Source organism: Rhinoderma darwinii, chromosome 1 (genome assembly GCF_050947455.1).
Source record: "Rhinoderma darwinii isolate aRhiDar2 chromosome 1, aRhiDar2.hap1, whole genome shotgun sequence".
In the NCBI taxonomy this organism is placed as follows: domain Eukaryota; kingdom Metazoa; phylum Chordata; class Amphibia; order Anura; family Rhinodermatidae; genus Rhinoderma; species Rhinoderma darwinii.
The window spans coordinates 631,336,836-632,490,268 of NC_134687.1; the positions used below are offsets into that span (position 1 = coordinate 631,336,836).

The 1,153,433-nt window shown below is 44.6% G+C and overlaps 7 protein-coding genes and 1 pseudogene across 17 annotated transcripts; 5 read left to right on the forward strand and 3 right to left on the reverse strand.

Moving 5' to 3' along the window:
* Positions 1–20,956: 20,956 nt before the first annotated feature.
* LOC142656808 (uncharacterized) lies at positions 20,957–629,991 on the forward strand (annotated as a pseudogene).
* LOC142664266 (uncharacterized) lies at positions 176,004–205,921 on the reverse strand. Of its 4 annotated transcripts, none has more exons than XM_075843470.1 (8): positions 205,687–205,921; positions 200,672–200,719; positions 199,389–199,544; positions 198,727–198,912; positions 198,519–198,642; positions 191,228–191,325; positions 190,965–191,070; positions 176,004–177,708 (listed from the first exon to the last, which is right to left on the reverse strand). In XM_075843470.1, the coding sequence occupies exons 2-8, from the start codon at positions 200,705–200,707 to the stop codon at positions 176,813–176,815; spliced, it is 1,602 nt and encodes a 533-aa protein (XP_075699585.1). In that variant the 5' UTR covers positions 200,708–200,719; positions 205,687–205,921; the 3' UTR covers positions 176,004–176,812. The 4 variants fall into 4 exon arrangements, with proteins under 4 accessions (XP_075699585.1, XP_075699436.1, XP_075699511.1 ...); XM_075843321.1 differs by having other exon boundaries at positions 198,727–198,957; XM_075843396.1 differs by lacking the exon at positions 200,672–200,719 and adding an exon at positions 201,555–201,631 and having other exon boundaries at positions 198,727–198,957.
* LOC142659209 (uncharacterized) lies at positions 379,341–428,632 on the reverse strand. Of its 3 annotated transcripts, none has more exons than XM_075835227.1 (10): positions 428,370–428,632; positions 410,560–410,639; positions 407,374–407,529; positions 406,714–406,899; positions 406,506–406,629; positions 399,327–399,424; positions 399,060–399,165; positions 395,268–395,365; positions 394,997–395,102; positions 379,341–381,398 (listed from the first exon to the last, which is right to left on the reverse strand). In XM_075835227.1, the coding sequence occupies exons 2-10, from the start codon at positions 410,602–410,604 to the stop codon at positions 380,167–380,169; spliced, it is 2,151 nt and encodes a 716-aa protein (XP_075691342.1). In that variant the 5' UTR covers positions 410,605–410,639; positions 428,370–428,632; the 3' UTR covers positions 379,341–380,166. The 3 variants fall into 3 exon arrangements, with proteins under 3 accessions (XP_075691342.1, XP_075691257.1, XP_075691430.1); XM_075835142.1 differs by having other exon boundaries at positions 379,341–381,401; XM_075835315.1 differs by lacking the exon at positions 410,560–410,639 and having other exon boundaries at positions 379,341–381,401.
* On the reverse strand, positions 496,809–552,734 carry LOC142666282 (uncharacterized). Of its 5 annotated transcripts, none has more exons than XM_075846523.1 (8): positions 552,473–552,734; positions 544,694–544,901; positions 539,612–539,775; positions 539,010–539,183; positions 538,811–538,934; positions 530,120–530,217; positions 529,848–529,959; positions 496,809–498,868 (listed from the first exon to the last, which is right to left on the reverse strand). In XM_075846523.1, exons 3-8 carry the CDS (start codon positions 539,687–539,689, stop codon positions 497,952–497,954), a joined length of 1,503 nt encoding a protein of 500 aa, XP_075702638.1. In that variant the 5' UTR covers positions 539,690–539,775; positions 544,694–544,901; positions 552,473–552,734; the 3' UTR covers positions 496,809–497,951. The 5 variants fall into 5 exon arrangements, with proteins under 5 accessions (XP_075702638.1, XP_075702418.1, XP_075702494.1 ...); XM_075846303.1 differs by having other exon boundaries at positions 552,318–552,734; XM_075846379.1 differs by having other exon boundaries at positions 552,290–552,734.
* On the forward strand, positions 558,738–626,408 carry LOC142672565 (gastrula zinc finger protein XlCGF66.1-like). Of its 2 annotated transcripts, XM_075847167.1 has the most exons (8): positions 558,738–558,944; positions 571,209–571,335; positions 573,249–573,409; positions 573,908–574,093; positions 574,168–574,291; positions 617,402–617,499; positions 617,613–617,717; positions 626,281–626,408. In XM_075847167.1, the coding sequence occupies exons 3-8, from the start codon at positions 573,332–573,334 to the stop codon at positions 626,320–626,322; spliced, it is 633 nt and encodes a 210-aa protein (XP_075703282.1). In that variant the 5' UTR covers positions 558,738–558,944; positions 571,209–571,335; positions 573,249–573,331; the 3' UTR covers positions 626,323–626,408. The 2 variants fall into 2 exon arrangements, with proteins under 2 accessions (XP_075703282.1, XP_075703283.1); XM_075847168.1 differs by lacking the exon at positions 617,613–617,717.
* A 73,062-nt stretch (positions 629,992–703,053) lies between the features above and the next one.
* LOC142656882 (uncharacterized) lies at positions 703,054–776,853 on the forward strand. Its single transcript, XM_075831887.1, is given in 9 exon segments — positions 703,054–703,236; positions 736,062–736,189; positions 737,603–737,754; positions 738,242–738,427; positions 738,512–738,635; positions 761,148–761,242; positions 761,408–761,525; positions 774,287–776,175; positions 776,177–776,853. Coding segments are annotated over 7 exon segments (2,682 nt in total). The 5' UTR covers positions 703,054–703,236; positions 736,062–736,189; positions 737,603–737,676; the 3' UTR covers positions 776,369–776,853.
* A 78,542-nt stretch (positions 776,854–855,395) lies between these two features.
* Positions 855,396–926,854, forward strand: LOC142661445 (uncharacterized). Its single transcript, XM_075838873.1, has 8 exons — positions 855,396–855,611; positions 865,905–866,031; positions 867,816–867,979; positions 868,478–868,663; positions 868,739–868,862; positions 914,726–914,823; positions 914,978–915,092; positions 923,314–926,854. The coding sequence occupies exons 3-8, from the start codon at positions 867,902–867,904 to the stop codon at positions 924,615–924,617; spliced, it is 1,905 nt and encodes a 634-aa protein (XP_075694988.1). The 5' UTR covers positions 855,396–855,611; positions 865,905–866,031; positions 867,816–867,901; the 3' UTR covers positions 924,618–926,854.
* Positions 926,855–1,022,895: 96,041 nt separating this feature from the next.
* LOC142658838 (uncharacterized) lies at positions 1,022,896–1,086,538 on the forward strand. The gene is made up of 7 exons (XM_075834477.1): positions 1,022,896–1,023,025; positions 1,046,352–1,046,503; positions 1,047,782–1,047,964; positions 1,048,040–1,048,163; positions 1,071,579–1,071,673; positions 1,071,828–1,071,945; positions 1,084,812–1,086,538. Exons 2-7 carry the CDS (start codon positions 1,046,426–1,046,428, stop codon positions 1,086,449–1,086,451), a joined length of 2,238 nt encoding a protein of 745 aa, XP_075690592.1. The 5' UTR covers positions 1,022,896–1,023,025; positions 1,046,352–1,046,425; the 3' UTR covers positions 1,086,452–1,086,538.
* The last annotated feature ends 66,895 nt before the right edge of the window (positions 1,086,539–1,153,433 follow it).

Here is a 1,153,433-nt window from a genome sequence, read left to right on the forward strand (position 1 = left end):
TTCATCAACCTTAGTAACCAACAAGGATGTCTAATCATGTATACACTAACTGTTTAACTAAAAAAAAATGTCTAGCGACACATTCCCTTTAAGCAGTACATCACAGTCAGACCACTTAATCTCTCCTAAGTAACAGTCCAGGCCTAGCAGGAACCCGATGAGCCCGTTCAATTGTGAAAAATGCTGTAAACACAGTGTCATCAAAGGTCTCCTACAGCCACTTTTCCAGGAAAGAAACTGCATCTGTACCCTCTGACTTTTCCGGCAGCCCCACTATGCGGATGTTGTTCCGGCGTAATCTGTTCTCAAAATCATCAGCCTGTTCGATCGAGGTCTCCACCTGTCTCCTCAAATCAGCGATCTGAGCTGGAATAGGGTGTAAAGTATCCTCCACCTCCGATATTCTGCGCTCTGCCTTTGCAGTACGTTCCCGCACTTTTTGCACATCATGCCTCAGGATAACAAAATCTTGACGCAGTTCATCAACCTTAGTAACCAACAAGGATTGACAGGAGGTAATTGCAGACATTAATTCAGCAAATTTCGTATCCACATGAGAGGAAGAAACAGGCAGGTCCTGTGGTGAAATTGGTCTTGGAGGACTCAGCGAGCCCTGAAACAGGGATAAAGATGGGTCCGGAGAAGCAGGGGGGTGTTCAGGCCTAGTAAATTGCTCCAGCCTCTTTACTGCATTAGCCTTGATTTTGGCCAGGGCCGAGCCAGTGGCTCCATCCTCCATCTCATCTAAGGATTCCTCATCTGATGGGGGAATATAGCTGCCCTGCGTGGACCTCGTTTTCTCCTTCCCAGCCTTACTGCCTCCCATGATGCAAACGGAGGGATGCAGGGTATAGATGAACTGGCAGGGTGTCTGATACACCAAACGGAGCAAGTCCACAAGCTAAGGGTGCGAGGTATCCCGGGGACCCAGTGCCAGGCCCAATGCAGGATGAGTAGTGAGCCTGCACAGCTAGCTCAGTCCAGTGAAATACCTGGGAAGCGCTCCTCAGACGGATCCTCCTGCCTGCAACGGGACAGCCACCACAAACCGCTGCACAGCTCTGCCTCTCAGTCGATCCACAGTCCCGCCGCCAGCAATCAGCGACACCAGCAGCCGCGACCGACGCAGAGCCAGACTCCAGCAGACAGCCCTTCACTTCCCGCCTCTTGCTCAACCGGAAGTGCCGCCGGCTGACCAGCATCTCTCTCCAGGAAGGCCCCACGTCACAAGACCCCAAAACTACCGACAGGTAAGGATACAGGGGTGATAAATTCACTTGTTGTGCCCGTTTGAACAACTTAGGATACAGGTTGGCAAGGATATCAGCAGGATAAGGAGTCAGGGAGCTCAGGAGCGCTGTGAAGCACGTCTACTCAGGCAGACATCCGGCCATGCCCCCCCTCATTTCACTCATACTTGATCAAAGGATCCAGGCTGGTGGGTAATTACCCCCAATACCCTCAAACCAGTTAAAGGGGTCTACGCATGGCAAACAATCTGGCCACTCCAGGTTCCAATTATCTTTAGAATTGGCTTTCCTGAACTCTTCCTTTTTATTTTCTTAGCTTGTTCTATATCATGCTTGACCTGCATAATGCCAGAAGGGTATATATGATGGCAACATGCTGGGCCAACTACTTGTCACATGCCCCCTTGGGCAGCATTCAAAACATCTCACACTATTGTATATGAATTACTGTATTTTCGGACTATAATACGCACCTGACTATAAGACGCACCCAGGTTTTAGACAACAGAAAATAAGAAAAAAAATTAATCTTTTACTAGTTTTACAAAGCAAAATCTATTTGTTTAAAAATAAAAAAAAATTTTGTTTCACCACATTCTGCGAGGTATTTTTTGGTATATACGATTTTATCACTTTTTATTTCATTTGTTTTTTTTCATTTTTTACATTGTGCTTGGGGAAAAATGGGAAAAGGTTTTTTTTTTTTAAACTTTTAATATTTTTTTACACTCCTGAAAATGTATCTAACTTTTTTTTTTTTTACACATTTTATTAGTTCCCCTATGGGACTTGAACCAGCGATCATTAGATCGCTGGTACAATACACTGCAATACATGGATGAGTTACGGAAACCGCGTAACTCGCCAAGCTATGCAGTTTCTGTAACTCCCATAGTACTGAATGGCAGTTACAGAAGTAGCTATTTTCGGAGCTGCCGGGTTCAGGAAACAGTATAGCTCGCGGTGGTACGCTGCTAATGTAACTCCCTTTCACTTTTATGGGAGTTACAGAAAGGGCGTAGCTCAGCGAGCACTTGGCTGTTTCCGTAACTCTCGACCACCTAACCAGGAAGTGGCCGGGAGACAGCGGAGCGAGTAAGCTAGACTGGGGGGGGGCCATGTTCTAGAGATAGGTGCAGGTCCCAGAGGTGGGACCCGAATCTTTCGGACATTTGTGACGTATCCTGTGGATAGGTCATAAATATCCTTCATGGTAAGACCCCTATAAATGCTGTGGTCACCATTGCTGTTCCTGACTGTTAGAGCAGCGTGTCAGCTGTAAAACACAGCTAACACCTGCAGTGTATGGAGCAGGCTCAGCGCATGAGCCCGCGCATGAGCCCGCTCCAAACATCATCCCCTCCCCGCTCCATAATACGCCGGTGTCACGATCACAGGGTGAGTGACAACAACCAGTGACCTTCACCTCATAACTCCACATAAAACATGTCAGATTGTAATTTACAGCACCGTGGCATATTTACATATATTATAAACCTCAGACAATAGGGTCTCAACTAATAAAATAATGCTATAACCAATCTCATGCTATCACCCCTCAGCTTTGGGTCCCATCAGTTCATTGACAAGTCCTGTACATAATCATCCTCTTCTTCTTTTGTCTTCTGCTTTTCACTGACTGTCGCCAACACAATTATGGAGACACTGTACAGTGTTGTCCAGTGGGGGATTTATTATTACCCTCCTCCTGGTCACTTATTAAAACACTTGGATGTTGCTAATGAGTTCACTCAGGTCTTTGGCCTTTACTTTGACAATTGCTGATATCATCAGGACTTGGTTTGGTCCTTCTCATCTGTCAGTCATAGTCTCTTGCTAGTATACGTCACCAGGCTGTACACAGCCCCTCATACTGTGAGCCTGGGGTGAGTTCCCACGTAGACGGATTAGTGGAGTTTTATTGTAACTGCCACAAAACCCTCCGCATCTGTCCTCTTCCTCCAGCAAGTTACTTGTCTGCATGGCTGCTTAGAAATATGACACTGCCTTCAGTTCATGACAAGCGCATTGTATTTGTTCAGACTGCGCCTGCCACATCTCAGTAATGGAGTTCATCATGTTAAAAGTCTTTTAGTTCATGTTTACTGGCACTTGCTGGGGACCCAAACCTTTGTCAACTGTTAAAGGGAAGGTGTCATGAAATTATTATTTTTTTTTATCATATTATATTGCTTTTAATATGATATTAACATAAATTTAATTTATTTATATTCTCGTGTTCTACTTTTTACTTTGTTCTTATTTTTACTTCTCTATGGGGACTGCCATTTTTTTTTCATCTCTGTATGTGTCGATTAACGACACATACAGAGATGGAATACGGCACATACAACACCGTAGAGAATGCGAACGGGAGCCGTTCCATTCACTGCAGCGTACGCCGTCAGTGTCGGAACGGCGCATGCGCCGCTCCCACACAGACCAAAACGAAGCTCGTTCGCAGAGCGAAATCCGGCGACATTTTCATGTGGACCGGAAGCCGCTGCCGGACAGTAAGATGTCAACTTCCGGCCGCGGCTTCCGGCCATATGTTCAAGGAAGCGAAGGCGCAAGGAATAGGAGCGGCAGCGGCAGGAGCAGGTAATTTATGTTTGTGTATGTGATGTGTGTATTATGTTAGTGTATGTTCGTGTTATACTGTCTGCTGAGCACTGTATCTAATCCTCCTACACTGTTCAGTCGCTCAAATGGCGGCACACAGTGTAGGAGGTTTGGAGATTCAAACCCCTCCTTCTCCTGACACTAGCCAGAATTGTGTGAGGTTCCTAGAGAGAGTGTGTCTACCCCAAATTTGCAGCATAAAGCAATGAGGTTGCTTTACCACATTGACCATGCTGCAATTTTGGGAACTGCTCACTCTAGTGGCCAGCACATGGAAATGTTATAAATTAGAACCTAATTTATAATATTTCCTGACTTGTGAAAAAATTAAAAAAATTAAAACAATGTGTAATCACTTAAATAATAATTGTTTAACTAAAAAGAAAAAAAATAATTCTAGTGACACATTCCCTTTATAATAAATGCTAATCTGGTGATAACATCTACATAATATAAAGATTTTTCTAAGTACATACAATAACAATGACAGGCCCTTAACCCCTTAATGACCGGGCCATTTTGCACGTTAATGACCAAGGATTATTTTTTGTTTTTTCACGGTCGCATTCCAAGAGTCGTAACTCTTTTTTTATTCCGTCGACATAGCCGTATAAGGGCTTGTTTTTTGCGGGACGAGTTGTATTTTGTAATTGTACCATTTTTAGATGCTTATAACATATTGATTAACTTTTATTAACTTTATTTTAGGAGAGAATTGAAAATAAGCAGCTATTCCAGCATTGATTTTCACGTTATAAGTTTACGCCGTTTACTATGCAGCGTAAATAATATGTTAACTTTATTCTGTGGGTCGGCACGATTACAGGGATACCAAATATGTAAAGGTTTTATATGTTTTTCCTACGTTTGCACAATAAAAACCCTTTTAGAAAAAAATTACTTGTTTTTGCATCGCCGCATTCCAAGAGCCGTAACGTTTTTATTTTTCCGTCGATGTGGCCGTATGTGGGCTTGATTTTTGCGGGCCAATGTGTAGTTTTTATTAATACTATTTTGGGGTACATAGGACTTATAGATTAACTTTTATTTTATTTTTTATGGGGGGAATGGGAGAAAAGAGAGAATTTTGACGTTGTTTTTTGCGTTTTCTTTGGACGCCGTTCATCCGGCGGTTTAATTAATATGTTCATTTTATTGGTCAAGTTGTTACAAACGCGGGGATACCATATATGTGTATGTGTGATTTGTTTTGACCGTTTTACTAAATAAAACTACTTTTTGGGCCAAAAAAGTAGTTTTATTTGACTTTGACTGTAATTATTTTTATTTTATTTTTTTTTCACAAACTTTATTTAACTGTTTTACATTTTTTTTTTTAGTCCCACCAGGGGACTTCACTATACGATGTGCCGATCGCATATATAATGCTTTGGTATACTTAGTATACCAAAGCATTATTGCCTGTCAGTGTAAAACTGACAGGCAACCTGTTAGGTCATGCCTCCGGCATCGCCTAACAGGCAGATGCTGAAGGCAGACCTGGGGGTCTTTGTTAGACCCCCGGCTGTCATGGAAACCCGACGGCGACCCGCGATTTGTTTGCGGGGGCGCCGATCGGGTGACAGAGGGAGCTCCCCCCTCTGTCAAACACATTAAATGCCGCAGTCACTATTGGCAGCGGCATTTAATGGGTTAAACTGCCGGAATCGGCGCGCGCTTCGATTCCGGCAGTTGCAGCAGGAGCCAGGCTGTGTATAGCAGCCGTGCTCCTGCCGCTGATCGCGTGGGTACAGTCTCAGTACCCGCGCCATCACAGGACGGATATATCCGTCCTCCTGCGCGAACTAGCAGCTGCTGAGGACGGATATATCCGTCCTTCGGCGTTAAGGAGTTAAAGAGGCTCTGTCACCAGATTTTGCAACCCCTATCTGCTATTGCAGCAAATAGACGCTGCAATGTAGATTACAGTAACGTTTTTATTTTTAAAAAACGAGCATTTTTGGCCAAGTTATGACCATTTTTGTATTTATGCAAATGAGGCTTGCAAAAGTACAACTGGGCGTGTTGAAAAGTAAAAGTACAACTGGGCGTGTATTATGTGCGTACATCGGGGCGTTTTTACTTCTTTTACTAGCTGGGCGTTCTGACGAGAAGTATCATCCACTTCTCTTCAGAACGCCCAGCTTCTGGCAGATCACGCTGTGACGTCACTTCCCCAGGTCCTGCATCGTGTCAGACGAGCGAGGACACATCGGCACCAGAGGCTACAGATGATTCTGCAGCAGCATCGGCGTTTGCAGGTAAGTCGATGTAGCTACTTACCTGCAAACGCTGATGCTGCTGCAGAATCAACTGTACTTGAACCAGTTGTACTTTTACTTTTCAACACGCCCAGTTGTACTTTTGCAAGCCTCATTTGCATAAATACAAAAATGGTCATAACTTGGCCAAAAATGCTCGTTTTTTAAAAATAAAAACGTTACTGTAATCTACATTGCAGCGCCGTTTTGCTGCAATAGCAGATAGGGGTTGCAAAATCTGGTGACAGAGCCTCTATAATGCTACTGAAAGACAAGGCACAACGGAAGCTATTCTCTAAGCAGGCCTAGCCACTGCCACAGAGAAGGATTGTGTGCCAAAAATATAGTCTATACGTGACAAAGCTCCCCTCCCCGGTGTATAACAGGAGTATTGCCTCCCCGAAACATACCTACTCCTCCATAAGTCTACCCACCCCACTTCATCTAGGAATTTCTATAAAGCCGTAGATTCAGGAGGGTCAGCATTTACACTCTGCAATGCCTGTAACCAGGGCCGGCTCCAGGTTTATGTGGGCCCTTGGGCACCACAGACCTAGTGGGCCCCTTTGAGGGGAAACTCACAGTGGCAGTAAAATGACAAAAATCATCACTTTGTGCCCCCATTTAGACGTTAGGCCCTGTTTATGCCGCTATATAGAAGTTAGGCCCCCCAGTTTGTACCCCAATAAATTTAGTTCCCTCTGTAGATAGTGCCACACAGCCCCCCCTCCCAAGTAGTGTCACACCGCTCCTGATGTCACTGTCTATATATGAACAGTGTTGTCAGGGGAAACTCCAGATCCATAGTCCCGGGCAGAGCGCTACTAGCTCTCTGCCTGGGAGTGGCGTAGCTAAAGGCTCATAGGCCATGGTGCAAGAATTCAGCTTAGGCCCTCTTACCCAACACCACCAGACCCCTGTGCACGCCTATGTCCAGCTCCCTTGCCCAACAGACCCTATGAATGCCCTCACAGTATAATGCCCCCATAGCTGCCCCCACAGTATAATGCCCCCACACAGTATAATGCCCCTATAGCTGACCAACACAGTATAATGCTCCCCATAGCTGCCCCCCACACAGTATAATGCCCCATAGCGGACCACCACCACAGTATAATGCCCCACCATAGCTGCTCCCATAGTATAAATCCAGCACACAGTATAATGCCCCCATAGCTTATCACCACAGTATAAATCCAACACACAGTATAATGCCCCCATAGCTGCCCCCACACAGTATAATGCCCGCCATAGCTACACCATACAGTATAATGCCCGCCATAGCTGCACCATACAGTATAATGCCCCCATAGCTGCACCATACAGTGTAATGCCCCCCATATCTGCACCATACAGTATATTAACCCCATAGCTGCACCATACCGTATATTCCCCCCCATAGCTGCCCCACAGCGTATAATGCCCGCCATAGCTGCACCATACAGTATATTGCCCCCCATAGCTGCACCATACAGTAAATTGCCCCCCATAGCTGCACCATGCAGTATAATGCCCCCCATAGCTGCACCATACAGTATAATGCCCCATCAGCAGCTACAATAGGACCCCCCCTCCCGTACCTAATAGAAAAATAACATCATAATTACTTACCTACCCCCGTTCCCACGACATGTGGAGGATCCTTCTCCTCCTCTGCACTGTGCTGTGAGTGACTCGGTGCAGACAGGCACGATGACGTTACTACATCACGCCTGCCTGTGCCAAGCTGCTCACGGCACAGTGAATGCTGGAGCGAGGCTCCATCATTCAACCCAACTGAATCTGCGTCCTGCGGACGCAGGCTTAGTTGGATGCGAGACCAGCGTGGTCAGACTAGGACACTGCACTGGTCCTGGCATCGCTGTCCATAATCACTGTCCATATATGGACAGCGATGTCAGGGGCTTTCCCAGAGACGGAGTCCCGGAGCAGGGCTGCTAGCGCTCTGCCTGGGACTCCTCTCATCACAGTCCATATATAGACAGTGATGCCTTAACGAAGGCAGCGTCCACCCCGACACTTGCCCTGGTTTGCCGGGGGCTGACGCCGGCCCTGCCTGTAACCTATCCATCACTGGGTCCAGCACCATGTTACATGTTCATCACAGATTCATCTATGAGGCTTTGTAGGACTGAGCGGCAGCAGTCAGGAAAGTGCAGCGAGAACAACTCGCACATCACGCTTCATGTCATAAAGTTTCTAGTTGCCGTATAACAAGCCGGAATCTGAACAATTCCCCATTGGGAGCACGTAGTAGTAGTAATAATACATAATGTCCACTAGATGGCAGTAGTAATGCACAAATAGCACATTCAGGTTCTAATGTTACTGCATGGTTGATTTAGAAGCAATATCCTAATGTATATTATAGGAAAGGATGCAACCAGTACTCTGTGAATTATTCCAGTTCAGTGCACAATGTCTTCCCATGCAATGTTTTAGTTGCCAGTGGTAGTATGGTGAAGCTGCCCCAGCTAGATGCACAAATACTGGCAGCAATTAAGCAGGTCAGATGTACTCACATGTACCTGGTATGTGACAGGCCGCAAGTCACTGTTAAATTGAGGGTGGGGATCCGGCCTCTCCTCCAGGCCCAACTCTCCACTCCAGCCCAAACTGTATAGAAGGAGCTCACCACAAGAGTGAAAGATGATTATATCCCTGACAGGGATCCTTTAGTAGCAGCCTCATCCTTGCCTTGAGCCCCTAGAAGTAAGCGACAGATCTCCGAGAGCCACTTTCTGGGATCCGGCCTGTTCAGTAGGCCCGACCCTCCGAATGGCCCATTTCCAATCCCTGGGTGTAAGGTGAGTTCCCCTGCTGTCTGAGGCCTCTGAGAGGAGGATTAAAAGGCAAGTATATTTTTTTTTTTGTGTTTTTTTTTTTCCCCACAATGTGGAAAGTATTAAAAATTAAATAATAAATTGACATGTTTTCCTATGTTGGCCGCCAGAGGGAGCACTTCCAAGAATTACAGCAAGGTGAATCGGGCAGAAGCAATCTGACTCGCTGCTGTAAATGTGGGAGGGAGACTCACCCCCCCCCCATCCTATGTTTGGCTACAAGCCAGGAAAAGGTGTCTTCAAATTTTTAAGAATTGTCCAGCTCCATTTTTGAAGAGGTTGTACAATTCAACTGGCAGAAGCTAGAGGACACACCAAAGGCTAAGAATGATGAAAGTCAAGATGGAAGCCCCTGTGGTGAATGACTTATCAGTTGACAGGTTCACACGGTGTGTATTTTACGTGTTTTTTGGCGCATTTTATGTGGCAAAAAAACCCTCTTGATTAAGCTTCCCATTTGCACCAATGGTAAAGCGTGCTGTTAGTACATACGACACACTTTTTACACGAATGTTATTAAAAATTGCGTATAAAAGAGGCTTCAGGTCAATTCTTTGGTGTAAAGCGCTCCAAATGTTCCCAGAGTCAGTGTGAGTCCTAATTATGCACCAAAAAACATGCAAAAAGCGCACACGAAACACGCAAAAAATGCTTGCATTTCAAAAAGGAAGTCTGCTGTAGGTACGTTTTGTTTGTTTTTTTTCATATTACTAACTTAATTTGAAATTTTTTTTTGCAGGTTCCGCTGGATCATTTGAACTATGTCGATCTACGTATTTTGTTTTTTTTAAATAAAATGGTAAAGACGCATGCATTTTTCGATGTGCTTTTTGGTCACGCAGGAGAAACGCGGCCTCACCACATTGTGTGTATACACTCTTGGGCCCTGTTCGCACAGTTTTTTGCTGGCATTAAAAGAATCTGCCTCAGAATTCCTTCAGAAATTTTGAGGTAGATTTTAAACTGCCTGCGCATTTTTGTCCACAGTTTTCGGTGCGTTTTTTGCCTGTGGCCATTAAATCTAAGGCAAGGACCGCTGGCAATAGGAGGTCAGAGGCGGAAGCTGCCCCAAGAAAGGACCCGCTGCTTTTTTTCCCCGCAAGTGGCCAAATCCGCCCAGGAAGAAGACGCCTCTGCATCACATTGAAATCAATGCGGGGCAATTTTGACGACCGTAAAAAGGCTAGCACTTTGAACTGCCTGCACATTTTTGTCCGCAATTTTTGGTGTGGTTTTTGCTCGTGGCCATTAAATCTAATGCAGAGCCGGGTATAATCCGGCACGCGACCATATGTAGCGGCTGATATTATTAGGCTGGGAAGGGCCAAAAACTGGCCCTTCCCATCCTGCTAATGCTAGCCTGTGGGTGCTGTGTTGTATCTCTCTGGTTATGAAAATGCGAGGGACCCAACGTAATTTTCGTCAGTTATTTTTTTATTGTTTTTTTTAAAATATGGACCTGGGTTCCCCACCATTTTTCATAAACAGCCAGATACAATAAAGCAGCGGTAGCCAGCATTACCAGGGTGGGAAGGGCCACTGTTTTTGTCCCTTCCCAGTCTCCTAATGCCAGCCTGCGGCCGCCCCAGTGCCCGACCGTCACTACAGATGGTCAGGTACTGAATTGTACCCAGCTCTTCCCGATACCCCTGGTGGCGGTGGGTACTGGGGTAATAATGAGGGGGGTTACTGCTAGCCTTTACTGCTGGCTGGTAATACTAAGCCCCGCCTTAGTAATGTACGTCGTTAAACACAACTGCCATTACTAAGGCGCTAATAAAGTATTAAAAAAAAACACAAGAGACAAAATAAAATATTTTTTTATTGAAATAACCCCCCCCCCCACAAGACCCTCGTTAACCATTTTATTTATTAAAAAAAAACAAAGATCATCGCAGTAGTCCACCGAATTTACGACGTAGTCCAACGAATCTACGATGTAGTCCAATAGGTCCAGCGGAACCTGAAAAACAATAAAAATAAAGCTAGTAATATGAAAAATACTTATACTCGTCTACAGCAGTCTTCTGTCTTCCTCCTGTGCCGCAAAAGAAACTAGAAGTCAATGAACTGAGATGGGAACTAGAGATGCAGCAGAAATATTAATAGTTATTAATAATTCTAGCGCATTATGGAGCCCCCCATAAACCTCCCACACACACGTACCCCCGCAGCCTAGAACTATACTATATATGAATGTATACGAGATAGATGAATTGATGGATTTGAGATTGATAGATAAAAACCACACCACACACACACACACACACACACACACACACACACACACACACACACACACACACACACACACACACACACACACACACACACACACACACACACACACACACACACACATCCCCCCCCCACAGCCTAGAACTATACTATATATCAATATATATGAGATAGATAGATGAATAGATATGAGATAGATAGATAAATATGCGATAGATATGAGAGATAGATGATCGAAATTTGAAGAAAAAAAAAAGTGTTTTATTATTACTATTCCCTCTCTCCTGACAGCCTGCCAGGAGAGGGAGAAGTTACAGCAGGCATGCGGGGGTGGGCCCGCGAGTAGGTGGGCCGACAAGGGGGGGTGTGCATCCCACACATGCAGCTGTGCCACACACAAACCCCCCCCCCCACACGCAACCCCGCCACAAACATGCAAAAAACACACATACACACACCTACATTACCTGCAGTGCGGCCTGTCTCCGGCTTTTCCCCTATAAACCAGCTTCTATCCTGGTCGCTCTGAACTGCGTATGCGCAGTACGGAGCTAGACGGCAGAAGCACAGGACATACGAACGGGAGCCGTTCATATGGCCTGTAGCTGCCATATTTCATCTGTGTGTGTGTTTCATGAAGAGACACATATACAGAGCAGAAATAAAAAATGGCAGCCCCTAGTTAAGTAAAAAGGTTAAAAAACCATCATGACACCTTTACTCTACCTTTTTCTTACACAGATTATTATTCCCCCTAGGGGACTTAAATCAGCGATCGTTAGACAATACACCGTGTTCCAAATTATTATGCACATTGGATTTAAGTGTCATAAACATTTAGTTATTAGTTTTTCAATTAAACTCATGGATGGTATTGTGTCTTAGGGCTCTTTGGATCATTGTAATCAATCTCAGACACCTGTGAAAATTAGTTTGCCAGGTGTGCCCAATCAAAGGAAAACTACTTAAGAAGGACGTTCCACATTATTAAGCAGGCCACAGGTTTCAAGCAATATGGGAAAGAAAAAGGATCTCTCTGCTGCCGAAAAGCGTGAAATAGTGCAATACCTTGGACAAGGTATGAAAACATTGGATATTTCAAGAAAACTTAAGCGTGATCATCGTACTGTGAAAAGATTTGTGGCTGATTGAGCACAGACGGGTTCGTTCAGATAAAGGCATAATGAGGAAGGTTTCTGCCAGACAAATTAATAGGATTAGGAGAGCAGCTGCTAAAATGCCATTGCAAAGCAGCAAACAGGTATTTGAAGCCGCTGGTGCCTCTGGAGTCCCGCGAACCTCAAGGTGTAGGATCCTCCAGAGGTTTGCAAGTGTGCATAAAGCTATTATTCGGCCACCCCTAAACAATGCTCACAAGCAGAAACGGTTGCAGTGGGCTCAGAAATACATGAAGACTAATTTTCAAACCGTGTTGTTTACTGATGAGTGCCGTGCAACCCTGGATGGTCCAGATGGATGGAGTAGTGGATGGTTGGTGAATGGCCACTATGTTCCAACAAGGCTGCGACGTCAGCAAGGAGGTGGCGGAGTCATGTTTTGGGCTGGAATCATGGGGAGAGAGCTGGTAGGCCCCTTTAGGGTCCCTGACGGTGTGAAAATTACCTCTGCGAAGTACGTAGAGTTTATGACTGACCACTTTCTTCCGTGGTACAAAAAGAAGAACCGTGCCTTCCGTAGCAAAATTATCTTCATGCATGACAATGCACCATCTCATACTGCAAAGAATACCTCTGTGTCATTGGCTGCTATGGGCATAAAAGGAGAGAAACTCATGGTGTGGCCCCCATGTTCCCCTGACCTCAACCCTATTGAAAACCTTTGGAGCATCCTCAAGCAAAATATCTATGAGGGTGGGAGGCAGTTCACATCAAAACAGAAGCTCTCGGAGGCTATTCTGACATCCTGCAAAGATATTCAAGCAGAAACTGTCCAAATACTCATAAATTCAATGGATGCAAGAATTGTGAAGGTGATATCAAAGAAGGCGTCCTATGTCAACATGTAACTTGGCCTAAGTTTTTTTTGATTGAAAGAGATTTTGATTTCTGTAAATATGACCTCCTGATGCTGCAAATTCAACAAATGACCATTTTAGTTCTCTTTACAATCTTGAAAATGTTTTGATCTCTGTTGTGCGCATAATAATTTGAAACAGTGCATTTTGAGTTTTTTACTTCTAAAAAAAAATCTGTTATCATTAGGAGATTTGTTCAATAAAATTTGCATTATACTCCAACGGTTGATGGCTTGAAGATTATACTGACTGTCATTTGCATCGACTATTTAGGAAAATCAGCGAAAAATAACATTTGCATGATAATTTGGAACGCGGTGTATAGCAAATATCAAGCAAATATGTAAAAACAACGACAAGACAAAACGAGGAAGGGAAGCACACAAAAAAAAGCAAAAAAGAGGGGGGGGGGGGGGAGGAAAAGACACTGTTAGATGGGTGACAATTAGCACCCACTCCCTGAATACTAAACCAGGGAGGAAGGAAGGCAAAGATGGAAAGCAAAGAGAGCCCGTGCCATTGTGTAGTATATAGGTTATAAAGGTGCAGTATAGAAATGCTGTACTCACATGAGGTAAACGGTGATTTTCAGTTGTTGGACCTGGGATCGTCCTCCCTGTCTGTGGTCTGTAAATAGTCCTCCAGAGGTCCTGATGGATAATACCCAGTGAGTCCCTAAGGATTCGAAGTGTCAGGAAAAGTCTGAGTTGAATCCTGCATGAGCCCAGCACTATTAATGTCAAGCCATACATCAGCATCAACAAAATAAAAGAAAAAAGGCCTCATGCACATGACCGTGGCCATGTGCATGGCTGTGATTTTTGGTAAGGGCGGCCGCGGAGTGTCACCCGCGAGCCGCCCGGAAATCGCGGGCCGTACACATGGCTGCGTGCATTGATTTCTATGAGCCTGGACCGCAAAACACGGCCATAATAAGACATATTGGTTCTTTTTGCGGTCCAGGCTCCTGGGCCATGCATGGACCGTGGAAACCACGGTCGTGTGTATGGGCCCATTGAAATGAATGGGGCCGCAATACACCAGCAGATTTGTGGGTGAATCGCAGCCGCAAAAATAAGTTTGTGTGCATAGGGCCAAAGAATAACCATGTATTGAACATGCTGCTACATTAAAGGGTGTCTATGTGTTTATCCGTCAACAACTAATAATATCACAAACCAAACATTACTCCACATTCGATCCTTGAGACCAGAAGGGTCACCTTCATACCCATCGCATATCCTAGAAGCAGTAGCATATGCAAAATTCCTTAAAAGTCTTTAGTCAGGGTATAAATCCCAATGATGACCAGGAGAAACCAGGAAGAAAGTTCCCATATTTTTGGAAAAGTCCAAATACTTTGTAAACGATGCAAAACAGCAGATCAGAGCGAACATTCTCAGGTAAACATACGACTGTCAAATGATAATCATTCTGGGTCTGCAATGCGACCAATAGGTCGGCATCCAGGAGATGTGGGGGAGCGCCCCTGCCAATGTTGACGCACCCGTGGAGGTGGTGGTGGTGGACCATATAGCCAATTAGGGATGGAGATCCTGTGCAAATTAATATCAGAACAAAAGTCAGGAATGTCTCAGGAACAAACAGCAGCACTCTGTCCCGCAGTACTTGTAATTGAAAAGGGGGTCCCCAGGAGTAAGACATTTTGCGTTCTCTCAGCACATCCAGTGGAGGTAGCGACTTGAGTTTGTCTAAAGTCATCCAAGAGAGGTCAGATAACAACTGAAGCTTTAGACAGGGGCGTAGCTAAAGGCTCATGGGCCCCGATGCAAAAGTTCTAATTGCCCCCCCCCCCCCGCAAACTTCTCATGGCCGAAGGGTGCGCAGCTTTCAGCTGCATCGCTGGGTCTACTAAGCAGCCAGGGGCGTCACTAAGGACTTAAAATGTCAGGGGAAATAGCCCCAATACATATGTGTCCGCCCCCAAAAAATGTGTGTGTGTATAGGAGACAGCATATCTATAGAACTACGACCCTATCAACTATGGATAGGATTAGATACATTCGCTCCGCAGACAGTATCACACATGATAGGATTAGATACAGTGGCCAAGCAGACAGTATCACACATGATAGGATTAGATACAGTGGCTCAGCAGACAGTATCACACATGATAGGATTAGATATCCGCCCGAGTAGACCGTTTCACACATGATAGGATTAGATACACAGCTCAGCAGACAGTATCTCTCTAGATAGGATTAGATACAGTGGCTCAGCAGACAGTATCACACATGATAGGATTAGATATAAGGCCCAGCAGACAGTTTCACACATGGTAGGATTAGATACACAGCTTAGCAGACAGTATCACACATTATAGGATTAGATACAATGGCTCAGCAGTCCGTATTACACATGATAGGATTAGAGATAGGGCCCAGCAGACAGTATCACACATGAGGGGATTAGATATGCAGCTCAGCAGACAGTATCACACATGATTGGATTAGATATAGGGCCCAGCAGACAGTATCACACATGATCAGATTAGATACATTGGCTCAGCAGACAGTATCACACATGATAGGATCGATACAGTGGCTTAGCAGACCGTATCACACATGATGGGATGAGATATAGGGCCCAGCTCGCTGACATTACGGCTGCAGCGCTGGACCCAGGAAAGGTAAGAATAATAATTTTGCTTCTTTATGTGTTATTAATTATTTTTAAGTTCGGTTGTTGGACTACTTCGGATACGAGGAGTACTTCAATGACAGCGTTTTTTTATTCTCAATAAAATGGTTAATGGGGGTTGTGTTTTTTTATTTCAATAAAATATTTTTTCTATGTGCTTGTATTTTTTTCAACTTTATTATTACCGCCTTAGTAATGGCTGCTGACTGATTGACAACGTCCATTACTAAGGCGAGGCTTAATGTTAGCAGGTGCAGAGGCTAACACTAACCCCCATTATTACCCCGGTACCCACTGCCACCAGGGGTACTGGGAAGAGTCGGGTACGAACCAATACCCGACCATCTGTAGCGACGGTAAGGCACCGGGGCGGCCGCAGGCTGGTATTATTAGGCCGGAGAAGGACAAAAACAGTTGCCCTTCCCACCCTGGTAATGCTAGGCTGCTGCTGCTTTATTGTATCTGGCTGGTTATGAAAATTGGGGGGACCCCACATCGTTCTTTCCAATTATTTTTTTATTATATTTTTTTTAAATGACATGGGGTTCCCCCCCCCATTTTTCAGAATCAGCCAGATACAATAAAGCAGCAGCAGCCTAGCATTACCAGGGTGGGAAGGGCCACTGTTTCTGGCCTTTCCCTGCCTGATAATAACAGCCTGCGGCATCCTCGATGGCCGACCATCACTACAGATGGTCAGGTACTGGATCGTACCCGGCTCTTCCCAGCACCCCTGGTGGCGGTGGGTACCGGGGTAATAATGGAGTTTAGTGTTAAACTCTGCACCGGCTAACACTAAGCCCCGCCTTAGCAATGGATGCTGTCAATCAGCCGGTGGCCATTACTAATGCGGGAGTAATATAGTTTAAAAAAAAACAAAGACACAGAAAAAATATTTTATTGAAATAAAATAAATCCACACAAACTTCATTAACCATTTTATTGATAATAAAAAAAAGCCGTCATCTAAGTAGTCCTCGAATCTGACGTAGTCCAACGACCGAACCTATAAGAAAACACACAAAAAACTATTAGTAACACATGTGTTAAGCCAATCACATGGTAGGCTTAGATACATAGCCCATGTGTAATCCTTTCTGATGGGCCCTGTATATAAGCCTACCACAAGGTAGGCTTAGATACAGGTTCCAGCAGACAGTGATCTTATACAGTATAAGATTACTGTGTGCTGGGGCCCTGCATCTAAACCTACCATGTGGTAGGCTTATATACAGGGCCCATCAGAAAGGATTACACATGGGCTATGTATCTAAGCCTACCATGTGATTGGCTTAGATACAGGGACCAGCAGACAGCATCACACAATCTGTGATCCTGTCTCATGGGCCCCCTAAGCCTGCTACATAGTAGGCATAAAGGGGTTGTCCAGACCCTAAACATTGATGGCCTATCCTCAGGATAAGCCATGAATAGCTGATATGTCGGGGTCTCCCGGGAGCCCGCCAATCAGCTGTTTTGAAGGGGCCGCAGCGCTCATACGACAGCTGCTTCCCCTTCATTTCCCTTACTCGCTCACACTGTGAATCGCCGACAAGGATTCACAGTGTGAGCAAGTGAGCGGAATGAAGGTGAAGCAGCTCTCGTACGAGTGCTGCAGCCCCTTCAAAACAGCTGATTGGCCGGCACCCGGGAGTCTGACCCCGCCAATCAGCTTCAGCAGACAGGGATATTAATCTTACCCTCCTCTTCAGTTCTGTCCTGACTTTATCCGGGACCACGATGTTGTGCGCGGCGCATAGCATTGTGACGTCATGCACTGCGAACAGCGCTGTGATGTCAGGACCTCTGCTGCGCTCCGGAACCAGGAAGGTAAGTACTGTCAGTTACTATAGTAACAGGGGCCCGCGGCCTGAGTTACTATAGTAACTTTTTATTGATGTGGTACGGGGGGCCGCGGGCAATTGCGACCGCTGCGACCCCTATAGCTATGCCTCTGGCTTTAGACCATCCATCAGTAGATCACCCTCATCTCGTGACTTGCGCATTATTTGTCCTTTAGGCTTTATTCAGACGAACGGGAAAAACGTCCGTGCAACGCGCGTGATTTGCACGCGCGTTGCATGGACCTATATTTGTCTATGGGGCCGCGCTGACATGTCCGTGATTTTTCCTCAGCGTGAGTCCGCTGAAAAAAAGTCACGACATGTCCGTTCTTTCGGCGTTTTTCACGCATCACGCACCCATTGAAGTCAATGGGTGCGTGAAAACCATGCATGCCGCACGGAAGCACTTCCGTGCGAACTGCGTGATTCGCGCAAGAGCTGTCAAAAGGATGAATGAAAACAGAAAAGCACCACGTGCTTTTCGGTTTACAAACATCCAAATGGAGTGTCTTTGAGATGAGCGATCCCGGACAACCGAACCGAACTTCACCGGGTTTGGCCGAACTCGTTTTGACCGAACCCGGCAAAAAAAAATTTTGGTACGCGAGGTCAGGAGATAGTCACTGTCCAGGGTGCTGAAAGAGTTAAACTGTTTCAGCACCCTGTACAGTGACTTCCGATCCCAATATACATGAACGTGTAAAAAAAAAAGAAGTTCTGACTTACCGATAACGCCCGGCTTCTTCCTCCAGTCTGACCTCCCGGGATGACAATTCAGTCCAAGTGACAGCTCCAGCCAATCACAGGCCAAGCACAGGCTGCAGCGGTCACATGGACTGCCGCGTCATTCAGGGAGGTGGGGCCAGATGTCGAGAGGCGCGTCACCAAGGACGCGTCACCAAGGCAAAGGGCCGGGAGGGAAGTTCTCGGTAAGTACGAACGTCTTTTTTTTTTTTTAACAGGTTGCTCGATATTGTGATCGGAATTCAGTCGAGGGTGCTGAAAGAGTTACTGCCGATCAGTTAACTTTTTCAGCACCCTGGACAGTGACTGACGTCGACTGTCCTCATCTCTATGATGGCGGCTCTGCGAAAATCACGCAGCCGCGCATCATACACGGATGACACACGGAGCTGTCAAGTGTTTTTTGCGCGTGCAAAACGCAGCGTTTTTGCGTCCGCAAAAACGCCACGTTCGTGTGAATCCAGCCTTAATAGGGAAATAGTGGACACGGCAAAGGACATCTCTCGGTCTGTCAGGGTCCGGATTACGAGGACCAAGGGTTTTATGTGTCCTATCTATCTCCAGGGCCTCATCATCAGGACGATCCAGCAAGGAGTTAAACGGCTTCTGTAAAGTGGGTATTAGCTGTACAGGAGATATCGCCTCGGGCCCATCTCTGACCCTGATATTGTTTCTATTCTCATGGTCCTGTGCCAAATTGAAGAGCATGTGAATCTGTTGGGAGTGTTGATCCAAGTGATCTGCCTGAGATGTCTGTTCAGCTGATACAGCAGAAATATCTCCCTCCATACGCTGTACTTGTTCAGTTAGATGAGAGATATTGGTGGTAAGAGATCTCTGATTTTATATGTAGTCTCCAGGCATTGTATATATCTTTCCATGTCCTGCTTTGTAGGCACACCAGCCAGTTGTTTCAACCCCTGTAAATCATCCTCCATTACAGAGCCCCTGGATGTGTATGTTGGGCGAGACCTGCTCCCTGGAGAGAAGGGAAAACATTACAGCAGCCTTTACCACACTGGGGAGAGATGCAGGAGAATTAAAATCTGCAGGGTGAGCTCCACGTGTTGGATGCTCGTGGTCTGACAGCGCTATTCTAATTTCAATTTAGATGCAGCTTCAGCCGAGGATGAAGTGAGAGAATCCTGGGTGCCAGAAATAGAAGGAAGAGTCTGAGCAGTACCTGTATCAGTGGAGGAAGGTGACGGAGAAGTCCCTGTTGCAGACTAAGGCCTCATTTACACGAGCGTGTGCGTTTTGCGCGCGCAAAAAAACGCTGCGTTTTGCGTGCGCAAAAGGCAATTGACAGCTCCGTGTGTCATCCGTGTATGATGCGCGGCTGCGTGATTTTCGCGCAGCCGCCATCATAGAGATGAGGTAGTCGACGCCCGTCACTGTCCAAGGTGCTGAAAGAGCTAACTGATCGGCAGTAACTCTTTCAGCACCCTCGACAGTGAATACCGAACACAATATACAGCAACCTGTGAATAAAAAAAGACGTTCACACTTACCATGAACTGCCTGCTTCCTCCAGTCCGGTCTCCCGGCCGTTGCCTTGGTGACGCGTCCCTCTCTTGTCATCCGGCCCCACCTCCCAGGATGACGCGGCAGGCCATGAGACCGCTGCAGCCTGTGATTGGCTGCAGCCTGTGCTTGGCCTGTGATTGGCTGCAGCTGTCACTTGGCCTGAATTGTCATCCCGGGAGGTCGGACTGGAGGAAGGAGCCGGGACTTATCGGTAAGTCAGAACTTCTGTTTTTTTTTACACGTATATGTATATTGTGATCGAAAGTCACTGTCCATGGTGCTGAAACAGTTTAAGTCTTTGAGCACCGTGGGCAGTGACTGTCTCCTGACGTCGCGTACCCGAACATTTTTTGCCGGGTTCGGTTAAAACGAGTTCGGCCGAACCCGGTGAAGTTCGGTGCGCTCATCTCTAATTTGACACTCCGTTTGGATGTTTGTAACCAGAAAAGCACGTGGTGCTTTTCTGTTTACATTCATCCTTTTGACAGCTCTTGCGTGATTTTCGCGCATGCAACGCAGGACCGTCAGTGTGGCATGCGTTGTTTTCACGCACCCATTGAAGTCAATGGGTGCGTGTTGTGTGAAAAACGCAAGAATATAGAACATGTCGTGAGTTTTACGCAACGCACTCACGCAGCGCAAAATTCACGCATCGTCTAAACAGCCCCATAGACTATTATAGGTGCGTACGACACGCGTGAAAAGCACGCGCGTCGCACGCGCGTATAATACGCTCGTGTAAATGAGGCCTAAGTCTGCTTGTTAGAACGCTACCGTTCCAGCAGCGCCATTTTGAGATCCCGCCAGCAGCATCAGAGAAGTATCTCTGTATAGACCCAGCAGCAGACATTCTCCTAGTGTTGTAAGGGGTCCTGGTAGTTTGCTTTGACTTTCTGACCATCAGATGGCCGCTGCAGGCTCATGTCCAGGACACGCCCCCGATATTAATTGTTTTGATGCTGGATGAAGGCAATGGGATACATGCTCTGGAGTTCTCCTCATGCAGTACATGTAGGTTATGACTATTGCTACCAGAATGGCCATAAAAATGTTATATATACGCTTCTGTTTCACATTCATGTCGGCATCTGATGTGTTTTTTTTGGGCATAAATTGTAGGCTGTCTCTCATGTTTTTGCTGCAGGTGTGCAGCAGAGTGCGCGAGTATCAGTCCCGTTATCATTTAATGAGGCTAATTCTTTGCCTTTCTACCATGCTACTTATTTCCATGCTGGATGTTTTATACTGTGGCGTCACAGAAAATCCACCTGGAAAAATTTATTTGCATGTGAACCAGTTTGCAGAAAATAAACTAATATGCATTGCAAAATCCATGTCAAAACAGAGACACATGTGAACAGAGCCTTAAGAGCCATCTTCACAGATTTTGTCATATTTGATGGGATATAATAGTGCTGCATTCACCATTATGTGTTATGTTTGGTTTTTTGTTTTGTATTCTACTCAAAACTGATATTTTGAATGCAACAGACTACATTATAAGTCACTGGGCTCCATCACGGGTGGTTGTTATCCATCGTGCAGGTGTGAACAGAGCCTTAGTTACAGGGTGACATAAAATTGCTATGATCAACATAAGGAGAGAGGGTTCTAATCACAATCTACGAGGAATAGGGGGAAACAATATGAAAAAGGGGCTTCTTATATTCCCACTACTGCAATAAATAAGAATGTTACACGTCTCTGAAGATCCTGCATCTCTTGAGGCGACGTCTAATATCTCATCATTTTATATTCCCAGGATATGCTATAAATGTCTGATATATGGGGGTCCCACCTCTATATCGAGAACGGGGTTCCCCCAAGCCACCTGGTGAGGTAATGACTGCATCCAGGTGGAGAATGAATGGAGAGTTGACCACACATGTGAATGACACTCTCCATTCTCTTCTATAGGAGTTCCAGAAACAGCCGAGCACGCCCAGAGGTGGGAGCCGTATCTATCAGACATTTCTGGCATATCCTGGGGAAAAATGTCAGTGTTGGGAATACCCCTTTAATCCATGTAGTGACGGCTCTGAGAAGATGTTTCTCTCAATTCTCAATAAGTGATACTCTGTATTTCACACATGATGTTGTCCCCTGTATGATTTACAGCTTCTCCTTTCTTCAGAAAGACGTCTGCAGTACTAGATCCTCCACTTTCTCCAGTTTTCTCATCTTCTCCTCCACAACGTTCCTTCTGAATGACCCACCAAGCGATGGAGAAGGACAGGAATGAGATGAGCAGAAGAATATTAAACTTCACCTTGGATATTATCTACCTGTTGAGCGGAGAGGTAAACTTTTCTACATTATAGAACAAGTCACACACAGGGAAGGGACAATACATAATAGGAAGTGTTAGGAAGAATCCAGTGTCCTGTATAACAGCGTCCAGACCTTCCAAGTGACGTCAAGAAGCCAAAAGCAGAAAAGCTGAAGCACAGCGATTAATATGGTCCGTTATGTGTCATGTCACCAATGCAGCAATAGTTATGTTGTAGAGCAATGAGATGGACAAGTAGGAGGAACCAGGAGGATCAGGCTGACATCTATATAGAAATATAGAAGATGACGACAGAAGGAGAGCACATTGTCCATGTATAGATGTAGCCATCTTTATCTTGACTTTTAATGCATTAAATACACAGTGTCAAAGTCTTTAAGCTGACTTTTTCAATGGCTTTTGTTGATATCACGCTGCAGCAAGTTATCAGTCAGGATAAAGATGGCTGCATCCGTAGTAGCCCCCTATATTATTTCCTTTTTAGTTTTGGTCTCCGTTCTTTTTTCTCAAAGTCTTTATATAAGTGAGGTCTCCTTCATTACAGATGTGGTAGTCACAATCTCCCTCTTTCTACTGAGGCGGGAATACTGTTTACAGTTCTCTAAGTTTCTCTCTCCATACACAGGAGTACACAATAGTGAAGAAGACATTGGGTGCCTGTACAAATCCCATCCTCCATCTCCAGGAGTCAGGTGGGTGGCGCAGTAGTCAGAGCCCCATCACAGAGCCTCCCCCTCACTCCCAGATACATGAGATGAACAATAAGAAGAAGATCTTAGAACTGATCTACAAGATGACTGAGCTGCTGACTGGAGAGGTGACACTGCTGGGAATGCTGGGAAATTCTACAGTAACAGCACTCGAGGTGTCTGGGTGATGACTCTATCATTGTGTGTGTCAGGTACCTATAAGGTGTCAGGATGTCACTGTCTATTTCTCCATGGAGGAGTGGGAGTATCTAGAAAGACACAAGGATCTGTACGAGGAGGACATGATGGAAAATTACCGGCTGCTTACATCACAAGGTAAGAAGAGAGACATATATTTGGCATTACTGTGAGCACAGGCTGGACTGGCGTCCATGTTGAAGTCTTAATACCGTCATGTGCAGTAGATATACACGTGTGTACAATAGGGATGCACGATGCATCGAAACTTCAATACTGTTTCGATACTCTGCATCCACAAATGGTTCGATACCGTTATTTCATGTATTTCGATACTTAGCTGTGCGGCCGCACAGCTCAGTATTGTAACACATGAATATATGAGAGCGGGGCTGCGGCTGTGTGATACAGCCATTGCCGCACTCCTGAGTCCTGATAACAAGTGTGCAGGGTCAGGATGATGCGATGCGGCCAGCGCTGCACTAATGAGCGGCGGCACTGAAGACAGAACATGGCCGGCGCACTGCAAAACACCCCCATGTTCTGTTCTCCGTGCCTGAACCGCTGCTAATTTGTGCAGCGCCCACCGCATCACCTCTTGCTGACCGGGCACGCACTTCCTGTCAGGAGCAGGGCAATGACTGTATTACACAGCCGCAGCCCCGCTGGCAGAGATCAGAGAAACCTCTCCTCTACGCCGCTATTCCCGTGAATGCTGTGATCACAGCGGACTGCAGCATTCAGGGGAAAATGAGAAGGGGGGGATGCCCCTTGGATCGCGTCACAGGGAATTTCTGTGATGCGATTGAGGGACATACCATATATTGGCAGACAGCCCAGGGTCCATTGAAGGACCCCAGGGCTGTCCTACCATATTTCCTGTTGTTAGGGCATACTTAGGTATGTCCTAACAACTGCCTGTGTACTATCAGTACACAGGCTAATGTACTGGCATATAGATATATGCCTGTGTACTATCAGTATATAGATATATGCCAGTACATTAAAGTTTAAAAAATAAAGTACACCTTTTTTACAATAAACATTAAAAGAAGTCTCAATACATAAAATATACACATATTCGATATTGGCGCGGCCGTAATAACCTGCACAACAAATTTTTTGTATAATTTATGATGTGTACGCTTTAAATAAATAAAATAAAAACTGCTTTCTATAACTTATTGTGGGCCACAAGGTGTGATGAATTTAACGCCCATGTGCCTTATATTAATAGTAATTAACCCCATCATGTACCTTACATATTAACCCATTATGACTGAGAAACATGATGGGGTTAATTACTATTAATTTGAGGCACATGGAGGTTAAATTCATCATCACACCACGCGCCTCACATCAGAAAATGGAAGAACTTTTTTTTTTATTACTGTTGGCAAAGTATCGAATTGGTATCGAAATCGCAATACTAAACGAAGTATCGGTAGTCCAAATTCTGGTATCGTGACATCCCTAGTGTACAATGACATGTAATGTAAGAGCTCCACAATTTCAGCTCTTTTGACATCATGTTAGAGCCCTACGTTTCGTGCTGCCGGCTGCTCACATTACATGTGGCAATTTTCATACACCTCATGTGGGTTTTTGCCTTCCTCTGGATCAACATGGTAGGATTATAGGTTGAACTTGATGGACCTGTGTCTTTTTTCAACCTTATTAATTATGTAACAAGGAATTTATTGACCAAAATCTACCACTAATATAAAGTACAATGAGTTCTGAAAAAACAATCTCAGCATGGCATGGATAAGTAAAAGCTTATTCCCACTCATGGTATGTCCACACACGGCGTAAGCACTGTGCAATTTCCCACTGGATTTTCTGTGGAAATTCCGCAGCATTTTCACAAGAGAATTGATATTCTGTAGATTGAGAATCCGCACCGCACTTCTTTTCTACCTATTTTCTCCACAGCGCTGCAAATTTTCCACAATGAAATCTGTTGCAGAAAATCTGCAGCTAATCTGCCCAGTGTGTACATACCCTTAAAGTGACACGTCAGATTTGAGAAATTGTTCTCTATTAAATAGGTCAAAACTGGCTGTGGCTGTAACTGATTAAAGCCAAAAATAGTTTGGTCCTTAAAGACTATGTACACCTTTTTAGGCATTTATTTCTTTTTTTGTTATTAAATATTCATTATAGGTGATTACAAATGTTTTTGATTTGACTTTGATTGAACATTTTTTGCTGTTTTTACGTGATCAGGGGACTGAAGAGTGCGTACACTCCTATAAGGGTCATGTTACTTTTTACAACCATACCACCTACCAACACCTGTCCCCTATAATAAAACTCAGATACTTGGGTTGGATAAATTTGACCACAGCAGCCATTTTATTTACAAACAAACATAATGAAACAACAATTTACAAATAAGAATAACAATGGAAGGGGAGTCCTTGGAGCTCCAAAAGTCTGTCAACCAAACAGCCCACCTGCATCGTATTTTACTCCCAGCCGTCACCCTACTGGCTCAGGGTCACCGTCATACCTGCAGTTGGCTGACCTAAACCGCAACCACTCCTCGGGTGACCACCCAGCAGGAGTCCAAATTGACCAGACTACCAACCATAATAAATTAGGGAGGGACCATACTTAGACACCTTTAGGTATGCAAGCCCCCAACCAGAAAGAGGGCCTTTTCGATCCCTTCCTGCAGGCGCAGAGTCCACAGATCAATCCCCACAGCCGTCAGGTGCACATCATCACCTAGCTAATAATTACCCAGTCCATCCTCGAAGTCGTAATGACGCACAAAGATGCCCCCGTTCCTCACCACAAACCCCAAAACCTCCCTATTGACCTTCACCTGGGCCTTATTTAAGCGCGCCACGGACCTCGTACTTAATCTCCCTAATCAATTCCCGAAAAGGGGGACTACCCAAATTATTACCCCCCCCACATGCAAAACCAGAACATCCGTGGCTCTATCCATCTGCGCAAACCTGGGTACATCAGGCAACACCCGACTCCACACCATACATCTACTCCCCAGCCACCACACCAATACCTCCTCTTGCCGAAAACCCAACAGCCGCTCGTCCGGACGAACATCGGCCTGCGCTGCCCCCCAATGAACGTAAGAATGCCCGATGATCCACACCAATCGGCAAACGAAACCTAGCACGATAAAAACCAAAAATATTAAAAACCAAACCTATGCACAGATGGAAGAAAAGAGGAGGGAGGGGGAGGAAAAAAATTAAGACCAACACACAAAATTATCATAAAAACTGCGGGCGCACGTATAACTAGAAACGGCGGGAATCCCACCGACATATCCGCTTCACCACGTCCGCCCCCAGCCCCCAGGACACCGCCTCCATCGTTGCCCCAATACGAAATTAATGGGGGGAAAACAAGGACACCTCCAACCCAACTGCCGCAGGCACCTATAAAAAACCTAAGTAAACTGGTACTTGGAGAGAAAGGACCCGTCCGCGTGACACAACAATTGCCTACCCACAACCTGCCAAACCTCTCTGTAGCCCGCAAAGCATGCGACCGGGCACATCCTGGCCCCCTGGCTGTCCCCAACACCACTCTCTTACCACGTCCCCCCTGATGATCAGTCTTAGAGCGCCGGATCCAGAATTCCACACTCCTGTCCGCCAACAACACATCTTCCATCCTTAACCCCCCAGCCCTCTTAGTGCTGGCGCCACCAGCTCCTCCACCCTCAGGGCCCCAAAAAATGCCCACGAGGACGCCAATCTATATAGAGTCACCTCAAAATTAGAAAAACAAACATCCACCAACACCCCACACAACTGTTCCAACATCACAAAAGACACAGGGCGTCGACGATCCGGTAACATTCTCCCCTTCCTATAACTCTTCAGGGCCTGGCCAACCAAAAAAACTTTTTGTAATATCCCTGTACCCCCGGAGCTTAAAACCAAAAGTTAGGGCTACCACAAAACGATATAACCTTGGACACGGACCAGTCCGCGATAGAGACCTGTCCCAGAAAAACCAGCAACGCCACCACCCGATCGTCATCTGTCCTTACCCCATTCAGAGCTGCCAGGCAACTTTCCCAATACCGCCATGCAGAATCATAAGCAGACCAAGTCCCAGGAGCAAGCAAAGCCCGAATCAATGCTCCAGCGGCTCGTAACCCAGCCCCCACAGCCACTCCGGGCAAGAGATCCCTCCCGTATCCGCGTCCAGAGCCATCAATCGGAAACTGTCCCACTGCAATCGAGAAAGAGAGTCCACGATGTCATTCTGGACCCCTGGCACATGAACCACCACAATCCATGCGTTCAAGGACAGGCAACGTAAAAAGCCGGACGACCGGGGGGGAAGAAGCTGACACATTATTAATAGCCCCCGCCACCCCCAAATTGTCACAATGGAAACGGACCTTGCTTTCCCGAAACCTCTCGCCCCAAATTTCCATCGCCACCAAGATAGAAAAGAGTTCAAGGAAAGCAAGGTTCTTCACCAAACCCAAAACCACCCACTTCTGCGGCCAGCGAGCAGCGCATCACTGCCCCTTGCATTAAGCCCCAAAACCCACGCCCCCTGCCGCGTCTGTAAACAACTCCCAATCAACGCTGTCCACCACTGGGGACATAATAAAGGACTTCCCATTATAATAATGTAAAAACTCAAACCAAACCGCCAAATCCGCCCTGAGCTCTTTATTCAGCCAAATAAAATGATGTGGGGCTGACACCCCGGCCGTCGCTCCCGACAGCCGCCTGCTAAAAATCCAACCCATGGCATGATCCTACAAGCAAAATTGAGCTTTCCCAACAAGGACTGCAACACGCGCAAGGAGATCTTCCGCAAATGCCTGGCCCGATCCACCTCCGCCCGCAAAGCCTCCAGTTTATCCTCCGGAGGCCGACACTCCATCCTCACAGAATCAATGGTGATTCCCAAAAAGACCAGACAGGAGCTAGGCCCCTCTGTTTTGTCCAGTGCCAAAGGTACACCGAACCTCCTCGCCACCCACTCCATTGTGCTCAGCAAAGTAGAACAAACCAAATAACCGGCCGGACCAACACACAGGAAATCGTCTAAGTAATGTATTACCGACGAGACCCCCGCCACATCACAGACCACCCACACCAGGAAGGAACTAAAAGCCTCAAAATAGGCACAGGAAATCGAGCACCCCATTGGGAGGCAGCGATCCACAAAATAAGCCCTGTCCCAATAACACCCTAACAGCCGTACGCTATCAGGATGTACCGGGAGGAGGCGAAACGCCGATTCGATATCTGTTTCTCCATTAAAGCCCCCGCCCCATACTGACGCACCCAGTCAACCGCCGCATCAAACGAGGTATAAACCCCCGAGCAGAGCTCAGGAGAAACCCCATCATTAACTGACTGCCCCCGCGGATAAGACAAGTGATGTATGAGCCGAAACTTATTCGGCTCCTTCTTGGGCACTATCCCCAGCGGCGACACCACTAAATCCGGCAATGGGCAATCCCCAAACGGACCCACCATACGCCCCAACTCAACCTCCTTCCGCAACTTATCCCCAACCACCCCCGGATACTGCAACGCCAAACGCAAATTTTGCAAGAAAAACGACACCTTATGAGCGGGGGCAGGGATACGGAAACCAACCTGAAAACCATTCAACAACAAAACTGCCCTAGATCTATCAGGGAATCTATTAGAAGGGGCTTCATTTCTTCCCACTTCACCGGAGTCAGGCCCTTGACTAGCGCCCCCTGCCCCCCGTCCTTTACCTTTCGGAAAACACTTAACGGCCCCGTGGGAAAACCCGCCGCAGGAGGAACAGCTATGTTTAAACTTACAACCCGGTCCGAACTTACACTGGCCCTCATTAAACTGCCAGCAGAACCCGGATTTTCCTCCTGCCCCACCCGATCCCCTGCCAGAAGGCACTGAGGGGCCATCTGAACTGGCCCCACCCCCAGGAAAGGACTGGCCAAAGCGCACCAGAGCCATGACACGCAACCACAACCCAATATCCTTGTTATCCCATCTAATGTCAGGCCGCACGGCTTTCCGCTGCCGGAACTGCTCATCATAGCGCAGCCATGTCTGCCCGCCGTAAACTCGATAGCATCCATATAACAGAAGAGCCCGGAACAATGCTCTGGCGTCTTCTGCCCTATCACGCTTTCCAAAATCGCAAACGCCTGCAACCAATTAACAAAAGTTTGAGGAATCAACCGATAGCGACGTTTTTCTTCCTTCTCCTTTTTACTTTCCAACCATTTCCCTTTATCTAAATTGAACTTCTCTAATGGCAACAATGAAAAAATGTAGACATATACTGCCTTCCATATTTTTTCCCTGACTTCAGGCTTCAGATGCGCCCCTAACGGGCCCTCAAAACATACATACACCTCACCCTTCGCCTTATCATCCAACCTCACATCATCAACCGCCCCATCCTTCTCTGTCTGCACAGACACTGCCGCACCCGTTTCCTTAGACACCTGGCGTACTATCCACCAATGCGGGCCCCACCGACGGCGGCACCCACGCTGAAACAGGAGACGGGGAACTCAACACCCCCCCCTGCATCGCGCCAAAAGCTCACGCACACAACCCAACAATTCACGAATCTCCCCCCTCACAAACACCACCACCGGAACCACCCCCGCTACTCCCCGTTGGCGCAAGTGAAAAACCACCCCCCACCCCCGGGGACCGAAATATAGCAGGCAATGAAAAAGTAGGAGATATCAACTCACCGGGCTGCGCAGGTGCTGTGTCCCCACCAGCCGGGGCAAAGGATTCATCCAGACGTCCATCCTGTTCACCAAACTCCCAGTCGTCAACTTCATCCGGACGAGCTGGCCCCGGACAAGCGCTACATGACCAACACCCCCGACTCTCCAAGGAAGCGCTCCGGAGTATCGCGGACGAACTGGGCCTCTCACCCGTCTGTTGGGGGCCTCGTCCAGCCCGCGGCCTGCAGGTAGCCGCCCACCTGCCCGCTGTTCCACCACCGACCATGGTTAGCAACAATAGAGAATAAGACCCAATATAGTTGGCGGGCAAATTATGATCAATAGAGATGGATGCCTGCCGGCAAAAAGGCCCTTTTTAACAACTATAAGCAATAAAATAACAAAATTTTATTAGGCAAATAAGCCAAGGACACACTACATAGAAATTAAAAGTACATGTCCACTGCCACCATTGACCAGCGTAGTGCACTGTATATCAGCAAGGAGATGCAAAGTGTCAGCGGCTGCAGCACGCCGCACTGAATTCAAAGTGAAGTATGAGAAGTCAGCAGTTAGACAATTGTTAACATTTCAAAAAAGCCCCCCCCGACATGTTTCACTGCGGATGCAGCGTCTTCAGGGGTATCGGGCTAATGGTACACGCCTGGAACCCGGGAGATCATCACGCTGACAGGCGGGCTGCCCGACTGGATCATCGCCAGCACGGCCCGCCGCAAATCCTGGATCCCATCGACTGGAGGCAAAGGGCAGTCCCAGATGCAAGGGAGCCTGCCCCCCCCACCTCTGCTGAGCCAGGCCGGCTGACAGGATTCCTCTCAGACCGGGCCGTCCTGCTCCTAGCAGCCGAGCGGGGAGCCCGGCCTGGAGGGTCCCTCGTGAGGCTCCTTGCCCGGCGCCTGGCTCACGGCAGGACGTCAGGGCTCAAGCTCTCCGGAGGCCTCGTGCGACGGGACCGCCACCGAGGAGATGACGTCACCGCCTGAGCCCTGGATCCACCCGCCGGCACATCCTCTGCTCCTGCCGCCGGAGCAGAAGGCTCCAACAGCTCCTCACCACGTCCGCTCACCGCCGAGCTCGAAGCCGCCGGCAGTGGGCCGGATAGCCCCAGCCCCTCTGCAAGCCACGCCATGCCTTGTTCCACTACGGCCGCCCGGAGCTGAGTAAGTAGGGCATCCATTGTCAGAGTAAGACAGCGCAAGCTTTCCTGTGCTGCTAGTGTAATGGCGGCGTCCTTCCTCTCTGCCCACCCTTAAATATCCTAGCCTCGCCCCACTAACCTCTGCCCCCCCACTACCTCCTAACCACCCCTCCTAACTCCCTTAACTCATTCCCTGCCTACATCCCTGATCTGGGTGGCCTCCCGCCAGGGCTTTCTTCCGGGTCCGGCCTCTACTATACAGCTGTTATGTCTCATCCATACACAGAAGCTGGATCATTCGCTAGCAGCCGTATCCGTAATTGTAGTGAACAGATGACTCGGCTGAAAGCGGGTCCTGTATCTCTAACACACAGGGTCACAATAATATTAATCACATTTAAGTTGATGAACATGGATACACAGGACCCGCTCTCAGCCGAGTCGTCAGTTCGCTACACTTAAGGATTCGGCTGATACAGAATTATCGAGCTTCTGTGTATAGAGGAGACATAACAGCTGTATGGTAAAAACAAAAAAACATGTTTAATTAAAGTCAAATAAAAAAAAGCGTGTTAAATAATCTAAAACCAATATATATATTAATAAGAAATAATTTCAACAAAATATTGCCTTATAAGTGTACACAGCCTTTAAGATACTAATAAGCAGGTGGCACCATGACAGTTTTTTTTGGTTGCAGGAACGCTTAAAATAGAGGCACCCTATGTCCCGCCACTTTCCCACAGATACAGTTAAATATTACGGCGGAGCAGGGAGCCATCGGTACCCTGCCATTCACTCTGGTAGGCCAAAGTCTACTTTAGGCATGCGGCTTACAGGGTGCAGGAACATCGACACAGGTAGTGGGGACCTCAACATTGTCATTTCGGCTCTGATAAATAAACATAGACGTGTTGAGAGAAGTGTCTGATATATAGACAGATATACAATAGTAATGTATTCAGTCACTATGTGTTTCCTACAGATGAATCCAGTAGGAGAAATCCACCAGATGGATGTCCCTGTCCTCTGTATTCCCAGGACCGTCCAGAGGAAAATCAGAATGTCCCAGAAAACCATCAGGTAGATGAAGCTAAGCCCTATACGAGATCTATATAGGAGTGTGTGGAACTTTTTGATCCTGTGGTCATAAATGTGGTCATCAATTTTGGTGGTTTCTTATGTTGATCTGTTAGATTCTTTGCACTCTCTGCTGTATTGTACTGAATTGTCACATATTTGAAATCAGGGGGCAGATCTGACTAATATTAAAGCGGAGGATGAAGCAGAAGAAGAGTGGATGAGAGGCGATCAACTGTGTAAGAGTCAAGTGGAGGAGGACGTTCCAGGAGATGTTACCACAGGTAAATAATGAATTTAGAAAGTGAATTTGGAAGTTTTTTTAAGATGAGGTTCTTCCTTAGTTCTACATTACAGTAACACTTCAGACAATGTGTTATACATAGGGCAGGACCTGAGGGAGCTGTGACTGCACATCGCTCATTCAAATCCCTCGGAAAACTAATAAAAAGTGTTCAAATCAGGGTTTTCAGTAGTGTACAAAAAAAACTGTTAAGTTCCAAAAAAAAAACACCTTTTCGCACATTCCCTCTAAAGTCATTTAAAAAATAAACAAAAGTGGTATTGCCGCGTCCGTAAAAGTCAGATTTATTACAATATAATTTTATATTACAATATAATATAATTTAACTCGCATGGTGAACTCTATAAACAAATTATCAAATACTAGAATCCCTGTTTTTTAGTCACCTTAGCACTACAAGATAGTGTAATAAAAGTTGTATGTACCAATAAAACTATAGCACGCCCTGCAAAAAATAACTCCTTAAGCTACATTCACATGAGCGTATCAGATTCACGCGTGTGAATCTGGGCCGTTATGCATCAGTGTGCTTTGCGAGGGGCATGCGTTATTCATGCACTCGCAAAGCACATCTCTTTTTTTAATTATTATTTTCAATTGAATTGATGTGTAAGTCACTCACAGCACACGGATGTGCATCCGTGTGCTGTGCGTGATTTTCACACACCCATTAACTTCAATGGGCGATAGGTGCATAGAAAATGCACCAATATAGGACATGCAGTGAGTTTTACGTAACGGACACACGCTGCGTGAAAACTCCTGCATGTGTGAATGACCCCATTGAAATTAATGGGTCAGTGTGCTGTGCGTGATTTTCATGCACAGCACCTAGACGAGTTTTACTCTCGTCTGAATGAGAACTTAAATTGCTCAATCGACAAAAAATAAAAAAGTTATGGCTTTCAGAATATGGCAATGCAAAAAGTTTGGTTTAATGCAAAAATGCAAAAAGTTTGGATTAACACTGAGGAGGATAGACAATCTTGAGCTGAGCTTGCTGCTCACGGAGCATGCAGTTAGTGGGTTAAAACTGGAGGGTGAAGACATGGGTGAGCAGGATCAGGTAAGTAGCTGGGTTAATGTAGTTAGGGGCAGTAGAAAGGGGTCAAAGAAAAGGAAGGCCAATCCGGTTTCTGGCATTCCAGGCAAAATTGCCAAGTTGGGTGATGATGCGAGGGTGTCAGTCTCAGAAATGGCAGCCCTAGTGGATACTGATCTCCCTAACAGCCGGGAGAACAGCCTAGCTAGTAGTCGGCGGGATGGTAATGCAGGTAAGCCAAGACAATTGATAGTCGTAGGGGATTCTATAATCAGGAAGACGGATAGAATAATTTGTCGCCAAGACCACCTCAACCGAATGGTTTGCTGTCTCCCTGGTGCCAGGGTTCGGCATGTGGTGGAACGGGTGGACAAATTGCTGGGAGGGGCTGGTGATGATCCAGCTGTCGTGGTCCATGTCGGTACCAACGACAGAATAAATGGTAGGTGGAGGAGCCTTAAGAATAATTTTAAAGAACTAGGCTACAAGCTGAAGGGAAGGACCTCCAAAGTAGTATTCTCAGGAATACTGCCTGTGCCATGCGCATCACAGGAAAGACAGCGGGAGCTCAGGGAGTTAAATGCATGGCTGAAGTCTTGGTGTAGAGGAGAAGGATTTGGGTTCCTAGAGCACTGGGCTGACTTTTCATTGGGGTACAAACTGTATTCTGCAGATGATTTGCACCTAAATGGAAGGGGGTCCGCTGTGCTGGGGAGAGAATTCTAGCTGGGGTGGCGGAGTATTTAAACTAGGGCTGAGGAGGGAGGTCAATGTAGAAAAAAAGGGGTAGCCAGGTTAGAGAGGGGTCAGACTATATTGGTGGGGGGAGAAACAGAATGTGGGGAGAGGACTAGACAACAAGATAAGGAGATCCTTTCGTTACAAAACATCAGTGTAAATAAAAAGGCCCAATTAATGTCAAATCACATTTCTGATAATAAAAGTGAAAAACTGACAGGCAAGTTAAAGTGTATGTTCACAAATGCCAGAAGTCTAGCAAGCAAAATGGGGGAGCTGGAGGCCTTGATACTGGAAGAAAATATAGATATAGTTGGTGTTGCTGAAACATGGCTGGACTCTTCACATGACTGGGCTGTAAATCTACAGGGTTTTACACTTTTTTGGAAAGACAGGACAAATAGGAAAGGTGATGGTGTATGTCTGTATGTGAGAAATGATATGAAGGCGAGTCTGAAAGAGACAATAGTGGGTGAATACTGTGAGGAGGTTGAAACCTTGTGGGTGGAACTAGAAAGGGAGGTAAACACTGAAAAAATTACTTTTGGTGTAATCTATAGACCCCCCAATATAACGGAGGAGATGGAAGTTCAGCTATATAAACAGATGGAGCGGGCTGCACAGGCGGGTACTGTAGTGATAATGGGAGATTTTAATTTCCGGGATATTAATTGGTGTCATGGTTCAGCTTCAACTGCAAAGGGGAGACATTTCCTCAACCTGTTGCAGGAAAATTTTATGGGCCAGTTTGTGCAAGACCCGACTAGAGGTGAAGCTCTGTTGGATCTGGTCATTTCTAATAATGCAGATCTTGTTGGGAATGTTAATGTTCGTGAAAACTTCGGTAACAGTGATCATAATATAGTTACATTTTACCTATACTGTAAAAAACAAACGCAGGCTGGGAGGGCAAAAACATTTAATTTTAAGAAAGCCAATTTCCCCAGGATGAGGGCGGCAATTCAGGATATGGACTGGGAAGAACTAATGTCAAATAATGGGACAAATGATAAATGGGAGATTTTCAAATCTACTTTGAGTTATTATAGTGCAAAATTTATTCCTATAGGTAACAAGTATAAACGACTCAAATTAAACCCCACATGGCTTACACCTTCTGTGAAAGGGGCAATACACGACAAAAAAAGGGCATTTAAAAAATACTAATCTGAGGGTACAGCTTAATAAAATCTATAAAAATGTAATAAAATTAGCAAAAATACAAAATGAAAGGCAGGTGGCCAAGGATAGTAAAACAAATCCCAAAAAATTCTTCAAGTATATAAATGCTAAAAAGCCAAGGTCTGAACAGGTAGGACCCCTAGATAATGGTAATGGGGAGTTGATCACAGGGGATCAAGAGAAGGCAGAGTTACTAAATGGGTTCTTTAGCTCTGTATATACAACAGAAGAAAGAGCAGCTGATGTAGCCGGTGCCAGTGCTGTTAATATATCAGTTGATATACTGAATTGGATGAATGTAGATATGGTCCAAGCTAAATAAAATAAAATAAATGTGCACAAAGCCCCGGGACCAGATGGGTTACACCCTAGAATTCTTAAAGAGCTTAGTTCAGTTATTTCTGTCCCCCTTTTCATAATATTCAGAGAATCTCTAGTGACTGGTATAGTGCCAAGGGACTGGCGCAGCGCAAATGTGGTGCCTATTTTCAAAAAGGGCTCTAGGTCTTCCCCGAGTAATTATAGACCAGTAAGCTTAACATCCATCGTGGGGAAAATGTTTGAGGGGCTATTGAGGGACTGTATACAGGATTATGTGACAATAAATAGTATTATAAGTGACAGCCAGCACGGTTTTACTAAGGACAGAAGTTGTCAAACTAACCTAATCTGTTTTTATGAAGAGGTGAGCAGAAGCCTAGACAGAGGGGCCGGTGTGGATTTAGTGTTTTTGGACTTTGCAAAGGCATTTGACACTGTCCCTCATAGACGTCTAATGGGTAAATTAAGGACTATAGGTTTAGAAAATATAGTTTGTAATTGGATTGAGAATTGGCTCAAGGACCGTATCCAGAGAGTTGTGGTCAATGATTCCTACTCTGAATGGTCCCCGGTAATAAGTGGTGTACCCCAGGGTTCAGTGCTGGGACCACTTTTATTCAACTTATTTATTAATGATATAGAAGATGGGATTAATAGCACTATTTCTATTTTTGCAGATGACACCAAGCTATGTAATATAGTTCAGTCTATGGAAGATGTTCATGAATTGCAGGCAGATTTAAACAAACTAAGTGTTTGGGCGTCCACTTGGCAGATGAAGTTTAATGTAGATAAATGTAAAGTTATGCATCTGGGTACCAACAACCTGCATGCATCATATGTCCTAGGGGGAGCTACACTGGCGGATTCACTTGTTGAGAAGGATCTGGGTGTTCTTGTAAATCATAAACTCAATAACAGCATGCAGTGTCAATCAGCTGCTTCAAAGGCCAGCAGGATATTGTCGTGTATTAAAAGAGGCATGGACTCACGGGACAGGGATGTAATATTGCCACTTTACAAAGCATTAGTGAGGCCTCATCTAGAATATGCAGTTCAGTTCTGGGCTCCAGTTCATAGAAAGGATGCCCTGGAGTTGGAAAAAATACAAAGAAGAGCAACGAAGCTAATTAGGGGCATGGAGAATCTAAGTTATGAGGAAAGATTGAAAGAATTAAACCTATTTAGCCTTGAAAAAAGACGACTAAGGGGGGACATGATTAACTTATATAAATATATTAATGGCAGATACAAAAAATATGGTGAAATCCTGTTCCTTGTAAAACCCCCTCAAAAAACAAGGGGGCACTCCCTCCGTCTGGAGAAAAAAGGTTCAAGCTGCAGAGGCGACAAGCCTTCTTCACCGTGAGAACTGTGAATCTATGGAATAGCCTACCGCAGGAGCTGGTCACAGCAGGGACAGTAGATGGCTTTAAAAAAGGGTTAGATAATTTCCTAGAACAAAAAAATATTAGCTCCTATGTGTAGAAATTTTTCCTTCCCTTTTCCCGTCCCTTGGTTGAACTTGATGGACATGTGTCTTTTTTCAGCCGTACTAACTATGTAACTATGTAACTATGTAATCGTATTAACCAGCAGAATAAAGTTCAGTTGTTCAGTTGTCATTTTTACCCCACATTGAAAGATGTAAAAACAAAACCCTCAAAAAAATGGAGGATTCAAATTTTTTCCAATTCCACCCGCTAAAGAATTTTTTTGTTACATGGTGTTTTAGTTTCAAAAGGTATTTATTGGTATATCGGTTCAGAAATGTGATATACAATTACATTTAGTTAATCCTCGCGCAGGAGGATACATTAGTAAGTGCTTGTATCAAACAGGGAGACATTTACAGGGAAATAAGGGATTTGGAGGGACATAGGGTGGGAAAATATAAACCAACCAACTGAGCCATAAAATTGTACATATCAGTCATATGACTGTAGAGCGAGCCTAGTGTCACATTGTTGGACCACAAATTATAGTGTAATAGTATACCGAAAGTTGGGTGAATGAGGGGAGGAAAACCATGGGTCCACACCATACGATAGAGGTGGAGTGAATCAGTTCTCACAGCCTCAAGTTTTTCAAATATAGCTATACGATTGACTCTATTAATAACCATAGAGATATCAAGATCAGCTGTGCGCCACTTGGACGCTATATAGATTTGAGCCGCTAAGAGTATAAACTGGGCAAGCTTAAATTTAGAATTCGGCATTCTGGAAGGAATGGCTCCTAGTAGACATGTAGGAAGCCGTTTTGGGACGGTAAACTGGCAGATATTAGAGATCAAAGTACAGATACCCGACCAAAAAATTGAGACTCGTGGGCACGACCACCATGTATGGTACATAGTACCATCCAAGGCACATCCTCTAAAACACTCGGCCGAAACCGTTGGATATATGGCGTGGAGCTTTGCCGGGACGTAGTATGCTCTATGTAACAATTTCGTGGACGTCTCAACCAAGGATACCTGCCAGCTACCCTTTCCAATAGTGTCACAGCATTGTCTCCACTGTGCAGGTGAGAGCGCGGCACCCATGTCCTCCTCCCACTTCAACATATACGGTAATTTGGTATTGGGGTGTGGGGTATTAAAAATACTGTATACCATAGATAACAAACCCTGCCGAGAGGGCGAGAAGATTAATATTCTTTCCAAAAGGGTGTAGGTCATTTTAGTTTGGGTATGAATTAATTTGCGCAAAAAAGAAAACATCTGGATAGCCCTATACTGCTCATGGGCAGGGGGGGGTATGGGCCTCATTGAATTGCGCATATGATATAAGATGGTCAGCCCTAATGAAGTCATGAACTTTTGTTAGGTTTTTGGAATACCACCAGCGATAGCTTGAGCTCTGAAGTCCCGAGGGAAACCCCAGATTTCCAATCATAGAAAGCAGCAGGGAGCATCGGGACTGCAGCCCATGTCGGAATCTAACTGATCGCCACAGAATGAGGGAGTGATATGATAGAAGGGAAATATTCTTTAACGTAGTCGGTAGGGGAGATACCATCCACAGCAATGCGCCCCATGAATAAGGTTTAATTTGAGCCGCCTCCAATGAGACCCACACCGGTGTCCTATCTGGCGGGAGATGCGTTAGTAACAGTTGGGCAACCCTAGCCGCCTTGTAGTAGTGTAGCATATTGGGAACCGGGAGCCCCCCCACTCTTTTATGATACATCATGACACGTGTCGATATTCTGGGGCGTTTGTTGCTCCAAATAAATTTAAAAATGTCTTTCTGGAGGAGTTGCAGATCACCTTTCTGAAGGGGGATAGGAAGGGTTCTAAATAAATAGAGTAATCTGGGAAGGGTCACCATTTTGATCGTATTAATTCTACCCACCCAAGAGATCGGTAGTTTAGTCCACTTCGCCATATCAGCCCTAATGGTCTTAAATACCGGTGGATAATTGTATTTGTACATTGTATCAAGGGATGGGGTCAACGCTATGCCCAGGTAGGGGAGGTAATGCGTTTGGGTGTGGAAGCCAAAATTTATTTCTATCAGTTTTTGCAGGGAAGGTGGAACGTTACAATACAGGGCCTCCGATTTAGATTGATTCACACGTAATCCCGAGACTGCAGAGAAGGAGCCGAGAGCCGCCATCAGATTCGGGAGGGAAGTCAATGGTTTAGTTAGCGTGAGGATGAGGTCATCAGCAAAGAGGCTTATCTTTTGTTCCCCTTTTCCAACATTCGGTCCTGTAATATTTGGATTACATCTAATGAGTTCCGCTAACGGTTCCATAGCGAGTGCGAATAAAGCTGGCGATAGGGGACAGCCCTGTCTAGTACCTCTCCGGATATGTATAGGATGATGTGTGGTAGTTGGTAGTTTAAGGTGTGCCTCAGGGTTGTGGTATATTGTCTTGACAGCCCGAAGAAAGGACCCCCAATCCCCACCTTTTCTAATACTTTAAATAGGTATTCCCAGGAAAGGCTATCAAAAGCCTTTTCGATGTCTAATGCTAGAAGGACCATCTTGGATTTAGTGACGTTGGCTGAATGTATAGTATTGAGGATTTTCCTAACATTATCAGGTGCTTCCCGTCCTGGAATGAATCTTACTTGATCTCTATGAATTCATTGAGATATAAACCTGTTCAACCGTTTGGCTACAATAGAAGTAAATATTTTAGTGTCTAGGTTAAGTAGCGATATCGGTCTATAATTACCTGCTATCAAGGGGTCCTTGTTAGGTTTGGGAATAACTGTAATCATGGCGGAGAGAAATTCAGTAGGCATGGGCCGACCCTTCATCAGATCTGTACAAAAGCTTACTATATGCGGGACTAACTGCTGAGAGAATTTTTTGTAGTATAAGGCCGTGAATCCATCGGGTCCCGGGGCCTTCCCCAATTTCAACTCTTTAATAGTGTCCTCTACCTCATCGCTCGAAATCTCGGCATTCAAAAATTCAATCTCCGTTTCGGAAAGTTGAGGGATGTTGACAGAAGCCAAGAAATCCCTGATCGCAGCCTCAGGAGGGGGAGAAGGGTTAGCATATAAAGTTTGGTAGAACTTGGTAAAGACCTCATGGATACGGTCCGGGTTAGAGGTGGCCTGTCCCAGGCGTGATTGGATATGAAACACCTGATTGATTCGCTGCCGAGCCTTAAGCTGTTGGGCCATAAGTTTATCTGGTTTATTGGCCCATTTATAATATTTTGATTGAGTCCATCTAAGGGCTTTTTCTGTCTTATTGGTCAGTAACATATCAATCTGGAACTTAGCATCTTTAATAGCACGAATGAGATACAAGGAAGGACTTCGTTGGTTGGCCGCCACCAGTCGGGCCAGTTTAGCTTCAAGAGCATTTTGAGCCTGAGACCGTTCTTTTTTACAACGAGAAGCCATTGCTATTATCCTGCCCCTTATAAATGCTTTATGGGCAAGCCACACAGTATGTGAGTTAACATCAGGAGTGGAGTTGTCCACAAAGTACTGAGAGAGTTCAGTCTGAATCTGGAGCTGAACCGTAGGGTTAGATAAGAGTGACTCATTGAGCCTCCAGGAGAAGGGCATAGCACCTCGTTTGGAAAAGTCAAATTCAGCTAGAACTATATCATGGTCCGACCAGGCCGACAGGATATGTCTAGAGTAGGCCAACAAGGGGAGGGAGTTAGTTGAAGTCAGGATCATGTCGATCCAGGTGTATAGACGATGTGCCGGAGAGAAGTATGTATAACCTCGTTGCGCCCCATTATATTCTCTCCAAGTGTCTGCAATAGAAAGCGAGCCAAAAATCTTATTGATCAAAGCCACCTGACTACGCGTGCGTCTACAGGGAGGGGGCGAGGAACGGTCTAGTGTAGTGTTCATCACAAAATTAAAATCCCCACTCCATATTAAGTGTTGGTACTGTAGAGTGAGTAAGGTGTCATGTAACCCGTCAAAAAACGGAAGCGGGTCTTCATTTGGAGCGTAAGAATTCACTATACATAGGACTTTATCATATAATATACCTAGTATGATCACAAATCTGCGCTGGGGGTCTACTATAGATTCAGTGACCTGGATAGGAAGATTATTCTTAATTAGGGTGATCACTCCGCGTGATTTAGAGGGAAATGTAGCAGAGTAAAATCTAGTATACCGGGGATGGAAGAATTTAGGATGAGGCGTAGGTGTGAAATGGGATTCCTGCAAACAAATAACATCGGTGTTATGCTTAACATAAGATAGAAATGCTTTTCTCCTTTTTTGCGGTGAATTGAATCCCCTCACATTATGACTTAGTACTCTACACATAATACAAGGAAGGAAGTAGCATACGATCGGCAGTTACCCAAAGCAGAAAATTAGTAGGCATACAGTGTAGCGGGAGTAAGTGACTGGTACTTTTCGCATAATAGGCTCGTATATGGCATAGAGAGCGAGATAAACAGGTTAAACAAAAAACAATGGACAAGTGTCCAACTATTCTGTGGAGTATTCCGCAGACAGGTAGCACCTCCTGGGGTGCACATCTCTGCTACAGCAATTCTCACAAAAAAGGGGGCCAGCATGGTGGCCAGCAGCACTAAGCCTGATGATAGGATCTAGCCGGAAAGTCCCTTGGTATAAGAAATAGCGACGATAGCCTAGATAAGGCGGAGCATATAGAAATAATGTGATTCCCCATAGGGCATGATACTCATCTGGATATCAGGCGAGGATCTTTATACATTGTGTCCTCCTAGTCCCCGAGGATCGGGCAGCCTAGTAGTGGAGTTTGAGGCTCTTGGCCCGGCCGTCCAGGTCCTAGTCGGTCGTTGAGGTCTGGGCGGAAGGGCTGAGATAGGGACCAATGGAAGTCCAGCACAATGCAAGGCCTCTCGACCCTCTGCCGGCGATTTAACCACATAGGTTCTGTTGTTGACCTGAAAATTAAGCGAAAAGGAAAATCCCCATCGGTAACGGACCTGGGCCGTCTGTAACGCTTGAGTGATGTCTCGCATTTCTCTTCGACGTTGGAGTGTAGAAGGTGCCAAGTCAGCATACAAGTGGACTGAGGGTGGCATCCCCGGTAGGGGTCAGAGATTCCGTGCCGCCATTAGGATGCGATCTCTTGCCTCTGGATAATGAAACTTCAGTATCACATCACGTGGTAGATCCTGGTTGCGTGGTCGCGTCAGGGCTCTGTGAACCCTATCCATCCGAAATAAATCAATGGCAGCTTGAGCTACGAGGGTACGAAACAGCGTGGTGAGAGTGGGTTCCAGTTCTGTAACGGTTTTCGGTAGGCCTCTGACACGTAGATTTCCTCTCCGGGACCTATTCTCAAGGTCTTCTAATTTCAATTCCAGTGCCTCCAACTGTGCTGCGTGTGTGTCGATATCTCTGCGGTCCGTCTCCAGGGCATACGCCATGTCATCGGCTCGGGTCTCTATGTCAGAGACTCGTTGGCCCACTTCATGTATTTGGCGGGAAAATTCGGCCACCGCATGTGTTAGTTCAGTTCGGAACAATGCTGCAATATTCCTGAATAACTCATCAGTGTCAGTGTGGGTAGTGGTCGCTGAAGGTGAGGGTGGCAGGGATGTTTCTGCCGCTGATGAACTCTCACTGACCTGAGCTGCAGCCAGGTCGGCCATGATGGATTGCCTCGTGGTACGGAAGATCTCCGGTATAGTTTGTGAAGGAGCTGGAGTCGCCGATCCCCGAGGCTTTGATTTGTTGGTCCGGGTCATACTGCACATTACCGGGCTTTTTTGGCTGCGAAGGAGCTGTGTAAAACAGCGCTAATACGGCTTGATCAGTGCTGCTGGAGCGGAGCTCACATCAGGTGCGTCCTGTTCTTGGAGCTTCGCGCATGCGCCGTTACATGGTGTTTTAACCCCATTTTTTTCTTTTTCATTTTCGTTTTTCACTTCCCGCCTTCCAAGAGTCATAACGGCTTTATTTTTCCATCAATAGAGTGGTGTGAGGGCTTATATTTCTATTGGTAGCATTTAAAGTACCATATAATGTACTTGGAAGCTGAAAAAAATATTATTTGCCTGCTGAAATTGGAAAAAACTGCGATTCCTCCATTATTTTTTTTGTTCTGTTTTCACATCTTTGACCGTGTGGTAAAAACAACAACTTAACTTTATTTTGTGTCTCAATACGATTACGGTGATATCAAATTTATATAGATTTTTTTAATATATTTTACTACTTTAAAAAAACAACAACTTTTTGTTAAAAAAAATTGTTTTGTTTCACCACATTCTTAGAGCCATAACTTTTTTTTTTTCCATGCATTGAGCGGTGTGAGGGCTTATTTTTTACAGGAGAAGCTGTAGTTTTATTGGCTCTATTTCTTGGTACATATGACTTTTTGTTCACTTTTTATTAAATGTTTTTTGGGAGCTAAGGTGACCAAAAAACTGTGATTTTAACGGTTTACAATTTTTATATTTTGTTCATTAACATTAAATAACGCTATATTGTAATAGTTCAGACTTGTACGGACACAGCAATACCAATTTTGTTTATGGTTTTATTTTTTACAGTACTTCAGAGGAACAATGGAAAAAGGGGAATTTTTTAAACTTTTTTTTGCACTACTAAAAACTTTATATCACTTCTTTTTACACATTTTATTAGTCCCCTTAGGAAACTTGAACCACCAATCGTTAGATCACTGGTACAATATACTGCAATACTAATGTATTGCAGTATATCGTCATTTTTACGGGCATCTGTTAAGCCCATCTGTCACGAAGGGTCTGTGGACCCACTGGACCGTACCGCCTTGGCGATAAGGCAGCTGGCCAACAGGGCGCAGGTGAATGTCTATAGTTCCTATAGGTACCTGTGGCAGCTCAGACAGCAGCAAGGCAGGCTCGGCTGGGACTAGGCAGCAGGTGGACGTCAGGTGAGGTGAAGCAGGTCAGGTGTGGATACAGCACAACATGACTTTGGCACAACACAGTGCTCGACCAGGATGGTATGGAATGCTAGGAACAGGAACAGGTACAGGAACAGGAACAGGTAACACACTAGGATGCCATCACATAGACAAACTAGGGAACAACAACAACGCTCAGGAATCGAAGCATGGGGCTGGACCCCTCTTATAGTCCAGAGTACTCACGGGTCAAAGTTCGTCAAAAGGTCCGATGCGCATGCTGCCCCTTTAAGAGCGGGCACGAGCGTGCGCGCGCACCCTACGGGATCCAGCTGAGTTGAGTGGACCAGAGCGCTGGCATCTCCTGAGGAGGAGGCTGGGGCCAGCGCTTGCCGACTCGTAACTGTGGCTGTCAGAAGGGGCCAGGAGCTGACAGCCTGCAGCCACGGACATTACAGTATCCCCCCTCTTACGCCTCCTCTTCTTGGGACCGGAGCGAGAGAGAAACTTCTTCAGTAGAGCAGGAGCATTGAGGTTCTCCTCTGGCTCCCAGGACCTTTCTTCTGGACCAAACACCCTCCAATCCACCAAATAAAAGGTCTTTCCTCTCACTTTTTTGGTGTCCAGGATCTCTTGATCCTCAAAGGTGTCTGTAGGGCTGCTGGTGGCAACCACAGGGCTAGGAGTCTTGGTTTAGCGGTTCAGGACCACCGGCTCCAGGAGGGAGACATGGAAGGACTTGGGGATCTTGAGGGTAGGAGGCAGCCGAAGCTTATAGGCGACAGGGTTGATCTGCTGCAGGATCTCGAAGGGTCCGAGGAACCTGGGAGCAAATTTGCATGATGGCACCCTTAGTCGGATATTCCTGGAAGACAGCCAGACCCTCATGCCAGGAAGAAACTGAGGAGGTTCTCTTCTCCTTGCGTCAGCCTTCCGTTTCATGCGGTCAACTGCCATCAGGATGGAGGATCGAGTTTGCTGCCAGATCTGTAGGAAGTCTCTGAAGTTGGAGTCAGCCGCTGGAACCTCGGAAGTATTGGGCACCGGGAGAGGAATTTGTGGGTGCTGGCCGTAGACAATGAAGAACGGTGTATTCCTTGTAGACTCGCTGGTGTGATTAATGTAGAAGAATTCTGCCCATGGGAGCAACTGCACCCAGTCATCATGCTGCTTGGAACTGAAGTGGCGTAGGTAGTTTTCCAAGATCTGATTGATCCTCTCGACCTGACCATTGGACTGAGGATGGTAGGCTGATGAAAAGTCCAATTTCATACCGAGGAGTCCGCAGAGAGCTCTCCATAACTTCGCGATAAACTGAACCCCTCGATCAGACACAATATGGTGCGGCAAGCTGTGCATGCGGAAGATGTGCTGGATGAACAGCTTGGCCAGCTGAGGAGCAGAAGGAAGACCGATCAGAGGAACGAAGTGGGCCATCTTCGAAAATCGGTCCACCATCACCCAGACAGCACTGCATCCAAGAGAGAGAGGCAGATCCGTAATAAAGCCCATAGCTATATGTTGCCAGGGAGCATTGGGCACAGGCAATGGCTGGAGCAGACCAGAAGTTCTGGAGTGAGCGGCCTTGTTGGCTACACATACAGAACAGGAAGAAACAAAGTCCATAATGTCCTTGGGCAGCATGGGTCACCAGAAATGACGAGAAATCAGATCCCGGGTCTTACGGACCCCCGCGTGACCTGCCAGTCTAGAGGAGTGTCCTGAGCAGAGGATTCTTCCACGATCAGCCAGGCGCATAAAAGTCCTCCCTGGAGGAATGTCCCCAACTTGCAGGGGATTGACAGAGACAATGCAAGATGGATCAATAATGTTCTGTGGACTCTCTATGGTGTCTTCCATCTCAAAAGACCTAGACAAGGCATCGGCCCTCACATTCTTGTCGGCCGGGCGATAATGGAGCTCAAACTGGAACATTGTAAAGAACAGTAACCACCTGGCCTGATGACGGTTCAGCCATTGGGCGGTCTGAAGGTAGGTCAGATTCTTGTGGTCTGTAAAAATCAGGATTGGATGAGTTGCGCTCTCTAGTAGATGTCTCCATTCTTTCAGGGCCAACTTGATGGCCAGTAACTCCCGATCCCCAATCGAGTAGTTGCGTTCTGCGGAAGAGAAGAGCTTAGAAAAATATCCACATACCCTTGACTTGCCCTTGGGACCTCTCTGGAACAGGAGTGCACCAGCACCGACAGAGGATGTGTCCACCTCCAACGAGAACTGCAGAAAGACATCCGGATGATGGAGGATAGAGGCTGATGTGAAGGCACTCTTCAGGCTATTGAATGCAGACTCTGCCTCGGGAGTTCATACCCTTCTTAGTAAGGTTAGAGTCAGTAAGGTGAAGTTTGGAATAAACTGCCTGTAAAAATTAGCCAATCACAGAAAGTGCTTGAGAACGTGGCCATTCCAGAACAGACTTTACCTTCTCAGGATCCATCTCGAGACCTGATGTAGCCCAGGAAGAGTAGAGCATCTTTGTCTAACACGCACTTCTCCAGCTTGGCGCACAGACGATTCTCCCTTAACCGTAGCAGAACTTGATGGACATGTCTCTGGTGCGTTATAGGATCTGGAGAAAAAATTAAGATGTCATCAAGGTAGACTACTTCACAAACATAGAGGAGGTCACGGAAAATGTCATTCACAAACTCCTGGAAGACCGTGGAAGCATTACACAGGCCGAAGTGCATAACTAGATACTCATAGTGTCCATCACGGGTGTTAAATGCAGTCTTCCATTCATCACCCTTGTAAATCCGGACTAGGTTGTAAGCCCCACATAGGTCTAGTTTAGAAAAAATCCTGACACCACGTATACGATCAAACAGTTCAGAGATCAGTAGCAACGGATATTTATTCTTCACCATGATCTGGTTGAGACCTCGGTAGTCGATACAAGGACAGAGAGAGCCATCTTTCTTTTTGACAAAGAAGAACCCGGCTCCTGCCGGGGAGGAAGACCTTCGTATGAAGCCAAGTTCTCATTCACATAGGCGGACATGGACAGAGTCTCTGGCAAGGAAAGAGGATATACCCTACCACGGGGAAGGCATGCACCAGAAATCAGCTTGATAGGACAGTCATATGCCCGATGTGGAGGGAATGTCTCCGCCTCCCTCTTGTTGAAGGCGTCCGAAAATGCTGCCAATGACCAAGACAGTGAAGGCTGAGCTGACCGAATCTGAACCAGGCAATGACCTTGACACTCAGGGCCCCATTGCAGAACCTCTCCAGAATTCCAGTCCAGAACAGGGGCATGCATTTGGAGCCAAGGCAGGCCCAGCAACATAGGGTTAACAGCTTTGGATAGCACATAGAAAGGCAGAAGTTCAGAGTGAAGGGCTCCCACTTGGTGCCTCAGCGGCTTGGTCACAGCTATAACTGGGTCTGGCAGAGGTAGTCCATTCACAGAAGCAACTGTCAACGGGTTCTCCAGGGGGGTGGTGGGTAATTGCAGAAGATCCACCGGGTCTCTACGGATTAAATTAGCAGCGGATCCAGAGTCTAGATACGCAGAAACCTGATGTGTTTTCTCGCCGGACACTATGGTCACAGGTATGGACAATCTAGATGGAAGTCCATTCTTACCCAAGGTTGTCACTCCTAGATAACTTATACTGGTCCCTTATCACAGACTCCTTAGGAGGATCGACATCTGAGGACAGCAGGTGTTGCTGCAAAGTAGGAGCCAAACTGGGAAGGACTCCCTCCCGTTGAACCTCTTGGAGACATTCTCAGATCCGTATATCAATCCGGGCAGACAGAAGGACGAGGTCGTCCAGGGTAGACGGCAGATCTCGGGCGGCAAGTTCGTCCTTAATTCTAGAAGCCAGTACATGCCAGAATGTAGCCACCAGAGCCTCATTGTTCCATAACCGCTCTCCCGCCAGGGTGCAGAAGAGGATGGCTTACTCACTCATGGAGGTGTCTGCTTGGCATAGGTTAATCAAAGATGCCGCTGCAGATGAGACTCGTCCAGGCTCCTCAAACACCAATGCGAAAAGTCTGGAGGAAGGCTTGGAAGTCACAAGTCTCTGGACCTTGTCTCTCCAAAATAGGGTTCGCCCATGCAAGAGCCTTGCCAGTGAGGAGAGAAATGATGAAAGCGACCCTTGCGCCATCAGACGAAAATGTCCTACTATACAGGCTGAAGTGGATCTAGCATTAATTAAGAAATCCACGACAGGTACTTGCTTCTCCATCATAGCGGTCAGGATGTGGCAAATAAACATGCGGTTCAACACTGCCAAGAGGTGTAATAGGAGGAACAGCAGCTTGTGCCTTCTGCCGACGTGCAAGGATGTTTAACGCCTGGAGGAGTTGGTCCTGTCGAGACCGGAGGTCCAGCATATCCGCTCGCATCTCCTGTGATGTCGTCATGGTCTTGAATCGACCAGCGGGTTCCATGGCCTGAGCGTAATGTCACGAAGGGTCTGTGGACCCACTGGGCTATACTGCCTTGGCGCCTTGGCGGTAAGGCAGCTGGCTAACAGGGTACAGTTGAATGTCTATAGTTCGTATAGGTACCTGTGGCAGCTCAGACAGCAGCAAGGCAGGCTCGGCTGGGACTAGGCAGCAGGTGGACGTCAGACGAGGTGATGCAGGTCAGATGTGGATACAGCATGACACGACTTTGGCACAGCACAGTGCTCGACCAGGATGGTATGGAATGCTAGGAACAGGAACTGGTACAGGAACAGGAAACACACTAGGAGGCCATCACAGACAAACTAGGGAACAACAACAACGCTCAGGCATCGAAGTACTCATGGGTCAAAATTTGTCAAAACGTCCGGTGCGCGCACTGCCCTTTTAAGAGCGGGCATGAGCGTGCGCGGGCACCCTACGTGATCTGGCTGAGGTGAATGGACGCGAGTGCTGGCGTCTCCTGAGGAGGCTGGGACCAGTGCTTGCCGACTTGTGGCTGAGGCTGTCAGGAGGGGACCGAAGCTGACAGCCTGCAGCCACGGTCATTAAGCCACAGGTAGGGCTTAACAGGCAGAATGAAGGCAGCCCTAGGGGCCTTAATTGGGACCCTGGGCTGCCATAACAACCATCGTCACCCCCAATCTTGTTGCAGGGGGCCATGAGCTGTCGGAGGGGGCCGCCCCCTCTTTTTAACGCCTCAGATGCTGAGGTCGCTATTGACCACAGCATTGGAGGGGTTAAACAGCCAGGAACAGCGCGATTGCTACTCCTGGCTGTTAGTCCTGGGTGTTGGCTGTAAAACACAGTCGACACCCGCAGCATTTGGAGCGCGCTCCAAGAATAACCCCTCGCACCTGGACGTACCGATGCGCTAATAGTGCCAATAAAAACTACAACTTAGCCCATGTGTCAACTCCATACTTTCCCTACCGACTTCTGTCATACATATACAACAGATGACGGGAAGGGGTTAACATTGCCTGTGAACTGTGTGACATCACATGACGCAACTATAAACTTCCTCACTGGCACAAATGAAAAATTTGTTTAAAAAGTTAACTGATTAAAAATAAAATTGAATAAATATCTATGGAAAACAAAACAAACAAATAAATGAATAATTTTTATCACATAAGACAGTAAACAGTAGAGAACATATGCATACTTGTATTCCTGTACTCACATCTTACAATACAAGAAACATCACATAAGACAGTGATCAGTAGAGAACATACCATACACATACTTGTATTCCTGTACTTACATCTAACTATAGAATAAATATCACATAAGACAGTGATCAGTAGAGAACATGCACATACTTGTATTCCTGTACTCACATCTTACTATACAATAAATATGACATAAGACAGTGATCAGTAGAGGACATGCACATACTTGTATTCCTGTACTTACATCTAACTATACATTAAATATCACATAAGACAGTGATCAGTAGAGAACATACACATACTTGTATTCCCGTACTCAATCTAACTGTACAATAAATATCACATAAGACAGTGATCAGTGGAGAACATACACATACTTGTATTCCCATACTCAATCTAACTATACAATAAATATCACATAAGACAATAATCAGTGGAGAACATACTTGTATTCCCATGCTCAATCTAACTGTACAATAAATATCACATAAGACAGTGATCAGTTGAGAAAATGCACATACTTGTATTCCTGTACTCACATCTAACTATATGATAAATATCACATAAGACAGTGATCAGTAGAGAACATGCACATACTTGTATTCCCATTCTAAACTAACTATACAATAAAGTCATTGTGTAATGCTGGGGGTAAGGAAATAGACAAGTGAGCCCTAATCTACCCGCCACTCAGTCCCTGCCTACTTGCAACGACCCGCCCTAGGCGACGGGGTACAACTGGGCGACGGTCCCTACGCTCAATAAGTGCACGACAGACAAACAGACAAGGGTACACAAGCAAGGGAAAAGGGGCAGTTGCCCACGGCAATACCGTGAGCAACAAGAGTGGTGAACGAGCCGAGTCAAAACAGGAGTGTACGAGGTACCAAACGCAGAGCAGGAGAGTAGTGAACAAGTCGAGTCAAACCAGGAGTGTACGAGGTACCAAACGCAGAGCAGGAGAGTAGTCAGTAAGCCAGGGTCAATATGAAGCAGGGTCAAATGGTACAAGACGCTGCAGCAGGGCCAGGAAACAAAACGAGAAGAATCACAAGCAAGGAGGAACAGGAAAGGCAGGTATAAATAGACAGAGGGCGGGAGCTAGCTCCGTCTGGCCAGGCTGTGATAGGCTCTCCCACTCCTAAGCCTGCCTTCCTGAGTGGTGGAAGATGGAGTCAGTCTCACAGACATAGAAGCAGGTGCAGACTGATTACCTATGGGCGTGGATACAGAAGCTGTGCCTGGCAGATCCTTAACACATTGTATCAATGTTTTATGCAACCCCTAAAAGGCCTTTAACCTCTAAATGACCAAGCTTGTTTGGACCATAATGACAAAGCCATATATTTCAAATCTGGTATGTCTGACTTTATCAGAGAATAACTCTGCAATAGTTTTGCATATATAAGTAGTTGTGAAATTATTTTTTTTCATCACATGTTGTACTTTATTTAGGTGGTAAAAGTAGACTGATACGATATGTAAAAATTAATTCTAAACTTTTTGTAAAAATTACATTTTGTAAAAATTTTATTTTTGCTCTATTGTTGTGAACTGCAATGTCACATGTACATGCATAATGTACACATTTTTTTTAAATTAAAATATATAATTAAAGTATATACTTCCATCTTTTGACTCTATTTTGGCAGCACTTTTGAAAATATTTGTTTTAGCAATTTAGAAGACTTACATTTTTAATAATAATTTTATAAATTTTGAAGTACATTGAGTATTTCTGCACCAAGCCAAGTTTTCAGATGGCCATTGGTGTCAGAATGATAATAACCCCCATAATTGAACCCATTTTTTTTAAAACTACACCCCTTAAAGTATTCATTAAGGGGTGTAGAACATATTTTAATTCCACAGTTGTTTTGTAAGAATTCATGCAAAACAGATGAAAAAAAAAAAATTTACTTTTTTAACAAATGTATAATTTTAAAGGCAGATTTGTTTGTAAAGTGAACAAAAGAATGAAGTAACACACAATCTGTCACCCTGTTTCTCCTTTGTTTAAAAATACCCCCGTTGTGACCGTAATGTGCTCCCTGGAGTGCTGGAGGAAAATGTATTCGACTATGTGGCAAACTCGAGTTTGTTCACATGATGAAAAACACTGATAGGGCTTTAATGTCAAGTTATTTTTTATAGTGACTGGTCATACAACATCTCATTAGCCCCATCAATCCCTATATAAGGGACAAATGTGCTGTCACAAAGGGTCTGTGGACAAGTGGCGGATTAAGTAGACCATAGGTCCTGCGCTGTTCCACAAGCTTGGGCCTCCTTCTCCACCACCACCCTGCCACGCCGTGTCTATATTAAACACCACCTTTCTGTGTGAGCATTGACAAATGAGTGTTACGATTCCCCTTGTCAAAGGGCTGTGTCCCTACATACTGACAGTCTCCAACCATTGCTGACTGTATCACACTGTGTAGGGACACATCCTCCTGACAAGGGGAATGGTAACACGCATTTGTTTATTAGTCCTGGCTGCACAAAGGCTTTTTATAGATTACAAGGATTTCCTATAATGGACATTTCAGGGGAGGGGATGGATCTATAAATCAAATGACTCACAAGTGATGTCTTCTATAATGGGAGTCGTTCTCTTTTCTTCTCTTCTCCATCTGACACAGACCGTTATGGCGACTTCACCTAATGACTGCAGAGTGTAATGTCGGGGTAGGGAGACAGACAGGTGAGCCCTAATCTACCTGCCACTCAGTCCCTGCCTACTTGCACGGCCCATCCTAGGTGACAGCGTACAACTGGGCGACGGTCCCTACGCTCAATATGTGCACGACAGACAAACAGACAAGGGTACATAGAAGCTAAGGGAAATGGGGCAGTTGCCCATGGAAACACTGTGAGCAACAAGAGTAGTGAACGAGCCGAGTCGAACCAGAAGTGTATGAGGTACCAAATGCAGAGCTGGAGTGTAGTCAGTAAAGCCGGGGTCGATATGAAGCAGAGGTCAATAGTAATAGCAGGAACAGCAGAGCCAGGAAACAAGAGAGAATCACAGGCAAAGTCAAGCAGGAAATGATGGTATAAATAGACCGAGGGCGGGAGCTAGAACCGTCTGGCCAGGCTGTGATAGGTTCTCCCACTCCTCAGCCTACCAGCCTGAGTGGTAGCAGATCGAGTCACTCTATCAGACCTAGGAGCAGGTGCAGACTGATTAACCACGGGCGTCGACAAAGAAGCTGTGTCTGGCAGATCCTTTACAGTACCCACCCTTTTATGAGGGGCCACTGGACCCTTCCTAAGTGGACCTGGCTTATTGGGGAACCGAAGATGGAACCTCCTGAGCAATACCCCAGCGTGAACATCCTGGGCCCGTATCCATCCAATGGACCAGGTACTGGAGGGAGCCTTGGACCATCCTGCTGTCCACAATCTTGGCCACCTGGAATTCTACCCCTTCAGGGGTGAGAACAGGGACCGGAGGTTTTCAGGAGGGAGGCATGAAACACGTCCTGTATTTGAAAAGACGGGGGTAACTCCAGCCAGAAGGAGACAGGGTTAAGGACCTCAATGACCTTGTACGGCCCTATATACCGGGGAGCAGATTTTTGGGACGGAACTTTAAGGCGCAAATTTTTTGAAGACAGCCACACCAGATCCCCGACCACAAACAAGGGGTTAGCAGAATGTCTTCTATTTGCCTGAGTCTTTTGAATGCTCTGGGACGCCTCTAGGTTCTTCTGAACCTGGGCCCAGACTGTGCACAGTTCCCGATGAACGACATCTACCTCATGATTGTTGGAACCACAAGGTGAAACGAAGGAGAACCGTGGATTAAACCCAAAATTACAGAAAAAGGGGGAGACCCCTGACGAGTTACTGACCCGGTTATTAAGGGAAAATTTGGCGAGGGGAATGAAGGAGACCCAATCATATTGACAGTCAGAGATAAAACACCTTAAATATTGTTCAGTTTGGCCATTAGTTTCAGGATGGAAGGCCGAGGAGAAGGACAGATCAATCTCCAACTTTTTACTGAAAGCTCTCCAAAACAATGAAATAAATTGTACCCCTCTGTCAGAAACAATATTGACCGGAACCCCATGGAGATGCAGGATGTGTTTGACAAACAAGGTAGCTAACTTCTTGGCAATGGGTAGTTTCTTGAGGGGTACAAAGTGGCACATCTTACTGAAGCGGTCTACTACAATCCACACCACTGAGTTGCCTTGAGATGGAAGCAGATCGGTGATAAAATCCATGGAGATATGGGTCCAAAGTCTCTGGGGAATGGGTAAAGAACATAGTAAGCCCGCTGGTCGAGACCTGGGAGTCTCTTGACCTAGCACAAATTTCACAAGCGGCGACGTAGGCCTTAACGTCTTTAGACAACACAGGCCACCAATAGTTTCTAGCAATGAGGTGCTTGGTACCCAGGATGCCTTGATGGCCAAATAGTGCAGAGTCATGATTTTCCCTGAGTACCCTTAGCCGAAATTGCAGGGGAACAAACAGCTTGTTCTCAGGAAGGTTCCCGGGAGCTGAACCTTGATAAGCCGCAATTTCGGAGACTAAGTCAGAATCAACAAAGGATATTATTATACCTGGGGGCAAAACACAAGCAGGATCTTCCTACGAAGGAGGGGTGACCATGAAGCTACGCGACAGTGCATCAACATTAATATTTTTAGACCCAGCCCTATAGGTGACCACAAAGTTGAATCTAGTAAAAAACAACGCCCATCGGGCATGTCTCGGGTGTAGCCTCTGAGCAGATTCTAGGAAAACCAGATTCTTGTGGTCAGTAAGGACCGTTACCTGGTGCCTATCCCCCTCCAAGAAGTGGCGGCACTCTTCAAATGCCCATTTAGTGGCTAAGGGTTGCCCACTTCATAGTTACTCTCAGTGGGCGAGAACTTCCTGGAGAAGTAGGCGCAGGGACGGAGATGGGCGAGGGACCTGGTACCCTGGGACAAGACAGCACCCACTCTCACCTTGGAGGCGTCAACCTCCACAATGAATGGCTCCATTTGGTTAGGCTGAATCAGCACTGGGGCAGAGATAAAGCACTTCTTAAGGATCTCAAAAGCCTGGACCGCCTCCGGAGGCCAGTGGAGGAGATCAGCACCTTTGCGAGTAAGATCCGTAAGAGGCTTAGCGATGACCGAGAAGTTAGCAATAAATCTCCTGTAATAATTTGCAAACCCCAGAAAGCACTGTAACGCCTTCAGGGAGGCTGGTTGGACCCATTCAGACACAGCCTGAACCTCGGCAGGGTCCATGCGGAATTCATTAGGAGTGAGGATTTGACCCAAAAATGGTATCTCCTGCACCCCAAACACACATTTTTCGGATTTAGCAAAGAGTTTGCTTTCCAGAAGGGCCTGGAGCACCTTCCTGACATGCTCAATGTGGGAGGACCAGTCCTTGGAAAACACAAGTATGTCATCAAGGTACACTACAAGAAATACCCCCAGGTAGTTTATGAAATTCTGGAAGACCGCGAGAGCATTACACAACCCAAAGGGCATGACGAGGTATTCGAAATGACCTTCAGCCGTGTTAAACGCAGTCTTCCACTCATCCCCTTCTCTGACTCGGATAAGGTTATAAGTCCCCCGAAGATCAAACTTAGAGAACCATTGGGCCCCCTGAACCTGATTGAAGAGATCAGGAATCAAAGGAAGAAGATACTGGTTCCTTACAGTGACCTTATTCAAGTTTCGGTAATCGATGCACGGCCTAAGACCACCATCCTTCTTCCCTACGAAGAAGAAGCCAGCACCTACCAGAGAAGTAGAGGGGTGAATGTAATCCTTGGAGAGGCTTTCCTGGATATATTCTCTCATGGCCTCACGTCCGGGACAAGAGAGATTAAATATCCTACCCTTAGGGAGCTTAGCTCCTGGTACCAAATCGATTGCGCAATCGTATTCTCTATGAGGAGGTAACACTTCGGAAGCCTTTTTAGAAAAAACATCAGCGAAGTCCTGAATAAACTCAGGTAGAGTGTTCACCTCCTCAGAGAGAGAAATAAAATTAACAAAAAAACAGGACGTCATGTATTCATTACCTCATTTAGTAAAATCCCCAGTATTCACGTTAAACGTGGGATTATGCATCTGCAACCAGGGAAGGCCTAAAACCAAATCGGACGATAATCCCTGCATCACCAGTACAGAGCACTGCTCCAAATGAATGGAGCCAACAATGAGTTCAAAAACAGGGGTATGCTGCGTAAAAAATAACCATTAGCAAGTGGAGTGGAGTCGATACCCACTAACGGGACAGGTTTTGGCAAATCAATCAATGGCATAGCTAGAGACATAGCAAATTCCACAGACATAATATTAGCAGAAGACCCTGAATCCACGAAGGCACTGCCGGTGGCAGACCTACCCTCAAACAAGACCTGAAAGGGAAGCAAGACCTTATTATGTTTCATATTTACGGGAAATACCTATGCACCCAAGCGACCTCCCCGATGGTCATTTAGGCGCGGAAGTTTTCCGGCTGGAGTATTCTTACGCCTAGGACAGTTGTTCACTTGATGCTTGTCATCCCCACAGTAGAAGCAGAGACCATTCTTCCTGCGGAGCTCTCTACGTTGTTGGGGAGACACGGAGGCCCCGAGTTGCATTCGTTCATCCGAGTTTTCCGTGGAAGAACGAAGCAACGGAACCTCGGGAGCCATCATGGGGGAGCCAGAGGAGAAGGCACAAAAACGTTCAAGTTGTCGTTCCCTGAGACGTCGGTCAAGACTTACCGCTAAAGCCATAACCTGATCTAGAGAGTCAGAAGAGGGATAGCTAACTAATAGGTCTTTCAGGGCGTTCGACAGACCCAATCTAAACTGGCACCTCAAGGCAGGGTCATTCCACCGAGAAGCTACACACAACTTCCTAAAGTCAGAACAGTACTCCTCAACGGGTCTCTTACCCTGACGTAAGGTCACCAGCTGACTCTTGGCAAAGGCAGTCTTGTCAGTCTCGTCATAGATGACCCGGGACATAATTATACCCACTCGCTGGCTCTCAGAACCTGAGAAGTGGGGCCTTAGACGGAAATAGAGCCTACAACTCTCCCGAAAGGAGAAAAAAGTCTTCCGGACCCCTGAGAACCGGTCAGGCAACTTGAGGTGGGGTTCAAGAGGTGAGGTGGAGGGCACTACCTGGTTAGCATCACGCTGGTCGCACCTCTGAGCCAAGACTTGGACCTGTAGGGAGAGACCCTGCATTTGCTGAGCCAGGGTCTCAAGGGGGTCCATAGTAGTGTAGGAACCAAGGTAGAAAAGGTATATGGGCCTGTGATTATGTAATGTCGGGGTAGGGAGACAGACAGGTGAGCCCTAATCTACCCGCCACTCAGTCCCTGCCTACTTACACGGCCAGTCCTAGGCGACGGCGTACAACTGGGCGACAGTCCCTACGCTCAAAATGTGCACGACAGACAAACAGACAAGGGTACACAGAAGTTAAGGGAAATGGGGCAGTTGCCCACGGCAACACCTTAAGCAACAAGAGTAGTGAACGAGCCGAGTCAAACCAGGAGTGTACGAGGTACCAAACGCAGAGCAGGAGCGTAGTCAGTAAAGCCGGGGTCGATATGAAGCAGAGGTCAATAGTAATAGCAGGAACAGCAGAGCCAGGAAACAAGAGAGAATTACAGGCAAAGACAAGCAGGAAATGAACGTATAAATAGACCGAGGGCAGGAGCTAGAACTGTCTGGTCAGGCTGTGATAGGTTCTCCCACTCCTCAGCCTACCAGCCTGAGTGGTAGCAGATCGAGTCACTTTATCAGACCTAGGAGCAGGTGCAGACTGATTAACCACGGGCATCGACACAGAAGCTGTGTCTGGCAGATCCTTTACACAGAGTTTCCGGATGATAAATCTTTGCCCCTCGATTCTGCAGCCATTTTCAGCGTCTATAGCAACACAAAAATTCAGAAACGAAACCCCCTAAATTGTTTTACACTCGAGACCAAACTCCTAAGCGAATGAAGACCCCAGGCCCATACATTAACTCAGACCAATAAATTCAATCCCCAAGGGGTAACGAAACGTTTAAAAATCTTTTGGCATGTCATAGTGATATGTCAGAAGTTTTGATCGATGGGGGTCCGAGCACTGAGACCCCACCGATCACTAAAACAAAGCAGCAGGAGTGCTCGGGTGAGCACTGGTCCACTTCATTTCTGATCGTCTTTCGTTGGAGTAGTGTACAGACTCATAAGCTTTCTATGAAGCCCGAACAGCTCAGCTATCAGAGGAAAGACGATCAGAAACAAAGTGGCTCCTTCTGCCACTTTTGTTTTAGCGATTGGTGGGGTCTCAGTGGCCAGAACTTTTGACATGTCACTATGACATGTAAATTTTTTTTTTTAAAAAGTTGTTACCCTTTAAGCAGTCAGACACCTCTCCCCCTTGCAGTATAATAACTACTGAAGGCTCTATAAGGGAGATTATACTGCAAGGATGGGTTCTGAGCATCTGAGGGCTCTATGGGTGAGAAACTATTTCACACACAAAGATTTAGAAACTAAACACCCTATATACAATTCACACTAACACCACACACTATATATTCAAAGCACACACTACATACACGCACACACTTACACTATATAGACTTACATTACAGACACTATAAACTCTATACACACAGCACACACTATATAGAGTTACATTATACACACAGCATACACTATACAATATATACACACTGTACACACATATTATATGCAATATACACACACACTTACGCTATACACACTTACAATTAACACTCCATAAACTCTATACACACAGCACACACTATGCAATATATACAGACTATACACATATATGCAATATACACACACACACACACACACACACACACACACACACTATATATACACTTACAATTAACACACTATAAACTCTATACACACAGCACACACTTTATAGACTTACTTTTTACACACAGCACACACTATATAAAATATACACACTATACACACATATTATATGCACTATAAACACACACACACACACACACACACACACTATGTACACTTATATTATACACACAGCACACACTGTATACACTTACACTATGTTCACTATACACAAACAACACTTACCACAGCCTTTTCCTCTGTGATGCTTGTGCTCGGGTGCAGCCTCCAGGACCTTAATCATGTGACTGTGATGTCACCACAAATCCTTCACCTCCTACTTGCAATCTTGCCGTTATCAAGCTACTGCTGGAGGTTTAGACAGGCTGGACAGTGCACAGCAGCACAGAGGAGTTGACTGTCAGTGAGAGAGACTCCAGCACCTGCCAATCACTCTCTCTGACAGTCCGCTCTCAACAGCTGATTTGCTGTGCCGCCAGCTCCCTGTTCCCTGGCCGCAATTTACTCCATGCACATGCTCCCCTTCATCAGCAGGTTGGGCCGATGACCGAAACAATGCAGCAGCCAGCTGCTGGACTGTTCTTTATTAACTGATGTGTGGTTTTGGAAGCCATGGTCCCCCTGTGAGCCTTGGGCCCCGGGCGGCCGCCTTAACTGCCCACATGAGGATCCGCCACTGCCGTGTACCCACTGGGCAGCTGGCCGACAGGGCACAGCCTTGGCGGTATGGCAGCTGGCCGACAGGGCACAGGACAATGTCTATAGTTCGTATAGGTACCTGTAGCAGCTCGGACAGCAGTATGGCAGGCTCGGCTGGGAATAGGCAGAAGGTAGATGTCAGGCGAGGTGAAGCAGGTCAGACGTGGTATACAGCATGACACAACTTTGGCACAGGACAGCGCTCGACCAGGAAGGTAAGGAATGAACAGGAACTGGAACAGGTACAGGAACAGGAAACAGGAACACACTAGGAGGCCATCACATAGACAAACTTCAACAACACTTAGGCATAGAAGCAGGGGGCTGGACCCCTCTTATAGTCCAGGGTACTCACGGGTTCAAAGTTCATCAAAGGTCCATTGCGCGCGCTTCCCCTACGGGATCCGGCTGAGGTGAGTTGACGCGAGCGCTGGCGTATCCTGAGGAGGAGGCTGGGGCCAGCGCTTGCCGACTCATGGCTGCGGCTGTCAGGAGGAGGTTGGAGCAGAAGGCCCGCAGCCACGGACATTACAGTATCCCCCCTCTTATGCCCTCTCTTCTTGGGACCAGAGCGAGAGAGAAACTTTTTCAGAAGAGTAGGGGCATTGAGATTCTCCTCTGGCTCCCAGGACCTCTCTTCAGGACCAAACCCCCTCGAATCCACCAAATAAAAAGTTTTTCCTCTCACTTTCTTGGTGTCCAAGATCTCCTTGACATCAAAGGTGTAGGCAACCGCAGGGCTTGGAGTCTTGGAATAGCGGTTCAGAATCACCGGTTTCAGGAGGGAGACATGGAAGGAGTTGGGATCCTGAGGGTAGGAGGCAGCCGAAGCATGTAGGCGACAGGGTTGATCTGCTGCAGGATCTCGAATGGTCCGAGGAACCTGGGAGCATATATTTATATGGTGTACGTGTTTGATCTATGTATATTACCATAAGTAATCTATCACTAATTGCTGCCTTTCGATCAGCAGGATCGCTTATGTCCGTTTATACTATGTAACATGATATTATTTCATTTAGATTGTCACTTCCATTTATGATACTGTATTTCATTGATCTATTTTTGTGTGGCCCAATTTAAAGTAACTTATCATTTTACTATTTGTTATATAGCCACGCTAAATGGAATGGTTGTTCTAAATTCGATCCACCTTGTTATTTATTACCCGGCCGGGTTTGTGATGTCTGTTTGTGGGTTTTTGTGCAAGATTGCATAATTTTAAAATTATATATTAATAAAGATTTTTGATAATTAAATTTGTGATATATACTGAGCCGAGTGCCTTTCTACCAGGATTCTCTTTTTTGTTTTTTCTTTTTCTGAACCTGGGAGAAAATTTGCACGACGGCACCCTCAGTCGGATATTCCTAGAAGACAGCCAGACCCTTGTGCCAGGAAGAAACTGAGACCCTTGTGCCAGATCTGCAGGAAGTCTCTAAACGTGGAGTCAGCCGCTGGTACCTCGGAGTTATTGGGCACCGGGAGAGGAATTTGTGGGTGCTGGCCATAGACAATGAAGAACGGTGTATTACTTGTAGACTCGCTGGTGTGATTATTGTAGGAGAACTCAGCCCATGGGAGCAACTGCACCCAGTCATCATGCTGCTTGGAGATTAAATGGCGTAGGTAGTTCTCCAAGATCTGATTGATCCTCTTGACCTGACCATTAGACTGAGGATGGTAGGCTGATGAAAAGTCCAACTTCACACCGAGGAGTCCGCAGAGGGCTCTCCAGAACTTCGAAGTAAACTAAACCCCCCGATTAGACACAATATGCTGTGGCAAGCCGTGCAGGCGGAAGATGTGTTGGATGAATAGCTTGGCCAACTGATGAGCAGAAGGATGACCGGTCAGAGGAATGAAGTGTGCCATCTTCGAAAATCGGTCCACCACCACCCAGACAGCGCTGCATCCAGCAGAGAGAGGCAGGTCCGTGATAAAGTCCATAGCTATATGCTGCCTGGGAGCATTGGGCACAGGCAATGGCTGGAGCAGACCAGCAAGTCTGGAGTGAGCGGCCTTGTTGGCTGCACATACAGAACAGGAAGAAACGAAGCCCATAATGTCCTTGGGCAGCGTAGGCCACCAGAAATGACGAGCAATCAGATCCCGGGTCTTATGCTCCCCCGCATGACCTGCCAGTCTAGAGGAGTGTCCCCAGCTGAGGATTCTTCCACGATCAGCCAGGCGCACAAAAGTCCTCCCTGGAGGAATGTCCCCAACTTGCAGGGGATTGACAGAGACAATGCAAGACGGATCAATAATGTTCTGTGGACTCTCTATGGTGTCTTTCGTCTCGAAAGACCTGGACAAGGCATCAGCCCTCACATTCTTGTTGGCCGGGCGATAATGGAGCTCAAACTGGAATCTGGTAAAGAACAGTGACCACCTGGCCTGATGAGGGTTCAGCCGTTGGGCCGTCTGGAGGTAGGCCAGATTCTTGTGGTCAGTAAAAATTAGTAGATGTCTCCACACTTCTAGAGCCAATTTGATCGAGTAGTTGAATCTGCGGAAAAGAAGAGCTCAGAAAAATATCCACATACCCTTGACTTGCCATTGGAACCTTTCTGGAACAGGAGTGCACCAGCACCGACAGAGGATGCGTCCACCTCCAACGAGAACTGCAGAGAGACATCCGGATGATGGAGGATAGAGGCTGATGCGAAGGCACTCTTCAGGCTATTGAATGCGGAATCTGCCTCAGGAGTCCACACATTGGCGTTCATACCCTTCTTAGTGAGGTTAGAGACAATGTAGCTCAGAAAGGGTAGAGCATCTCTGTTAAACACGCACTTCTCAAACTTGGCGTACAGATGATTCTCCCTTAACCGTATCAGAACTTGACGGACATGTCTCTGATGCGTCATAGGATCTGGAGAAAAAATCAAGATGTCATCAAGGTAGACTACTTCACAAACATAGAGGAGGTCACGGAAAATGTAATTACCAAACTCCTTGAAGACCCCGGGAGCATTACGGAGGCCGAAGGGCATTACTAGATACTCATAGTTACCATCACGGGTGTTAAATGCAGTCTTCCATTCATCACTCTGGCGAATCCGGACTAGGTTGTAAGCCTGACGCAGGTCTAGTTTAGAATTTTTTTTGGCTCCACGTATACGATCAAACAGTTCAGAGATCAGTGGCAACGGATATTTATTCTTCACCGTGATCTAGTTGAGACCTCCGTAGTCGATGCAAGGATGAAGAGAGCCATCTTTCTTTTTGACAAAGAAAAACCCGACACCTGCCGAGGAGGAAGACTTTCGTATGAAGTTCTCTCCAAGTTTCCTCTCCAAGTTCTCTTTCACATAGGCGGACATGGACAGAGTCTCTGACAAGGAAAGAGGATATACCCTACCACGGGGAAGGGATGCACCAGGGATAAGTTCGATAGGGCATTCATACGTCCGGTGTGGAGGCAATGTCTCCGCCTCCCTCTTGCTGAAGACATCCGAAAATGCAGCATAATGACTCGGCAATCCTTCTAATGACCGCGGCAGAGAAGGCTGAACCGAGCGAATCTGCACCAGGCAATGGCTTTGACACTCAGGGCCCCACTGGAGAACCTCTCCAGAATTCGAGTCCCGGACTGGGGCATGCAGTCGGAGCCCTAGGCAGGCCCATCAACACAGGGTTAACAGCTTTGGATAGCACATAGAAAGGCAGAAGTTCAGAGTGAAGGGCTCCCACTTGGTGCCTCAGCGGCTTGGTCACAGCTATAACTGGGTCTGGCAGAGGTAGTCCATTCACAGAAGCAACTGTCAACATGTTCTCCAGAGGGGTGGTGAGTAATTGCAGAAGATAGACCAGGTCTCTGCGGATGAAATTAGCAGCGGAACCAGAGTCCAGATACCTAGAGACCTGATGCGTCCTCACAACGGACACTATGGTCAAAGGTATGGACAATTTAGACGGAAGTACATTCTTACCAAACGTTGTCACTCCTAGCAACCCTAGGCTTTGGGATCTTAGGGGAGACACAGGCGCACAAGATGGCCACCGAGGCCGCAATAAAGACAGAGTCCAGAAGTGCGGCTGCGTTGTCTCTCCTGGGTGGATAACTTACACTGGTCCATTATCACAGACTCCTTAGGAGGATCGACATCTGAGGACAGCAGGGGTTGCTGCTAAGTAGGAGCCAAACTGGGAAGGATTCCCTCCCGTCAAACCTCTTGGAGACATTCTCAGATCCGTATATCAACCTGGGCAGACAGAAGGATGAGGTCATTCAGGGTAGATGGCAGATCCCGAGCGGCAAGTTCGTCCTTAAGTTTAGGAGCCAGTCCATGCCAGAATGCAGCCACCAGGGCCTCATTGTTCCATAACAGCTCTCCCGCCCGGGTGTGGAAGTGGATGGCGTACTCACTCACGGAGGTGTCTCCTTGGCGTAGGGTAATCAAAGAAGCCGCTGCAGATGAGACCCGACCAGGCTCCTCAAACACCATACGAAAAGTCTGGAGGAAGGCTTGGAAGTCACGGTCTCTGGTCCTTGTCTCTCCCAGATAGGGTTCGTCCATGCAAGAGTCTTGCCAGTGAGGAGAGAGATGATGAAAGCGACCCTAGCGCCATTCGACGAAAATATCCTATTGTACAGGCTGAAGTGGATCTGGCACTGGTTCAGAAATCCATGACAGGTACTTGCTTCTCCATCATAGCGGTCAGGAAGTGGCAAAGAAACACACGGGTCAACACTGCCAAGAGGTGTAGTGTGAGGATCAATACTGTCAGGAGGCTTAGTAGGAGGAACGGCAGCTTGTGCCCCCTGCCGACGTGCAAGAATGTTGAACGCCTGGAGGAGTTGGTCCTGTCGAGACCGGAGGTCTTGCATAGCCGCTCGCATCTCTTGAAACGTCGTCATAGTCTTGAATCGACCAGCGGGGTCCATGGCCTTTGCGTACTGTCACGAAGGGTTTGTGGACCCACTGGGCCGTACCACCTTGGCGGTATGGCAGCTGGCCAACAGGGCGCAGGACAATGTCTATAGTTTGTATAGGTACCTGTGGCAGCTCGGACAGCGGTAAGGCAGGCTCGGCTGGGACTAGGCAGCAGGTAGACGTCAGACGAGGTGAAGCAGGTCAGACGTGGGATACAGCACGACACGACTTTGGCACAGCACAGTGCTCGACCAGGATAGTATGGAATGCACAAAACAGGAACAGGAAACAGGAACACACTAGGAGGCCATCACATAGACAAACTTAGGAAACATCAACAACGCTCAGGCATAGAAGCAGGGGGCTGGACCCCTCTTATAGTCCAGGGTACTCACGGGTTCAAAGTTCATCAATGGTCCGGTGCGAGCGCTGCCCCTTTAAGAGCGGGCACGAGTGTGCGCGCGCACCCTACGGGATCCTGCTTAGGTGAGTGGACGTGAGCGCTGGCGTTTCCTGAGGAGGAGCCTGTGGCCAGCGCTTGCAAACTCGTGGCTGCGGCTGTCAGGAAGAGGGTGGAGCTGACGGCCCGCAGCCACGTACATTACACGTGCCAAGCGATGTGGTACACCATAACAAGCCCCTGCCCGGCATGGTAGGAACTGCTATGTGCGCAAAACAACCAATCACCTATTGAGAGGCTATGTACAATTTTGAGCGCATTTTTTTTTTTTAAATAAACAAATTAGTCAGTGTGATTAATGTAACTTTGTAATTAGTTTTTATTAAAAAATTATTTTACTTTTGGAGATACAGCTGTTCTGTATTCTTTATACAGAACAGCTGTATCATTCACTTTACACTGAATCCGTCAGTCCCGTGGACCTGACGGGTCCAGTGTTGGCGAGTCCACGCAGGATCCACCTGTAATTTATTTATGGTCTAAAAAAAATATACTACCTCTACCAAAATAATTCTTCCCCATTAGCCCACCAGCTAAAATGAAAATATAAATTTAAATTTACTTCCTTTTGGCATTCCCTAAATAAAATTAATAATTATAAACTGTGTGATACGTTTCAAAACGGGTAGCTGCAAAGGCCCAGTTGAGATGGACACAATGGGCACTAATATCGACTATCCCTCCTCCTTCCACGCTTACTACAAACCCAGTACCCTTTTTGGGGATATCTTTGGGTCTCAGTGGAAGGGACGTACAGACTCAGACTCGTAGGGTTGTTATGATTGTTTAGAAGACGCTCAATAACCTCATCCTGGAACTGGAGAAAGTTGAGCGTTCCTTGGGATTTTTGATATAGAACAAACCCAAGAAAGGTAGCAATCTGATGTAGATAAATTGCTACCATTTTATACCAGGCCCTGGTCTTGCGCTTCACCAAATAAGGTTGAAGCATCAGGTCCAAGAGATCTACATACCCCATAAATTTATTGTAATCAGGCGCACAGACAGGCGTACGCTTTTCCATAGTAGCCCCTGTCTCTCTAACTGCCACCGTGGTTTTTCGCATGCAGAGTGGACAATATAAAGGACATCAACCTTGTCATTCTGCTTCACTGCAAGTAACTACTTACTTGTCAGTGCGAATTACAACCCTTTCAACACGTCTGGACACCAAGTGTTTTGGGAATCCCACTCTGTTTTTTTGGACTGTACCGCAGGCCCCTGTAGATGCAGCATGGAGGGATTTAAAGAGGGGGACACTTCTATAAAAGTTATCGGTGTAGATGTGGTACAGGAATGGCAGCAATACTGTAGGTCCCACACAATTTTGTCTGATGTGCCAATTGTCTTTGGGCAGCCTGTGGGATTAATTTGGCGGTCTTTGCCTTCATAAATTAGAAAAACTTTCTTCTCTCGCACACCTTATGTAGTTTTACACCATATTTGTCACAATCTCCTAATAGGGAACCCATAGATATATATATATATATATATATATATATATATATATATATATATATATATATATATATATATATATATATATAGATGGCTCATGTAAAGCAAACTCAAGCCCCTGCACCCGGGGATTCAAAAGTGATTACTGATTCCACAACCATAGGGCTATGGGGTCCAGAGGTAGAAGTGGAACTTGAGTCGTCACTATCTGAAAAAAGTTGTACCTATGAAGCAGGCTTGTTGCCACTACCAGAACTGCCAGGGCATAGTAATGTGTACGCTTGCTCCGCAGTAAACATTCTCTGAGTCAATATTATTATTAGAAAAATATTAAATTTTTTAAAAAAATTAACCTACCTAACACGAACACTAATATTCTGATGTCTTATAATCAGTAACCATTAGGCTACTATCTTTTTTTATGGTTTTTTTTTTACTTTAATTTTTTGTAATCTTTTTTATCAAACTAAGAAAAAAGAAAAAGATAACATGACTAAAACTAGGTAAATAAGTAGTAATTATAAAACCTTACGTGAAAATGGCTAACACCAGAAAAAAAAAAGGGATGATGACTTGTGCTCACACAGGTCAGAGGTTCAGGGGGCACAAATGGAGTGATCATGTGGCATAAACGGGGTGATCAGGGGGCACAGACTTGAAGAGTTTTCTTTACTTTAGCTCAGGATTTGTAAATCAACTACAGTGAGGAGAGAGGAAGACACAGCCCAAGTCCAGCCAGTATTTATAAATATACTGACATAGATTACTGTGATAGGTATATCACAGTGCCCATGCCATCAGGAACCACTGAGATTGGTCCCTTGCTGTTACTATTTGCCATATACTGTCACAGGCAGCATTGGCAGTAATTTAAACAGCGCGTGTGTGCGCCATTTTGCTTCATCGGGGGCTAGGGCGTGATCGGTGCCTGTGGGGAACATTTTCTGGCCCTAATTTTCACTGTTTCTCTCTCCTCTCACAAAATATATTCTGTGAGAGGAGAGAGAACTTATTTTTAAAACCACCGCTGTTTTAGGGGAGATCGCCGTTATTCAGTGAATAACGCTGATCACGTGACCGGAGATAGACCAAAAAGGTCCTCGATCAGTACTCTGAAGCCTCAGCTAGGTACACGGAGTAAAAGCACCTCCCGGGGGTGCTAACTTATGCTAAAGTGCTGCCGTGAAAAGGCGGCACTTTGGCACAAATACGCTTAATGCCCGCCGTTAAAACACGTATGGGTGGTCACGAAGGGCTTAAATATCTATGTAGTCTAAGGATGTATAAAAACATTGCGGTTAAGTTGCGGTTGAAGCTGTACCAAAAAAAAAGAAAACTGCAGTAAAAAAACACAGTTGATGTTTTTTCACAGGTGATACATGTTAAATAACCGTTTCACCAGTACAAATCACAACCGCAACGCAACACCAGAAAATTATATATTCATTAAACCATGTTTTTAATTAAACATATTTTTTAACCCCTTCCTGACATTTGTTGTAACGGTAAGTCATGAGCAGCAAGGTGTTGCCGTATTTTGTTGTATAGTTAGGACAGGCTGATGGCGTGGGTGTCAGCTGTATATTACAGCGGACACCCTGTTTTAGCGGCACGGACCAGAGCTAGCTCCGATGCCTGCCAATAACCCCATAACTGTCCACGGCAACTAAGTGGCCTGTAGCCGATCGGCACTCCTGCGTCTCGATCGCGGGTGTGCCGATGGTTGCTATGGCAATTGGAGGCCTCACAATATCCTCCAGGTCTGCCCTGTATGGAAGCTTATTAGGTCCTGCCAGAGGCTGAGCCTAATAGGCTTGTTGACAATGTAAGGGTGTATTCACATGGTGCAGTTTTGCCTTGTTTTTACCCCCCCCCGCCCGCAGCCAAAAACTGCATCGAAAAGATGCATACATTCTTACCGCAAGTTTGAAATTTTCTGCCAATTGTGGTAAAAATGCACTCTATGAATACACCCTAAGGCATCATTTACACAAGCGTAATATACGCGCGTGCGACGCTCGTGCTTTTCACGCGTGTCGTACGCACCTATATTACTCTATGGGGGCATGCAGACAGTCCGTGAGTTTTGCGCAGCGTGAGTCCACTGCGTAAAACTCACGACATGTTCTATATTTCCGCGTTTTTCACGCATCACGCACCCATTGAAGTCAATGGGTGCGTGAAAACCACGCAGGTCGCACGGAATCACTTCCGTGCAAACTGCGTGATTCGCGCAACAGCTGTCAAACTCTGAATGTAAACAGAAAAGCACCACGTGCTTTTCTGTTTACAAACATCCAAATGGAGTGTCATAATGATGGCGACTGCGTGAAAATCACGCAGCCGCGCATCATACACTGATGACACACGCAGCTGTTAAGTGCCTTTTGCGCACGCAAAACGCAGCGTTTTTTGCGTGCGCAAAACGCACACGCTCATGTAAATGAGGCCTAAGTCTAACCGTTCTAATGCATTGCAGTACATAGGTAGTGCAATGTATTAGAATAGCGTTTAGAAGATCGGGCCTTCAAGTCCCCTAGCGGGATTACAAAAGTTTAAAAAAAAGTGTTACAAAAATATCATAAGTAATAAAATAAAAAATCACCTTCTCAAGTCCTTTTATAATTGGAAAAAAATAAAACAAACTATACACAATTGGTATTGCCGTGTCCGTAAGAACCTAAACTATAAAAATATTATGTTATTCATCCCGCGTGGTGAATGCTGTGAAAACAAAAAGTCAGAATAGCTGTCCTTCCAAAAATTGGAATAAAAAGAGATAAAAAAGTCGCATGTATCTCTCATACAGCTCCTTCGACAGAAAAATGAAAAATTTATGGTTCTCAGAATATAGCGACATAAACAAATAATAATCCATTAGCCCATTAATTTTTGTGGTGTAGACGGTAAGCGTTTTAACAAAATAAAAGCTTTTTTTTTTAAATTAAAAATAACTTTAAAAAAAAGTTGTTACAAAAAAATACAATTTCTTACCACTCCAAAATGGTACCAATAAAAACTATTAGGGCATGCCCCCACGTGGCGGATTTCCTCCGCAACTGTCCGCATCAATGCCGCACAGATTCTGCGGCGGATCTGCCCAAAATGTGCAGTAAATTGATGCGGACTAGCTGCTGCGGACTGCGGTAAAAGTACTTCCCTTCTCCCTATCAGTGCAGGATAGAGAGAAGGGACAGCACTTTCCCTAGCGAAAGTAAAAGAATTTCATACTTACCGGCCGTTCTCTTGGTGACGCGTCCCTCTTTCTGCATCCAGCCCGACCTCCCTGGATGACGCGGCAGTCCATGTGACGGCTGCAGCCTGTTATTGGCCTGTGATTGGCTTCAGCCTTTGATTGGCTGCAGCCGTCACTTAGACTGAAACGTCATCCTGGGAGGCCGGACTGGAGACAGAAGCAGGGAGTTCTCGGTAAGTATGAACTTCTATTTTTTTTACAGGTTGCTGTATATTGTGATCGGTAGTCACTGTCCCGGGTGCAGAAACAGTTACTGCCGATCGCTTAACTCTTTCAGCACCCTGGACAGTGACTATTTACTGACGTCTCCTAGCAACGCTCCCGTCATTACGGGAGCCCCATTGACTTCCTCAGTCTGGCTGTAGACCTAGAAATACATAGGTCCAGCCAGAATGAAGAAATGTCAAGTTAAAAAAGCAAGACGCATCCGCACCACACATAACATGTGCATGACAGCTGCGGACTTCATTGCGGAAATTCGAATCTCCATTGAAGTCAATGGAGAAATTCCGCCATGAGTCCGCAACCAGTCCGCCACAACTCCGCAACAGCCCGAGCATGCTGCGGACACCAAATTCCGCACCGCAGCCTATGCTCCGCAGCGGAATTGTACGCATCGTCTAAACGAACACTGACTCATCCTGCAAAAAGCAAGCCCTCATACGGTTACATCAAAGAAAAATGAAAAAAGTTCTAGGTTTTAGAATAGATCAAAACGCAAATTACTTTTTTTTTTTTAAAAAGTAAAATTTTGGATTTATGGTATTTAATCAGGTAAAAAAATGCAAAACATATGTCGGAATTGTGTTTTGTTTTTTTGCATTTCTTACCCCCCAAAAAATAAAAGCTAATTAATAAATTATACATAGCCCCAAACAGTGCCATTGTAAAATATAACTCACACCACAAAAACAAGCCCTCCCACAGCTACATTGATGGAAAAATTGTATGGCTCTTGGAATGAGAGGATAAAAAAATGCTTGGTCCTTAAAGGGTTGAAAAGGATTAGAGAAACATGGCTGCTTTCTTCCAAAAACCGTGGCAACCTCTCCATAGTTTGTGTGTGTGGTTTTCAGCCCTGTTCCATTCACTTCAATGTATCTTAGCTGCAGTACCAGACACAACCCATTGACAGGTGTGGTGCTGTTTCTGGAAGAAAGCAGCCATGTTTATCTAATGTTTATTTAATCCTGGAAAACCCCTTAAAAACCTAAAATAGGCAGATTAAAGCCAACATTTTAAGAGATAAATACTCCATTATGAGCAATTTCCTAATATATATTTTAGAGGTCCTTTCCTTAATGTGCATCAGTGTTTCTAGTGCTACAGCAGAAAACTCCATTACATTCCCTTGTTGGTACAATGAAGGGGAAATTGATGACCTTGCTGCTGCACGCCTCTTTTTTTATTGCAGATGTTCACTATCATAAAACAAAGTATTCCATTAGGCAGTGTGTCAGACCCTTATTCAGCTGACAGCTATCTCTGACTTGATTCTTAACTAAATCGCTATAAATTTTTTTTTAAAAAAAACATCCTTTTTTATTAACAGTTTCCACATTTTCTTATAAACATTTCACATAAAGGTTGCGTCATAAGTGAATAGCACGCAACTGCCAACAAAATAACAGTAAACTAACATAGCATAACATGCAATCATGGCATAAGTTTCGATCCTCCTATCAACTGAAAAACATGACTTCCCCTATCCCTGAACACGACTTAGGTCATCAATGAGTAGCTACGTCCCCTCTATCCCCTAACTAGACTGAAGTTGCAAGCCTCCTAAAGTGCCTGCCAGAAGTTGCGCATGATACCACGCTGTGTGTCTGAAAGGTGTAACAATTTCCACCACCTCGGCCGCTGTGCATTGTGATTCTATAAATATTTGCCATTTAGCGAATAACTTCTTGGTTCCCGTTTCTTTCCGTCTTTCCACCTCCACCCGCTCAAGAGCTAATAACTGTTTCAAACGGGACACTATAATGTCTAGCTCCGGCGTGTCAGTTTCCAGCCATTTACCTAGGAGGCATCTCAAGGCCACCAGTAAAATCGTGTGTACCAAAGGGGGAGGAGATCTTGTCCCTCGAGCACCCTCTTCCTCTGGCGGTCGCGTCTGATGGAACAGCAGCGCTTGAGGCGTCATTGGAAGTTTCGCCTTCCAATGATCCAAAATATAGTTGTGTACCATCACCCAATATCGTTCAGTATGAGCACAACCCCATACTCCATGCCACAAATTCGTAAGGGGGGTGTGACATTTGGGACAACACGCAATGCGATCGGGGAAGGACTGTGAAGGCAAAATATTGAAGCCATATATAGCCGAATGCATTAATTTAAAATAGGTTTCCCTCCAGCTCTCGTTCACAATACTCTTCCGTACCGTCTCCCAACCCCCCCCAATATGATGTCTCCTATACCTGGATCTTGGGTCCATCGTTCCCAGACTTTGAACATAGCACGTGATCACGGGCGGACAAAACAATCTCCCCAAGTGCACTATACAACCTTGAAATAGTCGCCCGAAGAGTCGTTGGGCCTATGACCTCATCTAGAGTATGAGTTGTGGCTTCCTTATTCTAATCCCTGAGCTTAGAGGTACAGAATGAGCGCACCTGAAGAACTTGTAAAAAATTAACGTTACCCTCTGAGGGTCTGAGTTTAGCGGTGATATCCGCCCCGGTTAACCATCTCCTTTCCTCTATATGCCTAAGGCCCCCTGCGCTATTAATGCCTGCATCCCCCCAAGAGGCAAATCTAACCCCTCTGTCTACTCCCGGTAGGAATTCCGGGTGTCCACACAACGGCATATGTTTAGAGAGCAGGTGAGGCAAGTCAAAGAATTTACGAACCGCTTTCCAGGCTAGGACTGTATCTCTCAGCACAATGGAGGTTTTGAGATGGCACGGAAGAGAAGCAACTCTACAGTGTAACAAGGCTTTTAGGTTTCAGGGTGAGGTATACGCCCCGTCCAGATCTAAGTTGGAATAATGGCTCGTTTCGTGGAGCCAATCCACTACATGACGAAAGAGACCCCCCCCCTCATGCTTGCCTTTCATGAGCTTAGTGAGTGCAATGCGAGGCCTCTTTCCTGCCAATATAAATTTTGAGAATGAGGAAGTCAGTCTGGAGACATCCACATGTTTCAGTAAGAGCGGGAGTGCTTGAAAGGGATATAGCAGTCTGGGGAAACTAACCATCTAAATTAAGTGGCACCTCCCCAGAAGGGATAACGGCAACTGACACCATCTGGTGAGTTCCGCCTGTATTTTTTTAAATAGCGGTGGATAATTCAGGCCATACAGGGTTTCAGGCACCTTCCCTATCTTAATGCCTAGATACGTAATGCAGTGCTTGACCGGAGATATCCCACATCCCAAAGATTGCCAAAAGGTAACGGTGTACCCAACTCCAGCAGTTCGCTTTTAGCTATGTTGACTTTGTATCCCGAGCATTGCCCAAAGTCCTGTAAAAAATGAAAGACCGGCAATAAATGCTCTTGAGGATTTGACATAAAAAGTATAACGTTGTCAGCAAACAGGGCAAACTTAACTGCCAGAGACCCCACCTGAATACCTCTGAACACAGCGGACTCCTCCAGAAATCTAGCCATAGGTTCCAGTGCTAGATTAAATAATAGTGGCGACAGGGGACATCCCTGACGGGTCCCTTTATGCAAGTGAAAGGGAGCCGACAAAAATCCTGAGGAATAAATGCGAGCTTGGGGATTAGAGTAGACACCTTTCAAAAAGATCCAAAAGGTTCCCTGGATATTCATCTTATCCAGCACCATCCCCAGCCATTCCCACTGTATGTTATCAAAAGCTTTCTTTGCGTCTAGCGCCAAGAGTGCCGGCCGGGTACCAGGCTGGGGATCATGCCTGACTGTTTCTGACTGTTTCTAGCACCGTCAACACCTTGCGCAGATTAGTCACTGCCGCCCTGCCCTTTACAAAGCCCACTTGAGATTTTCCCACCAATGTGGGTAGATACATAGCCAAGCGATTAGCTAAAATTTTGGTGAGTAATTTCTGGTCTTGGTCTATCAATGATATAGGACGATATGACCCCGGGTCAAGAGAATCCTTCCCTTTCTTGGGCAATATGTGCTATTTTGGCCTCCATAAACCTACAAAGTATGGGGTGCAATTAACACACAGTAATCTTGAATGGAGAGACAAACAATCTTTATTTAACAAGGTGGAGACAATAAAAAGCATAAAAACGAGTCATGCTAAGCATGAGCAGGACGTCCCTCTGTGCAAAGAGCAAAATGTAAACACTGAGTAGCAACCATGGGTAAAGCAATGCAATCCAACATGAAAATACTAGATAATGAATGTACATGTCAAAGTACTATGATTGATAAACATGTAACAGACAGTGCAGCAATCATATGCACATTACTCGAAGAGCAGTGACATAACATGGACATGAGCAAAAACACAGTCAAAAAGGTATATGAATAGATGACCTATCCATGTGGCTCACTATGCACACAGAGACGTCACACCCGATGCGCGTTTCGGCAAAATGCCTTCGTCCAGGGGGGGCGTCTCTCCAGTGGGCCCCTCCATTTACACGCCCTGCATCCAATCAGGCATAGTAGGGGCGTTGTTCATCCAGGCGCTGCACTAGCTCATACTGACGTCAGGTGCCAGGTCCAAAGATGGCTGACAGCATATCCCTGGCCATGCGTCATCAAGGCGGGCGGGGAGTCGGCGACGTCTGACGTCGCCGAGCCCCGCCCACCCAGATGTAGACGCATGAACCAGGAGACAGCCCGGCCACTCCCCTTGGCGTAAGCGCACAGCTAAGCAAGCCTGGATATATAAGTAGATAAAGATTGGAGTCAGCCTGATTGGATGATATCGCTGCAAAGGGCACAGCATAGATTAATAAATGAAGTTTGGCTAAAAAATACAACATTCGCATTATGAATAAATATGTCAGCGGCTATAGTCACATATCCAGCACCTAATTAAGAAAACCAGTGTATATAAAAATAAATGTATGGAAATATATGTCCATATTACAAAGTATGAACTTAAGTGACCATAGGTTACAAACTCGTGTTGTGTGGTGCATGACTGAAAAGAACAAATAATAAATGAATGAATGAAGACATTGTTTAAAATGATTGCGTGAATTCATATAGTGTAAATATGCATGAACTTATCTATATACACAACGAATAATAAATAATGAGAGATTATAAAAAGAGATTTATATCATCATAAAGGTGTATATAAATATGTGTGTGTCTTGTTAAATAACTTATGTCAAAATATGCGAAATACATATTTTGAATACGCTAGTGCAAGAGCTGATAAAATATATATCTATAAACATACATAATACACATACATATTTAGATCATAACAGTGTAAGTGAATAAAACCTGAAAAACAGTGACCAGTGAAAAAACAAAAGATATAATAAATATTTATTATGTGTGAATATGTACAATACATTGTGCATATGTACAGGTTATATGTAATATAGAATAAATATAAAAAAATATAAAAAACAATTGATCTGTTTAATGAGCTGGGTATATATCCTTGTGCAATCACACAACCAACATAAATAAATATATATACATATTGTTATTATGCGCTGTATTGGCCGGGTATCTTCATGTGATGGTTTGTCCCTCCGCGATTGTTCAGTACAAAAACGGCATGACTATCTACAGGAAAATTTAAAATGGAGGGCAGATTAATAACAGTACAAAAAAATACATTAAAATGTAAACACGTATATTATATAATTAAAAAGAGTGACCCACTGGAGGCCAATGGTCAGAGAAATGGAGCAAAGTTCAAGTTTTCATTTAGTCCAAATGGACGCAAGGTCCCAAGAGTCCAGATCCACTTTGATTCATACTGGGCCAATTTTTTTGATATATCACCTTTACGGATATTTGGCTCAATGAAGTCAATACCTCTGACTTTCAACTTCGTTGGATCACATGCGTGGTGTGTCTTGAAGTGTCTAGCCACAGGTTTGAGAAATTCTAGTGTATCACTGGCATTTGCTCCCATTATGTCTCTTACATGTTCTCTCACCCGGATCTTAAATTCTCTAGTAGTGAGACCGATGTATATTTTTGGGCATGGGCATGTAGCATAATAAACTACTGCCTTTGTTGAACACGAGATTGAATGAGTAATTGAAAAAGTCTTCTTAACTGCTGAGTCAGAGAAAGAGGTCGCCCTCTCAATGTTGGAGTATGCAACACAATTTCCACATGCTCTGCAGACCCATTTTGGGCCCTTGGTGCCAAATGGAAATTTCAAATTGTTACGTTGATAGTAACTTTTGACGAGATGATCTTTAAGATTCTGTGATCGTCTTGCAGAAATACTTGGGTATTTAGTGATGTATTTCTCTATTGTGGGGTCTGTAAGTAGAATAGGCCAGAATTGTTTAATTATTTCTTTCACAAAAGAATCAGGACTTGGTGGAATAGGGCCTTCCTCACTAAATACATTTCGAAGGGCCTTATCCCCAGAGGGTTGAGAGTACAAGTATTCCCCTCTTTTGATATGGAAAGTGATAGCTTTAAAAATAAATGGGAAACTCTAGCCAATACATGCTCAATGGGCTTTATGGATCTTTTGGTCCAATCCAATTCAAACACACTGATTGAATTGGAAAGAGATATAGACGAGATTCAGTCTACTATGAAAAAAGATTTTTCCAATGATGTTCTGACTAAAATACAGGAAGATTTGGATAAGGATTACTCTAAGTGGGAGAAAGACATATGCACGATCAAATCTGGGAAATTTCAGAGAGACTTATCTGATTATCAATCAAATAGAGTATACAGATGGCATATGAGACGGGGCCGTCCCAGATCTAGATCTCTCCCCCACTCCAGATCGTCATCAGTCTCATCTCGTGCATCAGGTGAGGAAACACATAGAGCCAGAGACATGAACCACAGTGACACCAGTGGGAATAGTCAGGGCTCAAGGCTCAAGGAGGCGCTATGACAGACATGCCAAGCATAAGAACATGCGAAATACTCAGCAGGACAAGAAACCATCAAACAACCTGGAGGTAATTAACCTATCTTCATATGCCCTCTCTGATGCCCAGTGTGATGTTCTTAGTAAGGGGCTGACTTTCTCACCCACCAACCACTTTGATTTCTTCACAGCTTTGAAGGACCTACACCTCTTTTCGCGTAAATTGATTTTAAAGAAACTCCATAATAGGAGTTCTGACACGATGGTAGTCACCAGCGAAATGGAAAGGGAGGCCCTCCAGGCTCTTGAGGATCTCTTACGAGAACAGACATCTGAGGTAATGGGTTCCTTTCCGACATCTGTGCTACCCAGGTCCGCGAGGTTTCCCCCCTTGTCCCTATGCCCTGAGGTTGAAATCTTCACCAGATTAGTTATAGATCAATTCAAGCAACTGTTCATTACAAGAGGAGCAGACAATTTAACTGGCCCCCAGAGGAAAGCCTTGGGGGAACTGCGACGTCTGGATGATGTAGTGATTAAACCTGCAGACAAGGGGGGGAACATCGTGGTCTGGCCAATGGCTAAATACGAAAAGGAAGCTCTGAGACAATTACGAGATAAACATACTTACGCCAAATTGACTCATAGTCCGCTGCTCTCTTTTTCTGTAGAATTAACCAATATTCTCAGCAAGGCCCTAGATAAGGGACTTATCCCTAAGAAAATTTATGAGGGACTCTTGATCAATGAGCCTAAGATCCCAACGCTTTATTTTCTGCCTAAGGTTCACAAGAGTCTTGTTGACCCCCCAGGACGTCCGATCGTGTCAGGTATGGGTGGTCTCTGCGACCCAATATGCAAATTTATAGATTACTATCTTAAACCTCTGGTTGCCGATTTGCCCTCATACATCAAAGACACGACGGAAGTCCTGGGTAGGTTAGATGGTATTCAAATCGAGCCTGACATGTTTCTCGTTACGGCAGACGTCGAGTCTCTGTACACATGTATACGACATAGTGACGGTTTGGAGGCGGTCCGCTTCTACCTGGGGACCAGCAACCGGGATGGCGAAATGTGTGATCTTATACTGGAATTGCTTCAGTATATTCTGACTCACAACTTTTTTGTGTTTAAAGATCACTTTTATTTACAGACCAGGGGCACTGCCATGGGCGCGGCCTGCGTGCCATCCTATGCAAACCTGTTTCTCGGTCTCTGGGAGAGGCAGGTTTTTCTTGGGGATGGCGCCCGGGCCGCTGAACATGTGCAGTGCTGGCTTCGGTATATTGATGACATTCTTTTTATATGGCAGGGTTCCGAGTATGAACTGGTGGAATTCATGCGGCAATTGAATTTGAATTCAGTCAATATTAAGTTGACATATAAATCACATAAACAACAAATAGATTTTTTGGACATACAGATTTTTACTGATTGTGATGGATTCCTTCAGACAGATGTCTTTCGGAAGTCCACATCAGTAAATTCCTTGCTGCATGCCACCTCTTTTCATACTCGGTCCACTGTCAGAGCCATCCCGGTTGGGCAGTTCCTCAGGATGAAGCGGATCTGCTCCACCGATAGACTCTTTGAGCGACAGTCAGATGACCTGAAATCCAGATTTTCAGATAGAGGATACAGTACACGCCTCATTAAATCTGGCTACAATAGGGCTAGAAAAACTCCGCGTCTCGAGCTCCTACAAAACAAAAGTCATCCCACTGTCGATAACCAAACTCGTTTCATCACGACATATAACAATCAATGGGATAAGATGAGGACTATTTTGGCACAATATTGGCCCATTTTAAGGTCAGAACCAGCCCTAGCAAAGAGTCTATCGCTAAAACCCATGATGACAGCTAGGAGGAGCAAAAATCTCAAGGACCTCCTGACTAAAAGTCATTATGTACCCAAAACTGTCAACCCCTTTGGTGCACGGGAACCCATAACTGGATGTTACCCATGCGGTGACTGCGTCGCATGCCCAAATATTAGCAGAGCTAAGGACTTTAAGACAACAGATGGTAGTAAAACATTTACAATCAGAGATTATATCTCTTGTAGTACTACATACGTTGTATACTATGCTCTATGCGGCTGCCCAAAAATTTATGTGGGCTTAACATCTCGTCAGTTGAGGATACGTACTAGGGAGCATGTCAGGGATATTATTGGAGCTAAGAAAATCAGTGATCTGGGACAACTAAAAACGTTACCCAGACACTTTAAAGAATGTCATGATTGCAGTCCAAGATCCCTTATGATTCGTGGTATTGATCGTATACACTGTGGCATCAGAGGGGGCGACTTGAAGAAGGTTCTGGCCCAGAGAGAATGTATGTGGATTGTGAAGCTAGGCTCTATGGTGCCAAATGGCCTCAATGAACAACTGAACTTTGCATTCTTTCTATAAATTCCCTCTAACTATCCTACCACCTTCTGTTTTTGCTTTTAATTTATTTTTAACATGTGTCTTTTATTGTGTTATTTAGGTACTTATTTCGTCTGACAGCCTTTTTTAGATACGAATTCCTAACCTAGAACCGGATCCTGGTCGAAATATTGATGGAGAGGAAAAATCTGCTGTGTATAGTGTCACCAACCCCTTCTCACGTTCGATGATGTACTGATAACAGTTCCCTTCTCTTAGGGCTTGTTTCTACTTGTGATGATAGTATATTTTTTATTACTTTATGTAATGAGATAATGTATCTCACACTTTCTCTTTTTATCGATTTTTCTAGTTGGCCCCATGTGTACAATTTACTATTGGAAACATTTGGCCTCACCCACTAATTATAAAGGCATGTCCTTCACTTATCCTGTATAATTATGGGGTACCAATATGATGTAGTTTTATCTGTGTATTTTATTCTGTCATATTGTGCATTAAATTTGTGTTCACATGTTTGCAACTAAGTTAGTGGCAATCACTATATACTCACATATCTTAAGACACTCTATCTCTTCTATGAAGAGAGTACAATGTGTCTTTTTTCTTTGATCACCTATATTCATGCATTCACTTTTATTCGTGTATGCATAGACTCCTTGTTTCTCATAGAACTTGTAAACTGACACAACACACATGATATCCACTCAGAACGTAAAACTGGCCTATGGGATTTCCTTACCTCTCCGTCGTGTCCCTCGTCCAATGAGATGCGCGTCTCTCCCGTTCGTCACCGCTGTGTTGACGCCCCGTTCCCGCCCCTGTAGCGCACTGCGCATGTCCGGGGTCCCTGTACGCGTCGGGGACCCTGGATATGCGCTACGGCGCTGGGGTATGGAAGTGGGGCATGCCTCACATCCGGTTGTCGGCGGAAGATATGCGCTGCACTCTCCTTGGATCAGGTGATATCGCACACACCTTGTGGTGGCAGGAAGGAGGTGAAGGGAAAGTGAGCCCTAATCTACCCACCGCCCTGTCCCTGCCTACTTGCAACGACCCGCCCTAGGCGACGAGGTACAACTGGGCGGCGGTCCCTACGCTGTCTAAGTGCACAGGAAAACAAACAGGGAACACGCAAGGGAAGGGGCAGTAGCCACGGAACGCCACGAGGAAACGGAGCGGCGAACGAACAGTCAGGACCAGGACGAAGTGAGTAACCCGAGCGGGCACGGAGACAGAAGCAAGCCAGGGGCAAAGCAAAGCAAGACAAGGGGAACTGCAGCAAGGCAGAAGCACGGCAGAAGCAGGCTGGAGCAAGCAGCAGTGGGGCCAGGAATCCAAAAGAATAACAAGCAATGAGGAAGAGAAAACTGCAGGTATAAATGGACAGGGGGCGGAGCTAACTCTGACTGACCAGGCCGCGATAGGCTCTCCCACTCCTGAGCCTGCCACCCTGATTGGTGGGAGCCGGTGTCAGTCTAAGAGGTCTGGCCTCAGGTGTCGACTGATTAACCCTGGGAGTCTCCACAGACGTAGTGCCTGGCAGATCCATTACAGTACTCCCCCTTTTATGAGGGGCCACCGGACCCTTACTAAGAGGACCCGGTTTAGTGGGGAAGAGAAGGTGGAACCTCCTGACCAATACCCCAGCGTGAACATCTCGAGCAGGTACCCAAGTCCTCTCCTCCGGCCCGTATCCTCTCCAATGGACCAGGTACTGGAGGGAGCCCTGGATCATCCTACTGTCCACAATCTTGGCCACCTCGAATTCCACCCCCTCAGGGGTGAGAACGGGAACAGGAGGTTTCCTAGAGGGGGACCAGGACGGGGAGCAGCGTTTAAGGAGGGAGGCATGAAAGACGTCGTGTATGCGGAAGGATGGGGGCAGCTCCAGACGGAAGGATACAGGGTTGAGGACTTCAATGACCTTATAAGGCCCAATAAATCGGGGAGCAAACTTCCTGGACGAGACCTTAAGGCGCAAGTTCCTGGACGACAACCAGACCAAATCCCCGACGACAAACCGGGGGTTAGCAGAACGTCTACTATCTGCCTGAATCTTTTGTGCGCTCTGGGACGCCTCTAGGTTCTTCTGAACCTGGGCCCAGACAGTGCACAGTTCCCGATGAACATCCTCTACCTCAGGATTATTGAAACAACCAGGGGAGACGGAGGAGAACCTTGGGTTAAACCCGAAATTACAGAAAAACGGGGAGACCCCTGACGAGTTACTGACCCGGTTATTCAGGGAAAATTCAGCAAGGGGAAGGAATGAGACCCAATCGAATTGACAGTCAGAGATGAAACACCTTAAATATTGTTCCAGGGATTGGTTGGTCCTTTCCGTTTGGCCGTTAGTTTCGGGATGGAAGGCGGAGGAGAAGGACAGATCAATCTCCAACTTTTTACAAAAGGCTCTCCAAAATAAGGAAACAAATTGTACCCCTCTGTCCGAAACGATATTGACTGGGGCCCCATGGAGACGCAGGATGTGTTTCACAAACAAAGAAGCTAACGTCTTGGCGTTAGGTAGCTTCTTAAGGGGCACAAAGTGGCACATCTTGCTGAAGCGGTCGACTACCACCCACACCACCGACTTGCCCTGAGATGGAGGCAAATCGGTGATAAAATCCATGGAGATATGGGTCCAAGGTCTCTGGGGAATGGGCAAGGGACGTAGTAGGCCCGCAGGTCGGGACCTAGGGGTTTTGGACCTAGCGCAAACCTCACAAGCGGCGACGCAAGCCCTAACATCTTTAGGCAACCCAGGCCACCAATAGTTTCTGGTAATGAGGTGTTTGGTGCCCAAGATGCCAGGATGACCAGATAGAGCGGAGTCATGGTTTTCCCTGAGTACCCTCAGCCGGTATTGCAGGGGAACAAACAGTTTGTCCCCAGGGGCGTTCCCGGGAGCTGCACCCTGATCAGCCGCGATATCAGAAGCTAAATCAGAATCCGTGGCAGAGACGATTATACCAGGGGGTAAAATACAAGCGGGATCCTTCTCGGAAGGAGGATTGGCCATGAAACTACGTGACAGAGCATCAGCCTTAATATTCTTGGACCCAGCCCTATAGGTAACCAAGAAATTAAATCTGGTAAAGAATAGTGCCCACCGAGCTTGTCTAGGATTAAGCCTCCGGGCCGATTCTAGGAAAACCAGATTCTTGTGATCCGTAAGGACCGTTACCTGGTGTCTGGCCCCCTCCAGGAAGTGCCGCCACTCCTCAAAAGCCCATTTAATGGCTAGAAGTTCGCGGTTGCCAATATCATAGTTACTCTCCGTGGGCGAAAACTTCCTAGAGAAGTAAGCACAGGGGCGGAGATGGGTGAGGGAGCTGGTACCCTGGGACAAGACGGCCCCCACTCCCACCTCGGAAGCGTCAACCTCCACAATAAATGGCTCCTCTTGGTTGGGCTGAATCAGCACGGGGGCCGAGATAAAGCACTTCTTGAGAGTCTCAAAGGCCTGGACGGCCTCAGGGGGCCAATGGAGGACATCAGCACCCTTGCGGGTAAGGTCCGTAAGAGGCTTAGCGACGACCGAGAAGTTGGCAATAAATCTCCTGTAATAGTTGGCGAACCCTAAAAAACACTGTAACGCCTTAAGGGAGGCAGGTTGGACCCATTCCGCCACAGCTTGAACCTTGGCAGGGTCCATGCGGAATTCATGAGGAGTGAGGATTTGCCCTAAAAATGGTATCTCCTGTACCCCAAAGACACATTTTTCAGTCTTAGCAAACAGATTATTCTCCCGAAGGACCTGGAGCACCTTCCTGACATGCTCCACGTGAGAGGACCAGTCCTTGGAAAACACCAGTATGTCATCAAGGTACACAACAAGAAAATTACCCAGGTACTCTCTCAGGATTTCATTAATAAAATTCTGGAAGACAGCAGGGGCGTTACACAACCCAAAGGGCATGACCAGGTATTCGAAATGACCCTCGGGTGTGTTGAACGCAGTTTTCCACTCATCCCCCTCTTTGATACGGACAAGGTTATATGCCCCCCGTAGATCGAACTTAGAAAACCATTGGGCTCCCTGAACCTGATTAAAAAGATCCGGAATCAAAGGAAGTGGGTACTGGTTCCTTACAGTGACCTTATTCAGGTTACGATAATCAATGCACGGCCTAGCTGCAGGTATAAATGGACAGGGGGCGGAGCTAACTCTGACTGACCAGGCCGCGATAGGCTCTCCCACTCCTGAGCCTGCCACCCTGATTGGTGGGAGCCGGTGTCAGTCTAAGAGGTCTGGCCTCAGGTGTCGACTGATTAACCCTGGGAGTCTCCACAGACGTAGTGCCTGGCAGATCCATTACACACCTGTTTTCTATAGTATTTAAGGCTGTTCTGAACTAGACACTGTATACCCCTTGAGGAAGCATACCGCGAAACGCGCGTTGGGGTTTTCCATACGTCCGTCAGGCTCCAAATACACTGCACTATGGGTAAGATACACCTTTTCATTTGGGTCATATTTGCAAACGTTAACTATCTTGAGATGGAGTGTTGACTGCTATACTTTGCCTACTATGGGATACGACTCGGAAACCTGCACATGCATTAATGTGTTTCTGGTTTGTATTCCTACATTTATATTTATATTTATATCATGTCATGCTCTTCAGTATCCTTGTTTGCTTTTGCTCACACATGTTAGTGGTAATCTTCCTGTATGTTTACATCTGACTTATTGAGCCTGCCCGTCTGCATTGGAAACTTCAGAGTCACTCTTTCCAATTGTACCTTTTTAAAATTCTTCTATGTAATGTGTATATTCTATGCAATAAAGGTTTATTTTTATCCTATGGCTTCTATACTCCCTGTTCTTCCCTGTGTATAAAATCTTCATGTGATGGTTTGTCCCTCCGCGATTGTTCAGTACAAAAACGGCATGACTATCTACAGGAAAATTTAAAATGGAGGGCAGATTAATAACAGTACAAAAAAATACATTAAAATGTAAACACGTATATTATATAATTAACCCCTTAGTGACCAGCCCATTTTAGGCCTTAATGACCAAGCTATTTTATTCGTTTTTCTATAGTCGCATTCAAAGAGCTATAACGTTTTTATTTTTTCGTCTACATAGCTGTATGAGGACTTGTTTTTTGCGGGATTAGTTGTGCTTTTTAATGGCACCATTTTTGGGTACATATAATTTTTATATTAACTTTTATTAACCTTTTTGGGGGGGATTATAAAAAAAAACTGAAATTCCGCCATTGTTCTATGCGTTTTTAAATTGACGCCGTTCACTGTGCGACGTAATTAACATGTTACCTTTATTCTATGGGTCGGTACGATCACGGCGATACCACATATGTGGAGGTTTTTTTATGTTTTACGACTTTTGCACAATAAAAACACTTTTGAACTAAAATTATTTGTTTTTGCATCGTCGCATTCCAAGAGCCGTAATTTTTTTATTTTTCCATCAATGTAGTGATTTTTTGGACTTGTTTTCTGCGGGACGAGACGTAGTTTTGAATGGTACTGTTTTGGGGTGCATGGGACTTATTGATTCATTTTTATTATGACTTTTTTGGGGGGCAATGGAAAAAAATTGCAATTTCGCCATAGTTTTTGGCGTTTTTTTTTTACGGTGTTCACTTTGCGGTTTAAATGACATATTAACTTTATTAATGGAGTCATTACGGTCGCGGCGATACCACATATGTGTACTTTTTTTTTTACACTTTTACTAAATAAAACCACTTTTTATGGAAAAAAATGGTTTTATTTATTTTTTTACTGTACTTTTTATTATTAATCTTTATTTCACTTTGATGACTTATTTTATTAGTCCCACTAGGGGACTTTACTGTGCGATATTCCGATCGCTGCTATAATGCTCTGGTATAATTCGTATACCAGAGCATTATTGCCTGTCAGTGTAAATCTGACAGGCAATCTGTTAGGACGTGCCTCCGGCGCGTCCTAACAGGCATATGTCCAGGGCAGACCTGGGGGCTTTTATCAAGCCCCCGGCTGCCATGACACCCCATCGGAGACCCGCGATTGCATTCGCGGGCCGCCGATGGGTGAGAGAGGGAGCGCACTCCCTCTGTAAACAAAGTTAAATGCCGCGGTCGCTATTGACGGCGGCATTTAACGGGTTAAACGGCCGCGATCGAAGTAAACTTCGATCGCGGGTGTTGGAGCAGGAGCTCAGCTGTCATCAGACAGCAGAGCCCCGGCACCAGCCTGCACGGGAGACCCGTGCAGGACTTAGACTAGGCTGACGTGAAAAGGCGTCAGCCTAGCCTAAAGCCCAGTAGTGAATGACGTTAAAAGGCGTATTAGTGGTCACTAAGGGGTTAAAAAGAGTGACCCACTGGAGGCCAATGGTCAGAGAAATGGAGCAAAGTTCAAGTTTTCATTTAGTCCAAATGGACGCAAGGTCCCCAGAGTCCAGATCCACTTTGATTCATACTGGGCCAATTTTTTTGATATATCACCTTTACGGATATTTGGCTCAATGAAGTCAATACCTCTGACTTTCAACTTCGTTGGATCACATGCGTGGTGTGTCTTGAAGTGTCTAGCCACAGGTTTGAGAAATTCTAGTGTATCACTGGCATTTGCTCCCATTATGTCTCTTACATGTTCTCTCACCCGGATCTTAAATTCTCTAGTAGTGAGACCGATGTATATTTTTGGGCATGGGCATGTAGCATAATAAACTACTGCCTTTGTTGAACACGAGATTGAATGAGTAATGGAAAAAGTCTTCTTAACTGCTGAGTCAGAGAAAGAGGTCGCCCTCTCAATGTTGGAGTATGCAACACAATTTCCACATGCTCTGCAGACCCATTTTGGGCCCTTGGTGCCAAATGGAAATTTCAAATTGTTACGTTGATAGTAACTTTTGACGAGATGATCTTTAAGATTCTGTGATCGTCTTGCAGAAATACTTGGGTATTTAGTGATGTATTTCTCTATTGTGGGGTCTGTAAGTAGAATAGGCCAGAATTGTTTAATTATTTCTTTCATCTGAAACCAGCGTGAGTGGTAATTTGTTGTGAATCTTACCTGTACTTCAGATTGGTTTTTCGGTTTGGGAAATAGGAGGCTCTCTCTCGGGGTGCTTTTCACACGGTGGTATGCTTTTTTAATCGATCTTTTACTATACCCGCGGGCCAAGAAACGGTTGGTGAGGTCGTAGGCCTGTTTTTCAAAAACCTAAGTAGAGGAACAAATGCTTCTGATCCTCAAGAATTGGCCTGTTGGTATTGCCCGTATAGTCTGTTGAGGATGAGAGGAAGAAGCATGAAGGAGAGAGTTTACCGCAGTAGTTTTGCGGAAAACATCAGTTTGAAGGAACCCGTTAGAGTCCCTTAATAATTTGATATCCAAGAATTCTGCTTGATGTTTATCAAAATGGTAAGTTAACTTAATGTTAAAATCATTTCTATTCAAGTCTTGTATAAATGTTGCAAGTGATGCCGACGTGCCATTCCAAATAAGTAGGATGTCATCAATGTACCGGGCCCAAAATATGACCTCGTCCATTGAAGCATTCCGTCCGCCCTGAAACAGGTCTCTCTCCCACAGCCCCAGGAACAGATTGGCATATGAGGGTGCGCAAGCCGCCCCCATTGCCGTTCCCTGGAGCTGTAGGTAGAAAGACCCATTAAAAAAAAAAAAATTGTGAGTAAGGGCGAATTCCAGTAAGGTGAGTATGAATTAAGCAAAATTAGTTTCCAAATTCTTTGTATTAAGAAAAAACTCCACTGCTTTGAGTCCGTCAGCATGACGGATGCTAGTATATAGCGACTCAACGTCGCAAGTGACTAGCAACATGTTGTCCTCTATATTAATTCCATCAACCCTTTGAAGTAGATCCGCTGTGTCTCGTATGTATGACGGTAGACACTCGACAAATCCCTTTAAGTTATGGTCAATAAACTTACAGGCTTTTTCTGCCATATTGCCCCTACCTGATATGATGGGACTTCCAGGAGGGATCTTAGGGTCTTTATGTACTTTAGGGAGTAAGTAAAGGGTTGGGATAGTTGGTTCAACTACTGTAAGTGCTTCATAGAGGTCTTTTGTGATGGTGTTGTCAAATAAGGCTTTATTCAATATTTTTTGTAGATCTAGTTTAAAGGCAGACAAAGGGTTATAGGTTAATTTTTTGTAACCGTTTTTATCGTACAGTTGTCTGTGAGCCTCAATTTCGTACATAGTACACGGCCAGACCACGACATAACCGCCTTTGTCGGCTGCCTTAAACACAACATCATCCATTTTGGTCAGTTTCTTAAGGCTTTGTCTTTGAGATTTTGATAAATTGTCACATGCGATGTTATTGGGTATTTTCGCAAATTCACGACTCACTGATTTCACAAATGAGTCTACTGCTGGGCACATAGTCATTGCAGGAAAGCGTTTGGATTTAATTCTTATTGATACGGGGACTTTACCTGACGGTTCGGATTCCTGTTCTCTCAATAGTTCTTCTAGATCACGTAGGGTTTGTTGTTCCACTGTGGTTGTAAACATTTCGTTAAACTCTGCCCTGTCGAAGAATTTTTTATAAATCAGAGATCTACCAAAAATATGGAGGTCTTTGATTGCTGAAAAGCTGTCAAATCGGGCACATGGGGAAAAAGTCAGCCCCTTTTCCAGTACCTCCATATCTGAGGTAGAGAAATTGTGTGATGATAGGTTAATTACCTTAAGATGGTTTGAAGTTTCTCCCATCTCAGGTTTCCTTTTGTTAGATGTTTGTTTGTGTACCATCTTCCTTTTTTGTCTGGTGCCATACGGGTGATACATCCGTTGACGGGATCCACTGTCTGACTCGCTTTGTGAGGACAGTGAAGTTATTGAAATAGAACGATTTAATTTAGCCGGAAGATGGTTTTTCCTCCATTTATACACTTTTTTCTGTGCGTAATCATTGGTATCTCTAGCAAACTTTTTAGATTTCTTATCCTTTATCTCCTTTTCCCATTCAATAAATTGCACTTCAAGTGTTTGGTTGAAAGAGCATAGGTTTTCAGGTGTCATTTTTGTATTCAACAGAGATTGTGTGGTATCGATTTCTATGTCAATTTGATCTAGCATGGTCTGGTTAAGGCCTACTAGAAGTTCTATAAAGCCCAAAGAGCTCTGGCTACAGATATCCTCCCATTTGGTAATAAATATATCATCGTCAATTGGGAAAGATGGGAAGATCTGGACTCTGAGGCGCCTGGGAATGAGTTTTCTTTGGATATAATTCTCCAAGAAAATTTTATTCCACCAAATTTTCATGCGGCGGTGGGGTAAATTTTTATATTTGTTTTGCGTTTCATTCACATTTCCCTGACCATTAAAAACAAGCTGAGCTGACTCGTCGTTAAAAACCTGGTCCATTTGAGAGCGCCAAATACGTTCTCTCGCTTTGTGATCCATGGACCCTGAAGTACGTATATCTGTGGAAAACACACAGCAAAAATTAACCAACAAACACCTATTGGTACATTCAGGAAAGTTGGGAAAGTACCGGACCTTAGTAAAATATTATAATATTCCACCAAGGTGGGGCTAACTTCCTCTCTTAGGTACTTAAAAAATCCTCCCGTAAACCCATCTGGCCCCGGGGCCTTTCCGTTGGATAAGGTCCTAATGGTACTCGTGATTTCCTCCAATGTAACCTATGCGCTCAGGTAATCGTTCTGCTCCTGAGTGAGCCCAGGCAAATTTACCCTTTCCAAAAATTCCCTACCTTTTTGGGGGTCAATGGGCGTGTCTGAGTAAAGGGCTTGGTAATACTTACGCAAAATAGTGTTAATTTTTTTTGGATCTGATGTAGGAATTCCGTTGGTGTCGTTAAGTGTTAAAATGTGCGATGGTGCATACCTCCCCTTTGCTAGGCGTGCTAATAATTTGCCCGCTTTATTGCTGAAACGCATGAAATCAGCATCAAATTGGGACCAATAAATACTTTCTCTTTTATCTAACCACTGATAAAATTGCCGCTTGGCTTCCCTCCAGGTCTCCCCCAGAGACTTTGACGGAGAGTGTAAAAATGTTGCGTATGCACACCGTAATCATTCACTCGCTGTCTTGTACCCTTCGTTAGTCTTGCATTTAAGATTAGACATAAATTGCATAATTTTCCTGCGAATTACCGCTTTAGCTGTACGCCAATACAATGACGGGTCCGAACGATGCGACGCATTATCCCCATCAAATTCCGTCCACCATCCCCTTAACTTCTGTAAAAAGCCCTCATCCGTTGCCAGAAAGGAGGTGACCCTCCATATAAAATCCAGTCCCCTAGCTACTGTGTCGGCCAGAGTAATGGTAACCAGGGCATGATCCGAAATGATGAGATCCTATATTGCCGCGTCACTCAACCGGCGGGAAAAGGAGTCATTCATGAGCAAATAATCAATACGCGACCACGATGGACATGAGAATAGTGTGTGTATTCCCGAGCATCAGGGTGTAAATTCCTCCAAGCATCTGTAAGGGCAGTGTGTCTTAAAAAGTCTGGCAAGATCCTATCCCTATTTCTATGCGAAATGGCCCCTGCACGCCTATCCTCCCTGGAGGACCTTACCGTATTAATGTCTCCCCCTAGTACTAATAATTTGGTGCGGTCCTGCTGAAGTTGGGCTTCCAAGTGACCAAAAAACCCTGTGTTGGCCGCATTCGGGCCATAAACATTATGGATACTAATAGTTTCCCCTGCATGTTCCACCACTAGATGGATCCAACGGCCCTCATTATCACGTTCCTGGGATACCAATGTAAAAGCAAAATTTTTGTGCAGCAAATTATGACTCCCGCTTTATCATCTCTAGCAGCTGAGCCAAAAACTTGACCCACCCAGAACTTTTGCAGATACTTAAATTCTGGCTCGGTAAGGTGAATTTCCTGTAACAGGGCAACATCTGGATGTAATCGTTTCAGGTGTCGCAAAAGTTTGGTCCTTTTCTGTGGGGATCTAAGTCCCTTGACGTTCCATGAAATTATTTTCATGTTATTGGGCAATGCATAAGATGAGCTAAGGCGTCAAAAAGCCGTGATCGGTTCGGGGAGTCGGATCCATCTTTACCTAAAAGCCATGCATAAACATTAAGAACACAGCCAAAACCCAGCCTAGAGAACAAAACTAAACTCCAAATCAAAGCCATCAGACCTTGACCAAAAGAAAAAGAAAAAATGCCTGCGGCAAGGGCCTTCAACCCACTAGTACCCATTGGCGTAAGAGACTTCACTTTTTTCTGTTGTGCACTAACACGTCTCTCCCTCCCCCTCCCCTCCCCCCAGACCTGCTTTTTTTTTAATCACATATAGTGACAGCGCTGCACCAGCCCATAACATACCATAAACCCCTTGCAACCGGTACACATTCTTATACCAAAGGACCAACAGCCCAGAATCCGTTCAGATTACAGTATAGTATATAGACATAAACACTGCTCCACTTCAAGGCTGCCACGAACAACGACCCAGTGGCCCCTAGCGACCATTCCCCGAGTTTGTGACCTGCCACGGACATTAATAGTTCTGTACGAGAGAGAGGCCTTGTAGAATTCTCGATCGGAAATGCACCTAAGTAGAGAGCCTAGAACAGGCCCTAACTCAAACTCAAGCCCCCTGCAGTGTGAATACGGCAGAATATCAAAAAGCATACATTTTAACATTGTAACATTAGAGAATTTGACGACAGAAAAAATGCTGCATTATAAGACAGTCAAGTGCAATCATCAAGAATTATCTGCAAACTTATCTGCAAAAGATCGAAACCTGCGATTGATCTACAGCATCCACAGAACCACCTCATAAGATATAAGGGTCCTGAGAAAACTCCGCTCGTGAATCAGGAGACGTAGACCGGGTGCGGTTCCGCGGCCGTCTCTGCGGCTTCGGAGTGTCCCCTCTGTTCCTGGATCTTCCTCCACGGGCTCTTCCGGGTGTGGGCATTAAAGCTTCTGCCCAGGTTCGCTCCATATCCAATCGACTCCGTCCGACTTCTCTTGACTTGCGACGTGGGCTGTGTGCTGGACGGCGTTGCTCCCCATGCGGGGGGCAGTTTCTACATAACTCTGCAAGTGCGTCCTCCGCTTCCTTCGGTGTGGTAAATGTCTTGGTCCAACAGCTTTCTTGAAACACCCGTAAGATGGCTGGATATTGCAGGTTAAAACGCACTTTCGCTTGGAACAGCGTGGTACAGATCTTGCTGAAGGAACATCTGCGTTTCGCGACCTCAGTAGAATAGTCCTCGAAAAGTAGCACTCTCATGCCCATTATCTCCAAAGGTCGAGATCTGCTGCGAAATGCCTTCATAAGTGCCACCTTATCATTGTAATCCAACAGCTTAAAGATGACTTGTCTGGGGCGTAGCGAGCTGCTGCCGTCCGCTGATGGAAGATTTCTAGGGTCCGGTCCCACCCTGTGCGCCCTTTCCACCCAGCAGGGATGCTGGAGACCCAATGCTGCTGGCAATGTCCTCTCACATAGACGCTGCAAATCAGAAGGGACCACCGCTTCTTTCAGACCCACAAGTCGCAGGTTGCTCCTACTGGAGCGGTTTTCTAGGTCCTCCACCTTGTCCCCCAATTGCGTAGTAGTAGACAACACCACTTTAAGTTTGGATTGCAGGCGCTCAAATTCATCCTCCAACAGCGTTATACGCTGTTCTAATTCATCAGTCCTGGAAGTTACTTGTGCCAGATCCGCATGCATGCGGTTAAGAGAAGCTTGCACCGTTTTTTCCAGTGCCTTTTGCAGGTCAGGAGCTATCCGCTTAGCCACTTCATGGGCCAGGGCTATATAATCGACAGGTGCAGGATAAGAAGAGGCTATGGGCTCTGCAGGGCTTGAAAACGGGGACTGAGGCTGTTGCAGCTCATCATCCTGTGTGTATAGCGGGGGAGCAGTGGCGGGAAGCGCCGCCATCTTACCTCCCTTCTCCACGGCCGCAGCTGTATCCTCCTTGGCCGGCTTGTGTGCGCTTCTGATGAGGTATCGTTCCATGCAGGCACCACTGGGTACGCTCCAGTGTGCAGGGCCGGTGTCTGACTGCTGATTTTCGCCACCGAAGCGACTGTTGCAGGCAAGCAGGCTAGGTGGGAGCGGGAGCTCAGTCACTTGTGTCCTGCATCGCCAGCGCCGGAACCGGAAGTCCTCGCTATAACGTTTTTATTTGTTGGGCTAGCAATGTGATTTTTGCAATTTTGTTTTTTCATGATCAATTCTTGGTCTTTTCAGCACATTTAGGCTTATAGTTTAAAAAAGTTAAATATGCTATTTTGCTTTTTAGGTAATTTGTTCTAGTAATATATTGTCAGGAATAGGTGCAAAGCAAGAGCAGAGAGACAGAGAGCTCAGTGGATGCTGCTGCTTCTAAAAGTCCATGGAGAGGGTAGTGGAGCAGGAGAAGGACGCATGTGCACCAAGGCTGCTATAGCTTCTAAGGATGTGCTACAGAGAGATAGTGGACCAGGATAGCTCTCTGCTCTGCGTGTGCAGTGTATAGAAGATATGATAGCAGTTAAGCTCCAACCACTACCTCAGGGAAAATTGAGAATTAGAGTGAAAGCCTGCAGATGGAAGACTGCTAAAAACAATGTCATATAATTGTCAGAAATAGTGTTATTCCTCCTGTGCACACATATGATAGATTATTCTGAAAAGTTGTCTAAAAATTAGCTAAACTTTAAGGGTCCTTAAGAAGTTTTCAAAGTGGGTTTAAAGATGTGTTTTTTTTTACATATTGGATTAAAAAAAAAAAAGATTAATTACACCTATTTTAACTAGTTACCCACTGCCCTATACTATAAACATTTTGGTGGTCCACACCCATCTCTGCAAGGATGTTTTAAAACGTCCAGCAGAGTTTTCCCCTCACGCCTCTCGCCTCTATCACTTATTTTAAAACACAATATCGAAGCTCTATTTGTTCTGAGAAAAACAAGACTAAATAAATATAGGTTGGCAGAGGAAATTAAAAATAAATTAATATTAAACTGTCACATGCCTAAATCTTGAATGAGGCCACTTTATTAGGTCCACTTTTTTAGTGCTTGATAGGACCCTCTTTCCCCTTAGAACAGCCTGAATTCTTAGTAGAATGATATAACAAGATACTGGAAATATTTATTACAAATTCTTATTGATGACCTCTGTCTATTCCACAGCATCCTAAAGATGTGCTATAAAATTGAGATCCGGTTGCTGTTCAGTCATTAGGATTTACAGGCCTCATTGTCATATCCGTGAATTCAGTAGAGATGTGTGCTTTGTTTCATTATCTTGTTAAATTTAGACTATGGCCAAGATTAGATTGTCTGTCTGTTAAGATTTTGTATGTCTAATTAGTATTGTAGGGCCAAACGTGTTGGCAGAGGACAGGCTGCATTGCCAGACAAGGATCTTCTTTTAAAATTTTTATTTTTTTTATCAAGTCAAGCTTTATGTAATAAAAGTGGAGGGCTGGGTTTAGATTAGAATCCTGGACTTTGTCATGGATATATTTTAAAGTGTTATACAAAGCGTTATAAGGCTAGAATCACACATATAGTTTTTGAGGCAGGTTTTTGTGCTGAAGCAAGGCATGGATTCATAAGGCAAGGCTTAAACTTCTCCTTCCTGTTTGATGCACTTCTGGCCTTGGCTCAAAACACTGCATGTGTGTTTCCAGCCTAATATGAATGTTATAGATTAGTCAACTTTGTGTTTTAAAACAAAATACATTTTTAATCCTAACAGAAAATCCCAGTAAGAAATCTGAGGGAAACTTCATGTTATCGATAAATTATAAAATAGAAGATGAAGATATCATGCAGCAGTCTTCAGGAGAAAACCTCTTTACCCTTAATGTACATCCAAGACTTCATATTACAGATCTATTATATAATTCAACTAATCCTGAGAAACCTTCTCCTGACCAATCACAGATTGTTACCACAATTACAGCTCAGAAAGGGGTTAAAAGGTTTCAATGTGGTAAACAGTTCACAAAAACCACGGATATTTTTTCAAACAAAATAATTGACACAGGGGAGAAGCCATATTCATGTCCACTATGTGAGAAATGTTTTACAGATAAATCAAGTCTTGTTAAACATGAGAGACGTCACTCAGGAGAGAAGCCGTATTCATGTTCAGAGTGTGGGAAATGTTATACAGAAAAATCAGATCTTGTTATACATGAGAGAATACACACAGGAGAGAAGCCATATTCATGTTCAGAATGTGGGAAATGTTTCACACATAAATCAAGTCTTGTTACACATGAGAGAATTCACACAGGAGAGCAGCCATATTCATGTTCAGAATGTGGGAAATGTTTTAGACAAAAACCAAATCTTGTTATACACGAGAGAAGTCACACAGGAGAGAAGCCGTATTCATGTTCAGAATGTGGTAAATATTTTACAGATAAATCATATCTTGTTATACATAAGAGAAGTCACACAGGTGAGAGGCCATATTCATGTTCAGAATGTGGGAAACGTTTTACACAAAAATCACATCTTGTTACACATCAGATGATTCACACAGGAGAGAAACCTTATTCATGTTCAGAATGTGAGAAATGTTTTATAACTAAAGGCAAACTTAGGGCTCATCAGAGAAACCACACAGGAGAGAAGCGATTTTGATGTTTTATATGTGGAATATATTTTACAAAGAAATCAAATTTTGAAACTCCTCAGAGAATTCACATGGAGTAGAACCCATATTCTCCTTTAAAATGTGGGAAATTCTATAGGAGCAAAAAAAGATTTTAAACACATTAGATTATTCACAGACCTTAAACAGCCAATAATAGTGTTTGTTAATTTTTTGGGTGGAGTTAACCTGAATCTGCCAAACACCCAAACTATATTTATCGGAGGTCAACTTTGATTGGGATCCATGGAGAAAAAGTATTGTGGACATAAGGAAGAAAAGAAGAGCCTGGTTTACTTACAAAGCAAAGAAGCTGAGTTGTCACCATGAACCTTGCTTCTTATTACTGTATTCATAAATTCACCCACACTGCAGGAGAATCCAGAGTGACAGTAAGATCAATGTCAACTTTTTGGTTTTAACATATATGGACATTTTTATATTTGATTTTTAACTACGTGATAAGTGTTAAAGGGAAGTATGGAACGGGCTGAGCACGCTCCTTACTTAGCGGGTGACGGCAGTGTAATACAGCCGTCACCTCACTGCAACGGGTTGAATCAAAGATCAAATCAAAGATTCTGCCCGTTAAACCCCTTAAATGTCGTAGTCAATCGCACCATCTAAGGGGTTAGAAAGAAGGGCCGAGCCCCTACGATGGCTCGACGCCCCACCCCCCGCGACGTGATCGAGGGGTGCCGATGGTCGTCATGGCAAACTGGGGGCCTAATGAAGGCCCCCAGGTCTGCCATCTTTGTACTCCTATTAATCTCTGCCTCCAATAACTAATAATATACTGCAATACATTAGTATTGCAGTATATAGTGCCAGCGATCCAAAGACCGCTGGTGTAAGTCCACTAGGGGGACTAATAAAGAAAGTTAAATACAGTTAAGGATTTGTTTTTTTTTAACTTTATTTTAAAAAACAACGTTTTCCCCAAACACAATGTAAAAAAATTAAAACGTAAACATATCTAGTATCATCTTGTCCGTAAAAGTATTAGAATATAACATTATTTAACCCGCTTGGTGAACGCCGTAAAAAAAACAAAACGCCAGAATTGCTGTTTTTTGGTTACCTCATCTCCCGCAAAAAAATGAAATTAAAAGTGATCAAAAAGTCAAACATAATTTTGCTACAGCTTGTTATGCTCAGGAAAAAAATTATTACCATCGAGTAGGAATCTTTAGTTATAAGGTCCTTTTACATAGGGCATTTCCCTTCCATGTCTGATCGTTGTTGGAGATGTCTCACTGCTCCTGGAACTATGCTGCACTTTTAATCATTCCTGGTCATGTGACAGCAGTGAAAAAAGATGTTTTCCAAACATTTTCTATCAGCTGGCAGATGTGTCATAACTCGGCATTAGAAATCTACACAGTGCCCCTCACTTTTGGAATGGGTTTCGGAATTGAACCACATTATGAGACTGGAGAGTCTGTTGACGAGTGATATGGGTTGTAATAATAAATTCCTCTGCACGTGGACAGGCTGGATTACATTCAAAGACAGTGATGCTCTTCCTCGCTGGTTGAATGATAATGCCTGCTGACTTCGCCTCTTCACTTTTAAAAGGTCTTTCTCAGCAATGCCCCTCCCTTTTTTTTCTCCCTTCTCCCTTCTTTGTTTCCCACTTCTTTCTTGGGTCTCTTGTTTCTCTCATTTTACATATATAACTTTGATGTATGTATCATTTTTGAGTACTTATGTAATTGTTTCTGTAATTTGTACGTTTACATTATATTTTAGTTTTTCTTATTTTTTTTGTAGATGCTTCTAGACCTTGTGTCAATTGCTACATCATGCATATTTTATATTACATATACATGTTACTGTTGTCCTCTTACCACTTGCATACTGTTGTTGTATGTGATTATATTTCTACTGTACTTTTGTTTATTGCAATACGAATAAAACGTAATAATGAAAAAAAAAGTCTCATGTACCACAAAATGGTATCAGTAGAAACTACAGCTTGCCCCGCAAAAAAATAAACCCTCATACCGCTCAATCGACAGAAAAATAAAAAAGTTAAGGCTCTCAGAATATGGGGAGACAAAAAATTTTTATTTTTAACAATCCGTTTTTTCCTTGTAAAAGTAGTAAAACATAAAAAAAATATACATAAATAAGGTATCGCTGTAATTAGATTGATCCACATAATAAAGTTAGCATGTAATTTTTACCACATGGAAGAACACAAAAAAACAAAACCCTCTAAAAAATTTCGGAAACTGTTTTTTATTACCATTTCAACCTACAAAGAAATTTAAAAAAAATAAAAAAGTTATGGCTTTTGGAAGGTACAAAAGTGAAAATCCGAAAAATGGCTACGGAGGGACTCAACTGTACATCCTGGCGAGAGGTTAGTTCCCGCAACAGAATGTACAGCTTCTGAACTATTCCCGGTGCAGTCCAACACTGATGATTTCTGCAATTAACCCCTTAAATGCGGTGGTCAATAGCGATTATCGCACTTATGGGGTTTGTAGCAAATCGGATCCACTCATGACACGATTGCAGGGGTTCCTATAGCTGGCAATGCAACTGGAGGCCTGACAATGGCCTCTGGGTCTGCCATGTACGCAGGGCCGGCGTCAGCACCCGGCAAACCCGGGCAAGTGCCGGGGCCCACTCCACTTGGGGGGCCCACTCGGCCTCCGGGTGCTGACGCATCCGTTGTTAAGGCATCATTGTCCATATATGGACAGTGATGCAAGAAGGAGAGGAGTCCCAGACAGAGTGCTAGCGGCTCTGCTCCAGGACTCCGTCTCTGGGAAAACCCCTGACATTGCTGTCCATATATGGACAGTGAATATGGACAGCGATGCCAGGACCAGAGCAGTTATTTAGCCTGACCGCGCTGGTCCCACCTCCAACTGAGCCTGCATCCACAGGACAGAGATTCAGTTGGGTTGAATTCCGGAGCCTCGCTCCAGCATTCACTCTGCCATGAGCAGCTCATAACAGGCAGGCGCTATGTAGTGACGTTACTACATCGCGCCTGTCTGTGACGAGTCACTCACAGCACAGTGCAGATGAGGAGAAGGATCCTCCACACGTCGTGGGAATGGGTATAGGTAAGTAATTATGTTGTTATATTTCTTTTAGGTACATATGGGGGCATTATATTAGGTATGGGAGGGGGTCCTATTGTAGCTGCAGAGGGGGCAATATACTGTATGGGGGCATTATACTGTATGGTGCAGCTATGGGGGCATTGTACTGTATGGTGCAGCTATGGGGGGCATTATACTGTATGGTGCAGCTATGGGGGGCATTATACTGTATGGTGCAGCTATGGGGGCATTATACTGTATGGTGCAGCTATGGGGGGCATTATACTGTATGGTGCAGCTATGGGGGCATTATACTGTATGGTGCAGCTATGGGGGGCATTATATGGTATGGGGCAATGTGGGGCATTATACTGTATGGGGCAGATTTGGGGAGAATTATACTGTATGGGGCAGCTATTGGGGCATTATACTGTATGGTGCAGCTATAGGGGCATTATACTGTAGGGTGCAGCTATGGGGGGAATTATACTGCATGGTGCAGCTATGGGGGGCATTATACTGTATGGTGCAGCTATGGGGGCATTATACTGTATGGTGCAGCTATGGAGGGCATTATACTGTATGGTGCAGCTATGGCGGGCATTATACTGTGTGGGGCAGCTACGGGGAGCATTATACTGTGGTGGTCAGCTATGGGGGGTATTATACAGTGTGGGGGCAGCTATGGGGCATTATACTGTGTGGGGGAGCGGCTATGGGGTCATTATACTGTGTGGTGGATTTATACTGTGGGAGCAGCTATGGGGGGCATTATACTGTGGTGGTCCGCTATGGGGCATTATAGTGTGGGGGCAGCTATGGGGAGCATTATACTGTGTGGGGGCAGCTACGGGGGGCATTATACTATGTGGGGGCAGCTATGGGGGATCATTATACTGTGTGGGCAGCTATGGGGGCATTATAATGGGAGGGAATTCATGGGGTCTGTCGGGCAAGGCAGCTGGGCATAGGCGTGCGCAGGGGTCTGGTGGTGTTGGGTAGGGGGGGCCTAAGCTGAATTCTTGCACCAGGGCCCATGAGCCTTTAGCTACGCCACTACCAGGAAGAGTGCTAGTAGTGCTCTGCCCGGGACTATGGATCTGGGGTTGCCCCTGACAACACTGTCCATATATAGACAGTGACGTCACGAGCTGTGTGGCACTACCTGGGAGGAGGGGGCTGTGTGGTACTACCTGGGAGGAGGGGGTTGTGTGGCACTATATACAGAGGGCACTATATTTATTGGTGTACAAACTGGGGACCTAACTTCTATATGGGGGCATAAACAGGGCCTAACGTCTATATAGGGGCACAAAGTGAAGATTTTTGGAATTTTATTGCCGCCGTGAGTTTCCCCGCAAAGGGGCCCACTAAGTCTTTGTCACCCAAGGGCCCACATATACCTGGAGCCGGCCCTGCATGTATGAAGCTTAGGAGGACCCGCCTCCGGCAGGTCCTGATGAGCTTGCTGTCAGTGTTACACTACGTAGGTAGTGTAATGTATTAGTATAGGGATCAGTGCTGCAAGCCTTCAAGTCCCCTAGTGGGACAAAAAAAAAGTTGAAAAAATATTGTATAAAAGTGTAAAAATAAAAGTTAAAAAAACAAAAACTGCCTTTTTTTATGTCTTTTATTATAGGAAAAAAAATGAAAACATTAAAAAAAGTACACATATTTGATATTACCGCGTTCGTAACGATCCAAACTGTAAAACTATAATGTTATTTTTTCCGCATGGTAAACACTGCAAAAAAAACAACAAAAAACAATGCCAGAATCGCTTTGTTTTGGTCACCACCCCTTCCAAAACATAGAATAAAAAGTGATCAAAGAGTCGCATGTTCCCCAAAATAGTGGCAATAAAAACTACAACCCGTCCTGCAAAAAAACAAGCCCCTACTGTCACGGAGCGGGTTAGTGGATCCACTAGGCCGTACCGCCGCAACGGGGAGGCAGCTGGCCAATCAACAGGACACCCCAGAAATACAATGTCCCGCACAAGGGTACCTGAATAGTCCAGATGGTGGCCGCAGCTCTGGCACAGATGAGATGGGTGCAGCAGATGGCGCCAAACGTGGCGGATGACACAGGAGCCGCAAGTTGCGCCAGATGTGGCGGATTCCTCCGCACGTGGCAGGTAACACAGGACGTGGCGGATTCCTCCGGACGTGGCAGATTCCTCTAGACATGGCAGATGACACAGGACGTGGCGGATTCCTCCGGACGTGGCAGATGACACAGGACGTGGCGGATTCCTCTGGACGTGGCAGATGACACAGGAAGTGGCGGATTCCTCCGGACGTGGCAGATGACACAGGACGTGGCAGATTCCTCTGAACGTGGCAGATGACACAGGACGTGGCAGAACTTGATACTAGGGCAAAGCACGGGAAACAGGAACGGGGAACAAGGTACGGGTAACAACAGGAACGGGAAACACTAAGGGACCATTTGCAAGACAGACTGGGAAAACTAACAACGCTCAGGCATCGAACTAGGGGGCTGGACCCCTCTTATAGCCCAGGGTACTCACGGGTCAAAGGTCGTTCAAGATGTCCGGTGCGCGCGCTGCCCCTTTAAGAGCAGGGACGAGCATGCGCGCGCACCCTGCGGGCTCCGGTGGAGGTGAGTGGATTCAAGCGCTGGCGTCTCCTGAGGAGGAGGCTGGGGCCAGCGCTTGCCGACTCGTGGCTGCGGCTGTCAGCGGGAGGCTGGAGCTGACAGCCCGCAGCCACGGATATTACAGTATCCCCCCTCTTACGCCCCCTCTTCTTGGGACCGGAGTGAGAGAGAAACTTCTTTAGAAGAGTTGGGGCATTGAGGTTCTCCTCTGGCTCCCAGGACCTCTCTTCGGGACCAAACCCCCTCCAATCTACCAAATAAAAGGTCTCTCCTCTCACTCTCTTGGTGTCCAAGATCTCCTTGACCTCAAAGATGTCCGAGGAGCCGCTGGGAGCAACCGCAGGGCTGGGAGTCTTGGAATAGCGGTTTAGGATCACAGGCTTCAGGAGGGAGACGTGGAAGAAGTTGGCAATCCTGAGGGTAGGAGGCAGCCGAAGGTTGTAGGCGACAGGGTTGATCTGCTGCAGGACCTCGAATGGTCCAAGGAACCTGGGAGCGAACTTGTATGAGGGCACCTTCAAGCGAATGTTCCGAGAGGACAGCCAGACTTTAGTCCCCGGAAGATACTGGGCTCTCTTCTCTTAGTATCTGCCTTTCGCTTCATGCGATCTACTGCCAGCAAAATAGAGGACCGGGTTTGTTGCCAGATTTGCAGGAAGTCCCCATATGCAGAGTCAGCAGCGGGAACCAGAGATGAAGTCGACACAGGAAGAGGGACTCTGGGATGTTGACTGTACACGATGTGAAACGGAGTGGAAGTGGTGGACTCACTTGTGTGGTTGTTGTAAGAAAATTCGGCCCATGGTAGAAGCTGTGCCCAGTTATCGTGCTGTGCAGAGATGAAGTGGCGGAGATAATTCTCCATGATCTGGTTGATCCTCTCAACTTGCCCATTGGACTGGGGATGATAGGCAGAGGAAAAGTCCAATCTCACATCCAGGAGTTTACAGAGGGCTCTCCAGAACCTTGAGGTAAACTGAACCCCCCAGTCGGACACAATGTGAAGAGGCAAGCCATGCAAGCGGAAGATGTGCTGAATGAAGAGACTTGCCAGACGAGGAGCAGAAGGTAGGCCGGTCAGCGGGATAAAATGAGCCATCTTAGAGAACCGGTCCACCACCACCCAGACAGTGTTACATACTGCTGAGGGGGGAAGGTCTGTGACGAAGTCCATCGCAATGTGCTGCCAGGGGACATTGGGTACAGGCAGAGGTTGAAGCAGACCGGCAGGCTTGGAGTGAGTCACTTTGTTAGAGGCACACACCGTGCAAGAAGAGACAAAGTCCAGAACATCCTTAGGTAGCGTGGACCACCAAAAGTGACGAGCAATCAGGTCTCTGGTTTTACGGACACCGGCGTGCCCAGCAAGTTTAGAACTATGTCCCCAGCGAAGAATTCTTCTCCTGTCTGCCAACCGAACAAAAGTCCTCCCAGGAGGGATGTCTCTAACCTGCAGAGGATTAGCAGTGACAATGCAGGACGGGTCTATGATGGTCTGAAGGGACTCCACCGTGTCTTCCGTCTCAAACGATCTGAACAGGGCATCGGCCCTCACATTCTTGACCGCGGGACGGTAGTGGAGCACAAACAGAAAACGGGTGAAGAACAGCGACCACCTGGCTTGACGAGGATTAAGTCTTTGAGCGGACTGAAGGTAAGTGGGGTTCTTGTGGTCGGTGAAGATCAGGATGGGGTGAGCAGCGCCCTCCAGAAGATGTCTCCACTCCTCCAGAGCCAATTTGATGGCCAGCAGCTCCCGATCTCCAATGGAGTAATTGCGCTCAGCAGAAGAAAACAGTCTAGAGTAGTAGCCACATACTACTGCCTTTCCTTTGGAGCTCCTCTGGAACAGAAGTGCACCTGCACCGACAGAGGAAGTGTCCACTTCCAGTGAGAACTGCCGAGATACGTCAGGATGATGGAGGATCGAGGCTGAAGTGAAGGATTTATTGAGGCTAATAAATGCGGACTCTGCCTCTGGAGTCCACACTTTAGCGTTCACACCCTTCTTGGTAAGGGTCGAGATGGGAGACGTCAGAGAAGAGAAGTTAGGAATAAACTGCCGGTAGCAATTTGCGAATCCCAGGAACCGCTGTATGGTCCTTAAGCCTTGGGGACGTGGCCACTCCAGGACAGCCTTCACTTTCTCAGGATCCATCTTGAGGCCTTGATCCGAGATGATGTAGCCCAGGAAGGGCAGAGAACTCTTCTCAAAGACGCACTTCTCCAGCTTGGCGTATAAATGATTCTCCCTCAATCGTAGTAGAACCTGATGGACATGCCTCCGATGAGTCGTCTGATCTGGGGAGAAAATCAAAATATCATCGAGATAAACAACAACACAGACATAGAGTAGATATCGGAAGATGTCGTTAACGAACTCCTGAAACACTGCGGGGGCGTTACACAGTCCGAAGGGCATCACCAGGTATTCGTAGTGCCCGTACTGGGTGTTAAATCCCGTCTTCCATTCGTCACCCCGGCGAATCCGGACTAGATTGTAAGCTCCACGCAGGTCAAGTTTCGAAAAAATGTTGGCCCCTCGTATGCGATCAAATAGCTCAGAGATGAGTGGCAACGGGTATTTGTTCTTGACTGTGATCAGGTTGAGGCCCCTGTAGTCAATGCAGGGACGAAGGGATCCATCCTTCTTTTTAACGAAGAAGAATCCAGTCCCAGCCGGGGAGGAAGATTTTCGTATAAAACCCCTCTCCAGATTCTCCTTGATATAGGCCGACATGGATAGAGACTCAGGCAAGGAGAGAGGATATACCCATCCACAGGGAAGTGAACCAGTTCAATGGGGCAGTCATAGGTGCGATGTGGAGGCAGCGTCTCAGCCTCCTTTTTGCTGAAAACATCTGCATACTGAGCAAAATGGGGAGTCAGTCCCGACAGCGACTGAGGCAGAGAAGGCTTGACAGGATGGATCTGCAACAGACAATGACCATGGCACTTGGAGCCCCATTGAAGAACCTCTCCAGAATTCCAGTCCAGGACTGGGGCATGTAGTCAAAGCCAAGGCAGGCCCAGCAGAACAGGATTGATGGCCTTGGGCAAAACAAGGAACGAAATAAATTCAGAGTGAAGTACTCCAAACTGGTGCTTCAACGGCTTGGTTTTAGAGATAATGGGATCAGGCAGAGGCAGTCCATTAACTGAGGCAACAGCCAAAGATGTCTCCAGGGTAACTGTGGGCAGCTGAAGATGATCCACCAGCTCTTTCTGGATGAAATTTGTAGCAGAGCCAGAGTCAAGATAGGCAGAGACTTGATGCGTCCTGTCGCCGGATACCAGGGTCACAGGAATAGTCAATTTGGAAGCGAATCCTCTGTTAGATTCCATTCCACCTAGGGTTGTCTCTCCAACCAATCCTAGGCAATGGGGTATCTCCGGTCTCTGGGGGCACAGACGCACAATATGGCCTCCATGGCCGCAATACAAACAAAGTCCAGAAGTGCGTCTGCGTTGTTTCTCCTGGGTAGACAATTTAACATAATTACTCTGCATCGGGTCCTCTGGTGGGACGACTGAGGAGGATTGCGGGACAGCAGAATCCAGCCTGGGAAGTTCTCTCCCCCGGAGAACCTCTTGGGAACGTTCCCGGATTCTTATGTCGACACGGGAGGCGAGTAGAATAAGATCGTCCAGGGTAGATGGCAGATTGCGAGCAGCCAGCTCGTCCTTGATCCCTGAAGACAGTCCCTGCCAGAATGTAGCCACCAAAGCCTCGTTGTTCCAGGTAAATTCAGCAGCCAGGTTACGGAACTGAATGGCATACTCGCCCACGGAGAGGTCTCCCTGGTGTAGGGTCAGCAAGGATGCAGCACCCGAAGAAACTCTCCCAGGTTCCTCAAAGATCGAGCGGAAGGTCTGTAAGAAGCACTGCAAGTCCCGGGTCTCTGGTCCCTGATGTTCCCACAGAGGATTGGCCCATGCCAGGGCTTTGCCGGTAAGGAGAGAGATGATGAAGGCGATCCTGACGTCATCCGAACAAAATGACCTGGCATGTAGTCTGAAATGGATCAGGCACTGATTCAAAAATCCCCTGCAGGACCTCGGATCTCCGTCATAGCGTGGAGGTAGCGGCAAGAAACACAGGGGGTTGGTACCGGTACAGACAGGAAGTGTAGCAGGCGGAACCGCAGGAACGGGTGCGGTGATGACTGTGGTTGGAGCAAGCAGCCGATGGGCTATGGCGTTCACCAACAGGAGGAGCTGGTCTTGTCGTGACTGGAGATCCTCCATCTCAGCCAGCATGGCTTGTGTAGTCAACGTCTCAGGCTGACCAGCGGGGTCCATGGCCTGAGCGTACTGTCACGGAGCGGGTTAGTGGACCCACTAGGCCGTACCGCCGCAGCGGGGAGGCAGCTGGCCAAACAACAGGACACCCCAGAAATACAATGTCCCGCACAAGGGTACCTGAATAGTCCAGATGGTGGCCGCAGCTCTGGCACAGATGAGATGGGTGCAGCAGATGGCGCCAAACGTGGCGGATGACACAGGAGCCGCAAGTTGCGCCAGATGTGGCGGATTCCTCCGCACGTGGCAGGTAACACAGGACGTGGCGGATTCCTCCGGACGTGGCAGTTTCCTCTAGACATGGCAGATGACACAGGACGTGGCGGATTCCTCCGGACGTGGCAGATGACACAGGACGTGGCGGATTCCTCTGGACGTGGCAGATGACACAGGACGTGGCGGATTCCTCCGGACGTGGTAGATGACACAGGACGTGGCAGATTCCTCTGAACGTGGCAGATGACACAGGACGTGGCAGAACTTGATACTAGGGCAAAGCACGGGAAACAGGAACGGGGAACAAGGTACGGGTAACAACAGGAACGGGAAACACTAAGGGACCATTTGCAAGACAGACTGGGAAAACTAACAACGCTCAGGCATCGAACTAGGGGGCTGGACCCCTCTTATAGCCCAGGGTACTCACGGGTCAAAGGTCGTTCAAGATGTCCGGTGCGCGCGCTGCCCCTTTAAGAGCAGGGACGAGCGTGCGCGCGCACCCTGCGGGCTCCGGTGGAGGTGAGTGGATTCAAGCGCTGGCGTCTCCTGAGGAGGAGGCTGGGGCCAGCGCTTGCCGACTCGTGGCTGCGGCTGTCAGCGGGAGGCTGGAGCTGACAGCCCGCAGCCACGGATATTACAGTATCCCCCCTCTTACGCCCCCTCTTCTTGGGACCGGAGTGAGAGAGAAACTTCTTTAGAAGAGTTGGGGCATTGAGGTTCTCCTCTGGCTCCCAGGACCTCTCTTCGGGACCAAACCCCCTCCAATCTACCAAATAAAAGGTCTCTCCTCTCACTCTCTTGGTGTCCAAGATCTCCTTGACCTCAAAGATGTCCGAGGAGCCGCTGGGAGCAACCGCAGGGCTGGGAGTCTTGGAATAGCGGTTTAGGATTACAGGCTTCAGGAGGGAGACGTGGAAGAAGTTGGGAATCCTGAGGGTAGGAGGCAGCCGAAGGTTGTAGGCGACAGGGTTGATCTGCTGCAGGACCTCGAATGGTCCAAGGAACCTGGGAGCGAACTTGTATGAGGGCACCTTCAAGCGAATGTTCCGAGAGGACAGCCAGACTTTAGTCCCCGGAAGATACTGGGCTCTCTTCTCTTAGTATCTGCCTTTCGCTTCATGCGATCTACTGCCAGCAAAATAGAGGACCGGGTTTGTTGCCAGATTTGCAGGAAGTCCCCATATGCAGAGTCAGCAGCGGGAACCAGAGATGAAGTCGACACAGGAAGAGGGACTCTGGGATGTTGACTGTACACGATGTGAAACGGAGTGGAAGTGGTGGACTCACTTGTGTGGTTGTTGTAAGAAAATTCGGCCCATGGTAGAAGCTGTGCCCAGTTATCGTGCTGTGCAGAGATGAAGTGGCGGAGATAATTCTCCATGATCTGGTTGATCCTCTCAACTTGCCCATTGGACTGGGGATGATAGGCAGAGGAAAAGTCCAATCGCACATCCAGGAGTTTACAGAGGGCTCTCCAGAACCTTGAGGTAAACTGAACCCCCCAGTCGGACACAATGTGAAGAGGCAAGCCATGCAAGCGGAAGATGTGCTGAATGAGGAGACTTGCCAGACGAGGAGCAGAAGGTAGGCCGGTCAGCGGGATAAAATGAGCCATCTTAGAGAACCGGTCCACCACCACCCAGACAGTGTTACATACTGCTGAGGGGGGAAGGTCTGTGACGAAGTCCATCGCAATGTGCTGCCAGGGGACATTGGGTACAGGCAGAGGTTGAAGCAGACCGGCAGGCTTGGAGTGAGTCACTTTGTTAGAGGCACACACCGTGCAAGAAGAGACAAAGTCCAGAACATCCTTAGGTAGCGTGGACCACCAAAAGTGACGAGCAATCAGGTCTCTGGTTTTACGGACACCGGCGTGCCCAGCAAGTTTAGAACTATGTCCCCAGCGAAGAATTCTTCTCCTGTCTGCCAACCGAACAAAAGTCCTCCCAGGAGGGATGTCTCTAACCTGCAGAGGATTAGCAGTGACAATGCAGGACGGGTCTATGATGGTCTGAAGGGACTCCACCGTGTCTTCCGTCTCAAACGATCTGAACAGGGCATCGGCCCTCACATTCTTGACCGCGGGACGGTAGTGGAGCACAAACAGAAAACGGGTGAAGAACAGCGACCACCTGGCTTGACGAGGATTAAGTCTTTGAGCGGACTGAAGGTAAGTGGGGTTCTTGTGGTCGGTGAAGATCAGGATGGGGTGAGCAGCGCCCTCCAGAAGATGTCTCCACTCCTCCAGAGCCAATTTGATGGCCAGCAGCTCCCGATCTCCAATGGAGTAATTGCGCTCAGCAGAAGAAAACAGTCTAGAGTAGTAGCCACATACTACTGCCTTTCCTTTGGAGCTCCTCTGGAACAGAAGTGCACCTGCACCGACAGAGGAAGTGTCCACTTCCAGTGAGAACTGCCGAGATACGTCAGGATGATGGAGGATCGAGGCTGAAGTGAAGGATTTATTGAGGCTAATAAATGCGGACTCTGCCTCTGGAGTCCACACTTTAGCGTTCACACCCTTCTTGGTAAGGGTCGAGATGGGAGACGTCAGAGAAGAGAAGTTAGGAATAAACTGCCGGTAGCAATTTGCGAATCCCAGGAACCGCTGTATGGTCCTTAAGCCTTGGGGACGTGGCCACTCCAGGACAGCCTTCACTTTCTCAGGATCCATCTTGAGGCCTTGATCCGAGATGATGTAGCCCAGGAAGGGCAGAGAACTCTTCTCAAAGACGCACTTCTCCAGCTTGGCGTACAAATGATTCTCCCTCAATCGTAGTAGAACCTGATGGACATGCCTCCGATGAGTCGTCTGATCTGGGGAGAAAATCAAAATATCATCGAGATAAACAACAACACAGACATAGAGTAGATGTCGGAAGATGTCGTTAACGAACTCCTGAAACACTGCGGGGGCGTTACACAGTCCGAAGGGCATCACCAGGTATTCATAGTGCCCGTACTGGGTGTTAAATGCCGTCTTCCATTCGTCACCCCGGCGAATCCGGACTAGATTGTAAGCTCCACGCAGGTCAAGTTTCGAAAAAATGTTGGCCCCTCGTATGCGATCAAATAGCTCAGAGATGAGTGGCAACGGGTATTTGTTCTTGACTGTGATCAGGTTGAGGCCCCTGTAGTCAATGCAGGGACGAAGGGATCCATCCTTCTTTTTAACGAAGAAGAATCCAGTCCCAGCCGGGGAGGAAGATTTTCGTATAAAACCCCTCTCCAGATTCTCCTTGATATAGGCCGACATGGATAGAGACTCAGGCAAGGAGAGAGGATATACCCATCCACAGGGAAGAGAGGAACCAGTTCAATGGGGCAGTCATAGGTGCGATGTGGAGGCAGCGTCTCAGCCTCCTTTTTTCTGAAAACATCTGCATACTGAGCAAAATGGGGAGGCAGTCCCGACAGCGACTGAGGCAGAGAAGGCTTGACAGGATGGATCTGCAACAGACAATGACCATGGCACTTGGAGCCCCATTGAAGAACCTCTCCAGAATTCCAGTCCAGGACTGGGGCATGTAGTCAAAGCCAAGGCAGGCCCAGCAGAACAGGATTGATGGCCTTGGGCAAAACAAGGAACGAAATAAATTCAGAGTGAAGTACTCCAAACTGGTGCTTCAACGGCTTGGTTTTAGAGATAATGGGATCAGGCAGAGGCAGTCCATTAACTGAGGCAACAGCCAAAGATGTCTCCAGGGTAACTGTGGGCAGCTGAAGATGATCCACCAGCTCTTTCTGGATGAAATTTGTAGCAGAGCCAGAGTCAAGATAGGCAGAGACTTGATGCGTCCTGTCGCCGGATACCAGGGTCACAGGAATAGTCAATTTGGAAGCGAATCCTCTGTTAGATTCCGTTCCACCTAGGGTTGTCTCTCCAACCAATCCTAGGCAATGGGGTATCTCCGGTCTCTGGGGGCACAGACGCACAATATGGCCTCCATGGCCGCAATACAAACAAAGTCCAGAAGTGCATCTGCGTTGTTTCTCCTGGGTAGACAATTTAACATAATTACTCTGCATCGGGTCCTCTGGTGGGACGACTGAGGAGGATTGCGGGACAGCAGAATCCAGCCTGGGAAGTTCTCTCCCCCGGAGAACCTCTTGGGAACGTTCCCGGATTCTCATGTCGACACGGGAGGCGAGTAGAATAAGATCGTCCAGGGTAGATGGCAGATCGCGAGCAGCCAGCTCGTCCTTGATCCCTGAAGACAGTCCCTGCCAGAATGTAGCCACCAAAGCCTCGTTGTTCCAGGTCAATTCAGCAGCCAGGATACGGAACTGAATGGCATACTCGCCCACGGAGAGGTCTCCCTGGTGTAGGGTCAGCAAGGATGCAGCAGCCGAAGAAACTCTCCCAGGTTCCTCAAAGATCGAGCGGAAGGTCTGTAAGAAGCACTGCAAGTCCCGGGTCTCTGGTCCCTGATGTTCCCACAGAGGATTGGCCCATGCCAGGGCTTTGCCGGTAAGGAGAGAGATGATGAAGGCGATCCTGACGTCATCCGAACAAAATGACCTGGCATGTAGTCTGAAATGGATCAGGCACTGATTCAAAAATCCCCTTCAGGACCTCGGATCTCCGTCATAGCGTGGAGGTAGCGGCAAGAAACACAGGGGGTTGGTACCGGTACAGACAGGAAGTGTAGCAGGCGGAACCGCAGGAACGGGTGTGGTGATGACTGTGGTTGGAGCAAGCAGCCGATGGGCTATGGCGTTCACCAACAGGAGGAGCTGGTCTTGTCGTGACTGGAGATCCTCCATCTCAGCCAGCATGGCTTGTGTAGTCAACGTCTCAGGCTGACCAGCGGGGTCCATGGCCTGAGCGTACTGTCACGGAGCGGGTTAGTGGACCCACTAGGCCGTACCGCCGCAGCGGGGAGGCAGCTGGCCAAACAACAGGACACCCCAGAAATACAATGTCCCGCACAAGGGTACCTGAATAGTCCAGATGGTGGCCGCAGCTCTGGCACAGATGAGATGGGTGCAGCAGATGGCGCCAAACGTGGCGGATGACACAGGAGCCGCAAGTTGCGCCAGTCGTGGCGGATTCCTCCGGACGTGATAGATAACACAGGATGTGGCAGATTCCTACGGACGTGGCAGATGACACAGGACATGGCGGATTCCTCCAGACGTGGCAGATGACACAGGACGTGGCGGATTCCTCCGGACGTGGCAGATGACACAGGACGTGGCGTATTCCTCTGGACGTGGCAGATGACACAGGACGTGGCGGATTCTTCCGGACGTGGCAGATGACACAGGACGTGGCAGATTCCTCTGGACATGGCAGATGACACAGGACGTGGCAGAACTTGATACTAGGGCAAAGCATGGGAAACAGGAACGGGAAACAAGGTACGGGTAACAACAGGAACGGGAAACACTAAGGGACAGACTGGGAAAACTAACAACGCTCAGGCATCGAACTAGGGGGCTGGACCCCTCTTATAGCCCAGGGTACTCACGGGTCAAAGGTCGTTCAAGATGTCCGGTGCGCGCGCTGCCCCTTTAAGAGCGGGGACGAGCGTGCGCGCGCACCCTGCGGGCTCCGGCGGAGGTGAGTGGATGCAAGCGCTGGCGTCTCCTGAGGATGAGGCTGGGGCCAGCGCTTGCCGACTCGTGGCTGCGGCTGTCAGCGGTAGGCTGGAGCTGACAGCCCGCAGCCACGGACATTACACCTACACAGCATTTTTGACTGAAAAATAAAAAAGTTATGGCTCTCAGAGTATGACACAGAAAAGTAATTTTATTGTGCAAACGCTGCAAAACATAAATCAAAATTATATACATATGGTATCGCGTAATCGTATCGACCCGCAGAATAAAGTAAAATTGTAATTTATAGATCACGGTGAACACTGTAGAAAAAAACAAAAAAAAAAATAAAACGGTCACAATAGTTGGTTCTTGATCACCTTGCTTGGCAATAAATGGAATAAAAAGTGATAAAAAAAAAATCGCATGTACCCCAAAATGGAACCAATGACAACTACAGATTGACCTGCCACAAATAAGCCCTGACACAGCTCCATAAGAGAAAAAAAAAAATAGTTATGGCGACGCAAAATTTGCAGAATGTGTTCCAAAAGTGGTTAAGATTGGGCACCATTTATCAGTGCGACAACGGCCACATATCTGTGGATTATTATTTATTTACCCTATTATTCCCTCTTATTATGCCCTGATGTTCTCCATCCATCTTACATATGCCCCCACATTATAAACTGAAATGCCAGCAAAACCCCAAACAGAACTACCACCAAGCTAAATCTGCGCTCCAAAAGCCAAATGGCGTTCCCTCCGTTTTGAACCCTACAGCGTGCCCAAGCAGCAGTTTATGTCCACATATATGGCATCACCATACCCGGGAGAGACCACTTAACATTTTATGAGGTATTTTTCTTCAGTAGCACAAACTGGGCACAACATATTGTGCACTAAAATGGCATATCAGTGGAAAATTGCAATTTTCACTTTGCACCATCTGCTGTGCATTAACCCCTTTGCGCATCATGATGTAATAGCACATCATGGTGCAGGTGGTGATGTATGGAGTGGGCTTACCAGCTGAGCCCGTGCCATACGCTGCGGGTGTCATCTGTCTATTACAGCTGACACCCGCGTATAACAGACAGGAACAGCGATCACGCTGTTACAGAAGCCTGAAAAAATGACAATATACTGCAATACATTAGTATTGCAGTGTATTGTACCGCGATCTAACGCTGGTTGAAGTCCCCTAGGGAGACTAATAAAATGCGTAAAAAAAAAAAAAGTTAAATAAAGTCATTAGTAGTAAAAAAAGAATATTAAATGTACAAAAAACACTTTTCCCATTTTTCCTTTAAAGTAATGTAAAAAATAAACAAAATTGAATCATTTCAATATACCATTATTTAACTCGCACGGTGGACGGCGTAAAAATGAAAAAATTAGAAATGCCAAAATCGCTGTTATTTGGTCACCTTAGCTCTCAAAAAAATGTAATAAAAGGTGATCAAAATGTTGTATGTATCATAAAATGGTGCAAATAAAAACTACAGCTCGCCCGCAAAAAATGCCCTCACCGCTCAATCGACCAAAAAATAAAAAAAGTTATGGCTCTCAGAATGTGGTGAAACAAAACAAATTTTTGTTAACAAATAGTTTTTTCTTTGTAAAAGTAGTAAAATAAAAAAAACTGAATCCATTTGGTATCACCACTATCCTATTGGGCTGCAGAATAAAATGAAGTTGTCTTTTTTACTGCACGGTGAAAGCCGTAAAAACGAAACCCAAAAACAATGGAGGAATCACAGTTTTTTCCAATTTTTTTTTTCCCGCAAATAATTTTCTCCAGTTTCCAAGTACATTATATGGTAATTTAAATAGTGCCAATATAAACTACAACTCCTCCTGCAAAAATAAACCCTGACACCACTCTATTGACGGAAAAAGAAAAAAAGTTATGGCGGGGAGTGAAAAACAAAAATGAAAAAGCAAAAAATGGCTCAGTCCTGAAAGGGTTCATTTCTAATGAAAAAAAAACACTTGTGGGGTAAAACTGCTCACTACAGCCCATCATATTGTAGCGCCCATGGCCGCGGGCCGTCGGGTTCACTCACCTCCCGACGCCCGCAGCCAGGGATCTGTGAGCGCTGGCCTCCGTCTCCCTCCTAGGAGATGCCAGCGCTCGCTTCCGCTCGGCTGGGTCCCGCAGGGTGCGCGCGCACGCTCGCGCCCGCTCTTAAAGGGCCAGCGCGCGCACATGGAATCAATTATCATTAACCCACGTGATTCCCTGCTCTATAAGAATGCCCCAGCCCTTCTGATCCTTGCCTGAGCGTTGTTAGTCTTTCCCTGTCTGTCTCGCAAATGGTCCCTTAGTGTCTCCCGTTCCTGCTGTTACCCGTGCCCTGTTACCGTTCCTGTATTCCGCATTGTTCCTGTGTCTGCCACGTCAAGTGCCATCTGCCATGTCAAGTGCCATCTGCCACGTCAAGTGCCATCTGCCACGTCAAGTGTCATCTGCCATGTCAAGTGCCATCTGCCACGTCAAGTACCATCGGCTCATCGGATACTGCCCGCCACGTCTGGCGCCACTTTCCGCACCTGTCTCCATCCGTGCTGAGGCCACAGTCACCGCCCGGACTATTACAGGTACCTAAACATTACTGTCTGCTATCTAACTTCACATAGACTGTGACCTGGTCAGCTGCCTCCCCGCTACGGCGGAGCGGCCTAGTGGGTCCACAAACCCAGTTGCCCGTGACACATATGCTGATGCCACACGGAGCTGTTATGTACCTTTTGCACGGGCAAAACGCCTAATACTAATAAATTCTGCAAATGACCTGTGGGGCCTAAATGCTCACTATAAACCTAGATAGATTCTTTAAGGGTGGTTGTTTCCCAAATGCAGTCAGTTTTGGTGTGTTTCCACTGTTTTGGTCCCTCAGCGGTTTCCAAATTCGACATGACACCTGAATACCATTCCAGCTAAATTTGAGCTCCCAAAGCCAATTAGAGCTCCTACCCTTCTAAGCCCTGCCGTCTGTCCAAACAGCAGTTTATTACCGCATATGGGGTATTGTCGTGTTCAGAAGAGTTTGCTTTACAAATGTTGGGGTGCCTTTTCTCCTTTATTTTGAAAATGGAAAAATCTGAGCTAAACTAAATTTTATTAGAAAAAAACATAGATTTTCATTTTCACTACCTAATTCCACTAGATTCAGCAAAAAACCTGTGGGATCAAAATGATCACTATACCCCATCGATAAATTCCTTGAGGGCTGTAGTTTCCCAAATGTGGTCACTTTAGGGGGGTTCTATTGTTCTGGTCCTCCCTCAAGGGCTTTGCAAATGCGACATGGCACCTAAAAACCATTCCAGCAAAACTCGAGTTCCAAAAGCCAAATGGTGCTCTTTTCATTGAGCCCTGCCATGTATCCGAACAGCAGTTTATGACCACATATGGGGTATTGTCGTAATTGGGAGAAATTGCTTTTCAAATGTTGGGGTGCTTTTTCTCCTTTATGCCTTGTAAAAATTTATCATTTCTACGGATTAGAAAAAATGTAGGCTTTCATTTTCAGAGTCTAATTTCACAATTAGTAAAAAACCTGTGGGGTCAATATGCTTACTATACTCCTTGTTAAATTGCTTGAGGGGTGTAGTTTGCCAAGTGGGGTCTTTTTGGGGGTCTTTACACTGTTTTGGCACCACAAGACCTCTTCAAGCCTGACAGTGTGCCTAGAATATAGTCTAATAAAAAGGAGGCCCCAAAAATCCACTAGGTGCTCCTTTGCTTCAGTGGCCTGTGCTTCAGTCCATTAGCACAGTAGTGCCACATGTGGTATATTTCTGGGCAAGAAATATTGAGTTGTGTTTCCCTGGTAATACCTTCTGTGTTACAGAAAAAAAATAGATGAATATGAATTTTCTAAAAAATAAATAAATATTTTTTTGTAAATTTCACCTCCACATTGCTTTAATTCCTGTGAAACACCTAAAGGGTTAAGAAACTTTCTAAATGCTGTTTTGAATACTTTGAAGAGTGCAGTTTTTAAAATTGGTTGACTTATGTGGGGTTTCTAATATATAAGGCCCTCAAAGCCACTTCAGAACTGAACCGGTCCCTAAACAAATAGGTTTTGGAAATTTTCTTGAAAAGGTGAGAAATTGCTACTAAAGTTCTAAGCCTTGTAACGTCCTAGAAAAATAAAAGGATATTCAAAAAATGATGCCAACATAAAGTAGACATATGGGAAACGTAAACTAGTAACTATTTTTGTGGTATTACTATCTGTTTTACAAGCAGATACATTTAGAGAAATGCTAAGTTTTTGCAAATTTTCTCTAAATTTTGGTGTTTTTCACAAATAAATACTGAATCTATTAACCAAATTTTTTCTCTAACATAAAGTACAATGTGTCACGAGAAAACAGTTTTAGAATCGCTTGGATACATAAAAGCATTCCAGTTATTACCACATAATGTAACACGTCAGATTTGAAAAAGGTTAAAGACCTAAAATAGGCAGGTTAAAGCCAACATTTTAAGGGTTAAATACTCTATTATGAGCAATACCCTAATATATATTTTAGAGGTTCTCTCCCTAACGCACATCCATATTTCTAGTTCTAGAGCAGAGTGTTTTCAGCAGAAACCCTAATTACATTCCGTTGTTGGTACAATGAAGGGGAATTTGATGACCTTGCTGCTGCACGCCTCTTTTATTGAAGATATCCCCTATTATTAAACAAAGTATTCCATTAGGCAGTGCGTCAGACCCTTATTCACATGACGGTTATCTCTGGTTTGATTCCCAGTTAAATGGGTATAATGTTTTTATTTGTTGGGCTAGTGATGTGATTTTTGTGATTGTTTTTTTCATGATCAATTCTTTTGCTTTTCCATCATTTTTAGGCTTATAGTTTGAAAAAAGATAGCTACAAAGTATGCTTTTTTGCTTTTAACACATTTTTTCTAGTAATATAGTGTTACTCTAAAATAAACTTTTTTTTTGTGATCGCCATTGTCTAGTGTAAATTTTCATATATTACATATCTACTTTAGGGTAATTGTATCAGGGCTATGACAATGATTGGTGAGGAGAGAGTTTTTAACCCCTTAAAGGCTATGTACACCTTTTGAAGCGCAAGATACAGCTACAGGATACAAAGCCGCTGTATCTGAAAAAGTAAAAATAGTTTTTAATAAAAAATACAAAGTTGTACTGATCACATTGATACACTGTTTTATTTAAAAAAAAAAAAATAATAGTTTTCAAAGGTGTACATAACCTTTAATGACTGTGCCAATTTTCGGCTGTTAACTTTTGTGTTTTCTCCTCTCCGCCTCTAAAACCTATAACTTTTTTAATATTTCGAAGACGTAGTCGTATGAGAGCTTCTTTCTTGCGGGACGAGTTGTAATTTTTCATGACACCATTTAATGTACCATATAACATTGTAACGAAGGGGGTAGGGAAACGAACAAGTGAGCCCTAATCTACCCGCCACTCTGTCCCTGCCTACTTGCAACGACCCGCCCTAGGCGACGGGGTACAACTGGGCAGCGGTCCCTACGCTCAGTAAGTGCACGAGACAAACATACAAGGGAATACAGAGCAAATGGAAAGGGGCAGTTGCCCACGGCAACACCGTGAGCATCAGAGTGGTGAACGAGCCAAGTAAAACCAGGAGAGCACGAGGTACCAAACGCAGAGCAGAAGAGTAGTCAGTAAGCCAGGGTCAGTATGGAGCAGGATCAAATAGTTAGGAGCTGTAGCTGGGCCAGGAAACCACACGGAAAGAATCACAAGCAAGGGAGAAACAGGAAAGGCAGGTATAAATAGACAGAGGGCGGGAGCTAGCTCCGTCTGGCCAGGCTGCGATAGGCTCTCCCACTCCTAAGCCTGCCATCCTGAGTGGTGGAAGAAGGAGTCAGTCTCAGAGACGTAGATTCAGGTGTAGACTGATTACCTATGGGAGTTAACCCCAAAGCTGTGCCTGGCAGATCCTTTACAGTACCCCCCCTTTTATGAGGGGCCACCGGACCCTTTCTAAGTGGACCTGTTTTACTGGGGAAACGAAGGTGGAACTTCCTGACCAATACCCCAGCGTGAACATCCCGGGCAGGTACCCAAGTCCTCTCCTCAGGCCCGTATCCTCTCCAATGGACCAGGTACTGGAGGGAGCTTTGGACCATCTTGCTGTCCACAATCTTGGCCACCTCGAATTCCACCCCCTCAGGGGTGAGAACGGGAACAGGAGGTTTCCTCAAGGGAGCCAAGGACGGGGAGCAGCGTTTAAGAAGGGAGGCATGAAACACGTCATGTATACGAATAGATGGGGGTAACTCCAGCCGGAAGGAGACAGGAATGAGGACTTCAATGACCTTATACGGCCCAATAAACCGGGGAGCAAACTTCTTGGACGGGACCTTAAGACGCAAGTTCCTAGACGATAACCACACCAGATCCCCGACCATAAACAAGGGGTTAGCAGAACGTCTTCTATCAGCCTGAGTTTTTGTACGCTCTGGGACGCCTCTAGGTTCTTCTGAACCTGGGCCCAGACTGTGCACAGTTCCCGATGAACGACCTCTACCTTGGGATTGTTGGAACTACCAGGTGAAACGGAGGAGAACCGTGGATTAAACCCAAAATTACAGAAAAAGGGGGAGACCCCTGACGAGTTACTGACCCGATTATTAAGTGAAAATTCAGCGAGGGGAATGAATGAGACCCAATCATATTGACAGTCAGAGATAAAACACCTTAAATATTGTTCTAGAGATTGATTAGTCCTCTCAGTTTGGCCATTGGTTTCAGGATGGAAGGCAGAGGAGAAGGACAGATCAATCTCCAAATTTTTACAGAAGGCTCTCCAAAACAAAGAAACAATTTGTACCCCTCTGTCTGAAACAATATTGACAGGGACCCCATGGAGACGCAGGATGTGTTTGACAAACAAGGTAGCTAACGTCTTGGCGTTGGGTAGTTTCTTGAGGGGCACAAAGTGGCACATCTAACTGAAGCGGTCTACTACCACCCACACGACCGACTTGCCTTGGGATGGAGGCAAATCGGTGATAAAATCCATGGAGATATGAGTCCAAGGTCTCTGGGGAATGGGCAACGAATGTAGTAAGCCCGCTGGTCGGGACCTGGGAGTCTTGGACCTAGCACAAACCTCACAAGCGGCGACGTAGGCCTTAACGTCTTTAGGCAACCCAGGCCACCAATAGTTTCTGGCAATGAGGTGTTTGGTACCCAGGATGCCTGGATGACCAGATAGTGCGGAATCATGATTTTCCCTAAGTACCTTTAGCCGGTATTGCAGGGGAACAAACAGCTTGTCCTCAGGAAGGTTCCCGGGAGCTGAACCTTGATCAGCCGCAATTTCAGAGACTAAATCAGAATCAATAGAAGAAATGTTTATACTGGGAGGCAAAATAAAAGCAGGATCTTCCTCCGAAGGAGGGCTGGCCATGAAGCTACGCGACAGTGCATCGGCCTTAATATTTTTAGACCCAGCCCTATAGGTAACCAAAAAGTTGAATCTGGTAAAAAATAGCGCCCATCGAGCTTGTCTCGGGTTTAGCCTCCGGGCAGATTCTAGGAAAACCAGATTCTTGTGGTCGGAAAGGACCGTTACCTGGTGCCTAGCCCCCTCCAGGAAGTGGCGCCACTCTTCAAATGCTTATTTAATGGCTTAGAGTTCGCGGTTGCCAATATCATAGTTACTCTCAGTGGGCGAAAACTTCCTGGAGAAGTAGGCACAGGGGTGGAGATGGGTGAGGGACCTGGTACCCTGGGACAAGACAGCCCCCACTCCCACCTCGGATGCGTCAACTTCCACGATAAATGGCTCCATTTGGTTGGGCTGAACCAGCACCGGGGCCGAGATAAAGCACTTCTTAAGGACCTCAAAAGCCTGGACAGCGTCAGGAGACCAGTGGAGGAGATCAGCACCTTTGCGAGTGAGGTCCGTAAGAGGCTTAGCGATGACCGAGAAGTTAGCAATAAATCTCCTGTAATAATTAGCGAACCCCAAAAAACACTGTAACACCTTCAGGGAGGCAGGTTGGACCCATTCCGCCACAGCCTGAACCTTGGCGGGGTCCATGCGGAATTCATGAGGAGTGAGGATTTGACCCAAAAATGGTATCTCCTGTACCCCTAACACACATTTTTCGGTTTTTGCAAACAGTTTGTTTTCCCGAAGGACCTGGAGCACCTTCCTGACATGCTCAATGTGGGAGGGCCAGTCCTTGGAAAACACCAGTATGTCATCAAGGTAGACTACAAGAAATATCCCCAGGTAATCTCTCAAAATCTCATTTATGAAATTCTGGAAGACCGCCGGAGCATTACACAACCCAAAGGGCATGACGAGGTATTCGAAATTACCTTCGGGCGTGTTAAACGCAGTCTTCCACTCATCCCCCTCTTTGATGCGTATAAGGTTATACGCTCCCCGTGGAACAAACTTAGAGAACCATTGGGCCCCCTGAACCTGATTAAAGAGATCAGGAATCAAAGGAAGGGGATACTGGTTCCTTACAGTGACCTTATTCAGGTTACGGTAGTCAATGCATGGCCTAAGACCACCATCCTTCTTCCCTACGAAGAAGAAGCCAGCACCTACCGGAGAAGTAGAGGGGCGAATGTAACCCTTGGCCAGGCATTCCTGGATATACTCTCTCATGGCTTCACGTTCGGGACAAGAAAGATTAAATTTCCTACCCTTAGGAAGCTTAGCTCCTGGTACCAATTCGATAGCGCAATCGTATTCTCTATGAGGAGGTAACACTTCGGAGGCCTCCTTAGAGAAAACATCAGCGAAGTCCCGAACAAACTCAGGTAGCGTGTTCACCTCCTCAGGGGGAGAAATAGAATTAACAGAAAAACATGACGTCAAACATTCATTACCCCATTTGGTAAGCTCCCCAGTATTCCAGTCAAACGTGGGATTATGCAACTGCAACCAGGGAAAGCCTAAAACAAAATCGGACGATAATCCCTGCATTAACAGTACAGAGCACTGCTCCAAATGCATGGAGCCAACAAGGAGTTCAAAAACAGGGGTATGCTGTGTAAAATAACCATTAGCAAGAGGAGTGGAGTCGATACCCACTACCGGGACAGGTTTAGGCAAATCAATCAAAGGCATAGCAAGAGACATAGCAAATTCCACAGACATGATATTAGCAGAGGACCCTGAATCCACAAAGGCACTGCCGGTAGCAGACCTACCACCAAAAGAGACCTGAAAGGGAAGCAAGATCTTATTACGTTTCATATTTACGGGAAATACCTGTGCGCCCAAGTTACCTCCCCGATGATCACTTAGGCGCTGAAGTTCTCCGGCTGCATTCTTACGCTTAGGACAGTTGTTCACTTGATGCTTGTCATCCCCACAGTAGAAGCAGAGACCATTCTTCCTGTGGAAATCTCTACGTTGTTGGGGGGACACGAAGGCCCCGAGTTGCATAGGTACCTCTGAGTCTTCCGGGGAAGATCGAAGTCATCGAACCTCGGGAGGCATCATGGGGGAGTCGGAGGAGAAAACACATAAACGTTCGCGTTGTCGTTCCCTGAGACGTCGGTCAAGTCGTACCGCTAAAGCCATAACCTGGTCTAGGGAGTCAGAAGAGGGATAGCTAACTAGCAGGTCTTTCAGGGCATTCGACAGACCCAACCGAAACTGGCACCTTAAGGCAGGGTCATTCCACCGAGAAGCTACGCACCACTTCCTAAAGTCAGAACAAAACTCCTCAACAGGTCTCTTACCCTGACGTAAGGTCACCAGCTGACTCTCGGCAAAGGCAGTCTTGTCAGTCTCGTCATAAATGTGTCCGAGAGCAGAAAAGAAAAGATCAACGGAGGAAAGTTCAGGGGCGTCAGGAGCCAAGGAGAAGGCCCATTCTTGGGGCCCGTCCTGGAGCCGGGACATAATTATACCCACTCGCTGGCTCTCAGAACCTGAGGAGTGGGGCTTTAAGCGAAAGTAAAGCCTACAACTCTCCCGGAAGGAGAGAAAAGCCCTCCGGTCCCCTGAGAACCGGTCGAGCAACTTGAGGTGAGGTTCAGGAGGTGAGGTGAGGGGAACTACCAAGGTAGCATCAGGCTGGTTGACCCTCTGAGCCAGGGCCTGGACCTGTAGGGAGAGACCCTGCATTTGCTGAGCCAGGGTCTCAAGGGGGTCCATAGTGGTGTCAGGGACCAGGGTAGACTAGGTATGGGCTTGTGATTATGTAACGAAGGGGGTAGGGAAACGAACAAGTGAGCCCTAATCTACCCGCCACTCTGTCCCTGCCTACTTGCAACGACCCGCCCTAGGCGACGGGGTACAACTGGGCGGCGGTCCCTACGCTCAGTAAGTGCACGAGACAAACATACAAGGGAATACAAAGCAAAGGGAAAGGGGCAGTTGCCCACGGCAACACCGTGAGCATCAGAGTGGTGAACGAGCCAAGTCAAACCAGGAGAGCACGAGGTACCAAACGCAGAGCAGAAGAGTAGTCAGTAAGCCAGGGTCAGTATGGAGCAGGATCAAATAGTTAGGAGCTGTAGCTGGGCCAGGAAACCACACGGAAAGAATCACAAGCAAGGGAGAAACAGGAAAGGCAGGTATAAATAGACAGAGGGCGGGAGCTAGCTCCGTCTGGCCAGGCTGCAATAGGCTCTCCCACTCCTAAGCCTGCCATCCTGAGTGGTGGAAGAAGGAGTCAGTCTCAGAGACGTAGATTCAGGTGTAGACTGATTACCTATGGGAGTTAACCCCGAAGCTGTGCCTGGCAGATCCTTTACAAACATACTGAGAAACTGGGAAAAAAAAGTCTTTGTGGGGTGAAATGGGCAAAAAACAGCAATTTCGCCATTGTTATTTGGGTCTCAGTTTTATGGCGTTCATCATGTAGTAAAAAAAAAAAGATGTTAACTTTCCTCTACAATTATGATGATTAAACCTATATAGGGGTTGGAGTTTAATTCCACATTATGTTTTGTCTTAGGCTCCATTCACACGACAGTTTCTTTTTAACGGCCAGTGAATATTGGCCGTCAAAAAATAGGACATGTCCTATTTTTGGCCGTTTTCATGACCAGACAGCCCCCATATAAGTCAAGGGATCAGTTTTTAATGGCCGTTAATGTAACAACCGTTAAAAACGGATCTGTGATATGGGGATTCAAGAGGCAAGGGAACTATTGGTTCCCTTGCTGGCTATTGGCAACGCCATGACACACTCACCGATGCAGCACTGTCTTCTTCAACTGTGGTCTCTAGTGTTCACGGGTTCTTCTTCGCAGATCCCGTGAAGACGAGAGACCACACGTGAAGTTTAGAGACCTACCTGAAGAAGACTGTGCTGTATCCGTGAGTGTGTAGGCATTCAGGCGATTATTTATTAATAAATGTCGAGCTGTGTGACATCATATACATCGGGGCTGTGTGGCATCTACAGAGGGGCTGTGTAGCATCATCTACATCGGGGTTGTGTGGCATCATCTACATCAGCGCTGTGCGGCATCATCTACAGGGAGGCTGTGTGGCATCATCTACAGGGGGCTGTGTGGCATCATCTACATCGGGGCTGTGTGGCATCATCCACATCGAGGCTGTGTGGCATCTACAGGGAGGCTGTGTGTCATTATCTACATTGGGGCTGTGGCATCATCTACATGGGGGGGCTGTGTGGCATCATCTACATCGGGGGCTGTGTGGCATCATCTACAGGGGGGCTGTGTGGCATCATCTACAGTGGGGCTGTGTGTCATCATCTACAGTGGGGCTGTAAATAGTGTCTAGGTGAACATGTGATCTTCTTTGGGTGATTTCAGGAGTTGGGACAAAAAAGCCTGACAAATTAAATTCATCAGTTTTCTTAACGGCCATGTAAAACGGATGTCAAACGGCCATTAAAAACGGACAGATGGACTGGAAATGGATGAAAATTTGGAGACACACTGATGCAAAATGGCCATGAAGAATTGACGGTCAGTTTTTAATGGACATTTTTTTTCAATTTTTGTGAATGTAGCCGATCATATTTTTGGAATTCTACGATTATGGTGATACTAAATTTATGTCGTTTTTTTGTGTTGTAACACCTTTACAAAAAAAAAGTATTTGTTACAACAACAATAAATTGCTTTGTGTCACCACATTTTGAGACCCAAAACTTTTTTCCGTCGATTGAGTGGTATGAGGGCTTATTTTTTTCAGGGCGAGCTGTAGTTTTTATTATTAACATTTTGGGGTATATTTGACTTTTTGATCACTTTATATTCCATTTTTTGAGGAGCTAATGTGACAAAAAAAATGACAATTCTAGTGCGTTTTTTGTTTTTTTACAGCGTTCACTGTGCAGGTTAAATAACATCAACATATGTCTCACAGGAAGGCCGGATTTACACGAGAGTGTGCGTTTTGCGTGCGCAAAAAACGCTGCGTTTTGCGCGCGCAAAAGGCATTTGACAGCTCCGTGTGTCATCCGTGTATGATGCGCGGCTGCGTGATTTTCACGCAGCCGCCATCATAGAGATGAGGTAGTCGACGCCCGTCACTGTCCAAGGTGCTGAAAGAGCTAACTGATCGGCAGTAACTCTTTCAGCACCCTCGACAGTGAATGCCGATCACAATATACACCAACCTGTGAATAAAAAAAGACGTTCAAACTTACCATGAACTGCCTGCTTCCTCCAGTCCGGTCTCCCGGCCGTTGCCTTGGTGACGCGTCCCTCTCTTGTCATCCGGCCCCACCTCCCAGGATGACGCGGCAGGCCATGAGACCGCTGCAGCCTGTGATTGGCTGCAGCCTGTGCTTGGCCTGTGATTGGCTGCAGCTGTCACTTGGCCTGAATTGTCATCCCGGGAGGTCGGACTGGAGGAAGGAGCCGGGACTTATCGGTAAGTCCGAACTTCTGTTTTTTTTTACACGTATATGTATATTGTGATCGAAAGTCACTGTCCATGGTGCTGAAACAGTTTAAGTCTTTGAGCACCGTGGGCAGTGACTGTCTCCTGACGTCGCGTACCCGAACATTTTTTGCCGGGTTCGGTCAAAACGAGTTCGGCCGAACCCGGTGAAGTTCGGTGCGCTCATCTCTAATTTGACACTCCGTTTGGATGTTTGTAACCAGAAAAGCACGTGGTGCTTTTCTGTTTACATTCATCCTTTTGACAGCTCTTGCGTGATTTTCGCGCATGCAACGCAGGACCGTCCGTGTGGCATGCGTTGTTTTCACGCACCCATTGAAGTCAATGGGTGCGTGTTGCGTGAAAAACGCAAGAATATAGAACATGTCGTGAGTTTTACGCAACGCACTCACGCAGCGCAAAATTCACGCATCGTCTAAACAGCCCCATAGACTATTATAGGTGCGTACGACACGCGTGAAAAGCACGCGCGTCGCACGCGCGTATAATACGCTCGTGTAAATGAGGCCGAAAAGTCAGTATAGGGGCTAGGTCACCAACAGTGCGGATTTTAACCTCCCCAAAGTTGGAATAGAAACACGGAGTCGTATACTATTATGATTGTAAATGCCAAAAGGCATAGGAAAATATAAACTTTATGGGACAATACAGAGTAAAAATAGTTAAAATAGAGACTTCAAATCAGACAACTGTATATCAGTTGTACAAAGGACATAGGAGCACATAGTTTAACCATGCTTAAAGGTCACAATCAAATGACAATATTTTGTATAAAACAGAGTATAGGCAATTTTGTCATCATATAATAACATGTAACACTGGTAGAGTATACGCCGTACTAATCACTGTGGAGGGCGAAGTGGATTATAGCACTACCATATACTGTGATACGCCTCACATCTGAGAAACGCTAATGAAAATACTCAGCGTCTATGATCCTCAGAAAGGGAGAACAAAAATTCCCAGGATATAGCAAAACATATAGGTTAAGTTATAATAAAAAGGTTTAGGTGACTAACCCATGTTGCTCCAAAAGTCCGGTAACTCCAAAGTAAGGAGAGAACCCCAACGCGCGTTTCGCGTGGACGGCTTTTTCAAGGGGTATTCTAACATATGTTCATTGTGCCACTTTAAATACACTGCCTAGTTTGGTCAGCTGGTAGCCTTAGCACCAATAGGAACCTGAGTCACGTAGCCGTGCGTGTCAGACAGAAGCATCGCGAGAGTCACGCACCGTACCGCCGAGACTCGACCACGCATGCCTGGCTCCGGAAACCGCGCACGCGCAGAGGAGTACAATCGGCAGCCCAAACGAAGACCAAGGATGGGACATCCGGCACGCAGCATACGGAGACAGATTGCAAGTGAAAGGATTCTGTAAAGGTGATAATTTAATTTGAGGGGATTAGAACTTGAACACATTCAGAATAATAAATGAACTAATCTATAGAGGGGCTTCGATATAAAATGAACCCATCGTCCTCCACCAGACTCACTGACATTAGTAAATATTATGCATTATTAATATCACAGAATATTCAATATGTGTTTACTTAACAAAAATGCATAATGTTTATAATAATGTGAAAAGAAATAGGTGAAAAATCGAATGCAATAAATAATAAAAAAAAGTAGGTAATGTTAAACAACAAATATCAGGTGACAAAAAATAAATAAAAAAAATAAATAAAAAGATATATAATAAGATACGGACCAAAGCAAAAAAGGTCGGCAATAGGGTGAAAATATAAAAAACTGCAAGTGGTGATATCAATTGATAACAAAAAGAATTATACTATGTGACATAGCTAAAAATAAGTGCAAATACAAATAATGCGAAATCAATCAAATTGCAAAGTGGTATACAACATAATAAATCCATTATACACAACATTATATCTGTATCATAGAAGCAGACTTTTCTTAGTCTGTTCGAATCCCAATATATACAGGTAGAGAGTCCCTCGTGATGAATACAAAAAATATCCAGTCACGAATACGTCGTCCTCAGGCATTGTAACATGCATGATCAAACTAGGCTAAAATATAAAACTAGATAGAAAAGAAGAACATAAATTAGTAAACATACAGTTAAAAACAAATAAAAAGAAGGGTAGAGAGTTTACAGAAATGACGCAAAGCTTAATGTCTCGTTCAAACCAACAGGGGCCATCGTACCAAGGGTAACAATCCATTTACGCTCTCTCTGAGCTAATAGTTTCTTTACATCACCACCCCTAATGCCACAGAGCACTCTATCTATACCCCATGCTTTAAATGCTTTTGGATCACAGGCATGGTGGGTTTTAAAATGTCTAGGGATCGTTTTTAGGAGTGTGAGATCTTCAATTTCTCTTGCAGCAATTATATCACGCACGTGTTCCCTAATCCTGAGTTGTCTTGATGTCAGACCGATATATACTTTTGAGCAACCGCATGTTGCATAGTATATTACATTCATTGTACTACAAGATATGTAGTACCGGATCTTAAATTCCATTTTGTCTGTCATAGATTCAAAGGTGCTTGTACGGACCATATTTGTGCATGATATACAGTCGCCACATGGATAACAGCCCTGTCTGGTATTTTTTTATGTAAACGGATTGCATTGTTTTGGTACATAGTGACTCTTCACCAACATATCTTTGAGGCTCATACTCCTACGTGCTGTCATCTGAGGTTTCTGTGACAAATTTTCTGCCAGGGCTGGTTCCAAATGCAGAATGGGCTAATGTTTTTCCAAAATAGATCTCATTACATGCCACTGGTTGTTATATGTGGAGATGTATTGGATCTTCTTATCATCAATTTTTTTGTTATTTCTTTTTGGTAAATGTAAAATTGAGTTACGGTCTGTAAATTTTGCTCGTCTATATCCCCTCTTTATACATCTATGGCTATACCCCCTTTCCAAAAATCTCTCTTCAAGATCCCTTGATTGTTTCTCAAAATTTACGTTGGATGAGCAGATACGCCTCATCCTTAAGAACTGACCAACAGGGACGGCCCTAATCGTGGACTGGCTGTGGGCTGATGTGGCATGGAGTAATGAGTTGACCGATGTTTTCTTCCTGAAAACATCAGTCTGAAGAGTCCTCATACTGTCCACCTCAATGCTCACATCTAAAAAGTCGACCCGATGTTTATCAAAAACATAGGTCAACCTTATGTTGAAATCGTTGATATTTAGACATTGCATGAACTGCACGAGCTGTGTCTTAGTGCCCTGCCAAATAAACAATAAATCATCGATGTATCTCATCCAGCACTGCACATGATCGACGGCGTGAGCACCGTCGCCATGAAAAACCTGCCTCTCCCAAAGACCGAGAAACAGGTTTGCATACGACGGTGCACATGCCGTCCCCATGGCAGTGCCCTGCTTTTGTAAGTAAAACACATCCTTAAAGACAAAAAAATTCTGTGTCAAGACATATTGTAATAAATCCACAACCAGTCTACATGTCAGGCCGTCCCAGTTGCTCATCCCCAAGAAGAAGCGAACCGCATTAATCCCATCATTATGTCGAATGCTAGTGTACAGTGATTCGACATCTGCTGTCAATAAGATCATGCCAGAATCTAAAGTAACACCATCCAACCTTTTCAAAACATTTGTTGTGTCCTTCACATAGGACGGTAAACACTCCACCAGAGGTTTTAAATAGTGGTCGATGAACCTACAAATGGGATCGCAAAGTCCTCCTATCCCCGAAACTATGGGGCGTCCCGGGGGATCTACCATATTTTTATGGACCTTTGGTAAGAAGTATAGGGTGGGGATTTTTGGGTATTGAACCATCAGACCGGAGAAGATGTTCTTAGGAATTATACCTTTCTCATAGGCTGTACTCAAAATTGTCAGCAATTCAGCTGAAAAAGTACCTACCGGGTCATAAGTTAATTTTTGATTTTTGCATTTTTCTATGAAATGATTGATGTGGTTTTATTGCAGCATCCAAGGGAAGTTTTTTTGGTGAAGTTTTTTTCTGTGTTTATGCTTTATACAGGTTCCCATATGCTAATTGATACACTACCGTTCAAAAGTTTGCGGTCACCCAGACAATTTTGTGTTTTCCATGAAAACTCACACTTATATTTTTCAAATGAGTTGCAAAATGACTAGAAAATATAGTCAAGACATTGACAAGGTTAGAAATAATGATTTTTATTTCAAATAATAATTTTCTCATTCAAACTTTGCTTTCGTCAAAGAATGCTCCATTTGCAGCAATTACAGCATTGCAGACCTTTGGCATTCTAGCTGTTAATTTGCTGAGGTAATCGGGAGAAATTTCCCCCCATGCTTCCAGAAGCCCCTCCCACAAGTTGGATTGGCTTGATGGGCACTTCTTGCGTACCATACAGTCAAGCTGCTCCCACAACAGCTCTATGGGGTTGAGATCTGGTGACTGCGCTGGCCACTCCATTACAGATAGAATACCAGCTGCCTGCTTCTTCCCTAAATAGTTCTTGCATAATTTGGAGGTGTGCTTTGGGTCATTGTCCTGTTGTAGGATGAAATTGGCTCCAATCAAGAGCTGTACACAGGGTATGGCATGGCGTTGCAAAATGGAGTGATAGCCTTCCTTATTCAAAATCCCTTTTACCTTGTACAAATCTCCCACTTTACCAGCATCAAAGCAACCCCAGACCATCACATTACCTCCACCATGCTTTACAGATGGCGTCAGGCACTCTTCCAGCATCTTTTCAGTTGTTCTGCGTCTCACAAATGTTCTTCTGTGTGATCCAAACACCTCAAACTTCAATTCGTCTGTCCATAACACTTTTTTCCAATCTTCCTCTGTCCAATGTCTGTGTGCTTTTGCCCATATTAATCTTTTCCTTTTATTAGCCAGTCTCAGATATGGCTTTTTCTTTGCCACTCTGCCGTGAAGGCCAGCATCCCGGAGTCGCCTCTTTACTGTAGACGTTGACACTGGCGTTTTGCGGGTACTATTTAATGAAGCTGCCAGTTGAGGACCTGTGAGGCGTCTATTTCTCAAACTAAAGACTCTAATGTACTAGTCTTGTTGCTCAGTTGTGCAGCGGGGCCTCCCACTTCTCTTTCTACTCTGGTTAGAGTCTGTTTGTGCTGTCCTCTGAAGGGAGTAGTACACACCGTTGTAGGAAATCTTCAGTTTCTTGGCAATTTCTCGCATGGAATAGCCTTCATTTCTAAGAACAAGAATAGTCTGTCGAGTTTCACATGAAAGCTCTCTTTTTCTAGCCATTTTGAGGGTTTAATCGAACCCACAAATGTAATGCTCCAGATTCTAAACTAGCTCAAAGGAAGGTCACGTTTTATAGCTCCTCTAAACAGCAAAACTGTTTACAGCGGTGCTAACATAATTGCACAAGGGTTTTCAAGTGTTTTCTAATCATCCATTAGCCTTCTAACACAGTTAGCAAACACAATGTACCATTAGAACACTGGAGTGATGGTTGCTGGAAATGGGCCTCTATACACCTATGTAGATATTGCATTAAAAACCAAACTTTTGCAGCTAGACTAGTCATTTAGCACATTAAGAATGTATAGAGTGTATTTTTGATTAATTTAATGTTATCTTCATTGAAAAAAACTGTACTTTTCTTTCAAAAATAAGGAAATTTCTAAGTGACCCTAAACTTTTGAACGGTAGTGTATATATTGACTATATTAAATAATAGGTATTCTTCTTCAGTTTAATTATTGTCTTTTGGTGAATACAGGTCCTGGAATGGATTATCGTGGTCATGACAAAAATTGGGTCACTAAGCTGTCAGATGTTTTTAAAAGTGATATACATTCAGAGGTTGGCACCTCTTCACAACAAAATAGAGATATTCAAATACGTATTAAATCTTTATTGAAAAAACGGACCAGAACATGGTGGAACAAGGCGTCATTAGAGCATTATCTTAATAAGGATATCATTCCTATAGGCCTGAGAGTTAAGATTACCTCTTAATTTCCGGTTGATGATGATGACCTATTTAGACAAAGATGGGAAGATGCGTGCAAAATGTGCTCTAAAACGATGTTGGAATTGCTGATAGGGTCTGATAAACAAACTCTTGAGCTATTGGAAAGGGAAATTGAACCATTACAGCAGGATCTAAAAGTAAAGATCACGAAGGAGGAAATGGATGTCTTTGAAAAAGAATTAGATAATGAGTTCTTAAAATGGGAAAAAGAGATCCAACAATTTAAAACCAAGGAATTACAACGCGATTTATCTGATTATCAGAATGATCGTGCATTTAGATGCAATTGTCACATCCTATGAGATCAAGATCACGATCTAGATCACGATCAGGTTATACATTGTCATCCTCCAATGAAGGTCCATCAACTGGATGTTTTTTTAGGCAAACGCCCCAGGTGGGGGCAAGATCAAGGTTGTTAGGATGGTGGAAGAAGAAAAAGCAAAGTTCCAGATGGAGGGATGAGTCTCAGGAACAGACAACAAAAGACAAATTAAAGGTAATCATTCTGTCTAATATTCTACTAACACAAGCACAGATAGAAGTGTTAGGAATGGGTCTAACTTTCTCCCGAGTCTTTTGATTTTTTTTGAGACAGTTAAAGATGTACATCTTTTTGCAAGGAAATTACTCTTTAAAAAACATTTTTCGAAATATGATATACTACTTTTTGCAGGGAGGGATGAACAACTAACTCTTATGGCCCTTGATGAATTGCTTAAAGAACAGGAACCGATTGTGGAACATAGATTCCTCCCAGGGGTCAGGGGGCGCTCTACCACATTTTCACCCTTGTCAATGTGTCCTGCAGTAGACACTTTTGTTAGACTGGTTACAAATGAACTGAGAAAGGTGTCCTCATATCGTACACATGACAATCTAAATGGAGCACAACGAGAGGCCCTTGAACAACTCAAAAGGATGAAAACGGTGGTTATCAAGCCAGGTGACAAGGGTGGAAATGTGGTATTGTGGCCAACTGACAAATATGAAAGAGAAGCGTTCAGACAGCTCAATGATAGGTTATGTTATCAGAAGCTGGATGGTTGTCCCCTGGCAAATATTAAGGCCCAACTGGATAAAATCCTATGGAGGGCGTTTGAACTTAACATTATACGAAAAACGACATTGGGTGGCTTGATTGTGGACAAATCAATAATAGCAAACTTGTATTTACTTCCCAAAGTTCACAAAAATCTAGTGGATCCTCCGGGTAGACCGATAGTCTCGGGCAATGGGAGTTTGTGTGAAACAGTGTGTCGTTTCATTGACTTGTATCTTAAACCCATGGCAAATGATTTACTCTCATACATTCGGGACTCTACGGATGTCTTTAATAGATTGGAGGGAGTATTCATGGGACAAGATGATTTTTTTGTGACGTGGAGTCACTTTACACTGCAATTGAACACAAAGATGGCATTGAAGCCGCTAGGTTTTATTTAGACGGGACCAATTTAGAACCTGACCTCATTGAATTACGGATCCTATTATTGGATTTTGTATTACATCATAACTTATTCTTATTCAAAGATCGTTATTTCCTACAGAAAAGAGGTGTGGCAATGGGGGCGACTTGTGCACCCTCATATGCCAACCTCTTTCTTGGATATTGGGAACAGAGTCTACAACTACCTGATGCAAATGATGGAGGCGTCCTAATTTGGATGCGTTTCATTAATGACATACTCTTTCTATGGCATGGTGAGAGTGAAAAATTTGAGAGTTTCCTTCTGGGTCTGTATGTCAACCAGCTTAATATCCGCCTGACTTCTAATGCGAGTTGGATGGATATTGAGTTTCTTGACATCAGACTTACTAGGAAAATAGATGGTTTGATTGGTACTGACGTTTTCAGAAAAACGACATCTGTCAATTCGGTTCTGTATGCTAAATCGTCTCATCCCCCACAGACATTGAGAGCAGTTCCAACAGGGCAATTTCTAAGAGCACGTCGAATTTGTTCCACTGAGACTGCCTTTGAAAATCAGGCCTCTGATCTCTCAAAGAGATTTCGCGCTATAGAATATAAAACTAAGAATATTGAGCAAGGATATGTGAGAGCTAAAAGTACGCAAATAAATGATCTACTTATACTCAGACCAAAGAAAAAAGATAATTATGAAGGGGTAAGGTTTATCACTGGATATCATGCTTAATGGCGAGAAATGAAAACAATCTTTGAGAGATGTTGGCAGATTCTGTATACTGATGCAGACTTGAGTCTAGTTTTATCAGATTCTTCTCTCATTACTTCATGTAGATCATGCAATTTAAAGGATATTTTAGTAAAGAACCACTATGTAGCCCCTACCTCAGGATTTATATTTAACTCTAAAGGACCTAAATGGGGATCATACACATGTGGTGATTGTTTGGCATGTTCCCTAATGATTAGATCTCAAAATTTTGTGAATTCTTCAGGGTCAAAGGAGTACAAGATCTGCCACAATATCACCTGTCGTTCAACTGCCGTGATCTACTATGCAAATTGACCCTGTCGTCTAATATATGTGGGTCTCACTTCTAGAGAGCTTCGTGTGACAATCTTGGAACATGTAAGGGACATTAAGGGAGCCATGAAGACTGATGATCCTGAAAAATAAAGCAAACTGAAACCAATACCTCGCCATTTTCGTGAACATCATCAAGGTAATTGGAGACTCCTTACATTTAGAGGCATTGATAAAATCTCATTTGGAAACAGAGGGGGTAATGTTCAGAAAATCCTTGCTCAACGTGAATGCAAATGGATTATGAATTTACAGACTGTTTTCCCTAAGGAGTTAAATGAAATGGTCAGTTTTCTTCCGTTTTTCCAATAATAAATATTAGTAAGTGCCAACCTTTGTTATGTTTTATCCTTGTGTGAAGGGAGGACTTCTGAGGATTTAATATGTTTGCTTACAATTTCAGAGTGGACCGCACTTGTTTACATCAGTTTTTTGCAAGGACAGCAGTGTCATTCTGTATATGACTGAATTCTGGATCTCGTGATGGCATCTTTTGGCCGTAAAAAAATTCATGTATTTGGCTTCTTGAATTCTGTATGGATAGGCGGTGACTGTCGCATGGATATGTACAACACAAAAACTTCTTTAATGATGCGAAGCTCTTTTCTCTTGCTGGAGCTGTATGTACATGTAATGTTGGCATTATGTACTGCATTCCCATAGTGATGGATCTGGTATGTTTTCAATTTTTGATTGAGTTATTTGTTTCACGATCATATGCCTTTTTTTACCCATATGATTAATTATTCACATTTCAGTACTATATATGTATGTATACATATAATTGTGCATGCCATTAAATTACCATACTGTGGCATGTCTATACATATATCAATTCACTTTATTTATTCAACACTTTACTCATTTGAGTCTTCAGTGGACTTTTTGGGTCTTGACACATTTTTTACACTTTATTAACACATTTTTCCACATTTCTTTTTATTTATTTATTTCTTTTATTTATTCTTTATTTACTATTTTTCACAGATTATTTTAATTCATCTAGTATAATCACTATACATTTTGTATATCTCCAAATTTTGTAGTATTTTGGCCGTGTGTGTACACGACGGGCCCCTAGGCATGCATTGGGTCCCTTTGTGTATACATTAGGCATAAATTTATATATAACTATAAAAATGGCGATAGTCAATGTCTGTTTAGTATGGCTCACCCGCTCTCCATGCTTGGTCATCATGTGTTTTGATAATTCTCTGTGCATCACTTATTAGATCTAGAGATCCTGCATATATGTCGATTTACATCTGTGGATAATGGCACGGCATTATGTTGTACCATTCTCAAGATGTCTGCGGCAGGTCCTCGTATGGAGTGCACATGCACGAGGTGAGGGGCCATTGATGACGTAGTACACGCCGCAACATGGACTTGAGTTTTGTGCAGTTGCGCACTACTCCCTTCTGGACGCCGTGAACTGCATGATCGAGGTGCCACCTCCCCTCTCGTGTGCACCAACAAACATCCTATGGACAGGTAATGGGGTTACATTGAATTTTAGTTAATTTCAGCTGTGCACTGACTATATAGGTCCCCTTGTCACACTCACTCAGCGAAACGCGCGTTGGGGTGTTCTGACATGGTTGTGGCAGTGAAATATGGCTCATGGTGGGTGAAGTATGTTGCATCATAGGGTTTCATGGCGTGCTGATATACATTGTTATTGATGCTATTGTGGTTTGACCATGGTCTGAGTATCTGTAATTTTGGCTTACATGTAGTGATGCATATATAATACGGTTCATATCTATTGATATTGAATGCACAGTACCACCATTTTTTGCCCTGCCTGTGTTGTTTGTCTTCAATAAAAGATTTTTGTATTTTTCTATTAAATGATTGATGTGGTTTTATTGCAGCATCCAAGGGAAGTTTTTGGGTGTTTATGCTTTATATAGGTTCCCATATGCTAATTGATATATATATTGACTATATTACTGTAATGACGGGGTAGGGAGTCAGACAGGTGAGCCCTAATCTACCCGCCACTCAGTCCCTGCCTACTTGCAAGACCCATCCTAGGCGACGGCGTACAACTGGGAGACGGTCCCTACGCTTAATACGTGCACGACAGACAAACAGACAAGGGTACACAGAAGCTAAGGGAAATGGGGCAGTTGCCCAATGGCAACACCGTGAGCAACAAGAGTAGTGAACGAGCCGAGTCAAACCAGGAGTGTACGAGGTACTAAACGCAGACCAGGAGCGTAGTCAGTAAAGCCAGGGTCAAAATGAAGCAGAGGTCAATAGTAATAGCTGGAGCAGCAGAGCCAGGAAACAAGATAGAATCACAGGCAAAAACAAGAAGCAAATGAAGGTATACATAGACCGAGGGCGGTAGCTAGAACCGTCTGGCCAGGCTGTGATAGGTTCTCCCACTGCTCAGCCTACCAGCCTGAGTGGTAGCAGATCGAGTCACTCTATCAAACCTAGGAGCAGATGCAGACTGATTAACCACGGGCGTCGACACAGAAGCTGTGTCTGGCAGATCCTTTACAGTACCCCCCTTTTATGAGGGGCCACTGGACCCTTCCTAGGTGGACCTGGCTTATTGGGGAAACGAAGATGGAACCTCCTGAGCAATACCCCAGCGTGAACATCCCGGGCGGGTACCCAAGTCCTCTCCTCAGGCCCATATCCTCTCCAATGGACCAGGTACTGGAGGGAGCCTTGGACCATCCTGCTGTCCACAATCTTGGCCACCTCTAATTCTACCCCTTCAGGGGTGAGAACTGGGACCGGAGGTTTCCTTGAGGTAACCAAGGACTGGGAGCAGCGTTTCAGGAGGGAGGCATGAAACACGTCGAGTATTTGAGAAGACGGGGGTAGCACCAGCCGGAAGGTGACAGGGTTAAAGACCTCAATGACCTTGTACGGCCCTATAACCGGGGAGCAAATTTTTGGGACGGAACCTTAAGGCGCAAATTTTTTGAAGACAGCCACACCAGATCCCCGACCACAAACAAGATATTAGCAGAATGTCTTCTATCTGCCTGAGTCTTTTGTATGCTCTGGGACGCCTCTAGGTTCTTCTGAACCTGGGCCCAGACTGTGCACAGTTCCCGATGAACGACATCTACCTCGGGATTTTTGGAACCACCAGGTGAAACTGAGGAGAACCGTGGATTAAACCCAAAACTACAGAAAAAGGGGGAGACGCCTGACGAGTTACTGACCCGGTTATTAACTGAAAATTCGGCGAGGGGAATGAAGGAGACCCAATCATATTGACAGTCAGAAATAAAACACCTTAAATATTGTTCTAGGGACTGATTAGTCCTCTCAGTTTGGCCATTAGTTTCAGGATGGAAGACCGAGGAGAAGGACAGATCAATCTCCAACTTTTTACAGAAAGCTCTCCAAAACAAGTAAACAAATTGTACCCCTCTGTCAGAAACAATATTGACAGGAACCCCATGGAGACGCAGGATGTGTTTGACAAACAAGGTAGCTAACGTCTTGGCATTGGGTAGCTTCTTGAGGGGCACAAAGTGGCACATCTTACTAAAGCAGTCTACTACAACCCACACCACCGACTTGCCTTGAGATGGAGGCAGATCGGTGATAAAATCCATGGAGACATGAGTCCAAGGTCTCTGGGGAATGGGCAAAGAACATAGTAAGCCCGCTGGTCGGGACCTGGGAGTCTTGGACCTAGCACAAATTTCACAAGCGGCGACGTAGGCCTTAACGTCTTTAGGCAACCCAGGCCACCAATAGTTTCTAGAAATTAGGTGCTTGGTACCCAGGATGCCTGGATGGCCAGATAGTGCAGAGTCATGATTTTCCATGACTACCCTTAGCCGGAATTGCAGGGGAACAAACAGCATATTCTCAGGAAGGTTCCTGGAAGTTGAACCTTGATCAGCCGCAATTTTGGAGACTAAGTCAAAATCAACAGAGGATATTATTATACCTGGGAGCAAAATACAAGCAGGATCTTCGTCCGAAAGAGGGCTGGCCATGAAGCTACGCGACAGTGCATCAGCTTTAATATTTTTAGACCCAGCCCTATAGGTGACCACAAAGTTGAATCTAGTAAAAAACAACGCCCATCGAGCTTGTCTCGGGTTTAGCCTCCGGGCAGATTCTAGGAAGACCAGATTCTTGTGGTCGGTAAGGACCTTTACCTGGTGCCTAGCCCCCTCCAAGAAGTGGCGCCACTATTCAAATGCCCATTTAATGGATAAGAGTTCGTGGTTGCCCACGTCATAATTACTCTCAGTGGGCGAGAACTTCCTGGAGAAGTAGGCACAGGGACGGAGATGGGTGAGGGACCTGGTACCCTGGGACATTTGCTGCTAGGGAGCATTGGGCACAGGCAATGGCTGGAGCAGACCAGTAGGTCTGGAGTGAGCGACCTTGTTAGCTGCACATACAGAACAGGAAGAAACAAAGTCCATAATGTCCTTGGGCAGCGTGGGCCACCAGAAATGATGAGCAATCAGATCCCGGGTCTTACGGACACCCGCGTGACCTGCCAGTCTAGAGGAAGGTCCCCAGCGGAGGATTCTTCCGCGATCAGCCAGGCGCACAAAAGTCTTCCCTGGATGAATGTCCCCAACTTGCAGGGGATTGATAGAGACAATGCAAGACGGATCAATAATGCTCTGTGGAATCTCCATGGTGTCCTCCGTCTTGAAAGACCTGGACAAGGCATCAGCCCTCACATTCTTGTTGGCCGGGCGATAATGGAGCTCAAACTGGAACCTGGTAAAGAACAGTAACGACCTGGCCTGACGAGGGTTCAGCCGTTGGGCCATCTGGAGGTAGGTCAGATTCTTGTGATCTGTAAAAATTATGATTGGATGAGCTGCGCCCTCTAGTAGATGTCTCCACTCTTCCAGAGCGAATTTGATGGCCAGTAACTCCTGATCCCCAATAGAGTAGTTGCGTTCTGCGGAAGAGAAGAGCTTAGAGAAATATCCACATTCAATTGACTTGCCCTTGGGACCTCTCTGGAAAAGGAGTGCACCAGCACCGACAGAGGATGCGTCCATCTCCAATGAGTACTGCAGAGAGACATTCGGATGATGGGTGATAGAGGCTGACGTGAAGCCACTCTTCAGGCTATTGATTGCAGACTCTGTGCAATGATGGGGGTAAGGAAACAGACAAGTGAGCCCTAATCTACCCGCCACTCAGTGCCTGCCTACTTGCAACTACCCGCCCTAGGCGACGGGGTACAACTGGGCGACGGTCCCTACGCTCAATAAGTGCACGACAGACAAACAGACAAGGGTACACAAGAAAGGGAAAAGGGGCAGTTGCCCACGGCAACACCGTGAGCAACAAGAGTGGTGAACGAGCCGAGTCAAACCAGGAGTGTACGAGGTACCAAACGCAGAGCAGGAGAGTAGTGAACAAGTCGAGTCAAACCAGGAGTGTACGAGGTACCAAACGCAGAGCAGGAGAGTAGTCAGTAAGCCAGGGTCAATATGAAGCAGGGTCAAATGGTACAAGAAGCTGCAGCAGGGCCAGGAAACAAAACGAGAAGAATCACAAGCAAGGAGGAACAGGAAAGGCAGGTATAAATTGACAGAGGGCGGGAGCTAGCTCCGTCTAGAAAGGCTGTGATAGGCTCTCCCACTCCTAAGCCTGCCATCCTGAGTGGTGGAAGATGGAGTCAGTCTCACAGACATAGAAGCAGGTGCAGACTGATTACCTATGGGCGTGGATACAGAAGCTGTGCCTGGCAGATCCTTAACACTCTGCCTCGGGAGTCCAAACCTTGGCGTTCATGCCCTTCTTAGTGAGGTTAGAGATAGGAGAAGTCAGTGAGAAATTTGGAATAAGCGGTCAGTAAAAATTCTCGAATCCCAAAAAGTGCTCTATGGCCCTCAAGATATGAGGGTGTGGCCATTCCTGGACAGACTTTACCTTCTCAGGATCCATCTCGAGACCTCGATTCGAGACGATGTAGCCCAGGAAGGGTAGAGCATCTCTGTCAAACAAGCACTTCTCCAACTTGGCGTACAGACGATTCTCCCTTAACTGTAGCAGAACTTGACGGACATGTCTCTGATGCGTCATAGGATCTGGAGAAAAAATCAAGATGTCATCAAGATATACCACAACACAGACATAGTGGAGGTCACGGAAAATTTCATTGCAAACTCCTGGAAGACCGCAGGCCGTATGGCATTACTAGATACTCATAGTGTCCATCACGGGTGTTAAATGCAGTCTTTCATTCGTGACCCTGGTGAATCCGAATTAGGTTGTAAGCCCCACGCAGGTCTAGTTTAGAAAAAATCTTGGCACCACGTATATGATCAAACAGTTCAGAGATCAGTAGCAACGGGTATTTATTGTTCACCGTTATCTGGTTGAGTCAATACAAGGATGAAGAGAGCCATCTTTCTTTTTGACAAAGAAGAACCCGGCTCCTGCCGGGGAAGAAGACTTTTGTATGAAGCCCCTCTCCAAGTTCTCTTTCACATAGGCGGACATGGACAGAGTTTCTGGCAAGAAGAGAGGATATACCCTACCACAGAGACGGGATGCACCACGAATCAGTTCGATAGGGCAGTCATACGCCCGATGTGGAGGCAATGTCTCCGCCTCTGTCTTGCTGAAGACGTCAGAAAATGCAGCATACTGACCCGGCAATCCTGCCAATGACCGAGGCAGGGAAGGCTGAGCCGAACGAATCTGCACCAGGCAACGGTTTGACACTCAGAGCCCCACTGAAGAACCTCTCCAGAATTCCAGCCCAGCAACACAGGGTTAACAGCTTTAGATAGCACATAGAATGACAGAAGTTCGGAGTGAAGAGCCCCTACTAGGAGCCTCAGCGGCTTGGTCACAGCTATAACTGGGTCTGGCAGAGGAAGTCCATTTACTGAAGCAACTGTCAATGGGCTCTCCAGAGGGGTGGTGGGTAATTGAAGAAGGTCTCCACCAGGTCTCTACAGATTAAATTAGCAGCAGATCCAGAGTCCAGATACGCAGAGACCTGATGCGTTCTCCCACCGGACGCTATGATCACAGGTATGGACAATTTAGACGGAAGTCCTTTCTTACCCAAGGTTGTGACTCCTAGCAACCCTAGGCTTTGGGATCTTTGAGGAAACAGGCGCACAAGATGGCCACCGAGGCCTTAATAAAGACTGATGATCCTGAAAAATTAAGCAAACTGAAACCAATACCTCGCCATTTTCATGAACATCATCAAGGTAATTGGAGACTCCTTACATTTAGAGGCATTGATAAAATCTCATTGGGAAACAGAGGGGGTAATGTTCAGAAAATCCTTGCTCAACGTGAATGCAAATGGATTATGAATTTACAGACTGTTTTCCCTAAGGGGTTAAATGAAATGGTCAGTTTTCTTCCGTTTTTCCAATAATAAATATTAGTAAGTGCCAACCTTTGTTATGTTTTATCCTTGTGTGAAGGGAGGACTTCTGAGGATTTAATATGTTTGCTTACAATTTCAGAGTGGACCCCACTTGTTTACATCAGTTGTTTGCAAGGACAGCAGTGTCATTCTGTATATGACTGAATTCTGGATCTCGTGATGGCATCTTTTGGCCGTAAAAAAATTCATGTATTTGGCTTCTTGTATTCAGTTGAAGTGAAGCAGGTCAGGCGTGGTATACCACATGGCATGACTTTGGCTCAGCACAGTACTTGACCAGGATAGTATAGAATGCAGGGAACAGGAACACACTAGGAGACCATTGCATAGACAAACTAGGGAAACAACAACAATGCTCAAGCATCAAAGCAGGGGGCTGGACCCCTGTTATAGTCCAGGGTACTCACGGCCAGATGTTCATCAAAGTCCGGTGCGCGCGCGCGCTCGTGCCCGCTCTTAAAGGGATCCGGCTGAGGTGAGTGGAAGCGAGCGCTGGCGTCTCCTGAGGAGGCTGGGGCCAGCGCTTTCCGACTCTTGGCTGTAGCTGTCAGGGGGAGATTGGAGCTGACGGCCTGCAGCCACGGACTTGACACCCAGTAACTAAGTGGTTAATACAATAAGGGGCTGTAGGGAAAAGGGCAAAGGGGGTTATAATAGGATAATGTTTGTGGGATATGAATGTGCAATAGTGCAGGGTTATGGTAAAACAGGATATATACCTTATATGGATAACTTATTTGGCTCTTTGTAAAGTCTAAATAAATTACAACCACAGCCTTACCTAGGTCCAGTCTATATACACTACATCTACAGTCTTTCCTAGGTCCAGTCTAGATACACTACATCCACTGCCTTGCCCGGGTCCATTTTAGATACACTACATCCACAGCCTTACCCGGTCCAGTCTAGATCACTACATCCACAATCCTACCCAGGTCCAGTCTAGATACACAACAACCATAGCCTTACACAGGTCCAATCTAGATACACAACATCCATTGCCTCACCCAGGCTTTTTTTTATTTTTTAATAAATAGATCAGTCAGTGTGATTAGGGTAACTTTTTTTTTTAAACTTTCATTTTTATTTGCCTTTTTCCAATTTTACATAATAACATTTCAATACAACATTGAACTTTTGAAAAACAATTAAAAAACAATTGAACATTTGCCAAAATGTATCGACATCATTACCTTTACAAAATATTACACAGTAGAACGTCCATACAAGTAAGAATTTAGAGTTTACAATTATTTCCGATACATAGCCAACCATCCCATTCCACCTCCAGTATTCCATCCCACCAAAACGACCTGTGCAAGTAGTCTAACAATACCTGGTATTGTCCTAATATCTTTCTCCCTGATACCTCTAGGATATCTCCAATGCTCCCAAATAGCCACTGAGGTGTTCTCTTGCGCACCACGCTGTCTGTCTAAACGAGGTCATCAATTCTCTGATCTCCTGATCATCGAATTGAGTAACAATGAATCTTTTCCATTTGGCAAAAAAGTGTGTTGTTTCCTTTTCTTTATGTCGTTCTGTTTCGAGGCGTTCTATATTCAAAAGCTTCTTCAGCTGTATAATCACCTCAGATAGTGTTGGGGCTTCCCTAAGCAACCAGTTCTGCAATAGACATCTTTTTGCTACCACGAGGACAGTATGTATTATTGAAGGCACCTGTCTAGATAACGCCGCATCCTCCTCCTCCTCAGGTGGTCTCACCTGATGGAATAACATACATTGTGGAGACATTGGTAGGGATGCTGCCCAGAATGTTGTTGCAAACCTGCACATTTCCCCCCAAAAGTCTTGTGTAGCTTGACAGCTCCAAATCCCATGGTACATATCAGATTTGGCTAATTGACATTTAGGACAAGCAATTATCCTATCCGGATTAGAGGCAGAAACCGGGATGTTGAAACCATAAATAGCATTATGCATAATTTTGAAGTACGACTCCCTCCATCTCTCATTTATAATTTCCTTTCTAACTGTCTGCCACCCTTTCAGTATATCTTCAGCTATATCCGAATCACCCATCACTCTCTCCCACATTTTATAGCAATCCTTTGGGTTCTGCTTAATGACTCTATTTCTAATGAGTTATGTAATGAGGATATCGAAGCTTTCTCCAATCTCGGGCCTATTATTTCATCAAAAGTGTGCACTAGCGCTTCCTCGTGCAGCGACTGTAACCTCTCTCTGCAGAACACCACAATCTGCATTATGGGAAAATTATATTTATCAGCCAAATTATATCTGTCTTTGATTTCCCTCATCGTAAGGCACCTTGGATGTTCAGAGTGCATTAGGTGTTGTGCCAACATAATATTTTTTCCCTCCACTCTCTAAAGAGAATATTGTGCGTCCCCTGCGGGAATTCTGGGTGACCCCATAGCGGCATCCTTTTTGACAGTAAAAATGGTACTGTAATTTCGGGGTAGGGAAACAGACAAGTGAGCCCTAATCTACCCGCCACTCAGTCCCTGCCTACTTGCAACGACACGCCCTAGGCGATGGGGTACAACTGGTCGACGGTCCCTACACTCAATAGGTGCACGACAGACAAACAGACAAGGGTACAAAGAAGCCAGGGAAATGGGGAAGTTGCCCACGGGAACACCGTGAGCAACAAGCGAGGTGAACGAGCCGAGTCAAACCAGGAGATGAGCGAGGTACAAAAACGCAGAGCAGAAGAGTGGTCAGAAAAGCCAAGGTCAATCACAAGCAGAGGATCAGTAGTTCAAGAAGCTGCAGCAGGGCCAGGAAACCAACAGAGAAGAATCACAAGCAAAGGAGGAACAGGAAAGGCGGGTATAAATAGACAGAGGGCGGGAGCTAGCTCCGTCTGGCCAGGCTGTGATAGGCTCTCCCACTCCTAAAACACCGAAAAAGGCCATACTTACAAATGGACACAGCCAGGTCAGAAACGCTGATGAAGGCGAGTGAGCAGGTGCTTTAAATAATAATAGCCACTCCCACTAGTCTTGAGGGGAGTGGTATGTGGTGCATGGGATGTGTAGTAAGAAATAATAAATGAATAGTGTATGTGCAAGTGTAATAATGTAAGTGAGATATAGGGGGCAGTAATGAGTAAAGTGCCTAAAAAATAAATGAATAATGGGATGCAAGTGTGTGAAACATGGAGGGATAGTGTGTAAGTCATGAGGCGCAACGTGTCTAGCCAGGTAGAAGCCTATTTGTGACGCCTTGATAATTCATAGAGCGGGCTACCCTGCTTGCTAGGCCAAACAACAACACACCATGCTCTCCCAGCATCAAAGACCTGGCTGTGTCCAAAAGAAGCGAATATAAGTAATAATGAAAAATACCTGGGGTATTAGTGATCATTTTGGCCAAAAGGACGCAAGCTCGCAATCCACGACAAGGATCCCCAGACTTGCGAGTCCCTAACTGGAGCGAAAAGCTCCTGATGTACCGACAAAACAGATAAAAACAAGGACATTTATGCAAAAACACCGAAAAAGGCCATACTTACAAATGGACACAGCCAGGTCAGAAACGCTGATGAAGGTGAGTGAGCAGGTGCTTTAAATAATAATAGCCACTCCCACTAGTCTTGAGGGGAGTGGTATGTGGTACATGGGATGTGTAGTAAGAAATAATAAATGAATAGTGTATGTGCAAGTGTAATAATGTAAGTGAAATATAGGGGGCAGTAATGAGTAAAGTGCCTAAAAAATAAATGAATAATGGGATGCAAGTGTGTGAAACATGGAGGGATAGTGTGTAAGTCATGAGGCGCAACGTGTCTAGCCAGGTAGAAGCCTATTTGTGACGCCTTGATAATTCATAGAGCGGGCTACCCTGCTTGCTAGGCCAAACAACAACACACCATGCTCTCCCAGCATCAAAGACCTGGCTGTGTCCAAAAGAAGCGAATATAAGTAATAATGAAAAATACCTGGGGTATTAGTGATCATTTTGGCCAAAAGGACGCAAGCTCGGAATCCACGACAAGGATCCCCAGACTTGCGAGTCCCTAACTGGAGCGAAAAGCTCCTGATGTACCGACAAAACAGATAAAAACAAGGACATTTATGCAAAAACACCGAAAAAGGCCATACTTACAAATGGACACAGCCAGGTCAGAAACGCTGATGAAGGCGAGTGAGCAGGTGCTTTAAATAATAATAGCCACTCCCACTAGTCTTGAGCTGGGCCAGGAAACCACACGAGAAGAATCACAAGCAAAGGAGGAACAGGAAAGGCAGGTATAAATAGACAGAGGGCGGGAGCTAGCTCCGTCTGGCCAGGCTGCGATAGGCTCTCCCACTCCTAAGCCTGCCATCCTGGGTGGTGGAAGATGGAGTCAGTCTCACAGACATAGAAGCAGGTGCAGACTGATTACCTATGGGCGTCGACGCAGAAGTTGTGTCTGGCAGATCCTTTACAGGTACCTTAAATAACTTTCTCCAGATCTTCCAAGTTGCTATGGTATCTCGTAATAATATGGAGTGCTTCACATCGGAAGGGAGTTTAGAGTATCTAGTGTGTAATAGGGTCATAAGATTCCAAGGTGCCGCTAATTGTTGTTCCAATTCCCCTTTTGAAAGGTGGCTAGTACCCTGTATCCAATCCAGCAAATTTTGGAATAGACACGTTAAATTATAACCCCTGACACTTGGTAAATGTATCCCCCCCTCTTCCTTGCAATACATTAACTTGACTAATTCAATCCTGGGGCGTTTTCTGTTCCAAATAAAGCGCGAGAAAGCAGTGTGTACCTTTTTTATATCAATGTGCTTTAGCAGGATTGGCAGAGTTTGTAAGGGGTAAAGTAATTTCGGGAAGCTCATCATTTTTACTAAATGACACCTCCCCATAAATGTGAGTGGAAGGTGATGCCACCTGTGTAGTTCTTGGGTGATCTTGGATAATAGCTGGTTGTAATTTAGTGTATATAAAGAATCCGGTGTCCTCCCTATTTTAATGCCCAGGTATGTGATGTAATGTGCAGCTGTTTGGATCGGGATCCCTGCTCTGGACCAGTAGTCAATTGAATGCGGATGATCTAGTTCCAGTAATTCACTTTTTGCTATATTGATTTTGTATCCTGAAAACCCCCCAAACTCATTGATTTTTTCTAACAGACCCCTCAATTGCCTTTCGGGGTTTGACATGAATATCGTCTGCAAACAGAGTAAGCCCTACCTCCTGGTCCCCCACTCGTATGCCCTGGAAAACATTGCTTGACTCTAAATATCTAGCCAGGGGCTCTAAAGTCAAATCAAACAGTAAAGGCTACAATGGACATCCCTGTCTGGTTCCCTTTTCCAATATGAATGCTTCCGATATAAAGCCAGGGGTATGTACCTTAGCTTTCGGGGAATCATAAAGTCCTCGTAGTAGAGTCCTGACGTTTCCCTTGATATTAATTTTGTCCATCACCATCCCGAGCCAACGCCACCTCACGTTATCAAACGCCTTTTCCGCATCGAGTGTCAGCAATGCCGGCGATTCACCTGGCTGAGGACGGTGACACACCCTTTCTAGAACTGTCAGTACCTTACGTAAGTTTGCTACTGCCGATCTCCCTTTTATAAACCATACCTGTGCCTCTGCAATAAGGTCGGGCATCAGGATCGCCATCCTCTCTGCCATGATTTTTGTTAAGATTTTGAGATCTTGATCTATAAGTGAGATGGGTCGATAGGATCCTGGATTCAACAGATCTTTCCCCGGCTTGGGCAGAACTCTGATATAAGCCATATTAGATCCCGCCTGTATTGTGCCAGATTTCAGTACCACATTGTAGTATTCTAACAATGTAGGGGAAATTTGGTCTAACAAAGCCTTGTAAAATTCCCCCGTGTACCCATCTGGACCCGGGGACTTGCCATTGTGCAAATTCTTTACCACTCTGCTGACTTCCTCCAACAAGATATCCTCATTCAGATGGCCAAACTGATCTGATGTAAGAGAGGGGAGGCTAATAGAATCAAGAAAAGCCGCTCCGTCACCCATATCAGACTCTCCCTCCCTATAAAGCTCCTTGTAAAAATCACATAAAACTGAGTTTATCTCTCGCGGCCCCCTTTGTATTAGTCCCTCCCTATTTTTCATGGCTAGAATCTGGGAAGAAGGAAACCTGCCTTTTGCTAGCCGTGCCAGAAGTTTTCCCGACTTATTTCCATATCGAAACCAGTCCGCTTCAAAGTGTGCTCTGTATATTCTTTCCTTCCTATCCAAGCACAGCTCATAATCTTGTCTAGCAGCAATCCATTTCTTCCTATCCGAATCTAATAGAGAGGACATGTAGGTAGTATATGTCGAACGAAGGTGTAAGCTAGCTGCCTTATAAGATTGCATCGTCTTTTTTTATATGTACTCACATAGGCTATCAATCTACCTCTCATGACCGCTTTAGCCGTGGCCCAATATAACGCTGGTGTTTCCTGTCAAGTGCAAATTCTAACCACCACCCCTTCATTGTTTCCGCAAATGTCTCATCCTTAAGCAAAAAGGATGGAAACCTCCATAGGAAATCGCTACCCCTCAGGTGAGTGTCCGTTATGGAGATTGTTACCGGGGCATGATACGAAAGAAGTATATCACCTATCCCTGAATCCGCAACCCTTCCCACTAGTTGTGTCGAACAAAAAAGATAATCAATACGTGACCATGAGTGGTGTACATGAGAGAAATGAGTGTATTCTCTACTATCTGGATGAGCTTCTCTCCATACATCCCTGAGATTTGCTAATTGTAAAAAAGGAGGTAGGACCGTATCTGATATTCTCTGGGGGACTCCGTCTCTAACTGTTCGCTGTCTATCTTCCCCTACATGCATCACGGAATTAAAATCTCCCCCCACTATTTTGTTCACTTGTGGATCTTGTTGGAGTTTCAGGCCCAAGTTTTGGTAAAACACACTATTATCCCCATTGGGGCCATAAACATTGTATAAACTAAGATTTTCCCTGCTGACCTCCACCTGAAGTTTCATCCATCTACCGTCTGTGTCCGTTTCTTGGGATAAAATTTTGTGGGCTAGATTTCTATGAAATAAAATCAATACCCCCGCTTTACCCTTCGCTGCCGGAGATCCGCAGACATCTCCCACGCACAGTTTTTTCATACGATCAAAATCCGGGGTATCCAAATGAGTCTCCTGTAAGAGTACCACATCAGGTTTTAAACGTTTCAGGTACCTCAGAATTTTAAGCCTTTTCTTGGGAGATTTAAGTCCCTTTACATTCCATGAGATAACTTTCATAAAGGTTTAGTTGTAGGAAAGATATAAGCGTGACAATACCTGAACCGAGAACTGACATGGAGTGTTGACAACAAGGCTATGGCATTAGTAAATGATGGACAGGCCAATATTTTAGTATGTGGATGGATTTTTCCGTAATACCCCCATCCATTCCGTCTCATTTGCAAAACATCTTTACATATGGCAATATAATGTAAAAACAGTAACATTCTTATACATAAACAAACATAACTTAAGAAAACCGTGCCCTGTATGGGCTTGCACATTAATAAATTTGGTGAACAGAACTATTCTGATGCACCCTCTTTAGTATCTGGACCTCTCTTTTTTCCTGCATGTGAAGAGAAGCTTTGGTTTCCATCTCTGACATCGTGCAAATTCAGAGCTTCTTCTGCTTCCTCCGGGGAGCAAAATGTCTTGGCGCGGCCATCCCGACCAAAAACCTTTAAGGTAGCCGGATACTGCAATTGGAAACGTTGTTGTCTTTGAAAAAGTGTGGAGCAAATTTTGCTGAAAGCTCTCTGCTGTTTCGCTACTTCTGCCGAATAATCTTCAAAGAATAGGAGTTTAAATCCTTGTATGTCCAGTGGCTGAGCTTTTTTGCGGTAAGCTCGCAGTAGTGACACCTTGTCGTTGAAATCCAGTAGTTTCATAATGACTTGCCTGGGTCTTTGTTGACGATTTGTTAGGTCATCCCTGTTGTACTGAGGATCTGGGCCTATACGATGGGCTCTTTCCACCCGGCAGTAATATCTAAGCCCGAAGTCCTTAGGCAAGTCCTTCTCGCAAAACGCTTGCAAATCAGACGATTTAAATCTTTCAGATAGGCCCACCATCCTGAGATTATTTCAGCGGGATCTGTTCTCTATATCCTCCACCTTATCTCCCAGCCGCTTATTTTCCACCAATGACTTCCGCAGGGTGGAGTGTATGGTCAGATTTTCATCCTCCAGTAGAGCAATTCGCTGTTCCAACCTGTCCAATCTCGTGCCATGCTCAGTGACTTCATTTTGAAGTCTGTTAAAGGAGGCTTGAATCGTAGTTTCTAGCGTCTTTTGTATATCCGAAGCTATGCGCTTAGCCACTTCCATAGCCAGTTTCTTGTAATCGATCAGGGCAACTCCCTCCTGAGAAATATCCCTCTCCTCCAGGTCAATCTCTGTGTCACTCCCGATTGGATCCGAACTTTATATCCCCTGCGAGGGCGGGGTCTCCACTGACCGCCCCCCCTCTCAGCCTCTTTTGTCAGGGTATTAATTTTTTGCCCGCTGCGCAGCAGATATCTTTCCATAGAGAGCTTTCCGCTCTGATCTGCACCTTCTGCTATGATGCTAAGAGTGCAGGTTTAGATGTGACTGGATTGTAGGACCTGAGGTCGAAACGGAATTGAGAATGCAGCTTTGGCTGTGACTGGAGTATAGTATGCAGCTTTGGCTGTAACTGGATTATAGCATGCAGCTTTGGCCGTGACTGGAGTATAGCATGCAACATTGGCTGTGATTGGAGAACATGCAGCTTTGGCTGTGACTGGAGTATAGCATGCAGCTTTGGCTGTGACTGGATTATAACATGCAGCTTGGGCTGTGACTGGAGTATAGCATGCAGCTTTGGCTGTGATTGGAGTATAGCTTGCAGCTTTGGCTGTGACTGGAGTAGAACATGCAGCTTTGGCTGTGACTGGAGAAGAACATGCAGCTTTGGCTGTGACTGGAATAGAGCAAGCCGCTTTGGCTGTGACTGGAGTAGAGAATGCAGCTTTGGCTGTGGCTGGAGTAGAGCATGCAGCTTTGGCTGTGACTAGAGTAGAGCATGCAGCTTTGGCTGTGACTGGAGTAGAGCATGCAGCTTTGGCTGTGACTGGAGTAGAGCATGCAGCTTTGGCTGTGAATAGAGTATAGAATGCAGCTTTGGCTGTGACTGGAGTAGAGCATACAAAGCACTTCTGGAGCAGTTAACAATGACTCAGCCTAGCAGTGTAATGAGGGATCAGAGTAGCACTTCACCCAGAGCGCAGCCCTCGTGGTCTGCCTGCAACAATGGCCGCTCCCAGACCGGAAGTGAAGCTCTTCTTCACTGTATCTGTCCCAGCGTTCGTCAGGCCAGTGTTCCACTCACACTCTCTCTGCCAAACCTCTCCTGAGACCCTCTGTCTCACCTCCAAGCCGGGTCCTGAAATCTCCCCCTCTCAGTACCGTATCCCGGGACGTCGGTTGGTGCAAGCTTGCTTCTGCCACGCTGTGTCTGTAAGTACCGGCAATCTCCAGTGTCACTACTGTCTCCCCCCGCACTGACAGCTGGCCTCCGTGCTCGGCCGTGTCTCCACGCTTTAGTGGCTGGTCTGCGCTGCGTATAGCGGCTGTTACAACTGATTTACCCGGCTGGGTGCGGGAGCTCCTCTTCCCTGCGTCCTCACATGCAGGTGCCGGAACCGGAAGTCCGATTAGGGTAACTTTGTAAATACTTTTCATTTAAAAAAAATTTAAGTTTGGAGATATTCTCTATACAGAACAACAGTGTCCTTCGCTATTTACTGAATCTGTCAATCCTGCGGACCTGACGGTTTAGTGAGAGTGGGTCTTATGAACTCAGAGATGTGATCATTTACAGGTGGATACTGCATCTGAGGTTCGCGGGACTGACGGATTCAGTGAATAGCGAACGATACAGCTGTTCTGTATAGAGAATACAGAACAGCTGCATCTCCAAAAGTAAATTACATTTTTAATAAAAAGTATTTACAAAGTTATACTACTCACACTGACTGATCTATTTATTTAAAAAAAACAGATCCCTCAAAGGTTTAGGAAATACATGGCTGTTGAGGAACAGTTGGGCTATGATCTCACACTCTTGAGTTGGCACCCCCCCCCCCTTCTTGGTGATTGAAACTTTCCTCCCAGATTGGAAGCATGGAAATTTTATCCAAAAAGATATAGTTGGATTTTCACGTTCAATTCCCTGGCACTTCAGGGCTTGAATTACGATATTTAACGTTTTCAGTTTATTTTTACATTGCATTAATTTTTTAACTACTCTTAGGGTTAAAAAAAAGTGTAGTCTAATACCTAATGTAACAAATGTAATACAAAAAATTATAAACAGCAATTTATTTATTATCACTAATATATATTTATACAAATAAATATTTATTACTTTTTAATAATATGCTGTTACTTTAGTCAGATACCATTTACAATATAAAACAGCAGAGAACATATTAATTGTACACTTAATTATAAGAATGCAGTAACACATGATTTTGGCATCTTTAGACTTTATTCACCCCTGCCTTTCTGGTGAAATAATGAGAAAAAGTTCAGCTAGGGCAATCCTATCCCTGACGAATAGGTCCATTCTGTTAATGAAACGCGTTGGAGGTTTATTGTCCATACTACTATTACAGTTCAGTTTTTAAACACTAACTACAGCGGCCGGGGCATCTCCAAAGTACAAGCAATTCTCCATTACTTTGGTAAATGGTAAAAACAATAAAACCAGGATGTGGTGCCAACTCCTCAGTATGAGAGAATAGCCCAACCAATCCTCAACAACCATCTGTCCAAGTGGCCAGTTTTCTGGTATCTTAGTTGAGTACCTTCCCTATCGCTACTTTTTAGATGTACTAGCTTGCTTAACTTACTGTGTGAGTTAGTGAGCGTAGTTGTGTGGACAGTAGGACTTTGACAATGTGTATTATCCCTTTTTCCTTGTCCATGGTGTATGACTGTATCCTGGATGCGCAATACCTATAATCTTATTTCTTATAGCATTTCTCACATTCCGAACAATATGGTTTCTTTATGCAAATGAGCTGAGGAGTGTAAACATTTAATTTCCTTGTAAAACATTTTCCCCATATAGAATTTTAAAATGGCTTCTCCCCTTTGTAACCTAGAATGAAAAGAAAAAAACACGGTGCCACATGGTGCAGGTCACCAAAGCTAAGTGATGCAGGCAGAGTAGGTATAGGTGATTAAATTCACCTACAGGAGTTGTGCAAATTCAGGCACAACCCTGATGTATGCAAAAGATAATAGTAAGATGAAGCTGCAGCTTGGTCCGATTGGGTCACAACCACGGTTACCGCAAAATGTATAATAATTAATAAGAGCAAAATAAACCATAAATAGCGCTGCTAACACCAAACCAGATCCACGGTATTGATGAAGTAGATAAGAGCTTTATTAGGACTTGATATGGCTACGCGTTTCGACACTGCACTAGTGTCTTCCCCAGGCCATTGACCATACTAGTCAAGTGAGCACAACTAATGTAATGTAGTTAAATTGTATCAACTGTTTAAAAAAAAACACCAGAAGAGTAACTGGTCTCTGACGTCAGAGGGTAGTTTGACAGGAGATAAGGGAAATTGTGTTCATTTAGTCTCGCAAAAGGAAGTCACAATGTAGCACAAAGTCAATATACATAAACATAGATACATAAGGGAGGGATAAAATGAAAATCCAAAGAAATAACAATATAAATATAATTCATATATGTACACATGAAAAACATGTTGCTACCGTAAAATGAGAGCACAAGTTAGTGAGCGGTGGACAACAGCATCGATCAGCAGGGCAAAACAAAACTTAGAAGAGGGTAGTGGGTGGGGAGTAATAAAAAAAAAGAAGGGGAAAATGGATTGGGGAAACAAAAGATCCGTTACTGAGGCAACTCTCAGAACAACGTAAAGCGCTGAGGCAACCAGAGCGTCCCTGTTGCAACAGAGGAGTTGGTAAGGTAAGAAACTTCGGCAAGAGAAGAAGGACAAACTAAAAAAGCTAAATATCAAGTCCACTTGTGGGGAACGCAGTGTAGACAAGGGAAAAGTTAGGGATCTTAACGTGAGAAACATATTCTGTATTTTGGGTATTATTTCACGAAGTCTACTGGAGGCTAATAGTTTTCTAGGTATTTGGGAGCTTCTGAAAGTGATTGATTGTAAACTGGGGAGAATAGCCTTAAGGTGGGGATCACCCTTAAGAATATGCTAATGTTTCATTAGCGTCTTTCAAATGAATTTATTGCCTATGAAACTTTGGCATATTCTTAAGAGTGATCCCCACCTTAAGGATATTCTCCCTAGTTTACCATCAATCGCTTTCAGAAGGTCCCAAATACTGAGAAACCTATTAGCCCCCAGTAGACTTCGTGAATTAATACCCTAATATATTTCCCATGTTAAATGGTTCGTGTAGATGTGGTCACTTAAGATGTTTGTGCTGCTCCAACATTTCTCATAGAACAAAAACCTATACCTCTGTGGTGACTTTGGAAATGTTCACTATAAAAACGTTCCTAAATTGCAGCAACGACTATGTCGTCTATTTACCTGAATGCCCGTGCCATCTGCAATATATTGAAAGAACTATCCAATCATAATGATGCAGAATAAACATCACTCTAATACCAATATTGGCTTTTAAAAACAGTCTCACGCCATTGCGCCGCGATCTATAAATTGTATAAAAATGATCAAAATGACTACATTACATTGTTTGAGATATGTATTAGATATGTTTTTAATCTTCTCTTAAATGAATGTATTCCCTATCATCTAAGATAGGGTAAAAATGACATCATCTGGCATTCCAAAGTAATGAATACGAGGATTCATACTAGGAAGAAAGTAATTACCTTATATGGAAGTATTTTTGGGTGTATGCTTATATGTACTTGGCATCATCTGATTGGTTAATGTGTGTTAAGTGAAAGCATGAACCTATAAATAAAGGCTCAGTCCACAGCTAGTTTAGATTTCTGTACATCAAACCATTGTATGTGCAGTTTCTCCCGATCTGTCATTTTTGTAAATATGTATGGATCCTGGACAAATTCTGTTATGGAGAAAAGGAACTCCAGAGTGATGGGGATTAATCTTACAGTTGGAGGCCCCAGCGAGATCTCATCAAAATCCGCCTGATCCGAAACTAGCGTGGAATTTCCCTTTGGAGGAAGGGAGAGAAAATCCGGTGAGTAAGCCATTGTCTTGCTATTCAAACTCTCCCTGTGGTGTAAGTCTCTTGCGGGTCTGGTGGACTGCAGAGAATCTCTGTGAATTTGTCTGGGATACTGTACGTGTTATATGTGTGTGCTTTATATATGCCAAGTGTATGATTGAAATATGTGGGGAATAGCTGTTTGTCACTGTTAGTTTCTATTGTGCTGTGCAAGGTAATGATTTATACAGGTGTATGCTTCTATTAATGTATGTGTTACGTCTATGCCCGGGGGTCGTCGTTCAGACTTACCCCTTGACGATCCCGGCCATGGACGCCTCTCTTCTCGGCGTCCGCTCCCTCCAGGGAGACGCCGGCACTTTCTTCCGGGTCCTCAGACTGTTTCCCGCAGGGCGCGTGCGCCCGCGTGTGCACGTCCATAAAGGGCCAGTACGCGTCCAGCTGTCTAGCATCAATTATCAGCCCAAATGGCTGCTGGACTATAATAAGGGGCCCTGCCCACTGGTTCCTTGCCTGAGCGTTGTTGTATACCCTAGTTTGTCTTGCAAAAGGTCTCCCAGTGTTTTCCAGTTCCCAGTGTTACCCGTTCCTGCTGCCTGTACCCTGTATCCCGTGCTATTGTATCTACAAGTGAGAGTCAAGTCGTGCCTTCCCGCTGCATCCGCGGGGTCACCTGCTGTGAAAGTCAAGTCGTGCCTTCCCGATGCATCCACGGTGTCACCTGCTGTCAAAGTCAAGTCGGACTCCCGCTACTGTCTACATTTGCCTCAGGTACCCGTTCAGAACTATAGACATTGTTTTGTACCTTGTTGGCCAGCTGCTACTCCGCTACGTGGTACGGCCCAGTGGGTCCGCACCCCGTGCCGTGACAGTATGATATGAGCCATATCTGAGTCAGTAGAACGGTCCTCTTTAGTAAAGTGTTAAAAGGGATTATCCCACCACAACTTCTAGTACTATTCAGAAGTGATAGTAATCCTCACATTAAGGGTTAATAGTAAATCTTACTGTGCATAGCTGAACTTTAGAAAAGGTGGGAGGGACATTTGTATGTAACATTTAATTGTCAAATGTTTGTAAGGTAAAAATTGGTCCTCAGAATAGCTGCTGCAGTGTGTTCTTATTGTGGTGTATTATATCTGTGTTTGAAGTATTAATTCCAGAAAGTCAGCTAGGCATCCTAAAGGAAAAAAAAATAATTCCAGGATAGGGGAACTTTTAAAGGGGAACTTAAGGTAAATTAGTTCCAGGAATAGACCTCAAGACTTAGGGCTCGCTACCCTAATAAGTAGAGGTCTGGATTAAAATGGGCTCACTAAATAGCAAATTAGGTTCTTAGGGCCAGGAAAAGGCGAGGAGAACCAGGGCTATGGATATAGTGAGACCACAGAAGGGAGGATGGGAAGTAGAAGGAATAAGGGAGGGTTTGGAGGAAAGTAATGATGTAGAAAGTGATGCTGTAAATGAGAGGGACAAACTTGGTTAGAAGCGTCATGAACTAGTGAAAAGTAAAGGGAAAAATGTTGTAGTAGAACCAGATGTAAAACACACAAGGTCAGAAATAAAAAAAAACACTGCAGCTAGGGATACAGCTGGAGATAAATCTACCACTATGATGGTCACCCCCCCCCCCCATTGATACCTCAGATACCTGAACCTCCACTTCCCCAGGACAGGAACAGGTTATATCCCCACCATATCCCTATCTAAGGTATCAATATGGGAAAGACTATAACGGAAGGATCCCGATTGTATCCAGATATCTACAGAGGGTTGGAGTACCCCATAGATAGACAATGTAATCCTATGTATGCCTTCTTTTGTTCTAAATAGAGAAAAGCCAAACTACTAGGGGTTAATTAATGTTGGGCTGCTTGCTCTTATGGACCCAACCTGAACATCTGGCTATGACAAGTAAATTGCCAGATGCTACGGAATTGAGGGAAAAATTGATGGGAAGAGTAAACCGGACTGTATTCGGATACCTGTGGAACAAACAATTTTGGTCCTAAAGGCATTAGAAGATCAGGACATAAGACAGAATAGGGCAAATAAACCCGAGCCCATCATGATTAATCTAGTCACAGACACCCAGAGCAATGCCAGACTGTGAAAAAGTAAATGGTCGTGCTTCATGTTTAGAGTTTTTTTAATGTTTGTAACCTTTGTTGTGGTGCATGAGTTTCCCTGGTTTACAAAACTGTGTGAATGATTCTTATTCCTTGCTTTCCTCATTAGGCTGGCCACCTAATGCTCTATTCTTTCTCTCCTTTATGTTTTGTCACCTGGGAACAATGTACCAAAACGAAGGAAATACTCCCAACAATATGAGCCGATATGTTAAACTATTAGTGTAACTATTTCACTTACCTGCACTAGTGCAGCTGCAGCAGGTTATGTACTGAGCGTATAAAAGACAGGCCTGCAGACACTAGCCTTTTATAGTGAAATCTGCATGGGATTGTGGGAGTTTTGTTGTTATCAAAGATCTCATGAAACAGAAATCAGAGGTAGATGAGAGTGGAGACTGAAAGGTGTGGTGTTGACATAATGTGAGTCTATGGAATTGCAACATCCTGATGTTTAAGGATTTTGTTGTATAAATTATTGATTTTTCAAACCTAAATTCAGGTTGTACCAGACTAAGGGTATGATGACTAGGAAAAAGGCAGAAAAATTTCAGTTGACAGTTGAGGTATTTACAACACTTCAGCAGCTAAATGAGGAAATTTTTAGCTACATCAGCCTTAGGCATACCAGACTACATGAAACCCTTTAACCTCTTTTGTCATGAGACAAAAGGACCTGCACATGGTGTCCTTACACAACTACATGGGTCAAAACAAACACCATTGGGGTAGTACTCTGTACATCAAGACCCTCTGATAAAGAGGAGCACCGTCATGCATCACAGCAGTAGCAGAAGTTTAAAAGATAAAGTAGCAGATATTTTACTTGAGAGCCCTCTAACCATACAGGTTCCACATACAGTACAGGAAATGTTGTCACAGGCCAGTACAAAATACCTATCAGCTGCAAAACTTACAAAATACAAGGTAGCATTATTTACACCCCCCACCCCTCACCATCAAAAGATGCACAGTTCAGAGCCCAGCGACATTACTTCCGCTTGGTCCAGATGTGGGGAATGAATAATGGAAAGAAAGGCTAGACCAGAAAGAAGAGGCCCATGAGAAAGCATTAGAGAGCAGAACATGAAGCTGATAGTCAGATAAGATTGGGAATTAGGAACAAAGGTGATAATAAAATACACACAAATCTTTCTCATTTGATGATCCAGATGACATACATGATTGTTTTGAATTGATGAAACAAGAAGCAAATGCACTTGATAATGTGGTGAAAACCCCCAATGCTAATGTAGATCTTTAGCTTTTTCTAGATGGATCCTGATCATTTTACAACGGAGAACCCAAGACAGGATATGCCGTTACCACCTTGTATGAAAGATTGATTCAGCATCCACTCCCTCCTGGGATTTCAGCCCAGGAGGCAGAGCTGAAAGCACACACTGGCCGAGGGTCCAACTGTAAGCTTTTATACAGTCTCGAGGTATGCTTTTGGTGTTGCACATGATTATGGCCCAATTTGGAGGAGCAGAGATTTTGTTGGCTTAACGGTAAACCTGTGAAAAACAGTGAAGCTGTAGCAGCCCTATAAAGTGCCTTACAGCTACCTAAAAAGCTAGTATTATAAAAGTCCAGGCACATACAAGGGAACAGTCACCTGAGGTCATAGGTAACCGAAAGGCAGATGAGGCGGCCAAGGCAGCTGCACTGATGCCTCTCCCCCCAATCATTATATATGAGCCTGCTGAAGCAGGCCAGGGCGGTTGACATGACAATTCTCGGATTACTCCAAAAACAGGCTGCAATGGAAGAAAAAGGAAAATGGAAGAAAAAAAGGGGCAAATGAGGACCAAGAGGGGCTATGGTAAACAGAAGGTAAAATGTGCCTACCCCTGGTCCTATACCCTATGATGACACATCATTTGACACATGGACCAACACATGTGGCTAAGTATGCAATGGTAAGTTTAGTTTCCAGGTTCAACAACACCGCTACCCGATATGTGCAGACATGTCTTTGTCTGTATTGACATCTTTTCAGGATGGCCTGAAGCATGATCTGTGGTAACAGCGAATGCAAAAACACGGCTAAGAAGCTGCTCATGAAGTGGTATCTAGGTATGGTGTTCCAGAAACCGTAGAAAAAGTGATCCAGCTACACATTCCACAGGAGAGATACTTAGAGAAGTAATTTCAGCATTAAACATTGAACAGGCGTTCCATACACCCCATCACCCCCAGAGTAGTGGGAAGGTAGAAAGAATGAATTTGTACACTGAAGTTAAAAATTCAATAGGCAATGGCTGAGACAGGAAAACCATGGCCCGAATGCCTTCTAATAGCGTTACACTCAGTCAGAGTAACTGCAAACAGAGAGATAGGGTTGAGCCCATATGAGATATTGTTTGGATGTCCACCCAAAACAGGACTATTTTTCCTCAACAGCTTCAACATTTGCACTCAGATCTTACTGCATATGTGGGAGCACAGAATAAAAATTGAATTTCTTTGTATCATCGTGTTTATGGTTCCCTTCCAGATCCAGATTCCCTTGCAGGGTCTCATTGTGTTAAGGCCGGAGACTAGATAATGGAATAAAGAAACACGTCCAGAGAACTCTTGAGCCCGGATTTAACGAACCGTATCTAGTCCAGCTGACCATTTCCTCTTTGGTAAAACTTGAAGGGAAAGCTTCCTGGATATATACCAATCACTGCAAGAAGGTTCTGAATCCCGAGGCTTCATCATTGTAGCCTATCTTTTACTCCCATGTATTACAACCTTGTAAATACCGTGTAAATATGAATGAATCCTGTACAAATTCTGTTATGGAGAAAAGGAACTCAAGAGTGATGGGGATTAATCTTACAAAGTCATTTAGACATACGTATCACTCCCATTGAGCAAATTCCTGCTAATATTCCCAATAGATTTGTTAAATTAAAACTACGTGAGAATTATTGGATATACAAATTAATGTGTATACAACCTGGTGGACTTAATAACATCGCTATAATTGCATTAGATTAATTATTTTTTAAATAACTTGTTTCATTCTAACTATACATTTTATATTCACATGATTTTATATTGTTCTTATACCATAGTGACTTCATTTGCCATTTTATTGTCTATTACGATATACGTTTGCCTTTTTACCGCACAACATAATACATATTCTATTATCAACAAATTGATACCAGAATGACTGTCTCACTGCTAAATGCCGTTTAACGCACTAGGACGTCCTCTATTGCAGTGCTTTAAGGCACCGAGACGTACTGGTGCGTCCTGGCTAGCAACTTTCACCCTGACAAAGGACAATGTGACAGAACTGTGGTATCGGCACAGTAAGACGGCAGGGGACCAATCACAGCAGTCTCCTGCCGGCAGTCGCTGTGATTGGTCAGTCACAGCAGACTGACCAATCACAGCTCCTTGAGAACGAATGTAACGACGGGGGTAGGGAAACGGACAAGTGAGCCCTAATCTACCCGCCACTCTGTCCCTGCCTACTTGCAACGACCCGCCCTAGGCGACGGGGTACAACTGGGCAGCGGTCCCTACGCTCAGTAAGTGCACGAGACAAACAGACAAGGGAACACAAAGCAAAGGGAAAGGGGCAGTTGCCCACGGCAACACCGTGAGCAACCAGAGTGGTGAACGAGCCAAGTCAAACCAGGAGTGCACGAGGTACCAAACGCAGAGCAGGAGAGTAGTCAAAAAGCCAAGGTCAGTATGGAGCAGGATGAAATAGTTAGGAGCTGTAGCTGGGCCAGGAAACCACACGAGAAGAATCACAAGCAAAGGAGGAACAGGAAAGGCAGGTATAAATAGACAGAGGGCGGGAGCTAGCTCCGTCTGGCCAGGCTGCGATAGGCTCTCCCACTCCTAAGCCTGCCATCCTGAGTGGTGGAAGATGGAGTCAGTCTCAGAGACATAGATTCAGGTGCAGACTGATTACCTATGGGATTATACACAGAAGTTGAGCCTGGCAGATCCTTTACAGTACCCCCCCTTTTATGAGGGGCCACCGGACCCTTTCTAAGTGGACCTGGTTTATTGGGGAAACGAAGGTGGAACTTCCTGACCAATAACCCAGCGTGAACATCCCAGGCGGGTACCCAAGTCCTCTCCTCAGGCCCGTATCCTCTCCAATGGACCAGGTACTGGAGGGAGCCTTGGACCATCTTGCTGTCCACAATCTTGGCCACCTCGAATTCCACCCCCTCAGGGGTGAGAACGGGAACAGGAGGTTTCCTCGAGGGAGCCAAGGACGGGGAGCAGCGTTTAAGAAGGGAGGCATGAAACACGTCGTGTATACGAATAGATGGGGGCAACTCCAGCCGGAAGGAGACAGGATTGAGGACTTCAATGACCTTGTACGGCCCAATAAACCGGGGAGCAAACTTCTTGGACGGGACCTTAAGACGCAAGTTCCTAGACGATAACCACACCAGATCCCCGACCATAAACAAGGGGTTAGCAGAACGTTTTCTATCAGCCTGAGTTTTTTGTACGCTCTGGGACGCCTCTAGGTTCTTCTGAACCTGGGCCCAGACAGTGCACAGTTCCCGATGAACGACCTCTAACTCGGGATTGTTGGAACTACCAGGTGAAACGGAGGAGAACTGTGGATTAAACCCAAAATTACAGAAAAAGGGGGAGACCCCTGACGAGTTACTGACCCGGTTATTAAGGGAAAATTCGGCGAGGGGAATGAATGAGACCCAATCATATTGACAGTCAGAGATAAAACACCTTAAATATTGTTCTAGAGATTGATTAGTCCTCTCAGTTTGGCCATTGGTTTCAGGATGGAAGGCAGAGGAGAAGGACAGATCAATCTCCAGCTTTTTACAGAAGACTCTCCAAAACAATGAAAAAAATTGTACCCCTCTGTCTGAAACAATATTGACAGGGACCACATGGAGACGCAGGATGTGTTTGACAAACAAGGTAGCTAACGTCTTGGCGTTGGGTAGTTTCTTGAGGGGCACAAAGTGGCACATCTTACTGAAGCGGTCTACTACCACCCACACCACCGACTTGCCTTGAGATGGAGGCAAATCGGTGATAAAATCCATGGAGATATGTGTCCAAGGTCTCTGGGGAATGGGCAACGAACGTAGTAAGCCCGCTGGTCGGGACCTGGGAGTCTTGGACCTAGCACAAACCTCACAAGCGGCGACGTAGGCCTTAACGTCTTTAGGCAACCCAGGCCACCAATAGTTTCTGGCAATGAGGTGTTTGGTACCCAGGATGCCTGGATGACCAGATAGTGTGGAGTCATGATTTTCCCTAAGTACCATTAGCCGGTATTGCAGGGGAACAAACAGCTTGTCCTCAGGAAGGTTCCCGGGAGCTTAACCTTGATCAGCCGCAATTTCAGAGACTAAATCAGAATCAATAGAAGAAATGATTATACCAGGAGGCAAAATACAAGCAGGATCTTCCTCCGAAGGAGGGCTGGCCATGAAGCTACGCGACAGTGCATCGGCCTTAATATTTTTAGACCCAGCCCTATAGGTAACCAAAAAGTTGAATCTGGTAAAAAATAGCACCCATCGAGCTTGTCTCGGGTTTAGCCTCCGGGCAGATTCTAGGAAAACCATATTCTTGTGGTCAGTAAGGACCGTTACCTGGTGCCTAGCCCCCTCCAGGAAGTGGCGCCACTCTTCAAATGCCCATTTAATGGCTAAGAGTTCACGGTTGCCAATATCATAGTTACTCTAAGTGGGCGAAAACTTCCTGAAGAAGTAGGCACAGGGGCGGAGATGGGTGAGGGACCTGGTACCTTGGGACAAGACAGCCCCCACTCCCAACTAGGATCCGTCAACTTCCACGATAAATGGCTCCATTTGGTTGGGCTGAACCAGCACCGGGGCCGAGATAAAGCACTTCTTAAGGACCTCAAAAGCCTGGACAGCCTCAGGAGGCCAGTGGAGGAGATCAGCACCTTTGCGAGTAAGGTCCGTAAGAGGCTTAGCGATGACCGAGAAGTTAGCAATAAATCTCCTGTAATAATTAGCGAACCCCAAGAAACACTGTATCGCCTTCAGGGAGGCAGGTTGGACCCATTCCGCCACACCTTGGACCTTGGCGGGGTCCATGCAGAATTCATGAGGAGTGAGGATTTGACCCAAAAATGGTATGTCCTGCACCCCAAACACACATTTTTCGGTTTTCGCAAACAGTTTGTTTTCCCGAAGGACCTGGAGCTCCTTCCTGACATGCTCAATGTGGGAGGACCAGTCCTTGGAAAACACCAGTATGTCGTCAAGGTACACTACAAGAAATTTCCCCAGGTAATCTCTCAAAATCTCATTTATGAAATTCTGGAAGACCGCAGGAGCATTACACAACCCAAAGGGCATGACGAGGTATTCGAAATGACCTTCGGGCGTGTTAAACGCAGTCTTCCACTCATCCCCCTCTTTGATGCGGATAAGGTTATACACCCCCCATAGATCAAACTTAGAGAACCATTGGGCCCCCTGAACCTGATTAAAGAGATCAGGAATCAAAGGAAGGGGATACTGGTTCCTTACAGTGACCTTATTCAGGTTACGGTAGTCAATGCATGGCCTAAGACCACCATCCTTCTTCCCTACGAAGAAGAAGCCAGCACCTACCGGAGAAGTAGAGGGGCGAATGTAACCCTTGGCCAGGCATTCCTGGATATACTCTCTCATGGCTTCACGTTCGGGACAAGAAAGATTAAATATCCTACCCTTAAGAAGCTTAGCTCCTGGTACCAATTCGATAGCGCAATCGTATTCTCTATGAGGAGGTAACACTTCGGAGGCCTCCTTAGAGAAAACATCAGCGAAGTCCTGAACAAACTCAGGTAGCGTGTTCACCTCCTCAGGGGGAGAAATAGAATTAACAGAAAAATATGACGTCAAACATTCATTACCCCATTTGGTAAGCTCCCCAGTATTCCAGTCAAACATGGGATTATGCAACTGCAACCAGGGAAGGCCTAAAAACAAATCGGACGATAATCCATGCATCAACAGTACAGAGCACTGCTCCAAATGCATGGAGCCAACAAGGAGTTCAAAAACAGGGGTATGCTGTGTAAAATAACCATTAGCAAGAGGAGCGGAGTCGATACCCACTACCGGGACAGGTTTAGGCAAATCAATCAAAGGCATAGCAAGAGACATAGCAAATTCCACAGACATGATATTAGCAGAGGACCCTGAATCCACGAAGGCACTGCCGGTAGCAGACCTACCACCAAAAGAGACCTGAAAGGGAAGCAAGATCTTATTACGTTTCATATTTACGGGAAATACCTGTGCGCCCAAGTGACCTCCACGATGATAACTTAGGCGCGGAAGTTCTCCGGCTGCATTCTTACACTTAGGACAGTTGTTCACTTGATGCTTGTCATCCCCACAGTAGAAGCAGAGACCATTCCTCCTGCGGAAATCTCTACGTTGTTGGGGGGACACGGAGGCCCCGAGTTGCATAGGTACCTCCGAGTCTTCCGGGGAGGAACGAAGCAACGGAACCTCGGGAAGCATCATGGGGGAGTCGGAGGAGAAAACACATAAACGTTCACGTTGTCGTTCCCTGAGACGTCGGTCAAGTCGTACCGCTAAAGCCATAACCTGGTCTAGGGAGTCAGAAGAGGGATAGCTAAATAGCAGGTCTTTCAGGGCATTCGACAGACCCAACCTAAACTGGCACCTTAAGGCAGGGTCATTCCACCGAGAAGCTACGCACCACTTCCTAAAGTCAGAACAATACTCCTCAACAGGTCTCTTACCCTGACGTAAGGTCACCAGCTGACTCTCGGCAAAGGCAGTCCTGTCAGTCTCGTCATAAATGAGTCAGAGAGCAGAAAAGAAACGATCAACGAAGGAAAGTTTAGGGGCGTCAGGAGCAAAGGAGAAGGCCCACTCTTGGGGCCCTTCCTGGAGCCGGGACATAATTATACCCACCCGCTGGCTCTCAGAACCTGAGGAATGAGGCTTTAAGGGAAAGTAAAGCCTACAACTCTCCCGAAAGGAGAGAAAAGTCTTCCGGTCCCCTGAGAACCAGTCGGGCAACTTGAGGTGGGGTTCAAGAGGTGAGGTGAGGGGGAACTACCAAGGTAGCATCAGGCTGGTTGACCCTCTGAGCCAGGGCCTGGACCTGTAGGGAGAGACCCTGCATTTACTGACCCAGGGTCTCAAGGGGGTCCATAGTGGTGTCAGGGACCAGGGTAGACTAGGTATGGGCTTGTGATTATGTAACGAAGGGGGTAGGGAAACGGACAAGTGAGCCCAAATCTACCCGCCACTCTGTCCCTGCCTACTTGCAACGACCCGCCCTAGGCGACGGGGTACAACTGGGCGGCGGTCCCTACGCTCAGTAAGTGCACGAGACAAACAGACAAGGGAACACAAAGCAAAGGGAAAGGGGCAGTTGCCCACGGCAACACCGTGAGCAACCAGAGTGGTGAACGAGCCAAGTCAAACCAGGAGTGCACGAGGTACCAAACGCAGAGCAGGAGAGTAGTCAGTAAGCCAGGGTCAGTATGGAGCAGGATAAAATAGTTAGGAGCTGTAGCTGGGCCAGGAAACCACACGAGAAGAATCACAAGCAAAGGAGGAACAGGAAAGGCAGGTATAAATAGACAGAGGGCGGGAGCTAGCTCCGTCTGGCCAGGCCGCGATAGGCTCTCCCACTCCTAAGCCTGCCATCCTGAGTGGTGGAAGATGGAGTCAGTCTCAGAGACATAGATTCAGGTGCAGACTGATTACCTATGGGAGTATACACAGAAGTTGAGCCTGGCAGATCCTTTACAACGTAACTGTATATGAAGGAGCTGGCTCAGAAGCTCAGCCAGCGCCATTACCGCCGGGTGTCGGCTGTATTACAGCCGACACCCCACTGTAACAGCCAGGACCAGAGCTAGCCTCCAATCCGGCCGATTAATCCCTTAGATGGAACGATCAAAAGTGATCGCTGCATCTATGCGGTTTCTAGCCTGTTGGCACCCCTGATGGTTGCCATGGCCGCGGCCCGCGGGTGTCATCTATTTGTCACAACTGTGATTTGGCCAATTAACGATCACTAGGTGGTTAGATCGCACCCGATAGTTGCTAATGGCAATGATCGGCACCCGCGGGGGTGCCAATGGATGCTATCGCAACCAGAGGCCTAACAACAGCCTCCTAGTATGGAAGCTTACTAGACCCCGTTGGGAGGCGAAGCCCAATATAAGGCTTGCTGTCAGTGAATAGCTGACACCTCTAATAAATTGCACTATGTAGGTAGTGCAGTGTATTAGAATAGCAAACAGGGCTTAATGCCTTCAAGTCCCCTAGTGGGACTTAAAAAAAGTTAATACAAATTATCTAAAAAAGTAAAAAAATAAAAGTTTAAAATTAAAAAAAACATAACCGCCTTTTTTCCCATAATAAGACTTTTATTATAGGGAAAAATGGAAAACATTTAAAAAAGTACACATATATGGTATCACCGCGTCTGTAACGACCCAAACTATAAAAATATGATGCTATTTTACCCACACGGTAAACACAGTAAAAAAGTTTAATAAAAACACAATTCCAGAATCGCTGTTTTTTGGTCACTACCCCTCCCAAAACAGAATAAAAAACGTGATGAAAAAGTTGCATGTCCACCAAAAATCTACCATTAAAAACTACAGCCCGTGCCGCAAAAAACAAGCCCCCCCCACAGCATTTTTTACGGAAATATATGAAAAATCAGAATATAACGACACAAAAAATAAATTATTTGAAAGCAAAAGTGATTTTATTGGGCAGACACTGCAAAACATAAAAAAACTATATACATATGGTAATCGCCATAATCGTATTGACCCGCAGAATAAAGTAAAATTGTCATTTATAGTGAACGGTGAACGCTGTAAAAAAAGAATAAAAATATTACTAGAATTTCTGGTTTTTGGCCTTCTTGTTTGCCAAAAAAAAATCGAATGTACCCAAAAATAGTACCAATAAAAACTACAGATTGTCCCGCAACAAATAAGTCCTCACACAGCTCCGGTGGAGAAAAAATAAAAACTTTCTGGCTCTCAGAATATGGCGATGCAAAATGTGCAGTGTTCCAAAAGCGGATAAGAGTGGACACCATTTATCAATGCGACACTGGCCAAATATCTACGAATTATTATTTATTTAACGCATTATTATACCCTCTTATTATGCCCTGATGTACTCCGCACAGCTTACATATACCCTGATGTACTCCTCACATCTTACATATACCCTGATGTACTCCACAGCTTACATATACCCTCATATACTCCGCACATCTTACATATACCCTGATGTACTACACACAGATTACATATGCCCCCACATTATAAACTGAAATACCAGCAAAACCCCAAACAGAACTACCAGTAAGCAAAATCTACGCTCAAAGAGTGAAATGGCGTTCCCTCCCTTCTGAGCCCTACAGCGTGACCAAACAGCAGTTTACGTTCACATATATAGCATCGCCATACCCGGGAGAACCCGCTTAACAGTTTGAGGAATTTGTCTTCAGTGGCACAAACTGGGCACAACATATTGTGCACTAAAATGTCATACCTGTGGAAAATTGCAATTTCCACTTTGCACCATCTAGTGAGCGTTCATTTCTAATTTAAAAAAAACTGTGGGGTCAAAATGCTCACTACGCCCCTTAAAAAATTCCTTGATGGGTGCAGTTTCCAAAATGGATGGTTGTTTTACTATTTGACCCCAGAGCCATGCCATTGTGGGCTAATGCTGCGAAAGTCACCAAAATAGGCCTCAAATGCGCATTTGCGCTTTCATTCCTAAACCCTGTCATATGTCCAAGCAAATGATAAATGCCTTGAGGGGTGTAGTTTACAAAATGGGGTCACTTTCTCTGATACCTAAGGGAGCTCTGAAAATGCAACAAGGCGCCCGTACACAAGTCCAGCAAAATCTGTGCTCTAAAAGCCAAGTGGCGATCCATTTTCAGCTCTGCCATGTGCCCAAACAGCAGTTTAAGGCCACACATGGGGTATTGCCGTACTCGGGAGATATTAAGTAACTGTCACGATCTGTGGGTATGTGGACCCACTGGGCCGTACCGCAATAGCAGCTCGCCAACAGGATACCAAGTCAATGTCTATAGTTCGAATAAGGCTACTTCAGACAGTAGCGATGGTGGGCTCGGATGGGACCTTGGCAGCAGGCAGACACCAGGCACGGTGTAACACAGAAGGTGTAGTATACGGCACAACACGACTCCAACTCTCTATGGCACAGGAACAAGGTAGCATGGGATACATGTATCAGGTACACTAGGAACTGGAAAACACTAAGGGACCATTTGCAAACACAACAACGCTCAGGCAATGAGGGCCCTTCTTATGGTCCAGGGTGAGTATGGGCTAATTACATATTTCATGCATGTGAGCTCGCACCCTACGGGACACTACAGAATGAAGCAGGAGTGAGCGCTGGCATCTCCTAAGGAGATGCGGGCCAGCGCTCACAGATCAATGGCTGCGGCGATTGGGAGGTGAGTAATCCCAACGGCGCATGGCCATTACAGTATCCCCCCTTCTTACACCCAGGGTAGAGGAAGGGTAGAGCATTTCTCTCAAACACGACACTTTTCTAGCTTGGTATACAGGCGATTCTCCCTTAATCGCAGCAAAACTCGACAGACATGTCTCTGATGAGTCATCAATCAGGTAAGGAGAAAAAATTAAGATGTCATCGAGATAGACCACAAAACAGACATAGAGGAGGTCACAGAAGATGTCATTAACAAACTCTTGGAACACCGGGGGGGGGGGGATTAGACAGACCGAAGGGCATCACCAGGTATTCATAGTGCCCGTCTCGGGTGTTAAATGCCGTCTTCCATTCGTCACCCCAGCGCATTCGGATTAGGTTGTAAGCCCCACGCAGGTCTAGCATGGAAAAAATCTTGGCTCCTCGTATGCGGTCAAACAGTTCTGAAATCAGCAGCAACGGATATTTATGTTTGACCGTGATCTGGTAGAGGCACCGGTAGTTGATGCAAGGTCGAAGAGTTCCATCTTTCTTTTTGATAAAGAAGAACACGGCCCCGGCCTGGGAGGAAGACTTTTGTATGAAACCCCACTCCAAATTCTCCTTAATATAAGCGGACATAGATGGAGTATCTGGCAAGGAGGGTATACCCTTCCACGGGGATGGGACGCATCCGGAATGAGTTGAATAGGGAAATTATATGCCCGGTGTGGGGGCTGCGTCTCCGCCTCCCTCTTGCTGAAGAGACCTGCAAAATATGAATAGTGAGAAGGCAATCCTGGCAATGACTGAGCCGGATGGATCTGCCCCAGGCAGTGGTTGAGGCACTTGGGACCCCACTGGAGAACCTCTCCAGAATTCCAGTCCAGAACCGGGGCATGTAGTCGACGCCAAGGCAGGCCCAGCAGCACAGGGTCGATGGCCTTGGGCAGGAAAAGAAACTAGGCTAGCTCTGAATGAAGGGCTCCCACTTGGAGCCTCAGCGGTTTGGTCTAAGATAAAAATTGGGTCGGGCAGAGGCAGTCCATTCATCGAGGCAACGGTCAACGGCCTCTTCAGGGGGGTTGTGGGCAACTGGAGAAGATCCACCAGGTCTAACTGAATGAAGTTAACTGCGGATCCAGAGTCCAGATAGGCAGAGACCCGGTGCGTCTTTTCACAGAACACTATAGTCACGGGGATGGACAATTTGGAAGCAAGTCGTTCTCTACCCCGAGTTGTCTCCCCAACCAACCCTAGGCTCTGGGGCTTTTGGGGGCACAGACGCACAAGATGGCCTCCGAGGCTGCAATACAGACAGTCCTGAAGTGCGTCTGCGTTGTTTCTCCAGAATAGACAACTTGAGATGGTCCATCTTCATAGACTCCTCTGGTGGATCAGCTGATGAGGGCAACAGGAGTTGCTGAAATGTAGAAGAGGGAGTCCTCCTTCCTGACGAACCTCTTTGGACCGTTCTCGGATCCTCATGTCAATCCGGGCGGCCAGAAGAATGAGGTAATCCAGGGTAGATGGCAGATCTAGGGCGGCAAGCTCATCCTTAATTGCAGGGGACAGTCCCTGCCACATTGTAGACACCAAGGCCTCGTTGTTCCAGGTTAGTTCGGCAGCCAGTGTGCGGAACTGAATGGCGTACTCGCCCACAGAGCTGTCCTCCTGGCGAAGGGTCAGTGGCTGATGAAACTCTCCCGGGTTCCTCAAATATAGTACGGAAAGTCTGTACGAACCATTGTAACTCATGGGTCTCTGACGTTCCCAAATGGGGTTTGCGCATTCCAGGGCTTTGTCAGTGAGGGGAGAGATTGTAAAGGCGATCTTTGCGTCATCAGAAGAGAAGGGCTCTGTATAGAATGTAATGTGAATCTGGCATTGGTTCAGAAACCCCCTGCAGGTCCTCGCATCTCCATCATAGCAATGAGGTAGTGGCAGACTAAATCAGGAGTTAGCATTGCCAGGAGGTGTAGGAGGAGGAACCGAAAGGTAACAGGAACAGGTGTCGGGAAGGCTGCAGCTTGTGTATCCAGCCAATGTTCAATGATGTTCACCGCCTGGAGGAGTTGGTCTTGTCGTGACTGGAGGTCTAGCATATCTGAGCGCATGGCTTGTGACGTCGTCATGGTCTTGAATTGACCAGCGGGGTCCATGGCCTGAGTGTACTGTCATGATATGTGGGTATCTGGACCCACTGGGCCGTACAGGGATAGCAGCTGGTCAACAGGATACCAAGTCAACGTCTATAGTTCGAATAAGGGTACCTGTGGTAATTCAGACAGTAGCGATGGTAGGCTCGGATGGAATGGCAGCAGGCAGACACCAGGAGAGGTGTAACACAGAAGGCGTAGTATACGGCACAACACGACCTCAACTCTCTATGGCACAGGAACAAGGTAGCACGGGATACAGGTAGCAGATATGGGAACACTGGGAACTGGAAAACACTAAGGGACCATTTGCAAAGACTAACACAGGTAAATACAACAACGCTCAGGCAATGAGGGAAGGTGCAGGGCCCTTCTTATAGTCCAGGGTGAGTATGGGCTAATTACATATTTAGGGGAGTAATCCTGATGGCCCGCGGCCATGGGTGTTACAGTAACATATTGTGAGGTGTTTTTTTCTCCTATAACCCCTTGTGAAAAGAAAAAATTTAGAGCAAAAACTACATATAGTTGGAAAAAATAGAGAGTTAAATTTTCACTGACGAATTCCAATAAATTCAGCAATAAAACAGTGGGGTCAAAATACTCACTATGCCGCTAGATACATTCCTTCAGGGGTGTAGTTTCCAAAATGGGGTCACTTTTGCGGGGTTTGCACTATATTGGCCCCTTAGGGGCTTTGCAAATGTGACATGGCGCCTCAAACAATTCCAGCAAAATCTGCACTCCAAAATCCAAATGGCGCTCCTTCCCCTCTGAGCCCTGCCGTGGGTCCATACAGTAAATTATTACCACATATGGGGTATTTGCATAATCGTGACAAATTGCTTTACAAATGTTGGGGTGCTTTTTCACCTTTATTTCTTGTAAAAACTACAAGTTTGTTCAGAAAATAAAGTAGATTTAATTTTTAGATAAATTTCTTGAGGGGTGTAGTTTCCTAAATGGGGTCACTTTTGGGGGGTTTCCACTGTTTTGGCACCACAAGTCCTCTTTAAACCTGACATAGTGCCTAAAATATATTCTAAAAAAAAGAGGCCCCAAAATCTACTAAATGCTACTTTGCTTCTGAGGCCTGTGTCTATTAGGACACAAGGGCCACTGTGGGATATTTCTAAAAACTGCAGAATCTGGGGGCGTGGCCTGGACCAGCAGGAGAGCGGACGCCTAAGTTACTTCGCTCCCGCTAATTGAAGAACAAAATGGCTCATATAAACCACAATTGTGGAAGTGGACGGATATTATTAACCAGGGATTACCCGGGTACGAGTGGAGTGAGGAGACAGCGGGATTCAGAGCTTCCGGCGTATCTCCTGCATGTCGGCCCTTCTCGGTGTGGACGCGGCCTCAGACACGTGGCAGCCGGGGACTAAAGTGGAGCTGGAGACCAGCCGTTGTTGAGCTGCACGGAGTAGTGTGCTTGCTGCTCAGCATCTGCAGGCACAGTGTATGCCTGCTAGACGAATCTACCATCCCCCTGCTTCTTCAGTCCTTCCTCTGCTCGCAGCAGCTGCTGAATATCCTACTGAATACGCCGGCTACATCAGACATCATTCCTCCTCTCCCCAGTGAGTACGTCTCCTCTGAAACACTGAGACATTTTGAATTTGGCACTGTCTGCTCACTTCACAACTGCCTGCCATTGCAATACAAAGCGTCTGTTACTTATTTAAATATATACAAGTGTCCTGCACTACACCTGCCTGGTCCTACTCCTTCATGCTGGAGTCACTATTTGGATGTGAGAAATCCTCTCCATTTACGAGTCGCATATTATATATTTAACTGAATACATACTGTTTTCATTTCACCATGGGTGGCACAACGAAGAAAAATGCCAAGTCCAAACCCACGAAACTCACAGAGTTCTTTCAACATTCTTTGTCTCAGTCCTTGGATGTGAATAGAAGTACATCAATTCCCCCATCCTCTCCTACCCCCTCGTCTAGAGCAGACTCTCTAAATGGTGAGATGCATGATCCCCTAGACTCTCACCCTGTGTCAGAAGCAGTGATTAAAAAGCTTTAAGACTCATTGAGAGATTCTCTTCAAACAGATATTAGACAAGCCTTGGGGGAGTTAAGGGCGGACATTCAATCCATTGCTACTCGTACAGATCATATTGAAAACAAGATGGCGGCTTTTGCTAAATCTCACAACTCCTTGATTGATGCTAATGCTACCTTAGAAGAAGAAGTTCAGAGACTTTCTACCAAAGTTCTAGATCTGGAAGATAGATCTAGGAGAAATAATGTATGAATTCGGGGAATTCCAGAATCTATTACACCAGATTTGTTATCTCCATACCTGAAAGAGCTTATGTCCGGGGTACTTCCTCAAAGATCTGAGCTTGACCTCACCATTGATAGAATCCATCGGATGCCCAAGCCGCGTCATATTGCTGCCCATCTTGCTAGGGATGCTATTGCTCGTATCCATTTCTACCATGTCAAGGATGATTTTTTGAAAGCTCTAAAAACCTCTCCAGACCTTCCGGATAAATTTAAAGATGTATCAATTTATCCAGACCTATCGGCAGCTACTATGCTACGGAGAAAGGAATACTTACCTATGACCAAACTCCTGAGAGAAAAACGAATCCTGTACAAATGGGGATTTCCGGTCATGCTAATAATTTCAAGAAATGGGTCTCAACATGTGCGTTTCTCCCCGGCGGATGCAAGAGATCTTCTTCACACCTGGGGTCTCCTTTTAACCCCACCTAACAGTCCGGTTCGTAATCAAGGCGCAAGACCAGAAATGATGACGCCTCTCTGGTCTGAAAAGATTACTCGTTCTAAGCGCAGAGTTGAGGATTCAAACTGTCCATGTCTGCTTCACTTTTCGATAGCTGAGCTTCAAATAAGTGTGTAACTTTCTGCTTGGTTCGATTTGTGGCTCTTTGATAGAGGGTAAAGAAGTTCCACAGACTTTTGCCTCCGTTGTTTTTTCCCTGCAAGATGGATATTGGTTCTACTGTTCATCAGTTATATACTGTTGTGTGTTAATAATAAGATTGATTAATTCCTGACTCTGTTGCGGTACCATTGATGGGAATCAAGTTTCTTTCCTTAAATGTCCATGGTTTGAATTCTCCATTTAAAAGGTCGCTTCTTTGGAAAGCAGTTAAATCGAGATGTGATGTTTTATGTATCCAAGAATCTCATTTGTGTGCTAAAGATGCTTCTCTCCTTAAACATTCTAGATTTCCTCATGTTTTTTCAGCTTCCATTGATAAGAAAAAGGTGGGAGTATCCATAGCTGTTAAAAACACAGTTGCGTTTAAACATGTTAAAGATGTAATCCAAAGGGTAGCTATGTGATCCTGATTTGTGAACTTAATGGCATTACTTTCACTATTGTATCGGTGTATGCTCCTAATTCGAGACAACAGTCCTTTATTAGAAAACTTATTAAAAAAGCTAAAGCTATTCAACAAGGGGGGTTGGTCGTTTGCGGAGACTTTAATATAGTTACGCATGCTCGATTAGATAGATCTGTACCCTCTGCTAGAGGGTCTCCTGATATAAGTGATATTTTACTAGAGGAAAACCTCCATGATGTTTGGAGATACCAGAATGCTTCAGAGAGAGACTATTCCTTCTTTTCTTCTCATCAGATTTATTCTAGGATAGACATGTTTCTGGTGGATAGAGGTATCCTTTTAAATTCTATATCTTCAAATATAGGATCTATAACTTGGTCAGACCATGCTCCTATCGAGCTAGTAATTTCTGACAAATATTACTTACCTCCTAGATCCCCTTGGAGACTTAGGACGCACGTTTTGAAGTCCCCAAAGGTTCAAGAGTACATTGAAAAGGGCTTATCTGAGTTTTTTTAAATGAACGCTCCCTCTGCATCTTCACCAGAAGTATTATGGTGTACCCATAAAGCCTTTGTGAGAGGTTTAATTATACAAGTAGCGTCTAGGGCCAAAAAAGAAAGATCCCGAGAAGTAGATGATCTCTTACATAAAATCCAACAATATGAGGGGTTAATGAAACAAATTCCTTTACCAGGTTATATAGATATATTGAAAAATTTACGAAATAAGTTGAAATCCTTGAATTTGGGCTATTATGAAACGAATTTGAAACTTATGAAATGGAATTTCTACACTCAGGGCGACAGGCCTAGCAAATTATTGGCGAATAGAGTAAAAAATAAATCCGCTAAAGCTAATATCTCTCACCTCAAAGCGAAAGATGGCGTGGATACTTATGATCCTCAAAAAATAGCAGATGCGTTCGCAGATTACTATAGTGATATGTATAATTTGAAGGATGATCCTTCTCTTCCATAAGTAACTTTAGAAAAAGCTCGGGAATTTTTGTCAGCCCTGAATTTACCAAAACTATCTGATCAACAATTGAATAGCCTAAACGACCCTATTTCGGAGCAGGAAGTCAGGACACTTATTAGATCCTCAAAACAAAATAAGACCCCAGGCCCAGATGGTCTTCCCAAAGAGTATTATAAAACTTTTATTAACGTTCTGTCCCCGTACTTTCTTGGTTTGGTAAAGAATATAGCGCTTAATGGCTCCCCTCCCGTGGAAATGTTGAAAGCCATAATTGTTACTATCCCTAAACCTGGGAAACCCCCTGATTCTCCTGCTAATTTTAGGCCGATTTCACTGTTAAATAATGATATAAAACTCTGCTAAATTACTGGCTTCTAGACTTAACAGGTGCCTAGCTTCTCTGATTGCTCCAGACCAGGTGGGCTTTATTTTAGGCCGTCAGGTCAGAGACGGAACTAGAAGGGGTCTTGATTTAATCCAAATTGTGCATAACTTGAAGGTCCCTGTGGTGCTGATTTCATTGGATGCGGAAAAAGCCTTTGACAGGGTTAATTGGCATTTTCTAGAAGCTGTCCTGGACAAATTTGGTTTTCAAGCCTTTATTAAGGATGCAATCCTTTCTTTATATACCTCTCCATCGGCCCAGATTTTTACGTCTGGTTTATTTTCTAAACATATTCAAATCAGTAATGGCACTCGTCAAGGGTGTCCGTTGTCCCCATTAATTTTTACCCTCTGTATGGAACCATTTGCTGAACTTATACGTAGTTCCCGACATCCAGGGCCTCCAGGTAGGCCCTAATGAGCACAAAATCGGGTTGTATGCGGATGACGTCTTGTTGTTTTGTAAATCGCCTCTAACAACGATTCCTGCAATACTTAGTTATAAAATCTTATTCAGCAGTCTCCTTTTATAAATTAAATGTTGCTAAATCCTCCATGATGCCTATTCATATTTCCCCACAAATGAGAGCGTCTATCTCTAAATTTAAATTTGCTTCGGCGGACTCAGGTCTAAAATATTTGGGGATTACGCTCACTTCCAACCCCGCTCAGGTAATTCCTACTAATTTTTCTTCTCTTATTGGGTCCCTTAAACAGGATTGTATACAATTTGAAAATCTTCATCTTTCATGGTTCGCTAGAATTAAATTAGTTAAGATGTTTTTGCTCCCCAAATTTCTTTGCAGAACTATTCCATATATCCTTCTAGGTTCTATTACAGCACCACTCCAATCCTTATTTCTTAATTTTATTTGGAATAAGAGAGCTAGAGTAGCTAAGAATCGCCTTTATCGTAAAATAAAAAAATGGAGGGATGGGGGTACCAAATGTTGTAGCCTATAACGTAGTGGCTATTGCAGACCAAATACATCCCCTTTGGAAAGATGTGACCCCCTATTTGTGGGCTGTCTTGGAAGAGAATAGTCACCCTAAATTTTCATTTAAATCTACTCTTTTAGCAACTTTATTAGGAGCTAACGTACCTAAATTTACTTTGACTTCTATGACCGGTTCGTTACAGGTGTGGGTAAGATATGTTTGCAAAAATAAGTGGGTTCATGTGACGAAAGAATGTATTCCACTTTCTGTTCTTGAGTTCTTTATTCCTCATATTTCCATGTCTCCTTGGATTACCGCAGGTATGAAGGTTATTTCTGATTTTTATGACTGACACTTTTCAGACGTTTGAAGACTTACAGAAGGTCTATCAACTCTCTCATAACCTTTTATACCAATATTTGCAAATCAGACATTGTATCCAATCCATGAAACTTCCTCACTCACCTACCAATTTCACTGCATTCCACAAATTCCTACTTAAGTGGCAGGGATATTCAAAGGGTTTACCACAATTTTATGATTTGATCCTTGCTTTGGACAATAAGGGTAAAACAAGTTATATGTTCAAATGGAAAAGGGAACTGGGAGTAGTTTTTTCGGAGGATACCTGGATTAAACCTTCCAATTGGGCCGCAAAACACTCTAAATGTGTAAATCATACTGAATTAATGCGGAAAATGCACATGAGGTGGTATTTAACACCTTCCAGACTAGCATATATCTTCACTGGTTCTTCTAAACTTTGTTGGAGAGGTTGCGGACAAATAGGATCCCCTTTATATATGTGGTGGTCATGTCCATCAGTGTCTGGCCTTTGGGTTCAGGTATTTGCACTTATTTCGGAATTCGTACAAGTTCCTGTGCCGTTATCCCCTGCCATAGCAATTTTGGATATTAATCTAGGGGAAATAGACCCGTTGGGTAGATTACTTATCCACCGTATTCTTATAGCCACTAGATTGGCCATCGCACAATCTTGGAAATCTCTGATTTTCCCTTCGTTACAGGAGGTCATTAGAAGGGTTAATAACCGATGTTATCATGAAACAGATTTAGTTTCTGATTTAAGTCTTCATGGTCGGAATCTGAGGAGATGGAATTCTTGGACTCATTCAAAATACTATATTTAATTGTGACCTTCAATGGATAATTTGAGAAGTGTTTCACTTGTATGGAATGTCAGTCTATTACGAACAGTATTGTGTGTATTTTGCGGTTTTTGTTTTCTCTGTATTGTATAAAATCTTTCAATAAAAATTAAGACTTAAAAAAAAAACAAAAAAAAACCTGCAGAATCTGGGCAATAAATAATGAGTTGCGTTTCTCTGGTAAAACCATCTGCATTACAGAAAAAAAATTATTACAAATGAATTTTGGGAAAAATGTGAACCGCCTAAGGGGTTAAGAAACATTCTGAATGCGGTTTTGAATACTTTGAGGGGTGCAGGTTTTAAAATGGGGTGATTTATGGGGACTTTCTAATATGTAAACTGGCCTCTGAAAAAAAAGCATTTTGACATTTTCTGGAAAATGTGAGAAATTGCTGATAAAGTTATAAGCCTTGTAACGTCCTAGAAAAATAAAAGGATTTTTAAAAAAACGATGCTAACATAAGGTAGACATATGGTAAATGTTAACTAGTAACTATTTTGTGTGGTACTACTATCTGTCTTACAAGCAAAATACATTTAAATTTAGAAAAATTCAAAATTTTACAAATATTCTCTGAATTTTGGTGTTTTTCACAAATAAACACTGAATATATCGACAAAATTTTACCACTAACATAAAAAGTGTCACGAGAAAACAATCTCAGAATCGCTTGGATACATAAAAGCAATCCAAAGTTATTACCACAGAAAGTGACACGTCAGGTTTGAAAAAAGGGGTTAAGCATTCCCTTGAAAAGTGTTCAGACAAGGTGTTTCACTGTACATGAAACGTTATTATTATCCTTTACTTCTAAGTATTATATATATATATATATATATTTATCTATTTTTTTGATGTGGATGCTTTTATTTATTGTCACATTCTTGTAAATCTTCCACAACATATCTTGTAATAAACCACATATTCACTCTTTGTTACTGCCTCTAGTAATGATCTTATCCTCCATATCCACACATTTTCTCGAATTCTGCTCCGTTTTCCTCTCTAACTTTTCCCTTGTCTACACTGAGTTCCCCGCAAGTGGGCTTGATATTTTGCTTTTTTAGTTTGTCCCTCCTCTCTTGCCGTAGTTTCTTCCCTTAATGAAGCCTCCATGACAACGGGGACGCTCTAGTTGCCTCAGCGCTTTTTGTTGATCGGAGACTCGCCTCAGTAATGGATCATTTGTTTCCCAAATCCATTTTCCTTTTTTTTTTTTATTACCCCAACCCTCTACCCACTTCTAAGACTTGTTTTGCTCCGCTGATCGATGCTTTTGTCCACCGCTCGCTGACTTGTGCTCTTATTTTCCGGCACAACGTTATTATATGTACATATATGAATTATATTTTCAAAATGGTTTTTATTAACATTTTTCAATAAAGGATACAAAAAGTAAAGAGGGGATGGGGTATGAGTAACATAAAATATAATAACAAAGAGAAAATAAACAAAGAAGAGGAATCGTGAAAATAAAACAAAGATGCATCCAAAACGGCAAATATATCTCAATGAATGTCAGATGAATACGACCGGACCATTTCAGACATCCACATAATTGGGGGGGGGGGGGGGTGACAGGGAGAGAAAGAAAAAAAAAATACAGATAAAACAATACATAACAGTCATAAATATAACCATTGAGCTCACCGTCTCAATATATTAAATAGGTCAGGTGAGGGGATATACAAATTAAGCAAACTACCGGCTCGCCTCCCCCTTCCCGCATGGTCCTCAACACCAGTGAGAATGAAAGCATGGGCATGGAACCAGCCAACCACCCCGCGTCAGTCCCACCAAATATGAATTATGTTTATAATGTTATTTATTTTGATTTTCATTTTATCCCTGCTTTATGTATCTATCTTTATGTATATTGACTTTGTGCTACATTGTGACTTCCTTTTGCGTCACTAAATGAACACAATTTCCCTTCTTTCCTGTTAAACTGCCCTCTGACGTCAGAGAGCAGTTACTCTTTTGGCGTGTTTTTTTTTTTTTTTTTTAAAACAGTTGATATAATTGGACTACAATACATAAGTTGTGCTCGCTTGACTAGTATGTTCAAGGCCTGAGGAAGACACTAATGCAGTGTCGAAATGCGTAGCCATATCAAGTCCTAATAAAGCGCTTATATACTTAATCAATACTGTGAATCTGGTTTGGTGTTAGCAGAACTATTTATAGTTTAATTTGCTCTTATTAATTATTATTCTTCCCTATGTGGCTTTTCTGATGATCCCGAAGTTTGCCTTTAGTAATAAAACATTTTCCACATGCTGAACATGAATATGGTTTCTCGCCGGTGTGAATCCTCTTATGTACAACAAGACTTGATTTATCTGTAAAATACTTCCCACATTCTGAACATGAAAATGGCTTCTCTCCTGTGTGAATTCTCTCATGTGTAACAAGATATGTGTTTCGGGCAAAACATTTTCCACATTCTGAACATGAATACGGCTTCTCTCCTGTGTGACTTCTCCAATGTGTAACAAGACTTGATTTTTGCGTAAAACATTTCCCACATTCTGAACATGAATACGGCTTTTCACCTGTGTGACGTCTCTCATGTACAGCAAGCTGTGATTTTCGTGGAAAACATTTCCCACATTCTGAACATGAATACGGCTGCTCTCCTTTATGACTTCTCTGATGTAAAACCATATATGATTTATCTATAAAGCACTTTCCACATTCTGAACATGAATATGGCTTTTCACCTGTGTGACGTCTCTCATGCACAACAAGCTGTGATTTTCGTGGAAAACATTTACCACATTCTGAACATGAATACGGCTTCTCTTTTGTATGAATTCTTCGCTTTGTAAAACTACCTGAAATCTTTGTGAACTGTTTACCATATTGAAAGCTTTTACCCCCTTTCTGAGCTGTACTTGTAGTAACAATCTGTGATTGGCCAGTAGAAGGTTCCTCGTGATTAGGGGAATTATATAATCGATCTGTACTGTAAAGTCCTGGATGTACATTAAGGGTAATGAAGTTTTCTCCTGAAGACTGCTGCATGATATCTTCATCTTCTACTTTATAATTTATTGATAGCATGATGTTTCCCTTAGACTTCTTACTGGAGTTTTCTGTAGAATTAGGATGAATTTCATTATCTTTTTGTAAACCACAAAGTATACCGATATATAACATTCATATTAGGCTGAAAACACGCACATGCAGTTTTGATGCAGTTATTTTTTAATCAAAGCAAAAAGTAGATCCAGCAGGAAGGAGAAGTATATGTAATTCCTTTTGAATCTAATCCAAGCTTTGGCAAAAAAAATAAACAAAAACCAACAACTGCCACAAAAACTACATGTGTGATTTCAGCCTTATATTTTCTATTGTTATCAAACTTATATATCACTGATAAAGTCCGGGTTTCTGGTCTATGTCTAGTAACCACTTTTATTACATAAACCTTGACTTAATAAAACAAAAACATGCGAGCACAAGATTATCCGGCCATCAAGCCTGTCCTCTACCAACACATTTGGTCCTTCAATACCAATTGGTATTCACTATAATACAACAACAAAGCGACCCTCTGGTGCCGGGACAACGTTTTAAATATGATAGTGTATCTGGAGTAACATTACCTGGTGCCCTTCATTTGTGCCCCTCTGACGTGGATTTGCCGTTTTAGGGTCCCCTCTGTACTGTCCCAAAATGGCTTCTTAGGACTACGAACATGAGACACTCCCACTGTTCTCAGATTGGCCACAGCTGCTCAGGTGAGCAGTTTTGTCCAATCCGTGAACAGAGGAAGTGTCTTATACTTTGAGAAGCGCTATGGCTATTTTGAGACAACACAGAGGGGACTCTAAAACAGTGGATCAATTGCAGAGGGGCACAACTGAAGGGCACCAAGCAATATTACTCCATATACCCCATCACATTTATAATTTTGTCCTGATCCCGGAGGGTCACTTTAATATTTTTACTGACAAATCTAACCTTAGGCATTGTCTACATTTAACAAGATAATGTGCAAAAAGACAAACCACACATCTCAGGCTGAATTCACCAACATGACAATAAGGTCTGTATATCCTAATGTCTGAGCAGTCACCTGATCTCAATTTTATCGAACACACTTATTATGTAATGAAATAGATAGAGTGAGGTTATCGATCAGAATCTGAATTAAAGGTTTCCGGTACATTGTTGAATTCATTCCACTAAGGCCAGCTTCACACAGCCGTGTTCAGACCGTATGTCGGTCGCATTTTCTGGACCAAACACCGTTCAGGTAGCCGGACTTCTAGCATCAGTTATCTACAATGCCAGGTGTCCCTGCAGGAATACTGTCCCATACTGCAATCCTGATTTTAGTATGGTAGTCCCGCGGAGAGGCATTGACTCGAAGCATCATGGATGACTATAATGCTAGGAGTCTGGCCCCCTAAACTGTGTTTGGTATGGGAAATACGGCCAACATATGGTCCGAACACAGCAGTGTGAAGAATTCAGGGGAAAGAGGTTCTAAGGAGAAAGAGGCTTCTATCAAGTACTAAAAAGGTGGACCTCGTGAAGTGGTGCAGGTTATCATCACTGAAAGGTCGTTGTATGTACAACAATTAAATGTGAAAGCTTCCTAATAATAATGGATCTGAAAGATTACCCCGAATATTTTAACAACAAAAAAAACAACACATTGTTAAAGCCACTATAAAAGCTCAAAAGGAAACCTACCAGAAGATAAGTTCCAAAAAAGCTATTTAGTGTACAGTAGATTATAGTGGGGATCGTATTCCTCGATATTGCAGCCTAAGGTTGTACAACGGAAATATCCTAAAGACCACATGTTCCCTTGTGTGCAGAGTTGTCATGGATACCTTGTGTGTTTTCTAATAGTTGCTCAATTCTTGTCCCTGGCCTCATATTAAATATAGCACTATAATGAGGATCTTTCTTCTCAGCTGTTATTAGAAGATTTGTAATGGCTGAACCGAATATATTACAATGTACAAAGAATATCACCAAAATGTATGTGTTTTTTATTTTTTTCTATTCATGTTGACTAGGGATGGGCAATTAATAAAAATGTGTCATTAGGACACAGATATAGTTAAATCCAATGGTAGAGCAGGGGGTCGTAAGGTCCCTGCTCTACCATTCACTACTCGGCGCAGAAATGCGTGAGGCAGTGACATCTTCTCGCCTCTCTGTGCCGAGCCACACAGACCGGAGGAGCAGAGGGATCTCCTCCACATGTCGTTGGATAGGAGTTAGGGGGTATGTTTTTATTAGGCACTATTGGGACTATGTGGGGGCATTATACAGCGTGGGGGCAGCTATGGGACATTATACTATGAGGAGACCGCTATAGGGGATTTTATATTGTGTGGAGGGCAATTATGGGGGCATTATACTGTGTAAACGGCAGTTGAAGGGGAATTATACTGTATGGAGGGCAGCTATAGGGCATTATACTGTGTGGAGGGCATTTGTAAGGGAATTTTACTATGTGGTGGCAGTGTCGGGGGGGATTTTATATACAATTCTAGTGTCAGGGGGATATTATATACAATAGTATACAGCAGGCTCAGGGCATAAATACTACTTCAATGGCATAGCATGCAAATAGGGGGCATGGCAAGTAAAAAGGGGTGTTGCCTAAATAATAGTTGATAAATTGAACATGTAACCACGATTAATAGTGATTTTGATTTATGTCATAATCGCCCAGCCCTAATGTGGAGTATACCAAAATTATGCTTAACCCCTTTCCGACATGCGCTGTATATATAAACTACCGGTCAAAAGTTTTAGAACACCTACATTTTTCCAGTTTTTATTGATATTTACACAGTTTAATGTTTTAAATGTACTTTGAAATGAAAGCATAGCAGAAATAAACAAGTTGAGATGAATAAAAATAATGGATTAACTTTGTTTCAACAAATTAAATCTAGATTTTTGACTCTTCAGAGTTGCCACTTCTAGATGATATAACAGCTTTACACAATTGAGGAATTCTTTCTACAAATGCATTTAGATATTGTTCAGAAACCTCTTCCCAACATTGGTGCAGAAGTTCCCACAAATCTGCTCTACTTGTAGGCTGGGACGGCATTAGGGGTGTGCGACCTGTGCCCTTGTGATGCACTCCAGCAGGTGTAAGGGGGCGCTGCGCTGGGTCCCTTCCCCTGCTGGTTTCAGAAGTGCCCGGGCCCAGCAACTCAGCAGCTGCTTTACCATTTGGGCGCTTCTGTCATTGGCATCGCTACCACTGTAGCAGCCATAGTGCATGCTGGCGGCGACAACGGGCACGAGAGCGCTTGTGCCGCCCATCGGGACGCGCCCCCCCCATGGCCGGCGGCACCGCTAACAGCCGCTGCGGCTGCTACAGCGTTAGCGACACCACATTCAATAGTATATGCATCCTTAAGACGCAGGTACTACTGAATACCTTAGCAGAGCAGGGAGGTATCTCCCCGCTCTGCTATCTATTAGCACCACTGTAGCTCCCTGAAGGAGCGGAATCCCCGTGTTGCCGGGGATTGCGCTCCTAGGCGGAGCACTTGATGTCACTGTCCATATATGGAGTCAGGGCCGTTATCAGGGCAGTACTAGTGGTACTCCCGTCAGGGGCCCGGCTACATGGCTGAAGGAAAAGGGCCCGTCGGGCAAACGTCGTCACCCCTGGACTGTCGGCCCCCCACTCCCCCTCGCGGGCCCCCCTTCACAACGCTCACGCCCCCCTGCAGACCTGTTGTAACTTCACGAACTGGACGAATAAGAAACCAACTTCAGCATCGTAGAGGAATAACAGAAGGGGAAGATGCAGCAGGAGAAGCAAAAGCTCCGTGTGGAGATTCCGCCCCCCAGACACGTCCTTCTCTACACAGCTGACTGGACCTGCAGGCTGGTGAGTGTCACCCTCCCTCCATCCTGCTTCCCAACCCTCCTAACCCCACTTGTAGAATATATAAAAGTATGTTAAAATGTTTTTTTGTTTTTTTTTTCGTTTCCCTAGCGTTTTTTTGCCGCAATTTTCGCAATCGCGGCAAAACCGTGTGATTTGTGCCGGGATTACGATAATTGCATGAACAAAAAAGGATACAAAACATTAAAAAATAGTGCTGTTAGGCTATATTCTCACAGGGCAGTCAAATCACTTTTTTGCTGCGATTTTGGGCCTCATTCACACGAGCGGATCAGATTCACACGGTGAATCTGGTCCATGTGTGTTGCATTATGCATTAGTGTGCTTTGCGAGTGGCATGCGTTATTCACGCACTCGAAAACCACATCATTTTTTTAAAATTATTATTAGCAATTGAATTGATGCGCGAATCACTCACCGCACACGCATGTGCATCCTTGTGCGGTGCGTGATTTTCACGCACCCACTGACTTCAAAGGGCGCGTAGGTGCGTGATAACGCACCAATATAGGACATGCAGTGAGTTTCACGCAACGGACTCTCGTTGCATGAAAAATCACGCATGTGTTAATGGCCCCATTGAAATCAATGGGTCCGTGTGCTGTGCGTTGTTTCAACACACAGCACACAGCACACGGACGTGATTCATTAGTATGTGGACAGTGATGTCGGGAGCTTCCCAATGCCGGAGTCCCCAGGCAGAGCATCACAAGTGCTCTACCCATGGACTTTTTCCCTGGGAAAGCTCCTGACATCACTGTCCATATATGTAAAGTGACGTCAGGGTATTCTCCAGGGACGGAATCCCCTGGGCCATTCCCCGGGTGACGTATCCCACTGTATGCCATACAGTCGGATACATTTTAGCTAAATAGATCAAAATCCAGAGCATTAACTGGTCACTGCCTGCTCCATGGTTTCGTTCACTGTAATTGACATCAGCACCAAAATCAGTTTATGTGTATAACGTACAAACGTGAGTGCCACACTTTCCGTGGCCCACCCCTGGTAACAGAGGGGGGCCCAGACATCTTAGCTGTATCGGGCTTAGAAATTCCTGATGGCAGCCCTGTGGACAATGACATCAGGGGCAACTCCTGAACGGAATCCCCGTCCACAGCGTTGCCGACGCTGTCTCCTGGGATTCCACTCCAGGAAAAGTTCTTGATGTCACTGTCGGGGGGTGTGTGGCACTACCTACAAGGGGGGTGTGTGGCACTACCTACAAGGGGGGGGTGTGGCACTACCTACAAGGGGGGGGTGTGTGGCACTACCTACAAGGGGGCTGTGTGGCACTACCTACAAGGGGGCTGTGTGGCACTACCTACAGGGGGCTGTGTGGCACTACCTACAGGGGGCTGTGCGGCACCACCTACAAGGGGGCTGTGCGGCACCACCAACAGGGGGCTGTGCGGCACCACCAACAGGGGGCTGTGCGGCACCACCTACAGGGGGCTGTGCGGCACCACCTACAGGGGGCTGTGCGGCACCACCTACAGGCGGCTGTGCGGCACCACCTACAGGGGGCTGTGCGGCACCACCTACAGGGGGCTGTGCGGCACCACCTACAGGGGGCTGTGTGGCACCATCTACAGAGGGCTGTGTGGCACCATCTACAGGGGGAATCTGTGAGTGGCGGGCTGATGGTCATTTTACTGTGAAAGGGGGACTGATAGTCTTCAAGTGATTTCCACCTCTGACCTCCAAATTAATAGGAGGCAGAAAATACCTTCTGCGCTCGTTTGGAGTGCTTTTTTGCCTGCATCTTTTGCATTTGCTTCAACGGCTTAAAAAAGAACACAAAAAAAGTCAAATAACGCTGTCCTGAAGGAATTTTGAGGCAGACTTTTGCCTTCCAAAAAAACGCTGTGTGAACATACCCTACGAGTGTGGTGCTTGTTTTTAGCCATTTTCTGTCTTTCTTGAAACAATTTTTGGTAGGGGCGCGCTGAGGAAATTTTATTTTTCGAGTGCTGCCTAGAGCCAGAAAAGGTTGGGAGACTCTGTACTAGGCTACAGGATCACACTGGCCTACGCAAGGATCCCGTTGTGGAGCAGCTCAGTTCATCGTGGGAACGGGGCCTAGGTGAGTACAATTTTTATTTTTGTTTGGGGGCACGTATGGCACAATCTACAATGGGGAGGTGTGGGCTGTGTGGCACTGTCTACAAGGAGGAGGTGGGGGATTATGGCACTGTCTACAGGGAGACTGTATGGAACAATCTAGAAGGGGCGACTATCTACATGGCGGGGGGGGGGGGGGTGGCAGCCAGAAGAGGAAGGCATTACTAAGTGAACATTATACTGTGTAGGGGCACTACAGGGGGGATAATACGGTGTGTGGAACAATTAGAGAACAAAATACTGTGTCCTAGAAGGGGTTATAATATATTATATTCTTAAATATTATTAATATACTGTATAGGGGGCACTAAAGGGGCATTATACTGTGTGGGGGCACTATATACGGCATTATATCTTTTTATGGGGCAGTTTTCTTTGTGATGGAGTGGGGTGCCGAAAGATAATTTCACACGGGGCACCATCTATCCTAAGGCCAGCCCTGCTTGTAGGTTGCTTTGCTTTCATTCTTCTGTCAAGTTCATCCCAAACAAGCTCAATGGGCTTTAAATCTGGAGACTGTGCAGGCCATTTCTATCGGCTTCTTCTTGGCTTCTTAGGTAGTTCTGACAGAACAGACCTCTGGAGGTGGAAGAGGGGTCTGCAGGAAAGCGGTTCCCACAAACCGAAGTACAGTTCCATCGCGGTGATAACGTAAGCTCAGAAGCTGAGCCCGCGCCATTACTGACTGGTGTCAGCTCTATAAATCATAGCTGACACCTTGCCCTAATAGCCAGGACCGGAGCAAGGCTCCGATCTGGCTAATTAACCCCTTAAATGCCACAGACAATAGCGACCGCGGCATCTAGGGGGTTTTTAGCCTGATCGGCACCCCCTCTACGCGATCGCTGGGGTGAGATCAATGGTATGGCAACCGGAGGCCTAACAACGGCCCCCTGGTCTGCCAAGTCCGGAAGGCCTGTTAGGACCCACCTTCGGCAAGTCCTAATTGGCTTGCTGACAGTGTCACAATGACAGCTGTAATGCATTGCACTGCATAGGTACCGTAAGCGATCAGTGTTGCAGACCTTCCAGACCCCTAGTGGGACAAAAAACAAATAAAAGTTTAAAAAAAAAACACAAAATTGCCTTCTTTTCCCCATAAGTCTTTTACGATTGTAAAAAAAAAAAAAAAAGAAAAAAATAACACTATATATATATATATATATATATATATATATAAATAAATAAATAAATAAATAAATACACATATACATACATGCACACATACATTAATTGGTATCGCCACATCTAACGACCCAAACTATAAAGTGATGACATAATTTATCCCGCATTGTGAACGCTGTAAGAAAAAGAAAAAAAAAGATATAAAAAAACGACACCAGAATCGCTGTTACTAGATCACATCTCCTCCCCAAAAAAAAAAAGGGAATAAAAAGTGATCAAAAAGTCAAATTTAGCCCAAAATAGTACCAATAAAAACGACAGCACGTCCCGCAAAAAAAGTCCTAGAACAGCTTTGTCGACGCAAAAATAAAAAATATGGATTTTAGAATATGGCGACACAGAAAACGAAAGTTTAAAAAAAAAATAAAAAAAAGGGATTCTATTGTGCAGTAGCTACAATACATAAAAAAACCCCACTATATTAATTTGGTATCGCCGTAATCGTATTGACCAGAAGAATAAAGCTAACATGCAATTAATGGCGCAACGTGAATGCCGAAAAAAACATTAAAAGAAAAAATCCAGAATTGCTTGTTTTTGGTCATATCCTCTTCCAAAAAAAATTCATAAAAAGTGATCAAAAAGTTGAATGTCTCGCAAAATGGTACCAATAAAATAGCTTGTCCCGCAAAAAACAAGTCTACAAGGAGAGAAACAAAGAAAAAGTTATGGCACTAGTAAGGCGGTGATTAAAAAGCATCCTGCTGTGCTGGCCGAAGGGGAACATTCCTTCAGTTTCAAGAAGTGGTTATCAAGGCTGTAGTATTTGGGAATCAGGAAGGGGAGGGCCATAGCACATCTGAGGGAAGCGAGGGCGCCCGTACTATACCAGAGCAACACTTTCCCAGCAAAATTTCCCAAACTACAAAGGAGGAAAAGTCCTAAAAAGGTGGAGTGTGTTACAAAAGGGGGATAAGAAAGGACACATCTATCAGTGCGACACTGGCCTGTGTATAACGGATTACCACATATCTATGGACCATTTTATTAGTTACCCCATCATTATACCACCTTATTATGCCCTGATGTTCTCCGCACAGGTTACATATGCCCCCACATTATAACCTGAAATACCAGTAAAACTACAAACAAAACTACCACCAAGCAAAATCCACGCTCCAAGTTCCCTTCTGAGCCCTACAGTGTGCCTTCACAACAGTTTACGTCCACATGTATGGCATTGCTATACCCAGGAGAACACACTTAATATATGGGGTGAGAGTCCCCAGTGGCAAAAGCTGTGCACAACAAATTGAACGATGAAATGGCATATAAGTGGGAAAAATCAGTTTTCACTTTGCATCATCCACACTAATAATTTCTGAAAAATACCTGTGAGTTCTCAATGCTCACTACACCCCTTGATAAATGCCTTTAGTGGTGTAGTTTCTAAAATGGGGTCACTTATGTTTTGGTACATCAGGGGTTTTGCACATGCGACATGGCGTCCGCAAATCATTCCAGCAAAATCTACGCTCCAAAAGTCAAATACCACTCCTTTACTTCTGAGCCCTGCCATGTGCCCAAACAGCCATTTTTGACCACAGATGGGGTATTACCATACTCGGGAGAAATGTCTTTACAAATGTTGGTGCTTTCTCTCCTTTGTTACTTGGGAAAATGAAAAATGTTCATCTAAAACTACATTTCATTGGGGAAATTTAATTTTTTTTCATAAACTTACATAAATTCCTCAAGGGGTGTAGTCTCCCAAATGGAGTCACTTTTGGTGGGTTTACACTGATCGAGTATTACAGGGACTCAGCAAATGCGACATGGCGCCTAAAAACCAATCCAGCAAAATATGCGCTCCAAAAGCCAAGCCTTTCCTTCTGAACCATGCTGTGGGTCCAAACAGCAGTTTACACTGTGTGCACAATTATTAGGAAAGTTGTATTTTTGAGGATTAATTTTATTATTGAACAACTACAGTGCTGTCGGTCAAGCCAAAATGTTAATAAACCTCAAACCTGAATATTTAAGAAAGTAAAACTGAGGTTTTGGCTTTCGTAGATAATATCTATGTGTGCAGAATTATTATGTAAGGCTCTGTTCACATCTGCGTTGGGGCCCCGTTCTGACATTCCGTCTGAACTTTCCGTCAGAACGGGACCCTGAACAGACACAAACGGAACTAGGGGTTTCCGTTTCCATCACCATTGATGTTGTGCACCGGATCCGTCGTTTTGCCGGAAGCAATAGCGTAGTCAACTAGTGCTGTTAACCGCGTATGTGTGTTACAGGCTGGCCAACAGAACAGCCCATACACGGCGCGTCACAAGTGACGCGTTGTATACCCGGAAGAGGATTGAAGATTAACACAGCGGCCAGAGAGTGACGTCACCAGCCAAGTACCCCCACGGCAGCATCTGAAAACAGGGCCAATTTGGAAAATGTAAGTATATTACAAATGTATTTACATTAATAAATTACAAACATTAACACATAGTAATTTTAACTTGGAAAACCCCTTTAAAGCTCCCTGAGTAGTTTCTGTATAACCTTACTTTTGCATGCGATCATTGACTGGTTTTTCTGCTCTACACTTTTAAATCCACTGGATAGCAGGGGCTGTGTCCTGTGCCCCCAATCTTGCCAGCACTCTTCCGTGCACAGGCTTCTCAGCATCCAGAGCTGGTTTTTCCTGTACTGCACCCTCCAATCTGGACTTTGCAGGTGAAAATAATCTTCCCTCTCGTTCGGTCAATGCTATAACTGCTTATTTTTTAGAGGCTGTAATCTGTAGATAGCATTTATCCTTTCTCCAGAGCTCCTGGCTTATAAATCTACTCGCTTTGTCTGTATGGGTATTGTAACTAGCATCTTCTTTATAGTGAGCAGTTAAAGAGGCTCTGTCACCAGATTATTAGTGCCTGATCTCCCACATAATCTGTTCAGCGCTGTAATGTAGATAACAGCAGCGGTTTTTATTTTGAAAACCGATTGTTTTTGAGCAAGTTATGAGCAATTTTAGATTTATGCTAATTAGTTTCTAAATAGACAACTGGGCGTGTTTTTACTTTTTACCAACTGGGCGTTGTGAAGAGAAGTGTACGCCGCTGACCAATCAGCGTCATACACTTCTCATTGTTCCAGCCCAACTTCTTTCACTGCACAATCACGCTTAACAATGGGCTGGAACAATGAGAAGTGTATGACGCTGATTGGTCACTGATTGGCCAGCGTCATACACTTCTCTTCACAACGCCCAGTTGGTCAAAAGTAAAAACACGCCCAGTTGTCTATTAAGAAACTAATTAGCATAAATCTAAACTTGCTCATAACTTGCTCAAAAATTATAGTTTTTCAAAATACAAACCACTGCTGTTATCTACATTACAGCGCCAATCAATTTATGTAGGAGATAGGGCACTTATAATCTGGTGACAGAGTCTCTTTAATGTAATCTACAGAGCTCCGGGCTTGTAAGTGTCATACATTGTATGGGTATCGTAACGGGCAGGGCCGGCCTTAGGAAAGATGGTCGCCCCGTGCAAAATTATCGGCACCCCACCCCCATCATTAAAAAAAATGCCCCATAAAAATTGAGTTTTTTTTTTAAACTCTTCTAGGCACCGTTCCCACGACGAACTGAGCTGCTCCACAACAGGATCCTTGCGTAGGCCGGCGTGATCCTGTAGCCTAGTACAGAGTTTCCCAACCTTTTCGGACTCGAGGCACCCCTGGAAAAAAAACATTTCCTAAGGGCACCCCTACCAAAAATTGTTTTGAGAAAGACAGAAAACGGCTAAAAACAAGCACTACACTGGTAGGGTATGTTCATGCAGAGTTTTTTGTAAAGCAAAAAAAAATTTTGTATTGACAGCGTTGTATGACCTTTTTTTTTTTTTTTTAAGCCATTGAAGCGAATGCAAAAGATGCAAGAACAAAAAAAAAAAAAAAAAAAAAAAAAAAAAAAAAAAAAAAAAAAAAAGCACCACACGGGCACCGCAGATATATTAAGCCTCCTATTCATTTCAATTAGAGGTCAGAGGTGGAAACCACTTGAAGACCATCAGCCCGCCACTCGCAGATTCCACCTGTAGGTAGTGCCACACAGCCCCTTGTAGGTAGTGCCACACAGCCCCTTTGTAGGTAGTGCCACACAGCCCCCTTGTAGGTAGTGCCACACAGCCCCCTTGTAGGTAGTGCCACACAGCCCCCTTGTAGGTAGTGCCACACAGCCCCCTTGTAGGTAGTGCCACACAGCCCCCTTGTAGGTAGTGCCACACAGCCCCCTTGTAGGTAGTGCCACACAGCCCCCTTGTAGGTAGTGCCACACAGCCCCTTGTAGATAGCATCCCCCTTCCTGTAAATAGCGCCGCTGCAGCTCCCTAAAGGAGCAGAATCCCCCTGTGACCGGGGATTCCGCTCCTGGAGCACTCAGCTTGATGTCTTTGTCCATATATCGACAGTGACATCAGGGGCATCTCCTGAAGCGGAATCCACGTCCACAGCATTGCGACATTGTGACCAGGGATTCCACTCCAGGAGAAATCCCTGTCGTTTTGTGTGCATTTATGGACAGTGACATCACTGGCTTCTCCTGGAGTGGAATCCCCGGTCACAGCGTCGGCAACGTTGTGGACGGGCATTCCACTTCAGGAGTTGCCCCTAATATCACTGTCCATATATGGACAGAGACAGCAAGTGCTCCGTCCTTGAGCGGAATCCCCGGCCGACACAGGGAATCCGTTTCTTCAGAGAGCTACACTGGCGCTAGTAGATAACAGAGAAGGGAGATACCTCCCTGCTCTGCTATAGTGGCCTTGCTACCGATGTAGAAGCCGCAGCTAGCGGTGCCTCCGCCCATGGGGGGGGCCCGGCACGGGCACCCTCATGCTCGGTGTCGCCGCTAGCAGCCGCTATGGCTGCTATAGTGGCAGTGACGCCACTGAGTGAAGCAGCCGGGCGGAGAGGCGACTGCTGAGTCGCAGGGCCCGGGTGCTTCTGAAATAAGCAGGGGAAGGGAGCCAGCGCAGTGGCACAGGTTGCACACCCCTAAGGCCAGCCCTGGTAACGGGGGATCCTCTGCATAGACTATGAAAGAGATCTTAGTTACGATACGTAAAGAGACAATTGGAGGGTGAGGGGACGGGCGGACAGTTATATTACGCATACAGGGAGAGAGCGCCATACCATAGGAAGATTTAGCATTTTGTTGGATTATATTTCGCTATAGACTTTTATGTAACATGTGGCCACAGCATTCTTGGGCAAAAAAAAAAGAAAAAAAAGATGGCACAAAAAATGTGCTGTAAGAAACCAACTTGTGGTTGCAGAATAGCCGGTAATTTGTTGCGGGTTTTCACCATTGAATTCAAAGGGGATCTAAAACCCACAACCAACAGTCAAGTGTTGTAACTTTTGTGGCAGAATCGCGATTACGCTGCAAAAATAGCGACTTCCAAAAAAAACGCTCCTCATGCTTACCTGACATTCAGCAGGCTGGCCTCCTGGTATGATGTTTCATCCTATGTGACCATTGCAGCCAATGACAGCGGTCACATGGGATGAAACTTCATCCCAGGAGGTCGGTCTAGATGAGGTCAGAGGGCCGGCATCCTGGGATGACATTTCATCCCATGTGAACGCTGCTGCAGCCAAACATAGGCTGCAACGGACTCCTGGGATAAAACATCATCCCGGGAGGGTGGCATGCCAGTAGACCGGCTAATGCTGCAGTTTTCCGCAGCGAACATTCCGGGCATAAAACTGCACCACCATTTGGTGCAGTTTTTCATCCGGAATTCCCTGTGGCCACCAGGACAGATACGCGGTGTACCTTTATGCAGTGTATCCGCCCAGTGTGAACTTACAGTGTCAAGACTGGAAGTGTCAAAGCGAGCCCCTATAAGCATTGATTGCGGTGTTTAAGTGGTTAAACTGAGTTTTTTCATATCCCGGCTGTTAGTGCAGCTGTGAATAGTAGCTGGTGCCCCCAAAAAAACTTATACTAAGCCTAGAGCATGACCGGATTCATAGAACACCTTGTAGAGAACTTCTATGTGCAGTCACAGCTCCCTCAGGTCCTGCACTATGTATAACACATGGTCTGAAGTGTTACTGTAATGTAGAACCAAGGAGGAACCTCACCTTAAGAAACCTCCCAAATCACTTTCTAAATTTATTATTACATACCTGTGTTAACACCTCCTGGAATTTCCTCCTCCACTTCACTCGGACACTGTTGATCGTCCCTCACCCACTCTTCCTCCTCCACTTTAATATTAGTCAGAACTTCCCCCTGATTTCACATATGTAACAATTCAATACAATACAGATAGTGCGAAGAATCTAACAGATCAACGTAAGAAACCACCAAAATCTATGACCACATCTATGACTGCAGGACCAAAAATTTCCACACCCCCGTATATAGATCTGGTATAGGGCTCATCTACCTGATGATTCCATGGGATATTGTGATTTTCCTCTGAACAGTCCTGGGAATACAGAGGACTGGGACATCTCTCTGGTGGATTTCTCCTGCTGGATCCATCTGTAGGAAACACATAGTGACTGAATACACTACTACTGTATATCTGTCTATCAGACACTACTCTCTTCACCTTCAAGTCTAGGTTAATTTATCAGAGCCAAAGTTACAATATTGTGCTCCTCAGCCCGTGCCAAGGTCCTAGTGCCGCAGTCGTAATAGGGCCTACCAGAGTTAATGGTGGGGCACCGACAGATCTCTGCTCCATCATGGTATTCAATTGCATCCGCATCCTAAGGAGACGGATACAACCAGAAAAATACCCAGGGCATTGCCCTAGCATGTGCTGGAATAATACCCCTGCTTATTATGAAATTCTAACTTTCAAGAGCGAGAACCCACAGTGATGAGAAACAATTACTCCAAGTTTTCTCTTCACAAGGGATGGGGAACCACTAAGGTGTCGGCGAAAGCTCTAAGTTTATATAACCCCACGTTATGGCAAATGGGGGGGGGGGATATATGTTTACATTTACTGGTAACAGGTTTTGGTGGGACCATGACAAAACTACGATACGACCCACACTGTCCTCCTCAATATGTACAATGATCAGACATGACATTAAAACCACTGACATGAAGTGAATAACATTGATGTGACAATGGCGCCTGACCAGGGGTGAGAGATATTAGTCTGCAAGTGAACAGTCAGTTCTTGAAGTGTTGGAAACATGGACAAGTGTAAAGATTCACGTGACTTAGTCAAGAGCTAAATTGTGATGTCTAGACGACTGGGTCAGAGCGTGTCCAAAATAGCCGGTTTTGTGTGGTGTTTCTGGTATACAGTGGTTTGTACCTCCCAAAAGTACTCCAGAGGAAGGACAACCGCTAAACTAGCGACAGGGTTACTGATGTGTGTGGAGAGTGAAGGTTAGCACGTCTGGTCAGACCCTACAGAAGAGCTACTGTAGCACAAATTGCTGAAAAAGTTACTGCTGGCTATGAAATGTATCAGAACACGCAGAGCATCGCAGCTTACTGAGTATGTAGCCGCATACTGGTCAGAGTGCCCGTGCTGATCCGTCCACTGCTGAAAGTGCCTACAATGAGCACATGAGCTACAGGTCTGGAGCATAGAAGAAAGCGGCCCAGTCTGATAAATCACATTTTACATGATGTGGACAGCTGGGTGCGTGTGTGTCGCTTACCTGGGGAAGAGATGGCACCAGAATGAGCTATGGGTAGAAGACAAGCCGGTGGAGGCAGTGTGATGCTCTGGGCAACGTTCTGCTGGGTTTTGGCATTTATGAAGACGTTACTATCACACATACCACCTACCTAAACATTGTTGCAGACTAAGTACACCCCTTCATGACAGCTGTATTCCCTAATGGCAGTGCACTCTTTAATCCCTGGCTGCTAGAGCCCAGTTTTGACCTTCATCACAGTGCCTTATTTTTCTAATCTGACATGTGTCACTTTATGTAACTAGCAATAAAGCTCGTTGTATGCAATTACTGTCCCCTGGGTATGCCACCATCCTGTCCCCTGCAAGCCATCACTGTCCCCTGGGTATGCCATCACTCTCCCCTATATGTGAGCATTCTCCACTGGATGCCATTATTGTCCCCTATATGCCACCACTCTGTCCCCTGGGTATGCCATCCCTGTCCTCTAGGTATTCCATCACGGTCCACTGTATGCCATTGCTATCCCTGGGTATGCTACCACTCTGTTGCCTGTATGCCATCACGAACCCCTGTGTGTGTCACTCTACCCCCTGTATGCCACCACTCTGTCCCCTGGGTATGCCATCACTGTCCCCAGTGTGTCAACACTCTACCCCCCTGTATGCCCATTGTACAAGAAATACAATTGGCTCTAGAAAACTCTTGTTGGTCAATTCTTTCATTTTGCAGGATGATAATCCTCCCAGGGAAGGAGACTTGGACCCTTTCCGCGTGTTGCTTCATAGTTATTTTAATTTTTTGTTCCCCCATATATATTTATACTGACTGTATCCACACACTGCCCTCCAGGTAGCGATAGATCTCCCAACTCAATACCAGTCTAATGGCGCACCGTAATCCACTCTACGCCCAAGCTGGGTTTTCAAGCCTTTGAATTGTTTCTTCAGGCTGATCTTGCTGTCTATTTCTGGGTGGTCTTTGTGCCTTTCGATTGCGGAGACGTGCCCTTCTTTCGGGGCTCATGTTTTGTGCTTCTACAATATTCACATTACACGTGCGTTGAGATTCAGCTTCTATTTGTTCTGGTGACATTTCATTATGATGATCAGACAAACACTGAAGCTCAGCATTTCTTTCCCCTGCAGTTCGTTGTTGTCACCTTGTACTGTTATAATTGACCTTTGGCATTCGGTTACATGACATCCATGGGCTGACTGAATAGGAATAACGCTGGAATTATCCACTTGTATTACGTTGCTGTCTATCTCTAGGTGTTGTGGTCATGCCCAAAGCAACCAATTAGAGCTCATTTTTTCTTTAATTAAACTGCTGTGATAAAATGAAAGCTGTGCTGTAATTGGTTGTTATGGGCAACAAACAATTTTTGTTTTAGACCGTTTAGATAAATTTGCTCACAAAAACACCACATTTAATAGGAGAACCTGTCAGCAGTATTTTCACGATCTAAACCAACAACACCCTCAGGTAGGGTATAAAATATACTTCTAAACTTTCCCTCTTTTTTTGTTACCAATTAGCTATTTTTTTTAAAAACAAACAAAAAACATTGCCTTCAAAGTCATATTGAAATTAGTTAAGAGCCCCACGCCGCCCGTTCTCTGAGGGGAAGAGCCGCCCGTTCTCTGAGGGGAAGAGCCGCCCGTTCTCTGAGGGGAAGAGCTGCCCGTTCTCTGAGGAGAAGAGCCGCCCGTTCTCTGAGGAGAAGAGCCGCCCGTTCTCTGAGGAGAAGAGCCACACGCCGCCCGTTCTCTGAGGAGAAGAGCCACACGCCGCCCGTTCTCTGAGGAGAAGAGCCACACGCCGCCCGTTCTCTGAGGAGAAGAGCCACACGCCGCCCGTTCTCTGAGGAGAAGAGCCACACGCCGCCCGTTCTCTGAGGGGGAAGAGCCCCACGCCGCCCGTTCTCTGAGGGGAAGAGCCGCCCGTTCTCTGAGGGGAAGAGCCGCCCGTTCTCTGAGGAGAAGAGCCGCCCGTTCTCTGAGGAGAAGAGCCCCACGCCGCCCGTTCTCTGAGGGGAAGAGCCGCCCGTTCTCTGAGGGGAAGAGCCGCCCGTTCTCTGAGGGGAAGAGCCGCCCGTTCTCTGAGGAGAAGAGCCGCCCGTTCTCTGAGGAGAAGAGCCGCCCGTTCTCTGAGGAGAAGAGCCACACGCCGCCCGTTCTCTGAGGAGAAGAGCCACACGCCGCCCGTTCTCTGAGGAGAAGAGCCACACGCCGCCCGTTCTCTGAGGGGAAGAGCCCCACGCCGCCCGTTCTCTGAGCGGAAGAGCCCCACGCCGCCCGTTCTCTGAGCGGAAGAGCCCCACGCCGCCCGTTCTCTGAGGGGGAAGAGCCCCACGCCGCCCGTTCTCTGAGGGGGAAGAGCCCCACGCCGCCCGTTCTCTGAGGGGGAAGAGCCCCACGCCGCCCGTTCTCTGAGGGGGAAGAGCCCCACGCCGCCCGTTCTCTGAGGGGGAAGAGCCCCACGCCGCCCGTTCTCTGAGGGGGAAGAGCCCCACGCCGCCCGTTCTCTGAGGGGGAAGAGCCCCACGCCGCCCGTTCTCTGAGGGGGAAGAGCCCCACGCCGCCCGTTCTCTGAGGGGGAAGAGCCCCACGCCGCCCGTTCTCTGAGGGGGAAGAGCCCCACGCCGCCCGTTCTCTGAGGGGGAAGAGCCCCACGCCGCCCGTTCTCTGAGGGGGAAGAGCCCCACGCCGCCCGTTCTCTGAGGGGGAAGAGCCCCACGCCGCCCGTTCTCTGAGGGGGAAGAGCCCCACGCCGCCCGTTCTCTGAGGGGGAAGAGCCCCACGCCGCCCGTTCTCTGAGGGGGAAGAGCCCCACGCCGCCCGTTCTCTGAGGGGGAAGAGCCCCACGCCGCCCGTTCTCTGAGGGGGAAGAGCCCCACGCCGCCCGTTCTCTGAGGGGGAAGAGCCCCACGCCGCCCGTTCTCTGAGGGGGAAGAGCCCCACGCCGCCCGTTCTCTGAGGGGGAAGAGCCCCACGCCGCCCGTTCTCTGAGGGGGAAGAGCCCCACGCCGCCCGTTCTCTGAGGGGGAAGAGCCCCACGCCGCCCGTTCTCTGAGGGGGAAGAGCCCCACGCCGCCCGTTCTCTGAGGGGGAAGAGCCCCACGCCGCCCGTTCTCTGAGGGGGAAGAGCCCCACGCCGCCCGTTCTCTGAGGGGGAAGAGCCCCACGCCGCCCGTTCTCTGAGGAGAAGAGCCACACGCCGCCCGTTCTCTGAGGAGAAGAGCCACACGCCGCCCGTTCTCTGAGGAGTCAGACAGAGGCTGGAGGGGGTCACTTCAAATCTTCAGAGTTGGGAATGGGATCTGTATCTGCAGCTCGCATCCCCAACTATGTCTTTAACTGCTTGTATCTCCAGTTCTATAGCACCTAGAACTGTGATGCTCCAGAGCTAAGATTTATCTTTAAAACGATACCACAACCATGGTTCTATAGAGCCAAAGATAGTGCCTCTAGAGGATGAAGCGACCCCTCCAGCCTCTCAGCCCGACTCCTCCTCAGGTAACAGGCAGTGTGGGACACCTCCTCCTCCTCAGGTAACAGGCAGTGTGGGACACCTCCTCCTCCTCAGGTAACAGGCAGTGTGGGACACCTCCTCCTCCTCAGGTAACAGGCAGTGTGGGACACCTCCTCCTCCTCAGGTAACAGGCAGTGTGGGACACCTCCTCCTAAGGTAACAGGCAGTGTGGGACACCTCCTCCTCCTCCTCAGGTAACAGGCAGTGTGGGACACCTCCTCCTCCTCAGGTAACAGGCAGTGTGGGACACCTCCTCCTAAGGTAACAGGCAGTGTGGGACACCTCCTCCTCCTCAGGTAACAGGCAGTGTGGGACTCTTCTCAGCTAATTTGCTAATTACTTTGGAGACAATTTATTTTTTAACATAAAAGAGGGAAAAATAAGAAGGATATTTCATACCCTACCTGGGGGTCCTTTGGGTCTAGTGGTGAAATTGCTGGTGACTGGTTCCCCATAGAATAGTCCATGCAGGGAGATGAGAGTCCGGCTTCAGCAGTTAGGCCGTGACAAGGCCTCAGTGGGAACAATAGACCCCAAATGTGGGAATTCACACGGCCAATTTTTTAATGGAAAAAAATGGAACGTGTCCTATTTTGGGCCGTTCCCACGGCCGCACGGCTCCCATAGGCTCAGAAGGGAGGCAGCGCCATTTGGATCTTGGAGCGCAGATTTTGCTTGGTGGTAGTTCTGTTTGCGGTATTACTGAGGTTTCAGTTTATAATGTGGGGTCATATGTAACCTGTGCGGAATACATCAGGGCATAATAAGGTGGTATGACAATGGGGTAAATAATAATCCATAGATGTGTGGTACGCTGTGAAGGAATTGTAGCGTCCACGGACCGTCGGGATTACTCATCCCCCGACGGCTGCAGCCATGGCTGTGAAAGCTGGCCCACATCTCCTCCCCAGGAGATGCCAGCGCTCACTTCACTTCCGCTCTGTTCTGCTGTGTCCCATAGGGTACGCGCGCATGCTCGTGCCCCACGCTCCTGCCCGGTCTTAAAGGGCCAGCGCGCACACATGAAAATCATTAATTAACCCATGATCACACTGGACTATAAAAAGGGCTCTGCCCTTTTCTCATTTCCTGAGTGTTGTGTTTACCCGTGTTAGTCTTGCAAATGGTCCCTTAGTGTTATCCTGTTCCCAGTGTTCCTGTACCTGCATCCTGTATGCCGTGCTACCGTTGTTCCGGTGCCTTAGAAAGTTGGAGTCATGTTTTGCCATCGGTCACTCCTGGTATCTGCTGCCAAGGTCCCATCTGAGCCTAGCCGTTACTACTGTCTGAACTGCTACAGGTACCCTTGTGCTTGGACTCTATAGGCATTGATTTGGTACACTGTTTGGCCAGCTGCTATTCCGCTACGGAGGTACAGCCCAGTGGGTCTACATACCCACAAATCGTGACAGTAATCCTCTAAACACAAGTCAGGGTTGCACTGTCTTATCCTCCCTTTTAGAATACACTCTGCACCTTTTTGGGGACCTTCCCCGCCTTGCAAGTCAGGAAATTTTGCTGGGAAAGTGTTGCCCTGGTATAATACGGGCGCCCTCGCTTCCAGCAGATGTGACTGGGCCTTCCACTTCTTGGGTTCCCAAATATTAGGGCTTTGATAACCACTGAAACAGAATGAATGTTCCCCTCTGGCCTGCACATCAGGATGTTTTTTCATCTCTACCTTATTAGAGCCATAACATTTTTTCATAGTAGCCATATGAGGGCTTGCTTTTTGCAGGACGGGTTGTAGATGTTATTGGCACCATTTCGGGACGCATGCAACTTTTTATTTCATTTTTTTTAGAAGAAGAGGTAACCAAAAAACAGCTATTCTGAAATTGTTTTTTATCTGCGTTCACCGTGCGCCGTAAATGGCATGTTAATTTTATTCTGCAAGTCAGTACGATAATAGCGATACCAACTTTATATAGTTTTCATTGTCACCATATTCTAAGACCTACAACTTTTTTATTTTTGCGTAAGCGAAGATGCATTTTGCAGGACACCCCCTTCCCCGCAATTACATCACAAGGAGCGATGGGCTACAAACCACTTATATACCACTGTCGCCACTGATCATGACATTTAAGAGGTTAAACAGCCAGGATTGGAGCTAGCCCTGATCCCACCCTATGAGTGTCAGATGTAACATACAAATGACACCCGCTTGTTATGGCGCGGGCTGAGCTTCAAAGCCCGCACAATCACTGCAACATAACCATACTGCGGTTTGCGGGAACCAAGTTCAGACAGCTCCAATTATATAAAGGGTATGTTGGGAAAGGGTTAGGCAGGATATTGCGCCCTGAAACACTGCAAAATCTCAATGGCTCAGAGCTGTTTTGGCGGCATGAAAGGGACCTATACAATACTAGGCAGGTGGTATTAATGTTATGGCTGATCGATGTGTATATATAGAATTTCACTGCATTCAAACAGGTGGACAAATGTATATGCCCTGAACATGAAAGTATTAAGGCTTCAACATGGCCGCCAGTACCAGCCTGTGCCCACAGTAATGGACAACCTTACCTTGTGATATGTGCGGCCAGTAGTTTTCCATCATGACCTCCTCGTACAGATCCTTGTGTCCTTCTAGATACTCCCACTCCTCCAAGGAGAAATAGACAGTCACATCCTGACACCTTATAGGAACCTGACACACACAATGATACAGTCATTACCCAGACACCTCTAGTGCTGTTTCTGTAGAATTTCCCAGAATTCCCAGCAGTGTCACCTCTCCAGTCAGCAGCTCAGTCATCTTGGAGATCAGTTCTAAGATCTTCTTCTTATTGTTCTTCTCATGTATCCGGAAGTGAGGGGGAGGCTCTGTGATGGAGCTCTGACTACTGCTCCATCCTCCGGACTCATGGATGATGGGAGTCGTACAGTCACCCGACGTCTTCTTCACTATTGTGTACTCCTGTGTATGGAGAGACACTTCGAGAACTGAACACAGTATTCCCCCCTGAGTAGAAAGAGAGACATTGTGACCCCACTGTATAGAGCTCTAGTGACCCCACATCTGTAATACTGGAGAACTCCCCTACAAAAAGACATCGAGCAAATAGAACGAGGCCAAAACTCAAAAGGAAATAATATTGGGGGCGACTAGATGGACCATGTGCTCTCCTCCTGCCGTCATCTTCTATGTTTCTATATAGATGTCATCCTGATCCTCCTACTTGTCATTCTCATTGCTCTACAACATTACTATTGCTGCATTGGTGACATGACACATAACCGACAATATTGGTAGCTGATCTTCAGTCTTTCTGCTGTTGGCTTCTTGATGTCACTTGGAAGATCTGGAGGCTGTTATACAGGACACTGGATTCTTCCTATTATGTATTGTCCCTTCCCTATGTGTGACTTGTTCTATAATATAGAAAAGTTTACCTCTCCGCTCAACAGGTAGATGATCTCCATGATGAAGTTTAATATTCTTCTGCTCATCTCATTCCGGTCCTTGTCCATCCTTGGTGGGTCATTCAGGAGAAGGAACATTGTGAAGGAGAAGATGAGAAAACTGGGAGGATCTAGTACTGCAGACGTCTTTATGAAGAAAGGAGAAGATGGAAATCATACAGGGGACAACATCATGTGTGACATACAGAACCTCACTTGATCGATCATTGAGAGAAACATCTTCGCAGAGCCGTCACCACATGGAAAAAAGGGGTATTCCCAACATGGACATTTCTCCCCAGGATATGCCAGAAATGTCTGATAGATGCGGCTCCACCTCTGGCCGTGCTCGGCTGTTTCTGGAACTATAGAAGTGAATGGAGAGAGTCGTGCACATGTGTGGTCATCCCTCCTTTCACTCTCCATCTGGATGCAGTCATCACCTCACCAGGTGGGTCGGGGGACTCCACATAGAGGGGCCCCCACATAGACATTTATGGCAAATCTCTTGAGAATTTGCAGCTTAGAAGAGTAAGATTAAGACATTTCCCCAGACCAAGACAATGAAGACCTGACTCCTGGCAACCTGACACATGGCGGATACTGGGGAGACATTGCTGACATCTAACAAGACATGGTGCACACTATGCAGTCAGTGTTTAAAATTAACTGAGGTTCTACAGCAGCTGAGGTGACATTATATATAAAGGGAACATGCAGTGTGATATCTTATCATCATGTTATAGCACAGGTGGAGCGGAGCAGAGTGACCCATTGTTTTGTGGGATAAGATTCAGTATAAACTTGTATTTTACTAATTTAACCCCTTCCTGTACATGACATTTACAGCTCATGAGTTGTTCAAATGCCATAGGGAAGACCGGATACCCTGCTGCAAAGGCTGGAGACCTGAGAGAACTACGATTACAACTATTTAACCCCTTCGATACTGCAGTCAATAGCGACTGAGGAACCTAAGTGTTCGGGAGGGGGCTCCTCTGTAAGATCAACCTCACGTCGATTATTTTTTAAACTATAAATAATTGTAATCGCCCCAAAAATAACGACCGGACTTATAAATGATGATATTTTACAACGTCTTTCAGCGTGTAGTTTAAGGAGTTCAGAAACATTATTGTAAAGTATCTTCCCATTTCCGGTCAGGACTGGATGACATTATTCGGGATGTTGTAAGAGTTATTCCAGAGAGACCCCCAACACGAGGGCAACGTCTCCCCCCGAGTTTATGTGGTGAGTGAAATAAGGAGTCATACTTGTCTCATACTGAAGGTTATTTCCACCGTTGTCATAAAAAGCCGATCCTGGAATTATAACAAATCTACAAATAGTTCTTCGTCTTGTACAGATAACGGTGTGTACACTAGTAAGACAGATATAGATTATAATACATCACGTCATTTATCTCATCCGCTCTCTACAATGTCAGGTTCAATATGTCGGTTGTACAATTAATAGTGCAAATACATAAACCCCTTCTAGATACTAATAAGAAAGACGCCAGTAATCCATCAGTCATGTTAAGGGAGGGAAACATTGAAAAAATTACTTTTGGTGTAATCTATAGACCCCCCAATATAACTGAAGAGATTGAAGGTCAGCTATATAAACAGATGGAGCGGGCTGCACAGGCAGGTACTGTAGTGATAATGGGAGATTTTAATTTCCGGGATATTAATTGGTGTCATGGTTCGGCTTCAACTGCAAAGGGGAGACATTTCCTCAACCTGTTGCAGGAAAATTTTATGGCCTAGTTTGTGGAAGACCCGACTAGAGGTGAAGCTCTGTTGGATCTGGTCATTTCTAATAATGCAGATCTTGTTGGGAACGTCAATGTTCGTGAAAACCTCGGTAACAGTGATCATAATATAGTTACATTTTACCTATACTGTAAAAAACAAAAACACAGGCTGGGAGGGCAAAAACATTTAATTTTAAGAAGGCCAATTTCCCCAGGATGAGGGCTGCAATTCAGGACATAGATTGGGAAGAATTAATGTCAAATTATGGGACAAATGATAAATGGGAAATCTTAAAATCCACTTTGTATAAATATATTGCAAAATTTATTCCTATAGGTTACAAGTATAAATTATTTATAATATATATATTTATAATAATTAAGGGATATAATATTACCACTTTACAAAGCATTAGTGAGGGCTCATCCAGAATATGGAGTTCAGTTCTGGGCTCCAGTTCATAGAAAGAATGCCCTGGAGTTGGAAAGAATACAAAGAAGAGCAACAAAGCTAATTAGGGGCATGGAGAATCTAAGTTATGAGGAAAGATTAAAATAATTAAACCTATTTAGCCTTGAAAAAAGACGGCTAAGAGGGGACATGATTAACTTATATAAATATATTACTGGCACATACAAAAAAATATGGTGAAATCCTGTTCCATGTAAAACCCCCTCAAAAAACAAGGGGGCACTCCCTCCGTCTGGAGAAAAAAACGATTCAACCTGCAGAGGCGACAAGCCTTCTTTACTGTGAGAACTGTGAATCTATGGAATAGCCTACCGCAGGAGCTGGTCACAGCAGATGGCTTTAAAAAAGCAGCGGTCACATGGACTACTTTTGAACCAATGAAAAATCGGGCTTTAAACAAACTTTCGAAAATATATATTAGATTCTAGGCACCATATCAGGTTTGAAGAGGTCTTGTGGTGCCAAAATAGTAAAGACCCCGAAAAGTGACTCCATTTTGGAAACTAGGCCCCTCAAGGAATTTATCTAGGGGTATAGTTAGCATTTTGAACCTACAGTTTTTTTTGGCTAAATTTATTTGGATTAGTATGTGAAGATGAAAATTTACTTTATTCTGAAAAAACTTTACATTTTTATAAGGAATAAAAGAAAAAACAACATATGTAAAGCAATTTCTCCTGATTATAGCAATACCCCATATGTGGTATTGAACTGCTGTTTGGACCCACAGCAGGGCTCAGAAGGGAAGGAGCACCATTTGGATTTTGGTATTCTGATTTTGCTGGAATAGTTTTCAGTGCCGTGTCGCATTTGCAATGCACTGGAGGGACCAAAATAGTGGAAACCCCCCAATAGAGACCCCATTTTGTAAACTACACCCCTCAAGGAATTATTCCAGGGGTGAAGTTAGCATTTTGACCCCACAATTGTTTAACTGAATAGATTGGAATTAGTCTGTAGAGGTAAAAATCTACTTTTTTTCTGAAAAAACTTAGCCATTTTTAATTTTTACAAGGAATAAAGGAGAAAAAAGTACCCCAACATTTGTAAAACAATTTCTCCCGATTATGTAAGTATGCCATATGTGGTAATAAACTGCTGTTTGGACCCACAGCGGGACTTCGCAGGGAAGGAGCGCTATTTGGCTTTTGGAGCTCAAATTTAGCTGAAATGGTTTTCGGGTGTCATGTCGAATTTGCAAAGCCCCTGAGAGGCCAAAACAGTGCAAACCACACAAAAGTGACCTCCATTTGGAAAACTACAGGAACTAAGGAATCTATCTAGGGGTATAGTGAGCATTTAGACCCAGGTCTTTTGCAAAATTTATTAGAATTAGGCCGTGAAAATGAATATCAACATTATTTCCACTAAAATCTTGAATTTTTTCAATTTCACAAAGGATAAGGGGGAAAATGCACCCCAACATTCATAAAGCAATTTCTCCCGAGTACGACAATACCCCACATGTGGGCATAAATCTTTTTTCATTAGAAAGTAATTAACCCTTTCCGGACTGATCCATTTTTTGCTTTTTCTTTTTTTCCTCCCCACTTTCCAAGGGCCATAACTTTTTTATTTTTCCGTCAATAGAGTGGTGGGGGGCTTATTTTTTGCGGAACGAGCTGTAGTTTTTATTGGTACATACTTTTTGCACACTTTTTCTTACATTTTTTGTTAGAGCCAAGGTGACCAAAAAAGCTATTTTGTCGTTTTAAATTCTTTATTTTTCACTGCGTTCACCATGCGAGTTAAATAATGGTATATTGTAATAGTTTGGACTTTTACAGACACAGCGATACCAATTTTGTGTATTTGTTTTATTTTTTGACATTACTTTAGAGAAAAAAAAATGGAAAAAGTTTTTTTTTTTGGACTTTAAATATTTATTTAATTCTTTTTCACTAATAATAACTATTTACTTTTGATTTTACACATTTTATTAGTCCCCCTAGGGGACATGAACCAGCAATCAGTACATGGCTGGTACAATACACTTCAATATTAATGTATTGCAGTATATTGTCATTTTTACAGGCTCCTGTAACAGTGCGATCGCGGTTCCTGTCTGTTAGTCCCGGGTGTTAGCGGTAATACACAGCTGACACCCGAAGAGTGTGGCGCAGGCTCAGCGCGTGAGCCCGCTCCATATATCACCATGACATGCTATTAAGTTGTGGTGAGCGAAGGGGTTAATGCACAGCGGATGGTGCAGAGTGAAAATTACAATTTTCCACTGATATGCCATTTTAGTGCACTATATGGTATGCCCAGTTTGTGCCACTGAAGACAAATACCTCCGAAAATATTAACCAGGTTCTCCCGGGTATGGCGATGTTTGGGCACGCTGTAGGGAGCGGCATTTGGCGCGCAGATTTAGCTTGGTAGTTGTTCGGTTTGGCGTTTTGCTGGTAGTTCAGTTTATAACATAGGGGAGTATGCAATCTATGCGGAGTACATCAGTATATATGTAAGCTGTGCAGAGTACATCAGTATATATGTAAGCTGTGCAGAGTACATCAGTATATATGTAAGCTGTGCAGAGTACATCAGTATATATGTAAGCTGTGCAGAGTACATCAGTATATATGTAAGCTGTGCAGAGTACATCAGGGGCATACTAAGAGGGTATAATAATGGGGTAAATAAATAATAATCCACAGATATGTGGCCGGTGTCGCACTGATAAATGGCACCCGATCTTATCCGCTTTTGGACACTCTGCACATTTTGCATCGCCATATTCTGAGAGCCAGAACTTTTTTCTTTTTTCTTCACCGGAGCTGGGTGACGGCTTATTTGTTGCGGGACAATCTGTAGTTTTCATTGATACCATTTTGGGGTACATTCGTTTTTTTTTAAATCACTTTTTATTCCATTTCTTGGCAAGCAAGGTGAACAAACACCAACAATTCTGACAAGGTTTTTTATTCGTTTTTTTTTAATGGCGTTCACCCTGGGCTATAAATAACCATTTTACTTTATTCTGCGGGTCGGTACGATTACGGCGGTGCCAGATGTATATTGTTTTTTTATGTTTTGCAGCGTTTGCGCAATAAAATTACTTATTTATAAAATTAATTATTTTCTGTGTCACCGTATTCTGAGAGCCATAACTTTTTTATTTTTCAGTCAAAAAAGCGGTGTAAGGGTTTGTTTTTTGCGGGACGAGCTGTAGTTTTTTATTGGTACTATTTTGGCGTACATGCGACTTTTTGACCACTTTTTATTGTATATTGTGGGAGGGGTGGTGACCAAAAAATAGTGATTCTAGCAGTGTTTTTTTACTTTTTTTTTTGTGGTGTTCACCGTGCGGGAAAAATAATATTATAGTGTTATAGGTGGGGTCGTTACGAACGCGGTGATACCAAGTATGCGTACTTTTTTTTTAACATGTTCATTTTTTTCCTATAATTAAACTTTTATTATAGGAAAAAAAAAAGCATTTTTTGTTTATGTAACTTATAACTTATTTTTACATTGTTTTAAAACATTTTTATTATCTTTTTTTACTTGTCCCACTAGGGGACAGTTAGACTTGCAGCTCTAATCGCTGCTAGAACACATTACACTACCTACGTAGTGTAAGGGCCTGTTCACATCAGCGTTCGCTTTCCATTGAGGGGTTCCGTCTGAGGTTTCCGTCGTGTAACCCCGCACCGGAAACCTCCGACGGAACCCCTCAATGGAAAGCGAATGCTGATGTGAACAGGCCCTAATGGTCATTGTGACGTGACCTGGACACAGAGCAGCCGGAAGGTGTTGCTATGGTAACGCTCGGAGAGGTGAGTATCGGCCTTGTTGTATTTTTCTAGTAGAAATTCCAGCGGAATATTCGGCCGGATTTCCTTGCGTGTTGTGGGTCGTATTCGCTACGTGTGAACATCCCCTTAATCTGCACGGTGACCGACATTAACAAAAAATTTATACAATTTAATGAATAAGTTGTATGTACCTAATAATATGTCATTACAAAATACGACTCGTCCCACAAAACATCCGACCACTACAAAGACCAGAAATAACACCTTACCGCTCTCTGAAGTTCCTGCAGTACTTACCCCAAAGAGGCCGGCACTGAAGGGGTTAAATCACCGCTCAGTCTGGGTTTAGGAGTCGGGTGGGGGTCGATCAATGATTGACAGATCTCTATATACACTCATACAGGGGTGACTGAGAACAGAGAGAACACCCGACCGGCGCTGCTCTCTACCTCTTCACTGCAATAGTTGAAGGACCTGTGATTATATCAAGATCACGTGACCGGTGCATCTGGGGCGGAGCTTAGAAGTGGAAACAATGAGCGAGGGATGAAGAACCTGTGGTGATGATCACGTGACATGAGGGGGGGTCATGAAGATCACGTGACCGGCGCAGGAATAGTCGGAGCTAAGCAGTGCAAAATATAATAGCTTGTGGTGAAAGTCTCTATGATGACGTCACAACCATGTGACCGGGACAGGAGCGGCGGGCTTATCAGTGGAGAGGAGAAGAGGTGGATATAGGACCTATGACGATGATCACGTGACTTGAAATGATACATTCAGTGTTTTCTTCTATAGGTTGTCAGCAATTGTGTGAGAACTGGAGCCTGAGAAATGTTGGGAGTTGTAGTCCCTTCCTCTTATACCCCTCCCTCTAGTCTCCTCTGATATCACATAACAGCCTGGACATGCTGGGAGTTGTAGTTCTCTCATACTCCTTCCTGTAATGTCCTCTGACATCACATAATAACAGCCTAGACATGCTAAGGGCGGATTTACACGAACGTGTAATACGTCCGTGCAACGCTCGTGATTTTCACGCGCGTCGCACGGACCTATGCTAGTCTATGGGGCAGTGCAGACAGTCCGTTATTTTCACGCAGCGTGTCCGCTTCGTGAAACGCACGACATGTCCTATATTTGTGCGTTGTTCGCGCATCACGCACCCATTGAAGTCAATGGGTGCGTGAAAATCACGCGCACCACACGGAAGCACTTCCGTGGGACGCGTGTGATTCGCGCAACAGCAGTAAACAGTATGATTGAAAACAGAAAAGCACCACGTGCTTTTCTGTTTACAAACATACAAACAGAGTGTCATAATGATAACGACTGTGCGAAAATCACGCAGCCGCGCACCATATGGTGATGACACACGGAGCTGTTAAGTGCCTTTTGCGCGCGCAAAACGCACACGCTCGTGTAAATCCACCCTAAGAGTTGTAGTCCCCTTTTATATCCCTCCCTGTAATGTCCTCTGATATCACATAATGACATTCTGGGACTTGTAGTTCTCTTATACTTCCTCCCTATAATGTCCTCTGATAGCCCATAATAACAGCCTTTACATGCTGGGAGTTGTAGTCCTATTTTCTAACTCCTCCCTGTGATGTCCTATTTCCAATAATAAAAGCCTGGATATGTTAGGAGTTGTAGTTCTCTCCTCTTATACCTCCTCCCTGTAATGTCCTCTGATATCCCATAATAACAGTGCACATGCTGGGAGTTGTAGTCCTCTCCTCTTTTACCTCCTCCCTGTAATGTCCTCTGATATCCCATAATAACAGCCTGGACATGCTGGGAGTTGTAGTTCTCTCCTCTTATACCTCCTCCCTGTAATGTCCTCTGATATCCCATAATAACAGCCTGGACATGCTGGGAGTTGTAGTTCTCTCCTCTTATACCTCCTCCCTGTAATGTCCTCTGATATCCCATAATAACAGCCTGGACATGCTGGGAGTTGTAGTTCTCTCCTCTTATACCTCCTCCCTGTAATGTCCTCTGATATCCCATAATAACAGCCTGGACATGCTGGGAGTTGTAGTTCTCTCCTCTTATACCTCCTCCCTGTAATGTCATCTGATATCTCATAATAAGTCTGGACATGCTGGGAGTTGTAGTTCTTTCCTCTTATACCTCTTATAGCCACAGTTTTAAACGTGCCCTGAAAACACATCTATTTAGACAGGCCTATAACATTCCCTGATCTGACCCCTTTCCATGGCCCTCCTTTTACATTAGTCATCAGAATAAGATTCCCTCACACTCCTTCACTTCATGTCCGTCATACACAGATACTGGCTGGTGACCGGCTCATGCAGCTTTATGTACCACCCCATGTGTATAAAAGATGGCTGGACCATCGTACAGAACAAAGACTGTTAGACCTGGTTTACACGAGCGTGTGTTTTTTGCACACACAAAAAATGCTGTGTTTTGCGTTCGCAAAAGGCATATAACAGCTGCGTGTGTCATCACCATATGATGCGCGGCTGCGTGATTTTCGTGCAGCTGCCATCATTATGACACTCCGTTTGGATGTTTGTAAACAGAAAAGCACGTGGTGCTTTTCTGTTTACATTCAGAGTTTGACAGCTGTTGCGCGAATCACGCTGTTCGCACGGAAATGCTTCCGTGTGACATGCGTGATTTTCACGCACCCATTGACTTCAATGGGTGCGTGATGCGAGAGCAACACATAAATATAGGACATGTTGTGAGTTTTACGCAACGCACTCACGCTGAGCAAAACTCATGGACTGTCTGCACTGCCCCATAGACTTACATAGGTGCGTTCGACACGCGTGAAAAGCACGCGCGTCGCACTCACTAAAATCACGCTCGTGTAAATGAGGCCTTAGGATATGTTCACATGGCCTATTTTCGGCTGTTTTTTGGCCCGAAAAACGGCCAAAAAATCAGAAGCAGTACGCCTCCATACATCTACCCATTGATTTAAATGGGAAAACGGCGTTCTGTTCCGACGGAGCGTTTTTTGCAGCGTTTTTATGCGTAAAAAAAATGGCCGCGAAAAAGAAGTGCAGGACACTTTGGACGTTTTTGGAGCAGTTTTCCATAGACTCTAATGATAAAGCTCCAAATACGCTGCGAAAAACGCTGTGAAAATCGCGAGTGGCACAAAAAACTTCTGAAAATCAGGAACGGTTTTCTCTTGAAAACAGCTCCGTATTTTGAGACGTTTTTGACTCTGCGTGTGAACATAGCCTCACACTTTGTGTCTCACTTATTTCCTCATAGATTGTAAGCTCTTGCGAGCAGGGTCCTCACTCCTCCTGTCTGAATTGTAAATTAGCTTTGTCACTATGTAATGTCTGATATTGTCTGTTCATGTTCCCTCTAAATTGTAAAGTGCTGCGTAATATGTTGGCGCTATATAAATAAAGATTATTATTGTTATACCTCCTCCCTGTAATGTCCTCTGATATCCCATAATAACAGTCTGGACATGCTGGGAGTTGTAGTTCTCTTCTTTTATACCTCCTCCCTGTAATGTCCTCTGATATCCCATAATAACAGTGGTAATAAAAAGGAGAGGGAAATGGGAGGAAACCTCCAGCTCACCAGTCTGATGCTCCTGTGTTGGTAATCGCCCGGACCATCCGTGACGGCACACGGCAGACAATAGCAGAAAAAACAGAAAGGATCCAGCGATATATGGTGTAACTTGGAAAAACTCGATTTCCACTTTATTAAATACAAGCAGACAAAAGCTTTGGAAAAAACACTAGGAGGAAAAACAAGGTGGTGGTATGTGGCAATGGATTAGCCTACGCGTTTCAAGCACTAGCTGTGCTCTTAATCATGGCTAGATCAAGTGAGAACCCTGCAAGCCGAGAGAGTGTGTATATCCTGAAAATGTGGGAGGTTGAACCTGAGACGTAATGACGCTCTCAGGTGTAATAATGATAGATCAGGAAGAAACTCTTCCATGAGAAATGAATTGGGAAATGTCTAATAAATATTTATTTCATTGTTGGAATGCTAAAGACAATATTGCAAAGACCTCGGAAGATGTAAAAGTATATCAGAAATGGATTATGTGAAAAGATGTTAACACAATGAACTTCATGAATAATTGATCGAGAGTCACGTTAGGGTATGTTCACACGTAGTCAACAAAAACGTCTGAAAATCCAGAGCTGTTTTCAAGGGAAAACAGACCCTGCTTTTCAGACGTTTTTTTACCAACTCGCATTTTTCGCGGCGTTTTCACGCCGTTTTCGCTGCGTTTTTTACGTCCGTTTTTGCAGCTGTTTTCATTGGAGTCTATGAGAAAACAGCTCCAAAAACGTCCAAAGAAGTGTCCTGCATATAATGTATAGAAGTGTCCTGCACTTCTTTTGACGAGGCTGTATTTTTACGCGTCGTCGTTTGACAGCTGTCAAACGACGACGCGTAAATAACAGGTCGTCTGCACAGTACGTCGGCAAACCCATTCAAATGAATGGGCAGATGTTTGCCGACGTATTTGAGACGTATTTCCAGACGTAAAACGAGGCAAAATACGCCTTGTATACGTCTGAAATTTGGCCGTGTGAACATACCCTAACTGGGGCTTGCAGAGCCTCACCTGACAAATACAAAGGCATGGAAAATGTGTGATAAAGAAAAGAAAGAACCACGGAGAAAGATTCATAAATACCAAATGAAAGAAAACAAACAGCAATAAAACAACATAAATAAATACATTGAAGAGAAAAACATTGCATATGTGTAATGAAATTACAACAGTAAAATTGATAATAAAATGCAGACACTGGGAAACAAGCATTGATTTTTTCAGCTTATTAATGCCCAACCAAGATATCCCGTTTTTATGCTTTTCACTTCTTAAGTGTTCAAATTTCCTACATCGGGATTCAGTTCTCTTTATCATGAATTATATCTGCATGTATTATCTCTTCGAGTTCACACTAATGCGGTTAACTCAGTTATTTATTCATAGTTTCAGCTAATTCATTTTGTATTTTTATAGTACTACTTGGCTTTACCGTTGTTACTAGCACGTCTGCATTAACATTTATTTACTTGTTGTCATTTATCACCATATCATCATCATTATCATTTATTTAAATTTCTTTTCCAATATGTCATTTGTATCAAGTTTATATTATTTATATATTCTCTCAGATCTAATGCTTGTTTCCCAGTGTCGGCATTTTATTATCAATTTTACTGTTGTAATTTCATTACACTTATGCAATGTTTTTCTCTTCAATGTATTTATTTATGTTGTTTTATTGCTGTTTGTTTTCTTTCATTTGGTATTTATGAATCTTTCTCCGTGGTTCTTTCTTTTCTTTATCACACATTTTCCATGCCTTTGCATTTGTCAGGTGAGGCTCTGCAAGCCCCAGTTACGTGACTCTCGATCAATTATTCTTGAAGTTCATTGTGTTAACATCTTTTCACATAATCAATTTCTGATATACTTTTACATCTTCCGAGGTCTTTGCAATATTGTCTTTAGCATTCCAACAATGAAATAAATATTTATTAGACATTTCCCAATTCATTTCTCATGGAAGAGTTTCTTCCTGATCTATAATTATTACACCTGAGAGCGTCATTACGTCTCAGGTTCAACCTCCCACATTTTCAGGATATACACACTCTCTCGGCTTGCAGGGGCTCACTTGACCTAGCGATGATTAAGAGCACAGCTAGTGCTTGAAACGCGTAGGCTAATCCATTGCCACATACCACCACCTTGTTTTTCCTCCTGGTGTTTTTTCCAAAGCTTTTGTCTGCTTGTATTTAATAAAGTGGAAATCGAGTTTTTCCAAGCTACACCATATATCGCTGGATCCTTTCTGTTTTTTCTGCTATCCCATAATAACAGCCTGCACATGCTGGGAGTTGTAGTTCTCTTCTCTTATACCTCCTCCCTGTAATGTCCTCTGATATCCGATAATAACAGTCAGGACATGCTGGGAGTTGTAGTTCTCTTCTCTTATACCTCCTCCCTGAAATGTCCTCTGATATCCCATAATAACAGCCTGCACATGGTGGCGCTGAAGCGTTGGGGGATTATAAGAAATCAGCTGTCCGTTGTCACGCACCCATTGACTGCAAAAATGCACAAAAATAGGACCTGCAGTAACTTTCACGCAGCAGACACGCTGCGTGAAAAACAACGCATGTCTGAATAGCCCCATCGAATTACATAGGTCTGTGTGATGGCCGTTGTTTTAATGTCCGTAACATGGATGTAAAATACACTTGCGTGAATCAGGCCTTATACAGTAGCAGCAGAGTGGATGAGATTTGTACAAATCTCATCCACGCCGCTGCTGCGCGGTTTTTCAATCATATCAACTTATGCTGCGGAATCGCAGCGTTTTGTGTTGCAGGTTTTCCGCATTTAATTAAATTGGGATGCAAAACCAGCATCAAATAGCACATGTTCTGATTTTTGCTGCGAAAAAGATGTGAATCTGCCTCAAAAATCGCAATTCAGAAAAAAAATATATACTTACCCAGAATTCTCTGCGTCTAGCCACGCATCCAGGGATGACGTTTCATCCCATGTGACTGCTGCAGCCAATGACAGGCTTCAGCGATCACATGGGATTAAATGTCACCCCAGGAGGCCGGGCTGCAGGACATCAGAGGGACGCGTCGCCATTGCTACGGGTAAGTATTAACTTTTCTTTTTTTACCTGCTATTTTCCACAGCCAACATTCCGACTGAAAAAATGCACTAATATGGTGCGGTTTTTCGCCCGGAATTCTCTGCAGCAACCAGAGCGGATACTCTATGTGCTTTTACACAGCGTATTTCCCTGTGTGAACATACCTTAAAACAGGGGTCTCAAGCACGCGACCCGCGGGCCGCATGCGGCCCCTGGGGCTGTCATCTGTGGCCCGCGGGACACAGAGCCGCTAGTATCGGCTCTGCTGCGAGACTCTGGAATTCCCTGACATCACTGTCCACATATGAACAGCGATGTCTGGGTCTTCCCCAGAGCGGAGTCCCGGGCAGAGCGCTAGTACAGGCTCTGCTCCGGGACTCTGTAATTCCGTGACATCGCTGTCCATATATGGACAGTGTGTCAGGGTTTTCCCCAGAGCGGAGTCCCGGGCAGAGCGCTACTACAGGCTCTGCTCCGGGGCTGTGGAATTCCCTGACATCGCTGTCCATATATGGACAGTGTGTCAGGGTCTTCCCCAGAGCGGAGTCCCGAGCAGAGCGCTAGTACAGGCTCTGCTCCGGGACTCTGTGGAATTCCCTGACATCGCTGTCCATATATGGACAGTGTGTCAGGGTCTTCCCCAGAGCGGAGTCCCGAGCAGAGCGCTAGTACAGGCTCTGCTCCGGGACTCTGTGGAATTCCCTGACATCGCTGTCCATATATGGACAGTGTGTCAGGGTCTTCTCCAGAGCGGAGACCCGGGCAGAGCGCTAGTATCGGCTAAGCTCCGGGACTCTGTGGAAATCCTTGACATCGCTGTCCATATATGGACAGTGTGCAGGGTCTTCCCCAGAGCGGAGTCCCGGGCAGAGCGCTAGTATAGGCTCTGTTCCGGGACTCTGTGGAATACCCTGACATCACTGTCCATACATCGACAATGATGTCAGGGGCTTCCACAGAGCAGGAGTCCCAGTGATGTCAGGACCACAGCTGGAGTCCCAGGAAGAGCCTACTAGCGCTCTGCCCGGGACTCCAGCTCTGGGGTTGCCCCTGACATCTCTGTCCATATATGGACAGTGATGTCAGGAGCAGAGCTGGAATCCCAGGCAGAGTGCTAGAAGCGGCTCTGCTCCGGGACTCCAGCTCTGGGCAAGCCCCTGACATCACTGTGGCAGCATCTGCGGAGGGCACTGTGGCAGCATCTGCAAAGGGCACTGTGGCAGTATGTACAGAGGACACTGGCAATATCTAGGGGTGTGTTGCATTATCTACAGAGGACTCTGCGGCAGCATCCGCAGAGGACTCTACGGCAGCATCCGCAGAGGACTCTGCGGCAGCATCCGCAGAGGGCACTGCGGCAGCATCCGCAGAGGGCACTGCGGCAGCATCCGCAGAGGGCACTGCGGCAGCATCCTCAGAGGGCACTGCGGCAGCATCCACAGAGGGCACTGCGGTAGCATCCACAGAGGGCACTGCGGCAGCATCCACAGAGGGCACTGCGGCAGCATCTACAGAGGGCACTGTGGCACTATCTAAAAAGGGGCTGCCCAATCTTGACATGTGTGTCTGCCAAACGCTGCCAACTGAGCCGCCGGACTGAATTTAGCGACACTTAAACGGGAAAACTGGATTGTTGAAATAAGCACGTGGAGAAATATCTCAAATTTTAAACCTAGCGGTATTATTATAGTAATGTAGTATTAATTTTATAGTAATGTAGTATTATTATAGTAATATAGTATTATAGTAGTTCAAATAAGTAATTTATTAACAATAATTTTGTATTGTATCAAATTTGAAAGTAATGCGGCTCGTCCACTTCCCATTTTTTCTATATGCGGCGCACTTACCCTGCCGAGTTTGAGACCCCTGCCTTAAAAGGTGATTATTAAGGCGAGTACCCATACAAATCATTAACAATTTATATAACACAGAACGCCAATCCCACCAACAAAATGGATGACATTTCTTTTAAACCCTAGGCACACGACGCAACTGTATGTCCGGGTGGCCAGTGTCTTAGCGCACCAGGATGTACAGTTACTGCGCGGTTCCTGTTGCACACTGTCGGCGACAGTGTGCATCGGGAGGCCAGCTGTCCCAGACAGCTGACACTCCACTGTTGCCGATCAGCGCCTCATTTCCGCTGATTTCAGCAATTAACCCCTTAAATGCGGCGATGGATTGCAATCGCCGCATTTTAGGGGTTTCTAGCACATCGGCAGACCTCACAGTGAAATCGTGAGGTTTGCAGATGGCTAGTATGGCGACCGGAGGCCAAGTAATGGCCTCTGTGTCTGCCATGTACGGAAGACTATCAGGACCAGCCTCATTTAGGGGGTTTGTAACACATCAGCAGCCCCCATGCAATCGTGGGGGTTGCTGATGCTTGTGATGGCATCCGGAGGCCAGATAACGGCCTCCGGGTCTGCCATGTATGGAAGCCTACGAGGACCAGCCTCTAGCTGGTCCTCGTAGACTGAGGGTATGTTCATATGCTAGACTAAAAACGTCTGAAAATACGGAGCTATTTTTAAGGGGAAACAGCCCCTGATTTTCAGACGTTTTTTAAGCCACTCGCGATTTTCGTTGCGTTTTTTACAGCCGTTTTTTGAGCTGTTTTCTATAGAGTCAATGAAAAACGTCCCAAGAAGTGACCTGCACTTCTTTTTCGCTGCCGTTTTTTTACGCGGCTGTTTTTCAAAAGGCCGCGTAATAGAAAGGCCCATCGGAAAAGAATGCCGTTTTTCCCATTGCAATCAATGAGCAGATGTTTGGAGGCGTTCTGCTTCCGATTTTTCGGCCATTTTTCGGGCGTTTACGGCTCCCTTTAATGTCCTCTGATATTACATAATAGCCTGGACATGCTGGGAGTTGTAGTTCTCTCTTATACTCCTTCCTGTAATGTCCTCTGATATCACATAATAACAGTCTGCACGTGCTGGGAGCTATAGTTCTCTCTTATACTCCTTCCTGTAATGTCCTCTGACATCCCATAATAACAGCCTAGACATTCTAAGGGTATGTGCACACGCTAGCTGGCTTTTACGGCTGAAATGACAGACTGTTTTCAGGAGAAAACAGCTGCCTCGTTTCAGCCGTAAAAGCTCCTCCTCGCATTATGCGAGGCGTCTGAGACGCTCGTAAATCTTGAGCTGCTCTTCATTGAGTTCAATGAAGAACGGCTCAAATTACGTTGCAAAGAAGTGTCCTGCACTTCTTTGCCGAGGCAGTCAATTTACGCGTCGTTGTTTGACAGCTGTCAAACGACGTCGCGTAAATTACAGGTCGTCTGCACAGTACGTCGGCAAACCCATTCAAATGAATGGGCAGATGTTTGCCGACGTATTGTAGCCGTATTTTCAGGCGTAAATCGAGGCATAATACGCCTCGTTTTCGTCTGAAAATAGGTCGTGTGAACCCAGCCTAAGAGTTGTAGTCCCCTTTTATATCCCTCCCTGTAATGTCCTCTGATATCACATAATAACAATCTGGGCATGCTCGGAGTTGTAGTTTACTCCTCTTATACCTCCTGTGTGCATATAAGTGAATATACCCTTAGTGTCCGTGTATGTTCACACGACCTATTTTCAGACGTAATTCAGGCGTTTTACGCCTCGAATTACGCCTGAAAAGACGGCTCCATTACGTCTGCAAACATCTGCCCATAGCCTGCAATGGGTTTTACGATGTTCTGTTCAGACGAGTTGTCATTTTATGTGTCGCTGTCAAAAGACGGCGCGTAAAAATACGCCCGCATCAAAGAAGTGCATGTCACTTCTTGGGACGTTTTTGGAGCCGTTTTTCATTGACTCCAATGAAAAACAGCTCCAATTATGTCCGTAATGGACACCGCGAAAAACGCGAGTACTTGCAAAAACTTCTGAAATTCAGGAGCTGTATTAGGCTGGGTTCACACGACCTATTTTCAGACGTAAACGAGGCGTATTATGCCTCGTTTTACGTCTGAAAATAGGGCTGCAATACGTCGGCAAACATCTGCCCATTCATTTGAATGGGTTTGCCGACGTACTGTGCAGACAACCTGTAATTTATGCGTCGTCGTTTGACAGCTGTCAAACGACGACGCGTAAATGGACTGCCTCGGCAAAGAAGTGCAGGGCACTTCTTTGCCACGTAATTTGAGCTGTTCTTCATTGAACTCAATGAAGCACAGCTCAAGATTTACGAGCGTCTCAGACGCCTCGTAAATTACGAGGAGGAGCATTTACGTGTGAAACGAGGCAGCTGCAAACAGTCTGTCTTTTCACACGTAAATGCCTCTCATCGTGTGAACATACCCTTAGACTGAAAACAGCTCTGTAATTTCAGACGTATTTTGCGTTTGAACGTACCCTTAGGCCTCATTTACACAAGCGTAATATACGCGCGTGCTTTTCACGCGTGTCGTACGCACCTATATTACTCTATGGGGCAGTGCAGACAATGCGTGAATTTTGCGCAGCGCGAGTGCGTTGCGTAAAACTCACGACATGTTCTATAATCGTGCGTTTTTCGCGCATGACGCACCCATTGAAGTCAAGCATGCCGCACGGAAGCACTTCCGTGCGAACTGCGTGATTCGTGCAAGAGCTGTCAAAAGGATGAATGTAAACAGAAAAGCACCACGTGCTTTTCTGTTTACAAACATCCAAACGGAGTGTCAAATTAGAGATGAGCGCACCGAACTTCACCGGGTTCGGCCGAACTCGTTTTGACCGAACCCGGCAAAAATTTTTCCGGTACGCGACGTCAGGAGACAGTCACTGTCCACGGTGCTGAAAGAGTTAAACTGGTTCAGCACCCTGGACAGTGACTTCCAATCACAATATACATGTACGTGTAAAAAAAAAACAGAAGTTCTGACTTACCGATAACTCCCGGCTTCTTCCTCCAGTCTGACCTCCCGGGATGACAATTCAGTCCAAGTGACAGCTGCAGCCAATCACAGGCCAAGCACAGGCTGCAGCCAATCACAGGCTGCAGCGGTCACATGGACTGCCGCGTCATCCTGGGAGGTGGGACCGGATGACAAGAGAGGGACGCGTCACCAAGGCAACGGCCGGGAGACCGGACTGGAGGAAGCAGGAAGTTCTTGGTAAGTATGAACGTCTTTTTTTTAATCACAGGTTGGTGTATATTGTGATCGGAATTCACTGTCGAGGGTGCTGAAAGAGTTACTGCCGATCAGTTAGCTCTTTCAGCACCCTGGACAGTGACGGACGTCGACTAGTCTCATCTCTATGATGGCGGCTGCGCAAAAATCACGCAGCCGCGCATATACACTGATGACACACGGAGCTGTCAAGTGCCTTTTGCGCACGCAAAACGCTGCGTTTTTTTGCGTGCGCAAAACGCACACGCTCGTGTAAATGAGGCCTTAGAGTGACAGTGAAGTCACACTGACAGGTGGAATACGTTACATTACTAGGTAGTGTAATGTATTCTAGCAGCTATCAGAGCTGCAGGTAAAAAAAGAAAGTGAAAAAAAAGTTAATAAAAATGTTTTAGAAAGTGTAAAAATAAAAGATTTTTTTTCCTATAATAAGTCTCTTATTATAGGAAAAAAATTAAAACGTAAAAAAAACAGTACACATATTTGGTATCACCGCATTCATAAGAACCCAAGCTATAAAACTATAATGTTATTTTTCCCGCACAGTGAACGCCGCAAAAAAAACCCGACTAAAAACAATGCCAGAATCACAATTTTTTGGTAACCACCCCTCCCAAAATATAAGATAAAAAGTGATCAGGATCCACAGTCCCTCTGCCTCTTCCTCCTCGCTACGACGGTGAACCCAGAGCATGTAGAGGATTTATTAATCAATGCACGGTTCATTTTAGGCTACGGGCTCATCTCTATCCCTCCGAGGAGACCAAGGTAGCATTTATCATCTCCCTTCTTGCTGGCAAGGCCCTCGCATGGTCGAACCCAATCTTGGAGCAACAAGGACCTGTATCCTCGGACCTAGCCTTGTTCCTGCAGTCCTTTCGTGCCCTGTTCGAGGAGTCGGGTTGAACATCCTTTGCCGCAGCTACTCTGTTGACCCTCAAGCAAGAGGGTTCCACAGTAGGGGAGTATGCTATCTCATTCTGTACCCTGGCAGCCGAGCTGGCATGGAACAATGAGGCACTGGTGGCGACCTTCTGGCAGGGACTGTCCTCTCACATCAAGGACGAACTGGCAGCCCGCGACCTTCCTTCTACCTTGGATGCCCTCATCCTGTTAGCCACCCGGGTTGATATGAGAATCCGGGAGCGCACTCAAGAGATTCGACAGGAGAGCAGCACCCTTTGTCCAGAGACCACTATTGCATTCCCCTAGTGCGCTACCTGAAGAACCCATGCAGGTAGACAGAGTCCAGTTATCTGAACAGGAGATGCAGCGCAGACGCTCCTCGGGAGTATGTATGTATTGTGGCCTTAAGGGTCATTTTGTGCACCAATGCCCACAGAAACCGGGAAACTCCAGTACCTAGGGTTGGTTGGAGAGGCAACTCTAGGTGGAACGTCTCCAAACGTTAAAACCTCTCCCAAATTATCGATTCCTGTGGCCATCGTCTCCGGAGAGACGTCACATCCTTCCTCCGCCTTTCTTGACTCTGGAGCGGCTGCTAATTTCATCCAGCAGGATCTAGTGGATCATTTACATCTACCCACAGTCCATCTGGAGAGACCCCTGGCTGTTGTCTCTGTGAATGGTCTACCATCGCCCGATCCGATTATGCTCATCACGGATCCGTTGACATTACGGGTCGGAGCTCTTCACACGGAGCAGATGACCTTCCTGGTACTACCTAAAGCTATCAATCCTATCCTGCTGGGTCTGCCATGACTCCGCCTACATGCCCCGGTTCTCGACTGGAGTTCCGAAGAGGTTCTTCAATGGGGTTCCAGATGCCATAGCCATTGCCTGTCACAAGTCCGTCCCTTTATGCCACCTCTTCCTCAATCACTCTCCGGTCTACCATCTCAGTCTGCCAGTTTTGCATATGTCTTCTACACACGAGAAGCTGAGACGTTGCCTCCACATCGGAATTATGACTGTCCCATTGAACTGGTTCCTAATGCTTCTCTTCCCCGTGGACGGGTATATCCTCTCTCCTTGCCAGAGACTTTATCTATGTCAGCCTATATCAAGGAGAATTTGGAGAGGGGTTTTATACAAAAATCTTCCTCCCCGGCTGGGGCTGGCCTCTTCTTCGTTAAGAAGAGAGATGGATCTCTTCGACCCTGCATTTACTACCGTGGTCTCAACGAGATCACGGTCAAGAACAAATACCCGTTGCCACTTATATCCGAGCTGTTTGATCGCATACGAGGAGCCCAAAAAATTTCTAAGCTAGATCTGCGGGGGACTTATAACCTAATCTGGATTCGCCGGGGTGATGAATGGTAGACTGCATTTAATACCCGCAATGGGCACTACGAATACCTAGTGATGCCCTTCGGACTGTGTAACGCTTCCGCAGTATTTCAGGAATTCGTCAATTATATTTTCCGAGATCTCCTCTATATGTGTGTTGTAGTTTATCTCGATGATATTTTGATTTCCTCCCCAGATCTGATGACCCATCGTAGGAATGTCCATCAAGTTCTTCTGCGACTAAGAGAGAATCGCTTACATGCCAAGTTGGAGAAGTGCATCTTTGAAAATAAGTATTTTCCCTTCCTGGGCTACATCATCTCGGATCAAGGTCTTATGATGGATCCTGAGAGACTAAAGTTTGTCCTGTAATGGCCACGTCCTCAATGCCTAAGGGCCATACAACGGTTCCTGGGATCCCGTGCTGTTCTTGTTCCTGTGCCTACTAGTGTTGAAGTCGTGTCTACTGCACCTGCTGTCTTCTGCCACGTCCAGTGTCCTCAGCCACGTCCAGTGTCTTCTGCCACATCGGATACTGCCGCCACGTCTGGCGCTACCTGCTGCACCGGCCTCCATCCGTGCTGAAGCCACAGCCACCGTCTGGACTAGTTCAGGTACCCAAGCGTTACTATCTACTGTTGACTTTCGTATAGACTGTGACCTGGTCAGCTGCCTCTCCGCTACGGCGGAGCGGCCTAGTGGGTCCACATACCCTGTGATCGTGACACAAGTGATTTTATCGTACAAACACTGCAAAACATAAAAAAACTATATACATGTGGCATCGCCGTAATCGTGCTGACCCGCAGAATAAAGTAAAACTATAATTTTTAGCGCATAATGAACGACGTAAGAAATAAAGAATTTAAAACGCCCAAATCACTGTTTTTTGGTCACCTCAGCTCTAAATAAAATGTAATAAAAAGTGATCAAAAAGTTGTATGTAGTCTCTGTATAATAGTCCTCAGGCGAGAATTAGGATCAATGGCTCACTGTCTGCTCCATTTAGGATTGGGAATTGCACTAGACAGGGATGCCCACTGTCTCCCTTTATTATTTGCTGTGGTTATGGAGCATCTCCTGGTAGCAGTGAGGAACAATAGAGATATACGGGGTATTCAGGTGGGGGATATGGAATTTAAGGTGTCTGCGTTTGCGGACGATTTATTGTTTTATATTACACAACCACATTTATCTTTGCCGTCTCTAATGAAATCGATACGAACATATAGTTATTTTAGTAATTATAAGATGAACATCTCTAAGAGTGAAGCCATGAACATCTCTTTACTGGCTTCTGATGTAATGACGGGGGGTAGGGAAACGGACAAGTGAGCCCTAGTCTACCCGCCACTCTGTCCCTGCCTACTTGCAACGACCCGCCCTAGGCGACGGGGTACAACTGGGCGGCGGTCCCTGCGCTCAGTAAGTGCCCGACAAACACGACAAACATACAAGGGAATACAAGCAAGGGAAAGGGGCAGTTGCCCAGGGCAACACCGTGAGCAACCAGAGTGGTGAACGAGCCGAGTCAAGCCAGGAGTGTGCGAGGTACCAAACGAAGAGCAGAAGAGTAGTCAGTAAGCCAGGGTCTGTATGGAACAGGATCAAAATAGAAGGAGCTGTAGCTGGGCCAGGAAACCACATGAAAAGAATCACAAGCACCGAGGGACAGGAAGGGCAGGCTTAAATAGACCGAGGGCGGGAGCTAGCTGAGTCTGGCCAGGTTGCGATAGGCTCTCCCACTCCTAAGCCTGCCAGCCTGAGTGGTGGAAGCTGGAGTCAGTCTCAGGGATGTAGATTCAGGTGCTGACTGATTAATTATGGGAGTTAACCCCGAAGCTGTGCCTGGCAGATCCTTTACAGTACCCCACCTTTTATGAGGGGCCACCGGACCCTTTCTAAGTGGACCTGGCTTACTGGGGAAACGCAGGTGGAACCTCCTGACCAATACCCCAGCGTGAACATCCCGGGCGGGTACCCAAGTCCTCTCCTTCGGGCCCGTATCCTCTCCAATGGACCAGGTACTAGACGGAGCCTTGGACCATCTTGCTGTCCACAATCTTGGCCACCTCGAATTCCACCCCCTCAGGGGTGAGGACGGGAACAGGAGGTCTCCTCGAGGGAGCCAAGGACGGGGAGCAGCGTTTAAGGAGGGAGGCATGAAACACGTTTTGTATACGAAAAGACGGGGGTAACTCCAGCTGGAAGGAGACAGGATTGAGGACCTCAATGACCTTATATGGCCCAATAAACCGGGGAGCAAACTTCTTGGACGGAACCTTGAGACGCAAGTTCCTAGACGACAACCACACCAGATCCCCGACCATAAACAGGGGGTTAGCAGAACGTTTTCTATCAGCCTGAGTTTTTTGTACGCTCTGGGACGCCTCTAGGTTCTTCTGAACCTGGGCCCAGACTGTGCACAGTTCCCGATGAACGACCTCTACCTCGGGATTGTTGGAACTACCAGGTGAAACGGAGGAGAACCGTGGATTAAACCCAAAATTACAGAAAAAGGGGGAGACCCCTGTCGAGTTACTGACCCGGTTATTAAGGGAAAATTCGGCGAGGGGAATGAATGAGACCCAATCATATTGACAGTCAGAGATAAAACACCTTAAATATTGTTCTAGAGATTGATTAGTCCTCTCAGTTTGGCCATTGGTTTCAGGATGGAAGGCAGAGGAGAAGGACAGATCAATCTCCAACTTCATACAGAAGACTCTCCAAAACAATGAAACAAATTGTACCCCTCTGTCCGAAACAATATTGACAGGGACCCCATGGAGACGCAGGATGTGTTTGACAAACAAGGTAGCCAACGTCTTGGCGTTGGGTAGTTTCTTGAGGGGCACAAAGTGGCACATCTTACTGAAGCGGTCTACTACCACCCACACCACCGACTTGCCTTGGGATGGAGGCAAATCGGTGATAAAATCCTTGGAGATATGTGTCCAAGGTCTCTGGGGAATGGGCAACGAACGCAGTAAGCCCGCTGGTCGGGACCTGGGAGTCTTGGACCTAGCACAAACCTCACAAGCGGCGACATAGGCCTTAACGTCTTTAGGCAACCCAGGCCACCAATAGTTTCTAGTAATGAGGTGTTTGGTACCCAGGATGCCTGGATGACCAGATAGTGCGGAGTCATGATTTTCCCTAAGTACCCTTAGCCGGAATTGCAGGGGAACAAACAGCTTGTTCTCAGGAAGGTTCCCGGGAGCTGAACCTTGATCAGCAGCAATTTCAGAGACTAAATCAGAATCGATCGAGGAAATGATTATACCTGGAGGCAAAATACAAGCAGGATCTTCCTCCGAAGGAGGGCTGGCCATGAAGCTACGCGACAATGCATCAGCCTTAATATTTTTAGACCCAGCCCTATAGGTAACCAAAAAATTGAATCTGATAAAAAAATAACGCCCATCGAGCTTGTCTCGGGTTTAGCCTCCGGGCAGATTCTAGGAAAACCAGATTCTTGTGGTCGGTAAGGACCGTTACCTGGTGGCTAGCCCCCTCCAGGAAGTGGCGCCACTCTTCAAATGCCCATTTAATGGCTAAGAGTTCGCGGTTGCCAATATAATAGTTACTCTCAGTTGGCGAAAACTTCCTGGAGAAGTAGGCACAGGGGCGGAGATGGGTGAGGGACCTGGTACCCTGGGACAAGACAGCCCCCACTCCCACCTCAGATGCGTCAACTTCCACGATAAATGGCTCCATTTGGTTGGGCTGAACCAGCACCGGGGCCGAGATAAAGCACTTCTTAAGGACCTCAAAAGCCTGGACAGCCTCAGGAGGCCAGTGGAGGAGATCAGCTCCTTTGCGAGTGAGGTCCCTAAGAGGCTTAGCGATGACCGAGAAGTTAGCAATAAATCTCCTGTAATAATTAGCAAACCCCAAAAAACACTGTAACGGCTTCAGGGAGGCAGGTTGGACCCATTCCGCCACAGCCTGAACCTTGGCGGGGTCCATGCGGAATTCATGAGGAGTGAGGATTTGACCCAAAAATTGTATTTCCTGTACCCCAAACACACATTTTTCGGTTTTGGCAAACAGTTTGTTTTCCCGAAGGACCTGGAGCACCTTCCTGACATGCTCAATGTGGGAGGACCAGTCCTTGGAAAACATCAGTATGTCATCAAGGTACACTACAAGAAATATCCCCAGGTAATTTCTCAAAATCTCATTTATGAAATTCTGGAAGACCGCAGGGGCATTGCACAACCCAAAGGGCATGACAAGGTATTCGAAATGGCCTTCGGGCATGTTAAACTCAGTCTTCCACTCATCCCCCTCTTTGATGCGGATAAGGTTATACGCCCCCCGTAGATCCAACTTAGAGAACCATTGGGCCCTCTGAACCTGATTGAAGAGATCAGGAATCAAAGGAAGGGGATACTGGTTCCTTACCGTGACCTTATTCAGGCTACGGTAGTCAATGCATGGCCTAAGACCACCATCCTTCTTCCCTACGAAGAAGAAGCCAGCACCTACCGGAGAAGTAGAGGGACGAATGTAACCCTTGGCCAGGCATTCCTGGATATACTCTCTCATGGCTTCACGTTCGGGACAAGAAAGATTAAATATCCTACCCTTAAGAAGCTTAGCTCCTGGTACCAATTCGATAGCGCAATCGTATTCTCTATGAGGAGGTAACACTTCGGAGGCCTCCTTAGAGAAAACATCAGCGAAGTCCTGAACAAACTCGGGTAGCGTGTTCGTCTCCTCAGGGGGAGAAATAGAATTAACAGAAAAACATGACGTAAAACATTCATTACCCCATTTGGTTAGCTCCCCAGTATTCCAGTCAAACGTGGGATTATGCAACTGCAACCAGGGAAGGCCTAGAACCAAATCGTACCATAATCCCTGCATCAACAGTACAGAGCACTGCTCCAAATGCATGGAGCCAACAAGGAGTTCAAAAACAGGGGTATGCTGTGTAAATTAACCATTAGCAAGAGGAGTGGAGTCGATACCCACTACCGGGACAGGTTTAGGCAAATCAATCAGAGGCATAGCAAGAGACATAGCAAATTCCACAGACATAATATTAGCAGAAGACCCTGAATCCACGAAGGCACTGCCGGTAGCAGACCTACCACCAAAAGAGACCTGAAAGGGAAGCAAGATTTTATTAAGTTTCATATTTACGGGAAATACCTGTGTGCCCAAGTGACCTCCCCGATGATCACTTAGGCGCAGAAGTTTTCCGGCTGCTTATTCTTACGCCTAGGACAGTTGTTCACTTGATGCTTGTCATCCCCACAGTAGAAGCAGAGACCATTCTTCCTGCGGAATTCTCTACGTTGTTGGGGGGACACGGAGGTCCCGAGTTGCATAGGTATCTCTGAGTCTTTTGGGGAGGAACGAAGCAACGGAACTTCAGGAGGCATCATGGGGGAGTCGGAGGAGAAAACACATAAACGTTCACGTTGTCGTTCCCTGAGACGTCGGTCAAGTCGTACCGCTAAAGCCATAACCTGGTCTAGGGAGTCAGAAGAGGGATAGCTAACTAGCAGGTCTTTCAGGGCATTCGACAGACCCAACCTAAACTGGCACCTTAAGGCAGGGTCATTCCACCGAGAAGCTACGCACCACTTCCTAAAGTCAGAACAATACTCCTCAACAGGTCTCTTACCCTGACGTAAGGTCACCAACTGACTCTCGGCAAAGGCAGTCCTGTCAGTCTCGTCATAAATAAGTCCGAGAGCAGAAAAGAAACAATCAACGGAGGAAAGTTCAGGGGCGTCAGGAGCCAAGGAGAAGGCCCACTCTTGGGGCCCTTCCTGGAGCCGGGACATAATTATACCCACCCGCTGGCTCTCAGAACCTGAGGAATGGGGCTTTAAACGAAAGTAAAGCCTACAACTCTCCCGAAAGGAGAGAAAAGCCCTCCGGTCCCCTGAGAACCGGTCGGGCAACTTGAGGTGGGGTTCAAGAGGTGAGGTGAGGGGAACTACCAAGGTAGCATCAGGCTGGTTGACCCTCTGAGCCAGGGCCTGGACCTGTAGGGAGAGACCCTGCATTTGCTGAGCCAGGGTCTCACGGGGGTCCATAGTGGTGTCAGGGACCAGGGTAGACTAGGTATGGGCTTGTGATTATGTAATGACGGGGGGTAGGGAAACGGACAAGTGAGCCCTAGTCTACCCGCCACTCTGTTCCTGCCTACTTGCAACGACGGGGTACAACTGGGCGGCGGTCCCTGCGCTCAGTAAGTGCACGACAAACATACAAGGGAATACAAGCAAGGGAAAGGGGCAGTTGCCCATGGCAACACCGTGAGCAACCAGAGTGGTGAACGAGCCGAGTCAAGCCAGGAGTGTGCGAGGTACCAAACGAAGAGCAGAAGAGTAGTCAGTAAGCCAGGGTCTGTATGGAGCAGGATCAAAATAGAAGGAGCTGTAGCTGGGCCAGGAAACCACACGAAAAGAATCACAAGCACCGAGGGACAGGAAGGGCAGGCTTAAATAGACCGAGGGCGGGAGCTAGCTGAGTCTGGCCAGGTTGCGATAGGCTCTCCCACTCCTAAGCCTGCCAGCCTGAGTGGTGGAAGCTGGAGTCAGTCTCAGGGATGTAGATTCAGGTGCTGACTGATTAATTATGGGAGTTAACCCCGAAGCTGTGCCTGGCAGATCCTTTACATCTGAGGCTGGTCAGTTGCGTAGTAATTATTATTTTTCATGGAAGGCTGGCTGTCTGAAGTATCTGGGGGTAAAGATACCGGTGGATCTTGCGGATTCCTACTCTCTCAATTTCCTGCCTATTCTCCAAGCTATTAGATCTGATTTGGCCAAATGGGATACCAAGGATTTTTCTTGGTTGGGAAGAATTAGTGCTGTAAAAATGAATGTCCTGCCTCGGTTGATGTATCTATTTCAGACGGTTCCGTGTACACTCCCTAGACAGTTTTTCCTTTTATTAAATAAAGCCTTGACCAGGTTCATTTGGCGATCTAGACCACCTAGGATTGCGAAAGCTACCCTCATTAAGAGAAAGCAATATGGGGGATTGGTACTCCCTGATTGTCTGGCCTACTACTTTCTGGCGGTGAGTGCTCAAATTTTGGACTGGTTCCATTATAAAAACTCTAAGTTATGTGTGAAGTTGGAGGACTTTTTGGCGCCGGTTAACCTCACTGCACTTCCGTGGCTTAGATCGCGGTACTACATAGCTCACTATAACATCCTCCTCCCTTTTGTAGCAGGACAGGTAGTTCTCACATATAAACGGTTCCGGGACTTTGCGGTAGTGATACCTTCAGATGGTCCGATGGTGTCGATATCCCACAATGCTGATTTTCCCCCTGGGCTGCTTCCCAATTTTCTCTCTTACTCCTCTAGACCTTTGCCGCTGACTTTCCATCATGTTTTAACGACCCAGGGTCTTAGGTCTTTTGAAGTATTGGTCCCGGAAATGGAGAGATCACTAATTAGACGGTGGGACTTTATGCGGTTACAACACTTTTATAATGCTAATAAAACGAAGCTGCGTCTTCATAGGGACCTGACACAGCTGGAGCAGTTGTGTGTTGCTTCTATTCCTCCAGTTAAAACTAAGTCCATCGTTTACAACTTTCTGCAGGAATTATGTAACGACGAACCTCCGTCCTTTGTGAAGGGGTGGGAGAGGGAGTTTGCCTCGCCCCCTTCGCCGGCAGACTGGTCGAGAGCGTTAGCCTTGTGTCATAAGGTCTCTATCTCTTGTAAAGCCCAGGAAACTAACTATAAGATCTTATCTAGGTGCTATAGGGTCCCGGCGTTGCTCCATTCCTTTTATCCAGAGGTACCAGATGAGTGTTGGTGGTGCAGCAGAGCAGGTGGCACTATGTTGCATATTTGGTGGGGATGTCCATTAATACACACATTCTGGGCTACAGTAGTGAGCCTGATTCACAAGATCACGGGTCAGGCGATTCCCAAAACTCCGGAGGTGTTGCTTCTTTCCATGCTCCCTGGCGCGATCAAGGGGTATATGAAAACCCTGATTAGTTTCCTGCTGATCGCGGCTCGCACTGTTATCCCACGTCTTTGGAAGACCAGTAGCATGCCTGCGATTACTGATTGGTTTAAGGAGATACTACATCTACAGAGAATGGAGGAGGCAACACAGGCCCAGCATATGTCTGCAGGGCATGTGAGTTTTGTTTGGCAGGAGTGGAGGGAGTTCTGTGAGTCTGAGGATTATTTGGTATATTCCTAAGCGCCATAGGGAGGGGAGGGCGGGCTTCCTTGCCGTTTGAGTCCGGATGGCGTTAACTGGGAGTAGTGGGAGTGCATGCCCTATACGGATAGGGATATTGCTGAGACTTGGGGGATAATCTGTTGGATCCGTCTGAGTTCTCTGGGTTCTCTTGTTCTGCTTCTATTTTTTTATCCTCTCTCTGACATAGGTTATGTATATCGGTGTTTGGTGCTGCTGAAGGGTGCTGGTTCTGATGGCCGTGGTGCCTACGGTCCTGATAGTTTTGATGGTCTTGTATTGACATGTATATGCTTCCTAATATCCATGTTTTCTGTTCCTGGTATAACTTTTCCTTGATCAGTGATGGTGGTCACTGATTAGCGGCTGCAGGACTTACACAAACGTGTCCCTTTTGCGCGAAAAAACCGCTGCGTTTTGCGCACGCAAAAGTTCAGAGTGGCATCAGCATATGGTGCGTGACTGCGTGATTTTCGCTCTGCCGGCATCATTATGACACTGTTTTTATGTTTACAAACATTCATTTATTTTACTACTGTAGCGCGCATCACGCGCAGCACCCGGAAGTGCTTCCATGTGCCGTGCGCGATTTGCACGCACCCATTTATTTCAATGGGTGTGTGCTGCGCGAAACACAGGCAAGTATAGGACATGTTGTGAGCACGGACGTAAAACACGTTTGTGTGAATAAGGCCTAACACGGAGGAAGGGAAGGGATGATTTTGGGACTGGAACAGGGACTGGGAAAAGGAAATTTAGGAATCACTAGTGCTGCTGCTAAAAAAAAAAATATCAGCAGGAGCACACTTGATGATGATCACAGTGAGTGATCACACAGCAGGATGCAGAAGACGACGATCGCAGCACAGAAGGCCTCAGCAAGGGTAAGTACACAGTTCACAGATTATCACACCTGCCCTGCTCACCGTTTCTAACTGGAATGAAGTGGGCAGAGCTGGTGCTGGGTGTTTGAAACGCACGCAATGGCTACGATTGGACGATCCTGCGGCACAGTGATAGGTTATAGCTGTGAAAAGCCGTGATTGGCCGGTCTGAACTGACTAACCAATCGTAGCGATCGGCGATGCAGGGGGGGGGTCCTAGACACGGCGACCACTTAATGCTCCAACTTACCTATACGTCGGATTGCGTTAAGTACCTAACGACAACAACGTACTAGTACGTTGGATGTCTTTAAGGGGTGCAATTAAATTGGCATAAATCCGTCTGCTTGCCAGTAGATGACTTAAAAGGAAATTCCCCAAGGAATATCCCTGTGGTCCCGCCTGAGCAAACAGTAAAATACTTGAGTATTAATATATCAAAAGAGCCACCGGATTTTATCAAATTGATAAAATAAAGGGTAAGATTAGAGTTTGGAAAAAGTTCACTGTTTGGGTAAGTGCACACGATAACTACATTTACGTCTGAAATTATGGAGCTGTTTTCAGGAGAAAACAGCTCTGTAATTTCAGACGTAATTGCATGTACTCGCGTTTTGACGTTTTGAGAGGCGTCAATTACGGCTGTAATTTGGAGCTGTTCTTCATTGGAATCAATGAAAAACTGCTAAAAATACCTCTCAAGAAGTTTCCTGCACTTCTTTTGACGAGCCGTCTTTTTTACGCGTCGTCGTTTGACAGCGACGCGTAAATGACAGGTCGTCGGCGCAGTACGTCGGCAAACCCATTCAAATGAATAGGCAGATGTTTGCCGACGTATTGGAGCCGTATTTTCAGACGTAAATCGAGGCATAAAACGCCTCGTTTACGTCTGAAAATAGGTCGTGTGAACCCAGCCTTTGGGTATGTTCACACGCAGAGTCAAAAACGTCTCAAAATACAGAGCTATTTTCAAGGGAAAACAGCCCCTGATTTTCAGACGTTTTTTGAGTAACTCGCGTATTTCGCGGCGTTTTTCGCAGTGTTTTCGCTGCGTTTTTTACGGACGTTTTTGGAGCCGTTTTCAATAGAGTCTATGAGAAAACGGTTCCAAAAACGTCAGAAGAAGTGTCCTGCACTTCTTTTGATGAGCCGTCTTTTTTACGCGCCACGTAAAATGACAGGTCGTCGGCACAGTACATTGTAAAACCCATTGAATGTAATGGGCAGATGTTTGTCGGCGTAATGGAGCCATTTTTTCAGACGTAGTTCGGGGCGTAAAACGCCCGAATTACGTCTGAAACTTGGTCGTGTGAACATACCCTTTCAATGCCAGGTTGTATCGCCCTGATTAAGATGATCCTTCCACTTCAAATTTTGTATGTAACTGAGAACTCCCCCGTTATTATCCCGGAAAATATTTTTAGGACTATAACAGGTCTGTTTAGAGAATTGGTGTGGAGGGCCTGACAACCAAGGATGAAGTTGGAATATTTACAGTACCCAGTTGAGCATGGAGGGCTTGCGGTACCTGACATCCGTGGGTATTTTTTTTTCTATTCAAATGAAACACATAGTAGAGTGGGAAAGATCACCAGTAAATAGGAGATTACAAAGTCTTGATATGGAGGGGGTTGAATATAATCTATTTTAACAGTTGGAAACGGGTATCTTTTGTACCGCTCCATTTAAAAAATATCTGACTTTAAAAATATGGAGGATAGTTAAAGAAAGATGGAAGGTTAAAGAGGCTCTGTCACCACATTATAAGCGACCTATCTCCTACATAAGGAGATGGGCGCTATAATGTAGGTGACAGTAATGCTTTTTATTTAGAAAAACAATCTATTTTAAACCACTTTATGAGCAATTTTTAGCTTTATGCTAATGAGTTTCTTAATGCCCAAGTGGGCGTGTTTTTAACTTTAGACCAAGTGGGCGTTGTACAGAGGAGTGTATGACGCTGACCAATCAGCGTCATACACTTCTCTCCATTCATTTACACTGCACTAGCAATATAGCTATATCGCTATGTGCAGCCACATACACAAACACTAACATTACTGCAGTGTCCTGATAATGAATATACATCACTACGAGCCTGGACATGATGTTTATTCAGAATCCTGACACTTCTGAATCTTTTCTGTGAGATTCCAGCAAGGCAAGCGTAATCTCGTTTGAAATGACAGGTTACATCGTAATCTCGCCAGATTATGCTTGCCTTGCTGGAATCTCACAGAAAAGTTTCAGAAGTGTCAGGATTCTGAATACACATCACGTCCTGGCTGGAGGTAATGTATATTCATTATCAGGACACTGCAGTAATGTTATAATGTGTGTATGTGGCTGCACATAGCGATATAACTATATCGCTATTGCAGTGTAAATGAATGGAGAGAAGTGTATGACGCTGATTGGTCAGCGTCATACACTCCTCTGTACAACTACTGTCACCTACATTACGGCGCCCATCTCCTTATGTAGGAGATAGGGCACTTATAATGTGGTGACAGAGCCTCTTTAAGGGACGTTTTGGCTTTGTGCCAATTTGGGGAAATACTGCCCTGAGGGAGATCAATAAGATAACTAATGTTACATTTTGGGTAAAGTTGTGGGTTATTTATTTAGATCAGTTGGTGGAAAGGTGTAACCTCATAGGGTATGACAGATTAAGAGCTAAATATACGTTAGGGAAAGGATGAAGATTTCACTATTTATAATTGTCACATGCATATCAGGCAGAGGACCAGAGATCAACCATAATTGGGGAGATCCGTGATGTTGTTGAGTTGGCAATGAGTACTAGCTCACTCAAGGGACTCAAGCATTAATTATATGTGCTCTATATAAAGCAAGATCTTAAAGGGAATGTGTCGCGAATGAAACCTTTTTTTTTTTTTAAGTAAATTACTTATTTCTATTATATTTTTACGTTTTTTTGCTGTATTTTTTTTTCTTCCACATGGTGGAAAGTATTAAAAATTAAATAATAATTTGACATGTTTTCCTATGTTGGCCACCAGTGGGAGCACTTCCCAGAATTACAGCAAGGTGAATAAGCAAAGTAACCTGACTCACAGCTGCCGTAAATGTGAGAGGGAATCTCACCCCCCCCCCCCTCCTACAAGCCAGGAAAAGGTGTCTTCAAATTGCTAAGCAGTGTCTGGCTGCCATTTTGGGTGTGATTGTAAAAATGCAGAAGCTATAGGATACACCAAAAGGCTAAGAGTATGTTGACACGCTTACTCAACAAAGGAAAAACGGCTCCGGATTTTCAGCCATTTTTCAATCAAACTCGCGATTTTGGCGGCGTTTTTTACAACCGTTTTTGGAGCTGTTTTTCAATAGAGTCAATGAAAAATGGCTCCAAAACCTGATATGCAGTTCTTTTTGGCGGGCGTCTTTTTACGTGCCGTTTTTGGAAAATGGCCACGTAAAAAAACACCCCTTCAGAACAGAACGCCATATTTCCCATTGAAACCAGAGGGCAGATGTTTGTAGGCGTACTGCTTCCGAATTTTCAGCGTTTTTTTCGGGACGTTTACGGCCCGAAAAACGTCTGAAAACATTGCGTGTGAACATACCCTTAGAATGATGAAAGTTAAGTGAATGACTTTTCAGTTGACAGGTTCACACGGCGTGTATTTGACAAGTTTTTTTGCGTATTTTCCGTGCCAAAAACCACATAAAAAAACGCTTGATTACGCTTTTTATTTACATAATTGGTAAAGTGCGCTGCTAGTACATACAACGCGCTTTTTACACACGCGTTTTTAAAAACAGCGTTGTGTAAATAAAGAAATGTTGAGTCAATGGGAAAGCGAGCCGTTCTTTTTTACGCAATCGTTTTTAAAAAAAATGTGTTGCGTAAAAAAGAACAGTTGGTGGGGTTGTGTGTGGCATAGTTGCATGTTTAGGGGGAATTGTGTGTGTGTATGGGGGTTGCTCGCCACTGATTCTTCAAAACAGCTGATAAGCGGCTATAAAGGATCAGTGCATACGCCACATATGCTACACAGACACACACTCGGCTCTGCTACACAGACACACACTCAGCTCTGCTACACACACACACACACACACACAGCTCTGCTACACAAACACTTACACTCAGCTCTGCTACACAGACACACACTCAGCTATGCTACACAGACACACACTCAGCTCTGCTACACAGACACACACACACTCAGCTCTTCTACACAGACACATACTCAGCTCTGCTACACAGACACATACTCAGCACTGCTACACAGACACTCACTCAGCTCCGCTAGACAGACACACACATACTACTCAGCTCTAGCTACACAGACACACACACACACAAACACACACACACACACAGACACACTCAGCTCTGCTCCACAGACACACACACTCAGCTCTGCTCCACAGACACACATACACACTCAGCTCTGCTACACAGACACACACACTCAGCTCTGCTACACAGACACACACACACTCAGCTCTGCTACACAGACACACACTCAGCTCTGCTACACAGACACACACACACACACACACACACTCAGCCCTGCTACATAGACACACACACTCAGCTCTGCTACACAGACACACACACTCAGCTCTGCTACACAGACACACACACACTCAGCTCTGCTACACAGACACACACACTCAGCCCTGCTACACAGACACACACACTCAGCCCTGCTACACAAACACACACACAGCTCTTCTACACAGACACACACACACACTCAGTCCTGTTACATCTGACACACATTTTTACAAGTAACACAAAGAAGCAACGGCCCTTAGAAGATCAGAACAAGCACGATATGTTATCAGCAGGAGCTGCACTGATAATAAACCGGCAGGAGATGACAGACTCCACGGCTGCACTGCAGGTATCGTCAGCCGAATACAAGGGCCGTTTATGTCAGCTAGTCTGCAATGCATAGGCGGCCCATCTGGGGTCACGAGAGCTGGGGTCTGTGAGAGAGAGAGAGGGACAGACCGAGACACACACCTTACCTGCAGTGCAGCCGGTCTTCATAATGGTGCCTACTATCTCCCTAAAAGCCGGCTTCTCTGCTGTGTGACTCTGACCTGCGTCTGTGCAGTATAGAGCCAGATAGCAAAGGCAATGGACTGTTCCCATTCATTGTGCCCTATGCATTGTAGCTGCCGCATTCCAACTCTGTATGTGTCGTTAATCTACACATCCAGAGATGAAAAAAAAATGGCAGCCCCCATAGAGAAGTAAAAGTATGAGTACATTAAAAAGTAGAAAGTGACAACACAAATAAATACAATTTTTGTTTACATTATATTAAAAGAAATATAATAAAAAACAAACAAACATGACACCTTCCCTTTAACCCCTTACCGCACACGGGCGTGACTGTACATCCAAAATGCAAGTGATTTTCCACATTCGGGCGTACAGTTACGCCCAAGCTTCAAACTGTCACCATGTCAACAGACATGGTGACAGCGTCTCGATCGCAACTGTCATAGACAGTTGCCGAGCAGGACTCGCGGGCACAGGACCAATCAGAGTGGTCCCGTGCCGGCACGAGCTGTGATTGGCCAGTCAGTACTGACAGGCCAATCACAGCGCAGGAGAAGTGGTTTGCCGGCATCTCCGTCTCTGACAAGTTCATTCCTGTCAGAGAGCTTGTCAGAGTCGGAGACAAAAAGAAATACAGTGAAAAAAAGAACCAAAAAACCCAGCGATCTGCCCCTTTTCTGCCCTTTTGTGCCCACTAACCAGTGATCACCCCCTTTGGTGCCCACTGGTTAAGAAAAAAAATGAAATTACATTTAAAAAAAATAAAATATATATATATATATAATTTCAGTCCCCCACATCTGCCGTGCTGTGATCTGTCACCTGTCGCAGTACCCGGTCGCCATCACCCTGCTGTGTCCCTAGATTGCCCACTGCCCGAGTTCCCTTTTAGGTAGCAATGCCACGTCTCATTTAGTTTTTCCCCTGGTAGGTAGGGTACCCTTACTCATTGAATACAGCAGGGTCTGTTCTCATTCCACAGTTTAAAAGTTACAAAAAAAAAATTGTTTGTTCGTGGTAGCAAGAGTTTATTAGTATGGCCAAAAGAGTCTTTTCAGCCGAGGGAGCATATGAAATGCTGTGTTCCGACAGCGCGAGTGAAGGTGAAGAGCAGTTCGTGCTTCCATCTTCCTCTGAATCCAGTGACTCTGAGTCTGCACCCCCCAGTCGGCGCAGAAGAGCCGTAGGTCTTGCTCTGCCGGAGCTGACCTGGGAAGCTGCGGACAATTATGCCCCCCAGGTGCCTGAGTTTACAGCCCCCTCAGGCATCCAAATTGAAATTACAGGTTTCAGCCCCATTGATTATTTTAAACTTTTTTTTTCAGACTCCCTTTTAGAATTAATTGTCCAGCAGACCAACCTTTATGCGGAACAGTTTATCGCCCAGAACCCCGACTCTTATTATGGGAGAAGCCAAAATTGGACCCCCACAAACCCAGTGGAATTGCGGAAGTTTTGGGGCATATTTTTGAGTTTTGGTCTCATAAAAAAGCCCAGTATTAGAGACTATTGGTCCCCTGATATTTTATATAACACCCCCCTGTACCGCACAGTAATGACAAGGAAGCGATTCGAAGCCATCCTAAAGTTCCTGCATTACAATGATAATAGCCAGTGCCCACCCCCACAGGACCCACATTTTGATAGACTATATAAAATAAGACCATTAATTGCCCACTGCTCCCAAATTTTTTCCCAAGTTTATACCCCCCAACAAAATATTTTGTCACATCGTGACAGTACGCTCTGGCCAAGGACCCCGCTGGCCAATTCAAGGGCTTGTCACCCTCCCAAGCCATGCAGGCGGATCTGCTGGATCTCCGAGTTAGGCAGGACCAGCTCCTCGTGGCCGTGGACTCTATGGCACAGCAGCTAGGGACGCTAGTTACCTCCATTCCTGCTTCTGTGCAAGTTCCTCAAGCCGACCCTCCTGTTGCTCCTCCTGGCAGTTCCTGTACGGACCCCCGGTTCTCGCTGCCATTGCCCTCTCGGTTCGATGGAGACGCCAGTGCTTGTCGGGAGTTCCTGAACCAATGCCACATTCATTTTACCCTGCACTCTCGGGCATTTCCGTCAGATGGAGCCAAGATCGCATTTATCATCTCCCTCCTGACCGGCAAGGCCCTGGCATGGGCTAACCCTATCTGGGAACGTCAAGGATCCGAGACCCGAGAATTCCAGGAGTTCGCACGAATATTCCGAACCGTTTTTGAGGAGCCAGGGCGAGTCTCATCAGCCGCCACCGCCATCTTCAACCTTCGCCAAGAGGACAACTCCGTGGGCGAGTGTACTATTCAGTTCCGGACTCTGGCAGGAGAGCTATCCTGGAACAATGAGGCATTTGTGGCATCCTATTGGCATGGCCTGTCGCCCGAGATCAAGGACGAACTGGCTGCTCGAGACCTGCCTCCCGCGTTGGACGTCTTGATTCTGCTTGCCACTCGGGTTGACATAAGGCTGAGGGAGAGATCCCATGAGGTTCGTCAGGAGCGCCGGCGCCCTAGACTGGCGCCCAACTTTCAGCAACCCCTCTTGCCTGCTTCTATCGCTTTGCCCGAGGTTCCGATGCAAGTTGACCGACTAAAATTATCGGTCCAGGAGAAACAGCGCAGGCGCACCTCTGGACTGTGCTTATATTGCGGCCTCGCTGGCCACGTCGTGCGTCTGTGCCCTCACAAGCCAAAAAACCCCAGCGCCTAGGCTTGGTTGGAGAGACAACCCTGGGCGTCAACACATTGAAGCAAGAACTCTCCTCCAAACTATTTATCCCTGTAACCATCATTGCTGGCGAGAGGTCTCATCAGGTCTCCGCATATCTGGACTCCGGCTCTGCAGCCAACTTCATCTGCCAGGATCTTGTGGATCTCCTACAGTTGCCCACTATCCCGCTTGAAAGGCCGTTGATCGTTGCCTCGGTGGATGGACTGCCATTACCAGACCCAGTTGTGTCCATAACCAAGCCGTTGAAACTCCAAGTGGGAGCCCTTCATGCTGAGATCATCTCTCTGTTCGTCCTGTCCAAGGCCGTCAACCCCGTGCTGCTGGGGTTGCCTTGGCTTCGTCTGCACGCCCCCGTCCTGGATTGGAACTCTGGAGAGGTTCTCCAGTGGGGCCCGAAGTGTCTTGACTGCTGTCTGAGTCACATCCAGTCGCCACAGCCCGCTCCTCTTCAGTCGTTGGCAGGTTTGCCCCTCTGTTTCTCCATATTCGGCGATGTCTTCAATAAAAAGGAGGCCGAGACCTTGCCGCCACACCGGGCATATGACTGCCCAATCGACCTGGTTCCGGAATCGTCTCCTCCTCGTGGTAGAGTGTATCCTCTCTCCTTGCCAGAGACCCAGTCCATGTCGGCTTACATCAAGGAGAACCTGGAGAGGGGTTTCATTCGTAAATCTTCATCCCAGGCCGGAGCAGGGTTCTTCTTTGTTAAAAAAAAGATGGATCATTACGACCTTGCATCGACTACCGAGGCCTAAACCAGATCACGGTGAAGAACAGGTATCCTCTGCCTTTAATTTCTGAACTGTTTGATCGCATACGGGGGGCAAATTTTTTTTCTAAACTGGACCTGCGGGGGGCCTATAATCTGATACAGATTCGTCGAGGTGACGAGTGGAAGACTGCCTTTAATACTCGTGATGGGCATTACGAATACTTAGTCATGCCCTTCGGCCTGTGTAACGCTCCCGCAGTATTCCAAGAATTTGTCAATGACATTTTTCGTGATCTCCTGTATGTTTGTGTTGTGGTGTATCTCGATGACATTCTGATTTTTTCCCCAGACCCAGTGACTCATCAAAGTCATGTCCACTAGGTGTTGCTCCGTCTAAGAGAGAATCGACTTTACCCCAAATTGGAGAAGTGTGTGTTCGAGAAGAAGTCTCTATCCTTCCTGGGCTATATTATCTCAGATCAGGGTCTCAAGATGGATCCCCAGAAGGTAAAGGCCGTCCTGGAGTAACCACGCCCCCAAGGCTTAAGGGCCATCCAACACTTTCTAGGATTCGCCAACTTCTACCGACTCTTCATCCCCAACTTCTCATCTTTGACAGCACCTATCTCCACCCTCACTAAGAAAGGTGTGAATGCCAAGATGTGGACTCCGGAGGCTGAAGCCGCATTTGAATCCTTAAAGAAAGCCTTCACATCTGCCTCCATTCTGCACCATCCGGACGTATCCTTACAGTTTTCGTTAGAGGTGGACGCCTCCTCGGTGGGTGCTGGTGCACTGTTGTTCCAGAAAAGACCGAAAGGCAAGGCCGTGGTATGCGGCTACTATTCCAAGCTGTTTTCTCCCGCAGAGCGTAACTACTCGATTGGGGACCGGGAGTTACTGGCCATCAAACTGGCTCTGCAGGAGTGGAGACACCTACTGGAAGGCGCGGTTCACCCTATACTGATCTTCATGGATCACAAGAATTTGACCTACCTACAGACGGCCCAGCGGTTGAATCCTCTTCAAGCTAGGTGGTCGTTGTTCTTTGCTCGGTTCCGGTTCGAACTCCACTACCGTCCCGCCGACAAGAATGTGAGGGCCGATGCCTTGTCTAGATCTTTCGAAACCGAGGACGCCATGGAATCTCCACAGAATATCATTGACCCATCCTGTATCTTCTCTGTGAATCCCCTGCAAGTCAGAGACATTCCTCCGGGTAGGACTTTTGTGCATCTGGTTGACCGAGGAAGAATTCTTCGCTGGGGTCACAGCTCTAAGCTGGCAGGTCACGCGGGTGCTCGTAAGACCCAAGATTTAATCACCCGTCAGTTCTGGTGGCCCACGCTGCCCAAAGATGTCATGGACTTTGTCTCCTCTTGCACAGTCTGTGCAGCAAATAAAGTTGCTCACTCCAGACCTGTGGGCCTGCTCCAACCACTGCCTGTGCCCGTTGCCCTGTGGCAACATGTCGCTATGGACTTCGTCACGGATCTTCCCCCTTCTGCGAGTTGCAGTGTGATCTGGGTGGTGGTGGATCGATTTTCCAAGATGGCTCACTTCATCCCGTTGACCGCTCTGCCATCTGCTACGCGGTTGGCTGACCTCTTCATACAGCACATCTTCCGTCTGCACGGATTGCCCCTGCATATTGTCTTGGACAGAGGTGTCCAGTTTACCTCGAAGTTTTGGAGAGCACTCTACGGGCTCCTTGGTGTGAAATTGGACTTCTCTTCGGCCTATCATCCCCAGTCCAATGGGCAAGTCGAGAGAGTTAACCAGATTATTGAGGACTACCTACGTCACTTTGTGTCCAGGCGCCATGATGTTTGGGTGCAGTTGCTCCCGTGGGCAGAGTTCTCCTATAACAAACACACCAGTGAGTCGACCACATCCAGTCCATTTTTCATAGTCTACGGCCAACATCCTCGTATACCTCTTCCTGTTTCTACAATGTCCCAGGTGCCTGCAGCCGACTCCACCTTCAGGGAATTTCTACAGATATGGCAACAGACCCGATCTTCTATCCTCTTGGCGGTGGACCGCATGAAGAGAAAGGCAGACACAAGAAGACGGGCGCCTCCGCAGTTCCTTCCAGGGACTAAAGTCTGGCTGTCCTCTAGGAATATCCGGCTGAAGGTGCTGTCATGCAAATTTGCCCTGAGGTTCCTTGGTCCCTTTGAAGTCCTGCTACAAATTAACCCGGTATCCTACAAGCTGCGGCTCCCCCCCACTCTCAGGATTCCTAACTCCTTTCACGTCTCCCTGCTAAAACCGGTGGTCCTGAACCGCTACTCCAGGACTCCTAGTCCCACAGTGGTTCCTGGCGGCCCATCTGGGACTTTCGAGGTAAAGGAGATTCTGGCTACCAAGAAGGTGGGAGGAAGGACATTTTATTTGGTGGACTGGAGGAGGTTCGGCCCAGAAGAGAGGTCTTGGGAGCCAGAGGAGAACATCGATGCCCCTGTTCTTGTGAGGAAGTTTCTCTCTCGCTCTGGTCCCAAGAAGAGGGGGCGTAAGAGGGGGGATACTGTAACGTCTATGGCCACGGCCCGTCGATCGGTCGTTAACCCCGACGGCCGTGGCCATGGACACCTTACCTGCCTGCAGCGTCGTCCCCCAGTCAGGCGCCGGCACTCTCTTCCGGATTCCGAGTGTCTCCGACGGGTGCGCGCGCCCGCGCGTGCACGGCCTTAAAGGGCCAGTGCGCGCGTTTTTGTAAAAACTGTAATCTGGCCCAGGATGCCCTGGGCTATAAAAAGGGCTCTGCCCTCTTGCCCTTTGCCAGAGCGTTGTTAGTTTTCCCGTTGTTCGTCTTGCTGATGGTCTCCCAGTGTCTTCCAGCCTCCCAGTGTACCTTGCTCCTGTATTCCGTATCCTGTTTCCGTGCTACTCCTGCTATTGCCGTGCTGTGCTACCTACCGTGCTGTGCTACAGTCTACGCTACCCTGCTACGCCTCAGAGAACGACTTCCCACCGCCTGGTTCTGGACGTGTCCGCCTCGCCACTGCCTACGATTGCCTCAGGTACTCTCGCTGAACCATTGAACTGTGTACTTTCCGGTTTGGCCAGCTGCCATCCCCATGGCGGTACGGCCCAGTGGGTTCACACCCCGCACCGTGACAACAACTTCTACAACAGCGTCCCATTGCTAAAAGTTCTCTCGTCCAGATCCACCTTGGCGTGCGGAACAAAGTCCGCAGAAATCAGAATGGCCTCCCCAAAAATTTGCTGGGTCAGATCCTAAAATTAGCAGAGAGCAGAGCTGTCTGCAGCGACGATCTGCTCCTCCTGAAGTATAGGGATAAAAGAGACGTCCTTATACTGACCAGCATTCATGACAGTAGAGGCAGCCTAGTCCTTGTACAAAGATCCACCACCCAAGTTCCCAAACCATTCTGCGTACAGGAGTACAACAAACATATGGGTTGCGTTGACCTGTTCGACCAGGTTATAAAACCATACAGCGCCATGCGCAAGACCAAAATGCTGTGTGCGCGCCAAGCGAGGCATTCGTAAGGACACCACATACCATTGCGAGACATGTCCCACAAATCCCGGCCTGTGCATGAAACAATGTTTCAAAATATACCACACCTCCTTGGATTTTTAATTCATTTATTCTTCATTCACCTTTTCTGTCTCCCATATTGGCCATGAATAATTATTAATTTTTTTACTGACCAGCCCCATTTAAAATTTGATCATTTAAAATTTGTAAAAAAAAACACCTAAAACAAAACTAAAAATTTTCACTATACCAAGGACCCGAGGGAGTGTCTGTCTCATCCAGGTTGCAAATCTGGGTGAGAGGAATAAATCCAGATAAGATTGGTTGTCTCAGCAAATCTTTTTTTGCTGAGGCCTTTGATTTATTTTTTGGGCTGGATTTTATGGAATGGTGGGTAGGTTGGTAGTGGGACCTGCCATTGCGGGTTTTCCAGGTTGTCCTCCTTATTTACTAAAATTAAAGTATTTCTTATTATACACCTAGATGAATACCTAGAGGGTTGTCACTTCACAATTTAAAAATTTTCACTATACCCCTAGATGAATACCTAGAGGGTTGTCACTTCACAAATTAAAAATTCTCACTATACCCAGAGATGAATACCTTGAAAGGTGTTACATTACAATCTAAATCTTCTCACTATACCACTAGATGAATTCTTTGAGGGGTTTAGTTTCCTAAATGGGGTCACTTTTCTGGGTTTCTAATGTTTTGACAGCCCAGAGCCTCTGTTTTCATGACAGAGGGCAGTAAATGCCATCGTACTAGGCCTCAGATGTTGCATGGTGCTCTTTAACTTCTGAGCCCCGCCACGTGCTCAAACAGCAGTTTATCTCCACAAATGGGGTATTGCCGTATTCAGGAGAAATTGCGTAACAAACTGTGGGTGCTTTTTCTCCTTTAACCCCTTGTGAAAATTATGAATTTGGGGCTAAAGCAGCATTTTCTTTGAAAAAAAATCTAAATTGTATTATTTTACTGCCCAGTGTATGAAACACCTATGGGGTCAAACTGCTCACTATACTACTTGAAAAATTCCTTGATGGGTGTAGTTTCCCAAATGGAGTCACTTTTGGGGGGTTTCCACTGCACTGGCACCTTTACAAATGCGACATGGTGCAGAGAAATTAATCCAGCACTCCAAAAGCTAAATGGCGTGCCTTCCCTTCCGAGTCCTTCTGCTTGCCAAAACAGCAGTTTATGACCACATGTTTGGTATTTCCGTACTCTGGAGAAGATGCTTTACAAACGTTGGGGTGCTTTTTCTCATTTATTTGTTGAAAAAAATTCAAAATCTTGAGGTAAAGCTACATCTTATTGGAAAATAAAGTAATTTTTCATTTTCACTGCCTAATTATAATAATCTATGAAACACCTGTGGGGTCAAAATGCTCACTACACCCCTAGATGAATTCCTCAAGGGGTGTAGTTTCCCAAATGGAGTCACTTTTGGGGGGTTTCCACTGCACTGGCACCTTTACAAATGCGACATGGTGCAGAGAAATCAATCCAGCACTCCAAAAGCTAAATGGCGTGCCTTCCCTTCCGAGTCCTTCTGCTTGTCAAAACAGCAGTTTATGACCACATGTTTGGTATTTCCGTACTCTGGAGAAGATGCTTTACAAATGTTGGGGTGCTTTTCCTCATTTGTTGAAACAATTAAAAATCTTGAGGTAAAGCTACATCTTATTGGAAAATAATGTAATTTTTCATTTTCACTGCCCAATTCTAATGAAATCTATGAAACACCTGTGGGGTCAAAATGCTCACTACACCCCTAGATGAATTCCTCAAAGGGTGTAGTTTCCCAAATGAAGTCACTTTTGTGGGGTTTCCTTTGTTTCGGCACCACAAGTCCTCTTCTAACCTGACATGGTGCCTGAAATATAATTTAAGAAAAGGAAGGCCCAAAAATCCTCTAGGTACTCCTTTGCTTCTGAGGCTGGTGTTTCAGTCCAGTAGCGCACTAGGGCCACATGTGGGATATTTCTAAAAACTTGTTGTGTTTCTCTGGTACAAACCTTCAGTATTACAGGAAAAATGGATTAAAATGGAATTTCTTCAAAAAAAAATGAAATTTGCAAATTTCACTTTGCTTTAATTCCTGTGAAACGCATAAAGCGTTAAGAAACTTTCTAAATGCTGTTTGAATACTTTAAGGGGTGTAGTTTTTAAAATGGGGTGACTTGTGGGGGTTCCTAATATATAAGGCCCTCAAAGCCACTTCAGAACTGAACTGGTCCCTAAAAAAATAGGCATTTTCTTGAAAATTTGAGAAATTGCTGCTAAACTTATAAGCCTTGTAACGTCCTAAAAAAATAAAAGGATGTTCAAAAAATGATGCCAATCTAAAGTAGACATATGGGAAATGTTAGCTAGTAACTATTTTGTGTGGTATAACTATCTGTCTTACAAGCAGATACATTTGAATTTAGAAAATTTTCTCTAAATAAGTACAATATGTCACGAGAAAACAATCTCAGAATCGCTTGGATAGGTAAAAGCATTCCAGAGTTATTACCACATAAAGTGACACGTCAGATTTAAAAAATGAGGCTGTGTCATAAGGTCCAAAAGTGGCTGCGTCCTTAAGGGGTTAAAACAGCATCCCCAGAAAGAAAAACAGCATTGGAAGAAAATTCTAGGGTCGGTGACCCCGGATAGTTGCTCTCTGGCCCTGTAGTGGCTTACTAAAATCTCATTTAGCCCAGCACATAGGATATCGCAGTTTTATGTTTTACATAATTTGCATTTCTCGCCAGACAAAATATCTAGGTGTTATATTAGCACAGATTCTAGGTGCCCAAGTGAAAGTGATGTAAGTGAAAAAACTCTATAATCTACATATGTTATGGGCATGCACAAGGGTCAGTATCTTCTGGAAGAGAATATTTAAGGAAATGTATAATATATATCAACAAGAGATCCCCCAGATCCCTGGATTTGTATATCAGGGGCAATATACTTAACTGTAGGAAACTCTAGGACTAATATGTTAGTGGCAAAACTTCTATATTTTGCTAGGAAATGTATCCTTACTCCGAACTCTGCTACAGTACGGAACTGGGTAAACTATGCTAAAAGAATTGTGATGCTAGAAAAACGAATTTACTGGAAAAAAATTGACTGCAAGAAATGTGAAAACATTTTGGCACCGTGGATTAATAATCAATATGGAACAACTGAGATGAGGATTCTGGAGAATATGTAACAGGAGTTGGGGAAATTTGTCATCGGTCCTAGATGTATTTTGTCAGAGGCACCTGTAAAAGATGTCAAGATGAAACATGAATCAACAGAACATGAGTAATGCTGCAATTTTCCCAGGAAAAGATAAATTTCCGTCCTCCTCAGAAAACGAAGATCAGATCTGTCTCTTTCTGTAAGGCAATTTGCTGCTCATAGAGCCCTACCCCCCAGCTCTGTCACTAATCAGAAGCCGTATCCTACATTTGAGGCCCTGACCCTGAAGTTATTTTCCCAAAAGAATTCAGAAGAAAGTAGCACGGGTAAAATCTGTGTTGAAAAAGTGGATAAAGACCTTTTCAATCTTTTAAAATATTGTACAGATGGTTTAACTGTAGTAAGATTAGTCATTTACCAATATACTATCTGTAGCTGAAATGCCTCTGTATGGCAGTCTCACATGCAGTCACATGACCATACTTCCGGTGTTCATCTCTGGCTAGTGTGATTATCTATACACTTAACCCCTTCCCGTCGTAAACAACTTTCAGATTTTAATTTTCGTTTTTTCCTCCCCTCCTTCTAAAAGCCATAACGTTTTTATTTTTCCGTCTATATAGTACTATGAGGGCTTGATATTTGCGGGACGAGTTGTAGTTTTTAGTAGCACCATTTATTTTGCCGTATAATGTACTAGGAAAAATGAACAAAATTATTTGTGGGGTAGAAAATAAAAAAAAAAAACAGCGATTCCTCCATGTTTTTTTGCGAGCCGTTTTTACGGAATTCACTGTGCAATTAAAACAACATGTTAACTTTATTCTGTGGGTCAATACGATTACGGCAATACCAAATATGTATGTTTTTTTTCTATATATTGTATTTTGTGTCGCCAAATTCCGAGAGCCATAAGTTTTTTTATTTTTCCGTTAATTAAGTGGTATGAGGGCTTATTCTTTGCAGGATAAGCTGTAGTTTTTAATGATACCATTTTTGGGTACATGCGATGGTTTGATCACTTTTTATTTCATTTTTTGTGGAAGATTAGGTGACCAAAAAATAGACATTCTGGCATTTACAAATTATTTTTTTTACGGCGTTCACCATGCGGGTTAAATAATGATATATTGTAATAGTTCAAACTTTTACGGATGCGGCGATACCAATTATGTTTATTTATTTAATTTTTTACTATGCTCTAGGGCAGGGGTCTCAAACTCAGCCGGGTAAGTGGGCCGCATATAGAAAAAATGGGAAGTTGACGGGCCGCATTACTTTCAAATTTGATACAATACAAAATTATTATTAATCAGTTATTTGAACTACTATAACACTACATTACTATAATAATAATACTACATTACTACAATACTACATTGCTATAATAATACCTAGGTTTAAAATTTGAGATATTTCTCCACGTGCTTATTTCAACAATCCAGCTTTCCAGTTTAAGAGTCGCTAAATGCAGTCCGGAGGCTTAGTTGGCAGCGTTTGGCAGACACACATGTCAAGATTGGGCAGCCCCTTTTTAGATAGTGCCACAGTGCCCTCGGTGGATGCTGCCGCTGTACCCTCTGTAGATGCTGCCGCAGTGCCCTCTGTGGATGCTGCCGCAGTGCCCTCTGTGGATGCTGCCGCAGTGCCCTCTGTGGATGCTGCCGCAGTGCCCTCTGTGGATGCTGCCGCAGTGCCCTCTGTGGATGCTGCCGCTGTGCCCTCTGTGGATGCTGCCGCTGTGCCCTCTGTGGATGCTGCTGCTGTGCCCTCTTTAGATGCTGCCGCAGTGTCCTCTGTAGATGCTGCCACAGTGCCCTCTGTAGATGCTGCCACAGTGCCCTCTGTAGATGCTGCCACATTGCCCTCTGTAGATGCTACCACAGTGCCCTCTGTAGATGCTGCCACAGTGCCCTCTGTAGATGCTGCCACAGTGTCCTCTGTAGATAATGCAACACACCCCTAGATAAGGCCACATTGCCCCCTGCAGATGCTACCACAGTGATGTCAGGGTATTGGCTGCTCTGGATGTGGCTGGAGTATAAGACATGATGTTACAGTAGAGTTGTGACTGGAGTATAGCACATTATATAATAGTAGAGTTGTGACTGGAGCTCTGGATTTGTTTGGAGTATAAGACAAGATGTTTGCATCTACTGATCTTGCAGTAGAGTTGTGAGTGTAGCTGTGGATGTCTCTGGAGTATAGTACACGATGTTACAGTAGAGTTGTGAGTGCAGCTCTTGATGTGACTGGAGTAAAGTACATGATATAATAGTAGAGTTGTGAGTGCAGCCTGGGATTCCAGCTCTGCTCCTGACATCACTGTCCATTTATGGACAGAGATGTCAGGGGCAACCCCAGAGCTGGAGTCCCGGGCAGAGCGCTAGTAGGCTCTTCCTGGGACTCTAGCTGTGCTCCTGACATCACTGGGACTCCTGCTCTGGGGAAGCCCCTGACATCATTGTCGATGTATGGACAGCGATGTCAGAGGCTTCCCCAGAGTAGAGCCTATACTAGCGCTCTGCCCGGGACTCCGCTCTGGGGAAGACCCTGACACACTGTCCATATATGGACAGCGATGTCAGGGAATTCCACAGAGTCCAGGATCAGAGCCTATACTAGCGCCCTGCACGGTACTCCGGCTCTGGGGAAGCCCCACACATTGTGTGTCCAAACATGGACAGCGATGTCAGGGAATTCCACAGAGTCCCGGAGCAGAGCCGATACTAGCGCTCTGCCCGGGACTCCGCTCTGGGGAAGACCCTGACACACTGTCCATATATGGGCAGCGATGTCAGGGAATTCCACAGAGTCCCGGAGCAGAGACTGTACTAGTGCTCTGCCCGGGACTCCGCTCTGGGGAAGACCCTGACACACTGTCCATATATGGGCAGCGATGTCAGGGAATTCCACAGAGTCCCGGAGCAGAGCCTGTACTAGCGCTCTGCCCGGGACTCCGGCTCTGGGGAAGCCCCAGACATCGCTGTTCATATGTGGACAGCGATGTCAGGGAATTCCAGAGTCTCCGAGCAGAGCCGATACTAGCGGAGTCATTACTGTACATGTGGAGTCATTACTGTAATATATGACGTATAGCATATAATATAATTGTTAGCAATTCTTTTCTCCTGTTTTAAACTGTATCTGCATCTTCAGGACGCAGAAACAGTTGAATCCAATGGTAGAGCAGGGGACCGTAATTGGAATGCGGTTAGGTGAGTATGTATATTATTAATTTTTGGGAGCAGCTGTTGGGGCATTATACAGCGTGGGGCAGCTATGGGGGGACATTTTACCCTGTGGGGTTCAGCTGTGGAGGCTGTTAAATGGGCATTATACTGTGTGAGGGCAGCTATATGGGCATTATACTGCATGGAAGTCCGTTATGGGGGCATTATACTATGTAGAGGCAGCTATGGGGGCATTATACTGTGGGGAGGGCAGTTATAGGGGGCATTATACTGTGTGAAGGGCATTTTTGGAGGCAATATACTGTGTGGAGGACAATTATGGGGGGCGTTATACGGTGTGGTGGAAACTATGGAGGGGCATTATACTGTGTGGGGCAGCTTTGGGGGCATTATACTGTGTGGAGGGCAACTATACTGGCATTATACTGTGTGGAGGCAGTTATAGGGGCATTATAATGTGTGTGGGTAGCTATGGGCATTAAACAGTGTGTGGAGCACTGTGGGGAAAATATACTGTGTGGGGCAGTGTCGGGGTATATTATATACAGTAGTATACTGCAGGCTCAGGGGATAAATATTAATTCAATGGCATAGTATGCAAATGGAGGGTGTGGCATGCAAAAAGGGGTGTAGCCTGTATAATCATTCAATAATTGTAATCGACTTTACATGGTCAATTAATAGTGCATTTGATTTAGGTCATAATTGCCCAGGCCTACAGTGGGGGCAGAGTGTTCGGTCAGTGGCTCAGTCATTAATCCTTTATATATTCTGGTCGCCATATTTGTGCCCATTCTTCCTATTTTCAGACTGCTCTCCTCGTTATTTGTGCCCATTCTTCCTATTTTCGGACTGCTCTCCTTGTTATTCTCCTCAGTCCTGGGACAATGTAATGGGTTTACCACGATCAACCGTTATTAACTCCTTCATTCTCTTCATTCACCCATTCCTGTAAGGTAGGCACAGTAGTTGACTTCGAGTGGCGAGGAATCACAGTCCTGGCCGCAGTTAGAAAATGTCTAAAGATACACTTCTTAAGGCATGGGAGTCACCGAGGGACCATGGGGAGCAAACCTACAAAGGGAGAGGCAACAATGGAGGTACCCATAAGTTTGTTGCGAAGATCGAAAATTTTCATCCAAAAAGGACAAAGCTTTGAGCAATCCCACCAAACATGCAATATTGTCCCGGGGGCACCCCCACACCTCGAACAACTCTCCGATACATCAGGAATTATCCTATGGAGAAAGGAAGGATATCGATACCATCTGGTGAGTATTTTATAGTGTTTTTCCTGTGCAATGCAGGAGGTCAGTGGGCTGCCATTTGAAAGGGAAGATCTGAGCGAGATGGGCAGTAAGAGAAGCATCAAATGGGATATTCAAGTCCTCCGACTTGGTGTAGTTTACTTTAAAGTTACTCAATTGACCAAATCGCTCAAACTCCCCAATCAAAGTGGTCAAAGAGATCATAGGGTCTGTAATATACAATAGAAGATTGTCAGCATAGAGGGCCAGTTTATGATGTTGGTTATCAACTCGAATACCTCTGAGGCCTTATTCACACGAACGTGTATTACGTTCGTGATACGCACGGATCTATGTTAGGCTATGGGGACGTTCAGACTGTCAGTGATTTTCACGCAGCGTTTGTCTGCTGCGTAAAACTCACGATATGTCCTATACTTGCCCGTGTTTCGCGCAGCACGCACCAATTGAAGTCAATGGGTGCGTGCAAATCGCGCACGGCACACGAAAGAACTTCCCGGTGATTCGCGCTACAGTTGTTAAAGAAGTGAAGTGAAGGGAAACATAAAAGCCCCTCCTTCTTTGCTGTTTTGTAACATAAAAACAGAGTGTCATAATGATGCCGGCTGCGCGAAAATCACGCAGCCACACACCATATACAGATGCCACACTGAACTATTGCGCGCGCAAAACGCAGCGTTTTTTGAGCGCGCAAACCGGACACGTTCGTGTGAATAAGGGCTAATGTTGAGATTCCCCCGCAGCGCCACAGCCAAATGCTCCATAACCAACACGTACAGCAGGGGCAACAAGGGACAGCCCTGTCTGGTGCCATTACTAATTAAGAACAGATCTTATAAGAGACAATTAACCTTCACTCGAGCCGCAGGTCTATTGTACAATGTCGTGATTTTTTCCCATCAGTTAGAGCCAATTCTGACCTGAGCTAAGGTCCTGGGGAGGAACACACAATGCACCCGATCAAACGCCTTTTCGGCATCAACAGATCGTAAACATGCTGGCACTCGGTGCTTCTGAACGTAAGGTAAAAGAATAAGGATCTTATTGGTATTGCCACGCGCCTCCCTTCCACGTACAAATTCCACGTGATCACAGACTAAGCTGGGTAGCAATGGAGAGACACGAGAGGCAATCATCTTAGCATAAATCTTTATATCCACATTGATCAAGGAGATAGGACTAAAGTTGGCGCATGTCGTGGGGTCCTTACCCGCTTTAGGAAGAAGGGTTATGCACACCGCCTTCTAAATTGACTGCATTATTGATACAGTAAAGACCTGTTCACATCTGCATCGGGGTTCCGTTGATGGCTTCTGTCAGACCTTTCCATCAGGGGAACTCATGAACGCAAACCAAATGGAAACCATAGCTTTCCGTTTGCATCACCATTGAGTGAGGGACCATGGAGAGCAATGGTAATGTTAACATTGCAAATGGTTTCCTTAGTCTCCGTTCCGTAAGATTTGTTTATTGGGCAGAAACAATAGCGCAGTTGACTGCGCTATTGAATCTGTCCAAAAAGTAGAAACCTTATGGAACAGGAGGAAAACGAAAACCATTTCCAATGGAAACATTACCATTAAAATCAATGGTAATGCAAACGGAAAGCTATGGCTTCCGTTTAGTTTGCATTCATGGGTTCCCCTGACGGAAAGCTCTGACGGAAGCCATCAATGGAACCCCGACGCAGATGTGAACACACCCTTACTGTATCAATAATGCAGTCTATTTAGAAGGCGGTGTGCAGAGAACTGCATCACTGTTTTCTAGCGCGTCCAGGAGTGTTGGATAACCCAAAGGATATGTCCCCCCTCTTACACAAAAAAATTATCTATATACACATACAGTTATTAAATCATACCACTAAACCAGATGAAATATTACATGCATACTGTTACTGAATAATACCCCTGTACTGTTACTGAATAATACTGACACACCATACACCCATACTGTTATTGTAATGTCGGGGTAGGGAGACAGACAAGTGAGCCCTAATCTACCCGCCACTCAGTTCCAACGGGGTTACAACTGGGCGACGGTCCCTACGCTCAATAGGTGCACGACAGACAAACAGACAAGGGTACACAGAAGCCAGGGAAATGGGGAAGTTGCCCACGGGGACACCGTGAGCAACAAGCGAAGTGAACGAGCCGAGTCAAACCAGGAGATGAGCGAGGTACAAAAACGCAGAGCAGAAGAGTGGTCAGTAAAACCAAGGTCAATCACAAGCAGAGGATCAGTAGTTCAAGAAGCTGCAGCAGGGCCAGGAAACCAGCAGAGAAGAACCACAAGCAAAGGAGGAAAAGGAAAGGCAGGTATAAATAGACAGTGGGCGGGAGCTAGCTCTGTCTGGCCAGGCTGTGATAGGCTCTCCCACTCCTAAGCCTGCCATCCTGGGTGGTGGAAGATGGAGTCAGTCTCACAGACATAGAAGCAGGTGCAGACTGATTTCCCACGGGCGTCGACACAGAAGTTGTGTCTGGCAGATCCTTTACAGTACCCCCCCCCTTTTATGAGGGGCCACCGGACCCTTTCTAGGTGGACCCGGTTTAGTGGGGAAACGAAGGTGGAACCTCCTGAGCAATACCCCAGCGTGAACATCCCGGGCAGGTACCCAAGTCCTTTCCTCAGGCCCATATCCCCTCCAATGGACCAGGACCATCCTGCTGTCCACAATCTTGGCCACATCGAATTCTACCCCCTCAGGGGTGAGAACAGGGACCGGAGGTTTCCTCGAGGGAGCCAAGGACGGGGAGCAGTGTTTAAGGAGGGAGGCATGAGACACGTCGTGTACTCGAAAAGACGGGGGCAACTCCAGTCGGCAGGAGACAGTGTTAAGGACTTCAATGACATTGTATGGCCCTATAAACCGGGGAGCAAACTTCTTGGACGGGACTTTAAGGCGCAAATTTTTTGACGATAGCCACACCAGATTCCCGACCACAAACAAGGGGTTAGCAGAACGTCTTCTATCTGCCTGAGTCTTTTGTATGCTCTGGGACGCCTCTAGGTTCTTCTGAACCTGGGCCCAGACTGTGCACAGTTCCCGATGAACGACATCTACCTCGGAATTGTTGGAACTACCAGGTGAAACGGAGTAGAACCGTGGATTAAACCCAAAATTACGGAAAAAGGGGGAGACCCCTGATGAGTTACTGACCCGGTTATTAAGGGAAAATTCGGCGAGGGGAATGAATGAGACCCAATCATATTGACAGTCAGAGATAAAACACCTTAAATATTGTTCTAGAGACTGATTAGTCCTCTCAGTTTGGCCATTAGTTTCAGGATGGAAGGCAGAGGAGAAGGACAGATCAATCTCAAACTTTTTACAGAAGGCTCTCCAAAACAATGAAACAAATTGTACCCCTCTGTCAGAAACAATATTGACAGGGACCCCATGGAGACGCAGGATGTGTTTGACAAACAAGGTAGCTAACGTCTTAGCATTGGGTAGTTTCTTGTGGGGCACAAAGTGGCACATCTTACTGAAGCGGTCTACTACAACCCACACCACCGACTTGCCTTGAGATGGAGGCAAATCGGTGATGAAACCCATGGAGATATGGGTCCAAGGTCTCTGGGGAACGGGCAAAGAACATAGTAAGCCCGCTGGTCGGGACCTGGGAGTCTTGGACCTTGCACAAACTTCACAAGCGGCGACGTAGGCCTTAACGTCTTTGAGCAACCCAGGCCACCAATAGTTTCTGGCAATGAGGTGCTTGGTACCCAGGATGCCTGGATGGCCAGATAGTGCAGAGTTATGATTTTCCCTAAGTACCCTTAGCCGGAATTGCAGGGGAACAAACAGCTTGTTCTCAGGAAAGTTCCCGGGAGCCGAACCTTGATTAGCCGCAATTTCAGAGACTAAATCAGAATCAATAGAGGAAATGATTATACCTGGAGGCAAAACACAAGCAGGATCTTCCTCCAAAGGAGGGCTGGCCATGAAGCTACGCGACAGTGCATCAGCCTTAATATTTTTGGTAAGGACCGTTACCTGGTGCCTAGCCCCCTCCAGGAAGTGGCACCACTCTTCAAATGCCCATTTAATGGCTAAGAGTTCGCGGTTGCCAATATCATAGTTACTCTCAGTGGGCGAAAACTTCCTGGAGAAGTAGGCACAGGAGCGGAGATGGGTGAGGGACTTGGTACCCTGGGACAAGACAGCCCCCACTCCCACCTCGGACGCGTCAACCTCCACGATAAATGGCTCCATTTGGTTGGGCTGAACCAGCACTGGGGCTGAGATAAAGCACTTCTTAAGAACCTCAAAAGCCTGGACAGCCTCAGGAGGCCAGTGGAGGAGATCAGCACCTTTGCGAGTGAGATCCGTAAGAGGTTTAGCGATGACCGAGAAGTTAGCAATAAATCTCCTGTAATAATTAGCGAACCCCAGGAAGCACTGTAACGCCTTCAGTGAAGCAGGTTGGACCCATTCCGCCACAGCCTGGACCTTGGCGGGGTCCATGCGGGAGTGAGGATTTGACCCAAAAACGGTATCTCCTGCACCCCAAAAACACATTTTTCGGTCTTAGCAAACAGTTTGTTTTCCCGAAGGGCCTGGAGCACCTTCCTCACATGCTCAATGTGGGAGGACCAGTCCTTGGAAAACACAAGTATGTCATCAAGGTACACTACAAGAAATACCCCCAGGTAGTCTCTTAAAACCTCATTTATGAAATTCTGGAAGACCGCGGGAGCATTACGCAACCCAAAGGGCATGACGAGGTATTCGAAATGACCTTCGGGCGTGTTAAACGCAGTCTTCCACTCATCCCCCTCTTTGATGCGGATAAGGTTATAAGCCCCCTGTAGATCAAACTTAGAGAATCATTGGGCCCCCTGAACCTGATTGAAGAGATCAGGAATCAAAGGAAGGGGATACTGGTTCCTTACAGTGACCTTATTCAAGTTTCGGTAGTCAATGCATCGCCTAAGACCACCATCCTTTCCTACGAAGAAGAAGCCAGCACCTACCGGAGAAGTAGAGGGGCGAATGTAACCCTTGGCCATGCATTCCTGGATATACTCTCTCATGGCTTCACGTTCGGGACAAGAGAGATTAAATATCCTACCCTTAGGGAGCTTAGCTCCTGGTACCAAATCGATTGCGCAATCGTATTCTCTATGAGGAGGTAACACTTCGGAGGCCTCTTTAGAGAAAACATCAGCGAAGTCCTGAACAAACTCAGGTAGAGTGTTCACCTCCTCAGGGAGAGAAATAGAATTAACAGAAAAACATGACGTCATGCATTCATTACCCCATTTGGTAAGATCCCCAGTATTCCAGTCAAATATGGGATTATGCAACTGCAACCAGGGAAGGCCTAAAATCAAATCGGACGATAATCCCTGCATCACCAGTACAGAGCACTGCTCCAAATGCATGGAGCCAACAAGGAGTTCAAAAACAGGGGTATGCTGTGTAAAATAACCATTAGCAAGAGGAGTGGATTCGATACCCACTACCGGGACAGGTTTAGGCAAATCAATCAATGGCATAGCTAGAGACATAGCAAATTCCACAGACATAATATTAGCAGAAGACAACCTAAAGCGAACAAAGAAGGGACATAGCCCTGAAGATAATAATAATAATAAACTATGAAATATACAAAAGTATAATTTACAGCTATGCGTGAATTTTAATTCTCTAGGGTGGCTTTTTGTTTTGTTTTTATTTATATTCATTTTTTGTTTTACAGAGTGTTTATGTTATTTTGTGGGACTACTTCAATATGTTCCTTACCGGACTGGAGAAGATACGGAGTTACTACTACTACTACCTTAACTTCTTCTGACCAATGAAGAATTAGTAATAATTGTTTGTTACTTGCCTATTGTATATCTACTATTATTATTTTTTGTATGTATACTACTATTTTAGCAGCTTTTGACATTTTTGTCTGTTTATTGTAAATCTATTATTCTTCTGAATGTATATTGCTATTTTAGAATGATCAGATATTATTGTCTGCTATTTGCTATTTGGTTATTGTTTATTTATTATTTTTCGCATGTATATTCTTCTTACATATCTTATATATATATATCTTATATTATATTATTCTATTATTATTACTTTTGTATGTATATTATCCTTTTACATATTTTATGTTTATATTTTATTTTTATTTATTTTGATGAATTTTTCACAATACAGATCTTATTTTATATCATAATATTTTGCATGTTTATATTTTTTTATCACTTCTTCTTTTTCACCTTTTATCATTACTTCATGCACTTATTTATTATATGTCAATTTTTAGCTCATTCTATACTCTGTCACTTTTTTATATCAATTTATCACCTTAGTTCACTATTCACTTTATTTTATTCTAATATAAAAAAAACTTTATTGAATTAAAAGTTGGTGCACATTTTTTTGATTAGTGTCACTTATTTATTGGTTCACTTTTTCAAGCACACTTCACATTTAGCACCTTTTTTTCACATTAACTTTGTGACTATTTTTATTTTTCTACATGATTGTATGTGCTGTATATTATTTGTGTATGTAACAAACATATATTTATTTATTTATTTATTTATTATTTCGATCTATTGGTCATCTTTATCCCTTCGGGTCATTCTCCATGGTAGTCCCATTCATGTTATTTAATTACTTGTCTTGTTTCTGTCATCCTGGTTTCCTTTACTGTGGTGTGTGTACAGACGCTGGCTTGCGCATGCGCTGTACGACCCACATCCGGGAGTGCCGCTTAGCGTCTGACGTTGCTATGGTGACTCTCGGCCGAGGACATCATGCGGCGCCTGGTCTTCTGACGTGCGGCGCGTCCTGTGATGTGTGCGTCTTTCGGTGGGCGTGTCCAGCGCCGATTTGCACCCGTCACAGGTGAGGTTAACCTTAGCTCATTCCCATATAAGCCCCCCTAGTTGTATGTCATTTAGCCTCCTGACGAAGCCGGTCTGCTTGGCGAAACGCACGTCGAGGCGCTATTCATCCTTCCGTTCTGGGTTGTTGGCTCCGCTCTCCATTATGTCTCAGGGTACGTGCTGGCATCGGGTTTCTGAATGATACATTTATTGTTGTCTTTTTTATCTGTCACTTCAGTCTTACCTTGCCAGACCAGTCTTGCCCAGGTATTTTGTTGGGATTCTCCCTAGCCTGTTCGTACATATTATATGTGTAGATAGGCTGTATTTCTATACACATCCGGGCATAGTGAGTGCTATTTAGCATTCCTTATGCACTCCTCTTTCCCTGTGGGTTACCTGAGCGGTTCCTGACTTCCCTTGGTTGGCTGACTCTGCATGTTAATGGTCTTTTACATCCGACCGCACTGTTTCTATCTCCATATGTGGTTCATTTGTTTTTATATTCCGTGTTACCTGTTGTATCATTTCTAATAAAGATTGTGTACTTTTGTATATTTCATAGTTTATTATTATTATTATCTTCAGGGCTATGTCCCTTTTTTGTTCGCTTTAGGTTGTCTACTTGTATTAAGGGACCCCTTTCTATGCCATTGTTTTGGTCAGAGGTTTTGTAGGTTGTTATAATATTAGCAGAAGACCCTGAATCCACGAAGGAAATACCTGTGCGCCCAAGTGACCTACCCGATGATCACTTAGGCGCGGAAGTTCTTCCGGCTGCTTATTCTTACGCCTAGGACAGTTGTTTACTTGATGCTTGTCATCCCCACAGTAGAAGCAGAGACCATTCTTCCTGCGGAGCGCTCTACGTTGTTGGGGGGACACGGAGGCCCCGAGTTGCATAGGTACCTCCGAGTCTTCCGTGGAGGAACGAAGCAACGGAACCTCGGGAGGCATCATGGGGGAGTCAGAGGAGAAAACACAAACACGTTCAAGTCGTCGTTCCCTGAGACGTCGGTCAAGTCGTACCGCTAAAGCCATAACCTGATCTAGGGAGTCAGCAGAGGGATAGCTAACTAGCAGATCTTTCAGGGCGTTCGACAGACCCAATCTAAACTGGCACCTTAAGGCAGGGTCATTCCACCGAGAAGCTACGCACCACTTCCTAAAGTCAGAACAATACTCCTCAACAGGTCTCTTACCCTGACGTAAGGTCACCAGCTGACTTTCAAAAAAAAGTCAGTCTTCTCAGTCTCGTCATAAATGAGCCCGAGAGCAGAAAAGAAAAGATCAACGGAGGAAAGTTCAGGGGCGTCAGGAGCCAAGGAGAAGGCCCATTCTTGGGGCCCGTCCTGGAGCCGGGACATAATTATACCCACCCGCTGGCTCTCAGAACCAGAGGAGTGGGGCTTTAAGCGAAAATAGAGCCTACAACTCTCCCGAAAGGAGAAAAAAGTCTTCCGGTCCCCTGAGAACCGGTCAGGCAACTTGTGGTGGGGTTCAAGAGGTGAGGTGAGGGGCACTACCAGGGTAGCATCAGGCTGGTTGTCCCTCTGAGCCAGGGCCTGGACCTGTAGGTGTCACGATGCGGGGTGTGGACCCACTGGGCCGTACAGCGTAGCAGGGATGGCAGCTGGCCAAACCGGAAGGTACACAGTTCAATGGTTCAGCGAGAGTACCTGAGGCAATCATAGGCAGTGGCGAGGCGGACACGTCCAGAACCAGGCGGTGGGAAGTCGTTCGGTGAGGCGTAGCAGGGTAGCGTAGACTGTAGCACAGCACGGTAGGTAGCACAGCACGGCAATAGCACTAGGTAGCACGGAAACAGGATACGGGATACGGAATACAGGAGCAAGGTACACTGGGAGGCTGGAAGACACTGGGAGACCATAAGCAAGACGAACAATGGGAAAACTAACAACGCTCTGGCAAAGGGTAAGAGGGCAGAGCCCTTTTTATAGCCCAGGGCATCCTGGGCCAGATTGCAGTTTTTTGCAAAACGCGCGCACTGGCCCTTTAAGGCCGTGAACGCGCGGGCGCGCGCAACCGCCGGAGACACTCGGAACCCGGAAGAGAGTGCCGGCCCCTGACTGGGCGACGACGCTGAAGGCAGGTAAGCTGTCCATGGCCACGGCCGTCGGGGTTAATGACCGATCGACGGGCCATGGCCATAGACGTTACAGTATCCCCCCTCTTACGCCCCCTCTTCTTGGGACCAGAGCGAGAGAGAAACTTCCTCACAAGGACAGGGGCATCGATGTTCTCCTCTGGCTCCCAAGACCTCTCTTCTGGGCCGAACCCCCTCCAGTCCACCAAATAAAATATGTCCTTTCTCCCACCTTCTTGGTAGCCAGAATCTCCTTTACATCGAAAGTCCAAGATGGGCCGCCAGGAACCACTGTGGGACTAGGAGTCCTGGAGTAGCGGTTCAGGACCACCGGTTTTAGCAGGGAGACGTGAAAGGAGTTAGGAATCCTGAGAGTGGGGGGGGGAGCCGCAGCTTGTAGGATACCGGGTTAATTTGTAGCAGGACTTCAAAGGAACCAAGGAACCTCGGGGCAAATTTGCATGACGGCACCTTCAGCCGGATATTCATAGAAGACAGCTGTAATGGCAGGAAGGAGGTGAAGGCAAAGTGAGCCCTAATCTACCCACCGCCCTGTCCCTGCCTACTTGCAATGACCCGCCCTAGGCGACGGGGTACAACTGGGCGGCGGTCCCTACGCTGTCTAAGTGCACGGGAGAACAAACAGGGAACACGCAAGGGAAGGGGCAGTAGCCCACGGAACGCCGCGAGGAAACGGAGCAGTGAATGATTTGTCAGGACCAGGATGAAGTGGAGTATACCCAAGTGAGCACGGAGGAGGAAGCAAGCCGGAGGCAAAGCAAAGCGGGTTAAGCAGAACAGCAGCAAGGCAGAAGCACGGCAGAAGCAGGCTGGAGCAAGCAGCAGTGGGGCCAGGAATCCAAAAGAATTACAAGCACTGAGGAGGAGAACACAGCAGGTAATAAAGGACAGGGGGCGGAGCTAACTCCGACTGACCAGGCCGCGATAGGCTCTCCCACTCCTGAGCCTGCCACCCTGGTTGGTGGGAGATGGTGTCAGTCGAACAGGTCTGGCCTCAGGTGTGGATTGATTAATCCCAGGAGTATACCTAGACGTAGTACCTGGCAGATCCCTAACAGTACTCCCCCTTTTATGAGGGGCCACCGGACCCTTACTGAGAGGACCCGGTTTAGTAGGGAAGAGAAGGTGGAACCTCCTGATCAATACCCCAGCGTGAACATCATGGGCAGGTACCCAAGTCCTCTCCTCCGGCCCGTATCCTCTCCAATGGACCAGGTACTGGAGGGAGCCCTGGACCATCCTACTGTCCATAATCTTGGCCACCTCGAATTCCACCCCCTCAGGGGTGAGAACGGGAACAGGAGGTTTCCTCGAGGGGGACCAAGACGGGGAGCAGCGTTTAAGGAGGGAGGCATGGAAGACGTCATGTATGCGAAAGGATGGGGGCAGCTCCAGACGGAAGGATACAGGGTTGAGGACTTCAATGATCTTATAAGGCCCAATAAATCGGGGAGCAAACTTCCTGGACGGGACCTTAAGGCGCAGTTCCTGGACGACAACCAGACCAAATCCCAGACGACAAACCGGGGGTTAGCAGAACGTCTACTATCCGCCTGAATCTTTTGTGCGCTCTGGGACGCCTCTAGGTTCTTCTGAACCTGGGCCCAGACAGTGCACAGTTCCCGATGAACATCCTCTACCTCAGGATTATTGGAACAACCAGGGGAAACGGAGGAGAACCTTGGGTTAAACCCGAAATTACAGAAAAACGGGGAGACCCCTGACGAGTTACTGACCCGGTTATTCAGGGAAAATTCAGCAAGGGGAAGGAATGAGACCCAATCGAATTGACAGTCAGAGATGAAACACCTTAAATATTGTTCCAGGGACTGGTTAGTCCTCTCAGTTTGGCCATTAGTTTCGGGATGGAAGCGGAGGAGAAGGACAGATCAATCTCCAACTTTTTACAAAAGGCTCTCCAAAATAAGGAAACAAATTGTACCCCTCTGTCAGAAACGATATTGACTGGGGCCCCATGGAGACGCAGGATGTGTTTCACAAACAAAGAAGCTAACGTCTTGGCGTTAGGTAGCTTCTTAAGGGGCGCAAAGTGGCATATCTTGCTGAAGCGGTCTACTACCACCCACACCACCGACTTGCCCTGAGATGGAGGCAAATCGGTGATAAAATCCATGGAGATATGGGTCCAAGGTCTCTGGGGAATGGGCAAGGAACGTAGTAGGCCCGCAGGTCGGGACCTAGGAGTTTTGGACCTAGCGCAAACCTCACAAGCGGCGACGTAAGCCCTAACGTCTTTAGGCAACCCAGGCCACCAATAGTTTCTGGTAATGAGGTGTTTGGTGCCCAAGATGCCAGGATGACCAGATAGAGCGGAGTCATGGTTTTCCCTGAGTACCCTTAGCCGGTATTGCAGGGGAACAAACCGTTTGTCCCCAGGGACGTTCCCGGGAGCTGCACCCTGATCAGCCGCGATATCAGAAGCTAAATCAGAATCCGTGGCAGAAATGATTATACCAGGGGGTAAAATACAAGCAGGATCCTTCTCGGAAGGAGGATTGGCCATGAAACTACGTGACAGGGCATCAGCCTTAATATTCTTGGACCCAGCCCTATAGGTAACCAAGAAATTAAATCTGGTAAAGAATAGTGCCCACCGAGCTTGTCTAGGATTAAGCCTCCGGGCCGATTCTAGGAAAACCAGATTCTTGTGATCCGTAAGGACCGTTACCTGGTGTCTGGCCCCCTCCAGGAAGTGCCGCCACTCTTCAAAAGCCCATTTAATGGCTAGAAGTTTGCGGTTGCCAATATCATAGTTACTCTCCGTGGGCGAAAACTTCCTAGAGAAGTAAGCACAGGGGCGGAGATGGGTGAGGGAGCTGGTACCCTGGGACAAGACGGCCCCCACTCCCACCTCGGATGCGTCAACCTCCACAATAAATGGCTCCTCTTGGTTGGGCTGAATCAGCACGGGGGCCGAGATAAAGCACTTCTTGAGGGTCTCAAAGGCCTGGACGGCCTCAGGGGCCCAATGGAGGACATCAGCACCCTTGCGAGTAAGGTCCGTAAGAGGCTTAGCGACGACCGAGAAGTTGGCAATAAATCTCCTGTAATAGTTGGCGAACCCTAAAAAACACTGTAACGCCTTAAGGGAGGCAGGTTGGACCCATTCCGCCACAGCCTGAACCTTGGCAGTGTCCATGCGGAATTCATGAGGAGTGAGGATTTGCCCTAAAAATGGTATCTCCTGTACCCCAAAGACACATTTTTCAGTCTTAGCAAATAGATTATTCTCCCGAAGGACCTGGAGCACCTTCCTGACATGCTCCACGTGGGAGGACCAGTCCTTGGAAAACACCAGTATGTCATCAAGGTACACAACAAGAAAATTACCCAGGTAATCTCTCAGGATTTAATTAATAAAATTCTGGAAGACAGCAGGGGCATTACACAACCCAAATGGCATGACCAGGTATTCGAAATGACCCTCGGGTATGTTGAACGCAGTTTTCCACTCATCCCCCTCTTTGATGCGGATAAGGTTATATGCCCCTCGTAGATCGAACTTAGAAAACCATTGGGCTCCCTGAACCTGATTAAAAAGATCCGGAATCAAAGGAAGTGGGTACTGGTTCCTTACGGTGACCTTATTCAGGTTACGATAATCAATGCACGGCCTAAGACCACCATCCTTCTTCCCCACAAAGAAGAAACCAGCACCTACAGGAGAAGTCGAGGGGCGAATGAAACCCTTGGCCAGGCATTCTTGGATATACACCCTCATAGCTTCACGTTCAGGACATGAAAGATTAAATATCCTACCCTTAGGAAGCTTGGCACCAGGCACCAAATCGATGGCGCAATCGTAATCTTTATGGGGGGGGGCAACACCTCGGAGGCCTCCTTAGAAAACACATCGGCGAAGTCCTGAACAAACTCAGGAAGCGTGTTTACCTCCTCCCGGGGAGAAATAGAGTTAACAGAAAGACATGACATAAGACATTCACTACCCCATTTGGTGAGATCCCCAGTATTCCAATCAAACGTGGGATTATGCAACTGCAACCAGGGAAGACCTAATACCAGATCAGACGATAATCCCTGCATCACCAGTACAGAGCACTGCTCCAAATGCATGGAGCCAACCAGGAGTTCAAAAACAGGAGTATGCTGAGTAAAATAACCATTAGCAAGGGGAGTTGAGTCGATACCTACTACAGGGATAGGATAAGGTAAATCAATAAAAGGCATCTTTAGAGACATAGCAAATTCCACAGACATGATATTAGCAGATGAGCCAGAATCCACGAAGGGACTGCCAGTGGCAGACCGGCCAGCAAACGAGACCTGAAAGGGAAGCAAAATTTTATTGCGTTTCACATGAACGGGAAATACCTGTGCGCCCAAGTGACCTCCCCGATGATCACTTAGGAGCGGAAGTTTTCCGGCTTTTTATTCTTGCGCCTGGGACAGGTGTTCAGAAGATGCTTGTCGTCCCCACAGTAGAAGCAGAGACCATTCATTCTGCGAAACTCCCTACGTTGTCGAGGGGACATGGAGGCCCCGAGTTGCATAGGTACCTCCGAGTCCTCCGTGGAGGGGCGAGGAGACGGGACCTCGGGGGGGATCGCAGAAAAGTCAGAGGGGAGCACATTGAAGCGTTCAAGCTGACGTTCCCTGAGACGTCGGTCAAGTCGTACTGCTAGGGCCATAACCTGGTCAAGGGAGTCAGAAGAGGGGTAGCTAACCAGCAGATCCTTCAGGGCATCAGTTAATCCTAACCTAAACTGGCACCTTAGGGCCGGATCGTTCCACCAAGAAGCTACGCACCACTTTCTAAAATCAGAACAGTACTCCTCAACCGGTCTCCTACCCTGACGTAAGGTCACCAGCTGACTCTCGGCTAAAGCAGTCCTGTCAGTCTCGTCGTAAATGAGTCCGAGGGCAGAGAAAAAGCGATCAACAGAGGAAAGTTCAGGGGCGTCAGGAGCCAAGGAGAAGGCCCACTCTTGGGGCCCTTCCTGGAGTCGGGATATGATGATACCCACCCGCTGGTTCTCGGAACCTGAGGAGTGGGGTTTAAGGCGGAAATACAGTCTGCAGCTCTCCCGGAAGGAGAGAAACGTCTTACGGTCCCCTGAGAACCGGTCAGGTAACTTGAGGTCGGGTTCTAGAGGTGAGGTGAGGGGAACTACTATGGCAGCGTCACCCTGGTTGACCCTCTGGGCCAGGGCCTGGACCTGTAGGGAGAGGCCCTGCATCTGCTGGGTCAGGGTCTCAAGGGGGTCCATGATAGCGTCAGTGTAGGGGAAATGGTAGACTAGGTTCAGGCGGCTTGTAATTATGTAATGGCAGGAAGGAGGTGAAGGGAAAGTGAGCCCTAATCTACCCACCGCCCTGTCCCTGCCTACTTGCAACGACCCGCCCTAGGCGACGGGGTACAACTGGGCGGCGGTCCCTACGCTGTCTAAGTGCACGGGAGAACAAACAGGGAACACGCAAGGGAAGGGGCAGTAGCCCACGGAACGCCGCGAGGAAACGGAGCGGTGAATGAGTTGTCAGGACCAGGATGAAGTGGAGTATACCCAAGTGAGCACGGAGGAGGAAGCAAGCCGGAGGCAAAGCAAAGCGGGTTAAGCAGAACAGCAGCAAGGCAGAAGCACAGCAGAAGCAGGCTGGAGCAAGCAGCAGTGGGGCCAGGAATCCAAAAGAATTACAAGCACTGAGGAGGAGAACACAGCAGGTAATAAAGGACAGGGGGCGGAGCTAACTCCGACTGACCAGGCCGCGATAGGCTCTCCCACTCCTGAGCCTGCCACCCTGGTTGGTGGGAGATGGTGTCAGTCGAACAGGTCTGGCCTCAGGTGTGGATTGATTAATCCCAGGAGTATACCTAGACGTAGTACCTGGCAGATCCCTAACAACAGCCAGACTTTAGTCCCTGGAAGGAACTGCGGAGGAACCCGTCTTCTTGTATCTGCCTTTCTCTTCATGCGGTCCAGCGCCAAGAGGATAGAAGATCGGGTCTGTTGCCATATCTGTAGAAAGTCCCTGAAGGTGGAGTCGGCTGCAGGCACCTGGGACATTGTAGAAACAGGAAGAGGTATACGAGGATGTTGGCCGTAGACGATGAAAAATGGACTGGATGTGGTCGACTCACTGGTGTGGTTGTTATAGGAGAACTCTGCCCACGGGAGCAACTGCACCCAATCATCATGGCGCCTGGACACAAAGTGACGTAGGTAGTTCTCCATAATCTGGTTAACTCTCTCGACTTGCCCGTTGGACTGGGGATGATAGGCCGAAGAGAAGTCCAATTTCACACCAAGGAGCCCGCAGAGTGCTCTCCAAAACTTTGAGGTGAACTGGACACCTCTGTCCGAGACAATATGCAGGGTAAATCCGTGCAGACGGAAGATGTGCTGTATGAAGAGGTCAGCCAACCGCGTAGCAGACGGCAGAGCGGTCAACGGGATGAAGTGAGCCATCTTGGAAAATCGATCCACCACCACCCAGATCACACTGCAACTCGCAGAAGAAGGAAGATCCGTGACGAAGTCCATAGCGACATGTTGCCACGGGGCAACGGGCACAGGCAGTGATTGGAGCAAGCCCGCAGGTCTGGAGTGAGCAACTTTATTTGCTGCACAGACTGTGCAAGAGGAGACAAAGTCCATGACATCTTTGGGCAGCGTGGGCCACCAGAACTGACGGGTGATTAAATCTTGGGTCTTACGAGCACCCGCATGACCTGCCAGCTTAGAGCTGTGACCCCAGCGAAGAATTCTTCCTCGGTGAACCAGACGCACAAAAGTCCTACCCGGAGGAATGTCTCTGACTTGCAGGGGATTCACAGATAAGATACAGGATGGGTCAATGATATTCTGTGGAGATTCCATGGCGTCCTCGGTTTCGAAAGATCTAGAAAAGGCGTCGGCCCTCACATTCTTGTCGGCGGGACGGTAGTGGAGTTCGAACCGGAACCGAGCAAAGAACAACGACCACCTGGCTTGACGAGGATTCAACCGCTGGGCCGTCTGTATGTAGGTCAAATTCTTGTGATCCGTGAAGATCAGGATAGGGTGAACCGCGCCTTCCAGTAGGTGTCTCCACTCCTGCAGAGCCAGTTTGATGGCCAGTAACTCCCGGTCCCCAATTGAGTAGTTACGCTCTGCGGGAGAAAACAGCTTGGAATAGTAACCGCATACCACGGCCTTGCCTTTCGGTCTTTTCTGGAACAACAGTGCACCAGCACCCACCGAGGAGGCGTCCACCTCTAACGAAAACTGTAAGGACACGTCCGGATGGTGCAGAATGGAGGCAGATGTGAAGGCTTTCTTTAAGGATTCAAATGCGGCTTCAGCCTCCGGGGTCCACAACTTGGCATTCATACCTTTCTTAGTGAGGGTGGAGATAGGTGCTGTCAAAGATGAGAAGTTGGGGATGAAGAGTCGGTAGAAGTTGGCGAAACCTAGAAAGCGTTGGATGGCCCTTAAAGAGGCTCTGTCACCAGATTTTGCAACCCCTATCTGCTATTGCAGCAGATAGGCGCTGCAATGTAGATTACAGTAACGTTTTTATTTAAAAAAAATGAACATTTTTGGCCAAGTTATGACCATTTTTATATTTATGCAAATGAGGCTTGCATAAGTACAACTGGGCGTGTTGAAAAGTAAAAGTACAACTGGGCGTGTATTATGTGCGTACATCGGGCGTTTTTACTACTTTTACTAGCTGGGCGTTCTGACGAGAAGTATCATCCACTTCTCTTCAGAACGCTCAGCTTCTGGCAGTGCAGACACAGCGTGTTCTCGAGAGATCACGCTGTGACGTCACTCACAGGTCCTGCATCATGTCAGACGAGCGAGGACACATCGGCACCAGAGGCTACAGTTGATTCTGCAGCAGCATCAGCGTTTGCAGGTAAGTCGATGTAGCTACTTCCCTGAAAACGCTGATGCTGCTGCAGAATCAACTGTAGCCTCTGGTGCCGATGTGTCCTCGCTCGTCTGACACAATGCAGGACCTGTGAGTGACGTCACAGCGTGATCTCTCGAGAACACGGCTGTGTCTGCACTGCCAGAAGCTGGGCGTTCTGAAGAGAATTGGATGATACTTCTCGTCAGAACGCCCAGCTAGTAAAAGTAGTAAAAACGCCCCGATGTACACACATAATACACGCCCAGTTGTACTTTTGCAAGCCTCATTTGCATAAATACAAAAATGGTCATAACTTGGCCAAAAATGCTCGTTTTTAAAAAATAAAAACGTTACTGTAATCTACATTGCAGTGCCTATCTGCTGCAATAGCAGATAGGGGTTGCAAAATCTGGTGACAGAGCCTCTTTAAGCCTTGGGGGCGTGGCCACTCCAGGACGGCCTTTACCTTCTGGGGATCCATCTTGAGACCCTGATCTGAGATAATATAGCCCAGGAAGGATAGAGACTTCTTCTCGAACACACACTTCTCCAATTTGGCGTAAAGTCGATTCTCTCTTAGACGGAGCAACACCTGGCGGACATGACTTTGATGAGTTACTGGGTCTGGGGAAAAAATCAGAATGTCATCGAGATACACCACAACACAAACATACAGGAGATCACGAAAAATTTCATTGACAAATTCTTGGAATACTGCGGGAGTGTTACACAGGCCGAAGGGCATGACTAAGTATTCGTAATGCCCATCACGAGTATTAAAGGCAGTCTTCCACTCGTCACCTCGACGAATCCGGATCAGATTATAGGCCCCCTGCAGGTCCAGTTTAGAAAAAAATTTTGCCCCCCGTATGCGATCAAACAGTTCAGAAATTAAAGGCAGAGGATACCTGTTCTTCACCGTGATCTGGTTTAGACCTCGGTAGTCGATACAAGGTCGTAATGATCCATCTTTCTTTTTAACAAAGAAGAACCCTGCTCAGGCCGGGGATGAAGATTTACGAATGAAACCCCTCTCCAGGTTCTCCTTGATGTAAGCCGACATGGACTGGGTCTCTGGCAAGGAGAGAGGATACACTCTACCATGAGGAGGAGACGATTCCGGAACCAGGTCGATTGGGCAGTCATATGCCCGGTGTGGCGGCAAGGTCTCGGCCTCCTTTTTATTGAAGACATCGCCGAACATGGAGAAACAGAGGGGCAAACCTGCCAACGACTGAAGAGGAGCGGGCTGTGGCGACTGGATGTGACTCAGACAGCAGTCAAGACACTTCGGGCCCCACTGGAGAACCTCTCCAGAGTTCCAATCCAGGACGGGGGCGTGCAGACGAAGCCAAGGCAACCCCAGCAGGACGGGGTTGACGGCCTTGGATAGGACGAACAGAGAGATGATCTCAGCATGAAGGGCTCCCACTTGGAGTTTCAACGGCTTGGTTATGGACACAACTGGGTCTGGTAATGGCAGTCCATCCACCGAGGCAACGATCAACGGCCTTTCAAGCGGGATAGTGGGCAACTGTAGGAGATCCACAAGATCCTGGCAGATGAAGTTGGCTGCAGAGCCGGAGTCCAGATATGCGGAGACCTGATGAGACCTCTCGCCAGCAATAATGGTTGCAGGAATAAATAGTTTGGAGGAGAGTTCTTGCTTCAATGTGTTGACGCCCAGGGTTGTCTCTCCAACCAAGCCTAGGCGCTGGGGTTTTTTGGCTTGTGAGGACACAGACGCACGACGTGGCCAGCGAGGCCGCAATATAAGCACAGTCCAGAGGTGCGCCTGCGCTGTTTCTCCTGGACCGATAATTTTAGTCGGTCAACTTGCATCGGAACCTCAGGCAAAGCGATAGAAGCAGGCAAGAGGGGTTGCTGAAAGTTGGGCGCCAGTCTAGGACGCCGGCGCTCCTGACGAACTTCATGGGATCTCTCCCTCAGCCTTATGTCAACCCGAGTGGCAAGCAGAATCAAGTCGTCCAACGCGAGAGGCAGGTCTCGAGCAGCCAGTTCGTCCTTGATCTCGGGCGACAGACCATGCCAATAGGATGCCACAAATGCCTCATTGTTCCAGGATAGCTCTCCTGCCAGAGTCCGGAACTGAATAGTATACTCGCCCACGGAGTTGTCCACTTGGCGAAGGTTGAAGATGGCGGTGGCGGCTGATGAGACTCGTCCTGGTTCCTCAAAAACGGTTCGGAAAATTCGTGCGAACTCCTGAAAGTCTCGGGTCTCGGGTCCCTGACGTTCCCAGATAGGGTTAGCCCATGCCAGGGCCTTGCCGGTCAGGAGGGAGATGATAAATGCGATCTTGGCTCCATCTGACGGAAATGCCCGAGAGTGCAGGGTAAAATGAATGTGGCATTGGTTCAGGAACCCCCGACAAGCACTGGCGTCTCCATCGAACCGAGAGGGCAATGGCAGCGAGAACCGAGGGTCCGTACAGGAACTGCCAGGAGGAGCAACAGGAGGGTCGGCTTGAGGAACTTGCACAGAAGCAGGAATGGAGGTAACTAGCGTCCCTAGCTGCTGTGCCATAGAGTCCACGGCCACGAGGAGCTGGTCCTGCCTAACTCGGAGATCCAGCAGATCCGCCTGCATGGCTTGGGAGGGTGACAAGCCCTTGAATTGGCCAGCGGGGTCCATGGCCAGAGCGTACTGTCACGATGTGGGGTGTGGACCCACTGGGCCGTACCGCGTAGCGGGGATGGCAGCTGGCCAAACCGGAAGGTACACAGTTCAATGGTTCAGCGAGAGTACCTGAGGCAATCGTAGGCAGTGGCGAGGCGGACACGTCCAGAACCAGGCGGTGGGAAGTCGTTCGGTGAGGCGTAGCAGGGTAGCGTAGACTGTAGCACAGCACGGTAGGTAGCACAGCACGGCAATAGCACTAGGTAGCACGGAAACAGGATACGGGATGCGGAATACAGGAGCAAGGTACACTGGGAGGCTGGAAGACACTGGGAGACCATAAGCAAGACGAACAACGGGAAAACTAACAATGCTCTGGCAAAGGGTAAGAGGGCAGAGCCCTTTTTATAGCCCAGGGCATCCTGGGCCAGATTGCAGTTTTTTGCAAAACGCGCGCACTGGCCCTTTAAGGCCGTGCACGCGCGGGCGCGCGCACCCGCCGGAGACACTCGGAACCCAGAAGAGAGTGCCGGCGCCTGACTGGGGGACGACGCTGCAGGCAGGTAAGTTGTCCATGGCCACGGCCGTCGGGGTTAACGACCGATCGACGGGCCGTGGCCATAGACGTTACAGTAGGGAGAGGCCCTGCAATTGCTGAGCCAGGGTCTCAAGGGGGTCCATAGTAGTGTCACGGACCAGGGTAGACTAGGTATATGGGCTTGTGATTATGTAATGTCGGGGTAGAGAGACAGACAAGTGAGCCCTAATCTACCCGCCACTCAGTCCCTGCCTACTTGCAACGACCCGCCCTAGGCAACGGGGTAGAACTGGGCGACGGTCCCTACGCTCAATAGGTGCACGACAGACAAACAGACAAGGGTACACAGAAGCCAGGGAAATGGGGAAGTTGCCCACGGGGACACCGTGAGCAACAAGCAAAGTGAACGAGCCGAGTCAAACCAGGAGATGAGCGAGGTACAAAAACGCAGAGCAGAAGAGTGGTCAGTAAAGCCAAGGTCAATCACAAGCAGAGGATCAGTAGTTCAAGAAGCTGCAGCAGGGCCAGGAAACCAGCAGAGAAGAATCACAAGCAAAGGAGGAACAGGAAAGGCAGATCCACTCCTAAGCCTGCCATCCTGGGTGGTGGAAGATGGAGTCAGTCTCACAGACATAGAAGCAGGTGCAGACTGATTGCCCACGGGCGTCGACACAGAGGTTGTGTCTGGCAGATCCTTTACAGTTACTGAATAATACCCCTATACTGTTACTGAATAATAACCCCATACTGTTACTGAATAATACCGCCACACCAAAACCATTTAGTGACCGAATACCCTCATACTTTTACTGAATAATACCACCACACCATAACCACAGTGACTGAATAATACCCCCATACTGTTACTGAATAATACCGCCACACCATAACACATAGTGACTGAATAATACCCCCATACTGTTACTGAATAATACCGCCACACCATAACCACATAGTGACTGAATAATACTCCCATACTGTTACTGAATAATACCATCATACCATAACCACATAGTGACTGAATAATACCCCCATACTGAATAAAAACCACTATAAAAAAGACCAATATTACCACCATGTAGTGACCATATAGTGGTAGATTCCAGTTATACACAGGAGCTCTGCAAACTATATAAGTGATTACAGCACATTTATATCTACTGACTCACAGGTGATGTTTTCTCGGATTAGAGTCGTTCATTTTCCCTTTTTTTCTCCATCCGGCCCATCTACTGTGACTATTCCAGCCACGACTCGTCTCTGAAGAATTTGACACACAGATATGTTGGTTTATCGCTTTTCAAGCATTCTCCCCACCTATACCCCATCCTCTAAACAAACTGGTAAGCTACAGTGCCCCAGATAGTAATAATGATCCATTAGTGCTCGACACAATAAAAGTGCCCCATCAGTAACCGTGCCCTCTTTGTGCCTCCACAGTAATAATGCCCCCTTTGTGCCTCCTATAGATAGCGCCACACGCAGCCCTCCTTTAGATAGTGCCACAATCCTTCCCTCATATATAGTGCCACACAACCCCCCCTCAATAGATAGTGCCACACAGCCCCTCTTGTATATAGTGCCACACAGCCCCTCGTGTGTGTATATATATATATATATATATATATATATATATATATATATATATATATACACATACATATATATATATATATATATAATGCCACACAGTCTCCCTCTCTTGTGTATATATAGTGCCACACAGCCCACCCTAGTATAGTGCCACACAGTCTCCCCATTACGTAGACTCACAGGACCCCCTTCTACATAGTGCCACACAACCCCCCTTTGTATATAGTGCTACACAGCAACCCTCCCTGTATATTGCCCCCAAAGCCCCCTCCCTTGTATATAGTGCCACACAGCCCCCCTTTTATATAGTGCTACACAGCAATCTCCCCCTGTATATTGCCACACAGCCCTCTCCCTTGTATATAGTGCCACACAGCCACCCTTTTATATATAGTGTCACACAGCGCTACTCCCCAACCCCTTGCATATAATGTCACACAGTACTCCTCCCCCCTTGTATATCATGTCACACAGCACTCCCCCTTGTATCTAGTGTCACACAGCACTTCCCCCTGTATATCACCACACGGGCCCCCAAAAACAATCATTTGTACTTACCTTGCCCGTTCCCGCGAAGGAAGGGAGCGATGCATAGCCTCTGGGTGGGACGCATGCATAGACCGGCGTGATGTAGTGAGGTCATCACACCGGCCTGCGCAGGGTTTCTTCCCAGCGCCTATAGCATTAATTTGTATCTGCGTCCTGAGGATGAACATACCAGTGGATGTGGCTGTCGCTAGCACTGGGGCCCCCTCCGGTGCTAGCGACGCCACCGCGTATGAGGGGGCCCATGCCACCCGGCCCATAAATGTTATAGGCTGGCAGCGAGGGCCCCATAGCAGCCGCGGGCTAGGGGCCCTAAGAGGATGGGGACCCTGGGCAATTGCCCAGTTTGCCCCCCCCCCCCTAACGCCGGCCCTTCACAGAGTTAAAGACTTTCGCTAAGAACGGAGCGAGCTGTTCTCGAAATGTTTTATAGCACCTATTGTTGAAACCATCAGGCCCCGGACTTTAACCCAGCAGGAAATCCTTAACACCTTAAAGTCCAAGCCGTTTTTGTTATTTTTAATTTTTGTTTTTCACTCCCCGCCTTCTATAAGCCATAACTTTTTTAAATTTTTCCTTCAATTGAAGCAGTGTGACGGCTTGATTTTTGTGGGAACAGTTGTAGTTTCTATTGGCACCATTTATAGTACCCTATAATGTACTGGAAAACTGAAAAAAAATTCTGTGTGAGGTGAAATTCGAAAAAACTGCGATTCCTCCATTTTCTTTTGAGTTTCAATTTTTACGTCTTTCACCGTGCGGTAAAAATGAAAAATTTCCTTTATTCTGCTGGTCAATACGTTTATGGTCATACCAAATTTTATATAGGTTTTTTAATGTTTTACTATTACAAAGAAAAAACTATTTGTAAGAAGAATTTAATTTTATTTTTTTCCATATTCTGAAAGCTATTTGTGGCATGAGCTGTGGTTTTTATTGGTATATACGACTTTTTGATCAATTTTTTTTATGACATTTTTTCACCACTAAGTTGACCGAAAAACAGCTATACTGGCTTTTTATTTTATTTTTATGACGTTTATCGTGCGTATATACAATTCTCCCATATGGAATTGTCACGTTTATAAATTTTATCTATTGGGCACAGGTAGGAGGTCTATCTCCCATCCATCTGATCGCAATAGCTTTTCCAGCAAAAAATAATGATTCCCTAAGGAAGATCCTGGTATAATGTAACCATATAGACTCATCTAATAGACCAGAAGATAAACCTCAGGGGTGAAAGGTACCGGGATCCCCAGAAGAGATGGAAACTTCAATATTACATCCCCCCCCCAGTATGACTGAATATATGAGCAGTCCCATGCCATATGCCAGAAGTCAGCCTGTGGTTCCGAACACCTATGACATCTAGTGTGTGGGAGTCTTCCCATTTTATGGAGCCGTGTTGGGGTCAAGGAGCATAAATGTAAAAAGTATAGTTGAGTCATACGATTGTTCATTGCAGGAGATACAGAAAGCGGAGACGCCAGTGCCTCCTCCCATTCCTCCATAGATAAACCTGGAATAAGGGATCTCCATCTAGTCTCAGAGACAAACTGTGTAGAGTCCAATTTGTGTCCCAAAAGATATGTGTAGAATGCGAATATGATGCCCCTAGTGCCTTATGTTACAAATATGCCAATCAAGGGATAGTCAGACATTGGGCATGATATACCCGGAAACTGGCTTCGGAGAGCATGCCTTAATTGCAAATCTCTGTAAAATGATGAGCGTGGTATGTGATAAAATTCTTGTATCTGTGTAAATGATCGAAGAGTCCCATCACTGTACATATCCCCCAAAGTCTCAACACCATGTGAAGACTAAAACAGAGAATCCGTAAGCAAAGAGATATGAGAATACATAGGGTTCCCCCAGAGAGGCACCGTAGGATGAAGGCTGTGGTGAGAGATCTCCTTACCCGCCCTCCATACCTGAACAGCCAACTTGTGAAGTAGCAGTAAACGGCGAAGAAACAGTGCTGGCTTCTCCAGGACAGGACATAATTTACCCATCCCCAAATAGTGCGCTAGGTAATATACAACAGTGCTTGGAGTAAGATGTTGAGTCCAGACATGAAGGAAGCATAGTTGGCCAGCCAAGAAGTATAAATAAAAGTCTGGAAGAGGCATGCCCCCCTGAGTTTTCGGCCTCCGTAAAATATTCACACTCCATTTATGTCTGGATTTACCCAATACAAATGAGGTCAACAGGGACTGTAATTTGGAGAAAAATGACATAGGAATGGGACCTGAGGCATGTTCAAGGAGGTATAAGCCTTTCGGGAGGAGAATTATTTTGATTAAGTTGATGCGTCCAGGAACAGACAGAGGCAAAGCACCCCCAATCTTACATTTGGATTCAGTATACTCTAGCAGAGGGTAAATATATTTCACATGGGATTTATTAGCACATTTAGTAATATAAATACCTAGATATTTAAAATCCTCCACCACTGGTAGGTTATGGCACTCAGCAGGCCAATCAGATTCCCATAAGGGCATCAAAGCAGATTTGCCCCAGTTTATGTGGAGGCCCGAAAATGGTGCAAATTTATCCAAGAGATGAATAGCTCTACAGAAGGACACATCCGGGTCTGCCATAAATAAAATAAGATGATCTGCATATAAGCCAACGCGATCCTCCCTCTCCCCACAAGAAATCCCACGGAAAACAGTATCTTGTCATATGCGAACTGCCAAAGTTTCAATTGCCAATGCAAACAGCAATGGCAATAAGGGACACCCCTGACGTGTACCCCTTCATAAATTGAAAAATGAGCATTGACCATTAATTAAGAGGTTAGCCTTTGGTTTCTTATTCAGAATAGATATCCACCTATTAAATTGAGGGCCAAAACCAAATTTCTTAAGTACTGTAACTAAGTAAGGCCATTCTACTGATTTGAATGCTTTAGCTGCGTCGAGGGAAGCCGTGGCCCACTTTTCATTATTAGCACTACCCAACTGAGCTATGATGTGTACCCTGCGGACTATTTGTACTGCCAACTCCCTTATTGTGTGGGAAACATTGAAGGCTTACCATCGTGGATGCCTTAAATCCTCTATTTTTTTTATTAAGAGGGAATCTGCTCGACATGAGGAGAGGTTGGCTCAGAATTGTTCGACTAAAGAGCAAACATTTATCTTAGATCCCAGCGATTCCAACAAACAGGCATGGTTGAGCTCAGGTCAGCAATACTTAATGCTACTGAAAGACAAGGCACAACGGAAGCTATTCTCTAAGCAGGCCTAGCCACTGCCACAGAGAAGGATTGTGTGCCAAAAATATAGTCTATACGTGACAAAGCTCCCCTCCCCGGTGTATAACAGGAGTATTGCCTCTCCGAAACATACCTACTCCTCCATAAGTCTACCCACCCCACTTCATCTAGGATTTTCTATAAAGCCGTAGATTCAGGAGGGGCAGCATTTACACTCTGCAATGCCTGTAACCAGGGCCGGCTCCAGGTTTATGTGGGCCCTTGGGCACCACAGACCTAGTGGGTCCCTTTGCGGGGAAACTCACGGCGGCAGTAAAATGACAAAAATCATCACTTTGTGCCCCCATTTAGATGTTAGGCCCTGTTTATGACCCCATATAGACGTTAGGCCCCCAGTTTGTACCCCAATAAATTTAGTTCCCTCTGTAGATAGTGCCACACAGCCCCCCTCCCAAGTAGTGTCACACCGCTCCTGACGTCACTGTCTATATATGGACAGTGTTGTCAGGGGCAACTCCAGATCCATAGTCCCGGGCAGAGCGCTACTAGCTCTCTGCCTGGGAGTGTCGTAGCTAAAGGCTCATAGGCCCTGGTGCAAGAATTCAGCTTAGGCCCTCTTACCCAACACCACCAGACCCCTGTGCACGCCTATGCCCAGCTCCCTTGCCCAACAGACCCCATGAATGCCCTCACAGTATAATGCCCCCATAGCTGCCCCCACAGTATAATGCTCCCACACAGTATAATGCCCCCCTTGCTGATTAACAAAATTTAATGCTCCCCATAGCTGCACCCCACACAGTATAATGCCCCTATAGCGGACCAACACCACAGTATAATGCCCCACCATAGCTGCTCCCATAGTATAAATCCACCACACAGTATAATGCCCCCATAGCTTATCACCACAGTATAAATCCAACACACATACCGTATATTGCCCCCCATAGCTGCCCCACAGCGTATAATGCCCGCCATAGCTGCACCATACAGTATGATGCCCCCCATAGCTGCACCATACAGTATAATGCCCCCCATAGCTGCACCATACAGTATATTGCCCGCCGTAGCTACACCATACAGTATAATACCCACCATAGCTGCACCATACAGTATAATGCCCCCATAGCTGCACCATACAGTGTAATGCCCCCCATATCTGCACCATACAGTATTTTGCCCCCATAGCTGCACCATACAGTATATTCCCCCATAGCTGCACCATACCGTATATTGCCCCCCATAGCTGCCCCACAGCGTATAATGCCCGCCATAGCTGCACCATACAGTATAATTCCCCCCATAGCTGCACCATACAGTATATTGCCCCCCATAGCTGCACCATACAGTATAATGCCCCCCATAGCTGCACCATACAGTATAATGCCCCCTCAGCAGCTACAATAGGACCCCGCCCTCCCGTACCTAATAGAAAAATAACATCATAATTACTTACCTACCCCCGTTCCCACGACATGTGGAGGATCCTTCTCCTCCTCTGCACTGTGCTGTGAGTGACTCGGTGCAGACAGGCACGATGACGTTACTACATCACGCCTGCCTGTGCCAAGCTGCTCACGGCACAGTGAATGCTGGAGCGAGGCTCCATAATTCAACCGAACTGAATCTGCGTCTTGCGGACGCAGGCTTAGTTGGATGCGAGACCAGCGTAGTCAGACTAGGACACTGCACTGGTCCTGGCATCGCTGTCCATAATCACTGTCCATATATAGACAGCGATGTCAGGGGCTTTCCCAGAGACGGAGTCCCGGAGCAGGGCTGCTAGCGCTCTGCCTGGGACTCCTCTCATCACTGTCCATATATGGACAGTGATGCCTTAACGAAGGCAGCGTCCGCCCCGACACTTGCCCTGGTTTGCCGGGGGCTGACGCCGGCCCTGCCTGTAACCTATCCATCACTGGGTCCAGCGCCATGTTACATGTTCATCACAGATTCATCTATGAGGCTTTGTAGGACTGAGCGGCAGCAGTCAGGAAAGTGCAGCGAGAACAACTCGCACATCACGCTTCATGTCATAAAGTTTCTAGTTGCCGTATAACAAGCCGGAATTTGAACAATTCCCCATTGGGAGCACGTACTAGTAATAATAGATAATGTCCACTAGATGGCAGTAGTAATGCACAAATAGCACATTCAGGTTCTAATGTTACTGCATGGTTGATTTAGAAGCAATATCCTAATGTATATTATAGGAAAGGATGCAACCAGTACTCTGTGAATTATTCCAGTTCAGTGCACAATGTCTTCACATGCAATGTTTTAGTTGCCAGTGGTAGTATGGTGAAGCTGCCCCAGCTAGATGCACAAATACTGGCAGCAATTAAGCAGGTCAGATGTACTCACATATACCTGGTATGTGACAGGCCGCAAGTCACTGTTAAATTGAGGGTGGGGATCCGGCCTCTCCTCCAGGCCCAACTCTCCACTCCAGCCCAAACTGTATAGAAGGAGCTCACCACAAGAGTGAAAGATGATTATATCCCTGACAGGGATCCTTTAGTAGCAGCCTCCTCCTTGCCTTGAGCCCCTAGAAGTAAGCGACAGATCTCCGAGAGCCACTTTCTGGACCGCTCCAAAATTGAGGCCGGGGATCCGGCCTGTTCAGTAGGCCCGACCCTCCGAATGGCCCATTTCCAATCCCTGGGTGTGAGGTGAGTTTCCCCGCTGTCTGAGGCCTCAGAGGAGGATTAAAAGGCAATGGCTGTGGAGCTTCTCTAGTGTGTGTCCTGTCCTGTCCTACTCGTGCTGAAGCCACACCCCCAAGTTAGTTATTTTTATTATATTTTTTAAGTTTTTTTTTAGTATATATTTTTTTGTGTTTTTTTTCCCCACAATGTGGAAAGTATTAAAAATTAAGTAATAAATTGACATGTTTTCCTATGTTGGCCGCCAGAGGGAGCACTTCCAAGAATTACAGCAAGGTGAATCGGGCATTAGCAATCTGACTCGCTGCTGTAAATGTGGGAGGGAGACTCACCCCCCCCCCCCCATCCTATGTTTGGCTACAAGCCAGGAAAAGGTGTCTTCAAATTTTTAAGAATTGTCCAGCTCCATTTTTGAAGAGGTTGTACAATTCAACTGGCAGAAGCTAGAGGAAAGAATTGTCCAGCTCCATTTTTGAAGAGGTTGTACAATTCAACTGGCAGAAGCTAGAGGACACACCAAAGGCTAAGAATGATGAAAGTCAAGATGGAAGCCCCTGTGGTGAATGACTTATCAGTTGACAGGTTCACACGGCGTGTATTTTACGTGTTTTTTGGCGCATTTTATGTGCCAAAAAAATCCACTTGATTAAGCTTCCCATTTGCACCAATGGTAAAGCGTGCTGTTAGTACATACGACACACTTTTTACACGAATGTTATTAAAAATTGCGTATAAAAGAGGCTTCAGGTTAATTCTTTGGTGTAAAACGCTCCAAATGTTCCCAGAGTCAGTGTGAGTCCTAATTATGCACCAAAAAACATGCAAAAAGCGCACACGAAACACGCAAAAAATGCTTGCATTTCAAAAAGGAAGTCTGCTGTAGGTACGTTTTTTTTTATTTTTCATATTACTAACTTAATTTGAAATTTTTTTTTGCAGGTTCCGCTGGACCATTTGAACTATGTCGAACTATGTCGATCTACGTATTTAGTTTTTTTTTTAAATAAAATGGTTAGCGAGGGTTGTATGGGAGAATTTTTATTTCAATAAAAAATTATTTTGTACAGGTGTATTCACACAGTGCGGTTTTGACACGTTTTCGCCATGCGGGCGAAAACTGCATATAAAAAATTGGCGTAAAGACGCATGCATTTTTCGATGTGCTTTTCGGCCACGCAGGAGAAACGCGGCCTCACCACATTGTGTGTATACACTCTTGGGCCCTGTTCGCACAGTTTTTTGCTGGCATTAAAAGAATCTGCCTCAGAATTCCTTCAGAAATTTTGAGGTAGATTTTAAACTGCCTGCGCATTTTTGTCCACAGTTTTCGGTGCGTTTTTTGCCTGTGGCCATTAAATCTAAGGCAAGGACCGCTGGCAATAGGAGGTCAGAGGCGGAAGCTGCCCCAAGAAAGGACCCGCTGCTTTTTTCCCCGCAAGTGGCCAAATCCGCCCAGGAAGAAGACGCCTCTGCATCACATTGAAATCAATGCGGGGCAATTTTGACGACCGTAAAAAGGCTAGCACTTTGAACTGCCTGCGCATTTTTGTCCGCAATTTTTGGTGCGGTTTTTGCTCGTGGCCATTAAATCTAATGCAGAGCCGGGTATAATCCGGCACACGACCATCTGTAGCGGCTGATATTATTATGCTGGGAAGGGCCAAAAACTGGCCCTTCCCATCCTGCTAATGCTAGCCTGTGGGTGCTGTGTTGCATCTGTCTGGTTATGAAAATGCGAGGGACCCAACGTAATTTTCGTCAATTTTTTTTAATTGTTTTTTTTAAAATAAGGACCTGGGTTCCCCACCATTTTTCATAAACAGCCAGATACAATAAAGCAGCGGTAGCCAGCATTACCAGGGTGGGAAGGGCCACTGTTTTTGTCCCTTCCCAGTCTCCTAATGCCAGCCTGCGGCCGCCCCAGTGCCCGGCCGTCACTACAGATGGTCAGGTACTGAATTGTACCCAGCTCTTCCCGATACCCCTGGTGGCGGTGGGTACCGGGGTAATAATGAGGGGGGTTACTGCTAGCCTTTACTGCTGGCTGGTAATACTAAGCCCCGCCTTAGTAATGGACGTCGTTAAACACAACTGCCATTACTAAGGCGCTAATAAAGTATTAAAAAAAAACACAAGAGACAAAATAAAATATTTTTTTATTGAAATAACCCCCCCCCCTCACAAGACCCTCGTTAACCATTTTATTTATTAAAAAAAACAAAGATCATCGCAGTAGTCCACCGAATTTACGACGTAGTCCAACGAATCTACGATGTAGTCCAATAGGTCCAGCGGAACCTGAAAAACAATAAATATAAAGTTAGTAATATGAAAAATACTTATACTCGTCTACAGCAGTCTTCTGTCTTCCTCCTGTGCCGCAAAAGAAACTAGAAGTCAATGAACTGAGACGGGAACTAGAGATGCAGCAGGAATATTAATAGTTATTAATAATTCTGGCGCATTATGGAGCCCCCCACAAACCTCCCACACACACGTACCCCCGCAGCCTAGAACTATACTATATATGAATGTATATGAGATAGATGAATTGATGGATTTGAGATTGATAGATAGATAAAAACCACACCACCCCCAACGCACCACCACACACACACACACACACACCGCCACACACACGTATCCCACAGCCTAGAACTATACTATATATCAATATATATGAGATAGATAGATGAATAGATATGAGATAGATAGATAATTATGCGATACATATGAGAGATAGATGATAGAAATTAAAAAAAAAAAAAAAAGTGTTTTATTATTACTATTCCCTCTCTCCTGCCAGGAGAGGGAGAAGTTACAGCAGGCATGCGGGGGTGGGCCCGCGACTAGGTGGGCCGACAAGGGGGGGTGTGCATCCCACACATGCAGCTGTGCCACACACAAACCCCCCCCCCCCCACACACGCAACCCCGCCACAAACATGCAAAAAACACACATACACACACCTACATTACCTGCAGTGCGGCCTGTCTCCGGCTTTTCCCCTATAAACCAGCTTCTATCCTGGTCGCTCTGAACTGCGCATGCGCAGTACGGAGCTAGACGGCAGAAGCACAGGACATACGAACGGGAGCCGTTCATATGGCCTGTAGCTGCCATATTTCATCTGTGTGTATGTTTCGTGAAGAGACACATATACAGAGCAGAAATAAAAAATGGCAGCCCCTAGTTAAGTAAAAAGGTTAAAAAAAAAAAACCCCATCATGACACCTTTACTCTACCTTTTTCTTACACAGATTATTATTCCCCCTAGGGGACTTAAATCAGCGATCGTTAGACAATACACCGTGTTCCAAATTATTATGCACATTGGATTTAAGTGTCATAAACATTTAGTTATTAGTTTTTCAATTAAACTCATGGATGGTATTGTGTCTTAGGGCTCTTTGGATCATTGTAATCAATCTCAGACACCTGTGAAAATTAGTTTGCCAGGTGTGCCCAATCAAAGGAAAACTACTTAAGAAGGATGTTCCACATTATTAAGCAGGCCACAGGTTTCAAGCAATATGGGAAAGAAAAAGGATCTCTCTGCTGCCGAAAAGCGTGAAATAGTGCAATACCTTGGACAAGGTATGAAAACATTGGATATTTCAAGAAAACTTAAGCGTGATCATCGTACTGTGAAAATATTTGTGGCTGATTGAGCACAGACGGGTTCATTCAGATAAAGGCATAATGAGGAAGGTTTCTGCAAGACAAATTAATAGGATTGGGAGAGCAGCTGCTAAAATGCCATTGCAAAGCAGCAAACAGGTATTTGAAGCCGCTGGTGCCTCTGGAGTCCCGCGAACCTCAAGGTGTAGGATCCTCCAGAGGTTTGCAAGTGTGCATAAAGCTATTATTCGGCCACCCCTAAAGAATGCTCACAAGCAGAAACGGTTGCAGTGGGCTCAGAAATACATGAAGACTAATTTTCAAACCGTGTTGTTTACTGATGAGTGCCGTGCAACCCTGGATGGTCCAGATGGATGGAGTAGTGGATGGTTGGTGAATGGCCACTATGTTCCAACAAGGCTGCGACGTCAGCAAGGAGGTGGCGGAGTCATGTTTTGGGCTGGAATCATGGGGAGCGAGCTGGTAGGCCCCTTTAGGGTCCCTGACGGTGTGAAAATTACCTCTGTGAAGTACGTAGAGTTTATGACTGACCACTTTCTTCCGTGGTACAAAAAGAAGAACCGTGCCTTCCGTAGCAAAATTATCTTCATGCATGACAATGCACCATCTCATGCTGCAAAGAATACCTCTGTGTCATTGGCTGCTATGGGCATAAAAGGAGAGAAACTCATGGTGTGGCCCACATGTTCCCCTGACCTCAACCCTATTGAAAACCTTTGGAGCATCCTCAAGCAAAATATCTTTGAGGGTGGAAGGCAGTTCACATCAAAACAGAAGCTCTGGGAGGCTATTCTGACATCCTGCAAAGATATTGAAGCAGAAACTGTCCAAATACTCATAAATTCAATGGATGCAAGAATTGTGAAGGTGATATCAAAGAAGGCGTCCTATGTCAACATGTAACTTGGCCTAAGTTTTTTTTGATTGAAAGAGATTTTGATTTCTGTAAATATGACCTCCTGATGCTGCAAGTTCAACAAATGACCATTTTAGTTCTCTTTACAACCTTTAAAATGTTTTGATCTCTTTGAAACAGTGCATTTTGAGTTTTTTACTTCTAAAAAAAATCTGTTATCATTAGGAGATTTGTTCAATAAAATTTGCATTATACTCCAACGGTTGATGGCTTGAAGATTATACTGACTGTCATTTGCATCGACTATTTAGGAAAATCAGCGAAAAATAACACTTGCATGATAATTTGGAACGCGGTGTATAGCAAATATCAAGCAAATATGTAAAAACAACGACAAGACAAAACGAGGAAGGGAAGCACACAAAAAAAAAAAAAAAAAGAGGGGGGGGGAGGAAAAGACACTGTTAGATGGGTGACAACTAGCACCCACTCCCTGAATACTAAACCAGGGAGGAAGGAAGGCAAAGATGGAAAGCAAAGAGAGCCCGTGCCATTGTGTAGTATATAGGTTATAAAGGTGCAGTATAGAAATGCTGTACTCACATGAGGTAAACGGTGATTCTCAGTTGTTGGACCTGGGATCGTCCTCCCTGTCTGTGGTCTGTAAATAGTCCTCCAGAGGTCCTGATGGATAGTAACCAGTGAGTCCCTAAGGATTCGAAGTGTCAGGAAAAGTCTGAGTTGAATCCTGCATGAGCCCCAGCACTATTAACCCGTTAGTGACCGCCAATACGCCTTTTCACGGCGGCCACTAACGGGCTTTATTCTGATGCATAGGCCTTTTCACGGCACTGCATCAGAATAAAATTGCGGCGCCGTGAAAAGAGATAGCTCCCTGCTCTCAGCTACCGGAGGTAGCTGAGGGCTTGGAGCACAGTCTGGGGACCGTTGTTTGCAGTCCCCAATACGGCGATCGCCGGTATTCAACTAATACCGGCGACCGCCGTTACAATTAGTGCAGCGGTGGAAAATCGAAATTTTTATCTCCTCTCACCATGAATGTTTGGTGAGAGGAGATAAAAAAACTAACCTGAAGGGCCTCCGATGCCCGCGATTGTGCCCCCCTTCTCTTCTCCTCCCGCAGCTGCCGGGAAGAGAAAAAAAATGGCGCCCGCGTATGCGCACACAATCTAATTAAGATTGCGGCGCCGTGCAGAGTGATAGCTCCCTGCCCTCAGCTACCAGAGGTAGCTGAGGGCTTGGAGCACAGTCTGGGGACCGTTGTTTGCGGTCCCCAAACCGGCGATCGCCGGTATTCAACGAATACCGGCGATCGCCGTTACAATTAGTGCAGCAGTGAAATCTAACTTTTAATCAAACATTCATGGTGAGAGGAGATAAAAAACTATTTGTTAGGCCCCCGATCGTGCCCCCCCCTTCCCCCCTCCCCCCAACCGCCGGGAAAAAAAAAATGGCGCACGCATGCGCTGTCAGTGAAAGGCAGCTATTCTGCCTGTAAATAGAAACTGATCAGGGACCGTTATAATTGGTCCCTGATCAGATGGTCACTGTGATATACCTATCACAGTGACCATAGTCCCATATTTTCAAAATACAGCACAAGATTTGTGCTCTTTCCCTCCCTCCTCTCACTGTAGTTGATCTGTGAGAGGAGAGAGAGAGATACTATACAAATCTTGTGCTGTATTATACTGTAAAATACACCACATACTCGCCAGTGTTCCGATATTATCCGAATATTGTCCGTAATTGACCCCAGATTACCCGTAATCACCCCAGATTACCGTAATCACCCCAGATTACCCGTAATTACCCCAGATTACCCGTAATTACCCCCGATTACCCGTAATTACAGCAGATTACCCGTAATTACCCCAGATTACCAGTAATCACCCCAGATTACACGTAATCACCCCCGTTTTTTTGTTTGTCTTCTAAAAAAACAAAAAAAACTAAAATTATTAGTGTGGTGAACATGAACCGCAGAAGCCGCAGAATGTTCTCTGCAGAGCAGGCATACGCCATGCTGTGCTCTAGCGGTTCCGGCAGTGATACGGACACTGCGTCAGAAGCAGAACTTGGCTCAGAAAGCGACACAAGTTCTGCTTCTGCCACTGGACCCCCCAGCCCTATGGTGGTGGACGCAGCGGTCAGCGTTGAAGCGTCAGGAGACGGGCCTAGTACTGCAGTCCCTTCCGCAATTTGGGATCTTGCAATTGCTTTCTCCCCCCAAGTTTTGCCATTTACAGCGACTCCAGGCATCAACGCAGATGTCTCAAATTTTAGTCCCTATAATTTTTTTCATTTGTTTATAGGCGATGAGGTCCTGGAACTAATCGTCCAGCAGACGAATTTACACGCCAGGCAATTTGGCACCCAAAATCCCAGGTCTTGCTATGCCAGAGGATGGATCCCCACAACAGTTTCTGAAATAAAAAATTTCTGGGTAATTACCCTAAACATGGGCATAGTAAAAAAAAACTCTATCCGCTCCTATTGGGCTACCAGCGCTATCCATAGCACGCCTGTATTTGCAGCCGTTATGGCCCGAACGCGCTATGAGACTCTAATGCGTTTCATGCATTTTTCTGACAATACACAAATCCCCCCAAGAAGTGACCCAGCCTATGATCGCCTCAACAAACTGAGACCCCTAATCTCCCTCCTAAGTGACTAATTTTTCAATTTATACACCCCAGGCCAAAAACTAGCAGTAGATGAGTCCCTTATGTCCTTCAAGGGCCGTCTATCGTTTCGACAATACATCCCCTCCAAAAGAGCCCGATACGGAGTGAAACTCTATAAGGTGTGCGAGAGCACAACGGGCTACACCTGTGGCTTTTTCATTTATGAGGGCAAGGACCGCCACCTTAATCCCCCAGGATGCCCAGAGGATATTGGCATTAGTGGGAAAATTGTCTGGGAACTCATGGTGCCATTCCTACAAAAAGGGTACCATGTGTACACCGACAATTACTACACCAGTGTCCCCCTGTATAAGTCCCTCCATGCTGCGAATACAGGGGCCTGTGGGACGATACGAAAAAATAGAGTCGGCTTCCCTCAACGACTGGTGTCCAGGCGACTAGTAAGGGGTGCGTCACTCTCATTTGCAAGTGACCAGTTGCTCGCTGTCAAATGGAGTGACAAAAAGGACGTGTACATGCTCTCCACCGTGCACGAGGACACCACAGTGGCAGTAAGAGAGAGGGGTGCGTGGTGGACTATAACAAGTTCATGGGGGGAGTCGATCTATCTGACCAGGTCCTACAACCGTACCTGGTCAAGCGCAAAACTAGGGCCTGGTATAAAAAGGTAGCGATCTACCTTATCCAGATGGCCACTTACAACAGCTATGTACTCTACAAGACCCAGGGAACGCTCAGTTTCCTCCAGTATCAGGAGAAAATTATAGAGCACCTCCTGTTTGACTCCCCCGCACCTAGAGACTCCTTCGAGTCAGAGGATGTCAAAAGGCTCACTGAGCGCCACTTCCTTCACCCCGTCCCTGCCTCTGTGAACCAAAAATACCCCCAAAAGAGATGCCGGGTGTGCAGTAAACACGGAAGGAAGAGCGATTCCCGGTTTTACTGCCCCATGTGCCCTTCAAATCCAGGCCTGTGCAACTACCCCTGTTTTGAGACCTACCTCACCGTTTCTAATTATTAATTTTATCTATAATTTAGGGAAAACCAAAAAGGGTGGGGTGGGGGGGGGATTCTTTTTAGGGAGTCAATTTCATTTATGCATATTTTTTTGTTTAGTTTCTGGGCTTTCCAAGGGAGGGAGGGATTCTCATGGGGAGGTTTATTTATTTCAGACTGTAAAACTAAATTTCCCCTTTATGATTTTTTTTATACAATTCTTGGACAATTAAATCCTGGACTTGATCACTCACAAATGAATACTGTTTATTGTGCAGGAGCCCACATCTGTCTATTCAGAACATGGACCCCACAAGTGTTCTTGAAATAAAAAATAAATGTGGGCATTGCATTTATTAGTAGATAAATCCAACACCTGCGACCCGTGCCGCCCCTGAATTAGTGGAAGTCGTGCATTTTAGCAATGGTTACAAGAATAAATTTAGGACGTATTTCCTTTTTCTTATGACTATGTCCTGCCACATACAGCTGTTACATTCCTAATTCTGTACCGTGATACGGGCATGATATTTTTTTTTTGGAGGATCTCTAATAATTTAGCTGTTCCTTATCAATACACCATAGGCTTTGTTACGGTTCTTCTGGAAATACTGACATCATTTTGGGTATTAGTGACCCTTTACTGTTCCTATAGATGGTTTTGGACATTGCCCCTCTATATATTCCGTAGGTGATTGGTTGTTTTGTGCACATAGCGGTTCCTACCTTGCCGGGCAGGGGCCTGTTATGGTGTACCGCGTCACTTGGCACGTTCGTCCCTCATATAAGGATTGATGGAGCTAAAGAGACGTTGTACAACCAGTCACTGAAAAAAAAGCTTGTCTTGACAGCCCTGCAGGTGTTCTTCTATCTAGTGAACAGACTCGAGTTTGCAACATAGTTGGATACATTTTCCTCCATTTGTTTGAAGATATTGCCCGTCACTCCAGTACAGTTTATTTTTTCCTCTCTGACTGATTTTATATTAGGACAGAATTCTGTCCACAATGACATCATAATGGCACCAACTGCTTCTTCAGCAAGACATAGTCATAAGTACAGGCAAATACGTCTATAGCAACATGTATGAATTATGAATACACGGCTTCACTTCTCTTCTGTATGCCACACAAATTTATTAATGTGGCATATTTCTAACAAAATAACCTTCTACCACGTCTCCTCTATTTTATCTGGAAACGTAATAAGAGTTTGAAGAAAACATTATATACCCATAGTGTCTGAAATGATACCCATTATTTCCTCCTTTAAAAAATGTTTGGTCCGCATACCTTTAGGGGTTTAGTTTTTAAAATGGGGTCATTTCTGCGTGTTTTTTTTTTTGTTCAGGCAGCTCAATGCCTCTAAATGCATGATATGGGGCCGAGAATTTATTCAATTGTGCCCTGAAAGCCAAAGGGTGCTCCCTCTCTTTTTGGCCCAGCCACACGTCTAATAAGCAGATTGGAGCAACAAAGAGTATTTTTGAAAACAGGAGAAACCGGGTGATTGATTTTGGGGTGTGTTTCTTCATTTTCATGTTCGCTTTACACAGAAATCGGTCTTCAAACTGATACTTTTATGAAAAAAGTGAAGTTTAATTTTTTTTCACCTGCTATGCATTAAATTTAGCAAAAAACTGTGGGGTCAAAATACTTACTATACCCCTAGATAAATACCTTAAGGGGTCTAGTTTTCTAAATGGGGTCGTTTATGGGGAGTTTCTATCGTTCTGGCAGCTGAAAACCTCTCCAAATGTACATTGGGGCCTAAAACATTTTCAAGCAAAATAGGAGTCCTGAAAGCCTCCGGGTGTTCCCTTCCTTTGGGGCCCTGCTGGGTGTCCAGGCAATGCATTAGGGTCACAATGGGGGCATTTTTGAAAACAGGAGAAACAGGGTGATAGATTTTGGGGTGTGTTTCTTCATTCTTCTGGTTGCTTTACACAGAAATCTGTCTTCAAAGTGATACTTTTATGAAAAAAGTGATTTATTTTTTTCACATGCTATGCATTAAATTTAGCAAAAAACTGTGGGGTCAAAATACTCACTACACCCCTAGATAAATACCTTAAGGGGTCTAGTTTTCTAAATGGGGTCGTTTATGGGGAGTTTCTATCGTTCTGGTAGTTCAAAACCTCTCCAAATATACAGTGGGGCCTAAAACATTTTCAAGCAAAATATGAGACCTGAAAGTCTCCGGGTGTTCCCTTCCTTTGGGGCCCTGCCGTGTGTCCAGGCAATGCATTAGGGTTACAATGGGGGCATTTTTGAAAACAGGAGAAACAGGGTGATAGATTTTGGGGTGTGTTTCTTAATTCTCATGGTCGCTTTACAAAGAAATCGGTCTTCAAAGTGATACTTTTATGAAAAAAGTGAGATTATATTTTTTTACGCCTGCTTTGCATGAAATCTTACAAAAAAACTGTGGGGTCAAAATACTTACAACACCCCTTAATAAATACCTTAAGGGGTGTAGTTTGCAAAATGGGGTCACTTGTGGGGGTTTCCACCATTCTGACACCTATGAGCCTCTGAAAACCTGGCTTGGTGCAGGAAAACCAAATGTACTTCAAAATGTATAAAATTATTACTAAACTTGTAAGTCTTCTAAATTGCTCAAAAAAAATATTTTTTTTTTCAAAAGTGCTGCCAAAATAGAGTAAAGAGATGGAAATATATATTTAATAAAAAAAATTGTACTGTATGTATGTACATATGTGACATATTGCCGTTAAAAATAGGGAAAAATTATAATTTTTACAAAATGTCTTCAATTTTTCTATTTTTTTTATTAATTTCCGTAAATCGTATCAGTCTACTTTTACCACTAAAATAAAGTACAACAAGTGACGAAAAAACAATGTCAGAATTACTTGGATATTCAAAACTTTCGCTGAGTTATTCTCTGATAAAGTCACACATACCAGATTTAACAAATCTGGCTTGGTCATTAAGGCCCAAACAGGCCCGGTCATTAAGGGGTTAATGTCAAGCCATACATCAGCATCAACAAAATAAAAGAAAAAAGGCCTCATGCACATGACCGTAGCCATGTGCACGGCTGTGATTTTCGTAAGGGCGGCCGCGGAGTGTCACCCGCGAGCCGCCCGGAAATCGCGGGCCGTACACATGGCTGCGTGAATTGATTTCTATGAGCCTGGAATTTGCGGTCCAGGCTCCTGGGCCATGCACGGACCGTGGAAACCACGGTCGTGTGCCTGGACCCATTGAAATGAATGGGGCCGCAATACACCAGCAGATTTGTGGGTGAATCGCGGCCGCAAAAATAAGTTTGTGTGCATAGGGCCAAAGAATAACCATGTATTGAACATGCTGCTACATTAAAGGGTGTCTATGTGTTTATCCGTCAACAACTAATAATACCACAAACCAAACATTACTCCACATTCGATCCTTGAGACCACAAGGGTTACCTTCATACCCATAGCATATCCTAGAAGCAGTAGCATATGCAAAATTCCTTCTGGAGGCTCATAAAATCTATGATGTTTAGACGCATTGTCTTTAGTCAGGGTATAAATCCCAATGATGACCAGGAGAAACCAGGAAGAAAGTTCCCATATTTTTGGAAAAGTCCAAATACTTTGTAAACGATGCAAAACAGCAGATCAGAGCGAACATTCTCAGGTAAACATACGACTGTCAAATGATAATCATTCTGGGTCTGCAATGCGACCAATAGGTCGGCATCCAGGAGATGTGGGGGAGCGCCCCTGCCAATGTTGACGCACCCGTGGAGGTGGTGGTGGTGGACCATACAGCCAATTAGGGATGGAGATCCTGTGCAAATTAATATCAGAACAAAAGTCAGGAATGTCTCAGGAACAAACAGCAGCACTCTGTCCCGCAGTACTTGTAATTGAAAAGGGGGTCCCCAGGAGTAAGAAATTTTGCGTTCTCTCAGCACATCCAGTGGAGGTAGCGACTTGAGTTTGTCTAAAGTCATCCAATAGAGGTCAGATAACAACTGAAGCTTTAGACAGGGGCGTAGATAAAGGCTCAGGGGCCCCGATGCAGAAGTTCTTATTGCCCCCCCCCCCCGCAAACTTCTCATGGCCGAAGGGTGCGCAGCTTTCAGCTGCATCGCTGGGTCTACTAAGCAGCCAGGGGCGTCACTAAGGACTTAAAATGTCAGAGGAAATAGCCCCAATACATATGTGTCCGCCCCCAAAAAATGTGTGTGTGTATAGGAGACAGCATATCTATAGAACTACGACCCTATCAACTATGGATAGGATTAGATACATTCGCTCCGCAGACAGTATCACACGTGATAGGATTAGATACAGTGGCCAAGCAGACAGTATCACACATGATAGGATTAGATACAGTGGCTCAGCAGACAGTATCACACATGATAGGATTAGATATAAGGCCCAGCAGACAGTTTCACACATGGTGGGATTAGATACACAGCTCAGCAGACAGTATCACACATTATAGGATTAGATACAATGGCTCAGCAGTCAGTATTACACATGATAGGATTAGAGATAGGGCCCAGCAGACAGTATCACACATGAGGGGATTAGATACGCAGCTCAGCAGACAGTATCACACATGATTGGATTAGATATAGGGCCCAGCAGACAGTATCACACATGATCAGATTAGATACATTGGCTCAGCAGATAGTATCACACATGATAGGATTAGATACAGTGGCTTAGCAGACCGTATCACACATGATGGGATGAGATATAGGGCCCAGCTCGCTGACATTACGGCTGCAGCGCTGGACCCAGGAAAGGTAAGAATAATAATTTTGCTTCTTTATGTGTTATTAATTATTTTTAAGTTCGGTTGTTGGACTACTTCGGATACGAGGACTACTTCAATTACAGCGTTTTTTTATTCTCAATAAAATGGTTAATGGGGTTGTGTTTTTTTATTTCAATAAAATATTTTTTCTATGTGCTTGTATTTTTTTCAACTTTATTATTACCGCCTTAGTAATGGCTGCTGACTGATTGACAACGTCCATTACTAAGGCGAGGCTTAATATTAGCAGGTGCAGAGGCTAACACTAACCCCCATTATTACCCCGGTACCCACCGCCACCAGGGGTACTGGGAAGAGTCGGGTACGAACCAATACCCGACCATCTGTAGCGACAGTAAGGCACCGAGGCGGCCGCAGGCTGGTATTATTAGGCCGGCGAAGGACAAAAACAGTTGCCCTTCCCACCCTGGTAATGCTAGGCTGCTGCTGCTTTATTGTATCTGGCTGGTTATGAAAATTGGGGGGACCCCACATCGTTCTTTCCAATTATTTTTTTATTATATTTTTTTTAAATGACATGGGGTCCCCCCCCCCCCCATTTTTCATAATCAGCCAGATACAATAAAGCAGCAGCAGCCTAGCATTACCAGGGTGGGAAGGGCCATTGTTTCTGGCCTTTCCCTGCCTGATAATACCAGCCTGCGGCAGCCTCGATGGCCGATCATCACTACAGATGGTCAGGTACTGGATCGTACCCGGCTCTTCCCAGCACCGGGGTAATAATGGGGTTTAGTGTTAAACTCTGCACCGGCTAACACTAAGCCCCACCTTAGCAATGGATGCTGTCAATCAGCCGGTGGCCATTACTAATGCGGGAGTAATATAGTTTAAAAAAAAACAGACACAGAAAAAATATTTGATTGAAATAAAATAAATCCACACAACCTTCATTAACCATTTTATTGCTAATAAAAAAAAGGCGTCATCGAAGTAGTCCTCGAATCCGACGTAGTCCAACGACCGAACCTATAAGAAAACACACAAAAAACTATAAGTAACACATGTGTTAGGCTTAGATATAGGTCCCATGTGTGATACTGTCTGTGGGACCTTGTATCTAAGCCTTCCACAAGGTAGGCTTAGATACAGGTTCCAGCAGACAGTGATCTTATACAGTATAAGATTACTGTGTGCTGGGGCCCTGATTCTAAACCTACCATGTGGTAGGCTTATATACAGGGCCCATCAGAAAGGATTACACATGGGCTATGTATCTAAGCCTACCATGTGATTGGCTTAGATACAGGGACCAGCAGACAGCATCACACAATCTGTAATCCTGTCTCATCGGCCCCCTAAGCCTGCTACAAAGTAGGCATAAAGGGGTTGTCCAGACCCTAAACATTGATGGCCTATCCTCAGGATAAGCCATGAATAGCTGATGTGTCAGGGTCTCCTGGGAGCCCGCCAATCAGCTGTTTTGAAGGGGCCGCAGCGCTCATACGACAGCTGCTTCCCCTTCATTTCCCTTACTCGCTCACACTGTGAATCGCCGACAAGGATTCACAGTGTGAGCAAGTGAGCGGAATGAAGGTGAAGCAGCTCTCGTACGAGTGCTGCAGCCCCTTCAAAACAGCTGATTGGCCGGCACCCGGGAGTCTGACCCCGCCAATCAGCTTCAGCAGACAGGGATATTAATCTTACCCTCCTCTTCAGTTCTGTCCTGACTCTATCCGGGACCACGATGTTGTGCGCGGCGCATAGCATTGTGACGTCATGCACTGCGAACAGCGCTGTGATGTCAGGACCTCTGCTGCGCTCCGGAACCAGGAAGGTAAGTACTGTCAGTTACTATAGTAACAGGGGCCTGCGGTCCGAGTTACTATAGTAACTTTTTATTGATGTGGTGTGGGGGGCCGCGGGCAATTGCGACCGCTGCGACCCCTATAGCTATGCCTCTGGCTTTAGACCATCCATCAGTAGATCACCCTAATCTCATCGGCCCCCTAAGCCTGCTACAAAGTAGGCATAAAGGGGTTGTCCAGACCCTAAACATTGATGGCCTATCCTCAGGATAAGCCATGAATAGCTGATGTGTCAGGGTCTCCTGGGAGCCCGCCAATCAGCTGTTTTGAAGGGGCCGCAGCGCTCATACGACAGCTGCTTCCCCTTCATTTCCCTTACTCGCTCACACTGTGAATCGCCGACAAGGATTCACAGTGTGAGCAAGTGAGCGGAATGAAGGTGAAGCAGCTCTCGTACGAGTGCTGCAGCCCCTTCAAAACAGCTGATTGGCCGGCACCCGGGAGTCTGACCCCGCCAATCAGCTTCAGCAGACAGGGATATTAATCTTACCCTCCTCTTCAGTTCTGTCCTGACTCTATCCGGGACCACGATGTTGTGCGCGGCGCATAGCATTGTGACGTCATGCACTGCGAACAGCGCTGTGATGTCAGGACCTCTGCTGCGCTCCGGAACCAGGAAGGTAAGTACTGTCAGTTACTATAGTAACAGGGGCCTGCGGTCCGAGTTACTATAGTAACTTTTTATTGATGTGGTGTGGGGGGCCGCGGGCAATTGCGACCGCTGCGACCCCTATAGCTATGCCTCTGGCTTTAGACCATCCATCAGTAGATCACCCTAATCTCGTGACTTGCGCATTATTTGTCCTTTAGGCTTTATTCAGAGGAACGGGAAAAACGTCAGAGCAACGCGCGTGATTTGCACGCGCGTTGCATGGACCTATATTTGTCTATGGGGCCGCGCTGACATGTCCGTGATTTTTCCTCAGCGTGAGTCCGCTGAAAAAAAGTCACGACATGTCCGTTCTTTCTTCGTTTTTCGCGCATCACGCACCCATTGAAGTCAATGGGTGCGTGAAAACCATGCATGCCGCACGGAAGCACTTCTGTGCGAACTGCGTGATTCGCGCAAGAGCTGTCAAAAGGATGAATGAAAACAGAAAAGCACCACTTGCTTTTCTGTTTACAAACATCCAAACGGAGTGTCTTTGAGATGAGCGATCCCGGACAACCGAACCGAACTTCACCGGGTTTGGCCGAACTCGTTTTGACCGAACCCGGCAAAAAAATTTCCGGTACGCGAGGTCAGGAGATAGTCACTGTCCAGGGTGCTGAAAGAGTTAAACTGGTTCAGCACCCTGTACAGTGACTTCTGATCCCAATATACATGAACGTGTAAAAAAAAAAAGAAGTTCTGACTTACCGATAACTCCCGGCTTCTTCCTCCAGTCTGACCTCCCGGGATGACAATTCAGTCCAAGTGACAGCTCCAGCCAATCACAGGCCAAGCACAGGCTGCAGCGGTCACATGGACTGCCGCGTCATCCAGGGAGGTGGGGCCAGATGTCAAGAGAGGCGCGTCACCAAGGACGCGTCACCAAGGCAACGGCCGGGAGGGAAGTTCTCGGTAAGTACGAACGTCTTTTTTTTTTTTAACAGGTTGCTCGATATTGTGATCGGAATTCAGTCGAGGGTGCTGAAAGAGTTACTGCCGATCAGTTAACTCTTTCAGCACCCTGGACAGTGACTGACGTCGATTGTCCTCATCTCATACACGGATGACACACGGAGCTGTCAAGTGTTTTTTACACGTGCAAAACGCTGCGTTTTTGCGTCCGCAAAAACGCCACGTTCGTGTGAATCCAGCCTTAATAGGGAAATAGTAGACACGGCAAAGGACACCTCTCGGTCTGTCAGGGTCCGGATTACGAGGACCAAGGGTTTTATGTGTCCTATCTATCTCCAGGTCTTCATCATCAGGACGATCCAGCAAGGAGTTAAACGGCTTCTGTAAAGTGGGTATTAGCTGTACAGGAGATATCGCCTCGGGCCCATCTCTGACCCTGATATTGTTTCTATTCTCATGGTCCTGTGCCAAATTGAAGAGCATGTGAATCTGTTGGGAGTGTTGATCCAAGTGATCTGCCTGAGATGTCTGTTCAGCTGATACAGCAGAAATATCTCCCTCCATACGCTGTACTTGATCAGTTAGATGAGAGATATTGGTGGTAAGAGATCTCCGATTTTATATGTAGTCTCCAGGCATTGTATATATCTTTCCATGTCCTGCTTTGTAGGCACACCAGCCAGTTGTTTCAAACCCCTGTAAATCATCCTCCATTACAGAGCCCCTGGATGTGTATGTTTGGCGAGACCTGGTCCCTGGAGAGAAGGGAAAACATTACAGCAGCCTTTACCACACTAGGGGGAGATGCAGGAGAATAAAAATCTGCAGGGTGAGCTCCACGTGTTGGATGCTCGTGGTCTGACAGCGCTATTCTAATATCAATTTAGATGCAGCTTCAGCCGAGGATGAAGTGAGAGAATCCTGGGTGCCAGAAATAGAAGGAAGAGTCTGAGCAGTACCTGTATCAGTGGAGGAAGGTGACGGAGAAGTCCCTGTTGCAGACTAAGTCTGCTTGTTAGAACGCTACCGTTCCAGCAGCGCCATTTTGAGATCCCGCCAGCAGCATCAGAGAAGTGTCTCTGTATAGACCCAGCAGCAGACATTCTCCTAGTGTTGTAAGGGGTCCTGGTAGTTTGCTTTGACTTTCTGACCATCAGATGGCCGCTGCAGGCTCATGTCCAGGCCACGCCCCCGATATTAATTGTTTTGATGCTGGATGAAGACAATGGGATACATGCTCTGGAGTTCTCCTCATGCAGTACATGTAGGTTATGACTATTGCTACCAGAATGGCCATAAAAATGTTATACATACGCTTCTGTTTCACATTCATGTCGGCATCTGATGTGTTTTTTTTTGGGCATAAATTGTAGGCTGTCTCTCATGTTTTTGCTGCAGGTGTCCAGCAGAGTGCGCGAGTATCAGTCCCGTTATCATTTAATGAGGCTAATTCTTTGCCTTTCTACCATGCTATTTATTTCCATGCTGGATGTTTTTTACTGTGGCGTCACAGAAAATCCACCTGGAAAAATTTATTTGCATGTGAACCAGTTTGCAGAAAATAAACTAATATGCATGGCAAAATCCATGTCAAAACAGAGACACATGTGAACAGAGCCTTAAGAGCCATCTTCACAGATTTTGTCATATTTGATGGGATATAATAGTGCTGCATTCACCATTATGTGTTATGTTTGGTTTTTTGTTTTGTAATCTACTCAAAACTGATATTTTGAATGCAACGGACTACATTATAAGTCACTGGGCTCCATCATGGGTGGTTGTTATCCATCGTGCAGGTGTGAACAGAGCCTTAGTTACAGGGTGACATAAAATTGCTATGATCAACATAAGGAGAGAGCATTCTAATCACAATCTACGAGGAATAGGGGGAAACGATATGAAAAAGGGGCTTCTTATATTCCCACTACTGTAATAAATAAGAATGTTACACGTCTCTGAAGATCCTGCATCTCTTGAGGCGACGTCTAATATCTCATCATTTTATATTCCCAGGATATGCTATAAATAACTGATATATGGGGGTCCCACCTCTATATCGAGAACGGGGTTCCCCCAATCCACCTGGTGAGGTAATGACTGCATCCAGGTGGAGAATGAATGGAGAGTTGACCACACATGTGAATGACACTCTCCATTCACTTCTATAGGAGTTCCAGAAACAGCCGAGCACGCCCAGAGGTGGGAGCCGTATCTATCAGACATTTCTGGCATATCCTGGGGAGAAATGTCAGTGTTGGGAATACCCCTTTAATCCATGTAGTGACGGCTCTGAGAAGATGTTTCTCTCAATTCTCAATAAGTGATGCTCTGTATTTCACACATGATTTTGTCCCCTGTATGATTTCCAGCTTCTCCTTTCTTCATAAAGACGTCTGCAGTACTAGATCCTCCAATTTCTCCAGTTTTCTCATCTTCTCCTCCACAACGTTCCTTCTGAATGACCCACCAAGGATGGAGAAGGACAGGAATGAGATGAGCAGAAGAATATTAAACTTCACCTTGGATATTATCTACCTGTTGAGCGAAGAGGTAAACTTTTCTACATTATAGAACAAGTCACACACAGGGAAGGGACAATACATAATAGGAAGTAATAGGAAGAATCCAGTGTCCTGTATAACAGCGTCCAGACATTCCAAGTGATGTCAAGAAGCCAAAAGCAGAAAAGCTGAAGCTCAGCCATTAATATGGTCAGTTATGTATCATTTCACCAATGAAACAATAGTTATGTTGTAGAGCAATGAGATGGACAAGTAGGAGGAACCAGGAGGATCAGGCTGACATCTATATAGAAATATAGAATATGACGACAGAAGGAGAGCACATTGTCCATGTATAGATGTAGCCATCTTTATCTTGACTTTTAATGCATTAAATACACAGTGTCAAAGTCTTTAAGCTGACTTTTTCAATGGCTTTTGTTGATATCACGCTGCAGCAAGTTATCAGTCAGGATAAAGATGGCTGCATCCGTAGTAGCCCCCTATATTATTTCCTTTTTAGTTTTGGTCTCCGTTCTTTTTTCTCAAAGTCTTTATGTAAGTGAGGTCTCCAGCATTACAGATGTGGTAGTCACAATCTCCCTCTTTCTACTGAGGCGGGAATACTGTTTACAGTTCTCTAAGTTTCTCTCTCCATACACAGGAGTACACAATAGTGAAGAAGACATTGGGTGCCTGTACAACTCCCATCCTCCATCTCCAGGAGTCAGGTGGGTGGCGCATTAGTCGGAGCCCCATCACAGAGCCTCCCCCTCACTCCCAGATACATGAGAAGAACAATAAGAAGAAGATCTTAGAACTGATCTACAAGATGACTGAGCTGCTGACTGGAGAGGTGACACTGTTGGGAATGCTGGGAAATTCTACAGTAACAGCACTCGAGGTGTCTGGGTGATGACTCTATCATTGTGTGTGTCAGGTACCTATAAGGTGTCAGGATGTCACTGTCTATTTCTCCATGGAGGAGTGGGAGTATCTAGAAAGACACAAGGATCTGTACGAGGAGGACATGATGGAAAATTACCGGCTGCTTACATCACAAGGTAAGAAGAGACACATATATTTGGCATTACTGTGAGCACAGGCTGGACTGGCGTCCATGTTGAAGTCTTAATACCGTCATGTGCAGTAGATATACTCGTGTGTACAATAGGGATGCACGATGCATCGAAACTTCGATACTGTTTCGATACTCTGCATCCCCAAATGGTTCGATACCGTTATTTCATGTATTTCGATACTTAGCTGTGCGGCCGCACAGCTCAGTATTGTAACACATGAATATCTGAGAGCGGGGCTGCGGCTGTGTGATACAGCCATTGCCGCGCTCCTGAGTCCTGATAACAAGTGCGCAGGGTCAGGATGATGCGATGCGGCCAGCGCTGCACTAATGAGCGGCGGAACTGAAGACAGAACATGGCGGGCGCACTGCAAAACACCCCCATGTTCTGTTCTCCGTGCCTGAACCGCTGCTCATTTGTGCAGCGCCGGCCGCATCACCTCTTGCTGACCGCGCACGCACTTCCTGTCAGGAGCGGGGCATTGACTGTATTACACAGCCGCAGCCCCGCTGGCGGAGATCAGAGAAACCTCTCCTCTCCAAATTGACCAGACTACCAACCATAATAAATTAGGGAGGGACCATACCCCCCGATGATTCCCCCCCACAGTAATTTACCACCAACTCCAAGGACCCCCAATCCGCCACACGAACATACTTAGACACCTTTAAGTATGCGAGCCCCCAACCAGCAAGAGGGCCTGTTCGATCCCTTCCTGCAGGCGCAGAGTCCACAGATGAATCCCCACAGCCGTCAGGTGCACACCATCACCTAGCTAATAATTACCCAGTCCATCCTCGAAGTCATAATAACGCACAAAGATGCCCCCGTTCCTCACCACAAACCCCAAAACCTCCCTATTGACCTTCACCTGGGCCTTTTTTAAGCGCGCCACGGACCTCGTACTTAATCTCCCTAATCAATTCCCGAAAAGGGCGACTACCCAAATTATTACCCCCCCCCACATGCAAAACCAGAACATCCGTGGCTCTATCCATCTGCGCAAACCTGGGTACATCAGGCAACACCCGACTCCACGCAATACATCTACTCCCCAGCCACCACACCAATACCTCCTCTTGCCGAAAACCCAACAGCCGCTCGTCCGGACGAACATCGGCCTGCTCTGCCCCCCAATGAACGTAAGAATGCCCGACGATCCACACCAATCGGCAAACGAAACCTAGCAATATAAAAACCAAAAATATTAAAAACCAAACCTATGCACAGATGGAAGAAAAGAGGAAGGAGGGGAGAGGGAGGGGGAGGAAAAAAATTAAGACCAACACACAAAATTATCATAAAAACTGCGGGCGCACGTATAACTAGAAATGGCGGGAATCCCACCAACATATCCGCTTCACCACGTCCGCCCCCAGCCCCCAGGACACCGCCTCCATCGGCGCCCCAATACGAAATGAATGGGGGGAAAACAAGGACACCTCCAACCCAACTGCCGCAGGCACCTATAAAAAACCTAAGTAAACTGGTACTGGGACAGAAAGGACCCGTCCGCGTGACACAACAATTGCCTACCCACAACCTGCCAAACCTCTCTGTAGCCCGCAAAGCATGCGACCGGGCACATCCTGGCCCCCCTGGCTGTCCCCAACACCACTCTCTTACCACGTCCCCCCTGATGATCAGTCTTAGAACGCCGGATCCAGAATTCCACATTCCTGTCCGCCAACAACACATCTTCCATCCTTAACCCCCCAGCCCTCTTAGTGCTGGCGCCACCAGCTCCTCCACCCCCAAAAAACGCCCACGAGAACGCCAATCTATATAGAGTCACCTCAAAATTAGAAAACAAACATCCACCAACACCCCACACAACTGTTCCAACATCACAAAAGACACAGGGCGTCAACGATCCGGTAACATTCTCCCCTTCCTATAACTCTTCAGGGCCTGGCCAACCCAAAAAACTTTTTGTAATATCCCAGTACCCCCGGAGCTTAAAACCAAAAGTCAGGGCTACCACAAAACGACTAACCTTGGACACGGACCAGTCCGCGATAGAGACCTGTCCCAGAAAAACCAGCAACGCAACCACCCGATCGTCATCTGTTCTTACCCCATTCAGAGCTGCCAGGCAACTTTCCCAATCCCGCCATGCAGAATCATAAGCAGACCAAGGCCCAGGAGCAAGCAAAGCCCGAATCAATGCTCCAGCGGCTCGTAACCCAGCCACCACAGCCACTCCGAGCAAGAGATCACTCCTGAATCCGCGTCCAGAGCCATCAATCAGAAACGGTCCCACTGCAATCGAGAAAGAGAGTCCGCGATGTCATTCTGGACCACTGGCACATGAACCACCAGAATCCATGCGATCAAGGACAGGCAACGTAAAAAGCCGGACGACCGGGGGGGAAGAAGCTGACACATTATTAATAGCCCCCGCCACCCCCAAATTGTCACAATGGAAACGGACCTTGCTTTCCCGAAACCTCTCACCCCAAATTTCTATCGCCACCAAGATAGAAAAGAGTTCAAGGAAAGCAAGGTTCTTCACCAAACCCAAATCCACCCACTTCTGCGGCCAGCGAGCAGCGCATCACTGTCCCTTGCAGTAAGCCCCAAAACCCACGCCCCCTGCCGCGTCTGTAAACAACTCCCAATCAACGCTGTCCACCACTGGGGACATAATAAAGGACTTCCCATTATAACAATGTAAAAACTCAAACCAAACCGCCAAATCCGCCCTGAGCTCTTTATTCAGCCGAATAAAATGATGTGGAGCCGACACCCCGGCCGTCGCTCCCGACAGCCGCCTGCTAAAAATCCGACCCATGGCCGTGATCCTACAAGCAAAATTGAGCTTTCCCAACAAGGACTGCAACACGCGCAAGGAGATCTTCCGCAAATGCCTGGCCCGATCCACCTCCGCCCGCAAAGCCTCCAGTTTATCCTCCGGAAGCCGACACTCAATCCTCACAGAATCAATGGTGATTCCCAAAAAGACCAGACAGGAGCTAGGCTCCTCTGTTTTGTCCAGTGCCAAAGGTACACCGAACCTCCTCGCCACCCACTCCATTGTGCTCAGCAAAGTAGAACAAACGAAATAACCGGCCGGATCAACACACAGGAAATCTTCTAAGTAATGTATTACCGACGAGACCCCCGCCACATCACAGACCACCCACTCCAGGAAGGAACTAAAAGCCTCAAAATAGGCACAGGAAATCGAGCACCCCATTGGGAGGCAGCGATCCACAAAATAAGCCCTGTCCCAATAACACCCTAACAGCCGTATGCTATCAGGATGTACCGGGAGGAGGCGAAACGCTGATTAGATATCTGTTTTGCCATTAAAGCCCCCGCCCCATACCGATGCACCCAGTCAACCGCCGCATCAAACGAGGTATAAACCACCGAGCAGAGTTCAGGAGAAATCCCATCATTAACTGACTGCCCCCGCGGATAAGACAAGTGATGTATGAGCCGAAACTTATTCGGCTCCTTCTTGGGCACTACCCCCAGCGGCGACACCACTAAATCCGGCAATGGGCAATCCCCAAACGGACCCACCATACGCCCCAACTCAACCTCCTTCCGCAACTTATCCCCAACCACCCTCGGATACTGCAACGCCGAACGCAAATTTTGCAAGAAAAACGGCACCTTATGAGCGGGGGCAGGGATACGGAAACCAACCCGAAAACCATTCAACAACAAAACTGCCCTAGATCTATCAGGGAATCTATTAGAAAGGGCTTCATTTCTTCCCACTTCACCGGAGTCAGGCCCTTGACTAGCACCCCCTGCCCCCCGTCCTTTACCTTTCGGAAAACACTTAACGGCCCCGTGGGAAAACCCGCCGCAGGAGGAACAGCTATGTTTAAACTTACAACCCGGTCCGAACTTACACTGGCCCTCATTAAACTGCCAGCAGAACCCGGATTTTCCTCCTGCCCCACCCGATCCCCTGCCAGAAGGCACTGAGGGGTCGGCTGAACTGGCCCCACCCCCAGGAAAGGACTGGCCAAAGCGCACCAGAGCCATGACACGCAGCCACAACCCAATATCCTTGTTATCCCATCTAATGTCAGGCCGCACGGCTTTCCGCTGCCGGAACTGCTCATCATAGCGCAGCCATGTCTGCCCGCCGTAAACTCGATAGCATCCATATAACAGAAGAGCCCGGAACAATGCTCTGGCGTCTTCTGCCCTATCACGCTTTCCAAAATCGCAAACGCCTGCAACCAATTAACAAAAGTTTGAGGAATCAACCGATAGCGACGTTTTTCTTCCTTCTCCTTTTTACTTTCCAACCATTTCCCTTTGTCTAAATTGAACTTCTCTAATGGCAACAATGAAAAAATGTAGACATATACTGCCTTCCATATTTTTTCCCTGACTTCAGGCTTCAGATGCGCCCCTAACGGGCCCTCAAAACATACATACACCTTACCCTTCGCCTTATCATCCAACCTCACGTCATCAACCGCCCCATCCTTCTCTGTCTGCACAGACACTGCTGCATCCGTTTCCTTAGACACCTGGCGTACTATCCACCAATGCGGGCCCCACCGACGGCGGCACCCACGCTGAAACAGGAGTCGGGGAACTCAACACCCCCCCCTGTATCGCGCCAAAAGCTCACGCACACAACCCAACAATTCACGAATCTCCCCCCCTCACAAACACCACCACCGGAACCACCCCCGCTACACCCCGTTGGCGCAAGTGAAAAACCACCCCCCACCCCCGGGGACCGAAATATAGCAGGCAAGGAAAAAGTAGGAGATATCAACTCACCGGGCTACGCAGGTGCTGTGTCCCCACCAGCCGGGGCAAAGGATTCATCCAGACGTCCATCCTGTTCACCAACCTCCCAGTCGTCAACTTCATCCGGACGAGCTGGTCCCGGACAAGCGCCACATGACCAACACCCCCGACTCTCCAAGGAAGCGCTCCGGAGTATCGCGGACGAACTGGGCCTCTCGCCCGTCTGTTGGGGGCCTCGTCCACCCCGCGGCCTGCAGGTAGCCGCCCACCTGCCCGCTGTGCCACCACCGACCATGGTTAGCAACAATAGAGAATAAGACCCAATATAGTTGGCGGGCAAATTATGATCAATAGAGATGGATGCCTGCCGGCAAAAAGGCCCTTTTTAACAATTATAAGCAATAAAATAACAACATTTTATTAGGCAAATAAGCCAAGGACACACTACATAGAAATTAAAAGTACATGTCCACTTCCACCATTGACCAGCGTAGTGCACTGTATATCAGCAAGGAGATGCAAAGTGTCAGCGGCTGCAGCACGCCGCACTGAATTCAAAGTGCAGTATGAGAGGTCAGCAGTTAGACAATTGTTAAAATTTCAAAAAAGCCCCCCCGACATGTTTCACTGCGGATGCAGCGTCTACAGGGGTATCGGGCTAATGGTACACGCCTGGAACCCGGGAGATCATCACGCTGACAGGCGGGCTGCCCGACTGGATCATCGCCAGCACGGCCCGCCGCAAATCCTGGATCCCGTCGACTGGAGGCAAAGGGCGGTCCCAGATGCAAGGGAGCCTGCCCCCCACCTCTGCTGAGCCAGGCCGGCTGACAGGATTCCTCTCAGACCGGGCCGTCCTGCTCCTAGCAGCCGAGCGGGGAGCCCGGCCTGGAGGGTCCCCTCGTGAGGCTCCTTACCCGGCGCCTGGCTCACGGCAGGACGTCAGGGCTCAAGCTCTCCGGAGGCCTCATGCGACGGGACCGCCTGAGCCCTGGATCCACCCGCCGGCACATCCTCTGCTCCTGCCGCCGGAGCAGAAGGCTCCAACAGCTCCTGACCACGTCCGCTCACCGCCGAGCTCGAAGCCGCCGGCAGCGGGCCGGATAGCCCCAGCCCCTCTGCAAGCCACGCCATGCCTTGTTCCACTACGGCCGCCCGGAGCTGAGTAAGTAGGGCATCCATTGTCAGAGTAAGACAGCACAAGCTTTCCTGTGCTGCTAGTGTAATGGCGGCGTCCTTCCTCTCTGCCCACCCTTAAATATCCTAGCCTCGTCCCACTAACCTCTGCCCCCCCACTACCTCCTAACCACCCCTCCTAACTCCCTTAACTCATTCCCTGCCTACATCCCTGATCAGGGTGGCCTCCCGCCAGGGCTTTCTTCCGGGTCCGGCCTCTACTATACAGCTGTTATGTCTCATCTATACACAGAAGCTGGATCATTCGCTAGCAGCCGTATCCGTAATTGTAGTGAACTGATGACTCGGCTGAAAGCGGGTCCTGTATCTCTAACACAGGGTCACAATAATATTAATCACATTTAAGTTGATGAACATGGATACACAGGACCCGCTCTCAGCCGAGTCGTCAGTTCACTACACTTAAGGATTCGTCTGATACAGAATTATCGAGCTTCTGTGTATAGAGGAGACATAACAGCTGTATGGTAAAAACAAAAAAACATATTTAATTAAAGTCAAATAAAAAAAAGCGTGTTAAATCATCTAAAACCAATATATATATTAATAAGAAATAATTTAAACAAAATATTGCCTTATAAGTGTACACAGCCTTTAAGATACCAATAAGCAGGTGGCACCATGACAGGTTTTTTTGGTTGCAGGAACGCTTAAAATAGAGGCACCCTATGTCCCGCCATTTTCCCACAGATACAGTTAAATATTATGGCGGAGCAGGGAGCCATCGGTACCCTGCCATTCACTCTGGTAGGCCAAAGTCTACTTTAGGCATGCGGCTTACAGGGTGCAGGAACATCGACACAGGTAGTGGGGACCTCAACATTGTCATTTCGGCTCTGATAAATAAACATAGACGTGTTGAGAGAAGTGTCTGATATATAGACAGATATACAATAGTAATGTATTCAGTCACTATGTGTTTCCTACAGATGAATCCAGTAGGAGAAATCCACCAGAGAGATGTCCCTGTCCTCTGTATTCCCAGGACCGTCCAGAGGAAAATCAGAATGTCCCAGAGAACCATCAGGTAGATGAAGCTAAGCCCTATACGAGATCTATATAGGAGTGTGTGGAACTTTTTGATCCTGTGGTCATAAATGTGGTCATCAATTTTGGTGGTTTCTTATGTTGATCTGTTAGATTCTTTGCACTCTCTGCTGTATTGTACTGAATTGTCACATATTTGAAATCAGGGGGCAGATCTGACTAATATTAAAGCGGAGGATGAAGCAGAAGAAGAGTGGATGAGAGGCGATCAACTGTGTAAGAGTCAAGTGGAGGAGGAAGTTCCAGGAGATGTTACCACAGGTAAGTAATAATGAATTTAGAAAGTGAATTTTGAAGTTTTTTTAAGGTGAGGTTCTTCCTTAGTTCTACATTACAGTAACACTTCAGACAATGTGTTATAGATAGGGCAGGACCTGAGGGAGCTGTGACTGCACATCGCTCATTCAAATCCCTCGGAAAACTAATAAAAAGTGTTCAAATCAGTTAAAGTTTTCAGTAGTGTACAAAAAAACTGTTAAGTTCCAAAAAAAAAACACCTTTTCCCATATTCCCTCTAAAGTCATTTAAAAAATAAACAAAAGTGGTATTGCCGCGTCCGTAAAAGTCAGATTTATTACAATATCATTTTATATTGCAATATAATATAATTTAACTCGCATGGTGAACTCTATAAACAAATTATTAAATACTAGAATCCCTGTTTTTTAGTCACCTTAGCACTACAAAATAGTGTAATAAAAAGTTGTATGTACCAATAAAACTATAGCACACCCTGCAAAAAATAACTCCTTAAGCTACATTCACATGAGCGTATCAGATTCACGCGCGTGAATCTGGTCCGTTATGCATCAGTGTGCTTTGCGAGGGGCATGCGTTATTCATGCACTCGCAAAGCACATCTTTTTTTTTTATTATTATTTTCAATTGAATTGATGTGTAAGTCACTCACAGCACACGGATGTGCATCCGTGTGCTGTGCGTGATTTTCACGCACCCATTAACTTCAATGGGCGATAGGTGCATAGAAAATGCACCAATATAGGACATGCAGTGAGTTTTACGTAACGGACACACGCTGCGTGAAAACTCCTGCATGTGTGAATGACCCCATTGAAATTAATGGGTCAGTGTGCTGTGCGTGATTTTCATGCACGGCACCTAGACGAGCTTTACTCTCGTCTGAATGAGAACTTAAATTGCTCAATCGACAAAAAATAAAAAAGTTATGGCTTTCAGAATATGGCAATGCAAAAAGTTTGGTATCGTAATCGTATTAACCAGCAGAATAAAGTTCAGTTGTTCAGTTGTCATTTTTACCCCACATTGAAAGATGTAAAAACAAAACCCTCAAAAAAATGGAGGATTCACATTTTTTCCAATTCCACCCGCTAAAGAATTTTTTTGTTACATGGTGTTTTAACCCCATTTTTTTCTTTTTCATTTTCCTTTTTCACTTCCCGCCTTCCAAGAGTCATAACGGCTTTATTTTTCCATCAATAGAGTGGTGTGAGGGCTTATATTTCTATTGGTAGCATTTAAAGTACCATATAATGTACTTGAAAGTTGAAAAAAAATTATTTGCATGCTGAAATTGGAAAAAACTGTGATTCCTCCATTATTTTTTTTTGTTCTGTTTTTACATCTTTGACCGTGTGGTAAAAACAATAACTTAACTTTATTCTATGTCTCAATACGATTACAGTGATATCAAATTTATATAGATTTTTTAAATATATTTTACTACTTTTAAAAAAACAAAACTTTTTGTTAAAAAAAAATTGTTTTGTTTCACCACATTCTTAGAGCCATAACTTTTTTTTTTCCCATGCATTGAGCGGTGTGAGGGCTTATATTTTTACAGGAGAAGCTGTAGTTTTATTGGCTCTATTTCTTGGTACATATGACTTTTTGATCACTTTTTATTAAATGTTTTTTTGGGAGCTAAGGTGACCAAAAAAATGTGATTTTAACGGTTTACAATTTTTATATTTTACGACGTTCATTAACGTTAAATAACACTATATTGTAATAGTTCACACTTGTACGGACACAGCAATACCAATTTTGTTCACGGTTTTATTTTTTACATTACTTCAGAGGAACAATGGAAAAAGGGGAATTTTTGAAACTTTTTTTTGCACTACTAAAAACTTTATATCACTTCTTTTTACACATTTTATTAGTCCCCTTAGGGAACTTGAACCACCAATCATTAGATCACTGGTACAATATACTGCAATACTAATGTATGTCTTTTTTACAGCCATATGTTAAGCCCAGCTGTCACGAAGGGTCTGTGGACACACTGGGCCGTACCGCCTTGGCGATAAGGCAGCTGGCCAACAGGGCGCAGGTGAATGTCTATAGTTCCTATAGGTACCTGTGGCAGCTCAGACAGCAGCAAGGCAGGCTCGGCTGGGACTAGGCAGCAGGTGGACGTCAGGTGAGGTGAAGCAGGTCAGATGTGGATACAGCACAACATGACTTTGGCACAACACAGTGCTCGACCAGGATGGTATGGAATGCTAGGAACAGGAACAGGTACAGGAACAGGAACAGGTAACACACTAGGATGCCATCACATAGACAAACTAGGGAACAACAACAACGCTCAGGAATCGAAGCAGGGGGCTGGACCCCTCTTATAGTCCAGAGTACTCACGGGTCAAAGTTCGTCAAAAGGTCCGATGCGCATGCTGCCCCTTTAAGAGCGGGCACGAGCGTGCGCGCGCACCCTACGGGATCCAGCTGAGTTGAGTGGACCAGAGCGCTGGCATCTCCTGAGGAGGAGGCTGGGGCCAGCGCTTGCCGACTCGTGGCTGCGGCTGTCAGGAGGGGCCAGGAGCTGACAGCCTGCAGCCACGGACATTACAGTATCCCCCCTCTTACGCCTCCTCTTCTTGGGACCGGAGCGAGAGAGAAACTTCTTCAGTAGAGCAGGAGCATTGAGGTTCTCCTCTGGCTCCCAGGACCTTTCTTCTGGACCAAACACCCTCCAATCCACCAAATAAAAGGTCTTTCCTCTCACTTTTTTGGTGTCCAGGATCTCTTGACCCTCAAAGGTGTCTGTAGGGCCGCTGGTGGCAACCACAGGGCTAGGAGTCTTGGTTTAGCAGTTCAGGACCACCGGCTTCAGGAGGGAGACATGGAAGGACTTGGGGATCTTGAGGGTAGGAGGCAGCCGAAGCTTATAGGCGACAGGGTTGATCTGCTGCAGGATCTCGAAGAGTCCGAGGAACCTGGGAGCAAATTTGCATGATGGCACCCTTAGTTGGATATTCCTGGAAGACAGCCAGACCCTCATGCCAGGAAGAAAATGAGGAGGTTCTCTTCTCCTTGTGTCAGCCTTCCGTTTCATGCGGTCAACTGCCATCAGGATGGAGGATCGAGTTTGCTGCCAGATCTGTAGGAAGTCTCTGAAGTTGGAGTCAGCCGCTGGAACCTCGGAAGTATTGGGCACCGGGAGAGGAATTTGTGGGTGCTGGCCGTAGACAATGAAGAACGGTGTATTCCTTGTAGACTCGCTGGTGTGATTAATGTAGAAGAATTCTGCCCATGGGAGCAACTACACCCAGTCATCATGCTGCTTGGAACTGAAGTGGCGTAGGTAGTTTTCCAAGATCTGATTGATCCTCTCGACCTGACCATTGGAATGAGGAGGGTAGGCTGATGAAAAGTCCAATTTCACACCGAGGAGTCTGCAGAGGGCTCTCCAGAGCTTCGCGATAAACTGAACCCCTCGATCAGACACAATATGGTGCGGCAAGCTGTGTATGCGGAAGATGTGGCCAGCTCAGGAGCAGAATGAAGACCTATTAGAGGAACGAAGTGGGCCATCTTCGAAAATCGGTCCACCATCACCCAGACAGCACTGCATCCAGCAGAGAGAGGCAGATCCATAATAAAGCGCATAGCTATATGCTGCCAGGGAGCATTGGCCACAGGCAATGGCTGGAGCAGATCAGAAGTTCTGGAGTGAGCGGCCTTTTTGGCTGCACATACAGAACAGGAAGAAACAAAGTCCATAATGTCCTTGGGCAGCATGGGCCACCAGAAACGACGAGAAATCAGATCCCGGGTCTTACGGACCCCCGCGTGACCTGCCAGTCTAGAGGAGTGTCCTGAGCAGAGGATTCTTCCACGATCAGCCAGGCGCACAAAAGTCCTCCCTGGAGGAATGTCCCCAACTTGCAGGGGATTGACAGAGACAATGCAAGATGGATCAATAATGTTCTGTGGACTCTCTATGGCGTCTTCCATCTCAAAAGACCTAGACAAGGCATCGGCCCTCACATTCTTGTCCGCCGGGCGATAATGGAGCTCAAACTGGAACATTGTAAAGAACAGTAACCACCTGGCCTGACGACGGTTCAGCCATTGGGCGGTCTGGAGGTAGGTCAGATTCTTGTGGTCTGTAAACATCAGGATCGGATGAGTTGCGCCCTCTAGTAGATGTCTCCATTCTTTCAGGGCCAATTTGATGGCCAGTAACTCCCGATCCCCAATCGAGTAGTTGCGTCCTGTGGAAGAGAAGAGCTTAGAAAAATATCCACATACCCTTGACTTGCCCTTGGGACCTCTCTGGAACAGGAGTGCACCAGCACCGACAGAGGATGCGTCCACCTCCAACGAGAACTGCAGAAAGACATCCGGATGATGGAGGATAGAGGCTGATGTGAAGGCACTCTTCAGGCTATTGAATGCAGACTCTGCCTCGGGAGTTCATACCCTTCTTAGTAAGGTTAGAGTCAGTAAGGTGAAGTTTGGAATAAACTGCCTGTAAAAATTAGTGAATCACAGAAAGTGCTTGAGGACGTGGCCATTCCAGAACAGACTTTACCTTCTCAGGATCCATCTCGAGACCTCGATTCGAGACGATGTAGCCCAGGAAGAGTAGAGCATCTTTGTCAAACACGCACTTCTCCAGCTTGGCGCACAGACGATTCTCCCTTAACCGTAGCAGAACTGGATGGACATGTCTCTGGTGCGTTATAGGATCTGGAGAAAAAATTAAGATGTCATCAAGGTAGACTACTTCACAAACATAGAGGAGGTCACGGAAAATGTCATTCACAAACTCCTGGAAGACCGGGGAAGCATTACACAGGCCGAAGTGCATTACTAGATACTCATAGTGTCCATCACGGGTGTTAAATGCAGTCTTCCATTCATCAACCTTGTGAATCCGGACTAGGTTGTAAGCCCCACACAGGTCTAGTTTAGAAAAAATCCTGATACCACGTATACGATCAAACAGTTCAGAGATCAGTGGCAACGGATATTTATTCTTCACCATGATCTGGTTGAGACCTCGGTAGTCGATACAAGGACAGAGAGAGCCATCTTTCTTTTTGACAAAGAAGAACCCGGCTCCTGCCGGGGAGAAAGACCTTCGTATGAAGCCAAGTTCTCATTCACATAGGCGGACATGGACAGAGTCTCTGGCAAGGAAAGAGGATATATCCTACCACGGGGAAGGCATGCACCAGAAATCAGCTCGATAGGACAGTCATATTCCCGATGTGGAGGCAATGTCTCCGCCTCCCTCTTGTTGAAGGCGTCCGAAAATGCTGCCAATGACCAAGACAGTGAAGGCTGAGCTGACCGAATCTGAACCAGGCAATGACCTTGACACTCAGGGCCCCACTGCAGAACCTCTCCAGAATTCCAGTCCAGAACAGGGGCATGAATTTGGAGCCAAGGCAGGCCCAGCAACACAGGGTTAACAGCTTTGGATAGCACATAGAAAGGCAGAAGTTAAGAGTGAAGGGCTCCCACTTGGTGCCTCAGCGGCTTGGTCACAGCTATAACTGGGTCTGGCAGAAGTAGTCCATTCACAGAAGCAACTGTCAACGGGTTCTCCAGGGGGGTGGTGGGTAATTGCAGAAGATCCACCGGGTCTCTACGGATTAAATTAGCAGCGGATCCAGAGTCTAGATACGCAGAAACCTGATGCGTTTTCTCGCCGGACACTATGGTCACAGGTATGGACAATCTAGATGGAAGTCCATTCTTACCCAAGGTTGTCACTCCTAGATAACTTATACTGGTCCCTTATCACAGACTCCTTAGGAGGATCGACATCTGAGGACAGCGGGTGTTGCAGCTAAGTAGGAGCCAAACTGGGAAGGACTCCCTCCCGTTGAACCTCTTGGAGACATTCTCAGATCCGTATATCAATCCGGGCAGACAGAAGGATGAGGTCGTCCAGGGTAGACGGCAGATCTCGGGCGGCAAGTTCGTCCTTAATTCTAGAAGCCAGTCCATGCCAGAATGCAGCCACCAGAGCCTCATTGTTCCATAACCGCTCTCCCGCCAGGGTGCAGAAGAGGATGGCTTACTCACTCACGGAGGTGTCTGCTTGGCATAGGTTAATCAAAGATGCCGCTGCAGATGAGACTTGTCCAGGCTCCTCAAACACCAATGCGAAAAGTCTGGAGGAAGACTTGGAAGTCACAAGTCTCTGGACCTTGTCTCTCCCAAATAGGGTTCGCCGATGCAAGAGCCTTGCCAGTGAGGAGAGAAATGATGAAAGCGACCCTTGCGCCATCAGACGAAAATGTCCTACTATACAGGCTGAAGTGGATCTAGCATTAATTAAGAAATCCACGACAGGTACTTGCTTCTCCATCATAGCGGTCAGGATGTGGCAAATAAGTATGCGGTTCAACACTTCCAAGAGGTGTAGTCTGAGGATCAACACTGCCAGGAGGTGTAATAGGAGGAACAGCAGCTTGTGCCTTCTGCCGACTTGCAAGGATGTTTAACGCCTGGAAGAGTTGGTCCTGTCGAGACCGGAGGTCCAGCATATCCGCTCGCATCTCCTGTGACGTTGTCATGGTCTTGAATCGACCAGCGGGGTCCATGGCCTGAGCGTAATGTCACAAAGGGTCTGTGGACCCACTGGGCTATACTGCCTTGGCGCCTTGGCGGTAAGGCAGCCGGCTAACAGGGCACAGTTGAATCTCTATAGTTCGTATAGGTACCTGTGGCAGCTCAGACAGCAGCAAGGCAGGCTCGGCTGGGACTAGGCAGCAGGTGGACGTCAGACGAGGTGAAGCAGGTCAGATGTGGATACAGCATGACACAACTTTGGCACAGCACAGTGCTCGACCAGGATGGTATGGAATGCTAGGAACAGGAACTGGTACAGGAACAGGAAACACACTAGGAGGCGATTGCTACTCCTGGCTGTTAGTCCTGGGTGTTGGCTGTAAAACACAGTCGACACCCGCAGCATACGGAGCGCGCTCCAAGAATAACCCCTCGCACCTGGACGTACCGATGCGCTAAGGGGTTAAATAGTGCCAATAAAAACTACAACTTAGCCCATGTGTCAACTCCATACTTTCCCTACCGTTTTCTGTCATACATATACAACAGATGACGGGAAGGGGTTAACATTGCCTGTGAACTGTGTGACATCACATGACACAACTATAAACTTCCTCACTGGCACAAATGAAAAATTTGTTTAAAAAGTTAACTGATTAAAAATAAAATTGAATAAATATCTATGGAAAACAAAACAAATAAATGAATAATTTTTATCACATAAGACAGTAAACAGTAGAGAACATATGCATACTTGTATTATTGTACTCACATCTTACAATACAAGAAACATCACATAAGACAGTGATCAGTAGAGAACATACCATACACATACTTGTATTCCTGTACTTACATCTAACTATAGAATAAATATCACATAAGACAGTGATCAGTAGAGAACATGCACATACTTGTATTCCTGTACTCACATCTTACTATACAATAAATATGACATAAGACAGTGATCAGTAGAGGACATGCACATACTTGTATTCCCATTCTAAACTAACTATACAATAAAGTCATTGTGTAATGATGGGGGTAAGGAAATAGACAAGTGAGCCCTAATCTACCCGCCACTCAGTCCCTGCCTACATGCAACGACCCGCCCTAGGCGACGGGGTACAACTGGGCGACGGTCCCTACGCTCAATAAGTGCACGACAGACAAACAGACAAGGGTACACAAGCAAGGGAAAAGGGGCAGTTGCCCACGGCAACACCGTGAGCAACAAGAGTGGTGAACGAGCCGAGTCAAACCAGGAGTGTACGAGGTACCAAACGCAGAGCAGGAGAGTAGTGAACAAGTCGAGTCAAACCAGGAGTGTACGAGGTACCAAACGCAGAGCAGGAGAGTAGTCAGTAAGCCAGGGTCAATATGAAGCAGGGTCAAATGGTACAAGAAGCTGCAGCAGGGCCAGGAAACAAAACGAGAAGAATCACAAGCAAGGAGGAACAGGAAAGGCAGGTATAAAAAGACAGAGGGCGGGAGCTAGCTCTGTCTGGCCAGGCTGTGATAGGCTCTCCCAGTCCTAAGCCTGCCTTCCTGAGTGGTGGAAGATGGAGTCAGTCTCACAGACATAGAAGCAGGTGCAGACTGATTACCTATGGGCGTGGATACAGAAGCTGTGCCTGGTAGATCCTTAACACATTGTATCAATGTTTTATGCAACCCCTCAAAGGCCTTTAACCTCTAAATGACCAAGCTTGTTTGGACCTTAATGACAAAGCCATATATTTCAAATCTGGTATGTCTGACTTTATCAGAGAATAACTCTGCAATAGTTTTGCATATCCAAGTAGTTGTGAAATTATTTTTTTTCATCACATGTTGTACTTTATTTAGGTGGTAAAAGTAGACTGATACGATATGTAAAAATTAATTCTACATTTTTTGTAAAAATTACATTTTGTAAAAATTTTATTTTCGCTCTATTGTTGTGAACTGCAATGTCACATGTACATGCATAATGTACAAATTTTTTTGAAATTAAAATATATAATTAAAATATATACTTCCATCTTTTTACTCTATTTTGGCAGCACTTTTGAAAATATTTGTTTTAGCAATTTAGAGGACTTACATTTTTAATAATAATTTTATAAATTTTGAAGTACATTGAGTATTTCTGCACCAAGCCAAGTTTTCAGATGCTCATTGGTGTCAGAATGATGGAAACCCCCATAATTGACCCCATTTTTTTAAAACTACACCCCTTAAATTATTCATTAAGGGGTGTAGAGCATATTTTAATTCCACAGTTGTTTTGTAAGAATTCATGCAAAACAGATGAAAAAAAATAAATTAACTTTTTTAACAAATGTATAATTTTAAAGGCAGATTTGTTTGTATAGTGAACAAAAGAATGAAGTAACACACAATCTGTCACCATGTTTCTCCTTTGTTTAAAAATACCCCCGTTGTGACCGTAATGTGCTCCCTGGACACACGGCAGGGCCCAAAAGAAAAGAGCACCCAGTGGAGTGCTGGAGGAAAATTTATTCGACTATGTGGCAAACTCGAGTTTGTTCACATGATGAAAAACACTGATAGGGCTTTAATGTCAAGTTATTTTTTATAGTGACTGGTCATACAACATCTCATTAGCCCCATCAATCCCTATATAAGGGACAAATGTGCTGTCACAAAGGGTCTGTGGACAAGTGGCGGATTAAGTAGACCATAGGTCCTGGGCTGTTGCACAAGCTTGGGCCCCCTTCTCCACCACCACCCTGCCACGCCGTGTCTATATTAAACACCACCTTTCTGTATGAGCATTGACAAATGAGTGTTACGATTCCCCTTGTCAAAGGGCTGTGTCCCTACATACTGACAGTCTCCAACCATTGCTGACTGTATCACACTGTGTAGGGTCACATCCTCCTGACAAGGGGAATGGTAGCACGCATTTGTCTATTAGTCCTGGCTGCACAAAGGGTTTTTATAGATTACAAGGATTTCCTATAATGGACATGTCATGGGAGGGGACGGATCTATAAATCAAATGACTCACAAGTGATGTCTTCTATGATGGGAGTCGTTCTCTTTTCTTCTCTTCTCCATCTGACACAGACCGTTATGGCGACTTCACCTAATGACTGCAGAGTGTAATGTCGGGGTAGGGAGACAGTCAGGTGAGCCCTAATCTACCCGCCACTCAGTCCCTGCCTACTTGCACGGCCCGTCCTAGGCGACGGCGTACAACTGGGCGACGGTCCCTACGCTCAATATGTGCACGACAGACAAACAGACAAGGGTACACAGAAGCTAAGGGAAATGGGGCAGTTGCCCATGGAAATACCGTCAGCAACAAGAGTAGTGAACGAGCCGAGTCAAACCAGAAGTGTAAGAGGTACCAAATGCAGAGCTGGAGTGTAGTCAGTAAAGCCGGGGTCGATATGAAGCAGAGGTCAATAGTAATAGCAGGAACAGCAGAGCCAGGAAACAAGAGAGAATCACAGGCAAAGTCAAGCAGGAAATGAAGGTATAAATAGACCGAGGGCAGGAGCTAGAGCCGTCTGGCCAAGCTGTGATAGGTTCTCCCACTCCTCAGCCTTTCCAGCCTGAGTGGTAGCAGATCGAGTCACTCTATCAGACCTAGGAGCAGGTGCAGACTGATTAACCACGGGCGTCGGCACAGAGGCTGTGTCTGGCAGATCCTTTACAGTACCCCCCCCCCCTTTTATGAGGGGCCACTGGACCCTTCCTAAGTGGACCTGGCTTATTGGGGAACCGAAGATGGAACCTCCTGAGCAATACCCCAGCTTGAACATCCCAGGCCCGTATCCAATGGACCAGGTACTGGAGGGAGCCTTGGACCATCCTGCTGTCCACAATCTTGGCCACCTCGAATTCTACCCCTTCAGGGGTGAGAATAGGGACCGGAGGTTTTCAGGAGGGAGGCATGAAACACGTCCTGTATTTGAAAAGACGGGGGTAACACCAGCTGGAAGGAGACAGGGTTAAGGACCTCAATGACCTTGTACGGCCCTATATACCAGGTAACAGTTTTTTTGGATTGAACTTTAAGGCGTAAATTTTTTGAAGACAGCCACACCAGATCCCCGACCACAAACAAGGGGTTAGTATAATGTCTTCTATCTGCCTGAGTCTTTTGAATGCTCTGGGACGCCTCTAGGTTCTTTTGAACCTGGGCCCAGACTGTGCACAGTTCCCGATGAACGACCTCTACCTCGGGATTGTTGGAACTACCAGGTGAAACGGAGGAGAACCGTGGATTAAACCCAAAATTACAGAAAAAGGGGGAGACCCCTGACGATTTACTGACCCGGTTATTAAGGGAAAATTTGGCGAGGGGAATGAAGGAGACCCAATCATATTGACAGTCAGAGATTAAACACCTTAAATATTGTTCTAGAGACTGATTAGTCCTCTCAGTTTGGCCATTAGTTTCAGGATGGAAGGCCGAGGAGAAGGACAGATCAATCTCCAACTTTTTACAGAAAGCTCTCCAAACAATGAAACAAATTGTACCCCTCTGTCAGAAATAATATTGACCGGAACCCCATGGAGACGCAGGATGTGTTTGACAAACAAGGTAGCTAACGTCTTGGCAATGGGTAGTTTCTTGAGGGGTACAAAGTGGCACATCTTACTGAAGCGTTCTTCTACAATCCACACCACCGACTTGCCTTGAGATGGAAGCAGATCGGTGATAAAATCCATTGAGATATGGGTCCAAAGTCTCTGGGGAATGAGTAAAGAACATAGTAAGCCCGCTGGTCGGGACCTGGGAGTCTCTTGACCTAGCACAAATTTCACAAGCGGCGACGTAGGCCTTAACGTCTTTAGGCAACCCAGGCCACCAATAGTTTCTAGAAATGAGATGCTTGGTACCCAGGATGCCTGGATGGCCAGATAGTGCAGAGTCATGATTTTCCATGACTACCCTTAGCCGGAATTGCAGGGTAACAAACAGCTTATTCTCAGGAAGGTTCCTGGAAGTTGAACCTTGATCAGCCGCAATTTCGGAGACTAAGTCAAAATCAACAGAGGATATTATTATACCTGGGAGCAAAATACAAGCAGGATCTTCGTCCGAAGGAGGGCTGGCCATGAAGCTACGCGACAGTGCATCAGCTTTAATATTTTTAGACCCAGCCCTATAGGTGACCACAAAGTTGAATCTAGTAAAAAACAACGCCCATCGAGCTTGTCTCGGGTTTAGCCTTCGGGCAGATTCTAGGAAGACCAGATTCTTGTGGTCGGTAAGGACCGTTACCTGGTGCCTAGCCCCCTCCAAGAAGTGGCGCCACTATTCAAATGCCCATTTAATGGATAAGAGTTCGTGGTTGCCCACGTCATAATTACTCTCAGTGGGCGAGTACTTCCTGGAGAAGTAGGCACAGGGATGGAGATGGGTGAGGGACCTGGTACCCTGGGACATTTGCTGCTAGGGAGCATTGGGCACAGGCAATGGCTGGAGCAGACCATCAGGTCTGGAGTGAGCGACCTTGTTAGCTGCACATACAGAACAGGAAGAAACAAAGTCCATAATGAGCAATCAGATCCCGGGTCTTACGGACACCCACGTGACCTGCCAGTCTAGAGGAAGGTCCCCAGCGGAGGATTCTTCCGCGATCAGCCAGGCGCACAAAAGTCTTCCCTGGATGAATGTCCCCAACTTGCAGGGGATTGATAGAGACAATGCAAGACGGATCAATAATGCTCTGTGGAATCTCCATGGTGTCCTCCGTCTTGAAAGACCTGGACAAGGCATCAGCCCTCACATTCCTGTTGGCCGGGCAATAATGGAGCTCAAACTGGAACCTGGTAAAGAACAGTAACCACCTGGCCTGACGAGGGTTCAGCCGTTGGGCCATCTGGAGGTAGGTCAGATTCTTGTGGTCTGCGCCCTCTAGTAGATGTCTCAACTCTTCCAGAGCCAATTTGATGGCCAGTAACTCCCGATCCCCAATAGAGAAGTTGCGTTCTGCGGAAGAGAAGAGCTTAGAGAAATATCCACATTCAATTGACTTTCCCTTGGGACCTCTCTGGAACAGGAGTGCACCAGCACCGACAGAGGATGCGTCCACCTCCAATGAGAACTGCAGAGAGACATCCGGATGATGGGTGATAGAGGCTGACGTGAAGCCACTCTTCAGGCTATTGATTGCAGACTCTGTGTAATGATGGGGGTAAGGAAACAGACAAGTGAGCCCTAATCTACCCGCCACTCAGTCCCTGCCTACTTGCAACGACCCGCCCTAGGCGACGGGGTACAACTGGGCGACGGTCCCTACGCTCAAGAAGTGCACGACAGACAAACAGACAAGGGTACACAAGAAAGGGAAAAGGGGCAGTTGCCCACGGCAACACCGTGAGCAACAAGAGTGGTGAACGAGTCGAGTCAAACCAGGAGTGTACGAGGTACCAAACGCAGAGCAGGAGAGTAGTGAACAAGTCGAGTCAAACCAGGAGTGTACGAGGTACCAAACGCAGAGCAGGAGAGTAGTCAGTAAGCCAGGGTCAATATGAAGCAGGGTCAAATGGTACAAGAAGCTGCAGCAGGGCCAGGAAACAAAACGAGAAGAATCACAAGCAAGGAGGAACAGGAAAGGCAGGTATAAATAGACAGAGGGCGGGAGCTAGCTCCGTCTGGCCAGGCTGTGATAGGCTCTCCCACTCCTAAGCCTGCCATCCTGAGTGGTGGAAGATGGAGTCAGTCTCACAGACATAGAAGCAGGTGCAGACTGATTACCTATGGGCGTGGATACAGAAGCTGTGCCTGGCAGATCCTTAACAGTACCCCCCCTGTTATGAGTGGCCACCGGACCCTTTCTAGATGGACCTGGTTTTTTGGGGAAATGAAGGTGGAACCTCCTGACCAATACACCAGCGTGAACATCCCGTGCGGGTACCCAAGTCCTCTCCTCAGGCCCGTATCCTCTGCAATGGACCAGGTACTGGAGGGAGCCTTGGACCATCTTGCTGTCCACAATCTTGGCCACATCTAATTCTACCCCCTCAGGGGTGAGAACGGGGACAGGAGGTTTCCTCGAGGGAGCCAAGGACTGGGAGCAGCGTTTAAGGAGGGAGGCATGAAACACGTTGTGTACTCGAAAAGATGGGGGCAACACCAGTCGGAAGGAGACAGGATTGAGGACTTCAATGACCTTGTACGGCCCTATAAACCGGGGAGCAAACTTCTTGGACGGGACTTTAAGGAGCAAGTTCTTAGACGATAGCCACACCAGATCCCCGACCATAAACAAGGGGTTAGCAGAATGTCTTCTATCTGCCTGAGTTTTTTGTATGCTCCGGGACGCCTCTAGGTTCTTCTGAACCTGGGCCCAGACTGTGCACAGTTCCCGATGAACGACCTCTACCTCGGGATTGTTGGAACTACCAGGTGAAACGGAGGACAACCGTGGATTAAACCCAAAATTACAGAAAAAGGGGGAGACCCCTGATGAGTTACTGACCCGGTTATTAAGGGAAAATTCGGCGAGGGGAATGAATGAGACCCAAACATATTGACAGTCAGAGATAAAACACCTTAAATATTGTTCTAGAGACTGATTAGTCCTCTCAGTTTGGCCATTAGTTTCAGGATAGAAGGCAGAGGAGAAGGACAGATCAATCTCCAGCTTTTTACAGAAGGCTCTCCAAAACAAAGAAACAAATTGTACCCCTCTGTCAGAAACAATATTGACAGGTACCCCATGGAGACGCAGGATGTGTTTGACAAACAAGGTAGCTAACGTCTTAGCATTGGGTAGTTTCTTGAGGGGCACAAAGTGGCACATCTTACTGAAGCGGTCTACTACAACCCACACCACCGACTTGCCTTGAGATGGAGGCAAATCGGTGATAAAATCCATGGAGATATGGTTCCAAGGTCTCTGGGGAATGGGCAAAGAATGTAGTAAGCCCGCTGGTCGGGACCTGGGAGTCTTGGACCTAGCACAAACCTCACAAGCAGCGACGTAGGCCTTAACGTCTTTAGGCAACCCAGGCCACCAATAGTTTCTGGCAATGAGGTGCTTGGTACCCAGGATGCCTGGATGACCAGATAGTGCGGAGTCATGATTTTCCCTAAGTACCCTTAGCCGGAATTGCAGGGGAACAAAAAGCTTGTTCTCAGGAAGGTTCCCGGGAGCTGAACCTTGATCAGAACCAGTCAGGCAACTTGAGGTGGGGTTCAAGAGGTGAGGTGAGGGGCACTACCATGGTAGCATCAGGCTGGTTGACCCTCTGAGCCAGGGCCTGGACCTGTAGGGAGAGACCCTGCATTTGCTGAACCAGGGTCTCAAGGGGGTCCATAGTAGTGTGAGGGACCAGGGTAGAGTAGGTATATGGGCTTGTGATTATGTAATGATGGGGGTAAGGAAACAGACAAGTGAGCCCTAATCTACCCGCCATTCAGTCCCTGCCTACTTGCAACGACCCGCCCTAGGCGACGGGGTACAACTGGGCGACGGTCCCTACGCTCAATAAGTGCACGACAGACAAACAGACAAGGGTACACAAGAAAGGGAAAAGGGGCAGTTGCCCACGGCAACACCGTGAGCAACAAGAGTGGTGAACGAGCCGAGTCAAGCCAGGAGTGTACGAGGTGCCAAACGCAGAGCAGGAGAGTAGTGAACAAGCCGAGTCAAACCAGGAGTGTACGAGGTACCAAACGCAGAGCAGGACAGTAGTCAGTAAGCCAGGGTCAATATGAAGCAGGGTCAAATGGTACAAGAAGCTGCAGCAGGGCCAGGAAACAAAACGAGAAGAATCACGAGCAAGGAGGAACAGGAAATGCAGGTATAAATAGACAGAGGGCGGGAGCTAGCTCCGTCTGGCCAGGCTGTGATAGGCTCTCCCACTCCTAAGCCTGCCATCCAGAGTGGTGGAAGATGGAGTCAGTCTCACAGACATAGAAGCAGGTGCAGACTGATTACCTATGGGCGTGGATACAGAAGCTGTGCCTGGCAGATCCTTAACACTCTGCCTCGGGAGTCCAAACCTTGGCGTTCATGCCCTTCTTAGTGAGGTTAGAGATAGGAGAATTCAGTGAGAAGTTTGGAATAAACGGTCAGTAAAAATTTTCGAATCCCAAAAAGTGCTGTATGGCCCTCAAGCTATGAGGGCGTGGCCATTCCAGGACAGACTTTACCTTCTCAGGATCCATCTCGAGACCTCGATTCGAGACGATGTAGCCCAGGAAGGGTAGAGCATCTCTGTCAAACAAGCACTTCTCCAACTTGGCGTACAGACGATTCTCCCTTAACCGTAGCAGAACTTGACGGACATGTCTCTGATGCGTCATAGGATCTGGAGAAAAAATCAAGATGTCATCAAGATATACCACAACACAGACATAGTGGAGGTCACGGAAAATGTCATTGCAAACTCCTGGAAGACCGCAGGCCGTATGGCATTACTAGATACTCATAGTGTCCATCACGGGTGTTAAATGCAGTCTTTCATTCGTCACCCTGGCGAATCCGAATTAGGTTGTAAGCCCCACGCAGGTCTAGTTTAGAAAAAATCTTGGCACCACGTATATGATCAAACAGTTCAGAGATCAGTAGCAACGGGTATTTATTGTTTACCGTGATTTGGTTGAGACCTCGGTAGTCAACACAAGGATGAAGAGAGCTATCTTTCTTTTTGACAAAGAAGAACCCGGCTCCTGCCGGGGAAGATGACTTTTGTATGAAGCCCCTCTCCAAGTTCTCTTTCACATAGGCGGACATGGACAGAGTCTCTGGCAAGAAGAGAGGATATACCCTACCACAGGGACGGGATGCACCATGAATCAGTTCGATTGGGCAGTCATACGCCCGATGTGGAGGCAATGTCTCCGCCTCTCTCTTGCTGAAGACGTCAGAAAATGCAGCATACTGACCCGGCAATCCTGCCAATGACCGAGGCAGTGAAGGCTGAGCCGAACGAATCTGCACCAGGCAACGGTTTGACACTCAGAGCCCCACTGAAGAACCTCTTCAGAATTCCAGCCCAGCAACACAGGGTTAACAGCTTTAGATAGCACATAGAATGACAGAAGTTCGGAGTGAAGAGCCCCTACTAGGAGCCTCAGCGGCTTGGTCACAGCTATAACTGGGTCTGGCAGAGGAAGTCCATTTACTGAAGCAACTGTCAATGGGCTCTCCAGAGGGGTTGTGCGTAATTGAAGAAGGTCCACCAGGTCTCTACAGATTAAATTAGCAGCGGATCCAGAGTCCAGATACGCAGAGATCTGATGCGTTCTCCCACCGGACGCTATGATCACAGGTATGGACAATTTTGACGGAAGTCCTTTCTTACCCAAGGTTGTGACTCCTAGCAACCCTAGGCTTTGGGATCTTTGAGGACACAGGCGCACAAGATGGCCACCAAGGCCTTAATAAAGACTGATGATCCTGAAAAATTAAGCAAACTGAAACCAATACCTCGCAATTTCCATGAACATCATCAAGGTAATTGGATACTCCTTACATTTAGAGGCATTGATAAAATCTCATTGGGAAACAGAGGGGGTAATGTTCAGAAAATCCTTGCTCAACGTGAATGCAAATGGATTATGAATTTACAGACTGTTTTCCCTAAGGAGTTAAATGAAATTGTCAGTTTTCTTCCGTTTTTCCAATAATAAATATTAGTAAGTGCCAACCTTTGTTATGTTTTATCCTTGTGTGAAGGGAGGACTTCTGAGGATTTAATATGTTTGCTTACAATTTCAGAGTGGACCCCACTTGTTTACATCAGTTGTTTGCAAGGACAGCAGTGTCATTCTGTATATGACTGAATTCTGGATCTCGTGATGGCATCTTTTGGCCGTAAAAAAATTCATGTATTTGGCTTCTTGTATTCAGTTGAAGTGAAGCAGGTCAGGCGTGGTATACCATACGGCATGACTTTGGCTCAGCACAGTACTCGACCAGGATAGTATGGAATGCAGGGAACAGGAACACACTAGGAGACCATTGCATAGACAAACTAGGGAAACAACAACAATGCTCAAGCATCAAAGCAGGGGGCTGGACCCCTGTTATAGTCCAGGGTACTCACGGCCAGATGTTCATCAAAGTCCGGTGCGCGCGCGTGCTCGTGCCCGCTCTTAAAGGGATCCGGCTGAGGTGAGTGGAAGCGAGCGCTGGCGTCTCCTGAGGAGGCTGGGGCCAGCGCTTTCCGACTCTTGGCTGTAGCTGTCAGGGGGAGATTGGAGCTGACGGCCTGCAGCCACGGACTTGACACCCAGTAACTAAGTGGTTAATACAATAAGGGGCTGTAGGGAAAAGGGCAAAGGGGGTTATAATAGGATAATGTTTGTGGGATATGAATGTGCAATAGTGCAGGGTTATGGTAAAACAGGATATATACCTTATATGGATAACTTATTTGGCTCTTTGTAAAGTCTAAATAAATTACAACCACAGCCTTACCTAGGTCCAGTCTATATACACTACTGTAATGGATCTGCCAGGCACTACTTCTGTGGATACTCCCAGGATTAATCAATCGACACCTGAGGCCAGACATCTTAGACTGACTCCGGCTCCCACCAATCAGGGTGGCAGGCTCAGGAGTGGGAGAGCCTATCGCGGCCTGGTCAGTCGGAGTTAGCTCAACCCCCTGTCCATTTATACCTGCCGTTTTCTCTTCCTCATTGCTTGTGATTCTTCCTGGTTTCCTGCCCTTCTATAGCCTTGCTCCAGCCTGCTACTGCCTTACTTCAGCCTTGCTACAGCTTCCGCTTATCCTGCTTCGCTCTGACCCCGGCTTGCTTTCTGCTCCTTGCTCTGCGTTCGGACATTCGCCCCTCTACTTCTCCTGTAGGTGCTGGCTTCTTCTTCGTGGGGAAGAAGGATGGTGGTCTTAGGCCGTGCATTGACTATCGTAACTTGAATAAGGTCACTGTAAGGAACCAGTATCCCCTTCCTTTGATTCCGGATCTTTTAACCTTATCCGCATCAAAGAGGGGGATGAGTGGAAGACTGCGTTCAACACGCCCGAAGGTCATTTCGAATACCTGATCATGCCCTTTGGGTTGTGTAATGCCCCTGCTGTCTTCCAGAATTTTATTAATGAAATTCTGAGAGATTACCTGGGAATTTTTCTTGTAGTGTACCTTGATGACATATTGGTGTTTTCCAAGGACTGGTCCTCCCACGTGGAGCATGTCAGGAAGGTACTCCAGGTCCTCCGGGAAAATAATCTGTTTGCTAAAACCGAAAAATGTGTGTTTGGGGTACAGGAGATACCATTTTTGGGTCAAATCCTCACTCCTCATGAATTCCGCATGGACCCTGCCAAGGTTCAGGCTGTGGCGGAATGGGTCCAACCTGCCTCCCTGAAGGCGCTACAGTGTTTTTTGGGGTTCGCTAAATATTACAGGAGATTTATTGACAACTTCTCGGTCGTCGCTAAGCCTCTTACGGACCTCACTCGCAAGGGTGCTGATGTCCTCCACTGGCCTCCTGAGGCCGTCCAGGCTTTTGAGACCCTCAAGAAGTGCTTTATCTCGGCCCCAGTGCTGGTTCAGCCCAACCAAAGGGAGCCATTTATCGTGGAGGTTGACGCGTCCGAGGTGGGAGTGGGGGCTGTCTTGTCCCAGGGTACCAGGTCCCTCACCCATCTCCGCCCATGTGCTTACTTCTCCAGGAAGTTTTCACCCACGGAGAGTAACTATGATATTGGCAACCGCGAACTTTTAGCCATTAAATGGGCTTTTGAAGAGTGGCGTCACTTCCTGGAGGGGGCCAGACACCAGGTAACGGTCCTTACTGACCACAAGAATCTGGTTTTCCTAGAATCTGCCCGGAGGCTCAATCCGAGACAAGCTCGATGGGCGCTATTTTTTACCAGATTTAACTTTTTGGTTACCTATAGGGCTGGGTCCAAAAATATTAAGGCTGATGCACTGTCGCGTAGTTTCATGGCCAATCCTCCTTCGGAGAAGGATCCTGCTTGTATTTTACCCCCTGGTATAATCGTTTCTGCCACTGATTCTGATTTAGTCTCTGATATTGCGGCTGATCAAGGTTCAGCTCCCGGGAACCTCCCTGTGGACAAGCTGTTTGTCCCCCTGCAATACCGGCTAAGGGTACTTAGGGAAAACCATGACTCCGCACTATCTGGTCATCCTGGCATCTTGGGTACCAAACACCTCATTACCAGAAACTATTGGTGGCCTGGGTTGCCTAAAGACGTTAGGGCCTATGTCGCTGCTTGTGAGGTTTGTGCTAGGTCTAAGACCCCCAGGTCCCGACCTGCGGGCTTACTACGTTCTTTGCCCATTCCCCAGAGACCTTGGACCCATATTTCCATGGATTTTATCACCGATTTGCCTCCATCTCAAGGCAAGTCGGTGGTGTGGGTGGTAGTAGACCGCTTCAGCAAGATGTGCCACTTTGTGCCCCTTAAGAAACTACCTACGCCAAGACGTTAGCTTCTTTGTTTGTTAAACACATTCTGTGTCTCCATGGGGTCCCAGTCAATATCGTTTCTGACAGAGGGGTTCAATATGTTTCATTATTTTGGAGAGCCTTTTGTAAAAAGTTGGAGATTGATCTGTCCTTCTCCTCCGCCTTCCATCCCGAAACTAATGGCCAAACGGAGAGGACTAATCAATCCCTGGAACAATATTTAAGGTGTTTCATCTCTGACTGTCAATTTGATTGGGTCTCATTCATTCCCCTCGCCGAATTTTCCCTGAATAACCGGGTCAGTAACTCGTCAGGGGTCTCCCCGTTTTTCTGTAATTTCGGGTTTAATCCACGGTTCTCCTCCGTTTCTCCTGGTAGTTCCAATAATCCCGAGGTAGAGGTCGTTCATCGGGAACTGTGCACAGTCTGGGCCCAGGTTCAGAAGAACCTAGAGGCGTCCCAGAGCGTACAAAAAATTCAGGCTGATAGAAGACGTTCTGCTAACCCCCGGTTTATCGTCGGGGATCTGGTATGGTTATCATCTAGGAACTTGCGCCTTAAGGTCCCGTCCAAGAAATTTGCTCCCTGATTTATTGGTCCTTATAAGGTCATTGAAGTCCTCAACCCTGTATCCTTCCGTCTGGAGCTGCCCCCATCCTTTCGCATACACAACGTCTTTCATGCCTCCCTCCTTAAACGCTGCTCCCCGTCCTGGTCCCCCTCGAGGAAACCTCCTGTTCCCATTCTCACCCCTGAGGGGGTGGAATTCGAGGTGGCCAAGATTGTGGACAGTAGGATGATCCAGGGCTCCCTCCAGTACCTGGTCCGTTGGAGAGGATACGGGCCGGAGGAGAGGACTTGGGTACCTGCTCGGGATGTTCACGCTGGGGTATTGGTCAGGAGGTTCCACCTTCTCTTCCCCACTAAACCAGGTCCTCTTAGTAAGGGTCCGGTGGCCCCTCATAAAAGGGGGGGTACTGTAAAGGATCTGCCAGGCACTACTTCTGTGGATACTCCCAGGATTAATCAATCGACACCTGAGTCCGGACCTCTTAGACTGACTCCGGCTCCCACCAATCAGGGTGGCAGGCTCAGGAGTGGGAGAGCCTATCGCGGCCTGGTCAGTCGGAGATAGCTCCGCCCCCTGTCCATTTATACCTGCCGTTTTCTCTTCCTCATTGCTTGTGATTCTTCCTGGTTTCCTGCCCTGCTACAGCCTTGCTCCAGCCTGCTACTGCCTTGCTTCAGCCTTGCTACAGCTTCCGCTTATCCTGCTTCGCTCTGACCCCGGCTTGCTTCCTGCTCCTTGCTCTGCGTTCGGATACTTCGTTACATCCTGATTCTGACTGGCTCGTTGTCCACTCTGGTTTCCTCACGGTGTTCCGTGGGCTACTGCCCCTTCCCTTGCTTGTTCCCTGTTTGTATTTCCTTGCACTTAGTCAGTGTAGGGACCGCCCGCCAAGTTGTACCCCGTCGCCTAGGGCGGTTCGTTGCAAGTAGGCAGGGACAGGGCGGTGGGTAGATTAGGGCTCACTTATCCCCTTCCCCTTCTTCCGGCCATAACAACTACATCTACAGTCTTTCCTAGGTCCAGTCTATATACACTACATCCACTGCCTTGCCCGGGTCCATTTTAGATACACTACATCCACAGACTTACCCGGTCCAGTCTAGATCACTACATCCACAATCCTACCCAGGTCCAGTCTAGATACACAACAACCATAGCCTTACACAGGTCCAATCTAGATACACAACATCCATTGCCTCACCCAGGCTTTTTTTTATTTTTTAATAAATAGATCAGTCAGTGTGATTAGGGTAACTTTTTTTTTTTACTTTTATTTTTATTTGCCTTTTTCCAATTTTACATAATAACATTTCAATACAACATTGAACTTTTGAAAAACAATTAAAAAACAATTGAACATTTGCCAAAATGTATCGACATCATTACCTTTACAAAATATTACACAGTAGAACGTCCATACAAGTAAGAATTTAGAGTTTACAATTATTTCCGATACATAGCCAACCATCCCATTCCACCTCCAGTATTCCATCCCACCAAAAAGACCTGTGCAAGTAGTCTAACAATACCTGGTATTGAAAAAATATGAAAAAAATCCTCCAGCTCACCTTGTCACAAAAAGGGTATGGAAATCAGCACACGGATCCTCGTGTCGGCACACGCAAGAGATACAGCAGAAACAGGGGAGTTGGAACCAGCGCTGAGAGTGCAAATTCTGTTAAAACGGGAATCTATTTCCAAGTTTTATTATGTCTTGGTTAAAATCGAAGCAAGGAAGCTACGAACAAAAGTTAGTGACGGGTAGGTATGGTCCAAGGTACAGAGAGAAAAGAGGAGATAGGCGGCTATCTCCTCTTTTCTCTCTGTACCTTGGACCATACCTACCCGTCACTAACTTTTGTTCGTAGCTTCCTTGCTTAGATTTTAACCAAGACATAATAAAACGTGGAAATCGATTCCCGTTTTAACAGAATTTGCACTCTCAGCGCTGGTTCCAATACCTGGTATTGTCCTAATATCTTTCTCCCTGATACCTCTAGGATATCTCCAATGCTCCCAAAGAGCCACTGAGGTGTTCTCTTGCGCACCACGCTGTCTGTATAAACGAGGTCACCAATTCTCTGATCTCCTGATCATCGAATTGAGTAACAATGAATCTTTTCCATTTTGGCAAAAAAGTGTGTTGTTTCCTTTTTTTTATGTCGTACTGTTTCGAGGCGTTCTATATTCAAAAGCTTCTTCAGCTGTATAATCACCTCAGATAGTGTTGGGGCTTCCCTAAGCAACCAGTTCTGCAATAGACATCTTTTTGCTACCACGAGGACAGTATGCATTATTGAGGGCACCCGTCGAGATTACGCCGCATCCTCCTCCTCCTCAGGTGGTCTCACCTGAAGGAATAACATACATTGTGGAGACATTGGTAGGGATGTTGCCCAGAATGTTGTTGCAAACCTGCACATTTCCCCCCAAATGTCTTGTGTAGCTTGACAGCTCCAAATCCCATGGTACATATCAGATTTGGCTAATTGACATTTAGGACAAGCAATTATCCTATCCGGATTAGAGGCAGAAGCCGGGATGTTGAAACCATAAATAGCATTATGCATAATTTTGAAGTATGACTCCCTCCATCTCTCATTTATAATTTCCTTTCAAACTGTCTGCCACCCTTTCAGTATATCTTCAGCTATATCCGAATCACCTGTCACTCTCTCCCACATTTTATAGCAATCCTTTGGGTTCTGCTTAATGACTCTATTTCTAATGAGTTATGTAATGAGGATATCGAAGCTTTCTCCAATCTCGGGCCTATTATTTCATCAAAAGTGTGCACTAGCGCTTCCTCGTGCAGCGACTGTAACCTCTCTCTGCAGAACGCCACAATCTGCATTATGGGAAAATTATATTTATCAGCCAAATTATATCTGTCTTTGATTTCCCTCATCGTAAGCCACCTTGGATGTTCAGAATGCATTAGGTGTTGTGCCAACATAATATTTTTTCCCTCCACTCTCTAAAGAGAATATTGTGCATCCCCTGCGGGAATTCTGGGTGACCCCATAGCGGCATCCTTTTTGACAGTAAAAACGGTACTGTAATGTCGGGGTAGGGAAACAGACAAGTGAGCCCTAATCTACCCGCCACTCAGTCCCTGCCTACTTGCAACGATCCGCCATAGGCGACGGGGTACAACTGGTCGACGGTCCCTACACTCAATAGGTGCACGACAGACAAACAGACAAGCGTACAAAGAAGCCAGGGAAATGGGGAAGTTGCCCATGGGAACACCGTGAGCAACAATCAAGGTGAACGAGCCGAGTCAAACTAGGAGATGAGCGAGGTACAAAAACGCAGAGCAGAAGAGTGGTCAGAAAAGCCAAGGTCAATCACAAGCAGAGGATCAGTAGTTCAAGAAGCTGCAGCAGGGCCAGGAAACCAACAGAGAAGAATCACAAGCAAAGGAGGAAGAGGAAAGGCAGGTATACATAGACAGAGGGCGGGAGCTAGCTCCATCTGGCCAGGCTGTGATAGGCTCTCCCACTCCTAAGCCTGCCATCCTGGGTGGTGGAAGATGGAGTCAGTCTCACAGACATAGAAGCAGGTGCAGACTGATTACCTATGGGCGTCGACACAGAAGTTGTGTTTGGCAGATCCTTTACAGTACCCCCCCCTTTTATGAGGGGCCACCGGACCCTTTCTAGGTGGACCTGGTTTATTGGGGAAACGAAGGTGGAACCTCCTGAGCAATACCCCAGTGTGAACATCCTGGGCGGGTACCCAAGTCCTCTCCTCAGGCCCGTATCCCCTCCAATGGACCAGGTACTGGAGGGGGCCTTGGACCATCCTGCTGTCCACAATCTTGGCCACCTCGAATTCTACCCCCTCAGGGATGAGAACAGGGACCGGAGGTTTCCTCGAGGGAGCCAAGGACGGGGAGCAGCGTTTAAGGAGGGAGGCATGAAACGCGTCGTGTACGCGAAAGGACGGGGGCAACTCCAGTAGGAAGGAGACAGGGTTAAGGACGTCAATGACGTTGTATGGCCGTATAAACCGGGGAGCAAACTTCTTGGACAGGACTTTAAGGTGCAAATTTTTTGACGATAGCCACACCAGATCCCCGACCACAAACAAGGGGTTAGCAGAACGTCTTCTATCTGCCTGAGTCTTTTGTATGCTCTGGGACGCCTCTAGGTTCTTCTGAACCTGGGCCCAGACTGTGCACAGTTCCCGATGAACGACATCTACCTCGGGATTGTTGGAACTACCAGGTGAAACGGAGGAGAACCGAGGATTAAAACCAAAATTACAGAAAAAGGGGGAGACCCCTGACGAGTTACTGACCCGGTTATTAAGAAAAAATTCGGCGACGGGAATGAATGAGACCCAATCATATTGACAGTCAGAGATAAAACACCTTAAATATTGTTTAAGAGACTGATTAGTCCTCTCAGTTTGGCCATTAGTTTCAGGATGGAAGGCAGAGGAGAAGGACAGATCAATCTCCAACTTTTTACAGAAGGCTCTCCAAAACAATGAAACAAATTGTACCCCTCTGTCAGAAACAATATTTACAGGGACCCCATGGATACGCAGGATGTGTTTGACAAACAAGGTAGCTAACGTCTTAGCATTGGGTAGTTTCTTGAGGGGCACAAAGTGGCACATCTTACTGAAGCGGTCTACTACAACCCACACCACCGACTTGCCTTGAGATGGAGGCAAATCTGTGATGAAATCCATGGAGATATGGGTCCAAGGTCTCTGGGGAACGGGCAAAGAACATAGTAAGCCCGCTGGTCGGGACCTGGGAGTCTTGGACCTAGCACAAACTTCACAAGCGGCGACGTAGGCCTTAACGTCTTTGAGCAACCCAGGCCACCAATAGTTTCTGGCAATGAGGTGCTTGGTACCCAGGATGCCTGGATGGCCAGATAGTGCAGAGTCATGATTTTCCTTAAGTACCCTTAGCCGGAATTGCAGGGGAACAAACAGCTTGTTCTCAGGAAGGTTCCCGGGAGCTGAACCTTGATCAGCCGCAATTTCAGAGACTAAATCAGAATCAATAGAGGAAATGATTATACCTGGAGGCAAAACACAAGCAGGATCTTCCTCCGAAGGAGGGCTGGCCATGAAGCTACGCGACAGTGCATCAGCCTTAATATTTTTAGACCCAGCCCTATAGGTGACCAAAAAGTTGAATCTGGTAAAAAATAACGCCCATCGAGCTTGTCTCGGGTTTAGCCTCCGGGCAGATTCTAGGAAAACCAGATTCTTGTGGTCGATAAGGACCGTTACCTGGTGCCTAGGCCCCTCCAGGAAGTGGTGCCACTCTTCAAATGCCCATTTAATGGCTAAGAGTTCGCGGTTGCCAATATCATAGTTACTCTCAGTGGGCGAAAACTTCCTGGAGAAATAGGCACAGGGGCGGAGAAGGGTGAGGGACCTGGTACCCTGGGACAAGACAGCCCCCACTCCCACCTCGGACGCGTCAACCTCCACGATAAATGGCTCCATTTGGTTGGGCTGAACCAGCACTGGGGCTGAGATAAAGCACTTCTTAAGGACCTCAATAGCCTGGACAGCCTCAGGAGGCCAGTGGAGGAGATCAGCACCTTTGCGAGTGAGATCCGTAAGAGGCTTAGCGATGACCAAGAAGATAGCAATAAATCTCCTGTAATAATTAGCGAACCCCAGGAAGCACTGTAACGCCTTCAGGGAGGCAGGTTGGACCCATTCCGCCACAGCCTGGACCTTGGCGGGGACCATGCGGAATTCATGAGGAGTGAGGATTTGACCCAAAAACTGTATCTCCTGCACCCCAAACACACATTTTTCGGTCTTAGCAAACAGTTTGTTTTCCCGAAGGGCCTGGAGCACCTTCCTGACATGCTCAATGTGGGAGGACCAGTCCTGGGAAAACACAAGTATGTCATCAAGGTACTCTACAAGAAATTCCCCCAGGTAGTCTCTTAAAACCTCATTTATGAAATTCTGGAAGACCGCGGGAGCATTACACAACCCAAAGGGCATGACGAGGTATTCGAAATGACCTTCGGGCGTGTTAAACGCAGTCTTCCACTAATCCCCCTCTTTGATGCGGATAAGGTTATAAGCCCCCCGTATATCAAACTTAGAGAACCATTGGGCCCCCTGAACCTGATTGAAGAGATCAGGAATCAAAGGAACGGGATACTGGTTCCTTACAGTAACCTTATTCAAGTTTTGGTAGTCAATGCATGGCCTAAGACCACCATCCTTCTTCCCTACGAAGAAGAAGCCAGCACCTACCGGAGAAGTAGAGGGGCGAATGTAACCCTTGGCCAGGCATTCCTGGATATACTCTCTCATGGCTTCACGTTCGGGACAAGAGAGATTAAATATCCTACCCTTAGGGAGCTTAGCTCCTGGTACCAAATCAATTGCGCAATCGTATTCTCTATGAGGTGGTAACACTTCGGAGGCCCCTTTAGAGAAAACATCAGCGAAGTCCTGAACAAACTCAGGTAGAGTGTTCACCTCCTTAGGGAGAGAAATAGAATTAACAGGAAAACATGACGTCATGCATTCATTACCCCATTTGGTAAGATCCCCAGTATTCCAGTCAAAAGTGGGATTATGCAACTGCAACCAGGGAAGGCCTAAAACCAAATCGGACGATAATCCCTGCATCACCAGTACAGAGCACTGCTCCAAATGCATGGAGCCCACAAGGAGTTCAAAAACAGGGGTATGCTGTGTAAAATAACCATTAGCAAGAGGAGTGGAGTCGATACCCACTACCGGGACAGGTTTAGGCAAATCAATCAATGGCATAGCTAGAGACATAGGAAATTCCACAGACATAATATTAGCATAAGACCCTGAATCCACTAAGGCACTGCCGGTAGCATACCTACCACCAAAAGAGACCTGAAAGGGAAGCAAGATTTTATTACGTTTCATATTTACGGGAAATACCTGTGCGCCCAAGTGACCTCCCCGATGGTCACTTAGGCGCGGAAGTTCTTCCGGCTGCTTATTCTTACGCCTAGGACAGTTGTTCACTTGATGCTTGTCATCCCCACAGTAGAAGCAGAGACCATTCTTCCTGCGGAACTCTCTACATTGTTGGGGGGACACGGAGGCCCCGAGTTGCATAGGTACCTCCGAGTCTTCTGTGGAAGAACGAAGCAACGGAACCTCGGGAGGCATCATGGGGGAGTCAGAGGAGAAAACACAAACACGTTCAAGTCGTCGTTCCCTGAGACGTCGGTCAAGTCGTACCGCTAAAGCCATAACCTGATCTAGGGAGTCAGAAGAGGGATAGCTAACTAGCAGGTCTTTCAGGGCGTTCGACAGACCCAATCTAAACTGGCACCTTAAGGCAGGGTCATTCCACCGAGAAGCTACGCACCACTTCCTAAAGTCAGAACAATACTCCTCAACAGGTCTCTTACCCTTATGTAAGGTCACCAGCTGACTCTCGGCAAAGGCAGTCTTGTCAGTCTCGTCATAAATGAGCCCGAGAGCAGAAAAGAAAAGATCAACCGAGGAAAGTTCAGGGGCGTCAGGAGCCAAGGAGAAGGCCCATTCTTGGGGCCCGTCCTGCAGCCGGGACATAATTATACCCCCCCCCCCCCCTTGGCTCTCAGAACCAGAGGAGTGGGGCTTTAAGCGAAAATAGAGCCTACAACTCTCCCAAAAGGAGAAAAAAGTCTTCCGGTCCCCTGAGAACCGGTCAGGCAACTTGAGGTGGGGTTCAAGAGGTGAGGTGAGGGGCACTACCAGGGTAGCATCAGGCTGGTTGTCCCTCTGAGCCAGGGCCTGACCTGTAGGGAGAGGTCCTGCATTTGCTGAGCCAGGGTCTCAAGGGGGTCCATAGTAGTGTCAGGGACCAGGGTAGACTAGGTATATGGGCTTGTGATTATGTAATGTCGGGGTAGGGAAACAGACAAGTGAGCCCTAATCTACCCGCCACTCAGTCCCTGCCTACTTGCAACGACCCGCCCTAGGCGACGGGGTACAACTGGGCGACGGTCCCTACACTCAATAGGTGCACGACAGACAAACAGACAAGGGTACAAAGAAGCCAGGGAAATGGGGAAGTTGCCCACGGGAACACTGTGAGCAACAAGCGTGGTGAATGAGCCGAGTCAAACCAGGAGATGAGCGAGGTACAAAAACGCAGAGCAGAAGAGTGGTCAGTAAAGCCAAGGTCAATCACAAGCAGAGGATCAGTAGTTCAAGAAGCTGCAGCAGGGCCAGGAAACCAACAGAGAAGAATCACAAGCAAAGGAGGAACAGGAAAGGCAGGTATAAATAGACAGAGGGTGGGAGCTAGCTCCGTCTGGCCAGGCTGTGATAGGCTCTCCCACTCCTAAGCCTGCCATCCTGGGTGGTGGAAGATGGAGTCAGTCTCACAGACATAGAAGCAGGTGCAGACTGATTACCTATGGGCGTCGACACAGAAGTTGTGTCTGGCAGATCCTTTACAGGTACCTTAAATAACTTTCTCCAGATCTTCCAAGTTGCTATGGTATCTCGTAATAATATGGAGTGCTTAACATCGGAAGGGAGTTTAGAGTATCTAGTGTGTAATAGGGTCATATGATTCCAAGGTGGCGCTAATTGTTGTTCCAATTCCCCTTTTGAAAAGTGGCTAGTACCCTGTATCCAATCCAGCAAATTTTGGAACAGACACGTTAAATTATAACCCCTGACACTTGGTAAATGTATCCCCCCCTCTTCCTTGCAATACATTAACTTGACTAATGCAATCCTGGGGCGTTTTCCGTTCCAAATAAAGCGCGAGAAAGCAGTGTGTAAATTTTTTATATCAATGTGCTTTAGCAGGATTGGCAGAGTTTGTAAGGGGTAAAGTAATTTCGGGAAGCTCATCATTTTTACTAAATGACACCTCCCCATAAATGTGAGTGGAAGGTGATGCCACCTGTGTAGTTCTTGGGTGATCTTGGACAATAGCTGGTTGTAATTTAGTGTATATAAAGAATCCGGTGTCCTCCCTATTTTAATGCCCAGGTATGTGATGTAATGGTCAGCTGTTTGGATCGGGATCCCTGCTCTGGACCAGTAGTCATTTGAATGCGGATGATCTAGTTCCAGTAATTCACTTTTTGCTATATTGATTTTGTATCCTGAAAACCCCTTAATTGCCTCTCGGGGTTTGACATGAATATCGTCCGCAAACAGAGTAAGCCGTACCTCCTGGTCCCCCACTTGTATGCCCTGGAAAACATTGCTTGACTCTAAATATCTAGCCAGGGGCTCTAAAGTCAAATCAAACAGTAAGGCCTCATTTACACGAGCATGTGCGTTTTGCGCACGCAAAAAAATGCAGCGTTTCAAGGCACTTGACAGCTCCGTGTGTCATCAGTGTATGACGCACGGCTGCGTGATTTTCGCGCAGCCGCCATCATAGAGATGAGGCTAGTCGACGTCCGTCACTGTCCAGGGTGCTGAAAGAGCTAACTGATCAGCAGTAACTCTTTCAGCACCCTCGACAGTGAATTCCGATCACAATATACACCAACCTGTGAATAAAAAAAAGACGTTCATACTTACCATGAACTTCCTGCTTCCTCCAGTCCGGTCTCCCGGCCGTTGCCTTGGTGACGCGTCCCTCTCTTGTCATCCGGCCCCACCTCCCAGGATGACGCGGCAGTCCATGTGACCGCTGCAGCCTGTGATTGGCTGCAGCCTGTGCTTGGCCTGTGATTGGCTGCAGCTGTCACTTGGACTGAATTGTCATCCCGGGAGGTCAGACTGGAGGAAGAAGCCGGGAGTTATCGGTAAGTCAGAACTTCTGTTTTTTTTTTTACACGTACATGTATATTGTGATCGGAAGTCACTGTCCAGGGTGCTGAACCAGTTTAACTCTTTCAGCACCTGAAGTCGCGTACCGGAAAAATTTTTGCCGGGTTCGGTCAAAACGAGTTCGGCCGAACCCGGTGAAGTTCGGTGCGCTCATCTCTAATTTGACACTCCGTTTGGTTGTTTGTAAACAGAAAAGCACGTGGTGCTTTTCTGTTTACATTCATCCTTTTGACAGCTCTTGCGCGAATCACGCAGTTCGCACGGAAGTGCTTCCGTGCGGCATGCGTGGTTTTCACGCACCCATTGACTTCAATGGGTGTGTGATGCGCGAAAAACGCACGATTATAGAACATCTCGTGAGTTTTACGCAACGCACTCGCGCTGCGCAAAATTCATGCATTGTCTGCACTGCCCCATAGAGTAATATATGAAAAGCACGCGCGTCGCACGCGCATATATTACGCTCGTGTAAATGAGGCCTAAATGCGACAATGGACATCCCTGTCTGGTTCCCTTTTCCAATATGAATGCTTCCGATATAAAGCCAGGGGTATGTACCTTAGCTTTCGGGGAATCATAAAGTCCTCGTAGTAGAGTCCTGACGTTTCCCTTGATATTAATTTTGTCCATCACCATCCCCAGCCAACGCCACCTCACGTTATCAAACGCCTTTTCCGCATCGAGTGTCAGCAACGCCGGCGATTCACCTGGCTGAGGACGGTGACACACCCTTTCTAGAACTGTCAGTACCTTACGTAAGTTTGCTACTGCCGATCTCCCTTTTATAAACCCTACCTGTGCCTCTGCAATAAAGTCGGGCATCAGGATCGCCATCCTCTCTGCCATGATTTTTGTTAAGATTTTGAGATCTTGATCTATAAGTGAGATGGGTCGATAGGATCCTGGATTCAACAGATCTTTCCCCGGCTTGGGCAGAACTTTGATATAAGCCATATTAGATCCCGCCTGTATTGTGCCAGATTTCAGTACCACATTGTAGTATTCTAACAATGTAGGGGCAATTTGGTCTAACAAAGCCTTGTAAAATTCCCCCGTGTACCCATCTGGACCCGGGGACTTGCCATTGTGCAAATTTTTTACCACTCTGCTGACTTCCTCCAACGAGATATCCTCATTCAGATGGCCCAACTGATCTGATGTAAGAGAGGGGAGGCTAATAGAATCAAGAAAAGCCGCTCCGTCACCCATATCAGACTCTCCCTCCCTATAAAGCTCCTTGTAGAAATCACATAAAACAGAGTTTATCTCTCGCGGTCCCCTTTGTATTAGTCCCTCCCTATTTTTCATGGCTAGAATCTGGGAAGAAGGAAACCTGCCTTTTGCTAGCCGTGCCAGAAGTTTTCCCGACTTATTTCCATATCGAAACAAGTCCGCTTCAAAGTGTGCTCTGTATATTCTTTCCTTCCTATCCAACCACAGCTCATAATCTTGTCTAGCAGCAATCCATTTCTTCCTATCCGAATCTAATAGAGAGGACATGTAGGTAGTATATGTCGATCGAAGGTGTAAGCTAGCTGCCTTATAAGATTGCATCGTCTTTTTTTTATATGTACTCACATAGGCTATCAATCTACCTCTCATGACCGCTTTAGCCGTGGCCCAATATAACGCCGGTGTTTCCTGATGAGGCTCATTGTCAAGTGCAAATTCTAACCACCACCCCTTCATTGTTTCCGCAAATGTCTCATCCTTAAGCAAAAAGGATGGAAACCTCCATAGGAAATCGCTACCCCTCAGGTGAGTGTCCGTTATGGAGATTGTTACCGGGGCATGATACGAAAGAAGTATATCACCTATCCCTGAATCCGCAACCCTTCCCACTAGTTGTGTCGAACAAAAAAGATAATCAATACGTGACCATGAGTGGTGTACATGAGAGAAATGAGTGTATTCTCTACTATCTGGATGAGCTTCTCTCCATACATCCCTGAGATTTGCTAATTGTAAAAAAGGAGGTAGGACCGAATCTGATATTCTCTGGGGGACCCCGTCTCTAACTGTTCGCTTTCTATCTTCCCCTACATGCATCATGGAATTAAAATCTCCCCCCACTATTTTGTTCACTTGTGGATCTTGTTGGAGTTTCAGGCCCAAGTTTTGGTAAAACACACTATTATCCCCATTGGGGCCATAAACATTGTATAAACTAAGATTTTCCCTGCTGACCTCCACCTGAAGTTTCATCCATCTACCGTCTGTGTCCGTTTCTTGGGATAAAATTTTGTGGGCTAGATTTCTATGAAATAAAATCAATACCCCCGCTTTACCCTTCGCTGCCGGAGATCCGCAGACATCTCCCACGCACAGTTTTTTCATACGATCAAAATCCGGGGTATCCAAATGAGTCTCCTGTAAGAGTACCACATCAGGTTTTAAACATTTCAGGTACCTCAGAATTTTAAGCCTTTTATTGGGAGATTTAAGTCCCTTTACATTCCATGAGATAACTTTCATAAAGGTTTAGTTGTAGGAAAGATATAAGCGTGACAATACCTGAACCGAGAACTGACATGGAGTGTTGACAACAAGGCTATGGCATTAGTAAATGATGGACAGGCCAATATTTTAGTATGTGGATGGATTTTTCCGTAATACCCCCATCCATTCCGTCTCATTTGCAAAACATCTTTACATATGGCAATATAATGTAAAAACAGTAACATTCTTATACATAAACAAACATAACTTAAGAAAACCGTGCCCTGTATGGGCTTGCACATTAATAAATTTGGTGAACAGAACTATTCTGATGCACCCTCTTTAGTATCTGGACCTCTCTTTTTTCCTGCATGTGAAGAGAAGCTTTGGTTTCCATCTCTGACATCGTGCAAATTCAGAGCTTCTTCTGCTTCCTCCGGGGAGCAAAATGTCTTGGCGCGGCCATCCCGACCAAAAACCTTTAAGGTAGCCAGATACTGCAATTGGAAACGTTGTTGTCTTTGAAAAAGTGCGGAGCAAATTTTGCTGAAAGCTCTCCGCTGTTTCGCTACTTCTGGCGAATAATCTTCAAAGAATAGGAGTTTAAATCCTTGTATTTCCAGTGGCTGAGCTTTTTTGCGGTAAGCTCGCAGTAGTGACACCTTGTCGTTGAAATCCAGTAGTTTCATAATGACTTGCCTCGGTCTTTGTTGACGATTTGTTAGGTCATCCCTGTTGTACTGAGGATCTGGGCCTATACGATGGGCTCTTTCCACCCGGCAGTAATATCTAAGCCCGAAGTCCTTAGGCAAGTCCTTCTCGCAAAGCGCTTGCAAATCAGACGATTTAAATCTTTCAGGTAGGCCCACCATCCTGAGATTATTTCAGCGGGATCTGTTCTCTATATCCTCCACTTTATCTCCCAGCCGCTTATTTTCCACCAATGACTTCCGCAGGGTGGAGTGTATGGTCAGATTTTTATCCTCCAGTAGAGCAATTCGCTGTTCCAACTTGTCCAGTCTCGTGCCATGCTCAGTGACTTCCTTTTGAAGTCTGTTAAAGGAGGCTTGAATCGTAGTTTCTAGCGTCTTTTGTATATCCGGAGCTATGCGCTTAGCCACTTCCATAGCCAGTTTCTTGTAATCGATCAGGGCAACTCCCTCCTGAGAAATATCACTCTCCTCCAGGTCAATCTCTGTGTCACTCCCGATTGGATCCGAACTTTGTATCCCCTGCGAGGGCAGGGTCACCACTGACCGCCCCCCCCCCTCTCAGCCTCTTTTGTCAGGGTATTCATTTTTTGCCCGCTGCGCAGCAGATATCTTTCCATAGAGAGCTTTCCGCTCTGATCTGCACCTTCTGCTATGATGCTAAGAGTGCAGGTTTAGATGTGACTGGATTGTAGGACCTGAGGTCGAAACGGAATTGAGAATGCAGCTTTGGCTGTGATTGGAGTAGAACATGCAGCTTTGGCTGTGACTGGAGTATAGTATGCAGCTTTGGCTGTAACTGGATTATAGCATGCAGCTTGGGCTGTGACTGGAGTATAGCATGCAACTTTGGCCGTGACTGGAGTATAGCATGCAGCATTGGCTGTGATTGGAGGAGAACATGCAGCTTTGGCTGTGACTGGAGTATAGCATGTAGCTTTGGCTGTGACTGGATTATAACATGCAGCTTGGGCTGTGACTGGAGTATAGCATGCAGCTTTGGCTGTGACTGGAGTATAGCTTGCAGCTTTGGCTGTGACTGGAGTAGAACATGCAGCTTTGGCTGTGACTGGAGTAGAACATGCAGCTTTGGCTGTGACTGGAGTAGAACATGCAGCTTTGGCTGTGACTTGAAAAGAGCAAGCCGCTTTGGCTGTGACTGGAGTAGAGCATGCAGCTTTGGCTGTGACTGGAGTAGAGCATGCAGCTTTGGCTGTGACTGGAGTAGAGCATGCAGCTTTGGCTGTGACTGGAGTATAGCATGCAGCTTTGGCTGTGACTAGAGTATAGAATGCAGCTTTGGCTGTGACTGGAGTAGAGCATACAAAGCACTTCTGGAGCAGTTAACCATGACTCAGCCTAGCAGTGTAATAAGGGATCAGAGTAGCACTTTACCCAGAGCGCAGCCCTCGTGGTCTGCCTGCAACAATGGCCGCTCCCAGACCGGAAGTGAAGCTCTTCTTCACTGTATCTGTCCCAGTGTTCGCCAGGCCAGCGTTCCACTCACACTCTCTCTGCCAAACCTCTCCTGAGACCCCCTGTCTCACCTCCAAGCCGGGTCCTGAAATCTCCCCCTCTCAGAACCGTATCCCGGGACGTCGGGTGGTGCAAGCTTGCTTCTGCCACGCTGTGCCTGTAAGTACCGGCAATCTCCAGTGTCACTACTGTCTCCCCCCGCACTGACAGCTGGCCTCCGTGCTCGGCCGTGTCTCCACGCTTTAGTGGCTGGTCTGCGCTGCGTATAGTGGCTGTTACAACTGATTTACCTGTCTGGGTGCGGGAGCTCCTCTTCCCTGCGTCCTTACATGCAGGCGCCGGAACCGAAAGTCCGATTAGGGTACCTTTGTAAATACTTTTCATTTAAAAAAAATTTAAGTTTGGAGATATTCTCTATACAGAACAACAGTGTCCTTCGCTATTTACTGAATCTGTCAATCCTGCGGACCTGACGGTTTAGTGAGAGTGGGTCTTATGAATGATGTGATCATTTACAGGTGGATCCTGCATCTTAGGTTCGCGGGACTGACGGATTCAGTGAATAGCGAACGATACAGCTGTTCTGTATAGAGAATACAGAACAGCTGCATCTCCAAAAGTAAATTAAATTTTTAATAAAAGGTTTAGGAAATACATGGCTGTTGAGGAACAGTTGGGCTATGATCTCACACTCTTGAGTTGGCACCCCCCCCCCCCACTTCTTGGTGATTGAAACTTTCCTCCCAGATTGGAAGCATGGAAATTTTATCCAAAAAGATATCGTTGGATTTTCACGTTCAATGCCCTGGCACTTCAGGGCTTGAATTACGATATTTAACGTTTTCAGTTTATTTTTACATTGCATTAATTTTTGAACTACTCTTAGGGTTAAAAAAAAGTGTAGTCTAATACCTAATGTAACAAATGTAATACAAAGAAATATAAACAGCAATTTATTTATTATCACTAATATATATTTATACAAATAAATATTTATTACTTTTTAATAATATGCTGTTACTTTAGTCAGATACCATTTACAATATAAAACAGCAGAGAACATATTAATTGTACACTTAATTATAAGAATGCAGTAACACATGATTTTGGCATCCTTAGACTTTATTCCCCTCTGCCTTTCTGGTGAAATAATGAGAAAAAGTTCAGCTAGGGCAATCCTATCCCTGACGAATAGGTCCATTCTGTTAATGAAACGCGTTGGAGGTTTATTGTCCATGCTCATACTACTATTACAGTTCAGTTTTTAAACACTAACTACAGCGGCCGGGGCATCTCCAAAGTACAAGCAATTCTCCATTACTTTGGTAAAAGGTAAAAACAATAAAACCAGGATGTGGTGCCAACTCCTCAGTATGAGAGAATAGCCCAACCAATCCTCAACAACCATCTGTCCAAGTGGCCAGTTTTCTGGTATCTTAGTTGAGTACCTTCCCTATCGCTACTTTTTAGATGTACTAGCTTGCTTAACTTACTGTGTGAGTTAGTGAGCGTAGTTGTGTGGACAGTAGGACTTTGACAATGTGTATTATCCCTTTTTCCTTGTCCATGGTGTATGACTGTATCCTGGATGCGCAATACCTATAATCTTATTTCTTATAGCATTTCTCACATTCCGAACAATATGGTTTCTTTATGCAAATGAGCTGAGGAGTGTAAACATTTAATTTCCTTGTAAAACATTTTCCCCAAATAGAATTTTTAAATGGCTTCTCCCGTTTGTAACCTAGAATGAAAAGAAAAAAACACGGCGCCACATGGTGCAGGTCACCAAAGCTAAGTGATGCAGGCAGAGTAGGTATAGGTGATTAAATTCACCTAAAGGAGTTGTGCAAATTCAGGCACAACCCTGATGTATGCAAAAGATAATAGTAAGATGAAGCTGCAGCTTGGTACGATTGGGTCACAACCACGGTTACCGCAAAATGTATAATAATTAATAAGAGCAAAATAAACCATAAATAGCGCTGCTAACACCAAACCAGATCCACAGTATTGATGAAGTAGATAAGAGCTTTATTAGGACTTGATATGGCTACGCGTTTCGACACTGCACTAGTGTCTTCCCCAGGCCATTGACCATACTAGTGAAGTGAGCACAACTAATGTAATGTAGTTAAATTGTATCAACTGTTTTAAAAAAAAAACACCATAAGAGTAACTGGTCTCTGACGTCAGAGGGCAGTTTGACAGGAGATAAGGGAAATTGTGTTCATTTAGTCTCGCAAAAGGAAGTCACAATGTAGCACAAAGTCAATATACATAAACATAGATACATAAGGGAGGGATAAAATGAAAATCCAAAGAAATAACAATATAAATATAATTCATATATGTACACATGAAAAACATGTTGCTACCATAAAATGAGAGCACAAGTTAGTGAGCGGTGGACAACAGCATCGATCAGCAGGGCAAAACAAAACTTAGAAGAGAGTAGTGCGTGGGGAGTAATAAAAAAAAAGAAGGGGAAAATGGATTGGGGAAACAAAAGATCCGTTACTGAGGCAACTCTCAGAACAACGTAAAGCGCTGAGGCAACCAGAGCGTCCCTGTTGCAACAGAGGAGTTGGTAAGGTAAGAAACTTCGGTAGGAGAAGAAGGACAAACTAAAAAAGCAAAATATCAAGTCCACTTGTGGGGAACGCAGTGTAGACAAGGGAAAAGTTAGGGATCTTAACGTGAGAAACATATTCTGTATTTTGGGTATTATTTCACGAAGTCTACTGGAGGCTAATAGTTTTCTAGGTATTTGGGAGCTTCTGAAAGTGATTGATTGTAAACTGGGAAGAATAGCCTTAAGGTGGGGATCACCCTTAAGAATATGCTAATGTTTCATTAGCGTCTTTCAAATGAATTTATTGCCTATGAAACTTTGGCATATTCTTAAGAGTGATCCCCACCTTAAGGATATTCTCCCTAGTTTACCATCAATCGCTTTCAGAAGGTCCCAAATACTGAGAAACCTATTAGCCCCCAGTAGACTTCGTGAATTAATACCCTAATATATTTCCCATGTTAAATGGTTCGTGTAGATGTGGTCACTTAAGATGTTTGTGCTGCTCCAACATTTCTCATAGAACAAAAACCTATACCTCTGCGGTGACTTTGGAAATGTTCACTATAAAAACTTTCCTAAATTGCAGCAACGACTATGTCGTCTATTTACCTGAATGCCCGTGCCATCTGCAATATATTGAAAGAACTATCCAATCATAACGATGCAGAATAAACATCACTCTAATACCAATATTGGCTTTTAAAAACAGTCTCACGCCATTGCGCCGCGATCTATAAATTGTATAAAAATTATCAAAATGACTGCATTACATTGTTTGAGATATGTATTAGATATGTTTTTAATCTTCTCTTAAATGAATGTATTCCCTATCATCTAAGATAGGGTAAAGATGACATCATCTGGCATTGCAAACTAATGAATACGAGGATTCATACTAGGAAGAAAGTAATTACTTTATATGGAAGTATTTTTGGGTGTATGCTTATATGTACTTGGCATCATCTGATTGGTTAATGTGTGTTAAGTGAAAGCATGAACCTATAAATAAAGGCTCAGTCCACAGCTAGTTTAGATTTCTGTACATCAAACCATTGTATGTGCAGTTTCTCCCGATCTGTCATTTTTGTAAATATGTATGGATCCTGGACAAATTCTGTTATGGAGAAAAGGAACTCCAGAGTGATGGGGATTAATCTTACAGTTGGAGGCCCCAGCGAGATCTCATCAAAACCCGCCTGATCCAAAACTAGTGTGGAATTTCCCTTTGGAGGAAGGGAGAGAAAATCCGGTGAATAAGCCATTGTCTTGCTATTCAAACTCTCCCTGTGGGGTAAGTCTCTTGCGGGTCTGGTGGACTGCAGAGAATCTCTGTGAATTTGTCTGGGATACTGTACGTGTTATATGTGTGTGCTTTATGTATGCCAAGTGTATGATTGAAATATGTGGGGAATAGCTGTTTGTCACTGTTAGTTTCTATTGTGCTGTGGAAGGTAATGATGTATATAGGTGTATGCTTCTATTAATGTATGTGTTACGTCTATGGCCGGGGGTCGTCGTTCAGACTTACCCCTTGACGATCCCGGCCATGGACGCCTCTCTTCTCGGCGTCCGCTCCCTCCAGGGAGACGCCGGCACTTTCTTCCGGGTCCTCAGACTGTTTCCCGCAGGGCGCGTGCGCCCGCGTGTGCATGGCCTTAAAGGGGCCCTGCCCACTGGTTCCTTGCCTGAGCGTTGTTGTAAACCCTAGTTTGTCTTGCAAAAGGTCTCCCAGTGTTTTCCAGTTCCCAGTGTTACCCGTTCCTGCTGCCTGTACCCTGTATCCCGTGCTATTGTATCTATAAGTGAGAGTCAAGTCGTGCCTTCCCGCTGCATCCGCGGGGTCACCTGCTGTGAAAGTCAAGTCGTGCCTTCCCGATGCATCCGCGGTGTCACCTGCTGTGAAAGTCAAGTCGGACTCCCGCTACTGTCTACATTTGCCTCAGGTACCCGTTCAGAACTATAGACACACATAAAGGAAATACTCCCAACAATATGAGCCGATATTTTAAACTATTAGTGTAACTATTTCACTTACCTGCACTAGTGCAGCTGCAGCAGGTTATGTACTGAGCGTATAAAAGACAGGCCTGCAGACACTAGCCTTTTATAGTAAAATCTGCATGGGATTGTGGGAGTTTTGTTGTTATCAAAAATCTCATGAAACAGAAATCAGAGGTAGATGAGAGTGGAGACTGAAAGGTGTGGTGTTGACATAATGTGAGTCTATGGAATTGCAACATCCTGATGTTTAAGGATTTTGTTGTATAAATTATTGATTTTTCAAACCTAAATTCAGGTTGTATCAGACTAAGGGTATGATGACTAGGAAAAAGGCAGAACATTTTCAGTTGACAGCTGAGGTATTTACAACATAGAAAGTAAATAGGAGCGGACCTCCAGCTCACCTTAAGGCAGAAGAATTTCAAATGCCTGTTGCGCACGGATCCTAGTGTCGGCACACGTTGGTGAAATTGTAGCAAACAAGTAGTTGAGATCCAGCGCAAAAAATGAAGAATTGTTCAGAGATGAGTTAAAATGGAATCTTGTTCAGATTTTATTAGAAAAATATGCGTAAAAACAGGGAGTCTCATTATTTGTATTTATGTATTTACAACACTTCAGCAGCTAAATGAGGAAATTTTTAGCTACATCAGCCTTAGGCATACCAGACTACATGAAACCCTTTAACCTCTTTTGTCATGAGACAAAAGGACATGCACATGGTGTCCTTACACAACTACATGGGTCAAAACAAACACCATTGGGGTAGTACTCTGTACATTAAGACCCTCTGATAAAGAGGGGCACCGTCATGCATCACAGCAGTAGCAGAAGTTTAAAAGATAAAGTAGCAGATATTGTACTTGAGAGCCCTCTAACCATACAGGTTCCACATACAGTACAGGAAATGTTGTCACAGGCCAGTACAAAATACCTATCAGCTGCAAAACTAACAAAATACAAGGTAGCATTACTTACACCCCCACCCATCACCATCAAAAGATGAACAGTTCAGAGCCCAGTGACATTACTTCCACTTGGTCCAGATGTGGGGAATGAATAATGGAAAGAAAGGCTAGACCAGAAAGAAGAGGCCCATGAGAAAGCATTAGAGAGAGCAGAACATGAAGCTGATAGTCAGATAAGATTGGGAATTAGGAAGAAAAGTGATGTCAGGTCCGTATATCAGGGAAGCTCCTTTCTCCCTGTCATTTCACACCGAATAACCACCTCTGTAAATTGAAAGCTGAAGGCATGCCTGGAAAGAAGTAAACCAGTCAGAGATGTTCGGTACACAACTTTCCCTTTATCAGAAAAGAGGAGAACTGAACTTTATTCAGAACAAAGAAACAGACAGAGGAGACACATGCCCCCAGTGCCGCATCTGCCATGAGGCCAGGTGAGCCGACGGCCTCAGGCGGCACCACCTACCCAAACGGGGGGGCGGCATTTTCAGCCCGGGACGGACTGGACCGGGGGGAGGGGCCATGCAGACGCACATAGCAGACGTGCCGAACGTCTGTAACACTCCTCCTCCTCTCTAACGCTGTACACAACACATGCAGCCAGAGAGGAGCAAGTCTGCAGGAGGAGCGATGAGCAGCACGAGCAGCACGAGGTAAGTCCTGCCTTGCTGGGCCCGGGACCCGTGACGTGAGTATACTGCAAGGGGGGTCTGGGCATTTTACCGACAGCAGAGGGCTCTATGGGGCTGGAATAATCCACCCCATAGAGCCCTCACATCACTATAATGGAAGGATTAGTGTAGGTGGGGGAGGGTCTGAGTGTCTGACTTACTTACTGCAGAGAGCTCTATAGGGGGGGATTCTGCCGCCCCCTCCCCCCTTTAGAGCAGTCAGTCAGATGCTCAGTCCCCCCCTAACCTTTCAGTATAGTAACTAGTCAGGGCTCTATGGTGGGGGGATAATTCCCCCCCATAGAGCCCTCTGCTGTCAGTAAAACGCCCAGACCCCCCCCCCCCCTTGTAGTATACTCCTGGCTTTGTAGCTTTCCTGTGCTTAATTAGCGTGGGAAAGCTACAATCAGGGCAGTGACTGTCACTCCCAGTGCACACTGTATGCGGCAGCTGCGGCATTCAGTCTGACTGTGAGTCTCTGACCAGTCACCACCCACACGCAGCAGAGAGACAGGATGGACTGATAGTGCCTGTCGTTGAATAAACCCTCAACTACTACAGTTTCAGACACATTGACTATGACAGCTTCTATAGTGTAGTGGTTAGCATGTCTGCCTTACACATGGAAGGTTGCAGGTTCAAATCCCAGCTGGGTTTTTTTTTTTATATATTAATATCTTGTTTTGGCCTTTGTTCACACTAGCATTAATATACGTATACCTCTCTTCCGTCAGAGGAAGAGAGGATCGATACGTTAAACGAAAAGCAACAGCTCCATTAGAATTACCATTGCTTTCATGGTTTGCAGATATCTTGTGTATAACTGGCATCTACCTCTATAAGGTCACTATATGGTGGTAATATTGGTCTATATATAGTGTGATTTATTCACGAACAGTATGGTGGGTTTTTTCTGACACTATGTTGTAGTAATATGTGATCATGGTTTGGTAGTTTTATTCAGTAACCGTATGGAGGTATTATTCAGTAACAGTATGGGGGTATTATTCAGTAACAGTATGGGGGTATTATTCAGTAACCGCATGGAGGTATTATTCAGTAACACTATGGAAGTATTATTCAGTAATAGTATAAAGGTATTATTCAGTAACAGTATGGGGGTATTATTCAGTAACAGTATGGGGGTATTATTCAGTAACAGTATGGGGGTATTATTCAGTAACCGTATGGAGGTATTAGTCTGTAACAGTATGGGAGTATTATTCAGTAACAGTATGGAGGTATTATTCAGTAACAGTATGGGGGTATTATTCAGTAACAGTATGGGGGTATTATTCAGTAACAGTATGGGGGTATTATTCAGTAACAGTATGGTGGTATTATTCAGTAACAGTATGGAGATATTATTCAGTAACAGTATGGGGGTATTATTCAGTAACAGTATGGGGGTATTATTCAGTAACAGTATGGAGGTATTATTCAGTAACTGTATGGGGGTATTATTCAGTAACAGTATGGGGGTATTATTCAGTAACAGTATGGGGGTATTATTCAGTAACAGTATGGGTGTATTATTCAGTCACTATGTGGTTATGGTGTGGCGGTATTATTCAGTAACAGTATGGAGGTATTATTCAGTAACTGTATGGGGATATTATTCAGTAACAGTATGGGGGTATTATTCAGTAACTGTATGGGTGTATTATTCAGTCACTATGTGGTTATGGTGTGGCGGTATTATTCAGTAACAGTATGGGGTATTATTCAGTAACAGTATGGAGGTATTATTCAGTAACAGTATGGGGGTATTATTCAGTAACTGTATGGGGGTATTATTCAGTAACAGTATGGGGGTATTATTCAGTAACAGTATGGGGGTATTATTCAGTAACAGTATGGGGGTATTATTCAGTAACAGTATGGGTGTATTCAGTCACTATGTGGTTATGGTGTGGCGGTATTATTCAGTAACAGTATGGAGGTATTATTCAGTCACTATGTGGTTATGGTGTGGCGGTATTATTCAGTAACAGTATGGGGTATTATTCAGTAACAGTATGGAGGTATTATTCAGTAACAGTATGGGGGTATTATTCAGTAACAGTATGGAGGTATTATTCAGTCACTATGTGGTTATGGTGTGGCGGTATTATTCAGTAACAGTATGGGGTATTATTCAGTAACAGTATGGAGGTATTATTCAGTAACAGTATGGGTGTATTATTCAGTCACTATGTGGTTATGGTGTGGCGGTATTATTCAGTAACAGTATGGGGTATTATTCAGTAACAGTATGGAGGTATTATTCAGTAACAGTATGGGGGTATTATTCAGTAACAGTATGGAGGTATTATTCAGTAACTGTATGGGGATATTATTCAGTAACAGTATGGGGGTATTATTCAGTAACGGTATGGGGGTATTATTCAGTAACTGTATGGGGATATTATTCAGTAACAGTATGGGGGTATTATTCAGTAACAGTATGGAGGTATTATTCAGTAACAGTATGGGGGTATTATTCAGTAACAGTATGGGGGTATTATTCAGTAACAATATGGGGGTATTATTCAGTAACAGTATGTGGGTATTATTCAGTAACAGTATGGAGGTATTATTCAGTAACTGTATGGGGGTATTATTCAGTAACAGTATGGGGGTATTATTCAGTAACAGTATGGGGGTATTATTCAGTAACAGTATGGGTGTATTATTCAGTCACTATGTGGTTATGGTGTGGCGGTATTATTCAGTAACAGTATGGAGGTATTATTCAGTAACTGTATGGGGATATTATTCAGTAACAGTATGGGGGTATTATTCAGTAACAGTATGGGTGTATTATTCAGTCACTATGTGGTTATGGTGTGGCGGTATTATTCAGTAACAGTATGGGGTATTATTCAGTAACAGTATGGAGGTATTATTCAGTAACAGTATGGGGGTATTATTCAGTAACTGTATGGGGGTATTATTCAGTAACAGTATAGGGCTATTATTCAGTAACAGTATGGGGGTATTATTCAGTAACAGTATGGGTGTATTCAGTCACTATGTGGTTATGGTGTGGCGGTATTATTCAGTAACAGTATGGAGGTATTATTCAGTAACAATATGGGGGTATTATTCAGTAACAGTATGTGGGTATTATTCAGTAACAGTATGGGGGTATTATTCAGTAACAATATGGGGGTATTATTCAGTAACAGTATGTGGGTATTATTCAGTAACAGTATGGAGGTATTATTCAGTAACTGTATGGGGGTATTATTCAGTAACAGTATGGGGGTATTATTCAGTAACAGTATGGGGGTATTATTCAGTAACAGTATGAGTGTATTATTCAGTCACTATGTGGTTATGGTGTGGCGGTATTATTCAGTAACAGTATGGAGGTATTATTCAGTAACTGTATGGGGATATTATTCAGTAACAGTATGGGGGTATTATTCAGTAACAGTATGGGTATATTATTCAGTCACTATGTGGTTATGGTGTGGCGGTATTATTCAGTAACAGTATGGGGTATTATTCAGTAACAGTATGGAGGTATTATTCAGTAACAGTATGGGGGTATTATTCAGTAACTGTATGGGGGTATTATTTAGTAACAGTATGGGGGTATTATTCAGTAACAGTATGGGGGTATTATTCAGTAACAGTATGGGGGTATTATTCAGTAACAGTATGGGTGTATTCAGTCACTATGTGGTTATGGTGTGGCGGTATTATTCAGTAACAGTATGGAGGTATTATTCAGTAACTGTATGGGGATATTATTCAGTAACAGTATGGGGGTATTATTCAGTAACAGTATGGGTGTATTATTCAGTCACTATGTGGTTATGGTGTGGCGGTATTATTCAGTAACAGTATGGGGTATTATTCAGTAACAGTATGGAGGTATTATTCAGTAACAGTATGGGGGTATTATTCAGTAACAGTATGGAGGTATTATTCAGTAACTGTATGGGGATATTATTCAGTAACAGTATAGGGGTATTATTCAGTAACAGTATGGGGGTATTATTCAGTAACTGTATGGGGATATTATTCAGTAACAGTATGGGGGTATTATTCAGTAACAGTATGGAGGTATTATTCAGTAACAGTATGGAGGTATTATTCAGTAACAGTATGGGGGTATTATTCAGTAACAGTATGGGGGTATTATTCAGTAACAATATCGGGGTATTATTCAGTAACAGTATGGGGGTATTATTCAGTCACTATGTGGTTATGGTGTGGCGGTATTATTCAGTAACCGTATGGGGTATTATTCAGTAACAGTATAAAGGTATTATTCAGTAACAGTATGGGGGTATTATTCAGTAACAGTATGGGGGTATTATTCAGTAACAGTATGGGGTATTATTGGTAATGTTGGTCTTACAATCTATGTAAATTACTGTGGTGGGGGCTGTGGGGAAGTGTGAGTGCGATGATCAGGCTAAGAGACAGTCTGCAGAGTGGCATGTGATGTACTTTGACATGTAGGTGATACTTACGTGTGGGATGTGGGCCCATAACTTATGTACAGCCCAGGGCCTAAGATCATATGAATCCACCACTGGCATCGAGCCAGCACAGGCAGACCACTACAATACAGCAGGTAGAGCAAAGAAACCAGCCCAGGACGTGCCGATTCAAAACAGCGCTAAGCGCGATCCGTCCTGTACTGCCCTGAATGTAATTGCAGAGAGTGATGCCGCAAATGAGACTGGCTGCCGAGGAGAGATATGAGGCAGTGCAGACTGTACTATTTGCACTGCACTGATTGGCAGTAAGAATAATTCTTTAAATATTTTCCATACTTCAAACAGCACTTTAAGGGGAGATTCACACGAACGTTGCGTTTTTGCGCGCGCAAACAACGCAGCGTTTTGCGAGCGCAAAAACCATTTGACAGCTGCGTGTGTCATGCGTGTCTGATGCGCGGCTGCGTGATTTTCGCGCAGCCGGCATCATAGAGATGAGGCTTGTCAACGCCCGTCACTGTCCAAGGTGCTGAAAGAGCTAAATCTTTCAGCACCCTCGACAGTGAATGCCGAACACAACAGCGAAAAACCTGTACAAAAAAAAGATAAAGTTCCTACTTACCGAGAACTTCCCGGCCGTTGCCTTGGTGACGCGTCCTTGGTGACGCGTCCTTGGTGACGCGCCTCTCTTGACATCGGGCCCCACCTCCCTGGATGACGCAGCAGTCCAAGTGACCGCTGCAGCCTGTGATTGGCTGCAGCCTGTGCTTGGCCTGTGATTGGCTGGAGCTGTCACTTGAACTGAAGTGTCATCCCGGGAGGTCGGACTGCAGGAAGGAGACAGGAGTAATCGGTAAGTTAGAACTTCGGGTTTTTTTTACAGGTTAATGTATTTTGGGATCGCAAGTCACTGTCCATGGTGCTGAAACAGTTTAACTCTTTCAGCACCATGGACAGTGACTATCTCCTGACGTCGCGTACCGATAATTTTTTTGCCGGGATCGGCCAAAACGAGTTTGGCCGAACCCGGTGAAGTTCGGTACGCAAAGACACTCCGTTTGGATGTTCGGAAACAGAAAAGCACGTGGTGCTTTTCGGTTTTCATTCATCCTTTTCACTGCTGTTGCGCGAATCACGCTCGTCCCACGGAAGTGCTTCCGTGTGGTGCGCGTGATTTTCACGCACCCATTGACTTCAATGGGTGCGTGATGCGCGAAATACGCAGAGTTATTGAACCTGTCGCGCATTTTGCGCAGCAGACAAACGCTGCGCAAAAAGCACGGACTGTCTGTACTGCCCCATAGACTTGTATTGGTCCATGCGTGCCGCGTGAAAACCACGCGGCCCGCACGGACCGAATACACGCTCGTGTGAATCCCCCCTAAGGCTGTGTTCACAATGAGTTTTTTGCAGGAGGAAAATTCTGCCTCAAAATTCTGTTTGGGATTTCGAGGCAAATTTTGTCCTTCCTGCACGTCGTTTGCCGCGATTTTCACCGCATTTTTCGCTCGCGCCAATTGAGTGCTACGGGCAAAAAACTCTGCGAAATACCCTTTCTCTTCCTCCCATTGATGTCGATGGGAGGTCAGAGGCGTAAACGCGCGAAGATAGGGCATGTCCCTTCTTTCTCGGGAGGCATTTTCGGCCGGTATTTGATGAGTTTTGCTGAGCGGTTTCCGCGCCCAAAAACTCGTCAAAATACTCCATGTGAACAGGGCCTAACAAATAAACATTAATGCTTTCCTATTTAAAAAATGTATATATTGCGTGTTCGATGTGTAAAGCTAGGAATTAGAAAACTCTGATAGATTTGGGGGGGGCGCCTTTTTATAGTTCGCCTCAGGCGGCAGACAGGCTAGGTTCACCCCTGCATGCCCCTCCCTATAGATGTGGGACTTGCTTAAATCCCATTGGCTCCTCAGCTGTAAGTTTTCCTGTACATTCTTCTGCACACTCCTCTTTGCATTCAAGGGGGCAGTGTCTTCCAGAGGCGTGTTATGCAGGCTCTTTGTGCTCCATGAATCCAATCTCTTTGTGTAATATACTGAATATATATATATATGTAAGGATAATATTTTTCAAACAATATACATGGTAATGATCCCTGACAGTCCCCCCTAAAAATATTATTATTCTATCCCTGAGTCTTGCCTATCAACCTACCACTGACCACTCGAACCAGGCGGGTAGGGGTTTTGGATTTCTTCACCAGCTTGAGACGAGCTACTCCTTATAAGTAACCCCCCTTTGTACCTGGACTTCCAAGGTTTCTGAATGGTCCTAACTGTCCCTATTCTCCTCAGTATACAGGATGGTTGTCTTTAAAGGGACTGCCGGTGTCACCTCGTCTATTTGTGTAAACATAGTTGGCACAGTCTGTTCTACAGCTTTCGTCATCATTTTCCTGATACAAGGGAAAACACAGCACACAAGGACAGAGAATAGTATTAAAAAGGCGACTACCACTACTCCTATTTGTGCTAATATTTTCTGCCATCCAGTCATCCATGAGAAATACTGGTCCCATGGGTCGGTAATACCTGAGTTCCTTTTCAACTCCTGAGATAAACTCTCCAACTTAAGTATGGCCACTGTGACTTTTCCTTTGGGCCCGGTGTTGTCGGGGATACACGTACAACAGGTTGTCCCTATCATTCGGCATACCCCACCTTTTTCAGCCAATATCATATCAAGAGCCATTCTATTCTGGAATGTCATAGTTGAGGTGGGCCCTAGTTGGTCGGCTAACCCTTGTAAAGCATCTCGGGTATAATTTACAAACCGCTGCTGGTTGTAATATATATAATTAATCCAGTCTACATTTTTATTAACAGTAATAATTGGGATAAGAGACTCAAATCCTGCCTTCACCTGATCTCTGGCCTTGAACTCGTCTGGCTCCCCCCTCGGGACACCAATTGTATCTATATACACATGTGGATCGAAGCTTCCCCTTGGGGATGCTTCCCTCTTTCTGCGGGGGTAAGATCCTTTCATTGGGTCTTCATCTGAACCTTCACCAAGAATGTGGAAAGGCATAATTGCTTTAGCCAATGCACATTCTCCTTTCCATTGCCCCTCAAGTCTGGTTCTGATTTTCATATCCCCACATATCCAGTATATATCGCCCAAAAACTGCACCTGATTCTGAGTGATAGATGCATTTAATGAGCTGTACTTTGAACAGTACCCTTCCGGAAAGTTCCCTAGGAACCGGCCATTCCCTTCTGTATTGGTGTAACATGTGTAGTTGCCTTTGTAGATGGTAAGTCCCTGGGCTTGTTTGGGTATCGTGGTGACTATGGGGTATTCCTTTTTCCAGGACTCGCATACTGTGTGGTCTAATGTTATATTGGTGTATAGGCTTAGGAAACATTCTTCAGCATCGTCAGGAATATTAAGTGGTACTATCCCCAAGTGTGGCCAGGCTCCTGCACACACATAGCAGTTGGACTTATTCACTTTCCGTGTCGTGTATTGTACCCACTCTAACCAAACATTATGGTCCCCAAATCTGGTTTCTACGGCCAAAGTGTCTTCCAATCCTGGGTCAGCCATGGCCATAATTTTTTTATGCATCTGTATTTGGGATAGCAACACTTTTATCAGTCTCTCAGGGTTCAACTTTCTCCATTCTCGGGAGTCTACCATATCTTTTAGTTTGAATTTTCCCATTTCTCTGTTTACTCCCCCATGGGTCCCTAATATGTATGTGTCTTGGTCTGTTTTACTAGGGTTTTCTATGGTGAGGATCAAGTTTAATCCTGACAGACCACAGGCTTTCCTTGATAACGTCATTCTAGTTATAAGTGACTTCCCATTAATGTCTTTCTTTTCTAAGGCACTCTGTGGGCGATATCCCCAATGGTCCCCCGTGTTCCAGCCCACCGCCTTCCAGGATGTACAATGATTGCCGTAATAATTTTCTGTCACACATATATATTGAGTGCCTCGATCACACAGGTGATAAGCATTCCAATATCCGCATGTTTGTTTGACACAACTATGTTTGTTTCTGAAGGATGTTACAGACTCAAATTCAAACTGGTATGTAGCTACATGTGTACTAGAAGAATTATACCAAAAAGTGGTCACCCTATCAGCCTGGGAGATTCCTACATGTTCCCCCTCAACACTCTGTGCAATAACACGAAAAAGGATGTACATGGTGACAGTCATTCTTTGGAAGAGACCCTCTTGCAGTGCGAGGCGTGGATCCATGTCGGCCTTCCTTCCAGCTTAACTGCAGTGGGCGAGATCAGGAGGACCTGGTATGGGCCCTCGAATCTGGCTTCTAAGGCCCCTCTTGTGTAGCCTTCAAAGGATATTGTGGGAGCCGTGGTATGTGCACACCTTCTTTGAGGAACACTTGAACAGGTGGAACGGGTAATCTCCCTATATCTTCCGGGCCTGTGGACCACAAAGAATCGGGGATCTGATTGTAGAAATATTCCGAAATGGGGGTGGGAGGGGGTTGGTGTAGAAGCAAAGGGATAGCCCTGATCTGACAGGTCTCTTCCTGGGACAGAGGAGTGTCCAAATCGAGGTACATTCCAGAGTCTTCGTAGCGGATAATTGCGTGAAGTTTTTGTAACAAGTCTGCTCCCAAAAGGTTGAGAGGACAGGTATTGGAAACCACAAATCTGGAGAGAATCTTTTGCTGGGCCCCAACAGGTACGGGGTAGGTGAGCCTAGAAGAAGATGGCTTGCCGTCTACACCAACGCAGGAGATATAATCTTCAGATATGAAACTGTCAGCAGGTAGATCCTTAGTTCTTATGACTGATCTGGCTGCACCCATGTCCACTAGAAAAGGCAAAGAGTGGCCTCCCACCAGGATCCTAACAGAAGAAATAGGTCCAGACTGTGCAGTAACAGAGGCCATGGTGGGCACGGGCTTGCCGTTTCCCTATGGTCGGTAAGGGCGTTCCGGAGAGCGATTACTGTAATCTCCTCGAGGTCGTGGATCGGGTCGATTGGCCGGACGAGTTCTGCAGTGTCGCCTAAAGTGCCCCAGTTCCCCACGTCTATAACAGGCGAGGTCTCCACTGGCCCTTCCAGGACCCTGAGCGTCAGGATATTTCCTTGTTAGTCTCGCTTGTATGGGTCTAGGCTCGTAAGATCGTTGAGGAGGACGGTAAGCCTGTTGCTGGTAGAGAGGGGGGCGTCGCTCTGCTGGTCCGGCGTACATAATTGTATTGATATCCTGGCACACGGCCACCTTTGTAGACTCCTGTGGGGTGGGGGCGGGTTGCTTTTCAATAGCTTTAGCTATGAGGAGGACCTTCCTGGGATCCATGTCAACATATTCCGGCCTTCCCTCCACCAACTTCTTCTTGATATGCTCCTTGAGACCATTAACAAAGGAGGACACTAACAACACCTGTTGCATTTTGACTTTAACATCAAACCCCTGGTCTTGGAAAAGGGATTGTATCCGGGCATAGAACTTCTCCACTGACTCCGTGGTGTCTTGGGTGCAGTCTGAAATACTCGTAGAAGATTCCGTTAACCTATCCCTGGCCCATCCTTGCATTTGACGGCAAAACACATCTCCTGATTCATAAGTTACCTGATTTGGTACTTGTGTATCATCTAAGGCAGACTGGATTATGGGCCAGAAACTATCCCCCGCCTTGATGCTAGTGATGAGTTGCAAATCCTTCCATGCTGCTGAGTATGTCTGTTGAGTTTGTCTGAGTCTCCTATAGAACGGCATAGGATTCTTGTCCGGGTCCGGGAGTTGGCTCACAATCTGGTTCACTTGCGTCGGATTGAAGGCCACATATTTGTTGGGTGCGTCACCTTGGGATGTGGTCGTGATCGTAGGTGGGTCAGGGACTGGAGGAGAGCCGGGGATGGCGGAGGAGGCGGCTGTGGTAATCCCGATCTCCTGCGGCAGTGTCGCATCGGGGAGTACCACGATGGGTGTGGATATGGGAACTAGAGGTAAGGCTGTAGGAGGGGGTGGGTAGACCGGTGGGCGGGGTAGGCCAGGTAGCAGTTCATCCGGATCTTCAGGGAACATCTCCTTAAATAAAGGTGAGGGGATAACTTGCTTGGACATGTTCTGCACGGCCTGCTTCAGTGCTTGGACAGTAACATCATCATTGCTAATTAATCTGATTTCCTCCAGGGACGGCACTGATGGGTGATGCCGTATGGCCTGAACAATTGCCTGTGCGCATTCTTGAGGTGGGAACCCGAAAATTCCTGCACTAATAGCTGGGAGTGCTATGGTTGTGAGACGTTTATAATTGGCGAAATCCAGAATCCTGCGGACAGTTGTTTGAAGCTGTTGAATACAGTGCTCGTGATTCTCGGCCTCATACACAGGGCCTACTGCATGTACTATCAGGGTGCAGGGGAGATTTCCTGGGCTTGTGGATACCAGATCTGTCACTCTAAGTGGGCCTTGTTCCTGAACTTTGAGATCGCTGTCACGTTGGATTCCGACACCTCCGGCGTGTACTATTGCTCTGGCCACCCCTCGCATATGGCGGAGCTTACTATTAGCTGGATTGACAATTGCATCCACTCGCTGGGTGACAATATCGCCCATTCCTGCTATCAACAAAGTGTCAGTAGGCCACACCAGTCTTTTTGCTAACGGTTCCCAGTACTGCGGGTGTCCCGCATCAGAGAAAGTATCCCTCTCCTCCACGAGTGGGGACTCTGGTATGTGAAATGTGACATGGCCCGGGATCTGACTGACCGGGAGGGGGAGCGTACAATCCTCTTTCACAGCATGTAACTCATGCTGGGATTCCTTGTCTTCATCCGGTTCACACTGACTCCTTCTCTTCGCCATTTCACGTTGAAAGGCCGGGCTATTAAGAAAGTCATCTATGGACGGGAAGCGCCCAGTCATGGTTGGGGCGACAATAGGGAAAAGGGGCAAAAAATCTTTCGGGACATAATAGGCACCATCTGGTGTAAGGACTGGGTATAGTGGTAATGGTGGCTCTATGGTAGCTTCATGTGGAGTAGTAAGATGGCCGCCGGGGGGTGGGAACTTCCTGTGACGTACTGATGTCAGTTCCGGGTGTACTGGGCGTGTCGGTGGGTGTGGAAGGGGTTGGTCTAGGGGTTGGGCCTGGGCAGGCTGCTTTGGATGAGCCGGACGTGAGCTCATCAGGAGGTGAGGGGCGGCCTCTCCCACAGGAAACACATTGTTCAATTGTAAGGGGTTTTGCTGGCCACAATAAGGGCACACCCAAAATGTGGGATGGCGGCCATTATAAGGTGGGGGCTGCTCCTTTGTTGTATAATACATATAACATAATATAATGCCTTTCTTATTCCTAACTTCTGCTTCTTCAATCCCTCTTTGCTGACCGCTATGGCTGTTCGCTGCCATGCTAAAGCACTTTCCATCAACTTACTATCTTCTAACTTCCCTTTGTTCTCACGAATACCTTTTGCCCAATCTGCGGCTTGGAGCCTACCTAATCTATGGATCCCACACACATCCATCAATTTCTTCACTTTACTCACATACTGCTTGCCTTCCCTTCGCTTCACTAAATCATACGAATAGGACTGTCCGGAAACGGACGATCCTGGAGATTTGAATATGGACCGTAAACCATCCATTCTAACAGTCTATGTTATACACGTAATTTATATATCAATTTTCGGTCTACAACTCTCTGACCTGGTTAGTATATATTACCTACAATTTAATACACCACTTATCAGTGCGTTGAACCCCGCATGCGCCTGTCCCACGACTTATCACACGTCTTATCGCACAGTTTACCGTGCCCGCATGTCCGCGTATAAGACAGGTTATGATACTATCCACGACTTATCACACATGTACTTATGCCCGCGTGCCCCTGTATAAGACAGGTTATAATACTATCCACGACTTATCACACATGTACTTATGCCCGCGTGCCCCTGTATAAGACAGGTTATAATACTATCTAGTCCCTAATTACCCAGAGGATGGTTAGTCGGGCGCGACTAAGGTCGCACAGGTTTTCGACCCCACAGCGGAAAATATCACCTCTGTCGCCTGAGATAATCCAGGAAATCAACAAAAGGGTTCTACAGATCGCTACAAGACCGTCCACAAACACAGATAAGACGAAGATTCATAAAATCAACTCGCTTACCGTGTTATTGCGGAGGTGATCAAATTCCTTATCAGTGGGCAATCTCGGGTCCTCTGTTTCACCCTGTGATTGTCGGTTATCCGGACTTCGATATTTCCTCGAGTGAGGTCCCATCTGGGGTGCCAAAAATGTCAGGTCCGTATATCAGGGAAGCTCCTTTCTCCCTGTCATTTCACACCGAATAACCACCTCTGTAAATTGAAAGCTGAAGGCATGCCTGGAAAGAAGTAAACCAGTCAGAGATGTTCGGTACACAACTTTCCCTTTATCAGAAAAGAGGAGAACTGAACTTTATTCAGAACAAAGAAACAGACAGAGGAGACACATGCCCCTCCCTATAGATGTGGGACTTGCTTAAATCCCATTGGCTCCTCAGCTGTAAGTTTTCCTGTACATTCTTCTGCACACTCCTCTTTGCATTCTAGGGGGCGGTGTCTTCCAGAGGCGTGTTATGCCGGCTCTTTGTGCTCCATGAATCCAATCTCTTTGTGTAATATACAATATATATATATTTAAGGATAATATTTTTCAAACAATATACATGGTAATGATCCCTGACAGTGATAATAAAATACACACAAATCTTTCTCATTTGATGATCCAGATGACATACATGATTGTTTTGAATTAATGAAACAAGAAGCAAATGCACTTGATAATGTGGTGAAAACCCCCAATGCTAATGTAGATCTTTAGCTTTTTCTAGATGGATCCTGATCATATTACAACGGAGAACCCAAGACAGGATATGCCGTTACCACTTTGTATGAAAGATTGATTCAGCATCCACTCCCTCCTGGGATTTCAGCCCAGGAGGCAGAGCTGAAAGCACACACTGGCCGAGGGTCAAACTGTAAGCTTTTATACAGTCTCGAGGTATACTTTTGGTGTTGCACATGATTATGGCCCAATTTGGAGAAGCAGAGATTTTGTTGGCTTAACGGTAAACCTGTGAAAAACTGTGAAGCTGTAGTAGCCCTATAAAGTGCCTTACAGCTAGCTAAAAAGCTAGAATTGTAAAAGTCCAGGCACATACAAGGGAACAGTCACCTGAGGTCATAGGTAACCGAAAGCCAGATGAGGCGGCCAAGGCAGCTGCACTGATGCCTCTCCCCCAATCATTATATATGAGCCTGCTGAAGCAGGCCAGGGCGGTTGACATGACAATTCTCGGATTACTCCAAAAACAGGCTGCAATGGAAGAAAAAGGAAAATGGAAGAAAAAAAGGGGCAAATGAGGACCAAGAGGGGCTATGGTAAACAGAAGGTAAAATGTGCCTACCCCTGGTCCTATACCCTATGATGACACATCATTTGACACATGGACCAACACATGTGGCTAAGTATGCAATGGTAAGTTTAGTTTCCAGGTTCAACAACACCGCTAGCCGATATGTGCAGACATGTCTTTGTCTGTATTGACATCTTTTCAGGATGGCCTGAAGCATGATCTGTGGTAACAGCGAATGCAAAAACACGGCTAAGAAGCTGCTCATAAAGTGGTAGTTAGGTATGGTGTTCCAGAAACCGTAGAAAAAGTGATCCAGCTACACATTCCACAGGAGAGATACTTAGAGAAGTAATTTCAGCATTAAACATTGAACAGGCGTTCCATACACAACCTCACCCCCAGAGTAGTGGGAAGGTAGAAAGAATGAATTTGTACACTGAAGTTAAAAATTCAAAAGGCAATGGCTGAGACAGGAAAACCATGGCCCGAATGCCTTCTAATAGCGTTACACTCAGTCAGAGTCACTGCAAACAGAGAGATAGGGTTGAGCCCATATGAGATATTGTTTGGATGTCCACCCAAAACAGGACTATTTTTCCTCAACAGCTTCAACATTTGCACTCAGATCTTACTGCATATGTGGGAGCACAGAATAAAAATTGCATTTCTTTGTATCATCGTGTTTATGGTTCCCGTCCAGATCCAGATTCCCTTGCAGGGTCTCATTGTGTTAAGGCCGGAGACTGGATAATGGAATAAAGAAACACGTCCAGAGAACTCTTGAGCCCAGATTTAACGAACCGTATCAAGTCCAGCTGACCATTTCCTCTTTGGTAAAACTTGAAGGGAAAGCTTCCTGGATATATACCAGTCACTGCAAGAAGGTTCTGAATCCCAAGGCTTCATCATTGTAGCCTATCTTTTACTCCCATGTATTACAACCTTGAATCCCAAAGGAGAATTGAGACAAGTTTATCAAATATCATCAGGCTGTAGTAAAAAATGACTAACTTGTGTCCGATTGTTGGAACTTGACATTGTACGATTACCATATGTGGACAAATGTTGATGTCCCTCTTCTAATAGTGGGGCACGTTTTCGACCCTTGATGGGTGGTCAACATTACTACAAGAGTGAATAGACAAAGGAAGTTGGAAAAGGGTCAATATGACAGCACTTAAGTTGGGAGATACTACTAGTAGTAAATTGAAAATTAGCTTTCAGAAGGCCTCAGATTATCTAGGCTGTCACATGTCATATGCAAAAGACTGTTTGGGTCGGTATGTGCATGATTCAGCTTGGAGATGGGCATCAAATTTCAAGAAAAGTGAAAATACCACCTGTACCCAAAGGGGAGCTATTCATGATCTTGGGGACAGACAGGAAAGATATCATAGAACCATTGGGTAACAAGACTAGTGAACCCGGGTGCCTTTTCCATAATTCCCTAAGGCTTGTAGAACTAGCAGATATGATGGTACATCATATGAGTGGCGCCTTTAAGCTTCCAAATTATATATATATATTGTGTGGTCATAATGCATATAAATGGATAGCTATGGGCGCAGAAGGAACCTGTACATTAGCCGGACTCCAGTCAGCCCCATGGGTATGGGAAGATAATTATTTTCCTTACAGTAACATACCCGAGTAAGGCAACATCCCTAGTACATGTTCCCTGGCAAGAAAATTTGGCCTATCACTCCCACTAGTAGGCACATAATATTGAAAAGCTTGCTGACTTATTTGACAATATTACAGAATATGTCTTTGATGCTTTACATATAACTAGCACACTTACCAGTCATCTTATTTTAGTAACTAACCAGCATACTATAGTCCTGGACTATCTCATAACATCCCAAGGCGGTACATGTCAGATAGTAGGTCCTGCCTGCTGCCATTATATAGTACCCTCTGGCCTGTTGCAAGTCAAGTATGATATCATGCAGGCTAAGAAGGTAAAGGAAAAGTTCAGGAAAGTTAATAACTCTCAAGATAACTGGAATTCAGATTTGCTTAGTTGGTTAAACACAGCTAACTGGCTTAAGGGAATAGGTGGTTCTGTTTTATGGAATATTAGATGTGGCTTTGTAGGTATTTATTATAGGAATACTTATTTATTTGATTGTTAATCTAATTTTTTATGCTGATGACGAAGTGTTGTAATGGTTATAAAAACCCAAGTTCTATGTGTAGGAAAAGGAGAAACATTGGGACATAAAATAACTTCTACATCCTTACTTCCAGTAACAGTTCACATGCCTCAATTCATCAAGGATGATGGATGGATATGCACCTACTGTGATGGATGAAACCCTTCTCAAGTCTTCATATGTGTCCATTGTGGTGTTGTTAGGAAATAATCAGATAATTAGGGATAGATTTGTGTGGCCAGGAACACCCCACTCTTAGGTAAATGATTTATAGATGATCTGTGGGAAAGGATCTCAAAGCAATTTGATGATCCCACTGTTTATATGACTACCCATGTAATCCGTGATATACCACAGTTTTGGCTGGAAGTATTTTTGGGTGTTTGCTTATATGTACTTGGCATAATCTGATTGGTTAATGTGTGTTAAGTGAAAGCATGAACCTATAAAAAAGGGCTCCGTCCACAGCCATTTTAGATTTCTGTACATCAAACCATTGTAATGTGCAATCTCTCTCGAACGGTCGTTTTTGTAAATATGAATGAATCCTGTACAAATTCTGTTAAGGAGAAAAGGAACTCAAGAGTGATGGGGATTAATTTTACAAGTCATTTAGACATACGTATCACTCCAATTGAGCAAATTCCTGCTAATATTCCCAATAGATTTGTTAAATTAAAACTACGTGAGAATTATTGGATATACAAAATGATGTGTTTACAACCTGGTGGACTTAATAACATCGCTATAATTGCATTAGATTAATTATTTTTGAAATAACTTGTTTCTGTAAAGGCTCTGCCAGGCACAGCTTCGGGGTTAACTCCCATAATTAATCAGTCAGCACCTGAATCTACATCCCTGAGACTGACTCCAGCTTCCACCATTCAGGCTGGCAGGCTTAGGAGTGGGAGAGCCTATCGCAACCTGGCCAGACTCAGCTAGCTCCCGCCCTCAGTCTATTTAAGCCTGCCCTTCCTGTCCCTCGGTGCTTGTGATTCTTTTCGTGTGGTTTCCTGGCCCAGCTACAGCTCCTTCTATTTTGATCCTGCTCCATACAGACCCTGGCTTACTGACTACACTTCTGCTCTTCGTTTGGTACCTCGCACACTCCTGGCTTGACTCGGCTCGTTCACCACTCTGGTTTCTCACGGTGTTGCCGTGGGCAACTGCCCCTTTCCCTTGCTTGTATTCCCTTGTATATTTGTCGTGTTTGTCGTGCACTTACTGAGCGCAGGGACCGCCGCCCAGTTGTACCCCGTCGCCTAGGGCGGGTCGTTGCAAGTAGGCAGGGACAGAGTGGCGGGTAGACTAGGGCTCACTTGTCCGTTTCCCTACCCCCCGTCATTACATAATCACAAGCCCATACCTAGTCTACCCTGGTCCCTGACACCACTATGGACCCCCGTGAGACCCTGGCTCAGCAAATGCAGGGTCTCTCCCTACAGGTCCAGGCCCTGGCTCAGAGGGTCAACCAGCCTGATGCTACCTTGGTAGTTCCCCTCACCTCACCTCTTGAACCCCACCTCAAGTTGCCCGACCGGTTCTCAGGGGACCGGAGGGCTTTTCTCTCCTTTCGGGAGAGTTGTAGGCTTTACTTTCGTTTAAAGCTTCATTCCTCAGGTTCTGAGAGCCAGTGGGTGGGTATAATTATGTCCCGGCTCCTGGAAGGGCCCCAAGAGTGGGCCTTCTCCTTGGCTCCTGACGCCCCTGAACTTTCCTCCGTTGATTGTTTCTTTTCTGCTCTCGGACTTATTTATGACGAGACTGACTGGACTGCCTTTGCCGAGAGTCAGCTGGTGACCTTACGTCAGGGTAAGAGACCTGTTGAGGAGTATTGTTCTGACTTTAGGAAGTGGTGCGTAGCTTCTCGGTGGAATGACCCTGCCTTAAGGTGCCAGTTTAGGTTGGGTCTGTCGAATGCCCTGAAAGACCTGCTAGTTAGCTATCCCTCTTCTGACTCCCTAGACCAGGTTATGGCTTTAGCGGTACGACTTGACCGACGTCTCAGGGAACGACAACGTGAACGTTTATGTGTTTTCTCCTCCGACTCCCCCATGATGCCTCCCGAAGTTCCGTTGCTTCGTTCCTCCCCGAAAGACTCAGAGATACCTATGCAACTCGGGGCCTCCGTGTCCCCCCAACAACGTAGAGAATTCCGCAGGAAGAATGGTCTCTGCTTCTACTGTGGGGATGACAAGCATCAAGTGAACAACTGTCCTAAGCGTAAGAATGCAGCCAGAGAACTTCCGCGCCTAAGTGATCATCGGGGAGGTCACTTGGGCGCACAGGTATTTCCCGTAAATAGGAAACGTACTAAGATCTTGCTTCCCTTTCAGGTCTCTTTTGGTGGTAGGTCTGCTACCGGCAGTGCCTTCGTGGATTCAGGGTCCTCTACTAATATCATGTCTGTGGAATTTGCTATGTCTCTTGCTATGCCTCTGATTGATTTGCCTAAACCTGTCCCGGTAGTGGGTATCGACTCCACCCCTCTTGCTAATGGTTATTTTACACAGCATACCCCTGTTTTTGAACTCCTTGTTGGCTCCATGCATTTGGAGCAGTGCTCTGTACTGTTGATGCAGGGATTATCGTAAGATTTGGTTCTAGGCCTTCCCTAGTTGCAGTTGCATAATCCCACATTTGACTGGAATACTGGGGAGCTAACCAAATGGGGTAATGAATGTTTTACGTCATGTTTTTCTGTTAATTCTATTTCTCCCCCTGAGGAGGCGAACACGCTACCCGAGTTTGTTCAGGACTTCGCTGATGTTTTCTCTAAGGAGGCCTCCGAAGTGTTACCTCCTCATAGAGAATACGATTGCGCTATCGAATTGGTACCAGGAACTAAGCTTCCTAAGGGTAGGATATTTAATCTTTCTTGTCCCGAACGTGAAGCCATGAGAGAGTATATCCAGGAATGCCTGGCCAAGGGTTACATTCGTCCCTCTACTTCTCCGGTAGGTGCTGGCTTCTTCTTCGTAGGGAAGAAGGATGGTGGTCTTAGGCCATGCATTGACTACCGTAGCCTGAATAAGGTCACGGTAAGGAACCAGTATCCCGTTCCTTTGATTCCTGATCTCTTCAATCAGGTTCAGGGGCCCAATGGTTCTCTAAGTTGGACCTACGGGGGGCGTATAACCTTATCCGCATCAAAGAGGGGGATGAGTGGAAGACTGCGTTTAACACGCCCGAAGGCCATTTCGAATACCTTGTCATGCCCTTTGGGTTGTGTAATGCCCCTGCGGTCTTCCAGAATTTCATAAATGAGATTTTGAGAAATTACCTGGGGATATTTCTTGTAGTGTACCTTAATGACATACTGGTGTTTTCCAAGGACTGGTCCTCCCACATTGAGCATGTCAGGAAGGTGCTCCAGGTCCTTCGGGAAAACAAACTGTTTGCCAAAACCGAAAAATGTGTGTTTGGGGTACAGGAAATACCATTTTTGGGTCAAATCCTCACTCCTCATGAATTCCGCATGGACCCCGCCAAGGTTCAGGCTGTGGCGGAATGGGTCCAACCTGCCTCCCTGAAGGCGTTACAGTGTTTTTTGGTGTTCGCTAATTATTACAGGAGATTTATTGCTAACTTCTCGGTCATCGCTAAGCCTCTTAAGGACCTCACTCGCAAAGGAGCTGATCTCCTCCACTGGCCTCCTGAGGCTGTCCAGGCTTTTGAGGTCCTTAAGAAGTGCTTTATCTCGGCCCCGGTGCTGGTTCAGCCCAACCAAATGGAGCCATTTATCGTGGAAGTTGACGCATCTGAGGTGGGAGTGGGGGCTGTCTTGTCCCAGGGTACCAGGTCCCTCACCCATCTCCGCCCCTGTGCCTACTTCTCCAGGAAGTTTTCGCCAACTGAGAGTAACTATGATATTGGCAACCGTGAACTCTTAGCCATTAAATGGGCATTTGAAGAGTGGCGCCACTTCCTGGAGGGGGCTAGGCACCAGGTAACGGTCCTTACCGACCACAAGAATCTGGTTTTCCTAGAATCTGCCCGGAGGCTAAACCCGAGACAAGCTCGATGGGCGTTATTTTTTACCAGATTCAATTTTTTGGTTACCTATAGGGCTGGGTCTAAAAATATTAAGGCTGATGCACTGTCGCGTAGCTTCATGGCCGGCCCTCCTTCGGAGGAAGATCCTGCTTGTATTTTGCCTCCAGGTATAATCATTTCCTCGATCGATTCTGATTTAGTCTCTGAAATTGCTGCTGATCAAGGTTCAGCTCCCGGGAACCTTCCTGAGAACAAGCTGTTTGTTCCCCTGCAATTCCGGCTAAGGGTACTTAGGGAAAATCATGACTCCGCACTATCTTGTCATCCAGGCATCCTGGGTACCAAACACCTCATTACTAGAAACTATTGGTGGCCTGGGTTGCCTAAAGACGTTAAGGCCTACGTCGCCGCTTGTGAGGTTTGTGCTAGGTCCAAGACTCCCAGGTCCCGACCAGCGGGCTTACTGCGTTCGTTGTCCATTCCCCAGAGACCTTGGACACATATCTCCATGGATTTTATCACCGATTTGCCTCCATCCCAAGGCAAGTCGGTGGTGTGGGTGGTAGTAGACCGCTTCAGTAAGATGTGCCACTTTGTGCCCCTCAAGAAACTACCCAACGCCAAGACGTTGGCTACCTTGTTTGTCAAACACATCCTGCGTCTCCATGGGGTCCATGTCAATAATGTTTCGGACAGAGGGGTACAATTTGTTTCATTGTTTTGGAGAGCCTTCTGTATGAAGTTGGAGATTGATCTGTCCTTCTCCTCTGCCTTCCATCCTGAAACCAATGGCCAAACTGAGAGGACTAATCAATCTCTAGAACAATATTTAAGGTGTTTTGTCTCGGACTGTCAATATGATTGGGTCTCATTCATTCCCCTCGCCGAATTTTCCCTTAATAACCGGGTCAGTAACTCGTCAGGGCTCTCCCCCTTTTTCTGTAATTTTGGGTTTAATCCACGGTTCTCCTCCGTTTCACCTGGTAGTTCCAACAATCCAGAGGTAGAGGTCGTTCATCGGGAAATGTGCACAGTCTGGGCCCAGGTTCAGAAGAACCTAGAGGCGTCCAAAAGCGTACAAAAAACTCAGGCTGATAGAAAACGTTCTGCTAACCCCCTGTTTATGGTCGGGGATCTGGTGTGGTTGTCGTCTAGGAACTTGCGTCTCAAGGTTCCGTCCAAGAAGTTTGCTCCCCGGTTTATTGGGACGTATAAGGTCATTGAGGTCCTCAATCCTGTCTTCTTCCGGCTGGAGTTACCCCCGTCTTTTCGTATACACGACGTGTTTCATGCCTCTCTCCTTAAACGCTGCTCCCCGTCCTTGGCTCCCTCGAGGAGACCTCCTGTTCCCGTCCTCACCCCTGAGGGTGTGGAATTCGAGGTGGCCAAGATTGTGGACAGCAAGATGGTCCAAGGCTCCCTCCAGTACCTGGTCCATTGGAGAGGATACGGGCCCGAGGAGAGGACTTGGGTACCCGCCCGGGATGTTCACGCTGGAGTATTGGTCAGGAGGTTCCACCTGCGTTTCCCCAGTAAGCCAGGTCCACTTAGAAAGGGTCCGGTGGCCCCTCATAAAAGGGGGGGGGGTACTGTAAAGGATCTGCCAGGCACAGCTTCGGGGTTAACTCCCATAATTAATCAGTCAGCACCTGAATCTACATCCCTGAGACTGACTCCAGCTTCCACCACTCAGGCTGGCAGGCTTAGGAGTGGGAGAGCCTATCGCAACCTGGCCAGACTCAGCTAGCTCCCGCCCTCAGTCTATTTAAGCCTGCCCTTCCTGTCCCTCGGTGCTTGTGATTCTTTTCGTGTGGTTTCCTGGCCCAGCTACAGCTCCTTCTATTTTGATCCTGCTCCATACAGACCCTGGCTTACTGACTACTCTTCTGCTCTTCGTTTGGTACCTCGCACACTCCTGGCTTGACTCGGCTCGTTCACCACTCTGGTTTCTCACGGTGTTGCCGTGGGCAACTGCCCCTTTCCCTTGCTTGTATTCCCTTGTATGTTTGTCGTGCACTTACTGAGCGCAGGGACCGCCGCCCAGTTGTACCCCGTCGCCTAGGGCGGGTCGTTGCAAGTAGGCAGGGACAGAGTGGCGGGTAGACTAGGGATCACTTGTCCGTTTCCCTACCCCCCGTCATTACAGTTTCATTCTAACTATACATTTTATATTCACATGATTTTATATTGTTCTTATACCATAGTGACTTCATTTGCCATTTTATTGTCTATTACGATATACGTTTGCCTTTTTACCGCACAACATAATGCATATTCTATTATCAACAAATTGATACCAGAATGACTGTCTCACTGCTAAATGCCGTTTAACGCACTAGGACGTCCTCTATTGCAGTGCTTTAAGGCACCGAGATGTACCGGTGCGTCCTGGCTAACAACTTTCACCCTGACAAAGGACAATGTGACAGAACTGTGCTATCGGCACAGTAAGACGGCAGGGGACCAATCACAGCAGTCTCCTGCCGGCAGTCGCTGTGATTGGTCAGTCACAGCAGACTGACCAATCACAGCTCCTTGAGAACGTAACTGTATATGAAGGAGCTGGCTCAGAAGCTCAGCCAGCGCCATTACCGCCGGGTGTCGGCTGTATTACAGCCGACATCCCACTGTAACAGCCAGGACCAGAGCTAGCCTCCAATCCGGCCGATTAATCCCTTAGATGGAGCGATCAAAAGTGATCGCTGCATCTATGCGCTTTCTAGCCTGTTGGCACCCCTGATGGTTGCCATGGCCGCGGCCCGCGGGTGTCATCTGTTTGTCACAACTGACATCCTCTTCTAACGGCCAGAACTCTGATCTGGCCAATTAACGATCACTAGGTGGTTAGATCGCACCCGATAGTTGCGAATGGCAATCGTATTGACCAGCAGAATAGATTAAAATTTTAATTTATAGTGAACGGTGAACGCTGTAAAAAAAGAATTAAAAATATTACTAGAATTTCTGGTTTTTGGCCTTCTTGTTTGCCAAAAAAAAATCGAATGTACTCCAAAATAGTACCAATAAAAACTACAGATTGTCCCGCAACAAATAAGTCCTCACACAGCTCCGGTGGAGAAAAAATAAAAACTTTCTGGCTCTCAGAATATGGCGATGCAAAATGTGCAGTGTTCCAAAAGCGGATAAGAGTGGACACCATTTATCAGTGCGACACTGGCCACATATCTACGAATTATTATTTATTTAACGTATTATTATACCCTCTTATTATGCCCTGATGTACTCCGCACAGCTTACATATACCCTGATGTACTCCTCACATCTTACATATACCCTGAAGTACTCCACAGATTACATATACCTTGATGTACTCCTCACATATTACATATGCCCTGATGTACTCCACAGCTTACATATACCCTCATATACTCCGCACATCTTACATATACCCTGATGTACTACACACAGATTACATATGCCCCCACATTATAAACTGAAATACCAGCAAAACCCCAAACAGAACTACCACTAAGCAAAATCTATGCTCAAAGAGTAAAATGGCGTTCCAAACAGCAGTTTACGTCCACATATATAGCATCGCCATACCCGGGAGAACCCGCTTAACAGTTTGAGGAATTTGTCTTCAGTGGCACGAACTGGGCACAACATATTGTGCACTAAAATGTCATACCTGTGGAAAATTGCAATTTCCACTTTGCACCATCTAGTGAGCGTTCATTTCTATTAAAAAAAAAACTGTGGGGTCAAAATGCTCACTACACCCCTTAAAAAATTCCTTGATGGGTGCAGTTTCCAAAATAGAGGTTTGTTTTACTATTTGACCCCAGAGCCATGCCATTGTGGGCTAATGCTGCGAAAGTCACCAAAATAGGCCTCAAATGCGCATTTGCGCTTTCATTCCTAAACCCTGTCATATGTCCAAGCAAATGATAAATGCCATGAGGGGTGTAGTTAACAAAATGGGGTCACTTCTCAGGGTTTTCCACTCTACTCTGATACCTAAGGGAGCTCTGAAAATGCAACAAGGCGCCCGTACACAAGTCCAGCAAAATCTGTGCTCTAAAAGCCAAGTGGCGCTCCATTTTCAGCTCTGCCATGTGCCCAAACAGCAGTTTAAGGCCACACATGGGGTATTGCCGTACTCGGGAGATATTAAGTAACTGTCACGATCTGTGGGTATGTGGACCCACTGGGCCGTACCGCAATAGCAGCTCGCCAACAGGATACCAAGTCAATGTCTATAGTTTGAATAAGGCTACTTCAGACAGTAGCGATGGTGGGCTCGGATGGGACCTTGGCAGCAGGCAGACACCAGGCACGGTGTAACACAGAAGGTGTAGTATACGGCACAACACGACTCCAACTCTCTATGGCACAGGAACAAGGTAGCATGGGATACATGTATCAGGTACACTAGGAACTTGAAAACACTAAGGGACCATTTGCAAACACAACAACGCTCAGGCAATGAGGGCCCTTCTTATGGTCCAGGGTGAGTATGGGCTAATTACATATTTCATACATGTGAGCTCGCACCCTACGGGACACTACAGAATGAAGCAGGAGTGAGCGCTGGCATCTCCTAAGGAGATGCGGGCCAGCGCTCACAGACCATTGGGAGGTGAGTAATCCCAACGGCGCATGGCCATTACAGTATCCCCACTTCTTACGTCCAGGGTAGAGGAAGGGTAGAGCATTTCTCTCAAACACGCACTTCTCCAGCTTGGCATACAGGCGATTCTCCCTTAATCGCAGAAAAACTCAACAGACATGTCTCTGATGAGTCGTCGGGTCAGGAGAAAAAATTAAGATGTCATCGAGATAGACCACAAAACAGACATAGAGGAGGTCACAGAAGATGTCATTAACAAACTCTTGGAACACCGGGGGGGGGGGGGATTACACAGACCGAAGGGCATCACCAGGTATTCATAGTGCCCGTCTCGGGTGTTAAATGCCGTCTTCCATTCGTCACCCCAGCGCATTCGGATTAGGTTGTAAGCCCCACGCAGGTCTAGCATGGAAAAAATCTTGGCTCCTCGTATGCGGTCAAACAGTTCTGAAATCAGCAGCAACGGATATTTATGTTTGACCGTGATCTGGTAGAGGCACCGGTAGTTGATGCAAGGTCGAAGAGTTCCGTCTTTCTTTTTGATAAAGAAGAACACGGCCCCGAACTGGGAGGAAGACTTTTGTATGAAACCACACTCCAAATTCTCCTTAATATAAGCGGACATAGATGGAGTATCTGGCAAGGAGGGTATACCCTTCCACGGGGATGGGACGCATCCGGAATGAGTTGAATAGGGAAATTATATGCCCGGTGTGGGGGCTGCGTCTCCGCCTCCCTCTTGCTGAAGAGACCTGCAAAATATGAATAGTGAGAAGGCAATCCTGGCAATGACTGAGCCGGATGGATTTGCCCCAGGCAGTGGTTGAGGCACTTGGGACCCCACTGGAGAACCTCTCCAGAATTCCAGTCCAGAACCGGGGCATGTAGTCGATGCCAAGGCAGGCCCAGCAGCACAGGGTCGATGGCCTTGGGCAGGAAAAGAAACGAGGCTAGCTCTGAACGAAGGGCTCCCACTTGGAGCCTCAGCGGTTTGGTCTAAGATAAAAATTGGGTCGGGCAGAGGCAGTCCATTCATCGAGGCAACGGTCAACGGCCTCTCCAGGGGGGTTGTGGGCAACTGGAGAAGATCCACCAGGTCTCTCTGAATGAAGTTAACTGCGGATCCAGAGTCCAGATAGACCCGGTGCATCTTTTATAGTCACGGGGATGGACAATTTGGAAGCAAGTCGTTCTCTACCCCGAGTTGTCTCCCCAACCAACCCTAGGCTCTGGGGCTTTTGGGGGCACAGACGCACAAGATGGCCTCCGAGGCTGCAATACAGACAGTCCTGAAGTGCGTCTGCGTTGTTTCTCCAGAATAGACAACTTGAGATGGTCCATCTTCATAGACTCCTCTGGTGGATCAGCTGATGAGGGCAACAGGAGTTGCTGAAATGTAGAAGAGGGAGTCCTCCTTCCTGACGAACCTCTTGGGACCGTTCTCGGATCCTCATGTCAATCTGGGCGGCCAGAAGAATGAGGTCATCCAGGGTAGATGGCAGATCTAGGACGGCAAGCTCATCCTTAATTGCAGGGGACAGTCCCTGCCACATTGTAGACACCAAGGCCTTGTTGTTCCAGGTTAGTTCGTCAGCCAGTGTGCGGAACTGAATGGCGTACTCGCCCACAGAGCTGTCCTCCTCGCGAAGAGTCAGTGGCTGATGAAACTCTCCCGGGTTCCTCAAATATAGTACGGAAAGTCTGTACGAACCCTTGTAACTCATGGGTCTCTGACGTTCCCAAATGGGGTTCGCGCACGCCAGGGCTTTGCCAGTGAGGGGAGAGATTGTAAAGGCGATCTTTGCGTCATCAGAAGAGAAGGGCTCTGTATAGAATGTAAAGTGAATCTGGCATTGGTTCAGAAACCCCCTGCAGGTCCTCGCATCTCCATCATAGCAATGAGGTAGTGGCAGACTAAATCAGGAGTTAGCATTGCCAGGAGGTGTAGTAGGAGGAACAGAAAGGTAACAGGAACAGGTGTCGGGAAGGCTGCAGCTTGTGTATCCAGCCAATGTTCAATGATGTTCACCGCCTGGAGGAGTTGGTCTTGTCGTGACTGGAGGTCTAGCATATCTGAGCGCAAGGCTTGTGACGTCGTCATGGTCTTGAATTGATCAGCGGGGTCCATGGCCTGAGTGTACTGTCATGATCTGTGGGTATGTGGACCCACTGGGCCGTACCGGGATAGCAGCTGGTCAACAGGATACCAAGTCAACGTCTATAGTTCGAATAAGGGTACCTGTGGTAATTCAGACAGTAGCGATGGTAGGCTCGGATGGAAAATGGCAGCAGGCAGACACCAGGAGAGGTGTAACACAGAAGGCGTAGTATACGGCACAACACGACCCCAACTCTCTATGGCACAGGAACAAGGTAGCACGGGATACAGGTAGCAGATATGGGAACACTGGGAACTGGAAAACACTAAAGGACCATTTGCAAAGACTAACACACGTAAACACAACAACGCTCAGGCAATGAGGGAAGGTGCAGGGCCCTTCTTATAGTCCAGGGTGAGTATGGGCTAATTACATATTTAGGGGAGTAATCCTGATGGCCCGTGGCCATGGGTGTTACAGTAACATATTGTGAGGTGTTTTTTTCTCCTATAACCCCTTGTGAAAAGAAAAAATTTAGAGCAAAAACTACATATAGTTGGAAAAAATAGAGAGTTAAATTTTCACTGCCGAATTCCAATAAATTCACCAATAAAACAGCGGGGTCAAAATACTCACTATGCCGCTAGATACATTCCTTCAGGGGTGTAGTTTCCAAAATGGGGTCACTTTTGCGGGGTTTGCACTATATTGGCCCCTTAGGGGCTTTGCAAATGTGACATGGCGCCGCAAACAATTCCAGCAAAATCTGCACTCCAAAATCCAAATGGTGCTCCTTCCCCTCTGAGCCCTGCCGTGGGTCCATACAGCAAATTATTACCACATATGGGGTATTTGCATACTCGTGACAAATTGCTTTACAAATGTTGGGGTGCTTTTTCACCTTTATTTCTTGTAAAAACTACAAGTTTGTTCAGAAAAAAAAGTAGATTTAATTTTTAGATAAATTTCTTGAGGGGTGTAGTTTCCTAACTGGGGTCACTTTTGGGGGGTTTCCACTGTTTTGGCACCACAAGTCCTCTTTAAACCTGACATAGTGCCTAAAATATATTCTAAAAAAAATGAGGCCCCAAAATCTACTAAATGCTACTTTGCTTCTGAGGCCTGTGCTTCAGTCTATTAGGACACAAGGGCCACTCTGGGATATTTCTAAAAACTTCAGAATCTGGGGGCATGGCCTGGACCAGCAGGAGAGCGGACGCCTAAGTTACTTCGCTCCCGCTAATTGAAGAACAAAACGGCTCATATAAACCACAATTGTGGAAGTGGACGGATATTATTAACCAGGGATTACCCGGGTACGAGTGGAGTGAGGAGACAGCGGGATTCAGAGCTTCCGGCGTATCTCCTGCATGTCGGCCCTTCTCGGTGTGGACGCGGCCTCAGACACGTGGCAGCCGGGGACTAAAGTGGAGCTGGAGACCAGCCGTTGTTGAGCTGCACGGAGTAGTGTGCTTGCTGCTCATGATCTGCAGGCACAGTGTATGCCTGCTAGACGAATCTACCATCCCCCCTGCTTCTTCAGTCCTTCCTCTGCTCGCAGCAGCTGCTGAATATCCTATTGAATACGCCGGCTACATCAGACATCATTCCTCCTCTCCCCAGTGAGTACGTCTCCTCTGAAACACTGAGACATTTTGAATTTGGCACTGTCTGCTCACTTCACAACTGCCTGCCATTGCAATACAAAGCGTCTGTTACTTATTTAAATATATACAAGTGTCCTGCACTACACCTGCCTGGTCTTACTCCTTCATGCTGGAGTCACTATTTGGATGTGAGAAATCCTCTCCATTTACGAGTGGCATATTATATATTTAACTGAATACATACTGTTTTCATTTCACCATGGGTGGCACAACGAAGAAAAATGCCAAGTCCAAACCCACGAAACTCACAGAGTTCTTTCAACATTCTTCGTCTCAGTCCTTGGCTGTGAATAGAAGTACATCAATTCCCCCATCCTCTCCTACCCCCTCGTCTAGAGCAGACTCTCTAAATGGTGAGATGCATGATCCCCTAGACTCTCACCCCGTGTCAGAAGCAGTGATTAAAAAGCTTTAAGACTCATTGAGAGATTCTCTTCAAACAGATATTAGACAAGCCTTGGGGGAGTTAAGGGCGGACATTCAATCCATTGCTACTCGTACAGATCATATTGAAAACAAGATGGCGGCTTTTGCTAAATCTCACAACTCCTTGATTGATGCTAATGCTACCTTAGAAGAAGTTCAGAGACTTTCTACCAAAGTTCTAGATCTGGTAGATCTAGGAGAAATAATGTATGAATTCGGGGAATTCCAGAATCTATTACACCAGATTTGTTATCTCCATACCTGAAAGAGCTTATGTCCGGGGTTCTTCCTCAAAGATCTGAGCTTGACCTCACCATTGATAGAATCCATCGGATGCCCAAGCCGCGTCATATTGCTGCCCATCTTGCTAGGGATGCTATTGCTCGTATCCATTTCTACCATGTCAAGGATGATTTTTTGAAAGCTCTAAAAACCTCTCCGGACCTTGCGGATAAATTTAAAGATGTATCAATTTATCCAGACCTATCGGCAGCTACTATGCTACGGAGAAAGGAATACTTACCTATGACCAAACTCCTGAGAGAAAAACGAATCCTGTACAAATGGGGATTTCCGGTCATGCTAATAATTTCAAGAAATGGGTCTCAACATGTGCGTTTCTCCCCGGCGGATGCAAGAGATCTTCTTCACACCTGGGGTCTCCTTTTAACCCGACCTAACAGTCCGGTTCGTAATCAAGGCGCATGACCAGAAATGATGACGCCTCTCTGGTCTGAAAAGATTACTCGTTCTAAGCGCAGAGTTGAGGATTGAAACTGTCCATGTCTGCTTCACTTTTCGATGGCTGAGCTTCAAATAAGTGTGTAACTTTCTGCTTGGTTCGATTTGTGGCTCTTTGATAGAGGGTACAGAAGTTCCGCAGACTTTTGCCTCCGTTGTTTTTTCCCTGCAAGAGGGATATTGGTTCTACTGTTCATCAGTTATATACTGTTGTGTGTTAATAATAAGATTGATTAATTCCTGACTCTGTTGCGGTACCATTGATGGGAATAAAGTTTCTTTCCTTAAATGTCCATGGTTTGAATTCTCCATTTAAAAGGTCGCTTCTTTGGAAAGCAGTTAAATCGAGATGTGATGTTTTATGTATCCAAGAATCTCATTTGTGTGCTAAAAATGCTTCTCTCCTTAAACATTCTAGATTTCCTCATGTTTTTTCAGCTTCCATTGATAAGAAAAAGGTGGGAGTATCCATAGCTGTTAAAAACACAGTTGCGTTTAAACATGTTAAAGATGTCATTGATCCAAAGGGTAGCTATGTGATCCTGATTGTGAACTTAATGGCATTACTTTCACTATTGTATCGGTGTATGCTCCTAATTCGAGACAACAGTCCTTTATTAGAAAAGTTATTAAAAAAGCTAAAGCTATTCAACAAGGGGGGGTTGGTCGTTTGCGGAGACTTTAATATAGTTACGCATGCTTGATTAGATATATCTGTACCCTCTGCTAGAGGGTCTCCTGATATAAGTGATATTTTACTAGAGGAAAACCTCCATGATGTTTGGAGATACCAGAATGCTTCAGAGAGAGACTATTCCTTCTTTTCTTCTCATCAGATTTATTCTAGGATAGACATGTTTTTGGTGGATAGAGGTATGCTTTTAAATTCTATATCTTCAAATATAGGATCTATAACTTGGTCAGACCATGCTCCTATCGAGCTAGTAATTTCTGACAAATATGACTTACCCCCTAGATCCCCTTGGAGACTTAGGACGCACGTTTTGAAGTCCCCAAAGGTTCAAGAGTACATTGAAAAGGGTTTATCTGAGGTTTTTTTTTGAATGAATGCTCCCTCTGCTTCTTCACCAGAAGTATTATGGTGTACCCATAAAGCCTTTGTGAGAGGTTTAATTATACAAGTAGCGTCTAGGGCCAAAAAAGAAAGATCCCGAGAAGTAGATGATCTCTTACATAAAATCCAACAATATGAGGGGTTAATGAAACAAAATCCTTTACCAGGTTATATAGATATATTGAAAAATTTACGAAATAAGTTGAAATCCTTGAATTTGGGCTATTATGAAACGAATTTGAAACGTATGAAATGGAATTTCTACACTCAGGGCGACAGGCCTAGCAAATTATTGGCGAATAGAGTAAAAAATAAATCTGCTAAAGCTAAAATCTCTCACCTCAAAGCGAAAGATGGCGTTGATACTTATGATCCTCAAAAAATAGCAGATGCGTTCTCAGATTACTATAGTGATATGTATAATTTGAAGGATGACCCTTCTCTTCCATAAGTAACTTTAGAAAAAGCTCGGGAATTTTTGTCAGCCCTGAATTTACCAAAACTATCTGATCAACAATTGAATAGCCTAAACGACCCTATTTCGGAGCAGGAAGTCAGGACACTTATTAGATCCTCAAAACAAAATAAGACCCCAGGCCCAGATGGTCTTCCCAATGAGTATTATAAAACATTTATTAACGTTCTGTCCCCATACTTTCTTGGTTTGGTAAAGAATATAGCGCTTAATGGCTCCCCTCCCGTGGAAATGTTGAAAACCATAATTGTTACTATCCCTAAACCTGGGAAACCCCCTTATTCTCCTGCTAATTCTAGGCCGATATCACTGTTAAATAATGATATAAAACTCTGCTAAATTACTGGCTTCTAGACTTAACAGGTGCCTAGCTTCTCTGATTGCTCCAGACCAGGTGGGCTTTATTTTAGGCCGTCAGGTCAGAGACGGAACTAGAAGGGGTCTTGATCTAATCCAAATTGCGCATACCTTGACGGTCCCTGCGGTGCTGATTTGATTGGATGCGGAAAAAGCCTTTGACAGGGTTAATTGACATTTTCTAGAAGCTGTCCTGGACAAATTTGGTTTTCAAGCCTTTATTAAGGATGCAATCCTTTCTTTATATACCTCTCTATCGGCCCAGATTTTTACGTCTGGTTTATTTTCTAAACATATTCAAATCAGTAATGGCACTCGTCAAGGGTGTCCGTTGTCCCTATTAATTTTTACCCTCTGTATGGGACCATTTGCTGAACTTATACGTAGTTCCCCTGAAATCCAGGGCCTCCAGGTCGGCCCTAATGAGCACAAAATCGGGTTGTATGCGGATGACGTCTTGTTATTTTGTAAATCGCCTCTAACAACGATTCCCGCAATACTTAGTTATAAAATCTTATTCAGCAGTCTCCTTTTATAAATTAAATGTTGCTAAATCCTCCATGATGCCTATTCATATTTCCCCACAAATGAGAGCGTCTATCTCTAAATTTAAATTTGCTTGGGCGGACTCAGGTATAAAATATTTGGGGATTACGCTCACTTCCAACCCCGCTCAGGTAATTCCTACTAATTTTTCTTCTCTTATTGGGTCCCTTAAACAGGATTGTATACAATTTGAAAATCTTCATCTTTCATGGTTCGCTAGAATTAAATTAGTTAAGATGTTTTTGCTCCCCAAATTTCTTTATCTATGCAGAACTATTCCATATATCCTGCTAGGTTCTATTACAGCACCACTCCAATCCTTATTTCTTAATTTTATTTGGAATAAGAAGAGAGCTAGAGTAGCTAAGAATCTCCTTTATCGTAAAATAAAAAAATGGAGGGATGGGGGTACCAAATGTTGTAGCCTATAACGTAGCGGCTATTGCAGACCAAATATGTCCCCTTTAGAAAGATGCGACCCCCTATTTGTGGGCTGTCTTGGAAGAGAATAGTCACACTAAATTTTCATTTAAATCTACTCTTTTAGCAACTTTAGTAGGAGCTAACGTACCTAAATTTACTTTGACTTCTATGACCGATTCGTTACAGGTGTGGGTAAGCTATGTTTGCAAAAATAAGTGGGTTCATGTGACGAAAGAATGTATTCCACTTTCTGTTCTTGAGTTCTTAATTCCTCATATTTCCATGTCTCCTTGGATTACCGCAGGTATGAAGGTTATTTCTGATTTTTATGACTGACACTTTTCAGACGTTTGAAGACTTACAGAAGGTCTATCAACTCTCTCATAACCTTTTATACCAATATTTGCAAATCAGACATTGTATCCAATCCATGAAACTTCCTCACTCACCTACCAATTGCACTGCATTCCACAAATTCCTACATAAGTGGCAGGGATATTCAAATGGTTTACCACAATTTTATGATTTGATCCTTGCTTTGGACAATAAGGGTAAAACAAGTTATATGTTCAAATGGAAAAGGGAACTGGGAATAGTTTTTTTCGGAGGATACCTGGATTAAACCTTCCAATTGGGCCGCAAAACACTCTAAATGTGTAAATCATACTGAATTAATGCGGAAAATGCACCTGAGGTGGTATTTAACACCTTCCAGACTAGCACATATCTTCACTGGTTCTTCTAAACTTTGTTGGAGAGGTTGCGGACAAATAGGATCCCCTTTACATATTTGGTGGTCATGTCCATCAGTGTCTGGCCTTTGGGTTTGGGTATTTGCACTTATTTCGGAATTCGTACAAGTTCCTGTGCCGTTATCCCCTGCCATAGCAATTTTGGATATTAATCTAGTGGAAATAGACCCGTTGGGTAGATTACTTATCCACCGTATTCTTATAGCCACTAGATTGGCCATCGCACAATCTTGGAAATCTCTGATTTTCCCTTCGTTACAGGAGGTCATTAGAAGGGTTAATAACCGATGTTATCATGAAACAGATTTAGTTTCTGATTTAAGTCTTCATGGTCGGAATCTGAGGAGATGGAATTCTTGGACTCATTCAAAATACTATATTTAATTGTGACCTTCAATGGATAATTTGAGAAGTGTTTCACTTGTATGGAATGTCAGTCTATTACGAACAGTATTGTGTGTATTTTGCGGTTTTTGTTTTCTCTGTATTGTATAAAATCTTTCAATAAAAATTAAGATTTAAAAAAAAACAAAAAAAAAAACCTGCAGAATCTGGCCAATAAATAATGAGTTGCGTTTCTCTGGTAAAACCTTCTGTATTACAGAAAAAAAATTATTACAAATGAATTTTGGGAAAAATGTGAACCGCCTAAGGGGTTAAGAAACGTTCTGAATGCGGTTTTGAATACTTTGAGGGGTGCAGGTTTTAAAATGGGGTGATTTATGGGGACTTTCTAATATGTAAACTGGTCTCTGAAAAAAAAGCATTTTGACATTTTCTGGAAAATGTGAGAAATTGCTGATAAAGTTATAAGCCTTGTAACGTCCTAGAAAAATAAAAGGATTTTTAAAAAAACGATGCTAACATAAGGTAGACATATGGTTAATGTTAACTAGCAACTATTTTGTGTGGTACTACTATCTGTCTTACAAGCAAAATACATTTAAATTTAGAAAATTTTACAAATATTCTCTGAATTTTGGTGTTTTTCACAAATAAACACTGAATATAAATCGACAAAATTTTACCACTAACATAAAAAGTGTCACGAGAAAACAATCTCAGAATCGCTTGGATACATAAAAGCAATCCAAAGTTATTACCACAGAAAGTGACACGTCAGGTTTGAAAAAAGGGGTTAAGCATTCCCTTGAAAAGTGTTCAGACAAGGTGTTTCACTGTACATGAAACGTTATTATTATCCTTTACTTCTAAGTATTATATATATATATATACATTTATATATTTTTTTGATGTGGATGCTTTTAATTATTTATTGTCACATTCTTGTAAATCTTCCACAACATATCTTGTAATAAACCACATATTCACTTTGTTACTGCCTCTAGTAATGATCTTATGCTCCATATCCACACATTTTCTCGAATTCTGCTCCGTTTTCCTCTCTAACTTTTCCCTTGTCTACACTGAGTTCCCCGCAAGTGGGCTTGATATTTTGCTTTTTTAGTTTGTCCCTCCTCTCTTGCCGTAGTTTCTTCCCTTAATGAAGCCTCCATGACAACGGGGACGCTCTAGTTGCCTCAGCGCTTTTTGTTGATCGGAGAATCGCCTCAGTAATGGATCATTTGTTTCCCAAATCCATTTTCCTTTTTGTTTTATTACCCCTACCCTCTACCCACTTCTAAGTCTTGTTTTGCTCTGCTGATCAATGCTTTTGTCCACCGCTCGCTGACTTGTGCTCTCATTTTCCGGCACAACGTTATTATATGTACATATATGAATTATATTTTCAAAATGGTTTTTATTAACATTTTTCAATAAGGGATACAAAAAGCAAAGAGGGGCTGGGGTTTGAGTAACATAAAATATAATAACAAAGAGAAAATAAACGAAGAAGAGGAATCGTGAAAATAAAACAAAGATGCATCCAAAACGGCAAATAGATCTCAATGAATGTCAGATGAATACGACCGGACCATTTCAGACATCCACATAATTGGGGGGGGGGGGGGGGTTACAGGGGGATAGGGAGAGAAAGAAAAAAAAATACAGATAAAACAATACATAACAGTTATAAATATAACCATTGAGCTCACCGTCTCAATATATTAAATAGGTCAGGTGAGGGGATATACAAATTAAACAAACCACCGGCTCACCTCCCCCTTCTCGCATGGTCCTCAACACCAGTGAGAATGAAAGCATGGGCATGGAACCAGCCAACCACCCTGTGTCAGTCCCACCAAATATGAATTATGTTTATAATGTTATTTATTTTGATTTTCATTTTATCCCTGCTTTATGTATCTATCTTTATGTATATTGACTTTGTGCTACATTGTGACTTCCTTTTGCGTCACTAAATGAACACAATTTCCCTTCTTTCCTGTCAAACTGCCCTCTGACGTCAGAGAGCAGTTACTCTTTTGGCGTGTTTTTTTTTTTTTTTTTAAAAACAGTTGATATAATTGGACTACAATACATAAGTTGTGCTCGCTTGACTAGTATGTTCAAGGCCTGAGGAAGACACTAATGCAGTGTCGAAATGCGTAGCCATATCAAGTCCTAATAAAGCGCTTATATACTTAATCAATACTGTGAATCTGGTTTGGTGTTAGCAGAACTATTTATGGTTTAATTTGCTCTTATTAATTATTATTCTTCCCTATGTGGCTTTTCTGATGATCCCGAAGTTTGCCTTTAGTAATAAAACATTTCCCACATGCTGAACATGAATATGGTTTCTCCCCGCTGTGAATCCTCTTATGTACAATAAGACTTGATTTATCTGTAAAATACTTCCCACATTCTGAACATGAAAATGGCTTCTCTCCTGTGTGAATTCTCTCATGTTTAACAAGATATGTTTTTGATCTAAAACATTTCTCACAATCTAAACATGAAAATGGCTTCTCTCCTGTGTGAATTCTCTCATGTATAACAAGATATGATTTTCGGGCAAAACATTTTCCACATTCTGAACATGAATACGGCTTCTCTCCTGTGTGACTTCTCCAATGTGTAACAAGACTTGATTTTTGCGTAAAACATTTCCCACATTCTGAACATGAATACGGCTTCTCTCCAATGTGAATTTTCTGATGTTTAACAAAATATGATTTATATGTAAAGCACTTTCCACATTCGGAACATGAATACGGCTTCTCTCCTTTGTGACTTCTCTCATGTGTAACAAGACTTGATTTTTTTGTAAAACATTTCCCACATTCTGAACATGAATACGGCTTCTCTCCTTTGTGACTTCTCTGATGTAAAACCATATATGATTTATCTGTAAAGCACTTTCCACATTCTGAACATGAATATGGCTTTTCACCTGTGTGACGTCTCTCATGTACAGCAAGCTGTGATTTTCGTGGAAAACATTTCCCACATTCTGAACATGAATACGGCTGCTCTCCTTTATGACTTCTCTGATGTAAAACCATATATGATTTATCTGTAAAGCACTTTCCACATTCTGAACATGAATATGGCTTTTCACCTGTGTGACGTCTCTCATGTACAGCAAGCTGTGATTTTCGCGGAAAACATTTACCACATTCTGAACATGAATACGGCTTCTCTCGTGTATGAATTCTTCGCTTTGTAAAACGACCTGAGATCTTTGTGAACTGTTTACCATATTGAAAGCTTTTACCCCCTTTCTGAGCTGTACTTGTAGTAACAATCTGTGATTGGCCAGTAGAAGGTTCCTTGTGATTAGGAGAATTATATAATCGATCTGTACTGTAAAGTCCTGGATGTACATTAAGGGTAATGAGGTTTTCTCCTGAAGACTGCTGCATGATATCTTCGTCTTCTACTTTATAATTTATTGATAGCATGATGTTTCCCTTAGACTTCTTACTGGAGTTTTCTGCTAGAATTAGGATGAATTTCATTATCTTTTTTTAAACCACAAAGTAGACCGATTTATAACATTCATATTAGGCTGAAAACACACACATGCAGTTTTGATGCAGTTATTTTTTAATCAAAGCCAGAAGTGGATCCAGCAGGAAGGTGAAGTATATGTAATTCCTTTTGAATCTACTCCAAAAAAAATAAACAAAAACCAACAACTGCCACAAAAACTACATGTGTGATTTCAGCCTTATATTTTCTATTGTTTATCAAACTTATATATCACTGATAAAGTCCGGGTTTCTGGTCTATGTCTAGTAACCACTTTTATTACATAAACCTTGACTTAATAAAACAAAAACATGCGGGCACAAGATTACCCGGCAATAAACCCTGTCCTCTACCAACACATTTGGTCCTTCAATACCAATTGGTATTCACTATAATACAACAACAAAGCGACCCTCTGGTCCCGGGACAACGTTTTAAATATGATAGTGTATCTGGAGTAACATTACCTGGTGCCCTTCAGTTGTGCCCCTCTGACGTGGATTTGCCGTTTTAGGGTCCCCTCTGTACTGTCCCAAAATGGCTTCTTAGGACTACGAATATGAGACACTCCCACTGTTCTCAGATTGGCCACAGCTGCTCAGGTGAGCAGTTTTGTCCAATCCGTGAACAGAGGAAGTGTCTTATACTTTGAGAAGCGCTATGGCCATTTTGAGACAACACAGAGGGGACTCTAAAACAGTGGATCAATTGCAGAGGGGCACAACTGAAGGGCACCAAGCAATATTACTCCACATACCCCATCACATTTATAATTTTGTCCTGATCCCGGAGGGTCACTTTAATATTTTTACTGACAATCTAACCTTAGGCATTGTCTACATTTAACAATATAATGTGCCAGAAGACAAACCACACATCTCAGGCTGAATTCACCGACATGACAATAAGGTCTGTATATCCTAATGTCTGAGCAGTAACCTGATCTCAATTTTATCGAACGCACTTATTATGTAATGAAATAGATAGAGTGAGGTTATCGATCAGAATCTGTATTAAAGGTTTCCGGTACATTGTTGAATTCATTCCACTAAGGCCAGCTTCACACGGCCGTATTCAGACCGTATGTCGCTCGCATTTTCTGGACCAAACACCGTTCAGGTAGCCATACTTCTAGCATCATAGTTATCTACAATGCCAGGTGTCCTTGCTTCCCTACAGGAATACTGTCCCATACTGCAATCCTGATTTTAGTATGGTAGTCCCGCGGAGAGGCATTGACTCGAAGCATCATGGATGACAATGATGCTAGGAGTCTGGCCCCCTAAACTGTGTTTGGTATGGGAAATACAGCCAACATATGGTCCGAACACAGCCGTGTGTAGAATTCAGGGGAAAGAGGATCTAAGGAGAAAGAGGCTTCTATCAAGTACTAAAAAGGTAGACCTCGTGAAGTGGTGCAGGTTATCATCACTGAAAGGTCGTTGTATGTACAACAATTAAATGTGAAAGCTTCCTAATAATAATGGATCTGAAAGATTACCCCGAATATTTTAACAACAAAAAAAACAACACATTGTTAAAGCCACTATAAAAGCTCAAAGGAAACCTACCAGAAGATAAGTTCCAAAAAAGCTATTTAGTGTACAGTAGATTATAGTGGGGGATCGTATTCCTCGATATTACAGCCTAAGGTTGTACAACGGAAATATCCTAAAGACCACATGTTCCCTTGTGTGCAGAGTTGTCATGGATGCCTTGTGTGTTTTCTAATAGTTGCTCAATTCTTGTCCCTGGCCTCATATTAAATATAGCACTATAATGAGGATCGTTCTTCTCAGCTGTTATTAGGAGATTTGTAATGGCTGAAACGAATATATTACAAAGTACAAAGAATATCACCAAAATGTATGTGTTTTTTATTTTTTTCTATTCATGTTGACTAGGGATGGGCAATTAATAATAAAAAAAAACAAAAACACAACAAAATTGAAATTCAGCGCAATTGACCGACGTCACCTTGCGCATTTAGCTCCCCCCCCCCCCCCCGATTTCAACTGTATCTGCGTCTTTAGGACACAGATACAGTTAAATCCAATGGTAGAGCAGGGGGTCGTAAGGTCCCTGCTCTACCATTGACTACTTGGCGCAGAAATGCGTGAGGAAGTGACATCTTCTCGCCTCTCTGTGCCGAGCCACACAGACCGGAGGAGCAGAGAGATCTCCTCCACACGTCGTTGGATAGGAGTTAGGGGAGTATGTTTTTATTAGGCACTATTGGGACTATGTGGGGGCATTATACAGCGTGGGGGCAGCTATGGGACATTATACTATGAGGAGACAGCTATAGGGGATTTTATACTGTGTGGAGGGCAATTATGGGGGCATTATACTGTGTAAACGGCAGTTGAAGGGGAATTATACTGTATGGAGGGCAGCTATAGGGCATTATACTGTGTGGAGGGAATTTGTAAGGGCATTTTACTATGTGGTGGCAGTGTCAGGGGGATATTATATACAATAGTATACAGCAGGCTCAGGGGATAAATACTACTTGGAAAAAATACATAGAAGAGCAATGAAGCTAATAAGGGGCATGGAGAATTTAAGTTATGAGGAAAGATTGAAAGAATTAAACCTATTTAGCTTTGAAAAAAGACGACTAAGGGGGGACATGATTAACTTATATAAATATATTAATGGCACATACAAAAAATATGGTGATATCCTGTTCCTTGTAAAACCCGCTCAAAAAACAAGGGGGCACTCCCTCCGTCTGGAGAAAAAAAGGTTCAAGCTGCAGAGGCGACAAGGCTTCTTTACAGTAAGAACGGTGAATTTATGGAATAGCCTACCGCAGGAGCTTGTCACAGCAGGGACAGTAGATGGCTTTAAAAAAGGGTTAGATAATTTCCTAGAACAAAAAAATATTAGCTCCTATGTGTAGAAATTTTTCCTTCCCTTTTCCCTTCCCTTGGTTGAACTTGATGGACATGTGTCTTTTTTCAGCCGTACTAACTATGTAACTATATGTAACTATGTAACTATGTACTTCAATGGCATAGCATGCAAATAGGGGGCATGGCAAGTATAAAGGGGTGTTGCCTAAATAATAGTTGATAAATTGAACATGTAACCACGATTACGATTAATAGTGATTTTGATTTATGTCATAATCGCCCAGCCCTAATGTTGAGTATACCAAAATTATGCTTAACCCCTTTCCGACATGCGCTGTATGTATAAACTACCGGTCAAAAGTTTTAGAACACCTACATTTTTCCAGTTTTTATTGATATTTACACAGTTTAATGTTTTAAATGTACTTTGAAATGAAAGCATAGCAGAAATAAACAAGTTGAGATGAATAAAAATAATGGATTAACTTTGTTTCAACAAATTAAATCTAGATTTTTGACTCTTCAGAGTTGCCACTGCTAGATGATATAACAGCTTTACACAATTGAGGAATTCTTTCTACAAATGCATTTAGATATTGTTCAGAAACCTCTTCCCAACATTGGTGCCGAAGTTCCCACAAATGTGCTCTACTTGTAGGCTGGGACGGCATTAGGGGTGTGCGACCTGTGCCATTGTGATGCACTCCAGTAGGTGTAAGGGGGCGCTGCGCTGGGTCCCTTCCCCTGCTGGTTTCAGAAGTGCCCGGGCCCAGCAACTCAGCAGCTGCTTTACCATTTGGGCGCTTCTGTCATAGGCATCGAAACCACTGTAGCAGCCATAGTGCATGCTGGCGGTGACAACGGGCACGAGAACGCTTGTGCCGCCCGTCGGGACGCGCCCCCCTATGGCCGGCGGCACCGCTAGCAGCCGCTGCGGCTGCTACAGCGTTAGCGACACCACATTCAATAGTATATGCGTCCTTAAGACGCAGGTACTACTGAATACCTTAGCAGAGCAGGGAGGTATCTCCCCGCTCTGCTATCTATTAGCACCACTGTAGCTCCCTGAAGGAGCGGAATCCCCGTGTTGCCGGGGATTCCGTTCCTAGACGGAGCACTTGATGTCACTGTCCATATATGGAGTCAGGGCCGCCATCAGGGCAGTACTAGTGGTACTCCAGTCAGGGGCCCGGCTACATGGCTGAAGAAAAAGGGCCCGTCGGGCTGATGTCGTCACCCCTTGACTGTCGGCCCCCCACTCCCCCTCGCGGGCCCCCCTTCACAACGCTCACGCCCCCCCAGCAGACCTGTTGTAACTTCACGAACTGGACGAATAAGAAACCAACTTCAGCATCGTAGAGGAATAACAGAAGGGGAAGATGCAGCAGGAGAAGCAAAAGCTCCGTGTGGAGATTCCGCCCCCCCCAGACACGTCCTTCTCTACACAGCTGACTGGACCTGCAGGCTGGTGAGTGTCACCCTCCCTCCATCCTGCTTCCCAACCCCACTTGTAGAATATATAAAAGTATGTTAAAATGTTTTTTGTTTTTTTTTTCGTTTCCCTAGCGTTTTTTTGCCGCAATTTTCGGAATCGTGGCAAAACCGTGTGATTTGTGCCGGGATTACGATAAATGCATAAACAAAAAAGGATACAAAACATTAAAAAAATTGTGCGGTTAGGCTATATTCTCACAGGGCAGCCGAATCACATTTTTGCTGCGATTTTGGGCCTCATTCACACGAGCGGATCAGATTCACACGGGTGAATCTGGTCCATGTGTGTTGCATTATGCATTAGTGTGCTTTGCGAGTGGCATGCGTTATTCACGCACTCGCAAACCACATCATTTTTTTTAAATTATTATTTGCAATTGAATTGATGCGCAAATCACTCACCGCACACGCATGTGCATCCTTGTGCGGTGCGTGATTTTCACGCACCCACTGACTTCAAAGGGCGCGTAGGTGCGTGATAACGCACCAATATAGGACATGCAGTGAGTTTCACGCAACTGACTCTCGTTGCATGAAAAATCACGCATGCGTTAATGGCCCCATTGAAATCAATGGGTCCGTGTGCTGTGCGTTGTTTCAACACACAGCACACGGACGTGATTCATTAGTATGTGGACAGTGATGTCGGGAGCTTCCCAATGCCGGAGTCCCCAGGCAGAGCATCACAAGTGCTCTACCCATGGACTTTCTCTCTGGGAAAGCTCCTGACATCACTGTCCATATATGTAAAGTGACGTCAGGGTATTCTCCAGGGACGGAATCCCCTGGGCCATTCCCCGGGTGACGTATCCCATTGTATGCCATACAGTCGGATACATTTTGGCTAAATAGATCAAAATCCAGAGCATTAACTGGTCACTGCCTGCTCCATGGTTTCGTTCACTGTAATTTACATCAGCACCAAAATCTGTTTATGTGTATAACGTACAAACGTGAGTGCCGAACTTTCCGTGGCCCACCCCTGGTAATAGAGGGGGGCCCAGACATCTTAGCTGTATCGGGCCTAGAAATTCCTGATGGCAGCCCTGTGGACAATGACATCAGGGGCAACTCCTGAACGGAATCCCCGTCCACAGAGTTGCCGACGCTGTCTCCTGGGATTCCACTCCAGGAAGTTCTTGATGTCACTGTCGGGGAGTGTGTGGCACTACCTACAAGGGGGGGGGGTGTGGCACTACCTACAAGGGGGCTGTGTGGCACTACCTACAAGGGGGCTGTGTGGCACTACCTACAAGGGGGCTGTGTGGCACCATCTACAGGGGGCTGTGTGGCACCATCTACAGGGGGAATCTGTGAGTGGCGGGCTGATGGTCATTTTACTGTGAAAGGGGGACTGATAGTCTTCAAGTGATTTCCACCTCTGACCTCCAAATTAATAGGAGGCAGAAAATACCTTCTGCGCTCGTTTGGAGTGCTTTTTTGCCTGCATCTTTTGCATTGGCTTCAACGGCTTAAAAAAGAACACAAAAAAAGTCAAATAACGCTGTCCTGAAGGAATTTTGAGGCAGACTTTTGCCTTCCAAAAAACGCTGTGTGAACATACCCTACGAGTGTGGTGCTTGTTTTTAGCCATTTTCTGTCTTTCTTGAAACAATTTTTGGTAGGGGCGCGCTGAGGAAATTTTATTTTTCGAGTGCTGCCTAGAGCCAGAACAGGTTGGGAAACTCTGTACTAGGCTACAGGATCACACTGGCCTACGCAAGGATCCCGTTGTGGAGCAGCTCAGTTCATCATGGGAACGGGGCCTAGGTGAGTACAATTTTTATTTTTGTTTGGGGGCACGTATGGCACGATCTACAATGGGGAGGTGTGGGCTGTGTGGCACTGTCTACAAGGAGGAGGTGGGGGATTATGGCACTGTCTACAGGGAGACTGTATGGAACAATCTAGAAGGGGAGGCTATCTACATGGCGGTGGGGGGGGGGGGGGGGGTGTGGCAGCCAGAAGAGGAAGGCATTACTAAGTGAACATTATACTGTGTAGGGGCACTACAGGGGGGATAATACGGGAACAATTAGAGGACAAAATGTGTCCTAGAAGGGGTTATAATATATTATATTCTTAAATATTATTAATATACTGTATAGGGGCACTAAAGGGGAATTATACTGTGTGGGGGCACTATATACGGCATTATACCTTTTTATGGGGCAGTTTTCTTTGTGATGGAGTGGGGTGCCGAAAGATAATTTCACACGGGGCGCCATCTATCCTAAGGACAGCCCTGTTTGTAGGTTGCTTTGCTTTCATTCTTCTGTCTAGTTCATCCCAAACAAGCTCAATGGGCTTTAAATCTGGAGACTGTGCAGGCCATTTCTATCGGCTTCTTCTTGGCTTCTTAGGTAGTTCTGACAGAACAGACCTCTGGAGGTGGAAGAGAGGTCTGCAGGAAAGCGGTTCCCACAAACCGAAGTACAGTTCCATCGCGGTGATAACGTAAGCTCAGAAGCTGAGCCCGCGCCATTACTGACTGGTGTCAGCTCTATAAATCATAGATGACACCTTGCCCTAATAGCCAGGACCGGAGCAGGGCTCCGATCTGGCTAATTAACCCCTTAAATGCCACAGACAATAGCGACCGCAGCATCTAGGGGGTTTTTAGCCTGATCGGCACCCCCTTTACGCGATCGCTGGGGTGAAGATCAATGGTATGGCAACCGGAGGCCTAACAACGGCCCCCTGGTCTGCCAAGTCCGGAAGGCCTGTTAGGACCCACCTTCGGCAAGTCCTAATTGGCTTGCTGACAGTGTCACAATGACCGCTTACGGTACCTATGCAGTGCAATGCATTACAGCTATCAGTGTTGCAGACCTTCCAGACCCCTAGTGGGACAAAAAACAAATAAAAGTAAAAAAAACACCAAAATTGCCTTCTTTTCCCCATAAGTCTTTTACGATTGTAAAAAAAAAAAAGAAAAAATATAACACTATATATATATATATATATATATATATATATATATATATATATATATATAAATACACATATACATTGTATTGTACATGCACACATACATTAATTGGTATCGCCACGTCTAACGACCCAAACTATAAAGTGATGACATAATTTATCCCGAATTGTGAACGCTGTAAGAAAAAGAAAAAAAAGATATAAAAAAACGACACCAGAATCGCTGTTACTAGATCACATCTCCTCCACAAAAAAAAAAGGGAATAGAAAGTGATCAAAAAGTCAAATTTAGCCCAAAATAGTACCAATAAAAACGACAGCACGTCCCGCAAAAAAAGTCCTGGAACAGCTTTGTCGACGCAAAAATAAAAAATATGGATTTTAGAATATGGCGACACAGAAAACAAAAGTGGTAGAAAAAAAAGAAAAGGGATTCTATTGTGCAGTAGCTACAATACATAAAAAAACCCACTATATTAATTTGGTATCGCCAAAATCGTATTGACCCGAAGAATAAAGTTAACATGCAATTAATGGCGCACCGTGAATGCCGAAAAAAACATTAAAGAAAAAAAAAATCCAGAATTGCTTGTTTTTGGTTATATCCTCTTCCAAAAAAAAAAAAATTCATAAAAAGTGATCAAAAAGTTGAATGTCTCGCAAAATGGTACCAATAAAATAGCTTGTCCCGCAAAAAACAAGTCTACAAGGAGAGAAACAAAGAAAAAGTTATGGCACTAGTAAGGCGGTGATGAAAAAGCATCCTGCTGTGCTGGCCGAAGGGGAACATTCCTTCAGTTTCAAGAAGTGGTTATCAAGGCTCTAGTATTTGGGAATCAGGAAGGGGAGGGCCATAGCACATCTGAGGGAAGCGAGGGCGCCCGTACTATACCAGAGCAACACTTTGCCAGCAAAATTTCCCAAACTACAAAGGAGGAAAAGTCCTAAAAAGGTGGAGTGTGTTACAAAAGGGGGATAAGAAAGGACACATCTATCAGTGCGATACTGGCTTGTGTATAACGGATTACCACATATCTATGGACCATTTTATTAGTTACCCCATCATTATACCACCTTATTATGCCCTGATGTTCTCCGCACAGTTTACATATGCCCCTACATTATAACCTGAAATACCAGTAAAACTACAAACAAAACTACCACCAAGCAAAATCCACGCTCCAAGTTCCCTTCTGAGCCCTACAGTGTGCCTTCACAACAGTTTACGTCCACATGTATGGCATTGCTATACCCAGGAGAACACACTTAATATATGGGGTGAGAGTCCCCAGTGGCAAAAGCTGTGCACAACAAATTGAACGATGAAATGGCATATAAGTGGGAAAAAATCACAGTTTTCACTTTGCATCATCCACACTAACAATTTCTGAAAAATACCTGTGAGGTCTAAATGCTCACTACACCCCTTGATAAATGCCTTTAGGGGTGTAGTTTCTAAAATGGTGTCACTTATGTTTTGGTACATCAGGGGTTTTGCAAATGCGACATGGCGTCCGCAAATCATTCCAGCAAAATCTACGCTCCAAAAGTCAAATACCACTCCTTTACTTCTGAGCCCTGCCATGTGCCCAAACAGCCGTTTTTGACCACATATCGGGTATTACCATACTCGGGAGAAATGTCTTTGCAAATGTTGGTGCTTTCCCTCCTTTGTTCCTTGGGAAAATGAAAAATGTTAATCTAAAACTACATCTCATTGGGGAATTTTTTTTTTTTTCATTTTCATGACTTACATAAATTCCTCAAGGGGTGTAATCTCCCAAATGGAGTCACTTTTGGTGTGTTTACACTGAATGAGTATTACAGGGGCTCAGCAAATGCGAAATGGCGCCCATAAACCAATCCAGCAAAATATGCGCTCCAAAAGCCAAGCCTTTCCTTCTGAACCATGCTGTGGGTCCAAACAGCAGTTTACACTGTGTGCACAATTATTAGGAAAGTTGTATTTTTGAGGATTAATTTTATTATTGAACAACTACAGTGCTGTCGGTCAAGCCAAAATGTTAATAAACCTCAAACCTGAATATTTAAGAAAGTAAAACTGAGGTTTTGGCTTTCGTAGATAATATCTATGTGTGCAGAATTATTATGTAAGGCTCTGTTCACATCTGCGTTGGGGCCCCGTTCTGACATTCCGTCTGAACTTTCCGTCAGAACAGGACCCTGAACAGACACAAACTGACACAAACGGAACTAGGGGTTTCCGTTTCCATCACCATTGATTTTAATGGTGACAGATCCGGTGGCCATGGATTCCGTTTGTCTCTGTTGTGCACCGGATCCGTCGTTTTGCCGGAAGCAATAGCGTAGTCAACTAGTGCTGTTAACCGCGTATGCGTGTTACAGGCTGTTCAACAGAACAGCCCATACACGGCGCGTCACAAGTGACGCGTTATATACCTGGAAGAGGATTGAAGATTAACACAGCGGCCAGAGAGTGACGTCACCAGCCAAGTACCCCCACGGCAGCATCTGAAAACAGGGCCAATTTGGAAAATGTAAGTATATTACAAATGTATTTACATTAATAAATTACAAACATTAACACATAGTCATTTTAACTTGGAAAACCCCTTTAAAGCTCCCTGAGTAGTTTCTGTATAACCCTACTTTTGCATGCGATCATTGACTAGTTTTGCTGCTCTACACTTTTAAATCCACTGGATAGCGGGGGCTGTGTCCTGTGCCCCCAATCTTGCCAGCACTCCTCCGTGCACAGGCTTCTCAGCATCCAGAGCTGGTTTTTCCTGTACTGCAGCCTCCAATCTGGACTTTGCAGGTGAAAAAAATCTTCCCTCTCGTTCTGTCTATGCTATACTGCTTATTTTTCAGAGGCTGTAATCTGTAGATAGCATTTATCCTTTCTCCAGAGCTCCTGGCTTATAAATCTACTCGCTTTGTCTGTATGGGTATTGTAACTAGCATCTTCTTTATAGTGAGCAGTTAAAGAGGCTCTGTCACCAGATTATTAGTGCCTGATCTCCCACATAATCTGTTCAGCGCTGTAATGTAGAGAACAGCAGCAGTTTTTATTTTGAAAACCGATTGTTTTTGAGCAAGTTATGAGCAATTTTAGATTTATGCTAATTAGTTTCTAAATAGACAACTGGGCGTGTTTTTACTTTTTACCAACTGGGTGTTGTGAAGAGAAGTGTACGACTCTGACCAATCAGCGTCATACACTTCTCATTGTTCCAGCCCAGCTTCTTTCACTGCACAATCACGCTTAACAATGGGCTGGAACAATGAGAAGTGTATGACGCTGATTGGTCACTGATTGGCCAGCGTCATACACTTCTCTTCACAACGCCCAGTTGGTCAAAAGTAAAAACACGCCCAGTTGTCTATTAAGAAACTAATTAGCATAAATCTAAAATTGCTCATAACTTGCTCAAAAATGATCGTTTTTCAAAATACAAACCACTGCTGTTATCTACATTACAGCTCCAATCAATTCATGTAGGAGATAGGGCACTTATAATCTGGTGACAGAGTCTCTTTAATGTAATCTACAGAGCTCCGGGCTTGTAAGTGTCATACATTGTATGGGTATCGTAACGGGCAGGGCCGGCCTTAGGAAAGATGGTCGCCCCGTGCAAAATTATCGGCACCCCACCCCCACAACGAACTGAGATGCTCCACAACGGGATCCTTGCGTAGGCCGGCGTGATCCTGTAGCCTAGTACCTTTTCGGACTCGAGGCACCCCTGGAAAAAAAAAAACTTTTCCTCAGGGCACCCCTACAAAAAATAGTTTTGAGAAAGACAGAAAACGGCTAAAAACAAGCACTACACTGGTAGGGTATGTTCATGCAGCGGTTTTTGTAAGGCAAAAAAAATATTTTGTATTGACAGCGTTGTATGACCTTTTTTTTTTTTTTTTTTTTTTTTAGAGTCGTTGAAGCGAATGCAAAAGATGCAAGAAAAAAAAAGCACCAAAACGGGCACCGCAGATATTTTAAGCCTCCTATTAATTTCAATTAGAGGTCAGAGGTGGAAACAACTTGAAGACCATCAGCCCCCCACTCACAGTAAAATGACCATCAGCCCAACACTCACAGATTCCACCTGTAGACAGTGCCACAAAGCCCCGTCCGTTGTAGGTAGTGCCACACAGCCCCTGTAGATAGTGCCACACAGCCCCCTGTAGGTAGTACCGAACAGCCTTGTAGGTGGTGCCACACAGCCCCTTGTAGGTAGTGCCACACAGCCCCCCTGTAGATAGTTCCACACAGCCCCCCTGTAGATAGTTCCACACAGCCCCCCTGTAGATAGTTCCACACAGCCCCCCTGTGGGTAGTGCCACACAGCCCCCCTGTGGGTAGTGCCACACAGACCCCTGGTAAGTAGTGCCACACAGCAACCTGGTAGGTAGTGGCACACAGCAACCTGGTAGGTAGTGGCACACAGCAACCTGGTAGGTAGTGCTACACAGCCCCCATGAAGGTAGTGCCACACAGCCTACAGCCCATTGTAGATAGCACCCCTCTTCCTGTAAATAGCGCCACTGCAGCTCCCTAAAGGAGCAGAATCCCCCTGTGACCGGGGATTCCGCTCCTAGAGCGCTCAGCTTGATGTCTCTGTCCATATATGGACAGTGACATCAGGGGCATCTCCTGAAGCGGAATCCACGTCCACAGCATTGCCGACGCTGTGACCAGGGATTCCACTCCAGGAGAAACTCCCGTCGTTTGTGTGCATTTATGGACAGTGACGTCACTGGCTTCTCCTGGAGTGGCATCCCTGGTCACAGCGTCAGCAACGCTGTGGACAGGGATTCCACTTCAGGAGTTGCCCCTGATATCACTGTCCATATATGGACAGAGACAGCAAGCGCTCCGTCCTGGAGCGGAATCCCCGGCCGACACGAGATACCTCCCTACTTTGCTATAGTGGCCTCGCTACCGATGTAGAAGCCGCAGCTAGCGGTGCCTTCGCCCATGGGGAGGCCCGGCACGGGCACCCTCATGCCCGATGTCTCCGCTAGCAGCCGCTATGGCTGCTACAGCGGCAGTGACGCCACTGAGTGAAGCACCCATGCGGAAAGGCGACTGCTGAGTCGCCGGGCCCGGGCACTTCTGAAACAAGCAGGGGAAGGGAGCCAGTGCTGCACCCCCTTCCACCTGCTGGTGTGATGCGCTCTGTGCAATGGCACAGGTTGCACACTCCTAAGGCCGACCCTGTTACCCAAAGAGACAAATGGGGGGTGAGGGGACGGGCGGACAGTTATATTACACATACAAGGATAGAGCGCCATACCATAGGAAGATTTTGCATTTTGTTGGATTATATTTCACTATAGACTTTTATGTAACATGTGGCCACAGCATTCTTAGGCAAAAAAAAAAAAAAATGATGCCACAAAAAATGTGCTGTAAGAAACCACTTGTGGTTGCAGAATAGCCGGTAATTTGTTGCGGGTTTTCACCATTGAATTCAAAGGGGATCTAAAACCCACAACCAACAGTCAAGTGTTGTAACTTTTGTGGCAGAATCGCGATTACGCTGCAAAAATAGCGACTTCGAAAAAAAAACCTCCTCATACTCACCTGACATTTAGCAGGCTGGCCTCCTGGTATGATGTTTCATCCCATGTGACCATTGCAGCCAATGACAGCGGTCACATGGGATGAAACTTCATCCCAGGAGGCCAGCCTAGATGACGTCAGAGGGCCGGCATCCTGGGATGACGTTTCATCCCATGTGAACGCTACTGCAGCCAAACATAGGCTGCAGCGGACTCCTGGGATAAAACATCATCCCAGGAGGGCGGCATGCCAGTAGACCGGCTAATGCCGCAGTTTTCCGCAGCGAACATTCCGTGAGTAAAACTGCACCATCATTTGGTGCAGTTTTTCACCAGAAATTCCCTGTGGCTACCAGGACGGATACGCGATGTACCTTTATGCAGTGTATCCGAACAATGTGAAGTTACAGTGTCAAGACTGGAAGTGTCAAAGCGAGCCCCTATAAGCATTGATTGCTGTGTTTAAGTGGTTAAACTGAGTCTTTTCAGATCCCGGCTGTTAGTGCAGCTGTGAATAGTAGCTGGTGCATCCCCAAAAAATTATACTGAGCCTACAGCATGACCGGATTCATAGAACACCTTGTAGAGAACTTCTATGTGCAGTCACAGCTCCCTCAGGTACTGCACTATGTATAACACATTGTCTGAAGTATTACCGTAATGTAGAACTAAGGAGGAACCTCACCTTAAGAAACCTCCCAAATCACTTTCTAAATCTATTATTACATACCTGTGTTAACACCTCCTGGAATTTCCTCCTCCACTTCACTCGGACACGGTTGATCGCCCCTCACCCACTCTTCGTCCTCCACTTTAATATTAGTCAGATCTTCCCCCTGATTTCACATATGTAACAATTCAATACAATACAGCAGATAGATTCTTTGCACTACAGATCAATGTAAGAAACCACCAAAATCTATGACCACATCTATGACCGCAGGACCAAAAATCTCCACACCACCCTTTATAGATCTGGTATAGGGCTCAGCTTCATCTACCTGATGATTCCATGGGACATTGTGATTTTCCTCTGGACAGTCCTTGGAATACAGAGGACTGGGACATCTCTCTGGTGGATTTCTCCTGCTGGATCCATCTGTAGGAAACACATAGTGACTGAATACACTACTACTGTATATCTGTCTATATATCAGACACTACTCTCTTCACCTTCAAGTCTAGGTTTATTTATCAGAGCCAAAGTTACAATATTGTGCTCCTCACCCCCTGTGCCAAGGTCCTAGTGCCGCAGTCATAATAGGGCCTACCAGAGTTAATGGTGGGGCACAGACAGATCCCTGCTCCATCATGGTATTCAATTGCATCCGCATCCTAAGGATATAGGTACAACCAGAAAAATTCTTAGGGCATTGCCCTGGCATGTGCTGGAATAATACCCCTGCTTATTATGAAATTCTAACTTACAAGAGCGAGAACCCAAAGTGATGAGAAACAATTACTCCAAGTTTTCTCTCCTCAAGGGAAGGGAAACCACTAAGGTGTCGGCGAAAGCTCTAAGTCTATATAACCCCACGTTATGGCAAATGGGGGGGGGGGGGGAATATATGATTACATCATACAGCGTCATACACTTCTCTTCACAACGTCCAGTTGGTAAAAAGTAAAAACACGCCCAGTTGTCTATTGAGAAACTAATTAGAATAAATCTAAAATTGCTCATAACTTGCTCAAAAATTATCATTTTTCAAAATACAAACCACTGTTGTGATCTACATTACAGCGCCAATCAACTTATGTAGGAGAAGGGCACTTAAAATCTGGTGACAGAGTCTCTTTAATGTAATCTACAGAGCTCCTGGCTTGTAAGTGTCATACATTGTATGGGTATCGTAACGAGCAGGGCCGGCCTTAGGAAAGATGGTCACCCCGTGCGAAATTATCGGCACCCCACCCCCATCATAAAAAAAATGCCCTATAAAAAAAAAAAAAAAGTATAATGTCCCCCACTGTATAACGGCCTATATAGTGATCCCACACAGTATAATGCCCCTTTAGTGCCCCCATACAGTATAATAATAATAATAATTATATATTATAACCCCTTCAAGGACACAGTATTTTGTCCTCTAATTGTGCCCACACAGTATTATACCCCCTAAGTGCCACACACAGTATTTTGCCCCCTCTTGTACCCCTACACAGTATAAATGTCCGCTTACTGGCCCCCACACAGTATAATGCCCCCCTTCCCTGGCTGACACACACACAGCCCCTTGTAGATAGTGCCCCCTGTAGATTGAGCCATACAGCCTCCCTGTAGACAGTGGCATAATCCCCCACTCCCCTTTGTGGATCATGCCATACAGCCCCCCCACCTCCCCCTTGTAGACCGTGCCCCCAAACAAGAAAAAATATATATATTTAACTCGCCTAGGCACCATTCCCACGACAACGTGAGCTGCTCCACGAAGGGGTCCTTGCGTAGGCCGGCGTGATCCTGTAGCCTAGTACAGAGTTTCCCAACCTTTTCGGACTCGAGGCACCCCTGGAAAAAAAACATTTCCTAAGGGCACCCCTACCAAAAATAGTTTTGAGAAAGACAGAAAACGGCTAAAAACAAGCACTACACTGGTAGGGTATGTTCATGCAGAGTTTTTTGTAAAGCAAAAAAAAAATGTTGTATTGACAGCGTTGTTTGACCTTTTTTTTTTAAATTATTTTAAGCCGTTGAAGCAAATGCAAAAGATGCAAGAAAAAAAAAAAAAACACCAAACGGGCACCGCAGATATATTAAGCCTCCTATTAATTTCAATTAGAGGTCAGAGGTGGAAACCACTTGAAGACCATCAGCCCGCCACTCACAGATTACACCTGTAGGTAGTGCCACACAGCCCCTTGTAGGTAGTGCCACACAGCCCCTTTGTAGGTAGTGCCACACAGCCCCCTTGTAGGTAGTGCCACACAGTCCCCAGCCCCTTGTAGATAGCATCCCCCTTCCTGTAAATAGCGCCGCTGCAGCTCCCTAAAGGAGCAGAATCTCCCTGTGACCGGGGATTCCGCTCCTGGAGCACTCAGCTTGATGTCTTTGTCCATATATGGACAGTGACATCAGGGGCATCTCCTGAAGCAGAATCCACGTCCACAGCATTGCGACATTGTGACCAGGGATTCCACTCCAGGAGAAACCTCTGTCGTTTGTGTGCATTTATGGACAGTGACATCACTGGCTTCTCCTGGAGTGGAATCCCCGGTCACAGCGTCGGCAACGTTGTGGACGGGGATTCCACTTCAGGAGTTGCCACTGATATCACTGTCCATATATGGACAGAGACAGCAAGTGCTCCGTCCTGGAGCGGCATCCCCGGCCGACACGGGGAATCCGCTCCTTCAGAGAGCTACACTGGCGCTAGTAGATAACAGAGAAGGGAGATACCTCCCTGCTCTGCTATAGTGGCCTCTCTACCGATGTAGAAGCCGCAGCTAGCGGTACCTCCGCCCATGGGGGGGCCCGGCACGGGCACCCTCATGCCCGGTGTCGCCGCTAGCAGCCACTATGGCTGCTACAGTGGCAGTGACGCCACTGAGTGAAGCAGCCGGGCAGAAAGGCGACTGCTGAGTCGCCGGGCCCGGGCGCTTCTGAAATAAGCAGGGGAAGGGAGCCAGCGCAGTGGCACAGGTTGCACACCCCTAAGGCCAGCCCTGGTAATGGGGGATCCTCTGCATAGACTATAAAAGAGATCTTAGTTACGATACCAAAAGAGACAATTGGAGGGTGAGGGGACGGGCGGACAGTTATATTACACATACAGGGAGAGAGCGCCATACCATAGGAAGATTTTGTATTTTGTTGGATTATATTTCGCTATAGACTTTTATGTAACATGTGGCCACAGCATTCTTGGGCAAAAAAAAAAAAAAAAGATGCCACAAAAAATGTGCTGTAAGAAACCAACTTGTGGTTGCAGAATAGCCGGTAATTTGTTGCGGGTTTTCACCATTGAATTCAAAGGGGATCTAAAACCCACAACCAACAGTCAAGTGTTGTAACTTTTGTGGCAGAATCGCGATTACGCTGCAAAAATAGCGACTTCGAAAAAAAACGCTCCTCATGCTTACCTGACATTCAGCAGGCTGGCCTCCTGGTATGATGCTTCATCCCATGTGACCATTGCAGCCAATGACAGCGGTCACATGGGATGAAACTTCATCCGAGGAGGTCGGCCTAGATGAGGTCAGAGGGCCGGCATCCTGGGATGACATTTCATCCCATGTGAACGCTGCTGCAGCCAAACATAGGCTGCAGCGGACTCCTGGGATAAAACATCATCCCGGGAGGGTGGCATGTCAGTAGACCGGCTAATGCTGCAGTTTTCCGCAGCGAACATTCCGGGCATAAAACTGCACCACCATTTGGTGCAGTTTTTAATCCGGAATTCCCTGGGGCCACCAGGACAGATACGCGGTGTACCTTTATGCAGTGTATCCGCCCAGTGTGAACTTAGTGTCAAGACTGGAAGTGTCAAAGCGAGCCCCTACCCCTATAAGCATTGATTGCGGTGTTTAAGTGGTTAAACTGAGTTTTTTCAGATCCCGGCTGTTAGTGCAGCTGTGAATAGTAGCTGGTGCCCCCAAAAAAAAGTTATACTGAGTCTAGAGCATGACTGGATTCATAGAACACCTTGTAGAGAACTTCTATGTGCAGTCACAGCTCCCTCAGGTCCTGCACTATGTATAACACATGGTCTGAAGTGTTACTGTAATGTAGAACTAAGGAGGAACCTCACCTTAAGAAACCTCCCAAATCACTTTCTAAATTTATTATTACATACCTGTGTTAACACCTCCTGGAATTTCCTCCTCCACTTCACTCGGACACGGTTGATCGTCCCTCATCCACTCTTCCTCCTCCACTTTAATATTAGTCAGATCTTCCCCCTGATTTCACATATGTAACAATTCAATACAATACAGCAGATAGTGCGAAGAATCTAACAGATCAACGTAAGAAACCACCAAAATCTATGATCACATCTATGACCGCAGGACCAAAAATTTCCACACCCCCCCTTTATAGATCTGGCATAGGGCTCATCTACCTGATGATTCCATGGGATATTGTGATTTTCCTCTGAACAGTCCTGGGAATACAGAGGACTGGGACATCTCTCTGGTGGATTTCTCCTGCTGGATCCATCTGTAGGAAACACATAGTGACTGAATACACTACTACTGTATATCTGTCTATCAGACACTACTCTCTTCACCTTCAAGTCTAGGTTAATTTATCAGAGCCAAAGTTACAATATTGTGCTCCTCAGCCCGTGCCAAGGTCCTAGTGCCGCAGTCGTAATAGGGCCTACCAGAGTTAATGGTGGGGCACCGACAGATCTCTGCTCCATCATGGTATTCAATTGCATCCGCATCCTAAGGAGACGGATACAACCAGAAAAATACCCAGGGCATTGCCCTAGCATGTGCTGGAATAATACCCCTGCTTATTATGAAATTCTAACTTTCAAGAGCGAGAACCCACAGTGATGAGAAACAATTACTCCAAGTTTTCTCTTCACAAGGGATGGGGAACCACTAAGGTGTCGGCGAAAGCTCTAAGTCTATATAACCCCACGTTATGGCAAATGGGGGGGGGGGATATATGTTTACATTTACTGGTAACAGGTTTTGTTGGGACCATGACAAAACTAAACTACGATACGACCCACACTGTCCTCCTCAATATGTACAATGATCAGACATGACATTAAAACCACTGACATGAAGTGAATAACATTGATGTCGTGACAATGGCGCCTGACCAGGGGTGAGAGATATTAGTCTGCAAGTGAACAGTCAGTTCTTGAAGTGTTGGAAACATGGACAAGTGTAAAGATTCAAGTGACTTCGTCAAGAGCTAAATTGTGATGACTAGACGACTGGGTCAGAGCGTGTCCAAAATAGCCGGTCTTGTGTGGTGTTTCTGGTATACAGTGGTTTGTACCTCGCAAAAGTACTCCAGATGTTTACATTTACTGGTAACTACGATACGACCCACACTGTCCTCCTCAATATGTACAATGATCAGACATGACATTAAAACCACTGACATGAAGTGAATAACATTGATGTCGTGACAATGGCGCCTGACCAGGGGTGAGAGATATTAGTCTGCAAGTGAACAGTCAGTTCTTGAAGTGTTGGAAACATGGACAAGTGTAAAGATTCAAGTGACTTCGTCAAGAGCTAAATTGTGATGACTAGACGACTGGGTCAGAGCGTGTCCAAAATAGCCGGTCTTGTGTGGTGTTTCTGGTATACAGTGGTTTGTACCTCGCAAAAGTACTCCAGAGGAAGGACAACCGCTAAACTAGCGACAGGGTTACTGATGTGTGTGGAGAGTGAAGGTTAGCCCGTCTGGTCAGACCCTACAGAAGAGCTACTGTAGCACAAATTGCTGAAAAAGTTACTGCTGGCTATGAAAGGTGTCAGAACAAGCAGAGCATCGCAGCTTACTGAGTATGTAGCCGCATACTGGTCAGAGTGCCCGTGCTGATCCGTCCACTGCTGAAAGTGCCTACAATGAGCACATGAGCTACAGGTCTGGAGCATAGAAGAAAGCGGCCCAGTCTGATAAATCACATTTTACATGTGGACAGCTGGGTGCGTGTGTGTCGCTTACCTGGGGAAGAGATGGCACCAGAATGAGCTATGGCTAGAAGACAAGCCGGTGGAGGCAGTGTGATGCTCTGGGCAACGTTCTGCTGGGCTTTGGCATTTATGAAGACGTTACTATCACACATACCACCTACCTAAACATTGTTGCAGACTAAGTACACCCCTTCATGACAGATGTATTCCCTAATGGCAGTGCACTCTTTAATCCCTGGCTGCTAGTGGTTTGTACCTCGCAAAAGTACTCCAGAGGAAGGACAACCGCTAAACTAGCGACAGGGTTACTGATGTGTGTGGAGAGTGAAGGTTAGCCCGTCTGGTCAGACCCTACAGAAGAGCTACTGTAGCACAAATTGCTGAAAAAGTTACTGCTGGCTATGAAAGGTGTCAGAACAAGCAGAGCATCGCAGCTTACTGAGTATGTAGCCGCATACTGGTCAGAGTGCCCGTGCTGATCCGTCCACTGCTGAAAGTGCCTACAATGAGCACATGAGCTACAGGTCTGGAGCATAGAAGAAAGCGGCCCAGTCTGATAAATCACATTTTACATGTGGACAGCTGGGTGCGTGTGTGTCGCTTACCTGGGGAAGAGATGGCACCAGAATGAGCTATGGCTAGAAGACAAGCCGGTGGAGGCAGTGTGATGCTCTGGGCAACGTTCTGCTGGGCTTTGGCATTTATGAAGACGTTACTATCACACATACCACCTACCTAAACATTGTTGCAGACTAAGTACACCCCTTCATGACAGATGTATTCCCTAATGGCAGTGCACTCTTTAATCCCTGGCTGCTAGAGCCCAGTTTTGACCTTCATCACAGTGCCTTATTTTTCTAATCTGACATGTGTCACTTTATGTAACTAGCAATAAAGCTCGTTGTGTGAAAAAATACAACGGACACCTGTATGCAATTACTGTCCCCTGGGTATGCCACCATCCTGTCCCCTGCAAGCCATCACTGTCCCCTGGGTATGCCATCACTCTCCCCTATATGTGAGCATTCTCCACTGGATGCCATTATTGTCCCCTATATGCCACCACTCTGTCCCCTGGGTATGCCATCCCTGTCCTCTAGGTATTCCATCACTGTCCACTGTATGCCATTGCTATCCCTGGGTATGCTACCACTCTGTTGCCTGTATGCCATCACGAACCCCTGTGTGTCACTCTACCCCCTGTATGCCACCACTCTGTCCCCTGGGTATGCCATCACTGTTCTCAGTGTGTCAACACTCTACCCCCTGTATGCCAAATGTACAAGAAATACAATTGGCTCTAGAAAACTCTTGTTGGTCAATTCTTTCATTTTGCAGGATGATAATCCTCCCAGGGAAGGAGACTTGGACCCTTTCCGCGTGTTGCTTCATAGTTATTTATTTTAATTTTTTGTTTCCCCATATATATTTATACTGACTGTATCCACACACTGCCCTCCAGGTAGCGATAGACCGCACAACTCAATACCAGTCTAATGGTGCACCGTAATCCGCTCTACGCCCAAGCTGGGTTTTCACGCCTTTGAATTGTTTCTTCAGGTTGTTCTTGCTGTCTATTTCTGGGTGGTCTTTGTGCCTTTCGATTGCGGAGACGTGCCCTTCTTTCGGGGCTCATGTTTTGTGCTTCTACAATATTCACATTACACGTGCGTTGAGATTCAGCTTCTATTTGTTCTGGTGACATTTCATTATGATGATCAGACAAACACTGAAGCTCAGCATTTCTTTCCCCTGCAGTTCGTTGTTGTCACCTTGTACTGTTATAATTGACCTTTGGCATTCGGTTACATGACATCCATGGGCTGACTGAATAGGAATAACGCTGGAATTATCCACTTGTATTACGTTGCTGTCTATCTCTAGGTGTTGTGGTCATGCCCAAAGCAACCAATTAGAGCTCATTTTTTCTTTAATTAAACTGCTGTGATAAAATGAAAGCTGTGCTGTAATTGGTTGTTATGGGCAACAAACAATTTTTGCTTTACACCGTTTAGATAAATCTGCTCACTAAAACAACACATTTAATAGGAGAACCTGTCAGCAGTATTTTCACGAACTAAACCAACAACACCCTCAGGTAGGGTATAAAATATACTTCTAAACTTTAGCTCTTTTTTTGTTACCAATTAGCTATTTTTTTAAAAAAACAACAAAAAAAAAACAACATTGCCTTCAAAGTCATATTGAAATTAGCTGAGAAGAGCCCCACGCCGCCCGTTCTCTGAGGAGAAGAGCCCCACGCCGCCCGTTCTCTGAGGAGAAGAGCCCCACGCCGCCCGTTCTCCGAGGAGAAGAGCCCCACGCCGCCCGTTCTCCGAGGAGAAGAGCCCCACGCCGCCCGTTCTCCGAGGAGAAGAGCCCCACGCCGCCCGTTCTCCGAGGAGAAGAGCCCCACACCGCCCGTTCTCCGAGGAGAAGAGCCCCACGCCGCCCGTTCTCCGAGGAGAAGAGCCCCACGCCGCCCGTTCTCCGAGGAGAAGAGCCCCACGCCGCCCGTTCTCCGAGAAGAGCCCCACGCCGCCCGTTCTCCGAGGAGAAGAGCCCCACGCCGCCCGTTCTCCGAGGAGAAGAGCCCCACGCCGCCCGTTCTCCGAGGAGAAGAGCCACACGCCGCCCGTTCTCCGAGGAGAAGAGCCACACGCCGCCCGTTCTCCGAGGAGAAGAGCCACACGCCGCCCGTTCTCTGAGGAGAAGAGCCACACGCCGCCCGTTCTCTGAGGAGTCAGACTGAGAGGCTGGAGGGGGTCACTTCAAATCTTCATAGTTGGGAATGGGATCTGTATCTGCAGCTCGCATCCCCAACTATGTCTTTAACTGCTTGTATCTCCAGTTCTATAGCACCTAGGGCTGTGATGCTCCAGAGCGAAGATTTATCTTTAAAACGACACCACAACCATGGTTCTATAGAGCCAAAGATAGTGCCCCTAGAGGATGAAGCGACCCCTCCAGCCTCTTAGCCCAACTCCTCCTCAGGTAACAGGCAGTGTGGGACACCTCCTCCTCCTCAGGTAACAGGCAGTGTGGGACACCTCCTCCTCCTCAGGTAACAGGCAGTGTGGGACACCTCCTCCTCCTCAGGTAACAGGCAGTGTGGGACACCTCCTCCTCCTCAGGTAACAGGCAGTGTGGGACACTTCCTCCTCCTCAGGTAACAGGCAGTGTGGGACACCTCCTCCTCCTCCTCAGGTAACAGGCAGTGTGGGACACCTCCTCCTCCTCCTCAGGTAACAGGCAGTGTGGGACACCTTCTCCTCCTCAGGTAACAGGCAGTGTGGGACACCTCCTCCTCCTCAGGTAACAGGCAGTGTGCGACACCTCCTCCTCCTCAGGTAACAGGCAGTGTGGGACACCTCCTCCTCCTTAGGTAACAGGCAGTGTGGGACACCTCCTCCTCCTCAGGTAACAGGCAGTGTGGGACTCTTCTCAGCTAATTTGCAAATTACTTTGGAGACAATTTTTTTTTTAACTTGAAAGAGGGAAAGATAAGGATATTTCATACCCTACCTGGGGGTCCTTTGGGTCTAGTGGTGAAATTGCTGGTGACTGGTTCCCCATAGAATAGTCCATGCAGGGAGATGAGAGTCCGGCTTCAGCAGTTAGGCCGTGACAAGGCCTCAGTGGGAACAATAGACCCCAAATGTGGGTATTCACACGGCCAATTTTTTAATGGAAAATATGGAACGTGTCCTATTTTGGGCCGTTCCCACGGCCGCACGGCTCCCATAGGCTCAGTAGGGAGGCAGCGCCATTTGGATCTTGGAGCGCAGATTTTGCTTGGTGGTAGTTTTGTTTGGGGTATTACTGAGGTTTCAGTTTATAATGTGGGGGCATATGTAACCTGTGCGGAATACATCAGGGCATAATAAGGTGGTATGACAATGGGGTAAATAATAATCCATAGATGTGTGGTACGCTGTGAAGTAATCGTAGCGTCCACGGATCGTCGGGATTACTCATCCCCCGACGGCTGCAGCCATGGCAGTGAAAGCTAGCCCGCATCTCCTCCCCAGGAGATGCCAGCGCTCACTTCACTTCCGCTCTGTTCTGCTGTGTCCCATAGGGTACGCACGCATGCTCGTGCCCCACGCTCCTGCCCGGTCTTAAAGGGCCAGGGCGCACACATGAAAATCATTAATTAACCCATGATCACACTGGACTATAAAAAGGGCTCTGCCCTTTTCTCATTTCCTGAGCGTTGTGTTTACCCGTGTTAGTCTTGCAAATGGTCCCTTAGTGTTATCCTGTTCCCAGTGTTCCTGTACCTGCATCCTGTATGCCGTGCTACCGTTGTTCCGGTGCCTTAGAAAGTTGGAGTCATGTTTTGCCATCGGTCACTCCTGGTGTCTACTGCCAAGGTCCCATCTGAGCCTAGCCGTTACTACTGTCTGAACTGCTACAGGTACCCTTGTGCTTGGACTCTATAGGCATTGATTTGGTACACTGTTTGGCCAGGTGCTATTCCGCTACGGAGGTACAGCCCAGTGCGTCCACATACCCACAAATCGTGACAGTAATCCTCTAAACACAGGTCAGGGTTGCACTGTCTTATCCCCCCTTTTAGAATACACTCTGCACCTTTTTTGGGACCTTCTGGGAAAGTGTTGCCCTGGTATAATACGGACGCCCTCGCTTCCAGCAGATGTGACTGGGCCTTCCACTTCTTGGGTTCCTAAATATTAGGGCTTTGATAACCACTGAAACAGAAGGAATGTTCCCCTCTGGCCTGCACATCAGGATGTTTTTTCATCTCTACCTTATTAGAGCCATAAAATGTTTTCATAGTAGCCATATGAGGGCTTATTTTTTGCAGGACGGGCTGTAGATGTTATTGGCACCATTTCCGGACGCATGCAACTTTTTATTTCATTTTTTTAGAAGAAGAGGTAACCAAAAAACAGCTATTCTGAAATTGTTTTTTATTCTTTTTATCTGCGTTCACCGTGCGCCGTAAATGGCATGTTAATTTTATTCTGCAAGTCAGTACGATAACAGCGATACCAACTTTATATAGTTTTCATTGTCACCATATTCTAAGATCTACAACTTTTTTATTTTTGCGTAAGCGAAGATGCATTTTGCAGGACACCCCCTTCCCCGCAATTACATCACAAGGAGCGATGGGCTACAAACCACTTATATACCACAGTCGCCACTGATCATGACATATAAGGGGTTAAACAGCCAGGATTGGAGCTAGCCCTGATCCCACCCTATGAGTGTCAGATGTAACATACAAATGACACCCGCTTGTTATGGCGCGGGCTGAGCTTCTAAGCCCGAACAATCACTGCAACGTAACCATACTGCGGTTTGCGGGAACCAACTTCAGACAGCTCCAATTATATAAAGGGTATGTTGGGAAAGGGTTAGGCAGGATATTGCACCCTGAAACACTGCAAAATCTCAATGGCTCAGAGCTGTTTTGGCGGTATGAAAGGGACCTATACAATACTAGGCAGGTGGTATTAATGTTATGGCTGATCGATGTGTATATATAGAATTTCACTGCATTCAAACAGGTGGACAAATGTATATGCCCTGAACATGAAAGTATTAAGGCTTCAACATGGCCGCCAGTACCAGCCTGTGCCCACAGTAATGGACAACCTTACCTTGTGATATGTGCGGCCAGTAGTTTTCCATCATGACCTCCTCGTACAGATCCTTGTGTCCTTCTAGATACTCCCACTCCTCCATGGAGAAATAGACAGTCACATCCTGACACCTTATAGGAACCTGACACACACAATGATACAGTCATTACCCAGACACCTCTAGTGCTGTTACTGTAGAATTTCCCAGAATACCCAGCAGTGTCACCTCTCCAGTCAGCAGCTCAGTTATCTTGGAGATCAGTTCCAAGATCTTCTTCTTATTGTTCTTCTCATGTATCCGGAAGTGAGGGGGAGGCTCTGTGATGGAGCTCTGACTACTGCTCCATCCTCCGGACTCATGGATGATGGGAGTCGTACAGTCACCCGACGTCTTCTTCACTATTGTGTACTCCTGTGTATGAGAGAGACACTTCGAGAACTGAACACAGTATTCCCCCCTCAGTAGAAAGAGAGACATTGTGACCCCGCTGTATAGAGCTCTAGTGACCCCACATCTGTAATACTGGAGAACTCCCATACAAAAAGACATTGAGCAAAGAGAACGAGGCCAAAACTCAAAAGGAAATAATATTGGGGGCGACTAGATGGACCATGTGCTCCCCTCCTGCCGTCATCTTCTATGTTTCTATATAGATGTCATCCTGATCCTCCTACTTGTCATTCTCATTGCTCTACATTACTATTGCTGCATTGGTGACATGACACATAACCGACCATATTGGTAGCTGATCTTCAGTCTTTCTGCTGTTGGCTTCTTGACGTCACTTGGAAGATCTGGAGGCCGTTATACAGGACACTGGATTCTTCCTATTATGTATTGTCCCTTCCCTATGTGTGACTTGTTCTATAATATAGAAAAGTTTACCTCTCCGCTCAACAGGTAGATGATCTCCATGGTGAAGTTTAATATTCTTCTGCTCATCTCATTCCGGTCCTTGTCCATCCTTGGTGGGTCATTCAGGAGAAGGAACATTGTGAAGAAGACGATGAGAAAACTGGGAGGCTCTAGTACTGCAGACGCCTTTATGAAGAAAGGAGAAGATTGAAATCATACAGGGACATCATCATCATGTGTGAAATACAGAACCTCACTTATTGAGCATTGAGAGAAACATCTTCGCAGAGCCGTCACCACATGGAAAAAAGGGGTATTCCCAACACTGACATTTCTCCCCAGGATATGCCAGAAATGTCTGATAGATGCGGCTCCACCTCTGGCCGTGCTCGGCTGTTTCTGGAACTCCTATAGAAGTGAATGGAGAGAGCCGTGCACATGTGTGGTCATCCCTCCATTCACTCTCCATCTGGATGCAGTCATTACCTCACCAGGTGGGTCGGGGGACTCCACATAGAGGGGCCCCCACATAGACATTTATGGCAAATCTCTTGAGAATTTGCAGCTTAGAAGAGTAAGATTAAGACATTTCCCCAGACCAAGACAATGAAGACCTGACTACTGACAACCTGACACATGGCGGATACTGGGAGACATTGCTGACATCTAACAAAACATGGTGCACACTATGCAGTCAGTGTTTAAAATTAACTGAGGTTCTACAGCAGCTGAGGTGACATTATATATAAAGGGAACATGCAGTATGATATCTTATCATCATGTTATAGCACAGGTGGAGCGGAGCAGAGTGACCCATTGTTTTGTGGGATAAGATTCAGTATAAACTTGTATTTTACTCATTTAACCCCTTCCTGTACACGACATTTACAGCTCATGAGTTGTTCAAATATCATAGAGAAGACCTGATACCCTGCTGCAAAGGCTGGAGACCTGAGAGAACTACGATTATTTTCTTAAACTATAAATAATTGTAATCGCCCCAAAAATAACGACCGGACTTATAAATGATGATATTTTACAACGTCTCTCAGCATGTAGTTTAAGGAGTTTAGAAACATTATTGTAAAGTGTCTTCCAATTTCCGGTCAGGACTGGATGACATTATTCGGGATGTTGTAAGAGTTATTCCAGAGAGACCCCAACACGAGGGCAACGTCTCCCCCCGAGTTTGTGAGAGTGAAATACGGAGTCATACTTGTCTCTCCACTGAAGGTTATTCTCACCGTGGTCATAAAAAGCCGATCCTGGAATTATAACAAAGCTACAAATAGTTCTTCCTCTTGTACAGATAACGGTGTGTACACTAGTAAGACAGATATAGATCATAACACATCACGTCATTTATCTCATTCGCTCTCTACAATGTCAGGTTCAATATGTCAGATGTACAACATTAATAGTGCAAATACATAAACCCCTTCTAGATACTAATAAGAAAGACGCCAGTAATCCAACAGTCATGTTAAGGGAGGGAAACATTGAAAAAATTACTTTTGGTGTAATCTATAGACCCCCAATACGACTGAAGAGATAGAAGGTCAAATATATAAACAGATGGAGCGGGCTGCACAGGGGGGGTACTGTAGTGATAATGGGAGATTTTAATTACCGGGATATTAATTGGTGTCATGGTTCGGCTTCAACTGCAAAGGGGAGAAATTTCCTCAACCTGTTGCAGGAAAATTTTATGGGCCAGTTTGTGGAAGACCCGACTAGAGGTGAAGCTGTGTTGGATCTTGACATTTCTAATAATACAGAGCTCGTTGGGAATGTCAATGTTCGTGAAAACCTCGGTAACAGTGATCATAATATAGTTACATTTTACCTATACTGTAAAAAACAAACACAGGCTGGGAGGGCAAAAACATTTAATTTTAAGAAGGCCAATTTCCCCAGGATGAGGGCTGCAATTCAGGACATAAATTGGGAAGAATTAATGTCAAATTATGGGACAAATGATAAATGGGAAATCTTAAAATCCACTTTGTATAAATATATTGCAAAATTTATTCCTATAGGTTACAAGTATAAATTATTTATAATAATTTATAATATATATATTTATAATAATTAAGGGATATAATATTACCACTTTACAAAGCCTTAGTGAGGGCTCATCCAGAATATGCAGATCAGTACTGGGCTCCAGTTCATAGAAAGAATGCCCTGGAGTTGGAAAAAATACAAAGAAGAGCAACGAAGCTAATTAGGGGCATGGAGAATCTAAGTTATGAGGAAAGATTAAAATAATTAAACCTATTTAGCCTTGAAAAAAGACGACTAAGGGGGGACATGATTAACTTATATAAATATATTACTGGCACATACAAAAAATATGGTAAAATCCTGTTCAATGTAAAACCCCCTCAAAAAACAAGGGGGCACTCCCTCCGTCTGGAGAAAAAAAAGGTTCAACCTGCAGAGGCGACAAGGCTTCTTTACCGTGAGAACTGTGAATTTATGGAATAGTCTACCGCAGGAGCTGGTCACAGCAGGGGTAGTAGATGCTGCAAAAAAGGGTTAGATAATTTCCTAGAACAAAAAAATATTAGCTCCTATGTGTAGAAATTGTTCCCTTCCCTTTTCTCATCCCTTGGTTGAACTTGATGGATATGTGTCTTTTTTCAACTGTACCAACTATGTAACCATGTTATAGTGCGGGGAGAGACGTATGGAGCGGGTTTACAGGCTGAGCCCGCTCCATATGCTGCATGTAGGACTGGTCGATTTTGCCCAAAAAACTAAATTTTTTATTTTTTTTCAACCCTATAGACTATTTTTAATTTGAATCTCGATTTTTTTTATTTTTAGAGGTAATAAGGAATTACTGTGCATGTATTTCCCTGATCTAAAAATTACCAAGACACAATTATTTTACATAAGAGAATTGCAGGCACAGCTATCCCATAAACTGTACTGATTATCAGGATTGTCCCTTAGGTGCTATGTGTGATCACGCTCACTTATAATAGGGACAATCCTGATAATCAGTATAGTTTATGGAATAGCTGTTCCTGCAATTCTCTTATGTAAAAGAATTGTGTCTTGGTATTTTTTAGAACAGGGAAATGCATGCATAGTAATTCCTTAACTCCTTAATACCGAAGGACTTTTAAACCTTAACCCCTTCCCGACATTTGTCATAAGTATATCTCATGGAAAGCCAGTGCTTCCCGCAAAATGTCGTATACTAACCAAATATGGATGGCAGCGGCTCAGAAGCATAGTCGGTGCCATCATCCCTGGATGTCAGCAAAGATTGCTTGAGAAAGAGCCTGAGGGATTGAAACGTTGCATGGGTGAATAAAGGTTTTTCTACATTTTGGAAGTGCTGCCTCCTTGTCCATTTTTCTGCCTAAAATATACATAGGACTCACTTCCAGAGAACTGAGAATCCGTACAAGGGAGGATGTACGAGACATTATAGGAGCAAGTGAAATCGAGGATTTAACAACGCTTAAAACCCTACCCAGACATTTTAAATTATACCACGAGTGTAACCCTAGAACATTATCAGTACATGGCATAGATAGAATACATTGTGGCATCAGGGGGGCAATGTGAAGAGAACTCTGGCACAAAGAGAGTGTAAATAGATCGTCATGCTGGTATAAACAACACCCCAAAGTCTCAATGAAAAGCTTAGTTTTGTCCCATTCCTATAATCTCTACTAATTATGTTCTGTATTGCATGTTTTTAATAGGTTTATGTACGATGCACATATCTGTCCTATGCTCGATATTTGGAATACGAGATATAAAGCAATTGTCGAATATTGTACCGATGGATAATGTCCGAAAATGTGGACCTGCTGGTCTTCATTGAATGGTACTGACTGAAAATAAGGACCCGCTGTTCTATTTCTGCCAGATCAAGCCAAGGGGCTGCTTATCCTAATTTCTCTTTTTTCTTTTCAAAGCGTACATAAAAAAATTGAGCGCACATTGTAAGATTTAATAGAAAAAAAGCAGAGGATTGGAGCTGCACTGTGAACAAATGCCTGACTAGGCTGGTGCAAAGCTTCAAAAATAAAAGGTGTGACCTCTCCTTATGTGTTAGATATCCAAAAAAGAGAACGTGAAGCAGCACTCAAATAAAGTGAATTTATTCATGCAACATGGAACCACAACGTTTCACCTCCTCTATGAAACTCTTCACTTGAAAATGCCTTCATAGAGGAGGTGAAACGTTGTGGTTCCATGTTGGATGAATAAATTCACTTTATTTGAGTGCTGCTTCACGTTCTCTTTGTAAGATTTAATAGTTACTCATTGTTTGGTATATTTATTTTACTTTTTGTATTAATTGTTGTCTTATACTAGTCATGACATATGTTTGGCCATTTTAGCACGCCCCCCTGCAATAGTAGTATGACGCAATAATTATTTATTCTGTGACTTTACACTAAGGGTATGTTCACACGGCGGGGGTCCGTAACGGCTGAAATTACGGGTATGTTTCAGCCTGAAAACATCCCCGTAATTTCAGCCGTACCGGCATGTGCAGGCGCTTGAACACCGCGTCAATTACGGCCGTAATTAGCGCTGCTATTCATTGGAGTCAATGAATAGCGGCTCCAATTACGGCCAAAGAAGTGACAGGTCACTTCTTTGACGCGGGCGTCTAGTTACGCGCCGTCATTTGACAGCGGCGCGTAAATATACGCCTCGTGTGAACAGACAAACGTCTGCCCATTGCTTTCAATGGGCAGATGTTTGTCAGCGCTATTGAGGCGCTATTTTCAGACGTAATTCGGGGCCAAAACGCCCGAATTACGTCCGTAAATAGGCCGTGTGAACATACCCTAATTCTCATCACTTTGTGAGGTTATATGTTTCTGTCATTTTATGATGACATTATCACACTGCTTGTTTCAGCCTTACTGGATTAATAAATTACCCCTTAATTGATGTAATGTTGTCTATTGGATGTCACTTAGACTTATAATAGTTGTACGTACTGATATATAATTTTGTTTGCTTTTCATTTGTTTTTGTTTTTTTGTTTTTTTTTGTTTTTATTTTATCTCACTTTTTATTTTCACCTTAATCGCAATCTTTTTCCTTTTTATTTGCGTCTTAATTTTCACCTCATCACAGAACACATCTATACAATGCAGGGCTTTTTCTATAGACAGACCTTATAGACACGCTGTATCATTTCTGATACATAATGATAGGCCCCCCCGGTTTTTTATGTCCAATTAGGTCCCCAATGGTCATCTGAGAGTTATACAATATTACTTCCTATATATATATATATATATATATATATATATATATATATATATGTATATATATATTGATAGACATCTTGTTCGTTATGGCCATTTTTGTCCCCAACAGTTTTTTTTGATACATAAAGATAATAACATTACAGGATATAAATCTTTCTAATTACGCTTCTAGAATCTCCCATGTGATAAAGTACGCATGTCTGTGTCAGCTGCTGGCGGCGGCGCTTTGCCCTCTCCATCTCCAAGGGCGCACTGCGCATGTCCGGAACTCCCGTGCGCGTCGGGAATCCGGATGAGCGCTGCAGTGCCTGGAGCCAGAAGTGGGTCTGGCCTTGTTTCCGGCGGCGCCATTAGGGATGCGCCGCTATTCGTCACATCTGTGACATCCCACACACTATTTAAGGGCCGAAACGCGCGTTGGGGTTCATGTGAAGGAGCCAGCACTGACTACTACTTTTTCCTTGCTGCTATGGGTAAGGTTGCTGGATACAAATGATATTTTGAGGCACTGTCACTTTATTCCACTTTCCCCCTTTTTGTCTTCTACCCACTGAATATACTTACAGGGTTCATTTGATGAACAATAGGGTAATTCCACTTTTGGGTCTATATAGAGTTTATACAATTATATACACAGCCCTTATACCCATAGATAATATTCAGCAAGTGTCAATAATTGCTCCGCTGTTTATACTAGGGTCTTGTCCTTATACATTTTTAGGCCTCATTTACACGAGCGTATTAAACGCGCGTGCGACGCGCGTGCTTTTCACGCGTGTCGTACGCACCTATAATAGTCTATGGGGCTGTTTAGACGATGCGTGAATTTTGCGCTGCGTGAGTGCGTTGCGTAAAACTCACGACATGTTCTATATTCTTGCGTTTTTCACGCAACACGCACCCATTGACTTCAATGGGTGCGTGAAAACAACGCATGCCACACGGACGGTCCTGCGTTGCATGCGCGAAAATCACGCAAGAGCTGTCAAAAGGATGAATGTAAACAGAAAAGCACCACGTGCTTTTCTGGTTACAAACATCCAAACGGAGTGTCAAATTAGAGATGAGCGCACCGAACTTCACCGGGTTCGGCCGAACTCGTTTTGACCGAACCCGGCAAAAAATGTTCGGGTACGCGACGTCAGGAGACAGTCACTGCCCACGGTGCTCAAAGACTTAAACTGGTTCAGCACCATGGACAGTGACTTTCGATCACAATATACATATACGTGTAAAAAAAAACAGAAGTTCGGACTTACCGATAAGTCCCGGCTCCTTCCTCCAGTCCGACCTCCCGGGATGACAATTCAGGCCAAGTGACAGCTGCAGCCAATCACAGGCCAAGCACAGGCTGCAGCCAATCACAGGCTGCAGCGGTCTCATGGCCCGCCGCGTCATCCTGGGAGGTGGGGCCGGATGACAAGAGAGGGACGCGTCACCAAGGCAACGGCCGGGAGACCGGACTGGAGGAAGCAGGCAGTTCATGGTAAGTTTGAACGTCTTTTTTTATTCACAGGTTGGTGTATATTGTGATCGGCATTCACTGTCGAGGGTGCTGAAAGAGTTACTGCCGATCAGTTAGCTCTTTCAGCACCTTGGACAGTGACGGGCGTCGACTACCTCATCTCTATGATGGCGGCTGCGTGAAAATCACGCAGCCGCGCATCATACACGGATGACACACGGAGCTGTCAAATGCCTTTTGCGCGCGCAAAACGCAGCGTTTTTTGCACGCGCAAAACGCACACGCTCGTGTAAATCAGGCCTTAAACATTGTTTGTCATATGTGTTAAATAAATTCTACTTTTTATATAAATTGGATATATGGCTCGGCTTTGTTCTTCTGTGTGTGGTCAATAATATGGAGCTACCTGTGTGGTAAACTACAGGGGGACATTTCTGCTGTAAACTGTGCCCAGCCCCAAAAATTAAATGCTTCTTACTAATTTATATATTGATTATTGTGAGACAAGTTGTATTTTTTAATAGCACCATTTTGGGGTACTTATAATTTATTGATTAAGGCCCCATGCACACGAACGTAAAAACGCCCGTAATCACGGCCCCATAGACTTCTATTGGCTACGGGTACCTCCCCGTATGCTTACGGGAAGGTGCCCGGGCTGTTGAAAAATATAGAACATGTCCTATTTTAGGCCGTAATTACGGCACGGGCAGGCCCATAGAAGTCTATGCGGCTCCCATAATTACGAGTGACTACATGTGTGCACCCGTAATTACGGGAGCGTTGCTAGGCGACGTCAGTGGATAGTCACTGTCCAGGGTGCTGAAAGAGTTAAATGATCGGCAGTAACTCTTTCAGCACCCTGGATAGTGGCTACCGATCACAATACAGATCAACCTGTAAAAAAATAAAATAAAGACGTTCATACTTACCCAGAACTCCCTGCTTCTTCCTCCAGTCCGGCCTCCTGGGATGAAGTTTCAGCCCATGTGACCGCTGCAGCCAATCACAGGGTGCAGCGGTCACATGGACTGCCGCGTCATCCAGGGAGGTCGGGCTGGATGTCGAAAGGGGGACGCGTCACCAAGAAAACGGCCGGGTAAGTATGAATTTCTTTTACTTTTACTACGGAAAGGGCTGTCCCTTACCTTTATCCTGCACTGATAAGAGAGAAGGGCTGCCGATTAGTGCAATTTTGCAGCGAAAACGTGCCCGTAAATACGGGTCGAATACGCGTGACCAAGGACCCGTATTTACGCCAGTATTTACAGAAGGAAAAAAATACGTTCGTGTGCATGAGGCCTAACTTTTATTAAAGCAAAGTAGCCCAGAGCCACGGCGGCTTGTCCTGGTAGCAGGGGTGCTGCTAAGCCTCTGGCTTATTCCCTCTGCGGGTGCAGTATTGTGGTGGCAGGCGCTGCCATGCAGTACTGAAACCAATAGAGTAGGGACCTACTTATCAGAGGTCGCCGTGAAGTGGCAAGTGGGCTTATACAATTTGATCAAAATGTTAACGAAGAACCTCCTGTTCATGCTCATTGATTAACATTGTGGGTGTGCGGTCCTTGATTCTCCTTTCCAGCAAGCTTAACTTTTTAACATTACATTTTGGTGGGGTAATAGGGAAAAAAAACATAAATTTTGCCACTTGTGTCTTAACTTCACGCCGTTTACCCTGTGGTATAAATAACGTAATAACTTTATTCGGCAGGTCGTTACGATTGCGGCGATACCAAATGTATATCGTTTTCTTTTTATGTTTTACTACTTTTACACAGTAAAAACACTTTTTTCCTAAATTATTTGTTTTTCTGTCGCCATATTTTAGGAGCCATAACTTTTTTATTTTTCTGCTGACAGTGCTGTATGAAGGCTTTTTTTTTTGCGGGACGAGTTTTATCTTTTATTGGTACCATTTTGGAGTACATGCGACTTTTTGATCACTTTTTATCAATTTTTTTGGAAGACAGGATGAACAGAAAACAGCAATTCTTGCATTGTTTAATTAATTTTTTTATGAAGTTTACCATGTGGGTTAAATAAAGTAATCGTTTTACAGTTGGAGTCATTACGGATGCGGCACAAATACAAAATGTGTGTACATTTTCACAATAAAGTATTTTGTAAGGGGAAAAAGTTGTTGTTTTTTTTACTTGGGGACATTTATTACAAACTTTATTAAACTTTTTTAAACAGTTTTTTTAGTCCCACTAGGGGAGTTTACTGTGCGATCTTTTGATTACTTTTATAATACACTGCAATACTGCTGTATTGCAGTGTATTATGCCTGTAAGTGTAAAAATGACAGGCCTCTGTTAGGCCATGCTTATTGCATGGCCTAACAGGCACTTACTAAAGGCAGATCTGGGGGCCTTTGTTAGGCCCCCAGGCTGCCATAGAAACACTCCGCACACTGCAATTGCAATCCCTCTAAGCCACTCAGATTCGGCGTTCGCTATTGAGCGCCGCATTTGAGGGGTTAAACATGATGGGAGAGCACTGGTAGTGGTCTCCGATCGTTGCCCTGAAGCCCAAGGCTGTTAGCAACAGCCCGGGCTTCAGGAGCAAACCGCCCGATGTGGGAAAACTTCTTCTGAAGTGCCGTCGTGAAAAGGCTGGTCGTTAAGCTTTTAATTACACTGAGCAAGCAGGCGGAAAAAAAAGTATCTACTATAAGACAGTTTTTCTCCTCTCTGTATTTAAGACAGGAGAGAGACTGTCTAATGTAAATAGAGCAGTGAGAAAAACACTGCATATGAGACAGTCTCTCTCCTCTCTCTATTTAACCCCTTCAGGACTGAGCCTGTTTTGACCTTCAGGACAAGGATTTTTCAAATCTGACATGTGTCACTTTGTGTGTCACGTAGCGGGTTTGTGGACCCACTAGGCCGTACCGGGGAGGCAGCTGGCCAAACAGGGAACCCCAGCAATACAAAGTTCCGCACAAGGGTACCTGGATAGTCCAGACAGTGGCCGCAGCTCTGGCACAAATGGAAATGGGTGCAGCAGGTAACGCCAAACGTGGCGAATTCCTCCGGACGTGGCAGATGACACAGGACGTGACACGACTCCGACACGAATAGGCACAGGAACAAGAACAGCACGGGATACAGGAACAGGTAACAAGGCACGGGTAACAACTGGAATGGGAAACACTAAGGGACCATTTGCAAGACAGACTGGGATAAACTAGCAATGCTCAGGCAAGGATCAAAAGGGCTGGGGCCTTCTTATAGACCAGGAAATCATGGGCCTTTGATGATGATGATGATGATGATTTCCTGATGTGCGCGCGCTGGCACTTTAAGGCCGGGCACGAGCATGCGCGCGCACCCTATGGGACACAGATCGGAGTGGAAGGGAGCGCTGGCGTCTCCTAGGAAGGAGATGGGGACCAGCGCTCACGGATCCATGGCTGCGGGCGTCGGGAGGCGAGTACACCCGACGCTATGTGGTAATAACTTGGGAATGCTTTTGCCTATCCAAGTGATTCTGAGATTGTTTTCTCGTGACATGTTGTACGTTATATTAGCGAAAAAATTTGGTCGATAAATTCTATATTTATTTGTAAAAAACACCAAGATTTGGAGATTTTCAAAAATGTGCATTTTTCGAAATTTAAATGTATCTTCTTGTAAAACAGATAGTAATACCACACAAAATAGTTACTAGTTTACATTTCCCATATGTCTACTTTATATTTGCATAGTTTTTTGAACATTCTTTTATTTTTCTAGGATGTTACACGGCTTAGAACTTTAGCAGCAATGTCAAATTTTCAAGAAAATTTCAAAAGGCTATTTTTTCAGGGACCAGTTCAGTTCTGAAGTGGCTTTGATGGCCTTATATATTAGAAAGTCCCCATAAATCACCCCATTTTGAAAACTGCACCCCTCAAAGTATTCAAAACAGCATTCAGAAAGTGTTTTAACCCTTTAGGTGTTTCACAGGAATTAAAGCAAAGTAGAAATGACATTTACAAATTTCATTTTGTTTTTCCACAATTCATTGGTAATACATTTTTTTCTGTAACACAGAAGGCTTTACCCGAGAAACGCAACTCAATATTTATTGCCCAGATTTTGCAGTTTTTAGAAATATCCGACATGTGGCCCGAGTGTGCGAATAGACTCAAGCATCGGCCTCAGAAGCAAAGGAGCACCCAGTGGATTTTGGGGCCTCCCTTTTTTTTTTTTTTTTTTATATAAACTAGCTTTTATACCCGGCGTTGCTCGGGAGGTTGACATACGGTATGGATGGAGTAAAAGCTCACTATTTAAATACCTCTATGAATTTAATTGCTACCTCTCGACATGAATTTAATTGCTAGAGAGTGTAAATAATGTTATTGGAAGCATAAAAGAAATTAAATGAAGCTCTGTGGCTTGAATTGCAAGTGGTTTGTATATTAAGTGGAGTTCCAAAAACCGGATTGATTTACTGTGTTGTGTGTGACAAAGTGGGGGGCCATTGTATGTGATATATGTATTGATTGCTTGCTTGCTACAAAGTTTGCAAAAGTGACATAATTTGTAACCTTTTTTTTCCTTTGCAGTTTCCTGAGTAGCTGAGTAAGGGGGAGGGCTTAGCTGCTACCAGGTGGTATAAATCAGGCCTCACTACTCTGTAGAGCCTGCTCTGTGGCTTGAATTGCAAGTGGTTTGTATATTAAGTGGAGTTCCAAAAACCGGATTTCAAAAGAGGAGTTAAAGCCCAAGTAAGTGCTCTTCTACTTCTTTATCTTTCTGGTTAACACCTGTTCGCTGTTTTTTTTGTAACTGGGATAATGGACAGCAAGATTGGAGGTTTTCTTCAGTGCACAGTTTGCCATATGTATGCACGACTGGAGCCGGAGTTCCAGGGTGAATATCTCTGTGGCAGATGTGAGCATATTGTTCACCTGGAAGCTCGTATTAGAGATCTGGAGGAGCAGAATGCAACACTGAGGAGGATAGACAATTTTGAACGGAGCTTGCTGCTCACAGAGCATGCAGTTAGTGGGTTACAACTGGAGGGTGAAGACATGGGTGAGCAGGATCAGGTAAGTAGCTGGGTTAATGTAGTTAGGGGCAGTAGAAAGGGGTCAAAGACAAGGAAGGCCGATCCGGTTTCTGACATTCCAGGCAAAATTGCCAAGTTGGGTGATGATGCGAGGGTGTCAGTCTCAGAAATGGCAGCCCTAGTGGATACTGATCTCCCTAACAGCCGGGAGAACAGCCCAGCTAGTAGTCGGCGGGATGGTAATGCAGGTAAGCCAAGACAATTGATAGTCGTAGGGGATTCTATAATCAGGAAGACGGATAGAATTATTTGTCGCCAAGACCACCTCAACCGAATGGTTTGCTGTCTCCCTGGTGCCAGGGTTCGGCATGTGGTGGAACGGGTGGACAAATTGCTGGGAGGGGCTGGTGATGATCCAGCTGTCGTGGTCCATGTCGGTACCAACGACAGAATAAATGGTAGGTGGAGGAGCCTTAAGAATAATTTTAAAGAACTAGGCTACAAGCTGAAGGGAAGGACCTCCAAGGTTGTATTCTCAGGAATACTGCCTGTGCCATGCGCATCACAGGAAAGACAGCGGGAGCTTAGAGAGTTAAATGCATGGCTGAAGTCTTGGTGTAGAGGAGAAGGATTTGGGTTCCTAGAGCACTGGGCTGACTTTTCATTGGGGTACAAACTGTATTCTGCAGATGATTTGCACCTAAATGGAAGGGGGTCCGCTGTGCTGGGGGAGAGAATTCTAGCTGGGGTGGCGGAGTATTTAAACTAGGGCTGAGGAGGGAGGTCAATGTAGAAAAAAAAGGGGTAGCCAGGTTAGAGAGGGGTCAGACTATATTGGTGGGGGGAGAAACAGAATGTGGGGAGAGGACTGGACAACAGGATAAGGAGATCCTTTCGTTACAAAACATCAGTGTAAATAAAAAGGACCGATTAATGTCGTCACATTTCTGATAATAAAAGTGAAAAACTGACAGGCAAGTTAAAGTGTATGTTCACAAATGCCAGAAGTCTAGCAAGTAAAATGGGGGAGCTGGAGGCCTTGATACTGGAAGAAAATATAGATATAGTTGGTGTTGCTGAAACATGGCTGGACTTTTCACATGACTGGGCTGTAAATCTACAGGGTTTTACACTTTTTCGTAAAGACAGGACAAATAGGAAAGGTGGTGGTGTATGTCTGTATGTGAGAAGTGATATGAAGGCGAGTGTGAAAGAGACAATAGTGGGTGAAGACTGTGAGGAGGTTGAAACCTTGTGGGTGGAACTAGAAAGGGAGGTAAACACTGAAAAAATTACTTTTGGTGTAATCTATAGACCCCCCAATATAACTGAGGAGATGGAAGTTCAGCTATATAAACAGATGGAGCGGGCTGCACAGGCGGGTACTGTAGTGATAATGGGAGATTTTAATTTCCGGGATATTAATTGGTGTCATGGTTCGGCTTCAACTGCAAAGGGGAGACATTTCCTCAACCTGTTGCAGGAAAATTTTATGGGCCAGTTTGTGGAAGACCCGACTAGAGGTGAAGCTCTGTTGGATCTGGTCATTTCTAATAATGCAGATCTTGTTGGGAATGTCAATGTTCGTGAAAACCTCGGTAACAGTGATCACAATATAGTTACATTTTACCTATACTGTAAAAAACAAACGCAGGCTGGGAGGGCAAAAACATTTAATTTTAAGAAAGCCAATTTCCCCAGGATGAGGGCTGCAATTCAGGATATGGACTGGGAAGAACTAATGTCAAATAATGGAACAAATGATAAATGGGAGATTTTCAAATCTACTTTGAGTTATTATAGTGCAAAATTTATTCCTACAGGTAATAAGTATAAACGACTCAAATTAAACCCCACATGGCTTACACCTTCTGTGAAAGGGGCAATACATGACAAAAAAAGGGCATTTAAAAAATACAAATCTGAGGGTACAGCTGTAGCCTTTGTAAAATATAAAGAGCTTAATAAAATCTGTAAAAATGTAATAAAATTAGCAAAAATACAAAATGAAAGGCAGGTGGCCAAGGATAGTAAAACAAATCCTAAAAAATTCTTCAAGCATATAAATGCAAAAAAGCCAAGGTCTGAACATGTAGGACCCCTAGATAATGGTAATGGGGAGTTGATCACAGGGGATCAAGAGAAGGCAGAGTTACTAAATGGGTTCTTTAGCTCTGTATATACAACTGAAGAAAGAGCAGCTAATGTAGCCGGTGCCAGTGCTGTTAATATATCGGCTGATATACTGAATTGGATGAATGTAGAGATGGTCCAAGCTAAATTAAATAAAATAAATGTGCACAAGGCTCCGGGACCAGATGGGTTACACCCTAGAATTCTTAAAGAGCTTAGTTCAGTTATTTCTGTCCCCCTTTTCATAATATTCAGAGAATCTCTAGTGACTGGTATAGTGCCAAGGGACTGGCGCAGGGCAAATGTGGTGCCTATTTTCAAAAAGGGCTCTAGGTCTTCCCCGGGTAATTATAGACCAGTAAGCTTAACATCCATCGTGGGGAAAATGTTTGAGGGGCTATTGAGGGACTATATACAGGATTATGTGACAATAAATAGCATTATAAGTGACAGCCAGCATGGTTTTACTAAGGACAGAAGTTGTCAAACTAACCTAATCTGTTTTTATGAAGAGATGCGCAGAAGCCTAGACAGAGGGGCCGCTGTGGATGTAGTGTATTTGGACTTTGCAAAGGAATTTGACACCGTCCCGCATAGACGTCTAATGGGTAAATTACGGACTATAGGTTTAGAAAATATAGTTTGTAATTGGATTGAGAATTGGCTCAAGGACCGTATCCAGAGAGTTGTGGTCAATGATTCCTACTCTGAATGGTCACCGGTTATAAGTGGTGTACCCCAGGGTTCAGTGCTGGTACCACTATTATTCAACTTATTTATTAATGATATAGAGGATGGGATTAATAGCACTATTTCTATTTTTGCAGATGACACCAAGCTATGTAATATAGTTCAGACTATGGAAGATGTTTGTGAATTGCAGGCAGATTTAAACAAACTAAGTGTTTGGGCGTCCACTTGGCAAATGAAGTTTAATGTAGATAAATGTAAAGTTATGCATCTGGGTACCAACAACCTGCATGCATCATATGTCCTAGGGGGAGCTACACTGGCGGATTCACTTGTTGAGAAGGATCTGGGTGTTCTTGTAAATCATAAACTCAATAACAGCATGCAGTGTCAATCAGCTGCTTCAAAGGCCAGCAAGATATTGTCGTGTATTAAAAGAGGCATGGACTCGCGGGACAGAGATGTAATATTGCCACTTTACAAAGCATTAGTGAGGCCCCATCTAGAATATGCAGTTCAGTTCTGGGCTCCAGTTCATAGAAAGGATGCCCTGGAGTTGTAAAAAATACAAAGAAGAGCAACGAAGCTAATAAGGGGCATGGAGAATTTAAGTTATGAGGAAAGATTGAAAGAATTAAACCTATTTAGCCTTGAAAAAAGACGACTAAGGGGGGACATGATTAACTTATATAAATATATTAATGGCACATACAAAAAATATGGTGATATCCTGTTCCTTGTAAAACCCCCTCAAAAAACAAGGGGGCACTCCCTCCGTCTGGAGAAAAAAAGGTTCAAGCTGCAGAGGCGACAAGGCTTCTTTACAGTGAGAACTGTGAATCTATGGAATAGTCACCGCAGGAGCCGTCACAGCAGGGACAGTAGATGGCTTTAAAAAAGGGTTAGATAATTTCCTAGAACAAAAAAATATTAGCTCCTATGTGTAGAAATTTTTCCTTCCCTTTTCCCTTCCCTTGGTTGGACTTGATGGACATGTGTCTTTTTTCAGCCGTACTAACTATGTAACTATGTATAATATATTCATTACATATTTAGGCCTCATGCACACGAACGTAAAAACGCCCGTAATCACGGGCCGTAATGAAGGCCCGTAATTACGGGCCCATAGACTTCTATTAGCCACGAGTACCTTCCAGTTTGCTTACGGGAAGGTGCCCGGGCCGTTGAAAAATATAGAACATGTCCTATTTCAGGCCGTAATTACGGCACAGGCAGGCCCATATAAGGCCTCATGCACACTTCCATCACCGTTTTCACGGCCGTTTTTCACAGATCCGTGTGCACTCCGTTCACACTATATTATGAATGCTGCACATGCTATTCCCTGTCTAGCGGTACTCACTGTCCAGGGTGCTGAAAGAGTTACTGCCGATCAGTGCAGCCCTTTAACTCTTTTAGCACCCTAGACAGAGACTACCGCTGGACAGGGAATACCATGCGCGGCGCTCACAATATCGAATAATGGTTCATTAAAAAAAACGTGCAACAAAAAAAAAAAGTTACTACTTACCCAGAACTTCCTGATTGCGTGCTTCTTCCTCAAGTCCAGCCTCCTGAGATGACGTATCAGACCATGTGACCGCTGCAGCCAATCACGGGCTGCAGCGGTCAAATGGACTGCCGCGTCACCAAGGGAGGTCGGACTGCATGTCAGAAGAGGGACGCGTCACCAAGACAATGGCCGGGGTACGTATGAACTTATTTTTCTTAATATCGCTGTGTTCCAGCACTGATTAGCAGCCTCTTCTCTCTATCAGTGCTGATAGGGAGAAGGGGCTGCCGATTAGTGTAGTATCTGTATGTATGTGTACCTCTGCCTGCCCGGCCAGTGCTAGGCAACGGCTCCGTCACACACGGACGACACACGGATACCTTCCGTGTACCTTCAGTTTTTTTGACGGCCACATTGACTTGCATGGGCCTCACCGTCACGGAACCTTGGACCAAAGTAGGACATGCTCTACTTTTGTTGGAACGGAGCAACGGGACCGTCAAAAAAACTGAAGTGTGCATGGCCCCATTGAAATGAAGGGGTCAGGGTGCTAGCTGTCTGAAAAACGGCTAGCACCTTGAAGAAAAAGACTGAAGTGGGCATGAAGCCTAAGTCTATGGGGCTCCCGTAATTACGGGTGCTACGTGTGTGCACCCGTAATTAGGGGAGTGTTGCTAGGCGACATCAGGGGATAGTCACTGTCCAGGGTGCTGAAAGAGTTAACAGATCGGCAGTAACTCTTTCAGCACCCGGGACAGTGACTACTGCTGGAGTTAAAAGTATTAAAAAAGTTAACTTACCCAGAACTCCTGCTTCTTCCTCCAGTCCGGCCTCCCGGGATGACGTTTCATCCCATGTGACCGCTGCAGCCAATCACAGGCTGCAGCGGTCACATGGACTGCTTTTGAACCAATGAAAAATCGAGCTTCAAACAAACTTTCGAAAATATATCTTAGATTCTAGGCACCATGTCAGGTTTGAAGAGGTCTTGTGGTGCCAAAATAGTAAAGACCCCGAAAAGTGACCCCATTTTGGAAACTCACCCCTCAAGGAATTTATCTAGGGGTATAGTTAGCATTTTGAACCCACAGTTTTTTTGCTAAATTTATTTGGATTAGTATGTGAAGATGAAAATCTACTTTATTCTGAAAAAACGTTACATTTTTACAAGGAATAAAAGAGGAAAAAAAAAAAAAAAACAACATATGTAAAGCAATTTCTCCTGATTATAGCAATACCCCATATGTGGTAATAAACTGCTGTTTGGACCCATAGCAGGGCTCAGAAGGGAAGGAGCACCATTTGGATTTTGGTATTCTGATTTTGCTGGAATAGTTTTCAGTGACGTCGCGTTTGCGATGCACTGGAGGGACCAAAATAGTGGAAATCCCCCAAAACTGACCCTATTTTGTAAACTACACCCCTCAAGGAATTATTCCAGGGGTAAAGTTAGCATTTTGACCCCACAATTGCTTAACTGAATTCATTGGAATTAGTCTGTAGAGGTAAAAATCTACTTTTTTTCTGAAAAAACTTAGCCATTTTTAATTTTTACAAGGAATAAAGTAGAAAAAGTACCCCAACATTTGTAAAACAATTTCTCCCGATTACGTAAATATGCCATATGTGGTAATAAACTGCTGTTTGGACCCACAGCGGGACTTAGCAGGGAAGGAGCGCTATTCGGCTTTTGGAGCTCAAATTTAGCTGAAATGGTTTTCGGGTGTCATGTCGAATTTGCAAAGCCCCTGAGAGGCCAAAACAGTGGAAACCACACAAAAGTGACCTCTATTTGGAAAACTACAGGAACTAAGGAATCTATCTAGGGGTATAGTGAGCATTTAGACCACACAAGTCTTTTGCAGAATTTATTAGAATTAGGCCGTGAAAATGAATATCAACATTTCTTCCACTAAAGTCTTGAATTTTTTCAATTTCACAAAGGATAAGGGGGAAAATGCACCCCAACATTCATAAAGCAATTTCTCCCGAGTACGGCAATACCCCACACGTTGTCATAAATATTTTTTCATTAGAAAGTAATTAACCCTTTCCGGACTGATCCATTTTTTGCTTTTTCTTTTTTCCCTTCCCACTTTCCAAGAGCCATAACTTTTTTATTTTTCCGTCAATAGAGTGGTGGGGGGCTTATTTTTTCGGAACGAGCTGTAGTTTTTATTGGTACATACAACTTTTTGCGCACTTTTTCTTACATTTTTTGTTAGAGCCAAGGTGCCCAAAAAAGCGATTTTGTCGTTTTAAATTCTTTATTTTTCACTGCGTTCACCATGCGAGTTAAATAATGGTATATTGTAATAGTTTGGACTTTTACAGACACAGCGATACCAATTTTGTGTATTTGTTTTCTTCTTTTACATTACTTTAGAGAGAAAAAAAAATGGACTTTAAATATATATATATTTTTTTTCCACTAATAATAACTATTTACTTTTGTTTTTACACATTTTATTAGTCCCCCTAGGGGACTTGAACCAGCAATCAGTACATGGCTGGTACAATACACTTCAATATTAATGTATTGCAGTATATTGTCATTTTTACAGGCTCCTGTAACAGCGCGATCGCGGTTCCTGTCCGTTAGTCCCGGGTGTCAGCTGTAATACACAGCTGACACCCGCAGAGTATGGCGCAGGCTCAGCGCGTGAGCTCCCTCCATACATCACTCCCCCACACCACGAGATGCTATTAAGTTGTGGTGAGCGAAGGGGTTAATGCACAGCGGATGGTGCAGAGTAAAAATTAAAATTTTCCACTGATATGCCATTTTAGTGCACTATATGGTATGCCCAGTTTGTGCCACTGAAGACAAATTCCTCATAAAATATTAACCAGGTTCTCCCGGGTATGGCGATGCCATTTTTTTTTAATGGCGTTCACCCTGCGCTATAAATGACCATTTTACTTTATTCTGCGGGTCGGTACGATTACGGCGATGCCAGATGTATATTGTTTTTTTATGTTTTGCCGCATTTGCACAATAAAATCACTTATTTATAAAATTAATAATTTTTTGTGTCACCGTATTCTGGGAGCCATAACTTTTTTATTTTTCAGTCAAAAAAGCGGTGTAAGGCCTTGTTTTTTGCGGGACGGGTTGTAGTTTTTATTGGTACTATTTTGGCGTACATGCGACTTTTTGATCACTTTTTATTGTATATTGTGGGAGGAGTGGTGACCAAAAAATAGTGATTCTCGCAGTGATTTTTTTACTTTTTTTTGTGTGGTGTTCACCGTACGGGAAAAATAATATTATAGTGTTATAGGTGGGGTCGTTACGAACGCGGTGATACCAAGTATGTGTACTTTTAACGTGTTCATTTTTTTCCTACAATAAAACTTTTATAATAGGGAAAAAAAAAGCATTTTTTGTTTATGTAACTTATAACTTTTATTTTTACATTGCTTTAAAACATTTTTATTATCTTTTTTTACTTGTCCCACTAGGGGACAGTTAGACTTGCAGCTCTAATCGCTGCTAGAACACATTACACTACCTACGTAGTGTAAGGGCCTGTTCAAATCAGCGTTCGCTTTCCGTTGAGGGGTTCCGTCTGAGGTTTCCGTGGTGGAACCCCGCACCGGAAACCTCCGACGGAACCCCTCAACGGAAAGCGAACGCTGATGTGAACAGGCCCTAATGTGTTCTAACGGTCATTGTGACGTGACCTGGACACAGAGCAGCCGGAAGAGCAGGGACGTGTTGCTATGGTAACGCTCGGAGAGGTGAGTATCGGCCTTGTTGTATTTTTCTAGTAGAAATTCCAGCGGAATATTCGGCCGGATTTCCTTGCGTGTTCCTTGCGTATTCGCTACGAGTGAACATTCCCTTAAACCGCACGGTGACCGACAATAACAAAAAATGTATAAGGCCTCATTTACACGAACGTGATATACGTCCGTGAGATTCGCGTGCTTTTCAAGCGGGTCGCACGGACCTATACAAGTCTATGGGGGCATGCAGACAGTCCGTGAGTTTTGCTCAGCGTGAGCGCGCTGAAAAAAACTCACGACATGTTCTAAAAATCTGCGTTTTTCGCGCATCACGCACCCATTGAAGTCAATGGGTGCGTGAAAACCACAAAGGTCGCACGGAAGCACTTCCGTGCAAACTGCGTGATTCACGCAAGAGCTGTCAAACTGAATGTAAACAGAAAAGCACCACGTGCTTTTCTGTTTACAAACATCCGAACCGAGTGTCTTAGACATGAGCGAACCGAACTTCACCGGGTTCGGCCGAACTCATTTTGACCGAACCCGGCAGGAGACAGTCACTGTGCAGGGTGCTGAAAGAGTTAAACTGGTTCAGCACCCTAGACAGTGACTTCCGATCCCAATATACATGAACGTGTAAAAAAAAAAAAAAAAAGTTCTGACTTACCGATAACTCCCGGCTTCTTCCTCCAGTCTAGTGACAGCTCCAGCCAATCACAGGCCAAGGACAGGCTGCAGCGGTCACATGGACTGCCGCGTCATCCAGGGAGGTGGGGCCCGATGTCAAGAGAGGCGCGTCACCAAGGACGCGTCACCAAGGTAACGGCCGGGAAGTTCTCGGTAAGTACGAACCTCTTTTTTTTAAAACAGGTTACTCGATATGGTGATCGGAATTCACTGTCGAGGGTGCTGAAAGAGTTACAGTTAACTCTTTCAGCACCCTGGACAGTGACTGACGTCGACTAGCCTCATCTCAGTGATGGCGGCTGCGCGGAAATCATGCAGCCGCGCATCATACACTGATGACACACGGAGCTGTCAAATGCGTTTTGCGCACGCAAAACGCTCCGTTTTTTTGCGTGCGCAAAACGCACACGCTCGTGTAAATGAGGCCTTAGGTGTATGTACCTAATATTATGTCATTACAAAATACGACTCGTCCCACAAAACATCAGAGCACTACAAAGACCAGAAATAACATCTTACCGCTGTCTGAAGTTCCTGCAGTACTTACCCCAAAGATGCCGGTACTGAAGGGGTTAAATCCCTGCTCAGTCTGGGTTTAGGAGTCCAGTGGGGGTCGATCAATGATTGACAGCTCTCTATATACACTCATACAGGGGTGACTGATAACAGAGAGAACACCCGACCGGCGCTGCTCTACCTCTTCACGGCAATAGCTGAAGGACCTGTGATTATATCAAGATCACGTGACCGCTGCATCTGGGGCGGAGCTTAGAAGTGGAAAAATGAGCGAGGGATGAAGGACCTGTGATGATGATCACGTGACATGAGCGGTCATGAAGATCAGGTGACCGGCGCAGGAGTGGTCGGAGGTAAGCAGTGCAAAATATAATAGCTTGTGGTGAAAGGCCCTATGATGACGTCACAACCATGTGACCGGGACAGGAGAGGCGGGGCTTATCAGTGGAGAGAAGAGGTGGCTATAGGACCCATGACGATGATCACGTGACTTGAAATGATAGATTCAGTGTTTTCTTCTATAGGTTGTCTGCAATTGTGTGAGAACTGGAGCCTGGGAAATGTTGGGAGCTGTAGTCCATTCCTCTCATACCCCTCCCTCTAATGTCCTCTGATATCACATAACAGCCTGGACATGCTGGGAGTTGTAGTTCTCTCATACTCCTTCCTGTAATGGCCTCTGACATCACATAATAACAGCCTAGACATGCTAAGGGCGGATTTACACGAACATGTAATACGTCCGTGCAACACGCGTGATTTTCACGCGCGTCGCACGGACCTATGCTAGTCTATGGGGCCGTGCAGACTGTCCGTGATATTCACGCAGCGTGTGTCCGCTGCGTGAAACGCACGACATGTCCTATATTTGTGCGTTCGCGCATCACGCACCCATTGACGTTAATGGGTGCGTGAAAATCACGCGCACCACACGGAAGCACTTCCGTGTGACGCGCGTGATTCGTGCAACAGCAGTAAAAACTATGAATGAAAACAGAAAAGCACCACGTGCTTTTCTGTTTACAAACATACAAACAGAGTGTCATAATGATAACGACTGTGCGAAAATCACGCAGCCGCGCACCATATGGTGATGACACACGGAGCTGTTAAGTGCCTTTTGCGCACGCAAAACGCACACGCTCGTGCAAATCCGCCCTAAGAGTTGTAGTCCCCTTTTATATCCCTCCCTGTAATGTCCTCTGATATCACATAATGACATGCTGGGAGTTGTAGTTTACTTCTCTTATACCTCCTCCCTGTAATGTTCTCTGATCTCTATAATAACAGCCTGGACATGCTGGGAGTTGTAGTTCTCTCTTATACTTCCTCCCTGTAATGTCCTCTGATATCCCATAATAACAGTGCACATGCTGGGAGTTGTAGTTCTCTCCTCTTATACCTCCTCCCTGTAATGTCCTCTGATATCTCATAATAACAGTCTGGACATGCTGGGAGTTATAGTTCTCTCCTCTTATATCCACAGTTTTAAACGTGCCCTGAAAACACATCTATTTAGACAGGCCTATAACATTCCCTGATCTGACCCCTTTCCATGGCCCTCCTTTTACATTAGTCATCAGAATAAGATTCCCTCACACTCCTTCACTTCATGTCCGTCATACACAGATACTGGCTGGTGACCGGCTCATGCAGCTTTATGTGTACCACCCCATGTGTATAAAAGATGGCTGGACCATCGTACAGAACAAACACTGTTAGGGTATGTGCACACACACTAATTACGTCCGTAATTTCCGGACGTATTTCGGCCGCAAGTTCCAGACCGAACACAGTGCAGGGAGCCGGGCTCCTAGCATCATACTTATGTATGACGCTAGGAGTCCCTGCCTCGCTGCCGGACAACTGTCCCGTACTGTAATCATGTTTTCAGTACGTGACAGTTGTCCTGCAGCGAGGCAGGGACTCCTAGCGTCATACATAAGTATGATGCTAGGAGCCCGGCTCCCTGCACTGAGTTCGGTCCACTACTTGCGGCCGAAATACGTCCGTCAATTACGGACGTAATTAGTGTGTGTGCACATACCCTTAGGGTATGTTCACACTGCCTATTTTCGGCTGTTTTTCGGCCCGTAAACGCCGGAAAAACGGCCGAAAAATCAGAAGCAGTATGCTTCCATACATCTACCCATTGATTTCAATGGGAAAACGGTGTTCTGTTCCGACGTGCAGGACACTTTGGACGTTTTTGGAGCAGTTTTCCATAGACTCTATTGAAAAAGCTCCAAATACGCTTCGAAAAACGCTGTGAAAATCGTGAGTGGCACAAAAAACGTCTGAAAATCAGGAACGGTTTTCTCTTGAAAACAGCTCCGTATTTTGAGACGTTTTTGACTCTGCGTGTGAACATAGCCTCACACTTTGTGTCTCCCTTATGTCCTCATAGATTGTAAGCTCTTGCGAGCAGGGTCCTCACTCCTCCTGTCTGAATTGTAAATTAGCTTTGTCACTATGTAATGTCTGATATTGTCTGTTCATGTTCCCTCTAAATTGTAAAGTGCTGCGTAATATGTTGGCGCTATATAAATAAAGATTATTATTATTATTATTATTATTATTAAACCTCCTCCCTCTAATGTCCTCTGATATCCCATAATAACAGTCTGCACATGCTGGGAGTTGTAGTTCTCTTATACCTCCTCCCTGTAATGTCCTCTGATATCCCATAATAACAGTCTGCACATGCTGGGAGTTGTAGTTCTCTTCTCTTATACCTCCTCCCTGTAATGTCCTCTGATATCCCATAGTAACAGCCTGGACATGCTGGGAGTTGTAGTTCTCTTATAACTCCTCCCTGTAATGTTTTCTGATATCCCATAATAACAGCCTGGACATGCTGGGAGTTGTAGTTCTCTTATACCTCCTCCCTGTAATGTCCTCTGATATCTCATAATAACATCCTGGACATGCTGGGAGTTGTAGTTCTTTTATACCTCCTCCCTGTAATGTCCTCTGATATCCCATAATAACAGCCTGGACATGCTGGGAGTTGTAGTTCTTTTATACCTCCTCCCTGTAATGTCCTCTAACATCACATAATAACAGCCTGGACATGCTGGGAGTTGTAGTTCTCTTATACCTCCTCCCTGTAATGTCCTCTGATATCCCATAATAACAGCCTGCACATGCTGGGAGTTGTAGTCGTCCCCTCTTATACCTCCTCCCTGTAATGTCCTCTGATATCCCATAATAACAGCCTGGACATGCTGGGAGTTGTAGTTCTCTTATACCTCCTCCCTGTAATGTCCTCTGATATCCCATAATAACAGCCTGCACATGCTGGGAGTTGTAGTTCTCTCCTCTTATACCTCCTCCCTGAAATGTCCTCTGATATCCCATAATAACAGCCCGGACATGCTGGGAGTTGTAGTTCTCTTCTCTTATACCTCCTCCCTGTAATGTCCTCTGATATCCCATAATAACAGCCTGCACATGCTGGGAGTTGTAGTTCTCTCCTCTTATACCTCCTCCCTGAAATGTCCTCTGATATCCCATAATAACAGCCCGGACATGCTGGGAGTTGTAGTTCTCTTCTCTTATACCTCCTCCCTGTAATGTCCTCTGATATCCCATAATAACAGCCTGCACATGCTGGGAGTTGTAGTCGTCCCCTCTTATACCTCCTCCCTGTAATGTCCTCTGATATCCCATAATAACAGCCTGGACATGCTGGGAGTTGTAGTTCTCTTATACCTCCTCCCTGTAATGTCCTCTGATATCCCATAATAACAGCCTGCACATGCTGGGAGTTGTAGTTCTCTCCTCTTATACCTCCTCCCTGAAATGTCCTCTGATATCCCATAATAACAGCCCGGACATGCTGGGAGTTGTAGTTCTCTTCTCTTATACCTCCTCCCTGTAATGTCCTCTGATATCCCATAATAACAGCCTGCACATGCTGGGAGTTGTAGTTCTCTCCTCTTATACCTCCTCCCTGAAATGTCCTCTGATATCCCATAATAACAGCCCGGACATGCTGGGAGTTGTAGTTCTCTTCTCTTATACCTCCTCCCTGTAATGTCCTCTGATATCTCATAATAACAGCCTGGACATGCTGGGAGTTGTAGTTCTCTTATACCTCCTCCCTGTAATGTCCTCTGATATCTCATAATAACAGCCCGGACATGCTGGGAGTTGTAGTCCTCTTATACCTCCTCCCTGTAATGTCTTCTGATATCCCATAATAACAGCCTGCACATGGTGGCGCTGAAGCGTTGGGGGATTATAATAAATCAGCATGGGGTCTTTTCTTAATGTTATATGTATCGTATAAAGCCCAGAAACCTCCTCTGAGTGACATTCTTGAAGAACAAGGCCGGGTTCACACGTAGCATAAATGCTGCAAATTTTCCGCAATGTCTTTATTTGTGGAAAATCCTCAGCATAAGGCTATGTTCACACGAGCGTTTCCGTTTTTGTGCGCGTAAAAAACGCAGCATTTTTCTTGCATTGCAGTCCCGTGTGGAATCCGTGTATGGTGCACGTCTGCGTTTTTTACGCGCGTATGTCATGCGTTTTATACGTCTGCAAAAACAACTGAAGGAGGCGTTTTTTTCCCTCATCATTTCTTTAGCAACTAGTGTGTTAATCACAGACGGCACATGGATGACTTCAATGGACTGTGTGATGCGCAAAAATGCACAAAAATAGGACCTCCAGTAACTTTCACGCAGCAGACACGCTGCATGAAAAACAACGCATGTCTGAATAGCCCCATCGAATTACATAGGTCCGTGCGATGGCCGTTGTTTTAATGTCCGTAACACGGATGTAAAATACGCTTGCGCGAATCAGGCCTTATACAGTAGCAGCTGAGTGGATGAGATTTGTACAAATCTCATCCACGCGCTGCGTAAAAAAACAGCCGCAAAACCGTTCAGAAATTGATCTGCTGCGCGGTTTTTCAATCATGTCAACTGATGCTGCGGAATCGCTGCGTCTTGTGTTACAGGTTTTTCGCATTGAATTAAATGGGGATACAAAACCAGCAACAAATAGCACATGTTCTGATTTTTGCGGCGAAAAAGCGGCGAATCTGCCGCGAAAATCGCAATTCAGAAAAAATATATATACTTACCCAGAATTCTCTGCATCTAGCCACGCATCCAGGGATGACGTTTCATCCCATGTGACTGCTGCAGCCAATGACAGGCTTCAGCAATCACATGGGATTAAATGTCACCCCAGGAGGCCGGGCTGCAGGATGTCAGAGGGACGCGTCGCCATTGCTACGGGTAAGTATTAACTTTTCTTTTTTTACCTGCTATTTTCCACAGCCAACATTCTGGACGAAAAAATGCACTAATATGGTGCGGTTTTTCGGCCGGAATTCTCTGCGGCAACCAGAGCGGATACTCTATGTGCTTTTACACAGCGTATTTGCCCTCTGTGAACATACCTTAAAAGGTGATTATTAAGGCGAGTACCCATACAAATCATTAATAATTTATATAACACAGAACGCCAATCCCACCAACAAAATGGATGACATTTCTTTTAAACCCTAGGCACACGACGCAACTGTACGTCCGGGTGGCCAGTGTCTTAGCGCACCAGGATGTACAGTTACTGCGCGGTTCCTGGTGCATACTGTCAGCGACACTGTGCATCGGGAGGCCAGCTGTCCCCGACAGCTGACACTCCACTGTTGCCGATCAGCGGCTCATTTCCGCTGATTTCGGCAATTAACCCCTTAAATGCGGCGATGGATTGCAATCGCCGCATTTTAGGGGTTTCTAGCACATCGGCAGACCTCACAATGAAATCGTGAGGTTTGCAGATGGCTAGCATGGCGACCGGAGGCCAAGTAATGGCCTCTGTGTCTGCCATGTACAGAAACCTATCAGGACCAGCCTCATTTAGGGGGTTTGTAACACATCAGCAACCCCCATTCAATCGTGGGGGTTGCTGATGCTTGTGATGGCATCCAGAGGCCAGATAACGGCCTCCGGGTCTGCCATGTATGGAAGCCTACGAGGACCAGCCTCTAGCTGGTCCTCGTAGACTGAGGGTATGTTCATATGCTAGACTAAAAACGTCTGAAAATACGGAGCTATTTTCAAGGGAAAACAGCTCCTGATTTTCAGACGTTTTTTAAGCCACTCGCGATTTTCGCTGCGTTTTTTACAGCCGTTTTTGGAGCTGTTTTCTATAGAGTCAATGAAAAACGTCCCAAGAAGTGACCTGCACTTCTTCTTCGCAGCCGTTTTTTTACGCGGCTGTTTTTCAAAACGGACGCGTAAAAAAAACGGCCCATCGGAACAGAATGCCGTTTTTTCCCATTGCAATCAATGGCCAGATGTTTGGAGGCGTTCTGCTTCCGATTTTTCGGCCGTTTACGGCTCCCTTTAATGTCCTCTGATATTACATAACAGCCTGGACATGCTGGGAGTTCTCTCTTATACTCCTTCCTGTAATGTCCTCTGATATCACATAATAACAGTCTGCACGTGCTGGGAGCTGTAGTTCTCTCTTATACTCCTTCCTGTAATGTCCTCTGACATCCCATAATAACAGACTAGACCAGGGGTCTCAAACTCAGCCAGGTAAGTGGGCCGCATATAGAAAAAATGGGAAGTTGACGGGCCGCATTACTTTCAAATTTGATACAATACAAAATTATTATTTATCAATTAGTTATTTGAACTACAATAACACTATATTACTATAATAATAATACTACATTACTATAATAATAGCGCTAGGTTTAAAATTTGAGATATTTCTCCACGTGCTTATTTCAACAATCCAGCTTTCCAGTGTAAGTGTCGCTAAATGCAGTCCGGCGGCTCAGTTGGCAGCGTTTGGCAGACACACATGTCAAGATTGGGCAGCCCCTTTTTAGATAGTGCCACAGTGCCCTCGGTGGATGCTGCCGCTGTGCCCTCGGTGGATGCTGCCGCTGTGCCCTCTGTGGATGCTGCCGCAGTGCCCTCTGTGGATGCTGCCGCAGTGCCCTCTGTGGATGCTGCCGCAGTGCCCTCTGTAGATGCTGCCGCAGTGCCCTCTGTAGATGCTGCCGCTGTGCCCTCTGTAGATGCTGCCGCAGAGTCCTCTGTAGATGGTGCCGCAGTGCCCTCTGTAGATGGTGCCGCTGTGCCCTTTGTAGATGGTGCCGCAGTGCCCTCTGTGGATGCTGCCGCAGTGCCCTCTGTGGATGCTGCCGCAGTGCCCTCTGTGGATGCTGCCGCAGTGCCCTCTGTGGATGCTGCCGCAGTGCCCTCTGTAGATGCTGCCGCAGTGCCCTCGGTGGATGCTGCCGCAGTGCCCTCGGTGGATGCTGCCGCAGTGCCCTCGGTGGATGCTGCCGCTGTGCCCTCGGTGGATGCTGTTGCAGTGCCCTCTGTAGATGCTGCCGCTGTTCCCTCCGTAGATGTTGCCGCAGTGCCCTCCGTAGATGCTGCCGCAGTGCCCTCCGTAGATGCTGCCACAGTGCCCTGCGTAGATGCTGCCGCAGAGTCCTCTGTAGATGCTGCCGCAGAGTCCTCTGTAGATGGTGCCGCAGTGCCCTCAGTAGATGCTGCCACAGTGCCCTCTGTGGATGCTGCCGCAGTGCCCTCTGTGGATGCTGCCGCAGTGCCCTCTGTGGATGCTGCCGCAGTGCCCTCTGTAGATGCTGCCGCTGTGCCCTCTGTAGATGCTGCCGCAGAGTCCTCTGTAGATGGTGCCGCAGTGCCCTCTGTAGATGCTGCCGCTTTGCCCTCTGTAGATGCTGCCACTGTGCCCTCTGTAGATGCTGCCGCTGTGCCCTCTGTAGATGCTGCCGCAGAGTCCTCTGTAGAGGCTACCGCAGTGCCCTCTGTAGATGCTGCCGCAGTGCCCTCTGTAGATGCTGCCGCAGTGCCCTCTGTAGATGCTGCCGCAGTGCCCTCCGTAGATGCTGCCACAGTGCCCTCTGTAGATGCTGCCACAGTGCCCTCAGTAGATGCTGCCACAGTGCCCTCTGTAGATAATGCAACACACCCCTAGATAAGGCCACAGTGCCCTCCGCAAATTCTACCAGTGATGTCAGGGTCTTGCCCAGAGCTGGAGTCCTGAAGCAGAGCCGCTTCTAGCACTCGAATTACAGTAGATTTGTGACTGCAGCTCTGGAAGTGGCTGGAGTATAAGACATGATGTTACAGTAGAGTTGTGACTGGAGTATAGCACATTATATAATAGTAGAATTGTGACTGGAGCTCTGGATTTGTTTGGAGTATAAGACAAGATGTTTGCATCTGCATCTACTGATCTTGCAGTAGAGTTGTGAGTGTAGCTGTGGATGTCTCTGGAGTATAGTACATGATGTTACAGTAGAGCTGTGAGTGCAGCTCTGGATGTGACTGGAGTAAAGTACATGATATAATAGTAGAGTTGTGAGTGCAGCCTGGGATTCCAGCTCTGCTCCTGACATCACTGTCCATATATGGACAGAGATGTCAGGGGCAACCCCAGAGCTGGAGTCCCGGGTAGAGCACTAGTAGGCTCTTCCTGGGACTTCAGCTGTGCTGCTGACATCACTGGGACTCCTGCTCTGGGGAAGCCCCTGACATCATTGTCGATGTATGGACAGCGGTCAGAGGCTTCCCCAGAGCAGAGCCTATACTAGCGCTCTGCCGGGACTCCGCTCTGGGGAAGACCCTGACACACTGTCCATATATGGGCAGCGATGTCAGGGAATTCCACAGAGTCCGGGAGCAGAGCCTGTACTAGCGCTCTGCCCGGGACTCCGGCTCTGGGGAAGCCCCAGACATCGCTGTTCATATGTGGACAGCGATGTCAGGGAATTCCAGAGTCTCGGAGCAGAGCCGATACTAGCGGCTCTGTGTCCGCGGGCCGCAGATGACAGCCCCAGGGGCCGCATGCGGCCCGCGGGCCGCGTGCTTGAGACCCCTGGCCTAGACATTCTAAGAGTTGTAGCCCCTTTTATATCCCTCCCTGTAATGTCCTCTGATATCACATAATAACAATCTGGGCATGCTGGGAGTTGTAGTTTACTCCTCTTATACCTCCGGTGTGCACATAAGTGAACATACCCTTACTGTCAGGGTATGTTCACACAACATATTTTCAGACGTAATTCAGGCGTTTTACGCCTCGAATTACGCCTGAAAAGACGGCTCCATTACGTCTGCAAACATCTGCCCATTGCCTGCAATGGGCTTTACGATGTTCTGTTCAGGCGAGTTGTCATTTTATGTGTCGCTGTCAAAAGACGGCGCGTAAAAATACGCCCGCATCAAAGAAATGCATGTCACTTCTTGGGACGTTTTTGGAGCCGTTTTTCATTGACTCCAATGAAAAACAGCTCCAATTACGTTCGGAATGGACACCGCGAAAAACGAGAGTACTTGCAAAAACATCTGAAATTCAGGAGCTGTTTTCGCCTGAAAACAGCTCTGTAATTTCAGACGTATTTTGTATTTGTGTGTGAACATACCCTTAGAGTGACGGTGAAGTCACACTGACAGGTGGAATACATTACATTACTAGGTAGTGTATTGTATTTTAGCAGCTATCAGAGCTGCAGGTAAAAAAAGAAAGTGTAAAAAGTAAAAAAAAAATGTGAAAAAAAAGTTAATAAAAATGTTTTAGAAAGTGTAAAAATAAAAGATTTTTTTTCCTATAATAAGTCTCTTATTATAGGAAAAAAATGACAACGTTAAAAAAACAGTACACATATTTGGTATCACCGCATTCATAACAACCCAAACTATAAAACTATAATGTTATTTTTCCCGCACGGTGAACGCCGCAAAAAAAAACAACTAAAAACAATGCCAGAATCACAATTTTTTGGTCACCACCCCTCCCAAAATATAGGATAAAAAGTGATCAAAAAGTCACATGTACCCCAAAATAGTACCAATAAAAACTAACACACGTCCCGCAAAAAACAAGCCCTTACACCGCTTTTTTGACTGAAAAATAAAAAAGTTATGGCTCTCAGAATTTGGTGACACAAAAAATTAATTCTTTTATAAACAAGTTGTATCGTCCATGGCCACGGGCCGTCGGGTTTACTCACCTGCCGACGCCCGCAGCCATGGATCCGGGAGCGCTGGTCCCCATCTCCTTCCTAGGAGACGCCAGCGCTCACTTCCGCTCCGTTCTGCTGTATACTATAGGTTGCGCGCGCGTGCTGGCCCTTTAGGGCATCAGGAAATCATCATCATTATCAACGGCCCATGATTTCCTGGTCTACAGAAGGCCCCAGCCCTTCTCATCCTTGCCTGAGCGTTGTTAGTTTATCCCAGTTTGTCTTGCAAATGGTCCCTTAGTGTTTCCCATTCCAGTTGTTACCCGTGCCCTGTTACCTGTTCCTGTATCCCGTGCTGTTCTTGTTCCTGTGCCTACTAGTGTTGGAGTCGTGTCTACTGCACCTGCTGTCTTCTGCCACGTCCAATCTCTTTAGCCACGTCCAGTGTCTTCTGCCACATCGGATACTGCCCGCCACGTCTGGCGCTACCTGCTGCACTGGCCTCCATCCGTGCTGAAGCCACAGCCACCGTCTGGACTAGTTCAGGTACCCAAGCGTTACTATCTACTATTGACTTTCGTATAGACTGTGACCTGGTCAGCTGCCTCTCCGCTACGGCGGAGCGGCCTAGTGGGTCCACATACCCTGTGATCGTGACACAAGTGATTTTATTGTACAAACACTGCAAAACATAAAAAACCTATATACATATGGCATCGCCGTAATTGTGCTGACCTGCAGAATAAAGTAAAACTATAATTTTTAGCGCATAATGAACGCCGTAAGAAATAAAGAATTTAAAACGCCCAAATCACTGTTTTTTGGTCACCTAAGCTGTAAATAAAATGTAATAAAAAATGATGAAAAAGTTGTATGTAGTCTCTGTATAATAGTCCTCAGGCGAGAATTAGGATCAATGGCTCACTGTCTTCTCCATTTAGGATTGGGAATGGCACTAGACAGGGATGCCCACTGTCTCCCTTTGTTCTTTGCTGTGGTTATGGAGCATCTCTTGGTAGCAGTGAGGAACAATAGAGATATACGGGGTATTCAGGTGGGGGATATGGAATTTAAGGTGTCTGCGTTTGCGGACGATTTATTGTTTTATATTACACAATCACATTTATCTTTGCCGTCTCTAATGAAATCGATACGAACATATAGTTATTTTAAAATAGTAGAAAGGAAACCTCCAGCTCACCTTGGTTGAGGATTTGCTCAAATGAACCCGCACGGATCCTCGTGTCGGCACACAATTAATGGACAGCAGGAAAAAAGAAGGGTGGGATCCAGCGTAAATGTAAATAAAATGGAAACTAGTTCCAAGTTTAATTGTATAAAGTCTAAAACAGGACCTAGTAGAAAGGTAATGTCCTGGAGTGTAAGGAGAAATATCGTAGGTGAGATAAGCCTACGCGTTTCAGACGCTTCTTGCGTCCTTAATCATGGCTAATGTTGACTGTCTAGTCTGTGTGGCTGGTATATGTATCCCACCACACAGGTGTGTGTGTTAATTGCGTTCCAAATACATTTCCCGGAGCGCAAATAGCAATGGAGTTATGATGAAGAGCTCATTGTATAACGAGGCAAACTAATAAAATGTATAATTTCAGAGAAAGACTTTTATGTGATAATTTATTAAACATTGTTGGGACAGATGTGTGAGTTTAAGTATATTTTCAGTCAATAGAAATAGAATAAAAATAATTTATTGTGATTTTGATGACTTTGATCGGGATATGATTACTTCCGGTTTAAAGTTGATATTTTGTTTGCGTTCCAGGGTGTATGACGTATGTGGAACGCAGACCGGATGTGGAGCTGCGGCTAGTCATCGACAAAAGGACCGATGTCTCATCTGGCTTGTGGGTAAGTAATAGTTGAATTATAAATGAAAGGGCCTTATTTTCATAATTCGCAAAACAATAAATTGGATATTGAAAAAAGTCAAATATATATATATTTTAGTTTGCCGTTAGAGAATTAGTTGTTCCATTGTTAATGGAGAAAAAAAGTATAAATATTAATATTGATTTTTACTATTGTATTGTATGTGGGACAGTCAATGGTTAATGTTTATAACCAACTATAAAGTAAAGAACAAAAAAGAAATTGTGTTGAAGAAAAATAGACAAAATTTGGGAAATGGAGTGGAGGACAAATATAGGGGCTAAAAAACTATTACATGTAAGAAACATATAACATGCATGTAACGTTGTATAAAATCTAAGAAATAGGACAGATTGATGATGATAGATTAGATGCATGAAGTTATTAATGACTCTGACGATTTATTCTATATTTATACCTAGGCTGCATATATGCCCTATCTTCTAAATAAATATAGCTATTGATGTAAACTGTCTATTATTGAAGTTGGTATCGTATCTGGAATGAGAAATGAGAAAGAAAATAAGGAATATATGCTTGTGTCATTAGAGTAGGGCAACTGAGGATTTTTGAAAACCGTATGTAGTTTTATGAGGTTTCTTGTAAGTATAATTGATCAGAAATTGAGAGACTGGATCTTGATATAGTATCAATCATTAGTAATGGAACATCAGATCATTTTTTAAATTAAGGCCATTAGGGAATCGGGTTTTCAATCTATAGATCCAATAAGCTTCTCGTTGATAGATCTTATGTTGTAGATCTCCACTTCTTTTGGGAAGATGGACTTTCTCTATAGCGTGACATTTGAATGTTTTAATTGCTCTGTTGTGATAGTGAATGAAGTGCTTGGCTGCGTTGGAAAATTTACTAATGTTGGGATTACGGATATAGCTTAAATGTTCCAGCATTCTGGTCTTAAATTTTCGGCCAGTGCATCCAACGTATTTTAACTTGCATTCAATGCTATATTACATGCGAACAGCAATCATTCAAAAAAGACCATCATGGCTATCCCCGTAGTGGAAATGTATAGAGCCAAAAGAAACTGTAGCTCCAACAAACAATACAACGTGGAACAAAAACAAATACATTCCAGACTACACAACAGAGGATACCCCAACTGGTCACTCAACAGAGCCAATACTATTACAGCTAAAATACCTAGAGCTAATCTACTCAGACAAACAAATCAATCTAAAAAATCATATCTCAATATACCTACTCTGATCCTACAACAGAGCAAACAATTTTCAGAAATTAAGCGAATCATAAATAAATACTTACCGATCTTGTCGGAAGATGACAGTCTGCACTCCATCCTCCAAGGAGGATGTAGAATAGTAGCTCAGAAAGCCCCGTCACTCGGCAGTTTCCTCTCTCCTTCTCTTTTTACATCTAACGAAACCAAAACAACCTGGTTGGAAAACAAAGGTTTTTTCAAATGTGGACAGCATCCATGTAAAATATGCTCCTATGTCCATCCCACAAAAACCTTTTCAAATTCAGACAACTCGGATACGTTTACAGTACAAAATTACATCAACTGTAACTCAACATCTGTCATCTATATCATTGAATGCAAGTTAAAATACGTTGGATGCACTGGCCGAAAATTTAAGACCAGAATGCTGGAGCATTTAAGCTATATCCGTAATCCCAACATTAGTAATACTTCCAACGCAGCCAAGCACTTCATTCACTATCACAACAGAGCAATTAAAACATTCAAATGTCACGCTATAGAGAAAGTCCATCTTCCCAAAAGAAGTGGAGATCTACAACATAAGATCTATCAACGAGAAGCTTATTGGATCTATAGATTGAAAACCCGATTCCCTAATGGCCTTAAAGAGGCTCTGTCACCAGATTTTGCAACCCCTATCTGCTATTGCAACAGATAGGCGCTGCAGTGTAGAATACAGTAACGTTTTTATTTTTTAAAAACTAGCATTTTTGGCCAAGTTATGACCATTTTTGTATTTATGCAAATGAGGCTTGCAAAAGTCCAAGTGGGTGTGTATTATGTGCGTACATCGGGGGCGTTTTTACTTCTTTTACTAGCTGGGCGTTCTGACGAGAAGTATCATCCACTTCTCTTCAGAACGCCCAGCTTCTGGCAGTGCAGACACAGAGCGTGTTCTCGAGAGATCACGCTGTGACGTCACTCACAGGTCCTGCATCGTGTCGGATGAGCGAGGACACATCGGCACCAGAGGCTACAGTTGATTCTGCAGCAGCATCGGCGTTTGCAGGTAAGTCGATGTAGCTACTTACCTGCAAACGCTGATGCTGCTGTAGAATCAACTGTAGCCTCTGGTGCCGATGTGGCCGACACGATGCAGGACCTGGGGCAGGAAGTGAGTGACGTCACAGCGTGATCTCTCGAGAACACGCTGTGTGTCTGCACTGCCAGAAGCTGGGCGTTCTGAAGAGAAGTGGATGATACCTCTAGTCAGAACGCCCAGCTAGTAAAAGAAGTAAAAACGCCCCGATGTATGCACATAATACACGCCCAGTTGTACTTTTACTGTAAACACGCCATGTTGTACTTTTGCAAGCCTCATTTGCATAAATACAAAAACTTTTGCAAGCCTCATTTGCATAAATACAAAAATGGTCATAACTTGGCCAAAAATGCTCGTTTTTTAAAAATAAAAACGTTACTCTTATCTACATTTAGACAAAAGAGAAACAGAGTCTTTAGCCAGTATTATCAGAAGTATCAATACAAAACTTTATTTAAATATACAAAATGACAAACATTTAAAGGAATATATCAATTAGAAAAAACTCCAATAAAATGACATAGAGACAGAGCAGGAAAGCCAAGATGGATGTGGAAAACCTCTATAAAGTATAGGTTTTATGGCAAGACCATCACTAGTGTGTCATAACATGATAATAACTCATCTCCTACTTTGACACTGTTAGAAAGGAATAAGTATTCCTAAAGACAAGCATTAGGAGATGTGAATAACGGGTCTAAACCAGGCCCTAATATAAAAAAATAACTCTGATGATCTTACCCATAGGTGTTCTAGGCTAAGTCCCGATCGTCACTGTGTGCGCCCCGACGCGCGTTTCGCGAATGTCCGCTTCCTCAAGGGGGTGTAGTGTGTCTGACCAGGAGGCACCCTATATACCCTGTCTATCCAGGTGTGTTCCATTACCTTCTATTCCACTCAAAAGTGTATGGCGCGCACCCGACGGCGAAACCGGAAGTGTGGCGTGCCCCACTTCCGTCCTCCAGCGCTGCGGCGCATATCCGGTCTCTGGTCGCGTACCAGAAGATCCGGACATGCGCACCGCACTATTGGAGGTACGGGCGTGGCCTCACCCAGTCCCGGCCGCGGACGTCAGGAGCGCGCACCCGATTGGGCGGAGCAGAACGCAATAAAGTAAGTGAATTGAAGAATACCACGACCCATTCAATGTTGCAAGATCTATGATTCTCGCGGTTCAGTGTAATCAAACCAACCAGGGAATACAGGTGTTTTGCATCTGATACATTATATTACATTTAAAAAGGCAGTTATAATTAGTACCTGAAAAAAGTGGAAATCAAGAAACACATTGCTCATATAACATAAAGGGAAAGAATTAGAAAAAGGAAAAAGTGAAAAGAAGGGGATGGAACATTCCATAATTAAAACGATGGATATTGACAAATGTGCCAATTAAATTGGATACATGGGTAATTAGTTATATATATTCCGCTACTGAAGTGGTATATTCAGTATGCATCTACAGATCGAAAAGTTTAGTTTGATGTGACATTCATAAACATGGCAGTACCTCACATCTCATAATAACGAACCTTCAATATTATAGGAACATAAATCTCCAACACATAAAGATCAATGAAGAAGTGCACAGAAATATTAATAAATTAGAGACTGTTGCCAAAAAGGACAGTCATGTAGGGTTGTCTTTAGAAACACAGACAACTATAGGTGCTTACGTGAACATAAAAAGAAGAAAGGTACACTAGTTACAGACAAAATAATATACAGGAGACTATTACAGCCAAGATCAGTCTTGTGAAATTATCTAAACAATGGGGGGGACAGGTAACCATACAGTGCATTATACAGACATAAGAGCAATGTCATCAACAGGTTGCACACATGAAGTCCAGGGTATGCACTGTCTGCATCGAAATTCACAGCCTTGAAGGGTCGTCAGATTATACGAAATTTTGATTAGGAACACAGGGATGCTTTTACTGAAAACTGGTCAGTAAGTCTCATACCTACTAAAAAAATATAAATGTTAAAAACTAGACACACAAAAAAATCCACAGTTTAAAAATCATAAAGTATTCTGCTGGCAGTGTGGTGGTTACAACTTCCTCATAGGAAGGGTGCAAAACTCAACTGTTCGTTGAGTCCAGCCGGTGACATGGATCCTAATTGCACAATCCACCTACATTCTTTTTGTGCTAGGACCTTCTTCACATTACCCCCCCTGATGCCACAACGGATGCGTTCAATCCCCCGAATTTTAAGGGATCTGGGACTACACCCATGATACGTTTTAAAGTGTCTGGGCAGGGTTTTGAGTTCAGTAGGGTCATCGATCGCTCCTGCTGCAATAATATCTCGCACGTGTTCTCTAGTGCGTACGCGTAGTTCCCTTGACGTCAGACCTATATAAACCTTTGGACACCCACAGACAGCGTAATACACTATATGTGTGGTACTACACGATATATAGTCTTTGATCTCAAAAGACTTGGTACCATCCACTGATTCGAACTTGGTCGTTCTGCTGATATTGGGGCATGCAACACAGTTGCCACATGGGTAACAACCCTTTCTCTGTCCCTGAGTTCCAAAGAAGTTTGTTTTTTTGGGGATATAGTGACTTTGAACCAGGATATCACGGAGGTTCCTACTCCGCCTGGCCGTCATCGTTGGTCGATCACTTAGACACAGGGACAGAGTGGGTTCAGACCTCAAAATTGGCCAGTGTCGCCCTAAGATGGTCCTTACTTCATCCCATCTACTGTTGTAGGTGGAGATGAATCTAACGACTGTGTTTCCCACTGTAGGGATCTTATTCCTCAGCAAATTTGCACGAGGAGTCTTTCTGGCTCTCCTGTACCCTGCCTTGATGGACCTATTACTGTACCCCCTGTCTTCAAATCTATGTCTCAGATCCTGAGACTGGTGTTCGAACAGGTGGTCAGTGGAGCAGATCCGCCTCATCCTGAGGAATTGGCCGACTGGGATGGCTTTGATGGTAGAAGGAGTGTGAGAAGAAGATGCATGCAGCAATGAATTGACGGATGTTGACTTGCGATAAACATCTGTCTGCAAGAAGCCACTTGCATCCGCAAATATCGATAAATCCAAAAACTCTATCCTGGATGAATGGAATGAGTAAGTTAATTTTACGTTCATCTGGTTAGTATTGAGTTGCTGCATGAAATTCCTCAACTCACACTCCGAACCCTGCCACACAAACAGTATGTCGTCAATATAGCGGAGCCAGCACTGCACATGGTCCGCGGCGCGAGCGCCATCCCCATGGAAAACCCGCCTCTCCCAAAGACCGAGAAACAGGTTTGCATAGGATGGCGCACACGCCGCGCCCATGGCAGTGCCTTGTATCTGTAAATAAAAGTTGTCCTTGAATACGAAAATATTATGGCTCAAAACATACTGAAGTAGCTCCACAATGAGTTCACATAATTCATCATCCCAGTTGCTGGTCCCCAGGAAGAAGCGGACCGCCTCCAAACCATCCCCATGTCTAATACATGTATATAGACTCTCGACATCTGCGGTTACGAGGTACATATCGGGTTCAATCTGAATCCCATCAATTCTCCCCAGGACGTCCGTTGTGTCCCTCACATGTGATGGCAGTTCTGTTACTAACGGCTTTAAATAATGATCTATAAATTTGCACGTAGCTTCACATAGACCTCCCATACCTGACACAATAGGGCGTCCTGGGGGTTCCATCAGATTTTTATGGATTTTAGGCAGGAAGTAAATTGTAGGTATTTTAGGATCCACAGTCAGTAATCCCTCGCAGATTTTCTTGGTGATGATCCCTTTATCAAAGGCCCTATTCAGGATGTCCTTTAATTCCAGAGAGAATCTAGATATAGGATTAAACGTGAGTTTAGCATAGGTCTGCTTATCTCTTAGTTGCCTGAACGCCTCTTTTTCATATTTGTCTGTCGGCCATACCACAATATTGCCCCCCTTGTCAGCGGCTTTGATCACTACGTCCTCGTAGGATTGTAGTTCTCTTATTGCTTGCCTCTGAGGGGCTGTAAGGTTGTCCCTATACCCAAACTTCGGTATTTGTTTCAAATCGTCCACTACCAATTTGGTGAATATTTCCACCTGAGGGCACAGTGACAAGGGGGGAAACTTTGTAGATTTAGGTAAGGCCGACATGGGAAACTTACTTACTGCAGTATTCTGTTCGTATAGTAATTCCTCCAATGCTGACAGGGCCTCCCTTTCCATCTCACTGTCAATTGTAAATGCACCATAACCCCTATTATGCAGTTTTTGGAGGACCAGTTTTCTAGCGAACAGGTGCAAGTCCTTTAAAACTGTAAAAAAGTCAAAAGGGGCAGTGGGTGAGAATGTTAACCCTTTGCTCAGAACTTCACGTTGGGCATCAGAGAGGGAATGTGAAGATAGGTTAATTACCTCCAAATTGCTACCGGATCTCTTCTCCTGTTGTGGAATCGTTGTTTTTTTGCGCTTGGCGTTCCTATCATATTGTCTTCTTGGCATATATGTACCCAGGTTACTACCAGCGCTGCTGGCAGCCATCGCATCCCGCATTCTACCCGGTTCCTCACCAGAGGTGCGTGAAGACATTGAGGAGGATCTTGAGCGTGATATAGGTCTTGGTCTCTCATAATTGGACCGCCATTTATAAACTTTGTTTAATTTATAATCTTGCACATCTCTCTGGAATTTACCTGCTTTGACTGTGCATATTTCTTTTTCCCATTTGGCATAGTCCCTATCCAACTCTTCCTGCCATTTAACCAGAGTCTCGGTAGAGAACTCTTTTTTGATCTCCAGTTGTATCCCCTCTATTTCCTTTTCCATTCCCAGTAAAGTATTGCTATTTGATTGGATCAAGAGGTTCATGAACCCTCTAGAGCAGGTGTCTGCCAACTCCTCCCATTTCTTTTTGAACATATCACTTTCTATTTCAAAGGAGGGAAAGACCTGGACCCTTAAGCCCCTCGGTATCAACCCTCTGGATATGTACTTCTCCAAGAACGCCTTATTCCACCATAGCCTCGTTCTTTTATTGAGGAGTGATTTAAGTTTAACACTACGTTCCCTAATGTTGACACTACCAGCATCTAAAAACAAATTGGAGTCCTCCTTAAAAATCATGTCTAATTGCGCGAGCCATGACTGATCACGTGCTCGAAAATCCATATTAGGCTGGATACCAGTGGCTGTGAAAAACACAGAAAATTAATTATAACTAATGGTCTCCAAGAGCAAACAGTGTTATTGGGCTAGGTTATGTTCCAAAGAACATACTCCCACATATATTAATAAGGCAACTCTATAATATACATATAGACAAAAGAGAAACAGAGTCTTTAGCCAGTATTATCAGAAGTATCAATACAAAACTTTATTTAAATATACAAAATGACAAACATTTAAAGGAATATATCAATTAGAAAAAACTCCAATAAAATGACATAGAGACAGAGCAGGAAAGCCAAGATGGATGTGGAAAACCTCTATAAAGTATAGGTTTTATGGCAAGACCATCACTAGTGTGTCATAACATGATAATAACTCATCTCCTACTTTGACACTGTTAGAAAGGAATAAGTATTCCTAAAGACAAGCATTAGGAGATGTGAATAACGGGTCTAAACCAGGCCCTAATATAAAAAAATAACTCTGATGATCTTACCCATAGGTGTTCTAGGCTAAGTCCCGATCGTCACTGTGTGCGCCCCGACGCGCGTTTCGCTAATGTCCGCTTCCTCAAGGGGGTGTAGTGTGTCTGACCAGGAGGCACCCTATATACCCTGTCTATCCAGGTGTGTTCCATTACCTTCTATTCCACTCAAAAGTGTATGGCGCGCACCCGACGGCGAAACCGGAAGTGTGGCGTGCCCCACTTCCGTCCTCCAGCGCTGCGGCGCATATCCGGTCTCTGGTCGCGTACCAGAAGATCCGGACATGCGCACCGCACTATTGGAGGTACGGGCGTGGCCTCACCCAGTCCCGGCCGCGGACGTCAGGAGCGCGCACCCGATTGGGCGGAGCAGAACGCAATAAAGTAAGTGAATTGAAGAATACCACGACCCATTCAATGTTGCAAGATCTATGATTCTCGCGGTTCAGTGTAATCAAACCAACCAGGGAATACAGGTGTTTTGCATCTGATACATTATATTACATTTAAAAAGGCAGTTATAATTAGTACCTGAAAAAAGTGGAAATCAAGAAACACATTGCTCATATAACATAAAGGGAAAGAATTAGAAAAAGGAAAAAGTGAAAAGAAGGGGATGGAACATTCCATAATTAAAACGATGGATATTGACAAATGTGCCAATTAAATTGGGTACATGGGTAATTAGTTATATATATTCCGCTACTGAAGTGGTATATTCAGTATGCATCTACAGATCGAAAAGTTTAGTTTGATGTGACATTCATAAACATGGCAGTACCTCACATCTCATAATAACGAACCTTCAATATTATAGGAACATAAATCTCCAACACATAAAGATCAATGAAGAAGTGCACAGAAATATTAATAAATTAGAGACTGTTGCCAAAAAGGACAGTCATGTAGGGTTGTCTTTAGAAACACAGACAACTATAGGTGCTTACGTGAACATAAAAAGAAGAAAGGTACACTAGTTACAGACAAAATAATATACAGGAGACTATTACAGCCAAGATCAGTCTTGTGAAATTATCTAAACAATGGGGGGGACAGGTAACCATACAGTGCATTATACAGACATAAGAGCAATGTCATCAAAACGTTACTCTTATCTACATTGCAGCGCCTATCTGCTGCAATAGCAGATAGGGCTTGCAAAATCTGGTGACAGAGCCTCTTTAATTTAAAAAATGATCTGATGTTCCATTACTAATGATTGATACTATATCAAGATCCAGTCTCTCAATTTCCGATCAATTATACTTACAAGAAACCTCATAAAACTACATACGGTTTTAAAAAATCCTCAGTTGCCCTACTCAAAGGTTTTTTCAAATGTGGACAGCATCCATGTAAAATATGCTCCTATGTCCATCCCACAAAAACCTTTTCAAATTCAGACAACTCGGATATGTTTACAGTACAAAATTACATCAACTGTAACTCAACATCTGTCATCTATATCATTGAATGCAAGTTAAAATACGTTGGATGCACTGGCCGAAAATTTAAGACCAGAATGCTGGAACATTTAAGCTATATCCGTAATCCCAACTTTAGTAATACTTCCAACGCAGCCAAGCACTTCATTCACTATCACAACAGAGCAATTAAAACATTCAAATGTCACGCTATAGAGAAAGTCCATCTTCCCAAAAGAAGTGGAGATCTACAACATAAGATCTATCAACGAGAAGCTTATTGGATCTATAGATTGAAAACCCGATTCCCTAATGGCCTTAATTTAAAAAATGATCTGATGTTCCATTACTAATGATTGATACTATATCAAGATCCAGTCTCTCAATTTCCGATCAATTATACTTACAAGAAACCTCATAAAACTACATACGGTTTTCAAAAATCCTCAGTTGCCCTACTCTAATGACACAAGCATATATTCCTTATTTTCTTTCTCATTTCTCATTCCAGATACGATACCAACTTCAATAATAGACAGTTTACATCAATAACTATATTTATTTAGAAGATAGGGCATATATGCAGCCTAGGTATAAATATAGAATAAATCGTCAGAGTCATTAATGACTTCATGCATCTAATCTATCATCATCAATCTGTCCTATTTCTTAGATTTTATACAACGTTACATGCATGTTATATGTTTCTTACATGTAATAGTTTTTTAGCCCCTATATTTGTCCTCCACTCCATTTCCCAAATTTTGTCTATTTTTCTTCAACACAATTTCTTTTTTGTTCTTTACTTTATAGTTGGTCATAAACATTAACCATTGACTGTCCCACATACAATACAATAGTAAAAATCAATATTAATATTTATACTTTTTTTCTCCATTAACAATGGAACAAATAATTCTCTAACGGCAAACTAAAATATATATATATATTTGACTTTTTTCAATATACAATTTATTGTTTTGCTAATTATGAAAATAAGGCCCTTTCATTTATAATTCAACTATTACTTACCCACGAGCCAGATGAGACATCGGTCCTTTCGTCGATGACTAGCCGCAGCTCCACATCCGGTCTGCGTTCCACATACGTCATACACCCTGGAACGCAAACAAAATATCAACTTTAAACCGGAAGTAATCATATCCCGATCAAAATCACAATAAATTATTTTTATTCTATTTCTATTGACTGAAAATATACTTAAACTCAAACATCTGTCCCAACAATGTTTAATAAATTATCACATAAAAGTCTTTCTCTGAAATTATACATTTTATTAGTTTGCCTCGTTATACAATGAGCTCTTCATCGTAACTCCATTGCTATTTGCGCTCCGGGAAATGTATTTGGAACGCAATTAACACACACACCTGTGTGGTGGGATACATATACCAGCCACACAGCCATTTGAGCAAATCCTCAACCAAGGTGAGCTGGAGGTTTCCTTTCTACTATTTTTCAGTATACTATCGGCTTGTACCTCTCGTGCCTACCTACTTATATATATTGCCAGGATCAAAATCATTCTAATTCAACAAATAACGCATCAATCTGTCATGTGTACATTTGTTTAAGGAGACTTATAAAAAATGATTACCTTCTATAAGTAAAAATAATATATTTACCATACTGCATATGCAAATTACAGTGGCTAAAATTTTTGCCTTTTTTGATTTTAATTCACCAAACGTTTTTGACAGTTGATGACTTCATCTGTGTTGAACAACACGGAACCCAGAAATATAAATATGACTAGTGACACGCAACTAACCAGAGCTCAAATTGCTGCAAAGGTTTTTGGCAATTCTGACAATATAACAGTACATAACCATGATGTAGAAGATCTTTTCCACAACCTGGAAAAACACATGGCACAACAAGCGAAAATATTGTGGGATCTAACTACTCTCAACAATTATATAACAAAAGATATGATCCCGAGAGGTCTAAGAATCAAGAAAATTCCCACCTTTAACTACTCAGAGACCTTTAACCAAGAGTGGAATCAAACTCTGTCAGAGTGTTCCATCAAATTAATGAAACTTATCACCAGAGAAGAGGAATTAAAACTAACCGAACTGGAAGCTAAAATAATGGAAACTAAATCCAAGTTAAATACTTTTCCCAGCTCACCAGACTTTGCAATTTTTGATACCTGTACTTCACAGTATATAGATAAATTAGATCGATCTATAGCTGAATCCAAAAAAAAACAAATTCCTAAGAGATACACGAGATTACAATAGCAATCAAGTTTACAATTGGAACAAACGAGACACAAATCGGACAAGACCCAAACCAATACTCAAAAACCGGAACCAGTATAGAAAGTACAGAGATACATTCAACAGAGTGAGTTTCAATTCAACTGAACCAGAATCATTAGACGGATTTTCTGAAGACGAAAATACCAGGACTCGTGCCAAATACAACTATAGACAAGACATCACTCAACATACATCATCAAAAAACGAAGAAGGAGGGGCGGCAGGAAACACAGACAGACTAGATCAAATCCAGAGCCGTCACCTCCGATCTCGCAAATTTCAACTCTAAACCTAAATGTTGTCAACTTATCATCTACCACTCTCACTCCAGCACAAAATGAAGCACTTTCGTTAGGCCTCAATTTTGCTCCGAATAACAACTTTGATCCCTTCCACACAATTTTGGACATTAACAAGTTCATAAGAAATCTTACCATCAAGCGGCATTTCTTTACATCTGATTTACCAACCATAATTCAAGATAATACAATGTTACCATCTTCCACAACAAGTGGACCATTAGATTCTCCTGAAACATCACTACAAGGAAATAAAGAACAATCACCAACACAATTCTCTTTCCAAGAACTCAAAACCATCGTTTGCTTGGAAAACCTCTGCACAGATAGTCCAAATTCTGAGACGAATAATCTAAACAACTTTTCAACAACTAATCCAAACTTCTATCCTACCAAATCAAGGACAGATTCCATGGATCATTTCCAAGCAATAATCGAAAAAGAATTTCAAGAACTATCTGCCAAATTCAAACAAACCAAATACAAATCCAATCTTTCCCCAAGATTAAGAAACACAGTAAAGTCGCTTCAAAACAACAAAGAAATAATAATTAAAATGGCCGACAAGGGAGGGGGCATAGCAGTTAAGAATAAAACTGATTATAAACAATCAATTTTGGAACTCCTGTCAGACGAAAACACCTATAAAAAATTAGACAATAACCCTACAGAAAGAATCCAAATTATAATGAAACAACTACTAAACGAAGGCCTGAGAGGTGGATACATTAACCAAAAACAATTAGAATACATTTATATAGAACAACCTATTATACCGATTTATACATGCCCTTCCCAAAATACATAAACAAATGAACCCCCCACCAATGCGACCGATAGTTTCAGGTATCGGCTCCCTTCTGGAAAAACTATCCGAATGGCTTGATGCATTATTACAACCTCTAGCCCAACAAACCCCGGCTTTTCTCAGAGACACAAGAGATGTTTTATGTTCCTTCAAACACAAAATCTGGGAGAAAGACTATGTATGGCTCACATGCGATGTGGTTTCATTGTATACTTCCATCCCTCATCAAGTTGCCTATGCCGCTCTAAAACATCATCTAGCTACTCATAGTACCTACACAAAAAATTTTCAAATCTACATCTTGGAGATATTAATGTTTCTAATGACTCACAACCATTTTCAATTCGATGGAAAATTTTATTTACAGCTCAAAGGTGTTTCTATGGGAGCTAAATTCTCCCCCTCCATAGCAAACCTGGTCATGGCGTGGTGGGAGGAATCTTTCATTTTTTCTACTGACAACCCTTTTGGAAACTACATAGAATGGTATGGAAGATACATAGATGATCTCTTGTTCATCTGGAACGGAGATATTCCAACCATCTCCAAATTTGTAGAATTTTTAAACCATAATTCTTACAATCTCAAGTTCACTCACAGCTATAATAAAACCAACATTGTGTTTCTAGATTTGGAATTGCAAGGGTCAGAAGGATCCATAATAGAATCCAAAACTCACCGCAAACCAACTTCAGCAAATACTATATTACATGCGAACAGCAATCATTCAAAAAAGACCATCATGGCTATCCCCGTAGTGGAAATGTATAGAGCCAAAAGAAACTGTAGCTCCAACAAACAATACAACGTGGAACAAAAACAAATACATTCCAGACTACACAACAGAGGATACCCCAACTGGTCACTCAACAGAGCCAATACCATTACAGCTAAAATACCTAGAGCTAACCTACTCAGACAAACCAATCAATCTAAAAAATCAGATCTCAATATACCTACTCTGATCCTACAACAGAGCAACCAATTTTCAGAAATTAAGCGAATCATAAATAAATACTTACCGATCTTGTCGGAAGATGACAGTCTGCGCTCCATCCTCCAAGGAGGATGTAGAATAGTAGCTCGGAAAGCCCCGTCACTTGGCAGTTTCCTCTCTCCTTCTCTTTTTACATCTAACGAAACCAAAACAACCTGGTTGGAAAACAAAGGTTTTTTCAAATGTGGACAGCATCCATGTAAAATATGCTCCTATGTCCATCCCACAAAAACCTTTTCAAATTCAGACAACTCGGATACGTTTACAGTACAAAATTACATCAACTGTAACTCAACATCTGTCATCTATATCATTGAATGCAAGTTAAAATACGTTGGATGCACTGGCCGAAAATGTAATACCAGAATGCTGGAACATTTAAGCTATATCCGTAATCCCAACTTTAGTAATACTTCCAACGCAGCCAAGCACTTCATTCACTATCACAACAGAGCAATTAAAACATTCAAATGTCACGCTATAGAGAAAGTCCATCTTCCCAAAAGAAGTGGAGATCTACAACATAAGATCTATCAACGAGAAGCTTATTGGATCTATAGATTGAAAACCCGATTCCCTAATGGCCTTAATTTAAAAAATGATCTGATGTTCCATTACTAATGATTGATACTATATCAAGATCCAGTCTCTCAATTTCCGATCAATTATACTTACAAGAAACCTCATAAAACTACATACGGTTTTCAAAAATCCTCAGTTGCCCTACTCTAATGACACAAGCATATATTCCTTATTTTCTTTCTCATTTCTCATTCCAGATACGATACCAACTTCAATAATAGACAGTTTACATCAATAACTATATTTATTTAGAAGATAGGGCATATATGCAGCCTAGGTATAAATATAGAATAAATCGTCAGAGTCATTAATGACTTCATGCATCTAATCTATCATCATCAATCTGTCCTATTTCTTAGATTTTATACAACGTTACATGCATGTTATATGTTTCTTACATGTAATAGTTTTTTAGCCCCTATATTTGTCCTCCACTCCATTTCCCAAATTTTGTCTATTTTTCTTCAACACAATTTCTTTTTTGTTCTTTACTTTATAGTTGGTTATAAACATTAACCATTGACTGTCCCACATACAATACAATAGTAAAAATCAATATTAATATTTATACTTTTTTTCTCCATTAACAATGGAACAACTAATTCTCTAACGGCAAACTAAAATATATATATATTTGACTTTTTTCAATATCCAATTTATTGTTTTACTAATTATGAAAATAAGGCCCTTTCATTTATAATTCAACTATTACTTACCCACGAGCCAGATGAGACATCGGTCCTTTCGTCGATGACTAGCCGCAGCTCCACATCCGGTCTGCGTTCCACATACGTCATACACCCTGGAACGCAAACAAAATATCAACTTTAAACCGGAAGTAATCATATCTCTATCAAAGTCATCAAAATCACAATAAATTATTTTTATTCTATTTCTATTGACTGAAAATATACTTAAACTCACACATCTGTCCCAACAATGTTTAATAAATTATCACATAAAAGTCTTTCTCTGAAATTATACATTTTATTAGTTTGCCTCGTTATACAATGAGCTCTTCATCGTAACTCCATTGCTATTTGCGCTCCGGGAAATGTATTTGGAACGCAATTAACACACACACCTGTGTGGTGGGATACATATACCAGCCACACAGACTAGACAGTCAACATTAGCCATGATTAAGGACGCAAGAAGCGTCTGAAACGCGTAGGCTTATCTCACCTACGATATTTCTCCTTACACTCCAGGACATTACCTTTCTACTAGGTCCTGTTTTAGACTTTATACAATTAAACTTGGAACTAGTTTCAATTTTATTTACATTTACGCTAGATCCCACCCTTCTTTTTTTATATAGTTATTTTAGTAATTATAAGATGAACATCTCTAATAGTGAAGCCATGAACATCTCTTTACTGGCTTCTGAGGCTGGTCAGTTGCGTAGTAATTATTCTTTTTCATGGAAGGCTGGCTGTCTGAAGTTTCTGGGGTAAAGATACCGGTGGATCTTGCGGATTCCTACTCTCAATTTCCTGCCTATTCTCCAAGCTATTAGATCTGATTTGGCCAAAAGGGATACCAAGGATTTTTCTTGGTTGGGAAGAATTAGTGCTGTAAAAATGAATGCCCTGCCTCGGTTGATGTATCTATTTCAGACGGTTCCATGTACACTCCCTAGACAGTTTTTCCTTTTATTAAATAAAGCCTTGACCAGGTTCATTTGGCGATCTAGACCACCTAGGATTGCGAAAGCTACCCTCATTAAGAGAAAGCAATATGGGGGTTTGGTACTCCCTGATTGTCAGGCCTACTACTTTCTGGTGGTGAGTGCTCAAATTTTGGACTGGTTCCATTATAAAAACTCTAAGTTATGGGTGAGGTTGGAGGACTTTTTGGCGCCGGTTAACCTCACTGCACTTCCGTGGCTTAGATCGCGGTACTATGTAGCTCGATATAACATCCTCCTCCCTTTTGTAGCAGGACAGGTAGTTCTCACATATAAATTGTTCCGGGACTTTGCGGTAGTGATACCTTCAGATGGTCCGATGGTGTCGATATCCCACAATGCTGATTTTCCCCCTGGGCTGCATCCCAATTTAATCTCTCTTACTCCTCTAGACCTTTGCCGCTGACTTTCCATCATGTTTTAATGACCCAGGGTCTTAGGTCTTTTGAAGTATTGGTCCCGGAAATGGAGAGATCACTAATTAGACGGTGGGACTTTATGCGGTTCCAACACTTTTATAATGCTAATAAAACTAAGCTGCGTCTTCATAGGGACCTGACACCACTGGAGCAGTTGTGTGTTGCTTCTATTCCTCCAGTTAAAACTAAGTCCATCGTTTACAACTTTCTGCAGGATTTATGTAACGACGAACCTCCGTCCTTTGTGAAGGGGTGGGAGAGGGAGTTTGCCTCGCCTCCGTCGCCGGCAGACTGGTCGAGAGTGTTTGCCTTGTGTCATAAGTTCTCTATCTCTTGTAAAACCCAGGAAACTAACTATAAGATCTTATCTAGGTGCTATAGGGTCCCGGCGTTGCTCCATTCCTTTTATCCAGAGGTACCAGATGAGTGTTGGCGGTGCAGCAGAGCAGGTGGCACTATATTGCATATTTGGTGGGGATGTCCATTAATACACACATTCTGGGCTACAGTAGTGGGCCTGATTCACAAGATCACGGGTCAGGCGATTCCCAAAACTCCGGAGGTGTTGCTTCTCTCCATGCTCCCTGGCGCGATCAAAGGGTATATGAAAACCCTGATTAGTTTCCTGCTGATCGCGGCTCGCACTGTTATCCCACGTCTTTGGAAGACCAGTAGCGTGCCTGCGATTACTGATTGGTTTAAGGAGATACTACAACTACAGAGAATGGAGGAGGCAACACAGGCCCAGCATATGTCTGCAGGGCATGTGAGTTTTGTTTGGCAGGAGTGGAGGGAGTTCTGTGAGTCTGAGGATTATTTGGTATATTCCTAAACGCCATAGGGAGGGGAGGGCGGGCTTCCTTGCAGTTTGAGTCCGGATGTCGTTAACTGGGAGTAGTGGGAGTGCATGCCCGATACGGATAGGGATATTGCTGAGGCTTGGGGGATAATCTGTTGGATCCGTCTGAGTTCTCTGGGTTCTCTTGTTCTGCTTCTATTTTTTTATCCTCTCTCTGACATAGGTTATGTATATCGGTGTTTGGTGCTGCTGAAGAGTGCTGGTTCTGATGGCCGTGGTGCCTACGGTCCTGATAGTTTTGATGGTCTTGTATTGACATGTATATGCCTCCTAATATCCATGTTTTCTGTTCCTGGTATAACTTTTCCTTCTGCTGGCTCAGAGGACTGTGTAACTTGTGTTTTGGAACTTTGTATGCATATTGCCATAACATTTGTTTTTGTAACACTTTTCATGTATGCTTGTTGCGATTATGTTATGCTTCTACTTTGTATTGATTCAGATGAAAATATAAATAAAAGAATGTTTAAAAAAAAAGTTGTATGTACCAAAAAATGGCACCAATAAAAACTACAGCTCGTCCCGCCAAAAGTAAGCCCTCACGCCAAAAAATAAACCTGCGCCAAAAAATAGGCACAGATGCCGATCAGTGATGGTAGTCACTGATCAGCGCTCAAGGGCTGCAGGACGCGCACACGGAGATGGTGCTGGAAGAAAAATGGAAAAAAAAAGGCCCAAAAAAAACCCTGTGGCAACAAATTATCACTGAGACTGATTATGGACTCAGCACTCAGTGGCCGCAGGGCGCACACAAGAAAATGGTGCAGAAAAAACAGGCCCAAAATCAAAAACCTGCACAAATTAAATTGGCACAAAAGAGCTCAGACGCTGCAAGGCACACACACAGAGATGGTGCTGGCAGAAAAATAAAAAAACAAAACATGCTTTTAAAAAAAAAAAATTACCACATATGCTGATCAGTGATGACTTTCACTGATCAGCACTCAGTGGCCGCAGGGCGCGCACACGGAGATGGTGCAAAACTGACAAAAAAAAAGTCCTATGGCAAAAATTGATGATCAGTGATGGTGGTCACTGATTAGCGGCTGCAGGACTAAGGCCTTATTTACACAAACGTGTCCCTTTTGCACGCGCAAAAAACGCTGCGTTTTGCGCGCGCAAAAGTTCAGTGTGGCATCAGCATATGGTGCGTGGCTGTGTGATTTTCGCTCAGCCGGCATCATTATGACACTGTTTTTATGTTTACAAACATTCATTTATTTTACTACTGTAGCGCACATCACGCGCAGCACACGGAAGTGCTTCCATGTGCCGTGCGCGATTTGCACGCACCCATTTATTTCAATGGGTGTGTGCTGCGCGAAACACAGGCAAGTATAGGACATGTTGTGAGCACGGACGTAAAACACGTTTGTGTGAATTAGGCCTAACACGGAGGAAGGGAAGGGATGATTTTGGGACTGGAACAGGGACTGGGAAAGGGAAATTTAGGAATCACTAGTGCTGCTGCTAAAAAAATAAATATCAGCAGGAGCACACTTGATGATGATCACAGTGAGTGATCACACAGCAGGATGCAGAAGACGACGATCGCAGCACAGAAGGCCTCAGCAAGGGTAAGTACACAGTTCACAGATTATCACACCTGCCCTGCTCACCGTTTCTAACTGGAATGAAGTGGGCAGAGCTGGTGCAGGGTGTTTGAAACGCACGCAATGGCTACGATTGGACGATCCTGCGGCACAGTGATAGGTTATAGCTTCGAAAAGCAGTGATTGGCCGGTCTGAACTGACTAACCAATCGTAGCGATCGGCGATGCGGGGGGGGGGGGTCCTAGACACGGCGACCACTTAACGCTCCAACTTACCTATACATTGGATTGCGTTAAGTACCTAACGACAACAGCGTACTAGTACGTTGGATGTCTTTAAGGGGTGAAATTAAATTGGCATAAATCCGTCTGCTTGCTAGTAGATGACTTAAAAGGAAATTCCCCAAGGAATATCCCTGTGGTCCCGCCTGAGCAAACAGTAAAATACTTGAGTATTAATATATCAAAAGAGCCACCAGATTTTGTCAAATTGATAAAATAAAGGGTAAGATTAGAGTTTGGAAAAAGGTCACTGTTTGGGTATGTGCACAAATTTACGTCTGAAATTACGGAGCTGTTTTCAGGAGAAAACAGCTCCGTAATTTCAGACGTAATTGCATGTACTCGCATTTTGCGAGGCGTCAATTACGGCCGTAATTTGGAGCTGTTCTTCATTGGAATCAATGAAAAACGGCTCAAATTACATCTCAAGAAGTGTCCTGCACTTCTTTTGACGAGCCGTCTTTTTTACGCGTCGTCGTTTGACAGCGATGCGTAAATAACAGGTCGTCGGCGCAGTACGTCGGCAAAACCATTCAAATGAATAGGCAGATGTTTGCCGACGTATTGGAGCCGTATTTTCAGACGTAAATCGAGGCATAAAACGCCTCGTTTACGTCTGAAAATAGGTCAAGGGAAAACAGCCCCTGATTTTCAGACGTTTTTTGAGTAACTCGCGCATTTCGCGGCGTTTTTCGCAGTGTTTTCACTGCGTTTTTTACGGACGTTTTTGGAGCTATTTTCAATAGAGTCTATGAGAAAACTGTTCCAAAAAAACGTCCCAAGAAGTGTCCTGCACTTCTTTTGATGAGCCGTCTTTTTTACGCGCCGTCTTTTGACAGCGACGCGTAAAATGACAGGTCGTCGGCACAGTACATCGTAAAACCCATTGAATGTAATGGGCAGATGTTTGTCGGCGTAATGGAGCCGTTTTTTCAGACGTAGTTCGGGGCGTAAAACGCCCGAATTACGTCTGAAACTTGGTCGTGTGAACATACCCTTTCAATGCCAGGTTGTATCGCTCTGATTAAGATGATCCTTCCACTTCAAATTTTGTATGTAACTGAGAACTCCCCCGTTATTATCCCGGAAAATATTTTTAGGACTATGACAGGTCTGTATAGAGAATTGGTGTGGAGGGCCTGACAACCAAGGATGAAGTTGGAATATTTACAGTACCCAGTTGAGCATGGAGGACTGGCGGTACCTGACATCCGTGGGTATTTTTTTTTCTATTAAAATGAAACACATAGTAGAGTGTGAAAGATCACCAGTAAATAGGAGATTACAAAGTCTTGATATGGAGGGGGTTGAATATAATCTATTTTAACAGTTGGAAACGGGTATCTTTTGTACCGCTCCATTTAAAAAATATCTGACTTTAAAAATATGGAGGATAGTTAAAGAAAGATGGAAGGTTAAAGAGGCTCTGTCACCACATTATAAGCGACCTATCTCCTACATAAGGAGATGGGCGCTATAATGTAGGTGACAGTAATGCTTTTTATTTAGAAAAACAATCTATTTTAAACCACTTTATGAGCGATTTTTAGCTTTATGCTAATGAGTTTCTTAATGCCCAAGTGGGCGTGTTTTTAACTTTAGACCAAGTGGGCGTTGTACAGAGGAGTGTATGACGCTGACCAATCAGCGTCATACACTTCTCTCCATTTATTTACACTGCACTAGCGATATAGCTATATCGCTATGTGCAGCCACATACACAAACACTAACATTACTGCAGTGTCCTGATAATGAATATACATCACTACGAGCCTGGACGTGATGTTTATTCAGAATCCTGACACTTCTGAATCTTTTCTGTGAGATTCCAGCAAGGCAAGCGTAATCTCGTTTGAAATGACAGGTTACATCGTAATCTCGCCAGATTATGCTTGCCTTGCTGGAATTTCACAGAAAAGATTCAGAAGTGTCAGGATTCTGAATAGACATCACGTCCTGGCTGGAGGTATTGTATATTCATTATCAGGACACTGCAGTAATGTTATAATGTGTGTATGTGGCTGCACATAGCGATATAACTATATCGCTATTGCAGTGTAAATGAATGGAGAGAAGTGTATGACGCTGATTGGTCAGCGTCATACACTCCTCTGTACAACGCCCACTTGGTCTAGCATTACTGTCACCTACATTACAGCGCCCATCTCCTTATGTAGGAGATAGGGCACTTATAATGTGGTGACAGAGCCTCTTTAAGGGGCGTTTTTTACAGCCGTTTTTGGAGCTGTTTTTCAATAGAGTCAATGAAAAACGGCTCCAAAAACTGATATGCAGTTCTTTTTGGCGGGCGTCTTTTTACGTGCCGTTTTTGGAAAACGGCCACGTAAAAAACACCCCGTCGGAACAGAACGCCAAATTTCCCATTGAAACCAGAGGGCAGATGTTTGTAGGCGTTCTGCTTCCGAATTTTCAGCGGTTTTTTCGGGACGTTTACGGCCCGAAAAACGTCTGAAAACATTGCGTGTGAACATACCCTTAGAATGATGAAAGTGAAGTGAATGACTTTTCAGTTGACAGGTTCACACGGCGTGTATTTGACACATTTTTTTGCGCATTTTACGTGCCAAAAACCACATAAGAAAACGTTTGATTACGCTTTTTATTTACATAATTGGTAAAGTGTGCTGCTAGTACATACAACGCGCTTTTTACACACGCGTTTTTAAAAAAACGTGTTGTGTAAATAAAGAAATGTTGAGCCAATGGGAAAGCGAGCCGTTCGTTTTTTACGCAAGCGTTTTTTTAAAAAAACGTGTTGCGTAAAAAAGAACAGTGGGTGGGGTTGTGTGTGGCGTAGTTGCATGTTTAGGGGGAATTGTGTGTGTGTATGGGGGGTTGCTCGCCACTGATTCTTCAAAACAGCTGATAAGCGGCTATGAAGGATCAGTGCATACGCCACATATGCTACACAGACGCACACACACTCGGCTCTGCTACACAGACACACACTCAGCTCTACTACACACACACACACACACACACACACACACAGCTCTGCTACACAAACACTTACACTCAGCTCTGTTATACAGACACACACTCAGCTATGCTACACAGACACACACACACACACACACACACACACACACACACACACACACACACTCAGCTCTGCTACACAGACACACACTCAGCTTTGCTACACAGACACACACACATACTCAGCTCTGCTACACAGACACACACTCACTTAGCTCTAATACACAGACACATACACATTACTCAGCTCTGCTATACAGACACACACACACTTAGCTATGCTCCACAGACACACACACTCAGCTATGCTCCACAGACACACACACTCAACTCTGCTCCACATACACACACACTCAGCTCTGCTCCACAGACACACACAAACTCAGCTCTAATACACAGACACACACACACTCAGCTCTGCTACACAGACACACACTCAGCTCTCCTACACAGACACACACAGCTCTGCTACACAGACACACTCCACTCTGCTACACAGACACACACACTCGGCTCTGCTACACACACACTCAGCCATGCTACACAGACACACACACACTCAGCTCTGCTACACAGATACACACACACTCAGTCCTGTTACATCTGACACACATTTTTACAAGTAACACAAAGACGCAACGGCCCTTAGAAGATCAGAACAAGCACGATATGTTATCAGCAGGAGCTGCACTGATAATTAACCGGCAGGGGATGACAGACTCCACGGCTGCACTGCAGGTATCGTCAGCCGAATACAAGGGCCGTTTATGTCAGCTTGTAGTCTGCAATTCATGGGCGGCCCATCTGGGGTCATGAGAGCTGGGGTCTGTGAGAGAGAGAGAGGGACAGACTGAGACACACACCTTTCCCGCATTGCAGCCGGTTTTCATAATGGCACCTGCTATCTCCCTACAAGCCGGCTTCTCTGCTGTGTGACTCTGACCTGCATCTGTGCAGTACAGAGCCAGATAGAAGAGGCAATGAACGGCTCCCATTCATTGTGCCCTATGCATTGTAGCTGCCACATTCCAACTCTGTATGTGTCGTTAATCGACACATCCAGAGATGAAAAACAAATGGCAGCCCCCATAGAGAAGTAAAAGTATGAGTACATTAAAAAGTAGAAAGTGACAACACAAATAAATAAAATTTTTGTTTACATTATATTAAAAGCAATATAATAAAAAACAAACAAACATTGACACCTTCCCTTTAACCCCTTCACGCACACGGGCGTGACTATACGTCCGAAATGCAAGTGATTTCCCGCATTCGGGCGTACAGTTACGCCCAAGCTTCAAACTGTCACCATGTCAACAGACATGGTGGTGACAGTGTCCCGATCGCAACTGTCATAGACAGTTGCCGAGCAGGCCTCGCGGGCATAGGACCAATCAGAGTGGTCCCGTGCCGGCACGAGCTGTGATTAGCCAGTCAGTACTGACAGGCCAATCACAGCGCAGGAGCAGTGCTTTGCCGGCATCTCAGTCTCTGACAAGCTCATTCCTGTCAGAGAGCTTGTCAGAGTCGGAGGCAAGAAGAAATACAGTGAAAAAAAGAAACAAAAAACCCAGCGATCTGCCCCTTTTCTGCCCTTTTGTGCCCACTAACCAGTGATCACCCCCTTTGGTGCCCACTGGTTAAGAAAAAAAATAATAATAATAAAAAAATAAAATATATATATATATATATATATATATATATATATATATATATATATATATATATAATTTCAGTCCCCCACATCTGCCGTGCTGTGATCTGTCACCTGTCGCAGTACCCGGTCGCCATCACCCTGCTGTGTCCCTAGATTGCCCACTGCCCGAGTTCCCTGTTAGGCTGGGTTCAAACGACCTATTTTCAGGCGTAAACGAGGCGTATTATGCCTCGATTTACTCCTGAAAATAGGGCTACAATACGTCGGTAAACATCTGCCCATTCATTTGAATGGGTTTGCCGACGTACTGTGCAGACGACCTGTAATTTACGCGTCGTCGTTTGACAGCTGCCAAACGACGACGCGTAAATTGACTGCCTCGGCAAAGAAGTGCAGGGCACTTCTTTGCAACGTAATTTGAGCCGTTCTTCATTGAACTCAATGAAGAGCAGCTCAAGATTTACGAGCGTCACAGACGCCTCGCATAATACAAGGAGGAGCTTTTACGGCTGAAACGAGGCAGCTGTTTTCTCCTGAAAACAGTCTGTCTTTTCAGACGTAAAAGCCTCTCATCATGTGCACATACCCTTAGGTAGCAATGCCACGTCGCATTTAGTTTTTCCCCTGGTAGGTAGGGTACCCTTACTCATTGAATACAGCAGGGTCTGTTCTCATTCCACGGTTGAGAGTAGCGGTTTATTTTTTGATAAAAAAAATTTAGAAAAAAAAGTTACAAAAAAAATTTGTTCGTTCGTGGTAGCAAGAGTTTATTAGTATGGCCAAAAGAGTCTTTTCAGCCGAGGAAGCATATGAAATGCTGTGTTCCGACACGGACAGCGCGAGTGAAGGTGAAGAGCAGTTCGTGCTTCCATCTTTCTCAGAATCCAGTGACTCTGAGTCTGCACCCCCCAGTCGGCGCAGAAGAGCCGTAGGTCTTGCTCTGCCGGAGCTGACCTAGGAAGCTGCGGACAATTATGCCCCCCAGGTGCCTGAGTTTACAGCCCCCTCAGGCATCCAAATTGAAATTACAGGTTTCAGCCCCATTGATTATTTTAAACTTTTTTTTTCAGATTCCCTTTTAGAATTAATTGTCCAGCAGACCAACCGTTATGCGGAACAGTTTATCGCCCAGAACCCCGACTCTTATTATGGGAGAAGCCAAAATTGGACCCCCACAAACCCAGTGGAATTGCGGAAGTTTTGGGGCATATTTTTGAGTTTTGGTCTCATAAAAAAGCCCAGTATTAGAGACTATTGGTCCCCTGATATTTTATATAACACCCCCCTGTACCGCACAGTAATGACAAGGAAGCGATTCGAAGCCATCCTAAAGTTCCTGCATTACAATGATAATAGCCAGTGCCCACCCCCACATTTTGATAGACTATATAAAATAAGACAATTAATTGCCCACTACTCCCAAATTTTGTCCCAAGTTTATACCCCCCAACAAAATATTTTGGTGGATGAATCCCTAGTCAGCTTCAAGGGTAGACTGCACTTCAGGCAGTATCTACCCAATAAAAGAGCCCGGTACGGCATAAAACTCTACAAGCTGTGTGAAAGTGCCACGGGTTACACGTACTCTTTTAGGGTCTATGAGGGAAAAGACTCCCAAATAGATCCCCCAGAATGCCCCCCCCCCTTCCTAGGAATTAGTGGAAAGATTGTATGGGATCTTGTCCATCCTTTGCTCAGCAAAGGATATCATTTATATCTGGACAACTTCTACAACAGCGTCCCATTGCTAAAAGTTCTCTCGTCCAGATCCACCTTGGCGTGCGGAACAAAGTCCGCAGAAATCAGAATGGCCTCCCAAAAAATTTGCTGGGTCAGGTCCTAAAATTAGGAGAGAGCAGAGCTGTCTGCAGCGACGATCTGCTCCTCCTGAAGTATAGGGATAAAAGAGACGTCCTTATACTAACCAGCATTCATGACAGTAGAGGCAGCCTAGTCCCTGTACGCGGATCCACCACCCAAGTTCCCAAACCATTCTGCGTACAGGAGTACAACAAACATATGGGCGGCGTTGACCTGTCCGACCAGGTTATAAAACCATACAGCGCCATGCGCAAGACCAGGGTATGGTATAAAAAGCTGTCTGTGCATCTTACACAGATGGCAGCATACAACGCCTTTGTCCTCTGCAGTTATGCTAGCAGTGGGAATACGTTCCTGCAATTTCAGGAAAAGGTCATAAAGTCCCTGATATTTGGCGACCAGTTCATCCGGCCAGCATTTCCCCACAGAAACCCCCCCCACTGAAAAAAACAGAAGCCCCAAAAAAAATGCTGTGTGTGCGCCAAGCGAGGCATTCGTAAGGACACCACATACCATTGCGAGACATGTCCCACAAATCCCGGCCTGTGCATGAAACAATGTTTCAAAATATACCACACCTCCTTGGATTTTTAATTCATTTATTCTTCATTCACCTTTTCTGTCTCTCATATTGGCCATGAATAATTATTCATTTTTTTTACTGACCAGCCCCATTTAAAATTTGATCATTTAAAATTTGTAAAAAACCACCTAAAACAAAACTAAAAATTGTCACCATACCAAGGACCCGAGGGAGTGTCTGTCTCATCCAGGTTGCAAATCTGGGTGAGAGGAATAAATCCAGATAAGATTGCTTGTCTCAGCAAATCTTTTTTTGCTGAGGCCTTTGATTTATTTTTTGGGCTGGATTTTATGGAATGGTGGGTAGGTTGGTAGTGGGACCTGCCATTGCGGGTTTTCCAGGTTGTCCTCCTTATTTACTAAAATTAAAGTATTTCTTATTATACACCTAGATGAATACCTAGAGGGTTGTCACTTCACAATTTAAAAATTTTCACTATACCCCTAGATGAATACCTAGAGGGTTGTCACTTCACAAATTAAAAATTCTCACTATACCCGGAGATGAATACCTTGAAAGGTGTTACATTACAATCTAATTCTTCTCACTATACCACTAGATGTTTTCTTTGAGGGGTTTAGTTTCCTAAATGGGGTCACTTTTCTGGGTTTCTAATGTTTTGACACCCCAGAGCCTTTGTTGTCATGAGACAGGGCAGTAAATGCCATCGTACTAGGCCTCAGATGTTGCATGGTGCTCTTTACGTTCTGAGCCCCGCCACGTGCTCAAACAGCAGTTCATCTCCACAAATGGGGTATTGCCGTATTCAGGAGAAATTGCGTAACAAACTGTGGGTGCTTTTTCTCCTTTAACCCCTTGTGAAAAGTATGAATTTGGGGCTAAAGCAGCATTTTCTTTGAAAAAAAAAATCTAAATTTTATTATTTTACTGCCCAGTGTATGAAACACCTATGGGGTCAAACTGCTCACTATACCACTTTGAAAAATTCCTTAAGGGGTGTAGTTTCCCAAATGGAGTCACTTTTGGGGGGTTTCCACTGCACTGGCACCTTTACAAATGCGACATGGTGCAGAGAAATCAATCCAGCACTCCAAAAGCTAAATGGCGTGCCTTCCCTTCCGAGTCCTTCTGCTTGCCAAAACAGCAGTTTATGACCACATGTTTGGTATTTCCGTACTCTGGAGAAGATGCTTTACAAATGTTGGGGTGCTTTTCCTCATTTATTTGTTGAAAAAATTAAAAATCTTGAGGTAAAGCTACATCTTATTGGAAAATAATGTAATTTTTCATTTTCACTGCCTAACTCTAATGAAATCTATGAAACACCTGTGGGGTCAAAATGCTCACTACACCCCTAGATGAATTCCTCAAGGGGTGTAGTTTCCTAAATGGAGTCACTTTTGGGGGGGTTTCCACTGTTCTGGTATCTTAGGAGCTTTACAAATGCGAAATGGTGCAGAGAAATGAATCCAGCAAAATCAGCGCTCCAAAAGCTAAATTACATGCCTTCCCTTCCGAGTCCTGCCACTTTGCCCAAACAGCAGTTTATGACCACATGTTTGGTATTTCCGTACTGTGGAGAAGTTGCTTTACAAATGTTGGGGTGCTTTTCCTCATTTATTTGTTGAAAAAAATAAAAAATTTGAGGTAAAGCTACATCTTATTGGAAAATAATGTAATTTTTCATTTTCACTGCCCAATTCTAATGAAATCTATGAAACACCTGTGGGGTCAAAATGCTTACTACACCCCTAGATGAATTCCTCAAAGGGTGTAGTTTCCCAAATGGAGTCACTTTTGTGGGGTTTCCTTTGTTTCGGCACCACAAGTCCTCTTCTAACCTGACATGGTGCCTGAAATATAATTTAAGAAAAGGAAGGCCCAAAAATCCTCTAGGTGCTCCTTTGCTTCTGAGGCTGGTGTTTCAGTCCAGTAGCGCACTAGGGCCACATGTGGGATATTTCTAAAAACTTGTTGTGTTTCTCTGGTAAAAACCTTCAGTATTACAGGAAAAATTGATTAAAATGAAATTTCTGCAAAAAAGAAATGAAATTTGCAAATTTCCCTTTCACTTTGCTTTAATTCCTGTGAAACGCATAAAGGGTTAAGAAACTTTCTAAATGCTGTTTTGAATACTTTAAGGGGTGCAGTTTTTAAAATGGGGTGATTTGTGGGGTTCCTAATATATAAGGCCCTCAAAGCCACTTCAGAACTGAACTGGTCCCTAAAAAAATAGGCTTTTGACATTTTCTTGAAAATATGAGAAATTGCTGCTAAACTTATAAGCCTTGTAACGTCCTAAAAAAATAAAAGGATGTTCAAAAAATGATGCCAATCTAAAGTAGACATATGGGAAATGTTAGCTAGTAACTATTTTGTGTGGTATAACTATCTGTCTTACAAGCAGATACATTTGAATTTAGAAAATGATAATGTTTTTGCAAATTTTCTCTAAATTTTGGTGTTTTTCACACAAAAATATTGAATATATCGACCGAATTTTTTCACTAACTTAAAGTACAATATGTCACGAGAAAACAGTCTCAGAATCGCTTGGATAGGTAAAAGCATTCCAGAGTTATTACCACATAAATTGACACGTCAGATTTAAAAAATGAGGCTGTGTCATAAGGTCCAAAAGTGGCTGCGTCCTTAAGGGGTTAAAAGAGCATCCCCAGAAAGCAAAACAGCATTGGGAGAAAATTCTAGGGTCGGTGACCCCGGATAGTTGCTCTCTGGCCCTGAAGTGGCTTACTAAAATCTCATTTAGCCCAGCACATAGGATGTGGCAGTTTTATGTTTTACATAATTTGCATTTCTCGCCAGACAAAATATCTAGGTGTTATATTAGCACAGATTCTAGGTGCCCAAGTGAAAGTGATGTAAGTGAAAAAACCCTATAATCTACATATGTTATGGGCATGCACAAGGGTCAGTATCTTCTGGGAGAGAATATTTAAGGAAATGTATAATATATATCAACAAGAGATCCCCCAGATCCCTGGATTTGCATATCAGGGGCGATATACTTAACTGTAGGAAACTCTAGGACTAATATGTTAGTGGCAAAACTTCTATATTTTGCTAGGAAATGTATCCTTACTCCGAACTCTGCTAAAGTACAGAACTGGGTAAACTATGCTAAAAGAATTGTGATGCTAGAAAAACGAATTTACTGGAAAAAAATTGACTGCAAGAAATGTGAAAAAATTTGGGCTCCGTGGATTAATAATCAATATGGAAGAACTGAGATGAGGATTCTGGAGAATATGTAAGAGGAGTTGGGGAAATTTGTCATCGGTCCTAGATGTATTTTGTCAGAGGCACCTGTAAAAGATGTCAAGATGAAACATGAATCAACAGAACATGAATAATGCTGCAATTTTCCCAGGAAAAGAAAAATTTCCGTCCTCCTCAGAAAACTAAGATCAGATCTGTCTCTTTCTGTAAGGCAATTTGCTGCTCATAGAGCCCTACCCCACAGCCCTGTCACTTATCAGAAGCCGTATCCTACATTTGAGGCCCTGACCCTGAAGTTATTTTCCCAAAAGAATTCTGAAGAAAGTAGCACGGGTAAAATCTGTGTTGAAAAAGTGGATAAAGACCTTTTCAGTCTTTTAAAATATTGTGCAGATGGTTTAACTGCAGTAAGATTAGTCATTTACCAATATACTATCTGTAGCTGAAATGCCTCTGTATGGCAGTCTCACATGCAGTCACATGACCATACTTCCGGTGTTTATCTCTGACTAGTGTGATTATCTATACACTTAACCCCTTCCCGTCGTAAACAACTTTCAGATTTTAATTTTTGTTTTTTCCTCCCCACCTTCCAAAAGCCATAACGTCTTTATTTTTCCGTCGATATAGTACTATGAGGGCTTGATTTTTGCGGGACGAGTTGTAGTTTTTCGTAGCACCATTTATTTTGCCGTATAATGTACTAGGAAACAGGAACAAAATTATTTGTGGGGTAGAAAATGAAAAAAAAAACAGCGATTCCTCCATGTTTTTTTGCGAGCCGTTTTTATGGAATTCACTGTGCAATTAAAACAACATGTTAACTTTATTCTGTGGGTCAATACGATTACGACAATACTAAATATATATGATTTTTTTTCTATATTTTACTACTTTTACAAGTAAAAACCTAAGTGTAAAAAAGAAAATTTATTTTGTGTCGCCAAATTCCGAGAGCCATAACTTTTTTATTTTTCCGTCAATTAAGTGGTATGAGGGCTTATTTTTTGCAGGATAAGCTGTAGTTTTTAATGATACCACTTTGGGGTACATGCGATGGTCTGATCACTTTTTATTAAATTTTTTGTGGAAGATTAGGTGACCAAAAAATGTCATTTACAATTTTGTTTTTTTTACGGAGTTCACCGTGCGGGTTAAATAATGATATATTGTAATAGTTCAGACTTTTACGGATGCGGCGATACCAATTATGTTTATTTATTTAATTTTTTACTATGCTCTAGGGGAAAAATGGGAAAAGTTTTGTTTTTTTTAACTTTTAATATATATATATTTTTTTACACAAAATACAGTAATATAATAGTTATTGGCGCAGTAGTCACATGATGGCGGTGGTGAGATGACGTTACATGTGGAGTTACTGTAATATATGATGTATAGAATAGAACATAATCGTTACAGCTGCAGCAGTCCCATGATGGTGGTGGTGAGATGATATGTTACATGTGGACATACTGTATTATATGATGTATGGAATATAATATCTTTACATGTGCAGTAGTAACGTAATGGCGGTGGTGAGATGACGTGTTACATGTGGAGTTACTGTAATATATGATGTATAGAATATAATATAATAGTTACAGGCGCAGTAGTCACATGATGGCGGTGGTGAGATGACGTGTTACATGTGGAGTTACTGTAATATATGATGTATATAATATAATAGTTACAGGTGCAGTAGTCACATGATGGTGGTGGTGAGATGACATGTTACATGTGGAGTTACTGTAATATATGATGTATAGAATATAATATAATAGTTACAGGCGCAGTAGTCACATGATGGTGGTGGTGAGATGACGTGTTACATGTGGAGTTACTGTAATATATGATGTATAGAATATAATAGTTACAGGCGCAGTAGTCACATGATGGCGGTGGTGAGATGACGTGTTACATGTGGAGTTACTGTAATATATGATGTATAGAATATAATAGTTACAGGCGCAGTAGTCACATGATGGCGGTGGTGAGATGACGTGTTACATGTGGAGTTACTGTAATATATGATGTATAGAATATAATATAATAGTTACAGGCGCAGTAGTCACATGATGGTGGTGGTGAGATGACATGTTACATGTGGAGTTACTGTAATATATGATGTATATAATATAATAGTTACAGGCGCAGTAGTCACATGATGGCGGTGGTGAGATGACGTGTTACATGTGGAGTTACTGTAATATATGATGTATAGAATATAATATAATCGTTACAGGCGCAGTAGTCACATGATGGAGGTGGTGAGATGACGTGTTACATGTGGTGTTACGGTAATATATGATGTATAGAATATAATATAATAGTTACAGGTGCAGTAGTCACATGATGGCGGTGGTGAGATGACGTGTTACATGTGGAGTTACTGTAATATATGATGTATAGAATAGAATATAATAGTTACAGGTGCAGTAGTCACATGATGGTGGTGGTGAGATGACGTGTTACATGTGGAGTTACTGTAATGTATGATGTATATAATATAATAGTTACAGGTGCAGTAGTCACATGATGGCGGTGGTGAGATGACGTGTTACATGTGGAGTTACTGTAATATATGATGTATATAATATAATAGTTACAGGCGCAGTAGTCACATGATGGCGGTGGTGAGATGACATGTTACATGTGGAGTTACTGTAATATATGATGTATAGAATATAATATAATCAATACAGGCGCAGTAGTCACACGATGGCGGTGGTGAGATGACGTGTTACATGTGGAGTTACTGTAATATATGATGTATAGAATAGAATATAATCGTTAGAGGCGCAGTAGTCACATGATGGTGGTGAGATGACGTATTACATGTGGAGTTACTGTAATATATTATGTATATAATATAATAGTTACAGGTGCAGTAGTCACATGATGGCGGTGGTGAGATGACGTGTTACATGTGGAGTTACTGTAATATATGATGTATATAATATAATAGTTACAGGTGCAGTAGTCACATGATGGCGGTGGTGAGATGACGTGTTACATGTGGAGTTACTGTAATATATGATGTATAGAATATAATATAATAATCGTTACAGGTGCAGTAGTCACATGATGGTGGTGGTGAGATGACGTTACATGTGGAGTTACTGTAATATATGATGTATAGAATATAATAATCGTTAAAGGAGCAGTAGTCACATGATGGTGGTGGTGAGATGACGTGTTACATGTGGGGTTACTGTAATATATGATGTATATAATATAATAGTTACAGGCGCAGTAGTCACATGATGACGGTGGTGAGATGACGTGTTACATGTGGAGTTACTGTAATATATGATGTATAGAATATAATAATCGTTACAAGTGCAGTAGTCACATGATGGCGGTGGTGAGATGACGTGTTACATGTGGAGTTACTGTAATATATGATGTATAGAATATAATATAATAGTTACAGGCGCAGTAGTCACATGATGGCGGTGGTGAGATGACGTGTTACATGTGGAGTTACTGTAATATGTTGTATAGAATATAATATAATAGTTACAGGTGCAGTAGTCACATGATGGCGGTGGTGAGATGACATGTTACATGTGAAGTTACTGTATTATATGACGTATAGAATAGAATAGAATCATTACAGGCGCAGTAGTCACATGATGGCGGTGGTGAGATGATGTGTTACATGTGGAGTTACTGTAATATATGATGTATATAATATAATCGTTACAGGCGCAGTAGTCACATGATGGCGGTGGTGAGATGACGTGTTACATGTGGAGTTACTGTAATATATGATGTATAGAATAGAATATAATCATTACAGGCGCAGTAGTCACATGATGGCGGTGGTGAGATGACCTGTTACATGTGGAGTTACTGTAATATATGATGTATATAATATAATAGTTACAGGTGCAGTAGTCACATGATGGTGGTGGTGAGATGACATGTTACATGTGGAGTTACTGTAATATATGATGTATAGAATATAATATAATAGTTACAGGCGCAGTAGTCACATGATGGCGGTGGTGAGATGACGTGTTACATGTGGAGTTACTGTAATATATGATGTATATAATATAATAGTTACAGGCGCAGTAGTCACATGATGGCGGTGGTGAGATGACGTGTTACATGTGGAGTTACTGTAATATATGATGTATAGAATATAATATAATAGTTACAGGTGCAGTAGTCACATGATGGTGGTGGTGAGATGACGTGTTACATGTGGAGTTACTGTAATATATGATGTATATAATATAATAGTTACAGGCGCAGTAGTCACATGATGGGGGTGGTGAGATGACGTGTTACATGTGGAGTTACTGTAATATATGATGTATATAATAGTTACAGGCGCAGTAGTCACATGATGGCGGTGGTGAGATGACATGTTACATGTGGAGTTACTGTAATATATGATGTATAGAATATAATAGTTACAGGTGCAGTAGTCACATGATGGTGGTGGTGAGATGACGTGTTACATGTGGAGTTACTGTAATATATGATGTATAGAATATAATATAATAGTTACAGGCGCAGTAGTCACATGATGGTGGTGGTGAGATGACGTGTTACATGTGGAGTTACTGTAATATATGATGTATAGAATATAATATAATAGTTACAGGTGCAGTAGTCACATGATGGTGGTGGTGGTGAGATGACGTGTTACATGTGGAGTTACTGTAATATATGATGTATAGAATATAATATAATAGTTACAGGCGCAGTAGTCACATGATGGTGGTGATGAGATGACGTGTTACATGTGGAGTTACTGTAATATATGATGTATAGAATATAATATAATAGTTACAGGTGCAGTAGTCACATGATGGCGGTGGTGAGATGACGTGTTACATGTGGAGTTACTGTAATATATGATGTATAGAATATAATATAATAGTTACAGGTGCAGTAGTCACATGATGGTGGTGATGAGATGACGTGTTACATGTGGAGTTACTGTAATATATGATGTATAGAATATAATATAATAGTTACAGGTGCAGTAGTCACATGATGGTGGTGGTGAGATGATGTGTTGCATATGGAGTTACTGTAAAATATGATGTGTAGAATATAATCATTACAGGCACAGTAGTCACATGATGGCTGTGGTAAGATTACATGTTACATGTTGTGTTACTGTGATATATGACGTATAGAATAGAATATAATCGTAAACAGGCGCAGTAGTCACATGATGGTGTTTAGATAACATGTTACATGTGGAGTCATTACTGTAATATATGACGTATATAATATAATATAATCGTTAGCAATTCTTTTCTCCTGTTTTAAACTGTATCTGGATCTTCAGGACGCAGAAACAGTTGAATCCAATGGTAGAGCAGGGGACCGTAATTGGAATGCGGTTAGGTGAGTATGTATATTATAAATTTTTGGGAGCAGCTGTTGGGGCATTATACAGAGTGAAGCAGCTATGGGGGGACATTTTACCCTGTGGGGTTCAGCGGTGGAGGCTGTTAATTGGGCATTATACTGTGTGAGTGCAGCTATATGGGCAGTATACTGCATGGAAGTCCGTTATGGGGGCATTATACTATGTAGAGGCAGCTATGGGGCATTATACTGTGGGGAGGGCCGTTATAGGGAGCATTATACTGCGTGAAGGGCATTTTTGGAGGCAATATACTGTGTGGAGGACAGTTATGGGGGCATTATACTGCGTGGAGGGCAACTATACTGGCATTATACTGTTTGGAGGCAGTTATAGGGGCATTATAATGTGTGGGGGTAGCTATGGGCATTAAACAGTGTGTTGAGCACTGTGGGAAAAATATACTGTGTGGGGGCAGTGTCGGGGTATATTATATACAGTAGTATACAGCAGGCTCAGGGAATAAATATTAATTCAATGGCATAGTATGCAAATGGAGGGTGTGGCATGCAAAAAGGGGTGTAGCCTGTATAATCGTTCAATAATTGTAATCAACTTTACATGGTCAATTAATAGTGCATTTGATTTAGGTCATAATTGCCCAGGCCTACAGTGGGGGCAGAGTGTTCGGTCAGTGGCTCAGTCATTAATCCTTTATATATTCTGGTCGCCATATTTGTGCCCATTCTTCCTATTTTCGGACTGCTCTCCTCGTTATTTGTGCCCATTCTTCCTATTTTCGGACTGCTCTCCTTGTTATTCTCCTCAGTCCTGGGACAATGTAATGGGTTTACCACGATCAACCGTTATTAACTCCTTCATTCTCTTCATTCACCCATTCCTGTAAGGTAGGCACAGTAGTGGACTTCGAGTGGCGAGGAATCACAGTCCTGGCCGCAGTTAGAAAATGTCTAAAGATACACTTCTTAAGGCATGGGAGTCACCCAGGGACCATGGGGAGCAAACCTACAAAGGGGGAGGCAACAATGGAGGTACCCATAAGTTTGTTGTCAAGATCGAAAATTTTCATCCAAAAAGGACAAAGCATTGAGCAATCCCACCAAACATGCAATATTGTCCCGGGGGCACCCCCACACCTCGAACAACTCTCCGATACATCAGGAATTATCCTATGGAGAAAGGAAGGATATCGACACCATCTGGTGAGTATTTTATAGTGTTTTTCCTGTGCAATGCAGGAGGTCAGTGGGCTGCCATTTGAAAGGGAAGATCTGAGCGAGATGGGCAGCAAGAGAAGCATCAAATGGGATATTCAAGGCCTCCGACTTGGTGTAGTTTACTTTAAAGTTACTCAATTGACCAAATCGCTCAAACTCCCCAATCAAAGTGGTCAAAGAGATCATAGGGTCTGTAATATACAATAGAAGATTGTCAGCATAGAGTGCCAGTTTATGATGTTGGTTATCAACTCGAATACCTCTGAGGCCTTATTCACACGAACGTGTATTACGTCCGTGATACGCGCGTAAAAATCACGCGTGTCGCACGGACCTATGTTAGGCTATGGGGACGTTCAGACTGTCAGTGATTTTCACGCAGCGTTTGTCTGCTGCGTAAAACTCACGACATGTCCTATACTTGCCCGTGTTTCGCGCAGCACACACCCATTGAAGTCAACGAAAGCACTTCCGGGTGATGCGCGTGATTCGCGCTACAGTTGTTAAAGAAGTGAAGTGAAGGGAAACATAAAAGCCCCTCCTTCTTTACTGTTTTGTAACATAAAAACAGAGTGTCATAATGATGCCGGCTGCGCGAAAATCACGCAGCCACACACCATATACAGATGCCACACTGAACTTTTGCGCGCGCAAAACGCAGCGTTTTTTGAGCGCCCAAAATGGACACGTTCGTGTGAATAAGGCCTAATGTTGAGATTCCCCCGCAGCGCCACAGCCAAATGCTCCATAACCAACACGTGCAGCAGGGGCAACAAGGGACAGCCCTGTCTGGTGCTATTACTAATTAAGAACAGATCTTATAAGAGACAATTAACCTTCACTCGAGCCGCAGGTCTATTGTACAATGTCGTGATTTTTTTCCCATTAGAGCCGATTCTGACCTGAGCTAAGGTCCTGGGGAGGAACACACAATGCACCCAATCAAACGCCTTTTCGGCATCAACAGATAGTAAACATGCTGGCACTCGGTGCTTCTAAACGTAAGGTAAAAGAATAAGGGTCTTATTGGTATCGCCACGCGCCTCCCTTCCACCTACAAATCTCACGTGATCACAGACTAAGCTGGGTAGCAATGGAGAGAGACGAGAGGCAATCATCTTAGCATAAATATTTACATCCACATTGATCAAGGAGATAGGACTAAAGTTGGCGCATGTCGTGGGGTCCTTACCCGCTATAGGAAGAAGGGTTATGCACACCGCCTTCTAAATTGACTGCATTATTGATACAGTAAAGACCTGTTCACATCTGCATCGGTTCCGTTGATGGCTTCTGTCAGACCTTTCCATCAGGGGAACTCATGAACGCAAACCAAATGGAAACCATAGCTTTCCGTTTGCATCACCATTGGGGATGGACCAGTGAGGGACCATGGAGAGCAATGGTAATGTTTACATTGCAAATGGTTTCCTTAGTCTCCGTTCCGTAAGATTTGTTTTTTTGGCGGAAACAATAGCACAGTTGACTGCGCTATTGAATCTGTCCAAAAAGCAGACGCCTTATGGAACAGAGGCAAACGAAAACCATTTCCAATGGAAACATTACCATTAAAATCAATGGTAATGCAAACGGAAAGCTATGGCTTCCGTTTAGTTTGCGTTCATGGGTTTCCCTGATGGAAAGATCTGACGGAAGCCATCAATGGAACCCTGACGCAGATGTGAACACACCCTTACTGTATCAATAATGCAGTCTATTTAGAAGGTGGTGTGCAGAGAACTGCATCACTGTTTTCTAGCTCGTCCAGGAGTGTTGGAAAACCCTAAGGATATGTCCCCCCTCTTACACAAAAAAATGATCTATATACACACAGTTATTAAATCATACCACTAAACCAGATGAAATATTACATGCATACTGTTACTGAATAATACACCTGTACTGTTACTGAATAATACTGACACACCATACACCCATACTGTTACTGAATAATACCCCCATATTGTTACTGAATAATAACCCCATACTGTTTGTAATGACGAGGTAGGGAGACAGACAGGTGAGCCCTAATCTACCCGCCACTCAGTCCCTGCCTACTTGCAATGACCCGTCCTAGGCGACGGGGTACAACTGGGCGACGGTCCCTACGCTCAGTAAGTGCACGACAGACAAACAGACAAGGGTACACAGAAGCTAGGGAAATGGGGCAGTTGCCCACGGAGACACCGTGAGCAACGAGAGTAGTGAATGAGACGAGTATAACACATAGTGACTGAATAATACCCCCATACTGAATAAAAACCACTATAAAAAAGACCAATATTACCACCATGTAGTGACCATATAGTGGTAGATGCCAGTTATACACAGGAGCTCTGCAGACCATATAAGTGATTACAGCATATTTATATCTACTGACTCACAGGTGATGTTTTCTCGGATTAAAGTCGTTCACTTCCCCTTTTTTTCTCCATCCGGCCCATCTACTGTGACTATTCCAGCCACGACTCGTCTCTGCAGAATTTGACACACCGATATGTTGGTTTCTCGCTTTTCAAGCATCCTCCCCACCTATACCCCATCCTCTAAACAAACTCGTAAGCTACAGTGCCCCAGATAGTAATAATGACCCCTTAGTGCTCGACACAATAAAAGTGCCCCATCAGTAACCGTGCCCTCTTTGGGCCTCCACAGTAATAATGCCCCCTTTGTGCCTCCTGTAGATAGCACCACACGCAGCCCTCCTTTAGATAGTGCCACACAACCCCCCTCAATAGATAGTGCCACACAGCCCCTCTTGTATATAGTGCCCCACAGCCCCTCGTGTGTGTGTATATATATATATATATATATATATATATATATATATAATGCCACACAGTCTCCCTCTCTTGTGTATATATAGTGCCACACAGCCCACCCTAGTATAGTGCCACACAGCCTCCCCCATTACATAGACTCACAGGCCCCCCTTGTACATAGTGCCACACAACCCCCCTTTGTATATAGTGCTACACAGCAACCCTCCCTGTATATTGCCCCTAAAGCCCCCTCCCTTTTATATAGTGCTACACAGCAATCTCCCCCTGTATATTGCCACACAGCCCTCTCCCTTGTATATAGTGCTACACAGCCCCCCGTTTATATATAGTGTCACACAGCGCTACTCCCCAACCCCTTGCATATAGTGTCACATGGTGCTCCTCCCCCCTTGTATATCATGTCACACAGCACTCCCCCCTTGTATATAGTGTCACACAGCACTTCCCCCTGTATATCGCCACACGGGCCCCCAAAAACAATAATTTGTACTTACCTTGCCCGTTCCCGCGAAGGAAGGGAGCGATGCAAAGCCTCTGGGTAGGACGCATGCGTAGACCGGCGTGATGTAGTGAGGTCATCACACCGGCCTGCGCAGGGATTCTTCCCAGCGCCTATAGCATTAATTTGTATCTGCGTCCTGAGGACGAACATACAAGTGGATGTGGCTGTCGCTAGCACTGGGGCCCCCTCCCGTGCCACCCGGCCCATACATGTTATAGGCTGGGCAGCGAGGGCCCCATAGCAGCCGCGGGCTGGGGGCCTTAAGAGGATGGGGACCCTGGGCAATTGCCCAGTTTGCCCCCCCCTAACGCCGGCCCTGCACAGAGTTAAAGACTTTCGCTAAGAACGGAGCAAGCTGTTCTCGAAATGTTTTATAGCACCTATTGTTGAAACCATCAGGCCCTGGACTTTAACCCACCAGGAAATCCTTAACACCTTAAAGTCCAAGCCGTTTTTGTTATTTTTTATTTTTGTTTTTCACTCCCCGCCTTCTATATGCCATAACTTTTTTTTATTTTTCCTTCAATTGAAGCAGTGTGAAGGCTTGATTTTTGTGGGAAGAGTTGTAGTTTCTATTGGCACCATTTATAGTACCATATAATGTACTGGAAAACTGAAAAAAAATTCTTCTGCGATTCCTCCATTTTCTTTTGAGTTTCAATTTGTACGTCTTTCACCGTGCGGTAAAAATGAAACATTTCCTTTATTCTGCTGGTCAATACGATTATGGTCACACCAAATTTTATATAGGTTTTTTAATTTTTTACTATTACAAAGAAAAAACAATTTGTAAGAAGAATTTTATTTTATTTTTTTCCATATTCTGAAAGCTATTTGTGGCTTGAGCTGTGGTTTCTATTGGTATATACTACTTTTTGATCAATTTTTTTTTATTACATTTTTTTCACCACTAAGTTGACCGAAAAACAGCCATACTGGCTTTTTATTTTATTTTTATGACGTTCATCGTGCGTATATACCATTCTCCCATATGGAATTGTCACGTTTATAAATTGTATCTATTGGGCACAGGTAGGAGGTCTATCTCCCATCCATCTGATCGCAATAGCTTTTCGAGCAAAAAATAATGATTCCCTAAGGAAGATCCTGGTATAATGTAACCATATCGACTCATCTAATAGACCCAGAAGATAAACCTCAGGGGTGAAAGGCACCGGGATCCCCAGAAGAGATGGAAACTTCGATATTACATCCCCCCCAGTATAACTGAATATATGAGCAGTCCCATGCCATATGCCAGAAGTCAGCCTGTGGTTCCGAACACCTATGACATCTAGTGTGTGGGAGTCTTCCCATTTTATGGAGACGTGTTGGGGTCAAGTAGCATAAATGTAAAAAGTATAGTTGAGTTTATTGCAGGAGATACAGAAAACGGAGACGCCAATGTCTCCTCCCATTCCTCCACAGATAAACCTGGAATAAGGGATCTCCATTTAGTCTCAGAGACAAACTGTGTAGAGTCCAATTTGTGTCCCAAAAGATATGTGTAGAATGCGGATATGATGCCCCTAGTGCCTTATGTTACAAATATGCCAATCAAGGGATAGTCAGACATTGGGCATGATATACCCGGAAACTGGCTTCGGAGAGCATGCTTAAATTGCAAATATCAGTAAAATGATGAGTGGTATGTGATAAAATTCCTGTATCTGTGTAAATGATCGAAGAGTCCGATCACTGTACACATCCCCCAAAGTCTCAACACCATGTGAAGACTAAAACAGAGAATCCGTAAGCAAAGAGATATGAGAATAAATAGGGTTCCCCCAGAGAGGCACCGTAGGATGAAGGCTGTGGTGAGAGATCTCCTTACCCGCCCTCCATACCTGAACAGCCAACTTGTGAAGTAGCAGTAAACGGCGAAGAAACAGTCCTGGCTTCTCCAGGACAGGACATAATTTACCCATCCCCAAATAGTGCGCTAGGTAATATACAACAGTGCTTGGAGTAAGATGTTGAGTCCAGACATGAAGGAAGCGTAGTTGGCCAGCCAAGAAGTATAAATAAAAGTCTGGAAGGGGCATGCCCCCTGAGTTTTCGGCCCCTGTAAAATATTCACACTCCATTTATCTCTGGATTTACCCAATACAAATGAGGTCAACAGGGACTGTAATTTGGAGAAAAAGGACCTAGGAATGGGACCTGAGGCATGTTCAAGGAGGTATAAGCCTTTCGGGAGGAGAATTATTTTGATTAAGTTGATGCGTCCAGGAACAGACAGAGGCAAAGCACCCCCAATCTTACATTTGGATTCAGTATACTCTAGCAGAGGGTAAATATTTTTCACATGGGATTTATTAGCACATTTAGTAATATAAATACCTAGATATTTAAAATCCTCCACCACTGGTAGGTTATGGCACTCAGGAGGCCAATCAGATTCCCATAAGGGCATCAAAGATTTGCCCCAGTTTATGTGGAGGCCCGAAAATGGTGCAAATGTATCCAAGAGATGAATAGCTCTACAGAAGGACACATCCGGGTCTGCCATAAATAAAATAAGATGATCTGCATATAAGCCAACGCGATCCTCCCTCTCCCCACAAGAAATCCCACGGAAAATAGTATCTTGTCGTATGCGAACTGCCAAAGTTTCAATTGCCAATGCAAACAGCATTGGCAATAAGGGACACCCCTGACGTTTACCCCTTCCTAAATTGAAAAATGAGGAGCATTGACCATTAATTAAGAGGTTAGCCTTTGGTTTCTTATTCAGAATAGATATCCACCTATTAAATTGAGGGCCAAAACCAAATTTCTTAAGTACTGTAACTAAGTAAGGCCATTCTACTGAGTCGAATGCTTTAGCTGCGTCGAGGGAAGCCGTGGCCCACTTTTCATTATTAGCACTACCCAACTGAGCTATGATGTGTACCCTGCGGATGTTTTCCATTGTGCTTTTACCAGGCATAAAGCCTAACTGATCAGAGTGAATAATGCTGAGAATAGCAGAATTAAGATGGTTAGCCAGTATTTTGGTCAATATCTTGTAATCCACATTCAAGAGGGATATAGGCCTATATGAGCCACAATCTAAGGGATTCTTATCAGGTTTCAGGAGCACCACAATTGTAGCCTCCTATGGAGATTCTGAGAGCTCGTTTGAAGGAAGCGCCTCCTGAAACATATCAAGGAGAGTAGGACCCATGATCTCTAAGCATCTAGCATATACCTCCAGTGGGAGACCATCAGGTCCGTTTGGCTTACCTTGATAGGAGATCAGGATAGGATACCTGACCAGTTGCACGTTTTTATAGGCTGTAATATTGGTACTGCCAACTCCCTTATTGTGTGGGAAACATTGAAGGCTTACCTTCTTGGATGCCTTAAATCCTCTATTTCTTTTATTAAGAGGGAATCTGCTCAACATGAGGGGAGGTTGGCACAGAATTGTTCGACTAAAGAGCAAACATTTATCTTAGATCCCAGCGATTCCAACAAAGAGGCATGGTTGAGCTTAGGTCACCAATACTTAATGCTACTGAAAGACAAGGCACAACGGAAGCTATTCTCTAAGCAGGCCTAGCGACTGCCACAGAGACGGATTGTGTGCCAAAAATATAGTCTATACGTGACAAAGCTCCTCTCCCCGGTGTATAACAGGAGTATTGCCTCTCAGAAACATACCTACTCCTCCATAAGTCCACCCACCCCACTTCATCTAGGAATTTCTATAAAGCCGTAGATTCAGGAGGGGCAGCATTTACACTCTGCAATGCCTGTAACCAGGGCTGGCTCAAGGTTTATATGGGCCCTTGGGCACCACAGACTTAGTGGGCCCCTCTGCGGGGAAACTCACGGCGGCAGTAAAATGCCAAAAATCATCACTTTGTGCCCCCATTTAGACGTTAGGCCCTGTTTATGCCCCCATATAGAAGTTAGGCCCCCAGTTTGTACTCCAATAAATTTAGTTCCCTCTGTAGATAGTGCCACGCAGCCCCCCCCTCCCAAGTAGTCCCACACAGCTCCTGACGTCACTGTCTATATATGGACAGTGTTGTCAGGGGCAACTCCAGATCCATTGTCCCGGGCAGAGCACTACTAGCACTCTGCCTAGGAGTGGCGTAGATAAAGGCTCATAGGCCTTGGTGCAAGTATTTAGCTTAGGCCCTCCTACCCTACACCACCAGACCCCTGTGCACGCCTATGCCCAGCTCCCTTGCCCGACAGACCCCATGAATGCCCCCACAGTATAATGCCCCCATAGCTGCCCCCACAGTATAATGCCCCCCACACAGTATAATGCCCCTATAGCTGACCAACACAGTATAATGCTCCCCATAGCTGCCCCCCACACAGTATAATGCCCCCATAGCGGACCACCAACACCACAGTATAATGCCCCCCATAACTGCTCCCACAGTATAAATCTACCACACCATATAATGCCCCCATAGCTGCCCCCACACAGTATAATGCCCCCATAGCTGCCCCCACAGAGTATAATGCCCCCATAGCTGATCACCAGAGTATAAATCCAACACACAGTATAATGCCCCCCACACAGTATAATGTCCCCATAGCTGCCCCCACACAGTATAATGCTCCCCATAGCTGACCACCACAGTATAATCCTCCCCGTAGCTGCCCCACACAGTATAATGCCCGCCATAGCTGCACCATACAGTATAATGCCTGCCATAGCTGCACCATACAGTATAATGCCCGCCATAGCTGCACCATACAGTATAATGCCCCCATAGCTGCACCATACAGTTTAATGCTCCCCATAGCTGCACCATACAGTATAATACCCCCATAGCTTCACCATACAGTATATTGCCCCCCATAGATGCACCATACAGTATATTGCCCCCCATAGCTGCATCATACAGTATAATGCCCCCATACAGTATAATGCCCCATCAGCAGCTACAATAGGACCCCCCTCCCCTACCTAGTATAAAACCCCCATATGTACCTAATAGAAAAATAACATCATAATTACTTACCTACCCCCGTTCCCACTACATGTGGAGGATCCTTCTCCTCCTCTGCACTGTGCTGTGAGTGACTCGGTGCAGACCGGCACAATGACGTTACGACATCGTGCCTGCCTGTGCCAAGCCTTAGTTGTAGACGGGACCAGCGCGGTCAGGCTAGGACACTGCTCTGGTCCTGGCATCGCTGTCCATATTCACTGTCCATAAAAGGACAGCAATGTTAGGGGCTTTCCCAAGGATGGAGTCCCGGAGCAGGGCCAGTAGCGCTCTGCCTGGGACTCCTTAACAACGGCAGCATCAGCACACACACACACACACACACACATACCCCGCCACACATACGTACGTACCCCTGAGCCTAGAACTCTACTATATATCAATATATATGAGATAGATAGATGAATAGATATGAGATAGATAGATATGAGATAGATAAATATGCGATAGATATGAGAGATAGATATTTGAAAAAAAGTGTTTTATTATTACTATTCCCCCTCTCCTGACAGCCCTCCAGGAGAGGGAGAAGTTACAGCAGGTATGCGGGGGTGGGCACGCGACGAGGGGTGCCGACAAGGGGGGTGTTTATTTCACATATGCAGCTGTGCCACACACAAACACCCACCCCCCACACGCACCCCCGCCACAAACATGAAAAGAACACACATACTCACACCTACATTACCTGCAGTGCGGCCTGTCTCCAAAATGGCACCAGCTTTTCCCCTATAAACCAGCTTCTATCCTGGTCGCTCTGAACTGCTCATGCGCAGTACGGAGCTAGACGGCAGAAGCACAGGACATACGAACGGGAGCCGTTCATATGGCCTGTAGCTGCCATATTTCATCTGTGTGTGTGTGTGTGTCGTGAAGAGACCCATATACAGAGCAGAAATAAAAAATGGCAGGCCCTACACCGTGTTCCAAATTATTATGCGCATTGGATTTAAGTATCATAAACATTTAATTATTAGTTTTTCAATTAAACTCATGGATGGTATTGTGTCCTAGGGCTCTTTGGATCATTGTAATCAATCTCAGACACCTGTGATAATTAGTTTTCCAGGTGTGCGAAATCGAAGGAAAACTATTTAAGAAGGACGTTCCACATTATTAAGCAGGCCACAGGTTTCAAGCAATATGGGAAAGAAAAAGGATCTCTCTGCTGCCGAAAAGCATGAAATAGTGCAATACCTAGGACAAGTGGATGGTTGGTGAATGGAATCATGGGGAGGGAAGCCCCTTTAGGGTCCCTGACGGTGTGAAAATGACCTCTGCAAAGTACGTAGAGTTTATGACTGACCACTTTCTTCCGTGGTACAAAAAGAAGAACCGTGCCTTCCGTAGCAAAATTATCTTGATGCATGACAATGCACCATCTCATGATGCAAAGAATACCTCTGTGTCATTGGCTGCTATAGGCATAAAAGGAGGGAAACTCATGGTGTGGCCCCCATGTTCCCCTGACCTCAACCCTATTGAGAACCTTTGGAGCATCCTCAAGCAAAATATCTATGAGGGTGGGAGGCAGTTCACATCAAAACAGAAGCTCTGGGAGGCTATTCAGACATCCTGCAAAAATATTCAAGCAGAAACCGTCCAAATACTCACAAATTCAATGGATGCAAGAATTGTGAAGGTGATATCAGAGAAGGGGTCCTATGTTAACATGTAACTTGGCCTGTTAAGTTTCTTTGATTGAAAGAGCTTTTGATTTCTGTAAATATGAACTCCTGATGCTGCAAATTCAACAAATTACCATTTTAGTTTTCTTTACAACCTTTAAAATGTTTTGATCTCTGTTGTGCATAATTTGAAACAGTGCATTTTGAGTTTTTTACTTCTAAAAAAAAATCTGTTATCATTAGGAGATTTGTTCAATAAAATTTGCATTATACTCCAACGGTTGATGGCTTGAAGATTATATTGGCTGTCATTTGCATCGACTATTTAGGAAAATCAGCGAAAAATAACATTTGCATAATAATTTGGAATGCGGTGTATAGTTATATTTTACCTATACTGTAAAAAACAAACAGGCTGGGAGGGCAAAAACACTTAATTTTAAGGAGGCCAATTTCCCCAGGATGAGGGCTGCAATTCAGAATATAGACTGGGAAGAACTAATGTCAAATAATGATACAAATGATAAATGGGAGATTTTCAAATCTACTTTGGGTAATTATACTGCAAAATTTATTCCTATAGGTAACAAGTATAAACTACTAAAATGAAACCCGACATGGCTTAAACCTTCTGTAAAAAGGGCAATACATGACAAAAAAAGGGCATTTGAAAAATACAAATCTGAGGGTACAGCTGTAGCCTTTGTAAAATATAAAGAGCTTAATAAAATCTGTAAAAAGGTAATAAAATCGGCAAAAATACAAAATGAAAGGCAGGTGGCCAAGGATAGTAAAACAAATCCCAAAACATTATTCAAGTATATAAATGCAAAAAAGCCAAGGTCTGGACATGTAGGACCCCTAGATAGGGGTAATGGGGAGTTGGTCACAGGGGATCAAGAGAAGGCAGAGTTACTAAATGGGTGCTTCACTTCTGCATATACAACAGAAGAAAGAGCAGCTGATGTAGCTGGTGCCAGTGCTGTTAATATATCAGTTGATATACTGAATTGGATGAATGTAGATATGGTGCAAGCTAAATAAAATAAATGTACACAAGTCCTCGGGACCAGATGGGTTACACACTAGAGGTCTTAAGGAACTTAGTTCAGTCATTTCTGTCCCCCTCTTCATAATATTTAGAGATTCTCTAGTGACTGGTATAGTGCCAAGGGACTGGCGCAGGGCAAATGTGGTGCCTATTTTAAAAAAAGGGCTCTACATCTTCCCTGGGTAATTATAGACCAGTAAGCTTAACATCCATTGTGGGGAAAATGTTTGAGGGGCTATTGAGGGACTATATAAAGGATTATGTGACAAAAATAGTATTACAAGTGACAGCCAGCACGGTTTTACTAAGGACAGAAGTTGTGAAACCAACCTGATTTGTTTTTATGAAGAGATGCGCAGAAGCCTAGACAGAGGGGCCGCTGTGGATGTAGTGTATTTGGACTTTGCAAAGGAATTTGACACCGTCCCGCATAGACGTCTAATGGGTAAATTCAGGACTATAGGTTTAGAAAGTATAGTTTGTAATTGGATTGAGAATTGGCTCAAGAACCGTATCCAGAGAGTTGTGGTAAATGATTCCTACTCTGAATGGTTCCCGGTTATAAGTGGTGTAACACAGGGTTCAGTGCTGGGACAACTATTATTTAACTTATTTATTAATGATATAGAGGATGGGATTAATAGCACTATTTCTATTTTTGCAGATGTAGTAATGTTCAGTCTATAGAAGACGTTCGTAAATTGCAAGCTGATATGAACACACTAAGTGTTTGGGCGTCCACTTGGCAAATTAAGTTTAATGTAGATAAATGTAAAGTTATGCACCTGGGTACCAACAACCTGCATGCATCATATGTCCTAGGGGGAGCTACACTGGCGGATTCACTTGTTGAGAAGGATCTGGGTGTACTTGTAAATCATAAACTAAATAACAGCATGCAATGTCAATCAGCTGCTTCAAGGGCCAGCAAGATATTGTCGTGTATTAAAAGAGTTAAGGACTCATGGGACAGGTGTCGACGCCCATAGGTAATCAGTCTGCACCTGCTTCTATGTCTGTGAGACTGACTCCATCTTCCACCACCCAGGATGGCAGGCTTAGGAGTGGGAGAGCCTATCACAGCATGGCCAGACGGAGCTAGCTCCCGCCCTCTGTCTATTTATACCTGCCTTTCCTGTTCCTCCTTTGCTTGTGATTCTTCTCTGATGGTTTCCTGGCCCTGCTGCAGCTTCTTGAACTACTGATCCTCTGCTTGTTATTGACCTTGGCTTTACTGACCACTCTTCTGCTCTGCATTTTTGTACCTCGCTCATCTCCTGGTTTGACTCGGCTTGTTCACTTCGCTTGTTGCTCACGGTGTCCCCGTGGGCAACTTCCCCATTTCCCTGGCTTCTTTGTACCCTTGTCTGTTGTGCACCTATTGAGTGTAGGGACCGTCGCCCAGTTGTACCCTGTCGCCTAGGGCGGGTTGTTGCAAGTAGGCAGGGACTGAGTGGCGGGTAGATTAGGGCTCACTTGTCTGTCTCCCTACCCCGACATTACAACAGGGATGTAATATTACCACTTTACAAAGCATTAGTGAGGCTTCATCTAGAATATGCAGTTCAGTTCTGGGCTCCAGTTCATAGAAAGGATGCCCTGTAGTTGGAAAAAATACAAAGAAGAGCATCGAAGCTAATAAGGGGCATTGAGAATCTAAGTTATGAGGAAAGATTAAAAGAACTACACCTATTTAGCCTTAAAAAAAGACGACTAATGGGGGACATGATTAACTTATATAAATATATTAATGGCACATACAAAAAATATGGTGAAATCCTGTTCAATGTAAAACACCATAAAAATACAAGAGGGCACTCCCTCCGTCTGGAAAAAGAAAGGTTCAACCTGCAGAGGCGACAAGCCTTCTTTACTGTGAGAACGGTGAATTTATGGAATAGTCTACCACAGGAGCTGGTCGGCTTTAAAAAAGGCTTAGATCATTTCTTAGAACAAAAAAATATTAGCTACTATGTGTAGAAATTTTTTACTTCCCCTTTCCCATCCCTTGGTTGAACTTGATGGACATGTGTCTTTTTTTAACCGTACAAACTATGTAACTATGTAACAGCTTGAGGAAGACATGGAAAATAGATCCAGGCAGGAAATTTCCGTATAAGAGGTCTGTCGGAGAATGTTTCGGATTTGGAAACTGCGATACTTGATCTTTTCAAACAGCTTCTTCCTGATTTATGTTAACGATATTTTGACATCGACAGAGTGCATGGGGCACTTGCTGCTCCCCGTACGAATGGTCTGCCCAGAGATGTGCTGGTGAAGCCTCATCATTATTCTGTGAAGGAAAGGGTCCTGAAAGCTTCCAGGTCCTCAGAGCAGACTGCGTAGCTGCGACATACGGATCTTTGCTGATTTGGCTCCTCGTATGATCCAGAGGCGTCATTCATTAAAACCTCTCCTCCAAATCCTGATTCATCACGAGATCAGATATTGATGGGCCTTCCCTTTTCGTCTTACATTTTACTACCACAATCGGTCCCACAGCTTTGTTTCTTTCCGAGAGGATATTTTTGAACGCTTGGGTCTTATTTTCGAAGGATGGCACGCCCCCGCGGAGGAAATCGCCACCGCCTACTTCCTCCTCTGCTATAGCATGTCTTCAGCCGCTTTGGAGTTCTAGATCTTTGGCCCGACCCTCAGCTTCTAATGCCTGAGCTTGCCAATCCTTGATGTCATCTGGATACACTCCTCATGGGATCCTGCGACTGGAACTTTCTTCTCATACAGATTCCCTTTAATGCTTGCTATTAATGTTTATTTTCACATTGCTTTTGCCTTTATTCTAGTGGTATTTTTTGCTGTTGTCTTTCAGCTAGATAATGGGCTGAGCTAGTGAGAGCTGGCCCTTCCGTTGGGTGATGGCATGCCCTCCTTGGGATCTTGAGAGACCCCACTGATATTGTATTGTTCTTGGGGTGGGGCGCTCTACACATCCCTTATGGCCGTTTGGGCGTTGTTCTACATCTTGCTATATGTACCAAAATAACATCTATTTATTGTCCTTTTTTTTAAACTTTTGCTTGCCTCCCCTTCTTTCCTGTCCCCTTCTGACGGTCAGGTGTCTTCGATATTGCGATGACTGTGAACATTTAGGCCATGGCTGATCCACAGTCCTCCTTTAGCATTGTCACTCACAATGTTCAAGGCCTCAATTCCCCGACTAAACGGCGCAATACTTTTCAAACATATAAGTCCTTGCATTGTGATGTTGTGTTTTTACAGAAACTCCATTTCTCTACTAGCTCTTGTCCTAAACTTATGCATAATCATTATCCTTTGTATTACATAGCGGCTGCCGCAGAAAAGAAGAGAGGAGTGTGAATCTTTTTTTAAAGAAATCTTCCCTTCACACATCAAACCACGGTGGCAGATCCTGAGGGCAGGTATTTGCTCGCGAATGGTACACTACAGGACACACAGGTCACGTTTATCTATTGCACCAAACGAAGGACAAATACTTTTTTTAATGTCATGTTTAGACACTTATTTCCTCACCTCCTTGGTAAGGTATTTTTGGGTGGGGATTCTAATGTAGCATTGGATCACCTCCTTGACAAAACACTCACATGTCCCTCCTCCCTTTGGCCCCCCCCTAAACAAGGGTTGCAATTAGCCAAACTTTTACACTCCCATGACTTTGTTGATGCTTGGAGATCTGCTAATCTCTCTACCAGAGATTATACCATTTACTCTCATGCCCATTCATCTTACTCTCGTATAGACCATCTATTCCTTTCATCTCAGGTCTTAAATGCCTACTTTGTGCCAAAATACATCCCATTTCGTGGTCAGATCATGACTTGGGGTTGCTTACATTGGATTGCTTCTGGCTTAAACCTAGGTCTAGCTTATGTCGCTTGAATGAATCCCTCCTGACCAACCCCCTGTCACGTAGGGTTCGTGGACCCACTGTGCCATACTGCCTTGGCGGTACGGCAGATGGCCAACAGGGCGCAGGTTAAAGTCTATAGTTCGTATAGGGTACCTGTGGCAGCTCGGACAGTAGCAAAGCAGGCTCCACAGACGTCAGGCGTGGTGAAGCAGGAGAGGCGTGGTATACAGCACAGCACGACACTGGCTCAGCAGGGCACACGACCAGGATAGCACGGGATACAGGTAACAGGAACACGCTAGGAGACCATCGCATAGACAAACTTAGGGTACGACAATAACGCTCAGGCATAGAAGCAAGGGGCCGAACCCCTCTTATAGTCCAGGGCACTCATGGGCAAATAGTTCATTAAAGTCGGGTGAGCGCTGCCGCTTTAAGAGCGGGCAGAAGCGTGCGTGCGCACCCAACGGGATCTGGCCAAGGTGAGTGGAAGTGAGCGCTGGCGTCTCCTGAGGAGACTGGGGCCAGCATTCGCCGACCCATGGCTGCGGCCGTCAGGGGGTGAGTGAACCTGACGCCCCACAGCCACAGACATGACACCCCCAAATATTCAAAGAACTTACCACGGAACTTGAACAGTATTTCCAACTTAACTGTGCGACTGACACTTCCCCGGCAATTAATTGGGAGGCCCACAAAGCTACCCTTAGAGGGAAACTTATTCAGATTGCCTTGCGTCTAAAAAGAACTCGAGACCAAACTCTTAATGATAAGGAAGCGACTTACTTAGCTTTAATTAGACAGCAGAAGGCGGACACTAACCTTGATTAGCGGTCTAAAATTGAGGAGGCCCGTACTGAGCTTAACTTATGCTTTACAACTATAACAGAACATCACATCCGATGGACGCAATACAGTTTTTTTTGTCCAAAGTGACAAACCCGGCACCCTAATTTCATGGTCCCTAAACTAAGGCTAGCAAAAAGTTATCTCACGCAGCACCCTAAAGAAGTTCTCAATAGGTTCTTTTCATTCTATTCCTCCCTGTATAAATCCCCTCTCCAACTAGATGAAACAAAAGCTGAAACATTATTTAAGGATATCTCCTTGCCCGTATTATCAGACCCCCACAGGGATAATATGGAGGCCCCTATATCGACTCAGGAAGTCCTGGCTGCGATAAAAATCCCTTAAATCAGCTAAATCCCCAGGACCCAATGGGTTCTCTCTCTATTATAAAACATTTCAGATGTTTGGCCCCTCACCTCGTCCTCCTATTTAATGCTTTAAGGGAGGGTATTCCTCCTGGACCCGAAGCTCTCAGGGCGTACATTTCTGTGATACTGAAGCCAGGTAAAGACCCCACTTCTTGTCAAAACTATAGGCCGATATCTCTAATTAATGTTGACATGAAGATCCTCACTAAAATCTTGGCCACAAATCAATGCCTTTCTAGAACAATACATTCACCCTGATCAGGTGGGTTTCGTTCCAAACAGACAAGCAGCTGATCAGACTAGATGGATCATTTGATCTTATATAACTTGTTCGTTCACACTGGGATGGAACACGGAAGACGGGTGAACTATGCCTGTCACTGGATCTGCATGAGGCTTTCGACTCCCTGACCTGGGACTACTTATTTTTTGTCCTGAGGCGTTGGGAGTTTGGGGATACATTTATTACCCTTTTAAGAAGTCTATATTCGGCTCCATCTGCCCAGGTAATGATCAAGGAATTCTTATCAGACTGTATAACTATAGGCAGGGGAACGAGACGGGTGCCCTCTATCCGCTATTATTTTTGTCTTGGCTTTAGAGCCCCTGGCCCACCTGATCAGGATGAATAAATACATAAGGGGAATTGAGGTTGGGCGTCAGAGACATAAATGTGCACTTTATTCAGACGTCATCTTACTATTTTTTTTTTGTCCCCCCCTTACGTCCCTCCCGAATCTCTAGCACGTCTTAGACCAATTTTAAGTCTGAGGTTTTGAACATCAGCATGCCACATTTTATGGCCAAGTTGATACAATTGAACTTTGAGCTGAGATGGAGAGAAGACAAAATCTCATATCTGGGGATTCACCTCACTCCTTGTTATTCCACCCTTTTTCGCACAAATTTCCTCCCTCTCTTAACCAAAACAGACCTGTTACACTGGGCTTCTATGCCCCTTTCCTTGTTCAGTAGGATAGTAGCTGTTAAAATGACGGTTCTTCCCAGAATCTTATACTTCTTCCGCACTTTACCAATAGATGTCCCTGCCCCTTATTTAAAAGACCTTCAAAAGCTTATATTGTCCTTCGTTTGGGGTCCAAAACGATGTAGAGTCCCACAAAGTACTATGTATGCTCCTAAAGTATCTGGGTGTTTAGGCTTACCGAACCTCACTAAATACTACTATGCGGCTTGTCTGACACCTTTAGTCTTACTCCACAGTATAGGTAAACAACTGCGTTGGATTTCTATAGAACAGACTGCTACTCCTGATGTTCCTGTAGACCAGTTATGGCTGAAGCCCAAGCACAGACCACCTGTGTTATGTCCACTCCTCTCTTCTTCCTTGGCGCTGTGGAATAAATTGAGTCATAGGTTCCGGCTCTGTTCTGTGCATACACCTGCAGCTAGATTATTTGCTAATACTATTTTTACTCCTGGAATGCAACCGTCAGCATTTCAATGGTGGCTGGATAAAAATCTATACTGAATAGACAATTTTGTGATAGACTAGGCGTAAAACCCTGTAATTTTAACCAGTCCATCCACCACATGCCGGACTCTGAGATTTTTTGTTTTCACCAGATTCATCATTTTATGTCCTCATTTAAACCTGCTTCGGTTCTGCAGAATACTTCAGTATTTGAGAATTTATGTTTGAATAATTCTAGTGGTCATCATATATTGTCTAACATTTATTAATTTTTGGTTTCTCCGTCGGACAAGCTGTCATATATGTCTATGTGAGAGAGGGACTTACACATATCCTTTACTATTAGGGACTGGCAAGATATAAGCAGACCGCATCACTGGTTGAAGCCAATTATAAAGAATAACCGCCTTGTGTTCCCATAATAAGTCTTTTATTCTAGGGAAAAATGGAAAACATTAAAAAAAGTACACATATGTGGTATCACCGCATCTGTAACGACCCGAACTATAAAAATATCATGCTATTTTACCCGCACGGTAAACACAGTAAAAAAAATCAAATAAAAAAACAATTCCAGAATTGCTGTTTTTTGGTCACTACCCCTCCCAAAACAGAATTAAAAAAGTGATCAAAAGTTGCATGTCCACCAAAATTCTACCATTAAAAACTACAGCCCGTCCTGCAAAAAACATGCACTCCCACAGCTTTTTTTATGGAAAAATATGAAAAATCAGAATATGGCGACACAAAAAATAAATTATTTGAAACAAAAGTGATTTTATTGCGCAGACGCTGCAAAACATAAAAAAAACTATATACATATGATATCGCCATAATCGTATCGACCCGCAGAATAAAGTAAAATTGTCATTTATAGTGCACGGTGAACGCAGTAAAAAATAAAAACATTATCAGAATTGCTGGTTTTTGGAAAAAAAATCACACGTACCCCAAAATGGTACCAATAAAAACGACAGATTGTACCACAACAAATAAGCCCTCACACAGCTCTGGTGGAGAAAAAATAAAAACGTTCTGGCTCTCAGAATATGGCAATGCAAAGTGTGAAGTGTTCCAAAAGTGGATAAGAGTGGGAATCATTTATCAGTTAGACACTGGCCTCCTATATATGAATTATTATTTATTTAACGCATTAATATACCTCTTATTATGCCCTGATATACTCCGCACAGCTTACATATCAATGGGAATTTTTTGGTTAGAACCTAACCTTAAATGTGAGATTTATTTCACTTTTTAGCAATTTAAGATAGTGATACAAATGTATCCATAAAGTTCGTTCACTAGTGCTTGCGCACTTTACATTGACATATGTAATAAATTCGGATAGGACAAGGATGAGATGAGATTTAAATGGTTAATACCATCACATTCTAGTATTTATATTTTATTTTAGAATTTTCCTGGTTTTTATTTATTTTTATATTTTTATATATTTTTAAAAAAATATTATATTTAAATATTTTAGTTCCAAGTTGGGACCGGTACCCTCTTTGTCACAAAGTGTGTGCCAGGAACTGATGCAACATAAGCAGCTGCTCTATGAGATCCTCTATGTGAATCTCTGTGTATTACAGCTACTGCTGCTATAGATTTCTCTGTGTATTCCAGCTACTGCTGCTATAGATTTCTCTGTGTATTCCAGCAGTAGCTGCAGGTGCTCACTTCACCCCTAGATCAATGCCCTGAGGGGTTTAGTTCCCAGAAAGGGGTTACGTCTAAGCGATTTCTACAGTACTGGTACCTCAGGGACTGCAAATGCGACATGGCGCTCAAAAACCAATAAAGCAAAATCTGCATGCCAAGTAGCACTCCTGCCATTCTGAGCTCTGCGGTGTGTCCAAACAGCAGTTTATGACCACATATGGGGTGTTGCCGTACTCAGGAGAAATTGCTTTACAAGTTTTGGGGTGCTTTTTCTCCTTTATTCCTTGTGAAAATTAAAAAAATTAAACATTTTAGTGGAAAAAATAGAGTTTAATTTTCACAGCCGAATTCCAATAAATTCAGCAGTAAAACAGTGGGGTCAAAATGCCCACTATACCGCTAGATAAATTCCTTCAGGTGTGTAGATTCCCAAATGGGGTCACTTTTGCGGGGCTTGCACTGTTTTGGCCCCTTAGGGGCTTTGCAAATGTGACATGGCGCCCAAACCATTCCAGCAAAATCTGCGCACAAAAATCCAAATGGCACTCCTTCCCTTCCGAGCCCTGCCGGGAGTCCATACAGCAAATTATTACCACGTATGGGGTATTTCCATAATCGGGAGAAATTGCTTTACAAATGTTTGGGTGCTTTTTCACCTTTATTTCTTGTAAAAATTACAAATGTCTACGTTTTTTCAGAGAAAAAGTAGATTTTCATTTTTACAGACTAATTCCAATAAATTTAGCAGAAAACCTGTGGGGTCAAAATGCTAACTATACCCCTAGATACATTTCTTGAGGGGTGTAGTCTCCAAAATGGGGTCACTTTTGGGGGGGGTTTCCACTGTTTTGGCACAAGACCTCTTCGAACCTGACATGGTGCCTAAAATATATTCTAAAAAAAAAGGAGGCCCCAAAATCCACTAGGTGCTGCTTTGCTTCTGAGGCCTGTGCTTCAGTCCAGTAGGACACAAGGGCCATATGTGGGATATTTCTAAAAACTGCAGAATCTGGGCAATAAATATTGAGTTGCATTTCTCTGATAAAACCTTCTGTATTACAGAATTTTTTTTATTACAAATGAATTTTGGCAAAACAAAATGAAAATTGTAAATTTCACCTCTACTTTACTTTAATTCCTGTGAAACGCCTAAGAAGGTTAAGAAACTTTCTGAATGCGGTTTTGAATACTTTTAGGGGTGCAGTTTTTAAAATGGGGTGATTTATGGAGAATTTCTAATATAGAAGGCCCTCAAAACCACTTCAGAACTGAACTGGTCTCTGAAAAAATAGCGTTTTGAAATTTTCTTGAAAATGTGAGAAATTGCTGCTAAAATTATAAGCCTTGTAAAGTCCTAGAAAAATAAAAGGACTTTTAAAAAACTATGCCAACATAAGGTAGACATATGGCAAATGTTAACTAGTAACTATTTTGTGTGATTATACTATCTGTCTTACAAGCAAATACATATAAATTTAGAAAAAATAAAATTTTGGCAAATTTTATCTGAATTTTGGTGTTTTTCACAAATACACACTGAATATAGCGACCAAATTTTACCACTAACATAAAGTACAATGTGTCATGAGAAAACAATCTCAGAATCACTTGGATACATAAAAGCATTCTAAAGTTATTAACCACAGAAAATGACACTTCAGATTTGAAAAAATTGTCTGTGTCCTTAAGGGGTTAAGCATCCCCTTGAAAAGTGTTCAGACAAGGTGTTTCACTTCACATCAAATTTTTTATTATTATTCATTATTATTATTATCATCCATTATTATTATTATCCTTTACTTCTAAGTATTACCATATATATATATATATATATATATATATATATATATATTTTTTATCTGGATGCTTTTATTTATTTATTAATTGTCACATTCATGTAAATCTTCCACAACATATCTTGTAATGGTCCACATATTCATTCTTTGTTACTGCCTCTAGTAATGATCTTATCCTCCACATTTTCTCGATTCCGCTTATTTTATTCCTTAGTTCCGTATCCCTCACCAACGTTTCCCTTGGACTTGATCTTTTGCTTTTTTAGTTTGTCCCTCCTCTCTTGCCATAGTTTCTTCTCTTACCGAAGCCTCCATGACAACAGGGACGCTCTAGTTGCCTCAGCGCTTTTCATTGATCTGAGACTCACCTCAGTAACGGACCTTTTGTTTCCCCAATCCATTTTCCCCTTTTTTTTTTATTACTCTCTACCCACATCTAAGTCTTGTTTTGCTCCGCTCATCGATGCTGTTGTTCACCGCTCGCTGACTTGTGTTCTCATTTTCCGGCACAACATCTTATCATGTGTACAAATATGAATTATATTTATATAGCTATTTCTTTTGATTTTCATTTTATCCCTGCTTTATGTATCTATCTTTATGTATATTGATTTTGTGTTATATTGTGACTTCCTTTTGCGAGACTAAATGAACACAATTTCCCTTATCTCCTGTCAAACTGCCCTCTGACGTCAGAGAGCCGTTACTCTTCTGGGGTATTTTTTAAACAGTTGATACAATTTGACAACATTACATAAGTTGTGCTCACATGTCTAGTATGTTCAATGGCCTGAGGAAGACACTAGTGCAGTGTTGAAACGCATAGCCATATCAAGTCCTAATAAAGCTCTTATCTACTTTGTCAATACCGTGGATCTGGTTTGGTGTTAGCAGCACTATTTATGGTTTATTTTGCTCGTATTATTATTCTCCCCTGTGTGGCTTTTCTGATGTTCCCTAAGTTTGCCTTTAGTAATAAAACATTTCCCACATGCTGAACATGAATATGGTTTCTCCCCTGTGTGAATCCTCTTATGTACAACAAGACTTGATTTATCTGTAAAACATTTCCCACATTCTGAACATGAATATGGCTTCTCCCCTGTGTGAATTCTCTCATGTGTAACAAGATTTGATTTATTTGTAAAACATTTCTCACAATCTGAACATGAATACGGCTTTTCCCCTGTGTGAATTCTCTTATGTATAGCAAGATATGATTTTCGTGCAAAACATTTTCCACATTCTGAACATGAATACGGCTTCTCTCCTGTGTGACTTCTCTCATGTGTAACAAGACTTGATTTTTGTGTAAAAAATTTCCCACATTCTGAACATGAATAAAGCTTCTCTCCTTTGTGACTTCTCTGATGTTTAACAATATATGATTTATCTGTAAAGCACTTTCCACATTCTGAACATGAATATGGCTTTTCTCCTGTGTGACTTCTCTCATGTATAGCAAGATGTGATTTTCGGGCAAAACATTTCTCACATTCTGAACATGAATACGGCTTCTCTCCTGTGTGAATTCTTCCCTTTGTAAAACGACCTGAGATTTTTGTGGACTGTTTACCATATTGAAAGCTTTTACCCCCTTTCTGAGCTGTACTTGTGATAACAATCTGTGATTGGTCAGTAGAAGGTTCCTCGTGATTAGGGGAATTATATGATCGATCTGTACTGTGAAGTCCTGGATGTACATTAAGGGTAATGAGGTTTTCTTCTGAAGAATGCTGCATGATATCTTCATCTTCTACTTTATAATTTATTGATAACATGATGTTTCCCTCAGATTTCTTACTGGAGTTTTCTGTTAGAATTAGGATGAATTTCATTATCTTTTTTAAAACCACAAAGTAGACAAATTTATAACATTCATAGTAAGCTGAAAACACACAAATGCAGTTTTGATTCAGTTATTTTTTAATTAAAGCCGGAAGTGGATCCTGCAGGAATATGTAATTCCCAGGCTTTGGCAAAAAAAATAAACAAAAACCAAGAACTGTCAAAAAAACTACATGTGTGATTCCAGCCTTAAATAACTTTGATGAACAATATAAAATATATCACTGAAAAAGTCTGGGTTTCTGGTCAATACCTAGTCACCACTTTTATTACATAAACCTTGACTTAATAACACAAAAACATGTCAGCACAAGCTTACCTGGCAATCAAGCCTGTCCTCTACCAAAACATTTGGTCCTTCAATACCAATTGGTATTCACTATAATACAACAAAGCGACCCTCCCGTCCCGGGACATTTTTAATATGATAGTGTTTATGGAGTAACATTACCTGGTGCCCTTCAGTTGTGCCCCTCTGACGAGGATTTGCCGTTTTAGGGTCCCCTCTGTACTGTCCCAAAATGGCTTCTGAAACTACGAATCTGAGACCCTCCCACTGTTCTCGGATTGGCCAGAGCTGCTCATGTGAGCAGTTCCGTCCAATCCGTGAACAGAGGAAGTGTCTTAGACTCTGAGAAGTGCTATGGCCATTTTGAGACAACAAAGAGGGGACTCTAAAATGGCAGATCAACGGCAGAGGGTCACACCTGAAGGGCACTAGACAATATATTACTCCATATACCCTATCACATTTATAATTTTGTCCTGATCCCAGAGGGTCGCTTTAATAATTGTACTGACAATCTAACCTTAGCCATTGACTACATTTAACAAGATAATGTTCCATAAGACAAAGCACACATCTCAGGCTGAATTCATGGACATGACAATAAGGTCTGTATATCTTAATGTCTGAGCAGTCACCAGATCTCAATTTTATAGAACACATTTAGTGAAAAATGTAGTGAAATAGAGTGAGGTTATCAATCAGAATCTGTAATAAAGGTTTCCAGTAAATTGTTGAATTCATTCCACTAAGGCCTGCTTCACACGGCCGTGTTCGGACCGTATGTCGGTCATATTTCCTGGACCAAACACCATTCAGGTAGCCGGACTTCTAGAATCATAGTTATCTACAATGCTAGGTGTTCCTGCCACCCTGCAGGAATACTGTCCCATACTGCAATCCTGTTTTTAGTATAGTAGTCCCGCCGAGAGGCATTGACTTAAAGCATCATGGATGACTATGATGCTAGGAGTCTGGCTCTCTAAACTGTGTTTGGTATGTGAAATACGGCCAACATACGGTCCGAATAATAATAATCATGGATCTGAAATATTACCCCGAATATTTTTAAAAAACACATTGTTAGGGGAGATTCACACGAGCGTTGCGTTTTTGCGCGCGCAAACAACGCGGCGTTTTGCGAGCGCAAAAACCATTTGACAGCTGCGTGTGTCATGCGTGTCTGATGCGCGGCTGCGTGATTTTCGCGCAGCCGGCATCATAGAGATGAGGCTTGTCGACGCCCGTCACTGTCCAAGGTGCTGAAAGAGCTAACTCTTTCAGCAACCTTGACAGTGAATGCCGAACACAACAGCGAAAAACCTGTTAAAAAAAAAGATAAAGTTCCTACTTACCGAGAACTTCCCGGCCGTTGCCTTGGTGACGCGTCCTTGGTGACGCGTCCTTGGTGACGCGCCTCTCTTGACATCGGGCCCCACCTCCCTGGAAGACGCGGCAGTCCAAGTGACCGCTGCAGCCTGTGATTGGCTGCAGCCTGTGCTTGGCCTGTGATTGGCTGGAGCTGTCACTTGAACTGAAGTGTCATCCCGGGAGGTCGGACTGCAGGAAGGAGACAGGAGTAATCGGTAAGTTAGAACTTCGTTTTTTTTTACAGGTTCATGTATTTTGGGATCGCAAGTCACTGTCCATGGTGCTGAAACAGTTTAACTCTTTCAGCACCATGCACAGTGAATCTCTCCTGACGTCGCGGACCGGAAATTTTTTTGCCGGGTTCGGCCAAAACGAGTTTGGCCGAACCCGGTGAAGTTTGCCTCGGTTGTCGGGGTTCGCTCCTCGCAAAGACACTCCGTTTGGATGCTTGGAAACAGAAAAGCACGTGGTGCTTTTCTGTTTTCATTCATCCTTTTCACTGCTGTTGCGCGAATCACGCTCGTCCCACGGAAGTGCTTCCGTGTGGTGCGCGTGATTTTCACGCACCCATTGACTTCAATGGGTGCGTGATGCGCGAAATACGCAGAGTTATTGAACCTGTCGCGCTTTTTGCGCAGCAGACAAACGCTGCGCAAAAAGCACGGACTGTCTGTACTGCCCCATAGACTTGTATTGGTCCATGCGTGCCGCGTGAAAACCACGCGGCCCGCACGGACCGAATACACGCTCGTGTGAATCCCCCCTTAAAGCCACTATAAAAGCTCAAAGGAAACCTACCAGAAGATGTGTTCCAAAAAAGCTATTTAGTGTACAGTAGATTATAGCGGAGATCCGATTCCTTGATATTGCAGCCTAAGGTTGTACAACGGAAATATCCTAAAGACAACATATCCCCTTGTGTGCAGAGTGGTCATGGATACCTTGTGTTTTTTCTAATAGTTCCTCAATTCTTCTCCCTGGCCTCATATTAAATATAACACTATAATGAGGATCTTTCTTCTCAGATGTTGTTGTTAGGGGATTTGCACTGGCTGAAACTAATATATTACAAAGTACACAGAATATCACAAATGTATGTATATATATTTTTCTATTTATGTTGACTAGGGCTGGCAATTAATCTTAAAAACCAAAACAAAATTAAAATTTAGCGCAATTGACCGACGTCACCTTGCACATTTCGTATTTTTATCCAGATTTCAACTGTATCTGCATCTTTAGAACACAGATACAGTTAAATCCAATGGTAGAGCAGGGCGTCGTAAGGTCCCTGCTCTACAGTTCACTATACATCACCAGATGCTCATTGCTCGGCGCAGAAATGCGCGAGGCAGTGACGTCATCGTGCCTCTCTGCGCCGAGCCACACAGACCAGAGGAGCAAAAGTATCTCCTCCACTCGTCGTTGGATCGGGGTTAGGCGAGTATGTTTTTATTAGGCACTATTGGGGCTATGTGGGGGTATTATATAACATCGGGGCAGCTATCTGGCATTATACTGTGAGGTGACAGTTATAGGGAATTTTATACTGTGTGAGGGACAGCTATGGGGGCATTATACTGTGTAAAGGGCAGTTAAGGGGGCATTATACTGTGTGGAAGGTATTCATAAGGGCATTATACTATGTGGGGGCAGTATCAGGGGGGATATTATATACAATAGTATACAGCAGGCTCAGGGGATAAATACTACTTCAATGGCATAGCATGCAAATAGTGGGCGTTGCAAGTAAAAAGGGGTGTGGTCTAAATAATAGTTTATTAATCGTAATCTAGGTTACATGTTCAATTAATCGTGATTTTGATTTACATCATAATTGCCCAGCCCTAACGTTGACTATACCAAAATTCTGATTAACCCCTACCGACATGCCCTGTATATATACACACTACCGGTCAAAAGCTTTAGAACTCCTCAATTTTTCCAGTATTTATTGATATTTACACAGTTTAATGCCATAAATGTACTTTAAAATGAAAGCATAGAAGAAATAAAGAAATTAAGATGAATAAAAATAATGGATTAACTTTGTTTCAACAAATTAAATCTAGAATTTTGACTCTTCAGAGTTGCCACCTCTAGCTGATATGACAGCTTTACGTAATTGAGGAATTATTTCTACAATTGCATTTAGATATTGTTGAGAAATTTCTTCGCAACATTGGTGCAGAAGTTCCCACAAATGTGTTCCACTTGTAGGCAGGGCCGGCCTTAGGGGTGTGCGACCCGTGTCACTCTTATGCACTCCAGCAGGTGGAAGGGGTCGCTGTGCTGGGTTCCTTCCTCTGCTTCTTTCAGAAGGGCCCGGCAACTCAGTAGCTGCCTTTCCGCTCGGGCGCTTCTCTCATTGGCGTCGCTGCCGCTGTAGCAGCCGTAGCGGATGCTAGCAGCGACATCGGACATCAGGCCACCCATTGGGACAGGTCCCCCCCATGGCCGGTGGCACGACTAGCAGCCGCTACAGCCGTAGCAACGCCACATTTAATAGTATATGCGTCCTTAGGACGCAGGTACTATTGAATACTATAGCAGAGCAAGGAGGTATCTCCCTGCTCTGCTATCTACTAGCACCACTGTAGCTCCCTGAAGGACCGGAATCCCCGTGTGGCCAGGGATTCCGCTCCTGGACGGAGCGCTTGATGTCACCGTCCATATATGGACAGTGACATCAAGTTCAACTCCGGAAGCGGAATCCCCGTCTACAGCATTGCTGACGCTGTGAACGGGGATTCCACTCCAGGAGAAGCCCTTGATGTCACAGACGCTTCTCCTGGAGTGGAATCCCTGTTCACATCGTCGGCAACACTGTGGACACGGGATTCCGCTTCAAGAGTTGTCCCTGATGTCACTGTCCATATATGGACAGAGACATCAAGCGCTTTGTCCAGGAGTGGAATCCCTGGCCACAGAGGGATTTCGGTCCTTCAGGGAGCTACAGTGGCGCTATCTACAAGGGGGCTGAGTGGCACTACCTACAAGGGGTGTGTCTGGCACTACCAACAAGGGGGTTGTGTGGCACTACCTACAGGGGCTGTGTGGCACTACCTACAAGGGGGCTGTGTGGCACTACCTACAAGCGGCTGTGTGCCACCAACTACAGGGGGCTGTGTGGCACCAACTACAGGGAGCTGTGTGGCACTATCTACAGAGGGCTGTGTGGCACTATCTACAGGAGGAATCTGTGAGTGGCGGGCTGATAGTCAATTTATTGTGTGTGGAGGGCTGATGGTCTTAAAGTGGTTTCCAGCTCTGACCTCCAATTGAAATTAATAGGAGGCAGAAAATACCTGCGGCGCTCATTTGGAGTGCTTTTTTGCCTGCATCTTTTGCATTAACTTCAACGGCTTAAAAAAAAAACTGCAAAAAAAAAAAAAGTCAAATAAACGCTGTCCTGAAGTAATTTTGAGGCAGCTTTATTCTGCCTTCCAAAAAAATGCTGTGAACATACCATAAGAGCGTGGTGCTTGTTTTTAGCCGTCCTTCTTTGAACAATTTTTGGTAGGGACGCCCTGGGGAATTTTTTTTTTCCAGGGGTGCCTCGAGCCAAAAAAGGTTGGGAAACTCTGTACTAGGCTACAGGATCACGCTAGCCTACGCAAGGATCCCGTCGTGGAGCAGCTCAGTTCGTCGTGGGAACATGTCCTAAGTGAGTACAATTTTTGTTTTGGGTCACTGTCTACAAGGGGGAGGTGGGGAGCTGTATGGCACGATCTACAAGAGGGAGGTGGGGAGATGTATGGCACGGTCTACAAGGAGGAGGTGGGGGATTATGGCACTGTCTAAAGGGATGCTGTATGGCACAATCTACAGGGGGAGACAATCTACAAGGGGAGGCGGTGTGTGGCAGCCAGGGTAGGGGGACATTATACTGTGTGGAGGCCACTAAGCAAACATTATACTGTGTAGGGGCACTACAGGGGTGACAATACTGTGTGTGGTACAATTAGAGGACAAAATACTGTGTCCTTGAAGGGGTTATAATATATTATATAATTAATATACTGTATAGGGGGCACTAAAGGAGCATTATACTGTGGGTGGCACTATACTTTTTTATGGGTCAGTTTTTTTAAGATGGAGTGGGGTGCTGAAAGATAATTTTGCACAGGCGCCATTTATCCTGCTTGTAGGTTGCTTTGCTTTCATTCTTCTGTCTATACTGCGTTCCAAATTATTATGCAAATGTAATTTTTCACTGATTTTCCTAAATAGTCGATGCAAATAACAGTCAGTATAATCTTCAAGCCATCAATCGTTGGAGTATATATGTATAGATCAGCAGCACAGGATAAATATTTCAAGAGGGTGCACGTCTCCTGGGTCACAGTCCGAGTAACCCCTCAGTCAAGATAAAGAAGAAATGGAGACAGCACTACCAAATTTTCAAAGTGAAGATCCTTTTATTCCACGGTGCAACGTTTCAGCTCAATACGAGCCTTTCTCAAGCATAATAATGTGACATACAAAACGCATATATATGCAATACAGGGTCATCAAACCAATTACATACATATAATAAACTTGTGCAAGAATGCTACAACAGGTATACAAAATTTTTATATCAATAGGATCCCCTGTGAATGTGCTAGTACATAAATAGAAAAATAAATAAAAACATTACATATACATAGTATAAATCGTGCATTCACTGTAATAAGGCCAATCAATCAGATGGGCTACATGTGTATAATAACATGTGATAGTGTAAGAAAACAGGTGTATAAAATAAAGTTAAAAACATCTTACCCTCATTGGATCGGCTGATAGCGTTGTACACTTCCTTACTACATGGAAACTAAGCATTGCGTAATCCTAGCACCTGTGTGTATGAGTCATCGCATGATACGTCATTATACGCATGCGCATTGTCTACCAGAGGCGCTAGTCGCCATATTGAAAAAGGGCTATACACCCATAGATGTTTCTCATGAATAACGTCGGATCCTGTCTGTCTCAACTATGAGTCATTAGACATATCGTAGATTCACATCTGCGCAATGCCCATAAAAGATCGTCGGACCCATTTTGAAAAAGAGCAACATCACTCCATATGTTGCCCATACATCCCATCCACTATAAAGACAAATTGATCAAATATGAAACGATGTGAACTATGTATACTATCTCTGTAGACTGAGATTAAATGTCTCAGACCAATAATCCCTATACTTCATCTATTTAGAAGCGCATATGCGTATATATAGAGCACATAATATACAGAGATTTACACATCGTCTTAGAGATATTGTGGACGGAAGACATGACTAATATATATGAGAAAACTTTTCAAAAAATAAGATGCATATATTCAAGTATAAGGATAGTGCAGATACACAGCCTCAACCGATCCTTGAGGAAAATCTTGAGAATAATATCTAAGATAAAAAGAAAAAGGAGAAAAATATATAAAATAGTTTATAGGACATTGATAATATATATCAGACCTAAATATTGTAAATAGCATACAGAATATAATTATAATATAAATATAGTCAAATTATTTCCTATTCTCCTAATGCACAGAGGAGGGGGAGGAACAAGGGGAAGATGATAAATGCACGGGCAGATGTTCAGATCAGAATGTACCACTGAATTATCTAGAGAAACTCGGAAAGATTTTGAAGTCTATATTAAGACCTCTAGGGGATAAGGTGTCTAATTTAAAAATCCATTCCAACTCCAATCTTTTCAGTTTGGAGATCCTATCTCCACCTCGTCTATGGCGCGGTACATGATCAACAATATATAACTTGAAGTCATTCTCACCATGGTTATTTTCCACAAAATGTTTGGGTAATGGTAGGTCAATTTTCTTGGTACGAATGGTGGACTTATGATTTATGAGTTTAGTTTTTTGAATAATATAGATGATGATATTAAATTCACTATGGATTCTTCAACAACATCTCTAAATTTTCTTGATACTAGAGTGTATATTCAGGAACATAAACTTACCACAGATTTGTATAGTAAACCTACAGATCGTAACAATTTATTGAGGTTTGAAAGCTGCCACCCCCATCCTATGATCGCATCTCTTCCCTACAGCCAGATGTTGAGGGTGAAAAGGATTGTGCAGGATACTTCAACTCTCGACGTCAGGTTGAGCGATATGTCTCAGAAATTCAGGAATCGGGGGTATCCTAAAAAACTATTGGACAATAAAAAATCTAAAGTGGAGGGGATTTCGAGATGTGATCTTCTGCAAAATCGCAAACAATCGCCCTCCAATAGATTAACATTGGTGTCTACATACTCTCATAAGAGCAATGATATTGCCAACATCATTAAAAAAGAATGGGGGATACTTAGGAGTTCTTTTGATAAAATTCCAGAATTTGAGGTCCCACCACGCATAGCTTATCGCAGGACCAAAAATTTGAGAGATCGTTTAGTACATGCTGATGTGGGCTCTTTGACTAAGAATTATCAGTCTTTATTATCCCCCCAAAAATTTGGTTGTTTCCCGTGTTTGGGTTGTAATAATTGTAGGAATATGGTTAGGAGCGAGGTGTTCACCCATCCTACTAAAGGCTCTACCTACAAAATTAAATATCACCTCACATGTAAATCGGACCATGTAATATATATTATTCAATGTCCTTGTAAATTATTGTATGTAGGTGAAACCTCTCTTGATTGTAGGAAGCGTATAAATAATCATAAGTCCACCATTCGTACCAAGAAAATTGACCTACCATTACCCAAACATTTTGTGGAAAATAACCATGGTGAGAATGACTTCAAGTTATATATTGTTGATCATGTACCGCGCCATAGACGAGGTGGAGATAGGATCTCCAAACTGAAAAGATTGGAGTTGGAATGGATTTTTAAATTAGACACCTTATCCCCTAGAGGTCTTAATATAGACTTCAAAATCTTTCCGAGTTTCTCTAGATAATTCAGTGGTACATTCTGATCTGAACATCTGCCCGTGCATTTATCATCTTCCCCTTGTTCCTCCCCCTCCTCTGTGCATTAGGAGAATAGGAAATAATTTGACTATATTTATATTATAATTATATTCTGTATGCTATTTACAATATTTAGGTCTGATATATATTATCAATGTCCTATAAACTATTTTATATATTTTTCTCCTTTTTCTTTTTATCTTAGATATTATTCTCAAGATTTTCCTCAAGGATCGGTTGAGGCTGTGTATCTGCACTATCCTTATACTTGAATATATGCATCTTATTTTTTGAAAAGTTCTCATATATATTAGTCATGTCTTCCGTCCACAGTATCTCTAAGACGATGTGTAAATCTCTGTATATTATGTGCTCTATATATACGCATATGCGCTTCTAAATAGATGAAGTATAGGGATTATTGGTCTGAGACATTTAATCTCAGTCTACAGAGATAGTATACATAGTTCACATCGTTTCATATTTGATCAATTTGTCTTTATAGTGGATGGGATGTATGGGCAACATATGGAGTGATGTTGCTCTTTTTCAAAATGGGTCCGACGATCTTTTATGGGCATTGCGCAGATGTGAATCTACGATATGTCTAATGACTCATAGTTGAGACAGACAGGATCCGACGTTATTCATGAGAAACATCTATGGGTGTATAGCCCTTTTTCAATATGGCGACTAGCGCCTCTGGTAGACAATGCGCATGCGTATAATGACGTATCATGCGATGACTCATACACACAGGTGCTAGGATTACGCAATGCTTAGTTTCCATGTAGTAAGGAAGTGTACAACGCTATCAGCCGATCCAATGAGGGTAAGATGTTTTTAACTTTATTTTATACACCTGTTTTCTTACACTATCACATGTTATTATACACATGTAGCCCATCTGATTGATTGGCCTTATTACAGTGAATGCACGATTTATACTATGTATATGTAATGTTTTTATTTATTTTTCTATTTATGTACTAGCACATTCACAGGGGATCCTATTGATATAAAAATTTTGTATACCTGTTGTAGCATTCTTGCACAAGTTTATTATATGTATGTAATTGGTTTGATGATCCTGTATTGCATATATATGCGTTTTGTATGTCACATTATTATGCTTGAGAAAGGCTCGTATTGAGCTGAAACGTTGCACCGTGGAATAAAAGGATCTTCACTTTGAAAATTTGGTAGTGCTGTCTCCATTTCTTCTTTAATCGTTGGAGTATAATGCAAATTTCATTGAACAAATCTCCTAATGATAACAGGTTTTTTTTTTAGAAGTAAAAAACTCAAAATGCACGGTTTCAAATTATTATGCACAACAGAGATCAAAACATTTTAAAGGTTGTAAAGAGAACTAAAATGGTAATTTGTTGAATTTGCAGCATCAGGAGGTCATATTTACAGAAATCAAAAGCTCTTTCAATCAAAAAAACTTAAACAGGCCAAGTTACATGTTAACATAGGACCCCTTCTTTGATATCACCTTCACAATTCTTGCATCCATTGAATTTGTGAGTATTTGGACAGTTTCTGCTTGAATATCTTTGCAGGATGTCAGAATAGCCTCCCAGAGCTTCTGTTTTGATGTGAACTGAATCCCACCCTCATAGATATTTTGCTTGAGGATGCTCCAAAGGTTCTCAATAGGTTTGACGTCAGGGGAACATGGTGGCCACACCATGAATTTCTCTCCTTTTATGCCCATAGCAGCCAATGACACAGAGGTATTCTTTGCAGAATGAGATGGTGCATTGTCATGCATGAAGATAATTTTGCTACGGAAGGCATGGTTCTTCATTTTGTACCACAGAAGAAAGTGGTCAGTCAAACTCTACATACTTTGCAGAAGTCATTTTCACACAGTCAGGGACCCTAAAGGGGCCTACCAGCTCTCTCCCCATGATTCCAGCCCAAAACATGACTCCGCCACCTCCTTGCTGACGTCGCAGCCTTGTTGGGACATGGTGGCCATTCACCAATCATCCACTACTCCATCCATCTGGACCATCCAGGGTTGCACGGCACTCATCAGTAAACAGCACGGTTTGAAAATTAGTCTTCATGTATTTCTGAGCCCATGGCAACCGTTTCTGCTTGTGAGCATTGTTTAGGGGTGGCCGAATAATAGCTTTATGCATACTTGCAAACCTCTGGAGGATCCTACACCTTGAGGTTTGCGGGACTCCAGAGGCATCAGCGGCTTCAAATACCTGTTTGCTGCTTTGCAATGGCATTTTAGCAGCTGCTCTCCTAATCCTATTAATTTGTCTGGCAGAAACCTTCCTCATTATGACTTTATCTGAACGAACCCATCTGTGCTCTGAATCAGCCACAAATCTTTTCACAGTACGATGATCATGCTTACGTTTTATTGAAATATCCAAATGTTTTCATACCTTGTCCAAGGTATTACACTATTTCCCGCTTTTCGGCAGCAGAGATCCTTTTTCTTTCCCATATTGCTTGAAACCTGTGGCCTGCTTAATAATGTGGAATGTCCTTCTTAAGTAGTTTTCCTTTGATTGGGCACACCTGGCAAACTAATTATCACAGGTGTCTGAGATTGATTACAATGATCCAAAGAGCCCTAAGACACAATACCATCCATGAGTTTAATTGAAAAACTAATAATTAAATGTTTATGACACTTAAATCCAATGTGCATAATAATTTGGAACATGGTGTAGTTCATCCCAAACAAGCTCAGTGGGCTTTAAGTCTGTAGACTGTGCAGGTCATTCCATTCTTTGAAGCCTGCCGGCTTCTTCTTGGCTCCTTAGGTAGTTCTGACATAACATAGAAGTATGATTTGGATCATTGTCTTGCTGTAATATGAACCCCTGACCAAGTAGGCGTAAATTAGAGGGTATTACATGGTGCATCAAAATGGTGTGGTAGCCCTTTTTGTCCAGTGTGCCAGTAACCCTGTGCAAGTTGCCAACTCTGGTTCCAGCAAAAGAGCCCCAAACTATCACGCTTCCTCCTCCATGTTTGACAGTTGGTGTCACACATCCTGAGGAAGCATCCTTTCACGTATTTGACAACATACAAAAACCATGCGTGATGCACCAAAGATGTCACATTTTGATTAATCTGTCCATAAGACCTTCTTCCACTCTTCAGTAGTCTACTGGAGGTGCTGCTTGGTCCAGGCAAGTATTTTTTTTTAATTATTTTGCAATCTTTTTGCACTTTCTCACAGATACTCGACCTGTCATACCTGCAGTTAGCTGGGCCTGAAGATTTTATGCTGTGAGGTGCCGATCACGCAAACTGCTAACTCTCAAAATCATCTTATTTTGTAATGGCCTTTGGTCTGCCAGACCTCTTTCTCTCAGAGTTTCCACCAGTTTCCAGTGCCTTTTGATGGTATAGGAAACGGTCCTGACTGCCACCGTGGCAATTTCTCTGTAGGACAGACCTACACTTCTAAGGATTATAATTGTCTGTCTTCTTTTGTTAATTGCCTTTTTCTTGCCATTATAATATCAATGTGCACTGTCCTGAAGAGCAAAACTGTCCAAATCTTGCCCTACAGGGTGCTGTAATGCAGTCTGTTCCAACACTAGTTATATAGTATTAGAGGGTTTGAAAGTAATCTCCAAAAGTTGAGATACATGTAGGAATAGTTTGCATCAAATTTCAAACCAGAATTCTCTTTCTGTGCTGCAGAGCAGCTGTACTTGATGTGTTCCCTGAAAAAAGCCCTTTGGTTAAAACCAGAAATTTAGACTATTGTTACGTTTAAGGTTAAAAATTCATATTATTTTATGTTTTTAACTTACTTTTGAACCTTTAAACCATTTCACGTTATGTGCTGTACTAGAACTGTGTTAATGTAAAAAATAACGTGTTCTAACACTTTTGACCGGTAGTGTATACGGTGTAGTCGGAAAGTGGTTCCTGCAAACCGCAGTACAGTTCCGTCATGATGATAACGCAGGCTCAGAAGCTGAACCCGCGCCATTACCGCCAGGTGTCAGCTCTATATATATCACAGCTGACACCATGCCCTAATATCCCGGACCAGAGCTAGGCACCGATACGGCCGATTAACCCCTTAGATGCCACAGACAATAGCGGCCAAGGCATCAAAAGGGTTTTTAGCCTGATCGGCACCCCCTCGACGAGATCGCTGGGGTGCAGATCAATGGTATGGCAACCGGAGGCCTAACAAATGGCCTCCTGGTCTGCCAAGTCTGGAAGCCTGTTAGGACCCACCTTCGGCAAGTCCTAATTGGCTTGCTGACAGTGTCAAACTGACAGCTGTAATGCATTGCACTCCATAGGTACTGTAAGCGATCAATGTTGCAGACCTTCTAGTCCTCTAGTGGGATAAAAAAAAAAGTTCGATTTAATAAAAATGTTGTATAATAATAAAAAAAATAAAAGTAAAAAAAATAAAAAATTGCCTTTTTTTCTCCGTAAGTTTTTTTATTATTGTAAAAAGCCGAAAAAAATAAAATATAAATATATATATATACACACACACACACACACACACACAGTAATTTGTATCGCCACGTCTGTAATGACCCAAGCTATAAAACTATTACGTAATTTATCCCACACGGTGAACGCCGTATGAAAAAATGATATCAAAAACTATGCCAGAATCGCTGTTACATCTCCACCCAAAAGAAGGAATAAAAAGTGATCAAAAATTCACATTTACCCCAAAATAGTACCAATAAAAATGACAGCATGTCCCGCAAAAAAAAGTCCTCACACAGCTTTGTCGACGCAAAAATAAAAATATGGATTTTAGAATATGGCAACACAGAAAACTAATGATTTTTTTTTTAAAATATTTTTATAGTGATATTATTGTGCAGTAGCTCCAATACATAAAAAACACCCCACTGTATAAATGTAATATTGCCGTAATCTTATTGACCCGCAGAATAAAGCTAACATGTAATTTATGGCGCACCGTGAATGCCGAAAAAAAATATTCCAGAATTGCTTGTTTTCGGTAATTTCCTCTTCTAAAAAAAATGTCTCGCAAAATGGTACCAATAAAATATACAGCTTGTCCTGCAAAAAACAAGTCCTCATATGGTTACAAGGAGAGAAAAAAACAAAAAGAAAAAAAAAAGTTATGGCACTAGTAAGGCAGTGATGAAAAAACATCCTGGTGTGCAGGCCAAAGGGGAACATTCCTTCAGTTTCATGAAGTGGTTATCAAGGCTCTAGTATTTGGGAATCAGGAAGGGGAGGGCCATAGCACATCTGTTGGAAGTATGGGCACCTGTATTATACCAGGGCAACACTTTCCCAGCAAAATTTCCCAAACTACAAAAGGAGGAAACGTCCTAAAAAGGTGGAGTGTTACAAAAGATGGATAAGAAAGGACACATCTATCAGTGCGACACTGGCCTGTCTATAACGGATTACCACATATCTATGGATAATTTTATTAGTTACCCCATCATTATACCACCTTATTATGCCCTGATGTTCTCCGCACAGGTTACCTATGTCCCCACATTATAACCAGTAAAACATCAAACAAATCTACTACCAAGCAAAATCCACGCTCCAATTCCCTTCTGACCCCTACAGTGTGCCTTCACAACAGTTTACATTCACAGGTATGGCATTGCCATACCCAGGAGAACACACTTAACAATATATGGGGTAAGAGTCTCCAGTGGCAAAAGCTGGGCACAGCATATTGAGCGGTGAAATGGCATATAAGTGGGAAAATTGCAATTTTCACTTTGCATCATCCACACTATTAATTTCTGGAAAAACACCTGTGGAGTCTAAGGCCATGTTCACACTGAGTTTTTTTGTAGGCGGAATTTCTGCCTCAAAATTCAGTTTGGAAGTTTGAGGAAGATTTTCCTCTCCCTGCACGCCTATCTTCACTGCGTTTTCTGCCCGCGGCCATTTGGCGCCGCGGGCATAAAACGGCGCGAGATACGCTTTCTCTGCCTCCCATTGAAGTCAATGGGAGGTCAGAGGCGTAAACGCCCGAAGATAGGGTATGTCCCTTCTTTCTCCCGCGAGGTGGTTTTACCGCTCGCGGGAGAAAACCGCCCCCGCCTCCCTTTGAAATCAATGAACATATAAACAAAAAAGCACGGCACCACATAGTGCAGGTCAATTAAGTTTGGGTGAAATATCAGTAGTAGTCTATTATGCTCACCCAGGTAGTACTTGGATAAGATAAGAAAATCCACAAATGCTGCTGCCGGGATCCAAACCGGTAAACCATGCGGTCACCGCTTGTTAGGATATGGAGGGGTAGTTGGAAAAGGGAGGATCCTGTAAGGTGCTGCTGCGTGGCTGTTAGTAAAGTTTGACAGTGGTAGACGGAGTAATATGAAGAAATATATGTTTATTATAAAACAATAGCTACGCGTTTCAACGCTGTACCAGCGTCTTCCTCAGGCCGTTAAACGTCAGGTTTAACGGCCTGAGGAAGACGCTGGTATAGCGTTGAAACGCATAGCCATTATTGTTTTATAATAAACATATATTTCTTAATATTACTCCGTCTACCACTGTCAAATTTTACAAACAGCCACACAGCAGCACCTTACAGGATCCTCCCTTTTCCAACTACCCCTCCATATCCATTGAAATCAATGGGAGGCATTTTCGGGCCGTTTTTGACGAGTTTTGCGGCGCGGTTTCCGCATCAAAAAACTAATCAAACAACTCTGTGTGAACATAGCCTAAATGCTCACTACACCCCTTGATAAATGCCTTTAGGGGTGTCGTTTCTAAAGTGCGGTCACTTATGTTTTGGTACATCAGGGGTTTTGCAAATGCGACATGGCGTCCGCAAATCATTCCAGCAAAATCTACGCTCCAAAAGTCAAATACCACACCTTTTCTTCTGAGCCCTGCCGTGTGCCCAAACAGCAGTTTATGACCACATATGGGGTATTACCATCAGGAATGCCAACCAGCAATTTATTTGACCCAAAATCACGGCACATCAGCCATTTTTACGGACAGTTTTTGAAAATTGAGAATAACATGTTTCTCGAACTTAAAACATTAATATAACCGGGTTAGCTATGTTAATTGTGAATTAGAAAGTGATAATAATTAAAAATTATAATAATAGAATCAGGTAAACTGTGCATTTTTACTTTTTGTAATGTTCTGATTCAGTTCAAGGCTACGGCACTACAACTTGCAGACAATACGTACTCAGCTCTAGGAAGATTGGTGCAATTTATAAAGAGAGTGCGAGATGGATCACCGGTGATATAGCTACATACCACATATACGAGCACTAAAAACACACACACTACAGATACACACATTGCAGACACACATACATACTGCACACACTACATCTACAAAGTGCACACATACATACGCACATACTACATATTGACACACTGCATACATACATACATACATACATACATACTGCCCACACACACTGCATACATATATACATACTGCCCACACACTGCATATACACACACTGCATACATATATACTGCCCACACGCTACATATACACAAACGGCACACATATATACTACACACATACATACTGCCCACGCACTACATATACGTACGTACTGCACACATACATACATACATACATACTGCACATACATACTGCACACACATACCTACAAACATACTGCCCACACACTACATACAGTTAGGTAAAGAATTATTTGGACAGTGACAAGTTTTGGCATTTTAGCGGTTTACCAAAACATATTAAATATACAGTTATATAATCAATATGGGCTTAAAGTGCAGTCTCTCAGCTTTAATTTGTGGGTATTCACATCCTAATTTGAGGAAGGGTTTAGGAATTACAGCTCTTTAATATGTAGCTGCCCCTTTTTAAAGGGACCAAAGGTAATTGGACAATTATCTCAAAAGCTATTTAATGGACTATTCCCTCGTTAATCCATCAATTAAGCAGGTAAAAGGTCTGGAGTTGAATCCAGGTGTGGCATTTGCATTTGGAAGCGGTTGCTGTGAACCCACAACATTAGGTCAACGGAGCTATCAATGCAAGTGAAATAGACCATCATTTGGCTGAAAAAAAAAAACATATGAAATCTACCAGAGAGAAAGCACAAATGTTAGGAGTGGCCAAATCAACTGTTTGGTGCATTCTTGAAAAAAAAAAAAAAAAAAAAAAAAGGGAGCGCACTGGTGATCTTGTGAACTCCAAAAGGCCTGGACGTCCACGGAAGATAACAGCGGTGGATGGTCGCAGAATCCTTTCCATGGTGAAGAAAAACCCCTTCACACCATCTACCCAAGTGAAGAACACGCTCCTGGAAGTAGGTGTATCAGTATCTAAGTCCACCATAAGGAGAAGACTTCATGAGAGCAAATACAGAGGGTTCACCACAAGGTGCAAACCATTAATTTGCCAAACATCTAAAGCCAGCCTAGTTCCAGAACAGCAATCTTTGGACAGATGAAACCAAGATTAACCTGTACCAGAATAATGGGAAGAAAGTATGTAGAAGTCTTGGATCGGCTCATGATCTAAAGTACACTGCATCCTCTGTAAAACATGGAGGAGGCAGTGTGATGGCATGGACATGCATATCTGCCAAAGGCACTGGGTCAGTAGTCTTTATTGATGATGGTACTGAAGACAGAAGCAGCCGGATGAATTCTGAAGTGTTCTGGGATTTACTTTCTGCTCAGATTCAAACAAATGTAGCAAGGTTGATTGTCCATCTGTACTGTGAAGTGACGTCCAATGACCCAAAACATACTGCAAAAGCAACCCAGGAGTTTTTTTAAGGCAAAGAAGTGGGATATTCTGCAATGGCCAAGTCAATCACCAGATCTCAACACGATCGAGCATGCATTTCACTTGCTTAAGACAAAACTTAAGGCAGAAAAACTCACAAACAAGCAACAACTGAAGACAGCTGCAGTAAAGGCCTGGCAAAGCATCACAAAGGAGGAAACCCAGCGTTTGGTGATCTCCATGGGTTCCAGACTTCAGGCAGTCATTGCCTGCAAAGGATTCTCTACAAAGTGTTACAAGAAAACATTTCATTTATGGTAATGTTAATTTGTCCAATTACTTTTGAGCCCCTGAAATGAGGAAGTTGTTTAGAAAACCGGTTGCAAGTCCTAAACGTTTCACGGGATATATTTGTTCAACCCCATGAATTAAACCTGAAAGTCTACACTTCAATTGCATCTCGGTTGTTTCATTCAAATCCAATGTGGTGGCATTCAGAGCCCAAATAATGAAGATTGTGTCACTGTCCAAATAATTCTGGACCTAACTGTATACACACAATGCACACATACATTCTGCACACACACTACATATACACTGCACACACACACTACACATTATATATATATATATATATATATATATACATACACACACACACACACACAAACATATTCTCACACACATATTACATACACACACATCTTACATACATACACTACCGTTCAAAAGTTTGGGGTCACCCAGACAATTTAGTGTTTTCCATGAAAACTCACACTTCTATTTATCAAATGAGTTGCAAAATGACTAGAAAATATAGTCAAGACATTGACAAGGTTAGAAACAATGATTTTTATTTGAAATAATAATTTTCTCCTTCAAACTTTGCTTTAATCAAAGAATGCTCCATTTGCAGCAATTACAGCATTGCAGACCTTTGGCATTCTAGCTGTTAATTTGCTGTGGTAATCGGGAGAAATTTCACCCCATGCTTCCAGAAGGCCTTCCCACAAGTTGGATTGGCTTGATGGGCACTTCTTGCGTACCATACGGTCAAGCTGCTCCCACAACAGCTTTATGGGGTTGAGATCTGGTGACTGCGCTGGCCACTCAATTACAGATAGAATACCAGCTGCCGGCTTCTTCCCTAAATAGTTCTTGCATAATTTGGAGGTGTGCTTTGGGTCATTGTCCTGTTGTAGGATGAAATTGGCGCCAATCAAGCGCTGTCCACAGGGTATGGCATGGCGTTGCAAAATGGAGTGATAGCCTTCCTTATTCAAAATCCCTTTTACCTTGTACAAATCTCCCACTTTACCAGCTCCAAAGCAACCCCAGACCATCACATTACCTCCACCATGCTTGACAGATGGCGTCAGGCACTCTTCCAGCATCTTTTCAGTTATTCTGCGTCTCACAAATGTTCTCCTGTGTGATCCAAACACCTCAAACTTCGATTCGTCTGTCCATAACACTTTTTTCCAATCTTCCTCTGTCCAATGTCTGTGTGCTTTTGCCCATATTAATCTTTTCCTTTTATTAGCCAGTCTCAGACATGGCTTTTTCTTTGCCACTCTGCCCTGAAGGACAGCATCCCGGAGTCGCCTCTTCACTGTAGACGTTGACACTGGCGTTTTGCGGGTACTATTTAATGAAGCTGCCAGTAGAGGACCTGTGAGGCGTCTATTTCTAAAACTAGAGACTCTAATGTACTTGTCTTGTTGCTCCGTTGTGCAGCGGGGCCTCCCACTTCTCTTTCTACTCTGGTTAGAGCCTGTTTGTGCTGTCCTCTGAAGGGAGTAGTACACACCGTTGTAGGAAATCTTCAGTATCTTGGCAATTTCTCGCATGGAATAGCCTTCATTTCTAAGAACAAGAATAGACTGTCGAGTTTCACATGAAAGCTCTTTTTCTAGCCATTTTGAGAGTTTAATCGAACCCACAAATGTAATGCTCCAGATTCTCAACTAGCTCAAAGGAAGGTCAGTTTTATAGCTCCTCTAAACAGCAAAACTGTTTACAGCAGTGCTAACATAATTGCACAAGGGTTTTCAAGTGTTTTCTAATCATCCATTAGTCTTCTAACACAATGTACCATTAGAACACTGGAGTGATGGTTGCTGGAAATGGGCCTCTATACACCTATGCAGATATTGCATTAAAACCAGACGTTTGCAGCTAGAATAGTCATTTACCACATTAACAATGTATAGAGTGTATTTCTGATTAATTTAATGTTATCTTCATTGAGAAAAAACTGTGCTTTTCTTTCAAAAATAAGGAAATTTCTAAGTGACCCTAAATTTTTGAACGGTAGTGTACATTGATGCACACTCCAGTCACCTCTTTGGCTTTAGACACATTCACACTTATCTCCTTACTGCAGTCTGCTCCTCCGGCAACTTCTGTATCCTCTCACTTCTTCAGCACGGGGTAGTCTCCCAGTGCTGGGGGGAGGGATGTAAAGAGGGAGATTAGGAGCTGAAGTGGCTATCAAGGGAGTACTGGGCTGTACAGGGTTTAGGAGACATTTTAGCACCAGCAGCTATACAGGTCAGCAGTGAATACACAGTGATGGAGCAGGGTGCTGCTGACCTGTATAGCTGCTGGGCAGTGAATTAGAAGCAGAGCAGGACGCTAGGCAGGGGCTTCACACAGCAGTACAAGCTGAAGTAATGGCAGCCCAACATCCTGCTCTGCATATATTCTTCTGTGCCACATGCCATGTCCCAGCCAAACCGCGCTCTCTGCTGCTGTCATATTTCCTGCTCTCAGTAGTCCATCGTCTGCTCCTCTCTGGTGGGCAGGAGGCCCCTGCTAGTACTACACACACCAGACACGGTGCGCAGAGGCTGGGAAGGCTCGCTAACAATGTAATACATGAGAGGTCATCACGCAGCCTGCGTGTGATGAAGGCACATACAACTTGCACATGCGCAGCTCCTTGGACAACAAAAAAATATAGAAATCACGGAAACATTCTTTTTATTCCGGACACAACGGACAGTGACCAAAAGTCCTCTAATTTCACGGTCTGTGAATTAACGGACGGTTGGAAACACTGATCACCACACTCTGGAGAAATGTCTTTACAAATGTTGGTGCTTCCTCTCCTTTATTATTATTAAAAATGTTGAACTAAAACTACATCTCACTGGGAAAAAAATATATATTTTTTTCATTTTCATGGCTTAATTCTAAATAATTCAGCAAAAAAAAACCTTTAGGGTCAAAATTCTCACTATACCCCTAGATAAATTCAGGGGTGTAGTTTCCCAAATGGAGTCACTTTTGGTGGGTTTACACTGAACTAGTACTACAGGGCCTCAGCAAATGCGACATGGCGCCCAAAAACCAATCCAGATTAATATGCGCTCCAAAAGCCAAATGGCGCTTCTTCCCTTCTGAACCCTGCCGTGGGTTCAAATAGAAGTTTACACTGTGTACACAATTATTAGGCAAGTTGTATTTTTGAGGATTAATTTTATTATTGAACAACTACAGTACTGTCGGTCAATCCAAAATGTTAATAAACCTCAAACCTGAATATTTAACCCCTTAAAGACGCAGCCTAGTTTGGGCCTTAAGGCTCAGAGCCCCTTTTTCAAATCTGACATTCTTCACGCTATGTGGTAATATGTTTGGAATGCTTAAACCTATCCAAGCGATTCTGAGATTGTTTTCTCGTGAGACATTGGGCTTTATGATAGTTGTAAAATTTGGTCGATATATTCAGTGTTTATTTGTGAAAAATTGCACAATTTAGAAAAAATTTAAATGCATCTGCTTGTAAAACAGATGGTTATACAACCCAAAAGTTACTAATTCACATTTCCCATATGTCTACTTTAGATTGCCATCGTTTTTTGAAGATTCTTTTATTTTTCTTGGACGTTACAAGGCTTAGAACATAAACAGCAATTTCTATTATTTTTAAGAAAATTTCAAAAGCCTTTTTTAAGGTACCTGTTCAGTTCCGAAGTGGCTTTGAGGGGCCTATGTATTATAAACCCCCATAAAACACCCCATTTTAAAAACTAGACCCCTCAAAGTATTCAAAACAGCAATTAGAAAGTTTTTTAAACCCTTTATGCATTTCACAGGAATTAAAGCAAAGTGGAGGTGAAATTTGCACATTTCATTTTTCTTGCTGAATTTCAATTTTATTACATTTTTTTCTGTAACACAGGTTTTTACCAAAGAAACACTACTAAATATGTATTGTCCAGATTCTGCAGTTTTTAGAAATGTCCCACATGTGGCTCTAGTGTGTTCGTGGACTAAAACACAAGCCCCAGAATCAAAGAAGTACCTAGTGAATTTTGGGGCCTCTTTTTTATTACACTATATTTTAGGCAGCATGCCAGGTTTGAAGAGGTATTGAGGTGCCAAAACAGTAGAAATTCCCCATTTTGGAAACTACACCCCTCAAGGAATTAATTTATGGAATAAAATACCCAATTTTGTTTCCCAATTTGTCCTGAGTGCGGCAATATCCCATTTGTGGTGATAAACTGCCGTTTGGGCCCTTGGGAGGGCTCAGAAGGAAAGGACCACCATTTGGCCTACTGGGGATTTTCTGGTGCTGTCATGTATGCAGAAGCCCCTGAGGTACCAGTACAGTTTAAACCCCCAAGAAGTGACCCCTTTTAAAAACTTCACCCCTTAGTGACCAGCCTATTTTAAACCTTAATGACCGAGCCATTTTTTACGTTTTTCCATCTTCGCATTCCAAGAGCTCTAACTTTTTTATTTTTGCTTCGACATAGCTGTTTAAGGTCTTGTTTTTTGCGGGACAAGTTGTATTTTTTTAATAGCACCATTTTGAGGTACATATTATTTATGGATTAACTTTTATAAACTTTTTTTTTGGGGGGGGGGGGGGAATAGAAAAAAACCCTGAAATTTCGCCACTCTTTTTCGCGTCTTAAATCTACGCCGTTTACCGTATGATATAAATAACACTAACTTTATTCACCAGGTTTTTACGATTGCAACGATACCAAATTTGTATAGTTTTTGTATGTTTTACTACTTTTACACAGTAAAAACCCTTTTTTTTTCAAAATTATTTGTTTTTGTGTCTGAATATTTGAAGAACCGTAACGTTTTTATTTTTTCGCCGATGCGGTTGTATGAGGGTTTTTTTTTGCGGGAAGACTTGTAGTTTTTATTGGTACCATTTTGGAGTAGATGTGACTTTTTGATCACTTTTTATCACATTTTTTTAAAGTCAGGATTCACCGAAAACAGCAATTTTTCCATAGTTTTTTATTACATTTTTTACGGCGTTCACCGTGCGGGTTAAATAATGTAATAGATTTATAGTCGGGGTCGTTACGGACGCGGCGATACCAAATATGTGTAACTTTTTTACTTTATTTTGTTTTTTTAATAATAAAGCATTTTGTAAGGGGAAATGGTGCGTTTTTCATTTTTTTTTTTGTAATTTTTTTTTAATTAACTTTATTAAACTTTTTTTTTACTTTTTTACTAGTCCCACTAGGGGACTTTAATACGCGATTCTCCGATCGCTATTATAATACACTGCAATACTTTTGTATTGCAGTGTATTACTGCCTGTCCGTTTAAAACGGACAGTCATCTGCTAGGTCATGCCTCCGGCATGATCTAGCAGGCATTCGCTACAGGCAGACCTGGGGGCCTTTATTAAGCCCCCGGCTGCCATTGGAGACACAGGGCGATCTTATCGCCGGGTGTGGGTGAGAGAGGGAGCTCCCTCCCTCTCTCTAAAACCACTCAGATGCGGTGCACACTATTGTGCACCGCATCTGAGGGGTTAAACGGGTGAGATCGATACTTATATCGATCTCACACGGCAGAGCAGGGACACCCCCAGCTGCCCTGATGCTGTGCCGTAAAAAGGCATATGCATCAGAATAAAGCCCGTTAGTGGCCGCCGTTAAAAGGCGTATTGGCGGTCACTAACGGGTTAAACCTTTAGGTGTTTCACAGGAATTTAGAACAAAGTAGAGGTGAAATTGACATTTTTTTTTTTTTGTCAGAAAATCCTTTTAATTCCTGTAAAACAGAACGCAACTCAATACTTATTGCCCAGATTCTGCAGTTTTGAGAAATATCCCACATGTGGTCCTAGTGTGGTAATGGACTGAAACACCGGCCTCAGAAGCAAAGGAGCACCTAGTGGATTTTGAGGCCTCCTTTTTATTAGGCACCATGTCCAGTTTGAAGAGGTCTTGTGGTGCCAAAACAGTGGAAACCCCCCAAAAGTGGCCCCATTTTGGAAACTAGAGCAAGTCGTAGTTTTCATGGGGTGCATGCGACTTTTTGATCAGTTTTTATTCTATTTTTAAGAGGCGTGGTGACTAAAAAACAGCAATTCTACTATTGTTTTTTTTATTCTATTTTTTTACAGCGTACACTGTGCGCTATAAATGACATTCACTTTATTCTGCGGGGCGATACGATTACGGCGATACCATATGTGTATAGTTCTTTTTATGTCTTATGGCGTTTGCACAATAAAATACTTTTTGTAAAAAATCTGTAATGATGGGGGTAGGGAAACGGACAAGTGAGCCCTAATCTACCTGCCACTCTGTCCCTGCCTACTTGCAACGACCCGCTGTACAACTGGGCGACGTTGTACGACGGGGTACAACTGGGCGGCGGTCCCTACGCTCAGTAAGTGCACGAGACAAACAGACAAGGGTACACAAAGCAAACGGAAAAGGGGCAGTTGCCCACGGCAACACCGTGAGCAACAAGAGTGGTGAACGAGCTGAGTCAAACCAGGAGTGTACGAGGTACCAAAACGCAGAGCAGGAGAGTAGTCAGTAAGCCAGGGTCAGTATGGAGCAGGCTCAAATAGTCAGAAGCTGTAGCTGGGCCAGGAAACCACACGAGAAGAATCACAAGCAAAGGAGGAACAGGAAAGGCAGGTATAAATAGACAGAGGGTGGGCGCTAGCTCCGTCTGGCCAGGCTGCGATAGGCTCTCACACTCCTAAGCCTGCCAGCCTGAGTGGTGGAAGCTGGAGTCAGTCTCAGAGACATAGACTCAGGTGCAGACTGATTGCCTATGGGCGTATACACAGAAGTTGTGCCTGGCAGATCCTTTACAAAATCATTTACTTTTTGTGTTCCCTTATTCTAAGAGCAATAACTTTTTAATTTTTCCATCAAGAAAGCCGTGCGAGGACTTGTTTTTTTGCGTAATGAACTGTAGTTTCGATCAGTACCATTTTTAGGTACATTCGACTTTTTCATCTATTTTATTCCATTTTTTGGGAGGTGAAGTGACCAAACAATTGTGATTCTGGTATGGTTTATTATTATTTTCTTTTATAGCGTTCACCGCGCGGGATAAATAACAAAATCATTTTGTAGTTCAGGCCGTTACGGACGCGGCGATACCAATTATGTATAGTTTATTTGTTTATTTATTTTTATTAATAATAATGGACTGATAAGGGAAAAAGGGGGATTTTTATTTTCTTATTTTTACACAACTTTTTTTTTACTTTATTACTTTGTCCCACTTGGGGACTTGAGGGCAGGAGGCCCTGATCGCAATTCTAAGACACTGCACTACATGCATAGTGCAGTGTATTAGAGCTGTCAGCTACTCACTGACAGCATGCATAGTGGGTCATGACTTAGTCAGGGCCCACTAGGCTTCCGTAGATAGCATAGCCGGACACCATTGTTAGGCGTCCGGTTGCCATAGCAACCATCGCTGCTCGCTATCATGTAGCGGCCCGTCGATGATGGTTTAACCCCTAAGAAGCCGCGATCACTATTGAAGGGGTTAATCACTATTTTAAGGGGTTAATCAGCGGGGACACAGCGATCGGTCCCCGCTATGGGAGTTGCGGCAACCACTGTACAAGACAGCAGCTGTCACAGCTCCTGTATGTGTCGGGAAGACGGCAGAAATGGCCGTACCTCCCGTGACATACTATTCCGTCATGGAGCGCGAACGGGATGGTTTCCATGACGGAATAGTACGTCACTGAGCGCGAAGGGGTTAAGAAAGTGAAAGTAAGGTTTAATATCTATGTGTGCAGAATTATTATGTAACTAAGGCTTCATGCACATATCAGTATTATGGTCAGTATTTTGCTTCAGTATTTGGAAGCCCAAACCAGTAGTGGAATATAAACAGAGAAAACCTATAATGGAAAGATTTGCACCACTTCCATGTTTTGGACCCGCTCCTGGTTTTGGCTTCCAAATACTGAAGCAAAATACTGACCAGAATACGGACATGTTCAGAAGGCCTTAGTGAAAAAGAAAAATGTTCCCATTTCACTTGTTTATTTTCATCTTTTAAAGTGAGAAGAATAAACAAACTCAAAATGTACTAAACATTTCCAAAAAAAAACAAAATCAGTGACCAATATAGCCACCCTTCTTTTCAATAACAGTCATAAGCCTTCCATCCATAGAGTCTGTCCTGAGGATAGGCCATCAATTTTTAGTGGCTGGAAAACCACTTTTTACAGGTCCCTAAGAAAATAGGCTTTTGCAATTTTCTTAAAAATGTGAGAAATTGCTGCTAAAGTTATAAGCCTTGTAACGGTCATGATCCGTAGGTATGTGGACCCACTAGGCCGCACCGCCGTAGCAGCTGGCCAAACAGTCCTAGTACAATAGTACCTTAATAGTGCAGACAGTAATGGAGGCTCGGCAGAGATGAAATTGTAGACACCAGACGCGGCGTATATCAGCAGGCGTGACCGGTGGCACAACACGACTCCAACAGGTTAAGGCACAGGAACAGATAAAACACGGGATACAGGTAGCAGGGCACGGGAACAACAGGAACAGGATAACACTAAGGGACCATTTGCGGAGACTAAAATGGGTAAACACAACAACGCTTAGGCAATGAGTGAAAGGGCAGAGCCCTTTTTATAGTCCAGGGTGATCATGGGCAAATTACAGATCTTACTCATGTGTGTGCACTAGCCCTTTAAGGCCGGACGTGAGCGCGCGCGCACCCTATGGAAACCAGTGCAGCGATGTGGAAGTGTGTGCCAGCGTCTCTCAGGAGGGACATGCCGCCCGGCACTCACTCGTCCATGGCCTTGGCCGTCGGGGTGCAGGTAAGAACGACGGGGCCGCGGCTGTGGACGTCACAGTAACGTCCTAGAAAAATAGATGGATGCTAAAAAAAAAAAACTAGGCCAACATAAAGTAGACATATAGGAAATGTTAGCTAGTAACTATTATCTGTGGAATAACATTCTGTCCTAGAAGCAGACACATAATTTTGGAAAAATGCAAATTATTAAAAAAATATTCTGAATTTGAGTTTTTCACAAATAAATACAGAATGTATCGATTACATTTTACCACTAACATAAAGTACAATGCATCACGAGAAAGCAAACAATCTCAGTATCGCTTTGATAAGTAAAAGCACTACAAAGTTATAACCACTGCAGCAGGGTTAAAGCGTACCTGCTCTTTGCAAACGTTTTTACCCAAAGATCACAGTCTTGTACATGAAAGCTGGCTGAGTGGTTTCTGTGTTAATAAAATATGTATAACCTTACTTTTCCATGATCATCGATCCTGTTTTTGCTGCTCTGCACATATAAATGCACTGGATAGCAGGGGCTTTGTCCTGTGCTCCCAATCTTGCCAGCACTCCTCAGGCGCGCTCCTGTGCACAGGCTTCTCATTACCCAGAGCCTGTGTTTCCTGTACTGCAGCCTCCAATCTGGACTTTGCAGGTGAAAAAGAATCTTCCCTCTCGTTCGGTCTATGCTATAACTGCTTATTTTTCAGAGGCTGTAATCTGTAGATTTTTGTTGTGATTCCAAATACTCCTAATATTACATATCGACGTGGTAGGAACCTTCGTGAATTCCTAACACGCAGTCATTATTCTAGACCGTCGATTCCTCGTAACACTTGCCTTCCATCGCCAACTTTAGGCTCCTTTCCTTGTGGCAGATGTTCTTTCTGCATGTATATGCCCAAGACAAAGTTTTTCAGTAATCCCCCAGACGGTCATAACTATACCATCAGACATTTTATCAATTGTCAGAGTAGTGGCGTTGTATATGTCGCCAGATGCCCTTGCCCCAAATTGTATGTGGGCAAGACTATCCAACAACTCAGGAGAAGGATCTCTAAACATGTCAGTAACATCAATACAAAAGAGGATACTCCCCTCTCCAGACATGTGAGATCCTTCCATGAGGGCGATCCTAAAGCTCTCCAATTTTGGGGCATCACCCAGGTAAAACTGGGTCCGAGGGCTGGCAACCTAGACAAGAAGCTATTACAGGAGGAAGCCCGTTGGATACATAGGCTGAATTCTCTCAGCCCCAACTGACTCAATGAAGGCTTTACTTTTATGGCCTTCTTATAGATTCCCCTTTGAATTATGACATTACTGTCAGACAGATAGTGGACTAAACCGAGTAACTAATAATTATATACATACACCTTGTTCAATAACTTCTGATGTATACCTACACATTTTACAATCATTTATAAATTGTCAATGTTATCACTGATACTGGCATACAACCTAGTAATTTGATTCCTTCCTCCTTCCTTTCATTTTTTCATTATTTGATCATGATCCACTCGAGATATGGCTATCCCTACGTTATATTCAATGACAACCATTACATGGTGTCCGTTCAAATATCTAAATTCACAATTTCCAGCTGTTTGCATTATGTCCCGTTCTTACATTCTTACTGTCATCCAATCATATTAGTGGCCCCGCTGTATTAAAAATAGTGATCTATCTCCCTTCGTAATTACTATTGGTTCCTTCGTGCAGGCACTGATGTGCTGCGTTTGAAGGACATCAGTGTACAATACCTCCATTAAGAGTAATACTCATGCAAGTTCTCTCCATCTCTCGTACTAACAACATACGTCTCGAATAGGAGACGGCGGTGGCATTTGCAGTCATTCGTTTTGACTGCTACACGCATGCGCGTGATGCGTGCGATGATTGGCTGCTGGTCTGATGTATCTCTTTGGCCATTCAACGTGTCAATCATTTGACATGGAGGCCCGACGTATGGGACGAGCCATGATTGGTGCTGAGGAGTGATGACACTTTCATGTGCAGCACGCACAAGTCTATATAAGGAGGAGGAAAACAAACGTGCGCTCAGTAGCCCCGAATTATCCCCTGAGGACGCTGCTTGTGCAGCGAAACATGTTGGGGGGGCTATCGCCATTTTAATATTAACTGACGGTTCAGCGATCCATCTTACTCCAGTGTGACAGCACGAGCTAAACGGCAGTCTGCAGCGGCCGAATCAGCTTGTCACTCTGTATTGTAGCGATGTGCTACGCACACTCATTTGATCTCCTATGACAACGCTGGCCGTCCTTTGAAAACAATTTTAACTTTCTGTTTGTTGTATGTCCTTCATTTAGATACACTAATAAAAGTTACATTTTAATCTAAACAGTGGTTGGGAAATTGGGACCTTTGTGCTTAGGCATATTAGTTGTTGTTGATAATATATCCCTGCCAACCACTAGGGGTCTCCCCTTGTCTCTCTGTAGATAGCATTTATCCTTTCTACAGAGCTCCTGGCTTATAAATCTACTCACCCTCCCCCGTCCCCCCCGCTTTGTCTGTATGGGTATCGTAACTAGCATCTTCTATATAGTGAGCGGTTAATGTAATCTACCGAGCTCCTGGCTTGTAGGGGTCATACATTATATGGGTATCGTAAAGGGCGATCCTCTGCATAGTCTATGAAAGAGATCTTCGTTACGATACCCAAAGAGACAAGTGGAGGGTGAGGGGGGGGGGCAGTTATATTACACATACAAGGAGAGAGAGCCATACCATAGGAAGATTTTGCATTTTGTTGGATTATATTTCACTACAGACTTTTATGTAACATGTGGCCGCAGCATTCTTGGGCAAAAAAAAAAAAAGTGCTGTAAGAAACCACTCTAAGGGCTGGTCCACACGTGGTAATTTGTTTCAGGTTTTCCCCATTGAATTTAAAGAAGATATAAAACAAACAACAAAGTGTAACTTTTGCGGCAAAATCGCGACTTCGGAAAAAAACAAAACACCTCACACTTACCTGACATTCAGCAGGCTGGCCCCCTGGTATGATGTTTCATACCATGTGACCGCTACAGCCAATGACAGGCTGTAGCGGCGGTCACATGGGATTAAAACATCATCTCAGGAGGCCGGCCAGGATGACGTCAGAGGGCTGGCATCCTGGGATGATGTTTCATCCCATGTGACCGCTGCTGCAGCTACTCACAGGCTGCAGCGGACTCCTGGGATAAAACGTTATCCCAGGAGGCCGGCTCATGCCACAGCGAACATCCTGGGCGTAAAACTGCACCACTATTGGTGCGGTTTTTCACCCGGAATTCCCTGCGGATACGCGGTGTACCTTTATGCAGTGTATCCGCCCCGTGTGAACTTACCCATAGTGTCAAGACTGGAAGTGTCAAAGCGAGCCCCTATAAGCATTGATTGTTGTGTTTAAGTGGTTAAACTGAGTTTTCTCAGATCTCGGCTGTTAGTGCAGCGGTGAATAGTAGCTGGTGCCCCCAAAAAATTTATACTAAGCCTAGAGCATGACAGGATTCATAGAACACCTTGTAGAGAACTTCTATGTGCAGTAACAGCTCACTCAAGTCCTGCACTATGTATAACACATTGTCTGCAGTGTTAGGCTGGATTCACACGAGCACATTACGTCCGGAATGGACGGAACGTATTTCGGGCCGCAAGTCCCGGACCGAACACACTTCAGGGAGTCGGGCTCCTAGCATCATAGTTATGTACGACGCTAGGAGTCCCTGCCGGACAACTGTCCCATACGGTAATCATGTTTTCAGTACAGGACAGTAGTTCCATGGAGAGGCAGAGACTCCTAGCATCGTACATAACTATGATGCTAGGAGCCTGGCTCCCTGCAGTGTGTTCGGTCCGAGACTTGCGGCCGAAATACGTTCCGTCCATAGTGTACGTAATGTGCTCGTGTGAATCCAGCCTTAGGCCTCATACACACGACCGTAGCCATGTGCGCGGCTGTGATTTTCAGGTCGGTCGGCCACGGAGTGACACCCGCGAGCTTCCCACAAATCTCGGGCCGTGCACATGGCCGCGTGCATGATTTCCTACGAGCCTGTACCGTAGAACATGGCCGTTATAAGACATGTCCGTTCTTTCTGTGGTCCGGGCTCCTGGGCCATGCACGGACCATGGAAACCACGGTCTTGTGCATGGGCCTATAGGAACGAATGGGGCCGCAATTTTCCTGCAGATTTTCGGGGGAATTGCGGCCGCAAAAGCACGTTTGTGAGCATGGGGCCTTACTGTAATGTAGAACCAAGGAGGGACCTTACCTTTAGGCCCCATGCACACCACCGTAAAATCCCCGTAATTACAGTCCCATTTATGCCTACGGGAGGGTGTCCGTGCCGTGGAAAACTGCCGAAAAAAATAGGACATGTCCTATTTTTTTATTTTATGGACCGTGCTCATACTTTGCAATGGGAGAACAGCTCGTAAAGATGGCCGGCTATCCGCGGCCGGCCGTGCCCGTAATTATGGGCAAAGTAATGTGCATGAAGCCTAAGAAACCTAAGAATTAACTTTCTAAATTGATTATTACTTACCTGTGGTAACACCTCCTGAAATTTCTTCCTCTACTTCACTCTTACACGGTTGATCGCACCTCACCCGCTCTTCTTCTTCATCCTCTACTTTAATATTAGTCAGATCTTCCCCCTGATTTCACATATGTAACAATTCAATACAATACAGGAGAGAGTGCGAAGAATCTACAACATAAGAAACCACCAAAATCTATGACCAGATCTATGACTGCAGGACCAAATAGATCCACACCCCCGTATATAGATCTGGTATAGGGCTCAGCTTCATCTACCTGATGATTCTCTGGGACATCGTGATTTTCCTCTGGACAGTCCTGGGAATACAGAGGACTGGGACATCTCTCTGGTGGATTTCTTCTACTGGATCCATCTGTAGGAAACACACATTGACTGAATAGATGACTACTGTATGTCTATATATCAGACACTACTCCTCTTCACCTTCAATTCTATGTTTATTTATCAGAGCTAATATTACAATATTGTGGTCCTCACTCCCTGTGCCAAGGTCCCAGCGCCGCAGTCGGAATAGGGACTACCAGAGTGAATGGTGGGGCACCGACAGATCCCTGCTCCATCATAATATTTAATTGCATCCGCAACCTAAGATTACAGATACAATTGAAAGTGGCAGGGTGCAGTGGGAACCCTGCCAAACCGAAAAATTCTCAGGGCATTAGCCTGGCATGTGCTGGAATGATGCCCCTGCTTATTATGAAATTCTAACTTTCAAGAGCGAGAACCCACAGTGATGAGAAACAATTACTCCAAGTTTTCTCTTCACAAGGGATGGGAAACCACTAAGGTGTCGGCGAAAGCTCTAAGTTTATATAACCCCAAGTTATTGCAAATGGGGGGGGGGAAAGGAAAATATATGATTACATTTACTGGTAACAGGTTTTGGTGGGACCATGACAGCACTAAGAGAGATACGACACACACTGCCCTCCTCAATATGTACAATGATCAGACATGACCAGTTTTGACCTTCATCACAGAGCCTTATTTTTCTAATCTGACATGTGTCACTTTATGTGGTAACTAGCAATAAAGCGCATTGTGTGAAAAAATACAACGGGCTCTAGAAAAGTCTGCCACCTATATGCAATCACTGTCCCCTGGGTATGCCACCATCCTTTCCCCTGCAAGCCATCACTGTCCCCTGGGTATTCAATCACTCTACCCTAGGTATGCCATCACTGTCCCATGGGCTTTCCATTACTATACCCTGGGTATAGTTATAGTTACATACATAGTTACATAGTTAGTACGGCTGAAAAAAGACATGTCCATCAAGTTCAACCAAGGGACGGGAAAAATTTCTACACATAGGAGCGAATACTTTTTTGTTCTAGGAAATTATCTAACCCTTTTTTAAAGCCATCTACTGTCCCTGCTGTGACCAGCTCCTACGGTAGGCTATTCCATAGATTCACAGTTCTCACAGTAAAGAAGGCTTGTCGCCTCTGCAGGTTGAACCTTTTTTTCTCCAGACGGAGGGAGTGCCCCCTTGTTTTTTGAGGGGGTTTTACAAGGAACAGGATTTCACCATATTTTTTGTATGTGCCATTAATATATTTATATAAATTAATCATGTCCCCCTTTAGTCGTCTTTTTTCAAGGCTAAATAGGTTTAATTCTTTTAATCTTTCCTCATAACTTAGATTCTCCATGCCCCTAATTAGCTTCAATGCTCTTCTTTGTATTTTTTCCAACTCCAGGGCATCCTTTCTATGAACTGGAGCCCAGAACTGGACTGCATATTCTAGATGAGGCCTCACTAATGCTTTGTAAAGTGGTAATATTACATCCCTGTCCCGCGGGTCCATGCCTCTTTTAATACACGACAATATCTTGCTGGCCTTTGAAGCAGCTGATTGACACTGCATGCTGTTATTTAGTTTATGATTTACAAGTACACCCAGATCCTTCTCAACAAGTGAATCCGCCAGTGTAGCTCCCCCTAGGACATATGATGCATGCAAGTTGTTGGTACCCAGATGCATAACTTTACATTTATCTACATTAAACTTCATATGCCAAGTGGACGCCCAAACACTTAGTTTGTTTAAATCTGCCTGTAATTCATGAACATCTTCCATAGTCTGAACTATATTACATAGCTTGGTGTCATCTGCAAAAATAGAAATAGTGCTATTAATCCCATCCTCTATGGTATGCAATCACTGTCCCCTGGGTATGCCACCACTCTGTCGCCTGGATATTCCATTAGTGTCATCTGTATGCCACCACTCTGTCGCCTGGGTATGCCATCATTCTCCCCTGTATGCCATCACCTTCCCCTGGTTATGCTATTAATGACCCCTGGGTATGCCATCCCCGTCCCGAGTATTCCATCACTACCCCCTGTATGCCATCACTGTTCCCTGGGTACACCACCACTCTGTTGCCTGTATGCCATCACTGTCCCCTGTATGCCATCACTGTCCCGTGTGTTACCACTTTACCCCCTGAATGACATCACTCTGTCCCCTGAGTATACCATCATTCTCCCCTGTATGCCATCACTCTCCCCTATATGTGACCATTCTCCCCTGTATGCCATCACTGTCCCATATATGCCACCACTCGGTCCCCTGGGTATGCCATCCCTGTCCCCTAGGTATTCCATCACTGTCTACTGTATGACATTGCTGTCCCTGGGTGGTATACTACCACTCTGTTGCCTGTATGCCATCACAAACCCCTGTGTGTCACACTACCCCCTGTATGCCATCACTGTCCCCAGTGTGTCAACACTCTACCCCAGGTATGCCCATTGTACAAGAAATATAATGGGCTCTAGAAAACTCTTGTTGGTCAATTCTTTCATTTTGTAGGATGATAATCCTCCCAGGGCAGGAGACAAGGACCCTTTCCGCGTGTTGCTTCATAGTTATTTATTTTAATGATTTTTTTTTTTGCTCCCCCCATATATATTTATACTGACTGTATCCACACACTGCCCTCCAGGTAGTGATAGACCTCCCTACTCAATACCCGTCTAATGGCACAACGTAACCCGCTCTACGCCCACGCTGGAATTTCACGCCTTTGAATAGTTTCTTCAGGTTGTTCTTGCTGTCTGTCTCTGGGTGGTCTTTGTGCCTTTCGATTGTGGAGACGTGCCCTTCTTTCGGGGCTCATGTTTTGTGCTTCTACAATATTCACATTACACGTGCGTTGAGATTCAGCTCCAATTTGTTGTGGTGACATTTCATTATGATGATCAGACAAACACTGAAGCTCAGCATTTCTTTCCCATGCAATTCGTTGTGGTCACCTTGCTCTGTTATAATTGACCTTTGGCATTCGGTTACATGACATCCATGGGCTGACAATAGAAATAACGCTGGAATTATCCACTTGTATTACGTTGCTGTCTATCTCTAGGTGTTGTTGTCATGCACATAGCAACCAATCAGAGGTCATTTGTTCTTTAATTAAACTGCTGTGGTAAAATGAAAGCTGTGCTGTGATTGGTTGTTATGGGCAACAAACAGTTTTTGTTTTAGACAGTTTGGATAAATCTGCTCACTAAAAAACACATTTAATAGGAGAAACGGTAAGCAGCATTTTCACGAACTAAACCAACAACACCCTCAGGTAGGGTATAAAATATTCTTCTAAACTTTCCCTCTTTTTTTGTTACCAATTACCTATATTTTTTTTTTTAAAACATCGCCTCCAAAGTCATATTGAAACTAGCTGAGAAGAGCCACACGCTGCCCGTTCTCTGAGATGAAGAGCCCCACCCTGCCCGTTCTGAGGAGTAAGACTGAGAAGCTGGAGGGGGGAGGGGGTCACTTCAAATCTTCATAGTTGGGAATGGGATCTGTATCTGCAGCTCGCATCCCCAACTATGTCTTTAACTGCCTGTATCTCCTTTAACTGCCTGTATCTCCAGTTCTATAGCACCTAGGACTGTGATGCTCCAGAGCTAAGATTTATCTTTAAAACTACACCACAACCATGGTTCTATAGAGTCAAAGATAGTGCCCCTAGAGGCTGAAGTGACCTCTCCAGCCTCTCAGCCGGACTCCTCCTCCAATAACAGGTAGTGTGGGACTCCTCCTCCTCCACAGGTAACAGGCAGTGTGGGACATCTCCTCCTCCTCAGGTAACAGGCAGTGTGGGACACCTCCTCCTCCTCAGGTAACAGGCAGTGTGGGACACCTCCTCCTCCTCCTCAGGTAACAGGCAGTGTGGGACACCTCCTCCTCAGGTAACAGGCAGTGTGGGACACCTCCTCCTCCTCCTCAGGTAACAGGCAGTGTGGGACACCTCTTCCTCCTCCTCAGGTAACAGGCAGTGTGGGACACCTCTTCCTCCTCCTCAGGTAACAGGCAGTGTGGGACACCTCCTCCTCCTCCTCCTCAGGTAACAGGCAGTGTGGGACACCTCCTCCTCCTCAGGTAACAGGCAGTGTGGGACACCTCCTCCTTCTCCTCAGGTAACAGGCAGTGTGGGACACCTCCTCCTTCTCCTCAGGTAACAGGCAGTGTGGGACACCTCCTCCTTCTCCTCAGGTAACAGGCAGTGTGGGACACCTCCTCCTTCTCCTCAGGTAACAGGCAGTGTGGGACACCTCCTCCTCAGGTAACAGGCAGTGTGGGACACCTCCTCCTCAGGTAACAGGCAGTGTGGGACACCTCCTCCTCAGGTAACAGGCAGTGTGGGACACCTCCTCCTCAGGTAACAGGCAGTGTGGGACACCTCCTCCACAGGTAACAGGCAGTGTGGGACACCTCCTCCTCAGGTAACAGGCAGTGTGGGACACCTCCTCCTCAGGTAACAGGCAGTGTGGGACACCTCCTCCTCAGGTAACAGGCAGTGTGGGACACCTCCTCCTCAGGTAACAGGCAGTGTGGGACACCTCCTCCTCAGGTAACAGGCAGTGTGGGACTCCTCCTCCTCAGGTAACAGGCAGTGTGGGACACCTCCTCCTCAGGTAACAGGCAGTGTGGGACACCTCCTCCTCAGGTAACAGGCAGTGTGGGACACCTCCTCCTCAGGTAACAGGCAGTGTGGGACACCTCCTCCTCAGGTAACAGGCAGTGTGGGACACCTCCTCCTCAGGTAACAGGCAGTGTGGGACACCTCCTCCTCAGGTAACAGGCAGTGTGGGACACCTCCTCCTCAGGTAACAGGCAGTGTGGGACACCTCCTCCTCAGGTAACAGGCAGTGTGGGACACCTCCTCCTCAGGTAACAGGCAGTGTGGGACACCTCCTCCTCAGGTAACAGGCAGTGTGGGACACCTCCTCCTCCTCAGGTAACAGGCAGTGTGGGACACCTCCACCTCCTCAGGTAACAGGCAGTGTGGGACACCTCCTCCTCCTCAGGTAACAGGCAGTGTGGGACACCTCTTCCTCCTCCTCCTCAGGTAACAGGCAGTGTGGGACACCTCCTCAGGTAACAGGCAGTGTGGGACACCTCCTCCTTCTCCTCAGGTAACAGGCAGTGTGGGACACCTCCTCCTTCTCCTCAGGTAACAGGCAGTGTGGGACACCTCCTCCTCAGGTAACAGGCAGTGTGGGACACCTCCTCCTTCTCCTCAGGTAACAGGCAGTGTAGGACACCTCCTCCTCCTCAGGTAACAGGCAGTGTGGGACACCTCCTCCTCAGGTAACAGGCAGTGTGGGACACCTCCTCCTCAGGTAACAGGCAGTGTGGGACACCTCCTCCTCAGGTAACAGGCAGTGTGGGACACCTCCTCCTCAGGTAACAGGCAGTGTGGGACACCTCCTCCTCCTCAGGTAACAGGCAGTGTGGGACACCTCCTCCTCAGGTAACAGGCAGTGTGGGACACCTCCTCCTCCTCAGGTAACAGGCAGTGTGGGACACCTCCTCCTCCTCAGGTAACAGGCAGTGTGGGACACCTCCTCCTCCTCAGGTAACAGGCAGTGTGGGACACCTCCTCCTCCTCAGGTAACAGGCAGTGTGGGACACCTCCTCCTCCTCAGGTAACAGGCAGTGTGGGACACCTCCTCCTCCTCAGGTAACAGGCAGTGTGGGACACCTCCTCCTCCTCAGGTAACAGGCAGTGTGGGACACCTCCTCCTCCTCAGGTAACAGGCAGTGTGGGACACCTCCTCCTCCTCCTCAGGTAACAGGCAGTGTGGGACACCTCCTCCTCCTCCTCAGGTAACAGGCAGTGTGGGACACCTCCTCCTCCTCCTCAGGTAACAGGCAGTGTGGGACACCTCCTCCTCCTCCTCAGGTAACAGGCAGTGTGGGACACCTCCTCCTCCTCAGGTAACAGGCAGTGTGGGACACCTCCTCCTCCTCAGGTAACAGGCAGTGTGGGACACCTCCTCCTCCTCAGGTAACAGGCAGTGTGGGACACCTCCTCCTCCTCAGGTAACAGGCAGTGTGGGACACCTCCACCTCCTCAGGTAACAGGCAGTGTGGGACTCTTCTCAGATAATTTGCAAATTACTTTGGAGACAATTTTTTTTATAGGTAAACTGACAATTATTATTATTAACATAAAAGAGGGAAAGATAAGAAGGATATTTCATACCCTCCCTGGGGGTCCTTTGGGTCTAGTGGTGAAATTGCTAGTGACAGGTGCCCCCTAGAATAGTCCATGTAAGGAGATGAGGCAGGCTGAGAAGTCGTGACTCAGCAGTTAGGCCCTTTTCACACGACAGGGATTCTCGGCGGTGTGACAGCTGTTCTTCGAACGGCCGTCACACGGCCTCAGTAGGAACAATTGACCCCAAATGGGGCTATTCACACCGCCGATTTTTGGACGGGCGGGTAAGCCGGGACGTCAAAAAATTGAACGTGCCCAATTTTGGGCCGTTTTCTCACTGTCCAATCAGCTACAGACAGTGTCACAGCAAGAGCTGGAGAGAGGAGAGATCACACTCTCTTGGGAGATCACACATTCTTGTACTTGTCTGCCAACCTGGCAAGGGGGCATGTCACTTCTACGGACAGTGCAAGAGCTGGAGAGGAGATCGCGCATGTGCGCTCTCCAGCTCTTGCACTATCCGTAGCAGTGACACGCCCCCTTGCCAGTTCGGAAGACAAGTACAAGACTGTGTGATCTCTCGCGAGAGATCAGATTTGCCCTTGTCTGCCGAGAGCTGAAGAGAGTGTGCGCACGCACACGCTCTTCTCTCTCCAGCTCTTGCTGTGACACTGTCCGTAGCTGATTAGACAGTGTCACAGCCATGTTACACGCCCCCTTGCCATTACACGCCCCATTGACAGTTCAGGGGATTATTTAAATATCGGTCACCAAATATAATGGCATCGATATCTAAATAATAGAGGAGGGTAGAATTTTTTTTAAAGTGCCCCAACTCAGCTGCACATGTATGGGCGGGTGAAAGGTTCCCTTTAATCCTTTTTTTTTCAGAAACAACTTAATATTTACTATCTTGCTTCTGCAGTTTTTAGAAATATCCCATATGTGGCCCTAGTGTGCTTGACAAACACATGTCCCAGAAATGAGGAGGAACTTTGTGGATTTTGAGGCCTCTTTTTTATTAGGATGTTTTTCAGGCACCAATATAGATTTTCAGAGGCCTTAAGGTACCAAAACATAAGAAATATCCCTCAATAAAGACCCCATTTTGGAAGAAACACCCACAAGAAATGCATCTAGGGGTGTAATGAGCATATTGACCCCCACATGTGTTTAATAGGTTTTATTAGAATTGGGCTGTAAAAATGAAAAATTACATGTTTCCATTTAGATGTCGTTTTAGCTCAAAATTTCTACAAGAAATAAACAAGAAAAAGCCCTTCATCTGTAAAGCAATTTCTCCTGAATACGGCAATATCCCATAGGTGGTCATAAACTGCTGTTTGGACACACGGCCGTGCCCAATATTTTGTGCCCAGTTTGTGCCACTGGAAACGAATATGGTACCTCATAAATTGTTCAGCAAGTTCTTCCGGGTATTGCAATGCCATATATGTGGATGTAAACTGCTGTTTAGGAACTCTTTAGGGCTCAGAAGGGAGGCAGCGCCATTTCGCTCTTGGAGCGCAGACTTTGCTTGGTAGTTGTTTTGTTTGAGGTATTACTGGTGTTTCAGTTTATAATGTGGGGGCATATGTAACCTGTGCGGAGAACGTCAGGGCATAATAAGGTGGTATAATAATGGGGTAAATAATAATAATCCATAGATGTGTGATACGCAGTGTAGTTACGGACGTGGCGATACCAGCTATGTATAGTTTTTTTTTGAAGACTTATGGGGAAAAAAGGTATTTTTTTTTTTTTTTTTTACCTGGAAACTTTTTTGTAAAAATGTTTACCTTTTTATTTAGTATCACAAGGACTGATCGCTATTATAATACATTTATATAATGTCAGCCTTACAAGGTCTCTGGCAGGGCCTTATAGGCATCCGTGCATGGCAGACCAATACTCCTTTGTTAGACCTCCAGTTGCAATAGCAACCATCACCCCCTTCCCCGCAATCACATCACAAGGAGGAAAGGGCGATGGGCTACAAACCACTTAGATACCACAGTCGCCACTGATCACGACATATAAGGGGTTAAACAGCCGGGATTGGAGCTAGCCCTGATCTCACCCTATGAGTGTCAGCTGTAACATACAAATGACACCCACTTGTTATGGCGCGGGCTGAGCTTCTGAGCCCGCACCATCACTGCAACGTAACTGTACTGCGGTTTGCGGGAACCAACGTCAGACAGCTCCGATTATATACAGGGTATGACGGGAAAGGGTTAGGCAGGATATTGCGCCCTGAAACACTGCAAAATCTCAATGGCGCAGAGCTTTTTTGGCAGCATGAAAGGGACCTATACAATACTAGGAAGGTGGTATTAATGTTATGGCTGATCGATGTGTATATATAGAATTTCACTGCATTCAAACAGGTGGACAAATGTATATGCCCTGAACATGAAAGTATTAAGGCTTCAACATGGCCGCCAGTACCAGCCTGTGCCCACAGTAATGGACAACCTTACCTTGTGATGTGTGCGGCCGGTAGTTCTCCATCATGACCTCCTCGTACAGATCCTTGTGTCCTTCTAGATACTCCCACTCCTCCATGGAGAAATAGACAGTGACATCCTGACACCTTATAGGAACCTGACACACACAATGATACAGTCATTACCCAGACACCTCCAGTGCTGTTACTATATAATTTCCCAGCAGTGTCACCTCTCTAGTCAGCAGCTCAGCCATCTTGTAGATCAGATCTAAGATCTTCTTCTCATGTATCCGGGAGTGAGGGGGAGGCTCTGTGATGGAGCTCTGACTACTGCTCCATCCTCCAGACTCATGGATGATGGGAGTTGTACAGTCACCCAATGTCTTCTTCACCATTGTGTACTCCTGTGTATGGAGAGAGACACTTAGAGAACTGAACACGGTATTCCCACCTCAGTAGAAAGAGGGAAATTGTGACCCCGCTGTATAGAGCTCTAGTGACCCCACATCTGTAATACTGGAGACCTCACCAGATGGACCATGTGCTCTCCTCCTGCAGTCATCTCCTATGTTTCTATAAAGATGTCATCCTGATCCTGCTGGTTCCTCCTACTTGTCATTCTCATTGCTCTACAACATTACTATTGCTGCACTGGAGACATGACACATAACTGACCATATTGGTGGCTGATCTTCAGCTTTTTTGCTGTTGGCTTCTTGACGGCGCTTGGAAGGTCTGGACGCTGTTATACGGGACACTGGATTCTTCCTATTACTTCCTATTATGTATTGTCCCCTACGTGTGACTTGTTCTAGAATGTAAAAAAGTTTACCTCTCCGCTCAACAGGTAGATGATCTCCAAGGTGAAGTTTAATATTCTTCTGCTCATCTCATTCCTGTCCTTGTCCATCCTTGGTGGGTCATTCAGGAGAAGGAACGTTGTGGAGGAGAAGATGAGAAAACTGGAGGATCTGGATGATCTAGTACTGCAGACGTCTTTATGAAGAAATGAGAAGATGGAAATCATACAGGGGACAACATCATGTGTGACATCCAGAACCTCACTTATTGATCACTGAGAGAAACATCTTCTCAGAGCCGTCACCACATGGAATAAAGGGGTATTCCCAACACGGACATTTCTCCCCAGGATATGCCAGAAATGTCTGATAGATGCAGCTCCACCTCTGGCCGTGCTCGGCTGTTTCTGGAACTCCTATACAAGTGAAGTGAATGGAGAGAGTCGTGCACATGTTTGGTCACCTATCCATTCATTCTCCACCTGGATGCAGTCATCACCTCACCAGGTAGGTCGGGGGACCCCGTTCTCCACATAGAGATGGGACCCCCATATATCAGACATTCATGGCATATCTCTGTTTAATAGAATAAAATGAAGACATCCCACCCCCCCCCAGACAATGAAGACCTGACTCCTGACAACCTGACACATGGCGGATGCTGGGGAGACATTGCTGACATCTCACAAGACATGGTGCACACTATGCAGTCAGTTCTGCAGCTGAGGTGACATTATATATAAAGGGTACATATAGTGTGATATCTTATCATCATGTTATAGCACAGGTGGAGTGAAGCAGAGTGACCCATTGTTTTGTGGGATAAGATGCAGTATAAACTTGTATTTTACTCATTTAACCCCTTCCTGTACACGACATTTACAGCTCACGAGTTGTTCAAATGCCATAGGGAAGACCTGATACCCTGCTGAAAAGGCTGGAGACCTGAGAGAACTACGATTACAATCATTTAACCCCTTTGATACTGCGGTTAATAGCAACTGAGGCACCGAAGTGATCGGGGGAGGGGCTCCTCTGTAAGATCATCCTCACTTCGATGATTTTTTTTTTAACCTATAAATAATTGTAAATCGCCCCAAAAATAACTACCGGACTTATAAATGATGATATTTTACAACTTCTTTCAGCGTGAAGTTTAAGGAGTTCAGAAACATTATTGTAAAGTGTCTTCCCATTTCCGGTCAGGACTGGATGACATTATTCAGGATGTTGTAAGAGTTATTCCAGGGAGACCCCAACACGAGGGCAACGTCTACCCCCGAGTTTATTGATTCCACAGCACTCAAGTTTACTACACTTCGATTTAGAGAAAGAGATGCAAATTCCAAGTCCAGAAATCCCATCCAGACGGGTAACTAGTATACAAAATTGAGGACAGCATCCATATGGCAAAAATATATCTGTGTTTATTAACCCATCCCAAATATATATAAAAAAGTAAGTTTAGACTCCGCGGGAGTTTACGTGAGAGTGAAATACGGAGTCATACTTGTCTCACCACTGAAGGTTATTCTCACCGTGGTCATAAAAAGCCAATCCTGGAACTATAACAAAGCTACAAATAGTTCTTCGTCTTGTACAGATAACGGTGTGTACACTAGTAAGAAAGATATAGATTATAATACATCACGTCATTTATCTCACCCGCTCTCTACAATGTCAGGTTCAACACATCCCCCTGAGGAAGCACACGTGGCGAAACGCGCGTCGGGGTTTATGTGGCGGAGCGGACACTGTTCATGACTCTTTTCTGCTGTCTATGGGTTCAGACATATAACCTTATTTAAAGCACTGTTACTCTTACCATACCTTCTCTTGTTTACAATCATCTATCAGATGTGTACATTATATTGATTATATTTAAGAGAGTTTCTCTCCTTTTCTTGAGGGATGATGTACTAGTGATATATTTGTTGTTATAGGGGTTGTTATTTGTTGTTATAGGGTTCCGTATAAAAGACTCACATATTTACCCGGATACTATAGTCAGCAAGAACATTTGGTGCTGACTCCGCACTTTATACTAGAGTCGTATCTTTCTTATGTATTTTAAATAGTTTGTGGTATTTGTCTAATAAAAATGCAATATTCTTATATATATATATATATATATTGGCGTCAAAAGCTCTGTTTGTGTCTTTGCAATATATCAATATGTCGGTTGTACAACTTTAATGGTGCGAATACATAAACCCCTTCTAGATAGTAACAAGAAAGACGCCAGTAATCCAACAGTCATGTCCTAACATGGCCATCCCCATGACAACACTGAACGTCATAACGTGGGGAGAGAAATTTGGAGCGGGTTTACAGGCTGAGTCCGCTCCCTATGCTGCAAGTAGGACTGGGCGATTTTGCCCAAAAAAAATATCTACATTTTTTTTCAACGCAATAGACGATTTTCAATTTGAATCTCGATTTTTTTCGAGTAATAAGGAATTCCTGTGCTTGCATTTCCCTGATCTAAAAGATACCAAGACACAATTCTTTTACATAAGAGAATTTCAGGCACAGCTGTTCCATAAACTATACTGATTATCAGGATTTTCCCTAAGGCTGGGTTCACACGACCATGTTACGTCCGTAATGTACGGAACGTATTTCGGCCGGAAGACCCGGACCGAACATAGTGCAGGGAGCCGGGCTCCTAGCATCATAGTGATGTACGACACTAGGAGTCCCTGCCTCTGCGTGGAACTACTGTCCCGTACTGTAATCATGATTACAGTACGGGACAGTTGTCCTGCAGCGAGGCAGGGACTCCTAGCATCGTACATCACTATGATGCTAGGAGCCCGGCTCCCTGCACTGTGTTCGGTCCGGGTCTTCCGGCCGAAATACGTTCCGTACATTACGGACGTAACATGGTCATGTGAACCCAGCCTTAGGTGCTATGTGTGATCACGCTCACTTATAAAGGGTATGTTCACACGGCCTACTTTCAGATGTAATTCGGGCGTTTTACGCCTCGAATGACGCCTGAAAAAACGTCTACAAACATCTGCCCATTGCTTTCAATGGGTTTTACGATGTTCTGTTCCCACGAGGTGTTATTTTACGCGTCGCTGTCAAAAGACGGCGCGTAAAAAGACGCCCGCGAAAAAGAAGTGCATGTCACTTCTTGGGACGTTTTTGGAGCCGTTTTCCATTGAAAAACGGCTCCAATTACCTCCGTAAAAATACGCCTCGAAAAACACGAGTACATGCAAAGACGTCTGAAAATCAGAAGCTGTTTTAAGGCGAAAACAGCTCTGTAATTTCAGACGTATTTTGCTACTGCGTGTGAACATGCCCTAGTAGGGACAATCCTGTTAATCAGTATATATTATGGGATAGCTGCGCCTGCAATTCTCAAGTAAAAAGTTGTGTCTTGGTGTTTTTTAGATGAGGGAAATGCAAGCACACTAATTCCTTAACCCCTTAATACCGAAGGTATTTTAAAACCTTAATAACCAAGCAATTTTTTTAGTTTTTCCATCGTCGCATTTAAAGAGCTATAACTTTTTTATTTTTCCGTCAACGTAGCTGTATAAGGTCTTGTTTCTTGCGGGACAAGTTGTATTTTTTAATAGCACCATTTTGGGGTACTTATAATTTATTAACTTTTATTAACTTTTTTGGTGGGGTAACAGGAAAAAAAACCTGACATTTTTTCGCCACTTTTGTGTGTCTTAAAATTACGCCGTTTACCGTGTTGTATAAATAATGTAATAGCTTTATTTAACGGGTCGTTACAATTGCGGGGAAACCAAATTTATATAGTTTTTTTATGTTTTACTACTTTTACACAGTAACATTAACATTTTTTGAAGGCTGGATGAAGAGAAAACCACAATTCTGGCATTGTCTTTTTATTTTATTTTTTACGGCGTTCACCGTGCGGGTTAAATAATGCAATCGCTTTATTGTTGGAGTCATTACAGGCGCGGCAATACCAAATATGTGCAACTTTTCACTTTTTTCCCATAATAAAAGTGTTTTGTATATTTTTCTTTTTCATTGGGACTTTTATTTATTTATTACAAACTCTCTAAGGGTCAGTTCACACAGTTTTATTTTAAACGTTTTTTGACGTGGAAACCGCGTTGGAAAATACGCCAGAAAATGGCTGAAAATGCCTCCCATTGATTTCAATGGGAGGCGGAGGCGTTTTTTCCCCGCGAGGCCTTAGGCTGGGTTCACACAGAGTTTTGTGCAGGCAGAAAATCTGCCTCAAAATTCCGTTTGGAATGTTGAGGCAGATTTTGCTCTGTCTGCACGCCAATGTTTTTCGTCTGCGGCCATTGAGCGCTGCGGGCAAAAAACGTCACCAAATAAGCTCTCAGGTCAGAGACGTAAACGCCCGAAGATAGAGCATGTCCCTTTTTTTCCTACGAGACGATTTTTGCACTGCTAGTGGTCTCCGATCTTTGCCCTAAAGCCCAAGGCTATTAGCAACAGCCCGGGCTTCAGGAGCAACCGGCCCGATGAGAGAAAACTTCTTCTGAAGCGCTGAAGTGAAAAGGTGGCGCTTCAGAAGTACTACCCCTAACGGCTGATGTAACAAGACTATACGGTGGTCGTTAAAGGGTTAATTACTCTGACCAAGGAGACGAAAAAAAAAAAGTATCTACTATTTGTATATAAGACAGTTTAATGTAAAAAGTGTATGGAAGACAGGAGAGAGATGTCGAATGTAAATAAAGAAGAGAAACGCTGAGACCGTCTCTCTCCTCGGTTTACATTAGACAGCCTCTATCGCAGTCCAGTCTCCGGGGTCTTCCTCCTTGTCCTTCATACTTACCTGGGGCTGCAGTATGTCATACGAGCGCTGCGGCCCCTTCAAAGCAGCTGATCAGTGGGGGGTCCCGAAAGTCGGACGCCGACCCATCAGCTATTGATGACCTATCCGGAGGATATGGCATACATTTTTAAGCTTAAAGAGGCTCTGTCACCACATTATAAGTGGCTTATTTCCTACATAAGGAGATCGGCCTATAATGTAGGTGTCACGAAGCGGGTTAGTGGACCCACTAGGCCGTACCGCCGCAGCGGGGAGGCAGCTGGCCAAACAACAGGACACCCCAGAAATACAATGTCCTGCACAAGGGTACCTGAATAGTCCAGATGGTGGCCGCAGCTCTGGCACAGATGAGATGGGTGCAGCAGATGGCGCCAAACGTGGCGGATGACACAGGAGCCGCAAGTTGCGCCAGACGTGGCGGATTCCTCCGGATGTGGCGGATTCCTCCGGACGTGGCAGATGACACGGGACGTGGCAGATTCCTCTGGACGTGGCAGATGACACAGGACGTGGCACGACTAGATATTAGGGCAAAGCACGGGAATCAGGAACGGGGAACAAGGTACGGGTAACAACAGGAACGGGAAACACTAAGGGACCATTTGCAAGACAGACTGGGAAAACTAACAACGCTCAGGCATCGAACTAGGGGGGCTGGACCCCTCTTATAGCCCAGGGTACTCACGGGTCAAAGGTCGTTCAAGATGTCTGGTGCGCGCACTGCCCCTTTAAGAGCGGGGACGAGCGTGCGCGCGCACCCTGCGGGCTCCGGCGGAGGTGAGTGGACGCAAGCGCTTGCCGACTCGTGGCTGCGGCTGTCAGCGGGAGGCTGGAGCTGACAGCCCGCGGCCACGGACATTACAGTAGGGGACAGCAGTGCTTTTTATTTTGAAAAACTATCTATTTTAAACCAGTTTATTAGCTTAATGTGAATGAGTTCCTTAACCCCTTAACGCTCCATGACCTACTATTAGGTCATGCTAACTGTAGCGTTCGCGCTCAGTGACCTAATAGTAGGTCATGGAGTAAACACGGCGCCGTTCATGAGCTGTGATAGCTGCTGTTTCCGACAGCAGACTATCACTGCTCAATGTGCCGGGACCGATCGCGGAGCTCCCCCGCCGATTAACCCCTCAGAAGCCGCGTTCAATAGCGATCGCGGCTTCTTAGGGGTTAATCCGCCATCGCCGGCCTGCTACACGATAGCGGCCGGCGATGGTGACTATGGCAACCGGACACCAAACAATGGCGTCCGGCTATGCCATAGACGGAAGCCTAGTGGGTCCTGACAACGTCAGGACCCACTATGCTTGCTGTCAGTGAGTAGCTGACAGTTCTAATACACTGCACTACGCATGTAGTGCAGTGTATTAGAATAGCGATCAGAGCCTCCTGCCCTCAAGTCCCCTAGTGGGACAAAGTAATAAAGTAAAAAAAAAGATGTGTAAAAATAAGAAAATAAAAGTTTTAAAAGTAATAAAAGTAAAAGTCCCACTTTTTCCCTTATCACTCCTTTATTATTAATAAAAATATATAAACAAACAAATAAACTATACATAATTGGTATCGCCGCGTTCCTAACGGCCTGAACTACAAAATTATTTTGTTATTTATCCCACGCGGTGAACGCCGTAAAAAAAAATATTAATAAACCGTACCACAATCACAATTGTTTGGTCACTTCACCTCCCAAAAAAATGGAATAAAAAAGAGATCAAAAAGTCGCATGTACCGAAAAATGGTCCTGATCGAAACTACAGTTCGTTACGCAAAAAATAAGTCCTCGCACGGCTTTATTGATTGAAAAATAAAAACGTTCTGGCTCTTAGAATAAGGTAACACAAAAAGTAAATGATTTATTACAAAACGTATTTTATTGTGCAAACGCCATAAGACATAAAAAAAAACTATAAACATCTGGTATCGACGAGATCGTATCACCCCGCAGAATAAAGTGAATGTGTCATTTATAGCGCACGGTGAACGCTGTAAAAAAAAAAAGTATACAAAAACAATAGTAGAATTGCTGTTTTTTAGTCACCACGCCACCTAAAAATGGAATAAAAACTGATCAAAAAGCCGCATGCACCCCAAGAAAACTACAATCCATTCCTCAAGGGGTCTAGTTTCCAAATTGGGGTCACTTTTGGGGGGTTTCCAATGTTTTGGCACCACAAGACCTCTTCAAACCGGACATGGTGCCTAATAAAAAAAGAGGGCTCAAAATCCGCTAGGTGCTCCTTTGCTTCGGAGGCCGGTACTTCAGTCCATTACCGCACTAGGGCCACATGTGGGATATTTCTCAAAACTGCAGAATCTGGGCAATAAGTATTAAGTTGCGTTTCTCTGATAAATCCTTTTGTGTTATAAAAAAAAAATGGTATAAAAAGAGTAAATGTCACCTCTACTTTGCTCTAAATTTCTGTGAAGCACCTAAAGGGTTCATAAACTTTCTAAATGCTGTTGTGAATACTTTGAGGGGTCTAGTTTCTAAAATGGCGTATTTGATAGGGGTTTCTAATATATGGGCCCCTCAAAGCAACTTCAGAAATGAACTGGAACCTAAAAAAATAAATAAATGAGGCAATACTTCGCTTCTTACATTATACTGATAATGAGCCGTGCCCACCCTGAGATGACCCCAGTTTTGACCGTTTGTATAAACGGAGACCCCTATTAGACCGTTTCAGTGCCCGGTTTTCCCAAGCATTCACCCCCGAGAAGTGTTTTTCTATTGATGAGTCCCTGGTACATTTTAAAGGGAGGGTTCAATTCCGCCAGTACCTGCCAGGTAAGAGGGCAAGGTATGGTGTGAAGATGTATAAGCTGTGAGAGTGCATCAGGGTATACCTACAGATTTAGGATATATGAAGGAAAGGCCACCCCCAAACCAGACTGCATCCTGGACTACAATAGGTACATGGGAGGGATGGACTTGTCAAATCAAGTCCTGAAGCCCTACAGCGCCATGCGGTGTGGTATAAGAAGCTGGCCGGGCACATCATACAGATGGCTTTGTACAATGCGTACGTGCTACGTCGATGTGCAGGCCAGAGGGGAACTTTCCTGGAATTTCAAGATCTAATCTTTAGGGAACAGGAAGGGGGGCACCCAGTACTTCTGGAAGCGGGGCCACACGCATCGTACCAGGGCAACACTTTCCAGGAGAAGTTCCCCAAACCGGTGGAAAGGGAAAGAGTCAAAAGAGGTGCAGAGTCTGCTATAAGAGGGGGATAAGGAAGAACACAATATACCAATGTGACACGTGTCCCGAAAAACCAGGTCTCTGTATAAAAGATTGTTTTAAAATGTATCATACATCCCTTGATTTTTAATTTACCCTGATGCACTCCGCACAGCTTACCCCCCTCATCTTTCCCTTCTGAGCCCTGCCGTATGCCCAGGCAGCTGATAACAGCCACATGTAGGGTATTGCCGTACCCAGGAGAACCCACATTACAATTTAAGGGGTGTAGATCTCCGGTGGCGCATGCTGGGCACCCTATATCGGACACTGACATGCCATATATATATATTAAATTGCAAATCTCACACTGCACCATCTGCTGCGCATTATCTTTTACACAGTACCTGTGGGGTCAAAATGCTCACTACACCTCTAGATGAATGTCTTAAGGGGTGTAGTTTTTAAAATGGGGTCACTTCTCGGGGGTTTCAACTGTACTGGTACCTCAGGGGCTTCTGCATACATGACTTAGCACCAGAAAAGCTCCAGTAGGCCAAATGGTGGTCCTTTCCTTCTGAGCCCTCCCATGGGCCCAAACAGCAGTTTATCACCACAAATGGGGTATTGCCGCACTAAGGACAAATTGGGCAACAAAATGGGGTATGTTGTTCCCTGTGAAAATAAGAAATTTTGATCAAAAATGACATCTTATTGGAAAAAATATCATTTTTTTCATTTCACAGCCCAATTCAAATAGGTGCTGTGAAAAAACTGTGCGGTCAAAATGATAACAAAAACCATAAATGAATTCCTTGAGGGGTGTAATTTCCAAAATGGGGTCACTTCTGGTGGGTTTCCATTGCTTTGATACCTCAACACCTCTTCAAACCTGGCATGCTGCCTAAAATATATTCTAATAAAAAAGAGGACTCAAAATGCACTAGGTGCTTCTTTGCTTCTAGGGCTTGTGTTTTAGTCCACGAGCGCAGTAGACACACATGTGGGACATTTCTAAAAACTGCAGAATCTGGACAATACATATTTTGTAGTATTTCTCTGGTAAAACCTTCTCTGTTACTAAAAAAAAATTGAATAAAATTGAAATTCAGCAGAAAAAATGAAATTTGCAAATTTCATTTCCACTTTGCTTTAATTCCTGTGAAATGCCTGAAGGGTTAAAAAACTTTCTATATGCTGTTTTGAATACTTTGAGGGGTCTAGTTTTTAAAATGGGGTGTTTTATGGGGTTTCTAATACATAGGCCCCTCAAATCCACTTCAGAACTGAACTAGCACCTTCAAAAAAAGGCTTTTGAAATTTTCTTAAGAATATGAGAAATTGCTGTTTATGTTCTAAGCCTTGTAACGTCCAAGAAAAATAAAATAATGTTCAAAAAACGATGCCAATCTAAAGTAGACATATGGGAAATGTGAACTAGTAACTATTTTGGGTGGTATAACCGTCTGTTTTTCAAGCAGATGCATTTAAATTCTGAAAAATGCTATTTTTTGTAAATTTTCTCTAAATTTTGCAATTTTTCACAAATAAAGACTGAATATATCGACCAAATTTTACCACGAACATGAAGCCCAAAGTGTCACGAGAAAACAATCTCAGAATCGCTTGGATAGGTTTAAGCATTCCGACGTTATTACCACATAAAGTGAAATATGTCAGATTTGAAAAATGGGCTCTGAGCCTTAAGGCCCAAACTAGGCTGCGTCCTTAAGGGGTTAATGCCCAACTGGGCGTGTTTTTACTTTCGACCAAGTGGGCGTTGTACAGAGGAGTGTATGAGACTGACCAATCAGCCTCATGCACTCCTCTCCATTCATTTACACAGCAGGATCACGTTCTTACTAGAACGATGTGCAGCCACATACACAGACATTAACCCCTTAATGACCGCTGATACGTCTTTTTACGGCGGTCATTAGTGGGCTTTATTCTAGAGCGCCGCCAAACTACGTCGCTGCATTAGAATAAAGTAAACAGAGCAGGGAGCCGTGAAATCTCCCTGCTCTCAGCTGCCAGAGGCAGCTGAGGGCTGGGGGCGTCCCTGCTCTGCCGGGTGAGATCGATATTAGTATCGATCTCACCCGTTTAACCCTTCAGATGCGGTGCACAATAGCGAGCACCGCATCTGAATGGTTTTGGAGAGAGGGAGGGAGCTCCCTCTCATCTCACTGACACCCGGCGATAAAATCGCCGAGTGTCTGTGTCTTCTATGGCAGCCGGGGGTCTAATAAAGACCCCCAGGTCTGCCTGCAGCGAATGCCTGCTAGATCATGCCGCAGGCATGACCTAGCAGATGCCTGTCCGTTTTAAACGGACAGGCAGTAATACACTGCAATACAAAAGTATTGCAGTGTATTATAATAGCGATCGGAGGATAGGGAAGTCCCCTAGTGGGACTAGTAAAAAAGTAAAAAAAGTTTAATAAAGTTAATTAAAAAAAAAAGTGAAAAAAAAAAAATGAAAAACCCAGCTTTTCCCCTTACAAAATGCTTTACTATTAAAAAAAACTACAATAAAGCAAAAAAGTTACACATATTTGGTATCGCCGCGTCCGTAACGACCCCGACTATAAAGCTGTTACATTATTTAACCCGCACTGTGAACGCCGTAAAAAATAAAATAAAAAACAATGGAAAAATTGCTGTTTTCTGTTAATCCTGACTTAAAAAAAATGTGATAGAAAGTGATCAAAAAGTCGCATCTACTCTCAAATGGTACCAATAAAAACTGCAAGTCGTCCCGCAAAAAACAAGACCTTATACAGCTATGCCGACGCAAAAATAAAAAAGTTACAGCTCTTCGAATGTGACAATGGAAAAATGTAAAAAATGGCTTGGACATTAGGGCCCAGAATGCCAGCAGGGGGAAGGGGTTAACATTAATCAAGTGTCCTGATAATGAATACACATGACCTCCAGCCTGGACGTCATGTGTATTCAGAATCCTGACACTTCTGAATCTTTTCTGTGAGATTTCCAGCAAGCCACACGTAATCTCGCGAGATTACTTTGTAAACGAGATTTTGTTTCCCTTGCTGGAATCTCACAGAAAAGAGTCAGAAGTGTCAGGATTCTGAATACACATGACGTCCAGGCTGGAGGTCATGTGTATTCATTATCAGGACACTTGATTAACGTTAAAGGACCAGTGTCACCCCAAAAATATTTTTTACATCAGTTTGGTTTTAGTGTTTTATTAAAAACTTTTATATTTATTTGTGTGTTTGTGTTTTATTTTTTTTTATTTTTTCACTTTTTCTTGTCCATGGGGGCTGCCATTTTTTTTCCATTTCTGTATGTGTCGATTAACGACACATACAGACATGGAATACGGCACATACAGTCCCATAGTGAATGCGAACGGGGCCCATTCCATCCACTATGCTGTACGCCGTCTGTGTGGGAACGGCGCACAGTCCAAGTTGAACTGTGCGCCGTCTGGCGCCATTTTCCTGTCAATCGGAAGTCGCGGCCGGACAGTAAGATTACTACTTCCGGTCGCGGCTTCCGGACTTGTGCACTTGGAGAGGCGGTAGCAGACGGAGCGGACGGTCCGGCGGCGGCGGCAGGAGCAGGTAAGTTATTTCTATGTATGTTCGTGTTTGTGTGTGTTTTACTACTGTATGTAAACCTACTACACTGTGTGTTAGCTCAAAAAATGGCTACACACAGTGCAGGAGGTTTGACCGTTCAATCCCATTCGTTTCTCCCGGCACTAGCCAGGATAAAGGAGGGGGGGATTCTCAGAGCTCACTAGAGCGAGGGATTTTTTCCCAATTTTGCAGCAAAAAGCAATGTGGTTGCTTTACCACATGCAATGCTGCAATTTTGGGAATTGCTCCATCTAGTGACCAGCACTGGGAAATATTATAAATTAGAATCTAATTTATAATATTTCCTGACTCGTGAAAAAAATAAAAAAAAATTAGAACAATGTTAATCACCTACACACTAAATGTTTAACTAAAAAAAAAAAAAAAAACATTTTTTTTCTAGCAACACATTCCCTTTAATGTCTGTGTATGTGGCTGCACATTGTGTTCTAGTAAGAACGCAATGCTGCTGTGTAAATGAATGGAGAGGAGTGCATGAGGCTGATTGGTCAGTCTCATACACTCCCCTGTACAACGCCCACTTGGTCTAAAGTAAAAACACGCCCACTTTGGCATTAAGAAACTCATTAGCATAAATATAAAATCGCTAATAAAGTGGTTTAAAATAGATTGTTTTTCTAAATAAAAAGCATTACTGTCACCTACATTATAGCGCCCATCTCCTTATGTAGGAGATAGGGCACTTATAATGTGGTGACAGAGTCTTTAATCACGATATATTGCGATACATTAGAATTACAGTGTATTGTACAGATGATCTAAACACGTCATTATAGGGGTCACCTGGACACAGAGCAGCCGGAAGAGCAGGGACGTGTTGCTATGGTAACGCTCGGAGAGGTGAGTATCGGCCTTGTTGTATTTTTCTAGTAGAAATTCCAGCGGAATATTCGGCCGGATTTCCTTGCGTGTTGTGGGTCGTATTCGCTACGTGTGAACATTCCCTTAATCCGCACGGTGACCGACATTAACAAGAAATGTATAAGATTTAATGAATAAGTTGTATGTACCTAATATTATGTCATTACAAAATACGACTCGTCCCATAAAGCATCCGACCGCTACAAAGACCAGAAATAACAACTTACCGCTCTCTGAAGCCCCTGCAGTACTTACCTCAAAGAGGCCGGCACTGAAGGGGTTAAATCCCTGCTCAGTCTGGGTTTAGGAGTCCAGTGGGGGGGGGGGGGGGGTGATTGACAGATCTCTATATAAAATCATACAGGGTTGACTGATAACAGAGAGAACACCCGACCGGCGCTGCTCGCTACCTCTTCACGGCAATAGCTGAAGGACCTGTGATTATATCAAGATCACGTGACCGCTGCATCTGGGGCGGAGCTTAGAGGTGGAATGAATGAGCGAGGGATGAAGAACCTGTGATGATGATGATGATCAAGTAACATGAGGGGTCATGAAGATCACGTGACATAAGGGGTCATGAGGATCACGTGACCGGCGCAGGAGTAGTCGGAGCTAAGCAGTGCAAAATATAATAGCTTGTGGTGAAAGGCCCTGTGATGACGTCACAACGATGTAACCGGGACAGGAGAGGCGGGGCTTATCAGTGGAGAGGAGAAGCAGTGGATAGAGGACTATGACGATGATCACGTGACTTGAGGGATTTGAAGTCATGGATTCAGTGTTTTCTTCTATAGGTTGTCAGCAATTGTGTGAGAACTGGAGCCAGGGAAATGTTGGGAGTTGTAGTCCTTTCTTCATATCCCTCGCTCTAATGTTCTCTAATATCACATAACAGCCTGGACATGCTGGGAGTTGTAGTCTTCTGCTTTTATACCCCTCCCTGTAATGTACTCTATCACATAATGACAACCTGGACATGCTGGGATTTGTAGTTCTCTCATAACTCCCTGTAATGTCCTCTGATATCCCATAATAACAGTCCGGACACGCTGGGAGTTGTAGTCCTATAACCCCTCCCTGTAATGTCCTCATATTTCCAATAATAAAAGCCTGGATATGCTGGGAGTTGTAGTCCTCTCCTCTTATACCTCCTCCCTGTAATGTCCTCTGATATCTCATAATAACAGCCTGCACGTGCTGGGAGTTGTAGTTCTCTCCTCTTATACCTCCTCCCTGTAATGTCCTCTGATATCCCATAATAACAGCCTAGACATGCTGGGAGTTGTAGTCCTCTCTTATACCTCCTTCCTGTAATGTTCTCTGATATCCCATAATAACAGCATGGACATGCTGGGAGTTGTAGTCATCTTATACCCCTCCCTGTAATGTCATCTGATATCCCATAATAACAGCCTGGACATGCTGGGAGTTGTAGTTCTCTCCTCTTATACCTCCTCCCTGTAATGTCCTCTGATATCACATAATAACAGTCTGGACATGCTGGGAGTTGTAGTCCTCTCCTCTTATACCTCCTCCCTGTAATGTCCTCTGATATCCCATAACAACAGCCCGGACATGCTGGGAGTTGTAGTTCTCTCTTATATCTCCTCCCTCTAATGTCCTCTGATATCCCATAATAACAGTCTGCACATGCTGGGAGTTATAGTTCTCTTCTCTTATACCTCCTCCCTGTAATGTCTTCTGATATCCCATAATAACATCCTGGACATGCTGGGAGTTGTAGTTCTCTCCTCTTATACCTCCTCCCTGTAATGTCTTCTGATATCCCATAATAACATCCTGGACATGCTGGGAGTTGTAGTTCTCTCCTCTTATACCTCCTCCCTGTAATATCCTTTAATATCCCATAATAACATCCTGGACATGCTGGGAGTTGTAGTTCTCTCCTCTTATACCTCCTCCCTGTAATGTCCTCTGATATCCCATAATAACATCCTGGACATGCTGGGAGTTGTAGTCCTCTCCTCTTATACCTCCTCCCTGTAATGTCCTCTGATATCCCATAATAACAGCCTTTACATGCTGGGAGTTGTAGTTCTCTACTCTAATACCTCCTCTCTGTAATGTTCTCTGATATCACATAACATCCTGGACATGCTGGGAGTTGTAGTTCTCTCTTATACCTCCTCCCTGTAATGACCTCTGATATCCCATAATAACAGCCTGCACATGCTGGGGGTTGTAGTTCTCTTATACCTCCTCCCTGTAATGTCCTCTGATATCCCATAATAACAGCCTGGACATGCTGGGAGTTGTAGTTCTCTCCTCTTATACCTCCTCCCTGTAATGTCCTCTGATATCCCATAATAACAGCCTGGACATGCTGGGAGTTGTAGTTCTCTCCTCTTATACCTCCTCCCTGTAATGTCCTCTGATATCCCATAATAACAGCCTGGACATGCTGGGAGTTGTAGTTCTCTCCTCTTATACCTCCTCCCTGTAATGTCCTCTGATATCCCATAATAACAGTCTGGACATGCTGGGAGTTGTAGTTCTCTACTCTAATACCTCCTCCCTGTAATGTCCTCTGATATCCCATAATAACAGCCTGGACATGCTGGGAGTTGTAGTTCTCTTCTTATACCTCCTCCCTGTAATGTCCTCTAATATCACATAATAACAGCCTGGACATGCTGGGAGCTGTAGTTCCCTTCTCTTATACCTCCTCCCTGTAATGTCCTCTGATATCCCATAATAACAGCCTGGACATGCTGGGAGTTGTAGTTCTCTTATACCTCCTCCCTGTAATGTTTTCTGATATCCCATAATAACAGTCTGGACATGCTGGGGGTTGTAGTCCTCTCCTCTTATACCTCCTCCCTGTAATGTCCTCTGATATCCCATAATAACAGCCTGGACATGCTGGGAGTTGTAGTTCTCTTATACCTCCTCCCTGTAATGTCTTCTGATATCCCATAATAACAGTCTGGACATGCTGGGAGTTGTGGTCCTCTCCTCTTATACCTCCTCCCTGTAATGTCCTCTGATATCCCATAATAACAGCCTGGACATTCTGGGAGTTGTAGTTCTCTTCTCTCTCCTCCCTGTAATGTCCTCTGATATCATATACTAACAGTCTGGACATGCTGGGAGTTGTAGTTCTCTTCTCTTATACCTCCTACCTGTAATGTCCTCTGATATCCCATAATAACAGCCTGCACATGGTGGCGCTGAAGCGTTGGGGGATTATAAGAAACAGCATGGGGTCTTTTCTTAATGTTATATGTATCGTATAAAGCAGGGGTCTCAAGCACACGGCCCGCGGGCCGCATGCGGCCCCTGGAGCTGTCATCTGCGGCCCGCGGGACACAGAGCCACTAGTATCGGCTCTGCTCCGAGACTCTGGAATTCCCTGACATCGCTGTCCACATATGAACAGCGAAGTCTGGGGCTTCCCCAGAGCCGGAGTACCGAGCAGAGCGCTGGTGTCGGCTCTGCTCCGGGACTCTGTGGAATTCCCTGACATCGCTGCCCATATATGGACAGTGTGTCAGGGTCTTGCCCAGAGCGGAGCAGAGCGCTGGTGTCGGCTCTGCTCCTGGACTCTGTGGAATTTCCTGACATCGCTGTCCACATATGAATAGCGATGTCTGGGGCCTCCCCAGAGCCGGAGTCCCGAGCAGAGCGCTGGTGTCGGCTCTGCTCCGGGACTCTGTGGAATTCCCTGACATCGCTGTCCACATATGAACAGCGATGTCTGGGGCTTCCCCAGAGCCGGAGTCCCGAGCAGAGCGCTGCTGTCGGCTCTGCTCCGGGATTACGTGGAATTCCCTGACATCGCTGCCCATATATGGACAGTGTGTCAGGGTCCTGCCCAGAGCGGAGCAGAGCGCTGGTGTCGGCTCTGCTCCTGGACTTTGTGGAATTCCCTGACATCGCTGTCCACATATGAACAGCGATGTCTGGGGCTTCCCCAGAGCCGGAGTCCCGAGCAGAGCGCTGGTGTCGGCTCTGCTCCGGGACTCTGTGGAATTCCCTGACATCGCTGTCCACATATGAACAGCGATGTCTGGGGCTTTCCCAGAGCCGGAGTCCCGAACAGAGCGCTGCTGTCGGCTCTGCTCCGGGACTACGTGGAATTCCCTGACATCGCTGCCCATATATGGACAGTGTGTCAGGGTCCTGCCCTGAGCAGAGCGCTGGTGTCGGCTTTGCTCCTGGACTCTGTGGAATTCCCTGACATCGCTGTCCATACATCGACAATGATGTCTGGGGCTTCCCCAGAGCAGGAGTCCCAGTGATGTCAGGAGCACAGCTGGAGTCTCAGGAAGAGCCTACTAGCGCTCTGCCTGGGACTCCAGCTCTGGGGTTGCCCCTGACATCTCTGTCCATATCTGGACACACGCTGCATGAAAAACAACGCATGTCTGAATAGCCCCATCGAAATACATAGGTCCGTGCGATGGCCGTTGTTTTAACGAGTAACACGGACGTAAAATACGCTTGCGTGAATCAGGCCTCATGCACACGAACGTAAAAACGTACGTAATTACAACCCGGAATTACAGGCCCATAGACTTCTATTGGCCAAGGGTACCTTCCCGTTTGCTTACGGGAAGGTGCCCGTGCCGTTGAAAAATATGGAACATGTCCTATTTCAGGCCGTAATTACGGCACAAGCAGGCCCATAGAAGTCTATGGGGCTCCCGTTATTGCGGGTGGCTACGTGTGTGCACCCGTAATTACGGGAGCGTTGCTAGGTGACATCAGGGGATAGTCACTGTCCAGGGTGCTGAAAGAGTTAACAGATCTGCAGTAACTCTTTCAGCACCCTGGACAGTGACTACCAATCACAATATAGATAAACCCGTTAAAAAAAAAAAGCTCATACTTACCCAGAACTCCCTGCTTCTTCCTCCAGTCCGGCCTCCTGGGATGACGTTTCTGCCCATGTGACCGCTGCAGCCAATCACAGGCTGCAGCGGTCACATGGACTGCCGTGTCATCCAGGGAGGTCGGGCTGGATGTCGAAAGAGGAACGCGTCACCAAGACAATGGCCGGAAAGAATGAATTTTGTTTACTTTTACTGCGGAAAGGGCTGCCCCTTCTCTCTATCCTGGACTGATAGAGAGAAGGGGCTGCCGCTAAGTGTAGCACAATTTTGCAGAGAAAACGGGTCCGTAAATACTGGTGGAATACAGGTGACAAAGGACCCGTATTTACGACAGTATTTACGGACAGGAAAAAATACGTTCGTGTGCATGGGGCCTTACTATATAATATCATTACAGGGAGGAGGTATAAGAGGACGGAACTACAACTCCCAGCATGTCCAGACTGTTATGTGATATCATTACAGAGAGGAGCATAAGCAGAGAGGAGCATAAGAGAGAACTACTACTCCCAGCATGTCCCAGCTGTTATGTGGTATCATTATAAGGAGTATAAGAGAAGAGAACTACAACTCCCAGCTTGTCCAGACAGTTTTTATGTGATATCATTACAGGGAGGAGTATAAGAGAACTACAACTCCCAGCATGTCCCGACTTATTATATGATATCATTACAGGGAGGAGGTATAATAGGAGAGAATCCAACTCCCAGCATGTCCAGACTGTTATTATGTGATGATATTACAGGGAGGAGTATAAGAGGAAAGAACTAACACTCCCAGCATGTCCAGGCTGTTATTATGTGATGATATTACAGGGAGGAGTATAAGAGGAAAGAACTAACACTCCCAGCATGTCCAGGCTGTTATTATGTGATATCATTACAGGGAGGGGTATAAGAGGAAAGAACTACAACTCCCAGCATGTCCAGACTGTTATTATGGGATATCATTACAGGGAGGAGTATAAGAGGAAAGAACTAACACTCCCAGCATGTCCGGGCTGTTATTATGTGATATCATTACAGGGAGGAGTATAAGAGGAAAGAACTAACACTCCCAGCATGTCCGGGCTGTTATTATGTGATATCATTAAAGGGAGGAGTATAAGAGGAAAGAACTAACACTCCCAGCATGTCCGGGCTGTTATTATGTGACATCAGAGGACATTACAGGGAGGAGTATAAGAGGAGAGAACCAGAACTCCCAGCATGTCCAGACTGTATGATATCAAAGGCCACTACAGGAGGAGATATAAAAGAGAACTACAACTCCTAGCATGTCCAGGCTATTACTACATATTACAGTACATTACAGGGATGAGGGATAAGGGGAGAGAACTACAACTCCCAGCATGTCCCTGCTGTTATTACATTATATCAGAAGACATTACAGGGAGAGGTATAAGAGGACAGGACTACAACTCCCAGCATGTCCCAGCTGTTATTACATTATATCAGAAGACATTACAGGGAGAGGTATAAGAGTACAGGACTACAACTCCCAGCAGTCCCCTGGCTCCAGCTCTCACACAATTGCTGACAACCTATAGAAGAAGAAAACGCTGAATCAATTACTTCTCCAGAGCGGAGGAGCCCCGCCCCTAACAGGGATCCGCCCCTCATGTCACTTGATCATCATCATTTCAACGCACAGCACAGGAGACCCGCACGCTCACGGAGCCCCGCCCCTCATATCACGTGGTCATCATCAGCGGTCCTTTATCACCCACATCTCTCTGATAAGCTCCGCCCCTCCGGGTCACGTGGTGGTGACGTCTCACAGGTCCTTCTACTACACGTTTCTCCACTGATAAGCTCCGCCCCTCCCGTCACATGGCGGTGACGTCATCACAGTTCCTTCAGCTATTGCCGAGTAAGAGGTAGAGAGCATCGCTGGACAGTTCGATCTGTTATCAGCCATCCCTGTATGAGTGTGTATAGAGAGCTGTCAATCATTGAGTGACCCCGCCCACTGGACCCTGACTGAGCGGTGATTTAACCCCTTCAGTGCCGGCCTCTTTGGGGTAAGTACTGCAGGAATCTCAGAGAGCGGTAAGTTGTTATTTCTGGTCTTTGTAGTGGTCTGATGTTTTGTGGGACGAGTCGTATTTTGTAATGACAATATTAGGTACATACAACTTATTCATTAACTTTTATACATTTTTTGTTAATGTCGGTCACCGTGCGGATTAAGGGAATGTTCACACGTAGCGAATATGACCCACAACACGCAAGGAAATCCGGCCGAATATTCCGCTGGAATTTCTACTAGAAAAATACAACAAGGCCGATACTCACCTCTCTGAGCGTTACCGTAGCAACACGTCCCTGCTCTTCCGGCTGCTCTGTGTCCAGGTGACCCCTGTAATGACATGTGACCTCTCTAGTCTGTGATTGGCTGCAGGGGTCACATGACACCTTCTTTCTTATATGTGTACCCTTTAGCGTTGCTGCGAACACGCGGTGTAGCTGCAGAGGATTCTGGGAACAATGACGTTTGTTGCGGAACTTCACTTTCCCATTGAAGTTAATGGGGAAATTCTGCAACAAATGCGCAGCGAATTCATCATATAAATCCGATATTCTGCGTGTTTATAATCCGCACCGCAGGTTAACCCCTTAAAGAGCAGGCCATTTTCTGTTTTCGTTTTCCTCTCCTTGCCTAATTTTTTTATTTTTCCCTTGACTGAGCGGAGTGAGGGCTTGTTGTTGTTTTCTGTGGGGCGAGCTGTAGTTTTTAATTACTTTTTATAAAAAATAGTTTTTTACATCTAAGGTGAGCAAAAAACATCGATTCTAGCTTTTTTTACGGCGTTCATTGTGCGGGTAGATAATGTTACATTGTAATGGTTCTGACTTTTACGGATGCGGTGATACCAGTTATGTTTATTATTTTGTTTTTTTTACGTTACTTTAGAAATAAAAAGTGAAAAGGTTTTTTCTTGCGTTTTTTTTCTATATTTTTTTGTACATAACTAAAAACTAGTGATGATTAGATCGCTGGTACAATACACTGTAATACTAATGTACCGTGATTAACATTAGGGCTTAAGAGCAGCAGAAAGATTGCAGACCTTTATTAGGCCCCCAGGCTTCCATGACAACCATCTGCACCCCATGATTTTGTCATGAGGGGGCGATGAGCTGTCAGAGTGGACCACCCCCTTTCTCTTACATCTTAGATGCTGTGGTCGCTATTGACCGCGGCATCCAAGTTGTTAAATGTCCGGGGTCAGCGTTCTCTCTGATCTTGGCTGTTAGTGTGAGGTGTCAGCCTGTAAACCCGCTCCATACTTCTCTCCCCGCACAATGACGTTCAGTGTTGTCATGGGGATGGCCGCGTTTGGACATGATGGATTACTGGCGTCTGTCTTGTTACTATCTAGAAGGGGTTTATAAATTTGCACCATTCATGTTGTACATCTGACATACTGAACCTGACATTGTAGAGAGCGGATGAGAAAAACGACGTGATGTATTATAATCTATATCTTTCTTACTAGTGTACACACCGTTATCTGTACAAGACGAAGAACTATTTGTAGCTTTGTTATAATTCCAGGATCGGCTTTTTATGACCACGGTGAGAATAACCTTCAGTGGTGAGACAAGTATGACTCCGTATTTCACTCTCACATAAACTCGGGGGTAGACGTTGCCCTCGTGTTGGGGTCTCTCTGGAATAACTCTTACACCATCCCGAATAATGTCGTTCAGTCCTGACCACAAATGGGAAGACACTTAAAGAGGCCCTGTCACCACATTATAAGTGGCCTATATTGTACATAATGTGATCGGCGCTGTAATGTAGATTACAGCAGTGTTTTTTTATTTGGAAAAACGATCATTTTTATGACCTATTTGAGCTTTATGCTAATAAGTTTCTCAATGGACAACTGGGCGTGTTTTACTATATGACCAAGTGGGCGTTGTACAGAGGAGTGTATGACGCTGACCAATCAGTGACCAATCAGCGTCATACACTTCTCTCCATTCATTTACACTGCAGATAGCGATATAGCTATATCGCTATGTACAGCCACATAAACACACTGTAACATTACTGCAGTGTCCTGACAGTGAATATACATTACCTCCAGACAGGACGTGATGTGTATTCAGAATCCTGACACTTCTCTGCACTTCTCTGTGAGTTACAGCATAGCAGGCATAGTCTCGCGAGATTACGCTGTTAGGCCCCATGCACACGAACGTAAAAACGCCCGTAATTACGGCCCGTAATTGCGGCCCGTAATTACGGGCCCATAGACTTCTATTGGCCACGGGTACATCCCCGTATGCTTACGGGAAGGTGCCCGTGCCGTTGAAATATATAGAACATGTCCTATTTCAGGACGTAATAACGGCACGGGCAGGCCCATAGAAGTCTATGGGGCTCCCGTAATTACAGGTGACTATGTGTGTGCACCCATAATTACGGGAGCATTGCTAGGCGACGTCAGGGGATAGTCACTGTCCAGGATGCTGAAAGAGTTAAACGATCGGCAGTAACTCTTTCAGCACCCTGGACAGTGGCTACCGATCACAATATAGATCAACGTGTAAAAAAAATAGAAGTTCATACTTACCCAGAACTCCCTGCTTCTTCCTCCAGTCTGGCCTCCCGCAATGATGTTGTAAAGGATCTGCCAGGCACAACTTCTGTGTATACTCCCATAGGTAATCAGTCTGCACCTGAGTCTGTGTCTCTGAGACTGACTCCATCTTCCACCACTCAGGATGGCAGGCTTAGGAGTGGGAGAGCCTATCGCAGCCTGGCCAGACGGAGCTAGCTCCCGCCCTCTGTCTATTTATACCTGCCTTTCCTGTTCCTCCTTTGCTTGTGATTCTTCTCGTGTGGTTTCCTGGCCCAGCTACAGCTTCTGACTATTTGATCCTGCTCCATACTGACCCTAGCTTACTAACTACTCTTCTGCTCTGCGTTTGGTTCCTCGTGCACTCCTGGTTTTGACTCGGCTCGTTCACCATTCTTGTTGCTCACGGTGTTGCCGTGGGCAACTGCCCCTTTGCTTTGTGTTCCCTTGTCTGTTTGTCTCGTGCACTTACTGAGTGTAGGGACCGCCGCCAAGTTGTACCCCGTCGCCTAGGGCGGGTCGTTGTAAGTAGGCAGGGACAGAGTGGCGGGTAGATTAGGGCCCACTTGTCCGTTTCCCTACCCCCGTCATTACAGACGTTTCAGCCCATGTGACCGCTGCAGCCAATCACAGGCTGCAGCGGTCACATGGACTGCCGCGTCATCCAGGGAGGTCGGGCTGGATGTCGAAAAAGGGACGCATCACCAAGACAACAGCCGGGTAAGTATGAATTTCTTTTACTTTTACTACGGAAAGGGCTGCCCCTTCTCTATATCCTGCACTGATAGAGAGAAGGGGCTGCCGATTAGTGCAGTGCAATTTTGCAGCGAAAACGTGCCCGTAAATACGGGTGGAATACTGGTGACACCGGACCCGTATTTACGGGAGGAAAAAAATACGTTCGTGTGCATGAGGCCTAAACTGCCATTTACAGCGATATCTCGCTGTGCTGTGCTGTAGTCTCACACAGACACTACAGAAGTGGTCAGGATTCTGAATATACATCCCGTCCTGGCTGGAGGAAATGTATATTCATTGTCAGGACACTGCAGTAACGTTACAGTGTGTTTATGTGGCTGCACATAGCGATATAGCTATATCGCTATCTGCAGTGTAAATGAATGGAGAGAAGTGTATGACGCTGATTGGTCACTGATTGGTCAGCGTCATACACTCCTCTCCACAACGCCCACTTGGTCAAAAAGTAAAACACACCCAGTTGTCCATTGAGAAACTCATTAGCATAAAGCTAAAATAGATCATAACTCCGTCAAAAATGATCGTTTTTCTAAATAAAAAACACTGCTGTAATCTACATTACAGCGCCAATCACATCATGTACAATATAGGCCACTTATAATCTGGTGACAGGGCCTGTTTAATAATGTTTCTGAACTCCTTAAACTTCACTCTGAAAGAAGTCATAAAATATCATCATTTATAAGTCCGGTCATTATTTTTGGGGCGATAACAATTATTTATAGTTTAAAAAAATCCATAATAAAACATTTTGTAAGGTGTAGGTTTTTTTTTCTGTACACAATTGAAATTGACAACTCCTCATTACTCCACGATCTCGAGGTGAGGATGTTCTTACATAGGAGCCCCCTCCCAAAAACGTAGGTGCCTCAGTCGATATTGACCTCAGTATCGAGGCAATTGAACGGTTGTAATCATTGTTCTCTCAGGTTTGCAGCAGGGTGTCAGGTCTTCCCCATGTTATGTGAACAACTCCTGACTGGTAAATGTCCGGTGCAGGAAGGGGTTATATTAGTAAAATACAAGTTTACACTGAATCTTATCCCACAATCTAATCATGCAGGTTTGGCTGGAGGGGTTTTTTGATTTCCTCAGACGCTTCACTCTATCACTTCACTCTATCACTCTATCACCGGTAGTGAATGGCATAGTACACTTACCTGTGTACAGCGCTGGAAACTTCTTCACGGGGGACAGAGCACCTAGGAGGCTCATATATCTTCAAAGAGAAAAGCTCCAGAGACCCCAACTCCCCTGCCATTGTAACGCACTTTGCGTGTACGCGGCGCAGTACTAAGTTTCCATGCTGACAGGCTGACTCAGTTTGTATTCATTGCCCTCCGCCTAAACCACCACAGGTGGTCGGCTAAACGGTTGTAGGCTTTTCCACATCAGACAGACCGAGATCACTTTCAATAAACCTCTTTATTGCCACTAACGGTGAGTGCCTCAAGTTTCTACCTTCTACACTAAACCACCACAGGACTCCCCTTCTCCCACGGTTAGTTAGCATATTACCCCCAATGGGTGGCTGCCCTCACCCAGGCAGTAGATAATCCCACCCACCTCTTTCCGGCCATAGCGGATGCCTTACAATGCTTTCCTCAGCAGTTAGCATCTCAATTGTCTGACCCCTCTCAGGCACCACAGTCCATTCAGGCCCCCAGACATTCTTCCCTGGATTGCACTCGTTCTTGTTCTCCGAGGGCATCCTGCAAGCGGGCCATGAAATCAAGGAGACATCATTCTTCCTCTGATTCCTCTTTGGACAAAAATGCTGCAGGTGTCCTTCATTCTTTTCATTCAAGAGATATATCTGAGTCCGCTTCTTCAGGGGACGTCTCTCTCTCCGACTGAGAGTTTGACTGCAATAGAAGCGAATCCACTCCTCCTGCTGTGAAGGATCTCCTTTAGGATTGCAGAAAATCCTGCTGAATCCCCTCAGAATTAGTTATTTATGCATCGCTACAGACGACCCCCTCTGGTCTTTCCAGATCATAATGGTTTTGACAAATTGCATGGAAACACACTGACCGGCCTGTGCACGTGTCAGAGAGTGCGAACTATATGTTTCCTTTCTCTTCTGAGTGTATTGCAGCTCACCCCAAGGTAGATGCTCCTATGGCCCAGCTTTATGAAAATGCTACCTTACAGGTTTCAGATGCTTCCGCCTTAGAGGATCCTGCTTAAAGACGCCTGGGTGCGGGAGGTTGTGTCGACAGGCTACAAAATAGAGTTTACTTCTCACCCACCTGGCGTTTTTTTTTTCTGTCAACTCCCCCTCGGTTACCCTCCAGGGCCCAAGCTTTTTCTCAAGCCATTCAAAGCCTCCTACATGAAGGAGTAATTGTCCCAGTACCAACTCCGGAACTGTTTAAAGAGGCTCTGTCACCAGATTTTGCAACCCCTATCTTCTATTGCAGCAGATAGGCGCTGCAATGTAGATTACAGTAACGTTTTTATTTTTTAAAAACGAGCATTTTTGGCCAAGTTATGACCATTTTTGTATTTATGCAAATGAGGCTTGCAAAAGTCCAAGTGGGCGTGTATTATGTGCGTGCATCGGGGCGTTTTTACTACTTTTACTAACTGGGCGTTCTGACTAGAAGTATCATCCACTTCTCTTCAGAACGCCCAGCTTCTGGCAGTGCAGACACACAGCGTGTTCTCGAGAGATCACGCTGTGACGTCACTCACTTCCTGCCCCAGGTCCTGCATCGTGTCGGCCACATCGGCACCAGAGGCTACAGTTGATTCTGCAGCAGCATCAGCGTTTGCAGGTAAGTAGCTACATCGACTTACCTGCAAACGCCGATGCTGCTGCAGAATCAACTGTAGCCTCTGGTGCCGATGTGTCCTCGCTCGTCCGACACGATGCAGGACCTGGGGAAGTGACGTCACAGCGTGATCTCTCGAGAACACGCTGTGTGTCTGCACTGCCAGAAGCTGGGCGTTCTGAAGAGAAGTGGATGATACTTCTCATCAGAACGCCCAGCTAGTAAAAGTAGTAAAAACGCCCCGATGTACGCACATAATACACGCCCAGTTGGACTTTTACTTTAAACACGCCCACTTGGACTTTTGCAAGCCTCATTTGCATAAATACAAAAATGGTCATAACTTGGCCAAAAATGCTCGTTTTTTAAAAATAAAAACGTTCCTGTAATCTACATTGCAGCGCCTATCTGCTGCAATAGCAGATAGGGGTTGCAAAATCTGGTGACAGAGCCTCTTTAAAGGGTTTTATTCAAACCTTTTCACAGTACAAAAGAAGAACGGATCTCTTAGATCCATTTTGGATCTAAAACGTCTTAATCGATATGTGAAGAGACTAAGGTTTTGCATGGAGTCTCTTCGATCGGTGGTTGCTTCCTTGGAGGTCAACGAGTTCCTGTCCTCAATAGACATGAAGGATTCTTATCTTCATGTTCCCATTGCTCAAGTACATCAGCATTTCCTGTTCTTTGCAGTAGGTTCCGAGCATTCCCAGTTTGTGGCCATCCTGGTTCGGCTTGCCACGGCTCCAAGGGTCTTCACCAAGGTCATGGCAGCGCCCATGCCTCTCCTCAGATCCAGGGGGATAGCGGTTTTCCCATATTTGGACAATCTTCTGGTGAAGGCACCTTCCAAACAGGACAACTTGGATAGCCTCAACATTACACTGGATTGTCTCCACAGATTTGTGTGGCTGATGAACAGCACCAAGTCACCCCTCACTCCTTCTCGGAAAATGGAGTTTCTAGGGATAGTCCTGTATACACAGGCAGCCAGGATATTACTACCCAGGTACAAAATCTCCACTCTGACAGGGAGTGCCAGTACTCCACAAGAATGCTCCTTTCTCCATTTGCTTCTGCATTAAAGTCTTGGGGAAGATAGTCTCAACCTTCAAGGCAGTCCTATTTGCTCAATTTCACCTCAATCTCTACAGCTGGCAATTCTATCTTGTTGGGAGTCTCCAGACTACTTGGGACTGATTATCAGTCTGCCCACTTCAGTCAAGAAGGAGCTGCTGTGGTGGATGTCTTTCTCCAACATCAATCAGGGAAAACCCTTCACAACTATCCACTGACAAGTCAACACAACAAAGTTTGTCCGGGCGGTCTGCTGGGGGGCGGCCTTCGGCTGCCTCGCAGTTGAGTGCACCTGGTCTGACCCGGAAGCTCCGCTCCAGATAAACATCTTGGAGCTGAGGGCCAACTTCCTGGCTCTGTCTCACTGGACGTCTCATCTCCAGGGTCCTCCAATGCGCATACAGACAGACAACTCTACAGCAGTTGCCTACCTCAATCATCAGGGAGGTACAAGAAGCAGGACTTTATGGAAATAAATTGACAAGATCCTTCGCTGGGCAGAACAAAATGTCCCAGCAATCTCAGCAGTGCACATCCCAGGAGTAAACAACTGGGATGCAGATTACCTGAGCTGGAAACGCCTGGATCCTGGAGAAAGGTCTCTTCATCCAGAGATTTTTCACTGCTTTTGCATTTGGTAGGGTTTTTCTGATGTCGATCTCTTCGCCTCTCACCTCAATCACAAGTGCCCAGACTACGTCACCAGAACCAGGGATCCCAGGGAAATAGGAGCCGATGCTCTGGTTCTCCCCTGGTCGTCCTTCAACCTCATTTTATCTTTTTACTCCCCTTCCACTCCTGCCTTGATTGCGGAAAAAGGTCAAGGACGCAGGAATCCCAGAGCTTGGTATACGAATTTCATGCTCCTATTAGCAAACGCCCTGTGGCTGCTTCCTCAGCGTCACAACCTTCTTTCCCAAGGTCCAATATTCCACTCTGCTTTACCTCTGCTGCGTTTGATGGTTTTGCTGTTGAAACTGCGGATTTGAAGTCCAAAGATTTCTCTGATCCGGTCATGCAGACCATGATTACGGCCTGGAAGACTCAATCCCTAAGAATTCAGCATCGCACTTGGTTGGCTTGCTTTAAGGGATGTGAAGCCCATCAGTTACAACCCCCCCGTTTTTTCATCCCGTTTACTCTGGCCTGCCTCCATGTCGCTTTGGATCTTGGACTCAGGTGGACTATTTTTAAGGGGCAGGTTTCAGCTCTATCTACTCTATTGCAACACGTTTTGGCTTTCCACTCTCCAGTTAAGACTTTTTTGCAGGGAGTCACACATTGTGCTCCTCCCTTATCATTCTCCTCTGGAACTTTGGGATCTCAATCTGGTCCTTAACGCTCTCCAGACTGCACCCTTCAAACTTTTGTGGGAACTTTCTCTCAGGATCTTATCCTGGGAGGTAGTTTTCCTTGTGCCTTTCACCTCTATCCCTAAAGTTTCTGAGCGGGCAGCCTTGTCCTGCAAACCTTTTTTCTTGGGGACAAGGTGGTGCTACATCCAGTGCCATCTTTCCTTCCTAAGGTGGTTTCCTCCTTCCATCTTAATAGGGACACTTACCATCCTTCGTTTTGTCCAAAATCTTCTCATCCAGGTGAACATATTGCTTGGATGTCGTTAGAGCCCTTCGGGTCTACATTGCAGCTACGAAGTCCTTCTGGAAATCAGGCTCCCTATTTGATGTTTCTAAGGGCCCTCGTAAAGGTGGTCCGGCTTCAGAGGCTGGATCCGGTTGGCTGCTAAAAGGGCCTACACTGTTTAAGGGTAGGGAACCTCCCTTACGGGTTGCTGCTCATTCTACCAGGGCAGTTGGGGCTTCCTGGGCGGTGCAGCATCAGGTTTCTACCCTTCAGGTCTGTAAAGCCACCACCTGGTCCTCGTTTCATACTTATTTGAGGTTTTACCGGAACCATTATTTGGCCTCTGCTGATGCCAGTTTGTGTCAGATGGTGTTGCAAGCAGTAGTGGTTTAGGCTGCTCGCATGGCTATGATTCTTTTTTCCCACCCTAAGGGACTGCTTTAGGACGTCCCATGGTTCGGTATCTCCTAGTGAATACTTTAACAAGAAAACAGAATTTTTGTACGTACCAGTAAAATCCCTTTCTCGTTGAATTGGGGACACAGGTCCTGCCCTATTTCTTTATTGCTATGTTTTTGGGCTTCTTGAGGTTGCTTTTCTCATTGGAAACATATTGTATTAAACCTTCTCTGCTCTCCTACTGCTCTTGGTACAAACTGAGGAGCTGAGTGCTCACAGAGGGTATAGCCCACTGGGCGGAGCCACACCTTTTTAATATTTACCTATTGTCAGCGGCCTATACCCACGATACTGTATCCCCCAGTGAATTCAACGAGCAAGGGATTTTACTGGTAAGTACAAAAATCCTGTTATCAATCTGCTCCGCTCCACCTGCGCTATAACATAAAAGATCACAATGCATGTTCCCTTTATATATAATGTCATCTCAGCTGCTGCAGATCCTCAAAGTTCATATTAAAAACTGACTGCATAGTGTGCACCATGACTTGTGAGGTGTCAGCAATGTCTCCCCTGTATCTGCCATGTGTCAGGAGACAGGTCTTCATTGTCTGGGGGGGTCTTTATTTTACTCTTCTAGGCTGAAAATTCTTGAGACATGCCATAAATGTCTGATATATGGGGGTCCTCTGACCCGCCTGGTGAGGTGAAGACTGCATCCAGGAGGAGAATGAATGGAGAGGTGAGCACACATGTGCATGGCGCTCTCCATTCACCTCTATAAGAGTCCCAGAAACGTCCGAGCATGGTCAGAGTTGGGATCCGCATCTATCAGACGTTTCTGGCGTATCCTGCAGAGAAATGTCCATGTTGGGAATACCCCTTTAATCAAAAGAAAAACCCATATCTGGAGCAGCACTGTAGCCAAATAACCTCTCGGTGGGTGCAGAGCTTCAAAGGAGGGACCTCTCCTTCAGATCAATACAAAGAATAGGCAGGGAAGCAGCACTCCAAAGTGTAAAAAGGGTTTATTCACCACAACATCTCAGTGCAATGTTTCACCCTCTCCATGAGGGCATTTTCAAGCATATCATAACAGTTATCACAGGGTTTAAATAGGGAGCATAGCTCATTAGATAACAAATATAATGAATACAAAACAATCCATAAATAAAGTGAAAAGTGCATATACATTTCATTAGTAATTTTGGTGCTAAAGAGCCGGATCCGTTACAAATGGACGGTATATTGCAAAAAATTCATATTTATACAAAAGTGAAAAAATACAAAAGTATCACAAGTATATGAATAATTAGTAACATGTGTTCACCCTAATCCTGATTTAAAAACAAACTGTCACTCATTCTTTAGGTAAAGACTATTGGATGACACATTAATAGATCCATGCTGTGTTCGGCGTCCTTGCCGTTATACCATGCATGCGTCACTAAAGTGCATACTATTGGACCATTAGGATCATCTGACAGAAGTGTGATGAAACGCAACGAGTCTCGTGGGATAATCCAGTCCCGCACATGCTCAGAAAGACTGAGCACCTCTGTGAACAGATCCACGTGATTTACACTAAATCTAATGGAACGCAGCAAATCTCTTGGGGGGTGATAGAATCCCACGCATGCTCAGGAAGATAAAACACCTTCGTGAACAATGTATATGATCTGTAGTTATGCGCATGCTCCTGATGTATCATAAATCGCATTCTCAATACGGAGAAAATAAAGAGAACCGGTTCACATAGAATTACCGAGCCATTATTATTATTTCAAAGGACATTAACATTATATATGAATTAACTGAGTGTAAAGATTTCTTTATTGTATAAACTCAATATTAGAGTATAGCTCAAGGTTCATGCCATCTGGTGTGGGTTTACATGTGAATAAGGCAACACTTAAGGCATCTCCTGTTCCTTGTGGGACTCTCTCCATTCATTCCTATAGGAGTTCCAGATACAGCCGAGCACGGCCAGAGGTAGAGCTGCATCTATCAGACATTTCTGGCATGTCCTGAGGAGAAATGTCCGTGTTGGGAATACCCCTTTATTCCTTGTGTTGACCGCTCTGAGAAGATGTTTCTCTCAATGATCAATAAGTGAGGTTCTGTACAGGGGCGGATTATAAGGAGGGCAATCTGGGCAAGTGCCCGAGGCTGGAAGGGGGCCAAGTTTGCCCCGGTTCTCCCGTACCGGCTGTTAAATTTACAGCCGGTTCAGAGAACCGGAGTGAAGCGGGACCTCTCACCCAATTATATCCGCATCCTAAGGATGCGGATACAATTGCTTACTGTAGTGCTGGCGAGACAGGGAACTATCCGTTCCCTTCCTTCCATTTGGGACATAGTGGGCGCGATGTCATCACGCCGACTGCGCTATTACGCTGGATGACTCCGTCTGGTCTCTGACCAGTCCTGCAGCGCTGGAGGAAGAAGCGGGAACGGGGACAGGTGAGAATGTTTTTTTTTGTTCTGGGCAGCGTTGGGAGTAAAAGATGCAGGTGGCATTATCTACAGAGTACATTGTAAGTGGCGCTATCTACAGGGGTCATTATCTACTTAGGGCATTGTAACTGGCACAATCTACAAGGGGCATTATCTACAGAGTGCTTTCTAACTGGTGCTATCTACAGGGGTCATTATCTACTTAGGGCATTGTAACTGGCACAATCTACAGGGGGCGTTATCTACACAGGGCATTGTAACTAGCGCTATCTACGGGGGACATTATCTAAAAAGGGCATTGTAACTGGCACTATCTATAGGGGACATTATCTACAGAGGGCAATGTAACTAGCGCGATCTACGGGGGACATTATCTAAAGGGGGCATTTTCTACAGAGGGCATTGTAACTGGCACTATCTACAGGGGGCATTGTTAGTGTGTGATGCTTTACTTTACAGTGTTTGACAATTTAATTCAGGGGCACAGTGTATAGTACTATTATATTCAGGAGCACAGTGTATAGTACTATTATATTCAGGAGAACAGTGTATAGTACTATTATATTCAGGGGCACAGTTTATGAACTATTATATTTAGAAGCATAGAGTGTGGCATTATAAGAAATTTAATCTTCATTTATAGGTGCGGAAATGTTGGAAAAGTGAGGAGCTGAAGAAATCTGAGCTGCAAACTGCAGGAATGGGCCGTGCCCGGAAGAAGTCTGGACCGGATGGAGAAAAAAAGAGAAAAATAATCTGAGACATCACCTGTGAGTCACTCAATGTAAATGTTTATTCACCCTGTGACTGATCAGTACTGTAGTCACTGTATGATCTGTAGCGAGATGACGGATGGAAGCATTCTTTTTTGTTAAATAGCAACTCCCAGCATAACCTAACCATCGTTCTGGCTATACTGGGAGCTGTTGTTTTATGTCGTACAAATTTATACAGCAGGGGTTAAACTGAATTTGCAAATGATCCCTGTACTGAACTGTATTTGTTCTGGTGCTGTATATATGTACTGAGCTCGGTTCTGTTGCTGCATATATGTACTGAGCTTGGTTCTGGGGCTGTATATATGTACTGACCTTGGTTCTGGTGTGGTATATATGTACTGAGCTTGGTTTTGGGACTGTATATTTGTACTGAGCTTGTTTCTGGGACTGTATATATTTACATTCTCTTAAGATAAAAGTAGATGTTAACCCCTTCCCCCTGCTTGCATTCTGGGCCCTAATGACCAAGCCATTGTTTACATTTTTCCATTGTCACATTCGAAGAGCTATAACTTTTTTATTTTTGCGTCGGCATAGCTGTATAAGGTCTTGTTTTTTGCGGGACGACTTGCAGTTTTTATTGGTACCATTTGAGAGTAGATGCGACTTTTTGATCACTTTTTATCACATTTTTTTTAAGTCAGGATTAACAGAAAACAGCAATTTTTCCATTGTTTTTTATTTTATTTTTTATGGCGTTCACAGTGCGGGTTAAATAATGTAACAGCTTTATAGTCGGGGTCGTTACGGACGCGGCGATACCAAATATGTGTAACTTTTTTGCTTTATTGTAGTTTTTTTTAATAGTAAAGCATTATGTAAGGGGAAAAAGTGGGTTTTTCATTTATTATTTTTTTCACTTTTTTTTAAAATTAACTTTATTAAACTTTTTTTACTTTTATACTAGTCCCACTAGGGGACTTCACTATCCTTCGATCGCTATTATAATACACTGCAATACTTTTGTATTGCAGTGTATTACTGCCTGTCCGTTTAAAACGGACAGGCATTTGCTAGGTCATGCCTGCGGCATGATCTAGCAGGCATTCGCTCCAGGCAGACCTGGGGGCCTTTATTAGACCCCCGGCTGCCATAGAAGACACAGACACTCAGCGATTTTATCGCCGGGTGTCGGTGGGATGAGAGGGAGCTCCCTCCCTCTCTCCAAAACCACTCAGATGCGGTGCATGCTATTGTGCACCGCATCTGAAGGGTTAAACGGGTGAGATCGATACTAATATCGATCTCACCCGGCAGAGCAGGGACGCTCCCAGCCCTCAGCTGCCTCTGGCAGCTGAGAGCAGGGAGATTTCACGGCTCCCTGCTCTGTTTACTTTATTCTACAGCAGCGCCGTGGAATAGCGGCGCTGTAGAATAAAGCCCATTAATGACCGCCGTGAAAAGGCTATTTGGCGGTCATTAAGGGGTTAAAATCTACTTTTACCTTAAGAGAAGGTAAATATATACAGTAAAAACAAAACCAAAAAACCATGGAGGAATCTCCGTTTTTTCCAATTCACCCATTATATGGTACTTTAAATGGTGCCAATAAAAGCTACAACTCCTCCCGCAAAAAAAATAATCTTTCATACACAACTCCATTGACCCAAAAATAAACAAGTTAGAAAGCTCCTGACCACTTTATTGTCTCAAAATATTCTGCTTTTTCTCTTCTGTATGGCTCATTCTGCTTTTACAGCTAATTCAAAACCGTTCCAGATCTGTGGCCGCCTAAACAGAAATCTGCAAATATATACGGTGCAGTGTTTTCAAAGTTCGGGGGAGGAGGGGCAAACTTGAAAAAGTGCCCGGGGCCCATGGTACCCTTAATCCGCCCCTGGGTCTGTATTTCACACATGATGTTGTCCGCTGCATGATTTCCATCTTCTCCTTTCTTCATAAAGACGTCTGCAGTACTAGATCCTCCAGTTCCTCCAGTTTTCTCATCTTCTCCACAACGTTCCTTCTACTGAATGACCCACCAAGGATGGACAAGGACAGGAATGAGATGAGCAGAAGAATATTAAACTTCACCTTGGAGATCATCTACCTGTTGAGCGGAGAGGTAAACTTTTCTACATTATAGAACAAGTCACACATAGGGAAGGGATAATACATAATAGGAAGTAATAGGAAGAATCCAGTGTCCTGTATAACGGCGTCCAGACCTTCCAAGTGACGTCAAGAAGCCAACAGCCGAAAAGCTGAAGATCAGCCACCAATATGGTCAGTTATGTATCATATCACCAATGCAGCAATAGTAATGTTGTAGAGCAATGAGAATGACAAGTAGGAGGAACCAGGAAGATCAGGATGACCTCTATATAGAAACATAGAAGATGACGGCAGGAGGAGAGCACATGGTCCATCTAGTCGCCCCCAATATAATTTCCTTTTGAGTTTTGGCCTCGTTCTATTTCTTCACTGTCTTTTTGTAGGTGAGGTCTCTAGTATTACAGATGTGGGGTCACTAGAGCTCTATACAGCGGGGTCACAATCTCCCTCTTTCTACTGAGGGGGGAATACTGTGTTCAGTTCTCTAAGTGTCTCTCTCCATACACAGGAGTACACAATAGTGAAGAAGACATCGGGTGACTGTACGACTCCCATCATCCATGAGTCAGGAGGATGGAGCAGTGGTCAGAGCCCCATCACAGAGCCTCCCCCTCACTCCCGGATACATGAGAAGAACAATAAGAAGAAGATCTTAGAACTGATCTACAAGATGACTGAGCTGCTGACTGGAGAGGTGACACTGCCGGGAAATTATATAGTAACAGCACTGGAGGTGTCTGGTAATGACTGTATCATTGTGTGTGTCAGGTTCCTATAAGATGTCAGGATGTCACTGTCTATTTCTCCATGGAGGAGTGGGAGTATCTAGAAGGACACAAGGATCTGTACGAGGATGCAATGATGGAAAACTACCGGCCACTATTATCACAAGGTAAGCAGAGACCGATAGATATATATATATATATATATATATATAATGTTGGCCATTACTGTGGGCGCAGGCTGGACTAGCAGCCATGTTGAAGTCTTAATACTGTCATGTGCAGTACATATACACGTGTGTGCAATGACATGTAATGTAGGAGCTCCACAATTTCGGCTATTTTCACATTACGTTAGAGCCCCAAGTTTCCTGTATATGTCCATAAATTAATAGCGCTCCTTTCTCTAAACCGATTACAAAAGAGTGTCCTTTGGCATGAATGAATCCAGGAGCAGTATACTGTACGACCGCAGTAAAGCGATGAGTACTGTGCTGTATATAATGCGCTCTTAGCCGCTGGTCTCCCCTCCTGGATTCCTCTCTCGGTAACTTGTAAGCTCTTTTGCAGAAACAGAGGGTTTTGACGTGGGCAGGTTTGGAACACTAAACTTCAGCTACATAACGACATGCTGGGGGCTTAGTGGCTCCAAACCTACTGACAGGTTCCCTTCTAAATGCTGCCAAGTCTGTGAGTTCTGCTACCCCCCGCCTACACAGAATGATTGACCGCTTTTCCTTAGTGACCCTGCTCATAAAATCGGAGCGTGTGACCGACCTTCCTGATGGGGCCAAAGCCTGAGCACCAAACACATGTTCCTTGCTTTACCTCCTGTCCGTGCAGAACATGTAAGGAGCGATGCTGGAAGGAATTAATATTGGCCCCCCACAGACATTGAGATCACCTGCTGCGAATCTGTGATGTGGGGGCTATTACTTCACATTTGTGGGAAGGAACAAGAAAATCATATTCTGCGACGTGCCACTCATTTGCAGTGTGGAGGATGGGCAGTCATACGAAGTATGTTACTGCCAGTGTGCTAAGCTGATACACATTAGATGTCTATCGGCTGGACCCCCTGATTTTCTAATATATGGCGACCTCCCAACTCTTCCCTGACGACAGTTGTTCTGAGCGAGAAGGATCGGCCTGTGGAATTTTAACATGCCGGACACTTTTGTTAGTAGATAAGCCCGCTGTCAAGAGGAGTCTGGCAGTGGCTTTCTCCCTATTGAGGACACATACACACACCACAGAGCATTCATGTATAACTAGGAGGTGAGGAACGATGCTTCACCTGACCGCTATCTAGAGTGTATGGCCGGCTTTAGGCTAGTAGTTCACAAAACTAAGAACCTCTGCAGGTCTCAAATAATGGCTGCGAATCATTTCAGTAAAAATTGTCTCCTTAAAAGCCACTGGATGCTCCTTCATCGTTATGGCCACAATTCGGTTATATTTCAGCATAGGAGAATGGCAAAATAAACATATTTTGATGACAGATGCTCTTTAACCACTTGCTGCACCATGACGACGCCATACATCATGGCGCGGAGGAGACGTATGGATCGCGATCACGGGCTGAGACCACTTCCTACGGCTGCTATCACCATAAACATATTGACCTGCAGAATAAAATGAATATGTAATTTTTTCCAGACGGTGGACGGCATGACACACGGAACACAAAAAAACAATTAAAGATTTGTAGTTTTTTTTTCCAATTGTGCCCCACAAATAATTACTTTTCAGTTTCCCAGTAAATTATATGGTACATTAAATAGTTCTATTAAAAACGACAACATGTCCCACAAAAAGTAAGCCCTCATATGACTATGTTGATGGGAAAATAAAGGAAGTTGGGGAGGAATAGATGAAAAAACTAAAAATGGCTCCGGTACGAAGTGGCTAAAATAGCGATTATCCACAGATAATGTAGATTATACAACCCCAGTTGGCTTCTTATGGGAGAGGTTGGAACATTTTTAACAGACTATACAGAGCATATTGTTGTCCACTGGTGGTAGCACAGAGAAATACAAAAGGTTTATTATATAGCACAAAAGCCATAAAAGACTTCAGGACCAATTAAAAAGTGGTGGACAGTAAACTTAACTTTAACAACCAGTGCCAGGCAGCTGATGCCAAAGCAAATAAAATTAGGAGATGCATCAAAAGAGGCTCATGACAAGAACATAGTTTTGTTTCTATACAAATCACTAGTCAATATTCCACGTGTGGTCTGTGCACAATTTTGGGAAGCTGTGTATAAGAAGGACACGGCTGAACTACAACAGATGCAGAGGAGGGCGACCAAGGTAGTTAAGGAAATGGGTGGATTGCAGTGCCAATAAAGGTTATTAACCCCTATCCGCACCAGGACATAACTGTCCGTCGTCGCGGGAGGTTACTTCCCGCACGAGGACGTACAGTTACTGAGTTTTTCCCGGTGCATACTGTCGGCGACAGTGTGCACCGGGAAGTCAGCTGTCGCCGACAGCTGACACTCCCCTTTTGTCGGCCAGCGGTCCGTTGCCGCTGATTTTGGCAAATTAACCCCTTAAATTCGGCGATCGGTTGCAATCGCCGAATTTTAGGGGTTTCTAGCATATCTGCAGACCCTGGTCCGAAATCGCGGGGTCTGCCGATAGTTAGTATGGCAAACAGAAGCCAAACAATGGCTTCCGGGTCTGCCATGGACGGAAGCCCATCAGGACCAACCTTCGGCTGGTCCTGATAGGCTTCCTGTCAGAGTGACAGGAAGTCACTGTGTCGTTCCCGATGGCACACTGTCGGCGACAGTGTGCATCGGGAACTTGGAGATCAGCTGTCCCCGACAGCTGACACTCCGATGTTGCCGATCAGTGGCTCATCGCCACTGATTTCGGCAATTAACCCGTTACATGCGGGGCTCGATTGCGATCTCCGCATGTAGCGGGTTTGTAGTGCATCAGCAGGCCCCATGCAATCGTGGGGGCTTCTGATGCTTGTAATGGCACCCGGGGGCCAGACAACGGCCCCCACGTCTGCCATGTATGTCAGCCTATGAGGATCAGACTCTGCTGATCCTCGTAGACCAACTGTCAGAGTGACTGTGACGTCACACTGACAGTTGGAATACATTACACTACCTAGGTAGTGTAATGTATTCTAGCAGCGATCAAAGCTGCAGGTCAAAAAAATAAAGTGTAAAAAGTTCAAAAAAAGTTAATAAAAATGTTTTAGAAAAGTGTAAAAATAAAAGGTTTTGTTTTCCTATAATAAGTCATTTATTATAGGGACAAAATGAAAACGTTAAAAAAAAATACACATATTTGGTATCACCGTGTTCGTAACGACCCAAACTATGAAAAGATAATGTTAATTTTTCCGCACGGTGAACGCCGCAAACAAAATAAACGGAAAACTGTCAGCATCGCTATTTTTTGGTCACCACCCCTCCCAAGATATAGAATAAAAAGTGATCAAAAAGTCGCATTTACCCCAAAATGGTACCAATAAAAACTACAACCCGTCCCGCAAAAAACAAGACCTCGCACAGCTTTTTTGACGAAAAAATAAAAAAGTTACGGCTCAGAATAGCGTCTCAGAAAATTAATTATTTTATAGAAACTTAATTTTATTGTGCAAACTCTGCAAAACTTAAAAAAAACTATACACATATGGTATCGGCGTAATCGTACCGACCGGCAGAATAAATTAAAACGTAATTTATTGCGCACGGTGAACGCTGTAATAAATAAAGAATTTAAAGTGCCAAAATCACTGTTTTTTGGTCACCTTAGCTCTAAAAAAGATCCTGAGGGGCCAAAATGCTCACTATACCCCTAGAAAAATTCCTTGAGGGGTGTAGATTCCAAAATAGGGTCACTTATGGGGGGTTTCCACTGTTTTGGTCCCTCCGGGGCGTTGCAAACCCGACATGGCCCTGAAAACCAATCCAGCAAAATCTGCGCTCCAAAATCCAAAAGGCGCTCCTTCTCTCCTGAGCCCTGCTGTGGGTCCAAACATCAGTTTACAACCACATATGGGGTATTGCCGTAATCGGGAGAAATTGCTTTACAAATGTTGGGCGGCTTTTTCTCCTTTATTCCTTGTAAAAATGAAAAAATTCTGTTTCCACAGAAAAATAGGTGATTTTCATCTTCACAGACTAATTCCACTAAATTCTGCAAAAAAACTGTGGGGTCTAAATGCTAACTATACCCCTAGAAAAATGCCTTGAGGGGTGTAGTTTCCAGAATGGGGTCACTTTTTGGGGGTTTCGACTGTTTAGGTACCACAAGACTTCCTCAAACCTGACATGGTGCCTAAAATATATTCCTAAAAAAAGGAGGCCCCAAAATCCACTAGGTGCACCTTTGCTTCTGAGGCCGGTGTTTCGGTCCATTACCGCACTAGGGCCACATGTTGGATATTTCTAAAATCTGCAGAATCTGGGCAATAAATATTGAGTTGCGTTTCTCTGGTACTCTTTTAATAGAAAAATATAAAACATTACAAAATAAACGGTACTTACAAAACAAACAAAACAAAACTTATGTACATTTCTGTGCATCACAATTTAGCCAGCCTGGCCCTTCTTACATACATCCCCACGCATACATAACTATAATCCCATAATCATTCATACACACACCTATACCACCCAACCCCACGAAAACATAACTATAAGGCTGGGTTCACACGACCTATTTTCAGACGTAAACGAGGCGTATTATGCCTCGTTTTACGTCTGAAAATAGGGCTACAATACGTCGGCAAACATCTGCCCATTCATTTGAATGGGTTTGCCGACGTACTGTGCAGACAACCTGTCATTTACGCGTCGTCGTTTGACAGAAAAATACAGCCTCATCAAAAGAAGTGCAGGGCACTTCTTTCAGACGTAATTTGAGCCGTTCTTCATTGAAGTCAATGAAGTACAGCTCAAAATTTACGGCTGTCAGAGAAGCCTTGCAAAATGCGAGGAGCAGCATTTACGTCTGAAACGAGGCAGCTGTTTTCTCCTGAAAACAGTCTGTCTTTTCAGACGTAAAAGCCTGCTACCGTGTGCACATACCCTAACACTATATACAACATACTCATTCTAACATACTCTTAAAAACCATATAAATAATAATATAAACAAAATAATAATAATAATAAACTCTAAAAATAAAAGTTACCATCCCATGGTGTACTTACTTCAGTGCACCATGTAAATGAAAAGAAAAGAACAAAACCCAAAAAAACAACAAAACAAACCCATTTTTTAATTTTTATTTTTTTTTATCACTTTTTTTTAATATATATTTTATTTTTTATTTTATTAACTTATCCACATTCATACCTAACCCTGTACATACTACCTTATCCATCACCACCCATCACCTCCCCCAACCAGCATCACGCCTCATGTCCTTCCATGTCCGCATAGTTCAGATGCTGGCCCCCACCACCCAACACATCACCCAACCAGCCCGATCCCACGTCTCATGTCCTCCTCACGTCCACGTAGTCCAGAATCAGGCTGGGCACACCCCCAGGCCCCCCACCCCACCTATCTACTGCCCATCTTACCTAAACATTCACACAAACCCATGCATAGACCTATACACCATATCGACACATAACTATAACCAAATACCATACTATATACATAAACACGAAAACCTAAGTTTGGCTGCTTGTAAGCCCTTTTTCTGTCTCCAAAAAGCTCAAAACAAAAACCTACTTGTGCTTACTCAGCCCATCACCAGAGGAGAGAGAGAGGAAAGCCCCCCTAGAGCACCAGCCCAGAGGCCAAAGCCAACCCCCAACCACCACCCCGGTCCCTATCGCTAAACCTATCCTGCTTGCCCTATCTCTATCCCTTATTACTTTATAAACTAATCTGTCCCTCCTGCTGTCTCTCATTCTGTCCCTATCGCTATTTCCCGGTGTCATGGCCAGGTGCAGACCCCCACCTCCAGTCTAATACCCAGGGGCACTCCCTCCCCTCCCCCTGAAGGTTGGTTCCACCTAGGGCACCCTAAAATTGAAGCCCCTCCAAAGTCGAGAGGCCTTGGATGCACCCAGTTTCTCAACCTCCAGAGACCGGACCTTCACCAGGTCACCCATGATATTCCTACACACCTCGTCCTCCAGGAGGATTTTACACTGAGTCGATACTAAGCACCGTGCGTTCCACGTGAAATACCTGATCACTAAACTAACTAAAAAAGAAGTGCAATGATCCCTTCCACCCAGGTCTCCGAATGCCCCATAGGCCCAACCAGCGTAGGAGAGGTTGGTCAGACCGGGCCAACCGATGGAGGCACCCACCCGTTTGTAAACCTCTGCATTGAAGGGACACTGAAGCAAGAAATGGTCCATGCTTTCCAGCGTGTCATCGCACTCCTCCCGAGGACAACCTCTTTCATCTGAGTTTCTAAACTTCAGATTGCCCCTTACATACAGCCTCCCATGGAAGCAGCGCCAAGCCAGATCCCAAAACTTCTGGGGAATCCTCACAGAGTTTAAAAGTTTTAATCCCACCCCGAGGTCGCTACTTGGGCAGTCCCTGAGCGCCAGGGGCTTCTGGAAGCAGGTCAACAAGACCTTTCTGTCAAGAAATTTTCTCGACATGGTCTTGATCTCCCTCGCCTCCAGACCCCACCGACGAACAACCTTCAGAACCGGGGCGGCATAAGCCGGGAGGTGCCCATGGGGTACACGCAGGTCTTTCGCTTGGCCTCCTGTCTCCCATTCCTGGAAGAAAGGCCGAAACCATCCCCTGCAGGAGGATATCCACAGAGGAGCCCTTTCTCTTTCAAAGAGGTTCGCCAAATTAATTTTAATGAAGGTGTTTACTAGAAACACCACTGGGTTAACCATACCTAACCCACCTAGTTTCCTCGGTAGGTAAGTAACCTCCCTCTTGATTAGGTTAAGCCTGTTTCCCCATAACAGTTGGAAGAACAGGCTATAGACCCGAGTCCAGAGAGGCTCTGGCAACATGCACACGCTGCCAAGGTAGAGCAACATGGGCATCAGGTAAGCCTTGGCCAGGTGAACCCTTTCCCTAAGGGACAAAGACCATCCCTTCCATTGGCCAACCTTCTGGGCAGCTATTGATAGCCTACCTTCCCAGTGTTTCTTGGGGTAATCACCCGGGCCAAATTCAATGCCTAAGATTTTAGCAGACCCTTTGGGCTCTGGGAGGGTGTCCGGGAGATCAAAACTAGGATCCCCTCCCCCCAGCCAGAGACTTTCACACTTGTCCCGGTTGATCCTGGACCCAGATGCCCGTGAGTAGCGCTCAACTTCTGACATCACCCACTCTGCCTCCCCTCTCGAGGAGACAAAGATAGTGACGTCATCCGCGTACGCAACCACCCTCTGAGTGGCTTCCGGCTCCTCCAAGTCCATCCCCACCCCCGCCAATGGCCCACGATCGAGCCGCCTAAGAAAGGGGTCGATCGCGAAAACATACAGCAAGGGGCTTAAGGGACAACCCTGGCGGACACCAGACCCAACCTCAAAGGGGGTTCCAGTCCAACCGTTCACCAGTGCAAAAGACTCAGCCCCAGCGTATAGGGTCTGGAGCCAATTAACGAACTCACCCGGTAGGCCATACCTCAGAAGGACTGACCATAGGTACTTGTGATTCACCCGGTCAAAAGCTTTGGCCTGATCCAAGGACAGCATGTACCCCTCCCACCGGCCAGAATGTCCCTGCTCCACTGCCTCTCTGACACTGAGGACAGCACTAAAGGTGCTGCGGCCTGGAACAGAGCAATGCTGGGCCGACGAAAGGAGCCGGGGTGCAAACTTCACCAGCCGATTAAACAGTACTTTTGCGAGAACCTTTCTGTCCGTATTGAGGAGCGCTATGGGACGCCAGTTCTCAATACGGGTCGAATCCTTACCCTTTGACAGAATGATCAAGGCCGACTTGCCCATTGACTTTGGCAGAGCGCCCGAGGAGAGGCACTCATTAAAAACCGCAGTCAAGAGGGGAACTAAGGTTCCCTTAAAAGCCTTATAAAACTCAGATGTTAAGCCATCTGGGCCTGGCGACTTTTTGATGGCCAACCCATCAATCGCCAGCATCACTTCCTCTTCCTTGATCGACTCTGTCAAAACACCAAGCGAGGGGTCTGCTCCTGGCTGAGGGATGGTTTCAGCCAGGAAAGCCGACATTTCGTCTCGGTTTAGATCCTGCTCACCCAAAAGCTGCGAATAAAAGGATCTGATGACCTCCAGGATCCCTGATTTGGATCTCATCAGGGATCCTGTACTATCTACCAGTCCTGTCACCACCTTACGACTCACTGACATCTTGCAGTTCTTGTAAGGGTCGGGCGAGCGGTACCTCCCGAAATCCCGTTCAAGAACCAAAGACGTGTGCCTATCATATTGGCATCTTTTGAGCAGAGCTTTCACCACGGAGATTTCCTCACGGCTACCTCCGGTTGAGACTAGATGTTCGAGTTTCCTCCTCATGTCTTGATACAGGCGATACCTGCTCATAGACCTGAGGCACGAGATCTGACGGAAAAACTCAGCCACCCGTTCTTTGAACACCTCCCACCACTCAGACTTAGTACCACCTAGATCCAATAAAGGTACCTGGCTCTGAAGAAAATCCTCGAAGGCCTGTCTTATCTCTGCTTCTTCCAGGAGAGTAGAATTCAGCCTCCATATACCTCTTCCCATCTGGAGGGACTCTGCAACATTCAAAGAAAACATAATCATACAGTGATCGGAGAACTCCACCTCAACGACGGACACTGCCGAAGAGATGGCGTCCTCCTTTAAAAAAAACCTGTCTATCCTGGACCTACGACTACCACTATGATAGGTGAACCCCGAGTGGCCTGGGGTATACCGAATGTGGATGTCCTCCAGGCGAGCATCACTAGCTATTCTATTCAACTCGACACTATCATAGGCCAGTACCTTTCTGGAACCTCCTCTGTCTTGGGGCCTAACGACAGTGTTAAAGTCCCCTCCAAAAATGACTTGTCGGCCTGTAAAAAGGAAGGGCTTAATCCTCATGAAGAGACTTTTCCGGTCCCACTTTGTCTGGGGACCGTAGATGTTAATGAGTCTTAGTTCTTGTCCCCTCATGAGAACATCTAAGATCAAGCACCGCCCCATTTCTAACTCGATCATCCGCCGGCATGTGACCGGTGCGGTAAAAAGTACCGCCACCCCGCTATATGGCTCAGCCGCAAGAGACCAGTAGGAGGGCCCACGTCGCCACTCCCTCCTAGCTTTCACGACCTCTGCCAAAAGTGACAGTCTGGTCTCCTGCAAAAACAAAATGTCAGCTTCAACCCGGCCGAGAAAATCAAAGGCTGCAAATCTAGCCATATTCGACTTAATGCTGGCAACGTTAATCGATGCCAGCGTCAACGGAGTGGGTGCCGCCATCATAAATGATTGAGTTAGATGGTTTTCTTCTTCCCACCCCTTGCTTTCTCCTCTGTGGAGGATCCCTCACCCTCTTTACCTCTTTTTTTTGTTTTTGAGGAGTCCATAACCTCCACCTCCCCCCTCCCATTCTCATCTCCTGGGTCCGGGCCGACCCCCTCCCCCGGGGACAGTGGCCCCCGCAGAAGAGGAGGCTCAACGACTCCTAGACTCCCTACCGTGCTCTCCCCCCCGGCCTGGGGGTCTGGAATATCCATGAGAACACGGTATCGGTTGGGGGAGCACACCAGGGGGGTGCAGGTTTTGCCTTCCTTGGCCGGGGCAGGGCCAGATGTTTTTAGCCCTGTTTTGATGTTACCCGGTGTCCCCTGTTTTGTTTTAGGCTGTGACCTCCCTTCCTCTTCCACACTTTCATAGTGGGAGGACTGGGAGTCCTCAGCCCTCTGCTCTCTCTCTATCCTCCTTATCTCCTCGTCCAGTACGGCCCCCCCAAGAGCATCAGTATCCTGGGGGGCATCCAGGTCCGAGCCAGAGGAGTCCCCAGTTTCCTGGGTCCTCCTCAGCTCTCGTTCCCTTCTGCGTTTTTCCGCCCTTCTCTGACGAGAAGGGGGTCCCCTCCTGGCATTCGTCCTTTGCTCTTGGGCTCTATCGTCTCTGTCCGCCCCCTCGCCCACGGAGACCTCCCTCCTTACATTCTCCGTAGGGTTGGAACAGACATTGACGACTGAGCGCGGACACCGACTGAAAGGGTGACCTAGGTCACCACACAGGTTACACCTAATCTGCTCACACGATGCGGCCAGATGGCCTACCCCCCCACAATGAGCGCACTTCTGCACAGTGCAGCTTGCGCTCAAGTGTGAGGGGTCGCCACACCGGTGACACAGCTTCGGCTGCCCCTGGTAGAAGACAAGGATTCGATCTCTTCCCAAGAAAGCAGATGATGGTATGTGGGACACCGTCTGCCCCAGACGCTTAAGTTTTACCATAAACGTCCAGGCTCCCGACCAGATGCCAAACTCATCGCAGTTCTTCCGTGGCATCTCTGCTACCTCACCGTATCTTCCCAACCAGGTCATGATGTCCACACAGGAAAGCGACTCGTTACGGGTAAGAACGGTCACTTTCCTGAGACCATTCTGGCGAGAGATTGTTTGCGCAGCAAACCCTCGCCAGCCGGGCTCGCTTTTCACCAGCTCATAGTTTCCCCAGAAGACCTCAAGGCCCCCCGGCTGAACAAAGCTGATGTCAAACTCAGCCATACCATGAGGATGTATCAAGGCGTAGATGTCACTCGCCTTGAAGCCCATCTCCAGCAGCAGCTCCACCACCCTCTTACGAGGAGGGCACGCATCATTGCCACGCCACTGGAGACGGACCACATTCCTCCTGGCCACGGCCGGCCCGGTTGTTGGGAGCGACCACTGATCTCCCCGTCTCTCTCGGAAGGCATCCAGACCATACCTATTTATCCAAAAGGATAGGTCCTTCTGCACTCCCCCTACTGTTATCGTCTGCTTCCCCTCCCTTAAGGCTTCTAGGAGGCGCTGTTGCAAACTGCCGTCCCCGGGCCCAGAAGATGAGGATGGGTGGGCCGACGGTCCCCCCACCACAACGCCCGCATACGACCTGCCGGGCGCTCTGGCAGAAGGAGCAACCGGCCCGCCACTGGTTGACACTCCCCCCCACAATATTACAACCCACATTAACATCCACAACATTACCACCACCAACAATATTACCAACACTACTAACATTACCATTAATATTTACATTTTCACTTACATTCCTCTCCACAACTTTCATACCGGCCAGGCTGGTTACAGAGTTCTTCCTCTTGTCGATGGGCTTTTTATAAGTTGTTTTTGTCGTTTTTGGGGTCTCCACATCATCAGGTGCCGCTACTTCTGGGGTGCCGCCGGATATCTCAGGCGGCAATCCCTCAGCACCCTCCGCTTCACCGACCTCCATATCTGCTGCGCCACCAATACAATGTTCGGGAGGAGGGGTGCCGTCACCCCCCGTGCCCGCTAAACCCCTCCCACCGCCTTGCGGCGATGCAGATGGAGGGGCCGCAGGCACCGCTAGAGCCGCTCCTGGCACCAAACCAACCCCCCCTCCCGTCGGGGGATGGCCAGCAGTGCCGGAGCCTCTCCTACCGCCACCACTCGCTTCCGCAACACTTTCTGGTGCGTCTGCCGGCCGAGTCACATGACCAGCGGACTTCCGGTTTTCCGGCGCCACATCCGGTTTCCGGTTCCCCCCGTCCCCCGGCCTCCGGCTTGCGCCAGAGACCGGCTTCTGAGGTTCCCCATCCGCCGGACACGGGGACACGCCCCCTAGCGCCACGTGGCCATCGACACCACCTCCTTTACAGGAGACGGCGTCTGGTGCCACCTTGGCCACATTGCTCAAAACCAGCACCATGTCTTTCTGCCCACATACCCGCCACGACCCCACTGCAGAGGCCGGAGCTGGGGGATTTGCGGGGTTTTCGTCCCGAACCGAGCTCTCACCCGGTCCGGAACGCAAGGAAGACAGGTAGGAATATTTGTAAGATACTCCACCTGTCTTCCCCTTTGCCTTTTTCCGCCTCAACTTCCATAATTTTTTCTTTATTTTTTTCTCCTCCTCCGGTGGCAACTCATCTCCAAAAGTAAAGTTCTGGAGGGACACTGGGGACTCCTGCAGCCGTATTTGCGTGAGCAACCCCGGGGGGTGCCCACTGCCCGATTCAAAGTTTTGCACAACTTGGCTGCAGGAAAGTTCCCCACTTGCCCCTCCGTTACTGCCTTCCCAGGGGTCCTCCGAGCCCGTCTCCTCCCGGGTTGGCGTCCTCTCCACCTCCACGCTTTCCTCCATTTCTGTGGCCTCCACTTCTGCGGCCTCCACTTTTGCGGCCTCCACTTTTGCGGCCTCCACTTTTGCGGCCTCCACTTCTGCGGCCTCCACTTTTGCGGCCTCCACTTTTGCGGCCTCCACTGCCTCTGCACTTTTCGCAGCCAATGCCTTTACTCCCCTTTTGCAGGGGGTTTCATTACTTTGCGTGGGGGACGCCATCAGGGAAAACCTTTCATCATTCTCCAATTTCTCCCCGAAGGCTCCCCCACCGACCACAATCTCCATCTTCCTCTCCTCCACCATATTAATTTCCTCCAAAATTGTCTTTACCTGTAGATTATACCGGGACCTCTTGGCGCCTGATGTTTTTGCGGCTCGTCCCCTTGCGACCGCCAGATCTTCACGCAGCCGCCGCAGGGACTTACCGAGGTCCCGGTATTCTTCCAGCCGGGCAGCTAGGCGGGAGCTGAAGGTTTCCACCGACTCCCGACCGCAGTAGCCCCCATTCCTCTACCGTGCTCTGGTCCTCAGGTCGGGTGACTTGCCTTGCTGGGCCTTCTAGTCCTCCACCTGGATGATCCGCCATGTCTCTCCTCCTGGCTCCTTCCAGAGCCCCAGCATCAGGGGGGGCCGCACAGATCTTTCCACGGGATGACCTTCTCACCCCTGATGCTGGCTGCACGTTCCCAGCAGGTTGGGAAGACCCTCTACCCCCCGCCTGCATGCTCCAGGGGGTAGAGGTCTGAGGCTCCATATATGAATGGAGCCTCCTTCAGGGAAGCTTCCTTAGCCCAGGCAGGTGATAGAAACCTGGGCTGGTGAAAGAAAGGAAACTCCCTGGATTCCGGGTGTGGTCCACTCAACTCAGACACAGCACACACACAGCAGCTCTCTCACACACAACCTCCCTCCTTGCTAGTCACTGCTGGTGTGGCGTTTCTCTGGTACTCTTTTAATAGAAAAATATAAAACATTACAAAATAAACGGTTTTTACAAAACAAACACAACAAAACAAAACTTATGTACATTTCTGTACAATTTACCCAGCCTGGCCCTTCTTACATAAATCCCCATGCATACATAACTATAATCCCATACTCATTCATACACACACCTAAACCCCCCCAACCCCAAGAAAACATAACTATAACACTATATACAACATACTCTTAAAAACCATGTGCCAACCAATGGCCCCCTAAAAAAAAAACCACCACATATATAAAACAAAATAAATAATAATCATAATAAAAATAAACAAAATAATAATAATAATAAACTCTAAAAATAAAAGTTACCATCTCATGGTGCACTTACTTCAGTGCACCATGTAAATGAAAAGAAAAGAACAAAACATAAAAAACAACAAAACAAACCCCCAAAAAAAAGAATTTTTATTTTTTTTTACTTTTTTTTATTTTATATATATATATATATATTTTTTTTTTTCCTTTTTATTAACTTATCCACATTCATACCTAACCCTGTACATACTACCTTATCCATCACCACCCATCACCTCCCCCAACCAGCATCACGCCTCATGTCCTTCCATGTCCGCATAGTTCAGATGCTGGCCCCCACCACCCGACACATCACCCACCCAGCCCGATCCCACGTCTCATGTCCTCCTCACGTCCACGTAGTCCAGAATCGGGCTGGGCACACCCCCAGGCCCCCCACCCCACCTATCTACTGCCCATCTTACCTAAACATTCACACAAACCCATGCATACACCTATACACCATATCGACACATAACTATAACCAAATACCATACTATATACATAAACCCGAAAACCTAAGTTTGGCTGCTTGTAAGCCCTTTTTCTGTCTCCAAAAAGCTCAAAACAAAAACCTACTTGTGCTTACTCAGCCCATCACCAGAGGAGAGAGAGAGAGGAAAGCCCCCCTAGAGCACCAGCCCAGAGGCCAAAGCCAACCCCCAACCACCACCCCGGTCCCTATCGCTAAACCTATCCTGCTTGCCCTATCTCTATCCCTTATTACTTTATAAACTAATCTGTCCCTCCTGCTGTCTCTCATTCTGTCCCTATCGCTATTTCCCGGTGTCATGGCCAGGTGCAGACCCCCACCTCCAGTCTAATACCCAGGGGCACTCCCTCCCCTCCCCCTGAAGGTTGGTTCCACCTAGGGCACCCTAAAATTGAAGCCCCTCCAAAGTCGAGAGGCCTTGGATGCACCCAGTTTCTCAACCTCCAGAGACCGGACCTTCACCAGGTCACCCATGATATTCCTACACACCTCGTCCTCCAGGAGGATTTTACACTTGAGTCGATACTAAGCACCGTGCGTTCCACGTGAAATACCTGATCACTAAACTAACTAAAAAAGAAGTGCAATGATCCCTTCCACCCAGGTCTCCGAATGCCCCATAGGCCCAACCAGCGTAGGAGAGGTTGGTCAGACCGGGCCAACCGATGGAGGCACCCACCCGTTTGTAAACCTCTGCATTGAAGGGACACTGAAGCAAGAAATGGTCCATGCTTTCCAGCGTGTCATCGCACTCCTCCCGAGGACAACCTCTTTCATCGGAGTTTCTAAACTTCAGATTGCCCCTTACATACAGCCTCCCATGGAAGCAGCGCCAAGCCAGATCCCAAAACTTCTGGGGAATCCTCACAGAGTTTAAAAGTTTTAATCCCACCCCGAGGTCGCTACTTGGGCAGTCCCTGAGCGCCAGGGGCTTCTGGAAGCAGGTCAACAAGACCTTTCTGTCAAGAAATTTTCTCGACATGGTCTTGATCTCCCTCGCCTCCAGACCCCACCGACGAACAACCTTCAGAACCGGGGCGGCATAAGCCGGGAGGTGCCCATGGGGTACACGCAGGTCTTTCGCTTGGCCTCCTGTCTCCCATTCCTGGAAGAAAGGCCGAAACCATCCCCTGCAGGAGGATATCCACAGAGGAGCCCTTTCTCTTTCAAAGAGGTTCGCCAAATTAATTTTAATGAAGGTGTTTACTAGAAACACCACTGGGTTAACCATACCTAACCCACCTAGTTTCCTCGGTAGGTAAGTAACCTCCCTCTTGATTAGGTTAAGCCTGTTTCCCCATAACAGTTGGAAGAACAGGCTATAGACCCGAGTCCAGAGAGGCTCTGGCAACATGCACACGCTGCCAAGGTAGAGCAACATGGGCATCAGGTAAGCCTTGGCCAGGTGAACCCTTTCCCTAAGGGACAAAGACCATCCCTTCCATTGGCCAACCTTCTGGGCAGCTATTGATAGCCTACCTTCCCAGTTTTTCTTGGGGTAATCACCCGGGCCAAATTCAATGCCTAAGATTTTAGCAGACCCTTTGGGCTCTGGGAGGGTGTCCGGGAGATCAAAACTAGGATCCCCTCCCCCCAGCCAGAGACTTTCACACTTGTCCCGGTTGATCCTGGACCCAGATGCCCGTGAGTAGCGCTCAACTTCTGACATCACCCACTCTGCCTCCCCTCTCGAGGAGACAAAGATAGTGACGTCATCCGCGTACGCAACCACCCTCTGAGTGGCTTCCGGCTCCTCCAAGTCCATCCCCACCCCCGCCAATGGCCCACGATCGAGCCGCCTAAGAAAGGGGTCGATCGCGAAAACATACAGCAAGGGGCTTAAGGGACAACCCTGGCGGACACCAGACCCAACCTCAAAGGGGGTTCCAGTCCAACCATTCACCAGTGCAAAAGACTCAGCCCCAGCGTATAGGGTCTGGAGCCAATTAACGAACTCACCCGGTAGGCCATACCTCAGAAGGACTGACCATAGGTACTTGTGATTCACCCGGTCAAAAGCTTTGGCCTGATCCAAGGACAGCATGTACCCCTCCCACCGGCCAGAATGTCCCTGCTCCACTGCCTCTCTGACACTGAGGACAGCACTAAAGGTGCTGCGGCCTGGAACAGAGCAATGCTGGGCCGACGAAAGGAGCCGGGGTGCAAACTTCACCAGCCGATTAAACAGTACTTTTGCGAGAACCTTTCTGTCCGTATTGAGGAGCGCTATGGGACGCCAGTTCTCAATACGGGTCGAATCCTTACCCTTTGACAGAATGATCAAGGCCGACTTGCCCATTGACTTTGGCAGAGCGCCCGAGGAGAGGCACTCATTAAAAACCGCAGTCAAGAGGGGAACTAAGGTTCCCTTAAAAGCCTTATAAAACTCAGATGTTAAGCCATCTGGGCCTGGCGACTTTTTGATGGCCAACCCATCAATCGCCAGCATCACTTCCTCTTCCTTGATCGACTCTGTCAAAACACCAAGCGAGGGGTCTGCTCCTGGCTGAGGGATGGTTTCAGCCAGGAAAGCCGACATTTCGTCTCGGTTTAGATCCTGCTCACCCAAAAGCTGCGAATAAAAGGATCTGATGACCTCCAGGATCCCTGATTTGGATCTCATCAGGGATCCTGTACTATCTACCAGTCCTGTCACCACCTTACGACTCACTGACATCTTGCAGTTCTTGTAAGGGTCGGGCGAGCGGTACCTCCCGAAATCCCGTTCAAGAACCAAAGACGTGTGCCTATCATATTGGCATCTTTTGAGCAGAGCTTTCACCACGGAGATTTCCTCACGGCTACCTCCGGTTGAGACTAGATGTTCGAGTTTCCTCCTCATGTCTTGATACAGGCGATACCTGCTCATAGACCTGAGGCACGAGATCTGACGGAAAAACTCAGCCACCCGTTCTTTGAACACCTCCCACCACTCAGACTTAGTACCACCTAGATCCAATAAAGGTACCTGGCTCTGAAGAAAATCCTCGAAGGCCTGTCTTATCTCTGCTTCTTCCAGGAGAGTAGAATTCAGCCTCCATATACCTCTTCCCATCTGGAGGGACTCTGCAACATTCAAAGAAAACATAATCATACAGTGATCGGAGAACTCCACCTCAACGACGGACACTGCCGAAGAGATGGCGTCCTCCTTTAAAAAAAACCTGTCTATCCTGGACCTACGACTACCACTATGATAGGTGAACCCCGAGTGGCCTGGGGTATACCGAATGTGGATGTCCTCCAGGCGAGCATCACTAGCTATTCTATTCAACTCGACACTATCATAGGCCAGTACCTTTCTGGAACCTCCTCTGTCTTGGGGCCTAACGACAGTGTTAAAGTCCCCTCCAAAAATGACTTGTCGGCCTGTAAAAAGGAAGGGCTTAATCCTCATGAAGAGACTTTTCCGGTCCCACTTTGTCTGGGGACCGTAGATGTTAATGAGTCTTAGTTCTTGTCCCCTCATGAGAACATCTAAGATCAAGCACCGCCCCATTTCTAACTCGATCATCCGCCGGCATGTGACCGGTGCGGTAAAAAGTACCGCCACCCCGCTATATGGCTCAGCCGCAAGAGACCAGTAGGAGGGCCCACGTCGCCACTCCCTCCTAGCTTTCACGACCTCTGCCAAAAGTGACAGTCTGGTCTCCTGCAAAAACAAAATGTCAGCTTCAACCCGGCCGAGAAAATCAAAGGCTGCAAATCTAGCCATATTCGACTTAATGCTGGCAACGTTAATCGATGCCAGCGTCAACGGAGTGGGTGCCGCCATCATAAATGATTGAGTTAGATGGTTTTCTTCTTCCCACCCCTTGCTTTCTCCTCTGTGGAGGATCCCTCACCCTCTTTACCTCTTTTTTTTGTTTTTGAGGAGTCCATAACCTCCACCTCCCCCCTCCCATTCTCATCTCCTGGGTCCGGGCCGACCCCCTCCCCCGGGGACAGTGGCCCCCGCAGAAGAGGAGGCTCAACGACTCCTAGACTCCCTACCGTGCTCTCCCCCCCGGCCTGGGGGTCTGGAATATCCATGAGAACACGGTATCGGTTGGGGGAGCACACCAGGGGGGTGCAGGTTTTGCCTTCCTTGGCCGGGGCAGGGCCAGATGTTTTTAGCCCTGTTTTGATGTTACCCGGTGTCCCCTGTTTTGTTTTAGGCTGTGACCTCCCTTCCTCTTCCACACTTTCATAGTGGGAGGACTGGGAGTCCTCAGCCCTCTGCTCTCTCTCTATCCTCCTTATCTCCTCGTCCAGTACGGCCCCCCCAAGAGCATCAGTATCCTGGGGGGCATCCAGGTCCGAGCCAGAGGAGTCCCCAGTTTCCTGGGTCCTCCTCAGCTCTCGTTCCCTTCTGCGTTTTTCCGCCCTTCTCTGACGAGAAGGGGGTCCCCTCCTGGCATTCGTCCTTTGCTCTTGGGCTCTATCGTCTCTGTCCGCCCCCTCGCCCACAGAGACCTCCCTCCTTACATTCTCCGTAGGGTTGGAACAGACATTGACGACTGAGCGCGGACACCGACTGAAAGGGTGACCTAGGTCACCACACAGGTTACACCTAATCTGCTCACACGATGCGGCCAGATGGCCTACCCCCCCACAATGAGCGCACTTCTGCACAGTGCAGCTTGCGCTCAAGTGTGAGGGGTCGCCACACCGGTGACACAGCTTCGGCTGCCCCTGGTAGAAGACAAGGATTCGATCTCTTCCCAAGAAAGCAGATGATGGTATGTGGGACACCGTCTGCCCCAGACGCTTAAGTTTTACCATAAACGTCCAGGCTCCCGACCAGATGCCAAACTCATCGCAGTTCTTCCGTGGCATCTCTGCTACCTCACCGTATCTTCCCAACCAGGTCATGATGTCCACACAGGAAAGCGACTCGTTACGGGTAAGAACGGTCACTTTCCTGAGACCATTCTGGCGAGAGATTGTTTGCGCAGCAAACCCTCGCCAGCCGGGCTCGCTTTTCACCAGCTCATAGTTTCCCCAGAAGACCTCAAGGCCCCCCGGCTGAACAAAGCTGATGTCAAACTCAGCCGTACCATGAGGATGTATCAAGGCGTAGATGTCACTCGCCTTGAAGCCCATCTCCAGCAGCAGCTCCACCACCCTCTTACGAGGAGGGCACGCATCATTGCCACGCCACTGGAGACGGACCACATTCCTCCTGGCCACGGCCGGCCCGGTTGTTGGGAGCGACCACTGATCTCCCCGTCTCTCTCGGAAGGCATCCAGACCATACCTATTTATCCAAAAGGATAGGTCCTTCTGCACTCCCCCTACTGTTATCGTCTGCTTCCCCTCCCTTAAGGCTTCTAGGAGGCGCTGTTGCAAACTGCCGTCCCCGGGCCCAGAAGATGAGGATGGGTGGGCCGACGGTCCCCCCACCACAACGCCCGCATACGACCTGCCGGGCGCTCTGGCAGAAGGAGCAACCGGCCCGCCACTGGTTGACACTCCCCCCACAATATTACAACCCACATTAACATCCACAACATTACCACCACCAACAATATTACCAACACTACTAACATTACCATTAATATTTACATTTTCACTTACATTCCTCTCCACAACTTTCATACCGGCCAGGCTGGTTACAGAGTTCTTCCTCTTGTCGATGGGCTTTTTATAAGTTGTTTTTGTCGTTTTTGGGGTCTCCACATCATCAGGTGCCGCTACTTCTGGGGTGCCGCCGGATATCTCAGGCGGCAATCCCTCAGCACCCTCCGCTTCACCGACCTCCATATCTGCTGCGCCACCAATACAATGTTCGGGAGGAGGGGTGCCGTCACCCCCCGTGCCCGCTAAACCCCGCTAAACCCCTCCCACCGCCTTGCGGCGATGCAGATGGAGGGGCCGCAGGCACCGCTAGAGCCGCTCCTGGCACCAAACCAACCCCCCCTCCCGTCGGGGGATGGCCAGCAGTGCCGGAGCCTCTCCTACCGCCACCACTCGCTTCCGCAACACTTTCTGGTGCGTCTGCCGGCCGAGTCACATGACCAGCGGACTTCCGGTTTTCCGGCGCCACATCCGGTTTCCGGTTCCCCCCGTCCCCCGGCTTGCGCCAGAGACCGGCTTCTGAGGTTCCCCATCCGCCGGACACGGGGACACGCCCCCTAGCGCCACGTGGCCATCGACACCACCTCCTTTACAGGAGACGGTGTCTGGTGCCACCTTGGCCACATTGCTCAAAACCAGCACCATGTCTTTCTGCCCACATACCCGCCACGACCCCACTGCAGAGGCCGGAGCTGGGGGATTTGCGGGGTTTTCGTCCCGAACCGAGCTCTCACCCGGTCCGGAACGCAAGGAAGACAGGTAGGAATATTTGTAAGATACTCCACCTGTCTTCCCCTTTGCCTTTTTCCGCCTCAACTTCCATAATTTTTTCTTTTTTTTTTTCTCCTCCTCCGGTGGCAACTCATCTCCAAAAGTAAAGTTCTGGAGGGACACTGGGGACTCCTGCAGCCGTATTTGCGTGAGCAACCCCGGGGGGTGCCCACTGCCCGATTCAAAGTTTTGCACAACTTGGCTGCAGGAAAGTTCCCCACTTGCCCCTCCGTTACTGCCTTCCCAGGGGTCCTCCGAGCCCGTCTCCTCCCGGGTTGGCGTCCTCTCCACCTCCACGCTTTCCTCCATTTCTGTGGCCTCCACTTCTGCGGCCTCCACTTTTGCGGCCTCCACTTTTGCGGCCTCCACTTTTGCGGCCTCCACTTCTGCGGCCTCCACTTTTGCGGCCTCCACTGCCTCTGCACTTTTCGCAGCCAATGCCTTTACTCCCCTTTTGCAGGGGGTTTCATTACTTTGCGTGGGGGACGCCATCAGGGAAAACCTTTCATCATTCTCCAATTTCTCCCCGAAGGCTCCCCCACCGACCACAATCTCCATCTTCCTCTCCTCCACCATATTAATTTCCTCCAAAATTGTCTTTACCTGTAGATTATACCGGGACCTCTTGGCGCCTGATGTTTTCGCGGCTCGTCCCCTTGCGACCGCCAGATCTTCACGCAGCCGCCGCAGGGACTTACCGAGGTCCCGGTATTCTTCCAGCCGGGCAGCTAGGCGGGAGCTGAAGGTTTCCACCGACTCTCCCGACCGCAGTAGCCCCCATTCCTCTACCGTGCTCTGGTCCTCAGGTCGGGTGACTTGCCTTGCTGGGCCTTCTAGTCCTCCACCTGGATGATCCGCCATGTCTCTCCTCCTGGCTCCTTCCAGAGCCCCAGCATCAGGGGGGGCCGCACAGATCTTTCCACGGGATGACCTTCTCACCCCTGATGCTGGCTGCACGTTCCCAGCAGGTTGGGAAGACCCTCTACCCCCCGCCTGCATGCTCCAGGGGGTAGAGGTCTGAGGCTCCATATATGAATGGAGCCTCCTTCAGGGAAGCTTCCTTAGCCCAGGCAGGTGATAGAAACCTGGGCTGGTGAAAGAAAGGAAACTCCCTGGATTCCGGGTGTGGTCCACTCAACTCAGACACAGCACACACACAGCAGCTCTCTCACACACAACCTCCCTCCTTGCTAGTCACTGCTGGTGTGGCGTTTCTCTGGTACTCTTTTAATAGAAAAATATAAAACATTACAAAATAAACGGTTTTTACAAAACAAACACAACAAAACAAAACTTATGTACATTTCTGTACAATTTACCCAGCCTGGCCCTTCTTACATAAATCCCCATGCATACATAACTATAATCCCATACTCATTCATACACACACCTAAACCCCCCCAACCCCAAGAAAACATAACTATAACACTATATACAACATACTCTTAAAAACCATGTGCCAACCAATGGCCCCCTAAAAAAAAACACACCACATATATAAAACAAAATAAATAATAATCATAATAAAAATAAACAAAATAATAATAATAATAAACTCTAAAAATAAAAGTTACCATCTCATGGTGCACTTACTTCAGTGCACCATGTAAATGAAAAGAAAAGAACAAAACATAAAAAACAACAAAACAAACCCCCAAAAAAAAGATTTTTTTTTTTTTTTTACTTTTTTTTATTTTATATATATATATATATATTTTTTTTTTTTCCTTTTTATTAACTTATCCACATTCATACCTAACCCTGTACATACTACCTTATCCATCACCACCCATCACCTCCCCCAACCAGCATCACACCTCATGTCCTTCCATGTCCGCATAGTTCAGATGCTGGCCCCCACCACCCAACACATCACCCAACCAGCCCGATCCCACGTCTCATGTCCTCCTCACGTCCACGTAGTCCAGAATCAGGCTGGGCACACCCCCAGGCCCCCCACCCCACCTATCTACTGCCCATCTTACCTAAACATTCACACAAACCCATGCATAGACCTATACACCATATCGACACATAACTATAACCAAATACCATACTATATACATAAACCCGAAAACCTAAGTTTGGCTGCTTGTAAGCCCTTTTTCTGTCTCCAAAAAGCTCAAAACAAAAACCTACTTGTGCTTACTCAGCCCATCACCAGAGGAGAGAGAGAGGAAAGCCCCCCTAGAGCACCAGCCCAGAGGCCAAAGCCAACCCCCAACCACCACCCCGGTCCCTATCGCTAAACCTATCCTGCTTGCCCTATCTCTATCCCTTATTACTTTATAAACTAATCTGTCCCTCCTGCTGTCTCTCATTCTGTCCCTATCGCTATTTCCCGGTGTCATGGCCAGGTGCAGACCCCCACCTCCAGTCTAATACCCAGGGGCACTCCCTCCCCTCCCCCTGAAGGTTGGTTCCACCTAGGGCACCCTAAAATTGAAGCCCCTCCAAAGTCGAGAGGCCTTGGATGCACCCAGTTTCTCAACCTCCAGAGACCGGACCTTCACCAGGTCACCCATGATATTCCTACACACCTCGTCCTCCAGGAGGATTTTACACTGAGTCGATACTAAGCACCGTGCGTTCCACGTGAAATACCTGATCACTAAACTAACTAAAAAAGAAGTGCAATGATCCCTTCCACCCAGGTCTCCGAATGCCCCATAGGCCCAACCAGCGTAGGAGAGGTTGGTCAGACCGGGCCAACCGATGGAGGCACCCACCCGTTTGTAAACCTCTGCATTGAAGGGACACTGAAGCAAGAAATGGTCCATGCTTTCCAGCGTGTCATCGCACTCCTCCCGAGGACAACCTCTTTCATCGGAGTTTCTGAACTTCAGATTGCCCCTTACATACAGCCTCCCATGGAAGCAGCGCCAAGCCAGATCCCAAAACTTCTGGGGAATCCTCACAGAGTTTAAAAGTTTTAATCCCACCCCGAGGTCGCTACTTGGGCAGTCCCTGAGCGCCAGGGGCTTCTGGAAGCAGGTCAACAAGACCTTTCTGTCAAGAAATTTTCTCGACATGGTCTTGATCTCCCTCGCCTCCAGACCCCACCGACGAACAACCTTCAGAACCGGGGCGGCATAAGCCGGGAGGTGCCCATGGGGTACACGCAGGTCTTTCGCTTGGCCTCCTGTCTCCCATTCCTGGAAGAAAGGCCGAAACCATCCCCTGCAGGAGGATATCCACAGAGGAGCCCTTTCTCTTTCAAAGAGGTTCGCCAAATTAATTTTAATGAAGGTGTTTACTAGAAACACCACTGGGTTAACCATACCTAACCCACCTAGTTTCCTCGGTAGGTAAGTAACCTCCCTCTTGATTAGGTTAAGCCTGTTTCCCCATAACAGTTGGAAGAACAGGCTATAGACCCGAGTCCAGAGAGGCTCTGGCAACATGCACACGCTGCCAAGGTAGAGCAACATGGGCATCAGGTAAGCCTTGGCCAGGTGAACCCTTTCCCTAAGGGACAAAGACCATCCCTTCCATTGGCCAACCTTCTGGGCAGCTATTGATAGCCTACCTTCCCAGTTTTTCTTGGGGTAATCACCCGGGCCAAATTCAATGCCTAAGATTTTAGCAGACCCTTTGGGCTCTGGGAGGGTGTCCGGGAGATCAAAACTAGGATCCCCTCCCCCCAGCCAGAGACTTTCACACTTGTCCCGGTTGATCCTGGACCCAGATGCCCGTGAGTAGCGCTCAACTTCTGACATCACCCACTCTGCCTCCCCTCTCGAGGAGACAAAGATAGTGACGTCATCCGCGTACGCAACCACCCTCTGAGTGGCTTCTGGCTCCTCCAAGTCCATCCCCACCCCCGCCAATGGCCCACGATCGAGCCGCCTAAGAAAGGGGTCGATCGCGAAAACATACAGCAAGGGGCTTAAGGGACAACCCTGGCGGACACCAGACCCAACCTCAAAGGGGGTTCCAGTCCAACCGTTCACCAGTGCAAAAGACTCAGCCCCAGCATATAGGGTCTGGAGCCAATTAACGAACTCACCCGGTAGGCCATACCTCAGAAGGACTGACCATAGGTACTTGTGATTCACCCGGTCAAAAGCTTTGGCCTGATCCAAGGACAGCATGTACCCCTCCCATCGGCCAGAATGTCCCTGCTCCACTGCCTCTCTGACACTGAGGACAGCACTAAAGGTGCTGCGGCCTGGAACAGAGCAATGCTGGGCCGACGAAAGGAGCCGGGGTGCAAACTTCACCAGCCGATTAAACAGTACTTTTGCGAGAACCTTTCTGTCCGTATTGAGGAGCGCTATGGGACGCCAGTTCTCAATACGGGTCGAATCCTTACCCTTTGACAGAATGATCAAGGCCGACTTGCCCATTGACTTTGGCAGAGCGCCCGAGGAGAGGCACTCATTAAAAACCGCAGTCAAGAGGGGAACTAAGGTTCCCTTAAAAGCCTTATAAAACTCAGATGTTAAGCCATCTGGGCCTGGCGACTTTTTGATGGCCAACCCATCAATCGCCAGCATCACTTCCTCTTCCTTGATCGACTCTGTCAAAACACCAAGCGAGGGGTCTGCTCCTGGCTCAGGGATGGTTTCAGCCAGGAAAGCCGACATTTTGTCTCGGTTTAGATCCTGCTCACCCAAAAGCTGCGAATAAAAGGATCTGATGATCTCCAGGATCCCTGATTTGGATCTCATCAGGGAGCCTGTACTATCTACCAGTCCTGTCACCACCTTACGACTCACTGACATCTTGCAGTTCTTGTAAGGGTCGGGCGAGCGGTACCTCCCGAAATCCCGTTCAAGAACCAAAGACCTCCCTCCTTACATTCTCCGTAGGGTTGGGACAGACATTGACGACTGAGCGCGGACACCTACTGAAAGGGTGACCTAGGTCACCACACAGGTTACACCTAATCTGCTCACACGATGCGGCCAGATGGCCTACCCCCCCACAATGAGCGCACTTCTGCACAGTGCAGCTTGCGCTCAAGTGTGAGGGGTCGCCACACCGGTGACACAGCTTCGGCTGCCCCTGGTAGAAGACAAGGATTCGATCTCTTCCCAAGAAAGCAGATGATGGTATGTGGGACACCGTCTGCCCCAGACGCTTAAGTTTTACCATAAACGTCCAGGCTCCCGACCAGATGCCAAACTCATCGCAGTTCTTCCGTGGCATCTCTGCTACCTCACCGTATCTTCCCAACCAGGTCATGATGTCCACACAGGAAAGCGACTCGTTACGGGTAAGAACGGTCACTTTCCTGAGACCATTCTGGCGAGAGATTGCTTGCGCAGCAAACCCTCGCCAGCCGGGCTCGCTTTTCACCAGCTCATAGTTCCCCCAGAAGACCTCAAGGCCCCCCGGCTGAACAAAGCTGATGTCAAACTCAGCCGTACCATGAGGATGTATCAAGGCGTAGATGTCACTCGCCTTGAAGCCCATCTCCAGCAGCAGCTCCACCACCCTCTTACGAGGAGGGCACGCATCATTGCCACGCCACTGGAGACGGACCACATTCCTCCTGGCCACGGCCGGCCCGGTTGTTGGGAGCGACCACTGATCTCCCCGTCTCTCTCGGAAGGCATCCAGACCATACCTATTTATCCAAAAGGATAGGTCCTTCTGCACTCCCCCTACTGTTATCGTCTGCTTCCCCTCCCTTAAGGCTTCTAGGAGGCGTTGTTGCAAACTGCCGTCCCCGGGCCCAGAAGATGAGGATGGGTGGGCCGACGGTCCCCCCACCACAACGCCCGCATACGACCTGCCGGGCGCTCTGGCAGAAGGAGCATCCGGCCCGCCACTGGTTGACACTCCCCCCACAATATTACAACCCACATTAATATCCACAACATTACCACCACCAACAATATTACCAACACTACTAACATTACCATCAATATTTACATTTCCACTTACATTCCTCTCCACAACTTTCATACCGGCCAGGCTGGTTACGGAGTTCTTCCTTTTGTCCACGGGCTTTTTATATGTTGTTTTTGGGGTCTCCACATCATCAGGTGCCGCTACTTCTGGGGCGCCGCCGGATATCTCAGGCGGCAATCCCTCAGCACCCTCCGCTTCACCGACCTCCATATCTGCTGCGCCACCAATACAATGTCCGGGAGGAGGGGTGCCGTCACCCCCCGTGCCTGCTAAACCCCTCCCACCGCCTTGCGGCGATGCAGATGGAGGGGCCGCAGGCACCGCTAGAGCCGCTCCCGGCACCAAACCAACCCCCCCTCCCGTCGGGGGATGGCCAGCAGTGCCGGAGCCTCTCCTACCGCCACCACTCGCTTCCGCAACACTTTCTGGTGCGTCCGCCGGCCGAGTCACATGACCAGCGGACTTCCGGTTTTCCGGCGCCACATCCGGTTTCCGGTTCCCCCCGTCCCCCGGCCTCCGGCTTGCGCCAGAAACCGGCTTCTGAGGTTCCCCATCCGCCGGACACGGGGACACGCCCCCTAGCGCCACGTGGCCATCGACACCACCTCCTTTACAGGAGACGGCGTCTGGTGCCACCTTGGCCACATTGCTCAAAACCAGCACCATGTCTTTCTGCCCACATACCCGCCACGACCCCACTGCAGAGGCCGGAGCTGGGGGATTTGCGGGGTTTGCGTCCCGAACTGAGCTCTCACCCGGTCCGGAACGCAAGGAAGACAGGTAGGAATACTTATAGGTTACTCCACCTGTCTTCGCCTTTGCCTTCTTCCTCATCTTCCATAACTTTTTCTTCCTTTTTTCCTCCTCTGGCGGCAAATCTGCTCCAAACGAAAAATTCTGCATAGACACTGGGGACTCCTGCTGCCGTATTTGTGTGAGCAACCCCGGGGGGTAGTTCTCCACAGATCGGTTACAGGAAAGTTCCACATTTGCCTCTCCATTGCTGCTTTCCCAGGGGGCCTCTGAGCCCGTCTCCGTCTCCCCCCGGGTCGGCATCCTCTCCTCCTCCGCTTCCACACTCTCCTCCGCTTCCACACTCTCCTCCATCTCCACAATTTCTCCAGCCTCCACTTCCCTGGCCTCCACTTCCACGGCCTCCACTTCCACGGCCTCCACTTCCACGGCCTCCATGTTTATTGCAGTATTATCCTCATTTTTCCTGACTTTGCTGTCTTTCTTTTTTGCTACTTCCCCTTTCCAGGGGGTTTCGTTACCTTGTGTGGGGGACGCCATCAGGGAAAACCTCTCATCGTTTTCCAGCTTCTCCCCGAAGGCTCCCCCACCAGCCACGATCTCCGATCGCCTTTCCTCCACCGCCTTGACTTCCTCCAGGATTTGTTTAACCTGGAGACTATACCGGGACCTCTTGGCGCCTGATGTTTTTGCGGCTCGTCCCCTGGCGACCGCCAGATCTTCACGCAGCCGCCGCAGGGACTTACCGAGGTCCCGGTATTCTTCCAGCCGGGCAGCTAGGCGGGAGCTGAACGTCTCCATCGACTCCCCCGACTGCAGTAGCCCCCACTCCTCGACCGTGCTCTGGTCCCTGGGTCGGGTGACTTGCCTTGCTGGGCCTTCTGGTCCTCCACCTGGGTGATCCTCCATGTCTCTCCTCCTGGCTCCTTCCAGAGCCCCAGCATCAGGGGGGGCCGCACAGATCTTTCCACGGGATGACCTTCTCACCCCTGATGCTGGCTGCACGCTCCCAGCAGGTTGGGAAGACCCCCTACCCCCCGCCTGCATGCTCCAGGGGGTAGAGGTCTGAGGCTCCATGTATGAATGGAGCCTCCTTCAGGGAAGCTTCCTTAGCCCAGGCAGGTGATAGAAACCTGGGCTGGTGAAAGAAAGGAAACTCCCTGGATTCAGGGTGTGGTCCACACAGCACACAAACATCACACACTCAGCAGCTCCCAAACACACAACCTCCCTCCTTGCTAGTCACTGCTGGTGTGGCGTTTCTCTGGTAAAACCTTCTGTGTTACAGATTTTTTTTTATTACAAATGAATTGCGGCAAAAAAAATGAAATTTGTAAATTTCACCTCTACTTTGCCTTAATTCCTGTGAAACGCCTAAAGGGTTAAAATACTTTCTGAATGTGGTTTTGAATACCTTGAGGGGTGCAGTTTTCAAAATGGGGTGATTTATGGGGACTTTCTAATATATAAGGCCCTCAAAGCCACTTCAGAACTGAACTGGTCCGTAAAAAAATAGCCTATTGAAATTTTATTGAAAATATGAGAAATTCCTGCTAAAGTTCTAAGCCTTGTAACGTCCTAGAAAAATAAAAGTACATGAAAAAAAATGATGCAAACATAAAGTAGACATATGGGGGATGTTAACTAGTAACTATTTTGTGTAGTATTACTATCTGTTTTACAAGCAAATACATTTAAATTTAGAAAAATGCAAATTTTTGCACATTTTTGCACAAATAAATATTGCATTTATCGACCAAATTTTTTCACTAACATAAAATACAATATGTCACGAGAAAACAATCTCAGAATCGCTTGGATAGGTAAAAGCATTCCGGAGTTATTACCACATAAAGTGACACATGTCAGATTTGAAAAAATCATCTGTGTCCACAAGGCCAAAACAGGCTGTGTCCTAAAGGGGTTAAACTTGGGGCTATTCAGTTTAGAAAATAAGATGGCTTAAGGGTGATCTGATTACTATGTATAAATATTAGTACAGAGATCTTTCTAATGATCTTCTTACACCTGTAACAAGGACAAGGGGGCATCCTCTATATCTCGATGAAAGAAGGTTTCTATGCCAACATAGGTGGGGATTCTTTACTTTAAGAGCATTGAGACTTTGGAACTCTCTAGCACAGGATATTGGGATTGTTGGTTCATTAAGCAAGTTCAAGGAGGTCCAGGACGCCTTTCTTATAAATATTAAAAAGTGCCTCCAGTTATACTGAAATTATAAATTGGCACACTCCTGCACTATAATAGTTTTTCTATATAGTTTGTCCTTGTTACAGGTGTAAGAAGATCATTAGAAAGATCTCTGTACTAATATTTATACATAGTAATCAGATCGCCCTTAAGCCATCTTATTTTCTAAACTGAATAGCCCCAAGTTGTAGGACACAGCCTGTTTTGGCCTTGTGGACACAGATGATTTTTTCAAATCTGACGTGTCACTTTATGTGGTAATAACTCCGGAATGCTTTTACCTATCCAAGCGATTCTGAGATTGTTTTCTCGTGACATATTGTATTTTATGTTAGTGAAAAAATTTGGTCGATAAATGCAATATTTATTTGTGAAAAAATGTGCAAAAATGTGCATTTTTCTAAATTTAAATGTATTTGCTTGTAAAACAGATAGTAATACCACACAAAATAGTTACTAGTTAACATCCCCCATATGTCTACTTCATGTTTGCATCATTTTTTTTCATGTACTTTTATTTTTCTAGGACGTGTTCTAGGACTTGTATTAATATTTTTGCTACTAACTACACATAGACTGCCCATAGTCCACGCTTCCGGCTGCTCATAGCTCTGCATTAGAGGTCACATTACATTGTACAGCGCTGGCGGCTGTCCTGGGAGACATGAAGACCAGTAGAACGCTCTGTCTCCTAATTCAGTGTTAAAAGCAGCTGGCAACACGGACTATGGGTGGTCCGTGCTGTAGTTTGAAGCAAAAATGGTAATACAAGTAAATTACAATTATTGGCACATTCCTGCACAATAATAGTTTTCCTATATAATGTCATTATAACCGGAGGTACTCTTTAATATTACAAGTCATGAGTACTAGATTCTGGATTTGTTGAAATCTCATCCACATTGCTGCTACTGTAATAAGTTGCGGATTTTCCGCAATTAAATCCTTTGCAGAAAATCTGCAGCTAATCCACCCCGTGTGCTCATACCCTTATAGAGGTTGTGGCAGGAACGAAAGTGCACCTAAAAGTACACCTTATTTGAAGCTAATACTTTTCGCCATTGGAAGTATTTAAAAAATATATATGCATCCCGAGTTATTGAACTTACAAGCTCCGAATGGCACCCCCTGCAGTTTCTTCATGTGGGTCCATTCACGTCATTCTAGTTATGCTTTCAAGAGGACACGCATGTGCAGTAAAAGGCTGGGTTCACACGACCTATTTTCAGACGTAAACGAGGCGTATTATGCCTCGTTTTACGTCTGAAAATAAGGCTACAATACGTCGGCAAACATCTGCCCATTCATTTGAATGGGTTTGCCGACGTACTGTGCAGACGACCTGTAACTTACGCGTCGTCGGTTGACAGCTCTCAAATGACGACGCGTAAAATGACTGCCTCTTCAAAGAAGTGCAGGACACTTCTTTGGACGTTTTTGGAGCTGTTTTCTCATAGACTCCAATGAAAACAGCTCCAAAAACGGACGTAAAAAACGCAGCGAAAAACGCGAGTTGATCAAAAAACGTCTGAAAATCAGGGGCTGTTTTCCCTTGAAAACAGCTCCGTATTTTCAGACGTTTTTGGTCACTACGTGTGCACATACACAAACACTGTGTCGCCAGATCTATCTTTGAACTATCAGCGCACTGATTCCACTCCTGTTATAAGGATCTCTCTTGTACTCAGCTTTTCCACTGCCGAGAAAGCAGAGATTGCACAGGGGAGCCAGATCAGTTCCCCAGCTACTTGCAGTATAGTCTGTCACTGCTCTGTGCAACCTGACTGCTGCCTATTAGTGCGGCGCCTGAGTCAGTCAGTTTCCAAGCTTATTATAGACCGTCCCTTCTCTATGCCCACCATTCGCTACGGTCATTCCTGCACATGGTACACCCTCTGCCTTTGCACAGAGAGTGTACTAGCTTCAAATAAAGAGTACTTTTAGGGACACTTTCGTTAGTTGCACCACTCCTTTAAAGTGACACGTCCGAACTGGCTGTGGCGGTAGGTGATTAAAGACAGAAATGGTTCTGTCCTTAACCCCTTCCCGCATTTGGGTGTTACTGTACGCCCTTTTTAGTGGTGCCTTACCGCAAAAGGGTGTACAGTAACATCCTGAGGATGAAGCGGGCACAGGAGCTGTGCTTGTGCCATCTGCAGCGGGTGCCGACTGTATTATCCAGAAATACTAGAGATGGGTCCGGCACACGATGTATTTCTAATTCAATTCTACTTTATTGGTATCAAATGTTAAAAAAAAAAAAATGAAATCCCAGAACGCCTACACGTTTCTGACCTCTCGGTTCTTACTCCTAGGTACTCTGCTAATGAGAACGGTCTGATTTATAGATCAGATGTTGGAAAGGCATGTGACCACGAAAGGAGGATTAACCCCCTCTAGATCATTAAACAGGTAATGCATGTATAACATCATTGGTCATGTGCAACCTATTTTAAATATCAGAATAGTGATTGCTAGCATAAATGGAAACCTTTATATACAAGTAATCAGGCACGGATCGGGATGAGACTACATAGAAACACATTCGAATATAAATGCAAATGTAACAGATTTTGTTAAGAAGTGTGTAATGACGGGGGTAGGGAAACAGACAAATGAGCCCTAATCTACCCGCCACTCAGTCCCTGCCTACTTGCAACAACCCGCCCTAGGCGATGGGTTACAACTGGGCGACGGTCCCTACGCTCAATAAGTGCACGACAGACAAACAAACAAGGGTACACAGAAGAAAAGGGGCAGTTGCCCACGGCAACACCGTGAGCAACAAGAGTAGTAAACGAGCCAAGTCAAACCAGGAGTGTACGAGGTACCAAACGCAGAGCAGGAGAGGAGTAAACAAGCCGAGTCAAACCAGGAGTGTACGAGGTACCAAACGCAGAGCAGGAGAGTAGTCAGTAAGCCGGGGTCAATATGAAGCAAGGACAAATAGTTCAAGAAGCTGCAGCAGGGCCAGGAAACCAACAGAGAAGAATCACAAGCAAGGAGGAACAGGAAAGGCAGGTATAAATAGACAGAGGGCGGAAGCTAGCTCCGTCTGGCCAGGCTGTGATAGGCTCTCCCACTCCTAAGCCTGCCACCCTGAGTGGTGGAAGATTGAGTCAGTCTCACAGACATAGAAGCAGGTGCAGACTGATTACCTATGGGCGTTGACCCAGAAGCTGTGCCTGGCAGATCCTTTACAAAGTGCTACTTCTAACATTCCTGCTATTGGTAAAGCATACAGGAGGGATAGCGAAGTGGCTGATTAATAGATATACATCAAATCGGTTCTATAATTTAAACCCTTGGGAAATCTTGTATCCATTTTAATAATCCACATCGCTTTCCTGTTCAACAGAACTTTCCTCCAGTCCCCCCTCTCCTAGGTTTAAGTACCTTCTCTATTGGAATGATTCTAAAAGACATGACATCCCCATTGTGTGCTTCAAAAAAGTGTTTATAAGCTTTAATAAAATTAATAATAATAATCTTTATTTATATAGCGCCAACATATTACGCAGCACTTTACAATCTAAAGGGAAGATAAACAGACAATATCAGACATTACATAGTGACAAAGCTAATTTACAATTCAGACAGAAGGAGTGAGGACCCTGCTCGCAAGAGTTTACAATCTATGAGGAAATAAGGGAGACACAAAGTGTAAAAGTGTTTGTTCAGTACAATGGTCCAGCCATCTTTTATACACATGGGGTAGTACACATAAAGCTGCATGAGCCGCTCACCAGCCAGTATCTGTGTATGACGGACATGAAGTGCAATACGGTGCAAGGAGTGTGAAGAAATCTTATTCTGATGACTAGTGGGGCCAAGGAAAGGAGTCAGATTAGGGAATGTTCTAGGCCTGTCCAAAAATATGTGTTTTCAGGGCACGTTTAAAACTGTATATATTGGGAATTAATCTGATTGTCTGTGGTAGCGCATTCCAGAGGACTGGTGCAGCACGAGAAAATCTTGGAGACGGGAGTGGGAGGTTCGGATTATGGAGGATTTCAATCTAAGGTAGTTAGCAGAACGTAGAGCGCGAGTAGGGTGGTAGGCAGAGATGAAGGAGGAGATGTAAGGAGGTGCAGCACTGTGGAGAGCTGTGTGGGTGAGAATAATAAGTTTAAATTTAATTCTGAAGGGGATGGGCAACCAATGCAGTGACTGGCACAGGGTAGAGGCATTGGCAGGATGAGCCTGGCTGCTGCATTGAGGATAGATTGGAGAGGGGAGAGTTTAGTGAGGGCAAGGCCGACTAATAATTAGTTACAGTAGTCCCAGAGCGAAAATGAGCGTTTTGGTTGTTTCCTCAGTAAGAAAAGGTGGATTCTGGAGATGTTTTTGAGGTGGAAATAACAGGAGCGTGCAAGTGATTGAAGAGTAAAGGAAAGATCGGAGTCAAAACTAACCCAGAGACAGCGGGCCTGCTGTCTAGGAGTTATGGCCACACACTGAGATGGAGATATCAGGATTAGGTAGGTTAGTAGACGGTGGGAACACAAGGAGCTCCGTTTTAGAAAGATTAAATTTCAGATAAAGAGAGGACATGATGTTAGAGACAGCGGACAGACAATCACTGGTGTTTTGTTTTAAAGCAGGGGTGATGTCATGGGAAGAGTCGTATAATTGGGTCTCATCAGCGTAGAAATGGTACTGGAAGCCAAGTCTGCTGATAGTTTGTCCAATAGGCGCTGTGTAGAGCGAGGTGAGGAGCGGACCTAGGACTGATCCCTGAGGAACTCCGATAGCAAATGGAAGAAGAGAAGAAGTAGAACCAGCAAATGACACACTGAACAAACGGTCAGAGAGATAGGAGGGAAACCAAGAGAGAGTTGTGTCTTTAAGGCCAATTAGTGGAACATGTTAAGTAGGAGTTTGTGGTCTACAGTGTCAAAGGCTGCAGAAAGATTCAGGAGAGAGTATTTACCATCCGATTTAGCTGCCAAGAGATCATTTGAGACTTTAGTAAGAGCAGTCTCTGTGGAGTGTAGAGAGTGGAAACCAGATTGTAGTGAGTCTAGAATGGAGTTAGCAGAGAGATAGCGTATGAGGCGAGAGTAGACCAAGCGTTCCAGGAGTTTGGAGATGAAGGGGAGATTAGAGTCAGGCCGGTAGTTAGCAGGGCTGGATGGGTCAAGAGTTGTTTTTTTCAGTAATTGGTTTATAATGGCATGTTTAAAAGAGGAGGGAAAGATACCAGAAGAAAGAGAGTGGTTAAAAATTTTAGTCAAGTGACTAGTGACAGCTGGGGAGAGGGACTGGAGGAGATGTGAGGGGATAGGATCACTAGGGCAGAAGAGAGGAGCCTAGAGACCTTCTGTTATTGGGTCAAATTCTGAAAGTGAAGAAGAGGGAGTGCGGGAGGGAAGGGGATCGATGTTACTAGGGGACTGAGAGACAATATCATGCCGAATGTTGTTCATTTTAATTTTAAAACAAGAGGCCAGGTCTTCAGCACTGAGATCTGTGATCGGTGTCTGCACTTTAAGACTAAGGAGGGAGCGAAAAGTATCAGAGGCGTTTTGAATTATTAGATAGTGTGGAGATGAGGGAGGTGAAATAGACTTGTATGGCGCGGTGAAGGGCAGAGTTGTAAGTTTTAAACATAAATTTGTAATGGAGGAAATCTGCCGCCAAATGCGATTTTTCTCCACAGACCTTCGGCACATCCCAAGCACCGCTGCAGAAAGCGGGATTAAGGCATCGTCGTCTTTGTCGAGAGGTTTGGAGTGTAGGAGGGCTGCTTCTTCAAATGCATTTTTGAGTGTTCTTGTAATGTTGGGTGGCCAGATTGGGACAGGGGAGGGAAGAGATAGGGGACAATCCGGACTGTAGACTGTCTGAGTTGCTGAGTGTTAATGGCATATAGATTTCTGTATGTCTGATACGTATGACCTGAGGAGGCACAGAATATTTGATAGTAAAGGAGAAAAGTTTGTGGTCAAAGAGCTGGAGAGGAGAGTTAATAAAGTCAGAAACTGAGGAGAGACGGAAGAAGACCAGGTCAACCGAATGCACTTCATGTGAAGGAGAGTTAGTACGTTTTGACAGACCTAGGGAGGAGGTTAAAGATAGAAACTGGGAGGCAGATGGGGAGATTGGTTTATCAATGGGGATGTTGAAGTCGACCATGATTAGAGTGGGTGTTTCAGAGGATAGAAATTGTGGAAGCCAGGCAGCAAAATGATCCAGGAATTGGTGGGGTGAGCCCGGGGGGGAGGGGGCGGTAGACAACTGCCACTCTGAGGGAAAAATGGTGAAAGAGTCTGAGAATGTGGACTTCAAAGGAGGGGAATGTGAGTGAGGGGACAGGGGTAATGACCTGGAAAGTGCAGTGTGGTGAAAGAACTATACCTACTCCTCCACCCTGCCTTTTCTCAGGTCTGGGGGTATGAGGCAAGTCGAGATCACCATGAGATAGGGCAGCAGGAGAAGCAGTGTCAGACAGGTGAAGCCATGTTTCAGGAGGTTGAGAGAGTTAGAAAGGAATAAGTCATGAATAAAGGTGAGTTTGTTGCACACGGACCGAGAATTCCAGAGCGCACAGTTAAGAGACAGGAGAAGACATACAAGAAATTTTGAGGAGATTTGCAGGGTTTCTATGTGAGTTAGATAAGTTGTTGAGCTTGGCAGAAGAAAAGGGAAGACCAGGGTTGGGAGAGATGTCCCCTGCAGATAGTAGCAGGAGAATGGAGAGAGACAGCAGATGGTTCTGTGATTTATGAGAGCGACCTTTGTGTTGAGCAGTGGGATGAGATGGGTTAAGCTGATTCAGCAAAGTGAATAGTGAATGGGAGCTCTACATAGGCGAGGGAAGGAGAGAGGAACTTATGTGGACAGAATTTACTAAGGGGCGAAGTGGGCGGTAGGATTGTAAACCAACAACAGCTACAATGATGAGTGAGGCAGCAAACATGTTGTGATGGTTTGGTCGTAGGAATCAGAGAAAAATTCTATAGCAGTAATTATAATGTATGCAAGTTTGTTTCTTTAGTCCACACAGCTTACCTGTCACTTTCCCTGTCTAACTGCCATGTATAACTGCCAGGACACTTTGCCAATATGACACTTAGACAGAGATGACTTCTGCACACATGCCACCCCTGCACGAGCTCTAGAGACATTAAGTTATTTTGTGTGGTATATATCCGTCAAATGCACTCCAATGCGTCTTTTTAAGGGGCTCGTTGAACAACCAATATATTGTAATCTGCATGTATCGCATTGTATAAATTAGATGACATATGTCGTGTTACAATTGATGAACGTTTTTATATTCTATTATTGATTATTCGCATAAGACAGAAAATAATTAGTATTACGCACATTTGTGTGAACCGTGTATTGTGAGCCAGCCTGTATCGATATCGATGCGTCCGTAAAAGTGTGAACTATTGCAATATAGTGTTATTTAATGCACACGGTGAAAGCTGTAAAAAATAAAAACTGTAAACCGCCAAAATCTCAGTTTTTTTGTCACCTTAGCTCCAAATTTTTTTTTAATAAAAAGTGGTCAAAAAGTCATATGTACCAACAAATGGTGCCAATAAAAACGACAGCTTGTCCCGCAAAAAATAAGCCCTCTAAAAAACTCTAAAAAAAAAAAGTCTAATAAAAGGGGGGAGGGGGGAAGAAGGGAGTGTTCTTGTCATCTCTGTATGAGACTGATAAATTACCTTTTTATTAGGAATAAGGATATAAAGTGGATCTACCTCCATTATGTAGGACAGTATTACTATTTTTCGTTCCATTTGTTAAAATACAAACAAAATATGTAAAAGTTATAGTCTTTCTCCACACACCTCAATTTTATTCACCCTGTGGATAAAATCCTCTGTCGCGCACTCAAATCTTTCTCCCTGCGGTTATTGTTATATCTGCCAGATACTATTTGTAAATTGTCATAAACCCAATTGATCTTCCCATGATAATATATAATATACTCTGGAGGGAAAAATTGTGCTGGTGGCCATAATATGTGTTTCTATTGACTAATTGAGACCATTAGGGGTTAAACTGTGATATTTGTAAATCCAGTATGCTTCCCTATTTTTCAGTTGGGAAAATCTATTGTTTGCAGTACTTGGTATCTGTTCTAGGGGTGTGAAAGTCACCTCAAAATTTCCCCTGTGCTGCTGATGTAAATGCCTGGATACGCTATGCTTAAGAAAATGGTTATTTGTATCAGATCTGTGTTTATTGATCCTAGTTTTTAGTGGCTGTATTGTCCTGCCTATATATTGAAGGCCACAGTTGTAGGTAAATGACAAAATGAGTGGCACAGTTCAGAAATTTTGTTATAGGAAAAACTTATTTTGTTATATTACACTTGGATGTTAGTGTCCTATGATTTATAGAATCACAGCACATGCATCTAGATGTATTGCATTTATAGGATCCTGTTAATTTTGGGAAGAGGCTAATATTATACTTTGGCTCTGTAGTTTTGTCTTTGAGACGGCTTGGGGCTATAATATTTTTGATGTTCTGTCCCCTCCTATAGGTGAAGCCCGGTTTGGCTGGTAGGACCGGTTTTAGGATTGGGTCGTTTTGCAGAATGCTCCAATGTTTTTGTAAAATGTTTTTCAATGTCTTGTGTCCACTATTAAAATCTGTTATAAAAGTTGTATTTACGTATATTTGTTGATCTACTATTTGGTGTTTTTTGGGGTCTATGTAGCAATATTTCCTAAAATGGGATATAACTGTAATTGTTAATTGTCAATTATACTGGTGTAAAAAGATATGTAACCGTTTCTGCCAGAGGTTTACCAGTTCTTTTATGATATAAGAAGGGTGCACCTTCTAAGTTCAAACATTATACTTGACCTGATGAATGGACCGGTACAGTCTTGAAATGCGCAGTCCACACGAATAAAGAAAAATTTACTTCCATATATTGCAACCATTCCTACTTGCCTGGCGCCGTCACCTAAAGACTGCATGAATTTTTCTTGGTGTTTCCTCTGCATACCAGAGGATCTCAGACATAAAGGGGTTGGAAACTGTGTGTGTGTGTGTGTGTGTGTGTGTGTGTGTGTATGTGTGTATGTGTGTGTGTGTGTATATATATATATATATATATATATATATATACACACATACACTTCTCCCACCATGCTACGTAAATATTCGCTAATGATGGGAAAATGTATCTCCCATAGGACACACTGTAAGAAAATTTGAATGAAAAATAATTGTGTTTAAGTAGGAAGTTCGTTGTCATAAGGATGTACTGCTTCATTTGGTCTTTATAAGCAGTGTAGGTATACAGATGATACTCAAAAGGTGTCAGTGCTTTCTAGTGTGGTATTGAGGTATATAGTTCCGTGCTGTCACATGTCAGCCATGTATAGTTTTCCTGCCACGAGATTTGATCCATTATCTTTAGAACAGCTGTACTGTCCTTAATATAGCTAGGTGTCCTTTTTACAAGTGGCTGTAGTTTCCTATCAAGCCAGGCTCCTAAACGTTCCATAAGAGATACATTGCCAGATACTATGGGCCTCAATGGCGAGGAAATCGGTCCTTGTGTTTTTTAGGTTTTGACCATGTTGGGTGACAGTCTAACATACCGTAAATTATAACCAGTGATCCTACTAAAATTTTTAAAAGCAAACTCACTAAACTCCTTGAAGAAGGGCAATCTATGGCCATTTTGAGTAAAAAAGAAGCTGAATACATGAATAAGGATTTTCCAATCGTAGTGATTTTCTGTGCCCTACCTAAAACATACAAGGACGGATTTCCCCCGTCACTATATACCTCAGTACCACACGGGAAAGACCTGACCGCTTTGGAGTACCATCTGTATACCTACACGGCTTATGAAGACCAAATGAAGCAGTACATCCTTATGACAACGGACTTACTCAATTATTTTTCATTCAATTCCCAATGCACTTGACGGATATATACCACCCAACAAAACGCAATGTCTCTGGAGCTTCTAAACACTTTTTGGAAGAGCACACAATGGGAATGTCATGCCTTTTAGAGTCATTCTGATAGAGAAGGTACTTAAACCTAGGAGAGGACTGGAGGAAAGTTACAGGAAAGCGATGTGGATTCTTAAAATGGATACAAGATGTCCCAAAGGTTCAAATTATAGAACCGATTTGATGTCTATCTATTAATCAGCCACTTCGCTATCCCTCCTGTATTCTATACCAATAGCGGGAATGTTAGAAGTAGCACTTCCTAACAAAATATGTTACATTTGCATTTATATTTGAATGTGTTTCTAGACATATATATAATATCATTTTATGTAACCCCTATGTAATGAGTATGTAGTCTCATCCCGATCCGTGCCTGATTACTTGTATATAACTGTTTCCATTTTTGCTAGCAATCACTATTCTGATATTTAACATAGGTTGCACATGACTAATGATGTTATACATGCATTACCTGTTTAATGATCTCGAGGGTGTTAATCCTCCTTTTGTGATCACATGCCTTTCCAACAGCTGATCTATAAATCAGACCGTTCACATTAGCGGTGTAGCTATGACTAAGAACCGAGAGGTTCGAAATGCGTAGGCGTTCTGTGCCCGGGATTTAGTTTGTGTGTTTTAACCGTTGCTACCAATAAAGCAGCATTTCATTTTAAATACATCGTGCTAAGGCAACCATGAAGCCTGTTAATGGGATCCTGATCGGCCATGTACGGAAGCCTATTAGGTCCTGCCTTTGGCAGGACCTAATAGACTGTGAGTTGTAAAATGACAGTTACAATACACTGCACTACATAAGTAGTGCAGTGTATCGTACCGGGGATCAGAAGGTCATGCCTTCAGGTTCCCTACTAAGTGTAAAAAAAAAAAGTTTTAGATAAATAAAAGTTTTATGTATTAAATACAATAATAGCCCTGTTACCCTGAACATTTTTATTTCGAATAAAGTGATATTGTGTAAAAGTAGTAAAACATTAAAAAGCAATATACATTTGGTATTACTGTAATCGTATTGAACCGCAGAATAAAGTAAACCTGTTGTGTACTTCAAAAAATCGCATGCACCCCAAAATGATACTAATATAAACTACACCTCATGAATATCAAGCACTCACACAGCTAGTCAATGGAAAAATAAGAAGTTATGACTCTCGGAACGCAATAATGCAAAACGACAGGCCAGACAAATTTTATATGCCTAGCTCTTCTTCACCTAAACTCCCACGTCATCATTTGCTAGGCCTCACAGGTAGAACTTGTAAATGCAGCGGAAACTATGATATTTTGGGGTCTTGTGCTGCATATGGGGCTAGTGAAGAAGTCAAAAATTATGTACATAAAGGACTGGTTCAAAGCGTACGTCGCTATCCATGGATAATTAATTTTATTATTTATATACCCCATTATTATACGCTGTTATACTACACTAAGCTTTTATATGCTCCCACATTATGAACTGAAACACCAGTAAAATCCTAAACAAAACTACTACCAAGCAAAATCTGCTCTCCAAAAGCCAAGTGGCAGTCCTTCCGAGCCTAGTAGTGTGCCCAAATAGCAGTTTATGACCACATATGGGGTATTACTTTACTCTGGAGGATCCACTTAACAATATATCGGGTGGGTGTCTCCATTGGTACAGCCTGAGCACAACATATTGGACACTGAAATAACATATCTGTGGAAAAATTGCAATTTTCAATCTGCAATATCCATCATGTACTCATTTCTGCAAATCATGGGTCAAAATGCTCACTATACCGCCATGATAAATTTCTTAAATGAGCTTAGTTTCCCAAATGTGGTCACTTCTCTGGGATTTTCACTGTACTGGTACATCAGCGCAATGCAACATGGCGTCAAAAAACAATTCACTACAAAAACTAAATTGTGCTCTTTTTCTCTTTAGAGCTTTGCCATGTGTCCAAACAGCAGTTTACAACCACATATGGGGTATTTCCTTACTCAGGAGAAATTGTGCAACAAATTTTGGTATGACTTTACTCCCGAATTCCTTGTGGAAATTAAAAATTATGAGCTAAAACCAAATATCATTGGAAAAAAATTATATTTTTAAATAACACGACCCAATTCTAATAAAATTGATAAAACAAATGTGTGGTTAAAATGCTCACTACACACCTAATTTAATTCTTTGAGGGGTATAGTCTACAAAATCGGATCACACTAGGGGAATTTCCACTGCAGTGGTACCTCAGCGGCTCTGCATATGCAACATGGCCCCTAGAAACCAATTCAGCAAATGCCAAATGGCGCTCCTTTCCTTCTCAGCCCAGCTCTGTGCCGAAACAGCAGTTTGTGACCACATATGGGTAAATGTTGTACTCCAGAGAAAATGCTTTACAAATATTGGGGTGCTTCTTCTCCTATAGTACTTGTGAAAATATTTTTTTTTAGCTAAAACGACATCTTATTGGCAAAAAAAATAATTTTCAGTTCTTACAGTTCAATCCTAATAACATTTTGACCTGTGGGGTCAAAATGTTAACTACAACCCAGATTAATTTCTTAAGGAGTGTAGTTTCCTAAATGGGATCACTTTTAGGAGGTTTCCACTGTACTGATACCTTAGGGGCTTTGGAAATGCGACATGGCATCGGAAAACTAGGATTAAATGTGATATATTTTTGAAAACTGCGGAATCTGTGTAATAAATATTAAGTTGTGTTTTCCTGTTAACACTTGCTGCGTTACTGAATTAAATGGATTTAATTGAAAATCTGTCTGAAAAAATGAAATTTGTAAATTTTACCTCCACTTTTTTTCCTTAATTCCTGTAAAACACCTAAAGGGTTAACAAGATTCCTAAATGCTGTTTAGAATACATGAAGGGTGCTGTTTTTAAAATGGGATGACTTATGAGGGGTTTATATAGATCGCTCAAAGCCACTTCAAAACTGACGTGGTGCCTAAAAAAAATGTTTTGCAAATTTTGTTGAATATTTGAAAAACTGCTAGTAAACTTATAAACCTTATAACGTCCTGAAAAAATGTAAATTACATTTAAAAAAATTATCCCTGCATAAGGAAGACTTATAGTAAACCTTATTTATTTACGAATTTGTGTGGTACCATTTTAGAAGTAGGAGATTTCAAATGGAGGAAAATCCTAATTTTTCTAAATTTTCTTTACATTTTTTATATAAATAAAGAGTAAACATAATCGACCAAAATTTACCACTATCATAAAGAACAATGTCTCACAAAATCATTTGGATAAGTAAAACCATTCCAGAGTTATTACCACATAACGTGACACATGTTAGATTTGAAAAATGCGGCTGGTCCTGAAGGCCAAAATGAGCTTGGTCCTGAAGAAGTTAAAGGCTAGGTACACCTTTTATAGGCAATTTTTTTTAAATTAAATATTTGTGTTAGGGGATTACAAACCTTCTTTGACGAAACATTATTTTTTCGTTTTTACCATACAGCTATTCTTCCACTATACACAGAAGCTGGATCATTCGCTATCAGTCAAATTCGTAAGAGAAGTAAACTGACGATTCGGCTGAGAGCGGGTCCTGTGTATCCTCGTTGATCACCTTAGATGGGATCATAATTATTGTGATCCTGTGTGTTACAGACACAAGACCCGCTCACAGCCGACTCGTGAGTTCGCTTCACTTACGGATTCGACTGATAGCGAATGACCCAGCTTCTGTGTATAGAGGAGACATAACAGCTGTATCGTAAAAACAAAAAAAAAAGTTTTAATAAAAGTCAATTAAAAACGTGTTTAATATATATACACAATAGGAGAAAACATTGAAATAATAAGCAGGTGACGCCCTGAATTTTTTTTTGGGTTGGCAGGGAACTTTTAAAATAGAGATGCCGTGTGTCCCGCCACTTTGAAGTGTTTCCGCGTCCACGCAACGCAGATAGAGTTAAATACTATGGAGAAGCAGGGAGCCGTCGGCACTCTGCCATTCGCTTTGGTAGGCCACAGTTTACTTTAGGCCTGCGGCTTACAAGTTGCAGGAATATCAACACAGGTAGTGAGGACCTCAACGTTGTAATTTCGGCTCTGATCAGTAAACAGAAGTGTATAGAGAAGTGTCTGATATATAGACAGGTATACAGTAGTCATGTATTCATTCACTGCGTGTTTCCTACAGATGGATCCAGTAGGAGAAGTCGACTAGAGAGATGTCCCAGTCCTCTGTATTCCCAGGACTGTCCAAAGGAAAAACACAATGTCCCAGAGAATCATCAGGTAGATGAAGCTGAGCCCTATACCAGATCTATATAGGGGGGTGTGGAGCTTTTTGGTCCTATGGTCATAGATGTGGTCATAGATTTTGGTGGTTTCTTGTGTTGATCTGTTAGATTCTTCACACTCTCTGCTGTATTGTACTGAATTATTACATATGTGAAATCAGGGGGAAGATCAGAGTAAAGTGGAGGAGGAAACTCCAGGAGATGTTACCACAGGTAAGTAATAATTAATTTAGAAAGTGAATTACGAGGTTTCGTAAGGTGAGGTTCCTCCTTGGCTCTGCATTAGGCCTTATTTACACGAACGCTGCGCATCTCGGAGGTCAAAAACTGCTGTTTTTCATGTCCGAGGTGCATCCGTGCTCAGCGCTGCGGGATGCGATGTCACGCATCCCCCATAGTCGAGAGTCTATGGAGGGATGCCTGATGCGCGAAAAGAACGAACATGTCCTATTTTCGCACGGACCCATCACACGGCTGTGTGAACGGCCAAATTCAATTACATAGGTCCGTGGGACGACCGCTATTTCAACGGCCGTCCCACAGACGTTTAACACGCTCGTGTAAATAAGCACTAACAGTAACACTTCAGGCAATGTATTATACATAGTGCAGGACCTGTGGGAACTGTGACTGCACATGGTGTTCTATAAATCCTGTCATGCACTAGGCTTAGCATCAGATTTTGGAGGCCACCAACTACGATTAACATTTGCACTAACAGCCAGGATCTGAAAAAACTCAATTTAACTACTTAAAGGGAATGTGTCATCAGAAAATTAGCTGTTTAAAGGGGTTATCCCATCTTGGATAATTATGACATGTACACATTCACTTCTATGGGAGTTACGGAAACAGCATAGCTCCGTGAGCTCGGCTGTTTTCGGAATTCCCGACCACCTAACCAGGAAGTGGCTGGGAGGCAGCAGGATCCAAGTAAGCTGGAACGGGGTTATGGGGGCCCTGTTCTAGAGGTAGGTGCAGGTCCCAGAGGTGGGACCCGCATCTATATGACTTTTATCCTGTGGATATGCCTTAATTGTCCAAGATGGGAAAACCCCTTTAAATCAAGTTTTTATGTTAAACCTATTTTTTAAGATATATTGGGTTTTTTTCTATGTCATCATTAAAAATAATCCAAAAATCTTGCATTTTCACCCTGGCCACTGAGTCTCATAGTAGACTGACACTTCCTGTTTTGTAGAGATCAATTCTTCTCATACATCTCATTATCATCACTGGGAGGATTACACTGACAGGTAACACCTATAATACAGTACTGTGCAAAAGTATTGTGGAAAAATGCTACAAAGTAAGAATACTTTTAAAAATAGAAGTGTTCAATTTTTTTTTATCAATTAACAAAATACAAAGTGAATGAACAGAAGAGCAAACTGAATCAAATCAATATGTAGTTTGACCACCCTTTTCCTTCAAAACAGCATCAATTCTTCTGGATACACTTGCACACAGTGTTTGAAGGCACTCGGCGGGTAGGTTGTTCTAAACATCTTGGAGAACTAAGCACAGATCTTTTGTGGATGTAGGCTTCCTCAAATCCTTCTGTCCCTTCATGTAATCCCAGACAGACTCGATGATGTTGAGATCAGGGCTCTGTGGGGGCCTTATCACTTCCAGGGCTCCTTTTTCTTCTTTACACTGAAGATAGTTCTTAATGACATTGGCTGTATGTTTAGGGTCTAGGGTCGTTGTACTGCTGCAGAATAAATTTGGAGCCGATCAGATGCCTCCTTGAAGGTATTGTATAATGGATAAGTATCTGCCTGTATTTCTCAGCATTGAGAACACCGTTAATCCTGACAAAGTCCCCAACTCCATTTTGAATTGCAGCCCCAAACATTCAAAGAACCTCCACCATTCTTCACTTTTGCCTGCAGACGCTCATTATTGTACAGTATTCAAATTTTGACTCCTCAGTCCAGAGCACCTGCTGCCATTTTTCTGCACCCCAGGTTCTATGTTTTCATGAATAGCTGAGTCGCTTGGCCTTGTTTCCATGTCAAAGATATGGCTTTTTGGCCGAAATTCTTCCATGAGGACCACTTCTTGCCAGACTTCTCCAAACAGTAGATAGGTGTACCTGGGTTCCGCTGGTTTCTGCCAGTTCTGACCTGATGGCACTGCTGGACATTTTCCAGTTTGAAAGGGAAGTAAGCATGATGTGTCTTTGATCTGCTGCACTAAGTTTCCTTGGCCAACCACTGCATCTACGGTCCTCAACTTTGCCCGTTTCTTTGTGCTTCTTCAAAAGAACTTGAACTGCACATTTGGAAACCCCCATCTGCATTGAAATCTTTGCCTGGGAGAGACCTTTCTGATGCAGTATAACTACCTTGTGTTTTAAAATGTGAAGAAGTCCAAAGTGGAGCAGCACTGTAAAATGGAATCTAGTTTAGAATCCGGGTGCAATCTTCAGCAGAGCGGACTCTAAGGTCCAAATAGGCAAAGCAAAACACGAAAAAGGAAGCAACATTCTAGGTAAAGTAACTACAGTGGTTTACTCACCAATGATGCAGACAAGTGATGGTTCAGCTCCTGCTTAGAGCCATTATCAAACTTGATAATGACTCCAAGGAGGAGCTGAAACGTCGTTGTCTGCATCAATGGTGAATAAACCACTGTAGTCACTTTACCTGGAGGGCTGCTTCCATTTTTCTCTATTTTGCTTTACCTTGTGTCTTGATGCTGTGTTCAGTCTTGCCATGGTGGAGCTGTGACATGAAATTGTCTTCCACAACCTCACCTTTGTAGCAGGGGTTGGCTGTTGCTCAACCTGTTTAAAGCCTCATACACAGCTGTGTGTTACAGTTAATGACTGTGTTTCAACCTACATATGAAAATGCTAATCATTATCACCTTTTGGTATAATTCGTTAATCATACACCGGACTATAATCTTACAAAACCCATGACTTATGCAAGTTTACCTAGAAGAGCTGATGCTGTTTTGAAGGCAAAGGGTGGTCACACCAAATATTGATTTAATTTAGATTCCTCTTCTGTTCATTCACTTTGTATTTTGTTAATTGATAAAAAAAAAACTATTGACACTTCTATTTATGAAAGCATTCTTACTTTGCAGCATTTTTTTTTTAACTGTAGCATTTTTTTTTTTACTCATACATAGATGTTTTTCACGTCCGAGTCGCATCCGTGCGGGACCCGTTTTCACGGATCCCTCATATACTTGAGTCTATTGAGGGATCCATGAAATTGGACGAAAATAGAACATGTCCTATTTTTCCACGGGCCCTTCACACAGTCCGTTAAAACAGTATAGCTCTGTGTGCGCAGTGTATGGAAGACATGGTAACAGTTAGGCTCCACCCACTACCTCAAGGAAAACTTTGAATTAGAGTGAGAGCCTGCAAAGTGAAAACTTCTAAAATAATGCCATATACAAATCATTTAATGGTCAGAAATAGTGTTATTCCTCCTGTACACACATATGGCAGATTATTCTGAAAAGTCGTAATGGTAATTTGGTACACTTTAGGGTCTTTAAGAAGTTTTCAAGATGGTTTAAAGATATGGATCTTTTTATATTGAATTAAAAAAACAACAGATCCATGGTTATTAGGAAGCACCTATTTTAACCATTTACCGACTGCTTATAGTTTACACCTATCCCTGCTAGGATGTTTTAAAACGTCCCACAAAGTTTTCCCCTTTACACCTCTCCCACTCTATCACAGTAAAATATATTCCTTATTTATTACACAATATCAAAACCCTATATTTTCTGAGAAAAACAAGACTAAATAAGTATCGGTTGGCAGAGGAATAGAACAACAATTTGCAATTAAATTGCCACATGGCTAAAACCTAAATGGGGCCGCTTCATTACGTTCACCTTATTAGAACTTGATAAGACCCTCTTTCCTATTAGAACAGCCTGAATTCTTAGTGGAATGGATTTAACAATGTACTGGCAACCTTTATTACAGATTCTGATTGTTGGCCTCACTCTGTTTATTCCACTGCATCCCAAACATGTTCTATGAAATTGAGATCTGAGGTCTGTTCAGCCGTTAGGATATACAGACCTCATTGTCATGTCTGTGAATTCAGCCTGAGATGTGTGCTTTGTCCCATGACAGATTATCTTGTTAAATGTAGACTGTGGCCGAGATTAGATTGTTTGTAACAATATTAAGTTAATATATTTTATGTCCAGTTAGTATTAACCCCTTCCCGACATTTTCCGTATGGATACGTCATGGAAAGTCAGTGCTTCCCGCATTTGGCTGTATCCATACGACAAATGGTGGACACTGGCTCAGAAGCTGAGTCGGTGCCACCATCACCGGATGTCAGCGGTATCTTACAGCTGACATCCAGCTGTAATGGCGGGGACCGAAATTAGCTTTGATCCCCGCCATTAACCCCTTAAATGCATTTAAGCTGTTTGCAGCTCATTGGCTGGAATGGCATCCGGAGGCCTAATACTTGCCTCCCGGTTTGCCTAGCACAGAAAACTTCCAGCCCCTGCCCGGCGGCGGGGCCTGAAAGGCTTCCGTAGCCGACGACAAGATGGCGCCAGCTCAGGAGCTGAGCCGGCGTCATCTGCGGTGGATGTCAGCTGTATGTTACAGCTGACATCCACCTGTAACGGTGGGAGATGGAGCTAGGTCCGATGCCTGCCATTAACCCCTTCGATGCAGCGATCGCAAGAGATCATTGCATCTTAGAGGTTGCTAACAGATCGCCAGCCCTGCCATTCAATCAGGGCTGCTGATGCTGCTATGGCAACAAGAGACCTAACAATGGCCTCCTGCTCTGCTATTACAAAAGCTGATTAGGCCCCACCGGCAATGTATTAGAAAAAACTAATCGGCCAGTTAGACCTTCAAGTCCCCTAGTGGGACTTAAAAAAAAAAAAGACGTTTTAAAACATATAATAAAAGTTTCAAGTAATAAAATAAAACACAATCGCCCTGTTCCCTTAACAGGTCCTTTATTACTGAAAAAATAAATAAACCATACATATTTCGTATCGCCGTGTCTGTAACCGCCTGAACTATAAAAATATTATGTTATTTATTCAACGCGGTGAACAGCGTAAAAAAAAACACCTTAAAGAACGATACGAGAATTTCTGTTTTGTGGTCACTTTGCCCTACAAATATTGGAATAAAAAGTGATCATCAAAAAGTTGCATGTATCCAAAAATGGTGCCTATAAATACTATAGCTCGTCTCGCAAAAAACAAGCCCTCATACAGCTCCGTCGACGAAAAAATTAAAACGTTATGGTTCTCACAACTTGGCGACAAAAAAACTTACAAAAATACATTATTTTTACAAAAGTAATTTTATTGTGCAAAAAGTTGTAAAACATAAAGTGCTAAAAATTAGGTATCGCCGGAATCGTACTGACCCGCACAATAAAGTTAACATGTAGTTTATAACGCATGGTGAACGCTGTATAAAAAAAAAAACGATACCAGAATTGCAGTTTTTTGGTCCCTTGCCTCCCAAAAAATAGGACAAAAAGTCGCATGTACTCCAAAATGGTACCAATAATAACTACAGCTAATCCAGCAAAAACCTCATACCACTACGTCTATCAAAAAATAAAATTAGTTAAGGCTTCCATAAGTCAGGAAATAAAAAATATGCAGTTGTGCCGGCCCAAGGGGAACATTTCTTCTGTTTCAAGAGGCAAATTATCAAGGCCCTAAAATTAGGGAACCAGGAAGGGTAGGGCCCAAACATATCTGCTGGAAGCGAGGGTGCCCGTATTATACCAGGCCAACACTTCCCAGCAAAATTCCCCAAACTGCAAATGTGGGAAGTGTGGACCAAAAGGGGGATAAGGAAGGACATTTATCAGTGCGACATCGGCCTGTGCAGAAAGGATTGAGCACAGCGTAACACACATCTATGGATTATTTTATTTATTTTTTTAACCCAATTATTATACCACCTGACTATGCCCCTGATGTACTTTGCCCAGCTTACATGTGCCCCCATTTTATAAACGGAAACACCAGCAATATTCAAACAAATCTACTACCAAGCAAATCCATGCTCCAAAAGCCAAATGGTGCTCCCTCCCCTCTGAACTCTACATTGTGCCCAAACAGCAGTTTACTTCCACATATATGGCATCGCCATACCCGGGAGAACCCTTTTAACAATTTTTGGGGTGTGTGTCTCCAGTGGCACAAGCTGGGTACGACATACTTGCCACTGAAATAGCATATCTAGGGAAAAATTTTAATTTTTACTTTGCACCATCCGCAACGCGATCATTTATGGAAAAGAGCTGTGGGGTGAAGATGCTCACTACACCTCTTAATAAATGCCTTGAGGGGTGCAGTTTCCAAAATGGGGCCACTTCTCAGGGGTTTCTTTTATTATTTCACATCAGAGCTCTGCAATTGTGAACCAATACTTTGTAAATCGCCAAATTAGGCCTCTATTTTACATGGTACTCTTTCACTCCTGAATCCCTGTCAAAAGTCCAGGCAAAAGATTAGGGCCACATGTAGGGTGTTTCTAAAACCGGGAAACACAGCATAATAATGAGAGAGCTGTCTTGTTATGGTGGCACAAGCTGGGCACCACATATTGGCATATCTATGAAAAAAATCCAATTTTCACTCTGCAACATCGAGTTCACACTAATTTCTGCAAAACACCTGCAGGGTTAACATGCTCACTACTCCCTAGGTGAATACCTTGAGGGGTGTAGTTTACAAAATGTGGTCACTTCTGTGGGGTTTCCACTGCTTTGGTTCCACCGGGGCTTTGCAAATGCAACATAGCGCCCAGAAACCAATCCAGTAAAATCTGCACTCCAAAAGCCAAATGGCACTCCTTCCATTCTGAGCCCAAAAAGCAGTTTATTACCACATATGGGGTATTGCCGTACTCGGGAGAAATTGCTTTACAAATTGCTTTTTCTCCTTTAGTCCTTGTGGAAATGAAAAAAAATTAGCTAAACCTACATTTTCTTTGAAAAAATTTAGATTTTCATTTTTACGGCTCAATTCCAATAATTTCTGCAAGAAACCTGTGCGGTCAAAATGCTCACTATACCTCTAGATAATTTCCTCAATGGGTGTAGTTTCCAAAATGGGTCACTTTTGGGGGGTTTCCACTGTTTTGTCCCCTCAGGGGCTTTGCAAATGCGACATGGCCTCCGCAAACTATTCGTGCTAAATTTGAGCACCAAAAGCCAAATAGCGCTCTTTCCATTCTGAGCCCTGCCGTGTGTCAAAACAGCCATTTATGACCACATGTGGGGTATTGTTTTACTTGGGAGAAATTGCTTTACAAATTTTGCGGTTCTTTTTCTCCTTAAGTCCTTGTGGAAATGAAAAAAAATTAGCTAAACTGACATTTTCTTTGAAAAAAAAAACATAGATTTCTACTTCGAATAATTTCTGCTATGAACCTGTGGGGTCAAAATGCTCACTATACCCCTAGATAATTTCCTTGAGGTGTGTAGTTTCCCAAATGGGGTCACTTTTTGGGGATTTCCACTGCGTTGTTACCGCAGGAGCCCTTCAACGCTGACATGGTGCCTAAAATATATTCTAATAAAAAGAAGGCCCCAAAATCCTCTAGGTGCTCTTTTGCTTCTGAGGCCTGTGCTTCAGTCTATTACCACACTAGGGCCACGTGGGATATTTGCTAAATCTGCAGAACCTGGGCAATATATATTGAGTTGCGTTTCTCTGGTAAAACCTTCTGTTACAAAAAAAAATTATAAAAAATGAATTTCTACAAAAATAAATAAAATTGGTACATTTTACCTCTACATTGCTTTAATTCCTGTGAAACGTCTAAAGGTTTAAGAAACGTTCTAAATTCTGTTTTGAATACTTTGAGGGGTCAAGTTCTTAAAATGGGGTGACTTATTGGGGGTTTCTAATATATAAGGCCCTCAAAGCCACTTCACAACTGAACTGGCCCCTGTAAAAATAGCCTTTTGAAATTTTCTTGAAAATGTGAGAAATTGCTGCTAAAGTTCTAATCCTTGTAACGTAGAAAAATAAAAGGATGTTTAAAAAAACAATGCCAATCTAAAGTAGACATATGGGGATGTTAATTAGCAACAATTTTGCGTGGTATAACTGCCTGTCTTACAAGCAGATACATTTAAATTGAGAAAAATGATAATTTTTGCAATTTTTTGCTAAATTTTGGTGTTTTTCACAATTAAATACTGAATGTATCGAGCAAATTTTGCCAGTGACCTAAAGTCCAATGTGTCACGAGAAAAAAGTCTCAGAATCGCTTGGATAGGTAAAAGCATTTTGAAGTTATTGCCACGTAAATTTAAACCTGTCAGATTTGAAAAATGAGCCTCTGTCAGGAAGGTCAAAAGTGGCCAAAGATGGAAGGGGTTAAAGGGCCAAATGTGTTAGCAGAGGACAGGCTTCATTGCCATATAAAGTTCTGCTTTTCAAAAAAAAAATTTATGACGTCCATTTTAATATAATAAAAGTGGAGGACTGGGTGTAGACCAGAATCGTGGACTTTGTCATGTATATATTTGAAAGTGTTAAACAAAGCGTTATAAGGCTGGAATCACACATATATAGTTTTTGAGGTAGTTTTTTTTAGCTGAAGCCAGGAGCGGATACAAAAGGCATGTCTTAAACTTCTTCAACTTCCTGCTTGATCCAATTCTGGCTTTGGCTCAAAACACTACATGTGTGTTTCTAGCATTATATGAATGTTTATAAATGTGTCAACTTGTTTGTTTTAAAACAAAATCACAAAACAAATTTTTATTCCTAACAGAAAATCCCGGTAAGAGCTCTGAGGGAAACTTCAGGTTATTGATAAATTATAAAGTAGAAGATGATGTCATCCAGCACTCTTCAGGAGAAAACCTCATTACCCTTAATATACATCCAGAACTTCACAGTACAGATCTATCATATAATTCCCCTAATCATGAGGAACCTTCTCCTGACCAATCACAGATTGTGACCACAAGTACAGCTCAGGAAGGGGGTAAAAGGTATCAATGTGGTAAACCGTTCACAAAAAACTCAGGTCATTTTACAAACAGAAGGATTTACACAGAAGAGAAGCTGTATTCATGTCCACTATGTGAAAAATGTTTTACAGATAAATCAAGTCTTGTTAAACATGAGAGAAGTCATACAGGAGAGAAGTCATGTTCAGAATGTGGGAAATTTTTCACACAAAAATCACATCTTGCTATACATGAGAGAATTCACACGGGGGAGAAGCCGTATTCATGTTCAGAATGTGGGAAATGTTTTACACAAAAATCAAATCTTGTTAAACATGAGAGAAGTCACACGGGAGAGAGGCCATATTCATGTTCAGAATGTGGGAAATGTTTTACAGATAAATCAAGTCTTGTCAAACATGAGAGAATACACACCGGAGAAAAGCCATATTCCTGTTCAGAATGTGGGAAATTTTTTACACAAAAATCAGGCCTTGTTGCACATGAGAGAAGTCACTTAGGAGAGAAGCCATATTCATGTCCAGAATGTGGGAAATGCTTTACTCATAAATCAAGTCTTGTTAAACACGTGCGAAGTCACGCAGGGGAGAAGCCATATTCATGTTCAGAATGTGGGAAATGTTTTAGAGATAAATCAAGTCTTGTTAAACATGAGAGAAGTCACACAGGAGAGAAGCCGTATTCATGTTCAGAATGTGGGAAATGTTTTACAGATAAATCAAATCTTGTTATACATACGAGAAGTCACACAGGAGAGAAGCCATATTCATGTTCAGAATGCGGGAAATGTTTTACAGATAAATCAAGTCTTGTTAAACATGAGAGAAGTCACACAGGAGAAAATCCATATTCATGTTCAGAATGCGGGAAATGTTTTACAGATAAATCAAATCTTGTTAGACACGAGAGAATTCACACAGGGGAAAAGCCATATTCATGTTCAGAATGTGGGAAATGTTTTACAGATAAATCAAGTCTTGTTAAACATGAGAGAAGTCACACAGGAGAGAAGCCATATCCATGTCCAGAATGTGGGAAATATTTTACAAATAAATCAAGCCTTGTTGCACATGAGAGAAGTCACACAGGAGAGAAGCCATATTCGTGTTCAGAATGTGGGATATGTTTTACACGAAAATCAAGTCTTGTTACACATAAGAGAATTCACACAGGAAATAAGCCATATTCATGTTCAGATTGTGGGAAGTATTTTACAATAAAATCAAATCTTGTTAGACATGAGAGAAGTCACACAGGAGAGAAACCGTAGTCATGTTCAGAATGTGGGAAATGTTTTACTACTAAAGGCAAATTTAGGCTCATCAGAGAAGCCACACATGGGAGAAGCCACTTCGATGTTCTAAATGTGGAAGATGTTTTACAAAGAAATCAAAGTTTGGAACTCCTCAGAGAATTTACATAGAGTAGAAACCATATTCTCGTTTAGAATGTGGGAAATGCTATAAGAGCAAAAAAAGATTTTAAACACATCATGTTATTCACAGATATTAAATAAGCAATAAGAGTGTTCATTTCTTTTGGGTGGAATTAGCCTGGATCTGCCAAACACCCAAATTGCATTTACCTGAGGTCAACTGTGACTGGGATCTATGAAAGAAAAGTGTTGGATATAAAGAAGAAAAGAAGAATCCTGTTTACTTACAAAGCAGAGGGGCTGAATTGTTACAGTTGATAAAGAAAAATATTAATTATAGCTTTTGCTAATAATCAATTGCCATTATATGCTTATGCTATATATATATATGTATACTTTGCCTCTGAAATGTATTTTATATAATTTTTTGCTATCTACGGTTTGTTCTTGAACCATATTCTCTGAATATGAGACTACTTCTCTCCCTATCAGGCCTTCAAGGCCGTTGTGAGATATTATTGCCAAGTTTATCGGAGACTGACATGATATTCAGACAACATAAATCTTATAAATAGAAGGACATGTTATTAGTACTCGTTTCTAGTGTGACCAATAAGGCAGTTTCTTGATAGCAGTTAGCCAGAAAAGACCTTTTAAATGGTTCATCTAAAAGTGAATCTCTAGGTCTTCTGTCTAATTCTCTTGAGAAGATCTCCATGGCCAGGTTTTTCTTATTTCCTACTGATCCCTCTTATTATTGTAACTTATCTATCTTAATAAAGCTTTTATTTAATTTCACCGTGAGACAAAAGGGTTTGAGAATTTCCTTACCATCTGGTGGAGAATGCGGGCATGTCCAGCAGCCTTAGCTTCCCCCGCAAGTGATCCGGACAGGGGGATTTTCAGGACAGGCTAAGCGGCCGCAGGTGAGATTTTTTACCATTCTCTCCTCTTCTCCTCCCTTGTGGGTCTGGCTTCGGGGACTCTGGCTACAAGCGACAAAGCCGATCTCTCCATCACAGGTGATCTTTTTAACTTTCCCCTTTAATTGTTTGTCTTTGGGTCTTACGAACTTAGTTGCACACTGTGGGGTTGGGATATCCCTCACATACTGGCTGTCTAGGATAGGCAGTAGCGTGTATCCAGGCTGTGTTTTGGCAAGTGGTTTTCGTGTGCATTAAATAAGTAGCTCTCCTTGTGTTTAGTATTCCAGTAAAACTGTCTGCTTTACTCTCTAAATTGAAGTTAGCATAGATCTCTGGGAGATCATTACTCCACAAGCAGGTGGTGTTCCCAGCCTAAATTACGCGCACAAAAGGAAGTATGGGAGATAGATATCTGGTACATAAAGAGGGTGGTAGAAGTCTAGGACTACGGCCACCAATGCAAACAAGGGTGTGAATGCCAATGCTTATTCACCACATTACGGGTTGCACTGGAGCGCAGTGGCTGTAACACCAAATGAAGGAGGTGTTTGTAGACTGTAGTCAGTCATACAATGGGAAATGGAGGGTGGGGCTGTGCGAATCTGCAGCAGCCAAAGTCACTCAGTGAACATAAAAATCTACATTATGCAGAGTACATTTTATTACATAAAATAGTAAAGCCAACAAAAAATTTATCTAGTCATGGCAAACTTTTCTGTGCGTGTTTAGGATTAATGGTCATTTCCTATGTACCCCAATGGCAATAGGGAAAACCCTGTTTGTGATAGTGCACTATTCTGCACTGTTAGCTAGATGATTCATTACAGAGGTGACTATTACCAGAACATTGGTATTTTTTTTCCCGGATTTTAGTAACACACAATTTTTTCGTTTTTGGTATTAATCAGGCATTTACAGAACCCGATGGGAGTAGGATTATTAATTGCTTTGGCTTATCCGATGAGCATCAAGTATATAAAATGTACAGATGGTGTTTAACCCCTTAATGACCAAGCCTGTTTGGACCTTAATGACCAAGCCAGATTTTTCAAATCTGGTATGTCTATAACTTTATCAGCGAATAACTCTGCGACGGTTTTGAATATCCAAGTAATTCTGACAATGTTTTTTCATTACATGTTGTACTTTATTTTAGTGGTAAAAGTAGACTGATATGATTTGCGTAAATTAATTAAAAAATAGAAAAATTGAAGACATTTTGTCAAAATTATAATTTTTCCCTATTTTTAACTGCAATATGTCACATATGTACATATATAATGTACAAATTTTTTTAATTAAATATATATTTCCATCTCTTTACTGTATTTTGGCAGCACTTTTGAAAAAAAATAAAAATTTAGAAGACTTACAAATTTAGTAATAATTTTATACATTTTGAAGTACATTTTGTTTTCCTGCACCAAGCCAGGTTTTCAGAGGCGCATAGGTGTCAGAATGGTGGCAACCCCCACAAGTGACCCCATTTTGAAAATTACACCCCTTAAGGTATGGTGTAAGTATTTTGACCACACAGTTTTTTTGGAAGAATTCATGCAAAGCAGGCGTAAAAAAATATAATTTCACTTTTTTCATAAAAGTATCACTTTGAAGACCGATTTATTTTGTAAATCGACCATGAGAATGAAGAAACACACCCCAAAATCTATCACCCTGTTTATCCTGTTTTCAAAAATGCCCCCATTGTGACCCTAATGCGTTGCCTGGACACACGGCAGGGCCTGAAAGGAAGGGAGCACCCGGAGGCTTTCAGGACTCATATTTTGCTTGAAAATGTTTTAGGCCCCACTGTACATTTGGAAAGGTTTTGAACTACCAGAACGATAGAAACTCCCCATAAACTACCCCATTTAGAAAACTAGACCCCTTAAGATATTTATTTAGGGGTGTAGTGAGTATTTTGACCCTACAGTTCTTTGCTAAATTTAATGCATAGCAGATGAAAAAAAACAAAAAACACTTTTTCCATAAAAGTATCACTTTGAAGACCGATTTCTTTGTAAAGCGAACATAAGAATGAAGAAACACACCCCAAAATCTATCACCCTGTTTCTCCTGTTTTCAAAAATACCCCCATTGTTGCCCCATTCTGCTTATTAGACGTGTGGCTGGGCCAGTAAGTGGGAGCACTCTTTGGCTTTCATGGCACAATTGAATAAATTCTAGGCCCCATATCATGCATTTAGAGGCTTTGAGCTGCCTGAACAAAAAAAAACACCCATAAATGACCCCATTTTAAAAACCAGACCCCTAAAGGTATTATTGGGTATTATTTCAGACACTATGGGTATATAATGTTTTCTTCAAATTCTTAATAAATTTCCACATAAAATAGGGGAGACATGTGGTAAAAGGTTATTTTGTTATAAATATGCCACATTAATAAATTTGTGCGGCGTACAGAAGAGAAATGAAGCCGTGTATTCATAATGGATGCATGTTGCTATAGACATATTTGCCTGTACTTATGACTATGTCTTGCTGAAGAAACAGTTGTCCCGCATCTGTGCCATTATGATGTCATTGTGGACAGAATTCTGTCCTAATATAAAGTCAGTCAGAGAGGAAAAAATAAACTGTACAGGAGTGACGGGCAATATCTTCAAATAAATGGAGGAAAATGTATCCAACTATGTTGCAAACTCGAGTCTGTTCACTATATAGAAGAACACCTGCAGGGCGGTCATGATAAGCTTTTTTTTTTTTCAGTGACTGGTTGTACAACGTCACTTTGGCTCCATCAATCCCTATATGAGGGACGAACGTGCCAAGTGACGCGGTACACCATAACAGACCCCTGCTCGGCAAGGTAGGAACCGCTATGTGCACAAAACAACTACTCGGTTAAAGTATATATAAAGGGGCAGTGTCCCAAACCATCTATAGGAACAGTAAAGGATCACTAATCCACAAAATGATGTCAGTATTTCCAGAAGAATTGTCGGGTGTACTACGTCCAGTAAGAACCCGAACAAAACTGTAACAAAGCCCATAGTGTATTGATAAGGAACAGCTTAATTATTAGAGATCCTCCAAAAAAAAAATATCATGCCCATATCATGGTACAGAATTAGGAATGTAACAGATGTATGTGACAGGACATAGTCATCAGAAAAAGGAAATACATCCTCAATTTATTCTTGTAGTCATTGCTAAAATGCACGACTTCCACTAATTCAGGGGTGGCACGGGCCGCAGTTGTTGGATTTATCTACTAATAAATGCAATGCCCACATTTATTTTTTATTTCAAGATCACTTGTAGGGTCTATGTTCTGAATAGACAGATGTGGGCCCCTGCACAATAAACTGTATTAATTTATGAGTGATCAAGTCTAGGATTTAATTGTCCAAGATTTATATAATAGAAATGAATTTGTGAGTGGTCAAGTCCTGGATTTAATTGTCCAAGATATGTATAAAAAAAATCATAAAGGGGAAATTTAGTTTTACAGTCTGAAATAAATACACTTTACTACCTCCCCATGAGAATCCCTCCCTCCCTTGGAAAGCCCAGAAACGAAACAAAAAAATATGCATAAATGAAATTGACGCCATAAAAAGAATCCCCCCCACCCCACCCTTTTTGGTTTTCCCTAAATGATAGATAAAAATTAATAATTAGAAACGGTGTGGTAGGTCTCAAAACAGGAGAAGTTGCACAGGCCTGGATTTGAAGGGCAAATGGGGCAGTAAAAGCGGGAATCGCTCCTCTTTACATGTTTACTGCACACCCGGCATCTCTTTTGAGGGTATGTTTGGTTCACAGAGGCAGGGACGGGGTGAAGGAAGTGGCACTCAGTGAGCCTTTTGACATCCTCTGACTCAAAGGATTCTCTAGGTGCGGGGGAGTCAAACCGGAGGTGCTCTATCATTTTCTCCTGTTATTAGAGGAAACTGAGCGTTCCCTGGGTCTTCTAGAGCACATAACTATTGTAAGTAGCCATCTGTATGAGGTAGATTGCTACCTTATACAAGGCCCTAGTTTTGCACTTGACCAGGTACGGTTGTAGGACCTGGTCAGATAGATTGACTCCCCCCCATGAACTTATTATAGTCCACCACGCAGACCGGTTTCCTCTTATCAGAGGTAGCGCCCCTCTTTCTCACTTCCACTGTGGTGTCCTCATGCACTGTGGTCAGCATGTAAACCTCCTTTTTGTCACTCCATTTGACAGTGAGCAACTGGTCACTTGCAAATGAGAGTGACGCACCCCTGACTAATCGCCTGGACACCAGTTTTTGAGGGAAGCTGACTCTATTTTTGCGCACAGTCCCACAGACCCCTGTATTAGCAGCATGGAGGGACTTATACAGGGGGACACTGGTGTAATAAATGTCGGTGTACACATGGTACCCTTTCTGTAGGAATGGCACCATGTGTTCCCAGACAATTTTCTCACTAATGCAAATATCTTCTGGGCATCCTGGGGGGATTAAGGTGGCGGTCCCTACGCTCATAAATGAAAAAACCACAGGTGTAGCCCGTTGTGCTCTCGCACACCTTATAAAGTTTCACTCCGTATCGGGCTCTTTTGGAGGGGATGTATTGGCGAAATGATAGACGGCCCTTGAAGGACACAAGAGACTCGTCTACCGCTAGTTTTTGGCCTAGGGTGTATAAATTAAATAATTAGTCACTTAGGAGGGAGATAAGGGGGTCTCAGTCTGTTGAGGCGATCATAGGCTGGGTCACTTCTTGGGGGGATTTGTGAATTGTCCGAAAAATGCATGAAACGCATTATTGATTCGTAGCGTGTACGGGCCATAACGGCTGCAAATACAGGCGTACTATGGATAGCGCTGGTAGCCCAATAGGAGCGGATGGAGGTTTTTTTTTTACTATGCCCATGTTTAGGGTAATTCCCCAAAAAAAAAATATTTTAGAAACTGTTGTGGGGATCTATTCTCTGGCATAGCAAGACCTGGGATTTTGGGTGCCAAATTGTCTGGCATATAAGTTTGTCTGCTGGACAATTAGTTCCAGGACCTGATCACCTATAAACAGTTGAAAAAAATTATAGGGACTAAAATTTGAGACATCTGCGTTGATGACACTTCAATGGTGACAGCTGCGTCCACCACCATATGGCTGGGGGGGGTCCAGTGACAGAAGCAGAACTTGTGTCGCTTTCTGAGCCAAGTTCTGCTTCTGACACAGTGTCCGTATTGCTGCCGAAACTGCTAGAGCACAGCATGGCGTACGCCTGATCTGCAGAGAACATTCTGCGGCTTCTGAGATTCATGTTCACTACACTAATAATAACTAATAACTTTTTTTTTTTTAGAAAACAAACAAAACAAACGGAGAGGGGTGATTACGGGTAATCTGGGGTAATTACGGGCAATCTGGGGTGATTACGGGCAATCTGGGATGTGATTACGGGTAATATAGGAACGTGAATATCTGGTGCGTTTTTCACAGTAAAACAGCACAAGATTTGTATAGTATCTCTCTCTCTCCTCTCACAGATCAACTACAGTGAGAGGAGGGAGGGAAAGAGTACAAATCCTGTGCTGTATTTATAAAATATGAGACTATGGTCACTTTGATAGGTATATCACAGTGACCATCTGATCAGGGACCAATTATAACGGTCCCTGATCAGTTTCTATTTACAGGCATAATATCTGCCTTTCAGTGACAGCGTATGCGCACGCCATTTTCTTTATTTTTCCGGCAGTTGGGGGAGAAGTGGCACGATCGGGGGGCTAACAGGTTAGTTTTTTATCTCCTCTCACCAAACATTCATGGTGAGAGGAGATAAAAAGGATGATTTACAAGGCTGCATTCATTGTAACGGCGGTCGCCGGTTTTCGTTGAATACCGGCGATCGCCGGTTTGGGGACCGCAAACAACGGTCCCCAGACTGTGCTCCAAGCCCTCAGCTACCTCCGGTAGTTGAAAGCAGGGAGCTATCCCTCTGCACGGCGCCGCAATTTTATTCTGATTCAGTGCCGTGAAAAGGCTTATGTATCAGAATAAAGCCCGTTAGTGGCCGCCGTGAAAAGGCGTATTGGCGGTCACTAACGGGTTAAGCACCCTTTCATATTTGTTTATGTTTTGCTTTTTATTTCTCTCTCTCCTCTGTTCCATATTGTCTTTAAAATAATTCTACAAACAATAAAGAATTTACAAAAAAAAATTGTTTTCTATTTTTAAAAATAAAGAGTCCCCCTGTTTGAACAACAGTCCATCCATATGCAGGAAGGTTTCAAAATGCAAAGATACTTAATCAAATACAGTATATGCATGACAGTTAGATTCCTAGTCTCTTCTGATTATGTCTGAGGGAAACATGATGAAGTTTATAAAAAGAAGAAAATCAATTTGCACATATCATATTTAGTATACTTCTAAATGTAAATGTTTTCTTTCAATTGAACTACGTGATAAAGATGAATTAATGATTTTGTAAAGAGACTGTTTTCCACAGGAGGTGTCCAACTAGGAGCAGAAGGCATGAAAACCAGATTCTAAGGCTCTAGTCAGACGTCCAGTTGTCAAATCAACCTTGAAAAATTGATGTTTTTCACGTCTGATTTTCACTTAATAGACTTAAGTCTATTGAGGGATCCCGGAAAACGGGCAAAAATAGGAATTTTTTTCCTGGGCCGTTCACACGGTCCGTTAAAAAAACAAAAAACGGCGTGTGAATAACCCCATAGACATGTATTGATTTCAATGCAGCCGTGTGACGGCCGTTAAATAAACGGCCGTCCCACGACCGAGTTTCCCTGTTGTCTGAATAGGGCCTTATGGAATGTTGACTGCTAAGGAAGATAATTCAGGAGCACCCAGTGCACTCTTGATGGCACTTGCATTGATGGTGTGTGGCCTCACATATGCCATCAAGACTGCAAAGATCGATTTGGCAAGATCTAATTGGTATGCCCCAGGTTTTACAGCTGTTGCTGCTAAATTCTGTTAGAGCTGTCTGATTTACCTACAGAACAGTCCCGGCAGAGCGGTGCCAACCTTACCAGCACACCTTGTTCCAACGGAGAGGCCTTCCCAGGTTATACAGATTGTTTTCATTCAGTTTCCTAGTTTTAGCCACTTTTCAGATAAAAAATATATAATAACTGTAGCGCCCATGGCCGCGGGACGTCGGGTTCACTAACCTCCCGACGCCCGCAGCCATGGATCTGTGAGCGCTGGCCTCTGTCTCCCTCCTAGGAGATGCCAGCGCTCACTTCCGCTCCGTCCGGCCGGGTCCCGTAGGATGCGCGCGCACGCTCGCGCCTGCTCTTAAAGGGCTAGCGCGCGCACATGAAAACAATGTTCATTAACCCACATGATTTCCTGCCCTATAAGAATGCCCCAGCCCTTCTGATCCTTGCCTGAGCGTTGTTAGTCTTTCCCTGTCTGTCTCGCAAATGGTCCCTTAGTGTCTCCCGTTCCAGCTGTTACCCGCGCCCTGTTACCGTTCCTGTATTTCGCATTGTTCCTGTGCCTACCCGTGTTCAAGTGCCATCTGCCACGTCAAGTGCCATCTGCCACGTCAAGTGTCATCTGCCACGTCAAGTGCCATCTGCTCATCGGATACTGCCCGCCATGTCTGGCGCCACTTTCCGCACCTGCCTCCATCCGTGCTGAAGCCACAGTCACCGTCCGGACTATTTTAGGTACCTAAGCATTACTGTCTGCTATCTTGCTTTCACATAGACTGTGACCTGGTCAGCTGCCTCCCCGCTACGGCGGAGCGGCCTAGTGGGTCCACAAACCCAGTGTCCGTGACAGTATCTGAGAAATCTTTCTGTGTGTAGGTGCTGTTAACGCAATCATGGGCCAAAATATATTAGACTGAAATTTGTAATGGGTATGTAAACCGATACCCGCCCTCCAGTGATTTATCCAGTTTCCAAATCATAGGTAATAGATATATATATCTGAGAGAAAAGATGACACAAGAGACCATGCTTGTATGCTCAAAATCCTTCTCTGCTCTTTATTGATCCAAACAAGTATATAAGTATAATGACAGGAAAGGTGTAGGCTTTGGTTTCAGCCAATCATCTACAATATGATAGTTACATAGTTAGTACGGCTGAAAAAAGACACATGTCCATCAAGTTCAACCAAGGGACGGGAAAAGGGAAGGAAAAATTTCTACACATAGGAGCTAATATTTTTTTGTTCTAGGAAATTATCTAACCCTTTTTTAAAGCCATCTACTGTCCCTGCTGTGACAAGCTCCTGCGGTAGGCTATTCCATAGATTCACAGTTCTCACGGTAAAGAAGCCTTGTCGCCTTTTTTTCTCCAGACGGAGGGAGTGCCCCCTTGTTTTTTGAGGGGGTTTTTCAAGGAACAGGATTTCACCATATTTTTTGTATGTGCCATTAATATATTTATATAAGTTAATCATGTCCCCCCTTAGTCGTCTTTTTTCAAGGCTAAATAGGTTTAATTCTTTCAATCTTTCCTCATAACTTAAATTCTCCATGCCCCTAAATTAGCTTCGTTGCTCTTCTTTGTATTTTTTCCAACTCCAGGGCATCCTTTCTATGAACTGGAGCCCAGAACTGAACTGCATATTCTAGATGAGGCCTCACTAATGCTTTGTAAAGTGGCAATATTACATCCCTGTCCCGTGAGTCCATGCCTCTTTTAATACACGACAATATCCTGCTGGCCTTTGAAGCAGCTGATTGACACTGCATGCTGTTATTGAGTTTATGATTTACAATAACACCCAGATCCTTCTCAACAAGTGAATCCGCCAGTGTAGCTCCCCCTAGGACATATGATGCATGCAGGTTGTTGGTACCCAGATGCATAACTTTACATTTATCTACATTAAACTTCATCTGCCAAGTGGACGCCCAAACACTTAGTTTGTTTAAATCTGCCTGCAATTCATGAACATCTTCCATAGACTGAACTATATTACATAGCTTGGTGTCATCTGCAAAAATAGAAATAGTGCTATTAATCCCATCTTCTATATCATTAATAAATAAGTTGAATAATAGTGGTCCCAGCACTGAACCCTGGGGTATACCACTTATTACCGGGGACCATTCAGAGTAGGAATCATTGACCACAACTCTCTGGATACGGTCCTTGAGCCAATTCTCAATCCAATTACAAACTATATTTTCTAAACCTATAGTCCTTAATTTACCCATTAGGCGTCTATGGGGGACAGTGTCAAATGCCTTTGCAAAGTCCAAAAACACTAAATCCACAGCGGCCCCTCTGTCTAGACTTCTGCTTACCTCTTCATAAAAACAGATTAGGTTAGTTTGACAACTTCTGTCCTTAGTAAAACCGTGCTGGCTGTCACTTATAATGCTATTTATCGTCACATAATCCTGTATATAGTCCCTCAATAGCCCCTCAAACATTTTCCCCACTATGGATGTTAAGCTTACTGGTCTATAATTACCCGGGGAAGACCTAGAGCCCTTTTTGAAAATAGGCACCACATTTGCGCTGCGCCAGTCCCTTGGCACTATACCAGTCACTAGAGATTCTCTGAATATTATGAAAAGGGGGACAGAAATAACTGAACTAAGCTCTTTAAGAATTCTAGGGTGTAACCCATCTGGTCCCGGGGCCTTGTGCACATTTATTTTATTTAATTTAGCTTGGACCATATCTACATTCATCCAATTCAGTATATCAACTGATATATTAACAGCACTGGCACCGGCTACATCAGCTGCTCTTTCTTCTGTTGTATATACAGAGCTAAAGAACCCATTTAGTAACTCTGCCTTCTCTTGATCCCCTGTGATCAACTCCCCATTACCATTATCTAGGGGTCCTACATGTTCAGACCTTGGCTTTTTAGCATTTATATACTTGAAGAATTTTTGGGGATTTGTTTTACTATCCTTGGCCACCTGCCTTTCATTTTGTATTTTTGCTAATTTTATTACATTTTTACAGATTTTATTAAGCTCTTTATATTTTACAAAGGCTACAGCTGTACCCTCAGATTTGTATTTTTTAAATGCCCTTTTTTTGTCGTGTATTGCCCCTTTCACAGAAGGTGTAAGCCATGTGGGGTTTAATTTGAGTCGTTTATACTTGTTACCTATAGGAATAAATTTTGTACTATAATAACTCAAAGTAGATTTGAAAATCTCCCATTTATCATTTGTTCCATTATTTGACATTAGTTCTTCCCAGTCCATATCCTGAATTGCAGCCCTCATCCTGGGGAAATTGGCTTTCTTAAAATTAAATGTTTTTGCCCTCCCAGCCTGCGTTTGTTTTTTACAGTATAGGTAAAATGTAACTATATTATGATCACTGTTACCGAGGTTTTCACGAACACTGACATTCCCAACAAGATCTGCATTATTAGAAATGACCAGATCCAACAGAGCTTCACCTCTTGTCGGGTCTTGCACAAACTGGCCCATAACATTTTCCTGCAACAGGTTGAAGAAATGTCTCCCCTTTGCAGTTGAAGCTGAACCATGACACCAATTAATATCCCGGAAATTAAAATCTCCCATTATCACTACAGTACCCGCCTGTGCAGCCCGCTCCATCTGTTTATATAGCTGAACTTCCATCTCCTCAGTTATATTGGGGGGTCTATAGATTACACCAAAAGTAATTTTTTCAGTGTTTACCTCCCTTTCTAGTTCCACCCACAAGGTTTCAACCTCCTCACAGTATTCACCCACTATTGTCTCTTTCAGACTCGCCTTCATATCATTTCTCACATACAGACATACACCACCACCTTTCCTATTTGTCCTGTCTTTCCGAAAAAGTGTAAAACCCTGTAGATTTACAGCCCAGTCATGTGAAGAGTCCAGCCATGTTTCAGCAACACCAACTATATCTATATTTTCTTCCAGTATCAAGGCCTCCAGCTCCCCCATTTTGCTTGCTAGACTTCTGGCATTTGTGAACATACACTTTAACTTGCCTGTCAGTTTTTCACTTTTATTATCAGAAATGTGATTTGACATTAATTAAAGGATCTCCTTATCTTGTTGTCTAGTCCTCTCCCCACATTCTGTTTCTCCCCCCACCAATATAGTCTGACCCCTCTCTAACCTGGCTACCCCTTTTTTTTCTACATTGACCTCCCTCCTCAGCCCTAGTTTAAATACTCCGCCACCCCAGCTAGAATTCTCTCCCCCAGCACAGCGGACCCCCTTCCATTTAGGTGCAAATCATCTGGAGAATACAGTTTGTACCCCAATGAAAAGTCAGCCCAGTGCTCTAGGAACCCAAATCCTTCTCCTCTACACCAAGACTTAAGCCATGCATTTAACTCCCTGAGCTCCCGCTGTCTTTCCTGTGATGTGCATGGCACAGGCAGTATTCCTGAGAATACTACTTTGGAGGTCCCTTCAGCTTGTAGCCTAGTTCTTTAAAATTATTCTTAAGGCTCCTCCACCTACCATTTATTCTGTCGTTGGTACCGACATGGACCACGACAGCTGGATCATCACCAGCCCCTCCCAGCAATTTGTCCACCCGTTCCACCACATGCCGAACCCTGGCACAGGGGAGACAGCAAACCATTCGGTTGAGGTGGTCTTGGCGACAAATTATTCTATCCGTCTTCCTGATTATAGAATCCCCTACGACTATCAATTGTCTTGGCTTACCTGCATTACCATCCCGCCGACTACTAGCTGGGCTGTTCTCCCGGCTGTTAGGGAGATCAGTATCCACTAATGACTCTGATTCAGCCAATGAGAATATTTCAATGCATTATAATAATTCTTCACCCTCCAAGCCCCAGGTGGCCTGAACCTTGTCCCATGGGAAGACACACATTTCAGAGACACAAGTTAATTTGTCTCTACTTATCTCACTAGAGAATGGAGACTGCAGATAAGTTTAAATTAATTAAACAGAGCGCTTCTTCCAGGGCTGAATCCCCTCCCTCTGGTAAACAATGTCATTGTCCATTCGGCCAAGGCTATTTGAACTGCTCCTTACAAGAGTGATAAAACATTCAATTCAAGAACACATAACATAGTATTGCTTCAGGACATCTGCTGACATTTACTTTTTACTTATTAATCTCAAGATGGCTGCTTCAGGCCAAAAGATGGATTCCAACAATCCAAAATGGACGCCTACCATACAAGATGGATTCCATGCAAAATGTTATCTTTTAAACATATTCTAATCACTTTCACATTTACCACCTTTTGTTTATATGAGGACATTTTGCATCCACGCCAGGTACTTAAAGGAGGGCTTATCCCCCCTTGAGGACTTACCTAACCGTTTCACCTCATCCCCTGGGCATGTAAACAAAATTCCTTCCCATAATTGTTTCACTCATAGGGTACACTTGATCAAAAGATCCAGGATGGTGGGTAATCATTTTAGCCTTTTGTAAAGGATCTGCCAGGAACAGCTTCAGGGTTAACTCCCAGAACTAATCAGTCAGCACCTGAGAATACATCCCTGAGACTGACTCCTGCTTCCACCATTCAGGCTGGCAGGCTTAGGAGTGGGAGAGCCTATCGTAACCTGGCCAGACTCCGCTAGCTCCCGCCCTCGGTCTATTTAAGCCTGCACTTCCTGTCCCTCGGTGCTTGTTATTGCTTGTGTTTCTTTCCTTCTGGTTTCCTGACCAAGCTACAGCTCCTGCTATTTTTGATCCTGCTCCATACTGACCCTGGCATACCGACTACTCTTCTGCTTTTCGTTTTGTACCTCGCACACTCCTGGCTTGACTCGGCTCGTTCACCACTCTGGTTGCTCACGGTGTTGCCGTGGGCAACGGCCCCTTTTTCTTGCTTGTGTTCCTTTGTATGTTTGTCGTGTTTGTCGTGCACTTACTGAGCGCAGGGACCGCCGCCCAGTTGTACCCCGTCGCCTAGGGCGGGTCGTTGCAAGTAGGCAGGGACAGAGTGGCGGGTAGATTAGGGCTCACTTGTCCGTCTCCCTATCCCCTGCCATTACACCTTTGCTGCGAAGCATTTCAAGTGTTTTGTCAGTCCTCAAAATATGAGCCTCAGAAGCAAATATAATGTAATACATAATAACACAACCTGCAGGACACTCTGGAGCAGACCCATTACTCATCCCCCAACACCCTTAAACCAGTTAGAGGGATTTAGACATGACAACCAATCCGGCCACTCCAGGGTCCAATCATCTTAAGAATTGGCTTTCCTGAACTCTTCCTTTATTTTCTCAGCTTTATCTCTGTCTTACTTGTCCTGCCTAATGCCAGTAGGGTCTATGTAATGGCAACAGGCTTTATCAACTACTTGGCACATGCACATCCCCCTTGGGCAGCATTCAGAACATCAAACACATAATCTGTAACAGTGTCCAATCTGTCGGCCACTTTCTCTATATTATGAGCATTCTTTACTGTTAAACCTAATAATATTGACAATAATCTAAACTTCTCCACCACGGTACATGTATTGGTCATAATTGTCACACTGTCACTTACTGTCCTAATATGACTTTTACCCCTGCAGATATAACAGGTCATGGGCAGCATCTTCCCCAAACCTAAAGACACCCAGGTAACATAACCAACGGGCTCTCAGTGCTGCCATGTACTTCTTACATATGAGTGACAACAACCAGTGACCTTCACCTCATAACTCCACATAAAACACCTCAGATTGTAATTTGCAGTACCACGGCATATTTACACACATTATAATTATAAACCTCAGACAATATAAACAATAGGGCTTCAATTAATAATATAATACTATCACCAATCTCATACTATCACCCTCAAGTTTTGGGTCCGATCAGTTCATTGCAAGTCCTGTACATCATCGTCCTCTTCTTCTTCTGTCTTCTGCTACTGCTGACTGATTCACTCAGGTGTTTGGTCTTTACTTTGATCTTTGATGATGTCATCAGGACTTGGTTTGGTCCTTCTCATCTGTCAGACACCGTCTCTTTTAGAATTCATCCCCGGGCTGTACATAGCACCTCATGCTGTGAGCCTGGGGTGAGATCCCACGTAGACGGATTAGTGGAGTTTTATTGTGACTACCACAAACCCTCCGTATCTGTCCTCTTCCTCCGGTAAGTTACTTGTCTGGGCGGCTGCTTAGAATTGTGACACTGCCGTCAGTTCATGACAAACGCGCTGTATTGGCTCAGGCTGCGCCTGCCGCATCTCAGTGATGGAGTTCATCATATAAAAGTCTTCTAGTTCATATTTACTGGCACTTGCCGGGGACCCAACCCTTGTCAATCGTTAAAATAAATGCTAATCTGGTGATCATCCGCATACATTATAAAAGTTGTTCTAAGTACATACAATAACAATGTCAGACCCTTAAACTACATCAAACAAACACCTTTATATAAGAAAATCTTCTCTGTTCCACTGGACAGGGCACCTAGAATATGTGTAGTTACTGGGTACATTTTATGTCGCACTTGGGGTTCAGCAGGATTTATATCTTATTCTCAGCTAATTACCTTTAACAGCTCCAACTCACAGAAATATTCAATACAGATACCATACGTTTTATCTGACAAGTGTCTCACTTACTCTAATTTGTATTGCATGGGAAGGCCTCTCAAGGTCTGTTCTCTTCGTGGGAGGCGGGTATGAAAAGGTTGGCACCGGTCTGCCAGGACTGTTCTGTAGGCAAATCAAACAGCTCTAACAGAATTTAGCAGCAACAGCTGTAAAGCCTGGGACATACCAATTAGATATTACCACATCGATCCTTGCAATCTTGGGGCATATGTGAGGTCATACACCATCAATGCAAGTGCCATCAAGAGTGCCTTGGGTGCTACCGTGTTACCTTCCTTTATCCATCCACATTCTGTTAGAATCTGGTTTTCACGCCTTCCGCTCCCAGTTGGACACTTCCTGTGGAGAACAATCTTTTCATCGCATAATCATTAATTGATCTTAATCAGATAATTGAGCTGAAGAAAAACATTTAACAATTACATATTTATGTTAAACGTTCACACTGGGCAGTAACTAAAACTGATACATACAAACTGATTCTTCTTCTTTATATATTTTTACTGCACAGAATCCTTTCACAACAAAAATATTTTCAAATGGGAATCTTCTTGCACTGAGAAGTTATCATTTACACAAACATAATACTGACACATGCCTCCAATAATCCAATGCTAAGGCTGGTCCAGAACTTTACATAAAACTTAATCTCAGTATTTAATATTCCCACAACACTTCTTGAATACAGTTATTAAACAAACTAACTTTGGAATAACATTTGGAGAACATATTATCATTGTACAAACACCAGGTCAATACTTGGGATAACACTGTTCCCCTGTCACTACACACAACGTCTGCAGTGGGGAAGATACCAGCCGGGCTTCAGGCCCCCCTGAGAACAGGTCTACACACATGAGCACCTTGTCATACACTTCTACCTCGGGTAGTTGTATAGTCGCTGGGACATGTAATCTGGCCGGGCTGCACTTCTCATAGGTACCTTTACTGTTTTACCTATGTCATGCCATGCGCACATCATGCCGGCTGCTACAAACCTAGTGGTGGCATTATTGTATCCAGGGACAAGCCAATTTACTGACACCTGGCTGCACAATCTCTTGTTGTCAGGTCTTTCATCTCTTACGCTCTCAATTGGCTTACCCGATGATCCAATAAAGTTCCTACTACCAATTGGCCCATAATCGTGGGCGATACCAAAAGCGTACCGAGAGTCAGTGTAAATGTCGTCCGTCTTACCTTTTGCCAGGTTACAAGCCTCAGCGAGCACCTCCAGCTCCGCTCCTTGAGATGAACAAGAAGGTGAGAGTGGTTTCTGGGTAATTTACCTGGTGCCTCGTATCCTGTCTTGCACATACTGTATGAAATATTTCTACATTACAAATTTACATTAAAAACCCATGTCACATATAGATAGAACATTTCAAAGGGGTGGCGTCTTCATTCTCAAAAATAAAACCAAATGTTATACACTTCTCCACACTCATCTGATAATCCAGAACACTTTGAGAATCCCACTTTTATCAGGTTCAGTAAATACTTGATTAATACCACAATAAAAATTATTTTTACTAAAAATCTGGCATAAAATTAACAATGTTCAGATAATTTTCACCCCCTTCCCAACTAAATCTGTAAGGACTCATGGTCTCTTACACAATACCTCATATTGGGTGGAGACTACAGCACAGCATACCCAGTGCCATATTTAGCATTCTGGAAAAATCTACACAGAAAAACCTCAAAATTTAGGTTACTGTCATACACATTTAATGTGGATTACTCATTGGGGTCTCATATACATTTTGTAGACCTCCTCAAACCAAATTCATTAATTCCAAACAAAATAAAATTGTACCTGATCAGTCCCCTTACTACTCCCTCCTTTTTGGACTCTGCGAAAGTAATGTAGCAGGGTTCAAAACTACATCTCTCAACATAATAAAGTTGGGCACTCTATCTGTGCGGCACTAGTTTGGCCCCCTATAATACACAATAGCCTGAAACAAAAAAAACTTCCTCCTGACAAAACAGCATGTTCTTTTAGATACCTTGCAACCATTTACTTTTAAAACCTCCTCATACATTTTCAAAAATAACATTTAGGCAGCACTATAGCACTTCCTATGCATATGTAAAAACAAAAACAACAACTATAATTCTTTATCCAATAAAAACAGGAAATAATATATCTGCTAATGTTAATTACTGCAAACCAATAAACTATATGTGGGAGTAGGGAACAGTAGGGGTACATACATCTTCAAGACCCCATGTCTCACAATATCTGTATTTTAATTAATTTGAATTAAGTTAAAAACATTACGACATTAAATCATTATCACATCATAACACATAAATATGCAACGTAACTTTTATCTTTTATGCAGACAAATTCTGACATAATATTTTACACACTCGGTACTTACGGACAACAGCGCATGCACAAAGATAAGAAGCATTCCTAACAACTACAACCAGCGAGCGGCCTTCTCCCTGTCTCACACATATAACCCCCCTTTCCTTCAGACCAGTGCTTTTCTAAAATGACTCCAATTTAACCCTATACACAAACCACTAAAAATTGTACACAATATAGATCTAAAATCAGTGCAATATTGTAATTACTTGTCTCATCAGTCCATGCTCTATATATAAGCTTATATCAGTCTGCTTTTCAGACTTCACACTGCACACGTTATATCACACACATGTTACATCACACAGACCCTCTCCGTCACAATCTATATTCGTCATCATCATCAATTCCTTATATGCAGCACTCCAGATTCATTTTCTGTGTCTGTCTATTCACAAGCAGCCATTTATTAACATCCGACTCATTTGACTTATATCTCATCCTCCCCACTCAGCCTTTCACTCTGTGGGTGGGTCATTCTTTGCTTTGAACACAGATTGTTATGTTACAACGGTATTCATTTTTAGCGGTCTTATATTAATACAGACTGACTGACTTGGATGTTATACTACATCAAAAGTCCATGCCAGATTATCAAATGCATGCTAGAAATCAGTCTGTACTGATCCCCACCTTATGCCAGTCTAACAATGCATACAACTTGTTGTTAAGGACCCTTACACATAATATTACAAGATGGCAGTGTGTGCTAAAAGTGTATCAATGATTATTCAAAACAACATTCAAAGTTTTCCTTATTGCACTGGGTAATGGTACATACGCCCTTATCAGACGTCTCACATGCACTTTCATATATATATATATATGTATATATATATATTCATTTGACTACTACAATTCTGACAAAGAACCTATTATTACAGAACCCCTTTTAGTTGTTATAGCGTTTTCTTCCCCTGTTTGTCACAATAATCTTTGACTGTACGTCACACTTTGGAGCTTCCCCTTGTTGCTCTGCTCTCCAAGTTCTCCATTATCAGGACTTAACCACAGAAGTCCTTGTGGTACTAAAAGTACTACAGGATATTTATTACCTACGAATATCCAACCAACCTTTTGTCACCTACGGACAGATTCTGCCACCTACGGGCAGTTTGTAGTACCTTTCTGTCACCTTCGGACAGACTGTGTCACCTACGGACACATAGTACCACACCGAGCCAGGCGTCCCCGGTACTCGACTTTCGTATAGCAAGCAGGCAACAGGAAAACATTCTCTTTTGATCCTTAACAGTTTCTACACAACAGCCAAATAATAAAAAAAAAAATTTTCAACAGACCTATAACAATACACAGTTCATTGCAGGTTCACTACACAGCATTCAGCTTCCTCATCTTACACAGACAGATGTACGCCATGGATTCACATTACTTCTACACAAGTTTCTCTCTTTTTTTCCTACGTCATCATATTTCACAGGAGGGGGTCACTCATTCACTCCTCACAGCTTCTGTTCTCAATCTTAACAATTTCAATGTCGGCAAAAATGTTCTCATAGAGTCACACATCTGTACAACAACTCAAGATAACGTACGTATCTGCAATCATTCATCACACTAAAAGCTTTCAACATACCTGTTGGATAAACACTGCGTACCAGGAGATGTGACGTCATGACCGCTAATTCCGGCCTCGGCAATGAATGAGTGAACCATGTTTGTAAGAATAAGCTTCTTACGTACCGGCCGGTTTTTGATATTCACTAATGCAAATGCCGTCAGGCCTCCAGCGATAGCGTATCAGACGAGCAATCTCCCGCGTTTTCAGCACCAAAAACTGTTAACGCAATCATGGGCCAAAATATATTAGACTGAAATTTGTAATGGGTATGTCAACCGATACCCGCCCTCCAGTGATTTATCCAGTTTCCAAATCATAGGTAATAGATATATATATATCTGAGAGAAAAGATGACACAAGAGACCATGCTTGTATGCTCAAAATCCTTCTCTGCTCTTCATTGATCCAAACAAGTATATAAGTATAATGACAGGAAAGGTGTAGGCTTTGGTTTCAGCCAATCATCTACAATATGATAATGACTCTGATTCAGCCAATGAGAATATTTCAATGCATTATAATAATTCTTCACCCTCCAAGCCCCAGGTGGCCTGAACCTTGTCCCATGGGAATACACACATTTCAGAGACACAAGTTAATTTGTCTCTACTTCTTATCTCACTAGAGAATGGAGACTGCAGATAAGTTTAAATTAATTAAACAGAGCGCTTCTTCCAGGGCTGAATCCCCTCCCTCTGGTAAACAATGTCATTGTCCATTCGGCCAAGGCTATTTGAACTGCTCCTTATAAGAGTAATAAAACATTCAATTCAAGAACACATAACATAGTATTGCTTCAGGACATCTGCTGACATTTACTTTTTACTTATTAATCTCAAAATGGCTGCTTCAGGCCAAAAGATGGATTCCAACAATCCAAAATGGACGCCTACCATACAAGATGGATTCCATGCAAAATGTTATCTTTTAAACATATTCTAATCACTTTCACAGTGCTGTCACGGGTATCAGCTCCGTTCAAGGCACAAATCCCACTGAAAAGTATTACAACACAATTACAAAATACAATGTACCCAGTAGCTGCACGTGTCCAAGATACCCTGTCCAGTGTGAAAGATAATTTTATGATGAACATTTTTATAAAGGGGTTTGACATAGTCTTAATGATTACCACTTTTATCACCTGCACTAAGAACAACACTCAAAGGGCATGTTGTTGTTCTTGTTACCACCATATGAACATTTATTTGAAAAATTAACAAAGGTTGGGTCCCCATCAAGTGCCAACAAACTTAAAGCAGAGACTTATCAAAATGATCAACTCCATCAATGAGATGCACAGAGCCACAAGACAGGCACAGCCTGATCCAGTACAACGTGCTTGTCATGAACAGAAGGCGGTGTCACAAATCCAAGCAGCCGTGAAGCCAACAACTTGCCTGAGGACTTCAATGTGGAGCGTTTGTGGCAGTCATAATAAAGCTCCATTAATCCGCCTATAAGGGACCTTACCCCAGGCTCACAGTATGAGGTGCTAAGTGTCACGATCTGTTGGTATGTGGACCCGCTAGGCTGCACCACCGTAGCGGAGTAGCAGCTGTCCAAACAACAGTGTACCAAGTCTATACAAAGTCCAAGCACAAGGGTACCTGCAATAGTCCAGACAGTAGCAGCAGCTTAGGCACAGAATGTACTTTGACGACAGGTGATGCAAAACATGGCAGGAGGTAGCAGGCGTGGCAGATGACACCAGACGTGGTGTAAGACAGCAGGCGTAGCAGATGGCACAACACGACTCCAACACTAGAGAGGGCACAGGAACAAATACAGCACAGGATACAGGTAGCAGGGCACATGAACACTGGGAACAGGATACGACTAAGGAACCATTTGCAAGACTAACATAGGAATACAAACAAGGCTCAGGCAAGGAGTGAAAGGGCAGGGCCCTTTTTATAATCCAGAATGATCTGGGGATAATTAGTTAATTATTTACATATGCACGTGCTGGCCCTTTAAGGCCAGGAACGTGCTCGCGCATGCACCCTAATGGTCACTGCAGGACAAGAGGACCGCATGTGCTGACATCTGGATAATTAGTTAATTATTTACATATGCACGTGCTGGCCCTTTAAGGCCAGGAACGTGCTCGCGCATGCACCCTAATGGTCACTGCAGGACAAGAGGACCGCATGTGCTGACATCTACGGGGAGGGAGACATTGGCAGGATCAGGTGGTCTGCGTCTGTCAGCAGGTAAGGGGAGGCGGCAGTTCACGCTCAAGGCCGTTACACTAAGTACAGCCTGGTGACATACACTAACAAGACACACTGTCTGACAGATGAGAAGGAACATACTAAGTCCTGCTGACATCAACCTCCATCAAGGTAAAGGAGAAATCTACCTGGATCTAGATCTTAAACTGAAAAAAGGCCAAGGACCTGAGTGAAAAGAGTGAGCAGCCAAGACGAAACAGACAGCAGCATCCAAGTGTTTTGCACAGCGAGTGACCAGGAGGTGGGTAATAATAAATCCCTCACTGGACACCACCGTACAGTCTGACTCCACAACTGTGTGGGTTACCCTAAGGGTGACAAGCAGTGAAGCGCAGAAAGGATGGAGATGTATTGGACTTGTCCATAGCACTGATGGTACCCAAACCTAGGGGCAAATACTGAGATTAGTGATATAAGGTTTTATATTCTAAATTATGACCCTATTGTTTGAGGGTTATAATCAAAATTTATGTAAATAGGCCACAGTACTGCAAACTACAAAGTTATGCAAAGTGTTTTATTACGTTGAGCTGTAGGGTGAGGCTGGGTTCACACGACCTATTTTCAGACGTATACGAGGCATTTTTTGCCTCGTTTTACGTCTGAAAATACGTCTCAAATACGTTGTCAAACATCTGCCCATTACTTTCTATTTGTATAGCGCTGTATTGTTCCCACGACGCGTAATTTTACGCGTCGTACGGCAATTACGACACGTAAAATTACGCCTCGTAAAAAGAAGTGCAGGACACTTCTTTGGACGTTTTTGGAGCTGTTTTCTCATAGACTCCAATGAAAACAGCTCCAAAAACGGACGTAAAAAACGCCGCAAAAAATGCAGCGAAAAATGCGAGTTGCTCAAAAAACGTCTGAAAATCAGGGGCTGTTTTCCCTTGAAAACCGCTCCGTATTTTCAGACGTTTTTGGCTCAGCGTGTGAACATAACCTAAAGGTCATTAGTTGTCACTCATAAACGAGAAGTACATGGCAACTATGAGAACCCTGAAGTCATGTTATGTGACATTACTCCTGGTTATCTTTTTGGTTTGAAAAAAAAATGCTGCCCACGACCTGTTATATTCCCAGTGGTAGATTTTCTTTTAATAAAATCCAAGAGTATATATAGTCATATGTGGTGCATTATAAAAGGCTTCTTATGCTTAACTTTTTTTTCCCCTGGTGCGTTCTCACTAGAATGCTTTCATATTGGTTTTTTGGCAAGAAGGCAGAGCAGTTTTTACTCCAAGTATTGAACTGGTGTTTGCACAATGGCTAAGTTATCAGCAGTTTTCTAGATGATATCCCAAAATAAAGTAAGAGTTAGCATTTTTTTTAAATGGGACCCAAATTTATTTTGTGGGAATATTAAATACTGAGGTTAAGTTTTATGTAAAGCTCTGGATCAGCGTGCTTTAGAATTTGACTATGGCAGGTATGTGTCAGATAAAAGGTGCAGCAGCGTGTTATAACTGGGTAAATGATAACTTCTCAGTAGAAATAGATTCCCATTTTAAAACATTTCCATTTATGAAAGGAACATTTTAGAAAAGAAAAATCCAATCAGAAACTAAACTTGGATCTGGTTACTTCTGTGCACAATATTATTTTATTTTTGCTGAGGACTGAACCAGCTGTTTGATAAAAAAATTCTGTGCCATTTAATGGTGCCATGATGAACACCAGCCACAAGGACCAAGGGGCAGGAGGACTGGGAGACAGAGTAACCACGATATTCCTATACTTATCATCTCCCTATCCTATTACTCAGGTGGGGCATGGGGTATCCTTGATTGCGTGGTGTATCCAGGAATGGCATTCTGTATCCATGAAGATGGTTTTCTCACTTAGTATTAATCCATTGTATAAATTGAGTGATCATGGGAAGGTTTGAGGAGTTTCCAACCTGAGACTTGATTTTATTACTTCTGTTCTTTCTATCTTATCACTTAGAAGTTGTTCCACACGAGAGACTAGTTAAGACCCAATGACCATTTGTGTCAAAGACCAGGACTGAGTTTGTACCAATTCTGGTAACTGGGTCTGTGGGATCTGAGAGACACAGATTTTAGCACAATGGGGCCAAATGAGTCACCTGAGGTCTTGGAGGTACTGGGAACCAGCCCACTCGCTGTGATAAGAGAAATAAATGGTTGGGCACCTGTGAAAACATTAAATCAATTGAGACAAGAGGCTCCAGAAATCCATAAATGATTGGTTCAGTGGCCTAGGAGGTTCAGGTATTCTGCATGCGTAATACAGATTATTGTTATAATCCCTGTGTTTTATGTCATGTCTAATGTGTTTACAATGCACCTTTACAGGGTCTGGACAAGTATTGGGCCAGACTCTTCCCTTTCTCTGTAGCTTAGATTAGTCTCCATTTGAAGGGCACAAAATGAGTGCAGATCGTGGCTGGACATATGGACAGTGTTTTCAGGGGCTTCCCCAGAGCCGGAGTCCCGGACAGAGCGCTAGTATAGGCTCTGCTCCGGGACTCTGGTGAGGCCTCTGACATCAATGTCATATATGGACAGTGTTGTCAGGGGTTTCCCCAGAGCCAGAGTCCCGAGCAGAGCGCTAGTATATGCTCTGCTCCGGGACTCGCCAGAATCACCTGTCATCACTGTCCATATATGGACAGTGTTGTCAGGGGCTTCCCCAGAGCCTGAGTCCCGAGCAGAGCGCTAGTATAGGCTCTGCTCCAGGACTCTGGAATCCCCTGACATCACTGTCCATATATGGACTGTGTTGTCAGGGGCTTCCCCAGAGCCGGAGTACCGGGCAGAGAGCTAGTACAGGCTCTGCTCCGTGACTCTGGAATCCCCTGTCATCAAACAGCCGAGTCCCGGCTTCAGCCTGCACGGGACACCCATGCAGGAAGTTTATTAGGCCGCCGTGAAAAGGCGACGGCCTAGAATAAAGCCCATTAATGACCGCCATGAAAAGGTGTATCGGCTGTCATTAAGGGGTTAAGAATAAGGCCGGGTTCACATGTAGCGTAAATACTGCAGATTTTCCTGCAACGTATTTCATTGCGGAAAATCCTCAGCATAATACAGTAGCAGCAGAGTGGATGAGATTTGTACAAATCTCATCCACAAACTGCGTAAAAAAGTCGCTAAAAAAACGTTCATAAATTGACCTGCGGTGCGGTTTTTCAATCGTGTCTTTGTTTATGCTGCGGAATCGCTGCATTTTTGTTGCAGGATTTCCCCCATTGAATTCAATGGGAGGGTAAAACCCACAACAAATAGCACGTTGCACGATTTTGACCACAGAACACAGTGGGGGAATTTACTATGACTGACGTTTCATCTTCCAGTCTTAACCCCTTAGTGACCAGCCTATTTTAGGCCTTAGCCCTTATGCACATGACAGGGTTTCCCGGCAGTGTGACGGCCGTTCAAAAAACGTCCGTCACACGGCTGCAGTAGGAACAATAGACCCCTAGTGGGGCTATCCGCACGACCGATTTTTTTACGGCCGTCAAAAAATGGGACATGCCCTATTTTCGGCCGTTCTCCCGGCCGCCTGGCTCCCATAGAAGTCTATGGGGCCGGGTAATACATGGCCATCACTTGAATGTGCTCCAAGTGACAGCCGTGTTTTCTGTCACTCGCTCTCCTTCTCCTCACAGTGCAAAGTGCATTTGAGGAGGCGGAGGAGGGTATTTTTTTGCTTCCTTTAGGAGCGGAATCCCCAATCCCTGGCCACAGCTTCGGCAACGCTGTGGCCGGGGATTGGGGATTCCGTTCCAGCAGAAGTCCCTGACTTCACTTTGTCCATATATGGACACAGTGATGTCAGGTACTTCTGAAACGGAATCCCCGGCAACGTGGCAGGGAATTCCGCTCCAGGAGAAGTCTCTGCCTTCACTGTCCATATATGGACACAGTGATGTCATGCACTTTTGAAGCGGAATCCCTGACCCTGTGGCCAGTGTCTCCGCTCCAGGAGAAGTCCCTGACTTCACTGTGTCCATATATGGACATTGAAGTCAGGGACTTCTCCTGGAACGGTGGCGCTATCTACAGACAGGTGGGGGGTGCCATCTATGGGGGTGCTATGTAGAACTACCTACAGGGGGCCGTGTGGCATTACAGGGGGCTGTGTGGCATTGCAGGGGCTGAGTGGCATTACCTATGGGGGGCTGTGTGGCATTACCTATGGGGGGGCTGTGTGGCATTACCTACAGTGTGCTGTTTTGCATTACCTACAGGGGGCTGTGTGGCATTACCTGTGAGGGGCCATGTGGCACTACCTACAGGGGGCTGTGTGGCACTACCTACAGGGGGCTGTGTGGCACTACCTACAGTGGGCTGTGTGGCACTACCTACAGGGGGCTGTGTGGCACTACCTACAGGTGGGCTGTGGCAGTATCTACAGAGGGCAATGGGTGGCATTATCTACAGAGGGAAGTGTGTGGCAAAAAATTTACAAATGAAATTCATCAGATTTTAAAACGGACTGGGAAAAAAATCGGATGCAAAAAGGGCAGGGAAAAACGGTCCAAAACGGCTGTTTTTATCGGCCGACACTCGGACCCTGTTGTGTGAATACAACGTGTTCCAAATAATAATGCACATTGGATTTAAGTGTCATAAGCATTTCATTAATAGTTTTTCAATTAAACGCATGGATGGTATTCTGTCTCAGGACTCTTTGGATCATTGTAATCCATCTCAGACACCTGTGATGACTAGTTTTCCAGGTGTGCCCAATCAAAGGAAAACTACTTAAGAAGGACGTTCCACATTATTAAGCAGGCCACAGGTTTCAAGCAATATAGGACAGAAAAAGGATCTCTCTGCTGCCGAAAAGCGTGAAATAGTGCAATACCTTGGACAAGGTATGAAAACATTGGATATTTCAAGAAAACTTAAGCGTGATCATCGTACTGTGAAAAGATTTGTGGCTGATTCAGAGCACAGACGGGTTCGTTCAGATAAAGGCATAATGAGGAAGGTTTCTGCCAGACAAATTAATAGGATTAGGAGAGCAGCTGCTAAAATGCCATTGCAAAGCAGCAAACAGGTATTTGAAGCCGCTGGTGCCTCTGGAGTCCCGCGAACCTCAAGGTGTAGGATCCTCCAGAGGTTTGCAAGTGTGCATAAAGCTATTATTCGGCCACCCTTAAACAATGCTCACAAGCAGAAACGGTTGCAGTGGGCTCAGAAATACATGAAGACTAATTTTCAAACCGTGTTGTTTACTGATGAGTGCCGTGCAAAACTGGATGGTCCAGATGGATGGAGTAGTGGATTTCTTGGTGAATGGCCACCATGTCCCAACAAGGCTGCAACATCAGCAAGGAGGTGGCGGAGTCATGTTTTGGGCTGGAATCATGGGAAGAGAGCTGGTAAGCCCCTTTAGGGTCCCTGACGGTGTGAAAATGACCTCTGCAAAGTACGTAGAGTTTATGACTGACCACTTTCTTCCGTGGTACAGAAAGAAGAACCGTGCCTTCCGTAGCAATTTTATCTTCATGCATGACAATGCACCATCTCATTCTGCAAAGAATACCTCTGTGTCATTGGCTGCTATGGGCATAAAAGGAGAGAAACTCATGGGGTGGCCCCCATGTTCCCCTGACCTCAACCCTATTGGAGCATCCTCAAGCAAAATATCTATGAGGATGGGAGGCAGTTCACATCAAAACAGAAGCTCTGGGAGGCTATTGTGACATCCTGCAAAGATATTCAAGCAGAAACTGTCCAAATACTCACAAATTCCATGGATGCAAGAATTGTGAAGGTGATATCAAAGAAGGGGTCCTATGTTAATATGTAACTTGGCCTGCTAAGTTTTTTTTGATTGAAAGAGCTTTTGATTTCTGTAAATATGACCTCCTGATGCTGCAAATTCAACAAATTACCATTTTAGTTCTCTTTACAACCTTTAAAATGTTTTGATCTCTGTTGTGCATAATAATTTGAAACAGTGTATTTTGAGTTTTTTACTTCTAAAAAAAAATCTGTTATCATTAGGAGATTTGTTCAATAAAATTCGCATTATACTCCAACGGTTGATGGCTTGAAGATTATCCCGTTAGTGACCGACCCATCGTGTTTCTACGTCGGTCACTAACGGGCCTTATTCCGATGCCATAGACTTTTTACGTCGCATCGGAATACGTTTACAGAGCAGGGAGCTGTCAGATCTCCCTGCTCTCAGCTGCTAGAGGCAGCTGAGGGCTGGGAGCGTCCCTGCTCTGCCGTGTGAGATCGATATTAGTATCGATCTCAATAGCGAGCACCGCATCTGAGTGGTTTTGGAGAGAGGGAGGGAGCTCCCTCTCTCCCCCACCGACACCCGGCGATACGATCGCCAAGTGTCTGTGTCTCTAATGGCAGCCGGGGGTCTAATAAAGGCCCCCAGGCTGCCTGGAGTGAATGCCTGCTAGATCATGCCGCAGGCATGACCTAGCAGATGCCTGTCCATGTTAAACGGACAGCCAGTGATACACTGCAATACAAAAGTATTGCAGTGTATTATAAATGCGATCGCAGAATCGCATATTATAGTCCCCTAATGGGACTAGTAAAAAAGTAATAAAGTTAATTAAAAAAAAAATGTGAAAAAAAATGAAAAACCCAGCTTTTCCCCTTACAAAATGCTTTACTATTAAAAAAAACAAATAAAGTTAAAAAGTCACACATATTTGGTATTGCCGCGTCCGTAACGACCCCGACTATAAATCTATTACATTATTTAACCCGGATGGTGAACGACGTAAAAAAAATAATAAAAAACTATGGAAAAATTGCTGTTTTCTGTGAATACTGACTTTAAAAAAAATGTAATGAAAAGTGATCAAAAAGTCGCATCTACTCCAAAATGGTACCAATAAAAACTACAAGTCGTCCCGCAAAAAAAAATCCCTCATACAACCGCATCGGCGAAAAAATAAAAACGTTACGGCTCTTCAAATATGGAGACACAAAAACAAATAATTTCGAAAAAAAAGCGTTTTTACTGTGTAAAACTAGTAAAACATACAAAAACTATACAAATTTGGTATCGTTGCAATTGTAACAACCCGCTGAATAAAGTTATTGTGTTATTTATACCACACGGTAAACAGCGTAGATTTAGGACGCAGAAAAGAGTGGCAAAATGTCAGATTTTTTTCTATTCCCCCCCAAAAAAAAGTTTATAAAAGTTAATCAATAAATAATATGTACCTAAAAATGGTGCTATTAAAAAATACAACTTGTCCCGCAAAAACACAAGACCTTATACAGCTATGTCGACGCAAAAATAAGAAGGTTATAGCTCTTGGAATGCGACGATTTAAAAACGTAAAAAATAGCTTGGTCATTAAGGTCCAAAATAGGCTGGTCATTAAGGGGTTAAACTGACTGTCATTTGCATAGACTATTTAGGAAAATCAGCGAAAAATAACATTTGCATAATAATTTGGAATGCGGTGTACAGTGACTACAATACTGATTAGAGGCAGAATAAACATTTACATTAAAGAGACTCTGTCACCACATTATAAGTGCCCTATCTCCTACATAAGGAGATGGGCGCTGTAATGTAGGTGAACACATTGCTTTTTATTTAGAAAAAAGGATCTATTTTTACCACGTTATTAGCGATTTTAGCTTTATGCTAATTTGTTTCTTAATGCCTAACTGGGCGTGTTTTTACTTTAGAACAAGTGGGCGTTGTACAGAGGAGTGTATGATGCTGACCAATCAGTGTCATACACTTCGCTCCATTCATTTCCTCAGCGTAGAGATCCTGCTAGATCAGTTTTTTCTGTCTTATACTGACACATTAATGTTACTTAGTGTCTTGACAGTGAATAGACATTCCTTCCAGCCAGGATAGGATGTCTAGTCACAATCCTGACACTTCAGTAACGTTTGTGTGGGATTTACAGCAGAGCAAGCATAATCTCGCTGTAATCTGTCATTTACAGCGTGATCTCGCGAGATTACGCTTGCTCTGCTATAAGTCCCACACACACGTTACCGAAGTGTCAGGATTGTAAATACACATCCCGTCCTGGATGGAAGAAATGTCTATTCACTGTCAAGACACTTCAGTAAAGTTACTGTGTCAGTATAAGACAGCACAGCGTGAACAACGCAGTGTCAATATGCGCGGAGTAAATTAATGGAGGGAAGTGTATGACGCTGATTGGTCACTGATTGGTCAGCGTCATACACTTTTCTTTACAATGCTCTCTAAAGTAATAACGCACCCAGTCGGGTATTAAGAAACTAATTAGCATAAAGCTACAATCTCTCATAACGTGGTAAAAATAGATCGTTTTTCTAAATATAAACACTGCTGTCACCTACATTACAGCGCCCATCTCCTTATGTAGGAGATAGGGCACTTATAATGTGGTGACAGAGCCTCTTTAAGTGACTCACCGGTGACGTCTCAGATTCTAGTTATTTTTCTCCATCCAGTCCAGATCTCTAAGACTTCTCCCGGCCACAGCCCATTTCTGCAGTTTGCCACTCAGATGTCTTCAGCTTCTCACTTTTCAAACATTTCTACACCTATAAACAAAAATAAAGTTCTCATTATACCTCACACTACGCCCCTAAATATAATAGTGCCATACACTGCACCTCTAATTATAATAGCACCATACACTGTTTCCCACACATACACCATGCCCCCTGTAGATAGTGCCTGCCATAGAGCCCCCTGTAGATAGTGCCCCCCATAGAGCCCCTGCAGATAGTGCCCCCATATTGCCCACCCCTGTATATAGTGTTCCACATATAGCTCCCCTTATAGTGCTCCACAGATAGCCCACCCCTGTATTTAGCCCCCCTGTAGATATAGCTGACCCCTGTATATTGTGCTCCACATATAGCCCACCCCTGTATATAGTGCTCCACAGATAGCCCACCCCTGTATATAGCCCACCCCAGTATATAGTGCTTCACATGTAGCCCACCCCTGTATATAGTGCTCCACATATAGCCCACCCCAGTATATAGCCCCCCTATAGATAGAGCCCCCCATAGATAAAGCCCCCCTGTAGATAAAGCCACCCCCGTAGATAAGGCCCCCTTGTAGATAAGGCCCTTCTGTAGATAAAGCCCCCCTGTAGCTAAAGCCCCCCCTCGTAGATTATGCCACACACTTTTTATTAGGATAAAAAAACAAACTAAACAAACTCACCTTAATATTGTTCCAGCACCGTCCGGCGGCAATGGAGACCTGCTCTCTTCTGCGCCGGTCTCCTGCGGTTGAATGATGCAAGCAGCACGATGACGGGATCGCGACGCTTGCGTGTATGAAAGGCGCTGATTGGCAGGGCAGAATGACTTTCCCTGTCAATCAGCGGGACATACCCCCGGCCGCCCGGGACAACGGGACACCACCCGGAATACGGGACTGTCCGGCTGAATCTGAGACGGTTGGGAGGTATAAGATAGATAATAGATAGATATGAGATGGATGGATAGATAGACAGATAGATAGATAAATATGAGATAGACAGAAAGACAGACAGACAGATAGATAGATAGATATGTTTAATGGAGAAATGTGTTTTTGTATTACCACCACTACTACTATTACCATTCTCCCTCTCCTCCCAGGAGAGGGAAAAGTTACAGCAGTTCTGTGAGGGGGGGCCGCGGGGGGGGGGGGGGGGGGTCACGGCAGTCGCAAAAAGAATGTGCCTGGAGACACAAGAGTTTCTAAAATGATAAACTAATTTCATTTATTTTATGATTTTAGAAACGCTAGTGTTCCCAGGCACTAAATTGTTTACACTTTACTCACCACTGTCCTGTGTTTTCCTGTCCTCTGCAGTGCTCTGCTCCGGTGTGTCTGCTTCCTCTCTCCAGTCAGACTGCTGCATCATGGACTGTGCGGTGCTGACGCCCCCCTCTAAGTTGCACCCGGGGCACATGCCCCGCCTGCCCCCCCTAGCTACGCCCCTGAGGTAATTTGTGTGTAACCAATGTGAATTCAGGGCCAGCCACAGCGGTTAGTAGTGATACTTTATCTAACCCTGTACCAGCATTTAGACCCCCGGGTGTTCCTGAGGTCTGTTTTAACCCCTTGGCGACATGTCACGTATTATTACGTTGCTGTCGCCAAGGTCTTAGCGCAATCCAATGTACAGTTAAGTTGGAGCATTAAAGGGGTTGTCCAGGAAAAAAATAAATTCTAAAAAGTGTCCCCAAGCCTTGGTTTGCCTTGCTGAATACCCTCTATTAAACTTCTAACCACTTTCTGTTTGATCTCCATCGTCACTGCTGCTCTTTCTGTCTGTTTACATCCCTTCCTGTCTGTTTCCCGTCTTCTAAGGCCTCATGCACACTTCCGACACCGTTTTCACGGCCGTTTTTGATGGATCCGTTTGCCCGTTTTAGCGGCCGTGTGCACTCCGTGTTTCCGTTTCCGAGCATCGAGCATGGTACTGTCCAGGGTGCTGAAAGAGTTAATGGGCTGCACTGATCGGCGGTAACTCTTTCAGCACCCTGGACAGTACCATGCTCGGCGCTCGGAAAATAAAATTAAAGTGAAATAAAAAATAAAAAAATAATAAGTTCATACTTACAGTACTTTCCTCCTGACCAGCCTCCAGCGATGACGTTTCATCCATGTCACCGCTGCAGCCAATCACAGGGTGTAGTGGCGGTCACGCACGTCAGAATGACGTCAGAAGGCCGGCCTCCTGGGATGAAGCTTTATCCCACGTGACCGCCTCTGCAGCCAATCACACGCTGCAGCCGCCTCTGCAGCCAATCACAGGCTGCCGCGTCAGAAAGGAAGGTCGGACTGGAGGAAGAAGAAGGACTCGTCACCAAGACAATGACCGGGTTCGTATGAACTGCTTTTTATTTTATTTTTAATCAGCAGCCTCTTTTCTCTATCAGTGATTGATAGAGGCAAGTGGCTGCCGATTAGTGTAATATTTCTGTAATGTATTTCTGCCCACCCGGCCATTGCTAGGCAACGGCTCCATCGCACACGGACGGCACACGGATGCCTTCCGTGTGCCTTCAGTTTTTTTGACGGCCCCATTGACTTGCATGGGCCTCACGGTCACGGAATCTCGGACCAAAGTAGGACATGCTCTACTTTGGATCAGAACGGAGCAACGGGACCGTCAAAAAAACTGAAGTGTGCATGCCCCAATTGAAATGAATGGGTCAGGGTGCTAGCCGTTAGAAAAACGGCTAGCACCCTGAAGAAAAAACACTGAAGTGGGCATGTGGTCTTACCCACCATACCCCTGCTACATCTGAGGAGATAGTTGCATCCCCCCCTTCCTCCAAAGCATCTCAGCTATTTGCATACTGCCACGCCCCTCTATGTTCATCGGTCATTCCCTGCTCTAATTCACGACAGCTCCCTCCCTGCACACTGTCCTACACACTAATAATCATTATCCTTTGTGCCTCCATTTATCCCTGATCTAAGTACAGGCACCCATCTCCCTCCCCTGCCCCTTTTGCAGCCTGCTAAATGCAAGTCTGCCCACTCCACCTATGTCAGATATCTTGGTACACACAATCCAGTCAGCACATTTTCCTCACCTGCTGCTGGATCTGTTCCAAGAGATCCTGTATTAGGACCTGTTCACACTGAGTTTTTTCTAGCAGAAAATTCTGCCTCAAAATTCTGTCATGAATTTTGAGGCAGATTTTGACCTGCCTGCACGCCGTTTGCCGCGTTTTTTGCCTTTGAGGGAAAAAGAAGCGACATTCCTTATCTTCAGGCATTTACTCCTCTGACCTCCCACTGACAATGGAGGCAGAGAAAGGGTTTTTCACAGAGTTTTTGCCAGTAGCGCTCAATGGCTACGGGCGAAAAACGCCACGAAAAACATGGCAAACGGCGTGCAAGCAGATCAAAATCTGCCTCAAGATTCAAGCGGAATTTTGAGGCAGAATTTTCTGCCTGCAAAAAACTCTGTGTGAACAGGGCCTTACAGTGAAGCAAACACCAAACACTACTCCAAACAATGGTAAAACTTTTCTTTTTTTACATAATTTACTATAAATGTATGTAAGGCCCCATGCACATGAACGTGCTTTTGTGGCCGCAATTCCCCCAAAAATCCATGGGAGAATTGCGGCCCCTTTAATTTCTATGGGCCCATGCACACAACCGTGGTTTCCAAGGTCCGTGCATGGCCCAGGAGCCTGGAACGCAGAAAGAACGGACTTGTCTTATTATGGCCTTTTTCTGCGGTCCAGGCTCATAGAAAATATATACACACACACAAAATAAATATATATATATATATATACATACACACATACATATCAATAACAGGATGTGGTTACATAGCTTGATCTGTATGTATATATATATATATCTATAGAGACGGATCGAAACGTTGCCTGCCTGGGGTGAATAAACACACCACTTTTTTTCACCAATTTCCTTGGAGTGCTGCCTCTTCATTTTTTGGGATTTCATTAACAAGGGTTCCTAGCCTCAACCTAGGAGGCCTGCACCCACTGCTGTTGCTGTGCTTCTTTACTCTTTTTCTCATTATATATATACATATATAGATATATATCTATATATAGATATATATTTAGTAAATAATAGTGAGACACACTAAGGCCTCATGCACACGACCATAGCCATGTGCACGGCCCGCGATTTGCGGGCGGCTCTCGGGTGACACTCCGCAGCCGGTATATATATGTGTGTGTGTGTGTATGTGTATATGTGTATATGTGTATGTATATACACTACCATTCAAAAGTTTAGGGTCACTTCGAAATGTCCTTATTTTTGAAAGAAAAGCACAGTTTTTTTTTAAATGAAGATAACATTAAATTAATCAGAAATACACTCTATACATTGTTAATGTGCTAAATGACTATTCTAGCTGCAAACGTCTGGTTTTTAATGCAATATCTACATAGGTGTATAGAGGCCCATTTCCAGCAACCATCACTCCAGTGTTCTAATGGTACATTGTGTTTGCTAACTGTGTTAGAAGGCTAATGGATGATTAGAAAACACTTGAAAACCCTTGTGCAATTATGTTAGCACCGCTGTAAACAGTTTTGCTGTTTAGAGGAGCTATAAAACTGACCTTCCTTTGAGCTAGTTTAGAATCTGGAGCATTACATTTGTGGGTTTGATTAAACTCTCAAAATGGCTAGAAAAAGAGAGCTTTCATGTGAAACTCGACAGTCTATTCTTGTTCTTAGAAATGACGGCTATTCCACGCGAGAAATTGCCAAGATACTGAAGATTTCCTACAACGGTGTGTACTACTCCCTTCAGAGGACAGCACAAACAGGCTCTAACCAGAGTAGAAAGAGAAGTGGGAGGCCCGCTGCACAACTGAGCAACAAGACAAGTACATTAGAGTCTCTAGTTTGAGAAATAGACGCCTCACAGGTCCTCAACTGGCAGCTTCATTAAATAGTACCCGCAAAACCTCAGTGTCAACGTCTATAGTGAAGAGGTGACTTCGGGATGCTGGCCTTCAGGGCAGAGTGGCAAAGAAAAAGCCATATCTGAGACTGGCTAATAAAAGGAAAAGATTAATATGGGCAAAAGCACACAGACATTGGACAGAGGAAGATTGGAAAAAAGTGTTATAGACAGACGAATCGAAGTTTGAGGTGTTTGGATCACACAGAAGAACATTTGTGAGACGCAGAACAACTGAAAAGATGCTGGAAGAGTGCCTGACACCATCTGTTAAGCATGGTGGAGGTAATGTGATGGTCTGGGGTTGCTTTGGTGCTGGTAAAGTGGGAGATTTGTACAACGTAAAAGGGATTTTGAAGAAGGAAGGCTATCACTCCATTTTGCAACGCCATGCCATACCCTGTGGATAGCGCTTGATTGGAGCCAATTTCATCCTACAACAGGACAATGACCCAAAGTACACCTCCAAATTATGCAAGAACTATTTAGTAAAAGAAGCAGGCAGCTGGTATTCTATCTGTAATGGAGTGGCCAGGGCAGTCACCATATCTCAATCCCATAGAGCTGTTGTGGGAGCAGCTTGACCGTATAGTACGCAAGAAGTGCCCATCAAGCCAATCCAACTTGTGGGAGGGCCTTCTGGAAGCATGGGGTAAAATATCTCCCGATTACCTCAGCAAATGAACAGCTAGAATGCCAAAGGTCTACAATGCTGTAATTGCTGCAAATGGAGCATTCTTTGACGAAAGCAAAGTTTGAAGGAGAAAATTATTATTTCAAATAAAAATCATTATTTCTAACCTTGTCAATGTCTTGACTATATTTTCTAGTCATTTTGCAACTCATTTGATAAATATAAGTGTGAGTTTTCATGGAAAACACAAAATTGTCTGGGTGTCTCCAAACTTTTGAACGGTAGTGTATATATATATATATATATACATATATATATCGTTTTGGTTGTATCCTGATGGTGTTGTGGTGTCCCACTAACAATTATTGTAATTTCTCATAATATTCTATTGAGAACTTCATTAACATTATACCATTCGAGATCTAGGTCTCTGATTGGTTTCTGAGACTGTCAATAAACAAGGACCCTATTTATAGGGCGCTTTAATGGCGGCCTCCCACCCCTGGAAGAAGCCAGAATGCTGGCGAAACGCGCGTCGGGTGCTTAATCCATTATCCATTGGTGCTAACTATTGGCCAGAGCTGTCTCTGTTCAGCTCTCAACAGACCACGCTACACAACACGGCTGACAGCTGTCAGCTGCTCTAGTGCGCTACACCACTTCACTTGCAGCGTGTCTCGCTGCTTAACATTGATCAGCCGGGGCATCTCTCTCACCTCTCGCCACGATATGGTCTGACGGCTGGTGACTCTATGCACAGTCCTCCCGAGGTTATATGCAATTCATCCTCGGGCTTAGACCGTAGGCGAGGTGCAGCGAGGCTGTGGGGTCTCGGCAACCGAGCCCTCACCGCCCCACTCAATAACTCAGTCCACACACTGAGCTAACTGAGCGGACCTATTTACAAACCGCTCCAATATAAGACACGACCCAGTGAACGGCTGCATATCGCCACGTCTGGGTTGACAACCAGCGGTGATAGCAGTACACATCATAGCCGCTCTCTACATTGCTGCTTTCTGGGCAGACAGCGGCGTGAAGGTGCGCCTGTACTCACAACTGCTTATTATTAACGCAGTAAGAACGCTAGATGTGCATGTGGCCAGATTATATTTGCTCATCTAGTTAGTGTAGGGCCAACTTTGAGTCCTTACAGCTGCTCGCTGTTTTAACAGCGCAGCAACAAATACAATAACCACCTTTTTCATTTACAGTTCAGCGATGTGTGCATCAATATGGAACATCAGTGACAGTGAAATCACTCAACATAACACTAAGTGAAATCACCTTAATATAACATTATTCCCACTCTTGAGCTATTACAACTGCCTACCATTAATGCAGCAATAACGCTAGGTGTGCATGTGGCCAACATTATAATTGCTCATAGAGTTTGTGTAGGGCCATTTCAAGTCCACTCAGCTGCCTGTTGTTTTGAGCCCACCTTTCCAGCATGGGCTGTTTATTCTAGCTGACACACTGTTCAAATTGACAATTTGACTCCATTTCGTCTCATCTGGAGCTACATTTCTTATTCACAGTGCAGTGATACGTGTACCACAATGGAATATTAGCGATAGTGAAATCACTCGATATAGTACTTAGTGGAATCACTCAATATAACATCAATTTTTCAATTTTTCAGGCCAAGGGTATGTGAGTTTGGGGGTCACTCACACATACCAGTCTGCACCAATGGATTTTTAATAAATTTTAATGCAAACCAATAAAAGTTATTTATTAATTCAATTCCAGACCACATCTGTTCTTGGATATTACTGTTCTCTTCCCTCTGTCCACACTCCCTTGTTCGTCCTCCCCTCTCTGTCATGACAAAGCTTTTGGGTTCGCCTCAACGGATTGCCGTTACCACACCTTTGTGCCCAGGTGTTGGCGACCCCGGACTCTATCAGTAGTACCCCCCGTGCTACTGTCCACCCTTCTTGGCCGATTTTCGGGCACTTTCTTTCTCTAGATTTTCAAATGCATATTTGTTTCTATACCCCTTTTTACTTAATTTGTTTCTCCCACCCCTTTCTTTCTGCCCCTTCTTTCCCTTTCCCCCTGTCGGTCAGAGCTCACTACAAAATTACTAGACCCTTCATATGGCTACCTCCGCCTTGAAAATAATCTCTCATAATGTCCAAGGCTTCAATTCCCCACATAAACGATCTAAGGCATTTCATTTCTATAAAGCCTGTCATGCGGACATTGTCTGTCTCCAGGAAACCAGATTCTCTGTCACCTCCAGACCACAATATCTCAGCGCACACTTCCCTGTTTTCCATGGCGCATATGCTCATGAAAAGCGACATGGGGTAGTTATTGCCTTCAGAAAGAATCTCCCTTTTATTTGTAATACGGAAATTCTTGACCCTACTGGTCGTTATGTGATTCTTGTTGGCACTCTATTTGACGTAGAAGTGACCTTAGTGGGATATTACAGACCAAATGATTTCCAAACAGGGTTTTTTTCTCACTTATTTAAATTGATAGATGCTAATCGTAAGGGCTTATTAGTGGTTATGGGCGACTCAAATCTGGTAATCAATCCCTCTATAGATAAGTCCCCGGCCCCGACCTCATCCACACCTCAAACTCCTTCATCTACGTTTAGCGACATGTTACGCACACATGATCTCCAGGACCTGTGGAGGGAACTCCATCCCAATACAAAAGATTTTACTTTCTACTCCAACCCCCACTCCTCTTTCAGTCGCATTGATCACATATTCACGTCTCAGCGTTCACTACCACTATGCTCCGCAGCAAAGATACTAAGCACACCCTGGTCTGACCACAACCCTGTAGAGGTATCCTTCTCTTCTCTAGTCCCACGGAGGCTCTCCTTTAATTGGCGCCTAAACGACTCCCTTTTGACGTCCAAAGATTCATTAGCATAGATTGAAGTAGCTGTTAAGGAATACTTTGACTTGAATGTGGGTTCTACGTCATCGCCGATTATATTATGGGAAGCCCATAAAGCGTGGGGCTCTCATTAGAATGGGGTCCATTAAAAAGAAAAACAGGGAAAAGAAGATAGCAGATTTATACCGAACGTTAGATCAAAAAGAAAATGCTTGGAAATACACTCCTTCGCTTGCTAATAAAGCTTCGGTAGAGGCCACCAAATTAGAGCTCGATCTTTTATTAACGGAACAGGCTGAACGTAAACTACGATGGTCCAAACAGCGCTATTACTGGCAAAGCAATAAACCAGGTAAACTTTTAGCTCGCCAGCTGCGAGTTCCCGTTGCACCAAAAGAACCTATTAGATTGCGGACAGCCTCCGGCACAATAACAACGGACCCTAATAAGATTGTCTCCCAATTTCAAAATTTCCTTTCCAAATTGTACTCATCCCCTCCACCTTTTGACCCCTTGAAGGCTGAAGGCCTGTTAGCCAATCTGATCTTTCCGGGCATCACCCCCGCCAATCTCGATGCCTTGGAGGCTGAGATATCTGAGACGGAAATTCAGGCGGCTATCAAGGAGTTAAAACCTTCTAAATCTCCTGGTCCAGATGGTTTCTCCCCATTATACTACAAAAAACTCTCCCCGCTCCTAATCCCGTACTTAACCCAACTCTTTAATACTCTCAGAACTGGCACGACCCTTCGGGCACCAACCCTGATGGCCCATATTGCAATGATCCCCAAACCTCAAAAGGACGCTCTTCAAATTACTAATTACAGGCCAATATCCCTCCTGAACACCGATATAAAAATTATAGAAAAAATTCAACCACTTCCTTGACGGGATTATACATGGAGACCAGGCAGGCTTTGTCCCTGGCAGACAAACAAGCGATTGTACCAAGAGAGTTATATCCCTGGTCCACCTGGCACGCAAGAGAAATGTGGCTTCACTGCTCCTTTCGCTCGACATTCAAAAAGCCTTTGATACAATATCCTGGTCTTACATGGATTTTGCCTTGGGGAAGTGGGGTTTTGGTAGTCACTTTATGTCATGGGTGCACGCCCTCTATTCTAACCCTACTGCCAAAGTTCGTTACGCGGGTTATCAGTCTGCTTCCTTTCCTATTGAACGGGGCACCAGACAAGGATGCCCTCTTTCCCCTATTCTATTTATCCTAGCACTTGAACCCCTAGCTATGATGATTCGCCAAAATCCGAACATCAGGGGTCTGGAGTTAGGGGGCGTGCAACACAAATTGTCCCTCTTCGCTGACGATATGCTACTTATGCTCTCCCAACCCCTTGTCTTGCTTCCTAACTTAATGCAAACTCTATCAGATTTCGCTTCAATCTCTGGACTTGCTATAAACCCCACGAAATCCATCGCATTAAACATTAACCTACAACAGCAAACTCTGCACTCATTACGTAGCCATTTTCCCTTTCAATGGGCCAGACACTCACTGAATTACCTAGATATTTATTTGACCCCTTCCTACGACCAGCTGTATTCCGCTAACTACCCCTCCCTTATTCGCTCTCTAACATCCTCGATGACATCCTGGCAATCCACCTATCTATCCTGGATAGGGCGCATTTCTGCAGTCAAAATGACTATCCTTCCAAAGCTCCTTTACTTGTTTCAAACCCTGCCAATCAAAGTCCCACGACACATTTTGCGCCTCATTCAGAACCGAATTTCTTCATTTATCTGGAAGGGAGCGCGCCCTAGAATATCCAGGTCTACCTTTTGCTCGCTGAAGGTTGATAGGGGTTTGGGGGTTCCGAATGTTTCCAAATATTACCAAGCAGCTATGATAGCATCCTTAACTAAACTGCATGTTTCTGCAAATATGCCTCTATGGGTGTACCTGGATATTCCGGAGATGTCGCCAACCCCGATCCAATCACTGCCCTGGTTGCTCCCCTCCCTTTGCTCTCCTCACCTTTCTCCCCCCCTTATGCACATTTTAACGGTATGGGACTCTGTCAAATATTCTAGAAGATTGATCTCGCCGCACCTTCCCCTCCTTTCCCTGTGGCATAACCCCCTGTTCTCCCCAGGCGCAGACAACTACCATGCCTTTAAATGGTGGTGGTCAAATGGTATACTCAGAGTCCATCATCTTCTAACGCCTACTCACTCTCGGATTCTCTCGTTCTGTGAGCTTCAGACCTCTCAGCAGATCCCCAATGGCGAAGTGTTCCGATATCTACAACTCAAGAATTGGATTACTTCTCTTCTCCATAACAAGACTGCTTCTGACTCTTGCTCTCAGTTCGAGCGAATCTGCGAAACTAGCCCTAACACTAAAGGGATCATATCAGTCTTATAAAAAATGGCTCCTTAACAACCCCACACCTGTTCCTCACACATATGTGGATCGATGGCACCGGGACCTGGGGGTGACGCTTGAACCAGCAGAATGGCACAATATTTGGAGCATAGTATCGCACTGCTCAATTAACACGAATATTTTAGAATCGGCTTATAAAGTCATGATGTGGTGATATCTGGTTCCTAGCCGAATAGCACGCGCTTTTCCCACCTACCCCGCCTCGTGCTTTCGTGGTTGCCACACTCCCGGTGACATGCTCCACATCTGGTGGTCCTGCCCAAGGCTTATCCGATTCTGGAGTAGGGTGTTTGGCCTCGCCCAAAGTTTGTTTGGTATAATTATACGAAAAGACCCTAAGATAGCTCTTCTTCATCACAAACCCCCAGAGCTCACAAACGCACAATTTCGGTTATTCTCTTACATCCTTTTGGCTGCAAAAATAACTATCGCCCACTCTTGGAAAAAACGTACTGTAACTTTTGCAGGGCTCAAAACTAGAATGGACCAGATATTTGTGAACGAAAACCTGACAAGCATCTTACTAGATAGGGTTGCCGCTTTTGAGTCGCTCTGGCTACCCTGGATTAGCTACGCATACCTTCACCTGCCTGCCACTATGATTACTGCTTATTAAGTCCTACGACTTCTTTCATTCTAGATTTCTGGCCGACACCCCTCCTTACCTTTCCCATCTTTCCGCTTTATTCTTCCCAATCCTTCTATTCCGCCCTTCTCCTTCTCTTGTTTTTATGTTGTTTCTTTTTCTTATATTGATCTTGCATTCCATTGTCATTGCAACCACAATTGTTTGACAGTTTGTCTTTATAACTGCAATATAATTCGCTGAGTGTAACGCTTTATTTTTTTTGTTTTCGAAATATGCCTTTTACCTTGTTGTAAAACCTTTCAATAAAATTTGTTGAAAAGAAAACCTATTTAAACTGCTACACTCTGTGATTTTTGAAGAACCACCCCGTACATCTGCATAGACTGACCAATCACAGCCATAGTGGGTGTTTCAAACATCTTGCACCAGCTTCGCCCGCCTCATTCTGGTTAGGATCAGTGAGCAGAGCTGGTGCATACCTACTGTGAGCCAAACTCACAGTTATTGAGGCCTGTATTGCTGGCGATCGACGTCGCCTGCATCCTGCTGTCATCATCATCATCATCATCATCATCAGGGCCGGCATTAGGATAGATGGCGCCCCGTGTGAAATTACCTTTCAGCGCCCCACCCCCGTCATTAAAAAAAAATGCCCCATAAAAATATTATAATTCCTGTTTAGTGCCCCCATACAGCATAATAATAATATTTAATAATATAATATATTATAACCCCTTCAAGGACACAGTATTTTGTCCTCTAATTGTGCACACTGTATTATGCCCCCTGTAGTACCCCTACACAGTATAATATCCGCTTAATGGCCCCCACACAGTATAGCGCCCCCTGTAGATTTTGACATACACCCTCCCTGTAGACAGTGCCATAATCCCCCACCTCCTCCTTGTAGAACGAATTGAGCTGCTCCACCACGGGATCCTTGTGTAGGCCGGAGTGATCCTGGAGCCTAGTACAGAGTTTCCCAATCTTTTTGGACTCGAGGCAGCGCTGGAAAAATAAAATTTCCTCAGGGCTAAAAAGGCAAAAAAAAAATGTGCCTCAAAATTCCTTCAGGAACTGACAGCGTTGTTTGACTTTTTTTTTTGCGTTTTTTCTTAAGCCGTTGAAGCAAATGTAAAAGACGGAGGAAATACAGCTCCAAAAGAGCGACGCAGGTATTTTCTGCCTCCTATTACAGCCCCCACTCACAGTAAAATGACCATCAGCTCCCACTCACAGTAAAATGACCATCAGCCCCCCACTCACAGATACCCCCTGTAGGTAGCGCCACACAGCCCCCTTGTAGACAGCGCCACAAAGCCCCTTGTAGATAGTGCCACATAGCCCGCTTGTAGAGAGTGCCACACAGCCCCATGGTAGGGAGTGTCACACAGCTCCCTGGTAGGGAGTGCCACACAGCCCCCTGGTAGGGAGCGCCACACAGCCCCCTGGTAGGGGGCGCCAAACAGCTTCCCGGTAGGGAGTGCCACACAGCCCCCTGGTAGGGAGCACCACACAGCCCCCAGGTAGAGAGCGCCACACAACCCCCTGGTAGGGAGCACCACACAGCCCACTAGTAGGGAGAGCCACACAGCGCCCTGGTAGGGAGTGCCACACAACCCCCTTGTAGGTAGTGCCACACCGTCCCCTTGTAAGTTGTGCCACACAGCCTCCTTGAAGATAGCACCCCCCCTTTCTGTAGATAGCGCCACTGTAGCTCCCCGTGCAACCGGGGATTCCGCTCCTGGATCGCTCCGCTTTGATGTCTCTGTCCATATATGGACAGTGACATCAGGGGAAACTCCTGAAGCAGAATCTCCGTCCACAGCGTAGTCGACACTGTGACCGGGGATTCCACTCCAGGAGAAGCTCCTGCCGTCTGTGTCCATTTATGGACAGTGACCTCATTGGCTTCTCCTGGAGTGGAATCCCCGGTCACATTGTCTGCAATGCTGTGGACGGGGATTCCGCTTCAGGAGATTCCCCCGAGGTCACTGTCCATATATGAACAGAGACATCAAGGAGCGCTCCAGGAGCGCAATCCCCGGCCACACGGGGATTCTGCTCCTTCAGGGAGCTACAGTGGCGCTAGTAGATAGCAGAGCAGGGAGATACCTCCCTGCTCTGCTATGGTGCCCTCATATGGCTGCTACAGCGGTAGCGACGGCACTGAGTGAAGAAGCGCCTGGGCGGAATGGCGACTGCAGAGTCGCCGGGCCCGGGCGCTTGTGAAACAAGCAGGGGAAGGGAGCCAGCGCAGAGCCCCCTTCCACCTGCTGGAGTGATGTGCCCCGTGCGAAGGGACAGGTCGCACAACCCTAAGGCCAGCCCTGATCATAATTATCATCAACTGTGCTGCTGGTTTTTTTGTTTTTTTTTAGCACCACTCTGATCTGTCCCTAAATTTCTCTGTCCCAGCCGTGACACAACCTATCCCACCCCCTTTCCCTGTCCCGTGGCCACTGGGTGCTAATCCGTGAACAGAAACAATTACATGCATAAGCGCTGAATGGCCAGACACGTTCCGTGCCCGACCATTCAGCGCCTTATAATGACGCTGATTTGCAGCTTTCAACAACGCTAGTGGTGCGATGACATCATCACGCCACCTCCATTGTTGAAAGGCGTTGATTGGTGGGGCAATTCATTCTGTCCCTGCCAATCAGCGCCTTTCAACAACACAAGAGGCGCGATGACGTCATTACGCCACTTGCATCGTTCAGCCTCAGCAGACCTGCTCACAATAGAGCGGTCCTGCATTGACCAGGACAGCATGGGGACGGGATCAAGGTGCGTGTGTAAAGTTTTTTTTTTTTCACTTAAAAGTGTAAGTGGCATTATCTACCCCCGTATATGTCAGGCACAATCTACAGGGGAGGCTATATGTGGGACACTATCTACAGGGGGTTCTATATGTGGGGCACTATCTACAGGGGGGCTATATGTGGGGCACTATCTACAGGGGGCTGTATGTGGGTACTATCTACAGGGGGATATGGGGGCACTATCTACATTGGGCTCTATGGGGCACTATCTACAGGGGGCTCTATGGGGGTACTAACTACAGGGAGCACTGTGTGTGTGGGACATAGAAATGCACGATGCATCGAAATGTCGATACCATTTCGATGCTGTGTGTAGGCAAGCGGTTCAATACTGTAAATGTATGTATTTCGATACTAAGCCGTGCGTCTGCACAGCTTAGTATTGAAATAAAAGAGAACGTGGCACTCGCGATGTTCTCTTCCTTCAGTGACAGCCCCTGCTCGCCTAGTGCCGGCCGCGTCACATTAGGAGGGAGGAACGCTCCTCCGTCCTTTCCCTACTGCCTCCAATGATAATCTGAGTATGCGGGAAGGGGGAGGGAGCGGAATGTTGTGAGCGGCACAGGGCTCCTGATGATGTGTCTGTGTCGCTCGCGCCACTAGCGTGGAATAAGGACTGCGCTGCAGTTTAGTGATAGACCGGCCCAGACAGGTATTAGTTGGAGCAGAGCAGAAGCTTTAAAAAAAGGCACTAGAGCAGGGACTAGTATTTTCTGCAGCCGGCATTGAGGAACATTGGGGTTAACCCCTTCCCTCTTTAGCCAATTTTGACCTTCCTGACAGAGCCTCATTTTTCAAATCTGACATGTTTCACTTTATGTGGTAATAACGTCGGAATGCTTTTACCTATCCAAGCGATTCTGAGATTCTTTTCTCGTGACACATTGGACTTTATGTTACTAGCAAAATTTGCTCGATATGTTCAGTACTTAATTGTGAAAAACACCAAAGTTTAGCGAAAAATTGCAAAAATTTGCATTTTTCTTAACTTAAATGTATCTGCTTGTAAGACAGGCAGTTATAACACACAAAATTGTTGCTAATTAACATCCCCCAATTGTCTACATTAGATTGGCATAATTTTTTTGAACATCCTTTTATTTTTCTAGGACGTTACAAGGCTTTGAACTTTAGCAGCAATTTCTCCCATTTTCAAGAAAATTTCAAAAGGCTATTTTTACAGGGGTCAGTTCAGTTGTGAAGTGGCTTTGAGGGCCTTATATATTAGAAACCCCCAAAAAGTCACACCATTTTAAAAACTTCACCCCTCAAAGTATTTAAAACAGCATTTAGAAAATGTCTTAACTCTTTAGACGTTTCACAGGAATTAAAGCAAAGTAGAAGTAAAATTTACAAATTTCATTTTTTTTTTCAGAAATACATTTTTAATCCAATTTTCTTTATAACACAGAAAGTTTTTCCAGAGAAATGCAACTCAATATTTATTGCCCAGGTTCTGCAGTTTTAGTAAATATTCCACATGTGGCCTTAGTGTGCTACTCGACTGAAGCACCGGCCTCAGAAGCAAAGGAGCACCTAGTGGATTTTGGGGCCTTATTTTTATTACAATATATTTTAGGCACCATGTCGGGTTTGAAGGGCTCTTGCGGTGCCAAAACAGTGGAAATCCCCCAAAAGTGACCCCATTTGGGAAACTACACACCACAAGGAATTGATCTAGAGGTGTAGTGAGCATTTTGACCGCACAGGTTTTTTTACAGAAATTATTGGAAGTAGGCCGTGAAAATTAATATCTAATTTTTTTCAAAGAAAATGTAGGTTTAGCATTTTTTTTTCTCATTTCCACAAGGACTAAAGGAGAAAAAGCACCACCAAATTTGTAAAGCAATTTCTCCCGAGTAAAACAGTACCCCACATGTGGTAATAAACAACTGTTTGGACACACGGCAGGGCTTAGAAGGGATGGAGCACCATTTGGCTTTTGGAGATCACATTTAGCAGGAATGGTTTGCGGAGGCCATGTCACATTTACAAAGCCCCTTAGGGGACAAAACAATGAAAACCCCACACAAGTGACCCCATTTTGGAAACTACACCCATTGAGGAAATTATCTAGGGGTATAGTCAGCGTTTTGACCCCACAGGTTTTTTGCAGAAATTATTAGAAGTAGGCCCTGAAAATAAAAATCTACATTTTTTCAAAGAAAATGTCGGTTTAGCTAATTTTTTCTCATTTCCACAAGGACTGAAGGAGAAAAATCACTGCAAAATTTGTAAAGAAATTTCTCCTGAGTAAAACAATACCCCACATGTGGTCATAAACGGCTGTTTGGAAACACGGCGGGGCTTAGAAGGGAAAGAGCGCTATTTGGCTTTTGGAGATCACATTTAGCAGGAATGGTTTGCGGAGGCCATGTCACATTTGCAAAGCCCCTTAGGGGACAAAACAATGAAAATGCCCAAAAAGTGATTCCATTTAGGAAACTACACCCCTTGAGGAATTCATCTAGTGGTGTAGTAAGCATTTAGATCCCATAGATGTTTCATAGAATTTATTAGAATTGGGCATTGAAAATAAAAAGCAATTTCTCCCGAGTACGGCAATACCCCATATGGGGTCATAAACTGCTGTTTGGGCACACGGCAGGGCTCAAAAGGGAAGGAGCGCCATTCGGAGTGCAGATTTTGCTGGATTGGTTTCTGGGCGCCTGTGGGACCAAAACAGTAGAAACCCCCCAGAAGTGACCCCATTTTGGAAACTACACCCCTCAATGCATTTACCTAGTGGTGTAGTGAGCATGTTAACCCCGCAGGTGTTTTGTAGAAATTAGTGTGCACTCGATGTTGCATAGTTAAAATGGGATTTTTTCCATAGATATGCCAATATGTGGTGCCCAGCTTGTGCCACCATAACAAGACAGCCCTCTAATTATTATGCGGTGTTTGCCGGTTTTAGAAACACCCTACATGTGACCCTAATCTTTTGCCTGGGCATTCGACCAGGCTCAGGAGTGAAAGAGTACCATGCAAAATTGAGGCCTAATTTGGCGATTTACAAAGTATTGGTTCATAATTGCAGAGGCTCTGATGTGAAATAATAAAAATAAACCCCTGAGAAGTGACCCCATTTGGAAACTACACCCCTCAAGGCATTTGTTAAGGGGTGTAGTGAGCATTTCAACCCACAGGACTTTTCCATAAATTAATGCGCTGCGGATGGTGCAAATTAAAAATGTATATTTTTCCCTAGATATGCCATTTCAGTGGCAAATATGTTATGCCCAGCTTATGATGCTGGAGACACACACCCCAAAAATTGTTAAAAGGGTTCTCCCGGGTATTACGATGCCATATATGTGGAAGGAAACTGCTGTTTGGGCACGCTGTAGGGTTCAGATGGGAGGGAACGCCATTTGGCTTTAGGAGAGCGGATTTTGCTTGGTAGTAGTTTTGTTTGAGTATTGCTGGTGTTTCTGTTTATAATGTGGGGGTACATGTAAGCTGGGCAGAGTACATCAGGGGCATAGTCAGGTGGTGTAATGTGAAGGATGGAGTGGACAGAAGTTAATGTTTATAATAATTTTCTGTCTTTAATAAAATATAGACTTAGGAGTTGTGTACATAATTGTGATGAAGCAATAGTAGGATTAGATAAGTATACGTGGCAAGATGGCCCCTGAACAGGGACTACGCCCTAATACAATAACAAGTCACTTCCTGGTATGAACGAACTATGAACTATGAAGACATGTCTAAAGGACCAGATAAGGGTGAACCTATCCAAGGATGACACAAGTAACAAGAGGCTTACAGTGATACGTGCTTTTATAAAAGTGTGATAACATGTACCCACCCCCAGGAGAAAGGAGATATAGAACAAATGTGTGTAATAAAGCAGTGACGCCTCTCCTGCCATTGAGTAAGGAGCTTTGTACCAGACTCTGTGTGGTGTGATTCCTTTCGTACGAACTCAGCGTATTATCCCTGCCGGTTGAGAATGATTAGTACCCGAACATAATAATGGGGTAAAAAAAATCAATAAAATGATCCATAGATGTGTGTTTCGCTGTGAAGCAATCCTTTCTGCACAGGCCGGTGTCGCACAGATATATGGCGTCCTTTCTTATGCCACTTTTGCTCCACACTCCGCACCTTTGCAGTTTGGGGAATTTTGCTGAGAATGTTGCCCTGGTATAATACGGGTACCGTCGCTTCCAGCGGACATGTTTGGGCCCTCCCTTTCCTGGTTACCTAATTTTAGGTCCTTGATAAATCGCCTCTTCAAACAGAAGAAATGTTCCCCTTGGGCACAGCTGCATATTTTTTATTTCCTGACTTATTGGAGCCATAACTAATTTTATTTTTTCATAGACGTAGTGGTATGAGGGTTTTTTTTGCGGGACAAGCTGTAGTTATTATTGGTACCATTTTGAGGTACATGTGACTTTTTGATCACCTTTTATCCTACTTTTTGGGAGGCAAGGTAACCAAAAAACAGCAATTCTGGCATAGTTTTATTTAGTTTTTTTTATACAGCGTTCACCATGCGTTATAAATTACATGTTAACTTTATTCTGCGGGTCAGTACGATTCCGGTGATACCTATTTTATAGGACTTTTTTTTATGTTTTACAACTTTTTGCACAATAAAACTACTTTTGTAAAAATAATGTATTTTTTCTGTCGCCAAGTTGTGAGAACCATAACTTTTTAATTTTTTTGTCGACGCAGCTATATGAGGGTTTGTTTTTTGCGAGACGAGCTATAGTTTTTATAGGTACCATTTTTGGAATACGTGCGACTTTTTGATCACTTTTTATTAATATATTTATAGGGCAAAGTGACCAAAAAACAAAAACTCTGGTATAGTTTTTTACGTATTTTTTTTATACTGTTCACCGCGTGCAATAAATAATATAATATTTTGATCCCTCAGGTCAAATACGTATGGTTTATTCTTTTTTTTCAATAATAAAGGACTTGATAAGTGTAAAAGGGGGATTGTGTTTTATTTTATTACTTGAAACTTTTATTGTTTTCAAACTTTTATTTTTTTCACAATTTTTTTACAATTTTTTAATACTTTTTTTTACACTTTTTCTCAAGTCCCACTAGGGGACTTGAAGGTCCAGCTGTCAGATTTATTTTTTTCTAATACATTGCACTACCTACGTAGTGCAATGTATTAGATCTGTCAGTTATTCACTGCAAGCCGATTAGGCTTCGCCTCCCGGTGGGGCCTAATCGGCTTCCATAATGGTAGAGCAGGAGGCCATTGTGTCTCCTGTTGCCATAGCAGCAGTCACCAGTCCTGATTGCCTGTCAGGGCTGGCGATCGGCTAGTAACCGCTACGATGCAGCAATCGCTTTCGATTGCTGCATCGAAGGGGTTAATGGCAGGGATCGGAGCTAGCTCTTGTTCCTGCCATTACAGGTGGATGTCAGCTGTAACATACAGCTGACTTCCACCGCTGATGACGCCGGATCAGCTCCCGAGCTGGCGCCATCTTGCCGGTGGCTACGCAAGCCGATCAGGCTCCACCTGACCGGTTTCCGTGCTAGGCAGACCGGGAGGCCAGTATTAGGCCTCCGGTTGCTTTTGCAGCCACCGGAACCCCCGTCAATTTCATTGCTGGGGTTCCGATGAGCTGCAAACACCTTAAGTGCAGCACTCGCGTTTGAGCGCTGCACTTAAGGGGTTAATGGCGGGGATCGAAGCTAATTTCGGTCCCCGCCGTTACAGTCGGATGTCAGCTGTAAGATACAGCTGAGATCCGGTGATGATGGCACCGGCTGAGCAACTGAACATTTGGCGTATGGGTACGGCAATTTGCGGGAAGTCAATGCTTTCCATGGCGTACCCATACATGAAATGTCGGGAAGGGGTTAATGTAACCCTCATTAACCTGTGAAGGATGATTTATTTACTTATATTCTCTGTATGAAATTACATTGTGAATTATCAAGCAGGATGCCGAATTACTAAGATATGTATTATGTGAAAGTGATTATAATAATGTTTCAATTATTTCGTTTCGTGCAGCAGCCATCTTGTCTGGAGTTCCCATCTTGGTTCTTTTGTAATGAATAGGAAAGTCATTGTTCCTTTAATACAAGTAATGTTGATTTCGTATGTTTTATCTTTGACCTTGGCTCTCATACGAAGCTTGCAGAGAAGGAACAGGGAGTGAGAAGGGAGGGTGGCAAATATGCGTGTGGGAAGGTCTCCCCCATCTCCACGGGAACATTCTGCCCAAGAGAGATAAGGCCACCTGCAAACCTGATGTGTGAATAATTATAATGATGTATCTCATGCAGCTTTATGTCACCACCGCATGTGTATAAAAATGGCCGGACCATTGTACAGAACAAACACTATTACACTTTGTGTCTCCCTTATGTCCTCATAGATTGTAAGCTCTTGCGAGCAGGGTCCTCACTCTCCAGGTTTGAATTGTAAATGAACTTTGTCACTATGTAATGTCTGATATTGTTTGTTTCATGTCCCCTATAAATTGTAAAGTGCTGCGTAATATGTTGGCGCTACAGACCGTATGTCTGTAATTGGCTGAATAAGAAATATTGTCACATTGTCTCTGATTGGTTAACCTCAAGCCTACACCCCTTCTGAATTTCAGTATTATACTTTGAGTTTGGAAATAAACCTTCAGAGGAGTATTTTGAGCATATCAGCAGCGTCTGTGTGTTTTCTTCTCCTCTCTCGATATATATTGTGAAATATCCTAATTGTGATGCTGAATAATGTGGCCTGGCCTGAGAGTCTAATTGGACTCGTATAAATTTCAGTCTAATATATTTTGAGCCATTGATTTCCACGACAGTAATGGTGCCGATAAAACCTGGGAGATTGCACGTCTGATAAGCTGTCACAGGAGAGGTCTGGCTTTGCATCTGTGAATTACAAAAAAAACGCGGTAGGTAAGGAGCTTATTCTTACACCATTCACACATGTATTGCGTAAGCCTTGGAATCTAGCTGTCATGACGTCACATCTTTTGGACGTGGCCCTTTATTCAGCAGTGGGTTGAAAGATGGATCCAAAAAGGTATGTTGAAGCTTTTTGTGTGATGAAAGATTGCAGGTGTGTATGTGATCTTAAACTGTTGATATGAAAGACATGAGAGAATTTTTGCCAGCAATTACATTGTTAACCAGAAAAAAAAATTGTGAGAAGTGTAAGACCCCCCCCCTTTGGAATGCAGTGACGTAGCGCATGGCGGAGAGAAGTCGTAACTCACATGTGAAGTATTTGAAATGAAAAGATTGTAGTCTGGACAGTAAGGGGAAAAAAATGTGTGCTTGTTGCTCTGTTGTAGTGCATCATCTGTTATTTAGTTGTGTAAAATTGTTGAGGATTAATAGTTGTTCTGTTACCCGTTTGTCTGGGATTATAGTTGGGAGGTACTGACTGTTTGTAGGTGAGAGAAAAGTTGGATAGTTGTGAGTAATATCCTGTAGTACCACAGGGGCTTCAATGGTTAAGTCCTGATAATGGAGAATCCAGTGCAACAGGGAAAACGTTGAATACTGTATTAGAAAATCATTTATATGTTCCTAACTCACTGCCAGCAAGTGATATTGTGTGTAAGGGTCCTTAAACGAGTTGTATGCATTGCCAGACTGGCATAAAGTGGGAATCCGTACAGATTGATTTCTAGCACATGTGATAATCCGGCATATACACTTTGATGTAAAATAACTTCCAAGTAATTAAGTCTGTAGTAGAATAACATCAGACCGCTGGATTGAATACCGTTGTAATATAACATCCTGTATTCTATGAATGACCCTGACACTTACCCAAGGTGCCACCTGTGTCGTAGTAGTAATTACAGTGAAGGGCATTGGTATTGGCTCAGACCCAGAGCCCCTAAAGAAATCATCACCAACATACATAACAGGCCCCTAAACTACAACCCACAGAGTGAACGGCTGAGCGGGGAGGATAACATATATGTTACCAAATATAATTTGCATGTGAAACCATTGCAAAGTGCTAGAGGAAAGAGTTTGGGATATATGCTACATCACAGGCTGTATGAACCGAAAGACACACCCCGGCAGCAAGTGTTCTGCATAAATGAATGTGACCAACTCCTGCTTGAATCAATGGAGGTTCATGAATGTCGATTGTGTTGAAGAATTTGCTCTTGCAATGGTTGATTGGCAGCATTTTGTCTGTTCTTGATGTTCAATACAGTGAGGGATCAGAGGAAAGGGGATCCTACTGTTAGAATGTCTGGAGGAACGACTTTTGATATCGTATTGGTAAGACAGTCTAGGAGATAGACTGGTCTGAGATATCTATCGGCAAACGTGGCCAGTTTGCCTGGAGGTGGGGGATTTACCGTAAATCACCCTACTGCTCTCCGACCATGGGGTCAGGAGGAAGTGAAACAAAAATGCTTTGGGGCACGGGTCCCGGCCATCATTATAGTAGAATGAGCAGAAGGAGCTGGGGCTTTAATTGTAAAGTATGTGGAGGCAAAATAACACACTGTAAAAAAAATAAAAAATTGTTAAAGAGGCTGGCAGCTGTAAGATGGATGTTTGCATGTGATAAATAGAATGGTTTGTGGAAAGTTGAGAAGTTAAAAGGACAAAGTAGGTGATTACAGGTGGTTACAAGTAAGATGTGAGAAAGAACAATTTGAATACAGGTGTACATTTTTTATTGGAAGAGTGAAGAAAATGGAGCAGCTGGGTACATTGCAGTGACTAATGTGGATCAGAACGGGGGGAGTGTAATGTCAACGGGTGTGATGTGACATCTGTGTGATGTGTGAGACGTGTATAATGTAACATGTCTGAAGTTTGAAACTAGTGGCCACAATAAAGCAGATCTATATTGTATGTTCTTATCTTTAACAGCAGTAATGTCTAAAAATGTTAGTGATTTGTGTATGGGGTTAAAATCAGTTTCTCTTCAAAGAGGAATATTTCTTATCTTTGCGCATGCGCTGACGTCTGTAACTTCACCGAGCGAGAAAAATATTACAGACTACTAGATATGTCTGTAAAAAGATAAAAGTTACACTGCAGATTTATGTGTTATGATGTGATAAGATTTAATGTTGGAATGTTTTGATGTTAATTCAAGTAAATTAAAATACAGATATTGTGAGACACGGGGTCTTGAAAATGTATGTACCCCCACTGTTTCCTATTCTTGTATATAGTTTATTGGTTTGCAGTAATTAATATTACCAGATATATTATTTTCCGTGTTATTGAATAACTAATTACAATTGTTTTGTTTTTGTTTTCACACATGAGGCACGTGTTATGGTGCTGCCTAAATGCTATTTTTGAAAATGTGAGATGTTTTACAGGTAAATGATTGCAAGTCATTGTAAAGATAAAATTTATTTTTGTCAGGAGAAAGTCATTTTTGTTCCAGGCTGTTGTGTATTGCAGGGGGTTAAACTAGTGACCCCCAGATAGAGTGTCCAACCTTATTATGTTGAGATGTAGTTTTGAACTCTACTACATTACTTTTGCAGAGTCCAAGTAGGAGGGAATGGCGAAGGGACTGATCAGGTAGTTTTGTTTTGTGTTTTATTTTGTTTTGAATTAATGAATTGGTTCTAGGAGGTCTACAAAATGTGTATGAGACCCCAATGAGTAATCCAGATTAAATGTGTATGACAGTAACCTACATTTTGAGGTATTTCTGTATAGATGGTTCCAGATCTTTCCAGAATATGAGTTATTGTGTAAGAGACCATCCCCCTCCAGCAAATTTACACAGGAGACGAGGTGACGTCACCCACAGATGAGTCTTTACAGATTTAGATGGGGGAGAAGGCAAAACAAAAAAAACAAAAATTGTCTGAACATTGTTTATTTTATGCCAGATTTCAGTAACATATTTTGTTTGTTTGTGTATTAATCAGGTATTTACAGGACCTGGTGGGGTGGGATTTACAAGTGTCCTGGATCATCAGATGAATGTGGAAAAATAAAACTCCACCCTTTTGAAATGTTCTATCTATATGGGTTTCCAATGTAAATTTGTAATGTAGAAATACTTCATACAGTATGTACAAGACAGGATACGAGGCACCAGGTAAATCATCCAGAAACCACCCTCACCTTCTCATTCATCTCAAGGAGCGGAGCTGGAGGTGCTCGTATAGGCTGTAACCTGGCAGAAGGTAAGCCGGCCGACATTTACACTGACTCTAGGTACGCTTTTGGCATCGCCCACAATTATGGGCCCATTGGTAGTAGGAACTTTATTGGATCATTGGGTAAGCCAATTGAGAGAGCAAGAGAAGACAGAACTGACAACAAGAGTATGTGCAGCCAGGTGTCAGTAAATTGGCTTGTTGCTGGATACAATAATGCCACCACTAGGTTTGTAGCAGCCGGCATGATGTGCGCACGGCATGACATAGGTAAAACAGCAAAGGTACCTGTGAAAAGTGCAGCCCGGCCAGATTACCCATCCCAGCGACTGCAGAACATACAACTACCCGAGGTAGGTGTGTATGACAATGTGCTCGTGTGTGTAGACCTGTTCTCACAGGGGCCTGAAGCCCGGCCGGTATCTTCAGGGGAATAGTTTTTATCCCAAGTATTGAAATGGTGTTTGTACAATGAAAAGATGTCAGCAGTTCTCCAGATGTTATTCCAAAGTTAGTTTGTTTAATAACTGTATTTAAGAAGTGTTGTGGAAATATTAAATACGAAGGTTAAGTTTTATGTAAAGTTCTAGACCAGCCTTAGAATTGGACTATTGGAGGTGTCAGATAAAAGGTACAGAAGCGGAATATTCCCATTCGAAAACATTTTTATTTATTTATTTTATGTTGTTGTTGTTGTGAAAGGAAAATTCTGTGCAGTGTGTGTATGTATATTGTTCGAAAAGTTTTATTTTAAATTTATTCTTACTTCATGCAATAGATATTAAATGTGCATGCAGGGTTTCCAGAAAATGCTTTAGTTAACAAAGGGTTAAATATGTTATATTCTTTAGTGTGTGAGAGGTTGGATTTCTTAATAAAGATTGCAATCTGCAGAGGAAGTCCAACTGACCTATTCTCATTCTGAAGTATAACATTTCATGTGACAGGAAAGCCACAAACGGTTTTCAGTTGGTCCGTACTGCAATATGCATTGATATGTGTATATAAACCTGTGCTTATGGAATGATGTCAGACATACAGTCTCCTCATCAATGAGAATAAAACTCTTATTGGGATGAAAACTTGAATCATTATTGCTAAGTATGGAAAATTCTTCTAACATCTTGGTCCTTCGAAGCCGGAAACCAATATTTCCAGACCCTCGTCTGCCCGAGGACTGTACGCCGTGCACGGGGTGAGTCATCAAAATACTCACTTAATTCAAAGCCCTCCGGTTAAATTACCGTTAAAAAGAGGCCAGTCAGAATGACGGTTTTTAAAAGAACATAGTAAGGAGAATTGAGGATTTGAGTTTTCATCTGAATAACGGTAATATAATTTTGTATATATGTGTTTTTATTATTTTTCATATTTAGATGTTATAAGGTTATGCGATAAAAAAAAGAAAAAAAACAAGAAAAAAAAACAAACCTAAGTAGGATCTTAGGTACTAAGACTGGGTCTTAGTTATATTAAGCACAGGTCTTAATATAAAAACCTGGGAATAGCGGTTCTCGAGGTTAGTAGTCCATAGCCTATGTGAGAAGGCTACAGGTAATAAATAATTCAGTGTAGCACGTAAAAGATAAAGTACTTGGAGATTTGGAGGATCGCTTATAGATTAAGGAATATAGAGTATTATGATTATTTCTTATAGAGTATTATGATTATTTCTTATAGAGTATTATGATTATTTGTTTTATAAAGTTTAAGATTGTGACTAAAAAAGTATTGAATGATTGAGATAAACTAAATCCAAAGTTAAAGAAAGATAAAGACTTTCAAACTGTGGGGTAAAGACACATCCAGGACATCTGCTGCTGGTCTGACCAGCCTCTTATTGTCTCTGGACGCCCCTTACACCAGAAGTTTTAAGGTAATCAAGTATTTCTTTGGTGCAGTTGAAAGAAATGGTTGTTATAGATGAAACATATATGAGACTCCTTGACTGTGAAGATTGAATGTATGAGGGTTAAATAAATAAAACCCTGTGTGTATAAGGGAGTCCAATTAGGAATGGTCCTAGGAAAATTGTTACAAGGACAAATCAGTAGGAAAAATACTGTAAAACACCCAGGAACATTAAGTATATGACTGATCAGCATAATACTTGTAAATATTGTTGTGTTTTGTGTGTGTACTCTGGAACTTTGGTGAAAATACCTTGTGGTCAAGATATACGAGGTATACAGAAATATAGAATATGATAGTAGGTTTTGTTATTCATATCGAATTTGTCTGTTTGTTAATCTTTAATTATGTGTCTTGTCTAAATGTGATAAAAGTGAGAGTTGAGACAGTCTTTCACATTTTCTCGTCGTGGTCACCTTGGGTGAGCAACATTACTGTCTTGGGACTGTGTTTAGGTAAGCGGCTCTAGGCGTCTAGAGTGCAGCGAGTACTACAGTCCAGGGAGAATAATGTTTTGGTGCAGCGGACACTGTTATTCAATATTCCCAACTGACCATCAAAATCCTACAAGACTCTTTGAATGAGAACAAATTAGAGTCAGATCATAGAACCAAGATCAAATAATAGAACAAAGGGATAAATGAATATTAGTAAGTCAAATTGTCACGTAGCAAAAAAGTGGATTAACATCTATTGTCCCGAACGCTTCTCATTAAGTTTGATTGTTTTTTTTAATTATTTACTATATTTGTGATGATTAAGATATTTAAAAATATTAGAAAAGGACAAAGGCCCACCAGATTGTTTTAAATCTCTTGTCCTGAGTGTCTGTTTGGATTAATGTGGCTATTTCTACTGAAGGTTGGAGAATAGTCAAAATAATTGATAAAGGATACAAAGTTAATCAAATCTTTTCATATTAAAAGTGTTTAGGTTAAATATACATGACTCCTATTCTAGAAAAAGAGAAAAAACTATTAGCATATTATTAACGGACCTAGAAGGAGGCAAACTGTATATATCCATAAAAGACGCCCCATTTAGGTGTCCATTAAATAGAGAGACATATACTAAAATTGCTAAATTAGATTTCCTTTCAAAAGGACACTGCTTGTAACATGTGTAACATATCAGGAACAGCTTCAACATGTTGTTGTTTGTGGTAAAAAGTATTAAAATATACCTTTAGAAGGGGATGTTAAGTATATGCACAAATTAGATGTGGTCAATGTAAAATGATGATGATGATGATGATAAGGGTGTGTCAAATTTGGATTTAAAAGGACTATGAGGGTAATTGAATGTTATAATTTAGTGAAGGAAAAAGAGAAGTGTGATGAGAATCAGAGAGTGTGGTTTTGATTGTGTAAGACGACGGTTGGAAGAATCTCACAAAGGAGAACAAGGTAGAAGTTTGACAGAATGTTAAAATGATCAGGAATGTTAAAGAAGGTTGTTTATATAGTTCAAGATGAAAAACTTTCATAGAACAAAATGCTGGCTGGTTGAAAGACCATGAAAAGATTGGAAAAGCAGAACTATAGAAGAGTGTGTCAATAAATGTTGATATTTCTAGTATGTGCATAAAATAATAGCATTCGATAACAGTGACTGTTCTGGTGATAAAGAGTAATACAGATAGGTACATTGCAATGAGTAAGGTGGATGATAACGAGAAGTATGATGTAGACATGTATACAGGGTGTGTGCCTGTGTATACAGGGTGTGAGTCCATGTATACAGGGTGTGTGTCCATGTATATAGGGGGTGTGTCCATGTATATAGGGGGTGTGTCCATGTATACAGGGTGTGTGTCCATGTATACAGGGTATGTGTTGCAGACTAGTCTGAGGAGGAAATGAGATTGTGTACTGTTTGATGTGAGATGTTTTTCTCAATCCAGATTAAGAACTGAATTTCAAATTATTATTATTATTATATGTAAAATTAGTGTGTAAAAAGTCCTAGAACATTGAACTAAAGTACAAGATTGTGTAAATAGACTGACTTTTTAAGTAATTAATTAAAGTTAGCTGTGTAAAATCAGGTTTTAAAGTTATAAATACAGTTTCCTTAATGTCCAAACTTGCAAATGACAATGTCTTGTTTGATATCGAACATGAGCCTGATAGTCACAGTTTAATGCAACTTGAATCCCAAGGGTTACCAGGTGTTACTGATGGACCTTTGACTAACTATGATGTTCAGTATTTTGTAGACGGATCCAGATACTGGAATAAGCAGACAGGACATTTCACCACCGGGTATGCAGTAGTCCAGGAAGGTAAGATAGTGCTTCAAAAGTCACTGCCCTCCAGCAGCTCTGCCCAGGAGGCAGAACTCATGGCACTCGCAGAAGCATGTAAGATGGGCACAGGTAAAAGGGTGAACATCTATACGGACTCAAGGTACACCTTTGTAGTCGCACACGATTATGACACAATATGGCGCGCAATAGGCTTTCTGACTTCAGCAGGCAAACCAATACAACACTGGTTTGCACCTGAATCTCAGAACGCAGCTGCTCGACATGAAGAGGGTTGCCTGAAATGCATTAGACACAACTCCGGTAAAATCATAAAAACACTCAGTAAGCACACGCCTCGCCCTGATTACCCCTTCCAGTGACTGCAGGTGGACTACATATAGCTACCTGAGGTAGGTGTATATGAATATGTCCTCATATGTACTGACATGTTTTCAAATTGGCCTGAGGCATGGCCAGTCACCAAAAACATAGCTAAAAACACTGCTAGGGAAATACTCAGTGAAGTACTATGCCGATATGGGGTCCTGAAGTAATTGAGAGTGACAGAGGAACCCACTTCCTAGGAGGAGTACTAGGGCATATACTTACTAGCCTCTGCATCATACAGGCATTCCATACACCATATTACTCAAGAAGGTAAACATCTGTATGAAGGAAGAAAGTCAGTAATACTCCAAGCACCGAATCCTCTGACAAAAAGACAAATTATGTCCTTTTTCGGTATTACTAACTTCTACAGGAGTTGGATAGCCAATTAGGCTGCTATTACAGGACCATTGATGTCTTTGATTTATGAAGAGGCATTTTATTTTAAGATAAAACAGGTTCTTGTGGGCTCTTCAGTGCTTGGACTAACTGATTATTAAAAAACAAAAAAAACAACAAAGAACTGGTTTTTATTCAAACTGTAGATTGTAAAAATGGATACATGACTTCAGTGCTAACAGAGGAGTGTGGGTGTAATGACGGGGGTAGGGAAACAGACAAGTGAGCCCTAATCTACCCGCCACTCAGTCCCTGCCTTCTTGCAACGACCCACCCTAGGCGACGGGGTACAACTGGACGACGGTCCCTACGCTCAATAAGTGCATGACAGACAAACAGACAAGGGTACACAGAAGCTAAGGGAAATGGGGCAGTTGCTCACGGCAACACCGTGAGCAACAAGAGTAGTGACCGAGCCGAGTCAAACCAGGAGTGTACGAGGTACAAAACGCAGAGCAGGAGAGTAGTGAACAAGTCGAGTCAAACCAGGAGTGTACGAGGTTCCAAACGCAGAGCAGGAGAGTAGTCAGTAAGCCAGGGTCAATATGAAGCAGGGACAAATAGTTCAAGAAGCTGCAGCAGGGCCAGGTAACCAACAGAGAAGAATCACAAGCAAGGAGGAACAGGAAAGGCAGGTATAAATAGACAGAGGGCGGGATCTAGCTCCGTCTGGCCAGGCTGTGATAGGCTCTCCCACTCCTAAGCCTGCCATCCTGGGTGGTCGAAGATGGAGTCAGTCTCACAGACATAGAAGCAGGTGCAGACTGATTACCTATGGGCGTTGACACAGAAGCTGTGCCTGGCAGATCCTTTACAGTACCCCCCCCCCTTTTATGAGGGGCCACCGGACCCTTTCTAAGTGGACCTGGTTTATTGGGGAAACGAAGGTGGAACCTCCTGACCAATATCCCAGCGTGAACATCCCGGGTGGGTACCCAAGTCCTCTCCTCAGGCCCGTATCCTCTCCAATGGGCCAGATACTGGAGAGAGCCTTGGACCATCCTGCTGTCCACAATCTTGGCCACCTCGAATTCTAACCCCTCAGGGGTGAGAACAGGGACCGGAAGTTTCCTCGAGGGAGCCAAGGACGGGGAGCAGCGTTTAAGGAGGGAGGCATGAAACACGTCGTGTACCCGAAAAGATGGGGGCAACTCCAGTCGGAAGGAGACAGGATTGAGGACTTCAATGACCTTGTAAGGCTCTATAAACCGGGGAGCAAACTTCTTGGATGGGACTTTAAGGCGCAAATCTTTTGACGATAGCCACACCAGATCCCCGACCATAAACATGGGGTTAGCAGAACGTCTTCTATCTGCCTGAGTTTTTTGTATACTCAGGGACGCCTCTAGGTTCTTCTGAACCTGGGCCCAGACTGTGCACAGTTCCCGATGAACGACCTCTACCTCGGGATTGTTGGAACTACCAGGAGAAACGGAGGAGAACCGTGGATTAAACCCAAAATTACAGAAAAAGGGGGAAACCCCTGACGAGTTACTGACCCGGTTATTAAGGGAAAATTCGGCGAGGGGAATGAATGAGACCCAATCATATTGACAGTCAGAGATAAAACACCTTAAATATTGTTCTAGAGACTGATTAGTCCTCTCAGTTTGGCCATTAGTTTCAGGATGGAAGGCAGAGGAGAAGGACAGATCAATCTCCAACTTTTTACAGAAGGCTCTCCAAAACAATGAAACAAATTGTACCCCTCTGTCAGAAACAATATTGACAGGGACCCCATGGAGACGCAGGATGTGTTTGACAAACAAGGTAGTTAACGTCTTAGCATTGGGTAGTTTCTTGAGGGGCACAAAGTGGCACATCTTACTGAAGCGGTCTACTACAACCCACACCACCGACTTGCCTTGAGATGGAGGCAAATTGGTGATAAAATCCATGGAGATATGGGTCCAAAGTCTCTGGGGAATGAGCAAAGAACGTAGTAAGCCCGCTGGTCGGGACCTGGGAGTCTTGGACCTAGCACAAACTTCACAAGCGGCGACGTAGGCCTTAACGTCTTTAGGCAACCCAGGCCACCAATAGTTTCTGGCAATGAGGTGCTTGGTACCCAGGATGCCTGGATGACCAGATAGTGCGGAGTCATGATTTTCCCTAAGTACCCTTAGCCGGAATTGCAGGGGAACAAACAGCTTGTTCTCAGGAAGGTTCCCGGGAGCTGAACCTTGATCAGCAGCAATTTCAGAGACTAAATCAGAATCAATAGAGGAAATGATTAGACCTGGAGGCAAAATACAAGCAGCAACTTCCTCCAAAGGAGGGCTGGCCATGAAGCTACGCGACAGTGCATCAGCCTTAATATTTTTAGACCCAGCCCTATAGGTAACCAAAAAGTTGAATCTGTTAAAAAATAACGCCCATCGAGCTTGTCTCAGGTTTAGCCTCCGGGCAGATTCTAGGAAAACCAGATTCTTGCGGTCGGTAAGGACCGTTACCTGGTGCCTAGCCCCCTCCAGGAAGTGGCGCCACTCTTCAAATGCCCATTTAATGGCTAAGAGTACTCGGTTGCCAATATCATAGTTACTCTCAGTGGGCGAAAACTTCCTGGAGAAGTAGGCACAGGGACGGAGATGGGTGAGGGACCTGGTACCCTGGGACAAGACAGCCCCCACTTCCACCTCGGACGCGTCAACCTCCACGATAAATGGCTCCATTTGGTTGGGCTGATAAAGCACTTCTTAAGGACCCCAAAATCCTGGACAGCCTCAGGAGGCCAGTGGAGGAGATCAGCACCTTTGCGAGTGAGATCCGTAAGAGGCTTAGCGATGACGGAGAAGTTAGCAATAAATCTCCTGTAATAATTAGCGAACCCCAGGAAACACTGTAACGCCTTCAGGGAGGCAGGTTGGACCCATTCCGTCACAGCCTGGACCTTGGCGGAGTCCATGCGGAATTCATGAGGAGTGAGGATTTGACCTAAGAATGGTATCTCCTGCACCCCAAACACACATTTTTCGGTCTTCGCAAACAGTTTGTTTTCCCGAAGGACCTGGAGCACCTTCCTGACATGCTCAATGTGGGAGGACCAGTCCTTGGAAAACACAAGTATGTCATCAAGGTACACTACAAGAAATACGCCCAGGTAGTCTCTTAAAATCTCATTTATGAAATTCTGGAAGACGGCGGGAGCATTACACAACTCAAAGGGCATGACGAGGTATTCGAAATGACCTTCAGGCGTGTTAAACGCAGTCTTCCACTCATCCCCCTCTTTGATGCGGATAAGGTTATAAGCCCCCCGTAGATCAAACTTAGAGAACCATTGGGCCCCCTGAACCTGATTAAAGAGATCAGGAATCAAAGGAAGGGGATACTGGTACCTTACAGTGACCTTATTCAAGTTTCGGTAGTCAATGCATGGCCTAAGACCACCATCCTTCTTCCCTACGAAGAAGAAGCCAGCACCTACCGGAGAAGTAGAGGGGCGAATGTAACCCTTTGCCAGGCATTCCTGGATATACTCTCTCATGGCTTCACGTTCGGGACAAGAGAGATTAAATATCCTACCCTTAGGGAGCTTAGCTCCTGGTACCAAATCGATTGTGCAATCGTATTCTCTATGAGGAGGTAACACTTCGGAGGCCTCCTTAGAGAAAACATCAGCGAAGTCCTGAACAAACTCAGAAAGCGTGTTCACCTCCTCAGGGGGAGAAATAGAATTAACAGAAAAACATGACGTCAAGCATTCATGACCCCATTTGGTAAGATCCCCAGTATTCCAGTCAAATGTGGGATTATGCAACTGCAACCAGGGAAGGCCTAATACCAAATCGGATGATAATCCCTGCATTAACAGTACAGAGCACTGCTCCAAATGAATGGAGCCAACAAGGAGTTCAAAAACAGGGGTATGCTGTGTAAAATAACCATTAGCAAGAGGAGTGGAGTCGATACCCACTACCGGGACAGGTTTAGGCAAATCAATCAAAGGCATAGCTAGAGACATAGCAAATTCCACAGACATGATATTAGCAGAAGACCCTGAATCCACGAAGGCACTGCCGGTAGCAGACCTACCACCAAAAGAGACCTGAAAGGGAAGCAAGATTTTATTACGTTTCATATTTACGGGAAATACCTGTGCACCCAAGTGACCTCCCCGATGATCACTTAGGCGTGGAATTTTTCCGGCTGCTTATTCTTACGCCTAGGACAGTTGTTCACTTGATGCTTGTCATCCCCACAGTAGAAGCAGAGACCATTCTTACTGCGGAACTCTCTGCATTGTTGGGGGGACACAGAGGCCCCGAATTGCATAGGTACCTCCGAGTCTTCCGTGGAAGAACGAAGCAACGGAACCTCGGGAGGCATCATGGGGGAGTCAGAGGAGAAAACACAAAGATGTTCAAGTCGTCGTTCCCTGAGACGTCGGTCAAGTCGTACCGCTAAAGCCATAACCTGGTCTAGGGAGTCAGAAGAGGGATAGCTAACTAGCAGGTCTTTCAGGGCGTTCGACAGACCCAACCTAAACTGGCACCTTAAGGCAGGGTCATTCCACCGAGAAGCTACGCACCACTTCCTAAAGTCAGAACAATACTCCTCAACAGGTCGCTTACCCTGACGTAAGGTCACCAGCTGACTCTCGGCAAAGGCAGTCTTGTCAGTCTCGTCATAAATGAGTCCGAGAGCAGAAAAGAAAAGATCAATGGAGGAAAGTTCAGGGGCGTCAGGAGCCAAGGAGAAGGCCCATTCTTGGGGCCCTTCCTGGAGCCGGGACATAATTATACCCACCCCCTGGCTCTCAGAACCTGAGGAGTGGGGCTTTAAGCGAAAATAGAGCCTACAACTCTCCCGAAAGGAGAGAAAAGTCTTCCGGTCCCCTGAGAACCGGTCAGGCAACTTGAGGTGGGGTTCAAAAGGTGAGGTGTGGGGCACTACCATGGTAGCATCAGGCTGGTTGACCCTCTGAGCCAGGGCCTGGACCTGTAGGGAGAGACCCTGCATTTGCTGAGCCAGGGTCTCAAGGGGGTACATAGTAGTGTCCGGGACCAGGGTAGACTAGGTATATGGGCTTGTGATTATGTAATGATGGGGGTAGGGAAACAGACAAGTGAGCCCTAATCTACCTGCCACTCAGTCCCTGCCTACTTGCAACGACCCGCCCTAGGCGATGAGGTACAACTGGGCGGCGGTCCCTACGCTCAATAAGTGCATGACAGACAAACAGACAAGGGTACACAGAAGCTAAGGGAAATGGGGCAGTTGCCCACGGCAACACCGTGAGCAACAAGAGTAGTGAACGAGCCGAGTCAAACCAGGAGTGTACGAGGTACAAAACGCAGAGCAGGAGAGTAGTGAACAAGCCGAGTCAAACCAGGAGTGTACGAGGTACCAAACGCAGAGCAGGAGAGTAGTCAGTAAGCCGGGGTCAATATGAAGCAGGGACAAATAGTTCAAGAAGCTGCAGCAGGGCCAGGAAACCAACAGAGAAGAATCACAAGCAAGGAGGAACAGGAAAGGCAGGTATAGACAGAGGGTGGGAGCTAGCTCCGTCTGGCCAGGCTGTGATAGGCTCTCCCACTCTTAAGCCTGCCATCCTGAGTGGTGGAAGATGGAGTCAGTCTCACAGACATAGAAGCAGGTGCAGACTGATTACCTATGGGCGTTGACACAGAAGCTGTGCCTGGCAGATCCTTTACAGTGGGGGAAAGGATAGACCTCTAGCTTCCTACTCATCAAAACTCGAACCAGTAGCTAGAGCCTTACCTCTGTGTTCAATCAGTTGTAGCCGCCGCAGAAGCTGTAAGAGCTTCCGTCACATTAGTGTTATTTATGATAGAAAGATGTACCACTTTAAATTTTTCGACCTTGATGTCTACTGTGGAGGATGGTGCACCACTTGATGCCTATCCTCCATAGCAGAAGGAGTGTTACCAAGATGCGATCTTAAAGATATTCCACTACCAAATAGTGATCTCATACTGTTTGTAGATGGATCTTGTAAGAACAAATACATCCTACCCAGCAACTTATTCAGATGTGAAGTTATATTGAGCCATGTGACAAGCCATGTCTCAACAGGGGGGATGGTAGAGATCATATATAAAGTGTTCACGGCATATGGCTTTACTAACTACTAACATTTTTTAGTTTAACTTGTTTAACATGCGCCAAACATAATCTACAGGGGAATGTAAGAGCAAAGAGAGGACAGTTCCCAAATTCACAATATCCATTCTAACACATTTGTATGGATTTCATTGAAGTTGTTTTTGCTTCCTAAGATATTAGGTATATGTATAAGGGTGTTCATTTGAATCTCAGAGTAGGTAAGACAAAATTTGCTTTGAGACACTTGTCAGATAAAATAGTATGGATTTCATTGAAGTTGTTTTTGCTTCCTAAGGTATTAGGTATATGTATAAGGGTGTTCATTTGAATCTCAGAGTAGGTAAGACAAAATTTGCTTTGAGACACTTGTCAGATAAAATATATGGTATCTGTGAATATTTTTGTGAGTAGAAGATGTTACAGATAATCAGCTCAGATCAAGGTACAAATCCAGCAGAAAAGAGTAACACCAAGTGTGACATAAAATTTACCCAGTAACTACATATTTTCTATGTGCCCTGTCCAGAGGGACAGAGAAGTTTTTCTTATATAAAAGGTGTTTGTTTGTTTGTTTTTGTTTGATTTGATGTACAGGACTTGCAATGAACTGATGGGACCCAAACCTGAGGGGTGATAGCGTGAGATTGGTGATAGTATTATTTTCTTAGTTGAGACCCTATTGTTTATATTGTCTGAGTTTTATAATTATAATGTATGTAATATGCCGCGGTGTTGTGAATAACAACTTGAGGTGTTTTATGTGGAGTTATGAGGTGAAGGTCACTGGTTGTTGTCACTCATAAGTAAGAAATACATGGCAGCAATGAGAACCCGGAGGTTATGAGGAAGATGCTGCCCACAACCTGTTATATAACCGCAGGGGTAAAAGTCCCATTAGGACAGTAAGTGACAGTGCGACAATTATGACCAATATGTACCATGGAGGAGAAGTTTAGATTATTGCCAATATTAGCAGGTTTAGCAGTAAAGAATGCTCGTAATATAGAGAAAGTGGCCGACAGATTGGAAACTGGTACAGATTATGTGTTTTATGTTTTGAATTCTGCCCAAGGGGGCATTTGCCAAGTAGTTGGCCCAGCCTGTTGCCACTGTATAGACCTTTTTGGCATTATGCAGGGCAAATATGACCATAGAGCAAGCTAAGAAAATAAAGTCTGTAAGAGGAATAAGCCCTCTTTTAAGTACCTGGCTAGGGTACAAAATGTCCTCAAATAAACAAAAAGTGGGAAAAATGAAAGTGATTAAAATAATGTTTAGATTAATTTATTTTGTGCAGCAGTCATCTTGTCTGGAGACCCCCATCTTGTTCTTATGTAGTGAATAATAAAGATATTGTTTCTTTAAGACAAGTATATTAATGCTGATTTCGCATGTTATTAAAATTAGTTATTATTGACCTTAGTTCTTATGCGAAACTCAAAGGGAAGTGATATTGTTTAGTGATTATTGATGTATTCACCAAATGGGTAGACCATTTGTGATATCACAGTTAAATCCATTCTCTAGAATGGATGAAGAGTTTGATTTTACAATTGCTGAATATATGGCAAAAATGCTAACCAACAAGGAAGTTTCTATCTCTAATTCTATTCCAGGTGACCCTGTACCTGAACCTGAACCTGTGAAGCCAGGAAATTGGATATTATTTTTGTTGAAAAAGATCATATCAGGTTCTGCTTACCACACCTACGGCCAAAGATAGCCGAACGTACCTCTTGGATATACTTATCACACTGTAAGGCCTCATGCACACGACCGTAAAAACACCCGTTATTGCGGGTCGTAATTAAAGTCTGCCAGAGGTCTGAAGTACTGGGGTTACCTGTCCCCGATAGCTCCACTGGGGGCCCTACCCTACTTTACAGATAGAGATGCTTCTCTAGGTTCGACATTATGGCCTCTCTTGAACTATCTTCGGGTTGGGGAGGTTACAACGGGAAGGGCTGTTTCGGATTTGAGTGTGATGTTGGGAAGCTCTAGTGATAAAGGGGGGATGACTTGTGCCGGAAATGTTACATTTCTCCACCAAAAGGGTTTTGAATCAGCATGCTGCAAGTTCTTGGCTAAGGCTCCCACTCCATATCCAGATCCTACCTGGATGGAGAACTATGCTCTTATGTCACAATCTCCCGCTAAAGCTTTATCAAAAATTTATACTAATATTCTGATGGATCTCACCCCTCCCAAACCCTCTTTTCTACTGGCCTGGGAGAGGGAGCTAAATATTGTGTTCTCACAAAGAGAAGTCTCCATTATTTTATCTAGATCTCATGGGTTTTCATGCTGTGTGAGACATCAGGAGAATTCCTACAAATTACTAACACGCTGGTACAGAACTCCGGCATATCTATACCAGATTCGTCTTATTGCCTCAAATGTATGTTGGAGGTGTGGGTTGGCTCCTGGATCCGTGACATATATGGTGGTACTGCGCCAAAATTAGACCTTTTTGGGGTCAGGTGGAGAAGGCTATCAATGATGTTGTTGGTGGCTCTATGGTATTATCACCTGGCCTGATCCTTCTATGGCTTCCATCTGGAGATTTTATCCCTGTACGGAGAAACTTGGCTACTTTGATGGTGTCGGTGGCTAAATTGTTGATATCGCTGAAGTGGCAGAGTGAAGACCCCCCTTCCATGGATTTGTGGTGGGCCAGGGTCCATCAGTTACATTCACTGGAGGAGCTCGTGGGTTGGCATACCTTCTCGCGGGAGCTGTTTCTGAAGGTTTGGAAGCCATGGAGGGATTATCACAAGAGACTGGAGCAGGGTGGGGACTGGACACCTAAACATACCCAGTAAGGGGGAGGGGATTATGATCCAGGTTGAGACCCAGACTTGATTCAGGTTGGGTCCCTGGAAATCCTTCACAGAATATCTACATAGAATCTATATGGCTAAAACCTATGATACTCATGATATGTTGTATCCATTCGCTGACTACATCCGAGAGATACTAAGAGATACTGAAATGAGGGATGGGGGTGCGGAAGGTTTTTTGAGAAGACAAATATGCTTATCAGAATGATAATGCATTCCCTGGACCTCTACTGCTAGAGACATGGCTTGTTGTTTGTCTTGTATGTCTATTTTTTCTTGTTGATTAATGTCCGATAAAAAGGATTGGGTTTTGCTCAGTGAATTACTTTTATGGATATTTTCTATCTTGATCATATGTCATGCGGGAATTGCCTAATTGCAATTTGGTTATATGAAAGTGATTGCCTTGGATGCACTGCTTTTATAATGTTCTATATGTTATGTTGTTTCTTAATGCAAAAATTGTGTCTTTAAAATAAAGAATTTATAAAAGAAAAAGAAAAATTTTATTCTAAATGTATTCTTACTTCATGCAATAGATATTAAATGTGCATGCAGGGTTCCCAGAAAATGCTTTAGTTAACAAAGGGTTAAATATGTTATATTCTTTAGTGTGTGAGAGGTTGGATTTCTTAATAAAGATTGCAATCTGCAGAGGAAGTCCAACTGACCTAATCTCATTCTGAAGTGTAACATTTCATGTGACAGGAAAGCCACAAACGGTTTTCAGTTGGTCTGTACTGCAATATGCATTGATATGTGTATATAAACCTGTGCTTATGGAATGAAGTCAGACATACAGTCTCCTCATCGATGAGAATAAAACTCTTATTGGGATGAAAACTTGAATCATTATTGCTAAGTATGGAAAATTCTTCTAACATACATATATATATATATATATATTTAAAAAAAAGAAGAAAAATGAGTTTGCATGTATCACTTCTAGTTATTGCTCAATGTGAACATTTGATGTAAAGATTTTATTTGTTAATGTTTTTCTTCAGACTAATTATTTGATTTAGATCAATTAATGATTATACAATGAAAAAGATTGTTCTCCACAGGAAGAGTCCAACTGGGAGCGGAAGGCGTGAGAACCAGATTCTAACAGAATGTGGACGGATAAAGGAAGGTAAACTGGTAGCACCCAAGGCATTCTTGATGGCACTTGTATTGATGGCGTGACCTCACATATGCTCCAAGACTGCAAGGATCGATTTGGTAAGATCTAATTGGTATGTCCCAGGCTTTACAGCTGTTGCTGCTAAATTCTGTTAGAGCTGTTTGATTTGCCTACAGAACAGTCCTGGCAGACCGGTGCCAACCTTATCATACCCGCCTCCCACATAGAGAACCGACCTTGAGAGGCCTTCCCATGCAATACAAATTAGAGTAAGAGAAATTGGTTTGCGACATTTGTCAGATGGACATGTGGAATCTGTGTATATTTTTGTGAGTTGGAGCTTTTCCGGGCGATCGGCTCAGATCAAGGTACAAATCCTGCTGAAAAGAGTAACACCAAGTGCAAATGAAATGTACCCAGTGAATACACATCTTCTAGGTGCCCTGTTCAGTGGAACAGAGAAGTTTTTCTTATATAAAGGTGTTTGTTTGATTTAGTTTAAGGGCCTGACATTGTTATTGTATGTACTTAGAACAACTTTTATATTACATAGATGATATCACCAGATTAGTATTTATTTTAACAATTGACAAGGGTTGGGGGTCCCCAGCAAGTGCCAGTAAATATGAACTAAAAGACTTTTAATATGATGAACTCCATCACTGAGATGCGGCAGGCGCGGCCGGAGCCAATACAACGCGCTTGTCATGAACTGACGGCAGTGTCACAATTCCAAGCAGCCGCCCAGACAAGTAACTTACCGGAGGAAGAGGATAGATACGGAGGGTTTGTGGTAATCACAATAAAACTCCACTAATCCGTTTACGTGGGATCTCACCCCAGGCTCACAGCATGAGGTGCTATGTACAGCCCGGTGACGTATACTAAAAGAGACGGTGTCTGACAGATGAGAAGTACCAAACCAAGTCCTGATGACATCAGCAAAGTTCAAAGTAAAGACCAAAGACCTGAGTGAATCCGTCAGCAGTATCAAGAGTTTTAATCAGAAGACAGGAGAAGAAGAGGACGATGATGTACAGGAATTGTCAATACACTGGTGGGACCCCATACCCAAACCGGACATTGGTGATGGCATCATATTAGTTGAGGCCCTATTGATATATTGTTTGAGTTTTATAATCATAATATATAATTTCTGTAATTTAATATGAGAAAAAGGGGGATTTGTGAAGGATGGTTTATTTGCTTATATTCTCTGTATGAAATTACATTATGAATTAGCAAGCAGGATACCGAATTACTAAGATATGTATTATGTGAAAGTGATTATAATAATGTTTAAATGAGTTAGTTTCATGCAGCAGCCATCTTGTCTGGAGTTCCCATCTTGGTTCTTTTGTAGTGTTCCTTTAATACAAGTAATGTTGATTTACCTTGGCTCCCATACGAAGCTTGCAGAGAAGGAACAGGGAGTGAGAAGGGAGGGTGGCAAATATGCGTGTGGGAAGGTCTCCCCCATCTCCACGGGAACATTCTGCCCAAGAGAGATAAGGCCACCTGCAAACCTGATGTGTGAAGAATTATAATGATGTATCTGGGATGTATCTTATTGTATGCTTTTTACTGAATAACAAATACTGTCACATTGTCTCTGATTGGTTAACCTCAAGCCTACACCTCTTCTGATTGATAGTATTATAGTTTGAGTTTGGAAATAAACCTTCAGAGGAGTATTTTGAGCATATCAGCAGCGTCTGTGTGTTTTCTTCTCCTCTCTCGATATATATATCGGTATGAAATATCCTGATTAGGATGCTGAATAATGGGGCCTGGCCTGAGAGTCTGTTTGGACTCGTCTAAATTTCAGTCTAATATATTTTGAGCCATTGATTTCCACGACACCCATAATAACAGTCTGCACATGCTGGGGGTTGTAGTTCTCTCCTCTTATACCTCCTCCCTGTAATGTCCTCTGATATCCCATAATAACAGCCTGGACATGCTGGGAGTTGTAGTTCTCTACTCTTATACCTCCTCCCTGTAATGTCCTCTAATATCACATAACATCCTGGACATGCTGGGAGTTGTAGTTCTCTCCTCTTATACCTCCTCCCTCTAATGTCCTCTGATATCTCATAATAACAGCCTGGACATGCTGGGAGTTGTAGTTCTCTTATACCTCCTCCCTGAAATGTCCTCTGATATCACATAATAACAGCCTGGACATGCTGGGAGTTGTAGTTCTCTTATACCTCCTCCCTGTAATGTCTTCTGATATCCCATAATAACAGCCTGCACATGGTGGCGCTGTAGCGTTGGGGGATTATAAGAAATCAGCATGGGGTCTTTTCTTAATGTTATATGTATCGTATAAAGCCCAGAAACCTCCTCTGAGTGACATTCTTGAAGAACAAGGCCGGGTTCACACGTTGCATAAATGCTGCAAATTTTCCGCAATGTCTTTATTTGTGGAAAATCCTCAGCATAAGGCTAGATTCAAACGAGCGTTTCCGTTTTGCGCGCGTAAAAAACGCATCGTTTTTCTTGCATTGCAATTCTGTGTGGCATCCGTGTACGGTGCGCGTCTGTGTTGTTTTTGACGCGTTAGATATGTCTGCAAAAAAAAACTGAAGGAGGCGTTTTTTCCCCCTCATCATTTCTTTAACAACTAGTGCGTGACTCACAGACAGCACACGGATGACTTCAATGGACTGTGTGGTGCGCAATAATAGGACCTGCAGTAAATTTCATGCAGTGGACACACGCTGCATGAAAAACAACGCATGTCTGAATAGCCCCATCGAAATACATAGGTCCGTGCGATGGCCGTTGTTTTAACGAGTAACACGGACGTAAAATACGCTTGCGTGAATCAGGCCTTAGGCCTCATGCACACGAACGTAAAAACGGACATAATTACAACCAGTAATTACAGGCCCATAGACTTCTATTGGCCAAGGGTACCTTCCCGTTTGCTTACGGGAAGGTGCCCGTGCCGTTGAAAAATATGGAACATGTCCTATTTCAGGCCGTAATTACGGCACAGGTAGGCCCATAGAAGTCTATGGGGCTCCCGTAATTACGGGTGGCTACGTGTGTGCACCCGTAATTACGGGAGCGTTGCTAGGAGACGTCAGGGGATAGTCACTGTCCAGGGTGCTGAAAGAGTTAACAGATCTGCAGTAACTCTTTCAGCACCCTGGACAGTGACTACCGATCACAATATAGATAAACCCGTTAAAAAAAAAAAAAAAAAAAAAAAAAAAGCTCATACTTACCCAGAACTCCCTGCTTCTTCCTCCAGTCCGGCCTCCTGGGATGACGTTTCAGCCCATGTGACCGTTGCAGCCAATCACAGGCTGCAGCAGTCACATGGACTGCCGCGTCATCCAGGGAGGTCGGGCTGGATGTCGAAAGAGGGACGCGTCACCAAGACAATGGCCGGGTAAGTATGAATTTCTTTTACTTTTACTGCGGAAAGGGCTGCCCCTTCTCTCTATCCTGGACTGATAGAGAGAAGGGGCTGCCGATAAATGTAGCACAATGTTGCAGAGAAAACGGGTTCGTAAATACGGGTGACAATGGACCCGTATTTATGGGCACGGGTCCGTAAATACTGGTGGAATACAACTCACAAAATGTCCAGACTTTTAGGCCTCCTGCACACTTCCATCACCGTTTTCACGGCCGTTTTTGACGGGTCCGTGAACCCGTTTTAGCGGCCGTGTGATTTCCGTGTGCACTCCGTGTTTCTGAGCGCCGAGCATGGTACTGTCCAGGGTGTTGAATGAGCAGGGTTGTTCAGCGAGAGTCACTGTACAGGGTGCTGAAAGAGTTAATGGGCTGCACTGATCGGCGGTAACTCTTTCAGCACCCTGGACAGTGACTAGCGCTGAAGAATGACCATGCTCGGCGCTCGCAAAATACAATTTATAAAAAAAATCAGTCCATACTTACCCAGAACTCCCTGCATTTTCCTCCTGTCCGGCCTCCTGGGATGACGTTTCATCCCATGTCACCGCTGCAGCCAATCACAGGCTGTAGTGGCGGTCACGCAAGTCTGGATGACGTCAGAAGGCCGTCCTCCAGGGATGACGCTTCATCCCATGTGACTGCCTCTGCAGCCAATCACAGGCTGCCGCGTCAGAAAGGAAGGCCGGATTGGATGAAGAAGAGGGACTCGTCACCAAGACAACGACCGGGTACGTATGAACTGCTTTTTATTTTATTTTTAATCAGCAGCCTCTTCTCTCTATCAGTGCTGGATAGAGACAAGTGGCTGCCGATTAGTGTAATATATCTGTAATGTACTTCTGCCCGCCTGGCCGTTGCTAGGCAACGGCTCCGTCACACACGGATGCCTTCCGTGTGCCTTCAGTTTTTTTGACGGCCCCATTGACTTGCATGGGCCTCACGGTCACGGAATCTCGGACCAAAGTAGGACATGCTCTACTTTTGATCGGAACGGAGCAACGGGACCGTCAGAAAAACTGAAGTGTGCATGGCCCTATTGAAATGAATGGGTCAGGGTGCTAGCCGTCAGAAAAACGGCTAGCACCCTGAAGAAAAAGACTGAAGTGTGCACTAGGCCTTATTATGTGATATCATTACAGAGAGGAGCATAAGCAGAGAGGAGCATAAGAGAAAGAACTACAACTCCCAGCATGTCCCAGCTGTTATGTGGTATCATTACAAGGAGTATAAGAGAAGAGAACTATAACTCCCAGCATGTCCAGACAGTTTTTATGTGATATCATTACAGGGAGGAGTATAAGAGAACTACAACTCCCAGCATGTCCCGACTTATTATATGATATCATTACAGGGAGTATGTATAATAGGAGAGATTCCAACTCCCAGCATGTCTGGGCTGTTATTATGTGATATCATTACAGGGAGGAGTATAAGAGGAAAGAACTAACACTCCCAGCATGTCCAGACTGTTATTATGGGATATCAGAGGACATTACAGGAGGGAGGTATAAGAGGAAAGAACTAACACTCCCAGCATGTCCGGGCTGTTATTATGGGATATCAGAGGACATTACAGGGGGAGGTATAAGAGGAGAGAACCAGAACTCCCAGCATGTCCAGACTGTATGATATCAAAGGCCACTACAGGAGGAGATATAAAAGAAAACTACAACTCCTAGCATGTCCAGGCTATTACTACATATTACAGTACATTACAGGGATGAGGGATAAGGGGAGAGAACTACAACTCCCAGCATGTCCCAGCTGTTATTACATTATATCAGAAGACATTACAGGGATAGGCATAAAAGGACAGGACTACAACTCCCAGCATGTCCCAGCTGTTATTACATTATATCAGAAGACATTACAGGGATAGGCATAAAAGGACAGGACTACAACTCCCAGCAGTCCCCTGGCTCCAGCTCTCACACAATTGCTGACAACCTATAGAAGAAGAAAACGCTGAATCATTTACTTCTCCAGAGCGGAGGAGCCCCGCCCCTAACAGGGATCCACCCCTCGTCACTTGATCATCATCATTTCACCGCACAGCACAATAGTCCCGCACCCTCACGGAGCCCCGCCCCACATATCACGTGGTCATAATCAGAGGTCCTTTATCGGCCACATCTCTCTTATAAGCTCCGCCCCTCCGATCATGTGCTGGTGACGTAATCACAGGTCCTTCTACTACAAGTCTCTCCACTGATAAGCTCCGACCCTCTGGTCACATGGCGGTGACGTCATCACATGTCCTTCTACTACACGTCTCTTCACTGCTAAGCTCCGCCCCTCTGGTCACATGGCGGTGACGTCATCACAGGTCCTACTACACGTCTCTCCACTGATAAGCTCCGCCCCTCTGGTCCCATGGCGGTGACGTCATCACAGTTCCTTCAGCTATTGCCGAGTAAGAGGTAGAGAGCATCGCTGGTCAGTTGTTCTCTCTGTTATCAGCCATCCCTGTATGAGTGTGTGTAGAGAACTGTCAATCATTGAGTGAACCTCAGAGAGCGGTAAGTTGTTGTTTCTGGTCTTTATAGTGGTCGGATGTTTTGTGGGACGAGTCGTATTTTGTAATGACATATTATTAGGTACATACAATTTATTCATTAACTTTTATACATTTCTTGTTAATGTCGGTCACCGTGCGGTTTAAGGGAATGTTCACTCGTAGCGAATACGACCCACAACACACAAGGAAATCCGGCCGAATATTCTGCTGGAATTTCTACTAGAAAAATACAACAAGGCCGATACTCACCTCTCTGAGCGTTACCATAGCAACACGTCCCTGCTCTTCCTGCTGCTCTGTGTCCAGATGACCCCTATAATGACGTGACCTCTCAAGTCTGTGATTGGCTGCAGGGGTCACATGACGCCTTCTTTCTTATATGTGCACCCTTTAGCGTTGCTGCGAACACGCGGTTTAGCTGCAGAGGATTCTGGGAACAATACGTTTGTTGCGGAACTTGACTTTCCCATTGAAGTTAATGGGGAAATTCTGCAACAAATGCGCAGCGAATTCGCCATATAAATCCGATATTCTGCGTGTTTATAGTCCACACCGCAGGTTAAAGAGGCTCTGTCACCAGATTATCAAATCTCTATCTCCTATTGCATGTGATCGGCGCTGCAATGTAGATAACAGAAACGTTTTTTTAAAAAAATTGCTCATTTTTGGCCAAGTTATGAGCAATTTTATATTTATGCAAATGAGCTTTGAAATGGACAACTGGGCGTGTTTAACCTTGGCGTCGGAAGAGAGAAGACACCACAGCTCCAGGAGTACAGTTGAATTTGCAGCAGCATCACCATGTGCAGGTAATCATAGAAAACTCCCTAGAGACGAGCATATTAACGTTTTGGACGCCTTTCAGCCAATGTATCTTCTCTCACCGACGCCAAGGTTGAAGGACCTGTGGGTGACGTCACGCTGTGTGCCTTTAGTGAAAGAAGCTGGGTGGGAACGATGAGAAGTGTATGATGCTGATTTGTCACCATCATACACTTCTATTCACAACGCCCAGTTGTTAAAAACACTATACACGCCCAGTTGGAAATACGAAAAAAAAACACGCCCAGTTGTCCATTTCAAAGCTCATTTGCATAAATGTAAAATTGCTCATAACTTGGCCAAAAATGATCGTTTAAAAAAAAAAAAAAATGTTACTGTTCTCTACATTGCAGCGCCGATCACATCCAATAGGAGATAGCGATTTGATCATCTGGTGACAGAGCCTCTTTAACCCCTTAAAGAGCAGGCCATTTTCTGTTTTCGTTTTCCTCTCCTTGCCTAATTTTTTTATTTTTCCCTTGACTGAGCGGAGTGAGGGCTTGTTGTTGTTTTCTGTGGGGCGAGCTGTAGTTTTTAATTACTTTTTATAAAAAATAGTTTTTTACATCTAAGGTGAGCAAAAAACATCGATTCTAGCTTTTTTTACGGCGTTCATTGTGCGGGTAAATAATGTTACATTGTAATGGTTCTGACTTTTACGGATGCGGTGATACCAGTTATGTTTATTTTGTTTTTTTACGTTACTTTAGAAATAAAATGGGAAAAGGTTTTTCTTGCGTTTTTTTTCTATATTTTTTTGTGCATAACTAAAAACTAGTGATGATTAGATCGCTGGTACAATACACTGTAATACTAATGTACCGTGATTAACATTAAGGCCTTAAAGAGGCTCTGTCACCACATTATAAGTGCCCTATCTCCTATATAAGGAGATGGGCGCTATAATGTAGGTGACAACAGTGCTTTTTATTTTAAAAAAACGATCTATTTTTACCACTTTATTTTGCGATTTTAGATTTATGCTAATGAGTTGCTTAATGCCCAAGTGGGCGTAGTTTTACTTTAGACCAAGTGCGCGTTGTACAGAGGAGTGTATGACGCTGACCAATCAGCCTCATGCACTCCTCTCCATTCATTTAGGCAGCGCATAGGGATCCTGCTAGATCCTTATGTATGGTCTTCTACTAACACATTAACAATACTGAAGTGTTTAGACAGTGAATAGACATTCCACGGGATGTCTATTCACAATCTCTGCACTTCGTTACTCTGTCTGTGGTAGTTACAGCAGAGGAAGCGTGATCTCGTTGTACCCTGCCATTTACAGCGAGATCTCGCGAGATTACGCGTCCTCTGCTGTAACTACCACAGACAGAGTAACGAAGTGCAGAGATTGTGAATAGACATCCTGTGGAATGTTTATTCACTGTCTAAACACTTCAGTATTGTTAATGTGTTAGTATAGTTAGTACTGCTGTCATCTACATTATAGCGCCGATCTCCTTATGCACTGCTGGTGCAGTGTAAATGAATGGAGAGGAGTGCATGAGGCTGATTGGTCAGCATCATAAACTCCCCTGTACAACGCCCACTTGGTCTAAAGTAAAAATACGCCCACTTGGGCATTAAGCAACTCATTAGCATAAATCTAAAATCGCTAATAAAGTGGTAAAAATAGATTGTTTTTTTTAAATAAAAAGCACTGCTGTCACCTACATTATAGCGCCGATCTCATTATGTAGGAGTAAAGCCACTTATAATGTGGTGACAGTCTCTTTAAGAGCAGTAGAAAGATTGCAGACCTTTATTAGGCCCCCAGGCTTCCATGACAACCATCTGCACCCCATGATTTTGTCATGAGGGGGCGATGAGCTGTCAGTGGACCACCCCCTTTCTCTTACATCTTAGATGCTGTGGTCGCTATTGACCGCGGCATCCAAGTTGTTAAATGTCCGGTGTCAGCGTTCTCTCTGATCTTGGCTGTTAGTGTGAGGTGTCAGCCTGTAAACCTGCTCCATACTTCTCTCCTCGCACAATGACGTTCAGTGTTGTCATGGGGATGGCCGCGTTTGGACATGATGGGATACTGGCGTCTGTCTTGTTACTATCTAGAAGGGGTTTATAAATTTGCACCATTAATGTTGTACATCTGACATATTGAACCTGACATTGTAGAGAGCGGATGAGAGAAATGACGTGATGTATTATAATCTATATCTTTCTTACTAGTGACACACCGTTATCTGTACAAGACGAAGAACTATTTGTAGATTTGTTATAATTCCAGGATCGACTTTTTATGACCACGGTGGAAATAACCTTCAGTGGTGAGACAAGTATGACTCCGTATTTCACTCTCACATAAACTCGGCGGGAGACGTTGCCCTCGTGTTGGGGTCTCTCTGGAATAACTCTTACACCATCCCGCATAATGTCATCCAGTCCTGACCGGAAATGGGAAGACACTTTACAATAATGTTTCTGAACTCCTTAAACTTCACGTTGAAAGAAGTCGTAAAATATGATCATTTATAATTCCGGTCGTTATTTTTGGGGCGATAACAATTATTTATAGTTAAAAAAAAATATCCATAATAAAACATTTTGTAAGGTGTAGGTTTTTTTCTGTACACAATTCAAATTGACAACTCCTCATTACTCCACGATCTCGAGGTGAGGATGTTCTTACAGGGGAGCCCCCTCCCAAAAACTTAGGTGCCTCAGTCGATATTGACCTCAGTATCGAGGCGATTGAACGGTTGTAATCATTGTTCTCTCAGGTTTGCAGCAGGGTGTCAGGTCTTCCCCATGTTATGTGAACAACTCCTGACTGGTAAATGTCCGGTGCAGGAAGGGGTTATATTAGTAAAATACAAGTTTACACTGAATCTTATCCCACAATCTAATCCCGCAGGTTTGGCTGGAAGGGTTTTCTGATTTCCTCAGACGCTTCACTCTATCACCGCTAGTGAATGGCATAGTACACTTACCGGTGTACAGCGCTGGAAACATTCCTGCTTCACGGGGGACAGAGTACCTAGGAGGTTTGGTAGGATAGCCATTGGCTATAGTGTTTTTTTGTAAAAGGCTCATATGTCTTCAAAGGGAAAAGCTTCTAAGACCCCAACCCCCCTGCCATTGTAATGCACTTTGCGTGTACGCGGCGCAGTACTAAGTTTCCATGCTGACAGGCTGACCCAGTCTGTATTCATTGCCCTCCGCCTAAACCACCACAGGTGGTCGGCAAAACGGTTGTAGGCTTTTCCACATCAGACAGACCAAGATCACTTTCAATGAACCCCTTTATTGCCACTAATGGTGATTGCCTCGAGTTTCTACCTTCTACACTAAACCACCACAGGACTCCCCAGCTCCCACGGTTAGTTAGCATATTACCCCCAATGGGTGGCTGCCCTCACCCAGGTGGTAGATAATTTCGCCCACCTCTCTCCGGCCATGGCGGATGCCTTACAATGCTTTCCTCAGCTGTTAGCATCTCAATTGTCTGACCCCTCTCAGGCACCACAGTCCATTCAGGCTCTCAGACATTCTTCCCTGGATTGCACTCGTTCTAGTTCTCCCAGTGCATCCCGCAAGCGGGCCATGAAATCAAGGAGACATCATTATTCCTCTTTGGACAAAAATGCTGCAGGTGTCCTTCATTCTTATCATTCAAGAGATATATCTGAATCCGCTTCTTCAGGGGCGTCTCTCTCTCTGACTTAGAGTTTGAATGTAATAGAAGTGAATCCCCTCCTCCTGCTGTGAAGGATCTCCTTTAGGCAGTGAGAGATATACTTAGGATTGCAGAAGATCCTACTGAATCCCCTCCGAATGAGTTATTTATGCATCGCTACAGACGACCTCCTCTGGTCTTTTCAGATCATAATGGTTTTGACAAATTGCATGGAAACACACTGACCGGCCAGTGCACGTGTCCAAGAGTGCGAACTATATGTTTCCTTTCTCTGCTGAGTGTATTGCCAAATGGTCAGCTCACCCCAAGGTAGATGCTCCTATGGCCCAGCTTTATGAAAATGCTACCTTACCGGTTTCAGATGCTTCCACCTTAGAGGATCCTGTTGATGTTAAAGTGGAGTCTATGGCAAAGCCACTTTCAGCACGGCCGCAGCTTCAGTCAGACTCTCTTTTGCAGCATATTGGGTTAGCTTGGCTAGTATTGAACTAGCTACTCATTTACAGGACGCAATTGATTCAGGGGAATCAAGTGCATACTTCCCTGCTAGCTGCACAGCTTGTGCAGATGTCTAAATATATCTGTGACTTCTCCATCCAAGCTTCCCAAAGCTTGGCTAAGGCCATGGCTAATGCGGTAGCTGTCCTCCGTGCAATTTGGACTAGGAACTGGGATACTGACAGTGCCTCAAGGAAGACTGTTGTCACCCTTCCATTAGGATCTCCTACATGGACCTGACCTGGTCCAAATAATTTCTGAGGCTACTGGAGGAAGGAGCACTTTACTTCCACAACGTTGTCAAAGACGACGCCCAGTTCCCTCAGTCAGAAGACAAAGGTGGTTTCATTAATTTCGGTACTCGACCGCACGTCCCTTCCGAGCACAGAGACCTTCCTTCCGGTCTAGAAACTCCTGGCAACCCCGCAACAAACCTGCTCGGGCACAGCAGGCTTCCACAGCCTGAAAATTTGCTCTTACCCGAGCTGCTCCCTCGGGTGGGGGGGACGGCTGCCCTCCTTCCAGGAGACATGGCTTAAAGATGCCTGGGTGCGGGAGGTTGTGTCGACAGGCTACAAAATAGAGTTTACTTCTCGTCCACCTGGGCGTTTTTTTTTTCTGTCAACTCCCCCTTGGTTACCCTCCAGGGCCCAAGCTTTTTCTCAAGCCATTCAAAGCATCCTACATCAAAGAGTAATTGTCCCAGTACCAACTCCGGAACTGTTTAAAGGGTTTTATTCAAACCTTTTCACAGTAGAAGAGAACAACGGATTTCTTAGACCCATTTTGGATCTAAAACATCTCAATCGATATGTGAAGAGACTAAGGTTTTGCATGGAGTCTCTGCGATTGGTGGTTGCTTCCTTGGAGGTCAACGAGTTCCTGTCCTCAATGGACATGAAGGATGCTTATCTTCATGTTCCCATTGCTCAAATACATCAGCATTTCCTGCGCTTTGCAGTAGGTTCCGAGCATTCCCAGTTTGTGGCCCTCCTGGTTGGGCTTGCCACGGCTCCAAGGGTCTTCACCAAGGTCATGGCAGCACCCATGGCCCTCCTCAGATCCAGGGGATAGCGGTTATCCCATATTTGGACAATCTTCTGGTGAAGGCACCTTCCAAACAGGACAACTTGGATAGCCTCAAAATTACACTGGATTGTCTCAGCAGATTCGTATGGCTGATGAACAGCACCAAGTCATCCCTCACTCCTTCTCGCAAAATGGAGTTTCTAGGGCTAGTCCTGGATACACAGGCAGCCAGGATATTGCCACCCAGGTACAAAATCTCCACTCGGACAGGGAGTGACAGTACTCCACAAGAATGCTCCTTTCTCAATTTGCTTCTGCATTAAAGTCTTGGGGACGATAGTCTCAACCTTCAAGGCAGTCCCATTTGCTCAATTTCACCCCAATCTCTACAGCTGGCAATTCTATCTTGTTGGGACAAGTCTCCGGACTCCTTGGAACTGATTATCAGTCTGCCCCTTCAGTCAAGAGGGAGCTGCTGTGGTAGATGTCTTTCTCCAACATCAATTAGGGAAAACCCTTCACAACTATCCTCAGGCAAGTCATCCCAACAGACGCAAGTTTGTCCGGGCGGTCTTCTGGGGGGCGGTCTGACCCAGAAGCTCAGCTCCAGATAAACATCTTGGAGCTGAGGGCCAACTTCCTGGCTCTGTCTCACTGGACGTCTCATCTCCAGGGTCCTCCAGTGCGCATACAGACAGACAACTCTACAGCAATGGCCTACCTCAATCATCAGGGAGGTACAAGAAGCAGGACTTTATGGAAATAAATTGACAAGATCCTTCGCTGGGCAGAACAAAATGACCCAGCAATCTCCGCAGTGCACATTCCAGGAGTAAACAACTGGGATGCAGATTACCTGAGCTGAGAATGCCTGGATACCGGAGAAAGGTCTCTTCATCCAGAGATTTTTCTTTGCTTTTGCATTTGGTAGGGTTTTTCTGACGTGGATCTTTTCGCCCCTCCCCTCAATCACAAGTGACCAGACTACATCACCAGAACCAGGGATGCCAGGGAAATAGGAGCCGATGCTCTGGTTCTCCCTTGGTCGTCCTTCAACCTCATTTTATCTTTTTACTCCCCTTCCACCCCTGCCTTGATTGCGGAAAAAGATCAAGGACGCAGGAATCCCAACCATTCTGGGGGCCCCAGACTGCCCTTGCAGAGCTTGGTACACGAATTTCATGCTCCTATTTGCAAACGCCCCGTAGCCGCTTCCTCAGCGGCACAACCCTCTTTCCCAAGGTCCAATATTACACTCTGCTCTACCTCTGCTGCGTTTGATGGCTTGGCTGTTGAAACTGCGGTTTTGAAGATCAAAGATTTCTCTGATCCGGTCATTCAGACCATGATTACGGCCTGGAAGACTCAATCCCTAAAGGATTTAGCATCGCACTTGGTTGGCTTATTTTAAGTGATGTGAATCCCATCAGTTCCAACCCCCCCCCCCCTCCCCCGTTTTTTCATCCCGTGTATTCTGGCCTTCCTCCATGTCGTTTTGGATCTTGGAATCAGATTGGCTATTTTTAAGGGGCAGGTTTCAGCCCTATCTATTCTTTTGCAACACATTTTGGCTTTCCGCTCTCCAGTTAAGACTTTTTTGCAGGGAGTCGCACATTCTGCTCCTCCTTTATCATTCTCCTCTGGAACCTTGGGATCTTAATCTGGTCCTTGACGCTCTCCAGACTGCACCCTTCAAACTTTTGTGGGAACTTTCTCTCTGGATCTTATCCTGGTAGGTAGTTTTCCTTGTGCCTTTCACCTCTATCCCTAAGGTTTCTGAGCAGGCAGCCTTGTCCTGCAAACCTCAGTTAACGTTTTTTCTTAGGGACAAGGTGGTGCTACATCTAGTGCCATCTTTCCTTTCTAAGGTGGTTTCCTCCTTCCATCCTAATGGGGACACTGACCATCCTCCGTTTTGTCCAAAATCTTCTCATCCAGGTGAACACATTGCTTGGATGTCGTTAGAGCCCTTCGGGTCTATATTGCAGATAGGAGTTCTTCTGGAAATCGGGCTCCCTATTTGTTGTTTCTGAGGGCCCTCTTAAAGGTGGTCCGGCTTCAAGGACTGGATCAGGTTGGCTGCTAAAAGGGCCTACTCTGTTTAAGGGTAGGGTACCTCCCTTCCGGGTTTCTGCTCATTCTACCAGGGCAGTTGGGGCTTCCTGGGCGGTGCGGCATCAGGTTTCTACCCTTCAGGTCTGTAAAGCCACCACCTGGTCCTCGTTACATACTTTTTTGAGGTTTTATAGGAACCATTATTTGGCCTCTTCTGTTGCCAGTTTGGGTCAGATGGTGTTGAAAGCAGTTGTGGTTTAGGCTGCTCTCATGGCTATGGTTCTTTTTTCCCACCCTAAGGGACTGCTTTAGGACGTCCCATGGTACGGTGTCTCCTAGTGAATACGTTAACAAGAAAACAGAATTTTTGTACGTACCAGTAAAATCCCTTTCTCGTTGAATTGGGGACACAGGTCCTGCCCTATTTCTTTATCGCAATGTTTTTGGGCTTTTTGAGGTTGCTTTTCTCATTGGAAACATATTGTGTTAAACCTTCTCTGCTCTCCTACTGCTCTTGGTACAAACTGAGGAGCTGAGTGCTCAGCAGAGGGTATAGCCCAATGGGCGGAGCCACACCTTTTTTATTAAAACGTTTTTAATATTTACCTGGTGTCAGCGGCCTATACCCACGATACTGTGTCCCCCAGTGAATTCAACGAGAAAGGGATTTTGCTGGTAAGTACAAAAATCCTGTTATCAATCTGCTCTGCTCCACCTGCGCTATAACATAAAAGATCACACTGCATGTTCCCTTTATATATAATGTCACCTCAGCTGCTGCAGATCCTCACAGTTCATATGTACATATTTCAGACCGTCCCTATCTGTCCCAGCGTGTTTCTTCCAGACCTTGCATAGGGCCATAACTAAATTTGTCTGGGGCTCCTCTAAGCCTCGCATTCGTTTTTCTGTCCTTAGCCGGCCGAAAGTGGAGGGGGGCGCGGGTCTACCAGACTTTAAACGCTACCATCAAGCTGCGATCCTCATGAGATTGGTGGACTGGTTCCGCTCAGATGTGGGTAAGCAATGGGTGCGCATTGAGAGGGCTATGTCTTCCTTTGCACTATCTTCTTTGCCTTGGTTGACTTCTCCCCAGCGACCAACGTCTTCTCTGCCTTTCCTCACACGTCAATTTCTTGTAGTTTGGGAGCGGATTGTGGGGTCTCTGGATCTTGCTCACCGTCCAGGTCCTTTGACTCCTCTTTTTGATAACCCTTCCTTCCCTCCAGTGGTGGGTGTGGACACATTCCTCTGTTGGGAGAGACAGGAGGGAGGATATTTGGCTAAGACACTTACACCTGATGGTGCAATCTTGTCGCTGACTGCTGTTTCTGAGGCCTGCCCGGGGAGACTATCAATTTGGTGGTCCTATTTTCAGTTGCGTTCATATCTCTCTTCCATGGGTGATTGTCTTGTGTTGCTACGGGATAAGACTCCTCTGGAACATTATTTGACTTTGACTTCTTCTGCTCCTTCTCATGTGTTGTCCTATTTACATGGGATCCTCCTACCTAGATACTCTTATTCTCAGTTGACATTCACCACAGCGTGGGATGAGGAAATGGGGGGTTCGACATTCTGAGGAGGACTGGGAAACTTCTTTCTTTCTGGCTCATAAGTTACCTACTTCTTGTTTTGCTCAGGAGATAAACTACAAGATACTTACCAGATGGTACCGTTGTCCTTCCTTGTTGGATAGGATATTTCCTGATGTGTCTGCCGATTGTTGGAGGTATAGGGAGGCTCCTGGAACTATGTTGCACATTTGGTGGGATTGCCCCAAGCTCCGTCCCTTTTAGGAAAAAATCTTTGATGTTGGTAACAAGCTTTTCAGCACTGAGGTTCCAACTTCGGCTTCTGTCGGATTACTGTCCATGGTTCCTGCATCACTCCCACACCTCAAAAAGGGTGTCTTTAGGCATTTTATGACCGCAGTTAGAACGGTAATCCCACGTCATTGGAAGTCTAGTACTGTGCCTTCTTTGAAGGAATGGGTAACGGAGCTGAATGGGATTATGAGGATGGAGGAGCTGATGTCTGCTGACCGTGGTAAATCCGAGATTTTTCTTCAAACTTGGGCAGTATGGTCTGGATTCCGGGGTGGTGCTGATCTGCCTCTTTGGTTGGATGGCCTCTATTGAACGCTTATATAGCCAAACTTTGTGTGCTTTGTTTGTGTTTCCCTTTGTCGTCTTGTGTCTATGTAACTTTACGTTTAAATCTGCACTTATAAATGTCATTATTGTTCCATTTTTGGAACTGGTTTCCCAACATATTGCACTACTTTTGCTGTGAAAATGGTACTGTTATTTACTATTGAATTTCTTATTTGCTTCCTTTGCCTTGCTGGTTGGCTTGGGAGGCTACCGCCTACCAATGTTCTTATGTTTCTGTAAAAATTTCTACGATGTGAATTTCTTGAATTTATTGTATTGCACTGTGTGCAAACTTTTGCAATTTTGTGTAATGTTTTATGCTCTGTTACATTTTCGAAATAAAAATCTTTGATAAAAAAACAAACAAACTGACTGCATAGTGTGCACCATGACTTGTGAGATGTCAGCAATGTCTCCCCTGTATCCGCCATGTGTCAGGAGACAGGTCTTCATTGTCTGGGGGGGGTGTCTTTATATTACTCTTCTAAGCTAAAAATTCTTGAGATATGCCATAAATAGGAAAGAATGCAAGAGATGGATCCAGCGCCAAAACAAGGAAAGTGTTTAAAAGGGAAACTCTGTTCCAATTTTATTCCATAAATGTATTTTAAAATTAAAAATATATATTCCAGGTACAAAAGGTGGTTGTGGGTATAGGCGGTGCCTACGTGTTTCGGATGACTGCGGTGTCCTTATTCATGGCTTGTTTAAACCAGGTAACATACAACTGGGGTTTATATCCGATCACACACGTGAATTGGATTGCGGTCCAGAGAGAAAATCATTTGGAACGCAAAAGAACTTCTGTATTTGGCACTGATGCATGGGGAGTATCAAATTGAATTGAATAGCACGATCAAGTTAATGATTGATTTGTGTTAAAGAGGCTCTGTCACCAGATTCTCAAATCCCTATCTCCTATTGCATGTGATCGGCGCTGCAATGTAGAGAACAGAAACGTTTATTTTTGGCCAAGTTATGAGCTATTTTATATATATATATATGCAAATGAGCTTTGAAATGGACAACTGGGCGTGTATTGTGTTTTTAACTGGGCGTGTTTACTTGTTTTACTAACTGGGCGTTTTTAATAGAAGTGTATGATGCTGACCAATCAGTGACCAGTCAGCATCATACACTTCTCTCCATTTACACAGCAGCATCACGTTCTTACTAGAACACAATGTGCAGCCACATACACAAGTGTCCTGATAATGGATACACATGACCTCCAGCCTGGACGTCATGTGTATTCATTATCAGGACACTTGATTAACGTTAATTTCTGTGTATGTGGCTGCACATCGTTCTAGTAAGAACGCGATTCTGCTGTGTAAATGAATGGAGAGGAGTGCATGATGCTGACTGTTCACTGATTCGTCAGCATCATACACTTCTATTCACAACGCCCAGTTAGTAAAACCAGTAAACACGCCCAGTTAAAAACACAATACACGCCCAGTTGTCCATTTAAAACCTCATTTGCATATATATATATATATATAAAATAGCTCATAACTTGGCCAAAAATGAACGTTTTTAAAAAAACAAAACAAACGTTACTGTTCTCTACATTGCAGCGCCGATCACATGCAATAGGAGATAGGGATTTGAGAATCTGGTGACAGAGCCCCATGGCATGTTATTTTACTGATAGTTTAACTCCTTAATGACCGGGCATGTTTGTACCTTAATGACCAAGCCAGATTTGTCAAATCTGGTATGTCTGACTTTATCAGAGAATAACTCTGTGAAAGTTTTGAATATCCAAGTAATTCTGACATTGTTTTTTCGTCAGATGTTGTACTTTATTTTAGTGGTAAAAGTAGACTGATACGATTTGCGGAAATTAATTAAAAAATAGAGAAATTGAAGAAATTTTGTAAAAATGATCATTTTTCCCTATTTTTAACTGCAATATGTCACATATGTACATACATACTGCACAATTTTTTTTATTAAATATATATTTCCATCTCTTTACTCTATTTTGGCAGCACTTTTGAAAAAATTATTTTTTTTTTGAGCAATTTGGAAGACTTACAAATTTAGTAATCATTTTATACATTTTGAAGTACGTTTTGTTTTCCTGCACGAAGCCAGGTTTTCAGAGGCTCATAGGTGTCAGAATGGTGGAAACCCCCACAAGTGACCCCATTTTGAAAACTACACCCCTTAAGGTATTTATTAAGGGGTGTTGTAAGTATTTTGACCCCACAGTTTTTTTGTAAGAATTCATGCAAAGCAGGCGTAAAAAAATATAATTTCACTTTTTTCATAAAAGTATCACTTTGAAGACCGATTTCTGTGTAAAGTGACCATGAGAATGAAGAAACACACCCCAAAATATATCACCCTGTTTCTCCTGTTTTCAAAAATGCCCCCATTGTGACCCTAATGCATTGCTTGGACACACGACAGGGCCCGAAAGGAGGGAGCACCCGGAGGCTTTCAGGACTCATATTTTGCTTGAAAATATTTTAGGCCCCACTGTACATTTGGAGAGGCTTTGAGCTGCCAGAACGATAGAAACTCCCCATAAACTACCCCATTTCGAAAACTAGACCCCATAACGTAATTATTTAGGTGTATAGTAATTATTTTGACCCCACAGTTCATTGCTAAATTTAATGCATATCAGGTGAAAAAAAAAATAATTTCACTTTTTCATAAAAGTATTTGTTTGAAGACCCATTTCTTTGTAAAGCGAACATGAAAATGAAGAAACACACCCCACAATCTATCACCCTCTTTCTCCTGTTTTCAAAAATACCCACATTGTGGCCCTAATGCGTTGTTTGGACACACAGCAGGGCCCCAAAGGAAGGGAGCACCCGGAGGCTTTCAGGACTGATATTTTGCTTGAAAATGTTTTAGGCCCCACTGTACATTTGGAGAAGCTTTGAGTTGCCAGAACGATAGAAACTGCCCATAAACGACCCCATTTCGAAAACTAGACCCCTTAAGGTATTTATCTAGGGGTATAGTTAGCATTTTGACCACACAAGTTTTTCGCTAAATATATTGGAATTAGTCTGTAAAAATTAAAATGTACTTTTTTTCTGAAACATCATAGACATTTTTATTATTTACAAGGAATAACGAAGAAAATGCACCCCAACATTTGTAAAGTAATGTCTCCCGATTACGACAATACCCCATATGTGGTAATAAACTGCTGTTTGGACCCACAGCAGGGCTCAGAAGGGAAGGAGCGCCATTTGGATTTATGATTTTGCTGGAATGGTTTTCGGTGCCATGTCGCATTTGCAATGCACTGGAGGGACCAAAACAGTGGAAACCCCCCAAAAGTGACCCCATTTTGGAAAAACCTTCAAGGAATTTTTCTAGGGGTATAGTGAGCATTTACACCCCACGGGTCTTTTGCAGAGTTTATTAGAATTAGGGCGCGAAAATTCATACCAACATTTTTTCCACTAAAATGTTGCATTTTCTCATTTTCACAAGGGATAAAGGAGGAAAAAAACAACCATTTTTTATAAAGCAATGTCTCCCGAGTACGGAAATACCCCACATGTGGTCAAAAGTTTTTTCATTAGAAATGAATTAACCCTTTCAGGACTGATCCAGTTTTTGCTTTCTTATTTTAGATTTTCCCTCCCCGCTTTCCAAGAGCCATAACTTTTTTATTTTTCCATCAATAGAGTGGTGTGAGGGCTTATTTCTTGCGGGAGGAGCTGCAGTTTTTATTGGTACCATTTTTTGGTACATAAAAATTGATTCAAAAGTTGTATTACATTTTTTTTTAGAGCGAAGGTGACAAAAAAAAACAAACTGCGATTTTTGGCGGTTTCAATTATTACATTTTTTTAAGGTGTGCACTGTGCAAATTAAATAATGGTATATTGTAATAGTTTGGACTTTTACGGACGTAGCGATACCAATTTTGTTCATTTTTTTACATTACTTTAGAAGAAAAATGCGAAAAGGTGTTTTGTTTTTTTAACTTAAAAAAAAAAATTCTCACTACTAATAACTATAATTCTTCTACACATTTTATTAATCAATCCCCTTAGGGGACTTGATCCAGCGATCATTGGATCACTGGTACAATACACTGCAATACTAATGTATTGCAGTATATTGTTATTCTTACAGGCTTCTGTAACAGAGCGATCGCTGTACCTGTCCGTTAGTACCGAGGGGGCCTGCTGTAATACACAGCCGACACCCGCAGCTTATGGAGCGGGCTCAGCACGTGACCCGGCTCCATACATCAACCGCCGCATCATGACGGGCAATTAAGTCATAGTGCGCAAAGGGGTTAATGCGCAGCGGATGGTTCAAAGTGAAAATTGCAATTTTCCACTGATACGCCATTTTAGTGCATAATATGTTGTGCCCAGTTTGTGCCACAGAAGACAAATACCTCATAAAACGTTAAGCGGGTTCTCTCGGGTATGGCGACGCCGTATGTGTGGGCGCAAACTGCTGCTTGGGCACGCTGCAGGGCTCAGAAGGGAGGGACGCCATTTTGCTTTCGGAGCGCAGATTTTGCTTGGTAGTTTTTCTGTTTTGGATTTCGCTGGTATTTCAGTTTATAATGTGGGGGGCATGTGTAATCTGTGCGGGGTACATCAGGGCATAATAAGAGGGTACAATAATGGGGTAAATAAATAATATTTCATAGATATGTGGCCGGTGTCGCACTGATAAATGGCGCCCGATCTTATCCGCTTTTGGACACTCTGCATATTTTGCATGGCCATATTCTGAAAGCCAGAACTTTTTTATTTTTTCACGACCGGAGCTGCGTGAGGGCTTATTTGTTGCGGGACAATCTGTCGTTTTCATTGGTACCATTTTGGGGTACATGCGATTTTTTTTTTTTTTTTTTTTTTATCACTTTTTGTTCAATTTTTTTGCAATCCTGAGTAGAAAACAGGAATTCTGACACCGTTTTTAGGTTTTCTTTTTGCGGCGCTCACCGTACCCTATAAATGACATTTTTACTTTATTCTGCGAGTTGGTACGGTTACGGCGATACCATATGTATATAGGTTTGGTCCTTTTTTTTTGCGTTTGCACAATAAAATGACTTATTTATAAACAAAAAAAATTTCTGTGTGCCCATATTCTGAGAGCCGTAATTTTTTTATTTTTTAGTCAAAAAAGCTGTGTAAGGGCTTGTTTTTTGCGGGACGGATAGAAGTTTTTATTGGTACTATTTTCGGGAACATGCGACTTTTTGATCACTTTTTATTCTCTATTTAGGGAGCGGTGGTGACCCAAAAAATTGTGATTCTGTCGTCGTTTTTTATTGATTTTTTTTGGGGTGTTCATCGTGCGGGGAAAATAGCATTATAGTTTTATAGTTGGGGTCGTTACGAACGCGGTGATACCAAATATGTGTACTTTTTTAACGTGTTCATTTTTTTTCTATAATAAAAGTCTTATTATAGGAAAAAAAGCATTTTGTGTTTATATCACTTATAACTTTTATTTTTACACTTATTTTTAAAACATTTTGATTACTTTTTTTTACTTTTTTCACTTGTCCCACTAGGGGACACTTAGTCTTGCAGCTCTGATCGCTGCTGGAGTACATTACACTACACACGTAGTGTAATGTACTCTAACTGTCATTGTGACGTGACTGTCACACTGACAGGAAGCAGAGGAGGAACGGCCGGAGGCTGCTCCTCCGAGGCTTCCGTGCATGGCAACCCGGAGGTCATTATCTGACCTCCGATTGCCGTGACAAGCATCGGTAGCCCCCACGATCACTTCGTGGGGGCTGCCGATGTGCTTTAAACCACTTAAATGCGGCGACGGCAATCCGTCGCCGCACTTAAGGGGTTAACTGCCGAAAGCAGCGGCGATGGTCCGCTGTCCGGCGAGACTGATGTCTCAGCTGTCTAGGACAGCTGTCAGCGCGCGTCTGTCACTCTGTGTTTACACAGAGTGACAGTTTGAAATGCGGACGAAAATGCACGTCCTGGTGCGGGAACTAGCAGCCGACCAGGACGTGCATTTTCGTCCTTGGTCGTGAAAGGGTTAAGATTCTGACAGTGTGTCATAATTGTATTGATGAGTGCTATTTGGCCGGATGTAAACCCCGAGAACCACTGATGACTCACACTACAATAATGTAGGAAAAAGAGGCTAAAACCATCCACGTAAACATCCATAGATGATAGTACAGTAGTGATAAAAGTAAAATTCAATACTAGTTGGGAAGTACATAAACAATCAAAGGCACTATAATATAAATACATAGTATAGATCATTGGAGCATTTAATGGTGTACAATATAAGTGGCATAAGACATGTTACAATTTTGTCATTTTACCTTCTATGTTTGGAATAATATTTTATGCTCAGTGATCATATGAATTACCTCTATTGCAAAAAGGTGTCTTTGATGCATGAATTAGTACAGTGACTCGTGAGTTTAAATATTTGAAATTCTCTTATTAACAGAAAAGACTATTTAATGACAAATACCGATTCATATCTAGTAGTGGAACATTAACTCTTTTTTTTTAGGTTAAGACCCTTGGGGACTCTGGTTTTGAGTCTGTATATCCAGAAATCTACTCTCCTTAGTATTTTATGTTTAAGATTGAATCCCCGTTTGGGGGTATAGATCTATTCTATGGCGTAACATTTAAATGTGGTAGTTAATCTATTATGATGGGTTTATGAAATGTTTTGCAACATTAGAGATATTGGTGATATTCGGGTTTCTGATATAGCCTAGGTGTTCCAGTATTCTGGTTTTGAATTTACGACCTGTACATCCTATATATTTCAGATTACACAACACATTCGATGCTGTAGATCACTGACTCGCTATTGCAGTTAATGAAATTTTTTATTGAAACATATTGGTTCCGTCAGAATCGAAAAAACTTTTTGGGGAATCACATAACAGCAAATTTTACAAGGGTTAGAGCCACATCTAAAGAAACCTTTGTGTTCTAGCCAGGTTGTTGTGGTCTCATTAGAGGAGAAAAAGGAAGGAGAAAAATAGCTGCCAAGGGAAGGAGCTTTACATGCAACTATTCTACAGGGTGGGCCATTTATATGGATACACCTAAATAAAATGGGAATGGTTGGTGATATTAACTTCCTGTTTGTGGCACATTAGTATATGGGAGGGGGGAAACTTTTCAAGCTGGGTGTTGACCATGGCGGCCATTTTGAAGTCGGCCATTTTGTATCCAACTTTAGTTTTTTCAATGGGAAGAGGGTCATGTGACACATCAAACTTATCGAGAATTTCACAAGAAAAACAATGCTTGGTTTTAACGTTACTTTATTCTTTCATGAGTTATTTACAAGTTTCTGACCACTTCTAAAGTGTGTTCAAAGTGCTGCCCATGGTGTTGGATTGTCAATGCAACCCTCTTCTCCCGCTCTTCACACACTGATAGCAACACCGCAGAAGAAATGCTAGCACAGGCTTCCAGTATCCGTAGTTTCAGTTGCTGCACATCTCGTATCTTCACAGCATAGACAATTGCCTTCAGATGACCCCAAAGATAAAAGTCTAAGGGGGTCAGATCGGGAGACCTAGGGGGCCATGCAACTGGCCCACGACGACCAATCCACTTTCCAGGAAACTGTTTATCTAGGAATGCTCGGACCTGACACCCATAATGTGGTGGTGCACCATCTTGCTGGAAAAACTCAGGGAATGTGCCAGCTTCAGTGCATAAAGAGGGAAACGCCTCATCATGTAGCAATTTCAGATATCCCGTGGCCTTGAGGTTTCCATTGATTGTCTATGCTGTGAAGATAAGAGATGTGCAGCAACTGAAACTACGGATACTGGAAGCATGTGCTAGCATTTCTTCTGCGGTGTTGCTATCAGTGTGTGAAGAGTGGGAGAAGAGGGTTGCATTGAAAATCCAACACAATGGGCAGCACTTTGAACACATTTTATAAGTGGTCAGAAACGTGTAAATAACTCATGAAAGAATAAAGTAACGTTAAAACCAAGCACACCATTGTTATTCTTGTGAAATTCTCGATAAGTTTGATGTGTCACATGACCCTCTTCCCATTGAAAAAACTAAAGTTGGACACGAAATGGCCGACTTCAAAATGGCCGCCATGGTCAACACTCAGCTTGAAAAGTTTCCCCCCTCCCATATACTAATGTGCCACAAACCGGAAGTTAATATCACCAACCATTCCCATTTTATTTAGGTGTACCCATATAAATGGCCCACACTGTACAACCATCTTTTAAGATGCCCTCCAGTAGATCGTCTTCATTCAAAATTGGTAAGTATTTAGTGATAATTCCTTTTATTTCAGTGGATTGGTTACTTTGTTGAAGGATTAAGGTTGGTTTATTTGGATCAGATTTTGTGGAGGGATTGGATTTGAATAGTAAAGCAGCTCTTGGTTTGTTTTTTTTGAGGTGATAATATCTGCTCTTTTTTAGGGTCCAATTAGGGTACCCTCTTTTGTGCAGCCTGTCACAAATTTGTTGTTGTTCCGATTTGTAATATCTATGGGAGCTGCAATTGCGTTTGGCTCTGTACATCTCACCCACTGGGATGGATGTGATGGTCTGTCTTGGATGATTACTTTTGGCATGTAAGATTGTATTGCCGGATATTGGGTTACGGAAAGTTTTAGTATGTACTTGCTCCCCTTCTATTCCTTTTAGTTCTAAATCTAGGAACACTATATTATTTTTGTCAAAAGAATGAGTAAATTTGAGATTGTATGTGTTAGAGTTGAGATAGTGGGAGGAAATGTTCATGTTCTCAGTACACAATCCGTTTGGGAATAATGTACATTGGTACGGCAGATAGATAGACGACCTCCTGTCCACATGGGAGGGACAGGTATCTGCCATACCTGAATTCATTGACTATCTCAACTCTAACAATCTCAAATTTACTCATTCTTTTGACAAAAATAATATAGTGTTCCTAGATTTAGAACTAAAAGGAATAGAAGGGGAGCAAGTACATACTAAAACTTTCCGTAAACCAATATCCGGCAATACAATCTTGCATGCCAAAAGTAATCATCCAAGACAGACCATCACATCCATCCCAGTGGGTGAGATGTACAGAGCCAAACGCAATTGCAGCTCCCATAGATATTACAAATCGGAACAACAACAAATTTGTGACAGGCTGCACAAAAGAGGGTACCCTAATTGGTCCCTAAAAAAGAGCAGATATTATCACCTCAAAAAAAACAAACCAAGAGCTGCTTTACTATTCAAATCCAATCCCTCCACAAAATCTGATCCAAATAAACCAACCTTAATCCTTCAACAAAGTAACCAATCCACTGAAATAAAACGAATTATCACTAAATACTTACCAATTTTGATGGAAGACGATCTACTGGAGGGCATCTTAAAAGATGGTTGTAGAATAGTTGCACGAAAAGCTCCTTCCCTTGGCAGCTCTTTTTCTCCTTCCTTTTTCTCCTCTGAGACCACAACAACCTGGCTAGAACACAAAGGTTTCTTTAGATGTGGCACTAACCCTTGTAAAATTTGCTCTTATGTGATTCCAAAAAAAGTTTTTTTCGATTCTGACGGCACCAATATGTTTTCAATAAAAAATTACATTAACTGCAATAGGGAGTCATTGATCTACTGCATCGAATGTGTTGAGTGTAATCTGAAATATATAGGATGTACAGGTCGTAAATTCAAAGCCAGAATACTGGAACACCTAGGCTATATCAGAAACCCGAATATCACCAATATCTCTAATGTTGCAAAACATTTCATAAACCCATCGTAATAGATTAACTACTACATTTAAATGTTACGCCATAGAATAGATCTATACCCCCAAACGGGGGGGGGGGGGGGCAATCTTAAACATAAAATACTAAGGAGAGAAGCTTTCTGGATATACAGACTCAAAACTAGAGTCCTCAAGGGTCTTAACCTAAAAAAAGAGTTAATGTTCCACTACTAGATATGAATCGGTATTTGTCATTAAATAGTCTTTTCTGTTGTTAAGAAAATGTCAAATATTTAAACTCACAACGAGTCACTGTACTAATTCATGCATCAAAGACACCTTTTTGCAATAGAGGTAATTCATATGATCACTAAGCATAAAATATTGTTCCAAACATAGAAGGTAAAATGACAAAATTGTAACAACATATCTAATGCCACTTATATTGTACACCATTAAATGCTCCAATGATCTATACTATGTATTTATATTATAGTGCCTTTGATTGTTTATGTACTTCCCAACCAGTATTGAATTTTACTTTTATCACTACTGTACTATCATCTATGGATGTTTACGTGGATGGTTTTAGCCTCTTTTTTTTTCCTTCATTATTGTAGTGTGAGTCATCAGTGGCTCTCGGGGTTTACATCCGGCCAAATAGCACTCATCAATACAATTATGACACACTGTCAGAATCTTAAACTATCAGTAAAATAACATAGCCATGCACCTTAACAAAAATCAATCATTTACTTGATCTTGCTATTCAATTCAATTTGATACTCCCCGTGCATCAGTGCCAAATCCAAATCCAGAAGTTCTTTTGCGTTCCAAATGACTTTCTCTCTGGACTGCAATCCAATTCACGTGTGTGACCGGATATAAACCCCAGTTGTATGTTACCTGGTTTAAACAAGCCATGAAGAAGGACGCCGCAGTCGTCCGAAACGCGTAGGCACCACCTATACCCACAACCACCTTTTGTACCTGGAATATATCTTTCCCATTTTAAATACTATTATGGAATAAAATTGGAACGGAGTTTCCTTTTTAAACACTTTCCTTGTTTTGGAGCTGGATCTATCTCTTGCATTTTTCCTGTTCCTATACCGTGTGCCGACACGGGAATCCGAGCGCAGCCCGCGGTGTGAATTTGCTTAAGGTGAGTTGGAGGATTTCTCCTACAAACATTTTTCTATATGCCATAAATGTCTGATATATGGGGGTCCTCTGACCCGCCTGGTGTGGTGAAGACTGCATCCAGGAGGAGAATGAATGGAGAGGTGAGCACACATGTACACGACTCTCTCCATTCACTTCTATAAGAGTCCCAGAAACGTCCGAGCATGGTCAGAGTTGGGAGCTGCATCTATCAGACATTTCTGGCGTATCCTGGGGAGAAATGTCCGTGTTGGGAATACCCCTATAATCCAAAGAAAAACCGATATCTGGAGCAGCACTGTAGCCAAATAACCTCTCAGTGGGTGCAGAGCTTCAAACGAAAGCAGGGAAGCAGCACTCCAAAGTGTAAAAAGGGTTTATTTACCACATCTCAGTGCAATGTTTCACCCTCTCAATGAGGGCATTTTCAAGCATAGCATAAGGCAGTATTCACACGCGCACATTACGTCCGTAATGGACGGAACGTATTTCGGCCGCAAGTCCCGGACCGAACACACTGCAGGGTGCCGGGCTCCTAGCATCGTACTTATGTACGATGCTAGGAGTCCCTGCCTCTCCATGTAACTACTGTCCCGTACTTAAAACATGATTACAGTACGGGATAGTAGTTCCGCGGAGAGGCAGGAACTCCTAGCATCGTACATAAGTATAATGCTAGGAGCCCGGCTCCCTGCAGTGTGTTCGGTCCGGGACTTGCGGCTGAAATACGTTCCGTCCATTATGGACGTAATGTGCTCATGTGAATCCAGCCTTACAGTCCTCACAGGGTTTAAATAGGGAGCATAGCTCATTAGATAACAAATATAATTAATACAAAACAATCCATAAATAAAGTGAAAAGTGCATACATTTCATTACTAATTTTGGTGCTAAAGAGCCGTATCCGTTACAAATGGACGGTATATTGCAAAAAATTCATATTTATACAAAAGTGAAAAAATACAAAAGTATCACAAGTATATGAATAATTAATAACATGTGTTCACCCTAATCCTGATTTAAAAACAAACTGTCACTCATTCTTTAGGTAAAGACTATTGGATGACACATTAATAGATCCATGCTGTGTTCAGCGTCCTTGCCGTTTATACCATGCATGCGTCACTAAAGTGCATACTATTGGACCATTAGGATCATCTGACATAAGTCTGATGAAACGCAACGAGTCTCGCGGGATAATCCAGTCCCGCACATGCTCAGAAAGACTGAGCACCTCTGTGAACAGATCCACGTGATTTACACTAAATCTAATGGAACGCAGCAAATCTCTTGGGGGGTGATAGAATCCCGCGCATGCTCAGGAAGATAAAACACCTTCGTGAACAATGTATATGATCTGTAGTTATGCGCATGCTCCTGATGTATCATAAATCGCATTCTCAATACGGAGAAAATAAAGATAACCGGTTCACATAGAATTACCGAGCCATTATTATTATTTCAAAGGACATTAACATTACATATGAATTAACTGAGTGTAAAGATTTCTTTATTGTATAAACTCAATATTAGAGTATAGCTCAAGGTTCATGCCATCTGGTGTGGGTTTAAATGTGAATAAGGCAACACTTAAGGCATCTCCTGTCCCTTGTGAGACTCTCTCCATTCACTCCTATAGGAGTTCCAGATACAGCCGAGCACGGCCAGAGGTAGAGCTGCATCTATCAGACATTTCTGGCATATCCTGAGGAGAAATGTCCGTGTTGGGAATACCCCTTTATTCCATGTGTTGACGGCTCTGAGAAGATGTTTCTCTCAATGATCAATAAGTGAGGTTCTGAACATGGGCGGATTATAATGAGGGGAATCTGGGCAAGTGCCCGGGGCCCGAGGCTGGAAGGGGGCCCAGTTCGCCCCGGTTCTCCCGTACCGGCTGTTAAATTTACAGCCGGTTCAGAGAACCGGAGTGAAGCGGGACCTCTCACCCAATTATATCCCAATTGCTTACTGTAGTGCTGGCGAGACAGGGAACTATCCGCTCCCTTCCTCCCATTCGGCTCTTTACTAATGACCTAGTTGGCACGATTATGTCATCACGCCGACTGCGCCATTACACTGGATGACGCCATCTGGTCTCTGACCAGTCCTGCAGCGCTGGAGGAAGAAGCGGGAACGGGGACAGGTGAGAGTGTTTTTTTTTGTTTTGTTCTAGGCAGCGTTGGGAGTAAAAGATGCATGGGTCATTCTCTGCAGAGGACATTCTAACTGGCGCTATCTACAGGGGTCATTATCTACTTAGGGCAGGGGTCTCAAACTCGGCCGGGTAAGTGGGCCGCATATAGAAAAAATGGGAAGTTGACGGGCCGCATTACTTTCAAATTTGATACAATACAAAATTATTGTTAATCAATTAGTTATTTGAACTACTATAACACTATATTACTAGAATAATAATACTACATTACTATAATAGTAGCGCTAGGTTTAAAATTTGAGATATTTCTCCACGTGCTTATTTCAACAATCCAGCTTTCCAGTTTAAGTGTCGCTAAATGCAGTCTGGCGGCTCAGTTAGCACACATGTCAAGATTGGGCAGCCCCTTTTTAGATAGTGCCGCAGTGCCCTCTGTGGATGCTGCCGCAGTGCCCTCTGTGGATGCTGCCGCAGTGCCCTCTGTGGATGCTGCCGCAGTGCCCTCTGTGGATGCTGCCGCAGTGCCCTCTGTGGATGCTGCCGCAGTGCCCTCTGTGGATGCTGCCGCAGTGCCCTCTGTGGATGCTGCCGCAGTGCCCTCTGTGGATGCTGCCGCAGTGCCCTCTGTGGATGCTGCCGCAGTGCCCTCTGTGGATAATGCAACACACCCCTAGATAAGGCCACAGTGCCCTCTGTAGATAAGGCCACAGTGCCCTCTGTAGATAAGGCCACAGTGCCCTCTGTAGATAAGGCCACAGTGCCCTCTGTAGATAAGGCCACAGTGCCCTCTGTAGATAAGGCCACAGTGCCCTCTGTAGATAAGGCCACAGTGCCCTCTGTAGATAACGCCACTGTGCCCTCTGTAGATAATGCAACACACCCCTAGATAATGCCAGGGTCCTCTTCAGATACTGTCACACACCCACTTGTAGATAACGCCACAGTGCCCTCTGTAGAGGCTGCCACAGTGCCCTCTGTAGAGGCTGCCACAGTGCCCTCTGTAGAGGCTGCCACTGTGTCCTCTGTAGAGGCTGCCCCAGTGATGTCAGGGGCTTGCCCAGAGCTGGAGTCCCAGGCAGAGCGCTAGTAGGCTCTTCCTGGGACTCCAGCTGTGCTCCTGACATCACTGGGACTCCTGCTCTGGGGAAGCCCCTGACATCATTGTCGATGTATGGACAGCGATGTCAGAGGCTTCCCCAGAGTCCCAGAGCAGAGCCGATAATAGCGCTCTGCCCGGGACTCCGCTCTGGGGAAGACCCTGACACACTGTCCATATATGGGCAGCGATGTCAGGGAATTCCACTGAGTCCCGGAGCAGAGCCGACACCAGCGCTCTGCTCGGGACTCCGGCTCTGGGGAAGCCCCAGACATCGCTGTTCATATGTGGACAGCGATGTCAGGGAATTCCAGAGTCTCGGAGTAGAGCCGATACTAGCGGCTCTGTGTCCCGCGGGCCGCAGGTGACAGCCCCAGGGGCCGCATGCGGCCCGCGGGCCGCGTGCTTGAGACCCCTGACTTAGGGAATTGTAACTGGCGCAATCTACAGGGGAAGTTCTCTACATAGGGCATTGTAACTGGCACTATATACAGGGGACATTATCTACATAGGGCATTGTAACTAGCGCTATCTACGGGGGACATTATCTAAAAATTGCATTGTAACTGGCGCTATCTACAGTGGGCTTTTTCTACAAAGGGCATTGTAACTGGCACTATAGGGGGCATTGTGACTGTCGCTATCTGCAGGGGGCATTGTTAGTGTGTGGTGTTTTACTTTACAGTGTTTGACACAATTTAATTCAGGGGCGCAGTGTATAGTACTATTATATTCAGGAGCACAGTGTATGGTAGTATATTCAGGGGTGCAGTGTATAGTGCTATTATACTCAGGGGCACTGTGTATAGTGCTTTTATATTCAAGGGCGCCTTTTATAGTGCTATTCTATTCAGGAGCACAGTGTATAGTACTATTATATTCAGGAGCACAGTGTATAGTACTATTATATTCAGGAGCACAGTGTATAGTACTATTATATTCAGGAGCACAGTGTATGGTAGTATATTCAGGGGTGCAGTGTATAGTGCTATTATACTCAGGGGCACTGTGTATAGTGCTATTATATTCAAGGGCGCCTTTTATAGTGCTATTCTATTCAGGAGCACAGTGTATAGTACTATTATATTCAGGAGCACAGTGTATAGTACTATTATATTCAGGAGCACAGTGTATAGTACTATTATATTCAGGAGCACAGTGTATAGTACTATTATATTCAGGAGCACAGTGTATAGTACTATTATATTCAGGAGCACAGTGTATAGTACTATTATATTCAGGAGCACAGTGTATAGTACTATTATATTCAGGAGCACAGTGTATGGTAGTATATTCAGGGGTGCAGTGTATAGTGCTATTATACTCAGGGGCACTGTGTATAGTGCTATTATATTCAAGGGCGCCTTTTATAGTGCTATTATATTCAGGAGCACAGTGTATAGTACTATTATATTCAGGAGCACAGTGTATAGTACTATTATATTCAGGAGCACAGTGTATAGTACTATTATATTCAGGAGCACAGTGTATAGTACTATTATATTCAGGAGCACAGTGTATGGTAGTATATTCAGGGGTGCAGTGTATAGTGCTATTATACTCAGGGGCACTGTGTATAGTGCTATTATATTCAAGGGCGCCTTTTATAGTGCTATTATATTCAGGAGCACAGTGTATAGTACTATTATATTCAGGAGCACAGTGTATAGTAGTATTAGGCCTCATGCACACGACCGTAGCCCGACCGTAGCCGTGTGCACGGCCGTGATTTTCGGGTCGGCCGGCTGCGGACTGTCAGCGGACTGTCAGCCGCAAGCCGCCCGCACATGCACATGGCCGGGCCATTGTTTTCAATGAGCCCGGACCGCAACTCCGGACCAAAATAGGACATGTCCGTACTTTCTGCGGTCCGGGATCCCGGGCCGTGCACGGACCGCAAAAACTACGGTCGTGTGCACGGCCCCATAGAAAAGAATGGGTCCGCAATTCTCCCGTGGATTTGCGGGGGAATTGCGGACGCAAAAACACGGTCGTGTGCATGAGGCCTTATATTCAGGGGTGTAGTGCATAGTGCTATTATACTCGGGCACTGTGTATAGTGCTATTATATTCAGGAGCACAGTGTATAGTGCTATTCTATTCAGGGGCACAGTGTATAGTACTATTCTATTCAGGAGCACAGTGTATAGTACTATTATATTCAGGAGCACAGTGTATAGTACTATTATATTTAGGAGCACAGTGTATAGTACTATTATATTCAATTTAGAGGGAACATGAAACAAACAATATTAGACATTACATAGTGACAAAGTTCATTTACAATTCAAACCTGGGGAGTGAGGACCCTGCTCGCAAGAGCTTACAATCTATGAGGACATAAGGGAGACACAAAGTGTAATAGTGTTTGTTCTGTACAATGGTCCGGCCATTTTTATACACATGCGGTGGTAACATAAAGCTGCATGAGCCGGTCACCAGCCAGTATCCGTGTATGACGGACATGAAGAGAAGGAGTGTGAGGGAATCATGACTTATTCCTTTCTAACTCTCTCAACCTTCTGGCTCTTACAGAAACATGGCTACACCTGTCTGACACTGCTTCCCCTGCTGCTCTATCTTATGGTGGTCTCCAGTTCTCTCATGCCCCCAGACCTGAGAACAGGCAGGGTGGAGGAGTAGGTATACTTCTTTCCCCACACTGCACTTTCCAGGTCATTCCCCCGGTCCCCTCACTCACATTTCCCTCTTTTGAAGTCCACACACTCAGACTCTTTCACCCTTTTCCCCTCTGAGTGGCAGTTGTCTACCGCCCACCGGGCTCACCCTGCCAATTCCTGGATCATTTTGCTGCCTGGCTTCCACAATTTCTATCCTCTGAAACACCCACTCTCATCATGGGTGACTTCAACATCCCCATTGATAACCCAATCTCCTCATCTGCCTCCCAGTTTCTATCTTTAACCTCGACCCTCGGTCTGTCACAACTTACTAACTCTCCTACACATGAAGACGGGCATTCACTTGACCTGGTCTTCTTCCGGCTCTGCTCAGTTTCTGACTTTATTAACTCTCCTCTCCCGCTTTCTGACCACAATCTTCTCTGCTTTACTATCAAATATTCTCTGCCTCCTCAGGTCATCCCTACGTATCAGACATACAGAAATCTACATGCCATTAACACTGTGAAACTCATAGACAGTCTACAGTCCTCATTGTCCCCTATCTCTTCCCTCTCCTGTCCCAATCTGGCTGCCAAACTTTATAATAACACTCTCAAAAATGCATTGGATGAAGCAGCCCCCACTACACTCCGAACCACCCGACAAAGACGACGACAACCCTGGCACACGCCTCAATCCCGCTTTCTTCAGCGGTGCTTGAGATGTGCCGAACGACTGTGGAGAAAATCGCATTTGGCTGCAGATTTCCTCCATTACAAATTTATGCTCAAAACTTACAACTCTGCCCTTCACCGCACCAAACAAGTCTACTTCACTTCTCACATCTCCACACTATCTAATAATCCAAAACGCCTCTTTGATACTTTTCACTCCCTCATTAGTCCTAAAGTGCAGACGCCAATCACAGATCTCAGTGCTGAAGACCTGGCCAATTATTTTAAAGTTAAAATTGACAACATCCGGCATGATATTATCTCCCAGTCCCCTAGTAACATCGATCCCCTTCCCCCCCGCACTCCCTCTTCTTCACTCTCAGCATTTGACCCAATAACTGAAGAAGAAGTCTCGAGGCTCCTCTCTTCTTCTCGTCCTACTACCTGCCCTAGTGATCCTGTCCCCTCACACCTCCTCCAGTCCCTCTCCCCAGCTGTCACTAGTCACCTCACTAAAATATTTAACCTCTCTCTTTCCTCTGGTATCTTTCCCTCCGCTTTTAAACATGCCATTATAAACCCATTATTGAAAAAACCAACTCTTGACCCATCCAGCGCTGCCAACTACCGACCAGTCTCTAATCTGCCCTTCATCTCCAAACTCCTGGAACGCTTGGTCTACTCTCGCCTTATCCGCTATCTCTCTGCTAACTCCATTCTTGACCCCTTACAATCTGGTTTCCGCACTCTACACTCCACAGAAACTGCCCTTACTAAAGTCTCAAATGATCTCTTGGCGGCTAAATCGGACGGTAAATCCTCTCTCCTGATTCTTTTGGATCTCTCTGCAGCCTTTGACACTGTAGACCACAAACTCCTACTTAACATGCTCCACTCTATTGGCCTCAAGGACGCGGCTCTCTCTTGGTTTTCCTCCTATCTCTCTAACCGCTCATTCAGTGTGTCATTTGCTGGTTCCACTTCTTCTCCTCTTCCCCTTGATATCGGGGTTCCTCAGGGATCAGTCCTAGGTCCGCTACTCTTTTCTGTCTACACAGCTCCTATTGGACAAACCATCAGCAGATTTGGCTTCCAGTACCATCTCTACGCTGATGACACCCAATTATATACCTCTTCCCGTGACATCACCCCTGCTCTAATGCAGAACACCAGTGATTGTCTGTCCGCTGTCTCTAACATCATGTCCTCTCTCTATCTGAAACTGAATCTTTCTAAAACTGAGCTCCTTGTGTTCCCACCATCTACTAACCTCCCTAAACCTGATGTCTCCATCTCTGTGTGTGGCACTATCATAACTCCTAAGCAGCACGCCCGCTGTCTCGGGGTTATTTTTGACTCCGATCTTTCCTTTACTCCTCACATACAATCACTTTCACGCTCCTGTCATTTTCACCTCAAAAACATCTCCAGAATCCGCTCTTTTCTTACGGAGGAAACTGCCAAAACTCTCATTGTTGCTCTGATTCACTCTCGTCTTGACTCCTTGAACTCATTACTAGTCGGTCTTCCCCTCACTAAACTCTCCCCTCTCCAATCTATCCTCAATGCAGCAGCCAGGCTCATCTTTATGACCAACCGCTACACCAACGCCTCTAATCTGTGCCAGTCACTGCACTGGTTGCCCATCCCCTTCCGAATAAAATTCAAACTTATTACTCTCACCCACAAAGCTCTCCACAGTGCTGCACCTCCTTACATCTCCTCCCTCATCTCTGTCTACCACCCTACTCGGGCTATACGTTCTGCCAACGACCTTAGATTAAAATCCTCCATAATCCGAACCTCCCACTACCGTCTCCAGGAGTTCTCTCGCGCTGCACCCGTCCTCTGGAATGTGCTACCCCAGACAATCAGATTAATTCCCAATATCCACAGTTTTAAACGTGCCCTGAAAACACATCTATTTAGACAGGCCTATAACATTCCTTTCCATGGCCCTCCATTTAGATTAGTCATCAGAATAAGATTCCCTCACACTCCTTCTCTTCATGTCCGTCATACACGGATACTGGCTGGTGACCGGCTCATGCAGCTTTATGTTACCACCGCATGTGTATAAAAATGGCCAGACCATTGTACAGAACAAACACTATTACACTTTGTGTCTCCCTTATGTCCTCATAGATTGTAAGCTCTTGCGAGCAGGGTCCTCACTCCCCAGGTTTGAATTGTAAATGAACTTTGTCACTATGTAATGTCTGATATTGTTTGTTTCATGTTCCCTCTAAATTGTAAAGTGCTGCGTAATATGTTGGCGCTATATAAATAAAAATTATTATTCTTATTTATTATTATTCAGGAGCACAGTGTATAATACTATTATATTCAGGAGTACAGTGTATAGTACTATTTTATATTCAGATGTACAGTGTATAGTACTATTATATTCAGGACTACAGTGTATAGTGTTATATTCAGGAGCACAGTGTATAGTACTGTTATATTCAGGAGCACAGTGTATAGTAATATATTCAGGAGCACAGTATACAGGACTATTATATTCAGGAGTACAGTGTGTAGCACTATTTTATTCAGGAGTGCAGTTTATAGTACTATTATATTCAGGAGTACAGTGTATAGTGCTATTATATTCAGGAGCACAGTGTATAGTACTATTATATTCAGGGGCGCAGTGTATAGTACTATTATATTCAGGAGTACATTGTATACTATTACAGTGAAGGAAATAAGTATTTGATCCCTTGCTGATTTTGTAAGTTTGCCCACTGTCAAAGACATGAACAATCTAGAATTTTTAGGCTAGGTTAATTTTACCAGTGAGAGAGAGATTATATTTAAAGAAAAAACTGAAAATCACATTGTCAAAATTATATATATTTATTTGCATTATAATTAAATTATAAATTATATATATTTATATACATATATATGTATATATTTTCTTAAAATCGTACTCACCTATCGTTGTCTGATGTGTCAGTGATGGAAGTTTTGCTTCTTTGCGGCCTTCAGGTCAGAATAAGGTGTGAATGGAGCCCTTTTCCTTGAAAGGTAAAAGTGATGCTTGCTTTGTGAAAAGAAATTAACATAAAGGGGTGTGTTCCAGAAGCTGTTCACTGTTGCTACATGCGTTACTATGGAAGCTACAGCTGTTGGCAGTTTAAAAGAACGCCTCCAGCAGTGACGTACTAGGTCAGAAGAAGCGCAATCTCCAGCGCGAAACAGGCTGTAACCTACAACTAGCTGTCCTCCCTGTAATGCTTTTATCCTCGCCAAGGTGACACAATAAAGTTAAAAAGATTTGCAAACGGGTGAGTGCCGCATTTTCATTTCTTTCATCTATATTTATTTGCATTGTGCACAGAGAAATAAGTATTTGATCCCTTTGGCAAACAAGACTTAATACTTGATGGCAAAACCCTTGTTGGCAAGCACAGCAGTCAGACGTTTTTTGTAGTTGATGATGAGGTTTGCACACATGTTAGATGGAATTTTGGCCCACTCCTCTTTGCAGATCATCTGTAAATCATTAAGATTTCGAGGCTGTCGCTTGGCAACTCGGATCTTCAGCTCCCTCCATAAGTATTCGATGGGATTAAGGTCTGGAGACTGGCTAGGCCACTCCATGACAATAATGTGCTTCTTTTTGAGCCACTCCTTTGTTGCCTTGGCTGTATGTTTTCGGGTCATTGTTGTGCTGGAAGACCCAGCCACGAGCCATTTTTAATGTTCTGGTGGAGGGAAGGAGGTTGTCACTCAGGATTTGACGGTACATGGCTCCATCCATTCTCCCATTGATGCGGTGAAGTAGTCCTGTGCCCTTAGCAGAGAAAGACCCCCAAAACATACGGTTTGCACCTCCATGCTTGACAGTGGGGTCGGTGTTCTTTGGGTCATAGGCAGCATTTCTCTTCCTCCAAACACGGCGAGTTGAGTTAATGCCAAAGAGCTCAATTTTAGTCTCATCTGACCACAGCACCTTCTCCCAATCACTCTCAGAATCATCCAGATGTTCATTTGCAAACTTCAGACGGGCCTGTACATGTGCCTTCTTGAGCAGGGGGACCTTGCGGGCACTGCAGGATTTTAATCCATTACGGCGTAATGTGTTACCAATGGTTTTCTTGGTGACTGTGGTCCCAGCTGTCTTGAGATCATTAACAAGTTCCCCCCGTGTAGTTTTCGGCTGAGCTCTCACCTTCCTCAGGATCAAGGATACCCCACGAGGTGAGATTTTGCATGGAGCCCCAGATCGATGTCGATTGACAGTCATTTTGTATGTCTTCCATTTTCTTACTATTGCACCAACAGTTGTCTCCTTCTCACCCAGCGTCTTACTTATGGTTTTGTAGCCCATTCCAGCCTTGTGCAGGTCTATGATCTTGTCCCTGACATCCTTAGAAAGCTCTTTGGTCTTGCCCATGTTGTAGAGGTTAGAGTCAGACTGATTAATGGAGTCTGTGGACAGGAGTCTTTTATACAGGTGACCATGTAAGACAGCGGTCTTTAATGCAGGCACCAAGTTGATTTGGAGCGTGTAACTGGTCTGGAGGAGGCTGAACTCTTAATGGTTGGTAGGGGATCAAATACTTATTTCTCTGTGCACAATGCAAATAAATATATATAATTTTGACTGTGATTTTCAGTTTTTTTTTAAATATAATCTATCTCTCACTGGTAAAATTAACCTAGCCTAAAAATTCTAGATTGTTCATGTCTTTGACAGTGGGCAAATTTACAAAATCAGCAAGGGATCAAATACTTATTTCCTTCACTGTATATTCAGGAGTGCAGTGTATAGTAATATTATATTCAGGAGTACAGTGTATAGTAATATTATATTCAGGAGTACGGTGTATAGTACTATTATATTCAGGAGTACAGTGTATAGTGCTATTATATTCAGGAGCACAGTGTATAGTACTATTATATTCAGGAGCACGGTGTATGGTATTATATTCAGGAGCGCAGTGTATAGTACTATTATATTCAGGGGCACAGTGCATGATGCTATTATATTCAGGGGCACAGTGTATAGTACTAATATATTCAGGAGTACAGTGTATAGTACTATTATATTCAGGGGCACAGTGTATAGTACTAATATATTCAGGAGTACAGTGTATAGTACTATTATATTCAGGGGCACAGTTTATGATACTATTATATTTAGAAGCATAGAGTGTGGCATTATGAGAAATTTAATCTTCATTTATAGGTGCGGAAATGTTGGAAAAGTGAGGAGCTGAAGAAATCTGAGCTGCAATCTGCAGAAATGGGCCGTGCTCGGAAGAAGTCTGGACCGGATGGAGAAAAAAAAGAGAAAAATAATCTGAGACATCACCTGTGAGTCACTGAATGTAAATGTTTATTCACCCTGTGACTGATCAGTACTGTAGTCACTGTATGATCTACAGCGAGATGACGGATGGTAGCATTCTTTTTTGTTAAATAGCAACTCCCAGCATGCCCTAACCATCGTTCTGGCTATACTGGGAGCTGTTGTTTTATGTCGTACAAATTTATACAGCAGGGGTTAAACTGAATTTGCAAATGATCTCTGTACTGAACTGTATTTGTTCTAGTGCTGTATATATGTACGGAGCTCGGTTCTGTTGCTGCATATATGTACTGAGCTTGGTTCTGGGTCTGTATATTTGTACTGCGCTTGGTTCTGGGGCTGTATATATGTACTGAGCTTGGTTCTGTTGTGGTATATATGTACTGAGCTTTGTTCTGGTGTGGTATATATGTGCTGAGCTTGGTTCTGGTGTTATATATATGTGCTGAGCTTGGTTCTGGTGTTATATATATGTGCTGAGCTTGGTTCTGGTGTGGTATATATGTACTGAGCTTGGTTTTGGGGCTCTATATTTGTACTGAGCTTGGTTCTGGGACTGTATATATTTACATTCTCTTAAGGTAAAAGTAGATGTTAAAACGTTAAGGTAAATATATACAGTAAAAACGAAACCAAAAAACCATGGAGGAATCTCCGTTTTTTCCAATTCACCCATTATTTGGTTCTGGGTTTGTATATTTGTACTGAGCTTGGTTCTGGGGCTGTATATATGTACTGAGCTTGGTTCTAGTATGGTATATATGTACTGAGCTTTGTTCTGGTGTGGTATATATTTACTGAGCTTTGTTCTGTTGCTGCATATATGTACTGAACTTGGTTCTGGGTCTATATATGTACTGAGCTTGGTTCTGGTGATGTATATATGTATTGAGCTTGGTTCTGGGGCTGTATATATTTACATTCTCAAGGTAAAAGTAGTTGTTAAAATCTACTTTTACCTTAAGAGAAAGTAAATATATACAGTAAAAACTAAACCCCAAAAACCATGGAGGAATCTCAGTTTTTTCCAATTCACCCATTATATGGTACTTTAAAAGGTGCCAATAAAAGCTACAACTCCTCCCGAAAAAAAAATAATCCCTCACACACCACTCCATTGACTCAAAAATAAAAAAGTTATAAAGCTCCTGACCACTTTATTGTCTCAAAATATTCTGTTTTTTCTCTTCTGTATGGCTCATTCTGCTTTTACATTTGATTCAAAACCGTTCCAGATCTGTGTCCGCCTAAACAGAAATCTGCAATTCTAAACGGTACAGCGTCTTCAAAGTGCTGACTTTAGAGTTCGGGGGGGGGGGGGGCGCAGACCCATGGTACCCTTAATCCGCTTCTTGTTCTGTATTTCACACATAATGTTGTCTGCTGTATGATTTCCATCTTCTCCTTTCTTCATGAAGACGTCTGCAGTACTAGATCCTCCAGTTTTCTTATCTCCTCCGCAACGTTCCTTCTCCTGAATGACCCACCAACGATGGACAAGGACAGGAATGAGATGAGCAGAAGAATATTAGACTTCACCTTGGAGATCATCTACCTGTTGAGTGGAGAGGTAAACTTTTCTACATTAGAGAACAAGTCACACATAGGGAAGGGACAATACATAATAGGAAGTAATAGGAAGACTCCAGTCTCTTGTATAACAGCGTCCAGACCTTCCAAGTGACATCAAGAAGCCAACAGCAGAAAAGCTGAAGATCAGCCACCAATATGGTCAGTTATGTATCATATCACCAATGCAGCAATAGTAATGTTGTAGAGCAATGAGAATGACAAGTAGGAGGATCAGGATGACATCTGTATAGAAACATAGAAGATGACGGCAGGAGGAGAGCACATGGTCCATCTAGTCGCCCCAATATTATTTCCTTTTAAGTTTTGGTCCCGTTCTATTTTCTCAATGTCTTTTTGTAGGTGAGGTCTCCAATATTACAGATGTGGGGTCACTAGAGCTCTATACAGTGGGGTCACAATCTCCCTCTTTCTACTGAGTGGGGAATACAGTGTTAAGTTCGCTAAATGTCTCTCTCCATACACAGGAGTACACAATAGTGAAGAAGACATCGGGTGACTGTACGACTCCCATCATCCATGAGTCAGGAGGATGGAGCAGTAGTCTGAGCCCCATCACAGAGCCTCCCCCTCACTCCCGTATACATGAGAAGAACAATAAGAAGAAGATCTTAGAACTGATCTACAAGATGACTGAGCTGCTGACTGGAGAGGTGACACTGCTGGGAATGCTGGGAAATTCTACAGTAACAGCACTGGAGGTGTCTGGGTAATGACTGTATCATTGTGTGTGTCAGGTTCCTATAAGGTGTCAGGATGTCACTGTCTATTTCTCCATGGAGGAGTGGGAGTATCTAGAAGGACACAAGGATCTGTACGAGGAGGTCATGATGGAAAACTACTGGCCACTATTATCACAAGGTAAGCAGAGACCGATATATATATATGTGTGTGTGTGTGTGTCTATATATATATATATATATATATATATATATATATAGGCCATTACTGTGGGCACAGGCTGGACTAGCAGCCAATGTTGAAGTCTTAATACTGTCATGTGCAGTACATATACACGTGTGTGCAATGACATGTAATGTAGGAGCTCCACAATTTTGGCTCTTTTCACCTCACGTTAGAGCCCCAAGTTTCCTGTATATGTCCAACAAATCCAACAAATGTCCAGCGCTCCACTCACTAAACAGGTTACTAAAGAGTGTCCTTTGGCATAAATGAATCCAGGAGCAGTATACTGTACGACCGCAGTAAAGTGAGGAGTACCGTCCTGTGCTGTATGTAATGCGCTCGTTGCCGCCGGTCTCCCCTCCTGGATTCCTCTCTCAGTAACTTGTAAACTCTTTTGCAGAAACGGAGGGTTTTGACGTGGGCAGGTTTTGAACACTAAACTTCAGCTACATAACGACATTCTGGGGGCTTAGTGGCTCCAAACCTACTGACAGGTTCCCTTCTAAATGCTGCCAAGTCTGTGAGTCCTGCTACCCCCCACCTACACAGAATGATTGACCGTTTTTCCTTAGTTATCCTGCTCATAAAATCGGAGGGTGTGACAGACCTTCCTGATGGGGCCAAAGCCTGAGCACCAAACACATGTTCCTTGCTTTACCGCCTGTCCCTGCAGAACATGTAAGGAGTGATGCTGGAAGGAATTAATATTGGCCCCCCACAGACATTGAGATCACCTGCTGCAAATCTGTGATGTGGGGGCTATTACTTTACACATCTGTTCACATTTGTGGGAAGGAACAAGAAAATCATATTCTGTGACATGCCACTCATTTGCAGTGTGGAGGATGGGCAGTCGTATGAGGTATGTTACTGCCAGTGTGCTAAGCTGGTCATACACATTAGATGTCTATCAGCTGGACCCCCTGATTTTCTAATATATGGCAACCTCCCAACTCTTCCCTGACGACAGTTGTTCTGGGCGAGAAGGATCGTCCTGTGGAATTTCAACATGCCAGACACTTTTGTTAGTAGATAAGCCGCTGTCAAGAGGAGTCTGGCAGTGGCTTTCTCCCTTCTCCCTATTGAAGACACATACACACGCCTCCGAGCGTTCATGTATAAGGAGGAGGTGAGGAACGATGGTTCACGTGACCGCTATCTAGAGTGTATGGCTGGCTTTAGGCTAGTAGTTCACAAAAGTAAGAACCTCTGCAGGTCTCAAATAATGGCTGCAAATAATTTAAGCAAAAATTGTCTCCTTAAAATCCACTGGATGCTCCTTCATCGTTATGGCCACAATTGGGTTATATTTCAGCATAGGAGAATGGCGCAATAAACAGATGCTCTATAACCACTTGCTGCACCATGACGACACCATACATCATGGCGCGGAGGAGACGTATGGATCGCGCTCACGGGCAGAGCCCACTCCCTACGGCTGCTATCACCATCACCATAAACATATTAACCTGCAGAATAAAATGAATATGTAATTTTTTTCCAGACGGTGGACGGCAGGACACACGGAACACAAAAAAAATAATGAAAGATTTGTAGTTTTTTTTTCCAATTGTGCCCCACAAATAATTACTTTTCAGTTTCCCAGTACATTATATGGTACATTAAATAGTTCTATTAAAAACGACAACATGTCCCACAAAAAGTAAGCCCTCATATGACTATGTTGATGGAAAAATAAAAGAAGTTGGGGAGGAATAGATGAAAAAACTAAAAATTGCTCCGGTACCAAGGGGCTAAAATAGCGATTATCCACAGATAATGTAGATTATACAACCCCAGTTGGCTTCTTATGGGAGAGGTTGGAACATTTTTAATAGACTATACAGAGCAGATTGTTGTCCACTGGTGGTAGCACAGAGAAATACACAAGGTTTATTATAAAGCACGAAAAACTACAGGACCAATTAAAAAGTGGTGGACAGTAAACTTAACTTTAACAACCAGTGCCAGGCAGCTGCTGCCAAAGCAAATAAAATTAGGGGATGCATCAAAAGAGGCTCATGACAAGAACATAGTTTTGTTTCTATACAAATCACTAGTCAATATTCCACGTGTGGTCTGTGCATAATTTTGGGAAGCTGTGTATAAGAAGGACACGGCTGAACTACAACAGGTGCAGAGGAGGGCGACCAAGGTAGTTAAAGAGGCTCTGTCACCACATTATAAGTGCCCTATCTCCTACATAAGGAGATGGGCGCTATAATGTAGGTGACAGTAATGCTTTTTATTTAAAAAAAACTATCTATTTTCACAACGTTAGGAGCGATTTTGGTTTATGCTAATGAGCTTTCTTAATGCCCAAATGGGCGTATTTTTACTTTCAACCAAGTGGGCGTTGTACAGAGAAGTGTATGATGCTGACCAATCGGCATCATGCACTCCTCTCCATTCATTCACACTGCACTAGCGATATAGTTATATCGCTATGTGCAGCCTCATACACAAGCCCTAACATTACTACAGTGTCCAGATAATGAATACACATGACCATCCAGCCTGGACGTCATGTGTACTCAGAATCCTGACACTTCTGAATCTTTTTTGTGAGATTCCGGCAAGTGAAACCAAATCTCGTGAGATTACGGAGCTAAACGAGATTTGGTTTCACTTGCCGGAATCTCACAAAAAAGATTCAGAAGTGTCAGGATTCTGAGTACACATGACGTCCAGGCTGGATGGTCATGTGTATTCATTATCTGGACACTGTAGTAATGTTAGGGTTTGTGTATGTAGCTGCACATAGTGATATATCTATCGCTGGTGCAGTGTAAATGAATGGAGAGGAGTGCATGATGCCGATTGGTCAGCATCATACACTCCTCTGTACAACGCCCACTTGGTCGAAAGTAAAAATACGCCCACTTGGGCATTAAGAAAGCTCATTAGCATAAACCAAAATCGCTCCTAACGTTGTGAAAATAGATCGTTTTTTTAAATAAAAAGCATTACTGTTACCTACATTACAGCGCCCATCTCCTTATGTAGGAGACAGGGCATTTATAATGTGGTGACAGAGCCTCTTTAAGGAAATGGGTGGATTGCAGTGCCAAGAAAGGTCATTAAACTTGGGGCTATTCAGTTTAGAAAATAAGACTGCTTAGGGGCGATCTGATTACTATGTATAAATATTAGTGCAGAGATCTTTTTAATGATCTTCTTACAGCTGTAACAAGGACAAGGGGGCATCCTCTACCTCTCGAGGAAAAAAGGTTTCTATGCCAACATAGGTGGGGATTCTTTACTTAAGAGCAGTGAGACTTTGGAACTCTCTAGCACAGGATGTTGTGATTGTTGGTTCATTAAGCAAGTTCAAGGAGGTCCAGGACGCCTTTCTTATAAATATTAAAAAGTGCCTCCAGTTATACTAAAATTATATAGAAAAACTATTATAGTGCAGGATTGTGCCAATGATCGTCTTTTTAAATGACTTGTATTAATATTTTTGCTACTAACTACACATAGACTGCCCATAGTCCACGCTTCCGGCTGCTCGTAGCTCTGCATTAGAGGTCACATTACATTGTACAGCGCTGGTGGCTGTTCTGGATATGGGAGCCATGGAGACCAGTAGGACGCTCTGTCTCCTAATGCAGTGTTATAAGCAGCTGGCAACACAGACTATGGGTGGTCCGTGCTGTAGTTTGAAGCAATAATGGTAATACAAGTAAATTACAATTATTGGCACATTCCTGCACAATAATAGTTTTCCTATATAATGTCATTATAACCAGAAGTACTCTTTAACATTACAAGTCATGAGTACTAGATTCTGTATTTGTTGAAATCTCATCCACATTGCTGCTACTGTAATACGTTGCAGATTTTCTGCAATGAAATCCTTGGCAGAAAATCTGCTGCTAATCCACCCCGTGTGCACATACCCTTATAGAGGTTGTGGCAGGAACGAAATTGCACATAAAAGTACTCCTTATTTGAAGCTAATACTTTTCGCCATTGGAAGTATTTAAAAAATATATATGCATCCCGAGTTATTGAACTTACAAGCTCCGACTGGCACCCCCTGCTGTTTCTTCATGTGGGTCCATTCACGTCATTCTAGTTATGCTTTCAAGAGGACACGCATGCGCAGTAAAACACTGTGTCGCCAGATCTATCTTTGAACTATCAGCGCACTGATTCCACTCCTGTTATAAGGTTCTCTCTTGTACTCCGCTTTTCCACTGCCGAGAAAGCAGAGATTGCACAGGAGAGCCGGATCAGTTCCCCAGCTACTTTGCAGTATAGTCTGTCACTGCTCTGTGCACTCCGACCACTGCCTATTAGTGCGGCACCTGAGTCCGTTTCCAAGCTTATTATAGACCATCCCTTCTCTATGCCCTCCAGTCACTACGGTCGTTCCTGCACATGGTACACCCTCTGCCTTTGCACAGAGAGTGTACTAGCTTCAAATAAGGAGTACTTTTAGGGACACTTTCGTTAGTTGCACCACTCCTTTAAAGTGACACGTCCGAACTGGCTGCAGCGGTAGGTGATTAAAGACAGAAATAGTTCTGTCCTTAACCCCTTCCCGCATTTGGGTGTTACTGTACGCCCTTTTTAGTGGTGCCTTACCGCAAAAGGGTGTACAGTAACATCCTGAGAATGAAGCGGGCACAGGAGCTGTGCTCGTGCCATCTGCAGCGAGTGCCGGTTTTATTATCCAGAAGTTCTAGAGATGGGTCCGGCACACGATGTATTTCAAATTAAATTCTACTTTATTGGTATCAAATGTTAAAAAAAAAAAAATTAAATCCCGGGCACAGCGCCTACGTGTTTCGGACCTCTCGGTTCTTACTCCTAGCTACGCTGCTAATGTGAACGGTCTGATTTATAGATCAGATGTTGGAAAGACATGTGACCACGAAAGGAGGATTAACTCCCTTTAGATCATTAAACAGGTAATGCATGTATAACATCATTAGTCATGTGCAACCTATTTTAAATATCAGAATAGTGATTGCTAGCATAAATGGAAACCGTTCTATACAAGCAATCAGGCACGGATCGGGATGAGACTACATACTCATTACATAGGGGTTACATAAAATGATATTATATATGTGTCTAGAAACACATTCGAATATAAATGCAAGTATAACAGATTTTGTTAGGAAGTGCTACTTCTAACATTCCCGCTATTGGTATAGCATACAGGAGGGATGGCGAAGTGGCTGATTAATAGATATACACCAAATCGGTTCTATAATTTAAACCCTTGGGAAATCTTGTATCCATTTTAAGAATCCACATCGCTTTCCTGTTCAACAGAACTTTCCTCCAGTCTCCCCCCTCTCTTAGGTTTAAGTACCTTCTCTATTGGAATGATTCTAAAAGACATGACATTCCCATTTTGTGTGCTTCCAAAAAGTGTTTAGAAGCTATAATAAAATTGATAATAATAATCTTTATATAGCGCCAACATATTACGCAGCACTTTACAATTTAGAGGGAAAATAAACAGACAATATTAGACATCACATAGTGACAAAGCTAATTTACAATTCAGACAGGAGGATTGAGGACCCGGCTCGCAAGAGCTTACAATCTATGAGGAAATAAGGGAGACACAAAGTGTAACAGTGTTTGTTCTGTACAATGGTCCAGCCATCTTTTATACACATGGGGTAGTACACATAAAGCTGCGTGAGCCGGTCACCAGCCAGTATCCGTCTATGACGAACATGAAATGCAGTATGGTGCAAGGAGTGTGAAGGAATCTTATTCTGATGACTAGTGGGGCCAAGGAAAAGAGTCAGATTAGGGAATGTTATTGGCCTGTCCAAAAAAATGTGTTTTCAGGGCAAGTTTAAAACTGTATATATTGGGAATTAATCTGATTGTCTGTGGTAGCGCATTCCAGAGGACTGGTGCAGCACGAGAAAAATCTTGGAGACGGGAGTGGGAAGTTCGGATTATGGATGATTTCAATCTAAGGTAGTTGGCAGAACGTAGAGCGCGAGTAGGCTGGTAGACAGAGATGAGGGAGGAAATGTAAGGAGGTGCAGCACTGTGGAGAACTTTGTGGGTGAGAATAATACGTTTGAATTTAATTCTGAAGGGGATGGGCAACCAATGCAGTGACTGGCACAGGGTAGAGGCATTGGCAGGATGATCCTGGCTGCTGCATTGAGGATAGATTGGAGAGGGGAGAGTTTAGTGAGGGGAAGGCCGACTAATAATTAGTTACAGTAGTCAAGACGAGAGTGAATCAGAGCGACAATGAGAGTTTTGGTTGTTTCCTCAGTAAGAAAAGGCGGATTCTGGAGATGTTTTTGAGGTGGAAATGACAGGAGCGTGCAAGTGATTGAATAAAGTAAAGGAAACATCGGAGTCAAAACTAACCCTGAGACAGCGGGCGTGCTGCCGAGGAATTATGGCCACGCACTGAGATGGAGATATCAGGATTAGGTAGGTTAGTAGACGGTGGGAACACAAGGAGCTCTGTTTTAGAAAGATTCAATTTCAGATAGAGAGAGGACATGATGTTAGAGACAGTGGACAGACAATCACTGGTGTGTTGTTTTAAAGCAGGGGTGATGTCATGGGAAGAGGCATATAATTGGGTGTCATCAGCGTAGAGATGGTACTGGAAGCCAAATCTGCTGATAGTTTGTCCAATAGGCGCTGTGTAGAGAGAGGAGAGGAGCGGACCTAGGACTGATCCCTGAGGAATTCTGATAGCAAGGGGGAGTAGAGAATAAGTAGAACCAGCAAACGACACACTAAACGAGCGGTCAGGGAGATAGGAGGAAAACCAAGAGAGAGTTGTGTCTTTAAGGTCAATGAGTGGAGCATGTTAAGTAGGAGTTTGTGGTCTACAGTGTCAAAGGCTGCAGAGAGATTCAGAAGAATCAGAGAGTATTTACCGTCCGATTTAGCTGCCAAGAGATCATTTGAGACTTTAGTAAGAGCAGTCTCTGTGGAGTGTAGAGTGCGGAAACCAGATTGTAGTGGGTCTAGAATGGAGTTAGCAGAGAGATAGCGGATAATGCGGGAGTAGACCAAGCGTTCCAGGAGTTTGGAGATGAAGGGGAGATTAGGGACCGGCCAGTAGTTAGCAGCGCTCGATGGGTCAAGAATTGTTTTTTTCAGTAATTGGTTTAAAATGGCATGTTTAAAAGAGGAAAAGATACCAGAAGAAAGAGAGAGGTTAAAAATTTTAGTCTAGTGACAGCTGGGGAGAGGGGCTGGAGGAGGTGTATGGGGATAGGATCACTAGGGCAGGTAGTAGGACGAGAAGGAGAGGAGCCTAGAGACATTCTGTTATTGGGTCAAATTCTGAAAGTGAAGAAGAGGGAGTGCGGGAGGGAAGGGGATCGATGTTACTAGGGGACTGAGAGACAATATCATGCAGAATGTTGTTCATTTTAATTTTAAAATAAGAGGCCAGGTCTTCAGCACTGAGATCTGTGATTGGTGTCTGCACTTTAAGGGTATGTGCACACACACTAATTACGTCCGTAATTGACGGACGTATTTCGGCCGCAAGTCCCGGACCGATCACAGTGCAAGGAGCCGGGCTCCTAGCATCATACTTATGTACGACGCTAGGAGTCCCTGCCTTGCTGCAGGACAACTGTCCCGTAGTATAATCATGTTTACAGTACGGGACAGTTGCCTTCAGCGAGGCAGGGACTTCTAGCATCGTACATAAGTATGATGCTAGGAGCCCGGCTCCTTGCACTGTGTTCGGTCCGGGACTTGCGGCCGAAATACGTCCGTCAATTACGGACGTAATTAGTGTGTGTGCACATACCCTAAGACTAAGGAGGGACTGAAAATAATCGGAGGCGTTTTGGATTATTAGATAGTGTGGAGATGAGGGAGGTGAAATAGACTTGTATTTCTCTGTGTAGGGCAGAGTTGTAAGTTTTGAGCATAAATTTGTAATGGAGGAAATCTGCAGCCAAATGCGATTTTTCTCCACAGACATTCGGCACATCTCAAGCACCGCTGAAGAAAGCGGGATTAAGGCGTCGTCGTCTTTCTTGAGAGGTTCGGAGTGTAGAAGCGCTGCTTCTTCCAATGCATTTTTCGTTTCAATAATTTTTATTAGTTTTTGCAAGAAAATAAAACAGTATTGCATTCAACATTGCAATATCAGCAGTACAATAAATCATCTCTACATATAAAGCACGAGTTAATGCAGTCGTGATTGGAGAGACGTCATTATATCATAACAAAGTAAAAGAGAACAGGAATAAACCGACAAACAAAGAACATATAAGCCACACATATCACCTGAACAGATCGTCGTGTCCCATGTTGGGGAGACAAGACGATATTATGACTGCATGAACAATCATTTTACATGTTATAATATACACTGGATGACCATGGATTCCATATTAGTGAGAATTTGTGAAACGAGGAGTTACCCAGGGATACGATTTTTTCATATGCATAGGTCGTATTGATTAGTGTAATCAGTTCTCCTAATAGTGGAGCGGCGATCTCCTTCCAATGGCGGGTCACCACTAGTTTTGCCATGACCAAGATTTTGCAAATCAAACATCTTAAAGGTAAAGGAATTAAATCCATGTCTAGAGACAGGAGGGCTATCTGAGGGGACTGTGTAATATGACATTTAGAAACTGTGGACACAAGGGCAAAAACCTGAGACCAGTACTGGGTAAGTGTAGGACATGCCCACAGAGTATGATAAAGAGTGCCAGTGTGGCCACAGCTTCTCCAACATAGAGGAGATGATTCAGGGAACATTTTGTGTAATCTAGCTGGGGTGTAATACCACCTCAGCAAGGTTTTTATAGCCGCTTCTACATGTTGAATGCAGGGTAAGGCTTTGTGGATTAATTTAAACGCATATACCCCTGCCTCGTCAGAAAAAGAGCAGTTCAATTCTCTCTCCCAGGTCCTCATGGGATATGTTTTAGAGAAGAATGAGTGTGGGTGCAGTAAGTTATACACCGGTCTCAGACCCTTGCTACGTTTAGAAAGATACCCAAACATTTTAAAAAGACATACAGTGTCAAAATTATTATAAGTCTTGTCACAATTTCTAATCTGGAGGTATTTAAAGAAATCTGAAGCAGGGATGGAATATTGAGATGTGAGGTGTTCAAAGCTCACCAAGCAATTATCTTTAAACAGATGAGACGCATTAGTAATACCTTTCAGAGACCATGAAGACAGTAATAGATTGGGAACAATCATTGAGAAAATATCAATGGGGATGTATGACTTTAGTAGTGGGATTCGTTCAGTTGATGTGTGTTGCAAAAAAGACCAACATTGTAATGTCGCCTGAGTTAGAGGGGATAGTAAGTAAATCGACGGAATGTCCCAGAAGGTCAAAAACAAGGCGGTCTTTAAGCTTAACGGAGATATGTATGTGGATTCAATTTGGAGCCAATGAATATCTTGGTCATCATGCCACCAATCTGTAATTTGTGCCACTAGGGTGGCAATATAGTAGCTGTGTATCTTTGGGACACTCAGACCACCTAATGTTTTGTCACGAGACAGGATGTGTCGGGACACTCTGGGTTTACATCCCGACTAAACAAAGCGGGATAGGGTCTTTTGCGCCGCTACGAAGAACTTGGAGGGTAGACTGATTGGGAGGGTGCGGAATAGGTATAATAGTCTGGGTAAAAGGAGCATTTTGTATGCCGCTATGCGTCCTATCCACGACGTGTCATGTTGGAGGAGTCTATCCGATTCCACCTGGATAGCTTGAAGTAGAGGTTCGTAATTAACTTTGTATAGTTCACGGAAGGAGGGTGATATGGTAATGCCTAAGTATTGAATACCATCTACTCTCCAATCAAATGGGTATTTAGTTTTCAGAAAGTACAGTGTATCGGAGTTTAAATGTAGGGGTAACATCTAGGATTTCTGGGTGTTCAGCTTATAATAAGAGAGTTTACCAAATTATTTAATAACATCCATAACTGATTCAAGTGAACTAACAGGTTGGGAAAGGGACAAGATAATATCATCCGCATATAATGAGATAGTATGCATCCTGTTACCAATTCTTATACCATGAATTAAGCTATGTCTTTTGATGTGCTGAGCCAGGGGTTCCATAGGGAGGATAAAGATTATTGGGGACAGCGGACATTCTTGGCGGGTGCCGTTAGAAATATTAAGATCTTGGGAAAGGACCCCCGTTGGTGTACACTCTGGCCGATGGGGCAGAGTATAGAGCCCGTATAGCGGTTAAGATACCACCATCCAACCCCATTGTTTGAAGAGTCGAAAAAGCGTATGACCAATTTATTCGTTCGAACGCCTTTTCTGCATCCAGTGCTAACAGTGTCGCCGGCTCTTTGGATGTTTCGAGATGGTGTAATAAGTTCAAGACACGACGGGTATTGTCGGATGCCTGTCTGCCTTTGATGAAACCGACTTGGTCACTGCTTATTAGGGTGGCTAGCATAGGAGTTAATCTATTGACTATCAACTTTCATAGAGTTTGAGATCAGCGTTAAGCAGTGAGATAGGCCGGAAGTTTTGCGGAGCGTCTGTGGCTTTTCCTGGTTTGGGTAGTGTAACAATCAATGCCGATTTGGTTTTCCTTAGGGAAGGAACCACATGCCATGGCTTGTTGGAAAAATCTATTCAAATAGGGGACCAGTTGGGTAGCAAAGTTTTTATAATATAAGGTAGTAAGTCCGTCTGGACCGGGGGCTTTCCCCTGTGGAAGGGATTGTATAATTTTTAACATTTCCTGTTCCGTGATGGGGGCGTTTAGTGTCTGAAGTTGTATTGGGGAGAGACTGGGTAGTGAGGCCGATTTGAGAAAGCCCTGTATATCAGAGGGGACTGGCCGCTCAACAAAAGGGTCGTCACTAATATTATATAAGGAGGCGTAGTATTTACGAAATTGTTCAGCTATGTCTCTAGGATCAGTAATCTTGGCTTGAGACTGAGGGTTTAGAAGATACGGAATTCTAGACTTCTGATGCTGGAGTTTGATGCGTGCCGCTAGGAGTTTCCTTGCCTTATTATTTTGGGAATAATACTTCGCCTTAGTTTTCCTAAGGAAATTTTTCATATTCTGAAAGCAGGCACATTCTAAGACGTTGTCTGAGCAGTAGGAGTTGAGATGCTTGGGCGTCCGTGGGAGCGGCTTTGTTTTTTGTGTCTAAACCTCGGATTTCCTCCGTCAGGGCCGAGACTTCTGCTACCCTTTGTTTTTTGACCCTATGTCCCAGTCTGATAAAGGTGCCTCTTATGTAGGCCTTATGAGCATTCCATAAGGCTGAAATGCCTACGCCTGGTGTGTCTTTGGTTGCGAAGTACTCTGCCAGATCGGTCTCCACGGACTGTCTGTGTGTGGGGTGGGATAGAAGAAAAGGGCTTGTCCTCCACAAATATGTAGGCGGGGCATTATGTATTTCCTTAATAGTCAGGGTGAGAGGAGCGTGGTCTGACCAACCGACCTTCCATTGCATTTTTGAGCGTGTTCTTGTAATGTTTGGCGGCCAGATTGGGACAGGGGAGGGAAGAGATAGGGGAGAGAAGGTTGTGGTCTGAGAGCTGGAGAGGAGAGTTAATAAAGTCAGAAACTGAGCAGAGACGGAAGAAGACCAGATCAAGCGAATGCACTTCTTCATGTGAAGGAGAGTTAGTAAGTTTTGACAGACCTAGGGAGGAGGTTAAAGATAGAAACTGGGAGGCAGATGGGGAGATTGGTTTATCAATGGGGATGTTGAAGTCACCCATGATGAGAGTGGGTGTTTCAGAGGATAGAAATTGTGGAAGCCAGGCAGCAAAATTATCCAGGAATTGGTGGGGTGAGCCTGGGGGGGGGGGGGGCGGTAGACAACTGCCACTCTGAGAGAAAAAGGGTGAAAGAGTCTGAGGATGTGGACCTTCAAAGGAGGGGAATGTGAGTGAGGGGACAGGGGTAATGACCTGGAAAGTGCAGTGTGGTGAAAGAACTATACCTGTCAGACAGGTGAAGCCATGTTTCTGTAAGAGCCAGGAGGTTGAGAGAGTTAGAGAGGAATAAATCATGAATAAAGGTGAGTTTGTTGCACACGGACCGAGAATTCCAGAGCGCACAGTTAAAAAAGACAGGAGAAGACATACAAGAAATGTTGAGGAGATTTGCAGGGTTTCTATGTGAGTTAGATAAGTTGTTGAGCTTGGCAGAAGAAAAGGGAAGACCAGGGTTGGGAGAGATGTCCCCTGCAGATAGTAGCAGGAGAATGGAGAGAGACAGCAGATGGTTCTGTGGATTATATGAGCGACCTTTGTGTTGAGCAGTGGGATGAGATGGGTTAAGGTGATTCAGCAAAGTGAATAGTGCATGGGAGATGTACATGGGCGAGGGAAGGAGAGAGGAACTTGTGGACAGAATTTACTAAGGGGCGAAGTGGGCGGTAGGATTGTAAACCAACAACCGCTACAATGATGAGTGAGGCAGCAAATATGTTGTGATGGTTTGGTCGTAGGAATCAGAGAAAAATTCTATAGCAGTAATTATAATGTATGCAAGTTTGTTTCTTTAGTACACACAGCTTACCTGTCACTTTCCCTGTCTAACTGCCATGTATAACTGCCAGGACACTTTGCCAATATGACACTTAGACAGAGATGACTTCTGCCCACATGCCACCCCTGCACGAGCTCCAGAGACATTACGTTTTTTTGTGTGGTATATATCCGTCAAATGCTCTCCAATGCGTCTTTTTAAGGGACTCGTTGAACAACCAATATATTGTAATCTGCATGTATCGCATTGTATAAATTAGATTACATATGTTGTGTTACAATTGATGAACGTTTTTATATTATATTATTGATTATTCGCATAAGATAGAAAATAAATCGTATTACGCACATTTGTGTGAACCGTGTATTGTGAGCCAGCCTGTATCAATATCGATGCGTCCGTAAAAGTCTGAACTATTGCAATATAGTGTTATTTAATGCGCACGGTGAAGGCCGTAAAAAATAAAAATTGTAAACCGCCAAAATCTCAGTTTTTTAGTCACCTTAGCTCTCAGATTTTTTTTAATAAAAAGTGGTCAAAAAGTCATATGTACCAACAAATTGTGCCAATAAAAACTACAGCTCGACCCGCAAAAAATAAGCCCTCTGAAAAAACTCTGAAAGAAAAAAAGTCTAATAAAAGGGGGGAGGGGGGAAGAAGGGAGTGTTCTTGCCATCTCTGTATGAGACCGATAAATTACCTTCTTATTAGGAATAAAGATATAAAGTGGATCAATTATGTAGGACAGTATTACTATTTTTCGTTCCATTTGTTAAAATACAAACTAAATATGTAAAAGTTATAGTCTTTCTCCACACACCTCAATTTTATTCACCCTGTGGATAAAATCCTCTGTCGCGCACTCAAATCTTTCTCCCTGCAATTATTGTTATATCTGCCATATACTATTTGTAAATTGTGTCATAAACCCAACTAATCTTCCCTTGATAATATATAATCTTATACTCTGGAGGGAAAAATTGTGCTGGTGGGCATAATATGTGTTTCTATTGACTAATTGAGACCATTAGGGGTTAAACTGTGATATTTGTAAATCCAGTATGCTTCCCTATTTTTTCGTTGGGAAAATCTATTGTTTGCAGTACTTGGTATCTGTTCTAGGGGTGTGAAAGTCACCTCAAAATTTCCCCCGTGCTGCTTATGTAAATGCCTGGATACGCTATGCTTAAGTTATTTGTATCAGATCTGTGTTTTTTGATCCTAGTTTTTAGTGGCTGTATTGTCCTGCCTATATATTGAAGGCCACAGTTGCAGGTAGTAGTAGGTAAATGACAAAATTAGTGGCACAGTTCAGAAATTTTGTTATAGGAAAAACTTATTTTGTTATATTACACTTGGATGTTAGTGTCCTATGATTTATAGAATCACAGCACATGCATCTAGATGTATTGCATTTATAGGATCCTGTTAATTTTGGGAAGAGGCTAATATTATACTTTGGCTCTGTAGTTTTGTCTTTGAGACGGCTTGGGGCTATAATATTTTTGATGTTCTGTCCCCTCCTATAGGTGAAGCCCGGTTTGGCTGGTAGGACCGGTTTTAGGATAGGGTCGTTTTGCAGAATGCTCCAATGTTTTTGTAAAATGTTTTTCAATGTCTTGTGTCCACTATTAAAATCTGTTATAAAGTTGTATTTACGTATATTTTTTGACCTACTATTTGGTGTTTTTTGGGGTCTATGTAGCAATATGATATAACTGTAATTGTTAATTGTCAATTATACTGGTGTAAAAAGATATATGTAACCGTTTCTGCCGGAGGTTTCCCGGTTCTTTTATGATATAAGAAGGGTGCACCTTCTAAGTTCAAACATTATACTTGACCTGATGAATGGACCGATACAGTCTTGAAATGCGCAGTCCACACGAATAAAGAAAAATTAACTTCCATATATTGCAACCATTCCTACTTGCCTGGCGCCGTCACCTAAAGACTGCATGAATTTTTCTTGGTGTTTCCTTCATACCAGAGGATGTCAGACATAAAGGGGTTGTAAACTGTGTGTGTGTGTGTGTGTATATATATATATATATATATACACACACACTTCTCCCACCATGCTACGTAAATATTCGCTAATGATGGGAAAATGTATCTTCCATAGAACACACTGTAAGAAAAATTTAATGAAAAAAAATTGTGTTTTAATCATTTGGTCTTTATAAGCAGTGTAGGTATACAGATGATACTCCAAAGGTGTCAGTGCTTTCTCGTGTATTATTGAGGTATATAGTTCCGTGATGTCACGTCAGCCATGTATAGTTTTCCTACCACGAGATTTGATCCATCATCTTTAGAACAGCTGTACTGTCCTTAATATAGCTAGGTGTCCCTTTTAGCAAGTGGCTGTAGTTTCCTATCAAGCCAGGCTCCTAAACGTTCCATAAGAGATCTATTGCCAGATACTATGGGCCTCAATGGCGGGGAATCGGTCCTTGTGTGTTTTTAGGTTTTGACCATGTTGGGTGACAGTCTAACATACCGTAAATTAAACAGTGATCCTCCTAATAATTTTAAAAGCAAACTCACTAAACTCCTTGAAGAAGGGCAATCTATGGCCATTTTGTGTAAAAAAGAAGCTGAATACATGAATAAGGATTTTCCAATCGTACCGATTTTCCATGCCCTACCTAAAACATACAAGGAGGCATTTCCTCCAGAACGATATACCTCAGTACCACACGGTAAAGACCTGACTGCTTTGGAGTACATCTGTATACCTACACTGCTTATGAAGACCAAATGAAGCAGTACATCCTTATGACAACGGACTTACTCCATTATTTTTCATTCAATTCCCAATGCACTTAACGGATATTTACCACCCAACAAAACGCAATGTCTCTAGAGCTTCTAAACACTTTTTGGAAGCACACAATGGGAATGTCATGTCTTTTAGAGTAATTCTGATAGAGAAGGTACTTAAACCTAGGAGAGGACTGGAGGATAGTTACAGGAAAGCGATGTGAATTCTTAAAATGGATACAAGATTTCCCAAGGGTTCAAATTATAGAACCGATTTGATATGCATCTATTAATCAGCCACTTCGCTATCCCTCCTGTATGCTACACCAATAGCGGGAATGTTAGAAGTAGCACTTCCTAACAAAATCTGTTACATTTGCATTTATATTAGAATGTGTTTCTAGACACATATATAATATAATTTTATGTAACCCCTATGTAATGAGTATGTAGTCTCATCCAGATCCGTGCCTGATTACTTGTATATAACTGTTTCCATTTTTGCTAGCAATCACTATTCTGATATTTAACGTAGGTTGCACATGACTAATGATGTTATACATGCATTACCTGTTTAATGATCTCGAGGGTGTTAATCCTCCTTTCGTGATCACATGCCTTTCCAACAGCTGATCTATAAATCAGACCGTTCACCTTAGCAGTGTAGCTATGACTAAGAACCGAGATTTAATTTGTGTGTGTTAACCGTTGCTACCAATAAAGCAGCATTTAATTTTAAATACATCATGTGCCGGACCCATCTCTAGAATTTCTGGATCCTTTCCTACCTCCGATGTAGATTTCCTGTCCGATGCACCGATCAAAAACAGAGATTTGTTTCACTTTGCATCAGTGTCGAGCGGACCAATATTTTTTCATTGTTTCTATTAGCGATAACTGTTACCTCCGATCGCTAACTTAAATGCCGCTGTCAATAGCGACAGCGGCATTTAAGTGATTGACAGAGAGGGAGGTGGGCTCGATCTGTACCACATCGGCCACCCGCGAGCAATCACGGGGTGCCGATGGTTGCTACAGCAACCATGAAGCCTGTTAATGTGATCCTGGTCGGCCATGTACGGAAGCCTATTAGGTCCTGCCTTTGGCAGGTCCTAATTGACTGTGCGTTGTAAGATGACCGTTACAATACACTGCACTACATTAGTGGTGCAGTGTATCGTACCAGGGATCAGAAGGTTATACCTTCAAGTTCCCTAGTAAGTGTAAAAAAAAAGTTTTAGATAAACAAAAGTTTTATGTAATAAATACAATAATAGCCCTGTTTCCCTGACCATTTTTATTTAGAATAAAGTGATATTGTGTAAAAGTAGAAAACATTAAAAACCAATATACATTTGGTATTACTGTAATAGTATTGAACCGCAGAATAAAGTAAACCTGTTGTGTACTTCAAAAAATCGCATGCACCCCAAAATGATACTAATATAAACTACACCTCATGAATATCAAGCACTCACACAGCTATTGAACAGAAAAATAAGAAGTTATGACTCTCGGAAACGCAATAATGCAAAACGACAGGCCAGACTAATTTTTATATGCCTAAAGAAAAAAAACAAAAAACAACCTTGAAGCACAGGGGACAAAACACCCTAATAAATAGTATAGCACATATAGCAGCCACGCATTGTAAAATAATGTATATATCTTTATTTATAAACAACAATACATGGTATCACATAGAATGTAATAAACATACAAATAGACACATGGAGAGCAGCAGCAAAGGTATACCAATAAGTATACCAAGAGGTTAACAGACCTGTCCCATCTCAGAGTCTGGCGTCCAATATCAAATACCACCAAATATGGAATAAATGGATAATCAAATATGTGTTACAAAGGTAAATCTGCCAAAAAAAACGCTACAGAAACTGCATTGTGTGTATAGGGCAATAATCTAGACATATATAAGAAAGCCTATAAAAGTGAACAAGCATAGTAGTAGCAGAAGCAGCAACACCTAATAATGAAAATGGTAGCACATACCTAAAGACATGGTGGAGGAACAGGACTAGTGAGATGGGACACAGGAGCAAAACGTCTCAAACTTGGTTCCATAATTTTATATGCCTAGCTGTTCCTCACCTAAACTCCCACGTCATCATTTGCTAGGCCCCACAGGTAGACCTTGTAAATTCAGCTGAAACTATGATATTTTGGGGTCTTGTGCTGCATATGGGGGCTAGTGAAGAAGTCAAAGATTAGGCAATACTGTAATGCGCATATTTTGTACAATATTACGGACAACCTTTACATGTGCAAATCCTGCCTCCAAAAAACTGGCCTGTACATAAAGGACTGGTTCAAAGCGTGCGTCACTATCCATGGATAATTAATTTTATTATTTATATACCCCATTATTATACGCTGTTATACTACACTAAGCTTTTATATGCTCCCACATTATGAACTGAAACACCAGTAAAATCCTAAACAAAACTACTACCAAGCAAAATCTGCTCACCAAAAGCCAAGTGGCGGTCCTTCCGAGCCTAGCAGTGTGCCCAAATAGCAGTTTATGACCACATATGGGGTATTACTTTACTCCGGAGGATCCGCTTAACAATATATCGGGTGCATGTCTCCATTGGTACAGCCTGAGCACAACATATTGGACACTGAAATAACAGATCTGTGGAAAAATTGCAATTTTCAATCTGCAATATCCTCCGTGTACTCATTTCTGCAAAACATGTGGGGTCAAAATGCTCACTATACCTCATGATAAATTTCTTAAATGAGCTTCGTTTCCCAAATGTGGTCACTTCTCTGGGATTTTCACTGTACTGGTACATCAGCGTAATGCAACATGGCGTCAAAAAACAATTCACTACAAAAACTAAATTGCGCTCTTTTTCTCTTTTAGAGCTTTGCCATGTGTCCAAACAGCAGTTTACAACCACATATGGGGTATTTCCTTACTCAGGAGAAATTGTGCAACAAATTTTGGTATGACTTTACTCCCGAATTCCTTGTGGAAATTAAAAATTATTAGCTAAAACCAAATATCATTGGAAAAAAAAATATTTTTTTTTTCATTAACACGACCCAATTCTAATAAAATTGATAAAACAACTGTGGGGTCAAAATGCTCACTACACACAATTTAATTCTTTGAGGGGTATAGTCTACAAAATCGGATCACACTAGGGGAATTTCCACTGCAGTGGTACCTCAGCGGCTCTGCATATGCGACATGGCCCCTAGAAACCAATTCGGCAAAAGCCAAATGGCGCTCCTTTTCTTCTGAGCCCAGCTCTGTGCCAAAACAGCAGTTTATGACCACATATGGGTAATTGTTGTACTCTGAAGAAAATGCTTTACAAACATTGGGGTGCTCTTCTCCTATAGTACTTGTGAAAATGAAAAATATGAGCTAAAACGACATCTTATTGGCAAAAAAAATAATTTTCAGTTTTTACAGTTCAATCCTATTATTTTGACCTGTGGGGTCAAAATGTTAACTACACCCCAGATTAATTTCTTAAGGAGTGTAGTTTCCTAAATGGGATCACTTTTAGGAGGTTTCCACTGTACTGGTACCTTAGGGGCTTTGCAAATGCGACATGGCATCGGAAAACCATTCCAGCAAAATCTGCGCACCAAAAACTGAAAGGCGCTCCTACTCTTCTGAGCATTTACCGTGTGCCCAAAGAGCAGTTTATGACCACATATGGGGTATTGCATGCTCATGAGAAAGTGCCTAACCATTTTTGGGGTGCCTTTTCTCCTGAATTCCTTGTTGAAATGAAACATTTTGAGCTAAAACTACATATTATCATATTATTGGAAAAAAATATATTTAAAATTTTCACGGCCCAATTCGAATAAATTCTATTAAAAACCTGTGGGGTCAGAATGCTCACTACACCCCCAGATACATTCCTTAAGGGTGCAGTTTCCAAAATTGGGTGTATCTAATGTTTTGGCATCTCAAGACCTTTTCAAACATGAAATTGTGCCTGGAAAATATCCTAATAAAAAGGAGGCCCCAAAATCCACTAAGTGCTCCTTTAATTTCTGAGGCCTATGTTTGAGTCCAGTAGCACACTAGGATTACATGTGATATATTTTTGAAAACTGCGGAATCTGTGTAATAAATATTAAGTTGTGTTTTCCTGTTAACACTTGCTGCGTTACTGAAATAAATGGATTTAATTAAAAATCTGTCTGAAAAAAGAAATTTGTACATTTTACCTCCACTTTTCCCTTAATTCCTGTAAAACACCTAAAGGGTTAACAAGCTTCCTAAATGCTGTTTAGAATACATGAAGGGTGCTGTTTTTAAAATGGGATGACTTATGAGGGGTTTCTAATATATAGATCGCTCAAAGCCACTTCAAAACTGACGTGATGCCTAAAAAAAAAGTTTTTTGCTAATTTTGTGTCAATATTTGAAAAACTGCTAGTAAACTTATAAACCTTATAACGTCCTGAAACAATTAAAATTAAATTAAAAAAATTATTCCTGCATAAAGAAGACTTATAGTAAACCTTATTTATTTACGAATTTGTGTGGTACCATTTTAGAAGTAGGAGATTTCAAATGGAGGAAAATCCTTATTTTTCTAAATTTTCTTTACATTTTTCATATAAATAAAGAGTAAACATACCGACAAAAATGTACCACTATCATAAAGAACAATGTCTCACAAAATCATTTGGATAAGTAAAACCATTCCAGAGTTATTACCACATAACGTGACACGTTAGATTTGAAAAATGCGGCTGATCCTGAAGGCCAAAATGAGCTTGGTCCTGAAGAAGTTAAAGGCTAGGTACACCTTTTTTATAGGCAATTTTTTTTTATTATTTGTTTTAGGGGATTACAAACCTTCTTTTGATGAAGCATTATTTTTTCGTTTTTACCATACAGCTATTATTCCACTATACACAGAAGCTGGATCATTCGCTATCAGTCAAATTCGTAAGAGAAGTAAACTGACTATTCGGCTGAGAGCGGGTCCTGTGTATCCTTGTTGATCACCTTAGATGGGATCGTAATTATTGTGATCCTGTGTGTTACAGACACAAGACCCGCTCTCAGCCGACTCGTCCGTTCGCTTCAGTTACGGATTCGACTAATAGCGAATGATCCAGCTTCCGTGTATAGAGGAGACATAACAGCTGTATCGTAAAAAGTTTTAATGAGAGGCAATTGAAAATGTGTTTAATCACCTAAAAGCAACACACACACATATATATATATATATATATATATATATATATACAGTGAAGGAAATAAGTATTTGATCCCTTGCTGATTTTGTAAGTTTGCCCACTGTCAAAGACATTAACAGTCTAGAATTTTTAGGCTAGGTTAATTTTACCAGTGAGAGAGAGATTATATAAAAATAAAAAAACAGAAAATCACATTGTCAAAATTATATATATTTATTTGCATTGTGCACAGAGAAATAAGTATTTGATCCCTTTGGCAAACAAGACTTAATACTTGGTGGCAAAACCCTTGTTGGAAAGCACAGCAGTCAGACGTTTTTTTCTAGTTGATGATGAGGTTTGCACACATGTTAGATGGAATTTTGGCCCATTCCTCTTTGCAGATCATCTGTAAATCATTAAGATTTCGAGGCTGTCGCTTGGCAACTCGGATCTTCAGCTCCCTCCATAAGTTTTCGATGGGATTAAGGTCTGGAGACTGGCTAGGCCACTCCATGACCTTAATGTGCTTCTTCTTGAGCCACTCCTTTGTTGCCTTGGCTGTATGTTTTGGGTCATTGTCGTGCTGGAAGACTCAGCCACGAGCCATTTTTAATGTCCTGGTGGAGGGAAGGAGGTTGTCACTCAGGATTTGACGGTACATGGCTCCATCCATTCTCCCATTTATGCGGTGAAGTAGTCCTGTGCCCTTAGGAGAGAAACACCCCCAAAACATAATGTTTTCACCTCCATGCTTGACAGTGGGGACGGTGTTCTTTGGGTCATAGGCAGCATTTCTCTTCCTCCAAAAATGGCGAGTTGAGTTAATGCCAAAGAGCTCAATTTTAGTCTCATCTGACCACAGCACCTTCTCCCAATCACTCTCAGAATCATCCAGATGTTCATTTGCAAACTTCAGATGGGCCTGTACATGTGCCTTCTTGAGCAGGGGGACCTTGCGGGCACTGCGGGATTTTAATCCATTACGGCGTAATGTGTTACCAATGGTTTTCTTGGTGACTGTGGTCCCAGCTGCCTTGAGATCATTAACGAGTTCCCCCCGTGTCGTTTTCGGCTGAGCTCCCACCTTCCTCAGGATCAAGGATACCCCACGAGGTGAGATTTTGCATGGAGCCCCAGATCGATGTCGATTGACAGTCATTTTGTATGTCTTCCATTTTCTTACTATTGCACCAACAGTTGTCTCCTTCTCACCCAGCGTCTTACTTATGGTTTTGTAGCTCATTCCAGCCTTGTGCAGGTCTATGATCTTGTCCCTGACATCCTTAGAAAGCTCTTTGGTCTTGCCCATGTTGTAGAGGTTAGAGTCAGACTGATTAATGGAGTCTGTGGACAGGAGTCTTTTATACAGGTGACCATTTAAGACAGCTGTCTTTAATGCAGGCACCACGTTGATTTGGAGCGTGTAACCGGTCTGGAGGAGGCTGAACTCTTAATGGTTGGTAGGGGATCAAATACTTATTTCTCTGTGCACAATGCAAATAAATATATATAATTTTGACTATGTGATTTTCTTTTTTTTTTTTTTATATAATCTATCTCTCACTGGTAAAATTAACCTAGCCTAAAAATTCTAGACTGTTCATGACTTTGACAGTGGGCAAACATACAAAATCAGCAAGGGATCAAATACTTATTTCCTTCACTGTATATACACACAATAGGAGAAAACATTGAAATAATAAGCAGGTGACGCCCTGAACATTTTTTTGTTTGGCAGGGAACTCTTAAAATAGAGACGCCATGTGTCCCGCCACTTTGAAGTGTTTCCGCGTCCACGCAACGCAGATACAGTTAAATACTATGGAGAAGCAGGGGGAAGTTGACACTCCGACATTCGCTTTGGTAGGCCACAGTTTACTTTAGGCCTGCGGCTTACAAGCTGCAGGAACATCAACACAGGTAGTGAGGACCTCAACATTGTAATTTTGGCTCTGATCAGTGAACAGAAGTATATAGACAGGTATACAGTAGTCATGTATTCATTCACTGCGTGTTTCCTACAGATGGATCCAGTAGAAGTCGACTAGAGAGATGTCCCAGTCCTCTGTATTCCCAGGACTGTCCAGAGGAAAAACACAATGTCCCAGAGAATCATCAGGTAGATAAAGCTGAGCCCTATACCAGATCTATATAGGGGGTGTGGAGCTTTTTGGTCCTGTGGTCATAGATGTGGTCATAGATTTTGGTGGTTTCTTATGTTGATCTGTTAGATTCTTGTCACTCTCTGCTGTATTGTACTGAATTATTACATATGTGAAATCAGGGGGAAGATCAGACTAATATTAAAGCAGCAGAGGATGAAGCAGAAGAAAAAAGGGTGAGGTGCAATCAACCGTGTAAGAGTGAAGTGGAGGAGGAAACTCCAGGAGAGTTTACCACAGGTAAGTAATAATGAATTTAGAAAGTGAATTCCAAGGTTTCGTAAGGTGTGGTTCCTCCTTAACTCTGCATTAGGCCTTCTTTACACGAACGCTGCGCATCTCTGAGGTGAAAAACTGCTGTTTTTCACATCCGAGATGCATCCGTGCTCAGCGCTGCGGGGTGCGATGTCACGCATCCCCCATAGTTGAGAGTCTATGGAGGAATGCCTGATGCGGGAAAAGAACGAACATGTCCTATTTTCGCACGCACCCATCACACGGTCCGTTTAAACAACGGCTGTGTGAACGGCCAAATTGAATTACATAGGTCCGTGGGTCGGCCGCTGTTTCAACGGCCATCCCACGGACGTTTAACACGCTCGTGTAAATAAGCCCGAACAGTAACACTTCAGGCAATGTGTTATACATAGTGCAGGACCTGCGGGAACTGTGACTGCACATAGAAGTTCTCTACATGGTGTTCCATGAATCCGGTCATGCACTAGGCTTAGCATCAGATTTTGGAGGCCACCAACTACGATTAACATTTGCACTAACAGCCAGGATCTGAAAAAACTCAATTTAACTACTTAAAGGGAATGTGTCATCAGAAAATTACCTGTTTAAAGGGGCTTTCCCATCTTGGATAATTATGACATATACACATTCACTTCTATGGGAGTTATGGAAACAACGTAGCTCAGTGAGCTCGGCTGTTTTCGTAACTCCCGACCACCTAACCAGGAAGTGGCTGGGAGGCAGCAGGATCCGAGTAAGTTGTAACGGGGTTATGGGGGCCCCGTTCTATAGGTGGGTGCAGGTCCCAGAGTTGGGACCCGCATCTATATGACTTTTATGGCATATCCTGTGGACATGCCAAAATTGTCCAAGATGGGAAAACCCCTTTAAATCAAGTTTTTATGTTAAACCTATTTTTTAAGATATATTGTTGTTTTTTTCTATGTTATCTTTAAAAATAATCCTAAAATCTTGCATTTTCACCCTGGCCACTGAGTCTCATAGTAGACTAACACTTCCTGTTTTGTAGAGATCAATTCTTATCATACATTTCATTATCCTCACTGCCAGGATTACACTGACAGGTAACACCTATAATACAGTACTGTGCAAAAGTATTGTGGAAAAATGCTACAAAGTAAGAATACTTTTAAAAATAGAAGTGTTCAATTTTTTTTATCAATTAACAAAATACAAAGTGAATGAACAGAAGAGCAATCTGAATCAAATCAATATGTAGTTTGACCACCCTTTGCCTTCAAAACAGCATCAATTCTTCTAGATACACTTGCACACCGTTTTTGAAGGCACTCAGTGGGTAGGTTGTTCTAAACATTTTGGAGAACTAAGCACAGATCTTCTGTGGATGTAGGCTTCCTCAAATCATTCTGTCCCTTCATGTAATCCCAGACAGACTCGATGATGTTGAGATCAGGGTTCTGTGGGGGCCTTATCACTTCTAGGGCTCCTTTTTCTTCTTTACACTGAAGATAGTTCTTAATGACATTGACTGTATGTTTAGGGTCTAGGGTCGTTGTACTGCTGCAGAATAAATTTGGAGCCGATCAGATGCCTCCTTGAAGGTATTGTATGATGGATAAGTATCTGCCTGTATTTCTCCGCATTGAGAACACCATTAATCCTGACAAAGTCCCCAACTCCATTTTGAATTGCAGCCCCAAACCTGCAAAGAACCTCCACCATTCTTCACTGTTGCCTGCAGACGCTCATTATTGTACCGTATTCAAATTTTGTCTCCTCAGTCCAGAGCACCTGCTGCCATTTTTCTGCACCCCAGGTTCTATGTTTTCATGAATAGCTGAGTCGCTTGGCCTTGTTTCCATGTCGAAGATATGGCTTTTTGGCAGCAATTCTTCCATGAGGACCACTTCTTGCCAGACTTCTCCAAACAGTAGATAGGTGACCCTGGGTCCCGCTGGTTTCTGCCAGTTCTGAGCTGATGGCACTGCTGGACATTTTCCAGTTTGGAAGGGAAGTAAGCATGATGTGTCTTTGATCTGCTGCACTAAGTTTCCTTGGCCAACCACTGCATCTACGGTCCTCAACGTTGCCCGTTTCTTTGTGCTTCTTCAAAAGAACTTGAACTGCACATTTGGAAACCCCCGTCTGCATTGAAATCTTTGCCTGGGAGGGACCTTTCTGATGCAGTATAACTACCTTGTGTTTTAAAATGTGAAGAAGTCCAAAGTGGAGCAGCACTGTAAAATGGAATCTAGTTTAGAATCCGGGTGCAATCTTCAGCAGAGCGGACTCTAAGGTCCAAATAGGCAAAGCAAAACCCGAAAAAGGAAGCAACATTCCAGGTAAAGTAACTACAGTGGTTTACTCACCAATGATGCAGACAAGTGATGGTTCAGCTCCTCCTTAGAGCCATTATCAGACTTGATGAGCCATTATCAAACTTGATAATGACTCCAAGGAGGTGCTGAAACGTCGCTTGTCTGCATCAATGGTGAATAAACCACTGTAGTCACTTTACCTGCAGTGCTGCTTCCTTTTTGCTCTATTTTGCTTTACCTTGTGTCTTGATGCTGTGTTCAGTCTTGCCATGGTGGAGCTATGACATGAAATTGTCTTCCACAACCTCACCTTTGTAGCAGGGGTTGGCTGTTCCTCACCCTGTTTTAAAGCCTCATACACAGCTGTGTGTTACAGTTAATGACTGTGTTTCAGCCTACGTATGAAAATGCTAATCATTATCACCTTTTGGTATAATTGGTTAATCATACACCTGACTATAATCTTACAAAACCCATGACTTATGCAAGTTTACCTAGAAGAGCTGATGCTGTTTTGAAGGCAAAGGGTGGTCACACCAAATATTGATTTAATTTCGATTCCTCTTCTGTTCATTCACTTTGTATTTTGTTAATTGATAAAAAAAAACTATTGACACTTCTATTTATGAAAGCATTCTTACTTTGCAGCATTTTTTTTCAACTGTAGAATTATTTTTTTTTTACTCCTACACAGTTTTTCACGTCCGAGCTGCACCCGTGCGGGACCCGTTTTCACGGATCCCTCATATACTTGAGTCTATTGAGGGATCCATGAAATCGGACGAAAATAGAACATGTCCTATTTTTCCACGGGCCCTTCACACAGTCCATTAAAACAGTATAGCTCTGTGTGCGCAGTGTATGGAAGACGTGGTAGCAGTTAGGCTCCACCCACTACCTCAAGAAAAACTTAGAATTAGAGTGAGAGCCTGCAAAGTGAAAACTTCTAAAATAATGCCATCTACAAATCATTTAATGGCCATAAATAGTGTTATTCCTCCTGTACGCACATATGACAGATTATTCTGAAAAGTCGTATTGGTAATTTGGTACACTTTAGGGTCTTTAAGAAGTTTTCAAGATGGTTTAAAGATATGGATCTTTCTATATAGAATTTAAAAAAAAAAAAAGATCCATGGTTATTAGGAAGCACCTTTACCGACTGATCATAGTTTACACCTATCCCTGCAAGGACGTTTTAAAACGTCCCACAAAGTTTTCCCCTTTACACCTCTCCCACTCTATCACAGTTAAATATATTCCTTATTTATTACACAATATCAAAGCCCTATATGTTCTGAGAAAAACTAGACCAAATAAGTATCGGTTGGCAGAGAAATAGAACAACAATTTGCAATTAAATTGCCACATGTCTAAAACCTGAATGGGACCGCTTCATTACGGTCACCTTATTAGTACTTGATAAGACCCTCTTTCCTGTTAGAACAGCCTGAATTCTTAGTGGAATGGATTTAACAATGTACTGGGAACCTTTAACCAGATTCTGATTGTTAGCCTCACTGTGTTTATTTCACTGCATCCCGAAGATGTTCTATGAAATTGAGGTCTGCTCAGCCATTAGGATATACAGACCTCATTGTCAGATTATCTTGTTAAATGTAGACTGTGGCCAAGATTAGATTGTTTGTAACAATATTAAGTTAAGATGTTTTATGTCCAGTTAGTATTAACCCCTTCCCGACATTTGCCGTATGGATACGTCATGGAAAGCTAGTGCTTCCCGCATTTGTCTGTATCCATACGACAAATGGTGGACACTGGCTCAGAAGCTGAGTCGGTGCCACCATCGCCGGATGTCAGCGGTATCTTGCAGCTGACATCCAGCTGTAATGGCGGGGACCGCCAATACAGAGAAATAAGTATTTGATCCCCTACCAACCATTAAGAGTTCAGCCTCCTCCAGACCAGTTACACGCTCCAAATCAACTTGGTGCCTGCATTAAAGACAGCTGTCTTAAATGGTCACCTGCATAAAAGACTCCTGTCCACAGACTCCATTAATCAGTCTGACTCTAACCTCTACAACATGGGCAAGACCAAAGAGCTTTCTAAGGATGTCGGGGACAAGATCATAGACCTGCACAAGGCTGGAATGAGCTACAAAACCATAAGTAAGACGCTGGGTGAGAAGGAGACAACTGTTGGTGCAATAGTAAGAAAATGGAAGACATACAAAATGACTGTCAATCGACATCGATCTGGGGCTCCATGCAAAATCTCACCTCGTGGGGTATCCTTGATCCTGAGGAAGGTGAGAGTTCAGCCGAAAACTACACGGGGGAACTTGTTAATGATCTCAAGGCAGCTGGGACCAAAGTCACCAAGAAAACCATTGGTAACACATTACGCCGTAATGGATTAAAATCCTGCAGTGCCCGCAAGGTCCCCCTGCTCAAGAAGGCACATGTACAGGCCCGTCTGAAGTTTGCAAATGAACATCTGGATGATTCTGAGAGTGATTGGGAGAAGGTGCTGTGGTCAGATGAGACTAAAATTGAGCTCTTTGGCATTAACTCAACTCGCCGTTTTTGGAGGAAGAGAAATGCTGCCTATGACCCAAAGAACACCGTCCCCACTGTCAAGCATGGAGGTGGAAACATTATGTTTTGGGGGTGTTTCTCTGCTAAGGCCACAGGACTACTTCACCGCATCAATTGGAGAATGGATGGAGCCATGTACCGTCAAATCCTGAGTGACAACCTCCTTCCCTCCACCAGGACATTATAAATGGTTCGTGGCTGGTTCTTCCAGCACGACAATGACCCGAAACATACAGCCAAGGCAACAAAGGAGTGGCTCAATAAGAAGCACATTAAGGTCATGGAGTGGCCTAGCCAGTCTCCAGACCTTAATCCCATCGAAAACTTATGGAGGGAGCTGAAGATCCGAGTTGCCAAGCGACAGCCTCGAAATCTGAATGATTTACAGATGATCTGCAATGAGGAGTGGGCCAAAATTCCATCTAACATGTGTGCAAACCTCATCATCAACTACTAAAAATGTCTGACTGCTGTGCTTGCCAACAAGGGTATTGCCACCAAGTATTAAGTCTTGTTTGCCAAAGGGATCAAATACTTATTTCTCTGTGCACAATGCAAATAAAGACTAGACTGTTCATGTCTTTGACAGTGGGCAAACTTACAAAATCAGCAAGGGATCAAATACTTATTTCCTTCACTGTGTGTGTGTGTATGTATGTGTATGTATATATATATATACATACGTATACACTGTATACATACACACTATATATATATATATATATATATATATATATATATATATATATATATATATATATGGACACTTCCCTTTACAATCCCCCTGTTGTCAGGGACTCGACAATGCAATTTGGTGAAGTGTTTGTGGGGTTCTATTTACCCCCTCAACCTCCCAGGAAATTGTCTGAGATGGAAGAACGTATAACATTGGACCTAGATACTCGACATCAGCTATCTCCTCAAGGACACCTTCCCGCCGGTCCTCTGACTCTGGAGTCTAGTGTCCAAAGAAACGAAACCTCAAAGTTCACAGAATGAAGATGAAATTAAATCTCCTAGTCCATAGAACAAAGTTGAGATAAAACTCAGTCCATAGAACGAAGCCTCAAAGCTCATCAAACGAACAAAGCTCATATGAAAACCTCAAAGTCCATGAACCGCAGATTTCTTGTTCTTTCTTGCTTGGAGTTTCTTCCTCTTGAGTGACGTCAGCAGGTCTTTCCAGTGGCCGATCCAATTCTAGCATGCCGACCCGAGTAAGGCTACTTGTGCCCTCACATGGTCAGCCTTGGAATGGCTTAGCCCGCCTTTCAACAACCTTTTGTACGTGATCCATTACTTTTCCAACTTTTCCCAGCATCTTGATTGAAGACGAAACAATCTTTGTGGGCCGATATCCAGGTCTCAATCATGGCAGGTTATCATCCCCGAGGAGGAGGTGATGTCTTGGTACCCAGGAATCTACTGTGGGGTGGAGCATCGCCTTCCATTTCCCCTCTGACATTCAATCCATCATCCTATTGACCATACCAGTTCTCAGGTTGAGGTGGCAAATACCTACAAGGGTGTGTGAATACCTTACCTATCCCTAAGGGTTCCTACACACTACCCAATCATACAAACAAAGTGAAAAATGACCAAACATACAAAAATATTCCCCCCCAAACCATAGGTATATGTACATATAGAGATTCATGCTCAAACAGCATCTCTCACTACTCCTCCATAAACACGTGAAAGGTCCACATGTAAATGGGGTGACTACAGGCTGTAAATATATGCCCGCCTACACGTACATACTCACTCACTGGGGACGGGCACGTCCTCACTGAGTATGCCTATGTTGCGGACACATATCAACACCTGGAATGTCTATATGTACACCTTGAAAATTTTGTACGACCCATTGATTTAAGATTTACACTTTACAAATATATATACACATACAATAATAAACAATTCTTGGTCGCAGGACTGTATCACTATGTCCTTAGACCCTGTCTACGAATGTATTCGTGGCTTTCTGCTTGACCTCGTTCTATTTGGTCAACCAGTCCTTTCATTCGTCGGTACACGCAGAACAGTCCAACGTACATAATCGCCACTAGAGTGAGGATTATCACTGGGTGGATGAGCAAGTTGAAGAAGGAAGTGGCCTTGGGACTATATCCGAACAAGCTCTCCCACCAAGACACTTCCGCGTCCGCCTCAAGGTTGTTAACAATTCCTGTGATCTTTTTAGTGGCATGTTCCAACTGAATAGTGGCTTGGTGTTGGTAATTTTCCAGTTTCTCCACGACATCCTCTTCCTCATTGAAGTCTCGCAGGAGATTTCTTAGTTTGATGCCAAACCCAAGAGGAATCATCTGGAGTCACACAGGGGTGTCTGGACGGATGTCGAGCCTTTTTTCAGGTGTCACCGGAGTTCTTCCCTTCTGATCCGCCACATCAACGCCTAATACGGGATTAAGGGTACAGTATGCTCCTGGGAGGAATATGCCTCTTTCGGTGCAGTTAGTCGCGTGGCATTATTCATTAGATACCAGCACCAATATCCTTGACCCATGCATTGGATTAGCCTTCATATCACAGGACCCCTCAGTATCCCAACACTGGTGTAGGTCAGGATATCCGAGGGGAGCTGTGGATGAAGCATTGTTTTTGTGGTTCCTCACAATTCTCAGGTTTGTGGAACTATATCCCTGTCTTAGCAAACCCATTATCTTAAAATCAAGATATGGGTGTAATGCCAGGGTTACCTCCCCCTGTCCAAAGTTTCCTAACTCCAGTTAAACACAAAAGAATCAGCCATACTGTTATTCGCTGTATTTAATTGCACTCGTATTAGGCCTCAGATGAAATTGTGTGACCTGTCTGAACCCCCCCCCCCCCAGGTCTAGGTGCACAGAATAACATAAAACACTACACCGTGAACTTATGTTACCTGTTCGCACCGCCTAACCTGAGTTCATAGTATAACAACAACTTCAACGTTATCCTAATAGAGAGCAATTAAAACATTGGGCGCAAATACACCACTATCCAATGGTTGATTCTCCAGTTGTTTTCCTGGAGTGGTTTTCTAATTATGCATTATAAATACAGGCAACACCCATATAGTATAAATACATATTACTGATAACCAGGGATGTACCACAATAGAATATGTGAAAGAACCACAAAATAAAAACACAAATGAAAACAAACGGACAACTGGGGACAAACACAACAGACCATAAACAACCATTACAGACATAACAACAGACTGAACATGCAATTTATGGCCAACTTCCTAAACTCCCCCCTAGTTGTGGTTGGTCATTTAGACCCTTGAGCACGTGGCGGAGCACATAAGGCTGTAAGGAGACTCTTATGCAGCCATTTTGTCTAAACCCACGTTTTGTTGTGACGTGGCCATTTTCTATTGCCATTTCGCTGGGCTTTCCATGGTTGCTTATGCCGTGGCAGTTCCTCGCAATATGTCCCATCTGACCTCATTTAAAGCATTTAACAGGGCCACATTTCTGAGTACTCAAAGACTCGCAGTACTTCGCAATATTGCCTGAGTCGGCACATGCAAAACATTTAACAGTACATGCTCTGCTGGACTTAGGGCAGTCAACAGTACATGATCTCTTAAAGTTCTGCATGGCTAGGGAAGCACTTCTAAATATCGTACGCTTACATCTGCGTAACACTTTCGTAACAATGTTACCTTCAGGATTCCGGATGGGATCACGATTTGTGACATCTGATCCATCACTCTTACTACTCCCTCCTTTTTGCCCTGTAGAGGGCAAACTTACAGCGGAATCAGGCCTTGAAAAAGACAGCCGGTAACATTTTTGAGAAATCTTTTATGATGTTTTGCATACTGGTTACCAATTGTGACCTAGTAGCAAGCTCATCATTCAACTTGGCAATGATGGCATCCGTAGAGACCGCCTTAACCTTAAATGCATTGATCACAGCATAAGACCCAGTCAGCTGTGCATCAATATCATCACCATGATTTCTCAAATCTATCACCTGCGATTCCAGCATGCAAATTTGCTGATCTCTACATTGGGCATTCTCTGCCAGTTGTGTCTGCAAATCACAAACCTGCTTCACATTGTTGGCACAACACTGGCAGTGAAGATTTGGGGAATCACTCTTAATTTCTGAGTGATCAGGCTTCCACGTCTCCTCATACACACAGATTAATTTAGCGAGCATGTGGAGACGTTTGGAGGTTTTGTTAAGAACACTCTTGCTAATACACAACTTATCATGTGCATAAGCCTCGTCCAGCAGAGTGGACCACAGCATTCCTGCTGACTTGTAAGTCGTGGGTGTTACTGGATTAAATTTACTGTTTTTGGCGAGGTGTTTGTGTGGAGAAGTCCATACTCACTGTTTCAGAAGTCATCTCCGTCTGCGTTGTCCTCCTTGTCAACCGCTGTTTTGAAAAAGGTCCTTTTCTTCCGGAAAGCCTTTTCCCGATCAGCTGGACTTCACCGGAAGAACACCGACGTTGATACTTCTGCAAACTCCTTTTGTATAAGTTGCTCACTCGCCCGACGATTCGTCGCCGTAGAGCAGCACGCCGCAAAGCAAAATAAAATACGTTAATACCTCAGAATATAAAACAAAAAACAATAGGTTCGCTGATCAATTGTATCCTGTATCAAGCCTTAAATAAAATTGTGTTACTCGTCTGAACTTCAAAAAGGTCTAGGCGCACAGTATAACCCAACACTACACCGTGTACGTACGTTACCTGTCCACGCCTCGCCGCCTATCTACAGTTCACGTTTTAACACAATTTTATTGTACAAAAGACAGAAATAAATTGAAAGCAGTTTGGGCTGGCTCGCCAATGTTAAAGGGGGTGGGGTAATAGCGGGATCCACTGGTTAGTGACACCCACTATTACTACCGCCTTTATAAACAGGGTCACTAGGGTTATGCCTAGTTCCCCTACCTTTTCCTTATACGAACATCGATCTAATTGCAAGGGGAACATTTCTTCTGTTTCAAGAGGCAAATTATCTAGGCCCTAAAATTAGGGAACCAGGAAGGGTATGGCCCAAACATATCTGCTGGAAGCGAGGGCGCCCGTATTATACCAGGCCAACACTTCCCAGCAAAATTCCCCAAACTGCAAATGTGGGAAGTGTGGACCAAAAGGGGGATAAGGAAGGACATTTATCAGTGCGACATCGGCCTGTGCAGAAAGGATTGAGCACAGCGTAACACACACATCTATGGATTATTTTATTGTTTTTTTTTAACCCAATTATTATACCACCTGACTATGCCCCTGATGTACTCTGCCCAGCTTACATGTGCCCCCACATTATAAACGGAAACACCAGCAATATTCAAACAAATCTACTACCAAGCAAATCCACGCTCCAAAAGCCAAATGGTGCTCCCTCCCCTCTGAACCCTGCATCGTGCCCAAACAGCAGTTTACTTCCACATATATGGCATCGCCATACCCGGGAGAACCCTTTTAACAATTTTTGGGGTGTGTCCAGTGGCACAAGCTGGGTACGGCATACTTGCCACTGAAATAGTATATCTATGGAAAAATGTAAATTTTTACTTTGCACCATCCACAACGCAATCATTTATGGAAAAGAGCAGTGGGGTGAAGATGCTCACTACACCTCTTAATAAAAGCCTTGAGGGGTGCAGATTCCAAAATGGGGCCACTTCTCAGGGGTTTCTTTTATTATTTCACATCAGAGCTCTGAATTTTTGAACCAATACTTTGTAAAACGCCAAATTAGGCCTCAATTTTACATGGTATTCTTTCACTCCTGAATCCCTGTCAAATGTCCAGGCAAAAGATTAGGGCCACATGTAGGGTGTTTCTAAAACCGGGAAACACAGCATAATAATTAGAGAGCTGTCTTGTTATGGTGGCACAAACTGGGCACCACTTATTGGCATATCTATGGAAAAAAATCCCATTTTCACTCTGCAACATCGAGTGCACACTAATTTCTGCAAATCACCTGCGGGTCAATACCTTGAGGGGTGTAGTTTACAAAATGTGGTCACTTCTGGGGGGTTTCCACTGCTTTGGTCCCACCGGGGCTTTGCAAATGCGACATAGCTCTCAGAAACCAATCCAGTAAAATCTGCACTCCAAAAGCCAAATGGCACTCCTTCCATTCTGAGCCCTACTGTGTGCCCAAAAGCAGTTTATTACCACATATGGGGTATTGCCGTACTCGGGAGAAATTGCTTTTTCTCCTTTAGTCCTTGTGGAAATGAAAAAAAATGAGCTAAACCTGCATTTTCTTTGAAAAAATTTAGATTTTCATTTTTACGGCCCAATTCCAATAATTTCTGCAAAAAACCTGTTCGGTCAAAATGCTCACTATACCTCTAGATAATTTCCTCAATGGGTGTAGTTTCCAAAATGGGTCACTTTTGGGGGGTTTCCACTGCTTTGTCCCCTCAGGGGCTTTGCAAATGCGAAATGGCCTCCGCAAACTATTCCTACTAAATTTTGAGCACCAAAAGCCAAATAACGCTCTTTCCATTCTGAGCCCTGCCGTGTGTCCAAACAGACGTTTATGACCACATGTGGGGTATTGTTTCACTTGGGAGAAATTGCTTTACAAATTGCTTTTTCTCCTTTAGTCCTTGTGGAAATGAAAAAAAAATTAGCTAAACCTACATTTTCTTAAAACGTAGATTTTAATTTTTATGGCCTACTTCCAATAATTTTTTGTAATGAACCTGTGGGGTCAAAATGCTCACTATACACCTAGATAATTTCCATGAGGTGTGTAGTTTTCCAAATGGGGTCACTTTTGGGGGATTTCCACTGCATTGTTACCGCAGGAGCCCTTCAAACCTGACATGGTGCCTAAAATATATTCTAATAAAAAGAAGGCCCCAAAATCCTCTAGGTGCTCTTTTGCTTCTGAGGCCTGTGCTTCAGTCTATTACCACACTAGGGCCACGTGGGATATTTGCTAAATCTGCAAAACCTGGGCAATATATATTGAGTTACGTTTCTCTTGTAAAACCTTCTGTTACAAATAAATGGATTAAAAATGAATTTCTACAAAAATAAATAAAATTTGTAAATTTTACCTCTACATTGCTTTAATTCCTGTGAAACGTCTAAAGGTTTAAGAAACTTTCTAAATGCTGTTTTGAATACTTTGAGGGGTTAAGTTCTTAAAATTGGGTGATTTATTGGGGGTTTCTAATATACAAGGCCCTCAAAGCCACTTCACAACTGAACTGGCCCCTGTAAAAATAGCCTTTTGAAATTTTCTTGAAAATGTGAGAAATTGCTGCTAAGGTTCTAATCCTTGTCAATTTTGGTGTTTTTCACAATTAAATACTGAATGCATCGAGCAGCAAGTTTTGCCAGTGACATAAAGTCCAATGTGTCACGAGAAAACAGTCTCAGAAGCGCTTGGATAGGTAAAAGCATTTTGAAGTTATTGCCACATAAATTGAAACATGTCGGATTTGAAAAATGAGGCTCTGTCAGGAAGGTCAAAAGTGGCCAAAGATGGAAGTGGTTAAAGGGCCAAATGTGTTAGCAGAGGACAGGCTTCATTGGCATATAAAGTTCTGCTTTTCAAAAAAAAATTTTTTATGAAGTTCATTTTTATATAATAAAAGTGGAGGACTGGGTGTAGACCAGAATCGTGGACTTTGTCATGTATATATTTGAAAGTGTTATACAAAGCGTTATAAGGCTGGAATCACACATATAGTTTTTGAGGACGTGTTTTGAGCTGAAGCCAGGAGTGGATACAAAAAGCATGGCTTAAACTTCTTCAACTTCCTGCTTGATCCACTTCTGGCTTTGGCTCAAAACACTACATGTGTGTTTCCAGCATAATATGAATGTTTATAAATGTGTACATTTTGTTTTTTTTTAAAACAAAATCACAAAACATATTTTTATTCCTAACAGAAAATCCCAGTAAGAGCTCTGAGGGAAACTTCAGGTTATTGATAAATTATAAAGTAGAAGATGATGTCATCCAGCACTCTTCAGGAGAAAACCTCATTACCCTTAATATACATCCAGAACTTTACAGTACAGATTTATCATACAATTCCCCTAATCATGAGGAACCTTCTACTGACCAATCACAGATTGTGACCACAAGTACAGCTCAGCAAGGGGGTAAAAGGTATCAATGTGGTAAACCGTTCACAAAAAACTCTGGTAATTTTACAAACAGAAGAATTCACACAGGAGAGAAGCTGTATTCATGTCCACTATGTGAAAAATGTTTTACAGATAAATCAAGTCTTGTTAAACATGAGAGAATACACACCGGAGAAAAGCCATATTCCTGTTCAGAATGTGGGAAATTTTTTACACAAAAATCAGGCCTTGTTGCACATGAGAGAAGTCACCTAGGAGAGAAGCCATATTCATGTCCAGAATGTGAGAAATGCTTTACTCGAAAATCAAGTCTTGTTAAACACGTGAGAAGTCACACAGGAGAGAAGCCGTATACATGTTCAGAATGTGGGAAATGTTTTACAAAGAAATCAAATCTTGTTATACATACGAGAAGTCACACAGGAGAGAAGCCATATTCATGTTCAGAATGCGGGAAATGTTTTACAAATAAATCAAATTTTGTTATACATACGAGAAGTCACACAGGAGAGAAGCCATATTCATGTTCAGAATGTGGGAAATTTTTTACACAAAAATCAGGCCTTGTTGCACATGAGAGAAGGCACCTAGGAGAAAAGCCATATTCATGTCCAGAATGTGGGAAATGCTTTACTCAAAAATCAAGTCTTGTTACACACGTGAAAAGTCATGCAGGGGAGAAGCCATATTCATGTTCAGAATGTGGGAAATGTTTTACACACAACTCAAATCTTGTTATACATACGAGAAGTCACACAGGAGAGAAGCCATATTCATGTTCAGAATGCGGGAAATGTTTTACAGATAAATCAAGTCTTGTTAAACATGAGAGAAGTCACACAGGAGAGAATCCATATTCATGTTCAGAATGTGGGAAATGTTTTACAGATAAATCAAATCTTGTTAAACATGAGAGAATTCACACTGGAGAGAAGCCATATCCATGTCCAGAATGTGGGAAATGTTTTACAAATAAATCAACCCTTGTTGCACATGAGAGAATTCACACAGGAAATAAGCCATATTCATGTTCAGAATGTGGGAAATGTTTTACAGATAAATCAAGTCTTGTCAAACATGAGAGAATACACACCGGAGAAAAGCCATATTCCTGTTCAGAATGTGGGAAATTTTTTACACAAAAATCAGGCCTTGTTGCACATGAGAGAAGTCACCTAGGAGAGAAGCCATATTCATGTCCAGAATGTGAGAAATGCTTTACTCGAAAATCAAGTCTTGTTAAACACGTGAGAGGTCACGCAGGAGAGAAGCCATATTCATGTTCAGAATGTGGGAAATGTTTTAGAGATAAATTAAGTCTTGTTAAACATGAGAGAAGTCACACAGGAGAGAAGCCGTATTCATGTTCAGAATGTGGGAAATGTTTTACAAAGAAATCAAATCTTGTTATACATACGAGAAGTCACACAGGAGAGAAGCCATATTCATGTTCAGAATGCAGGAAATGTTTTACAGATAAATCAAGTCTTGTTAAACATGAGAGAAGTCACACAGGAGAGAGTCCATATTCATGTTCAGAATGTGGGAAATGTTTTACACACAAATCAAATCTTGTTAAACATGAGAGAATTCACACTGGAGAGAAGCCATATCCATGTCCAGAATGTGGGAAATGTTTTACAAATAAATCAACCCTTGTTGCACATGAGAGAATTCACACAGGAAAAAAGCTGTAGTCCTGTTCAGAATGTGGGAAATGTTTTACTACTGAAGGCAAACTTGGGGCTCATCAGAGAAGCCACACATGGGAGAAGCCACTTTGATGTTCTTAATGTGGAAGATGTTTTACAAAGAAATCAGAAGAAGAAAAGAAGAATCCTGTTTACTTACAAAGCAGAGGGGCTGAATTGTTACAGTTAATAAAGAAAAATATTAATTGTAGCTTTTGCTAATAATCAATTGCCATTATATGCTTATGCTATATATATGTATACTTTGCCTCTGAAATGTATTTTATATAATTTTGCTATCTACGGTTTGTTCTTGAACCATATTCTCTGAATATGAGACTACTTCTCTCCCTATCAGGCCTTCAAGGCCGTTGTGAGATAGGATTGCCAAGTTTATCGGAGACCGACATGATATTCAGGCAACATAAATCTTATAAATAGAAGGATGTGTTATTAGTACTTGTTTCTAGTGTGGCCAATAAGGCAGTTTCTTGATAGCAGTTAGCCAGAAAAGACCTTTTAAATGGTTAATCTAAAAGTGAATCTCTAGGTCTTCTGTCTAATTCTCTTGAGAAGATCTCCATGGCCAGGTTTTTCTTATTTCCTACTGATCCCTCTTATTATTGTAACTTATCTATCTTAATAAAGCTTTTATTTAATTTCACCATTTAAAAAGAGTTTGAGAACTTCCTTACCATCTGGTGTATAATGCGGGCATGTCCAGCAGCCTTAGCCTCCCCTGCAAGTTATCCGGACGGGAGGATTTTCAAGACAGGCTAAGTGGCTGCAGGTGAGATTTTTTACCAGTCTCCCCTCTTCTCCTCCCTTGTGGGTCTGGCTTCGGGGACTCTGGCTACAAGCGACAAAGCCGATCTCTCCATCACAGGTGATCTTTTTACTTTCACCCTTAATTGTTTGTCTTTGGGTCTTGCGAACTTGGTTGCACACTGTGGGGCTGGGATATCCCTCACAAACTGGCTGTCTAGGATAGGCAGTAGTGTGTATCCAGGCTGTGTTTTGGCAAGTGGTTTTCGTGTGCATTAAATAAGTAGCTCTCCTTGTGTTTAGTATTCCAGTGAAACTGTCTGCTTTACTCTCTAAATTGAAGTTAGCATAGATCTCTGGGAGATCTTTACTCCACAAGCAGGTGGCGTTCCCAGCCTAAATTACGCGCACAAAAGGAAGTATGGGAGATAGATATGTCTGGTACATAAAGAGGGTGGTGGAAGTCTAGGACTACGGCCACCAATGCAAACAAGGGTGTGAATGCCAATGCTTATTCACCACATTACGGGTGGCACTGAAGCGCAGTGGCTGTAACACACTAGATGAAGGAGGTGTTTGTAGACTTTAGTCAGTCATACAATGGGAAATGGAGGGTGGGGCTGTGCGAATTTGCAGCAGCCAAAGTCACTCGGTGAACATAAAAATCTACATTATGCATGGTACATTTTATTACATAAAATAGTAAAGCCAACACAAAATGTAACTTTTCATGGCAAAGTTTTCTGTGCGTGTTTAGGATTAATGGTCATTTCCTATGTACCCCAATGGCAATAGGGAAAACAGTGATAACCCTGTTTGTGATCGTGCACTATTCTGCACTGTTAGCTAGATGATTCATTACAGAGGTAAGTATTACCAGCACATTAGTATTTTTTTCCCGGATCTTAGTAATACAATTTTTTCATTTTTGGTATTAATCCGGAATTTACAGGACCCGATGGGAGTAGGATTATTAATTGCTTTGGATTATCCGATGAGCATGAAGTATATAAAATGTACAGATGGTGTTTAACCCGTTAGTGACCACTAATACGCCTTTTCACGTCGGTCACTAACTGGCTTTATTCTGATGCATAAGCCTTTTTACGGCAATTGCACCAAGATAAATAAACAGAACAGGGAGCTGTCAAATCTCCCTGCTCTCAGCTGCCAGAGGTAGCTGAGGGCATCCCTGATCGTACGTGTGAGATCGATATAAGTATCGCTCTCACCTGTTTAACCCTTCAGATGCGGTGCTCAATAGCGTGCGCCACATCTGAGTGGTTTTGGAGAGAGGGAGGGAGCTCCCTCTCTACACCCGGTGATAAGATCGCCGAGTGTCTGTCTCCGATGGCAGCCGTGGGCCTAATAAAGACCCCCAGGTCTGCCTGTAGTGAATGCCTGCTAGGTCATGCCGGAGGCATGTACTAGCAGATGCCTGTCCGTTTAAAACGGACAGGCAGTAATACACTGCAAAACAAAAGTATTGCAGTGTATTATAATAGCGATCGGATGATCGCATACTAGTCCCACTAGGGGACTTTAATAAAAAAGTAATTAAAAAAGTTTCATAAACTTAATAAAAGAAAAAATGAAAACCCCACTTTTTCCCCTTACAAAATGCTTTACTATCAAAAAACTAAAATAAAGTAAAAAAGTTATGCATATTTGGTATCGCCGCATCCACAACAACCCCGACTATAAAGCTGTTACATTATTTAACCCGCACGGTGCACGCCGTAAAAAAACAATGGAAAAATTGCTGTTTTCTATTAATCTTGTCTTTAAAAAAATGCGATAAAAAGTGATCAAAAAGTCGCACCTACTCCAAACTGGTACCAATAAAAACTACAATTCTTCCCGGAAAAAAAAAGCCCTCATACAACTGCAACGTTTTTACTGTGTGAAAGTAGTAAAACATACTAAAACTATATAAATTCGATATCGTTGCAATCGTAACAACCCGCTGACTAAAGTTATTGTGTTATTTATACCACACGGTAAACGGCGTAGATTTAGGACGCAAAAAAGAGTGGCGAAATTTCAGGTTTATTTCTATCCCCCCCCCCCCCCCAAAAAAAAAAAAGTTAATAAATAATATGTACCTCAAAATGGTGCTATTAAAAAATACAACCTGTCCTGCAAAAACAAGACCTTATACAGCTATGTCGACGCAAAAATAAAAATGTTATAGCTCTTGGAATGCGACGATGGAAAAATGTAAAAAAAATGGCTTGGTCATTAAGGGGTTAAGTACACTTTCATATTTGTTTATGTTTTGCTTTTTATTTTTCTCTCTCCTCTGTTCCATATTATGTCTTTAACCGGTTAAGGACTAGGCTGTTTTACAGCTAAATGACCAGAGCAAATGTCACAATTTTGCTATGCGCTTCTTTAGATGACTATAACTCTGCAGGTGAATAAAGTTCATTTTTATTTTTTTCTCTAAAGTGGGCAAAATTTAAAAAAAATGCAAGAATTTAGCAATTGCGTCAGCTTATGCTAGCATTTTTCACACACAGAATGGATCACGGACAAAATTTATCCCATTTCACATTCTTCCACTTCTCCCGTGCATGGGGATACCAAATATGTGTGCCTTATTCATTGTGCGGGCATGTGCCAGGGCTTGGCATAAAAGGAGGCTTTTTGGCCTTTTCGGTCCAGGAATTTTGAATTTGATTTTATAGCCGCATACTGTTTTCTGTGGGGCCTAATGCTGCTGAAAGATTAGAATCACCCCATAAATGACTTCATTCAAACAAGTAGACCCCACAAGGTTTCCTTCAAGGGGTTTATCATATTTTTTAGCGAGTCCAGTTTTCTTCTGAAAGTTTCTTGAATAAGATGGAAAAAAATTAGCAATTTTTTAGCAAATGCGTCCGTTTATACCAGCATTTTTCACACACCGTATAGATCACGGCCAAAATTAATCTCCTTTCACATTCTGCCACTTCTCCTGTGCATGGGGATACCAAATATGTGGGCCTTATTATCACATAGAGATGTAGTAGGGCGGACGATAGAAGAAGCTTATTTCACAAATCGCTTTTTTTCAAAGCTGGTTTTACAAAACTCAACAGAGTTTCTATAACACTTCCAAAATATCTGCAGAAATCCCAAAATATTTATCTAGGGGTATAATGGGAATTTATTTTTTGGGGTTTTCTAAAATAAGAAATTGCAGGTTTATGCAAATGGAGCTATTCAGCAGATGAACTTTAGAAAACATGCAAACATGACAACCACCCCCCACCCATTCCCTCCCTCACCCTTGGAGTAAAATCAGGGGAAAAATAAAAAAGTAATGTAGGGCAAATATATTTTCAACGAATTAACTAAAATCTAATAATGCAAAACAGTGTGGTATTTTTTAAAACATGGCTCAATGCACAGGCCTGGTTGCGAGGGACATGATGGACAGAAATATCGGGAATCTTTGCGGTGCCCGTCTTTTCTGCAGACGCGGCACTTTTTCTGGGGGTTGCTTCTGGTTGGTGTTGGGGGAATCCGACTGATGAAGTGTCTTTTCAGTCAGTCGCGTGACATCCTCAGACTGGGGGCATTCTCGGGTGTCCTGAACATCAAAAATGAGGCCTTCAATAATTTTCTCCTGGAAATCCAGGTATGTGTCTCTGCCTCTGTTTTTTTTGTAGAGCACAAATGAATTGTGTATTGCCACGTGTAACAAATAAATGGCCACTTTTTTGTACCAGGTTTTAGTTTTGCGTTTTACTAAATAGGGCTGTAAAACCTGGTCGCTTAAATCCACCCCCCCCCCCCCATGTACTTGTTATATTCGGACACGCTCACTGGTTTGTGCTTGTCCGATGTTGCCCCCCTTTCCCTCACTGCCACTGTTCCTGCGGCATGAATCTTGCTTAGCACATACACGTCTTTGCGATCCCTGAACTTGACCGCCAGCAATTCTTCAGATGCATAAGCACAGGAGTCCCCCTTTACCATGCGCTTCCCCACTAATTGCTGTGGAAAACCAATTCGGTTTTTGCGCATGGTTCTACATGCCCCAGTCCTTGCAGCATGCAAATGCCTAAACAGGGGCACACTAGAATAAAAATTGTCGCAGTACAGGTGGTACCCCTTGTGAAGCAGAGGCTGCATTATCTCCCACACAATTTTGCTGCTGGTGGAAAGATCAGGGGGGCATCCAGGAACATTTATTGAGCGGTCCCGCCCTTCATAAATCCTGAAGGCGGTGGTATATCCTGACCCGCTTTCGCACGGTTTATAAGCTTAACGCCATATCTTGCCCTTTTGGAAGGTAGATATTGGCGAAAGCTAAGTCTGCCATGGAAGTTGAGGAGGGATTCGTCCACACTTACATTCTGCTCAGGGATGTAGAGTTACAGAAATAAATTATTCAGGAAATTTATAAGCGGTCTTATTTTGAACAACCGATCCCGGTTTGCATCGGTACTTGGGGAGGCCTGTGCGTTGTCGTTGAAGTGGAGGAACCTCATTATTGTCTCATAACGAGACCTGGGCATTACTGCAGAATATACTGGGGTGGCTTGGGTGGGTCTTGTTGACCAGTAAGACCTAATGGAGGGCTTTTTGACAATACCCATATTTAGGGTGAGCCCCAATTTTTTTTTTAATTCCTGCAAATTGGTGGGCGTCCAATCTCTGGCATGGGTGGATGAAGGTTTCTGCCTTATATATTGAGTGGCATATAAATTTGTTTCGTGGACAATCTGATTTAGGATGTCGTCCGTTATAAATAAATGGAAGTAATCCATTTGGACAACATTTGTATTGTCCACGGTTATGCCAGGAGTGGCAGTAAATCCGTGGATTCTAGGCCCAAAAGATGGGGCAGGTGCCCATACAAGAGCCTGGACTGGAGGGACCAGGCTGTCCCGTGCTACAGCGCTACTAGGCCCTGCGCTTTCAAGTTCTGCAGTTTCAACTGCATCAGGGACAACGTCCCCTGAAGATTAACCTGAAGTGACGCTGTCATCGTCACTGCCCAAAACAGGTTCCATCTCTGACGCCATCTCTGATGCGGTCTCCGACTCGGACCACAGCATGGCGTATGCCTCCTCGCCGCTAAACAACTTCCTCGCCATAACGTCACTAACACTAACTAAACACATTTATTTTTATAAAACACACAAACTAACTAGTATATATATCTACACTACCGCTAACAAAAAAATAAACCGCTATTGCTATATATATTATATATATATATGTGGATATATATATATATAATTATATACTCCCTACCTGTCTATTCTAATAGAATAAAAGAAAGAAAGGTAGATGGATAGAAAAAAAGATAGATGGATAGATAGATTGTATTGATAGATAGAAATCTATCTATACAAAGAATGTTTTACAGTGTAAGGGTATGTTCACACGGCGGGGGTCCGTAACGGCTGAAATTACGGGGATGTTTCAGCCTGAAAACATCCCCGTAATTTCAGCCGTACCGGCATGTGCAGGCGCTTGAACGCCGCGTCAATTACGGCCGTAATTAGCGCTGCTATTCATTGGAGTCAATGAATAGCGGCTCCAATTACGGCCAAAGAAGTGACAGGTCACTTCTTTGACGCGGGCGTCTATTTGCGCGCCGTCATTTGACAGCGGCGCGTAAATATACGCCTCGTGTGAACAGACAAACGTCTGCCCATTGCTTTCAATGGGCAGATGTTTGTCAGCGCTATTGAGGCGCTATTTTCGGCCGTAATTCGGGGCAAAAACGCCCGATTTACGTCCGTAAATAGGCCGTGTGAACATACCCTAACACTTTTTTTTCACAGTATTCTTCTGGCAGCAATTCTCTCGAGTCTCTTCTTCTCCTCAAACTGAGACAATGTGCGAGGAGAAGAAAAGAGGCAGGAGATTTGCTCCCAGAAAAGTCAAAATAAAACAAATGTGGTCGCTGTGGTTTTCACAGCTACCACATGTTCAGGGACCATCAGATTGGTCCCTGATACTCTGCCCAGTGCTCAGAGCTGTTGGTAACAGCGTGGGCACAGGGCTGTGTGCACGCGATCATGTGCACACTGTTTTATACGCAGAAATGCATGTGATCGGTGTGATTGGTTGTCACAGCGATCACATGTTCAGGGACCAAAAGATTGGCCCCTGATATTCTGCCCAGTGCCCATGGCTGTTAGCAACAGCCAGGGCATAGAGCTGTGTGCACGCGATCGCGCGTGCACAGTCTCTAAAGTGCCGCCGTAATTAGTCTATACGGCGGACTTTAGAGACCCTGACCGCTGGCCGTATAAATACAGCCAGCGGTCGGGAACCTGTTAAAAAAAATTCTACAAAAAATGTACAAAAAAAATCTAGTTTTCTATTTTTAAAAATAAATACGAAAAAAAAGAGTCCATCTGTTTGAATAACAGTCCATCCATATGCAGGAAGGTTTCAAAATGCAAAGATACTTCATCAAATACAGTATGTGCATGATGGTTACAGTCCTAGTTTCTTCTGATTATGTCTGAGGGAAACATGATGAAGTTTATAAAAAGAAGAAAAACTATTTGCACATATCGCATTTAGTATACTGCTCAATGTAAATGTTTTCTTTCAATTGAACTACCTGAATAGATGAATTAATGATTTTGTATAAAAGACTGTTTTCCACAGAAGGTGTCCAACTAGGAGCAGAAGGCGTGAAAACCAGATTCTAAGGCTCTATACAGACGTCCAGTTGTCAAATCGACCGCGAAAAATTGATGTTTTTCATGTCTGATTTTCACTTGTGCGGGACCTGTTTTCACTGATCCCTCATAGACTTAAAGAGGCTCTGTCACCAGATTTTGCAACCCCTATCTGCTATTGCAGCAGATAGGCGCTGCAATGTAGATTACAGTAACGTTTTTATTTGCAGGACCTGTGAGTGACGTCACAGCGTGATCTCTCGAGAACACGGCTGTGTCTGCACTGCCAGAAGCTGGGCGTTCTGAAGAGAAGTGGATGATACTTCTCATCAGAACGCCCAGCTAGTAAAAGTAGTAAAAACGCCCCGATGTACGCACATAATACACGCCCACTTGGACTTTTACTTTTAAACATGCCCACTTGGACTTTTGCAAGCCTCATTTGCATAAATACAAAAATGGTCATAACTTGGCCAAAAATGCTCGTTTTTAAAAAATAAAAACGTTACTGTAATCTGCATTGCAGCGCCTATCAGCTGCAATAGCAGATAGGGGTTGCAAAATCTGGTGACAGAGCCTCTTTAAGTCTATTGAGGGATCCTGGAAAACGGGCAAAACTAGGATATATTTTTTCCCGGGCCGTTCACAAGGTCCATTAAAAAAAAAAACGGCTGTGTGAATAACCCCATAGACATGCAGTTAAATAAACAGCCTTCACACGACCGAGTTTCCCTGTTGTCTGAATAGGGCCTTATGGAATGTTGACTGCTAAGGAAGATAATTCGGGAGCACCCAGTGCACTCTTGATGGCACTTGCATTGATGGTGTGTGGCTTGACATATGCCATCAAGACTGCAAAGATCGATTTGGCAAGATCTAATTGGTATGCCCCTGGTTTTACAGCTGTTGCTGCTAAATTCTGTTAGAGCTGTGTGATTTACCTACAGAACAGTCCTGGCAGAGCAGTGCCAACCTTACCAGCACACCTAGCTCCAACAGAGAGGCCTTCCCAGGTTATACAGATTGTTTTCATTCAGTTTCCTAGTTTTAGCCACTTTTCAGATAAAAAATATATAGTATCTTTGAATCTTTCTGTGTGTAGGTGCTGTCACAGGCATCTGCTCAGATCAAGGCACAAATCCCACTGAAAAGTATTACAACACAAGTACAAAATACAATGTACCCAGTAGCTGCACATTTCCAAGATACCCTGACCAGTGTGAAAGATCGTTTTATGATGAACATTTTTATAAAGGGGTTTGACTTAGTGTTAATGATTACCACTTTTATCACCTACACTTAGAACAACACTCAAAGGGCATGTTGTTGTTGTTCTTGTTACCACCATATGAACATTTATTAGAAAAATTAACAAAGGTTAGGTCCCCATCAAGTGTCAACAAACTTAAAGCAAAGACTTATCAAAATGATCAACTCCATCAATGAGATGCACAGAGCCACCAGGCAGGCACAGCCTGAGCCAGTACAACGTGCTTGTCATGAACTGAAGGCGGTGTCACAAATCCAAGCAGCCGTGAAGACAACAACTTGCCTGAGGAAGAGGACTTAGATGCGGAGCGTTTTTGGCAGTCATAATAAAGCTCCACTAATCCCCCTACAAGGGACCTTACCCCAGGCTCACAGTATGCGGTGCTAAGTGTCACCAGTGGCGTAGCTATAGGGGTCGCAGCGGTCGCAGTTGCGACCGGCCCCGTAAGCCAGGGGGGCCCGCAGGCCCCCCTCGCCACACTATCGCTGATTGCAGGGCCGGGCTGCCTATCTGGCAAATGCCAGATACCGGTGTATGTAGTGGGCTGCTGCTGCCCGCCCACCTCTTTATCCCCAGCGGCGGGCCCTGCCCTGTAGTCTGACACATTTCCCCTCCCTGAGCAGCGCACAGCCCACTTGCTGGACGCTATACTACGCAGCCTGCTGCAGTCCAGCCAATTAGTGTGGGTCAAACTGATTGGCTGGGCTGCACTAGGCTGTGTACTACAGCGGCCAGCATGTAGACTGTGCACAGCATAGGGGGGAATTGTCATGGTCATAGCAGCAGGAGGTGCCTCGTGAGTCGTGGTGGACTTATATTTTCAACCCCCTGTCCCCGTGTCCCACCATATTACATCTTGTTGTACCTGCTCTGCATAAGTAGGTATGTCCAGCCACCTGCCCACATTCATCCTCGGGGGACAGAGTGCCGGCGGCATCACGGCTCACAGAGCTGAGCAGAGAAATAGTCAGACTCAAAGGTAAGAGCCAGGCAGCACTGCAGCAGCTTATGAGAAAAAATTGTGTCCCCAGTACTTTGCAAAGAAACTACTGTCTGTTATGCCCTTCTCCTGCCTCGGGAACTCTAACTCCAAGCATGCCATGATACCTGTAGGCTTTCAGGACCTGCTGTGAGTTGTAGTTCTCACCAATTGTATTCAACAAGTATTTAATTACTTTCTTAAAGAGGTGTTCCTATTTACAGTATATGCCATAAGTACCACCTATCAGCAGACCCCTCTGCAAATTCCTTCCCGCCGTAATCTCCATATACTTCACCCATTAAAGTGTGAATTTGTATTAAGTGTGAATTTGTGAAAGTGTATTACAACCCCTTCAAGGACACAGTATTTTGTCCTCTAATTGTGGCCACAGTATTATGCCATCTGTAGTACCAATACACAGTATAATGTCCGCTTAGTGGCCCCCACACAGTATAGTGCCCCCCCTGTAGATTTTGCCATACAGCCTCCCTGTAGACAGTGCCATGATCCCCCGCCTCCTTTTTGTAGACAGTGCCATACAGTCCCCCACCTACCTCTTGTAGACAGTGCCATACAGCCCCCACCTCCTCCTTGTAGACTGTGCCATACAGTCCCCGCACCTCCCCCTTGTAGACAGTGCCCCCAAACAAAAACAAAAATTGTACTCACCAAGGCCCCATTCCCACGACAAACTGAGCTGCTCCATGACGGGACCCTGTAGCTAGTACAGAGTTTTCCAACCTTTTCGGACTCGAGGCAGCACTGGAAAAACAAAATTTTCTCAGGGCCCCCTACCAAAAATTGTTTTGAGAAAGACAGAAAACACTACACTCCACTCGTAGGGCATGTTCACACACGTTTTTTGTAAGGCAAAAAAAATCTGCCTCAAAATTCCTTCAGAAACTGACAGCGTTGTGTGACCTTTTTTTTGTGTTTTTTCTTAAGCTGTTGAAGCTAATGCAAAAGACGCAGGAAAAAAAGCTCCAAACTGTATTTTCTGCCTCATTAATTTCAATTGGAAGTCAGAGGGGGAAACCACTTGAAGATCATCAGCCCCCCACTCACAGTAAAATGACCATCAGCCCCCCACTCACAGTAAAATGACCATCAGCCCACCACTCACAGTAAAATGACCATCAGCCCCCCACTCACAGATTCCCCCTGTAGGTAGCGCCAAACAGCCCCTTGTAGTTAGCGCCACATAGCCCCCTTGTGGGTAGCGCCACACAGCCCCTTGTGGGTAGCGCCACACAGCCCCCTTGTGGGTAGCGCCACACAGCCCCTTTGTAGGTAGCGTCACACAGCCCCCTTGTAGGTAGCGCCACACAGCCCCCTTGTAGATAGCGCCACACAGCCCCCTATAGGGAGCGCCCCACGTCATCCCAGGCGGCCAGCATGCAGGACAGCAGAGGGACGCGTCAACATGTCTATGTAAAAGTATGACTTTTTTATGTTTAATTTTCTGCAGCGGACTTTCCGGCCGAAAAACTGCACCACAATTTGGTGCGGTTTTTCGGCCAGAATTCCCTGCGCCACAGCGTTTCCGCCCTGTGTGAACATAGCCGAACTCTGTAGAAGCACTGCGGGTAGCAACAGAATAGGAAGTGTGCGCGCAAAAACGAGTCATGACTGGAACTTGGAAGAAGTCAAAAAGAGAAGGGAAAGAGAAGACGTCACATGTAAGTCATTGGATGTAACTGTACTATGCTCACTATTCACTGTGTAGAACTGGTATTTAACACTTATTGGGAGCTGCATTATTTAGAGGTATGGGGGGCTGTACAAAGTATATGTCTTTGACTTTGTGCCCATGATCTTTTCTGACCGTTGCAACGCCTCTGGCTGCTAATGCTGCATCAATGGCTCACTTAAGAAACCCAGCGATGCAGCTGTAAGTTACAGGTGGGCCACAGACATCGGCCATAAAGAGAAGTTGCGGGGAAGGGGGGGGGGAGCCTAAACTGAATTTTTGCACCAGGGCCCATGAGCCTTTAGCTACGCCCCTGAGTGTGACGATCTGTGGGTATGTGGACCCGCTAGGCTGCACCGCCGTAGCGTAGTAGCAGCTGGCCAAACAGTGTACCAAGTCTATACAAAGTCCAAGCACAAGGGTACCTGCAATAGTCCAGACAGTAGCAGCAGCTTAGGCACAGAATTTACTTTGACGACAGGTGATGCAAAACATGGCAGGAGGTAGCAGGCGTGGCAGAAGACACCAGACGTGGTGTAAGACAGCAGGTGTAGCAGACGGCACAACACGACTCCAACACTAGAGAGGGCACAGGAACAAATGCAGCACTGGATACAGGTAGCAGGGCACATGAACTCTGGGAACAGGATACGACTAAGGAACCATTTGCAAGACTAACATAGGAATACAAACAAGGCTCAGGCAAGGAGTGAAAGGGCAGGCCCTTTTTATAGTCCAGAATGATCTGGGGATAATTAGTTAATTCTTTACATATGCACGCGCTGGCCCTTTGAGGCCAGGAACGTGCTCGCGCGTGCACCCTAGTGGTCACTGCAGGACAGGAGGACCGCATGTGCTGACATCTCCGGTGAGGGAGTCTTTGGCAGGATCAGGTAGTCTGCGTCCGTCAGCAGGTAAGGGGAGGCGGCGGTCCACGTTTGTGGCCATTACACTAAGTACAGCCTGGTGACGTACACTAACAAGATACACTGTCTGACAGATGAGATGGAACATACTAAGTCCTGCTGACATCAACCTCCATCAAGGTAAAGGAGAAATCCACCGGGATCCAGATCTCACACTGCAAAAAGGCCAAGGACCTGAGTGAAAAGAGTGAGCAGCCAGGCAGCCAAGACGAAACAGACAGCAGCATCCAAGTGTTTTTCACAGCGAGTGACCAGGAGGTGGGTAATAATAAATCCCCCACTGGACACCCCCGTACAGTCTGACTCCACAACTGTGTGGGTTACCCTAAGGGTGACAAGCAGTGAAGCGCAGAAGGGATGGAGATGTATTGGACTTGTCCATAGCACTGATGGTACCCAAACCTAGGGGTAAATACTGAGATTAGTGATATAAGGTTTTATATTCTAAATTGTGACCATATTGCTCATATTGTTTGAGGTTTATAATCATAATTTATGTAAATATGCCACAGTATTGCAAACTACAAAGTTATGCAAAGTGTTTTATTACGTGGAGCTGTAGGGTAAAGGTCATTAGTTGTCACTCATAAACGAGAAGTACATAGCAACTATGAGAACCCTGAAGTCATGTTATGTTACTTTACTCCAGGCTATCTTTTTAGTTTGAAAAAAAACCTGTTATATTCCCAGTGGTAGATTTTATTTTAATAAAATCCCAGAGTATATATAGTCATATGTGGTGCATTATAAAAGGCTTCTTATGCTTTATGTTTTTTCCCCCTGGTGCGTTTACACTAGAATGCTTTCATATTGGCTTTGTGGCAAGAAGGCAGAGCAGTTTTTACCCCAGGTATTGAACTGGTGTTTGCACAATGGCTAAGTTATCAGCAGTTTTCTAGATGATACCACAAAATAAAGTAAAAGTTAGGATTTTTTTTAAAACAGGACTCCAAATTTTTTTGTGGGAATATTAAATACTGAGGTTAAGTTTCATGTAAAGTTCTGGATCAGCATGCTTTAGAATTTGACTATGGGAGGCATGTGTCAGATAAAAGGTGCAGCAGCGTGTTATAACTGGGTAAATGATAACTTCTCAGTAGAAATAGATTCCCATTTTAAAACATTTACTTTTATGAAAGGAAAATTTTAGAAAAGAAAAATCCGATCAGAAACTAAACTTGGATCTGGTCACTTCTGTTCACAATATTATTTTATTTTTGCTGAGGACTGAACCAGCTGTTTGATAAGAAAATTCTGTGCCATTTAACCGTTTCCCGACCGCCCACAGTAAATTCACGTCGGCATTTGCTGGGCTCTGTGCAGCGCCGACGTGAATTCACGGTGGGTGTTAAAAGCGCGATCCGGGTGTCTCAGAGTAGCGCTGACAGCCGGATCACGCTGTTAACCCCTGCCTCTGGTCCCGGAGACATGACCGGGACCTAATTGGTTCAGGTCCCGGTCATGTGATCGCAGGGAAAGTTTGTTGCAGCAACGAACTGGAAAGTTTGTTACTACAACAAACTGTAAAGTTTGTTGCTACAACAAACTTTCCCGGGGACCGATTGCAGGTGCTGCAGTCGGTTATAAGGCAGAACCGGAGGCCATACAACGGCATTATCTACAGAGGGAAGTGTGTGGCAAAAAATCGGTCGTTAAAAACAGCAGCATGGCCCGGAATAGAATCATAACCGATGCAAAACAGCCAGGAAAAACGGTCCAAAACGGCCCTATTTATCCACCCAGAAGGGGGCCTAATAGGCTTGCTGTCAGTGAATAACTGACCGCTCTATTACATTGCACTACATGGGTAGTGCAATGTATTACAGTAAAGATCAGAGATGCAGGCCTTCAAGTCCCCTAGTGGGACCAAAAAGTTAATAAAAATGTTGAATAAAAGTATAAAAATAAAAGTTTCAAGTTAATAAAACACAAAAACTGCCTTTTTTCCTATAATAAGTATTTTATTATAGAAAAAAACTTTAAAAAAATACACATATTTGTTATCACCGCGTCCGTAACAACCCAAACGATCATGCTATTTTTCCCGCACAGTGAACACCGCAAAAAAAACAAAACAATGGCAGAATTGCTATTTTTTGGTCACCACCACTCCCAACACATGGAATAAAAAGTGATCAAAAAGTCGCATGTACTCCAAAAGAGTACCAATAAAAACTACAACCTGTCCCTTACCCAGCTTTTTTGACTAAAAAATAAAAAAGTTATGGCTCTCAGAATATGGTGACACAAAAAATTCATAATTTTTTTTAAAAAGTGATTTTATTGTGCAAACGCTGCAAAACATAAAAAAAACTATAAACATATGGTATTGTTGTAATTGTACCGACCCACAGTGTAAAGTAAAATGTAACTTATAGCCCATGGTGAACACTGTAAAATAAAAAAAATTAAAAAACAGCGTCAAAATTGATGTTTTTTGTTCACGTTAGTTGCAAAAAAATGGAATAAAAAGTAATCAATAAAATCGTGTGTACCCCAAAATGTTACCAATGAAAACAACAGATTGTCCCGCAACAAATAAGCCCTCACACAGCTCCGGTGGAGAAAATATAAAAAAGTTGTGGCTCTCAAAATATGATGACACAAAATGTGCAGAGCGCTCCATAAGCGGATAAGATTGGGCACCATTTATCAGTGCAACACTGGCCACACATCTACGGATTATTATTTATTTAACCCATTATTGTACCCTCCCTTCTGAACCCTACAGTGTGCCCAAACAGCAGTTTATGTCCACATATATGGTATCGCCATACCCAGGAGAACGCGTTTAACAGTTTATGAGGTATATGTCTTCAGTGGCACAAACTGGGCACAACATATTGTGCACTAAAATAGCATATCAGTGGAAAATTGCAATTTTTGCTTTACACCATCCGCTGCACATTTCAAATTTCAAATTAAAAAAACGCCTGTATGGTCAAAAAGCCCTAAGGTGTGTAGTTTCCAAAATAGAGGTCACTGCTTGGGGTTTTGTTTTACTATTTGACGTCAGAGCCCTGCATTTGGGGGCTAATGCTGTGAAAATCACCAAAATAGGCCTCAAATGCGCATGGTGCTTGTAATGTCGGGGTAGGGAGACAGACAAGTGAGCCCTAATCTACCCGCCACTCAGTCCCTGCCTACTTGCAACGACCCGCCCTAGGCGACGGGGTACAACTGGGCGACGTTCCCTACACTCAATAGGTGCGCGACAGACAAACAGACAAGGGTACAAAGAAGCCAGGGAAATGGGGAAGTTGCCCACGGGGACACCGTGAGCAACAAGCGAAGTGAACGAGCCGAGTCAAACCAGGAGATGAGCGAGGTACAAAAACGCAGAGCAGAAGAGTGGTCAGTAAAGCCAAGGTCAAACACAAGCAGAGGATCAGTAGTTCAAGAAGCTGCAGCAGGGCCAGGAAACCAGCAGAGAAGAATCACAAGCAAAGGAGGAACAGGAAAGGCAGGTATAAATAGACAGAGGGCGGGAGCTAGCTCTGTCTGGCCAGGCTGTGATAGGCTCTCCCACTCCTAAGCCTGCCATCCTGGGTGGTGGAAGATGGAGTCAGTCTCACAGACATAGAAGCAGGTGCAGACTGATTACCTATGGGCGTCGACACTGAAGTTGTGTCTGGCAGATCCTTTACAGTGCTCTTCACTTCTGAGCCATGTCATATGTCCAGGCAAATGATTCATGCCTTGAGGGGTGTAGTTTCTAAAATGGGGTCACTTCTTGGGACATTCCACTGTACTCTGGTACCTCAGGGTTTTGCAAATGCAACATGGTGCCCAAAAAAACGACCAGCAAAATCTGCAGGCCAAATAGCGCTCCTGTCTTTCTGAACCCTGCAGTGTGTCAAAACAGCATTTTATGACAATATGTGTGGTATTGCCATAATCGGGAGAAATTTATTTTCACATGTTAGGGTGCTTTTTTCTCCTTTAATCCCTGTAAAAATTGAAAATTTCCACGTTTTATGAGAAAAAAATAATAATTTCAGTTTCACTGCCTAATTCCACTAAATTAGGCAAAACAACGGTGGAGTCAAAACGCTCATTATACCACTCGATAAATCACCTTTAGGGGTGTAGTTTCCCAAATGTGGTCACTTTTGAGGGGTTTTCACTAATTTGGTCCCGCAGGGGCTTTGGAAATGTGACATGGCGCGGAAAACCATTACAGCAAAATTTGAGCTCCAAAAGCCAAATAGCGCTACTTCCTTTGTAAGCCCTGCTGTGTGTTGAAACAGCCGTTTATTGCCACATATAGGGGAAATTATTGCCGTAAACAGGAGAAATAGTTTTTTTTTTAAATGTTGGGGTGCTTTTTCTCTTTTATGCCTTGTAAAAATTGAAAATTTCTACATTTTATTGGAAAAAATTTAGATTTTCATTTTTTTCATCCTAATTCCACTAAATTCAGCAAAAAAACCCCAAACCTGTGGGGTTAAAATGTTCACTATACCCCTCAACAAATTCCTTGTAATTGTAGTTTGTTAAATTGTGTAGTTCTGGGGGTGTTTCCACTGTTTTGGCACCAAAAGACCTCTTCAAACCTGACATGGTGCCCAAAAATATATTCTAATATAAAGGAAGCCACAAAATCCAGTGCTCCTTTGCTTTTGAGGCCTGTACTTCAGTCCATTACCACACTAAGGCCACATTGTGGATATTTCCAAAAACTGCAGAAGCTGGGCAATAAATTTTGAGTTGCGTTTCTCTGGTAAAACCTTCTGTGTTACAGAAACATATTTTCTGCAAAAAAATATGTAATTTGTAATTTTCACTTACACTTTGCTTTAATTCCTGTGAAACACCTAAAGGGTTAAGAAACTCTAAATTCTGCCTTGAAACTTTGAGGGGTGCAGTTTTTAAAATGGGGTGATTTATAGGAGGTTTCTAATATAGAAGGCCCTAAAAGCCACTTCAGAACTGAACTGGTCCATAACCAAAAAGACTTTTGACATTTTCTTGAAAATGTGAGAAATTGCTGCTAAAGTTCTAAGCCTTGTAACGTCTTTGAAAAATAAGAGAATGTTCAAAAAACAATGCCAACATAAAGTAGACATATGGGATATCTAAACTAGTAACTATTTTGTGTGGTAGAGTAGAAAAAGTTGATCCAGCGCTGGAGGAGTGTTTTAAAAAGGAACGTATTCCCAATTTTATTCGTATCAAGATATATAAAAAAAATCAGTAACAGGCAGACTTGGTATCAAGGCAGCAATCGGTAGGTGTAGTGAGCCTACGCGTTTTAAGCACGTCAAGTGCTCTTAGTCATGGCTGTCATTCACTCACTAGGACCCAAGAGCAAGGGCTTATATGCTAAGATTTAATAGGTGGAGCTAGAGGCTTTCTTAATTGATTGATTAAAGGCAGCTTGTGTATTGTTTCAGAATTGAATGAAACAGTTAACCCTTTGATATATATAAATCTAACAACTCCGGCTCCCAAATGAGAGCGTCAGGACCAATGCACGGGCAGTGCAGGTATAATTCATATGGCCCATGAGTGTGTTTTTATTATTGTTTATTTCTTTTTGTATTTGTTGTATATAATATAACTATATATAATCGTTATACTGTATATCATTCGATAATATAGAACTTTTTTTATTATATATAACAGTTAGTAGTTGAGAGATGGACCGACCTCGCAAAAGCCGCACCCGCTGTGAAGCTGCAACAATCAACGCTGCGTGTAAGTAAATTTAAACCCTTGTTGGACTTGTGTATCAGTGTGTGAATGAGACATAGTTACATACCAATCTTGCAACGTGTTTCAAAACATGGAAAGCAAAGTAGACATTGAAAATGGAAATTGAAGGAAAAAGATAGGACATTACTAGTTGAAATTTAAACACGTAGAAAAATGTATTAAAAACACAAATGAGTGTAAATGTAGAAATAATTGACTTTATGTTGTGTTAAAAACAAAGATATTATATCAGTGGAAACTTTTTATGTATATTTATTTGTTTGTTATATTATTATGCCATATATACATGTGTATAGAGAAAAATACTACTCCGGTGTGACTAGTGTATTAAATGCGAATATATTGCATAGCTGATAATAAATATATACATGATTTGGAATCTTTTGCTGTCACATATTTAATACAAGAGAATTGGTATATATTAGTAATCCTTTTGTATATTATATATATTTGAGTCTAAAATATACAAAATTTATACCCGAATTTTGATTATAGAAAGTGAAGAACTAGTCATAATAAATTTATAACAAATTTGGTGTAAGGAGAAAGAGATTTTTATCCCCCATTCTTTATATCCAGTTTAATGTGTAGGGAGGAAAATTTTCTTTACCCAGAGAGTGTTTGATTATATTGGGTGTTTTAGTATAAAAACATCAGTTCCTTCCTCAAATTAAGCCCATGTGGAAACCTTGTTTTTAAATTGTATATCCAAAACGCTTCCCGTGTTAGGAGCGTTTTTTTTAGATCCCCTCCTCTAATGGTGCTTTTAATTTTTTCAATGGCATAAGTTTTTAGAAAAGTTATATTTCTGTTGTGGCAAGTGATAAAATGTCGCGCGGCATTTGATATGTTGGTAATTGCCGGGTTCCTAATGTAACTGAGATGCTCTAAGATTCTAATTTTGTACTTTCTAGTAGTGCTTCCTACATATTTTAAGTTGCAACTAGTGCACTCTGTAATATATATTGCATAGTCACTATTGCAATTGATGTATGACTTTATGGGAAAACTGTATTGGCCACTAGAATCTTCAAATTTTCTGACTTCAATTTCCATTTTCAATGTCTACTTTGCTTTCCATGTTTCGAAACACGTTGCAAGATTGGTATGTAACTATGTCTCATTCACACACTGATACACAAGTCCAACAAGGGTTTAAATTTACTTACACGCAGCGTTGATTGTTGCAGCTTCACAGCGGGTGCGGCTTTTGCGAGGTCGGTCCATCTCTCAACTACTAACTGTTATATATAATAAAAAAAGTTCTATATTATCGAATGATACACAGTATAACGATTATATATAGTTATATTATATACAACAAAAACAAAAAGAAATAAACAATAATAAAAACACACTCATGGGCCATATGAATTATACCTGCACTGCCCGTGCATTGGTCCTGACGCTCTCATTTGCCAAAGCCAAAGCGATGGGGGCGTGTCTGGATGCCGAGCAGAGCAGAGCAGTGTAGTTGCATGGATGTGAGCTGTGAGCTGTGAGCTCCGTCCTCTGACCTCAAGGCAACTAAATCAAGCGTCGATGGTGCATTCCTCGGTGCCTTCCTGCATTTGTTCCATCCTTCCATCCTACCTTGTCTTACCCTCGTCTTACCCTGGAAAGTGATGATGACGCATAAGAAGACTCAAACGAAGGGGCCGAAGCGCCTTACAGAGTTCTTCGCCTCACGAGGCAGCAAACATGGTGCCGGTTCATCGTCCTCGGAGGGCGCCTCCCCTGCTTCATCTCCTAGACAGGATGCGAACGGAGACTCCACGGCTAGAGGGGGTGAGTGTGCTCCAAGGAGCGGCACAACACAGCATACAAAACAGCATACAATACAGAGTACTCACTTGCCGATACCATCAGCCCTATTGCCCGTTACGGCCCTGCTACCTGCTCCCTCTATGAGTAACATTTATTGCCATGCAGCAATACCATCTAAAAAAGACGTGAGTTCGGATATCTCTCCACAGATAGATATATTCCCCCAGGTGGATACTTCTCCTCAGACAGACCAGACAGGTCAGACAAGCCAGACAGGCCCAGAAAATCAACAAGGTGTGCTGGGGGAGGGGAGTGAGGTCGACCTGGATAAAGATCCAGACTCAGATCCAGACCCTATAGAGGAGATACAGTCTACTGATCAAGTAGCATCTGAACATTTTATAAAGGCAATGGTGGTGGCCCTCCGGGGATCGTTCCAGAAGGATCTAGCACGTTTTATGGCGAAAATGGCGGATGCAGTGGATGATCTGGGTCATAGAGTGGATCATATTGAGACCAAGATGGGGGAACTTACATCGGCGCTGTAAAGGATCTGCCAGGCACTACATCTGGGTATACTCCCAGGATTAATCAGTCGACACCTGAGGCCAGACCTCTGAGACTGACACCTGCTCCCACCAATCAGGGTGGCAGGCTCAGGAGTGGGAGAGCCTATCGCGGCCTGGTCAGTCAGAGTTAGCTCCGCCCCCTGTCCATTTATACCTGCCGTTTTCTCTTCCTCCTTGCTTGTTATTCTTTTTGGATTCCTGGCCCCACTGCTGCCTTGCTCCAGCCTGCTTCTGCCGTGCTTCTGCCTTGCTTCAGTTCCGTTTATCCTGCGTTGCTCTGCCCCTGGCTTGCTTCTGCTCCGTGCTCCCGTTTGTATACTCCACTACTTCCTGATCCTGACTGGCTCATTCACCGCTCCGTTTCCTCGCGGCGTTCCGTGGGCTACTGTATTCCCTTGCGTGTTCCCTGTTTGTCTCCCTTGCACTTAGACAGCGTAGGGACCGCCGCCAAGTTGTACCCCGTCGCCTAGGGCGGGTCGTTGCAAGTAGGCAGGGACAGGGCGGTGGGTAGATTAGGGCTCACTTGTTCCCTTCACTTCCTTCCTGCCATTACATAATAACAAGCCTTACCAGAAACTATTGGTGGCCTGGGTTGCCTAAAGACGTTAGGGCTTATGTCGCCGCTTGTGAGGTCTGTGCTAGGTCCAAGACCCATAGGTCCCGACCTGCGGGCTTACTACGTTCCTTGCCCATTCCCCAGAGACCTTGGACCCATATCTCCATGGATTTTATCACCGATTTGCCTCCATCTCAGGGCAAGTCGGTGGTGTGGGTGGTAGTAGACCGCTTCAGCAAGATGTGCCACTTTGTGCCCCTTAAGAAACTACCTAACGCCAAGACGTTAGCTTCTTTGTTTGTGAAACACATTCTGCGTCTCCACGGGGCCCCGGTCAATATAGTTTCGGACAGAGGGGTACAATTTGTTTCATTATTTTGGAGAGCTTTTTGTAAAAAGTTGGAGATTGATCTATCCTTCTCCTCCGCCTTCCATCCCGAAACTAATGGCCAAACGGAAAGGACTAACCAATCCCTGGAACAATATTTAAGGTGTTTCATTTCTGACTGTCAATTTGATTGGGTCTCATTCCTTCCCCTCGCCGAATTTTCCCTGAATAACCGGGTCAGTAACTCGTCAGGGGTCTCCCCGTTTTTCTGTAATTTCGGGTTTAATCCTAGGTTCTCCTCCGTTTCCCCTGGTTCTTCCAATAATCCCGAGGTAGAGGACGTTCATCGGGAACTGTGCACAGTCTGGGCCCAGGTTCAGAAGAACCTAGAGGCGTCCCAGAGCGTACAAAAGATTCAGGCTGATTGTAGACGTTCTGCTAACCCCCGGTTTGTCGTCGGGGATCTGGTGTGGTTGTCGTCGAGGAACTTGCGCCTTAAGGTCCCGTCCAGGAAGTTTGCTCCCCGATTTATTGGACCTTATAAGGTCATTGAAGTCCTCAACCCTGTATCCTTCCGTCTGGAGCTGCCCCCATCCTTTCGCATACACGACGTCTTCCATGCCTCCCTCCTGAAACGCTGCTCCCCGTCCTGGTCCCCCTCGAGGAAACCTCCTGTTCCCGTTCTCACCCTTGAGGGGGTGGAATTCGAGGTGGCCAAGATTGTGGACAGTAGGATGATCCAGGGCTCCCTCCAGTACCTGGTCCATTGGAGAGGATACGGGCCGGAGGAGAGGACTTGGGTACCTGCTCGAGATGTTCACGCTGGGGTATTGATAAGGAGGTTCCACCTTCTCTTCCCCACTAAACCGGGTCCTCTTAGTAAGGGTCCGGTGGCCCCTCATAAAAGGGGGAGTACTGTAAAGGATCTGCCAGGCACTACATCTGCGTATACTCCCAGGATTAATCAGTCGACACCTGAGGCCAGACCTCTGAGACTGACACCTGCTCCCACCAATCAGGGTGGCAGGCTCAGGAGTGGGAGAGCCTATCGCGGCCTGGTCAGTCAGAGTTAGCTCCGCCCCCTGTCCATTTATACCTGCCGTTTTCTCTTCCTCCTTGCTTGTTATTCTTTTTGGATTCCTGGCCCCACTGCTGCCTTGCTCCAGCCTGCTTCTGCCGTGCTTCTGCCTTGCTTCAGTTCCGTTTATCCTGCGTTGCTCTGCCCCTGGCTTGCTTCTGCTCCGTGCTCCCGTTTGTATACTCCACTACTTCCTGATCCTGACTGGCTCGTTCACCGCTCCCTTTCCTCGCGGCGTTCCGTGGGCTACTGTATTCCCTTGCGTGTTCCCTGTTTGTCTCCCTTGCACTTAGACAGCGTAGGGACCGCTGCCAAGTTGTACCCCGTCGCCTAGGGCGGGTCGTTGCAAGTAGGCAGGGACAGGGCGGTGGGTAGATTAGGGCTCACTTGTTCCCTTCACCTCCTTCCTGCCATTACAGGCGCATAACGAAATAGTAGATGCTCACCATTCTTTGGAGGGCGAAGTGGCGAATTTGACATTCAAATTGGCTGATCTAAAGGACCGCAACAGAAGAAACATCGTAAAAGTTAGAGGCATACCTGAATCGGTTCAACAAGCGGCCTTAATTAATTACCTTCAGCAATTTATGAAAATTGTTTTGCCCTCTGCTCAGCAAATGGATCTTATAATTGATAGAGCTCACAGGCTCCCTAAGCCGAAATTGCTACCCCCTGATATACCTCGAGATGTCATTGCGCGCATTCATTTTTTCCAGATAAAGGAGTCTCTTATGTCAGTAACTCGAAGATCCGGAACACTACCAAACCCGTATGAGAAAATTCAGTTATATGCGGATCTATCCCAGCTGACTCTACAAGCAAGACGTCGCCTTATCCCTATAACTACGACCCTGAGGAAGAATAATATAGCTTATAAATGGGGCTTCCCGACTAAGCTCCTTATCCATAGAAATGGGGCACTACATGTTGTGACGACGATGGATGAAGGTGAGGATCTGCTGGCACGATGGCAAGTGTCTTTGAGGACCCCTCTTAAACAGGATGGAATCTCCCCGGTACGAATTTCGCAGGAATGGAATGATGGACCAAATCATCGTTGAACTGTCATGTACCCTAACATCAATATGAGGTCATAGGAGTCTTCAGACGGACTTTTTCACCCCGTTTTTTTTTCTAGGAAACAGTCCGCCAAGGAATTTGGTGGAATAATGTTAGTTTAAATATTATTGAGAATGTTTTTTATGTTTATGTTTCCATCTTTCCCTTCCCTTTTTCCCTATTTACCACTGAAGAATATGTATTGGGTCTTTGAGGTAATGTGTAGGGAGGAAAATTTTCTTTACCCAGAGAGTGTTTGATTATCTTGGGTGTTTTAGTATAAAAACATCAGTTCCTTCCTCAAATTAAGCCCATGTGGAAACCTTGTTTTTAAATTGTATATCCAAAACGCTTCCCGTGTTAGGAGCGTTTTTTTGAGATCCCCTCCTCTAATGGTGCTTTTAATTTTTTCAATGGCATAAGTTTTTAGAAAAGTTATATTTCTGTCGTGGCAAGTGATAAAATGTCGCGCGGCATTTGATATGTTGGTAATTGCCGGGTTCCTAATGTAACTGAGATGCTCTAAGATTCTAATTTTGTACTTTCTAGTAGTGCTTCCTACATATTTTAAGTTGCAACTAGTGCACTCTGTAATATATATTGCATAGTCACTACTGCAATTGATGTATGACTTTATGGGAAAACTGTATTGGCCACTAGAATCTTCAAATTTTCTGACTTCAATTTCCATTTTCAATGTCTACTTTGCTTTCCATGTTTCGAAACACGTTGCAAGATTGGTATGTAACTATGTCTCATTCACACACTGATACACAAGTCCAACAAGGGTTTAAATTTACTTACACGCAGCGTTGATTGTTGCAGCTTCACAGCGGGTGCGGCTTTTGCGAGGTCGGTCCATCTCTCAACTACTAACTGTTATATATAATAAAAAAAGTTCTATATTATCGAATGATACACAGTATAATGATTATATATAGTTATATTATATACAACAAAAACAAAAAGAAATAAACAATAATAAAAACACACTCATGGGCCATATGAATTATACCTGCACTGCCCGTGCATTGGTCCTGACGCTCTCATTTGCCAAAGCCAAAGCGATGGGGGCGTGTCTGGATGCCGAGCAGAGCAGAGCAGTGTAGTTGCATCGATGTGAGCTGTGAGCTGTGAGCTCCGTCCTCTGACCTCAAGGCAACTAAATCAAGCGTCGATGGTGCATTCCTCAGTGCCTTCCTGCATTTGTTCCATCCTTCCATCCTACCTTGTCTTACCCTCGTCTTACCCTGGAAAGTGATGATGACGCATAAGAAGACTCAAACGAAGGGGCCGAAGCGCCTTACAGAGTTCTTCGCCTCACGAGGCAGCAAACATGGTGCCGGTTCATCGTCCTCGGAGGGCGCCTCCCCTGCTTCATCTCCTAGACAGGATGCGAACGGAGACTCCACGGCTAGAGGGGGTGAGTGTGCTCCAAGGAGCGGCACAACACAGCATACAAAACAGCATACAATACAGAGTACTCACTTGCCGATACCATCAGCCCTATTGCCCGTTACGGCCCTGCTACCTGCTCCCTCTATGAGTAACATTTATTGCCATGCAGCAATACCATCTAAAAAAGACGTGAGTTCGGATATCTCTCCACAGATAGATATATTCCCCCAGGTGGATACTTCTCCTCAGACAGACCAGACAGGTCAGACAAGCCAGACAGGCCCAGAAAATCAACAAGGTGTGCTGGGGGAGGGGAGTGAGGTCGACCTGGATAAAGATCCAGACTCAGATCCAGACCCTATAGAGGAGATACAGTCTACTGATCAAGTAGCATCTGAACATTTTATAAAGGCAATGGTGGTGGCCCTCCGGGGATCGTTCCAGAAGGATCTAGCACGTTTTATGACGAAAATGGCGGATGCAGTGGATGATCTGGGTCATAGAGTGGATCATATTGAGACCAAGATGGGGGAACTTACATCGGCGCATAACGAAATAGTAGATGCTCACCATTCTTTGGAGGGCGAAGTGGCGAATTTGACATTCAAATTGGCTGATCTAAAGGACCGCAACAGAAGAAACATCGTAAAAGTTAGAGGCATACCTGAATCGGTTCAACAAGCGGCCTTAATTAATTACCTTCAGCAATTTATGAAAATTGTTTTGCCCTCTGCTCAGCAAATGGATCTTATAATTGATAGAGCTCACAGGCTTCCTAAGCCGAAATTGCTACCCCCTGATATACCTCGAGATGTCATTGCGCGCATTCATTTTTTCCAGATAAAGGAGTCTCTTATGTCAGTAACTCGAAGATCCGGAACACTACCAAACCCGTATGAGAAAATTCAGTTATATGCGGATCTATCCCAGCTGACTCTACAAGCAAGACGTCGCCTTATCCCTATAACTACGACCCTGAGGAAGAATAATATAGCTTATAAATGGGGCTTCCCGACTAAGCTCCTTATCCATAGAAATGGGGCACTACATGTTGTGACGACGATGGATGAAGGTGAGGATCTGCTGGCATGATGGCAAGTGTCTTTGAGGACCCCTCTTAAACAGGATGGAATCTCCCCGGTACGAATTTCGCAGGAATGGAATGATGTCATGTACCCTAACATCAATATGAGGTCATAGGAGTCTTCAGACTGACTTTTTCACCCCGGTTTTTTTTCTAGGAAACAGTCCGCCAAGGAATTTGGTGGAATAATGTTAGTTTAAATATTATTGAGAATGTTTTTTATGTTTATGTTTCCATCTTTCCCTTCCCTTTTTCCCTATTTACCACTGAAGAATATGTATTGGGTCTTTGAGGTAATTGTTACTGGAGATGAGATAGGGGAGATACTTGTATACACCCTTAGCTACATTCAGCTATTTTTAATATTAAAGCATGGAGCTTAAACCTATGTCCTTAAATGTTAAAGGCTTAAATTCCCCATTCAAGCGATCATTGATGTGGAGAGATGCGCTTTCATCTCAGGTGGATGTGCTTTGTATTCAGGAGACGCATTTCTCCCAACAGGCTAGTCCTAGATGTACGCACCATAAATATCCTCTTATCTATGAGGCTAATACATCTTAAAAAAAGGCGGGAGTCATGATTGCCTTCCGGGATTCTGTATCCTTCCATTTAACTAAATCTATTGAAGATGAGGGGGGCAGATTCATTATATTGGACTTCTTAATAATGTCCAAATAACGCTTGTTAATATTTATGCTCCCAACTCCGCTCAAACCCGTTTTTTAAACAGACTTAGAAGACGATTTAAAAAAATTGCGTGTGGACAAATTATTATTTGTGGAGATTTTAATCTTATACCAGATGCCCAGTGGGATACCACTAGTCAGAGCAGGAGATTTCCTTCTACATTATCCCCCTGGTTACATAACACAGAATTATATGATACGTTCAGGTGTTTAAATTCCTCATCTAGAGAATATACATATTATTCACCAAGACATCAGGCATTCTCTAGAATAGACCTCTTCCTGGTAGATAGAGAAACGTTACGGTATATTAGATAATCGGGTATAGGAGATACAACCTGGTCCGATCATGCTCCTATATATATACAAATAGAACTCTCACAAGCCAATCGTCCTATAACAACATGGCGAATCAATAATTTCCTTCTTAAAATACCTACTTATAGAGATAATATTGCAATTAAACTGCAAGAATATTTTCAATTTAATGCGGTCGAAGACATCAGTCCTTGTTCAGTGTGGAATGCTCATAAAGCAGTGTTAAGGGGAATTTTGATTCAACAAGGAGCTCGTTATAAGAAACAAAAACTAGCTAAATTTACCTCCCTAATGGACCAGATACGATCTCTTGAGATACAACAACAAGAGAAAAAATCTCAGTCTGGCCATGAGGATCTTATGTCCTTAAGACGTCAACTCAGAACCTTATTACTAGATGACTATGATAAAAAAAAATACTTCCCTTCGGATGACATACTATACTTCATATAATAAAGCTAGTAAATTAATGGGCCAGAGAATTAAGGGTAGATGCCTAAAATCTGCTATCCCTCACTTGATTTCACAGGAGAATGGATCTAAGATTACACATCCACAAGATATAGTTAACCAATTCGGCGCCTATTATTCTACACTATACAATCTTAAAGAGGATTTGTCTACCTACCAACTTACCGACTTGGATATTAATGCCTTCTTAAAATCTGTACAACTTTCGTCCCTCGGGCAGGATCAATTATCCCTAGTAAATGCAAATGTCACCCCTTTAGAGGTTGCTAAAATTATTGGGGTATTAAAATCGGACAAGGCACCTGTTAGGGATCTGCCAGGTACTTCATCTAGGTATACTCCTGGGATTAATCAATCCACACCTGAGGCCAGACCTGTTCGACTGACACCATCTCCCACCAACCAGGGTGACAGGCTCAGGAGTGGGAGAGCCTATCGCGGCCTGGTCTGTCGGAGTTAGCTCCGCCCCCTGTCCTTTATTACCTGCCCTGTTCTCTCCCTCAGTGCTTGTAATTCTTTTGGATTCCTGGCCCCACTGCTGCTTGCTCCAGCCTGCTTCTGCCGTGCTTCTGCCTTGCTGCAGTTCTGCTTGACCTGGTTTGCTTTGCCCCTGGCTTGCTTCTGTCTCCGTGCCCGCTCGGGTGTACTCACTTCGTCCTGGTCCTGACTGTTCGTTCGCCGCTCCGTTTCCTCGTGGCATTCCGTGGCTACTGCCCCTTCCCTTGCGTGTTCCCTGTTTGTTTTCCTGTGCACTTAGACAGCGTAGGGACCGCCGCCCAGTTGTACCTCGTCGCCTAGGGCGGGTCGTTGCAAGTAGGCAGGGACAGGGCGGTGGGTAGATTAGGGCTCACTTTCCCTTCACCTCCTTCCTGCCATTACATAATTACAAGCCCTTACCTAGTCTACCATTTCTCCTACGCTGACGCTATCATGGACCCCCTTGAGACCCTGACCCAGCAGATGCAGGGCCTCTCCCTACAGGTCCAGGCCCTGGCCCAAAGGGTCAATCAGGGTGACGCTGCTTTAGTAGTACCCCTCACCTCACCTCTAGAACTCGACCTCAAGTTACCTGACCGGTTCTCAGGGGACCGTAAGACGTTTCTCTCCTTCCGGGAGAGTTGCAGACTGTATTTCCGCCTAAAGCCCCACTCAGGTTCCGAGAACCAGCGGGTGGGTATCATCATATCCCGACTCCAGGAAGGGCCCCAAGAGTGGGCCTTCTCCTTGGCTCCTGACGCCCCTGAACTTTCCTCTGTTGATCGTTTTTTCTCTGCCCTCGGACTCATTTACGACGAGACTGACAGGACTGCTTTAGCCGAGAGTCAGCTGGTGACCTTACGTCTGGGTAGGAGACCGGTTGAGGAATACTGTTCTGATTTTAGGAAGTGGTGCGTAGCTTCTCAGTGGAACGATCCGGCCCTAAGGTGCCAGTTTAGGTTAGGATTATCTGACGCCCTGAAGGATCTGCTGGTTAGCTACCCCTCGTCTGACTCCCTTGACCAGGTTATGGCCCTAGCAGTACGACTTGACCGACGTCTCAGGGAACGTCAGCTAGAACGCTTCAGTGTGCTCCCCTCTGACTTTTCTGCGATCCCCCCCGAGGTCCCGTCTCCTCGCCCCTCCACGGAGGACTCGGAGGTACCTATGCAACTCGGGGACTCCATGTCCCCTCGACAACGTAGGGAGTTTCGCAGAATGAATGGTCTCTGCTTCTACTGTGGGGACGACAAGCATCTACTGAACACCTGTCCCAGGCGCAAGAATAAGAAGCCGGAAAACTTCCGCGCCTAAGTGATCATCGGGGAGGTCACTTGGGCGCACAGGTATTTCCTGTTAATGTGAAACGCAATAAAATTTTGCTTCCCTTTCAGGTCTCGTTTGCTGGCCGGTCTGCCACGGGCAGTGCTTTCGTGGATTCTGGCTCATCTGCTAATATCATGTCTGTGGAATTTGCTATGTCTCTAAAGATGCCTTGTATTTATTTTACCCCCTGGTATAATCGTCTCTGCCACGGATTCTGATTTAGCTTCTGATATCGCGGCTGATCAGGGTGCAGCCCCCGGGAACGTCCCTGGGGACAAACTGTTTGTTCCCCTGCAATACCGGCTGAGGGTACTCAGTGAAAACCATGACTCCGCTCTATCTGGTCATCCTGGCATCTTGGGCACCAAACACCTCATTACCAGAAACTATTGGTGGCCTGGGTTGCCTAAAGACGTTAGGGCTTACGTCGCCGCTTGTGAGGTTTGCGCTAGGTCCAAAACCCCTAGGTCCCGACCTGCGGGCCTACTACGTTCCTTGCCCATTCCCCAGAGACCTTGGACCCATATCTCCATGGATTTTATCACCGATTTGCCTCCATCTCAGGGCAAGTCGGTGGTGTGGGTGGTAGTCGACCGCTTCAGCAAGATGTGCCACTTTGTGCCCCTTAAGAAGCTACCTAACGCCAAGACGTTAGCTTCTTTGTTTGTGAAACACATCCTGCGTCTCCATGGGGCCCCAGTCAATATCGTTTCTGACAGAGGGGTACAATTTGTTTCCTTATTTTGGAGAGCTTTTTGTAAAAAGTTGGAGATTGATCTGTCCTTCTCCTCCGCCTTCCATCCCGAAACTAATGGCCAAACGGAAAGGACCAACCAATCCCTGGAACAATATTTAAGGTGTTTCATCTCTGACTGTCAATTCGATTGGGTCTCATTCCTTCCCCTTGCTGAATTTTCCCTGAATAACCGGGTCAGTAACTCGTCAGGGGTCTCCCCGTTTTTCTGTAATTTCAGGTTTAACCCAAGGTTCTCCTCCGTCTCCCCTGGTTGTTCCAATAATCCTGAGGTAGAGGATGTTCATCGGGAACTGTGCACTGTCTGGGCCCAGGTTCAGAAGAACCTAGAGGCGTCCCAGAGCGCACAAAAGATTCAGGCGGATAGTAGACGTTCTGCTAACCCCCGGTTTGTCGTCGGGGATTTGGTCTGGTTGTCGTCCAGGAACTTGCGCCTTAAGGTCCCGTCCAGGAAGTTTGCTCCCCGATTTATTGGACCTTATAAGATCATTGAAGTCCTCAACCCTGTATCCTTCCGTCTGGAGCTCCCCCCATCCTTTCGCATACATGACGTCTTCCATGCCTCCCTCCTTAAACGCTGCTCCCCGTCCTGGTCCCCCTCGAGGATACCTCCTGTTCCCGTTCTCACCCCTGAGGGGGTAGAATTCGAGGTTTCCAAGATTATGGACAGTAGGATGGTCCAGGGCTCCCTCCAGTACCTGGTCCATTGGAGAGGATACGGGCCGGAGGAGAGGACTTGGGTACCTGCCCGTGATGTTCACGCTGCGGTATTGATCAGGAGGTTCCACCTTCTCTTCCCCACTAAACCGGGTCCCCTTAGTAAGGGTCCGGTGGCCCCTCATAAAAGGGGGAGTACTGTTAGGGATCTGCCAGGTACTTCATCTAGGTATACTCCTGGGATTAATCAATCCACACCTGAGGCCAGACCTGTTCGACTGACACCATCTCCCACCAACCAGGGTGGCAGGCTCAGGAGTGGGAGAGCCTATCGCGGCCTGGTCTGTCGGAGTTAGCTCCGCCCCCTGTCCTTTATTACCTGCCCTGTTCTCTCCCTCAGTGCTTGTAATTCTTTTGGATTCCTGGCCCCACTGCTGCTTGCTCCAGCCTGCTTCTGCCGTGCTTCTGCCTTGCTGCAGTTCTGATTGACCTGCTTTGCTTTGCCCCTGGCTTGCTTCTGTCTCCGTGCCCGCTCGGGTGTACTCACTTCGTCCTGGTCCTGACTGTTCGTTCGCCGCTCCGTTTCCTCGTGGCGTTCCGTGGCTACTGCCCCTTCCCTTGCGTGTTCCCTGTTTGTTTTCCTGTGCACTTAGACAGCGTAGGGACCGCCGCCCAGTTGTACCTCGTCGCCTAGGGCGGGTCGTTGCAAGTAGGCACGGACAGGGCGGTGGGTAGATTAGGGCTCACTTTCCCTTCACCTCCTTCCTGCCATTACAGCACCAGGTCCAGATGGGTACTCTAACGAGTATTATCGTACTTTCTCACCTATTCTTTCCCCTTATATGACAGCAGTATATAACTGGGCTTTAGAAAAGGGAAATCTTCCCAATGAAATGCTACAAGCCACGATAGTTACTATTCCCAAACCAGGAAAACCCCCCACTACTCCAGCCAACTTCCGTCCAATTTCTCTACTTAATTGCGATACAAAAATGTACGCAAAAATTATAGCTACTCGATTGACAGATATTCTTCCTACCTTGATACACCCTGACCAGGTTGGATTCATAAAGGGGCGTCAGGCCTCTGATGGCACTAGGCGTATTGTTAACCTCCTAGCAAAAACAGGAAATAGCAGGGCGCCTTCTCTCTTCCTTACTTTGGATGCAGAGAAGGTGTTCGATAGAATACATTGGGGATATATGTTAGCGACGTTACGGAGATTTGGCTTTGGGGGACCTATATTACAGGCTATTCAAGCCCTTTATACACCATCTTCAGCTAGGGTGTTTTCTGGTGGTTCCCTATCTATGCCTTTTAATATTACAAACAGGACTAGACAGGGATGTCCACTCTCACCGCTGTTGTTTACGTTAGTCATAGAACCTTTTGCGGAAGCAATCCGTTCTAATATAAATATAAGAGGGCTATCTGTAGGTTTTCGTCAACATAAATTGGGTCTATATGCGGATGATGTCATCCTGATGATTACGGACCCTCTATCTTCTCTCCGGGAAATAATGCAGGTAATATTAAGGTTTGGGACAGTCTCATATTATAAGATCAACACTACGAAATCCCAGATGCTAGGGCTTTATATTAATCATACATTGAGAGAATTTATTCAGGCTGAACTCCCTTTTAAATGGGAGGATATATCTATCCCTTATTTGGGGATCCAAGTGGGGTTCCCACTTTCTTTGATGCCTAGGCTGAACTTAGATCCCTTGTTATCCTCTATTCAAGAAGATCTTAATAGTATTTCTAAATATGAACCGTCTTGGTTGGGGCGTAATGTCTGTTATAAAATGTTTATTTTACCAAAAATACTATATTTTTTACGTACTATATCGGTTCCTATACCTTCCCCTATCCTTATGAAGTTTCAAAAACAACTGAGAACATTTATTTGGGGAGGTCATCATCCGAGGATAGCTGCATCTACACTGATCATTAATAGACGTAGAGGGGGGTTAGGGATGCCTAATATTGTATCTTATCACAAAGCATTAATTATCAAGCAAACAAGTGCCTGGATCTTAAAGACATCCTTGCCTAATTGGATCTCCATTGAGCAAAATCTTATGGCCATTAATTCTCTCAGAACCATTTTATTAGCTTATGCGGTAAAACCATCCTTGCCCTTGCCAGTGGCCCCCACAGTAAAGGTCGCTGTACAGGCCTGGTTGTCTCTCTTATCGGCCACCTCCTCTATTGCAAGAGGAGAGCCAGTTCCCTTACCCTTGAATGTTCTTGAATTGATGATACCAGGTCTGAGGGTAGAGAGATGGGTAAGAGGTGGTATACAGCTTATATCTGATTTATATTACCAAGATAGTCTTCGAACTTTTTTAGATCTTGCAGATAAATACCAGATTCCAGGTAGGGATATATTCCAGTATATGCAGATTACATCCTATCTGAAGAAATTCCCTACTACTACGGCCTCCCTACCAAGATTTATAAGTGATCATTTCTCTAATCCTAGTAAAGGGGACCTGAATTTTACAAAACGCATTTATGATTACTTTAATGGAGATGTGGAGATTGCCAAGCGGGCTCACTTTCTGAAATGGGAGCAAGATTTGGGACAGGCATTTACTATAGAACAGTGGACAGCAGCTATTAAGTGGACGATGAAAGCTTCTCTGTGTATGAACCTCTTAGAGGTCTACCATAAAGTGTTAATGAGATGGTATTACACTCCATTCAAATTAGCAAAAATTTACCCCCATATGACGGGCCTGTGTTGGAGAGGATGTGGCCAGATAGGTTCTATTTTTCATGTTTTCTGGAGGTGCCCTAATATAATGCAATTATGGGAGGAGGTATTTTCTCTTATCTCTTCAGTGCTGGGAATCCCTATCAGTAAAGATCCTGCGTTAGCTTTATTGTCCATAGGATTGGAAGATTTTCCACGAGATTTTAGGTATTTGGTGGGACATGTGCTTCTCACTACCAAACTTCTAATAGCTAAGGCTTGGAAATCCTCCACATCTCCCTCATGTCAGGAAGTAATAGGAAGGGTATCCAATCATTGTATTTATGAACGCCTTTTTTTCTTAAGGAATAATAGATATAGCGGTTTTTTTAATACATGGGGCCCATGGATGAACAGATTTGCGGACTGCAGAGACCAATTACCTACTTTAGTTTGAAATCTTTTCCTTTTCCTTCCTTCCCCTTCCTCCCCAAGTTAAAAAGACAAGCTTGATTACTATTCCTTTATGTGATTTGATGTACATTTCTTAGATTTTTATGTATCTGTATTTGATATTTATGCAACATATATGTATAGCAATGTACTGATTAATGTTGGAAAAACTAATAAAAAACTCAAGTTATGATAATATCTTTGTTTTTAACACAACATAAAGTCAATCATTTCTATATTTACACTCATTTGTGTTTTTAATACATTTTTCTACGTGTTTAAATTTCAACTAGTAATGTCCTATCTTTTTTACTTCAATTTCCATTTTCAATGTCTACTTTGCTTTCCATGTTTCGAAACACGTTGCAAGATTGGTATGTAACTATGTCTCATTCACCCACTGATACACAAGTCCAACAAGGGTTTAAATTTACTTACACGCAGCGTTGATTGTTGCAGCTTCACAGCGGGTGCGGCTTTTGCGAGGTCGGTCCATCTCTCAACTAGTAACTGTTATATATAATAAAAAAAGTTCTATATTATCGAATGATACACAGTATAACGATTATATATAGTTATATTATATACAACAAAAACAAAAATAAATAAACAATAATAAAAACACACTCATGGGCCCTATGAATTATACCTGCACTGCCTGTGCATTGGTCCTGACGCTCTCATTTGAGAGCCGGAGTTGTTAGATTTATATATATCAAAGGGTTAATTGTTTCATTCAATTCAGAAACAATACACAAGCTGCCTTTAATCAATCAATTAAGAAAGCCTCTAGCTCCACCTATTAAATCTTAGCATATAAGCCCTTGCTCTTGGGTCCCAGTGAGTGAATGACAGCCATGACTAAGAGCACTTGACGTGCTTGAAACGCGTAGGCTCACTACACCTACCGATTGCTGCCTTAATACCAAGTCTGCCTGTTACTGAATTTTTTTATATGTCTTGATACGAATAAAATTGGGAATACGTTCCTTTTTAAAACACTCCTCCAGCGCTGGATCAACTTTTTCTACTCTACTATTATCTACCGTGGACCGTTGCGGAGACCCGAGCGAAGCAGGAGTGTCAGGCGTTGGGCTGGTGAGCTGGAGGTTTCCTCCCCTTGTTCTATTTTGTGTGGTATTACTATCTATTTAACAAGCAGACACATTTAAATTTAGAAAAATTAAAATTTTTGCAAATTTTGGAGTTTTCACAAATAAACACTGAATGTATTGACCAAATTTTACCACTAACTAAAAGTACAATGTGTCACGAGTAAACACTCCCAGAATTCGCTTGAAGAAATAAAAGGAGTTCAAAGTTATTACCACATAAAGTGACACGTCGGATTTGAAAAAAAAATGGCCTTCTCCATTAGGCAAAAACAGGCGGTGTCCTTAACACGTTAAAGGTGTTTTTCCCATAAATAATATTCATCACTTATCCTAAAGGAGAGGTGATAGATGTCTGATCGCTGGAAGTACGACCGCTGGGACCCCAGTGATCACTAGAATGTACATCTATGTTTCCTGTCACGGTCTGTAGGTATGTGGACCCACTAAGCCGCACCGCCATAGCGGGGAGTCAGCTGGCCAAACAACAGAGCACCCCAGCAATACAAAGTCCCACACTAGGGTACCTGAATAGTCCAGACAGTGACCGAGGCTTTGGCATGGATGGAAGTTGGTGCAGCAGGTTACGCCAGACGTGGCAGATGACAGCAGGTGCAGCAGGTTGCGCCAGACGTGGCGGATCACACTGGATGTAGAAGATGACACTGGACGTGACAAATGACAGCAGATGCAGTGGTACACGACTCCAACACTAACAGGCTCAGCAACAAGAACACAGCACGGGATACAGGTAACAGGGCACGGGTAACAGGAACGGGATAAGGCTAAGGGACCATTTGCAAGACTGACATGGGAATACTAACAACGCTCAGGCAAGGATCAGAGGTGCAGGGCCCTTTTTATAGTCCAGGGAATCATGGGCAGTTGACGATGATGATTCCATTTCTGCGCGCGCTGGCCCTTTAAGGCCAGACACGAGAGTGCACACGCACCCTACGGGACACAGCGGACTGGAGCTGAAGTGCGCGCTGGCGTCTCCTGGGAAGGAGATGTGAGCCAGCGCTCACAGATCCATGGCTGCGGCCGCCAGGGAGTGGGTAAATCAGACGGTCCACGTCCATGGACAACACAATATCCCCCCTGTTATGCCCCCTCTTCTAGGGGCCAGAGCGAGAGAGGAACTTCTTAATGAGAACAGGGGCACTGAGGTTCTCTTTCATCTCCCAGGACCTCTCCTTAGGACCAAACCCTCTCCACTCCACCAAATAGAAAGTCCTTCCTCCTACCCTTTTGCAGTCCAGGATCTCCCTAACCTCAAACACATCAGATGAACCGCTGGGAGCAATTGCGGGACTGGGAGCCTTACTGTAGCGGTTCAGGACCGCAGGCTTCAGGAGGGACACATGAAACGAGTTGGGAATTCTGAGGGTAGGAGGCAGCCGTAGCTTATAGGATACAGGGTTTATCTGTTGCGATATGTCAAAAGGTCGAGGAACCTGGGAGCAAACTTGTATGAAGGCACCTTTAAACGAATGTTCGGTGAGGACAGCCAGACTTTGGTGCCTGAAAGATATTGAGGCAGCTCCCTTCTTGTTCTATCAGCTTTTCGCATCATTCGATCGACTGCCAGCAAAATAGAGGCCCGGGTCTGTTGCCAGATTTGCAGGAAGTCCCCAAATGCAGAGTCAGCAGCGGGTACCTGAGAAGTAGTTGACACAGGAAAAGGGACTCTAGGATGTTGACTGTACAAAATGTGAAATGGAGTGGAAGTGGTGGACTCACTTGTGTGGTTGTTTTATGAGAACTCGGCCCATGGAAGAAGCTGTACCCAGTTATTGTGCTGTGAAGAGATGAAGTGGCAGAGATAATTCTCCATGATCTGGTTGATCCTCTCAAATTGCCCATTGGACTGGGGGTGATAGGCTATGTTCACACGGAGTATTTTGCAGGAGGAATAACTGCCTCAAAATTCAGTTTGGAAGTTTGAGGCAGATTTTCCTCTCACTGCACGCAGATTTTCGCGGAGTTTTTCGCGCCGTTTTTTGCCCGCGGCCATTGAGCGCTGCGGGCATAAAACAGCGCGAAATATGCTTTCTCTGCCTCCCATTGAAGTCAATGGGAGGTCAGAGGCGGAAGCGCCCGAAGATAGGGCATGTCACTTCTTTTTCCCGCGAGGCAGTTTTACTGCTCGCGGGAAAAAGACGCCGACGCCTCCCATTGAAATCAATGGGAGGCATTTTCGGGCCGTTTTTGCAGAGTTTTGCGACCCGGTTTCCGCCTCAAAAAACTCGGCAAAATACCCCATATGAGCATAGCCTTAGGCTGAGGAAAAGTCCAATCTCACATCCAGGAGTTTACAGAGGGCTCTCCAGAACTTTGAAGTAAACTGAACCCCCCGGTCGGACACAATCTGCAGGAAGAGACAAAGTCCACAACATCCTTGAGCAGCGTGGGCCACCAGAAGTGATGAGCAATCAGGTTTCGGGTCTTACGAACAGGGCCGGCCCTAGGATAGATGGCGCCCTGTGCGAAATGATCTTTTGGCGCCCCACCCCATCATAAAAAAAAAAATGCCCCATAAACAAACTATAATGCCCCTTTAGTGCCCCCATACAGTATAATAATAATATTTAATAATATAATATATTACAACCCCTTCAAGGACACAATATTTTGTCCTCTAATTGTGCCCACAGTATTATGCTATCTGTAGTACCCCTACACAGTATAATGTCCGCTTAGTGGCCCCCACACAGTATAGTGCCCCCCTGTAGATTTTGCCATACAGCCTCCCTGTAGACAGTGCCATAATTCCGTACCTCCTTTTTGTAAATCGTGCCATACAGCCCCCACCTCCCTCTTGTAGACATTGCCATACAGTCCCCCACCTCCCCCTTGTAGACAGTGCCATACAGTCCCCCACCTCCCCCTTGTAGATCGTGCCATACAGTCCCCGCACCTCTCCCTTGTAGACAGTGCCCCCAAACAAAAACAAAAATTGTACTCACCTAGTTCCCATGACGAACTGAGCTGCTCCATGACGGGACCCTGTAGCCTAGTACAGAGTTTCCCAACCTTTTCGGACTCGAGGCAGCACTGGAAAAACAACATTTCCTCAGGGCCCCCCTACCAAAACTTGTTTTGAGAAAGACAGAAAATTTCTAAGAACAAGCACTACACTCGTAGGGTACGTTCACAGACGTTTTTTGTAAGCAAAAAAAATCTGCCTCAAAATTCCTTCAGCAACTGACAGCGTTGTGTGACGTTTGCGTTTTTTCTTAAGCTGTTGAAGCGAATGCAAAAGACGCAGGAAAAAAAGCTCCAAACAGGCGCTGCAGGTATTTTCTGCCTCCTATTAATTTCAATTGGAGGTCAGAGGTGGAAACCACTTGAAGACCATCAGCCGACCACTCACAGTAAAATGACCATCAGCCCCCCACTCACAGATTCTCCCTGTAGGTAGCGCCACACAGCCCCCTGTAGGTAGCGCCACACAGCCCCTTGTGGGTAGCGCCACACAGCACCTTGTGGGTAGCGCCACACAGCCCCTTGTGGGTAGCGCCACACAGCCCCTTGTAGGTAGCGCCACACAGCCCCTTGTGGGTAGCGCCACACAGCCCCCTTGTGGGTAGCACCACATAGCCCCTTGTAGGTAGCACCACACAGCCCCCTTGTGGGTAGCGCCAGACAGTCACCTCTTAGGTAGCGCCAGACAGTCCCCTTGTAGGTAGCGCCACACAGCCTCCTTGTAGGTAGCGCCACACAACCCCCTTGTAGATAGCGCCACACCGGCTCCTTGTAGATAGCGCCACACAGCCCCCTTGTAGATAGCGCCACACAGTCCCCTTGTAGATGGCGCCACACTGTGTCTTGTAGATGGCGCCACACTGCCCCCTGTAGAGTGTGCTTCACAGCCCCCTGTAGGGAGTGCCGCACAGCCCCCTGTAGGGAGTGCCACACAGCCCCCTGGTAGGAAGTGTCGCAAAGACCCCTGGTAGGGAGTGCCACACAGCCCACAGCCCCCTGGTAGGGAGTGCCCCACTGCCCCCTGGTTGGTAGTGCCCCACAGCCCCCTAGTTGTTAGTGCCCCACAGCCCACAGCCCCCTGGTTGGTAGTGCCACACAGCCCACTTCTCCCTGGTTGGTAGTGTCACACAGCACACAGCCCCCTGGTTGGTAGAGCCACACAGCCCACAGCCCGCTGGTAGGTAGTACCACACAGCCCCCTAGTTGGTAGTGCCACACAGCCCACAGCCCCCTGGTTGGTAGTGCCACACAGCCCACAGCCCCCTGTTTGGTAGTTCCACACAGCCCACAGCCCCCTTGTAGGTAGTGCAAGGACTACTAAATGACCCTGATAGCTGGCGGGTAATAGACATTCAAAAAAGGACAACTGTGCAGGAGCACACAAAATACCCAGCTTTCCCAGCTATCAAATAAATGTGTGGAAATAAACTAAGATATAACTTTTATTTAGTCTAAGTAAAGGATTAATCCTTTTAGCTAGATTAAATAAAGTTATATCTTAGTTTATTTCCACACTTTTTTTTGATACATGGGAAAGCTGGGTATTTTGTGTGCTCCTGCACAGTTGTCCTTTGTAGGTAGTGCCACACAGCCCACGGCCCCCCTGTAGATAGCACCCCCCCCCCTTCCAGTAAAGACAGCGCCACTGTAGCTCCCTGAAGGAGCGGAATCCCCGTGTGGCCGGGGATTCCGCTCCTGGAGCGCTGCTTGATGCCTCTGTCCATATATGGACAGTGACATCAGGGAAAACTCCTGAGGTGGAATCCCCGTCCACAGCGTTGCAGACGCTATGACCGTCGATGCCACTCCAGGAGAAGCTCCTGTTGTCTGTGTCCATGACATCATTGGCTTCTCCTGGAGTGGAATCCCTGGTCATAGAGTCTGCAACGCTGTGACCGGGGATTCCGCTTCAGGAGTTTCCCCTGATGTAACTGTCCATATATGGACAGAAACATCAAGCAGCACTCCAGGAGCAGAATCCCCGGCCACATGGGGACTCCGCTCCTTCAGGGAGCTACAGTGGCGCTAGTAGACAGCAGATACTGCTATAGTGCCCCCTGGAGATAGCAACCCCCCCTTCCAGTAAAGATAGCGCCACTGTAGCTCCCTGAAGGAGCGGAATCCCTGTGTGGCAGGGGATTCCGCTCCTGGAGTGCTGCTTGATGCCTCTGTCCATATATGGACAGTGACATCAGGGAAAACTCCTGAGGCAGAATCCCCGTCCACAGCGTTGCAGACGCTATGACCGTCGATTCCACTCCAGGAGAAGCTCCTGTCGTCTGTGTCCATGACATCATTGGCTTCTCCTGGAGTGGAATCCCTGGTCGTAGAGTCTGCAAGATTGTGGCCAGGGATTCCGCTTCAGGAGTTTCCATATATGGACAGAGACATCAAGCAGCGCTCCAGGAGCGGAATCCCCGGCCACACGGGGATCCCGCTCCTTCAGGGAGCTACAGTGGCGCTAGTAGACAGCAGAGCAGGGAGATACCTCCCTGCTCTGCTATAGTGCCGTCGCTATCGCTATAGCAGCCACAGCAGCTGCTAGCGGCGCCACCGCCCTCATGCTCCGTGTCACCGCTAGCAGCTGCTATGGCTGCTACAGCGGTAGCGACGGCTACTAAGTGAAGAAGCGCCCGGGTGTAAAGGCGCCTGCAGTTAGTGTGTGTATCCCCGCAGGTAGTTGCAACGGCGCGGGGATACACACACCCGCTGATGCCCCTCTTGCAGTGTGGCGGCTGGCGCCCTGTGCGACCGCACTGGTCGAACATAGCTAAGGCCAGCCATACTTACGAACACCAGCGTTCCCAGCCAGTTTGGAGCTGTGTCCCCAGCGGAGAATTCTTCTCCTGCCTGCTAATCGAACAAAAGTTCTCCCTTGGGGAATGTCTCTAACCTGCAAAGGATTGGCAGTGACCATGCAGGACTGCTCTATGATACTTTGAAAGTACTCCACAGTGTCATCTGTCTCAAATGACCTGGACAGGGCATCGGCCCTCACATTCTTGTCAGCGGGATGGTAGTGGAGCACAAATTGGAAACGGGTGAAAAACAGCGACCACCTGGCTTGACTGGGGTTTAGTCGTTGAGCCGACTGGAAATAGGTGAGGTTCTTGTGGTCGGTGTAGATCAGGATGGGGTGAGCTGCGCCCTCTAGCAGATGTCTCCACTTCTCCAGAGCCGATTTGATGGCCAGTAGCTCTCGATCCCCAATAGAGTAGTTGCGCTCTGCAGAAAAAAAAGTCTCGAGTAATAGCCACATACTACCGCCTTTCCTTTGGAGCTCCTCTGGAACAGAAGTGCACATGCACCAACAGAAGAAGCGTCCACCGCCAATGAAAACTGGCAAGACACGTCAGGATGATGGTGGATCGAGGCTGCAGTGAAGGCTTTCTTGAGCCTAATAAATGCAGATTTTGCCTCTGGAGTCCACACCTTGGCGTTCACACCCTTCTTGGTAAGGGTAGAGATGGGAGCCGTCAGTGATGAGAAGTGTGGTGTAGCGTCCATGGCCACGGGCCGTCGGGTTTACTCACCTCCCGACGCCCGCAGCCATGGATCCGTGGGTGCTGGTCCCCATCTATTTCCTAGGAGACACCAGCGCTCACTTCTGCTCCGTTCTACTGTGTCCCATAGGAAATCATCATCATCAATGGCCCATGATTTTCTGGTCTATAAGAGGGCCCCAGCCCCTCTGATCCTTGCCTGAGCGTTGTTAGTTTTCCCAGTCTATCTTGCAAATGGTCCCTTAGTGTTTCCCGTTCCAGTTGTTACCCGTGCCCAGTTACCTGTTCCTGTATCCCGTGCTGTTCTTGTTCCTGTGCCTATTAGTGTCGGTGTCGTGTCACGTCCAGTGTCATCTGCCACGTCCGGAGAAGTTCGCCACGTGTGGCGCAACCTGCGGCATCTGTGTCATTTGCCACATCCGCAGGAATTCACCACGTCTGGCACAACCTGCAGCATCTGTGACATCCGCCACGTTTGGCGATACCTGCTGCACCCATCTACATCAGTGCCAGAGCTGCGGCCACTGTCTGGACTATCCAGGTACCCTTGTGCGGGACTTTGTATTCTGGGGTTCCTGTTGTTTGGCCAGCTGCCTCCCTGCTACGGCGGTGCGGCCTAGTGGGTCCACTAAACCGCTCCGTGACGGTACGCTCAGGCCATGGAACGGCTGGTCAACCTGAGACCTTGACAACACAAGCCATGCTGACCGAGATGGAGGATCTCCAGTCACGACAAGACCAACTCCTGTCGGTTGACGCCATAGCCCATCGGCTGCTTGTTCCAACCACAGTCGTCACCGCACCCATTCCTGCTGTTCTTCCTGCTACACTTCCTGTCTGTACCGGTACCAATCCCCTGTGTTTCTTGCCACTACCTCCACGCTATGACGGAGATCACCTTCATCATCTCTCTCCTTACTGGCAAAGCCGTGGCATGGGCTAATCCTCTGTGGGAACATCAGGGACCAGAGACCCGTGACTTGCAGTGCTTTTTACGGATCTTCCGCTCGATCTTTGAGGAACCTGGGAGAGTTTCTTCGGCTGCTGCATCCTTGCTGACCCTACACCAGGGTAACCTCTCCGTGGGCGAGTCTGCCATTTACTTCCGTATCTTGGCTGCTAAATTGACCTGGAACAACGAGGCTTTGGTGGCCACATTCTGGCAGGGACTGTCTTCAGGGATTAAGGACGAGCTGCGGCCACTGTCTGGACTATCCAGGTACCCTTGTGCGGGACTTTGTATTCTGGGGTTCCTGTTGTTTGGTCAGCTGCCTCCCTGCTACGGCGGTGCGGCATAGTGGGTCCACTATTCCGCTCCGTGACATTTGGGATAAACTGCCGGTAGAAATTGGCGAATCCCAGGAAAAGCTGTATGGACCTCAGGCTATGGGGACATGGCCATTCCAGGACAGACTTTACTTTCTCACGATTAAATCTTGAGACCTTGATCCGAGATGATGTAGCCCAGGAAGGGCAGAGAATTATATTCAAAGACGCACTTCTCCAGCTTTGCATATTAACGATTCTCCCTAAGGCCTTATTCACACGAATGTAGTTCACGGCCGTGATACGCGCGTGAAAATCACGAGCGTAGCACGGACCTATGTACCACAATGGGGCCGTTCAGACAGTCCGTGATTTTCACGCAGCATGTGTCCGCTGCGTAAAACTCACGACATGTCCTATACTTGGGCGTTTTTCACGCATCACGCACTCATTGAAGTCAATAGGTGCGTGAAAATCACGCGCGGCACACGGACGCACTTCCGTGTGCTGTGCGTGATTCGCGCAACAGTTGTTAAAGAAATGAAGGGACAAATGAAACCACCTCCTTCAATTCTGTTTATTAACATAAAAACAGAGTGTCATAACGATGTCATATGCGCGAAAATCATGCAGCCACGCACCAACTATTGATGACACATGGCACTGCAACGCACAAAAAACGCTGCGTTTTTTGAGCGCGCAAAACGCACACTTTCGTGTGAATAAGGCCTTAATCTCAGTAGAATGACGGACATGCCTCCTATGAGTCGTCGGATCTGGGGAGAAAATCAAAATATTATCGAGATAGACTACAACACATGAAAAACTAGAGGGACCCTGGTAGTTGGCGGGTATATGAATGAATGAAAAACTACTAATATGCCTAAGGCACAATGAAACCCTGATTTCCAGCTACTTAAATAATAAAGTAAACAAATATAATATAACTTTTATGAACTTTTATTAATATAAATGTAATATATCCAAAGAGGGACACACAACATATAAAGTAAAATTTAGCCAATGTTGGCTAGCAAAGCGTTTTGAGTCAGAGTACGTTGCTCCAACATGTAAGTGAATACTTGTAGTGACTGAATGCAAAGTGCATCAGCTAGCACCTGCAGACTGCTGAGCTAGCCACTAGATAATGATTAGATTTCAATTGTAATGCTAGCCTAAGGCTGGGTTCACACGAGCACATTAACGTTCGTAATGGACGGACGTATTTCGGCCGGAAGTCCCGGACCGAACTCAGTGCAGGGAGCTGGGCTCCTAGCATCATAGTTATGTACGATGCTAGGAGTCCCTGCCTCTCTGCAGGACAGCTGTCCCGTACTGTAATCATGTTTTCAGTACGGGACAGTAGTTCCACGGAGAGACAGGGACTCCTAGCGTCGTACATAACTACGACGCTAGGAGCCCGGCTCCCTGCACTGAGTTCGGTCCGGGACTTCCGGCCGAAATACGTCCGTCCATTACGGACGTTAATGTGCTCGTGTGAACCCAGCCTAACAATGCTTTACCCAACCCAAATTGGGCCCCAGAGCTGGAAACTTGGACAAAAAACTGCTGCAGGAAGAAGCCCGATGGATTCACAGATCAAATTCTCTGAGTCCCAATGGGCTAAATGAAGGCTTTACCGTTCTAGCTTTCTTATAAATTCCACTTAGGCTATATTCACATGACAGTGAAAAAAAGTCCATTAGGCCTCATTCACACGACAGTGAAAAACGGCCGTGTGATGGCCGTCCTTTTAACGGCTTTCACATGGCCGTTTTCAGAACAATGATGTTCTATGGGTGTATTCACACGGCCGTTTTTTTAACGGTCGTCAAAAAATAGGACATGTCCTACTTTTGGCCGTTTTAACGGCCTGACGGCCCCCATAGAAGTCAATGGATCCGTTTTTAACGGCTGTCATTACATGTAACAACCATTAAAAACGGATCTATTATATGGGGATTGGCAAGGGAACTACTAGTTCCCTTAGTGGCTATCGTTGGCATAATCACGTTTGCGGCGCTTCTTCAGGTGTGGTCACTCGTCTTCACGGGTTTGAAGGCGCCTCGATGACGTCATTGCCTCGTCGCGCTGCCTTGCCAGATCCCGTGCAGACAAGTGACCACACCTGAAGAAGACAAGAGACGGCGCTGCTCTCGTGAGTATGTGGCATCTACAGGGAGGCTGGTGTGGCATCTACATGCAGGCTGGTGTGGCATCTACAGGCAGGCTGGTGTGGCATCTACAGGCAGGCTGGTGTGGCATCTACAGGGAGGCTGGTGTCGCATGATCTACAGGGAGGCAGGTGTGGCATCATCTACAGGGAAGCAGGTGTGGCTTTACCGTTCTAGCTTTCTTATAAATTCCACTTAGGCTATATTCACATGACAGTGAAAAAAATCCATTAGGCCTCATTCACACGACAGTGAAAAACCGCCGTGTGATGGCCGTCCTTTTAACGGCTTTCACATGGCCGTTTTCAGAACAATGATGTTCTATGGGTGTATTCACACGGCCGTTTTTTTAACGGCCCGTGAATAATGGTCGTCAAAAAATAGGACATGTCCTACTTTTGGCCGTTTTAACGGCCTGACGGCCCCCATAGAAGTCAATGAATCCGTTTTTAACGGCTGTCATTACATGTAACAACCGTTAAAAACGGATCTGTTATATGGGGATTGGCAAGGGAACTACTAGTTCCCTTGCTGGCTATCGTTGGCATACTCACGTTTGCGGCGCTTCTTCAGGTGTGGTCACTCGTCTTCACGGGTTTGAAGGCGCCTCGATGACGTCATCACCCCGTCACGCTGCCCTGCCAGATCCCGTGCAGACAAGTAACCACACCTGAAGAAGACAAGAGACGGCGCTGCTCTGGTGAGTATGTGGCATCTACAGGGAGGCTGGTGTGGCATCTACATGCAGGCTGGTGTGGCATCTACAGGGAGGCTGGTGTCGCATGATCTACATGGAGGCAGGTGTGGCATCATCTACAGGGAGGCAGGTGTGGCATCATATACAGGGAGGCTGGTGTGGCATCATCTACAGGGAGGCTGGTGTGGCATCATATACAGGGAGGCTGGTGTGGCATCATATACAGGGAGGCTGGTTTGGCATGATCTACAGGGCAGCTATGTGGCATCATATACAGAGAGGTGTGTGACATCATATAGAGGAGGTTTGTGGCGTTATCTACAGGGAGGTGTGTGGCAACATGTGGACAGTGTGGCACTATTTACGGGGGCACTGTGTGGCATCATCTTCAGGGACACTGAGTGCGAGCATCAGCACATATCCATTAGCCTTGCCCTTTAAATTATACATTGTAATATAAAAAGCTACACAGCTTGATACGTTCAGATCAATACTGATAGCGGGTCAGTGGCGTAGCTATAGGGGTCGCAGCGGTCGCAATTGTGACCGGGCACCGAAGCCAGGGGGGCCCACAGCCCCCCGCACCACATCAATAAAAAGTTACTATAGTAACTCGGGCCACGGGCCCCTGTTACTATAGTAACAGACTTTACTTACCTTCCTGGTTCCGGATCGCAGCGGAGGTCCTGACGTCAAGCGCTGTGCGCAGCACATGATGTCACAGCGCTATGCGCCGCGCACAGCATCGAGACAACAGAACTACCGCCGCGGCTGAAGAGGAAGGTAAGATTAGCCCTGACTGGCGGGGTCCGACTCCCGGGACCCGCCAATCAGCTGTTTTTAAGGGGCCGCAGCACTCGTACGAGAGCTGCTCCCCTTCATTCCGGTCACTTCATTCCGGTCACACTGTGAATCGGTGTCGGCGATTCACAGTGTGAGCGAGTAGTGAAATGAAGGGGAAGCAGCTCTCGTACGAGTGCTGCGGCCCCTTCAAAACAGCTGATTTGCGGGTCCCGGGAGACACATCAGCTATTGATGGCCTATCCTGTGGATAGGCCATCAATGTTTAGGGACTGCACAACCCCTAAGCCTACGATGTAGCAGGCTTAGGGGGCCCATGAGACAGGATCACAGATTGTGTGATGCTGTCTGCTGGGCCCTGTATCTAAGCCAATCACATGGTAGGCTTAGATTCATGGCCCATGTGTGATCCTGTCTGATGGGACCTCTATATAAGTCTACCACACTGTAGGTTTAGATACAGGTCCCCAGCACACAGTAATCTTATACTGTATAAGATTACTGTCTGCTGGACCCTGTATCCAAGCCTACGTTGTGGTAGGCTTAGATACAGGGTCCCACAGACAGTATCACACATGGGCCCTGTATCTAAGCCTAACACATGTGTTACTAATCGTTTTTCTTGTGTGTTTTCTTACAGGTTCGGTCGTTGGACTACGGCAGATTCCAGGACTAATTCGATGACGGCTTTTTTTTTATTATCAATAAAATGGTTAATGAGGGTTGTGTGTTTTTTATTTTATTTCAATAAAATATTTTTTCTATGTCTTTGTGTTTTTTTTTTAAACTATATTACTACTGCCTTAGTAATGGCCGCCGGCTGATTGACAGTATCCATTGCTAAGGCAGGGCTTAGTGTTAGCCGGTGCAGAGGCTAACACTAACCCCCTTTATTACCCCGGTACCCACCGCCACCAGGGGTGCTGGGAAGAGCCGGGTACGATCCAGTACCTGACCATCTGTAGTGATGGTCGGCCACTGGGGTGGCCGCAGGCTGGTATTATCAGGAGGGGAAAGGCCAGATACAGTGGCCCTTCCCACCCTGCTAATGTAGGCTGCTGCTTTATTGTATCTGGCTGGTTATGAAAAATGGGGGGACCCCACATCATTTAAAAAATAAAAAAAATAAAAATAATTGGAAAGAACGATGTTGGGTCCCCCACAATTTTCATAACCAGCCAGATACAACACAGCAGCAGCAGGCAGCATTACCAGGGTGGTAGGGGCCACTGTTTTTGGCCTTCCCCAGCCCAACTTGCAATACAGGCATCCTTTGTAGTAGTACTACAAGGCCCAGCATTCCCTGAGTGCACCGCGGCGTGCCTGATAGAAATTCTCATTCATTGCCATTTGCCAAGCCAGTGTCAGTGTGAATACGCTTTTAGAAGGAGCTCATCCCCGTTGCATCGAACTTGCAATACAGGCAGCCTTTGTAGTAGTACTACAAGGCCCAGCATTCCCTGAGTGCACCGCGGCGTGGCTGATAGAAATTCTCATTCACTGCAATTTGCCAAGCCAGTGTCAGTGTGAATACGCTTTTAGAAGGGGCTCATCCCCGGCCGTTACCATAACAAATAACAATCCAACTTGCAATACAGGCATCCTTTGTAGTAGTACCACAAGGCCCAGAATTCCCTGAGTGCACCGCGGCGTGGCTGATAGAAATTCTCATTCATTGCCATTTGCCAAGCCAGTGTCAGTGTGAATACACTTTTAGAAGGGGCTCATCCCCGGCCGTTAACATAACAAATAACAATCCAACTTGCAATACAGGCATCCTATGTAGTAGTACCACAAGGCCCAGCATTCCCTGAGTGCACCGCGGCGTGGCTGATAGAAATTCTCATTCATTGCCATTTGCCAAGCCAGTGTCAGTGTGAATACGCTTTTAGAAGGGGCTCATCCCCGGCTGTTAACATAACAAGTAACAATCCAACTTGCAATACAGGCAGCCTTTGTAGTAGTACTACTACAACGTCCAGCATTCCCTGAGTGCACCGCGGCGTGGCTGATAGAAATTCTCATTCATTGCCATTTGCCAAGCCAGTGTCAGTGTGAATACGGTTTTAGAAGGGGCTCATCCCCGGCCGTTAACATAACAAATAACAATCCAACTTGCAATACAGGCATCCTTTGTAGTAGTACTACAAGGCCCAGCATTCCCTGAGTGCACCGCGGCGTGCCTGATAGAAATTCTCATTCATTGCAATTTGCCAAGCCAGTGTCAGTGTGAATACGCTTTTAGAAGGGGCTCATCCCCGGCCGTTAACATAACAAATAACAATCCAACTTGCAATACAGGCAGCCTTTGTAGTAGTACTACAAGGCCCAGCATTCCCTGAGTGCACCGTGGCGTGGCTGATAGAAATTCTCATTCATTGCCATTTGCCAAGCCAGTGTCAGTGTGAATACGCTTTTAGAAGGGGCTCATCCCCGGCCGTTAACATAACAAATAACAATCCAACTTGCAATACAGACATCCTTTGTAGTAGTACCACAAGGCCCAGCATTCCCTGAGTGCACCGCAGCGTAGCTGATAGAAATTCTCATTCATTGCCATTTGCCAAGCCAGTGTCAGTGTGAATACGCTTTTAGAAGGGGCTCATCCCCGTTGTATCCAACTTGCAATACAGGCAGCCTTTGTAGTAGTACTACAAGGCCCAGCATTCCCTGAGTGCACCGCGGCGTGGCTGATAGAAATTCTCATTCATTGCCATTTGCCAAGCCAGTGTCAGTGTGAATACGCTTTTAGAAGGGGCTCATCCCCGGCCGTTAACATAACAAATAACAATCCAACTTGCAATACAGGCAGCCTTTGTAGTAGTACTACTACAATGCCCAGCATTCCCTGAGTGCACCGCGGCATGGTTGATAGAAATTCTCATTCATTGCCATTTGCCAAGCCAGTGTCAGTGTGAATACGCTTTTAGAAGGGGCTCTTCCCCGGCCGTTAACATAACAAATAACAATCCAACTTGCAATACAGGCAACATTTGTAGTAGTACCACAAGGCCCAGCATTCCCTGAGTGCACCGCGGCGTGGCTGATAGAAATTCTCAATCATTGCCATTTGCCAAGCCAGTGTCAGTGTGAATACACTTTTAGAAGGGGCTCAACCCCGGCCGTTAACATAACAAATAACAATCCAACTTGAAATACAGGCATCCTTTGTAGTAGTAGTACCACAAGGCCCAGCATTCCCTGAGTGCACCGCGGCGTGGCTGATAGAAATTCTCATTCATTGCCATTTGCAAAGCCAGTATCAGTGTGAATACGCTTTTAGAAGGAGCTCATCCCCGGCCGTTAACATAACAAATAACAATCCAACTTGCAATACAGGCAGCCTTTGTAGTAGTACTACTACAACGCCCAGCATTCCTTTTGTGCACCGCGGCGTGGCTGATAGAAATTCTCATTCATTGCCATTTGCCAAGCCAGTGTCAGTGTGAATACGCTTTTAGAAGGGGCTCATCCCCGGCCGTTAACATAACAAATAACAATCCAACTTGCAATACAGGCAGCCTTTGTAGTAGTACTACTACAACGCCCAGCATTCCCTGAGTGCACCGCGGCTGATAGAAATTCTCATTCATTGCCATTTGCCAAGCCAGTGTCAGTGTGAATACGCTTTTAGAAGGAGCTCATCCCCGTTGCATCCAACTTGCAATACAGGCAGCATTTGTAGTAGTACTACAAGGCACAGCATTCCCTGAGTGCACCGCGGCGTGCCTGATAGAAATTCTCATTCATTGCCATTTGCCAAGCCAGTGTCAGTGTGAATACGCTTTTAGAAGGGGCTCATCCCCGGCCGTTAACATAACAAATAACAATCCAACTTGCAATACGGGCAACATCTGCAGTAGTACTACAAGGCCCAGCATTCCCTGAGTGCACCGTGGCGTGGCTGATAGAAATTCTCATTCATTGCCATTTGCCAAGCCAGTGTCAGTGTGAATACGCTTTTAGAAGCGGCTCATCCCCGGCCGTTAACATAACAAATAACAATCCAACTTGCAATACAGGCATCCTTTGTAGTAGTACTACAAGGCCCAGCATTCCCTGAGTGCACCGCGGCGCGGCTGATAGAAATTCTCATTCATTGCCATTTGCCAAGCCAGTGTGTGAATACGCTTTTAGAATTGGATCATCCCCGGCCGTTAACATAACAAATAACAATCCAACTTGCAATACAGGCAGCCTTTGCAGTAGTACTACAAGGCCCAGCATTCCCTGAGTGCACCGCGGCGTGGCTGATAGAAATTATCATTCATTGCCATTTGCCAAGCCAGTGTCGGTGTGAATACGCTTTTAGAAGGGGCTCATCCCCGGCCGTTAACATAACATATAACAATCCAACTTGCAATACAGGCAGCCTTTGTAGTAGTACTACAAGGCCCAGCATTCCCTGAGTGCACCGCGGCGTGGCTGATAGAAATTCTCATTCATTGCCATTTGCCAAGCCAGTGTCAGTGTGAATACGCTTTTAGAAGGAGCTCATCCCCGTTGCATCCAACTTGCAATACAGGCAGCCTTTGTAGTAGTACTACAAGGCCCAGCATTCCCTGAGTGCACCGCGGCGTGGCTGATAGAAATTCTCATTCATTGCCATTTGCCAAGCCAGTGTCAGTGTGAATACGCTTTTAGAAGGGGCTCATCCCCGGCCGTTAACATAACAAATAACAATCCAACTTGCAATACAGACATCCTTTGTAGTAGTACCACAAGGCCCAGCATTCCATCAGTGCACCGCGGCGTGGCTGATAGAAATTCTCATTCATTGCCATTTGCCAAGCCAGTGTCAGTGTGAATACGCTTTTAGAAGGGGCTCATCCCCGGCCGTTAACATAACAAATAACAATCCAACTTGCAATACAGGCAACATTTGTAGTAGTACCACAAGGCCCAGCATTCCCTGAGTGCACCGCGGCGTGGCTGATAGAAATTCTCAATCATTGCCATTTGCCAAGCCAGTGTCAGTGTGAATACACTTTTAGAAGGGGCTCAACCCCGGCCGTTAACATAACAAATAACAATCCAACTTGCAATACAGGCATCCTTTGTAGTAGTACCACAAGGCCCAGCATTCCCTGAGTGCACCGCGGCGTGGCTGATAGAAATTCTCATTCATTGCCATTTGCAAAGCCAGTATCAGTGTGAATACGCTTTTAGAAGGAGCTCATCCCCGTTGCATCCAACTTGCAATACAGGCAGCCTTTGTAGTAGTACTACAAGGCCCAGCATTCCCTGAGTGCACCGCGGCGTGGCTGATAGAAATTCTCATTCATTGCCATTTGCCAAGCCAGTGTCAGTGTGAATACGCTTTTAGAAGGGGCTCATCCCCGGCCGTTAACATAACAAATAACAATCCAACTTGCAATACGGGCAACATCTGCAGTAGTACTACAAGGCCCAGCATTCCCTGAGTGCACCGTGGCGTGGCTGATAGAAATTCTCATTCATTGCCATTTGCCAAGCCAGTGTCAGTGTGAATACGCTTTTAGAAGGGGCTCATCCCCCTTGCATCCAACTTGCAATACAGGCAGCCTTTGTAGTAGTACTACAAGGCCCAGCAATCCCTGAGTGCACCGCGGCGTGGCTGATATAAATTCTCATTCATTGCCATTTGCCAAGCCAGTGTCAGTGTGAATACGCTTTTAGAAGGGGCTCATCCCCGGCCGTTAACATAACAAATAACAATCCAACTTGCAATACAGGCAGCCTTTGTAGTAGTACTACAAGGCCCAGCATTCCCTGAGTGCACCGCGGCGTCGCTGATAGAAATTCTCATTCATTGCCATTTGCCAAGCCAGTGTCAGTGTGAATACGCTTTTAGAAGGGGCTCATCCCCGGCCGTTAACATAACAAATAACAATCCAACTTGCAATACGGGCAACATCTGTAGTAGTACTACAAGGCCCAGCATTCCCTGAGTGCACCGTGGCGTGGCTGATAGAAATTCTCATTCATTGCCTTTTGCCAAGCCAGTGTCAGTGTGAATACGCTTTTAGAAGGGGCTCATCCCCCTTGCATCCAACTTGCAATACAGGCAGCATTTGTAGTAGTACTACAAGGCCCAGCATTACCTGAGTGCACCGCGGCGTGGCTGATAGAAATTCTCATTCATTGCCATTTGCCAAGCCAGTGTCAGTGTGAATACGCTTTTAGAAGCGGCTCATCCCCGGCCGTTAACATAACAAATAACAATCCAACTTGCAATACAGGCATCCTTTGTAGTAGTACTACAAGGCCCAGCATTCCCTGAGTGCACCGCGGCGTGGCTGATATAAATTCTCATTCATTGCCATTTGCCAAGCCAGTGTCAGTGTGAAAACGCTTTTAGAAGGGGCTCATCACCGGCCGTTAACATAACAAATAACAATCCAACTTGCAATACAGGCAGCCTTTGTAGTAGTACTACAAGACCCAGCATTCCCTGAGTGCACCGCTGCGTCGCTGATAGAAATTCTCATTCATTGCCATTTGCCAAGCCAGTGTGTGAATACGCTTTTAGAATTGGATCATCCCCGGCCGTTAACATAACAAATAACAATCCAACTTGCAATACAGGCAGTCTTTGTAGTAGTAACACAAGGCCCAGCATTCCCTGAGTGCACCGTGGCGTGGCTGATAGAAATTCTCATTCATTGCCATTTGCCAAGCCAGTGTCAGTGTGAATACGCTTTTAGAAGGGGCTCATCCACGGCCGTTAACATAACAAATAACAATCCAACTTGCAATACAGGCAGCCTTTGTAGTAGTACTACTACCATGCCCAGTATTCCCTGAGTGCACCCTGGCGTGGCTGATAGAAATTCTCATTCATTGCCATTTGCCAAGCCAGTGTCAGTGTGAATACGCTTTTAGAAGGGGCTCATCCCCGGCCGTTAACATAACAAATAACAATCCAACTTGCAATACAGGCAACATTTGTAGTAGTACCACAAGGCCCAGCATTCCCTGAGTGCACCGCGGCGTGGCTGATAGAAATTCTCAATCATTGCCATTTGCCAAGCCAGTGTCAGTGTGAATACACTTTTAGAAGGGGCTCAACCCCGGCCGTTAACATAACAAATAACAATCCAACTTGCAATACAGGCATCCTTTGTAGTAGTACCACAAGGCCCAGCATTCCCTGAGTGCACCGCGGCGTGGCTGATAGAAATTCTCATTCATTGCCATTTGCAAAGCCAGTATCAGTGTGAATACGCTTTTAGAAGGAGCTCATCCCCGTTGCATCCAACTTGCAATACAGGCAGCCTTTGTAGTAGTACTACAAGGCCCAGCATTCCCTGAGTGCACCGCGGCGTGGCTGATAGAAATTCTCATTCATTGCCATTTGCCAAGCCAGTGTCAGTGTGAATACGCTTTTAGAAGGGGCTCATCCCCGGCCGTTAACATAACAAATAACAATCCAACTTGCAATACGGGCAACATCTGCAGTAGTACTACAAGGCCCAGCATTCCCTGAGTGCACCGTGGCGTGGCTGATAGAAATTCTCATTCATTGCCATTTGCCAAGCCAGTGTCAGTGTGAATACGCTTTTAGAAGGGGCTCATCCCCGGCCGTTAACATAACAAATAACAATCTAACTTGCAATACAGGCAGCCTTTGTAGTAGTACTACAAGGCCCAGCATTCCCTGAGTGCACCGCGGCGTGGCTGATAGAAATTCTCATTCATTGCCATTTGCCAAGCCAGTGTGTGAATACGCTTTTAGAATTGGATCATCCCCGGCCGTTAACATAACAAATAACAATCCAACTTGCAATACAGGCAGCCTTTGTAGTAGTACTACAAGGCCCAGCATTCCCTGAGTGCACCGCGGCGTCGCTGATAGAAATTCTCATTCATTGCCATTTGCCAAGCCAGTGTCAGTGTGAATACGCTTTTAGAAGGGGCTCATCCCCGGCCGTTAACATAACAAATAACAATCCAACTTGCAATACGGGCAACATCTGTAGTAGTACTACAAGGCCCAGCACTCCCTGAGTGCACCGTGGCGTGGCTGATAGAAATTCTCATTCATTGCCTTTTGCCAAGCCAGTGTCAGTGTGAATACGCTTTTAGAAGGGGCTCATCCCCCTTGCATCCAACTTGCAATACAGGCAGCCTTTGTAGTAGTACTACAAGGCCCAGCATTACCTGAGTGCACCGCGGCGTGGCTGATAGAAATTCTCATTCATTGCCATTTGCCAAGCCAGTGTCAGTGTGAATACGCTTTTAGAAGCGGCTCATCCCCGGCCGTTAACATAACAAATAACAATCCAACTTGCAATACAGGCATCCTTTGTAGTAGTACTACAAGGCCCAGCATTCCCTGAGTGCACCGCGGCGTGGCTGATAGAAATTCTCATTCATTGCCATTTGCCAAGCCAGTGTCAGTGTGAATACGCTTTTAGAATTGGATCATCCCCGGCCGTTAACATAACAAATAACAATCCAACTTGCAATACAGGCAGCCTTTGCAGTAGTACTACAAGGCCCAGCATTCCCTGAGTGCACCGCGGCGTGGCTGATATAAATTCTCATTCATTGCCATTTGCCAAGCCAGTGTCAGTGTGAATACGCTTTTAGAAGGGGCTCATCACCGGCCGTTAACATAACAAATAACAATCCAACTTGCAATACAGGCAGCCTTTGTAGTAGTACTACAAGACCCAGCATTCCCTGAGTGCACCGCTGCGTCGCTGATAGAAATTCTCATTCATTGCCATTTGCCAAGCCAGTGTCAGTGTGAATACGCTTTTAGAAGGGGCTCATCCCCGGCCGTTAACATAACAAATAACAATCCAACTTGCAATACAGGCAGCCTTTGTAGTAGTACTACAAGGCACAGCATTCCCTGAGTGCACCGCGGCGTCGCTGATAGAAATTCTCATTCATTGCCATTTGCCAAGCCAGTGTCAGTGTGAATACGCTTTTAGAAGGGGCTCATCCCCGGCCGTTAACATAACAAATAACAATCCAACTTGCAATACGGGCAACATCTGTAGTAGTACTACAAGGCCCAGCATTCCCTGAGTGCACCGTGGCGTGGCTGATAGAAATTCTCATTCATTGCCTTTTGCCAAGCCAGTGTCAGTGTGAATACGCTTTTAGAAGGGGCTCATCCCCCTTGCATCCAACTTGCAATACAGGCAGCCTTTGTAGTAGTACAAGGCCCAGCATTCCCTGAGTGCACCGCGGCGTGGCTGATAGAAATTCTTATTCATTGCCATTTGCCAAGCCAGTGTGTGAATACGCTTTTAGAATTGGATCATCCCCGGCCGTTAACATAACAAATAACAATCCAATTTGCAATACAGGCAGCCTTTGTAGTAGTACTACAAGGCCCAGCATTCCCTGAGTGCACCGCGGCGTGGCTGATAGAAATTCTCATTCATTGCCATTTGCCAAGCCAGTGTCAGTGTGAATACGCTTTTAGAAGGGGCTCATCCCCGGCCGTTAACATAACAAATAACAATCCAACTTGCAATACGGGCAACATCTGCAGTAGTACTACAAGGCCCAGCATTCCCTGAGTGCACCGCGGCGTGGCTGATAGAAATTCTCATTCATTGCCATTTGCCAAGCCAGTGTCAGTGTGAATACGCTTTTAGAAGGGGCTCATCCCCCTTGCATCCAACTTGCAATACAGGCAGCCTTTGTAGTAGTACTACAAGGCCCAGCAATCCCTGAGTGCACCGCGGCGTGGCTGATATAAATTCTCATTCATTGCCATTTGCCAAGCCAGTGTCAGTGTGAATACGCTTTTAGAAGGGGCTCATCCCCGGCCGTTAACATAACAAATAACAATCCAACTTGCAATACAGGCAGCCTTTGTAGTAGTACTACAAGGCCCAGCATTCCCTGAGTGCACCGCGGCGTCGCTGATAGAAATTCTCATTCATTGCCATTTGCCAAGCCAGTGTCAGTGTGAATACGCTTTTAGAAGGGGCTCATCCCCGGCCGTTAACATAACAAATAACAATCCAACTTGCAATACGGGCAACATCTGTAGTAGTACTACAAGGCCCAGCATTCCCTGAGTGCACCGTGGCGTGGCTGATAGAAATTCTCATTCATTGCCTTTTGCCAAGCCAGTGTCAGTGTGAATACGCTTTTAGAAGGGGCTCATCCCCCTTGCATCCAACTTGCAATACAGGAAGCCTTTGTAGTAGTACTACAAGGCCCAGCATTACCTGAGTGCACCGCGGCGTGGCTGATAGAAATTCTCATTCATTGCCATTTGCCAAGCCAGTGTCAGTGTGAATACGCTTTTAGAAGCGGCTCATCCCCGGCCGTTAACATAACAAATAACAATCCAACTTGCAATACAGGCATCCTTTGTAGTAGTACTACAAGGCCCAGCATTCCCTGAGTGCACCGCGGCGTGGCTGATAGAAATTCTCATTCATTGCCATTTGCCAAGCCAGTGTCAGTGTGAATACGCTTTTAGAATTGGATCATCCCCGGCCGTTAACATAACAAATAACAATCCAACTTGCAATACAGGCAGCCTTTGCAGTAGTACTACAAGGCCCAGCATTCCCTGAGTGCACCGCGGCGTGGCTGATATAAATTCTCATTCATTGCCATTTGCCAAGCCAGTGTCAGTGTGAATACGCTTTTAGAAGGGGCTCATCACCGGCCGTTAACATAACAAATAACAATCCAACTTGCAATACAGGCAGCCTTTGTAGTAGTACTACAAGACCCAGCATTCCCTGAGTGCACCGCTGCGTCGCTGATAGAAATTCTCATTCATTGCCATTTGCCAAGCCAGTGTCAGTGTGAATACGCTTTTAGAAGGGGCTCATCCCCGGCCGTTAACATAACAAATAACAATCCAACTTGCAATACAGGCAGCCTTTGTAGTAGTACTACAAGGCCCAGCATTCCCTGAGTGCACCGCGGCGTGGCTGATAGAAATTCTCATTCATTGCCATTTGCCAAGCCAGTGTCAGTGTGAATACGCTTTTAGAAGGGGCTCATCCCCGGCCGTTAACATAACAAATAACAATCCAACTTGCAATACGGGCAACATCTGTAGTAGTACTACAAGGCCCAGCATTCCCTGAGTGCACCGTGGCGTGGCTGATAGAAATTCTCATTCATTGCCTTTTGCCAAGCCAGTGTCAGTGTGAATACGCTTTTAGAAGGGGCTCATCTCCCTTGCATCCAACTTGCAATACAGGCAGCCTTTGTAGTAGTACAAGGCCCAGCATTCCCTGAGTGCACCGCGGCGTGGCTGATAGAAATTCTTATTCATTGCCATTTGCCAAGCCAGTGTGTGAATACGCTTTTAGAATTGGATCATCCCCGGCCGTTAACATAACAAATAACAATCCAATTTGCAATACAGGCAGCCTTTGCAGTAGTACTACAAGGCCCAGCATTCCCTGAGTGCACCGCGGCATGGCTGATAGAAATTCTCATTCATTGCCATTTGCCAAGCCAGTGTCGGTGTGAATACGCTTTTAGAAGGGGCTCATCCCCGGCCGTTAACATAACAAATAACAATCCAACTTGCAATACGGGCAACATCTGTAGTAGTACTACAAGGCCCAGCATTCCCTGAGTGCACCGTGGCGTGGCTGATAGAAATTCTCATTCATTGCCTTTTGCCAAGCCAGTGTCAGTGTGAATACGCTTTTAGAAGGGGCTCATGCCCCTTGCATCCAACTTGCAATACAGGCAGCCTTTGTAGTAGTACTACAAGGCCCAGCATTCCCTGAGTGCACCGCGGCGTGGCTGATAGAAATTCTCATTCATTGCCATTTGCCAAGCCAGTGTGTGAATACGCTTTTAGAATTGGATCATCCCCGGCCGTTAACATAACAAATAACAATCCAATTTGCAATACAGGCAGCCTTTGCAGTAGTACTACAAGGCCCAGCATTCCCTGAGTGCAACGCGGCGTGGCTGATAGAAATTATCATTCATTGCCATTTGCCAAGCCAGTGTCGGTGTGAATACGCTTTTAGAAGGGGCTCATCCCCGGCCGTTAACATAACAAATAACAATCCAACTTTCAATACAGGCAGCCTTTGTAGTAGTACTACAAGGCCCAGCATTCCCTGAGTGCACCGCGGCGTGGCTGATAGAAATTCTCATTCATTGCCATTTGCCAAGCCAGTGTCAGTGTGAATACGCTTTTAGAAGGGGCTCATCCCCGGCCGTTAACATAACAAATAACAATCCAACTTGCAATACAGGCAGCCTTTGTAGTAGTACTACTACAACGCCCAGCATTCCCTGAGTGCACCGCGGCGTGGCTGATAGAAATTCTCATTCATTGCCATTTGCCAAGCCAGTGTCAGTGTGAATACGCTTTTAGAAGGGGCTCATCCCCGGCCGTTAACATAACAAATAACAATCCAACTTGCAATACAGACATCCTTTGTAGTAGTACCACAAGGCCCAGCGTTCCCTCAGTGCACCGCGGCGTGGCTGATAGAAATTCTCATTCATTGCCATTTGCCAAGCCAGTGTCAGTGTGAATACGCTTTTAGAAGGGGCTCATCCCCGTTGTATCCAACTTGCAATACAGGCAGCCTTTGTAGTAGTACTACAAGGCCCAGCATTCCCTGAGTGCACCGCATCGTGGCTGATAGAAATTCTCATTCATTGCCATTTGCCAAGCCAGTGTCAGTGTGAATACGCCTTTAGAAGGGGCTCATCCCCGGCCGTTAACATAACAAATAACAATCCAACTTGCAATACAGGCAGCCTTTGTAGTAGTACTACAAGGCCCAGCATTCCCTGAGTGCACCGCGGCGTGGCTGATAGAAATTCTCATTCATTGCCATTTGCCAAGCCAGTGTCAGTGTGAATACGCCTTTAGAAGGGGCTCATCCCCGGCCGTTAACATAACAAATAACAATCCAACTTGCAATACAGGCAGCCTTTGTAGTAGTACTACAAGGCCCAGCATTCCCTGAGTGCACCGTGGCGTGGCTGATAGAAATTCTCATTCATTGCCATTTGCCAAGCCAGTGTCAGTGTGAATACGCTTTTAGAAGGGGCTCATCCCTGGCCGTTAACATAACAAATAACAATCCAACTTGCAATACAGGCAGCCTTTGTAGTAGTACTACTACAATGTCCAGCATTCCCTGAGTGCACCGCGGCATGGTTGATAGAAATTCTCATTCATTGCCATTTGCCAAGCCAGTGTCAGTGTGAATACGCTTTTAGAAGGGGCTCATCCCCGGCCGTTAACATAACAAATAACAATCCAACTTGCAATACAGGCATCCTTTGTAGTAGTACCACAAGGCCCAGCATTCCCTGAGTGCACCGCGGCGTGGCTGATAGAAATTCTCATTCATTGCCATTTGCAAAGCCAGTATCAGTGTGAATACGCTTTTAGAAGGAGCTCATCCCCGTTGCATCCAACTTGCAATACAGGCAGCCTTTGTAGTAGTACTACAAGGCCCAGCATTCCCTGAGTGCACCGCGGCGTGGCTGATAGAAATTCTCATTCATTGCCATTTGCCAAGCCAGTGTCAGTGTGAATACGCTTTTAGAAGGGGCTCATCCCTGGCCGTTAACATAACAAATAACAATCCAACTTGCAATACAGGCAGCCTTTGTAGTAGTACTACAATGCCCAGCATTCCCTGAGTGCACCGCGGCATGGTTGATAGAAATTCTGATTCATTGCCATTTGCCAAGCCAGTGTCAGTGTGAATACGCTTTTAGAAGGGGCTCATCCCCGGCCGTTAACATAACAAATAACAATCCAACTTGCAATACAGGCATCCTTTGTAGTAGTACCACAAGGCCCAGCATTCCCTGAGTGCACCGCGGCGTGGCTGATAGAAATTCTCATTCATTGCCATTTGCCAAGCCAGTGTCAGTGTGAATACGCTTTTAGAAGGGGCTCATCCCCGGCCGTTAACATAACAAATAACAATCCAACTTGCAATACAGGCAGCCTTTGTAGTAGTACTACTACAACGCCCAGCATTCCCTGAGTGCACCGCGGCGTGCCTGATAGAAATTCTCATTCATTGCCATTTGCCAAGCCAGTGTCAGTGTGAATACGCTTTTAGAAGGAGCTCATCCCCGTTGCATCCAACTTGCAATACAGGCAGCATTTTCCAGTAGTACTACAAGGCCCAGCATTCCCTGAGTGCACCGCGGCGTGGCTAATAGAAATTCTCATTCATTGCCATTTGCCAAGCCAGTGTCAGTGTGAATACGCTTTTAGAAGGGGCTCATCCCCGGCCGTTAACATAACAAATAACAATCCAACTTGCAATACAGGCAGCCTTTGTAGTAGTACTACAAGACCCAGCATTCCCTGAGTGCACCGCGGCGTCGCTGATAGAAATTCTCATTCATTGCCATTTGCCAAGCCAGTGTCAGTGTGAATACGCTTTTAGAAGGGGCTCATCCCCGGCCGTTAACATAACAAATAACAATCCAACTTGCAATACGGGCAACATCTGCAGTAGTACTACAAGGCCCAGCATTCCCTGAGTGCACCGTGGCGTGGCTGATAGAAATTCTCATTCATTGCCAGTTGCCAAGCCAGTGTCAGTGTGAATACGCTTTTAGAAGGAGCTCATCCCCGTTGCATCCAACTTGCAATACAGGCAGCATTTGTAGTAGTACTACAAGGCCCAGCATTCCCTGAGTGCACCGCGGCGTGCCTGATAGAAATTCTCATTCATTGCCATTTGCCAAGCCAGTGTCAGTGTGAATACGCTTTTAGAAGGAGCTCATCCCCGTTGCATCCAACTTGCAATACAGGCAGCATTTGTAGTAGTACTACAAGGCCCAGCATTCCCTGAGTGCACCGCGGCGTGGCTAATAGAAATTCTCATTCATTGCCATTTGCCAAGACAGTGTCAGTGTGAATACGCTTTTAGAAGGGGCTCATCCCCCTTGCATCCAACTTGCAATACAGGCAGCCTTTGTAGTAGTACTACAAGGCCCAGCAATCCCTGAGTGCACCGCGGCGTGGCTGATATAAATTCTCATTCATTGCCATTTGCCAAGCCAGTGTCAGTGTGAATACGCTTTTAGAAGGGGCTCATCCCCGGCCGTTAACATAACAAATAACAATCCAACTTGCAATACAGGCAGCCTTTGTAGTAGTACTACAAGGCCCAGCATTCCCTGAGTGCACCGCGGCGTCGCTGATAGAAATTCTCATTCATTGCCATTTGCCAAGCCAGTGTCAGTGTGAATACGCTTTTAGAAGGGGCTCATCCCCGGCCGTTAACATAACAAATAACAATCCAACTTGCAATACGGGCAACATCTGTAGTAGTACTACAAGGCCCAGCATTCCCTGAGTGCACCGTGGCGTGGCTGATAGAAATTCTCATTCATTGCCTTTTGCCAAGCCAGTGTCAGTGTGAATACGCTTTTAGAAGGGTCTCATCCCCCTTGCATCCAACTTGCAATACAGGCAGCCTTTGTAGTAGTACTACAAGGCCCAGCATTCCCTGAGTGCACCGCGGCGTGGCTGATAGAAATTCTCATTCATTGCCATTTGCCAAGCCAGTGTCAGTGTGAATACGCTTTTAGAAGCGGCTCATCCCCGGCCGTTAACATAACAAATAACAATCCAACTTGCAATACAGGCATCCTTTGTAGTAGTACTACAAGGCCCAGCATTCCCTGATTGCACCGCGGCGTGGCTGATAGAAATTCTCATTCATTGCCATTTGCCAAGCCAGTGTGTGAATACGCTTTTAGAATTGGATCATCCCCGGCCGTTAACATAACAAATAACAATCCAACTTGCAATACAGGCAGCCTTTACAGTAGTACTACAAGGCCCAGCATTCCCTGAGTGCACCGCGGCGTGGCTGATAGAAATTATCATTCATTGCCATTTGCCAAGCCAGTGTCGGTGTGAATACGCTTTTAGAAGGGGCTCATCCCCGGCCGTTAACATAACAAATAACAATCCAACTTGCAATACAGGCAGCCTTTGTAGTAGTACTACAAGGCCCAGCATTCCCTGAGTGCACCGCGGCGTGGCTGATAGAAATTCTCATTCATTGCCATTTGCCAAGCCAGTGTCAGTGTGAATACGCTTTTAGAAGGAGCTCATCCCCGTTGCATCCAACTTGCAATACAGGCAGCCTTTGTAGTAGTACTACAAGGCCCAGCATTCCCTGAGTGCACCGCGGCGTGGCTGATAGAAATTCTCATTCATTGCCATTTGCCAAGCCAGTGTCAGTGTGAATACGCTTTTAGAAGGGGCTCATCCCCGGCCGTTAACATAACAAATAACAATCCAACTTGCAATACAGACATCCTTTGTAGTAGTACCACAAGGCCCAGCATTCCCTCAGTGCACCGCGGCGTGGCTGATAGAAATTCTCATTCATTGCCATTTGCCAAGCCAGTGTCAGTGTGAATACGCTTTTAGAAGGGGCTCATCCCCGTTGTATCCAACTTGCAATACAGGCAGCCTTTGTAGTAGTACTACAAGGCCCAGCATTCCCTGAGTGCACCGCATCGTGGCTGATAGAAATTCTCATTCATTGCCATTTGCCAAGCCAGTGTCAGTGTGAATACGCCTTTAGAAGGGGCTCATCCCCGGCCGTTAACATAACAAATAACAATCCAACTTGCAATACAGGCAGCCTTTGTAGTAGTACTACAAGGCCCAGCATTCCCTGAGTGCACCGCGGCGTGGCTGATAGAAATTCTCATTCATTGCCATTTGCCAAGCCAGTGTGTGAATACGCTTTTAGAATTGGATCATCCCCGGCCGTTAACATAACAAATAACAATCCAACTTGCAATACAGGCAGTTTTTGTAGTAGTACTAGAAGGCCCAGCATTCCCTGAGTGCACCGCGGCGTGGCTGATAGAAATTATCATTCATTGCCATTTGCCAAGCCAGTGTCAGTGTGAATACGCCTTTAGAAGGGGCTCATCCCCGGCCGTTAACATAACAAATAACAATCCAACTTGCAATACAGGCAGCCTTTGTAGTAGTACTACAAGGCCCAGCATTCCCTGAGTGCACAGCGGCGTAGCTGATAGAAATTCTCATTTATTGCCATTTGCCAAGCCAGTGTCAGTGTGAATACGCTTTTAGAAGGGGCTCATCCCCGGCCGTTAACATAACAAATAACAATCCAACTTGCAATACAGGCAACATTTGTAGTAGTACTACAAGGCCCAGCATTCCCTGAGTGCACCGCGGCGTGCCTGATAGAAATTCTCATTCATTGCCATTTGCCAAGCCAGTGTCAGTGTGAATACGCTTTTAGAAGGAGCTCATCCCCGTTGCATCCAACTTGCAATACAGGCATTTGTAGTAGTACTACAAGGCCCAGCATTCCCTGAGTGCACCGTGGCGTGGCTAATAGAAATTCTCATTCATTGCAATTTGCCAAGCTAATGTCAATGTGAATACACTTTTAGAAGGGGCTCATCCCCGGCCGTTAACATAACAAATAACAATCCAACTTGCAATACAGACATCCTATGTAGTAGTACCACAAGGCCCAGCATTCCTTCAGTGCACCGCGGCGTGGCTGATAGAAATTCTCATTCATTGCCATTTGCCAAGCCAGTGTCAGTGTGAATACGCTTTTAGAAGGGGCTCATCCCCGTTGTATCCAACTTGCAATACAGGCAGCCTTTGTAGTAGTACTACAAGGCCCAGCATTCCCTGAGTGCACCGCGGCGTGGCTGATAGAAATTCTCATTCATTGCCATTTGCCAAGCCAGTGTCAGTGTGAATACGCTTTTAGAAGGGGCTCATCCCCCTTGCATCCAACTTGCAATACAGGCAGCCTTTGTAGTAGTACTACAAGGCCCAGCATTCCCTGAGTGCACCGCGGCGTGGCTGATAGAAATTCTCATTCATTGCCATTTGCCAAGCCAGTGTGTGAATACTCTTTTAGAATTGGATCATCCCCGGCCGTTAACATAACAAATAACAATCCAACTTGCAATACAGGCAGCCTTTGTAGTAGTACTACTACCATGCCCAGTATTCCCTGAGTGCACCCTGGCGTGGCTGATAGAAATTCTCATTCATTGCCATTTGCCAAGCCAGTGTCAGTGTGAATACGCTTTTAGAAGGGGCTCATCCCCGGCCGTTAACATAACAAATAACAATCCAACTTGCAATACAGGCAACATTTGTAGTAGTACTACAAGGCCCAGCATTCCCTGAGTGCACCGCTGCGTGGCTGAGAGAAATTCTTATTCATTGCCATTTGCCAAGCCAGTGTCAGTGTGAATACGCTTTTAGAAGGGGCTCATCCCCGTTGTATCCAACTTGCAATACAGGCAGCCTTTGTAGTAGTACTACAAGGCCCAGCATTCCCTGAGTGCACCGCGGCGTGGCTGATAGAAATTCTTATTCATTGCCATTTGCCAAGCCAGTGTCAGTGTGAATACGCTTTTAGAAGGGGCTCATCCCCGGCCGTTAACATAACAAATAACAATCCAACTTGCAACACAGGCAGCCTTTGTAGTAGTACTAAAAGGCCCAGCATTACCTGAGTGCACCGTGGCATGGCTGATAGAAATTCTCATTCATTGCCATTTGCCAAGCCAGTGTCAGTGTGAATACGCTTTTAGAAGGGGCTCATCCCCGGCCGTTAACATAACAAATAACAATCCAACTTGCAATACAGGCAACATTTGTAGTAGTACTACAAGGCCCAGCATTCCCTGAGTGCACCGCGGCGTGGCTGAGAGAAATTCTCATTCATTGCCATTTGCCAAGCCAGTGTCAGTGTGAATACGCTTTTAGAAGGGGCTCATCCCCGTTGTATCCAACTTGCAATACAGGCAGCCTTTGTAGTAGTACTACAGGGCCCAGCATTCCCTGAGTGCACCGCGGCGTGGCTGATAGAAATTCTTATTCATTGCCATTTGCCAAGCCAGTGTCAGTGTGAATACGCTTTTTGAAGGGGCTCATCCCCGGCTGTTAACATAACAAATAACAATCCAACTTGCAATACAGGCAACATTTGTAGTAGTACTACAAGGCCCAGCATTCCCTGAGTGCACCGCGGCGTGGCTGAGAGAAATTCTCATTCATTGCCATTTGCCAAGCTAGTGTCAGTGTGAATACGCTTTTAGAAGGGGCTCAACCCCGGCCGTTAACATAACAAATAACAATCCAACTAGCAATACAGGCATCCTTTATAGTTGTACCACAAGGCCCAGCATTCCCTGAGTGCACCGCGGCGTGGCTGATAGAAATTCTCATTCATTGCCATTTGCCAAGCCAGTGTCAGTGTGAATACGCTTTTAGAAGGGGCTCATCCCCGTTGTATCCATTTTGCAATACAGGCAGCCTTTGTAGTAGTACTAGAAGGCCCAGCATTCCCTGAGTGCACCGCGGCGCGGCTGATAGAAATTCTCATTCATTGCCATTTGCCAAGCCAGTGTCAGTGTGAATACGCTTTTAGAAGGGGCTCATCCCCGGCCGTTAACATAACAAATAACAATCCAACTTGCAATACAGGCAGCCTTTGTAGTAGTACTACAAGGCCAAGCATTCCCAGAGTGCACCGCGGCGTGGCTGATAGAAATTCTCATTCATTGCCATTTGCCAAGCCAGTGTCAGTGTGAATACGCTTTTAGAAGGGGCTCATCCCCGGCCGTTAACATAACAAATAACAATCCAACTTGCAATACAGGCAGCCTTTGTAGTAGTACTACTACAACTCCCAGCATTCTCTTAGTGCACCGCGGCGTGGCTGATAGAAATTCTCATTCATTGCCATTTGCCAAGCCAGTGTCAGTGTGAATACGCTTTTAGAAGGGGCTCATCCCCGTTGTATCCATTTTGCAATACAGGCAGCCTTTGTAGTAGTACTAGAAGGCCCAGCATTCCCTGAGTGCACCGCGGCGCGGCTGATAGAAATTCTCATTCGTTGCCATTTGCCAAGCCAGTGTCAGTGTGAATACGCTTTTAGAAGGGGCTCATCCCCGGCCGTTAACATAACAAATAACAATCCAACTTGCAATACAGGCAGCCTTTGTAGTAGTACTACAAGGCCCAGCATTCCCTGAGTGCACCGCGGCGTGGCTAATAGAAATTCTCATTCATTGCCATTTGCCAAGCCAGTGTCAGTGTGAATACGCTTTTAGAAGGGGCTCATCCCCGGCCGTTAACATAACAAATAACAATCCAACTTGCAATACAGGCAGCCTTTGTAGTAGTACTACTACAACGCCCAGCATTCTCTGAGTGCACCGCGGCGTGGCTGATAGAAATTCTCATTCATTGCCATTTGCCAAGCCAGTGTCAGTGTGAATACGCTTTTAGAAGGGGCTCATCCCCGGTCATTAACATAACAAATAACAATCCAACTTGCAATACAGGCAGCCTTTGTAGTAGTACTACAACGCCCAGCATTCCCTGAGTGCACCGCGGCGTGGCTGATAGAAATTCTCATTCATTGCCATTTGCCAAGCCAGTGTCAGTGTGAATACGCTTTTAGAAGGAGCTCATCCCCGTTGCATCCAACTTGCAATACAGGCAGCCTTTGTAGTAGTACTACAATGCCCAGCATTCCCTGAGTGCACCGCGGCGTGGCTGATAGAAATTCTCATTCATTGCCATTTGCCAAGCCAGTGTCAGTGTGAATACGCTTTTAGAAGGAGCTCATCCCCGTTGCATCCAACTTGCAATACAGGCAGCCTTTGTAGTAGTACTACAATGCCCAGCATTCCCTGAGTGCACCGCGGCGTGGCTGATAGAAATTCTCATTCATTGCCATTTGCCAAGCCAGTGTGTGAATACGCTTTTAGAATTGGCTCATCCCCGGCCGTTAACATAACAAATAACAATCCAACTTGCAACACAGGCAGCCTTTGTAGTAGTACTAAAAGGCCCAGCATTACCTGAGTGCACCGCGGCATGGCTGATAGAAATTCTCATTCATTGCCATTTGCCAAGCCAGTGTCAGTGTGAATACGCTTTTAGAAGGGGCTCATCCCCGGCCGTTAACATAACAAATAACAATCCAACTTGCAATACAGGCAACATTTGTAGTAGTACTACAAGGCCCAGCATTCCCTGAGTGCACCGCGGCGTGGCTGAGAGAAATTCTCATTCATTGCCATTTGCCAAGCCAGTGTCAGTGTGAATACGCTTTTAGAAGGGGCTCATCCCCGTTGTATCCAACTTGCAATACAGGCAGCCTTTGTAGTAGTACTACAAGGCCCAGCATTCCCTGAGTGCACCGCGGCATGGCTGATAGAAATTCTTATTCATTGCCATTTGCCAAGCCAGTGTCAGTGTGAATACGCTTTTAGAAGGGGCTCATCCCCGGCCGTTAACATAACAAATAACAATCCAACTTGCAATACAGGCAACATTTGTAGTAGTACTACAAGGCCCAGCATTCCCTGAGTGCACCGCGGCGTGGCTGAGAGAAATTCTCATTCATTGCCATTTGCCAAGCTAGTGTCAGTGTGAATACGCTTTTAGAAGGGGCTCAACCCCGGCCGTTAACATAACAAATAACAATCCAACTAGCAATACAGGCATCCTTTATAGTAGTACCACAAGGCCCAGCATTCCCTGAGTGCACCGCGGCGTGGCTGATAGAAATTCTCATTCATTGCCATTTGCCAAGCCAGTGTCAGTGTGAATACGCTTTTAGAAGGGGCTCATCCCCGTTGTATCCATTTTGCAATACAGGCAGCCTTTGTAGTAGTACTAGAAGGCCCAGCATTCCCTGAGTGCACCGCGGCGCGGCTGATAGAAATTCTCATTCATTGCCATTTGCCAAGCCAGTGTCAGTGTGAATACGCTTTTAGAAGGGGCTCATCCCCGGCCGTTAACATAACAAATAACAATCCAACTTGCAATACAGGCAGCCTTTGTAGTAGTACTACAAGGCCCAGCATTCCCTGAGTGCACCGCGGCGTGGCTGATAGAAATTCTCATTCATTGCCATTTGCCAAGCCAGTGTCAGTGTGAATACGCTTTTAGAAGGGGCTCATCCCCGGCCGTTAACATAACAAATAACAATCCAACTTGCAATACAGGCAGCCTTTGTAGTAGTACTACTACAACGCCCAGCATTCTCTGAGTGCACCGCGGCGTGGCTGATAGAAATTCTCATTCATTGCCATTTGCCAAGCCAGTGTCAGTGTGAATACGCTTTTAGAAGGGGCTCATCCCCGTTGTATCCATTTTGCAATACAGGCAGCCTTTGTAGTAGTACTAGAAGGCCCAGCATTCCCTGAGTGCACCGCGGCGCGGCTGATAGAAATTCTCATTCGTTGCCATTTGCCAAGCCAGTGTCAGTGTGAATACGCTTTTAGAAGGGGCTCATCCCCGGCCGTTAACATAACAAATAACAATCCAACTTGCAATACAAGCAGCCTTTGTAGTAGTACTACAAGGCCCAGCATTCCCTGAGTGCACCGCGGCGTGGCTAATAGAAATTCTCATTCATTGCCATTTGCCAAGCCAGTGTCAGTGTGAATACGCTTTTAGAAGGGGCTCATCCCCGGCCGTTAACATAACAAATAACAATCCAACTTGCAATACAGGCAGCCTTTGTAGTAGTACTACTACAACGCCCAGCATTCTCTGAGTGCACCGCGGCGTGGCTGATAGAAATTCTCATTCATTGCCATTTGCCAAGCCAGTGTCAGTGTGAATACGCTTTTAGAAGGGGCTCATCCCCGGTCATTAACATAACAAATAACAATCCAACTTGCAATACAGGCAGCCTTTGTAGTAGTACTACAACGCCCAGCATTCCCTGAGTGCACCGCGGCGTGGCTGATAGAAATTCTCATTCATTGCCATTTGCCAAGCCAGTGTCAGTGTGAATACGCTTTTAGAAGGGGCTCATCCCCGGCCGTTAACATAACAAATAACAATCCAACTTGCAATACAGGCAGCCTTTGTAGTAGTACTACTACAGCGCCCAGCATTCCCTGAGTGCACCGCGGCGTGGCTGATAGAAATTCTCATTCATTGCCATTTGCCAAGCCAGTGTCAGTGTGAATACGCTTTTAGAAGGAGCTCATCCCCGTTGCATCCAACTTGCAATACAGGCAGCCTTTGTAGTAGTACTACAATGCCCAGCATTCCCTGAGTGCACCGCGGCGTGGCTTATAGAAATTCTCATTCATTGCCATTTGCCAAGCCAGTGTGTGAATACGCTTTTAGAATTGGCTCATCCCCGGCCGTTAACATAATAAATAACAATCCAACTTGCAATACAGGCAGCCTTTGTAGTAGTACTACTACCATGCCCAGTATTCCCTGAGTGCACCGCGGCGTGGCTGATAGAAATTCTCATTCATTGCCATTTGCCAAGCCAGTGTCAGTGTGAATACGCTTTTAGAAGGGGCTCATCCCCGGCCGTTAACATAACAAATAACAATCCAACTTGCAATACAGGCAGCCTTTGTAGTAGTACTACAAGGCCCAGCATTCCCTGAGTGCACCGCGGCGTGGCTGATAGAAATTCTCATTCATTGCCATTTGCCAAGCTAGTGTCAGTGTGAATACGCTTTTAGAAGGGGCTCATCCCCGTTGCATCTAACTTGCAATACAGGCAGCCTTTGTAGTAGCACTACAAGGCCCAGCATTCCCTGAGTGCACCGCGGCGTGGCTGATAGAAATTCTCATTCATTGCCATTTGCCAAGCCAGTGTGTGAATACGCTTTTAGAAGGGGCTCATCCCCCGGGTTTTGATTCAACTTGCTGCACTCCAGCAGTGAAATGTCTGGTAAAAAAAAGGTTGTGAAAGGACGGGGTAGAGGAAAAAACACCCATACCGTGTCCTCTTCCAGTCCAAATGTTGGATCTGTTGGTGCCAGAACCAGTACCAGCATTTGTGGCACAAGACATGTGCCCAGTTCCACTAGTAGCAGCAGCCATGTGCCTGCTGGTAGTAGTAGCAGTATCAGCAAGCCAGACTTGTCCATCTCCTCCGGTGGGCGGGTTACTTTAGACAATACGGCCATTGTGGATTGGTTGGTTGGCTCACGGTCATCTCAGCAGGAAGACTCTGACGATCTGGCTTCAAGCCAGGTTTCGTTGGATTCCAGAACCTCTACAGTTCCTTGGCACAGTGACAGTAGTAATATGGGTATTTCTAGCGTTTCCATTCCATCATCTATGTCTTCACTCTCCCTTCCTAGCGGGAAGCCATCTTTCCTGAGAGTCCTAAGAGACATCTCCTCGGGTGCGAAGGAAGATACTGAACAACATAGTGATGAGGATTTGTTTTCCGCGAGTCAGCCAACGGAGTGTGTTGTGGCGGTGGTGGAGGTGGAAGCGGTGTCCGAGACGCATAGCTGTGGTAATGGGGGTGTTGGGGGTGGTAGCCGTGGTGGCAGACGCAGTAATGAGGGTGGGCATGGAGCCCTGTCCAATAAGCAACAATATATACCCAGTCATCCACTTGTCGTGCGGCTTAATTCACACCTGGCTAAGTTGTTGGTGGTGCAGTCGCTGCCGTACCAACTGGTCGACTCCGCCGGCTACAAGCAATTGATGGCGTGCGCTCAGCCTAGGTGGCGAATACCTAGCCGACATTACTTCTCCAAAACAGCTGTCCCTGCCTTGCACAAGCACGTGGAGGAAAAGGTGTGCCAGACCTTGCAATTATCCGTGTGCAGCAGGGTACATGCCACTGTCGACACGTGGAGCAGCAACGATAGGCAGGGACAGTACATGTCTTTCACGGCCCACTGGGTCAATATTTTGCAGTCCGATGCACCACCGCAGCAATGCCAGGCATTACCACCACCACGCTTGTATCTTTCTGGTTCAACTCCGGACACCAGGCGCCTACCATCCTCCTCCTCCTCCTCCTTGCCCTCCTCAATGGAGGTCTTCCCGTCCCCGACAGGACACAGCGTATCTTCCACTCCTCCTCCCTCCTCTTTTCATAGGTGCAAGGTGAAGCGCCACAACGCTGTCTTACACCTGCTGAGCCTGGGCGAGAAAAGCCACACAGGGCAGGAGCTGCTGCTGTGCATCAAGGAGGAAATCGCACGCTGGCTGTCTCCTCTGAAACTCACACTGGGCAATGTTGTCTCTGATAACGGGAGGAACGTTGTGGCTGCACTGCGTCTAGGTCACCTGACACACGCTCCTTGCATGGCACATGTGATCAATCTGGTCATAACACGCTTCTTAAAGTCATATGTTGGTTTGAAGGGTGTGCTGGCCATGTCCAGGAGGGTTTTGCGTTCGCTTTAGATGTTCGTATGAATTTAAGCACGCCCTCCTGGACTTGCAGCGTCAAAACAATCTCCCAGAACACAGCCTGATTTGCGACGTTCCAACACGCTGGAATTCCACCCTGCACATGTTGGACCGTCTGTACGAACAGCGGAAAGCCGTGAATGATTTCCTGATGCAGCAGACGGGCAGCGTTTGGAGCCAGTGTAATTTCGAGCTCAGGCACTGGCAGCTGGTTAGAGACGCATGTCACGTTTTGAGGCCCTTTGAAGAGGCCATACGATTTGTGAGCCGTGACGCTAGCGGAATGAACGATGTTATGCCGCTGATATTCATTATGGAGCAAACGCTCACAGCGATGATTCAGCAAAGGTTGGAGGAAGGATCACATCTGGCTATGGATGTTGAGGAGGAGGAGGAGGAGGAGGAAACAGGACCTGAAGAGGAGCTGGATTTGGAGATGGAATCACAGGAAGGGATAGGGGACGAGGCAGCCGCACAACATGATAGTGATGGTGATGACGAGTCTGACGACGACCTTGATGATGGACAACCATGGCAGTATGGGGCGGAGATGGAACCAACCGGGCCCTCTGAAACGCTGGCCAGGATGGCGAACTGTATGCTTCGTTACTTGCGCGCTGACTGTCGTATTGTTAGCATGAAGCAAAGAGATGAGTACTGGATAGCCACACTTTTAGACCCTCGGTATAAAGCCAGAATGGGGGAGTTTTTTGCGCCTTCCGAGAGGGAGGCAAAATTGGCTTATTACCGAGAGAAGCTATGCAGCCAGCTTGTCACGGCTTTCAAACGGCAAACACCTGCTGCAAGCCTGTCTGACCGGGGGGGCCACTCTCCGCTCCCCACTGTCTCCTCGTTCCACCGCCTTTGGCAGAGCTACCTTTGCAATAGGCGGCAGCAGCAGCCAATTCAGTTTGGAAAATATGATGACAACATTTTTACATCCAATACCCCGACCTGACACACATCGTAGTCACCAAAGGGATGTTCACCATCACCAGGTGCAGCACCTAAACAACAAGGTTCACTCGTACCTGGACTGTGCCCTTTCTCCGTCAGAAATGCTGATCCCAGACCCCATGGAATTCTGGGTCAGCAGATTGGATCATTGGCAAGAACTGGCCCAGTTTGCCATGGGTGTACTGTCTTGTCCACCCTCCAGTGTAGCGTCAGAGAGGGTATTCAGCACGGCAGGGTGCTTCGTCACCCCTAAGCGAACAAGATTGTCCGCCAACAGCTTGGAAAAACTCACGTTTCTAAAAATGAATCAAGCGTGGATCGGTGAGGATTTTAAAACCCCTGTGCCTGATGCCACTGATTAGATCTGACATTGCTGCTGCTGCTGCCGCCTGCTACTGCCGCCTGCTACTACGGGATTCTGTCCTGTCCACTCTTTTTTTAATGTGCCGCTGTTGGTGCTGCTACTACTTCTACCACCAATCCATCCCCAGTGCCGTCTGCTACAAGCAGGCCTGCCCCACCACAGGGCTTTGTCCTGTGACTATCCAGTGTCTTTTAATGTGCTGTTACTACTACTACCACCCTTGCTGTCCGTTGGCTACCTCTACTACCACCAATACACCTCCACTGCCGTCTGCTACAAGCAGGCATGAGGCCTGCCCCACCACAGGACTTTGTCCTGTGACTGTCCAGTCTCTTTTAATGTGCTGCTACTACTACTACCACCCTTGCTGTCCGTTGGCTACCTCTACTACCACCAATACACCTCCACTGCCGTCTGCTACAAGCAGGCCTGAGGCCTGCCCCACCACAGGGCTTTGTCCTGTGACTGTCCAGTCTCTTTTAATGTGCTGCTACTACTACTACTACCACCCTTGCTGTCTGTTGACTACCTCTACTACCACCAATACACCTCCACTGCCGTCTGCTACAAGCAGGCCTGAGGCCAGCCCCAACACAGGGCTTTGTCCTGTGACTCTCCAGTGTCTTTTAATGTGCTGCTACTACTACTACCACCCTTGCTGTCTGTTGGCTACCTCTACTACCACCAATACACCTCCACTGCCGTCTGCTACAAGCAGGCCTGAGGCCTGCCCCACCACAGGGCTTTGTCCTGTGACTGTCCAGTCTCTTTTAATGTGCTGCTACTACTACTACTACCACCCTTGCTGTCTGTTGACTACCTCTACTACCACCAATACACCTCCACTGCCGTCTGCTACAAGCAGGCCTGAGGCCAGCCCCAACACAGGGCTTTGTCCTGTGACTGTCCAGTGTCTTTCAATGTGCTGCTACTACTACTACTACCACCCTTGCTGTCTGTTGGCTACCTGTACTACCACCAATACACCTCCACTGCCGTCTGCTACAAGCAGGCCTGGAGGCTTGTGAAAAGCCATTGCTTGTTGCTTTTACATCCATGTATGGATGAACCCCGGCAGGCATAAAGGGTCAATTTTTTGAGGGCTTGTCAAAAGCCATTGCTTCTTCTTTTACCACCTTATATGTATGAACCCTGGCAGGCATCTGCCGCCAAAAATGGTTAGTTTTTGTACCTTTTTTAAAAATGCATTAAGCATACAACATGCACAAGTGCAGTGGTTTCTGTTAGTTATCACCGTGTCCCATCCGTTTTCCTATAGCCATACATGTTGGCGTAACTTTGAGACTAACTTTGCCTTAAAGACAGCTCAAAAGTACTTGGATACACTCATGGGTGACCTAAGAGTGTTATACAGGGCTTCTAGGGCTTTTAAACAGTGTTATACACGATTTTTAGGGGCTTTCTTGTATTACAGGTTCGGTCAGAACTAGTTCGGTCCTAATCGAACTTTTTCATGAAATTCGGCGAACCAGCCGAACCGAACTTTTCATAAGTTCGCTCATCTCTAATCATAATATATAATTTCTGTAATTTAATATGAGAAAAAGGGGGGTTTGTGAAGGATGGTTTATTTGCTTATATTCTCTGTATGAAATTACATTGTGAATTAGCAAGCAGGATGCCGAATTACTAAGATATGTATTATTGAAAGTGATTATAATAATGTTTAAATGATTTAGTTTCGTGCAGCAGCCATCTTGTCTGGAGTTCCCATCTTGGTTCTTTTGTAGTGAATAGGAAAATCATTGTTCCTTTAATACAAGTAATGTTGATTTACCTTGGCTCCCATACGAAGCTTGCAGAGAAGGAACAGGGAGTGAGAAGGGAGGGTGGCAAATATGCGTGTGGGAAGGTCTCCCCCATCTCCACGGGAACATTCTGCCAAAGAGAGATAAGGCCACCTGCAAACCTGATGTGTGAAGAATTATAATGATGTATCTGGGATGTATCTTATTGTATGCTTTTTACTGAATAACAAATATTGTTACATTGTCTCTGATTGGTTAACCTCAAGCCTACACCCCTTCTGAATGATAGTATTATAGTTTGAGTTTGGAAATAAACCTTCAGAGGAGTATTTTGAGCATATCAGCAGCGTCTGTGTGTTTTCTTCTCCTCTCTCGATATATAGCGGTATGAAATATCCTGATTAGGATGCTGAATAATGGGGCCTGGCCTGAGAGTCTGTTTGGACTCGTCTAAATTTCAGTCTAATATATTTTGAGCCATTGATTTCCACAACACCCATAATAACAGTCTGCACATGCTGGGGGTTATAGTGCTCTCCTCTTATACCTCCTCCCTGTAATGTCCTCTGATATCCCATAATAACCGCCTGGACATGCTGGGAGTTGTAGTTCTCTACTCTAATACCTCCTCCCTGTAATGTCCTCTGATATCACATAACATCCTGGACATGCTGGGAGTTGTAGTTCTCTTATACCTCCTCCCTGTAATGTCCTCTAATATCACATAACATCCTGGACATGCTGGGAGTTGTAGTTCTCTCCTCTTATACCTTCTCCCTGTAATGTCCTCTGATATCTCATAATAACAGCCTGGACATGCTGGGAGTTGTAGTTCTCTCCTCTTATACCTCCTCCCTGTAATGTCCTCTGATATCACATAATAACATCCTGGACATGCTGGGAGTTGTAGTTCTCTTATACCTCCTCCCTGTAATGTCCTCTGATATCCCATAATAACAGTCTGCACATGCTGGGAGTTGTAGTTCTCTTATACCTCCTCCCTGTAATGTCCTCTAATATCAGATAACATCCTGGACATGCTGGGAGCTGTAGTTCTCTCCTCTTATACCTCCTCCCTGTAATGTCCTCTGATATCTCATAATAACAGCCTGGACATGCTGTGAGTTGTAGTTCTCTTATACCTCCTCCCTGAAATGTCCTCTGATATCCCATAATAACAGCCTGGACATGCTGGGAGTTGTAGTTCTCTTATACCTCCTCCCTGTAATGTCTTCTGATATCCCATAATAACAGCCTGCACATGGTGGCGCTGAAGCGTTGTGGGATTATAAGAAATCAGCATGGGGTCTTTTCTTAATGTTATATGTATCGTATAAAGCCTAGAAACCTCCTCTGAGCGACATTCTTGAAGAACAAGGCCGGGTTCACACGTAGCATAAATGCTGCAGATTTTCCGCAATGTCTTTATTTGTGGAAAATCCTCAGCATAAGGCTATGTTCACACGAGCGTTTCCGTTTTGCGCGCGTAAAAAACGCATCGTTTTTCTTGCATTGCAATTCTGTGTGGCATCCGTGTACGGTGCGCGTCTGTGTTGTTTTTGACGCGTTTTATATGTCTGCAAAAAAAAACTGAAGGAGGCGTTTTTTTCCCCTCATCATTTCTTTAACAATTAGTGCGTGACTCACAGACAGCACACGGATGACTTCAATGGACTGTGTGGTGCGCAATAATAGGACCTGCAGTAAATTTCATGCAGCGGACACACGCTGCATGAAAAACAACGCATGTCTGAATAGCCCCATCGAAATACATAGGTCCGTGCGATGGCCGTTGTTTTAACGAGTAACACGGACGTAAAATACGCTTGCGTGAATCAGGCCTCATGCACACGAACGTAAAAACGGACGTAATTACAACCCGTAATTACGGGCCCATAGACTTCTATTGGCCAAGGGTACCTTCCCATTTGCTTACGGGAAGGTGCCCGTGCCGTTGAAAAATATGGAACATGTCCTATTTCAGGCCGTAATTACGGAACAGGCAGGCCCATAGAAGTCTATGGGGCTCCCGTAATTACGGGTGGCTACGTGTGTGCACCCATAATTACGGGAGCGTTGCTAGCAGACGTCAGGGGATAGTCACTGTCCAGGGTGCTGAAAGAGTTAAACAATCGGCTGTAACTCTTTCAGCACCCGGGACAGTGGCTGCCGATCACAATATAGATAAACCCGTTAAAAAAAAAAAGCTCATACTTACCCAGAACTCCCTGCTTCTTCCTCCAGTCCGGCCTCCTGGGATGACGTTTCAGCCCATGTGACCGCTGCAACCAATCACAGGCTGCAGCGGTCACATGGACTGCCGCGTCATCCAGGGAGGTCGGGCTGGATGTCAAAAGAGGGACGCGTCACCAAGACAATGGCCGGGTAAGTATGAATTTTGTTTACTTTTACTGCGGAAAGGGCTGCCCCTTCTCTCTATCCTGGACTGATAGAGAGAAGGGGCTGCCGATAAGTGTAGCACAATTTTGCAGAGAAAACGGGTCCGTAAATACTTGTGACAATGGACCCGTATTTATGGGCACGGGTCCGTAAATACTGATGGAATACAGGTGACAAAGGACCCGTATTTACGACAGTATTTACGGACAGGAAAAAATACGTTCGTGTGCATGGGGCCTTACTATATAATATCATTACAGGGAGGAGGTATAAGAGGACGGAACTACAACTCACAGCATGTCCAGACTTTTAGCCCTCCTGCACACTTCCATCACCGTTTTCACGGCCGTTTTTGACGGGTCCGTGAACCCGTTTTAGCGGCCGTGTGATTTCCGTGTGCACTCCGTGTTTCTGAGCGCCGAGCATGGTACTGTCCAGGGTGCTGAAAGAGCAGGGTTGTTCAGCGTGAGTCACTGTACAGGGTGCTGAAAGAGTTAATGGGCTGCACTGATCGGCGGTAACTCTTTCAGCACCCTGGACAGTGACTAGCGCTGAAGAATGACCATGCTCGGTGCTCGCAAAATACAATTTATAAAAAAAAATCAGTCCTTACTTACCCAGAACTCCCTGCATTTTCCTCCTGTCCGGCCTCCTGGGATGACGTTTCATCCCATGTCACCGCTGCAGCCAATCATAGGCTGTATTGGCGGTCACGCAAGTCTGGATGACGTCAGAAGGCCGGCCTCCAGGGATGACGCTTCATCCCACGTGACCGCCTCTGCAGCCAATCACAGGCTGCCGCGTCAGAAAGAAAGGCCGGATTGGAGGAAGAAGAGGGACTCGTCACCAAGACAACACGTGTGCCTTCAGTTTTTTTGACGGCCCCATTGACTTGCATGGGCCTCACGGTCACGGAATCTCGGACCAAAGTAGGACATGCTCTACTTTTGATCGGAACGGAGCAACGGGACCGTCAAAAAAACTGAAGTGTGCATGGCCCCATTGAAATGAATGGGTCAGGGTGCTAGCCGTCAGAAAAACGGCTAGCACCCTGAAGAAAAATACTGAAGTGGGCACTAGGCCTTATTATGTGATATCATTACAGAGAGGAGCATAAGCAGAGAGGAGCATAAGAGAGAACTACTACTCCCAGCATGTCCCAGCTGTTATGTGGTATCATTATAAGGAGTATAAGAGAAGAGAACTACAACTCCCAGCATGTCCAGACAGTTTTTATGTGATATCATTACAGGGAGGAGTATAAGAGAACTACAACTCCCAGCATGTCCCGACTTATTATATGATATCATTACAGGGAGGAGGTATAATAGGAGAGAATCCAACTCTCAGCATGTCCAGACTGTTATTATGTGATGATATTACAGGGAGGAGTATAAGAGGAAAGAACTAACACTCCCAGCATGTCCAGACTGTTATTATGGGATATCATTACAGGGAGGAGTATAAGAGGAAAGAACTACAACTCCCAGCATGTCCAGACTGTTATTATGGGATATCATTACAGGGAGGAGTATAAGAGGAAAGAACTAACACTCCCAGCATGTCCGGGCTGTTATTATGTGATATCATTACAGGGAGGAGTATAAGAGGAAAGAACTAACACTCCCAGCATGTCCGGGCTGTTATTATGTGACATCAGAGGACATTACAGGGGGAGGTATAAGAGGAGAGAACCAGAACTCCCAGCATGTCCAGACTGTATGATATCAAAGGCCATTACAGGAGGAGATATAAAAGAGAACTACAACTCCTAGCATGTCCAGGCTATTACTACATATTACAGTACATTACAGGGATGAGGGATAAGGGGAGAGAACTACAACTCCCAGCATGTCCCTGCTGTTATTACATTATATCAGAAGACATTACAGGGAGAGGTATAAGAGGACAGGACTACAACTCCCAGCATGTCCCAGCTGTTATTACATTATATCAGAAGACATTACAGGGAGAGGTATAAGAGTACAGGACTACAACTCCCAGCAGTCCCCTGGCTCCAGCTCTCACACAATTGCTGACAACCTATAGAAGAAGAAAACGCTGAATCAATTACTTCTCCAGAGCGGAGGAGCCCCGCCCCTAACAGGGATCCGCCCCTCATGTCACTTGATCATCATCATTTCAACGCACAGCACAGGAGACCCGCACGCTCACGGAGCCCCGCCCTTCATATCACGTGGTCATCATCAGCGGTCCTTTATCACCCACATCTCTCTGATAAGCTCCGCCCCTCCGGGTCACGTGGTGGTGACGTCTCACAGGTCCTTCTACTACACGTTTCTCCACTGATAAGCTCCGCCCCTCCCGTCACATGGCGGTGACGTCATCACAGTTCCTTCAGCTATTGCCGAGTAAGAGGTAGAGAGCATCCCTGGACAGTTCGATCTGTTATCAGCCATCCCTGTATGAGTGTGTATAGAGAGCTGTCAATCATTGAGTGACCCCGCCCACTGGACCCAGACTGAGCGGTGATTTAACCCCTTCAGTACCGGCCTCTTTGGGGTAAGTACTGCAGGAATCTCAGAGAGCGGTAAGTTGTTATTTCTGGTCTTTGTAGTGGTCGGATGTTTTGTGGGACGAGTCGTATTTTGTAATGACATAATATTAGGTACATACAACTTATTCATTAACTTTTATACATTTTTTGTTAATGTCGGTCACCGTGCGGTTTAAGGGAATGTTCACACGTAGCGAATACGACCCACAACACGCAAGGAAATCCGGCCGAATATTCCGCTGGAATTTGTACTAGAAAAATCCAACAAGGCCGATACTCACCTCTCCGAGCGTTACCATAGCAACACGTCCCTGCTCTTCCGGCTGCTCTGTGTCCAGATGACCCCTATAATGACATGTGACCTCTCTAGTCTGTGATTGGCTGCAGGGGTCACATGACGCCTTCTTTATTATATATGTGTACCCTTTAGCGTTGCTGCGAACACGCGGTGTAGCTGCAGAGGATTCTGGGAACAATGGCGTTTGTTGCGGAACTTCACTTTCCCATTGAAGTTAATGGGGAAATTCTGCAACAAATGCGCTGCGAATTCGCCATATAAATCCGATATTCTGCTCGTTTATAATCCACACCGCAGGTTAACCCCTTAAAGAGCAGGCCATTTTCTGTTTTCGTTTTCCTCTCCTTGCCTAATTTTTTTATTTTTCCCTTGACTGAGCGGAGTGAGGGCTTGTTGTTGTTTTCTGTGGGGCGAGCTGTAGTTTTTAATTACATTTTATAAAAAATAGTTTTTTACATCTAAGGTGAGGAAAAAACATCGATTCTAGCTTTTTTTACGGCGTTCATTGTGCGGGTAGATAATGTTATATTGTAATGGTTCTGACTTTTACGGATGCGGTGATACCAGTTATGTTTATTATTTTGTTTTTTTACGTTACTTTAGAAATAAAATGGGAAAAGGTTTTTTTTGCGTTTTTTTTTTAAATATTTTCTTTATTTTTTTGTACATAACTAAAAACTAGTGATGATTAGATCGCTGGTACAATACACTGTAATACTAATGTACCGTGATTAACATTAGGGCTTAAGAGCAGCAGAAAGATTGCAGACCTTTATTAGGCCCCCAGGCTTCCATGACCACCATCTGCACCCCATGATTTTGTCGTGAGGGGGCGATGAGCTGTCAGAGTGGACCACCCCCTTTCTCTTACATCTTAGATGCTGTGGTCGCTATTGACCGCGGCATCCAAGTTGTTAAATGTCCGGGGTCAGCGTTCTCTCTGATCTTGGCTGTTAGTGTGAGGTGTCAGCCTGTAAACCCGCTCCATACTTCTCTCCCCGCACAATGACGTTCAGTGTTGTCATGGGGATGGCCGCGTTTGGACATGATGGATTACTGGCGTCTGTCTTGTTACTATCTAGAAGGGGTTTATAAATTTGCACCATTCATGTTGTACATCTGACATACTGAACCTGACATTGTAGAGAGCGGGTGAGATAAATGACGTGATGTGTTATGATCTATATCTTTCTTACTAGTGACACACCGTTATCTGTACAAGACGAAGAACTATTTGTAGCTTTGTTATAATTCCAGGATCGGCTTTTTATGACCACGGTGAGAATAACCTTCAGTGGTGAGACAAGTATGACTCCGTATTTCACTCTCACATAAACTCGGGGGTAGACGTTGCCCTCGTGTTGGGGTCTCTCTGGAATAACTCTTACACCATCCCGAATAATGTCGTTCAGTCCTGACCACAAATGGGAAGACACTTAAGGAGGCCCTGTCACCACATTATAAGTGGCCTATATTGTACATAATGTGATCGGCGCTGTAATGTAGATTACAGCAGTGTTTTTTTATTTGGAAAAACGATCATTTTTATGACCTATTTGAGCTTTATGCTAATGAGTTTCTCAATGGACAACTGGGCGTGTTTTACTATATGACCAAGTGGGCGTTGTACAGAGGAGTGTATGACGCTGACCAATCAGTGACCAATCAGCGTCATACACTTCTCTCCATTCATTTACACTGCAGATAGCGATATAGCTATATCGCTATGTACAGCCACATAAACACACTGTAACATTACTGCAGTGTCCTGACAGTGAATATACATTACCTCCAGACAGGACGTGATGTGTATTCAGAATCCTGACCACTTCTCTGCACTTCTCTGTGAGTTACAGCATAGCAGGCATAGTCTCGCGAGATTACGCTGTTAGGCCCCATGCACACGAACGTAAAAACGCCCGTAATTACGGCCCGTAATTGCGGCCCGTAATTACGGGCCCATAGACTTCTATTGGCCACGGGTACATCCCCGTATGCTTACGGGAAGGTGCCCGTGCCGTTGAAATATATAGAACATGTCCTATTTCAGGACGTAATAACGGCACGGGCAGGCCCATAGAAGTCTATGGGGCTCCCGTAATTACAGGTGACTATGTGTGTGCACCCATAATTACGGGAGCATTGCTAGGCGACGTCAGGGGATAGTCACTGTCCAGGATGCTGAAAGAGTTAAACGATCGGCAGTAACTCTTTCAGCACCCTGGACAGTGGCTACCGATCACAATATAGATCAACGTGTAAAAAAAATAGAAGTTCATACTTACCCAGAACTCCCTGCTTCTTCCTCCAGTCTGGCCTCCCGCAATGACGTTGTAAAGGATCTGCCAGGCACAACTTCTGTGTATACTCCCATAGGTAATCAGTCTGCACCTGAGTCTGTGTCTCTGAGACTGACTCCATCTTCCACCACTCAGGATGGCAGGCTTAGGAGTGGGAGAGCCTATCGCAGCCTGGCCAGACGGAGCTAGCTCCCGCCCTCTGTCTATTTATACCTGCCTTTCCTGTTCCTCCTTTGCTTGTGATTCTTCTCGTGTGGTTTCCTGGCCCAGCTACAGCTTCTGACTATTTGATCCTGCTCCATACTGACCCTAGCTTACTGACTACTCTTCTGCTCTGCGTTTGGTTCCTCGTGCACTCCTGGTTTTGACTCGGCTCGTTCACCATTCTTGTTGCTCACGGTGTTGCCGTGGGCAACTGCCCCTTTGCTTTGTGTTCCCTTGTCTGTTTGTCTCGTGCACTTACTGAGTGTAGGGACCGCCGCCAAGTTGTACCCCGTCGCCTAGGGCGGGTCGTTGTAAGTAGGCAGGGACAGAGTGGCGGGTAGATTAGGGCCCACTTGTCCGTTTCCCTACCCCCGTCATTACAGACGTTTCAGCCCATGTGACCGCTGCAGCCAATCACAGGCTGCAGCGGTCACATGGACTGCCGCGTCATCCAGGGAGGTCGGGCTGGATGTCGAAAAAGGGACGCATCACCAAGACAACAGCCGGGTAAGTATGAATTTCTTTTACTTTTACTACGGAAAGGGCTGCCCCTTCTCTATATCCTGCACTGATAGAGAGAAGGGGCTGCCGATTAGTGCAGTGCAATTTTGCAGCGAAAACGTGCCCGTAAATACGGGTGGAATACTGGTGACACCGGACCCGTATTTACGGGAGGAAAAAAATACGTTCGTGTGCATGAGGCCTAAACTGCCATTTACAGCGATATCTCGCTGTGCTGTGCTGTAGTCTCACACAGACACTACAGAAGTGGTCAGGATTCTGAATATACATCCCGTCCTGGCTGGAGGAAATGTATATTCATTGTCAGGACACTGCAGTAACGTTACAGTGTGTTTATGTGGCTGCACATAGCGATATAGCTATATCGCTATCTGCAGTGTAAATGAATGGAGAGAAGTGTATGACGCTGATTGGTCACTGATTGGTCAGCGTCATACACTCCTCTCCACAACGCCCACTTGGTCAAAAAGTAAAACACGCCCAGTTGTCCATTGAGAAACTCATTAGCATAAAGCTAAAATAGATCATAACTCCGTCAAAAATGATCGTTTTTCTAAATAAAAAACACTGCTGTAATCTACATTACAGCGCCGATCACATTATGTACAATATAGGCCACTTATAATCTGGTGACAGGGCCTGTTTAATAATGTTTCTGAACTCCTTAAACTTCACTCTGAAAGAAGTCATAAAATATCATCATTTATAAGTCCGGTCATTATTTTTGGGGCGATAACAATTATTTATAGTTTAAAAAAATCCATAATAAAACATTTTGTAAGGTGTAGGTTTTTTTTCTGTACACAATTGAAATTGACAACTCCTCATTACTCCACGATCTCGAGGTGAGGATGTTCTTACAGAGGAGCCCCCTCCCAAAAACGTAGGTGCCTCAGTCGATATTGACCTCAGTATCGAGGCAATTGAACGGTTGTAATCATTGTTCTCTCAGGTTTGCAGCAGGGTGTCAGGTCTTCCCCATGTTATGTGAACAACTCCTGACTGGTAAATGTCCGGTGCAGGAAGGGGTTATATTAGTAAAATACAAGTTTACACTGAATCTTATCCCACAATCTAATCCCGCAGGTTTGGCTGGAGGGGTTTTTTGATTTCCTCAGACGCTTCACTCTATCACTTCACTCTATCACTCTATCACCGGTAGTGAATGGCATAGTACACTTACCTGTGTACAGCGCTGGAAACTGCTTCACGGGGGACAGAGCACCTAGGAGGCTCATATATCTTCAAAGAGAAAAGCTCCAGAGACCCCAACTCCCCTGCCATTGTAACGCACTTTGCGTGTACGCGCCGCAGTACTAAGTTTCCATGCTGACAGGCTGACCCAGTCTGTATTCATTGCCCTCCGCCTAAACCACCACAGGTGGTCGGCGAAACGGTTGTAGGCTTTTCCACATCAGACAGACCGAGATCACTTTCAATAAACCTCTTTATTGCCACTAACGGTGAGTGCCTCAAGTTTCTACCTTCTACACTAAACCACCACAGGACTCCCCAGCTCCCACGGTTAGTTAGCATATTACCCCCAATGGGTGGCTGCCCTCACCCAGGCAGTAGATAATCCCACCCACCTCTTTCCGGCCATAGCGGATGCCTTACAATGCTTTCCTCAGCAGTTAGCATCTCAATTGTCTGACCTCTCTCAGGCACCACAGTCCATTCAGGCCCCCAGACATTCTTCCCTGGATTGCACTCATTCTTGTTCTCCGAGGGCATCCTGCAAGCGGGCCATGAAATCAAGGAGACATCATTCTTCCTCTGATTCCTCTTTGGACAAAAATGCTGCAGGTTTCCTTCATTCTTTTCATTCAAGAGATATATCTGAATCCGCTTCTTCAGGTGACGTCTCTCTCTCCGACTGAGAGTTTGAGTGCAATAGAAGCGAATCCACTCCTCCTGCTGTGAAGGATCTCCTTTAGGATTGCAGAAAATCCTGCTGAATCCCCTCAGAATTAGTTATTTATGCATCGCTACAGACGACCCCCTCTGGTCTTTCCAGATCATAATGGTTTTGACAAATTGCATGGAAACACACTGACCGGCCTGTGCACGTGTCAGAGAGTGCGAACTATATGTTTCCTTTCTCTTCTGAGTGTATTGCAGCTCACCCCAAGGTAGATGCTCCTATGGCCCAGCTTTATGAAAATGCTACCTTACAGGTTTCAGATGCTTCCGCCTTAGAGGATCCTGCTTAAAGACGCCTGGGTGCGGGAGGTTGTGTCGACAGGCTACAAAATAGAGTTTACTTCTCACCCACCTGGCGGTTTTTTTTTCTGTCAACTCCCCCTCGGTTACCCTCCAGGGCCCAAGCTTTTTCTCAAGCCATTCAAAGCCTCCTACATGAAGGAGTAATTGTCCCAGTACCAACTCCGGAACTGTTTAAAGAGGCTCTGTCACCAGATTTTGCAACCCCTATCTGCTATTGCAGCAGATAGGCGCTGCAATGTAGATTACAGTAACGTTTTTATTTTTAAAAAACAAGCATTTTTGGCCAAGTTATGACCATTTTTGTATTTATGCAAATGAGGCTTGCAAAAGTCCAAGTGGGCGTGTTTAAAGTAAAAGTCCAACTGGGCGTGTATTATGTGCGTGCATCGGGGCGTTTTTACTACTTTTACTAACTGGGCGTTCTGACTAGAAGTATCATCCACTTCTCTTCAGAACGCCCAGCTTCTGGCAGTGCAGACACACAGCGTGTTCTCGAGAGATCACTCTCGATTTGAAGTCCAAAGATTTCTCTGATCCGGTCATGCAGACCATGATTACGGCCTGGAAGACTCAATCCCTAAGGATTCAGCATCGCACTTGGTTGGCTTGCTTTAAGGGATGTGAAGCCCATCAGTTACAACCACCCCCTCCCCCCCCCCCGTTTTTTTCATCCCGATTACTCTGGCCCGCCTCCATGTCGCTTTGGATCTTGGACTCAGGTGGACTATTTTTAAGGGGCAGGTTTCAGCTCTATCTACTCTATTGCAACACGTTTTGGCTTTCCACTCTCCAGTTAAGACTTTTTTGCAGGGAGTCGCACATTGTGCTCCTCCCTTATCATTCTCCTCTGGAACTTTGGGATCTCAATCTGGTCCTTAACGCTCTCCAGACTGCACCCTTCAAACTTTTGTGGGAACTTTCTCTCAGGATCTTATCCTGGGAGGCAGTTTTCCTTGTGCCTTTCACTTCTATCCCTAAAGTTTCTGAGCGGGCAGCCTTGTCCTGCAAACCTTTTTTCTTGGGGACAAGGTGGTGCTACATCCAGTGCCATCTTTCCTTCCTAAGGTGGTTTCCTCCTTCCATCTTAATAGGGACACTTACCATCCTTCGTTTTGTCCAAAATCTTCTCATCCAGGTGAACATATTGCTTGGATGTCGTTAGAGCCCTTCGGGTCTACATTGCAGCTACGAAGTCCTTCTGGAAATCAGGCTCCCTATTTGTTGTTTCTAAGGGCCCTCGTAAAGGTGGTCCGGCTTCAGAGGCTGGATCCGGTTGGCTGCTAAAAGGGCCTACACTGTTTAAGGGTAGGGAACCTCCCTTACGGGTTGCTGCTCATTCTACCAGGGCAGTTGGGGTTTCCTGGGCGGTGCAGCATCAGGTTTCTACCCTTCAGGTCTGTAAAGCCACCACCTGGTCCTCGTTTCATACTTTTTTGAGGTTTTACCGGAACCATTATTTGGCCTCTGCTGATGCCAGTTTGTGTCAGATGGTGTTGCAAGCAGTAGTGGTTTAGGCTGCTCGCATGGCTATGATTCTTTTTTCCCACCCTAAGGGACTGCTTTAGGATGTCCCATGGTTCGGTATCTCCTAGTGAATACTTTAACAAGAAAACAGAATTTTTGTACGTACCAGTAAAATCCCTTTCTCGTTGAATTGGGGACACAGGTCCTGCCCTATTTCTTTATTGCTATGTTTTTGGGCTTCTTGAGGTTGCTTTTCTCATTGGAAACATATTGTATTAAACCTTCTCTGCTCTCCTACTGCTCTTGGTACAAACTGAGGAGCTGAGTGCTCACAGAGGGTACAGCCCACTGGGCGGAGCCACACCTTTTTAATATTTACCTATTGTCAGCGGCCTATACCCACGATACTGTATCCCCCAGTGAATTCAACGAGCAAGGGATTTTACTGGTAAGTACAAAAATCCTGTTATCAATCTGCTCCGCTCCACCTGCGCTATAACATAAAAGATCACAATGCATGTTCCCTTTATATATAATGTCATCTCAGCTGCTGCAGATCCTCAAAGTTCATATTAAAAACTGACTGCATAGTGTGCACCATGACTTGTGAGGTGTCAGCAATGTCTCCCCTGTATCCGCCATGTGTCAGGAGACAGGTCTTCATTGTCTGGGGGGGGGGGGGGGTCTTTATTTTACTCTTCTAGGCTGAAAATTCTTGAGACATGCCATAAATGTCTGATATATGGGGGTCCTCTGACCCGCCTGGTGAGGTGAAGACTGCATCCAGGAGGAGAATGAATGGAGAGGTGAGCACACATGTGCATGGCGCTCTCCATTCACCTCTATAAGAGTCCCAGAAACGTCCGAGCATGGTCAGAGTTGGGAGCCGCATCTATCAGACGTTTCTGGCGTATCCTGCGGAGAAATGTCCATGTTGGGAATACCCCTTTAATCAAAAGAAAAACCCATATCTGGAGCAGCACTGTAGCCAAATAACCTCTCGGTGGGTGCAGAGCTTCAAAGGAGGGACCTCTCCTTCAGATCAATACAAAGAATAGGCAGGGAAGCAGCACTCCAAAGTGTAAAAAGGGTTTATTCACCACAACATCTCAGTGCAATGTTTCACCCTCTCCATGAGGGCATTTTCAAGCATAGCATAACAGTCATCACAGGGTTTAAATAGGGAGCATAGCTCAATAGATAACAAATATAATGAATACAAAACAATCCATAAATAAAGTGAAAAGTGCATATACATTTCATTAGTAATTTTGGTGCTAAAGAGCCGGATCCGTTACAAATGGACGGTATATTGCAAAAAATTCATATTTATACAAAAGTGAAAAAATAAAAAAGTATCACAAGTATATGAATAATTAATAACATGTGTTCACCCTAATCCTGATTTAAAAACAAACTGTCACTCATTCTTTAGGTAAAGACTATTGGATGACACATTAATAGATCCATGCTGTGTTCGGCGTCCTTGCCGTTATACCATGCATGCGTCACTAAAGTGCATACTATTGGACCATTAGGATCATCTGACAGAAGTGTGATGAAACGCAACGAGTCTCGCGGGATAATCCAGTCCCGCACATGCTCAGAAAGACTGAGCACCTCTGTGAACAGATCCACGTGATTTACACTAAATCTAATGGAACGCAGCAAATCTCTTGGGGGGTGATAGAATCCCGCGCATGCTCAGGAAGATAAAACACCTTCGTGAACAATGTATATGATCTGTAGTTATGCGCATGCTCCTGATGTATCATAAATCGCATTCTCAATACGGAGAAAATAAAGAGAACCGGTTCACATAGAATTACCGAGCCATTATTATTATTTCAAAGGACATTAACATTATATATGAATTAACTGAGTGTAAAGATTTCTTTATTGTATAAACTCAATATTAGAGTATAGCTCAAGGTTCATGCCATCTGGTGTGGGTTTACATGTGAATAAGGCAACACTTAAGGCATCTCCTGTTCCTTGTGGGACTCTCTCCATTCATTCCTATAGGAGTTCCAGACATAGCCGAGCACGGCCAGAGGTAGAGCTGGATCTATCAGACATTTCTGGCATGTCCTGAGGAGAAATGTCCGTGTTGGGAATACCCCTTTATTCCTTGTGTTGACCGCTCTGAGAAGATGTTTCTCTCAATGATCAATAAGTGAGGTTCTGTACAGGGGCGGATTATAAGGAGGGCAATCTGGGCAAGTGCCCGAGGCTGGAAGGGGGCCAAGTTTGCCCCGGTTCTCCCGTACCGGCTGTTAAATTTACAGCCGGTTCAGAGAACCGGAGTGAAGCGGGACCTCTCACCCAATTATATCCGCATCCTAAGGATGCGGATACAATTGCTTACTGTAGTGCTGGCGAGACAGGGAACTATCCGTTCCCTTCCTTCCATTTGGGACATAGTTGGCGCGATGTCATCACGCCGACTGCGCTATTACGCTGGAAGACTCCGTCTGGTCTCTGACCAGTCCTGCAGCGCTGGAGGAAGAAGCGGGAACGGGGACAGGTGAGAATGTTTTTTTTTGTTCTGGGCAGCGTTGGGAGTAAAAGATGCAGGTGGCATTATCTACAGAGTACATTGTAAGTGGCGCTATCTACAGGGGTCATTATCTACTTAGGGCATTGTAACTGGCACAATCTACAAGGGGCATTATCTACAGAGTGCTTTCTAACTGGTGCTATCTACAGGGGTCATTATCTACTTAGGGCATTGTAACTGGCACAATCTACAAGGGGCATTATCTACAGAGTGCTTTCTAACTGGTGCTATCTACAGGGGTCATTATCTACTTAGGGCATTGTAACTGGCACAATCTACAGGGGGCGTTATCTACACAGGGCATTGTAACTAGCGCTATCTACGGGGGACATTATCTAAAAAGGGCATTGTAACTGGCACTATCTATAGGGGACATTATCTACAGAGGGCAATGTAACTAGCGCGATCTACTGGGGACATTATCTAAAGGGGGCATTTTCTACAGAGGGCATTGTAACTGGCACTATCTACAGGGGGCATTGTGGCTGTCGCTATCTACAGGGGGCATTGTTAGTGTGTGATGCTTTACTTTACAGTGTTTGACACAATTTAATTCAGGGGCACAGTGTATAGTACTATTATATTCAGGAGCACAGTGTATAGTACTATTATATTCAGGAGAACAGTGTATAGTACTATTATATTCAGGAGTACAGTGTATGGTACTATTATATTCAGGGGCACAGTTTATGAACTATTATATTTAGAAGCATAGAGTGTGGCATTATAAGAAATGTAATCTTCATTTATAGGTGCGGAAATGTTGGAAAAGTGAGGAGCTGAAGTAATCTGAGCTGCAAACTGCAGAAATGGGCCGTGCCCGGAAGAAGTCTGGACCGGATGGAGAAAAAAAGAGAAAAATAATCTGAGACATCACCTGTGAGTCACTCAATGTAAATGTTTATTCACCCTGTGACTGATCAGTACTGTAGTCACTGTATGATCTGCAGCGAGATGACGGATGGAAGCATTCTTTTTTGTTAAATAGCAACTCCCAGCATAACCTAACCATCGTTCTGGCTATACTGGGAGCTGTTTTATGTGGTACAAATTTATACAGCAGGGGTTAAACTGAATTTGCAAATGATCCCTGTACTGAACTGTATTTGTTCTGGTGCTGTATATATGTACTGAGCTCGGTTCTGTTGCTGCATATATGTACTGAGCTTGGTTCTGGGTCTGTATATTTGTACTGAGCTTGGTTCTGGGGCTGTATATATGTACTGAGCTTGGTTCTGGTGTGGTATATATGTACTGAGCTTGGTTTTGGGACTGTATATTTGTACTGAGCTTGGTTCTGGGACTGTATATATTTACATTCTCTTAAGGTAAAAGTAGATGTTAACCCCTTCCCCCTGCTTGCATTCTGGGCCCTAATGACCAAGCCATTTTTTACATTTTTCCATTGTCACATTCGAAGAGCTATAACTTTTTTATGTTTGCGTCGGCATAGCTGTATAAGGTCTTGTTTTTTGCGGGACAACTTGCAGTTTTTATTGGTACCATTTGAGAGTAGATGCGACTTTTTGATCACTTTTTATTAAATTTTTTTAAAGTCAGGATTAACAGAAAACAGCAATTTTTCCATTGTTTTTTATTTCATTTTTTACGGCGTTCACAGTGCGGGTTAAATAATGTAACAGCTTTATTGTCGGGGTCGTTACGGACACGGCGATACCAAATATGTGTAACTTTTTTGCTTTATTGTAGTTTTTTTTAATAGTAAAGCATTATGTAAGGGGAAAAAGTGGGTTTTTCATTTTTTTTTCTTCACTTTTTTTTAAAATTAACTTTATTAAACTTTTTTTACTTTTATACTAGTCCCACTAGGGGACTTCACTATCCTTCGATCGCTATTATAATACACTACAATACTTTTGTATTGCAGTGTATTACTGCCTGTCCGTTTAAAACGGACAGGCATCTGCTAGGTCATGCCTGCGGCATGATCTAGCAGGCATTCGCTCCAGGCAGACCTGGGGGCCTTTATTAGACCCCCGGCTGCCATAAAAGACACAGACACTCGGCGATTTTATCGCCGGGTGTCGGTGGGATGAGAGGGATCTCCCTCCCTCTCTCCAAAACCACTCAGATGCGGTGCATGCTATTGTGCCTCTGGCAGCTGAGAGCAGGGAGATTTCACGGCTCCCTGCTCTGTTTACTTTATTCTACAGCAGCGCCGTGGAATAGCGGCGCTGTAGAATAAAGCCCATTAATGACCGCCGTGAAAAGGCTAATCGGCGGTCATTAAGGGGTTAAAATCTACTTTTACCTTAAGAGAAGGTAAATATATACAGTAAAAACAAAACCAAAAAACCATGGAGGAATCTCCGTTTTTTCCAATTCACCCATTATATGGTACTTTAAATGGTGCCAATAAAAGCTACAACTCCTCCCGCAAAAAAAGTTAGAAATATTCTGCTTTTTCTCTTCTGTATGGCTCATTCTGCTTTTACAGATAATTCAAAACCGTTCCAGATCTGTGGCCGCCTAAACAGAAATCTGCAAATATATACGGTACAGTGTTTTCAAAGTTCGGGGGAGGAGGGGCAAACTTGAAAAAGTGCCCGGGGCCCATGGTACCCTTAATCCGCCCCTGGGTCTGTATTTCACACATGATGTTGTCCGCTGCATGATTTCCATCTTTTCCTTTCTTCATAAAGACGTCCGCAGTACTAGATCCTCCAGTTCCTCCAGTTTTCTCATCTTCTCCTCCACAACGTTCCTTCTCCTGAATGACCCACCAAGGATGGACAAGGACAGGAATGAGATGAGCAGAAGAATATTAAACTTCACCTTGGAGATCATCTACCTGTTGAGCGGAGAGGTAAACTTTTCTACATTATAGAACAAGTCACACATAGGGAAGGGATAATACATAATAGGAAGTAATAGGAAGAATCCAGTGTCCTGTATAACGGCGTCCAGACCTTCCAAGTGACGTCAAAAAGCCAACAGCAGAAAAGCTGAAGATCAGCCACCAATATGGTCAGTTATGTGTCATGTCCCCAATGCAGCAATAGTAATGTTGTAGAGCAATGAGAATGACAAGTAGGAGGAACCAGGAAGATCAGGATGACCTCTATATAGAAACATAGAAGATGACGGTAGGAGGAGAGCACATGGTCCATGTAGTCGCCCCCAATATTATTTCCTTTTGAGTTTTGGCCTCGTTCTATTTCTTCAATGTCTTTTTGTAGGTGAGGTCTCCAGTATTACAGATGTGGGGTCACTAGAGCTCTATACAGCGGGGTTACAATCTCCCTCTTTCTACTGAGGGGGGAATACTGTGTTCAGTTCTCTAAGTGTCTCTCTCCATACACAGGAGTACACAATAGTGAAGAAGACATCGGGTGACTGTACGACTCCCATCATCCATGAGTCAGGAGGATGGAGCAGTGGTCAGAGCCCCATGCCAGAGCCTCCCCCTCACTCCCGGATACATGGGAAGAACAATAAGAAGAAGATCTTAGAACTGATCTACAAGATGACTGAGCTGCTGACTGGAGAGGTGACACTGCTGGGAAATTCTACAGTAACAGCACTGGAGGTGTCTGGGTAATGACTGTATCATTATGTGTGTCAGGTTCCTATAAGGTGTCAGGATGTCACTGTCTATTTCTCCATGGAGGAGTGGGAGTATCTAGAAGGACACAAGGATCTGTACGAGGATGCAATGATGGAAAACTACCGGCCACTATTATCACAAGGTAAGCAGAGACCGATAGATATATATATATATATATATATATATATATATATATATATATATATATATATAATGTTGGCCATTACTGTGGGCGCAGGCTGGACTAGCAGCCATGTTGAAGTCTTAATACTGTCATGTGCAGTACATATACACGTGTGTGCAATGACATGTAATGTAGGAGCTCCACAATTTCGGCTATTTTCACATTACGTTAGAGCCCCAAGTTTCCTGTATATGTCCAACAAATTAATAGCGCTCCATTTACTAAACCGATTACAAAAGAGTGTCCTTTGGCATGAATGAATCCAGGAGCAGTATACTGTACGACCGCAGTAAAGCGATGAGTACTGTGCTGTATATAATGCGCTCTTAGCCGCTGGTCTCCCCTCCTGGATTCCTCTCTCGGTAACTTGTAAGCTCTTTTGCAGAAACAGAGGGTTTTGACGTGGGCAGGTTTGGAACACTAAACTTCAGCTACATAACGACATGCTGGGGGCTTAGTGGCTCCAAACCTACTGACAGGTTCCCTTCTAAATGCTGCCAAGTCTGTGAGTTCTGCTACCCCCCCGCCTACACAGAATGATTGACCGCTTTTCCTTAGTGACCCTGCTCATAAAATCGGAGCGTGTGACCGACCTTCCTGATGGGGCCAAAGCCTGAGCACCAAACACATGTTCCTTGCTTTACCTCCTGTCCGTGCAGAACATGTAAGGAGCGATGCTGGAAGGAACTAATATTGGCCCCCCACAGACATTGAGATCACCTGCTGCGAATCTGTGATGTGGGGGCTATTACTTCACATTTGTGGGAAGGAACAAGAAAATCATATTCTGCGACGTGCCACTCATTTGCAGTGCGGAGGATGGGCAGTCATACGAAGTATGTTACTGCCAGTGTGCTAAGCTGGTCATACACATTAGATGTCTATCGGCTGGACCCCCTGATTTTCTAATATATGGCGACCTCCCAACTCTTCCCTGACGACCGTTGTTCTGAGCGAGAAGGATCGGCCTGTGGAATTTTAACATGCCGGACACTTTTGTTAGTAGATAAGCCGCTGTCAAGAGGAGTCTGGCAGTGACTTTCTCCCTATTGAGGACACATACACACACCACAGAGCATTCATGTATAACTAGGAGGTGAGGAACGATGCTTCACCTGACCGCTATCTAGAGTGTATGGCCGGCTTTAGGCTAGTAGTTCACAAAACTAAGAACCTCTGCAGGTCTCAAATAATGGCTGCGAATCATTTCAGTAAAAATTGTCTCCTTAAAAGCCACTGGATGCTCCTTCATCGTTATGGCCACAATTCGGTTATATTTCAGCATAGGAGAATGGCGCAATAAACAGATGCTCTTTAACCACTTGCTGCACCATGACGACGCCATACATCATGGCGCGGAGGAGACGTATGGATCGTGATCACGGGCTGAGACCACTTCCTACGGCTGCTATCACCATAAACATATTGACCTGCAGAATAAAATGAATATGTAATTTTTTCCAGACGGTGGACGGCATGACACACGGAACACAAAAAAACAATGAAAGATTTGTAGTTTTTTTTTCCAATTGTGCCCCACAAATAATTACTTTTCAGTTTCCCAGTAAATTATATGGTACATTAAATAGTTCTATTAAAAACGACAACATGTCCCACAAAAAGTAAGCCCTCATATGACTATGTTGATGGAAAAATAAAAGAAGTTGGGGAGGAATAGATGAAAAAACTAAAAATTGCTCCGGTACCAAGGGGCTAAAATAGCGATTATCCACAGATAATGTAGATTATACAACCCCAGTTGGCTTCTTATGGGAGAGGTTGGAACATTTTTAATAGACTATACAGAGCAGATTGTTGTCCACTGGTGGTAGCACAGAGAAATACACAAGGTTTATTATAAAGCACGAAAAACTACAGGACCAATTAAAAAGTGGTGGACAGTAAACTTAACTTTAACAACCAGTGCCAGGCAGCTGCTGCCAAAGCAAATAAAATTAGGGGATGCATCAAAAGAGGCTCATGACAAGAACATAGTTTTGTTTCTATACAAATCACTAGTCAATATTCCACGTGTGGTCTGTGCACAATTTTGGGAAGCTGTGTATAAGAAGGACACGGCTGAACTACAACAGGTGCAGAGGAGGGCGACCAAGGTAGTTAAGGAAATGGGTGGATTGCAGTGCCAAGAAAGGTTATTAACCCCTATCCGCACCAGGACATAACTGTCCGTCGTCGCGGGAGGTTACTTCCCGCACGAGGATGTACAGTTACTGAGTTTTTCCCGGTGCATACTGTCGGCGACAGTGTGCACCGGGAACCGGGAGGTCAGCTGTCGCCGACAGCTGACACTCCCCTTTTGTCGGCCAGCGGTCCTTTGCCGCTGATTTTGGCGAATTAACCCCTTAAATTCGGCGATCGCTTGCAATCGCCGAATTTTAGGGGTTTCTAGCATATCTGCAGACCCCGGTCCGAAATCGCGGGGTCTGCCGATAGTATGGCAAACGGAAGCCAAACAATGGCTTCCGGGTCTGCCATGGACGGAAGCCCATCAGGACCAACCTTCGGCTGGTCCTGATAGGCTTCCTGTCAGAGTGACAGGAAGTCACTGTGTTGTTCCCGATGGCACACTGTCGGCGACAGTGTGCATCGGGAACTTGGAGATCAGCTGTCCCCGACAGCTGACACTCCAGTGTTGCCGATCAGCGGCTCATCGCCGCTGATTTCGGCAATTAACCCGTTACATGCGGGGCTCGATTGCGATCTCCGCATGTAGCGGGTTTGTAGTGCATCAGCAGCCCCCATGCAATCGTGGGGGCTTCTGATGCTTGTAATGGCACCCGGGGGCCAGACAACGGCCCCCACGTCTGCCATGTATGTCAGCCTATGAGGATCAGACTCTGCTGATCCTCGTAGACCAACTGTCAGAGTGACTGTGACGTCACACTGACAGTTGGAATACATTACACTACCTAGGTAGTGTAATGTATTCTAGCAGCGATCAAAGCTGCAGGTCAAAAAAATAAAGTGTAAAAAGTTCAAAAAAATTTAATAAAAATGTTTTAGAAAAGTGTAAAAATAAAAGGTTTTGTTTTCCTATAATAAGTCATTTATTATAGGGACAAAATGAAAACGTTAAAAAAAAATACACATATTTGGTATCACCGTGTTTGTAACGACCCAAACTATGAAACGATAATGTTAATTTTTCCGCACGGTGAACGCCGCAAACAAAATAAACGGAAAACTGTCGGCATCGCTATTTTTTGGTCACCACCCCTCCCAAGATATAGAATAAAAAGTGATCAAAAAGTCGCATTTACCCCAAAATGGTACCAATAAAAACTACAACCCGTCCCGCAAAAAACAAGACCTCGCACAGCTTTTTTGACGAAAAAATAAAAAAGTTACGGCTCAGAATAGCGTCTCAGAAAATTAATTATTTTATAGAAACGTAATTTTATTGTGCAAACTCTGCAAAACTTAAAAAAAAACTATACACATATGGTATCGGCGTAATCGTACCGACCGGCAGAATAAATTAAAACGTAATTTATTGCGCACGGTGAACGCTGTAATAAATAAAGAATTTAAAGTGCCAAAATCACTGTTTTTTGGTCACCTTAGCTCTAAAAAAGATCCTGAGGGGCCAAAATGCTCACTATACCCCTAGAAAAATTCCTTGAGGGGTGTAGATTCCAAAATAGGGTCACTTATGGGGGGTTTCCACTGTTTTGGTCCCTCCGGGGCGTTGCAAACCCGACATGGCCCTGAAAACCAATCCAGCAAAATCTGCGCTCCAAAATCCAAAAGGCGCTCCTTCCCTCCTGAGCCCTGCTGTGGGTCCAAACATCAGTTTACAACCACATATGGGGTATTGCTGTAATCGAGAGAAATTGCTTTACAAATGTTGGGCGGCTTTTTCTCCTTTATTCCTTGAAAAAATTCTATGTTTCCACAGAAAAATAGGTGATTTTCATCTTCACAGACTAATTCCACTAAATTCTGCAAAAAAACTGTGGGGTCAAAATGCTAACTATACCCCTAGAAAAATGCCTTGAGGGGTGTAGTTTCCAGAATGGGGTCACTTTTTGGGGGTTTCGACTGTTTAGGTACCACAAGACCTCCTCAAACCTGACATGGTGCCTAAAATATATTCCTAAAAAAAGGAGGCCCCAAAATCCACTAGGTGCTCCTTTGCTTCTGAGGCCGGTGTATCAGTCCATTACCGCACTAGGGCCACATGTTGGATATTTCTAAAATCTGCAGAATCTGGGCAATAAATATTCAGTTGCGTTTCTCTGGTACTCTTTTAATAGAAAAATATAAAACATTACAAAATAAACGGTACTTACAAAACAAACACAACAAAACAAAACTTATGTACATTTCTGTGCATCACAATTTAGCCATCCTGGCCCTTCTTACATACATCCCCACGCATACATAACTATAATCCCATAATCATTCATACACACACCTATACCACCCAACCCCACGAAAACATAACTATAAGGCTGGGTTCACACGACCTATTTTCAGACGTAAATGAGGCGTATTATGCCTCGTTTTACATCTGAAAATAGGGCTACAATACGTCGGCAAACATCTGCCCATTCATTTGAATGGGTTTGCTGACGTACTGTGCAGACAACCTGTCATTTACGCGTCGTCGTTTGACAGCTGTCAAACGACGACGCGTAAAAATACAGCCTCATCAAAAGAAGTGCAGGGCACTTCTTTCAGACTTAATTTGAGCCGTTCTTCATTGAAGTCAATGAAGCACAGCTCAAAATTTACGGCTGTCAGAGAAGCCTTGCAAAATGCGAGGAGCAGCATTTACGTCTGAAACGAGGCAGCTGTTTTCTCCTGAAAACAGTCTGTCTTTTCAGACGTAAAAGCCTGCTACCGTGTGCACATACCCTAACACTATATACAACATACTCATTCTAACATACTCTTAAAAACCATGTGCCAACCAATGGCCCCCTAAAAAAAATCACCACATATATAAAACAAAAGAAATAATAATCACAATAATAATATAAACAAAATAATAATAAACTCTAAAAATAAAGTTACCATCCCATGGTGTACTTACTTCAGTGCACCATGTAAATGAAAAGAAAAGAACAAAACACAAAAAAACAACAAAACAAACCCATTTTTTTTTTTATTTTTTTTTTTTTAACATTTTTTTTTTAATATATATATATTTTTTTATTTTATTAACTTATCCACATTCATACCTAACCCTGTACATACTAACTTATCCATCACCTCCCCCAACCATCATCACGCATCATGTCCTTCCATGTCCGCATAGTTCAGATGCTGGCCCCCACCACCCAACACATCACCCACCCAGCCCGATCCCACATCTCATGTCCTCCTCACGTCCACGTAGTCCAGAATCGGGCTGGGCACACCACCTATATACTGCCCATGTTACCTAAACATTCACACAAATCCATGCATACACCTAAACACCATATAATCTTACCGATACATAACTATAACCAAATACCATACTATATACATAAACCCGAAAACCTAAGTTTGGCTGCTTGTAAGCCATTTTTCTGTCTCCAAAAAGCTCAAAACAAAAACCTACTTGTGCTTACTCAGCCCATCACCAGAGGAGAGAGAGAGGAAAGCCCCCCTAGAGCACCAGCCCAGAGGCCAAAGCCACCCCCAACCACCACCCCGGTCCCTATCGCTAAACCTATCTTGCTTGCCCTATCTCTATCCCTTATTACTTTATAAACTAATCTGTCCCTCCTGCTGTCTCTCATTCTGTCCCTATCGCTGTTTCCCGGTGTCATGGCCAGGCGTAGACCCCTACCTCCAGTCTAATACCCAGGGGCACCCCCTCCCCTCCCCCTGAAGGTTGGTTCCACCTAGGGCACCCTAAAATTAAAGCCCCTCCAAAGTCGAGAGGCCTTGGATGCACCCAGTTTCTCAACCTCCAGAGACCGGACCTTCACCAGGTCACCCATGATATTCCTACACACCTCGTCCTCCAGGAGGATTTTACACTGAGTCGATACTAAGCACCGTGCGTTCCACGTGAAATACCTGATCACTAAACTAACTAAAAAAGAAGTGCAATGATCCCTTCCACCCAGGTCTCCGAATGCCCCATAGGCCCAACCAGCGTAGGAGAGGTTGGTCAGACCGGGCCAACCGATGGAGGCACCCATCCGTTTGTAAACCTCTGCATTGAAGGGACACTGAAGCAAGAAATGGTCCATGCTTTCCAGCGTGTCATCGCACTCCTCCCGAGGACAACCTCTTTCATCGGAGTTTCTGAACTTCAGATTGCCCCTTACATACAGCCTCCCATGGAAGCAGCGCCAAGCCAGATCCCAAAACTTCTGGGGAATCCTCACAGAGTTTAAAAGTTTTAATCCCACCCCGAGGTCGCTACTTGGGCAGTCCCTGAGCGCCAGGGGCTTCTGGAAGCAGGTCAACAAGACCTTTCTGTCAAGAAATTTTCTCGACATGGTCTTGATCTCCCTCGCCTCCAGACCCCACCGACGAACAACCTTCAGAACCGGGGCGGCATAAGCCGGGAGGTGCCCATGGGGTACACGCAGGTCTTTCGCTTGGCCTCCTGTCTCCCATTCCTGGAAGAAAGGCCGAAACCATCCCCTGCAGGAGGATATCCACAGAGGAGCCCTTTCTCTTTCAAAGAGGTTTGCCAAATTAATTTTAATGAAGGTGTTTACTAGAAACACCACTGGGTTAACCATACCTAACCCACCTAGTTTCCTCGGTAGGTAAGTAACCTCCCTCTTGATTAGGTTAAGCCTGTTTCCCCATAACAGTTGGAAGAACAGGCTATAGACCCGAGTCCAGAGAGGCTCTGGCAACATGCACACGCTGCCAAGGTAGAGCAACATGGGCATCAGGTAAGCCTTGGCCAGGTGAACCCTTTCCCTAAGGGACAAAGACCATCCCTTCCATTGGCCAACCTTCTGGGCAGCTATTGATAGCCTACCTTCCCAGTTTTTCTTGGGGTAATCACCCGGGCCAAATTCAATGCCTAAGATTTTAGCAGACCCTTTGGGCTCTGGGAGGGGGTCCGGGAGATCAAAACTAGGATCCCCTCCCCCCAGCCAGAGACTTTCACACTTGTCCTGGTTGATCCTGGACCCAGATGCCCGTGAGTAGCGCTCAACTTCTGACATCACCCACTCTGCCTCCCCTCTCGAGGAGACAAAGATAGTGACGTCATCCGCGTACGCAACCACCCTCTGAGTGGCTTCCGGCTCCTCCAAGTCCATCCCCACCCCCGCCAATGGCCCACGATCGAGCCGCCTAAGAAAGGGGTCGATCGCGAAAACATACAGCAAGGGGCTTAAGGGACAACCCTGGCGGACACCAGACCCAACCTCAAAGGGGGTTCCAGTCCAACCGTTCACCAGTGCAAAAGACTCAGCCCCAGCGTATAGGGTCTGGAGCCAATTAACGAACTCACCCGGTAGGCCATACCTCAGAAGGACTGACCATAGGTACTTGTGATTCACCCGGTCAAAAGCTTTGGCCTGATCCAAGGACAGCATGTACCCCTCCCATCGGCCAGAATGTCCCTGCTCCACTGCCTCTCTGACACTGAGGACAGCACTAAAGGTGCTGCGGCCTGGAACAGAGCAATGCTGGGCCGACGAAAGGAGCCGGGGTGCAAACTTCACCAGCCGATTAAACAGTACTTTTGCGAGAACCTTTCTGTCCGTATTGAGGAGCGCTATGGGACGCCAGTTCTCAATACGGGTCGAATCCTTACCCTTTGACAGAATGATCAAGGCCGACTTGCCCATTGACTTTGGCAGAGCGCCCGAGGAGAGGCACTCATTAAAAACCGCAGTCAAGAGGGGAACTAAGGTTCCCTTAAAAGCCTTATAAAACTCAGATGTTAAGCCGTCTGGGCCTGGCGACTTTTTGATGGCCAACCCATCAATCGCCAGCATCACTTCCTCTTCCTTAATCGACTCTGTCAAAACACCAAGCGAGGGGTCTGCTCCTGGCTCAGGGATGGTTTCAGCCAGGAAAGCCGACATTTCGTCTCGGTTTAGATCCTGCTCACCCAAAAGCTGCGAATAAAAGGATCTGATGACCTCCAGGATCCCTGATTTGGATCTCATCAGGGAGCCTGTACTATCTACCAGTCCTGTCACCACCTTACGACTCACTGACATCTTGCAGTTCTTGTAAGGGTCGGGCGAGCGGTACCTCCCGAAATCCCGTTCAAGAACCAAAGACGTGTGCCTATCATATTGGCATCTTTTGAGCAGAGCTTTCACCACGGAGATTTCCTCACGGCTACCTCCGGTTGAGACTAGATGTTCGAGTTTCCTCCTCATGTCTTGATACAGGCGATACCTGCTCATAGACCTGAGGCACGAGATCTGACGGAAAAACTCAGCCACCCGTTCTTTGAACACCTCCCACCACTCAGACTTAGTACCACCTAGATCCAATAAAGGTACCTGGCTCTGAAGAAAATCCTCGAAGGCCTGTCTTATCTCTGCTTCTTCCAGGAGAGTAGAATTCAGCCTCCATATACCTCTTCCCATCTGGAGGGACTCTGCAACATTCAAAGAAAAAATAATCATACAGTGATCGGAGAACTCCACCTCAACGACGGACACTGCCGAAGAGATGGCGTCCTCCTTTAAAAAAAACCTGTCTATCCTGGACCTACGACTACCACTATGATAGGTGAACCCCGAGTGGCCTGGGGTATACCGAATGTGGATGTCCTCCAGGCGAGCATCACTAGCTATTCTATTCAACTCGACACTATCATAGGCCAGTACCTTTCTGGAACCTCCTCTGTCTTGGGGCCTAACGACAGTGTTAAAGTCCCCTCCAAAAATGACTTGTCGGCCTGTAAAAAGGAAGGGCTTAATCCTCATGAAGAGACTTTTCCGGTCCCACTTTGTCTGGGGACCGTAGATGTTAATGAGTCTTAGTTCTTGTCCCCTCATGAGAACATCTAAGATCAAGCACCGCCCCATTTCTAACTCGATCATCCGCCGGCATGTGACCGATGCGGTAAAAAGTACCGCCACCCCGCTATATGGCTCAGCCGCAAGAGACCAGTAGGAGGGCCCACGTCGCCACTCCCTCCTAGCTTTCACGACCTCTGCCAAAAGTGACAGTCTGGTCTCCTGCAAAAACAAAATGTCAGCTTCAACCCGGCCGAGAAAATCAAAGGCTGCAAATCTAGCCATATTCGACTTAATGCTGGCAACGTTAATCGATGCCAGCGTCAACGGAGTGGGTGCCGCCATCATAAATGATTGAGTTAGACGGTTTTCTTCTTCCCACCCCTTGCTTTTTCCTCTGAGGAGGACCCCTCACCCTCTTTACCTCTTTTTTTTGTTTTTGAGGAGTCCATAACCTCCACCACCCCCCTCCCATTCTCATCTCCTGGGTCCGGGCCGACCCCCTCCCCCGGGGACAGTGGCCCCCGCAGAAGAGGAGGCTCAACGACTCCTAGACTCCCTACCGTGCTCTCCCCCCTGGCCTGGGGGTCTGGAATATCCATGAGAACACGGTATCGGTTGGGGGAGTACACCAGGGGGGTGCAGGTTTTGCCTTCCTTGGCCGGGGCAGGGCCAGATGTTTTTAGCCCTGTTTTGATGTTACCCGGTGTCCCCTGTTTTGTTTTAGGCTGTGACCTCCCTTCCTCTTCCACACTTTCATAGTGGGAGGACTGGGAGTCCTCAGCCCTCTGCTCTCTCTCTATCCTCCTTATCTCCTCGTCCAGTACGGCCCCCCCAAGAGCATCAGTATCCTGGGGGGCATCCAGGTCCGAGCCAGAGGAGTCCCCAGTTTCCTGGGTCCTCCTCAGCTCTCGTTCCCTTCTGCGTTTTTCCGCCCTTCTCTGACGAGAAGGGGGTCCCCTCCTGGCATTCGTCCTTTGCTCTTGGGCTCTATCGTCTCTGTCCGCCCCCTCGCCCACGGAGACCTCCCTCCTTACATTCTCCGTAGGGTTGGAACAGACATTGACGACTGAGCGCGGACACCGACTGAAAGGGTGACCTAGGTCACCACACAGGTTACACCTAATCTGCTCACACGATGCGGCCAGATGGCCTATCCCCCCACAATGAGCGCACTTCTGCACAGTGCAGCTTGCGCTCAAGTGTGACGGGTCGCCACACCGGTGACACAGCTTCGGCTGCCCCTGGTAGAAGACAAGGATTCGATCTCTTCCCAAGAAAGCAGATGATGGTATGTGGGACACTGTCTGCCCCAGACGCTTAAGTTTTACCATAAACGTCCAGGCTCCCGACCAGATGCCAAACTCATCGCAGTTCTTCCGTGGCATCTCTGCTACCTCACCGTATCTTCCCAACCAGGTCATGATGTCCACACAGGAAAGCGACTCGTTACGGGTAAGAACGGTCACTTTCCTGAGACCATTCTGGTGAGAGATTGCTTGCGCAGCAAACCCTCGCCAGCCGGGCTCGCTCTTCACCAGCTCATAGTTCCCCCAGAAGACCTCAAGGCCCCCCGGCTGAACAAAGCTGATGTCAAACTCAGCCGTACCATGAGGATGTATCAAGGCGTAGATGTCACTTGCCTTGAAGCCCATCTCCAGCAGCAGCTCCACCACCCTCTTACGAGGAGGGCACGCATCATTGCCACGCCACTGGAGACGGACCACATTCCTCCTGGCCACGGCCGGCCCGGTTGTTGGGAGCGACCACTGATCTCCCCGTCTCTCTCGGAAGGCATCCAGACCATACCTATTTATCCAAAAGGATAGGTCCTTCTGCACTCCCCCTACTGTTATTGTCTGCTTCCCCTCCCTTAAGGCTTCTAGGAGGCGCTGTTGCAAACTGCCGTCCCCGGGCCCAGAAGATGAGGATGGGTGGGCCGACGGTCCCCCCACCACAACGCCCGCATACGACCTGCCGGGCGCTCTGGCAGAAGGAGCAACCGGCCCGCCACTGGTTGACACTCCCCCCACAATATTACAACCCACATTAATATCCACAACATTACCACCACCAACAATATTACCAACACTACTAACATTACCATCAATATTTACATTTCCACTTACATTCCTCTCCACAACTTTCATACCGGCCAGGCTGGTTACGGAGTTCTTCCTTTTGTCCACGGGCTTTTTATATGTTGTTTTTGGGGTCTCCACATCATCAGGTGCCGCTAGTTCTGGGGCGCCGCCGGATATCTCAGGCGGCAATCCCTCAGCACCCTCCGCTTCACCGACCTCCATTTCTGCTGCGCCACCAATGCAATGTTCGGGAGGAGGGGTGCCGTCACCCCCCGTGCCCGCTAAACCCCTCCCACCGCCTTGCGGCGATGCAGATGGAGGGGCCGCAGGCACCGCTAGAGCCGCTCCCGGCACCAAACCAACCCCCCCCTCCCGTCGGGGGATGGCCAGCAGTGCCGGAGCCTCTCCTACCGCCACCACTCGCTTCCGCAACACTTTCTGGTGCGTCCGCCGGCCGAGTCACATGACCAGCGGACTTCCGGTTTTCCGGCGCCACATCCGGTTTCCGGTTCCCCCCGTCCCCCGGCCTCCGGCTTGCGCCAGAGACCGGCTTCTGAGGTTCCCCATCCGCCGGACACGGGGACACGCCCCCTAGCGCCACGTGGCCATCGACACCACCTCCTTTACAGGAGACGGCGTCTGGTGCCACCTTGGCCACATTGCTCAAAACCAGCACCATGTCTTTCTGCCCACATACCCGCCACGACCCCACTGCAGAGGCCGGAGCTGGGGGATTTGCGGGGTTTGCGTCCCGAACTGAGCTCTCACCCGGTCCGGAACGCAAGGAAGACAGGTAGGAATACTTATAGGTTACTCCACCTGTCTTCGCCTTTGCCTTCTTCCTCATCTTCCATAACTTTTTCTTCCTTTTTTCCTCCTCTGGCGGCAAATCTGCTCCAAACGAAAAATTCTGCATAGACACTGGGGACTCCTGCTGCCGTATTTGTGTGAGCAACCCCGGGGGGTGCTCACTGTTAGATTCAAAGTTCTCCACAGATCGGTTACAGGAAAGTTCCACATTTGCCTCTCCATTGCTGCTTTCCCAGGGGGCCTCTGAGCCCGTCTCCGTCTCCCCCCGGGTCGGCATCCTCTCCTCCTCCGCTTCCACACTCTCCTCCGCTTCCACACTCTCCTCCATCTCCACAATTTCTCCAGCCTCCACTTCCCTGGCCTCCACTTCCACGGCCTCCACTTCCACGGCCTCCACTTCCACGGCCTCCATGTTTATTGCAGCATTAGCATTTTTCCTGACTTTGCTGTCTTTCTTATTTGCTACTTCCCCTTTCCAGGGGGTTTCGTTACCTTGTGTGGGGGACGCCATCAGGGAAAACCTCTCATCGTTTTCCAGCTTCTCCCCGAAGGCTCCCCCACCAGCCACGATCTCCGATCGCCTTTCCTCCACCGCCTTGACTTCCTCCAGGATTTGTTTTACCTGGAGACTATACCGGGACCTCTTGGTGCCTGATGTTTTTGCGGCTCGTCCCCTGGCGACCGCCAGATCTTCACGCAGCCGCCGCAGGGACTTACCGAGGTCCCGGTATTCTTCCAGCCGGGCAGCTAGGCGGGAGCTGAACGTCTCCATCGACTCCCCCGACTGCAGTAGCCCCCACTCCTCGACCGTGCTCTGGTCCCTGGGTCGGGTGACTTGCCTTGCTGGGCCTTCTGGTCCTCCACCTGGATGATCCGCCATGTCTCTCCTCCTGGCTCCTTCCAGAGCCCCAGCATCAGGGGGGGCCGCACAGATCTTTCCACGGGATGACCTTCTCACCCCTGATGCTGGCTGCACGTTCCCAGCAGGTTGGGAAGACCCTCTACCCCCCGCCTGCATGCTCCAGGGGGTAGAGGTCTGAGGCTCCATGTATGAATGGAGCCTCCTTCAGGGAAGCTTCCTTAGCCCAGGCAGGTGATAGAAACCTGGGCTGGTGAAAGAAAGGAAACTCCCTGGATTCCGGGTGTGGTCCACTCAACACAAACACAGCACACACTCAGCAGCTCCCAAACACACAACCTCCCTCCTTGCTAGTCACTGCTGGTGTGGCGTTTCTCTGGTACTCTTTTAATAGAAAAATATAAAACATTACAAAATAAACGGTATTTACAAAACAAACACAACAAAACAAAACTAACGTACATTTCTGTACAATTTACCCAGCCTGGCCCTTCTTACATAAATCCCCATGCATACATAACTATAATCCCATACTCATTCATACACACACCTAAACCCCCCCAACCCCAAGAAAACATAACTATAACACTATATACAACATACTCTTAAAAACCATGTGCCAACCAATGGCCCCCTAAAAAAAAACACCACATATATAAAACAAAATAAATAATAATCACAATAAAAATAAACAAAATAATAATAATAAACTCTAAAAATAAAAGTTACCATCCCATGGTGCACTTACTTCAGTGCACCATGTAAATGAAAAGAAAAGAACAAAACATAAAAACCAACAAAACAAACCCCAAAAATAATTTTTTTTTGTTAATTTTTTTAAATTTGTTTTTTTTTTTTTTTTTTTTTTTATTATATATATATATATTTTTTTTTTTTTTCTTTTTATTAACTTATCCAGATTCATACCTAACCCTGTACACCCTAACTTATCCATCACCACCCATCACCTCCCCCAACCAGCATCACGCCTCATGTCCTTCCATGTCCGCATAGTTCAGATGCTGGCCCCCACCACCCAACACATCACCCACCCAGCCCGATCCCACGTCTCATGTCCTCCTCACGTCCACGTAGTCCAGAATCGGGCTGGGCACACCCCCAGGCCCCCCACCCCACCTATCTACTGCCCATCTTACCTAAACATTCACACAAACCCATGCATACACCTATACACCATATAATCATACCGACACATAACTATAACCAAATACCATACTATATACATAAACCCGAAAACCTAAGTTTGGCTGCTTGTAAGCCCTTTTTCTGTCTCCAAAAAGCTCAAAACAAAAACCTACTTGTGCTTACTCAGCCCATCACCAGAGGAGAGAGAGAGGAAAGCCCCCCTAGAGCACCAGCCCAGAGGCCAAAGCCAACCCCCAACCACCACCCCGGTCCCTATCGCTAAACCTATCCTGCTTGCCCTATCTCTATCCCTTATTACTTTATAAACTAATCTGTCCCTCCTGCTGTCTCTCATTCTGTCCCTATCGCTATTTCCCGGTGTCATGGCCAGGTGCAGACCCCCACCTCTAGTCCAATACCCAGGGGCACTCCCTCCCCTCCCCCTGAAGGCTGGTTCCACCTAGGGCACCCTAAAATTGAAGCCCCTCCAAAGTCGAGAGGCCTTGGATGCACCTAGTTTCTCAACCTCCAGAGACCGGACCTTCACCAGGTCACCCATGATATTCCTACACACCTCGTCCTCCTGGAGGATTTTACACTGAGTCGATACTAAGCACCGTGCGTTCCACGTGAAATACCTGATCACTAAACTAACTAAAAAAGAAGTGCAATGATCCCTTCCACCCAGGTCTCCGAATGCCCCATAGGCCCAACCAGCGTAGGAGAGGTTGGTCAGACCGGGCCAACCGATGGAGGCACCCACCCGTTTGTAAACCTCTGCATTGAAGGGACACTGAAGCAAGAAATGGTCCATGCTTTCCAGCGTGTCATCGCACTCCTCCCGAGGACAACCTCTTTCATCGGAGTTTCTAAACTTCAGATTGCCCCTTACATACAGCCTCCCATGGAAGCAGCGCCAAGCCAGATCCCAAAACTTCTGGGGAATCCTCACAGAGTTTAAAAGTTTTAATCCCACCCCGAGGTCGCTACTTGGGCAGTCCCTGAGCGCCAGGGGCTTCTGGAAGCAGGTCAACAAGACCTTTCTGTCAAGAAATTTTCTCGACATGGTCTTGATCTCCCTCGCCTCCAGACCCCACCGACGAACAACCTTCAGAACCGGGGCGGCATAAGCCGGGAGGTGCCCATGGGGTACACGCAGGTCTTTCGCTTGGCCTCCTGTCTCCCATTCCTGGAAGAAAGGCCGAAACCATCCCCTGCAGGAGGATATCCACAGAGGAGCCCTTTCTCTTTCAAAGAGGTTCGCCAAATTAATTTTAATGAAGGTGTTTACTAGAAACACCACTGGGTTAACCATACCTAACCCACCTAGTTTCCTCGGTAGGTAAGTAACCTCCCTCTTGATTAGGTTAAGCCTGTTTCCCCATAACAGTTGGAAGAACAGGCTATAGACCCGAGTCCAGAGAGGCTCTGGCAACATGCACACGCTGCCAAGGTAGAGCAACATGGGCATCAGGTAAGCCTTGGCCAGGTGAACCCTTTCCCTAAGGGACAAAGACCATCCCTTCCATTGGCCAACCTTCTGGGCAGCTATTGATAGCCTACCTTCCCAGTTTTTCTTGGGGTAATCACCCGGGCCAAATTCAATGCCTAAGATTTTAGCAGACCCTTTGGGCTCTGGGAGGGTGTCCGGGAGATCAAAACTAGGATCCCCTCCCCCCAGCCAGAGACTTTCACACTTGTCCCGGTTGATCCTGGACCCAGATGCCCGTGAGTAGCGCTCAACTTCTGACATCACCCACTCTGCCTCCCCTCTCGAGGAGACAAAGATAGTGACGTCATCCGCGTACGCAACCACCCTCTGAGTGGCTTCCGGCTCCTCCAAGTCCATCCCCACCCCCGCCAATGGCCCACGATCGAGCCGCCTAAGAAAGGGGTCGATCGCGAAAACATACAGCAAGGGGCTTAAGGGACAACCCTGGCGGACACCAGACCCAACCTCAAAGGGGGTTCCAGTCCAACCGTTCACCAGTGCAAAAGACTCAGCCCCAGCGTATAGGGTCTGGAGCCAATTAACGAACTCACCCGGTAGGCCATACCTCAGAAGGACTGACCATAGGTACTTGTGATTCACCCGGTCAAAAGCTTTGGCCTGATCCAAGGACAGCATGTACCCCTCCCATCGGCCAGAATGTCCCTGCTCCACTGCCTCTCTGACACTGAGGACAGCACTAAAGGTGCTGCGGCCTGGAACAGAGCAATGCTGGGCCGACGAAAGGAGCCGGGGTGCAAACTTCACCAGCCGATTAAACAGTACTTTTGCGAGAACCTTTCTGTCCGTATTGAGGAGCGCTATGGGACGCCAGTTCTCAATACGGGTCGAATCCTTACCCTTTGACAGAATGATCAAGGCCGACTTGCCCATTGACTTTGGCAGAGCGCCCGAGGAGAGGCACTCATTAAAAACCGCAGTCAAGAGGGGAACTAAGGTTCCCTTAAAAGCCTTATAAAACTCAGATGTTAAGCCATCTGGGCCTGGCGACTTTTTGATGGCCAACCCATCAATCGCCAGCATCACTTCCTCTTCCTTGATCGACTCTGTCAAAACACCAAGCGAGGGGTCTGCTCCTGGCTCAGGGATGGTTTCAGCCAGGAAAGCCGACATTTCGTCTCGGTTTAGATCCTGCTCACCCAAAAGCTGCGAATAAAAGGATCTGATGACCTCCAGGATCCCTGATTTGGATCTCATCAGGGAGCCTGTACTATCTACCAGTCCTGTCACCACCTTACGACTCACTGACATCTTGCAGTTCTTGTAAGGGTCGGGCGAGCGGTACCTCCCGAAATCCCGTTCAAGAACCAAAGACGTGTGCCTATCATATTGGCATCTTTTGAGCAGAGCTTTCACCACGGAGATTTCCTCACGGCTACCTCCGGTTGAGACTAGATGTTCGAGTTTCCTCCTCATGTCTTGATACAGGCGATACCTGCTCATAGACCTGAGGCACGAGATCTGACGGAAAACCTCAGCCACCCGTTCTTTGAACACCTCCCACCACTCAGACTTAGTACCACCTAGATCCAATAAAGGTACCTGGCTCTGAAGAAAATCCTCGAAGGCCTGTCTTATCTCTGCTTCTTCCAGGAGAGTAGAATTCAGCCTCCATATACCTCTTCCCATCTGGAGGGACTCTGCAACATTCAAAGAAAAAATAATCATACAGTGATCGGAGAACTCCACCTCAACGACGGACACTGCCGAAGAGATGGCGTCCTCCTTTAAAAAAAACCTGTCTATCCTGGACCTACGACTACCACTATGATAGGTGAACCCCGAGTGGCCTGGGGTATACCGAATGTGGATGTCCTCCAGGCGAGCATCACTAGCTATTCTATTCAACTCGACACTATCATAGGCCAGTACCTTTCTGGAACCTCCTCTGTCTTGGGGCCTAACGACAGTGTTAAAGTCCCCTCCAAAAATGACTTGTCGGCCTGTAAAAAGGAAGGGCTTAATCCTCATGAAGAGACTTTTCCGGTCCCACTTTGTCTGGGGACCGTAGATGTTAATGAGTCTTAGTTCTTGTCCCCTCATGAGAACATCTAAGATCAAGCACCGCCCCATTTCTAACTCGATCATCCGCCGGCATGTGACCGGTGCGGTAAAAAGTACCGCCACCCCGCTATATGGCTCAGCCGCAAGAGACCAGTAGGAGGGCCCACGTCGCCACTCCCTCCTAGCTTTCACGACCTCTGCCAAAAGTGACAGTCTGGTCTCCTGCAAAAACAAAATGTCAGCTTCAACCCGGCCGAGAAAATCAAAGGCTGCAAATCTAGCCATATTCGACTTAATGCTGGCAACGTTAATCGATGCCAGCGTCAACGGAGTGGGTGCCGCCATCATAAATGATTGAGTTAGACGGTTTTCTTCTTCCCACCCCTTGCTTTCTCCTCTGAGGAGGACCCCTCACCCTCTTTACCTCTTTTTTTTGTTTTTGAGGAGTCCATAACCTCCACCACCCCCCTCCCATTCTCATCTCCTGGGTCCGGGCCGACCCCCTCCCCCGGGGACAGTGGCCCCCGCAGAAGAGGAGGCTCAACGACTCCTAGACTCCCTACCGTGCTCTCCCCCCCGGCCTGGGGGTCTGGAATATCCATGAGAACACGGTATCGGTTGGGGGAGCACACCAGGGGGGTGCAGGTTTTGCCTTCCTTGGCCGGGGCAGGGCCAGATTTTTTTAGCCCTGTTTTGATGTTACCCGGTGTCCCCTGTTTTGTTTTAGGCTGTGACCTCCCTTCCTCTTCCACACTTTCATAGTGGGAGGACTGGGAGTCCTCAGCCCTCTGCTCTCTCTCTATCCTCCTTATCTCCTCGTCCAGTACGGCCCCCCCAAGAGCATCAGTATCCTGGGGGGCATCCAGGTCCGAGCCAGAGGAGTCCCCAGTTTCCTGGGTCCTCCTCAGCTCTCGTTCCCTTCTGCGTTTTTCCGCCCTTCTCTGACGAGAAGGGGGTCCCCTCCTGGCGTTCATCCTTTGCTCTTGGGCTCTATCGTCTCTGTCCACCCCCTCGCCCACGGAGACCTCCCTCCTTACATTCTCCGTAGGGTTGGAACAGACATTGACGACTGAGCGCGGACACCGACTGAAAGGGTGACCTAGGTCACCACACAGGTTACACCTAATCTGCTCACACGATGCGGCCAGATGGCCTACCCCCCCACAATGAGCGCACTTCTGCACAGTGCAGCTTGCGCTCAAGTGTGAGGGGTCGCCACACCGGTGACACAGCTTCGGCTGCCCCTGGTAGAAGACAAGGATTCGATCTCTTCCCAAGAAAGCAGATGATGGTATGTGGGACACCGTCTGCCCCAGACGCTTAAGTTTGACCATAAACGTCCAGATGCCAAACTCATCGCAGTTCTTCCGTGGCATCTCTGCTACCTCACCGTATCTTCCCAACCAGGTCATGATGTCCACACAGGAAAGCGACTCGTTACGGGTAAGAACGGTCACTTTCCTGAGACCATTCTGGCGAGAGATTGCTTGCGCAGCAAACCCTCGCCAGCCGGGCTCGCTTTTCACCAGCTCATAGTTCCCCCAGAAGACCTCAAGGCCCCCCGGCTGAACAAAGCTGATGTCAAACTCAGCCGTACCATGAGGATGTATCAAGGCGTAGATGTCACTCGCCTTGAAGCCCATCTCCAGCAGCAGCTCCACCACCCTCTTACGAGGAGGGCACGCATCATTGCCACGCCACTGGAGACGGACCACATTCCTCCTGGCCACGGCCGGCCCGGTTGTTGGGAGCGACCACTGATCTCCCCGTCTCTCTCGGAAGGCATCCAGACCATACCTATTTATCCAAAAGGATAGGTCCTTCTGCACTCCCCCTACTGTTATCGTCTGCTTCCCCTCCCTTAAGGCTTCTAGGAGGCGTTGTTGCAAACTGCCGTCCCCGGGCCCAGAAGATGAGGATGGGTGGGCCGACGGTCCCCCCACCACAACGCCCGCATACGACCTGCCGGGCGCTCTGGCAGAAGGAGCATCCGGCCCGCCACTGGTTGACACTCCCCCCACAATATTACAACCCACATTAACATCCACAACATTACCACCACCAACAATATTACCAACACTACTAACATTACCATTAATATTTACATTTTCACTTACATTCCTCTCCACAACTTTCATACCGGCCAGGCTGGTTACAGAGTTCTTCCTCTTGTCGATGGGCTTTTTATAAGTTGTTTTTGTCGTTTTTGGGGTCTCCACATCATCAGGTGCCGCTACTTCTGGGGTGCCGCCGGATATCTCAGGCGGCAATCCCTCAGCACCCTCCGCTTCACCGACCTCCATATCTGCTGCGCCACCAATACAATGTTCGGGAGGAGGGGTGCCGTCACCCCCCGTGCCCGCTAAACCCCTCCCACCGCCTTGTGGCGATGCAGATGGAGGGGCCGCAGGCACCGCTAGAGCCGCTCCCGGCACCAAACCAACCCCCCCTCCCGTCGGGGGATGGCCAGCAGTGCCGGAGCCTCTCCTACCGCCACCACTCGCTTCCGCAACACTTTCTGGTGCGTCCGCCGGCCGAGTCACATGACCAGCGGACTTCCGGTTTTCCGGCGCCACATCCGGTTTCCGGTTCCCCCCGTCCCCCGGCCTCCGGCTTGCGCCAGAGACCGGCTTCTGAGGTTCCCCATCCGCCGGACACGGGGACACGCCCCCTAGCGCCACGTGGCCATCGACACCACCTCCTTTACAGGAGACGGCGTCTGGTGCCACCTTGGCCACATTGCTCAAAACCAGCACCATGTCTTTCTGCCCACATACCCGCCACGACCCCACTGCAGAGGCCGGAGCTGGGGGATTTGCGGGGTTTGCGTCCCGAACTGAGCTCTCACCCGGTCCGGAACGCAAGGAAGACAGGTAGGAATACTTATAGGTTACTCCACCTGTCTTCGCCTTTGCCTTCTTCCTCATCTTCCATAACTTTTTCTTCCTTTTTTCCTCCTCTGGCGGCAAATCTGCTCCAAAAGAAAAATTCTGCATAGACACTGGGGACTCCTGCTGCCGTATTTGTGTGAGCAACCCCGGGGGGTGCTCACTGTTAGACTCAAAGTTCTCCACAGATCGGTTACAGGAAAGTTCCACATTTGCCTCTCCATTGCTGCTTTCCCAGGGGGCCTCTGAGCCCGTCTCCGTCTCCCCCCGGGTCGGCATCCTCTCCTCCTCCGCTTCCACACTCTCCTCCATCTCCACAATTTCTCCAGCCTCCACTTCCCTGGCCTCCACTTCCACGGCCTCCACTTCCACGGCCTCCACTTCCACGGCCTCCATGTTTATTGCAGTATTATCCTCATTTTTCCTGACTTTGCTGTCTTTCTTTTTTGCTACTTCCCCTTTCCAGGGGGTTTCGTTACCTTGTGTGGGGGACGCCATCAGGGAAAACCTCTCATCGTTTTCCAGCTTCTCCCCAAAGGCTCCCCCACCAGCCACGATCTCCGATCGCCTTTCCTCCACCGCCTTGACTTCCTCCAGGATTTGTTTAACCTGGAGACTATACCGGGACCTCTTGGCGCCTGATGTTTTTGCGGCTCGTCCCCTGGCGACCGCCAGATCTTCACGCAGCCGCCGCAGGGACTTACCGAGGTCCCGGTATTCTTCCAGCCGGGCAGCTAGGCGGGAGCTGAACGTCTCCACAGACTCTCCTGACCGCAGTAGCCCCCACTCCTCGACCGTACTCTGGTCCCTGGGTCGGGTGACTTGCCTTGCTGGGCCTTCTGGTCCTCCACCTGGATGATCCGCCATGTCTCTCCTCCTGGCTCCTTCCAGAGCCCCAGCATCAGGGGGGGCCGCACAGATCTTTCCACGGGATGACCTTCTCACCCCTGATGCTGGCTGCACGCTCCCAGCAGGTTGGGAAGACCCCCTACCCCCCGCCTGCATGCTCCAGGGGGTAGAGGTCTGAGGCTCCATGTATGAATGGAGCCTCCTTCAGGGAAGCTTCCTTAGCCCAGGCAGGTGATAGAAACCTGGGCTGGTGAAAGAAAGGAAACTCCCTGGATCTCGGGTGTGGTCCACACAGCACACTCACAGCACACACACAGCAGCTCCCAAACACACAACCTCCCTCCTTGCTAGTCACTGCTGGTGTGGCGTTTCTCTGGTACTCTTTTAATAGAAAAATATAAAACATTACAAAATAAACGGTTTTTACAAAACAAACACAACAAAACAAAACTTATGTACATTTCTGTACAATTTACCCAGCCTGGCCCTTCTTACATAAATCCCCATGCATACATAACTATAATCCCATACTCATTCATACACACACCTAAACCCCCCCAACCCCAAGAAAACATAACTATAACACTATATACAACATACTCTTAAAAACCATGTGCCAACCAATGGCCCCCTAAAAAAAACACCACATATATAAAACAAAATAAATAATAATCATAATAAAAATAAACAAAATAATAATAATAATAAACTCTAAAAATAAAAGTTACCATCTCATGGTGCACTTACTTCAGTGCACCATGTAAATGAAAAGAAAAGAACAAAATATAAAAAACAACAAAACAAATCCCAAAAAACAAATAATTTTTTTTAATTTTTTTTTTTTTTTTTTTAATTTTTTTTTATTTTTTTATTTATTTATTTTTTTTCCTTTTTATTAACTTATCCACATTCATACCTAACCCTGTACATACTACCTTATCCATCACCACCCATCACCTCCCCCAACCAGCATCACGCCTCATGTCCTTCCATGTCCGCATAGTTCAGATGCTGGCCCCCACCACCCAACACATCACCCAACCAGCCCGATCCCACGTCTCATGTCCTCCTCACGTCCACGTAGTCCAGAATCAGGCTGGGCACACCCCCAGGCCCCCCACCCCACCTATCTACTGCCCATCTTACCTAAACATTCACACAAACCCATGCATAGACCTATACACCATATCGACACATAACTATAACCAAATACCATACTATATACATAAACCCGAAAACCTAAGTTTGGCTGCTTGTAAGCCCTTTTTCTGTCTCCAAAAAGCTCAAAACAAAAACCTACTTGTGCTTACTCAGCCCATCACCAGAGGAGAGAGAGAGGAAAGCCCCCCTAGAGCACCAGCCCAGAGGCCAAAGCCAACCCCCAACCACCACCCCGGTCCCTATCGCTAAACCTATCCTGCTTGCCCTATCTCTATCCCTTATTACTTTATAAACTAAATCTGTCCCTCCTGCTGTCTCTCATTCTGTCCCTATCGCTATTTCCCGGTGTCATGGCCAGGTGCAGACCCCCACCTCCAGTCTAATACCCAGGGGCACTCCCTCCCCTCCCCCTGAAGGTTGGTTCCACCTAGGGCACCCTAAAATTGAAGCCCCTCCAAAGTCGAGAGGCCTTGGATGCACCCAGTTTCTCAACCTCCAGAGACCGGACCTTCACCAGGTCACCCATGATATTCCTACACACCTCGTCCTCCAGGAGGATTTTACACTGAGTCGATACTAAGCACCGTGCGTTCCACGTGAAATACCTGATCACTAAACTAACTAAAAAAGAAGTGCAATGATCCCTTCCACCCAGGTCTCCGAATGCCCCATAGGCCCAACCAGCGTAGGAGAGGTTGGTCAGACCGGGCCAACCGATGGAGGCACCCACCCGTTTGTAAACCTCTGCATTGAAGGGACACTGAAGCAAGAAATGGTCCATGCTTTCCAGCGTGTCATCGCACTCCTCCCGAGGACAACCTCTTTCATCGGAGTTTCTAAACTTCAGATTGCCCCTTACATACAGCCTCCCATGGAAGCAGCGCCAAGCCAGATCCCAAAACTTCTGGGGAATCCTCACAGAGTTTAAAAGTTTTAATCCCACCCCGAGGTCGCTACTTGGGCAGTCCCTGAGCACCAGGGGCTTCTGGAAGCAGGTCAACAAGACCTTTCTGTCAAGAAATTTTCTCGACATGGTCTTGATCTCCCTCGCCTCCAGACCCCACCGACGAACAACCTTCAGAACCGGGGCGGCATAAGCCGGGAGGTGCCCATGGGGTACACGCAGGTCTTTCGCTTGGCCTCCTGTCTCCCATTCCTGGAAGAAAGGCCGAAACCATCCCCTGCAGGAGGATATCCACAGAGGAGCCCTTTCTCTTTCAAAGAGGTTCGCCAAATTAATTTTAATGAAGGTGTTTACTAGAAACACCACTGGGTTAACCATACCTAACCCACCTAGTTTCCTCGGTAGGTAAGTAACCTCCCTCTTGATTAGGTTAAGCCTGTTTCCCCATAACAGTTGGAAGAACAGGCTATAGACCCGAGTCCAGAGAGGCTCTGGCAACATGCACACGCTGCCAAGGTAGAGCAACATGGGCATCAGGTAAGCCTTGGCCAGGTGAACCCTTTCCCTAAGGGACAAAGACCATCCCTTCCATTGGCCAACCTTCTGGGCAGCTATTGATAGCCTACCTTCCCAGTTTTTCTTGGGGTAATCACCCGGGCCAAATTCAATGCCTAAGATTTTAGCAGACCCTTTGGGCTCTGGGAGGGTGTCCGGGAGATCAAAACTAGGATCCCCTCCCCCCAGCCAGAGACTTTCACACTTGTCCCGGTTGATCCTGGACCCAGATGCCCGTGAGTAGCGCTCAACTTCTGACATCACCCACTCTGCCTCCCCTCTCGAGGAGACAAAGATAGTGACGTCATCCGCGTACGCAACCACCCTCTGAGTGGCTTCCGGCTCCTCCAAGTCCATCCCCACCCCCGCCAATGGCCCACGATCGAGCCGCCTAAGAAAGGGGTCGATCGCGAAAACATACAGCAAGGGGCTTAAGGGACAACCCTGGCGGACACCAGACCCAACCTCAAAGGGGGTTCCAGTCCAACCGTTCACCAGTGCAAAAGACTCAGCCCCAGCGTATAGGGTCTGGAGCCAATTAACGAACTCACCCGGTAGGCCATACCTCAGAAGGACTGACCATAGGTACTTGTGATTCACCCGGTCAAAAGCTTTGGCCTGATCCAAGGACAGCATGTACCCCTCCCATCGGCCAGAATGTCCCTGCTCCACTGCCTCTCTGACACTGAGGAGAGCACTAAAGGTGCTGCGGCCTGGAACAGAGCAATGCTGGGCCGACGAAAGGAGCCGGGGTGCAAACTTCACCAGCCGATTAAACAGTACTTTTGCGAGAACCTTTCTGTCCGTATTGAGGAGCGCTATGGGACGCCAGTTCTCAATACGGGTCGAATCCTTACCCTTTGACAGAATGATCAAGGCCGACTTGCCCATTGACTTTGGCAGAGCGCCCGAGGAGAGGCACTCATTAAAAACCGCAGTCAAGAGGGGAACTAAGGTTCCCTTAAAAGCCTTATAAAACTCAGATGTTAAGCCATCTGGGCCTGGCGACTTTTTGATGGCCAACCCATCAATCGCCAGCATCACTTCCTCTTCCTTGATCGACTCTGTCAAAACACCAAGCGAGGGGTCTGCTCCTGGCTCAGGGATGGTTTCAGCCAGGAAAGCCGACATTTCGTCTCGGTTTAGATCCTGCTCACCCAAAAGCTGCGAATAAAAGGATCTGATGACCTCCAGGATCCCTGATTTGGATCTCATCAGGGAGCCTGTACTATCTACCAGTCCTGTCACCACCTTACGACTCACTGACATCTTGCAGTTCTTGTAAGGGTCGGGCGAGCGGTACCTCCCGAAATCCCGTTCAAGAACCAAAGACGTGTGCCTATCATATTGGCATCTTTTGAGCAGAGCTTTCACCACGGAGATTTCCTCACGGCTACCTCCGGTTGAGACTAGATGTTCGAGTTTCCTCCTCATGTCTTGATACAGGCGATACCTGCTCATAGACCTGAGGCACGAGATCTGACGGAAAAACTCAGCCACCCGTTCTTTGAACACCTCCCACCACTCAGACTTAGTACCACCTAGATCCAATAAAGGTACCTGGCTCTGAAGAAAATCCTCGAAGGCCTGTCTTATCTCTGCTTCTTCCAGGAGAGTAGAATTCAGCCTCCATATACCTCTTCCCATCTGGAGGGACTCTGCAACATTCAAAGAAAAAATAATCATACAGTGATCGGAGAACTCCACCTCAACGACGGACACTGCCGAAGAGATGGCGTCCTCCTTTAAAAAAAACCTGTCTATCCTGGACCTACGACTACCACTATGATAGGTGAACCCCGAGTGGCCTGGGGTATACCGAATGTGGATGTCCTCCAGGCGAGCATCACTAGCTATTCTATTCAACTCGACACTATCATAGGCCAGTACCTTTCTGGAACCTCCTCTGTCTTGGGGCCTAACGACAGTGTTAAAGTCCCCTCCAAAAATGACTTGTCGGCCTGTAAAAAGGAAGGGCTTAATCCTCATGAAGAGACTTTTCCGGTCCCACTTTGTCTGGGGACCGTAGATGTTAATGAGTCTTAGTTCTTGTCCCCTCATGAGAACATCTAAGATCAAGCACCGCCCCATTTCTAACTCGATCATCCGCCGGCATGTGACCGGTGCGGTAAAAAGTACCGCCACCCCGCTATATGGCTCAGCCGCAAGAGACCAGTAGGAGGGCCCACGTCGCCACTCCCTCCTAGCTTTCACGACCTCTGCCAAAAGTGACAGTCTGGTCTCCTGCAAAAACAAAATGTCAGCTTCAACCCGGCCGAGAAAATCAAAGGCTGCAAATCTAGCCATATTCGACTTAATGCTGGCAACGTTAATCGATGCCAGCGTCAACGGAGTGGGTGCCGCCATCATAAATGATTGAGTTAGACGGTTTTCTTCTTCCCACCCCTTGCTTTCTCCTCTGAGGAGGACCCCTCACCCTCTTTACCTCTTTTTTTTGTTTTTGAGGAGTCCATAACCTCCACCACCCCCCTCCCATTCTCATCTCCTGGGTCCGGGCCGACCCCCTCCCCCGGGGACAGTGGCCCCCGCAGAAGAGGAGGCTCAACGACTCCTAGACTCCCTACCGTGCTCTCCCCCCCGGCCTGGGGGTCTGGAATATCCATGAGAACACGGTATCGGTTGGGGGAGCACACCAGGGGGGTGCAGGTTTTGCCTTCCTTGGCCGGGGCAGGGCCAGATTTTTTTAGCCCTGTTTTGATGTTACCCGGTGTCCCCTGTTTTGTTTTAGGCTGTGACCTCCCTTCCTCTTCCACACTTTCATAGTGGGAGGACTGGGAGTCCTCAGCCCTCTGCTCTCTCTCTATCCTCCTTATCTCCTCGTCCAGTACGGCCCCCCCAAGAGCATCAGTATCCTGGGGGGCATCCAGGTCCGAGCCAGAGGAGTCCCCAGTTTCCTGGGTCCTCCTCAGCTCTCGTTCCCTTCTGCGTTTTTCCGCCCTTCTCTGACGAGAAGGGGGTCCCCTCCTGGCGTTCATCCTTTGCTCTTGGGCTCTATCGTCTCTGTCCACCCCCTCGCCCACGGAGACCTCCCTCCTTACATTCTCCGTAGGGTTGGAACAGACATTGACGACTGAGCGCGGACACCGACTGAAAGGGTGACCTAGGTCACCACACAGGTTACACCTAATCTGCTCACACGATGCGGCCAGATGGCCTACCCCCCCACAATGAGCGCACTTCTGCACAGTGCAGCTTGCGCTCAAGTGTGAGGGGTCGCCACACCGGTGACACAGCTTCGGCTGCCCCTGGTAGAAGACAAGGATTCGATCTCTTCCCAAGAAAGCAGATGATGGTATGTGGGACACCGTCTGCCCCAGACGCTTAAGTTTGACCATAAACGTCCAGGCTCCCGACCAGATGCCAAACTCATCGCAGTTCTTCCGTGGCATCTCTGCTACCTCACCGTATCTTCCCAACCAGGTCATGATGTCCACACAGGAAAGCGACTCGTTACGGGTAAGAACGGTCACTTTCCTGAGACCATTCTGGCGAGAGATTGCTTGCGCAGCAAACCCTCGCCAGCCGGGCTCGCTTTTCACCAGCTCATAGTTCCCCCAGAAGACCTCAAGGCCCCCCGGCTGAACAAAGCTGATGTCAAACTCAGCCGTACCATGAGGATGTATCAAGGCGTAGATGTCACTCGCCTTGAAGCCCATCTCCAGCAGCAGCTCCACCACCCTCTTACGAGGAGGGCACGCATCATTGCCACGCCACTGGAGACGGACCACATTCCTCCTGGCCACGGCCGGCCCGGTTGTTGGGAGCGACCACTGATCTCCCCGTCTCTCTCGGAAGGCATCCAGACCATACCTATTTATCCAAAAGGATAGGTCCTTCTGCACTCCCCCTACTGTTATCGTCTGCTTCCCCTCCCTTAAGGCTTCTAGGAGGCGTTGTTGCAAACTGCCGTCCCCGGGCCCAGAAGATGAGGATGGGTGGGCCGACGGTCCCCCCACCACAACGCCCGCATACGACCTGCCGGGCGCTCTGGCAGAAGGAGCATCCGGCCCGCCACTGGTTGACACTCCCCCCACAATATTACAACCCACATTAACATCCACAACATTACCACCACCAACAATATTACCAACACTACTAACATTACCATTAATATTTACATTTTCACTTACATTCCTCTCCACAACTTTCATACCGGCCAGGCTGGTTACAGAGTTCTTCCTCTTGTCGATGGGCTTTTTATAAGTTGTTTTTGTCGTTTTTGGGGTCTCCACATCATCAGGTGCCGCTACTTCTGGGGTGCCGCCGGATATCTCAGGCGGCAATCCCTCAGCACCCTCCGCTTCACCGACCTCCATATCTGCTGCGCCACCAATACAATGTTCGGGAGGAGGGGTGCCGTCACCCCCCGTGCCCGCTAAACCCCTCCCACCGCCTTGTGGCGATGCAGATGGAGGGGCCGCAGGCACCGCTAGAGCCGCTCCCGGCACCAAACCAACCCCCCCTCCCGTCGGGGGATGGCCAGCAGTGCCGGAGCCTCTCCTACCGCCACCACTCGCTTCCGCAACACTTTCTGGTGCGTCCGCCGGCCGAGTCACATGACCAGCGGACTTCCGGTTTTCCGGCGCCACATCCGGTTTCCGGTTCCCCCCGTCCCCCGGCCTCCGGCTTGCGCCAGAGACCGGCTTCTGAGGTTCCCCATCCGCCGGACACGGGGACACGCCCCCTAGCGCCACGTGGCCATCGACACCACCTCCTTTACAGGAGACGGCGTCTGGTGCCACCTTGGCCACATTGCTCAAAACCAGCACCATGTCTTTCTGCCCACATACCCGCCACGACCCCACTGCAGAGGCCGGAGCTGGGGGATTTGCGGGGTTTGCGTCCCGAACTGAGCTCTCACCCGGTCCGGAACGCAAGGAAGACAGGTAGGAATACTTATAGGTTACTCCACCTGTCTTCGCCTTTGCCTTCTTCCTCATCTTCCATAACTTTTTCTTCCTTTTTTCCTCCTCTGGCGGCAAATCTGCTCCAAAAGAAAAATTCTGCATAGACACTGGGGACTCCTGCTGCCGTATTTGTGTGAGCAACCCCGGGGGGTGCTCACTGTTAGACTCAAAGTTCTCCACAGATCGGTTACAGGAAAGTTCCACATTTGCCTCTCCATTGCTGCTTTCCCAGGGGGCCTCTGAGCCCGTCTCCGTCTCCCCCCGGGTCGGCATCCTCTCCTCCTCCGCTTCCACACTCTCCTCCATCTCCACAATTTCTCCAGCCTCCACTTCCCTGGCCTCCACTTCCACGGCCTCCACTTCCACGGCCTCCACTTCCACGGCCTCCATGTTTATTGCAGTATTATCCTCATTTTTCCTGACTTTGCTGTCTTTCTTTTTTGCTACTTCCCCTTTCCAGGGGGTTTCGTTACCTTGTGTGGGGGACGCCATCAGGGAAAACCTCTCATCGTTTTCCAGCTTCTCCCCAAAGGCTCCCCCACCAGCCACGATCTCCGATCGCCTTTCCTCCACCGCCTTGACTTCCTCCAGGATTTGTTTAACCTGGAGACTATACCGGGACCTCTTGGCGCCTGATGTTTTTGCGGCTCGTCCCCTGGCGACCGCCAGATCTTCACGCAGCCGCCGCAGGGACTTACCGAGGTCCCGGTATTCTTCCAGCCGGGCAGCTAGGCGGGAGCTGAACGTCTCCACAGACTCTCCTGACCGCAGTAGCCCCCACTCCTCGACCGTACTCTGGTCCCTGGGTCGGGTGACTTGCCTTGCTGGGCCTTCTGGTCCTCCACCTGGATGATCCGCCATGTCTCTCCTCCTGGCTCCTTCCAGAGCCCCAGCATCAGGGGGGGCCGCACAGATCTTTCCACGGGATGACCTTCTCACCCCTGATGCTGGCTGCACGCTCCCAGCAGGTTGGGAAGACCCCCTACCCCCCGCCTGCATGCTCCAGGGGGTAGAGGTCTGAGGCTCCATGTATGAATGGAGCCTCCTTCAGGGAAGCTTCCTTAGCCCAGGCAGGTGATAGAAACCTGGGCTGGTGAAAGAAAGGAAACTCCCTGGATCTCGGGTGTGGTCCACACAGCACACTCACAGCACACACACAGCAGCTCCCAAACACACAACCTCCCTCCTTGCTAGTCACTGCTGGTGTGGCGTTTCTCTGGTAAAACCTTCTGTGTTACAGATTTTTTTTTATTACAAATGAATTGCGGCAAAAAAAATGAAATTTGTAAATTTCACCTCTACTTTGTCTTAATTCCTGTGAAACGCCTAAAGGGTTAAAATACTTTCTGAATGGGGTTTTGAATACCTTGAGGGGTGCAGTTTTCAAAATGGGGTGATTTATGGGGACTTTCTAATATATAAGGCCCTCAAAGCCACTTCAGAACTGAACTGGTCCGTGAAAAAATAGCCTATTGAAATTTTATTGAAAATATGAGAAATTCCTGCTAAAGTTCTAAGCCTTGTAACGTCCTAGAAAAATAAAAGTACATGAAAAAAAATGATGCAAACATAAAGTAGACATATGGGGGATGTTAACTAGTAACTATTTTGTGTAGTATTACTATCTGTTTTACAAGCAAATACATTTAAATTTAGAAAAATGCAAATTTTTGCACAAATAAATATTGCATTTATCGACCAAATTTTTTCACTAACATAAAATACAATATGTCACGAGAAAACAATCTCAGAATCGCTTGGATAGGTAAAAGCATTCCGGAGTTATTACCACATAAAGTGACACGTCAGATTTGAAAAAATCATCTGTGTCCACAAGGCCAAAACAGGCTGTGTCCTAAAGGGGTTAAACTTGGGGCTATTCAGTTTAGAAAATAAGATGGCTTAAGGGTGATCTGATTACTATGTATAAATATTAGTACAGAGATCTTTCTAATGATCTTCTTACACCTGTAACAAGGACAAGGGGGCATCCTCTATATCTCGATGAAAGAAGGTTTCTATGCCAACATAGGTGGGGATTCTTTACTTTAAGAGCATTGAGACTTTGGAACTCTCTAGCACAGGATATTGGGATTGTTGGTTCATTAAGCAAGTTCAAGGAGGTCCAGGACGCCTTTCTTATAAATATTAAAAAGTGCCTCCAGTTATACTGAAATTATAAATTGGCACACTCCTGCACTATAATAGTTTTTCTATATAGTTTGTCCTTGTTACAGGTGTAAGAAGATCATTAGAAAGATCTCTGTACTAATATTTATACATAGTAATCAGATCGCCCTTAAGCCATCTTATTTTCTAAACTGAATAGCCCCAAGTTTAACCCCTTTAGGACACAGCCTGTTTTGGCCTTGTGGACACAGATTTTTTCAAATCTGACGTGTCACTTTATGTGGTAATAACTCCGGAATGCTTTTACCTATCCAAGCGATTCTGAGATTGTTTTCTCGTGACATATTGTATTTTATGTTAGTGAAAAAATGTGGTCGATAAATGCAATATTTATTTGTGAAAAAATGTGCAAAAATTTGCATTTTTCTAAATTTAAATGTATTTGCTTGTAAAACAGATAGTAATACCACACAAAATAGTTACTAGTTAACATCCCCCCTATGTCTACTTCATGTTTGCATCATTTTTTTTCATGTACTTTTATTTTTCTAGGACGTGTTCTAGGACTTGTATTAATATTTTTGCTACTAACTACACATAGACTGCCCATAGTCCACGCTTCCGGCTGCTCATAGCTCTGCATTAGAGGTCACATTACATTGTACAGCGCTGGCGACTGTCCTGGGAGACATGAAGACCAGTAGAACGCTCTCCTAATTCAGTGTTAAAAGCAGCTGGCAACACGGACTATGGGTGGTCCGTGCTGTAGTTTGAAGCAAAAATGGTAATACAAGTAAATTAAAATTATTGGCACATTCCTGCACAATAATAGTTTTCCTATATAATGTCATTATAACCGGAGGTACTCTTTAATATTACAAGTCATGAGTACTAGATTCTGGATTTGTTGAAATCTCATTCACATTGCTGCTACTGTAATAAGTTGCGGATTTTCCGCAATTAAATCCTTTGCAGAAAATCTGCAGCTAATCCACCCCGTGTGCACATACCCTTATAGAGGTTGTGGCAGGAACGAAAGTGCACCTAAAAGTACACCTTATTTGAAGCTAATACTTTTCGCCATTGGAAGTATTTAAAAAATATATATATGCATCCCGAGTTATTGAACTTACAAGCTCCGAATGGCACCCCTTGCAGTTTCTTCATGTGGGTCCATTCACGTCATTCTAGTTATGCTTTCAAGAGGACACGCATGTGCAGTAAAAGGCTGGATTCACACGACCTATTTTCAGACGTAAACAAGGCGTATTATGCCTCGTTTTACGTCTGAAAATAAGGCTACAATACGTCGGCAAACATCTGCCCATTCATTTGAATGGGTTTGCCGACGTACTGTGCAGACGACCTGTAACTTACGCGTCGTCGTTTGACAGCTCTCAAATGACGACGCGTAAAATGACTGCCTCTTCAAAGAAGTGCAGGACACTTCTTTGGACGTTTTTGGAGCCCTTTTCTCATAGACTCCAATGAAAACAGCTCCAAAAACGGACGTAAAAAACGCAGCGAAAAACGCGAGTGGATCAAAAAACGTCTGAAAATCAGGGGCTGTTTTCCCTTGAAAACAGCTCCGTATTTTCAGACGTTTTTGTTCACTACGTGTGCACATACACAAACACTGTGTCGCCAGATCTATCTTTGAACTATCAGCGCACTGATTCCACTCCTGTTATAAGGATCTCTCTTGTACTCAGCTTTTCGACTGCCGAGAAAGCAGAGATTGCACAGGGGAGCCAGATCAGTTCCCCAGCTACTTGCAGTATAGTCTGTCACTGCTCTGTGCACCCTGACTGCTGCCTATTAGTGTGGCGCCTGAGTCAGTCAGTTTCCAAGCTTATTATAAACCGTCCCTTCTCTATGCCCACCATTCGCTACGGTCATTCCTGCACATGGTACACCCTCTGCCTTTGCACAGAGAGTGTACTAGCTTCAAATAAAGAGTTTTTTTAGGGACACTTTCGTTAGTTGCACCACTCCTTTAAAGTGACACGTCCGAACTGGCTGTGGCGGTAGGTGATTAAAGACAGAAATGGTTCTGTCCTTAACCCCTTCCCGCATTTGGGTGTTACTGTACGCCCTTTTTAGTGGTGCCTTACCGCAAAAGGGTGTACAGTAACATCCTGAGGATGAAGCGGGCACAGGAGCTGTGCTTGTGCCATCTGCAGCGGGTGCCGACTGTATTATCCAGAAATACTAGAGATGGGTCCGGCACACGATGTATTTCTAATTCAATTCTACTTTATTGGTATCAAATGTTAAAAAAAAAAAAATGAAATCCCAGAACGCCTACGTTTCTGACCTCTCGGTTCTTACTCCTAGGTACTCTGCTAATGAGAACGGTCTGATTTATAGATCAGATGTTGGAAAGGCATGTGACCACGAAAGGAGGATTAACCCCCTCTAGATCATTAAACAGGTAATGCATGTATAACATCATTGGTCATGTGCAACCTATTTTAAATATCAGAATAGTGATTGCTAGCATAAATGGAAACCTTTATATACAAGTAATCAGGCACGGATCGGGACGAGACTACATAGAAACACATTCGAATATAAATGCAAATGTAACAGATTTTGTTAAGAAGTGTGTAATGACGGGGGTAGGGAAACAGACAAATGAGCCCTAATCTACCCGCCACTCAGTCCCTGCCTACTTGCAACGACCCGCCCTTGACGATGGGGTACAACTGGGCGACGGTCCCTACGCTCAATAAGTGCACGACAGACAAACAAACAAGGGTACACAGAAGAAAAGGGGCAGTTGCCCACGGCAACACCGTGAGCAACAAGAGTAGTAAACGAGCCGAGTCAAACCAGGAGTGTACGAGGTACCAAACGCAGAGCAGGAGAGGAGTAAACAAGCCGAGTCAAACCAGGAGTGTACGAGGTACCAAATGCAGAGCAGGAGAGTAGTCAGTAAGCCGGGGTCAATATGAAGCAAGGACAAATAGTTCAAGAAGCTGCAGCAGGGCCAGGAAACCAACAGAGAAGAATCACAAGCAAGGAAGAACAGGAAAGGCAGGTATAAATAGACAGAGGGCGGGAGCTAGCTCCGTCTGGCCAGGCTGTGATAGGCTCTCCCACTCCTAAGCCTGCTACCCTGAGTGGTGGAAGATGGAGTCAGTCTCACAGACATAGAAGCAGGTGCAGAATGATTACCCATGGGCGTTGACCCAGAAGCTGTGTCTGGCAGATACTTTACAAAGTGCTACTTCTAACATTCCCGCTATTGGTAAAGCATACAGGAGGGATAGCGAAGTGGCTGATTAATAGATATACATCAAATCGGTTCTATAATTTAAACCCTTGGGAAATCTTGTATCCATTTTAATAATCCACATCGCTTTCCTGTTCAACAGAACTTTCCTCCAGTCCCCCCCTCTCCTAGGTTTAAGTACCTTCTCTATTGGAAGACATGACATCCCCATTGTGTGCTTCCAAAAAGTGTTTATAAGCTTTAATAAAATGAATAATAATAATCTTTATTTATATAGCGCCAACATATTACGCAGCACTTTACAATCTAAAGGGAAGATAAACAGACAATATCAGACATTACATAGTGACAAAGCTAATTTACAATTCAGACAGAAGGAGTGAGGACCCTGCTCGCAAGAGTTTACAATCTATGAGGAAATAAGGGAGACACAAAGTGTAAAAGTGTTTGTTCAGTACAATGGTCCAGCCATCTTTTATACACATGGGGTAGTACACATAAAGCTGCATGAGCCGCTCACCAGCCAGTATCTGTGTATGACGGACATGAAGTGCAATACGGTGCAAGGAGTGTTAAGAAATCTTATTCTGATGACTAGTGGGGCCAAGGAAAGGAGTCAGATTAGGGAATGTTCTAGGCCTGTCCAAAAATATGTGTTTTCAGGGCACGTTTAAAACTGTATATATTGGGAATTAATCTGATTGTCTGTGGTAGCGCATTCCAGAGGACTGGTGCAGCACGAGAAATATCTTGGAGACGGGAGTGGGAAGTTCGGATTATGGAGGATTTCAATCTAAGGTAGTTAGCAGAACGTAGAGCGCGAGTAGGGTGGTAGGCAGAGATGAAGGAGGAGATGTAAGGAGGTGCAGCACTGTGGAGAGCTGTGTGGGTGAGAATAATGAGTTTAAATTTAATTCTGAAGGGGATGGGCAACCAATGCAGTGACTGGCACAGGGTAGATGCATTGGCAGGATGAGCCTGGCTGCTGCATTGAGGATAGATTGGAGAGGGGAGAGTTTAGTGAGGGCAAGGCCGACTAATAATTAGTTACAGTAGTCGCAGAGCGAAAATGGCGTTTTGGTTGTTTCCTCAGTAAGAAAAGGCGGATTCTGGAGATGTTTTTGAGGTGGAAATGACAGGAGCGTGCAAGTGATTGAAGAGTAAAGGAAAGATCGGAGTCAAAACTAACCCAGAGACAGCGGGCCTGCTGCCTAGGAGTTATGGCCACACACTGAGATGGAGATATTGGGATTAGGTAGGTTAGTAGAGTGTGGGAACACAAGGAGCTCCGTTTTAGAAAGATTCAATTTCAGATAGAGAGAGGACATGATGTTAGAGACAGCGGACAGACAATCACTGGTGTTTTGTTTTAAAGCAGGGGTGATGTCATGGGAAGAGTCGTATAATTGGGTGTCATCAGCGTAGAAATGGTACTGGAAGCCAAATCTGCTGATAGTTTGTCCAATAGGCGCTGTGTAGAACGAGGTGAGGAGCGGACCTAGGACTGATCCCTGAGGAACTCCGATAGCAAATGGAAGAAGAGAAGAAGTAGAACCAGCAAATGACACACTGAACAAACGGTCAGAGAGATAGGAGGGAAACCAAGAGAGAGTTGTGTCTTTAAGGCCAATGAGTGGAACATGTTAAGTAGGAGTTTGTGGTCTACAGTGTCAAAGGCTGCAGAAAGATTCAGGAGAGAGTATTTACCATCCGATTTAGCTGCCAAGAGATCATTTGAGACTTTAGTAAGAGCAGTCTCTGTGGAGTGTAGAGAGTGGAAACCAGATTGTAGTGAGTCTAGAATGGAGTTAGCAGAGAGATAGCGTATGAGGCGAGAGTAGACCAAGCGTTCCAGGAGTTTGGAGATGAAGGGGAGATTAGAGACAGGCGGGTAGTTAGCAGGGCTGGATGGGTCAAGAGTTGTTTTTTTCAGTAATTGGTTTATAATGGCATATAGAAACAGGGAGAGAACCTCCAGCTCACCGGTCTGCGTCTCCAACAGCGTCCATCGGATCCCCGCGACGGCCCGCGGTATGAAACAATAATGTAGAGGAAGAGTGATCCAGCGCTGATGTTGGTTTAAAAGGGAAGTGAGAGTCCCATGTTTATTAGAAAAAAAATTTGAGTAAAAATGGAACGGGAGACGCAGTCCCAAAGTGCAAGTAGTCAGGGTATATGCCCAAGCCTACGCGTTTCGAACGCGGTCTGCGTTCTTAATCATGGCAAGATTAAGAACGCCATGATTAAGAACGCAGACCGCGTTCGAAACGCGTAGGCTTGGGCATATACCCTGACTACTTGCACTTTGGGACTGCGTCTCCCGTTCCATTTTTACTCAAATTTTTTTTCTAATAAACATGGGACTCTCACTTCCCTTTTAAACCAACATCAGCGCTGGATCACTCTTCCTCTACATTATTGTTTTATAATGGCATGTTTAAAAGAGGAGGGAAAGATACCAGAAGAAAGAGAGTGGTTAAAAATTTTAGTCATGTGACTAGTGACAGCTGGGGAGAGGGACTAGAGGAGATGTGAGGGGATAGGATCACTAGGGCAGAAGAGAGGAGCCTAGAGACCTTCTGTTATTGGGTCAAATTCTGAAAGTGAAGAAGAGGGAGTGCGGGAGGGAAGGGGATCGATGTTACTATGGGACTGAGAGACAATATCATGCCGAATGTTGTTCATTTTAATTTTAAAACAAGAGGCCAGGTCTTCAGCACTGAGATCTGTGATCGGTGTCTGCACTTTAAGACTAAGGAGGGAGCGAAAAGTATCAGAGGCGTTTTGAATTATTAGATAGTGTGGAGATGAGGGAGGTGAAATAGACTTGTATGGCGCGGTGAAGGGCAGAGTTGTAAGTTTTAAACATAAATTTGTAATGGAGGAAATCTGCCGCCAAATGCGATTTTTCTCCACAGACCTTCGGCACATCCCATGCACCGCTGAAGAAAGTGGGATTAAGGCGTCGTCGTCTTTGTCGAGAGGTTTGGAGTGTAGGAGGGCTGCTTCTTCCAATGCATTTTTGAGTGTTCTTGTAATGTTTGGTGGCCAGATTGGGACAGGGGAGGGAAGAGATAGGGGACAATGAGGACTGTAGACTGTCTGAGTTGCTGAGTGTTAATGGCATATAGATTTCTGTATGTCTGATACGTATGACCTGAGGAGGCACAGAATATTTGATAGTAAAGGAGAAAAGGTTGTGGTCAGAGAGCTGGAGAGGAGAGTTAAAGTCAGAAACTGAGGAGAGACGGAAGAAGACCAGGTCAACCGAATGCACTTCATGTGAAGGAGAGTTAGTAAGTTTTGACAGACCTAGGGAGGAGGTTAAAGATAGAAACTGGGAGGCAGATGGGGAGATTGGTTTATCAATGGGGATGTTTAAGTCGACCATGATGAGAGTGGGTGTTTCAGAGGATAGAAATTGTGGAAGCCACGCAGCAAAATGATCCAGGAATTGGTGGGGTGAGCCCGGGGGGGAGGGGGCGGTAGACAACTGCCACTCTGAGGGAAAAAGGGTGAAAGAGTCTGAGAATGTGGACTTCAAAGGAGGGGAATGTGAGTGAGGGGACAGGGGTAATGACCTGAAAAGTGCAGTGTGGTGAAAGAACTATACCTACTCCTCCACCCTGCCTTTTCTCAGGTCTGGGGGTATGAGGCAAGTCGAGATCACCATGAGATAGGGCAGCAGGAGAAGCAGTGCCAGACAGGTGAAGCCATGTTTCAGGAGGTTGAGAGAGTTAGAAAGGAATAAGTCATGAATAAAGGTGAGTTTGTTGCACACGGACCGAGAATTCCAGAGCGCACAGTTAAAAAAGACAGGAGAAGACATACAAGAAATGTTGAGGAGATTTGCAGGGTTTCTATGTGAGTTAGATAAGTTGTTGAGCTTGGCAGAAGAAAAGGGAAGACCAGGGTTGGGAGAGATGTCCCCTGCAGATAGTAGCAGGAGAATGGAGAGAGACAGCAGATGGTTCTGTGATTTATGAGAGCGACCTTTGTGTTGAGCAGTGGGATGAGATGGGTTAAGGTGATTCAGCAAAGTGAATAGTGAATGGGAGCTCTACATGGGCGAGGGAAGGAGAGAGGAACTTATGTGGACAGAATTTACTAAGGGGCGAAGTGGGCGGTAGGATTGTAAACCAACAACAGCTACAATGATGAGTGAGGCAGCAAACATGTTGTGATGGTTTGGTCGTAGGAATCAGAGAAAAATTCTATAGCAGTAATTATAATGTATGCAAGTTTGTTTCTTTAGTCCACACAGCTTACCTGTCACTTTCCCTGTCTAACTGCCATGTATAACTGCCAGGACACTTTGCCAATATGACACTTAGACAGAGATGACTTCTGCACACATGCCACCCCTGCACGAGCTCTAGAGACATTAAGTTATTTTGTGTGGTATATATCCGTCAAATGCACTCCAATGCGTCTTTTTAAGGGGCTCGTTGAACAACCAATATATTGTAATCTGCATGTATCGCATTGTATAAATTAGATGACATATGTCGTGTTACAATTGATGAACGTTTTTATATTCTATTATTGATTATTCGCATAAGACAGAAAATAATTAGTATTACGCACATTTGTGTGAACCGTGTATTGTGAGCCAGCCTGTATCAATATCGATGCGTCCGTAAAAGTCTGAACTATTGCAATATAGTGTTATTTAATGCACACGGTGAAAGCTGTAAAAAATAAAAATTGTAAACCGCCAAAATCTCAGTTTTTTTGTCACCTTAGCTCCCAAATTTTTTTTAATAAAAAGTGGTCAAAAAGTCATATGTACCAACAAATGGTGCCAATAAAAACTACAGCTTGTCCCGCAAAAAATAAGCCCTCTAAAAAACTCTAAAAAAAAAAAGTCTAATAAAAGGGGGGAGGGGGGAAGAAGGGAGTGTTCTTGCCATCTCTGTATGAGACCGATAAATTACCTTTTTATTAGGAATAAGGATATAAAGTGGATCTACCTCCATTATGTAGGACAGTATTACTATTTTTCGTTCCATTTGTTAAAATACAAACAAAATATGTAAAAGTTATAGTCTTTCTCCACACACCTCAATTTTATTCACCCTGTGGATAAAATCCTCTGTCGCGCACTCAAATCATTCTCCCTGCGGTTATTGTTATATCTGCCAGATACTATTTGTAAATTGTCATAAACCCAATTGATCTTCCCATGATAATATATAATCTTATACTCTGGAGGGAAAAATTGTGCTGGTGGCCATAATATGTGTTTCTATTGACTAATTGAGACCATTAGGGGTTAAACTGTGATATTTGTAAATCCAGTATGCTTCCCTATTTTTCAGTTGGGAAAATCTATTGTTTGCAGTACTTGGTATCTGTTCTAGGGGTGTGAAAGTCACCTCAAAATTTCCCCTGTGCTGCTGATGTAAATGCCTGGATACGCTATGCTTAAGAAAATGGTTATTTTGTATCAGATCTGTGTTTATTGATCCTAGTTTTTAGTGGCTGTATTGTCCTGCCTATATATTGAAGGCCACAGTTGCATTAGTAGTAGGTAAATGACAAAATTAGTGGCACAGTTCAGAAATTTTGTTATAGGAAAAACTTATTTTGTTATATTACACTTGGATGTTAGTGTCTTATGATTTATAGAATCACAGCACATGCATCTAGATGTATTGCATTTATAGGATCCTGTTAATTTTGGGAAGAGGCTAATATTATACTTTGGCTCTGTAGTTTTGTCTTTGAGACGGCTTGGGGCTATAATATTTTTGATGTTCTGTCCCCTCCTATAGGTGAAGCCCGGTTTGGCTGGTAGGACCGGTTTTAGGATTGGGTCGTTTTGCAGAATGCTCCAATGTTTTTGTAAAATGTTTTTCAATGTCTTGTGTCCACTATTAAAATCTGTTATAAAAGTTGTATTTACGTATATTTGTTGATCTACTATTTGGTGTTTTTTGGGGTCTATGTAGCAATATTTCCTAAAATGGGATATAACTGTAATTGTTAATTGTCAATTATACTGGTGTAAAAAGATATGTAACCGTTTCTGCCGGAGGTTTACCAGTTCTTTTATGATATAAGAAGGGTGCACCTTCTAAGTTCAAACATTATACTTGGCCTGATGAATGGACCGGTACAGTCTTGAAATGCGCAGTCCACACGAATAAAGAAAAATTTACTTCCATATATTGCAACCATTCCTACTTGCCTGGCGCCGTCACCTAAAGACTGCATGAATTTTTCTTGGTGTTTCCTCTGCATACCAGAGGATCTCAGACATAAAGGGGTTGGAAACTGTGTGTGTGTGTGTGTGTATATATATATATATATATATATATATATATATACATATACACACATACACTTCTCCCACCATGCTACGTAAATATTCGCTAATGATGGGAAAATGTATCTCCCATAGGACACACTGTAAGAAAAATTGAATGAAAAATAATTGTGTTTAAGTAGGAAGTCCGTTGTCATAAGGATGTACTGCTTCATTTGGTCTTTATAAGCAGTGTAGGTATACAGATGATACTCCAAAGGTGTCAGTGCTTTCTAGTGTGGTATTGAGGTATATAGTTCCGTGCTGTCACATGTCAGCCATGTATAGTTTTCCTGCCACGAGATTTGATCCATTATCTTTAGAACAGCTGTACTGTCCTTAATATAGCTAGGTGTCCTTTTTACAAGTGGCTGTAGTTTCCTATCAATCCAGGCTCCTAAACGTTCCATAAGAGATACATTGCCAGATACTATGGGCCTCAATGGCGAGGAAATCGGTCCTTGTGTTTTTTAGGTTTTGACCATGTTGGGTGACAGTCTAACATACCGTAAATTAACCAGTGATCCTACTAACATTTTTAAAAGCAAACTCACTAAACTCCTTGAAGAAGGGCAATCTATGGCCATTTTGAGTAAAAAAGAAGCTGAATACATGAATAAGGATTTTCCAATCGTAGCGATTTTCTGTGCCCTACCTAAAACATACAAGGACGGATTTCCCCCGTCACTATATACCTCAGTACCACACGGGATAGACCTGACCGCTTTGGAGTACCATCTGTATACCTACATGGCTTATGAAGACCAAATGAAGCAGTACATCCTTATGACAACGGACTTACTCAATTATTTTTCATTCAATTCCCAATGCACTTGACGGATATATACCACCCAACAAAACGCAATGTCTCTGGGGCTTCTAAACACTTTTTGGAAGCACACAATGGGAATGTCATGCCTTTTAGAGTCATTCTGATAGAGAAGGTACTTAAACCTAGGAGAGGACTGGAGGAAAGTTACAGGAAAGCGATGTGGATTCTTAAAATGGATACAAGATGTCCCAAAGGTTCAAATTATAGAACCGATTTGATGTCTATCTATTAATCAGCCACTTCGCTATCCCTCCTGTATTCTATACCAATAGAGGGAATGTTAGAAGTAGCACTTCCTAACAAAATATGTTACATTTGCATTTATATTTGAATGTGTTTCTAGACATATATATAATATCATTTTATGTAACCCCTATGTAATGAGTATGTAGTCTCATCCCGATCCGTGCCTGATTACTTGTATATAACTGTTTCCATTTTTGCTAGCAATCACTATTCTGATATTTAACGTAGGTTGCACATGACTAATGATGTTATACATGCATTACCTGTTTAATGATCTCGAGGGTGTTAATCCTCCTTTCGTGATCACATGCCTTTCCAACAGCTGATCTATAAATCAGACCGTTCACCTTAGCAGTGTAGCTATGACTAAGAACCGAGAGGTTCGAAATGCGTAGGCGTTCTGTGCCCGGGATTTAGTTTGTGTGTTTTAACCGTTGCTACCAATAAAGCAGCATTTAATTTTAAATACATTGTGCTAAGGCAACCATGAAGCCTGTTAATGGGATCCTGATCGGCCATGTACGGAAGCCTATTAGGTCCTGCCTTTGGCAGGACCTAATAGACTGTGAGTTGTAAAATGACAGTTACAATACACTGCACTACATAAGTAGTGCAGTGTATCGTACCGGGGATCAGAAGGTCATGCCTTCAAGTTCCCTACTAAGTGTAAAAAAAAACGTTTTAGATAAATAAAAGTTTTATGTAATAAATACAATAATAGCCCTGTTACCCTGAACATTTTTATTTAGAATAAAGTGATATTGTGTAAAAGTAGTAAAACATTAAAAAACAATATACATTTGGTATTACTGTAATCGTATTGAACCGCAGACTAAAAAAGTAAACCTGTTGTGTACTTCAAAAAATCGCATGCACCCCAAAGTGATACTAATATAAACTACACCTCATGAATATCAAGCACTCACACAGCTAGTCAATGGAAAAATAAGAAGTTATGACTCTCGGAACGCAATAATGCAAAACGACAGGCCAGACAAATTTTATATGCCTAGCTCTTCTTCACCTAAACTCCCACGTCATCATTTGCTAGGCCTCACAGGTAGACTTTGTAAATGCAGCGGAAACTATGATATTTTGGGGTCTTGTGCTGCATATGGGGCTAGTGAAGAAGTCAAAAATTAGGCAATACTGGAATGCGCATAGTTTGTACAATATTACGGACAACCTTTACATGTGCAAATACTGCCTCCAAAAAACTGGCCTGTACATAAAGGACTGGTTCAAAGCGTACGTCACTATCCATGGATAATTAATTTTATTATTTATATACCCCATTATTATACGCTGTTATACTACACTAAGCTTTTATATGCTCCCACATTATGAACTGAAACACCAGTAAAATCCTAAACAAAACTACTACCAAGCAAAATATGCTCTCCAAAAGCCAAGTGGCGGTCCTTCCGAGCCTAGTAGTGTGCCCAAATAGCAGTTTATGACCACATATGGGGTATTACTTTACTCTGGAGGATCCACTTAACAATATATCGGGTGGGTGTCTCCATTGGTACAGCCTGAGCACAACATATTGGACACTGAAATAACATATCTGTGGAAAAATTGCAATTTTCAATCTGCAATATCCATGTACTCATTTCTGCAAATCATGGGTCAAAATGCTCACTATACCGCCATGATAAATTTCTTAAATGAGCTTAGTTTCCCAAATGTGGTCACTTCTCTGGGATTTTCACTGTACTGGTACATCAGCGCAATGCAACATGGCGTCAAAAAATAATTCACTACAAAAACTAATTTGCGCTCTTTTTCTCTTTAGAGCTTTGCCATGTGTCCAAACAGCAGTTTACAACCACATATGGGGTATTTCCTTACTCAGGAGAAATTGTGCAACAAATTTTGGTATGACTTTTCTCCCGAATTCCTTGTGGAAATTAAAAATTATGAGCTAAAACCAAATATCATTGGAAAAATATTATATTTTTAAATAACACGACCCAATTCTAATAAAATTGATAAAACTGTGTGGTTAAAATGCTCACTACACACCTAATTTAATTCTTTGAGGGGTATAGTCTACAAAATCGGATCACACTAGGGGAATTTCCACTGCAGTGGTACCTCAGCGGCTCTGCATATGCAACATGGCCCCTAGAAACCAATTCAGCAAAAGCCAAATGGCGCTCCTTTCCTTCTCAGCCCAGCTCTGTGCCGAAACAGCAGTTTGTGACCACATATGGGTAAATGTTGTACTCCAGAGAAAATGCTTTACAAATATTGGGGTGCTTCTTCTCCCATAGTACTTGTGAAAATATTTTTTTTTTAGCTAAAACGACATCTTATTGGCAAAAAAAATAATTTTCAGTTTTTACAGTTCAATCCTAATAACATTTTGACCTGTGGGGTCAAAATGTTAACTACACCCCAGATTAATTTCTTAAGGAGTGTAGTTTCCTAAATGGGATCACTTTTAGGAGGTTTCCACTGTACTGATACCTTAGGGGCTTTGCAAATGCGACATGGCATCGGAAAACCATTCCAGCAAAATCTGCGCACCAAAAGCTAAAAGGTGCTCCTACTCTTCTGAGCATTTACCGCATTTATTTATTGCATGCTCATGAGAAAGTGCCTAACCATTTTTGGGGTGCTTTTTCTCCTGAATTCCTTGTGAAAATGAAACATTTTCAGCTATAACTACATATTGGAAAAAAATATATTTAAAATTTTCACGGCCCAATTCGAAAAAATTCTATGAAAAACCTGTGGGGTCAGAATGCTCACTACACCCCCAGATACATTCCTTGAGGGTGCAGTTTCCAAAATTCGGTGTATCTAATGTTCTGGCACCTCAACACCTTTTCAGACATGAAATTGTGCCTGGAAAATATCCTAATAAAAAGGAGGCTCCAAAATCCACTGAGTGCTCCTTTAATTTCTGAGGCCTATGTTTGAGTCAAGTAGCACACTAGGATTACATGTGATATATTTTTGAAAACTGCGGAATCTGTGTAATAAATATTAAGTTGTGTTTTCCTGTTAACACTTGCTGCGTTACTGAATTAAATGGATTTAATTGAAAATCTGTCTGAAAAAATGAAATTTATAAATTTTACCTCCACTTTTTTTCCTTAATTCCTGTAAAACACCTAAAGGGTTAACAAGCTTCCTAAATGCTGTTTAGAATACATGAAGGGTGCTGTTTTTAAAATGGGATGACTTATGAGGGGTTTATATAGATCGCTCAAAGCCACTTCAAAACTGACGTGGTGCCTAAAAAAAATTTTTTGCACATTTTGTTGAATATTTGAAAAACTGCTAGTAAACTTATAAACCTTATAACGTCCTAAAAAAATGTAAATTAAATGTAAAAAAATTATCCCTGCATAAGGAAGACTTATAGTAAACCTTATTTATTTACGAATTTGTGTGGTACCATTTTAGAAGTAGGAGATTTCAAATGGAGGAAAATCCTAATTTTTCTAAATTTTCTTTACATTTTTTATATAAATAAAGAGTAAACATAATCGACCAAAATTTACCACTATCATAAAGAACAATGTCTCACAAAATCATTTGGATAAGTAAAACCATTCCAGAGTTATTACCACATAACGTGACACATGTTAGATTTGAAAAATGCGGCTGGTCCTGAAGGCCAAAATGAGCTTGGTCCTGAAGAAGTTAAAGGCTAGGTACACCTTTTATAGGCAATTTTTTTTAAATTAAATATTTGTTTTAGGGGATTACAAACCTTCTTTGATGAAACATTATTTTTTCGTTTTTACCATACAGCTATTCTTCCACTATACACAGAAGCTGGATCATTCGCTATCAGTCAAATTCGTAAGAGAAGTAAACTGACGATTCGGCTGAGAGCGGGTCCTGTGTATCCTCGTTGATCACCTTAGATGGGATCATAATTATTGTGATCCTGTGTGTTACAGACACAAGTCCCGCTCTCAGCCGACTCGTCAGTTCGCTTCACTTACGGATTCGACTGATAGCGAATGACCCAGCTTCTGTGTATAGAGGAGACATAACAGCTGTATCGTAAAAACAAAAAAAAAAGTTTTAATAAAAGTGAATTAAAAACGTGTTTAATATATATACACAATAGGAGAAAACATTGAAATAATAAGCAGGTGACGCCCTGAATTTTTTTTTTGGGTTGGCAGGGAACTTTTAAAATAGAGATGCTGTGTGTCCCGCCACTTTGAAGTGTTTCCGCGTCCACGCAACACAGAGTTAAATACTATGGAGAAGCAGGGAGCCGTCGGCACTCTGCCATTCGCTTTGGTAGGCCACAGTTTACTTTAAGCCTGCGGCTTACAAGTTGCAGGAATATCAACACAGGTAGTGAGGACCTCAACGTTGTAATTTCGGCTCTGATCAGTAAACAGAAGTGTATAGAGAAGTGTCTGATATATAGACAGGTATACAGTAGTCATGTATTCATTCACTGCGTGTTTCCTACAGATGGATCCAGTAAGAGAAGTCGACTAGAGAGATGTCCCAGTCCTCTGTATTCCCAGGACTGTCCAGAGGAAAAACACAATGTCCCAGAGAATCATCAGGTAGATGAAGCTGAGCCCTATACCAGATCTATATAGGGGGGTGTGGAGCTTTTTGGTCCTATGGTCATAGATTTTGGTGGTTTCTTGTGTTGATCTGTTAGATTCTTCACACTCTCTGCTGTATTGTACTGAATTATTACATATGTGAAATCAGGGGGAAGATCAGACTAATATTAAAGCAGAGGATGAAGCAGAAGAAAAGCGGGTGAGGGGCAATCAACCGTGTAAGAGTAAAGTGGAGGAGGAAACTCCAGGAGATGTTACCACAGGTAAGTAATAATTAATTTAGAAAGTGAATTACGAGGTTTCGTAAGGTAAGGTTCCTCCTTGGCTCTGCATTAGGCCTTATTTACACGAACGCTGCGCATCTCGGAGGTCAAAAACTGCTGTTTTTCACGTCCGAGGTGCATCCGTGCTCAGCGCTGCGGGATGCGATGTCACGCATCCCCCATAGTCGAGAGTCTATGGAGGGATGCCTGATGCGCGAAAAGAACGAACATGTCCTATTTTCGCACGGACCCATCACACGGTCCGTTGAAACAACGGCTGTGTGAGCGGCCAAATTGAATTACATAGGTCCGTGGGACGACCGCTATTTCAACGGCCGTCCCACAGACGTTTAACACGCTCGTGTAAATAAGCACTAACAGTAACACTTCAGGCAATGTATTATACATAGTGCAGGACCTGTGGGAACTGTGACTGCACATAGAAGTTCTCTACATGGTGTTCTATAAATCTGGTCATGCACTAGGCTTAGCATCAGATTTTGGAGGCCACCAACTACGATTAACATTTGCACTAACAGCCAGGATCTGAAAAAACTCAATTTAACTACTTAAAGGGAATGTGTCATCAGAAAATTAGCTGTTTAAAGGGGTTATCCCATCTTGGATAATTATGACATGTACACATTCACTTCTATGGGAGTTACGGAAACAGCGTAGCTCCGTGAGCTCGGCTGTTTTCGTAATTCCGACCACCTAACCAGGAAGTGGCTGGGAGGCAGCAGGATCCAAGTAAGCTGGAACGGGGTTATGGGGGCCCTGTTCTAGAGGTAGGTGCAGGTCCCAGAGGTGGGACCCGCATCTATATGACTTTTATGGCATATCCTGTGGATATGCCTTAATTGTCCAAGATGGGAAAACCCCTTTAACTCAAGTTTTTATGTTAAACCTATTTTTTAAGATATATTGGTTTTTTTTCTATGTCATCTTTAAAAATAATCCTAAAATCTTGCATTTTCACCCTGGCCACTGAGTCTCATAGTAGACTGACACTTCCTGTTTTGTAGAGATCAATTCTTATCATACATCTCATTATCATCACTGGGAGGATTACACTGACAGGTAACACCTATGATACAGTACTGTGCAAAAGTATTGTGGAAAAATGCTACAAAGTAAGAATACTTTTAAAAATAGAAGTGTTCAATTTTTTTTTATCAATTAACAAAATACAAAGTGAATGAACAGAAGAGCAAACTGAATCAAATCAATATGTCGTTTGACCACCCTTTTCCTTCAAAACAGCATCAATTCTTCTAGATACACTTGCACACAGTGTTTGAAGGCACTCGGCGGGTAGGTTGTTCTAAACATCTTGGAGAACTAAGCACAGATCTTTTCTGGATGTAGGCTTCCTCAAATCCTTCTGTCCCTTTATGTAATTCCAGACAGACTCGATGATGTTGAGATCAGGGCTCTGTGGGGGCCTTATCACTTCCAGGGCTCCTTTTTCTTCTTTACACTGAAGATAGTTCTTAATGACATTGGCTGTATGTTTAGGGTCTAGGGTCGTTGTACTGCTGCAGAATAAATTTGGAGTCAATCAGATGCCTCCTTGAAGGTATTGTATAATGGATAAGTATCTGCCTGTATTTCTCAGCATTGAGAACACCGTTAATCCTGACAAAGTCCCCAACTCCATTTTGAATTGCAGCCCCAAACATTCAAAGAACCTCCACCATTCTTCACTTTTGCCTGCAGACGCTCATTATTGTACAGTATTCAAATTTTGACTCATCAGTCCAGAGCACCTGCTGCCATTTTTCTGCACCCCAGGTTCTATGTTTTCATGAATAGCTGAGTCGCTTGGCCTTGTTTCCATGTCAAAGATATGGCTTTTTGGCCAAAATTCTTCCATGAGGACCACTTCTTGCCAGACTTCTCCAAACAGTAGATAGGTGTACCTGGGTTCCGCTGGTTTCTGCCAGTTCTGACCTGATGGCACTGCTGGACATTTTCCAGTTTGAAAGGGAAGTAAGCATGATGTGTCTTTGATCTGCTGCACTAAGTTTCCTTGGCCAACCACTGCATCTACGGTCCTCAACTTTGCCCGTTTCTTTGTGCTTCTTCAAAAGAACTTGAACTGCACATTTGGAAACCCCCGTCTGCATTGAAATCTTTGCCTGGGAGAGACCTTTCTGATGCAGTATAACTACCTTGTGTTTTAAAATGTGAAGAAGTCCAAAGTGGAGCAGCACTGTAAAATGGAATCTAGTTTAGAATCCGGGTGCAATCTTCAGCAGAGCGGACTCTAAGGTCCAAATAGGCAAAGCAAAACACGAAAAAGGAAGCAACATTCCAGGTAAAGTAACTACAGTGGTTTACTCACCAATGATGCAGACAAGTGATGGTTCAGCTCCTCCTTAGAGCCATTATCAAACTTGATAATGACTCCAAGGAGGAGCTGAAACGTCGTTGTCTGCATCAATGGTGAATAAACCACTGTAGTCACTTTATCTGGAGGGCTGCTTCCTTTTTGCTCTATTTTGCTTTACCTTGTGTCTTGATGCTGTGTTCAGTCTTGCCATGGTGGAGCTGTGACATGAAATTGTCTTCCACAACCTCACCTTTGTAGCAGGGGTTGGCTGTTCCTCACCCTGTTTAAAGCCTCATACACAGCTGTGTGTTACAGTTAATGACTGTTTCAGCCTACGTATGAAAATGCTAATCATTATCACCTTTTGGTATAATTCGTTAATCATACACCTGACTATAATCTTACAAAACCCATGACTTATGCAAGTTTACCTAGAAGAGCTGATGCCGTTTTGAAGGCAAAGGGTGGTCACACCAAATATTGATTTAATTTAGATTCCTCTTCTGTTCATTCACTTTGTATTTTGTTAATTGATAAAAAAAAAACTATTGACACTTCTATTTCTGAAAGCATTCTTACTTTGCAGCATTTTTTTTTTAACTGTAGCATTTTTTTTTTTACTCATACACAGATGTTTTTCACGTCCGAGTCGCATCCGTGCGGGACCCGTTTTCACGGATCCCTCATATACTTGAGTCTATTGAGGGATCCATGAAATTGGACGAAAATAGAACATGTCCTATTTTTCCACGGGCCCTTCACACAGTCCTTTAAAACAGTATAGCTCTGTGTGCGCAGTGTATGGAAGACATGGTAACAGTTAAGCTCCACCCACTACCTCAATGAAAACTTTGAATTAGAGTGAGAGCCTGCAAAGTGAAAACTTCTAAAATAATGCCATATACAAATCATTTAATGGTCAGAAATAGTGTAATTCCTCCTGTACACACATATGGCAGATTGTTCTGAAAAGTCGTATTGGTAATTTGGTACACTTTAGGGTCTTTAAGAAGTTTTCAAGATGGTTTAAAGATATGGATCTTTTTATATTGAATTAAAAAAACAACAGATCCATGGTTATTAGGAAGCACCTATTTTAACCATTTACCGACTGCTTATAGTTTACACCTATCCCTGCTAGGATGTTTTGAAACGTCCCACAAAGTTTTCCCCTTTACACCTCTCCCACTCTATCACAGTTAAATATATTCCTTATTTATTACACAATATCAAAACCCTATATGTTCTGAGAAAAACAAGACTAAATAAGTATCGGTTGGCAGATGAATAGAACAACAATTTGCAATTAAATTGCCACATTGCTAAAACCTAAATGGGGCCGCTTCATTACGTTCACCTTATTAGAACTTGATAAGACCCTCTTTCCTATTAGAACAGCCTGAATTCTTAGTGAAATGGATTTAACAATGTACTGGCAACCTTTATTACAGATTCTGATTGTTGGCCTCACTCTGTTTATTCCACTGCATCCCAAACATGTTCTATGAAATTGAGATCTGAGGTCTGTTCAGCCGTTAGGATATACAGACCTCATTGTCATGTCTGTGAATTCAGCCTGAGATGTGTGCTTTGTCCCATGACAGATTATCTTGTTAAATGTAGACTGTGGCCGAGATTAGATTGTTTGTAACAATATTAAGTTAATATATTTTATGTCCAGTTAGTATTAACCCCTTCCCGACATTTTCCGTATGGATACGTCATGGAAAGTCAGTGCTTCCCGCATTTGGCTGTATCCATACGACAAATGGTGGACACTGGCTCAGAAGCTGAGTCGGTGCCACCATCACTGGATGTCAGCGGTATCTTACAGCTGACATCCACCTGTAATGGTGGGAGACGGAGCTAGCTCCGATGCCTGCCATTAACCCCTTCGATGCAGCGATCGCAAGAGATCATTGCATCTTAGAGGTTGCTAGCAGATCGCCAGCCCTGCCATTCAATCAGGGCTGCTGATGCTGCTATGGCAACAAGAGGCCTCCTGCTCTGCTATTACAAAAGCTGATTAGGCCCCACCGGCAATGTATTAGAAAAAACTAATCGGCCAGTTAGACCTTCAAGTCCCCTAGTGGGACTTAAAAAAAAAAAAAGACGTTTTAAAACATATAATAAAAGTTTCAAGTAATAAAATAAAACACAATCGCCCTGTTCCCTTAACAGGTCCTTTATTACTGAAACAATAAATAAACCATACATATTTCGTATCGCCGTGTCTGTAACCGCCTGAACTATAAAAATATTATGTTATTTATTCCACGCGGTGAACAGCGTAAAAAACAAACCTTAAAGAACGATACGAGAATTTCTGTTTTGTGGTCACTTTGCCCTACAAATATTGGAATAAAAAGTGATCATCAAAAAGTTGCATGTATCCAAAAATGGTGCCTATAAATACTATAGCTCGTCTCGCAAAAAACAAGCCCTCATACAGCTCCGTCGACGAAAAAATTAAAACGTTATGGTTCTCACAACTTGGCGACAAAAAAAATTACAAAAATACATTATTTTTACAAAAGTTATTTTATTGTGCAAAAAGTTGTAAAACATAAAGTGCTAAAAATTAGGTATCGCCGGAATCGTACTGACCCGCACAATAAAGTTAACATGTAGTTTATAACGCATGGTGAACGCTGTATAAAAAAAAACTAAAAAACGATACCAGAATTGCAGTTTTTTGGTCCCTTGCCTCCCAAAAAATAGGACAAAAAGTTGCATGTACTCCAAAATGGTACCAATAATAACTACAGCTAATCCAGCAAAAACCTCATACCACTACGTCTATCAAAAAATAAAATTAGTTAAGGCTTCCATAAGTCAGGAAATAAAAAATATGCAGTTGTGCCGGCCCAAGGGGAACATTTCTTCTGTTTCAAGAGGCAAATTATCAAGGCCCTAAAATTAGGGAACGAGGAAGGGTAGGGCCCAAACATATCTGCTGGAAGCGAGGGTGCCCGTATTATACCAGGCCAACACTTCCCAGCAAAATTCCCCCATCTATGGATTATTATTATTTTTTTTTTTAACCCAATTATTATACCACCTGACTATGCCCCTGATGTACTCTACCCAGCTTACATGTGCCCCCATTTTATAAACGGAAACACCAGCAATATTCAAACAAATCTACTACCAAGCAAATCCATGCTCCAAAAGCCAAATGGTGCTCCCTCCCCTCTGAGCTCTACATTGTGCCCAAACAGCAGTTTACTTCCACATATATGGCATCGCCATACCCGGGAGAACCCTTTTAACAATTTTTGGGGTGTGTCCAGTGGCACAAGCTGGGTACGACATACTTGCCACTGAAATAGCATATCTAGGGAAACATTTTAATTTTTACTTTGCACCATCCGCAACGCAATCATTTATGGAAAAGAGCTGTGGGGTGAAGATGCTCACTACACCTCTTAATAAATGCCTTGAGGGGTGCAGTTTCCAAAATGGGGCCACTTCTCAGGGGTTTCTTTTATTATTTCACATCAGAGCTCTGCAATTGTGAACCAATACTTTGTAAATCGCCAAATTAGGCCTCTATTTTACATGGTACTCTTTCACTCCTGAATCCCTGTCAAAAGTCCAGGCAAAAGATTAGGGCCACATGTAGGGTGTTTCTAAAACCGGGAAACACAGCATAATAATGAGAGAGCTGTCTTGTTATGGTGGCACAAGCTGGGCACCACATATTGGCATATCTATGAAAAAAATCTAATTTTCACTCCAACATCGAGTTCACACTAATTTCTGCAAAACACCTGCGGGGTTAACATGCTCACTACTCCCTAGGTGAATACCTTGAGGGGTGTAGTTTACAAAATGTGGTCAATTCTGGGGGGTTTCCACTGCTTTGGTTCCACCGGGGCTTTGCAAATGCAACATAGCGCCCAGAAACCAATCCAGTAAAATCTGCACTCCAAAAGCCAAATGGCACTCCTTCCATTCTGAGCCCAAAAAGCAGTTTATTACCACATATGGGGTATTGCCGTACTCGGGAGAAATTGCTTTACAAATTGCTTTTTCTCCTTTAGTCCTTGTGGAAATGAAAAAAAAATAGCTAAACCTACATTTTCTTTGAAAAAATTTCGATTTTCATTTTTACGGCTCAATTCCAATAATTTCTGCAAGAAACCTGTGCGGTCAAAATGCTCACTATACCGCTAGATAATTTCCTCAATGGGTGTAGTTTCCAAAATGGGTCACTTTTGGGGGGTTTCCACTGTTTTGTCCCCTCAGGGGCTTTGCAAATGCGACATGGCCTGCGCAAACTATTCGTGCTAAATTTGAGCACCAAAAGCCAAATAGCGCTCTTTCCATTCTGAGCCCTGCTGTGTGTCAAAACAGCCATTTATGACCACATGTGGGGTATTGTTTTACTTGGGAGAAATTGCTTTACAAATTTTGCGGTGCTTTTTCTCCTTAAGTCCTTGTGGAAGTGAAAAAAAATTAGCTAAACCTACATTTTCTTTGAAAAAAAACCCCATAGATTTCTACTTCGAATAATTTCTGCTATGAACCTGTGGGGTCAAAAAGCTCACTATACCCCTAGATAATTTCCTTGAGGTGTGTAGTTTCCCAAATGGGGTCACTTTTTGGGGATTTCCACTGCGTTGTTACCGCAGGAGCCCTTCAACGCTGACATGGTGCCTAAAATATATTCTAATAAAAAGAAGGCCCCAAAATCCTCTAGGTGCTCTTTTGCTTCTGAGGCCTGTGCTTCAGTCTATTACCACACTAGGGCCACGTGGGATATTTGCTAAATCTGCAGAACCTGGTCAATATATATTGAGTTGCGTTTCTCTGGTAAAACCTTCTGTTACAACAAAAAATTATAAAAAATTAATTTCTACAAAAATAAATAAAATTGGTACATTTTACCTCTACATTGCTTTAATTCCTGTGAAACGTCTAAAGGTTTAAGAAACTTTCTAAATTCTGTTTTGAATACTTTGAGGGGTCAAGTTCTTAAAATGGGGTGACTTATTGGGGGTTTCTAATATATAAGGCCCTCAAAGCCACTTCACAACTGAACTGGCCCCTGTAAAAATAGCCTTTTGAATTTTTTTTGAAAATGTGACAAATTGCTGCTAAAGTTCTAATCCTTGTAACGTAGTAAAATAAAAGGATGTTAAAAAAACGATGCCAATCTAAAGTAGACATATGGGGATATTAATTAGCAACAATTTTGCGTGGTATAACTGCCTGTCTTACAAGCAGGTACATTTAAATTGAGAAAAATGATAATTTTTGCAATTTTTTGCTAAATTTTGGTGTTTTTCACAATTAAATACTGAATGTATCGAGCAAATTTTGCCAGTGACCTAAAGTCCAATGTGTCACGAGAAAAAAGTCTCAGAATCGCTTGGATAGGTAAAAGCATTTTGAAGTTATTGCCACATAAATTTAAACCTGTCAGATTTGAAAAATGAGCCTCTGTCAGGAAGGTCAAAAGTGGCCAAAGATGGAAGGGGTTAAAGGTCCAAATGTGTTAGCAGAGGACAGGCTTCATTGCCATATAAAGTTCTGCTTTTCAAAAAAAAATAATTTTATGACGTCCATTTTAATATAATAAAAGTGGAGGACTGGGTGTAGACCAGAATCGTGGACTTTGTCATGTATATATTTGAAAGTGTTATACAAAGCGTTATAAGGCTGGAATCACACATATATAGTTTTTGAGGTAGTTTTTTTTTAGCTGAAGCCAGGAGCGGATACAAAAGGCATGTCTTAAACTTCTTCAACTTCCTGCTTGATCCAATTCTGGCTTTCGCTCAAAACACTACATGTGTGTTTCTAGCATTATATGAATGTTTATAAGTCAACTTGTTTGTTTTAAAACAAAATCACAAAACAAATTTTTATTCCTAACAGAAAATCCCGGTAAGAGCTCTGAGGGAAACTTCAGGTTATTGATAAATTATAAAGTAGAAGATGATGTCATCCAGCACTCTTCAGGAGAAAACCTCATTACCCTTAATATACATCCAGAACTTCACAGTACAGATCTATCATATAATTCCCCTAATCATGAGGAACCTTCTCCTGACCAATCACAGATTGTGACCACAAGTACAGCTCAGGAAGGGGGTAAAAGGTATCAATGTGGTAAACCGTTCACAAAAAACTCAGGTCATTTTACAAACAGAAGGATTTACACAGAAGAGAAGCTGTATTCATGTCCACTATGTGAAAAATGTTTTACAGATAAATCAAGTCTTGTTAAACATGAGAGAAGTCATACAGGAGAGAAGTCATGTTCAGAATGTGGGAAATTTTTCACACAAAAATCACATCTTGCTATACATGAGAGAATTCACACGGGGGAGAAGCCGTATTCATGTTCAGAATGTGGGAAATGTTTTACAGATAAATCAAGTCTTGTCAAACATGAGAGAATACACACCGGAGAAAAGCCATATTCCTGTTCAGAATGTGGGAAATTTTTTACACAAAAATCAGGCCTTGTTGCACATGAGAGAAGTCACTTAGGAGAGAAGCCATATTCATGTCCAGAATGTGGGAAATGCTTTACTCATAAATCAAGTCTTGTTAAACACGTGCGAAGTCACGCAGGTGAGAAGCCATATTCATGTTCAGAATGTATGAAATGTTTTAGAGATAAATCAAGTCTTGTTATACATACGAGAAGTCACACAGGAGAGAAGCCGTATTCATGTTCAGAATGTGGGAAATGTTTTACAGATAAATCAAGTCTTGTTATACATACGAGAAGTCACACAGGAGAGAAGCCATATTCATGTTCAGAATGCGGGAAATGTTTTACAGATAAATCAAGTCTTGTTAGACACGAGAGAATTCACACAGGGGAAAAGCCATATTCATGTTCAGAATGTGGGAAATGTTTTACAGATAAATCAAGTCTTGTTAAACATGAGAGAAGTCACACAGGAGAGAAGCCATATCCATGTCCAGAATGTGGGAAATATTTTACAAATAAATCAAGCCTTGTTGCACATGAGAGAAGTCACACAGGAGAGAAGCCATATTCGTGTTCAGAATGTGGGATATGTTTTACACGAAAATCAAGTCTTGTTACACATAAGAGAATTCACACAGGAAATAAGCCATATTCATGTTCAGATTGTGGGAAGTATTTTACAATAAAATCAAATCTTGTTAGACATGAGAGAAGTCACACAGGAGAGAAACCGTAGTCATGTTCAGAATGTGGGAAATGTTTTACTACTAAAGGCAAATTTAGCGCTCATCAGAGAAGCCACACATGGGAGAAGCCACTTCGATGTTCTAAATGTGGAAGATGTTTTACAAAGAAATCAAAGTTTTGAACTCCTCAGAGAATTTACATAGAGTAGAAACCATATTCTCGTTTAGAATGTGGGAAATGCTATAAGAGCAAAAAAAAGATTTTAAACACATCATGTTATTCACAGATATTAAATAAGCAATAAGAGTGTTCATTTCTTTTGGGTGGAATTAGCCTGGATCTGCCAAACACCCAAATTGCATTTACCTGAGGTCAACTGTGACTGGGATCTATGAAAGAAAAGTGTTGGATATAAAGAAGAAAAGAAGAATTCTGTTTACTTACAAAGCAGAGGGGCTGAATTGTTACAGTTGATAAAGAAAAATATTAATTATAGCTTTTGCTAATAATCAATTGCCATTATATGCTTATGCTATATATATATATATATATATATATATATATATATATATATATGTATGCTTTGCCTCTGAAATGTATTTTATATAATTTTGCTATCTACGGTTTGTTCTTGAACCATATTCTCTGAATATCAGACTACTTCTCTCCCTATCAGGCCTTCAAGGCCGTTGTGAGATAGGATTGCCAAGTTTATCGGAGACTGACATGATATTCAGACAACATAAATCTTATAAATAGAAGGACATGTTATTAGTACTCGTTTCTAGTGTGACCAATAAGGCAGTTTCTTGATAGCAGTTAGCCAGAAAAGACCTTTTAAATGGTTCATCTAAAAGTGAATCTCTAGGTCTTCTGTCTAATTCTCTTGAGAAGATCTCCATGGCCAGGTTTTTCTTATTTCCTACTGATCCCTCTTATTATTGTAACTTATCTATCTTAATAAAGCTTTTATTTAATTTGACCGTGAGACAAAAGGGTTTGAGAATTTCCTTACCATCTGGTGGAGAATGCGGGCATGTCCAGCAGCCTTAGCTTCCCCCGCAAGTGATCCGGACAGGGGGATTTTCAGGACAGGCTAAGCGGCCCCAGGTGAGATTTTTTACCATTCTCTCCTCTTCTCCTCCCTTGTGGGTCTGGCTTCGGGGACTCTGGCTACAAGCGACAAAGCCGATCTCTCCATCACAGGTGATCTTTTTAACTTTCCCCTTTAATTGTTTGTCTTTGGGTCTTACGAACTTAGTTGCACATTGTGGGGTTGGGATATCCCTCACATACTGGCTGTCTAGGATAGGCAGTAGCGTGTATCCAGGCTGTGTTTTGGCAAGTGGTTTTCGTGTGCATTAAATAAGTAGCTCTCCTTGTGTTTAGTATTCCAGTGAAACTTTCTGCTTTACTCTCTAAATTGAAGTTAGCATAGATCTCTGGGAGATCATTACTCCACAAGCAGGTGGTGTTCCCAGCCTAAATTACGCGCACAAAAGGAAGTATGGGAGATAGATATCTGGTACATAAAGAGGGTGGTAGAAGTCTAGGACTACGGCCACCAATGCAAACAAGGGTGTGAATGCCAATGCTTATTCACCACATTACGGGTTGCACTGGAGCGCAGTGGCTGTAACACCAAATGAAGGAGGTGTTTGTAGACTGTAGTCAGTCATACAATGGGAAATGGAGGGTGGGGCTGTGCGAATCTGCAGCAGCCAAAGTCACTCAGTGAACATAAAAATCTACATTATGCAGAGTACATTTTATTACATAAAATAGTAAAGCCAACAAAAAATGTATCTAGTCATGGCAAACTTTTCTGTGCGTGTTTAGGATTAATGGTCATTTCCTATGTACCCCAATGGCAATAGGGAAAACCCTGTTTGTGATAGTGCACTATTCTGCACTGTTAGCTAGATGATTCATTACAGAGGTGACTATTACCAGAACATTGGTATTTTTTTTCCCGGATTTTAGTAACACACAATTTTTTCGTTTTTGGTATTAATCAGGCATTTACAGAACCCGATGTGAGTAGGATTATTAATTGCTTTGGATTATCCGATGAGCATCAAGTATATAAAATGTACAGATGGTGTTTAACCCCTTAATGACCAAGCCTGTTTGGACCTTAATGACCAAGCCAGATTTTTCAAATCTGGTATGTCTAACTTTATCAGCGAATAACTCTGCGACGGTTTTGAATATCCAAGTAATTCTGACAATGTTTTTTCATTACATGTTGTACTTTATTTTAGTGGTAAAAGTAGACTGATATGATTTGTGTAAATTAATAAAAAAATTGAAGACATTTTGTCAAAATTATAATTTTTCCCTATTTTTAACTGCAATATGTCACATATGTACATATATAATGTACAATTTTTTTTAATTAAATATATATTTCCATCTCTTTACTGTATTTTGGCAGCACTTTTGAAAAAAAATACAAATTTAGAAGACTTAGAAATTTAGTAATAATTCTATAAATTTTGAAGTACATTTTGTTTTCCTGCACCAAGCCAGGTTTTCAGAGGCGCATAGGTGTCAGAATGGTGGCAACCCCCACAAGTGACCCCATTTTGAAAATTACACCCCTTAAGGTATTTATTAAGGGGTGTTGTAAGTATTTTGACCACACAGTTTTTTTTATAAGAATTCATGCAAAGCAGGCGTAAAAAAATATAATTTCACTTTTTTCATAAAAGTATCACTTTGAAGACCGATTTATTTTGTAAATCGACCATGAGAATGAAGAAACACACCCCAAAATCTATCACCCTGTTTATCCTGTTTTCAAAAATGCCCCCATTGTGACCCTAATGCGTTGCCTGGACACACGGCAGGGCCTGAAAGGAAGGGAGTACCCGGAGGCTTTCAGGACTCATATTTTGCTTGAAAATGTTTTAGGCCCCACTATACATTTGGAAAGGTTTTGAACTACCAGAACGATAGAAACTCCCCATAAACTACCCCATTTAGAAAACTAGACCCCTTAAGGTATTTATTTAGGGGTGTAGTGAGTATTTTGACCCTACAGTTCTTTGCTAAATTTAATGCATAGCAGATGAAAAAAAAAAAAAAACACTTTTCCCATAAAAGTATCACTTTGAAGACCGATTTCTTTGTAAAGCGAACATAAGAATGAAGAAACACACCCCAAAATCTATCACCCTGTTTCTCCTGTTTTCAAAAATACCCCCATTGTTGCCCCATTCTGCTTATTAGACGTGTGGCTGGGCCAGTAAGTGGGAGCACTCTTTGGCTTTCATGGCACAATTGAATAAATTCTAGGCCCCATATCATGCATTTAGAGGCTTTGAGCTGCCTGAACAAAAAAAAACACACCCATAAATGACCCCATTTTAAAAATCAGACCCCTAAAGGTATTATTGGGTATTATTTCAGACACTATGGGTATATAATGTTTTCTTCAAATTCTTAATAAATTTCCACATAAAATAGGGGAGACATGTGGTAAAAGGTTATTTTGTTAGAAATATGCCAAATTAATAAATTTGTGCGGCGTACAGAAGAGAAATGAAGCCGTGTATTCATAATGCATGCATGTTGCTATAGACATATTTGCCTGTACTTATGACTATGTCTTGCTGAAGAAACAGTTGTCCCGCATCTGTGCCATTATGATGTCATTGTGGACAGAATTCTGTCCTAATATAAAGTCAGTCAGAGAGGAAAAAATAAACTGTACAGGAGTGACGGGCAATATCTTCAAATAAATGGAGGAAAATGTATCCAACTATGTTGCAAACTCGAGTCTGTTCACTATATAGAAGAACACCTGCAGGGCGGTCATGACAATTTTTTTTTTTTTCAGTGACTGGTTGTACAACGTCACTTTGGCTCCATCAATCCCTATATGAGGGACGAACGTGCCAAGTGATGCGGTACACTATAACAGACCCTTGCTCGGCAAGGTAGGAACCGCTATGTGCACAAAACAACCACTCGGTTAAAGTATATATAAAGGGGCAGTGTCCCAAACCATCTATAGGAACAGTAAAGGATCACTAATCCACAAAATGATGTCAGTTTTTCCAGAAGAATTGTCGGGTGTACTACGTCCAGTAAGAACCCGAACAAAACTGTAACAAAGCCCATAGTGTATTGATAAGGAACAGCTTAATTATTAGAGATCCTCCAAAAAAAAAATATCATGCCCATATCATGGTACAGAATTAGGAATGTAACAGATGTATGTGGCAGGACATAGTCATCAGAAAAAGGAAATACATCCTCAATTTATTCTTGTAGTCATTGCTAAAATGCACGACTTCCACTAATTCAGGGGTGGCACGGGCCGCAGTTGTTGGATTTATCTACTAATAAATGCAATGCCCACATTTATTTTTTATTTCAATATCACTTGTAGGGTCTATGTTCTGGATTTAATTGTCCAAGATTTATATAATAGAAATGAATTTGTGAGTGGTCAAGTCCTGGATTTAATTGTCCAAGATTTGTATAAAAAAAAATCATAAAGGGGAAATTTAGTTTTACAGTCTGAAATAAATACACTTTACTACCTCCCCATGAGAATCCCTCCCTCCCTTGGAAAGCCCAGAAAAAATATGCATAAATGAAATTGACGCCATAAAAAGAATCCCCCCCACCCCACCCTTTTTGGTTTTCCCTAAACGATAGATAAAAATTAATAATTAGAAACGGTGTGGTAGGTCTCAAAACAGGAGAAGTTGCACAGGCCTGGATTTGAAGGGCAAATGGGGCAGTAAAAGCGGGAATCGCTCCTCTTTACATGTTTACTGCACACCCGGCATCTCTTTTGGGGGTATGTTTGGTTCACAGAGGCAGGGACGGGGTGAAGGAAGTGGCACTCAGTGAGCCTTTTGACATCCTCTGACTCAAAGGATTCTCTAGGTGCGGGGGAGTCAAACCTGAGGTGCTCTATCATTTTCTCCTGATATTAGAGGAAACTGAGCATTCCCTGGGTCTTCTAGAGCACATAACTATTGTAAGTAGCCATCTGTATGAGGTAGATTGCTACCTTATACAAGGCCCTAGTTTTGCACTTGACCAGGTACGGTTGTAGGACCTGGTCAGATAGATCGACTCCCCCCATGAACTTATTATAGTCCACCACGCAGACCGGTTTCCTCTTATCAGAGGTAGCGCCCCTCTCTCACTTCCACTGTGGTGTCCTCATGCACGGTGGTCAGCATGTAAACCTCCTTTTTGTCACTCCATTTGACAGCGAGCAACTGATCACTTGCAAATGAGAGTGACGCACCCCTTACTAATCGCCTGGACACCAGTTTTTGAGGGAAGCTGACTCTATTTTTGCGCACCGTCCCACAGACCCCTGTATTAGCAGCATGGAGGGACTTATACAGGGGGACACTGGTGTAATAAATGTTGGTGTACACATGGTACCCTTTCTGTAGGAATGGCACCATGTGTTCCCAGACAATTTTCTCACTAATGCAAATATCTTCTGGGCATCCTGGGGGATTAAGGTGGCGGTCCCTGCCCTCATAAATGAAAAAACACCGGTGTAGCCCGTTGTGCTCTCGCACACCTTATAAAGTTGCACTCCGTATCGGGCTCTTTTGGAGGGGATGTATTGGCGAAACGATAGACGGCCCTTGAAGGACACAAGGGACTCGTCTACCGCTAGTTTTTGGCCTAGGGTGTATAAATTAAAAAATTAGTCACTTAGGAGGGAGATAAGGGGGTCTCAGTTTGTTGAGTCGATCATAGGCTGGGTCACTTCTTGGGGGGATTTGTGAAAAATTCATGAAACGCATTATTGATTCGTAGCGTGTACGGGCCATAACGGCTGCAAATACAGGCGTACTATGGATAGCGCTGGTAGCCCAATAGGAGCGGATGGAGGTTTTTTTTTACTATGCCCATGTTTAGGGTAATTCCCCCCAAAAAAAATATTTCAGAAACTGTTGTGGGGATCTATTCTCTGGCATAGCAAGACCTGGGATTTTGGGTGCCAAATTGTCTGGCATATAAGTTTGTCTGCTGGACAATTAGTTCCAGGACCTGATCACCTATAAACAGTTGAAAAAAATTATAGGGACTAAAATTTGAGACATCTGCGTTGATGACACTTCAATGGTGACAGCTGCGTCCACCACCATATGGCTGGGGGGGTCCAGTGGCAGAAGCAGAACTTGTGTCGCTTTCTGAGCCAAGTTCTGCTTCTGACGCAGTGTCCGTATTGCTGCCGAAACTGCTAGAGCACAGCATGGCGTACGCCTGCTCTGCAGAGAACATTCTGCGGCTTCTGCGATTCATGTTCACTACACTATTAATAACTAATAACTTTTTTTATTTTTAGAAGACAAACAAAACAAACGGAGAGGGGTGATTACAGGCAATCTGGGGTAATTACGGGCAATCTGGGATGTGATTACGGGTAATATATGAACGTGAATATCTGCTGCGTTTTTCACAGTAAAACAGCACAAGATTTGTATAGTATCTCTCTCTCTCCTCTCACAGATCAACTACAGTGAGAGGAGGGAGGGAAAGAGTACAAATCCTGTGCTGTATTTATAAAATATGAGACTATGGTCACTTTGATAGGTATATCACAGTGACCATCTGATCAGGGACCAATTATAACAGTCCCTGATCAGTTTCTATTTACAGGCAGAATATCTGCCTTTCAGTGACAGCGTATGCGCACGCCATTTTCTTTATTTTTCCGGCAGTTGGGGGAGAAGTGGCACGATCGGGGGGCTAACAGGTTAGTTTTTTATCTCCTCTCACCAAACATTCATGGTGAGAGGAGATAAAAACTATGATTTACAAGGCTGCATTCATTGTAACGGCGATCGCCGGTTTTCGTTGAATACCGGCGATCGCCGGTTTGGGGACCGCAAACAACGGTCCCCAGACTGTGCTCCAAGCCCTCAGCTACCTCCGGTAGTTGAAAGCAAGGAGCTATCCCTCTGCACGGCGCCGCAATTTTATTCTGATTCAGTGCCGTGAAAAGGCTTATGTATCAGAATAAAGCCCGTTAGTGGCCGCCGTGAAAAGGCGTATTGGCGGTCACTAACGGGTTAAGCACCCTTTCATATTTGTTTATGTTTTGCTTTTTATTTCTCTCTCTCCTCTGTTCCATATTGTCTTTAACCCCTTAATGACCGGGCCATTTTGCACGTTAATGACCAAGGATTATTTTTTGTTTTTTCACGGTTGCATTCCGAGAGTCGTAACTCTTTTTTTATTCCGTCGACATAGCCGTATAAGGGCTTGTTTTTTGCGGGACGAGTTGTATTTTGTAATGGCACCATTTTTAGATGCTTACAATATATTGATTAACTTTTATTAACTTTATTTTAGGAGAGAATTGAAAATAAGCAGCTATTCCAGCATTGATTTTCACGTTATAAATTTACGCCGTTTACTATGCAGTGTAAATATTATGTTAACTTTATTCTATGGGTCGGCACGATTACGGGGATACCAAATATGTAGAGGTTTTATATGTTTTCCTACGTTTGCACAATAAAAAGCCTTTTATAAAAAAATTACTTGTTTTTGCATCGCCGCATTCCAAGAGACGTAACGTTTTTATTTTTCCGTCGATGTGGTCGTATGTGGGCTTGATTTTTGCGGGACAATGTGTAGTTTTCATTAGTACTATTTTGGGGTACATAGGACTTATAGATTAACTTTTATTTTATTTTTTATGGGGGGAATGGGAGAAAAGAGAGAATTTTGCCGTTGTTTTTTGCGTTTTCTTTGGACGCCGTTCATCCGGCGGTTTAATTAATATGTTCATTTTATTGGTCAAGATGTTACGATCACGGGGATACCATATATGTGTATGTGTGATTTGTTTTGACCGTTTTACAAAATAAAACCACTTTTTGGGCCAAAAGTAGTTTTATTTTACTTTGACTGTAAATTTATTTTTTATTTTTTTCACAAACTTTATTTAACTGTTTTACATTTTTTTTTTTAGTCCCACCAGGGGACTTCACTATGCGATGTGCCGATCGCATATATAATGCTTTGGTATACTTCGTATACCAAAGCATTATTGCCTGTCAGTGTAAAACTGACAGGCAACCTGTTAGGTCATGCCTCTGGCATCGCCTAACAGGCAGATGCTGAAGACAGACCTGGGGGTCTTTGTTAGACCCCCGGCTGTCATGGAAACCCGACGGCGACCCGCGATTTGTTTGCGGGGGCGCCGATCGGGTGACAGAGGGAGCTCCCCCCTCTGTCAAACACATTAAATGCCGCTGTCACTATTGACAGCGGCATTTAATGGGTTAAACTGCCGGAATCGGCGCGCGCTTTGATTCCGGCAGTTGCAGCAGGAGCCAGCTGTGTATAACAGCCGTGCTCCTGCCGCTGATCGCGTGGGTACAGTCTCAGTACCCGCGCCATCACAGGACGGATATATCCGTCCTCCTGCGCGAACTAGCAGCTGCTGAGGACGGATATATCAGTCCTTCGGCGTTAAGGAGTTAAAATAATTCTACAAACAATAAAGAATTTACAAAAAAAAATTGTTTTCTATTTTTAAAAATAAATAGAGTCCCCCTGTTTGAACAACAGTCCATCCATATGCAGGAAGGTTTCAAAATGCAAAGATACTTCATCAAATACAGTATGTGCATGACAGTTAGATTGCTAGTCTCTTCTGATTATGTCTGAGGGAAACATGATGAAGTTTATAAAAAGAAGAAAATCAATTTGCACATATCATATTTAGTATACTTCTAAATGTAAATGTTTTCTTTCAATTGAACTACGTGATAAAGATGAATTAATGATTTTGTAAAAAGACTGTTTTCCACAGGAGGTGTCCAACTAGGAGCAGAAGGCATGAAAACCAGATTCTAACGCTCTATTCAGACGTCCAGTTGTCAAATCAACCTTGAAAAATTTATGTTTTTCACGTCTGATTTTCACTTAATAGACTTAAGTCTATTGAGGGATCCCGGAAAACGGGCAAAAATAGGAATTTTTTTCCTGGGCCGTTCACACGGTCCGTTAAAAAAAACAAAAAACGGCGTGTGAGTAACCCCATAGACATGCATTGATTTCAATGCAGCCGTGTGACGGCCGTTAAATAAACGGCCGTCACACGACAGAGTTTCCCTGTTGTCTGAATAGGGCCTTATGGAATGTTGACTGCTAAGGAAGATAATTCAGGAGCACCCAGTGCACTCTTGATGGCACTTGCATTGATGGTGTGTGGCCTCACATATGCCATCAAGACTGCAAAGATCGATTTGGCAAGATCTAATTGGTATGCCCCAGGTTTTACAGCTGTTGCTGCTAAATTCTGTTAGAGCTGTCTGATTTACCTACAGAACAGTCCCGGCAGAGCGGTGCCAACCTTACCAGCACACCTTGTTCCAACGGAGAGGCCTTCCCAGGTTATACAGATTGTTTTCATTCAGTTTCCTAGTTTTAGCCACTTTTCAGATAAAAAAATATATAATATCTGTAGCGCCCATGGCCGCGGGACGTCGGGTTCACTCACCTCCCGACGCCCGCAGCCATGGATCTGTGAGCGCTGGCCTCCGTCTCCCTCCTAGGAGATGCCAGCGCTCACTTCCGCTCCGTCCGGCCGGGTCCCGTAGGATGCGCACGCTCGCGCCCGCTCTTAAAGGGCCAGCGCGCGCACATGAAAACAATGTTCATTAACCCACATGATTTCCTGCCCTATAAGAATGCCCCAGCCCTTCTGATCCTTGCCTGAGCGTTGTTAGTCTTTCCCTGTCTGTCTCGCAAATGGTCCCTTAGTGTCTCCCGTTCCAGCTGTTACCCGCGCCCTGTTACCGTTCCTGTATTCCGCATTGTTCCTGTGCCTACCCGTGTTCAAGTGCCATCTGCCACGTCAAGTGCCATCTGCCACGTCAAGTGTCATCTGCCACGTCAAGTGCCATCTGCCACGTCAAGTGCCATCTGCTCATCGGATACTGCCCGCCACGTCTGGTGCCACTTTCCGCACCTGCCTCCATCCGTGCTGAAGCCACAGTCACCGTCCAGACTATTTTAGGTACCTAAGCATTACTGTCTGCTATCTTGCTTTCACATAAACTGTGACCTGGTCAGCTGCCTCCCCGCTACGGCGGAGTGGCCTAGTGGGTCCACAAACCCAGTGTCCGTGACAGTATCTGAGAAATCTTTCTGTGTGTAGGTGCTGTTAACGCAATCATGGGCCAAAATATATTAGACTGAAATTTGTAATGGGTATGTCAACCGATACCCGCCCTCCAGTGATTTATCCAGTTTCCATATCATAGGTAATAGATATATATATCTGAGAGAAAAGATGACACAAGAGACCATGCTTGTATGCTCAAAATCCTTCTCTGCTCTTTATTGATCCAAACAAGTATATAAGTATAATGACAGGAAAGGTGTAGGCTTTGGTTTCAGCCAATCATCTACAATATGATAGTTACATAGTTACATAGTTAGTACGGCTGAAAAAAGACACATGTCCATCAAGTTCAACCAAGGAACGGGAAAAGGGAAAGAAAAATTTCTACACATAGGAGCTAATATTTTTTTGTTCTAGGAAATTATCTAACCCTTTTTTAAAGCCATCTACTGTCCCTGCTGTGACCAGCTCCTGCGGTAGGCTATTCCATAGATTCTCAGTTCTCACGGTAAAGAAGACTTGTCGCCTTTTTTTCTCCAGACGGAGAGAGTGCCCCCTTGTTTTTTGAGGGGGTTTTACAAGGAACAGGATTTCACCATATTTTTTGTATGTGCCATTAATATATTTATATAAGTTAATCATGTCCCCCCTTAGTCGTCTTTTTTCAAGGCTAAATAGGTTTAATTCTTTCAATCTTTCCTCATAACTTAAATTCTCCATGCCCCTAATTAGCTTCGTTGCTCTTCTTTGTATTTTTTCCAACTCCAGGGCATCCTTTCTATGAACTGGAGCCCAGAACTGAACTGCATATTCTAGATGAGGCCTCACTAATGCTTTGTAAAGTGGCAATATTACATTCCTGTCCCGTGAGTCCATGCCTCTTTTAATACACGACAATATCCTGCTGGCCTTTGAAGCAGCTGATTGACACTGCATGCTGTTATTGAGTTTATGATTTACAAGAACACCCAGATCCTTCTCAACAAGTGAATCCGCCAGTGTAGCTCCCCCTAGGACATATGATGCATGCAGGTTGTTGGTACCCAGATGCATAACTTTACATTTATCTACATTAAACTTCATCTGCCAAGTGGACGCCCAAACACTTAGTTTGTTTAAATCTGCCTGCAATTCATGAACATCTTCCATAAACTGAACTATATTACATAGCTTGGTGTCATCTGCAAAAATAGAAATAGTGCTATTAATCCTATCTTCTATATCATTAATAAATAAGTTGAATAATAGTGGTCCCAGCACTGAACCCTGGGGTACACCACTTATTACCGGGGACCATTCAGAGTAGGAATCATTGACCACAACTCTCTGGATACGGTCCTTGAGCCAATTCTCAATCCAATTACAAACTATATTTTCTAAACCTATAGTCCTTAATTTACCCATTAGGCGTCTATGGGGGACAGTGTCAAATGCCTTTGCAAAGTCCAAAAACACTAAATCCACAGCGACCCCTCTGTCTAGACTTCTGCTCACCTCTTCATAAAAACAGATTAGGTTAGTTTGACAACTTCTGTCCTTAGTAAAACCGTGCTGGCTGTCACTTATAATGCTATTTATCGTCACATAATCCTGTATATAGTCCCTCAATAGCCCCTCAAACATTTTCCCCACGATGGATGTTAAGCTTACTGGTCTATAATTACCCGGGGAAGACCTAGAGCCCTTTTTGAAAATAGGCACCACATTTGCGCTGCGCCAGTCCCTTGGCACTATACCAGTCACTAGAGATTCTCTGAATATTATGAAAAGGGGGACAGAAATAACTGAACTAAGCTCTTTAAGAATTCTAGGGTGTAACCAATCTGGTCCCGGGGCCTTGTGCACATTTATTTTATTTAATTTAGCTTGGACCATATCTACATTCATCCAATTCAGTATATCAACTGATATATTAACAGCACTGGCACCGGCTACATCAGCTGCTCTTTCTTCTGTTGTATATACAGAGCTAAAGAACCCATTTAGTAACTCTGCCTTCTCTTGATCCCCTGTGATCAACTCCCCATTACCATTATCTAGGGGTCCTACATGTTCAGACCTTGGCTTTTTAGCATTTATATACTTGAAGAATTTTTTGGGATTTGTTTTACTATCCTTGGCCACCTGCCTTTCATTTTGTATTTTTGCTAATTTTATTAAATTTTTACAGATTTTATTAAGCTCTTTATATTTTACAAAGGCTACAGCTGTACCCTCAGATTTGTATTTTTTAAATGCCCTTTTTTTGTCGTGTATTGCCCCTTTCACAGAAGGTGTAAGCCATGTGGGGTTTAATTTGAGTCGTTTATACTTGTTACCTATAGGAATAAATTTTGCACTATAATAACTCAAAGTAGATTTGAAAATCTCCCATTTATCATTTGTTCCATTATTTGACATTAGTTCTTCCCAGTCCATATCCTGAATTGCAGCCCTCATAATGGGGAAATTGGCTTTCTTAAAATTAAATGTTTTTGCCCTCCCAGCCTGCGTTTGATTTTTACAGTATAGGTAAAATGTAACTATATTATGATCACTGTTACCGAGGTTTTCACGAACATTGACATTCCCAACAAGATCTGCATTATTAGAAATGACCAGATCCAACAGAGCTTCACCTCTAGTCGGGTCTTGCACAAACTGGCCCATAAAATTTTCCTGCAACAGGTTGAGGAAATGTCTCCCCTTTGCAGTTGAAGCTGAACCATGACACCAATTAATATCCCGGAAATTAAAATCTCCCATTATCACTACAGTACCTGCCTGTGCAGCCCGCTCCATCTGTTTATATAGCTGAACTTCCATCTCCTCAGTTATATTGGGGGTCTATAGATTACACCAAAAGTTATTTTTTCAGTGTTTACCTCCCTTTCTAGTTCCACCCACAAGGTTTCAACCTCCTCACAGTATTCACCCACTATTGTCTCTTTCCGACTCGCCTTCATATCATTTCTCACATACAGACATACACCACCACCTTTCCTATTTGTCCTGTCTTTCCGAAAAAGTAAAACCCTGTAGATTTACAGCCCAGTCATGTGAAGAGTCCAGCCATGTTTCAGCAACACCAACTATATCTATATTTTCTTCCAGTATCAAGGCCTCCAGCTCCCCCATTTTGCTTGCTAGACTTCTGGCATTTGTGAACATACACTTTAACTTGCCTGTCAGTTTTTCACTTTTATTATCAGAAATGTGATTTGACATTAATTGGGCCTTTTTATTTACACTGATGTTTTGTAACGAAAGGATCTCCTTATCTTGTTGTCTAGTCCTCTCCCCACATTCTGTTTCTCCCCCCACCAATATAGTCTGACCCCTCTCTAACCTGGCTACCCCTTTTTTTTCTACATTGACCTCCCTCCTCAGCCCTAGTTTAAATACTCCGCCACCCCAGCTAGAATTCTCTCCCCCAGCACAGCGGACCCCCTTCCATTTAGGTGGAAATCATCTGCAGAATACAGTTTGTACCCCAATAAAAAGTCAGCCCAGTGCTCTAGGAACCCAAATCCTTCTCCTCTACACCAAGACTTCAGCCATGCATTTAACTCCCTGAGCTCCCGCTGTCTTTCCTGTGATGCGCATGGCACAGGCAGTATTCCTGAGAATACTACTTTGGAGGTCCTTCCCTTCAGCTTGTAGCCTAGTTCTTTAAAATTATTCTTAAGGCTCCTCCACCTACCATTTATTCTGTCGTTGGTACCGACATGGACCACGACAGCTGGATCATCACCAGCCCCTCCCAGCAATTTGTCCACCCGTTCCACCACATGCTGAACCCTGGCACCAGGGAGACAGCAAAACATTCGGTTGAGGTGGTCTTGGCGACAAATTATTCTATCCGTCTTCCTGATTATAGAATCCCCTACGACTATCAATTGTCTTGGCTTACCTGCATTACCATCCCGCCGACTACTAGCTGGGCTGTTCTCCCGGCTGTTAGGGAGATCAGTATCCACTAATGACTCTGATTCAGCCAATGAGAATATTTCAATGCATTATAATAATTCTTCACCCTCCAAGCCCCAGGTGGCCTGAACCTTGTCCCATGGGAAGACACACATTTCAGAGACACAAGTTAATTTGTCTCTACTTCTTATCTCACTAGAGAATGGAGACTGCAGATAAGTTTAAATTAATTAAACAGAGCGCTTCTTCCAGGGCTGAATCCCCTCCCTCTGGTAAACAATGTCATTGTCCATTCGGCCAAGGCTATTTGAACTGCTCCTTACAAGAGTAATAAAACATTCAATTCAAGAACACATAACATAGTATTGCTTCAGGACATCTGCTGACATTTACTTTTTACTTATTAATCTCAAGATGGCTGCTTCAGGCCAAAAGATGGATTCCAACAATCCAAAATGGACGCCTACCATACAAGATGGATTCCATGCAAAATGTTATCTTTTAAACATATTCTAATCACTTTCACATTTCCCACCCTTTGTTTATATGAGGACATTTTGCATCCACGCCAGGTACTTAAAGGAGGGCTTATCCCCCCTTGAGGACTTACCTAACCGTTTCACCTCATCCCCTGGGCATGTAAACAAAATTCCTTCCCATAATTGTTTCACTCATAGGGTACACTTGATCAAAAGATCCAGGATGGTGGGTAATCATTTTAGCCTTTGCTGCGAAGCATTTCAAGTGTTTTGTCAGGCCTCAAAATATGAGCCTCAGAAGCAAATATAATGTAATACATAATAACACAACCTGCAGGACACTCTGGAGCAGACCCATTACTCATCCCCCAACACCATTAAACCAGTTAGAGGGATTGAGACATGACAACCAATCCGGCCACTCCAGGGTCCAATCATCTTAAGAATTGGCTTTCCTGAACTCTTCCTTTATTTTCTCAGCTTTATCTCTGTCTTACTTGTCCTGCCTAATGCCAGTAGGGTCTATGTAATGGCAAAAGGCTTTATCAACTACTTGGCACATGCACATCCCCCCTTGGGAAGCATTCAGAACATTAAACACAATCTGTAACACTGTCCAATCTGTCGGCCACTTTCTCTATATTATGAGCATTCTTTACTGTTAAACCTAATAATATTGACAATAATCTAAACTTCTCCACCACGGTACATGTATTGGTCATAATTGTCACACTGTCACTTACTGTCCTAATATGACTTTTACCCCTGCAGATATAACAGGTCATGGGCAGCATCTTCCCCAAACCTAAAGATACCCAGGTAACATAACCAACGGGCTCTCAGTGCTGCCATGTACTTCTTACATATGAGTGACAACAACCAGTGACCTTCACCTCATAACTCCACATAAACACCTCAGATTGTAATTTGCAGTATATTTACACACATTATAATTATAAACCTCAGACAATATAAACAATAGGGCCTCAATTAATAATATAATACTATCACCAATCTCATACTATCACCCTCAAGTTTTGGGTCCGATCAGTTCATTGCAAGTCCTGTACATCATCGTCCTCTTCTTCTTCTGTCTTCTGCTACTGCTGACTGATTCACTCAGGTCTTTGGTCTTTACTTTGATCTTTGATGATGTCATCAGGACTTGGTTTGGTCCTTCTCATCTGTCAGACACCGTCTCTTTTAGAATACATCCCCGGGCTGTACATAGCACCTCATGCTGTGAGCCTGGGGTGAGATCCCACGTAGACGGATTAGTGGAGTTTTATTGTGACTACCACAAACCCTCCGTATCTGTCCTCTTCCTCCGGTAACTTACTTGTCTGGGCGGCTGCTTAGAATTGTGACACTGCCGTCAGTTCATGACAAACGCGTTGTATTGGCTCAGGCTGCGCCTGCCGCATCTCAGTGATGGAGTTCATCATATAAAAGTCTTCTAGTTCATATTTACTGGCACTTGCCGGGGACCCAACCCTTGTCAATCGTTAAAATAAATGCTAATCTGGTGATCATCCGCATACATTATAAAAGTTGTTCTAAGTACATACAATAACAATGTCAGACCCTTAAACTACATCAAACAAACACCTTTATATAAGAAAAACTTCTCTGTTCCACTGGACAGGGCACCTAGAATATGTGTAGTTACTGGGTACATTTTATGTCGCACTTGGGGTTCAGCAGGATTTATATCTTATTCTCAGCTAATTACCTTTAACAGCTCCAACTCACAGAAATATTCAATACAGATACCATACGTTTTATCTGACAAGTGTCTCACTTACTCTAATTTGTATTGCATGGGAAGGCCTCTCAAGGTCTGTTCTCTTCGTGGGAGGCGGGTATGAAAAGGTTGGCACCGGTCTGCCAGGACTGTTCTGTAGGCAAATCAAACAGCTCTAACAGAATTTAGCAGCAACAGCTGTAAAGCCTGGGACATACCAATTAGATATTACCACATCGATCCTTGCAATCTTGGGGCATATGTGAGGTCATACACCTTCAATGCAAGTGCCATCAAGAGTGCCTTGGGTGCTACCGTGTTACCTTCCTTTATCCATCCACATTCTGTTAGAATCTGGTTTTCACGCCTTCCGCTCCCAGTTTGACACTTCTTGTGGAGAACAATCTTTTCATCGCATAATCATTAATTGATCTTAATCAGATAATGGAGTTGAAGAAAAACATTTAACAATTACATATTTATCTTAAACGTTCACACTGGGCAGTAACTAAAACTGATACATACAAACTGATTCTTCTTCTTTATATATTTTTACTGCACAGAATCCTTTCACAACAAAAATATTTTCAAATGGGAATCTTCTTGCACTGAGAAGTTATCATTTACACAAACATAATACTGACACATGCCTCCAATAATCCAATGCGAAGGCTGGTCCAGAACTTTACATAAAACTTAACCTCAGTATATTATATTCCCACAACACTTCTTGAATACAGTTATTAAACAAACTAACTTTGGAATAACATTTGGAGAACATATTATCATTGTACAAACACCAGGTCAATACTTGGGATAACACTGTTTCCCTGTCACTACACACAACATCTGCAGTGGGGAAGATACCAGCCGGGCTTCAGGCCCCCCTGAGAACAGGTCTACACACATGAGCACCTTGTCATACACTTCTACCTCGGGTAGTTGTATAGTCGCTGGGACATGTAATCTGGCCGGGCTGCACTTCTCATAGGTACCTTTACTGTTTTACCTATGTCATGCCATGCGCACATCATGCCGGCTGCTACAAACCTAGTGGTGGCATTATTGTATCCAGGGACAAGCCAATTTACTGACACCTGGCTGCACAATCTCTTGTTGTCAGGTCTTTCATCTCTTACGCTCTCAATTGGCTTACCCGATGATCCAATAAAGTTCCTACTACCAATTGGCCCATAATTGTGGGCGATACCAAAAGCGTACCTAGAGTCAGTGTAAATGTCGGCCGTCTTACCTTTTGCCAGGTTACAAGCCTCAGCGAGCACCTCCAGCTCCGCTCCTTGAGATGAACAAGAAGGTGAGAGTGGTTTCTGGGTAATTTACCTGGTGCCTCGTATCCTGTCTTGCACATACTGTATGAAATATTTCTACATTACAAATTTACATTAAAAACCCATGTCACATATAGATAGAACATTTCAAAAGGGGTGGCGTCTTCATTCTCAAAAATAAAACCAAATGTTATACACTTCTCCACACTCATCTGATAATCCAGAACACTTTGAGAATCTCACTTTTATCAGGTTCTGTAAATACTTGATTATTACCACAATAAAAAATTATTTTTACTAAAAATCTGGCATAAAATTAACAATGTTCAGATAATTTTCACCCCCTTCCCAACTAAATCTGTAAGGACTCATGGTCTGTTACACAATACCTCATATTGGGTGGAGACTACAGCACAGCATACCCAGTGCCATATTTAGCATTCTGGAAAAATCTATACAGAAAAACCTCAAAATTTAGGTTACTGTCATACACATTTAATGTGGATTACTCATTGGGGTCTCATACACATTTTGTAGACCTCCTCAAACCAAATTCATTAATTCCAAACAAAATAAAATTGTACCTGATCAGTCCCCTTACTACTCCCTCCTTTTTGGACTCTGCGAAAGTAATGTAGCAGGGTTCAAAACTACATCTCTCAACATAATAAGGTTGGGCACTCTATCTGTGCGGCACTAGTTTGGCCCCCTATAATACACAATAGCCTGAAACAAAAAAACTTCCTCCTGACAAAACAGCATGTTCTTTTAGATACCTTGCAACCATTTACTTTTAAAACCTCCTCATACATTTTAAAAAATAACATTTAGGCAGCACTATAGCACTTCCTATGCATATGTAAAAACAAAAACAACAACTATAATTCTTTATCCAATAAAAACAGGAAATAATATATCTGCTAATGTTAATTACTGCAAACCAATAAACTATATGTGGGAGTAGGGAACAGTAGGGGTACATACATCTTCAAGACCCCATGTCTCACAATATCTGTATTTTAATTAATTTGAATTAAGTTCAAAACATTACGACATTAAATCATTATCACATCATAACACATAAATATGCAACGTAACTTTTATCTTTTATGCAGACAAATTCTGATATATTTTACACACTCGGTACTTACGGACAACAGTGCATGCGCAAAGATAAGAAGCATTCCTAACCACTGCAACTAGCGAGCAGCCTTCTCCCTGTCTCACACATATAACGCCCCTTTCCTTCAGACCAATGCTTTTCTAAAATGACTCCAATTTAACCCTATACACAAACCACTAAAAATTGTACACAATATAGATCTAAAATCAGTGCAATATTGTAATTACTTGTCTCATCAGTCCATGCTCTATATATAAGCTTATATCAGTCTGCTTTTCAGACTTCACACTGCACACGTTATATCACACACATGTTACATCACACAGCCCCTCTCCGTCACAATCTATATTCGTCATTATCATCAATTCCTTATATGCAGCACTCCAGATTCATTTTCTGTGTCTGTCTATTCACAAGCAGCCATTTATTAACATCCAACTCATTTGACTTATATCTCATCCTCCCCACTCAGCCTTTCACTCTGTGGGTGGGTCATTATTTGCTTTGAACACAGATTGTTATGTTACAACGGTATTCATTTCCAGCGGTCTTATATTAATACAGACTGACTGACTTGGATGTTATACTACATCAAAAGTCCATGCCAGATTATCAAATGCGTGCTAGAAATCAGTCTGTACTGATCCCCACCTTATGCCAGTCTAACAATGCATACAACTTGTTGTTGTTAAGGACCCTTACACATAATATTACAAGATGGCAGTGTGTGCTAAAAGTGTATCAATGATTATTCAAAACAACATTCAAAGTTTTCCTTATTGCACTGGGTAATGGTACATACGCCCTTATCAGACGTCTCACATGCACTTTCATATATATATATATATATATATATATATATTCATTTGACTACTACAATTCTGACAAAGAACCTATTATTACAGAACCCCTTTTAGTTGTTATAGCGTTTTCTTCCCCTGTTTGTCACAATAATCTTTGGCTGTACGTCACACTTTGGAGCTTCCCCTTGTTGCTCTGCTCTCCAAGTTCTCCATTATCAGGACTTAACCACAGAAGTCCTTGTGGTACTAAAAGTACTACAGGATATTTATTACCTTACGAATATCCAACCAACCTTTTGTCACCTACGGACAGATTCTGCCACCTACGGGCAGTTTGTAGTACCTTTCTGTCACCTTCGGACAGACTGTGTCACCTACGGACACATAGTACCACACCGAGCCAGGCGTCCCCGGTACTCGACTTTCGTATAGCAAGCAGGCAACAGGAAAACATTCTCTTTTGATCCTTAACAGTTTCTACACAACAGCCAAATAATAAAAAAAAAAAATTTCAACAGACCTATAACAATACACAGTTCATTGCAGGTTCACTACACAGCATTCAGCTTCCTCATCTTACACAGACAGATGTACGCCATGGATTCACATTACTTCTACACAAGTTTCTCTTTTTTTTCCTACGTCATCATATTTCACAGGAGGGGGTCACTCATTCACTCCTCACAGCTTCTGTTCTCAATCTTAACAATTTCAATGTCGGCAAAAATGTTCTCATAGAGTCACACATCTGTACAACAACTCAAGATAACGTACGTATCTGCAATCATTCATCACACTAAAAGCTTTCAACATACCTACTGCGTACCAGGAGATGTGACGTCATGACCGCTAATTCCGGCCTCGGCAATGAATGAGTGAACCATGTTTGTAAGAATAAGCTTCTTACGTACCGGCCGGTTTTTGATATTCACTAATGCAAATGCCGTCAGGCCTCCAGCGATAGCGTATCAGACGAGCAATCTCCCGCGTTTTCAGCACCAAAAACTGTTAACGCAATCATGGGCCAAAATCATAGGTAATAGATATATATATATCTGAGAGAAAAGATGACACAAGAGACCATGCTTGTATGCTCAAAATCCTTCTCTGCTCTTTATTGATCCAAACAAGTATATAAGTATAATGACAGGAAAGGTGTAGGCTTTGGTTTCAGCCAATCATCTACAATATGATAATGACTCTGATTCAGCCAATGAGAATATGTCAATGCATTATAATAATTAGTCACCCTCCAAGCCCCAGGTGGCCTGAACCTTGTCCCATGGGAAGACACACATTTCAGAGACACAAGTTAATTTGTCTCTACTTCTTATCTAACTAGAGAATGGAGACTGCAGATAAGTTTAAATTAATTAAACAGAGCGCTTCTTCCAGGGCTGAATCCCTCCCTCTGGTAAACAATGTCATTGTCCATTCGGCCAAGGCTATTTTAACTGCTCCTTATAAGAGTAATAAAACATTCAATTCAAGAACACATAACATAGTATTGCTTCAGGACATCTGCTGACATTTACTTTTTACTTATTAATCTCAAAATGGCTGCTTCAGGCCAAAAGATGGATTCCAACAATCCAAAATGGACGCCTACCATACAAGATGGATTCCATGCAAAATGTTATCTTTTAAACATATTCTAATCACTTTCACAGTGCTGTCACGGGTATCAGCTCCGTTCAAGGCACAAATCCCACTGAAAAGTATTACAACACAATTACAAAATACAATGTACCCAGTAGCTGCACGTTTCCAAGATACCCTGTCCAGTGTGAAAGATCATTTTATGATGAACATTTTTATAAAGGGGTTTGACATAGTCTTAATGATTACCACTTTTATCACCTGCACTTAGAACAACACTCAAAGGGCATGTTGTTGTTCTTCTTACCACCATATGAACATTTATTTGAAAAATTAACAAAGGTTGGGTCCCCATCAAGTGCCAACAAACTTAAAGCAGAGACTTATCAAAATGATCAACTCCATCAATGAGATGCACAGAGCCACAAGGCAGGCACAGCCTGATCCAGTACAACGTGCTTGTCATGAACAGAAGGCGGTGTCACAAATCCAAGCAGCCGTGAAGCCAACAACTTGCCTGAGGACTTCAATGTGGAGCGTTTGTGGCAGTCATAATAAAGCTCCATTAATCCGCCTATAAGGGACCTTACCCCAGGCTCACAGTATGAGGTGCTAAGTGTCACAATCTGTTGGTATGTGGACCCGCTAGGCTGCACCACCGTAGCGGAGTAGCAGCTGTCCAAACAACAGTGTACCAAGTCTATACAAAGTCCAAGCACAAGGGTACCTGCAATAGTCCAGACAGTAGCAGCAGCTTAGGCACAGAATGTACTTTGACGACAGGTGATGCAAAACATGGCAGGAGGTAGCAGGCGTGGCAGATGACACCAGACGTGGTGTAAGACAGCAGGCGTAGCAGATGGCACAACACAACTCCAACACTAGAGAGGGCACAGGAACAAATACAGCACAGGATACAGGTAGCAGGGCACATGAACACTGGGAACAGGATATGACTAAGGAACCATTTGCAAGACTAACTTAGGAATACAAACAAGGCTCAGGCAAGGAGTGAATGGGCAGGGCCCTTTTTATAATCCAGAATGATCTGGGGATAATTAGTTAATTATTTACATATGCACGTGCTGGCCCTTTAAGGCCAGGAACGTGCTCGCGCATGCACCCTAATGGTCACTGCAGGACAAGAGGACCGCATGTGCTGACATCTACGGGGAGTGAGACATTGGCAGGATCAGGTGGTCTGCGTCTGTCAGCAGGTAAGGGGAGGCGGCGGTTCACGCTCATGGCCGTTACACTAAGTACAGCCTGGTGACGTACACTAACAAGATACACTGTCTGACAGATGAGAAGGAACATACTAAGTCCTGCTGACATCAACCTCCATCAAGGTAAAGGAGAAATCTACCTGGATCTAGATCTTAAACTGAAAAAAGGCTAAGGACCTGAGTGAAAAGAGTGAGCAGCCAAGACGAAACAGACAGCAGCATCCAAGTGTTTTGCACAGCGAGTGACCAGGAGGTGGGTAATAATAAATCCCTCACTGGACACCACCGTACAGTCTGACTCCACAACTGTGTGGGTTACCCTAAGGGTGACAAGCAGTGAAGCGCAGAAAGGATGGAGATGTATTGGACTTGTCCATAGCACTGATGGTACCCAAACCTAGGGGCAAATACTGAGATTAGTGATATAAGGTTTTATATTCTAAATTATGACCCTATTGTTTGAGGGTTATAATCAAAATTTATGTAAATAGGCCACAGTACTGCAAACTACAAAGTTATGCAAAGTGTTTTATTACGTTGAGCTGTAGGGTGAAGGTCATTAGTTGTCACTCATAAACGAGAAGTACATGGCAACTATGAGAACCCTGAAGTCATGTTATGTGACATTACTCCTGGTTATCTTTTTGGTTTGAAAAAAAAAATGCTGCCCACGACCTGTTAAATTCCCAGTGGTAGATTTTCTTTTAATAAAATCCCAGAGTATATATAGTCATATGTGGTGCATTATAAAAAAGGCTTCTTATGCTTAACTTTTTTTTTCCCTGGTGCGTTCGCACTAGAATGCTTTCATATTGGTTTTTTGGCAAGAAGGCAGAGCAGTTTTTACTCCCAGTATTGAACTGGTGTTTGCACAATGGCTAAGTTATCAGCAGTTTTCTAGATGATATCCCAAAATAAAGTAAGAGTTAGCATTTTTTTTTTTAAATGGGACCCAAATTTATTTTGTGGGAATATTAAATACTGAGGTTAAGTTTTATGTAAAGCTCTGGATCAGCGTGCTTTAGAATTTGACTATGGCAGGTATGTGTGAGATAAAAGGTGCAGCAGCGTGTTATAACTGGGTAAATGATAACTTCTCAGTAGAAATAGATTCCCATTTTAAAACATTTCCATTTATTAAAGGAACATTTTAGAAAAGAAAAATCCAATCAGAAACTAAACTTGGATCTGGTCACTTCTGTGCACAATATTATTTTATTTTTGCTGAGGACTGAACCAGCTGTTTGATAAGAAAATTCTGTGCCATTTAATGGTGCCATGATGAACACCAGCCACAAGGACCAAGGGGCATGAGGACTGGGAGACAGAGTAACCACGATATTCCTATACTTATCATCTCCCTATCCTATTACTCAGGTGGGGCATGGGGTATCCTTGATTGCGTGGTGTATCCAGGTATGGCATTCTGTATCCATGAAGATGGTTTTCTCTCTTAGTATTAATCCATTGTATAAATTGAGTGATCATGGGAAGGTTTGAGGAGTTTCCAACCTTAGACTTGATTTTATTACTTCTGTTCTTTCTATCTTATCACTTAGAAGTTGTTCCACACGAGAGACTAGTTAAGACCCAATGACCATTTGTGTCAAAGACCAGGACTGAGTTTGTACCAATTCTGGTAGATGGGTCTGTGGGCTCTGAGAGACAGAGATTTTAGCACAATGGGGCCAAATGAGTCACCTGAGGTCTTGGAGGTACTGGGAACCAGCCCACTCGCTGTGATAAGAGAAATAAATGGTTGGGCACCTGTGAAAACATTAAATCAATTGAGACGAGAGGCTCCAGAAATCCATAAATGATTGGTTCAGTGGCCTAGGAGATTCAGGTATTCAGCATGCGTAATACAGATTATTGTTATAATCCCTGTGTTTTATGTCATGTCTAATGTGTTTACAATGCACCTTTACAGGGTCTGGACAAGTATTGGGCCAGACTCTTCCCTTTCTCTGTAGCTTAGATTAGTCTCCATTTGAAGGGCACAAAATGAGTGCAGATCGTGGCTGGACATATGGACAGTGTTTTCAGGGGCTTCCCCAGAGCCGGAGTCCCGGACAGAGCGCTAGTATAGGCTCTGCCCCGGGACTCTAGGGAAGCCTCTGACATCACTGTCCATATATGGACAGTGTTGTCAGGGGTTTCCCCAGAGCCGGAGTCCCGAGCAGAGCGCTAGTATATGCTCTGCTCCGGGACTCGCCAGAATCACCTGTCATCACTGTCCATATATGGACAGTGTTGTCAGGGGCTTTCCCAGAGCCTGAGTCCCGAGCAGAGCGCTAGTATAGGCTCTGCTCCAGGACTCTGGAATCCCCTGACATCACTGTCCATATATGGACTGTGTTGTCAGGGGCTTCCCCAGAGCCGGAGTACCGGGCAGAGAGCTAGTACAGGCTCTGCTCCATGACTCTGGAATCACCTGTCATCAAACAGCCGAGTCCCGGCTCCAGCCTGCACGGGACACCCATGCAGGAAGTTTATTAGGCCACTGTGAAAAGGTGATGGCCTAGAATAAAGCCCATTAATGACCGCCATGAAAAGGTGTATTGGCTGTCATTAAGGGGTTAAGAATAAGGCCGGGTTCACATGTAGCGTAAATACTGCAGATTTTCCTGCAACGTATTTCATTGCGGAACATCCTCAGCATAATACAGTAGCAGCAGAGTGGATGAGATTAGTACAAATCTCATCCACAAACTGCGTAAAAAAGTTGCTAAAAAAACTTTCATAAATTGACCTGCGGTGCGGTTTTTCAATCGTGTCTTTGTTTATGCTGCGGAATCGCTGCATTTCTGTTGCAGGATTTCCCCCCATTGAATTCAATGGGAGGGTAAAACCCACAACAAATAGCATGTTGCACGATTTTGACCACAGAACACAGTGGGGGAATTTACTATGACTGACGTTTCATCTTCCAGTCTTAACCCCTTAGTGACCAGCCTATTTTAGGCCTTAGCCCTTATGCACATGACAGGGTTTCCCGGCAGTGTGACGGCCGTTCAAAAAACGTCCGTCACACGGCTGCAGTAGGAACAATAGACCCCTAGTGGGGCTATCCGCACGACCGATTTTTTTACGGCCGTCAAAAAATGGGACATGCCCTATTTTCGGCCGTTCTCCCGGCCGCCTGGCTCCCATAGAAGTCTATGGGGCCGGGTAATACATGGCCATCACTTGAATGTGCTCCAAGTGACAGCCGTGTTTTCTGTCACTCGCTCTCCTTCTCCTCACAGTGCAAAGTGCATTTGAGGAGGCAGAGGAGGGTATTTTTTTGCTTCCTTTAGGAGCGGAATCCCCAATCCCTGGCCACAGCTTCGGCAACGCTGTGGCCGGGGATTGGGGATTCCGTTCCAGCAGAAGTCCCTGACTTCACTTTGTCCATATATGGACACAGTGATGTCAGGTACTTCTGAAACGGAATCCCCGGCAACGTGGCAGGGAATTCCGCTCCAGGAGAAGTCTCTGCCTTCACTGTCCATATATGGACACAGTGATGTCATGCACTTTTGAAGCGGAATTCCTGACCCTGTGGCCAGTGTCTCCGCTCCAGGAGAAGTCCCTGACTTCACTGTGTCCATATATGGACATTGAAGTCAGGGACTTCTCCTGGAACGGTGGCGCTATCTACAGACAGGTGGGGGGTGCCATCTATGGGGGTGCTATGTAGAACTACCTACAGGGGGCCGTGTGGCATTACAGGGGGCTGTGTGGCATTGCAGGGGCTGAGTGGCATTACCTATGGGGGGCTGTGATGCATTACCTATGGGGGGCTGTGTGGCATTACCTATGGGGGGGGGGCTGTGTGGCATTACCTACAGTGTGCTGTTTGGCATTACCTACAGGGGGCTGTGTGGCATTACCTGTGAGGGGCCATGTGGCACTACCTACAGGGGGCTGTGTGGCACTACCTACAGGGGGCTGTGTGGCACTACCTACAGGGGGCTGTGTGGCACTACCTACAGGTGGGCTGTGGCAGTATCTACAGAGGGCAATGGGTGGCATTATCTACAGAGGGAAGTGTGTGGCAAAAAATTTACAAATGAAATTCATCAGATTTTAAAACGGACTGGGAAAAAAATCGGATGCAAAAAGGGCCAGGAAAAACGGTCCAAAACGGCTGTTTTTATCATCGGCCGACACTCGGACCCTGTTGTGTGAATACAACGTGTTCCAAATTATAATGCACATTGGATTTAAGTGTCATAAGCATTTCATTAATAGTTTTTCAATTAAACGCATGGATGGTATTCTGTCTCAGGACTCTTTGGATCATTGTAATCAATCTCAGACACCTGTGATGACTAGTTTTCCAGGTGTGCCCAATCAAAGGAAAACTACTTAAGGACGTTCCACATTATTAAGCAGGCCACAGGTTTCAAGCAATATAGGACAGAAAAAGGATCTCTCTGCTGCCGAAAAGCGTGAAATAGTGCAATACCTTGGACAAGGTATGAAAACATTGGATATTTCAAGAAAACTTAAGCGTGATCATCATACTGTGAAAAGATTTGTGGCTGATTCAGGTCACAGACGGGTTCGTTCAGATAAAGGCATAATGAGGAAGGTTTCTGCCAGACAAATTAATAGGATTAGGAGAGCAGCTGCTAAAATGCCATTGCAAAGCAGCAAACAGGTATTTGAAGCCGCTGGTGCCTCTGGAGTCCTGCGAACCTCAAGGTGTAGGATCCTCCAGAGGTTTGCAAGTGTGCATAAAGCTATTATTCGGCCACCCTTAAACAATGCTCACAAGCAGAAACGGTTGCAGTGGGCTCAGAAATACATGAAGACTAATTTTCAAACCGTGTTGTTTACTGATGAGTGCCGTGCAAAACTGGATTGTCCAGATGGATGGAGTAGTGGATGGTTGGTGAATGGCCACCATGTCCCAACAAGGCTGCAACATCAGCAAGGAGGTGGCGGAGTCATGTTTTGGGCTGGAATCATGGGAAGAGAGCTGGTAAGCCCCTTTAGGGTCCCTGACGGTGTGAAAATGACCTCTGCAAAGTACGTAGAGTTTATGACTGACCACTTTCTTCCGTGGTACAGAAAGAAGAACCGTGCCTTCCGTAGCAATTTTATCTTCATGCATGACAATGCACCATCTCATTCTGCAAAGAATACCTCTGTGTCATTGGCTGCTATGGGCATAAAAGGAGAGAAACTCATGGGGTGGCCCCCATGTTCCCCTGACCTCAACCCTATGGGAGCATCCTCAAGCAAAATATCTATGAGGGTGGGAGGCAGTTCACATCAAAACAGAAGCTCTGGGAGGCTATTGTGACATCCTGCAAAGATATTCAAGCAGAAACTGTCCAAATACTCACAAATTCAATGGATGCAAGAATTGTGAAGGTGATATCAAAGAAGGGGTCCTATGTTAACATGTAACTTGGCCTGCTAAGTTTTTTTTGATTGAAAGAGCTTTTGATTTCTGTAAATATGACCTCCTGATGCTGCAAATTCAACAAATTACCATTTTAGTTCTCTTTACAACCTTTAAAATGTTTTGATTTCTGTTGTGCATAATAATTTGAAACAGTGTATTTTGAGTTTTTTTACTTCTAAAAAAAAATCTGTTATCATTAGGAGATTTGTTCAATAAAATTCGCATTATACTCCAACGGTTGATGGCTTGAAGATTATCCCGTTAGTGACCGACCCATCGTGTTTCTACGTCGGCCACTAACGGGCCTTATTCCGATGCCATAGACTTTTTACGTTGCGGCATCGGAATACGTTTACAGAGCAGGGAGCTGTCAGATCTCCCTGCTCTCAGCTGCTAGAGGCAGTCGAGGGCTGGGAGCGTCCCTGCTCTGCCGTGTGAGATCGATATTAGTATCGATCTCACACGTTTAACCCCTCAGATGCGGTGCTCAATAGCGAGCACCGCATCTGAGTGGTTTTGGAGAGAGGGAGGGAGCTCCCTCTCTCCCCCACCGACACCCGGCGATACGATCGCCGAGTGTCTGTGTCTCTAATGGCAGCCGGGGGTCTAATAAAGGCCCCCAGGCTGCCTGGAGTGAATGCCTGCTAGATCATGCCGCAGGCATGACCTAGCAGATGCCTGTCCATGTTAAACGGACAGGCAGTGATACACCGCAATACAAAAGTATTGCAGTGTATTATAAATGCGATCGCAGAATCGCATATTATAGTCCCCTAATGGGACTAGTAAAAAAGTGAAAAAAAAGTTTCATAAAGTTAATTTTAAAAAAAATGTGAAAAAAAATGAAAAACCCAGCTTTTCCCTTTACAAAATGCTTTACTATTAAAAAAAACAAATAAAGTTAAAAAGTTACACATATTTGGTATCGCCGCGTCCGTAACGACCCCGACTATAAATCTATTACATTATTTAACTTGGATGGTGAACGCCGTAAAAAAAATAATAAAAAACTATGGAAAAATTGCTGTTTTCTGTGAATACTGACTTTAAAAAAAATGTAATGAAAAGTGATCAAAAATTCGCATCTACTCCAAAATGGTACCAATAAAAACTACAAGTCGTCCCTCATACAACCGCATCGGCGAAAAAATAAAAACGTTACGGCTCTTCAAATATGGAGACACAAAAACAAATAATTTAGAAAAAAAAAGCGTTTTTACTGTGTAAAAGTAGTAAAACATACAAAAACTATACAAATTTGGTATCGTTGCAATTGTAACAACCCGTGGTGTTATTTATACCACACGGTAAACGGCGTAGATTTAGGACGCAGAAAAGAGTGTTAAAATGTCAGATTTTTTTCTATTACCCCCCAAAAAAAGTTAATAAAAGTTAATCAATAAATAATATGTACCTAAAAATGGTGCTATTAAAAAATACAACTTGTCCCGCAAAAAACAAGACCTTATACAGCTATGTCGACGAAAAAATAAGAAGGTTATAGCTCTTGGAATGCGACGATTGAAAAACGTAAAAAATAGCTTGGTCATTAAGGTCCAAAATAGGCTGGTCATTAAGGGGTTAAACTGACTGTCATTTGCATAGACTATTTATGAAAATCAGCGAAAAATAACATTTGCATAATAATTTGGAATGCGGTGTACAGTGACTACAATACTGATTAGAGGCAGAATAAACATTTACATTAAAGAGACTCTGTCACCACATTATAAGTGCCCTATCTCCTACATAAGGAGTTGGGCGCTGTAATGTAGGTGAACACATTGCTTTTTATTTAGAAAAAAGGATCTATTTTTACCACGTTATTAGCGATTTTAGCTTTATGCTAATTTGTTTCTTAATGCCTAACTGGGCGTGTTTTTACTTTAGACCAAGTGGGCGTTGTACAGAGGAGTGTATGATGCTGACCAATCAGTGTCATACACTTCGCTCCATTCATTTCCTCAGCGTAGAGATCCTGCTAGATCAGTTTTTTCTGTCTTATACTGACACATTAATGTTACTGAAGTGTCTTGACAGTGAATAGACATTCCTTCCAGCCAGGATAGGATGTCTAGTCACAATCCTGACACTTCAGTAACGTTTGTGTGGGATTTACAGCAGAGCAAGCATAATCTCGCTGTAATCTGTCATTTACAGCGTGATCTCGCGAGATTACGCTTGCTCTGCTATAAATCCCACACACACGTTACCGAAGTGTCAGGATTGTAAATACACATCCCGTCCTGGCTGGAAGAAATGTCTATTCACTGTCAAGACACTTCAGTAAAGTTATTGTGTCAGTATAAGACAGCACAGCGTGAACAACGCAGTGTCAATATGCGCGGAGTAAATTAATGGAGAGAAGTGTATGACGCTGATTGGTCACTGATTGGTCAGCGTCATACACTTTTCTTTACAATGCTCTCTAAAGTAAAAACGCACCCAGTTGGGTATTAAGAAATTAATTAGCATAAAGCTACAATCTCTCATAACGTGGTAAAAATAGATCGTTTTTCTAAATATAAGCACTGCTGTCACCTACATTACAGCGCCCATCTCCTTATGTAGGAGATAGGGCACTTATAATGTGGTGACAGAGCCTCTTTAAGTGACTCACCGGTGACGTCTCAGATTCTAGTTATTTTTCTCCATCCAGTCCAGATCTCTAAGACTTCTCCCGGCCACAGCCCATTTCTGCAGTTTGCCACTCAGATGTCTTCAGCTTCTCACTTTTCAAACATTTCTACACCTATAAATAAAAATAAAGTTCTCATTATACCTCACACTACGCCCCTAAATATAATAGCGCCATACACTGCACCTCTAATTATAATAGCACCATACACTGTTTCCCACACATACACCATGCCCCCTGTAGATAGTGCCTGCCATAGAGCCCCCTGTAGATAGTGCCCCCCATAGAGCCCCCTGCAGATAGTGCCCCCATATTGCCCACCCCTGTATATAGTGTTCCACATATAGCTCCCCTTATAGTGCTCCACAGATAGCCCACCCCTGTATTTAGCCCCCCTGTAGATATAGCTGACCCCTGTATATTGTGCTCCACATATAGCCCACCCCTGTATATAGTGCTCCAAAGATAGCCCACCCCTGTATATAGCCCACCCCAGTATATAGTGCTTCACATGTAGCCCACCCCTGTATATAGTGCTCCACATATAGCCCACCCCAGTATATAGCCCCCCTATAGATAGAGCCCCCCGTAGATAAAGCCCCCCTGTAGATAAAGCCACCCCCGTAGAGAAGGCCCCCTTGTAGATAAGGCCCTTCTGTAGATAAAGCCCCCCCTGTAGCTAAAGCCCCCCCTCGTAGATTATGCCACACACTTTTTATTAGGATAAAAAAAACAAACTAAACAAACTCACCTTAATATTGTTCCAGCACCGTCCGGCGGCAATGGAGACCTGCTCTCTTCTGTGCCGGTCTCCTGCGGTTGAATGATGCAAGCAGCACGATGACGGGATCGCGACGCTTGCGTGTATGAAAGGCGCTGATTGGCAGGGCAGAATGACTTTCCCTGTCAATCAGCGGGACATACCCCCGGCCGCCCGGGACAACGGGACACCACCCGGAATACGGGACTGTCCGGCTGAATCTGAGACGGTTGGGAGGTATAAGATAGATAATAGATAGATATGAGATGGATGGATAGATAGATAGATAGATAAATATGAGATAGATAGAAAGACAGACAGACAGACAGACAGACAGACAGACAGATAGATATGTTTAATGGAGAAATGTGTTTTTGTATTACCACCACTACTACTATTACCATTCTCCCTCTCCTCCCAGGAGAGGGAAAAGTTACAGCAGTCCTGTGAGGGGGGGTCGAGGGGGGGGCCGCGGGGGGGGGGGGGTCATGGCAGTCGCAAAAAGAATGTGCCTGGAGACACAAGAGTTTCTAAAATGATAAACTAATTTCATTTATTTTATGATTTTAGAAACGCTAGTGTTCCCAGGCACTAAATTGTTTACACTGTACTCACCACTGTCCTGTGTTTTCCTGTCCTCTGCAGTGCTCTGCTCCGGTGTGTCTGCTTCCTCTCTCCAGTCAGACTGCTGCATCATGGACTGTGCGGTGCTGACGCCCCCCTCTAAGTTGCGCCCGGGGCACATGCCCCGCCTGCCCCCCCTAGCTACGCCCCTGAGGTAATTTGTGTGTAACCAATGTGAATTCAGGGCCGGCCACAGCGGTTAGTAGTGATACTTTATCTAACCCTGTACCAGCAGTCAGACCCCCGGGTGTGCCTGAGGTCTGTTTTAACCCCTTGGCGACATGTCACGTATTATTACGTTGCTGTCGCCAAGGTCTTAGCGCAATCCAATGTACAGTTACGTTGGAGCATTAAAGGGGTTGTCCAGGAAAAAAATAAATTCTAAAAAGTGTCCCCCAGCCTTAGTTTGCCTTGCTGAATACCCTCTATTAAACTTCTAACCACTTTCTGTTTGATCTCCATCGTCACTGCTGCTCTTTCTGTCTGTTTATATCCCTTCCTGTCTGTTTCCCGTCTTCTAAGGCCTCATGCACACTTCCAACACCGTTTTCACGGCCGTTTTTGACGGATCCGTTTGCCCGTTTTAGCGGCCGTGTGCACTCCCGTGTGCACTCCGTGTTTCCGTTTCCGAGCACCGAGCATGGTACTGTCCAGGGTGCTGAAAGAGTTAATGGGCTGCACTGATCGGCGGTAACTCTTTCAGCATCCTGGACAGTACCATGCTCGGCGCTCGGAAAAGAAAATTTTAGTGAAATAAAAAAATAAAAAAAAATAAGTTCATACTTACAGTACTTTCCTCCTGACCAGCCTCCAGCGATGACGTTTCATCCATGTCACCGCTGCAGCCAATCACAGGGTGTAGTGGCGGTCACGCACGTCAGAATGACGTCAGAAGGCCGGCCTCCTGGGATGAAGCTTTATCCCACGTGACCGCCTCTGCAGCCAATCACACGCTGCAGCCGCCTCTGCAGCCAATCACAGGCTGCCGCATCAGAAAGGAAGGTCGGACTGGAGGAAGAAGAAGCACTCGTCACCAAGACAATGACCGGGTTCGTATGAACTGCTTTTTATTTTATTTTTAATCAGCAGCCTCTTTTCTCTATCAGTGATTGATAGAGACAAGTGGCTGCCGATTAGTGTAATATTTCTGTAATGTATTTCTGCCCACCCGGCCATTGCTAGGCAACGGCTCCATCGCACACGGACGGCACACGGATGCCTTACGTGTGCCTTCAGTTTTTTTGACGGCCCCATTGACTTGCATGGGCCTCACGGTCACGGAATCTCGGACCAAAGTAGGACATGCTCTACTTTGGATCAGAACGGAGCAACGGGACCGTCAAAAAAACTGAAGTGTGCATGCCCCAATTGAAATGAATGGGTCAGGGTGCTAGCCGTTAGAAAAACGGCTAGCACCCTGAAGAAAAAACACTGAAGTGGGCATGTGGCCTTACCCACCATACCCCTGCTACATCTGAGGAGATAGTTGCATCCCCCCCTTCCTCCAAAGCATCTCAGCTATTTGCATACTGCCACGCCCCTCTATGTTCATCGGTCATTCCCTGCTCTAATTCACGACAGCTCCCTCCCTGCACACTGTCCTACACACTAATAATCATTATCCTTTGTGCCTCCATTTATCCCTGATCTAAGTACAGGCACCCATCTCCCTCCCCTGCCCCTTTTGCAGCCTGATAAATGCAAGTCTGCCCACTCCACCTATGTCAGATATCTTGGTACACACAATCCAGTCAGCACATTTTCCTCACCTGCTGCTGGATCTGTTCCATGAGATCCTGTATTAGGCCCTGTTCACACTGAGTTTTTTTCTAGCAGAAAATTCTGCCTCAAAATTCTGTAATGAATTTTGAGGCAGATTTTGACCTGCCTGCACGCCGTTTGCCGCGTTTTTTGCCTTTGAGGGAAAAAGAAGCGACATTCCTTATCTTCAGGCGTTTACTCCTCTGACCTCCCACTGACAATGGAGGCAGAGAAAGGGTTTTTCGCAGCGTTTTTGCCTGTAGCGCTCAATGGCTACGGGCGAAAAACGCCACGAAAAACATGGCAAACGGCGTGCAAGCAGATCAAAATCTGCCTCAAGATTCAAGCGGAATTTTGAGGCAGAATTTTCTGCCTGCAAAAAACTCTGTGTGAACAGGGCCTTACAGTGAAGCAAACACCAAACACTACTCCAAACAATGGTAAAACTTTTCTTTTTTTACATAATTTACTATAAATGTATGTAAGGCCCCATGCACATGAACATGCTTTTGTGGCCGCAATTCCCCCAAAAATCCATGGGAGAATTGCGGCCCCTTTAATTTCTATGGGCCCATGCACACAACCGTGGTTTCCAAGGTCCGTGCATGGCCCAGGAGCCTGGAACGCAGAAAGAACGGACTTGTCTTATTATGGCCTTTTTCTGCGGTCCAGGCTCATAGAAAATATATACACACACACAAAATAAATAAATATATATATATATATATATATATATATATACACACACACATACATATCAATAACAGGATGTGGTTACATAGCTTGATGTGTATGTATATATATATATATATATATATCTATAGAGACGGATCGAAACGTTGCCTGCCTGGGGTGAATAAACACACCACTTTTTTTCACCAATTTCCTTGGAGTGCTGCCTCTTCATTTTTTTGGATTTCATTAACAAGGGTTCCTAGCCTCAACCTAGGAGGCCTGCACCCACTGCTGTTGCTGTGCTTCTTTACTCTTTTTCTCATTATATATATATACATATATAGATATATATCTATATATAGATATATATTTGGTAAATAATAGTGAGACACACTAAGGCCTCATGCACACGACCATAGCCATGTGCACGGCCCGCAATTTGCGGGCGGCTCTCGGGTGACACGCCGCAGCCGGTATATATATGTGTGTGTGTGTGTGTGTGTGTGTGTGTGTATGTGTATATGTGTATATGTGTATGTATATACACTACCGTTCAAAAGTTTAGGGTCACTTCGAAATGTCCTTATTTTTTAAAGAAAAGCACAGTTTTTTTTAATGAAGATAACATTAAATTAATCAGAAATACACTCTATACATTGTTAATGTGCTAAATGACTATTCTAGCTGCAAACGTCTGGTTTTTAATGCAATATCAATAATATCAATATTATGTTAGCACCGCTGTAAACAGTTTTGCTGTTTAGAGGAGCTATAAAACTGACCTTCCTTTGAGCTAGTTTAGAATCTGGAGCATTAGGCTGGGTTCACACGTGGCGGAATTTCACTTAAATTCCGCTGCGGACACTCTGCAGCGTTAATCCGCAGCGGTGCCGTTTGTCCATTGACTTACACTTTAATTTAGCAGTGTTCGTTTAGACGAGGCGTAAAATTCCGCTGCGGAGCATAGGCTGCGGAGCGGAATTTGGTGTCCGCAGCATGCTCTGTCTGTTGCGGAGCAGTGGCGGACTCATGGCGGAATTTCTCCATTGAGTTCAATGGAGAGTCAAAATTCCGCAATGAAGTCCGCAGATCTTATGTGTGCTGCGGAGCGTATTGGTTTTACTACCATGACATTTCTTCATTCTGGCTGGACCTATGTATTTCTAGGTCTACAGCCAGACTGAGGAAGTCAATGGGGCTCCCGTAATGACGGGAGCGTTGCTAGGAGACGTCTGTAAATAGTCACTGTCCAGGGTGCTGAAAGAGTTAAGCGATCGGCAGTAACTGTTTCTGCACCCGGGACAGTGACTACCGATCTCAATATACATGTATCTGTAAAAAAACATATAAGTTCATACTTACCGAGAACTCCCTGCGTCTGTCTCCAGTCCGGCCTCCCAGGATGACGTTTCAGTGTAAGTGACGGCTGCAGCCAATCACAGGCCAAGCACAGGCTGCAGCGGTCACATGGACTGGCGCGTCATCCAGGGAGGTCGGGCTGGATGCCGAAAGAGGGACGCGTCACCAAGACAACGGCCGGTAAGTATGAAAATCGTTTACTTTCACTAGGGAAAGTGCTGTCCCTTCTCTCTATCCTGCACTGATAGGGAGAAGGGAAGCACTTTTCCCGCAGTCCGCAGCAGCTAGTCCGCATCAATGTACTGCACATTTTGTGCAGATCCGCAGCAGAATCTGCAACGCAGATTCTGTGCGGCATTGATGCGGACAGTTGCGGAGGAAATCCGCCACGTGTGGTCATGCCCTTACATTTGTGGGTTTGATTAAACTCTCAAAATGGCTAGAAAAAGAGAGCTTTCATGTGAAACTCGACAGTCTATTCTTGTTCTTAGAAATGATGGCTATTCCACGCGAGAAATTGACAAGATACTGAAGATTTCCTACAACGGTGTGTACTACTCCCTTCAGAGGACAGCACAAACAGGCTCTAACCAGAGTAGAAAGAGAAGTGGGAGGCCCGCTGCACAACTGAGCAACAAGACAAGTACATTAGAGTCTCTAGTTTGAGAAATAGACGCCTCACAGGTCCTCAACTGGCAGCTTCATTAAATAGTACCCGCAAAACCTCAGTGTCAACGTCTATAGTGAAGAGGTGACTTCGGGATGCTGGCCTTCAGGGCAGAGTGGCAAAGAAAAAGCCATATCTGAGACTGGATAATAAAAGGAAAAGATTAATATGGGCAAAAGCACACAGACATTGGACAGAGGAAGATTGGAAAAAAGTGTTATAGACAGACGAATCGAAGTTTGAGGTGTTTGGATCACACAGAAGAACATTTGTGAGACGCAGAACAACTGAAAAGATGCTGGAAGAGTGCCTGACACCATCTGTTAAGCATGGTGGAGGTAATGTGATGGTCTGGGGTTGCTTTGGTGCTGGTAAAGTGGGAGATTTGTACAACGTAAAAGGGATTTTGAAGAAGGAAGGCTATCACTCCATTTTGCAGCGCCATGCCATACCCTGTGGACAGCGCTTGATTGGAGCCAATTTCATCCTACAACAGGACAATGACCCAAAGCACACCTCCAAATTATGCAAGAACTATTTAGGGAAGAAGCAGGCAGCTGGTATTCTATCTGTAATGGAGTGGCCAGGGCAGTCACCATATCTCAATCCCATAGAGCTGTTGTAGGAGCAGCTTGACCGTATAGTACGCAAGAAGTGCCCATCAAGCCAATCCAACTTGTGGGAGGGCCTTCTGGAAGCATGGGGTAAAATATCTCCCGATTACCTCAGCAAATGAACAGCTAGAATGCCAAAGGTCTGCAATGCTGTAATTGCTGCAAATGGAGCATTCTTTTACGAAAGCAAAGCTTGAAGGAGAAAATTATTATTTCAAATAAAAATCATTATTTCTAACCTTGTCAATGTCTTGACTATATTTTCTAGTCATTTTGCAACTCATTTGATAAATATAAGTGTGAGTTTTCATGGAAAACACAAAATTGTCTGGGTGACTCCAAACTTTTGAACGGTAGTGTATATATATATATATGCACACATATATATATATATATATATATATATATATATATATATATATATATATACATACATACATACATACATACATACATACACACACACACACATAGGAGGGGACGTGTTAGAGGAGAGACAAGGCGGCAAGGCAGCGCAGAAAATCCTAGAGTGAAGGAAGAGGAGGTGTGGACGACGAGATAGGAGGAGGGGGGCGTGTTCTATGATTGATGACGCTCCGTGTCTTTGCTAAGACAGCACTTCCGATTGTGTAGAGACACGGTGCGTCATCAACTACCTTTAGGCTCTATTCACACGACAGGGTGCGAGTGTCGGCCGATAAAAATGGCGGTTTTGGTCCGTTTTCTCGGCCGTTTTGCATCCGTTCCGGGCCATGCTTCCGTTTTTAACGGCCGATTTTAACCCGTTTTGCATCAGTTTTTTTCCTTGTCCGTTTTGAAAAAGGATGAATTTTATTTGTACATTTTCTGCCACACACTGCCCTCTGTAGATAGTGCCGCACACTAACCTCTGTAGATAATGCCACACACTGCCCTCTGTAGATAATCCCACACACAAAAACCTCTGTCAATAATGCCACACACTACCTTCTATAGATACTGCCACAGCCCCCCTGTAGGTAATGCCACACAGCCCCCCTGTAGGTAATGCCACACAACCCCCCTATAGGTAGTGCCACACAGCCCCCTGTAGGTAATTCCCCACAGCCCCCCTGTAAGCAATGCCACACAGCCCCCTGTAGGTAGTGCCGCACAGCCCCCCTGTAGGTAGTGCCACACAGTCCCCCTCTGTAGGTAGTGTCACACAGCCCCCTGTAGGTAATGCCACACAGCCAGCCACCCTGTAGGTAATGCCACACAGCCCCCCTGTAGGCAATGCCACACAGCCCCCCTGTAGGTAATGCCACACAGCCCCCTGTAGGTAATGCCACATAGTCCCCCTGTAGGTAGTGCTACACAGCCCCCTTGTACATAGTCACCCCCCCCCCATAGATGGCACCCCCCCTACTTTCCTGTAGGAGACGGCTCTAGGAGAAATCCCTCACTTCACTGTCCATATATGGACAGTGAAGTGAGGGACTTCTCCTGGAGTGGAATCCCTGGCCACATCGCTGGGGATTCCACTTCAGAAGTCCCTGACGTCACTGTGTCCTTATATGGACAGTGAAGGCAGTGACTTCTCCTCGAGCGGAATCCCCAATCTGAGGCCACAGCGTTACTGAAGCTGTACCCAGGGATTGGGGATTCCGTTCCTACAGGGAGCAAAACCACACCCAACACAGTGCGAAGTGCATGTGAGGAGGAGAAGGAGAGCGCGAGTGACGGAAGACACGGCCGTCACACTACACACCGACACCAAATAGTTAAAATGTGCGCATGCGCAAAGGAACATACACGACTGCTAAAGACACAGCCATATCATTTTAGGGTATGTTCACACGACCTCTTTTCAGACGTAATGGAGGCATTTTACGCCTTGAATTACGCCTGAAAAAACGCCCCTAATACGCCTACAAACATCTGCCCATTGCTTTCAATGGGAATTATGATGTGCTGTTCCCACGAGCCTTTATTTTACGCTTCGCTGTCAAAAAACGGAGCGTAAAAAGACGCTCCGTAAAAAGAAGTAGCATGTCATGAGGCGTTTTTTGGAGCTGATTTTCCGTTGAACACTATAAAAAACGCCTCAAAAAACGCCTCAAAATACGTTTGAAAAGAAGCTGTAATGGCAGGAAGGGGGTGAAGGGAAAGTGAGCCCTAATCTACCCACCGCCCTGTCCCTGCCTACTTGCAACGACCCGCCCTAGGCGACGGGGTACAACTGGGCGGCGGTCCCTACGCTGTCTAAGTGCACGGGAGAACAAACAGGGAACACGCAAGGGAAGGGGCAGTAGCCCACGGAACGCCGCGAGGAAACGGAGCGGTGAACGAATAGTCAGGACCAGGATGAAGTGGAGTATACCAACGTGAGCACGGAGAAGGAAGCAAGCCAGGGGCAAGGCGAAGCAGGTAAAGCGGAACTGCAGCAAGGCAGAAGCACGGCAGCAGCAGGCTGGAGCAAGCAGCAGTGGGGCCAGGAATCCAGATGAATTACAAGCACTGAGGAAGAGAACACGGCAGGTAATAAAGGACAGGGGGCGGAGCTAACTCCGACTGACCAGGCCGCGATAGGCTCTCCCACTCCTGAGCCTGCCACCCTGGTTGGTGGGAGACGGTGTCAGTCTAACAGGTCTGGCCTCAGGTGTGGATTGATTAATCCCAGGAGTATACCTAGACGTAGTACCTGGCAGATCCCTAACAGAAGCCTCAAAAGAAACTCCAAATTTCATCCTCAGCTTCAAAAACGCCTGAAAATCAGAGGCTGTTTTCTCTGAAATCAGCTCCGTATTTTTCAGACGTTTTTTGTTAAGCATGTGAACATACCCTTACAGAGCACGCGTGGTGGAGTGTGTCAACCACACATGCTCTAAGCAGATGGGGGAAAACACGTGGTACAGTTACGTCATTTGTGACGTAACCGTACATTGTTAAAGCCGGAAACAGGAAGTTAGCTAGCGATGCGAATGGACGGGTCTGCACAGGAAGTGCAGATTTTGGAAAACCAAGGGGTCACGTGACGGTAGATGGGATACGCCGCTACATTCATCTAATCAAACGTAAGTACATTGCAAAGTTATATGTTTTCCATTGTTTACCCGATTCATATCATTTAACAGAGCATGCGTGGTGGAGTGTGTCAACCACGCATGCTCTAAGCAGATGGGGGAAACACGTGGTACAGTTACGTCATTTGTGACGTAACCGTACATTGTGAAAGCCGGAAACAGGAAGTTAACTAGCGGAGCGAATGGACGGGTCTGCACAAGAAGTGCAGATTTTGGAATACCAAGCGGTCACGTGATGGAAGATGGGATACGCCGCTACATTCATCTAATCAAACATAAGTACATTGTAAAGTTATATGTTTTCCATTGTTTAGTTTAACTAAATGTAATTTTTTGCTTCCGGAAAACCCCTTTAAGCGGTCAACGTGTGTAAGGACACGGTGACAGAGTAAAGATGACTGCTGTCCCTTACAGCAGGCCATCTTTACTCTTCGCCCAGGGGGAACACGCGCCCTCCCCGCAACGGAGATCGCTGTGATTGGTCGGTGACTTCTGCCAGGCCAATCGCAGCTATTTTTCCGGCATAAGTCTATCACTGTGCCACAGATACCTGCCTTGTATCCACAGGCCGGTGGAACCCAGCGCCCCCTCCCCGATCGCTATGATTGGTCGGTCAGTGTAAGGGGGTGATGCTGCCCCTTTAAATTGAACTGTCTGCCCTGTGCAGGCTCCATGTTTGTTGGTACCTGCGTTCGGTGTTCCCTCCTGTGTGAGGTGATGTTTAACCCTATGTGTTATCTGTTGCATGCCTGCCATGTTATGTGCAGCCACTAGGGGTCACTGCATTATGAGTGACATAGAGATAGAGCTGCCTGGCAGGAAACAGGAAGGAGTGTGTGTGCGGAGCACACAGGGAAGTCAGAGAGGACTGCTGCAGCTTGGTAGGGAGAGAGTATGGCCTCCCAGTGCTTGAGCCTGGCAAGAAGCTGCGGGATAGAGGTCCTCCCTACAAGAGAGGGACTGTGGGGGAACAAGGAGATTACCCTGTGAGTAGTAGGAGATGCCTGGGAGGAATTAGAAAGTGGCGTCCATGTTGGAGTATGCCCCAGAAGAGATAAGTGGGGAGATGTCTGTTGCTTGTACTCCTGCATTATTGAGAAGAGAACGGGCGAATTAATGTAAAGCAACTGCAATTAATTTGAGCGCTCCTTAAAGAGATTCAAAGACTTGGACTTAGAACTGTGTGAGCGTGTCACTCCGTGGCCTGGTACCATTCTCTGAGTGTTGTGTGAACAGTACACGACGTGCACGTTGCACGTACGCAGCTGAGGGAGTCGGGATCCGTGACTGTAGTGGTGTAGCAGCCACCGTGACCCACGGAGGCGCAGAGCATTCCTCCAAAGTGACTGGGGCAGCCTAGGTGTAGCAGGGCAGGCTGTGGGTAGAGGGTAGCCCCTCAGCGACTCGTAGCGGCACAGTGGGAACAGGCTGCGGAGCCTGCAGTAACTTTGGCGCAGCTCGACTTAGAACTCCTGAAAAGTGGAGAGCCCAATCCCGGTTTAGGACCGCTCGTGTTGTTTGCCACTTGTTTAAATAAAACCTATTTAAACGGCTCGCGAGCTGCTAACCAAGATGGCCGCATGCTGAGGTAGCTCCGCGACTCCTGGGCACAACAGCTACAAAAAGCTAATATTTGAGGTGAATCCCATCGCTCTCTTACCCTTCTTCTCCTTCTGGAGGATCTTCTGCCCCGATTGTTCATGGTTCGGAAGAGTGTGGTGGGGCGAAAGGACTTGAAACCAGCGGAGTCCTCCGTCCCTGCCCCCCCCCGCCTGAGATTGCAACTTCGCCTGCCATGTCGACTGTCTCTGAAGACCAACTACAGGCCTCGCCTGAGCTCATCGCTGGCTCCCAAGAGGACGGTTCGCAGCTACCTGAACCCCAGTTCACCACCAGAGATGCCTCTCTGCTGCAAAAATGTAAACAGCTCTTACAGCAAGAATTGCAACTTACCGCCTCTAAGCTGTCGAGAGATCTTACCCGAGAGATACGCGAACTGGGAGCCAGGACGAACGTCCTGGAAACTAAGATGGACGACACCATTGAAGTTCTGAACGCGCACGATGCCGAATTTGACTCGATGAGAGCAGACCTGGATTCTACAATGCTTCGTCTAGAGGATTTTGAGAATCGTGCACGGCGGGTGAACCTCCGGATACGAGGTCTGCCTGAGACCTACGAGGACCTTAACTTTTCTATTACAGCTCTATTCCAAGAGCTGGCACCGGGTCTCCCAATAGACAGGCTGGAGATGGACCGGGTCTACAGGTCGCTCGGCCCTAAGCGTCAGGATGGCAAGCCACGAGATATAGTGGTGAAACTCACCTACTATGCCACCAAAGAAACCCTGTCCCAGAAGGCTAGAGCTGTATCAAACCTTACGTTTCAGGGCCACGAGTATCAAATTTTTGCTGATCTTTCCCCGATCACGATACAGAAATGGCAGAGCATGAGAAACCTGCTGGCTGTTCTACAAAATCGCCAGATCAGATATCGCTGGGGATATCCCTTCAAGCTCCAATTCTCTCTGGATAACAAATATTATTCGCTGCTGCGTTCCATCTGGAACAAGGTGCCTCCCCGCAGACCGCCTGGGAGATCTGGAGCCGTTTCTGATATCCGAGACGATCCCGGCTGATGTATGAGTACTTTTAGCGTGTTTCACCCTGTGTATTGGCTCATCTGCAGCGGAGACTGATCTATGTTCTGAGGAGTGGGCTGCCATGGACGCCATGTTTTGCTGTATCTGGAATAAGTTTGCCGTTTAACTGAATGTAATGTATATTAACCTGGTACTAACCCTCTCCTCTTTCCTCCATTAATGTGGTTGTCATTTTTCTGTCCTGCCGGCCAGACATGCTTTGCCTTGCTTTTTGGCGGCACTGTATGTATGGCCCGCAGGGGAACAGCCTGCACTATAATTTGATGTTATTGATACTGACCGAGGTGGAGACCCGGTTCCTGGCTGTGTCGTGGCGGCCTGACTCTCGCCGCCCCATGAATTTGGGGTGGCGGGGGTCGGGCGTGCTATCCCGCAGCCTCTGTTATTGTGTTATATTCAATATGATACCCTGTTGTACTGACCGACAACCGTGTTTCACTCTTTATGGACACGAGCCTGGGCAAGCCCGGTCCGCCATCTTGTGCGGACTACTTGCGGAGGTCGTTGTTCCCCCCAGCTGAGCTTGTGTTTAGGCGGATGTCATTTCTTAGTCCGGCGTGTCGGGTAAGCCCGGCCCTGCCTTATGCTGACCGGAGCGGGGACTTGATTCTTGACCGTGGTGCAGCCTGCCTGTCACTCACCGCCCCAAGGTTAGGGGTGGTGGGTGCCGGGCATGCGGTCCCGCGGCAAGCAACATAGTGCTGTAGGTTATATTCTACTGTACCGAATGACAGCCATGTTTTACTTTTATTATATGATTGTAAGTGCCTCGGCGTGCCTGGTCCGCCATCTTATTTGGGGCAGAATGTTTTTGGATATTGCAACTGGTGAAGATCACCTGTCTCACTCGGGAAAGTAGGTCAGGGGGACCACATTGGTGTACACCACCGTATAGAGCTAAGTTTAATCAGGAAGGGGGAAAGAGGGCAGATGTGGTCTGGAATTGAATTAATAAATAACTTTTATTGGTTTGCATTAAAATTTATTAAAAATCCATTGGTGCAGACTGGTATGTGTGAGTGACCCCCAAACTCACATACCCTTGGCCTGAAAAATTGAAAAATTGATGTTATATTGAGTGATTCCACTAAGTACAATATCGAGTGATTTCACTTTTGCTAATATTCCATTGTGGTACACGTATCACTGCACTGTGAATAAGAAATGTAGCTCCAGATGAGGCGAAATGGAGTCAAATTGTCAATTTGAACAGTGTGTCAGCTAGAATAAACAGCCCATGCTGGAAAGGTGGGCTCAAAACAACAGGCAGCTGAGTGGACTTGAAATGTCCCTACACAAACTCTATGAGCAATTATAATGTTGGCCACATGCACACCTAGCGTTATTGCTGCATTAATGGTAGGCAGTTGTAATAGCTCAAGAGTGGGAATAATGTTATATTAAGTGATTTCACTTAGTGTTATGTTGAGTGATTTCACTGTCACTGATGTTCCATATTGATGCACACATCGCTGAACTGTAAATGAAAAATTGTTGATTTTTTTTTTATATTTGTTATTATTTATTATTTATATTTGTTGCTCCAGATGATATCATGTGGAGTCAAAATACCAATTTAAACAGTGTATCAGCTAAGAAATTTGAGCTGTGCTGGAAGGTGGTTATTGTATTTGTTGCTGCGCTGTTAAAACAGCAAGCAGCTGTAAGGACTCAAAGTTGGCCCTACACTAACTAGATGAGCAAATATAATCTGGCCACATGCACATCTAGCGTTCTTACTGCGTTAATAATAAGCAGTTGTGAGTACAGGCGCACCTTCACGCCGCTGTCTGCCCAGAAAGCAGCAATGTAGAGAGCGGCTATGATGTGTACTGCTATCACCGCTGGTTGTCAACCCAGACGCGGCGATATGCAGCCGTTCACTGGGTCGTGTCTTATATTGGAGCGGTTTGTAAATATGTCCGCTCAGTTAGCTCAGTGTGTGGACTGAGTTATTGAGTGGGGCGGTGAGGGCTCGGTTGCCGAGACCCCACAGCCTCGCTGCACCTCGCCTACGGTCTAAGCCCGAGGATGAATTGCATATAACCTCGGGAGGACTGTGCATAGAGTCACCAGCCGTCAGACCATATCGTGGCGAGAGGTGAGAGAGATGCCCCGGCTGATCAATGTTAAGCAGCGAGACACGCTGCAAGTGAAGTGGTGTAGCGCACTAGAGCAGCTGACAGCTGTCAGCCGTGTTGTGTAGCGTGGTCTGTTGAGAGCTGAACAGAGACAGCTCTGGCCAATAGTTAGCACCAATGGATAATGGATTAAGCACCCGACGCGCGTTTCGCCAGCATTCTGGCTTCTTCCAGGGGTGGGAGGCCGCCATTAAAGCGCCCTATAAATAGGGTCCTTGTTGATTGACAGTCTCGGAAACCAATCAGAGACCTAGATCTCGAATGGTATAATGTTAATGAAGTTCTCAATAGAATATTATGAGAAATTACAATAATTGTTAGTGGGACACCACAACACCATCAGGATACAACCAAAACGAAAAAAAATATTGAAAAAAATTGAAAACATTTTTGGGGAAACATTTTTTGAAAACATTTTTATGAATTACAATAAAATAAATGAATAAACGGCATGTAAATCCTATCCTTTTTACTTAATTTGTTTCTCCCACCCCTTTCTTTCTGCCCCTTCTTTCCCTTTCCCCCTGTCGGTCAGAGCTCACTACAAAATTACTAGACCCTTCATATGGCTACCTCCGCCTTTAAAATAATCTCTCATAATGTCCAAGGCTTCAATTCCCCACATAAACGATCTAAGGCATTTCATTTCTATAAAGCCTGTCATGCGGACATTGTCTGTCTCCAGGAAACCAGATTCTCTGTCACCTCCAGATCACAATATCTCAGCGCACACTTCCCTGTTTTCCATGGCGCATATGCTCATGAAAAGCGACGTGGGGTAGTTATTGCCTTCAGAAAGAATCTCCCTTTTATTTGGAACACGGAAATTCTTGACCCTACTGGTCGTTATGTGATTCTTGTTGGCACTCTATTTGACGTAGAAGTGACCTTAGTGGGATATTACGGACCAAATGATTTCCAAACAGGGTTTTTTTCTCACTTATTTAAATTGATAGATGCTAATCGTAAGGGCTTATTAGTGGTTATGGGCGACTCAAATCTGGTAATCAATCCCTCTATAGATAAGTCCCCGGCCCCGACCTCATCCACACCTCAAACTCCTTCATCTACGTTTAGCGACATGTTACGCACACATGATCTCCAGGACCTGTGGAGGGAACTCCATCCCAATACAAAAGATTTTACTTTCTACTCCAACCCCCACTCCTCTTTCAGTCGCATTGATCACATATTCACGTCTCAGCGTTCACTACCACTATGCTCCGCAGCAAAGATACTAAGCACACCCTGGTCTGACCACAACCCTGTAGAGGTCTCCTTCTCTTCTCTAGTCCCACGGAGGCTCTCCTTTAATTGGCGCCTAAACGACTCCCTTTTGACGTCCAAAGATTCATTAGCACAGATTGAAGTAGCTGTTAAGGAATATTTTGACTTGAATGTGGGTTCCACGTCATCGCCGATTATATTATGGGAAGCCCATAAAGCCACCTTGCGGGGGGCTCTCATTAGAGTGGGGTCCATTAAAAAGAAAAACATGGAAAAGAAGATAGCAGATTTATACCGAACGTTAGATCAAAAAGAAAATGCTTGGAAATACACTCCTTCGCTTGCTAATAAAGCTTCGGTAGAGGCCACCAAATTAGAGCTCGATCTTTTATTAACGGAACAGGCTGAACGTAAACTACGATGGTCCAAACAGCGCTATTACTCGCAAAGCAATAAACCAGGTAAACTTTTAGCTCGCCAGCTGCGAGTTCCCGTTGCACCAAAAGAACCTATTAGATTGCGGACAGCCTCCGGCACAATAACAGCGGACCCTAATAAGATTGTCTCCCAATTTCAAAATTTCCTTTCCAAATTGTACTCATCCCCTCCACCTTTTGACCCCTTGAAGGCTGAAGGCCTGTTAGCCAATCTGATCTTTCCGGGCATCACCCCCGCCAATCTCGATGCCTTGGAGGCTGAGATATCTGAGACGGAAATTCAGGCGGCTATCAAGGAGTTAAAACCTTCTAAATCTCCTGGTTCAGATGGTTTCTCCCCATTATACTACAAAAAACTCTCCCCGCTCCTAATCCCGTACTTAACCCAACTCTTTAATACTCTCAGAACTGGCACGACCCTTCAGGCACCAACCCTGACGGCCCATATTGCAATGATCCCCAAACCTCAAAAGGACGCTCTTCAAATTACTAATTACAGGCCAATATCCCTCCTGAACACCGATATAAAAATTATAGCAAAAATTCTGGCGACTAGAGTCAACCACTTCCTTGACGGGATTATACATGGAGACCAGGCAGGCTTTGTCCCTGGCAGACAAACAAGCGATTGTACCAAGAGAGTTATATCCCTGGTCCACCTGGCACGCAAGAGAAATGTGGCTTCACTGCTCCTTTCGCTCGACATTCAAAAAGCCTTTGATACAATATCCTGGTCTTACATGGATTTTGCCTTGGGGAAGTGGAGTTTTGGTAGCCACTTTATGTCATGGGTGCACGCCCTCTATTCTAACCCTACTGCCAAAGTTTGTTACGCGGGTTATCAGTCTGCTTCCTTTCCTATTGAACGGGGCACCAGACAAGGATGCCCTCTTTCCCCTATTCTATTTATCCTAGCACTTGAACCCCTAGCTATGATGATTCGCCAAAATCCGAACATCAGGGGTCTGGAGTTAGGGGGCGTGCAACACAAATTGTCCCTCTTCGCTGACGATATGCTACTTATGCTCTCCCAACCCCTTGTCTTGCTTCCTAACTTAATGCAAACTCTATCAGATTTCGCTTCAATCTCTGGACTTGCTATAAACCCCACGAAATCCATCGCATTAAACATTAACCTACAACAGAAAACTCTGCACTCATTACGTAGCCATTTTCCCTTTCAATGGGCCAGACACTCACTGAATTACCTAGGTATTTATTTGACCCCTTCCTACGACCAGCTGTATTCCGCTAACTACCCCTCCCTTATTCGCTCTCTAACATCCTCGATGACATCCTGGCAATTCACCTATCTATCCTGGATAGGGCGCATTTCTGCAGTCAAAATGACTATCCTTCCAAAGCTCCTTTACTTGTTTCAAACCCTGCCAATCAAAGTCCCACCACACATTTTGCACCTCATTCAGAACCGAATTTCTTCATTTATCTGGAAAGGAGCGCGCCCTAGAATATCCAGGTCTACCTTTTGCTCGCTGAATGTTGATAGGGGTTTGGGGGTTCCGAATGTTTCCAAATATTACCAAGCAGCTATGATAGCATCCTTAACTAAACTGCATGTTTCTGCAAATATGCCTCTATGGGTGTACCTGGATATTCCAGAGATGTCGCCAATCACTGCCCTGGTTGCTCCCCTCCCTTTGCTCTCCTCACCTTTCTCCCCCCCTTATGCACACTTTAACGGTATGGGACTCTGTCAAATATTCTAGAAGATTGATCTCGCCGCACCTTCCCCTCCTTTCCCTGTGGCATAACCCCCTGTTCTCCCCAGGCGCAGACAACTACCATGCCTTTAAATGGTGGTGGTCAAATGGTATACTCAGAGTCCATCATCTTCTAACGCCTACTCACTCTCGGATTCTCTCGTTCTGTGAGCTTCAGACCTCTCAGCAGATCCCCAATGGCGAAGTGTTCCGATATCTACAACTCAAGAATTGGATTACTTCTCTTCTCCATAACAAGACTGCTTCTGACTCTTGCTCTCAGTTCGAGCGAATCTGCGAAACTAGCCCTAACACTAAAGGGATCATATCAGTCTTATATAAATGGCTCCTTAACAACACCACACCTGTTCCTCACACATATGTGGATCGATGGCACCAGGACCTGGAGGTGACGCTTGAACCAGCAGAATGGCACAATATTTGGAGCATAGTATCGCACTGCTCAATTAACACGAATATTTTTGAATCGGCTTATAAAGTCATGATGCGGTGATATCTGGTTCCTAGCCGAATAGCACGCGCTTTTCCCACCTACCCCGCCTCGTGCTTTTGTGGTTGCCACACTCCCGGTGACATGCTCCACATCTGGTGGTCCTGCCCAAGGCTTATCCGATTCTGGAGTAGGGTGTTTGGCCTCGCCCAAAGTTTGTTTGGTATAATTATACGAAAAGACCCTAAGATAGCTCTTCTTCATCACAAACCCCCAGAACTCACAAACGCACAATTTCGGTTATTCTCTTACATCCTTTTGGCTGCAAAAATAACTATCGCCCACTCTTGGAAAAAACGTAACTTTTGCAGGGGTCAAAACTAGAATGGACCAGATATTTGTGAACGAAAAACTTACAAGCATCTTACTAGCATCTTACTAGATAGGGTTGCCGCTTTTGAGTCGCTCTGGCTACCCTGGATTAGCTACGCATACCTTCACCTGCCTGCCACTATGATTACTGCTTATTAAGTCCTACGACTTCTTTCATTCTAGATTTCTGTCCGACACCCCTCATTACCTTTCCCATCTTTCCGCTTTATTCTTCCCAATCCTTCTATTCCGCCCTTCTCCTTCTCTTGTTTTTATGTTGTTTCTTTTTCTTATATTGATCTTGCATTCCATTGTCATTGCAACCACAATTGTTTGACACTTTGTCTTTATAACTGCAATATAATTCGCTGAGTGTAACGCTTTATTTTTTTTGTGTTTTCGAAATATGCCTTTTACCTTGTTGTAAAACCTTTCAATAAAATTTGTTGAAAAGAAAACCTATTTAAACTGCTACACTCTGTGATTTTTGAAGAACCACCCCGTACATCTGCATAGACTGACCAATCACAGCCATAGTGGGTGTTTCAAACATCTTGCACCAGCTTCGCCCGCCTCATTCTGGTTAGAATCAGTGAGCAGAGCTGGTGCATACCTACTGTGAGCCAAACTCACAGTTATTGAGGCCTGTATTGCTGGCGATCGACGTCGCCTGCATCCTGCTGTCATCATCATCATCATCATCAGGGCCGGTATTAGGATAGATGGCGCCCCGTGTGAAATTACCTTTCAGCGCCCCACCCCCGTCATTAAAAAAAAATGCCCCATAAAAATATTATAATTCCTGTTTAGTGCCCCCATACAGCATAATAATAATATTTAATAATATAATATATTATAATATATTATAACCCCTTCAAGGACACAGTATTTTGTCCTCTAATTGTGCACACTGTATTATGCCCCCTGTAGTACCCCTACACAGTATAATATCCGCTTAATGGCCCCCACACAGTATAGCGCCCCCTGTAGATTTTGACATACACCCTCCCTGTAGACAGTGCCATAATCCCCCACCTCCTCCTTGTAGAACGGGATCCTTGTGTAGGCCGGAGTGATCCTGGAGCCTAGTACAGAGTTTCCCAATCTTTTTGGACTCGAGGCAGCGCTGGAAAAATAAAATTTCCTTAGGGCTAAAAAGGCAAAAAAAAATGTGCCTCAAAATTCCTTCAGGAACTGACAGCGTTGTTTGACTTTTTTTTTTGCGTTTTTTCTTAAGCCGTTGAAGCAAATGCAAAAGACGGAGGAAATACAGCTCCAAAAGAGCGATGCAGGTATTTTCTGCCTCCTATTACAGCCCCCCACTCACAGTAAAATGACCATCAGCTCCCACTCACAGTAAAATGACCATCAGCCCCCCACTCACAGTAATGACCATCAGCCCCCCACTCACAGATACCCCCTGTAGGTAGCGCCACACAGCCCCCTTGTAGACAGCGCCACAAAGCCCCTTGTAGATAGTGCCACATAGCCTCATGGTAGGGAGTGTCACACAGCTCCCTGGTAGGGAGTGCCACACAGCCCCCTGGTAGGGAGCGCCACACAGCCCCATGGTAGGGAGCGCCAAACAGCTTCCTGGTAGGGAGTGCCACACAGCCCCCTGGTAGGGAGCACCACACAGCCCCCTGGTAGAGAGCGCCACACAGCCCCCTGGTAGGGAGCACCACACAGCCCACTAGTAGGGAGAGCCACACAGCGCCCTGGTAGGGAGTGCCACACAGCCCCCTTGTAGGTAGTGCCACACCGTCCCCTTGTAAGTTGTGCCACACAGCCTCCTTGAAGATAGCACCCCCCCTTTCTGTAGATAGCGCCACTGTAGCTCCCCGTGCAACCGGGGATTCCGCTCCTGGATCGCTCCGCTTTGATGTCTCTGTCCATATATGGACAGTGACATCAGGGGAAACTCCTGAAGCAGAATCTCCGTCCACAGCGTAGTCGACACTGTGACCGGGGATTCCACTCCAGGAGAAGCTCCTGCCGTCTGTGTCCATTTATGGACAGTGACCTCATTGGCTTCTCCTGGAGTGGAATCCCCGGTCACATTGTCTGCAATGCTGTGGACGGGGATTCCGCTTCAGGAGATTCCCCCGAGGTCACTGTCCATATATGAACAGAGACATCAAGGAGCGCTCCAGGAGCGCAATCCCCAGCCACACGGGGATTCTGCTCCTTCAGGGAGCTACAGTGGCGCTAGTAGATAGCAGAGCAGGGAGATACCTCCCTGCTCTGCTATGGTGCCCTCATATGGCTGCTACAGCGGTAGTGACGGCACTGAGTGAAGAAGCGCCTGGGCGGAATGGCGACTGCCGAGTCGCCGGGCCCGGGCGCTTGTGAAACAAGCAGGGGAAGGGAGCCAGCGCAGAGCCCTGCTGGAGTGATGTGCCCCGTGCGAAGGGACAGGTCGCACAACCCTAAGGCCAGCCCTGATCATAATTATCATCAACTGTGCTGCTGGTTTTTTTTTGCTTTTTTTAGCAGCACTCTGATCTGTCCCTAAATTTCACTGTCCCAGCCGTGACACAACCTATCCCACCCCCTTTCCCTGTCCTGTGGCCACTGGGTGCTAATCCGTGAACAGAAACAATTACATGCATAAGTGTTGAATGGCCAGACACGTTCCGTGCCCGACCATTCAGCGCCTTATAATGACGCTGATTTGCAGCTTTCAACAACGCTAGTGGTGCGATGACATCATCACGCCGCCTCCATTGTTGAAAGGCGTTGATTGGTGGGGCAATTCATTCTGTACCTGCCAATCAGCGCCTTTTAACAACACAAGAGGCGCGATGACGTCATTACGCCACTTGCATCGTTCAGCCTCAGCAGACCTGCTCACAATAGAGCAGTCCTGCATTGAACAGGACAGCATGGGGACGGGATCAAGGTGCGTGTGTAAAGTTTTTTTTTTCTCACTTAAAAGTGTAAGTGGCATTATCTACCCCCGTATATGTCAGGCACAATCTACAGGGGAGGCTATATGTGGGACACTATCTACAGGGGGTTCTATATGTGGGGCACTATCTACAGGGGGGCTATATGTGGGGCACTATCTACAGGGGGCTGTATGTGGGTACTATCTACAGGGGGATATGGGGGCACTATCTACAGGGGGCTCTATGGGGCACTATCTACAGGGGGCTCTATGGGGGCACTAACTACAGGGAGCACTGTGTGTGTGGGACATAGGAATGCACGATGCATCGAAATGACGATACCATTTCGATGCTGTGTGTAGGCAAGCGGTTCAATACTGTCAATTTATGTATTTCGATACTAAGCCGTGCGTCTGCACAGCTTAGTATTGAAATAAAAGAGAACGTGGCACTCGCGATGTTCTTTTCCTTCAGTGACAGCCCCTGCTCGCCTAGTGCCGGCCGCGTCACATTAGGAGGGAGGAACGCTCCTCCGTCCTTTCCCTACTGCCTCCAATGATAATCTGAGTATGCGGGAAGGGGGAGGGAGCGGAATGTTGTGAGCGGCACAGGGCTCCTGATGATGTGTCTGTGTCGCTCGCGGCACTAGTGTGGAATAAGGACTGCGCTGCAGTTTAGTGATAGACCGGCCCAGACAGGTATTAGTTGGAGCAGAGCAGAAGCTTTAAAAAAAGGCACTAGAGCAGGGACTAGTATTTTCTGCAGCCGGCATTGAGGAACATTGGGGTTAACCCCTTCCCTCTTTAGCCAATTTTGACCTTCCTGACAGAGCCTCATTTTTCAAATCTGACATGTTTCACTTTATGTGGTAATAACGTCGGAATGCTTTTACCTATCCAAGCGATTCTGAGATTGTTTTCTCGTGACACATTGGACTTTATGTTACTAGCAAAATTTGCTCGATATGTTCAGTATTTAATTGTGAAAAACACCAAAGTTTAGCGGAAAATTGCAAAAATTAGCATTTTTCTTAACTTAAATGTATCTGCTTGTAAGACAGGCAGTTATAACACACAAAATTGTTGCTAATTAACATCCCCCAATTGTCTACATTAGATTGGCATAATTTTTTTGAACATCCTTTTATTTTTCTAGGACATTACAAGGCTTTGAACTTTAGCAGCAATTTCTCCCATTTTCAAGAAAATTTCAAAAGGCTATTTTTACAGGGGTCAGTTCAGTTGTGAAGTGGCTTTGAGGGTCTTATATATTAGAAACCCCTAAAAAGTCACACCATTTTAAAAACTTCACCCCTCAAAGTATTTAAAACAGCATTTAGAAAATGTCTTAACTCTTTAGACGTTTCACAGGAATTAAAGCAAAGTAGAAGTAAAATTTACAAATTTCATATTTTTTTTCAGAAATAAATTTTTAATCCAATTTTCTTTATAACACAGAAAGTTTTTCCAGAGAAATGCAACTCAATATTTATTGCCCAGGTTCTGCAGTTTTAGTAAATATCCCACATGTGGCCTTAGTGTGCTACTCGACTGAAGCATCGGCCTCAGAAGCAAAGGAGCACCTAGTGGATTTTGGGGCCTTATTTTTATTACAATATATTTTAGGCACGATGTCGGGTTTGAAGGGCTCTTGCGGTGCCAAAACAGTGGAAATCCCCCAAAAGTGACCCCATTTGGGAAACTACACACCACAAGGAATTGATCTAGAGGTGTAGTGAGCATTTTGACCGCACAGGTTTTTTACAGAAATTATTGGAAGTAGGCCGTGAAAATTAATATCTAATTTTTTTCAAAGAAAATGTAGGTTTAGCATTTTTTTTCTCATTTCCACAAGCACTAAAGGAGAAAAAGCACCACCAAATTTGTAAAGCAATTTCTCCCGAGTAAAACAGTACCCCACATTTGGTAATAAACAACTGTTTGGAAACACGGCAGGGTTTAGAAGGGATGGAGCACCATTTGGCTTTTGGAGATCACATTTAGCAGGAATGGTTTGCGGAGGCCATGTCACATTTACAAAGCCCCTGAGGGGACAAAACAATGAAAACCCCACACAAGTGACCCCATTTTGGAAACTACACCCATTGAGGAAATTATCTAGGGGTATAGTGAGCGTTTTGACCCCACAGTTTTTTTGCAGAAATTATTAGAAGTAGGCCCTGAAAATAAAAATCAACATTTTTTCAAAGAAAATGTCGGTTTAGCTAATTTTTTCTCATTTCCACAAGGACTGAAGGAGAAAAACTACTGCAAAATTTGTAAAGAAATTTCTCCTGAGTAAAACAATACCCCACATGTGGTCATAAACGGCTGTTTGGAAACACGGCGGGGCTTAGAAGGGAAAGAGCGCTATTTGGCTTTTGGAGATCACATTTAGCAGGAATGGTTTGCGGAGGCCATGTCACATTTGCAAAGCCCCTTAGGGGACAAAACAATGAAAATGCCCAAAAAGTGATTCCATTTAGGAAACTACACCCCTTGAGGAATTCATCTAGTGGTGTAGTAAGCATTTAGATCCCATAGATGTTTCATAGAATTTATTAGAATTGGGCAGTGAAAATAAAAAGAAATTTCTCCCGAGTACGGCAATACCCCATATGGGGTCATAAACTGATGTTTGGGCATACGGCAGGGCTCAAAAGGGAAGGAGCGCCATTTGGAGTGCAGATTTTGCTGGATTGGTTTCTGGGCGCCTGTGTGACCAAAACAGTAGAAACCCCCCAGAAGTGACCCCATTTTGGAAACTACACCCCTCAATGCATTTACCTAGGGGTGTAGTGAGCATGTTAACCCCGCAGGTGTTTTGTAGAAATTAGTGTGCACTCGATGTTGCATAGTTAAAATGGGATTTTTTCCATAGATATGCCAATATGTGGTGCCCAGCTTGTGCCACCATAACAAGACAGCCCTCTAATTATTATGCGGTGTTTCCCGGTTTTAGAAACACCCTACATGTGACCCTAATCTTTAGCCTGGACATTCGACCAGGCTCAGGAGTGAAAGAGTACCATGCAAAATTGAGGCCTAATTTGGCGATTTACAAAGTATTGGTTCATAATTGCAGAGGCTCTGATGTGAAATAATAAAAAGAAACCCCTGAGAAGTGACCCCATTTGGAAACTACACCCCTCAAGGCATTTGTTAAGGGGTGTAGTGAGCATTTCACCCCACAGGACTTTTCCATAAATTAATGCGCTGCGGATGGTGCAAATTAAAAATGTATATTTTTCCCTAGATATGCCATTTCAGTGGCAAATATGTTATCCCCAGCTTATGACGCTGGAGACACACACCCCAAAAATTGTTAAAAGGGTTCTCCCGGGTATTACGATGCCATATATGTGGAAGGAAACTGCTGTTTGGGCACGCTGTAGGGTTCAGATGGGAGGGAACGCCATTTGGCTTTAGGAGAGCGGATTTTGCTTGGTAGTAGTTTTGTTTGAGTATTGCTGGTGTTTCTGTTTATAATGTGGGGGTACATGCAAGCTGGGCAGAGTACATCAGGGGCATAGTAAGGTGGTATAATAATGGGGTAAAAAAAATCAATAAAATGATCCATAGATGTGTGTTTCGCTGTGAAGCAATCCTTTCTGCACAGGCCGGTGTCGCACTGATATATGGCGTCCTTTCTTATGCCACTTTTGCTCCACACTCCGCACCTTTGCAGTTTGGGGAATTTTGCTGGGAATGTTGTCCTGGTATAATACGGGTACCGTCGCTTCCAGCGGATATGTTTGGGCCCTCCCTTTCCTGGTTACCTAATTTTAGGTCCTTGATAAATCGCCTCTTCAAACAGAAGAAATGTTCCCCTTGGGCACAGCTGCATATTTTTTATTTCCTGACTTGGAGCCATAACTAATTTTATTTTTTCATAGACGTAGTGGTATGAGGGCTTTTTTTGCGGGACAAGCTGTAGTTATTATTGGTACCATTTTGAGGTACATGCGACTTTTTGATCACCTTTTATCCTACTTTTTGGGAGGCAAGGTAACCAAAAAACAGCAATTCTGGCATAGTTTTATTTAGTTTTTTTTATACAGCGTTCACCATGCGTTATAAATTACATGTTAACTTGATTCTGCGGGTCAGTACGATTCCGGTGATACCTATTTTATAGGACTTTTTTATGTTTTACAACTTTTTGCACAATAAAACTACTTTTGTAAAAATAATGTATTTTTTCTGTCGCCAAGTTGTGAGAACCATAACTTTTAAATTTTTTTGTCGACGCAGCTATATGAGGGTTTGTTTTTTGTGAGACGAGCTATAGTTTTTATAGGTACCATTTTTGGAATACGTGCGACTTTTTGATCACTTTTTATTAATATATTTATAGGGCAAAGTGACCAAAAAACAAAAACTCTGGTATAGTTTTTTACGTATTTTTTTTATACTGTTCACCGCGTGCAATAAATAATATAATATTTTGATCCCTCAGGTCGTTACGGTCGCGGTGATAACAAATACGTATGGTTTATTCTTTTTTTTCAATAATAAAGGACTTGATAAGTGTAAAAGGGGGATTGTGTTTTATTTTATTACTTGAAACTTTTATTGTTTTCAAACTTTTATTTTTTTCACAATTTTTTTACAATTTTTTAATACTTTTTTAAACACTTTTTCTCAAGTCCCACTAGGGGACTTGAAGGTCCAGCTGTCAGATTTATTTTTTTCTAATACATTGCACTACCTACGTAGTGCAATGTATTAGATCTGTCAGTTATTCACTGCAAGCCGATTAGGCTTTGCCTCCCGGTGGGGCCTAATCGGCTTCCATAATGGTAGAGCAGGAGGCCATTGTGTCTCCTGTTGCCATAGCAGCAGTCGCCAGTCCTGATTGCCTGTCAGGGCTGGCGATCGGCTAGTAACCGCTACGATGCAGCAATCGCTTTCGATTGCTGCATCGAAGGGGTTAATGTCAGGGATCGGAGCTAGCTCTGGTTCCTGCCATTACAGGTGGATGTCAGCTGTAACATACAGCTGACTTCCACCGCTGATGACGCCGGATCAGCTCCCGAGCTGGCGCCATCTTGCCGGCGGCTACGCAAGCCGATCAGGCTCCGCCTGACCGGTTTCCGTGCTAGGCAGACCGGGAGGCCAGTATTAGGCCTCCGGTTGCTATTGCAGCCACCGGAACCACCGGCAATTTCATTGCTGGGGTTCCGATGAGCTGCAAACACCTTAAGTGCAGCACTCGCGTTTGAGCGCTGCACTTAAGGGGTAAATGGCAGGGATCGAAGCTAATTTCGGTCCCCGTCATTACAGTCGGATGTCAGCTGTAAGATACAGCTGAGATCCGGTGATAATGGCACCGGCTGAGCTTCTGAGCCGGTGCCAAACATTTGGCGTATGGGTACGGCAATTTGCGGGAAGTCAATGCTTTCCATGGCGTACCCATACATGAAATGTCGGGAAGGAGTTAATGTAACCCTCATTAACCTGTGAAGGATGGTTTATTTGCTTATATTCTCTGTATGAAATTACATTGTGAATTATCAAGCAGGATGCCGAATTACTAAGATATGTATTATGTGAAAGTGATTATAATAATGTTTCAATTATTTAGTTTCGTGCAGCAGCCATCTTGTCTGGAGTTCCCATCTTGGTTCTTTTGTAATGAATAGGAAAGTCATTGTTCCTTTAATACAAGTAATGTTGATTTCGTATATGTTTTATCTTTGACCTTGGCTCTCATACGAAGCTTGCAGAGAAGGAACAGGGAGTGAGAAGGGAGGGTGGCAAATATGCGTGTGGGAAGGTCTCCCCCATCTCCACGGGAACATTCTGCCCAAGAGAGATAAGGCCACCTGCAAACCTGATGTGTGAAGAATTATAATGATGTATCTCATGCAGCTTTATGTCACCACCGCATGTGTATAAAAATGGCCGGACCATTGTACAGAACAAACACTATTACACTTTGTGTCTCCCTTATGTCCTCATAGATTGTAAGCTCTTGCGAGCAGGGTCCTCACTCTCCAGGTTTGAATTGTAAATGACCTTTGTCACTATGTAATGTCTGATATTGTTTGTTTCGTGTCCCCTCTAAATTGTAAAGTGCTGCGTAATATGTTGGCGCAATATAAATAAAGATTATTATTATTATTATTATTATGTATCTGGAATGTACCGTATGTCTGTAATTGGCTGAATAAGAAATATTGTCACATTGTCTCTGATTGGTTAACCTCAAGCCTACACCCCTTCTGAATTTCAGTATTATAGTTTGAGTTTGGAAATAAACCTTCAGAGGAGTATTTTGAGCATATCAGCAGCGTCTGTGTGTTTTCTTCTCCTCTCTCGATATATATTGTGAAATATCCTAATTGTGATGCTGAATAATGTGGCCTGGCCTGAGAGTCTAATTGGACTCGTATAAATTTCAGTCTAATATATTTTGAGCCATTGATTTCCACGACAGTAATGGTGCCAATAAAACCTGGGAGATTGCACGTCTGATAAGCTGTCACAGGAGAGGTCTGGCTTTGCATCTGTGAATTACAAAAAAAACGCGGTAGGTAAGGAGCTTATTCTTACACCATTCACACATGTATTGCGTAAGCCTTCGAATCTAGCTGTCATGACGTCACATCTTTTGGACGTGGCCCTTTATTCAGCAGTGGGTTGAAAGATGGATCCAAAAAGGTATGTTGAAGCTTTTTGTGTGATGAAAAATTGCAGGTGTGTATGTGATCTTAAACTGTTGATATGAAAGACATGAGAGAATTTTTGCCAGCAATTACATTGTTAACCAGAAAAAAAAATTGTGAGAAGTGTAAGACCCCCCCCCCTTTGGAATGCAGTGACGTAGCGCATGGCGGAGAGAAGTCGTAACTCACATGTGAAGTATTTGAAATTAAAAGATTGTAGTCTGGACAGTAAGGGGAAAAAAATGTGTGCTTGTTGCTCTGTTGTAGTTCATCATCTGTTATTTAGTTGTGTAAAATTGTTGAGGATTAATAGTTGTTCTGTTACCCGTTTGTCTGGGATTATTGTTGGGAGGTACTGACTGTTTGTAGGTGAGAGAAAAGTTGGATAGTTGTGAGTAATATCCTGTAGTACCACAGGGGCTTCAATGGTTAAGTCCTGATAATGGAGAATCCAGTGCAACAGGGAAAACGTTGAATACTGTATTAGAAAATCATTTATATGTTCCTAACTCACTGCCAGCAAGTGATATTGTGTGTAAGGGTCCTTAAACCAGTTGTATGCATTGCCAGACTGGCATAAAGTGGGAATCCGTACAGACTGATTTCTAGCACATGTGATAATCTGGCATATACACTTTGATGTAAAATAACATCCAAGTAATTAAGTCTGTAGTAGAATAACATCAGACCGCTGGATTAAATACTGTTGTAATATAACATCCTGTATTCTATGAATGACCCTGACACTTACCCAAGGTGCCACCTGTGTCGTAGTAGTAATTACAGTGAAGGGCATTGGTATTGGCTCAGACCCAGAGCCCCTAAAGAAATCATCACCAACATACATAACAGGCCCCTAAACTACAACCCACAGAGTGAACGGCTGAGCGGGGAGGATAACATATATGTTACCAAATATAATTTGCATGTGAAACCATTGCAAAGTGCTAGAGGAAAGAGTTTGGGATATATGCTACATCACAGGCTGTATGAACCGAAAGACACACCCCGGCAGCAAGTGTTCTGCATAAATGAATGTGACCAACTCCTGCTTGAATCAATGGAGGTTCATGAATGTCGATTGTGTTGAAGAATTTGCTCTTGCAATGGTTGATTGGCAGCATTTTGTCTGTTCTTGATGTTCAATACAGTGAGGGATCAGAGGAAAAGGGATCCTACTGTTAGAATGTCTGGAGGAACGACTTTTGATATCGTATTGGTAAGACAGTCTAGGAGACAGACTGGTCTGAGATATCTGTCGGCAAACGTGGCCAGTTTGCCTGGAGGTGGGGGATTTACTGTAAATCACCCTACTGCTCTCCGACCATGGGGTCAGGAGGAAGTGAAACAAAAATGCTTTGGGGCACGGGTCCCGGCCATCATTATAGTAGAATGAGCAGAAGTAGCTGGGGCTTTAATTGTAAAGTATGTGGAGGCAAAATAACACACTGTAAAAAAAATAAAAAATTGTTGAAGAGGCTGGCAGCTGTAAGATGGATGTTTGCATGTGATAAATAGAATGGTTTGTGGAAAGTTGAGAAGTTAAAAGGACAAAGTAGGTGATTACAGGTGGTTACAAGTAAGATGATGTGAGAAAGAACAATTTGAATACGGGTGTAAATTTTTTATTGGAAGAGTGAAGAAAATGGAGCAGCCGGGTATATTGCAGTGACTAATGTGGATCAGAACGGGGGGAGTGTAATGTCAACGGGTGTGATGTGTGAGACGTGTATAATGTAACATGTCTGAAGTTTGAAACTAGTGGCCACAATAAAGCAGATCTATATTGTATGTTCTTATCTTTAACAGCAGTAATGTCTAAAAATGTTAGTGATTTGTGTATGGGGTTAAAATCAGTTTCTCTTCAAAGAGGAATATTTCTTATCTTTGCGCATGCGCTGACGTCTGTAACTTCACCGAGCGAGAAAAATATTACAGATTACTAGATATGTCTGTAAAAAGATAAAAGTTACACTGCAGATTTATGTGTTATGATTTGATAAGATTTAATGTTGGAATGTTTTGATGTTAATTCAAGTAAATTAAAATACAGATATTGTGAGACACGGGGTCTTGAAAATGTATGTACCCCCACTGTTTCCTATTCTTGTATATAGTTTATTGGTTTGCAGTAATTAATATTACCAGATATATTATTTTCCGTGTTATTGAATAACTAATTACAATTGTTTTGTTTTTGTTTTCACACATGAGGCACGTGTTATGGTGCTGCCTAAATGCTATTTTTGAAAATGTGAGATGTTTTACAGGTAAATGATTGCAAGTCATTGTAAAGATAAAATTTATTTTTGTCAGGAGAAAGTCATTATTGTTCCAGGCTGTTGTGTATTGCAGGGGGTTAAACTAGGGCCCCCCAGATAGAGTGTCCAACCTTATTATGTTGAGATGTAGTTTTGAACTCTACTACATTACTTTCGCAGAGTCCAAGTAGGAGGGAATGGCGAAGGGACTGATCAGGTAGTTTTGTTTTGTGTTTTATTTTGTTTTGAATTAATGAATTGGTTCTAGGAGGTCTACAAAATGTGTATGAGACCCCAATGAGTAATCCAGATTAAATGTGTATGACAGTAACCTACATTTTGAGGTATTTCTGTATAGATGGTTCCAGATCTTTCCAGAATATGAGGTATTGTGTAAGAGACCATCCCCCTCCAGCAAATTTACACAGGAGGCGAGGTGACGTCACCCACAGATGAGTCTTTACAGATTTAGATGGGGGAGAAGGCAAAACAAAAAAAACTAAAATTGTCTGAACATTGTTTATTTTATGCCAGATTTCAGTAACATATTTTGTTTGTTTGTGTATTAATCAGGTATTTACAGGACCTGGTGGGGTGGGATTTACAAGTGTCCTGGATCATCAGATGAATGTGGAAAAATAAAACTACACCCTTTTGAAATGTTCTATCTATATGGGTTTCCAATGTAAATTTGTAATGTAGAAATACTTCATACAGTATGTACAAGACAGGATACGAGGCACCAGGTAAATCATCCAGAAACCACCCTCACCTTCTCATTCATCTCAAGGAGCGGAGCTGGAGGTGCTCGTATAGGCTGTAACCTGGCAGAAGGTAAGCCGGCCGACATTTACACTGACTCTAGGTACGCTTTTGGCATCGCCCACAATTATGGGCCCATTGGTAGTAGGAACTTTATTGGATCATTGGGTAAGCCAATTGAGAGAGCAAGAGAAGACAGAACTGACAACAAGAGTATGTGCAGCCAGGTGTCAGTAAATTGGCTTGTTTCTGGATACAATAATGCCACCACTAGGTTTGTAGCAGCCGGCATGATGTGCGCACGGCATGACATAGGTAAAACAGCAAAGGTACCTGTGAAAAGTGCAGCCCGGCCAGATTACCCATCCCAGCGACTGCAGAACATACAACTACCCGAGGTAGGTGTGTATGACAATGTGATCGTGTGTGTAGACCTGTTCTCACAGGTGCCTGAAGCCCGGCCGGTATCTTCAGGGGAATAGTTTTTATCCCAAGTATTGAACTGGTGTTTGTACAATGAAAAGATGTCAGCAGTTCTCCAGATGTTATTCCAAAGTTAGTTTGTTTAATAACTGTATTTAAGAAGTGTTGTGGAAATATTAAATACGAAGGTTAAGTTTTATGTAAAGTTCTAGACCAGCCTTAGAATTGGACTATTGGAGGTGTCAGATAAAAGGTACAGAAGCGGAATATTCCCATTCGAAAACATTTTTATTTATTTATTTTATGTTGTTGTTGTTGTGAAAGGAAAATTCTGTGCAGTGTGTGTATGTATATTGTTAGAAAAGTTTTATTTTAAATTTATTCTTACTTCATGCAATAGATATTAAATGTGCATGCAGGGTTTCCAGAAAATGCTTTAGTTAACAAAGGGTTAAATATGTTATATTCTTTAGTGTGTGAGAGGTTGGATTTCTTAATAAAGATTGCAATCTGCAGAGGAAGTCCAACTGACCTATTCTCATTCTGAAGTATAACATTTCATGTGACAGGAAAGCCACAAACGGTTTTCAGTTGGTCCGTACTGCAATATGCATTGATATGTGTATATAAACCTGTGCTTATGGAATGAAGTCAGACATACAGTCTCCTCATCAATGAGAATAAAACTCTTATTGGGATGAAAACTTGAATCATTATTGCTAAGTATGGAAAATTCTTCTAACATCTTGGTCCTTCGAAGCCGGAAACCAATATTTCCAGACCCTCGTCTGCCCGAGGACTGTACACCGTGCATGGGGTGAGTCATCAAAATACTCACTTCATTCAAAGCCCTCCGGTTAAATTACCGTTAAAAAGAGGCCAGTCAGAATGACGGTTTTTAAAAGAACATAGTAAGGAGAATTGAGGATTTGAGTTTTCATCTGAATAACGGTAATATAATTTTGTATATATGTGTTTTTATTATTTTTCATATTTAGATGTTATAAGGTTATGTGATAAAAAAAAACAAAAAAAAAAGAAAACAAAAAAAACCTAAGTAGGATCTTAGGTACTAAGACTGGGTCTTAGTTATATTAAGCACAGGTCTTAATATAAAAACCTGGGAATAGCGGTTCTCGAGGTTAGTAGTCCATAGCCTATGTGAGAAGGCTACAGGTAATAAATAACTCAGTGTAGCACGTAAAAGATAAAGTACTTGGAGATTTGGAGGATCGCTTATAGATTAAGGAATATAGAGTATTATGATTATTTCTTATAGAGTATTATGATTATTTCTTATAGAGTATTATGATTATTTGTTTTATAAAGTTTAAGATTGTGACTAAAAAAGTATTGAATGATTGAGATAAACTAAATCCAAAGTTAAAGAAAGATAAAGACTTTCAAACTGTGGGGTAAAGACACATCCAGGACATCTGCTGCTGGTCTGACCAGCCTCTTATTGTCTCTGGACGCCCCTTACACCAGAAGTTTTAAGGTAATCAAGTATTTCTTTGGTGCAGTTGAAAGAAATGGTTGTTATAGATGAAACATATATGAGACTCCTTGACTGTGAAGATTGAATGTATGAGGGTTAAATAAATAAAACCCTGTGTGTATAAGGGAGTCCAATTAGGAATGGTCCTAGGAAAATTGTTACAAGGACAAATCAGTAGGAAAAATACCGTAAAACACCCAGGAACATTAAGTATATGACTGATCAGCATAATACTTGTAAATATTGTTGTGTTTTGTGTGTGTACTCTGAAACTTTGGTGAAAATACCTTGTGGTCAAGATATACGAGGTATACAGAAATATAGAATATGATAGTAGGTTTTGTTATTCATATCGAATTTGTCTGTTTGTTAATCTTTAATTATGTGTCTTGTCTAAATGTGATAAAAGTGAGAGTTGAGACAGTCTTTCACATTTTCTCGTCGTGGTCACCTTGGGTGAGCAACATTACTGTCTTGGGACTGTGTTTAGGTAAGCGGCTCTAGGCGTCTAGAGTGCAGCGAGTACTACAGTCCAGGGAGAATAATGTTTTGGTGCAGCGGACACTGTTATTCAATATTCCCAACTGACCATCAAAATCCTACAAGACTCTTTGAATGAGAACAAATTAGAGTCAGATCATAGAACCAAGATCAAATAATAGAACAAAGGGATAAATGAATATTAGTAAGTCAAATTGTCACGTAGCAAAAAAGTGGATTAACATCTATTGTCCCGAACGCTTCTCATTAAGTTTGATTGTTTTTTTTAATTATTTACTATATTTGTGATGATTAAGATATTAAAAAATATTAGAAAAGGACAAAGGCCCACCAGATTGTTTTAAATCTCTTGTCCTGAGTGTCTGTTTGGATTAATGTGGCTATTTCTACTGAAGGTTGGAGAATAGTCAAAATAATTGATAAAGGATACAAAGTTAATCAAATCTTTTCATATTAAAAGTGTTTAGGTTAAATATACATGACTCCTATTCTAGAAAAAGAGAAAAAACTATTAGCATATTATTAACGGACCTAGAAGGAGGCAAACTGTATATATCCATAAAAGACGCCCCATTTAGGTGTCCATTAAATAGAGAGACATATACTAAAATTGCTAAATTAGATTTCCTTTCAAAAGGACACTGCTTGTAACATGTGTAACATATCAGGAACAGCTTCAACATGTTGTTGTTTGTGGTAAAAAGTATTAAAATATACCTTTAGAAGGGGATGTTAAGTATATGCACAAATTAGATGTGGTCAATGTAAAATGATGATGATGATAAGGGTGTGTCAAATTTGGATTTAAAAGGACTATGAGGGTAATTGAATGTTATAATTTAGTGAAGGAAAAAGAGAAGTGTGATGAGAATCAGAGAGTGTGGTTTTGATTGTGTAAGATGACGGTTGGAAGAATCTCACAAAGGAGAACAAGGTAGAAGTTTGACAGAATGTTAAAATGATCAGGAATGTTAAAGAAGGTTGTTTATATAGTTCAAGATGAAAAACTTTCATAGAACAAAATGCTGGCTGGTTGAAAGACCATGAAAAGATTGGAAAAGCAGAACTATAGAAGAGTGTGTCAATAAATGTTGATATGTCTAGTATGTGCATAAAATAATAGCATTCGATAACAGTGACTGTTCTGGTGATAAAGAGTAATACAGATAGGTACATTGCAATGAGTAAGGTGGATGATAACGAGAAGTATGATGTATACATGTATACAGGGTGTGTGCCTGTGTATACAGGGTGTGAGTCCATGTATACAGGGTGTGTGTCCATGTATATAGGGTGTGTGTCCATGTATACAGGGTGTGTGTCCATGTATACAGGGTATGTGTTGCAGACTAGTCTGAGGAGGAAATGAGATTGTGTACTGTTTGATGTGAGATGTTTTTCTCAATCCAGATTAAGAACTGAATTAATTGAATTTCAAATTATTATTATTATTATTATTATTATTATAATATGTAAAATTAGTGTGTAAAAAGTCCTAGAAGATTGAACTAAAGTACAAGATTGTGTAAATAGACTGACTTTTTAAGTAATTAATTAAAGTTAGCTGTGTAAAATCAGGTTTTAAAGTTATAAATACCGTTTCCTTAATGTCCAAACTTGCAAATGACAATGTCTTGTTTGATATCGAACATGAGCCTGATAGTCACAGTTTAATGCAACTTGAATCCCAAGGGTTACCAGGTGTTACTGATGGACCGTTGACTAACTATGATGTTCAGTATTTTGTAGACGGATCCAGATACTGGAATAAGCAGACAGGACATTTCACCACCGGGTATGCAGTAGTCCAGGAAGGTAAGATAGTGCTTCAAAAGTCACTGCCCTCCAGCAGCTCTGCCCAGGAGGCAGAACTCATGGCACTCGCAGAAGCATGTAAGATGGGCACAGGTAAAAGGGTGAACATCTATACGGACTCAAGGTACACCTTTGTAGTCGCACACGATTATGACACAATATGGCGCGCAATAGGCTTTCTGACTTCAGCAGGCAAACCAATACAACACTGGTTTGCACCTGAATCTCAGAACGCAGCTGCTCGACATGAAGAGGGTTGCCTGAAATGCATTAGACACAACTCCGGTAAAATGATAAAAACACTCAGTAAGCACACGCCTCGCCCTGATTACCCCTTCCAGTGACTGCAGGTGGACTACATATAGCTACCTGAGGTAGGTGTATATGAATATGTCCTCATATGTACTGACATGTTTTCAAATTGGCGTGAGGCATGGCCAGTCACCAAAAACATAGCTAAAAACACTGCTAGGGAAATACTCAGTGAAGTAGTATGCCGATATGGGGTCCTGAAGTAATTGAGAGTGACAGAGGAACCCACTTCCTAGGAGAAGTACTAGGGCATATACTTACTAGCCTCTGCATCATACAGGCATTCCATACACCATATTACTCAAGAAGGTAAACATCTGTATGAAGGAAGAAAGTCAGTAATACTCCAAGCACCGAATCCTCTGACAAAAAGACAAATTATGTCCTTTTTCGGTATTACTAACTTCTACAGGAGTTGGATAGCCAATTAGGCTGCTATTACAGGACCATTGATGTCTTTGATTTATGAAGAGGCATTTTATTTTAAGATAAAACAGGTTCTTGTGGGCTCTTCAGTGCTTGGACTAACTGATTATTAAAAAACAAAAAAAAACAACAAAGAACTGGTTTTTATTCAAACTGTAGATTTTAAAAATGGATACATGACTTCAGTGCTAACAGAGGAGTGTGGGTGTAATGACGGGGGTAGGGAAACAGACAAGTGAGCCCTAATCTACCCGCCACTCAGTCCCTGCCTTCTTGCAACGACCCGCCCTAGGCGACGGGGTACAACCGGGCGACGGTCCCTACGCTCAATAAGTGCATGACAGACAAACAGACAAGGGTACACAGAAGCTAAGGGAAATGGGGCAGTTGCTCACGGCAACACCGTGAGCAACAAGAGTAGTGACCGAGCCGAGTCAAACCAGGAGTGTACGAGGTACAAAACGCAGAGCAGGAGAGTAGTGAACAAGTCGAGTCAAACCAGGAGTGTACGAGGTACCAAACGCAGAGCAGGAGAGTAGTCAGTAAGCCGAGGTCAATATGAAGCAGGGACAAATAGTTCAAGAAGCTGCAGCAGGGCCAGGAAACCAACAGAGAAGATCACAAGCAAGGAGGAACAGGAAAGGCAGGTATAAATAGACAGAGGGCGGGAGCTAGCTCCGTCTGGCCAGGCTGTGATAGGCTCTCCCACTCCTAAGCCTGCCATCCTGGGTGGTCGAAGATGGAGTCAGTCTCACAGACATAGAAGCAGGTGCAGACTGATTACCTATGGGCGTTGACACAGAAGCTGTGCCTGGCAGATCCTTTACAGTACCCCCCCCTTTTATGAGGGGCCACCGGACCCTTTCTAAGTGGACCTGGTTTATTGGGGAAACGAAGGAGGAACCTCCTGACCAATATCCCAGCGTGAACATCCCGGGCGGGTACCCAAGTCCTCTCCTCAGGCCCGTATCCTCTCCAATGGACCAGATACTGGAGAGAGCCTTGGACCATCCTGCTGTCCACAATCTTGGCCACCTCGAATTCTAACCCCTCAGGGGTGAGAACAGGGACCGTAGGTTTCCTCGAGCGAGCCAAGGACGGGGAGCAGCGTTTAAGGAGGGAGGCATGAAACACGTAGTGTACCCGAAAAGATGGGGGCAACTCCAGTCGGAAGGAGACAGGATTGAGGACTTCAATGACCTTGTAAGGCTCTATAAACCGGAGAGCAAACTTCTTGGATGGGACTTTAAGGCGCAAATTTTTTGACGATAGCCACACCAGATCCCCGACCATAAACATAGGGTTAGCAGAACGTCTTCTATCTGCCTGAGTTTTTTGTATACTCAGGGACGCCTCTAGGTTCTTCTGAACCTGGGCCCAGACTGTGCACAGTTCCCGATGAACGACCTCTACCTCGGGATTGTTGGAACTACCAGGTGAAACGGAGGAGAACCGTGGATTAAACCCAAAATTACAGAAAAAGGGGGAGACCCCTGACGACTTACTGACCCGGTTATTAAAGGAAAATTCGGCGAGGGGAATGAATGAGACCCAATCATATTGACAGTCAGAGATAAAACACCTTAAATATTGTTCTAGAGACTGATTAGTCCTCTCGGTTTGGCCATTAGTTTCAGGATGGAAGGCAGAGGAGAAGGACAGATCAATCTCCAACTTTTTACAGAAGGCTCTCCAAAGCAATGAAACAAATTGTACCCCTCTGTCAGAAACAATATTGACAGGGACCCCATGAAGACGCAGGATGTGTTTGACAAACAAGGTAGCTAACGTCTTAGCATTGGGTAGTTTCTTGAGGGGCATAAAGTGGCATATCTTACTGAAGCGGTCTACTACAACCCACACCACCGACTTGCCTTGAGATGGAGGCAAATTGGTGATAAAATCCATGGAGATATGGGTTCAAAGTCTCTGGGGAATGGGCAAAGAACGTAGTAAGCCCGCTGGTCGGGACCTGGGAGTCTTGGACCTAGCACAAACTTCACAAGCGGCGACGTAGGCCTTAACGTCTTTAGGCAACCCAGGCCACCAATAGTTTCTGGCAATGAGGTGCTTGGTACCCAGGATGCCTGGATGACCAGATAGTGCGGAGTCATGATTTTCCCTAAGTACCCTTAGCCGGAATTGCAGGGGAACAAACAGCTTGTTCTCAGGAAGGTTCCCGGGAGCTGAACCTTGATCAGCAGCAATTTCAGAGACTAAATCAGAATCAATAGAGGAAATGATTAGACCTGGAGGCAAAATACAAGCAGCAACTTCCTCCGAAGGAGGGCTGGCCATGAAGCTACGCGACAGTGCATCAGCCTTAATATTTTTAGACCCAGCCCTATAGGTAACCAAAAAGTTGAATCTGTTAAAAAATAACGCCCATCGAGCTTGTCTCAGGTTTAGCCTCCGTGCAGATTCTAGGAAAACCAGATTCTTGCGGTCGGTAAGGACCGTTACCTGGTCCCTAGCCCCCTCCAGGAAGTGGCGCCACTCTTCAAATGCCCATTTAATGGCTAAGAGTACTCGGTTGCCAATATCATAGTTACTCTCAGTGGGCGAAAACTTCCTGGAGAAGTAGGCACAGGGACGGAGATGGGTGAGGGACCTGGTACCCTGGGACAAGACAGCCCCCACTCCCACCTCGGACGCGTCAACCTCCACGATAAATGGCTCCATTTGGTTGGGCTGATAAAGCACTTCTTAAGGACCTCAAAAGCCTGGACAGCCTCAGGAGGCCAGTGGAGGAGATCAGCACCTTTGCGAGGAGATCCGTAAGAGGCTTAGCGATGACAGAGAAGTTAGCAATAAATCTCCTGTAATAATTAGCGAACCCCAGGAAACACTGTAACGCCTTCAGGGAGGCAGGTTGGACCCATTCCGCCACAGCCTGGACCTTGGCGGAGTCCATGCGGAATTCATGAGGAGTGAGGATTTGACCTAAGGATGGTATCTCCTGCACCCCAAACACACATTTTTCGGTCTTCGCAAACAGTTTGTTTTCCCGAAGGACCTGGAGCACCTTCCTGACATGCTCAATGTTGGAGGACCAGTCCTTGGAAAACACAAGTATGTCATCAAGGTACACTACAAGAAATACCCCCAGGTAGTCTCTTAAAATCTCATTTATGAAATTCTGGAAGACCGCGGGAGCATTACACAACTCAAAGGGCATGACGAGGTATTCGAAATGACCTTCGGGCGTGTTAAACGCAGTCTTCCACTCATCCCCCTCTTTGATGCGGATAAGGTTATAAGCCCCCCGTAGATCAAACTTAGAGAACTATTGGGCCCCCTGAACCTGATTAAAGAGATCAGGAATCAAAGGAAGGGGATACTGGTTCCTTACAGTGACCTTATTCAAGTTTCGGTAGTCAATGCATGGCCTAAGACCACTATCCTTCTTCCCTACGAAGAAGAAGCCAGCACCTACCGGAGAAGTAGAGGGGCGAATGTAACCCTTTGCCAGGCATTCCTGGATATACTCTCTCATGGCTTCACGTTCGGGACAAGAGAGATTAAATATCCTACCCTTAGGGAGCTTAGCTCCTGGTACCAAATCTATTGCGCAATCGTATTCTCTATGAGGAGGTAACACTTCGGAGGCCTCCTTAGAGAAAACATCAGCGAAGTCCTGAACAAACTCAGGTAGCGTGTTCACATCCTCAGGGGGAGAAATAGAATTAACAGAAAAACATGACGTCAAGCATTCATGACCCCATTTGGTAAGATCCCCAGTATTCCAGTCAAACGTGGGATTATGCAACTGCAACCAGGGAAGGCCTAATACTAAATCGGATGATAATCCCTGCATTAACAGTACAGAGCACTGCTCCAAATGAATGGAGCCAACAAGGAGTTCAAAAACAGGGGTATGCTGTGTAAAATAACCATTAGCAAGAGGAGTGGAGTCGATACCCACTACCGGGACAGGTTTAGGCAAATCAATCAAAGGCATAGCTAGAGACATAGCAAATTCCACAGACATGATATTAGCAGAAGACCCTGAATCCACGAAGGCACTGCCGGTAGCAGACCTACCACCAAAAGAGACCTGAAAGGGAAGCAAGATTTTATTATGTTTCATATTTACGGGAAATACCTGTGCACCCAAGTGACCTCCCCGATGATTACTTAGGCGCAGAATTTTTCCGGCTGCTTATTCTTACGCCTAGGACAGTTGTTCACTTGATGCTTGTCATCCCCACAGTAGAAGCAGAGACCATTCTTCCTGCGGAACTCTCTACGTTGTTGGGGGGACACAGAGGCCCCGAATTGCATAGGTACCTCCGAGTCTTCTGTGGAAGAACGAAGCAACGGAACCTCGGGAGGCATCATGGGGGAGTCAGAGGAGAAAGCACAAAGATGTTCAAGTCGTCGTTCCCTGAGACGTCGGTCAAGTCGTACCGCTAAAGCCATAACCTGGTCTAGGGAGTCAGAAGAGGGATAGCTAACTAGCAGGTCTTTCAGGGCGTTCGACAGACCCAACCTAAACTGGCACCTTAAGGCAGGGTCATTCCACCGAGAAGCTACGCACCACTTCCTAAAGTCAGAACAATACTCCTCAACAGGTCGCTTACCCTGACATAAGGTCACCAGCTGACTCTCGGCAAAGGCAGTCTTGTCAGTCTCGTCATAAATGAGTCCGAGAGCAGAAAAGAAAAGATCAACGGAGGAAAGTTCAGGGGCGTCAGGAGCCAAGGAGAAGGCCCATTCTTGGGGCCCTTCCTGGAGCCGGGACATAATTATACCCACCCGCTGGCTCTCAGAACCTGAGGAGTGGGGCTTTAAGCGAAAATAGAGCCTACAACTCTCCCGAAAGGAGAGAAAAGTCTTCCGGTCCCCTGAGAACCGGTCAGGCAACTTGAGGTGGGGTTCAAAAGGTGAGGTGAGGGGCACTACCATGGTAGCATCAGGCTGGTTGACCCTCTGAGCCAGGGCCTGGACCTGTAGGGAGAGACCCTGCATTTGCTGAGCCAGGGTCTCAAGGGGGTCCATAGTAGTGTCCGGGACCAGGGTAGACTAGGTATATGGGCTTGTGATTATGTAATGATGGGGGTAGGGAAACAGACAAGTGAGCCCTAATCTACCTGCCACTCAGTCCCTGCCTACTTGCAACGACCCGCCCTAGGCGACGGGGTACAACTGGGCGGCGGTCCCTACGCTCAATAAGTGCACGACAGACAAACAGACAAGGGTACACAGAAGCTAAGGGAAATGGGGCAGTTGCCCACGGCAACACCGTGAGCAACAAGAGTAGTGAACGAGCCGAGTCAAACCAGGAGTTTACGAGGTACAAAACGCAGAGCAGGAGAGTAGTGAACAAGCCGAGTCAAACCAGGAGTGTATGAGGTGCCAAACGCAGAGCAGGAGAGTAGTCAGTAAGCCGGGGTCAATATGAAGCAGGGACAAATAGTTCAGGAAGCTGCAGCAGGGCCAGGAAACCAACAGAGAAGAATCACAAGCAAGGAGGAACAGGAAAGGCAGGTATAGACAGAGGGTGGGAGCTAGCTCCGTCTGGCCAGGCTGTGATAGGCTCTCCCACTCTTAAGCCTGCCATCCTGAGTGGTGGAAGATGGAGTCAGTCTCACAGACATAGAAGCAGGTGCAGACTGATTACCTATGGGCGTTGACACAGAAGCTGTGCCTGGCAGATCCTTTACAGTGGGGGAAAGGATAGACCTCTAGCTTCCTACTCATCAAAACTCGAACCAGTAGCTAGAGCCTTACCTCTGTGTTCAATCAGTTGTAGCCGCCGCAGAAGCTGTAAGAGCTTCCGTCACTAGAGATGAGCGAACTTTTCAAAAGTTCGGTTCGGCTAGTTCGCCGAATTTCACAAAAAAAGTTCGATTCGGACCGAACTAGTTCGGACCGAACCTGTCACTTACGTGCGCCGAGCATGCTACTGTCTCGGGTGCTGATAGAGTTAATGGGCTGCACTAACTCTTTCAGCAACCTTGACAGTACATGCTCGGCGCGCGGAAAATACAATTTAAATGTAATAAAAAAATAAAAATTATACGTTCGTACTTACTTTCCTCCTGTCCGGCCTCCAGCGATGACGTTTCTTCCCTTTCGCCGCTGCAGCCAATCACAGGCTGTAGTGGCGGTCACGCACGTCAGGATGACGCTTCATCCCACGTGACCGCCTCTGCAGCCAATCACAGGCTGCAGCGGCGACATGGATGAAACGTCATCGCTGGAGCCCGGACAGGAGGAAAGTAAGTATGAACGTATTATTATTTTTTTTTGGCATGTATGTATGTTGGCATGTATGTATGTATGTATGTATATATGTATGTATGTTGTCATGTATGTATGTATGTATATATGTGCATGTATGTTTGCATGTATGTTGGCATGTATGTATATATGTGCATGTGTGTATGTATATTTGCATGTATATATTTGCATGTATGTTTGCATGTATGTATGTTTGCATGAATGTATGTTTGCATGTATGTATGTATGTTTGCATGAATGTATGTTTGCATGAATGTATGTTTGCATGTATGTATGTATGTTGTCATGTATGTATGTATGCATGTATGTTGTCATGTATGTATGTATATATGTGCATGTATGTTTGTATGTATATTTGCATGTATGTATGTTTGCATGTGTGTATGTTTGCATGTATGTATGTACATACATGGCATGTATGTATGTTGGCATGTATGTGTATATTTGCATGTATATATTTGCATGTATGTTTGCATTTTATGTATGTATGTATGTCGTCATGTATGTATGTTGTCATGTATGTATATATTTGCATGTTTGTATGTATATTTGCATGTATATATTTGCATGTATGTTTGCATTTATGTATGTTTGCATGAATGTATATTTGCATGTATGTATGTATGTTGTCATGTATGTATGTTGTCATGTATGTATACATGTTTGTATGTATGTATGTTTGCATGTATGTATGTATGTTGTCATGTATGTTTGCATGTTTTTATTTTTGCATGTATGTTTATATATATGTGCATGTATGTAATTATGTTTGCATGTATTTATGTTTGCATGTATATTTGTGCATGCTTGTATATATGTATGTATCTTTGCATGTTTGTATGTATGGTTTCATGTGTGTGTGTGTGTGTGTGTGTGTGTGTGTGTGTATGCATGTATGTATGATAGTTTGCATGTATGTATGTATGTTTGTTTGTATACATGTCTGTATGGCCATGTATGATACTGTCTGCTGGCGCCCTGTATCAAAGTCAACTTCGCGGCAGGCTTCTATACATGGTATAACAGTCAGTATCACACATTAAACTGAATCTAAGCTTACAACATGTTTTATTTCATTTTTTATTTTTTTTACAGGTTTGGTGTTTGGACTACGTCGGTTTCGAGGACTACTTCGATGACGTTTTTTTTTTCTACAATAAAATGGTTAATGAGGGTTGTGTTGGGGGTGCTTTATTTCAATAAAATATTTTATCTATATCTTTGTCTTTTTTTTTTCAAATTTTATTACTACCACTTTAGTAATGGCCGCTGTCTGAGTGACAACATCCATTACTAAGGCGAGGCTTAGTGTTAGCCGGTGCAGAGGCTAACACTAACCACCATTATTACCCCGGTACCCACCACCACCAGGGGTGCCGGGAAGAGCCAGGTACGATCCAGTACCCGACCATCTGTCGTGATGGTCGAGTTCTGGGGCGGCCGCAGGCTGGTATTATGAGGCTGGGAAGGGCCAAAAACAGTGGACCTTCCCACCCTTGTAATGCTAGGCTGCTGCTGCTGCGTTGTATCTGGCTGGTTATAAAAGTGGGGGGGACCCCACGTCATTTTTTTTTTATTATTTATTTTTAATTTTTTTTTAAAAAGACATGGGGTTCCACCCAATTTATCATAACCAGCCACATACAACACAGTGTTATTAGCCTGGGAATGGACAAAACCAGTGGCCCTTCCCACCCATGTAATGCCAGACTGCTGCGGCCTTGTATATGGCTGGTTATTAAAAATGTGGGGGACCCAACGTCTATTGTTAAATTTGTTAAATTCCCAAAAAAAAAACGACGTGGGGTCCCCCCCATTTTTATAACCAGCCCGATACAACACAGCAGCAGCAGCCTAGCATTACAAGGGTGGGAAGGTCCACTGTTTTTGGCCCTTCCCAGCCTCATAATACCAGCCTACGGCCGCCCCAGTACCCGACCATCACGACAGATGGTCGGGTACTGGATCATACCAAGCTCTTCCCGGCACCCCTGGTGGTGGTGGGTACCGGGGTAATAATGGGTGGTTAGTGCTAGCCTCTGCACCGGCTAACACTAAGTACCGCCTTAATAATGGACGCTGTCAATCAGCCAACTGCCATTATCTAGGCACTAATAAAGTTTTAAAAAAAACACAAAGACAATTCTTTTTTATTGAAATAAGAAATCCCCAACAAAACCCTCGTTAACCATTTTATTAAAATTTTTAAAAAACGTAGATCTACGCAGTAGTCCAACGAATCGAAGACGTAGTCCAATCGGTACATCAAAATCTGCAACAACATAAAAAAACAGTTATCAATGTGAACAATAACAATACTTCTACTCACCTACACACATATATACACGCACGCACACACAAACAACCATACACAAACACACACATATATACACAAACACAACAAGATATACACACACATACACACATAAACAGACAAACACACACACACACATATACATAAACACACACCCATATACACAAACACACACATATATAAACACACACACACAAACATCTACACACAAACATATATACAAATACACCCATATATATACACAAACACACCCATATATACACAAACACACACATAAACACACCCATATACACACATATACACAAACACACACATATACAAAAACACACACACACAAACATCTACACACAAACATATACACATCCACCCATATATATACACAAACACATATACACAAACACACCCATATATACACAAACACACATAAACACAAACACACATATAAAAACAGACAAAGACACATACCCAAACACACACACACTGTTTCTTTTAAATGCTGCTTGGGAACCCGCTCGATCCACTATATAAGGCTGCGCTATAGTGCAGCATTTAAAAGAAACAGGATCCTGACCTGTCCATAGAGTTTAAGGCAGCACAGAGTATTTCAGGAGATGAGCGTGCAGATTCAGTGCTGCTGTGAACTCTGCTCTTACCATTACGTAGCTCTCAGTCTGTTACCTCTCCTCCACTCCTGTCCTCAAGAACACCTTCACATGATTGGCAAGTCACCACGTAATGGTAAGAGTAGAGTTCACAGCAGCACAGAGTATTTCAGGAGATGAGCGTGCGGATCTTGTGCGGGGTGGTGACTTGCCAATCATGTGAAGGTGTTATTGAGGACAGGAGTGGAGGAGAGGTAACAGACTGAGAGCTACGTAATGGTAAGAGCAGAGTTCACAGCAGCACTGAATCTGCACGCTCATCTCCTGAAATACTCTGTGCTGCCTTAAACTCTGTGGACAGGTCAGGATCCTGTTTCTTTTAAATGCTGCACTGTAGCGGAGCCTTATATAGTGGATCGAGCGGGTTCCCTAGCAGCATTTAAAAGAAACAGGATCCTGACCTGTCCACAGAGTTTAAGGCAGCACAGAGTATTTCAGGAGAGGAGCACGGCCGGCCACAGGCAGCCGGTCGTTTTTCCAAGACGTGCTCCCATTATGCACACGACCGTAAAAACACCCGTTATTGTGGGTCGTAATTACGACCCGCAATAACGGGCTCATAGACTTCTGTTACCCATGGGTACCTTCCCGTTTTCTCACGGGAAGGTGCCCGTGCCGTTAAAAAAATAGAACATGTTCTATTTTTCTATTTTACGGGCCGTGCTGCTATAAAATTTAGGGTATGTTCACACGACAGCGTCCGTAACGGCTGAAATTACGGGGATGTTTCCGTCTGAAAACATCCCCGTAATTTCAGCCGTAACGGCATCTGCAGGCGCTTGAACGCGGCGTCCATTACGGACGTAATTGGCGCTGCTATTCATTGGAGTCAATGAATAACGGCTCCAATTACGGCCAAAGAAGTGACAGGTCACTTCTTTGACGCGGGCGTCTATTTACGCGCCGTCATTTGACAGCGGCGCGTAAATATACGCCTCGTGTGAACAGACAAACGTCTGCCCATTGCTTTCAATGGGCAGATGTTTGTCAGCGCTATCGAGGCGCTATTTTCGGGCGTAATTCGGGGCAAAAAATCCCGAATTACATCCGTAATTAGTGCGTGTGAACACAGGGTATGTTCACACTCACTAATTACGGACGTAATTCGGGCGTTTTTGCCCCGAATTACGTCCAAAAATAGCGCCTCGATAGCGCTGACAAACATCTGCCCATTGAAAGCAATGACCTGTCACTTCTTTGGCCGTAATTGGAGCCGTTATTCATTGACTCCAATGAATAGCAGCGCCAATTACGTCCGTAATGGACGCGGCGTTCAAGCGCCTGCATATGCCATAACGGCTGAAATTACGGGGATGTTTTCAGGCGGAAACATCCCCGTAATTTCAGCCGTAACGGACGCTGTCGTGTGAACATACCCTTATAATGACAGCACGGCTCGTAAAAGCGGCCGGCCGTGCTCGTAATTACGAGTCGTAATTACGAGCACGACCCGTAAAATAAAAAAATAGAACATGTTCTATCTTTTTAACGGCACGGGCACCTTCCCGTGAGAAAACGGGAAGGTACCCGTGGCTAACAGAAGTCTATGGGCCCGCTATTTCGGGTCGTAATTACGACCCTTAATAACGGGTGTTTTTACGGTCGTGTGCATGAGGCCCCGTAATGACGGGTGGCTACATGTGTGCACCCGTCATTACGGCAGCGTTGCTAGGCGACGTCAGTAAATAGTCACTCTTCAGGGTGCTGAAAGAGTTAACTGATCGGCAGTAACTGTTTCAGCACCCTGGACAGTGACTACCGATCACAATATAGAGTACCTGTAAAAAAAAAAAGACGTTCACACTTACCGGGAACTCCCTGCTTCCTCCAGTCCGGTCTCCTGGCCGTTGCCTTGGTGACGCGTCCCTCGCGACATCCGGCCCGACATTCCTTGATGACGATGCAGCCCATGTGAGCGCTGCAGCCAATCACGGGCTGCAGAGGCCTCTGCAGCCAATCACGGGCTGCAGAGACCTCTGCAGCCAATCACAGGCTGCAGATGCCTCTGCAGCCAATCACAGGCTGCCGCGTCAGAAAAGAAGGTCGGACTGGAGGAAGAAGAGAGACTCGCCCGCAAGACAACGACCAGGTACGTATGAAATGCTTTTTATTTTATTTTTAATCAGCAGCCTCTTTTCTCTATCAGTGATTGATAGAGACAAGTGGCTGCCGATTTGTATAATATTTTTGACCGGGTTCGGTCAAAACGGGTTCGGCCGAACCCGGTGAAGTTCGGATTCGCTGCGAACCGAACTTTTCCGGAAGTTCGGACCGAAACCGGGTTCGGTTGTCCCGGTTCGCTCATCTCTATCCGTCACATTAGTGTTATTTATGATAGAAAGATGTACCACTTTAAATTTTTCGACCTTGATGTCTACTGCGGAGGATGGTGCACCACTTGATGCCTATCCTCCATAGCAGAAGGAGTGTTACCAAGATGCGATCTTAAACATATTCCACTACCAAATAGTGATCTCATATTGTTTGTAGATGGATCTTGTAAGAACAAATACATCCTACCCAGCAACTTATTCAGATGTGCAGTTATATTGAGCCATGTGACAAGCCATGTCTCAACAGGGGGGATGGTAGAGATCATATATAAAGTGTTCACGGCATATGGCTTTACTAACTACTCTAACATTTTTTAGTTTAACTTGTTTAACATGCGCCAAACATAATCTACAGGGGAATGTAAGACCAAAGAGAGGACAGTTCCCAAATTCACAATATCCATTCTAACACATTTGTATGGATTTCATTTAAGTTGTTTTTGCTTCCTAAGATATTAGGTATATGTATAAGGATGTTCATTTGAATCTCAGAGTAGGTAAGACAAAATTTGCTTTGAGACACTTGTCAGATAAAATAGTATGGATTTCATTGAAGTTGTTTTTGCTTCCTAAGATATTAGGTATATGTAATAAGGGTGTTCATTTGAATCTCAGAGTAGGTAAGACAAAATTTGCTTTGAGACACTTGTCAGATAAAATATATGGTATCTGTGAATATTTTTGTGAGTAGAAGATGTTACAGATAATCAGCTCAGATCAAGGTACAAATCCAGCAGAAAAGAGTAACACCAAGTGTGACATAAAATTTACCCAGTAACTACATATTTTCTATGTGCCCTGTCCAGAGGGACAGAGAAGTTTTTCTTATATAAAAGGTGTTTGTTTGTTTGTTTGTTTGTTTGTTTGTTTGTTTGTTTGATTTGATGTACAGGACTTGCAATGAACTGATGGGACCCAAACCTGAGGGGTGATAGCGTGAGATTGGTGATAGTATTATTTTCTTAGTTGAGACCCTATTGTTTATATTGTCTGAGGTTTATAATTATAATGTATGTAATATGCCGCGGTGTTGTGAATAACAACTTGAGGTGTTTTATGTGGAGTTATGAGGTGAAGGTCACTGGTTTTTGTCACTCATAAGTAAGAAATACATGGCAGCAATGAGAACCCGGAGGTTATGAGGAAGATGCTGCCCACAACCTGTTATATCTGCAGGGGTAAAAGTCCCATTAGGACAGTAAGTGACAGTGCGACAATTATGACCAATATGTACCATGGAGGAGAAGTTTGGATTATTGCCAATATTAGCAGGTTTAGCAGTAAAGAATGCTCGTAATATAGAGAAAGTGGCCGACAGATTGGAAACTGGTACAGATTATGTGTTTTATGTTTTGAATTCTGCCCAAGGGGGCATTTGCCAAGTAGTTGGCCCAGCCTGTTGCCACTGTATAGACCTTTTTGGCATTATGCAGGGCAAATATGACCATAGAGCAAGCTAAGAAAATAAAGTCTGTAAGAGGAATAAGCCCTCTTTTAAGTACCTGGCTAGGGTACAAAATGTCCTCAAATAAACAAAAAGTGGGAAAAATGAAAGTTATTAAAATAATGTTTAGATTAATTTATTTTGTGCAGCAGTCATCTTGTCTGGAGACCCCCATCTTGTTCTTATGTAGTGAATAATAAAGATATTGTTTCTTTAAGACAAGTATATTAATGCTGATTTCGCATGTTATTAAAATTAGTTATTTTTGACCTTAGTTCTTATGCGAAACTCAAAGGGAAGTGATATTGTTTAGTGATTATTGATGTATTCACCAAATGGGTAGACCATTTGTGATATCACAGTTAAATCCATTCTCTAGAATGGATGAAGAGTTTGATTTTACACTTGCTGAATATATGGCAAAAATGCTAACCAACAAGGAAGTTTCTATCTCTAATTCTATTCCAGGTGACCCTGTACCTGAACCTGAACCTGTGAAGCCAGGAAATTGGATATTATTTTTGTTGAAAAGGATCATATCAGGTTCTGCTTACCACACCTACGGCCATAAAGATAGCCGAACGTACCTCTTGGATATACTTATCACACTGTAAGGCCTCATGCACACGACCGTAAAAACACCCGTTATTGTGGGTCATAATTACGACCCGCAATAACGGGCTCATAGACTTCTGTTACCCACGGGTACCTTCCCGTTTTCTCACGGGAAGGTGCCCGTGCCGTTAAAAAAATAGAACATGTTCTATTTTTCTATTTTACGGGCCGTGCTGCTATACTTTATAATGACAGCACGGCTCGCAAAATAATGCATCATATAATCCAGGTGATAAATTATGTAAGACATTCTCTTTATTGTACCCACCTGTGGGGAGTGATGAAATCCCTCCCTTAGTAGTGGCTTACCCAGGCAACTACACCTGCTTTCTGAGGAATGGGCAAGGTAAGAAAGTAGCGAACCTCACTGAAGAGTTTTGTGACCGATAATGGTAATTACTCCTCTAATTGGTTTACCAACCAGACAAGGGCAAGGACTGATCTCTGGTGGCAATGTGGAGAAAGGAAGGCCAAGTGGCAGGGAGGCTGTACTCTGGTTCAGCTTCTGATGCCATTCCACTTGTTTTTAGCACCTGAGTTTCAGAGAATGAGAGACTATCTGAATCACTATAATCGGTCTATCCATGGAAGTTCCTTTGACCATAAAATATACATAGATGAAGTAGGAGTACCCTGTGGGGTGCCAAATGAGTTTAAGGCCCAAAATCAGATTGCATCAGGCTGGTGGTCTACGATAAATAAGAATGTCAACTGGATTAATTACATTTATTACAATCAACAGAGAGTTGTTAATTTTACCAGAGATGCAATAAAGGGCATTGCAGATTAATGGGGACCTACATCTTTAATGACAGGGCAAAATAGCATGGCCCTGGATATGTTACTAGCAGAAAAAGGGGGTGTCTGCAAAATGTTTGTATCTTCTGTTGTACTTTTATTTCCAATAATACAGCTCATGATGGCAGTATTACCAAGTCAATGGAAGGACTCAATTCCCTGTCCAAAGAGCTTGTGGAAAACTCCAGAATAAATGACATCTTCACCTCATGGATTGAGGGGTAGTTTGGAAAATGGACTGGCCTGGTATCATCTGTACTCATGACCATTGCCGTTGTTGCCAGTATATTGACTGTTTGAAGATTGATCCAAAGTTTAATTGAGACCTCAGTGACAAAAACAATGTGCCAAGAGATTCAAAAGAAGAGAACCTGTCCTGTATAATCTTACAGAACATTTCTTGATAAATTTCTAACAGGAGGGAATGTTAGAAAAATTTTATTCGGGGGCGGAGCTTGCTACGCTGAGAGATGGAAGTGTGATCCCGGAGCTCTTCCTCGCACTCATCAAATCTATAGCATAACACCGACTACTTACCGTTAGACATGGGAAAAACGGGTAAGGACAAGACCAAGGATGCGGGGGCAACCCCTCGGCACCCGAAACCTGTGCCTGAGATGGACAAATTCTTTAAGAAGAGAGGGGCTTCTGTGGCGGGAAGATCCAAGATGGCGCTGGAACTATCACACGAGGATCAGAGGGCGGAGGACTCAGACAGCTCGTACGCTACCTCGGAGTGTGCAGGGGAGATAGATGCTGAACCTATTTCCAGGGCTTATCTGAAGGAGACCCTGATGCAGGCTCTCACCCCTGTGATGAACGACCTCAGGGAAATTAAGGCTGACATGCACCATATTGGACACAGGGTCCTCGCCCTGGAAGAGACGCAAGCGTCCATTTTGGATCAACAAGACGCTCAACATAAAACAGCAAAAGAACATGCTGATCATTTGAATACCCTGTATATACACTTGGAGGACCAGGAGAACAGGAGTAGGCGAAAGAATATTAGGCTACGGGGCCTCCCGGAATCGGTGACTGTGGACTTGCTGGCAGGTACTGTGCTGCAGTTTTTTACCTCCCTGATAGGTGAAGATCGGGTCGCTTCTTTAGTGATCGAGCGGGTACACAGGGCATTGAGGCCTACACCCACTGACACGGAACCCCCAAGAGATGTCATATGTGGCATCTTAAGTTTTGTGCACACGGCGGCCATTTTAAAAGCGGCACGAGAGGCCACGGAGCTTGAATTTGAAGGAGCTAAACTGGCGGTATACCAAGATCTGGCAGCCAGCACGTTAGCGAAACGTCGCATCTTAAAACCGGTCACGGATGCGTTGCGGGCACACAAGCTACCGGTAAGATGGCTCTTTCCATTTGGGCTGGCGACCATGAGAGCAGGGAGGCAGATTACCATACGTACGCCAGAAGATCTGGAGAAAGCGTGGCAAGTGCTAGATATGGATCCTATAACTGTCCCCTCTTGGATGCCAGTGGCTATGGATTTAACACGACCCAAAACTCGCTGACCATGGAAACCAGTGGCGAATGCCAAATCGCCCAAGAGGCAGAATCGTCTTTCCTCAGGAGGGGCTACCTGATTACCTGATGGGACTAGGAGCTGGCTGCAGTTAATGGCGATTATGGAGCTGAAGCTGATACTTTACAGAAGATTGGAGCTGGTTTTTCCTTTGATGGCATGATAATTGGTTTTCATCTATGAGAATGCATAGCTGCCTTTCTAGGATATACCCCCCCCTCCCTTCCTTCCCCCCAACCCCTTTCCTCCCCCCCTCTCTCTAACATAAGGCAATATAGATGGATGAGGTCTACCCTATTGTCCCTACGATCCTTTGCTGAAGGTCAGTTGGTATTGGGGGGGACGGGGACTTTAATGTGTCTCTTGACTTGCCGATGGACTCCACCTCTTTGGTCCAGACGTTTCCACCTTTGTTGCTCCGCAAGCTGAAAATGCTCTTATCAAGAATGAGCTTGGTGGATGCTTGGAGGGTTGGTAACCCGTCGGTAAAGGACTATACATTTTATTCTGCCCCCCATGGCACCTACCATAGAATAGATTATTTTTTCCTTTCTGCAGCTCTATTGCCGAACTTGCAGCATGCTGAAATTGGGAATCTTACGGTTTCGGATCATGCCCCGGTATGCATCACCCTGGAATTAGGGTGTATTCCTCAGAGGGAGTGGCTCTGGAGACTTAATGACAAGATTATTGCACAAGATGAAAATAGTGCGGTGTTAGCTTCCAAGTTGGAGGAATTTTTTCAAATTAATGATTCCCCACAGGTGTCCAGACCTATTCTCTGGCAAACACATAAGGCATACATGAGGGGGGAGCTTATTGCGTTGGCCTCTTACCTTAAGAGGCAACGTTCTAAGCATATTTTAAGCTTGTTGAAACAAATATCTGACACTGAGAGATTACATAAACAGGGGGGATCCCATTTAGATTATAAATTTCTATGCTCAATACGCCAAGAGCTCAAGGACCTTCTTAATTATAAAGCCACTAAGGCATACAGGGGGGCTGTTTCCCAGACGTATATGCATGGAGATAGAGGCTCTAAGTTAATGACCAGGTTAATTAAACAGAGGCAAGCAAAAGTTTTTATAGAAGCTGTTAAAAATGATAAAGAAGAGAGAGTGACCTCAATGCCGCATATTGCTGAGGCCTTTCAGACTTTTTATTCCCAGCTCTATACCCTCCCTCATACACTGGACAGGCAGGAACGTATAACCGCTTTCCTGTCAGATATATTAACACCTCAACTCACCAAGACACAAGGTGAGACGCTTTTAGCGCCCATCACGGAGGAAGAAGTGGGTAGGATCTTGGACTCTATCCCTTCAGGGAAGAGCCCGGGGCCAGATGGGCTGCCTATCTCTTTTTATAAAAAATTTCGGAAACAACTGATCCCAAAATTCACGGCAGTTTGTAACTCTCTGCTAGGTGGATCCTCTCTTCCCGCACAGTCTTTGGAAGCATTTGTCACTATTCTTCCTAAGGAGGGGAAGGACCCTGAGCAATGCGGAAGCTATAGACCCATCTCACTATTAAATTGTGATGTTAAGTGGTGGGCAAAAATCTTGGCGACACGCATGCAATCACTCTTGCCCTTGATTATTGGAGAGGAGCAAGTGGGATTTGTGAAGGGGAGAGAGGGTAAACACAATGTAAGCAGAGTGTTGCATGCGATTTTGCAGGTGCATAAAACTAGGGGATCTATGGTGCTTCTAGGCACTGATGCCGAAAAAGCCTTTGACAGGGTCTGTTGGGAGTACATGAGGAGAGCACTATTGAAATTTAATTTTCCACCCATATTCATGAATGCTATCTTCTCATTGTATAGAGTACCGTCTGCTAGGATTCAGGTTAATGGATCCTTGTCTGCTCCCTTTTCCATATCAAACGGGACCAGGCAGGGGTGTCCTCTGTCCCCGTCACTTTTTGTTATTTTGCTGGAACCGCTGCTTTTAAAATTTCGACAGACTAAGGGCATCCAGGGTCTTCGGGTGGGAGGACGCGTACATAAGACGGCGGCCTTTGCAGATGATCTATTGCTGATGGTTACAAATCCACTCACTGCTCTCCCGTTGATCCTGGATGTTTTTGCTCGGTTCGGGGATATATCCAATTTTAAAATTAATTATGGGAAATCGGAGGCCCTAGGTATCTCCTTGCCAAAAGATCAACTCACATATTTGAAATCCATTTCATCGTTTAGATGGCAATCTTCAGCTATTCAATATTTAGGCATTAAGATTCCAGCGGACCCCAAAGATATATTCTCCCTGAATTTTGCCCCTTTAGTATTAAAGATACAAAAATTCTTGTCCACAATTAATATACCATTTCTTTCTTGGATTGGCAGGAAAAATCTATTGGCCACTTATGTGCTCCCACAGATCCTGTATCCATTACAGAGTGTTCCCATAGATCTCCCGGTTAGTTATTTCAATAGATTCAAGCGGCTATTTATTAACTTCCTGTGGAAGGGAAGACATCCCAGACTGGCTCACAGATTACTCATTTTGAAAAAGAAACAGGGGGGCTTATCCTTACCAGATATAGGATTATATTATACGGCCATTCAACTACTTCGTTGGTCACAGCTTGCTAATGTATCTCTTACCCATAGTTATTTAGATTTGGAGAGGCGGGTTCTATCGGAGGAATATCTCCACTTACTTTGGGTTAAATTGCCGCTACCGCCGAAAACGCTTCTAGTTAGTGACATGACGAGAGGTATGCTTAAAGTCTGCCAGAGGTCTGAAGTACTGAATATGGCCAGGGGTTACCTGTCCCCGATAGCTCCACTGGGGGCCCTACCCTACTTTACAGATAGAGATGCTTCTCTAGGTTCGACATTATGGCCTCTCTTGAACTATCTTCGGGTTAGGGAGGTTACAACGAGAAGGGCTGTTTCGGATTTGAGTGTGATGTTGGGAAGCTCTAGTGATAAAGGGGGGATGACTTGTGCCGGGAATGTTACATTTCTCCACCAAAAGGGTTTTGAATCAGCATGCTGCAAGTTCTTGGCTAAGGCTCCCACTCCATATCCAGATCCTACCTGGATGGAGAACTATGCTCTTATGTCACAATCTCCTGCTAAAGCTTTATCAAAAATTTATACTAATATTCTGATGGATCTCACCCCTCCCAAACCCTCTTTTCTACTGGCCTGGGAGAGGGAGCTAAATATTGTGTTCTCACAAAGAGAAGTCTCCATTATTTTATCTAGATTTCATGGGTTTTCATGCTGTGTGAGACATCAGGAGAATTCCTACAAATTACTAACACGCTGGTACAGAACTCCGGCATATCTATACCAGATTCGTCTTATTGCCTCAAATGTATGTTGGAGGTGTGGGTTGGCTCCTGGATCCCTGTCACATATATGGTGGTACTGCGCCAAAATTAGACCTTTTTGGGGTCAGGTGGAGAAGGCTATCAATGATGTTGTTGGTGGCTCTATGGTATTATCACCTGGCCTGATCCTTCTATGGCTTCCATCTGGAGATTTTATCCCTGTACGGAGAAACTTGGCTACTTTGATGGTGTCGGTGGCTAAATTGTTGTTACCGCTGAAGTGGCAGAGTGAAGACCCCCCTTCCATGGATTTGTGGTGGGCCAGGGTCCATCAGTTACATTCACTGGAGGAGCTCGTGGGCTGTTTCTGAAGGTTTGGAAGCCATGGAGGGATTATCACAAGAGACTGGAGCAGGGTGGGGACTGGACACCTAAACATACCCAGTAAGGGGGAGGGGATTAAGATCCAGGTTGAGACCCAGACTTGATTCAGGTTGGGTCCCAGGAAATCCTTCACAGAATATCTACATAGAATCTATATGGCTAAAACCTATGATACTCATGATATGTTGTATCCATTCGCTGACTACATCCGAGAGATACTAAGAGATACTGAAATGAGGGATGGGGGTACGGAAGGTTTTTTGAGAAGACAAATATGCTTATCAGAATGATAATGCATTCCCTGGACCTCTACTGCTAGAGACATGGCTTGTTGTTTGTCTTGTATGTCCATTTTTTCTTGTTGATTAATGTCCGATAAAAAGATTGGGTTTTGCTCAGTGAATTACTTTTATGGATATTTTCTATCTTGATCCTATGTTTTGTGGGAATTGCCTAATTGCAATTTGGTTATATGAAAGTGATTGCCTTGGATGCACTGCTTTTATAATGTTCTATATGTTATGTTGTTTCTTAATGCAAAAATTGTGTCTTTAAAATAAAGAATTTATAAAAAAAAGAAAAATTTTATTCTAAATTTATTCTTACTTCATGCAATAGATATTAAATGTGCATGCAGGGTTCCCAGAAAATGCTTTAGTTAACAAAGGGTTAAATATGTTATATTCTTTAGTGTGTGAGAGGTTGGATTTCTTAATAAAGATTGCAATCTGCAGAGGAAGTCCAACTGACCTAATCTCATTCTGAAGTGTAACATTTCATGTGACAGGAAAGCCACAAACGGTTCTCAGTTGGTCTGTACTGCAATATGCATTGATATGTGTATATAAACCTGTGCTTATGGAATGAAGTCAGACATACAGTCTCCTCATCGATGAGAATAAAACTCTTATTGGGATGAAAACTTGAATCATTATTGCTAAGTATGGAAAATTCTTCTAACATACATATATATATATATATATATATATATATATATATATATATATATATATATATAAAGAAGAAAAATGAGTTTGCATGTATCACTTCTAGTTATTGCTCAATGTGAACATTTGATGTAAAGATGTTATTTGTTAATGTTTTTCTTCAGACTAATTATTTGATTTAGATCAATTAATGATTATACAATGTAAAAGATTGTTCTCCACAGGAAGAGTCCAACTGGGAGCGGAAGGCGTGAGAACCAGATTCTAACAGAATGTGGACGGATAAAGGAAGGTAAACTGGTAGCACCCAAGGCATTCTTGATGGCACTTGTATTGATGGCGTGACCTCACATATGCTCCAAGACTGCAAGGATCGATTTGGTAAGATCTAATTGGTATGTCCCAGGCTTTACAGCTGTTGCTGCTAAATTCTGTTAGAGCTGTTTGATTTGCCTACAGAACAGTCCTGGCAGACCGGTGCCAACCTTATCATACCCGCCTCCCACATAGAGAACAGACCTTGAGAGGCCTTCCCATGCAATACAAATTAGAGTAAGAGAAATTGGTTTGCGACATTTGTCAGATGGACATGTGGAATCTGTGTATATTTTTGTGAGTTGGAGCTTTTCCGGGCGATCGGCTCAGATCAAGGTACAAATCCTGCTGAAAAGAGTAACACCAAGTGCAAATGAAATGTACCCAGTGAATACACATCTTCTAGGTGCCCTGTTCAGTGGAACAGAGAAGTTTTTCTTATATAAAGGTGTTTGTTTGATTTAGTTTAAGGGCCTGACATTGTTATTGTATGTACTTAGAACAACTTTTATATTACATAGATGATATCACCAGATTAGTATTTATTTTAACAATTGACAAGGGTTGGGGGACCCCAGCAAGTGCCAGTAAATATGAACTAAAAGACTTTTAATATGATGAACTCCATCACTGAGATGCGGCAGGCGCGGCCGGAGCCAATACAACGCGCTTGTCATGAACTGACGGCAGTGTCACAATTCCAAGCAGCCGCCCAGACAAGTAACTTACCGGAGGAAGAGGATAGATACGGAGGGTTTGTGGTAGTCACAATAAAACTCCACTAATCCGTTTACGTGGGATCTCACCCCAGGCTCACAGCATGAGGTAATATGTACAGCCCGGTGACGTATACTAAAAGAGACGGTGTCTGACAGATGAGAAGTACCAAACCAAGTCCTGATGACATCAGCAAAGTTCAAAGTAAAGACCAAAGACCTGAGTGAATCCGTCAGCAGTATCAAGAGTTTTAATCAGAAGACAGGAGAAGAAGAGGACGATGATGTACAGGAATTGTCAATACACTGGTGGGACCCCATACCCAAACCGGACATTGGTGATGGCATCATATTAGTTGAGGCCCTATTGATATATTGTTTGAGTTTTATAATCATAATATATAATTTCTGTAATTTAATATGAGAAAAAGGGGGATTTGTGAAGGATGATTTATTTGCTTATATTCTCTGTATGAAATTACATTATGAATTAGCAAGCAGGATACCGAATTACTAAGATATGTATTATGTGAAAGTGATTATAATAATGTTTAAATGAGTTAGTTTCATGCAGCAGCAATCTTGTCTGGAGTTCCCATCTTGGTTCTTTTGTAGTGTTCCTTTAATACAAGTAATGTTGATTTACCTTGGCTCCCATACGAAGCTTGCAGAGAAGGAACAGGGAGTGAGAAGGGAGGGTGGAAAATATGCGTGTGGGAAGGTCTCCCCCATCTCCATGGGAACATTCTGCCCAAGAGAGATAATGATGTATCTGGGATGTATCTTATTGTATGCTTTTTACTGAATAACAAATACTGTCACATTGTCTCTGATTGGTTAACCTCAAGCCTACACCTCTTCTGAATGATAGTATTATAGTTTGAGTTTGGAAATAAACCTTCAGAGGAGTATTTTGAGCATATCAGCAGCGTCTGTGTGTTTTCTTCTCCTCTCTCGATATATATCGGTATGAAATATCCTGATTAGAATGCTGAATAATGGGGCCTGGCCTGAGAGTCTGTTTGGAATCGTCTAAATTTCAGTCTAATATATTTTGAGCCATTGATTTCCACGACACCCATAATAACAGTCTGCACATGCTGGGGGTTGTAGTTCTCTCCTCTTATACCTCCTCCCTGTAATGTCCTCTGATATCCCATAATAACAGCCTGGACATGCTGGGAGTTGTAGTTCTCTACTCTAATACCTCCTCCCTGTAATGTCCTCTGATATCACATAACATCCTGGACATGCTGGGAGTTGTAGTTCTCTTATACCTCCTCCCTGTAATGTCCTCTAATATCACATAACATCCTGGACATTCTGGGAGTTGTAGTTCTCTCCTCTTATACCTCCTCCGTCTAATGTCCTCTGATATCTCATAATAACAGCCTGGACATGCTGGGAGTTGTAGTTCTCTTATACCTCCTCCCTGAAATGTCCTCTGATATCACATAATAACAGCCTGGACATGCTGGGAGTTGTAGTTCTCTTATACCTCCTCCCTGTAATATCTTCTGATATCCAATAATAACAGCCTGCACATGGTGGCGCTGAAGCGTTGGGGGATTATAAGAAATCAGCATGGGGTCTTTTCTTAACCCCTTCCCGCTCCTTGACGTACTATTACGTCATGGCAGCTGTATCGTTCGCGCTCCATGCCGTAATAGTACGTCTCGGGAGTAACGGCCGTTTCGGCCGTCCTCCCGACACATACAGGAGCTGTGACGCTGCTGTCTTGTTCAGCAGCTGTCACAGCGCCTACAGCGGGGACCGATCGCTGTGTCCCCGCTGATTAACCCCTTAAAAGCCGCGTTCTATAGAGATCGCGGCTTTTTAGGGGTTAAGCTGCCATCTCCGGCCTGCTACGCGATAGCGGCCGGCGATGGTGACTATGGCAACCGGACACCAAACAATGGCGTCCGGCTATGCCACAGACGGAAGCCTAGTGGGTCCTGACAACGTCAGGACCCACTATGCTTGCTGTCAGTGAGTAGCTGACAGTTCTAATACACTGCACTACGCATGTAGTGCAGTGTATTAGAATAGCGATCAGAGCCTCCTGCCCTCATGTCCCCTAGTGGAACAAAGTAATAAAGTGAAAAAAAAGTTAAAAAAAGATGTGTAAAAATTAGAAAATAAAAGTTTTAAAAGTAATAAAAGTAAAAATCCTCCTTTTTCCCTTATCAGTCCTTTATTATTAATAAAAATATATAAACAAACAAATAAACTATACATAATTGGTATCGCCGCGTCCGTAACGGCCTGAACTACAAAATTATTTCATTATTTATCCCGCACGGTGAACGCCGTAAAATAAAATAATAATAAACCGAACCACAATCACAATTCTTTGGTCACTTCACCTCCCAAAAAATGGAATAAAAAGAGATCAAAAAGTCGCATGTACCTAAAAATGGTACTGATCAAAACTACAGTTCGTTACGCAAAAAATAAGTCCTCGCACGGCTTTATTGATTGAAAAATAAAAACGTTATGGCTCTTATAATAAGGTAACACAAAAAGTAAATGATTGTTTACAAAACGTATTTTATTGTGCAAACGCCATAAGACATAAAAAAAAACTATAAACATCTGGTATCGCCGTAATCGTATCGCCACGCAGAATAAAGTGAATATGTCATTTATAGCGCACGGTGAACGCTGTAAAAAAAAACGAAAAAAAAACAATAGTAGAATTGCTGTTTTTTAGTCACCACGCCACCTAAAAATAGAATAAAAACTGATCAAAAAGCCGCATGCACCCCAAGAAAACTACAATGGATTCCTCAAGGGGTCTAGTTTCCAAATTGGGGTCACTTTTGGGGGGTTCCCAATGTTTTGGCACCACAAGACCTCTTCAAACCGGACATGGTGCCTAATAAAAAAGAGGCCTCAAAATCCACTGGGTGCTCCTTTGCTTCGGAGGCCGGTGCTTCAGTCCATTACCGCCCAAGGGCCACATGTGGGATATTTCTCTAAACTGCAGAATCTGGGCAATACGTATTAAGTTGCGTTTCTGTGATAAATCCTTTTATGTTATAAAAAAAATGGTATAAAGAGGATTTTCTGACAAAAAAAAAATTTAAATTTCACCTCTACTTTGCTCTAAATTTTTGTGAAACACCTAAAGGGTTCATAAACTTTCTAAATGCTGTTGTGAATACTTTGAGGGGTCTAGTTTCTAAAATGGGGTATTTGATAGGGGTTTTTTTAATATATGGGCCCCTCAAAGCAACTTCAGAACTGAACTGGAACCTAAAAAAATAAATAAATGAGGCAATACTTCGCTTCTTACATTATACTGATAATGAGCCGTGCCCACCCCGAGATGACCCCAGTTTTGACCGTTTGTATAAACGGAGACCCCTATTAGACCGTTCCAGTGCCCGGTTTTCCCAAGCATACACCCCCGAGAAGTGTATTTCTATTGATGAGTCCCTGGTACATTTTAAAGGGAGGGTTCAATTCCGCGAGTACCTGCCGGGTAAGAGGGCAAGGTATGGCGTGAAGATGTATAAGCTGTGCGAGAGTGCATCAGGGTATACCTACAGGTTTAGGATATATGAAGGAAAGGCCACCCCCAAACCAGACTGCATCCTGGACTACAATAGGTACATGGGAGGGATGGACTTGTAAGATCAAGCCCTGAAGCCCTACAGCGCCATGCGGTGTGGTATAAGAAGCTGGCCGGGAACATCATATAGATGGCTTTGTACAATGCGTACGCGCTACGTCGATGTGCAGGCCAGACGGGAACTTTCCTGGAATTTCAAGAGGTGATTATCAAGAACCTAATCTTTAGGGACCAAGAAGGGGGGGCACCCAGTACTTCTGGAAGCGAGCCCACACGCATCGTACCAGGGCAACACTTTCCAGGGGAAGTTCCCCAAACTGGCAAGAAGGGAAAAAGTCAAAAGAGGTGCAAAGTCTGCTATAAGAGGGGGATAAGGGAGGACACAATATATCAATGTGACACGTGTCCCGAATAACCAGAGCTCTGTATGAAAGTGTTTTAAAATTTATCATACATCCCTTGGTTTATAATTTACCCCAATTTTACTTACCCTGATGCACTCCGCACAGCTTATCCCCCCTCGTCTTTCCCCTCTGGGCCCTGCTGTGTGTCCAGGCAGCTGATAACAGCCACATGTAGGGTATTGCCATACCCGGGAGAAACCACATTACAGTTTATGGGGTGTAGGTCTCCGGTCAAAATGGTCACTACACCTCTAGATGAATGCCTTAAGGGTGTAGTTTTTAAAACGGGGTCACTTCTTGCGGGTTTCAACTGTACTGGTACCTCAGGGGCTTCTGCATACATGACTTCGCACTAGAAAATCCCGAGTAGGCCAAATGGTGGTCCTTTCCTTCTGAGCCCTCCCATGGGCCCAAACGGCAGTTTATCACAACAAATGGGGTATTGCGGCACTCAGAACAAATTGCGCAACAGAATGGGGTATTTTGTTTCTTGTGAAAATAAGAAATTTTCAGCCAAAACTACATATTATTTGACAAAAATAATTTTGTTTTCATTCCCAGCCCAATTCAAATAAGTTCTGTGAAGAAACTATGGGGTCTAAATGGTCACATTACCCATAAATGAATTCCTTGAGGGGTGTAGTTTCCAAAATGGGGTCACTTCTGGTGGGTTTCCATTGCTTTGATACCTCTGGGGCTCTGCAAATGCGACATGGCACACGAAAACCAAACCAGCAAAATCTGTACTCCAAAGAACACACAGCGCTCCTTCCCTTCTGAGGCCTCCCATGGGCCCAAACGGCAGTTTATTGCCACAAATGGGGTATTGATGCACTCAGGAGAAATTGGGCAACAAAATTGAGTATTTTGTTCCCTGTGAAAATAAGAAATTTTGGTAAAAAATTACATCTTATTGGAAAAAATGACATTTTTTTAATGTCACAGCCCAATTGAAATAGGTGCTGTGAAAAAACTGTGCGGTCAAAATGCTAACAACAACCATAAATGAATTCCTTGAGGGGTGTAGTTTCCAAAATGGGGTCACTTTTGGTGGGTTTCCATTGCTTTGATACCTCTGAGGCTCTGCAAATGCGACATGGCACCCGAAAACCAATCCAACAAAATCTGGACTCCAACAAACATATAGCGCTCCTTTCCTTCTGAGCCCTCCCATGGGCCCAAACGGCAGTTTATCACCACAAATGGGGTACTGCCACACTAAGGACAAATTGGGCAACAAAATGGGGTATTTTGTTCCCTGTGAAAATAAGAAATTTTGATCACAAATGACATTTTATTGGAAAAAATGACATTTTTTTCATTTCAGAGCCCAATTCAAATACGTGCTGTGAAAAAAATGTGCGGTCAAAATGGTAACAACAACCCTAAATGATTTCCTTGAGGGGTGTAGTTTACAAAATGGGGTCACTATTGGGGGATTCCTACTGTTTTGACACCTCAACACCTCTTCAAACCTGGCATGCTGCCTAAAATATATTCTAATAAAAAAGAGGACTCAAAATGCACTAGGTGCTTCTTTGCTTCTAGGGCTTGTCTTTTAGTCCACGAGCGCAGTAGGGCCACATGTGGGACATTTCTAAAAACTGCAGAATCTGGACAATACATATTTAGTAGTGTTTCTCTGGTAAAACCTTCTGTGTTACAGAAAAAAAAATGAATAAAATTGAAATTCAGCAAGAAAAATGAAATTTGCAAATTTCACCTCCACTTTGCTTTAATTCCTGTGAAATGCCTGAAGGGTTAAAAAACTTTCTAACTGCTGTTTTGAATACTTTGAGGGGTCTAGTTTTTAAAATGGGGTGTTTTATCAGGGTTTCTAATACATAGGCCCCTCAAAGCCACTTCAGAACTCAAGAGGTACCTTAAAAAAAAGGCTTTTGAAATTTTCTTAAAAATATGAGAAATTGCTGTTTATGTTCTAAGCCTTGTAACGTCCAAGAAAAATAAAAGAATGTTCAAAAAACGATGCCAATCTAAAGTAGACATATGGGAAATGTGAACTAGTAACTATTTTGGGTGGTATAACCGTCTGTTTTACAAGCAAATGCATTTAAATTCTGAAAAATGCAATTTTTTCAAAATTTTCTCTCAATTTTGCAATTTTTCACCAATAAACGCTGAATATATCGACCAAATTTTACCACGAACATGAAGCCCAATGTGTCACGAGAAAACAATCTCAGAATCGCTTGGGTAGGTTTAAGCATTCCGACGTTATTACCACATAAAGTGAAATATGTCAGATTTGAAATATGGGCTCTGAGCCTTAAGGCCAAAACTAGGCTGCGTCCTTAAGGGGTTAATGTTATATGTATCGTATAAAGCCTAGAAACCTCCTCTGAGTGACATTCTTGAAGAACAAGGCCGGGTTCACACGTAGCATAAATGCTGCAGATTTTCCGCAATGTCTTTATTTGTGGAAAATCCTCAGCATAAGGCTAGATTCACACGAGCGTTTCCGTTTTGCGCGCGTAAAAAACGCATCGTTTTTCTTGCATTGCAATTCTGTGTGGCATCCGTGTACGTGCGCGTCTGTGTTGTTTTTGACGCGTTTTATATGTCTGCAAAAAAAAACTGAAGGAGGCGTTTTTTCCCCCTCATCATTTCTTTAACAACTAGTGCGTGACTCACAGACAGCACACTGATGACTTCAATGGACTGCGTGGTGCGCAATAATAGGACCTGCAGTAAATTTCATGCAGCGGACACACGCTGCATGAAAAACAACGCATGTCTGAATAGCCCCATCGAAATACATAGGTCCGTGCGATGGCCGTTGTTTTAACGAGTAACACGGACGTAATATACGGTTGCGTGAATCAGGCCTTAGGCCTCATGCACACGAACGTAAAAACGGACGTAATTACAACCAGTAATTACAGGCCCATAGACTTCTATTGGCCAAGGGTACCTTCCCGTTTGCTCCGTTCCGATCAAAAGTAGAGCATGTCCTACTTTGGTCCGAGATTCCGTCCGGCCTCCTGGGATGACGTTTCAGCCCATGTGACCGCTGCAGCCAATCACAGGCTGCAGCAGTCACATGGACTGCCGCGTCATCCAGGGAGGTCGGGCTGGATGTCGAAAGAGGGACGCGTCACCAAGACAATGGCCGGGTAAGTATGAATTTCTTTTACTTTTACTGCGGAAAGGGCTGCCCCTTCTCTCTATCCTGGACTGATAGAGAGAAGGGGCTGCCGATAAATGTAGCACAATGTTGCAGAGAAAACGGGTTCGTAAATACGGGTGACAATGGACACGTATTTATGGGCACGGGTCCGTAAATACTGGTGGAATACAACTCACAAAATGTCCAGACTTTTAGGCCTCCTGCACACTTCCATCACCGTTTTCACGGCCGTTATTGACGGGTCCGTGAACCCGTTTTAGCGGCCGTGTGATTTCCGTGTGCACTCCGTGTTTCTGAGCGCCGAGCATGGTACTGTCAAGGGTGCTGAATGAGCAGGGTTGTTCAGCGAGAGTCACTGTACAGGGTGCTGAAAGAGTTAATGGGCTGCACTGATCGGCGGCAACTCTTTCAGCACACTGGACAGTGACTAGCGTTGAAGAATGACCATGCTCGGTGCTCGCAAAATACAATTTATAAAAAAAATCAGTCCATACTTACCCAGAACTCACTGCATTTTCCTCCTGTCCGGCCTCCTGGGATGACGTTTCATCCCATGTCACCGCTGCAGCCAAGCACAGGCTGTATTGGCGGTCAGGCAAGTCTGGATGACGTCAGAAGGCCGTCCTCCAGGGATGACGCTTCATCCCATGTGACTGCCTCTGCAGCCAATCACAGGCTGCCGCGTCAGAAAGGAAGGCCGGATTGGAGGAAGAAGAGGGACTCGTCACCAACGACTGGGTACGTATGAACTGCTTTTTATTTTATTTTTAATCAGCAGCCTCTTCTCTCTATCAGCGCTGGATAGAGACAAGTGGCTGCCGATTAGTGTAATATATCTGTAATGTACTTCTGCCCGCCTGGCCGTTGCTAGGCAACGGCTCCGTCACACACGGATGCCTTCCGTGTGCCTTCAGTTTTTTTGACGGCCCCATTGACTTGCATGGGCCTCACGGTCACGGAATCTCGGACCAAAGTAGGACATGCTCTACTTTTGATCGGAACGGAGCAACGGGACCGTCAGAAAAACTGAAGTGTGCATGGCCCTATTGAAATGAATGGGTCAGGTTGCTAGCCGTCAGAAAAACGGCTAGCACCCTGAAGAAAAAGACTGAAGTGTGCACTAGGCCTAATTATGTGATATCATTACAGAGAGGAGCATAAGCAGAGAGGAGCATAAGAGAGAACTACAACTCCCAGCATGTCCCAGCTGTTATGTGGTATCATTACAAGGAGTATAAGAGAAGAGAACTATAACTCCCAGCATGTCCAGCCAGTTTTTATGTGATATCATTACAGGGAGGAGTATAAGAGAACTACAACTCCCAGCATGTCCTGACTTATTATATGATATCATTACAGGGAGTATGTATAATAGGAGAGATTCCAACTCCCAGCATGTCTGGGCTGTTATTATGTGATATCATTACAGGGAGGAGTATAAGAGGAAAGAACTAACACTCCCAGCATGTCCGGGCTGTTATTATGGGATATCAGAGGACATTACAGGAGGGAGGTATAAGAGGAAAGAACTAAAGAGGCTCTGTCACCAGATTTTGCAACCCCTATCTGCTATTGCAGCAGATAGGCGCTGCAATGTAGATTACAGTAACGTTTTTATTTTTAAAAAACGAGCATTTTTGGCCAAGTTATGACCATTTTTGTAATTATGCAAATGAGGCTTGCAAAAGTCCAAGTGGGTGTGTTTAAAAGTAAAAGTCCAAGTGGGCGTGTATTATGTGCGTACATCGGGGCGTGTTTACTACTTTTACTAGCTGGGCGTTCTGACGAGAAGTATCATCCACTTCTCTTCAGAACGCCCAGCTTCTGCCTGATCACTGCTGTGACGTCACTCACAGGTCCTGCATCGTGTCAGACGAGCGAGGACACATCGGCACCAGAGGCTACAGTTGATTCTGCAGCAGCATCAGCGTTTGCAGGTAAGTAGCTACATTGACTTACCTGCTAACGCCGAGGCTGCTGCAGAATCAACTGAAGCCTCTGGTGCCGATGTGTCCGACACGATGCAGGACCTGTGAGTGACGTCACAGATCTGCACTGCCAGAAGCTGGGCGTTGTGAAGAGAAGTGGATGATACTTCTCATCAGAACGCCCAGCTAGTAAAAGTAGTAAACACACCCCGATGTACGCACATAATACACGCCCACTTGTACTTTTACTTTTCAACACGCCCAGTTGTACTTTTGCAAGCCTCATTTGCATAAATACAAAAATGGTCATAACTTGGCCAAAAATGCTCGTTTTTTAAAAATAAAAACGTTACTGTAATCTACATTGCAGCGCCGATCTGCTGCAATAGCAGATAGGGGCTGCAAAATCTGGTGACAGAGCCTCTTTAGTTCTTTCCTCTTATACCTCCCTCCTGTAATGTCCCTCCCAGCATGTCCGGGCTGTTATTATGGGATATCAGAGGACATTACAGGGGGGAGGTATAAGAGGAGAGAACCAGAACTCCCAGCATGTCCAGACTGTATGATATCAAAGGCCACTACAGGAGGAGATATAAAAGAGAACTACAACTCCTAGCATGTCCAGGCTATTACTACATATTACAGTACATTACAGGGATGAGGGATAAGGGGACAGGACTACAACTCCCAGCATGTCCCAGCTGTTATTACATTATATCAGAAGACATTACAGGGATAGGCATAAAAGGACAGGACTACAACTCCCAGCATTCCCCTGGCTCCAGCTCTCGCACAATTGCTGACAACCTATAGAAGAAGAAAACGCTGAATCAATTACTTCTCCAGAGCGGAGGAGCCCCGCCCCTAACAGGGATCCGCCCCTCATGTCACTTGATCATCATCATTTCACCGCACAGCACATTAGTTCCGCACCCTCACGGAGCCCCGCCCCTCATATCACGTGGTCATAATCAGAGGTCCTTTATCAGCCACATCTCTCTTATAAGCTCCGCCCCTCCGATCACGTGGTGGTGACGTAATCACAGGTCCTTCTACTACAAATCTCTCCACTGATAAGCTCCGACCCTCTGGTCACATGGTGGTGACGTCATCACTTGTCCTTCTACACGTCTCTCCACTGATAAGCTCCGCCCCTCTGGTCACATGGCGGTGACGTCATCACAGGTCCTACTTCACGTCTCTCCACTAATAAGCTCCGCCCCTCTGGTCACATGGCGGTGACGTCATCACAGTTCTTTCAGCTATTGCCGAGTAAGAGGTAGAGAGCATCGCTGGTCAGTTGTTCTCTCTGTTATCAGCCATCCCTGTATGAGTGTGTGTAGAGAGCTGTCAATCATTGAGTGAACCTCAGAGAGCGGTAAGTTGTTGTTTCTGGTCTTTGTAGTGCTCTGATGTTTTGTGAGACGAGTCGTATTTTGTAATGACATATTATTAGGTACATACAATTTATTCATTAACTTTTATACATTTCTTGTTAATGTCGGTCATCGCGCGGTTTAAGGGAATGTTCACACGTAGCGAATACGACCCACAACACACAAGGAAATCCGGCCGAATATTCCGCTGGAATTTCTACTAGAAAAATACAACAAGGCCGATACTCACCTCTCTGAGCGTTACCATAGCAACACGTCCCTGCTCTTCCGGCTGCTCTGTGTCCAGATGACCCCTATAATGACGTGACCTCTCAAGTCTGTGATTGGCTACAGGGGTCACATGATGCCTTCTTTCTTATATGTGTACCCTTTAGCGTTGCTGCGAACACGTGGTGTAGCTGCAGAGGATTCTGGGAACAATGGCGTTTGTTGCGGAACTTGACTTTCCCATTGAGGTTAATGGGGAAATTCTGCAACAAATGCGCTGCGAATTCGCCATATAAATCCGATATTCTGCGCTTTTATAATCCACACCGCAGGTTAAAGAGGCTCTGTCACCAGATTATCAAATCCCTATCTCCTATTGCTGTGATCGGCGCTGCATTGTAGATAACAGTAACGTATTTTTTTTTAAATTGCTAATTTTTGGCCAAGTTATGAGCAATTTTATATTTATGCAAATGAGCTTTGAAATGGACAATTGGGCGTGTTTTTTTCGTATTTCCAACTGGGCGTGTTTACTTGTTTTACTAACTGGGCGTTGTGAATAGAAGTGTATGATGCTGACCAATCAGTGACCAATCAGCATCATACACTTCTCATCGTTCCCACCCAGCTTCTTTCACTAAAGACACACAGCGTGACGTCACCCACAGGTCCTTCAACCTTGGCGTCGGTCAAAGAAGATACATCGGCTGAAAGGCGTCCAAAAGGTTAATATGCTCGTCTCTAGAGAGTTTGCTATGCTTACCTGCACATGGTGATGCTGCTGCAAATTCAACTGTACGCCTGGAGCTGTGGTGTCTTCTCTCTTCCGACGCTAAGGTTGAAGGACCTGTGGGTGACGTCACGCTGTGTCTGCAGTGAAAGAAGCTGGCTGGGAGTGATGACGTCACCCACAGGTCCTTCAACCTTGGCGTCGGAAGAGAGAACACACCACAGCTCCAGGCGTACAGTTGAATTTGCAGCAGCATCACCATGTGCAGGTAATCATAGCAAACTCTCTAGAGACGAGCATATTAACGTTTTGGACGCCTTTCAGCCAAGGTTGAAGGACCTGTGGGTGACGTCACGCTGTGTGCCTTTAGTGAAAGAAGCTGGGTGGGAACGATGAGAAGTGGATGATGCTGATTTGTCAGCATCATACACTTCTATTCACAACGCCCAGTTAGTAAAACAAGTAAACACGCACAGTTGTTAAAAACACAATACACGCCCAGTTGGAAATACGAAAAAAAAAACACGCCCAGTTGTCCATTTCAAAGCTCATTTGCATAAATATAAAATTGCTCATAACTTGGCCAAAAATGATCGTTTAAAAAAAAATAAAAAAATGTTACTGTTCTCTACATTGCAGCGCCGATCACATCCAATAGGAGATAGGGATTTGATCATCTGGTGACAGAGCCTCTTTAACCCCTTAAAGAGCAGGCCATTTTCTGTTTTCGTTTTCCTCTCCTTGCCTAATTTTTTTATTTTTCCCTTGACTGAGCGGAGTGAGGGCTTGTTGTTTTCTGTGGGGCGAGCTGTAGTTTTTAATTACTTTTTCTAAAAATAGTTTTTTACATCTAAGGTGAGGAAAAAAACAGCGATTCTAGCTTTTTTTACGGCGTTCATTGTGCGGGTAAATAATGTTATATTGTAATGGTTCTGACTTTTACGGATGCGGTGATAAAAACTAGTGATGATTAGATCGCTGGTACAATACACTATAATACTAATGTACCGTGATTAACATTAGGGCTTAAAGAGGCTCTGTCACCACATTATAAGTGCCCTGTCTCCTATATAAGGAGATGGGCGCTATAATGTAGGTGACAGCAGTGCTTTTTATTTAAAAAAATATCTATTTTTACCACTTTATTTTGCGATTTTTGATTTATGCTAATGAGTTGCTTAATGCCCAAGTGGGCGTATTTTTACTTTAGACCAAGTGGGCGTTGTACAGGGGAGTGTATGACGATGACCAATCAGCCTCATGCACTCCTCTCCATTCATTTAGGCAGCGCATAGGGATCCTGCTAGATCCTTATGTGCTGTCTTATACGAACACATTAACAATACTGAAGTGTTTAGACAGTGAATAGACATTCCACGGGATGTCTATTCACAATCTCTGTACTTAGTTGCTGTTTCTATGGTAGTTACAGCAGAGGAAGCGTGATCTCGTTGTAACCTGCCATTTACAGCGAGATCACGCTACCTCTGCTGTAACTACCACAGACAGAGTAACGAAGTGCAGAGATTGTGAATAGACATCCTGTGGAATGTTTATTCACTGTCTAAACACTTCAGTATTGTTAATGTGTTAGTATAGTTAGTACTGCTGTCATCTACATTATAGCGCCGATCTCCTTATGTAGGAGATAGGGCACTTATAATGTGGTGACAGAGCCTCTTTAAGAGCAGCAGAAAGATTGCAGACCTTTATTAGTCCCCCAGGCTTCCATGACAACCATCTGCACCCCATGATTTTGTCATGAGGGGGCGATGAGCTGTCAGTGGACCACCCCCTTTCTCTTACATCTTAGATGCTGTGGTCGCTATTGACCACGGCATCCAAGTTGTTAAATGTCCGGGGTCAGCGTTCTCTCTGATCTTGGCTGTTAGTGCGAGGTGTCAGCCTGTAAACCCGCTCCATACTTCTCTCCCCGCACAATGACGTTCAGTGTTGTCATGGGGATGGCCGCGATTGGACATGACGGGATACTGGCGTCTTTCTTGTTACTATCTAGAAGGGGTTTATAAATTCGCACCATTCATGTTGTACAACCGACTTATTGAACCTGACATTGTAGAGAGCGGATGAGATAAATGACGTGATGTATTATAATCTATATCTTTCTTACTAGTGTACACACAGTTATCTGTACAAGACGAATATCTATTTGTAGATTTGTTATAATTCCAGGATCGGTTTTTATGACCACGGTGGAAATAACCTTCAGTGGTGAGACAAGTATGACTCCGTATTTCACTCTCACATAAACTCGGGGGGAGACGTTGCCCTCGTGTTGGGGTCTCTCTGGAATAACTCTTACAACATCCCGAATAATGTCATCCAGTCCTGACCGGAAATGGGAAGACCCTTTACAATAATGTTTCTGAACTCCTTAAACTTCACGTTGAAAGAAGTCGTAAAATATGATCATTTATAAGTCCGGTCGTTATTTTTGGGGCGATAACAATTATTTATAGTTTAAAAAAAAAAAATCCATAATAAAACATTTTGTAAGGTGTCGGTTTTTTTCTGTACACAATTCAAATTGACAACTCCTCATTACTCCACGATCTCGAGGTGAGGATGTTCTTACAGAGGAGCCCCCTCCCAAAACGTAGCTGCCTCAGTCGATATGGACCTCAGTATCGAGGCGATTGAACGGTTGTAATCATTGTTCTCTCAGGTTTGCAGCAGGGTGTCAGGTCTTCCCCATGTTATGTGAACAACTCCTGACTGGTAAATGTCCGGTGCAGGAAGGGGTTATATTAGTAAAATACAGGTTTACACTGAATCTTATCCCACAATCTAATCCCGCAGGTTTGGCTGGAAGGGTTTTCTGATTTCCTCAGACGCTTCACTCTATCACCGGTAGTGAATGGCATAGTACACTTACTGGTGTACAGTGCTGGAAACATTCCTGCTTCACGGGGGACAGAGTACCTAGGAGGTTTGGTAGGATAGCCATTGGCTATAGTGTTTTTTTTTGTAAAAGGCTCATATGTCTTCAAAGGGAAAAGCTTCTAAGACCCCAACCCCCCTGCCATTGTAACGCACTTTGCGTGTACTCGACGCAGTACTAAGTTTCCATGCTGACAGGCTGACCCAGTCTGTATTCATTGCCCTCCGCCTAAACCACCACAGGTGGTCGGCGAAACGGTTGTAGGCTTTTCCACATCAGACAGACCAAGATCACTTTCAATGAACCTCTTTATTGCCACTAATGGTGATTGCCTCGAGTTTCTACCTTCTACGCTAAACCACCACAGGACTCCCCAGCTCCCACGGTTAGTTAGCATATTACCCCCAATGGGTGGCTGCCCTCACCCAGGCGATAGATAATTTCGCCCACCTCTCTCTGGCCATGGCGGATGCCTTACAATGCTTTCCTCAGCAGTTAGCATCTCAATTGTCTGACCCCTCTCAGGCACCACAGTCCATTCAGGCTCTCAGACATTCTTCCTTGGATTGCACTCGTTCTAGTTCTCCCAGTGCATCCCGCAAGCGGGCCATGAAATCAAGGAGACATCATTATTCCTCTTTGGACAAAAATGCTGCAGGTGTCCTTCATTCTTTTCATTCAAGAGATATATCTGAATCCGCTTCTTCAGGGGCGTCTCTCTCTCTGACTTAGAGTTTGAATGTAGTAGAAGTGAATCCCCTCCTCCTGCTGTGAAGGATCTCCTTTAGGCAGTGAGAGATATACTTAGGATTGCAGAAGATCCTACTGAATCCCCTCCGAATGAGTTATTTATGCATCGCTACAGACGACCTCCTCTGGTCTTTTCAGATCATAATGGTTTTGACAAATTGCATGGAAACACACTGACCGGCCAGTGCACGTGTCCAAGAGTGCGTACTATATGTTTCCTTTCTCTGCTGAGTGTATTGCCAAATGGTCAGCTCACCCCAAGGTAGATGCTCCTATGGCCCAGCTTTATGAAAATGCTACCTTACCGGTTTCAGATGCTTCCACCTTAGAGGATCCTGTTGATGTTAAAGTGGAGTCTATGGCAAAGCCACTTTCAGCACGGCCGCAGCTTCAGTCAGACTCTTTTGCAGCATATTGGGTTAGCTTGGCTAGTATTGAACTAGCTACTCATTTACAGGACGCAATTGATTCAGGGGAATCAAGTGCATACTTCCCTGCTAGCTGCACAGCTTGTGCAGATGTCTAAATATATCTGTGACTTCTCCATCCAAGCTTCCCAAAGGTTGGCTAAGGCCATGGCTAATGCGGTAGCTGTCCTCCGTGCAATTTGGACTAGGAACTGGGATACTGACAGTGCCTCAAGGAAGAAGGTTTTCACCCTTCCATTTGCCCCGGATCTCCTACATGGACCTGACCTGGTCCAACTAATTTCTGAGGCTACTGGAGGAAGGAGCACTTCCACAACGTTGTCAAAGACGACGCCCAGTTCCCTCAGTCAGAAGACAAAGATGGTTTCATTAATTTCGGTACTCGACCCCACGTCCCTTCCGAGCACAGAGACCTTCCTTCCGGTCTAGAAACTCCTGGCAGCCCCGCAACAGACCTGCTCGGGCACAGCAGGCTTCCACAGCCTGAAAATTTGCTCTTACCCGAGCTGCTCCCTCGGGTGGGGGGGGACGGCTGCCCTCCTTCCAGGAGACATGACTTAAAGATGCCTGGGTGCGGGAGGTTGTGTCGACAGGCTACAAAATAGAGTTTACTTCTCGTCCACCTTGGCGTTTTTTTTTCTGTCAACTCCCCTTTAGTTACCCTCCAGGGCCCAAGCTTTTTCTCAAGCCATTCAAAGCCTCCTACATCAAAGAGTAATTGTCCTAGTACCAACTCCGGAACTGTTTAAAGGGTTTTATTCAAACCTTTTCACAGTAGAAGAGAACAACGGATTTCTTAGACCCATTTTGGATCTAAAACATCTCAATCGATATGTGAAGCGACTAAGGTTTTGCATGGAGTCTCTGCGATTGGTGGTTGCTTCCTTGGAGGTCGACGAGTTCCTGTCCTCAATGGACATGAAGGATGCTTATCTTCATGTTCCCATTGCTCAAATACATCAGCATTTCCTGCGCTTTGCAGTAGGTTCCGAGCATTCCTGGTTGGGCTTGCCACGGCTCCAAGGGTCTTCACCAAGGTCATGGCAGCACCCATGGCCCTCCTCAGATCCAGGGGATAGCGGTTATCCCATATTTGGACAATCTTCTGGTGAAGGCACCTTCCAAACAGGACAACTTGGATAGCCTCAAAATTACACTGGATTGTCTCCGCAGATTCGTATGGCTGATGAACAGCACCAAGTCATCCCTCACTCCTTCTCGCAAAATGGAGTTTCTAGGGCTAGTCCTGGATACACAGGCAGCCAGGATATTACTACCCAGGTACAAAATCTCCACTCTGACAGGGAGTGACAGTACTCCACAAGAATGCTCCTTTCTCAATTTGCTTCTGCATTAAAGTCTTGGGGACGATAGTCTCAACCTTCAAGGCAGTCCCATTTGCTCAATTTCACCCCAATCTCTACAGCTGTCAATTCTATCTTGTTGGGACAAGTCTCCGGACTCCTTGGAACTGATTATCAGTCTGCCCCTTCAGTCAAGAGGGAACTGCTGTGGTAGATGTCTTTCTCCAACATCAATTAGGGAAAACCCTTCACAGCTATCCTCAGGCAAGTCATCCCAACAGACGCAAGTTTGTCCAGGCGGTCTTCTGGGGGGCGGTCTGACCCGGAAGCTCAGCTCCAGATAAACATCTTGGAGCTGAGGGCCAACTTTCTGGCTCTGTCTCACTGGACGTCTCATCTCCAGGGTCCTCCAGTGCGCATACAGACAGACAACTCTACAGCAATGGCCTACCTCAATCATCAGGGAGGTACAAGAAGCAGGACTTTATAGAAATAAATTGATAAGATCCTTCGCTGGGCAGAACAAAATGTCCCAGCAATCTCCGCAGTGCACATTCCAGGAGTAAACAACTGGGATGCAGATTACCTGAGCTGAGAACGCCTGGTCTCTTCATCCAGAGATTTTTCACTGCTTTTGCATTTGGTAGGGTTTTTCTGACGTGGATCTTTTCGCCCCTCACCTCAATCACAAGTGACCAGACTACATCACCAGAACCAGGGATGCCAGGGAAATAGGAGCCGATGCTCTGGTTCTCCTCTGGTCGTCCTTCAACCTCATTTTATCTTTTTACTCCCCTTCCACTCCTGCGTTGATTGCGGAAAAAGGTCAAGGACGCAGGAATCCCAACCATTCTGGGGGCCCCAGACTGCCCTTGCAGAGCTTGGTACACGAATTTCATGCTCCTATTTGCAAACGCCCCGTGGCCGCTTCCTCAGCGGCACAACCTTCTTTCCCAAGGTCCAATATTCCACTCTGCTCTACCTCTGCTGCGTTTGATGGCTTGGCTGTTGAAACTGCGGTTTTGAAGATCAAAGATTTCTCTGATCCGGTCATTCAGACCATGATTACGGCCTGGAAGACTCAATCCCTAAGGATTTAGCATCGCACTTGGTCGGCTTATTTTAAGTGATGTGAATCCCATCAGTTCCAACCACCCGGCCCCCGCACCCCATACCCCCCCCCCCGTTTTTTTCATCCCGTGTATACTGGCCTTCCTCCATGTCGTTTTGGATCTTGGAATCAGATTGGCTATTTTTAAGGGGCAGGTTTCAGCCCTATCTATTCTTTTGCAACACATTTTGGCTTTCCGCTCTCCAGTTAAGACTTTTTTGCAGGGAGTCGCACATTCTGCTCCTCCTTTATCATTCTCCTCTGGAACCTTGGGATCTCAATCTGGTCCTTGACGCTCTCCAGACTGCATCCTTCAAACTTTTGTGGGAATTTTCTCTCTGGATCTTATCCTGGTAGGTAGTTTTCCTTGTGCCTTTCACCTCTATCCCTAAAGTTTCTGAGCAGGCAGCCTTGTCCTGCAAACCTCAGTTAACGTTTTTTCTTAGGGACAAGGTGGTGCTACATCCAGTGCCATCTTTCCTTTCTAAGGTGGTTTCCTCCTTCCATCCTAATGGGGACACTGACCATCCTCCGTTTTGTCCAAAATCTTCTCATCCAGGTGAACACATTGCTTGGATGTCGTTAGAGCCCTTCGGGTCTATATTGCAGATAGGAGTCCTTTTGGAAATCGGGCTCCCTATTTGTTGTTTCTGAGGGCCCTCTTAAAGGTGGTCCGGCTTCAAGGACTGGATCAGGTTGGCTGCTAAAAGGGCCTACTCTGTTTAAGGGTAGGGTACCTCCCTTCCGGGTTTCTGCTCATTCTACCAGGGCAGTTGGGGCTTCCTGGGCGGTGCGGCATCAGGTTTCTACCCTTCAGGTCTGTAAAGCCACCACCTGGTCCTCGTTACATACTTTTTTGAGGTTTTATCGGAACCATTATTTGGCCTCTTCTGATGCCAGTTTGGGTCAGATGGTGTTGAAAGCAGTTGTGGTTTAGGCTGCTCGCATGGCTATGATTCTTTTTTCCCACCCTAAGGGACTGCTTTAGGACGTCCCATGGTACGGTATCTACTAGTGAATACTTTAACAAGAAAACAGAATTTTTGTACGTACCAGTAAAATCCCTTTCTCGTTGAATTGGGGACACAGGTCCTGCCCTATTTCTTTATTGCTATGTTTTTGGGCTTCTTGAGGTTGCTTTATTGTGTTAAACCTTCTCTGCTCTCCTACTGCTCTTGGTACAAACTGAGGCGCTGAGTGCTCAGCAGAGGGTATAGCCCAATGGGCGGAGCCACACCTTTTTTTTTATTAAAACCTTTTTAATATTTACCTGGTGTCAGCGGCCTATACCCACGATACTGTGTCCCCCAGTGAATTCAACGAGAAAGGGATTTTGCTGGTAAGTACAAAAATCCTGTTATCAATCTGCTCTGCTCCACCTGCGCTATAACATAAAAGATCACACTGCATGTTCCCTTTATATATAATGTCACCTCAGCTGCTGCAGATCCTCACAGTTCATATGAAAAACTGATAGCGTGCCCAAATTCCTGTACATATTTCAGACCGTCCCTATCTTAGTCCCAGCGTGTTTCTTCCAGACCTTGCATAGGGCCATAACTAAATTTGTCTGGGGCTCCTCTAAGCCTCGCATTCGTTTTTCTGTCCTTAGCTGGCTGAAAGTAGAGGGGGGCGCGGGTCTGCCGGACTTTAAACGCTACCATCAATCTGCGATCCTCATGAGATTGGTGGACTGGTTCCACTCAGATGCGTGTAAGCAATGGGTGCGCATTGAGAGGGCTATGTCTTCCTTTGCACTATCTTCTTTGCCTTGGTTGACTGCTCCCCAGCGACCAACGTCTTCTCTGCCTTTCCTCACACGTCAATTTCTTGTAGTTTGGGAGCGGATTGTGGGGTCTCTGGATCTTGCTCACCGTCCAGGTCCTTTTGACTCCTCTTTTTGATAACCCTTCCTTCCCTCCAGTGGTGGGTGTGGACACATTCCTCTGTTGGGAGAGACAGGAGGGAGGATATTTGGCTAAGACACTTACACCTGATGGTGCAATCTTGTCGCTGACTGCTGTTTCTGAGGCCTGCCCGGGGAGACTATCAATTTGGTGGTCCTATTTTCAGTTGCGTTCATATCTCTCTTCCATGGGTGATTGTCTTGTGTTGCTACGGGATAAGACTCATCTGGAACATACTTTGACTTCTGCTCCTTCTCATGTGATGTCCTATTTACATGGGATCCTCCTACCTAGATACTCTTATTCTCAGTTGACATTCACCACAGCATGGGATGAGGAAATGGGGGGTTCGACATTCTGAGGAGGACTGGGAAACTTCTTTCTTTCTGGCTCATAAGTTACCTACTACTTGTTTTGCTCAGGAGAAAAACTACAAGATACTTACTTACCAGATGGTACCGTTTTCCTTCCTTGTTGCATAGGATATTTCCTGATGTGTCTGCCGATTGTTGGAGGTGTAGGGAGGCTCCTGGAACTATGTTGCACATTTGGTGGGATTGCCCCAAGCTCCGTCCCTTTTGGGAAAAAATCTTTGATTTTGGTAACAAGCTTTTCAGCACTGAGGTTCCAACTTCGGCTTCTGTCGGATTACTGTCCATGGTTCCTGGATCACTCCCACACCTCAAAAAGGGTGTCTTTAGGCATTTTATGACCGCAGTTAGAACGGTAATCCCACGTCATTGGAAGTCTAGTACTGTGCCTTCTTTGAAGGAATGGGTAACGGAGCTGAATGGGATTATGAGGATGGAGGAGCTGATGTCTGCTTACCGTGGTAAATCCGAGATTTTTCTTCAAACTTGGGCAGTATGTTCTGGATGGTGCTGATCTGCCTCTTTGGTTGGATGGCCTCTATTGAACGCTTATACAGCCAAACTTTGTGTGCTTTGTTTGTGTTTCCCTTTGTCGTCTTGTGTCTATGTAACTTTACGTTTAAATCTGCACTTATACATGTCATTATTGTTCCATTTTTGGGACTGGTTTCCCAACATATTGCACTACTTTTGCTGTGAAAATGGTACTGTTATTTACTATTGAATTTCTTATTTGCTTCCTTTGCCTTGCTGGTTGGCTTGGGAGGCTACCACCTACCAATGTTCTTATGTTTCTGTAAAAATTTCTACGATGTGAATTTCTTGAATTTATTGTATTGCACTGTGTGCAAACTTTTGCAATTTTGTGTAATGCTTTATGCTCTGTTACATTTTCGAAATAAAAATCTTTGATAAAAAAAAAAAAAAACTGATCGCATAGTGTGCACCATGACTTGTGAGATGTCAGCAATGTCTCCCCTGTATCCGCCATGTGTCAGGAGACAGGTCTTCATTGTCTGGGGGGGTGGGGGTGTCTTTTTATATTCTAAGCTAAAAATTCTTGATATGCCATAAATAGGAAAGAATGCAAGAGATGGATCCAGCGCCAAAACAAGGAAAGTGTTTAAAAAGGAAACTCTGTTCCAATTTTATTCCATAAATGTATTTTAAAATTAAAAATATATATTCCAGGTACAAAAGGTGGTTGTGGGTATAGGCGGTGCCTACATGTTTCGGATGACTGCGGCGTCCTTATTCATGGCTTGCTTAAACCAGGTAACATACAACTGGGGTTTATATCCGATCACACACGTGAATTGGATTGCGGTCCAGAGAGAAAATCATTTGGAACGCAAAAGAACTTCTGTATTTGGCACTGATGCATGGGGAGTATCAAATTGAATTGAATAGCACGATCAAGTTAATGATTGATTTGTGTTAAAGAGGCTCTGTCACCAGATTCTCAAATCCCTATCTCCTATTGCATGTGATCGGCGCTGCAATGTAGATAACAGAAACGTTTATTTTTGGCCAAGTTATGAGCTATTTTATATATATATATATATGCAAATGAGGTTTGAAATGGACAACTGGGCATGTTTTTTTTCGTATGTCCAACTGGGCGTGTATTGTGTTTTTAACTGGGCGTGTTTACTTGTTTTACTAACTGGGCGTTGTGAATAGAAGTGTATGATGCTGACCAATCAGTGACCAGTCAGCATCATACACTTCTCTCCATTCATTTACACAGCAGCATCACGTTCTTACTAGAACACAATGTGCAGCCACATACACAAGTGTCCTGATAATGGATACACATGACCTCCAGCCTGGACGTCATGTGTATTCAGAATCCTGACACTTCTGAATCTTTTCTGTGAGATTCCAGCAAGCCACGCGTAATATCGCGAGATTACGAGGTAAACGAGATTTCGTTTCCCTTGCTGGAAATCTCACAGAAAAGATTCAGAAGTGTCAGGATTCTGAATACACATGACGTCCAGGCTGGAAGTCATGTGTATTCATTATCAGGACACTTGATTAACGTTAATTTCTGTGTATGTGGCTGCACATCGTTCTAGTAAGAACGCGATGCTGCTGTGTAAATGAATGGAGAGGAGTGCATGATGCTGACTGGTCACTGATTCGTCAGCATCATACACTTCTATTCACAACGCCCAGTTAGTAAAACCAGTAAACACGCCCAGTTAAAAACACAATACACTCCCAGTTGGACATACGAAAAAAAAACACGCCCAGTTGTCCATTTAAAACCTCATTTGCATATATATAAAATAGCTCATAACTTGGCCAAAAATTAACGTTTTTAAAAACAAAAACAAACGTTACTGTTATCTACATTGCAGCTCCGATCACAATCAATAGGAGATAGGGATTTGAGAATCTGGTGACAGAGCCTCTTTAAGGTGCATGGCTATGTTATTTTACTGATAGTTTAAGATTCTGACAGTGTGTCATAATTGTATTGATGAGTGCTATTTGGCCGGATGTAAACCCAGAGAACCACTTATGACTCACACTATAATAATGTAGGAAAAAGAGGCTAAAATCATCCACGTAAACATCCATAGATGATAGTACAGTAGTGATAAAAGTAAAATTCAATACTAGTTGGGAAGTACATAAACAATCAAAGGCACTATAATATAAATACATAGTATAGATCATTGGAGCATTTAATGGTGTACTATATAAGTGGCATAAGACATGTTACAATTTTGTCATTTTACCTTCTATGTTTGGAATAATATTTTATGCTTAGTGATCATATGAATTACCTCTATTGCAAAAAGGTGTCTTTGATGCATGAATTAGTATAGTGACTCGTTGTGAGTTTAAATATTTGAAATTTTCTTATTAACAGAAAAGACTATTTAATGACAAATACCGATTCATATCTAGTAGTGGAACATTAACTCTTTTTTTAGGTTAAGACCCTTGGGGACTCTAGTTTTGAGTCTGTATATCCAGAAATCTTCTCTCCTTAGTATTTTATGTTTAAGATTGCCTCCCTGTTTGGGGGTATAGATCTTTTCGATGGCGTAACATTTAAATGTGGTAGTTAATCTATTATGATGGTTTATGAAATGTTTTGCAACATTAGAGATATTGGTGATATTCGGGTTTCTGATATAGCCTAGGTGTTCCAGTATTCTGGTTTTGAATTTACGACCTGTACATCCTATATATTTCAGATTACACAACACATTCGATGCTGTAGATCACTGACTCGCTATTGCAGTTAATGTAATTTTTTTATTGAAACATATTGGTTCCGTCAGAATCGAAAAAACTTTTTGGGGAATCACATAACAGCAAATTTTACAAGGGTTACAGCCACATCTAAAGAAACCTTTGTGTTCTAGCCAGGTTGTTGTGGTCTCATTAGAGGAGAAAAAAGGAGAAAAAGAGCTGCCAAGGGATACTATTGGACATTAGGATCATCTGACATAAGTCTGATGAAACGCAACGAGTCTCGCGGGATAATCCAGTCCCGCACATGCTCAGAAAGACTGAGCACCTCTGTGAACAGAGCCACGTGATTTACACTGAGTCTAATGGAACGCAGCAAATCTCTTGGGGGGTGATAGAATCCCGCGCATGCTCAGGAAGATAAAACACCTTCGTGAACAATGTATATGATCTGTAGTTATGCGCATGCTCCTGATGTATCATAAATCGCATTCTCAATACGGAGAAAATAAAGATAACCGGTTCACATAGAATTACCGAGCCATTATTATTATTTCAAAGGACATTAACATTACATATGAATTAACTGAGTGTAAAGATTTCTTTATTGTATAAACTCAATATTAGAGTATAGCTCAAGGTTCATGCCATCTGGTGTGGGTTTAAATGTGAATAAGGCAACACTTAAGGCATCTCCTGTCCCTTGTGGGACTCTCTCCATTCACTCCTATAGGAGTTCCAGATACAGCCGAGCACGGCCAGAGGTAGAGCTGCATCTATCAGACATTTCTGGCATATCCTGAGGAGAAATGTCCGTGTTGGGAATACCCCTTTATTCCATGTGTTGACGGCTCTGAGAAGATGTTTCTCTCAATGATCAATAAGTGAGGTTCTGAACATGGGCGGATTATAATGAGGGGAATCTGGGCAAGTGCCGGGGCCCGAGGCTGGAAGGGGGCCCAGTTCGCCCCGGTTCTCCCGTACCGGCTGTTAAATTTACAGCCGGTTCAGAGAACCGGAGTGAAGCGGGACCTCTCACCCAATTTATATCCCAATTGCTTACTGTAGTGCTGGCGAGACAGGGAACTATCCGCTCCCTTCCTCCCAATCAGCGCTTTACTAATGACATAGTTGGCACGATTATGTAATCACGCCGACTGCGCCATTACACTGGATGACGCCGTCTGGTCTCTGACCAGTCCTCCGGCGCTGGAGGAAGAAGCGGGAACGGGGACAGGTGAGAATGTTTTTTTTTTTTTTGTTTTGTTCTAGGTAGCGTTGGGAGTAAAAGATGCAGGGGTCATTCTCTGCAGAGGACATTGTAAGTGGCGCTATCTACAGGGGTCATTATCTACTTAGGGCAGGGGTCTCAAACTCGGCCGGGTAAGTGGGCCGCATATAGAAAAAATGGGAAGTTGACGGGCCGCATTACTTTCAAATTTGATACAATACAAAATTATTGTTAATCAATTAGTTATTTGAACTACTATAACACTATATTACTAGAATAATACTACATTACTATAATAATAGCGCTAGGTTTAAAATTTGAGATATTTCTCCACGTGCTTATTTCAACAATCCAGCTTTCCAGTTTAAGTGTCGCTAAATGCAGTCCAGCGGCTCAGTTAGCACACATGTCAAGATTGGGCAGCCCCTTTTTAGATGCTGCCGCAGTGCCCTCTGTGGATGCTGCCGAGTGCCCTCTGTGGATGCTGCCGCAGTGCCCTCTGTGGATGCTGCCGCAGTGCCCTCTGTGGATGCTGCCGCAGTGCCCTCTGTGGATGCTGCCGCAGTGCCCTCTGTGGATGCTGCCGCAGTGCCCTCTGTGGATGCTGCCGCAGTGCCCTCTGTGGATGCTGCCGCAGTGCCCTCTGTGGATGCTGCCGCAGTGCCCTCTGTGGATGCTGCCGCAGTGCCCTCTGTGGATGCTGCCGCAGTGCCCTCTGTGGATGCTGCCGCAGTGCCCTCTGTGGATGCTGCCGCAGTGCCCTCTGTAGATAAGGCCGCAGTGCCCTCTGTAGATAAGGCCGCAGTGCCCTCTGTAGATAAGGCCGCAGTGCCCTCTGTAGATAAGGCCACAGTGCCCTCTGTAGATAAGGCCACAGTGCCCTCTGTAGATAAGGCCACACACCCCTAGATAATGCCAGTGTCCTCTTCAGATACTGTCACACACCCACTTGTAGATAACGCCACAGTGCCCTCTGTCGAGGCTGCCACTGTGCCCTCTGTCGAGGCTGCCCCAGTGCCCTCTGTCGAGGCTGCCCCAGTGATGTCAGGGGCTTGCCCAGAGCTGGAGTCCCAGGCAGAGCGCTAGTAGGCTCTTCCTGGGACTTCAGCTGTGCTCCTGACATCACTGGGACTCCTGCTCTGGGGAAGCCCCTGACATCATTGTCGATGTATGGACAGCGATGTCAGAGGCTTCCCCAGAGTCCCGGAGCAGAGCCGATAATAGCGCTCTGCCCGGAACTCCGCTCTGGGGAAGACCCTGACACACTGTCCATATATGGGCAGCGATGTCAGGGAATTCCACAGAGTCCCGGAGCAGAGCCGACACCAACGCTCTGCTCGGGACTCCGGCTCTGGGGAAGCCCCAGACATCGCTGTTCATATGTGGACAGCGATGTCAGGGAATTCCAGAGTCTCGGAGTAGAGCCGATACTAGCGGCTCTGTGTCCCGCGGGCCGCAGGTGACAGCCCCAGGGGCCGCATGCGGGCCGCGTGCTTGAGACCCCTGACTTAGGGAATTGTAACTGGCACAATATACAGGGGAAGTTCTCTACATAGGGCATTGTAACTGGCACTATCTACAGGGGACATTATCTACATAGGGCATTGTAACTAGCGCTATCTACGGGGGACATTATCTAAAAATTGCATTGTAACTGGCGCTATCTACAGTGGGCATTTTCTACAAAGGGCATTGTAACTGGCACTATAGGGGGCATTGTGACTGTCGCTATCTGCAGGGGGCATTGTTAGTGTATGGTGTTTTACTTTACAGTGTTTGACACAATTTAATTCAGGGGCGCAGTGTATAGTACTATTATATTCAGGAGCACAGTGTATGGTAGTATATTCAGGGGTGCAGTGTATAGTGCTATTCTAATCAGGGGCACTGTGTATAGTGCTATTATATTCAAGGGCGCAGTGTATAGTACTATTATATTCAGGAACACAGTGTATAGTACTATTATATTCAGGAGCACATTGTATAGTACTATTATATTCAGGAGCACAGTGTATAGTACTATTATATTCAGGAGCACAGTGTATAGTACTATTATATTCAGGAGCACAGTGTATAGTACTATTATATTCAGGAGCACAGTGTATAGTACTATTATATTCAGGAGCACAGTGTATAGTACTATTATATTCAGGAGCGCAGTGTATAGTACTATTATATTCAGGAGCGCAGTGTATGGTAGTATTATATTCAGGGGTGCAGTGTATAGTGCTATTATACTCAGGGGCACAGTGTACAGTACTATTTTATATTCAGGGGCACAGTGTATAGTACTATTATATTCAGGAGCACAGTGTATAATACTATTATATTCAGGAGCACAGTGTATAGTACTATTATATTCAGGAGTACAGTGTATATTACTATTATATTCAGGAGTGCAGTGTATAATACTATTATATTCAGGAGTGCAGTGTATAATACTATTATATTCAGGAGTGCAGTGTATAATACTATTATATTCAGGAGTGCAGTGTATAATACTATTATATTCAGGAGTGCAGTGTATAATACTATTATATTCAGGAGTGCAGTGTATAATACTATTATATTCAGGAGTGCAGTGTATAATACTATTCAGGAGTGCGGTGTATAATACTATTATATTCAGGAGTGCGGTGTATAATACTATTATATTCAGGAGTGCGGTGTATAGTACTGTTATATTCAGGAGTGCGGTGTATAGTACTGTTATATTCAGGAGTGCGGTGTATAGTACTGTTATATTCAGGAGTGCGGTGTATAGTGCTGTTATATTCAGGAGTGCGGTGTATAGTGCTGTTATATTCAGGAGTGCGGTGTATAGTGCTGTTATATTCAGGAGTGCGGTGTATAGTGCTGTTATATTCAGGAGTGCGGTGTATAGTGCTGTTATATTCAGGAGTGCGTTGTATAGTGCTGTTATATTCAGGAGTGCGTTGTATAGTGCTGTTATATTCAGGAGTGCGGTGTATAGTGCTGTTATATTCAGGAGTGCGGTGTATAGTGCTGTTATATTCAGGAGTGTGGTGTATAGTGCTGTTATATTCAGGAGTGCGGTGTATAGTGCTGTTATATTCAGGAGTGCGGTGTATAGTGCTGTTATATTCAGGAGTGCGGTGTATAGTGCTGTTATATTCAGGAGTGCGGTGTATAGTGCTGTTATATTCAGGAGTGCGGTGTATAGTGCTGTTATATTCAGGAGTGCGGTGTATAGTGCTGTTATATTCAGGAGTGCGGTGTATAGTGCTGTTATATTCAGGAGTGCGGTGTATAGTGCTGTTATATTCAGGAGTGCGGTGTATAGTGCTGTTATATTCAGGAGTGCGGTGTATAGTGCTGTTATATTCAGGAGTGCGGTGTATAGTGCTGTTATATTCAGGAGTGCGGTGTATAGTGCTGTTATATTCAGGAGTGCGGTGTATAGTGCTGTTATATTCAGGAGTGCGGTGTATAGTGCTGTTATATTCAGGAGTGCAGTGTATAGTGCTGTTATATTCAGGAGTGCAGTGTATAGTGCTGTTATATTCAGGAGTGCAGTGTATAGTGCTGTTATATTCAGGACTGCAGTGTATAGTGCTGTTATATTCAGGACTGCAGTGTATAGTGCTGTTATATTCAGGACTGCAGTGTATAGTGCTGTTATATTCAGGAGCACAGTGTATAGTGCTGTTATATTCAGGAGCACAGTGTATAGTGCTGTTATATTCAGGAGCACAGTGTATAGTGCTGTTATATTCAGGAGCACAGTGTATAGTGCTGTTATATTCAGGAGCACAGTGTATAGTAATATATTCAGGAGCACAGTGTATAGTAATATATTCAGGAGCACAGTGTACAGGACTATTTTATTCAGGAGTGCAGTTTATACTATTACAGTGAAGGAAATAAGTATTTGATTCCTTGCTGATTTTGTAAGTTTGCCCACTGTCAAAGACATGAACAGTCTAGAATTTTTAGGCTAGGTTAATTTTACCAGTGAGAGATAGATTATATATAAAAAAAAAAAAACAGAAAATCACATTGTCAAAATTATATATTTTTATTTGCATTGTGCACAGAGAAATAAGTATTTGATCCCTTTGGCAAACAAGACTTCATACTTGGTGACAAAACCCTTGTTGGCAAGCACAGCAGTCAGACGTTTTTAGTAGTTGATGATGAGGTTTGCACACATGTTAGATGGAATTTTGGCCCACTCCTCATTGCAGATCATCTGTAAATCATTCAGATTTCGAGGCTGTCGCTTGGCAACTCGGATCTTCAGCTCCCTCCATAAGTTTTCGATGGGATTAAGGTCTGGAGACTGGCTAGGCCACTCCATGACCTTAATGTGCTTCTTTTTGAGCCACTCCTTTGTTGCCTTGGCTGTATGTTTTCGGGTCATTTTTGTGCTGGAAGACCCAGCCACGAGCCATTTTTAATGTTCTGGTGGAGGGAAGGAGGTTGTCACTCAGGATTTGACGGTACATGGCTCCATCTATTCTCCCATTGATGCGGTGAAGTAGTCCCGTGCCCTTAGCAGAGAAAGACCCCCAAAACATACGGTTTCCACCTCCATGCTTGACAGTGGGGACAGTGTTCTTTGGGTCATAGGCAGCATTTCTCTTCCTCCAAACACGGCGAGTTGAGTTAATGCCAAAGAGCTCAATTTTAGTCTCATCTGACCACAGCACCTTCTCCCAATCACTCTCAGAATCATCCAGATGTTCATTTGCAAACTTCAGACGGGCCTGTACATGTGCCTTCTTGAGCAGGGGGACCTTGCGGGCACTGCAGGATTTGAATCCATTACGGCGTAATGTGTTACCAATGGTTTTCTTGGTGACTGTGGTCCCAGCTGCCTTGAGATCATTAACAAGTTCCCCCCGTGTAGTTTTCGGCTGAACTCTCACCTTCCTCAGGATCAAGGATACCCCACGAGGTGAGATTTTGCATGGAGCCCCAGATCGATGTCGATTGACAGTCCTTGTGTATGTCTTCCATTTTCTTACTATTGCACCAACAGTTGTCTCCTTCTCACCCAGCGTCTTACTTATGGTTTTGTAGCCCATTCCAGCCTTGTGCAGGTCTATGATCTTGGCCCTGACATCCTTAGAAAGCTCTTTGGTCTTGCCCATGTTGTAGAGGTTAGAGTCAGACTGATTTAATTGAGTCTGTGGACAGGAGTCTTTTATACAGGTGACCATGTAAGAGAGCTGTCTTTAATGCAGGCACCAAGTTGATTTGGAGCGTGTAACTGGTCTGGAGGAGGCTGAACTCTTAATGGTTGGTAGGGGATCAAATACGTATTTCTCTGTGCACAATGCAAATAAATATATATAATTTTGACTATGTGATTTTCAGGTTTTTTTTAAACATAATCTATCTCTCACTGGTAAAAGTAACCTAGCCTAAAAATTCTAGACTGTTCATGTCTTTGACAGTGGGCAAACTTAGAAAATCAGCAAGGGATCAAATACTTATTTCCTTCACTGTATATTCAGGAGTGCAGTGTATAGTAATATTATATTCAGGAGTACAGTGTATAGTACTATTATATTCAGGAGTACAGTGTATAGTGCTATTCTATTCAGGAGTACAGTGTATAGTACTATTTTATATTCAGGTGTATAGTACTATTATATTCAGGAGTACAGTGTATAGTGCTATTATATTCAGGAGCGCAGTGTATAGTACTATTCTATTCAGGAGCACAGTGCATGATGCTATTATATTATGGGGCACAGTGTATAGTACTATTATATTCAGGAGCACAGTGTATAGTACTATTATATTAAGGGTATATACCCAACATGTACACACGCAGGAATCGTGTGAACTCCAAGACTATATATCTTTATATGTCTATATAAGTCGAAGTAACACAAATGGCTATAACTATAGACTGAGGAGAACACACATATAACCCAATATGACCTGGTACTCTGACCATAGCATTACTACGACACCTATAGAGAAAAGAGGTCAAGTACGCTCAGGATATTACAATAGAAAAAATTTCTTTATTGACAAATGCAGGAAACAGGACAATTAAAAAATTAGTCATACAATGTAAATTGGCGTCAGCCCATGTTGTATATGAATAGTAATGGTAACACATGATATTACAACTGAGTAACACGGCCCGGGGTCAATACTTTTGTGTATTAGACGGTCTTAAAAGCATATGGCTATAAGTAACACATCATAAAAAGGCGGTACAGGTGGTGCAGATCCACAGGTTGAAAACACTATTTGCCTATTGTGTAGAGTTTATAAACAGTATAAACAAATGTATGTGGCCAATACACATGGATGAAATCATTCATATATAAGATACATAGTTTAACAAGTGTTGTATAGTGTAAGTCGTAAGTGTGATTGGTAACACAATGTAGTATATACTCAGATCCCCGACTCTTTACCTGTATTTGCTTTAGATATACTACATTGTGTTACCAATCACACTTACGACTTACACTATACAACACTTGTTAAACTATGTATCTTATATATGAATGATTTCATCCATGTGTATTGGCCACATACATTTGTTTATACTGTTTATAAACTCTACACAATAGGCAAATAGTGTTTTCAACCTGTGGATCTGCACCACCTGTACCGCCTTTTTATGATGTGTTACTTATAGCCATATGCTTTTAAGACCGTCTAATACACAACAGTATTGACCCCGGGCCGTGTTACTCAGTTGTAATATCATGTGTTACCATTAATATTCATATACAACATGGGCTGACGCCAATTTACATTGTATGACTCATTTTTTAATTGTCCTGTTTCCTGCATTTGTCAATAAATACATTTTTTCTATTGTAATATCCTGAGCGTACTTGACCTCTTTTCTCTATAGGTTTCGTATTATATTCAGGGGCACAGTTTATGATACTATTATATTTAGAAGCATAGAGTGTGGCATTATGAGAAATGTAATCTTCATTTATAGGTGTGGAAATGTTGGAAAAGTGAGGAGAAGAAGAAATCTGAGCTGCAAACTGCAGAAATGAGCCGTGCCCGGAAGAAGTCTGGACCGGATGGAGAAAAAAAGAGCAAAATAATCTGAGACATCACCTGTGAGTCACTGAATGTAAATGTTTATTCACCCTGTGACTGATCAGTACTGTAGTCACTGTATGATCTGCAGCGAGATGACGGATGGTAGCATTCTTTTTTGTTAAATAGCAACTCCCAGCATAACCTAACCATCGTTCTGGCTATACTGGGAGCTGTTTTATGTCGTACAAATTTATACAGCAGGGGTTAAACTGAATTTGCAAATGATCTCTGTACTGAACTGTATTTGTTCTAGTGCTGTATATATGTACGGAGCTCGGTTCTGTTGCTGCATATATGTACTGAGCTTGGTTCTGGGTCTGTATATTTGTACTGCGCTTGGTTCTGGGGCTGTATATATGTACTGAGCTTCGTTCTGTTGTTGTATATATGTACTGAGCTTTGTTCTGGTGTGGTATATATGTACTGAGCTTTGTTCTGGTGTGGTATATATGTGCTGAGCTTGGTTCTGGTGTTATATATATGTGCTGAGCTTGGTTCTGGTGTTATATGTGCTGAGCTTGGTTCTGGTGTGGTATATATGTACTGAGCTTGGTTTTGGGGCTCTATATTTGTACTGAGCTTGGTTCTGGGACTGTATTTATTTACATTCTCTTAAGGTAAAAGTAGATGTTAAAACCTTAAGGTAAATATATACAGTAAAAACTAAACCAAAAAACCATGGAGGAATCTCCGTTTTTTCCAATTCACCCATTATTTGGTTCTGGGTTTGTATATTTGTACTGAGCTTGGTTCTGGGGCTGTATATATGTACTGAGCTTGGTTCTAGTGTGGTATATATGTACTGAGCTTTGATCTGGTGTGGTATATATTTACTGAGCTTTGTTCTGTTGCTGCATATATGTACTGAACTTGGTTCTGGGTCTATATATGTACTGAGCTTGGTTCTGGTGATGTATATATGTACTGAGCTTGGTTCTGGGGCTGTATATATTTACATTCTCAAGGTAAAAGTAGTTGTTAAAATCTACTTTTACCTTAAAGAGGCTCTGTCACCAGATTTTGCAACCCCTATCTGCTATTGCAGCAGATAGGCGCTGCAATGTAGATTACAGTAACGTTTTTATTTTAAAAAAACGAGCATTTTTGGCCAAGTTATGACCATTTTCGTATTTATGCAAATGAGGCTTGCAAAATTACAACTGGGCGTGTATTATGTGCGTACATCGGGGCGTGTTTACTTCTTTTACTAGCTGGGCTTTCTGACGAGAAGTATCATCCACTTCTCTTCAGAACGCCCAGCTTCTGGCAGTGCAGATCTGTGACGTCACTCACAGGTCCTGCATCGTGTCGGCACCAGAGGGTACAGATGATTCTGCAGCAGCATCAGCATTTGTACGTAAGTAGCTACATAGACTTACCTGCAAACGCTGATGCTGCTGCAGAATCAACTGTAGCCTCTGGTGCCGATGTGTCCTCGCTCGTCTGACACGATGCAGGACCTGTGAGTGACGACGCAGCGTGATCTCTTGAGAACACGGCTGTGTCTGCACTGCCAGAAGCTGGGCGTTGTGAAGAGAAGTGGATGATACTTCTAAACACAACGCCCAGCTAGTAAAAGTAGTAAACACGCCCCAATAGCAGATAGGGGTTGCAAAATCTGGTGACAGAGCCTCTTTAAGAGAAGGTAAATATATACAGTAAAAACTAAACCCCAAAAACCATGGAGGAATCTGTTTTTTCCAATTCACTCATTATATGGTACTTTAAATGGTGCCAATAAAAGCTACAACTCCGCCCGCAAAAAAAATAATCCCTCACACGCCACTCCATTGACTCAAAAATAAAAAAGTTCTAAAGCTCCTGACCACTTTATTGTCTCAAAATATTCTGTTTTTTCTCTTCTGTATGGCTCATTCTGCTTTTACATTTGATTCAAAACCGTTCCTCATCTGTGTCCGCCTAAACAGAAATCTGCAATTATAAACGTTACAGCATCTTCAAAGTTCTGACTTTAGAGTTCGTGGGGGGGGGGGGGGGCGCAGACCCATGGTACCCTTAATCCGCTTCTTGTTCTGTATTTCACACATAATGTTGTCCGCTGTATGATTTCCATCTTCTCCTCCTTTCTTCATGAAGACGTCTGCAGTACTAGATCCTCCAGTTTTCTCATCTCCTCCGCAACGTTCCTTCTCCTGAATGACCCACCAACGATGGACAAGGACAGGAATGAGATGAGCAGAAGAATATTAGACTTCACCTTGGAGATCATCTACCTGTTGAGTGGAGAGGTAAACTTTTCTACATTAGAGAACAAGTCACACATAGGGAAGCGACAATACATAATAGGAAGTAATGGGAAGACTCCAGTCTCTTGTATAACAGCGTCCAGACCTTCCAAGTGACGTCAAGAAGCCAACAGCAGAAAAGCTGAAGATCAGCCACCAATATGGTCAGTTATGTATCATATCACCAATGCAGCAATAGTAATGTTGTAGAGCAATGACAATGACAAGTAGGAGGATCAGGATGACATCTGTATAGAAACATAGAAGATGACGGCAGGAGGAGAGCACATGGTCCATCTAGTCGCCCCAATATTATTTCCTTTTAAGTTTTGGTCCCGTTCTATTTTCTCAATGTCTTTTTGTAGGTGAGGTCTCCAATATTACAGATGTGGAGTCACTAGAGCTCTATACAGTGGGGTCACAATCTCCCTCTTTCTACTGCGTGGGGAATACTGTGTTAAAGGGAATGTGTTGCCAGAAAAACATTTTTTTTTTAAATTAAACATTTAGTGTCAGGAAATATTATAAATTAGATTCTAATTTATAATATTTCCCATTGCTGGTCACTAGATGGAGCTATTCCCAAAATTGCAGCATTGCAAAATTGGGTAAAAAGCCCTCGCTCTAGTGAGCTCTCAGCATCCCCCCCTCCTTTATCCTGGCTAGTGCCGGGATAAACGAGGGGTTTGAACGGTCAAACCTCCTACACTGTGTCGCCATTTTTTGAGCTAACACACCGTGTAGTAGGTTTACATACAGTAGTAAACGTACACGAACACACATTGAAATCTCTTACCTGCTCCTGCCGCCGCGGCTCCCTCCGGCCCGTCCGCTCCGTCTGCTGCCGCTGGTCCAAGGGCACAAGTCCGGAAGCCGCGACCGGAAGTAGTAATCTTACTGTCCTGCCGCGACTTCCGGTCCACAGGAAAATGGTGCCGGACGGCGCCAATTTCAAATTGGACTGTGTGGGAGCGGCGCATGCGCAGTTCCCACACAGACGGCGTACACAGAAGTGGATGGGACGGGAGCCGTTCGCAGTCCCTATGGGACTGTGGCTGCCGTATTCCATGTCTGTATGTGTCGTTAATCGACACATACAGAAATGGAACAAAAAATGGCAGCCCCCATAGGGAAGAAAAAGTGTAAAAATAAGAAAAAGTAAAACAAACACACAAATAAATATAAACGTTTTTAATAAAGCACTAACATCTTTAACATATGAAAAAAAAAATTGTGATGACACTTCCTTTAAGTTCGCTAAATGTCTCTCTCCATACACAGGAGTACACAATCGTGAAGAAGACATCGGGTGACTGTACGACTCCCATCATCCATGAGTTAGGAGGATGGAGCAGTAGTCTGAGCCCCATCACAGAGCCTCCCCCTCACTCCCGTATACATGAGAAGAACAATAAGAAGATCTTAGAACTGATCTACAAGATGACTGAGCTGCTGACTGGAGAGGTGACACTGCTGGGAAATTATACAGTAACAGCACTGGAGGTGTCTGGGTAATGACTGTATCATTGTGTGTTTCAGGTTCCTATAAGGTGTCAGGATGTCACTGTCTATTTCTCCATGGAGGAGTGGGAGTATCTAGAAGGACACAAGGATCTGTACGAGGAGGTCATGATGGAAAACTACTGGCCACTATTATCACAAGGTAAGCAGAGACCAATATATGTGTGTGTGTGTGTGTGTGTCTATATATATATATATATATATATATAGGCCATAACTGTGGGCACAGGCTGGACTAGCAGCCATGTTGAAGTCTTAATACTGTCATGTGCAGTACATATACACGTGTGTGCAATGACATGTAATGTAGGAGCTCCACAATTTTGGCTCTTTTCACATCACGTTAGAGCCCCAAGTTTCCTGTATATGTCCAACAAATCCATAGCGCTCCACTCACTAAACAGATTACAAAAGAGTGTCCTTTGGCATAAATGAATCAAGGAGCAGTATACTGTACGACCGCAGTAAAGTGAGGAGTACCGTCCTGTGCTGTATGTAATGCGCTCGTTGCCGCCGGTCTCCCCTCCTGTATTCCTCTCTCAGTAACTTGTAAACTCTTTTGCAGAAATGGAGGGTTTTTTGCTGTGGGCAGGTTTGGAACACTAAACTTCAGCTACATAACGACATTCTGGGGGCTTAGTGGCTCCAAACCTACTGACAGGTTCCCTTCTGAATGCTGCCAAGTCTGTGAGTCCTGCTACCCCCCACCTACACAGAATGATTGACCGTTTTTCCTTAGTTATCCTGCTCATAAAATCGGAGGGTGTGACAGACCTTCCTGATGGGGCCAAAGCCTGAGCACCAAACACATGTTCCTTGCTTTACCGCCTGTCCGTGCAGAACATGTAAGGAGCGATGCTGGAAGGAATTAATATTGGCCCCCCACAGACATTGAGATCACCTGCTGCAAATCTGTGATGTGGGGGCTATTACTTTACACATCTGTTCACATTTGTGGGAAGGATCAAGAAAATCTTATTCTGTGACATGCCACTCATTTGCAGTGTGGAGGATGGGCAGTCGTATGAGGTATGTTACTGCCAGTGTGCTAAGCTGGTCATACACATTAGATGTCTATCAGCTGGACCCCCTGATTTTCTAATATATGGCGACCTCCCAACTCTTCCCTGACGACAGTTGTTCTGAGCGAGAAGGATCGTCCTGTGGAATTTCAACATGCCGGACACTTTTGTTAGTAGATAAGCCGCTGTCAAGAGGAGTCTGGCAGTGGCTTTCTCCCTTCTCCCTATTGAAGACACATACACACGCCACCGAGCGTTCATGTATAAGGAGGAGGTGAGGAACGATGGTTCACGTGACCGCTATCTAGAGTGTATGGCCGGCTTTAGGCTAGTAGTTCACAAAAGTAAGAACCTCTGCAGGTCTCAAATAATGGCTGCAAATAATTTAAGCAAAAATTGTCTCCTTAAAATCCACTGAATGCTCCTTCATCGTTAGGGTATGTGCACACACACTAATTACGTCCGTAATTGACGGACGTATTTCGGCCGCAAGTCCCGGACCGAACACAGTGCAGGGAGCCGGGCTCCTAGCATCATACTTATGTACGATGCTAGGAGTCTCTGCCTCGCTGCAGGACAACTGTCCCGTACTGTAATCATGTTTTCAGTACGGGACAGTTGTCCTGCAGCGAGGCAGGGACTCCTAGCATCGTACATAAGTATGATGCTAGGAGCCCGGCTCCCTGCACTGTGTTCGGTCCGGGACTTGCGGCCGAAATACGTCCGTCAATTACTGACGTAATTAGTGTGTGTGCACATACCCTTATGGCCACAATTGGGTTATATTTCAGCATAGGAGAATGGCGCAATAAACAGATGCTCTATAACCACTTGCTGCACCATGACGACACCATACATCATGGCGCGGAGGAGACGTATGGATCGCGCTCACGGGCAGAGCCCACTCCCTACGGCTGCTATCACCATAAACATATTAACCTGCAGAATAAAATTAATATGTAATTTTTTCTAGACGGTGGACGGCAGGACACACGGAACACAAAAAAAAATAATGAAAGATTTGTAGTTTTTTTTCCAATTGTGCCCCACAAATCAAAGGGGAGAGAAAAGACATGGACCGCACATCCACTGTATACAATGATCAATTGCGGCTAGGCAAAATATATAAATATGAACGAGAGGTTCTTTGTAACATTTTGATCAAATTGTATGCAAGCCCACTTGCCACTTCACGGCGACCTCTGAAAGTGGGTCCCTACTCTAACGGTTGCAGCACCGCATGGCGGCTACCGCTACCGCAGCGCCGCTCCTGCAGAGGGAGCAACCCAGGGGCCCAAAAGCACCCATGCCTTCAGACCGTGCCAAGCCTCCTTGGCTCTGGGCCACGTCCCCCCACAAGTGCAGCACTACAGCAACAGACACCACCACACAGCACCACAACATGTGAACAGATGGAATGAGCTCACCTTGCCATGCGCCCCCAGTGGCCGACTGAGAGTACAAGCAGGAGCAGGAACACTTATGAGGTCATTCCTAAATTAAAATCAGCTGGGCCAAAAGTGTGGAGTGCTGGTACCAAGTAAAACAAAACAACAGAGGGGATAGACTCTGTATCAGAGCCAAGGAGGCTTGGCACGGTCTGAAGGCATGGGTGCTTTTGGGCCGCTGGGTTGCTCCCTCTGCAGGAGCGGTGCTGCGGTGGTGGTAGCCGCCATGCGGTGCTGCAACCGCTAGAGTAGGGACCCACTTTAAAGAGGTCGCCGTGAAGTGGCAAGTGGGCTTATACAGTTTGATCAAAATGTTTACAAAGAACCTCATGTTCATGTTTCTAAATTATGCCTAGCGGCTCAGATCAACGTATATACTGTGGATTGTGCGGTCCATGTCTAGTTTCTCACAATGCTGTGCCCCACAAATAATTACTTTTCAGTTTCCCAGTACATTATATGGTACATTAAATAGTTCTATTTAAAACGACAACATGTCCCACAAAAAGTAAGCCCTCATATGACTATGTTGATGGAAAAATAAAAGAAGTTGGGGAGGAATAGATGAAAAAACTAAAAATTGCTCCGGTACCAAGGGGCTAAAATAGCGATTATCCACAGATAATGTAGATTATACAACCCCAGTTGGCTTCTTATGGGAGAGGTTGGAACATTTTTAACAGACTATACAGAGCAGATTGTTGTCCACTGGTGGTAGCACAGAGAAATACACAAGGTTTATTATAAAGCACGAAAGCCCAAAAAAACTACAGGACCAATTAAAAAGTGGTGGACAGTAAACTTAACTTTAACAACCAGTGCCAGGCAGCTGCTGCCAAAGCAAATAAAATTAGGGGATGCATCAAAAGAGGCTCATGACAAGAACATAGTTTTGTTTCTATACAAATCACTAGTCAATATTCTACGTGTGGTCTGTGCACAATTTTGGGAAGCTTTGTATAAGAAGGACATGGCTGAACTACAACAGGTGCAGAGGAGGGCGACCAAGGTAGTTAAAGAGGCTCTGTCACCACATAAGTGCCCTATCTCCTACATAAGGAGATGGGCGCTATAATGTGGTGACAGAGCCTCTTTAAGGAAATGGGTGGATTGCAGTGCCAAGAAAGGTTATTAAACTTGGGGCTATTCAGTTTAGAAAATAAGACTGCTTAGGGGCGATCTGATTACTATGTATAAATATTAGTGCAGAGATCTTTCTAATGATCTTCTCTACATCTCGAGGAAAAAAGGTTTCTATGCCAACATAGGTGGGGATTCTTTACTTAAGAGCTGTGAGACTTTGGAACTCTCTAGCACAGGATGTTGTGATTGTTGGTTCATTAAGCAAGTTCAAGGAGGTCCAGGACGCCTTTCTTATAAATATTAAAAAGTGCCTCCAGTTATACTAAAATTATATAGAAAAACTATTATAGTGCAGGACTGTGCCAATGATCGTCTTTTTAAATGACTTGTATTAATATTTTTGCTACTAACTACACATAGACGGCCCATAGTCCACACTTCCGGCTGCTCGTAGCTCTGCATTAGAGGTCACATTACATTGTACAGCGCTGGCGGCCGTTCTGGATATGGGAGCCATGGAGACCAGTAGGACGCTCTGTCTCCTAATGCAGTGTTATAAGCAGTTGGCAACACAGACTATGCGTGGTCCGTGCTGTAGTTTGAAGCAATAATGGTAATACAAGTAAATTACAATTATTGGCACATTCCTGCACAATAATAGTTTTCCTATATAATGTCATTATAACCAGAGGTACTCTTTAACATTACAAGTCATGAGTACTAGATTCTGTATTTGTTGAAATTTCATCCACATTGCTGCTACTGTGATACGTTGCAGATTTTCTGCAATGAAATCCTTGGCAGAAAATCTGCAGCTAATCCACCCCGCGTGCTCATACCCTTATAGAGGTTGTGGCAGGAACGAAATTGCACATAAAAGTACTCCTTATTTGAAGCTAATACTTTTCGCCATTGGAAGTATTTAAAAAATATATATGCATCCCGAGTTATTGAACTTACAAGCTCCGAATGGCGCCCCCTGCTGTTTCTTCATGTGGGTCCATTCACGTCATTCTAGTTATGCTTTCAAGAGGACACGCATGCGCAGTAAAACACTGTGTCGCCAGATCTATCTTTGAACTATCAGCGCACTGATTCCACTCCTGTTATAAGGTTCTCTCTTGTACTCCGCTTTTCCACTGCCGAGAAAGCAGAGATTGCACAGGAGAGCCGGATCAGTTCCCCAGCTACTTTGCAGTATAGTCTGTCACTGCTCTGTGCACTCCGACCACTGCCTATTAGTGCGGCGCCTGAGTCCGTTTCCAAGCTTATTATAGACCATCCCTTCTCTATGCCCTCCATTCACTACGGTCGTTCCTGCACATGGTACACCCTCTGCCTTTGCACAGAGAGTGTACTAGCTTCAAATAAGGAGTTTTTTTAGGGACACTTTCGTTAGTTGCACCACTCCTTTAAAGTGACACGTCCGAACTGGCTGCGGCGGTAGGTGATTAAAGACAGAAATAGTTCTGTCCTTAACCCCTTCCCGCATTTGGGTGTTACTGTACGCCCTTTTTAGTGGTGCCTTACCGCAAAAGGGTGTACAGTAACATCCTGAGAATGAAACGGGTACAGGAGCTGTGCTCGTGCCATCTGCAGCGAGTGCCGGCTTTATTATCCAGAAGTTCTAGAGATGGGTCCGGCACACGATGTATTTCTAATTAAATTCTACTTTATTGGTATCAAATGTTAAAAAAAAATTATTTAATCCCGGGCACAGAACGCCTACGTGTTTCGGACCTCTCGGTTCTTACTCCTAGCTACTCTGCTAATGTGAACGGTCTGATTTATAGATCAGATGTTGGAAAGGCATGTGACCACGAAAGGAGGATTAACTCCCTTTAGATCATTAAACAGGTAATGCATGTATAACATCATTAGTCATGTTCAACCTATTTTAAATATCAGAATAGTGATTGCTAGCATAAATGGAAACCGTTCTATACAAGCAATCAGGCACGGATCGGGATGAGACTACATACTCATTAAATAGGGGTTACATAAAATGATATTATATATGTGTCTAGAAACACATTCGAATATAAATGCAAGTATAACAGATTTTGTTAGAAAGTGCTACTTCTAACATTCCCGCTATTGGTATAGCATACAGGAGGGATATCGAAGTGGCTGATTAATAGTTATACACCAAATCGGTTCTATAATTTAAACCCTTGGGAAATCTTGTTTCCATTTTAAGAATCCACATCGTTTTCCTGTTCAACAGAACTTTCCTCCAGTCTCCCCCTCTCCTAGGTTTAAGTACCTTCTCTATTGGAATGATTCTAAAAGACATGACATTCCCATTTTGTGTGCTTCCAAAAAGTGTTTAGAAGCTATAATAAAATTGATAATAATAATCTTTATATAGCGCCAACATATTACGTAGCACTTTACAATTTAGAGGGAAAATAAACAGACAATATCAGACATCACATAGTGACAAAGCTAATTTACAATTCAGACAGGAGGATTGAGGACCCGGCTCGCAAGAGCTTACAATCTATGAGGAAATAAGGGAGACACAAAGTGTAACAGTGTTTGTTCTGTACAATGGTCCAGCCATCTTTTATACACATGGGGTAGTACACATAAAGCTGCGTGAGCCGGTCACCAGCCAGTATCCGTCTATGACGGACATGAAATGCAGTATGGTACAAGGAGTGTGAAGGAATCTTATTCTGATGACTAGTGGGGCCAAGGAAAAGAGTCAGATTAGGGAATGTTATAGGCCTGTCCAAAAAAATGTGTTTTCAGGGCAAGTTTAAAACTGTATATATTGGGAATTAATCTGATTGTCTGTGGTAGCGCATTCCAGAGGACTGGTGCAGCACGAGAAAAATCTTGGAGACGGGAGTGGGAAGTTCGGATTATGGATGATTTCAATCTAAGGTAGTTGGCAGAACGTAGAGCGCGAGTAGGCTGGTAGACAGAGATGAGGGAGGAAATGTAAGGAGGTGCAGCACTGTGGAGAACTTTGTGGGTGAGAATAATACGTTTGAATTTAATTCTGAAGGGGATGGGCAACCAATGCAGTGACTGGCACAGGGTAGAGGCATTGGCAGGATGATCCTGGCTGCTGCATTGAGGATAGATTGGAGAGGGGAGAGTTTAGTGAGGGGAAGGCCGACTAATAATTTGTTACAGTAGTCAAGACGAGAGTGAATCAGAGCGACAATGAGAGTTTTGGTTGTTTCCTCAGTAAGAAAAGGCGGATTCTGGAGATGTTTTTGAGGTGGAAATGACAGGAGCGTGCAAGTGATTGAATAAAGTAAAGGAAACATCGGAGTCAAAACTAACCCTGAGACAGCGGGCGTGCTGCCGAGGAGTTATGGCCACGCACTGAGATGGAGATATCAGGATTAGGTAGGTTAGTAGACGGTGGGAACACAAGGAGCTCTGTTTTAGAAAGATTCAATTTCAGATAGAGAGAGGACATGATGTTAGAGACAGCGGACAGACAATCACTGGTGTTTTGTTTTAAAGCAGGGGTGATGTCATGGGAAGAGGCATATAATTGGGTGTCATCAGCGTAGAGATGGTACTGGAAGCCAAATCTGCTGATAGTTTGTCCAATAGGCGCTGTGTAGAGAGAGGAGAGGAGCGGACCTAGGACTGATCCCTGAGGAACTCTGATAGCAAGGGGGAGTAGAGAATAAGTAGAACCAGCAAATGACACACTAAACGAGCGGTCAGGGAGATAGGAGGAAAACCAAGAGAGAGTTGTGTCTTTAAGGTCAATGATTGGAGCATGTTAAGTAGGAGTTTGTGGTCTACAGTGTCAAAGGCTGCAGAGAGATTCAGAAGAATCAGAGAGTATTTACCGTCCAATTTAGCTGCCAAGAGATCATTTGAGACTTTAGTAAGAGCAGTCTCTGTGGAGTGTAGAGTGCGGAAACCAGATTGTAGTGGGTCTAGAATGGAGTTAGCAGAGAGATAGCGGATAATGCGGGAGTAGACCAAGCGTTCCAGGAGTTTGGAGATGAAGGGGAGATTAGGGACCGGCCAGTAGTTAGCAGCGCTCGATGGGTCAAGAATAGTTTTTTTCAGTAATTGGTTTAAAATGGCATGTTTAAAAGAGGAGGAAAAGATACCAGAAGAAAGAGAGAGGTTAAAAATTTTAGTCAAGTGACTAGTGACAGCTGGGGAGAGGGGCTGGAGGAGGTGTATGGGGATAGGATCACTAGGGCAGGTAGTAGGACGAGAAGGAGAGGAGCCTAGAGACATTCTGTTATTGGGTCAAATTCTGAAAGTGAAGAAGAGGGAGTGCGGGAGGGAAGGGGATCGATGTTACTAGGGGACTGAGAGACAATATCATGCAGAATGTTGTTCATTTTAATTTTTAAATAAGAGGCCAGGTCTTCAGCACTGAGATCTGTGATTGGTGTCTGCACTTTAAGACTAAGGAGGGACTGAAAATAATCGGAGGCGTTTTGGATTATTAGATAGTGTGGAGATGAGGGAGGTGAAATAGACTTGTATTTCTCTGTGTAGGGCAGAGTTGTAAGTTTTGAGCATAAATTTGTAATGGAGGAAATCTGCAGCCAAATGCGATTTTTCTCCACAGACATTCGGCACATCTCAAGCACCGCTGAAGAAAGCAGGATTAAGGCGTCATCGTCTTTCTTGAGAGGTTCGGAGTGTAGGAGCGCTGCTTCTTCCAATGCATTTTTCGTTTCAATAATTTTTATTAGTTTTTGCAAGAAAATAAAACAGTATTGCATTCAACATTGCAATATCAGCAGTACAATAAATCATCTCTACATATAAAGCACGAGTTAATGCAGTCGTGATTGGAGAGACGTCATTATATCATAACAAAGTAAAAGAGAACAGGAATAAACCGACAAACAAAGAACATATAAGCCACACATATCACCTGAACAGATCGTCGTGTCCCATGTTGGGGAGACAAGACGATATTATGACTGCATGAACAATCATTTTACATGTTATAATATACACTGGATGACCATGGATTCCATATTAGTGAGAATTTGTGAAACGAGGAGTTACCCAGGGATACGATTTTTTCATATGCATAGGTCGTATTGATTAGTGTAATCAGTTCTCCTAATAGTGGAGCGGCGATCTCCTTCCAATGGCGGGTCACCACTAGTTTTGCCATGACCAAGATTTTGCAAATCAAACATCTTAAAGGTAAAGGAATTAAATCCATGTCTAGAGACAGGAGGGCTATCTGAGGGGACTGTGTAATATGACATTTAGAAACTGTGGACACAAGGGCAAAAACCTGAGACCAGTACTGGGTAAGTGTAGGACATGCCCACAGAGTATGATAAAGAGTGCCAGTGTGGCCACAGCTTCTCCAACATAGAGGAGATGATTCAGGGAACATTTTGTGTAATCTATCTGGGGTGTAATACCACCTCAGCAAGGTTTTTATAGCAGCTTCTACATGTTGAATGCAGGGTAAGGCTTTGTGGATTAATTTAAACGCAGATACCCTGGCCTCTTCAGAAAAAGAGCAGTTCAATTCTCTCTCCCAGGTCCTCATGGGATATGTTTTAGAGAAGAATGAGTGTGGGTGCAGTAAGTTATACACAGGTCTCAGACCCTTGCTACGTTTAGAAAGATACCCAAACATTTTAAAAAGACATACAGTGTCAAAATTATTATAAGTCTTGACACAATTTCTAATCTGGAGGTATTTAAAGAAATCTGAAGCAGGGATGGAATATTGAGATGTGAGGTGTTCAAAGCTCACCAAGCAATTATCTTTAAACAGATGAGACGCATTAGTAATACCTTTCAGAGACCATGAAGACAGTAATAGATTGGGAACAATCATTGAGAAAATATCAATGGGGATGTATGACTTTAGTAGTGGGATTCGTTCAGTAGATGTGTGTTGCAAAAAAGACCAACATTGTAATGTCGCCTGAGTTAGAGGGGATAGTGAGTAAATCGACGGAATGTCCCAGAAGGTCAAAAACAAGGCGGTCTTTAAGCTTAACGGAGATATGTATGTGGATTCAATTTGGAGCCAATGAATATCTTGGTCATCATGCCACCAATCTGTAATTTGTGCCACTAGGGTGGCAATATAGTAGCTGTGTATGTTTGGGACACTCAGACCACCTAATGTTTTGTCACGAGACAGGATGTGTCGGGACACTCTGGGTTTACATCCCGACTAAACAAAGCGGGATAGGGTCTTTTGCGCCGCTACGAAGAACTTGGAGGGTAGACTGATTGGGACGGTGCGGAATAGGTATAATAGTCTGGGTAAAAGGAGCATTTTGTATGCCGCTATGCGTCCTATCCACGACGTGTCATGTTGGAGGAGTCTATCCGATTCCACCTGGATAGCTTGAAGTAGAGGTTCGTAATTAACTTTGTATAGTTCACGGAAGGAGGGTGATATGGTAATGCCTAAGTATTGAATACCATCTACTCTCCAATCAAATGGGTATTTAGTTTTCAGAAAGTACAGTGTATCAGAGTTTAAATGTAGGGGTAACATCTGGGATTTCTGGGTGTTCAGCTTATAATAAGAGAGTTTACCAAAGGATTTAATAACATCCATAACTGATTCAAGTGAACTAACAGGTTGGGAAAGGGACAAGATAATATCATCCGCATATAATGAGATAGTATGCATCCTGTTACCAATTCTTATACCATGAATTAAGCTATGTCTTTTGATGTGCTGAGCCAGGGGTTCCATAGGGAGGATAAAGATTATTGGGGACAGGGGACATCCTTGGCGGGTGCCGTTAGAAATATTAAGATCTCGGGAAAGGACCCCGTTGGTGTACACTCTGGCCGATGGGGCAGAGTATAGAGCCCGTATAGCGGTTAAGATACCACCATCCAACCCCATTGTTTGAAGAGTCGAAAAAGCGTATGACCAATTTATTCGTTCGAACGCCTTTTCTGCATCCAGTGCTAACAGTGTCGCCGGCTCTTTGGATGTTTCGAGATGGTGTAATAAGTTCAAGACACGACGGGTATTGTCGGATGCCTGTCTGCCTTTGATGAAACCGACTTGGTCACTGCTTATTAGGGTGGCTAGCATAGGAGTTAATCTATTGACTATCAACTTTCATAGAGTTTGAGATCAGCGTTAAGCAGTGAGATAGGCCGGAAGTTTTGCGGAGCGTCTGTGGCTTTTCCTGGTTTGGGTAGTGTAACAATCAATGCCGATTTGGTTTTCCTTAGGGAAGGAACCACATGCCATGGCTTGTTGGAAAAATCTATTCAAATAGGGGACCAGTTGGGTAGCAAAGTTTTTATAATATAAGGTAGTAAGTCCGTCTGGACCGGGGGCTTTCCCCTGTGGAAGGGATTGTATAATTTTTAACATTTCCTGTTCCGTGATGGGGGCGTTTAGTGTCTGAAGTTGTATTGGGGAGAGACTGGGTAGTGAGGCCGATTTGAGAAAGCCCTGTATATCAGAGGGGACTGGCCGCTCAACAAAAGGGTCGTCACTAATATTATATAAGGAGGCGTAGTATTTACGAAATTGTTCAGCTATGTCTCTAGGATCAGTAATCTTGGCTTGAGACTGAGGGATTAGAAGATACGGAATTCTAGACTTCTGATGCTGGAGTTTGATGCGTGCCGCTAGGAGTTTCCCTGCCTTATTATTTTCGGAATAATACTTCGCCTTAGTTTTCCTAAGGGATTTTTCATATTCTGAAAGCAGGCACATTCTAAGACGTTGTCTGAGCAGTAGGAGTTGAGATGCTTGGGCGTCCGTGGGAGCGGCTTTGTTTTTTGTGTCTAAACCTCGGATTTCCTCCGTCAGAGCCGAGACTTCTGCTACCCTTTGTTTTTTGACCCTATGTCCCAGTCTGATAAAGGTGCCTCTTATGTAGGCCTTATGAGCATTCCATAAGGCTGAAATGCCTACGCCTGGTGTGTCTTTGGTTGCGAAGTACTCTGCCAGATCGGTCTCCACGGACTGTCTGTGTGTGGGGTGGGATAGAAGAAAAGGGCTTGCCCTCCACAAATATGTAGGCGGGGCATTATGTATTTCCTTAATAGTCAGGGTGAGAGGAGCGTGGTCTGACCAACCGACCTTCCATTGCATTTTTGAGCGTGTTCTTGTAATGTTTGGCGGCCAGATTGGGACAGGGGAGGGAAGAGATAGGGGAGAGAAGGTTGTGGTCTGAGAGCTGGAGAGGAGAGTTAATAAAGTCAGAAACTGAGCAGAGACGGAAGAAGACCAGATCAAGCGAATGCACTTCTTCATGTGAAGGAGAGTTAGTAAGTTTTGACAGACCTAGGGAGGAGGTTAAAGATAGAAACTGGGAGGCAGATGGGGAGATTGGTTTATCAATGGGGATGTTGAAGTCACCCATGATGAGTGGGTGTTTCAGAGGATAGAAATTGTGGAAGCCAGGCATTGTCCAGGAATTGGTGGGGTGAGCCTGGGGGGGGGGGGGGCGGTAGACAACTGCCACTCTGAGAGAAAAAGGGTGAAAGAGTCTGAGGATGTGGACCTTCAAAGGAGGGGAATGTGAGTGAGGGGACAGGGGTAATGACCTGGAAAGTGCAGTGTGGTGAAAGAACTATACCTGTCAGACAGGTGAAGCCATGTTTCTGTAAGAGCCAGGAGGTTGAGAGAGTTAGAGAGGAATAAATCATGAATAAAGGTGAGTTTGTTGCACACGGACCGAGAATTCCAGAGCGCACAGTTAAAAAAGACAGGAGAAGACATACAAGAAATGTTGAGGAGATTTGCAGGGTTTCTATGTGAGGCAGGTAAGTCGTTGAGCTTGGCAGAAGAAAAGGGAAGACCAGGGTTGGGAGAGATGTCCCCTGCAGATAGTAGCAGGAGAATGGAGAGAGACAGCAGATGGTTCTGTGGATTATATGAGCGACCTTTGTGTTGAGCAGTGGGATGAGATGGGTTAAGATGATTCAGCAAAGTGAATAGTGCATGGGAGATGTACATGGGCGAGGGAAGGAGAGAGGAACTTATGTGGACAGAATTTACTAAGGGGCGAAGTGGGCGGTAGGATTGTAAACCAACAACAGCTACAATGATGAGTGAGGCAGCAAATATGTTGTGATGGTTTGGTCGTAGGAATCAGAGAAAAATTCTATAGCAGTAATTATAATGTATGCAAGTTTGTTTCTTTAGTACACACAGCTTACCTGTAACTTTCCCTGTCTAACTGCCATGTATAACTGCCAGGACACTTTGCCAATATGACACTTAGACAGAGATGACTTCTGCCCACATGCCACCCCTGCACGAGCTCCAGAGACATTACGTTTTTTTGTGTGGTATATATCCGTCAAATGCTCTCCAATGCGTCTTTTTAAGGGACTCGTTGAACAACCAATATATTGTAATCTGCATGTATCGCATTGTATAAATTAGATGACATATGTCGTGTTACAATTGATGAACGTTTTTATATTATATTATTGATTATTCGCATAAGATAGAAAATAAATCGTATTACGCACATTTGTGTGAACCGTGTATTGTGAGCCAGCCTGTATCAATATCGATGCGTCCGTAAACGTCTGAACTATTGCAATATAGTGTTATTTAATGCGCACGGTGAAGGCCGTAAAAAATAAAAATTGTAAACCGCCAAAATCTCAGTTTTTTGGTCACCTTAGCTCTCAAATTTTTTTTAATAAAAAGTGGTCAAAAATCATATGTACCAACAAATTGTGCCAATAAAAACTACAGCTCGACCCGCAAAAAATAAGCCCTCTGAAAAAACTCTAAAAGAAAAAAAGTCTAATAAAAGGGGGGAGGGGGGGAAGAAGGGAGTGTTCTTGCCATCTCTGTATGAGACCGATAAATTACCTTCTTATTAGGAATAAAGATATAAAGTGGATCAATTATGTAGGACAGTATTACTATTTTTCGTTCCATTTGTTAAAATACAAACTAAATATGTAAAAGTTATAGTCTTTCTCCACACACCTCAATTTTATTCACCCTGTGGATAAAATCCTCTGTCGCGCACTTAAATCTTTCTCCCTGCAATTATTGTTATATCTGCCATATACTATTTGTAAATTGTGTCATAAACCCAACTAATCTTCCCATGATAATATATAATCTTATACTCTGGAGGGAAAAATTGTGCTGGTGGGCATAATATGTGTTTCTATTGACTAATTGAGACCATTAGGGGTTAAACTGTGATATTTGTAAATCCAGTATGCTTCCCTATTTTTTCGTTGGGAAAATCTATTGTTTGCAGTACTTGGTATCTGTTCTAGGGGTGTGAAAGTCACCTCAAAATTTCCCCCGTGCTGCTTATGTAAATGCCTGGATACGCTATGCTTAAAGGCAATGTGTTGCCAGAAAAACATGTTGTTTTTTTTTTAAATTAAACATTTAGTGTGTGGGTGATTAAACATTGTTCAATTTTTTTTATTTTTTTTTCACGAGTCAGGAAATATTATAAATTAATTCTAATTTATAAAATTTCCCATTTCTGGTCACTAGATGGAGCTATTCCCAAAATTGCAGCATTGCAAAATTGGGTAAAAAGCCCTCGCTCTAGTGAGCTCTCAGCATCCCCCCCTCCTTTATCCTGGCTAGTGCCGGGATAAACGAGGGGTTTGAACGGTGTAACCTCCTACACTGTGTGTCGCCATTTTTTGAGCTAACACACAGTGTAGAAGGTTTACATACAGTAGTAAACACACACAAACACGAACTTACATTGAAATCTCTTACCTGCTCCTGCCGCCGCGGCTCCCTCCGGCCCGTCCGCTCCGTCTGCTGCCGCTGGTCCAAGTGCACAAGTCCGGAAGCCGCGACCGGAAGTAGTAATATTACTGTCCGGCCGCGACTTCCGGTCCACAGGAAAATGGCGCCGGACGGCGCCAATTTCAAAGTGGACTGTATGGGAGCGGCGCATGCGCAGTTCCCACACAGACGCCGTACACACAAGTGAATGGGACGGGAGCCGTTCGCAGTCCCTATGGGACTGTGGCTGCCGTATTCCATGTCTGTATGTGTCGTTAATCGACATATACAGAAATGGAACAAAAAATGGCAGCCCCCATAGGGAAGAAAAAGTGTAAAAATAAGAAAAAGTAAAACACAAACACAAATAAATATAAACGTTTTTAATAAAGCACTAACATCTTTAACATATAAAAAAATAATTTGTGATGACACTGTTCCTTTAAGTTATTTGTATCAGATCTGTGTTTATTGATCCTGGTTTTTAGTGGCTGTATTGTCCTGCCTATATATTGAAGGCCACAGTTGCAGGTAGTAGTAGGTAAATGACAAAATTAGTGGCACAGTTCAGAAATTTTGTTATAGGAAAAACTTATTTTGTTATATTACACTTGGATGTTAGTGTCCTATGATTTATAGAATCACAGCACATGCATCTAGATGTATTGCATTTATAGGATCCTGTTAATTTTGGGAAGAGGCTAATATTATACTTTGGCTCTGTAGTTTTGTCTTTGAGACGGCTTGGGGCTATAATATTTTTGATGATCTGTCCCCTCCTATAGGTGAAGCCCGGTTTGGCTGGTAGGACCGGTTTTAGGATAGGGTCGTTTTGCAGAATGCTCCAATGTTTTTGTAAAATGTTTTTCAATGTCTTGTGTCCACTATTAAAATCTGTTATAAAGTTGTATTTACGTATATTTTTTTACCTACTATTTGGTGTTTTTTGGGGTCTATGTAGCAATATGATATAACTGTAATTGTTAATTGTCAATTATACTGGTGTAAAAAGATATATGTAACCGTTTCTGCCTGAGGTTTCCCGGTTCTTTTATGATATAAGAAGGGTGCACCTTCTAAGTTCAAACTTTATACTTGACCTGATGAATGGACCGATACAGTCTTGAAATGCGCAGTCCACACGAATAAAGAAAAATTTACTTCCATATATTGCAACCATTCCTACTTGCCTGGCGCCGTCACCTAAAGACTGCATTAATTTTTCTTGGTGTTTCCTTCATACCAGAGGATGTCGGACATAAAGGGGTTGTAAACTGTGTGTGTGTGTGTGTGTGTGTGTGTGTGTGTGTGTGTGTGTGTGTATATATATATATATATATGTGTATGTATATATATATATATATATATATACACACTTCTCCCACCATGCTACGTAAATATTCGCTAATGATGGGAAAATGTATCTTCCATAGAACACACTGTAAGAAAAATTTAATGAAAAAAAATTGTGTTTTAAGTAGGAAGTCCGTTGGCATAAGGATGTACTGCTTCATTTGGTCTTTATAAGCAGTGTAGGTATACAGATGATACTCCAAAGGTGTCAGTGCTTTCTCGTGTATTATTGAGGTATATAGTTCCGTGATGTCACGTCAGCCATGTATAGTTTTCCTACCACGAGATTTGATCCATCATCTTTAGAACAGCTGTACTGTCCTTAATATAGCTAGGTGTCCCTTTTAGCAAGTGGCTGTAGTTTAATATCAAGCCAGGCTCCTAAACGTTCCATAAGAGATCTATTGCCAGATACTATGGGCCTCAATGGCGGGGAATCGGTCCTTGTGTGTTTTAGGTTTTGACCATGTTGGGTGACAGTCTAACATACCGTAAATAAACCAGTGATCCTCCTAATAATTTTAAAAGCAAACTCACTAAACTCCTTGAAGAAGGGCAATCTATGGCCATTTTGTGTAAAAAAGAAGCTGAATACATGAATAAGGATTTTCCAATCGTACCGATTTTCCATGCCCTACCTAAAACATACAAGGAGGAATTTCCTCCAGAACGATATACCTCAGTACCACACGGTAAAGACCTGACTGCTTTGGAGTACATCTGTATACCTACACTGCTTATGAAGACCAAATGAAGCAGTACATCCTTATGACAACGGACTTACTCCATTATTTTTCATTCAATTCCCAATGCACTTGACGGATATTTACCACCCAACAAAACGCAATGTCTCTAGAGCTTCTAAACACTTTTTGGAAGCACACAATGGGAATATCATGTCTTTTAGAGTAATTCTGATAGAGAAGGTACTTAAACCTTAGTTACAGGAAAGCGATGTGGATTCTTAAAATGGATACAAGATTTCCCAAGGGTTCAAATTATAGAACCGATTTGATATGCATCTATTAATCAGCCACTTCGCTATCCCTCCTGTATGCTACACCAATAGCGGGAATATTAGAAGTAGCACTTCCTAACAAAATCTGTTCCATTTGCATTTATATTAGAATGTGTTTCTAGACACATATATAATATAATTTTATGTAACCCCTATGTAATGAGTATGTAGTCTCATCCAGATCCGTGCCTGATTACTTGTATATAACTGTTTCCATTTATGCTAGCAATCACTATTCTGGTATTTAACGTAGGTTGCACATGACTAATGATGTTATATATGCATTACCTGTTTAATGATCTCGAGGGTGTTAATCCTTCTTTCGTGATCACATGCCTTTCCAACAGCTGATCTATAAATCAGACCGTTCACCTTAGCAGTGTAGCTATGACTAAGAACCGAGATTTAATTTGTGTGTGTTAACCGTTGCTACCAATAAAGCAGCATTTAATTTTAAATACATCGTGTGCCGGACCCATCTCTAGAATTTCTGGATCCTTTCCTACCTCCGATGTAGATTTCCTGTCCGATGCACCGATCAAAAACAGAGATTTGTTTCACTTTACATCAGTGGCGAGCGGACCAATATTTTTTCATTGTTTCTATTAGCGATAACTGTTACCTCCGATCGCTAACTTAAATGCCGCTGTTAATAGCGACAGCGGCATTTAAGTGATTGACAGAGAGGGAGGTGGGCTCGATCTGTACCACATCGGCCACCCGCGAGCAATCACGGGGTGCCGATGGTTGCTATAGCAACCATGAAGCCTGTTAATGTGATCCTGGTCGGCCATGTACGGAAGCCTATTAGGTCCTGCCTTTGGCAGGACCTAATTGACTGTGCGTTGTAAGATGACAGTTACAATACACTGCACTACATCAGTGGTGCAGTGTATCGTACCAGGGATCAGAAGGTTATACCTTCAAGTTCCCTAGTAAGTGTAAAAAAAAAGTTTTAGATAAACAAAAGTTTTATGTAATAAATACAATAATAGCCCTGTTTCCATGACCATTTTTATTTAGAATAAAGTGATATTGTGTAAAAGTAGAAAACATTAAAAAGCAATATACATTTGCTATTACTGTAATCGTATTGAACCGCAGAATAAAGTAAACCTGTTGTGTACTTCAAAAAATCGCATGCACCCCAAAATGATACTAATATAAACTACACCTCATGAATATCAAGCACTCACACAGCTATTCAACAGAAAAATAAGAAGTTATGACTCTCGGAAACGCAATAATGCAAAACGACAGGCCAGACTAATTTTTATATGCCTAAAGAAAAAAAAAAAAAAAACAACCTTGAAGCACAGGGGACAAAACACCCTAATAAATAGTATAGCACATATAGCAGCCACGCATTGTAAAATAATGTATATATCTTTATTTATAAACAACAATACATGGTATCACATAGAATGTAATAAACATACAAATAGACACATGGAGAGCAGCAGCAAAGGTATACCAATAAGTATACCAAGAGGTTAACAGACCTGACCCATCTCAGAGTCTGGCGTCCAATATCAAATACCACCAAATATGGAATAAATGGATAATCAAATATGTGTTACAAAGGTAAATCTGCCAAAAAAACGCTACAGAAACTGCATTGTGTGTATAGGGCAATAATCTAGACATATATAAGAGCCTATAAAAGTGAACAAGCATAGTAGTAGCAGAAGCAGCAACACCTAATAATGAAAATGGTAGCACATACCTAAAGACATGGTGGAGGAACAGGACTAGTGAGATGGGACACAGGAGCAAAACCTCTCAAACTTGGTTCCATAATTTTATATGCCTAGCTGTTCCTCACCTAAACTCCCACGTCATCATTTGCTAGGCCCCACAGGTAGACCTTGTAAATGCAGCTGAAACTATGATATTTTGGGGTCTTGTGCTGCATATGGGGGCTAGTGAAGAAGTCAAAGATTAGGCAATACTGTAATGCGCATATTTTGTACAATATTACGGACAACCTTTACATGTGCAAATCCTGCCTCCAAAAAACTGGCCTGTACATAAAGGACTGGTTCAAAGCGTGCGTCACTATCCATGGATAATTAATTTTATTATTTATATACCCCATTATTATACGCTGTTATACTACACTAAGCTTTTATATGCTCCCACATTATGAACTGAAACACCAGTAAAATCCTAAACAAAACTACTACCAAGCAAAATCTGCTCACCAAAAGCCAAGTGGCGGTCCTTTCGAGCCTAGCAGTGTGCCCAAATAGCAGTTTATGACCACATATGGGGTATTACTTTACTCCGGAGGATCCGCTTAACAATATATCGGGTGCATGTCTCCATTGGTACAGCCTGAGCACAACATATTGGACACTGAAATAACAGATCTGTGGAAAAATTGCAATTTTCAATCTGCAATATCCTCCGTGTACTCATTTCTGCAAAACATGTGGGGTCAAAATGCTCACTATACCTCATGATAAATGTCTTAAATGAGCTTCGTTTCCCAAATGTGGTCACTTCTCTGGGATTTTCACTGTACTGGTACATCAGCGTAATGCAACATTGCGTCAAAAAAACAATTCACTACAAAAACTAAATTGCGCTCTTTTTCTCTTTTAGAGCTTTGCCATGTGTCCAAACAGCAGTTTACAACCACATATGGGGTATTTCCTTACTCAGGAGAAATTGTGCAACAAATTTTGGTATGACTTTACTCCCGAATTCCTTGTGGAAATTAAAAATTATTAGCTAAAACCAAATATCATTGGAAAAAAATATATATTTTTTTTTCATTAACACGACCCAATTCTAATAAAATTGATAAAACAACTGTGGGGTCAAAATGCTCACTACACACATAATTTAATTCTTTGAGGGGTATAGTCTACAAAATCGGATCACACTAGGGGAATTTCCACTGCAGTGGTACCTCAGCGGCTCTGCATATGCGACATGGCCCCTAGAAACCAATTCGGCAATTCAGCCCAGCTCTGTGCCAAAACAGCAGTTTATGACCACATATGGGTAATTGTTGTACTCTGGAGAAAATGCTTTACAAACATTGGGGTGCTCTTCTCCTATAGTACTTGTGAAAATGAAAAATATGAGCTAAAACGACATCTTATTGGCAAAAAAAATAATTTTCAGTTTTTACAGTTCAATCCTATTATTTTGACCTGTGGGGTCAAAATGTTAACTACACCCCAGATTAATTTCTTAAGCAGTGTAGTTTCCTAAATGGGATCACTTTTAGGAGGTTTCCACTGTACTGGTACCTTAGGGGCTTTGCAAATGCGACATGGCATCGGAAAACCATTCCAGCAAAATCTGCGCACCAAAAACTGAAAGGCGCTCCTACTCTTCTGAGCATTTACCGTGTGCCCAAAGAGCAGTTTATGACCACATATGGGGTATTGCATGCTCATGAGAAAGTGCCTAACCATTTTTGGGGTGCCTTTTCTCCTGAATTCCTTGTGGAAATGAAACATTTTGAGCTAAAACTACATATTATCATATTATTGGAAAAAAATATATTTTAAATTTTCACGGCCCAATTCGAATAAATTCTATTAAAAACCTGTGGGGTCAGAATGCTCACTACACCCCCAGATACATTCCTTAAGGGTGCAGTTTCCAAAATTGGGTGTATCTAATGTTTTGGCATCTCAAGACCTTTTCAAACATGAAATTGTGCCTGGAAAATATCCTAATAAAAAGGAGGCCCCAAAATCCACTAAGTGCTCCTTTAATTTCTGAGGCCTATGTTTGAGTCCAGTAGCACACTAGGATTACATGTGATATATTTTTGAAAACTGCGGAATCTGTGTAATAAATATTAAGTTGTGTTTTCCTGTTAACACTTGCTGCGTTACTGAAATAAATGGATTTAATTGAAAATCTGTCTGAAAAAAGAAATTTGTACATTTTACCTCCACTTTTCCCTTAATTCCTGTAAAACACCTAAAGGGTTAACAAGCTTCCTAAATGCTGTTTAGAATACATGAAGGGTGCTGTTTTTAAAATGGGATGACTTATGAGGGGTTTCTAATATATAGATCGCTCAAAGCCACTTCAAAACTGACGTGATGCCTAAAAAAAAAGTTTTTTGCTAATTTTGTGTCAATATTTGAAAAACTGCTAGTAAACTTATAAACCTTATAACGTCCTGAAACAATTAAAATTAAATTAAAAAAATTATTCCTGCATAAAGAAGACTTATAGTAAACCTTATTTATTTACGAATTTGTGTGGTACCATTTTAGAAGTAGGAGATTTCAAATGGAGGAAAATCCTTATTTTTCTAAATTTTCTTTACATTTTTCATATAAATAAAGAGTAAACATACCGACAAAAATTTACCACTATCATAAAGAACAATGTCTCACAAAATCATTTGGATAAGTAAAACCATTCCAGAGTTATTACCACATAACGTGACACGTTAGATTTGAAAAATGCGGCTGATCCTGAAGGCCAAAATGAGCTTGGTCCTGAAGAAGTTAAAGGCTAGGTACACCTTTTTTATAGGCAATTTTTTTTTATTATTTGTTTTAGGGGATTACAAACTTTCTTTGATGAAGCATTATTTTTTCGTTTTTACCATACAGCTATTATTCCACTATACACAGAAGCTGGATCATTCGCTATCAGTCAAATTCGTAAGAGAAGTAAACTGACGATTCGGCTGAGAGCGGGTCCTGTGTATCCTTGTTGATCACCTTAGATGGGATCGTAATTATTGTGATCCTGTGTGTTACAGACACAAGACCCGCTCTCAGCCGACTCGTCCGTTCGCTTCAGTTACGGATTCGACTAATAGCGAATGATCCAGCTTCTGTGTATAGTGGAGACATAACAGCTGTTTCGTAAAAAGTTTTAATGAGAGGCAATTGAAAATGTGTTTAATCACCTAAAAGCAACACACACACATATATATATATATATATATATATATATATATATATATATATATATATATATATATATATACAGTGAAGGAAATAAGTATTTGATCCCTTGCTGATTTTGTAAGTTTGCCCACTGTCAAAGACATGAACAGTCTAGAATTTTTAGGCTAGGTTAATTTTACCAGTGAGAGAGAGATTATATAAAAATAAAAAAAAACAGAAAATCACATTGTCAAAATTATATATATTTATTTGCATTGTGCACAGAGAAATAAGTATTTGATCCCTTTGGCAAACAAGACTTAATACTTGGTGGCAAAACCCTTGTTGGAAAGCACAGCAGTCAGACGTGTTTTTCTAGTTGATGATGAGGTTTGCACACATGTTAGATGGAATTTTGGCCCATTCCTCTTTGCAGATCATCTGTAAATCATTCAGATTTCGAGGCTGTCGCTTGGCAACTCGGATCTTCAGCTCCCTCCATAAGTTTTCGATGGGATTAAGGTCTGGAGACTGGCTAGGCCACTCCATGACCTTAATGTGCTTCTTCTTGAGCCACTCCTTTGTTGCCTTGGCTGTATGTTTTGGGTCATTGTCGTGCTGGAAGACCCAGCCACGAGCCATTTTTAATGTCCTGGTGGAGGGAAGGAGGTTGTCACTCAGGATTTGACGGTACATGGCTCCAGCCATTCTCCCATTTATGCGGTGAAGTAGTCCTGTGCCCTTAGGAGAGAAACACCCCCAAAACATAATGTTTTCACCTCCATGCTTGACAGTGGGGACGGTGTTCTTTGGGTCATAGGCAGCATTTCTCTTCCTCCAAACACGGCGAGTTGAGTTAATGCCAAAGAGCTCAATTTTAGTCTCATCTGACCACAGCACCTTCTCCCAATCACTCTCAGAATCATCCAGATGTTCATTTGCAAACTTCAGATGGGCCTGTACATGTGCCTTCTTGAGCAGGGGGACCTTGCGGGCACTGCGGGATTTTAATCCATTACGGCGTAATGTGTTACCAATGGTTTTCTTGGTGACTGTGGTCCCAGCTGCCTTGAGATCATTAACGAGTTCCCCCCGTGTCGTTTTCGGCTGAGCTCCCACCTTCCTCAGGATCAAGGATACCCCACGAGGTGAGATTTTGCATGGAGCCCCAGATCGATGTCGATTGACAGTCATTTTGTATGTCTTCCATTTTCTTACTATTGCACCAACAGTTGTCTCCTTCTCACCCAGCGTCTTACTTATGGTTTTGTAGCCCATTCCAGCCTTGTGCAGGTCTATGATCTTGTCCCTGACATCCTTAGAAAGCTCTTTGGTCTTGCCCATGTTGTAGAGGTTAGAGTCAGACTGATTAATGGAGTCTGTGGACAGGAGTCTTTTATACAGGTGACCATTTAAGACAGCTGTCTTTAATGCAGGCACCACGTTGATTTGGAGCGTGTAACCGGTCTGGAGGAGGCTGAACTCTTAATGGTTGGTAGGGGATCAAATACTTATTTCTCTGTGCACAATGCAAATAAATATATATAATTTTGACTATGTGATTTTCTTTTTTTTTTTTTATATATAATCTATCTCTCACTGGTAAAATTAACCTAGCCTAAAAATTCTAGACTGTTCATGACTTTGACAGTGGGCAAACATACAAAATCAGCAAGGGATCAAATACTTATTTCCTTCACTGTATATACACACAATAGGAGAAAACATTGAAATAATAAGCAGGTGACGCCCTGAACATTTTTTGGTTTGGCAGGGAACTCTTAAAATAGAGACGCCATGTGTCCCGCCACTTTGAAGTGTTTCCGCGTCCACGCAACGCAGATACAGTTAAATACTATGGAGAAGCAGGGGGAAGTTGACACTCCGACATTCGCTTTGGTAGGCCACTGTTTACTTTAGGCCTGCGGCTTACAAGCTGCAGGAACATCAACACAGGTAGTGAGGACCTCAACATTGTAATTTTGGCTCTGATCAGTAAACAGAAGTATATAGACAGGTATACAGTAGTCATGTATTCATTCACTGCGTGTTTCCTACAGATGGATCCAGTAGAAGTCGACTAGAGAGATGTCCCAGTCCTCTGTATTCCCAGGACTGTCCAGAGGAAAAACACAATGTCCCAGAGAATCATCAGGTAGATAAAGCTGAGCCCTATACCAGATCTATATAGGGGGGTGTGGAGCTTTTTGGTCCTGTGGTCATAGATTTTGGTGGTTTCTTATGTTGATCTGTTAGATTCTTGTCACTCTCTGCTGTATTGTACTGAATTATTACATATGTGAAATCAGGGGGAAGATCAGACTAATATTAAAGCAGCAGAGGATGAAGCAGAAGAAAAAAGGGTGAGGTGCAATCAACCGTGTAAGAGTGAAGTGGAGGAGGAAACTCCAGGAGAGTTTACCACAGGTAAGTAATAATGAATTTAGAAAGTGAATTCCAAGGTTTCGTAAGGTGTGGTTCCTCCTTAACTCTGCATTAGGCCTTCTTTACACGAACGCTGCGCATCTCTGAGGTGAAAAACTGCTGTTTTTCACATCCGAGATGCATCCGTGCTCAGCGCTGCGGGGTGCGATGTCACGCATCCCCCATAGTTGAGAGTCTATGGAGGAATGCCTGATGCGCGAAAAGAACGAACATGTCCTATTTTCGCACGCACCCATCACACGGTCCGTTTAAACAACGGCTGTGTGAACGGGCAAATTGAATTACATAGGTCCGTGGGTCGGCCGCTGTTTCAACGGCCATCCCACGGACGTTTAACACGCTCGTGTAAATAAGCCCGAACAGTAACACTTCAGGCAACGTGTTATACATAGTGCAGGACCTGCGGGAACTGTGACTGCACATAGAAGTTCTCTACATGGTGTTCCATGAATCCGGTCATGCACTAGGCTTAGCATCAGATTTTGGAGGCCACCAACTACGATTAACAGTTGCACTAACAGCCAGGATCTGAAAAAACTCAATTTAACTACTTAAAGGGAATGTGTCATCAGAAAATTACCTGTTTAAAGGGGCTTTCCCATCTTGGATAATTATGACATATACACATTCACTTCTATGGGAGTTATGGAAACAACGTAGCTCAGTGAGCTCGGCTGTTTTCGTAACTCCCGACCACCTAACCAGGAAGTGGCTGGGAGGCAGCAGGATCCGAGTAAGTTGTAACGGGGTTATGGGGGCCCCGTTCTATAGGTGGGTGCAGGTCCCAGAGTTGGGACCCGCATCTATATGACTTTTATGGCATATCCTGTGGACATGCCAAAATTGTCCAAGATGGGAAAACCCCTTTAAATCAAGTTTTTATGTTAAACCTATTTTTTAAGATATATTGTTGTTTTTTTCTATGTTATCTTTAAAAATAATCCTAAAATCTTGCATTTTCACCCTGGCCACTGAGTCTCATAGTAGACTAACACTTCCTGTTTTGTAGAGATCAATTCTTATCATACATTTCATTATCCTCACTGCCAGGATTACACTGACAGGTAACACCTATAATACAGTACTGTGCAAAAGTATTGTGGAAAAATGCTACAAAGTAAGAATACTTTTAAAAATAGAAGTGTTCAATTTTTTTTATCAATTAACAAAATACAAAGTGAATGAACAGAAGAGCAATCTGAATCAAATCAATATGTAGTTTGACCACCCTTTGCCTTCAAAACAGCATCAATTCTTCTAGATACACTTGCACACCGTTTTTGAAGGCACTCAGTGGGTAGGTTGTTCTAAACATTTTGGAGAACTAAGCACAGATCTTCTGTGGATGTAGGCTTCCTCAAATCATTCTGTCCCTTCATGTAATCCCAGACAGACTCGATGATGTTGAGATCAGGGCTCTGTGGGGGCCTTATCACTTCTAGGGCTCCTTTTTCTTCTTTACACTGAAGATAGTTCTTAATGACATTGACTGTATGTTTAGGGTCTAGGGTCGTTGTACTGCTGCAGAATAAATTTGGAGCCGATCAGATGCCTCCTTGAAGGTATTGTATGATGGATAAGTATCTGCCTGTATTTCTCCGCATTGAGAACACCATTAATCCTGACAAAGTCCCCAACTCCATTTTGAATTGCAGCCCCAAACCTGCAAAGAACCTCCACCATTCTTCACTGTTGCCTGCAGACGCTCATTATTGTACCGTATTCAAATTTTGACTCATCAGTCCAGAGCACCTGCTGCCATTTTTCTGCACCCCAGGTTCTATGTTTTCATGAATAGCTGAGTCGCTTGGCCTTGTTTCCATGTCGAAGATATGGCTTTTTGCAACAATTCTTCCATGAGGACCACTTCTTGCCAGACTTCTCCAAACAGTAGATAGGTGTACCTGGGTCCCGCTGGTTTCTGCCAGTTCTGAGCTGATGGCACTGCTGGACATTTTCCAGTTTGGAAGGGAAGTAAGCATGATGTGTCTTTGATCTGCTGCACTAAGTTTCCTTGGCCAACCACTGCATCTACGGTCCTCAACGTTGCCCGTTTCTTTGTGCTTCTTCAAAAGAACTTGAACTGCACATTTGGAAACCCCCGTCTGCATTGAAATCTTTGCCTGGGAGGGACCTTTCTGATGCAGTATAACTACCTTGTGTTTTAAAATGTGAAGAAGTCCAAAGTGGAGCAGCACTGTAAAATGGAATCTAGTTTAGAATCCGGGTGCAATCTTCAGCAGAGCGGACTCTAAGGTCCAAATAGGCAAAGCAAAACCCGAAAAAGGAAGCAACATTCCAGGTAAAGTAACTACAGTGGTTTACTCACCAATGATGCAGACAAGTGATGGTTCAGCTCCTCCTTAGGGCCATTATCAGACTTGATGAGCCATTATCAAACTTGATAATGACTCCAAGGAGGTGCTGAAACGTCGCTTGTCTGCATCAATGGTGAATAAACCACTGTAGTCACTTTACCTGGAGTGCTGCTTCCTTTTTGCTCTATTTTGCTTTACCTTGTGTCTTGATGCTGTGTTCAGTCTTGCCATGGTGGAGCTATGACATGAAATTGTCTTCCACAACCTCACCTTTGTAGCAGGGGTTGGCTCTTCCTCACCCTGTTTTAAAGCCTCATACACAGCTGTGTGTTACAGTTAATGACTGTTTCAGCCTACGTATGAAAATGCTAATCATTATCACCTTTTGGTATAATTGGTTAATCATACACCTGACTATAATCTTACAAAACCCATGACTTATGCAAGTTTACCTAGAAGAGCTGATGCTGTTTTGAAGGCAAAGGGTGGTCACACCAAATATTGATTTAATTTCGATTCCTCTTCTGTTCATTCACTTTGTATTTTGTTAATTGATAAAAAAAAAAAACTATTGACACTTCTATTTATGAAAGCATTCTTACTTTGCAGCATTTTTTTTCAACTGTAGAATTATTTTTTTTTACTCCTACACAGTTTTTCACGTCCGAGCTGCACCCGTGCGGGACACGTTTTCACGGATCCCTCATATACTTGAGTCTATTGAGGGATCCATGAAATCGGACGAAAATAGAACATGTCCTATTTTTCCACGGGCCCTTCACACAGTCCATTAAAACAGTATAGCTCTGTGTGCGCAGTGTATGGAAGACGTGGTAGCAGTTAGGCTCCACCCACTACATCAAGAAAAACTTAGAATTAGAGTGAGAGCCTGCAAAGTGAAAACTTCTAAAATAATGCCATATACAAATCATTTAATGGCCATAAATAGTGTTATTCCTCCTGTACGCACATATGACAGATTATTCTGAAAAGTCGTATTGGTAATTTGGTACACTTTAGGGTCTTTAAGAAGTTTTCAAGATGGTTTAAAGATATGGATCTTTCTATATAGAATAAAAAAAAAAAAAAAAGATCCATGGTTATTAGGAAGCACCTTTACCGACTGATCATAGTTTACACCTATCCCTGCAAGGACGTTTTAAAACGTCCCACAAAGTTTTCCCCTTTACACCTCTCCCACTCTATCACAGTTAAATATATTCCTTATTTATTACACAATATCAAAGCCCTATATGTTCTAAGAAAAACTAGACCAAATAAGTATCGGTTGGCAGAGAAATAGAACAACAATTTGCAATTAAATTGCCACATGTCTAAAACCTGAATGGGACCGCTTCATTACGGTCACCTTATTAGTACTTGATAAGACCCTCTTTCCTGTTAGAACAGCCTGAATTCTTAGTGGAATGGATTTAACAATGTACTGGGAACCTTTAACCAGATTCTGATTGTTAGCCTCACTGTGTTTATTTCACTGCATCCCGAAGATGTTCTATGAAATTGAGGTCTGCTCAGCCATTAGGATATACAGACCTCATTGTCAGATTATCTTGTTAAATGTAGACTGTGGCCAAGATTAGATTGTTTGTAACAATATTAAGTTAAGATGTTTTATGTCCAGTTAGTATTAACCCCTTCCCGACATTTGCCGTATGGATACGTCATGGAAAGCTAGTGCTTCCCGCATTTGTCTGTATCCATACGACAAATGGTGGACACTGGCTCAGAAGCTGAGTCGGTGCCACCATCGCCGGATGTCAGCGGTATCTTGCAGCTGACATCCAGCTGTAATGGCGGGGACCGCCAATACAGAGAAATAAGTATTTGATCCCCTACCAACCATTAAGAGTTCAGCCTCCTCCAGACCAGTTACACGCTCCAAATCAACTTGGTGCCTGCATTAAAGACAGCTGTCTTAAATGGTCACCTGTATAAAAGACTCCTGTCCACAGACTCCATTAATCAGTCTGACTCTAACCTCTACAACATGGGCAAGACCAAAGAGCTTTCTAAGGATGTCGGGGACAAGATCATAGACCTGCACACGGCTGGAATGGGCTACAAAACCATAAGTAAGACGCTGGGTGAGAAGGAGACAACTGTTGGAGCAATAGTAAGAAAATGGAAGACATACAAAATGACTGTCAATCGACATCGATCTGGGGCTCCATGCAAAATCTTACCTCGTGGGGTATCCTTGATCCTGAGGAAGGTGAGAGCTCAGCCGAAAACTACACGGGGGAACTTGTTAATGATCTCAAGGCAGCTGGGACCAAAGTCACCAAGAAAACCATTGGTAACACATTACGCCGTAATGGATTAAAATCCTGCAGTGCCCGCAAGGTCCCCCTGCTCAAGAAGGCACATGTACAGGCCCGTCTGAAGTTTGCAAATGAACATCTGGATGATTCTGAGAGTGATTGGGAGAAGGTGCTGTGGTCAGATGAGACTAAAATTGAGCTCTTTGGCATTAACTCAACTCGCCGTTTTTGGAGGAAGAGAAATGCTGCCTATGACCCAAAGAACACCGTCCCCACTGTCAAGCATGGAGGTGGAAACATTATGTTTTGGGGGTGTTTCTCTACTAAGGCCACAGGACTACTTCACCGCATCAATTGGAGAATGGATGGAGCCATGTACCGTCAAATCCTGAGTGACAACCTCCTTCCCTCCACCAGGACATTATAAATGGTTCGTGGCTGGTTCTTCCAGCACGACAATGACCCGAAACATACAGCCAAGGCAACAAAGGAGTGGCTCAATAAGAAGCACATTAAGGTCATGGAGTGGCCTAGCCAGTCTCCAGACCTTAATCCCATCGAAAACTTATGGAGGGAGCTGAAGATCCGAGTTGCCAAGCGACAGCCTCGAAATCTGAATGATTTACAGATGATCTGCAATGAGGAGTGGGCCAAAATTCCATCTAACATGTGTGCAAACCTCATCATCAACTACTAAAAATGTCTGACTGCTGTGCTTGCCAACAAGGGTATTGCCACCAAGTATTAAGTCTTGTTTGCCAAAGGGATCAAATACTTATTTCTCTGTGCACAATGCAAATAAAGACTAGACTGTTCATGTCTTTGACAGTGGGCAAACTTACAAAATCAGCAAGGGATCAAATACTTATTTCCTTCACTGTGTGTGTGTGTATGTATGTGTATGTATATATATATATACGTATACACTGTATACATACACACATATACATGCACACTATATATATATATATATATATATATATGGACACTTCCCTTTACAATCCCCCTGTTGTCGGGGACTCGACAATGCAATTTGGTGAAGTGTTTGTGGGGTTCTATTTACCCCCTCAACCTCCCAGGAAATTGACTGAGATGGAAGAAAGTATAACATTGGACCTAGATACTCGACATCAGCTATCTCCTCAAGGACACCTTCCCGCCGGTCCTCTGACTGGAGTCTAGTGTCCAAAGAAACGAAACCTCAAAGTTCACAGAATGAAGATGAAATTAAATCTCCTAGTCCATAGAACAAAGTTGAGATAAAACTCAGTCCATAGAACGAAGCCTCGAAGCCCATCAGACGAAGTTGAAATGAAACCTTCATAGTCCATAGAACGAAGAAACCTTCATAGTCCATAGAACGGGGTTGAAATAAACTCACAGTCCATAGAACGAAGCCTCAAAGCTCATCAAACGAACAAAGCTCATATGAAAACCTCAAAGTCCATGAACCGCAGATTTCTTGTTCTTTCTTGCTTGGAGTTTCTTCCTCTTGAGTGACGTCAGCAGGTCTTTCCAGTGGCCGATCCAATTCTAGCATGCTGACCCGTGTAAGGCTACTTGTGCCCTCACATGGTCAGCCTTGGAATGGCTTAGCCCGCCTTTTAACAACCTTTTGTACGTGATCCATTACTTTTCCAACTTTTCCCAGCATCTTGATTGAAGACGAAACAATCTTTGTGGGCCGATATCCAGGTCTCAATCATGGCAGGTTATCATCCCCGAGGAGGAGGTGATGTCTTGGTACCCAGGAATCTACTGTGGGGTGGAGCATCGCCTTCCATTTCCCCTCTGACATTCAATCCATCATCCTATTGACCATACCAGTTCTCAGGTTGAGGTGGCAAATACCTACAAGGGTGTGTGAATACCTTACCTATCCCTAAGGGTTCCTACACACTACCCAATCATACAAACAAAGTGAAAAATGACCAAACATACAAAAATATTCCCCCCCAAACCATAGGTATATGTACATATAGAGATTCATGCTCAAACAGCATCTCTCACTACTCCTCCATAAACACGTGAAAGGTCCACATGTAAATGGGGTGACTACAGGCTGTAAATATATGCCCGCCTACACGTACATACTCACTCGTCCTCACTGAGTATGCCTATGTTGCGGACACATATCAACACCTGGAATGTCTATATGTACACCTTGAAAATTTTGTACGACCCATTGATTAAGATTTACACTTTACAAATATATATACACATACAATAATAAACAATTCTTGGTCGCAGGACTGTATCACTATGTCCTTAGACCCTGTCTACGAATGTATTCGTGGCTTTCTGCTTGACCTCGTTCTATTTGGTCAACCAGTCCTTTCATTCGTCGGTACACGCAGAACAGTCCAACGTACATAATCGCCACTAGAGTGAGGATTATCACTGGGTGGATGAGCAAGTTGAAGAAGGAAGTGGCCTTGGGACTATATCCGAACAAGCTCTCCCACCAAGACACTTCCGCGTCCGCCTCAAGGTTGTTCACAATTCCTGTGATCTTTTTAGTGTCATGTTCCAACTGAATAGTGGCTTGGTGTTGGGAATTTTCCAGTTTCTCCACGACATCCTCTTCCTCGCAGGAGATTTCTTAGTTTGATGCCAAACCCAAGAGGAATCATCTGGAGTCACACAGGGGTGTCTGGACGGATGTCGAGCCTTTTTTCAGGTGTCACCGGAGTTCTTCCCTTCTCATCCGCCACATCAACGCCTAATACGGGATTAAGGGTACAGTATGCTCCTGGGAGGAATATGCCTCTTTCGGTGCAGTTAGTCGCGTGGCATTCTGCATTAGATACCAGCACCAATATCCTTGACCCATGTCTTGAGGAGGGCATTGGATTAGCCTTCATATCACAGGACCCCTCAGTATCCCAACACTGGTGTAGGTCAGGATATCCGAGGGGAGCTGTGGATGAAGCATTGTTTTTGTGGTTCCTCACAATTCTCAGGTTTGTGGAACTATATCCCTGTCTTAGCAAACCCATTATCTTAAAATCAAGATATGGGTGTAATGCCAGGGTTACCTCCCCCTGTCCAAAGTTTCCTAACTCCAGTTAAACACAAAATAATCAGCCATACTGTTATTCGCTGTATTTAATTGCACTCGTATTAGGCCTCAGATGAAATTGTGTGACCTGTCTGAACCCCCCCCCCCCCCCCAGGTCTAGGTGCACAGAATAACATAAAACACTACACCGTGAACTTATGTTACCTGTTCGCACCGCCTAACCTGAGTTCACAGTATAACAACAACTCCAACGTTATCCTAATAGAGAGCAATTAAAACATTGGGCGCAAATACACCACTGTCCAATGGTTGATTCTCCAGTTGTTTTCCTGGAGTGGTTTTCTAATTATGCATTATAAATACAGGCAACACCCATATAGTATAAATACATATTACTGATAACCAGGGATGTACCACAATAGAATATGTGAAAGAACCACAAAATAAAAACACAAATGAAAAAAACGGACAACTGGGGACAAACACAACAGACCATAAACAACCATTACAGACATAACAACAGACTGAACATGCAATTTATGGCCAACTTCCTAAACTCCTCCCTAGTTGTGGTTGGTCATTTAGACCCTTGAGCACGTCGCGGAGCACATAAGGCTGTAAGGAGACTCTTATGCAGCCATTTTGTCTAAACCCACGTTTTGTTGTGACGTGGCCATTTTCTATTGCCATTTCGCTGGGCTTTCCATGGTTGCTTATGCCGTGGCAGTTCCTCGCAATATGTCCCATCTGACCACATTTAAAGCATTTAACAGGACCACATTTCTGAGTACTCAAAGACTCGCAGTACTTCGCAATATTGCCTGAGTCGGCACATGCAAAACATTTAACAGTACATGCTCTGCTGGACTTAGGGCAGTCAACAGTACATGATCTCTTAAAGTTCTGCATGGCTAGGGAAGCACTTCTAAATATCGTACGCTTACATCTGCGTAACACTTTCGTAACAATGTTACCTTCAGGATTCCGGATGGGATCACGATTTGTGACATTTGATCCATCACTCTTACTACTCCCCCCTTTTTGCCCTGTAGAGGGCAAACTTACAGCGGAATCAGGCCTTGAAAAAGACAAAGCCGATAACATTTTTGAGAAATCTTTTATGATGTTTTGCATACTGGTTACCAATTGTGACCTAGTAGCAAGCTCATCATTCAACTTGGCAATGATGGCATCCGTAGAGACCGCCTTAACCTTAAATGCATTGATCACAGCATAAGACCCAGTCAGCTGTGCATCAATATCATCACCATGATTTCTCAAATCTATCACCTGCGATTCCAGCATGCAAATTTGCTGATCTCTACATTGGGCATTCTCTGCCAGTTGTGTCTGCAAATCACAAACCTGCTTCACATTGTTGGCACAACACTGGCAGTGAAGATTTGGGGAATCACTCTTAATTTCTGAGTGATCAGGCTTCCACGTCTCCTCATACACACAGATTAATTTAGCGAGCATGTGGAGACGTTTGGAGGTTTTGTTAAGAACACTCTTGCTAATACACAACTTATCATGTGCATAAGCCTCGTCCAGCAGAGTGGACCACAGCATTCCTGCTGACTTGTAAGTCGTGGGTGTTACTGGATTAAATTTACTGTTTTTGGCGAGGTGTTTAAGTGTGGAGAAGTCCATACTCACTGTTTTCAGAAGTCATCTCCGTCTGCGTTGTCCTCCTTGTCAACCGCTGTTTTGAAAAAGGTCCTTTTCTTCCGGAAAGCCTTTTCCCGATCAGCTGGACTTCACCGGAAGAACACCGACGTTGATACTTCTGCAAACTCTTTTGTATAAGTTGCTCACTCGCCCGACGAGTCGTCGCCGTAGAGCAGCACGCCGCAAAGCAAAATAAAATACGTTAATACCTCAGAATATAAAACAAAAAACAATAGGTTCGCTGATCAATTGTATCCTGTATCAAGCCTTAAATAAAATTGTGTTACTCGTCTGAACTTCAAAAAGGTCTAGGCGCACAGTATAACCCAACACTACACCGTGTACGTACGTTACCTGTCCACGCCTCGCCGCCTATCTACAGTTCATGTTTTAACACAATTTTATTGTACAAAAGACAGAAATAAATTGAAAGCAGTTTGGGCTGGCTCGCCAATGTTAAAGGGGGTGGGGTAATAGCGGGATCCACTGGTTAGTGACACCCACTATTACTACCGCCTTTATAAACAGGGTCACTAGGGTTATGCCTAGTTCCCCTACCTTTTCCTTATACGAACATCGATCTAATTGCAAGGGGAACATTTCTTCTGTTTCAAGAGGCAAATTATCTAGGCCCTAAAATTAGGGAACCAGGAAGGGTATGGCCCAAACATATCTGCTTGAAGCGAAGGCGCCCGTATTATACCAGGCCAACACTTCCCAGCAAAATTCCCCAAACTGCAAATGTGGGAAGTGTGGACCAAAAGGGGGATAAGGAAGGACATTTATCAGTGCGACATCGGCCTGTGCAGAAAGGATTGAGCACAGCGTAACACACACATCTATGGATTATTTTATTGTTTTTTTTTAACCCAATTATTATAACACCTGACTATGCCCCTGATGTACTCTGCCCAGCTTACATGTGCCCCCACATTATAAACGGAAACACCAGCAATATTCAAACAAATCTACTACCAAGCAAATCCACGCTCCAAAAGCCAAATGGTGCTCCCTCCCCTCTGAACCCTGCATCGTGCCCAAACAGCAGTTTACTTCCACATATATGGCATCGCCATACCCGGGAGAACCCTTTTAACAATTTTTGGGGTGTGTCCAGTGGCACAAGCTGGGTACGGCATACTTGCCACTGAAATAGTATATCTATGGAAAAATGTAAATTTTTACTTTGCACCATCCACAACGCAATCATTTATGGAAAAGAGCAGTGGGGTGAAGATGCTCACTACACCTCTTAATAAAAGCCTTGAGGGGTGCAGATTCCAAAATGGGGCCACTTCTCAGGGGTTTCTTTTATTATTTCACATCAGAGCTCTGAATTTTTGAACCAATACTTTGTAAAACGCCAAATTAGGCCTCAATTTTACATGGTATTCTTTCACTCCTGAATCCCTGTCAAATGTCCAGGCAAAAGATTAGGGCCACATGTAGGGTGTTTCTAAAACCGGGAAACACAGCATAATAATTAGAGAGCTGTCTTGTTATGGTGGCACAAACTGGGCACCACTTATTGGCATATCTATGGAAAAAAATCCCATTTTCACTCTGCAACATCGAGTGCACACTAATTTCTGCAAATCACCTGCGGGTCAATACCTTGAGGGGTGTAGTTTACAAAATGTGGTCACTTCTGGGGGGTTTCCACTGCTTTGGTCCCACCGGGGCTTTGCAAATGCAACATAGCTCTCAGAAACCAATCCAGTAAAATCTGCACTCCAAAAGCCAAATGGCACTCCTTCCATTCTGAGCCCTACTGTGTGCCCAAAAGCAGTTTATTACCACATATGGGGTATTGCCGTACTCGGGAGAAATTGCTTTACAAATTGCTTTTTCTCCTTTAGTCCTTGTGGAAATGAAAAAAAATGAGCTAAACCTGCATTTTCTTTGAAAAAATTTAGATTTTCATTTTTACGGCCCAATTCCAATAATTTCTGCAAAAAACCTGTTCGGTCAAAATGCTCACTATACCTCTAGATAATTTCCTCAATGGGTGTAGTTTCCAAAATGGGTCACTTTTGGGGGGTTTCCACTGCTTTGTCCCCTCAGGGGCTTTGCAAATGCGAAATGGCCTCCGCAAACTATTCCTACTAAATTTTGAGCACCAAAAGCCAAATAACGCTCTTTCCATTCTGAGCCCTGCCGTGTGTCCAAACAGACGTTTATGACCACATGTGGGGTATTGTTTCACTTGGGAGAAATTGCTTTACAAATTGCTTTACAAATTGCTTTTTCTCCTTTAGTCCTTGTGGAAATGAAAAAAAAATTAGCTAAACCTACATTTTCTTAAAACGTAGATTTTAATTTGTATGGCCTACTTCCAATAATTTTTTGTAATGAACCTGTGGGGTCAAAATGCTCACTATACACCTAGATAATTTCCTTGAGGTGTGTAGTTTTCCAAATGGGGTCACTTTTGGGGGATTTCCACTGCATTGTTACCGCAGGAGCCCTTCAAACCTGACATGGTGCCTAAAATATATTCTAATAAAAAGAAGGCCCCAAAATCCTCTAGGTGCTCTTTTGCTTCTGAGGCCTGTGCTTCAGTCTATTACCACACTAGGGCCACGTGGGATATTTGCTAAATCTGCAAAACCTGGGCAATATATATTGAGTTACGTTTCTCTTGTAAAACCTTCTGTTACAAATAAATGGATTAAAAATGAATTTCTACAAAAATAAATAAAATTTGTAAATTTTACCTCTACATTGCTTTAATTCCTGTGAAACGTCTAAAGGTTTAAGAAACTTTCTAAATGCTGTTTTGAATACTTTGAGGGGTTAAGTTCTTAAAATGGGGTGATTTATTGGGGGTTTCTAATATACAAGGCCCTCAAAGCCACTTCACAACTGAACTGGCCCCTGTAAAAATAGCCTTTTGAAATTTTCTTGAAAATGTGAGAAATTGCTGCTAAGGTTCTAATCCTTGTCAATTTTGGTGTTTTTCACAATTAAATACTGAATGTATCGAGCAGCAAGTTTTGCCAGTGACATAAAGTCCAATGTGTCACGAGAAAACAGTCTCAGAATCGCTTGGATAGGTAAAAGCATTTTGAAGTTATTGCCACATAAATTGAAACATGTCGGATTTGAAAAATGAGGCTCTGTCAGGAAGGTCATAAGTGGCCAAAGATGGAAGGGGTTAAAGGGCCAAATGTGTTAGCAGAGGACAGGCTTCATTGGCATATAAAGTTCTGCTTTTCAAAAAAAAATTTTTTATGAAGTTCATTTTTATATAATAAAAGTGGAGGACTGGGTGTAGACCAGAATCGTGGACTTTGTCATGTATATATTTGAAAGTGTTATACAAAGCGTTATAAGGCTGGAATCACACATAGTTTTTGAGGACGTGTTTTGAGCTGAAGCCAGGAGTGGATACAAAAAGCATGGCTTAAACTTCTTCAACTTCCTGCTTGATCCACTTCTGGCTTTGGCTCAAAACACTACATGTGTGTTTCCAGCATAATATGAATGTTTATAAATGTGTAAATTTTGGTTTTTTTAAAACAAAATCACAAAACATATTTTTATTCCTAACAGAAAATCCCAGTAAGAGCTCTGAGGGAAACTTCAGGTTATTGATAAATTATAAAGTAGAAGATGATGTCATCCAGCACTCTTCAGGAGAAAACCTCATTACCCTTAATATACATCCAGAACTTTACAGTACAGATTTATCATACAATTCCCCTAATCATGAGGAACCTTCTACTGACCAATCACAGATTGTGACCACAAGTACAGCTCAGCAAGGGGGTAAAAGGTATCAATGTGGTAAACCGTTCACAAAAAACTCTGGTAATTTTACAAACAGAAGAATTCACACAGGAGAGAAGCTGTATTCATGTCCACTATGTGAAAAATGTTTTACAGATAAATCAAGTCTTGTTAAACATGAGAGAAGTCATACAGGAGAGAAGTCATGTTCAGAATGTGGGAAATGTTTTACACAAAAATCACATCTTGCTATACATGAGAGAAGTCACACGGGAGAGAGGCCATATTCATGTTCAGAATGTGGGAAATGTTTTACAGATAAATCAAGTCTTGTCAAACATGAGAGAATACACACCGGAGAAAAGCCATATTCCTGTTCAGAATGTGGGAAATTTTTTACACAAAAATCAGGCCTTGTTGCACATGAGAAAAGTCACCTAGGAGAGAAGCCATATTCATGTCCAGAATGTGAGAAATGCTTTACTCGAAAATCAAGTCTTGTTAAACACGTGAGAGGTCACGCAGGAGAGAAGCCATATTCATGTTCGGAATGTGGGAAATGTTTTAGAGATAAATCAAGTCTTGTTATACATACGAGAAGTCACACAGGAGAGAAGCCATATTCATGTTCAGAATGCGGGAAATGTTTTACAAATAAATCAAATTTTGTTATACATACGAGAAGTCACACAGGAGAGAAGCCATATTCATGTTCAGAATGCGGGAAATGTTTTACAAATAAATCTAATTTTGTTATACATATGAGAAGTCACACAGGAGAGCAGCCATATTCATGTTCAGAATGTGGGAAATTTTTTACACAAAAATCAGGCCTTGTTGCACATGAGAGAAGGCACCTAGGAGAAAAGCCATATTCATGTCCAGAATGTGGGAAATTTTTTACTCAAAAATCAAGTCTTGTTACACACGTGAAAAGTCACGCAGGGGAGAAGCCATATTCATGTTCAGAATGTGGGAAATGTTTTACACATAACTCAAATCTTGTTATACATACGAGAAGTCACACAGGAGAGAAGCCATATTCATGTTCAGAATGCGGGAAATGTTTTACAGATAAATCAAGTCTTGTTAAACATGAGAGAAGTCACACAGGAGAGAATCCATATTCATGTTCAGAATGTGGGAAATGTTTTACAGATAAATCAAATCTTGTTAAACATGAGAGAATTCACACTGGAGAGAAGCCATATCCATGTCCAGAATGTGGGAAATGTTTTACAAATAAATCAACCCTTGTTGCACATGAGAGAATTCACACAGGAAATAAGCCATATTCATGTTCAGAATGTGGGAAGTATTTTACAATAAAATCTAGTCTTGTCAAACATGAGAGAATACACACCGGAGAAAAGCCATATTCCTGTTCAGAATGTGGGAAATTTTTTACACAAAAATCAGGCCTTGTTGCACATGAGAGAAGTCACACAGGAAAAAAGCCGTAGTCCTGTTCAGAATGTGGGAAATGTTTTACTACTGAAGGCAAACTTGGGGCTCATCAGAGAAGCCACACATGGGAGAAGCCACTTTGATGTTCTTAATGTGGAAGATGTTTTACAAAGAAATCAGAAGAAGAAAAGAAGAATCCTGTTTACTTACAAAGCAGAGGGGCTGAATTGTTACAGTTGATAAAGAAAAATATTAATTGTAGCTTTTGCTAATAATCAATTGCCATTATATGCTTATGCTATATATATGTATACTTTGCCTCTGAAATGTATTTTATATAATTTTGCTATCTACGGTTTGTTCTTGAACCATATTCTCTGAATATGAGACTACTTCTCTCTCTATCAGGCCTTCAAGGCCGTTGTGAGATAGGATTGCCAAGTTTATCGGAGACCGACATGATATTCAGGCAACATAAATCTTATAAATAGAAGGATGTGTTATTAGTACTTGTTTCTAGTGTGGCCAATAAGGCAGTTTCTTGATAGCAGTTAGCCAGAAAAGACCTTTTAAATGGTTAATCTAAAAGTGAATCTCTAGGTCTTCTGTCTAATTCTCTTGAGAAGATCTCCATGGCCAGGTTTTTCTTATTTCCTACTGATCCCTCTTATTATTGTAACTTATCTATCTTAATAAAGCTTTTATTTAATTTCACCATTTAAAAAGAGTTTGAGAACTTCCTTACCATCTGGTGTATAATGCGGGCATGTCCAGCAGCCTTAGCCTCCCCTGCAAGTTATCCGGACGGGAGGATTTTCAAGACAGGCTAAGTGGCTGCAGGTGAGATTTTTTACCAGTTTCCCCTCTTCTCCTCCCTTGTGGGTCTGGCTTCGGGGACTCTGGCTACAAGCAACAAAGCCGATCTCTCCATCACAGGTGATCTTTTTACTTTCCCCCTTAATTGTTTGTCTTTGGGTCTTGCGAACTTGGTTGCACACTGTGGGGCTGGGATATCCCTCACAAACTGGCTGTCTAGGATAGGCAGTAGTGTGTATCCAGGCTGTGTTTTGGCAAGTGGTTTTCGTGTGCATTAAATAAGTAGCTCTCCTTGTGTTTAGTATTCCAGTGAAACTGTCTGCTTTACTCTCTAAATTGAAGTTAGCATAGATCTCTGGGAGATCTTTACTCCACAAGCAGGTGGCGTTCCCAGCCTAAATTACGCGCACAAAAGGAAGTATGGGAGATAGATATGTCTGGTACATAAAGAGGGTGGTGGAAGTCTAGGACTACGGCCACCAATGCAAACAAGGGTGTGAATGCCAATGCTTATTCACCACATTACGGGTGGCACTGAAGCGCAGTGGCTGTAACACACTAGATGAAGGAGGTGTTTGTAGACTTTAGTCAGTCATACAATGGGAAATGGAGGGTGGGGCTGTGCGAATTTGCAGCAGCCAAAGTCACTCGGTGAACATAAAAATCTACATTATGCATGGTACATTTTATTACATAAAATAGTAAAGCCAACACAAAATGTAACTTTTAATGGCAAAGTTTTCTGTGCATGTTTAGGATTAATGGTCATTTCCTATGTACCCCAATGGCAATAGGGAAAACAGTGATAACCCTGTTTGTGATCGTGCACTGTTAGCTAGATGATTCATTACAGAGGTAAGTATTACCAGCACATTAGTATTTTTTTCCCGGATCTTAGTAATACAATTTTTTCATTTTTGGTATTAATCCGGAATTTACAGGACCCGATGGGAGTAGGATTATTAATTGCTTTGGATTATCCGATGAGCATGAAGTATATAAAATGTACAGATGGTGTTTAACCCGTTAGTGACCACTAATACGCCTTTTCACGTCGGTCACTAACTGGCTTTATTCTGATGCATAAGCCTTTTTACGGCAATTGCACCAAGATAAATAAACAGAACAGGGAGCTGTCAAATCTCCCTGCTCTCAGCTGCCAGAGGTAGCTGAGGGCATCCCTGATCGTACGTGTGAGATCGATATAAGTATCGCTCTCACCTGTTTAACCCTTCAGATGCGGTGCTCAATAGCGTGCGCCACATCTGAGTGGTTTTGGAGAGGGAGGGAGCTCCCTCTCTACACCCGGTGATAAGATCGCCGAGTGTCTGTCTCCGATGGCAGCCGTGGGCCTAATAAAGACCCCCAGGTCTGCCTGTAGTGAATGCCTGCTAGGTCATGCCGGAGGCATGTACTAGCAGATGCCTGTCCGTTTAAAACGGACAGGCAGTAATACACTGCAAAACAAAAGTATTGCAGTGTATTATAATAGCGATCGGATGATCGCATACTAGTCCCACTAGGGGACTTTAATAAAAAAGTAATTAAAAAAGTTTCATAAACTTAATAAAAGAAAAAATGAAAACCCCACTTTTTCCCCTTACAAGATGCTTTACTATCAAAAAACTAAAATAAAGTAAAAAAGTTATGCATATTTGGTATCGCCGCATCCACAACAACCCCGACTATAAAGCTGTTACATTATTTAACCCGCACGGTGCACGCCGTAAAAAAATAAATAAAAAACAATGGAAAAATTGCTGTTTTCTATTAATCTTGTCTTTAAAAAAATGCGATAAAAAGTGATCAAAAAGTCGCACCTACTCCAAACTGGTACCAATAAAAACTACAATTCTTCCCGGAAAAAAAAAGCCCTCATACAACTGCAACGTTTTTACTGTGTGAAAGTAGTAAAACATACTAAAACTATATAAATTCGATATCGTTGCAATCGTAACAACCCGCTGACTAAAGTTATTGTGTTATTTATACCACACGGTAAACGGCGTAGATTTAGGACGCAAAAAAGAGTGGCGAAATTTCAGGTTTATTTCTATCCCCCCCCCCCCAAAAAAAAAAAGTTAATAAATAATATGTACCTCAAAATGGTGCTATTAAAAAATACAACTTGTCCTGCAAAAACAAGACCTTATACAGCTATGTCGACGCAAAAATAAAAAAGTTATAGCTCTTGGAATGCGACGATGGAAAAATGTAAAAAAAATGGCTTGGTCATTAAGGGTTGAAATAGGCTGGTCATTAAGGGGTTAAGTACACTTTCATATTTGTTTATGTTTTGCTTTTTATTTTTCTCTCTCCTCTGTTCCATATTATGTCTTTAACCGGTTAAGGACTAGGCTGTTTTACAGCTAAATGACCAGAGCAAATGTCACAATTTTGCTATGCGCTTCTTTAGATGACTATAACTCTGCAGGTGAATAAAGTTCAGCTTTGAATTTTACACTCTTTTTAAAGGACAGATAGGGCTTTGTTTTAGTGGCATTTGTCAGTATATATCATTTTTATTTTTTTCTCTAAAGTGGGCAAAATTTGAAAAAAATGCAAGAATTTAGCAATTGCGTCAGCTTATGCTAGCATTTTTCACACACAGAATGGACCACGGACAAAATTTATCCCATTTCACATTCTTCCACTTCTCCCGTGCATGGGGATACCAAATATGTGTGCCTTATTCATTGTGCGGGCATGTGCCAGGGCTTGGCATAAAAGGAGGCTTTTTGGCCTTTTCGGTCCAGGAATTTTGAATTTGATTTTATAGCCGCATACTGTTTTCTGTGGGGCCTAATGCTGCTGAAAGATTAGAATCACCCCATAAATGACTTCATTCAAACAAGTAGACCCCACAAGGTTTCCTTCAAGGGGTTTATCATATTTTTTAGCGAGTCCAGTTTTCTTCTGAAAGTTTCTTGAATAAGATGGAATAAAATTAGCAATTTTTTTAGCAAATGCGTCCGTTTATACCAGCATTTTTCACACACCGTATAGATGACGGCCAAAATTAATCTCCTTTCACATTCTGCCTCTTCTCCTGTGCATGGGGATACCAAATATGTGGGCCTTATTATCACATAGAGATGTAGTAGGGCGGACGATAGAAGAAGCTTATTTCACAAATCGCTTTTTTTCAAAGCTGGTTTTACAAAACTCAACAGAGTTTCTATAACACTTCCAAAATATCTGCTCTTGAAGCAGAAATCCCAAAATATTTATCTAGGGGTATAATGGGAATTTATTTTTTGGGGTTTTCTAAAATAAGAAATTGCAGGTTTATGCAAATGGAGCTATTCAGCAGATGAACTTTAGCAAACATGACAACCACCCCCACCCATTCTCTCCCTCACCGTTGGAGTAAAATCAGGGGAAAAATAAAAAAGTAATGTAGGGCAAATATATTTTCAACGAATTAACTAAAATCTAATAATGCAAAACAGTGTGGTATTTTTTAAAACATGGCTCAATGCACAGGCCTGGTTGCGAGGGACATGATGGACAGAAATATCGGGAATCTTTGCGGTGCCCGTCTTTTCTGCAGACGCGGCACTTTTTCTGGGGGTTGCTTCTGGTTGGTGTTGGGGGAATCCGACTGATGAAGTGTCTTTTCAGTCGGTCGCGTGACATCCTCAGACTGGGGGCATTCTCGGGTGTCCTGAACATCAAAAATGAGGCCTTCAATAATTTTCTCCTGGAAATCCAGGTATGTGTCTCTGCCTCTGTTTTTTTTTGTAGAGCACAAATGAATTGTGTATTGCCACCTGTAACAAATAAATGGCTACTTTTTTGTACCAGGTTTTAGTTTTGCGTTTTACTAAATAGGGCTGTAAAACCTGGTCGCTTAAATACACCCCCCCCCCCCATGTTCTTGTTATATTCGGACACGCTCACTGGTTTGTGCTTGTCCGATGTTGCCCCCCTTTCCCTCACTGCCACTGTTCCTGCGGCATGAATCTTGCTTAGCACATACACGTCTTTGCGATCCCTGAACTTGACCGCCAGCAATTCCTCAGATGCATAAGCACAGGAGTCCCCCTTTACCATGCGCTTCCCCACTAATTGCTGTGGAAAACCAATTCGGTTTTTGCGCATGGTTCTACATGCCCCAGTCCTTGCAGCATGCAAATGCCTAAACAGGGGCACACTAGAATAAAAATTGTCGCAGTACAGGTGGTACCCCTTGTGAAGCAGAGGCTGCATTATCTCCCACACAATTTTGCTGCTGGTGGAAAGATCAGGGGGGCATCCAGGAACATTTATTGAGCGGTCCCGCCCTTCATAAATCCTGAAGGCGGTGGTATATCCTGACCCGCTTTCGCACGGTTTATAAGCTTAACGCCATATCTTGCCCTTTTGGAAGGTAGATATTGGCGAAAGCTAAGTCTGCCATGGAAGTTGAGGAGGGATTCGTCCACACTTACATTCTGCTCAGGGATGTAGAGTTACAGAAATAAATTATTCAGGAAATTTATAAGCGGTCTTATTTTGAACAACCGATCCCGGTTTGCATCGGTACTTGGGGAGGCCTGTGCGTTGTCGTTGAAGTGGAGGAACCTCATTATTGTCTCATAAAGAGACCTGGGCATTACTGCAGAATATACTGGGGTGGCTTGGGTGGGTCTTGTTGACCAGTAAGACCTAATGGAGGGCTTTTTGACAATACCCATATTTAGGGTGAGCCCCAATTTTTTTTTTAATTCCTGCAAATTGGTGGGCGTCCAATCTCTGGCATGGGTGGATGAAGGTTTCTGCCTTATATATTGAGTGGCATATAAATTTGTTTCGTGGACAATCTGATTTAGGATGTCGTCCGTTATAAATAAATGGAAGTAATCCATTTGGACAAAATTTGTATTGTCCACGGTTATGCCAGGAGTGGCAGTAAATCCGTGGATTCTAGGCCCAAAAGATGGGGCAGGTGCCCATACAAGAGCCTGGACTGGAGGGACCAGGCTGTCCCGTGCTACAGCGCTACTAGGCCCTGCGCTTTCAAGTTCTGCAGTTTCAACTGCATCAGGGACAACGTCCCCTGAAGATTAACCTGAAGTGACGCTGTCATCGTCACTGCCCAAAACAGGTTCCATCTCTGACGCCATCTCTGATGCGGTCTCCGACTCGGACCACAGCATGGCGTATGCCTCCTCGCCGCTAAACAACTTCCTCGCCATAACGTCACTAACACTAACTAAACACATTTATTTTTATAAAACACACAAACTAACTGGTATATATATCTACACTACCGCTAACAAAAAAATAAACCGCTATTGCTATATATATTATATATATATGTGGATATATATATATAATTATATACTCCCTACCTGTCTATTCTAATAGAATAAAAGAAAGAAAGGTAGATGGCTAGAAAAAAAGATAGATTGATAGATAGATTGTATAGATAGATAGAAATCTATCTATACAAAGAATGTTTTACAGTGTAACACTTTTTTTTCACAGTATTCTTCTGGCAGCAATTCTCTCGAGTCTCTTCTTCTCCTCAAACTGAGACAATGTGCGAGGAGAAGAAAAGAGGCAGGAGATTTGCTCCCAGAAAAGTCAAAATAAAACAAATGTGGTCGCTGTGGTTTTCAAAGCTACCACATGTTCAGGGACCATCAGATTGGTCCCTGATACTCTGCCCAGTGCTCAGAGCTGTTGGTAACAGCGTGGGCACAGGGCTGTGTGCACGCGATCATGTGCACACTGTTTTATACGCAGAAATGCATGTGATCGGTGTGATTGGTTGTCACAGCGATCACATGTTCAGGGACCAAAAGATTGGCCCCTGATATTCTGCCCAGTGCCCATGGCTGTTAGCAACAGCCAGGGCATAGAGCTGTGTGCACGCGATCGTGCGTGCACAGTCTCTGAAGTGCCGCCGTAATTAGTCTATACGGCGGACTTCAGAGACCCTGACCGCTGGCCGTATAAATACAGCCAGCGGTCGGGAACCTGTTAAAAAAAAATCTACAAAAAATGTACAAAAAAAATCTAGTTTTCTATTTTTAAAAATAAATACGAAAAAGAGTCCATCTGTTTGAACAACAGTCCATCCATATGCAGGAAGGTTTCAAAATGCAAAGATACTTCATCAAATACAGTATGTGCATGATGGTTACAGTCCTAGTTTCTTCTGATTATGTCTGAGGGAAACATGATGAAGTTTATAAAAAGAAGAAAAACTATTTGCACATATCGCATTTAGTATACTGCTCAATGTAAATGTTTTCTTTCAATTGAACTACCTGAATAGATGAATTAATGATTTTGTATAAAAGACTGTTTTCCACAGAAGGTGTCCAACTAGGAGCAGAAGGCGTGAAAACCAGATTCTAAGGCTCTATACAGACGTCCAGTTGTCAAATCGACCGCGAAAAATTGATGTTTTTCATGTCTGATTTTCACTTGTGCGGGACCTGTTTTCACTGATCCCTCATAGACTTAAAGAGGCTCTGTCACCAGATTTTGCAACCCCTATCTGCTATTGCAGCAGATAGGCGCTGCAATGTAGATTACAGTAACGTTTTTATTTGCAGGACCTGTGAGTGACGTCACAGCGTGATCTCTCGAGAACACGGCTGTGTCTGCACTGCCAGAAGCTGGGCGTTCTGAAGAGAAGTGGATGATACTTCTCATCAGAACGCCCAGCTAGTAAAAGTAGTAAAAACGCCCCGATGTACGCACATAATACACGCCCACTTGGACTTTTACTTTTAAACATGCCCACTTGGACTTTTGCAAGCCTCATTTGCATAAATACAAAAATGGTCATAACTTGGCCAAAAATGCTCGTTTTTTAAAAATAAAAACGTTACTGTAATCTGCATTGCAGCGCCTATCAGCTGCAATAGCAGATAGGGGTTGCAAAATCTGGTGACAGAGCCTCTTTAAGTCTATTGAGGGATCCTGGAAAACGGGCAAAACTAGGATATATTTTTTCCCGGGCCGTTCACACGGTCCATTAAAAAAAAAAAAGGCTGTGTGAATAACCCCATAGACATGCAGTTAAATAAACAGCCTTCACACAACCGAGTTTCCCTGTTGTCTGAATAGGGCCTTATGGAATGTTGACTGCTAAGGAAGATAATTCGGGAGCACCCAGTGCACTCTTGATGGCACTTGCATTGATGGTGTGTGGCTTGACATATGCCATTAAGACTGCAAAGATCGATTTGGCAAGATCTAATTGGTATGCTCCTGGTTTTACAGCTGTTGCTGCTAAATTCTGTTAGAGCTGTGTGATTTACCTACAGAACAGTCCTGGCAGAGCAGTGCCAACCTTACCAGCACACCTAGCTCCAACAGAGAGGCCTTCCCAGGTTATACAGATTGTTTTCATTCAGTTTCCTAGTTTTAGCCACTTTTCAGATAAAAAATATATAGTATCTTTGAATCTTTCTGTGTGTAGGTGCTGTCACAGGCAACTGCTCAGATCAAGGCACAAATCCCACTGAAAAGTATTACAACACAAGTACAAAATACAATGTACCCAGTAGCTGCACATTTCCAAGATACCCTGACCAGTGTGAAAGATCGTTTTATGATGAACATTTTTATAAAGGGGTTTGACTTAGTCTTAATGATTACCACTTTTATCACCTACACTTAGAACAACACTCAAAGGGCATGTTGTTGTTGTTCTTGTTACCACCATATGAACATTTATTAGAAAAATTAACAAAGGTTAGGTCCCCATCAAGTGTCAACAAACTTAAAGCAAAGACTTATCAAAATGATCAACTCCATCAATGAGATGCACAGAGCCACCAGGCAGGCACAGCCTGAGCCAGTACAACGTGCTTGTCATGAACTGAAGGCGGTGTCACAAATCCAAGCAGCCGTGAAGACAACAACTTGCCTGAGGAAGAGGACTTAGATGCGGAGCGTTTTTGGCAGTCATAATAAAGCTCCACTAATCCCCCTACAAGGGACCTTACCCCAGGCTCACAGTATGCGGTGCTAAGTGTCACCAGTGGCGTAGCTATAGGGGTCGCAGCGGTCGCAGTTGCGACCGGCCACGTAAGCCAGGGGGGCCCGAAGGCCCCCCTCGCCACACTATCGCTGATTGCAGGGCCGGGCTGCCTATCTGGCAAATGCCAGATACCGGTGTATGTAGTGGGCTGCTGCTGCCCGCCCACCTCTTTATCCCCAGTGGCGGGCCCTGCCCTGTAGTCTGACACATTTCCCCTCCCTGAGCAGCGCACAGCCCACTTGCTGGACGCTATACTACGCAGCCTGCTGCAGTCCAGCCAATTAGTGTGGGTCAAACTGATTGGCTGGGCTGCACTAGGCTGTGTACTACAGCGGCCAGCATGTAGACTGTGCACAGCATAGGGGGGAATTGTCATGGTCATAGCAGCAGGAGGTGAGTCGTGGTGGACTTATATTTTCAACCCCCCGTCCCCGTGTCCCACCATATTACATCTTTTTGTACCTGCTCTGCATAAGTAGGTATGTCCAGCCACCTGCCCACATTCATCCTCGGGGGACAGAGTGTCGGCGGCATCACGGCTCACAGAGCTGAGCAGAGAAATAGTCAGACTCAAAGGTAAGAGCCAGGCAGCACTGCAGCAGCTTATGAGAAAAAATTGTGTCCCCAGTACTTTGCAAAGAAACTACTGTCTGTTATGCCCTTCTCCTGCCTGGGGAACTATAACTCCAAGCATGCCATGATACCTGTAGGCTTTCAGGACCTGCTGTGAGTTGTAGTTCTCACCAATTGTATTCAACAAGTATTTAATTACTTTCTTAAAGAGGTGTTCCTATTTACAGTATATGCCATAAGTGCCACCTATCAGCAGACCCCTCTGCAAATTCCTGCCCGCCGTAATCTCCATATACTTCACCCATTAAAGTGTGAATTTGTATTAAGTGTGAATTTGTGAAAGTGTATTACAACCCCTTCAAGGACACAGTATTTTGTCCTCTAATTGTGGCCACAGTATTATGCCATCTGTAGTACCAATACACAGTATAATGTCCGCTTAGTGGCCCCCACACAGTATAGTGCCCCCCCTGTAGATTTTGCCATACAGCCTCCCTGTAGACAGTGCCATGATCCCCCGCCTCCTTTTTGTAGACAGTGCCATACAGTCCCCCACCTCCCTCTTGTAGACAGTGCCATACAGCCCCCACCTCCTCCTTCTAGACTGTGCCATACAGTCCCCGCACCTCCCCCTTGTAGACAGTGCCCCCAAACAGAAACAAAAATTGTACTCACCAAGGCCCCATTCCCACGACAAACTGAGCTGCTCCATGACGGGACCCTGTAGCTAGTACAGAGTTTTCCAACCTTTTTGGACTCGAGGCAGCACTGGAAAAACAAAATTTTCTCAGGGCCCCCTACCAAAAATTGTTTTGAGAAAGACAGAAAACACTACACTCCACTCTTAGGGCATGTTCACACACGTTTTTTGTAAGGCAAAAAAAATCTGCCTCAAAATTCCTTCAGCAACTGACAGCGTTGTGTGACATTTTTTTTGTGTTTTTTCTTAAGCTGTTGAAGCTAATGCAAAAGACGCAGGAAAAAAAGCTCCAAACTGTATTTTCTGCCTCATTAATTTCAATTGGAAGTCAGAGGGGGAAACCACTTGAAGATCATCAGCCCCCCACTCACAGTAAAATGACCATCAGCCCCCCACTCACAGTAAAATGACCATCAGCCCACCACTCACAGTAAAATGACCATCAGCCCCCCACTCACAGATTCCCCCTGTAGGTAGCGCCAAACAGCCCCTTGTAGTTAGCGCCACATAGCCCCCTTGTGGGTAGCGCCACACAGCCCCTTGTGGGTAGCGCCACACAGCCCCCTTGTGGGTAGCGCCACACAGCCCCTTTGTAGGTAGCGTCACACAGCCCCCTTGTAGGTAGCGCCACACAGCCCCCTTGTAGAGAGCGCCACACAGCCCCCTTGTAGATAGCGCCACACAGCCCCCTATAGGGAGCGCCCCACGTCATCCCAGGCGGCCAGCATGCAGGACAGCAGAGGGACGCGTCAACATGTCTATGTAAAAGTATGACTTTTTTATGTTTAATTTTCTGCAGCGGACTTTCTGGCCGAAAAACTGCACCACAATTTGGTGCGGTTTTTCGGCCAGAATTCCCTGCGCCACAGCGTTTCCGCCCTGTGTGAACATAGCCTAACTCTGTAGAAGCACTGCGGGTAGCAACAGAATAGGAAGTGTGCGCGCAAAAACGAGTCATGACTGGAACTTGGAAGAAGTCGAAAAGAGAAGGGAAAGAGAAGACGTCACATGTAAGTCATTGGATGTAACTGTACTATGCTCACTATTCACTGTGTAGAACTGGTATTTAACACTTATTGGGAGCTGCATTATTTAGAGGTATGGGGGGCTGTACAAAGTATATGTCTTTGACTTTGTGCCCATGATCTTTTCTGACCGTTGCAACGCCTCTGGCTGCTAATGCTGCATCAATGGCTCACTTAAGAAACCCAGCGATGCAGCTGTAAGTTACAGGTGGGCCACAGACATCGGCCATAAAGAGAAGTTGCGGGGAAGGGGGGGGAGCCTAAACTGAATTTTTGCACCAGGGCCCATGAGCCTTTAGCTACGCCCCTGAGTGTGACGATCTGTGGGTATGTGGACCCGCTAGGCTGCACCGCCGTAGCGGAGTAGCAGCTGGCCAAACAGTGTACCAAGTCTATACAAAGTCCAAGCACAGAATTTACTTTGACGACAGGTGATGCAAAACATGGCAGGAGGTAGCAGGCGTGGCAGAAGACACCAGACGTGGTGTAAGACAGCAGGTGTAGCAGACGGCACAACACGACTCCAACACTAGAGAGGGCACAGGAACAAATGCAGCACTGGATACAGGTAGCAGGGCACATGAACTCTGGGAACAGGATACGACTAAGGAACCATTTGCAAGACTAACATAGGAATACAAACAAGGCTCAGGCAAGGAGTGAAAGGGCAGGCCCTTGTTATAGTCCAGAATGATCTGGGGATAATTAGTTAATTCTTTACATATGCACGCGCTGGCCCTTTGAGGCCAGGAACGTGCTCGCGCGTGCACCCTAGTGGTCACTGCAGGACAGGAGGACCGCATGTGCTGACATCTCCGGTGAGGGAGTCTTTGGCAGGATCAGGTAGTCTGCGTCCGTCAGCAGGTAAGGGGAGGCGGCGGTCCACGTTTGTGGCCGTTACACTAAGTACAGCCTGGTGACGTACACTAACAAGATACACTGTCTGACAGATGAGATGGAACATACTAAGTCCTGCTGACATCAACCTCCATCAAGGTAAAGGAGAAATCCACCGGGATCCAGATCTCACACTGCAAAAAGGCCAAGGACCTGAGTGAAAAGAGTGAGCAGCCAGGCAGCCAAGACGAAACAGACAGCAGCATCCAAGTGTTTTTCACAGCGAGTGACCAGGAGGTGGGTAATAATAAATCCCCCACTGGACACCCCCGTACAGTCTGACTCCACAACTGTGTGGGTTACCCTAAGGGTGACAAGCAGTGAAGCGCAGAAGGGATGGAGATGTATTGGACTTGTCCATAGCACTGATGGTACCCAAACCTAGGGGTAAATACTGAGATTAGTGATATAAGGTTTTATATTCTAAATTGTGACCATATTGCTCATATTGTTTGAGGGTTATAATCATAATTTATGTAAATATGCCACAGTATTGCAAACTACAAAGTTATGCAAAGTGTTTTATTACGTGGAGCTGTATGGTAAAGGTCATTAGTTGTCACTCATAAACGAGAAGTACATAGCAACTATGAGAACCCTGAAGTCATGTTATGTTACATTACTCCAGGCTATCTTTTTAGTTTGAAAAAAATTCTGCCCGCAACCTGTTATATTCCCAGTGGTAGATTTTATTTTAATAAAATCCCAGAGTATATATAGTCATATGTGGTGCATTATAAAAGGCTTCTTATGCTTTATGTTTTTTCCCCCTGGTGCGTTTACACTAGAATGCTTTCATATTGGCTTTGTGGCAAGAAGGCAGAGCAGTTTTTACCCCAGGTATTGAACTGGTGTTTGCACAATGGCTAAGTTATCAGCAGTTTTCTAGATGATATCACAAAATAAAGTAAAAGTTAGCATTTTTTTAAAAACAGGACTCCAAATTTTTTTGTGGGAATATTAAATACTGAGGTTAAGTTTCATGTAAAGTTCTGGATCAGCATGCTTTAGAATTTGACTATGGGAGGCATGTGTCAGATAAAAGGTGCAGCAGCGTGTTATAACTGGGTAAATGATAACTTCTCAGTAGAAATAGATTCCCATTTTAAAACATTTACTTTTATGAAAGGAAAATTTTAGAAAAGAAAAATCCGATCAGAAACTAAACTTGGATCTGGTCACTTCTGTTCACAATATTATTTTATTTTTGCTGAGGACTGAACCAGCTGTTTGATAAGAAAATTCTGTGCCATTTAACCGTTTCCCGACCGCCCACAGTAAATTCACGTCGGCATTTGCTGGGCTCTGTGCAGCGCCGACGTGAATTCACGGTGGGTGTTAAAAGCGCGATCCGGGTGTCTCAGAGTAGCGCTGACAGCCGGATCACGCTGTTAACCCCTGCCTCTGGTCCCGGAGACATGACCGGGACCTAATTGGTTCAGGTCCCGGTCATGTGATCGCAGGGAAAGTTTGTTGCAGCAACGAACTGGAAAGTTTGTTACTACAACAAACTGTAAAGTTTGTTGCTACAACAAACTTTCCCGGGGACCGATTGCAGGTGCTGCAGTCGGTTATAAGGCAGAACCGGAGGCCATACAACGGCCCCCGGGTCTGCCATGCACAGCTGCCTATGAGAACCAGCCGGAGGCCGATCCTCATAAGCTTCCTGTCAGTGTGACTCTCAGGCTGGGTTCACACGCCCTATTTTCAGTTGTATACGAGGCGTATTATGCCTCATTTACGTCTGAAAATAGGGCTACAATACGTCGGCAAACATCTGCTCATTCATTTGAATGGGTTTGCCGACGTACTGTGCAGACGACCTATCGTTTACGCGTCGTCGTTTGACAGCTGTCAAACGACGACGCGTAAAATGACTGCCTCGGCAAAGAAGTGCAGGGCACTTCTTTGCAACGTAATTTGAGCCGTTCTTCATTGAAGTCAATGAAGAGCAGCTCAAGATTTACGAGCGTCAAAGACGCCTCGCATAATGCGAGGAGGAGCTTTTACGTCTGAAACGACGCAGCTGTTTTCTCCTGAAAACAGTCTGTCTTTTCAGATGTAAAAGCCACTTCTCGTGTGCGCATACCCTTAGCGTCACACTGACAGTTTATATAATACGTTACACTACATGGGTAGTGTAATGTATTATAGCAGCGATCAGTGCTGCCAGTCTTCAAGTAAAACAAGTAAAAAGTCAAAAATAAAGTAATAAATTTCTTTCATAAAAGTGTAAAAAGAAGTTATAAAAGTTACAAAAACAAAAAATGCTTTTTTTCCTATTATAAATCTTTTATTATAGGAAAAAAATGAAAATGTTAAAAAAAAGTACACATATTTGGTATGACCGCGTTCACAACGTCCCAAGCTACAAAACTATAATATTATTTTTCCCGCACGGTGAACAGCGCAAAAAAAATAATTAAAAAACAATGTCAGAATCACTATTTTTTTGGTCATCAACCCTCCAAAAATATAGAATAAAAAGTGATCAAAAAGTCACATGTACCCTAAAATAGTACCAATAAAGCCGACAACCCGTCCCGCAAAAAACACGCCCTTACACAGCTTTTTTGACTGAAAAATAAAAAAGTTATGGCTCTCAGAATATGGTGACACAAAAAATAAATAATTTTATCGAAAAGTGATTTTATTGCGCAAATGCCACAAAACATAAAAAAAACTATATATATCTGGTATCGCCGTAATCGTATCGACCCGCAGAATAGAGTAAAATGTCATTTATAGCACACAGTGAAAAGTGTAAAAAAAAAAAAAGACAAAAAACATTGTACAAATTTTTGTTTTTTTGTCACTTTGCTTGCCAAAAAAATCTAATAAAAAGTGATAAAAAAAATCACATGTACCCTAAAATGGTACCAAGGAAAACGACAGATTGTCCCGCAACAAATATGTCCTCTCACGGCTCCGGTGAATAAAAAATAAAAAAAGTTCTGGCTCTCAGAATATAGCGACAGAAATTGTGCAGTGTCCAAAAGCTGATAAGATCGGGCACCATTTATCAGTGCGACATTGGCCACATATCTGCGGATTATTATTTATTTACCGAATTATTATACCCTCTTACTATGTCCTGATGTACTCTGCCCAATTTACACATACCCCCACATCATAAACTGAAATACCAGCAAAACCCCAAACAGAACAGTTACCAAGCAAATTCTGCGCTCCAAAAGCCAAATGGCGCTCCCTCCCTTCTGAGCCCCACAGCATGCCCAAACACCAGCTTACGTCCACATATATGATATTTTATATCCGGGAGAACCAGCTCAACATTGTATGAGGTATTTGTCTTCAGTGGCACAAACTGGGCACAACATATTGTGCATTAAAATGGCATATCAGTGGAAAATTTTAATTTTCACTTTGCACCATCCACTGCGCATTAACGCCTTCGCGCACCACGACTTAATAGCATGTCATGGTTCGGGGGGTTATATATGGAGCGGGCTCATGCGCTGCGCACGCTCCATATTCTGCAGGTGTCCGCTGTGTATTACAGCTGACACCCGGGACTAATGGACAGGAACAGCGATCGTGCTGTTACAGGAGCCTGTAAAAATGATATTATACTGCAATACATTAGTACTGCAGTGTATTGTACAAGCGATCTAATGATCGCTCGTTCCAGTCCCCTAAAGGGACTTTTGGGAGGTTTCCACTGTATTGGTACATCAGGGGCTTTGCAAATGCGACATGACACCCGAAAACCATTCCAGCTAAATTTGAGCTCCAAAAGCAAAATATTGTTCCTTCCCTTCTGAGTCTTGCCGTGGGTCCAAATAGCAGTTTATTACCACATATGGCATATTGCTGTAATCAGGACAAATTGCTTTACAAATTTTGGGGTGATTTTTCCCCTTTATTCATTGTAAAAATTAAACATTTCTATGTTTTTTCATTTTCGCGGCCTAATTCCACTAAATTCAGCAAAAACATTGTGGGGTCAAAATGCTAACTATACCACTAGAAAAATTCCTTGTGCGGTGTAGTCTACAAAATGGGGTCACTTTATGGGGGTTTCCGCCGTTTTTCTCCCTCCAGGGCGTTGCAAACGCGACATGGCACTGCAAACCAATCCAGCAAAATCTGCGCTTCAAAATCCAAATGGCGCTCCTTCCATTCTGAGCTCTGCCGTGGGTCCAAACAGCAGTTTAGAACCACATATGGGGTATTGCTGTAATCGGGAGAAGTAGCTTTACAAGTTTTGGGGTGCTTTTTATTCTTTATGCCTTGCAAATATTATTATTTTTTATATTTTTTCAGAAAAACAGTAGATTTTCACTTTCACAGGCAAACTCCAATAAATATAGCAGAAGACATGTGGGGTCAAGATGCTAACTATACCCCTAGATAAATTCCTTGAGGGGTGCAGTTTCCAAAACCGTGTCACTTTTGGGGGATTTCCACTGTTTTGGCACTACAAGACCTCTTCAAAACAGACATGGTGCCTAAAATATATTCTAAAAAAAGGAGGCCACAAAATCCACTAGGTGCTCCTTTGCTTCTGAGTGCAGTATTTCAGTCCATTATCACACTAGGGCCACATGTGGGATATTTCTAAAAACGGCAGAATCTAGGCAATAAATATTATGTTGCGTTTCTCTGGCAAAACCTTCTGTGTTACAGAATTTTTTTTATTACAAATGAATTGCAGCAAAAAAAAATAAATTTGTCAATTTCCCCTCTACATTGCTTTAATTCCTGTGAAACTCCTAAAGGGTTAAGAAACGTTCTGAATGCTGTTTTGAATACTTTGAGGGGTGCAGTTTTTAATATGGGGTGATTTATGGGGTCTATCTAGTACATAAGGCCCTCAAAGCCGCTTTAGAACTGAACTGGTCCCTGTAAAAATCGCCTTTTTAAATTTTCTTGAAAATGTGAGAAATTGCTGGTAAAGTACTAAGCCTTGTAACATCCTAGAAAAATAAAATAATGTTCAAAAAACTATGCAAATATAAAGTAGACATATGGAATATGTGAAATAGTAACTATTTTTGCAGATTTTCTAAAAATTTTGGTGTTTTTCACAAATAAGCAATGAATTTATTGACCAAATTTTTCCACTAATATAAAGTACAATATGTCATGAGAAAACAATCCCAGAATCGCTTGGATAGGCAAAAGCATTCCAGAGTTATTACCACATAAAGTGACACATGTCAGATTTGAAAAAATGGGGCTGGTCCTGAAGGCCAAAATGAGCTCGGTCTTGAAAGGGTTAATGGTGCCATGATGAACACCAGCCACAAGGACCAAGGGGCAGGAGGACTGGGAGACAGAGTAACCATGATATGGGGTAACGTTTTATTCCTATACTTATCATCTCCCTATCCTATTACTCAGGAGTGGCATGGGGTATCCTTGATTGCATGGTGTATCCAGGTATGGCATTCTGTATCCATGAAGATGTTTTTCTCTCTTAGGCTGGGTTCACATGACCTATTTTCAGACGTAAATGAGGCGTATTATGCCTCGTTTTACGTCTGAAAATAGGGCTACAATACGTCGGCAAACATCTGCCCATTCATTTGAATGGGTTTGCCGACGTACTGTGCCGACGACCTGTCATTTACGCCTCGTCGTTTGACAGCTGTCAAACGATGACGCGTAAAAATACAGCCTCGGCAAAAGAAGTGCAGGGCACTTCTTTGGACGTTTTTGGAGCCGTTTTCTCATAGACCCCAATGAAAACAGCTCCAAAAACGAACGTAGAAAACGCCGCGAAAAACGCTGCAAAAAACGTGAGTTGCTCAAAAAACTTCTGAAAATCAGGGGCTGTTTTCCCTTGAAAACAGCTCCGTATTTTCAGACGTTTTTGGTCACTACGTGTGCACATACCCTCAGTATTAAGCCATTGTATAAGTTGAGTGATCATGGGAAGGTTTGAGGAGTTTCCAACCTGAGACTTGATTTTATCACTTCTGTTCTTTCTATCTCATCACTTAGCAGTTGTTCCACACGAGAGACTAGTTAAGACTAATGACCATTTGTGACAAAGAGCAGGACTGAGTTTGTACCAATTCTGGTAACTGGGTCCTGTGGGCTCTGAGAGACACAGATTTTAGCACAATGGGGCCAAATGGGTCATCTGAGGTCTTGGAGGTACTGGGAACCTGCCCACTCGCTGTGATAAGAGAAAGAAATGGTCGGGGACCTGTGAAAGCATGGGATCAATTGAGACAAGAGGCTCCAGAGATCCATAAATGATTGGTTCAGTGGCCTAGGAGGTTCAGGTATTCTGCATGCGTAATACAGATTATTGTTATAATCCCTGTGTTTTATATTATGTGTCACGTGTTTACAATGCACCTTTACAGGGTCTGGACATGTATTGGACCAGGCTTTTCCCTTTCTCTGTAGCTTAAATTAGTCTCCATTTTAAGGGCACAAAATGAGTGCAGATCGTGGCTGGACATATGGACAGTGTTTTCAGGAGTTTCCCCAGAGCCGGAGTTCCGGGCAGAACGCTAATATAGGCTCCTCTCCGGGACCCTGGAGAAGCCTCTGACATCAATGTCCATATATGGATAGTGTTGTCAGGGGCTTCCCCAGAGACAGAATCCTGGGCAGAGCGCTAGTATAGGCTCTGCTCCGGGACTCTGGCTATATATGGACATTGATATCAGAAGCTTCTCCAGAGTCCCAGAGCAGAGCCTATACTAGCGCTCTGCCCAGGACTCGGTCTCTGGGGAAGCCCCTGACAACACTGGCCATATATGGACATTGATATCAGAAGCTTCTCCAGTGTTGTCAGGGGCTTCCCCAGAGACGGAGTCCCGGGCAGAGCGCTAGTATAGGCTCTGCTCCGGGACTCTGGAGAAGCTTCTGATATCAATGTCCATATATGGACAGTGTTGTTAGGGGTTTCCCCAGAGCCAGAGTCCCGGGCAGAGAGCTAGTATAGGCTCTGCTCCGTGACTCTGGAATCCCCTGTCATCAGACAGCCGAGTCCCGGCTCCAGCCTGCACGGGACACCCATGCAGATAGTTTATTAGCCTGCTGTGAAAAGTGGACGGCCTAGAATAAAGCCCATTGATCACCTCCATGAAAAGGCGTATCAGCGGTCATTAAGGGGTTAAGAATAAGGCTGGGTTCACATGTAGCGTAAATACTACAGATTTTCCGCAACGTATTTCATTGCGGAAAATCCTCAGCATAATACAGTAGCAGCAGAGTGGATGAGATTTGTACAGATCTCATCCACAAACTGCGTAAAAAAGTAGCTGAAAAAAACGTTCAGAAATTGACCTGCGGTGCGATTTTTCAATCGTGTCTTTGTTTATGCTGTGGAATCGCTGCTTTTCTGTTGCAGGATTTCCCCCATTGAATTCAATGGGAAGGTAAAACCCGCAACAAATAGCACGTTGCACGATTTTGACCACAGGACACAGTGGGGGAATTTACTATGACTGACGTTTCATCTTCCAGTCTTAACCCCTTAGTGACCAGCCTATTTTAGGCCTTAGCCCTTATGCATACAACAGGGTTTCCCGGCCGTGTGACGGGCGTTCAAAAAATAGCCGTCACACGGCTGCAGTAGGAACAATTGACCCCTAATGGGACTATTCACACGACCGATTTTTTGACGGCCCGGGAAACCTAGCCGTCAAAAAATGGGACATGCCCTATTTTCGGCCGTTCTCCAGGCCGCCTGGCTCCTATAGAAGTCTATGGGGCCGCGAAATACACGGCCATCACTTGAATGTGCTCCAAGTGACGGCCGTGTCTTCCGTCGCTCGCTCTCCTTCTCCTCACAGTGCGAAGTGCATTTGAGGAGGAGGGTATTTTTTTGCTCCCTGTAGGAGCGGAATCCCCAATCCCCGGCCACAGCTTCGGCAACGCTGTGGCCGGGGATTCTGCTCCAGCAGAAGTCCCTGACTTCACTGTGTCCATATATGAACACAGTGACGTCAGGGACTTCTGAAGCGGAATCCCTGAGCCTGTGGCCGGTGTCTCCGCTCCAGAAGAAGCCCCTGCCTTCACTGTCCATATATGGACACAGTGAAGTCAGGGACGTCTGAAGAGGAATCCCTGGCGATGTGGCAGGGGATTCCGCTCCAGGAGAAGTCCCTGCCTTCACTGTCCATATATGGACACAGTGATGTCAGGCACTTCTGAAGCGGATTCCCGACCATGTGGCCGGTGTCTCCGCTCCAGGAGAAGTCCCTGACTTCACTGTGTCCATATATGGACATTGAAGTCAGGGACTTCTCCTGGAAAGGTGACGCTATCTACAGACAGGTGGGGGGTGCCAACTATGGGGGGTGCTGTGTAGAACTACCTACACGGGCCCGTGTGACATTACAGAGGGCTGTGTGGCATTACAGGGGGCTGTGTGGAATTACCTATGAGGGGCCATGTGGCACTACCTACAGGGGGCTGTGTGGCATTACCTACAGGGGGTTGTGTGGCATTACCTACAGGGGGCTGTGTGGCACTACCTACATGGGGCTGTGTGCCACTACCTACAAGGGGCTGTGTGGCATTACAGGGGGCTGTGTGGCACTACCTACAGGGGGCTGTGTGGCACTACCTACAGGGGGCTGTGTGGCACTACCTACAGGGGGCTGTGTGGCACTACCTACAGGGGGCTGTGTGGCAATATCTACAGAGGGCAGTGTGTGGCATTATCTACAGAGGGAAGTGTGTGGCAAAAAATTGTCCGTTAAAAACAGCAGCATGGCCCGGAATAGAATCATAACCGATGCAAAACAGCCAGGAAAAACGGTCGAAAACTGCCCTATTTATCCACCCAGAGGGGGGCCTAATAGGCTTGCTGTCAGTGAATAACTGACCGCTCTATTGCATTGCACTACATGGGTAGTGCAATGTATTACAGTAAAGATCAGAGATGCAGGCCTTCAAGTCCCCTAGTGGGACCAAAAAGTTAATAAAAATGTTGAATAAAAGTGTAAAAATAAAAGTTTCAAGTTAATAAAACACAAAAACTGCCTTTTTTCCTATAATAAGTATTTTATTATAGAAAAAAACTTTAAGAAAGTACACATATTTGTTATCACCGCGTCCATAACAACCCAAACGATCATGCTATTTTTCCCGCACAGTGAACACAGCAAAAAAAAACAAACAATGCCAGAATTGCTATTTTTTGGTCACCACCACTCCCAACACATGGAATAAAAAGTGATCAAAAAGTCGCATGTACTCCAAAAGAGTACCAATAAAAACTACAACCTGTCCCTTACCCAGCTTTTTTGACTAAAAAATAAAAAAGTTATGGCTCTCAGAATATGGTGACACAAAAAATTCATAATTTTTTTTAAAAAGTGATTTTCTTGTGCAAACGCTGCAAAACATAAAAAAAACTATAAACATATGGTATTGTTGTAATTGTACCGACCCACAGTGTAAAGTAAAATGTAACTTATAGCCCATGGTGAACACTGTAAAATAAAAAAAAATAAAAAACAGCGTCAAAATTTATGTTTTTTGTTCACGTTAGTTGCAAAAAAATGGAATAAAAAGTAATCAATAAAATCGTGTGTACCCCAAAATGTTACCAATGAAAACAACAGATTGTCCCGCAACAAATAAGCCCTCACACAGCTCCGGTGGAGAAAATATAAAAAAGTTGTGGCTCTCAAAATATGATGACACAAAATGTGCAGAGCGCTCCATAAGCGGATAAGATTGGGCACCATTTATCAGTGCAACACTGGCCACACATCTACGGATTATTATTTATTTAACCCATTATTGTACCCTCCCTTCTGAACCCTACAGTGTGCCCAAACAGCAGTTTATATCCACATATATGGTATCGCCATACCCAGGAGAACGCGTTTAACAGTTTATGAGGTATATGTCTTCAGTGGCACAAACTGGGCACAACATATTGTGCACTAAAATAGCATATCAGTGGAAAATTGCAATTTTTGCTTTACACCATCCGCTGCACATTTCAAATTTCAAATTAAAAAAACGCCTGTATGGTCAAAAAGCCCTAAGGTGTGTAGTTTCCAAAATAGAGGTCACTGCTTGGGGTTTTGTTTTACTATTTGACGTCAGAGCCCTGCATTTGGGGGCTAATGCTGTGAAAATCACCAAAATAGGCCTCAAATGCGCATGGTGCTTGTAATGTCGGGGTAGGGAGACAGACAAGTGAGCCCTAATCTACCCGCCACTCAGTCCCTGCCTACTTGCAACGACCCGCCCTAGGCGACGGGGTACTACTGGGCGACGGTCCCTACACTCAATAGGTGCACGACAGACAAACAGACAAGGGTACAAAGAAGCCAGGGAAATGGGGAAGTTGCCCACGGGGACACCGTGAGCAACGAGCGAAGTGAACGAGCCGAGTCAAAACAGGAGATGAGCGAGGTACAAAAATGCAGAGCAGAAGAGTGGTCAGTAAAGCCAAGGTCAAACACAAGCAGAGGATCAGTAGTTCAAGAAGCTGCAGCAGGGCCAGGAAACCAGCAGAGAAGAATCACAAGCAAAGGAGGAACAAGAAAGGCAGGTATAAATAGACAGAGGGCGGGAGCTAGCTCCGTCTGGCCAGGCTGTGATAGGCTCTCCCACTCCTAAGCCTGCCATCCTGGGTGGTGGAAGATGGAGTCAGTCTCACAGACATAGAAGCAGGTGCAGACTGATTACCTATGGGCGTCGACACAGAAGTTGTGTCTGGCAGATCCTTTACAGTACCCCCCCTTTTATGAGGGGCCACTGGACCCTTTCTAGGTGGACCTGGTTTATTGGGGAAACGAAGGTGGAACCTATTGAGCAATACCCCAGCGTGAACATCCCGGGCGGGTACCCAAGTCCTCTCCTCAGGCCCGTATCCCCTCCAATGGACCAGGTACTGGAGGGAGCCTTGGACCATCCTGCTGTCCACAATCTTGGCCACCTCGAATTCTGCCCCCTCAGGGGTGAGAACAGGGACCGGAAGTTTCCTCGAGGGAGCCAAGGACGGGGAGCAGCGTTTAAGGAGGGAGGCATGAAACACGTCGTGTACTCGAAAAGACGGGGGCAACTCCAGTCCGAAGGAGTCAGGGTTAAGGACTTCAATGACCTTTTATGGCCCTATAAACCGGGGAGCAAACTTCTTGGACGGAACTTTAAGGCCGCAATTTTTTGACGATAGCTACACCAGATCCCCGACCACAAGCAAGGGGTTAGCAGAACGTCTTCTATCTGCCTGAGTCTTTTGTATGCTCTGGGACGCCTCTAAGTTCTTCTGAACCTGGGCCCAGACTGTGTACAGTTCCCAATGAACGACATCTACCTCGGGATTGTTGGAACTACCAGGTGAAACGGAGGAGTACCGTGGATTAAACCCAAAATTACAGAAAAAGGGGGAGACCCCTGACGAGTTACTGACCCGATTATTAAGGGAAAATTCGGCGAGGGGAATGAATGAGACCCAATCATATTGACAGTCAGAGATAAAACACCTTAAATATTGTTCTAGAGACTGATTAGTCCTCTCAGTTTGGCCATTAATTTCAGGATGGAAGGCAGAGGAGAAGGACAGATCAATCTCCAACTTTTTACAGAAGGCTCTCCAAAACAATGAAACAAATTGTAATGACGGGGGGTGGGGAGACAGACAAGTGAGCCCTAATCTACCCGCCACTCAGTCCCTGCCTACTTGCAACGACCCGCCCTAGGCGACGGGGTACAACTGGGCGACAGTCCCTATGCTCAATAAGTGCACGACAGACAAACAGACAAGGGTACACAGAGCTAGGGGGAGAAAGGGGCAGTTGCCCACGGCAACACCGTGAGCAACAAGAGAAGTAAACAAGCCGAGTCAATGCAGGAGTGTACGAGGTACCAAACGCAGAGCAGGAGAGTAGTCAGCAAGCCGGGGTCAATATGAAGCAAGGACAATAGTACAAGACGCTGCAGCAGGGCCAGGAAACCAAACGAAAAGAATCACAAGCAAAGGAGGAACAGGAAAGGCAGGTATAAATAGACAGAGGGCGGGAGCTAGCTCCGTCTGGCCAGGCTGTGATAGGTTCTCCCACTCCTAAGCCTGCCACCCTGAGTGGTGGAAGATGGAGTCAGTCTCACAGACATAGAAGCAGGTGCAGACTGATTATCTATGGGCGTTAACCCCGAAGCTGTGCCTGGCAGATCCTTTACACAAATTGTACCCCTCTGTCAGAAACAATATTGACAGGGACCCCATGGAGACGCAGGATGTGTTTGACAAACAAGGTAGCTAACGTCTTAGCATTGGGTAGTTTCTTGAGGGGCACAAAGTGGCACATCTTACTGAAGCGGTCTACTACAACCCACACCACCGACTTGCCTTGAGATGGAGGCAAATCGGTGATAAAATCCATGGAGATATGGGTCCAAGGTCTCTGGGGAATGGGCAAAGAACATAGTAAGCCCGCTGGTCGGGACCTGGGAGTCTTGGACCTTGCACAAACCTCACAAGCGGCGACGTAGGCCTTAACGTCTTTGAGCAACCCAGGCCACAAATAGTTTCTGGCAATGAGGTGCTTGGTACCCAGGACGCCTGGATGGCCAGATAGTGCAGAGTCATGATTTTCCCTAAGTATCCTTAGCCGGAATTGCAGGGGAACAAACAGCTTGTTCTCAGGAAGGTTCCCGGGAGCTGAACCTTGATCAGCCGCAATTTCAGAGACTAAATCAGAATCAATAGAGGAAATGATTATACCTGGAGGCAAAACACAAGCAGGATCTTCCTCCGAAGGAGGGCTGGCCATGAAGCTACGCGACAGTGCATCAGCCTTAATATTTTTAGACCCTGCCCTATAGGTGACCAAAAAGTTGAATCTGGTAAAAAATAACGCCCATCGAGCTTGTCTCGGGTTTAGCCTCCGGGCAGATTCTATGAAAACCAGATTCTTGTGGTCGGTAAGGACCGTTACCTGGTGCCTAGCCCCCTACAGGAAGTGGTGCCACTCTTCGAATGCCCATTTAATGGCTAAGAGTTTGCGGTTGCCAATATCATAGTTACTCTCAGTGGGCGAAAACTTCCTGGAGAAGTAGGCACAGGGGCGGAGATGGGTGAGGGACCTGGTACCCTGGGACAAGACAGCCCCCACTCCCACCTCGGACGCGTCAACCTCCACGATAAATGGCTCCATTTGGTTGGGCTGAACCAGCACTGGGGCCGGGATAAAGCACTTCTTAAGGACCTCAAAAGCCTGGACAGCCTCAGGAGGCCAGTGGAGGAGATCAGCACCTTTGCGAGTGAGATCCGTAAGAGGCTTGGCGATGACCGAGAAGTTAGCAATAAATCTCCTGTAATAATTAGCGAACCCCAGGAAGCACTGTAATGCCTTCAGGGAGGCAGGTTGGACCCATTCCGCCACAGCCTGGACCTTGGCGGGGTCCATGCGGAATTCATGAAGAGTGAGGATTTGACCCCAAAACGGTATCTCCTGCACCCCAAACACACATTTTTCGGTCTTAGCAAACAGTTTGTTTTCCCGAAGGGCCTGGAGCACCTTCCTGACATGCTCAATGTGGGAGGACCAGTCCTTGGAAAACACAAGTATGTCATCAAGGTACACTACAAGAAATACCCCCAGGTAGTCTCTTAAAACCTCATTTATGAAATTCTGGAAGACCGCGGGAGCATTACACAACCCAAAGGGCATGACGAGGTATTCGAAATGACCTTCGGGCGTGTTAAACGCAGTCTTTCACTCATCCCCCTCTTTGATGCGGATAAGGTTATAAGCCCCACGTAGATCAAACTTAGAGAACCATTGGGCCCCCTGAACCTGATTGAAGAGATCAGGAATCAAAGGAAGGGGATACTGGTTTCTTACAGTGACCTTATTCAAGTTTCGGTAGTCAATGCATGGCCTAAGACCACCATCCTTTTTCCTTACGAAGAAGAAGCCAGCACCTACCGGAGAAGTAGAGGGGCGAATGTAACCCTTGGCCAGGCATTCCTGGATATACTCTCTCATGGCTTCACGTTCGGGACAAGAGAGATTAAATATCCTACCCTTAGGGAGCTTAGCTCCTGGTACCAAATCAATTGCGCAATAGTATTCTCTATGAGATGGTAACACTTCGGAGGCCTCTTTAGAGAAAACATCAGCGAAGTCCTGAACAAACTCAGGTAGAGTGTTCACCTCCTCAGGGAGAGAAATAGAATTAACATAAAAACATGACGTCATGCGATCATTACCCCATTTGGTAAGATCCCCAGTATTCCAGTCAAACGTGGGATTATGCAACTGCAACCAAGGAAGGCCTAAAACCAAATCGGACGATAATCCCTGCATCACCAGTACAGAGCACTGCTCCAAATGCATGGAGCCAAGAAGGAATTCAAAAACAGGGGTATGCTGTGTAAAATAACCATTAGCAAGAGGAGTGGAGTCGATACCCACTACCGGGACAGGTTTAGGCAAATCAATCAATGGCATAGCTAGAAACATAGCAAATTCCACAGACATAATATTAGCAGAAGACCCTGAATCCACGAAGGCACTGCCGGTAGCAGACCTACCACCAAAAGAGACCTGAAAGGGAAGCAAGATTTTATTACGTTTCATATTTACGGGAAATACCTGTGCGCCCAAGTGACCTCCCCGATGGTCGCTTAGGCGCGGAAGTTCTTCCGGCTGCTTACTCTTACGCCTAGGACAGTTGTTCACTTGATGCTTGCCATCCCCACAGTAGAAGCAGAGACCATTCTTCCTGCGGAACTCTCTATGTTGTTGGGGGGACACGGAGGCCCCGAGTTGCATAGGTACCTCCGAGTCTTCCGTTGAAGAACAAAGCAACGGAACCTCGGGAGGCATCATGGGGGAGTCAGAGGAGAAAACACAAACACGTTCAAGTCGTCGTTCCCTGAGACGTCGGTCAAGTCGTACCGCTAAAGCCATAACCTGATCTAGGGAGTCAGAAGAGGGATAGCTAACTAGCAGGTCTTTCAGGGCGTTCGACAGACCCAATCTAAACTGGCACCTTAAGGCAGGGTCATTCCACCGAGGAGCTATGCACCACTTCCTAAAGTCAGAACAATACTCCTCAACAGGTCTCTTACCCTGACGTAAGGTCACCAGCTGACTCTCGGCAAAGGCAGTCTTGTCAGTCTTGTCATAAATGAGCCCGAGAGCAGAAAATAAAAGATCAACGGAGGAAAGATCAGGGGCGTCAGGAGCCAAGGAGAAGGCCCATTCTTGGGGCCCATCCTGGAGCCGGGACATAATTATACCCATCTGCTGGCTCTCAGAACCAGAGGAGTGGGGCTTTAAGCGAAAATAGAGCCTACAACTCTCCCGAAAGGAGAAAAAAGTCTTCCGGTCCCCTGAGAACCGGTCAGGCAACTTGAGGTGGGGTTCAAGAGGTGAGGTGAGGGGCACTACCAGGGTAGCATCAGGCTGGTTGTCCCTCTGAGCCAGGGCCTGGACCTGTAGGGAGAGGCCCTGTATTTGCTGAGCGAGGGTCTCAAGGGGGTCCATAGTAGTGTCAGGGACCAGGGTAGACTAGGTATATGGGCTTGTGATTATGTAATGTCGGGGTAGGGAGACAGACAAGTGAGCCCTAATCTACCCGCCACTCAGTCCCTGCCTACTTGCAACGACCCGCCCTAGGCGACGGGGTACAACTGGGCGACGTTCCCTACACTCAATAGGTGCGCGACAGACAAACAGACAAGGGTACAAAGAAGCCAGGGAAATGGGGAAGTTGCCCACGGGGACACCGTGAGCAACAAGCGAAGTGAACGAGCCGAGTCAAACCAGGAGATGAGCGAGGTACAAAAACGCAGAGCAGAAGAGTGGTCAGTAAAGCCAAGGTCAAACACAAGCAGAGGATCAGTAGTTCAAGAAGCTGCAGCAGGGCCAGGAAACCAGCAGAGAAGAATCACAAGCAAAGGAGGAACAGGAAAGGCAGGTATAAATAGACAGAGGGCGGGAGCTAGCTCTGTCTGGCCAGGCTGTGATAGGCTCTCCCACTCCTAAGCCTGCCATCCTGGGTGGTGGAAGATGGAGTCAGTCTCACAGACATAGAAGCAGGTGCAGACTGATTACCTATGGGCGTCGACACTGAAGTTGTGTCTGGCAGATCCTTTACAGTGCTCTTCACTTCTGAGCCATGTCATATGTCCAGGCAAATGATTCATGCCTTGAGGGGTGTAGTTTCTAAAATGGGGTCACTTCTTGGGACATTCCACTGTACTCTGGTACCTCAGGGTTTTGCAAATGCAACATGGTGCCCAAAAAAACGACCAGCAAAATCTGCAGGCCAAATAGCGCTCCTGTGTTTCTGAACCCTGCAGTGTGTCAAAACAGCATTTTATGACAATATGTGTGGTATTGCCATAATCGGGAGAAATTTATTTTCACATGTTAGGGTGCTTTTTTCTCCTTTAATCCCTGTAAAAATTGAAAATTTCCACGTTTTATGAGAAAAAAAAATAATTTCAGTTTCACTGCCTAATTCCACTAAATTAGGCAAAACAACGGTGGAGTCAAAACGCTCATTATACCACTCGATAAATCACCTTTAGGGGTGTAGTTTCCCAAATGTGGTCACTTTTGAGGGGTTTTCACTAATTTGGTCCCGCAGGGGCTTTGGAAATGTGACATGGCGCGGAAAACCATTACAGCAAAATTTGAGCTCCAAAAGCCAAATAGCGCTACTTCCTTTGTAAGCCCTGCTGTGTGTTGAAACAGCCGTTTATTGCCACATATAGGGGAAATTATTGCCGTAAACAGGAGAAATAGTTTTTTTTAAAATGTTGGGGTGCTTTTTCTCTTTTATGCCTTGTAAAAATTGAAAATTTCTACATTTTATTGGAAAAAATTTAGATTTTCATTTTTTTCATCCTAATTCCACTAAATTCAGCAAAAAAAACCCAAACCTGTGGGGTTAAAATGTTCACTATACCCCTCAACAAATTCCTTGTAATTGTAGTTTGTTAAATTGTGTAGTTCTGGGGGTGTTTCCACTGTTTTGGCACCAAAAGACCTCTTCAAACCTGACATGGTGCCCAAAAATATATTCTAATATAAAGGAAGCCACAAAATCCAGTGCTCCTTTGCTTTTGAGGCCTGTACTTCAGTCCATTACCACACTAAGGCCACATTGTGGATATTTCCAAAAACTGCAGAAGCTGGACAATAAATATTGAGTTGCGTTTCTCTGGTAAAACCTTCTGTGTTACAGAAACATACTTTCTGCAAAAAAATATGTAATTTGTAATTTTCACTTACACTTTGCTTTAATTCCTGTGAAACACCTAAAGGGTTAAGAAACTCTAAATTCTGCCTTGAAACTTTGAGGGGTGCAGTTTTTAAAATGGGGTGATTTATAGGAGGTTTCTAATATAGAAGGCCCTAAAAGCCACTTCAGAACTGAACTGGTCCATAACCAAAAAGACTTTTGACATTTTCTTGAAAATGTGAGAAATTGCTGCTAAAGTTCTAAGCCTTGTAACGTCCTTGAAAAATAAGAGAATGTTCAAAAAACAATGCCAACATAAAGTAGACATATGGGATATCTAAACTAGTAACTATTTTGTGTGGTAGAGTAGAAAAAGTTGATCCAGCGCTGGAGGAGTGTTTTAAAAAGGAACGTATTCCCAATTTTATTCGTATCAAGATATATAAAAAAAATCAGTAACAGGCAGACTTGGTATCAAGGCAGCAATCGGTAGGTGTAGTGAGCCTACGCGTTTTAAGCACGTCAAGTGCTCTTAGTCATGGCTGTCATTCACTCACTAGGACCCAAGAGCAAGGGCTTATATGCTAAGATTTAATAGGTGGAGCTAGAGGCTTTCTTAATTGATTGATTAAAGGCAGCTTGTGTATTGTTTCAGAATTGAATGAAACAGTTAACCCTTTGATATATATAAATCTAACAACTCCGGCTCCCAAATGAGAGCGTCAGGACCAATGCACGGGCAGTGCAGGTATAATTCATATGGCCCATGAGTGTGTTTTTATTATTGTTTATTTCTTTTTGTATTTGTTGTATATAATATAACTATATATAATCGTTATACTGTATATCATTCGATAATATAGAACTTTTTTTATTATATATAACAGTTAGTAGTTGAGAGATGGACCGACCTCGCAAAAGCCGCACCCGCTGTGAAGCTGCAACAATCAACGCTGCGTGTAAGTAAATTTAAACCCTTGTTGGACTTGTGTATCAGTGTGTGAATGAGACATAGTTACATACCAATCTTGCAACGTGTTTCAAAACATGGAAAGCAAAGTAGACATTGAAAATGGAAATTGAAGGAAAAAGATAGGACATTACTAGTTGAAATTTAAACAAGTAGAAAAATGTATTAAAAACACAAATGAGTGTAAATGTAGAAATAATTGACTTTATGTTGTGTTAAAAACAAAGATATTATATCAGTGGAAACTTTTTATGTATATTTATTTGTTTGTTATATTATTATGCCATATATACATGTGTATAGAGAAAAATACTACTCCGGTGTGACTAGTGTATTAAATGCGAATATATTGCATAGCTGATAATAAATATATACATGATTTGGAATCTTTTGCTGTCACATATTTAATACAAGAGAATTGGTATATATTAGTAATCCTTTTGTATATTATATATATTTGAGTCTAAAATATACAAAATTTATACCCGAATTTTGATTATAGAAAGTGAAGAACTAGTCATAATAAATTTATAACAAATTTGGTGTAAGGAGAAAGAGATTTTTATACCCCATTCTTTATATCCAGTTTAATGTGTAGGGAGGAAAATTTTCTTTACCCAGAGAGTGTTTGATTATCTTGGGTGTTTTAGTATAAAAACATCAGTTCCTTCCTCAAATTAAGCCCATGTGGAAACCATGTTATTAAATTGTATATCCAAAACGCTTCCCGTGTTAGGAGCGTTTTTTTTAGATCCCCTCCTCTAATGGTGTTTTTAATTTTTTCAATGGCATAAGTTTTTAGAAAAGTTATATTTCTGTCGTGGCAAGTGATAAAATGTCGCGCGGCATTTGATATGTTGGTAATTGCCGGGTTCCTAATGTAACTGAGATGCTCTAAGATTCTAATTTTGTACTTTCTAGTAGTGCTTCCTACATATTTTAAGTTGCAACTAGTGCACTCTGTAATATATATTGCATAGTCACTATTGCAATTGATGTATGACTTTATGGGAAAACTGTATTGGCCACTAGAATCTTCAAATTTTCTGACTTCAATTTCCATTTTCAATGTCTACTTTGCTTTCCATGTTTCGAAACACGTTGCAAGATTGGTATGTAACTATGTCTCATTCACACACTGATACACAAGTCCAACAAGGGTTTAAATTTACTTACACGCAGCGTTGATTGTTGCAGCTTCACAGCGGGTGCGGCTTTTGCGAGGTCGGTCCATCTCTCAACTACTAACTGTTATATATAATAAAAAAAGTTCTATATTATCGAATGATACACAGTATAACGATTATATATAGTTATATTATATACAACAAAAACAAAAAGAAATAAACAATAATAAAAACACACTCATGGGCCATATGAATTATACCTGCACTGCCCGTGCATTGGTCCTGACGCTCTCATTTGCCAAAGCCAAAGCGATGGGGGCGTGTCTGGATGCCGAGCAGAGCAGAGCAGTGTAGTTGCATGGATGTGAGCTGTGAGCTGTGAGCTCCGTCCTCTGACCTCAAGGCAACTAAATCAAGCGTCGATGGTGCATTCCTCGGTGCCTTCCTGCATTTGTTCCATCCTTCCATCCTACCTTGTCTTACCCTCGTCTTACCCTGGAAAGTGATGATGACGCATAAGAAGACTCAAACGAAGGGGCCGAAGCGCCTTACAGAGTTCTTCGCCTCACGAGGCAGCAAACATGGTGCCGGTTCATCGTCCTCGGAGGGCGCCTCCCCTGCTTCATCTCCTAGACAGGATGCGAACGGAGACTCCACGGCTAGAGGGGGTGAGTGTGCTCCAAGGAGCGGCACAACACAGCATACAAAACAGCATACAATACAGAGTACTCACTTGCCGATACCATCAGCCCTATTGCCCGTTACGGCCCTGCTACCTGCTCCCTCTATGAGTAACATTTATTGCCATGCACCAATACCATCTAAAAAAGACGTGAGTTCGGATATCTCTCCACAGATAGATATATTCCCCCAGGTGGATACTTCTCCTCAGACAGACCAGACAGGTCAGACAAGCCAGACAGGCCCAGAAAATCAACAAGGTGTGCTGGGGGAGGGGAGTGAGGTCGACCTGGATAAAGATCCAGACTCAGATCCAGACCCTATAGAGGAGATACAGTCTACTGATCAAGTAGCATCTGAACATTTTATAAAGGCAATGGTGGTGGCCCTCCGGGGATCGTTCCAGAAGGATCTAGCACGTTTTATGACGAAAATGGCGGATGCAGTGGATGATCTGGGTCATAGAGTGGATCATATTGAGACCAAGATGGGGGAACTTACATCGGCGCTGTAAAGGATCTGCCAGGCACTACATCTGGGTATACTCCCAGGATTAATCAGTCGACACCTGAGGCCAGACCTCTGAGACTGACACCTGCTCCCACCAATCAGGGTGGCAGGCTCAGGAGTGGGAGAGCCTATCGCGGCCTGGTCAGTCAGAGTTAGCTCCGCCCCCTGTCCATTTATACCTGCCGTTTTCTCTTCCTCCTTGCTTGTTATTCTTTTTGGATTCCTGGCCCCACTGCTGCCTTGCTCCAGCCTGCTTCTGCCGTGCTTCTGCCTTGCTTCAGTTCCGTTTATCCTGCGTTGCTCTGCCCCTGGCTTGCTTCTGCTCCGTGCTCCCGTTTGTATACTCCACTACTTCGTGATCCTGACTGGCTCGTTCACCGCTCCGTTTCCTCGCGGCGTTCCGTGGGCTACTGTATTCCCTTGCGTGTTCCCTGTTTGTCTCCCTTGCACTTAGACAGCGTAGGGACCGCCGCCAAGTTGTACCCCGTCGCCTAGGGCGGGTCGTTGCAAGTAGGCAGGGACAGGGCGGTGGGTAGATTAGGGCTCACTTGTTCCCTTCACTTCCTTCCTGCCATTACATAATAACAAGCCTTACCAGAAACTATTGGTGGCCTGGGTTGCCTAAAGACGTTAGGGCTTATGTCGCCGCTTGTGAGGTCTGTGCTAGGTCCAAGACCCATAGGTCCCGACCTGCGGGCTTACTACGTTCCTTGCCCATTCCCCAGAGACCTTGGACCCATATCTCCATGGATTTTATCACCGATTTGCCTCCATCTCAGGGCAAGTCGGTGGTGTGGGTGGTAGTAGACCGCTTCAGCAAGATGTGCCACTTTGTGCCCCTTAAGAAACTACCTAACGCCAAGACGTTAGCTTCTTTGTTTGTGAAACACATTCTGCGTCTCCACGGGGCCCCGGTCAATATAGTTTCGGACAGAGGGGTACAATTTGTTTCCTTATTTTGGAGAGCTTTTTGTAAAAAGTTGGAGATTGATCTATCCTTCTCCTCCGCCTTCCATCCCGAAACTAATGGCCAAACGGAAAGGACTAACCAATCCCTGGAACAATATTTAAGGTGTTTCATTTCTGACTGTCAATTTGATTGGGTCTCATTCCTTCCCCTCGCCGAATTTTCCCTGAATAACCGGGTCAGTAACTCGTCAGGGGTCTCCCCGTTTTTCTGTAATTTCGGGTTTAATCCTAGGTTCTCCTCCGTTTCCCCTGGTTCTTCCAATAATCCCGAGGTAGAGGACGTTCATCGGGAACTGTGCACAGTCTGGGCCCAGGTTCAGAAGAACCTAGAGGCGTCCCAGAGCGTACAAAAGATTCAGGCTGATTGTAGACGTTCTGCTAACCCCCGGTTTGTCGTCGGGGATCTGGTGTGGTTGTCGTCGAGGAACTTGCGCCTTAAGGTCCCGTCCAGGAAGTTTGCTCCCCGATTTATTGGACCTTATAAGGTCATTGAAGTCCTCAACCCTGTATCCTTCCGTCTGGAGCTGCCCCCATCCTTTCGCATACACGACGTCTTCCATGCCTCCCTCCTGAAACGCTGCTCCCCGTCCTGGTCCCCCTCGAGGAAACCTCCTGTTCCCGTTCTCACCCTTGAGGGGGTGGAATTCGAGGTGGCCAAGATTGTGGACAGTAGGATGATCCAGGGCTCCCTCCAGTACCTGGTCCATTGGAGAGGATACGGGCCGGAGGAGAGGACTTGGGTACCTGCTCGAGATGTTCACGCTGGGGTATTGATAAGGAGGTTCCACCTTCTCTTCCCCACTAAACCGGGTCCTCTTAGTAAGGGTCCGGTGGCCCCTCATAAAAGGGGGAGTACTGTAAAGGATCTGCCAGGCACTACATCTGGGTATACTCCCAGGATTAATCAGTCGACACCTGAGGCCAGACCTCTGAGACTGACACCTGCTCCCACCAATCAGGGTGGCAGGCTCAGGAGTGGGAGAGCCTATCGCGGCCTGGTCAGTCAGAGTTAGCTCCGCCCCCTGTCCATTTATACCTGCCGTTTTCTCTTCCTCCTTGCTTGTTATTCTTTTTGGATTCCTGGCCCCACTGCTGCCTTGCTCCAGCCTGCTTCTGCCGTGCTTCTGCCTTGCTTCAGTTCCGTTTATCCTGCGTTGCTCTGCCCCTGGCTTGCTTCTGCTCCGTGCTCCCGTTTGTATACTCCACTACTTCCTGATCCTGACTGGCTCGTTCACCGCTCCCTTTCCTCGCGGCGTTCCGTGGGCTACTGTATTCCCTTGCGTGTTCCCTTTTTGTCTCCCTTGCACTTAGACAGCGTAGGGACCGCCGCCAAGTTGTACCCCGTCGCCTAGGGCGGGTCGTTGCAAGTAGGCAGGGACAGGGCGGTGGGTAGATTAGGGCTCACTTGTTCCCTTCACCTCCTTCCTGCCATTACAGGCGCATAACGAAATAGTAGATGCTCACCATTCTTTGGAGGGCGAAGTGGCGAATTTGACATTCAAATTGGCTGATCTAAAGGACCGCAACAGAAGAAACATCGTAAAAGTTAGAGGCATACCTGAATCGGTTCAACAAGCGGCCTTAATTAATTACCTTCAGCAATTTATGAAAATTGTTTTGCCCTCTGCTCAGCAAATGGATCTTATAATTGATAGAGCTCACAGGCTCCCTAAGCCAAAATTGCTACCCCCTGATATACCTCGAGATGTCATTGCGCGCATTCATTTTTTCCAGATAAAGGAGTCTCTTATGTCAGTAACTCGAAGATCCGGAACACTACCAAACCCGTATGAGAAAATTCAGTTATATGCGGATCTATCCCAGCTGACTCTACAAGCAAGACGTCGCCTTATCCCTATAACTACGACCCTGAGGAAGATTAATATAGCTTATAAATGGGGCTTCCCGACTAAGCTCCTTATCCATAGAAATGGGGCACTACATGTTGTGACGACGATGGATGAAGGTGAGGATCTGCTGGCACGATGGCAAGTGTCTTTGAGGACCCCTCTTAAACAGGATGGAATCTCCCCGGTACGAATTTCGCAGGAATGGAATGTTGGACCAACTCATCGTTGAACTGTCATGTACCCTAACATCAATATGAGGTCATAGGAGTCTTCAGATGGACTTTTTCACCCCGTTTTTTTTTTCTAGGAAACAGTCCGCCAAGGAATTTGGTGGAATAATGTTAGTTTAAATATTATTGAGAATGTTTTTTATGTTTATGTTTCCATCTTTCCCTTCCCTTTTTCCCTATTTACCACTGAAGAATATGTATTGGGTCTTTGAGGTAATGTGTAGGGAGGAAAATTTTCTTTACCCAGAGAGTGTTTGATTATCTTGGGTGTTTTAGTATAAAAACATCAGTTCCTTCCTCAAATTAAGCCCATGTGGAAACCTTGTTTTTAAATTGTATATCCAAAACGCTTCCCGTGTTAGGAGCGTTTTTTTGAGATCCCCTCCTCTAATAGTGCTTTTAATTTTTTCAATGGCATAAGTTTTTAGAAAAGTTATATTTCTGTCGTGGCAAGTGATAAAATGTCGCGCGGCATTTGATATGTTGGTAATTGCCGGGTTCCTAATGTAACTGAGATGCTCTAAGATTCTAATTTTGTACTTTCTAGTAGTGCTTCCTACATATTTTAAGTTGCAACTAGTGCACTCTGTAATATATATTGCATAGTCACTATTGCAATTGATGTATGACTTTATGGGAAAACTGTATTGGCCACTAGAATCTTCAAATTTTCTGACTTCAATTTCCATTTTCAATGTCTACTTTGCTTTCCATGTTTCGAAACACGTTGCAAGATTGGTATGTAACTATGTCTCATTCACACACTGATACACAAGTCCAACAAGGGTTTAAATTTACTTACACGCAGCGTTGATTGTTGCAGCTTCACAGCGGGTGCGGCTTTTGCGAGGTCGGTCCATCTCTCAACTACTAACTGTTATATATAATAAAAAAAGTTCTATATTATCGAATGATACACAGTATAACGATTATATATAGTTATATTATATACAACAAAAACAAAAAGAAATAAACAATAATAAAAACACACTCATGGGCCATATGAATTATACCTGCACTGCCCGTGCATTGGTCCTGACGCTCTCATTTGCCAAAGCCAAAGCGATGGGGGCGTGTCTGGATGCCGAGCAGAGCAGAGCAGTGTAGTTGCATGGATGTGAGCTGTGAGCTGTGAGCTCCGTCCTCTGACCTCAAGGCAACTAAATCAAGCGTCGATGGTGCATTCCTCAGTGCCTTCCTGCATTTGTTCCATCCTTCCATCCTACCTTGTCTTACCCTCGTCTTACCCTGGAAAGTGATGATGACGCATAAGAAGACTCAAACGAAGGGGCCGAAGCGCCTTACAGAGTTCTTCGCCTCACGAGGCAGCAAACATGGTGCCGGTTCATCGTCCTCGGAGGGCGCCTCCCCTGCTTCATCTCCTAGACAGGATGCGAACGGAGACTCCACGGCTAGAGGGGGTGAGTGTGCTTCAAGGAGCGGCACAACACAGCATACAAAACAGCATACAATACAGAGTACTCACTTGCCGATACCATCAGCCCTATTGCCCGTTACGGCCCTGCTACCTGCTCCCTCTATGAGTAACATTTATTGCCATGCACCAATACCATCTAAAAAAGACGTGAGTTCGGATATCTCTCCACAGATAGATATATTCCCCCAGGTGGATACTTCTCCTCAGACAGACCAGACAGGTCAGACAAGCCAGACAGGCCCAGAAAATCAACAAGGTGTGCTGGGGGAGGGGAGTGAGGTCGACCTGGATAAAGATCCAGACTCAGATCCAGACCCTATAGAGGAGATACAGTCTACTGATCAAGTAGCATCTGAACATTTTATAAAGGCAATGGTGGTGGCCCTCCGGGGATCGTTCCAGAAGGATCTAGCACGTTTTATGACGAAAATGGCGGATGCAGTGGATGATCTGGGTCATAGAGTGGATCATATTGAGACCAAGATGGGGGAACTTACATCGGCGCTGTAAAGGATCTGCCAGGCACTACATCTGGGTATACTCCCAGGATTAATCAGTCGACACCTGAGGCCAGACCTCTGAGACTGACACCTGCTCCCACCAATCAGGGTGGCAGGCTCAGGAGTGGGAGAGCCTATCGCGGCCTGGTCAGTCAGAGTTAGCTCCGCCCCCTGTCCATTTATACCTGCCGTTTTCTCTTCCTCCTTGCTTGTTATTCTTTTTGGATTCCTGGCCCCACTGCTGCCTTGCTCCAGCCTGCTTCTGCCGTGCTTCTGCCTTGCTTCAGTTCCGTTTATCCTGCGTTGCTCTGCCCCTGGCTTGCTTCTGCTCCGTGCTCCCGTTTGTATACTTCACTACTTCGTGATCCTGACTGGCTCGTTCACCGCTCCGTTTCCTTGCGGCGTTCCGTGGGCTACTGTATTCCCTTGCGTGTTCCCTGTTTGTCTCCCTTGCACTTAGACAGCGTAGGGACCGCCGCCAAGTTGTACCCCGTCGCCTAGGGCGGGTCGTTGCAAGTAGGCAGGGACAGGGCGGTGGGTAGATTAGGGCTCACTTGTTCCCTTCACCTCCTTCCTGCCATTACAGGCGCATAACGAAATAGTAGATGCTCACCATTCTTTGGAGGGCGAAGTGGCGAATTTGACATTCAAATTGGCTGATCTAAAGGACCGCAACAGAAGAAACATCGTAAAAGTTAGAGGCATACCTGAATCGGTTCAACAAGCGGCCTTAATTAATTACCTTCAGCAATTTATGAAAATTGTTTTGCCCTCTGCTCAGCAAATGGATCTTATAATTGATAGAGCTCACAGGCTCCCTAAGCCGAAATTGCTACCCCCTGATATACCTCGAGATGTCATTGCGCGCATTCATTTTTTCCAGATAAAGGAGTCTCTTATGTCAGTAACTCGAAGATCCGGAACACTACCAAACCCGTATGAGAAAATTCAGTTATATGCGGATCTATCCCAGCTGACTCTACAAGCAAGACGTCGCCTTATCCCTATAACTACGACCCTGAGGAAGAATAATATAGCTTATAAATGGGGCTTCCCGACTAAGCTCCTTATCCATAGAAATGGGGCACTACATGTTGTGACGACGATGGATGAAGGTGAGGATCTGCTGGCACGATGGCAAGTGTCTTTGAGGACCCCTCTTAAACAGGATGGAATCTCCCCGGTACGAATTTCGCAGGAATGGAATGATGGACCAACTCATCGTTGAACTGTCATGTACCCTAACATCAATATGAGGTCATAGGAGTCTTCAGACGGACTTTTTCACCCCGTTTTTTTTTTCTAGGAAACAGTCCGCCAAGGAATTTGGTGGAATAATGTTAGTTTAAATATTATTGAGAATGTTTTTTATGTTTATGTTTCCATCTTTCCCTTCCCTTTTTCCCTATTTACCACTGAAGAATATGTATTGGGTCTTTGAGGTAATGTGTAGGGAGGAAAATTTTCTTTACCCAGAGAGTGTTTGATTATCTTGGGTGTTTTAGTATAAAAACATCAGTTCCTTCCTCAAATTAAGCCCATGTGGAAACCTTGTTTTTAAATTGTATATCCAAAACGCTTCCCGTGTTAGGAGCGTTTTTTTGAGATCCCCTCCTCTAATGGTGCTTTTAATTTTTTCAATGGCGTAAGTTTTTAGAAAAGTTATATTTCTGTCGTGGCAAGTGATAAAATGTCGCGCGGCATTTGATATGTTGGTAATTGCCGGGTTCCTAATGTAACTGAGATGCTCTAAGATTCTAATTTTGTACTTTCTAGTAGTGCTTCCTACATATTTTAAGTTGCAACTAGTGCACTCTGTAATATATATTGCATAGTCACTATTGCAATTGATGTATGACTTTATGGGAAAACTGTATTGGCCACTAGAATCTTCAAATTTTCTGACTTCAATTTCCATTTTCAATGTCTACTTTGCTTTCCATGTTTCGAAACACGTTGCAAGATTGGTATGTAACTATGTCTCATTCACACACTGATACACAAGTCCAACAAGGGTTTAAATTTACTTACACGCAGCGTTGATTGTTGCAGCTTCACAGCGGGTGCGGCTTTTGCGAGGTCGGTCCATCTCTCAACTACTAACTGTTATATATAATAAAAAAAGTTCTATATTATCGAATGATACACAGTATAATGATTATATATAGTTATATTATATACAACAAAAACAAAAAGAAATAAACAATAATAAAAACACACTCATGGGCCATATGAATTATACCTGCACTGCCCGTGCATTGGTCCTGACGCTCTCATTTGCCAAAGCCAAAGCGATGGGGGCGTGTCTGGATGCCGAGCAGAGCAGAGCAGTGTAGTTGCATGGATGTGAGCTGTGAGCTGTGAGCTCCGTCCTCTGACCTCAAGGCAACTAAATCAAGCGTCGATGGTGCATTCCTCAGTGCCTTCCTGCATTTGTTCCATCCTTCCATCCTACCTTGTCTTACCCTCGTCTTACCCTGGAAAGTGATGATGACGCATAAGAAGACTCAAACGAAGGGGCCGAAGCGCCTTACAGAGTTCTTCGCCTCACGAGGCAGCAAACATGGTGCCGGTTCATCGTCCTCGGAGGGCGCCTCCCCTGCTTCATCTCCTAGACAGGATGCGAACGGAGACTCCACGGCTAGAGGGGGTGAGTGTGCTCCAAGGAGCGGCACAACACAGCATACAAAACAGCATACAATACAGAGTACTCACTTGCCGATACCATCAGCCCTATTGCCCGTTACGGCCCTGCTACCTGCTCCCTCTATGAGTAACATTTATTGCCATGCAGCAATACCATCTAAAAAAGACGTGAGTTCGGATATCTCTCCACAGATAGATATATTCCCCCAGGTGGATACTTCTCCTCAGACAGACCAGACAGGTCAGACAAGCCAGACAGGCCCAGAAAATCAACAAGGTGTGCTGGGGGAGGGGAGTGAGGTCGACCTGGATAAAGATCCAGACTCAGATCCAGACCCTATAGAGGAGATACAGTCTACTGATCAAGTAGCATCTGAACATTTTATAAAGGCAATGGTGGTGGCCCTCCGGGGATCGTTCCAGAAGGATCTAGCACGTTTTATGATGAAAATGGCGGATGCAGTGGATGATCTGGGTCATAGAGTGGATCATATTGAGACCAAGATGGGGGAACTTACATCGGCGCATAACGAAATAGTAGATGCTCACCATTCTTTGGAGGGCGAAGTGGCGAATTTGACATTCAAATTGGCTGATCTAAAGGACCGCAACAGAAGAAACATCGTAAAATTTAGAGGCATACCTGAATCGGTTCAACAAGCGGCCTTAATTAATTACCTTCAGCAATTTATGAAAATTGTTTTGCCCTCTGCTCAGCAAATGGATCTTATAATTGATAGAGCTCACAGGCTCCCTAAGCCGAAATTGCTACCCCCTGATATACCTCGAGATGTCATTGCGCGCATTCATTTTTTCCAGATAAAGGAGTCTCTTATGTCAGTAACTCGAAGATCCGGAACACTACCAAACCCGTATGAGAAAATTCAGTTATATGCGGATCTATCCCAGCTGACTCTACAAGCAAGACGTCGCCTTATCCCTATAACTACGACCCTGAGGAAGAATAATATAGCTTATAAATGGGGCTTCCCGACTAAGCTCCTTATCCATAGAAATGGGGCACTACATGTTGTGACGACGATGGATGAAGGTGAGGATCTGCTGGCATTATGGCAAGTGTCTTTGAGGACCCCTCTTAAACAGGATGGAATCTCCCCGGTACGAATTTCGCAGGAATGGAATGATGGACCAACTCATCGTTGAACTGTCATGTACCCTAACATCAATATGAGGTCATAGGAGTCTTCAGACTGACTTTTTCACCCCGGTTTTTTTTTCTAGGAAACAGTCCGCCAAGGAATTTGGTGGAATAATGTTAGTTTAAATATTATTGAGAATGTTTTTTATGTTTATGTTTCCATCTTTCCCTTCCCTTTTTCCCTATTTACCACTGAAGAATATGTATTGGGTCTTTGAGGTAATTGTTACTGGAGATGAGATAGGGGAGATACTTGTATACACCCTTAGCTACATTCAGCTATTTTTAATATTAAAGCATGGAGCTTAAACTTATGTCCTTAAATGTTAAAGGCTTAAATTCCCCATTCAAGCGATCATTGATGTGGAGAGATGCGCTTTCATCTCAAGTGGATGTGCTTTGTATTCAGGAGACGCATTTCTCCCAACAGGCTAGTCCTAGATGTACGCACCATAAATATCCTCTTATCTATGAGGCTAATACATCTCAAAAAAAGGCGGGAGTCATGATTGCCTTCCAGGATTCTGTATCCTTCCATTTAACTAAATCTATTGAAGATGAGGGGGGCAGATTCATTATATTGGTGGGACTTCTTAATAATGTCCAAATAACGCTTGTTAATATTTATGCTCCCAACTCCGCTCAAACCCGTTTTTTAAACAGACTTAGAAGACGATTTAAAAAAATTGCGTGTGGACAAATTATTATTTGTGGAGATTTTAATCTTATACCAGATGCCCAGTGGGATACCACTAGTCAGAGCAGGAGATTTCCTTCTACATTATCCCCCTGGTTACATAACACAGAATTATATGATACGTTCAGGTGTTTAAATTCCTCATCTAGAGAATATACATATTATTCACCAAGACATCAGGCATTCTCTAGAATAGACCTCTTCCTGGTAGATAGAGAAACGTTACGGTATATTAGATAATCGGGTATAGGAGATACAACCTGGTCCGATCATGCTCCTATATATATACAAATAGAACTCTCACAAGCCAATCGTCCTATAACAACATGGCGAATCAATAATTTCCTTCTTAAAATACCTACTTATAGAGATAATATTGCAATTAAACTGCAAGAATATTTTCAATTTAATGCGGTCGAAGACATCAGTCCTTGTTCAGTGTGGAATGCTCATAAAGCAGTGTTAAGGGGAATTTTGATTCAACAAGGAGCTCGTTATAAGAAACAAAAACTAGCTAAATTTACCTCCCTAATGGACCAGATACGATCTCTTGAGATACAACAACAAGAGAAAAAATCTCAGTCTGGCCATGAGGATCTTATGTCCTTAAGACGTCAACTCAGAACCTTATTACTAGATGACTATGATAAAAAAAAATACTTCCCTTCGGATGACATACTATACTTCATATAATAAAGCTAGTAAATTAATGGGCCAGAGAATTAAGGGTAGATGCCTAAAATCTGCTATCCCTCACTTGATTTCACAGGAGAATGGATCTAAGATTACACATCCACAAGATATAGTTAACCAATTCGGCGCCTATTATTCTACACTATACAATCTTAAAGAGGATTTGTCTACCTACCAACCTACCGACTTGGATATTAATGCCTTCTTAAAATCTGTACAACTTTCGTCCCTCGGGCAGGATCAATTATCCCTAGTAAATGCTAATGTCACCCCTTTAGAGGTTGCTAAAATTATTGGGGTATTAAAATCGGACAAGGCACCTGTTAGGGATCTGCCAGGTACTTCATCTAGGTATACTCCTGGGATTAATCAATCCACACCTGAGGCCAGACCTGTTCGACTGACACCATCTCCCACCAACCAGGGTGGCAGGCTCAGGAGTGGGAGAGCCTATCGCGGCCTGGTCTGTCGGAGTTACCTCCGCCCCCTGTCCTTTATTACCTGCCCTGTTCTCTCCCTCAGTGCTTGTAATTCTTTTGGATTCCTGGCCCCACTGCTGCTTGCTCCAGCCTGCTTCTGCCGTGCTTCTGCCTTGCTGCAGTTCTGCTTGACCTGCTTTGCTTTGCCCCTGGCTTGCTTCTGTCTCCGTGCCCGCTCGGGTGTACTCACTTCGTCCTGGTCCTGACTGTTCGTTCGCCGCTCCGTTTCCTCGTGGCGTTCCGTGGCTACTGCCCCTTCCCTTGCGTGTTCCCTGTTTGTTTTCCTGTGCACTTAGACAGCGTAGGGACCGCCGCCCAGTTGTACCTCGTCGCCTAGGGCGGGTCGTTGCAAGTAGGCAGGGACAGGGCGGTGGGTAGATTAGGGCTCACTTTCCCTTCACCTCCTTCCTGCCATTACAGCACCAGGTCCAGATGGGTACTCTAACGAGTATTATCGTACTTTCTCACCTATTCTTTCCCCTTATATGACAGCAGTATATAACTGGGCTTTAGAAAAGGGAAATCTTCCCAATGAAATGCTACAAGCCACGATAGTTACTATTCCCAAACCAGGAAAACCCCCCACTACTCCAGCCAACTTCCGTCCAATTTCTCTACTTAATTGCGATACAAAAATGTATGCAAAAATTATAGCTACTCGATTGACAGATATTCTTCCTACCTTGATACACCCTGACCAGGTTGGATTCATAAAGGGGCGTCAGGCCTCTGATAGCACTAGGCGTATTGTTAACCTCCTAGCAAAAACAGGAAATAGCAGGGCGCCTTCTCTCTTCCTTACTTTGGATGCAGAGAAGGTGTTCGATAGAATACATTGGGGATATATGTTAGCGACGTTACGGAGATTTGGCTTTGGGGGACCTATATTACAGGCTATTCAAGCCCTTTATACACCATCTTCAGCTAGGGTGTTTTCTGGTGGTTCCCTATCTATGCCTTTTAATATTACAAACAGGACTAGACAGGGATGTCCACTCTCACCGCTGTTGTTTACGTTAGTCATAGAACCTTTTGCGGAAGCAATCCGTTCTAATATAAATATAAGAGGGCTATCTGTAGGTTTTCGTCAACATAAATTGGGTCTATATGCGGATGATGTCATCCTGATGATTACGGACCCTCTATCTTCTCTCCGGGAAATAATGCAGGTAATATTAAGGTTTGGGACAGTCTCATATTATAAGATCAACACTACGAAATCCCAGATGCTAGGGCTTTATATTAATCATACATTGAGAGAATTTATTCAGGCTGAACTCCCTTTTAAATGGGAGGATATATCTATCTCTTATTTGGGGATCCAAGTGGGGTTCCCACTTTCTTTGATGCCTAGGCTGAACTTAGATCCCTTGTTATCCTCTATTCAAGAAGATCTTAATAGTATTTCTAAATATGAACCGTCTTGGTTGGGGCGTAATGTCTGTTATAAAATGTTTATTTTACCAAAAATACTATATTTTTTACGTACTATATCGGTTCCTATACCTTCCCCTATCCTTATGAAGTTTCAAAAACAACTGAGAACATTTATTTGGGGAGGTCATCATCCGAGGATAGCTGCATCTACACTGATCATTAATAGACGTAGAGGGGGGTTAGGGATGCCTAATATTGTATCTTATCACAAAGCATTAATTATCAAGCAAACAAGTGCCTGGATCTTAAAGACATCCTTGCCTAATTGGATCTCCATTGAGCAAAATCTTATGGCCATTAATTCTCTCAGAACCATTTTATTAGCTTATGCGGTAAAACCATCCTTGCCCTTGCCAGTGGCCCCCACAGTAAAGGTCGCTGTACAGGCCTGGTTGTCTCTCTTATCGGCCACCTCCTCTATTGAAAGAGGAGAGCCAGTTCCCTTACCCTTGAATGTTCTTGAATTGATGATACCAGGTCTGAGGGTAGAGAGATGGGTAAGAGGTGGTATACAGCTTATATCTGATTTATATTACCAAGATAGTCTTCGAACTTTTTTAGATCTTGCAGATAAATACCAGATTCCAGGTAGGGATATATTCCAGTATATGCAGATTACATCCTATCTGAAGAAATTCCCTACTACTACGGCCTCCCTACCAAGATTTATAAGTGATCATTTCTCTAATCCTAGTAAAGGGGACCTGAATTTTACAAAACGCATTTATGATTACTTTAATGGAGATGTGGAGATTGCCAAGCGGGCTCACTTTCTGAAATGGGAGCAAGATTTGGGACAGGCATTTACTATAGAACAGTGGACAGCAGCTATTAAGTGGACGATGAAAGCTTCTCTGTGTATGAACCTCTTAGAGGTCTACCATAAAGTGTTAATGAGATGGTATTACACTCCATTCAAATTAGCAAAAATTTACCCCCATATGACGGGCCTGTGTTGGAGAGGATGTGGCCAGATAGGTTCTATTTTTCATGTTTTCTGGAGGTGCCCTAATATAATGCAATTATGGGAGGAGGTATTTTCTCTTATCTCTTCAGTGCTGGGAATCCCTATCAGTAAAGATCCTGCGTTAGCTTTATTGTCCATAGGATTGGAAGATTTTCCACGAGATTTTAGGTATTTGGTGGGACATGTGCTTCTCACTACCAAACTTCTAATAGCTAAGGCTTGGAAATCCTCCACATCTCCCTCATGTCAGGAAGTAATAGGAAGGGTATCCAATCATTGTATTTATGAACGCCTTTTTTTCTTAAGGAATAATAGATATAGCGTTCTTTTTAATACATGGGGCCCATGGATGAACAGATTTGCGGACTGCAGAGACCAATTACCTACTTTAGTTTGAAAGCTTTTCCTTTTCCTTCCTTCCCCTTCCTCCCCAAGTTAAAAAGACAAGCTTGATTACTATTCCTTTATGTGATTTGATGTACATTTCTTAGATTTTTATGTATCTGTATTTGATATTTATGCAACATATATGTATAGCAATGTACTGATTAATGTTGGAAAAACTAATAAAAAACTCAAGTTATGATAATATCTTTGTTTTTAACACAACATAAAGTCAATCATTTCTATATTTACACTCATTTGTGTTTTTAATACATTTTTCTACGTGTTTAAATTTCAACTAGTAATGTCCTATCTTTTTTACTTCAATTTCCATTTTCAATGTCTACTTTGCTTTCCATGTTTCGAAACACGTTGCAAGATTGGTATGTAACTATGTCTCATTCACCCACTGATACACAAGTCCAACAAGGGTTTAAATTTACTTACACGCAGCGTTGATTGTTGCAGCTTCACAGCGGGTGCGGCTTTTGCAAGGTCGGTCCATCTCTCAACTACTAACTGTTATATATAATAAAAAAAGTTCTATATTATCGAATGATACACAGTATAACGATTATATATAGTTATATTATATACAACAAAAACAAAAATAAATAAACAATAATAAAAACACACTCATGGGCCCTATGAATTATACCTGCACTGCCTGTGCATTGGTCCTAACTCTCTCATTTGAGAGCCGGAGTTGTTAGATTTATATATCAAAGGGTTAATTGTTTCATTCAATTCAGAAACAATACACAAGCTGCCTTTAATCAATCAATTAAGAAAGCCTCTAGCTCCACCTATTAAATCTTAGCATATAAGCCCTTGCTCTTGGGTCCCAGTGAGTGAATGACAGCCATGACTAAGAGCACTTGACGTGCTTGAAACGCGTAGGCTCACTACACCTACCGATTGCTGCCTTAATACCAAGTCTGCCTGTTACTGAATTTTTTTATATGTCTTGATACGAATAAAATTGGGAATGCGTTCCTTTTTAAAACACTCCTCCAGCGCTGGATCAACTTTTTCTACTCTACTATTATCTACCGTGGACCGTTGTGGAGACCCGAGCGAAGTGTCAGGCGTTGGGCTGGTGAGCTGGAGGTTTCCTCCCCTTGTTCTATTTTGTGTGGTATTACTATCTATTTAACAAGCAGACACATTTAAATTTAGAAAAATTAAAATGTTTGCAAATTTTGGAGTTTTCACAAATAAACACTGAATGTATTGACCAAATTTTACCACTAACTAAAAGTACAATGTGTCACGAGTAAACACTCCCAGAATTCGCTTGAAGAAATAAAAGCAGTTCAAAGTTATTACCACATAAAGTGACACGTCGGATTTGAAAAAAAAATGGCCTTCTCCATTAGGCAAAAACAGGCGGTGTCCTTAACACGTTAAAGGTGTTTTTCCCATAAATAATATTCATCACTTATCCTAAAGGAGAGGTGATAGATGTCTGATCGCTGGAAGTACGACCGCTGGGACCCCAGTGATCACTAGAATGTACATCTATGTTTCCTGTCACGGTCTGTAGGTATGTGGACCCACTAAGCCGCACCGCCATAGCGGGGAGTCAGCTGGCCAAACAACAGAGCACCCCAGCAATACAAAGTCCCACACTAGGGTACCTGAATAGTCCAGACAGTGACCGAGGCTTTGGCATGGATGGAAGTTGGTGCAGCAGGTTACGCCAGACGTGGCAGATGACAGCAGGTGCAGCAGGTTGCGCCAGACGTGGCGGATCACACTGGATGTAGAAGATGACACTGGACGTGACAAATGACAGCAGATGCAGTGGTACACGACTCCAACACTAACAGGCTCAGCAACAAGAACACAGCACAGGATACAGGTAACAGGGCACGGGTAACAGGAATGGGATAAGGCTAAGGGACCATTTGCAAGACTGACATGGGAATACTAACAACGCTCAGGCAAGGATCAGAGGTGCAGGGCCCTTTTTATAGTCCAGGGAATCATGGGCAGTTGATGATGATGATTCCATTTCTGCGCGCGCTGGCCCTTTAAGGCCAGGCACGAGAGTGCACACGCACCCTACGGGACACAGCGGACTGGAGCTGAAGTGCGCGCTGGCGTCTCCTGGGAAGGAGATGTGAGCCAGCGCTCACAGATCCATGGCTGCGGCCGCCAGGGAGTGGGTAAATCAGACGGTCCACGTCCATGGACAACACAATATCCCCCCTGTTATGCCCCCTCTTCTAGGGGCCAGAGCGAGAGAGGAACTTCTTAATGAGAACAGGGGCACTGAGGTTCTCTTTCATCTCCCAGGACCTCTCCTTAGGACCAAACCCTCTCCACTCCACCAAATAGAAAGTCCTTCCTCCTACCCTTTTGCAGTCCAGGATCTCCCTAACCTCAAACACATCAGATGAACCGCTGGGAGCAATTGCGGGACTGGGAGCCTTACTGTAGCGGTTCAGGACCGCAGGCTTCAGGAGGGACACATGAAACGAGTTGGGAATTCTGAGGGTAGGAGGCAGCCGTAGCTTATAGGATACAGGGTTTATCTGTTGCGATATGTCAAAAGGTCGAGGAACCTGGGAGCAAACTTGTATGAAGGCACCTTTAAACGAATGTTCGGTGAGGACAGCCAGACTTTGGTGCCTGAAAGATATTGAGGCAGCTCCCTTCTTGTTCTATCAGCTTTTCGCTTCATTCGATCGACTGCCAGCAAAATAGAGGCCCGGGTCTGTTGCCAGATTTGCAGGAAGTCCCCAAATGCAGAGTCAGCAGCGGGTACCTGAGAAGTAGTTGACACAGGAAAAGGGACTCTAGGATGTTGACTGTACAAAATGTGAAATGGAGTGGAAGTGGTGGACTCACTTGTGTGGTTGTTTTATGAGAACTCGGCCCATGGAAGAAGCTGTACCCAGTTATTGTGCTGTGAAGAGATGAAGTGGCAGAGATAATTCTCCATGATCTGGTTGATCCTCTCAACTTGCCCATTGGACTGGGGATGATAGGCTATGTTCACACGGAGTATTTTGCAGGAGGAATAACTGCCTCAAAATTCAGTTTGGAAGTTTGAGGCAGATTTTCCTCTCACTGCACGCAGATTTTCGCGGAGTTTTTCGCGCCGTTTTTTGCCCGCGGCCATTGAGCGCTGCGGGCATAAAACAGCGCGAAATATGCTTTCTCTGCCTCCCATTGAAGTCAATGGGAGGTCAGAGGCGGAAGCGCCCGAAGATAGGGCATGTCACTTCTTTTTCCCGCGAGGCAGTTTTACTGCTCGCGGGAAAAAGACGCCGACGCCTCCCATTGAAATCAATGGGAGGCATTTTCGGGCCGTTTTTGCAGAGTTTTGCGACCCGGTTTCCGCCTCAAAAAACTCGGCAAAATACCCCATATGAACATAGCCTTAGGCTGAGGAAAAGTCCAATCTCACATCCAGGAGTTTACAGAGGGCTCTCCAGAACTTTGAAGTAAACTGAACCCCCCGGTCGGACACAATCTGCAGGAAGAGACAAAGTCCACAACATCCTTGAGCAGCGTGGGCCACCAGAAGTGATGAGCAATCAGGTTTCGGGTCTTACGAACAGGGCCGGCCCTAGGATAGATGGCGCCCTGTGCGAAATGATCTTTTGGCGCCCCACCCCATCATAAAAAAAAAAATGCCCCATAAACAAACTATAATGCCCCTTTAGTGCCCCCATACAGTATAATAATAATATTTAATAATATAATATATTACAACCCCTTCAAGGACACAATATTTTGTCCTCTAATTGTGCCCACAGTATTATGCTATCTGTAGTACCCCTACACAGTATAATGTCCGCTTAGTGGCCCCCACACAGTATAGTGCCCCCCTGTAGATTTTGCCATACAGCCCACCTGTAGACAGTGCCATAATTCCGTACCTCCTTTTTGTAAATCGTGCCATACAGCCCCCACCTCCCTCTTGTAGACATTGCCATACAGTCCCCCACCTCCCCCTTGTAGACAGTGCCATACAGTCCCCCACCTCCCCCTTGTAGATCGTGCCATACAGTCCCCGCACCTCTCCCTTGTAGACAGTGCCCCCAAACAAAAACAAAAATTGTACTCACCTAGTTCCCATGACGAACTGAGCTGCTCCATGACGGGACCCTGTAGCCTAGTACAGAGTTTCCCAACCTTTTCGGACTCGAGGCAGCACTGGAAAAACAACATTTCCTCAGGGCCCCCCTACCAAAACTTGTTTTGAGAAAGACAGAAAATTTCTAAGAACAAGCACTACACTCGTAGGGTACGTTCACAGACGTTTTTTGTAAGCAAAAAAAATCTGCCTCAAAATTCCTTCAGCAACTGACAGCGTTGTGTGACGTTTGCGTTTTTTCTTAAGCTGTTGAAGCGAATGCAAAAGACGCAGGAAAAAAAGCTCCAAACAGGCGCTGCAGGTATTTTCTGCCTCCTATTAATTTCAATTGGAGGTCAGAGGTGGAAACCACTTGAAGACCATCAGCCGACCACTCACAGTAAAATGACCATCAGCCCCCCACTCACAGATTCTCCCTGTAGGTAGCGCCACACAGCCCCCTGTAGGTAGCGCCACACAGCCCCTTGTGGGTAGCGCCACACAGCACCTTGTGGGTAGCGCCACACAGCCCCTTGTGGGTAGCGCCACACAGCCCCTTGTAGGTAGCGCCACACAGCCCCTTGTGGGTAGCGCCACACAGCCCCCTTGTGGGTAGCACCACATAGCCCCTTGTAGGTAGCACCACACAGCCCCCTTGTGGGTAGCGCCAGACAGTCACCTCTTAGGTAGCGCCAGACAGTCCCCTTGTAGGTAGCGCCACACAGCCTCCTTGTAGGTAGCGCCACACAACCCCCTTGTAGATAGCGCCACACCGGCTCCTTGTAGATAGCGCCACACAGCCCCCTTGTAGATAGCGCCACACAGTCCCCTTGTAGATGGCGCCACACTGTGTCTTGTAGATGGCGCCACACTGCCCCCTGTAGAGTGTGCTTCACAGCCCCCTGTAGGGAGTGCCGCACAGCCCCCTGTAGGGAGTGCCACACAGCCCCCTGGTAGGAAGTGTCGCAAAGACCCCTGGTAGGGAGTGCCACACAGCCCACAGCCCCCTGGTAGGGAGTGCCCCACTGCCCCCTGGTTGGTAGTGCCCCACAGCCCCCTAGTTGTTAGTGCCCCACAGCCCACAGCCCCCTGGTTGGTAGTGCCACACAGCCCACTTCTCCCTGGTTGGTAGTGTCACACAGCACACAGCCCCCTGGTTGGTAGAGCCACACAGCCCACAGCCCACTGGTAGGTAGTACCACACAGCCCCCTAGTTGGTAGTGCCACACAGCCCACAGCCCCCTGGTTGGTAGTGCCACACAGCCCACAGCCCCCTGTTTGGTAGTTCCACACAGCCCACAGCCCCCTTGTAGGTAGTGCAAGGACTACGAAATGACCCTGATAGCTGGCGGGTAATAGACATTCAAAAAAGGACAACTGTGCAGGAGCACACAAAATACCCAGCTTTCCCAGCTATCAAATAAATGTGTGGAAATAAACTAAGATATAACTTTTATTTAGTCTAAGTAAAGGATTAATCCTTTTAGCTAGATTAAATAAAGTTATATCTTTGTTTATTTCCACACTTTTTTTTGATACATGGGAAAGCTGGGTATTTTGTGTGCTCCTGCACAGTTGTCCTTTGTAGGTAGTGCCACACAGCCCACGGCCCCCCTGTAGATAGCACCCCCCCTTCCAGTAAAGATAGCGCCACTGTAGCTCCCTGAAGGAACGGAATCCCCGTGTGGCCGGGGATTCCGCTCCTGGAGCGCTGCTTGATGCCTCTGTCCATATATGGACAGTGACATCAGGGAAAACTCCTGAGGTGGAATCCCCGTCCACAGCGTTGCAGACGCTATGACCGTCGATGCCACTCCAGGAGAAGCTCCTGTTGTCTGTGTCCATGACATCATTGGCTTCTCCTGGAGTGGAATCCCTGGTCATAGAGTCTGCAACGCTGTGACCGGGGATTCCGCTTCAGGAGTTTCCCCTGATGTAACTGTCCATATATGGACAGAAACATCAAGCAGCACTCCAGGAGCAGAATCCCCGGCCACATGGGGACTCCGCTCCTTCAGGGAGCTACAGTGGCGCTAGTAGACAGCAGATACTGCTATAGTGCCCCCTGGAGATAGCAACCCCCCCTTCCAGTAAAGATAGCGCCACTGTAGCTCCCTGAAGGAGCGGAATCCCTGTGTGGCAGGGGATTCCGCTCCTGGAGTGCTGCTTGATGCCTCTGTCCATATATGGACAGTGACATCAGGGAAAACTCCTGAGGCAGAATCCCCGTCCACAGCGTTGCAGACGCTATGACCGTCGATTCCACTCCAGGAGAAGCTCCTGTCGTCTGTGTCCATGACATCATTGGCTTCTCCTGGAGTGGAATCCCTGGTCGTAGAGTCTGCAAGATTGTGGCCAGGGATTCCGCTTCAGGAGTTTCCATATATGGACAGAGACATCAAGCAGCGCTCCAGGAGCGGAATCCCCGGCCACACGGGGATCCCGCTCCTTCAGGGAGCTACAGTGGCGCTAGTAGACAGCAGAGCAGGGAGATACCTCCCTGCTCTGCTATAGTGCCGTCGCTATCGCTATAGCAGCCACAGCAGCTGCTAGCGGCGCCACCGCCCTCATGCTCCGTGTCACCGCTAGCAGCCGCTTTGGCTGCTACAGCGGTAGCGACGGCTACTAAGTGAAGAAGCGCCCGGGTGTAAAGGCGCCTGCAGTTAGTGTGTGTATCCCCGCAGGTAGTTGCAACGGCGCGGGGATACACACACCCGCTGATGCCCCTCATGCAGTGTGGCGGCTGGCGCCCTGTGTGACCGCACTGGTCGAACATAGCTAAGGCCAGCCATACTTACGAACACCAGCGTTCCCAGCCAGTTTGGAGCTGTGTCCCCAGCGGAGAATTCTTCTCCTGCCTGCTAATCGAACAAAAGTTCTCCCTTGGGGGATGTCTCTAACCTGCAAAGGATTGGCAGTGACCATGCAGGACTGCTCTATGATACTTTGAAAGTACTCCACAGTGTCATCTGTCTCAAATGACCTGGACAGGGCATCGGCCCTCACATTCTTGTCAGCGGGACGGTAGTGGAGCACAAATTGGAAATGGGTGAAAAACAGCGACCACCTGGCTTGACTGGGGTTTAGTCGTTGAGCCGACTGGAAATAGGTGAGGTTCTTGTGGTCGGTGTAGATCAGGATGGGGTGAGCTGCGCCCTCTAGCAGATGTCTCCACTTCTCCAGAGTCGATTTGATGGCCAGTAGCTCTCGATCCCCAATAGAGTAGTTGCGCTCTGCAGAAAAAAAAGTCTCGAGTAATAGCCACATACTACCGCCTTTCCTTTGGAGCTCCTCTGGAACAGAAGTGCACATGCACCAACAGAAGAAGCGTCCACCGCCAATGAAAACTGGCAAGACACGTCAGGATGATGGTGGATCGAGGCTGCAGTGAAGGCTTTCTTGAGCCTAATAAATGCAGATTTTGCCTCTGGAGTCCACACCTTGGCGTTCACACCCTTCTTGGTAAGGGTAGAGATGGGAGCCGTCAGTGATGAGAAGTGTGGTGTAGCGTCCATGGCCACGGGCCGTCGGGTTTACTCACCTCCCGACGCCCGCAGCCATGGATCCGTGGGTGCTGGTCCCCATCTATTTCCTAGGAGACACCAGCGCTCACTTCTGCTCCGTTCTACTGTGTCCCATAGGAAATCATCATCATCAATGGCCCATGATTTTCTGGTCTATAAGAGGGCCCCAGCCCCTCTGATCCTTGCCTGAGCGTTGTTAGTTTTCCCAGTCTATCTTGCAAATGGTCCCTTAGTGTTTCCCGTTCCAGTTGTTACCCGTGCCCAGTTACCTGTTCCTGTAACCCGTGCTGTTCTTGTTCCTGTGCCTATTAGTGTCGGTGTCGTGTCACGTCCAGTCTCATCTGCCACGTCCGGAGAAGTTCGCCACGTGTGGCGCAACCTGCGGCATCTGTGTCATTTGCCACATCCGCAGGAATTCACCACGTCTGGCACAACCTGCAGCATCTGTGACATCCGCCACGTTTGGCGATACCTGCTGCACCCATCTACATCAGTGCCAGAGCTGCGGCCACTGTCTGGACTATCCAGGTACCCTTGTGCGGGACTTTGTATTCTGGGGTTCCTGTTGTTTGGTCAGCTGCCTCCCTGCTACGGCGGTGCGGCCTAGTGGGTCCACTAAACCGCTCCGTGACGGTACGCTCAGGCCATGGAACGGCTGGTCAACCTGAGACCTTGACAACACAAGCCATGCTGACCGAGATGGAGGATCTCCAGTCACGACAAGACCAACTCCTGTCGGTTGACGCCATAGCCCATCGGCTGCTTGTTCCAACCACAGTCGTCACCGCACCCATTCCTGCTGTTCCTCCTGCTACACTTCCTGTCTGTACCGGTACCAATCCCCTGTGTTTCTTGCCACTACCTCCACGCTATGACGGAGATCACCTTCATCATCTCTCTCCTTACTGGCAAAGCCGTGGCATGGGCTAATCCTCTGTGGGAACATCAGGGACCAGAGACCCGTGACTTGCAGTGCTTTTTACGGATCTTCCGCTCGATCTTTGAGGAACCTTGAAGAGTTTCTTCGGCTGCTGCATCCTTGCTGACCCTACACCAGGGTAACCTCTCCGTGGGCGAGTCTGCCATTCACTTCCGTATCTTGGCTGCTAAATTGACCTGGAACAACGAGGCTTTGGTGGCCACATTCTGGCAGGGACTGTCTTCAGGGATTAAGGACGAGCTGCGGCCACTGTCTGGACTATCCAGGTACCCTTGTGCGGGACTTTGTATTCTGGGGTTCCTGTTGTTTGGTCAGCTGCCTCCCTGCTACGGCGGTGCGGCATAGTGGGTCCACTATTCCGCTCCGTGACATTTGGGATAAACTGCCGGTAGAAATTGGCGAATCCCAGGAAAAGCTGTATGGACCTCAGGCTATGGGGACATGGCCATTCCAGGACAGACTTTACTTTCTCACGATCCATCTTGAGACCTTGATCCGAGATGATGTAGCCCAGGAAGGGCAGAGAATTATATTCAAAGACGCACTTCTCCAGCTTGGCATATTAACGATTCTCCCTAAGGCCTTATTCACACGAATGTAGTTCACGGTCGTGATACGCGCGTGAAAATCACGAGCGTAGCACGGACCTATGTACCTCAATGGGGCCGTTCAGACAGTCCGTGATTTTCACGCAGCATGTGTCCGCTGCGTAAAACTCACGACATGTCCTATACTTGGGCGTTTTTCACGCATCACGCACTCATTGAAGTCAATAGGTGCGTGAAAATCACGCGCGGCACACGGACGCACTTCCGTGTGCTGTGCGTGATTCGCGCAACAGTTGTTAAAGAAATGAAGGGACAAATGAAACCACCTCCTTCAATTCTGTTTATTAACATAAAAACAGAGTGTCATAACGATGTCATATGCGCGAAAATCATGCAGCCACGCACCAACTATTGATGACACATGGCACTGCAACGCACAAAAAACGCTGCGTTTTTTGAGTGCGCAAAACGCACACGTTCGTGTGAATAAGGCCTTAATCTCAGTAGAATGATGGACATGCCTCCTATGAGTCGTCGGATCTGGGGAGAAAATCAAAATATTATCGAGATAGACTACAACACATGAAAAACTAGAGGGACCCTGGTAGTTGGCGGGTATATGAATGAATGAAAAACTACTAATATGCCTAAGGCACAATGAAACCCTGATTTCCAACTACTTAAATAATAAAGTAAACAAATATAATATAACTTTTATGAACTTTTATTAATATAAATGTAATATATCCAAAGAGGGACACACAAGATATAAAGTAAAATTTAGCCAATGTTGGCTAGCAAAGCGTTTTGAGTCAGAGTACGTTGCTCCAACATGTAAGTGAATACTTGTAGTGACTGAATGCAAAGTGCATCAGCTAGCAGCTGCAGACTGCTGAGCTAGCCACTAGATAATGATTAGATTTCAATTGTAATGCTAGCCTAAGGCTGGGTTCACACGAGCACATTAACGTTCGTAATGGACGGACGTATTTCGGCCGGAAGTCCCGGACCGAACTCAGTGCAGGGAGCTGGGCTCCTAGCATCATAGTTATGTACGATGCTAGGAGTCCCTGCCTCTCTGCAGGACAGCTGTCCCGTACTGTAATCATGTTTTCAGTACGGGACAGTAGTTCCACGGAGAGACAGGGACTCCTAGCGTCGTACATAACTACGACGCTAGGAGCCCGGCTCCCTGCACTGAGTTCGGTCCGGGACTTCCGGCCGAAATACGTCCGTCCATTACGGACGTTAATGTGCTCGTGTGAACCCAGCCTAACAATGCTTTACCCAACCCAAATTGGGCCCCAGAGCTGGAAACTTGGACAAAAAACTGCTGCAGGAAGAAGCCCGATGGATTCACAGATCAAATTCTCTGAGTCCCAATGGGCTAAATGAAGGCTTTACCGTTCTAGCTTTCTTATAAATTCCACTTAGGCTATATTCACATGACAGTGAAAAAAAGTCCATTAGGCCTCATTCACACGACAGTGAAAAACGGCCGTGTGATGGCCGTCCTTTTAACGGCTTTCACATGGCCGTTTTCAGAACAATGATGTTCTATGGGTGTATTCACACGGCCGTTTTTTTAACGGTCGTCAAAAAATAGGACATGTCCTACTTTTGGCCGTTTTAACGGCCTGACGGCCCCCATAGAAGTCAATGGATCCGTTTTTAACGGCTGTCATTACATGTAACAACCATTAAAAACGGATCTATTATATGGGGATTGGCAAGGGAACTACTAGTTCCCTTAGTGGCTATCGTTGGCATAATCACGTTTGCGGCGCTTCTTCAGGTGTGGTCACTCGTCTTCACGGGTTTGAAGGCGCCTCGATGACGTCATTGCCTCGTCGCGCTGCCTTGCCAGATCCCGTGCAGACAAGTGACCACACCTGAAGAAGACAAGAGACGGCGCTGCTCTCGTGAGTATGTGGCATCTACAGGGAGGCTGGTGTGGCATCTACATGCAGGCTGGTGTGGCATCTACAGGCAGGCTGGTGTGGCATCTACAGGCAGGCTGGTGTGGCATCTACAGGGAGGCTGGTGTCGCATGATCTACAGGGAGGCAGGTGTGGCATCATCTACAGGGAAGCAGGTGTGGCTTTACCGTTCTAGCTTTCTTATAAATTCCACTTAGGCTATATTCACATGACAGTGAAAAAAATCCATTAGGCCTCATTCACACGACAGTGAAAAACCGCCGTGTGATGGCCGTCCTTTTAACGGCTTTCACATGGCCGTTTTCAGAACAATGATGTTCTATGGGTGTATTCACACGGCCTTTTTTTTAACGACCCGTGAATAATGGTCGTCAAAAAATAGGACATGTCCTACTTTTGGCCGTTTTAACGGCCTGACGGCCCCCATAGAAGTCAATGAATCCGTTTTTAACGGCTGTCATTACATGTAACAACCGTTAAAAACGGATCTGTTATATGGGGATTGGCAAGGGAACTACTAGTTCCCTTGCTGGCTATCGTTGGCATACTCACGTTTGCGGCGCTTCTTCAGGTGTGGTCACTCGTCTTCACGGGTTTGAAGGCGCCTCGATGACGTCATCACCCCGTCACGCTGCCCTGCCAGATCCCGTGCAGACAAGTAACCACACCTGAAGAAGACAAGAGACGGCGCTGCTCTCGTGAGTATGTGGCATCTACAGGGAGGCTGGTGTGGCATCTACATGCAGGCTGGTGTGGCATCTACAGGGAGGCTGGTGTCGCATGATCTACAGGGAGGCAGGTGTGGCATCATCTACAGGGAGGCAGGTGTGGCATCATATACAGGGAGGCTGGTGTGGCATCATCTACAGGGAGGCTGGTGTGGCATCATATACAGGGAGGCTGGTGTGGCATCATATACAGGGAGGCTGGTTTGGCATGATCTACAGGGCAGCTATGTGGCATCATATACAGAGAGGTGTGTGACATCATATAGAGGAGGTTTGTGGCGTTATCTACAGGGAGGTGTGTGGCAATATCTACATGTGTGGCACTATTTACGGGGGCACTGTGTGGCATCATCTTCAGGGACACTGAGTGCGAGCATCAGCACATATCCATTAGCCTTGCCCTTTAAATTATACATTGTAATATAAAAAGCTACACAGCTTGATACGTTCAGATCAATACTGATAGCGGGTCAGTGGCGTAGCTATAGGGGTCGCAGCGGTCGCAATTGTGACCGGGCACCGAAGCCAGGGGGGCCCACAGCCCCCCGCACCACATCAATAAAAAGTTACTATAGTAACTCGGGCCACGGGCCCCTGTTACTATAGTAACAGACTTTACTTACCTTCCTGGTTCCGGATCGCAGCGGAGGTCCTGACGTCAAGCGCTGTGCGCAGCACATGATGTCACAGCGCTATGCGCCGCGCACAGCATCGAGACAACAGAACTACCGCCGCGGCTGAAGAGGAAGGTAAGATTAGCCCTGACTGGCGGGGTCCGACTCCCGGGACCCGCCAATCAGCTGTTTTTAAGGGGCTGCAGCACTCGTACGAGAGCTGCTCCCCTTCATTCCGGTCACTTCATTCCGGTCACACTGTGAATCGGTGTCGGCGATTCACAGTGTGAGCGAGTAGTGAAATGAAGGGGAAGCAGCTCTCGTACGAGTGCTGCGGCCCCTTCAAAACAGCTGATTTGCGGGTCCCGGGAGACACATCAGCTATTGATGGCCTATCCTGTGGATAGGCCATCAATGTTTAGGGACTGCACAACCCCTAAGCCTACGATGTAGCAGGCTTAGGGGGCCCATGAGACAGGATCACAGATTGTGTGATGCTGTCTGCTGGGCCCTGTATCTAAGCCAATCACATGGTAGGCTTAGATTCATGGCCCATGTGTGATCCTGTCTGATGGGACCTCTATATAAGTCTACCACACTGTAGGTTTAGATACAGGTCCCCAGCACACAGTAATCTTATACTGTATAAGATTACTGTCTGCTGGACCCTGTATCCAAGCCTACGTTGTGGTAGGCTTAGATACAGGGTCCCACAGACAGTATCACACATGGGCCCTGTATCTAAGCCTAACACATGTGTTACTAATCGTTTTTCTTGTGTGTTTTCTTACAGGTTCGGTCGTTGGACTACGGCAGATTCCAGGACTAATTCGATGACGGCTTTTTTTTTATTATCAATAAAATGGTTAATGAGGGTTGTGTGTTTTTTATTTTATTTCAATAAAATATTTTTTCTATGTCTTTGTGGTTTTTTTTTAAACTATATTACTACCGCCTTAGTAATGGCCGCCGGCTGATTGACAGTATCCATTGCTAAGGCAGGGCTTAGTGTTAGCCGTTGCAGAGGCTAACACTAACCCCCTTTATTACCCCGGTACCCACCGCCACCAGGGGTGCTGGGAAGAGCCGGGTACGATCCAGTACCTGACCATCTGTAGTGATGGTCGGCCACTGGGGTGGCCGCAGGCTGGTATTATCAGGAGGGGAAAGGCCAGATACAGTGGCCCTTCCCACCCTGCTAATGTAGGCTGCTGCTTTATTGTATCTGGCTGGTTATGAAAAATGGGGGGACCCCACATCATTTAAAAAATAAAAAAAATAAAAATAATTGGAAAGAACGATGTTGGGTCCCCCACAATTTTCATAACCAGCCAGATACAACACAGCAGCAGCAGGCAGCATTACCAGGGTGGTAGGGGCCACTGTTTTTGGCCTTCCCCAGCCCAACTTGCAATACAGGCATCCTTTGCAGTAGTACTACAAGGCCCAGCATTCCCTGAGTGCACCGCGGCGTGCCTGATAGAAATTCTCATTCATTGCCATTTGCCAAGCCAGTGTCAGTGTGAATACGCTTTTAGAAGGAGCTCATCCCCGTTGCATCGAACTTGCAATACAGGCAGCCTTTGTAGTAGTACTACAAGGCCCAGCATTCCCTGAGTGCACCGCGGCGTGGCTGATAGAAATTCTCATTCACTGCTATTTGCCAAGCCAGTGTCAGTGTGAATACGCTTTTAGAAGGGGCTCATCCCCGGCCGTTAACATAACAAATAACAATCCAACTTGCAATACAGGCATCCTTTGTAGTAGTACCACAAGGCCCAGAATTCCCTGAGTGCACCGCGGCGTGGCTGATAGAAATTCTCATTCATTGCCATTTGCCAAGCCAGTGTCAGTGTGAATACACTTTTAGAAGGGGCTCATCCCCGGCCGTTAACATAACAAATAACAATCCAACTTGCAATACAGGCATCCTTTGTAGTAGTACCACAAGGCCCAGCATTCCCTGAGTGCACCGCGGCGTGGCTGATAGAAATTCTCATTCATTGCCATTTGCCAAGCCAGTGTCAGTGTGAATACGCTTTTAGAAGGGGCTCATCCCCGGCCGTTAACATAACAAATAACAATCCAACTTGCAATACAGGCAGCCTTTGTAGTAGTACTACAAGGCCCAGCATTCCCTGAGTGCACCGCGGCGTGGCTGATAGAAATTCTCATTCATTGCCATTTGCCAAGCCAGTGTCAGTGAGAATACGCTTTTAGAAGGGGCTCATCCCCGGCTGTTAACATAACAAGTAACAATCCAACTTGCAATACAGGCAGCCTTTGTAGTAGTACTACTACAACGCCCAGCATTCCCTGAGTGCACCGCGGCGTGGCTGATAGAAATTCTCATTCATTGCCATTTGTCAAGCCAGTGTCAGTGTGAATACGGTTTTAGAAGGGGCTCATCCCCGGCCGTTAACATAACAAATAACAATCCAACTTGCAATACAGGCATCCTTTGTAGTAGTACCACAAGGCCCAGAATTCCCAGAGTGCACCGCGGCGTGGCTGATAGAAATTCTCATTCATTGCCATTTGCCAAGCCAGTGTCAGTGTGAATACACTTTTAGAAGGGGCTCATCCCCGGCCGTTAACATAACAAATAACAATCCAACTTGCAATACAGGCATCCTTTGTAGTAGTACCACAAGGCCCAGCATTCCCTGAGTGCACCGCGGCGTGGCTGATAGAAATTCTCATTCATTGCCATTTGCCAAGCCAGTGTCAGTGTGAATACGCTTTTAGAAGGGGCTCATCCCCGGCCGTTAACATAACAAATAACAATCCAACTTGCAATACAGGCAGCCTTTGTAGTAGTACTACAAGGCCCAGCATTCCCTGAGTGCACCGCGGCGTGGCTGATAGAAATTCTCATTCATTGCCATTTGCCAAGCCAGTGTCAGTGAGAATACGCTTTTAGAAGGGGCTCATCCCCGGCTGTTAACATAACAAGTAACAATCCAACTTGCAATACAGGCAGCCTTTGTAGTAGTACTACTACAACGCCCAGCATTCCCTGAGTGCACCGCGGCGTGGCTGATAGAAATTCTCATTCATTGCCATTTGCCAAGCCAGTGTCAGTGTGAATACGGTTTTAGAAGGGGCTCATCCCCGGCCGTTAACATAACAAATAACAATCCAACTTGCAATACAGGCATCCTTTGTAGTAGTACTACAAGGCCCAGCATTCCCTGAGTGCACCGCGGCGTACCTGATAGAAATTCTCATTCATTGCAATTTGCCAAGCCAGTGTCAGTGTGAATACGCTTTTAGAAGGGGCTCATCCCCGGCCGTTAACATAACAAATAACAATCCAACTTGCAATACAGGCAGCCTTTGTAGTAGTACTACAAGGCCCAGCATTCCCTGAGTGCACCGCGGCGTGGCTGATAGAAATTCTCATTCATTGCCATTTGCCAAGCCAGTGTCAGTGTGAATACGCTTTTAGAAGGGGCTCATCCCCGGCCGTTAACATAACAAATAACAATCCAACTTGCAATACAGGCAGCCTTTGTAGTAGTACTACTACAATGCCCAGCATTCCCTGAGTGCACCGCGGCATGGTTGATAGAAATTCTCATTCATTGCCATTTGCCAAGCCAGTGTCAGTGTGAATACGCTTCTAGAAGGGGCTCATCCCCGGCCGTTAACATAACAAATAACAATCCAACTTGCAATACAGGCAACATTTGTAGTAGTACCACAAGGCCCAGCATTCCCTGAGTGCACCGCGGCGTGGCTGATAGAAATTCTCAATCATTGCCATTTGCCAAGCCAGTGTCAGTGTGAATACACTTTTAGAAGGGGCTCAACCCCGGCCGTTAACATAACAAATAACAATCCAACTTGCAATACAGGCAGCCTTTGTAGTAGTACCACAAGGCCCAGCATTCCCTGAGTGCACCGCGGCGTGGCTGATAGAAATTCTCATTCATTGCCATTTGCAAAGCCAGTATCAGTGTGAATACGCTTTTAGAAGGAGCTCATCCCCGTTGCATCCAACTTGCAATACAGGCAGCCTTTGTAGTAGTACTACAAGGCCCAGCATTCCCTGAGTGCACCGCGGCGTGGCTGATAGAAATTCTCATTCATTGCCATTTGCCAAGCCAGTGTCAGTGTGAATACGCTTTTAGAAGGGGCTCATCCCCGGCCGTTAACATAACAAATAACAATCCAACTTGCAATACAGGCAGCCTTTGTAGTAGTACTACAACGCCCAGCATTCCCTGAGTGCACCGTGGCGAGGCTGATAGAAATTCTCATTCATTGCCATTTGCCAAGCCAGTGTCAGTGTGAATACGCTTTTAGAAGGAGCTCATCCCCGTTGCATCCAACTTGCAATACAGGCAGCATTTGTAGTAGTACTACAAGGCCCAGCATTCCCTGAGTGCACCGCGGCGTGCCTGATAGAAATTCTCATTCATTGCCATTTGCCAAGCCAGTGTCAGTGTGAATACGCTTTTAGAAGGAGCTCATCCCCGTTGCATCCAACTTGCAATACAGGCAGCCTTTGTAGTAGTACTAGAAGGCCCAGCATTCCCTGAGTGCACCGCGGCGTGGCTAATAGAAATTCTCATTCATTGCCATTTGCCAAGCCAGTGTCAGTGTGAATACGCTTTTAGAAGGGGCTCATCCCCGGCCGTTAACATAACAAATAACAATCCAACTTGCAATACAGGCAGCCTTTGTAGTAGTACTACAAGACCCAGCATTCCCTGAGTGCACCGCGGCGTCGCTGATAGAAATTCTCATTCATTGCCATTTGCCAAGCCAGTGTCAGTGTGAATACGCTTTTAGAAGGGGCTCATCCCCGGCCGTTAACATAACAAATAACAATCCAACTTGCAATACGGGCAACATCTGCAGTAGTACTACAAGGCCCAGCATTCCCTGAGTGCACCGTGGCGTGGCTGATAGAAATTCTCATTCATTGCCATTTGCCAAGCCAGTGTCAGTGTGAATACACTTTTAGAAGGGGCTCATCCCCCTTGCATCCAACTTGCAATACAGGCAGCCTTTGTAGTAGTACTACAAGGCCCAGCAATCCCTGAGTGCACCGCGGCGTGGCTGATATAAATTCTCATTCATTGCCATTTGCCAAGCCAGTGTCAGTGTGAATACGCTTTTAGAAGGGGCTCATCCCCGGCCGTTAACATAACAAATAACAATCCAACTTGCAATACAGGCAGCCTTTGTAGTAGTACTACAAGGCCCAGCATTCCCTGAGTGCACCGCGGCGTCGCTGATAGAAATTCTCATTCATTGCCATTTGCCAAGCCAGTGTCAGTGTGAATACTCTTTTAGAAGGGGCTCATCCCCGGCCGTTAACATAACAAATAACAATAAAGCTTGCAATACGGGCAACATCTGTAGTAGTACTACAAGGCCCAGCATTCCCTGAGTGCACCGTGGCGTGGCTGATAGAAATTCTCATTCATTGCCTTTTGCCAAGCCAGTGTCAGTGTGAATACGCTTTTAGAAGGGGCTCATCCCCCTTGCATCCAACTTGCAATACAGGCAGCCTTTGTAGTAGTACTACAAGGCCCAGCATTCCCTGAGTGCACCGCGGCGTGGCTGATAGAAATTCTCATTCATTGCCATTTGCCAAGCCAGTGTCAGTGTGAATACGCTTTTAGAAGCGGCTCATCCCCGGCCGTTAACATAACAAATAACAATCCAACTTGCAATACAGGCATCCTTTGTAGTAGTACTACAAGGCCCAGCATTCCCTGAGTGCACCGCGGCGCGGCTGATAGAAATTCTCATTCATTGCCATTTGCCAAGCCAGTGTGTGAATACGCTTTTAGAATTGAATCATCCCCGGCCGTTAACATAACAAATAACAATCCAACTTGCAATACAGGCAGCCTTTGCAGTAGTACTACAAGGCCCAGCATTCCCTGAGTGCACCGCGGCGTGGCTGATAGAAATTATCATTCATTGCCATTTGCCAAGCCAGTGTCGGTGTGAATACGCTTTTAGAAGGGGCTCATCCCTGGCCGTTAACATAACAAATAACAATCCAACTTGCAATACAGGCAGCCTTTGTAGTAGTACTACAAGGCCCAGCATTCCCTGAGTGCACCGCGGCGTGGCTGATAGAAATTCTCATTCATTGCAATTTGCCAAGCCAGTGTCAGTGTGAATACGCTTTTAGAAGGAGCTCATCCCCGTTGCATCCAACTTGCAATACAGGCAGCCTTTGTAGTAGTACTACAAGGCCCAGCATTCCCTGAGTGCACCGCGGCGTGGCTGATAGAAATTCTCATTCATTGCCATTTGCCAAGCCAGTGTCAGTGTGAATACGCTTTTAGAAGGGGCTCATCCCCGGCCGTTAACATAACAAATAACAATCCAACTTGCAATACAGACATCCTTTGTAGTAGTACCACAAGGCCCAGCATTCCCTCAGTGCACCGCGGCGTGGCTGATAGAAATTCTCATTCATTGCCATTTGCCAAGCCAGTGTCAGTGTGAATACGCTTTTAGAAGGGGCTCATCCCCGTTGTATCCAACTTGCAATACAGGCAGCCTTTGTAGTAGTACTACAAGGCCCAGCATTCCCTGAGTGCACCGCATCGTGGCTGATAGAAATTCTCATTCATTGCCATTTGCCAAGCCAGTGTCAGTGTGAATACGCCTTTAGAAGGGGCTCATCCCCGGCCGTTAACATAACAAATAACAATCCAACTTGCAATACAGGCAGCCTTTGTAGTAGTACTACAAGGCCCAGCATTCCCTGAGTGCACCGCGGCGTGGCTGATAGAAATTCTCATTCATTGCCATTTGCCAAGCCAGTGTGTGAATACGCTTTTAGAATTGGATCATCCCCGGCCGTTAACATAACAAATAACAATCCAACTTGCAATACAGGCAGTCTTTGTAGTAGTACTACTACCATGCCCAGGATTCCCTGAGTGCACCGCGGCGTGGCTGATAGAAATTCTCATTCATTGCCATTTGCCAAGCCAGTGTCAGTGTGAATACGCTTTTAGAAGGGGCTCATCCCCGGCCGTTAACATAACAAATAACAATCCAACTTGCAATACAGGCAACATTTGTAGTAGTACCACAAGGCCCAGCATTCCCTGAGTGCACCGCGGCGTGGCTGATAGAAATTCTCAATCATTGCCATTTGCCAAGCTAGTGTCAGTGTGAATACGCTTTTAGAAGGGGCTCAACCCCAGCCGTTAACATAACAAATAACAATCCAACTTGCAATACAGGCATCCTTTGTAGTAGTACCACAAGGCCCAGCATTCCCTGAGTGCACCGCGGCGTGGCTGATAGAAATTCTCATTCATTGCCATTTGCAAAGCCAGTATCAGTGTGAATACGCTTTTAGAAGGAGCTCATCCCCGTTGCATCCAACTTGCAATACAGGCAGCCTTTGTAGTAGTACTACAAGGCCCAGCATTCCCTGAGTTCACCGCGGCGTGGCTGATAGAAATTCTCATTCATTGCCATTTGCCAAGCCAGTGTCAGTGTGAATACGCTTTTAGAAGGAGCTCATCCCCGGCCGTTAACATAACAAATAACAATCCAACTTGCAATACGGGCAACATCTGCAGTAGTACTACAAGGCCCAGCATTCCCTGAGTGCACCGTGGCGTGGCTGATAGAAATTCTCATTCATTGCCATTTGCCAAGCCAGTGTCAGTGTGAATACGCTTTTAGAAGGGGCTCATCCCCCTTGCATCCAACTTGCAATACAGGCAGCCTTTGTAGTAGTACTACAAGGCCCAGCAATCGCTGAGTGCACCGCGGCGTGGCTGATATAAATTCTCATTCATTGCCATTTGCCAAGCCAGTGTCAGTGTGAATACGCTTTTAGAAGCGGCTCACCCCCGGCCGTTAACATAACAAATAACAATCCAACTTGCAATACAGGCATCCTTTGTAGTAGTACTACAAGGCCCAGCATTCCCAGAGTGCACCGCGGCGTGGCTGATAGAAATTCTCATTCATTGCCATTTTCCAAGCCAGTGTCAGTGTGAATACGCTTTTAGAATTGGATCATCCCCGGCCATTAACATAACAAATAACAATCCAACTTGCAATACAGGCAGCCTTTGCAGTAGTACTACAAGGCCCAGCATTCCCTGAGTGCACCGCGGCGTGGCTGATAGAAATTATCATTCATTGCCATTTGCCAAGCCAGTGTCAGTGTGAATACGCTTTTAGAAGGGGCTCATCACCGGCCGGTAACATAACAAATAATAATCCAACTTGCAATACAGGCAGCCTTTGCAGTAGTACTACAAGACCCAGCATTCCCTGAGTGCACCGCTGCGTCGCTGATAGAAATTCTCATTCATTGCCATTTGCCAAGCCAGTGTCAGTGTGAATACGCTTTTAGAAGGGGCTCATCCCCGGCCGTTAACATAACAAATAACAATCCAACTTGCAATACGGGCAACATCTGCAGTAGTACTACAAGGCCCAGCATTCCCTGAGTGCACCGTGGCGTGGCTGATAGAAATTCTCATTCATTGCCATTTGCCAAGCCAGTGTCAGTGTGAATACGCTTTTAGAAGGGGCTCATCCCCCTTGCATCCAACTTGCAATACAGGCAGCCTTTGTAGTAGTACTACAAGGCCCAGCAATCCCTGAGTGCACCGCGGCGTGGCTGATATAAATTCTCATTCATTGCCATTTGCCAAGCCAGTGTCAGTGTGAATACGCTTTTAGAAGGGGCTCATCCCCGGCCGTTAACATAACAAATAACAATCCAACTTGCAATACGGGCAATATCTGCAGTA

Bases quoted from the DNA above. Each gene is read 5' to 3' on its own strand.
- LOC142659209 (XM_075835142.1), bottom strand. From the start codon at position 410,604: ATGATGGCACCGACTATGCTTCTGAGCCGCTGCCATCCATATTTG. The intron at 395,366-399,059 runs GTATGTAATAAT...TGTTTCCTACAG, and splicing joins TCCAGGAGGTGTTAACACAG to ATGGATCCAGCAGGAGAAAT. The intron at 395,103-395,267 runs GTAGATGAAGCT...ATGTGAAATCAG, and splicing joins ATGTCCCATGGAATCATCAG to GGGGAAGATCTGACTAATAT.
- LOC142658838 (XM_075834477.1), top strand. From the start codon at position 1,046,426: ATGGACAAGGACAGGAATGAGATGAGCAGAAGAATATTAGACTTCACC. The intron at 1,047,965-1,048,039 runs GTGACACTGCTG...TGTGTGTTTCAG, and splicing joins CTGAGCTGCTGACTGGAGAG to GTTCCTATAAGGTGTCAGGA. The intron at 1,048,164-1,071,578 runs GTAAGCAGAGAC...TGTTTCCTACAG, and splicing joins CTGGCCACTATTATCACAAG to ATGGATCCAGTAGAAGTCGA.
- LOC142666282 (XM_075846523.1), bottom strand. From the start codon at position 539,689: ATGGACAAGGACAGGAATGAGATGAGCAGAAGAATATTAAACTTCACC. The intron at 538,935-539,009 runs GTGACACTGCTG...TGTGTGTGTCAG, and splicing joins CTGAGCTGCTGACTAGAGAG to GTTCCTATAAGGTGTCAGGA. The intron at 529,960-530,119 runs GTAGATGAAGCT...ATGTGAAATCAG, and splicing joins ATGTCCCAGAGAATCATCAG to GGGGAAGATCTGACTAATAT.
- LOC142664266 (XM_075843321.1), bottom strand. From the start codon at position 200,707: ATGACAACGGTGGAAATAACCTTCAGTATGAGACAA. The intron at 199,545-200,671 runs GTATGACTCCTT...TTCTTCATAAAG, and splicing joins TAACCTTCAGTATGAGACAA to ACGTCTGCAGTACTAGATCC. The intron at 177,709-190,964 runs GTATGTAATAAT...CTAATTCTACAG, and splicing joins TCCAGGAGGTGTTAACACAG to AAAACTCCAGTAAGAAGTCT.
- LOC142661445 (XM_075838873.1), top strand. From the start codon at position 867,902: ATGGACAAGGACAGGAATGAGATGAGCAGAAGAATATTAAACTTCACC. The intron at 867,980-868,477 runs GTAAACTTTTCT...CTCCATACACAG, and splicing joins TCTACCTGTTGAGCGGAGAG to GAGTACACAATAGTGAAGAA. The intron at 914,824-914,977 runs GTAGATGAAGCT...ATGTGAAATCAG, and splicing joins ATGTCCCAGAGAATCATCAG to GGGGAAGATCAGACTAATAT.
- LOC142672565 (XM_075847167.1), top strand. From the start codon at position 573,332: ATGGACAAGGACAGGAATGAGATGAGCAGAAGAATATTAAACTTCACC. The intron at 574,292-617,401 runs GTAAGCAGAGAC...TGTTTCCTACAG, and splicing joins CCGGCCACTATTATCACAAG to ATGGATCCAGTAGGAGAAGT. The intron at 617,718-626,280 runs GTAAGTAATAAT...TATTCCTAACAG, and splicing joins TCCAGGAGATGTTACCACAG to AAAATCCCGGTAAGAGCTCT.